This window comes from Schistocerca americana, chromosome 2 (assembly GCF_021461395.2).
Source record: "Schistocerca americana isolate TAMUIC-IGC-003095 chromosome 2, iqSchAmer2.1, whole genome shotgun sequence".
Classification (NCBI taxonomy): Eukaryota; Metazoa; Arthropoda; class Insecta; order Orthoptera; family Acrididae; genus Schistocerca; species Schistocerca americana.
In genome coordinates, this window is record NC_060120.1 from 979,129,723 (window position 1) to 980,139,839 (window position 1,010,117).

General features: G+C 43.8%; 2 protein-coding genes, 5 non-coding genes and 2 pseudogenes across 11 annotated transcripts; 4 read left to right on the plus strand and 5 right to left on the minus strand.

The window, feature by feature from the left end:
• The first annotated feature begins 177,567 nt into the window (after window positions 1–177,567).
• Trnar-ucg lies at window positions 177,568–177,640 on the plus strand. Its single transcript has one exon. It is a non-coding gene; the product is annotated as a tRNA-Arg (tRNA).
• An 89,728-nt stretch (window positions 177,641–267,368) lies between these two features.
• On the minus strand, window positions 267,369–267,486 carry LOC124597641 (annotated as a pseudogene).
• A 115,795-nt stretch (window positions 267,487–383,281) lies between these two features.
• On the plus strand, window positions 383,282–401,174 carry LOC124594583 (nascent polypeptide-associated complex subunit alpha, muscle-specific form-like). Its single transcript, XM_047132953.1, has 4 exons — window positions 383,282–383,743; window positions 388,562–388,765; window positions 398,701–398,881; window positions 401,071–401,174. Exons 1-4 carry the CDS (start codon window positions 383,282–383,284, stop codon window positions 401,172–401,174), a joined length of 951 nt encoding a protein of 316 aa, XP_046988909.1.
• Trnat-ugu lies at window positions 396,367–396,440 on the minus strand. Its single transcript has one exon. It is a non-coding gene; the product is annotated as a tRNA-Thr (tRNA).
• LOC124594733 (phosphoinositide 3-kinase adapter protein 1) lies at window positions 398,777–875,800 on the plus strand. 5 transcript variants are annotated; one of them, XM_047133103.1, is made up of 20 exons: window positions 746,804–746,929; window positions 828,383–828,518; window positions 830,364–830,599; window positions 832,207–832,376; window positions 832,617–832,761; window positions 832,849–833,000; window positions 834,845–834,971; window positions 836,145–836,335; window positions 836,518–836,587; window positions 837,875–838,090; window positions 842,432–842,584; window positions 855,808–855,969; window positions 857,966–858,135; window positions 859,440–859,557; window positions 859,636–859,758; window positions 867,943–868,040; window positions 868,178–868,297; window positions 872,604–872,730; window positions 874,087–874,344; window positions 874,474–875,800. In XM_047133103.1, the coding sequence occupies exons 1-20, from the start codon at window positions 746,893–746,895 to the stop codon at window positions 874,479–874,481; spliced, it is 2,817 nt and encodes a 938-aa protein (XP_046989059.1). In that variant the 5' UTR covers window positions 746,804–746,892; the 3' UTR covers window positions 874,482–875,800. The 5 variants fall into 5 exon arrangements, with proteins under 5 accessions (XP_046989061.1, XP_046989062.1, XP_046989060.1 ...); XM_047133105.1 differs by lacking the exon at window positions 746,804–746,929 and adding an exon at window positions 398,777–398,881 and having other exon boundaries at window positions 874,087–875,800; XM_047133106.1 differs by lacking the exon at window positions 746,804–746,929 and adding an exon at window positions 398,808–398,861 and having other exon boundaries at window positions 874,087–875,800.
• Trnas-cga lies at window positions 476,284–476,358 on the minus strand. Its single transcript has one exon. It is a non-coding gene; the product is annotated as a tRNA-Ser (tRNA).
• On the minus strand, window positions 479,595–479,669 carry Trnas-cga. Its single transcript has one exon. It is a non-coding gene; the product is annotated as a tRNA-Ser (tRNA).
• Window positions 577,226–577,297, minus strand: Trnat-cgu. Its single transcript has one exon. It is a non-coding gene; the product is annotated as a tRNA-Thr (tRNA).
• On the plus strand, window positions 618,192–618,309 carry LOC124597124 (annotated as a pseudogene).
• Window positions 875,801–1,010,117: the final 134,317 nt, after the last annotated feature.

The following is a 1,010,117-nucleotide window of genomic DNA, read 5'->3' on the forward strand; positions in this document are numbered from 1 at the left end:
TAAGTTATGCTCCGCACTAAATTCTACCAGGCGGTTTGTTCCTCCACTCCTTACCCCCAGTCCATGTTCACCTAGTACTTTTCCTTCTATTCCTTTCCCTACTAGCGAATTCCAGTGCCCCATGACTAATAAATTGTCGTCTCCCTTAACTATCTGAATAATTTCTTTTATCGCATCATACATTTTTTCAATCTCTTCATCGTCTGCAGAGCTAGCAGGCATATAAACTTATACTACTGTGGTAGATGTGGGTTTCGTGTCTATCTTTGCTACAATAACGTGTTCTCTATGCTGTTCGTAGTAGCTTACCTGCACTCCTATTTTTTATTCATTATTAAACCAACTCCTGCATAACCCGTATTTGATTTTGTATTTATAACCCTGTATTCACATGACCAGATGTCTTGTTCCTCCTGTCACCGAACTGCACTAAGTCCCATTATATCTAACTTTAACCTACCCATTTCTCTTTTTAAATTTTCTAACCTACCTGCCCTATTAATGGTACTGACATCCCACGATACGATCCACAGAACGCCAGTTTTGTTTCAGCTGATAACGACATCCTCCTGAGTAGTCCCCACCCGGAGATCCGACTGGGGGACTATTTTACCTATGGAATATTTTACCCAAGAGGACGCCATCATCATTTAACTACACAATAAAGCCTCATGCCCTCGGGAAAAGTTACGGCTGTAGTTTCCCCTTGCTTACAGCCGTTCGCAGTACCAGCACAGCAAGGCCATTTTGGTTAGTGTTACAAGGCCAGATCAGTCAATCATCCAGACTGTTGCCCCTGCAACTACTGAAAAGGCTGCTGTCCCTCTTCAGGAACCACACGTGTGTCTGTCCTCTCAACAGAAACCCCTCCGTTGTGGATGCACCTACCGCACGGCTATGTGTATCGCTGACGCACGTAAACGTCAAGGTCCATGGTTCATGTAGATATTCAAATTATATTCTACTAGCTGAATCTAGCATGTAAAATATCCATTACAAGAATTAGGATCAGAACACTAGGTCACCAATTTTTTCGACCTAGTGCTGGTCTGGATAAGGTGACAGAGGATTTAGGTTAATTCTGTAAAGACTTCACCAAGGAAGACACTGTAGTTAGTGTGGATGGGTCAGGCAACAGTATTGACTGAGATCCTGGGTACAATATAGAGTTTGACCTGGCAAAGTTTACATCAGCATCGAGACGTACCAACGCGGAGTTTGTATCTGTTATGAGACACTATGACCCATCTCATTTTAACTTTTTTGTCAAGAGAGTTAATTTTTTAGTTTGAATGGCTGCTTGGGTCGGGTGCAGGGTCACGTATTGGTCTGGTTCCTGTTGATTCTCTTAGTAGATGGGATTATACTACACATGGGCTACATCTCAGCAGGACAGAGATGGGTAAACTGGTTGGGCTAATAGCAGCCAATTTAAGGGGGGAGGTTCTCCCATGAGTGGTAAAATACCAGTGGTTACAGGTGTTGGAGCTGCACCCTTTTTAAGATGGTTACGACAGAAAGAAATCTATTTCCAGTAGAGGTCAAGACCGAAACGAACCTTCAGTTTGAGAAAGAAACTAAACAACATAAGGCTGGCAAAATGGATCAACAAACACAGCTGTTGGTTAAAAATTTTCACCGATCAGCAGAAATTTTATTTTGACCAGTTTTACCTCAGTCGATGTGAAATGCCAACCATATTTAGTGCATCGAAATATTCAAAGTCTGAGAAGTTAAATTAATGAAATAGTCATTCAACCCAGTTACCACAGACTGCCTCTCTGAACATCATGTGACCCCTGGTACAGATGTGTCTAGTCTTGCAGGATTTAGGTTAGCTTCTCACTTTTGTAGGACAGGAATGGAGGATGGAGGAATTGCCGCTTTCATCATGAACTACCATAAACTGAATAACATAGACATTTATAAGTTTTGCCTAGAGCAGCATATGGAAGCATGTTCAACAGAAACAGAATTTAATAATAAATCATTCGTAATAATAAATATATAACGAGTACCAACAGGTAATTTTAATCTGTTCATAAATGGCTTTGAAACTTTATTGGCCCACTTACCAACAAACAAAAGAATGTATGGTTGCTGTTGATTTTAATGTATATTTTCTCAAAAACTCTTCCAGTAAGAACCTCATTGCAGGAAGTAGTATTGTCGTTCACTTTAGTGCATATTGATAACTTTCTAACCAGAATAGCAAAGGGCTCAAAGGCGGCCACCCATTAATAATATCTTCATAAAAATGTTTAACGAATAAAATTCCACGATATGTAGTTCCTTTTACTAAATTTTAATAGTGAACAGGGTATTAAATTTAATGCTATGTTCTAGAAGGTAGTCAGTAACCCAAAAATCGATTATTTTCAGAAGCTCCTCAAAGACATGCATTAGTGATGTATACAATGCTCATAGTATAAATGAGAAATACAAGACTTTTATTGATAATATCCTTACCTTATTTGAAAAATGTTGTCCCCATAACTAACCCATATTTGATCAGTCTATATAAAAGCTATGGATTTCTCAAGGAATAAAGGTACCCTGTAATACAAAAAGGAAACTTTGTCTGGGAGTCAGAAACAGTTCTGATGTAAATGGTATAGATAATTAAAAAACATACTGCAAAATATTGAAGATAGTGATGTGGACAGCAAAGCAAATGCATTATAGAAAAGGATAGTCACATCAGATAACAAAATAAAGACAATATGAGATTTAGTGAAGGAATAGACTAATAGAAGCAGAGATGAAGAGGAGCACATAGCATGTGTGCAATATTGAACTTTCCAATAAGCACTTTCATAGCTGTTACTGAAAAGATAGGGTTGTCAGGTTCAGTAGATGCTGCCATGGAATATCACAGGCCAATCACTACAAACAACTACAATAATATGAGTAAACCTTCGCAACACCAGGAGATGTAATGTCCGCTATAAAATTCTTAAAATCACACAATTACAGTGGCTATGATAATGTATCAAAAAAGTTGATTAGTGTGCCTCTGAGCTAAGTAACACGTTAAGTTATTTGTGTAAACAATGTTTTGTCAATGGAACATTTTCTGTTGAAATATGTTGAAGATAATCCTTTGTGTAAGAAAGGAGATATTGAAATACCATTAAACTTCTGTCCAGTTTCACTGTTGCCTGCATTCACAAAAATTTTAGAAAAGATAAAATATATAGTCGTATTCTTAACCATTTGATAGCAAATAAAGTGTTCCGATATTGAAACGGCTATCTACACATACAGTGAGAATGTACTTAATTCATTAGAAAAATTTTCCCATTCCATTGTGGCAGGCTATTACAGTACGGGTTTAAAAGTGTTTCACAACAAAAACCGTCTCTGTTGCGAACTTATTTAATGTCAAGGAGGCATCATCACATCGTCTACAAAACAAAAAAACCAATCAATTAGACACAAATGGAGGGAAAAGGCATGGTCTTGTTTTGCACGGATTAAGTAAATGTAGCTGGATAAGTGACCCCATCAGTCATAAAACTACATATAATGTAAAATAGACACCCAGGCAACCGGATATATAATCCATCGCTAATGAAGCATCTAAACCAGGAAGTGAACCTAGTGAAAGGAAAGAAACAGCCAGAATACCACCGAGGAAGTAAATGTATGTAGCAGAAAAATATTCGACGGTTATCATCTGTTACTTTGAGCACACCACCTGGCCTTGCCATGGCAGAACAAAACACCCCGCTTCCAAAATCACGGTACGACCCGCGCACGGCACAACGTCTGCATTGGCGCGCATACAAACATTACTATGACAGAGATACTGACGCCGTATATAATGCGGAAAGAAGTATCCAGGTGGCTTAAGGCACGTTTTCGAAAAACAGAAGTGCGTAAAACTAGTAATTATGCATGCATAATACATATAAGCAAAGAACGCAGACACATAAAATCAAAAAATAAAATAAAAGTACCGCCATAAGAAGCACACAGAATAGGTAAAATGATTACATGAAAAACAATGAAACAAAATGTGTCATTAGATTGCAGATTATAGTCTAGAAAGGCAGATTCCAAACGAAAAAAGAATAATACAAGAAAAGCAAGAGAGAATTAATTCAATACTTTTACTTTACTTTACATGTGGCAAGGGCTTATCGACCATACGCCTGCTCTATGAGCCTCTTCCACTTGTGCCTGTCCAATGCGCTGTTTTTCCAGTTGCTGCTGCTGTTCATCCTCTTTGTGTCCTCCCGAATGTTATCCCGCCATCTGATTCTAGGTCTCCCTCTTCTTCTCGTTCCTTCTATTGCTCTGCTGAATGCCATTCTAGGTAGTCTATTCTCTGTCATTCTTGCTATATGGCCTGCCCAATTCAACCTTCTCCTCTTGAACACTTCGACGATGTTACGGTGTTTGTACAGCCCTCTTAATTCTTCATTTCTTCTTATTCTCCATTCCATGTTATTTTCGTCGTATACAGGTCCAAAAATTTTCTTTAGTACTTTTGTTTCGAATATTAACAGTTTTTCTCCATCTTTCTTTCTATATATTAATGTTTCGCATCCATATAACATCACAGGTATAATGGTCGATTGATATAAGCGGATTTTGAAGTTACTGCTAAGTGATCTTTTTCTTAGAATTTTTATGAAACTAAAAAGTGTCTTGTTTGCTATTTCTATATTTCAATACGGTAATGAAAATTACGCGGGAACTTATTACAGATTAAGAATATTACATTTAAATCAATCAGTTGAATATAAATAAAATGAAAGTCTTATGACTAGATTTAGGAAACAAAAATTTCGCTGGATCTCAGGGGATTCGACCCAGCCAACTTCGATATGACAGGTTCATACGCTAACCATTACGGTACGACACTATACGCCGTCTATTTGTTACATTTATGGCTCTGGTACTCCAACGAGAATTTCAGTAGTTCGCCTTCACTTAATATCGCGAGAAACGCAACAAACGCAAGCCGATCTCTGTGATTATAATAACCTTGTAAGTCAACGCTGAATCGCGTCTAGTATGGAGGGAAGTATGGAGGGATACAGCAGTGTTTGATCAGTGCTGTGCATGAAATGCGTGTATATAATTAGCATTGTTTTGTGTGTCTGTTTTGACGTGGTTTTCTTGTGTGGTGAAATACGAGATAAAAATGCCACATTCATGAGTCGGGATCCAAACGCAACAAGAAAGAAAACCGGACAATGTGAGCTGAGCAATTCCTGTGACAGTTTGGCAACGGTGAACCACCCCGGGCATGACGTTGAGCGATTTTATTGGAAGAAAGCAGCTGAACGCGTGAAGTGTCAATTATCAAGTAATTTTAAACGGTGCATAGTGTCTCCAGAGACTGTGACAGAGAGTGAAGGTGGGAAGGTGAATACAGTGACTAACATGCAGGAGACAGCTAAGGAGACACGCCTGCTAACCATTCATTTCAAGGCCACTGTGAACCAAATTAGCCACACTTTTTTCTCTCAAAGCGATCCCAACGATTTCGTTCCTGAATTAAAGATGTAGGAGCAACAGACTGAACTTTTAACTTCTCGATTAAAAGGATAGAATAATCTTTGCGATACGAAAGTCGGTATGTATCGCAACTGCCTTCCCATTGTTTTGAATATTTCTCCAAGGAAGGCGACATTTTTTTTAATGATACCAACTCCGTTATGGAAACGCTAGGCCATGATTTCAATATAACTGAGCGCTGCTTCTTCAGTCTTCATCTTCTTCCTTTTTTTGAATCACCTTACACTTATCAACCCTTGTTTTTGATCGACATATTCTGTGATTGCGTTGTGATTTTTCTTTAGTCTTGCTTCCACTAACAACGCCAGAACTGCCTCTCTGGTGCCTGTACCTTTCGATAAAACTGATCGTCATCTAACAGCTCCTCAGTTTTCTTTTTTTAATTCTTCTGTATATTACTTTTATCAGCAACTAGGATGCATGAGCTTTTAAGATGATTATTTGATGGTTTTTGCACCTATGTGTACTTTCTAAATTCGAAATTTTGTGGATTATATTTTTTTGAAAGGCTGACGGTACGGCACCAGGCTCATAGATTCTACACTTTAACCTGAGCAGTCGTTTGGTTGCCACTTCCCCCAATGATTTTAGAAATTCCGATGGAATGTTGTCTGTCTCTTCTGTCTTATTTGATCTCAGGTCCTCCGGAGCGCCTTTAAATTCTGACTCTAATACTGGAGCCCTATGTCTTTCGTGTCGACTCCCGATTCTTCTTCTATCGCACATATGTTCACCATTTTTCATATATTCCAGCAAAGTTAGGCTGAAAGCAGTACTGCTCCGTAATGGGAACAAATTACCTTATGTTCCGATTGGTGATACAGTTAAGTTGAAGGAGACATAACAGAACATTATGCTTCTACTCACACTTGTCCAGTATCAAAACCACAGAAGGCATATTTGTGAAGATTTCGCGGTAATTGCAATTCATCTCGGTATGCAGGACGGGTACACACAGCCTGCTACTTTGTATGCGAGCGGAACGATAAGGACATAAAGAAACACCTACTATGGAGAAAAAATGGCCAGCTCGGAATGTAATACTAACTGCACAGTTTATTGACCCCTAAACTACGTATCTCCTTGCGCTGCTACATTGGATCTTGAATTACCCCCTCTGTTTATTGATTGGATAGCCACCGAATTGCTATTTATTTATTTATTTAATGGGATAATAATAATTATTAAAAGGTGGCAATTTTATTTAAGCACCTTTTTTTTACTCTTTCGATTGTTGCGAGTCAGCGATAGTGCAATGCTGCTCGCTTTGGAGAATACACATTTTATAAGAATTATTTGGTCCAGGAAACACTTTTGCGATCACGGCTGCGATTTAGACGGTATTCGCGTAATTGTACTGATTAAAAGTTATCGTTTCCGAAAGACGCAGGTTCGATTAAATCTGTGTGCACTTTTGCGCGTATAATGAAAATATTCATAACACGTCGCGTAACAAAAAGAAACACGCGAATCACAACCGTGGTCAAACGAAGAAAATATCTGATAACATAAATGTTCTTCGCTGTTATTCAGGACAGGCTCAGATTAGACCTTGCAATTTTTAGTTATAGGAAATGACAAGACGTTACACTTGGGACATATTTGTTTTGAATAACTTGTATTTACCTTCTCTCTCTCTCCTTTTTACAGCCTTTATACCTTCACATCGATTAAGGAACTTTTCCTTCTCTACCGACTAGCACGAGAACTAAATTCAGACTCAACAAAATGTCTTACATCGAATTATTACATGCTTAACCCTTAACAATCATATATAGTTTCTTAGTACAAACAATGCTAATTTATTCCGTGCACTAGAAAGTCTTTGATACACTGAGCACAAAAATGAAAATAATAAAATTATAATTACATTTTTACTATCATGAATACTTCTTTAAATCAAGAAAATAAGGCTTGACATCGTCGTAATATTAATTTTCATCGTTGTAGCACTACATTGCCCCCTTTGGATGTACAGTCACACTTGTTTGACTGGACATCCAAGCAGGCTTATTTTCCTTGTCTGTTCTGTTTAAAGTTCACTGTGTTCTTTCACTTGGAAGCATGTGTTTTGTTTACTTTTAAGTCTCAGGGATTTTGAGTTACGCTCCCCCATTCGGGCAAAGGCTAATGGGAAAAACTCCGGAAAAAAACCACCGCGGAGTGAGCACTTCTTCCACACCCTCTTTTTTAATTTTCAACATTTGAATATTCACTTCGTGCGACATTTAATGATGGTACAATTTCATGATAGTGCTCCTGGTGACGACGGCTGGCGACTTGGTGTACTGCAACGCCGATGTCTCGCCCCATCAGGTAAGTCTGCGATGGACTGCGATGACGTGGCAGGGTGCGGCAAGGGATGACGGATGATGTCGCTGCAGTATGCTGCCCTCACCGACACGTGTGCTCAGCATCCCAGCATACAGTCACATGAAATTGAAACAGCAGTATCAGTTCCTTAAATTAACATCTAAATTACATCATATTTCACGCACTCTTTCACTCAACAAGAAGAATGTGTTGTTTTTTTTTTTTTTTTTTTTTTTTTGTGAGGTGTTCGACTGTTTGTGAGTTCCTTTATCATGATGCAAGTCCATTCGTCCTTCCGACGTAACTGACTATCTGCAATTAAAGGTTGATGTAATTACGTTCCAACATTGATACAGTTTTGCAACGGGTTTAATAATATAGTCAGTAGCAGTTCCCAACACTGTTACGACTCACCACTGTTGCTGACTGATCGATAAAAATACTTGCTCTTGAGTTTTAGTTTGCCCGGACTGTTACGTCCACGCATGTGGTCCCAATAACACTCTGAATACTTGGCATTACTAAACACTCGTAGCACAAAATTTGAAAACGAAATCATGGTAACACAACGCACTCATTGAGCGTCCACTTCTGTGTTAAATTCCACTCTTTCGCCAGTGAAATAAAGTTCGTACGCGCAGAGGATAATGTTCACAGGAAGTCTTTGTTCATAGGTCATCTGTGACATGTTCACTCTGTGGGGGTACTAACGAATACTCTGATTCTGAGTATGTTAATGCGATACGGTACGACCATGAGACCGACTTACGAGATGACCTTGCACCTGACCTAGAAGCTCAAGACATTAATGACATTTATGATGAACAGGTCCAGGCTTCGATTAAGATTTCTATTACTAACATTCCTGTCACAGCCATTGTTGATACAGGAGCAAACATCAATGTGATGTCATCATGTCTTTTCAGACAGGTGTCTTCTGTTTCAAAAGTTTTATCATTGCCGATTCAGGGTTGCTCCATATCGGGAGCGATTGGTCCATTGAAACAGAGAGTTAGTTTACAGACACAGCCTCAACTGCAGATAGAATCTGTTTCGGTTTCCTGCCCCCTGCGTACTGGAAATTTCCTTGTGTGAACTGTTAATGATAAGTATTGTGTTGAACAGCGCACTGACTACATGGTAACGGCTACTACATGTCATCTTTAAGTATTAAATGCTATGTATGGAAAAATTGTTTATAGTGATGGACATGAACTGATATTTCTTCAACAAGCTGAAGCAGGAAATTGAGGTTGCACCAAGAATTTCAATTTAATTTTAAGTTAGTAATAAGAAAAAAAGTGCTTGCGAGGTGATTGCCCGGAGCTAAATAAAATATGTAAAGGTGAGAAATGGAGGAGGATGCGTAAATAAGCACTTCTCTCAAGGTACAAGAATATTTATAGATTTATTTTTAGTAATGTAAGTACTTGAAGTTCTGTTGTAAAAGCCCAAATTACCTGCTTAAAAAAAAAAGGGTACATGTTCAAACACTCCAGACAGTGGACAGGAGTAGAAGAAATAGCTTAAAGTTCAGTTAAAGCGTGCTGTTAAATGGAAAAACAAGTGGTAACCCACATGTGTTCACGCAAGGAGACAATAAGCTGTAGTAAACTAAGTTAGGTGAAATACAGTACAAATGGAGGCAAACCATGAAGCATCAATAATGTAGCGTAAGTACTCCACGACGCCATTAATTGCTATGAAAGTAAACTATTTCCCTGTGATCTGAGCCCAATGTAAAGAGTATATGAGGAATGTTAGCTGACGAATTGATTTCAGTAGAATCGAGGTACTTAATAACCACACAGCAAGCCACCTGTATCATAAATAAGTCCAAGTAAAGATCTTCAGAAGATCTGTAGTGTAATCTAGCGACCATTCAATACCCTAATTGAAGGCTAATCTAAAGAACATGCAATGCAGTGATATTTAAACTTAATATTGACTATAACCTGAGTAAGACGTAGAAGTAGCAAAGCATGCTGTAATGAAAGAGGTTGAAGTTTATATATGTGCCTATGTTTATTAAGATAATTTTATTTACATGCAGATTTTATTGCAAAAATGTCTCCTAAGACACTCCTCTTATGAAATCCATTTTCCTTGTGCCCGTTCCTTTTGCTCCTGGTTCATTAACCCAGACCAAGGGTCGACTTGTAAAAGGCACGTGTGCTTCGGGGCAAAGCAGTGCTTATGAGAAATGAGACACGTAGCGTGATGAACTTCGCTAGCTTTGGTAATGTTTGTTATGGACCGGTGGCGTAAACCCAGTGAACTGTCGGTAATTCCATTCATGCGAAAAATGGTAGACACGCGTTACCCTATTTTTTTAACAGAGAACGATTGCTGAGTACATGAAGCGAAGAGGGAGACCTATTGTTATCCAGTCTGCCCTCAAATATAAAAAAAAATTTGGCAAGCACAAAGGAAAGCACAAAAAGAAAAAAAAAAAAGATTCAGCGTTAAATGTGTACTCGTTAAGTAGTAGATATGCTGCGTGGCAGTAGAAAATGATCTTGGGTGCACTAAAGAATAAATGCAACGAGTGTTGCGAAGCCTGTAGTTCTCATAATGAGGAGATGAGCACTTAAAAGAAAGTTTGAAAGAATATTTTTAGGTTCACTAGTGAAAGCAAATCTTGAGATATAAAGAGTCCATTCATAAAGCAGTTGTTCACTGGACTTAACAAAAGGAGTGACCATTAATTGTAAATATTAGCTCGTAAGTGATATTTTGTAAATAGTAGAATATAAGTCTTTCTGTACCAATGGAGGAAACCTGCAAAATTGGTTGTTTTCTAAATGAACTCTATCGGCGAAGGAACTAAGCACGAATGCTGTGTGAAGATGCACACTAAAGTGCGACGTGCATAATAAAAGTAACTGTTCACTGTATATTAGTGGTAGTGTTGTACTGCAAGTGTAAAAAGAAGTCAAGGCTACGACAACAGGTGCAACGCAAAGTTCAGTGTTGTTCTAAGTGCAGCGACAGCTAAAACATTCGTCGTCACTTACCTGTGAGCCTCATGGGAGGCAGTTGACAGAGAAGCATGGAGGCAGCGTCAGTGTCCAGCTCCTCCGATGGAAAACGCGCGCGAGGTGTTTGTATCGATGCACTCGTGTGATACGAAGTTCACAAAAAAAAGGAGCAATCTACGACCAGCAGCTCTGTTACAGCCTTAGCGCGAACGGATACTGAGTATTGGAGCTCACGCAACACTGTGCAGCCGCTGTGAGTGGCTGACGTGTGGGTGACGAAACAATCCAAACTTTAAACTGCTAACCGCCATGACTTCCATCGTACATACTGGAGGAAAGACATTTGTACACTTGTGTGACTACATTTTCATATGTAAATTAAGCAATTTTCTTGAGTTGAAGTTAAGATGAGTGAGAAGTAGATTGTTACATTACTCAGGCCTTAAAGCCATTAATACCGGCACTCCTGAACACTGCTAAAATGAATTATAATCCTGTCTCTTGATGGACAAAGAAAATGAATGTGCACTATAGGAAGACCCTAAACTCCAGACCAGTCCCGACCCTTAACAAATGTATCCAGTAGCTTGTAAGTCATACTAATAATTTTCCACTTCTTCTGTTTCATATTGTAAATAAAAACCCGGGAAGCCACTTGAATTCCTGGCACCACAGTGGAAAGGACAGATGTACTGCATGATGAACGCCGTAGACAGCTAACACAGAAAGTGAAAGCATCACGAAGTGTAGTGCTACGTTATTAAACTGTAATTGAACCACAAGGAGTCAACAGATGCTCGAACATTGTCCACTCTAGTTTAGTGAAAATAAGCACTCACTGTACTCATGTATTAGTTGTTAAGCTCAAGAGAAAGTAATTCCTGAATTCTATCCCCTGAAGTGCGAAATGAACGTTCACTTATTGTTATAAGCAAATATGGACCAAACTTAAATATGCACATAAATGTTAATCTTGGTATTATGGAATGAAGTGACTGATGAACAAAGAATGAAAAACTTTATTTTGAAAAATGATAAATATCTGATATATGTTTATAAATGTGATTTCAATTTATGTACTTTGTACGCCAGTAACGTTATGTAAATGTCACACCAAAAATCACGAATATCTCATGAGGACATGAGGATCGAGGTAATCCTTCGGCATTCCCTCTCTCCTCATGGGAGGCAATGTGGTATTCGCTATTTTTGGCTTAATTAAAACAGCAAATTCAGCCAGAAGGCAAATACTTGTTTATAAAGAATGATTAATATATAATAAGGCGTCGCATGGCGACGGTGGAATTTTCTAGATAATGTAATTCGTCGTCTTTGGGCGGCAATATAAACAGAAAAGTACGGATGGATATGCTATCCTTCACTATTTTGTTCGCGGGAGAACAAATGAAGCCTGGAGCGCTAAGAAGACTTTTACTGTTTTTCTCGAGTAAGACGGACGCAGATTTGTGGCGGTCTGATCTAATTATTTTTACTAAATAAATAAAAACGTGTTCCGTCTAAGTTTTGAGTGAAGTGTAGGAAGAAGAACTGTTGTAACTTACCGTGACGAAGCACGAGCGACTCAAGAGGACAATGGCTATATAAAAGAGCGCTCAATGGACATGATATGGACATAAAAATCTACCGTCATTGTAGTATTAAGCTTAAGGTACGATATATGTTTAGTTATAATAAATATTTGTTCTGGGAATACTGCATCATTTAGCAGTGCTCATTCCTATTATCTCCTCAGTATTATTTTCATTTTAATTATGCATTTTGCTAATATTACAGACACCAAGACCAGCAGTCTAATGTGCGTGTTACATTGATAAAAAGAAAACTGTTTTATCGTCTTCTTGCATCAGCTTTAATATTGAATTTCTCTTTTGTGTGATGTTACAGTTGTTTTTGCGCCCTTAAGAACTTTCTGGTCCCTTAGGAAATTTTTTTGTCATAACAATAACTTCACAACCGGGTATGACCGTATCTACGATCATGAAGTAATTAGAAAGACGATAACGCAACTTCTTAATCAATAGCACGCTAGTTGTGACTGCCTCAAGCCACGCGAAACCGCAAGTAAAAACTATTCACATCTCATAATGCAATATTTTATGACAATGGTCAATCCATGATTCTTACGCCAATTGTGATTGATAAAACAGTTAGTTAAATCTCAATTTCCAACTTTCCATTGAATAGCAACATCACTTTTATTTTGTAACATCACAACTCCACCACGTAGTCACTTGATCACAGTTATCAAGTCTGACAAGGTAAAGTCCTTTTGATACCCATAAGAATGTCTTTCCACAGTCTAGTTATATAATGATGAATAACTGAATCATTGTACATATCAAATGAAGTACATAATTGTAGTCATTTACAATATAAAAGCAAATCCTAAGTCATATATTTTCTCGAAAAGGTGCTCCTGGACTTACAAAGAATTGTGCAGTGATAGACACAAGTCTGTATATGTTTGTCTGTGTAATCATCTTTTCAGTCATGGATAACATCTTCTTCGACCTGGTTTATAGCTCATGCAAGTTCGAGCACTAACTTACGGTGGAAAATTTGTTAAACCTATACGTAACTCGCGTAAACTTTACATGTTGTAAGTGTATCCTGTACACAGTCTGAAAGAAAAAAAGGAACATAACCTGCTCACCCTAGTGAGTTCAAAATAGTTAACAAACAACAAAATGAAACGTTTATTTTCTAAAGTCACCATATCCTACTGTTGTGTGAAATATGCAGTTCTGTTCATTGTTCGTAGTTTCACACGCGTAAGTTCCTGAAAGTTTACTAAATCTCAACATGTTTGTACAGGGTTATTACAAATGATTGAAGCGATTTCACAGCTCTACAATAACTTTATTATTTGAGATATTTTCACAATGCCTTGCACACACATACAAAAACTCAAAAAGTTTTTTTAGGCATTCACAAATGTTCGATATGTGCCCCTTTAGTGATTCGGCAAACATCAAGCCGATAATCAAGTTCCTCCCACACTCGGCGCAGCATGTCCCCATCAATGAGTTCGAAAGCATCGTTGATGTGAGCTCGCAGTTCTGGCACGTTTCTTGGTAGAGGAGGTTTAAACACTGAATCTATCACATAACCCCACAAAAAGAAATCGCATGGGGTTAAGTCGGGAGAGCGTGGAGGCCATGACATGAATTGCTGATCATGATCTCCACCACTACCGATCCATCGGTTTTCCAATCTCCTGTTTAAGAAATGCCGAACGTGATGATGGAAGTGCGGTGGAGCACCATCCTGTTGAAAGATGAAGTCGGCGCTGTCGGTCTCCAGTTGTGGCATGCGTCAATTTTCCAGCATGTCCAGATACACATGTCCTGTAACGTTTTTTTCGCAGAAGAAAAAGGGGTCGTAAACTTTAAACTGTGAGGCATCCAGAAGCTTTAAACTGCGTATACCATCGCCGAATGGAGTTAGCAGTTGGTGGATCTTTGTCGAACTTCGTCCTGAAGTGTCGTTGCACTGTTATGACTGACTGATGTGAGTGCATTTCAAGCGCGACATACGCTTTCTCGGCTCCTGTCGCCATTTTGTCTCACTGCGCTCTCGAGCGCTCTGGCGGCAGAAACCTAAAGTGCGGCTTCAGCCGAACAAAACTTTATGAGTTTTTCTACGTATCTGTAGTGTGTCGTGACCATATGTCAATGAATGGAGCTACAGTGAATTTATGAAATCGCTTCAATCATTTGTAATAGCCCTGTATTATGTTTGATTAAGTGTCTTAGGGTGGAATCATCTTGAAGCAATTCGTCTTCTCCTTGCTGCAGCTCGGCGTCCTCTTCTCCGTCCAACTGGAGCTGAAATTTTCTTACAACTAATTGGTATTCTGAGAGTCTTGTTACTGCTTCCCTTTTCGCGCTGGGTATTGAGTACGTTTGATGACAGTAAATTTCATGGGGAAACACTTGCATGTCGTACACGTAACCTTTAATTAGTCCATGTTTTTCAAAAATACTTTACGATAATTAGAAAGCGTGTCTAATAATTGCTTTTGTTGCAGACTGTCAAGACCAGAGGATTGTTCTACTTTTTCTACTATTTCCGAGAGGTGGATATTCTCCTCGTCCTTCACATCTTCCATGACCGGGAAGGTACGGCAATTGAAACTATCTTGAAGCCGCCATAAATGTGCGCGAATCGGTTCTATCTTTAAAATTTGACAATATTTGCCATGCAATTCTTTGGTCATTACCAAGTCTAACCTGACTCTCGTGTCACCGAAACACATGCTGCATTCACCCTTTGCGAGATCGATTATAGCTTCCGTCTCTCGCAAAATATCTAATCCGAGGAGACAGTTCACGGCTAAATTATTTACAATAAGGCAGGTGCACTCTTTGGCTCCCATTCCAAAATTAATACAAATCCGTGTCTGTTCCCGAACTAGTTGGGCTTTCTGACTAATGGCTCCTGTAACTCGACAATTAGTGACTGGAAAAACCGGAATCTTTCTAATCTTCTTTAAGTGAAGAAAGAACGATTCATTCAGCACAGAAACAGGTGCTCTAGTATCTAAAATCACCGTAGTTTGAATACCATAAATATCACAAACTATAGCTGCTTGTACAACTTCCATTTCAAACAAATTACACTTATTCCGAAAATCTTGACATAATTCCTTCTCGTATATCGACTCCGTCATTATATCTTAACATCTGCATATTTGAACTACGTTGTTGAGCAACATCAACAGAATTATTCCGACACACTGCATTTTTCGCGTCGTTCGACCCGATCGCTGCTGATTCTATGCGACACGCATTCTCATTGTTACTACAGCTGGTTGTCTGCACGCTTGATTGCTCGTTATTACTAACATCATTCATGCAAGTGCCCCCTAGACACACTGCGACTGACACACAGGAGCGGAATGTCGTCGCATCTAGTTAGACTGACTGGTACTGGTTGATGGTTACGGTTCACTTACCTCAATGATCTTGATATTTTGAATCGGTGGTTGCCATGGCTGCGCATTCATATGCTGCTGCATGTTATTTGACATATTTTTATTGTACGGGGACTGTACATGATTGTTGTTGTGATATTGCGGTGGCCCAGGCTGCTGCCATTGCTGTTGTGCATAATTCTGTGTTGACCAGTTATGTGGTGGTTGCATTTTTTGCTGATTATTTGAAAAATTACTGTTATTGTAATTGGCGTTAGCTCTAAAATCTCGTTTCCGTTTCTTTGAAAAGTTTCCCTTATTGTTTTGTCCGCTATTGTTCTGTGGATGATAATTGTGATTCGGTGTATTACTGTACTGTCCATTTGTGTTCATATTGTGGTTCTGCCCTCCTGAATAATTCGGACTATTCAAATGATTTTGATTCCCATAGTAGGTGTTTCTATTACTATTGCTCTTGTGGTTTCGGCCATTGCCATTGCCATTACCATTATTCGACGAATTATTCCCAAAATGGTGTCTGTCCTCTTCGATAACCAAATCTAAAGAGTCCAGTACAGATAGAAAATGTTCCACGTTGTCTTCAGGAATGTGAAACAAGTTCTCCTTTAGATCACGCGGTAACTTCTTCTTTAATATCTTTAAAACATCACACTCAGGAATTGGTGTGGATAAATATTTCACTTTGTCCAGATACTTTTCGAAATATTTCCGCAAAGTACCGCCTTTTCTATTAAATGGCTCAGGACTATAAACTTCTTTTCTTAATCGTTCTTGTATCCCACGCGACCAATACTAGTTTAGAAAAGCTTGTTCAAATTCATCGAAGGAGCTGCATTGTTCAGCTTTCTGTGTCGCGAACAACGCTGGCTCACCTTGAATACGGGTAATGGTAAAGACAATTTTCTCCCTTTCGTTCCAACTTTTTGGCGTTATTCCGCGGATCCCTTTGATAAACACAATTGGATGGGGTCCGCTCTTATCATTGGTAAACTTCTGAAACTTTGACTTCTTCACTAAAGTGTCCTGAGTCGCCAATGATTGTGTATGTTCACTTTCGTTCGATTAAAATTCAGTTCCAGTCTCGTTCAGTTAACTTCTACTGAAAACACTTGATGCTGTATTTTACTGATCCTTCTCGCAATTATTTAAATACAAGTGACCCTTATAGCTTCCTAAGAGGACACACTCACAAAATGTAAATTTGTTTCTGTTTCGTTGTTTTTTTTATTTTTATTTTTAAAAAATTGTGAGATACACAGCATCAGTGCTTCGTTCTGCTGCCACTGGGATGGAAAGGTACAGCAAAAATATCGTGCTAAGGGTCGTCGTAGATTTCCGATCGTTACAGCATGAAACAAATAGAAAAAACACACGTTAGCACACACATATATAAGCTAGTCCTGTCACAGTCGCCACTGAATTGCCCCCTCTGTTTATTGATTGGATAGCCACTGAATTGCTATTTATTTATTTAATGGGATATTATTAAAAGGTGGCAATTTTATTTAAGCACCGTTTTTTACTCTTTCGATTGTTGCGAGTCAGCGATAGTGCAATGCTGCTCGCTTTGGAGAATACACATTTTATAAGAATTATTTGGTCCAGGAAACACTTCTGCGGTCACGGCTGCGATTTAGACGGTATTCGCGTAATTGACGCAGGTTCGATTAAAGCTGTGTGCACTTTTGCGCGTATAATGAAAATATTCATAACACGTCGCGTAACAAAAAGAAACATGCGAATCAAAACCGTGGTCAAACGAAGAAAATATATGATAACATAAATGTTCTTCGCTGTTATTCAGGAGAGGCTCAGATTAGAACTTGCAATTTTTAGTTATAGGAAATGACAAGACGTTACACTTGCGAGATATTTGCTTTGAAACTTGTATTTACCTTCTCTCTCTCTCCTTTTTACAGCCTTTCTACCTTCATATCGATTAAGGAACTTTTCCTTCTCTACCGACCAGTACGAGAACTAAATTCAGACTCAACAAAATGTCTTACATCGAATTATTACATGCTTAACCCTTAACAATCATATATAGTTTCGTAGTACAAACAATGCTAATTTATTCCGTGCACTAGAAAGTCTTTGATACACTGAGCACAAAAATGAAAATAATAAAATTATAATTACATTTTTAATATCATGAATACTTCTTTAAATCATGAAAATAAGGTTTGACATCGTCGTAATATTAATTTTCATTGTTGTAGCACTACAACCTATACCTACATATGAGGTCAGTCAAACGAAAACCGAAAGCCAGCCATAACGGGATCATGGAACGGATCCATTCAAAAGTAATCTCCACACGCATGAAGATGTTTATCCCACTGGGAGCCGAGACAATCAATTTATCTTTCGCAGAAAGCGATCGGCTGCTGACGGATCAACGACCACAACCACACTTTCACTTCACGTCCGACTGAAACCCACACATGTCTTTCTTCAGGTCGCCAAAGATTTGAAAATCACACAGTGAAAGATGGAAGGTATTGCCGTGTTTCCCAACCATATCACTGAATCGTAGCCTTGATCCAACTGGCAACGGTGTAATTCCATCCGACAGCATTCCAACAGGCCGAGAGCAAACTGCAAAGCCAACTGTGGAAACATTCCGCATCTCCCCCGCCACGGCAATCCAAAGCTGTTCACGCAAGTTCGACTGTAAGGGCCCTCTGCTCGTCGAGTTTCACGAGCCTGGAACCACAATCAGTACACAGTACTATGAAGACACTGCACGGAACGCGACCAGCCATAATGTCAAAACGCCCTGGAATGCTTTCGGACGCAATCATCGTGTTCCGCGAACCGCCCACACCCCTACCCCCACCCCCGCTTAGCCGGCCGAAGTGGCCGTGCGGTTAAAGGCGCTGCAGTCTGGAACCGCAAGACCGCTACGGTCGCAGGTTCGAATCCTGCCTCGGGCATGGATGTTTGTGATGTCCTTAGGTTGGTTAGGTTTAACTAGTTCTAAGTTCTAGGGGACTAATGACCTCATCAGTTGAGTCCCATAGTGCTCAGAGCCATTTGAACCACCCCCGCTTCCCCATGCCCCACTGTCAATTGGATGAAGGCTACGCTTCAGTGATATGGTTAGGAACCACTGCAACGTCCCCCGTACAATCCAGATCTTTAACCGTGTGCTTTTCGCACGTTTGGCGACTCGAAGAAAGATATTCGTGGACGTCGGTTTCAGTCTAACGAGGAAGTGGAAGACTGGTAGCAGTTCCGCATCCGTCAGCGGCCGACCGCGTTCTACGAAATAGGAACTCATCGTCTCGTCTCCAGGTGGGATAATTGTCTTAATGCGTGTGGTGACAGCTTTTGAATGGAACCATTCCATGTTCCCGTCGGCGCCGGTTCGCGGTTTTCGTTTGACTACCCCTAGATATACGAGGTGCGTAATCAGACTGATGTGAAAAAAATGTTGCTCACCGTTTTAGTCAAGTTTAGTGTTGTCCCCTTCTAAGTAGTTCCCTTCTGATTCCACACACTTTTTCAAAAATGTTCAAATGTGTGTGAAATCTTATGGGACTTAACTGCTAAGGTCATCAGTCCCTAAGCTTACACACTACTTAACCTAAATTATCCTGAGGACAAACTCACACACCCACGCCCGAGGGAGGACTGCAGCGCCCTAGACCGCTCGGCTAATCCCGCGCGGCCACACTTTTTCCACCTTTAGCAATCAGCGACGACGGTAACCACGTCGCAAAAGCATTGCTGAGGCACGTTAACACACAGTCAAGCTGTGAGTACAGGGCGTGAGTCGTGCTTCGGTAGCTCAGATGGTAGAGCACTTGCCCGCGAAAGGCAAAGGTCCCGAGTTCGAGTCTCGATCGGGCACACAGTTTTAATCTGCCAGGAAGTTTCAGTCAAGGTAATATTTCTGAAACTCATCTTCTGTAATGTCCTCCAAGACCCTCATCACAGCTTTTTGGACACCTTGTGTTGTTCGAAAATGATGTCCCTTGACCGCCGTTTTGACTCTTGGAAATAGAAAAGTCGTACGGAGCGATATTTCGTGAATAAGGTGGCTATGATAGCACTGAAATTTGTTATGAGGTTAAAAATTGCAGTACTGACAGAGCAGTATGGGATGGCGCATTATTGTGATGCAGAATCCAATTATCAGCAATGTTGGCACAGACACGAAGAACTCCTTTACATAGTCTTTCTAAAATTTCTTTGTAGTAATATTGGTTAACTGTTGGTCCAGGAGGCACCGACTCTTTATGAACAATTCCCTTCGAATCAATGAATCACAATAGCATGCATTTCACTTTTGACTTTGATATGCGAGCTTTCTTTGGTCTGGGTGATGCCTTTGAGCTCCATTGCGAACTTTGGCATTTTGTCTCTGGATCGTACTGAAAAAAACCAACTTCCATCACCAGTGACAACACGGCTTAACAATTCTGGATTGATTTCCTTTTGCTCTGACAGATCGGCTGTCACATTTTTCCGTATTTCTCGCTGTTGTGGTGTGAGATTTTGGTTCAAGAATGGTTCAAATGGCTCTGAGCACTATATGACTTAACTTCTGAGGTCATCAGTCGCCTAGAACTTAGAACTAATTAAACCTAACTAACCTAAGGACATCACACACATCCATGCCCGAGGCAGGATTCGAACCTGCGACCGTAGCGGTCAGGCGGTTCCAGACTCAAGCGCCTAGAACCGCACGGCCACACCGGCCGGCCTGAGATTTTGGGGGACCAGTTTTGCACAAATCTTTCTTACCAAGATCTTCAGTTATTATTAGACCAACCATTTCTCGATTGATGTTCAGTTCTTCCGTAATCATTTTCACGGATAACCTTCGATCAGATCGTACGAGTTCACGCACCTTGGCCAAGTTGACATCAGTCCGTGAGGTTGATGGTCGTCCACTGCGGTCTTCATCTTTAACAATCGTTCTGCCTTCGCTTAACATTTTATGCCAATGAAAAACTTGAGCTCTCGACATGGCCTCCTCTCCAAAAGCATTCTGAAGCTTACCGCAAGTTGTCGTCGCGTTTTCTCCCAATTTAACGCAAAAAGAAATGGCATACCGTTGCGCAATATTATGCGGTTTCATTTCTGTGACGAGAGAGATAAATATGTGTTAACTTACTACAGCACTACTCACGACGGAGCAGTTGGATCGGTGTGCCGCTTGGACTAGAAGCAACTTATAGACCAAGGGCAAAAATATTGTGCCTACGCAAGCCTGCAGGGCTGCCACATTTTGCAAAGAAAATCAGTCTCATTACTTTATTGTCACACCTCGTACTCTACAAGCCACAGCACGGTTCGCTGCGGATGGTATCTTCTACCAATACTAGTCATTTCCTTTCCTGTTCCACTCACAAATATAGTGAGAGAGAAACGACTGTCAGGATGCCAAAGCACGAGGCCTAATTTTCTCATCTTATCTTCACGGCCCTTACGCGAAATGTAATTTGGCGGCAGTATAATGGTTCTGCAGTCAGCTTCAAATGTCGTTTCTCTAAACTTTTTCAATAATGTTCATTGAAAAGAACGCTGCCTTTGCTCCAGGGATGCCCATTTCAATTTCCGAAGCATCTCTGTAATACTTACGTATTGTTCGAATCCTACAGTACCAAATATAACAGCATGTCTCTGAATTGTTTCGACGTTTTCTTTTAACTCGACGCGGTGCAGATCCCAAACACTCGAGAAACACCCAAGGATGATTCGTACTAATGTCCATGAAATGCCTGGGCTAGCAGAACAGAGTGGATTAGGTTGTGTAAAGGGCCCAAAATAAGTTGCTGTCAGTTGCACTCAAGATACAAACTTTATTTATCAACACACAATATTACAACAAGAATGCAAAACACTCAAAACTTTAATCGACCTCCCTTGATTAACTTTAGCTCGTTTGAAGGCCACTCTCAAAATCCAAGACACAAGGCCTAAGCAAGGAATTCAAATACAAGGTTCTTCTGGAGGTTTCACAAAAAATATTTTCTAATTGTTCAATCTTAACAGGCTGAAGGTCTTAGCAGTTTAATTTTAGTGGAACTTGGCTGGAGGCCGCACATTAAGCAATAAGAAGAATTACAATCAAAAGGCAGAAGGTCTTATCTTAAAACATTTCATGCAAAATTCGGGTGAAGGCCCTATACAAAAGCATAACAATTTCATGCCTTAAGGGCAAGACAAGAACATTAATTTAAGAGATATTACAACTCGACTGAAGGCCGCACATCAGTAAATAATTTAATGGCTAAAGCCCTAGAAAGAAGAGTTTCAATTTTAAGAGGCAGAAGGCCATACCACAGATCACGTAAGAAACAGATTGCCCGATCACTTGGTCTAGCAGGCAACCTTTGCCAGGGAACGGCCACCAGGCGGCAACAGCGTCACAGCCTTACTTGTGGCACCAACCACTAGATGGCACTCCGTTCTGTGAAATATGTGGCAACATCGTCCGAACGCATGCAGCTTTCCACCATTTGGCGTCTGTGAAGCACAGCTGTTTCTGACATACCGAAGGTAGTGGATCGAGTCGTCATGCCGAAGGCCTGCGAGTATATCAACTGTGGAAGGAGTAGACAGACAAATCCTGAACTGAAAATGTTCAGATTTCCCGTCAAAGATAAAGATAGGTTACGGGAGTGGATTTTAAATTCAGGTAAATCAGTAAGTTAGTTACGAGTAAGAATTAATAAAGAGCCCTAAGCATTCGATCCTATCTAAATTTTGTCGATCTTATATTCTGATATAACGTGGCAGCCCTTCCTGTACAAGAATCATATCATACAATTTTTAAATGAAATCTTTGCTGCGATTTGGACTTTTTTTTAAACTGTTTATTCACTTCACTATCGTAATTTTGGCTGTAGAGGCATTTTTGTGTGCAATGTGAAAACTGAAACCAATATAAGATATGGATAACAAAATGCAAAGCATAGTGTCGTAACATTTGATAAACGATTTAAGAAGCATTACCTTACAAGACCTTTTCCTTGGTACTTGAAAATGGCTCTAGAGCTGAAATCGCAACTGTGAAATAAATGAATAATAGCCGTCATCTAACTGCTAGGTCATCGGTCCCTCTAAATCCTGGTATATACTAGAGCGAACGAAGTGAGCGAGTGTAAGAACCCCGTTTACACTGCTGCAAACGAATATTCATAGATAATTCGCCAATGTTCACTGCCATTCGTTTATACTTGTGAACAAGCGTCTATACTGGAATGAAGGAAGGAGAATAGAAGAGAACGAGCATAACATACAAACTATAGACGCTACCTATTTTAATTTTTTTTTATCTGTGTGCTAATAATCCTCACACAGCTTTCAGTCGAAAACAACACTACTTATAGTAACAGGTCTGCGCGAGTGCGGATATCCCCAGTAATAACTGTGTTGCAGATAAAAGCGTACGTCTGTTGCGAATATTTGAGGGTTATCTTTAAACTGTACAAAGTAAATTTTTAGCATAATTATGGTTTGCCGTCTGTGGCTCTTCAGAGTTGACAGCGCCAAAATATACTCGAAAAACACGCTTTCACTTGTATATTACCGCGTTTGCAGCCCCCTTTCAACAACAAACCAAAATTCATCGTTTTGTGCCACTCTTATATCATTTACGATAAGTTACATGCAAAGTAGAAGAATTTAAATTTGAAATGACTGTCACTGAAATATGTCCAGCCTTAATACGCATCATAACCGAGTGCGGATTTTGAAAACTTTCTAGTGTTAACCTGCACGTGGAGATCTTTTTTACCACCGTAATCCGTATCAGAAGAGCTGTATAGCAAAGAGGAAATAGACGGCATGGGAGGCGAGTGTAAAACCTATGCGACTGCAATACAGTCTGCATTTAAACAGTAACTCGCGAGAAATGTTTGTGTGTTACTTTTCGTTTATTTCATTTCGCATATGATTGTGAGAAATAAACTTGGTTTGTAGAATTACTGGAGCTAATCTACATTCTTATAGCGAAAACTCGGGAAAAACCACAGCCGATCATGAGCTACAGTGAGCAGTCTGACGAATGCATTTCGCGCGCAGCGCTCTAGCCGAAAGAAAGTCAGCGTCATTCCCGTCACCGAAGATACAGCGTTGCCAATTCCGCGACATGGACAGGTCAGTTAGCATTGTAGCGTCGCCTGCGACATCTGTTGACCGACGGGAAAACTATTTTTACGGTTGCCTGTTCCGCCGTAAGGACGATCAATCTGTTTCTTGCGTGATCTGGGGCCATATCTTAAAACATTTCATACAAAATTCGGCTGAAGGCCCGTATAAAGAATAACAATCTCATGCCTTAAGGGCAAGACAAGAACATTAATTTAAGAGATACTGATACTCAGCTGAAGGCCACACATCAACCAAATAATTAAAACCCAGACAGGGAAATTGCTATGTAACACACAAGGAACAGCACTCAGAAGTTTCCAAGGCAGCCTGTCTAACAACTTCTTAGTCTGAAGGCAACCCAACCGACAGACAGCCGACCGACCAGTCAACAAAATCAGTTCTGTTCCACGCAACCAGCAAAACGACCACAAGATTTCAATACAATGACACACGGAATATTGGCACCCACAACGACCAACAACACGTGAGCTGTCGAACTATACACCACACTGGACACCAACAGCACTGCGAGGAAAATACACTGTCGAAATTAACATCAATGACCAGGGCAGGTAACCGGAACGTCAACGGCCACAAGGCAGAAGATACGGCTAGTCAACTGGGAATAAATTAAGTTAAACTCGACAGGAAGACGGCTGTTATCTCAGCCAACTTGTTGCTCGCGGGAATGTCCCAAAAGGGACAATCTGGATCAGACGAAGAAATGTAAAGAGTTGAGGCTCGATAGTAGGTTAAGTGAGGACTCAGCTTTCATGTCTAAGATCGGTGGGCGCCGAACTTCGTAGCACTCGCAAGCAGCACCTCACACTCCAACCGCGCATACACCGCCAGCGGCCCCGGACAAATTACGCGCGTCAGAGATTTCCTCGCTGCTTCACGCCAAGCGACCGACTGCCCAGTCCTGGAAACGGTGAGACGACCAACCAAACGACCAATGTCGTCCCTCTCCAGTCTCCCTCCGTCGGACAGTTCATGTGTGTCGCCAGCGGTCGGCGACCACTGGCTGTCGGCGCCTCACCGGCGCTCCGTCCCCGACTTCACGGCTGCTGCGTCCCGACTACCCTGCTGGTCCGTCTCCAACTGACTGCGAGACACACGACGACTCGGAAATACTATCGGTCGCTCCAGAGATGGTTCGACAGTGCACTTATCGATACGCGCTGCTGCTGCCACTCACGGACAAGTAAGGCAGGAAGTTAGTGACGCCAGTAAATGGAATAAGAGAACGAGGCGGCAGCACCGTGATGGAAGATGACGAACAGTAGAGAGCATGAATGCGAGCAGTGCACAGCTTAGACCTATATGCCATTTTCTTTGCAGGTGAACTGCACTTGCCTAAAAAAATGGTTCAAATGGTTCTGAGCACTATGGGACTCAACTGCTGAGGTCATTAGTCCCCTAGAACTTAGAACTAGTTAAACCTAACTAACCTAAGGACACCACAAACATCCATGCCCGAGGCAGGATTCGAACCTGCGACCGTAGCGGTCTTGCGGTTCCAGACTGTAGCGCCTTTAACCGCACGGCCACTTCGGCCGGCACTTGCCTAAAAATTCTGCAAATAAACCGAAGTCATCCATTCACCTTCTCTCCCACAGTTCTCACACGCTCGTTCCATTTCATATCGCTTTGCAACGTTATGCTTAGATATTTAATCGATCGAGTTTGTCAAGCGGCACTCTATTAACGCTGTATTCGAATATTATGAGTTTCTTTTTCCTACTCATCTGCTTTATCCTACATTTCTCTACATTTACAGCAATCTGCCATTCATCATACCAATTACAAATTTTGCCTAAGTCATCCTGTATCCTGCTTCAGTCACTCAACTACGGCACCTTCAGGGACACCGCAACATTATCAGCAAACAGACGCAGAGTACTGCTTGTCTTGTCCGCCAGATCATTTATGTATATACGAAGTAATACTGGTCCTATCACACTTAACTGGTGCCCTCCTGGCGACACCCTTGTCTCTGATAAACATTCGCCATGGAGGGGTTCTATTACTTAGGAAATCATCGAGCCAGTCACATACATGGGAAACTATTCCGTATGTTCGTACTTTCGTAACAGTCTTCCGTGTGGCACCGTGTCAGACGCATTTTGTAAATCTAGGAATCCTCAAAAAGTTTGTGATAGCTGTACATAAATCTACACATGGACTCAGGGAAGTTCACAAAGTTCGGTGAAGCAAAAAAGAAAGGAAGGAAAAATTGTAAAACTGCTAGTTAGGAAATTGATGTCTGATGATCATTTCCTTGATTTATTGAATGATATTGCGAGAGGGACATGGCTGTCTTTCACTAGTGCGTGCAACAATTTTTTAGGCAGACTTAGGCCACAGAGCCATAGGTATATTGCACAAATGCTACTGATGTCGTGACACCGTACAGGATGCAACACGTCACTTAAACTACATTTCGTGATTGAGACGATCTGTACCTCTTCCCGGATGACCTAGGTGGGGTTAGTGACGAGCCTAGAGAACAGTTCCACCAGGATGAACTCACATTTAAAAACGTTATCAAGGCAAATGGAATACCGCAGTTTCGTCACACTACTACTGGACCTCATGAAGCGACGTTCCTCAGGTAATTATCGCAATAAATATCCTTAAGTATGGTTCTTTCCTGTTGTTTACTCTTATGTTAACATCTGTTTGACCCCTTTGCGTACATATCAGAAGGACGTAATATCAATGTTAGACATTTCCACCGTTAGAATTAGATTCAGTTTGTTGTAAAAACGTATAATAGAAGTTTTCGTGAAGCTACTTCATTCACTTTTTGAAGTATGAAGTAAAAAAAAAATTTCTTGTCAAACTGTAAAAATCTTTTGAATTAACTTACCTGAGTAAACAATTGAAACGTCCCCTTTGAACAATTACAAATGACTGTGCTTAACCTAACACACAATATTTTTAGCGCAACGCAATCTGACTTTCAAAAAAACCCTACGAAAGAATGGGCCCTGACTAACAGTAAACTATACCTTTCACAAATCACTTACCTCACAAAAATCTTCGCTACTCAAGCTACTGCAATACAGCGAGCGCCACTACTGCCAGCTAAATAAAAGATTCAAACTACTGAAGGCACTAACTACTGATAGGGATAGTTAGCAAATGAAAGATATTAATAGAGAACAAACAATGTATTTACCTTGATATCATCATACATAAATATAGCAGTTCATGACAAATTTCAAAAGTCCGCCATCTCTCCCCACATCCATCACTGCTGGCGGCTCACCTCCAACTGCGCAACGCTACGCGCTGTTCACATCCAGCTGCCTAACACTACAATGGCGAGTATTACAACAATGCAAAGCAGCCACAGACTGCACACAGCACAGCCAGTGATTTTCATACAGAGGTGGGGTTACCAATAAAAAAACCTAAACAGCCTACTTACACAATATATGAAGATAAAATGACAGCACTCTATTTGAGCTAAGTAATAATGAAACTGTAACAAATTTCATTAGGATATTATTATTCAATAAAGGTACAGAAACTAGAAAGATACAGTTCAGAGGCCACGATCTATATTTGGTTCCATTACCAAAAAAATTTGGAGCTTAAGTTTTAATAGTTATCGGGATTGGAATTTTATATAGTATGATCAGAGTATAGATTCACCTAGAGAAAAATTGGGATCGCTGTATGTCTTGAACTAACAACGGCGTAAATAATTTTGTAGTCACGAAGGGTGCTGGATAGGCCCTGCTGCCGACGCTGGAAGCAAGGTTAGAGTGAGTGTTTCCTTCGCCGTCCGCACCGCGAGTATATAAAGACCTGCGTATCTGCACTTGGAAGGTCATGCGGTCGTCGTCAGTCGTAACGAGTGTGCCACGTCCCGCTACACAATGTGCCGTCATGCTGTCCTCATCTGTGTCCGCTAGCCTCGGATGGCGTTAGTGACGGCTGACATGATCGGTTTTTTATTTCGATCGAATGAGACGTCACGTATATCTTGTGAAAATGTGTAAAAGTGTACGTAATTGGATTAATGATCTATTGGCTAGACCGTTTTCCATTTCAGATGTTCCGTTTCGTCTGTCGCCCACTATATTGTAGATTAAATATTATTTTCCACTTTTAAGGATAGCAATTAACTTTATGCAATTACGAAAAAGGAGTAGAAATCGCCTCTGAACTGTGTAGGTCACTGACTTCGATAGGACAAACTTTAATGATTTTCAGAACTAATACTTCGGCGTGTGAAATTTTGTCATTGTATAGTGGTCAGTTAAAGGGTAGTAGGCTTTTATTTATCATGGTGGTTCCTGACCCCCTGCGTTATTCGTGTCGAGAACTTTTTGTTTCAGTTTTGGCGAGTTGAACTGTGAACCCGTGGACTGAAGAATAGGAACAGTACGTTCTCTATCGATTTATGGATGTTCGCACAAACAGTTTTCAGGACCTTGTAAAAGGCTTTGGTATCAAAAAATCGCACATAATTTTTACCTGCTGCCACACGATTAGGGCCGGCCGGTGTGGCCGTGCGGTTCTAAGCGCGTCAGTTTGGAACCGCGTGACCGCTACGGTCGCAGGTTCGAATCCTGCCTCGGGCATGGATGTGTGTGATGTCCTTAGGTTAGTTAGGTTTAAGTTGTTCTAAGTTCTAGGGGACTGATGACCTCAGTAGTTAAGTCCCATAGTGCTCAGAGCCATTTGACCCATTTTGAACACGATTAGGTACGCATTTTAGACCCTATTTTTACTGACATTTTATCTTGTTTTGATCCACACTGCCATCTCTCTCAATAACGACTACTTTTTAACGTCCTATATCTGCTACAACAATAAATGATATCGTAATGAGAGAGTTTTTCTATGCAATAATGATATGAAATGAATTGATTTTATATAGTGAATGATTCTACCCCATGCAGATTTTCGCTTAACCGTAATATTAAAAAGATACAGAGAAAAAGAAATGGTTTTTCGTGCTCCTTTGAAGAAGAGCGTCTCAGCAAATTTGTCGAAGTGCATTATCTATGACTGAACAGTCATCTGCTCGAGATGTTCAACGAAACAAAAGAAATCTGCTTTAGTCGTGGGACGATAAAGGAACGAGTAACAAAGAACTATTATTTTAAATTAGAAATTACTGCTCCGAGGACGGTTGTAACAAGTGAAGCAAATCTTCGGAAAGCAGACGTAACATCGCTTTGTGTAACTGATATATGTGTCCGTCAGAATACAGAGAGAAGTATGGATCTTTGTATAGCAGTCTAACACTCTTAATGCAATAACTTCGCGTTTTTCTTCATTTTGACGAGTAAAAATCACAGCGGTGTAATGTACAGGAAGGGATGGAAATGGGAGTGCGAAATTTTCAATTTCCAGCTACCGTTCGAAGCCCCCACCCGTGACTGTGCTCTCTCCATTGTTCTCCATTTTCTGTTTTTTGTCGCCACGCGGTGACATTTCAGTCGCGACCGCCATATTGAACGGGTAATCAGCTTAGCCAGCTGCAGCTTCATTTTAAATGTCAGCGCCGATGGTAATTCAGCGAAGCGCCTAATTGGCCGTTACATTTATTCTGTCGACGAAACACATTTCATGTCATCAGGAGAAAGGTGTTACCAGTTACTGCCATCACGCAACCAGTGAGAGGCGAAATTAACTAGGGGAGTTAGAGCATATTTTCCACATTTTTTAACTTACTTTAGTATAATAATAGTCAAATACATTCTCTTAATCGAAGACTGGAAGAGAAAAAAACGTCAAGCTACAGGAGGACCAGGTTGGTTTCAGTAAAAGTGGAGCAATTTTGCCCCTGTTGGTAATAACGAATGGCAAATTGAGAAGGAAGCGGAAATACACTACTGGCCACTAAAATTGCTACACTAAGAAGAAATGCAGATGATAAACGGGTTTTCATTGGACAAATATATTATACTAGAACTGACATATGATTACAGTTTTACGCAATTTGGGTGCATAGATTCTGAGAAATCAGTACCCAGAACAACCAACTATGGCGCAAATAACGGCCTTCTTACGCCTGGGCATTGAGTCAAACAGAGCTTGTATGGCGTGTACAGGTACAGCTGCACATGCAGCTTCAACACGATACCACAGTTCGTCAAGAGTAGTGACTGGCGTAATGTGACGAGCCAGTAGATCGGCCACCATTGACCAGACGTTTTCAATTGGTGAGAGATCTGGAGAATGTGCTGGCCAGGGCAGCAGTCGAACATATTCTTGATCCAGAAAGGCCCGCACAGGACCTGCAACATGCGGTCGTGCATTATCCTGCTGAAATGTAGGGTTTCGCAGGGATCGAATGAAGGGTAGAGCCACGGGTCGTAACACATCTGAAACGTAACGTCCACTGTTCAAAGTGCCGTCAATGCGAACAAGAGGTGACCGAGACGTGTAACCAATGGCACCCTATACCATCACGCCGGGTGATACGCCCGTATGGCGATGAGGAATACACGCTTCCAATGTGCGTTCACGGCGATGTCGCCAAACACGGATGCGGCCATCATGATGCTGTAAACAGAACCTGGGTTCATCCGAGAAAATGACGTTTTGCCATTCGTGCACCCAGGTTCGTCGTTGAGTACACCATCACGGGCACTCCTGTTCAAAAATGGCTCTGAGCACTATGGGACTCAACTTCTGAGGTCATCAGTCCCCTAGAACTTAGAACTACTTAAACCTAACTAACCTAAGGACATCACACACATCCATGCCCGAGGCAGGATTCGAACCTGCGACCATAGCGGTCTCGCGGCTCCAGACTGTAGCGCCTAGAACGGCACGGCCACTCCGGCCGGCACTCCTGTCTGTGATGCAGCGTTAAGGGTAACCGCAGCCATTATCTCCGAGCTGATAGTCCATGCTGCTGCAAACGTCGTCGAACTGTTCGTGCAGATGGTTGTTGTCTTGCAAACGTCCCCCTCTGTTGACTCAGGGATCGAGACGTGACTGCACTGTCCGTTACAGTCATGCGGATAACATGCCTGTCATCTCGACTGCTAGTGATACGAGGCCGTTGGGTTCCAGCACGGCGTTCCGTATTACCATCCTGAACCCACCGATTCCATACTCTGCTAACAGTTATTGGATCTCGACCAACGCGAGTAGCAATGTCGCGATACGATGTACCGCAATCGCGATAGGCTACAACCCGACCTTTATCAAAGTCGGAAACGTGATGGTTCGCATTTCTCCTCCTTACACGAGGCATCACAACAACGTTTCACCAGACAACGCCGGTCAACTGCTGTTTGTGTATGAGAAATCGGTTTGAAACTTTCCTCATGTCAGCACGTTGTAGGTGTTGCCACCGGCGCCAACCTTGTGTGAATGCCCTGGAAAGCTAATCATTTGCATATCACAGCATGTTCTTCCTGTCGGTTAAATTTCGCGTCTGTAGCACGTCATCTTCGTGGTGTAGCAATTTTAATGGCCAGTAGTGTACATATTGTTGAAGAGTACAGAAGCAGAACGAAACCAGGAACAAACACTTTTAAGAAAGATTCATGTAACTGCCGTGATTGATTCCGGGCTATCAAACCCACCTTATTGTGGCTACACGTATTTTACTACAGTGTTATAATTGTCAGCAACTTGCCACCTACTCCTGCACTGCGTCAGAATATTTGCGTGGTTGGCCACACTGTCTATGCCGTGTCGATGACTTTAATAATGCAGAGTAACATGATAATGAGCTACAATTAGCAACTGCATCAGCTTAGTATATTTTCCTGCTGGTCTAACAACGTTAGCTACGCAATTTGCCTACAAAGAATGATGTACCATTCTGCGACGTAACCCGGAGTAAGAATAGTGATCCCATCAATACCGGCCGGAAACAAATGTTACGCTTTTGATAATCTGTTTGAGTCCTGACGGGAATAGCTACTATCAGTGAGTACAGTTTCCGAGCAAACACTGGGAGGGGATGTGCATACGATGGACGTATGGAGTGGGCTACCTAGCTAAAGACTGCTTCTGACAGTGACACATGAAGCTGTATTTCTTCGATAAGGCAAACAATATAGAAACTGGTAAGTAGCTGACTGGAACCGTGTAGTGTGCTCCGGCGAGTAGTGACTTTCCGTCTTTGCAAATTATGCAAGGAGGCGACCGCATTCAACGTCCAATGAGGTTTATTAACAGATAGTTGGGAGGTGGTTCTATATTTTGCGAGTTACTGTCAACATGGCTGAGCCGTGGCGTCACGTTTTACTTCGTGTGGGTCTCGTCTGGCGCCACTGGCTCGAGTTTTCTATGGACTTACTATTTGTTCAGTAAGCATATTTGGTGGAAGTTGGCCTAGGAGAATGTGCTGGTTGTGTGGTGTGTCTCGAGGTGGGAAGACAGTTGGACTGAGGCAGCGGAGTTGCACGGTTAGAACCGAGTTGTTTGTAACATCGGATTACTATGTGACAGCTAAGTTGGGCCGTTTGAGCCAAGTTGGCCTGCAAAAGCAGTATCCGTCCGACACAGGAAATTGGCTGTTGGACGAGGAGTGTGTGGGGCGTCGGTCCGTTGGGAGGGGGGGTCTGCCTTCGTCGCTCCGCTAACTAGTGCGGGCCCCCGCCTGTGGAAAGGGGCAACTTTGTGGCCGCCCGATCGTTGGTTAGTGACACTGGCATTCGTCGGATTGCATGGAGTGCCGCTTCACGTTCCTCGAAGCCTGGTTTGTCTCCTTCACCCCGGAGCGACCCTGGACCGATCTGCCGGATACGCAAGCCGTCTGTTTGTCTCAAGGCGCCTCTTGCATCCATGCAGCGGCGACACCTTACACAAGATGAGTATTAAGTGTGGTTTTGTTTGACTACAGTAGTCATAAAAGAGTAACCTTGTAGTTATATTTCTCCAAACTGTGGCCTCAAGATTTAAATTGTAAATTTCCCCTGAACTTTTACATAGCTGGCTCTTTTCTTATCGTTATTATTAAAAGCACGTTACATTCCTCCAAACCGTGGCCTTAAGATTTAAATTGCAAATTTCGCTTGAACTTTTGTGTAGCGGGCCCTTTTACTGCTGTTCTTAAACGCATGTTATATTTCCTTTAAGATGTGGCTTTATGGTTTGAATTGAAGTATTTATTTCTTTGATTTTGAGATAAGTATTAACTCATCAATAAATTGTTATTTGCATGAAATAATAACTACACTACTGGCCATTAAAGTTGCTACACCGCGAAGATTACGTGCTACAGACGCGAAATTTAACCAACAGGAAGAACATGCTGTGATATGCAAATGATTAGCTTTTCAGAGCATTCACACAAGGTGAAACGTTGTTGTGATGCCTCGTGTAAGGAGGAGAAATGCGTACCATCACGTTTCCGACTTTGATCCAGGTCGTATTGTAGCCTATCGCGAATGCAGTTTATCGTATCGCGACATTGCTGCTTGCGTTGTCGAGATCCAATGACTGTTAACAGAATATGGAATCGGTGGGTTCAGGAGAATAATACGGAACGCCGTGCTGGATCCCAACGGCCTCGTATCACTTTTTTGTTGTTGTCATCAGTCTACTGACTGGTTTGATGCGGCCCGCCACGAATTCCTTTCCTGTGCTATCCTCTTCATCAGAGTAGCACTTGCAACCTACGTCCTCAATTATTTGCTTGACGTATTCCAATCTCTGTCTTCCTCTACAGTTTTTGCCCTCTACAGCTCCCTCTAGTACCATGGAAGTCATTCCCTCATGTCTTAGCAGATGTCCTATCATCCTGTCCCTTCTCCTTATCAGTGTTTTCCACATATTCCTTTCCTCTCCGACTCTGCGTAGAACCTCCTTATTCCTTACCTTATCAGTCCACCTAATTTTCAACATTCGTCTATAGCACCACATCTCAAATGCTTCGATTCTCTTCTGTTCCGGTTTTCCCACAGTACATGTTTCACTACCATACAATGCTGTACTCCAGACGTACATCCTCAGAAATTTCTTCCTCAAAATAAGGCTGGTATTTGATATTACTAGACTTCTCTTGGCCAGAAATGCCTTTTTTTGCAATACCGAGCCTGTTTTTGATGTCCTCCTTGCTCTGTCCGTCATTGGTTATTTTACTGCCTAGGTAGCAGAGTTCCTTAACTTCATTGACTTCGTGACCATCAATCCGGATGTTAAGTTTCTCGCTGTTCCATTTCTATTACTTCTCATTACCTTCGTCTTTCTCCGATTTACTCTCAAACCATACCGTGTACTCATTAGACTGTTCATTCCGTTCAGCAGATCATTTAATTCTTCTTCACTTTCACTCAGGATAGCAATGTCATCAGCGAATCGTATCATTGATATCCTTTCACCTTGTATTTTAATTCCACTCCTGAACCTTTCTTTTATTTCCATCATTGCTTCCTCGATGTACGGATGGAAGAGTAGGGGCGAAAGGCTACAGCCTTGTCTTACACCCTTCTTAATACGAGCACCTCGTTCTTGATCGTCCACTCTTATTATTCCCTCTTGGTTGTTGTACATATTGTATATGACCCGTCTCTACCTATAGCTTACCTCTACTTCTTTCAGAATCTCGAACAGCTTGCACCATTTTATATTGTCGAACGCTTTTTCCAGGTCGACAAATCCTATGAACGTGTCTTGATTTTTCTTTAGCCTTGCTTCAATTATTAGCCGTAACGTCAGAATTGCCTCTCTCGTCCCTTTACTTTTCCTAAAGCCAAACTGATCGTCACCTAGCGCATTCTCAATTTTCTTTTCCATTCTTCTGTATATTATTCTTGTAAGCAGCTTCGATGCATGAGCTGTTAAGCTGATTGTGCGATAATTCTCGCACTTGTCAGCTCTTGCCGTCTTCGGAATTGTGTGGATGATGCTTTTCCGAAAGTCAGATGGTATATCGCCAGACTCATATATTCTACACACCAACGTGAATAGTCGTTTTGTTGCCACTTCCCCCAATGATTTTACAAATTCTGATGGAATGTTATCTATCCCTTCTGCCTTATTTGACCGTAAGTCCTCCAAAGCTCTTTTAAATTCCGATTCTAGTACTGGATCCCCTATCTCTTCTAAATCGACTCCTGTTTCTTCTTCTATCACATGAGACAAATCTTCACCCTCATAGAGGCTTACAATGTATTCTTTCCATCTATCTGCTCTCTCCTCTGCATTTAACAGTGGAATTCCCGTTGCACTCTTAATGTTACCACCGTTGCTTTTAATGTCACCAAAGGCTGTTTTGACTTTCCTGTATGCTGCGTCTGTCCTTCCGACAATCATATCTTTTTCGATGTCTTCACATTTTTCCTGCAGCCATTTCGTCTTAGCTTCCCTGCACTTCCTATTTATTTCATTCCTTAGCGACTTGTATTTCTGTATTCCTGATTTTCCCGGAACGTGTTTGTACTTCCTCCTTTCATCAATCAACTGAAGTATTTCTTCTGTTACTCATGGTTTCTTCGCAGCTACCTTCTTTGTACCTATGTTTTCCTTCCGAACTTCTGTGATGGCCCTTTTTAGAGATGTCCATTCCTCTTCAACTGTACTGCCTACTGCGCTATTCCTTATTGCTGTATCTATAGCGTTAGAGAACTTCAAACGTATCTCGTCATTCGTTAGTACTTCCGTATCCCACTTCTTTGCGTATTGATTCTTCCTGACTAATATCTTGAACTTCAGCCTACTCTTCATCACTACTATATTGTGATTTGAGTCTATATCTGCTCCTGTGTACGCCTTACAATCCAGTATCTGATTTCGGAATCTCTGTCTGAACATGATGTAATCTAATTGAAATCATCCCGTATCTCCCGGCCTTTTCCAAGTATACCTCCTCCTCTTGTGATTCTTGAACAGGGTATTCGCTATTACTAGCTGAAACGTGTTACAGAACTCAATTAGTCTTTCTCCTCTTTCACTCCTTGTCCCAAGCCCATATTCCCCTGTAACCTTTTCTTCTACTTCTTCCCCTACAACTGCATTCCAGTCGCCCGTGACTATTAGATTTTCGTCCCCCTTTACATACTGCATTACCCTTTCAATATCCTCATACACTTTCTCTATCTGTTCATCTTCAGCTTGCGATGTCGGCATGTATATCTGAACTATCGTTGTCGGTGTTGGTCTGCTGTCGATTCTGATTAGAACAACCCGGTCACTGAACTGTTCACAGTAACACACGCTCTGCCCTACATTCCTATTCATAACGATCCTGCACCTGTTATACCATTTTCTGCTGCTGTTGATATTACCCGATACTCATCTGACCAGAAATCCTTGTCTTCCTTCCGCTTCACTTCACTGACCCCTACTATATCTAGATTGAGCCTTTGCATTTCCCTTTTCAGATTTTCTACTTTCCCTACCACGTTCAAGCTTCTGACATTCCACGCCCCGACTCATAGAACGTTATCCTTTCGTTGATTATTCAATCTTTATCTCATGGTAACCTCCCCCTTGGCAGTCCCCTCCCGGAGATCCGAATGGGGGACTATTCCGAAATCTTTTGCCAATGGAGAGATCATCATGACACTTCTTCAAATACAGGCCACATGTCCTGTGGATACACGTTACGTGTCTTTAATGCAGTGGTTTCCATTGCCTTCTGCATCCTCATGTCGTTGATAGTTGCTGATTCTTCCGCCTTTAGGGGCAATTTCCCACCCCCAGGACAAGAGAGTGCCCTGAACCTCTATTCGCTCCTCCGCCCTCTTTGACAAGGCCGTTGGTAGAATGAGGTTGACTTCTTATGCCGGAAGTCTTCGGCCGCCAATGCTGATTATTTATCAAAATTTAGGCAGTGGCGGGATCGAACCCGGGACCGAAGACGTTTTGATTATGAAACAAAGACGCTACCCCTTTTGTTTTTTTTTTTTTTTTTTTTTTTTTAATCTCATTTTGTTCGCTTTTGTTCGTTGTGTCTGCTCGGGGCGGACGTCGTGAGACATTCGTTTAAGTTCATTGTTGATCGATTAACTCAGTTTTTTTATTACAGAGGGCAGCTAACCCTCTGACCGAACACGCTGAGCTACCGTGCCGGCTAGCCTAGACCACGGGTACGTATCTCTAGCATTTGAGATGACAGGCATCTTATCCGCATGGCTGTAACGGATCGTGCAGCCACGTCTCGATCCCTGAGTCAACAGATGGGGACGTTTGCAAGACAACAACCATCTGCACGAACAGTTCGACGACGTTTGCAGCAGCATGGACTTTCAGCTTGGAGATCATGGCTGCGGTTACCCTTGACGCTTCATCACAGACAGTAGCGCCTGCGATGGTGTATTCAACGACGAACCTGGGTGCATGAATGGCAAAATGTCATTTTTTCGGATGAATCCAGGTTCTGTTTACAGCATCATGATGGTCGCATCCGTGTTTGGCGACATCGCCGTGAACGTACATTAGAAGCGTGTATTCGTCATCGCCATATGGCGATGGTATGGGGTGCCATTGATTACAATTCTCGGTCACCTCTTGTTCGCATTGACGGCACCTTGAACAGTGGACGTTACATTTCAGATGTGTTACGACCCGTGGCTCTATCCTTCATTCGATCCCTGCGAAACCCTACATTTCAGCAGGATAATGCACGACCGCATGTTGCAGGTCCTGTACGGGCCTTTCTGGATACAGAAAAAGTTCGACTGCTGCCCTGGCCAGCACATTCTCCAGATCTCTCATCAATTGAAAACGTCTGGTCAATGGTGGCCGAGCAACTGGCTAGTCACTATTCGCCAGTCACTACTCTTGATGAACTGTGGTATCATGATGAAGCTGCATGGGTAGCTGTACCTGTAGACGCCATCCAAGCTCTGTTTGACTCAGTGCCCAGACGTATCAAGGCCGTTATTACGGCCAGACGTGGTTGTTCTGGGTACTGATTTCTCAGGACTTATGCACCCAAATTGCGTGAAAATGTAATCACATGTCAGTTCTAGTATAATATATTTGTCCAATGAATACCCTTTTATCACCTGCATTTCTTCTTGGTGTAGCAATTTTAATGGCCAGTAGTGTAGTTTAATTGTGGGCCTGGTCCTTCCCGGTTTGCTTAATTCCCGATTGTCCGATTCAGTGACCATTAACATGAGTCAGTAAGTTTATTTCAACACTTTCAGTGACCTATCTTCTACATCTTCGTGATCATTATGGTGTAGACACTCCTATCATCCAAGATGACAACAGCCGTTTTCACATAGCTGCATGTGCATATTCCTTGTTTGACGAACACTCAGGTACTCTGTTGCACCTCGACTCACCCACTAAACTTCTAATCCTAATCCCATAGAAAAGATCTGGTACTCTTCAGAACACAGGGGGAAACTCAATAATCAACATCCCTAAAGTTTGGTGGCTCTACAGGGTCTGATTATCAATTAATGGCCCCAACTAGATACGGCATACTTGAAAAAGCTTGTGGGCTCTCTTCTTCATTGAACTGAGGACTTTATTAGGGTTACATGCTGTTAGCATGTTGTCTCCCGAGGTGTGACCATGTTTTTTTTTTTTGCGTTGCACTTATCAAACATGGTGTGTCTTCAAATTTTCGAAGACTCTAGCCACGATTTTCGCTGGACGTAATGTAAATGCCTGAGAGAACTTCGGTAAATCGTTTAGCCATTTGTATCATGTAGCGTAGCCAGAAAGCAAGAAAACAAGTGCAGAGCCAACGTTGGAAGGTGTAGTACGTACAGTTAGTGACTACAATAACAGAAAATTATATTGTACAATGGTGGTGAGCCAAGAGCAGAAATTACGCAACCATGAGAGAACATTGACAGAAAATATAAATTGATTTGATTTTTCGTGAAACATATGACTCTCAACTGTATTTCTGATAAGGGTAGGAGTTGAAGTAATGAATTAAAATTTGTGCCACAGCCAGGACTTGAACCTGGGTCTCGTGCTTACTAGGCAGATGTGTAATGGCTAGCACATCTACCTAATAAACAGCAGACCTGGGTTCCAGTCCCAGCTGCATACAAGTTTTAATTCATTGCTTTATCTTCTATCTTTATCGAAGATGAATATAAGACCATGTAGAGTCTGATAACACGCTATGACGTTCTACAATTTCGTGTAATTTTCCAAGTCCATGAGCTGAACCTCCACCTAGTACGGCTGATGCAGAAGAGAGCAAGGCCACGCTGGCGGCATGTCGCCAGGAATAACTTCCGTTGTGCAAGTGAGAGCTGTAGAGGGTAAAAACTGTGGAGGATGACAGAAATTGGAATATATCCAGCAAATAATTGAGATCGTAGGTTGCAAGTGCTACTCTGAGAAGAATCCCGTTGGTGCAAGAGAGGAATTGGTGGAGAGCTGCATCAAGGCAGCCACAAGACCGATGAATCACAAACCTGTCTACATCCAGTGTTGCCCCTGCGAAAGTGGGACGACGGTTCGAAACGTTTCCTAATCGTGTACCTGGGGCAGAACATGGGTACCAGTCGCTCTGTTCATCTAGTCATATGTAGGAAACTGCTTAAAACCGCATGAGCGTGGCCAGCACACCTATTTCTGATCATTAATCCTCCTGGCGGAATCGATGGGGCCCGTGCGCCTCCCCCTTGTACTGCAGGTGACATGTTAATGCGCGCGCCTACCCCGGAGGATCTCTAATACCTTATATGATACGGCTTACAGTATACAGGGTGAAAAGTATTTAAACCGACAAACTCTGGGAGGTTGTAGGGAACATCAAAACAAATATTTTTCCCTAATGTCATTTTTTCCTATGACGAGTATTTAAACCGGTAGAGGAAGATTTCTTTGGCGGCAAATTAATTAAACCAACAAACACTTTTCCATTTTTTTATGACCAAGAGAAAACACATTAACACAGCTCAGTTTCAATGACAGTAGATTTTCAAAACTGCCTCCATTGACACGTAAACAAAGGTTACACCGTCGGATCATGTTCTGTCTGACACGGGCAAAACCCCAGGAGTATCCTGAATTGTTCCTGCTGCTGCTACTATCCGGGCAACCAGATCCTCTTCTGATGCAACAGGAGGTGCGTAAACAAGGTTGCGCATCTCTCCCCACACAAAAAAGTCCAGAGGGGACATATCTGGGGATCGAGCAGGCCATGGTACAGGACCATCTCTGCCAATCCACGTTTCTGGGAACCGTCGTTCCAGGAATCGACGCACACGACGACCGAAATGTGCTGGCGCCCCGTCATATTGGAACCACATCCGTTGTCTTGTAGGGAGCGGGACGTCTTCCAGCAAATTCTGGCAATGCTCTGGCGAGAAAATTGTAATAGTGACTGCCATTTAATGGCCTAGGTAGCAGATACGGCCCAATTAAACAGTCCCCAACAACACCGTGTCACACATTAACGAAGAACCGCACTTGATGAGCGCTAGTAACTGTGGCGTGTGGGTTATCCTCACTCCAAACATGCGAATTGTTCATGTTGAAGACTCCATCACTCCCGGACGTTGCTTCATCTGTAAACAACACACAGGATGGAAATGTAGGATGCATTTCACACTGTCCTAGGTACCACTGCGAAAACTGTGCTCTGGGTGGATAATCAACTGGTTCCAGGTTGAGGACACACTGCAACTGAAATGGACGTAACAACTGCTCTCGAAGGACTGTTCTTACATTGGTCTGATTCGTCCCCATGGCATGTGCAATTGCACGAGTGCTGATTGAAGGATCTCACTCCACATGCTGCAAGACAGCTTCCTCAAATTGCAGCGTTCTTACCGTGCGACGGCGTCGCTGTCCAGGTAATCTGCTAAATGACCCGGTCTCACGCAGACGTTGGTACACGGCAGCAAAGGTCGTATGATGCGGGATACGGCGATTAGGGTATCGTTGTTGATAAACCCGCTGTGCAGCTCGTCCGTTATGGTGAGTTAGGTAGTATGCACCATCCATATCAGAGTACTCACTCCAGGTGTATCGCTCCATTAGTAAACAGAGACAATGCACTACTACACTGGTGGACAGCAGTTGACTAAAAGTGAAGAGCGTAATACGGCCTCCATCGGTTTAAATAATCCTTATAGGAAAAAAAGACATTAGGGGAAAATATTTGTTTTGATGTCCCCTTCAACCTCCCAGAGTTTGTCGGTTTAAATACTTTTCACCCTGTGTACAGCAGTTGGTTATACTGAGATATTCGTCAACGGAGAAGGAGGAGTTGAACATTCACAGTATTGTGTAGGCTTCTCTCAAATTGAAGTTCATTAATGATAAACTTTTTTATTGCTGCAGTCAGTTCGTTCCTGAATAATGGACTTCTTTCTGGGCTAAAGAAAGTGGTTTTAAATGCGTTTGCAGACCATTCTTGTTTCTAATACTGATTCCACGAACAGAGCCACAGGACACCTTTCTGTATATATAAGTCCTGCAATCTAAACTACAGTTTCACGGGCGAGCACTCATCCGCTTGGCCTTAGGCTGGCTGTTCATCGCGACGTTAGGGGGAAGCTGCTCCGATCGATGGCAGCTACCCCTCTCCTCCGCGCCTTCCTTGAGACACCAGAGCCCTACGGCCACAGACAGAGAGCGCTGCGGCCGATGAAGATCAAAGGGTCGCCTCGGCGCGCCCTTCAGCAGATTGCGCGCATTGCCAAAGAGCAGACAATGGAACGGCACGCGGAGGGCACCTTCTGCTAACGAGGGTACTTAGCGTAATTTAAGGCAGCACAGTAATTACTCAGCTCACTGCAACGAGAGGCTCCAATAGACCAATCATGTGTGCTCCTACTCAGTCCGACTAGCATTGTTGCAGGAGAAGGTAAATCTGAATCACGCTGCCCAAGTAACACTTGTCCAAAACAGAACTGTACTTAGTTATCATTTCCTTTTATCGATCTGAGATAACACTTTATCACCTTTTCAGAAGCTGTGAACTTGTGTTCCAGGAATCCAAGTTGTAAGGCGCAGGATTTTACGTATTACATGATATGACCAGAACAGCACCTGTATTTTAATTGCGGTAGGGTATCGGATACAAGTTACACTACTGGCCATTAAAATTGCTACACCAAGAAGAAATGCAGATGATAAACGGGTATTCATTGGACAAATATATTATACTAGAACTGACATGTGATACATTTTCACGCAATTTGGGTGCATAGATACTGAGAAATTGTAAGTAGGCTGTTTAGGTTTTTATATTGGTAACGCCACGTAACGCTCTATATGAAAATCACTGGCTGTTCTGTATGCAGTCTGTGGCTGGGTGGCATTGTTGCAATAGTCACTATTGTAGTGTTGGGCAGTTGGCTGTTAACAGCGCGTAGCGTGGCGCAGTTGGAGGTGAGCCGCCAGCAGTGGTGGATGTGGGGAGAGAGATGGCGGAGTTTTCAGAGCAGATGATCTGGATGTGTGTCCATCAGAGACTGTAAATTTGTAAGACTGGATGTCATGAACTGATATATATATATATATATATATATATATATATATATATATATATATTTTATGACTTTTGAACACTATTAAGGTAAATACATTGTTTGTTCTTTATCAAAATCTTTCATTTGCTAACTATGCCTATCAGTAGTTAGTCTCTTCAGTAGTTAGAATCTTTTATTTAGCTAGCAGTAGTGGCGCTCGCTGTATTGCAGTAGTTCGAGTAACGAAGATTTTTGTGAGGTAAGTGATTCATGAAAGGTATAGGTTATTGTTAGTCAGGGCCATTCTTTCGTAGCGATTTTTGAAAGTCAGATTGTGTTGCGCTAAAAATGTTGTGTGTCTGTTTAGTGTTGATCAGAATAAGTAAAGAGCGAAATGTCCGAGTACGTTCAGTTCTGCTCAGCTGTTTGAAAATCAAATAACGTAAGGGGTTTATCAGCACAGTAATTCATTAATTTTTCTAAGGGGAAGTTTCAAAATCAGCACCCAGAACAACCACCTCTGGCCGTAATAGCGGCCTTGTTACGCCTGGGCATTGAGTCAAACAGAGTTTGGATGGCGTGTAAAGGTACAGCTGCACATGCAGCTTCAACACGATACCACAGTTCATCAAGAATAGTGACTGGCGTATTGTGACTAGCCAGTTGCTCGGCCACCATTGACCAGACGTTTTCAATTGGTCAGAGATCTGGAGAATGAGCTGGTCAGGGCAGCAGTCGAACATTTTCTGTATCCAGAAAGGCCCGTACAGGACCTGTAACATGCGGTCGTGCATTATCCTGCTGAAATGTAGGGTTTCGCAGGGGTCGAATAAAAGGTAGAGCCACGGGTCGTAACAGGAAGGAGGAGGAGATTAGTGTTTAACGTCCCATCGACAACGAGGTCATTAGAGCGGAGCGCAAGCTCGGGCGAGGGAAGGATGGGGAAGGAAATCGGCCGTGCCCTTTCGAAGGAACCATCCCGGCATTTGCCTGAAGCGATTTTAGGGAAATCACGGAAAACCTAAATCAGGATGGCCGGAGACACGATTGAACCGTCGTCCTCCCGAATGCGAGTCCAGTGTGCTAACCACTGCGCCACCTCGCTCGGTGGGTCGTGACACATCTGAAACGTAACGTCCACTGTTCAAAGTGCCGTCAGTGCGAACAAGAGGTGACCGAGACGTGTAACCAATGGCACTCCATACCATTACGCCGGGTGATACGCCAGTATGGCGATGACGAATACACGCTTGCAATGTGCGTTCACCGCGATGTCGCCAAACACGGATGCGACCATCATGATGCTGTAAACCGAACCTGGATTCATCCGACAAAACTACGTTTTGCCATTCGTGCACCCAGTTTTGTCGTTGAGTACACCATCACAGGCGCTCCTGTCTGTGATGCAGCGTCAAGGGTAACTGCAGCCATGGTGTCCGAGCTGATAGTCCATGCAGCTGCAAACGTCGTCGAACTGTTCGTGCAGATGGTCGTTGTCTTGCAAACGTCCCCATCTGTTGACTCAGGGATCCAGACGTGGCTGCACGATCCGTTACAGCCATGCGGATAAGACGCCTGTCATCTCGACTGTTAGTGATACGAGGCCGTTGGGATGCTGCACGGCGTTCCCTATTACCCTCCTAAACCCACCGATTCCGTATTCTGCTAACAGTCATTGGATCTGGACCAACGCGAGCAGCAATGTCGGGATACTATAAACCGCATTCGCGATAGGCTACAGTCCGACCTTTATCAAAGTCGGAAACGTGATGATACGCATTTCCCCTCCTTACACGAGGCATGACAACGTTTCACCAGGCAACGCCGGTCCACTGCTGTTTGAGTATGAGAAATAGGTTGGAAACTTTCCTTATGTCAGCACGTTGTAGGTGTCGCCACTGGCGCCAACCTTGTGTGACTGCTCTGAAAAGCTAATCATTTGCATATCACAGCATCTTCTTCCTGTCGGTTAAATTTCGCGTCTGTAGCACGTCATCTTCTTGGTGTAGCAATTGTAATAGCCAGTAGTGTATTTAGAACATGGAAATATTCGGGCAATGTGGATGACGTTACTATAAGTCAGTATTCCATGCTCAAGGTATAATTGGCAGTCAGAATAAGGCACAAAAAAAAAATCAGAGGAAACGAGGACGGACACTGTGAACTAGCAGGTTAATCCGCGTTGCCTGGCAGAGACGGAACAGGGTTTCTGCACGGGCATCCTCAGTGTGGTGTCGTTTGTCGTTTGGCACGGCAGAGGCGGGGGGGGGGGGGGAGAGAGGGAGGGAGGGAGTCAGTGGCTCACAAGGGGACGCAGGCCTGCCGGCTGAAAGCCATCTCTTAGCAGTGCACTATTAGACAGGTTCACAGTGTGAATGCTTGCACAAGGTGGAGTGGGAAACGAAGCCAGCTGCAGCGAAACACTTTTAGACCAGCCGCAGTCCAACGGCCACAGCTTAAATCTGAAAACGCTAACAGCCATTGGCTCTTCTGAAAAACTAGGCAGGAGTGGGAGTTTTGCAAGAAATTTCCACTCAACTGTTACGTGGATTAGCAGGGATTGGCCGTAGCTTGGATGACTCGAAATAGGAACCGGGCACTCGCTTAAAGACGAGCTCCGTGACTGGACAGGAAAGTGCGGTCCTTCTGCTGTTCTTTTGCAAAAGCGGAGCAGTTAGTTTTGTCTAAAGGGCGGTCTGGGGCGGGGGTGGGGACGAGGGGGGTGGGGCTGTTCTGAGCCGTGGGCGAAGATGTGTCTCTACGTGTGCCATCTTGTGTACAGTAGAGCGGCACAGAGGCACTCTGATTACCGAATAGGTGTATCAGCGCTTCTCTGTGAGCTGTATATTCGTCACTCATCAATCAGAGCGGGCAAAATAGAAAGCTCTAAGAGCAGTTGGACATTTGAAGTCCTCTTTATTCTTGTGTGCTTGTAGTGAGACTTGTCTGGCCAGTGGCAAGCAGCTGCTCTCACTCGCACGCGGTACGACACCATAGCAGTTTACAGAGAGGAGTGTTACGGACATCTTTAGGCCAAGTGTCCGCCCCCGGTAGCTGAGTGGTCACCGCGACAAAACGTCGATCCTAAGGGCCCGGGTTCGATTCCCGGCTGATGCGGAGATTTTCTCCGCTCAGGGACTGGGTGTTGTGTTGTCCTAATCATCATCATTTCATCCCCATCGACGCGCAAGTCGCCGAAGTGGCGTCAAATCGAAAGATTTGAACCCGGCGAACGGCCTACGCGATGGAAGGCCCTAGAGGTCCTAGTCGCACGACATTATTACTAGTCCAAGTGAGTGGGCAGGTTTCAGAGCAGCAACAAGCGTCCACCGACGGTGAGGGAGAGGCAATCGGCCAGTCAGCAGCAGTCGCTTTCATTTACGTTTTTAATATTGTGATACCGCAGCTCGGCAAAATACAGGGCCTTAATTCAATAAATGCTTTGAGTTCCATGGCATTGTGCCGTGTAGAAAAGCTGTCAGACTAATTTGGGACCTGTTTACTTTTCTTGGTGTAACTCTAAGACATCTTTTTTGTCAGTATTTAGTTAGATCGCGTTGCGCAACTTATTTAAGAGGATGACCAGTTCAATACGGATTAACACCAGGCCAAACTCAGAGAGGCAGTTAAAGATAGGCGATATTTTTGTTAATCGAAATTTTTAATTGACTAAAAACAATAATTTTGATAATAAATTTTGTGCATGTTTATATATACAGGGTGGTCTATTAATAGCGACCGGGCCAAATATCTCACGAAATAAGCATCAAACGAAAAAACCACAAAGAACGAAACTCGTCTAGCGCTATGGTTGGCCCGATAGATGGCGCTGCCATAGGTGAAACGGATCTCAACTGCGCTTTTTTTTTTTTTTTTTTTTTTTAATAGGAACCCCCATTCTTAGTACATATTCGTGTAGTACGTAAAGAAATATGAATATTTTAGTTGGAGCACTTTTTTCGCTTTGTGATAGATGGCGCTGTAATAGTCACAAACGTATAAGTATGTGGTATCACGTAACATTCCGCCAGTGCGGACGGTATATGCTTCGTGATCCATTACCGGTGTTAAAATTGACCGTTTACCAATTGCGGAAAAGGTCGATATCGTGATGATGTATGGCTGTTGTGATCAAAATGCCCAACGGGCGTATGCTATGTATGCTGCTCGGTATCATGGACGACATCATCCAAGTGTCCGGACCGTTCGCCGGATAGTTACGTTATTTAAGGAAACAGGAAGCGTTCAGCCAAATGTGGAACGTCAACCACGACCTGCAACAAATTATGATGCCCAAGTAGGTGTTTTAGCTGCTGTCTCGGCTAATCCGCACATCAGTAGCAGACAAATTGCGCGAGCTTCGGGAAACTCAAAAATGTCGGTGTTGCAAAAGCTGCATCAACATCGATTGCACCCGTACCATATTTCTATGCACCAGGAATTGCATGGTGACGGCTTTGAGCGTCGTTAACAGTTCTGCCACTAGGCGCAAGAGAAATTACGGGACGAGACAGATTTTTTGCACGCATTCTATTTAGTGACGAAGCGTCATTCACCAACAGCGGTAACGTAAACCGGCACAATATGCACTATTGGGTAACGAAAAATCCACTATGGCTGCGACAAGTGGAACATCAGCTACCTTGGAGGGTTAATGTATGGTGCGGCATTGTAGGAGGAAGGATAATTGGCCCCCATTTTATCAATGGCAATCTAAATGGTGCAATGTATGCTGATTTCCTACGTAATGTTCTACCGATGTTACTACGAGACGTTTCACTGCATGACAGAATGGCGATTTACTTCCGGCATGATTGATGTCCAGCACATAGCTCGCGTGCGATTGAAGTGTTATTGTATAGCATATTTCATGACACGTGGATTGGTCGTCGAAGCAATGGCCCCGACGTTCACCGGATCTGACGTGCCCGGATTTCTTTCTGTGGGGATATTTGAAGGATATTTGCTATCGTGATCCATCAACAACGCCTGAAAACATGCGTCAGCGCATTGTCAATGCATGTGCGAACATTTCGGAAGGCGAACTACTCGCTTTTGAGAGGAATGTCGTTACACGTATTGCCAAATGCATTGAGGTTGACGGACATCATTCTGAGCATTTATTGCATTGATGTTGTATTTACAGGTAATCACGCTGTAACAGCATGCGTTCTCAGAAATGATAAGTCATAAAGCCACATGTATCACATTGGAACAACCGAAATAAAATGTTCAAACGTACCTACGTTCTGTATTTTAATTTAAAAAACCTACATGTTACCAACTGTTCGTCTAAAATTGTAAGCGATATTTTTGTGACTATTACAGCGCCATCTATCACAATGCGAAAAAAGAGGTCCAATAAAAACATTCATATTTCTTTACGTACTACACGAATATGTAATAAAAAATGGATGTTCCTACTTAAAAAACGCAGTTGATATCCGTTTGACCTATGGCAGCACCATCTAGCGGGCCAACCATAGAACCATCTGGTTTCCCCCTTCAAGCTTGACAAGTTTCGTTATTTGTAGTTTTTTCGTTTGACGCTTATTTCGTGAGATATTTGGCCCGGTCACGATCAATGGACCACCCTGTATATATTCCTTTCTCTCTCTATAATTTCTCATCACCCCATCAATGAGCCAAAACATTATGACCCCATGCTCAGTGGCGTGTTGGCGCACCTTTTAAATGCAGCACAGTCGTGGTTCTGCGTGATCCAACTTAAGTAAGTCCACGGTAGGTTTCCGGAGCTATTTTGCAACAGATGGCTACACACAATTTACGCAGTTCCCCGTAAATTACTACCGGTGATTTGAGAGCGCGCTGATGCTGTCCTATACCGTCGAAAGTACGTTCCATCGAGCCCAGATCACGCAAAGTTGGTGGCCAAAACATTAGGTTGAGTTCACTATCATTCTTCTCAATCCCCTGGAGCACGAGGCTGGCCTTGTAACATGAGCAACATCCTGCTGAGAAACTCCATCGCCATCGGGGAAGACTTCAAGTATGAAGGGCTCATCCATAGTAATGTTCATGTAGCACACAGCTGTTATGGTGCCGTCGGTTACTACCGCAGGTACGTGGAAGCACAGTTAGACATCCCCGTCGCATAGTACTACCTCCATAGGCCTGTCGTTGGCGAAGTACATTTTTCGAACATCTACTCAGTTCCCATGTACTGGGCCATAACAGTCGCTGAATATGGAAACACATAACGCATTACTATGCCTAACACGATTCAGGAAAGCTGTTGGCCATCAGTTGGATGACGAGTTATCACAACGCAACCATCTATTCGCTGCAAAACAATCGAGATTCGTCCGAGCAGATGACAAGTTTCATTTGGTCCATGGTCCAGTCTTGAAGATCCCGTGCCCACTGCAATCAGTGTCGGATGTCGTAGTGTCAAAATGGGAAGACACAGGCGTCGCCAGCAGAGGAGAAAGAAGGATCCTTTATTGTATGATTATATGATAGCGGATCAAACACTGGTAGCAGTTACTTCTGTAAAATATCTGGGAGTATGCGTTCGGAACGATTTGAAGTGGAATGGTCATATAAAATTAATTGTTGGCAAGTCGGGTGCCAGGCTGAGATTCATTGGGAGAGTCCTTAGAAAATGTAGTCCATCAACAAAGGAGGTGGCTTACAAAACACTCGTTCGACCTATACTTGAGAATTGCTGATCAGTGTGGGATCCGTACCAGGTCCGCTTGACAGAGGAGAGAGAGAATATCCAAAAAAGAGCGGCGCGTTTCGTCGCAGGGTTATTTGGTAAGCGTGGTAGCGTTACGGAGATGTTTAGCAAACTCAAGTGGCAGACTCTGCAAGAGAGGCGCTCTGCACCGCGGTGTAGCTTGCTGTCCAGGTTTCGAGAGGGTGCGTTTCTGGGTGAGGTATCGGATATATTGCTTGCCCCTACTTACACCTCCCGAAGAGATCACGAATGTAAAATTAGAGAGATTCGAGCTCGCACGGAGGCTTTCCGGCAGTTGTTCTTCCCGCGAACCACACGCGACTGGAACAGGAAACGGAGGTAATGACAGTGGCACGTAAAGTGCCCTCCGCCACACACCGTTGGGTGGCTTGCGGAGTATAAATGTAGACTGTAGATGTAGTCCCATGTTCGACAATGTGAGCTGAATGGTATTCTCCGAAACACTTCTACCTGGACCAGCGTTGTACTCTGTCCTCTCACCTACTGCAGATCGCTGCTTATCTTTCTTCACAGAGTGGGAAAGCCGCCATGTTCTGTGACGAGCGTGTATGTCCGACGCATTGTCGCCTACTCTTGGTTTCACAATCCTTCACCCACTTCGTTTCGCTGTTCCTCATTCCCATGCACTGGGCCGTAACAATCGCTTAATATGGAAACACATAAACGCATCATTATGCCTAATACGATGCAGGAAAGCTAGTAGCCATCAAATTATTCTAGTCGTCTTGGAACGGATAAATGAAAATTCTGGTTTTCGAGGGCATCTTAAATCTTTCTTCCTACAAAATAGTGGCAAGTTCAGGCATGGAGGTGCGTAGCGACCACGCACAGCCTCTCCAAAGTAGACCGCAATGGCTCAAAAACGTTGAGATCTGGAGACTGTGGTGGCCGCGGGAGAGGTGGCAGTTCATCATCGTGCTCACATATTCAGTTCTGGGCGAGGCGCGTTGTCATCTTGGAACAAATACTTTTCTACGGGACGGACCTTATTAGCCAAATGCTCACATAACCCTTGACATTAATGAGACTGATATGTCTGCGTAAGCAGAAGAAACTAACTATCAAAGTCCGAAAACAACTTATTGGACTGTTCAATTTAACCAAAACAAATTCTCCAAGTGTAACACCAACACAAAACAGTGATCCGTCTTCGAATCACAACTACGTACAAGAATAATATAGAAAACAACTGAAATAATTTCCTACTAGTCTCTGCCAGAGACTTCTCCGATATACCAAGTCTAATCCACAGATGAGCGAGAAGATCCAAGAGGGGCTGCCGGGGCGGCAGCTATCCACGTCTGCTGGCGGTCGATGACCTGCCGATGTGCGCTTTTTTCTTTTTTTTTTCTTTATTGTAATTTGAACACCCCATACAAGGTGGGCTGGCAGCGGAAAAGTGTACTCCGCTCTTCAGCCATAAGTAGTACAATAAAAGTGAAAGGGAGACAGAAAAGTAACAGACTGGCGGTTTAAAAAAACAGTAGATACAATAATTAAAAAACATGAAGCCGTTCACACTCGACGAAACAAACAAGAAAACTGTCGGCACTATGCACAAACACTGACGAGTTAGACGACACATGTGAAGGAAGGAGCGTGGACGGCGAAAAACACTGATGCACAAACACGACGGCACAGACACTAAACCGAGGGCGATGATCTCCGGCGCGCGAATGTTCACAATGCGTGTGCGAGTCCGGGGACCTGCCAAGAGAGGAGGAGGAGGAGGAGGAGGAGGAGGGGCAGGGGGAGAGCGAGAGGGGAGAGCAGAGACGCTACAGGCAGTGGAGAGAGGGGGGGAGAGAGGAAGGGGGAGGGGAAGCCCGGGGGAAGAGGGGTGGAGGGAGGGGACGGGGGAAAAGGAAAGAGAAGGGAGGGGAAGAGAAGGGAGGGAGGGTGCCTAAGGGAAAGGACACCGGAAGTGGGGGGGGCAGGGTCAAAGTTGATAGGAGGGGTAGATAGAGGGGAGGAGGACATCATCAGGGAGGGGGAGCTGGCGGAAGCCACCTTGGGAGAGAGTAAGGAGGGTGGAGAGATGGAGACCGGGTGGGACGTGGGAATACAGGCGCGGCAGTGGGCGGGGGAGGGGAGATGGATGTGATAGGCAAGGCGGAGAGCATGGCGTTCAAGGATTTGGAGGGATTTATAAAAGGTAGAGGGGGCGGAGATCCAGGCTGGATGGGCATAACAAAGGATAGGGCGGATGAGGGATTTATAGGTGTGGAGGATTGTGGAAGGGTCCAGACCCCACGTACGGCTGGAAACGAGCTTGAGGAGACGGAGTCGGGTACGTGCCTTGGCTTGGATTGTACGGAGATGGGGAGTCCAGGAGAGGCGACGGTCGAGGGTGACGCCAAGGTACTTAAGGGTGGGAGTGAGGGCGATGGGACGGCCATAGATGGTGAGATAGAAATCAAGGAGGCGGAAGGAAGGGGTGGTTTTGCCTACGATGATCGTCTGGGTTTTCGAAGGATTGACCTTGAGCAACCACTGGTTACACCAAGCGGTGAATCGGTCAAGATGGGATTGGAGAAGGTGTTGGGAGCGTTGCAGGGTGGGGGCAAAGGCAATGAAGGCAGTGTCATCGGCAAACTGGAGAAGTTGGACGAGGGGTGACGGCGGCGGCATGTCCGCCGTGTACAAAAGATACAGGAGGGGGGAGAGGACGGAGCCTTGGGGCACACCGGCGGAGGGGAAAAAGGTGTAGGAATCTGTGTTATGGATGGTGACGTAGGAAGGACGGCGGGAGAGAAAGGAGCCGATCAGACGGACGTAGTTAATGGGAAGGGCGAAGGTTTGGAGACCGGAATGCCATACGCAGTCATATGCACGTTCGAGATCCAGGGAGAGGAAGATTGCGGAGCGACGGGAATTAAGCTGTTCAGAAAGGAGATGAGTGAGGTGAAGGAGAAGGTCGTCGGAAGAGAAGGACGGCCGAAAGCCACACTGGGTAACGGGAAGGAGGCGGTGCTGGCGGAGATGCTGGTGGATGCGTCGGGTGAGGATAGATTCCAGGACCTTGCTGAAGACCGAGGTAAGGCAGATAGGACGGTAGGAGGAGACGGCGGACGGCGGTTTGCCAGGTTTAAGGAACATGAGGACACGGGAGGTTTTCCACAGGTCGGGGTAGTAACCGGTGGACAGGACTACATTGTAGAACCTGGCCAGGGTGGAGAGGAAAGAGACAGGAGCTTCACGAAGGTGACGGTAGGTGACACGATCGTGACCAGGAGCGGTGTTGCGTTTTGTGCGGAATGTAGCAATGAGATCCTGTGTAGTGATAGGGGCATTGAGTTCCGTGTGTGCAATGTTGTCCAAGTACTGGAAACCCGAGGGGAGGGACGGAGGTGTCAGTTCGATCGCGGACATCCGGGAAGAGGGAGTAATCGAACTGGGGATCATCGGGGATGGAAAAGACATCGGAGAGGTAGGAGGCAAAGTAATTGGCCTTACTAAGGGTGTCAGGGAAAGGGTAATCATCATGGAGAAGAGGATAATAGGGGAGGGTTTAGTTCCGGTAAGGTGACGGAAGGCCGACCAGAACTTGGACGAGTTGATTGGGAGGGTAGCATTTAAACGGGTGCATGTCTGTCGCCAGTCCCGGCGTTTCTTAGCCGCGAGCAAATTACGAATGTGTCGCTGGAGTTGCCGGTGGCGTCGTAGTGTGTCCGGGTCATGCGTGCGGAGGAAGGCACGGTAGAGACGATGGGATTCGTGGAGGAGGAGAACAGCCTGTGGGGGTAAAGTAGGACGGTGGGGGTGAATGGCGACAGTAGGGACGTGGGCCTCCACGGCCTCAGACAAGGTCTGCTGGAGAAAGGAGGCGGCATGGGTGACATCGTCAGGGTGGTGGTAGGTGAAGGGGTGGCTATCGACCTGGGTGGAAAGGGTATCCCTGTAGGCATTCCAGTCGGCACGGGAACAGTCGTGGACAAACTTAGGGGGAGGGTCAGTACGAGGGTCGGGGCAAGGGCGACGACCGTCTGCCGTCTGAAAGGGTGAGGAGGACAGGGAGATGGTCGCTACCAATAGGCTCCAGGACATCCAAGGAGGTTGGGGGAGGAGAGGATAACATCAGGAGTGGAGTTGGATTCGGGACGGGTATGCTGAGGGATGGGGACGAGGTTGCCTTGAAGGGTGGAGAGGAACCGATGCCACCGCCGTAACTGGGCAGCGGAACGACTATGGATGTTGAGGTCGGCGGCGATCACGTAGGAGGAGAAGGTACGATCGACGTGGGAGAGGAAGTCGAAGGGAATAGGAGCGTTGGGGCGGACATAGATGGTGGCGCAGGTAACGGTAAGGCCGGGGAAGAAGAGACTAAGGATCAGGTGTTCGGTGGGGTCGAGAAGGAGAGGTTGGATCCGAACGGGGATCTGGCGGTGGTGACCAATGGCAAATCCGCCACACGCAATTGGGAGGGGATTATCGGAGCGGTGGAGGAGATAGGGCGAAGTGTGGATGGTGTGGTGGGGTTGGAGGAAGGACGATGTGCACCCGAGCGCCGGCCTTTATAGCGCTTCGGCGGATGAGTACCTTGGAACTATTTTCCATCACGTGGTTTGACATGTGAAAACAGTTCCGGGATCTGCAGCGACCTCTTCTTTATGTTTATGTGGGCCTGTAGTGTCCCCTGGTGGCCGCTGGTGTCTTTGCTGTGTTGTTGTTGTTGTTGTGGCCGTTCATCAATATTGCGTGTCAGTTGTGTAGTGCTTCGGCGTGCCTGCAAAGCGGGCAACCCGCGGCTGCAGGCTGTCAGTTTGGTTGCCGATACCCTAGGCGCCGTGATGTCTGGTGGAGAAGGCCACAGCAGAGACCTTGCAGTGTAACCATGGGGCCCTTGTAATACCACGATATGGTTGCCCGAATCATCACCGAACTTCTGGCAGCAAGCAGTCTGCATCTTAGGCTTGGGAGGGCGTATGCCATACACAAACTTGGCCATAACTTGGCAACAGTGTGGAAGAAGACCCATCCGACCAAATCACTTTCATTGTTGCGCCAGTTCAGGTTTTATGGCTTCGCAATTCCGTTCTTGCCCTTCGTGTTTTGATGCTGACAGGGTTCGTGAGTACGACATTCAGTTCTGTAGTAACGTCTGCACCTGTCGTTGTCTTTTGTTTCGTCACAGTCCTTACAATGGCCGTCTGTCACAGTCATTCAGAACGAACTTTCGTCCGCATTGTGACTTTCCCTGTACGCAGTATAAATCTTAGATACGTGTTTCCTCTTGGAGCACCAAACACGTATAATGTCTTGGTCACAGAAGCGTCTGTAGTACAAGTACGAGCACCACCAGTTTTCCCAAGTTGTAAGTCACTTAGCTCCGACATAATGCACTTCGATAGAATGATTCGTCATTCGCCTCCGCTCTGATTACATACTTTCCTTGCCGCATCAGGAACCTGCTGTGCCAGCAGGCAGCAATTAGTATTTGCGTTGGGCAGCGGTCAATAATGGTCAAGCCTATCAGTGTACGCTTTAGGTAGCGTTATAATCGAAAAACCATGGTTTAAAAAAGGAAGAGGTATGTATGTTGTTGAGAAATGTGAAATATGACACCATGTCATACGCAGTGCGACGGCTCCGTCATTTAAATGTGGCGCGTTTGCAGTTTCGCCGCTCCCCCTCCCCCCACCCCTTTCACCACCCGCGCCACACGCTCAGGCAGTGTGACGTGGTGAAGTGGGAAGTGTGAGAAAGCTTGTGACTAATGACACTAGACGGCACTTAGGGTAAGCATTTTTGAAAACAAATAACATTATGTCCCATCTACATCCGTACTATTAATGCTGCCAAACAATGTCTGGTGGAGTGTGCATGCAGACCTGCACGCCACCATTTTCATCTCACCCTACTGCATTTGCGGAAAAATAAGACAATCGATAAATCACCGTGTAACTCCAAATTTCACCAATTTTAACCATACGATTGTTACGAGATGTGTACAGTTGAGGATGTTATATCCTTCTTCAATTCTTTTGGGCCAAGGAGTCTCAGAATTTCGCCATGGACAACAGCATTCTTGTAATGTGCCCCACTGCATTTTTTAAACATCTCCGTGAGACCCATACGGAGACTAAAGAATAGTGAAGCACAGCATGCCGGTTTTCTTTGAATGTCTTTATCTGTTTTCAGTTAGTTCAGCATCTTAGGTGCCTATTCTTTGTGCATGTGGTGCCCCAGATGGTGTAAAAACTTTAAGGAAGTCGTGTTTCAGAACGTGTAAGAGCAGCTGATGAAATAAATCTTTATTCCTACCAGTTTCGGTCAGCTGGGTATCCTCAGGTATCAGCGAACGAATAAAAAAAGTTTCTCATATGAAGAGAGGTAATTCTGTCTCACATAAGTCCTTCAGAATGTCTTGGAACTAGCAATGTCGGAAATGAAGGGGGGATGAAAACCAAAGAAAGAAGGTATTGAGATTTATAGATGGTATTATGCTAATGGTTATCATGATTGACGAACCCTAGTGTTTAGTTTTCTGATCTTCCTTTTAAATATGTATAGTGACCATATCTTCGCAACCTTCCACGTCACCTCACATATTCATTAACTGTGTGGCTGAAGAATACTTCAATTCACCCTGATCTCAGTCCCATTTTTGTGTACCAGTTCAATGATAAAAAAACAACAATAAGGGAAGGAACTTGTTTGGAACAGTATTGGTGTAAGGTTGATGCATTAAGTTGTTCTGAAAGCGGTGCTGATATTCAAGATAATAAAAGCGGGTTAAAAGCTGTGAGCTCTCTGGGGAAGTTATCCTTGCATTACTGAGCAACTGTTTCACCCGTATCCAGTCTAGTTTACCAAATATACACTCCTGGAAATTGAAATAAGAACACCGTGAATTCTTTGTCTCAGGAAGGGGAAACTTTATTGACACATTCCTGGGGTCAGATACATCACATGATCACACTGACAGAACGACAGGCACATAGACACGGGCAACAGAGCATGCACAATGTCGGCACTAGTAGAGTGTATATCCACCTTTCGCAGCAATGCAGGCTGCTATCCTCCCATGGAGACGATCGTAGAGATGCTGGATGTAGTCCTGTGGAACGGCTTGCCATGCCATCTCCACCTGGCGCCTCAGCTGGACCAGCGTTCGTGCTGGACGTGCAGACCGCGTGAGACGACGCTTCATCCAGTCCCAAACATGCTCAATGGGGGACAGATCCGGAGATCTTGCTGGCCAGGGTAGTTGACTTACACCTTCTAGAGCACGTTGGGTGGCACGGGATACATGCGGACGTGCATTGTCCTGTTGGAACAGCAAGTTCCCTTGCTGGTCTAGGAATGGTAGAACGATGGGTTCGATGACGGTTTGGATGTACCGTGCACTATTCAGTGTCCCCTCGACAATCACCAGTGGTGTACGGCCAGTGTAGGAGATCGCTCCCCATACCATGATGCCGGGTGTTGGCCCTGTGTGCCTCGGTCGTATGCAGTCCTGATTGTGGCGCTCACCTGCACGGCGCCAAACACGCATACGACCATCATTGACACCAAGGCAGAAGCGACTCTCATCGCTGAAGACGACACGTCTCCATTCGTCCCTCCATTCAAGCCTGTCGCGACACCACTGGAGGCGGGCTGCACGATGTTGGGGCGTGAGCGGAAGACGGCCTAACGGTGTGCGGGACCGTAGCCCAGCTTCATGGAGACGGTTGCGAATGGTCCTCGCCGATACCCCAGGAGCAACAGTGTCCCTAATTTGCTGGGAAGTGGCGGTGCGGTCCCCTATGGCACTGCGTAGGATCCTACGGCCTTGGCGTGCATCCGTGCGTCGCTGCGGTCCGGTCCCAGGTCGACGGGCACGTGCACCTTCCGCCGACCACTGGCGACAACATCGATGTACTGTGGAGACCTCACGCCCCATGTGTTGAGCAATTCGGCGGTACGTCCACCCGGCCTCCCGCATGCCCACTATACGCCCTCGCTCAAAGTCCGTCAGCTGCACATACGGTTCACGTCCACGCTGTCGCGGCATGCTACCAGTGTTAAAGACTGCGATGGAGCTCCGTATGCCACGGCAAACTGGCTGACACTGACGGCGGCGGTGCACAAATGCTGCGCAGCTAGCGCCATTCGACGGCCAACACCGCGGTTCCTGGTGTGTCCGCTGTGCCGTGCGTGTGATCATTGCTTGTACAGCCCTCTGGCAGTGTCCGGAGCAAGTATGGTGGGTCTGACACACCGGTGTCAATGTGTTCTTTTTTCCATTTCCAGGAGTGTATATATATATATACACACTCCTGGAAATGGAAAAAAGAACAAATTGACACCGGTGTGTCAGACCCACGATACTTGCTCCGGACACTGCGAGAGGGCTGTACAAGCAATGATCACACGCACGGCACAGCGGACACACCAGGAACCGCGGTGTTGGCCGTCGAATGGCGCTAGCTGCGCAGCATTTGTGCACCGCCGCCGTCAGTGTCAGCCAGTTTGCCGTGGCATACTGAGCTCCATCGCAGTCTTTAACAGTGGTAGCATGCCGCGACAGCGTGGACGTGAACCGTATGTGCAGTTGACGGACTTTGAGCGAGGGCGTATAGTGGGCATGCGGGGGGCCGGGTGGACGTACCGCCGAATTGCTCAACACGTGGGGCGTGAGGTCTCCACAGTACATCGATGTTGTCGCCAGTGTTCTTTTTTCCATTTCCAGGAGTGTATATATATACACACTCCTGGAAATGGAAAAAAGAACAAATTGACACCGGTGTGTCAGACCCACGATACTTGCTCCGGACACTGCGAGAGGGCTGTACAAGCAATGATCACACGCACGGCACAGCGGACACACCAGGAACCGCGGTGTTGGCCGTCGAATGGCGCTAGCTGCGCAGCATTTGTGCACCGCCGCCGTCAGTGTCAGCCAGTTTGCCGTGGCATACGGAGCTCCATCGCAGTCTTTAACACTGGTAGCATGCCGCGACAGCGTGGACGTGAACCGTATGTGCAGTTGACGGACTTTGAGCGAGGGCGTATAGTGGGCATGCGGGGGGGCCGGGTGGACGTACCGCCGAATTGCTCAACACGTGGGGCGTGAGGTCTCCACAGTACATCGATGTTGTCGCCAGTGGTCGGCGGAAGGTGCACGTGCCCGTCGACCAGGGACCGGACCGCAGCGACGCACGGATGCACGCCAAGACCGTAGGATCCTACGCAGTGCCGTAGGGGACCGCACCGCCACTTCCCAGCAAATTAGGGACACTGTTGCTCCTGGGGTATCGGCGAGAACCATTCGCAACCGTCTCCATGAAGCTGGGCTATGGTCCCGCACACCGTTAGGCCGTCTTCCGCTCACGCCCCAACATCGTGCAGCCCGCCTCCAGTAGTGTCGCGACAGGCGTGAATGGAGGAACGAATGGAGACGTGTCGTCTTCAGCGATGAGAGTCGCTTCTGCCTTGGTGCCAATGATGGTCGTATGCGTGTTTGGCGCCGTGCAGGTGAGCGCCACAATCAGGACTGCATACGACCGAGGCACACAGGGCCAACACCCGGCATCATGGTGTGGGGAGCGATCTCCTACACTGGCCGTACACCACTGGTGATCGTCGAGGGGACACTGAATAGTACACGGTACATCCAAACCGTCATCGAACCCATCGTTCTACCATTCCTAGACCGGCAAGGGAACTTGCTGTTCCAACAGGACAATGCACGTCCGCATGTATCCCGTGCCACCCAACGTGCTCTAGAAGGTGTAAGTCAACTACCCTGGCCAGCAAGATCTCCGGATCTGTCCCCCATTGAGCATGTTTGGGACTGGATGAAGCGTCGTCTCACGCGGTCTGCACGTCCAGCACGAACGCTGGTCCAACTGAGGCGCCAGGTGGAAATGGCATGGCAAGCCGTTCCACAGGACTACATCCAGCATCTCTACGATCGTCTCCATGGGAGGATAGCAGCCTGCATTGCTGCGAAAGGTGGATATACACTGTACTAGTGCCGACATTGTGCATGCTCTGTTGCCTGTGTCTATGTGCCTGTGGGTCTGTCAGTGTGATCATGTGATGTATCTGACCCCAGGAATGTGTCAATAAAGTTTCCCCTTCCTGGGACAATGAATTCACGGTGTTCTTATTTCAATTTCCAGGAGTGTATATAAAGAGAATTTAAATAAAAAGAAATAAATCAGTTTTTATTTGGACATTTATTTTAACACTGATAATTGTTCCATTAAAATTTCAGCATATTAAACTTGATTCATAACTAAACTGGTGCCTTATTTAGGATTGTGAATATGTGAGTTCATAATCTTATGGAACACATCAAATGTGGAGCCAAGATTGGGAGACTGCATACAACAAAAAATGGTTCAAATGGCTCTGAGCACTATGGGACTTAACAGCTGTGGTCATCAGTCCCCTAGAACTTAGAACTAATTAAACCTAACTAACCTAAGGACATCACACACATCCATGCCCGAGGCAGGATTCGAACCTGCGACGGAAGCAGTCGCACGGTTCCGGACTGCATGCCTAGATGCATACAACACTGCATTCATAAAATAACACACGAAGAACGTTGAAACATATGCAAGAGGAAATTAACCACAACCAACCAATTCAATTTTGACCCTAAGAAGTTACGGTCGTAGCGCAACCCTGTCCATCATGAAATTACCACACACTGGTATACTAAAATCATACTAATTGTCTGCGAAATCTTCTCAAAAAGAATAGCTGAGGGCTACTTTGATGATTACACTACATGCTTCACGTGGTCAACTTGGTTTACACAAAGAGTGTATCTTCGCAATAATTTTGTTATTTAAAATAAATTACAACGAAACGCAATTTACAAAAGAAAATCCTCGAACTGGTTGCTATCGTCACACTATTAACCTGATGGGTCAAACAATTATATAAGCACGTGGTACTGGTCTCACAAAGTACACCCCACGTGGGTTGAACATAAAGAAAAGTGCTATGTTGAAAAATATTGTCAAGACGAGCAGTTATAATCTCACGCACATTCACATTTAAGATTGATGATCTTAGAGTTACGGATCATCCACATGTGGTTCCACTTTGGTCACAAAGTAGTGACAAATCAAACTACTGGAAGATATTCTGAACTTCACTCTCGAATTACACTGCGTTGCAATTTAAGGTAACATAAGATATTTTAGATCTAATCCTGAAACAAAGGTGATTAAATTTTCAGTTAGGCTGAAATTAAGAAATCCATTGTCCTATGGACTTAGCAGAGACGAGCTTAGCTGGAGATCTTACCACTTCAGACGCTCGCCGCAGACGGACTGGCCTGTGCCCCCCCGCTGGTGCCTCACAGATACAAATGGAAGTGACCAGAGAGGCAGCTTCCTATACCAGCATGACAAGGGACGGACAGGACCATACCAAGAATAGAAACCTCTCTGATTTTAGAAAGCGTAGCTATCTGTTCCAACGTTGGTCCTACTGTTCTCTAGCAGACTGGCTTGTCTGCTACTATCAAGCATGCAACTAGAAATGCCATTGCTCATTCATCCTTTCACACAGAAGGGAAGGGGGATGACAGTATCTTATCACATACACTATATAAGAGAAAGCGCATGTTGGTTCCATATGAGACTGTGTGACATGAATTACATATAAACTGTGTTTTAAAGTGTAGTAGTGTGACAGATCGTTCTTGTTTATGTGTAAAAGTAACACGTTCCACTGCTCAGTCTCCTGCCAGATAGAGTCAGAAACACCACAGTAAATTTAGAAGTAGAATTTATGCCGTAAATGACAACAGATTTAAGAAATTAACATGAAAGGATTCCAACAGCGACCTTTCATTGGACACTTCAGCAAATCACGTGAAGCCATATGGTGCAATCAGTGGCTAGAACAGCGTGGGCACAGGCACATAAAGTGCTGGAGGGGACGCCAATGTAGTGTCACCACAGAGAGCTGGACGTAAGAGAGAACAACGATGAATAATATAGAAGTGTACTAAAAATATCGAGAAAAAAAAGTTAAGGGCACCAGATAGTTTGGACTATTGAACAAGTGTTCAACAAAGGGAAAAATGTTCTACAATCAATGGTAATATTATACGGTAACTGCTGGCTCCGTAAAAAAAGGTGGATATAATAAGTTATAGCTCAAAAGGAATGACTGTAGGTGTCTTATTTCATTGAAACATTTACTTACTAATCAAGGCAAGAAAAGGTCGACATATTTGAGCAGAGTTCACCACTATATTGGAGGTAACACTGAGCATGTTAACGCAAGTGTAGCAGGACACCTCTTCAGAGTACAAGATACACCAGAACACAGTTTCAAGATATAGACTCGGGAATTTCAGAAATCAACATTAAAGTCTGCATGTCACCGATTCTGTCACTGATATTTCGGTGCAGTCAAACTGAATCATCGAATAGGTTTTATTTAATATATTGCGTAAATTAACATTAAAAAGTAACGATTAAAAGTTTAAGAAGCAGAAAAATTCAGCACTTTATAAACTCAAACCGACTGAGATGGCGCAGCAGTTAACACAGTGGACTCCCACTAATGGGATGGCGTTTCAAATACCCGCCTGCACAACCAGATTTAGGTAGTCGTGGTTTTCCTGAATTACTTAAGGCAGATGCTGGGGATGACTCCTCTCAAAAGGCAATCTCTTTCTTGTGACCTCACCACATACGCTAGCACGTATATGCTGTTTGTTTGAATGGCCTTACACTCCTCATGTTCTGGTTGTGCTTAGTACGTGGGAATGCATGTGATGGAGCTGCAAACCACCGCACTCTGTGCTGATACGCTACTTTTTCTCCTGCCAGTTTTCTGAACAAGTTATAGGTAGTCTGCAACCCCTTGTATTTTACCAGAAGTTCAAACAGCGTTTTACAGTCAATACTGTCAAAAGCTTTTTCTAAATCTACTAAAGTCATAAATGTAGGTTTGTCATTTTTTAATATTACCTCGCACGTTCTTACATTTCTGTGGAAGCCCAGCTGATCTTCCCCAAGATAGACTGCTAAAATTTTTTGCACTCTTCTATAGGCAATTAGTGTTTACATTCAGCTCCATAAGTGGTATAACTCCGTATGGTATTGTGATACTCCTTCGCCGACACACCCAGCGGACCAGGAGAAAGCCCGCTGGACTGCATGAGGTGAGCGCCAGAGAAGTAGACGTTGAACGCATTTTACAAGCACATAGGGGATAGTCTTTTCTCGCTTAAGAATGGAAACGTTGCGAAGAGCCTGGCGGGCAATGGCAAACGCGCCGAAAGCTGATGGACCACTGCAGCCATTTGCACTCGAGAAACCATGTGAGTTCTTGTGGCCCGGCAGGAGTCGTTTTACCTGCACGCCGGCCGAATTGGCCGTGCGGTTAAAGGCGCTGCAGTCTGGAACCGCAAGACCGCTACGGTCGCAGGTTCGAATCCTGCCTCGGGCATGGGTGTTTGTGATGTCCTTACGTTAGTTAGGTTTAACTAGTTCTAAGTTCTAGGGGACTAATGACCTCAGCAGTTGAGTCCCATAGTGCTCAGAGCCATTTTTTTTTTACCTGCACATTTGCAGCACTCTACAATCACAGGGAGGAGTGTAGACAAAGTGCGAAGAATTCAGACAAGGAGGTGTGTGGAAGAAGCCAACCCATTTCAAAGGATGTTTTCTGGACAGTAATGGCGTTCGTTACAAATCATTGACGCCGGCAGAGTGAGACGAAGCCAAAAACATGAGTCTGTCCAAGTCTGACGCAGATATAGCGCTTACTAAGGAGTGCCATGTAGCCGCTCTCACAACAGTTTCGGGAGGCAGGAAAACATCGTAAAAATGTGAAATCTTGAGAAAAGTGCCAATTCACGATGCACACACCAGCCCACGCAAGACCGGAAATTTCCACATTGCATGGAGAGGCGATCTATCGTTGGACTGCATTGAAAATTTTGTCCGCCAATGACGAAGTCGAAAGGAATAAAATTTCGAAGAGGAGTTGAGCTGAGAGATTGATGAGGAGCGGAAAAAGGGCAGTCCGCGATACGGCACGGAAGCGAGAGGACATGAGGTCTCTTCTATCCACCGCCAACATCCGCCTTCCGACACAGTGATATCACAGCTTCGGCCACGCAACCGACAACGGGCAGACGGAGATAGTACCTGGGCTCGCCGCAAAGCCGCGATTGCTGATGAGGGCAGCCGACTCGTGCAGCACGCACCGTACGACGCAGCGCCAACCGCCGACAGCAGTACACGACGAATGACCACGAATAATCCAGAATGAGATTTTCACTCTGCAGCGGGGTGTGCACTGATATGAATCATCCTGGCAGATTAAAACTGTGTGCCGGACCGAGCCTCGAAGTCGGGATCTCTCCCTTTCGCGGGCAAGTGCTCTACGACTCACACTCCGTCGTCATAGCTTTACTTCTGCCTGTATCTCGTCTCCTACCTTCCAAACTTTACAGAAGCTCTCCTGCGAACCTTGCAGAACTAGCACTCCTGAAAGAAAGGATATTGCGGAGACATGGCTTAGCCACAGCCTAGGGAATGTTTCCAGAATGAGATTTTCACTCTGCAGCGGAGTGTGCCCTGATATGAAACTTCCTGGCAGATTAAAACTGTGTGCCGGACCGAGACTTGAACTCGGGACCTTTGCCTTTCGCGGGCAAGTGCTCTACTATCTGAGCTACCCAAGCACGAATCGTCTCACCACGAATAATGGTGAGGCGATTCGTTTCCACTCCTTCCCCTAATGTCTGGGTCGTGTTCACATCCAGTCATATCAGCCCTGAGATTTGTAACTTCGTTTTATTTTGTGTAAACTATACTGAAATAAATATGTTTCTTTTATGTTTTAATCATCTAAACAACCAGGTGCGTTGATACATAAACCTCTTACACTCATAATCTTTTGTGTTGGATTTCATTTAATTACTTATACCAATCAATTGTTGGCTCCCAGTGTGGGGCGATCTCAACGGTAATTTTCATGTTATATGATACTACGAAAACGTTTCCCGAGTTCACTACAGTATACCAATGCGAGGAAAGAGGGCAGACGCAACAACAAATCCTCAAGCGCTTACAGCACACATTGGGGGCCACTTAACGTGCAACGCTGTTGCTAAGGTTGACGGTACGTCTACCAGGTATTCAGAAAGCTGCAGGCTGGGCCTCCACTTGCGCTGTTCAGCTTCTGACACCAACTGTAATGGGCCATGGATGAAGACGACATACAGTACTAAGAGTTGGCGAGCTGATACCAGTGTAGCGTCTTCGCAGGCAGGCTTTGCTGGGTTAGCAGAATGGTGGTGGGCTGCTAAAGGCTCGCGATATTCACGTGATTCCATGGACAGCACAATGACGTCACACAGACCCCACGGTGAGTACCTGGCGCTGCCTAGCGAAGGCCGTCTGGCCAGTACACAGGTCCGCTGTTGCATAGTTCTTCGCTACTCGCACACCATAGGGGCTATCTATTTATAGCGTGCTTGCGTTGAGTTGTTTAGCTGTCTGGTGGCGAAAGCATGCGCGCATGATTGGTGCAATGGTGCGTCGATGCCTAGTTCCAGAAAACTGGACAAACATCGATTCAAGGGGTAGTTAGCTGGAGATGGTTAGCAGCTCGGCTGTATCATCAACTGTGTGCTTTTGGGGATGGTGACATTGCTATCCTCAGTGAAAGTGAAGAAGAAACAAATGATGTGCTGAATAGAATGAACAATCTAATGAGTACTGAGTGTGGATTGAGAGCAAGTTGGAGAAAGACGAAAGTAATGAGAAATAGCAGAAATCAGAACTGCGAGAACCTTAGCATCAGGATCGATGGTCACGAAGTAGATGAAGTTAGGGAATTCTCTACCCAGGCAGCAAAATAACCAATGACGGATGGAGGAAGGAGGACTTCAAAAGTAGACTAGCACTGGCAAAAAGGGTATTCCTGGTCAAGAGAAGTCTACTAGTATCAAACATAGGCCTTGATTTGAGGAAGAAATTTCTGAGAATGTACATTTGGAACACAGCATCGTATGGTAGTGAGACATGGACTGTGGGAAAACCGGAAGGGAAACGATGCATTTGAGATGTCGTGCCACAGAGACATCTTGAAAATTAGGTGGACTGATACGGTAAGGAATGAGGAGTTTCCGCGCAGAACCGGAGAGGAAAGGAATATGTGGAAAACACTGACAATGAGAAGGGACAGGAGGATAGGACATCTGTTAAGACGTCCGGGAATGACTTCCATGCTACCAGAGGGAGCTATAGAGGGCAAAAACTGTAGAGGAAGACAGAGATTGGAAGACATACAGCAAATAATTTAGGATGTAGGTTTCCAGTGCTACTCTGAGATGAAGAGGTTGGCACAGGAGTGTAAATCATGGCAGGCTGCATCAAACTGATAACTCAAAAAAAAAAAAATTAGAAAGTAGACCACATCGACATTTCTCTGCATCGCATTATTCCGTCCGCGCTGCGACAATAGTTATGTGTTGACAGCTATTAATATCTGTCCTAAAACATTTCTTAAAGTGCATTGTAAGTGTAATTTATTATCTATTGTTGTTACAGGTTGAAATTAAAAAAGAAAAACTAATATTATTGGTTTCAAAACTGATATGAATTATTCCACAGTTTCGTACAGGATTACACAGGGTAATTTTTTGAGATATGGAGAAAATCAAATGACATGCGGGTAGAGCTGGAATGTATGGGGAAGTTGTGTACCGTTATTTACGGAGTCACCACTACTTTTCTGTATTCCACAGGCAACAAGCTGGAAAAAAAACACAACTCTAACTAATACACTCATAAAATGATCGAGTTATCAAAATATAAAGGGGCTGTTTAGTCGAAACAAAGTATATCGGTTGCAAAATTTCAGTACTAAAGAAAGTGAATTTGGGAAATACCCTCTTTCGTTCGGGCTTAGCTAGCAGTGCTACTTGCTGAATATAGCACACTTTTTATTGCATGCATTTGTCTGCCTTGTTAACACGAACAAGGAGGGCTCTTCTAAGGGTGCTTATTCTATGAGGGGCTGTCAAATGAAAACGCCCACCACACTGCGACCATGGAATAGTTCCTTTCAAAAATAATCATCCCATTGGGAGACGAGACGAGCAGATAGTGTTTCGTATAATGTGGTCTGCCGCTGACACGTTCACAATCACAACCGCACTTCCTCGTTCGGCTGAAATCAGTGTCAACACATGTCTTCCTTCAGGTAGCCAAAGATTCGAAAATTACGCAACGAAAGATCGACGCTGTAGGAAGGATGTTGCAGTGTTTCCCAACAAAATTACCTGAAGTGTAGCCTTCGTCCCGTAGTGGCAACTTCTGACACTGCATGTAACAGCAACACCAAAAGTAGCGGGAAGAGGTAGAAGGCACCGTATTAAGACTCGTCTGAGCTTTCCAAGTGATTTATTGTTTCCAACTACAGTGCCAAATTCCCCTATATCTGCGTCACTGGGTGCCGAAATGTTAAGGACACCACTTCGCTGTCTGCGAAATGGCTTGGTGTGAAATGGCTGCCTCAGCGACCCGTGCCTGCACTGCTGTGTATTGGACTTGTACGGCCGCGATGTCAGGATGCACCAGTAACCAACTCAGTGGACTTCGCCCGGCAACCCCGGGATGACAAGGCCGCCCAGCAGTGTTAGTGACGTCACACTAAGCGGCCCATAGCCGACGCAGCAGTCCACGGACACCTCCGTACAGACGCGCCTGATGCTAACGATCTTCTGTCCGTCATACAGAAAGGAGCGAACTATAATTCGAACCAAAGACCAAATTATATATATTCTTGTAAACAGCACAAAGGTTCATAACGAAATACCGATTACATATACGGGCAGGAATAGGTTCTAGAACTCCTCTGAAAAGTGTTTATCTTCAGTACCAGAATGAACATCAAATTGTCAGGTTTTCTAAATAGAAAAGCACTTTGTTAGTAACAGACAGCAATAATGAGACTTGCAGTTGGTGATTTCTACGTGGAAAATGAAATAAGCTGTAGAGAGATTGAAAATGGTAAGTAAAGAGAGCCTCAGCCTTTTGCTCACATTCTTACATGTAATGCACTTGGTTGTTTTTCATTTCCTTACCTTTCATAACATTTTTAATATTGTTTCAAGAAGTGTATCTTCAATAGCAGAGTGAACTTCAAATTGTCAGGCTTTTCTTAAAGGAAAGAGCAGTCCCTTAGTATCACAGTGCAAGACAGAATCTTGTGTTCAGTGAAGTCTATGTTAAAAGTTATACGGGCAGGAATAAGTTTAATCGATTGAGGAACTATGCCACTATTTTATCATTGTCAGAACACTATTTAGCTTTAAAACTCGCATACAGGTGGTGACAAATGCCAACTGACAGCAGGACTTAACATTTTCAAGCTATTACACTGAAAGTAAATTATCTTAAACACTGTCATACATAGCAAAACCCTCACAACTTTCGTTTACAATAAGGTAACAAGAGTTCGCTTTATCTCATAAAACACATGACTATTGCGAATTTACTCATATGTTCATGGTGATAGCTCTTTTCAAGAATTTTTACAACTGTATCCCCAGTAATAAAGAATGGAAACAAAAGATAGATATCAAATATTCTCCTTTTAACATAGACATCACTGAACACAAGATTCTGTCTTGCAGTGTGATACTAAGGGACTGCTCTTTCCTTTAAGAAAAGCCTGACAATTTGAAGTTCACTCTGCTATTGAAGATACACTTCTTGAAACAATATTAAAAATGTTATGAAAGGTAAGGAAATGAAAAACAACCAAGTGCATTACATGTAAGAATGTGAGCAAAAGGCTGAAGCTCTCTTTACTTACCATTTTCAATCTCTCTACAGCTTATTTCCTTTTCCACGTAAAAATCACCAACTGCAAGTCTCATTATTGCTGTCTGTTACTAACAAAGTGCTTTCCTATTTAGAAAACCTGACAATTTGATGTTCATTCTGGTACTGAAGATAAACACTTTTCTGAGGAGTTCTAGAACCTAGTCCTGCCCGTATATGTAATCGGTATTTCGTTATGAACCTTTATGCTGTTTACAAGAATATATGTAATTTGGTCTTTGGTTCGAATTATAGTTGGCTCCTTTCTGTATGACGGACAGAAGATCGTTAGCATCAGGCGCGTCTGTACGGAGGTGTCCGTGGACTGCTGCGTCGGCTATGGGCCGCTTAGTGTGACGTCACTAACACTGCTGGGCGGCCTTGTCATCCCGGGGGTGTCGCTTCGCCTCTGCTGCCTCAGCGCCACCCGCTGCAAGGAGATCCGTGGCGCAGTCCCTCGCCGGTGTGGCTAAGAACGCAGCGACAACAAGTGCCTGCGATCCAACAGATGAATCTGCGGCCCTGGCCCTGGGTGTCTCCGGTGCATGTTGGGACCCAAGACGACTTCCCGCGATAGTGAGTCGTGGAGTGGCCCTCCACTGACTGGCTATGGACCCCGCATCAGCCTCAGAGGATCGAACCAGCGACCTGCCACGGCTGTAATGCTGGCGCTCCATCTGCTGCTGCGGGTAGCCAATGGTGTGACATGCCCCGCCATCCAGGAGAGCTGTCACACTACAATGCCTCGTTAGTGAACTGGCGCCTATTTATATACGGCTGTGCGCCTCTGTTTTGCTAAACGCGCTGCTCCGCGTCATGTACTCATAACACTTAGGTTGGCCAGTGGGCCCCTTCTGCCTGTGACTTGCGCCATACAAACCGCTGCGTTTACTCTTTTCAGTGGTTCGACGGCCCTGTGGCCTCCATTCTGCTTCGCAACCGCTGGTCAGCATAACTTACTGTCATCAGGCCCGCACCTGGCTGTAACTTGTGTGCTCAGAAATGTTGCACCGAATTTAACTTTCCTATTTTAAACTGTGGTGCCGCTACACTCCGATTGCTAGTGTTAAGCAGAGGAGGGGGCAGAGGAGGGGGGGGGGCGGTTATGGTGCAACAAGATGATTGCCTACAACGGCATTCCGATGGCCCACGAGCAAACGGGAAGAGCGAACAGTGGAAACATCCTACATCTCCACCGCCAAATGAATCCAAAGCTGTTCGCACAAGTTGCGGTAAGGACAAGATGACTTCCTTCTTTGATTGCAGGGGCCCTCCACCAGTCGAGTTCCTCCAGCGTGGAGCTACAATCAATACACATCGCTATGAGGATACTTTGCAGAAACTGCCTCGCGCCATAAAGTCTAAACGCCCAGGAATGCTGATGGACAGCATCGACCTGTTGCACGATAACGCCAGTCTCCAAACTGCCAGACGAAGGCTACACTTCAGTGATTTGACTTGGAAACAATGCAACACCCTCAGTTCAGCCCAGATCTTTCATCGTCTGATTTTCAGATTTTTCACGTGACCTGAAGGACAAGCGTGGACGTCGCCTTCAGTTGGACGAAAAAGTGCAAGACTGAGTTCGGTCGTGGATCAGTCAGCGGTCGACCGCGTTCTACGAAACAGGAACTGATCACCTCTTCTCCCAGTGGGATAAATGTCTTAATGCGTGTGTGGTGATTACTTTTTGAATGCAACCATCCTAAGGTCCCTCTGTGGCGGTTGTTCGATTTTCATTTGACTGCCCCTTATAATATGTGAACACTACTGGCCACCGGCGGATTCCGAAGGTCGTTTTGATAAATCTAAAACATCATGCTTCATATCCGCATTTCCTAGTATAATGGTTAGCCTTGCTGTCTTTAGATCATGGAGCCCCGGGTTCCATTCCCTGCTGAGTCGGAGATCCTTTTCCGCTCAGGCACTTGATGTTTTTGTTTCATTTCATCATCATCGACGCGCAAGTTGCCGAAGCTGATTCAAATACGAAAAGTTGCAGTAGGTGACCAAACTACCCCAGACATGTTGTACATCTACATTTATACTGCGCAAGCCACCCAACGGTGTGTGGCGGAGGGCATTTTACGTGCCACTGTCATTACCTCCCTTTCCTGTTGCAATCGCGTATGGTTCGCGGGAGGAACAACTGCCGGAAAGCCTCCATGCACGATGAATTTCTGTAATTTTACGTTCGTGATCTCCTCGGGAAGTATAAGTAGGGGGAAGCAATATATTCGATACCTCATCCAGAAACGCATCCTCTCGAAACCTGGACAGCGAGCTACACCGCGATGCAGAGCGCCTCTCTTGCAGAGTCTGCCACTTGAGTTTGCTAAACATCTCCGTAACGCTATCACGCTTACCAAATAACCCTGTGGCGAAACGCGCCGCTCTTCTTTGGATCTTCTCTATCTCTTCTGTCAACCCGACCTGGTCGGATCCCACACTGATGAGCAATACTCAAGTATAGGTCGAACGAGTGTTTTGCAAGCCACCTCCTTTGTTGATGGACTACATTTTCTAAGCACTCTCCCAATGAATCTCAACCTGGTACCCGCCTTACCATACGCATACTCCCAGATATTTTACAGAAGTAACTGCTATCAGTGTTTGTTCCGCTATCATATAATCATACAATAAAGGATCCTTCTTTCTATGTGTACACCATTTTTCATTGTTTTTAATTATTGAGTAAACTGTAGACCAAACAAGAAAATGTAATAAGAATTGTGGACTGCAAAATATCCGTGTTTTCCGACGTTTCTGTGAGCATCAATAGGTCATCCCATGTACTCTCTATTCTATTCACTCTGCCCGGTTTGCCAGTAATATTGAGAGAGTCTCAATTTGCCAGACTGCGGCCTTCAGTGCAGGGCTCATGCAGCCACTGTAGCCGGAGAACGGCCGGTGTCTACGCAGAGCAGGCGACCTGTGCGGAAACTTTGCCCTGCGCTAGAGCGCCGTTGTCGACAGCCGATGCATTACGGCTGTAGGCCTCACCGGCTATTTCCCGTTCCCCTGTGCGTCAAGACAGGGGGATGTGCGGACGGTGCTCCGTCGTCTGTCGTGACACAGCTACTGGATACCGGAGTGAGGTCGGAATCCCCCATCCGCCGTTCACGTGACCTTCCACTAATCTGCATACGAACGTAGCGTCGATCGATTCGGAGTGTGGCGCGTGTGTATCCCCGTAGCGGACTACACTCTCGAGATGCGAGCGGACGTCCTTCATAATCGGCACCCTTGGAGAAATATACAGTTATTCATTACAATTTTTTTTCCAAACAAGTATCGATAATGCTATAAGAAATGTAGCAACATTGAAACATGTTATAATTAATATTTTTTGCACTTGACTGTTGGCGTTCGATAAACCTTTGCAATGGTACCGAAATTGTTAAGAGTTTCGTGGCCTTTTGTTGACAGACTGCCTATTGGCTTCTGTCTCGTGTTCTTCGGCCGACGTTTGTTTCATGATTTCCAGATCTTTAGGCGAATAATTTACAGTTTTTGTGAGTCTTAGGATAATAAGGTTCAGTAGACCGGATGTTCTTTGAAATTGTTTATCGCCGATCTATGTCGTTTTTTCATTTAAAAATGGTTCAAATGGCTCTGAGGACTATGCGACTTAACTTCTGAGTTCATCAGTCCCCTAGAACTTAGAACTACTTAAACCGAACTAACCTAAGGACGTCACACACATCCATGCCCGAGGCAGGATTCGAACCTGCGACCGTAGCAGTCGCGAGGTTAAGCAGGTGGTCGTAATGTTTTAGCTCATCAATGTATGTCCTACCAACCTATCATTTCTTTTCGTAAAGTTATCTCATAGAGCTCTTTTCTCCCCTTTCCATTACTTAACTGAGCTGCAGCAATCATCTCTTCTTGCCTGAACCACATATCGTCCATTATAAGAAGTCCATATAAGCCTAAACTCCAAATACTCACCGAGCGAGGTGGCGCAGTGCTTAGCACACTGGACTCGCATTCGGAAGGACGACGGTTCAATCTCGCGTCCGGCCATCCTGATTTAGGTTTTCCGTGATTTCCCTATATCACTTCAGGCGAATGCCGGGATGGTTCCTTTGAAAGGGCACGGCCGTTTTCCTTCCCCATCCTTCCCTAACCCGAGCTTGTGCTCCGTCTCTAATGACCTCGTTGTCGATGGGACGTTAAACACTAATCTCCTCCTCCTCCTCCTCCTCCAAATACTCCCAGGAATGACTTCCTAAAAATTAAATATATTTCTGTTTTACAGAAAAGATTTTCTTCCTGTCGGGCTTGCTGGTGTAGAGGTAAAGTGCGTACCTGCAGAGCGTATGGTCAGAGTATCGAATTCTCGTCAGAGGGCTGGATTTTTTGTGTCCCTTTACATTAGCTTTCACTTCTCAATGAGTAAAGATTTGTGTAAAACAGAAATGCATTTAATTTTTAGAAAGTAATTCCTGGAAGTATTTGGAGTGCAGGTTTATATGGACTTGGGACAGGGACGAAATGAGATTCAGACAAGAAGAGGAGAAAAATTGTTGAAAAATGGTGTCACAGATGAGTGCTGTAGATCAGATAACTAATGAAAAGTTACTCAATCAAACCGAATAGGAGAAAAAAGAACTCTATGAGACAGCTTCACAAAAAGAAGTGATAGGTTGGTGAGACATAAGTATGAGTGAAACCCTGGTGCGATGTAAGACGGAGCCTGATGTCCCTAATCAGATCAGGTGAAATAAATATCCTGAGCCATCAGAGAGTAGAGAGTTTTGTAGTGGAGGGAAATGTGAAAGGTAAAAATTGTAGAGGGCGTCCGGCTAAAAACAGCATGCAGGCTCTAACGCCTGCATGTTTCGGTGGTTGCGGATGGACTAGCGTGAAGAGCTGTGTCAGACAAGTCTTCGGACTGAAGAGCAAAACCAACGGCCTCCGAATTGAGCGCCAACCTACAAGTGACCTCGGCTGTTTGTAGAGGCGGTGAACACTTTCAGAAAGGTTTCCAGGTAAGACGACTCAGCCAGTAGTCTGTGAACGTTAGCGACTGCACGTAACGGCAGCTGGACCCCAGAGACAGGGAACTAGGCGGGTGGTTGGTGCTCCACTCCGTCCACTCACGGCGCCGGGGCTTAACTGCCGGCGGCCACACGCACCCGTCTAACTTGGTATGACTTGTTCCTCTGGGCACCGCCAGGCCTTTCATCGAGTAATTCCATTACGTCCGCCTCGCAGAGCACTCAAGTTCTTGCCCCACTGACATAGTGAGTGGACCCGTGCATCAGGTCTATTAATCACCCTTACATCGTTAGTGATCCCCCAATGGAGAAAGAGCCGTGGAACTTCTCCTCTAGCTACAGGGTGAATCAGTTCAATGCTTCTGATTCTGGCGCAGTTTAGTTCAACGATATAGGCTGCGAGGTATGCACGATTGTGTCTTCCGATTCGCCTTTGTCCTCTGCGTGTTAGCAGGTGAGAGAAGGCGAACAGTACAACAGCATGACAAAACAAATAATAATGAAAAAGTCATTACTAATTGAATTTAAATTCTCTAAATTCGTGGGGTATCGCGGGACCACGTGAGCCAAAATTATTTCGCAGGAAGGAAATCAATAAATTTGAAAAGAGGTTGTAACCTCCCCACAGTAATCAAAGAATAAAATTGCAAAATGGAACCAAACGTAAACTCCCCACAGAATTAAAAAGGAATGGTAATTGACCATGAACCACACAATAATTTTAATTAGATAATGAACCATGAACTGAATGTACCATCTGAACAGAAATAATTAAACCTGATAAATTCTATAAGGGCAGCAGCGCTGACCTTCGGCCCTGTGAAATAATTAAACCTGATAAATTTTATAAGGACAGCAGCGCTGAACTTCGGCCCTGTGAAATAATTAAACCTGATAAATTTTATAAGGACAGCAGCGCTGACCTTCGGCCCTGTATTCTGAATAACAAAAGCAAAATTCTTACCTCAATAAAAACTGCATCTATATCTGCTCTTATCTATCGACACAGCTTCGTGCAATGCTGGCGTATATTTAATTTTGATTCTTGGAGGAAATGCATAGGAAATATTCTTTAAATTGAAATGAATGTTTTTCTTTAAAAGAGTTACTTTATAAAAAAATTATTATTGGGGCATTTTTTGAACAAATTAATTACAATTAACATACATTACTAGATGTGCGCAATGCTGCTTCATTACCTTCTACAACAATACTCATCGTCCACCACAATCCTGACCAGAGTCGCAAGAAGAGCACGCCGCCGACGCATGCCGACTTCTGCTCAGTACAACTGTCCACTCGCTACTACAGTCGACTGACTTCTACTTCTGCCGACTCGCCACACAACAACTGTTCCTGTCGACTCGCTACATGCTACTAACTAGCATTGTCGTCTCGCGCGGTCCAGCGCAGACTAGCAACGATAAATAACTCTCTGGTCACAGATTCTGTCATGCCTCGCCATCGCTGGTAATGAATACATACGTGTTTCAAGGTTACCTAAGTTTGGCTCTTCAGCCACCGAACATCTGTTAAAAGATATCACGGTTCAGCTGAGGTTGTCTGTTCTTCAAAACAAAAAAACAAAAATAGAACAAAAATTCAATGGTTACTCTGGCCCAATTTCGACCACATGAACATTACCAACTGTGCTAGTGAACATATAATTTTATTAATGAGCATACCAACGTTGTTATACCTCCCACGACGCTTAATAATGATCATGTAGTCGAAATTGGCCATTACCGATGAATGAAACGTTTGGTTTAAATAATAGACTTATCTGAAGAACAATTTGAAAACAAATAATTAAAAATAGAAAAACAGTCAAATGTTTTCTGAAATGATTTGTCTGTAAGTAAGCAATACAATAGACTAGAGAAAAATTTCACACTCCTTATTTGCTGTACATGATTTCGAGCTGCATTCAAAGGCACATGTTTCTCTAATCCATTTTTTTTCCTACATTTAATTTTTAATTTTTCCTACATTTACTTTTTCATTTATTTTATTCTGAAGTCTTTTTCAGAAAGCATGAAATAGGGTGCATTTAAATATCGATGGATATTCTGCTGCTGTTAAGAATGTACTCTGCAATTTGATATTCATTTTATTTTTTCAACGTGGAAGAATGACTTCTACTGTAAGTGGGCTGCTTCTGTGTTGGCAGCGCTGTGTAGCGCTTTGCATTGGATCTCTGACTGCGCTTTCTTTGTAAGAGACGCTGTGGCTGGTTGGACTCGTTGTTGGAAGTTAATCGCCAGTAGTGTTGGGCAGTTGGAAGTTAGTCCTAGCAGTGATGGAAGTACTGTTGGGCAGTTGGAGGTGAACAGCCAGCAGTGATGGATGTTAGAGCATTGATGGAGGGTAGAGGTCTGAAGTGTTAGCGTAGGCTAACGATCTGTACATGTTCGACTTGGAGATTGAATATTATTTGTAGTAGATGTCAATGACGATTTATATTCTTGTTTGAACTGGAAGTCACATTCATAAGGCAGCAAAATCTTTCCTATTAGTAGTTAGTGGCTTTAGTAGTTATAATCTTTTATTTAGCTTGCAAAAAAATGGCTCTGAGCACTATGGGACTCAACAGCTGAGGTCATAAGTCCCCTAGAACTTAGAACTACTTAAACCTAACTAACGTAAGGACATCACACACATCCATGCCCGAGGCAGGATTCGAACCTGCGACCGTAGCAGTCGCGCGGTTCCGGACTGAAGCGCCAAGAACCGCTTTAGCTTGCAGTATTGACGCTCGCTGTATTGCAGTAGTTCGCGTAATGAAGATTTTTGTGAGGTAAGTGCTTAATGAAATGTATAGGTTATTGTTAAGATTTCTTTTTAGTCAGGGCCATTCTTTGGAATTAATTATTTGAAGTCAGGTTGTAATTTTTTTGAACAGTCAGATTGCGTTGCGCTAGAATATTGTGCGTCAGTGTTGACATGATAAGAAAAAGTAAAGAGAATGTAGGCTCAGTGCGTTCAGCTTTGCTCAGCTGTTTCAGAATCAAATGACGTAGAAGTTTCATCTTCTTAGTCATTCTGCAGTTTAAGTACAGACACAATCATTTGAATAAACAAGTTTCATCTGTCGACCCTGCCAGGATAGCTCACTGGAATCTTCTGACTTTTCTGGTGGTTTGAATAATTAGTGCATGACTAAAAATTATTGCTACTTCTAGCACGTAATTGTATAGAGAATTTCCTTTGTAATAGTAGTTTTCATTGTTGCACAATATTGTAATGGGCATAGCAGTTGTGGCATGCATGTGGAGTTGCACCAAGTATTTCGCAGTCGCGTTTACAATTAATTAGATATTATTTTCAATGCTATTTTTAGTGTGTTTCCTTATTTGTGCTCTTCAAATTGTGTTTTTCTGTGTTATCGTGTGAAATTCAGTGATAATCATGGGTGAAAAGCGTAACACTAGGCTCCAAAGTAAATTGAGAAGTGACATTCAAGACGAGAGTAGCAGTTAGCACCACCTAGTAATGAAGTGACAAATGTTCAAAATAACTTGGTAACTGTGCATAGGGAAATGGACCAGGCAGTAAATAACGGTGTAGATAGTGAAACAGTTAGTGAAGAGGGAAGTATTGTCGATCGATCGGTCGGCAATAGCTTGCTTCAGGAATGCGAAATGACAGAAGAAAATTTTGAAAATACCGTAGATTCAGGTTTTGTGGCCTTACACTTTTCTCAATGAAGTCAAGATTCGCATTCTGCTTTTCAAAATGCGAATGTTGCCGTTGCAAATGCACTGCCGAAAAGCACAAAGGAACATGTTTCAGACACTAATATATTGTTATTACAATTAATGCAATAAATGGGAGAAAAGCTTCAAAAGTTAGACATAATGGAACAAAATCAGTAACGAACACAGCAATAGCTACAAAAGTTAGGCACAACACTTGAACAGACACGTGAAGATTTAACTGCTGAGTACTTGAAATCGAATCTAAATGTCAAAAGTTTTGTAAAGACGTAAAAACGCTAATTTGTCAGTATTTTCAGCCTATTTTCTCGCGACATGAAAACACATTACAGATTAATGAAGCCGCCATAAAAGAACTGCAGATTATTGTTCACGAAAATCACGACACCTTGCAGGCTAAAATTGATTCAGTTGCGTCTACCGATACGGTCACGCAGTTTGTACAAAATCAGGAAAACCTAAGGACTCAGTAGATACGATTTCGACACAAATGGACACTCTGAAACTTGGTTCAGAAAAACACATGGAGGAAATCAGTACATTATCGGAAAAAGTAGTCGAACTTTCGGACCAACTAACTAATTTATCTACGAAGGTAGATGATGATCTGAATGATACAAGACCGGTAGTCTTTACTGCCACAGAAGAGTAGGAACAATTTAGGAAATTCAAACAAAATCAGGATCAAATCAGCACACAGTACAAAAGAGAAATGCGGGAAGTACAAGATCAGTTGACACAGGTAATACATATATTGCTTCCCCCTACTTATACATCCCGAGGAGATCACGAATGTAAAATTAGAGAGATTAGAGCGCGCACGGAGGCTTTCAGACAGTCGTTTTTCCCGCGAACCATACGCGACTGGAACAGGAAAGGGGGGTAATGACAGTGGCACGTAAAGTGCCCTCCGCCGCACACCGTTGGGTGGCTTGCGGAGTATAAATGTAGATGTAGATGTAGATGTAATTACATATTTCAGAGGGCACTCGCGCTCCGACATGGGAAGAGGGATTTAGAAATACGAAAAAGCCACAAAGTAATAATACAGGGCATTTCGGAAATTTTGAGAGGAATTGGTAAGATGCGCCGAATCTTGAGATGAAACCACTGACACGACGTAACAATGACCGATTTGCAACTCACCGACACAATGATTTTGACTATAAGCTATTCATCACAACGCGTAAATTTAAAACATTCAAAAATTCCGGTAATGATATACATCCACAAACTTCCATTCATCAATTTTCTCGTTGTTTTCCTCCAAATTGGTCATTAGAGCACATATTGGAATTCATATGTGGCTATCTAGAAAATGAACCAGCAGTAAGAATGCGATCGGTCATTCGCGACTGTCACAGTGAAGGAGATTTCTATCATGTCTTCCTTTCTGCATATTGGTCACAGGCTACTCAAGATAGAGTAAAACACAGTATTACAATGATGAAACATTTTGAACAGTCTGAATTCTCCAACCCAGTAAAATATTGTGATGATATGTTGCACAAAAATCATTAATTGTCAAACCCGTACAGGCCAGCAGAACTCATCCGCATTTGCTTAATTAATTGCCTGAACATTTGAGACATGTTATTTTGGCAAGACGTTGCAAAGAAGACATTGAAGCTTTTCAGGGACTTTTACAAGAAATGGAAATCGACACAGACTGTCGCGGGATGCGAAAACAGGAAAACGACAATTACAGGTCACATTCGTCACAAATCCGTGATGGCAGAAATAATAACCGGACATGAAAAGACTACTTTTATAACGCAAATCGTTATGACAATAGACACCACCCGTATGACAACCATCGGCAGAGTAATAATAGGTACAGAGAAAGATCGCATTTCCATAGTAATGACTATGACAGAGACAACCGTAGAAATATGGGAACCAGAACAGCTATTATCAACGGAGACAAAATGACTTCAGACGCAACAACCCACCTCGTAATTACGGTTCAGGGAGAAATTCTCCACCAGGTGATCGACAAAAAAGAAATTACAGAAATTACCGACATGACGACATACCCTATAATCATGACGACAGACCTGAATGTAATCAGAACTGGCGGGATTCAAACAGGGCAGGGCCCTCTTGACAAGTCGAAATTGTAGAAGTTAGATCTCCAAATGCCAAAACGACACGCGACAACAAAGAGATACAAGACAATGACTCGCATCGCAGGCAGCCAAGTGCGCCGGTTGGCCTTGAGAAAAGCAACAGAGAAGCTAACCTTGAGAAAAATTTCAGTATTATTTACATTCAAAGAGTAGCTTTTGAAAACGTCATCATTATATCTTTAAAGGACATTGGTTACGAACAAGACAAAGACCCCATTTGGGAAGATATCGGTAGTAAAAGTCACGAAAAGACACACACGCAGATTCGTCATTATTATCTGACTAGAAACAACATACTCCTCAAACGTTGCACTGTTGATGATAAGTTATGGTTACTTTGTATTCCTGCCGATTTTATTAATAAGCTCATCTGGTACATTCATTTCAGCTACGCACACTTTGGTCAACGAAAATGTTATCACATTCTTCGAACAACTTGTTATTTTAACAATATGGAAAAGAGAATTTGGAGAGTCTTGTCTATTTACAGACTTTGTCAAAATGCTAAACCATCTACCATCTCACATCGTGCTCCATTGTTTCCTATCATTCCTACTAGATTAAAAGAATTTGCTGCTGTTGATCTTATGGCACCACTTGTCAAAACATCGAATGGATTTTCGTACGTTCTAGTTGCTGTTGAACTTACTTCAAAATTTGTTTCTTTCACACCATTACGCAAAGCCATTGGATGGTCTGTATCCAACACCTTTGTTAAAAATTTCTTATATGAAGTTGGACACGTTGCTAAGGTTATTTAAGATAACGTACCACAAGTCAGATCTGCTGTTTGGTCACGCATGCTTCGGAATCGTAAATTCAAACTATTTTTATTTCATTGTACTCACCACATTGTAAGCCTTCTGAACGGATTATGAAAGAAATCAGTAAGCTTTGCAGACTTTATTGTCACGGGAAGCATCAGTATTGGGACAGATACTTACATTTATTTCAAAACGTGCTGAATGAAATGCCTCATGGCTCTACTGCTTTACCACCTATTCTTGTATTGAAAAATCAGGAACCACCGAACAGAATAAGAAAGCTTGTACCTTTTCCGAATACACGTAAACTTCGACATAAAGACATAATTGATTTGGCTACTAAAAATATAAACTCTGCTGCAGATAAAAGGATAAAATTACACGATAAGACTCGGGGGCTCAGTACGTTCAGTTTTACTCAACTGTTTCAGAATCAAATAACGTAGAAGTTTCATCTTCTCAGTCATTCTGAAATTTAAGTACAGACAGTATCATTTAAATAAACAAGTTTCACTACTATCTGTACATCAACGTAAGTTCTAATGCGCAAAATAGCTAGGCTACGAAGAAATGAAATTTTGGTTACTTCATTTACTTACATTTGCTGTTCGTGATATATATCAGTATTCTCTCTAACCCTTAAGTAATTTTTTCTTAGATATCTTGATTGCTTTCGTTCAATTGAATCTTTCATTGCAAGGCTAGATCTTATACTGATCAATTTCATATATCATTTGTCCATTTCCCACTCTTCGTTTGGCTATGAAATTTCGGCCAAAAGTTCACCACTCTAACATTCGACCAAAAATGAAAACCATACACATAAAAAATGCCAATTTTTACAACACTCAATACACTAAATAGTGATGACAAGGATCCTCTACGATCAAAGCGGTTGTGTTTTGACTTATTTTATTAATCTTCAAAAGATAGACACGTGTTGTATCTCCACCTCATTCACACTGAAATGCTTCACAAATCAAAGTCCGTTTATTTCAGAGAATCCACCGTTTATTCATGTTGGTTCAGTACAAATCTCTAATCTGATTATAAATATAGTTAGATCGGCTATATTTCGTGTGCCTGTGTCCATATTAGCAGTTGGTATTAACACGACTTGCTTAAGTCTGAAAGGATCCTTGCTCAGCTCCTTTTATGTAATTGTTATCTGGAACATTTAATTCAAATTCAGTTAGTCTAGCAGATTATTCTTCTGCTGTTTTTTGTTTATATAATCCACAACTTGCTTGGGATCCATCATTTAGAGATTTTATTTTTTCTGTGTTTCTCATCACGAACCGGTCTTAGCTTCTCTCTCTAATCCCCACTATGAGTAACCTCTACAATGTGTGGATGAGTGATTAGTTAGATGTAAGGTTGCACCTGCAGAATCCTGGTAGGTTTGTCTTTCTTAGTAAGGCCGGATAACTTCCAGTTGAATTTTGTTTTCAAACCTGAATGTGACTGTAGGTGGCCAGGGACAATGTGAGTTCCGTTTTTTTTTTTTTAAAGCACAGCTTGTGATTGGTTGTGTAAGGTTCAAATGGCCCTGAGCACTATGGGACTTAACATCTGAGGTCATCAGTCCCCTAGAACTTAGAACTACTTAAACCTAACTAACCTAAGGACATCACACACATCCATGCCCGAGGCAGGATTCGAACCTGCGACCGTAGCGGTCGCGCGGTTCCAGACTGTAGCGCTTAGAACCACTCGGCCACCCCGGCCGGCGGTTGTGTAAGGGAAAGCTGTGGAAATGTCCACTGGTTTCACTGTTCATACTTTGTCCCGTAAACTTTAGTGGGAACAAGGTAACGACCTTTTTAGCGGTTTACTAACTCCTACTTGATTTCGTAAGTGGTTAGCGGCATATGAGTGTTTTGCTTGTTAGCCACCAAAATCCCCCACTCTGTAAAAATTCGCAAGTCACACAGAGGCTAAGATAGATTACTAAAAAGTTGGAAGACAGCACCTTGGCTGTGTCTTCGTGGTCAGCAAGACGCGCGATTTCGACCTCATCCAGTATAGTTCCTTTCTTGTTAGGAGTGGTTAATTAATTCGTAGTTCACTTTACGTGATCACTGCGTTATTTAAATAACCACCAAGAGAATAAATATCTTTGGTTTCTCTTGAAGTCATGATTTTTCTAAGATCTGTTGCTCTCCTCTTTGTGAAGTATGAGTGTGACCTCATCGACCAATCCTCACCCTACCTGAGTGGAAGGCGTATCTGGATCGATATTTACATTTTCGAGTAGCAATTTTTAGCTGTTTTCCTATGCTTAAAGTGACGGAACACCTAGTATGGCCCCCTATTGTTGTCCTCTACGTAAATTCTTGATCAATATGATTACTTGCAAGTAAAGGTGATAATAGTACTTTGGGATTTGTCAGAACTATCGGCATGGTGAACTTAGTCTCTGGTCGCCGTTTGATCCAATTGCAATGATGGTGCTTGTTGGTGTACGATTCTTGTATACCTACCTCCTGTTGATTCTTGTTAGTCAGTCTAAATGCTTGGATGTTGCAACTGTTGGAGCTTAGTGCATCCGAAAAGGTATCCACGAATTATCTGCTCTGAGTAACGATCCCTTGCTGGTGATGATATTTATTGGAAACCAAACGACTTTGGGGAAGCCGTAGCAGTAAGTTTGCTCTGTTTACGGTACATGATGAACTAGTCAAGAAAGGAGAGCTTACAAGCTAATAAATGTTCATTTCAAGGAACGTCATTCGATTTTCGTTTACCCTCCATTTGCACTCCGTCGTCTTCCTACATCCCCTGCGAGCTGACTGACCATAGCACTTCCTGCTCGAGAAAATAATACTGTAGGTTTGATACAATACATTCTCTGGACCACCTTGTTGAAGTAATAAGTTTCCGTTGCACACTTGATATAATTTAATGAGGCATATATTTTTAAGAAGAAGAAGAGAAATTTGTTAACATCGAGTACAGATTTTAGTGTCGGTAGTCTTTTTTGAAAGTTTCGTACGGAGTGTGCCCATGTATGGAAGTGAAACATGGACGATAAATAGCTTTGATTAGAAGAGAATAAAAACTTTTGAAATATGGAGCCAGAGAAGAATGCTGAAGATTAGATTGGTAGATCACCTAACAATGAGGAAATACTGGCTTGAATTGAGGAGAAAAGAAATTTGTGGCACAACCTGACTGGAAGAAGGAATCGGTTGGTAGGACACATTATGAGGCATCAATGAATCACCAAATTAGTGATGGGGGGAAGTGTGGTTGGGGGAGGGGGGGGGAGAATCGTAGAGGGAAATCAAGAGATGAATACAGTAGACAGATTCAGAAGAATGTAGATTGCAGTAGCTATACGGAGATGTGAGGCTTGCACAGGATAGAGTAGCATGGAGAGCTGCGTCAAACCAGTCTTCGGATGGAAGACCACATCAACAACATTCTTTTAATGATTTCACACGATTTCGCGCAAGTGGAATCAGGCTACAGCAAAGCTTTGCCTTTTCTTAAAAGTTCAAAAAAGAAGAGTTGAATCCTTTTAAATTGTCATCTGTCCCGTATGTCTACTTCTGCTCACCATATAAGGTTCTCCAATTCACATCTTTTATTGACCTTATATGAAAATAGTAGCACATTGTTATACCTGCTTAAATAATTCCCATCTTAACTTTCAAGTGTTCATATCACACTCAGTCGACGTCAAGTTGTAACTCCAAAACAGCTATTGGCTCCTCATGCTTGTTCTGTAAGCTATGTCAGCGAGAAAGAAGGCACTAGTCGGTAGGAAAGGTCACCAGGTAGCACATGCTAAGACAAAGAGTGCAAGTATCGAAGACACCGTTCTCTTACACCTCTCTTATAGAATTCTTAACCAAGTATGGCAGTCAGCCTCTCGTTGATTGTAAGTGACTATTTGTAACGTGGTTGTTATTCACTGAAAATGTCTAATAACATATTTTGGAGGATTATATGCACAATTCCTCGATCTAGTAGTTGTTCATTTACAATTCTGTGTAGTTGCATATCTGGATTAACATCGCCATTGGCTGTTTTCGTTTCACTGTTAGTTTTTCTGATTTTCCTATCTAGTTGGCCGAGGTTTCGAAGGCTTGAAAGCCTGTAAGAGGAACTTACCGCATTTTTCCATTCATAGCAAGAAGCTTGCTCCCCCATTAATATGTTTGTTTGAATGGTGTGGAACACATTTGTTTTACTCTTAATTTAAATAAGTCGTTTTCCGTTGCCTGACAGAACCCTTTTTTTTAAATCATTTGGTGTGGTTACTCACTCTGCTGGTGACCAGGGTTTCGTACTGTGCATTGTAGGGGTGTGCGCTTCTTCTACAACCGACAGTCCACGCATTTCTCTTTCGATAACTTTTAATTATATTTTTATTTGTATTTATAAATCTGTAGCTGCTAGCTGATTCGCTACGGCTAGGGCGTCTAGCACTCAAATTTGGCGTCCAATTATTTGCTTAACCATCGAACAGCGTCGACTGCTTTTGTGCACATTTGCCCTCTCGTACTTTACGCAGTCAGTTGCCTAGCTGGCAGTACATTCTTGAAATATTTACTGGTGTCTACTGCAGGCGATTTCGTTCACCGCCCACAGCTGACCAAACTTTTGGGCTCAACCAGCCGACCGGAACCAGGTGGCATACTTCAGTTCTCTTTCAGAATACTAGGAAAATGTAATCGTTCCACAATCAGTCACAAAACACCGGTGCAGCCCATCCTAGAATACTGCTCAAGTGTCTCGAGCTCGTACCTGCAATCCGTCTTCCAACGGCTCTGAGCACTATGGGACTTAACTTCTGAGGTCATCAGTCCCCTAGAACTTAGAACTACTTAAACCTAACTAACCTAAGGATCTCACACACATGCATGCCTGAGGCAGGATTCGAACATGCGACCGTAGCGCTCGCGCAGTTCGAGACTGAAGCGCCTAGAGACGGTCGGCCTCACCGGCCGGCAATCTATCTAATATTCCTAATTCAAAGAGAGTCCCAGTAGGAAATAATACACTACTGGCCATTAAAATTGCTACACCAAGAATAAATGCAGATGATAAACGGGTATTCATTGGACAAATATATTATACTAGAACTGAGATGTGATTACATTTTCACGAAATTTGGGTGCATAGATCCTAAGAAATCAGTACCCAGGACAAAGACCTCTGGCCATAATAACGGCCTTTATACGCCTGGGCATTGAGTCAAACAGAGCTTGGATGGCGTGTACAAGTACAGCTGCCCATGCAGCTTCCACACGATACCACAGTTCATCAAGAGTAGCGACTGGCGTATTGTGACGAGCCAGTTGCTCGGCCACCATTGACCAGACGTTTTCAATTGGTGTGAGATCTGGAGAATGTGCTGGCCAGGGCAGCACTCAAACATTTTCTGTATCCAGAAAGGCCCGTACAGGACCTACAGCATGCGGTCGTGCATTATCCTGCTAAAATGTAGGGTTTCGCAGGGCGCGAATCTGAAATGTAACGTCCACTGTTCAAAGTGCCGTCAGTGCGAACAAGAGGTGACCGAGACTTGTAACCAATGGCACCCCATACCTTCACGCCAGGTGGCCATGACGAATACACGCTTCCAATGTGCGTTCACTGCGATGTCGCCAAACACGGACGCGACCATAATGATGCTGTAAACATAACCTGGATTCATCCGAAAAAATGACGTTTTGCCATTCGTGCACCCAGGTTCGTCGTCGAGTACAGCATCGCAGGCGCTCCTGTCTGTGATGCAGCGTCAAGGGTAACCGCAGGTCTCCGAGCTGATAGTCCATGCTGCTGCAAACGTCGTCGAACTGTTCGTGTAGATGGTCGTTGTCTTGCAAACGTCCCCATCTGTTGACTCAGGGATCGAGACGTGGCTGCACGATCCGTTACAGCCTTGCGGATAAGATGCCTGTCATTTCGACTGTTAGTGATACGAGGCCGTTGGGTTCCATATTCTGCTGACAGTCATTGGATCTCGATTAACGCGAGAAGCAATGTCACGATACGATAAACCGCAATTTCGATAGGCTACAATCCGACCTTTACCAAAGTCGGAAACGTGATAGTACGCATTTTTCCTCCTTATACAACAACGTTTCTCCTGGCAATGCCGGTCAACTGCTGTTTGTGTATGAGAAATCGGTTGGAAACTTTCATCATGTCAGCACGTTGTAGGTGTCGCCACCGGCGCCAACCTTGTGTGAGCGCTCTGAAAAGCTAATCATTTGCATATCACAGCAGCTTCTTCCTGTCGGTTAAATTTCGCGTCTGTAGCTCGTCATCTTCGTGGTGTAGCCATTTTAATGGCCTGTAGTGTAGTTTCTTTATTGTCCTCCGGAAATAGTACTGTTCGTCGCAAATAATAATTTCAAATTAACTCTGCCTCTTCTTCTGTTCCAACCAGAATACCATTCTGTAGATTTGGCTCCAAGTAACTCGCCACAGCCAGAAATCAACAGTGAAATGACCAACACTCGACGAGCTGTTTTCCAACGCAGAAGCTTAATTCTCGGCGTTGCAGTGTCTCCACCGTGGCACGTCGCCGAGAGCTTAACTGAGGGACTGCAGGCAGTCGGCGCTTGAATCTACTAGCTCTCGTCGACGGGAACTGTCCCCAATGGTCCGTGGATTTCCTTAAATGGCTGCTCTCCAGGAAGAGACGTGCTACCCCTAGTAACTCGTGACCGGATGTAGGCGTGGTCTTACGATGCGGCCAACGGCCTCTAGCTGTTGCCTGGCAAGGTACCTGGCGGTCCCTAGCTGTCGGAGCGCCTCCTGCCTGTCGTGGGGTATACTTGAAAATCCAGTGCGGCTGCGAAGGACCGCGTGAGAGTTGCATTCCGTGACTTGAGAGTAATAACCGTCACGAGTGTTGCTTCTGGTGCATCTGGGCTACATTTATTTTTATTTTTATTTATTTATTTATGAGTCTTCAGTCACCAGCATTCTGACCGCCACGAATTCCTGTCCTGTGCCAGCCTCTTGATCTCTGATAGCACTAGCATCCTACGTCCTCAGTTTTTTCCTGGATTTCTTCCTCTACAATTTTTGCCCTCTGCAGCTCCCTCTAGTAGCATGGAGGTCAGTCCTTGACGTCTTAACGTATGTCCTATTATCTTGCCTCTTCTCCTCGTCAGCGTTCCTTTCCCCTCCGATTGTGCGTAGAACTTCCTCATTCCGTACCTTATCAATCCACCTAATTTTCAACATTTGTCTTATCACCACATCTCAAATGCTTCGATTCTCATCTGTTCCTCCTTTCCCGTAGCCCATGTTCCACTACCATACAATGCTGTGCGCCAGTTTTCAGAAATTTATTCCCCAAATGAAGGCTTAGTTTGATGCTAGTAGACTTCTCTTAGCCAGGAATGCCCTTTTTGCCATTGCTAATCTACTTTTGACATTCTCCTTGTTCCGTCCGTCATTGGTTATTTTGCTACATAGGTTGCAGAATTTCTTAACTCCATCTCCTTCGTGACCATCAATCCTGATGTTAAGTTTCGCGCTGTTCTCATTTTTGCTACTTCTCATTACTTTCGACTTTCTTCGATTTACTCTCAGTCCATATTCTGTACTCATTAGAATGTTCATCCCATTCAGCAGATTATGTAATTCTTCTTCAGATTCACTCAGGACAGCAATGCCTTTCACCTTGAATTTTGATTCCACGCCTGTACCTTTCTTTTACTTCCATCTTTGCTTCTTCGTTGTACAGATTGAACAGTAGGAGCGAAAGACTACATCCCTGTCTTACACTCTTTTTAATCCGAGCGCTTCGTCCTTGGTCGTCCACTCTTAGTATTCCGTCTTGTCTCTTGTGGATGTTATATATTACCCATTTCTCCCTATAGCTTACCCCTATTTTTCCCAGGATTTCAAATATCTTGCACCATTTTACATTGTCGAACGCTTTTTCCAGGTCGACAAATCCTATGAACGAGTCTTGATTTTCTTTAATCTTGCTTCCATTCTCACACCCGCAACGTCATAAATGCCTCTCTAGTGTCTTTAACTTTTCTGAAGCCAAACGGATCGTCATCCAACACATCCTAAAATTTCTTTTCTATTCTTCTGCTTATTATTCTTCTCAGCACTTTGGATCCATGAGCTGTTATGTTGATTGTGCGATAATTCTCGCACTTGTCGACTGTTGCAGTCTTCGCAATTGTGTGGATGATATTTTTCCGAAAGTCAGATGGTATGACGTCAGACTCATACATTCTACACACCAGCATGAACAGTCGTTTTGTTGCCATTTCCTCCAATGATTTTAGAAATGCTGATGGAATGTTGTCTATCCCTTCTGCCTTATTTGATTTTAAGTCCTCCAAAACTCTCTTAAATTCTGATTCTAATACTGGATCCCCTATCTCTTCCAAATCAACTCCTGTCCCTTTTATTATCACAGCAGACAAATCTCACCCCTCACAGAGGCCTTCAGTGTATCCTTTCCAACTACCCGCTCTCTCCTCTGCATTTAGTAGTGGAATTCCCATTGCACTCTTAATGTTACCACCTTTGCTTTTAATTTCGCCGAAGGTCGTTTTGACTTTCCTGTATGCTGAGTCAGTCCATCCGACGATCATTTCGTTTTCGATTTCTTCACATTTCTCATGTAGCCATTTCGCCTTAGCTTCCCTGAACTTCCTATTTATTTCATCCCTCAGCGACTTGTATTTATGTATTCTTGAATTTTTCAATTACAGACCTCATGTCCTGTGAATACACGTTATGTGTCTCTAATGCAATGGTTATCATTGCCTTCTGCATCCTCATGCCGTTTATTATTGCCGATTCTTCCGCCTTTAGGGGCAGTTTCCCACCACAAGGACAAGAGAGTGCTCTAAACCTCTGTCCGCTCCTCCGCCCTCTCTGATAAGGCCATTGGCAGAATGAGGGTGACTCCTTACGCCGCAAGTCTTCGGCCGCCAATGCACCATAACTGTACCAAACAGGATGCAGAAGAGGGGCAGCACGAATGGTAACAAGTTTGCATGATCCAGGGAGGGGCAGAAGGGGGGGGGGGGGGAGGGCAGTTGGCTGTCACAAAGATAATGTAAGAGCTGAACTGACGGAGAATTCAATATAGACCCAAACTATCCCGTAAAACGAAACTTCCTGGCAGATTAAAACTATGTGCCCGACCGAGACTCGAACTCGGGACCTTTGCCTATCGCGGGCAAGTGCTCTACCATCTGAGCTACCGAAGCACGACTTACGCCCGGTACTCACAGCTTTACTTCTGCCAGTATCTCGTCTCCTACCTTCCAAACTTTACAGAAGCTCTTCTGCGAACCTTGCAGAACTAGCACTCCTGAAAGAAAGGAGACGAGATACTGACAGAAGTAAAGCTGTGAGTGTCTCCGCTATATCCTTTCTTTCAGGAGCGCTAGTTCTGCAAGGCTCGCAGGAGAGCTTCTGTAAAGTTTGGATGGTAGGAGGCGAGATACTGGCAGAAGTAAAGGTGTGAGTACCGGGCGTTAGTCGTGCTTCGGTAGCTCAGGTGGTAGAGCACTTGCCCGCGAAAGGCAAAGGTCCCGAGTTCGAGTCTCGGTCGGGCACACAGTTTTAATCTGCTAGGAAGTTTCATATTAGCGCACACTCCGCTGCAGAGTGAAAATCTTATTCTGGAAATATCTCGTAAAAGTTTCTAGAACAATCTTTATGGAATACACTGCAACCCACATGTATCGCTCCCATAGGGAACGCAAAGGCTTACAGCGTGCACAAAGGCGTTGAAGCAATTATTCTTCCCGCGTTCCATAAAGGGTACAATGGAAATATCCTCAGCTGTGTATTCAAAGTGGTTTGGAAAGTATAACTGTAGAAGTAGATGTTACTCTCAACGTGCAAAAGCGTTGGCTGGGGTCATCATTTACTGCGCGTGCCAAGAAAGTATGTGTGAGATTAGATAAGCGTGGTGTACAGTGGCACACCTCACACTACACAAAGAAGGAAGGAAAAATGCAACGTTTGTTTGTGCGACATTGCGACAAGAAGATAAATCGTTCAAAAATTAGATTTTTCTGCACATTCACATTTACGTTTTGTACAGACTTTTACAATAAATTTAACGTACATTAAAACTGAAAGCTAACATTATGTTATACAGTGTAAAAATATATCATCTACACAACATTCTATCAACTGGCACGTTTCCGTAACAGTGTGCCTATAATATTTGGAATAGCACTTGGGCGGACATATCCTGGTCAACTGTTCTGCATGCTGACGCAAATAATATGCGGAAAAAAGGGACGATAGAATTGTGACATGGTTATTTAAAATTCACATTTCAAAGCAGCTACGCCTTCATGTTGATGCCATTTCGGAGCGTTCTGCTCAAATGGTTCGAATGACTCTGAGCACTATGGGACTTAACATCGGAGTTCTGCACGTGATAAAATAATAAGTACATTTATTTATCACACGTCATCCACAGTATTTGATTTGACCCACGGAGCCAGAACTTCTTAAGCAGTTTCAGAGAAGTCCTGTGAGTGTCACTACGGGCATCCATTTCATACACTCCTGGAAATGGAAAAAAGAACACATTGACACCGATGTGTCAGACCCACCATACTTGCTCCGGACACTGCGAGAGGGCTGTACAAGCAATGATCACACGCACGGCACAGCGGACACACCAGGAACCGCGGTGTTAACCGTCGAATGGCGCTAGCTGCGCAGCATTTGTGCACCGCCGCCGTCAGTGTCAGCCAGTTTGCCGTGGCATACGGAGCTCCATCACAGTCTTTAACACTGGTAGCATGCCGCGACAGCGTGGACGTGAACCATATGTGCAGTTGACGGACTTTGAACGAGGGCGTATAGTGGCCATGCGGGAGGCCGGGTGGACGTACCGCCGAATTGCTCAACACATGGGGCGTGAGGTCTCCACAGTACATCGATGTTGTCGCCAGTGGTCGGCGGAAGGTGCACGTGCCCGTCGACCTGGGACCGGACCGCAGCGACGCACGGATCCACGCCAAGACCGTAGGACCCTACGCAGTGCCATAGGGGACCGCACCGCCACTTCCCAGCAAATTAGGGACACTGTTGCTCCTGGGGTATCGGCGAGGACCATTCGCAACCGTCTCCATGAAGCTGGGCTACGGTCCCGCACACCGTTAGGCCGTCTTCCGTCACGCCCCAACATCGTGCAGCCCGCCTCCAGTGGTGTCGCGACAGGCGTGAATGGAGGGACGAATGGAGACGTGTCGTCTTCAGCGATGAGAGTCGCTTTTGCCTTGGTGCCAATGATGGCCGTATGCGTGTTTGGCGCCGTGCAGGTGAGCGCCACAATCAGGACTGCATACGACCGAGCCACACAGGGCCAACACCCGGCATCATGGTGTGGGGAGCGATCTCCTACACTGGCCGTACACCACTGGTGATCGTCGAAGGGACACTGAATAGTGCACGGTACATCCAAACCGTCATCGAACCCATCGTTCTACCATTCCTAGACCGGCAAGGGAACTTGCTGTTCCAACAGGACAATGCACGTCCGCATGTATCCCGTGCCACCCAACGTGCTCTAGAAGGTGTAAGTCAACTACCCTGGCCAGCAAGATCTCCGGATCTGTCCCCCATTGAGCATGTTTGGGACTGGATGAAGCGTCGTCTCACGCGGTCTGCACGTCCAGCACGAACGCTGGTCCAACTGAGGCGCCAGGTGGAAATGGCATGGCAAGCCGTTCCACAGGACTACATCCAGCATCTCTACGATCGTCTCCATGGGAGAATAGCAGCCTGCATTGCTGCGAAAGGTGGATATACACTGTACTAGTGCCGACATTGTGCATGCTCTGTTGCCTGTGTCTATGTGCCTGTGGTTCTGTCAGTGTGATCATGTGATGTATCTGACCCCAGGAATGTGTCAATAAAGTTTCCCCTTCCTGGGACAATGAATTCACGGTGTTCTTATTTCAATTTCCAGGAGTGTATTAGCACCACAGGATGGAACTGAATGTGTGTTCAGCTCAATTTTTGTTGATCGATGATTCGCATCTCCCGTCGTCCATGGAAAGCAAACAGTACGAGTCCGTGTCATTCTTAATATTATCGTTCTACTATATAACTAAGCTGTTTATAAAGTTCCGACGGCTAATCACAGTTCAACTACTTCACTTATTGCGCTTATCTAACCGACACCTACTAAGCACACCCATCATTCATTTTTTTCTGTAAACTGACGCTATGACTAAAACAGAAGGCTTTATAGTTAAGAAAAACTATTGTAAAGCAAAACACTCATATTTCAACGAAAATTTAATTATGGCTATACTTCAGCAGTTATTAAGTGGAATGTGTTGTGTGTATCTACCCACATTTTAAGACGACGCAAGAGAATAACGAACAGTAGCCTTTTTACAGAGAATTTCGTTACAAAAATTTCTTTCCCCTGTGCAACAAAATGTTCAATGTGTGTTGGAAAGCCGGCCTTGGTGGCCGAGCGGTTCTAGGCGCTACAGTCTGGAACCGCGCGACCGCTACGGTCGCAGGTTCGAATCCTGCCTCGGGCATGGATGTGTGTGATGTCGTTAGGTTAGTTCGGTTTAAGTAGTTCTAAGTTCTAGGGGACTGATGACCTCAGATGTTAAGTCCCATAGTGCTCAGAGCCATTTGAACCATTTTGTGTTGGAAATCTTATGGGACTTAACTGCTAAGGTCATCAGTCCCTAAGCTTACACACTACTGAACCTAAATTATCCTAAGGACAAACACACACACCCATGCCCGAGGGAGGACTCGAACCTCCGCCGGGACCAGCGCAGAGTCCATGACTGCAGCGCCTGAGACCGTTTCCCCTCGGCAGTTCTTCCAAAATATCATTTTTAGTCTAGGGGAACTTCATCGAGGCTCCGAGACAACAGAGAAATTTTTATTTCTCAGCCGAGATTAATTCTGAGAAAAATATCAAAAACCATTAAACAGAAATTTCATGACCGGGGTAGGAAATCAGAACTATTAATTCATTGATGCCACTCCATTTTATGGCAAAGGGAACCAGTTAAACCTAGGGATACCCGACTGAAAAAAACAGTATTCAGCACTTCTTATTTTTGTTGGTACACTAGGCGTTATTATTTTTAACACACACTCTCTCTCTGTCACACACACACACATACACACACACACACACACACAGACACACAGAGAGAGAGAGAGAGATGTGGTGTCACCGCCAGACACCACACGTGCTAGGTGGTAGCCTTTAAATCGGCCGCGGTCCGTTAGTATACGTCGGACCCGCGTGTCGCCACTATCAGTGATTGCAGACCGAGCGCCGCCACACGGCAGGTCAAGAGAGACTCCCTAGGACTCGCCCCAGTTAGACAGCCGACTTTGCTAGCGATGGTTCACTGTCTACATACGCTCTCATGTGCCGAGACGACCGTTTAGCATAGCCTTCAGCTACGTCATTTGCTACGACCTAGCAAGGCGCCATATTCAGTTACTGAATATTGTGAATCATGTATCGTCAAGAGCGACGTTCATCACAAATGGATTAAAGTTAAGTATCAACTAGCTACGTCAGCTTTCTGAATTCTAATTCCTTGTCATGTTCCAGACCTCACGTCAGTATAGTCCTTCCCTCCTCACGCCAGCCTGCGTGAGCTAAACGCGTGCATTTTGGTCTCCAATAGTAACACGGTTCAAAATAGCTCTGAGCACTATGGGACTTAACTACTGTGGTCATCAGTCCCCTAGAACTTAGAACTATTTAAACCTAACTAACCTAAGGATATCACACACATCCATGCCCGAGGCAGGATTCGAACCTGCGGCCGTAGCAGTCGCGCGGTTCCGGACTGCGCGCCTAGAACCGCTAGACCACCGCGGCCGGCAGTAACACGGTGTTGGCTCTCCTGCCAACACAACAAGAGACAGAGAGCGACAGAGAGAGAGAGAGAGAGAGAGAGAGAGAGAGAGAGAGGGAAGCCTAACTTACACGCCTTCCATCGTATCATTTGCAGATAAACCGATCGGTTAGTTGTAAGACGAGAGAGAAAAAGTAAGTATTAATTGAGATCTACACAATGGAAAACAAATTAAGAATGCCATACGGATATAAACTATATTTGATGTACTGTAGTGAGTCATGTTAGGATACATCAGAGTTAAGTCAATAAACATTTGGTGCTGGTATTTGGTGTAAAAACAACTAAAAACCTGCACAAACATAATTCCGAAACTATTCGTTTGTACTAGATAACTCCATATAAAATAGTCACTGGAATTAACAGCTTTGACACTTAAGTACGCAGAGCAGGGTAGTTAGAACCGACGTGAGAGACCAAAATAGCAAGCGAAGACGAATCGTGTTCCATCTGTTGCATTAATGTAGCCCACACACGCAGGCACGTCATAATTTCCTGTAATGGAATTCGTGATTCAGATGCCTATCGGTGCGCGCACGTTTGTCAATCGAACAGATGAAGCGCGTTGCAGCGACGTCATTTCGCGATAAACCAGGTGCGTCACAGCGGCATTCCATGCAGCGGTATCGCCACGTCAGTTCCCATGCATACCTGCATGGCTTTCGAAATGTAACTCCTGCAATGTTCAACCACAAATTAACACAGCACAGATGCAAATTCCTTCCACCCAGCAGCTGTTGGGAGTCATATTAAGATGTATTCAAACCCTAAAATGTGTACCCTTCAAACGAAGTACGTGATGTTGACTTTCGTAGGTTTGTAACCACCGTTTCACATTATTCCTGTTCGTATTTGTGCCAGCATGACAAGTTACAGTCTCGAACGACAGATATTGAGGCAATCCTCAGAGGTAAAGTCTTGGGCAGTACCTCAATGCGAGTTCACCACGTGATGAGGACGAAAACAAACATTTTTGCTTACTGTATTTGTGCTGTTGGCATACTCAGGACAAAACTATTAATTACTGTAACGTATAAATGTTTACTAAAACCACCGTTGAGATTGAATATTATCCACACTTTTTGTGAAACAAAATTTTTAAAAACGTTCTTTATTTTTCGTCAAGGCACAGTTAGATATTGGCATGGCTGAGTTAAGATTAAGACTTATTAATTTATTCGTACTGAAAATTTCTTAATAATATTATTGCTGGCTCTGACCACAGGATCCAGAGTTGACAATATGAGTTGTCCAAATTTATGTATGTTGTAAGTTGCCCGGTTGTTTGAAGATTTTATAAACTGTTCTTCGGATCTTGACCTTTTTCGATCTGATGTTTACTGTCAGCTTGATTCGGCGTCCGACTGTTTGTAGATGGCATTATAGTAAAACTTACTCTCGAGGTACACGTATCTCTGTAACAGTTACCATTGCAGTGTGTTCATGCGACACGTGTCTTACCAAAGTGCTACTGCCACTCTTCAATATGACTGACTCACTGAACGTATGAAAAAATGGTTTTGAAATTAAAAACTTTATGATTAACGTTGGTCTATTATGTCTTGTGTACATGAGAAGGTGTTTGCATCGATTTAAAAGTACACTTGTACGAGGGTTGGAACTTTAATATAACTATTTATTTACAGCTCGTACAAAATAGATACGTGTTTCAAAGTTTTATTGACCTTGAAAGTAGCCACCAGCATTGCCAGCGATGTGAAAGTCGTAGGATACTGTTAGCAGTGCCAGTTGTGTTGACAGTTCGAGCGGCGCGGTCTGTTACCCGACGAATTTGTAGCAGTTCTGAAGCGAATGCCGCGAAGTGTTTCCTTCAGTTTAGAAATCGAGTTGAACTCACGAGGGCCTAAGTCAGGGGAGTGCAGTAGGTGGTATAGCAGTTAGCAGCCCCATCAGTCAAACAAATCAGTAACAGCTTGCACTGTGCGTGCTTGAGCACTGTCCTGCAAAATGATGCTCAGGTCCTGCAGAAAGTGTCATCACTTCTGTCTCTATTCTGTTCATTTTCGGAACACAGCCTACGATCAGCTTAGAGACAGAAGTGATGACACTTTCTGCAGGACTTGACCATCATTTTGCAGGGCAATGCTCAAGCACGTACTGTACCAGCTGTTACTGATTTGTTTCACTGATGGGGCTGCTAAGTGCTATACACGCACTGCACTCCCCTGACTTAAGACCTCGTGAGTTCAACTCGATTTCTAAACTGAAGGAAACACTTCGCGGCATTCGCTTCAGAACTGCTACAAATTCGTCGTGCAATAGACCGCGCCGCTCGAACTTTCAACACTACTGGCATTGCTAAGAGTATCCTACGACTTCCACATCGCTGGCAACGGGTTATACACATTCCTGGTGACTACTTTGGAGGTCTGTAAAACTTTGAAACACGTATCTATTTTGTACGAGCTATAAATAAATACACTCCTGGAAATGGAAAGAAGAACACAATGACACCGGTGTGTCAGACCCACCATACTTGCTCCGGACACTGCGAGAGGGCTGTACAAGCAATGATCACACGCACGGCACAGCGGACACACCAGGAACCGCGGTATTGGCCGTCGAATGGCGCTAGCTGCGCAGCATTTGTGCACCGTCGCCGTCAGTGTCAGCCAGTTTGCCGTGGCATACGGAGCTCCATCGCAGTCTTTAACACTGGTAGCATGCCGCGACAGCGTGGACGTGAACCGTATGTGCAGTTGACGGACTTTGATCGAGGGCGTATAGTGGGCATGCGGGAGGCCGGGTGGACGTACCGCCGAATTGCTCAACACGTGGGGCGTGAGGTCTCCACAGTACATCGATGTTGTCGCCAGTGGTCGGCGGAAGGTGCACGTGCCCGTCGACCTGGGACCGGACCGGACCGCAGCGACGCACGGATCCACGCCAAGACCGTAGGATCCTACGCAGTGCCGTAGGGGACCGCACCGCCACTTCCCAGCAAATTAGGGACACTGTTGCTCCTGGGGTATCGGCGAGGACCATTCGCAACCGTCTCCATGAAGCTGGGCTACGGTCCCGCACACCGTTAGGCCGTCTTCCGCTCACGCCCCAACATCGTGCAGCCCGCCTCCAGTGGTGTCGCGACAGGCGTGAATGGAGGGACGAATGGAGACGTGTCGTCTTCAGCGATGAGAGTCGCTTCTGCCTTGGTGCCAATGATGGTCGTATGCGTGTTTGGCGCCGTGCAGGTGAGCGCCACAATCAGGACTGCATACGACCGAGGCACACAGGGCCAACACCCGGCATCATGGTGTGGGGAGCGATCTCCTACACTGGCCGTACACCACTGGTGATCGTCGAGGGGACACTGAATAGTGCACGGTACATCCAAACCGTCATCGAACCCATCGTTCTACCATTCCTAGACCGGCAAGGGAACTTGCTGTTCCAACAGGACAATGCACGTCCGCATGTATCCCGTGCCACCCAACGTGCTCTAGAAGGTGTAAGTCAACTACCCTGGCCAGCAATATCTCCGGATCTGTCCCCCATTGAGCATGTTTGGGACTGGATGAAGCGTCGTCTCACGCGGTCTGCACGTCCAGCACGAACGCTGGTCCAACTGAGGCGCCAGGTGGAAATGGCATGGCAAGCCGTTCCACAGGACTACATCCAGCATCTCTACGATCGTCTCCATGGGAGAATAGCAGCCTGCATTGCTGCAAAAGGTGGATATACACTGTACTAGTGCCGACATTGTGCATGCTCTGTTGCCTGTGTCTATGTGCCTGTGGTTCTGTCAGTGTGATCATGTGATGTATCTGACCCCAGGAATGTGTCAATAAAGTTTCCCCTTCCTGGGACAATGAATTCACGGTGTTCTTATTTCAATTTCCAGGAGTGTAGTTGCCACTATTAAAGTTCAATCCCTCGTAGTACATGCATAAGCGCACTATTTACATTTTTACTTTGCCGTTCCTCTTTCTGATTCCGTTCGACCACCTTAAAGGAAAGTTACTGTTCGGCATTTCCCAATAATAAACATAGAATAAATACTTCGCGCTTCTTTTCGCACCAGAATTTCCGCTCCCCGACTTGTTCAGGCCATGGTTCGAAACCTGAGACTGCCTACGCGAGTTTTGCCGCAGGCGCCGAAATGTCGCTCTATATCTTAGCCGAGGGGCATCCCCACGTCACCTGTGATCTTGGGTAAGCGGTATCGATATCTGTACCCTCACAGTATTGCCAGCCTTACAATTCAGCACAGCGTACAGCCATTAAAATATTTGAAAAAAACTTTGTCGTAGGTGAATCTTCTTGTAATTTTATAAATTCATATGTTGTGAAAAACCTACTATATCGATTATTGTGTTTTGCATTGCCTGAACTCATTTCGCAGCCACGAAAAATTATAGGAAATACTGGCTAGTCAAATTGTTGTCAAATTCAAAGTGGAAGAGACCGTACTACATCACGTTGAAGAGAACCCGTCTACGAGTACACGAGCAATTCCTTTGGCTATTAGTGAGTGGAAGAGTAAAAGAAGTGATTTACTGGGTCACTTCTAATTAATTACTTGTAAAAGTGATCGGGTTACCAACATATTTGGAAATAATTGTGGCACGGAAACGGTACGTTTTCAGTCACGGTTTCCAGATCAAAATATTAAGTACTCATTCCCCTCTACAAGTTCTAGAAGTTTGTAACGGGAATTTCCGAACACCTTATATAGTAGCAATCCCGGTGTAACGCCTACGTCTTTTAGCGAAAAAGTAGTAAGAAGCAGTAAGTTAGCCACAAGAATGATTGCATTAGCCTCCCTGGGCTGGAAGCCGCCTGTGTGGAGACATACAGAACATTACGAACAGTCAGGCAAATGGGTTGCGTAGCGAGAGCAGCCGACGACAGCAGAAAACAGCATAGTGGAGCAACAGCCGCCTCAGTGGGCGAGGCGATGTCTCTGTTATGAATGACGTGACTAGCCGCGAGTTTTAGGAAAACAGGAGTTCTAGACGGAAATAATCTATAAAGGGAGCTGTACTTTGAGGCAGGGGAGATACGTCACTGAATCGTCATCCAGCCGTCTTCTTCGTATCGCCACAAATTTCTGCAGAACCACCAAGCACTGAGGGCATGCGGAACCACAGGACAGTGGAGCATTGCCAGCAGCAGCCATGGGTGCGAGTCCAGGCTGCACCTGCCACTTCAGTGCCCCAGTGCCGCCAGCCCGCTGCTGTCGCCTGCCACCACCAGCACAATGTTCCGAGGGCACTCGGTGCCACGGCGCCAGCCTCCGTCCATCTCCTGCCCAGGGGCAGGGGGTCGAGTCCAGAGCAGAGGAGTCTGGACACCTTGCCACAGAAAAGTGCGTCGGCCAGAGGGGGTTTTCCTGAGGGGTCGCCGTCCCACAGTTGGAGACGGGCCAGCAGCGCAGTTGGACCAGCAGGGTGGTCGCGATGCATCACCAGTGCAGTCGGGCATGGAGCCCCAGTGAGGTCAGCACAGCCAGTACCAGTGGGGACGACCGTTGGTTGGTCGTTCAGTCGGTCGTCTCGTCGACGACTTATATTTGGCTCGGTTCCTTCCTATGCAGAGATGTCGGTTGTGTTCCCTCTGCATGGTTGGGTCGGAACCAGTGTCTCCAGGACGTCGTCCATCCGAAGGAAGTGAGTGAGTGGGAGACGCAGTGCAGTCCCGACGGAGCAGTGGTCGCGGACCGACTAGCAGTCAAGTTGGTCGGTTGGCGTGGAGCAGCAAGCAAGCCCCTGTCGCGCGGAGTCGGGCTGGAGCCGCTGGCGGCGTGCACGTGCTGTTGGAACGGAGATGCTGCTTGCGAGTGCTACGAAGTTCGTCGCCCACCGATCTTGGACATGAAAGTCGAGTCCTCACTTAACTTACTATCGAGCATCAACTCTTTACTTTTTTTCCTTTTGATGGTTGTGTCGAGCAGAACTGATTTGGTTGATTGGTCGGTCGGCTGTCTGTCAGTTGGGTTGCCTTCCGATTAAGAGATTGTTGGACAGGCTGCCTGTCTCACCTAAACGGGCGTTAGTGTTACAATTCCAGGCCAAACCTTGGAACTTCTGAGCGCTGTTCCGTGTTACATACTATCTTCCCTGTTTGAATTTTAGTTATTTGGTTGAAGTTTGGCATTCAGCCGAGTTTTATATATCCTGAATTAATGTTCTTGTCTTGCCCTTAAGGTATGAGATTGTTGTTCTTATAGGGGTCTTCAACCGAGATTGGCCTTCAGCCCAGTTTTAATATCTCTCGAATAAATGTTCTTCTCTTGCCCTTAAGGCATATGGTTGTGATGTTTTTGTGTGGGGCCTTCAGCCGACTTTGGTTCAATTGTTTTAAGATAAGGCCTTCTGCCGTTGGATTGAAACACTTCTTATTGCTTAATACGCGGCCTCCAGTCGAGTTCTATTAAAATTAAAGTGCTAAGGCCTTCAGCCTGTTTAGATGGAAGATTTAGAAAGTATTTTTGGGTGACATCTCCAGAAGAACCTTCTATGTCAATTTCTTACTTAGGCCTTGCAGCCAATCTAAAGTTAATCAAAGGAGGTCGATTAAAGTTTTGAGTGTTTTGGATCCTTTTTGTAATATTGTGTGTCGATAAATAAAGTTTGTATGTTGAGTGCAACTGACAGGAACTCATTTTGGCCAATTTCCACACCCTACCCTCTCTGGCTTGTCAGTCCAGGCATTTCACTGTTAGCAGAGCGTGGTTACGATCCACGGACCTCTGGATTACGGGCCCAGCACGCTTCCACATCATGGTCCTGGCCCAGTGGGCTGCTGGCTGTCCACGAACCTTCCATCAGCTTCGCCGGGTGCTGACACAGCATGCCAGACAGACCACCAGCCAGTGCCAATGAGAAGAGGATTATTTCCTTCAACGAGCCACAACGCAATCTGCCCTGAATCTGGTAAAGACGTTGTTTGTTGGCATCCACCATCCTGCATCCTTCAGAGTACTTCCAGGCCTGCCAACGCCGCCCCAGCCTACAGTGGATGGTGTGTCACACCTGTAGCGCACTGTCGGAGCCGCAGCCCGCTGTATAGTCGTTCGTTGTGAGTCAGACCTTTTTTTGCGCTTGTGTGGCGTCAATAATGTGGTCGAGTTACAGGGGTCGTCATCATGTGGAAGTTATTTTTGTAAAACGAGAAGAACTTGTATATTTCGCTATTTAAAGCGAATGCTGGGGATCAATGGGTAGTGCCAGTTCGTTGTATGCAGTGTAATTAGTTTAGGGATTCTGCCCCTTGTGCCGAATCAGTAGCGGTAACTAGTTTCCCTTGACGTTTGGGACATCAGCAGGGTGGTGTAGAGACTCGACGTGACTCAAGATTAGACAGACGAAGTAGTGAATTTTGGTGTGTTCTCGCCAATGGACGCAAGTCGAGCTGGTGCACTGAGGCAGTTTCCAACTGGCGCCACAGGCGGCTCCTTGTAGTTCGCCGCCAATCACAGGCGCAGCACAATCATTAATTTCCGCGCCGCTGCCAGTGAGATGAGCATCTGCATCTTGGTGAGTGGTGGCTACAAGCAGCAGTGTACAGTTCTTGTTCGGCGTTGGCATGCAACAGCTCTAATACGGATTTCGAGGGTTGCTGTTCATAGCTAAAGTTCGTAGTGGAGATCAGCCTCTGAGACTTAGTTTACAACTCGAGTAACCTATAGCCTTCGCGTAGACACAAGCGTTTACTACAGTAATTGACAGTGTGGCGCCCAGGACGGACATATTCTGTTGACATTGTATTCAGTAATTTATGCCCAGACAGGAGACTGCCTGGCTGTATCCGTCCTCAACCACATCAGTCGATTTGCTGTACAACTTTAGTAAAGTATTGTGGTGTAATAAAAAGAATATCTGCGTGTGGCTAATTTGTTTGCACTGTCACAATTCCTCCATCCACCACAACACCTAATCCTAAAACGACGCGTGTGCGCCATTCTAGCCAGCGACCGGATTCTGCGAGAAGTCTAGCAGCGAGCACTACATGCTTTCGAAGAACTCGGCACCAGAAATGTCGATGATGGTGCGCACTTCGGAAATGATTAGCGAATCAATATCCCTAAATTTACAGCGTCAAGAGGTTGCCGAGGATACCGAATTTCAGTCATTACCTGTTACCACTGTTGACAATGCAGTGGTGACAGCCTTCACTTAACAATTGAGAGCATCGGCGTTTATGTAGAGGCGTCAGTGCTAACAGACAAGCAATATTTCGTGAAATAAGTGTAGAAATCGCCGGCCGCGGTGGTCTAGCGGTTCTAGGCGCTCAGTCCGGAACCACGCGACTGCTACGGTCGCAGGTTCGAATACTGGATGTCTGTGATGTCCTTAGGTTAGTTAGGTTTAAGTAGTTCTAAGTTCTAGGGGACTGATGACCATAGATGTTAAGTCCCATAGTGCTCAGAGCCATTTGAACCAACTGTAGAAATCAATATGGTACGTACGACGAACGTATCCTATAGGACAGTGTAGGAGAAATTTGAGGTTAACTCGCTACGAAAGCATACGACCGACGCGATCGCCTTTGGTAACAGCTCGACATCGTCTGAAGCGCCTCTCCTGGGCTCGTGACCATATCGATTGGACCCTAGACGACTGGAAAATCGTGACCAGGTGAGATGAATCCCAATTTCAGTTGGTAAGAGCTGTGGTAGGGTCCAAATGTGGCGCAGACCCTACGAAGCCAAGGATCCAAGATGTCGACGAGGCACTGAACAAGCTGGTGGTGGCTCCATAATGGTGTGGGCTGTGTTGTTTACGTGGAGTGGAACCGATAATTGACAGGAAATGGTTATGTTCGGCTACTTGGAGATCATTTTCTGCCATTCATGGACTTCATGCACCCAAACAACGACGCTATGTCACCGGGTCAGAATTGTTCACAATTGATTTGAAGAACATTCTGGACAGTTCGAGTGATTGATTTGGCCACCCAGATCGCCGGACATGGATCCCATCGAAAATTTGTAGCACATAATCGAGAAGTCAGTCTGTGCGCAAAATCCGGCAACAGCAACACTTTCACAATTATGGTTGGCTGTAGAGGCAGTATGCCTCAGTATTTTGCAGGGGACTTCCAACGACTTGTTGACTCCGTGCCAAGTCGAGATGGTGCACTACGCCGGGCTACAGCAGGCCCAGCACGATATTAGGAGTTACCCCATGACCCTTGTCACAGCAGTGTATTTGTACAGCCTGACCGACAATCACCCTCGTAGTTGGGGAGTACTCAAGCTTCTACATTCTGACACGTGCACGATCATTTCCGGAACAATTTGGCTCCAACATGTCCAGGCTGGCTAACTGACTCTGTACGAGGGTAACTGCACGGTCGACTATTTATTTTTTAATTTTTTTGTCTTTTTCTGAGTTTAAATTGTAGTTCATGTGTTTGTCTGGCCGTGATGTCGTGGGCCTAACCCTACACGGCTCTACACACTCCAATCCCTCGAAGGAACGGCCTGATAAGGTGAAACATGTTGTCTCGCACAAATACATCACAAAAACAATGTAAAAAAATAAAAAAATTGAATATAACTGTGAGTTACCTTCACCCTTGCGAACCCTGTCCAGCCTTTCTCGTCACGACTCAAAATAAGGGAGACGAGACAATTCCATGAACAATGAATACGCGGACCCGCCGATGTTCGAATAGCGTTCGCGCCAGACATTCTTTTCAGTCAAAGCATGAAATTGTATAGAGTTTACACCTCCTTATTGAGCTATCCTGTGTATTTCTTTCTGTTACTCCTACCTTTATTTAAACATTAAGGTGTAACATGACCTTTTTACAGATGTAAACGACCACTTTGTTTCGTCCATGACGCAAATAAAAATGGTTCAAGTGGCTCTGAGCATTATGGAACTTAACATCTGAGGTCATCAGTCCCCCAGAACTTAGAACTACTTAAACCTAACTAACCTAAGGACAGCACACACATCCATGCCCGAGGCAGGACTTGAACCTGCGACCGTAGCGGTCGCGCGGTTCCAGACTGAAGCGCCTAGAACCGCTCGTCCACACTGCCCTGCCATGACGCAAATAAAGCCAATAGGAAATAATAGTAGACCCACTAGCATCGTCTGTATCCAAAGACGTACAAAAAACACAAAAGGTAGGCTACACTGATTGGACATTATACTAAGCACAATAATTCCACTCGGTAAGTTTGGCGTCCTTATCTTCACAGAGCCAGTACGTGCGCGTACGAGTAACGTCCACTTTAGAGATTTTCAAACCGACAAGTTGCATTTGGAAACACTTCGCTGTTTGCTGGATCAAACTTCGCTGGACCCTACGTAACGCACCTGCATCCACCATTGCCAAAGCGGCATGCACGCGGGACTTTAGGTCGTTACCTCTATAGGTGGAATACTATAAACTCTCCCTTTAAGTGTGCCACAAATAAATATCTAGTTGATTAAGCTACGGGGCGCGTGGATGCCAGAGCATTTCACTCTATGACCAAGCTATTTCCAAGAAAACGCAGCAGTTACGTAGTTACGCACATTCATGCCTAAGTGTGGCAGAGCATCATCATGCTGAAACCATGGCTGCTGCCGAACACCAAGTGGAACGTCTTCTAACGCGGCAGGCAAAATATTGCAAAGAAACGAGCAATCCAGGGGCGCATTCAACATGTCTGACAATAGGTAAGGACGCAAAGGCAATCTTCCCACGATTCCAGCCCACAGATTTCTACCAAAGTGTGCCTGAAAGCCACATTCACGGCTGACATACGGGTTGATTTCCGACAAATGATGGCCGTAGTGGAGGTTGAAAATACCTTTACTGCTGAAGCTAGATTCGTCATTCCACATCAAGTTATTTATAAAATGTTCGTTATCTTCCATTTGGTGCGTAAGTCATTCACAGAACTGTACTCGTCGTATGCGGTCTTCTGGCCACTGATGTTGATTTAACCTGTGATGATACGGATGCAGTTCTTTATAATGCAAGACTTCAACAACCAAACACACCTGTGAAACATAACTAGCTCTTTATTCACATGAAGTGCTGAGTGCTATTGACAAGGGATTTCAGATCGATTCCGTATTTCAGGATTTCCGGAAGGCTTTTGACACTGTACCACACAAGCGGCTTGTAGTGAAATTGCGTGCGTATGGAATATCGTCTCAATTATGTGACTGGATTTGTGATTTCTTGTCAGAGAGATCACAGTTCGTAATAATTGACGGAAAGTCATCGAGTAAAACAGAAGTGATTTCTGGCATTCCCCAAGGTAGTTTTATAGGCCCTTTGCTGTTCCTTATCTATTTAAACGATTTTGGAGACAATCTGAGCAGCCGTCTTCGGCTGCTGGTAGATGACACTGTCGTTTATCGACTAATAAAGGCATCAGAAGATCAAAACAAACTGCAAAACGATTTAGAATAGATATCTAAATGGTGCGAAAAGTGGCAGCTAACCCTAAATAACGAGAAGTGTGCGGTCATCCACATGAGTGCTAAAAGGAATTCGTTAAACTTCGGTTACACGATAAATCAGTCTAATCTAAAAACCGTAAATTCAACTAAATACCTAGGTATTACAATTACTTAAATTGGAAGGAACACATAGAAAATGTTGTGGGGAAGGCTAACCAAAGACTGCGTTTTATTGGCAGGACACTTACAAAATGTAACAGGCCTACTAAGGAGACTGCCTACATTACGCTTGTCCGTCCTCTTTTAGAATACTGCCGCGCGGTGTGGGATCCTTACCAGATAGGAATGACGGAGTACATCGAAAAAGTTCAAAGAAAGGCAGCATGTTTTGTATCATCGTGAAATATTGGAGAGAGTGTCACAGAAATGATACAGGATTCGGGCTGGAAACCATTAAAAGCAAGGAGTTCATCGTTGCGACGGAACCTTCCCACGAAATTCCAATCACCAATTTTCTCCTCCGAATGCGAAAATATTTTGTTGACACCGACCTACATAGCGAGGAACGATCACCACGATAAAATAAGGGAAATCAGAGCTCGTACGGATAGATATAGGTGTTCATTCTTTCCGCGCGCTATACGAGGTTGGAATAATAGAGAATTCTGAAGGTGGTTAGATGAGCCCTCTGCCAGGCACTTGAGTGTGATTTGCAGAGTAGCCATGTAGATGTAGATGTAGAACCAGTCTTTGAGATACCTAGAACTCCCTTGCAATATCACGGGTATTTCGCCGTGGTGATTTGTGAACGGTTTCAATACTCGCGTACTCTGTTTGTGGAGTATGTCTATTCCTTGGATGACCTCTCTCCATTACTTGTGGACGAAGACTACCGCTCTCCCGAAGACGTTGCTTCAGACGACGAAAAACATTCTTGTCGGGATGGCGCCTTTGAGGGGTACCGTGCAGCACAAACACGAGCAACAAGTAAGCTGCAGCGGCAGCTTGGTTTTCGGATGCACCTAGCACCAAAAGCATATCGACGTATTCATCGTTTTTGTAGTCCAACAGAAATCCACCCTACATGACCTTGGGAGGACCAGTTATGGGTGTGTGCTGCGTGGTCACTGCAATGGCAGACTACTCAGTGAGGTAGGACGGCTGGACCGGTAGTGCAGTAATACACGTTCCTCTGTACATTCCGATGCGCTGCACGATGCGACAGTGTTTCCAATTCCCATACATATGTTTTCGAAATGCACCCGATCTGATTTTGCTAGATAGTGGTTTGTCTTGAATCAGGATAAGGCAATGCATGTCGACCTCCAAGTGTGGCATTTTTGCTTCACCCTGTATATTAAATGTAGTATACAAGGTGATTGCATGATGTTACAACTTTTAGGGATTATAGAGGATACATATGTATAAGATAAGAGACCCTGGTCCGGAAATGACAGATTCGAAAGTTCTAAGCGAAAGTTGTTCAGATACCTCTGACACTCCAAGACCTGTACCCGTACTGTTGTTTCTCCGATTGGAGAGGCGGCAACTTTCAGACTCGTATAATGGTGCCTCAATGTACTGGTTCTCGTGGCAGGGGGGAGTGGCAGGGGGGGGGGATTGTACTGAATAATACTGTAGTGAAATATATTCTACAGAAAAGGATAGAAATCCTGTTACAAACGAGGACAATACAGTGAAATCTGCTCTGATTCTTTAACTAAAACAACTTTTGTTTGAAATAACGGCGCACACTCTTGTTACGGATGCGTGGCGTGACGCGCACTGAAATGTCACACGTAAAATGTTCAGGCGATCTATCGAAAAGCTATACATCTCATGCTATCTTTGATAAAGTTAGGATGAGAAAATAATATTATTCGCGAGCGTCGCGTGGCGAAATATTGACTCTTCGTAAGGAAACGTAAATTATTTTACTATTCCTTACCTCAAAATATTGTCTTTGGAATTGTAATGGATCGCCGTGAACCGAAATTTTTGAATCACTGAACTGATGGTCCACGAATTACGATAAATAGTGCAGCAAATGCTTTAAGGTTACTAATGTATTCGTAGAAGGCCTGTCAAAGAGAAATTATTTATACGCTCTCAGGCGTTAACGCTTGAGAGAAGCTGTGAAAATATTGCGAGGGTAATCTCAAAAGTAAGATCTCCAATTTTTTTTATAAGTGCATAGACTTGTTTATCTCTACAATGGTTTACATCAGTTTACAGCTTGAACATTTAGCTACTTTTCGACATGATCACCATTTCTGTCGATGCATTTTTGTAGACGCTGTGGCAGTTTTTGTATGCCCATGTCATACCAGCTCGCTGCCATGCTGTTCAGAAAGTTACCGCCGGTAACGGTGGCCAACAGCGACTTTTATTGGCGCGATCTTTCCGAGCTGCTGCAGTCACTGAAAATCAGAAGATTTACTACTGTACTTTCCGCATGGGAAAGGGCTGTCTACTTAAACAGAACAATAATAACTCTTTCTATAATATATTTTAAATGTTATTAAATTATTACAGAATTACAACATTCAACTGCCGACCGTTGCGCGCATTCCGGAAGAAGAAAAAACCTCATAGTGAATTCTTTGTTCCTGTACAATGATTAACAAATAAAATCTTTTAACTCCAATTACAACAGAACAAACAGTCTCTTTATTATAATACTCGTAAAATTTCTATACCCATCTTATCGACATTAATTAGTTTTAGTTCCTTTCTTTTATGCACGCCTCTACAAAGCATTTCAGGAAATAAAAATGTTCACTTCATTTAAAATCATCACCATGTATCGGTACAGCAGAATGGGCCAAAACAAAAAACAAAATAAAAGTCCAGTGAGCATTGGGCTCCAAACCGCTTACCTTAAGAGCCATGAGCACTTGTTCACCTTCGCTAATACGAAAAGCGTCTCTCATACTCATAGCCCTTAAGGTACGCTGCTCTCTGAAGTTGCGGCTGCTGTTTTCTTTGCTACTGTGTCCGCCAGATAGCCGGCCGCGGTGGTCTAGCGGTTCTGGCGCTGCAGTCCGGAACCGCGGGACTGCTACGGTCGCAGGTTCGAATCCTGCCTCGGGCATGGGTGTATGTGATGTCCTTAGGTTAGTTAGGTTTAAGTAGTTCCAAGTTCTAGGGGACTTATGACCTAAGATGTTGAGTCCCATAGTGCTCAGAGCCATTTGAACCATTTGTCCGCCAGATACCACGTTCGCCGCAGTCCACTACCTCGTAGCCCCATCAATGCAATGAATTGGAACTCCAAACGCTAATTACATGTGGAACAGATGACAAGTATTACAATCCTTCGTAACTATAAATATAGATTATAAAGTTTCCCTGTGATTGTCTGTTAGTGAAAACAGTATCAAAATCTCTGCAGTAGTTCTCGAGATTACATACAGAAAGGAAATGTAGCAGGGAGGGATGGTGAGGAGGGGTGCATTTTAGTAATATATTTATAAATAGCACAACTTCACTCGCTTTCTCTGCCTGCATAAAACGTCTTGACAGTACCCTGTTGTCATCAGTGGTACAAAGTTTCCGCCAAAGAGGTTATTGGAAAGTCCATATAGCACAGTCCAAATTAAACACCAACGTGAGCAGTCCAAAATACGTATAATCCAGCCACGTTCTAGGTTGATGCAGGAAAAAATACCTTTTATTGTGGCACAGCAGAGAGAAAATCGTTTTTGCTGGACACCGGACTGGGCCCAACTGGTCCATCAACATTTATGCCGGTCCATCGGCTAGTACTCGTGTTAGCTATAGGCGATCGGTCGAAATACCACCAGTGTAGATGACAGTGGTTGCAAGCTCTGTCGACGCGCACTGCACAATTCCTTGCAGGCGGGCTGATTATTTCCCCACCGGGACACTAAAGAAACAGTGTTTTTGGACTAATACAATGAGTAAATCAATTTTTTTTTTTAGGAATATCGTTGTTCATTTATGGAGATACGTTTTTTCACGCCTTGTAAGTGCCCTACAAACGGGACTGGTTAGCGATTTGCTATCCTTCCTGGTACCACTGCAATCTGTTGTTTCCCTATTTGGGGTATAAACCTTCGATACGGTGCCTCTTGAAAGACCAAACACTTCGACTGCAATTTGCCCACGTTCTAAATCCGTTAGAGCCAACGTAATGCCCTCACAACTACACAGAACAGTGTTCCGACCACTACTGACCCTTACAATGTACCGAGGACATACGCAGGTGCCTTTCGTCGACAAATACAACAAAACAAACTGAAGGCTCGTCTAAAATATGCTTTTACGCTAAAGCATGTATATTTTTGTCTAACAGCTGTAGTGCATTTCTTGTTGTACACTACTGGCCATTAAAATTGCTACACCAAGAAGAAATGCAAATCATAAACGGGTATTCATTGGACAAATATATTATACTAGAACTGACATGTGATTACATTTTCACGCAATTTGAGTGCATAGATCCTGAGAAATCAGTACCCAGGACAACGACCTCTGGCCGTAATAACGGCCTTGATACGCCTGGGCATTGAGTCAAACAGAGCTTGGATGGCGTGTACAGGTACAGCTGCCCATGCAGCTTCCACACTATACCACAGTTCATCAAGAATAGCGACTGGCGTATTGTGACGAGCCAGTTGCTCGGCCACCATTGACCAGACGTTTTCAATTGGTGAGAGATCTGGAGAATGTGCTAGCCAGGGCAGCACTCAAACATTTTCTATATCCAAAAAGGCCCGTACAGGATCTACAACATGCGGTCGTGCATTATCCTGCTGAAATGCAGGGTTTCGCAGGGATCGAATGAAGGGTAGAGCCACGGGTCGTAACACATCTGAAATGTAACGTCCACTGTTCAAAGTGCCGTCAATGCGAACAAGAGGTGACCGAGACGTGTAACCAATGGCACTCCGTACCATCACGCCGGGTGATACGCCAGTATGGCGATGACGAATACACGCTTCCAATGTGCGTTCAATGCGATGTCGCCAAACACTGATGCGACCATCATGATGCTGTAAACAGAACCTGGATTCATCCGAAATAATGACGTTTTGCTATTCGTGCACACAGGTTCATTGTTGAGTACACCATCGCAGGCGCTCCTGTGATGCAGCGTCAAGGGTAACCGCAGCCATGGTCTCCGAGCTGATAGTCCATGCTACTGCAAACGTCGTCGAACTGTTCGTACAGATGGTTGTTGACTTGCAAACGTCCCCATCGAGACGTGGCTGCACGATCCGTTACAGCCATGCAGATAAGATGCCTGTCATCTCGACTGCTAGTGATATGAGGCCGCTGGGATCCAGCACGGCGTTCCGTATTACCCTCCTGAACCCACCGATTCCACATTCTGCTAACAGTCGTGGGACTCTACCAACGCGAGCAGCAATGTCGCGATACTAAAAACCGCAATCGCGATAGGCTACACTCAAACCTTTATCAAAGGCGGAAACGTGATGGTACGCATTTCTCCTCCTTACACGAGGCATCACAACAACGTTTCACCAGGCAACACCGGTCAACTGCTGTTTGTGTATGAGAAATCGTTTGGAAACTTTCCTCATGTCAGCACGTTGTAGGTGTCGGCACCGGCGCCAACCTTGTATGAATGCTCTGATACGCCAATCATGTGCATATCACAGCATCTTCTTCCTGTCGGTTAAATTTCGCGTCTGTAGCACTTCATCTTCGTAGTGCAGCAATTTTAATGGCCAGCAGTGTATTTCCACATTTTTTCCCATCCCTTGTATATTCTTTGTTTCATTCTGGCTGCAAAACCAAAGGGCAAAATAACTGCCTAACTGTTGAACATTTAGTGTCTAGAATAAAACTGTCTTTTTTACCATTTATAGCTAGGTAATTGTCGTCAATTCTCCTGTTGTACAACAGCTTTATTTTCCTGTAATGCAACTAAATATTATTAGTAAAACAATCTGCAATATTCAATGCATCTAATGCCTATTTTTAATACTGAATCCCATTGTCTTCATACTAAAATTGTGGTTTCCTATATCCTCTATGCCCGAAGTGACGGTTTCTGGCGTATGCCAATAATGTTCCCTGTTGTACCAACAACATGGTCGCGAACTGTCTAACATTCTGCGTGGTGTCTGTTTGTTCTATATCGTGTCTCCCTACCACTTTCGCGCAACGACGCTCTGAGCGTGTTTTTTGGGGAATTGACTAGTTTGAACCTGGGACCTGTTGCTGGTAAGGAGACGCCAGACCACACATGACATTTAGAGTTCAGAAGAGTTCAGTGAGACAAGCTATGATATAACCAAATACTTAATGATTTCAGCGTCAGCTCCACTGCACTCCCTGTAAAAGAATCTTAATACTAACTAAATTTAGTGGAAGGGGTTCAAGGCTTTCCTATTTTTACTTAGCTGGTAACATAACGTCGAAAAAGCAGTTAAGTTTACCATTGGAAATTTTATTCTACTCACTAAACATTGTTTATAAATTGCACTATTGATAAAAGGAAATGTTTTAATACAGGATGGTAAAAACCAACTGCGTTCAACAAAAATGTGAACGAATATTCCCTGAATGGGTTTCCAAGTTCTACAATGGATCGAAGGATGACCTATGCCATATCACATCTATAATCTAGGTTTAAATTAAGTTTCAAAAAAGAGAAAACTATCAAAATGGTCTACAGTGACCCTCAATTATCTTTAATTACTTATCTAACTTGTCGTAAATTACAGTGGCTGATGTGGCTTCTCAATAACTATATAACAGACAAATCATCGCGTCTCAGATTTTTACTTCAAGTGGCAAATGTGAACACCATGAGCTTTAATTGACGATCGACACTAGTATTACGCAAAAAAGGGGTGTAACAGACGAGACTTCTGCAGTTCTGAGTGTAGCTTTATGCGCTATTATGCGGCATCGCGTGCATTCATTACCTTGTCGGTGTTCGTCAGGCGGCGGCGGGCAGCACAGCTCCACTCACCTCGCCGTCTCAGAAGCAACTCTCTCCTAACTTCTCCTTACTACAATTTACCGAAGTTGGTTTAAAAAAACTATCTGGCTGTGTTTTCATCTGACCAATCTGGGTCTCAACGTTAACCTTAAGCTCTGCCTACAAAAATTCTGTCTATCCAATGAGAAACGTTATACTTTTCGTGGTGGGGCAATGTTTTTAAAGTTTGCAACGTAACAGAGACGCGAAAAAGTCTCACGCTAAAACTTGCAGCTGGTGTGGTCCTTTTAGAGTTATCGTAAGATCTATACTGTTCTTTTGGAGGGCTCTATCTTTTAACATGGGCTGGGGGGTGGTCCTGACGTAACAGAGACGCGAAAAAGTCTCACGCTAAAACTTGCGGCTGGGGTGGTCCTTTTAGTGTTATTGTAAAATCTATACTGTTCTTCTGGAGGGCTCTAGCTTTTAACATGGGCTGGGGGGGGGGGGGGGGGGTGGTCCTAGCAGTTAGCTGGCGACGTGGGTGTCTGTCCCTTATCGTAGGGCCTTCCAGCTTAACACGGTTCTGCTCTCGGCTTCTGTTCTCGTTTCTCCCCTCGGAACTGCGTCTGTCTCACGGTGGGAACGTATGACATGCGTTTAGGCATTCTTGTGTTAGTCTGTGGTATTCCATTTGCCCACTCGTTACTCGTATTACTTTGGTTAATTTAATGTCACGATTTATTCGGAGCTATGTGACATACAACTGGATTTGCTTATCATGTCAGGGTTTTCATGGAAGGTGTTGTATTTGCCTGACACCTTACAACTGTGGCTGACTGCATCCGTCCTATCATGCCAAAGTCGCAGCAAACATTTTGACGTGAAGTTCGTGAAAAGATGATTATGTTAAGTAAGAAACTAATAATTGTTTTGGTTTTTGAGTTATGCATTATTATTAATCAGTTAGATTCTCGACAGCAACTGTTAATGTACAAAGTTAGAACCGATAGCACCGTATTTGGCGATCGCGATGGACACTGAACCATGGCGGCTTGTTTCGCCTTCCCCTATTGATGGCTTCTAGCTGGTGTCTCACTAGGGGCCGCGTATTACTCTCCTGTGCGGTTATCGCCGTCCTGGCTAGGCTTTAAAAGGGGCTGCTGGAGCGGTGTCTGGGGACTTTCGAACAACGCAGTGCAGGCAGTTCACGTATTGTCCAAATTACCTTTACTTCACGTCTGTGGTCACAATTTGTTGTCATCGGACTACCGGTTTCGGTCTATAATGGCCATCTTCAGATATTTTTTTATAAAAACATGTCCTAATATACTGGAGTCATAGTGCCATTGTCAAATCATAAACACAAAATCAGCCCAAGCATCGTCAAATTTACACATATTTTTTGTATATATTTGACGATGCTGGTGCTGATTTTGTGTTTAACATTTGACGATGCCACTATGGCTCCAGTATATTAGGACAAGTTTTTATAAAACAGATCTGAAGATGGACATTATAGACTGAAACCGGTAGCCTGATGACAAAAAAACTGTGACTATACACGTGAAGTAAGCGAAAGTTATTTCATATTCGGGTCACTGTTCGATTCACGACCATGTCGCAGCTTGTGTTACGCATAATCTTTGCGCAGTCTCGAGCTGGGACCCAGCAGCGGTGCTTGCAGCAACGGACACGCGGTGCGGATCGGCATGACGTCTTTTCCGGGTCATCGTTTCGTCGTTTACTTTTCTTCGCCAAGACTGGGTAGAAGGCAAAAGATTTGGTCATGCGTATCTGATGGCTCAGCTCTGTGCACAGATCACCCGCTCCGCAAGCTGTTTATGCAGATATTCGTGTTGTTATTCACAGAGTCGACATGTGGCGACAGGAAGGGCATCCGCCCACTCCTTCAAATGAACATTGCCAAATCCGATTGTAACCATGCCGCCCTGGCAAAACTGCGGGACAGAGGCACAAGCAAAAGAAAATAAGAATAATTCACTGAGTCGTTGTGTACACCATTCTTATTTGACTCTGTGTGATTCTAGGACCAATTTGTAGCCCTGTCTGCTATGTGTATTTTTTTTAAGTGACTTGTGTTAATCCGCTGGCCAGGTTTCTCTCTAAAAATTTGCCGTAGTTATTGTTGTTATGGTATGTTGTTCAAATGTGTGTGAATTTATAAGGGACCAAACTGCTTAAGTCATCGGTCCCTGGACTTACACACTACTTTAAACTAACCTATACTAAGAACGACACACACACCCATGCCCGATGGAGGTTCAAAATGGCTCTGAGCACTATGGGACTCAACTGCTGAGGTCATTAGTCCGCTAGAACTTAGAACTAGTTAAACCTAACTAACCTAAGGACATTACAAACATCCATGCCCGAGGCAGGATTCGAACCTGCGACCGTAGCGGTCTTGCGGTTCCAGACTGCAGCGCCTTTAACCGCGCGGCCACTTCGGCCGGCCCCGATGGAGGACTCGAACCTCCGGCGAGAGGGGCCGCGCAGTCCGTGATATGGCGCCTCCAATCGCGCCGCCACTCCGCGCGGCTATGGTATGTAATTTGCCCAATTTTCACGCATAATTATATCAGGAGCCTAAGAATTACCTAGTTTTTTTCATATCTTGTGTTTGTTTCTAAACTGTTTTATGCGAGAGAACAAACTCTGAATTTTAATGCCAGAATGAGATTTTCACTCTGCAGCGGAGTGTGCGCTGATATGAAACTTCCTGGCAGATTAAAACTGTGTGCCCGACCGAGACTCGAACTCGGGACCTTTGCCTTTCGCGGGCAAGTGCTCTACCTTCTGAGCTACCGAAGCACGAGTCTCGGTCGGGCACACAGTTTTAACCTGCCAGGAAGTTTCATATCAGCGCACACTCCGCTGCAGAGTCAAAATCTCATTCTGGAAACGCCGGCCGAAGTGGCCGTGCGGTTAAAGGCGCTGCAGTCTGGAACCGCAAGACCGCTACGGTCGCAGGTTCGAATCCTGCCTCGGGCATGGATGTTTGTGATGTCCTTAGGTTAGTTAGGTTTAACTAGTTCTAGGTTCTAGGGGACTAATAACCTCAGCAGTTGAGTCCCATAGTGCTCAGAGCCATTTGAATCAGCCATTCATTCTGGAAACATCCCCCAGGCTGTGGCTAAGCCATGTCTCCGCTATATACTTTCTTTCAGGAGTGCTAGTTCTGCAAGGTTCGCAGGAGAGCTTCTGTAAAGTTTGGAAGGTAGGAGACGAGATACTGGCAGAAGCAAAGCTGTGAGTACCGGGCGTGAGTCGTGCTTCGGTAGCTCAGATGGTAGAGCACTTTCCCGCGAAAGGCAAGGGTCCCGAGTTCGAGTCTCGGTCGGGCACACAGCTTTAATCTGCCAGGAAGTTTCTGAATTTTAATATTTGTTTTCACTATGTTTTAGAGGCTAGTGTTCTCTTTGTTATTACTGTTATCTAGTCCTTTAAGTTTTGTGTTTTATGACCTGCGCGTAATGCTAAGACCTTAGCGAGTTGGTCAGACTTGTATAATGTAGGCTTTCACGGCCGGTATTGTCGGCAGTTCGCCGCTTTACCTCGGATGATATCTCCAGCAGTCGGTGACGAAATGTCAGGGAAGAGTTTTATGCACCGACCACGGCCTGTCAGCCCAGAAGTCTTAAGTGACGACCTCAGTGAGTTGTTATTTGTATTCCTTTCTGGAAGAATTTGAGTAGTTCTCTTTTACACATTACATTTTTAGCGAAGCATATATCATAGGGCATATGATCGTATTGGAAAGGTTCTATAAGTGCAATCCCCCTTAAACAGTAACTTTCACTTTTAGTGTAATTCATTGAAACATTTATGTTCGGTGTTTGTTAATAGCACCTACCAAGTCCCCGGGAGAGCGTACAGTTTGGGCGGCTTTCAACCGCTTGGGCCTGGCTTGCTTTCGGCAATGCGGATGGCTCTCGAGTATTTCCCAGCGCGCCTAGCTATCGGTTTGCAATCGCGTCCTGACTGTATGGGCTGGATTGCTTTATGTTACTTGACTGGCACTGTAAATGAAATTCTGCTGTCGGCCAAGAGACCTTTGATTAACTGATTTCGTACAGGGAATTTTCCCTTTAATGTTAGTTTCCTGTTTTAGTATATATAGTAAAAAAAAAAAGTTCAAATGTGTGTGAAATCTTATGGGACTTAACTGCTAAGGTCATCAGTCCCTGAGCTTACACACTACTTAACCTAAATTATCCTAAGACAAACACACACACCCATGCCCGAGGGAGGACTCGAACCTCAGCCGGGAACAGCTGCACATATATTGTAACCGTGTTCTAAATTTTATTGCAAATTGATTGGTCTAAACCTTTTGAGTTAGACGTAAAGGCGAATTGCTACGTCTTGTTAACTAGTTAATATTTCAAACAATCCTGTTGGAAGAACATCCGCAACTGAGCATTATAGCAGAGGCTGAAAATACCGCTTCAGTTGTAAATTTCTTTATTTTCACACGACCGGTTTCGGACTGTTAAAAGCCCATCATCTGGTGTGGTGTTGGAAGTAGCAAAAGATGGGAGATAATTTTCACACGCCGCAACACAGATAGAACACAATTTTTTTCCCTAAAAAGTTTTAAAATTTTTTAAAAAACGTTTAGAAACCGCCGGTCGGACTAGGTGCTGTGAAACCTATGTCAATGAGCAAGTGGCACCAAACTGTACTACGGACGACTGCCTGGGTAGGGAATATATATAAATGATATATAAGTCCCACTAAATTTAAAACTTGTTTGCCACTCATGTAAAAGGAAAGTTTTGCGCTTTACGGTTTACATAATAATTTTATATCGCACCTTCCACTCAGTTTTGCCACAGTCTGGACCGACCTTTTCAATACGCTCCTTTACTACGCATAATGCACTTTCAACTTATATCGTGTGTTTTTATGTATTATTTGTTTTTTCTTCATTTTAACCCTGCTCTACGCCGCGCCTGGTACACGCGGCCCTCGGGAATTTGTATATATTCCCTACCCAGGCAGTAGTCCGTAGGTTCCACAGCGCCTAGCCCGACCGGCGGTTTCTAAAAGTTTTTTAAAAAATTTTATAACTTTTTAGGGAATTTTTTTTTCTGTTTTATCTGTGTTGCGGCGTGTCAAAATTATCCCCGTCTTTTGCTGTTTCCAGTACGACACCTGAGTACGGGCCTATAACAGTCCGAAACCGGTCGTGTGAAAATGAAGAAATTTACAATGAAGCGGTATTTTCACCCTCTGGTAGTTATTACTTATTTTTTGGGTGTCTGCCTAATTTCTTGGATTTGAGCTCGCTTGAAGAAATTTATCTAGAAGTCAGTTTTATTACTTTTATTGACTGGTTTATATAATTTTGTTTTAAATTTAAATTTTTTTAAAGGCCACTATTGTTAAAGTCTTATTTTCATGCGTCTTGGTTGAGGCCATTATTATTGTAATACCATTTTGAGCGTCTTTAAGCCTGTAAATTGAATATATCAAGTTAGCTTGGAAGTTTCCTAGTTGTTTTTCTCAAAGGGAAACAGTTGTTACTTTTAAAAAAAGGATAAATGATGTTAGTTAAAGAGGTCTATTCCCCTCATACCGTTTCTTGGATCCTGGTGACACCCGATTTCAGACACTTCTGCGAACACTGACAAGAACACAAAACTTTGCCTGTTATTCACTCGTGAAACTCGTGCCCTTCTTGCACCCTTGAACGTGATTTTTACGTTCGTTAAATTCTGTCAGTTCCGTGCACACACTTCCGGCTGTGGACACAAGCTATTCTCTCTTTCGCCCGTGTGTGACTGTCACCAACTTCCCATACCTCCTGATTACGACCATCGGAATTGCCAAGCGGGCGTGCCTTTAAAAAGGTATCTCCATATGTGTGCCACACTCCGATCACGTGAATGCCATGAAGGGGTTCACAGTAGCAACATACGTTTCTCCGGTGATAGTCTGACAAATAGAATACTTTCTTGACCCGTTTTTGACAGCTTTTTTATAGCCAAAGAATTAAATCAAGAGGGATGCTAAGCCAGGGGACAAATCCAGGTATTAATTTATGTATCAATTATTAATAACACATTTGTTAATAAAAATGTGAGGTGACACCTGCGACATTGTCACTTTACAGTGTTTAAAGAGCACTACAATACAGAATGGGACGTTGACTCTACACTCTGCCACGAGCTCCTATCAGCTCAATATCGACATTGATAATCCACTCTTTAAATATTTCTTGAATGCATAGTGGGTTTTGCAATTGCATAATGCATTTAGTGAGCTTTACAAGACAATGAGTAGTCATTTTTCCCCAAAAGAGTGCAAAACCTGCTCTTTTTATGACAAGGGTTAGGGAAAGGCAGAGGTCGGCTAATAAACATACCAAACTTCTTGAAAATTATTAGTGTTACCTTAATAAAATATTCTCACTAGCGCAACATGTATCATCTATAGGTCATGTACTAAGCACTCCGTCGTCAGGCCACGAGCGGCCTACGGGGACCATCCGACCGCCGTGTCATCCTTAGTGGAGGATGCGGATAGGAGGGGCGTGGGGTCAGCACACCAGTCTCCTGGTCGTTATGATGGTATTCTTGACCGAAGTCGCTACTATTCGGTCGAGTAGCTCCTCAATTGGCATCACGAGGCTGAGTGCATCCCGAAAAATGGCAACAGCGCAAGGCGGCCTGGATGGTCACCCATCCAAGTGCCCACCACTTCCGACAGCGCTTAACTTCGGTGATTTCACGGGAACCGGTGTGTCCACTGCAGCAAGGCCGTTGCCTATAGGTAAGGTACTAGCAGTTCACAAATACTAGTTGGGAACTTAATCAATAGTGCAACATCAAAATATCATAAGTCAAACGTAATTACTTCAGAAAGAGGTTGTTCAGCATTCACTTCGTAGAAACTCATGAATACAGCAAAATATTCTTTTATTCACTAGAGAAATTAGGAAAAACCTAAATGTATCATGTTCGCCAAAAACACTCACCAGTGTGATAAAGTCGAGTGTACATGTAGTAAATCCTCGCTTACGCGAAATCCGTTTCATCCTCTTCCATTATATCAAAATAGCTCCAACTCTCATTTTCTCCATAATCGTCCACACAGCCTTCTTTCAGGGCAACATCAGTAGCAAGGTATGTTTTATAGAACTGAAACTTTCGGTCTGTATCGCGCTTTTCATAAAAGTGGATACATAAAAGTCGCTTGATATCCTTTAGTTCTGCTGCTTTCACTGGAAAACCTTTTTTCAGTGTCTCCAATGCAACTGTTGTGCCTGAAGCTTCTTTCCCTTTTTGAACGTGATTTTATGTTCAATTATGACAATTGTGGGGTCCTATCCACTCGTTTCGTATAGGTTGCCTAAAGGATGCTGCGCTCTCGGAATGCTACACAACAATTCGAGCAAATCACATTAATAATTTTATTACAAAAAAGAAGACTGACAGTACATAATTTGGAATTTACAAACGGTGTCGGAAGCGATGGGCGACAAGCACATAACTCAGAGTCCTTTGTAATATACGATGTACCTGTAGCCAATTGGTATGGATCACACGTCTCACCTAGTACTCTCCTAGTACTGTCAGGCCGAGGCTGGCAGGAGCGGTGGTTATATTTTCTTCCGCTAGATGTCGCTGGTGGTGACGTCCTTGTCAGCGTACTATCGGCTGACGGCGTCTCACCGCCTTCTCTGATCTTGCGATCTTCGTCTTCGTACCGGCGCATGTCGATACGCCGGAGCAACAATATTGTAAAATGGATAGCCTTAAACTAAAGTCACATTTTTCTTGTTATACCTGACTGCACCCTTCTTCTTTTCACTTGTGGAACTTGAAATGCCGTTGCTTTGTCTCTTTGACGATACCATCAGAGTAGGATTTCCATTTTTTGATTGCACAGCTTTCTCCCAAGTGAATTACCGTAGCAAGCCTTTCTATCACTTTTGTGTATTCTTCTGAGTTCTCAATCAGTCCCTTTCCATTTTAGTGAAAATATTCTGCTGGTGAAATAAATCAGCGTCTGGCAATGTGGAATCACATCTCAACAGTTTTAATCTTTTGAGGAGCTTCGAAAAGCAACCAGTGAGACAACATTGTTATTCTGACCACCACAACCGTCAGAAAATAATTCTGCTGTTGAAAGATCCCCTAAAGCAGAGTTGCACCGTCTGTGAAGTAGTGCTGGAGCAATTTGCTTGTACTCTTGGGGTTCTAATTTTTTCTTCTTGTAAAATTACTGAAAGTTCTGCTTCCATCAAGTCGCTTTCTAATCTAACTCGCAACATCTCTCAAGCAAATATCAGATAAATAGCATTATAAACAGAGCAGCAGAATGCCTGCATTTCCAAGAGTGTGTACTGGCTGCCTCTACGGAAAACGAATGAGAACCTGAGAAGCTGTTTCCCTCACAGAGTAAACAAGAAGATCATCCTCGCTCGCTGCCTACTTCCCTTGCTCACTGCGGCGTAAGCATTACTCTTTACTCCCAGAGGGTTCACTTCAGCAAACAGAAAAATTTAGCCGATTTTGTATCTGCAAAAAAAGACGGTGGCCATAACGTCTGCGGTGAATATAACGGCTTCTACACCTCCACAGAAATATTGCTTGGTTTCTCAAGCGCTTGGCTGATGCATATAGCGTACATTGCAACTCAGTGCACTTTTCTTTTCTCGTTTCAGAATATTTGTATCGCATTTTCAAACTCAGATTACAGCCAAATCTGTTGGTCATAAAGCAAAGAGGACTGGGGGTTGAACACCCCGAAATCGAATTTTCTGTCATTCAACGGGTTTTGCAAATTGACTGTTCATAACAGCATTAAAACCGTAGAGCTCCAACAAGCTTCTACCTTAACATGTTTTTATACCACTTTTGTTTCAAACAACTGTGGAGGCATTCAGCGGCCAGTTTTGCATTTCTACTTCCATCAATATAAAATAGATGAATTTTTTGTGAAAATGCTGTCTGGCACGACGTAAAAGCGAACGACCACATGAATCAAGCTATAGGAAAAGCAGATGGCAGGCTGACATTCACCGGAAGAAGTCTAAGGAAATGTAGCTCTGTCGTGAAACAAGTCGTTTACAAAACACTTGTTAAACCGCGCTTTGAGTATTGCTCGACCTCTGGACCCTTACCAGGTAGGTTTGACAGATCGTTTGGACAAGAACCAAAGAAAGGCAGTGCTTTTCGCGACAGGTTCGTTTAGTAAGCGAGAGGGCGTTATGGGACGCTCAACAGAATCCACTGGCAGACACTAAAAGTGAGGCGTTGTGCGTTACAGAAAGCTTTACTGCTAAATATCCGCTAGCAGACTTTCATCGATGACTGAGGCAACTGATTACTTCTTCATACGTAGTTATCGTGAAACGACCGAAAATCAGAGAAATTAGGATGCATACAGGAGCTTACCAAGAGTCGTTCTTTCAACACAATATTTGTGAATGGAGCAGTAAAGGAGGAAAAATAATGCTGGTGATGCACGTATCCTTCGCCAGTGGAACATACAAGGGTCACTCCAAAAGAAATGCACACTATTTTTGTAAAAATACAGTTTTCATTCTGCATGTGTGAAAGTTTTACAGTGTGTAGCTACATCTTTCCCGCTTGTTTTAAAACTTAGTTCAACCTGTTCCCGTGAGTGGCGCCATCATAGCATGTCTTCAAGATGGCTGCTACACTTGACGTCCGTCAGAAGCCACGTGCTGTCATAGAATTCCTGTGCTGTGAAAACGAGACAGTGGGAAACATCAAAAAGAGGTTGAAAAAGGTGTATGGAGATGCTGCTGTCGATCGCAGTACATTTAGTCGGTGGGCAAGCAGGTTACGTGATGAAAGCGGGCACGGCAATATTGAGGATTGTCCTAGCAGCGGCAGGCCTCGTACTGCACACACTCCAGACAATGTGCAGAGAGTCAAGGAATTGAGTGGCATCATGCAAATTCATCCAAGAAAAATAAATTCAAAACCACACCTTCTGCTGGAAATGTTATTGCTACGGTGTTTTTCGATTCCGAAGAGCTCTTGCTTGTGGACTTCATGCCAAGTGGAACCACCATAAATTCTGATGGATATGTGACGACACTAAAGAAACTTCAAGCTCGACTGAGTCGTGTTCGACCACATCGGCAAAAGCAGGATGTTTTGCTGTTACACGACAATGCACGGCCACATGTCAGTCAAAACACCATGGAAGCAATCACAAAAGTCGGATGGACAACAATGAAATACCCGCCTTACAAACCTGACCTGACTCCATGTGACTATCATCTCTTTGGTAAACTGAAAGACTCTCTTCATGGAACAAGGTTTGAAGATGATGACTCCCTTGTGCACGCTGCCGAACAGTGGCTCCAACAGGTTGGTCCAGAATTTTACCGTGCGGGTACACAGGCGCTGGTTCCAAGATGGCGTAAGGCAGTTGAGAGGGATGCAAATTATGTGGAGAAATGAAAATACTGTTCCTAAAGGATGTATCTACACACTGTTAAACTTTCAAACATTTAGAATAAAAGATGAATTTTTAAAAGAATAGTGTGCATTTCTTTTGGAGTGACTCTTGTAGATGGAGACGTGGATATGCGAAAGGTGAACACAACAGTGTGCAGTTTGTAAGAACCTTTACACCACACGACTGTAAATATGTATATGCAAACAGTAAGTGGTAATAACGGATTGCAACATTACATATGCTGAAACTTAGCTCAGATAATCGTGTTAAACTCATTATACAGCGCGCTGGACAGTAATTAATTAACAGTTCCCTACGAATTGTGGGCGAATTGAATACTGCTCACTCATAACCCGCTTTGTGCAACAAGTGCAACCATAGTTGAAACCCTTCTCTATACCAGATGCATACGTACATTGCATGTAATAGTACTGAAGTAGGAACTTTGATTCATACGAATCTTTCTTTACAGGCTTCCGTCCATGGCAGGTCATGTATTAACAACAGACCTGACGATGAACCAAATTCGGCTCTCTCGCTTTGCGTGTACGCCGTGGAGTTACTCATTTGAAGACATACATGCGCCTTTTATTGAAACATGATTTAAAACGAACGCACGATTCGGTTACGATTGTGGACGGGGTCGTAATCAGGTACTATTGGTTGACTTTTTCAGTACACACATTTATTTTTTAAAACAGTAATTCCAGACTCAATAACAAATAAAAAATACCACGCGTTATTATCGAAGAAATTAATAACTGTGCAAATAATAGTGTTTTCATTGGGATAAAATTTAGCAAGTCACCATAAAATACAGATACAGATGATGTTTTTTTTAAAAAAACAAAACAAAACAAGCTACTGTGATCATGGCTGGAGGCCTTACGCGCCAAGAATGGCAATACATTAAGAGTTTTTAAAAACTCGCTGCAATTAAAACTTACAGGTATTGAAATATTAAAAGGTCCGTACGTCACCACAAACACTGCAGAAGATATCAGACGACAGGAATGGCAGTAAATAAGGTTTTAAGGCTTACTCCTAAAACACCAATACAAATTAGAATTTTAAGGCAAATGACCACAATCACGGCTGAAGGCCTTACACGCCAGGAACAGCAACAATATTGAAAAAAAATTTCAAAACTTCTGTAAAATAGCAAATACAATAGCAAAAGTTACTTTAAAAAACAAGCAACTAATCCAACTAGGAATCGACCTCTGAGAAGGTCCGGCAACAAACACTTTCGCGTGTGATGAGATAGGCAGCCAAGAGTTGCATTCACTTCACAAGATGGTAATTCAGACTAGTGGGAGTCTAACGAATGACTAATGATAACTTGCTGAAGCTACCTGACGTCCGACAAACCGAATGCAACAATGGAACAATATGCCAAAACCGGAACCGGTGGTCTGCACTACGTCCCCAGAACACTGTGTTTAGAGCGCCCGGAACGAAAAAGGAATCACTACCACCAGGTTATTAAAATTCATGGAGAAGAAATGAAAACTTTGAGGTTCGCCGATGACGTTGTAATTCTGTCAGAGACAGCAGAGGACTTGGAAGAGCAGTTGAACGGAATGGACAGTGTCTTGAAAGGAGGATATAAGATGAATATCAACAAAAGCAAAACGAGGATAATGGAATGTAGTCAAATTAAATCGGGTGATGCTGAGGGAATTAGATTAGGAAATGAGACACTTACAGTAGTAAAGGAGTTTTCCTATTTAGGAAGTAAAATAACTGATGATGGTCGAAGTAGAGAGGATATAAAATGTAGACTGGCAATGGCAAGGAAATCGTTTCTGAAGAAGAGAAATTTGGTAACATCGGGTATAGATTTAAGCGTCAGGAAATCGTTTCTGAAAGTATTTGTATGGAGTGTAGCCATGTATGGAAGTGAAACATGGACGATAACTAGTTTGGACATGAAGAGAATAGAAGCTTTCGAAATGTGGTGTTACAGAAGAATGCTGAAGATAAGATGGGTAGATCACGTAACTAATGAGGAGGTATTGAATAGGATTGGGGAGAAGAGAAGTTTGTGCCACAACTTGACTAGAAGAGGGGGATCGGTTGGTAGGGCATGTTTTGAGGCATCAAGGGATCACAAATTTAGCATTGGAGGGCAGCATGGAGGGTAAAAATCGTAGAGGGAGACCAAGAGATGAATACACTAAGCAGATTCAGAAGGATGTAGGTTGCAGTAGGTACTGGGAGATGAAGAAGCTTGCACAGGATAGAGTAGCATGGAGAGCTGCATCAAACCAGTCTCAGGACTGAAGACCGCAACAACAACAACAACAACACCAGGGTAGAAAAATCACCAACCGGCCTACAATCAAGAAGGCTGTGTAAACTACACGCCTTACTGGACAGCAGCAGCAAGATGAGGAAGAGCACACTGCCGTTACATACACTAACCCCCGGGGCAGGTAACTGGGGCGTTAGCGGCCACCAGGCAAGAAAAATACCGCTGGTTGAACTTAACAAATTGTAACAAGCTGAAAGCAGTAAATAATAATAGTAAGTCGAGGAAAGCTAATCAGATCCGCCTTCCCCAAGCACTCCACTCGCTGCTCTCCGCCTCGGCGACACTACGAGCAGCAACACGAACGCAAGTCACTGGAGAAGCGCGAGATATGGTGGAGGTTTCTCTACTTAAATTCAAGTGCACTCATCTTAAAGCTTACAGGATCCGGCTTACGACGAGGTCGTGCACCCTCGTGACCACAGCCCTTCCATCTGGCAGTCGATGCGCGCCGCCAGCGGTCCCGGCGTGTTCTCGCACTGCGCGGACCTGGCACCTCCTCAGTCCCCAGTCGAACTCGCACACTCACACAACTCAGAAAACAACGACGTCGCCCCAAAGATAGGGCAACAGTTACTATATATCGATAACCGCCGCTGCTGCCACTAGCGGACAGGAAATACTTGTGAAACCGAGTGGCGCCTGCCAACACGAGACTAAGAGAAACAACCACAACCATACCAAATAAACGATACGATCTGGCCTTGAACGGGGAACAGAAACCTACCAACAGCATCAACGCGAGCCGCAACATGGCTCATTTCTGTTTACCTCCTACATTGTAAGAACCCCGAAATTGCAAACAATTATTCATTTGGTTCATAAGCTTTAAACATATAGTACTGTAACTTCTGTAAACTCTTAATTTTATTTTACTATCCCAACTTAGCTATGTTATTTTAGCTGCAGTTATAACAACAGTGTTCCTCAAACATTTACCTGTGTTACAGATCTAACAGAACTGTGCCTTCATTTTCACTTTTATTAATTTTACAATCTTAATCAACTGAATTACTCCTGTCTGGAATTAAAAAACCACTAATCATCAATATTACTATTACACATTTGAAAGAATTGTGCAGTTCTTATTTATATTTTAAAAACTGTCATCCAGGTACATGGTGAAAGACCCCATGATATCGTAAAGTTAAAATTTATTAAAAACAAAAAATTAAACAGCGACCGACCATAAGTGTCGGCAAAGACATTAATTATGAATGCGCGGTAAGGCGCAGACAAATGAAAAAAAAATTCATTTTTCTTTGTGCATGATTTTGTTTTCTCTCTCTCGTATGTGGAAGGATGGTTAAGAGGTATTGCTTAAAGTATGAAGCATTACGAGTGTTATGTACTGTATGTGTGTATGAATAAGAGAAGACTTAACAACAGTATTAAGTATTTTTATTGAAGTGATTAGAGCCAAGTAAGGAGGATTTTCTTCATATTTGACACGCACTGGTGTCCTTGAAGTCGGCTGCCTGCATCTACAATTGAAATGTAAGAGAGGAAGTCCGAATAGCTTAAATTTGTGCAAGCAGAACATTTCTGCTTGTATTATCCTTCAAATTCTTTTCCATGTGTATGTATTTTTTTTATTATTATAACACAACTGGCGACCTGAGTGCCACGACTTTAGAGCATTGGTTGTAAGTAGGGTTTGTTATCTATTGATATAGTAAGAAATTTCTGTAACATCGTTATTAGTCATAAAAATTATTTGTTTGTATTTTCTGTTTGCATGAATCACAACGGGGAGCATGTAAAGCAAAAGCCAAAAATTGTGGAGAAAATTTGGGAAAGGAGTTAGAACTGGACGTAAAATTTTCGATTGTAAGCTGTTTTGTTCGGCGCAGAAAAGGTAGGGCGGCTACGCAAGTTGCTTGCATGGTTACGCTCGGTAGCGCCTCTTTTGATGTAAATATAAACCTATTCCTCATTATTCCCTCTCTTGAATTTTATGGTGGAAAATTTACAGGAATTTTTTAGTGTGATACGATTTGTCAGTAAAACATAAAGAATTGGGACACAATAATATGCGCATCATAATAGATGTAAAACAGGCTTTGACATCGCGTAAATTACAATTATCAAGTGCATTAATTAGCATATGAAATTTTAACGTTTTGTGAAATTTTTATTTTTGAATATTCATACAGCATGGCGGAAAAATATATGCCCATAGTTGATATCAATAGAGAACACGCAATCAGCCAAGATGGCGTAGAATTGCGCGATCGAACAACTGAAGTTCAGGCGCCATCTTTGCCTACTACAGAAGTTTTAAGTAGGTCAGAGATGAGTGTCGCATGTGTAACAGATTATAGCGACGCTCCACAGCAGAATAACCTTGACGACACAATGTTTATATTTGACGAGAGAAAGTCACGCATCTTCGAGAGTGATATACCGCTCATGAATGAAACATCGGAGAGCGATACAAATATGAATCTTGACAACACATTGCAAACACCACTTGTCCACAACACAAACATTAACTTGGAAAGTACAGCTGACAGCAACCACTGTAGTACAACTGAAGCACTGCTATGGCAGGTATTGTCTAACATAAATACGAAATCTGTTAAAAAGAACACCAATCTCAGTGATATGAAACACAATGTGAACACAAATCTCAGTAATATGAAATACAATGGGAACACCAATTTCAGTAATATGAAACAAGATATGAATACCAAAATTGATAATTTGACACACAATCTGAACACCGTCACACAAGATCGAAATATAATGAAAAAGAACAAAAACAGGTATTCAAGTATTTGCAAGACGTAGTCTCACAGAAATTCAGTGACTTAAACTAAAATTTTCGCACTGAAATAGACGAAAAATTAAATGATATGAAAAAAAACAAGTGAAGCATGAAGTACTTTCCGAAGTTAACAGTAACATTACGGAGTTAAAACAGAAGGTAGATTATTTTAACGACCATCATGATTTAGTACAGCAACAGATAAAGAAAATCACAGACGCAAACACAAATATTAAAGCCACACAAAACCAGTTGTGTTCTACAGTAAAAAAGGTAACCACTGTCGTTAACAAACTAAATAACGACTGTGAAGATGTACTTCTAGCTGTAGAAGAGCTTACTTTAAGGGTAGCAACATTAGAAGTTGACTCGGCATGTGCTAGGAAGGAGAGAGAGAAGATCAATAAAAATCTAAGTGATATCATTAGTCAAGCTGAAGCAGGTACGTTGATAAGGATAAATACCATTAGTAAAAGATTGTAAGTTATACACAGATGTAGCAGAAAAGGCTATTCAGAGAAAAGAAAATGAAATAGTGAAGAAGGAAAACGTTAACCTACAAGCCGAGGAAAATAGTATCCGCAATCTTTTAGAAGAAAATATTACCGAATCTCGAAATACGCACGTAAATAATACACAGGCTACAGTGAAAAAATCACAAGGTGTTGGTATTTATCCACAAATTGTCACGAGTCCCATAGCCGGTACCAATGACAATTGTAGACTGCGAAATGTAAACATACCCACAACTCCAATAATTGAGCAATTACTAACCGGAGTTACAGTTTATGTAGACGACATGCTAACAGCCACACCCACTTGGTTAGAGCATATCAGGCTGACATAACAGGTATTTCAACGATTTGCAGATTACGGAGTAACAGCCAATTAAAAAAGCCTAGTTTTGGTAAGGAGCAAGTCAAATTTTTAGGACATTTGTGTCAGAACAAGGTATATTACCTGATCCGAAAAAGACTTGATGCTATACGCAATTATCCAGCTCCAAGGAATAAACAACAACTAAAAGCTTCTTTAGGACTAGCATCCTTTTTTCGTAAATTCGTACCACAGCAACTGCTGAACAGTGATGCATTACTCAACTTGTTACGAAAAAATACGTCTTGGTTATGGGATGATAAGTGTCAGGAGGACTTTAATAACATTAAGCAGGCTTTAGTCAATGCAAACAATCTTACCTACACTGACATGTCCAAGGATTTTTGTCTGTGCACAGCTGCCATATCTCAGGGGCTGGGGGCATGCTTGTTCCAGATGCGAGAAGAAGAAGATAACGAAGTGCCCAAGGTCCTCAGTTTTGCTAGTCGCACATTATTAGAAGCGTAAAGATCTTACTCTGTGTCAGAATTGGAAAGTTTAGCTGTAACGTGCGCATTTAAAAAGTCTGAATATTTTTTGTGGGGGAAGAATACCAAAATTTACTGTGACCATCAGTCACTGTCATTTCTAGTTCGCATCATGTTGTACACTAATTTAGATGGTCCGTACAGGCAATCCAAAATACGTCCCTCCTCCTTCACATAACAACCTGTAGGTTCCAATACTAGTATTGTAATATACTGTTGTAATAACTGTACTGACACGGTGTAATCCAGCTTTGGTTTTCCAGTTTTATTTTGAAACTAAATAAAACACAAAGTGGAAAAAAACGCGCCTAGTATATATATATAGTCTGTTATTGCTTATAACGTACCACATGACATATTTGTTAATACCTTACTGTTGTTTTATTTTACGTACTGACTGGCATACCTCATTAAAACACCCACCATAATGTATCGCAATTCGGACTTTGTGCTGTTAATTCCTAATATTAAATTGGCAAGACATGTAATGTATGAGTCTGGATCCACTACTTTCAATAAGATAACACATGTAAGAATAACGAACATAATATGCCAGTAGCTTACTTCATGTTGTCGACCATGCACTGGTAGGATTCTAAACATATTTGATCATACCATAACAGCTGTGCCAATGCTATGACAGCTTTCTGTTTGTCTCGACTGAAGGGCATCATCATATAAACTACTGCATTGTTTTCGTGCCACATTCGCTCAGAAACACAATGTTTACCTGTCCACATGTAAAGAAGTTTTAGAATATGAAATAAAGCGTGAAGCGTAAAATACGTAAGTAACTTGGCTTAAAATACATAAGTAGCTTGAGTTATAAATTGTATGTCGAGAGCTTGCAGAGAATTGATGCATAATCTAGCTACATCCAGGAAAAAATATCTAGGAAACATGAGCTCTAAAGTGCATACCTTAGGATCTATGAGGTTCTGTTCACCTTCGCTACTGTGAAATACATCTCTTCTATTGAAGCTCTTACGGTATGAATTTTAGAGTCCATGTTTACAACACAATTTTTTCTGATTTGGATCCATACTACCACACCTCAAAATGTGGAAATCAATGAGCTTGAAGTAGAAGACATTTGTTTTACAGTATAGGAGATGAACAAGTGCTCTTAGCTCTAAAGATAGAATTTTTTCCTTCAAATTATCGTTTCTGTCATATCCCTACCCATCCTGTATAAGGGGACAACGGCCACACAGATCATTTTACATGAAAGTAGTTTTAGTTAGTCGATGAGAAGGCTCATGCCGAGCAGTTGAGAGCTTGTCTCGAACTTTTGGATATGGTACCGAGAATTTCTATCTGTCACCTGAGCAGATACGTATCCCACAGTAGCACAGCTACGTGAATTCGAGGGCAGGGACATTAAAAATAGGCAACTCGCATTATAAACTAATGCCAGCTGTAGGGACTGGCATAAAGTCGTCAAGATTCTGCAATTTTAATGACCAACATACTCCACACCCTTGGATCTCTCAGCACTCTTATCCCCATTTATCATAAGTATGCTTAGAACAGCAGGAAATTCAAGCAGTAGTTGTAGAGCTAATACAGTTCTAGTGCAGTCTGCTTTGTTGAAAGATTGCCCCCCTCAGGCTATGACATCTTGCACAGTTTCCCCCTCCTTCTCCCTTCACCCACTGTCATAGGCCAATTGTCCTAAGAGTAAAATGGCAAGAAATTGAAAAACTGGTGACAAAAGCTAGGAAATTAAAAAAAATTGCCGAATTGTGCAAGAAGATGTTCCTCACATATATGACATCAAATGTCAGAGCTCATTTGAAGACATGCACAGAAAAATGGGGTAACCCTCAAATGTAAAAGCTTAGAGATAAGTGTTGGCATCTGTTGGTTGGTACAGGAACTATCAAAATCGACGTTGGTCTCACCCCTAAGTGATATTTAGGGGTGGGACCAATGACAGTTTTGATAGTTCCTGTACCCAACAACAGATGGCAACACTTATCTCTAAGTTTTTACATTTGAGGGTTAGCCCATTTTTCCACATATATATCTTCATTTGTCCTAAGTTTAAACTGGTGGGAAATCCGAGATCATGCATTGTCCTATACGTCAGATATCCAAGATGGTGGAAGTAGATCACTTGTGCTAAAGTATAAATTCCAAGATGGCTGATCTGCAAATATGAGCACATGGTGCATGATAGTCAAGTGGTAGGTGTGTACATACAAACACAGCCTTATGAAGTCAAATCCGAGGTGGCTGACTTGGAGATAACAGCACAGTCTTTATTATCGCCGGGTCGCTTCTAATAAATTTAAAATGATGGGAAATTTTTTTAAAAAAATTCAAATATCCCTAGTTTAAAATGATAAAAAATGGAAAATCCACTTACCTCAAGTATAAAAAGATTTGAATCCCACTGGTTGTGAGAACCAAATAGCATTTATTCTATGTCTAAAATTGTATAGCTCACTGTCGCAATGTGTATGCTTGTCAGACACTTGCCACTTTTGTATACAGTAGGACTGCAGTGAGAGAGTTTTGGACTTGCGTCTTTATTTAAACATTGTGCTGTGCTATGACCGAGGCTTGTGAGCACTGAGCCATACAGTTTATACTCCACAGCTAGTACAGCCTGACATACTTGTCTCTATGCAAGGCCGGTCACCACCCACATAGGCTAACCATATTAATATTTAGCATGTGCTTTCCATTCTGGATCTGCACCAGGACCGCCACCACCACTACCAGAGGGTTTGCTGGGAGGAGCGCCAAACTGCCAACAAGCCTTGGCACCCAACTGCCACAGAGAACACAATGCACATTGCACCACTACAGACAAAATGCTTGAACCTGCACTACGCAGGTGTGGACCTGGCGGCATTACATAAAGCAGTTGAAATGCAGGTAGACGCTGCTGACCCACTGTTCGACACAGTCTGTGTACCGCACTGCACCTGATTACACGATTTCACACTTAAACTTACTCTAATGTTAGAACTGGGCAACTACTATATAATACAGTTTACACTCACCAACACTCCACAAAAGAATCCACCAACCTCTGCAAATAAGACTGTCCCATTCCGATATTACTGATATTTTCAGTCAGCAGGATGTGGTAACATAGAAATGCAATAAATCTACACCGCTGTAATGTTTGTGGGAACTATTACAGGTCTCATAGTCGATTATAATGCGACGTTATTAACATACCATGTAGGATATCTATTTACAGCTCATGAAGTACTTTCACCTAACAATGCTTTTTATTCTATGTGCATGCCATGCTGTTATTACTCATCGATTCTGCATAACATAAGCTCTTGATATTCTAAAGCCATTATAGACCTAGCAATTCCAAGTAATAGATACCAGGAATACTCTAAATACTATCCTGTATTTGCATTTGACATGCATGCATTCGATCCAATATATGGGGCGTCTACCTGTATAATATAGGTGGAAACGGGGCTCTATTAATGTTCTAAATTACAATGATTGTTTTGCATGGTGAAGAGTGATGCGTAGTGTTCAAGTAAATATCATGCAGATATTCATAGGTATTGTAACGGTGGAAATGAATTCCCCCATAAGCCTTGAGGATATCAGTAAATTTGAGAGGTACAATACCATACTCCCTGGAACCTACCTACTATTGCACCGCACCAGGGTTTTCATGGTATTCTAAGGCGAAAAAACACATCTCATTATTGAACTCCTGGCCGATGTTGACATGTAGTTTATCTACAAACGAGGGAATTCGCTGGATGCTTTGCCAATGTGTCCACAGGCATGCATGGCAAATAAAACGTGAATGCTTGAACAGTCCAGTGCATTTGTTGATTTAAGTTACAACATCTACTTAGTCGTAAACTTCTTATATGACCATGCTGTGCAACTATCTCTACCCGTTGGAGGGTTTTGATGGCTGTCTGATAAGGAAATCTATTACCTGGAATTGCTAGGGTCTATAATGGCTTTAGAATATCAAGAGCTTGTATCACGCAGAATCGATGAGTAATAACAGCATGGCATGCACATAGAATAAAAAGCATTGTTAGGTGAAAGTACTTCATGTGCTGGAAATAGATTTCCTACATTGGTATGTCAATAACGTCACATTCAGATGTGCCGGCAGATTATGACATGGAATATATTTTAAAGGTAGATTTAAAATATCGTCTTAGCTTGCATGTCACATACGGCTATTAAAAGCTACGTCTAGCATGCTGAATTCCGTGAAACGGTACCCATCCAAATGGCTGACAATGCTGGAGATAGGAACGAGGTACATACTCTGTTATTATAAACTTCAGCAATGTCTCACTTTAGGATTGAAGCTGGATAGAGTCAGCTGTACTACTACCATCATGCAACATCCTTGCTTGAAGGAATACAAAAATGGTTCAGATGGCTCTAAGCACTTAACATCTGACGTCATCAGTCCCCTAGATCTTAGAACTACTTAAACCTAACTAACCTAAGGACATCACACACATCCATGCCCGACGCAGGATTCGAACCCGCGACAGTAGCAGCAGCGCGGTTCCGGACTGAAGCTCCTAGAACCGCTCGTCCACAGCGGCCTGCGAAGGAATACATTGATTTAAATGTCGAAAAGAGGGCTGGAATGTCGTGAACATTTGAGAAAGGTTTTTATAAACTTACGAATAATGCAACTTTCAACACAAGTATAGAAAATGTTAGAGAACATGGCGAAATTCATTTAATTATACGTAGAGAGGCACGTCATGGCACAAGAGATTAACCAAGCCATTTTTTGAATGGACCACAATGTTCAATGAAGAATTCGTCGCTCTGGAGATGACTCAGGTTCTGATAGAGTTCATGAAATTCGTTTATGTGGTTATGTGTTTATTGGACCTATCTAAACTCCACATATGGCAGTTCCATTATCAGCTTGCAAAAATTCATTTTGTGAAGACAAAGTTACTTTTTACGAACGTGGACAGCTTCACCTACCTGGGTAAAGGGTTGTGATGGCATAAAACTGGCTTGCAATAATGTTACCAGATTGATGAAAGATGAGGAAAATGGGTCGTCGATTGTGGAGATTTTTGGTCTGCACTCAAAAATTAGTGCATACGATATAGACACAGGTGCTACTCATGTACAGGCTAAGAGTATGTGGTGTTCGGCCTCAATGGCTCTCACGGTTGGGGACTACTTGGAATATCTGTCTGTTGAGACATGATGACAAGTGGGTAATTGGGTGTGCGCATGTGTGTTTGCGCGCGCGTGTCTGTGTGTGTGTGTGTGTGTGTGTGTGTGTGTGTGTGTGTGTGTGTGTGTGTGTGTCTGTAAATGTGTGTGTATGCTGTGCATTCTGTGTGTGCGAGTTATCTTGTTTTAACACTATGCATTCTACTTAGTGTAGTAATAAGGGGCGATCAAAAAGTATCTATCTGAAAGCCGTAGAGCCCAGAAACCGTATGCCAGTCAGGCAAAATCACCGTGAGAAATGAGGCGATCATCCCATCAGACGCACCAAGTTGAAGATAACCGCTGTGTCCTGCTATGTGAAGATGGGCCCCGTTTTAACAGACCGAAGGCGTGGTAATGGCAAGCGAGAGATCAGGACTGTAGGATGGGTGCTCGAGTGTATCCCACTTGAGTTGGTCTGTAATTGATAAGGCTGGCCACCCAGATCGACTGGGGACTTGTATCGAATCGCAACCAGCACTGAACTTGGCACACCATTCCACAACCGCGGTTTTCAAGAGACATGCTGCCCCAGACATATTCTTCCTTCTCTGACTAATATCTTCCAGTGTTTGTCCTCTGGCGAGCAAGAAAATAATAGTCTGTTGGTCCTGTTTGGACACATTTGATACTAACATGGCCACAGTTCACGTTCCCGCATTTATCGCACACACTTGAGAAGATGCGAATGTCACTCTAATCCCTTCTACATATGTCGGTCATTATACACCCGCATCGTTGTCCGCGCTACGTTGCATATACGCTGCTGCAACGCCCTCAAACGGAAACTTCTTGATCGCTCCTTATATTTATAAATGATAGAGCGCAGCAATCAGTCGTCCTTATTTCCAGGTTTTATTACGCAAATCCAGATTTCGACTAGTGCCTAGCCATTATCAATGCACTATTTTTTAATCTCAATGCACGTTGTTGTCCGGGCGTCAGAGTAGTATGCAAAGAACTGTGACTGTCGACCGAACAAGAGGGAACTAACATGCTTTGAGATTAAAAAATAGTGCATTGATAATGGCTAGGCACTAGCCGAAATCTGGATTTGCGTAATAAAACCTGCAGAAAAAAGGACGACTGATTGCTGCGCTCTATGATTTATAAATTACATAAAAGGCGCTGAGTGCAATCACTTTCCTAATGGAAGGTAACCTGATGCCCCTTATATTTTCCTGCTGCTGGCCTTACTAAATCAAGGTCGTTCTTACCTTATTTATGTTGTCTCTCACAAGGAAACTGTAAATATACCGTCTCATGTATTCTAAGCTGCTGGACTTGTTTTGGTATTGTAAACATTGGTTAAAGTGTTGAAAAGTTATGAAACTATGTCAACATCAACTTTTTGACACGGTTGGAGTACAGAGATACATAAGCACGTCAATCTCAACTACAGTTGTAAGACGTGTATATTTCTATTGTCTATTGTCAAACCACAATTTATGAAGGATGTTTATATTTTATTAGTAGGATTAAGTAGGAATAATTAATATTTGATGTTGGAAATAATTGTGGTAGCAGGGAATGTCTGGACCACAGTATTGTTGGCAAGAGAGACCGCACACTGATATAATTTTAAAAAGGGCAGGAGAGACAGCGTATGGATACATTTTAAGAAAAGAGCGGGAAAGACCGCGCATTGATACATTTTGTAATGGTAGAAGGGATTGTGTGCACCAGAAATCATTGTTGGCAGGAGAGATCGCACTTTAGCGTTCGTAGGAATCAGTAGTATGCGAGAAGTGAAGCGAGTCGGTAGCGAGTAGTAAGCGAGAAGTGAAGCGAGCGAGTCGGTAGTAGGTCTGAAGCGAGAGGTTGAGAGGAGCGGTGTGCCTGCCAGTCACCAGCTATGATTTATAAGAGATTATAAACGGATGCACAGAGACATCAGCTAACTATTATCATAGGAGGAACTAATATTATTGAATTGTTTCTTTGAGAAACTCAACACTACTGAAGGTATGTTTGCGCAATGCTAGTTGTAAGATTATTCTAAAAAGTAAGTCCCATTTGAACATTTGTAAAATCATTTCATTCAGAATATAATTAATTTTTGCCAGAAATATTGCATTTCTGATTATAATCCATCCCAAAAACCATCAACGTAAAACTTTGGAAAATTTTATTGTTGTCAAGAAAAAGTTTAACTATGAATTACGTAACTTCGGTCAAATTAAAGAATAATCTCAGCTTTGCTATTAAAGGATGACGTCAGCTTTGGTAATAAATACAGCCACTTAATATGAAAGCACACCAGCAGCTATTAGAGTATAGTAAACCAGAGTAAGTATATTCATGTCGCAGTTCGATGTAGCAGTCAGATGGTGATACAGTAACAGTTAAAAAAGATAAGGAACAGTTTTGGGTTTTTGCAGGTAACGACTGAGGGCTACGACGACGACACATTCTATGTCTCGTCGAAATAATCAGAAACTAACTTTTAATAAGCAGCATTTAAATTTGTATGCGAAGATTGAGAAAGAGAATTAATTTCAAAGGGAAGATTTCATTTGTTATTACTAAGCAAGAGGTAGAAATCCAAAGGTAAGGTTTCGTAGGTTATTGTAAAGGGGAAGGTTGCGTAACAAAAGAGATATAGAGGAGACGGGAAGGTTTCACAGTTCAGTTGTGCTCTATGCTGTAAGAAACATATATGTGTTTGACATTGTGATTGAAGTATTGGCAAAACAAGTAAGTGCGTTAATGTCAGCTGTTTGGCAATGTAAACTGCTTCATATTATGGTCAGATTGTTGGAGTCATGTAAGTATATCGATGTCAACTGTAAAGTCCAGGGAGCAGATAAATGTAGGGAAATACCACAAACGCAGCGCAACACTTTTTCTGTTAAGTGCATTTGTATCACTAATTAGTGGTTTTGTAATTCCTGCTCGCTCAACATTTCCCTGATTCTGGAGCTGCCTTCGTGTTGTTTTGACGCTGTATGGTTCGCAAGTGCAACACTCAGTTCTGCAAGTACACTTGCAGCTGTCGTTCTATTTTTCGTCAGAATCCTCCTGAACAACCGTCCGTCATGGCCACTCGTCACACACTTCCGTCCGCGTTGGGACTATAAACCGCCCTAGGCACGGGTAGCAGTATCTAAATGGTCCCTTTCTCGGACACGTATTAATTAATATCTCTGTTGTTTAACAATTTACAATCTTTTTAATTTTTTTATAAATACACACATCAAAAAAGGTTTTGCGTCACCAAGGTTCCCAGAACACCTGAGGATAGGCGTTGACTGTGGATATTGTATCACCAACACTGACTGTTCAGAGATGTTACTAAACCCGCCTAAATTTGTAAACAACCATACATGAGCAGCGCCTATTAGACGGAAGGTGTCCGACAGCAGATCAGTTCCAGTCATTCTAGCAGAAAGGAGGTACACGGTTCGTGTTGTCTTTAGTTCAACTATGCCTAGACGGTCGTACCGCGCTGCAATCGCGTCCACATTTTTACTTTGTGCCAGGAAGGGCTCTCAACAAGGGAAGTGTCCAGGCGTCTCGGAGTGAATCAAAGTGATGTTGTTCGGACATGGAGGAGACACAGAGAGACAGGACCTGTCGATGAGATGCCTCGATCAGGCCGCTCAAGGGCTACTACTGCAGTGGATGACCGCTACCTACGGATTATGGCTCAGAGGAACCCTGACAGCAACGCCACCATGTTGAATAATGCTTTCCGTACAGCCACAGGTCGTTGTGTTACGACTCAAACTGTTTTCAAGAGGCTGCATGACGCACAATTTCACTCCCGACGTCCATGGCGAGGTACATCTTTGCAACCACGACACCTTGCAGCACGGTACAGATGGGTCCAACAAAATGCCGAATAAACCGCTCAGGACTGGCATCACGTTTTCTTCACCGATGAATGTCGCAAATGCTTTCAATCAGACAATCGTCGGAGACTTTGGGGGCAACCCAGCCGGGCTGAACGCATTAGACACACTGTCCAGCGAGTGCAGTAAGGTGGAGGTTCTCTGCTGTTTCGGGAGGCTTTATGTGGGGCCGACGTACGGCGCTGGTGGTCGTGGAAGGCGCCGTAACGGCTGTAAGGTACTTGAATGCCATCCTCCGACCGATAGTGCAACCATATCGGCAGCATATTGGCGAGGCATTCGCTTCATGGATGACAATTCGCGCCTCATCGTTAATGTCTTGTGAATTACTTCCTTTAAGATAACGACATCGTTCGAGTAGAGTGACCAGCATGTTCTCCAGATATGAAACCTATCGAACTAGCCTGGGATAGACTGAAAAGGGCTGTTTAAGAACGACGTTATCCATCAACCACTCTGAGGGATCTACGTCGAATCGCCGTTGAGGAATGAGGCAATCTGGACCAACAATGCCTTGATGAACTTGTGGATAGTATGCCACGATGAATGCGGGCATGCATCAGTACAAGAGGACGTGCTACTGAGTATTAGAGGTACCGGTGTGTACAGCAGTCCGGACCACCACCTCCGAATGTCTCGCTGTATGATGGTACAACATGCAATGTGTGGTTTTCATGAGCAATAAAAAGGTCGGAAATGATGTTTATGTTGATCTCTATTCCGCCGGCCGGAGTGGCCGTGCGATTATGGGCGCTACAGTCTGTAACCGCGAGACCTCTACGGTTGCAGGTTCGAATCCTGCCTCGGGCATGGATGTTTGTGATGTCCTTAGGTTAGGTAGGTTTACGTAGTTCTAAGTCCTAGGGGACTGATGACCTCAGAAGTTGAGTCCCATACGGCTCAGAGCCATTTGAAGAATTTGATCTCTATTCCAATTTTCTGTACAGGTTCCGGAACTCTTGGAACCGAGGTGATGCAAAACTTTTTTTATGTGTGTAGGATTAAGAATGCTTTAGTTACTGAAAAGAGTTTTAGCTCGACTGCATTTAAACTTTGTCAGCTAGATTTTTTAGAACAGGACCGACAGCAGAACATTCCGTGTGATCTGTCTCTTTAAGCTTCCATAGAACTGCGTACAGCTGTATTATTGCATTATTGTAATCGAGTGCTGTAGTGAGAACTTTCTATTACAAATATAAATGACACTTAATTTATGATGAATAAGGACGGTTTCGTTTCAAATTTGAATTGTTAGTAAATAACTTGAAAACTATTTAGAGGTAGTTCGCGTCACATAGTTACTGTTTTTATAACAAACTGGGGCTACATACGAATTTTCATATTTCTGAGTCTAATATTTAGCGCCGTCAATTTGTCGTAAAAACACCGATTTTGACCAAAATATTGCTCTGATAAAATTGCGACTTGTAAATATTAATTTTGACATATGTTTGCGCATTCTGACCAATTTTTAGCTTTCTAGTTTTATTATGTAGCGCCTCTTATTTTTTCTTACTTTCATATATTTTGCATAACATATTCATCTGATCATTCCTGAGACCTTACAACGTTAAAATTAATATACTGAAGCATACACTGACGAAGTTGGCAGAAGTTATCTTAATTTTTAATTTCACTCTTAAACTATGGTCCATTCCTTGTACGTATGTTGAGCACAGGCGCGTTATGAAGCGTGACGCTACCTGTGAACTGGGATAAGCCCCAGGACACTCGCTCGCCTCTGTACCTCTTACAGAGACACAGCGCTTGTTTCGCCTCACTGTGCACGAGGTACTCTGAGAAGACAACATTCCCACGGAATTAATGAGGTCCTCTGATGAGCGAGCCATGACAAATGTGTTGTACCTAGTGCGCAAAATACAGGAGAAAGGCGACATAAGCAGCAAAATAATTCCAGTTACAAAGAAGACCAGTGATAGTAAGTGTGAATACTATCGAACCCTGAGTTTCATAAGTCATCGTTTTAAAAATACTGATACCAACTATTCACAGAAAAATGAAAACACATCGGGAAAGATCAGTTTAGGTTCCGTAGAAATGTACGAACGAGCGACGCAACAGTGACGAAGCGACGTGTTTTAGGCAATACATTAAACAAAAGCAAATTTATGTTTATTGCATTTGTAGGTTTAGAGAAAGGTTTTGACGATATTAACTAGAATAAACACTTTGAAATTTTGAAGGGAGCGATAGGTTATTTAGAATTCGCATGAAAACCAGACTGCAGTTCTAAGAATCGGTAGGTGTGAAAGGCAGGAAGTTAAAAAAATGGGGACATTGGTCGAACAAATCGTCTTAAGCGACGCATTTCTGTAGTCAGTACTAAGCGGCGCTCGAGGAGATGCAAAGAGCGATGACACTTCACAGTTGAAGACCTGGACAGTGGACGATTGCAAACGAGTAATGTGGAGTGATAAACCACGCTACACCATATGGCAGTCCGATGGAATAGTTTGGTTTTGCTGTATGCCTAAAGAACGTTACCTGTAATCATGTGTATTGCCAACAGTGACGTGCGGAGAAGACTGAATGGAGATGTGGCAGGGATGTGATCACCTTATTGTAGTTAAGAAAACGCTTAACAGCATTGTGTACCGTGTACAATAATAGAATGTTCTGGAGACGATGATTCAATTTTTACTTTTTTTTTTTTTACGAGGACTGACCAACGAAGAATAAGACTGACTTTTTCCTGAAGTGTCCGTGATAGCTTCTGTTTGCACCATTAATATTTGAAAAGAGAGGGTTTTAATGTATAATGTTCAAGGGGGCAGCACTCTCGTACCGGAAGGTTGGTAGTAATGCTCTATTGTGTAGATGCTCTTTGCATTTCGCATGCCAAAGGAGCAGTACGGCGCAATGAAACTCTGTGCTCGTTTAAACAGTACAGCACCTGAAACCTAGGAAACGCTGCAGCCAGCGTACGGACAGATATGCTACCTTAGGTACTTCAGGGACTTCAAAGAAGGCCGACTTGTGTGCGTTAAGCAAGGTGGGCTGGGTGCTGCGACTGAAGTCCACATCAACATGCTGCTGTGATTGAGGATCGGCGGATAGCATTATGCAACCTCAGTGATGTCTTGAGAATTTCATATGGCAGTGTCTTTACGAATATGTGTGATGGTCTCCATACGACCCGTTGCACGCTGGGTTGCACGTCTGCTGACTCTTGTACAAAAGATTGTGCGAATGGAGACAAGCCGTGGAGTGCTGCGTCTCTTTGGGTCATGTGATTCTGGAATCAATTATAAAGGATGATGAATCATGGCTGCATCATTATGATCCTGAAGGGAAACAAGGCGGCATACCGTGGAAATCGCCAGGTTCTACATCACTAAATAAGGCGAAAGTTGTTTCGTCTGCAGGCAAACTAAAGGTGATCATATTTTTTGACTGTCATGGAATGATCTAACGGCATGAAGTTCCCCCTCACACTTAATGTTACAGCAAAATACTACACATCAATACTGATTAAATTAAGGAAGCACACTGCAAGGAAAGGACCAGAACTTTCTCCGACTGAGTAGTGACTTCATCATGATAATGTGTGGTCTCACGTCGCAATTTCTGGTTCATTTCAACATTACCTGTGCACCCCATCTACCTTATAGCCCCGATCTCGCACCTTATGATTTTTTAAATTCTCATGACTACGGACATTGATTACTCAGAGGCAGTGCTCCAGAAACGTGAGGTGACTTTCAAAGACCTGACACAGAATGGCGTGCACTATGTTTCGAGGACTGGCGGAGACGCTATAAAAAGTGCATACTAGTAAGAGAGAAGTGCTCTGAAAAAGATCGTGTAAATATTGAAATGAAGTAATAAAGATCTTTGCGAAAAAAAAAATATTCTCAGTCTCTGTTGATCAGCTATCATATCAGCATGAAAATGGAACCTGTCAAAAAGCAGCAGCCATGAGGTACTGGTCTGTGAAATACAAATTCCTGAAACATATGGGCCTGCCAAATGTCCCGCCTAAACCGAATGGAACACCTCTGAGAGAAGGTAGAACATTGATTTTTCTTCAGATCCCAGCGTCCAACATCACTACCATTTCTGGTTTCGACTCTTGAGGAACAATGGGCTGCCATTCCTCCACAGACACTCAGGCACCTCACTGAAAGCTTTCCCAGTAGAGGTCAAGGTGAAAGATGAACGCATCCAGAAGTAATGTTCACTAATAGCTGTCCAGACACTTCTGGTAAGGTAGTGTATTTCACTGATAGCGACGAGCGGTGCTCGTTTTCCTCCACAGCTCAGAAAGTATCTCTAGTTCTATCTTTATAGTGTGTTTATTTTGGGCATTGACTTGAGATGGAACTTATCTCCTTCCTTTTGTAATGAAATAATAAGCAACCAGTTTCATAAAAGAAATTTGATTTGATTTAATGCCCTTCCTATGAAGGCTGTATGGGAAAATACACCACAAATAAGTAGATAAGAATATTAAAATTAGGGACGACGAGCTTAAAAATTTTAAAAATTTGGACATAAAAAATGGTATATACCTATACCTATCGGTTTATTTGCGAGTGTCAACAATAAATTGCATACAGCAAAATGCCACGGTCCTAAAAAATACTCAGGAGCAATAAGTAACACAATACTGAATACATTAATACAATAAGAGGTCTTAGATGCTTGCATGTAGTTCATAGTGTCTGTACAAAATTAGTATAAAGAAGCGAAACAACTAGTGCAAAAAAGTTCAAATGCATGTGAAATCCTAAGGGACCAAACTGCTGAGGTCATCGGTCCCTAGAGTTACACACTACTTAAACTAACTTATGCAAAGTACAACACACACACCGATGCCCGAGGGAGGACTCGAACCTCCGGCGGGAGGGGCTGCGCAATCCGGGACATGGCGCCTCTAATCGCGTGATCTCTCCGCGCGGCCAACAAGTGCAGACATCATGCTAGAACAGGAGCTAATCAGCTAACGACATGTATATCTTGGTCTCAGTGTGGGACTGAAAGTACGACAAAATACGGGGTTAAGTGCAGTAACTGTGACAAATATTGTATCGGTCAAACAGGCCGCTCTTTTAAATTAGGGTTTACAGAACAGCCACAGCATTTATCTGAAACTGGTCATCGCAGACGCAGCATTGAAAATCGTACGCGTATTCTTCACAGAGTGGAAAAGCGCCATGCTCTCGATTTGTTAAAGGAGGCTTGAAACTTATAAAACAAAAATGAAGAACCAACAAAACTCCTTAACCGGCAAATCGACTTTTAACCCAATGCCTACTTCACTTTATTGCACTGTATTTTACGCTAATCATTTTTCTTTCCTTTATTGTAATTTTCATCACCTGATACAGGCGGGCTGTCAGCAGCCTAGTACGCTGCTCTTCAGCCTTAAGCGGAACAATAACAAGACATACGGGTGATACAGACACTACAGTAAAAACGGCGGGCAAAAAAAAGGAGATTTAAAAAACAATAAACATGAAGCCGTTCACGATGGACCAGAAAAAACAGGAAACACTTGGTGACATGGCGCACAGAACACGGATGACGGCGACGGCACACGTGAACAGTTGATGCGTGACGGTCACAGAACACTAAACACAAAATCGAGGCACACACACGACACACAGATGGCGATGATCTCCGGCGCGCGAATGTTCTCTGAGCCAAGAGAGGAGGTGGATTAGGAAGAAGGGGAGTGGGAGAGCGAGAGGGGAGAGCAGAGATGCCACGGGCAGGGGAGATAGGGGAGAGGGAGGAAGGGGGAGGTGAAGCCCGGGGGAAGAGGGGGGAGGGAGGGGACGGGGAAAAGGAAAATGGAGGGAAGAGAAGAGAAGGGAGGGAGGGTGCCGAGAGGAAAGGACACCGGAAGTGGGGGGCGGGGCAGGGTCAAAGTTGATAGGAGGGGTAGATGGAGGGGACGAGGACATCATCAGGGAGAGGGAGCTGGCAGAAGCCACCTTGGGAGAGGGTAAGGAGGGTGGAGAGATGGAGACCGGGCGGGACGTGGGAATACAGGCGCGGCAGCGGGCGGGAACGGGAGAGGATCGGGGATACGAGCGGGTGAGGTGGATCAAGTTTACGGCAGGTGTACAGGATCCGTATCCTTTCAAGGAAAAGGAGGAGGTGGGGGAAGGGGATGAGATCATACAGGATCCGCGTGGGGAAGGGGAGACGGATGCGATAGGCGAGGCAGAGGGCATGGCGTTCAAGGACTTGGAGGGATTTATAAAAGGTAGGGGGAGCGGAGATCCATGCTCGATGGGCGTAACAAAGGATAGAGTGGATGAGGGATTTATAGGTCTGGAGGATGGTGGAGGGGTCCAGACCCCACGTACGGCCGGAAAGGAGCTTGAGGAGACGGAGTCGGGAACGTGCCTTGGCTTGGATTGTACGGAGATGGGGAGTCCAGGAGAGGCGACGGTCGAGGGTGACGCCAAGGTACTTAAGGGTGGGAGTGAGGGCGATGGGACGGCCATAGACGGTGAGATAGAAATCAAGGAGGCGGAAGGAAGGGGTGGTTTTGCCTACAATGATCGCCTGGGTTTTGGAAGGATTGACCTTGAGCAACCACTGGTTGCACCAAGCGGTGAACCGGTCAAGATGGGATTGGAGAAGGCGTTGGGAGCGTCGCAGGGTGGGGGCTAGGGCAAGGAAGGCGGTGTCATCGGCAAACTGGAGAAGGTGGACGGGGGGTGACGGCGGTGGCATGTCCGCCGTGTATAACAGGTACAGAAGGGGGGAGAAGACGGAGCCTTGGGGCACACCGGCAAAGGGGAAAAAGGTGTAGGAATCCGTGTTATGCATGGTGACATAGGAAGGACGGCGGGAGAGAAAGGAACCGATCAGACGGACGTAGTTAATGGGAAGGGCGAAGGTTTGGAGCTTGAAGAGGAGACCGGAATGCCATACGCGGTCATAAGCGCGTTCGAGGTCAAGTGAGAGGAAGATTGCGGAGCGACGGGAATTGAGCTGTGCGGTAAGGAGATGAGTGAGGTGAAGGAGAAGATCGTCGGAAGAGAAGGACGGCCGAAAGCCACACTGGGTAACGGGAAGGAGGCGGTGCTGGCAGAGATGCAGGTGGATACGTCGGGTGAGGATAGATTCCAGGACCTTGCTGAAGACCGAGGTAAGGCTGATGGGACGATAGGAGGAGATGGCGGACGGCAGTTTGCCGGGTTTAAGGAACATGAGGATACGGGAGGTTTTCCACAGGTCGGGGTAGTAACCGGTGGACAGGACTACATTGTAGAGCCTGGCCAGGGTGGAGAGAAAAGAGACAGGATCTTCACGAAGGTGACGGTAGGTGACATGATCGTGACCAGGAGCAGTGTTGCGTTTTGTGCAGAGTGTAGCGATGAGATCCTGTGTAGTGATAGGAGTATTGAGGTCCGTGTGTGCAATGTTGTCCAAGTACTGGAAACCAGGAGCGAGGGGAGAGACAGAGGTGTCAGTTCGACCGCGGATATCCGGGAAGAGGGAGTAATCGAACTGGGGATCATCGGGGATGGAAAACACATCTGACAGGTAGGAGGCAAAGTGATTGGCCTTACTAAGGGCGTCAGGGAAGGGGTGATCATCATAGAGAAGAGGATTGTAGGGGGAGGGCTTAGTTCCGGTAAGGCGACGGAAGGCAGACCAGAACTTGGACAAGTTTATAGGGAGGGTAGCAGTTAAACGGGTGCATGTCTGTCGCCAGTCCCGCCGTTTCTTAACCGCGAGCAAATTTCGAATGTGTCGCTGGAGTTGCCGGTGGCGTCATAGTGTGTCCGGGTCACGCGTGCGGAGGAAGGCACGGTAGAGACGACGGGATTCACGGAGGAGGAGGACGGCCTGTGGGGGTAAGGTAGGATGGTGGGGGCGGATGGCAACAGTAGGGACGTGGGCCTCCACGGCCTCAGACAAGGTCTGCTGGAGAAAGGAGGCGGCATGGGTGACATCACCGGGATGGCGATAGGTGAGAGGGTGGCTATCGACCTGGGTGGAGAGGGTATCCCGGTAGGCATTCCAGTTGGCACGGGAATAGTCATGGATGTACTTAGGGGGAGGGTCAGTACGAGGGTCGGGGCGGGGGCGACGACCGTCTGAAACAGTGAGGAGGACAGGGAGATGGTCGCTACCAATAGGCTCCAGGACATCCACCGTAATGCGACCAAGGAGGTTGGGGGAAGAGAGAATAACATCAGGAGTGGAGTTGGATTCGGGACGGGTGTGCTGGGGGATGGGGATGAGGTCGCCTTGAAGGGAGGAGAGGAACCGATGCCACCGCCGTAACTGGGCAGCGGAGCGACTATGGATGTTGAGGTCGGCGGCGATCACGTAGGAGGAGAAGGTACGGTCGACATGGGAGAGGAAGTCGAAAGGAAGAGGGGCGTTGGGGCGGACATAGATGGTGGCGCAGGTAATGGTAAGGCCGGGGAAGAAGAGACTAAGGATCAGGTGTTCAGTGTGGTCGGGAAGGAGAGGTTGGAGCCGAACGGGGATCTAGTGGTGGTGACCAATGGCAACTCCGCCACGCGCAACTGGGAGGGGATTATCGGAGCGGTGAAGGAGATAGGGGCATGTGTGGATGGAGTGGTGGGGTTGGAGGAAGGTTTCATTGAGGAGGAAGGCATCCACACGGTGGGTAGCTAGGGTGTGCAGGAAGACGTTCTTGTTGGCGGGAAGCGAGCGGATTCCGCTAATCACTTTTTTTTTTTTTTTTCCTTTATTGTAATTTTCAGCACCTCATACAAGGCGGGCTGGCAGCAGCTTAATACGCCGCTCTTCAGCCGTATGGGGTACAATAATATGAGATAGGTGACACAGAAAAAACAAAAAATGGCGGGCAAAGCAAGTAGTTACAAAAAAACAAAAAAACAAGAAGCCGTTCATGTTGGACGAAAAAAACACTAACACTTGTGGACACGGCGCACAAAACACGGAGAGCTGCGACGGCACATGTGAACAGTGGAGTTGTAACTGCACGAAACACAAAACGAAGCACACACACTAGACACCGACGGCGATGATCTCCGGCGCGCGAATGTTCACCATGCGTGTGCGAGTCCGGGGACCTGCCAAGAGAGGAGGAGGAGGAAGGGGAGTGGGAGAGGGAGAGGAGAGAGCGGAGATGCCACGGGCAGGGGAGAAAGGGGGGAGGGAGGAAGGGGGAGGGGAAGCCCGGGGGGGAAGGGTGGTGGAGGGAGGGGATGGGGGAAAAGGAAAGAGAAGGGGAGGGAAGGGAAGAGGAGGGAGGGAGGGAGGGTGCCTAAAGGAAAGGACACCGGAAGTGGGTGGTGGGGCAGGGTCAAAGTTGATAGGAGCGGTAGATGGAGGGGAGGAGGACATCATCAGGGAGGGGGAGCTGGCGGAAGCCACCTTGGGAGAGAGTAAGGAGGGTGGAGAGATGGAGACCGGGCGGGACGTGGGAATACAGGCGCGGCAGCGGGCGGGGATGGGAGAGGATTGGGGAGACGAGTGGGTGAGGAGGATCGAGTTTACGGGAGGTGTACAGGATCCGTATCCTTTCAAGGAATAGGAGGAGGTGGGGGAAGGGGATGAGATCATACAGGATGAGTGTGGGGGAGGGGAGACGGAAGCGATAGGCGAGGCGGAGAGCATGGTGTTCAAGGATTTGGAGGGATTTATAAAAGGTAGGGGGGGGCGGAGATCCAGGCTGGATGGGCATAACAAAGGATAGGGCGGATGAGGGATTTATAGATGTGGAGGATTGTGGAAGGGTCCAGACCCCGCGTACGGCTGGAAACGAGCTTGAGGAGACGGAGTCAGGAACGTGCCTTGGCTTGGATTGTACGGAGATGGGGAGTCCAAGAGAGGCGACGGTCGAGGGTGACGCCAAGGTACTTAAGGGTGGGAGTGAGGGCGATGGGACGGCCATAGATGGTGAGATAGAAATCAAGGAGGCGGAAGGAAGGGGTGGTTTTGCCTACGATGATCGCCTGGGTTTTCGAAGGATTGACCTTGAGCAACCACTGGTTACACCAAGCAGTGAATCGGTCAAGATGGGATTGGAGAAGGTGTTGGGAGCGTTGCAGGGTGGGGGCAAAGGCAATGAAGGCAGTGTCATCGGCAAACTGGAGAAGGTGGACGAGGGGTGACGGCGGCGGCACGTCCGCCGTGTACAAAAGATACAGGAGGGGGGAGAGGACGGAGCCTTGGGGCACACCGGCGGAGGGGAAAAAGGTGTAGGAATCTGTGTTATGGATGGTGACATAGGAAGGACGGCGGGAGAGAAAGGAACCGATCAGACGGACGTAGTTAATGGGAAGGGCGAAGGTTTGGAGACCGGAATGCCATACGCAGTCATATGCACGTTCGAGGTCCAGGGAGAGGAAGATTGCGGAGCGACGGGAATTAAGCTGTTCAGAAAGGAGATGAGTGAGGTGAAGGAGAAGGTCGTTGGAAGAGAAGGACGGCCGAAAGCCACACTGGGTAACGGGAAGGAGGCGGTGCTGGCGGAGATGCTGGTGGATGCGTCGGGTGAGGATAGATTCCAGGACCTTGCTGAAGACCGAGGTAAGGCTGATGGGACGGTAGGAGGAGATGGCGGACGGCAGTTTGCCGGGTTTAAGGAACATGAGGATACGGGAGGTTTTCCACAGGTCGGGGTAGTAACCGGTGGACAGGACTACATTGTAGAGCCTGGCCAGGGTGGAGAGAAAAGAGACAGGATCTTCACGAAGGTGACGGTAGGTGACATGATCGTGACCAGGAGCGGTGTTGCGTTTTGTGCGGAGTGTAGCGATGAGATCCTGTGTAGTGATAGGAGTATTGAGGTCCGTGTGTGCAATGTTGTCCAAGTACTGGAAACCAGGAGCGAGGGGAGGGACAGAGGTGGCAGTTCGACCGCGGATATCCGGGAAGAGGGAGTAATCGAACTGGGGATCATCGGGGATGGAAAACACATCTGACAGGTAGGAGGCAAAGTGATTGGCCTTACTAAGGGCGTCAGGGAAGGGGTGATCATCATAGAGAAGAGGATTGTAGGGGGAGGGCTTAGTTCCGGTAAGGCGACGGAAGGCAGACCAGAACTTGGACAAGTTTATAGGGAGGGTAGCAGTTAAACGGGTGCATGTCTGTCGCCAGTCCCGCCGTTTCTTAGCCGCGAGCAAATTTCGAATGTGTCGCTGGAGTTGCCGGTGGCGTCGTAGTGTGTCCGGGTCACGCGTGCAGAGGAAGGCACGGTAGAGACGACGGGATTCACGGAGGAGGAGGACGGCCTGTGGGGGTAAGGTAGGACGGTGGGGGCGGATGGCAACAGTAGGGACGTGGGCCTCCACGGCCTCAGACAAGGTCTGCTGGAGAAAGGAGGCGGCATGGGTGACATCACCGGGATGGCGATAGGTGAGAGGGTGGCTATCGACCTGGGTGGAGAGGGTATCCCGGTAGGCATTCCAGTTGGCACGGGAATAGTCATGGATGTACTTAGGGGGAGGGTCAGTACGAGGGTCGGGGCGGGGGCGACGACCGTCTGAAACAGTGAGGAGGACAGGGAGATGGTCGCTACCAATAGGCTCCAGGACATCCACCGTAATGCGACCAAGGAGGTTGGGGGAAGAGAGAATAACATCGGGAGTGGAGTTGGATTCGGGACGGGTGTGCTGGGGGATGGGGATGAGGTCGCCTTGAAGGGAGGAGAGGAACCGATGCCACCGCCGTAACTGGGCAGCGGAGCGACTATGGATGTTGAGGTCGGCGGCGATCACGTAGGAGGAGAAGGTACGGTCGACGTGGGAGAGGAAGTCGAAAGGAAGAGGGGCGTTGGGGCGGACATAGATGGTGGCGCAGGTAATGGTAAGGCCGGGGAAGAAGAGACTAAGGATCAGGTGTTCGGTGTGGTCGGGAAGGAGAGGTTGGAACCGAACGGGGATCTAGCGGTGGTGACCAATGGCAACTCCGCCACGCGCAACTGGGAGGGGATTATCGGAGCGGTGAAGGAGATAGGGGCAGGTGTGGATGGAGTGGTGGGGTTGGAGGAAGGTTTCATTGAGGAGGAAGGCATCCACACGGTGGGTAGCTAGGGTGTGCAGGAAGACGTTCTTGTTGGCGGGAAGCGAGCGGATTCTGCTAATCACTGCACGCCTCTGTTATATATAGTTTGTTGATAGTTTCACCTAGTATTGAGTACCACACATATTTACTTCGTTTTTGTACGTTTTACGCATAAGTCTAGTATTTTCTTGTTCCTTCTTTGTTCGTTTCATAGACTGCATTAACCAGATAATGTGGCTCATCCACTGTTACGGAATTTTGTCATTCTTTTCTTGCAACGGAGTGCCGCAGGGCACAAGGGGCCCTTTGGCCGTCACGTTCCTCCAATCGCTTCCCGCCTGTACGGAATTCTGCCATTAGCGCTAATAGACGGCGCTGATTATGTGCAGCACTATGTTTTCTTTCATTGTGGCTTCTTTAGCGACTTGTTTTATGGTTGTTTAATACTATCCGGTGTACTATCAAAGGTGTTTATTATTTATGTCATTGTCTAGAATATTGGCACTAGAGCACATGTCAACTACGGTATCTTAACTCTTCCTCTGTTTAACGATCTTACATCATCCGTTTCACCACCATTGTGCTCCAAAACATCCACCCCTTCCAGCGCTCCCACACTCTTTCCCAAATCGCCCTCGCTGCCCGTTCCATCTTCCATCTTACCACCTATGCCACTTACTCCCACAACCAGGCCCACTTCACCTTCACCCCCCTCACCACCCTCGTCTAACTCTCCACTCCCATGGTACAACAACCATACCGTATCCTGTACCACAACATTCGCTCCCTGCCCACCCACAAACTCCTCTTCCTCCACACCCTACGTCAGCACCGCGTGGATGCCTTCGTCCTCAATGAAACCTTCCTTCAGCCCCGTATCTCCGTCTCCACTGCCCCTTACACCCTACATCGCACCGATAACCCGTACCCTCTGGCACGTGGCGGAGTTGCTATAGGCCACCTCAAGCACCTCCCAGTCCGGCCCCAACCTCTCCTTAACAATCCTGCCGAGCATCTCACCCTCAGCCTCTTCTTCCCCGCCCTTACCATCACCTGTGCCACCATTTATGTCCGCCCTCGCACCCCCATCCCGTACGATTTCCTGGCCCACATTGACCGCACTTTCTCCACCTACGTGATTGCCGCTGACCTCAATATCCACAGCCGTGATCCTGCCGACCTCCGACGGTGGCATCAGTTTCTCACCACTCTCCAGGGAGACCTGGTTCCCCTGCCCCAGCACACCCGGCCCGAATCCAACACCACTCCTGATGTAGTCCTTGCCTCTCCCAACCTTCTTGGGCGCATCACCGCGGATGTCCTTGACCTCATTGGCAGTGACCATGCTCCTGTCCTCCTCACTATCTCTAACGGTCGCCATCCCCGCCACACTCCTCGCCCTGACGTCCCTCCTAAACTTGTCCATGATTACTCCCGTGCCAACTGGGATGCCTACCGGGATTCCATTCACACCCAGGTTGACAGCCACGACCTTACCCTCCAGTCTCCTGATGACATCTCTCGCACTGCTGCCTTCCTGCACCAGACCTTGTCTGACGCCGTCGCCACCCATATCCCCACCAAAGCCATCCACCCTCACCACCCTGCCCTGCCTCCACAGGCCGTCCTTCTCCTTCGGGAGTCCCGCCGCCTCTACCGCTCTTTTCTCCGCACTCGTGACCGGGATACACTTACCCGCCACCGGCAATTACAGCGACGCATCCGCAACCTGCTTGTTGCGAAGAAACGCCGAGCCTGGCGCCAGACATGTACACACCTCAACACCACGCTCCCCATCAACTCTTCCAAGTATTGGTCTGCTTTCCACCGCCTTACTGGGAACCGCCCCACCCCCCAGTACCCTCTCCTCCTTAATGACCGTCCCTTTCCTGACAACCTCAGTAAGGCCAACCACTTTGCCTCCCACCTCTCTGATGTTTTTTCCATCCCAGATGATCCCCACTTTGATTATTCCCTCTTCCCTGATGTCGTGGACCGTACGGATACCTCTGTTCCTCCCCTTGCTCCTAGCTTCCAGTACTTGGGCCACACCCCACCATCTGCACTTAACACTCCCATCACTACACAGGACATCAGCCTCACACTCCGCACTAAACGCAACACTGCTCCCGGCCACGACTGCGTTACCTACCGCCACCTCAAGCACTGCCCTCCCTCCCTCCTTTCCCTCCTTGCCGCCCTCTACAATGTCATCCTTGCCACTGGCTTCTATCCCGACCTGTGGAAAACCTCCCGTATCCTGATGTTCTCCAAACCCAATAAGCCTCCATCTGATGCCTCTTCCTATCGTCCTATCTGTCTCACGTCGGTGTTCAGCAAGCTCTTGCAATCCATCCTTTCCCGGCGCATCCATATCCACCTCCAACAAAACCACCTCCTCCCAAACACCCAATGTGGCTTTCGACCTTCCTTCTCTGCTGATGACCAACTCCTCCGCCTCACTCATCTCCTCTCCCTCCAGCTTAACTCCCGTCGCTCCGCCATTTTTGTCTCACTTGACCTTGAAAAGGCCTACGACCGTGTCTGGCATCCCGGTCTCCTGTTTAAACTCCAAACCTACGCCCTTCCTATCAACTACATCCGTCTGGTGGCCTCCTTCCTCTCCCACCGCCCCTCCTACGTTACCATCCATCATGCCAATTCCCACACCTTCTACCCCTCTGCCGGTGTGCCCCAGGGCTCTGTCCTCTCCCCTCTCCTCTACCTCCTGTACACGGCCGATATGCCCCAACCCCCCCCCTCCAGTGCATCTCTTGCAATATGCTGATGACACCGCATTCCTCGCCCTCGCTCCTACCCTCCAACGGTCCCAACGCCTTCTCCAGAATCACCTTGACCTTTTTGCTGCATGGTGTAACCAATGGCTCCTGAAACTAAATCCTTCCAAGACCCAGGCGATCATCGTAGGTCATACCACTCGCTCCTTCCGGCTCCTGGATTTCTCCCTTACTGTCTGCGCACGTCCTGTCCGTCTCACCCCCACCCTCACCTACCTTGGCCTCACCATTGACCGTCACCTCACCTGGATCCCTCATCTCCGATCCATCCAATCCAAAGCCCACAACCGCCTCCGCCTCCTCAAACTCCTCTCTGGCCGGACATGGGGGTTGCACCCCTCCACCATCCTCCACACCTACAAATCCTTAATCCGTCCCATCCTCTGTTATGCCAGTCCTGCCTGGATATCTGCCCCCCCCCAAATTCTATCAGTCCCTCCAGATCCTTGAGCGTCATGCACTCTGCCTCGCCTTCCGTCTCCGCCTCCCGTCCCCCACGCGGATCCTCTATGATCTCATTCCTTTCCCCCATCTGCTCCTCTTCCTCGAACATATCCGCATCCTCTACACCTCCCGCCGTCTTGAACCCCCTCACCCCCTGGTTGCTCCTCTCCTCTCCCATCCTTGCCCCCTGCCACGTCTTCACCGTTGTGTCCCCCCTACCCTCCATCTCTACACCCTCCATCTCCTTTCCCAAGGTGGCTTCCGTCAGCTCCCCCTCCCGGATGATGCCCTCTCTCCCTCCATTTATCCTTCCTATCAACTCTGATCCTCCCTCCCCCTCCTTTCCTCTGTCCTTTCCCTGGGCTCCCTCTTCCCCCCCCCCCCTTCCGTCCTGTTTCCTCCCCACTACGGCTCTCCCTACCTCCCTTCTCCCCCCCAGTCCTTTTGTATTCCCCTCCTCTGCCTACCCCCCTCCCTGTCGTGTCTGCCCCCTACCCCTCTTATGGGTCCTCATCCTCCATCAGCACCTTTCCCGGTTCCCCCCCACCCCCCCTTCGCTTTTACTCTCCTTTCCCCCCTTTTTGTTTTCCCATCTCCTGTCCAGTTTCCCCCCACCTGCTCTCGACTGTGGTGTCACCTTTGCCGACTTTTTCGTGCTGTGTTCTAGTGCCTATTCAGTGTTGTGTTGCGAACAGAAACCATGCTGTCGCTGGGTGTGAATTTTATATACTTTGCGAACAGAATCCAGACTGTCGCCGTGTTTATTTTTTTTTTTATTTTTTTTTAACTGTCTATTGTTTTCCCTGTCTGCTCCGTATGTATTTTTATTCGCTTCATCATCCCTCTGTTGTTTGTTTTAATTTCCCCATTTTCTTTTCACCTTGTTACCCACTAAGTCCCCGATTTTATCGCCTGTTTTTTATTATTATTTATTCTCCTGCTCTTTGTCAGAAAATCTGTAGGCTGCAGAGCGGCGTCCTAAGCTGCTGCCAGCCCGCCCCCTTTGGGGGGAATTGAAATTCAATAAAGAAAAAAAAAAAAAAAAAAAAAAATAACAATCTTACTTCTGTCGTGTTCTTTTTCATTGCTTTTTATTATTGGCATGCCTTTTATACGTTATAAGCTCATTACAGACTTCAACTATTGTATCGTCGTTTATTTTTGCTGTTCAATTAATTATTGAAAACAAGTGTATGCCGACATTAGCGACATCTGGTGAACCTACAACACAAACGTCTTGTGGCTACTGTACGGCAGCTTGTTTTGAACAGTAGTGCTACTGACAACATAACTCGTGCATATGATGTTATTTACATATATTTTACGATGCTGATGCTGATTCTGCATTTAGCATTTGACGATGCCACTGTGGCTGCAGTACATTAGGAATTTCTTTTTATAAAACAGGTATGTCTCTTCATACTTAAAGTGCACAAATGCATATCAGCATTACTTTTCATTATGCTGTGCGTATTGTTTTGAAACTGTAGACAATTTGCGAGTGTATTCATGTCTTTCCCATTTTTTGCTGCACATCTCATGATGGTCATTATAGACCGAAACCGGTAATCTGTTCACAAAAATTTTGTGACCAAAGACGTAAATTAAAGCAAACTTAAAGTGTCCATAGTTGTCATTAGGCATGGATGTAAGCAGCGTAGTAAACACACTACTGACCATTAAACTTGCTACATCACGAAGATGACGTGCTATAGACGCGAAATTTAACCGATAGGAAGAAGATGCTGTGATATGCAAATGATTAGCTTTTCAGAGAATTCACACAAGGTTGAAGCCGGTGGAGACACCTACAACGTGCTGACGTGAAGAAAATTTCCAACCGATTTCTCATACACAAACAGCAGTTGACCGGCGTTGCCTGGTAAAACGTTGTTGTGATGCCTTGTGTAAGGAGGAGAAACGCGTACCATCACGTTTCCGACTTTGATAAGGGTCGGTATGTAGCCCATAGCGATTGTGGTTTATCGGATCGCGACATTAGTGCTCGCGTTGGTCGACATCCAATGACCGTTAGCAGAATATGGAATCGGTGGGTTCAGGATGGGTTCAGGAGGGTAATAAGGAACGCCGTGCTGGATCCCAAAGGCCTAGTATCACTAGCAGTCGAGATGACAGGCATTTTATCCGCATGGCTGTAACGGATCGTGCAGCCGCGTCTCGATCCCTGAGTCAACAGATCGGGACGTTTGCAAGACAACAACCATCTGCACGAAAAGTTCGATGACGTTTGCAGCAGCATGGACTATGTGCTCCGAGCCCATGGCTGCAGTTACCCTTGACGCTAATCACAGACAGGAGCGCCTGCGATGATGTACTCAACGACGAACCTGGGTGCACGAATGGCAAAACGTCATTTTTTCGGATGAATCCAAGTTCTGTTTACAGCATCATGATGGTCACATCCATGTTTGGCGACCTCGCGGTGAACGCACATTGGAAGCGTGTATCCGTCATCGCCATACTGGCGTATCACCCGGCGTGATGGTATGGGATGTCATTGGTTACACGTCTCGATCACCTCTTTTTCGCATCGACGGCACTTGAACAGTGGACGTTAAATTTCAGATGTGTTACGACCCGTGGCTCTACCCTTCATTCGATCCCTGCGAAAACCTACATTTCAGCAGGATAATGCACGGTAGCATGTTGCAGGTCCAGTACGGGCCTTTCTGGATACAGAAAAAGTTCGACTGCTACCCTGGCCAGCACTTTCTCCAGATCTCTCACTAACTGAAAACGTCTGGTCAATGGTGGCCGAGCAACTGGCTCGTCACAATACACCAGTCACTACTCTTGATGAAATGTGGTATCGTGTTGAAGCAGCATGGGCAGCTGTACCTGTACACGCCATCCAAGCTCTGTTTGACTCAATGCCCAGGCGTATCAAGGCCGTTATTACGGCCATTGGTGGTTGTTCTGGATACTCATTTCTCAGGATCCATGCACCCAAATTGCGTGAAAATGTAATCACATGTCAGTTCTAGTATAATATATTTCTCCAATGAATACCCGTTTATCATCTGCATTTCTTTTTGGTGTAGCAATTTTAATGGCCAGTAGTGTATAATCGGTTCAGTAAGGCTCTCTTCTCCTATCTGTCGCAAATACGTTACATTTATTAACGTCGAGGGTGAAGTGCCAGTTCCATCTCCGTTCCTTCGTACTCTGTATATATTTCAGCGTTTCGCTGCAGCCATCTCTGTCGCTACCTCAATTTTTTTGTCCGCTGTAGCCGATACGACAGGCTTCAGAGGACTGCCGCTGTTCGCGTCCAGATGTGACGTATGCCGGTTGACATCCGCCGGACGCCAGGAGCAGGAAGCAGCACCGGAGGGCGCCGGCATGTCATTACGTTAGCGGCGGACCGGTCGGCCGCCTCGCGCCTGACGTCAAGGACGCCGCATTGCCTGATCTGCGGCACAGAATCCGCCGCATGTTTTATTCAGCCGCCCCTCATGTGTTTCCGAGTAAACAGGATTAAACTTGCAGCCAGCCGCGCGCGATGTAACTCAGGCGGTGCCCGACCTCTCCGACCTGACCCACAAACGCATCTCCCAGTCCCCGCACCGTTGCGCAACACTTTCTCACTCGCCGCGCTGTCTTGTCCAATGAATACCCGTTTATCATCCGCATTTCTTCTTGGTGTAGCAATTTTAATTGCCGGCAGCGTAATATAAAAACCTAATGATACGTTAGGTAAGTTAATGTCGACGACAACTGCTTTTCTGTGATCCTCGTTTGGAAACACATCATCACTTCTCGGTTAGGCTACCCATTAGGACACCAGTGTTCGCAGATCAGTAGCAACATACTATTTCACGGCGCAAGTAGGTGGCTAAGCAAACAGCAACCCGTCACACACGGCAGCCATCGCACCGGTGGCGGCGGCATCACCAGCAGCGGCGGCGGCAGCAGCAGTGGGTAACAAAAGGCGGGCGGAGCGGGGCTGCGGCCGCGAATCAATACCGGGCGGCGATGGTGGTGGCAGCGGCGTAGGCAGAGGCGGAGGAGGCTGAGGGCTGCGGAGCGCCAGCCCGGGAACCCCCGCGGGCCACACCGCTTCATCAGCCGGGTCGCCCGCTACCAGACAGTACCACCGTACCACCTGGGCAGGCGAGGCCTCTCCCCCACCCACCCACCACTGCAACACACAACACTGTCTGAGTCCGACCCGCAGCTGCAACGACACCACACTGGCGACCGCTTCAGCTTCAGCGTCCTCTGACCCACTCCTACCCGTATTGTCACTCTTCCTTCTGCAAGTAGTGTACCCATAGTAATCGGACCTATAACCCATGACAGTGTGAAGGAATGATTTTACAGCAAATCTAATTACACTACATGTAACACAATTTTCGATATTACATACACTACTCGCCATTAAAATTGCTACATCAACAAGAAATGCAGATGATAAACAGGTATTCATTGGACAAATATATTATGCTAGAACTGACATGTGATTACATTATCACGTAATTTGGGTGCATAGATCCTGAGAAATCAGTACCAAGAACAACCACCTCTGGCCGTAATAACGGCCTTGATGCGCCTGGGCATTGAGTCAAACAGAGCTTGGATGGCGTGTACAGGTACAGCTGCCCATGTAGCTTCAACACGATACCACAGTTCATCAAGAGTAGTGACTGGTGTTTTGTGACGAGCCAGTTGCTCGGCCACCATTGACCAGACGTTTTCAGTTAGTGAGAGATCTGGAGAAAGTGCTGGCCAGGGTAGCAGTCGAACTTTTTCTGTATCCAGAAAGGCCCGTACAGGACCTGCAACATGCTATCGTGCATTATCCTGCTGAAATGTAGGTTTTCGCAGGGATAGAATGAAAGGTAGAGCCACGGGTCGTAACACATCTGAAATTTAACGTCCACTGTTCAAGTGCCGTCGATGCGAAAAAGAGGTGATCGAGACGTGTAACCAATGACATCCCATACCATCACGCCGGGTGATACGCCAGTATGGCGATGACGAATACACGCTTCCAATGTGCGTTCACCGCGAGGTCGCCAAACACGGATGCGCCCATCATGATGCTGCAAACATAACCTGCATTCATCCGAAAAAATGACGTTTTGCCATTCGTGCACCCAGGTTCGTCGTTGAGTACATCATCGCAGGCGCTCCTGTCTGTGATTAGCGTCAAGGGTAACTGCAGCCATGGGCTCCGAGCACATAGTCCATGCTGCTGCAAACGTCATCGAACTTTTCGTGCAGATGGTTGTTGTCTTGCAAACGTCCCGATCTGTTGACTCAGGGATCGAGACGCGGCTGCACGATCCGTTACAGCCATGCGGATAAAATGCCTGTCATCTCGACTGCTAGTGATACTAGGCCTTTGGGATCCAGCACGGCGTTCCTTATTACCCTCCTGAACACATCCTGAACCCACCGATTCCATATTCTGCTAACAGTCATTGGATGTCGACCAACGCGAGCACTAATGTCGCGATCCGATAAACCACAATCGCTATAGGCTACATACCGACCCTTATCAAAGTCGGAAACGTGATGGTACACATTTCTCCTCCTTACACGAGGCATCACAACAACGTTTCACCAGACAACGCCGGTCAACTGCTGTTTGTGTATGAGAAATAGGTTGGAAACTTTCCTCACGTCAGCACGTTGTAGGTGTCGCCACCGGCGCCAACCTTGTGTGAATGCTCTGAAAAGCTAATCGTTTGCATATCACAGCAATGGAACTGGCTAGACGGGAACAGAAATGGTGGATCTGGCCCGTCGAGCTGCAAGGCTCCTGTGTGGCATGAGTCAGCCGGTGGCTAGCAGGCAAAGAGAGCGCGTCTTGTGAACTGAAAGAGACGAGAAGAACTGCTAGACTATATAATATAGCCTCGGATGCGGTAGTAATTCAGCTTATTATTCATTGCGTACTTTGGTTAGGTCTATGCTGTGAACACACATCCGATGCTAAGAAGAGAGTTTTCAGAGCCATGGATACTTTTGCAGCATTGTTTGAATAGCACAGCAGACCGACACTGCCACCACCTCCATCTCAAATTACTATATAACTGCACGGATGAGTTATGTACTTTCGTTTTCAATAATAAGTTAGTGTTCCGTAAATTTTGAGACATCGTAATTTATCCTTACTCATTTATCTAGACATGGTCCTATGGCAAGTGCTGCGATGAATCCGAGTACCCTGTTTTACGGAACTGAAAAGCAGTTATCCACCTTAACAAAAGTTAATAAACTTTGTAGAGTTGTAAAGTACATGATTATTAAGTGAGCACACGTTTTAAAATATTCCATGTAGTTTTCATTAACGAACAGTTACAGTTTTCAGTTCAATATCTTTCTTATTTAAGTAACAGTGTCTACAATTCCATGTATTATGTAGTTTGTTTCCCATATTGTGTTATGACGAAAGTGTTCAGCCTCGATCTGTGTCTACGGATAGATTCGTTCCTGGGCACCTATGCTAATAGCTGAGCCACATTTAAATGTCGTGTTACAGTAACAGCAATCAAGAATAAGCAACTAGCTGTAAATATTCAAACTAGATCTAGGTACCACACTATCCATTCGAGCTAAATAACGTAACGAAGTGAATGTTCCTTGAGAATGCAAATAATAATCAGTACAAAAGATACAATTACTTCATAACTATTTCAGTAGTAATAACTTCGTACAATTAAACTGGCAAAGGGACCTCTTGCCCAAGTCAGTAGGGCTCCACCATTACTAATCATATTCCTATTGTTATAATTATATTCCTAAGGAGATGGGACCTGGATAAACTGAGTAAACCAGACGTTGTACAGAGTTTCAGGGACAGCATAAGGGAACAATTGACAGCAATGGGGGAAAGAAATACAGTAGAAGACGAATGGGTAGCTCTGAGGGATGAAGTAGTGAAGGCAGCAGAGGATCAAGTAGGTAAAAAGACGAGGGCTAGTAGAAATCATGGGTAACAGAAGAAATATTGAATTTAATTGATAAAAGGAGAAAATATAAAAATGCAGTAAATGAAGCAGGGAAAAAGGAATAAAAACGTCTCATAAATGAGATCGACAGGAAGTGAAAATGGCTAAGCAGGCATGGCTAGAGGACAAATGTAAGGATGGCTCAAATGGTTCAAATGGCTCTGAGCACTATGGGACTCAACTGGTGAGGTCATTAGTCCCCTAGAACTTAGAACTAGTTAAACCTAACTAACCTAAGGACATCACAAACATCCATGCCCGAGGCAGGATTCGAACCTGCGACCGTAGCCGTCTTGCGGTTCCAGACTGCAGCGCCCTTAACCGCACGGCTACTTCGGTCGGCTAAAGGATGTAGAGACTTATATCACTAGGGGTAAGATAGATACAGCCTAAAGGAAAATTAAAGAGACCTTTGGAGAAAAGACAGCCACTTGTATGAATATCAAGAGCTCAGATGGAAACCCAGTTCTAAGCAAAGAGGGGAAAGCAGAAAGGTAGAAGGAGTGTATAGAGGGTCTATACAAGGGCGATGTACTTGAGGACAATATTATGGAAATGGAAGAGGATGTAGATGAAGATCAAATGGGAGATACGATACTGCGTGAAGAGTTTGACAGAGCACTGAAAGATCTGAGTCGAAACAAGGCCCCGGGAGTAGACAACATTCCATTAGAACTACTGACAGCGTTGGGAGAGCCAGTCCTGACAAAACTCTACCATCTGGTAAGCAAGATGTATGAGACAGGCGAAATACCCTCAGACTTCAAGAAGAATATAATAATTCCAATCCCAAAGAAAGCAAGTGTTGACAGATGTGAAAATTACCGAACTATCAGTTTAATAAGTCACAGCTGCAAAATACTAACGCGAATTATTTACAGACGAATGGAAAAACTGGTAGAAGCCGACCTCGGGGAAGATCAGTTTGGATTACGTAGAAATGTTGGAACACGTGAGGCAATAGTGACCTAACGACTTATCTTAGAAGAAAGATTAAGGAAAGGCAAACCTACGTTTCTAGCATTTGTAGACTTAGAGAAAGCTTTTGACAATGTTGACTGGAATATTGTCTTTCAAATTCTGAGGGTGGCAGCGGTAAAATACAGGGAGCGGAAGGCTATTTACAATTTGTACAGAAACCAGATGGCAGTTATAAGAGTCGAGAGGCATGAAAGGGAAGCAGTGGTTGCGAAGGGAGTGAGACAGGGTTGTAGCCTGTCCCCGATGTTATTCAATCTGTATATTGAGCAAGCAGTAAAGGAAACAAAAGAAAAATTCGGAGTAGGTATTAAAATTCGTGGAGAACAAATAAAACTTTGAGATTCACCGATGACATTGTAATTCTGTCAGAGACAGCAAAGGACTTGGAAGAGCAGTTGAACGGAATGGACAGTGTCTTGAAAGGAGGGTATAAGATGGACATCAACAAAAGCAAAACGAGGATAACGGAATGTAGTCGAATTAAGTCGGGTGATGGTGAGGGAATTAGATTAGGAAATGAGACACTTAAAGAAGTAAAGGAATTTAGCTATTTGGGGAGCAAAATAACTGATGATGGTCGAAGTAGAGAGGATATAAAATGTAGAGTGGCAATGGCAAGTGAAGCGTTTCTGAAGAAGAGAAATTTGTTAACATTGAGTATAGATTTAAGTATCAGGAAGTCGTTTCTGAAAGTATTTGTATGGAGTGTAGCCATGTATGGAAGTGAAACGTGGACAATAAATAGTTTGGACAAGAAGAGAATAGAAGCTATCGAAATGTGGTGCTGCAGAAGAATGTTGAAGATTAGGTGGGTAGATCACGTAACTAATGAGGAGGCATTGAATAGGATTGGGGAGAAGAGAAGTTTGTGGCACAACTTGACTAGAAGAAGGGATCGGTTGGTAGGACATGTCCTGAGGCATCAATGGATCACCAATTTAGCATTGGAGGGCAGCGTGGAGGGTAAAAATCGTAGAGGGAGACCAAGAGATGAATACACTAAGCAGATTCAGAAGGATGTAGGTTGCAGTAGGTACTGGGAGATGAAGGGGCTTGCACAGGATAGGGTAGCATGGAGAGCTGCATCAAACCAGTCTTAGGACTGAAGACCACAACTACAACAACATTGTAAGTGCTATTGATAGCCAGTTATTGCCTAAACGCTTTAATACTCCTCCTGCGTTGTTCAAGTCAAATCCCTGGTACATTACTTGCGAAATTGCGGTACTGTCTTATATCTTATTAGCAAAATGGCTCTGAGCACTATGCGACTTAACTTCTGAGGTCATCAGTCGCCTAGAACTTAGAACTAAATAAACCTAACTATCTTAAGGACATCACACACATCCATGCCCGAGGCAGGATTCGATCCTGCGACCGGATCTTATTAGCAAAACAGGAGTTCAGTATCGATTAAAGTCAAACCCCTATAGTTAACTTTCTTTATGAACCGTAATAGTACTGTGTGCAACTTTGCCTAATTATGCAGGCGACCATTTCTTTTCACGCAATTACAGTTTACTAGATTCATAACAGAATCTTGATTCGATCCCGTTCAGCTTGATGCTGCTTTCTTTCGATAGAAATCCTCAGGGAAACAAAATTATTCCGATACCTTACCACCACATACCATCACGGCCACAAAATAAAAATCCTTTCCCACGAATAACATCATCGGCATATTACTATTTTAACAGTAGTCGGTAGTGTTATACTTAGTCATGACCTGTTCCCAAATCATCACTTTAATATCTGCGGTGCGAAATACAGGGGTTGGTCAAAAACATGGAAAAACCGAAAAGTCAACGCGTTACCATGCCTAATATGGTGTAGAAAACACACTGGAATTGAGACAACTTCCAGTCGGCTCGGAATGCATAAGTATAGGTCATGTTCCCAAAATAAGATCCTTCCTGCAAAATAGTGGCAAGTTCAGAAACGATGAAGTAAGTGGATAGGGATATGCACCCTTCTCTATAAAGCAGACCACAACTCAATAATACTGACATTTCGTGACTGTGGTGCCCAGGGGAAATGCTGTGTGAACAGGGGCATCGTCCTCTTGGAACACAGTATCACCACTGGGGAATGAACACTGTACCACTGGATGGACCTGACTAGCCAAGCCGGCCGGCGTGGCCGAGCGGTTCTAGGCGCTTCAGTCTGGAACCGCGCGACCGCTACGGTCGCAGGTTCGAATCCTGCCTCGGGCATGGATGTGTGTGATGTCCTTAGGTTAGTTAGGTTTAAGTAGTTCTAGGGGACTGATGACCTCAGATGTTAAGTCCCATAGTGCTCACAGCCATTTGTACCATTTTTGATACGTCAATGTTCAGCGACATTCTTGTGGAAACGGACTGTACAATGTTAAGTAATTTTCCTTATTTGTTTTGTATCAAAGTGAACTAAGATTTTATGTATTATAGTATTTCCGCAGTCCCTTCGTGGAGCTGTCTTTTTTATTTGTAGTTCACTGTTGTCATTTGAGCTTTATCTTTAGGAGATAATGGAAAGAGCTGTGGACGGTAGGAAATTGAGTGCCAAGTGGAGAAATCGGAATGTTTCCGACATATTCTTCTGTATAAGTTCAGGAGAGGGGTGACCGCAGCGGAGGCAGTCAGAAGCGTTTGTGTTGTGTAGGAGAATAATGCCACTGGACAGAGAACGGTAAGAAAATGGTTTTCTTGTTTTAAGGAGTATCGTTCTGACGCTAGTGACTCTCCACGTTCTGGAACACCTTCGGGGTTTGATGAACATCATTTAAACGCATTACTCCACAATAATCCACATCAGTGTACTCGAAAGCCGACAAATGCGATGAACACTGATCATTCTATCATCTTGAGAGATTTTCATGCAGTGGGAAAGGTTTATAAATGAGGTGAATGGGTACCGCAGGCTCCAAGCCAAAATCACAAAAATCAGTGGGTGCATCTCTGCTTTCTCGTTATTAATTGCCTCGTGAACAACACTAAACATTACATGTCCTATACCGTTCCTGGTGACTAGAAATGATGTCTCGATGCTAACATAAGGAAAAGAAAGGAATGACTGAGCCCAGACAAAGTAGCAGTTACCCGTACATCCGCGCACGCATCTACAAAAGATAATATTATGCCTCTGGTGAAAGAGCGAAGGTGTTGTGTACTACGATTTGCTTCCCCGACGTGTAACCAGCACCGCTGACATTTATTGTCAACAACTGAGACGTCTTGCAGACGCAGTCCAGGAACAACGACCAGGAGACTGCGTGAAACTACGGTTCTCCACGATAACGGCCGCCCACATTCTGCTAGACCGAGAAAAAACGCTACGCAGGAGCTGCGTTGGCAGATCATTCCGAACCCTCCTTATTCAACTGATTCTGCGCCCTCAAATTTTCACCTTTTTCGCTCCCCATCGTACAACATCCAAGGAATTTCCTTTCAGAATGAAAATGCCCTCCGAACATATCTCGACGAATTCTTCGCGTCAAAACCACGTGATTTCTACAGTCGCCCCAGCAATGTAAATAGTGAAGAAGAACATATTACTGATGACTTAAGTCTCTGTTTGAGGCGTCGCAGCTAGGGCGCGACTGCCAATTTGTCTATTAAAGCTTTCTTGTATGAATGTACGCGGGCTCCAGTGTAAGCAGTCAGAATCTTATACGATCCGCAACGGGAGAGCTGTGACCTGTAGACGTGCGTCATGACCATATGGCGTGACTGCAGCGTGTGAAAGTAGCGGAGAGGCGCTTACAGAGTAGTTACCTTTTCTGGAACTATAAAAATTAATAACTGACCTAGAAATAGCCTGAGAATCTTCTGTTGTGTAAAGGAACAATCTGTCAAAATCTGAAGTCAATAACGGTCGTAATTTGGAAGTTACAAAAAAAGTCAGTAAAAAACGTAATTATCCGACACTTCAAAAACTAAATCAGTATATATATGTTAATAGTTCACCAACTGTGACTATTTGAAAAGATATGATAACACCTTGAGTGTTTAGATTCGAATTTGGAAAGTTCTCGTTTTAGAAAACCTTTCGTAATTTTGCTGTAGTAATAACTTTAAGAATTTCAAGTAAATATTTATGTTTTGTGTTAGGGTGGGTGTGAAAGAGAGTACTGGTGTGAGTGTATGTGGGACATTCGCCAATATTAAATTTTCAGTTTGTAATTCTCTTGGCCGTACGGTTAAAGGCGCTGCAGTCTGGAACCGCAAGACCGCTACGGTCGCAGGTTCGAATCCTGCCTCGGGCATGGATGTGTGTGATGTCCTTAGGTTAGTTAGGTTTAACTAGTTCTAAGTTCTAGGGGACTAATGACCTCAGCAGTTGAGTCCCATAGTGCTCAGAGCCATTTGAACCATTTTTTTGTAATTCTCTATAAGAACTTGCAAGTGTTCCAGCTTTGTATCGTGGGAACGAATGCACCCTAGTAGTGGATGACGGATATCCAAGCATGTTAGATTTTGTAAGAGACAGCCAGAACGTTCGCCACTATATAGTTAAATTCCAGACGTAAAGTACAGCTTAAAGTTTATTTCATTTTATTTGTTTAACAAGAGAGTTTTGAGTTGCTTATTTTAATGACGTGAATGAGCTGAGAGCAGTGGTTGGTTCTTGCTAGATTTTGGCGCGAGCCGCGCCCTGAAAGTCAGTTCTGATTGGCCGTAATTCTGTACAGCCAATAGGAAGTGAGACGGTTTGCCACCTAACGCATGAGATAGAGGGGCTTGTAGAGGCAGAGAGAGAAGAAGGAAGTGGTGGATTAGCTCTCGAAGGAGCCGGTCATGCTGAAAGTGTCCGAATGCATTATGTGCAAAATGAAGTTGTAACCTCCCAACAGAAAAAAATATAATTATATAATTCACATTCAGTGTAACTACCGAACAGTGTACTTCCGTAACCTTGGAATAATAAAATGCGATAATCTCTCAATAAAATTGTAGCTCACTTATAACCTTTCAATAATTGACTGCGAATTTAAACTGCTAAATTCTGGACGTCAGCAGCGCTGCGTCCTGGCCCTGAAAGATCATTCTGAATAAACTGAAAATTCTTACCTCAATAAGGTCGCCAGATAGCGCATATATATCTGCTCCTTCAAGAAGTTTTTCTGGCACAGCTCAGTGCAAAGCTGGCCGATAGATTTGTCATGTATAAAAAGAAACAACTGATTTTTCTTTACAATAATCGGGATGAACATGGATTGGAGAAATTAGTAAAATCTTTAAATTGAGATGAATGATTATCAAAGGTTAATTTTTATAAGAAAGATTATTATTAAGACATTTTTTTAAACATTTACATGGGACTTGATATAGCAATAGTATATATGCGCTGGCCGTGGTGGCCGTGCGGTTCTAGGCACTTCAGTCCTGAACCGCGCGACTGCTACAGTCTCAGGTTCGAATCCTGCCTCGGGCATGGATGTGTGTGATGTCCTTAGGCTGGTTAGGTTTAAGTAGTTCTAAGTTCTAGGGGACTGATGATCTCAGATATTAAGTCCCATAGTGCTCAGAGCCAGTATATATGCGCGCGGCTGCTTTTACCTTATACTACATCGCTCAGGCACCGCCATCGCTCCCCACGATCGGCCCAGCCAACTCGATACACCAGACTGCTAGCTACTAATGGCTCTGAGCACTATGGGACTCAACTGCTGAGGTCATTATTCCCCTAGAACTTAGAACTAGTTAAACCTAACTAACCTAAGGACATCACAAACATCCATGTCCGAGGCAGGATTCGAACCTGCGACCGTAGCGGTCTTGCGGTTCCAGACTGCAGCGCCTTTAACCGCACGGCCACTTCGGCCGGCTGCTAGCTACTTCCTACTCCAACTGCTGACAACACTGCTCTCTAGTCTGAGATTCTCTTATAGCTTACATATCGCAGGCAGCGTGTGAGCAATCCATCGAAATTACATCTACTCGAGTGCGCTACCAATAAATTCCTTAGTCATAGACCTCTTACAAAGTGATATTGTGTCTTTCGCGTTTCGGTACAGTGATAAAGGTATCTGATGTTTACCATTAACTATTTGTGAAATTTTAAGAGTCTAGAGTTGTTTGGTTCTGGAGAAAATCGCATGGGTAAACTCTGAACTAAAAGCGTGGCGGTACTAGGTAAATCTTTTTTACTGAGTGCTTATGGCGAGCAAATCTTCATTTAAAGACAACCACTGAATGCCGATTGGAAAAGTAAATAGCAGTTTATTGACTGTGTTACTCTCGTAAATGATTTCGGAATTGGATAGGAAAAGTTCTGGCTGTTTGGGTGTGATGAGGACTATGAACAAAAACTCTAATGATTTAAACACATGTGGGCTGATGATCTTGCTTAATAGCAATAAAAAAATCCTAATGCAAGTTTAAAAGGACCTTTGAACTTAGAAATTTGAACAGCAACCCATTTCTGATTTATTCTTTAGAGTTCACAAGACTGTTTTCAACTTTTTGTACTTATACTTTTTGTACTTATAGCGGCTTCCGACGTGTAGTTATGAAATCTCAGTTTCTTCATCACTGCTTTTCTGAGATCTCCTAAGTAGCTGCAGTCAGGAGTTACGTGTGCAGATCTGCAGCAGTATCGAGATAGGTGGACAATTTATGTTGCAGAACCGCCGTCGATGTGCGAAAGAGCGCGCTACGTCGCATGTTGTCTGTTTTTCTTCTGTTTATTAAACTTATGGACAAAAGATACGAACCTATGCACAACACGATACTCACAAAATAATATCAAAGTAAAAACGCACCAGATGAAAAACTAGTCGCACTCTTGAAACATCACGGCTGTAGGCTTGCCAAAGGCAACAATTCCGCGACGATGAGAACCTGCACCTTTCTTCAGCTGTGCTATTTGTGTCTTGTGAGATACTGTATACCTCACATGCATCAATTTATTGAAAAACGTACAGAGCTCGGGGAAAAATACGGAAACATCGTGAGAAACGCACGCTTGAACATAAATGCAGATGCTAGCCAATCGTGGATGTTGCCCTGTTGTGTTTCACCACGAACGCCACCTGTGAAATGTCCTCAATACGTTGCAACTGTCAGTCGTGGTCAGAACAGAGTCCTGTGTGGTTGTGAGTGCATTATGGGGGAACTAAGGAATTCTAGAGTGAGAAAATTGTTGGAGGTCATATGGTGGGTGCTTCCGTAACCACGGGAGCCAAAGTGTTTGATGTTTCAAGAGGGATCGCATGCAGGGTAAACGGAAACACATCTTCCACTAAGTCACAACGCGGATGATAATTTGTGTTGAGTGATCGTGACAGAATGTCACTGAAGAGGATTGTGACGAAGACTAAGAGGACGACACCTGCTAAAGTCTCTGCAGAACTGAATGCGGCACTCGCGTACCACTGGACTCGCATTCGGGAGGACGACGGTTCAATCCCGTGTCCGGCCATCCCGATTTAGGTTTTCCGTGATTTCCCTAAATCGCTCCAGGCAAATGCCGGGATGGTTCCTTTCAAAGGGCACGGCCGACTTCCTTCCCCGTCCTTCCTTAATCCGATGAGACCGATGACCTCGCTGTCTGGTCTCCTTACCCCAAAACCAACCAACCAACCACTCGCGTACCTTTTCAGCATCGGAACAGTAGGAACGACTCTCCGTAAGCTGGGAACTGCAGGGCGAGCTGCGACTTCAAAACCACTCCTCGGTGACACAAGTGCCCCTAGCAGGCAGACGTGGTACCGAAACCACAAAACCTGGACTAAGGTGCGATGGAAGAAAGTTATTTGGTCGGTTAAGAGCGGTACAAGATTCCCCTGCAAACCATACAGGACCCGTATTTATCTATTGCTTCACGACTGGAGCTGTTCCGAATGCCAATGATAGTGTGTAGTGTTTTCGATGTGTCCCGTATTTTTGTCCGACTCTTTGTAACGATGCGGATGTGAATAGGTTACAGGCAAGCTAGTGGACACTAACAGATAAAGAATTAAACTGTCAATGACCAACGGTTACGACCAGTGAACCACACTTCTAATTATACTCCAATAAAATTTAAAGATTTTAGAATTTACTTGTCTTTACACTGTGGCTGATTAAAATTACCGTTCCTCTTCTCCGATTCAGTACATTAACTTTACGTAACAACAAGGTAATGGGAAACACAATGTGACAAAGACAAACCTCTACAATTCCGAGGTTCTATAAGCTGAGTTACTGTGACTTTTTTCGGAGTAGGTTACTTGTTTGAAAAAAAAAACTAGAAGAAACTCTGTCAACTATCTCGATCTAGTATTTAACACTGTTTCAGTACTCTGATCTTAGTGGTACTTTAAATTAAGCGTGTACGTTGTTACTTTAACCATGTGGCTTATATTCTCAAGAGTAAATAATCAGATATGCATTTCACTTAGAACAAACGTCATGTTTTATAACATTAAATGTCTATAGTATTGCTAGGGTTTTCGCAAAACGCTGGAAATATTCGATGTCGCTGGCTGTAAAACTTCTGAGATAAATGGGGAACATTACAAAGTTACTATAGGGTGGGGCAAATAACAGTGGCTCAGACCTTGCGGCAGCATTAAGGGAAGATGAAAAGAGCTACAGCTACAGATACAGCAACTGCCCATGCACCCGTCCGAGCCTTGGAGCACATTTTCACCTCGCCTGACTGGTTAGCAGAGGGTAGTCTGGTCGCGGTGCTAGCTGACCACCAAGGTTACCTGATCTGTCATCGTGCGATTAGTTTGTGTGATGAGCCCTCAAATCTGAGGTGTATCGCAAAACTCTCATAGCCTTCAAGAACTGCAGCAGACCATTTCGGATGAGACTGCGGCAATTCCAGCAGTCCAGATCGATGCGCCTTCAGCAACTTGCTGACCAGGGCCCAAACGTTCAAGAGATGAATGCTGGTCACTTTCAACATCTGCTATAGTAAGTTTAGTATTGTATTTCCTTTCATCTGCTGTGTTTCTTTGTATGCTGGAACTCTGTTGTCCAAGCCCCTTTCATTTGCCCCATCCTGTAGTAGCCTTCAATAACCAAAGGTGAAAAGCCTAAATTTTTATTTTATATTCAAAAGCAGCCAAATTCAAATGGAATTTACTTACTATTTTCTCTCTTTTTAATAAAATTTAGAAAATTGTACGAATGATTCCTTCCTTTTCATCCCGGATTAACATCTCTCGTAAACAAACTCTCAACTATCGAACCCGTCAGCGATATGGCATTAATTTCCTCAGTAATCATTTGCTCGTGACCTAACTCAATACTTTTTTGTCTTTTGCCTGTTTCATTTGTACGCTTTTCTTATCCTTGCAAATAAACCCGCTAGAGTTGTACCAGTAATTAATGTAAATCTCTGATTATATTGTACATATCATTTGGCTTTAATTTCTTAATGAAGATATAATAGGGGAATTGTCATGACGCCACAAACATGAAGCTGACGTCCGCCGTGTTAGTTGACCCAAACACTAGCTTCTAGTGAAAGTACTTTGATAAAAAATATGCTAGTTTGCATTATTTAACGGTCTAACACTCTTTCTGATTGTAGTCTATGGTGTAAAGGAATCACATTCCATTCGTAAGTCGTAATGTAACATTAGATTTCCTATCGACACAACTCGTAGAGCGCTCTGGTTGAACACTGTGAGAAGGAAATATTGCAAACCGTCCAGCCATAGCTACATATGTTTTCGGGAAGGGGACATAGACGGAACGTCAGTCTCGTCATTCCGTATGAAGGAGAATGGATTACGAAAGCAGCTATTTCAGATCACATACTTCGCTTCTTGGTTATTCGATACGTGTAATAAAATGAAACATTAACGAGGCCAAAAGCGTCCTATTATTGGATAAAATATACCTTTAACAGCAGAAAAAGGTCTAAAAATGTATCACTGACAATGTGTTATTCACGAAAGCACTCCAATATTTACTATGTAAGACATCTCTTGCGTGGACATGACAGAAATTAAGAACAAGAAGAAATTACCAAAGTTTAGGAGCAACTAATACGGAGGCGACGGCTTCAAAACAATGCACTGAGTAAGTCTGCTGCTCCATCATCCCTTATTATACCTCCATTAATTTCTTTCTTTGTATTACTGTCGTGGCCATGCGGTTCTAGGCGCTTTAGTCCGGAACCGCGCGACTGCTACGGTCGCAGGTTCGACTCCTACCTCGGGCATGGATGTGTGTGATGTCCTTAGGTTAGTTAGATTTAAGTAGTTCTAAGTTCTAGGGGACTGATGACCTCAGATGTTAAGTCCTGTTGTGCTCAGAGCCATTTGAACCATTTATATTACTGTCTTTCAGCGCTATTTCTAATTGATTTCAACTGCTGTCGCTGAAAGCGAGCTAATTGGTGAATACTAAAGCATTCGGCAGATATTAGTTTTTTCTTTTTTATTGCTTTCTCACTTTTTTCTTCTATTTCAGTTCGATATGGTGTTATTGAAATATTTCTTTATTTTTGGGAACTGAATATTAATTCGGACCCCTAGTTACTCTTTTCAAGCGTCTACAGAAAACGTGGTTTTTTTTAAAAAAAAAAAAGAAAGTAGTGACATGCAGACAGTGCCTCCTGTTTACGAGATCCTGTGTTTCCCCAAACCTATCACTCAGCTGGCCTAGTTATCAAGAAAAAAAATATTAAAAAAATTCTAGTTTGCCACTGTCACTTTGCCCCTAAATGAGACAGAATTAATCAATGCTGAGCCTCTTCAGACGTTGGTGTCTACTCTTCTTTACTCTCCCCAATTATTATGTTTACATGGACAGTCACCATAGATATTTTGTATGTGGGTACTAACACTATTCGTCACACGAGTAAATGGTTCCTACAGGAACAATATTGTTCCAGTACGACTTACCGAGTCCCTGCCTATCAAATTAAGCACAATGAGTCGTCTTTCGAAATCAGGGTACCACATACTACAATCACCAATAAATTGAAGCAGTTTGTCCCACTAGAGTTTTCGCTAAGGGACACCAGCTTTTAAAACTGGAACAGAATCAGGAACCAGGCCGTCTCCAAATAACTACCAATCAAACTTTCTACGCCACCACAGAAAGCTAGTAATTAAACTGCTTTTTGTCTAAACCCCTTTTGGATAAGAATCGAATAAATACGCCGTAGCAGCTATCCAAAGTTGTACAAGATCTAATGTGGATTCGCTCTCTTTACAATGAGTTTCATAGCATATTACCCTGCGGAACAACGGTAAAATTTCACCAAACTCCCTATTTATGGCGACTAAACCACAAATACAACAGTTCAACGTCCAGTATGAAATTCCCGAAACACTATACTTACAACCTGACTCCGAACAGAACAACATGTACTGAAAGAACTCTCTGTAGCTATGTGGTCAGCGCGGCGGATTGCTAAGCGAAGGGTCCCGGGTTCAATTCCTCTCCAGGTCAGAGACTTCCTCCGCTCGGGAACTGGGTGTTGTGTTGTCCTTACTTCCGCCTGCGCAGTCGCTACTCCCACTTACACATTTGTCCTAGCGTTGCACTAACTTCCCAATACCCTCGTCATAGAAGGCAGCTGCCTGTGCTTTCCGCCACCTCTCTACGCTGGTCTGCAGCTCGTTGTTTGTGCCAAAATGCTGTCCTCATAGCCAGCGGTTGATGTGAGCGGAGATGAAAATTATAGGGAGCGAAGTCCGGCCTGTATGGTGCGTGATCACACATCCCATTAAAAATGCTGCAGGAGCGTCCTCATTGCATCTGTAGTGTGCAGGCGAGAAATGTTATGAAGAAGGAAATGAATGACAGTTACGTTATGTAGGCTCCATGAAATAGGGTGAACTCTCACATTTGTCACTCATACTTGATGGGAGACGCTGTTTTCTAGGCATTTCTGCGTGCTCAGTGTGCGATCAAATCTGAAAAGAGCGATATGACGCGATCGACGAACATACTAGAGAGACAACTGAGCAAAACTTCATTGAATTTTCACTGGGATTTCCATATCGCAACCGATCGGACATTAATAAACGAAAAGCCTTCGCAGTTTCGTGCTCATCACTTAACAGAATTTAACACTTAAATGTCTAGTCTTTATTTCTGTAACGAACTGTTAGTTAGTTCTTGAAAGGCATCATGTTTGCGCCAGTCACTGTCAAACTATTGCAATTTCGGTCTTAGGCCATTATCAAGTGCAGATGTTTCGGCTTTAAGCCATGTCTACTTTATACAAGCTGACAAGTGTGTCAGCTTGCAATAGTGGAAATAAAAAGTTTGACAGTGACTGGCGTAAACATGATGTCTTTCAAGAAATTTCACATGACTGTGAATCCCAGTTACAAAAAGTTAAGTAACTATTAGTTAGCTAGAGAGCTGATAAAATCCTCTAGAACTTCCAGCCGCGTCAGGTGGTTTAAAATGTATTGGATTTTAAACCACTTGTCGCTGGTGAAAGCTTGAGAGAATTTTATCAATACATATCACCGCGAAACCATGCATCCGTATAGTTTGTTGTTTACCATTTATAAAATATTATTAGTTAGAAAGGAAACTGTTTTTTGAAAAAATTACTAAATTATGCATACAGTAATATTAACTTGTACACTACTCATTTGTATGACATCACTGGTCACCGGACACATTCACACTCACAGTTTCTTTCTGATTGACATCAGGATCTTGGCGATACTTCTGTCATTCTGTCGAATTCTTCGCTTCATCCTTATGACCCATCTGAACAAGCAGGGTCAGCACTTCATCGTAAGGAATGAGATTTTGAACTCAAGAAAATGGAAAGAGGTAAGAATTATCGATCACAAATGCTGGACACAGGGTTTTCAATAAAGTTGATTGGACTGTGACTATTTTCAGAAGAATGACAGTTCTTTTCTTTAAAAACCTATATTTTACCATTTTATATGTAAATAATCATTTTCTTTGTAGTATGAATTATATAAGATGTACCCTTTAACTGATGTTTTAAATATTTGGATTTCAGTTGTCTCTTTCATCCGTTGGGTAATTTATTGTCCAGCTTTATTCCCTTGTGAAAAGTTCTGTTTTCTGATTCTTGTTTGCTTACTGTTGGCAAATGTAAGTTCCTTATACGCAAGCTATTAAAATAGAGTATTGCTTATTTTGAGAGGTGGCAGTAACGACCAAGAAATCTGAAACGGATACCTTAAGAGCTGTGAGAACTTGTTCATCCTCACGTCTGTGAAACATCTCTTCCCTTTACTATTACGAATTACCTAGAAAACGCCTAAAAAAACCAGGACTCATTCCTCTGTTAATGTCAATAAATAAAGCATGCAATAAACATCTGTTAGTTGTTACTACAAGTTATATCAACAGTGCATACTTTCGTTCTAATGGACGCAGTTTGCGTTTTTATTAGTTTGTGAACTGCTTTTGCATTGCAGTTTTTATCTTTCACTTACCAGCGTAATTGAAACTGGACTCGATAACTGCCCACGCCGTGTTGTGCCGACTCCACTGTAGCCTGAATGGATTTTTAATTTTTTTTTTATATGCCCGACTTCTAATTTCACCACACAAGTCTCCAGGGTTGAGCAGTTATTGCCCGATGACGACACGCAATACAGTTTGTTAAAGCGGAGTTCGCCGTTATTAATTATGTTTTTAGATTTAATTTTATTACTCGTACAGAGACTCAACGTTCCTTTGTTTAACAGCGCGTCGTCAAAATAAGTATGAAATGCTAATGTCTTTGCAATACATAATGTCGAATATTGAGTTAAAGTCCGTACCTATTTTGCCATTTTAGAGAAGAGAAACCTTAAGCGCTTCTGCTTCTATAGTCGCAGTATCAAATGTTCACTAATTTCAACTTACTTCTTATCTCAGTTCAGTATTTAACATAAATTATATATCAATGTCATTTCAGAGATATTACGTCGGTTACACACTAACGGAATAACACGTAATTGTCATTTAACATCACTTTTATTAATAATCCTTTTTCTTATCACGTAGATGCTAATGAATGATCACTATCTAGGAGGAAAGAGTGATTGATCCTAATCATGAGATAATAGCTTTTAATGAGCCCGCAATCGTTAATTAAATAAAAAGTCACGCTCAAGGATGATATGCGAACAACTTTCGTTACGTCCGTTTTCACGTATCTGTCAAAACTAATCCTGTCGCCCACAATTCAGATTAACACCGACGTGAACCCCTTTTGTCGGAACATCGAATCGTAACTATTATGTGAAAGGTTATTCTAGTCCCCCAACTAATTCCTTTCAGATACGCGCACGACCGAACAGCAGAACGGAACACAAACGACTTGTTTTAATAACCGAACAGCGCAATGACGTTACATTACGACAATGTCCGACCAATGAACATCTGTTTGACTTTATCTTTTCTACTCTGCTTAATTAAATTATTCCTAATTACAATTTATTCAGCTTTTTAACGAAAACATCTAACAAAAAATAAAACAAATTTATCCCATCGTAAAACATCCGTTATAGCTCGCATTCGGGAGGACGACGCTTCAAACCCGCGCCCGGCCATCCTGTTCTAGGTTTTCCGTAATTTCCCTAAATCGCTTCAGGCGAAAGCCGGGATGGTCCCTTTGAAAGGGCACGGCCGATTTCCTTCCCCATCCCTCCCGAATCCGAGCTTGTGCTCCGTCTCTAATGACCTCGTTGTCGACGGGACCTTAATCACCAATCCCCTCCTCCTCCTCCTCCCCCTCCGTAATGGAAGCCTTTTATCCCCTCACAGGAAATGGCTCGCAAGTTCAAGTCGAATGCAATAGTAGGCAGATTACATTAGAAGCTCTGCTGTTTCACGCTAATATAATAATGTGTTCTCATTCATTTACTCATTTGTTTACTGCAGTCACCGCTGGAGTACCGGGTGTTCTTCGTGTTTTAAAGTCCCTGTTAATACATGTCGATAAAATGAATATTGCACTAGACTAAATTAAGACTCTCGAATGAGAACGTAAAGTTCCGCTTTAAAAACCGTTTTATTGGTAACGAGAAACAAACCGACACTTTCCATAGACTCTGGGCATCGTATGAAAGACGTGATGTGCAGTATTTGTTAGGACTGACTCCAACTACATATTGCAAATACGAACTTGTAAATACCTGCCGAAACGTCAGAGAAGAAGCGTGAGACGATTTTCAGGCGGGACAGTCGGTATATACCTTGGAGTTGCAAGCACTCGTCTCTATTTTGAACTATCGTCTTCATCCCTTGATAATTTTCACACTTTCTTTACCTCCAGTAGATCTACTATTTTTTTGCTGATCTGCACATGGTTTTTTATCCCTAAAATTATTACTCGAATAGTTTATTAAAAATTTTATGTGTGTTAAAAAATGTCCAAATTGTTTGGTTTTTCATTGGATAGTTTTACACTCCCCGATATCTTCCAGAACATCTTCATTGGCTTTTTTTCTTATTGCCCAGCTTCCTTGTTAGCTTTCTCCAGAACCACATTTCCATCGCTTCTAAATGCTTTCTGTCAATCTTCAACAAAATTCAGTTTTCACAACCGTATGGAAGCACACACACCACACTAACATCTTCAATGATTGTTCTTTTCTGCACTAAACGACTTGTTGATTACTAGTTTCTTCTTTCACTGGAAGCACGCTTAGCCATTAGAATTCTTTTTCTGATATCCGTGCTGCGTCTGGTTGTCTTCTTAAAACTGAAGTACCTAGCAATACTTACCAAATTTTTCTGTTTCGTTTCTTTCACTTTTGATATCAGGTGACCTTAATTTTGATTTGCTAACAGTCGTAACCTTGGTATTTTTGACTGGTAGTTTTAATTCCACTTTTCCATAACTGGGAAGACTTTATAAAATATATTGCGCATCCTTTTTTTTCTAGAACCTATTCACGTAACATCAGTTGCAAATCTTGTGCAGTGAATGAGAATTTTGTTCATTTTAATTTTTGATGTGTGTCCTTCGTAGATCCTCACACTTCCGTTGAAAAAGTTAGAGGAAATGATGCACTGATGAACATCGTTGTCTTTCTGATTTGCATTCCTCTCTCTTAATCTCTGTTCTCAGACGTGGTTTTTGTGTACGTTTTACATCGTTCCCAGCCTAAATATGTCTCATTCGGAATTTTAAAGAGTTTTTTTTTCAGTCAAAGCTGTCAAATGCGTTCTATATCAATAAATTCTAAGGAAATCTCCCAATTTCATTGCAGTATTCCGTCTCGCAATCTCTTGTGTGCTATGATGGATTCTTTGGTCCCTATTTCTAGTCTCAAACCAAATTAAACTGATTCTCTTCAAGCTCTAATTCTACTCCTCATTTTATTCTGTTATTTAGGTGTCAATTTATCATTATCTCTTGTAATTATGTATGAAATTACATCGTTCCAGCCTCTCCTTCTGGAACAACATTTATAGTACTATCCTTCAGACTACTACGAGTAAACAAATGGAGATGAACAATATTTATGGAAGCCCTGTACATGATTCTTCTACGATGTCTTACATCTTCACAAAGGCAAATAAATTTTGACCTTTTAATACATCTGACTGTAACAGATAAAGACGTTCAGCCGTATTTTGACATTTCCTCTTTCATCGCAAAGGGAAGTCTCTGGACTCATATTCAGGAGACGTGGTGTTCATATCGCTGTCCAGTTACGCAAGTTATATTTCTTTAAACCATTTAAGGTGAGTGGCAGGGTCTTTTCTTTGAGAACAGTATTTCCGATTTGATTATAAATTATTATCCATATTGTCCTCCAGCGTCATCTACAAACACCTCTCGTTATCTGCGGGAGGGCTGTCTTTCTACCTTTTCCACTTTATTCTGCCTGTTCTCGCTGAGAGCTGTTCGCTAAGCTACGCCTTGAATTCTGATTAGCTGCAACCACGCACGGCTTTCACGTCGACCGTGTGGCCTAATGGATAAGGCGTCGGACTTCGGATCCGAAGATTGCAGGTTCGAATCCTGTCACGGTCAAAATTTTTTAACTGTGCGTCAGAGTCGACGCTAGGCACATCAGTATGGAAAAGTGAGACAAACTTTTTCAGATGCGACATAATAGAGAAAAGCAGGAGAGGCAGCAGTCTGGTGGTAAAATTACTTTTCTCTGAGTTCTTTGCCCGTTATTACGCACGTAACTATGGCATGAGTGTCGATACAAGCAATTTTTTGTCAACTGTCGTGAAGACGATTCACAGGTATCAAACACAATTTTGTGCTCCAATTTGTATTCAGATTTATGATGTTTTAATGAAAACCAACGCTACCATAAATGTGGCGGTACTGTTCGTCGCAGTGTATATGAAATAGAGCAACACCTGGTTGCTCACACTGGACGCTACACAAAAAATACGAACAAAAATATTTGTTTTAAAATTTCAATGAGCATGACGGCACTATACCTCTTCTCGCGTTGTGTTTGCAACTGGTGCAACGTATTTCCCATTAAAACGACATAATTGTGTAATTGCAACAGAGCACACAGAGAGTCCTGGACCGCAAAGGTAGGATACTGAAAATGGTAATATATACGAAATTCTCACTTTTGCATTGCGGAAATCTCATCAACTGAAATTCAAAGGGCTAGTTGTTACTAAATTTTCTTTCGATCTCTCCACTTGCTGTGAAATCTATGAAGATGTCTTCTTTGGAAGTTGAGAGACCTTTGGGAATATTTTCAAGTGGATCCCCAACCCACTCGTGCCATGCCACCAAGGATACTCAGCAAGAAAAAAAAACTTTCTAAAATTCTTTTCCAGATTTAAATTATTTTGAATACTTAATTTTGAATGGTTATAAAAACACTTTTTCATCCTTATCTTCAGCCTTGTAAGTTTTAACACTTTCATCAACATTTACGAACTTCTCTAGGTTTTTTTTTTTTCTTTACAGTCCCTGGGCAAATTATTAGAGGCACTGTACATTATTTGTAATAATTACATGCTGAGTACTATATTTAATGCGATTAATCGGAAAATTTTACGACAGTTATTCAGGGCACTTATTACATTGTTGAATTTTGCATCTATTGTTGCTACGTGTTATTGGATTGTTGACTTGTTGTAGGTATTAATGTGTAGAGTACAGCGTACAGGAAAGAACCTGTTCAGCGGCGTTCTCCTATGTAACTGGTGTAATACTTTGTTCGCTTTGATTATCAATCGTAATATCGATATCAAAATTGATTTTTTAACAACCAGATCGTACTAATTGTGACCTTTAAAAATGGGTAAAAGAGAGGACATTTCACCACATACAAAGGCTGAGATCAAAGCCCTCGTTAATGCGAAAAAGTATTCCAATCGGGAAATTTCACGTAAGTTGGAAATGTCAGATCCTATCGTGAAGCATATAGAGAAGAAAATTGATTCGGGTGAAGAACTGAGCCCCAGAAGGAAGAATAAATGTGGAAGAAAACCAATTTTCACCCCAAAGTCAGAAATATTTCTCAAAAGATTTGCAACAACGAAACACATAAAATCTCAACTGGAAGAGACTAATGTGAACACATCTGAACGCACTGTTATCAGATAGTTGAAGGATATTGATTTCAAGGCCTGTCGACCCGTTACAAAACTGAAGTTAATAGGCACAATGAAAGCAAAGTGTCTGAAGTGGGCTAAACAGTGGTGTGATAAGGATGTAGACTTCTGGAGATCGGTAATTTAAAAATTATTGTTTACGATATGATATATGTATATTTATTCATAGTATGTTAGTTATGTTTCTTGATTTTTATAGGTATGCTTCAGTGATGAATAGCACGTTCGAAATTTTAACTAACGAATCTCAGTACGTGCACCGTCGAACAGGAGAAAAGTTTTCACACTGTAAAACACGCAACTAAGGTGATGATTTGATGCTCCACTATAGTCTAACGCTCGCTTACTTCCACTTAAAAATTAACCCATGATTGTGAATAAAACTACCGCCGTGAAGATTTAATACCGTGAACTGCAGTTAAGACGCAATTTACAGTATACACTTTCAGGAAAGATTTCATAGTGAAACCTTCCCGTCTCCTGTAGATATCTTTTGTTACGCAACCTTCCCTTCTACAATAACCTTCCCTTAGGATTTCTATCTCTTGCTTAATAATAACAAATGAAATCTTCCCTTTGAAATTAATTATCTTCCTCAATCTCCGCATACAAATTTAAATGCTGCTTATTAAAAGTGATTTTCTGATTATTTCGACGAAACGTAGAATGTGTCGTCGTCGTGGCCCTCAGTCGTTACCTGCAATAACTCAAAACTGTTCCTTACCTTTTTTTACTGTTACTGGATCGCCATCTGACTGCTACATCGAACTGCGACGTGAATATACTTACTCTCTTTTTCTATACTCTATTAGCTGCTGGTGGGCTGTCATAATAAGTGGCTGTATTTATTACCAAAGCTGACGTTATTCTTTAATATCAAATCTGACGTTATTCTTTAATTAATTTGACGGAACTTACGTAATTGATAGTTAAACTTTTTCTTGACAACAATAAAATTTTCCAAAGTTTTACGTTTATGGTTTTTGGGATGGATTATAATCAGTAATACAATATTGCTGGCAAAAATTAATTATATTCTGAATGAAATGATTTTACAAACGTTCAAGTGGTACTTACTTTTTACAATAATCTTACCACTAACATTGCGCAAACATACCTTCAGTAGTCTTGAGTTTCTCAAAAAAATAATTCAATAATATTAGTTCCTCTTATGATAATAGTTAGCTGATGTCTCTGTACATCCGTTTATAATCTCTTGTAAATCATAGCTGGTGGCTGGCAGGCACACTGCTCCTCTCAACCTCTCGCTTCAGACCTGCTACCGACTCGCTTCACTTCTCGCTTACTACTGACTTCCTACGAACGCTTAAGTGCGGTCTCTCCCGCCAACAATGCTTTCTGGTGCAGACAATCCCAGCTATCATTACAAAATGTATCAATGCGCGGTCTTTCCCGCTCTTTTCTTAAAATGTATCCATGCGCGGTCTCTCCCCGCCTTTTTAAAATTATATCAATGTGCGGTCTCTCCTGCCAACAATATTTTGGTGCAGACATTCCCTACTACCACAACTATTTCCAACATGACAAATATTAATAATTCCTACTTAATCCTATTTATAAATTATAAACATCATTATAAACTTCTTTCATAAATTGTAGTTTGACAATAGACAATAGAAATATATACGTCTTACAATAGCAATAGAAGAATCAACTGGCTGGAATTGAACGAGTAACAGCATCATTGCTCGTTTACTGCGCGATCGTTCAAACGATCTCAGAACGTTCGAAGATAATCGGAACTCTGGCGAAGTTACGACAGTGTTCAGTATGGTGGATGTATAGAATTTCTTTTATTTCTACCGGTAATGATTGTTGGGGAAGGAAAGTTAGCTGTCAGCACCCAATACTGATCGTTACATGTCGGTCCTAATCGGAACACTTCGTGTCGAACATGCTGTTTGTTCCATTGCTACCAACATGTCAGCCATCTAACCGATGTGGCGCTACAGTCACTGTCAACTCTTCGCTGAAAGAGGTTACTTTCGGCTTGCGTTTACTGACACATTAACATCTCGTTCGAGTTAGTAGTTACGAATGTGCATCGCAATATTCTGAAGTAGGGCAGCATACAAATACAGTTGTACAAATTAATGATAATTCCCAGCACCAGTACAAATAAAAAAAAACTTGACACTCGACGGTTCGTGTTCTTCGTTATCAATTTCGCAGGAACTGATGCAGCCTCGAAGGATCAATATCCGCCCTTCGTACACAGTGCAGGGAACCAACATGTACATGAGATTTGCAGTTCTACAAAAAATGAAACAACACAGGGATGTTAGGATCGCGTTGATGTTTTGTGCCACCCGCAAATTTTATCTGCTAATGCGTTGTGTAAGTGCTTACAGATACGCAGAAGAGCCAGAGAAACTGTTACATCTGCATAATATTGTGTAGGGCCCCCGTGACCAAGCAGAGGCGCCGCAACACGAAGTAGTATGGACTCGTCTAATGTCTGAAGTAGTGCTGGAAGGAACTAACACTATGAATCCTGCAGAGCTGTCAATAAATCCGTAAGAGTACGAGGGGGCGCAGATCTCATCTGAACGCAACGTTGCAAGGCATCCCAAATGGCTCAAATGGCTCTGAGACCTATGCGACTTATCTCCTAAGGTGATCAGTCGCCTAGAACTTAGAACTACTTAAACCTAACTAACCTAAGGACATCACACACATCCATGCCCGAGGCAGGATTCGAACCTGCGACCGTAGCGGTCGCTCGGCTCCAGACTGTAGCGCCTAGAACCGCACGGCCACACCGGCCGGCGGCATCCCAGATATGCTCAATAATGTTCATGTCTGGGGAGTGTTTAAACTCAGAAGAGTGTTCCTGGAGCCACTCTGTAGCAATTGTCGACTTGTGGGGTGTCGCATTATCCTGCTGGAATTTCCCAATCCGTCGGAATGCACAACGGATTTGAATGGATACAGGTGATCACAGGTGACCACAGGATGCTTACGTACGCGTCACCTGTCAGAGTCGTATCTACAAGCGCAGGGGTCCCATACCATTCCAACTACACACGCAGTAATCCATCTAACAACTGCGCCAGACACTTGTCTTACATAGGCGTTGCCGACCGCAGCCTGTTTACATATCTCTGTATTTGAATACGCATGCCTATACCAGTTTCTTTGGCGCCTCAGTGTAAATGCCACATTTGAAGATGACTGTCTCTATAATGTGCATTCACGATCCCATGATACTTGAGTCTGTAATTCTTGCCACTGCAAGTGAACAGTACGCAGCATGTGTTCCCGTGGGTTGTCAGCATTGAAAGGCCCGCCCGGCTAGCCGATCCGTCTAACGCACTGCTTCCCGAGCGGGGAGGTGTGCCGGTCCCCAGCACGAATCTGCCCGGCGTATTAGTGTCGAGGTAAGGTGTGCCGGCCTGCCTGAGGATGGTTTTTAAGGCGGTTTTCCATCTGCCTCGGTGAGTGCGGGCTGGTTCCCCTTATCCCGCTTCAGTTACACTATATCGGCGATTGTTGCGCAAACACTGTCTCCACGTACGCGTACGCCATAATTACCCTGCTACGCAATCATTGGGGTTACACTCGTCTGGAAAGAGACGTTCCCGGGTGTTCCACTGGGGACCGAATCGTAAAATAGCCCTGGGGCGGCGGTGGGGTGAGTGGACTGCCGTAGCCTGTTGTGGGGTTGTGTGCCACTGTGGGATACGGCGAGGACGAAGCCTCTCCGTCGTTTCTAGGTCCCCAGTTCCATACATACATACATACAGCACTGAAAGACAAAAAAGAAGATATTCACCCACTGACGTCCTCGAACCCAACAGTAACAAATCGTAGGCAGCTAAACTGGCCACCTACTACAACCCTAATACATGCACTACAGTAACTTTAATCACAAAGTGCACCATCCTTCTCACTCGAACAAATTATTTGTTGAGGTTATAATACACATCTAAAATTTTCGATAAAAATTTTTTCTATTTGTGATTTCCAATGAAGGTGCTATTTCACTCCATAGCTTTCGAGCTATATCCTTTACGATATTCTTCATCCTCAGGGTGACACCAGCCCCTTCTTTCTCGAACTAAAGTTTCTCACAGCCCGTATTTCGTGTGTGAGAACATCGACTGTTTCAACCTCACAAAACTGGTTTGTATTTTTCATCCATTATCTTCCAAAATTTGTATGATCGGGCGATGAAATCGGCTGCTTTCTTACCACGTACGTACTGGCGTACTTATCTCAAAAGAACAGCCGTCTTCGGACAATGACGTCCATCACTAGAAACCACCGATTCTGCTGCCATTGTGACCGCCGCTTTATAGCCTCTCTTTTCGTTCTCCATTTTCTGTCCAACCAAACCACATTAGTTGCCATTAGTGTTGTCAGTTAAATTGATGCCATTAAATAACTTTCAGTTGGTAAATAAAAATTACCACAATGAAAGAAAATTGTCTCTGCTTCGATGATGGGTTTACGACCCTTCTTCGCAGCGGTCAATAAAAAAATGTGAAATGGAATAAGTTCCTTCTCATTTATACCTAAACTAGCTGAGTACGTGGGATTGCCCAGGTAGTATGTACTTATTCCAATTTTCTATTAGCCCATCTCCTCTTTTCCCCTCTCTCCTATCTCTCCATCTCCTCCTTCACCCCCTCGCTGTCCGTCTTCCCTGCTCCACCTCTCTGTCCCCCTCCTCCACTCTGCACTCCTGTCCTTCCCCTCCTCCCACCTTTCTCTGTCCATCTGCTACTTCCTCATTTAATTCTCTCTCCTCCTCCACCTCTATTTGTCCATGTCCTCCACGCCTCTCTCTCTCTCTCCAGCTCCTCTTCCCCCATCTCCCTTCAGCTCTCTATCTCCTCCTCTTCCCTTCTTCTGTAGATTTCCTCCTCCCTCTCTGTTCATTTTCGTCCCCTTAAAGTCAATTAAGACAGAATATCATAATATGAAGTAGCGAAGAGTTATCTTGGCAAATACATCTTTGCCGATAAGCTAAAACCAGGAAGTTTTGTTAACAACAGTATTATACATCACTGAGAGTTTTTGTTATGAAAAGAGGAGGAAGAAACCTCAGATTTAATTAATGGACAAATATCCAAGTGATAATTGCAATTAATATCTTGAAATCTAAGTCCAAGGTGATGTTAGTCAGAGATAACTTTTATGTGGAAGAGAGTTGTAAGCGCAACGAACAAATTCAATGCACCTACAATACTCTTTCACAGAAGAAGTCGCTTGCTGGTTCCCGTCCTGTAAAGACGTGCGAGAACAATTCTTGTCTTAGTTATTAAGAGTACGGAACGCGACGAGATCGTTTTGCATTCAGAAGTGTTTCTTGCGTGACGTGATTCACGAACTTCGGAAACTGATTTTCTAAGTGGAGACAGGAATTGATAGACGCGTTTAACCGTCCATAACGGGTTAACTGAATTTTATTGACGAAACTAGTGGATATTAGACTTGACTTTCAAATAGTTGGAACTAAAAGAAGAGTGGATAGTATATCAAAGGACTACACTCAATTAGTCTCGAGTAGGACACAATTACACGACTTCACAAAGACAATACAATTACGCTGAAGAGTCAAGTTGTCGTAATTGTCAAGAAACTTAATTTTAATAGAACTGACTTTACCAACCAACTGCGTGTGCGTGTGGTGCGAAAGTTATAAAGTATTTAGTGGCCAAGGAACAATAAACTGTTCGTTCCAAGTGAAATATCATGCGTGGACTAAATTATTAAGTGATTTAATCAATCATAGTTAACCAACGACTGATCAGCAGGGTCAATTTAATCTGAATATCAAAATGCCTACTTCATTAATTGAAAGGTGAACTTTTGAACATTTTTTTAACATTACGGCGTAGGTTCACTCAGACGTGATCAAAGAGTATCTGTGGATCACGCTTTATACAGGTTCAACAACTCCATAGCAACGCGCCAACAACGTACGAGAAGACTGATAATTACAATGTTTTCTTGCAATTGGTGGTGTGTACGATGCGGATGAGATAAGATTTAACAACTACTGCATATCCGGGCAATGAATCATTCAATCTTAAATCAGAAGAAGCATCCATCGTACCAGTTCGCATTTCAGTCTCCCGTTCACCAACGGGGACCTACGTCATCGCGGGTCTAGTTTAGCAGGGGATACAACCCGTCAGCTTTGACCAATGACGTCAGAATTGGCCAGAGAGCATATATTACAAAGATGAAAGAGCTGAAAAGAATGTTCAGAAACAAAGGAATGCAAGAGACAAAAACTGTACTTCACATATATAAGGGCCAGAAGCATTTTCACGTTAACGATATCGCGTGTTTGTATCTCAGTATTTCTCCGCAAAATACAATGGAAAGAAATGAATGAAATATACTATTAGCAAAGAATACAACACGTTACATGTATGTCAGTTGTATCTCGAAACTCTTTAGAATTGTATTGCTTAAAGTGCAGTACGGGATAAAAGTTCAGCGTACGTCGATTTCTTAGTTTCAACTAGCATTGCTGTCCTGTTGTTAACTTGAACTATGTATCCCCTGCTTCACTAAACCGTAAATGAAACACCAGATACAAATTAAAAGCTCACTCGAAGTGTGTTGCTTAAGTACAGTACGGGATACGAGTTTGTCGTAAGTCGATTTCTTCGTTTTCACTATCATTACTGTCCTGTTCTTCACTTGAACGATGTATCCTCCGCTTCAGTAAAGCCTAAATGGAACACGGGATACAAATTGTAGATGTGTCTTTTATTTCGTCTCCGCTATTACTAACAGTCTTTTCTTACGTACATATCAGTACTAGTGATGACAGAACGACCTACATATGTAATATATGTATACCAGACTTCCGTTGACCTCTATATATGTACACTGGTAACGAAAAGGTGGAAATAGACATAAGTTACATTTGCAACCTGTACCACAACTGAACTACACGCAGACAAGAAGACGACACATGTAGAATTTGTATCCCGTACTTCACTATGGGGTACAGTTTTCTTGTTGCCTTGGACGCTAATAGTATCCCATTCGTTACTTGAGCTATATAGCTATACGCAACATTTGTATCTTGCTCGCCAATTGACATATATAGTGTCGTTGTAAAGGCGAAGTGAAGGACGGGATACAAATTTCAGCTGTGTCAGGGGTTTCGCCTGTGATATAGCAAGTACACATTCGAAAATGTCGTACTGATACTAGTGCTGGGAAACGAAAGAAGATAGACAGCTGAGAAATTTCTATTACGTACTTCACAACACGAAAATACACATAACGGTGGAATAAAACTGAGAAATATGTCAAAATAGTGAAATACAGCGAAAGAAGCAAATGGAAAAGTGAACTTACCACACGGAAATATCGAGGAATAACCGAATCTCGCCTAGACAGACAGTAACGAAAATTACATGCCCAGAAACAGACAAATCCATTCCTATAAACGAAAATAAGACAGTGTAAATAGTTCTACAATAACAAATTAATACTCCAAATTACCTCAATATCACTGCGAATAATTTTAATGTACAGTGATAGCGCTTATCCGGAACACGGAACTGTTTTACTATCTATGCCTCGAAGTGAAGACATTACTATATATGACTAATGTATGACGTCATTGGTCAAAGCCGACGGGTTGTATCCCCTGCTTCACTAGACCCGTCATCGCGCATCGTGTCTCAACTCCCCTGCGAGAGCTGTGGCAGTAGCAGCTCTACGGCGTCGACAATATCAGCACGCGGTTGGAGTGCGGGTACGCCGCAGCTCCCCATGCCAATATCTTCCTTCCCCTGTCTCTGTCATCTCCTCTTCTTTCCTTTCTCTGTCCAGCTCTTCTTCCCTCTCTCTCCCTCTGTCTATTTCCTCCTACCTGCTATCTGTGTCCATCTCCTCATTGCCTTCACTGCCTATCCCGGTCCTCCTAATCTTTCTGACTCCACGTTATCACACTCACGCAATATGAGATTGGTGATTCTCGTCCCCACAGTACGTCTTCGTAGATCGTAAATGATATGTGTACGAAATTGAAATATTTCCAGAGGTTTAGGAAGAGGATTTTACCCCTGGTTTTGCCCGTTCACATATGCCAAACACATTTCCCATATATTTAACATATTTCACACGTATTTGTACACTTATTTCACCTGCATCTCTAGCGAATTTCGCCCTGCAATTTCATGTTCACCCAGCTCAATGGTGTCTTATCTCCTGAACTACATGTTGTACAACGATACAATTTTGCATTCTTGTGGTATATGTGGCTACTGTAAGCGAAATGTGTTGTGGAGAGAATTAGCAGCAAATAAGCAATAAATTAAAACGTCAAGCTTCACGTTGCAGTTATACTGCGTGAACAGCGAAAATGTAGTAAGCTAGAATTTTTTTCCTATCATCGGCGAGAAAAAATTTCGTAGTGCTTCGAAATTGTGAGTAAAGTTTGTTGCAGCTTTCTAAGTGCTCACACTCACAAATACTGGATAACTAAACTATGAGTATTTATGCGTCGTGGGCTACACTGCTATTTCACCCCCACCGCCACCGCTTCGATAGGTAGGTAGTTCTTACCCCCACGGCGGATCTTCCCGGACAGTATGTAATATGTGTACCAGGTTTGGTCGACATCAGTCAAGTGGTTTAGGACGAGGTGTGGAACGTACTTACGTACATACATTTCTATAACACACTCCTGGAAATTGAAATAAGAACACCGTGAATTCATTGTCCCAGGAAGGGGAAACTTTATTGACACATTCCTGGGGTCAGATACATCACATGATCACACTGACAGAACCACAGGCACATAGACACAGGCAACAGAGCATGCACAATGTCGGCACTAGTACAGTATATATCCACCTTTCGCAGCAATACAGCCTGCTATTCTCCCATGGAGACGATCGTAGAGATGCTGGATGTAGTCCTGTGGAACGCCTTGCCATGCCATTTCCACCTGGCGCCTCAGTTGGACCAGCGTTCGTGCTGGACGTGCAGACCGCGTGAGACGACGCTTCATCCTGTCCCAAAGATGCTCAATGGGGGACAGATCCGGAGATCTTGCTGGCCAGGGTAGTTGACTTACACCTTCTAGAGCACGTTGGGTGGCACGGGATACATGCGGACGTGCATTGTCCTGTTGGAACAGCAAGTTCCCTTGCCGGTCTAGGAATGGTAGAACGATGGGTTTGATGACGGTTTGGATGTACCGTGCACTATTCAGTGTCCCCTCGACGATCACCAGTGGTGTACGGCCAGTGTAGGAGATCGCTCCCCACACCATGATGCCGGGTGTTGGCCCTGTGTGCCTCGGTCGTATGCAGTCCTGATTGTGGCGCTCACCTGCACGGCGCCAAACACGCATACGACCATCATTGGCACCAAGGCAGAAGCGACTCTCATCGCTGAAGACGACACGTCTCCATTCGTCCCTCCATTCACGCCTGTCGCGACACCACTGGAGGCGGGCTGCACGATGTTGGGGCGTGAGCGGAAGACGGCCTAACGGTGTGCGGGACCATAGCCCAGCTTCATGGAGACGGTTGCGAATGGTCCTCGCCGATACCCCAGGAGCAACAGTGTCCCTAATTTGCTGGGAAGTGGCGGTGCGGTCCCCTACGGCACTGCGTAGGATCCTACGGTCTTGGCGTGCATCCGTGCGTCGCTGCGGTCCGGTCCCAGGTCGACGGGCACGTGCACCTTCCGCCGACCACTGGCGACAACATCGATGTACTGTGGAGACCTCACGCCCCACGTGTTGAGCAATTCGGCGGTACGTCCACCCGGCCTCCCGCATGCCCACTATACGCCCTCGCTCAAAGTCCGTCAACTGCACATACGGTTCACGTCCACGCTGTCGCGGCATGCTACCAGTGTTAAAGACTGCGATGGAGCTCCGTATGCCACGGCAAACTGGCTGACACTGACGGCGGCGGTGCACAAATGCTGCGCAGCTAGCGCCATTCGACGGCCAACACCGCGGTTCCTGGTGTGTCCGCTGTGCCGTGCGTGTGATCATTGCTTGTACAGCCCTCTCGCAGTGTCCGGAGCAAGTATCGTGGGTCTGACACACCGGTGTCAATGTGTTCTTTTTTCCGTTTCCAGGAGTGTATGTATGGATAACCTTCAGTGGCGTGATCTTCTTCCTCATTATAGGGAGCAGTTAGTATGAGAGCTCGTTCTTTAAAGAATATTTCCTTTTTTGGTAAAGAAATATATAATATAATATAATATAATGTCTTGAAGTTTGTCCTTTGAGTTTATCCTGTTTGAATCTCATTGAATTAGTGAGGTAACGCTAGCATCACAGAACGCTTGAAATTTTCGTTATTTCCAGTCTTGTGTTTTGAGGTGCTCCGTAGTGAGGAAGTTCCAGTAGTCAACGAGGCTGATATCGGCTCGTTTATTGATCACGCAATGTGCATTATCCCACTGGTCTACCGCCCCATGCTCTGGAGAATAGCACTCAGCGAAATGAACAAGCCAGCAACAGTTTTCTCTGAGAGCGAAACTCTCATTCTTACAAGCAACTGTGCTGCAAAACTCGCGCCTCCCCGTGAGCGTTGTTGAGTTCTAGAGGTGAGCAGAAGCGCGACCACAAAGCTAGGTCCCAGCACTTGAAAATAAGACGAGAGGCTGTCCCCGCAAGACGCCCAGACTCCCCAAGGCAGAACAAACTTTGTAGGAGTTTCGCACAAAACTTTTTTACGTAGCGACTTGCCTTTCGTGATTAGTTTGCCTGCACAGCTTGAGAGAACTTGGAAACGGTACAGCTTGCTGTCTTGCGCTGTATTCGCACCTGAGTGAGAATCTTGTCATAAGAGGTTTACTTTGTACCGAGTCCTCCAGTTGCCTCCATGTTATGTTAAAACGTCGTGAAGTACGTGACTCCGTTCTAGCTTCGCTGACTATAAGAAAAGCTGAGAGAATTTTAACAAGTACAATGATCCATTCGCAGTCTTTGTCCCTGCTGCTAAACCAATTATTCTTAGTCAAATCTCTTAATGTAAATTTTAATTCGCTATTTTCAGTTGCTACAGTATTAGCATTAGTGTTTTCGCACACGATCTTCACTACTGGCAGTTACAATACTTGAAAATGCAGTGACTTCTCCAAGCATCCAACAGAAAATCATGGCATACGACAGTGGCTTTTCAGTACGTGCTATACCTATCGTAAGACTCGTACTTCTAGAAATAATACGAATTAAAGACGAAGTTGGGTGAAGACATACCAATTTCTTAAGTTACTTTCTTTATCACACGTACTTTCACATATTTCATTATTAATGTTTACTTTATCTACCGTCAACAGGTTCAGTGAAATAGGTAACTAGTTATATATTTCATAGACATTTGAACGCCTTTTTTTAAAAAAAAGAGTTTCATAAAAAAATTTCTACTCCTACTCATACCATTACACTTAAAAAAGTAGGCTTTATTTTAATGGCTACCGATGTCTAAACGGAAATTCGTTCGTAGAATCGATTTCAGATTAGATTTAAAGCTTGTTTTGCTCCTTGTCAGACATTTTATGGTATTGGGCAAACGATCAAGAATTTTTCTTGCTGCATTTTGACCTCATTTTTGAGCTACTGACAGCTTCAGTAATTGGTAGTGTTATTTTTTTCCTCTGTTGTTTTAGGTACAGATATTACTACTCTTTTTCAACTGTGATCGATTATAGACGAAATTCATTAGGGAATATACGTATTGTGATGTTGCAATTGAAATGCCCAACACTTTGAAGACGTGGGGGAACACAACATATTATTCTTAAGGGTATTTTTGTTCTGTGCCTGCAACTACGAAAATGGGTGTTCTTTACCAGACCCTTTTCACTTTATTGAGATAAAGCATCATCAGTGACCTGTAATTAAATTATTTACATTTTGATTTGCTTTTTAGATCGAAAAACAGTTCGTTAAGAATAGGTTGATACGCACTTACAGTGATTTTTAGCCTGATTTCTCGCTTACATCGGAAAATGCCGTATGGTAGCACATCGTTGTTTTTCTGTATTAGACACTGATAATTTCGGTCTAATTTTTAGACGTTCTGCAGCACTATACGTTTCTCACAACACACTGTTTGGTTTTGTACTTCATGTATGTGTTGTTGTTTGTGTTTTGTAGTGTTGCCAACATAACCTTTCCACTACATTCTCTTTGACATACAACATTCTTTTTTAAAAATTAGATTATTGTATGTGTGTCATTCTGTTTAATTATGTTTCTGTGTATTCATGTAGTGTGTAAGAGTAAAGAAGGAATAGCGAAGGAGAGATGTTTTTTCAGGGAGGGGAAAGCCATGATGAATAGACATAACTATATTGCAGTCTGATGAAGTGTGATAAATTCTTTTCTTTTTCGTGTAATTTCATCAATGATTTATATAGCATCGTTTACAATATTTACCTGGTCATTGAGCAACTGTTTATTTCGTGTTAATGCTTTTTTATATATGGAAATTTTCTTCGAAAGGGAGGAGGGGACTGTCTTTACTGATTTTTATGATATTCATATCGTTTTCATTATTACGTGGTCTATGGTGTTCTTCTTTTAGATGATCCACAAGTGTTGAATGACTTTTACCATATTAGAATGCTCTAATGTGTTCTTTATATCTTGTGTCAAATGTCCCGCGAGTCATTCCAATAACTATGTTGTCACAATCTCTGCAACAAGCTGATCTTTGTTGGTATCTGTCTGGTTTTGATTTTAATTTTGGGATGTTCTTTTGTATGGAATTGTTTGTTTAGTAAGTAATATTTATACCTTTTTTCGAATATGTTTCCTATTTTATGAGTGAATTTGTTATTGTTGGTCATTGTATGCCACTTTTTTGTTGCAGGTTATATGAGTTAGTATGGTTTGGTTAGTTTATTATTTTTTGTTTAGAATTATTTCCCTGTGTCCTTTTTTTAATGCTATTTGTTTTATAATGGCTAACTGTTTCTGGTAATTTGATGTGTTTAGAGGGATCCTGTTCACCCTATTTCACATGTATCTGATTGCTGCTTGTTTGTTGTTCTGTGGGTGGTTTGAAGTTTCATTTAAGATAGTGTCACTTGTGGGTTTCTGTATATTTCAAATGTGTGTTTACTATTGTCTTTTCTTATAGTTACGTCTAAAAAGATGAATGTGTTTTCTTGTTCTTCTTCTATTGTGACCTTTATTTCCTTGTGTACAGTACTCATGTCTTTGTGTAGTTGCTGTATTCTGTTTTTAGGTCAATCTACCATGCATACTATGCCATCGACCTATCTGTACCAGTAGATGACGTTGTAGCTTTTCTTTGTTATTATGTCTTCAAATATTAACTTTTCTATGTGATTCATAAAGATGTTGGGTAATGTACCTGAGATATGTGAACCTTCTTCTTGTATGTAGTATTCTTGATTGAATTCAAAATAATTTTGTTGTGTTGTTAACTGTAATAATTTTATAGTTTCATCTGTGTGTTCATGATGTAGCTGGTTGTGTGTTTTCAGGTTTCCTTCAATTATTTTTATGGTGTCATTAACAGGGATGCAACTGTACATACTTTCTACATCAAAGGAGAGCAATATCGCTGTGTCACGGATTTTAGTGTGTTTTATATGTTCCACCATTTGAGAGGTAGGCCCTTTTGTTATTCGTGTAACTTCATCAATTATTCTATGGAGAGTCTGGTTTCCAGTATTTATCTCATCATTGAGCAACTGTTTATTTTGTGTTACTGCTTTTTTATGTGGAAATCTTCTTGGAAAGGGAGGAGGGGACTGTCTTTACTAATTTTTATGATATTCACATCGTCTATGGTGTTCTTCTATTAGATGATCCACAAATATTGAACAATTTGTACCATATTTGAATGCTATGATGTGTTCCTTACATCTGTGTCAAATGTCCTGCCACTCATTCCAATGTATATCTTCTCACAATTTCTGAACTGAGCTGATAGATACCACACTGTTGGTATCTGTCTGGTTTTGATTTCAGTTTAGGAATGTGCTTTTGCATGGCATACAATAACCTACCACAATAAATTCACTCATAAAATAGAAAACATATTCGAAAAAAAGGTATAAACATTGCTTACAAAACAAACAATTCCACACAAAATCACATCCCAAAACTAAAACCAAAGCCAGACAGATACCAATGATGTGGTATCTCTCAGCTCAGTTGCAGAGATTGTGACAATATAGACACTGGAATGACGGGCAGGACATTTGACACAAGATATAAAGAACACATTAGAGCATTGCAGTATGGTACAAACCATTCGACATTTGCAGAATATCTAATAGAAGCACACCATTGTTGTTGTTGTTGTGGTCTTCAGTCCTGAGACTGGTTTGATGCAGCTCTCCATGCTACTCTATCACCCATCTCTTGGTCTCCCTCTACGAGTTTTACCCTCCACGCTGCCCTCCAATACTAAATTGGTGATCCCTTGATGCCTCAGAACATGTCCTACCAACCGATCCCTTCTTCTGGTCAAGTTGTGCCACAAACTTCTCTTCTCCCCAATCCTATTCAATACTTCCTCATTAGTTATGTGATCCACCCATCCAATCTTCAGCATTCTTCTGTAGCACCACATTTCGAAAGCTTCTATTCTCTTCTTGTCCGAACTATTTATCGTCCATGTTTCACTTCCATACATGGCTACACTCCATACAAATACTTTCAGAAACGACTTCCTGACACTTAAATCTATACTCGATGTTAACAAATTTCTCTTCTTCAGAAACGCTTTCCTTGCCATTGCCAGTCTACATTTTATATCCTCTCTACTTCGACCATCATCAGTTATTTTGCTCCCCAAATAGCAAAACTCCTTTACTACTTTAAGTGTCTCATTTCCTAATCAAAATCCCTCAGCATCACCCGATTTAATTAGACTACATTCCATTATCCTTGTTTTGCTTTTGTTGATGTTCATCTTATATCCTCCTTTCAAGACACTGTCCATTCCATTCAACTGCTCTTCCAAGTCCTTTGCTGTCTCTGACAGAATTACAATGTCATCAGCGAACCTCAAAGTTTTTATTTCTTCTCCATTTACTTTAATACCTACTCCGAATTTTTCCTTTGTTTCCTTTACTGCTTGCTCAATATACAGATTGAACAACATCGGGGAGACACTACAACCCTGTCTTACTCCCTTCCCAACCACAGCTTCCCTTTCATGTCCCTCGACTCTTATAACTGCCACCTGGTTTCTGTACAAATTGTAAATAGCCTTTCGCTCCCTGTATTTTACCCCTGCCACCTTTAGAATTTGAAAGAGAGTATTCCAGTCAACATTGTCAAAAGCTTTCTCTAAGTCTACAAATGCTAGAAACGTAGGTTTGCCGTTCCTTAATCTTTCTTCTAAGATAAGTCGTAAGGTCAGTATTGCCTCACGTGTTCCAGTGTTTCTACGGAATCCAAACTGATCTTCCCCGAAGTTGACTTCTACTAGTTTTTCCATTCGTCTGTAAAGAATTTGTGTTAGTATTTTGCAGCTGTGACTTATTAAACTGATAGTTCGGTAATTTTCACATCTGTCAACACCTGCTTTCTTTGGGATTGGAATTATTATATTCTTCTTGAAGTCTGAGGGTATTTCGCCTGTTTCATACATCTTGCTCACCAGATGGTAGAGTTTTGTCAGGACTGGCTCTCCCAAGGCCCTCAGTAGTTCCAATGCAATGTTGTCTACTCCGGGGACCTTGTTTCGACTCAGGTCTTTCAGTGCTCTGTCAAACTATTCACGCAGTATCATATCTCCCATTTCATCTTCATCTACATCCTCTTCCATTTCCATAATATTGTCCTCAAGTACATCGCCCTTGTATAGACCCTCTATATACTCCTTCCACCTTTCTGCTTTCCCTTCTTTGCTTAGAACTGGGTTTCCATCTGAGCTCTTGATATTCATACAAGTCGTTCTCTTATCTCCAAAGGTCTCTTTAATTTTCCTGTAGGCAGTATCTATCTTACTCCTAGTGAGATAGGCCACTACATCCTTACATTTGTCCTCTAGCCATCCCTGCTTACCCATTTTGCACTTCCTGTCGATCTCATTTTTGAGACGTTTGTATTCCTTTTTGCCTGCTTCATTTACTGGATTTTTATATTTTCTCCTTTCATCAACTAAATTCAATATTTCTTCTGTTACCCAAGGATTTCTACTAGCCCTCGTCTTTTTACCTACTTGATCCTCTGCTGCCTTCGCTATTTCATCCCTCAAAGCTACCCATTCTTCTTCTACTGTATTTCTTTCCCCCATTCCTGTCAATTGTTCACTTATGCTCTCCCTGAAACTTTGTACAACCTCTGGTTCTTTCAGTTTATCCAGGTCCCATCTCCTTAAATTCCTACCTTTTTGCAGTTTCTTCAGTTTTAATCTACAGTTCATAACCAATAGATTGTGGTCAGAGTCCACATCTGCCCCTGGAAATGTCTTACAATTTAAAACCTGGTTCCTAAATCTCTGTCTTACCATTATATAATCTATCTGATACCTTTTAGTATCAGCAGGGTTCTTCCATGTATACAACCTTCTTTCATGATTCTTAAACCAAGTGTTAGCTATGATTATGTTGTGCTTTGTGCAAAATTCTACCAGGCGGCTTCCTCTTTCATTTCTTAGCCCCAATCCATATTCACCTACTATGTTTCCTTCTCTCCCTTTTCCTACACTCGAATTCCAGTCACCCATGACTATTAAATTTTCGTCTCCCTTCACAATCTTAATAATTTCTTTTATTTCATCATACATTTCTTCAATTTCTTCGTCATCTGCAGAGCTAGTTGGCATATAAACTTGTACAACTGTAGTAGGTGTGGGCTTCGTATCTATCTTGGCCACAATAATGCGTTGACTATGCTGTTTGTAGTAGCTTACCCGCATTCCTATTTTCCTATTCATTATTAAACCTACTCCTGCTTTACCCCTATTTGATTTTGTGTTTATAGCCCTGTAGTCACCTGTCCAGAAGTCTTGTTCCTCCTGCCACCGAACTTCACTAATTCCCACTATATCTAGCTTTAACCTATCCATTTCCCGTTATAAATTTTCTAACCTACCTGCCCGATTAAGGGATCTGACATTCCACGCTCCGATCCGTAGAACGCCAGTTTTCTTTCTCCTGATAGCGACATCCTCTTGAGTAGTCTCCGCCCGGAGATCCGAATGGGGGACTATTTTACCTCCGGAATATTTTACCCAAGAGGACGCCATCATCATTTAACCATGCGGTGAAGCTGCTTGCCCTCGGGAAAAATTACGGCTGTAGTTTCCCCTTGCTTTCAGCCGTTCACAGCACAGCAAGACCGTTTTGGTTAGTGTTAGCAGGCCAGATAAGTCAATCATCCAGACTGTTGCCCCTGCAACTACTGAAAAGGCTGCTGCTCCTCTTCAGGAACCACACGTTTGTCTGGCCTCTCAACAGATAGCCCTCCGTTGTGGTTGCACCTACGATACGGCCATCTGTATCGCTGAGGCACGCAAGCCTCCCCACCAACGGCAAGGTCCATGGTTCATGGGGGGGGGAAGCACACCATAGACCACGCAATATTACAAACGATATGAATGTCATAAAAATCAGTAAAGACAGTATCAAGAAAATTTCCACATACAAAAAATATTAACTCAGGATAAACAGTTGCTCAATGACCAGATAAATATTGGAAATTAGACTCTTTATAGAATAATTGATAAAGTTACATGAAAAACAAAAGATCTTTCTCCATCCTTCAGCCACTCCCACAAACCCCTCCCCTCATTTCACTTCTCACGCCTCACATTCTCCTCTAACTCACACTTCATCACACTGCTGTATACTTACGTCCACTCACCATGGTTTCCCCTTCCCCGAAAAAAAAAATTTCTCCATCCCTATTCCTTCTTTATTCTTACACAGTACATAAATAAACAGAAACATAATTGAATAGAATTACACATATACAGTAATCTTATTAAAAAAAGAATGTTGTATCTCAAAGACAAAGTAGTGGAAAGGTCATGTAGGCAACATGTAAACGGAAACAACAACACATACTTGAAGTACAAAAACAACCAGAATACAGCGGTGTGCATAGAAGAGTATTGTGAGAAATGCATAGTGCTGCATAACGTCTAAAAATTAGACCAAAATTATCAGTGTCTAAAACAGTAAAACAACTATATGCTAGAAGACGGCATTTTCCGATGTAAGCGAAAAATCAGCCGAAAAATCACTGAAGTGGAAATCAAACTATTCTTAACGAACTGTTTTTCAATCTAATAAGCAAATCAAAATGTAAATAACTTAATTAAAGACCACTTTACCTCAATAAAGCGAAACGCGTCTGGTGCAAAAATCACGCATTTTTGTAGTTGCAACGACAGAATAAAAATACCCTCAAGAATTATAAAGCAACTACTGACACTATGGCCACACAAATGAAGAATACAACACATTATTCTTACCGCTCACTTTTGCGCAATCAGTACTTTGTTACTCCAGAAGATTGTTCCATCAGACGTTGCTGAGTGGAAATACGCAGGATAAGTCAGGATGTTTATTCGTTTCTTTCCAACACTAGCAATTGTACCAGGAGAAAACGTAACTGAACCTACTGTTTGAGGAGCATGGTTATACGCTACTTCCAGTTCACGTTTTCTTCATTATGTACACCATAAAATTTGGGGCGTTCTGTCCTAGTTACTGACTGTTAACGATGGACTCTATTTCATTACTCAGTCGACAACATTTAGAAGATCAATCGTCCCATAAGAAAAACTTACCACAAGTCTCATAATGGATTTTAATATTGCTACACATAAACTCAGTGCATGATGGTATATTACTTTTTATGCAGTAGTTGCAGATGCATGGTTGGTGCTCCTCAATGTTTATTGTATGAAAATCATTCATTTCAACAACTCTGCAAGTCTTAGTTATTGAAGCAATCAATTAAACAGAGGCACGTACGTGGTGGAATTTTCCCCAAAAGCACAGTTTAATCATTTCTGGTGTAAGAATAGTTACAGGTTGTCGCATATGTGTAATAGACCTGGAGATACCAGAAGGCTGCAGATTCAGTACATAATGATATCACAGTTTTCAATACCATAGTTTAAACTGCGAAACATATCCGGGGACAGATGTGGATTCTGACCATGGCTTGTTGGATATTAGCCGTGGATTGATAAAATTGCAAGAAGAAGGGAAGATGAGGTGAGACCGGGATAAGAACCAGAGGTTGCCGAGAACCTCTGGCAGCGACTGAAGCAAGAGTGTGGAATAGGGAAGAAGACCAGTGGGTAGCTTTGAGGGAACTGTCCGACAGAAAATCTTGCATTACACAAGAGATATTTTACTGACAAGAAGAGGAACTATAAAAATACAGCATGTGAAGCAGGTATAAGGAAATAAACATGTCGAAGGAAAATGAGACTGGTAGAAAATGAAAAATGCGAAAGCAAGAATGACTGGAGGAAAAAACCAAGGCTGTAGAGCAAGTCTGAGTGTGGGTAAGATATATGCTACTTAAAAGAAAATTTAAAGAAGAACCTTTAGAGAAAAGAGAAGCAGTTCTAGGAATATCAGGAATGGCTGGAGGAAAAATCCAAGGCTGTACAGCAAGTTTGACTACGGGTAAGATATATGCTACTTAAAAGAGAAAGGGAAATAATGGAAGGTGGGAGGAACATGGGGAGGGGGTGGGGGAGAAATCGCAGAACACACGAGGCAGTACAGATCCTACAGCATATCTTACAAGATAAGAAGCATGAAGGCAACCAAAGTTTATAGCTTTTGTAGATTTAGAGGAAGTTTTTCATAATGTTAACTTGAATAAACTCCTTGAAATTGTGAAGGTAGTCGAGATAAAGTACAACGAGTGAAGAGGTATCTATAAGTTGTACAGAAACCATACTACAGTTATAAATAAGAGTCGAAGGATATGAAAGCAAACAGAAATTGAGAAGGGAGTGAGATAGAGGTGCAGCCTGTCTCCGTTATTCTCTATGTACGTAGAACAAACTTTAAAAGAAACAAAGAAAAATTTGAATAATGTAATTGAACGAAAGATGACAAAGGAAATGGGAGACCATTTCATCGATACGGACAGCGTCTTGAAATAACTTAGAACATATGAGAAGAGTAATTCTACATAGTCACATTAAATGAGAGAATTAGAGAATGAAATAAGACACTAAATGTCTAGGTGAGTTTTGGTATTTAGATAGCAAAATAACAAATAATGTTATGAGTAAACAGGATTTAAAATGCAAATTGGTAATAGCGAGAAAAGAATTTGTTTAAATTAGCGTAATACGGAAACGATACGTGGACGATGAACAGACAGTGTAAACAAGAAGAGAAAAAAAAACTTTTGAGACATGCTAAGTTAGGCGAACGCTGAAGATTATTTAGGTACATCCGATAACTAATGCAGAGGTATTGAATCGAACCGCGAAGAAAAGGAATGTATACCACAACTTACAAGGGGAGGCCGCCAATTGTGAAATTCAGATTCGATTCATACTGCGCATAATAAAACCTCATGGCCAGAGGTGTAATGTGGCAAAGCACCAAGATGCACTTCTCAGCCTTTGTCGAGAAAATCGACAGTTAAAAGAAACCGTAGCGGTGAAATACTCTCTACGATTAATAATTTTCTACAGCGTTGTGGATTTCACAAATGTTATTAATTCTCTTCATAATGTTAACCACGTATAGTTAACGGAAGACGTAGAAACGATATTCCGAAACGAATACGTATAGCGTAAGTCAAACGTTCGAATTAGAATAAAGACCCACGAACACAAATGTGCTGTGGCAGGTATGAAATATAAACTCCGTTACTCGCTCGTTACACTTGAAGGACAGATGTTGAATGGGCCGAAACGAGCCGCCGCATAACAGCGTAGTTGCGTGCTAACTTCGAAAGAAGGTAGATGCGGTCCCTAGCTCAACTTATAACATCGTCGAAAATCAGTGCGGACGGGAGAGCTTTGGTACACCCTGTTAAAAAAAACGGAAAAATGGAGGCGGTACAATTGGAGAGCGATCCGCCTTCAACAGCATGCATAAACAATTCATTAATAGTTTATATATATATATATATATATATATATATATATATATATATATTTGAATTACAAAAAACTAATAAAAAAAATGCATGGCGCGAGATTCGATCCGGCGACCTTCAGATTACAAACCCAAGCGCTTACCGCTGCGCCAAGACGCTGTAGACAACTAGTAATCGTAGAGAGTATTTCACCGCAACAGTTTCTTTTAACTGTCGATTTTCTCGACAACGGCTGAGAAGTGCATCTTGGTGCTTTGCCACATTACACCTCTGGCCATGAGCTTTTATTATGCGCAGTATGAATCGAATCTGAATTTCACAATTGGCGGCCTCCCCTTGTTAGTTAAAAGAAAGTATCGATACATGGGTACAGTCAAAAGCATCAATGAACAGTCAATTTGGTAACTGAAGGGGGGAGAGGAGAGAATAAAAAGTATAGATAGATTAAGGTGTGACTAAAATAGGCAAGGTCAAATGGATCTGTAGGTTACAGTAGTTAAGCAGAGCTGAAGAAGCTTGCAAGGGATAGACTGGTGTGGCGAGCTGCTTCAAACAAGTCTTCGGACTGAAGACCACAGCAGCAGTAATCCAAGAGGAATCAGGCAACGTGTAACTTCCTCAAACATTCATCTCACGAGACGACCATGGCGATAACGTCGGAAACGCCAAAGATACTGATGTCTTTTGTAAAAGTATGGAAAGAATTACAAGACCTGTTCAATGGGATAAACAGTGTAGTGAACACAGAATACTGAATGAAGAAAAGTAATGAGGAACAGAGGACATGACATTAGCGAGAAAATTGCAATCATAATTTTGGCTACGTGGTAGACGATGGAATTTTCTATCTTGGGAAATAAAAACAGAGGACGAGATGATATAAGAAGCTTAGGCGAATGAAGCATTCCTCACCAAAAGGTCTGTTAATATCAAACACAGATCTTTATTTGAATAAAAAATTGCTGGGAATTTACGTTTGATTGAGAATGTATGTGAGCTGGAAGTGAATGATGGGCTATGAAAAAACCGTAAAAGAAGAGAATCGAAGCGTTCGAGATATGGCATTAGGGAAGGATGCTAAGTAAATTGAGACGATTAGAAATACGGAGGCTCTCCGCAGTAAGAGTGAACAAAGGAATGCATGGATAACGCTAACTTGAAGAAGCGTGAGAATGACAAATTGTGTAAAGGCATCACAGAGTTACATTCGCAGCACTAGAGGCAGCTGTAGAGTGCTGAAACTGTAGCGGAAGACTGAGATTCGAATTTACTGGGGAAATAATTGTGGACGGTGTTTTCAGGTGATACCCTGGAATGAAAAGGATGGCATAGAAGAGGAAATCATGGCGGGCCTCGAGAAATCTGTTAGAAGACCCGAAAAAAAAGACGAATGGATGCTGAGTTGATCAACCCGCGTATTGCGCGACAGTTCGGGGATGATAGTCGTATAGTCGTGCCCGAAGTAACGTCTTAACTTCCCTGCCCATTAAACTGAAGTAAAATAATATCTTGTTGTTTGAATGGAAACTTTTGAGCAACAGAAGTCGGTTCCCCAATACTTTAACACTAATATTTCCCACACTCCCACGTATAAATTTAATTACTAGTTGAATTCTCACGTGTATAAAACAAAACGATTAGCCAGTTGTAGTTCATAGGCATACAATGTCGGCCTTTCGATGTCGAAGTTCGCACCTGGAATAAAATTTGTAAAATTTATGTGGCCCTGAAGATTTCTGCCGATCGTCGGCTCTGAAAATTCTTAAAGTAATCAGAGGCACAATCGTAGGTCGTGGGGAAGCCTTCTTGGGTAATATGATGTACTCACTCTGCAGCATGGGAATCAGGGTCCAAGTTGTGTATTAATTTCGATAAAATTCCAGAAATTAATCTCTCAAAATAGGGCATAAACGACCGTGGTGCAGGCTTTACTCATTTCCCAGGAAACAAAGTTCCCTATGCAGGGAATATTGTTCCGAGCCACAGACGACAAAGAAGTTAAAATAACCAAAGAACTGAAGTATCTTTTCTCTTCGTGAAATTATATTTTTCCATAAATGATCTTCATTGCTACCTTTCAGAATACATCATCTTCTTGTATCTTGTACGAAATTTTACAATTTATTCGTATTACATTCAGTATTCAAAATAGCAGCTTACAACAGTGCTGCTAATTACAATTCCGCTGCGATCCTACTCTCTGCAGTTCCACATTCTATCCATAGAGCTTTTATATCTCGAGTCAGAGAATCTCTTTCTCTACCACAGTCATAATTAGTCTTTGAGCCATATAAATCACTTAGGTTTGTAGACCACATAGGTTTGTAGATTGCTGGCACACCTGTAACGCTGCAGGTAGTGTAGATCAATAGGATAAACAAAGCTGCACTCCTGCAATAGTAGTTATAGAGGAAGCTAAAATCAACTAGCACTTAGATACAAGCATAAATTGAATAACAGTAGACTAGAGATCCCTGTAGCGGTGAAGCAATAATAGTATCGTACCTGTAGTGTTAGAAATTAAACTGCAGAAATGTAAAATAATATGAAATTAGGACCCACTAATGTACTTAGGTAGCGGGTTGATATGTATAATTATTGTTGTGCACATAGTTCCACGTAGTCAGCGCGTACACAACTTTCCCAATACAGCGCGCCCCGCTAAGCACAACAGCGCAGGCGCAGCGCTGGTCCGTCTCCGCACTACGAGATGGTGCTGTCTTAGAGACGGACCAAATTCTGTTTCCGCCGATCCGCGTATTAATATGTCACGCAGCCAATGAGATTGCTGCTAACGTAGAACCTTTTCTCCTCGCGGATCACACTTGCGCAGTGATACCTGAACACGCGAGGTATTATAACAAGTGTACAGACCTCCAATTAGTCAGTCTGCATTAGTCTGCATTTGCCTGTACCAGTCTATAGTCAAGTTTCAGTCTGCACCTAATAAGATTACCACATCCCTGTACATAGCCATGAAGATAAATGAATAGACGCTTTGTCAAGTATCAGAGATATGTGAGAATAAGATTAACGTACCAAGACCAAAGGAACTTCAGATTGTCAATTGTAAATAGCATCCAGAATCAAGTTAAGTAAGGTTTATGATTGTTATTATTTTAATAAATGTGTGTGAAAATTAATCAAGTACTGTTTAAAGTTGGTCACTGTCAACCTGCTACTCTAAGCGTGCAAGTGGCATTTCTGTCGTCTAACCTAACGGCAGGAGATAAACACGCCACGATAAGAGCACGAGACATATTGCTGACACTCGCCTACTTCGTTAGAGCGGCAAGTCAGATAATCTGATGGTGTGTGTACCGAAGGTCTTGCAGTACCCACACCACAATTATACTAATTTGAATAAAGAAATTTAAAGAAAATAAATCACTTGTTTGGTTACGCAGAAACATTTGTTCTACAAGAGAAAAAGTAATAGAAAAAAGCATGCTACTACAACGTCTGTGGAAGCTGGCTTGCAGAGTAAGCGTAGGTGGAGAAATCACCAAATATGCACAACGTACAGAAACATTTCCAAGAACTTTGTTAGTACAGAAACCGTAGACGGAGGAAAGCCAGAAATGTGTGCCTGTCGCTACAAGCGTCACTGAATCTTTCCGGGAGGGAATGAAATCCGCTCCACGAAATCTGCGTTACCCCGCATCCACGTTAATTACTGCGTGAGAGTGGCTTACGGGTCAGCGCCGTTTCCGCAAACACGATGCAGACACGGGATTAATGGACTTCCCGGATACTACCTCCAAATGCTAGCTGCAAGCAACCACAGCGGAGCGAGGTGACAACGGCCCGTGAGGCAGCGGTGCGTGCGTGGGTAGCGAAATCTACGTTCTGGATGCGGACGCCTCTACGGCTGCCACCCATAACTGAGTGGTCAAAAGTTTGTAGACAGAATTTATGTACAGAGGTTTTTCAGGAGGAATGGTAAATAATTTAGGAGGCTAATCGAATAAAACATTCCACATTACATGTGTCTGATTGCTTGAAGGCCTTGAAGGGTCCTCCGATTCCTGTCGGAGTAGGATGTGCTGCAGGCAGTCACATACTTCTTCACGCATTATGACACGGCGTTTTACCAAAAGGCTGTCTTCAACGTGGTGTGTCGGTTGAATGATTACCTCAATGTTCACGGCGCTTTTGCCTGTTTGTATACCAATTCTGTACTGCGAAGCTTACGAACGGAAACTTTTTTCATCGCCACTTATACTTCCGGAGCTTCAAAGTGCCGCCCACTTGAGTTTAAGCAACTTCGGAGTTACAACATTTGCAATATGGGGACGTGCGGCATCATAAAGCAGCAGCACTCGTTGGCGTACCATTCCAGAACAGTGGTTTTCGGCAGACATGCTCCGCCATACAAATTCTTCATTTCTCCGATGGTTATCTACCGGTGTTTGTACGCAGGCGGACCAGAAAAGAATAATAGCACGTCGGTCTTGGACGTCGCCATAGTTCACGTTTACCGCAAGAACATCTGAAAGGCACGAATGCCACACTAATTCCTTGCCACATGTCGGTGCTTCTATACCCGCATAGGAGCAGCGCTACGTTGGATATACGCTTCAGCGACGCCCTCAAACGGGAAACCTTTTGATCATGCCTTATACTTACGAGTAACCCAGTGCTTCCATGACACGAGCCCCCTTCACAGCCGAACACTTGCTCGATTCTTAGTTTCGTTTGCGGCGCTATGTCTTGCGCTTTGCTGTAGTGGCGCTAATACATATACATGACCATCTGGTAATGTGAGAAACAAAGCGGGGAGACGCACATGACTGATTTAATCACTGGAAATACGACTACTAAGAAGTTTATAAAATGTGTATATGTTTAGAAACAGTAAGTACAAACAATTTGAGTGAAGATACGTGACAGTTACGATAGCTACGCTATCGCTCTTAACAAATGCATAGTATACAATTCTTCATTCCACGTATGAGTCTTCAAATTTGACCATTTAATGTGCGTTTTGTTTTTAATGAAACGTTTTTGGTAGCCGAAACTGTGAGGCAATTACGTCATCAAGACTAATGGAAAATGTATTTTTCAAAAATATACTGTATTTTATTAAATGTCTTAATTGTTATTTTGATGAACAGAGCAATACTTTTGATTGCAGTTCTACCACCATAACAAATTTGATGTTCATAACAGGTTATAATAAAATACTCATGTAGTGACCGGAAAATTTACGTTCTTTTTTTGCGTCCTGACTTTTTGGTCCTTGTCCTACCGATGTTTTAAACCACCAGTCCATAAGTCTCGACCTTCTGCAAATTGTGTCTGTGAACAATATTGACAATCTTCTTCCCGAGACTGCACCGTCGATGCATGTCGTGTAGGCATTCTCGTATGGGCGATGATGCATGAAACGAAATGGGACTCCCAATATGTACGCAGTCGTCTCTCAATTGCATACCATATGCCCAGAGAATATGACACCCTTAAAAATCGTGACACCGCCTGTGACCTATGTGACCAACGCTGCGGGCGGTACCTCGCCGAGGACCTCTGACGTCAGTCGGTCCGCTGTTAGACTCCATGACAGTCTACGGCCGCCCCTGTCACCAACACATTGACTATCGCCGGGCGGAGTGGCCGAGCGGTTCTAGGCGCTACAGTCTGGAACCGCGCCACTGCTACGGTCGCAGGTTCGAATCCTGCCTCGGGCATGGATGTGTGTGATGTCCATAGGTTAGTTAGGTTTAAGTAGTTCTTAGTTCTAGGGGACTGATGACCACAGCAGTCCCATAGTGCTCAGAGCCATTTGAACCATTTTTGACTATCATCACGTGGGCTTGCAAATACTGTTACCTGTAAACCGATTTCTCAGCGTCGTTTCTGTTTGGTCATGCAACCACTTCAACATCAACACTGGAAAAACAAGTTTTCACCCGCATGTATCCGCTATACCATATTTGAGTTTATTAGCATGTTTTTCTCTGTACAGTTCTGGTAGGAATGGATTCGTAAAATTCCACATCCAAACACGACGGCGATCTGTTTTATTTTAGAGTGTCAATCACCCCGAATGATTCTATAGAAGCGACGTGACTCCCGTTGGTCAGACACTTTGCGGCGGTTTAGCGTTTGGAAACGCTGTCTCTTCGATAACGAGGATCCATGGTACACACTGATGACTTCTGAAACCCGATTTCTCATGTAATTTTCGAAATGGTATCACCCATGCGTCTTGAACCAATTATCGTCCCATGGTCAAAGTTGGTTACCTCGCGGAGTACAGTCATGTTCACTAAACACGAGTCTGTTACAGAATGCTCAGATGTGGTGTTTACACGCCATACGCCACGATGTTCAGGCGTCATATAAGGCCTAATGGGTCAGCCTTCTGAAGTGTTGCAGCAGGTAACACGTACTGTCGACGAGGCTAACGTGAATGCACTAACAGAGGAAATCTCACTCGAAGAAGTCGAAGACGCCGTGGACAAAGGTGCGGCCAATAAATCTCCTGGACCTGATGGATTGCCCATCGAATTCTACCGGACTTTCCGTGACATCATGATGCCTCGCTGGGTTATAATGTTCCGCGAACTTATGTCTCCAGACTGTGTTGCGCCGCCAGCGTTTGTAGAAGGTCTTCTCATACCGGTACACAAGCCAGATGGAGGGCTATCGATTAATGACTATCGGCCGCTTACAATGCTGAACGCCGATTACAAGATTTTCACCAGGATTATGGCGAGGCGTATTAAGACGACTTTGACGATGATCCTCGCTCCAGAACAGACGTCGCAAGGGGGAGAAGCCAACATACACATGGCCACCGGTGACTGCAGGGACTTAATAGCGATCGCTTCTGCGTGCCGTCTGAGATCGGCGATCGTCTCCGTCGATTTCAACCGCGCCTTTGATAGAGTGCACCACAACTTCCTCCTACCCGTGATGGACTGTATGGGATTCCCCCCGGGCCTCATCGACACCCTACGGCGTCTTTGGACCGCAGCCAGCTCACACGTCCAGGTCAATGGAAGGACGGTAAGACCAGTACCCATTAAGAGGTCTCTACGACAGGGTTGTCCCCTTTCTACCTACCTTTATGCAATCGCACTCGAGCCACTCCTAGGGGCCTTAACCACCGCCTATCTGGCATCACGCTGCGGGACGTCACCTTTCGCTATAGGACATACGCTGACGACCTGCTACTCCTGGTTCGTTCCAATGACGAAGTTCAAAGCGTACTAACCTGGATTGAGCGCTACGGACAGGCCGCAGGCAGTCTTCTGAACATCGACAAGTCGGCGGCGTTGGATATTGGGCGTGGTCTCGGACCGGAAGCCCTCGCTCCCCTCCCACCAGTTTATGATCTGCGATATTTGGGAATCACGTTCAAGAAAGATGTACGTAAAACAGCTGCAGCAAACTACCGACGGTTATTACAGATCATACGCGCAATGGTGCGACAGAACCTGCTCCGGGACTTGAATCAGCTACAACGTGTTGAATACCTGAACCTCTACGTAGCATCAAAACTCAACCACGTGGCACAGGTCCTCCCATTACCGCTGCAGATAGGTCGCCGGCTTCAGGCGGCCTTCAGTTACTACGTTTCCGCAGGTCATATCTTTAAAGTACGATACGACACTCTTACCCTCCCAGTGCACAAAGGAGGGCTGGGATTGGTCAACGTCAGGGCGAGAGCAGCTGCCCTTTACATGAGCAACATGAGGAAACGATGGAAAAGTCAATATACCTCTCTCACGGGTCGTGTACTACAGGTTCTGATGCCAGTCACTCACGTCCCGCCGGTGTCGGTGGCGCACGTCGCACCACATCGTTCCCATGTGTCGACCTTCATTCTTGATTACAGCTATGTCAGCTCGAACCTCTCCGCCACACGTCCACCAAAGGCGAAAGATTTTTATACCAACCTTCTGCGGGCTGTTCACCATAACGTGGTGGAAAACAAGTACCCTACGGTTCACTGGCCAAGAGTGTGGAAAACGATACAACACAACTTTCTGTCATCCACGGTGCGTTCGAAGTGGTATCAGATCGCCAACAAAAAATATGCCACACGACAGAGACTTCACACTATTGGACTGGCAGACTCCCCTTACTGCCCAGATTGTCACCTTTTGGATACCGATGAACACCGTTTTACTTGCGCATCATCGTCCGGAGTTTGGCGACTAACACAGAAGATATTGGCTTGTTACCTACGGGTCACACCTGATATTATTGACCCTCAGACCCTACTCTGTCCCGATGAAATTTACTTTCCGGCTGCAAAATATCATGTGCTTGCATGGTTCAAAGGACTTAGCGTCGCATTCGGGAGGACGACGGTTCAATCCCGTCTCCGGCCATCCTGATTTAGGTTTTCCGTGATTTCCTTAAAATCGCTTCAGGCAAATGCCGGGATGGTTCCTTTGAAAGGGCACGGCCGATTTCCTTCCCCATCCTTCCCTCACCCGAGCTTGCGCTCCGTCTCTAATGACCTCGTTGTCGACGGGACGTTAAACACTAATCTCCTCCTCCTCCTCCTCCTCCACTTACCGTCGCCTACAACTTTAGCGTCGGAGAGAAAGAGCAGCGTGATTACTGGTGGTTCCTACAAAATGCTCACAATGCCCTCAAACGCACACCGAAATACCGTACGCTCTTCGCAAATTATTTACGCAGCGTTTTCGTTAACCCCCCACTCAGCTGGGGAGTGCCAAGCTGCGGTTAATGTTCTGTGCCGCATCACGCTAACGGCTGAACGTTCTGCCTTGTCAGCCATGAGCGAAGGAAGAGACAAGCTGCTGCAGGGATGCTGTTTTCCTTGAGGCACTAGCGAAGCAGAATGCCTCCGTTGCAGATGCCCTTCAAAGGCGCTATTGGAGATATCAGATAAGGATGGCGAGGCTCCAAATGGAACCAGTTACATTATTGAAGAACCTTTTAGTTGGAATTATATCAGTGATTTATATTTTTATTTTTTTGATTACTCTTTTATGCCATCTTTGTTGTTGTAACACTTAGTTACTAGAATTCTCATTTGTACATGTTCCCTAAATGTAATCATGTAAAAAAAAAATGTGCCAAACGATAGCCCTAACCTTGATTTCCCATATTTCCCCTGGTATATAGGCAGCTCTCTGGGGTGGGTTTACCCAGGAGCCAACGCCTGAAGTGAATCAGATTTTTTGTTATAGGATGAAAAGTGGCGGTGGCACTTAGGTGTTTTTTTTAGTTCCATTTTCCTAAGGGGCTTTTTAAGGGAAAATAATAGTATCTATAAAAAAAGGGTTCAAAAAAAAAGTAAGCAGGAGATCCTGGGTTCAAATCCCAGTGCGGTAAACATTTTTCACTTGTCGCTGCTGATTCCGCGTAATGTCCCGCTGCACCTGACAGTAGTGATCCCCTTCAGTTTACGCCTATGTTCAGAACTGCAGTTCTGGCCGACAGAACGGTCACCACAGTGCTTTAGTGCTTTGTTGGTGTTAATGTTGTTTCCACGCCTGGTAGGATGTACAGGGTGTCCCAAAAAGAAGGCCCCGATTTTAAGCAGAATTATTTATTAGGAAGAAGGGGTTAACACTAATCAATTGCATACTAAATTACTCAGAAAAGACGGAAGTTTATAAAAATCCATCATAAATGTGTCATATGTCCTGTACGGACGACATCTAGCCGACTGCCGAATTCATCCCAAACTGAGCGTAAGTTGCCTTCTGTCACCGAAGTTACAGCAGCTGATATTCTGGTTTTTAGTTCATCAATGTCACGAGGTAAGGGAGGAACGTAAACACGTTGTTTAACATATCCCCACAGGAAGAAATCACATGGTGTTAAGTCAGAGGACCTAGGAGGCCAAGAGTGTAAAGCCTGGTCTCGCGGTCCTGTACGCCTTATCCAACGTTGAGGACGAGACTGGCTGCACGCTCCAGGTCTGCGCTCGTAGCGACATCTAGCGGATTTTCTCTGAAACTCTAGACCATGCCGATTACATCCACCGCTGTTTCAGTTACCTACTGACATTTGTCTCAATATTATTACAAGTCATTCTTTTTGGGACACCCGGTATAAGGAAGGTGAACGCCATCAGATGTTGAGTGATCACTGTGGATGAGACGGAAATACTGTGAACTCGAATGGGACACATTCATCAGCATCTAACAGAATTTGAAATGGTCTCATGGTGCGTCTCCATCTGGCCGGCTGGTTGAATAGTGGAATATCCAGATGTGATGGTGGCCCGATGTCGAATTGGATGTCAATGTGGGGGCAAGGCGTGCTCGTCGTCAAGATTCCAATCGATCACGTCCGACCAACGCATGAGAAGACTGCCGTATTCTGCGTCCAGAACATCGTCACTCCTTCAAATGGCTCTGAGCACTATGGGACTTAACATCTCAGCTCATCAGTCTCCTAGAACTTAGAACTACTTGTTGTTGTTGTGGTCTTCAGTCTTGAGACTGGTTTGATGCAGGTCTCCATGCTACTCTATCCTGTGCAAGTTTCTTCACCTCCCAGTACCTACTGCAACCTACATCCTTCTGAATCTGCTTAGTGTATTCATCTCTTGGTCTCCCTCTACAATTTTTATCCTCCACGCTGACCTCCAATACTAAATTGGTGATCCCTTGATGCCTCAGAACATGTCCTACCAACCGATCCCTTCTTCTATTCAAGTTGTGCCACAACCTTCTCTTCTCCCCAATCCTATTCAATACTTCCTCATTAGTTATGTGATCTACCCATCTCATCTTCAGCATTCTTCTGTAGCACCACATTTCGAAAGCTTCTATTCTCTTCTTCTCCAAACTATTTATCGTCCATGTTTCACTTCCATTCATGGCTACACTCCATACAAATACCTTCAGAAACGACTTCCTGACACTTAAATCTACACTCGATGTTAACAAATTTCTCTTCTTCAGAAATGCTTTCCTTGCCACTGCCAGTCTAAATTTTATATCCTCTCTACTTCGACCATTATCAGTTATTTTGCTCCCCAAATAGCAAAACTCATTTACTACTTTAAGCGTCTCATTTCCTAATCTAATTCCCTCAGCATCACCTGACTTAATTCGACTACATTCCAATATCCTCGTTTTGATTTTGTTGATGTTCATCTTATATCCTCCTTTCAAGACACTGTCCATTCCGTTCAACTGCTCTTTCAAGTCCTTTGCTGTCTCTGACAGAATTACAATGTCATCGGCGAACCTCAAAGTTTTTATTTCTTCTCCATTTACTTTAATACCTACTCCGAATTTTTCTTTTGTTTCCTTTACTGCTTGCTCAATATACAGATTGAATAACATCGGTGAGACTACAACCCTGTCTCACTCCCTTCCCAACCACTGTTTCCCTTTCATGTCCCTCGACTCTTATAACTGCCATCTGGTTTCTGTTGTAAATAGCTTTTCGCTCCCTTTATTTTATCCCTGCCACCTTCAGAATTTGAAACAGTATTCCAGTCAATATTGTTAAAAGCTTTTTCTATGTCTACAAGTGCTAGAAACGGAGGTTTGCCTTTCCTTAATGTAGCTTCTAAGATAAGTCGGTGGGTCAGTATTGCCTGAAGTTTTCCAATATTTCTACGGAATCCAAACTGATCTTCCCCGAGGTTGGCTTCTACTAGTTTTTCCATTCGTCTGTAAAGAATTCGCGTTAGTATTTTGCAGCCGTGACTTATTAAACTGATAGTTCGGTAATTTTCACATCTGTCAACACCTGCTTTCTTTGAGATTGGAATTATTATATTCTTCTTGAAGTCTCAGGGTATTTCGCTTGTCTCATACATCTTGCTCACCAGATGGTAGAGGTTTGTCAGGACTGCTCTCCCAACGCTGTCAGTAGTTCTAATGGAATGTTGTCTACTCCCGGGGCCTTGTTTCGACTCAGGTCTTTCAGTGCTCTATCAAACTCTTCACGCAGTATCATATCGCCCATTTCATCTTCATCTACATCCTCTTCCATTTCCATAATATTGTCCTCAAGTACATCGCCCTTGCATAGACCCTCTATATACTCCTGCCACCTTTCTGCTTTCCATTCTTTGCTTAGAACTGGGTTTCCATCTGAGGTCTTGATATTCATACAAGTGGTTCTCTTTTCTCCAAAGGTCTCTTTAATTTTCCTTTAGGCGGTATCTATCTTACCCCTAGTGAGATAAGCCTCTACATCCTTACATTTGTCCTCTAGCCATCTCTGCTTAGCCATTTTGCACTTCCTGTCGATCTCATTTTTGAGACGTTTGTACTCCTTTTTGGCTGCTTCATTTACTGGTCCGCGGCTCGTGGTCGTGCTGTAGTGTTCTCGCTTCCCACGCCCGGGTTCCCCGGTTCGATTCCCGGCGGGGTCAGGGATTCTCTCTGCCTCGTGTTGACTGGGTGTTGTGTGATGTCCTTAGGTTAGTTAGGTTTAAGTAGTTCTAAGTTCTAGGGGACTGATGACCATAGATGTTACGTCCCATAGTGCTCAGAGCCATTTGAACCATTTTCATTTATTGCATTTTTATATTTTCTCCTTTCATCAATTAAATTCAATATTTCTTCTGTTACCCAAGGATTTCTACTAGCCCTCGTCTTTTTACCTACTTGATCCTCTGCAGTCTTCACTACTTCATCCCTCAAAGCTACCCATTCTTCTTCTACTGTATTTCTTTCTCCCATTCCTGTCAATTGTTCCCTTATGCTCTCACTGTAACTCTGTACAACCTTTGGTTTAGTCAGTTTATCCAGATCCCATCTTCTTAAATTGCCACCTTTCCTCAGTTTTAATCGACAGTTCATAACCAATAGATTGTGGTCAGAGTCCACATCTACCCTTGGAAATGTCTTACAATTTAAAACCTGGTTCCTAAATCTCTGTCTTACCATTATATAATCTATCTGAAACCAATCAGTATCTCCAGGCTTCTTCCATGTATACATCCTTCTTTTAGGATTCTTGAACCAAGTGTTAGCTATGATTAAGTTGTTCTCTGTGCAAAATTCTACCAGGCGGCTTCCTCTTTCATTTCGCACACCCAATCCATAGTCACCTACTACGTTTCCTTCTCTCCCTTTTCCTACTACCGAATTCCAGTCACCTATGACTATTAAATTTTCGTCTCCCTTCACTATCTGCATAATTTCTTTTATTTCATCATACATTTCTTCAATTTCTTCGACATCTGCAGAGCTAGTTGGCATATAAACTTGTACTACTGTGGTAGGCGTGGGCTTCGTATCTATCTTGGCCACAATAATGCGTTCACTATGCTGTTTGTAGTAGCTTACCCGCATTCCTATTTTCCTATTCATTATTAAACCTACTCGTGCGTTACCCCTATTTGATTTTGTGTATATAACCCTGCAGTCGCCTGACCAGAAGTCTTGTTCCTCCTGCCACCGAACTTCACTAATTCCCACTATATCTAACTTTAACCTATCCATTTCCCTTTTTAAATTTTCTAACCTACCTGCCCGATTAAGGGATCTGACATTCCACGCTCCGATCCGTGGAACGCCAGTTTTCTTTCTCCTGATAACGACATCCTCTTGAGTAGTCCCCGCCCGGAGATCCGAATGGGGGGACTATTTTACCTCCGGAATATTTTACCCAAGAGGACGCCATCATCATTTAATCATACAGTAAAGCTGCATGCCCTCGGGAAAAATTACGGCCGTAGTTTCCCCTTGCTTTCAGCCGTTCGCAGTACCAGCACAGCAAGGCCGTTTTGGTTAGTGTTACCAGGCCAGATCAGTCAATCATCCAGACTGTTGCCCCTGCAACTACTGAAAAGGCTGCTGCTCCTCTTCAGGAACCACACGTTTGTCTGGCCTCTCAACATCTGTATCGCTGAGGCATTCAAGCCTCCCCACCAACGGCAAGGTCCATGGTTCATGGGGGGTAGAACTACTTAAGCCTAACTAACCGAAGGACATCATAAACATCCATGCCCGAGGCAGGATTCCAACCTGCGACCGTAGCGGTCTCACCGTTCCAGACTGTAGCGCCTAGAACCGCTCGGCCTCTGCTACCGGCGTCACTTCTTCACATCTGCGCCTTCCACGCGAGAGCAAGTAAAGGATTCCCTGAAACATCTTGCATCATTAGTGGAAGGCTAGTAGCTGCTGGACTAGGGATCTGCCGTCCCATGCGTAGGCTGCCGTTAACACAACAACAGAAATGACAGCATCTGTCGTCGCGCCGTGGCAAGGCAGCACGGACTGGTGATGGATGGCCTCTCACTGTGTTGACCAAAGAACCGCGGTGATGACCATCGTCGGCGAGTATGGCGACGCTCTGGGGAGAGATCCCATCGTTTCAACATTTTGGAAAGGTACAGCGGTGTTACTCTTGGCGTCATGGTGTGGGGAGACATCTGGTATCTCTTGAGTTCACCACTGCTAGTGACAGCACAGCGGTACGTCCCTGACATCCTACGTCCTTGTGTGTTATCTCTCATGCGATAGTATTTTGGTGCCATTTTTCTAGAGGACAATGCTCGTCCACACACGGCACGTGACACAGTGAGCCGTCTACGTGATGATCAGGTTCTCTCGTGGCCAGCGAGATGCCCAAATATGTCACCGACAGAACGAGTTCGAGCGTCAAGTCTATCCCACTGTCAGTATCTACGGCCGCTTCACAACCGAACCTTTGCATGCGTCGAGACCAGCGAAGGTGCAGCATCATACTGATAGATGAGTTATTGCTGCGAAGTTCTTTATAAATTGGACCCGATTTTTCAGTCAAGGGAATAACATCACAGTTCCTCCTAACCTGTGAAATTTCATTTCGTTTCCTCCTCCTCCTGCGCCTAGCTCACTTTTTTTTTTTTTTTTTTTTTTTTGGTATGGCAGTGTAGATTTAACGAAGGGCCTTGCCGCAGTGGTAATATCGGTTCCCCGTCAGATCACTTAAGTTAAGCGCTGTCTGACTGGGCTACCACTATAATGGGTGACCAGGCGGTCTGCCTAGCGCTGTTGCTAAACGGGGTGCACTCAGTTCTTGTGAGGTAAACTGAGGAGCTACTTGATTGAGAAATAGCGGCTGCGGTCTCGTAAAGTGACATAGGGTCGCGAGAGGTAGCCGCGCGGTCTTGGGCGTCTCGTCACGGTAAGCTTAGGGACCGATGACCTCAGTTGTGTGATCCCATAAGACCTCACCACGAATTTCCTAATTTTTGACATGGGGCCGGGACAGCGGTGTGCTGACCACATGCCCCTCCATATCCGCATCCAGTGACGCCTGTGGCGTGAGGATGACACGGCGGTCGGTCGGTACCTTATGGCCTTCATGGTCTGTTCTGGCGGATTTAAGTTATTAGATAAGATTTAGGTTTCAATAATTACGCAGAGATGACGAGACCTGGAGAGGATAGACTGGATCAAACCAGTCTTTGGAAGCAAGACTATAGCAACATCATTCCTTCATAACTGATATTAGCCACCACTGTGCCTAGACTCTACAACTGCACCTAGATTCGCATCCCGCAATCCACCTTATGGTGCGTGGCGGAGGGTGCCAAGTACCACTGATAGTCATTTCCTTTCCTGTTCCATTTTAAGATGGAGCGAAGGAAAAACGACAGAGTATATGTTATTTTGTCTAAAAATGACATGGTGAGACCGTGGCTATGTACAATTAATGTAGGTTAATTCTTTCAAAGAAGAAAACAGCAACCAGCCGCTATTAATACTGCTATTTATTTAGGTAAATAGCGCCGTTACCGGTTTCGAACTGGCAAGTTCATCATCAGACGGCTCCTCACATGATTTTCAAAAACACTTTACATTATTGTCCGTTTTCGATTTTTATTATTCCACTGTGGCGAAGTACTTTTGGTGTGTTGTTGCCCTACGGTAGAAAACAGTGTTAGAAGCGCCCTCTGTGAAAATAACTAACCTCCAAGTGATGAAATACAGCGTAAATAAATATGTGAGTTTAAGTGGTTATGGTACTTACGTCAAAAATTCCGCGCGATTTTGTTCCGAAGTTGCAGGATTGTATTTTCCGAATATTCCTGTAACTTCGGAACAAAATCGCGCGGAATTTTTGACGTAAGTACCATAACCACTTAACCTCACATATTTACTTACGCTGTATTTCATCGTTTGGAGGTTAGTTATTTTCACAAAGGGCGCTTCTGTTTTCTACCGTAGGGCAACAACACACCAAAAATACTTCGCCACAGTGGAATAATAAAAATCGAAAACGGACGATAATGTAAAGTGTATCTTGAAAATCATGTGAACAGCCATCTGATGATGAACTTGCCAGTTCGAAACCGGTAACGGCGCCATTTAACTAAATAAATAGCAGTATTAATAGTGGCTGGTTGCTGTATTCTTCTTTGTAAGAATTAACCTACATTGACAGAGTATATGCTTCCGTACAAGCCATAAGTTCTTTTATCGTAACAGCGCATTTGCCGCGAGGGATTAGCCGAGCGGTCTAGGTGCTGCAGTCATGGACTGTGCGGCTGGTCCAGGCGGAGGTTCGAGTCCTCCCTCGGGCATGGGTGTGTGTGTGTTTGTCATTGGGATCATTTAGGTTAAGTAGTGTGTAAGCTTAGGGACTGATGACCTTAGCAGTTAAGTCCAATAAGATTTCACACACATCTGAACATCTAACAGCGCATTTGAAGCTGGCTGAAGAACGATTCTACTGCCACCATCATACATTTCGCTTAAGAACCAGCTTTCTCAATATCGTTCCTCGAAAAGAATGTCGTTTTCCCTCCAGGGATTCTCATTTGACTTCCAGCAGCATCTCCGTAATACGTGTTGTTCGAACCTGCCGCTAACGAATCCAGCAGCCCGCCTCTGAACTGCTTCGATGCCTCGTCTCGTGGGCTATGGGACCTGATTTGTGTGACACGTGCATTCTGAAGTGGATCTCATTGGACAGCAGTCCGCTGGAAGATGTGCGAGGTGTGAGGAGAAAGACGAGCGCCTACGAGTGTGGGAACCAGGCAGGGGGCGGCCGGAAGCGAGGAGGGAGAGGACGTCTGCTACCTGATTCCAGGCCCACGCTTCTAGTGGGAAACGCACCAAACGGCTGGGCGCAGGAGAGGCTCCTCGCGAAAATTTAGATGCGACAGCAGACGGCGGATGCAGACTAAACAGTCATCACAGCTCTCATAGTTCGCCGCAGTAACTCACCATCCTAAATACAGGCTTACGTACACGAAGTTTCTCAAGATTCCAATATGTAAAGCTTACGATAATATTTTGACATGAAACTTCGCGTAGAAAAGAAATGTGTATTCTACAAAACTGTCATCTAGAAACAACTCAATGGACAATTTCTTACAGATTTCCGTAAAAAAGACTGAAAAACGAATGTGGTGTAACGTATATCATTATTGTAACAAATAAGCCCTCGGTCACAAATATTAAGTCAAAATTGACCTGGTTTCGACGCTAATATGAGCGTCGTCTTCAGAATTAGACTAACTGTACTAAAACATTAGGTATATAGCACATTAATAAAATTAAAGTTTGTACTGACTCGAAAAGATGCAGTACTTACAAGTCACACATTAAAAAAGATCTAAGCCGGAAAGGCGACGTCATGAACACTTGTGCGATGGCGAGCCGCTAAGGGCTGCTCGTACTGTGAACAAGGGTTGCAACAAGACTGAGGTGTCCACTTAAGAAAGTGTGGGCAAGTAAACGTGGTGTTGCTACGAGCGCCATCTAGTAGCCGCAGAAACAACTAGGCTACTGTACATTCAAAATTAGACACATGAAATTGTGATGCAGCTGATTCAGGCATAACGTAAGCATTAATAATAACAGAATGAAGTTACATATTTATCAGCTTTAAATAGAGATACATTTTGTAACGTAAACTGATTGTTTACATAATTAAAACATAAAAGAAACGTATTTATTTCAGTATTGTTTACACAAAATAAAACGAAATTACACTAATGGCCATTAAAATTGCTACACCACGAGTATGACGTGCTACAGATGCGAAATTTAGCCGACAGGAAGAAGATGCTGTGATAGGCAAATGGTTACCTTTTCAGACCATTCACACAAGGTTGGCGCCGATGGCGACACCTACAACGTGATGACATGAGGGAAGTTTCCAACCGATTTCTCATACACAAACAGCGGTTGACCGGCGTTGCCTGGTGAAACGTTGTTGTGATGACTCGTGTAAGAAGGAGAAATGCGCATCATCACGTTTCCGACTTTCATAAAGGTCGTATTGTAGCCCATCGCAATTGCGGTTTATCGTATCGCGACAATGCTGCTCGCGTTGGTCGAGATCCAATGACTGTTAGCAGAACACGGAATCGGTGGGTTCACGAGGGTAATACGGAACGCCGTGCTGGATCCCAACGGCCTCGTATCATTAGCAGCCGAGATGGAAGGCATCTTATCTGCATGGCTGTAACAGATCGTGCAGCCACGTCTCGATCCCTGAGTCAACAGATGGGGACATTTGTAAGACAACATCCATCTGCACGAACAGTTCGACGACGTTTGCAGCAGCATGGACTATCAGCTCGAAGACCTTGGCTGCGGTTAACCTTGACGCTGCATCACAGACGGGAGCGCCTGCGATGGTGTACTCTGCGATGGTGTACTCAACGACGAACCTGGGTGCACGAATGGCAAAACGTCATTTTTTCAGATAAATCTAGGTTCTGTTTACAGCATCATGATGATCGCACCCGTGTTTGGAGACATCGCGGAGAACGCGCATTTGAACCGTGTATTCGTCATCGCCATACTGGCGTATCACCCGGCGTGATGGTATGGGGTGCCATTGGTTACACGTCTCGGTCACCTCTTGTTCGAACTGACGGCACTTTGAACAGTGGACGTTATATTTCAGATGTGTTACGACCCGTGGCTCTACCCTTCATTCGATCACTGCGAAACCCTGCATTTCAGCAGGATAATGCACGACCGCATGTTGCAGGTCTTGCACGGGCCTTTCTGGATACAAAAAATGTTCGACTGCTGCCCTGGCCAGCACATGTTCCAGATCTCCCACCAATTGCAAACGTCTGGTCAATGGTGACCGAGCAACTGGCTCGTCACAATACGCCAGTCACTACTCTTGATGAACTGTGGTATCATGTTGAAGCTGCATGGGCAGTTGTACCTGTACACACCATCCAAGCTCTGTTCGACTCAATGCCCAGGCGTATCAAGGCCGTTATTACGGCCAGAGGTGGTTGTTCTGGGTACTGATTTCTCAGGATCTATGCACCCAAATTGCATGAAAATGTAATCACATCTCAGGTCTAGTATAATATATTTGTCCAATGAATACCAGTTTATCATCTGCATTTCTTCTTGGTGTAGCAATTTTATTGGCCAGTAGTGTAGTAGTACAGATTTATTATGTCCAAGGATCACTTACAGGATTGTAAATTTAAGACTAGGTAAGAAACACCTTTTTGGAATGCAGTCTCGAAAGTTAAATTACCGGGTGTCCCAGAATTCTTTCCCCAATTACAAACATCCATAAGGCACATAATATGACTCATAGACATACATATTTTTCTTGAATTGTGTGTGACATATTCAAGTTTTTGTGTAGATACATGCTCACCGTTACTTTCTTCGTTATTGGACCGGGTGATGTTGGAGAGACTGCACAATCTGGACTTTGTACGCACGGAAAAGAAGTTGTTTATGTAGGATGCGGTGCACTAACGTCTTCGGAATCTACAACTCACGTGAGGCTCTGCAGACTAACTTCTCGGAAGTTCTTGTGTCTCTCACTGTCTGAATCGCCTGCGCTCTAGGTTCAGGCCATGCCTGTTCTAAGGAGATCACAGACACTTCTTGTTTTCTTGATGCTCTTAACATCTGGCGGCTGTCTATGGTATGCCATCCAGAATTTTCTTTATACTTTTTTTGGTGACTGCCTCGTGACACCACAGGACGTATTAGGCTTTCTCCTGGTTTGAATACTTGTTGTTTTCATATGATGTCCGATTCCGCTGTTGTTACGTCACTGGGCTCTGTAACAAAGAAAGGAACAGTGAGTATGTTCCACAAGAAAACCTGAATGTCTCGTACGCAATTCAAGATAAAAAGTATTTTTCTATTTGTCATACTTTATGTCTTATGAATGTTTGTAATAAGGGGAGGACTTCTGGGACATCCAGTAATTTTCAATTTCACTTTCGATGTTTTGGGATCCAGTAATCACCCGTTTGCCGCCCTCGAATGGTACGTAGTTGTCCTCCGTGCACCAAAATGTCCGATTATGGGCATTTACGACGACATTTCACCTAAAGACTTCGCCTTCACTGCGTGTTTATTTTGTGTGATCACTGTTTCTTGTCTCCACAACTGTCACTGTTTATTTTTCGGTCGACTTTCGTGCGGTGGCGTCTGTATGCATGTTGATACATGTTTGCAACACTGTATGTGAGGGCAGGTTGTACTGGTCCGTGACTGGCAGGACCCAAAATCGATCTACAACGACAAGGGATCGTATTGTACCAACGTCTCTATGTCCTTATTGCAGAGTATCCTGTTGCCCAAAGTACTTAGGCCACCAGTCAACCACCACTCCTTTAATTAGGTACAGTTTCTTATTCTTAAATAGATGTTAAGACTGCAGAACGCTATCTAATAGCAGAAGATTCCTGTTGGAGAGGAGCCTCTGATGACGACAAGAATCTAGCCCGCGTCGCAATGAACCAATCGGACACGAAATTAGCCTCAGTACAATTAATATTGCAGCCACCTCAACCGCTGACCATGCAAACAGCCTGTCTGCCAAATAATGGGAACAACACCCTGCCTAGACACGACGCCGAAATCGTACCAAGCCACGACAGAGCTGCGAATAATCACTTAACAACATTCACACGCCAATGATTACTGAAGTTAAGCAGTAGTGAATAAATGGGCCTATTTAATGAACCACTCTCGTTGTCTACGATACTGATCTCGTCAGAGCAACAAATTACTTTAATTTCAGTACCTGATTATCTTGCGTGATGATAAATGCGACATCCAACTAGCAATTGTTATCATTCGCAACGAGCTTTTCACAACGCAGTACGTACTCTCTGACATAAACTCGGAACTATTTTATTACTTGTACTATAATACCAATCTGTCTACCGTCTTGAAATGATTATTCTGTTTATGGACACTTCCATCTCTACTGTTAGGAATTAAAACATTTTTAATTCTCCCTTAAATATTTTTCCAACTCGACGCAGCCATAATATGTAAGTGATGAGACATCGCATGCGTCACAGAATAACGTATCTTTGTTAGTAGCAAAATATTTGGCCTTTCCGTAAATAATTCAGTTACTTCAATTAAACTTATTCATCATTTAGAAAACTTTTCCCTTAATCGAAATCTTTTCTTTAATATTGAGAAGATCTACTTTCAGTAGCTTATTTATAATTTCATTCGTTCAAGAGCCTTTTACCAAACACATTTAAAAACACCACATTATACGTGATATCGACTCCACTGTATCAATATCTCTAAATTACAAATGGCTCTGGGCACTATGGGACTCAACTGCTGAGGTCATTAGTCCCCTAGAACTTAGAACTAATTAAACCTAACTAACCTAAGGACATCACACACATCCATGCCCGAGGCAGGATTCGAACCTGCGACCGTAGCGGTCTCGCGGTTCCAGACTGCAGCGCCAGAACCGCGCGGCCACTTCGGCCGGCTCTCTAAATTACATTCTTTTATACTTTCGAAAATGATATAGATATATTCACACTAGATACCAATTGAATAGACTGGGAAGTTTCCTTTAACCGAATAAAATTGGATTTATTTTCCTTCTAGGTATCTCAATACGCATTGGTTATCACCAGTGAACGAGTGCCAGCAAATATATTATGTCCCACAATACGGAAACAAATAATAATAAAAAAAATAAAACAAAAATCCTAAATGTCACCGCCACTTTTCAACTAACCTTAAGTTACAATTTAAAAGCAAATCTTGACCTCTTCAGGCGTTGACCACATGCGACCCGCTAAGTTCCCTAACATTTAAATCGCCCACTCGACACCTTGATGAATCAAGTTTTGGTTTAGCTACGTGTAGCTCGGTAAATGGTTCCTTCAATTTACTATCGCTTGTCTACTCAGTGATACGTGCACACCATCACCGTATAGTGAAACAGTTCGTCGTCTATGAGCCAATTCGCTGTCTGCTGCAAGCTAGTGGTCTTGAAAATACAACTACCAACACGTGTTCGAGGCTTCCCTTCTCGATACACACACGCACAATACCCAAACTACCTCCATAAAAACGACAAGCAACCCAGTCACCTCTGGGCGCGTCGCGACCACTCAACATACAATGCAGACGGGACATCGGTCGTAGCGATTCCACAAAATTCACCACCTAACAAAGTCATCTCTCAATTACATCAGGCTCACGCGGTACTCATCCCAGTAAATTTTACGAACGAAACTGTTCCCACAACTATAATCGATAAAATTCCGTGCACTCTCCCAAGACTTAGGTGTCAACTGAAAAAAATGGTTCAAATGGCTCTGAGCACTATGGGACTCAACTGCTGAGGTCATTAGTCCCCTAGAACTTAGAACTAGTTAAACCTAACTAACCTAAGGACATCACAAACATCCATGCCCGAGGCAGGATTCGAACCTGCGACCGTAGCGGTCTTGCGGTTCCAGACTGCAGCGCCTTTAACCGCACGGCCACTTCGGCCGGCAGGTGTCAACTGAGTAGCCTCACTACACCACGCAGTGAAAAGAGCACAGGTAGTCCCAGTCTTCAAGAAGGGTCGTCGAGCAGATGCGCAAAACTGTAGACCTATATCTCTGACGTCGATCTGTAGTAGAATTTTAGAACATATTTTTTGCTCGAGTATCATGTCGTTTTTGGAAACCCAGAATCTACTATGTAGAAATCAACATGGATTCCGGAAACAGCGATCGTGTGAGACCCAACTCGCTTTATTTGTTCATTAGACCCAGAAAATATTAGATGCAGGCTCCCAGGTAGATGCTATTTTTCTTGACTTCCCGAAGGCGTTCGATACAGTTCCGCACTGTCGCCTGATAAACAAAGTAAGAGCCTACGGAATATCAGACCACCTGTGTGGCAGGATTGAAGAGTTTTTAGCAAGCAGAACACAGCATGTTGTTCTCAATGGAGAGACGTCTACAGACGTTAAAGTAACCTCTGGCGTGCCACAGGGGAGTGTTATGGGACCATTGCTTTTCACAATATATATAAATGACCTAGTACATAGTGTCGGAAGTTCCATGCGCCTTTTCGCGGATGATGCTGTAGTATACAGAGAAGTTGCAGCATTAGAAAATTGTAGCGAAATGCAGGAAGATCTGCAGCGGATAAGCACTTGGTGCAGGGAGTGGCAACTGACCCTTAACATATACAAATGTAATGTATTGCGAATACATAGAAAGAAGGACCCTTTATTGTATGATTATATGATAGCGGAACAAACACTGGTAGCAGTTACTTCTGTAAAATATCTGGGAGTATGCGTGCGGAACGATTTGAAGTGGAATGATCATATAAAATTAATCGTTGGTAAGGCGGGTACCAGGTTGAGATTCATTGGGAGAGTCCTTAGAAAATGTAGTCCATCAACAAAGGAGGTGGCTTACAAAACACTCGTTCGACCTATACTTGAGTATTGCTCATCAGTGTGGGATCCGTACCAGATCGGGTTGACGGAGGAGATAGAGAAGATCCAAAGAAGAGCGGCGCGTTTCGTCACAGGGTTATTCGGTAACCGTGATAGCGTTACGGAGATGTTTAGCAAACTCAAGTGGCAGACTCTGCAAGAGAGGCGCTCTGCATCGCGGTGTAGCTTGCTCGCCAGGTTTCGAGAGGGTGCTTTCTGGATGAGGTATCGAATATATTGCTTCCCCCTACTTATACCTCCCGAGGAGATCACGAATGTAAAATTAGAGAGATTAGAGCGCGCACGGAGGCTATCAGACAGTCGTTCTTCCCGCGAACCATACGCGACTGGAACAGGAAAGGGAGGTAATGACAGTGGCACGTAAAGTGCCCTCCGCCACACACCGTTGGGTGGCTTGCGGAGTGTAAATGTAGATGTAGATGTAGAAGATCAGTCCTGATATACTCCACTACCACCACTTGGTCGGTGGGAGGTCTATCCGGGAACTAACTAACCCTTTTCGTTGTACAATAGGAACCATTTAAAGCGAACAAACACGCAACTCCACGCCAACTTTTAACAGTTAATGTAATAATCATCGGTGCTGTCGATCCTTCGCAATAGCGGCCGGCTGCTGCGTGTCGCTCAGGCAGCATCTCTCGACGCAGCGAGGGCGATATGGTATATCGCTGCAGTCTCGCATGCTCGCATGTGGTAGACGCTCTCGTATCATCTTGAACACAATTTGATTTCGGTTTTACCACATCATACACGTATATTATCGTGGCCACCAGGTATTACCACTGATTTATCACGCAGAACGCTCAGCACCAATAAGGGCGAACGTGCCCCGTGCGTTTTGACACAGCTCAAGGTTCCTTACACGAAACAAGAAGAACATGCCTAGTAAAGATGGACTCTAAAATACATATCTTAAGAGCTATGGACACTTGTTCATCTTCGCTGCTGTGAAACGAAACACGTCTATTGAAGAAGTGCTTACAGCTCTGAAGGCACGCATTTTAATAGCCCATGTATACTAGACATCTTTTTCTTGTTATCCTGTAAGGAAACTGCTCTCAAAATTTGTAAAAGGGATTAAGTTACACCCTGTATAGGAGCTGTGTTAGTATGTATGGTCGGGGATGCCCTCGCCAAATGGCATTTTTTTCTGAAAGTGTCAGTGGTGGGAAATTGAGGAATTTATTAATACGTTAGGTGGTTACGTTCTACATCTCGGTTTGTTATCGAGGTTAGCATAGTCAGCTGTTACTTATATTAGTTTGATCGTTTATTACTTTCTTATTTATTGTAAGGTCTCTTTGTACCTAAAAATTTTGTGGTGGTGTTAGGAGTGTCTGTTGCGATTGTTCATTCTAATAATTTCTGTATCCTGTTCCGAATTAAGTGATTAATTCCTAACCTTTATTAAGTGTTCAGCAAACGTAGAATGGCTATTTTCATACTTCCTGCTCCTTACGTGTTCGTTGTATCCAGTTTTTAAGTGGCATGAAGATAAACAGCCTTTTATTAAGTTGCATAGACAAACCACATCTCCAAGAAGGTATTAATTATAATAAAATTTAAAATTACGTTTATGAACTTTTCCTTTCAGTAAGAGCTTTCTTGTTGCGTTTGTCCGGCACTGGATGCAGCGTTACCGACTAGAGCACTCCGGACGACTAATCTACGGATAAAAGTAAAAATAGTAGCGTTCATTTGGCATAAAGGAGCGAACGGCCTTCAATGCTAAGATTTGTGGCAAACTTTACATGTCACGTGGAACAGCATTTTCTCCGGGAATACTAACTGTGAATGTAATCATGAAACATGTTTTATTTGGAAAATAAGAACGGCCTGTTTCGCTGACTGAGCGTGTGAGTGGCGGGCGGACATCAAATCCAGAGACCTGGGTATTGACCCTCATCGCTCCTGGGACTTCTTTGTCTCGTACCTATCACTTTTTTTTTTCTTCCCTGGCAATGACTGGTTAGCTGGAAAATGCCAGATTACTGCGTGGTACGGATTGTAGGCTTGTTATAATGTTGGATGGAAGGGATATTAGTCTGGGTGCGTCAGAATTTGGTCGCCGACGTGTGCTTGCACTGAGGTTGATGGCCATCAGTTCCAGCCCATTTTGTAAGATGGAGTACAAATGGTACGTTCGTTGTGTCAATGGTGGTGTTTACAGTTAACTAACGTAAATAAAAAAAGTATACTTAATGCATTTTATTCCTGTTGTCTCCTTAAGCTGGCTTCCCTACCACAAATTGTACAGTGGAGCATCCTCTATGTCCTGTTAAATTTTTACACCCTATTACGGTAACGCTGTGTATATGGAAGTTCAATTCCTTAAGGAGTCTGGAGTTTAATGGTTATAAGTATCTGATGTACTCTACTCCAGGGAGAGCAACTTTAACAGGTGATAACTACCTAACAATTTTTCCGCGGTACGTAAACAATAACGTCTGTAAGCTCCTACAAAACACTGCAGGGAAGGAACGTCTGTATTACTTCAATTTTAAAGTAATTAGAGAGTATAGAAGACTTGTTCGTCGTAAATAGTAAAGAAACCTTTTAACAACATAATCACATCTAACATCCAAAGAAGTATGTTAATACCATGTAATACATGGTATTGCCGCCCGTTGTGACCGAGCGGTTCTAGGGGATTCAGTCTGGAACCGCGCGACCGCTACGGTCGCAGGTTCGAATCCTGCCTCTGGCATGGATGTGTGTGATGTCCTTAGGTTAGTTAGGTTTAAGTAGTTCTAAGTTCTAGGGGACTGATGACCTCAGATGTTACGTCCCATAGTGCTCAGAGCCATTTGAACCAATACATGGTATTACATCTCTTCCTGGTACAGACTTGTTTTATAGAGCTGCTGCGGCGAATAAAGTAATTCTCAGGCAAGAGACCTGAAGCGAGTGAGCGTTAAAATGTTGTGGGAAGGCAGTGTTTTAACCAGGGTTTTTCAGGTGTCCCTTACAGCCTTATAAACTGTATGTATAGAGTCGTAAGTATAATATCTTAACTGGACAATTATATAGCTTCAAACCAAACTAGGCAGGTGAACTGGACCATAAACATTTTTTCGTACATCAGCAATACTTCCGAATTCAGTATGTACCACGTTACTACAATACTCATAAAGCATGCAGATTGGGTCCCCGAAAATTTCCTAAACATATCTTTAAATTGAGCCTGATTATTGTTTTAGTTATAATCGGCAAGTAGCCTAATGTGTTACGAAATAGTCTACTAAGATAAGTAGTTAGACAAAGCCCTGATTTATTGATGCTATGCTTCTTATATATATATATATATATATATATATATATATATATATATATATATATATTCTTGATCCAATAATTAATGTTGTAACCAAAAGTGACTATGAAAATAAGAAAAGGAAATAATCAAAGTAGCAAACAATCACAAGAAACCGCGCAACTACAAAATGGCAGGCATGTCGTCTATAATCAATCATCGAACTGTACGAAAAGGACTCCATAAATCCTGTCAAAACTACAATGTGTAGAAGTGGTCATATCGTAGTCAGATTCCTTGTGACTGGATGATTGAATAATCACAATATTTCAGTCTGAAAATGGTTAATTATTGTAAACACTTCACCAAAGCAATGCAGTATAGAGGTGGTCCGAAAATAAACAGCTCATGGCATTAACATCATGCGTTATGCACATTATTTCGTGGAGACATGAGTTTTACGAATGCGGAAATGAGCAACAGAAAATCTGAATCGATGATTTATATTGTCTTCAGGTTAATCAAACATTGAGTATTTTCCACTTGTGTGTGACAATACACACGAACCGTTTGTCATAATTCTAGCAATTACACTACTGTCCATTAAAATTGCTACACCACGAAGATGACGTGCTACAGACGGGAAATTAAACCGACAGGAAGAAGATGCTGTGATATGCAAATGATTAGCTTTTCAGAGCATTCACACAAGGTTGGCGCCGGTGGCGACACCTACAACGTGCTGACATGAGGAAATTTTGCAGCAGATTTCTCATACACAAACACCAGTTGACCGGCGTTGCCTGGTGAAACGTTGTTGTGATGACTCGTATAAGGAGGAGAAATGCGTACCACCACGTTTCCGACTTTGATAAAGCTCGGATTGTAGCCTAACGCGATTGCGGTTTATCGTATCGCGACATCGCTGCTCGCGTTGGTCGAGATACAATGACTGTTAGCAGAATATGGAATCGGTGAGTTCAGGACGGTAATACGGAACGCCGTGCTGGATCCCGACGGCCTCGTATCACTAGCAGTCGTGATGACAGGCATCTTATGCGCATGGCTGTAATGCATCGTGCAGCCACGTCTCGGTCGCTGAGTCAACAGATGGGGACGTTTGCAAGACAACAACCATCTGCACGAACAGTTCGACGACGTTTGCAGCAGCATGGACTATCAGCTCGAAGACCATGGCTGCGGTTACCCTTGATGCTGCACCACAGACAGGAGCGCCTGCGATGGTGTACTCAGCGACGAACCTGGGTGCACGAATCGCAAAACGTCTTTTTTTCGGATAAATCCAGGTTCTGTTTTCAGCATCATGATGGTCGCATCCGTGTTTGGCGACATCGCGGTGAACGCACATTGGAAGCGTGTATTCGTCATCGCCATACTGGGGTTATCACCCGCCGTGATGGTATGGGGTGCCATTGGTTATACGTCTCGGTCACCTCTTGTTCGCATTGACGATACTTTGAACAGTGGACGTTACATTTCAGATGTGTTACGACTCGTGGCTCTACCCTTCATTCGATCCCTGAGAAACCCTACATTTCCGCAGAATAACACACGGCCGCATGTTGCAGGTCCTGTACGAGCCTTTCTGGATACAGAAAACGTTCAACTGCTGCTCTGGCCCGCACATTCTCCAGATCTCTCACCAATTGAAAACGTCTGGTCACTGGTGGCCGAGCAACTGGCTCGTCGCAATACGGCAGTCACTACTCTTGATGAATTGTGGTATCGTGTTGAAGCTGCATGGGCAGCTGTACCTGAACACGCCTTCCAATCTCTGTTTGACTCAATGCCCAGGCGTATCAAGGCCAGAGGTGGTTGTTCTGAGTACTGATTTCTCAGGATCTATGCACATAAATTGCGTGAAAATGTAATCACATGTTAGTTCTAGTATAATATATCTGTCCAATGAATACCCGTTTATCATCAGCATTTCTTCTTGGTGTAGTAATTTTAATGGCCAGCAGTGTAAAAGAATATAAGTTTCCTTTACATGACTTCCAGTAATGCATTGCATATCCTAACGAGCAGAAGAGAATGGCAAAACTGACTGCATAACTCTTCGGACTGAATAATGATGACCCGATTGTACACGGTCCAAGTCACATTAACGATACCGCAGCCTACGTCGGACGTCAACCTACAATAACCACTCACAGACGCCAGGTATCTTAATTAGCAGTGGTAGTATGTAAAGCGTGTAGGGGGGAAGCGGAAAACAACGCAGTCGTCGTAATGCGGAAAACAACCGATTTAGCTGACGTCCAAAAGGACATGATTATTGGCTTTCGGTTCAAGGGTTGAAGCATTTCTGAAACGGCTAAATTTGTAAACGGCCTGCGTGTCGCCGTGGTTGAAGTATACCGCGCATAGCAAAATGGCGCTATTAAAACCGACAATGTGACAACTAAGGTGCACCATGGGCCATAGTCGACAGGGCTTAACGACGGCTGCGCGGATGAGTACGGGCGAAGAGACGTACAACTCTTGAGCAGCTGAACACCCAAATGAACCAAGGGCTACCAGCAGTGTCTCTTCAACGACCTTCCAGCGAAAGTTGCTGCGTATGGGCCAGCTCAGCAGGTGCCTAGTTCACATGACCGCTGTTCATCGGAGGCTGGAACTTGCACGCCAATGCCACAACTGGACGCCCACTTGGTGGAGACAGATGGCCTTTTCAGATGAAGCACGGCTTACGCTCCAAGGGACAGATGCCCGTTTCCTGTATGGCCCTCCAAGAATCTTCGAAAGTTTCCAGGCCGCATGAGGGAGCGTTATAGTCTGGGAAACGTTCTCGTGGCATTCCCTGGATGATCTCGTCATTCTCAAAGGCATCTGTCCTTCGGGCCCATGCCCATCACTTGGCACGATGGCATCTACCAGCAGGGCAATGCAACGTGTAACACAGTTCGCAAGGTACGTGCGTGGTTCTCAGAGCACGAAGATGAGTTTAATGTATTCCCCCGGCCACCAAACACTCGCCGCGTGGGATTAGCCGAGCGGTCTTGGGCACTGCAATCATGGACTGTGCGGCTGGTCCCGGGGGAGGTTCGAGTCCTCCCTCGGACATGGGTGTGTGTGTGTGTTTGTTCTTAGGATAATTTAGGTTAAGTAGTGTGTAAGCTTAGGGACTGATGACCTAAGCAGTTAAGTCCCATAAGATTTCACACACATTTGAACATTTGAACACCCCAAAATCCCGTAATTTAAACGGAATCGGGAATCTGTTCGCGCCATGGTTCATCAACCGGGGAAACCTAGCGGAGCATGCCACGGCACTGGAGTCGCTATGGCTCCGCATCCCAGTCGTCACTTTCCAGAACCTCGTTTACTCTTGCTGCACGTCTCGCAGAGGTCCACGCTGCCGAAGGTTTTTGATAGGTGGTCACATTAATGTGACTAGACAGCGTACAATCAGTTTCTAACTCACAAAAAACCTGCTATCCCTGAGCCACTATTATATCTCATGTCTGACTACCAGAATACATTTGCAATTCATCCCAAATTAAGCACGCGAAATGATTGCAAAATAACTATATGAATGTGAATATCACACAATAGAAATGGCTTAAAAGTTTGCCTGTTAAAAAGCACGGCAAATAACTGAAACAATCTCTCCAGTTTTCCAACTGTAGCAGCCACCTCCAAAGTACAAGATCTCACGCCTAAACGATACCGCAACACAGAGTGCATTCAAAGTCGTCGGCCGGTGTGGCCGAGCGGTTCTAGGCGCTTCAGTCTGGAACCGCGCAACCGCTACGGTCGCAGGTTCGAAACCTGCCTCGGGCTTGGATGTTTGTGATGTCCTCAGGTTAGTTAGATTTAAGTAGTTCTAAGTTCTAGGGGACTAATGACCTCAGAAGATAAGTCCCATAGTGCTCAGAGCCATTTGAACCATTTGAACCATTCAAAGTCACTCGCTAATATGGAGCAGTGTCTCCCACTGTTCTCACTGCCTGCAAGCGACCAGAACTCGCTAGAGGTCAGTGCATTACCACTGACGCATCCCATACAGATATGAAATCAGCGTCTGCACAGCTTACTGCTGCTGATTACAGGACGTCTATGCAGAAAGCTTACAAAGATTAGTTTTGCGAGTTAAAGAAACTTTGGTAGAATTGATGGTGCCGTTTCAACACGCAACTCTCAAATTCTTATGGCCACATTCAGCTGTTTGAATATTATGGTTATGTTTTTGCAACTGGTCCCCTAAAAAAATCATACCACAGATCAGGTCTGTGAGTATCTTGGGACAGTATAAAAGTGAGGCACTTTCTGTTATAAGCTGATGACAGGGCTCTTGGGGCGTAACATAATGAAATTCTCTTTGTTAGTATCTTTATGTGCTCATTCCATCTCCATTGACGGTCAATATGAGGGGTGTTCAGTAAGTGATGGAACACTTTTTTTTTCTCGGTTACTTTCCATTGAAAAGATCCTATATTTGCTGTGGGATATTGTGGAATATTCCCGCTTCAGCCCTACAGTTTGTAAGGTGTCAGGCAAATCCAACACCTTCCATGAAAACCCTGACATGATAAGCAAATCCAGTAGTATGTCACATAGCTCCGGATAAATCGTGACATTAAATTAACCAAAGTAATACGAGTAACGAGTGAGCAAATGGAATACCACAGACTAACACAAGAATGCCTAAATGCATGTCATACCTTCCCACCGTGAGACAGACGCAGTTCCGAGGGGAGAAACGAGAACTGAAGCCGAGAGCAGAACCGTGTTAAGCTGGAAAGCCCTACGATAAGGGACAGACACCCACGTTGCCAGCTAACTGCTAGGACCACCCCCCAGCCCATGTTAAGAGCTAGAGCCCTCCAGAAGAACAGTATAAATCTTACGATAACACTAAAAGGCCCACCCCAGCCGCCAGTTTTAGCGTGAGACTTTTTCGCGTCTCTGTTACGTCAGGACCACCCCCCAGCCCATGTTAAAAGATAGAGCCCTCCAAAAGAACAGTATAGATCTTACGTAACACTAAAAGGACCACATCAGCTGCAAATTTTAGCGTGAGACTTTTTCGCGTCTCTGTTACGTTGCAAACTTTAAAAACATTGCCCCACCACGAAAAGTATAACGTTTCTCATTGGATAGACAGAATTTTTGTAGGCGGAGCTTAAGGTTAACATTGAGACCCTGATTGGTCAGATGAAAACACAGCCAGATAGTTTTTTTAAACCAACTTCGGTAAATTGTAGTAAGGAGAAGTCAGGGGCGAGTTGCCTCCGAGACGGCGAGGTGAGTGGAGCTGTGCTGCCCGCCGCCCCCTGACGAACACTGGCAAGGTAATGAACGCACGCGATGCCGCATAACAGCGCATGAAGCTTCACTCAGAACTGCGTAATACTAGTGTCGATCGTCAATTAAAGCTCATGGTGTTCACATTTGCCACTTGAAGTAAAAATCTGAAACGCGATGATTTGTCTGTTATATAGTTATTGAGAAGCCACATCAGCCACTGTAATTTACGACAAGTTAGATAAGTAATTAAAGATAATTGAGGGTCGCTGTAGACCATTTTGATAGTTTTCTCTTTTGTGAAACTTAATTTAAACCTAGATTATAGGTGTGATATGGCATAGGTCATCCTTCGATCCATTGTAGAACTTGGAAAGCCATTCAGGGAATATTCGTTCACATTTTTGTTGAACGCAGTTGGTTTTTACCATCCTGTATTAAAACATTTCCTTTTATCAATAGTGCAATTTATAAACAATGTTTTGTGAGTAGAATAAAATTTCCAATGGTAAACTTAACTGCGTTTTCGACGTTATTTTACCAGCTAACTAAAAATAGGAAAGCCTTGAACCCCTTCCACTAAATTTAGTTCGCATTAAGATTCTTTTACAGGGAGTGCAGTGGAGCTGACGCTGAAATCATTAAGTATTTGGTTATATCATCGCTAGTCTCACTGAACTCTTCTGAACTCTAAATGTCATGTGCGGTCTGGCGTCTCCTTACCAGCAACAGGTCCCAGGTTCAAACTAGTCAATTCCCTAAAAAACACCTCAGAGTGTCGTTGCGCGAAAGTGGTAGGGAGACACGATATAGAACAAACAGACACCACGCAGAATGTTAGAAGTTTCATGAAGTTCCGATAGGTGGCGGAGCTATATGTAGCCTTCATAATTGTGCCTGTGAAGGGGGTGTGTTCCGAGCAGAGAACTGTCATCGAGTTTCTTTTGGCGGAAAACCAGAGCATCGCAGATATTCCTAGGCGCTTGCACGATGTCTACGAAGACTTGGCAGTGAACGAAAGCACGGTGAGCCGCTGGGCAAGACGTCTGTCACAATTGCAACAAGGTCGAGTAAAACTGTCCGATCTCCCACGTGCCGACTGGCCGCACGCAGCTGAGGTGCCCGGTATGTTGGAACATGGGGACACTCTCATTCGAGGTGATCGACGTATCACGGTCAAACACCTCGCTGCACAATTTGCCGTCTCTGCTTGTGATGCTGACAGTCTCGTACACCAGCTGGGGGGGTCCTCCAAGATGTGAGCCTTCTGTGTTCCTTGCCGTATACCAGAAGGCCATTAAGGGCAACGAAGGATGCAGTCGTGGGGAAGCAGTATGTGGCTGATTGGGATGTTGTTGATGATGTGTCGGCAGCTGGGCCAACACCTTGTAGGTCGAGATGGCTGAAAATGCACGCTAGACTAACGCAGACGGGCGTGAAGTACTGTAACAGGCTACGTAATTAATGCTATGAAGAAAAGTACGTAGCTGGATTAATACTTATCTTTAATCAATCATTGTGGTACATCGCTCTTGACGATACACAGGAGACTTTAATTACAATCACTGTAAGGCTAATGGCGCCTTGCTAGTTCGTAGCCATTAACTTAGCTGAAGGCTATTCTGTCTCTCGGCTAATGAGAGAGAAAGGCTTCGTACATCTAGTCGCTAGCTAGGTCGTCCGTCCAACTGGGGCGAGTGCTTGTTCGTATCACGAGACCTGCCTTGTGGTGGCGCTAGGTCTGCGATTACACAGTGGCGACACGCGGGTCCGACATGTACTAAATGGACCGCGGCCGATTTCATCTACCACCTAGCAAGTGTGGTGTCTGGCGGTGACACCACAGTTGATGCAGCAAGACGTTGGCTCCGACGCCGACCAGTAGAGTAGTAGTAGTACCATACGGGCACACAGGCCCGTCCAGTAAGTAGGCCTAGCACTGTCGCATTGAACAGAGATTAGTTAAAAAATTGGGTTTTGTAACCTAAATACTGGGAAATACACTACTGGCCATTAAAATTGCTACAACACGACGATGACGTGCTGCAGACGCGAAATTTAACCGACAGGAAGAAGATGCTGTGATATACTAACGATTAGCTTTTCAGAGCATTCACACAAGGTTGGCGCCGGTGGCGACACCTACAACGTGCTGACATGAGGAAAGTTTCCAACCGATTGCGGTTTATCGTATCGCGACATTGCTGCTCGCGTTGGTCGAGATCCAATGACTGTTAGAAGAATATGGAATCGGTGGGTTCAGGAAAGTAATGCGGAACGCCCTGCTGGATCCCAATGGCCTCGTATCACAAGCACTCGAGATGACAGGCATCTTATCCGCATTGCTGTAACGGATCGTGCAGCCACGTCTCGATCCCTTAGTCAACAGATGGGGACGTTTGCAAGACAACAACCATCTGCACGAACAATTCGACGACGTTTGCAGCAGCATGGACTATCAGCTCGGAGACCATGGCTGCAGTTACCCTTAACGCTGCATCACAGACAAGAGCACATGCGATGGTGTACTCTACGACGAACCTGGGTGCACGAATGGTAAAACGTCATTTTTTCGGATGAATGCAGGTTCTGTTTGCAGCATCATGATGGGCGCATCCGTGTTTGGCGACATCGCGGTGAACGCACTTTGGAAGTGTGTATTCGTCATCGCCATACTGCCGTATCACCCGGCATGATGGTATGGGGTGCCTCTTGTTTGCATTGAGGCACTCTGAACAGTGGACGTTACATTTCAGATGTGTTACGACCCGTGGCTCTACCCTTCATTCGATCCCTGCGAAACCCTACATTTCAGTAGGATAACGCATGACCGCATGTTGCACGTACTGTACGGGCCTTTCTGGATACAGAAAGTGTTCGACTGGTGCCCTGGACAGCACATTCTCCAGATCTCTCACCAATTGAAAACGTCTAGTCAATGGTGACCGAGCAACTGGCTCGTCACAATACGCCAGTCATTACTCTTGATGAATTGTGGTATCGTACTAAAGCTGCATGGGCAGCTATACCTGTACACGCCATCCAAGCTCTATTTGACTCAATGCCCAGGCGTATCAAGGCCGTTAATACGGCCAGATGTGGTTGTTCTGGGTACTGATTTCTCAGGACCTATGCACCCAAGCTGCGTGAAAATGTAATCGCATGTCAGTTCTAGTATAATATATTTGTCCAATGAATACCCGTTTATCATCTGCATTTCTTCTTGGTGTAGCAATTGTAATGGCCAGTAGTGTAATATTTTGTACTGGAACGCCCCTCGTATTATCCCATTTTTCTGCACAGTCTACGATTGATTCATCAATATGTGCACGTGTGCCAGCTGGGTGTTAGAAGGATGTAGCCTCCATTGTTTGTTAGCTGTGCAGTCTACTGCACATGAGTCAGCTGACAACGTGTCGGGAATCGCACACAGCTGGGACGCGGCACGTGGCCGCAGGACCTGGGAAGGCAAGACCGATGGCAGGAAGCGCTGCCGAGAGACAACTTGGGCCCGCGACAGCTGCGCCGCCTGGCGACAGAAAGGGAGCGCGGAAGCAGCCTCGGCTGCGCTGACAGCTGGCTTCTGCACTTTTCTTGCCCAACGCGATTCACTGGGTACATGCTGTTGACCAGTGCCCATATTGCAATCAATGGAGACTGGAGAGAAATAAATCATTCCACACGGTTTAATGCTAGGACATTTATTGTATTGTCAGTGAGGCAAAAAGTTCCACGAATGAGACCGAATATATCAGGGGCGTTCGATGAGTGATGTAACCCTTTTTCTCTCTACCAATTTCGGTTAAAAATACAGAATTTCTTGTGTAACAGAGTGGAATATTCCCACTTTAGCCCCTACAGTTTCATGAAACAGGATGTCATGAACTGATATATATACACTCCTGGAAATGGAAAAAAGAACACATTGACACCGGTGTGTCAGACCCACCATACTTGCTCCGGACACTGCGAGAGAGCTGTACAAGCAATGATCACACGCACGGCACAGAGGACACACCAGGAATCGCGGTGTTGGCCGTCGAATGGCGCTAGCTGCGCAGCATTTGTGCACCGCCGCCGTCAGTGTCAGCCAGTTTGCCGTGGCATACGGAGCTCCATCGCAGTCGTTAACACTGGTAGCATGCAGACAGCGTGGACGTGAACCGTATGTGCAGTTGACGGACTTTGAGCGAGGGCGTATAGTGGGCATGCGGGAGGCCGGGTGGACGTACCGCCGAATTGCTCAACACGTGGGGCGTGAGGTCTCCACAGTACATCGATGTTGTCGCCAGTGGTCGGCGGAAGGTGCACGTGCCCGTCGACCTGGGACCGGACCGCAGCGACGCACGGATGCACGCCAAGACCGTAGGATCCTACGCAGTGCCGTAGGGGACCGCACCGCCACTTCCCAGCAAATTAGGGACACTGTTGCTCCTGGGGTATCGGCGAGGACCATTCGCAACCGTCTCCATGAAGCTGGGTTACGGTCCCGCACACCGTTAGGCCGTCTTCCGCTCACGCCCCAACATCGTGCAGCCCGCCTCCAGTGGTGTCGCGACAGGCGTGAATGGAGGGACGAATGGAGACGTGTCGTCTTCAGCGATGAGAGTCGCTACTGCCTTGGTGCCAATGATGGTCGTATGCGTGTTTGGCGCCGTGCAGGTGAGCGCCACAATCAGGACTGCATACGACCGAGGCACACAGGGCCAACACCCGGCATCATGGTGTGGGGAGCGATCTCCTACACTGGCCGTACACCACTGGTGATCGTCGAGGGGACACTGAATAGTGCACGGTACATCCAAACCGTCATCGAACCCATCGTTCTACCATTCCTAGACCGGCAAGGGAGCTTGCTGTTCCAACAGGACAATGCACGTCCGCATGTATCCCGTGCCACCCAACGTGCTCTAGAAGGTGTAAGTCAACTACCCTGGCCAGCAAGATCTCCGGATCTGTCCCCCATTGAGCATGTTTGGGACTGGATGAAGCGTCGTCTCACGCGGTCTGCACGTCCAGCACGAACGCTGGTCCAACTGAGGCGCCAAGTGGAAATGGCATGGCAAGCCGTTCCACAGGACTACATCCAGCATCTCTACGATCGTCTCCATGGGAGAATAGCAGCCTGCATTGCTGCGAAAGGTGGATATACACTGTGCTAGTGCCGACATTGTGCATGCTCTGTTGCCTGTGTCTATGTGCCTGTGGTTCTGTCAGTGTGATCATGTGATGTATCTGACCCCAGGAATGTGTCAATAAAGTTTCCCCTTCCTGGGACAATGAATTCACGGTGTTGTTATTTCAATTTCCAGGAGTGTATTATTACTTTTGAACACAATTAAGGTAAATACATTGTTTGTTCTCTAACAAAATCTTTCAATTGCTAAATATAGCTATCAGTAGTTAGTGCCTTCAGCAGTTAGAATCTTTTGTCTAGTTGGCAGTATTGTCACTCGCTGTATTGCAGTAGTTCGAGTAACGAAGATTTTTGTGAGGTAAGTGATTCATGAAAGGTATAGGTTATTGTTAGTCGGGGCCATTCTTTTGTAGAGAGCATTGCGCTAAAAATATTGTGTGTCATTTTAGTGTTGATCAGAATAGGTAAAGAGCGAAATGTCTGAGTACGTTCAGTTCTGCTCAGCTGTTTGAAAATCAAATAACGTAAGGGGTTTGCCAGCACAGTAATTCATAAACTTTTCTAAGGGGACGTTTCAAAGGCATCCCAGATATCCTCAATAATGTTCATGTCAGGAGATTTTGATGGCCAGTGGAAGTGTTTAAACATAGAGGAGTGTTCCTGGAGCCACTATGTATCAATTCTGGACGTTTGTGGTGTCTCATTGTCTTGCTGGAATTGCCCAAGTCCGTCGGAATACACAATGGACGCCGGCCGGTGTGGCCGTGCGGTTCTAGGCGCTTCAGTCTGGAACCGCGCGACTGCTGCCGTCGCAGGTTCGAATCCTGCCTCGGGCATGGATGTGTGTGATGTCCTTAGGTTAGTTAGGTTTAAATAGTTCTAAGTTCTAGGGGACTGATGACCTCAGATGTTAAGTCCCATAGTGCTCAGAGCCATTTGAACCATTTGAAGACAATGGACGTGAGTGGATGCAGTTGATCAGACAGGATGCTTACGTACGTGTCACCTGTCAGAGCCGTATCTAGACATATCAGCGGTCCCAAATCATTCCAACTGCACACGCCACGAACCATTATAGAGCCTGCACCAACATGAACAGTCCCGTGTTAACAGACAGGGTCCATGGATTCATCAGGTTGTCTCCATAAGCGTACACGTCCGTCTGCTCGATACAACTTGAAATGAGACTCGTCCGACCAGGCAACATGTTTCCAGTCATCAACAGTCCAATGTCGGTCTTGACGGGCCAAGGCGACGCTTGAAGCTTTGTGTCGTGCAGTCATCAAGGTTACACGAGTAGGCCTTCGGCTCCGGAAGCCCATATCAATGATGTTTCTTTGAATGGTTCGCACGCTGACACTTGTTGATGGCCCAGCACTGATATCTGCAGCAGTTTGCGAAAGCGTTGCATTTTCTGTGACGTTGAACGATTCTCTTCAGTCGTCGTTGGTCCCGTTCTTACAGGATCTTCTTCCGGCCGCAGCGATGTCGAAGATTTGATATTTTACCGGTTTCCTGATAATCACGGTCTCTCTTGACATGGTCGTACGGGAAAATCGCTACTTCATCGCTACCTCGGATATGCCGTGTACGCCGACTATATATAACACCACGTTCAAACTCACATCTTGATATCCTGCCATTGTAGCAGCAGTAATCGATCTAGCAACTGCACCAGACACTTGTTATATATACGCTGCCGACCACAGTGCTGTATTCTGCCGGTTTACATATCTCTGTATTTCAATACGCATGCCTCTACCAGTTTCTTTGGCGCTTCAGTGTATATCTCTTCTAGCGTCAAGTGGCTGTTGCTACTGCACATTTAATTCGATCAGTACCGTGAAACACTCGATTCCTATCAGTGAATTCCGCGTACAAAGTTATAGTAATGGAAAGAATACACTTCCGGAAGAAATTAGAAAACCTGAAAAGTCGAGGTCGATTTTGATCCGATAACGGTACTTGCCACCTGGGGATACTAGCTGAACTGGTAAAGGTCTCAACGTCGTCCGCCAACAGATAACATAGTGGCACAGCTACCAGACCGCCATCTACGTCCACCCTTTGATAGGGAATGCTTACAGTCAGAATGCCCAGTGTGGTTCAGACATGGAAGCAAAGTGGAGAACACGCCACGTAGGCGCCCTTGTGCTTCTTACAGTCAACCGAGAGAGTGTGAAGGTGGTCAAATTGTGGTGTTCCTTGTAGGGGGGTGGTCCTTTCGTAGACTGCCACAAAGTTGGACGTGCTGTGTCAGCTGTACAAAGATGTATCCGTGTTCACGTAAACATTCTCACATCTGTAGACGAGATTCTGATATAGTCCAAGCAGCACAGACACCCACCAGTACCGTCGTTTTTGTAAGGCCAACAGTGGCAGATCGTACAGCTACCACTGCACAGATAACACAGCTTGTGACCCCAAACTTGTCAACACAAACTGTTGCAAACCGGTTATAGCAGTAGCACTACGGGCATGCATACCTCTAGCCCGTCTTTCATAGCATCGACTAGCATGTCTCGACTGATGCCGTCAGAGGATCACGTTTAAGTAGGCATGGCGCGCCGTGGTTTTCAGCGATGAAATCACATTTTGCCTGCACGCTTGTTATGGTCGATAACGCGTAAGACGTAGACCGGGCAACCATTGTCTCGTAGAGTGAATTTGTCCAAGACAAACTGGCCCCACCCCAGGAGGCCATATAGTCTGGGATGCGATAAGCTACAGATGTCGTTCACCTTTGGTGCTCTTGCAAGGGATACTAACCAGCGCTTGGTACGTGCAGTGCAGAATATTGCTAAATCCATTCTTATGCCATTCTTGCAACAGGAAGGTGATGTGTTGTTCCAACGGGATAATGCTCACTCACAAATTGACCTTGAAATTAAATGTGCTCTTCTAGATGTGAAGCAGCTTCCCTGTCCAGCGCGATCTCCGGACTTGTTCCCAATCGAGCACGTATGGGATATGGGGATATGATGGGACGAGAAGTGATTCGTGGAACTCGTGAACCAATAACTCTTACAGAACTACATGCACAGGTTGAGCAGGCGTGGGAGAGTATTCGCCCTCTGTAAGATCGACTGGATCCCAGTCAGCGCCCATGGAGACTATACCTAACAAGGGTGTCTCGGCAAGGGTCGACACCTGGTACGTCACAACCGTTTGTGCTATTGACATGTATATGTAATCATCCCATATACTCCATACGCACTGTTGCAACCATAAACCTCGAGTGAGTTGGAAACCTCTAAAATGGTGTACTAATTTTTTCCGAGGTCTTATAAAGGAGCTCAGACACATTTCAAATGGTTCAAATGGCTCTAAGCACTATGGGACTTAACATCTGAGGTCATCAGTTCCCTAGAATTAGAACTACTTAAACCTAACTAACCTAAGGACATCACACATATCCATACCCGAGGCAAGATTCGAATCTGCGACCGTAGCAGCAGCGCGATTCCGGACTGACGCGCCTAGAACCGCTCGGCCACAGCGGCCGGCCAGACATTTCCTTCAGTGGAATCTACTTCCCCAACTCCCACTTCGTGCTGGTCATAGCCTTAACTTACGTAGAGTACGTGCAGCTGAAAGTTGTCATGAAGCTGTTACTTTTTTTGGGTGATTCAACTACTTTACAGTCTGTTCAGTTGTAGGTCACCTACGCTTGGAAATACTCAAACAGTATGTTAGAATTCCTTTATATTCCATGTCTTATACCCAATGGAGCGCTCAGATTGATGCAGTGAGACCAGCTGTGGCTTACCTGGCAATGCTGTTTAAACTCTCAGAAAATTAAATTTACCAGCTGAAACACAGTTTGATATGGGCTGTACCAGATTTTGTGCCGTCGTGCAAGTGTTCAGTCATGGTTTCAATTTGTGTACAGTTGTTGGTATCATTTGACTATAGAAGCAAACAACTACAAGGTCAAAATACTACCATTGGTGTTGAAGTAAGAAACAATGAGAGTTTATTAAACGACTTAAAATAGCTTCACAAAAATTGAGCCACGTTCTCTCTAAGTCCAAAGCTGTTGCCAGTGCAACTGATATCGATCCTGAATTTCTGAAGGTCTCCACTAAGTAGAGCAAATCATTTCATGACGAAACCAGAAATGAAGTGAGCGATGTGAATTGAGAACATTTATTCAATATCAATGTTTTGCGTCATTACTGACAATCTAGCGTCTAACTTGAAAACATGACGTGAAGCAGAGAAGTTTTTAGATGAAACAATTTGGTCTTTCTCGCAATACTGAAAGACGACTGATGATTTTAAAATAATTCATACTTAAATTTTTGAAGACATTATTCTGGAACTATAAGACCTCTTCGTAACATGAATCATCTCAAAATTTTAAGCTATTTCTGGACGTATTTGTACGTCTTTTGCACTCTTCTAGCAACTGTAACTGATGCAGGAAGATCATTCAGCATTCTGGCTCCTGTTGAAAACTCTCACATCAACTATACATCAACAACGTCTCACAGGTTTGGAGACCTTGACAATTTAATCTAATTTCGCAAGGCATCTAGAATTTGATAATGTAACTCGAACACTTACTGAACGAAACGTTCGCAAAGCGCCATTGAAGATGGTATAGGTAAATAAGTTCCATTATACGACCCTTTCCATGACTCATTGCGGTTTACATAGAGCACGTTGATGTTTGTTTACTGAAATGTGTACCAGTGGCAACAGAACACTCAATATCGTAGCGTTACTGACAACATTCTTCAATGTACAAATCAGTATAATACATAGTCCTTTATTTGAAAGTGAAGTGAAAGGAAATTAAACAATGCAAAAAATAAAATTAAATGTAGTGAACATACACTTTGCTATGATTCATTATTGAGTAGCAACTAAAGTCGAAATTATAAGTTCATAAGTCGTATTGAAATAAGCCGTATTTCGCTATGTCATCAATAGAATTATAACGCGTAAAGCAAAGTTTGTATCTACGCAAAGAATTCATACCTTTTTCCCGCTTTGGATTGTAAGCTGTTTTCATGAATGTGAAGTACGAATAGTCGTGATTTTTACCTTTCTGCCTGGAGCCACTGAACGATCAGGTCATATAATTAGTGTTCTGCTGAGAATTGTTTTGTATAATAAGTAATTACAACTTAATTATGTGTTATATGGGAATATTGTATCTAACCCATTATCCTCTAAATGACGAAATCCTTTTTATTTATGCTTCACCCTGTTAAACATTTGGAATTGATCGGTTTGCCGATGCAATTACCGCACGCTGTAAGCGCGCTATCGTTTCCAAATTGCAACATACTTCATTCTAGCCTACAGTAGGTAATTTTAATGAAGTCTGATTATCATTATTACTATCACGCAAGTCATTTCAATGCATTGAAAAGTAATATAAAACAGTATTGTTTCACCAAACTCCCCTATTTTCCATATATCACTTCTGAGCCTGATGCTTTAAGTTCATTCAGAGAACAGGTATTTAATTAATTGAAAGTGATACATCCAACGGGAGAATTTTCATTCTTTTCAATTCATTAACCCTAAAATCTCTGAGTTAATTCCTGTTGTCCTGGATGTGATGCTACCTACCTTCGTGAACATTTTATTCTCTTACTTTAAAACATTTAAAAAATCTACATCGGTCGGAAGGAGGTAGCGTTACATTGGTGACTCAGTGACGGGATGTAGTTGTTGCGCATTTGTGTATAACATTTTTTAGCCGTTGCACTGTCACAGATTTCTGCGTCTCATGTGCCTTAAAAACAACGAACAAAAATAGGAAGAACCATAGAAGTGTGAGAAGGAAGTAATGTACCGAGAATTAAAATCTATTTGCAAATACTTGCAAATTAAAAAGAAATTGTCGACAGCAGTCTGCTTTATGACGTTACACTAAAGGTAATGGCAATGCTTATTCTCGTTGGCCTATGCTTATAGCAGATTCTGCTGCACAATCATTCACTGCCCAAACATAATTCAGTATTTGATTACTTAAAATTTTTTGTAATAAATGACGAAGTTGGTTGGCATAAGATGGGTAATTTTCCGTCACAAGCCAATGGAGTGGCGCAGCGTTTCTTCATTGTTTCAGAATGTTAATGTCGGCTTTTTGGAAAGTTCATATTCAGCCACACTGTTGTCTTAAAATGGGTTTCAAATTTAAAATACGTAACCTTATGCACATAAATGTTATGTTATAGTAAAAACAGGAAAGTCACTCAAATAGGAAACTGAAACGCATGATGAGAAAGAATCGAATCCCGGTGATAGCAAATTCGCTGATGTGTCGGTGAGAGAAACGAAACCTCACCTCTTGAATTTGATTTGCACACTACGAGTGAAGTAATCAGTCCAACAGTTCGCGCAATAAAAGATACAGTTACCGCAATATCTCGTGGTTTAGAAGCCCTGATGAAGACAAATTCTGAACAAATTTTATCTGCACTAACAAACTTAACATTACAACAAAATGACGTATCATCCTAAACTAATGAACTTAGCATTACAACAAAATGACATTTCATCCAAGTTGAAAAGTTAAGAAGACTTACACAAGGCGATTAGTCATTCCGAAGGAAGGCGCTAGACATCCCGCATTTCATTTCAATTGTAAATACAATCACGATTCCTATATGGTAAAGATTGAAAGTTAATTTAGTATTAATAGTGAGTAACATTAACAATATAAGCAGGCTTAGAATAATTAAATTTGTTTTGGCACTTCACGGCTTCTAAGTAAACGTTCTGTATGAATTAAGGGTATCTTTGTTCTTTCTATGTGTTTTGCCGACTTTTCACTAATGGCTGTGACTTAAGACTCACACGCAAAAGTTAATTTTGTTCTGTGAATGGACGATGTTGTCCTTTCCTACATAAATGTAGAGGCACTGAGAACGCCAAGATTTTACGAAATCAGGCCATAGTCATTAAAGGAAACTATGTCATTGATTGTAAACTTAATTCTATAATGGAGTAAGGATGCAATTCTTGCAAAAAAATGTACACAGTTGTTCTATAAACATTTTACCTGTATTTTACTTCACTAAAAGCATTGTTACCGAAGGAAATGATACTAATGCTCGCATCTGCGAATAATGAATGTAGGAAAGTTATGATCCAGTGAACTCAAGTTGTAAAAATAGTTTTGCACTTGTGAATGCGTGGTGAGAGGACAGCATTAGAATGCGTAGAAATGGACAACCAAAACTAAAATGCCCACATAAGCACTGTGAAGAATTTTGCATTTACCTAAAAGTAACTCAGCAATCTGCTATTCACGTGTAGTGTAGTGCAAAAAATGGTTTTTTCGTAGTGTGAGGTGAGATGATTGTTCGTAGACTCCCCCCCTCTCCCCCCCTCTCTCCACCCGCCCCTGCCTCTCCACCCCTCTCCCCCTCTTCCCCCCCATTCCACCCGTCTCCCCCACCCCCTCTCCCACCCCCTCTGCCCCCCTGCCCCCCTCTCTGCCCCCCTCTCCCCCCTCTGCCCCCCCTCTGCCCCCCCTGCCCCCCTCGGCCCCCCCACACCCCCCCAAGGACTCACATGATCGACGTGTAATGCACACAGGGACTCAGCTGTTCAGTTAACAATTCTGCCTGCCTCTTACATCAATTGACTTTCGACATGAAATACTATATATGCCGACATTAGTGATTTTAACTGTGTATTCAAAGTAATGAAAAGCTGCGCACAGAGACACTTACACAGCGGATGTTGTGAACATTATTTACAACATTGGTCTCAACTGTATCAACTGATTCACCACGAACATTGATGATTTTAATCGCCGTGCACTGGACACTGAGTTATGTCTCGTAGATGTAATAGAAACAAGATCCACCAGAGCTAATCACGGATCCTTGTGGTGTATCTGATTCATTGTTATTTTAATCGTGTAACAGATACATGTTAATCAGATTACTCTTTCAGCACAACTGATATAAATCATGCATTACGTAATATTAATTATGTTGTAGCACAGTTACATGTAATCTGATTACGATAGCTGTCTGTTGAGTTCTTGAGGTACAACCGAAGCTGTGCTGATGTATCTTTCCCTGCTGTCCGGCCAGCAACCTCTGTCTGGATCCTGGCTACAAACAAAGGTCCCCAAAACAACTGACAACGTCGCTTACACCTCGTCCTGCGGTCCATCGCAACTTTTTATCGCCTGCAACATCATCCAACCATCACCACCACCCAGAATTTCCTGACTGCTGCCATTTATTGTTACGAAAAGTGAAACTATAGTATTTATCTTACTCCTCCTATCCTAGGTATTATATGTCACTCGTACCGCGCTATCTATGAGAAACAAGGGAAAAAAATGATGTGAACATTAACCGAAAATTTATATTAGGTTGCTGCATAAGTTCGTAGCGTTTCTTTTTTTTCATGTTGGTATCCCGGTGGCTATACGTTTATTTATAGACTGTCATTTTTTATTTATTGTTAATTGTCGCCTTTTGAGTTTACATATTGTCTTTTTGAGATAGTGAGTGGAGTTGTGGACCCTAGAAACTAGAGTGCCAGGTAGAGAAGTCCATCACATTCTTCTGTTTGAATTCAATACAGCGGCGACAGCAGTGGAAGCAGACAGAAACATCTGTATAGGGTCTGGGAATAATGCCATTGGACAGAGCATCTCCGTTCTAAGGAGGATTGTTTTGACATTAGTGACTCCAACGTTCAGAAAGACCTTCGGGGTTTGATGAAGATCATTTAAACGCATTAATCCACAATAGTCTACGTCAGTGTACTCGAGAACTGGCGCTTGTGATAAACTGTGATCGTCCAACCATCGTGCGATATTTGCATACAAAGAGAATTATTAAAAAAACCGAATGTATGGGTACCGAATGCTCTAAGCCAAAATCACAAAAGTCAACGGGTGGTTATCTTTGCTTGATCGTCATCAATTGGCCCGTCAACAACTCCGACCATTGCTGTCCTGCACCTTTCCTGTTGACGAGGTATAGTGTCTTTATGCTAACATAAGGAAAAGAAATGAATGACTGAGCCTAAACAAAGCAGCAGCCGCGCGGGCAACCACAAAAGATAATATTATGCCTCTGGTGGAACAGCGACGATGTGGTTTACTACGAATTGCTTCCCCGAGCTGTGACCATCACTGCTGACATCTGTTGTCAACAAATGAGACGTCTTGCAGACGCAATCCAAGTGGCGACCAGGAAGACTGCGTGAAGTGAATCATCTCCGCGATACCGTCCGCCCACATTCTGCTAGACTGCCAAAAAACACTATAATTGGGAAGTCATTCCCTGCCGACCTTATTCACTTGATCCTGTGCCCTCTGATTTTCACCGTTTCCGCTCTCTATCGAACAACCTTCAAGGAACTTCCCTTCCAGATGAAAATGCGCTCTGAACATGGTTCGATGATTCCTTCACCTCAAAACCACGTGACTTCTACACTCGCAAAATCGAAAAGTTACCGCAGCGTTGGGAGAATACATTATCGATAACTGAAGTCTTTGTTATGTGGATCTGTTGTGTTTATTAAACGCTACGAACTTACGCACCAACCTAATGCATCTATGTTAATGTCATGAACTGAAATTTTTTCATTCAAATTTGAGCTGTATAAGCAGACATTTAAGCACTTCCTGAATGAAAATGTTACTAGATAACGAAGTCTAAAGAGTTGTTTATCAAGAACCATATTTAACAGATTTAGCATATGTAATATATTCTGTACCGTTTCCCTTGCATAACTCTTCAAAGCATCTTGAACTCCGCAAAGTGTTAACGTCTGAAGACAAATCTGTGGTAGCCGAATCACTTGTATAAACGTCATGAGAAAAAGATTATTTCATCTTATTTGTCTGTACTGTGTACAGGAAACCATCATCTATGTGGTGTCACCGCCAGACACCACACTTGCTAGGTGGTAGCTTAAATCGGCCGCGGTCCATTTAGTACATGTCGGACCCGCGTGTCGCCACTGTGTGATCGCAGAACTAGCGCCACCACAAGGCAGGTCTCGAGATACGATATAGCACTCGCCCCAGTTGTACGGACGACATTGCTAGCGACAAGACGGACGAAGCCTTCCTCTCATTAGCCGAGAGACAGTTAGAATAGCCTTCTGCTAAGTCCATGGCTACGACCTAGCAAGGCGCCATTAGCCTTACCTAGTTTGAGAGTTATCGTATAAATGTCTCATCAAGAACGCTGTATTCATCAAAGAATAAAAGTTAAGTATAAAGCAGCTACGTACTTTTCTTGCTACCATTCAATAGTTATCCTGTTCCAGACTTGACGCCAGTCGGCGTGTGTGTACGCGTGCCTTTCTTTCGGCCCCCTTCGCAGTGTGGCGTAACTAGCTTGTTACGTCACAACAATCTATCTACGATATTACAACTTTTTAACAAAGCACCTTCATGTTCCGTTAATCATAACTATGTAATTACAACAATTATGTGTCAAACGATGAGTTCCTCAGTGAAACATTGTTGAATGGCGTTTTCACATTCTGTAATAGACATTGCTTCCGCCACTGAAGGAGAGAGTGAAACAAACCTTTGCATTTCGCTCTGTCATCGATAAAATCATTATGTTGTATGCAGTGTTTGTGTCTATGTAAAGAATTAATATATTTTCCAGTTTTCGCCTGTATGCTGTTTTTAAGTATGTGAGGTACGAGTAGTCGCCTTCTCTACATTTCTGACTGGAGCCATTGGACGGACAGGTAATGTAAGTAGCGTGTTGTTCGGAATTCTTTGGAAATATTAACTAATTAAAACTCATTAACGTTTTATTTGGAAACATTGGATACAGCCGTGTGATATTCTAAATGATGAAGTCTTTTTATGTATATTTCAGCACGTTAAATTTGTTGGAAGTACTCGATTCGGTGAAGCAAGGATTGCGCAATATAAGCGAGCTATCCGTTGAAAATCGCAACATATATCATTCCAGACTACAGTTTACAATTTTAACGAAGTCCGATTATCATTACTATTATTGTGCAAATAATTTCTTTGCACTGAAATCCAAAACAAAACTTGGTTTTGTGTCACCAGGTTCCCCCACTTCCCAGCCACGGCTTTTGAGCCTGATGCTGTAATTTCATAAAGAGAATAGATACTCAAGTAATTTAAAGTAATACGCGCAACAGCTGGCTTTTCATTCTTTTCAGTTAATGAGTTCTACAATAGCCATGTTTATATGAACACTATGACAACAACAACAACAACAAAAATGGAGGAAGACGCGCTACGAAGGAAATATGCGATTAGTACGGAAATCGGTAGGTGTACTGTACATGTGCGTACAGACAACAGATTACAATATCAGAAGAAATCGATGATTCATTTAAGAGAAAGAGCTGCTCAAATTGAGCGAGTCAATAACGCATTGGTCCGCCTGTGGCCCTTATGCAAGCAGTTATATGGCTTGGAATTGATTGACAGAGCTGTTGGGTGTTCTCCTGAGGGATATGGCGCCAGATTCTAACTGGCGTCTTACAAGGGAACCTCCCCATCGCACCCCCCCTCAGATTTAGTTATAAGTTGGCACAGGGATAGGCCTTGAAAAACTGAACACAGATCAGTCGAGAAAACAGGAAGAAGTGTGGAACTATGAAAAAAATAAGCAAAATATACTAACTGAGTAGTCCATGCGCAAGGTAGGCAACATCAAGGAGAGTGAAAGCTTACGAGCGCCGTGGTCCCGTGATTAGCGTGAGCAGCTGCGGAACGAGAGGTCCTTCGTTCAAGTCTTCTCTCAAGTGAAAAGTTTAATGTTTTATTTTCAGACAATTATTAAAGTCCAGGCACACACACACACAATCAACTTCGCTCTCCAAAACTCCAGGACATGTTCAGATTTGCTTGGACATATGCAGGATTTGACGGTCCACACGGAAACATTTGAAAACGTAAAAAACATGTTTTGACAGAGCACAGGGAAAACCGTGCGACTGTGAAACTGTTGCATTCATTTGTTGCAGTTTATGTGATAAACTCTTATGTTTTCATCACTTTTTTTGGGAGTGATTATCACATCCACAAGAAAACCTAAATCGGGCAAGGTAGAAGAATCTTTTCACCCATTCGCCAGGTGTGCAAGTTAGGTGGGTCGACAACATATTCCTGTCATGTGACGCACATGCCGTCACCAGTGTCGTATAGGATATATCAGACGTGTTTTCCTGTGGAGGAATCGATTCACCTATGACCTTGCGATCAAATGTTTTCGGTTCGTATTGGAGAGGCACGTCCTTTCGTCTACTAATCGCACGTTTTTGCTGTGCGGTCGCAAAACACAGACACTAAACTTATTACAGTGAACAGAGACGTCAATGAATGAACGGACAGATCATAACTTTGCGAAAATAAAGAAAGTAAAATTTTCTCTCGTGGGAAGACTTGAACCAAGGACTTCTTGTTCCGCAGCTACTCACTCTAACCACGGGACCACAGCATACCTCAGTTTATATTGTCCTTGATGTTGCCTATCTTGCGCGTGAACTACTCAGTTTGTATATTTTGCTTATTTTTTCATAGTTCCACATAACATCTTCCTGTTTTCTCGATTGATCTGTGTTCAGTTTTTCAAGGCCTATCCACTGTGTCAATTTAAATCTGAGGGGGGGTGCGATGGGGAGGTTCCCTTGTTAGATCATCAAAATCCCAAACTGGTTGGAGAGCCGTGTCCATAATGCTCCAAACTTTTTCAATTGGAGAAACATCCAGCGACGTTGCTCCCCAAGGTAGGGGCGCGAACACAAGCAGTATAAATTCTCGCCGTTTGCTGGTGGGCATTTCCTTGATAAAATGAACGACCAGTATGGCTTGTCATGGAGAACAACAGCACGAGGCGTATGGTCCGAGCACGGGGCTCACAACCCGAACCACACGCCACTGTTAAGCACTAATGAAGGACTGGGTCCCTTACTTCGATTGCACATAATGCATTAAGTCAATCAAACACATTTATTTCAAATAACATAAATGAAGTTACATCTGAATCTGTCTGACATTAAACAGGAATAAAAATATCAATTTTCAATATCAGCTGATTTAGTGCGTGAAGCGCGAGTTAAGCCAATAACGAGATAAACTAAACAATTCTACGTAATTCAAAAGAGAAAAACAAAATTGAATCAATACACCCCAATGACAAATATCCAACAAACCTTACAATACTACTCAAAACAATACACTCAAGTGGGGAGCAGTCATTCACCCGACAGAACACTTCAAAATGAGTTCAATAACACAGCTGCGTGCCCCAGAAAACTGCAAGACATTAAATACACTTCATTTGACGAATAACAAATACTCATTAACATTACGCCACTCCTGTTTGAACTGCAGTGTCCCAAAGAAACAGGCGCTTATTCTGAAAGAACAATTTTTTTTATACGTTTAAATTACAGCATTAAGGAATTCCAAAAGATGTCCAATCGAACCCCCCCCCCCCCCTTTCAGTTGAGGCACAAATCTTTCCCCTTTCTAGGCGGAGGCTGAGCCAGAGACACAGAATGCCACAAAAACACAGTTTTGCTGTGAAATCTTACAGGACACCCGGAAGCAGTTACAGACAAGGGGTCGGCACCCACAAGTAACACAGGCTAAGAGTCAGGCTGGGAGCACATTCTACGAGAACTTGTTCACACTATGCTCAACACAAACTGTAGACATTCCGGCCGAACATCCGCTTGCGGTGGTTGCCGGAAGGACGAAGCAACCAACAGCCCCACGCCGTGCTTCTCAAACAGGCACCTCAATTTGTACAAACATCTAGGCCAACACTAACTCCGGACTCCCCTCTCACTGCAAGGCTTGGCACAGTTTATATGAAATGCCTTCCAGGCAACCAGTAACCGCCGCAGGAGTTTCACGATTAGCAAACAGCCCCAGCGCAACAGACATCACACATGTGCTTACGCCCGAGCCACAACTCCGCCAGTCTCACAGGCCGCCCCAAACCGACTGCCTCTCGCCGTCCCGCGCGCCCAAGCCGAAAACGCAAAGATGCTCATGCCCGGGGACGCGCCAAAGATAACAAGCCGATCGCTGATGATCGACCAGCGATCTGGCTCAGCGTAGAATATCGTCGACATACCGCTGTGGTGTAAGGGTGCACAGACGACAACCAAAGAGGTCCTGCTATGAAAAGAAATAGCATTCCAGAACATTACCCGTGTCCGAGGCGTCTCCAAATAAGTCCTTTCTGGTCATGGAGACTCAGTTCGAAGCGGGAGTCATCACTGAAGACAATTCTATTCCAGTAAATGAGAGACTAGGCCGAATGTGTCCGACACCACTGCAAGCGGGCTTGTTGGTGTACAGAGATCAATGGTAGTCGGCGCAAGGGGCACCATAAGCTCAGCCCCCTTTCTGTGAGCCGCCTATTGCTGATCCTTGTGATCACTGAAGCACCAGTTGCACGTCGGATCGATGATGATGACGAATCCGGGGCTCTAAGCGCCTCCGTAGAGATTACTCGGTCCTCCTGTTCTGTCGTCTCTCTAGGTCGACCGCTTCCTTCTGGACGCTGCGTTCGGCCATGGTTCACCCATCAGCGCTTCTGTTCATATGTCGAGCGATTCCCCCATTACCCCTAACGACTTCTTTGAGCCCAGCTGCACGTCCTCTCTCAAATGTTGATGTCTGCATATATTGTTCACGCGCCTGTCTGCGAAGCTCATTTACCGTCCAGCTGAGTACACGCAAAGAAAAACACAAAGAATTAGTGCGCTGGTATCGATACGTCGTCTGTTTACCATCCTTGCCACTTGCATGGTGAGATTTCGCTGTAGCGTCACACATTCATCGATCGGCGGCCAAGTTTACAGTTTTACATTTTCCGTCGAGACATGTATGAATATCAGTTGGCAACAAATTTGCATAGCTCCTTCGTGGAGCGTCTTTTTTTGTCTTGCGGTGTATTTTTATTACTCTTAAGCTGCCTTTAACGTGATGCTACCGTCCTTCTTGTTTTACTTTCTTGCTTTAAAACATTTCATAAATCCACACCGGTCGGAAGGAAGTAACATTACAGTATCAGTCTTCCCTCTTGCCATCTAGGTCTAGGTCGAGCTATCATCCCTAGCTGTGGTGGTCTTGGTTTCCAGATAACTGTCTTCATCATTGCTTCCGAAACCAGTATTTATTGCTATTCTTTCAGTCTTCTACTTCATGAAAACATCATGGCGCTCGTATTCTTTGGCTGGTTCAAATGGCTCGGAGCACTATGGGACTTAACATCTGAGGTCATCAGTCCCCTAGAACTTAGAACTACTTCAACCTAACTCACCTAAGGACATCACACACATCCATGCCCGAGGCAGGATTCGAACCTGCGGCCGTAGCGGTCGCGCGGTTCCAGACTGAAGCGCCTAGAACCTCTCGGCCATCGTATTCTTTCTCGATATGTTTAACTTCAGCACACTCAATCATGATTCATCCAACTGGTGTGTCAGTTCTGTCAAAAACGCAGTTGGAAATTGGAGACGTGGTTTACGACTACTTTTCGTTTCACTACATTCCAAATAATTTTGTTTGTATTAAAATATTATACAAGATGTATCGTAATGATTATTTCTAGTTTCATGATATACTGTAGCAATGTCCAGAAAGGCCTCGTTTGGACTTACACTAGGATGAAGGAAACTATATACTGTAATAAAAATACTGGAAGGACTTCATTGCAAAATGAATGTAGAATTTAGAGCACGACCTTGCAATGGCACATAACGCAAGTGTGCTGCAAACTGAGGATTCTGTCCAACGCCACTGCGAATGTGTCACACGATGAGAAAGTCGTCACACCCACTCTTACATTTCACACCTTCGTTTGACGTCTGTTTAACGGAGGTCAAAACCGCGATGTCCTCCGTTGGAATCGCGGTGCTTTCTTGTGGGTGGACGAGGAGGACTTTCAGACACACCGCCGTTCATAATCGACACGAAAAGGCCTCAAGGGGCGGCATAAAGGGCGTCAATGAAACCACCCCTTCCCTTATGGGCTGACTCCCACCCATTATGCGGTAGCAAACGACAGTTCGCTGTGAGATGAGCGACAGAAAGATGTTACTGACAACCGTTGACACTGCCGACACCCTCGCACGTTTCAGCCCTTCTGTAAAGACATTATGGGGCTGCACTTCCATCCAACGTGATCGCAGCCGTTTGGAGCACAGTGAGACCGCATTTGATACTCTCCTGTACAAGTTGGAACCATTCGATAAAATCTGAACGTGGTCCGAAGCATCAATGGTACTAATGCTGTTTCAATCCTCCTGCTTTCTATCCTCCTTTGGCGCGATGTCACTGGCGTGCAACAGTAACATGTGCCTGAATAAAACCGCAAAGGCTCCCTTAAGAGCCCCAGTTAGGCAACATCCTCGGTGCCACCCACGCAGCATTGTTGAGCACTTTGGTAATGAACCTTAGAAAATTCAACACCAAACCAGCTTGGTGGCTGCTCCAGCGCCTGAGGATTATGTGACTCCTTCGACTCGCTTTTGGTTGCGGCTTGCCCATTTTCAGACCCCAAAGCAGCCGTCAGGCTGAACTGGTAGCGAAGTTACTGACAGGTATATTTGTAAAGTGCTCAACAAAGTTGTGTGTGTGGCACTGAGGGCTTTGCTGAACTCGTGGTTATTAGAAACACTCTTTGCCGTTTTATCCACGTAAATACACCGAAGAACGACAAAAACAAACCTGAATAGCATCATGTGGGGCCCCAGCGAAGACCCAGAAGTGCCGCAACACAACGTGACATGGACTCGACTAATGTCTGAAGTAGTGCTGGAGGGAATTGAAACCATGAATCCTGCAGGGCTCTCCATAAATCCGTAAGAGTACGAGGGGGGGGGGGGGGGCGAGGGGGGCGGAGATGTCTTCTGAACAGCACGTTGCAAGGCATACCAGATATGCTCAGTAATGTCCCGGAAGTTTGGAGGCCAGCGAAAGTGTTTAAACTCAGAAGAGTGTTCCTGGACCCACTCTCTAGCAATTATGGACGTGTTGGGTGTCGTATTATCCTGTTGGACTTGCCCAAGTCCGTCGGAATGCACAATGGACATGAATGGATGCAATCTCTGTTGGTCAATCAGGGGACATCGGCTGGTTAAGTAATTGCCAGTGTCAAAAAAAATTCACCAACAGCCGTGTAACTTAAGATATTATTTTATTTTATTGTGAAGTCTACCAGTGAAGGCTATCCAAATACACAAACGTCGTATAGCGCCATAAACCTCTGGATATCGAGAAGTCAATCGTTACACTGTTGATTCATTCGAAGACGTGATAGCAACTCACATAACGATTGAATTCACAATATCCACAGATTTATGGCGCTACACGACATGTTCGTTTAATTGGATAGATGGGTATGGGGTCTGAAGATGGCATAGTGCAATGCTGAAACTGGTAGCCTTCACAACAAAATAAAATAATATTTTAAGTTACACGGCTGTTGGTGAATTTTTTGACATTAACAACGAATTGATGCAGGTGATCAGCAGGACGCATACGTACGTGTCACCTGTCAGAGTCGTATCTAGACGTATCATGGGTCATATACACTCCTGGAAATGGAAAAAAGAACACATTGACACCGGTGTGTCAGACCCACCATACTTGCTCCGGACACTGCGAGAGGGCTGTACAAGCAATGATCACACGCACGGCACAGCTGACACACCAGGAACCGCGGTGTTGGCCGTCGAATGGCGCTAGCTGCGCAGCATTTGTGCACCGCCGCCGTCAGTGTCAGCCAGTTTGCCGTGGCATACGGAGCTCCATCGCAGTCTTTAACACTGGTAGCATGCCGCGACAGCGTGGACGTGAACCGTATGTGCAGTTGACGGACTTTGAGCGAGGGCGTACAGTGGGCATGCGGGAGGCCGGGTGGACGTACCGCCGAATTGCTCAACACGTGGGGCGTGAGGTCTCCACAGTACATCGATGTTGTCGCCAGTGGTCGGCGGAAGGTGCACGTGCCCGTCGACCTGGGACCGGACCGCAGCGACGCACGGATGCACGCCAAGACCGTAGGATCCTACGCAGTGCCGTAGGGGACCGCACCGCCACTTCCCAGCAAATTAGGTACACTATTGCTCCTGGGGTATCGGCGAGCACCATTCGCAACCGTCTCCATGAAGCTGGGCTACGGTCCCGCACACCGTTAGGCCGTCTTCCGCTCACGCCCCAACATCGTGCAGCCCGCCTGCAGTGGTGTCGCGACAGGCGTGAATGGAGGGACGAATGGAGACGTGTCGTCTTCAGCGATGAGAGTCGCTACTGCCTTGGTGCCAATGATGGTCGTACGCGTGTTTGGCGCCGTGCAGGTGGGCGCCACAATCAGGACTACATACGACCGAGGCACACAGGGCCAACACCCGGCATCATGGTGTGGGGAGCGATCTCCTACACTGGCCGTACACCACTGGTGATCGTCGAGGGGACACTGAATAGTGCACGGTACATCCAAACCGTCATCGAACCCATCGTTCTACCATTCCTAGACCGGCAAGGGAACTTACTGTTCCAACAGGACAATGCACGTCCGCATGTATCCCGTGCCACCCAACGTGCTCTAGAAGGTGTAAGTCAACTACCCTGGCCAGCAAGATCTCCGGATCTGTCCCCCATTGAGCATGTTTGGGACTGGATGAAGCGTCGTCTCACGCGGTCTGCACGTCCAGCACGAACGCTGGTCCAACTGAGGCGACAGGTGGAAATGGCATGGCAAGCCGTTCCACAGGACTACATCCAGCATCTCTACGATCGTCTCCATGGGAGAATAGCAGCCTGCATTGCTGCGAAAGGTGGATATACACTGTACTAGTGCCGACATTGTGCATGCTCTGTTGCCTGTGTCTATGTGCCTGTGGTTCTGTCAGTGTGATCATGTGATGTATCTGACCCCAGGAATGTGTCAATAAAGTTTCCCCTTCCTGGGACAATGAATTCACGGTATTCTTATTTCAATTTCCAGGAGTGTATAATTCCAACTTCATACGCCCCACATCATTATGGAGTCTCCACCAGTTTCAACAGTCCCCTGCTGACACGCAGGGTCCATGGATTCATGAGGTTGTCTCCATCCACTCGATACAATTTGGAACAAGACTCGTTCGATCAGACAACATGTGTTGACGCGCCCAGACGATGCGTAAAGCTTTGTGTCGTGCAGTCATCAAGGGTACACGAGTGGACCTTCGCCGAAAGCCCATATCGATTATGTTTCGTTGAATGGTTCGCTCGCTGACACTTGTTGATGACCCAGCATTGAAATCTGCTACAATTTGCGGAAGGGTGCTCTTCTGTTACGTAGAACGAGTCTCTCCAGTCGTCGTTTGTCCCGTTCTTGCAGATTCTTTTTCCGTCCGCAGCGATGTCAGAGATTTGATGTATTACCGGATTCCTGATATTCATGGTACCCTCGTCAAATGGTCGTACGGGAAAATCCCCACTTCATCACTACCTCGGAGATGCTGTGTCTCATCGCTTGTGCGCCGACTATAACACCAATTTCCAACTCACTTAAATCTTGATAAACTGCCATTGTGGCAACGGTAACCAATCTAACATGTGCGCCCGACACTTCTTGTCTTATATAGGCGTTGCTGACCGCAGCGCCGTATTCTGCTGTTTACGTATCTCCGTATTTGAATACACATGGCTATATCAGTTTCTTTGGTGCTTCAGTGTATTAAAAGCTGCATCCGAAGAGATTGCGCCACAGGAGGGCGGAAAACAGGAGGGCTCTAAAAAGCATAACTAGTCTTTGATTTTTCGGTTTTGAACGGCCCCAGTCGGTCCAATGTGCACACGAGAGCATAAATTGCTGTCGCGTTGCTCTCTAAAGAGGCGTGATCACGTGCAGTAGGGATGTTGCCCCATAATGTCCTTAGAGAAGAACTGAGACGTTCAAGGGTATCAGCAGTCAGAGACTGTCAAGAACGTTTTCCTGTTGTACATCGAACAGTGAAGTGTCGTTTTCGACCGTGAAGTGTTTGGGAATCAACGTCACGAGGCAAGAGTTGGTTTCATTGACGCTCCTTATGCCACCTCCTGAGCCCTTTTGGCGTCGATTCATAGCTGCGGTGTGTCTGAAATGTCTTCCTTGGCTGCCCATTTCAACGCAGACGTCAAACGAAGTTGTGCAATGTGAGTGAGAGTGGGTGTGACGACCTTCTGAAAGTGCGACACGTTCGCAGTGGAGCTGTCAGAATTGTGGTAAAATTTGGTGCCAGCAGGACATCATCAACCTACTTTACAGCTGACATGACCTTTTGAACTGAGGCTTTTTTTATTTGTCAGTTTGCTTGGTTCAAATGGCTCTGAGCACTATGGGACTCAACTGCCGAGCTCATTAGTCCCCTAGAACTTAGAACTACTTAAACCTAACTAACCTAAGGACAACACAGACATCCATGCCCGAGGCAGGATTCGAACCTGCGACCGTAGCGGTCTTGCGGTTCCAGACTGCAGCGCCTTTAACCGCACGGCCACTTCGGCCGGCTGTCACCTTGGTGTTTGAAGCGTCCCGACACCGAGGATGACGTCAAAGGGCGCCACGTGTCAGCGCTATTACAGAGGACGGCCGTAAGCACCTTTGAGTCACATTTAAAACTTGCGTAGCAATGGGAGGCAATCACAGGATTTCGTAAAAGTTATCCTTTAATTGTGTTGCACAGCGTACAGTGCAATGACATGTCACAGTCCCCACAGTTTCCTGGAATGTTTACAAACTCTGTAACACAGAATGAGACCTGCATCCAACATGCAGCCGAACTTAGTGCAACTGACAGTGTTTCGACAGTACAAGTGTGCATACTTTCTCTGATTGAACCTACTGTACCACAAACAGTTGTTAGTTCACTCAAATTTCGCCGGCTGTATCTCGTGAAACATATAGTACTACAGTATCGCCTGCATTTGTGAACGCTTGCCCTGTTTAATAACTGTCTCCAGCTCGTGGTCTAGTAGCTAGCGTTGCTGCCTCTGGATCACGGGGTCCCGGGTTCGATTCCTGACCGGGTTGGGGATTTTCTCTGCCCGAGGACTGGGTGTTTGTATTGTCCTCACCACTTCATCATTATCCTCATTATTCGTGACTGTGGCTATATTGGACTGTGAGACAATTGATACTTTGTACGGGAGCTGATGACCGCACAGTTGTGCGCCCTACAATCCAAACATCATCATGCACTGTTTAATAGGAAATTATATTTATTCTACATTTCATACCAGTGAGTAATTTTTGTTTATTTTCAATAATCCCCGAATTATGTGTTTAAACTGTGTCAGACCTTCTTTAAGATAACAATAAAATTGGATTGCTATGTTTGGGGATGGAACCAAGACAAGTATCCCGCACCGGGCCTAGATCTAGCTCCTAGCGACACTGTCTTCTGTGACGGCTCCTTGAAACCCCATAAAAATCAAACTACGCCTGTACCAGACGTGTAAATGTGAAGTGTAAAGGAAGAAGAAAACCGAGTGTATTTTTTATCGATAAAAACCGTAGTTAATACGACAGATAACTGTAAATCCTACAACTCATTGATATAGTTGTTGTGTTAAAAAGGTTAATACAATATGTATTTTAGTATCAAAGAGTAACCATGGACATTTTCTCTCATTAAGGTTAAAAAAAGGCTTGGTTCAAAAATGGCATACTACTTTTGTCTCTGCTGTTGAAGAATTAAGTCGCTTAGCTGTACTGACACTCTGAGTATTTGATATACCTATTTCAAAAAGAGGTAAAAAGTAGAATTTCTCCTGGTTTTATTCAAAACCTCTCTATCCCTGCAGAAAAATTTAAGTAAAAAATAATTATTGGAAGTGAGTTGTGCAGAAGATTGCCCATCTGGTTTTGTTTTGTCGTAATGACGCACAAGCGGCCATTATGTGGAATTTAATTAAAAGATTAAATATAAGGCTTTATCCTCAAGTTAATACATTCGTTGAATACTGGGATTAATTTTCAAGTATTATTATTTGCAAAGTCATTTTATAAGAATTTTTACGGAATTGGGTGGATAGATCTAACTGCAGTAGGCAGCAAGGCTTAGCTCACGACATCTTTGAGTACGCTTGACGTAAAATGAAACCAGTCTGATATCAGTGAAACTGTTTACCTTGAATACAAATCTTTACGCCACATAGGTGGTTATATCGTCTCTCTGTTTGCAACAATTAAATTAACAGGCAATAACAAAAATAGTTTCATGCTTTATCTTTGGGCTAGCCGCGAGTTTGGATAACGCAGTTAAACCATTAAAAGCAAAACTGTACCCATATTTACTAATATTTTTCCCTGCGTAGCAACCTTGATTATCGCCGGCGTATATGTAAGGCCCATTTACGAGCGTGCAGAATATACGCGTCGCCAACAGTGTATTAAATATCCTTGACCTTTTCCCCAACAATCTCGACCACATTTTACATTAAAATAAACTAATACCAAGAGCTCCTCCATCTGTGTCATTCGACGCCGTCGCGCATTGTTGACCATAAAAATGAAGTCAATGCTCAAAGTACCCCTAATGGGATGCCCATGGGCAAGGAGTGTACCGCGTTCAAAGATTTACAGGTCAATACGCCCATGCAACATTATGTCTCCCACAACTTAACAATGGCACAACCAAAACGATCATGTTGGACAATATTCCTCCCTGCATTACGTGTTGCCACATCTCGCCATATGGGAGAACGTCCATCATTCTCGAACATGATCGTTTTGGGGAGACTCAAGTGTAACGTTGTGGGAGAGACATAATGTTGCATGGCCGTATTGACCTCTAAATCTCTGAACGCGGTACACGGGTCATCGTTATTGCGACACTGTGCTCCTTGCCCGTGGGCATCCCATGGGGGGTGCTTCCAGCCCTGACTTCATTTTTGTGGACGACAATGCGCGACCGCAACAAACTGCGCAGGTGGAGCAGCTCTTGGAACGAGAAGATATTCGGCGAATGGGCTGGCCTACCCGTTCCCCCGACTTAAACCCCATAGGGCACGTGTGGGATGCGCTGGGGGCACATATTGCAGCACGTCCACAAGCAACAATGACCATCCAACAGTTGTCAACCGTGCTAATAAAAAATTGGTTCGCCCTGCTCCAGTAGCTCCTTGTCAACCTGGTCACCATGTGAGCACGTTGTAGAACGTGTGTTGCTTGCTGTCCATGGTGACCACACGCCCTATTAAGGACGCCTTTTGTAACGCCCAGTGGATGATTGTAAATCGCGCTGACTTCAGTGTAATTGTTGCCTTAGAATAAAAGTATCATTGACGTTTGTCCAATTGCGTATTTCTTTCAGTGATCTTCACTACTATAGTATAGTAGTTCTTTCTATGTATGGTTTATGTTTCATCGAGCTACGTTGTTTGCCAGTGACGCATCACCCGATAGTCATTTTTGACCTTAAGTACTGCACATCAGCGAGTATGACAAATTGGTCTTTTTGTGGTGCTCTCTGAACGTAGTCTCCGTATTTAAGGGGTGTTACAAGATGATCAAAATCAAATGGAACAACAGCTCGTAAACGCACTATGCGGGAACTCCAGATTTCAGTGAAACTAACTTGTTGGAACTTGGTTCGAAGTCTTTTAGATTTTTATCAGTTTTGTTTAAGTAGCTTCTCGCCTTCCTCGGTCGCGGCACTCATTCCAATTTACACTATTGGCCATTAAAATTGCTACACCAAGAATAAATGCAGATGATAAACGGATATTCATTGGACAAATATATTATACTAGAATTGACATATGATTACATTTTCACGCAATTTGGGTGCATAGATCCTGAGAAATCAGTATCCAGAACAACCACTTCTGGCCGTAATAACGGCCTTGATACGCCTGGGCATTGAGTCAAACAGAGCTTGGATGGCGTGTACAGGTACAGCTGCCCATGCAGCTTCAACACGATACCACAGTTCATCAAGGGTAGTGACTGGCGTATTTTGACGAGTCAGTTGCTCGGCCACCATTGAATGTTCAAATGTGTGTGAAATCAGTCCATAAGCTTACACACTACTTAACCTAAATTATCCTAAGGACAAACACACACACCCATGCCCGAGGGAGGATTCGAACCTCCGCCAGGACCAGCCGCACAGACCACGACTGCAGCGCCTTAAACCGCTCGGCTAATCCCGCGCGGCGGCACCCTTGACCAAACGTTTACAATTGGTGAGAGATCTGGAAAATGTGCTAGCCAGGGCAGCAGTCGAACATTTTCTGTATCCAGAAAGGCCCGTACAGGACCTGCAACATCCGATCGTGCATTATCCTGCTGAAACGTAGGGTTTCGCAGGGATCGAATAAAGGGTAGAACCACGGGTCGTAACACATCTGAAATGTAACGTTCACTCTTCAAAGTGCGATGACGAATACACGCTTCCAATGTGCGTTAACTGCGATGTCGCCAAACACGGATGCGACCATCATGATGCTGTAAACAAAACCTGGATTCATCCGGAAAAATGACGTTTTGCCATTCGTGCACTTATGTTCGTCGTTGAGTACACCATCGCAGGCGCTCCTGTCTGTGATGCTGCGTCGTCAAGGGTAACCGCAGCCATGGTCTCCGAGCTGATAGTCCATGCTGCTGCAAACGTCGTCGAAGTGTTCGTGCAGATGGTTGTTGTCTTGCAAACGTCCCCATCTGTTGACTCAGGGATCGAGACGTGGCTGCACGATCCGTTACATCCATGAGGATAAGATGCCTGTCATCTGGACTGCTAGTGATACGAGGCCGTTGGGATCCAGCACGGCGTTCCGTATTACCCTCCTGCACCCACCGATTCCATATTCTACTAACAGTCATTGGATCTCGACCAACGCGAGCAGCAATGTCGCGATACGACAAACCGCAATCGCGATAGGCTACAATCCGACCTTTATCAAAGTCGGAAAGGTGATGGTACGCATTTCTCCTCCTTATACGAGGCATCACAACAACGTTTCACCAGGCAACGCCGGTCAACTGCTGTTTGTGTATGAGAAATCGGTTGGAAACTTTCCTCATGTCAGCACGTTGTACGTATCGCCACCGGCGCGAACCTTGTGTGAATGGTCTGAAAAGCTAATCATTTGCATATCACAGCATCTTGTTCCTGTCGGTTAAATTTCGCGTCTGTAGCACGGCATCTTCGTGGTGTAGCAATTTTAATGGCCAGTAGTGTACTTTTCGTAAATAAAGTTTAGATTTTTAGAGAGCCATGCATTTCTCACTGTTGCTTTTTCTTTTGCGATTTCTCATGTAGGTACGGGGGTTGGACAAAAATATGGAAACACCGCGAGGAATGTGTGGTTGAATATAAATGTAGTTACTCGCCAAGCCTGTCGAATGCGCTGTTGTATTGGTCCATGAATGGAGCCCGTGCAATATCCTGAATACGTTTCAAGTGAGAACTGAGTTCAGAACATCGCTCTCTGTAGTAGTGACCGCTTTATATCGTAGCTAATTGAATACGAACGTTGGTGCTAGTATGACAAATGAGCCGTGGCGCCATTTAGTTAATAGACTGCTACGTCTGGCGCCACTGGCTCGGGTGTAATATCGCCTATCCATCCTGCGGCGCCATTCTCAACACCTATGAGGAAGAGTTGGTATCTGTGGATTGTGTCCTTAGAAGGTCTTTGCTTGGCGATATATACATACAGGGTTCGCAGGCCCGAGAGAGGCACCAAGTTTGGGGAATGGCGGTAACGTCGCGACGAGGTGGTCACGAGGTCCGAGCGGCTGAAGCCACGAGCTGCGCAAGGAGGGCCTGCGCAGGGCGAAGATACCGGAGTACTTCACCGGGGTCAGCATCGACTACAAGTAGCAGGCGGCTGGCTGGCAGCATTCGTGTCAGACGACCGCTCATGGCCTGGCTGCCTTCTTCTACCTGGCTTTCATCGGCACCACTCAGTAACCGCTGAGTGGAACTGCTTCATTCTGTAATCCTCGTGGTGATATGTGTCATTGTCTACCTGCCCTCTTCATTATTTTCTGGTTTGTACCCGACCCTCACAGTTTTACTCGGTCGGCTCTTCGGTCGTAGGCCGTAGTTTTGTACTAATACACTAGTTGTCGCTTGAAAATTTGTCCAGCTATTGTATTGCCTTTCCTTTCTGGTTTGTACCCGATGATTAATGTCCTAATGAATCAGCTCTTGGTCGTAAAAATAGCCGGAACAATTTTGCTAAGGCTCAGGTTGCCGTTAAACAAAAGAGGGACCTTGTGGTTCGATTTAGATGTTAACCGATTCAATTCTTTGATTGTACTTGCATTTCTCAGTCATTAATTATAATCTGAGTAACCTGCTGTACTAAGCTGTGCGTTACTGTGTTTGAAAGACCTAGTCATTATTGGTGTATTTTAGATGGATCTTGTGGTTCCGCAGAGTGAGTTCTCTTGTAATAAGTGTTCGCAAGTAATGTTTTAAGACGTTCCTTCAGAGCGATCTGAAAAGCTGACAATCAGTTCAACTCTGAAAATATTAACAGCTGGTTGTACCAGGGCGTTAGTCAAACTAAGATTGTCAAAAGGGACGGGTTGTGATCGAGTCGAATCCTGCCTCGGGCATGGATGTGTGTGATGTCCTTAGGTTAGTTAGGTTTAAGTAGTTCCAAGTTGTAGGGGACTGATGACCTCAGAAGTTAAGTCCCATAGTGCTCAGAGCCATTTTTTGGGATCCGGTCGTACTTCGGTTGGTGATTGAAATTGAGAAGTAAGCCTTACCATTGTCATATTGTTTCCTAAGCTATTTAACCTTTAAGCACAGGTGCGCATCTTAACCCTGATGCTTTCGACATACGGCTTTCAATTTAAAAGTTACGTCATCTGTTTTGAGTAACTGAATCACTCTTGTCATCAATGGTGCTTACATACGAGGGTTGGAACTTAAATAGTGGCAACTATTTATTCACAATCGATAAAAAAGAGTTACATGTTTGGCCCTGTTACTGTCCTTCAAAGTAGTCACCAGCGTTGTGTAGAACCCGTTGCCAGCGATGTGGACGGCGTAGTATACCGTTAGCAGAGCTTGTTCGTTGATGGTGCGAATGGAGCGGTCTACTGCCTGTCGAATCTCTTGAACAGTTCTGAAGCGAATGCCACGAAGTGGTTCCTTCATCTTCGGAATCAAATCAAAGTCACAAGGACTTAAGTCCGGGGAGTATGGTCGATGGTACAGTACTTCCCAGTCCCATCGACCGAACAGAGCAGCCACAGCTTGCGCTGTGTGCGCCGGCGCATTGTCGTGCAAAATGATTGGACTGTTGCGCAGAAAGTGTCGCCGCTTCTTTCGCAAAGCTGGTCGCAGGCGATGCTCCAAAAACGAGCAGTAATACTGTGCATTGACGGACTGCCGTGGAGGAACGTAATGCGTTAGGATAACACCATCACAGTCGTACACGAGGATCACCATAACTTTCACCATGCTGGGGCTCTGACTCACTTTCGACTTTCGCGGCGACCCATAATGACGCCATTAATTGGCTTGGCGTTGCAGTCTTGGCTCGTACGATGTGGCCAGTGTCTCATCAAGTGTTACGATACGGCGTAAGAAAGCCTCTCCCTCCCGCTCATAGCGCTCCAAGTACGTCTGAGCAGCGTCGAACCGCATCCATTCCTGCATTTCCGTCAAGTCATGCTGAACCCATCGTGATGCAATTTTTTGCATGCCCAGGAATTCCTTCAGGATGCGAAGCATAGTCGTATTCGCTAATGCGGTTTCGTGGACAAGCTCACCAATCGTATGTCGTCGATCACTACGACGACCTGCCCGCTGCATATCTGGCACAGTTTGCCAACCTTCGTTGAAGGCTTTTACCCAACGTGCCACTGTTCTGTACGGCAATGCCGAATCCACGCACGCCTCTTGAAGACCCTGATGACACTGTCGTGCTGTACGACCTCTGGCACACTCACTCTTGGTCCAACTCCGTTGTTCCTGTTTCGAAAACATAGTGACACCGTTAAGTTAGACCGCTCGCTCACGAGTGACTGTGTTTCCCTCAATTAAGCGCACGCCGGCGACGTGGGACGAGCGAGTCCATTTGCTCGGAGGTAAGGTAGGTACGTCAACAACGTGTGCTATCAGCGACAATAGTAGATTCCATTGCATAGTGTCTCCACAGCAGTGTTGCCACTATTTAAGTTCCAACCTACGTAGTTTTCACGTGTCGCAAAAGGACATTTAATAAGACAGACTGTGTCCAGCGCGGTAGTAAACACCGCTATTTCACCCGATATCTGGCGGGCTGCAGGTCCGGCCACCTTGCAATCATTGTCATATTGTTTGCTGCTTTGCTTTCTTTTGAAAAAGCTTATTCATCTTAAGGTTTAAGGTCAAAAGAAGTTCGCAAATTTATTCATTTTGTAAAAATATGGCTATATATATTGTTAAATAAACAGGTTGTGTGAAAAGAATGTTATATTGGTGTGTCCTCCATTCCACGTTTCTCTTAATTCCAGTAAGTAAGACGTATCAACATGTGCTTCCATAACCAAGGTAACCGAAATGTTTGGTGTTTCAAGAGACACCATATCGGGGAATTATACTGAGGTAACAAAAGTCATGGGATATCTTCTAATATCGTGTCTGACCTCCTTTTGCTCGGCACAGTGCAGCAACTCGACGTGACGTGGACTCAACAAACCGTTGGAAGCCACTGTAGAAATCTGAGCGATGGTGCCTCTATAGCTATCCATAATTGCGAAAGTACTGCCAGTGCAGGATTTTGTGCACGAACTGACCTCTCCATCATGTCCCATAAATGTTCGATATGATTCATGTCGGGCGATCTGGATGGCCAAATGATTCTCTGGAACTGTCTAGAATTTTCTCCAGTCTAGTTGCCGGCCATTGTGGCCGAGCGGTTCTAGGCACTTCAGTCTGGAACCGCGCGACCGCTACGGTCGCAGGTTCGAATCCTGCCTCGGGCATGGATGTGTGTGATGCCCTTAGGTTAGTTAGGTTTAAGTAGTTCTAAGTTCTAGGGGACTGGTGACCTCAGAAGTTAAGTCCCATAGTGCTCAGAGCCATTTGAACCATTTTTTGAGCCAGTCTAGTCTCGAACAACAGTGACAATGAATGCAAATGGTCCCCAAGTAGCCAAACATAACCATGTCCAGTCAATTATCCGTTCAGTTGGACCAGAGGACCCAATCCGTTCCATAGAAACACCGTCCACAGCATTATGGGGCCACCACCAGATTGCACAGAGCCTTGATGACAGTTTGGGTCCGTGGCTTCGTGAGGTCTGCGCCACACTCTAACCCTAGAAACAGCTCGTACCAATCGAAATCGGAACTCATCTGACAAGGCCACGACTGTCAGGGGTCTAGGGCCCAACTGACGTTTTCAAGAGTCCAGAAGAGGCGCTGGAGGCGATGTCTTGCTGTTAGCAAAGCTACTCGCGTCGGTCATCTGCTGCCATACCCCATTAACGCCAAATTTCACCGCACTGTCCTTACGGATACTTTCGTCGTACGCCTCGCATTGATTTTTGTGTTTATTTCACGCAGTATTGCCTGTCTATTAGCTCTGACAACGTAAACGCTACTGCTCTCGATAGTTAAGTGAAGGCCGTCGGCTACTGCTCTGCCAGTGGTGAGAGGTAAAAAGCACTCTGTCTTCAGGCCACGAGTGGCCTACTGCGACCATCCGACCGCCGTGTCATCCTCAGCGGAGGATGCGGATAGGAGGGGCGTGGGGTCAGCATACCGCTCTCCCGGTTTTTATGATGGTATTCTTGACCGAAGCCGCTACTACTCGGTCGAGTAGCTCCTCAATTGACATCACGAGGCTGAGTGCACCCCGAAAAATGGCAACAGCGCATGGCGGCCTGGATGGTCACCCATCCAAGTGCCGAACACGTCCGACAGCGCTTAACTTCGGTGATCTCACGGGAACCGGTGTATCCACTGCGGCAAGGCCGTTGCCCCGCCCGTATTGAGAAGTAACGCCTGAAAGTTGTTATTCTCGGCACAGTCTTGGCACTGTGGATCTCGGAATATTGAATTCCCTAACGATTTTCGAATTGGAAGGTCCCAAGTGTCTAGCTCCAACTCAGCGTTCAGTGTCTGTTAATTTCCGTGGTGCGGTCCTGCGGTCCTAGTCACGTCGGAAACGTTTTCACCTGATTGTGAGTACAAATGACAGTTCTGCCAATGCACTACCTTTTTATACGTCGTGTACCTAATACGATCGCCATCTGTAAAATTTGCATATTGCTATCCCATGACGTTTGACACCTCAGTGTATACTGTATTTAGGGAAAGCGGCATAACACTATCGGCTAAGCAGCAACACGGACGAAATAGTGTGTTGAGTTATTGCGAGAGACGGTCATTGAAGACGATTGTGATGAAAAATAGTGCGACAGCTGCAGCAGTCACTGGAGAAATTCCGTAAATTTTTCGTATGTTTTCTGCCATTGTAAATGGTTCAAATAGCTCTGAGCACTATGGGACTTAACTGCTGAGATCATCAGTCCCCTAGAACTTAGAACTACTTAAACCTAACTAACCTAAGGGCATCACACACATCCATGCCCGAGCCAGGATTCGAACCTGCGACCGTAGTGGTCGCGCGTTTCCAGACTGTAGCGCCTAGAAACGCTCGGCCACACCGGCCGGCTGCCATAGTAAATATTTTATACTTACTGTACTGGGACAAAGATGCATAAGCGCGCTGCTCAAGTACTGGGCAAGATCCTCACATTCTTTTCAACGTAATCTGTAATGCGCTTGATCACCAATCAGTTGTGCAGCGCTAGGGCATTGTTATTAGAGGCATAGTAGCTAGCCACTGAGTTTTATAGAATTTTATCTGATATTTGTGAATCTGGGAGAAAAATATCTGTAATACTTTATTATGGAGATTATATTTTGTTTGTAAAGATATTTTCTTGGCTGTATGGATGGAGAAGATTTTTGGAGCAATATTTCAAGGTAAAGATGGCGCAAGAATGAAATGTTGGTTTGTCAGAACTATTAATTGAAGGAAATCTTTCTCCCTTAGATAACTATTAACGTTTATGATCAGTGTTAACGTGATCCTTGTTTTCATTATGTCATAAATAACGGGATTTGTTTAAATGTGTGTAATATTTGCAATGAGTGAATTTCTTAATTGTCAGACGGTTATATTGTACAGCCTTCTTTGACAATAACCAGAGTTTAATTTACCAAGCACTCTTATCTTTAAAGTAAATCACTACTCCTTCATTCTTGGTAAAGTTTTGTCGCGTGTGCTTGGTGCTTTACGCCACACGCAACCACATATTGTTTCTACCAGCAAAGAAAAATTTAGTAATGAATACCTTATCTTTTTAGCTGCTGGATTTGCTGATTTCAGTTCGTTTTCGAGAACGTTAGTACACCAAACACAATATAGCCTGCTGAGCAAGAGGTAAGTTATTTTTCTTTCAGGGCAGATCTCACTTTGCATACTTGTGAGGAAACAGTGCGTAGTCAGAATTTTCGAGTGTTGTGCTACGTAAGCAGATTAATTTACAGCGAACAGTGTAGGTAATCTTAAACAATTATTTTCTTCCGAGTTGAGCAGTATTTTGTGGATATTTGAAGTCACTCATTGCACTTCATGTTACGTAACTTTCATAACGTACTTCAAAACTGAGTTTCAGTTAAATAGTTTTCACTGAGTATACAGTCAGTTTCTCTTGGGATTTAATTAGTTTCATTTTGATTATTTCAAATTCAGCATTTCAGTAAGATTAAATTTTTATTTCATGGCACTGTTAACAAGCGCAATACAGGGCCAACCAAAGGTCGGTATTGCTCCTCATCTTAAGAACCTGTTTACACGAGGAGAAAGTTTTTGAAAAAATATTCGGTATTTCATATACAGATAAATTACATAGAAAGCTTACAACCAGAAGTCCCACTCGCGAATTCTGTCTGCAATCTTTCCATACACATAACGCTTTCGTTACATTTATATGCGACACGTCTTCGAAAAGACGAAAACCGAATTTTGGAAACCGTTTTTCTTTGTCGTGTTTACATGCTAAGGTCTGAAGCGGATTTGCTAGACCAATTAAATATGGCGCCTGGGAAACAGCTGTTACAGTTTCTGATTTAGTCAGTACAATCGCTATTAGTTTCATTTTGATTATTTCAAATTCAGCATTTCAGCATGATTAAATTTTTATTTCATGGCACTGTTAACAAGCGCAATACAGGGCCAACCAAAGGTCGGTATTGCTCCTCATCTTAAGAACCTGTTTACACGAGGAGAAAGTTTTTGAAAAAATATTCGGTATTTCATATACAGATAAATTACATAGAAAGCTTACAACCAGAAGTCCCACTCGCGAATTCTGTCTGCAATCTTTCCATACACATAACGCTTTCGTTACATTTATATGCGACACGTCTTCGAAAAGACGAAAACCGAATTTTGGAAACCGTTTTTCTTTGTCGTGTTTACATACTAAGGTCTGAAGCGGATTTGCTAGACCAATTAAATATGGCGCCTGGGAAACAGCTGTTACAGTTTCTGATTTAGTCAGTACAATCGCTATTAGTTTCATTTTGATTATTTCAAATTCAGCATTTCAGCATGATTAAATTTTTATTTCATGGCACTGTTAACAAGCGCAATACAGGGCCAACCAAAGGTCGGTATTGCTCCTCATCTTAAGAACCTGTTTACACGAGGAGAAAGTTTTTGAAAAAATATTCGGTATTTCATATACAGATAAATTACATAGAAAGCTTACGACCAGAAGTCCCACTCGCGAATTCTGTCTGCAATCTTTCCATACACATAACGCTTTCGTTACATTTATATGCGACACGTCTTCGAAAAGACGAAAACCGAATTTTGGAAACCGTTTTTCTTTGTCGTGTTTACATACTAAGGTCTGAAGCGGATTTGCTAGACCAATTAAATATGGCGCCTGGGAAACAGCTGTTACAGTTTCTGATTTAGTCAGTACAATCGCTATTTCTCTCCAGTTAGACGAGGTGTAAACAACTTCAGCCTAATATTTCTACTTATCCTTCACTGTACAGAAAGCCACTCCATCTACATTAGCTGATAATTTTTAAAAACGAGACGAAACCTGACAGCCCAGGCACGTTTCAAAATCCGTTGCGTTTACATGGGAACGAAAATCGATTGCGGAATTGGAAAACCAGCAAATAGAGGCAGATTTCTAGAACCGATTTTGAAGTGTTTATATGACCACCCAGAAGCGGTATTGGGAAATCGGTTTACTAAATCCGGTTTTGGGAGCCCCATGTAAACTGGGTGATTACACTATACTTGCCAGGTGTACTACACAGTGAATAGGAGCGGGTCCAGGCGCACACGAATGAGGAATCGATTGGGGAAGAACGGAAATTCAACTGTTTCTACCTATGCTGTTGTCCAGACTGGTGTCTGTACGGATGGCCACCGCTGGTTTCTACATTTACATCCATAATCGGCAATCACAGTGCAGTGCATCTTACCGGGTACTTGCCTTTGCAGTAAGTGGTACAGATTTTCCGGATTCCATTCGCGAATGGAGTATTGGGAGAACTGTCTCTGTGTGCGCCGTGATTAGCCCACTATGGCCTTCCCTGTCCCTATAATAGCGATACACAAGACGCTATAGAACATTCCTACACTCTTCGCTTAGTACGGGTTCTCGAAATTTTGTAATTAGGCTTTCGCTGGATAGTTTATCTCTATATTTCCGTGACACTTTCCTATGAGTCAAACAAAGCCGTTGGCATAAATGCCATCGCTCTTTCTAGACGCTCAATACTTGCGCAGTATTCTGGAGTGGATTGGAGGTTTGTAGACTGACTGTATTTCCTCAGTATGTTACCAAACAACCTAAGCCTGCCCCCTGGTTTAATTACAGTTGAGTCTATATGACGATTTCGTTTCATATCTTTCATATCTCCACATATGGGTTGAAAGATTTCTTTCGTATCGTATCATCAGAGACCTTTTTTTTTTTTTTTTTTTTTTTTTCAGCGCGAAGTTATACAACTCTGAACATTTAGCAACTCGGTAGTCTTTGCGCCACTTTGATATGTTGTAGAGATCTAAAATTTCCAATGCGCCCTTTAGCTTCGTTTCAGCACATGGTAAGTTCCAAATATAATTCTGTAGCCGTCTGCGTTATGCTAATTTGTGCTGAGTCAGTAGCATCCTTCGATTTAAACACAGTATTTTCATTTATATAGGGTGGACAAAAATACGGAAACACCAAAAAGACGTTACCGTGCTTAATAAGGCTTACGCAACCCGTTGGCATTCCAAACAGCTTCCAATCGTGCCGAAATGGATAAATACAGGTCCTCTACGGTTTTCAAGGGAATCTTAAACCATTCCTCCTGCAAAACAGTCGCAAGTTCCGGTAACGATGATGGAGGGGATAGGAGATCGCGTACATTTCTTTCCAAACCGTAGGAATGTACATTAGAATATCGTATAAAACTGTGAGGTAAATCGTTCAAGAACTTTTCGAGATGATAACAAACAATAACACATATAAGGTGTTCGTAAATTCCCGTTACAAATTTCTAGGACTTATAAAGTGAAGTGACTACATACACTGCTGGCCGTTAAAATTGCTACACCACGAAGATGACGTGCTACAGATGCGAAATTTAACCGACAGGAAGAAGATGCTGTGATATGCAAATGATTAGCTTTTCAGACCATTCACACAAGGTTCGCGCCGGTGGCGACACCTACAACGTCCTGACATGAGGAAAGTTTCCAACCAATTTCTCATACACAAATACCAGTTGACCGGTGTTGCCTGGTGAAACGTTGTTGTGATGCCTCGTGTAAGGAGGAGAAATACGTACCATCACGTTCCCGACTTTGATAAAGGTCAGATTGTAGCCTGTCGCGATTGCTGTTTATCGTATCGCGACATTGCTGCTCGCGTTGGTCGACATCCAATGACTGTTAGCAGAATATGGAATCGGTGGGTGCAAGAGGGTAATACGGAACGCCGTGCTACATCCCAATGGCCTCGTATCACTAGCAGTCGAGATGACAGGCATCTTATCCGCACGGCAGTAACGGATCGTGCAGCAACGTCTCGATCCCTGAGTCAACAGATGGGGACATTTGCAAGACAACAACCGTCTGCACGAACAGTTCGACGACGGTTGCTGGAACATGGACTGTCAGCTAGCAGACCATGTCTGCGGTTACCCTTGACGCTGCATCACAGACAGGAGCGCGTGCGATGGTGTACTCAACGACGAACCTGGGTGCACGAATGGCAAAACGTCATTTCTTCGGATGAATCCAGGTTCTGTTTACAGCATCATGATGGTCGCATTCGTGTTTGGCGACATCGCGCTGAAGGCACATTGGAAGCGTGTATTCGTCATCGCCATAATGGCGTATCACACGGCGTGATGGTCTGGGGTGCGACTGGTTACATGTTTCGGTAACCTCTAGTTTGCATTGAACAGTGGACGTTTTATTTCAGATGTGTTACGGCCCGTGGCTCTGCCCTTCTTTCGATCCCTGCGAAACCCTACATTTCAGAAAGATAACGCACGACCGCATGTTGCAAGTCCTGTACGGGCCTTTCTGGATACAAAAAATGTTAAACTGCTGCCCTGGCCACCACATTCTCCATATCTCTCACCAATTGAAAACGTCTGGTCAATGGTGGCCGAGCAACTGGCTCGTCATAATACACCAGTCACTACTCTTGATGAACTGTGGTATCGTGCTGAAGCTGCATGGGCAGCTGTACCTGTACATGCCATCCAAGTACTGTTTGACTCAATGCCCAGGCTTATCAAGGCCGTCATTACAGGCAGAGGTGGTTGTTCTGGGTTCTGATTTCTCAGGATCTATGCACCCAAATTGAGCGAAAATGTAATCACATGTCAGTTCTAGTATAATATATTTGTACAAAGAATACCCGTTTATCATCTCCATTTCGGCTTGGTGTAGCAATTTTAATGACCAGTAGTGTATTTTGAAGATGAAATTGGAGACACGATACTGCGTGAAGAGTTTGACAGAGCACTGAAAGACCTGAGTCGAAACAAGGCCCCGGGAGTAGACAACATTCCATTGGAACTATTAACAGCCTTGGGAGAGCCAGTCCTGACAAAACTCTACCATCTGGTGAGCAAGATGTATGAGACAGGCGAAATACCCTCAGACTTCAAGAAGAATATAATAATTCCAATCCCAAAGAAAGCAGGTGTTGACAGTTGTGAAAATTACCGAACTATCAGTTTAATAAGTCACAGCTGCAAAATACTAACGCGAATTCTTTACAGACGAATGGAAAAACAGGTAGAAGCCGACCTCGGCGAAGATCAGTTTGGATTCCGTAGAAATGTTGGAACACGTGATGTAATACTGACCCTACGACTTATCTTAGAAAATAGATTAAGGAAAGACAAACCTACATTTCTAGCATTTGTAGACTTAGAGAAAGCTTTTGACAATTTTGAATGAAATACTCTCTTTCAAATTTTGAAGGTGGCAGGGGTAAAAGACAGGGAGCGAAAGCCTATTTACAATTTGTACAGACACCAGATGGCAGTTATAAGAGTCGAGGGGCATGAAAGGGAAGCAGTGGTTGGGAAGGGAGTGAGACAGGGTTGTAGCCTGTCCCCGATGTTATTCAATCTGTATATTGAGCAAGCAGTAAAGGAAACAAAAGAAAAATTCGGAGTAGGTATTAAAGTAAATGGAGAAGAAATAAAAACGTTGAGGTTCGCTGAAGACATTGTAATTCTGTCAGACACAGCAAAGGACTTGGAAGAGCAGTTGAACGGAATTGACAGTGTCTTGAAAGGAGGATATAAGATGAACATCAACAAAAGCAAAATGAGGATAATGGAATGTAGTCGAATTAAGTCGGGTGATGGTGAGGGAATTAGATTAGGAAATGAGGCACTTAAAGTAGTAAAGGAGTTTTGTTATTTGGGGAGCGAAATAACTGATGATGGTCGAAGTAGAGAGGATATAAAATGTAGACGGGCAATGGCAAGGAAAGCGTTTCTGAAGAAGGGAAATTTGTTAACATCGAGTATAGATTTAAGTGTCAGAAAGTCGTTTCTGAAAGTATTTGTATGGAGTGTAGCCATGTATGGAAGTGAAACGTGGACGATAAATAGTTTAGACAAGAAGAGAATAGAAGCTTTCGAAATGTGGTGCTACAGAAGAATGCTAAAGATTAGATGGGTAGATCACATAACTAATGAGGAGGCATTGAATAGAATTGGGGAGAAGAGGAGTTTGTGGCACAACTTGACAAGAAGAAGGGACCGGTTGGTAGGATATGTTCTGAAGCATCAAGGGATCACAAATTTAGCATTGGAGGGCAGCGTGGAGGGTAAAAATCGTAGAGGGAGACCAAGAGATGAATACACTAAGCAGATTCAGAAGAATGTTGGTTGCAGTAAGTACTGGGAGATGAAGAAACTTGCACAGGATAGGGTAGCATGGAGAGCTGCATCAAACCAGTCTCAGGACTGAAGACAACAATAACAACAGTGTATTCTGAATTGCAGTCCACGTCCGGTAACGACATCCAGCGACGCTACAGAAAGTCAAAGTTATACGCTCCAGCACCTGTAAGTGTACACATATACAAGATGAATGTGAGACGATGTTACATATTTCCGAGAAAGAGAGAGAGGGTTAAATGTATCAATTTCGCGTAAGGGTCCCTCCTTCGGAAGCGAACGAGTCGAAAGTTACAAGCGAAAGTGACTGACAGTGGAATACTTGTACCAGTACAATTGTTGCTAAGAATGTAGGGTATGCATCTTTCAGAGGCGGTAGGTAGTAAAAAAGTAAGGGAACATTCACAGACAGCCGGCCGCGGTGGCCAAGCGGTTCTAGTCGCTTCAGTCCGGAATCGCGCGACTGCTACGGTCGCAGGTTCGAATCCTGCCTCGGGCATGGATCTGTGTAATGTCCTTAGGTTAGTTAGGTTTAAGTAGTTCTAAGTTCTAGGGTACTGATGACCTAAGACGTTAAGTCCCATAGTGCTCAGAGTCATTTGATTTTTGAATTCACAGACATGTGTAGTAATTCATGGCCAACGAATAGATATGGCAAGATATGCCGATGATATAGCTGTCCTGCCTGAAAGTGAAGAAGATCTTGTAGTCCTACTGAATGGGGGAAGAATATAATATGAGAATTAATAAAGCAAAAACAAAAGTAATGGAATGCGACAAAAAGATCAAGTGGAAGTCCAAGTTCATGTAGGCAATGAATTGCTTGAACAAGTTGATAAATTTACTTATCTGAGCAGTAATATTACCATGGATGGAAGCAGCAAGGCAGAAGTGAGAAGTAGAATTGCTCAAGCAAAGGCTGTTTTTAACAAGAAGAAAAACATCTTAACATCTAAGAGCATCAGCCTTGAAGTCAGGAAAATATTTTTGAAATCATATGTGTGGAGTGTGGCATGCTATGGGTGTGAAAGATGGACCCTCGGGACAGAGGAAGACCAGAAGTTACATTCTTGTGAAATGTGGTGCTATAGACGCATGCTCAAAATAAAATGTATCGACAAGGTCACAAACGAAGAGCAGGTGAGAAGAGAAGCTTCTGGAGTTTCACTGTTAAAAGGAGAGTGCAATTTACAGGCCATCTATTAAAATATAAAGGAGTCCTGAACACAGTCATAGAGGGATATGTCGAGGGAAAAAGACCAAGAGAAAGACCACGACTGTGGTACATGGATCAAATCGTGAAAGATGTGGGATGTAACACCTATAAAGAAATGAAGAGAAAAGCTGAAAGACGCACAGAATGGAGACAAGCTGCCACTGTAGCTGTTGCAAACCAATCCTTGGATTGACCACTACAGAAGAAGGTAGTACGGACCAAAACAAGAAAAACTGTCAAGCCAGCATGGGCTCTAAAATGCATGCCTTAATAGCTATGAGCACTTGTTCATCTTCGCTAGTGTGAAACACACTCCTTCACTGAACGAGTGCTCATAGTTCTTAAGGCATGCATTTTAGAGCCCCTGTTTACGAGAGTTTCTTCTTGTTTCAGTCCATGCTACCACTTCTGAAAGTTGCCTACCATACAGTGGTAGGGGAGAGTGCCCGATTATCGGATGTTTTTCAAAATGGTTCAAATGGCTCTGAGCACTATGGGACTTGACTTCTATGGTCATCAGTCCCCTAGAACTTAGAACTACTTAAACCTAACTAACCTAAGGACATCACACACATCCATGCCCGAGGCAGGATTCGATCCTGCGACCGTAGCAGTCGCGCGGCTCCGGACTGAGCGCCTAGAATCGCTAGACCACCGCGGCCGGCATGATGTTTTTCTTTATGTTTATATTTCACGTGCTTTATTTCACGCTATGTTAAAATATAATACACTTTCACATGCCACAAGCATCCCAATAAAATATATCTTACCAAGGTTTTCATTGGTGATATTATTTTGGTCACAAATTGTGTATTTATGAGCATTTCATTGTTTTTAAATTCGGGTTCCTATTATCGGGTAGTAGTCAGGATTAAGTACAATGCGATGTAAGATGAAACATACTTTATCTTTTAAGTAGTTTTAATAGATAACATACAAAAGCCTTACTTACACAACATAAAGACGTTATTTATTTGTTTACCGTGCATTACTTGCTTAATGCTGCTGGTCCCAGCGGAAGTTCGAGTCCTCCCTCGGGCATTGGTGTGTGTGTTTGACCTTAGGATAATTTAGGTTAAGTAGTGTGTAAGCTTAGGGACTGATGACCTTAACAGTTAAGTCCCATAAGATTCCACATACATTTGAACATTTTTGAACTTGCTTAATTTATTACATTGATCACATACAAATTGTAGGGGTTCACCACCCTGCTGGAGCAAATGTAATTTCGATGTGTTGGTCACGCGCTGCCTGCGACAGAAAATATCTTTGCTGCAATAGAGTCGCAGGTCAGAGCAGTCCCGGCAGTAGTTGCAGTCGCTCGCTGCCTCTGTGCAGTTGTAGTCTGTCGCTGGTGCAGCGCAGTTCATACCCATGTATTGTAAGGTAAATTTTATTATTTTTATTGGCATGCGCCTAGTTAAGTCACTTGTCTGAGATGTTAATACGAGGGCGGTTCAGAAAGTAACCTCCGATTGGTCACAGTGCGGGTTGTGGGGGGAGTAGCGACGCCATCTGTGCGTTCACGCACTCAACAGGTCAGTCGGCATCAAGCCGTGGTCGAATGAACGTCGTACCTGCGCTAGTTTAGTTTTTGTGGCAGTTTGAAATGTGTGCTGCAATAGAAAACCCCGCCAGATGTGAAGTGCGTGCTGTCATAAGGTTTTTTACAGCCAAAGGATATTCTGCAGCAGCTATTCATCGTGAGCTTTGTGCCATGTACGGACCAAGAGTTATGAGTGAAGGAGTTGTCCGTGAATGGGTACGTTTATTTAAAAGTGGACGAGAAAACGTTCATGATGAAGAGAGGAGTGGTAGACCATCATTGGTGACTGACGAACTCGTTCAGACAGTTGATGCAAAAGTTCGTGAAAATCGACGTTTCTCAATGTCGGAGTTGTCTACTGGTTTTCCACAGATTTCTAAGACTCTCTTGTACGAGATAGTGACAGCAAGATTGGGTTACCGTAAGTTCTGTGCATGATGGGTGCCCAAACTTCTTACCAACCACCACAAAACTCAAAGAATGGCCTCTGCATTAGACTTTCTGTCACGTTATGAGGACGAAGGAGAACCATTGTTAAACAGAATCCTGACCGGTGACGAAACCTGGATTAAGTACGTGAACCCTGAGACAAAAGAACAATCAAAGATGTGGGCACATTCAAATTCGCCTACCAAACCAAGAAAAGCCTCGCAAGATTTTTCTGCCAGCAAACTGATGGCAACGGTGTTTTGGGATGCCAAAGGGGTGTTGTTGGTTGAATTCATGGAACGTGGTACGACCATTAATCAAGACGTGTACTGTGAAACAATAAAAAAGTTACGTTATCAACCATCCACCTTACAGCCCAGACCTGGCGCCAAGTGATTATCACCTCTTCATGCATTTGAAGAAATGGCTCGGGTCACAGCGGTTTGATGACGATGAAGAGTTCAAAGATGCGGTCACAGGCTGGCTCCAGGCACAAGCGGGTGATTTTTATGCAGAAGGAATTTCAAAGCTTGTGAAGAGATACGATAAGTGCCTCAATCGCTATGGAGACTATGTAGAAAAATAGTGCAAAGATGTAGTTGTAAGATGTATATATTAAAATATTTTTATTTAACTTGGTGTATTTTTTTAAATCAACCGGAGGTTACTTTCTGAATGGCCCTCGTATGAATTTATTTCAATCTTTTTGTTATTCGTCAGCACCAGTTGACCCAGATTTGTAATATTCAATTTTTCATATAGTGGATTGCAGATCTTTATCAATAATGTAAACGATTTTCAGAATATAAGTTTTACCAGTCTATAAAAAAAGAAAGGAATAATTTTACCTTACGTCATTACCAATCCAGATCCAGTCATTTATTTAAATTTAAATATTTCAGAAATTTTCACAGGTCATAGTGAAAGGTCGCTGTTGGATTTCTTTCATGTTAATTTCTTAAATCTGTTGTCATTTACGGCATACATTCCACTTCTAAATTTACTGTGGTGTTTCTGACTCTATCTGGAAGGAGACTGAGCAGTGGAACGTGTTACTTTTACACATAAACAAGTACGATCTGTCACGCCACTACACTTTAAAACTCAGTTTATATGTAATTAATGTCACACAGTCTCATATGGAACCTACATGCACTTTCATTTATATAGTGTATATTCTAAGATACTGTCATCCGCCTTCCCTTCTGCGTGAATGGATGAATGAGCAAAAATATTTCTAGTTGCATACTTGATGGTAGCAGACAAGCCTGTCTGCTAGAGAACAGTAGGACCAATGTCGGAACAGGTAGCTACACTTTCTAAACGCAAAGAGGTTTCTATTCTTGGTATGGTCCTGTCCGTCCCTTGTCGTGTTGGTATAGGAAGCTGCCTCTCTGGTCACTTCCGTTTGTATCTGGGAGGAACCCTCGGTAGGGGCCCAAGCCAGTCTGTCCGCGGCGAGCGTCTGAAGTGGTAAGATCTCCGGCTAAGCACGTCTCCGCTAAGTCTGTAGGACAATGGATTTCTTAAGTTCAGCCTAACTGAAAATTTAATCACCTTTGTTTCAGGTTTAGATCTAAAATATTATATGTTATCTTAAATTGCAACGCAGTGTAATTCGAGTGTGAAGTTCAGAGTATCTTCCAGTAGTTGCTTAGTCACTACTTTGTGAGTAAAGTGGAACCACGTGTTGGTGATCCATAACTCTAAGATAATCAATCTTAAATGCGAATGTGCGTGAGATTATAACGTCTCGTCTTGACAATATTTTTCAATATAGCAACTCCTCTTTATGTTCAACCCACGTGGAGTGTACTTTGTGAGACCAGTACCACGTGCTTATGTAATTGTTTGACACATCAGGTTAATAGTATGACGATAGTAACCAGTTCGAGATTTTTCTTTTTGATGTAATTTATTTTAATTCTTAAAATTATTGTGGAGTTACACTCTTTGTGTAAACCAAGTTGACCACGTGGAGCATGTGGTGTAGTTATCAAAGTAGCCCTCAGCTATTCTTTTTGAGAAGATTTCACAGACAATTAGTATGAATTTAGTATACCAGTGTGTGGTAATTTCATGACGGACAGGATTGCGCTTTGACTGTAACTTCTTTGGGTGAAAATTGAATTGGTTGGTTGTGGTTAATTTCCTCTTGCATATGTTTCAACGTTCTTCGTGTGGCACCAGTTTAGTTATGAATCAAGTTTAATATGCTGAAATTTTAACGGTACAATGATCAATGTTAAAATAAATGTCTAAATATAAACTGATTATTTTTTTTTATTGAAATTCTATTTTTATATATATATCACCGGTTGTCGTAAGATGACTATTAAAAGATTATAATTAATATTAGTCTGGTTGGCAATTTGGTAAACTAGACTGGATACCTGGTGAAACAGTTGCTCGGTAACGCAAGGATAACTTCCCCAGATAGCTCACAGCTTTTAACCCGCTTTTATTATCTTGAATATCAGCACCGCTTTCAGAAAAACTCAATGCATCAACATTACAATAGTCGTGTTTTTTTAGTAATCAGACGACCAGATGTGTAGCTGTGGCAATAAGCAAAGTCAGTTTTTCTAATAATTCAGATCTCAGACAAATGCTGTCCACTATTAGTAGATAGGCCAGCATTGCACTAAGCTGTGCCATTTACGAGCAGACATACAGACAGCTTTATCCGGCGACACCATTATGAGATAAGAATTTTTCAGATTGATTTCACAGGACCACGGCGTAGCGCTGCTTACGCCAAAATTTATCAGTTTTCATGAGTTAAGATATTAAAAAAAAATTGTTATTTTTTATTTTACACGGGAAGGTTACAAAATATTCTCCATCCCTTTTTGGCAACGCCAGAACACAATTCACGCGCCCAACGAAGACCTTTTGTGCAGCAGATCCACCGTTCACCACTTGTGTCTAATTTGTAAGCTTGATTGCAATATAGGCACCTCACATCCGCACTGTCTTCCTCATCAGCGGAGAGGAGAAGAACACAATCATCCTCAGATGAGGAGGAAGATGAGTAACGCTTCCTTCTGCTTCCTTTTTTCTGTCTTGTTGCAGGCTTTCTTGATGCTGCAGCTGTTGACCTTTACGAAGATGAACGTTCTGACAGGGCTCTGGCTGATTTTGTGTTTGATGGACCTGGTGCAGGCCTACGCTTATCTGCTGGGCCTTGTAATTGCAACTTTTCTTCAAGCGATTTCTTGAAAGGAGAGCTAGTGATTGTAGCGGCTCTACCAGTGGGACATGCTGTTACTTTTGTTTGGCTGACTGTTGGAGGTGGACGCACATGGAAAGGTGAAACTTTTTTTTTCTTTTGTCTGGGCTCCAGAAGTTCAGGGTCATTGTAAGGATTATTTTCGTGCCCATCGCCCAATTGGATAAAGTCCATTTCTAAAAAAACATTCCTGTTAAAGGGGACTATGCCACATTTTTTGAAACCACTCGCCGCGGTTTCAAGATCTGCGCGCTTAGCAAACCTTCCCCATCAGTTCCCCGACTTGATATGCTGTGAGTGCCCTAAAGCGATGGTTGGACATCCAGGACTCTATTTCTTGGCTGTACTATGTTTTGATTGGTCCCATGAAGGCTGCAGCTAATGGCTGGAGTTTGTGCGTTGTGTGTGTTGGCAGGCAGACGTTTATTACACCATGTTCCCGAGCTAGTTCAATCATGTGTATGTTCCTCATGTGGGAGAAATGCCCGTCCAGTATCAAGATAACTGGGCCATTGGTAGATGGTTTTGTAAACTGTCAGAAGTGCTTGCACCATTCTGTAAAAATGTGGATTTGAATCCATCCTGAGGGGTTACAACTTCCAACTGTTCTTGGAGGACAACCGTTCAACAATTCCACTTTCATATTTTTATGTCGAAAGATAATCAGCGGCGGAACAAACAAGCCAGCTGCACTCCTGCAAGTTGCCAACGTCATCAGGGATCCTCTTTCTTCTGATGACGAACTTCCTACCTGCTTTTTGCCCATTAACTAATGATTTTTGTACGTCGATTTTGAACAACGGTTATTCCCGTTTCATCTAAGTTAAACATTTTGGCAGGATTGAAACCGATCTTTTCTAGCTCATGTTCCAGAAGGTCGAAAATGGAATCAATATTTGTTTTTGCAAAATCTTTAGTTCTAGCCAAAGAAACGGACACTGGTCTTCTTAAACTAAGACAGGGATGACGCTTTACAAAATATCTGAGACATTTTTTCCCGCTGCTGCTTTTGAAAGTTCGAACGGATGTTTGATGTCATTTCTCACTGCTAATTGCAAAGCAAGCTGCCTTACGTCACATGACCATAACCCAAAATATCTAGTAACGATATTGCTTTACAATAACCTACGAATTCTTCTTACAAGTCATTTCCTAACACACAAGATTTTCCTGGGTTGTTTTAACCAAACTTTCAACATTTTCAGTTTTGTTCTTTACATAGCCCTCTACGGTTGATTTGGGAACATGGTAGACTTTTGCTGATTTCAAATACCCACATTACTTCTCTCTAATGGCATTTACTGCTTCTAACATTGCTTGCGGGTCCCATTGTTTCCTTTTCTTGATTGGTTTTGACAATGACATGTACAAAAGAAATAAAATGTAAGCAAAAAACAAGCTACGCAAACTATCGGATATCCGATAGTTAGAACCCTCCCGCTGTCCGATAAAAAGAACCCACGCTTGAAAGGAAAAAACAGCATATAAAAAAACAGTATTTAACAAACACATTATTTCGAACTATTGCGCAGAAGTTGAAACTATAAGCTTTTCCAACTATATATAACATTAAACCGTATACACTCACATTTAGTCGATTTCTGCGCATATAGTGAACTTTGCAGAATATTTGTAAACTTCGAATTCACTTTACCAGAAAGCACGCTTCGTACTGCGGCAAAACTCAAAATGACGTCTCAGCGGACCAACACTTAACAGTTCCTGCCACGTCCGACAGCGTGCAGTCGTTACTTGATTAGAAACCGTAATATATGATAAGTGGGAACTATCCGATAGTCGGGCACTCTCCCCTACTGGTACATGTCTTCCATTGACAGAGGTATCAGAACGGTTTCCGCTTATAACGTGCGACTTGTTCGTTTACAGCACTGGGGCTCTTACCGCAAATTGATACATTTATCCTTCTCCATGAATCCTGAAAATTTACAGTATCGTCAAGGAATCACCTTGTGTGCAGGTACATTTACAGAGGCTGGCGGCTATAACTTTGACGTTCTATCGCGTCTAAAGCGTCGTTGGATGAAGTTTCGGGACATGGATTCCCATTCAAACTTCTATGTACTCATTCTCCTCTAAAATTTGTAATGGTAATTTCCGAACACCCTGTTTGTATTTGCATATTACATATGTTTAAAAAATCTGTAGGGAATTACCGTAAAAATGTAACAGGACATAGAGAATGCTACACTCAACAATTTGAGGTAGGGAACTTGGAGTAGGAGAAGCCAGCTGAAGGAGATATGGAAGTAAACTTGTCTATCGCTTTGTCTAGCATTACTCTTTTTCCAGCTTATTTGCAACTAAAATGCGTACAAGTTAGCACAGTACTGTGCTGTGTATTTACATGTACATTCTTTATCTCCTGCAAGGTAACAAGGAGGACGGCCTGATTACTAGGAAGCCATGATGTAGCTTTTGTTTACTTCACTTGTCCATAAGGGATCGAATGAAGGGTAGAGCCATTGGTCGTAACACATCTGAAATGTAACGTCCACTGTTCAAAGTGCCGTCAATGCGAACAAGAGGTGACCGAGACGTGTAACCAATTGCACCCCATACCATCACGCCGGGTGATACACCAGTATGCGATGACGAATACACGCTTCCAATGTGCGTTTACCGCGATGTCGCCAAACACGGAAGCGACCATCATGATGCTGCAAACAGAACCTGGATTCATCCGAAGAAATGACGTTTTGCCATTCGTGCACCCAGGTTCGTCGTTGAGTACACCATCGCAGGCGCTCCTCTCTGTCATGCAGCGTCAAGGGTAACCGCAGCCATGGTCTCCGAGCTGATAGTCGATGCTGCTGCAAACGTCGTCACACTTGCCGTGCAGATAGTTGTTGTCTTGCAAACGTCCCCGTCTGTTGACTCAGGGATCGAGACGTGGCTGCACGATCCGTTACAGCCATGCGGGTAAGATGCCTGTCATCTCTACTGCTAGTGATACTAGGCCGTTGGGATCCAGCACGGCGTTCCGTATTACCCTCCTGCACCCACCGATTCCATATTCTGCTAACAGTCATTGGATCTCGACCAACGCGAGCAGCAATGTCGCGATACGATAAACCGCAATCGCGATAGGCTACAATCCGACCTTTATCAAAGTCGGAAACTTGATGGTACGCGTTTCTCCTCCTTACACGAGGCATCACAACAACGTTTCACCAGGCAACGCCCGTCATCTGCTGTTTGTGTATGAGAAATCGGTTGGAAACTTTCCTCATGCCAGCACGTAGTAGGCGTCGCCATCGGCGCCAGCCTTGTGTGAATGCTCTGAAAAGCTAATCAGTTGGATATCACAGCATCTTCTTCCTGTCGGTTAAATTTCGCGTCTGTAGCACGTCATCTTCGTGGTGTAGCAATTTAATGGCCAGTAGTGTATATAAAGGCAAGATGTTATTCAACATTGTTACCAAAAAATCTCGAAAAGTTCATGACCGATTTACTTCAAATTTTTAACGATACTCTAATGAATATTCGGAGTCATAGGTTGCACAGAGCGTTTTCGTAAGAGCGTACAAAAATTCATCAGCGTATAGAGGATGCTCCACTGAACAAGCCAGCTTAAGGAGATAATACTAAAAAGATCACATTACCGTGTACTTTTTATTTACGTTAGTTACAGTTAATTGCAAATACCATCAACGACACAGTGAACGTACAATTTGCATTGTGTCTTGCAAAATGTGAAACTGACGGCCATCGACCTCAATCCAAGCATGACATCAGCGGACGGGATACTGTCGCACCCTGACAAATATCCCTGGTGTGTTTCGAATCACATCGCAGGGAGCTACAGTTCTGGCAACTAATTCCATCTCTCTATCATCAGGGGTGTCATACAGGAGTGCTCCTAGAAAATAATCAAGGGGATTGAGGTCAGGTGTCCTCGCAGGCTACAGAATAGGACCTCCCCTTCCAGTCCAGCTACCAGGAAATACAGCAATGAGATGGTTGCGGACATTCACGTTGGAGTGCAATGGTGCAGCGTCATGTTGTATCCATATCCTCTCACGAACAGCGAAGGGTACGTTCTCCAACAACTAAGGTCCTGTGCGGGCCTTTCTGGATACAGAAAATGTTCGACTGCTGCCCTGGCCAGCACTTTCTTCATATCTCTCACCAACTGAAAACGTCTGGTCAATGGTGGCCGAGCAACTGTCTCGTCGCAATACGCCAGTCACTACTCTTGATGAACTGTGGTATCGTGTTGAACCTGCATGGTCATCTGTACCTGTGTTCGCCATCCAAGCTCTGTTTGACTCAATGCCCAGGCGTATCAAGGCCGTCATTACGGCCAGAGGTGGTTGTTCTGGGTATTGATTTCTCAGGATCTATGCGCCCAAATTGCGTGAAAATGTAATCACATGTCAGTTCTAGTGTAATATATTTGTCCAATGAATACCCGTTTATCATCTGAATTTCTTCTTGGTGTAGCAATTTAGGTCCAAGATCACTTAAAGGATTGTAATATTTTAAGCGATCCTGGACCTAATGTATTATTATGTGCAAAATGTAAAAGGTTCCATAGTTACGTCTAACAGTATGCCAAAGCCGGCCGTTGTGGCCGAGCGGTTCTCGGCGCTTCTGTCTGGAACCGCGCGACCGCTACGGTCGCAGGTTCGAATCCTGCCTCGGGCATGGATGTGTGTGATGTCCCTAGGTTAGTTAGGTTTAAGTAGTTCTAAGTTCTAGGGGACTGATGACCTCAGATGTTAAGTCCCATAGTGCTGAGAGCCATTTGAACCATTTTCTGAACCAGTATGCCAAATTTAAAAAATTGCGTGGAGGGCCTTGAATTTATTTAGATTGGGTTTCGCGACGAGGAAATTAGCGTATACTAGGCTTTCCGCCCAAAATGTTGGCACTGGCTTGTCGAATAACATATGAGAGACAGCAGTTGTCTTCGAGGTTTCCCTCCTACGCTCTCCACGTTCACAGATTCTTCCCCGCTGCTGCGGGACTAAGCAGGCGCAGCTGCCGCACGGAAGTAAAAGCGAAAACAGAGCGGAGCGGCGGAGTAGGGTGCAAGGCTACGACTAGCTCCAGGAATAGTCGCGCCAGCTGCCTACAGACCCGACCGACAGACCGAGCGGCGTACCGGCGTGCCGCGACGCTTCTGCCGCGGCCGACGGCCTGGCGCGCGCCCGTCCCGACCGGCCGCGCTGGTTGCCCAACTCCCAGGCGCTTCCTCCCCCCTTCCCGCCCCCAACTCCCTCCCCCGAGTGTCGGAGACCCGGCAGAAGCGGCAGCGGCGGGTACCGCACGCCTAGCCGCTCGCTAGACACGCCAGTAGCTGGCCATCTGCTCGCCAGTGAGGCCACGCAGTCCCCACCGCGCATGCGCACCGCTTCCCGCTGCCAGCGTGCCAGACACTTGATGGCCCACATGTGCACGCCCAGCGCCGTTCTGCAGTCTCCTTCTTCCGCACAGTAGCCGAAGAACCGCGACACGAACCGCCGCGATAGCCACGAACGACTGTCATACGCTCGAGTGGATACCATCGAAAGGAAAAGAAAAACAACACACACACTTGTCACTTCGGCGTACCCTGGCGTACCACCAGTTGCGTTGCCGCGGTTGTTGACTTCATCGATAAGAACTACCTCCGAGATTAGTCAGTGAACCTACGGCCGGGGACTGTCGGGGTGTCCAAGTAGGGGAGTGTTAGCAGGCCATTAAGATGCCCTGGCCGCGCTAGCTGCCAACGTCGGTGGATCCCTCCCACCCCTCTCCCCGCCCCTCAGTCCACCTGTCCAAACCCTTGGCGTGTGTGACCAGCATCGTCGTCGGCGCCTTCCCGGCCACCGGATGCGGCTAGCCTGCGCCCACGACACCAGCAGCGACAGATCTGTCCTCGCTACTTGCTGAACATCCGAGATCGTCTGATCCGGAGCGGCTGCAGCTGCAATGGAGGCCCTCGGTAAGTCTGCTTTGGAATCTATCTCTGCGTGCTCGTATACTCAAACTATGTACTAGTGCCACCTTGCCGCCCCTTCCCAACTTCTGTCATCTCTTCCCGCCTCCTCCCGCCGGTGCTAAGCAACCAACCCCTTCTCCATTCTTATACCTCCACCTGTAGCGGAGACGAGCCACTGAGGTCGCAGCTACTGTCGGATCCTCCCCACCTCCGCCGGAGGGGCCACGCTTTTTTTGTAAATGACTTTTTTGTCTCGGCGGGCTCCTGCGTGCGTTAAACGCTTGTTGTGTATGCGCTGTGAGCTCCCGTCTCCCTGGGGCCCGCTTCCTGTCGGGTGCATTTGACGGTCCGCGCGCGCGCAACACACACACACACACACACACACACACACACCTCTTCTTTCTCTCCCTGTCTTCTTTTTCTCTTTCTCCGCCTGCTTCTCCTCCTTTCGTCCTCCCCCAATCTTCCAGCATCTCCAGAACCGCTCTCACTGTGCGTACGTATGTGCCCGCGCGTCTTTCTCTGTGTCCCGCCGCCGCAGCCGCGCCAGAGAAACAATCGCTGTCCGACAATGGGAATGTATCGCCGTGACCATTGTGCCTGCTGACCCCGCCGAGGACTCCCCGAGGCCGCGGACGAACGCCGTTCCATTGACCGGCACGCTACCACGTCGCCTTTCGCGGGACCCACTCCTGGATTCCGTGCTGGCAGGTACAACTTGTCTTCCGCACTTTACATGCGCTTTCCGCGGCCAGCTGTCGCGTTAGCGCCAATGCGCGTGCGCATCTCGTCCAGTGAATGCGTTGTGACACTTGAGTACGAGAATGGAGATGTGCGCATGCCGGCCGACAACAGGTGCTGCCTCACATATTCATGAACGCCGAGCACTTCGCGAGCCAACTCGCTGTTAATCGCGGCCGTGTGTAATTTGAAATCAGACTATCTTTTGTTATCAATAGACATGTCGTCATGGTCTGTCCGTGATTGTGAACTATAGGCTAGCGATATCTTTGCTGTTAATTCGTCATCTTCGGTCGCAGTATTTGTATTTCCTCTTTAAGTGCAAAGCGTTTCGGACATACGATTCCATTTTCAGCGACTACGATGACGTTATTGGGCGTTACATCTGCTTCGGCTTGTCACTTAAGGGGGTAGGACGTCAAACGGGCCGACTTGGTGCAGGAGAGGCATCACAGGACATTTTAATTTCCAGTGTCTATACTTTTACAAATAAATTCATAAAACTTTGTCAGCATCACCACGAAGGATTCAGGATTCACACTCATTGCAGTGAAACTTCGAAAACATGACAATTTTTTTTTTTTTTTACATGTGAAATTTCGTCATTTTTTCACTTACTAATGTCTACATTTGTTGCTATAGGTACACTTTTCTTCATAAGTTAGAGAGATTCTTCGATGAATTTTGCACAGCATACATACCATACTTACAGGTGTATGAAACTCTAGAATTTATTTAATTTATGAAAAAACGAATGAGCTATATTTTAGAGTTCATGTTTAGAAAAAACACAAATTTTATAGTTAATTACCTCAATTTTTACCACAGTTTTTAATAGATTTGGAAAATTCTAGAGTTTCATACACCTTTAAGTATGGTTTGTATGCTGTGCAAAATTCATCGAAGAATCTCTCTTACTTATGAAGAAAAGTGTACCTAAAGCAACAAATGCTGCCATTAGTAAGAGAAAAAAAATGGCGAAATTTCAGATGTAAAAAAAAAAAAAATTACTTCGTTATGTTTTCGAACTTCCACTGCTATGAGTGTGAATTCTGAATCCTTCCTGGTCATGCTGACAAAGTTTTATGAATCTATTTGTAAAAGTGTAGACAGTGGAAATTAAAATGTCCTGTGGTGCCTCTCCTGCTCCAAGTCGGCCCGTTTGGCGTCTTACCCTCCTTAACGCTAAATGACGGCTCAGTTGTTTTACGAGAAAATCATCTCAGACGAGATTAACGAACAACTCAAGTATGTCTTTAGTTACCACAGAACTAGATAATATAGACTGTGCCTGACGTAATTTTACTGTAACCAACATTGAAGTCACGTGACTCGGGGGCAGGAAGCCGAGAATGTCATATGGCAATTATAGTGCACATATGTCATTTTTGTTTCAGATCAAATGTTGTGCTTTTTACTAGAAGCAAATTGAAAGACCTTCAAACATGCTCAAATAAATCTTATTTTGCATCCTGCAGATTAGGTAAACTGACGAAAACCTCAGTCGTGAAAGTGAACTACTTTAAAATACTTACAGAGATATTTGCATGAGTTGAATGTTAGACTGCATGCCGATCCTTAGATGTAAAACTCGATGAAACACTAACGTTTTAAAATGACAATGTTAATATCTAACTCACTACAGTAATTCTCTACAATACTTTATTATGTCTACCGTTTTGCTATCTGTACTGGATAAAGTAAAGCCGTAAAATATAAACGCTTATTATGGGAAAAAACTGACATTATGGATACATAAAGATTTCATTTCTTATAAAAGCGTAATAGAACGTTTCATATGTATTGTTGAGGAATCGTCAGAAAACTAATGCTGCCTACCAAACCGACAGTTCGTCTTTTGCTCCTGTGCTTCGGTGAATTATGTGACAGTGCAACAAAAACAGGCGTTCACCGAATAGCTGTAATTCTGTCGTCTGTGAAAAGAATTGTCAATACTTTTCAAATGGCCACATGTAATAAGGATAACCATCGCATTAATATTATGAATTTCGAAAAGATAAGTTAACTTTACTAGTACATGACGTATAATAGCTATACGGTATGTCATTTTATATTTGAAATCATGCTTGATTTCAGGTATAAATAAAAAAAAACTGTCAGCTCCACTTCGCATATCACGTAATGACAGATTCGGGTTGCTGCAAAGAGTTTACCGGCTGCCCGACTCAACGTGACAGATATTGGTTCAAACGTCGACACGGAAGAGATTGGTGGGTGCACGACATATGTTATCTATGGTCTATGTTAGTTACCTTCAAAGAGTAGGAATATCTGTGGAGTGATTACTCAGAGGCGCAGCACGGAATTTCTATCGCCATCAGGCCAACAGACATCCGATTCCAACAGCCACGTGAGTCTGGATCGGCATAACGTTTGACTGTAAGCGCTGTGCACATTTTGAATGTAATTACGACGTTAGAACAGACAGAGCCCGCTGAAAAGTATCATGTATTTCGTAGGTGTGTTTCATAGGTATCTTAATAATTTGCTTTCGATATTTGGACTGCTTCGGGCTTAAAGCTGCGAAGAGATAAATGCAAGGGCATTTCGCTTGTTTCCGACAAGTGTCACAGCTTACATGTCGTAAATTGCTTTGCCATAGAAAATATAAAAAAGCCATCGCAATGTTTTTAGGTTTTGAATTGCACTTTATCTTATTTTCGAGTCTCTCTTTTAATAAATTATGCACTTTTAAAAAACTCTTTCTGCACGAGGTAAGTACTAATACTACCGTTTCCTAATGTGGCTAGTTTAAACAAAAATGGTTTGAAGATCTACATAATTCGAAGGTAGTGACTGGGACTATTGTATCGTATCTGCAGGGTAAAATTGATAGGTAGCACTCTCCCACACTGGCTAGTTGATATGTAGCATTCTCCCAAAAGAGCGAATTTATCTACCACGTATCTCGTAAATATATGGCTACGCAATCGCATAAGTTAGACCTACTATATTAACTCGTTAGTACACTACCAGTATGCCATTATTTTCAACACATAAAGCGCCCCTTTCTGGGGTAATAACTCGACTATGCTTTTGTTGGTAGTTACCTATGAAAAGTAACTTTTCCTCGTTTGACACATATCGATTTAGACACGTACTGTAGCTTGCAACAATTATCGCCATTTCTATTACTATTAGGTAGGTAAAAACAGAGCAAATAATAGCAACATTAAAGCTTGTCTTAGCGCAAAATTCACATACAGAGCACGGTACATTAGTCACGTGATAATTTCCGTGTGATGGTGACATCATTCCATAGATATTCCTGCTGTATGATTACCTTCATCTAGCCACAGCATATTCGTCTTACGCATTGGTGGAATACTTCCACATTTGAACTTACACTTCAAATAATCTAACATGTTCATGACTGTAGTAAATGATTCAAATGACACATTTCATTTAGTGATTCAGGGATGTATTAAGGGATCCATACGCGAGCGACAGACAGCAGGAATTCGTCGCCAGGTTGTGCGATTTGTCCGTACATCGCATGTATGTGCTCAGATCGCAACAATCGATCGCTGATCGCACGTAAATCGCGAGCAATTTGTTAGATTCACATGGGATCCTTTTGTCTAGCCGTTGAAGCGTGGTTGTGTAGCTTTGTTTCGTTTCGCTGTGTGTACCAGAAGTATTTTAGGTTTACACTTCATGGCTATTCCGGGAGCACGATCCACTCTTGAAAGTGAACTGCAGTGTTGCCCCAATTAAATTAGGAAAGAACACAAATGCCAAAACATTGATATATATATTGTGGTTTAGGGATAGAAATTCATGGGAAGGTCATACTAATATCCTGGGTTCCCGCTGGTGATTTTGAATTATTTATGAATCAATAAGATGCGTTATTGTTTTTAACTTCTAACGATGTGGGCATTTTAGTTTAAATGTTTAGGCCATAGCTGCTCTAGAGCTATAATTAAGTCATTCTCGTAGAATTTACAACAAGAGTTATGGTAAACAGCAGTGTTGCTTTTGATAACATACTTGTGATCAATGGAAACTGTAACTGTGTATCATTTGCTACAATTACCATAAACGCGGTCCCCATCAAGTTTAATAAACTTCAGTTTCAGTTTTTTTTCTAGTATAAGTCGACAATCGGAGATTGCTGCTAAGCACAGTAAATCTTTGAAACTTTCTGGCAGATTAAAACTGTGTGCCCGACCGAGACTCGAACTCGGGACCTTTGCCTTTCGCGGGCAAGTGCTCTACCAACTGAGCTACCGAAGCACGACTCACGCCCGGTACTCACAGCTTTACTTCTGCCAGTACCTCGTCTCCTACCTTCCAAACTCATTCTGGAAACAGTAAATCTTTATCATGGAAGGAGCAAATTTTGAGGAATAAGTTGAGTCACACACTAATGGTAATAATCGTGCCAAACTCGTGCAGTGTATGCAAAAATGTAAAAAGTAGATTTTAACTATTACTGCCTAGAGTTTTTTATTTCGTCATTTTTGTAAAGGAAAATATTGTGACAGTATCTACTTAAACACACTATTGAATCACAATCAGAATTGTTTCACTTGAAACATGTAGTCAAGTCATAAAAATTTTAAGATTTTTCCAACGCAGAAGATGAATAGTTCCTGGCCAAATGAAGGTAACCTCTCATAATACTTCGTTTTTTTCGTAATGTCGTCTGTGATACTATTCTCGTAAAACTAAGAACTGCATTGTTCATTCACTTCGAGGTGATAAAAGAAGCATGTGTTAACGCCCAGAAACGTCAATATAGCGCTTGAAAATGTTGTAGCTCCGAAATGCTTTGGCTCCGAATGTGATAATTAAATATTACGACTGAAGACGATGTATTACTAGAAAAAAAATGCATCGTTAAATTATTTTGTGGTCAGGACTGTATTGTGTTTCACAGGAACGATTGGTTACTTGGTCTGGAGATGAGATAGATAGCTCAAGATATTACTACGCTCGATCATCAAAACTTAGTACTGACTGCTTTTCACCAGATTATACTTTCTTGATGCATCTGTAATCTGGTTTGCAAAGCGGGTCTTCTAGGGGTGAAGTATACTGCAATTGCCTTCTATTTATTTATATTTTGTTTGGCCAAATCGTGTTTCTGCTTGTGTAATCTGTGGCTGAATGATGTCTTCCTATGTTTGCAGTGGCGCCTCTTATGATACATCTCTCGCAAATCACGCTTAGATCATAATATCCTTCAAGTGAATATCGTTCACGCACACAATACCGTGAGGTATGGCAGTTGAATATTGCTACTCTTGTGTCTACGTTGAAGCCAACACGCCTCATTCACATTCTCAGCCCTTCGAAGTAACCAACTTTCAGATTCATATAGCAATTGGGGATCGTGGTGTTTAATTTAATCTTCGCGGTGAGGTTTTGTCTCACATTTTATCATAAGGTTTCTTCAGGTCTAGAAATACTGATGCAATGTATTTACTGTGGTTAACGTTCATGTGTAGTGTAAGTGCTCGCTAGCTCTGAGAAGTTGGGATTTTCCTAATAGTCTTCTTTGAAATTCAAGCTCTCTCAGTCGAAATGTCTTGATTGGTGAATACTGATACAGGCGAATTTTGCAGTAAACATTGATTAACCTTTATTGTAGAGTGTTAAATCGTGATTTTTTTTATTATAACGACAAAGTCTTGCGCAGAGTTCGGGTGCACAAGAATATTTGTGGAAGAAAGTGAGATTTCATTTCGTGGATCAGGTTGTTCTAAAAGACCAACATTTTTGCTGACATGTGATTCGAGTTCAAGTCACTGAATTACAGGCAGGAGCTAAGGAGTGATTTCGTTACCGAGCAGATGCGATTGGTCTCCAAGAGGTTTTATTGGTGTGTAAGTGTTACGAACTTCTTGAAAGAGTTGTCATTATTCTGATGCACAGAAGTATTAATTACATTGATCTTTTCCGTCAATGGTAGGAAATTCTTTTAACGAAAACACGTATTTTCATGTAATGCAAGAGCTGAAAGTTGGAATTTTGCTGGTCATCAGTTCCAGAAATTAATAAATGAAAATAACTGTGATATATTTATTTGCTACACTACAACAGTTTCCATAATAATTATTTTTTCAACATATTCCGCACCTTGTCTCAATATTGCTTCAGTAGCCTTATATGTACTTGATTTGACGTAAGTCGTAAATTATAAGAAATGCAGACGCCACGGACATATTGGGCGTTATTTTTGACAGCAAAATAGCAAACAGTTTAAAAGTATTTTCGAAGAAACGTCTGAAAATGAAAACGTTGTCGATCGGACTGATACGTTGTCTTCTAGTTCTGAGTGAACGATGGTGATGCTTGTAAAGCAGTGTCAGCAAACTTTTTTTGCTCAAGTACCAAAACTGATATTGTGAAGCGACACCTTTTATTGATTGGTAACCTACATGTATTAGTATGCCTTGAGCCCCAAACAGACTAGCTTCAATAAGGGCGCGATAAGTCGGCCACCATTCCCGGTGTAATGACCGTTAAAAGTCGGTACCATTCGGAACACCTCGTGGCGGCTGTGGTCTGTTTCAGATTGCTGCCAACCTCAGCGAGCTAACAGTTGTGACAATGTAGTTGTATGGTGAAGTGTGGTTAGCCTTACTACGTGTGCGAATGACTTTGATTAATAAAAGTATTTGTACTTATGTTTAAACGCGCTTCATAATATGAGACATGATGTAAATGCTCGTTTTCTTCTACTCACTGCATTATGTTACTACAGTCTTAAAACGTCCTCGCTACAGATGATTGCCGCATTTGAAGATGGCCGTCATTGTAATGAGAATTCACGGGCCGTGTTACTTCCATATCAAAATTTATATTTATTTATTACTTACGTAGCCTGAGAAGATTAGGGGCTTAGCGCCATTTATTACGTCTGACCTGGAACGACACATACAAAAATATTACGAAAATATTCACAAGAATAATAACAACAATAATATACTATGGCAGCTGATCGGTACGAGTCGCTCATAAAACACTTCCGCTCATAAACACACTAACCACATAGCGGCCTTGTTACTTACCGCACTGACTCCAAAGTAAGCGGTCATCTTTGCTTAGCTCACGGTCGAGTTCGCCAGCGTTAATTACAAACATCTACACGATAAAACATTACTGTCCCTACAAATATTTTTGTTTGTTACTGAATAAGAAAATTACACTCTTAAAAGCTCGTAGCGTTATTTGACTTTTTTGGATTTGTTTTTTTATAGATAAATTTTATTATAAAATACGACTAGAACCGCAGGCCGCACCAATACGTGATTCTAGTCGCATAAGGCCCGCGGGTCTCAGTTTGACGATCACTGTTCTAAGGCGTTAGAAATGAACTGTTTCAAAGTATACCATACGAGAGATATTACTCTTGTGTGATTGGTTACACGCTAAACCATCATATTTTAATGCGATAGCTTCAAGGATTGACAGCATCAGCTTCACGTTTTTCCCATTATCTAGTTAGCACATCTATGCGAACGGCGTTATTCAGACATTTTGGTGGCGTTCAGTTTCTCGTTGTCTGCACTAAAATGATTAATGAAAACTGTGTTCAGATGTTACGACGATCACACCGCCAGGCCTGAAACCACCGCATCAGCCACGTGGAATGCATATTTAGCGCAGATCGATCCTTCTTCCCTTTAGTATTGCGCACGTGCGTGTGTCGCTATATTAGAACAACTCCATTTCAAAAGACACGCAGACACACACACGCCTCTAAACCTGATGCAACAGCCAGTGAGGTACGTTTACATGGGCCATAAAAATCCATATTGAGGTCAATGTTATCCGGCAACATTGCAGCCACACGAATTGCAACCACATATACTACAACATTACCGGCCACTATTGTCCGGCAGTGTTTGCGGCAATATACACTCCTGACCATTAAAATTGCTACACCAAGAAGAAATGCAGATGATAAACGGGTATTCATTGGACAAATATATTATGCTAGAACTGAAATGTGATTACATTTTCGCGCAATTTAGGTGCATAGGTCCTGAGAAATCAGTACCCTGAACAACCACCTCTGGCCGAAATAACGGCCTTGATTCGCCTGGGCATTGAGTCAAACAGAACTTGGGTTGCGTGTACGGGTACAGCTGCCCATGCAGCTTCAACACGATACCACAGATCATCAAGAGTAGTGACTGGCGTATTGTGACGAGCCAGTTGCTCGCCCACCATTGACCAGACGTTTTCAATTGGTGAGAGATCTGGAGAATGTGCTGGTTAGGGCAGCAGTCGAACATTTTCTGTATCCAGAAAGACCCGTACAGGACCTGCAACATGCCGGCGTGCATTATCCTGCTGAAATGTAGGGTTTCGCAGGGATCGAAAGAAGGGTACAGCCACGGGTCGTAACACATCTGAAATGTAACGTCCACTGTTCAAAGTACCGTCAATGCGAACAAGAGGTGACCGAGACGTGTAACCAATGGCACCCCATATAATCACGCCGGGTGATACGCCAGTATGGCAATGACGAATACACGCTTCCAATGTGCGTTCACCGCGATGTCGCCAAACACGGATGCGACCATCATGAACGTTCTGCCATTTGTGCACCCAGGTTCGTCGTTGAGTACACCATCGCAGGTGCTCCTGTCTGTGATGCAGCCTCAACGGTTACAGCCATGCGGATAAGATGCTTGTCATCTCGACTGCTAGTGATACGAGGCCGTTGGGATCCAGCGCGGCGTTCCGTATTACCCTCCTGAACCCACCGATTCCATATTCTGCTAACGGTCATTGGATCTCGACCAACGCGAGCAGCAATGTCGCGCTACGATAAACCGCAGTCGCAATAGGCTACAATCCGACCTTTATCAAAGTCGGAAGCGTGATGGTACGCATTCCTTACAAGAGGCATCACAACAACGTTTCACCAGGCAACTCCGGTCAACTGCTGTTTGTGTATGAGAAATCGGTTGGAAACTTTCCTCATGTCAGCACGTTGTAGGTGTCGCCACCGGCGCCAACCTTGTGTGAATGCTCTGAAAAGTTAATGATTTGCATATCACAGCATCTTCTTCCTGTCTGTTAAATTTCGCGTATGTAGCACGTCATCTTCGTGGTGTAGTAATTTTAATGGCCAGTAGTGTATTTACCGGCCATAAGTGTTTGCAGGAGGCCACTCTATTGCCACAAAAATGAACGAACGCGAACTAATGATAGTCAGAAAAGCTGCCTTACTTTTGCATCAAACAAGGAATCAAGCTAGTAAGATTTAACAGAAATACAGATCTCAGCCGCAATTGAGCAACGAATTGGCCACAAGTGAAAATTGTCTGCCAGCTTGGGATTCGATCCCCAATTTCCCGCTTTACGCGCCGCGCGGGGTATCCTTGCGGTCTAAGGGGTACATCCACGGTTTGCGCGGCATCCCCCGGTCGGAGGTTCGAGTCCTCTCTCGAGCATGGGTGTGTGTGTTAGCGCAGCGTAGCGTAAGTTAGTTTAAGTTAGATTAAGTAGTGTGTAAGCCCAGAGACCTATGACCTCAGGAGTTTGGTCCGATAGGAACTGACCATCACCCACCTGCCTTACGCGAGCGATCGGCGTAACCACCTCGGCCATCCGGACACGTTTCCCCGTTAACCCAAATTCTCAACTTGTCGCAGATTATACATCCAGCGTCCACCGTCCATTATCCTTGTTGCTCGCAGCTTTACCTGATGTCCGCAAGAGTTCGGACATTGTGTGCACCAACATTGAAGTTATTACCGTAAAGGCGCATGTATATAATTATGTATGTGGTGTTTGTTGTGTCGGACATACTCGGTGTAAGTGAGAAAAAGTACCACTACAGCTGCATCTTGAGAATGTATTATATTACACGATTAATTTCGGCGACGTATTACCACCATCCTCAGGCCCCACCACTGTAAAAAGAGTATTGATTTCCTTCCTTACTGTGGGACCCTCGTTACTAGCACACGTGGGCTAGCTTTCATCAGGAGTCTGTACTCGACGGCGTGTTGTTTCCAGTGCGATTGGAAACAACACGGTGTTGGGTATAGACTCCTGATGAAAACCGGGCGGGGTGGCGGAGCGGTTCTAGGCGCTACAGTCTGGAACCGCGCGACCGCAGGTTCAAATCCTGCCTCGGGCATGGATGTGTGTGATGTCCTTAGGTTAGTTAGGTTTAAGTAGTTCTAAGTTTTAGGGGACTGATGACCTCAGAAGTTAAGTCCCATAGTGCTCAGAGCCATTTGAACCATTTTGAACTCCTGATGAAAGCAAGCCCACGTGTGCTAATAACAAGGACCTCACAAAAAGAAATCAAACACTCTTTTGGCAGTGGTGGGGCCCAAGGATGGCGTAACGAGCCGCCGAAGCTAGGCTTGTGATAGTGTGGTGTCACCGCCAGACACCACACTTGCTAGGTGGTAGCCTTTAAATCGGCCGCGGTCCGTTAGTATACGTCGGACCCGCGTGTCGCCACTATCAGAGATAGCAGACCGAGCGCCGTTAGACAGCCGACTTTGCTAGCGATGGTTCACTGACAAATTACGCTCTCATTTGCCGAGACGATAGTTCGCATAGCCTTCAGCTACGTCATTTCCTACGACCTAGCAAGGCGCCATTACCAGTTACTATTGATGCTGTAAAACATGTACCGTCAAGAGCGATGTTCACCATTTACGGATTAAAGTTAAGTATTCCAACAGCTACGTCCTTTTTTTGCTCAAGTCTAACTTCCTTGTCCTGTTCCAGACCTCACGCCAGCCTGCGTGAGCTAAAACGCGTGCCTTTCGGCTTCCTCTCATAGTGGGTTGGCTCTCTTGCCATTCCACAACAGATAGAATAACAACATTCTCAAGGTACAGCTGTTTTCTCATATGTATTATCAGCTGAAGTCCCTACTACATGCAATAAGGGGTCCATCTATAAATGTTCCGTATAAACTTAATTACGTGCGTAGATAGCTCATCCACCGGCAGAATAGAGAATATCGACGATTTTTCCGTGTTATCGATATTGATTTTGGCAAGATATCAACACATGTGATATAACAGGCCGTATCTTTTGATTGCATTGACTTGGAAGCTTAAATATTTACACCACCAAGGGACCGTATACCTCAGTAAGTGACAAATTTCATCTCTATACGTCCACCTGATCCTAGGAAAATTGGTACTGAACAGTCGGACAGACATACAAATAGGACGACAAAGAGGTTATTGACGATTTGGGTACGGAACGCTAAGAATGTAGGAGCGAGAGGGAAGCATTTACAGACAAGGGCGGGGATAGATACTGCCGTGCAATACGAAATGTTCTCCAGTCTTGTCAGACAACACCGGCATACACTCTTCAAAATGTTGGCAACTGCCTGGAACAGCCTGTGACATCAGCAATATTTCCCTGCTCTATAGCAAAATTGTGATGTATTGCAGCAATGCTAATGACAACGCTATTGCGACCAAATATTGCCGTACAACATGGCCCATATAAACGCACCTTTTAGAAACTCCAAGCGGTGCATTGTCTCGTCAAGTGCTGCCTCAATCCGTATCTAAGTGTTCTGCCAGTAACACGCAGTCTTTGGTTTGCCTTGCCCACAACATTTTCGATGTGTTCTTTCCAAATTAAGTTGTTCGTAGTTGTAATTAATAGCTATTTACTTCAATTCACGGCCTTTAGATTTGACTGATTTATCGTGTAACCGAAGTTTAACGGGTTCCTTTTTGCACTCATGTGGATGACCTCACACTTTTCGTTATTTAGGGTCAAATGCCAATTTTCGCACCATACAGATATCTTTTCTGAGTCGTTTTGCAATTTGTTTTGATCTTCTGACGACTTTACTAGACGATAAACGGCAGCATCATCTCCAAACAACCTAAGACGGTTTCAGAGATTGTCTCGTATATCGTTTATATAAAGGTGATTACAATTAAACTTTCAAACTGCTGTAGTAATAACTCCACTGGTAAGAATGTAGTCAAATTGCAACGGAATATTATCGGAGAAGGGGGAAAACGTATGGCAGGAGAAAAATAAATAGTTACAAAATGTAGCAATAGATGGCGCTGTAAGCATCATGATTTAATAGGGGTCGATTACAAATGACAAATGAATCAAACAACAATGCCTAAGGTGTACGTTTGACGTCATACTAACTGTACTACTCAGTGTACATGGGTGTACAGGTGTATATTGTTAGTTGCGTAAGCCTATCCGCCACGACAAGCTTATATCACATCGGATGGGAAATTCCGGTTTTTACTTGTCCTGAGGCCAAAAACCGCATAAAAAGCATCAGTCAAAATCAAATCAGATTGTTAATTTCCGTGTGACTGGCGCAAAATATGTTCAGTATGCTGTCCACCGTTTTCTGCAACAAGTTCAAATCGAGAAACACCATGTTCCACAACTGTTCGAAGTGTTTCCGGGGTCACGTTCAGAATGCGTGCCTTCAGTGCAGCTAAGTTTGCAGTCGGAACACTGAACACATCTTTCAGATAGCCTCACAGCCAGAAGTCACACAGATTAAGATCAGGTGGTCGGGACGGCCAGGCTTTGGGGAAATGGCGGTTGATAATTATAGCATTTCCGAAATGGCGCTTCAGCAGCTGCTTAACTGGATTTGCAATGTGTGGAGGTACGCTATCTTGCACAGAAATGATCCCATCCACACATCAACGCTGTTGAAGAGGTGGAATGATGTGGTTGCGCAAAAGACACTCATAGCGCTTACCAGTGACGGTACAGGGAACAGGACCGGAAGCACCTGTCTCTTCGAAAAACTATGGCCCTAAGATAAATGATGCCGTAAACCCGCACTACACAGTGACCTTTTCAGGATGAAGTGGTACTGTTTGATTTGCGTGTGGAGTTTCCGTTGCTCATATTCGACAATTCTGTCTATTGACATCTGTTGTCAGATGGATGTGAGCTTCGTCTGCTCATAAAATCTTCCACGGCCAATCATTGTCCCCTTCCATGGGAGAAAAAAATTCTAAAGCAAAGGTCTCTCTTGCTGGCAGGTCAACAGAAGGGAACTCGTGCACATCGATAATTTTGAATGGATAGCTAAGGAGGATGTTTCGTAGGATTTTACGCACTGTGCTCAAGGGTACGTCCAACGTTCGGGCAATTCTCTGTGCACTACACGTTCGCTCACCACCACTCGTCTCTTCCTGCATAGCTGTGGCCACTGCTTCCACTGACAACGAATCATTGCGTTTACTCCCTCTATCAGGTTGCACACCAAAACAACCCGTCTTTTCGAATTTCCGAATCATTTTCTCCAGACCCACGGCAGTCATCGGACCAACGCCTTTTTCTCAAACCCTACAGTGTCCGGAAATTCTGCAGAGCGACGTGTGCACAGTCATCATTTTTGTAATACAGCTTTACAAGCAGAACGCAATCCTGCATTGAGACAGTCATGGCGAACGTCGTAGACGCGAAAGGAGGAAAAGCCATGTACCCGGCGTGTTTATACCAACTTCAGTGGGTCGTGCGCATGACAGGTGTTTTCATTAACGTATTCTGAGCCATCTATTGGTCAATTTTTACTGTTTTTTTCTTCTTCCATACGTTTTCCCACTTCTCCGATAATATTCCGTTGCAATATGACGTCATTCTGACCAATGGCGTTATTTCTACAGCGTTTTGAAAGTTAAACTTTAATTAAAATCGCCCTGTAGATAAGGAACAGCAGAGGACCTTTACCAATACCTTGGGGAACGCCAGTAAATCACTTGTGCTTTACTCGATGACTTTGTCTATTACCTCGGACAGGAAATTACGAATCCTGTTACATAACTAAGACGATATTCCATACGCAAGCAATTTCACTACAAACCGCTTGTGTTGTACAGTGTCCAAGGCTTTCTGGAAATATAGAAATACGGAATCAATTTGAAATCCCTTCTCAGTAGCACTCAGTACTTCGTGTGAATGGAGAACTGGTTGCGTTTCACAAGAACGACGTTTTCTAAATCCGTGTTGGCTGTGTGTCAATAGATCGTTCTCTTCGAGGTAATTCATAATATTCGAGCACCATATATGTTCGCAGGCCGGAGTGGCCGAGCGGTTAAAGGCGCTACAGTCTGGAACCGCACGACCGCTACGGTCGCAGGTTCGAATCCTGCCTCGGGCATGGATGTGTGTGATGTGCTTAGGTTAGTTAGGTTTAAGTAGTTCTAAGTTCTAGGGGACTTATGACCACAGCAGTTGAGTCCCATAGTGCTCAGAGCCATTTGAACCACATATGTTCCAAAATTCTGTTGCATATCGACGTTAATGGTATGGGCTTGTAATATAGTGGATTACTCCTACTACCTTTCTCTACTTTCCGGTCTTTGGGTACGGATCTTTCGTTGAGCGAGCGGTTGTGTTTGATTGTTAAGTACAGAACTATTGTATCAGCATGCCGTGAAGGGAACCTAAATGGTACACAGTGTGGGCCGGAAGACTTGTTTTCATTAAGTGATTTAAGTTGCTTCACTACTCGGAAGATAACTGCTTCTGAGTTACTCATGTTGGCAGCTGTTCTTGATTCGAACTGGAATATTTACTGAGTCTTCTTTGGTGAAGGAATTTCTGATGGCTGTGTTTAGTAACTCTGCTTTAACAGCACTGCCGTCGGTAGTATTTCCATTGCTATGGCGCAGAGAAAAAATTGAAGGTATCTTGACGCTAGCATACTTTACATATGACCACAATCTCTTTGGATTTTCTGCCAGGTTTCGAGACAAAGTTTCGTTGTGGAAACTATTATAAGCATTTAGCATTGAAGTCTGCGCTACATTTCGAGCTTCTATAAAAGATCGCCAAACTTCGAGATTTTGCGTTCGTTTAAAATTGGCATGCTTCTTTCGTTGATTCTGCCAGCAAAGATAGTTTAGCGACGCCAGTTATTCCCTTGGCGACGGCGTTGTCGTATCCCCTCCAGCGGAACTGCGACAGCGACTGGGTGTTAAACAAGCATTGGTATGAAGACAGGCATGTAGAAATGCATGTCAGATGTAGCAGATGCTCCTAGATCGTAGCGACTGAAAATACTGCTTGAGTGACGCTATTAGTTGTCATGGAAGCGGCGTGGAAATACCGATGTACGCGTTACAACAGCAGACTAGCTGTTACAGAGTATTGGCATGTAAGTATGGCAGCCGTAACCATGTATGTGAGATCCCTCAGATGACAGTGACCAAGCAACCAACATGATAACGGCTGAAATAGGCGTATTTGTGGAAAAGTAAGTTACATCAAAGGAACACTACGACACGATGTATTATGGCCCCATCAAGGTAGCTAAAACATAAACAAAAAGTGTAAGCAATCAAAATTTAAAAGATACTGCGAACATACACTCCTGGAAATGGAAAAAAGAACACATTGACACCGGTGTGTCAGACCCACCATACTTGCTCCGGACACTGCGAGAGGGCTGTACAAGCAATGATCACACGCACGGCACAGCGGACACACCAGGAACCGCGGTGTTGGCCGTCGAATGGCGCTAGCTGCGCAGCATTTGTGCACCGCCGCCGTCAGTGTCAGCCAGTTTGCCGTGGCATACGGAGCTCCATCGCAGTCTTTAACACTGGTAGCATGCCGCGACAGCGTGGACGTGAACCGTATGTGCAGTTGACGGACTTTGAGCGAGGGCGTATAGTGGGCATGCGGGAGGCCGGGTGGACGTACCGCCGAATTGCTCAACACGTGGGGCGTGAGGTCTCCACAGTACATCGATGTTGTCGCCAGTGGTCGGCGGAAGGTGCACGTGCCCGTCGACCTGGGACCGGACCGCAGCGACGCACGGATGCACGCCAAGACCGTAGGATCCTACGCAGTGCCGTAGGGGACCGCACCGCCACTTCCCAGCAAATTAGGGACACTGTTGCTCCTGGGGTATCGGCGAGGACCATTCGCAACCGTCTCCATGAAGCTGGGCTACGGTCCCGCACACCGTTAGGCCGTCTTCCGCTCACGCCCCAACATCGTGCAGCCCGCCTCCAGTGGTGTCGCGACAGGCGTGAATGGAGGGACGAATGGAGACGTGTCGTCTTCAGCGATGAGAGTCGCTTCTGCCTTGGTGCCAATGATGGTCGTATGCGTGTTTGGCGCCGTGCAGGTGAGCGCCACAATCAGGACTGCATACGACCGAGGCACACAGGGCCAACACCCGGCATCATGGTGTGGGGAGCGATCTCCTACACTGGCCGTACACCACTGGTGATCGTCGAGGGGACACTGAATAGTGCACGGCACATCCAAACCGTCATCGAACCCATCGTTCTACCATTCCTAGACCGGCAAGGGAACTTGCTGTTCCAACAGGACAATACACGTCCGCATGTATCCCGTGCCACCCAACGTGCTCTAGAAGGTGTAAGTCAACTACCCTGGCCAGCAAGATCTCCGGATCTGTCCCCCATTGAGCATGTTTGGGACTGGATGAAGCGTCGTCTCACGCGGTCTGCACGTCCAGCACGAACGCTGGTCCAACTGAGGCGCCAGGTGGAAATGGCATGGCAAGCCGTTCCACAGGACTACATCCAGCATCTCTACGATCGTCTCCATGGGAGAATAGCAGCCTGCATTGCTGCGAAAGGTGGATATACACTGTACTAGTGCCGACATTGTGCATGCTCTGTTGCCTGTGTCTATGTGCCTGTGGTTCTGTCAGTGTGATCATGTGATGTATCTGACCCCAGAAATGTGTCAATAAAGTTTCTCCTTCCTGGGACAATGAATTCACGGTGTTCTTATTTCAATTTCCAGGAGTGTAGTTTGTTTACAGTCATGAATATTCCATGAAATAGGCGTCCATAATGTCAGATGTACGAAAATAGATGTTACATCACTACAACACAATAGATCATGGACCAATTTAGGTAGTCACAAATCCGAAACAAACGCATAAGCAGCCAAAATTTAAAAAATACTGTGAATATAATTATTTAAAATCATGAAATATCCATACAACAGCGACAAACATGAAATCAAAATTACTATTTGGAATAATAAAAAGAAAAACGAACACAAAAGAAATACCGTTCTTTAATTAGTCTACAACAAGTTCAGCAGATTAAATCAAAGGAGGCATGCTATAGTAATTGTCAGGAAACAAACTGGCCTATTAATTCCGGTGGATTGTGCATATCGGTAAGTCCACGTTTGCGTCTCTAAACCACTACTTTGCTGGCATACGAGTTTTCGGCAAACCCCCACAGATGGCTGTCGGTGTTCTCACAACCGATTATTATTGTTTACTCATCTACATATATATTTACCATATAATGATGGAATGCTGTTTCTGCTATTTTGTGTAATGTAATGTACCTTTTGTGTAACTATCCTGTGTATACCTTATTGCGAGAACTGTTTTACGTCCTGTATGCCTGACTGGCTATCGCTGACGTAATTCGATATGCGGTGGGAGAAGCATCGCGTATTTAAGCAACAACTGCGTTGGTCTTCGTGGTAGTTCCACGTTTGTGGAGCCGCAACCCTTGCACCGGTCATCTCCACCGCCTCCCATCGTGGGGATGTTTCCTTGTTTTAGTTACTGTTATATCTCATGCATTTTGTCTCTTATTACTTTATCAGACTGCCCTCTGAGTCCATTCGGTGTTTATATCTCAGTATAAATGGTCTAAGCGAAACCGGCAACCATGGCAATTAATATTTTGTTGCAGTCAAGACTGTTTTTAATCCATTTTTAAAATATTTTAGCCAGATAGCTATTTTTCTCCACGAGAAATGTTACTGCAAGTTTTCTGTTGCATTTGTTATTTTCTGAGCAATACCGACACTAATGATAATAAAAATGCATTACAGCAAAAACCAAGGGAGTATTCGGACATATCAGAAGATTTTTCACAATACACTATTGTTACCAAAATGTTCACTATGAAGTGAAATTATGAAGATTAAAAAGGCTAAGTGTGATCATCGCGAATTGATTACAAGGCAGGAAATGTATGTTAGGCACGAGTAATCATTGTTAAGTGACAGAGGAAAAATATTGCTTTGCTATACGTACAGTTCGAGTACTACAACTTCGTTCTTGATGTAGAAGCAGCGATTCATTTTAAATTTCTTATCAGAATTTCGCTGCATGTATATTCTTTGTGCCGGCCGGGGTGGTCGTGCGGTTCTAGGCGCTACAGTCTGGAGCAGCGTGACCGCTACGGTCGCAGGTTCGAATCCTGCCTCGGGCATGGATGTGTGTGATGTCCTTAGGTTAGTTAGGTTTAAGTAGTTCTAAGTTCTAGGGGACTGATGACCTTAGAAGTTAAGTCCCGTAGTGCTCAGAGCCATTTGAACCATATATTCTTTGTGTCTTTCGAGTACAGACAGAACATCGTCTCTGCGTCCTTCTAGCTCATCTGTTTGCTAACTTACATTCGTCTTGCAACTGTCATAGTACTGTGTTCGAGCACGTTTCCGATTAGGACGTTCTTGTGTGCACAATACTCTTTGAATCGCATTGTTGTCAGCCACGTTAGCTGCCGGTCAGCACAGCATACTGCTGACGAAAGCGGCCTGGTTTCGATTCCCGGCCTGATCGGAGAGTTTCTCTGCTAGGGGACTCGGTGTTGTGTTGTCCTTAACTTCGTATCGTCAAAACTGACTCGAAACTCGCTTAAAACACACTGTCATAGTGTCATTTGACTAGTGAGATGGCTATGTGCACGAACCGGAAGCCAGTAAATGAAAAAAATATATTGTAAGTATGTCGCTCGTAGTCTGAGCTCCCATCCGTAGTATTGGTTGGGTAAATGACTTTATATTTGTTTTTGTTTCATATGAAATCATGGCTTCATTCCTCGCTTTGTATTCTGTGGACTGACATCTGTTTTTACTGCTTACGAATCGATGTGAAGTGTCCGGTTTAAATGCATTGTAAATTTCTTACTAGTATTCTACATTATTTTTGTTCCCATCCGTTTTTCGTACTCTCCCAGTTAGTGGAGGCCACCGAAATTTTCACTGACGTTTGCTAAAATGTACGTATTCTGTGGAATACCTATTAATAACGTGTGAAGACGTCTGGGTAAATATAGTCACATTTTTTAATATTTGGAAGGAAGAATGCTCTAGTCACAAAGACTACAAACCATACTCATCTACAAATACTTCCAAACTCTGCTACCCACTGTGAAATGCATGGTACTCAGCGGCAAGAAACAAAGCAGAAGTACATACTCATCTAGTGCAGATGCAATTAAGTTAAATACAGATACTATTAAAACATGCTAACATGGAGTTCTCCATTAAATGCAAGAAGTACGAAAATGGATGTAGACAGACTTAAAGTACCGTAAAATGGGGTTACTTTGTGACAGTTTTTGGGGTTTCGCTCGCATTGGCCGGACAGTGTAAATTATGAAGCTCAATAAGTAATACCAAGAAGTTGCTGAAAGCTTCCACTATGTGGCGATATGTTATACAAATAAATATGTTCAACAGAAAACCATTATACAACTGTTACAAGTTGTCACAAAGTTACCCCACTGGGTGGGGCTACTATGTGACAAGCTTTGTTTTTGCATCGAAATGCATGGAAAATAAACATTGACACAAAGTTACCCCATCAAACGTTTATTTAAAGCAATATACAAAACATTGGTTTATTGTTTGACAACATAAAGAATTTACAAAGGTACGTACTTAATCTAAAAATAAATCTTTTAACATCAAAAATACCTCGGTTCCCCACTGGAGGTGAAGGTGCTATTTTATACAGAACTTCCTCCGTTGAATAATAAATGCAATCATCTCGTTCTGGCCAGTTCCAGTAAATTTTTGACCTCTCCATGACGCTTACCATGTAGCCTCCTGGCTTGACATCAGTCACTCTTCCGGGGAACACGTCCCCTTCGAAGTTCACTACCACAAAGTCATCAAGTTTGAATGTGTATTCAGGGGTTTTCTTAGTGGCCCTTTTCAAGTGGTGGACGTTTGTTGTGTCTCGATGTAAATCATCAATAGTCGAAGGTGTGTCTCTGTCTCATGGTTCATCTGATGAACTTTCACAGAGAGCTTCCGAGTCACTCGGTTCTTCATGGGTGTACTTGATGCTTTCGCTCTCATCTGAGGACTCGACCTTATCAGTGACAGAAAGGTCAAATATTTACACTTTAAAACACAGTGGGGTTACTTTGTGACACCGCGAAACAGTCACTACGAAACCCCTTAACATGTTGATTTTGTGGTTGTATAATTATACTGCTTACATAAACATTACAATTAACGTCAAATCAGGCCATATCGTAGCCAACATATTAAAAATCAGGCGTACGTACCTGTTTTCTGCAGTTCTTTCACATGAACGGCTCCAGCACACAAAGTTTACAACAATTCAAACAATGGCTCCAAAGCAGGTGTCAATAGGAACGCAGTTCCGACGAACAAAGATGCAAGATGGTGTAGCACTACAGGCAAGCCTCTGGCGCTAATCTTTGGTTTCTAGGCATCTTGGACGCAGCGGGAGATTCGAAATAAGCGAAAATGAACGTATGTCACAAAGTAGCCCCTACAGTCACAAAGTAACCCCATTTTACGGTATATTAAGAAGCAATGTACTTGCAATCCATTTTAATCGAGTAGTTCACACACAGATTCGTGAACACCGAGCGAGGTGGCGCAGTGGTTAGCACACTGGACTCGCATATGGGAAGACGACAGTACAAACCCGCATCCAGCTATCGTGATTTAGGTTTTTCGTGATTTCCCTAAATCGCTTCAGGCAAATGACGGGATGCTTCCTTAGAAATGGCACGGTTGATTTCCCTAATCCGATGGGATGGATGACCTCCCTGTTTTTTGTCCCCTCCACCAAATCATCCAACCAAGCAATCACATCGTGAACAACAACAAATAAAATCAAATGTTCAGATGTGTGTGAAATCTTATGGGCCCTAACTGCTAAGATCATCAGTCCCTACGCTTACACACTACTTAACCTAAATTATCCTAAGGACAAACACACACACCCATGCCCGAGGGAGGACTCGAACCTCCGCCGGGACTAGCTGCACAGTCCAATAACAAATACACAGAACACTATGCATCTAAATCAACTTTAGTTTTATATGAAGCAAAAACAAATATAGAATAATTTACCTCACCCGGTATTAAGGATGCGACCAGAATGCATCAGAATACGAGCACAATATTTACAATGCAATTCAAAGAGTGCAATGCACGCGAGAAAAAGTGATCAGAAGTACAACGTGACGAAACCAACTTCTGTTACCTGCGAAACGAAAACAAACCTGAAAGACCAAAAACCAGCCAATAAGAAAGCGAGATGATGGATTGATAAACTTTGAGCGCTCAAAGTGACTTGGCAGCGAACCAAGTTCGTGTTACGGGAAGTTGCGGATATAACCCCTCTTCAGCCAAAGCTTCTACGTATTTAACAAAAAATAATTAAATAAACTCAGCTGAAATACGTTCTGTTAATAATAATAAAAATAATATCAGACTGGTTTAGTATCTTGTAGGGTGCTGGTCATATGTAGAAACGGCAATTAATAAACAGATAAATGACTGCCATTTGAAGACGGCTATTGGTACTGTCTCCATGACAGGTCTTTTCGCTGCAATTTATTCTCGTAATTACAGTAGGTTTAATTATTTCCTGGTTTCATGTGAGTGTCACGATATTCTTTTCAAGCTATTTAGAAGCTAGCAACGTTTTTGTTCATTATTCTTACAACCAAATGGAAATAAAATATATTCTTGTGCTGAGCCACGTAATATTTTGGAAGGACCACATTTGCGTGTGACTTTTTGCTTTACATAGAAATCGCTGTGATTTTTTATATATCCATACATAGTACACTATGTGATCAAAAGTATCCTGACACCCCTAAAATATACGTTTTTCATATTAGGTGCATTGTGTTGCCGTCTTCTGCCAGGTACTCCATATCAGCGACCTCAGTAGTCATTAGACATCGTGAGAGAGCAGAATGGGGAGCTCCACGAATCTTACGGACTTCGAAAGTAGTCAGGTGATTGGGTGTCACTTGTTTCATACGTCTGTACGCGAGATTTCGCCACTCCTAAACATCCCTAGGTCCACTGTTTCCGATGTGATAGTGAAGTGGAAACGTGAAGAGACACGTGCAGCACAAAGGCGTGCAGGCTGACCTGGTCTGTTGACTGCAGAGACCGCAGCAGTTGAAGAGGGTCGTACTGTGTAATAGGCAGACGTCTATCCAGACCATCACACGCGAATTCCAAACTGCATCAAGATCCACTGCAGTTACTATGACAGTTAGGTGGGAGATGAGAAAACTTGAATTTCATGGTCGACAGGCTGCTCATAAACCACACATCACACCGCTAAATGCCAAACGACGCCTCGCTTGGTGTAAGGAGCGTAAACTTTGGACGATTGAACAGTGAAAAAACCTTGTATGGAGTGACAAATCACGGTACACAATGTGACGATCCGATGGCAGGGTGTGAGTATGGCGAATGACCGTGAACGTCAACTGCCAGCGTGTGTAGTGCCAACAGTAAAATTCGGAGGCGGTGGTGTTATAGTGTGTTCGTGTTTTTCATGGGGTGGGCTTGTATCCCTTGTTTTGCGTGGCACTATCACAGCACATCCCTAAATTGTTTTAAGCACCTTCTTGCTTCCCACTGTTAAAAAGCAATTCGGGGATGGCGATTGCTTCTTTCAACACGATCGAGCACCTGTTCATAACGCACGACCTGTGGCGGTTACACGACAATAACATCCCTGTAATGGACTGGCCTGCACAGAGTCCTCACCTGAATCCTATGGAACATCTTTGGGATGATTTGGAACGCCGACTTCGTGCCAGGCCTCACCGACCGACATCGATACCTCAGTGGAGCACTCCGTGAAGAATTGACTGCCATTTCCTCTCCTCTGCCAACCTCTCCATGTCAGAGTAGCACTTACAACCTATGTCCTCAATTATTTGCTGGTTGTATGCCGATCTCTGTCTTCCTCTACAGTTTTTACCGTCTATACTTCCATCTAGTACCTTGGAAGGTACTTCCAGATTCCTTAGTACATGTCCTACTATCTTGTCCCTCCTCCTTGTCAGTTTTTTCCATATACACTCCTGGAAATGGAAAAAAGAACACATTGACACCGGTGTGTCAGACCCACCATACTTGCTCCGGACACTGCGAGAGGGCTGTACAAGCAATGATCACACGCACGGCACAGCGGACACACCAGGAACCGCGGTGTTGGCCGTCGAATGGCGCTAGCTGCGCAGCATTTGTGCACCGCCGCCGTCAGTGTCAGCCAGTTTGCCGTGGCATACGGAGCTCCATCGCAGTCTTTAACACTGGTAGCATGCAGACAGCGTGGACGTGAACCGTATGTGCAGTTGACGGACTTTGAGCGAGGGCGTATAGTTGGCATGCGGGAGGCCGGGTGGACGTACCGCCGAATTGCTCAACACGTGGGGCGTGTGGTCTCCACAGTACATCGATGTTGTCGCCAGTGGTCGGCGGAAGGTGCACGTGCCCGTCGACCTGGGACCGGACCGCAGCGACGCACGGATGCACGCCAAGACCGTAGGATCCTACGCAGTGCCGTAGGGGACCGCACCGCCACTTCCCAGCAAATTCGGCACACTGTTGCTCCTGGGGTATCGGCGAGGACCATTCGCAACCGTCTCCATGAAGCTGGGCTACGGTCCCGCACACCGTTAGGCCGTCTTCCGCTCACGCCCCAACATCGTGCAGCCCGCCTCCAGTGGTGTCGCGACAGGCGTGAATGGAGGGACGAATGGAGACGTGTCGTCTTCAGCGATGAGAGTCGCTTCTGCCTTGGTGCCAATGATGGTCGTATGCGTGTTTGGCGCCGTGCAGGTGAGCGCCACAATCAGGACTGCATACGACCGAGGCACACAGGGCCAACACCCGGCATCATGATGTGGGGAGCGATCTCCTACACTGGCCGTACACCACTGGTGATCGTCGAGGGGACACTGAATAGTGCACGGTACATCCAAACCGTCATCGAACCCATCGTTCTACCATTCCTAGACCGGCAAGGGAACTTGCTGTTCCAACAGGACAATGCACGTCCGCATGTATCCCGTGCCACCCAACGTGCTCTAGAAGGTGTAAGTCAACTACCCTGGCCAGCAAGATCTCCGGATCTGTCCCCCATTGAGCATGTTTGGGACTGGATGAAGTGTCGTCTCACGCGGTCTGCACGTCCAGCACAAACGCTGGTCCAACTGAGGCGCCAGGTGGAAATGGCATGGCAAGCTGTTCCACAGGACTACATCCAGCATCTCTACGATCGTCTCCATGGGAGAATAGCAGCCTGCATTGCTGCGAAAGGTGGATATACACTGTACTAGTGCCGACATTGTGCATGCTCTGTTGCCTGTGTCTATGTGCCTGTGGTTCTGTCAGTGTGATCATGTGATGTATCTGACCCCAGGAATGTGTCAATAAAGTTTCCCCTTCCTGGGACAATGAATTCACGGTGTTCTTATTTCAATTTCCAGGAGTGTATTATTTTCCTCGCCTCTTCTCCGGAGAACCTTCTTATTCCTCATCTTCTCATTCCTTACCTTGTCAGTCCATATAATTTTCAACGTTATTCTGTAGCACCACATCTCAAATGCTTCGATTCCCTTCTTTTCCGGTTTTCTCACAGTCCACTTTTCACTACATACAATGCTGTGCTCCAAACGTACATTCTCGGAAATTTCTTCCTCAGATTAAGGCCTATGTTTGATACTAGTAGACTTCTCAGGAGTGCCTTTTTTGCCAGTACCAGTCTGCCTAGCTGCGCCCGTCACGTGTTATTTTGCTACCAAGGTAGAATAACTCCTTAACTTCCTCTACTTCGTCATCATCTGTCCTGATATTAAGTTTCTCGTTGTTACCATTTCTGCTACAATATTTTCGTTTTTCTTCGATTTATCCTCAACCAACATTCTGTGCTCATTAGACTGTTTTAGACTGTTCATTCCATTCAGCAGATCCTGTAACACTTCTTCACTTTCACTGAGGATAGCAATGCCATCAGCGAATCTGAACTTTGACATCTTTTCACCTAGAATTTTAGTTCCACTCTTGAACTCTTTGCTTACTTCCGTCATTGCTTCTTCGATATACAGATTGTATAGTGGGGGCGAAAGACTATATCTCTGTCTTACACTGTTTTTAATCCTAGCACCTCGTTCTTGGTCTTTCACTCTGATTGCTCCTTCTTGATTCTTGTATGTTTTGTATGTTACCCGTATTTTCCTATAGCTTAACCCAATCCTTCTCAGAATTTCGAACATCTTGCACCTTTGACATTGTCGAACGGTTTTTCCGGGTGGACAAATCCTATAGATGTGTCCTGATTTATCTTTACTCTTGCTTCCAAAATCAACCGCAATGTCAGAACTGCCCCTCTGGTCCCTTTACCTTTCGTAAAGCCAAACTGATCTTCAACTAATAGGTCCTCAGTTTTCTTTGCCATTTTTATGAGTATTATTTCTGTCAACAAATTGGTTGCGTGGTATGTTAAGTTGACTGGTGAAATGCTATCTGTTCCCCCATACCTTATTCGATCTTAAGTCTTCCAAAGCTCTTTTAAATTCTAATACAGGATTCACTATCGACTCCTTTTTTAATTTTATCAGGTAATCAGTCAAGTATTCCCCATCATATAGATCTTCAATGTACTCTTTCCACCTATCCGCTCTATTCTCTGTATTTAACCGTGGAATCCCTTTCTTTTAATATGAAAAGACTGGACGGGCGCCGAGATTGTGTGACACACTACAAAGCATGACACTATATCAAACGCTGGTCTAACACTCACGTGACATTCGCCTCTTGTAACGTGAGTGCAAGTTATAAGCGATAGCCTACGAACTAGCCGCAACTAGCTGTAGCTCTGCTTAAAATTGGACAGATTCGTGTAACACGGGTGCAAATAATTATGTCAAAACGAACGTACACTCCCCGAGCGAAGAAAATCTTCCATCGCGGCAAGAATTGAACCTGGGACACCGCGATCTAGATGCAGCGACACGAACACCACCACCACCACCACCACCACCACCACCACGAGTTGCGGACTTGTTTGTATGGTGCTGGGATGTAATTCAGCCTGTGCCCATGTTTCACGAAACTGTCAGATTTCAAGCAGAGCAATAACCAGTTTGTAGTTTCTCGCTTATTGCTTGCACTCACATCGCACGAGGCAAATGTCACGTGACTGATAGACTAGCGCTTTATACAGTATGGAGGTCTGTGGTGTATGGCAAAATCTCGGGCTCGTTCAGTAACGTTTACTAGCTCTAGTCATAGTTGCATTAATGCCGAGCTGAGTGCTAAATTCGCTTCGTAATTCCACAATAATATTTTCACAACAGAGTTAAGGTAATAATTTCACTTGCCCATCCTCAACTTTCCCTTCGTCTCTAATGTCTCTTTCTCACTTCCTCTAGTAATTTACTGATAGTAACGCCATTTTTTTCAGAATTCACTCTCTCTGGACCAAAAGTAAAATAACGCTTTGCTGGGTGTTATGAGGATTCTCTTTAGACATGTATGAGGTTACACATTTTTCAAATGATATCGCAGGTCAACTTCACTGTACAAGTTTTCTAGCACTCCTTTTTGGTCTCTATAAGACAAAATTTTAAAAATCATCTCCCTCATTCTCTCGAATCTGAAGTGTACACTCTTTCCCGTTCTGCAATCTTGTCTCCACACTTCGTTGACGCATTTTGGTTGCTGATAATTCTCTCTTTAACATACAATAGCATCACCTTTTAGGTGGTATGTAAAATAATGTAGGCAACAACAAACTTCAACTCACCGCTGTATTACGAGCGCGTTTTCAGACTTTCACCAACTCGCTACGACTGCTACCAGAATAAGAACGGACGAACATTATTTTTTCCTTTCCTTCTGCCGTCGCCGGCAAATCAGAAGGTGTCGGTAGCAGTGACATATTTGCCCAAGTGCGCACCTAATCGCTATCAAAAGAACTATGAACGAGAAAGCAATATAGCAAACGCTACATTACAACAACTAAAATAAAGTGTTAGGTCGTTGCAGGGGGTACAGCGTGATATTACATCTTCCTCCGAAATCTTTCGTCATGTAATGGATTCATATTGGTAAAGAATCGGAAAGTATCCTATATTGTTTTTAGTGACGTTTCGTTGTTTGCCTGGCAGCAGCATGGCGGCCACTAAGCACGATGATCTTTGGACGACAAATTCAGAGAACTGCAACCATATTCGTAAAGGAAAAGAGAAAAGTTTTCAAACATGGTTCTGAGCACTATGCGACTTAACTTCTGAGGTCATCAGTCGCCTAGAACTTAGAACTACTTAAACCTAACTAACCGAAGGACAGCACACACATTCATGCCCGAGACAGGATTCGAACCTGCGACCGTAGCGGTCGCTCAGCTCCAGACTGTAGCGCCTAGAACCGCACGGCCACTCCGGCCGGCGAAAACTTTTCATATTTGACAACACGGTCACATACGGTTACTAAGCTGTTATTTCTGTTAACAGTTCATTGCCCATGCCCCATCAGAGCAAAGAAAACTGTTTCAATTACGAATCACCAAAACATAGGTGGAGGGATGTTATAGCGCCCTGCAACAATCATAGTGCGTTGGCTACTGCTACAGTTCCCAAAAGACCTTATCTTTACAGGCCCTACGTATTCCTAACTTGTTGATTGTAGATATATTCGAACTATTATTTGCGTAAGTAGTGGCACTCAGTGTACAATGCATGTGCAAACGATGAAAATTACGAAATTCATCGAATACACTTTGTGTACAGCGCCTTCAGCCCCGGTGATAAAGTAAGTAGAAAACGTATTCATCATTTGTTTTATTGTTGCTGCTCAGTTACATTCTAAATTGCATCATTTTTTATTTTTTGTTCTTTCTAAAATATTTGAAGTACATATATGCGTACTTCAAGTCTTAACCAGTAGAAGGAAAAAGATTGTAACACATATTAAGAGCTGTTTTCATGGAATTTAAAAAGGCAGTCGTTTTCAAGTACGAACAGATATATATTCCATCTCATGTACACGATTCTTGTGTGTGAAACACACCCTTCGTAGCTATATGTAAAGGCAGTCTTCGCCATTCTCTTGAGTCATATCTGTAAAACGCTGTAAGTGGCACTGCAAGCTGAGTGTGGTGCAATGTAGTAGCAAAAACTAAAACTACACATCCTACACGAATGTGTGATACAAGTCATGATTTGGTAAAAAGCGTTTATTAATTCTGTAATGAGAATTCTGTAAGTCCACATACGTGTGCCCACGAACTGAAGACGTTAATTGTTCTCGTCTTGTACAGATGGCACGAAGATGGTCAGTTTGTGACCGAAATCGATAGCCACATTAAAAATAAGTATAGATGTGTAGTGCATGATGCAGTTCTCAACCTTTCGTGGAAATTGTTCCATAATGCCGACACACAATTAAAAAAAAACCGATAATTTGCAAGTCAGATAAAAAGTCCGTCTTCTGCCTTTCTCGGCATAATGACATATTTCTCCACCTCGCACCGTATTGCTGTGAAATTCTGCAGAACGCGAAATAACGTAACTTCGTGTTCCAGACTGACAGGAGCCGCAAGGTTCCTTGTCCAAGTTCCATTTTCCTCGTCGTCTTTTGGACGTTTCACCGCCTCTGCAGAACAGAAATTTTGTTCTTACGAAAGAGCGACAGGTGCTAAAGCAGCTTACCGAATAAATACTTCGCAAGTTTCTTGCTGCTTCCTTGCAGACACGGCAACACTCTCTTCGGTGCCCCCGCCCGGTTCTTACTAAATTTTAAGCTTGTCAAGATGATAGGCAAAGTTTCTTAGGAACAGATGTTGCTCTCAGGTGCTCAAACAGGTGTTTCGGAAGCCGATTTCGGAGAAAACATTTCATTAAATCTTTTGTGACTCACCCATTAAACTGTAGAACGTAAGAATGTAGAATGTCCACATTTACTCTTCGTGGTTTTTTTTCCATCCCCTACCTTTAAAATGTTACGAGAGTACATCTGTTGTCCTATGAAAAAGCGGTTGAGAATACTGAATTTAATAACTTTGTGGCATTTAGTACAGGTTCAAACTACAGCTTCACATATCGTATGGTGGGTTAAAATGTTATTTATTTTATTTGTTTGCACTTGAGCGTGCGACAATGATAGAGTATATTTTGCCACTGTTGCCCCGGCTTGCATAGATAACACAGGCATTTTAAAATAATTAAGATATTAAACTTCGTAATCAAAATCATAAGAAGTTAACGTGTAGCCATCAGACCAGAAGTCGTTTTTCAAAACCAAACATTTTACCATATGGCTTCCTGTTTCTAATGAGCTGCTCAGAAATCCTTGTACAACTTTAAGACCATTCGTTTGTGTTGTAACTAGTTTAGAGCTGGATACCTCTTTTTTCCGAGCAACTACACATGATTAAACAGTCCTCCGAGAATAGTTGCGTATGCCGCGCTACGTTCCAAACATTCAGCATCCCGGTATAAGGTGGTTTATAGGAGTAAATTTATCTTGGTGAGCTCCACAGAACTGAATTCATTTCTTGGTCTCCCTCTATGATTTTCACCCCCTCACACTTCCCTACAATCCCTTGATGTCTCAGAATGTGTCCTTCCAACCGATCCCTTGTTCGAGTGAGGTTGTCACTGATTTATTTCTTCCCAATTCTGTTCAGTACCTCATCTTCAGTTATCTACTCAACTAATCTACAGCATTCTTCTGTAACACCACGTTTCAAAAGCATCTTTCTCTCCTTCTCTAAACTGTTTATCATTGATGTTTCACTTCCGCACTACTCTCCTCACAAATACTTCCAGAACATACTTTCTAACACTTAAATCAATATTCGATGTTAACAAATTCCTCTTATGCACAAACGCTTTTCTTGCCATTCTCAGTCTATATTTTATATCCTCTCTGCTTCCGCCATCATCAGTTACTTTTCTGCCCAAATAACAAAACTCATCTACTATCTTAAGTGCCTCCTTTCCTAATGTAATTCTCTCAAGGTCACCTGGTTTAATTGGACTACATTCCATTACTTTTTTTATTTTGTTTACAAGACATTGTCCATTCCGTTGAACTGCTCTTCCTAGTCCTTTGCCGTCTCTTACAAAATTACGGTGTCATCAGCAAACCTCAAAGTTTTTATTGCTTCTCCCTGAACCTTAATTCCTACTCCAAATTTTTCTTTTGTTTTCTTTACTGCTTGCTCAACGGGCGGATTGAAGAACATCGCTGACTGGCTACAACCCTGTCTCACTCCCTATTCAACCACTGGTTCCTTTTCATGCCCTCGACTGTAACAACTGCTGTCTAGTTTCTGTACAAATTGTAAATAGCCCTTCGCTCCCTGCCGACCAGGGTGGCCGAGCGGTTCTAGGCGCTACAGTCTGAAACCGCGCAACCGCTACGGTCGCAGGTTCGGGTCCTGCCTCGGGCGTGGATGTGTGTGATGTCCTTAGGTTAGTTAGGTTTAAGTAGTTCTAAGTTCTACGGGACTGATGACCTCAGCAGTTAAGTCCCATAGTGCTCAGAGCCATTTGAACCATTTGAACCTTCGCTCCCTGTTTTTTAACGCTGCTGCCTTTAGAATTTCGAAAAGAGTGTTCCAGTCAATATTGTCAAAAGCTTTCTCCAAGCCTGCAGATTTTATAAACGTAGATTTGGTTTTCCTTAAGCTATTTTCTAAAATTTCTCGTAGGACCAGTATTGCCTCACCTGCTCCTACATTTCTCCAGAATCCATTGCTCCAGAATCCATTGTTATATAATTTAATGTCATTTGTCGCAGTGGTCTGCAAACGAAGGCTTGATGTTCCGCCCGAAGGGCGCTTCTCATTATGCCGTCGTCATTTAGACTTCGCTCGCGGCTCCGACTCTAATTAAAGGCCTGGCCAAGATTCGACAGTTCTATTCTGGGTATCGACGCTCCTGGCCGACGGGCTATATTTTCGCGCGTCCGTATTTCGAGCGAGACTTGCACGAACAATCAGTCGTTTACGTCGACCAATATAGGTTCTGCAGGGGAACAGAAGCGTAGCAGGGGCAGAAAGCGGCACGTCAGCAAGTGCGTCAGTCGCGTCCCAGAATGCAAACAACTCGCCGGCCAACGTAGCACGTGCACTACTATGCTCCCGAAATCCGTTTTTCCTTGGCTTGGTTCACGCCTTGGCCATGCCAAGCGAGGAATCGAGGCCATCTTCCTGTATGTTGCTAATAAGTACACATCCAGGAGACTTCGCTATAATACCGACTAACATCGTCACTAGCATTGATAACAGCCCTAGCTTGACGAGATACAGTCCACAAGTTTCTCCAGTTGGTTGGTTGGTTGACTCGGCGGGAGGGTACCAAACAGCGAGGTCATCGGTCCCTTAAGGCGGGTAGGACGTCAAACGGGCCGACTTGGTGCAGAAGAGGCATCACAGGACATTTTAATTTCCACTGTCTATACTTTTACAAATAAATTCATAAAACTTTAACAGCATGACAAGGAAGGATTCAGGATTCATACTCATAGCAGTGGAAGCTCAAAAACGTAACAATACACATTTTTTTTACATGTGAAATTTCATCATTTTTTCACTTACTATTGGCTTCATTTGTTGCTATAGGTACACTTTTCTTCCTAAGTAAGAGAGATTCTTCGATGACTTTTGCGCAACATACAAACGATAGTTACAGGTGTATGAAACTCTAGAAGTTATTTAATTTATGCAAAAATGAATGAACTATTACACTTTAAACTTCATGTTTAGAAAAAATTGAAGTTTCATAGTTAATTATCTCAATTTTTACCACAGTTTTTTAATAGATTTGGAAAATTCTACAGTTTCATACACCTGTAACTACTGTTTGTATGCTATAAAAAATTCATCGAAGAATCTCTCTTACTTAGGAAGAAAAGTGTACCTATAGCATCAAATGCAGCCAGTAATAAGTGAAAAAAATGATGAAATTTCACATGTAAAAAAAAGGTATTTTGCTACGTTTTTGAACTTTCACTGCGATGAGTGTGAGTCCTCAATCCTTCCTGGTCATGGTGACAACGTTTTATGAATTTATTTGTAAAAGTATAGACAGTAGAAATTAAAATGTCCTGTGGCGTCTCTCCTGCTCCAAGTCGGCCCGTTTGACGTCCTACCCCCTTAAGATAAGAGAAGAATGGGGAAAGAAGTCGGCTGTGCCCTTTCAAAGGAACTCCATGTGAAGCCAATCGTTGTCATCTTGGAAGGCAAGCCACCAAGAATGTTGAAAAAAAACATCGTGGTTCATCAGAAGTTCCATTCCTGGTTCACTGTCATCTGAATGAGTGAGTCCAAGTAATCGTACGACAAGTACCCCCAACGAATCACAGTCCAGATGGCACTACACCCTCCACAAACTGCGGGATTTAACATCTTACTATGCTGTCGGTGCATTGTACGCCTTCCATCATTAGAAAGGGACACAGTGGTGACTTGTCGCACCACACTGCACTTCTCCAATCAGCTACTGTCCAGCTACAGTTTTGTTTGGCCCTTTAAACACGAACAGCTATAAGTGATGGTGTCACCAATGGCCTTCTCAAGGCCATTCCGTTGGCGGCGGTCGCTCCCGCAACTGGTCAGGACGAACCTGCAATCGCTGACAACAGCAATTGTTAATGGGTCTGAAACCAGTTCTCGGGGACTGATGGCCTTTGTAGTCTGGGCCCTTCAACCCCCACAAACACACCAACCAATTCTCGTTGACTAAGGGTGACACTTGTCCCCTGTCCGTGTCGGTTAGGATCTTAGACTGAAGCGCCAAAGAAACTGGTATAGGCATGAATATTCAAATACAGAGATATGTAAACAAAATACGGCGCTGCAGTCGGCAACGCCTATATAAGACAGAAAGTGTCTGGCGTAGTTGTTAGATCGGTTACTGCTGTTACAATGGCTGGTTATCAAGATTTAAGTGAATTTGAACGTGGTGTTACAGTCGGCGCACGAGCGATGGGACACAGGATCTCCGAGGTAATGATGAAGTGGGGATTTTCCCGTACGGCCACTTCACGAGTGTACCGTGACTATCAGGAATACGGCTAAACACCAAATCTCCAACATCGCTGCGGCCAGAAAAAGATCCTGCAAGAACGGGACCAACGACGACTGAAGAGAATCGTTCAACGTAATGGAAGTGCAACACTTCCGCATATTGCTACGGATTTCAGTGCTGGGCCGTCGACAAGTGCCAGCGTGCGAACTATTCAAAGAAACATCATCGATATGGGTTTTCGGAGCTGAAGGCCCACTCGTGTACCCTTGATAACTGCACGACGCGAAGTTTTACGCCTCGCCCGGGCCAGTCAACACTGACATTGGACTGTTGATGACTGGAAACATTTTGTCCGCTCGGACGAGTCTCGTTTCAAATTGTATCAACGGATGGACATGTACAGATGTGGAGACAACCTCATTAATCCTTAGACCCTGCATGTCAGCATGAGACTGTTCAAGCTGGTGCAGGCTCTGTAATGGTGTGTGACATGTGCAGTTAGAGTGATATCGGACCACTGATACGTCTAGATACGACTCTGACAGGTGAGACGTACGTAAGCATCCTGTCTGATCATCTGCATCCATTCATGTCCATTGTACATTCAGACGGATTTGGGCAATTCCAGCACGACAATGCTTCACCCCACACGTCCAGAATTACTACAGAATGGTGGCTGATGAAATCGCTGTTGTTATGGCAGAAAACGCTGCGCGCGATTTCCGATCGTCAGGCAGTGTGCGTGCTGTGTCACTGTACGGAAGGTGCTTCGAACCATTCTCAAATGGTATCCGTACAACATCCATATCGTACAGCAGCTTGCTCCACAGGACGCACAACGACTTGTTGATTTTTCTCCCTACTTTCTCGCAAGGATTGAAATTGACGAGGGCTGGCCCTGGACCATCCTATGAACAGACGGAGCTGATTTTTCTCTGATGGGTGAAGTGAACACACAGAATTTCCGAATGTGGGGATCTTCACCCCCAGTCGCTGTGCGTGAAATTCCTCTGCATGGTGAACGTGTAACCGTATGATGTGGCTTCACGGCTATGTCCGTCTCTGGCCCATTCTTTTTTTTTTAACAAATAGGCACTCAAGGACCAAAGACTTGCAGTGTGACTGGCCAGCGGTGCTACGATATGCTTCGCCAACATATCATACCGGCCCCACAGGAGAGAGACGAATAGAACTCAACAGTTTTCATGCAAGATGGGGCCCAATGGCACATCGTTCGTGAGGTTCACCTGCTTCTCCAATACACATTTGGAAACGATCGAATTATCAGCCGATGGTTTCCAAATGCTTGGCCGGCACGACCACCTGATCTCACTCCCTGTGATTCCTGGTTTGGGGCTACCTGAAGGACAGGGTTTACCAGGGGAACATTCACACATGTGTTGATCTGAAGCGCAGCGTATCAAGAGAGATAGCCAGGCATAACTACGAACGTATTTCGTTCTGCTGTGCAGAATATAATCCTGCGCTTTCAAACTCTTCTGGACATTGGTGAGCGCAACATTGAGCCCCGTTTGTAGCAGTAATGGTATCGGTTTGTAACGGTATGACGTACTGTACCAGCACATTAAAAGTGTTTAAGCTGAACTGATTCTGCGATATTTCTCTTCCCCATGCCCTTGATATTAATGCTACCAAGTTTGGTACCCGCTCGGTAATTAGTTCTCGTGTTATACCGTGTTAAATAGTGAAAGTGTAATTATAACCACCCGGTACAAGCTTACTGAACGTCGGACCAGATCTATGAACAGATTCAGAACTTTCTAGAACTGAATGTTATTCTTAAAGGGTCGAAATCGAGAGATGTCAAAACTTTTGGTGAATTCCAAGGGACTGTTACACTGTTTACAATACACATAAATGGTAGAATGGAAAACGTCAGAAACTCCGTCAAGCCGCTTGCGGACGATGCTTTTGTCAAGAAGAAGATTGCATCGCCAGAAGACAAGCGAACTGCAAGGAATCCTGCAAACGGCGCAGTGAGAGGTAGTTGACGGTTAATGTAAATAAATGTATCGGGATGCTCATAAAATTTTTCTCATTATGAGAGTATTGAAGAGCGATCTGCGTTAGTTGTTAAAACTCATTCAAAAGCCAAGATTGTACAAAATATTTTTTATTCAAGACAACCGGTTTCGACTGTCAACTGACATCTTCAGGACTTTGAATCTGGTTGTCTTCAATAAAAAATATTTCGTCCGATCTTGGATTTTGAACGGTTTTTAACAAGATCCGTTGCTGTACAGTTATAATGTTTGTTACAAGTCACTGGAAACAGTGATATTCCTAAAATACCGAGGATTAACCGTCCAGAAGAACTAAAGCAGAACGACGACATAGGAACAGGAAATACCAGGCTGGGGTTCACGGGGGGAACTCTAAGGAAAAGGAATTCGCCCACGAATTCTTCAGACAAGTTTTGAGTACTGCTCGACAAATGGCTCTGAGCACTATGGGACTCAACTGCTGTGGTCATCAGTCCCCCAGAACTTAGAACTACTTAAACCTAACTAACCTAAGGACATCACACACACCCATGCCCGAAGCAGGACTCGAACCTGCGACCGTAGCAGCAGCGCGGCTCCGAACTGGAGCGCCTAGAAACGCACAGCCACCGCGGCCGGCACTGCTCGACAGTCTGAGAATCTTCGCAGGTAAACAGAAGAGATCAAAGACAAGAAGCGCTTTTCGTCGCGAAAGAAGTGACTCACAAAACACTCGTCCGCCCGTTTGTGGAGTGTCACTCGTCGGTGTGGTCTCCTCACCAGGTTGGATTAATAGAGGAGAATGGCGGCGGAGAAGGTACAGCGAACAGCGCCGTCTTTCGTCACGGGTTCGCTTAGTAGGCGCGAGAGGTCATCATACTCCAGTGGCAGGCGCTGAAAGAGTGGCGTTCTGCATCATGATGAGCTTTACTGTAAGCAATTCCGAGCTCGTACGTTCTGAGAAGAGTCGAACAACATATTACTTCCTCCCACATACTTCTCTCTGAGTGGGCGCGACGAGGAAAATCTGAGAAATCAGAGCTCATTCCGAGGTTTGCCGACAGCCGTCCTTCACATGCAGAATTCGCGAACAAGGAAGTGGGGGGAATGTGCTGCTATCAGAATTATCCTCCACCACACAACGCAAGGCGGCTTGCGGAGTACAGACAGATAAGTACAAGGATCCTCGCTCCATTCTCACTGTTGTTCACTCCAATGAAGCGTTCAGTGCAGTATGGATCTCTTGGAAGACGATCTCCAACCAAGGTTTGTTTCACTGAAAGGATTGGAATTGTAATGCGGCGATGGTTAGGGTATGATTTGCTTTGCTCAGTTATAATTGTTGGTCAGGCTTCCAATTCTATGTCAACACGTTTCCTCTTGAGTACTGGGTGTTATGTCGGGTTTCATTTATAATAAAATATGTAGTTTTCCATGTCTACTATTATTTCTGAAACATTAATTTGATTGGTGAAAATGGTTCAAATGGCTTTGAGCACTATGGGACTCAACTGCTGTGGTCATAAGTCCCCTAGAACTTAGAACTACTTAAACCTAACTAACCTAAGGACATCACACACATCCATGCCCGAGGCAGGATTCGAACCTGCGACCGTAGCGGTCGTGCGGTTCCAGACTGTAGCGCCTTTAACCGCTCGGCCACTCCGGCCGGCTTTGATTGGTGATCCTCAGAATAAATTTGAATGTTTTTCAAATATTTTATTTGGCTAAAAATGTATAACAAACATATTTTAACACAGACAGAGGTCATTCTGTGGGATTAATGCCAAAATTCAGGCCATGGTTTTTCATATTTTATCATACACATATGAAAGCTCACGCTGCTATACTTAGCGGCAGACGACCATGAAGCGTGGCAAAGATTTTGTGAGTAGAAGCAGTGTCGTGGTGGAGCGTGTAGAGAGAGCGCTGATTCTCCTGCTTGGTTTGCGACCAAGCGCATAACTTTATTACTTTTACACTCATGTTCAGAAAGAACAGAACACCTTGAACGGCTAGGGGTAGTACGTTCATATTCACAGGACATGTGCATTAGTACGTTCTGCAGAAATGATTAGCATTTGAGCCATGTCGGCCCGCGGGTTCAAGTCAACATCGATATCGCGGCGTAACACCACTTGTAGGTAATATGTGCCTGCGGCTCTCTTGGTCGGTATAAAGCGAAGGTAATGGATCAGTGTCACTTGAGCAGATATGCACGATGCCTCGCAGACGTATGAGCGAACCGTACCGTCAAATCAGAGAGGGTAAAAGTGGGCGCATTATTGGCACGAGACATGTGTTGCATTCATCTGGGAAACTGTTGTTCGTGTGGGGTGTGGGACGAAGTGTTCCAGCAGTGCAACGAGTGTGTGCAGAATGGATCAGGGAAGACCGTAGCACTCAACGACATGGATCAGGTCGCACCACTCAGACTCCCCCCCCCGAGAAATTGGACACCTCATCCGAATGGCAGTGCAGAACAGATCTGGGTCCTCCTCGGCTATGGCGTAACAGTGGAACTATGTAACACATTGTACAAGAGGTGATAGTCTGTCGCCGTTTATTACTGCATGGGTCACATGCGCATGGTCCACTTCCCCACCTACCTTTGACGAAAGTGTAGAAAACATGCTAGACGGCGATAGCGCGTGGAACGACGTCATTGGGGACAGGAATTGCATCAGATAGTGTGTCCGGGCGAATCCTGGTTCTGTTTGTTTGAAAATGATGGCTGCATTTTGGGTCGCCGCGAACGGGGGTGTGGCATCAGAGTAACTGTATTCGCAAAAGACATACAGCGCCAACTCAAGGCCTTGTGGTATGGGGTGCTATTGGGTACAGTTGGTGCGTGTCCAGGACACTGTGATACGTGTGACCTACGTGAATGACATCCTGCGACCCGTAGCCATACCCTTCTTGCACAGTATCCCAGACCCAATTTTTCAGCAAGACAATGCAAGACCACATGTTGCTGCACGAACACGTGCCTTCTTGGTGTCACAGGACGTCAGCCTTTTTCCCTGACCCGCCAGATCACCAGACTTGTCGCCAGTCGAAACTGTGTGGGAACTGGTGAAACGACCGAATGCCAACCACCACAGATGAGCTTTGGAAACAGGTGAATGCAGCATGGATGGCTATACCACAGGATACCGTTCGCACCTTATACGCATAGATGCCATCGCGCATGGAAGATGTTATCACGGTCCATGGCGGGCATTGTGCCTACTAGGCAACAGGACACCCTCTGAAACTGAAATGCTAAACATTTCTGCAGAACATACTAATGTATATGTCCTGTGAATATGAACGTCCTATTTATAGTCGTCCAAGCCGTTCCGAATTTTTTTTCTTAAACATGAGTGCAACTACTGTTTAAACATCTGTGCAGTCTTACTTAAGATTTCAAAACACTAAATTCACGCTCAAAGCTTAACTAAAGATTACGTTGGGTGACTGAACCGACCAATCGCAACTTCGCTCTGAGCAGGCAGGCGCGAAACAGTCAGTCTGTCTCATCATCATGGAGTCTAAAACTAATTTTCACGCCTACACCGTGTACTTATTGCACATTATTATTATGCTGTTCACATTAAGTGATAGTTTCAACCAGTCTCGGAAAACGTTTGTAAAGCGTTTTCGACTAGTATTTCGACAGGCAAAACGTGCGTGGTCCGACTGGACCTCAAATTCCAGTAAAAGTTAATTAATTCTTCAATTACCTCGGAAAAAATTTGTGCCCGACACGGTACTGTCGTCAAAACCGTGTGGAGATACTTTGTAACTTTGATGGTGCTCGATAAATTATCATTAGAATCCGCGATCTTTGATAAAAACATTGCTTTTAAATTAGCTCTCGCGTGATTCATTATTGTAACTTTTTCCTGGTTTTGAGATTGAGAACAATAAAAAAAAGTCAGGTGACATCCCTTTAAGACTTTCACTGCAGTTGCGTTGAGATTTCATCACTTGCTATACTATTATTCACTGCTCATTTTCTATCTTAAAATCAGCGGCTGGGCGAGAAGAAAGCCAATGGGACATCCGAGACAACTTTAGAAGACACGAGTAACGCAGACCTCTCCTTCCTTCCATCTAGGGAAGGGTACTTGCTAGATCTTTTCATTACGAAGTGGTCAACGGAGCTCTCGACATGAAATAATTCGCAAAGGACATCTTGCGTTGTTATCATGTCCGACACAGCAATATGTCACGGCAGGAACATTCGACATCTCATCTCAACTATTCTTAGACAGTGGAAACTTTATAGTTCCTTGCTAAAAGAGGCCTGACTATTAGAAAACACAGGCTTTAATTTGAGGAAGAAATTCGTATGTACCTCTGGAAGGCGTACGGATATCGAAGTGAATCACGAGCTGTGGGGAAACGGAGAGAGACGGGCACGTGTTGTTATAGAAGGATGCTGAAAATTAAGCGAACAGATAGGATAATAACTGAAGTTCTCAGCTGAATCGGGGAGCAAATGAATAGGTACGAAATGACGACAAGCTGTGGCATGATGATAAGACACGTGTTAGGACATCTGGGAGTAATTTGTGTGACACTAGAGGGAGCCGTGAGGGTTAAAATTCAGAAGACACATACTACAATAAGTCAAACAGATAGTATTGAGGACGTTAGGCTTAACCGCTACACTGGGCCACCAAGTGTCAGCGTTCGAACCGTTCAACGAAACATCATCGATATGGGCTTTCGGAGCCGAAGGCCCACTTGTTTACCCTTGATGACTACACAAAAATAGTTCAAATGGCTCTGAGCACAATGGGACTTAATATCTGAGGTCATCAGTCCCAAAGACTTAGAACTACTTAAACCTAACTAACCTAAGGACAGCACACACATCCATGCCCGAGGCAGGATTCGAACCTGCGACCGTAGCAGCAGCGCGGTTCCGGTTGAAGCGCCTAGAACCACTCGGCCACAACGGCCGGCCATGACTCCACGACACAAAGCTTTACGCCTCGCCTGCGCCCGTCAACATCGACACTGGACTGTTGACGACAGGAAACATGTTGTCTGGTCGGACGAGTCTCGTTTCAAATCGTATCGGGTGGATGGACGTGTACGGGTATCCAGACAACCTGATGAATCCACGGTCCCTGCAAATCAGCAGGGGACTGTTCAAGCTGCTGAAGGCTCTGTAATGGTGTGAGCCGTATGCAGTTGGAGTGATTTGGGACCCCTGATACGTCTAGATACGACTCTGACTGGTGACACGTACATAAACACGCTGTCTGATCACCTGCAACCATTCATGTCCACTGTGCATACGAACGGATTTGGGCAATTCCAACAGGACAATGCGACATTCCACACGTCCAGAATTGCTACAGAGTAGCTACAGGAGCATTCTTCTGAGTTTAAACACTTCTGCTGGCCACGAAACTCGCAAGACATGAACATTATTGAGCATATCTGGGATGTCTTGTAACGTGGTCTTCAGAAGAGATCTCAACCCCTCGTACTGTCACGTATTCATGAACAGCCTTGCTTGGATTCATGGGGTCAGCTACCTCCAGCACTACTTCAGACATTAGTCGAGACCATGCCACGTCGTGTTGAAGCACTTCTGCGTGCTCGCAGAGGCCCTACACGATACCAGTTTCTTTGGCTCTTCAATGTAAATTGTTGTCGAATGCTTTTTCTAGGTCGGCAATTCCTATGAAGATGTCGTGATGTTTCTTACTTCCATTATCAAGCGTAACACGAGAAGCAACTCTCTGCTGCTTTTACCTTCGCTAAAGCCACACTAATGGTTATCTAACAGATCTTCTATTTTCTTTTGATACGGAGACGTAAAAGAGAGAGTGTAGTGCACTCGCACAACATCCAGAAGGACGATTTTCTATATTGTAGCGTTCTGCTTTTACAGCAAATTAAATTTTCTGTAGCGCTTCGCATGGTTTTCGACTTTCCAGTCTTGTGGCGATGCGTACAATGTGGTAACGAGTGTTTCACTTTCTGTGTCCGGTGCCGCCGCGCGCGCGCTAGCGTGTGTGTGTGTGTGTGTGTGTGTGTACGTGTTTGCAGAGCGGGTACGGTCGGTGGATGTGTATTTCGACGCCACTCGCCGCCCTGCCCGGGTCGCTACAGCGGAGTGGCGTCGTGCGCACTGCGTTGGCGCGTCGTCAAATTTTCAGGTGGCCGCTAGCCGACCAGGCAAGCTGCCCTGCGGTCGCGTTAATTAAACGCGCCGCCATCAGCGCGGCAGCCGCGAATTACGCCTCCATTTGGCGGGCCGCGGCCCGCCGTGCCGTGCCGCGCAGCGCAGAGATTCCGGCCGGCGCATCCGCCCCTGTTCCCGGTCTCACTTTGTGTCGCCTAACTCGCTCTTGATTAACGCCGCGCTGGCACAAGCGCGCGGCTGCGACGGAAGTCTCCTGCCCTCTCTGCAAACATGGCTTCACAGGGGAGGGCTGGTGAAATTATATTACGCACAGAAATAACTGCTCGAATGCCTTACCTGTTTATGAGAAGCAACTTTTCAAAACTCATAGTGTCACGTTTTCAATTTTTACACGAAACGCTCGGTTAGGACTGGTGATAAAAATGTATTTATCACAAGATAAAATTTTTGTTCTACTTTCAACGTATGACGACTTCCGTAGTAGGCTAAATTCGGTTTGTTGTGTTCTATTTGACACTGTGCGTTTTGACGTAAGACGTCTTGGACATAATTCTTTTTCATTAATTTTCAGTAACGTAGAACTGGTGAAACCTTCCCGTCTCCTCCATATCTCTTTTGTTCCCTTCTACAATGACCTATGAAACCTTCCCTTAGGATTTCTATCTCTTGCTTAATAATAACAAATGAAATCTTCCCTTCGAAATTTATTCTCTTTCTCAGTCTTCGCATACAAATTTAATTGCTGCTTATTAAAAGTGATTTTCTCATTATTTCGACGAAACATAGAATGTGTCGTCGTCGTGGCCCTCAGTCGTTATCTGCAATAACCCAAAACTGTTAGTTACCTTTTTTACCGTTACTGGATCGCCATCTGACTGCTACATCGAACTGCGACATGAATATACTTACTCTGTTTTACTATACTCTATTAGCTGTTGGTGGGCTGTCATAATAAGTGGCGGTATTTATTACCAAAGCTGACGTTATTCTTTAATAGCAAAGCTGACGTTATTCTTTAATTAATTTGACTGAAGTTACGTAATTCATAGTTACATTTTTTCTTGACAACAATAAAATTTTTGAAAAGTTTTACGTTGATGGTTTTCGGGATGGATTATAATCAGTAATGCAACATTGCTGGTAAAAATTAATTATATTCTGAAAAAATTTTTTCAAATATTTACTGCTGGTAATAAAATGATTTTACAAACGTTCAAATGAGACTTACTTTTTACAATAATCTTACAACTAGCATTGCGCAAACATACCTTCAGTAGTCTTGAGTTCCGCAAAGAAAATAATTCAATAATATTAGTTCCTCTTATGATAATAGTTAGCTGATGTCTCTGTACATCCGTTTATAATCTCTTGTAAATCATAGCTGATGGCTGGCAGGTACACTGCTCCTCTCAACCTCTCGCTTCAGACCTGCTACCAACTCGCTTCACATCTCGCTTACTACTGACTTCCTACGAACGCTAAAGTGCGGTCTCTCCTGCCAACAATGCTTTCTGGTGCAGACAATCCCTACTACCATTACAAAATGTGGCAATGCGCGGTTTTTCCCGCTCTTTTATTAAAATGTATCCATACGTGGTCGCTCCCCCCCCTTTTTAAAATTATATCAATGTGCGGTCTCTCTTGCCAACAATGCTTTGGTGCAGACATTCCCTCCTATCACAATTATTTCCAACATCAAAAATATTAATAATTCCTACTTAATCCTATTAATAAAATATAAACATCCTTCATAAATTGGGGTTTGACAATAGACAATAGAAATATACACGTCTTACAATGGTAAACATATTTTATTTTTTTTTTAAATTTCACTTTTAGTATTCAATGAACGTCTTCAACACCAGGGAGCAACCACATCAGTCCTCCGAGGAGCATCCCTTGCACTAATATACTCTGCAGCGTAGTGAAAGTAGACGTCCAACTGAACTCAATTATGAGAGTAATTAGTGATTCAGTCCGGTCTACACCTACTTCCTGGCTACCAGTGCTTTCAAATATCTGTCCACCAGACCTCCGTCGAAAGGCTGCTCTTTACAACCTTTGTCAGCAAGTTTCTGAAAACAACTCGATCCCTCTTAATCACGATTTGCTATCACTGCCCAGGAAACGCCTCAAATCTAGAAGACCAGCATATGAAATGGGAGTCCAAATGCTATCCACAGGATTCGACCAGGACGCAGAGTGGACGCGTGAGCGGCAAGCTACAAGATCCCGAGACCACGAACTTGTAGACAATCCAACAGTTCCAGTCCCAGGCTTCCACCAAACAATGGAGGTGTAGGTGCAGTTAAACAGATATCGGACCGAAGAGGGTAGGTGCAGATACAACATGCACAGTGTGTGTGTCTGTGGTGACACCCAAAGAATGAGCCACATTGTGAATGACTGTCCAATCAGACGCTTCCATGGTGGCACTGAGAAGCTCCATCAAGCATCCCACGAGGCACTCCGCTGGATCGAGTCCATCAACATCCGAGTGTAGTCTGAGACGTTTTAAGACTTGTGTACTGTATATAATTTCACATGTTCATTTTTATATATATTTATTTGTTTTGCTAAATGTGTATTGCTGTAATTGATGCATACGATAATAATAATAACACCAAAGGCAGAAACAAAAACATAAATATGCTACATTTTCCAACCACAGTGTTCACACTATTTTGCAAACCACAGGCGCCTCTTCTGAACGATCACAGACAATACCTTGGGCATTAAATTCATGACCTGGATGGATGATAATCTCGGTGAAAAACTTCATTGTCTTACCTGGGACACTTATAATCTAGGTGAAACACATCATTTCCCTCCAATTTTTTTTCCAAATCTGATGCTTAGTAGTTTTTCTACAGAGTATCTCTTTCCCCGTTTACTATTTTTCAGAGATGGCACTTTTGATATGTTTGCTTCTTTGCTGAAGCTATATGCACGTTTGCCTAGCGGCAAAAACCACTTTGAAGGATCATCAAAAGAGTAGTTGGAGTGAGTTTTGGTTTTTCACATCAGTTAGCCTTTCACCTGTTATTTATTTCTTCCAGTGAATCATTTTCGAATTACTGATCCCATTTACAGTCTTCAAGTTTTTACATCGTTCCTTTTAATTAAATATTTCTCAGTCTTTCGCCAAAATCCTTGTTTCATCCACTTCGCCACACACTTCCTAGTATGTATTTGGATTCAGTGTTTTTGAAATTTTACGAAGTTTCCTTTCTACGCTACCAAAAACTCTCAGTAGGTAAAAATAGAGTCGGAATGGAAAGCAGAGAAGAAAATACTCACATCCACTGGAGATTCTCTTCTAAAAAACAAAAGTGAAAATCAATTAAAAGAATACGTGAAATCAATTAAATGATACGCGTCCACTGTCTGTTACATTCTCCATCTTAACAGAACAATGTTTTTATGTCTGATTTCTATATAACGAACAGTCAGAATGCAAAAATACACAGCAATGCTGTAATACTGAAAACGAATGTCAATAGGTCATTATTGGTGAGTTAACAGTTATCAGTTCATTCCACCAGCCAACATTGCTTAATAACACAAGATAAAATAAACTGATGGACGATAAGCAGTTAGATTTATTCGTACTAGACGGCAAATTGCTACTTTCGCTCTAGTCGACATCATAATAACAAAGGTCACGTAGAACTACAACCCTTTTATGCCAACGGCAATAAAAAAGGGGTCTGGGATCAAAATTCAGGTTGACAGGGTATCAACGATAAAATGCCCTGATGTCGCTCCTCCTCTCAGTGAGAGTTATGGCGAGCTACAGGAGCTATTGACTGGAGTGAGCAGTATAATGAGCAAAGAGTGTGGATTGAGAATAAACCAAAGAATATCGAAAGAAATGAGGTATGGCAGAGACTTTAGCAGCGATGAACTTAATATGAGAGTTGTGGTGCGCGTATTAGACAATGTAAATTGTACATTATATGTAACACACGACACACAAATAAAGGAGACTATAACCAGCAGACTGCAACAAGCAAAGAGCGCATTCCTCGCTAAAATAAACCTTTTAGTATCAAACATAGGCCTTAATATGAGGAAGAAATTTCAGAGAATGTATGTCTGGAGCACAACGTTGTATGGTAGTGGATCATGGAGTGTGTGAACACCTGAAAGCAAGAGAATCGAAGAGTTTGGGAAAAGGTGTTAAATTGGATGTTGAAAATAAAGTGGACAGATAACGAATGCGGTCCTGCACAGAATGAGTGAGGAAAAAGAGTCAAGAAGGAGAGGCACAATGATGTGTTAAGACAATTGGCAACAATGGTACTAGAGGGAGTTGTGGAAGACAACAACGGCAGGGGAAGACAGAAATAGGACTGCATGCAACAAATAATTGCGGTTAAAATAATCGAAAAGCCACGATCGCTTCAATATCGTTTACTAGATGACCGGTTTCAGCACTCTGAAGGTGCCATCATCGGATCTGAAACACACCATGTGTTCACTGCAAAATAATTGGGGACTTTGGATATGTTACTCTGAGATACAGTTGGCGCAGAAGAAGTCACCGTAGGTCACGTCTAACAAGACACAAAATGATTATCCCGCAATGCTTATAACTGAAAATAACAGGTACTGGGGAATAATCGATCACCAAATCGAATTGAAAGAAGACTTCACAATTGCTCTAGCGCTATATTAATACACTACTGGCCATTAAAATTGCTACACCACGAAGATGACGTGCTACAGACGCGAATTTTAACCGACAGGAAGAAGATCCTCTGATATGCAAATGATTAGCTTTCAGAGCATTCACACATGGTTGGCGGCGGTGGCGACACCTACAACGTTTCCAGCCGATTTCTCATACACAAACAGCAGTTGGCCGGCGTTGCCTGGTGAAACGTTGTTGTGATGCCTCGTGTAAGGAGGAGAAATGCGCACCATCACGTTACCGACTTTGATAAAGGTCAGATTGTAGCCTATCGCGATTGCGGTTTATCGTATCGCCTCTTTGCTGCTCGCGTTGGTCGGGATCCAATGACTATCGGTAGGTTCAGGAGGCTAATACGGAACGCCGTGCTGGATGCTGATGGCCTCGTCTCTCTAGCAGTCGAGATGACAGGCATATTATTCGCATGGCTGTAACGGATCGTGCAGCCACGTCTCGATCGCTGAGTCAACAGATGGGTACGTTTGGAAGACAACAATCATCTGCACGAACAGTTCGACGACGTTTGCAGCAGCATGGACTATCAGCTCGGAGACGACGGCTGCGGTCACCTTTGACGCTGCATCACAGACAGGAGCGCCTACGATGGTGTACTCAACGACAGACCTGGGTGCACGAATGGCAATACGTCATTTTTCGGATGAATACAGGTTCTTTTTACAGCATCATGATGGTCGCATCCGTGTTTGGCGACATCGTGGTGAACGCACATTGGAAGCGTGTTTTCGTCATCGCCATACTGGTGTATCACCCGGCGTGATAGTATGGTGTGCCATTGGTTACACGTCTCGGTCACCTCTTGTTCGCACTGACGGCACTTTGAACAGTGGACGTTACATTTCAGATGTGTTACGACCTGGCTCGTCACAATACGCCAGTCTCTACTCTTGATGAACTGTGGTATCGTGTTGAAGCTGCATGGGCAGCTGTACCTGTACACGCCATCCAAGCTCTGTTTGACTCAATGCCCAGGCGAATCAAGGCCGTTATTACGGCCAGAGGTGGTTGTTCTGGGTACTGATTTCTCAGGATTTATGCACCCAAATTGCGTGAAAATGTAATCACATGTCTGTTCTAGTATAATATATATGTCCAATGAATACCCGTTTATCATCTGCATTTCTTCTTGGTGTAGCAATTTTAATGGCCCGCAGTGTATCACTTCGTTCGGCACTGTGTTCCGAGTCTTCAGGTGGTTATCAGTTCGTCATTCGTCCTCTAACAAGTGTAGCTGCCTGTTTATTGGCAAAGTGTCACTCCACATCTCGCAGCCAGTTTTGGGTTGTGTTTAATAGTCGTCTATTGCCTGCATTGGCGGAACAAGTTAGAATGAAGACAATAACACTATCCTTCTGTCCGCAGAATACTTCAGCCACGCAGCGTAAGGTAATCAGAGGGCCGTCCCTCTTCTTCTCCAAATATATCGCGCCACGGAAGACTGACATGGCTAGCTGTCTATCTGAGCAGCGCTTGTTTGTATCTGTCCTCCGCTCCGTGCGGAAGTGCGGAAGTTGCTACAGATCTCAGTCTGAGAGCGAGCCCGTATTCCGAAGCTGAGTTTATTTTCCTTCAAAGCCGAGGCGCGGCGATTACGGAAGATTAAGCAAAACAACAGCGTCTTTTATAGTCTCGGAGTGGCAGACGAACGCTGTTTGTTGTTCCTCTGGCTGTGAAATAACCAGTGGCTTATGCCAGCCAGTTGAAATAGTAACAGAGAGCAGAGGAATTTCTTCCTTTTCGCTTGGGAAACAGACGTAGTAGCGGTACCGTACGCCGTCTTTCGAAAACCTGCAGTCATCGTGTTATGCGAACTGAGGAACCAAATTCGTTCCAAATGTATGGTTTTTGTGGTGGTATGTTAATGGAGATGTGAAACTCGAAATTAACATTAGAAGAAATGAAAATCCCTGTAAACAGACGTCTCCATTAACAGAAGAAAATACAAGGTATGACACAAAAGAAACAGCGCCACGGTGGGGTATACTGGAACAAATGTCAAGCAAGACGTGGATTCCATTCTATAACACAAACGCAGAGAGAGAGAGAGAGAGCGAGAGAGAGAGAGAGAGAGATACACACACGTGCAAACTAGGTATTCACATTTGTGTCTGGGGCTCACTGTCCGAAAATGAAAATGCTCCAGTGCAGACCAAGATTTTATGGAGATATCCGTTGCTTGTAACGCAGCTGTAGAAGTGGTAATCCCCTCCAAAATATAGTGCCTAATAAAAAATGTGAAGCACCCAGAAGGGGAAGAGGAAACGAAATTAACTTAACAGGTAGACATGCTACACTATGTGACCAAAAGTATCCAGATACCCCAAAAACATTGTTTGTTGTTGTTGTGGTCTTCAGTCCTGAGACTGGTTTGATGCAGCTCTCCATGCTACTCTATCCTGTGCAAGCTTCTTCATCTCCCAGTACTTACTGCAACCTACATCCTTCTGAATCTGCTCAGTGTACTCATCTCTTGGTCTCCCTCTACAACTTTTACCCTCCACGCTGCCCTCTAATGCTAAATTTGTGATCCCTTGATGCCTCAGAACATGCCCTACCAACCGGTCCCATCTTCTTGTCAAGTTGTGCCACAAACTCATATTCTCACCCATTCTATTCAATACCTCATTATTAGTTACGTGCTCTACGCATCTAATCTTCAGCATTCTTCTGTAGCACCACATTTCGAAAGCTTCTATTCTCTTCTTGTCCAAACTATTTATCGTCCATGTTTCACTTCCATACATGGCTACACTCCACACAAATACTTTCAGAAACGACTTCCTGTCACTTAAATCTATACTCGATGTTAACAAATTCCTCTTCTTCAGAAACGCTTTCCTTTCCATTGCCAGTCTACATTTTATATCCACTCTACTTCGACCATCATCAGTTATTTTGCTCCCCAAATAGCAAAACTCCTTTACTACTTTAAGTGTCTCATTTCCTAATCTAATTCCCTCAGAATCACCAAACGTAATTCGACTACATTCCATTATCCTCGTTTTGCTTTTGTTGATGTTCATCTTATATCCTCCTTTCAAGACACTGTCCATTCCTTTCAACTGCTCTTCCAGGTCCTTTGCTGTCTCTGACAGAATTACAATGTCATCGGCGAACCTCAAAGTTTTTATTTCTTCTCCCTGGATTTTAATACCTGCTCCGAATTTTTCTTTTGTTTCCTTTACTGCTTGCTCAATATACAGGTTGAATAACATTGGGGAGAGGCTACAACCCTGTCTCACTCCCTTCCCAACCACTGCTTCCCTTTCATGCCCCTCGACTCTTATAACTGCCATCTGGTTTCTGTACAAATTGTAAATAGTCGTCGTATTTTAAGTGAAAGTTTGCACGTCCAAGGAAGTAATCCTTATAGGTAAAGCTATTTTATTGTTTAAAGACGTAAACTTTCTACTACATCTAATTCGTTTTCCCATGTTTTGCTGCAGATCTGAAGATGGTCATTGCTGACCAACGGACCAAAGTTTTCTGGTCGTTGACGGAAATAAAAGGAATTTCATCCGTTCCCGTAAGTGGCCTCCCCTTTTCCCCTTGGTTTCGCGACTGAATCGCGTGCGTCACAAGCGCTATGAGACGGCAGCTAGCGCCTTTTTCAGTCGTGCGGAGGGACAGGAAGGACTGAGCTGCGAGAATGCGCGGCGCACGTGCGCTGTGCCGGCCGATGCAGCGAGTCGGGTGCACGCATACGCACGCTCACGCATGTACATGCTCTATAATAAGCCGCGCCACGAGCCGCCACGTCCCCAGTTCATAGCCGCGTGCCCCACGAGTCTGCGGCCGTGACTCAGCCGTTACGGCGAACGTTCGCTTCTGCGGAACTGCTGTACAAGTCACAGCTACGGGCGCCGACTGCCCTAGCAGGCCCCTCTCCTTGCTAGCCTCTGTCTCGCGTCGGTTGTGACGCACGCTGGCGCCTGCTTCGAGCCTCCAGTCGTACGCACCCCCACTGTGCTCTAACGCCTTCAGCGTTAAAACAAACACCGAACAGGCCTTGAAGACCAAGTGGCACCGACCGGCCGTCGTGTCTTCCTCAGCCCTTAGGAGTTACAGTATCCGGATTCGGAGGGGTAGTTGGTCAGCACACCGCTCTCCAGGCCGTTGTCAGTTTTCGTGACCCGTGCCACTACTTCTCCAATCAAGTAGCTCCTCAATTGGCCTCATAACGAGGGCGCTCCACTTGCCAACAGTACCCGGCAGTTGAGATGGGCAAACTCGTTCATCCTTGGGAACTAGTTCACTGCTGATCGTTCTTTTTTGGGAACCGTTCATTTTTACTCGTTCACCGTTCATTTGTGCTTGGTATAGGGTTCTTATGGAAAACTGATAACTAGTAGTGTAGGTGACTGAAGGATGGAGTGCACCAAGAGGGGGAACTTGCCTCCCCCCTGGAGTATAGAGTTTTTATTCATTACAGAATTCTTACACACTTTTAGAAGTAATTTCTGTGATTCTGCAGAACCTCTCGTTTAGCCAACTGTAGCGTTGTGTAGCTGATCGCAGGGAAATAATATAGGGTGGCGCACGGAAAACCGGACCCGAGTACAGACTGCTCGCTAATTACGGACGATGTGTTGCCCGTTACGAGCAGATACAACAAACAGACAAACATGTGATAATTAGGTAGTGAAGAAATAACAAGCTAATGCAACCAACAATGGCGAAACAATCGATGACAATGTGTAGAGAGCTGGAGAATAAAACATGAAAATCTCACGCGACGTGCATGGGCTATAGCACATGTAGTCTTGTAAACCTGTTGGTGGCTGTTTCCCAACTTAATAGACCGCAAGTGTCTTGTATAAAATTCTTCGTTTCGACTTCCACTACATAGCTATGCTACGTTGTAAACAATAATCGTTTACACCCTATACATACTTCACGTTGTCTCTGAGTTAGTAGGAGAAGTAGACTTCATGGAAGCATAAAATAAAATGTGGTTTTCTCATCATACTTGCGTCACACGCTTAGTAAAAATTAGGTTTTTATGTTGCATTATTAAAGTTAATGCAGCAATAATAATAATAATTCAGTTCGCAGTAGTAAAGTTTTTGGTTTGAAAGCTCCTTCTGAACAAATGTTTTTGAGATAATAAGTAAATACGATTTTATGGCAATCTATGTGTTTTAAAATGGAGAGGCATCGCTTTTGCTACTGAGCCAAAATGACCCACAACCAACTTCTTTTTTTTTTTTTTTTTTTTTTTTTTTTTTTTTTTTTTTTTTTTTTTTTTAATGAAACCCAACTAGCAGTTAATGCAAATTGGAAACAACCAAACTTAAAAATAATTAGAGCCTTCCTAAATGTAATGTTTTGTAGATGAAAGATAGACGAAAATCGTTTTATATAAATTTTCTTACACTAAAAATTAAGCAAATTATTGAAAGTTAGTTGCTAAATCAAGTCGATGAAACCGAAAAATATACGAATAACAAAAAAAACCTGCTTTGTTATAACTATGTCTTCTGCTGTTCATCGATATAATGTGTTACCTGAAAAGACGTACCTATTACATACAACGTAATTTTTATGTAGTTTACGTAACTATAACATACTTTTTGATTACCGGTCGTGGACGCTGAATAGCCAGACCCAAGTGGAAGAACAGTTTGGAACACATGTAAAATGAGCGAGCGCAGTGAACGAAACGAACAACTGGATACTGAACCAACTAGGAGCAGTCGGCAGTGGAACTGAGACAGGTGGTCATGCGAAGAACGACCGAAGGGAGACCGAGACTGAGAAGAGCACGCGACCGAGGCTGGAACGAGAACTGCCGAAGTGACCGCCGCGACCGAAGTGAACTAGTGAACTATGAACCGATCGTTCCTCGTTCCCGGGAACTATAAGTAGACCGCCGCGACCGAAGTAAACTATGAACCGATCGTTCATCGCTCCCGGGAACTTTTAGTAGACCGCCGCGACCGAAGTGAACTATGAACCGATCGTTCCTTGGAATTCGTCCCTCAGTCCTTTCGTTCACCTTGGTGAACTGCTCCTTTGCACCCGTTCGTTCGCGAACTACCCATCCCTACCCGGCAGATCCGGACGGTGACTCATTTAAATGATACCCAGTCCTACAGTCCGGAACCGCGCCACTGCGACGGTAGCAGTTTCGAATCCTGCCTCAGGCATGGATGTGTGTGATGTCCTTACGTTAGTTTGGTTTAAGTAGTCCTAAGTTCTAGGGGACTGATGACCTCAAAAGTTAAGTCCCATAGTACTCAGAGCCATTTGAACCATTTGATACCCAAGCCCGACAGTGCTTAACTTCGGTGATATGGCAGGAACCGCTGTTACCACTGTGGCGAGGTTGTTGGCACTAGTGCTATTAGGAAAGTACAAATACGAGGAAGCTTTTCACAGATGTGTTGGGCAGCGTCTCATAGTATGCCTGTCCATCGCGTCAAGTGGTTCTTTTCAGTTCTGAGCCTAGAGCAATAGTGTCTCGTCTCCCGCCAAGTACGGGTGCGCGTGCACGCCCGGTTAGCCGATCGGTCTAACGCACGGCTTTCCGGAGTGGGAAGTGTTTATAGTGGCGCTGGCAGAAACATTCTAGCACTTTCAACGGTTGATAGCACGTACGAACCTGCAGTGAGGATAAAACGGATTAGGGCAGACATAGCAGGAACATTGCCATTTTGGTTACAGTGAAGCGTTGGACTGCAACGTACCGTGCTGTTGTCACTGAAGTGCATTTCAAAATTTGTGACAGTGTGGTAGCCGCGTAGCCGAAACTTCGATAACAATTCAACATTGGAAAACATGGAAAAGTACCAGAACGGCACTCAGCTCCGAAGTTGATGGATCAATTCCGTGGTACCGCAAGTGCCATGAATGATAAGCCGAGGACAGTGGAGGCGGCAGAAAATGCTGAGTCCTGGGTTCAAAAATGGCTCTGAGCACTATGCGACTTAACTTCTGAGGTCATCAGTCGCCTAGAACTTAGAACTAATTAAACCTAACTAACCTAAAGACATCACACACATCCATGCCCGAGGCAGGATTCGAACCTGCGACCGTAGCGGTCGCTCGGTTCCAGAATGTAGCGCCTAGAACCGCACGGCCACTCCGGCCGGCACTGAGTCCTAGGCTTTCAGTAAACAAACATACTGCAGTTTCGCCCTTATCACACATAAGTGTGCGCCGCATTCACCCATACGAAATGCAGATAACATGCAAGTTATTCGAGCACCATTGTGCCTACTGGAAACAATTCAGTTGAAACGTCCCCTTAGAAAAATTATACATGACTGTGCTTGAACTGACACACAATATTTTGTTAGCGCAACGCAATCTGACTTCCAAAATTCCCTACAAAAGAATGGCCCTGACTAACATTAAACTATACCTTTCACAAATCACTTACCTCACAAAAATCTTCGCTGCTCAAGCTACTGCAATACAGCGAGCGCCACTACTGCCAGCTAAATAAAAGATTCAAAGTACTGAAGGCACTAACTACTGATAGGCATAGTTAGCAAATGAAAGATTTTGATAGAGAACAACCAATGTATTTACCTCAATAGTCATAATATATATTCATGACAAATTTCAAAACTCTGCCATCTCTCTCCCCACATCCACCACTGCTGGCGGCTCACCTCCAACTGCGCAACGCTACGCGCTGTTCACATCCAGCTGCCGCTGCCCAACACTACAATGGCGAGTATTACAACAATGCAAAGCAGCCACAGACTGCACACAGCATAGCCAGTGATTTTCATACAGAGGTGGCGTTACCAATAAAAAAACCTAAACAGCCTACTTACATAGAGAAAACATAAACAGCCTACTTACATAGAGAAAACATAAACAGCCTACTTACATAGCGAAAACATTAACAGCCTACTTACATAGTACATACCTAGTCGCTCTATTGAATGAGAACAGCGACATTCTTCCCAAATTTATTATTATTTAAGTTGAAGGTAGAGGGGGCATAAAGGAAAGGGATGATGTTACTGATGCCAGCTGCATCTGGACTTCATGAGGAATCAGCGACGACAAATGTAAATTGTTACCCTACTGGGATTCGAACCCAGAATTTCCTGCTTATTACGCAGTTCCTTTAACCACTGCGCCATCCAGACACAGTGTTGATAGCTGTAGCGTGGACTACCTCGACACGCCTCTCTATCGAGCCACTTTCCTTCTACCGCCACCTATCCCCAGATCCCATCTGTATCATCCATGATACTTAGAGATTCCAGTAGGTGTCAAACGTAATCGTGCATCCTCACTGAAACTGATGGATTCATTACTCATCGAGGCGAATGAATTAAATGAGTGCCACTACGCATTCATGTAACAGATTCCTTATGTCTGGTGAGGCACACCTTGAACTGATAGGCCATGTTAACAAGGAAAACATGCGATACAGGAGCAAGTAATCCGTACTGGAAAGTTCACTGTTTGGTGCAGTGTTTCGGCTTGGACCCTACTTTGTTGAGAATCATCACGGAGAAGCAATCATAGTCAGTTTAGAACATTACAGAGGTCTGCTGAAGATTTTTCTGATTCTTCAGTTACCAGGACAAGGTGCTGATTTGACACCAGTTTATTTCCAGCAAAATGGGGCTACTGTACATAACGCTAGAGACACGACAACGTTACGTAGTACGTTGTTCCCGACCTGAGCCATCCCACGTTTTCGGGGACGTCATGTGACCAGAAAGAGCCCCCAACCTCATAGAGATTTCTTTCTGTGGGGGTACCTCAAGAGCCGACTGTTTACTCATCATCATCATCATTTAACACTCATTATGCCTTTCAGCGTTCAGTCTGGAGCATAGCCCCCCTTATACAGTTCCTCCATGATCCCCTATTCAGTGCTAACATTGGTGCCTCTTTCGAAATTCTGAGGCGACGCACTAGTGAAAATATCCAGACTATTCCAATTGAAATAATGGACAGTTTCGTTCGTCGGCTCTGTCAGTTCATGAGAACATATGGAATTTTTTTTAAATGGTATTTTTACTAATCAGTTACCACTCTTGTCCTTTACATGCCGTATGTAGAATTACTATAAGACCTATAATAAAATGGTAGATTGTTTCTGTCGGATTCTGTGTTTAGTTTCAACATGACGAGGATGTTCCGCCTATTATTCAAAAGTGTTGTTTTTGGACTATTTAAGGCCTTTGTCGCTTAGCGATGGTTTGGAATTCTCATCTCTAGAGTATCGACGACGGCCTGCATTCCTCAGGCAAGTGTCCATCACAAGTGAAAAATGTGCAGCGTGTAATGAACATTCTTCGGCTTTCTGCTCTGTGGCACTAAACGCTTGATTGATGCGGCTCCCTTTCGTAGCCACATATGTCGCCCGCTTTGAGTTACGGTGGCATTAAGCGTTTCCGCCCACATGAATCTTTCACCACGATTAATGGCCCCGGCAAAACACACATGCTGCTCCTCAACTAGAGTACCAAATTTATTTCCAGGTTGTGACACTTCGATCTCGACCACTTCCTAAAAAGAAGGACCCCATTTCATTAGACTTTAGTGCGAAACAGTGTAAAAAGGAAGAAGGGATTTTAGACTTTTATTTCTTGTCAACATCTGCATCATTGAAAAGAGTAGGTGAAATATGGCACCCTCGTCGTATAACATCTTTCACGAAATTGTTGAATGGCATTGTCCTTCCTGTATTTCCAATAGTCTTTGAGCTTTCGTGCAGCATTCCTATGGCCTGTATTAATTTGTCAGGATATCCATAACTTCCCCATTATTGACCACAACTGTTCCTATCAATATCGTCATAAACTTTGATGACGTTTGTAAATGTGATGCGTGTTACTAAAGTAAACTCACTTATTTTTCCTAGTATTTTTTGCAGTTGATATTCCATTTCTAAATATGTTTTATTCTTCTCCACTTAGACGTTCCAAAATTGGTTTGAGCGGTTCTTCCATGTAATTTATGGAGACTTTTATCTTCTATCTATAAATTTTATAAAGTCTGTGTGTGAAGGCTAATCTCAGGAACTACTCTAGAGATTTTGATACAGTTTCTGCCGCGTGGTTTGAGTCGCAATGTCACGGATTGCGCGGCCCCTCCCGCCGGAGGTTCGAGTCCTCCCTCGGGCATGTGTGTGTATGTGTTCTTAGCATAAGTTAGTTTAAGTAGTGTGTAATTCTAGGGACCGATGACCTCAGCAGTTTGGTCTCATACAAATTTGAACATTTTGATACAGTTTTCACTAACAGACTGAGGAACGTTATATGTGACGTGCTAGTAAATAAATATTACTGTGCAACAATAATACTGTGTATTTAAGTTATCTCTATATTCCTCCAAGGACCAACGGAATATACCATAGATATTCTCTTTGATATTTACTGCCTTTCCCACCACCTTTTCTTGAAAATTGATACAACTTCTTTCCAATTTTCCATGGATCTCACCTTTTCCTAATTTGCCATCATTGCTTTATTATACAGTGTACACTACTGCACAGTGCAGCATTTGTCTTCATACTCTAGTTTCATGTATTTACTGCATCGGTTCGAGTCGATTTACTCCTTTTAATTTCTTCTTTTAATGATTCTTAAAGTTTCGTATTGTAATGTGATGGACTTGCAAGAATTCTTCCTTCTCATCAGTTTTATCCTCCTAACCTTTCGCGTAGTGTCCTTACCGACCCAAGTGGCGCAGTGGTTAGCACACTGGACTCGCATTCGGGAGGACGACGGTTCAAACCCACGTCCGGCCATTCTGATTTAGGTTTTCCATGGTTTCCCTAAATCGCTTTTGGCAAAAGCCGGGACAGTTCCTTTGAGAGGGCACGGCCGACTTCCTTCCACAGTCTTATGGGACCGATGACCTCGCTGTTTGATCCATCTCCCCAAATGAACCAGTCAATCATAAGTGCTTCTGGTGCGAGACAAGAATGAATGTTGGTAAGCCACCATGTAGGGATGAATCTCTATAATGTTCCCTTTACGGACTTTTACCAAGATATACACTATGTGATCAAAAGTATCCGGACACCCCCAAAACATACGTTTTTATATTAGCTGCATTATGCTGCCAGATACTCCATAACAGCGACCTCAGTAGTTATGAGACATTGTGTGGGAGCAGAATGCGGCGCTCCGCCGTACTCGAACGTGGTAACGTGATTGGGAGTCACCTGTGTCATACGTGTGTACACGAGATTTCCACACTCCTAAACATCCGTAGGTCCACTGTTTCCGATGTGATAGTGAAGTGGAAACGTGAAGGGACACGTACAGCAGAAAAGCGCACACGCCGACCTCGTCTGTTGACAGCCCGCATCTCGTGGTCGTGCGGTAGCGTTCTCGCTTCCCACGCCCGGGTTCCCGGGTTCGATTCCCTGCGGGGTCAGAGATTTTCTCTGCCTCGTGATGGCTGGGTGTTGTGTGCTGTCCTTAGGTTAGTTAGGTTTAAGTAGTTCTAAGTTCTAGGGGACTTACGACCACAGCAGTTGAGTCCCATAGTGCTCAGAGCCATTTGAACGACTCGTCTGTTGACTGACGGAGACCGCCGACAGTTGAAGAGAGTCGTAATGTGTAATAGGCGAACCATCACATAGGAATTCCAACCTGCGTCAGAATCTACTGCAAGTACTTTGACAGTTAGGCGTGACGTGAGAAAACTTGGATTTCATGCTGTAGCAGCTGCTCAAAAGCAACACGACGCCTCGCTTGGCGTAAGGAGCATAAACATTGGACGATTCAGCCGTGGAAAAACGTTGTGTGCAGGGACGAATCACGGTGCACAATGTGGCGATCCGATGGCAGGATGTGGGTATGGCGAATGCCCGGTGAACGTCATCTACCAGCGTGTGTAGTGCCAACAGTAAAATTCGGAAGCGGTAGTGTTAAGATGTGGTCGTGTTTTTCATGGAGGGGCTTGCACCCCTTGTTGTTTTGAGTGGCACTATCACAGCAGAGGTCTACATTGATGTTTTAAGCACCTTCTTGCTTCCCACTGTTGAAGAGCAATTCGGGGATGGCGATTGCATCGTTCTACACGATCAAACACCTGTTCATTAATGCACGGCTTGTGGCGGAGAGATTACACGACAATAACATCCCTGTAATGGACTGACGTGCACAGAGTCCTTACGTGAATCCTATAGAACACCTTTGGGATGTTTTGGAATGCCAACTTCGTGCCAGCCCTCACCGGCCGACAACGAATCTCTCCTCAGTGCAGTACTCCGTGAAGTATTGGCTGCCATTCCCCAAGAAACCTTCCCGCACCTGATTGAACGTATGTCTGCGAGAGTGGAAGCTGTCATCAAGGCTAAAGGTTGACCAACAGCATATTGAATTTCAGCATTATCGTTGGAGGGCGCCACGAACTCGTAAGTCATTTTCAGCCAGGTCACCGGATTCTTTTGATCACACAGTGTATACATAGAAGGAAGCATGTTTCGTATAACAATGCGTTTGCTTTGTAAAAACTTCCAGTTCGGTGTTTTCTCTCCATTTTATCTCTATTTAACTAGTAATACAACAGCGAGATTTAAAGTCTCCATCTCCTACAAGTATCTCGCAAACGTTGTGAGATACACACTACCAGTTCAAAAGTGCAGAGACATCCCTGTTGTAACACCTTGGTTCAGTTTACAGTGATAAAAGCTATAGAAAGAATAATTTAAAAATAAGAATAGAATTTTTAGAGGGGAAAATAGTGTAGAATCCGAGTTCGGTAATTGCAGATCAAAATTATAGTATATCAGGAAGTAGTTTAACGTCTAAGTACAGCAAAGCCACGGAAGCTCCGTCATGGAGAAGGCAGTGACGTTAAACTCTTGTGATGAAAAACATATAAAAAGGCCTGATCGTCATTGTTGCCGCCTTTTTTCCTTGATTGTTTCGTTAAAGGGCGGGGAACCTGTGTCAGTCAGCGAGACAATAATTAGATTGGACTTTATCGTGTAAAGATTCACGATAAACTGTTAGAATATTACGGAGATTAAAAGTGATGTAGTGTACGATCTCTGACTGTTGGTAGCAAGGGAGTATTAAGGGGATTTTAGGACTTTGGTGCTCGATTGGAACTTTACAGACATATAGACGACAGAAACTCAAATTATCTGCTGATACGAGTGAATTCAGAGGTACCGGTATTCAGATATTAACGTGTGGACTTTTGGAAGTGTCGTTTGCCGTTAGTTGCGAATCTGGACGTAGAGCGCGTGCATATCGGCATTTGCCGACTATTTAGATTCCTCCAGGCTAGGAACCTTTTAAATAGACCATCATCCATCACCATCTTAATCTTTGAATATAGAGGGAAAGTGAAATTTCATTTACCTATTACTAATCAGTGAAGGTTTTACGGAACCAAAGCTATTCAGCAGTAAGTCAGCACCATCTAGCGGAAAGCGTAGGCATTAACTAACACGCTAACTGAAGTGAACGTTTACGTGTTTTACGGACTGCTTAATATGAACTTTTGTGACTCTTTGACGTCCCCACTCCCTCCGAAAGGTGGCGCAGGCTGTCTTAATCATAAAACGGGAGAGTTTTAGCCGGGAAAATTATTAATAAAAGCGATATTGACAAGTCTCGCAGTAATAGCAACTCATCGGAGAGTCGTCACTGTCACGTCGGGAAGTAAAGCCGGAAAACCTACCGACGATACATACCGACTTATTGTCCCGCACTATATTCATAGTGCCCCTGCCCATTATACTAAATACACAGAAGAAAATGGTGTGTATATATATATATATATATATATATATATATATATATATATGTACAGGGTGAGTCACCTAACATTACCGCTGGATATATTTCGTAAACCACATCAATTACTGACGAATCGATTCCACAGACCGAACGTGAGGAGAGGGGCTAGTGTAATTGGTTAATACAAACCGTAAAAAAATTCACGGAAGTATGTTTTTTAACACAAACATATGTTTTTTTTAAAATGGAACCCCGTTAGTTTTGTTAGCTCATCTGAACATATAAACAAATACGTAATCAGTGCCGTTTGTTGCATTGTAAAATGTTAATTACATCCGGAGATATTGTAACCTAAGTTTCACGCTTGAGTACTACTTCTCCGCTGTTCGATCGTGTGTATCGGAGAGCACCGAATTACGTAGGGATCCAGAGGGAACGGTGATGGACCTTAGGTACAGAAGAGACTGGAACAGCACATTACGTCCACATGCTAACACCTTTTTATTGGTCTTTTTCACTGACGCACGTGTACATTACCATGAGGGGTGAGGACGCACGTACACACGTGGTTTCCGTTTTCAATTACGGAGTGGAATAGAGTGTGTCCAGACATGTCAGGCCAATAGATGTTCAATGTGGTGGCCATCATTTGCTGCACACAGTTGCAATTTCTGGCGTAATGAACGTCGTACACGCCGCAGTACAACTGGTGTAATGTCGCCGCAGGCTGCCACAATACGTTGTTTCATATCATCTGGGGTTGTAGGCACATCACGGTACACATTCTCCTTTAACGTACCCCACAGAAAGAAGTCCAGAGGTGTAAGATCAGGAGAACGGGCTGGCCAGTTTATGCGTCCTCCGCGTCCTATGAAACGCCCGTCGAACATCCTGTCAAGGGTCAGCCTAGTGTTAATTGCGGAATGTGCAGGTGCACCATCATGCTGATACCACATACGTCGACGCGTTTCTAGTGGGACATTTTCGAGCAACGTTGGCAGATCATTCTGTTGAAACGCGATGTATGTTGCAGCTGTTTGGGCCCCTGCAGTGAAGTGAGGACCAATGAGGTGGTCGCCAATAATTCTGCACCATACATTTACAGTCCACGGTCGCTGTCGCTCTACCTGTGTGAGCCAGCGAGGATTGTCCACGGACCAGTAATGCATGTTCCGTAGATTCACTGCCCCGTGGTTTGTGAAACCCGCTTCATCGGTAAACAGGTAGAACTGCAACGCATTCTCTCTTAATGCCCATTGACAGAATTGCACTCGAAGATTAAAGTCATCACCATGTAATTGCTGATGTAGCGACACATGAAACGGGTGAAAGCGGTGGCGATGCAGTATGCGCATGATACTACTTTGACTCAGTCCACCGGCTCTCGCAGTGTCCCGTGTACTCATGTGTGGATTCATGGCAACAGCAGCTAACACACGAACTGCACCCTCTTCCCCTGTGACGGGCCTGTTACGGACCCGTTTGCGTGCTACGACCATACCTGTTGCATACAGTTGGCGGTAGATGTTTTGCAATGTGCGGCACGTTGGATGCTCTCTGTCCGGGTACCGTTCTGCATAGACCCTACAGGCTTCAGCTGCGTTTCGTCGACACTCGCCATAGATGAGTATCATCTCCGCCTTTTCAGAGTTCGAATACACCATGGTCCCAGTTCCTACAACACTACACTATCACAGACGTCTGGTAACACGGTGTACTACAGCTGGTCTGCGTACGGAGACGAATGCAGAATAACAATAGCAGCAAGCGCTACATGCGGACACTGCTACAGCTAGACCAAACAACAACAGTGCACTACAGCCACACTCGTAAACACGGTCGTCATTGTAAACACGTCCCTGCAGATGCTGCTCGCCGACCGTGGCCCGTGTTTGTTACAACACCCAACTGAACGTCGGAGGTTTCAAGCGTCAACTTTAGGTTACAATATCTCCGGATGTAATTAACATTTTACAATGCAACAAACGGCACTGATTACGTATTTGTTCATATGTTCAGATGTGCTAACAAAACTAACGTGGTTTCATTTAAAAAAACGTAGTTTTGTGTTAAAAAACATACTTCCGTCCATTTTTCTATGGTTTGTATTAAACAATTACACTAGCCCCTCTCCTCACGTTCGGTCTGTGGATTGCGGCTCACCGACAATTTGACCAACTTCTTCTGTTCGGATGCACAAACCGTGCCCGAACTCTTACGGGAATCAGCAAAAAGCCGCGATTATGAATATAGCCGGCCTGAGTGGCCGAGCGGTTCTAGGCGCTACAGTCTGGAGCCGCGCGACCGCTACGGTCGCAGGTTCGAATGCTGCGTCGGACTTGGATGTGTGTGATGTCCTTAGGTTAAGATTTAAGTAGTTCTAAGTTCTAGGGGACTGATGACCTCAGAAGTTAAATCCCATAGTGCTCAGAGCCATTTGAACCATTTTGAACTATGAATATAGTGCGGGACAATTAGTCAGGAATGTCGGTCTCACGGGAGGCGTGCCAGAGATACGTTCCTGCTGTCGCACTACACTCTGTGTCCTTGGTAGCTCAGATGAATAGACTGTCTGCTACGCAAGCAGGAGATCCCGAGTTCGAGTCCCGGTCGGGGCACACATTTTCAACTGTCCCCGTTGATGTATATCAACGCTTGTAGGCAGCTAGGGGTATTCATTTCATTGTAATTTCACTCTTCACTTTTACAATATTTGTGTGGTGTCTGTTCTGTTCAGACCCAACTGTGCATCTGCACTGGGGTATCAGTGCTTATGCACAATAGGGTTGGTTGTTTTGGGGAAGGAGACCAGACAGCGTGGTCATCGGTCTCATCGGATTAGGGAAGTATGGGGAAGGAAGTCGGCGGTGCCCTTTCAGAAGAACCACCCCGGCATTTGCCTGGAGTGATTTAGGGAAATCACTGAAAACCCAAATCAGGATGGCCGGACGCGGGATTGAACCTCCCGAATGCGAGGCCAGTGTCTAACCACTGCGCCACCTCGCACGGTGCGCAATAGGGTTCGAATCTCTGGCAGGAATGAAAGAAATGCAGCGAGCAAATGTGGTGGGCAGGGACGAGTGTGCGACAGGTTGAGAATGTGGATCGGATGAAAAGCGTGGTCGGATAGCTGAAGCAGTTAAGGCGACCACTCGTGTAAAGCGTAAAATTTTCAACTTTTGCCACTGGCTTATGTCAATGACCTCTTGCCGCTGACGTTGGTACCTACATCGAAATACTTTTATGTTGCAAATTGGTGGGTTTGCCCGACGCAGAATCGTAGCGGTTTCTGTGAGTATTTTCAAAAAGAGGGGTATGGATGCCACTCCAGTGCTATCATTGATGTCCTTCGTTGGTAATCTCTGAGGATGACAGCATTGTTCTGTCCCTTTTGAAGGAAAGATCGTTGCTCTGAGGTCAGTGGTTGAGCACCTTGCATGAAATGTCGGGGATCGCCTTGTCGATCTTGTTACATCACCTTTGAAAATTTGCTCGTGTCCTCGGTGCAGCGGCCGAGTTCGCTGTAATGCTCCGATGAGTACTGCTGTCTACCTCGTCCCGGATGTCTTGATGCACGCTGCCACTGACTCCACAGACATATCCAAAAAATTGCTCATCAGTTCTTGCCAAGTTTGTCCTCGTTGCGTGAAAAATGGTTCAAATAGCTCTGAGCAATATGTGACTTAACTTCTGAAGTCATCAGTCCCCTAGAACTTAGAACTACTTAAACCTAACTAACCTAAGGACGTCACACACATCCATGCCCGAGGCAGGATTGGAACCTGCGACGTAGCGGTCTAACGGTTCCAGGCTGTAGTGCCTAGAACCGCTCGGCAAACCCGGCCGGCGTGTGTCCTTCTTTCCTTCGTGAGTGAACTCACGCAACGAGCCGGACGAAGTGACCGAGCGGTTCTAGGCGCTACAGTGTGGAACCGCGCGACCGCTACGGTCGCAGGTTTGAATCCTGTCTCGGGCATGGATGTGTGCGATGTCCTTAGGTTAGTTAGGTTTAAGTGATTCTAAGTTCTAGGGGTCTGATGACCTCAGAAGTTAAGTCCCATAGTGCTCAGAGCCATTTGAACCATTTGAAAGAAGGACACATGCATAAAGGATTTGGACATTTCATTAAGAAGCCGAATAAACTGAAACTTGGCCCAAACGAATCTTTGACTGTGCCGGCTACTCGTACTGGCGAAACGTCAGACAGATCGTTAAACAAACGTGGCTCGAAGATCTCAAGGCAAAAGCCAACAGCCGATACGTCAACAAGTTTTGTGCAGGGTGAACAAAGCACAGCCCTTGCAGCCGTTACGCGGGCAGAGATAGCGGCGTGTGTGGTCCGGTGGCCGGCTGGTGTGTTTACCCCTGGAAGCGCGGCGCCAGACGGTCGGGCCTCGCAGCCTGGCGCCAGAAACCCGCTGCTCGCACTGACACGCCTCACGTACGCTGCCGGCCTGCTAGTGTGTACTGGACTCTCGTCTGCACCGTGAGGTCGCCTGGCGCCGGGCAGTCCGGTGCAGTCGGGCGGCACGCCCCGCCGGCTCGCATGCTAAAACACTTCGCGCCTCCGTCTCGGAATGCCGGACGCCGGCCTTCACCACGTGTGGGGAACTTCCCAGGAGGGCGGTCTTCTGGCTCCCGGCCTCGGGCCTCTGCTCTGGGCATCTGAGGCACTGGGTCACGCCGGCCGGGATGGCCGAGCGGTTCTAGTCGCTACAGTGTGTAACCGTGCGACCGTTACGGTCGCAGGTTCGAATCCAGCCTCGGGCATGGATGTGTGTGATGTCCTTAGGTTAGTTAGGTTTAAGTAGTTCTAAGTCCTAGGGGACTGATGACCTCAGAGGTTAAGTCCCATAGTGCGCAGAGCCATTTGAACCATCACTGGGTCACCACCAGTTCCCTCACATCCTGGCACCCCGCCTCTGTAGCAGTAATCACTAAAGCCCAGTACACACTCGTATACCACCGCAGCATATCGGTTTACCTAATATGTTGTAAAGTTGATGCACTAAGTTGTTCTGAAAGAGGTGCTGATATTCAAGATAATAAAAGCAGGTTAAAAGCTATGAGCTATCTGGGGAAGTTATCCTTGCATTACTGATCAACTGTTTCACCAGGTATCCAGCCTAGTTTACCAAATTGCCAACCAGACTAACATTAATTATAATCTTTTAATAGTCATCTTACGACAACTGGTGATATATATATATATATATATATATATATATATATATATATATATATATATATATATATATATATATATATATATATATCGTCGCTAGGCAATGAAAACCTCGTAACTCCATCTGACAATGAAATCCACGTAACTGCATTACCAAATGTAGAAAATTATGCCACATAGGCTGTTGAAACCTTCCATCTTCGAGTTGAACGGTGTTGCCATCTAGCGGCAATAATGAAAACCTCACATCTCCAGCGATATGTAGTTTATGCTGTAAACCTCGTATCTCCGATAATCGCCACTGTTAGTGTGCAGGGCGAACACATACTCCGAGATTTAAACGTTTTTTGACGTGATAGTAACGTTTTTGACTGACAGACCCAACACTGCTTTATTGCTACAGGTACGTGTTAGTATTTCTAGGTATTTATGTATTGTATTTTAATATACAGAATTAATAATGACCTCGTTAAATACAATGTTGACTTACGAGTTCTTCTTCGCGCGTAAAGCAGGATGTGCTCGGTACATAGGAGGTTCTAATTTTAGAACTGAACAGAATCCTATACATTCTACAGTAACTACTTTGTTTTCAGCTATGGGTAAAAAGAGTAAATTCACTCTTCACCTTGTGAAACAAGCCGACGGATCATATCGTATAAAATCACCGGAAGAAGATTCTAGTCAGGTTCCTCCTTGTCCTACACCAAAAGAAAGGGTAGACCTACAAAATGAAGGTAAACCGTAGTTTATATTGTTGTAACTGGAAGTAAGATCCTTGTTTGGAAGTTGGGGTGATTAAATTATTTAAATGTTATTGATGACGTTACGGTTTACACTACAGATAATGCGGAAAAAGAAGCCAATACAGAGGCGAATTCCACTTCTGAGTTTGAAAGTCTTTTCGAACACAGCAGCGAGGATGATATCTCCAGTGGCAGTAGTGATGCGTACGATCCAGATAAAAACGAAAATGACCATAGCAGTAACAAGAGCAAGGAAGACGACGATGACGAAGTTGATGTGGGAGTGAAGAGTACTAAGCAGCGCCGTAAAAGGAAAAGCAATCAATCACTTCAAAGTTTGCAGAAAGAAAAACGTATGAGGGGACAGGATTATTTAGGAATGCAAAAAGATGAGTTTGGCAAAAAGAGACCAACAATGAGCAGGAGCAGGAGGGAAATGAAACCACTATGTACTTGTAAACATTCTTCCTTAAATCGGAACAGGAATTGCAAGGTTATTACAGAAGAGCAGAGACAGCGAATATTTAATCATTTCTGGCAGGATATGTCTTGGGGTGAAAGAAAATTTTTTGTTAGAAGCCATGTCTACTACGTTCCAGTTAAAAGACGCAGAAATAATTCAGAATCTAATAAATCTCACCGTTCTAACACACTATATTACAATTTTGTAGTAGAAGGACAGAGAACAACTGTCTGCAAGACTATGTTTCTGAATACTTTGTGCTTAGGCGAATGGAGTGTCAGAACATGGGCATCTAGTGCATCAGGAAGAACGCTTGCGGAAGGGCCTCAAATGCAGGAGAGACCAACGAAAGTTTCAGGTGGACGATAATCAGCATCAGAATTTTTTGCAGAGTTGCCGAAACTGGAATCGCATTACTGCCGTCGTTCTTCCACAAAACTCTACTTGGAACCTAACTGGCAGAGTAAATCAGAACTACATAGGGAATATATACAATTTTGCAAGAAAAGAGGACAAATCCCAGCTGCTTACAAACAGTTCTGCGAGGTATTCGATGAAAATAATCTTAACTTATTTTCGCCTAATGAGGACCAGTGCGATCTTTGTTGTTCTCACCAGACAGGCAATCTCTCAGACAATGAATACTCTTTGCATATGGCCCGAAAAACTGAGGCAAGGGAAGCGAAAAACAATGATAAATTAGGATCAGCTAGAGTGTTTACAATGGACCTTCAAGCACTTCTCCTTTCTCCCAGACTAAAAGCATCTGCACTGTACTATAAAAGTAAACTGAAGGTCCACAACGTTACCATCTATGATTTAAAAAGTAACGATGGTTATTGTTACCTTTGGCACGAGAGTGAAGGTGGACTAACAGCTTCGGAATTTGCCAGTATACTCGTGCATTTTATAGAAACGTACGTCCAAAATGATTCAGAAGCTATTTTCTATAGCGACGGATGCACGTACCAGAATCGAAACTCAGTCATGAGTAATGCACTGGCTTATCTCGCCAATCAGAAAGGCATTACAATAGTGCAAAAATTTCTGGAGAAAGGTCACACTCAAATGGAGTGTGATTCTATGCACTCCACCATAGAAAGGAAGTTAAAAAACAGACACATTTATACTCCTGCTGGCTATGTAGAAGTTTGTGCTACCGCAAGACAAAGTCCTAGACCTTATGTTGTCAATTATTTGGACCACACGCTTTTCAAGTCCTATGATAAACTCTCGTTGTATTCATCTATTCGGCCAGGATCCAAAATTGGGGATCCAACAGTGACTGATATCCGCTGTCTCAAGTATGATCCCTCCGGAAAAATGGAATATAAATTGAAATTCAGCGATACATGGGAACCACTTCCAAGAAGGATGTCAAACATACCCAGCTCACTTACAGTGCCCCCTCTCTACAGTTCACCACTAAAGATCAGCGCAGAAAAGTTTACGCATTTGCAACAACTAAAGCTGGTCCTTCCTAAGGACGCGCATTCACTTTATGACACACTGCCTCACATTTGTAATGAGAGAACATGTCCGTGCATAAAGAAATGCAGCCGAAATTAAACTTGTTTACAGCCACCTATGACTGTCAGTGTAGCAGCAATAGTAACAATAATAAATGTTAATAAACTGCACAAATGTTTACAGTAAGAAAAGGTTAATTAAAGCTAACAGCATTGTTTCTATGTTTTTTAAACACTGCAATTTATTAACATCCAGATTCCAATATTTTGATCAAAGTGAAATTATTCATTTCACTTTATATCTGTAACAATGTATCGTTACAGACGTTTCATAATACACAATTAATGTAAAATTTAAGTAAGTTTTTTTTTAAAACAAGGTCATTTCAATTCTTAACCGTGCACTCGTTACATGCCTCTTATCTCCATCACTACCAAAAAAATAACTGTGAAAACCTCGTAACTCCAAAAACCAGCAGACAATTTGAAGTGCATAATAAAGTCTTATGTACCAATGACCGGATCCATATGGTGTAGCAGAAACCACTACATTTAACTAATCAGGTCCTCATGTGATTTCTATAATTAGTTTTTTGTTTCTCCTGTAAAATTTGACCAATTTGAGTTACGAGGTTTCCATTGCCTAGCGACGATATATATATATATATATATATATATATATATATATATATATATATATATATATATGTGTGTGTGTGTGTGTGTGTGTGTGTGTGTGTGTGTGTGTGTGTGTGTGTGTGCGGTGTGCGTACTGTAAGACCTTCGGTACACACACCATCAGAAGTAGGTGAGTGTCAGCAATATGTCTCGTGGTCTTATTGTGGCGTGTTTATCTTCTGCCGTTAGGTCAGACGATAAAAATGCCACTTGCACGGTTAGAGTAGCAGATTGACAGTGACCAACTTTAAAAAGAACTTGATTAATTTTCACACACATTTATTAAAATAATAAAAATCATAGACATTATGTAACTTGATTCTGCATGCTGTTTACAGTTGACAATCTGAAGTTCCTTTGGTCTTGGTACATTAATCTTATTCTCACATTTCTCTGATACTTGACAAAGTGTCTATACATTTATCTTCATGGCTACGTACAGGAATATGATAATCTTAGGCGCAGACTGAAACTTGACTATAGACTGGTACAAATGCAGACTAATGCAGACTGACTAATCGGAGGTCTGTACACTCATTATAATACCTCACGCGTTCAGGTATCACTGCGCGAGTGCGATCCGCGAAGAGAAAAGGTTCTACGTTAGCAGCAATCTCATTGGCTGCGTTACATATTAATACGCGGATCGGCAGAAGCAGAATTTGGTCCGTCTCTAAGTCAGCGTCATCTCGTAGTGCGGAGACGGACGAGCGCTGTGCCTGCGCTGATGTGCTTAGCAGGGCATGCTCTAGTGGGAAAGTTGTGTACGCACTGACTATGCGGAACTATGTACACAACAATATAAAAAGAGAATTTAAATAAAAAGAAATAAATCAGTTTATATTTGGACATTTATTTTAACATTGATCATTGTTCCATTAAAATTTCAGCATATTAAACTTGATTCGTAACTAAACTAGTGCCTTATTTAGGGTTGTGAAAGTGTGAGTTTGTAATCTTACGGAACACATCAAATATGGAGCCAAGATTGGGAGACTGCGTACAACACTGCATTCATAAAATGACACACGAAGCCCGTTGAAACATATGCAAGAGGAAATTAACCACAACCAACCGATTCAATTTTCACCCAAAGAAGTTACAGTTGTAGCGCAACCCTGTCTGTCATGAAATTACCACACAGTGGTGTATTACATTCATACTAATTGTCTGTGAAATCTTCTCGAGAAAAATAGCTGAGGGCTACTTTTGTGATTACACCACATGGTTCAAATGGCTCTGAGCACTATGGGACTTAACTTCTGCTCGCATTCGGGAGGACGACGGTTCAATCCCGCGTCCGGCCATCCTGATTTAGGTTTTCCGTGATTTCCCTAAATCGCTCCAGACAAATGCCGGGATGGTTCCTCTGAAAGGGCACGGCCGACTTCCTTCCCCATCCTTCCCTAATCCGATGAGACCGCTGACCACGCTGTCTGGTCTCCTTCCCCAAAACCAACCAACCAACTTAACTTCTGAGATCATCAGTTCCCTATAACTTAGAACTACTTAAACCTAACTAACCTAAGGACATCACACACATCCATGTCCAAGGCGGGATTCGAACCTGCGGCCATACAAGTCACGCAGTTCCAGACTGTAGCGCCTAGAACCGCTCGACCACCCTGGGCGGGACACCACATGCTTCATGTGGTCAACTTGGTTTACACAAAGAGTGTAACTCCACAATAATTTTGATAATTAAAATAAATTACATCGAAATGCAATTTACAAAAGAGAACCTCGAGCTTGTTACTATCGTCATACTATTAACCTGATGGGTCAAACAATAATATAAACATGTAGTACTGGTCTTACAAAGTACACCCCACGTGCGTTGAACATAAAGAAAAGTTGCTATATTGAAAAATATTGTCAAGGTGACACATTCTAATCTCACACACATTCGCATTTAAGATTGATGATCTTAGTTAGAGTTACGGATCATCAACACGTGGTTCCCCTTTGCTCACAAAGTACTGAAAAAGCAACTACTGGAAGATACTCTGAACTTCACACTCAAATTACACTACGTTGCAATTTAAGATAACATAAAATATTTTAGATCTAAACCAGAAACAAAGGTGATTAAATTTTCAGTTAGGCTGAACTTAAGAAATCAATTGTCCTACGGACTTAGCAGAGACGCGCTTAGCCAGAGATCTTACCACTTCAGACGCTCGCCGCGGACAGACTGGCGTGGGCCCCTACCGAGGGTGCCTCACAGATACAAACGGAAGGGACCAGAGAGGCAGCTTCCTATACCAACATGACAAGGACCATACCAAGAATAGAAACCTCTTTGCTTTTAGAAAGCGTAGGTATCTGTTTCGACATTGGTCCTACTGTTCCTAGCAGACAGGCTTGTTTGCTACCATCAAGCATGCAACTAGAAATACATTTGCTCATTCATCCTTTCACACAGAAGGGAAGGGGGATGACAGTATCCTATCATATACACTACATAAAAGAAAGTGTACATAGGTTCCATATGAGACTGTGTGACATGAATTACATATAAACTGTGTTTTAAAGTGTAGAAGTGTGGCAGATAGTTCTTGTTTATGTGTAAAAGTAACACATTCCACTGCTCAGTCCTCCTCCCAGATAGAGTCAGAAACACCACAGCAACTTTAGAAGTGGAATTTATGCCGTAAATGACAACAGATTTAAGAAATTAACATGAAAGGAATCCAACAGAGGCCTTTCAATGTTCCAAAACGCCACACATAAAAATGGGATTTCCTGGTGCTCTCTTCATGATTACGAGGAAGGGCCAAGTGTTTCAGATAGCCCTTGGGATAGGGACTACACTCCTGGAAATGGAAAAAAGAACACATTGACACCGGTGTGTCAGACCCACCATACTTGCTCCGGACACTGCGAGAGGGCTGTACAAGCAATGATCACACGCACGGCACAGCGGACACACCAGGAACCGCGGTGTTGGCCGTCGAATGGCGCTAGCTGCGCATCATTTGTGCACCGCCGCCGTCAGTGTCAGCCAGTTTGCCGTGGCATACGGAGCTCCATCGCAGTCTTTAACACTGGTAGCATGCCGCGACAGCGTGGACGTGAACCGTATGTGCAGTTGACGGACTTTGAGCGAGGGCGTATAGTGGGCATGCGGGAGGCCGGGTGGACGTACCGCCGAATTGCTCAACACGTGGGGCGTGAGGTCTCCACAGTACATCGATGTTGTCGCCAGTGGTCGGCGGAAGGTGCACGTGCCCGTCGACCTGGGACCGGACCGCAGCGACGCACGGATGCACGCCAAGACCGTAGGATCCTATGCAGTGCCGTAGGGGACCGCACCGCCACTTCCCAGCAAATTAGGGACACTGTTGCTCCTGGGGTATCGGCGAGGACCATTCGCAACCGTCTCCATGAAGCTGGGCTACGGTCCAGCATCACCGTTAGGCCGTCTTCCGCTCACGCCCCAACATCGTGCAGCCCGCCTCCAGTGGTGTCGCGACAAGCGTGAATGGAGGGACGAATGGAGACGTGTCGTCTTCAGCGATGAGAGTCGCTTCTGCCTTGGTGCCAATGATGGTCGTATGCGTGTTTGGCGCCGTGCAGGTGAGCGCCACAATCAGGACTGCATACGACCGAGGCACACAGGGCCAACACCCGGCATCATGGTGTGGGGAGCGATCTCCTACACTGGCCGTACACCACTGGTGATCGTCGAGGGGACACTGAATAGTGCACGGTACATCCAAACCGTCATCGAACCCATCGCTCTACCATTCCTAGACCGGCAAGGGAACTTGCTGTTCCAACAGGACAATGCACGTCTGCATGTATCCCGTGCCACCCAACGTGCTCTAGAAGGTGTAAGTCAACTACCCTGGCCAGCAAGATCTCCGGATCTGTCCCCCATTGAGCATGTTTGGGACTGGATGAAGCGTCGTCTCACGCGGTCTGCACGTCCAGCACGAACGCTGGTCCAACTGAGGCGCCAGGTGGAAATGGCATGGCAAGCCGTTCCACAGGACTACATCCAGCATCTCTACGATCGTCTCCATGGGAGAATAGCAGCCTGCATTGCTGCGAAAGGTGGATATACACTGTACTAGTGCCGACATTGTGCATGCTCTGTTGCCTGTGTCTATGTGCCTGTGGTTCTGTCATTGTGATCATGTGATGTATCTGACCCCAGGAATGTGTCAATAAAGTTTCCCCTTCCTGGGACAATGAATTCACGGTGTTCTTATTTCAATTTCCAGGAGTGTATTTGTATATCCAAGAGAGGGTCGTCTTAGTGTCACTATCCTACAGTATAGTGTCAAAATACGAGCGTCAGTACCCAAGTCATGCCTGGTATTTTTATTCATGGAAACTAAGGGAGATACATAAATCACAACCGCACAACTGTTGTCATTTTTCCACATAATTATCACCATTCGTCATGCACTTTTGCCAGCTATGAAGCAGAGCCTGCATGCCACGCTTGTAAAAATCGGAACCAGCTTTTCTACAGCTTTGACAACAGTATCCGAGTCTTCTAAATGTTCGCCACCTAGTCCATCTTTCAGATGCGCAAAGAGGTGAAAGTCTGAAAGCGCTAAATCTGGACTATGCGGTGGATGTGGTTAGACAGTCCAGCCGAATTTTGCAGTGAGTTGCGTGGTCGCAAATTATCATGTTGGAGGTGAAAGCTGGTCTTCCTTTCTGACGTTACCCTGGAAATTCGGGCTTTCGGCGTAGTCAGAGTTGTCTTTAGCGTTCTGAACTGACAGTTTCTCCAGGCTCCAGCACATCCAAAAGAGTCACACGCAGATGACTGTGCACATCACTTTGCCTGCAGACGGCTGTGTCTTGAATTTCTTCTTTGACAGAGAATTAGCATGTCGCCATTCCAAGGACTGTCTTTTGGATTCCGGCTCGTAATGGTGAGACCATGTCTCATCTCCGGTGACGACGCTCCACAAAAAATGGTCACTTTCAGCTTCATATGGTCCAGCAGGTCCCGACAAACTTCCATTCGATGAGTTTTTTGTTCTTCTGTAAGCTTCTGCGGGAAGGACAATGTGATAACCACAGTCAGCACGGATGAGTTGATCAAGACGCTTTTCGCTGCGAGGAATGACAGATGTGCAGGGTCGACCAGGCCGTAGCTTGTCATGCACACCCTTTTCACCAGTTTGAAAACGCCGTACCCATCGCCTCACATTGCTCACGTCTATTGTATCGTCCCCATACACCTTTAGCAAGCGTCGACGGATTTCAATCGGCGCAATTTCTTCAGCAGTGGAGGATTCAATCCCGCATAGCTGATTTATACGCGCATCCGTATCAGACTCCATTTTGGAACACTCTTGTGCTGGCGCAAAGTACCGCAGAACAACGGAACCGCCTGCAAATGAAAGAGGAATGTTCAAGCATTAGCACTACACCAATGACATCTTGCGCGGACATGCTAAGTCACCACAAACAACTAGGAGGCATTACTTTCGGAACCTCCCTCGCATGAATATTACACACTTCCTCCCGCTTAGGCACTTGATGTGGTGTACGGTGATGAGACTTGTGAATGCACCATTCGTTCATCGACGTTTCCTCGGAAAACCAGGCAAAGAATTCTTTTACTACATTTTCGTCGTCACCAGCGGACCAAAGAACAGTCTAAGATTTCAAGACCGAGCGAGGTGGCGCAGTGGTTAGCAAACAGGACTCGCATTCGAGAGGACGACAGTTCAATCCCGCGTCCGGCCATCCTGATTTAGGTTTTCCGTGATTTCCCTAAATCGCACCAGGCAAATGCCGGGGTGGTTCCTTTGAAAGGGCACGGCCGACTTCCTTCCCCGTCCTTCCCTAATCCGATGAGACCGATGACCTCGCAGTTTGATCTCTTCCCCCAAACAGCCCAGCCCAGATTTGAAGAAGGATGGCTGAATTTTTTACAATATACCCCTAAGATCTCGATCTCGAACAACCTTGACAATTTTTTTCTTGTCTTTATCCCTTTTCGAGACACAGAGGTTCAAAGTTTCCCTACTTGTACCTGTAAAATACGCACCTAAATCCGGTGTGAGGCCGAACCGTGGTTTATAAAGTGACGTACCACGGAGAAATACGCTGCAAATTGTCTCCGTTATCATCTGGGAATCCCATGCAAGGACACGCACAGTTCTTTGCTCGTAAAATCCTGAGGCGTAAATTTAGTTTTGCGTTATTTCAATTTCACATAGGTAATTATCTAAATTTTACTGAACAATTCACTTCTTTTCACACGAGTTACATGTTCTGCTGCAGCAGGAAAAAGAACGGAACCAGCGGAAATATGATACCATCATAGCACAAAAAATACGAATATGCTCCTGTTTATTTAAGAGACTCTGACTGAAAATTGGGGTATCATGTGCCTCATTCCAGCTTCCTCAGCACCTTTAAAATTTTTCCTAAAATTTTGGTATGTTAACATATTTGCGCTTTTTTAAACATACAATTCATCTCACACTCCCACAATCTCCCCTATCTATAACTGAATCACACCCTCTAGTCATCACTGTAAGTCACTCACACCACTGCACTCCCAGCTGCACTTTCTCACTCACTCGTTCAGCCCAACTTACTGTTCCCCTCTCTTTGTATCTCTGTCATTATTAGTATCACACTTTCACTCTGAATTTGTATCTTAGAGGCAATGAAGACGTTTAAGTTTTATTTTATTATTTCAGTATAGGGTTTATTTAGTAGTAGAGCTTCTCTTCTCAGCCTTCAGATTCGTGCGTAGGCTCCTAGGCCATTAGTTCACCACCTTTCTTAGACTGTTACCCCTGAGAGCGATCAGAGATTAGCTAGAACCCCCGCCGTCCCCTCCTCCCGCTGCCATCTGTTGCCCCCCTCCCACCCTCCCCAGCATTAACACCAACTTTGGCACCTAGTTTAACTGTAGAATGCAAAACTTTTATTGGAACTCTTTTTATTTTTAAAATGATGAAAGATGAATGAGATATAGTTTGTGTGTGTGATGCCATTGGTTACACGTCTCTTGTTCGCACTGACGGCACTTTGAACAGTGGACGTTACATTTCAGATGTGTTACGACCCGTGGCTCTACCCTTCATTCGGTCCCTTCGAAACCCTACATTTCAGCAGGATAATGCACGACCGCATGTTGCAGGTCCTGTACGGGCATTTCTTGATACAGAAAATGTTCGACTGCTGCCCTGGCCAGCACATTGTCCAGATCTCTCACCAACTGAAAACGTCTGGTCAATGGTGGCCGAGCAACTGGCTCGTCGCAATACGCCAGTCACTACTCTTGATGAACTGTGGTACCGTGTTGAACTTGCATGGGCAGCTGTACCTGCACACGCCATCCAAGCTCTGACTCAATGCCCAGGCGTATCAAGGCCGTTATTACAGCCAGAGGTGGTTGTTCTGGGTACGGATTTCTCAGGATCTATGCACCCAAATTGCGCGGAAATGTAATCACATGTCAGTTCTAGTATAATATATTTGTCCAATGATTACCCGTTCATCATCTGCATTTCTTCTTGGTGTAGCAATTTTAATGGCCAGTAGCGTATTATTAACACTGTGTGGAGCACTTTAGCAGCCCTTAGGCAGTTACTGCCGTGTCTCACTGCCACTGCTGCAGGAAAATACATTTTCTTGAGATATATAGCATTTGTTACGAATGTATGTTACTTTTATCATCAGCGATGTATGGAACAAATCACAGCACATGTGTAGTGGGTGGAGTATATGAGGAACCTGTAACCTCCATCACACTAATGCTACTAATTGAGAAAAGGTGATTATGGATAAGTTATATAATCAATATTACAGTCTTACATAATTGCGATCTTTTGAGAACAATTTGGTGTGGTGACTGAAATGGAAAAGAATCGTTCAGTTTTACCACTCTGGGGGTAATTTACCCGCAGGGTGGGAATGACTGCTCTAGCGAAACCTTCATAACGTGCTGGCGTCAAGGACCCATCCGATTGTCTACAGCAGCGCAACGGCTGCAGCCTGATTAAAACCACTTCTTAGTATATACGCTTCACACATAGGAACGTGGTTACTAATGCGCCTCAAGAAAGCATCAGTTTACACAGTGTTCGAGCGCTTATCAGCAATCCGCGATACAGTGCTTTTAACAGCTCATTTTAACTGTCGCCCGCCGCAGAGGGCAAAAACTCTTTCTGCTCGCGTTGGCACGCGGCTCGCTGTTGTCGCAGTCTCGCCAGCAGTGCAGCTGACAGCGCAAGTGGCAAACTCTTTTGCTCGTAGTGCGACGTGACAAATGCCAAATAACAAGGAGCTCCAACCACCAGCGTGTGTGTCGGTGGCAGTGAGCATTGTGGCTCGCCCTCGCCTTCAGGGGAGACGGAACAGCTGGTCGCTGCTGTCGCTTTTTACTGGACGCCAGGCGCCTGGTGCGCGATAGCCGGCCCAAGACGAGTTCCATTGCCCGCGCCTGTCAGCTGGGGCAGCTTCTGGCCAGCTACTGTGCTGCAGACGCAACGGGGACCGCATCCGCGGCGACTGTTGTTATCTCGCTCCTGCACAGAACGTGTTATCCCATGACCTTAGCTGACACACAATTTATTAAAGGCCGTCGGATATTACTTGGTCGAGGTAAGGAGCTGATATACATGTAAACAAGGGAATGCTAAGAGCTGCGACCATCGAATGCTAAGAGCTGCGACCATCGTATGCTTCTGTTCTCTACTACTAAATATAGGGAGAGTGATTCAGCTAGACTCTTCGGCTCACAAGGGGTGGCCACGGTGTTACGACCTCAGATTTACTTCAAACTTTGCACATCTTTAGTAGGCCATTAGTACAAGTAATAAGGTGCACTGTCGGCTGCTGTGGCCGACCGGTTCTAGGCGCTTCAGTCCGGGACCGCGCTGCTGCTACGGTCGCAGTTTCGAATCCTGACTCGGGCATGGATGTGTGTGATGTCCTTAGGTTAGTTAGGTTAAAGTAGTTCTAAGTTACAGGGGACTGATGACATCAGATGTTAAGTCCCATAGTGCTCAGAGCCATTTGAACCAGTAAGGTGCACTGCTCTGGCAATTGCGAGAAAATAGCAAGAGCAATTTTACGCGTCTGTTATGTGGCTTATGTATCTGTGCATGGTGGTCAAGTGACTCTATACATTAGTATGCACTTCAAGCTTTGGCGACGATTCCCGACCAGCCTCATTAGCCTACTATTGGAGGCTCTGGCAACATGTTTCCTTGACCCTCCGGTGGCACTTACCGAGATGCCAGTGCCCTTTTCCTGCTTTGGAAGGTTTTATCTGGAGTATAGCTACATACGGGACGTTCTCCCCGTCTCTCGCTTAGGCCGGTATTACACTATCAAATTTCTATGTCAAAGTTGATATGTCAAATATTTTTGTCAAAGAAATTTGATGATGTAATAGGGCACTTTGTCAAATCTCGTCTGTAGTCAAATAAATTTGATCAAATCTAGGGCCTCACTGTAGATTTGATCATAAAAGTCGCTTGTCTTCTGTTCACTGCAGTGTGACATGTTACCATGTGGAGCGCTAGCATCGCTGCAGCGTTCTGTCATCTGTAGTGTGTTTATAAACATGGGCGGTAAATACGATTGGTGTGTACCGACAACTACAAAATTAATAGAGATCTATGAATCTGATGCGCTTTTCAACGTGAGGCACCCTGAATACAAAAATAGTGTAAGAGGTCCATGACTAAGGAATTTTTTGCTAGCGCACTGGAGCAGATGTAATTTCGATGAATTGCTCACGCGCTGCCTGCGATATGTAAGCTATAAGAGAATCTGGACGAGACAGCAGTGTTTGCTGCAGTAGGAACTGTGTGTCAGTAGGAGTAAGTAATAGTTAGGAGTCTGGTGTATGGAGTTGGCTGTGCCGGTCGTGGGGTGCGATGGCGGTGCCTGAGCGATGTAGTATAAGGTAAAAGCAGCCTCGCGCATATGTACTATTGTTATATCAAATCCCACGTAAACGTTTTAAAAAAATCTCTTAATAATAATCTTTCTTATAAAAATTACTTTTTATACACGACAAATCTATCGGCCAGCATTGCACTGGGCTGTGCCAGAAAAATTTCTTATGGGAGCAGATATATACGCGTTATCCGGCGACCATATTGAGGTAAGAATTTTCAATTTATTCAGAATGATCTTTCAGGGCCGTGACGCAGCACTGCTGACGTCCAAATTTATTGAAAGGTTATATATGAGCCACAATTTTGTTGAGAGGTTAGTCACATTTTACTATTCCAAGGTTACGGAAGTAAACTGTTGGTAGGTTACGCTAAATGTGAATGTAATACACATATTTTTACTGTTGGGAAGTTACAATAGATTAACACTCTCCTGTAGCAAGGAATCGGAGAGTTACAGTGAGCATGTCTTCTGCAGATGTAGCAGTTCTTAAGTGAGTATTGTGCTTTGCGATATGAGGATACACTTCACTGAGCAAATACTGAAATGTACGCTCATCCAGTCTTAAGTAATTGATGTACGACTCGACATCCTCCACTACAAGCTCACGTAACAAGTTTTGTTGAAAGCTTTTGTCGTCTCGCCGTAAAATCCACGGCTTCACCCAGGCACCTTTCCTTTTTTTTCCCCCGCTTCTCTTCCACATGTGCACACAGTGCAATTGCGGAACATGCAACTGCTGCGGTTAATAACAAGTTGTTGTTGTCAGCCATCTTGAAGTTTGACGAAAAATATGATGACAGTGTAATACCCCTTTTTAGAGTCACGTCAAAGATGTTTGTCAAATAAATTTGATGAATATTTCATCATATCTTTGATCAAATCTTTGACAAAGAAATTTGATAGTGTAATACCAGCCTCACCAACGACCAGTGACATCTATTGCACACTAATTCGCCGCCGGTCGCCTGTTGTTGTCGAACTGACATATCCTAACTTGCGTTGGAACGCGGTAGCGCTCGATTCAGAAAAATGGTTCAAATGGCTCTGAGCACTATGGGACTTAACATCGGAGTTCATCAGTTCCCTAGAACATAGAACTACTTAAACCTAACTAACCTAAGGACGTCACTCACATCCATGTCCGAGGCAGGATTCGAACCTGCGACCGTAGCAGTCGCGCGGTTCCGGACTGAAGCGCCAAGAACCGCTCGGCCACAGCGGCCGGGCTCGATTCAGGTATACGTTCGTCCCGGTACATAACGGTGAACAGAAAACAAATTTCTCGAGAGAGACTCTATAGGATCTATCTTGCAGATTCGCCTTTGTGTGTGAACTGCAACGTCCAGGATACAGACGAACACCGGCTCCATTGTGGGCCGGCGGAAGATACATGGTATTTTGTGCGTCAAATGTTGGCTCTCTTTTTACGAATATCGCCCTCTTACGTCTATTTCCGCACTTTCCTCTACCCGGACGCTGTTTATTACCCGAGGACGAAACACAACTCTGTCACATGGATCAGAGGTCACACGATTCATTATTTATTTGGAGGTGGTGTCGTAGAACTCATGGATTCTTTGAATTATTTAAACGATCGTCATTGTGCTATTGTGAAGAACCCTAAGTACAGTGAATACTTTTCGAACTTCTTGCGGAGCATCTTGCACGATCCGCCCCGTAGCTGGATTATTCATCGCAGAAGATAAATTTGATACATGCACACAAGATGAACAGATAACGCTACCTACACGACATTACAAGAAGACATGCTATGAAAATGCGGCGGTGGCGTCCATGGAGTATCGACGACGCATGTGCGTGTTACAGAAGTGTACCTTTTTGTTTATTTTTCTTTCTTTCTTTCAGAGACACGTCATGGAAGAGGCGGATTTGTTTTTGTCAGTAAATAAATGAATATTCTCATATGGCCATTTACCCCAGCCATATGTTTCTGTTAGGCCACGGAGACATCGTGGCCAGGCCTCGTACAATGACCCCTGCCCACTTTGCCCCAGAGACCATTCCTTCTATTCCTTAAAAAATCACTGGAAATAATAAAAAAATTTTAAAAAGTGGTTAATGTTCGACCTTTGCAAAACTAACATGTATGAGGCGACTGTTCGACTCCCGCTCAAACTTAATTGTTAATCTACAATTTTTTCACATAAACTATCAGAAGAAAGAGAAATTTCCTCAAAACGTCAACGAGATGTATTTCCCTTAGAAACTCTGAACAGTCCCTGTAAATGCGGGAAAACTGCACTCATTCGATGTAACAGATGCCTTTTCAATTTGTTTTCAATGCCTGTATGACAAATACCATCCTGCAGGGTGTGATGGAGAGCACATCCGACGAGTAATTGTACATGGCACATCGTGATTTGCTTTAATACTTAATAACGTCATTCGCATCATTATTTATCGAGGTTTGATTTGGGTCTTCCAAGGCTGTTCCTCGTTCTTGAAAATACAAGTGAAAATAGTAAATAGTCAAATAATATATGAAATTCACTACAGTCATGAAACCGCACGTGATTTTTTTTTTTCATTTTATTACCTCCCAAATGCCATACAAATTAAATAATGCGACAAGTGAAGTGTTGGCAGAAGAGCCAACACTGTGTTGCTAGAGGAGGCCGAAATGCACGCGTTTAATTACACGCAGACTGGCGTGAGGTCTGGAACAGTTAAGGGAATTAATAGTAGCAAATAAAGTACGTAGTTGATGTAATACCTAACTTTAATCCACAATTGTAGAACATCTCTCTTGACGGTACATGTTATAACCACAATATAAAATAATATCAAATGCTATGGCGCCTTGCTAGGTCGTAGCAAATGACGTAGCTGAAGGCTTTGCTAACTATCATCTCGGCAAATGAGAGCGTAATTTGTCAGTGAACCATCTCTAGCTAAGTCGGCTGTACAACTGGGCCGAGTGCTAGTAAGTCTCTCTAGACCTGCCGTGTGGCGGCGCTCGGTCTGACAGTGGCGACACGCCAACACATGACGAACATGGCGAACGCCAACACATGACCACACTAATTTCCTCCAATCCCCACCTCCGTACAGATACATAAGCGACATAATAGACGCGTAGATTTTCTCTTGTGATTTTCTCAGAGTTGTCAGAGTAGTGCACTTTACTACGTGCACATTCTTAACGAACAGTTGCAATTACGCAACAAAAACTTTTTTCAAGGTATAGAGCCGCTAATTAAAAATGGCCTGAATGGCGATACCCTCCTCGCTGTAGTCTCTTAAGCATCGTTTTCCCTTGCATTTTCATGTTTTCCTTGTCCATTACTTGAACTGTATTCACTTTTGTAAAAAAAAAAAGACCGTTATGTTATGTTGTAACTTTCATACACTAGTTGGTTGGTTGGTTTGTGGGTTTGAAGGGACCAGACTACTAGGGCCATCGGTCCCATGCACTATTTCCTGTGTGTTACCTGTAATTTTTAAAATTGTCTATGCAGTGCCTCATTTGCTCTCGTTTGTAATTCGATCACTTCTTGCTAGATGGCGCGAATCTGTTTTTGTGTCCAACTCGTGGCTGCCCTGGCCTGTTAGCCGTCTAGTGTGACGGTAGCGGCTGTGTGTTGATGTAGTTCTTGGCCCTAAGCGATCTCGCGGCTGCCGTTGTATTTCCATGTAATATTTTATCCAATTGACAAACATGTTAGATTTTTACATTTTAGTTTTTGTCCTTGTGACAATTTCTATTTGACGAGAACACGTTTTTCACCCATGGTGTGATTACGTGTAAGTACACTGTTTTTGCAATTTATGGAACTAGTCCTATTAAGTATATTATATTTCAAGCCATGTCATAATATTTTCTAGGTAGTCCTATGGAATTTTTATTCTGATAAAGACTGCCTTAGTGCTGTCGAAACCATGGTCTATTCGACTATTTTGTGCAACCAAGGTGGCTATACATACATCCTGACATGCATATTGTTGTTTTAATGGCTTAGTAAATGTGTGCAAATTTTGAAGTAAATCCTTGATCTCAACGTCGTGGCCTCCCCTGTCAGGTATTTCCTGGACCGTTTAAGTTATCGTAATTCTATCTTCAGTGAAATTAAATGTGAAAAAGTCCTCACTAGAAGACGTATAGTCTCATTTCATAGCGCATTAATTACTGAGGTATCTGTTCCACCGTTGCGTTCTCGACTGTTCAAAATGTTCAAATGTGTGAAATCTTATGGGACTTAACTGCTAAGGTCATCAGTCCCTAAGCTTACACACGACTTAAGCTAAATTATCCTAAGGACAAACACACACACCCATGCCCGAGGGAGGACTCGAACCTCCGCCGGGACCAGCCGCACAGTCCATGACTGCAGCGCCTTGACCGCTCAGCTAATCCCGCGCGGTGTTCTCGCCTGTAACTGTCATAATTCCTCCTGCTAATATCGTAGTTGTACAAGAGAAAAAGTCAACGGCACTTCACTCTTCACTATCCGTTTAGTAGTTACGTAGAAATTACAATATTTAGAACTTCAAATTTATCATATTAACAGAATGTTCTGTCAGTTCTTGATAACTGTCTCTTCTTTTAATTGGTTGTGTATCACTCTCCATGTTTCATACCTCCTGATGAAGCCTTGTCTAGTACAAATTTTATTTAATTTTATTAGTTTTGATTATTAATAGAATCTGTTATGTAGGCATGCTATTCCTATTTTGTGCTAAGGGTTTTCCTGTCTACTCCATTGTTATTCATGTACAGTTCAGTTTTTACTTTTTCATTGCAAAGATGTTACTTACTGTATGTTTCTACATCAGTCTAGATGTGCTACTTCTCTTCCAATGTTGTCTGCTGACATTTAACTTCTTTGGTGATAATACTCAGTAAATGTCTGAAAATGGCCTTGTAAGCCGAAAACCGGTTTACAATAAAAGTAATATTGTACAACAAAAGCAAACTGGTGCTTTTCATTTATCTTAAAATTTATGTTTAGAACATGAAACCGACTGCTATCTTACGCGCTGCAACCTGATGCAGCAATGGCAGTGTACTGACTAAAGGATAATTATGGAAAAAAGGTCACATTAAATGTTAAATAACTTCACGTCAAGAGTTTAATGTCTGAATGCATGTTTACATTAAAAATTACGTCACCAAAAAAAAGGAAATCACAAAAGAATTTGGTCGAAACAGCACCTTCAAAATTCCATTAATGTCATCAGATTTTTAGAAATGCCAACCGCCCACTTCACTGCACGTTTCGCACAGATACAGAATTTTTCTATGTCATTTCACACGTTGCCACAATACCATGTTTTAAATCATCTCTGAGGCTGTTTTTTGAGTCGTCAGTCCTCTAACTGGTGTGATGGGCTCGCCACGAATTCATCTGCTTCGAGCTTGTAAGTGGGCTGTTTAGGTTTTTATATTGGTAACGCCACGTAGCGCTCTGTATGAAAATCACTGGCTGTGCTGAGTGCAGTCTGTGGCTGGTTGGAATTGTTGAAATATTCTCTATTGTAGTGGGCAGTTGGATGTGAACAGCGCGTAGCGTTGCGCAGTTGGAGGTGAGCCGCCGGCAGTTTTGGATGTGGGGAGAGAGATGGCGGAGTTTTGAGGGCGGATGATCTGGACGTGTGTTCAATCAGGGCAGTAAAATTGTAAGACTGGATGTCACGAACTGATACATATGTTATGACTTTTGAACACTATTAAGGTAAATACATTGTTTGTCCTTTATCAAAATCTTTCATTTGCTAACTATGCTTATCAGTAGTTAGTGCCTTCAGTAGTTAGAATCTTTTATTTAGCTGGCAGTAGTGGCGCTCGCTGTATTGCAGTAGTTCGAGCAACGAAGATTTTTTTGAGTTAAGTGATTCATGAAAGCTATAGGTTATTGTTAGTCAGGGCCACTCTTTTGTAGGGATTATTGAAAGTCAGATTGCGCTGTGCTAAAAATATTGTGTGTCAGTTTAGTGATGATCAGAATAAGTAAAGAGAGAAATGTCTGAGTACGTCCAGTTTTGCTCAGGTGTTTGAAAATCAAATAACGTCAACAGATAGGGACGTTTGCGAGACAACAACCATCTGCACGAACAGTTCGACGACGTTTGCACAAGCATGGACTATCAGCTCGGAGACCATGGCTGCGGTCACCCTTGACACCGCATCACAGACAGGAGCGCCTGGGATGGTGTACTCAACGACGAACCTGGGTGCACGAATGGCAAAGCGTCATTTTTTCGGATGAATCCAGGTTCTGTTTACAGCATCATGATGGTCGCATCCGTCTTTGGCGACATCGCGGTGGACGCACATTGGAATCGTTTATTCGTCATCGCCATCTGGCGTATCATCCGGCGTGATAGTATGGGGTGCCACGTCTCGGTCACCTCTTGTTCGCATTGACGGCACTGTGAACAGTGGATCTTACATTTCAGATGTGTTACGACCCGTGGCTCTACCCTTCATTCGACCCCTGCGAAACCCTACATTTCAGCAGGATAATGTACGACCGCATGTTGCAGATCCTGTACGGGCCTTTCTGGGTACAGAAAGTATTCGACTGCTGCCCTGGCCAGCACATTCTCCAGATCTCTCACCAATTGAAAACGTCTGGTCAATAGTGGCCGAGCAAGTGGCTTGTCACAATATGCCAGTCACTAGTCTTGATGAACTGTTGTATCATGTTGAAGCTGCATGGGCAGCTGTACCTGTACACGCCATCCAAGCTCTGTTTGACTCAATGCCCAGGCGTATCAAGGCCGTTATTAGGGCCAGAGGTGGTCAGGAACTATGCGCCCAAATTGCGTGAAAAAGTAATCATATGTCAATTCTAGTATTATATATGTGTCCAATGAATACCCGTTTATCATCTGTATTTCTTCTTGGTGTAGCAATTTTAATGGCCAGTAGTGTAGAAAAAGCGAACTACAAATAAAATATGACAATCCATAAATAATCTCATAACAACAGTAATACCTACATAAAAAGCAAAAACGCTACGAAGTTAGGCACCGACCTAATAGAAAGGTATAGTAAATGGGGGCAAGAGGGGGAGGAGTAGTTCATCAGGTAAAATATCGCTTCTCCACCGCAAGCCGCGCAGTGTCTTACGGAGTAAAGACTCATGTGTAGACAAGCTGCAAAGCGTTAGATGCAGCAGCGAGAGTGGCGATCTGAGCGGAGGGCATTAGTCGCTATTTCTGCGTGACAGCTGTGACCGGCGCCAGTACTGGCCGCGCGCCAGATCAGCGCTGAACGCGGAGCACCGAGCAGCTGTAATTAAAAGCAAACACGCGGCCCAGGCTGGAGCAGCAGAGGGCCGGCAAACGCAGGGCTCCGCTGTGTGCTTGCCGCGCCAGCGGTGCGCGTGTGACTGCGGAAAAATAACGACGGTACAAAATAATGTGCACAGTAGAAAATGCTGGCCCTGTGTGTTTGTCGTGTCCTGACATAGGTGGGAGTGACAAAAATGGGTTGCTGGTCAGTCTGCGCTCCGAGCGGTACAGAGCAGAAGGCAGAAGGACAATTCACAGTGAAGGCAACTGACTGTTTTCTTCCATCTGAGCCAACACTGGTACAGGCACTTATTAGAAATGTAGGAGGTGAGATTCGGTAAGGAACTCGTTGTGGAGACTCTTGGACAAACAGGGTTTTGAAATCAATTATTCAAAAACAGTCTTAATCGCATTAATTATTATGCCGTTATGTAGACAGGAGTGACACCACCAGCAGTCGACCAATGGTGTAGACGCCCAGAAGATGACCTCTAGGACGAGTTGAACCCGGTTGGCAGTTTAATAATAATAAATGGGACTAAGACTGTTTTTGAATAATTGATTAATTGTCTAATCGCTGCTTCATCCCCACAACCATAGTGTCCAAAAATCTAGGGTTTTGTAATACTTGTTTATTCCAGACACGACTAACTAATACACCGGAAGCTAGTTCTACGCTTAGAAAAAGCATGAATAACACTGTTACGACAGAAGCCAGTGCAGAAGTCCCAGGAGTGGATGCTAACTACAGTAGCAAACACTTGCAGCATCTTAAGGCAGCAACTTAGTTGCAAAACAAAACATAATGAATGTGACACTGTTCACTGAGGCACTCCAAGTGACAGAGCTGGACCGAGGCTGGAGTCGACGGACGCGGATTGGCGCTTAGATCGTCTGACTCAGATCTCTGCCAAAATGCGGAATCTAGGGGTTTTAAAGAGTCGCGTGGGGGCACTGTTTCTCCTACTTAAAGGCACCCAGCCAATACCGCAGGTCTCTTGCAGGTGCCTGCCAATCACGGTTTAGTTAGGTCCCCTCTTCTGCTCCTAAGGCGGGGATGTGTATCAACGTTGTTCAGCTGAAAACTAAACCTAACTGCTTTGCAAATAAGGCTTGCATCATTATTGTTATACATTTATCCACGCCCCTCGGCCTACCCGGAGTAGGGACTGCTAGGTCAACAGTTTTTGTGTGTTTTCGCTCTCTTTCTAACGCTCGTGGGTCTACTGACGTTGCTGTTCTCAGGGCTGTTATCAAGCTGGCTTTATACATTAGTACGTGCCTGTTCGTTACAAAGTTCTACATCGTCTAGACGACATATGAAGTTACATGTTAATTTCTTGAAGAGTAACTAACGCCCTGGGACCGCCTCTGAGGGCGTCTACATTTTCGCAAGGCTCTCCCCTTACTGTTTACTTCATGTAACAAAATCTCTCCTAGTTTCGTCTGCCCTCAGCATCGTCTCCGCTTCCACGCCTTGGAACGCCCGTCCTCCTATCTCACAGCTTCGAGATAACACTACAGTAGGTAGGAATAATCAATATATTACATGTTGACCACACCAGTATAACGACTGGCCACCACGAAACTCAGTACCGCTTGCTGACATTGTAACCACGTTACGCGGAAGGAAAGTACACTATCTGGTCAAAACTATCCGGATTTTTTTTTTGGTCGTCAGTGTACTGACTGGTTTGATGCGGCCCGCCACGAATTCCTTTCCTGTGCTAACCTCTTCATCTCAGAGTAGCACTTGCAACCTACGTCCTCAATTATTTGCTTGACGAATTCCAATCTCTGTCTTCCTCTACAGTTTTTGCCCTCTACAACTCCCTCTAGTACCATGGAAGTCATTCCCTCATGTCTTAGCAGATGTCCTATCATCCTGTCCATTCTCCTTATCAGTGTTTTCCACATATTCCTTTCCTCTCCGATACTGCATAGAACCTCCTCATTCCTTACCTTATCAGTCCACCTAATTTTCAACATTCGTCTATAACATCACATCTCAAATGCTTCGATTCTCTTCTGTTCCGGTTCTCCCACAGTCCATGTTTCACTACCATACAATGCTGTACTCCAGACGTACATCCTCAGAAATTTTTTCCTCAAATTAAGGCCGGTATTTGATATTAGTAGACTTCTCTTGGCCAGAAATGCCTTTTTTGCCATAGCGAGTCTGCTTTTGATGTCCTCCTTGCTCCGTCCGTCATTGGTTACTTTACTGCCTTGGTAACAGAATTCCTTAACTTCATTGACTTCGTCACCATCAATCCTGATGTTAAGTTTTTCGCTGTTCTCATTTCTACTACTTCTCATTACCTTCGTCTTTCTCCGATTTACTCTCAAACCATACTGTGTACCTATAGACTGTTCATTCCGTTCAGCAGATCATTTAATTATTCTTCACTTTCACTCGGGATAGCAATATCATCAGCGAATCGTATCATTGATATCCTTCACCTTGTATTTTAATCTCACTCCTGAACCTTTCTTATATTTCCATCATTGCTTCCTCGATGTACAGATTGAAGAGTAGGGGCGAAAGGCTACAGTCTTGTCTTACACCCTTCTTAATACGAGCACTTCGTTCTTGATCGTCCACTCTTATTATTCCCTCTTGGTTGTTGTACATATTCTATATGACCCGTCTCTCCCTATAGCTTACCCCTACTTTTTTCAGAATCTCGAACAGCTTGCACCATTTTATATTGACGAACGCTTTTTCCAGGTCGACAAATCCTATGAAAGTGTCTTGATTTTTCTTTAGCCTTGCTTCCGTTATTAGCCGTAACGTCAGAATTGCCTCTCTCGTCCCTTTACTTTTCCTAAAGCGAAACTGATCGTCACCTAGCTCATTCTCAATTTTCTTTTCCATTCTTCTGTATATTATTCTTGTAAGCAGCTTCGATGCATGAGCTGTTAAGCTGATTGTCCGATAATTCTCGCACTTGTCAGCTCTTGCCGTCTTCGGAATTGTGTGGATGATGCTTTCCCGAAAGTCAGATGGTATGTCGCCAGACTCATATATTCTACACACCAACGTGAATAGTCGTTTTGTTGCCATTTCCCCCAATGATTTTAGAAATTCTGATGGAATGTTATCTATCCCTTCTGCCTTATTTGACCGTCAGCCCTCCAAAGCTCTTTTAAATTACGATTCTAATACTGGATCCCCTATCTCTTCTAAATCGACTACTGTTTCTTCTTCTATCACATCAGACAAATCTTCACCCTCATGGAGGCTTTCAATGTATTCTTTCCACCTATCTGCTCTCTCCTTTGCATTTAACAGTGGAATTCCCGTTGCACTCTTAATGTTACCACCGTTGCTGTTAATGTCACCAAAGGTTGTTTTGACTTTCCTGTATGCTGAGTCTGTCCTTCCGACAATCATATCTTTTTCGATGTCTTCACATTTTTCCCGCAGCCATTTCGTCTTAGCTTCCCTGCACTTCCTATTTCTTTCATTCCTCAGCGACTTATATTTCTGTATTCCTGACTTTCCCGGAACATGTTTGTACTTCCTCCTTTCATCAATCAACTGAAGTATTTCCTCTGTTACCCATGGTTTCTTCGCAGCTACCTTCTTTGTACTTATGTTTTCCTTCCCAACTTCTGTGATGGCCCTTTTTAGAGATGTCCATTCCTCTTCCACTGTACTGCCTACTGCGCTATTCCTTATTGCTGTATCTATAGCGTTAGAGAACTTCAAACGTATCTCGTCATTCCTTAGTACTTCCGTATCCCACTTCTTTGCGTATTGATTCTTCCTGACTAATGTCTTGAACTTCAGCCTACTCTTCATCACTACTATATTGTGATCTGAGTGTATATCTGCTCCTGGGTACGCCTTACAACCCAGTATCTGATTTCGGAATCTCTGTCTGACCATGATGTAATCTAATTGAAATCTTCCCGTATCTCCCAGCCTTTTCCAAGTATACCTCCTCCTCTTGTGATTCTTGAACAGGGTATTCGCTATTACTAGCTGAAACTTGTTACAGAACTCAATTAGTCTTTCTCCTCTTTCATTCCTCGTCCCAAGCCCATATTCTCCTGTAACCTTTTCTTCTACTCCTTCCCCTACAACTGCATTCCAGTCGCCCATGGCTATTAGCTTTTCGTCCCCCTTTACATACTGCATTACCCTTTCAATATCCTCATACACTTTCTCTACCTGTTCATCTTCAGCTTGCGACGTCGGCATGTATACCTGAACTATCGTTGTAGGTATTGGTCTGCTGTCGATTCTGATTAGAACAACCCGGTCACTGAACTGTTCACAGTAGCACGCCCTCTGCCCTACCTTCCTATTCATAACGAATCCTACACCTGTTATACCATTTTCTGCTGCTGTTGATATTACCCGATACTCATCTGACCAGAAATCCTTGTCTTCCTTCCACTTCACTTCACTGACCCCTACTATACGAGGGCAGTTCAATAAGTAATGCAACACATTTTTTTTCTGAAACAGGGGTTGTTTTATTCAGCATTGAAATACACCAGGTATTCCCCAATCTTTTAGCTACACAACACTATTTTTCAACGTAATCTCCATTCAATGCTACGGCCTTACGCCACCTTGAAATGAGGGCCTGTATGCCTGCACGGTACCATTCCACTGGTCGATGTCGGAGCCAACGTCGTACTGCATCAATAACTTCTTCATCATCCGCATAGTGCCTCCCACGGATTACGTCCTTCATTGGGCCAAACATATGGAAATCCGACGGTGCGAGATCGGGGCTGTAGGGTGCATGTGGAAGAACAGTTCACTGAAGTTTTGTGAGCTCCTCTCGGGTGCGAAGACTTGTGTGAGGTCTTGCGTTGTCATGAAGAAGGAGAAGTTCGTTCAGTTTTTTGTGCTTGCGAACACGCTGAAGTCGTTTCTTCAATTTCTGAGGAGTAGCACAATACACTTCAGAGTTGATCGTTTGACCATGGGGAAGGACATCGAACAGAATAACCCCTTCAGCGTCCCAGAAGACTGTAACCATGACTTTACCGGCTGAGGGTATGGCTTTAAACTTTTTCTTGGTAGGGGAGTGGGTGTGGCGCCACTCCATTGATTTCCGTTTTGTTTCAGGTTCGAAGTGATGAATCCATGTTTCATCGCCTGTAACAATCTTTGACAAGAAATTGTCACCCTCAGCCACATGACGAGCAAGCAATTCCGCACAGATGGTTCTCCTTTGCTCTTTATGGTGTTCGGTTAGACAACGAGGGACCCAGCGGGAACAAACCTTTGAATATCCCAACTGGTGAACAATTGTGACAGCACTACCAACAGAGATGTCTAGTTGAGCACTGAGTTGTTTGATGGTGATCCGTCGATCATCTCAAACAAGTGTGTTCGCACGCTCCGCCATTGCAGGAGTCACAGCTGTGCACGGCCGGCCCACACGCGGGAGATCAGACAGTCTTGCTTGACCTTGCGGCGATGATGACACACGCTTTGCCCAACGACTCACCGTGCTTTTTTCCACTGCCAGATCACCGTAGACATTCTGCAAGCGCCTATGAATATCTGAGACGCCCTGGTGTTCCGCCAAAAGAAACTCGATCACTGCCCGTTGTTTGCAACGCACATCCGTTACAGACGCCATTTTAACAGCTCCATACAGCGCTGCCACCTGTCGGAAGTCAATGAAACTATACGAGACGAAGCGGGAATGTTTGAAAATATTCCACAAGAAATTTCCGGTTTTTTCAACCAAAATTGGCCGAGAAAAAAAATGTGTTGCATTACTTATTGAACTTCCCTCGTATCTAGATTGAGCCTTTGCATTTCCCTTTTCAGATTTTCTAGTTTCCCTACCACGTTCAAGCTTCTGACGTTCCACGCCCAGACTCGTAGAACGTTATCCTTTCGTTGATTATTCAATCTTTTTCTCAATGTAACCTCCCCCTTGGCAGTCCCCTCCCGGAGGTCCGAATCGGGGCTATTCCGGAATCTTTTGCCAATGGAGAGACCATCATGACACTTCTTCAATTACAGGCCACATGTCCTGTAGATACCGTTGCGTGTCTTTAATGCAGTGGTTTCCATTGCCTTCTGCATCCTCATGTCGTTGCTCATTGCTGATTCTTCCGCCTTTAGGGGCAATTTCCCACCCCTAGGACAAGAGAGAGCCCTGAACCTCTATCCGCTCCTCCGCCCTCATTGACAAGGCCGTTGGCAGAATGAGGCTGACTTCTTATGCCGGAAGTCTTGGCCGCCAATGCTGATTATTTATCAAAATTTAGGCAGTGGCGGGGATCGAATCCAGGACCGAAGACGTCATGAATCAAAGACGCTACCCTGGATACCCCTACGTAATGTGGAACTGACAACTAGATGTCACGAGAGGCGGACCAACTAGCCAAAATGAGGCGGGGAATACTGCATTTTGGAAAGAGGAGCAACAACAACAGAATGGGTCGCTCAAAGAGCTCGATGACTTCGAAAGTAGACTTGTCACTGGATGTCAAATGGTTCAATGGTAAGGGTAGTAGCAATTGTCATGGAGAATGTTCCACACGGTCGCCTGGCTTACCCTGTACTGGCGAGCCAACTGCCTGGTACTGACACGGCGGTCGCCAAAGTTTTAATCACATTTTACTCCAAGTCCGGTGTCCGAACATTTTGGGTACGTCCTTCATGATTTCCTGCTTCCTGAAACGACCCTGTTTCAGATAAACGGCGAAACACTGTTGCAAACATTGAATACTGTGGTTGTTATCGACGGGGATGGGTCTCCTGATACAACATTGCTGCCCGCCCCCCGTTGCGATTTGCCTTTCCGTAAATGAACACCATGTCGGCAAACTCTCGATTCCAATACAGAACTATTGTTGTTCAAATGGCTCTGAACACTATGGGACATAACATCTGAGGTCATCAGTCCCCTAGAACTTAGAACTACTTAAATCAAACTAACGTAAGGACATCACACACGTCCATGCCCGAGGGTAGGATTCGAACCCGTGACCGTAGCGGTCGCGCGGTTCCGGGACTGAAGCAGCTAGAACCGCTCGGCCGCAATGGCCGCCACACTGGATGTCACGTCAATGACATTTGGTTTAGTTTAGTTTCAGTTATGTCATGTTCCGTAGATCATTTTCCCGATTATTTTATCGATATGATGTGGAACAATTCAGATCACAAGATATATATATATATATATATATATATATATATATATATATATATATATATATGTGTGTGTGTGTGTGTGGTGTCACCGCCAGACACCACACTTGCTAGGTGGTAGCCTTTAAATCGGCCGCGGTCCGTTAGTATACGTCGGACCCGCGTGTCGCCACTATCAGTGATTGCAGACCGAGCGCCGCCACACGGCAGGTCTAGAGAGACTCCCTAGGACTCGCCCCAGTTGTACAGCCGACTTTGCTAGCGATGGTTCACTGACAAAATACGCTCTCATTTGCCGAGACGATAGTTAGCATAGCCTTCAGCTACGTCATTTGCTACGACCTAGCAAGGCGCCGTTACCAGTTACTATTGATGCTGTAAAACATGTACCGTCAAGAGCGATGTTCACCAATTATGGATTAAACTTAAGTATTCCAGCAGCTACGTACGTTTTTTGTTAGTCTCATTTCCTTGACCTGTTCCAGACCTCACGCCAGCCTGCGTGAGCTAAAACGCGTGCCTTTCGGCTTCCTCTCATAGTGGATTGGCTGTCTTGCCAATCCACAACTATATATATATATATATATATATATATATATATATATGAATAGTGCTAATATTACAGAAATTTTTTGTTCTACACATGCAAATACATTTAGAGGTACATTTTTTTTGTTTTACCATTTCTGAAACAGAAATTCGTCCATGTAGTAGAAGGAGTTGTCCAAAAGAAATGATTTTAAGCTAGATTTAAAACTTGATCTGCTACCTGTCAGACAATTTATGTTGCTGGGCAAATGATCAAAGATTTTTGTTGCTGAATAATGCACTCCTTTTAGAGCAACTGACAGCTTCAGTAACGGATAGGAAAGGTCGTTTTCCCGTCTAGTGTTGTACGTATGAACATCACGGTTCTTCGCGGATTGAGATGGATTATTTGCAACGAATTTCTGGGTGTTGTGTGATGTCCTTAGGTTAGTTAGGTTTAAGTAATTCTAAGTTGTAGGGGACTGATGACCATAGCTGTTAAAGTCCCATAGTACTCAGAGCTATTTGAACCATTTTGCAACGAATTTCATTTGCGAATATATGTGCTCTGATGGTGCAGTTAAAGTACCTAACTCCTTGAAAAGGTGCCTACATGACGTCCTTGGGTGAACACCACCAATTATTCTCACTGCTCTCTTTTGTGCAATCAGTACTTTGTCTAAGTGGTGAGTTACCCCAGAAAACTATTCCATAAGACATTATTGAGTGTAAATATGCAAAGTACCTTAGGAGGCTGATCTGTTTATGACCAAGACTAGGGATAATACGAAGAGCCAAAGATGATGAACTTAGCCGGCCGCAGTGGCCGTGCGGTTCTAGGCGCTGCAGTCCGGAACCGTGCGACTGCTACGGTCGCAGGTTCGAATCCTGCCTCGGGCATGGATGTGTGTGGTGTCCTTAGGTTAGTTAGGTTTAAGTAGTTCTAAGTTTTAGGGGACTAATGACCTCAGAAGTTGAGTCCCATAGTGCTCAGAGCCATTTTTGATGATGAACTTAGTTGTTTCCATTAGGGAAATTTCAAATCTTCTAAAGCTTACCAAGTGGACCGCTGTGATAATGAAGTGGAAACACGAAGGAATACTCACAGCTAAGCAAACACCAGGGAGCCGTCTTGTGCAACGAACTGAAAGAAGCAAAGCCACTGCCAGTGTCAGAGGTGCTTTATAGTGTTACTGTTACTCTGCAGGCTCCCCCCGAGTCGGGAGGGGTACGTGATCATCCTCCTTTAAGGAGACCTGCAAGCCTGTATGAAGCGCTGCAAAGTCGGTTAAGCTAATGCAACTATATGGGTCCAGCGACTTTTTTAAATCTCAGTCGTCTATGATGTATACACACACAGACTGAAGTACTAAGGCCGCGAATCGAACCCGGGTCTGCTATTCACTATGCTAACCGCTACCCTATCCTGGCACAATGGCTTTGGACAACTGCATGGAGTCACTAGCACACCATCCAACTTTCGATTCACTCGTCAGCTCAGGGAATGGGGAATACTAATGGCGTGTGACGAGGGCCTCCCGTCGGGGTAGACCGCTCGCCTGGTGCAAGTCTTTCGATTTGACGCCACTTCGACGACCTGCGCGTCGATGGGGATGAAATGATGATGATTAGGACAACGCAACACCCAGTCCCTGAGCGGAGAAAATCTCCGACCCAGCCGGGAATCGAACCCGGGCCCTTAGGACTGACAGTCCGTCGCGCTGACCACTCAGCTACCGGGGGCGGACATGGGAAATACTAAGGAGCTGAGGCGTAAATGGGAACCTGGACTGAGGAGGGAGGCGTGTTAGGGTAGTCCATACAGTTGTGCAAAGACACTGTGCCAGGGTGGCGTAGTGGTTGGCGCATCTGCGTAGCGACAGCAAACCTGGGTTTGAATTTTGGCCTTGGTACAAGGCTTCAGTCTGCGTATATAAATCAAAGTGATGTAAGTACACTCAAACGTAGCACGTTATTCATATTGGCTGCCTCGCATCTAGGTACAACGCGTACACTTTCGACAGTTGGTCTGACTGAGCAGGAGTAGCAGCAGCAGTGACGATGTTGTTTGTGTGCCGCAGACAACCCGTCGTACTTCTCGCTGGGCCAGGCGGAGGCCGAGCTGCCACTGCCGCCGCCCACGCCACCCGCCGCGGCAACCGCCAGCCCCTTCTCGTTCCTGCAGCGCTACCGCCGCGCCGTCGCCGCCGCCTCCGCCGCCCCCGCGATGGGCGGCTCGCACTCGGCGCCCGCAGCCGCCGCCGCGGCCGGCCTGGGCCCCCTGCTCGCCGCCCCCGCCCCCGCTCCCGCCGAGGCGTCCGGCGCCTGCCACGCGCTGCTCGCCCCCGCGCAGCTGGCCTCACCGCCGCCCCCGGCCGCCGCCCCCGTCACGGTGCCAGCTACGACGGCCCCGGCGCCGCCCTGCACGCCGACCACGTCTCCCGCCGCGACCCCGTGCAAGAGCGCGGCAGTGCGGCCGAAAGACCTCAACGTATCGGCCAGGTACCAGCGGCCGACGCCGGCCAGGGGCGGCGGCTCGCTGCCGACGCCGCCCACGTCGCCCATCTCGCCCGCGTCGCCGCCCCCGCCGCCCTTTGGAAGCGGCGCCACTTCGACACCGTTCAGCTCCGCAGGCAGCAGCAGCCGCAGGAGCTTCCGGTCGCTGCTCAGGTCGCGCTCGGCCACGCAGGTAAACACTGTGCACCTCGCTGACATAACTTCTATTTAGTAAAAAAACTGACACATACTCATATAAACACTCATGCTCATAAATTAAGGATAATTGCAGAATGTGGTGCCACACCATGTGGCACTACACAAAATTGGCGCTAATAGCATAGGCACATAGGGAACACACACAACAGAGACCTGTAAGTTGGTGGTAAGTTGAGAAAACCGTCCGGAAACACATGTTCTACAAAACGCCACTGTTTCCTGCGCATGTACACTAACATCAGTATGGGATACGATCACCATACACACGTACACAGGCCACAGAACGGGTTGACATACTCTGGATCAGGTCGTCGAGCAGCTGCTGACGTATAGCCTGCCATTCTTGCACCAGTCCCTGTCGGAGTTCCTGAAGTGTCGTAGGGGTTTCAAGACGTGCAGCGATACATCGACCGAGAGCATCCCAGACGTGCCCGATGGCCTTTAGGTCTGAAGAACAGGTAGACCACTCCATTCGCCTGATATCTTCGGTTTCAAGGTACTCCTCCACGATGGCAGCTGGGTGGGGCTGTGCATTATCATCCATCAGGAGGAAGGTGGGACCCACTGCACCCTTGAAAAGGCGGACATACTGGTGCAAAATGACGTGCAGATACACCTGACCTGTTACAGTTCCTCTGTCAAAGACATGCCGGGTTGTACGTGCACCAATCATAATCCCACGTCACACCATCAAACCACGACCTCCGAAGAGGTCACTTTCAAGGACATTAAGGGATTGGTATGTGATTTCTGGTTCATGCCAGATGAAAACCCAGCGGGAATCACTTTTCAGACTATACCTGGACACGTCCGTGACCATAACCTGGGACCACTGTTCTAATGACCATGTATTGTGTTCTTGACACCAGGCTTTACGGGCTCTCCTGTGACCAGGGGTCAGTGGAATGCACCTTGCAGGTCTCCGGGCGAATAAACCGTGTCTGTTCAGTCGTCTGTAGACTATGTGTCTGGAGGCAACTGTTCCAGGGTTGAGGTAAGGTCCGGAGCAAGGGTACCTGCAGTATTCCGTGGCCATCTGCGGGCGCTGATGGTGAGATATCGGTCTTCTTGTGGTGTTGTACACTGTGGACGTCCCGTACTTTAGCGCTTGGACACGTTTCCTGTCTGCTGTAATCGTTGCCACAATCTTTAGATCACACTTTGTGGCACACGGAGGGCCCGTGCTACGACCTGCTGTGTTTGATCAGCCTCCTGTCGCCCTAGTATTCTCCCCCTTATAACGTCATCAGTATGTGTTCTTTGAGCCATTTTCAACACAGTCACCATTAGCACGTCTGAAAACGACTGCACACTTACTCGCTGAGGTGATTTAAACCCGCAAACGTCCACCAGAGCGTTGTTTCACCGTGTATCATCATTATCCTTAATTTATGAGCATGAGTGTGTTGTAACACCACCTACACTACTGATGAAAAAGATGCTGTAATGTTATAAAATTTAAGCTCCCAAGATGACAACATCCCAAGATGACAACATGGGCTTACCGTAACCGGTTACCTACATCTAGAAATGCTTAATCAGTGATCTTCGCAGTTGAATGTTTCTTCAGAGTCCGCATTACTGCAGATCGTCCACACGCTGATACAATATCAAGAACACAGAAAAAAATTAATTATGTATTAACACATTGTAGACGGAATCCAAGTAGGTTTCGGGCAGCGGCCGTTTGTCAGGTGGACAGCGCCCGAGTTTTCCGGTTCTTGGACCGTGCAGACTTAGTGGGCGACATTTTGCAGAAAATACAGGGTGTCTCCTAAGAGTCGTCAGACGCATTTTCTCCAGTGTTTCGGCAGCTATTTGCAATTTTGTTTTTTCGGTGTCTAATTAGAGTTAACCCAAACAGGTAGTGCTCATCACGTCTTTCATGCGATGTCCAGTGTAGACGGAAGGTGCCTGTTTCCCGTTGCAAGCCAAAACTTCTGGAACGAGAGACTTTCACGAGGACCTCGAAGAAAAGAAGGAAGTTACGACAGAAGAGGAGTACACTACGAACTATGTTCGCAGATAGGTTCTCGGACACCATGAGGAAAAGGAGCGTCTCCTTCGGGCTTAACAATAAATAGAATGGCCCAGGTAGAACGGTTTATTGTGAACAAGAAGAGCAAAGTTCGCTGGATCCAAGGCGTACAAAGGCACTTCTAAGGAATGGGGGTAAAGGAAACACATTCTCGACAAGGTGATTTGAAAAAAAAAGAAAAAATTCAGGCCGTCATAGGTTGACATGACAGAATTAGACCCTGCCACTCTGTAGCAATTCTAGACGTGTGGGGTGTCGCATTATCCTGCTGGAGTGCCCAAGTCCGCCGGAATGCACAATGGACACAAATGGATGCACATGATCAGACAGGATGTTTACGTACGTGTCACCTGTCAGAGTCGTAACTTACACGTATAAAGGGTCACATATCACTCCAACTGCACATGCCCCACACCATTACAGAGACTCCACCAGCTTGAACAATTCCCTGGTAACTTCCAGTGTCCATGGATTCATGAGGTTGTTTCCATACCCATACATCTACATCCTCCGTAAAATCTGAAACGAGACTCGTCCGACCAGGCAACATGTTTCCAGTCATCAACAGTCTAATGTCGGTGTTGACCGGCCCAGACGAGGCGTAAAGCTTTGTATCGTGTAGTCATCAAGGGTACAAGAGTGCGCCTTCGGCTTCGAAAGCCCATATCGATGATGTTCGCTGAATGGTTCGCACGCTGACACTTGTTGGTGGGCCAGCACTGAAATCTGCAAGGTTTGCACTTTTGTCACGTTGAACGATTCTCTTCGGTCGTCGTTGGTCCCGTTCTTGCAGGATCTTTTTCCGGCCGCAGCAATGTCGGAGATTTGATGTTTTACTAGATATCTTATATTCACAGTACACTCGTTAAATGGTCGTACGGGAAAATACCTACTTCATAGCTACCTCGGAGCTGTGCCCATCGCTGGTGTTCCGACTGTAACACGATGTTAAAACTCACTTAAAGTAGATAAGCAGCCATTGTAGCAGCTGTAACCGATCTAGCAGCTGTGCTAGACGCTTGTTGTCTTGTATAGGCCTGTCCGCTACGCCGTATTCTGCCTGTTTACTTATCTGTGTATTTGTATAGACATGCCTATACCAGTTTCTTTGGCGCTTCAGAGTATATACATCTTATTCATCCTTACTGTTCTTTACATTCAGTTTTTGTTTATCTAATCGATACAATCACAAGGCAACACAGAGCTGCGGAATACGTCCATCACCTACCTCGCTTCAACTAAGAATGCATGAGACTGCGGAGAGGCAAAGACTGTGCCACGAAAGGGCCAGAGATTGTTTGACAGTATCGTAATTTGCTCACTCTCTGACGCGCACATCGATAAGTACGAGGCGTGTTTTTTTAATTAGTATCGTTTTGAAATTAAAAAAAAAGACTTGCTAAGACATCTCAATAATTTTATTTTTACATGAAAGCCTGTACCTTAATCTACGCACTGAGGCCATTAAAGTCTGATTCTTCCTTGTTTATGTTGTGTACTGAGTGTTTAAGATGCCTCCGATAATCGTGAGTCCCGCCGACTGTGAAGTACGGGCTGTTATAAGATTTTTTATGCTAATGGCCTAAAAGCGATCGATATTCATCGTGAGATCTGTGCAGTTTGTGGAGGAAACATTATGAGTGATGTAATGGTAAGAAAGTGGTTGAGAGCATTTAAAGATGGCCGCACAAATGTGCACGACGAACAACGGAGTGGGCGTCCTTCGGTCGTTAATGAAAGTTTGGTGCGGGAAGTGGACAATAAGGTGAGAGAAAACAGACGCTTTACGATTTCCTCCTTGCGGGATGACTTTCCCAATGTTTCTCGTAGTGTTTTGTATGGCATTGTGACCGGGCACTTGAATTACCGAAAAATGTGCGCATGTTGGGTACCGTTATTGTTGACGGATGTGCACAAAACCAAACGTTTAGAAAGTGCATTGACTTTCCTTGAGCGGTACCACAACGACGGCGATGATTTCTTAAGCCAAATTGTTACGGGCGATGAAACATGGGTGGCCTACGTCACACCAGAATCAAAGCAACAGTCCACTGAAGTTGAGCAAGGGCATCGTTTTGCTGCAAGACAATGCCCGTCCGCATGTTGCGAATCAGACCAAAGATCTCACCACATCTTCTCAATGGGAAACTCCAGATCATCCTCCGTACAGCCCCGATCTTGCGCCCAGTGACTACCATCTGTTCCTGCACTTGAAGAAACACCTGGGCGGTCAGCGTCTTCAAGACGATGACGAAGTCAAAACAGTGGTGATGCAGCGGTTAACAAGTCAGGCGGCAGATTTCTATGAGGAGGGTATTCAAAAACTGGTACAACGTTATGACAAGTGCCTCAATATTGACGGAAATTATGTAGAAAAGTAGATTAAGGTGCAGGATTTCGTGTAAAAATAAAATTATTGAGATATCTTAGCACGTTTTTTTTTTTAATTTCAAAATGGTACTTACTTAAAAAACACGCCTCGTACAAAAACGAAAATGACATGATCACCTTACAAGGTCTGAGGACACAAATGACTGAGGAAGCGATGGAGCAATCAGAGCGTTTATTTTACGTCTCGTTGGTATGTTCAACGCGACAGTTTTGTCTCTACTCACATGTGGTGCCCACGCAGTCTCTGGGCTGCTCCAGACCTGCCTCGTACAGACGCGTAGCAGAATTGCAGCCTGCTGGTTACAGTCTGCCTGCCCTGGCGTACAGAGAGAGGTGAGCGATCCGTTGTGGTCGCGGTTGCAGGCGGTGATGCAGGGCGAGCCGCGGCCGTCGGACGTGGCTCCCGGCGGCGAGCTGCTGTCGGAGGACATGGTGGAGCTGACGGTGGAGGGCGGCGGCGCGCGCTACTACAACCTCACCGTGCCGCCGGCCGGCCGCCGCAGGCACTCCATCGGCGCCTTCCTCGCCAGGGACCGCGACGCCAGGGCGCGCGCCGCCGCGCTCAAGGTAACACACCACCACTCACTTCTTTACTTATCCTACTATTTCTCAAGCATAAAGCTTTCGAAATGTGGTGCTACAGAAGAATGCTGAAGATTGGATGGGTAGATCACAGAACTAATGAGGAGGTATTGAATAGGATTGGGGAGGAGAGGAGTTTGTGGCACAACTTGACTAGAAGAAGGAGTCGGTTGGTAGGACATGTTCTGAGGCATCGAGGGATCACCAGTTTAGTATTGGAGGGCAGCGTGGAGGGTAAAAATCGTAGAGGGAGACCAAGAGATGAATACACTAAGCAGATTCAGAAGGATGTAGGCTGCAGTAGGTACTGGGAGATGAAGAAGCTTGCACAGGATAGAGTAGCATGGAGAGCTGCATCAAACCAGTCTCAGGAGTGAAGACCACAACAACAACAACAACAGTCATGACGTAAGGGAAGATGGAAGGAAAAAGGCTATTCGTTGATGCCCATTTCGTCAACAATTGGTAGCTGTCCGCCAATCAGCGTTGGGCTTCTGGTCTGCAAGTTTACCTCCTGGTGTGCGCGGAAGTGAACTGACAGTTTGTGCAAGTATGCAGAGCTGCCGAAGGTAAACTGGGACACAAAGTGTACCGGAAACCAACGCACACGAATCGGTACCTGCACGGGGAGAGCCACCACCGCCCAGCTCAAAAGTATTCTGTTCTGCATACGTTAACTTCCCGAGCCTACCGGATAAGTGACGAAAATAACATCAAAGAAGAATTAAAGGAGCTACAACAAACGTTTCGTGCCAACGGCTATGATGGCATCATCGTAAGAATGGTAGTTAAAACCAAAGGGAGCAGAACACGAGAATAAGGCAAAGAAGAGAAGCTTCCACTGGTACACTTACCATATGTAAAAGGTGTCAGTGAACGGTTAGGCAACGTCCTCCGCCGACGAGGTTTCAAACCGATTTTTCGAAGCAGACACAGGGTCCCCGGAATGATAGGCTCCACCAAGGATGCAGTCAACAATCTTAACACTGCAGGTGTTTACGAATCACGGTGTGAGTGCGGAGAAACGGGGAGACGTGTCAGCTTACGAGTAGCAGAACACGAACGCTATGTACGATGACAACAACATAACAAATCGGCGATAGCGGAACACCACCGTGACTGTGGACAACCTATCAGGTTGGATGCGAGAACGCAAAATGCGGGAGGCGATCGAAATTATTAAGCAGCCTAACAACATCAACAGAGAAGATGGCTACAAACTCCCGGCGTCCTGGCTGCCGGCCACCCCAGTCCAACGGGCCGCGAGCGGTCGCGGGGCAGAAGCTAGACGGGACACGGACGTATCTGCACAAACAGCTGTAGAGCAACTGTCAGTCCACTTCCGCGCACACCAGGAGGAAAACTTGGCAACCAGAAGCCGAAAGCTGATTGGCGGACAGCTACCAATCGTTGACGACATGGACATCCACGAATAGCCTCTTTCCTTCCATCTTCCCTTACGTCGTGACTAGCCAATCATATTAGAGGGCCAATTAAAAGTTTTACAACAGTGACGTCAGACATCGATAGTCTGTAGTAAATAGGAGCACCTATCCTCATGCAAAACCAGTCGTGCACTGAGGAAGGCCGTTGCAATTCGGTCGAAACGTCGGTTTTAGTTTATTATTGTTGTTAGTTTTTAGCAATGACGCGGCATAATACCCAGAAGAATTTTAATCACTATGACACCGGCCGCGGATGCTTACGATCTTTTATTCTACATGTTTGAAAGCTTTACAGTGCTTAAATACATCCTTTAAGAGCTAAATTTTCATTTTTCCACACTATTTCCATCCCTCTCAACTGCCTTACACCACCTAGAAACCAGCGCCTGTATACCCGCACGGTAAAATTCTGGACCAACCTGTTGGAGCCACTGTTTGGCAGCGTGCACAAGGGAGCCATCATCTTCAAACCTTGTTTCTCAAGGAGATGATTTCACATGGAGCCAGGTCAGGACTGTAAGGCGGATGCTTCAGTGCTGTCCATCCGAGTTTTGTGATCGCTTCCATGGTTTTTTGACTGACATGTGCCCGCTTTCATCACGTAACTTGCTTTCCCACCAACTAACTGTACTGCGATCGACAACAGCATCTCCATACACCTTTTACAACCTCTTTTGAATGTTTCCCACTGTCTCGTTTTCACAGCACAGGAATCCCATGACAGCACGTTGCTTCTGACGAACGTCAAGTGTTGCAGCCATCTTGAAGACATGCTGTGACGGCACCACTCACGGGAACAGGTTGAACTAAGTTTGAAAACAAGCGGGAAGGATGTATCTACACACTGTAAAACTTTCACACATGCAGAATGAAAACTGTATTTTTACAAAAATACTGTGCATTTCTTTTCGAGTGACCCTCGCATGCACACTGAAGGCCTCTGTGAAGTAAAAGATGTGTCTGGTGTGACAGAAGAAGAAACTGGAGTCGATTTAGAAGAGACAGGGGATCCAGTATTAGAAACAGAATTTAAGAGAGCTCTGAAGGACTTAAAATCAAGTAAGGGAGAAGGGTTAGATAACATCCCATCACAATTTCTAAAATAATTGGGGAAAGTGGCAACAAAACGGCTATTCACTTTGGTGTGTAGAATGTGTGAGTCCGGCGACATATCGTCTGACTTTCGGAAAAATCTCACGCACACAAATTCGAAGACTTCAAGAGCTGATATGGCATCTCAGATAGATAAGATCATCAAAATAGAAATGCACCGTCTTTCTCGTGCTGGCCAGATGATATCGTAGTACCTCCATCTTTAATGTTTTGCAGGAAAGCAAAAAATTTCAGGCTCAGTTATTCTCTGGCAATGCCAGTGGCGACATGGCACCCTCCGCTACGCCAGCACCAACTCTGCTTTAAAAAAAAAAACTGAAGTATGCCACAGCCTCAATGTCACGAAAATGCTCCGTCTCCCTGGACAGACTAGCCTCTCGTAATGAGGCTCACTGACTGCCTTCTGCCGACAATGGGACCCTGAGACCACACCAGGAGTGTACCTTCCCAGTCTCAAAAAACACAGAGCCTTTCTTCCAGGTCAACACGTTCGGTGCACTCGATAAAATAAACAGCAAACAGTGGCATAAAATGATACAATATCGATCTATTCAATTGTTTGCTTATTGGTACTTGCACGTTAGTTGTTGAAAGTGTGGGAAATGAGCCATGTGGCCATTTTGGATCAATACGAGGATCTTTCTTTTTCAACCTTTGATCGCAAAGCGTATACTGCAGACAAGAGGCAAATGGATGATGTGCACGGTAGGTGACTGAACATATGCTCCATACGATCTGTCACTGCGGAGTTCATGACGCACGTTTGTGCCGAGCTGCATTCGAATAAACACGGTAAGCTCAATTGTTGCCGGCCCCGGTAGCTGAGTGGTCAGCGCGACAGAATGTCAATCCAAAGGGCCCGGGTTCGATTCCCGGCTGGGTCGGAGATTTTCTCTGCTCAGGGACTGGGTGTTGTGCTGCCCTAATCATCATCATTTCATCCCCATCGACGCACAAGTCACCGAAGTAGCGTCAAATCGAAAGACTTGCATCCGGCAAACGGGAGGCCCTAGCCACACGACATACCAGCTCAATTGTTTCTCTCGCCATGTTGCGAATTGTGAAGCGATACTAGTTTCCTGCAAGTAGACGGTACCGAAGACAAAAATAATTGCAACTGTTTGTTATGACACTTTACGACGTTGAGGACTGTTCAGACGAAAACAGTAAGTATGCTGACTTCGAGAACTGTTCCGATCCATGACGACGGCCGTCCTCAAATTGCAGGTGCAGCCAAACGGCTCCCTGAGCGACTTCAGTGCCACATTTCCGATCACTCGCCGTACGGCCCCGACCCACTACCGAGTGACTTCCATCTTGTCCCCGATTTGAAGAAGTCGTTAAGAGGGCAGTGCTTCCAAGGTAACGAGGACCTTCAGGACGACGTCAAGACTTCTCAGTTTCAACATTTTGTTGGCGCAGGAGCAGCAACCTTTTTAATATTTCATGAAGAGCTTATTAACAGTCTGTACTGCTGGAATGCATAAGTTTGACGACTAGTCTCGAACCACCTGGTTCATTCTCAATCCTGGCCTACTGCGCCTGCACTGCAGGCGCCTGATCTGAATAACAAACACAAAAAATGGCTATACAAACTTTATAAAATGTTCGGAGATGACTGTCGGAATCAACATGTGCCATTTTGATGTTTGTTATTAAGATGAGGCACTTTCAGTACAGCCGCATTATGCCAAACTTGAGACTGAACCAGCTGCTTCGAAACTCATCGCCAAACAAATGTGCTGCAACTGCGATAGACGATTAACTAACCCTTCATGAAACACTACGCCAAGACTCGTTTCAATACATTGTCGGCGACGTTTTATGAGGAGGGTATTGGAAAGATCCTCCACAGGTACGACAACTGCCTCGGTCGTGTCGAATAGTTATCATAAGTGTACGTAACTTCTAGTGATACAACAGATGGGGGAGCAATAGGTGGCAGAGGAGGGGTAGGGGGGGGGGGGCTTACTAGCTAATGTCTGATTGCAGTCAGGGGCAACAGTCTAAGAAAAGGTGTAAGGTTTTCTGGACAGAATAAAAACTGCGTAAGCTGTAAATATTTTTGGTTTAATGTTGCAATCTTATCTCAGAAATACACGCATTTACACAGTTTACAGTGTGACAATGTTACGACAGTTTTCAAACGAACGCATCTCGTCCTTAGTACGTGAAATAATTCTAAACACGACAATGGTAAATTTTAACTAGAAGTTTCTTTACAAAATTATTCTTACAACTACGTCATGATGTTCGCCAGTACTACGATAAATCATCCCATTCCGGTTCAAATTTCGGTACTGTTTAGGATGACAATCAAGTCTACAGAGAATGGTTAGTTTTGTGACAAATTGAGCAAAAGATTACCCAAGGTCGCTCGAGTTTACAGTGGACGCAAGCTGGTGAACCAACACGTTTACACTTCTGCTTGCGGTATTTACCTTAGCTGCGATGAGTTGTCGTCTGCATGGCTGCTCTCGTCCTCTGAAATTCCTATAAAAACTAATTACGCCTTTGCTGATTTTTCCAGCAGAAAATCTCCCTATGTTTCTCGTTATGCGAGAAAACATGTACTCATCCCTAGTCTTGGAATATGGCGATATGCACGCGCATGGCTGGAGCCACGTACATATTAAAATGCCCTCTCAGTCCTCGCAAGAACAGTTAACTAATTGGCTGGTTCGTTATGCCACAGTTGGAGCTCAACGACGCTACAGCTAATATCCAGCTGAATGTCAGCCACGGTGAATGCAGTGTTCACACAAATTTCTCCACTGTGTCATACAGAGAGTTATGCGCCCCATTCTGCACTTGACGCCAGTTCAGAAAAGAGTCCCTGAAAATTTCACTCTTCTCTTTCTCGTAGCCGAACTGTCCCCCCACCTGCATTCTTTCAGTCGCCACATCACAGCCAATAGAAGCGTTCCTCTTATTTTTGTGGAAACTCTCTCTGCCAATCGCAAGGGCCCTACTATTAAACTGCGTCGAAATCTCAAAACTTTACTATTTCCTAGTTTATTTTTCCGCCAATCGAACTTTTGTGCTCGCTCCAGATGCCTCAAAGTTACATGCGTGCATCACACGTGTACCACTCGGTGTTCACGTGATCAACTGTGTCAGTTCTGTTCACATCCATTTGGTATTCCGAAACGCAGTTTTCTAAAGCTTCTTTCTGTCCTACTTCTGGTGGCTCGTTACTTGCTCTCCAGTATGCGTCACCTGTCCGGTCGCTGACTCCCGCCGCGGGACGCTTCCCAAGAGCTTTTTATGGTGCCTCCCGTGGTTCGTCCTCTGCCTCTGCCCATGCCTGCTTCCACACAAAACGTTCCCTTTCGCTGTTTGTTTCACCTTTTGCTAACTGACATACATTATATAGGAGCAGTGTGTTAATACCGTCGATTGGGTATCATCCCTTTTACATTACATACTTATCAGCAAATCTGCTCATTACTGCCAAAGTAAGTTAGGTGCCATATTCACCTTCCCGTTACAATGTATAAAACTCTTATGTAAGGTGCAAAATTGACCTTAATTTATTCTACCATCTTAAAATGGGTAAAACGACCATTTGTCACGGTCACGCAACACACACTTGCATCCGCATCATAACTTAGCAGATATTGTTTTTCCACTTACGAGTTGCCGTCTGACCATTGATGGGCTTATTATTGCTACGAAGATATGGTATGCAGTATATTTTAGCCCTGCTGCATCCGACTTCACTTGCTGGCGTAACTTGCTTAATAAGTTGTACTGGCTCTGAGCACTATGGGACTCAACTGCTGAGGTCATTAGTCCCCTAGAACTTAGAACTAGTTAAACCTAACTAACCTACGGACATCACAAACATCCATGCCCGAGGCAGGATTCGAACCTGCGACCGTAGCGGTCTTGCGGTTCCAGACTGCAGCGCCTTTAACCGCACGGCCACTTCGCCCGGCTAAGTTGTACTGTTTTCATTTGAAGACTACAATGGTCTTTGTCATTGTGGTTCGTACGTTGATGGCAGGTTACGCTTTCGGGCCTGAAGATGACGATTTTTGGCGTCGAAACTGGTAGCATGTTTCGAATAAACGATGTTGGATTACAATAAAGCTGTTGGTTCCAATTATCGCTATTCAGGTGCTTCATGTCCAGCTGCTGTCCCACTGTCCTCGATGGATTACCAGTGATAGAACTAATTCTCTGGTCTGGCTGCAGCTAGTCTCAGACCAATGGTGCGGGATAACACGGACTGTTGCTTGTTTTCAGAGGGCAGGCGCAGTTGTAGATGAGTTACGATTGTAGTACGGCAAAGGCTACGAGCAGACACAAATAATCTTATATTCATGAATCCGTTCGATATACAAATCGCTTCCCTACGATTCAGATGTATACAGGGTGGTCCATTGATGGTGACCGGGCCAAATTTTTCACGAAATAAGAATCAAACGAAAAAACAACGAAGAACGAAACTCGTCTAGCTTGAAGGGGGAAACCAGATGGCGCTATGGTTGGCCCGCAAGATGGCGCTGCCATAGTTCAAACGGATTTCAACAGCATTTTTAAAAAATAAGAACCCCCATTTTTATTACGTATTCCTGTAGACGTAAAGAAATATGAATGTTTTAGTTGGACCACTTTTATCGCTTTGTGATAGATGGCGCTGTAATAGTCACAAACGTATAAGTACGTGGTATCACGTAACATTCCGCCAGTGCGGACGGTATTTGCTTCGTGATACATTACCTATGTTTAAATGGACCGTTTACCAATTGCGGAAAAGATCCATATCGTGTTGATGTATGGCTATTGTGATCAAAATGCCCAGCGGGGGAGTGGTATGTATGCTGCTCTGTATCCTGGACGACATCATCCAAATGTCCGGACCGCTCGCCGGATATATTTGGAGACAGTAACTTGTTTTCGAAAGAACGGTTACTGCTGATGACCGTGCAGCTTTTCCCTGGAAGAAGTGATGACTAACTGACAACCTCAGTTACCGACAGGTGTTGTTGTTGTACCTCGATGTGGACAGCTGCAAATGCGTGCCCCGACCGGGACTCGAACCCGGGATCTCCTGCTTACATGGCAGACGCTCTATCCATCTGAGCCACCGAGGACACAGATGAATAGCGCGACTGCAGGGACTTATCCCTTGTACGCTTCCCGTGAGACTCACCGGATAGTTACGCTTTTTAAGGAAACAGGAAGTGTTCAGCCACATGTGACTCGCCGGATAGTTATGCTTTTTAAGGAAACAGGAAGTGTTCAGCCACATGTGAAACGTCAACCACGACCTGCAACAAATGATGATGCCCAAGTAGGTGTTTTAGCTGCTGTCGCGGCTAATCCGCACATCAGTAGCAGACAAATTGCGCGAGAATCGGGAATCTCAAAAACGTCGATGTTGAGAATGCTATATCAACATCGATTGCACTCGTACCATATTACTATGCACCTGGATTTGCATGTCGACGACTTTGAACGTCGTGTACAGTTCTGCCACTGGGCACAAGAGAAATTACGGGACGATGACAGATTTTTTACACGCCTTCTATTTAGCGACGAAGTGTCGTTCACCAACCGGCATAATATGCACTAATGGGCAACGGAAAATCCACGATGGCTGCGACAAGTGGAACATCAGCGACCTTGGCGGGTTAATGTATGGTGAGGCATTATGGCAGCAGGCCGAAGTGGCCGTGCGGTTCTAGGCGCTACAGTCTGGAACCGAGCGACCGCTACGGCCGCAGGTTCGAATCCTGCCTCGGGCATGGATGTGTGTGATGTCCTTAGGTTAGTTAGGTTTAATTAGTTTTAAGTTCTAGGCGACTCATGCCCTCAGAACTTAAGTCGCATAGTGCTCAGAGCCATTTTTTGCATTATGGCAGGAAGGATAATTGGCCCCCATTTTATCGATGGCAATCTAAATGGTGCAATTATGCTGATTTCCTACGTAATGTTCTGCCGATGTTACTACAAGATGTTTCACTGAATGACAGAATGGCGATGAACTTCCAACCCGATGGATGTCCGGCACATAGCTCGCGTGCGGTTGAAGCGGTATTGAATAGCATATTTCATGACAGGTGGTCTGGTCGCCGAAGCACCATACCATGGCCCGCACGTTCACCGGGTCTGACGTTCCCGGATTTCTTTCTGTGGGGAAAGTTGAAGGATATTTGCTATCGTGATCCACCGACAACGCCTGATAACATGCGTCAACGCATTGTCAATGCATGTGCGAACATTACGGAAGGCGAACTACTCGCTGTTACACGCATTGCCAAATTCATTGAGGTTGACGGACATCATTTTGAGCACTTACTGCATTAATATGGTATTTACAGGTAATCACGCTGTAACAGCATGCGTTCTGAGAAATGATAAGTACACAAAGGTACATGTATCACTTTGGAATAACCGAAATAAAATGTTCAAACGTACCTACGTTCTGTATTTTAATTTAAAAAACCTACCTGTTACCAACTGTTCGTCTAAAATTGTGAGCCATATGTTTGTGACTATTACAGCGCCATCTGTCACAAAGTGAAAAAAGTGGCCCAACTAAAACATTCATATTTCTTTACGTACTATACGAATATGTTAAAAATGGGGGTTGCTATTTAAAAAGATGCTGTAGATATCAGATTGACCTATGGCAGCGCCATCTAGCGGACCAACCATAGCGCCATCTGGTTTCCCCCTTCAAGCTAGACAAGTTTAGTTCTTTGTAGTTTTTTTCGTTTGACGCTTATTTCGTGAGATTTTAGGCCCGGTCACGATCAATGGATCACACTGTATAATAAACTGCATGCAATAGAAACGGTTGAAGAAGATCCCTGACAAATGAGTCGTAGGTGTGGTTCTCGTTGAAGTTAATACTGATACTAGGGATCAAATACTGAAGCTAATGATTGGTACTCGGATCATCGTTTATTACTTTATATAGACACATGACATTTATCATGGACTAGTGGTGATTGGAAAAAACGTCCCTCGTAAAAAATGGAATAAAATATTATAGCAGGTTTCGTGTCAAACAATCCTACAAGAAAGCACTGATGTGAGTAAGGATTTCAACTGAAAAGCATCGACTAAAAAGGTATCGATACTTTTTGCGTGTTCCCGGGCACACCAGCTTGTATGTGAGAGGTGAGTGAAACCGGCATGTAGTGTATTTTCGCGGGTAATGGCGAGACACAGGAAGGGCGAGCTGGCATGTGTCCCAGTGCAACAAAGGTGCAGCGCAGGCCTTCAGCGCCTCGTCGCCCCGTGTAGCAGCCAGGTGACGACGTGGCCGAGGCCGGCGGAAGCGCCCGCTCCCTGCTACTGGCTGCTCGTCCAGACCCGCTGAGGCAGCGGCGACGGCTGTTGCAGGTGTCGGCGGCTGCGTCGGCCGTGTCCGCGGACGAGGAGGCCGCCTCCGCCGCCGCCGCCGCCGCCGCCTCCGCCTCCAGCGGGGGCCGCACGCACCGCGCCGGCTCCAGCTCCAGCCAGGGCTCGGGACAACACTGCCGCTCGTCGCACGCCCGCCGCAGGTGCGCCAAGTGCTCCTCCGGTGAGTACCCCGCCTACCGTTCCGCTAGCAGCGCTGTGTCTCAGCCCGCAACCGCCACTGTCTTACACCTTTCCGTGCTCATTCAGTTCTGATAACTAACGAATGTAAGGCCCGACCAGGCGTGAAATGGAGACCGCAGTGAAAATCCGATGAAGCTTTGAACAGATATGTTGGGCAGTATCTCTTGTATACCCGTCGATCGCATCAAGTCGCTCCTTTCAGTTCTGAGCGCACAGTGAACAAGTAAATATGCCTAGGACAATTGTGTCTCCCGCTAAGTATGAGGGCCTGATGTTATGGAGCCCCCATCATATACACTACTGGCACATTAAAATTGCTACACTACGAAGATGACGTGCTACAGCCGCGAAATTTAACCGACAGGAAGAAGATGCTGCGATATGCAAATGATTAGCTTTTCAGAGCATTCACACAACGTTGGCGCCCTTGGCGGCACCTACAACGTGCTGACATGAGGAAAGTTTCCAACCCATTTCTCATACACAAACAGCAGTCGACCGGCGTTGCCTGGTGAAACGTTGTTGTGATGCCTCATGTAAGGAGGAGAAATGCGTACCATCACGTTTCCGACTTTGATAAATGTCGGATTGTAGAGTATCGCGATTGCGGTTTATCGTATCGCGACATTGCTGCTCGCGTTGGTCGAGATCCAATTACTGTTAGAATATGGAATCGGTGGGTTCAGGAGAGTAATACGGAACGGCGTGCTAGATCCTAACGGCCTCGTATCACTAGCAGTCGAGATGACAGGCATCTTATCCGCATGGCTGTAACGGATCATGCAGCCACGTCTCGATTCCTGGGTCAACAGATGGGGACGTTTGCAAGAGAACAACCATCTGCACGAACAGTTCGACGACGTTTGCAGTAGCATGGACTATCAGCTCGGAGACCATGACTGCGGTTACCCTTCACGCTGCATCACAGACAGGAGCGCCTGCGATGGTGTACTCAACGACGAACCTGGGTGCACGAATGGCCAAATGTCATTTGTTCGGATGAATCCAGGTTCTGTTTACAGCATCATGATGGTCGCATCCGTGTTTGGCGACATCTCGGTGAACGCACATTGGAAGCGTGTATTCGTCATCGCATTATTGGCGTATCACCCGGCGTGATGGTATGGGCTGCCATTGGTTACACGTCCCGGTCCCCTCTTCTTCACATCGACGGCACTTTGAACAGTGGACGTTACATTTCAGATGTGTTACGACCCGTTGCTCTAACATCCATTCGATCCCTGCGCAACCCTACATTTCATCAGGATAATGCACGACAGCATGTCGCAGGTCCTGTACGGACCTTTCTGGATACAGAAAATGTTCGACTGCTGCCTTGGCCAGCATATTCTCCAGATCTTTCACCAACTGAAAACGTCTGGTCAATGGTGGCCGAGCAACTGGCTGGTCACAATACGCCACTCTTGATGAACTGTCGTATCGTGTTGAATCTGCATGGGCAGCTGTACCCGTACACGCCATCCAATCTCTGTTTGACTCAATGCCCAGGCGTATCAAGGCCGTTATTGCGGCCAGAGTTGGTTGTTCTGGGTACTGATTTCTCAGGATCTATGCACCCAAATTGCGTGAAAATGTAATCACATGTCAGTTTTACTGTAATATATGTGTCCAATGATTACCTATTTATCGTCTGCATTTCTTCTTGGTGTAGCAATTTTAATGGCCAGTAGTGTAGCTGTCATGCGTTCGGATTTTCTGGCAATTCTGTGCCGCACTCTGCAGGGGGAATGAAGATGCTCCTGTAGCGTTTTCGATGGGAAATGTTTGAATTAGCTCCCTCCGAGTTTCATTAATGCTCACATGAACAGCTGGCTATTAAGAAAACATTTCGACACAGACAACGAGATGTGCATCAGCGCAGAGAAGTGGCGTGAAACGCAGCTGGCTCGCTTGTATGACGAGCGTAACGGAAAAATGGTTCAACGCTACGACGAATGTCTAAGTCGGAGCCGTGACTATGCAAAGAAGTAGCTGGAAGGTGTAGCTAACTGTCTAAAATAAAACATTTTTTATTTTCGTAGTAGTTTCCATTTCTCGATCGGTAGGACCTTACTTTCCGAATAGTCCTCGTAATTCGCCATTGCGAATGTATACCAGGGTCGCATTTTAAGTTTTCACCATTAAGATGTCACGCTACTATTGTTTCAGAATTTATCATTGTTAAATCAATGGCAACTCAGACGCTGGCCGAATACATCGTTTACAGCGAACTTCTAAAGAAACTGTTATGCTTACGTCAAGTTTCAGGTTAAGGTTGAAATCCATTACGTCCAGTTATGCTTAAACCTGAGTGTATAACTGTTATGACTCCGATACTGATTTCCTGAAAATATTCCCTTCCTTGTAAAAATATTTTGACCTCTGACTGAACAACAATGCGATCTCATTTCAAATGGTGAAATATTAGGTAACAAGCACACTTTCAAAGCTAACAATATTGCAAGAAGCTCAAGATATCCAACACAAAAATCGGGCCTTCATCCATCCCCTATCCTAGGAATAAATTCCCTAGAATGGTTCTTGATAGTTAATTCACTTCCTAAATTAACAAAAATTCCAGAATAACATAACAAAAACGTTGATTAGCCTCATTTCGAAACCTTAAGCTCATATTTGAGGATCGAGACCTCGCTCTCCCAGTCTTTTAACGTAGCTGTTCTTGCTCCTCGTCGTCGTTACTCGAGGCATGGTATTCCCGTAAAATAGTTGGATGCGGTCTGCAGCGTGAGTGTGGGTGTCCTGTTCCTGCGTTAAACGAGAACTATTTTCTCGAGAAAAAGAGAAATCGGGCTCTGTGGATGCGTTCTTTTTGCTAAACAAACAAACTGCCTCCGAAACTTTCACTCGAAGATTCTAGTTATTGATTTTTCCAGAGCTTCAGCAGAATTATGTCAGTCGATTGGTTACTGATCTGGTAACACTAATATCAGTATCAGAGACTTCATACCAGTTACAAACCGTCTCTTTTTGGCTATATGAAGCATTTTGATGACGTGCCTCTTTAAAGCACCATTGAGTGATGCACGGCAATCACTCGCTAATATTCTGTGTATTGCATATGAAGATTTCATCCTCTGTGTCGCTATAATGAGTATGCCAAAGAGTGCTTGAAATCTATGTCTGCAATAAACAGATTACTAACGACTGATTGCTATACATTTTCTCAACTTCAAATAAACACAATCACTGACTATACTCGTTCCATATGGAATCGAGTCTGATTGTTTAAGGTGCGATTGTCATCAATACAGCTCTCAATACGAGAAATTTCTAGTTGTTCCTAACAGAGACACAAGGAAATATTTAAGGTAATCTTGGGATTAATAACCGCTTCATCTTCGTTTAGTCCTTTATTATTGGATCACTACTTCCTTGCCGTCAGTATGACAGAGCGCCGGCCGCTGTGGCCGAGCAGCTCTAGGCGCTTCAGTCCGGAACCGCGCTGTTGCTACGGTCGCAGGTTCGAATCCTGCCTCGGGCATGGATGTGTGTGATGTCCTTAGGTTGGTTAGGCTGAAGTAGTTCTAAGTCTAGGGGATTGATGACCTCAGATGTTAAGTCACAAAGTGCTTAGGGCCATTTGAACCATATGACAGAGCATGCGGCCGCGTCCCCTGGTCGCAATTCAGTACAGATCGGAGAAGTGAACCCATTCATTATATTGGAATCCGGCTGTTTTATTCTATAACATACCGCCTTTTAGCGGTGTTTTATTCTGACGGACGACGAATGTTGGGTAAAAAGCTTCCGAGCTTCTCCGGTGTAATGTTTTAGTCATATGTTCACCTGAATACGTGGTTTTTAGTGCTACGAAACCAGTAGTCATCCAATAATAAATGGCTAAGTACAGCTGAAGCCGTTATTAATACCCAAGATGACTACTCATAGCTGTGGTTGCCCTACCTACAAGGTCGTTGTTGAGATATAAGAACGCAGGCTTCCTCGGCCGGTGTCATAGTGATTAAAATTCTTCTGGGTATTATGTCACGTCATTGCTAAAAACTAACAACAATAATAAACTAAAACCGACGTTTCGGCCGAATTGCAACGGCCTTCCTCAGGGCACGACTGGTTTTGCATGGGGATAGGTGCTTCTATATATTACAGACTATTGACATCTGACGTCACTGTTGTAAAACTTTTAATTGGCCCTCTAATATGATTGGCTAGTTATGACGTAAGGGAAGATGGAACGAAAGAGGCTATTCGTGGGTGTCCATGTCGTCAACGATTGGTAGCTGTCCGCCAATCAGCGTTCGGCTTCTGGTCGGCAAGTTTTCCTCCTGGTGTGCGCGGAAGTGAACTGACAGTTGCTGTACAACTGTTTGTGCAGATACGTCCGTGTCCCGTCTAGCTTCTGCACCGCGACCGCTCGCGGCCCGTTGGACTGGGATGGCCGGCAGCCAGGACGCCGGGAGTTTGTAGCCATCTTCTGTGTTGATGTTGTCAGGCTGCTTAATAATTTCGATCGCCTCCCGTATTTTGCGTTCTCGCATCCACGATTCTTTCGCCAGTACTCGGGCTTCCCGGAACCTGATAGGTTGTCCACAGTCATGGTTGTGTTCCGCTATTGCCGATTTATTATGTTGTTGTAATCGTACATAGCGTTCGTGTTCTGCTACACGTAAACTGACATGTCTCCCCGTTTCTCCTATGTAGGCAGCTCCGCACTTACACCGTAGTTCGTAAACACCTGGAGTGTTTAGATTGTTGACTACATCCTTGGTGGAACCTATCATTTCGTGGATCCTGTGACTGCTTCGAAAAATCGGTTTGAAACCTAATCGGCGGAGTACGTTGCCTAGCCGTTCACTGACGCCTTTTACATATGATAAGTGTACCAGTGGAAGCTTCTCTTCTTTGCCTTCTCGTGTTCTGCTCAGTTTGGTTTTAGCTACCTTTCTTATGATAGTCTGTAATAAATAGAAGCACCTATCCCCATGCAAAGCCAGTCGTTCCCTGAGGAAGGCCGTTGCAATTCGGCCGAAACGTTGGTCTTAGTTTATTATTGTTGTTAGTTTTTAGCAATGACGCGGCATAATACCCAGAAGAATTTTAATCACTATGTAGTTGAGATAGTTTGAAACAGTAGTGACGTTGTAGCTTTCCTAAATTTAGTTGGGGAGGAAGTCGAGCAGATACTACGAGACACATACAGCATTATAGTTCACTTTATTAAGACTCTTCAAGTTAGAATAATTAAATTTACAAGCAGTCCTTGTCTACATAGGTGACATATATTTATTACTGTCGCTGTCGCTTAACAGTTAGCACTTTGTTCTTGTAAGAGTGTTCAGTTGACTATAACGTTGACACACTGTTCTGACTTGTAGTACAACTCGCGCTGCTGGATCTAATTAGAGCCGTCGGTGGAAGAGACTAGGCGACTAACGTTGACCGGCACAGAGACGGGATGTACTGAATCACGGGACGCAGCGCCATAGCCACACGGCACACCACGGGACGGTCTGGTTAACGTGATTTTGCGCCCTCAGCGCTCTACGGCGGCAGTTGTCGCCTTTATTTGGCTCGCAACCCAAACAGTTTCTTCACGAATATGGTCGCACTTAAAATTCTTACGTTAGCTGTATTAAAACGCACATTTCCTCCCTAGTCACATTGTTTCTGTCTGTGGTATGCATAGATAAAAACTTCAATATCCGTGAACATGTAATAAGAGAAAAAGGGAAGGTACATGCCCAGTCAGTAACGACATCAGCTTATAAAAGTTCACCAAATCAAACAAACTCACTCTTGACAGTGAACATATTTGTATTTAGGCAACATAAAGCAGCCCATCCTGATAGCTGAGTGGTTCGTATTGTGGCTTTTCTAACGCGGGACATTCCGGATCGGATTACTCCCCTTTCATTATTATTTCCGGAACGTGACTATTTACCTCGGACAAAGACCAATGCTGTGAATTCGATTCGCGGACACGCCATTCACTACCTATTTGGACAAACTGTAGACTCTGTACTCGATTTTTGGACATACCTCAATGACCGTCATTATGTCGTTGTCCGTCACCCAAAATACAGACAATTTTTCTCGAACTTCCTTGGGAGTGCTTTCCACGACCCGCCTCGCAGCTGGAATGTGTTGAGCCAAGAGAGAATAAGGTTTCCTGTTTGAACCAATGAACGTTTCTGAACAATTGAACGGAACACATCAATTTCGAGAAGACTCAACATATTACCAGCGGGGCGCAGAAGCCCTCTGATCAATTACACAACAACATAAAAAAAAATTACAAATAAAAATAAAAATTCAGAAAAAGTAAGATTTTGTTTTGTTTGTACGGATAGCCCTAAATTTGAATTCCCATATTTCCCCTGGTATATAGGCAGCTCTCTGGGGTAGGTTTAGTCTGGAGCCAACGCCTGAAGTGGACCAGATTTTTTTGTTATAGGATGAAAAGTGGCGGTGGCACTTAGTTTCTTTTTTTTAGTTCCATTTTCCTAAGGAGCTTTAAAATAAGAGAGAAACAAAAAGCGTTCTAGGCGCTGTAAAGAAAAAAAACTAAAAACAGAAGGAAAAAAAGTGGTCTGCACGACAGACTGTCAATCCTAAGGGCCCGGGTTCGATTCCCGGCTGGGTCGAAATAAGTAATTTAAAAAAAGAAAAAAATAAAGAAAAAAGTGGTCAGCGCGGCAGTGTGCCACGCCGAGGGGCCCGGGTTCGATTCCCGACTGGGCCTGGAGATTTTCTCCACTCAGGGACTGGGTGTTGTGTTGTCCTCATTATCATCATCATCAGTGGAAGGCAACGGGAAACTACCACTGGAATCACTTCCCTAGACGCTCCTGCGGTGGACCTCTCTGACGAGGCTTCCCCCATGACAAGACCTGCCGTAAGGAAGGATACAAAGTTTTTTAACATAAAACATTACAGAACTTATTTCGATTAATTTCTCAAGACAGTCGCTCAACGTTTTAAAAAACGCGAAGGTTAAGAAAAAAGAGTTGTATACCGCAGGAATACAACCTTCTACCGACTTAATCTGTGTTATCACTCTATCCACTATGCTAGATTGTAGCGTCGTGAGGAAAGATTTTGTATTTTGTGCAATAGTGTTCTAGGAGCTTTAATCCCCGAAAAGTTATTAATTATAACAAATCCTAACAAGAACGACACGTTTTTCATCAAGCCCTAAAACGACTTGTCTCATAGCATAGCGTCGTAATAACTAAATACGAAAATGATTTAACCACCAATATGCGTTTTCCATCATTTTAATGCAAGAAATCGTACCAGTAACAATTCGTTCACGCCACATCCGATGAGCTGGTGCTTGGAAACAGCATATATTCAGGGGTGTAAGATATAATGTTGAAACGTCCCCTTAGAAAAATTTATGAATTACTGTGCTGATAAACCTCTTACATTATTTGATTTTCAAACAGCTGAGCAAAACTGAACGTACTCAGACATTTCTCTCTTTACTTATTCTGATCAACACTAAACTGACAAACAATATTTTTTTGCGCAACGTAATCTGACTTTCAAAAATCACTACAAAAGAATGGCCCTGACTAACAATAAATAACCTATACCTTTCATGAATCACTTACCTCACAGAAATCTTCGTTACTCGAATTACTGCAATACAGCGAGAGCCAGATAAATAAAAGATTCTAACTACTGAAGGCATTAACTACTGATAGGCATAGTTAGCAAATGAAAGATTTTGATAGAGAACAAACAATGTATTTACCTTAATAATGTTCAAAAATCATAATATATGTGTCAGTTCATGACATCCAGTCTTACAAATTTACTGTCTCTGATGGACACACGTCCAGATCATACGCTCTCAAAACTCCGCCATCTCTCTCCCCACTTCCACCACTGCTGGCGGCTCACCTCCAACTGCGCAACGATACGCGCTGTTCACATTCAACTGCCCAACACTACAATAGCGAATGTTCCAACAATGCCAACCAGCCACAGACTGCACACAGCACAGCCAGTGATTTTCATATAGAGCGCTACGTGGCGTTACCAGCATAAAAACCTAAACAGCCTACTTACAATGTAAAACCCACCGAATACGGGCTTCTATCGAACACAACAAATACAATATGGCGTCTTCCTTTCTGCTGAGGGCTTCAAGCTTTCTGGTTGTGACGCAGGCAGCGGTCTTGCTTCCTATTGATTCTACTTTACGTGACACGTCGGCGAAATTATGCAAAACTATATTGTGTTTAAATTGGCGAAATAGTTCCTCAATGTAAAATAGCAGAAAGTGACGTCACAAAACTCGTAGAACACCACGTCAGCGTTAGCTAACTTGTCCCGTATGCCGATGGCCTTAGACGACTCTGTCGTGGTAAGCGATGAATGCAGAGTGGCAGATCGGCGCCGCGCTTTGACGTAAGGAATTATCCAGCAGCAGTGGCGTATGGAACTTATTGAGGATGTGTGTACTCCGATGTATCCCATTCGTTGCTGCGTCAAGCAGCAACAGTCCTTACTTGTGGTTCGTCGTGACGTACTAACTTTGACATACGATCCCAGAAATAACGGTCAAATGTTTATGTTAATATTTTATTGTGGTTCGCCCGTACAGTGAGAGAACTGTTAATTCGCTAAATGCGATACATTCACGACCACAGTTATAGAGCGTAGAAAGTTATTTACACGAGGACTGCAATTAAAAAAACCGATTTGTAGCCCCTGCGCACGGAAACACAAGTGATGGAGCTGACAAAAGTTCAGAACACTTAGAATCCATGGGGAATACAACTGTGGCCAACTGCTGCAGATCACCTTTTAATACGGCGGTAGCAGCGAGAATGTTATTTTTTCTGGCCTGTGTCAAAATTACTTTCTACATTCCAAAATTCGGGTCGTGAAAGTATAGCACGTGTGAAATTCGTATTTTTCTTGTTTATCAATTTCTTCATTCCTGTAGACACATTGCCCTAAAATTTGATTCCTGTTAAGGCGAGGTTCGAGACCGATGAAAACACTGATTTTTTTTACATGATTATGTTCGCAAAACGATTTTTTGGTTGTGAAAGTTATATAGAAGTTGCAGTGTACTGAATTGAACACTCGTACCGACCGAAACACAGACAGCTGTAGGCTCTCGGTGAATTAGATCAGGAGAAGATTCGACCGGTAAACGACTTTCTGTCCAATGAAGATTTGCTTAAAAATGCACCGGTGCGAACACACGAAATGACAACGAGAACTGCAACGCATGTATCTGGAAACTGTTACCGAAAATCTTCATTGCGCGGCAAAAGCTGTTGAGACAGAGGATATATAGCTGCCGATCTATTCTGCGAAGGTTATACCTCTATTCTGAAAACAATGAATGTGCTAGGAATCGTCTTAGGGGGGAACAGCAAAAAGCTAGCGGAGTTACCTGACAGGAAACGTGTGGCCACTGCGTGGCAAAGAATGTCTGTTTGTTAAAAGAGCCTGGACTGAAAAAATACAGCATCAAATGCAGAACCACAGCACGTTTGAGGAAGAGTAAGAATGACGCTATATGGTCCTGGGATCTCGAATTAACCCCAAGCTTTTAAACAAGTTTTTTTTTTTTTTTTACTCCAAACTTCAAAAGCGATTGTCTCGAAACATTTTTCAACGCACGAAGCGCTCTAGAGCTTCGACAAATTAACCGATTCATGTGATTTTTTAAAATGAAAGATAACTCAATTTAGCGGGCCTTAGGGAGAGCTTTTTTTTAATTGCAATTTTTAAATATTTTTTAAACATCTGAACTTGGAAAAACATCCCAAGAATTTTTTTTTTCAAACAGTTGCCACTCTTTTCCGAGGTACTTTTAAAACCCCATCGTGATGGTCCCTTCAGATTCATTCTTGTTTAAGTATTACAGATTTTTGTGGGTTCCAGAAATAGCCAAGAGTCTGTACAACGCTTCACACAAACCAGGACGCACCGGGAGGCGCTTATTTTGCCACGGGCTGCAGCCGCCATTTTTAATTTGCTACTAAATAAAAAAATTCATACGCGAATGTGTGCATAATAATGTGGTAAAACTCTTGGTTTAATAAAAAAATTATTGTATGAAAAAAATTCTGAACTTCACCCATTTTTCGTTCCTCTCGACTAGAACCTCCCCTTAACGCATCGTTACGGGCATAACAGCGTGTCGTGTGTGTGTGTGGGGGGGGGGGGGGGCGTTCTCTCCTCCCGACAACGCGCGCGGCTTCGCTTTTAGTTAAGTGCCTGACCTGTGCTCAAGTTATCTGGCGGAGACTGAATCTGCTGCTTGCAGTGGTAGGCGCGCCACTGTCCCGATATCTGTGTGTCGGACATTGGCGCGCAAACAGGAAGCAGTCAATATTGTGCCGGAATGATAACTGCCCAAAATATTTACTTAGTCTGGTGCCAGGTTGTGTGGAATGCCGTAACGTGTTGCCACGGGACACAGCGGCGACTGCTAACAGCAGACGCCTTGTCTAGTTGTCATCTAGTAAATCGGGAGAATAGTATTTCATACTATGTCGCAAGGATGACAAGTTACAGAACTGTCTTTGATATCAGCAGAGAAGAATCTGTGGCCGAAAGTAATGTGCGAGAGATAGAGTAACATACTATGTTATAATCTTTTACTAACTTGAAACGTCCCCTCAGAAACATTTATGAATTACTGTGCTGGTAAACCCCTTACATTATTTGATTTTCAAACAGCTGAGCAGAACTGAACGTACTCAGACATTTCGCTCTTTACCTATTCTGATCAACACTAAACTGACACACAGTATTTTTTGCGCAACGCAATCTGACTTTCAAAAATCCCTACAAAAGGATGGCCCTGACTAACAATAACCTATACCTTTCATGAATCACTTACCTCACAAAAATCTTCGTTTCTCGAACTACTGCAATACATTACTGCCAGCTAAATAAAAGATTCTAACTACTGAAGGTACTAACTACTGATAGGCATAGTCAGCAAATCAAAGGTTTTTATAGAGAACAAATAATGTATTTACATTAATAGCGTTCAAAAGTAATTATATATATATATATATACATATATATATATATATATCAGTTCATGACATCCAGTCTTACAAATTTACTGTCTCTGATGGACACACGTCCAGATTATCCGTTCTCAAAACTCCGCCATCTCACTCCCCACATCCACCACTGCTGGCGGCTCACCTCCAACTGCGCAATGCTACGCGCTGTTCACATCCAACTGCCCAACACTACAATGGCGAATATTCCAACAATGACAACCAGCCACAGACTGCACACAGCACAGCCAGTGATTTTCATAGCAAGCGCTACGTGACGTCACCAACATAAAAACCTAAACAGCCTACTTACAAACTTTATTACGTCGCGCCTGTTTAGCGACACAAATAGCGAGTAATAAGGATGATTGCGTGATGATACTACAAATTCATTATGGAGAAGGGTAAATGTGTCAGTTTGAGGCAAGGGACCCCTATGCGGAAAGGACCAAGTTCAAAGTTATAAGTGAAAATCGTTCAGATACCTTCGACAGTAGAATACATATACCGGTACTGTTGTTGCTAACATTGCACCGTAGGACACTTTCAGAGGTGATAGTATGGACCAAATCAAGGAAAAAAAGTCTAGTAGACACTGGCTAGAAAATGCATCCTGAGGCGCTATGATGGCTCGTTCGTCTTCGCTATTCTGAAACACATCTCTATTGAACAAGTGCTTACAGCACCTAAGATGCGCATTTCAGAGGCGATGTTTTCCGGACTTTTTCTTGTTTTGGTCCGTACTGCCACCTCCGGAAGTTGGTTATCGTACAATCGTAAGAAATACAATACAGGTACATGTATTTCACTGTCAGAGTTATCAGAAGTAATGAATCGTATGTTGCCTCGCAACCTAAAATCTTAAATTTACACATATTCACACACACAAATGGTAAATTTTTCCCAAGTTTTACTTAGTGATGTATTATGGACAACGATTCCACTTGTTGTATTACTAACAGTGTATTACAAATTTCTAATTATAATGTAACTATATTATTACCAGTACGTAATAATGTGGTCGTTTAAACCCAATAAGCGACGGATAGCCGGTGTCTGGCACCACTATGTTCTAATATAAACCAAACTAAAATATTAGTGTGTTTAACAAATTAAAACTCCTGAACAGGTAATAGAATTGGCTAAATACCTCTTCGATGTATCCCTGCTGTGGTGGTGAACATAATATCCCTGCGCCGGGAGAAGTTGCAGCAGTTTGTAAGCGTGTCAGATAGTGCCAACACTTCAGTCTGAACTACCAACATTGGCGTACTTACGACCATAGATACGTACTGACCGAGAAGCGCCTTTCTCTCTGCCGTGTTAAGGTGTGAAACAAACATGGAGAGTAAAAAGCAGAGCTTCTGTCATTATGCTGTATGCGCAGTGGAGCCGAGAATTCGTTTTTTCTCGTATATAACTAAACTTGAGTATTGATTTAAACAATCGAACCACTTGTATGATTATTATAGATGTAACAGTACAGTTAATGAAATTTTTAATTCGCAATATTAATGCAATGAATTATCGTTTCAAATTTGGCCATTGGTAACACCAGTTAGAAAACATTGTATTCACTGCTTTTTGCTTTTTAGAAACGACATAACTAGGCCTGTTTTTGTTGCTTTGTCAGTCATTTGGTTCAACACTTCCAAAGGCGTGCAAGACGAAATATCAGATAATTTATGGATTTGTAGTCTTAGCTTGACGATGTCCACTATGGACAAACAGTAGTTACTGTTATTCTGAAGAAGGTTGGGTTATCCCGACTGAAACCTAGGTAAATTCTAGGTAAACGGTGCAACTGAGAGGTTGTTGATTACTAAAATTATAATTAAAACTGTTTCAGTTGCTCTTTTATTTGACATATCATTTATAACTGCAACTTTAATGTAAAAAATATTATAAAGCGTTAAAACCCCGATATTCATTTATAAACACCCTGTATACTGTACCAAAACTACAGAACCGTAGTCTTTATTACCTGTGATCTCAGAGAACAACTATGAGCGCTAATGACCATAGCAGTTTTGCGCCCTAAAACCAAAAACAAAACCAAAAACAACTATGAGACGGCACCGTTACTCGTGCTGCGCATATGCGTAGAGGGCACTTTCCTCTTGCCGTACCCCTCTCCCCTCTTACAGCGCCTTGTCGTGGCGCGATCGCAATACAGGGGCCGAGGTGTTCGCTACGCACCCGCCCGTCGTTGGTTGGCTGGCTGGGGCAGACGCTCGGTCATACACAATGCCGGCGGCGCAGCGCGTCCTTTTGTGTGCTAATCCCAGCAAGAGGGGGGGGGGGGGGGGGGCGAGGGAGGGTTGCCGCCGAATTTGAGCGGAGCCGCCGGCGCTTAGCCGCGCATGCCGCGTGCCCCCCGCCGATTCCGCGAGCAAAACCGGCGCCTCTTCATTTCAGACACACGCCGCGCCCCGCGTGCCGGAATGCGCGGACAATGGCTGCCTCGCGGAGGCGACTTATCTGCGCAAAATAGTGAGCAGCGTGCTGTTGTAAGCAACTCGCCGCTAAGCTGCGCCTCAGGATGATATCTCACTTTGCTACCGAAACGTGACCCCGCCGGAAAGTCTCTGATGTGCACGACACAAGCACCAGTTGTGCAACGTTAGTGGCCAGTCGTCGTCGTTTCTAGGGCTGTGTAGTTTTCGTTGCATTTATTGACTGAAGAAAAAAACCAGTCCCTGTAATAAGCGGAACCTCAACCCGCTTTATTCATCCGGCTGGAGAGTGAGAGGTATGTACACTACTGGCCATTAAAATTGCTACACCAAGAAGAAATGCAGATGATAAACGGGTATTCATTGGACAAATATATTATACTAGAACTGACATGTGATTACATTTGCAGGCAATTTGAGTGCATAGATCCTGAGAAATCAGTACCCAGAACAACCACCTCTAGCCGTAATAACGGCCTTGATACGCCTGGCCATTGAGTCAAAAAGAACTTGGATGGCGTGTACAGGTACAGCTGCCTATGCAGCTTCAACACGATACCACAGTTCATCAAGAGTAGTGACTGGCGTATTGTGACGAGCCAGTTGCTCGGCCACCATTGACCAGACTTTTCAATTGATAAGAGATCTGGAGAATGTGCTGGCCAGGGCAGCAGTCGAGCATTTTCTCTATCCAGAAAAGCCCGTACATGGCCTGCAACATGCAGTCGTGCATTATCCTGCTGAAATGTAGGGTTTCGCAGGGATCGAATCAAGGGTAAAGCCACGGGTCGTAATACATCTGAATTGTAACGTCCACTGTTCAAATTGCCGTCAATGCGAACGAGAGGTGGCCGAGACGCGTAACCAATGGCACCCCATACTACCACGCCGGGTCATGCGCCAGTATGGCGATGACGAATACACGCTTCCAATGTGCGTTCACCGCGATGTCGCCAAACACGGATGCGACCATCATGATGCCGAAAACAGAACCTGGATTCATCCGAAAAAAATGACGTTTTGCCATTCGTGCACCCAGGTTCGTCGTTGAGTACGCCATCGCAGGTGCTCCTGTCTGCGATGCAGCGTCAAGGGTAACCGCAGCCATGGTCTCCGAGCCGATAGTCCGTGCTGCTGCAAACGTCGTCGAACTGTTCGTGCAGATGGTTGTTGTCTTGCAAACGTCCCCATCTGTTGACTCAGGGATCGAGACGTGGCTGCACGATCCGTTACAGCCATGCGGATATGATGCTTGTCATCTCGACTGCTAGTGATACGAGGCCGTTGGGATCCAGCACGGCGTTCCGTATTCCCCTCCTGAACCCATCGATCCCATATTCTGCTAACAGTCATTGGATCTCGACCAACGCGAGCAGCAATGTCGCGATACGATAAACCGCAATCGCGATAGGCTACAATCCGAGCTTTATCAAAAGTCGGAAACGTTATGATACGCACTTCTCCTCCTTACACGAGGCATGACAACGACGTTTCACCAGGCAATGCCGGTCAACTGCTGTTTGTGAATGAGAAATCGAACTTTCCTCGTGTCAGCACGTTGTAGGTGTCACCACCGGCGCCAACCATGTGTGAATGCTCTGAAAGGCTAATCATTTGCATATTACAGCATCTTCTTCCTGGCAGTTAAATTTCGTATCTGTAGCACGTCATCTTCGTGGTGTAGCAATTTTAATGGCCAGTAGTGTAATTGTAAACCCATGATAGAAACATAGAGTGAGGAACAGCGGCTGGTCGAACTATTCTAGAAGTATATACCATTAGCCGTTATTTTTGAAAACCTTATTTAGGTTAATAGTTTCAGTTCTTCAGTAGGGTTTTCTTCAGGTCCATTAATGGTTACAAAAACAGTTAAAACAATGAAGTATAAATTAAGTATAATTATGCAGCAAAACTTTTATATCAAATCGATACAAGTAAGTAATTATGAACTAAAAATAATATGCACGACAGTGATTTATAGACAGAAGGTATGAGTACCTCAGGTCTGTTAAGTCAATTATTGAACACAACGATGTCATTACAATGAGACGTAGTAAACCTACAAAGCCCAAGACATGTAACACATTTAGTAAAAAGTCAGAAATAAAATCATAGATTTGCTACATCCTGTTACATGACACTAGTGTGTCCATAGTTGTCTTAACAGCCCTGAGGACCTTATATATTTTGTCTATGAACTACTGTAGTGCATATTATTTTTAGTTCATAATTATTTACTTGTATCTATTTCATGTAACACTTTTATTCTGTTATTGAACTTGCTTTACTTTTAACTGTTTTAAGTATTTTTTGTAACCATATAAGAGCCTGAAGAAGACCCTAATGAGGCGTTGAAACTAGTGGACCAAATGAAGTCTTCAAAAATAGTGACCGATGGTGTATATTTCTACAGCGAAAAGTATGTATGGCGAAACGCTGTCTTCGGCGTTGCTCGGGAACCAGTGCCTCCGGAGGCAGCAGCCGACCGCCGCTTGGCGCACAGGCCCCATTTTCGGACTCTGTGGTGAGTCTCGTATCGGTACTAACTGAGAATAAAGCACACTGTCGGATCGAAAGAGTACGGACGCCGGTGTGGAATGCGGAATTGGTCACTAGACGACACAGATTAAAAGGAGGCGGGGAATGTTGTGCTGTTTTAGAAGAGAAGCAGTAACGACAATCGTTCGGTCAGGAATGCACAGTGTCTTAGAATGTCGGCTAGTCACTGCGTGTCACCTCAGTAACAAATCCGTCAGGTACGTTCCAATTCTTCTAAAGCTGCTCGTGTCTACTGTTGGTGATGTGATTCTGAAGTCGGAACGCAAAACAACAACCGTAGTTGAACTAAGACTGCGGACGTCTTAAGACGTCTCAGAACAAGCAACTGGGACACAGGAAAACACGGAGAAATCCTTTGTCTTCAAAATGTTACCTATTCTATTTGATGTTTTCCCTATAAAAGGTAATCTGGACCTTTTCTTTTCCAGTTTGCCTGTGTTTTTCATTGGGGGCAGCAGTGACCTGGGTTGCTTCTTCACCTTCTTGCCTAGAATGATATTCGGGTTAATTTCATTATTTATGGCTAGTTTTTATTGTATTAAGTTGCTTCTTCTTGTGACATAGGGATAGAAAGAAAGCTATTATCAGCAAGCAGATGGTCAGGTGGGCTCACCTTTATCCGCCTTACTAGCAGAAATGTTCATGGACAAGTGGGAGATTGATTTTCATAAGGGGGAACTACTTGTTGTGTATTGGTACAGATACGTAGATATTCTTTGTATGTGGAAAGGTTCCAATAGACAACTCCAAAAATTTGTGGAAAATATGAACCAGTGGCACACTAACATAAAGGTCAGCACCCAGTGGGGGGCGGGGGCGGCGGGGGGGGGGGGGGCGAGGGAAGTCCAGCATAAATTTCCTGGACATTAACTTAAAGGTAGAAAACAGTAACCATAAATTTGAAATTTATCGAAAAGAATCCTTCACTACACATTCATCCCGGCTTCCCCCCAACATCCTACAGCCTATTAACAAGCAGCATTCCACCACGTGATCCACCGCCTCCTTCCCTTCCCTATGTCCCAAGAGGAAACCAGGAACTTAATGCAATAGAAACAATAGCCACAAATAATGAATTTAACCCCAACATCATTGATAAAATTCTAGGTATAAAGATGAAGAAGCAAGCCAGGGCCCTACTGTCCCCAAAGAAAAACACAAAAGAACTGGAAAAGAAATGGTGCAGATTACCTTTTGTAGGGAAGACATAAAATAGGGTAAGTAACATTTTGATTGCAAAGGGTTTCCCTATGTTCTTCTATGTCCCCCAGTTGCTTGTTCAATGCAAATCAATCAGCCATCACAAAAAGTGGGGTTTAATCACATAATGTGTCAGTCTTGCTACACTGGACAGACGGTGAGGTCAATAATTACAATGTTTCACCTAGAACCCACAGCTGATTCAATTAAAACTGCATACTTTTTATATGATTGTCTAAAAGCAAGGTGAATATCGAAAATTTTTCTTTCTGTTAGTGTTACTATCCTATTTGACATTCACTAGATGGGTCCAACAGGGAATGTAGTTCAAGCTTAATAGATACGACTCAGTAACAGCAGTTTCTTACTTTAATTGTTATGTTAAATATCGTCCATACTTACTATCACTCGTACAATAAAATTTGTTATAACTTTGCATGCTTACAACATTCGCCGCCGCGCGGGGTAGCCGCACGGTCTAGGGGCCTTGCCACGGTTCGCGCGGCTCCCCCGTCGGAGGTTCGAGTCCTCCCTTGGGATGGGTTTGTGTGTTGTAATTACCAAAACTTAGTTTAAGTTAGACTAAGTGGGGTGTAAGCCTATGGATCGATGACCTTAGCAGTTTCGTCCCATAGGAACTTACCACAAATTTAAAAAAATATATATATCATTCGATATCTTGAACGGTTCAGGTTATAAAAAGGCTGTTACATATTACGCGACTCAGCACCGCGTAAACAAGTACAGGCGAACGACAATACGAGGGAAGTTACGCAAATTTACTATTTTTGTGCTTGGGGCAGCAAACCTCCGAAGTTAGAGCAGAAGTTGGAACTAGGGCATTCAGAGAAATACAGCACGAACGAGAACTCCATTGTAATGGTAAAAAAAAAAAAAAACTAAAGCTCTAGCTATAAAAAGGGAAGATTTTTACGAGCGACATCAGATTCCTTTAATTCTGGTAGGCAGCGTGCTCTTAAACACAGCTTCCGTTTCTCAGAAACATTCTTTAGTCTCTCCAAGTGCTTGGCGACGATGTAGCACATCTAGTCGCTGGGCGTAAATTCCCAGAAAGGACGCTAAAGATTTTTACGGCGAGAGCGAGCAGGGAATAAGATCCTGCGAGCACCGGCGCCTCTTAGCCAGTCCTCCACGTCATCCGACGGCGGCGGGACGGAGTTTTACGGAAATTGAAGTCTCTCCGACCGCCGCTGCAGCTTTTACTGCACGAGCGGGCGGTTCGTTAAGAACACTGAACACTGGCGGGAAACAAGGGGGGTGCTGCCGTGAAAGGGGGCACAGCTCGCTAAGGGGAAAAGACGTCATAATCCGAACGAAAGGTCACGTAGCGACGGGTCGACTGAGGAGCAAATGATGTCGCGCTAGAGTCAACACACTCGGTCCGGCCACCTTAATTATGTAAGAAGTCAACGTGCAATAACCACTCACAGACGGCAGGTAGCAGCACTGTGAGTTGTTGTCGTAATGCGGAAACGGTGCGATTGGACTGACGTGATCATTGGCTCTGGAACGAAGAGTGGAAGCATTTCCGAAATAGCTCAATTTGTAAACCGTTCGCGTGCAGCCGTGCATGACAAAATGGCGCTATCCAAAACCAGCGATGAGGCAACAGTGGTGCACCACAGGCCGTAGATGACACGGGTAAACGACGGCTCCAACGAATTGTAAGCGCGAATACACGTGCAACTGTTGGGCGACTAACTGCCCAGATGAACCAGGGCGCTACCAACAGTGTCTTCTCACCGACCGTTCAGCAAACATTGTTGTGTGAATGCCTCCTCAGCGGGTACTTGGTTCATGCACCCATGCTGACGTGGACGAGGGCGGCAGATAACACGCCAGTCTCACAAATGGACAAACACTGAGTGGCGACAGGTGACCTTTTCAGATGAATGACGTTTTATGCTCCATCGGGCATATGGTTCAAATGGCTCTGAGCACTATGGGACTCAACTTATGAAGTCATCAGTCCCCTAGAACTTAGAACTACTTAAACCTAACTAACCTAAGGACATCACACACATCCATGCCCGAGGCAGGATTCGAACCTGCGACCGCTGCGGTCGCGCGGTTCCAGACTGTAGCGCCTAGAACCGCTCGGCCACTCCTTAGGTTAGTTAGATTTAAGTAGTTCTAAGATCTAGAGGGGCTGATGACTTCAGATGTTAAGTCCCATAGTGCTTAGACCCATTTGAACCATAAATTATGGACGGCTAGAGAGGCACTATGACCCAGTATTCCTGCAGGGACTTCCAATGACAATCCACGCCACGCACTATGCTGGGCGGAACATGATTGGTTTGGTGATTCGAAGGAGGGAACCAAACAGCAAGGTCTTCGGTCCCATCGGATTATGGAAGGAAACCGGCAGTGCCCTTTCAAAGGAACCATCCCGGTATTTGACTGAAGCGAATTAGGGTAATCACGGAAAACCTAAATCAGGATGGCCGGTCGCGGGTTTGAACCGTCGTCCTCCCGAATGCGAGTTCAGTGTGCTAACCACAGCGCCACCTCGCTCGGTACCTGGGCGAAAGGAGGTCCGCCACTATATTAGGATGTTTCGCATCACATGTCACCTCAGTTTAAAATTTAATGATTGACAAATGTAAACTTATTACCTCCTTACGCATTTCAACCGAAAATAACGAGACGTCAGTTCTGAATGCCCGGCCTTCTTATTTGACAGTTTTGTGACGATGCCGTATTGAAGGCTCTGGTTTGTGTAGCGTATGGTATGGTACAATCTCGTTAAACAGCCTCTAGTTGTTTTCTGGCGTAGCCAGGGAGAGAGAGCCCGCATCTCGTGGTCGTGCGGTAGCGTTCTCGCTTCCCACGCCCGGGTTCCCGGGTTCGATTCCCGGCGGGGTCAGGGATTTTCTCTGCCTCGTGATGGCTGGGTGTCGTGTGATGTCCTTAGGTTAGTTAGGTTTAAGTAGTTCTAAGTTCTAGGGGACTGATGACCATAGATGTTAAGTCCCATAGTACTCAGAGCCATTTTGAACCAGGGAGAGAGAGAGAGTGAGGATTCGTCCGGCCGCTCCTTAATTAACACGTAGACTATACTGGCTCGCCTGGAAAATGGCCGAAAAGAAGCAGATCGCCTTCTAGTGGAGTAATATTGAAAACGTTATTTCCCAAATATGATGAATGGTGTGGGCACGTAATGGTATGACTTCTAGTGGAGTAATACATGTGATGTATGCACATTTATCACTTTAATCAAGGAGTTAGGGGAAGTTCGTAAAAAATTACGAAAGTAGATTTATTACAATTTGATGTTTTGAAAAAATCGAAATAGGTGCTGTTTACGTTTAACTAATCATAGGTTACTAATTTTTTTTTATAGATTGTAACGATTTCCTTCCATAGTACGCAGTAAACCTGTCTACGAACGATTTCGTCACCACGGTTTACAGAAGGCGTGTTTACACTGAGTTCGAAACATGTTCTGCAGCACTGTTCGCGGCTACTGCTCGACTACCAATGTTCGCAACATGTCTGCAACACAAAAGCAGTGTTCCACGGCTGTGTCGGTACAGATCAAAGGAACGTTGTTGCTGGCCTGCTACCAGTAAATGCCACTCGGCAGCGCTAGTGTTTGTTTTTGCTCTGCCTATAGAGTTGCATGTTGTCTTTACGTATATTCCTTTACGAAACGGAGGGGCAAGACGGAAAATTTACGTACTTGTCACTCACATGAGGCATAGGAATGCCTTTGGAATGTTCGGAGTAATAGTTATGAAAACATTAAAGAGAAATGTGACTCCCTACAAAAAACGAGGCGTCGCCACGGAACAGCAGCTGTGACGTGGATAAAAAGAATTGTCTCATTTCCCAGTATCACAGCTACTACTACTACTACTACTACTACTACTACAACAGGATACGTTATCTGACTTAGGGAAAATTTCACGTCAGCGAGTTACGTGAGCTGCCGCCATTCAAAAGGGCGGTGGAGAAAGACGCTTTCTGTGAGGTAGATATGAATGTATGTAGGAGGCAACAGTTGGCAGTAAACGTGTATGTGGCTGGGAATCATAACTGCAGATGGCGCTGTCACATTCATTGGAAGTGTGAGTTATTTTAAGGCTGAAGAAGTTTTCTTTATTGAAATTATAATTTGGACTAACTTTAATATGAAAATAAAAATTAATGTATGATCAGTACATTTATATTCTTTATTTAGGGGCGGAAAATGTCTGCAAAATAGCGTTTAAAGTTCTAAAACAGGTTTTTAATTTTTAAAATTTTCCGGTGGATGAAGGACCGGACATCCTCGATATTTGCCATTAGACTGAAGACAGCCTCTTCTCTAGGTTGGCAGCTAGGTTATTGGGTGTGTCTAACGGGCTCTGGCGAGCTGACAGCTCAACTCTGAGCAGAGGTTACCGCTCGACTGTCACCATAAACCGTTGGGGACTACTGGGAGCTGGACTGAAACTACAAGACGTTTACCGCTGACATCATACCACACACACCAGAGACTTGTATGGTGTGTTGCCTGAGCCAACTGGGACACTGGGTTGCTTCCGTTTGTGGCGGTCTCAGCGGCGCCAACGTCTCCATAGACAGCCTGCTGACAGATAATATGAAGCAGAGATTCTCGAGAACTGCACCCATCAATCTTATGTCTGACTACTATAATGACGGTCCACAAACTGTAGTCCATGTGTGGATCAATGCGCAGAATATGAACGACTGTATGAATATTTTCAGCAAGACGGAGCAACAGCACAGAGCGCCTTGACAACTTCGTCACGCGTGCTTGAGGTGTTCGTTGAAGAGAGGACAATCAGCAGAGGCAGTGAAATGTGCTGGTCACCACGGTTGCCTGATATCTCTCCTTGACATTTTATTGAAGTAGCAATGTACCCTGGAAATGCATATTGTGGGAAATTTGTTGATAATAGTGATTCCCTGAAGTGAAGAACCACTAATGTAGTTTGAAACTCTTGCACCGATAAAATTCAATAGTACTCACAAAATTACTAAATCAAACCAAAATATATTGAAGACATGCTTGAGGTTGAGTAAAGAGCGATATTAATGAGAAAGTAGAGCTCTTCATCACGCTGTACCCTGCAGCAATCTGATGGATAACACTGCCTGCCAATGGAGATGTACGGAAAAGGAGGGGTGGTGGGGGGGGGGAGGAGGAGGAGGAGGAGGAGGAGGAAGTGGTGTAAAGGTATTAGGACATTCATAGTGGTTAGGCTGTGGTCTCCTCGTTGTACATGGAAAAACTCTAAACGCATAATGATATGAACACATTTTGCAGCATTGTACACTGCGTGCAGTAGAAGAACAGTTTGGAGACGAAGATTGTATCAGCACGGTAGTGCACCCTCTCATAAAGCAGCATGTGTGCGGCAATGTTTTGTGGACAACAACATCCCTAAAATCGACTGGCCTGCACTGAGTCCCGAGCTGAACCCAAAAGAACACTTTTGCGATGAGTTAGAACGCAACTTCCATCCAGATACTTGTGTCCAACATCACTACCTCCTGTAGTTTCTGCTCCTTGGGGAGAATGGACTCCCATTTCTCCGTAGACACCCAGACATCTCACTGAAAGTGTCCCCAGCAAAGTTAAAGCTGTTGTAAATGCAAAGTGATGACACATCACGTATCAATGTCCACTATTAGGTGTCCGGGTGTTTTTGATCAGACAGTGTGTGTTAGTTGCGAACACCTTATGGGTCTTGACGTGCGCGTATCTAGGATTGAATTCTGGCGTGGGGGAGTGGGGGGGGGGGGGGGGTTAAGGGGGGTATGGTTTTTTATTTTATCTTCCCCCTTCCCCAAACAGAACATGCTGTCACCATCAGTTTTAACATACGTAGGATTTTAATAATAATAATAATAGTAATAGTAATTTGTTTATACCAGTAATTAGTAATCTCTTTATCGCAATTTCCCAGAAATACCGGTTCAAAAAATTGGGAAAGGATTCGTCTGACAATTTTAGACTCACACAAATCACGCCATTCATTTAACAAATATAACAGCAACAGGCTCTCCGAACCATGACATTGTCGTGGTTTTGACCGACGCCAAACTGGGTGATTGAGCGTGGCCCTCCGGTTAGCTGCGGTGGCCTAAATACTCGCTGTCAGGAGAGCGTTGGCGGCGTGTTGCTCAGCGGTGTGTCTCTGGCCTCTCTCGTGAAAGGCGCGCTTGATCCAGCGCCTGCTAATCGATCTTCGCGCTTCATATTTGCCGACCTGTGCGCTGGCGACAGCAGATGATGAGGTACGATACACCCCTAATGTCTACTGTAAACTGTTTTTCCATTTAAGACTCTTTTTATATTTTTAAAATTTGGTAAGGTTTCTCCACAAACTTTGGGAGATTCATTGTGACACAAATATAACCGTTACTACACTGCTGGCCATTAAAATTGCTACACCAAGAAGAAATGTAGATGATAAACGGGTATTCATTGGACAAGTATATTATACTAGAACTGACATGTGATTACATTTTCACGCAATTTCGGTGCGTAGATCCTGAGAAATCAGTACCCAGAACAACCACCTCTGGCCGTTATAACGGCCTTGATACCCCTAGGCGTTGAGTCAAACAGAGCTTGGATGGCGTGTAGACGTACAGCTGCCCATGCAGTTTAAACACGATACCACAGTTCATCAAGAGTAGTGACTGGCGTATTGTGACGAGCCAGATGTTTTCAATTTGTGAGAGACCTGGACAATGTGCTGGCCACGGCAGCAGTCGAACATTTTCTGAATCCAGAAAGGCCCGTACAGGACCTGCTGCAACACGCGGTCGTGCATTATCCTGCTGAAATGTAGGGTTTCGCAGGGATCGAATGAAGGGTAGAACCACGGGTCGTAACACATCTGAAATGTAACATGCACTGTTCAAATTGCCGTCAGTGCGAACAAGAGGTGACCGAGAAGTGTAACCAATGGCACCCCATACCATCACGGCGGGTGATACGCCAGTACGGCGATGACGAATACACGCCACCAATGTGCGTTCACCGCGGTGTCGCAAAACACGGATGCGACCATCACGATGCTGTGAACAGAACCTGGATTCATCCAAAAAATGTGGCTTTGCCATTCGTGCACCAGGTTCGTCGTTAAGTACACAATCGCAGGCACTCCTGTCTGTGATGCAGCGTCAAGTGTAACCGCAGCCATGGTCTCCGAGCTGGTAGTCCATTCTGCTGCGAATGTCGTCGAACTGTTCGTGCAGATGGTTGTTGTCTTGCAAACGTCCCCATCTGTTGACTCAGTGATCGAGGCGTGGCTGCACGATCCGTTACAGCCATGCGGATAAGATACCTCTCATCTCGACTGCTAGTGATACTAGGCGTTGGGATCCAGCACGGCGTTCCGTATTACCCTCCTGAACCCCCCTTTCCATATTCTTCTAACAGTCATTGGATCTCGACCAACGCGATACGATAAAGCGCAATCGCGATAGGTTACAATCCGACCTTTATCAAAGTCGGAGACGTGACGGTACGCATTTCTCCTCCTTGCACGAGGCATCACAACAACCCCAGGCAACGCCGGTGAACTGCTGTTTGTGAATGACAAATCGGTTGGAAACTTTCCTCATGTCAGCACGTTGTAGGTGTCGCCACGGGCGCGAACCTTGTGTGAATGGTCTGAAAAGCTAATCATTTGCATATCACAGCATCTTCTTCCTAGCGGCTAAATTTCGCGTCTGTAGCACGTCATCTTCGTGGTGTAGCAATTTTAATGGCCAGTAGTGTATTTATGTTACCGTGTATACACTTCGTTTAGCCTTTCAAAAATGTAAAATTGTAAGCCAATTTTCATAGAATAAAAGATGAAGTTTCGAGCGCAAAAATGGCAACGGTGTCCTATACTGCGTCTTTTCAGAGTATAAAAAACCGCGTTTATTTTTAAGGATTCATTCGTCGCGGCATTTCCCTAATTTTTGCCCAATCCGAGTAGCGAGTAGGCGCAGCCCAGTTGTATCGGCGCCCGGGTCTCTGGAAGGAGGCCTGTAGCCGGTGTTGGGCGGCTGACAGCACAGCACGGGACAGGAGAGGAGGCAGGCAGGAAGCGTCCATCTAGCGGCCCCTGCACCCCGTGGCCGGCGGCACCTGTTGCGCGGAGAGGATGTCGCGATTAGCGGAGGCAGCCGCGCGCCACGCCGGCCGCGGCCACCGGCCCTGCAGGGCTTCTCACGCAGTGGTAGGGCTGCCCTGAGAGCGGCGGAAGGAACGGGAGGAAGGGCGTGCCCGCCGTGTGAGAGACCGGCGCCGTGATTGAGGCGCGGTGCCGGGAGATGACACACAACAGCCACATCCTCATTGCCGCTAACTGCCACCTCCTTGCCGCCCGGGCTAACCCCTCCCTCCGACGCCGAGCCGGCTGATGATGCCCGCGGTCCTCGCCGGAGTTACACCTCTGCGCGACCGTCCCCCGCTCACTGTATTCCTAGGATTGCCACTAGCCCGGTTTTTTATTGTATTGTCCGGCCTCACAGGACGTAGACTGCACGACTTCCTCCCTGACATAAGGGAGCGGTTGAGAATGAGACATATCGATCCCAGCCGCGGTATGGTACATTTCTTAATCGGACACGGACCTCATCCCACGCACTAAAACCACGCGAGTCTGAGGCAGACACCTACATGCACATGCGGGGAAGAAGGTTCCCCAGAACACACTGTCTTTTTCTGTGGGCAATACGCGAACAATAGACAAACACTACACTTAGATGACACAGACATAGATATACAGGGTGTTACAAAAAGGTACGGCCAAACTTTCAGGAAACATTCCTCACACACAAATAAAGAAAAGATGTTATGTCGACATGTGTCCGGAAACGCTTAATTTCCATGTTAGAGCTCATTTTAGTTTCGTCAGTATGTACTGTACTTCCTCGATTCACCGCCAGTTGGCCCAACTGAAGGAAGGTAATGTTGACTTCGGTGCTTGTGTTGACATGCGACTCATTGCTCTACAGTACTAGCATCAAGCACATCAGTACGTAGCATCAACAGGTTAGTGTTCATCACGAACGTGGTTTGGCAGTCAGTGCAATGTTTACAAATGCGGATTTGGCAGATGCCCATTTGATTTATGGACTAGCACGGGGCAATAGCCGTGGCGCGGTACGTTTGTATCGAGACAGATTTCCAGAACGAAGGTGTCCCAACAGGAAGACGTTCGAAGCAATTGATCGGCGTCTTAGGGAGCACGGAACATTCCAGCCTATGACTCGCGACTGGGGAAGACCTAGAACGACGAGGCAATTCTTCGTGCAGTTGACGATAACCCTAATGTCAGCGTCAGTGAAGTTGCTGCTGTACAAGGTAACGTTGGTTGACCACGTCACTGTGTGGAGAGTGCTACGGGAGAACCAGTTATTTCCGTACCATGTACAGCGTGTGCACGCACTATCAGCAGCTGATTGGCCTCCACGGGTACACTTCTGCAAATGGTTCGTCCAACAATGTGTCAATCCTCATTTCAGTGCAAATGTTCTCTTTACGGATGAGGCTTCATTCCAACGTGATCAAATTGTAAATTTTCACAGTCAACATCTGTGGGCTGACGAGAATCCGCACGCAGTTGTGCAATCATGTCATCAACACAGATTTTCTGTGAACGTTTGGGCGGGCATTGTTGGTGATGTCTTGATTGGGCCCCATGTTCTTCCACCTACGCTCAATAGAGCACGTGATCATGATTTCATACGGGATACTCTACCTGTGCTGCTAGAACATGTGCCTTTACAAGTACTACACAACATGTGGTTCATGCACGATGGAGCTCCTGCACATTTCAGTCGAAGAGCTCGTACGCTTCTCAACAACATATTCGGTGACCGATGGATTGGTAGAGGCGGACCAATTCCATGGCCTCCACGCTCTCCTGACCTCAACGCTCTTGACTTTCATTTGTGGGGGCATTTGAAGCTCTTGTCTACGCAACCCCGGTACCAAATGTAGAGACTCTTCGTGCTCGTATTGTGGACGGCTGTGACACAATACGCCATTCTCCAGGGCTGCATCAGCACATCAGGGATTCCATGCGATGGAGGGTGGATGCATGTATCCTCGCTAACGGAGGACATTTTGAACATTTCCTGTAACAAAGTGTTTGAAGTCAGGCTGGTACGTTCTGTTGGTGTGTGTTTCCATTCCATGATTAATGTGATTTGAAGAGAAGTAGTAAAATGAGCTCTAACATGGAAAGTAAGCGTTTTCGGACACATGTCCACATAACATATTTTCTTTCTTTGTGTGTGAGGAATGTTTCCTGAAAGTTTGGCCGTACCTTTTTGTAACACCCTGTATACACAGCAATAAGAGACGAAGAACAATGGACACAATTAAACGCACTGACAAACAGTATTTCAAAAACAACACATGAAGAGTATATGCGGACACAACATCACAGACATGCGTATGTGCAGCGTAACAGAAATCTCCAGAGGATGGACAGCGATATCCACAGTGACAACGAAAATAGTGACAATGAGGAGGAACAGGAGGAGGAAGCTGAGATGTGACAGTAAATAAGCAAATTGCTGGCAATCTAGCCAAGAAAACACCAAATGCTGTACATGGATGGGCACCTAAAATAGTTAATACATAGGATTAGTAATAAATAGATAAGCAACATTATTTCTCTACTAATAACCATTTGTGTGTGTGTGTGTGTGTGTGTGTGTGTGTGTGACTGGCGGTCAACGGCTCGAAGAAACCATTCCGAGGTATTCACCGTCAGTCACACTCGGTGATGGTACTAATAAATCTCTCATCTATCCTATCTTCTTTTTATATTCTTCTTAAAAAATTTATTTATATTTCAACCTTAAATTATTGTTATTTTGAAAAGTATCATTCTTTGTAAATTTTGTAGATAAAACAAAAGGAAAGAAAAATGTAAAAAGATGAAAAACGAAAATTGTAAGATGTACGACCTGTTTTAAACATCAGGTAACAGGTCTATAATTTGGCAATAAATAAATAAATAACAGATGCACTACCGGCCTGCGTACTTTAGCCTTTTTAGCGATGAAATAGACAACGCACAACTAAGGCCGGTTCCAAGGTGATGTTGCAAGTGCAAGGAATAACTACGAGGAGGAGTAAGGAGACCAGCGGAAAAATGCTCCTGTCGGAGCAGTCCAAAAGACGAATGCGCTCTTCTTTATTAAGAGACTGTGACTGAAAACTGGGGTACCAGTTGGCTTATTCTACCTTCCTCAGCACCTTTAAAAATTGTTTCCAACAATTTTGGTATGCGATCGTTTTCGCCCGTCTTTAACAGGCAAGTCACCTTGTAATGGTACTTGAATTACGTAACCAATCCGGCACCTCACCTGAACCTCTCGATACCAGTAATATTCTACTGTGTTTCTGTTAACTACTTAACATATTTCTGAGACAACATTCAGATTTGATTTCATTTGTGACACATCGATATGTTTATATTGCAATGATATTATTCTTATGTGTATTCTTTCTTTTGTCACTATGATCTTTCACGTACTTGTAACTCTTGATTTTTGGGCGCGTAAGCGATTATTAGTTGTTAGAGAGTCGGACCTTGAAAAAAATCAAGTCTTGGACGTGATGTTGGAAAGACGTATATTGTAGTCAGCTTATAAAATGTGAACTTTAACAGTGACTATGAGGAAGATGTTTTCAAGTACGTTTTGTATTGTGAAGTGATATTTTGTGTGTTACGTGATATTGCAACAAAAGCAATAAAAAGGAAGTGTAACTTAAAAATTCGGAGGGCTGATTTTTTTTTTTTTTTTTTTTTTTTTTTTTTTTTTTTTTTTTTTTTTTTTTTTTTTACATCACTATTCTGCTAACTTTGAAAGGTTTAATCTTCAAGAATGGTTTGTGAAACACATCTATAAAACTTTTTTAATATAATCCATTATGGAGTCGAGGTAGCAGTTGTCGTTGTACTGGTTATCACTGTTAGCATTCAACCGCGATTCTTATACACATATTTTAACAACGCTTTTCAAGAGACAGTGCTCCCATCATCAGGTTGTAAAGTCTATGTCATGAAACTAAACGGACTAAAAAGACAAAATACCATCACAAACAGTTGGGAAGTCCATATAGTAAAACACAATTAAAAGTATATTGGACTGTGGGTCCTCGTCTTACATTGAAGTTGTTGACACAAGTCGATGGCCGTCCCCACAGCTACCAAGTATGTTGTAGCACTGTGCCGGCTCGGGAGCTGTTGTGGACTGACGTGCCTAGGTGTTGTGGCGTGGTTACAGCCGTGTGCTTGACAGTAACGCTATGCTATTGGGCGCCTTATTTCCTTATTGCATTGGTCTGCCATCGTTAGCCTCTAGCAACTCCGTCAGTGACATGCTACCAACTTAAAGTCGCATACCTACCCTAAAATAATTCTAAAAGCCCGCTAAAAAATCTCGTTTCTTTAAAATTATCTTGTGCATTTAGAATATTGCTTTGTTTCTTTTCATGGATAGCTATCTCGAATTCCTCTAGTAAATCAAGTTTCCTCCCTTTCTTTTCTACATGCAATATTTCCACGTTATCCCCTTAATAGCATAGAAGATGCTATTGAGCCATGATTTTACAACGAGACCAGCGTGGGAAACACGGAAAGATGAGTGCCTAGTTTATTCATTATTACATGAAATGACTTTATTATCTGTGCTGTAATGACACCTGCCACATAAAAACTTTGTTGATGCCCGAAAGTGCAGTATTTAGCAGCGTGAGCAACACCACAATCATTAAATTTTGACCTTTGTTGTGGTAGGGTTGTTAGAACCTCTCACTGCGACAAATTCCCCTAACTGTAACTCACTCGCACCCACTAGTCCATCGTCGTAAATCCATCATTCTCATCCACTCCCTCTTGCCCAGTCTCACCTATTCAGCCCAACTCATCGCCATGATCCCTTTGTCTCCCACTTTCACTGTTGTAGTATCATTGCCACAGATACCACTATAACGCCGCGCCAACACAAGGTTGGCAGCCCATCGTCTGCCAAGCACAGCGCACTCTAGCGGGCTGTGCAGCTCGACGGAACCGGAGTGTGCCTCGTTCACTTCTTAGCTAGATTTCAACCTAGGCAGGCGCACTTTCATAATCGGCCCTCAGTCAGTTCTGTAATGTTTGCATTGGTCCTCTGAGGAGGGCCCATCAGGCTTAGTCCCTGAGAACATGTTGTATTAGTTCATGGTATTCCATGTTACGAGATTGTCAGTTCATAGCCGCAGCTGCAATCCCACAAACTACTGAAGATAAGTAATTTCATTGTACTGTGTGTTTCTTGAATAATGATCCTTCTCTCTAACAGTGTGCCGTACCGCATATTATTGCAACCTGGACTCCTTCAGCTCCTATCAATTCGGCCTCCTACTTATTTGCATTTAGTAACGAGCTGAAAACACCCACGCGTTTTGTGCCTCTAAACAGTGAGGCACAATAACTGTCTCACTCATTCTGAGCGACTACTACTTCTCACTGTCGCTGTCTCTACTCGTCACTGTCACACATACTCTCTCTTTATCAATGCCTCTACCCACTTCCACTTTCTCCTTTATTCCTCTCCCACTGGCAGTGTCTCTTTCAGTCTTCTAATACTGTTCTGACACTGTCGACTATGTTGCGCTACCAGTGTGTGCCTCTCTCTCACACTGCCTCTGTCTCCTTCGCTATTTCTATGCCACAACCACTCTCTGCTCTCTTCCAGTATTTATTACTTTTCCTTCTCTTTCCCGCTGCCTCTGGCTCCTCCTCTCTCAGCATAAACAAGCGCGAATATGTTAGCACTAGAAAATTTTGGTAACATTTATAAAGGTGCTGGGAGAGAGCTGTATCCAACTTTTCGGTCACTCTTTCAATCAAGAGGAGAATATTCGCCTTTTTTTTTTTTTTTTTTTTTTTTTTTTTTTTTTTTTTTTTTTTTTTTTGTACTTCGATAGGAACAGTTACGATCGCAGGTTGGAATCCTGCCTCGGGCATGGATGTGTGTGATGTCCTTAGGTTAGTTAGGTTTAAGTACTTCTGAGTTCTAGGGGACTGATGACCACAGATGGTAAGTCCCATAGTGCTCAGAGCCAGCCTGCTACAGCTGCGCCTCTTACTCATATGAAAACAATTTCATGGGTCAGTAAAATTTTCATAGTTTACTTTTGTTATACTGAAATAACACAGAACTAAAAAGTTTTGTTTCTCAGTCCGGATTTTACGTGATAAAAATTTTGCATGCGCTCCAGTACAACAACAGCATGGGGTTCCCAGAACTCTTCTGATGATAACGGAGACCCTTCACGGCACATTCCCCTGTGCTACGTTTTATAAACAGCCCCAAGGTAACAAGTCTTGTGGAATAATTCCTGAGTCAAAAATCAAGCCTAAAACGTTTTCATATCTATTACAATCACTATCTTAGAGTCAGCAACGTCCTCCTTCGTTCAAGTGTGGATTCCAGCAGATCCTGAGCCACATAGCTTTGGCCTGTCGTTTCCTCCCTCGTCTTGAAGGAGAAGTGAAGCTGATGCGGCAGCAAAGGTACGGCTGCTAAGTAGCCTTGTGAAACGAGTAACCGAGAGGATTAATTTAGGTCTCAGTTGTGGGTCTATTATTACACATGTTATATGTCGCGTAAAGACATGCGCGCGTAAAGACATGCGAAAATATTAGTGCGCGTACAGAGGCTTCAATATGTTCAGTAATTTTTTCTTTGCTCGGTACTAGAATGGCAAAGAACAGATTTTCGCTTACAGTGGTGGGTAGTAGAGGTGCCAGAGACCAAGAAGCAGACGTAATACTGGTCAAGGAAAAAGTCGGAGAATGACAGCAACACTTAATTATGTGCCTATAGCCTACAGCAAAGCATTTGACTATGTAATTCATTCAAAAATGTGGGATGTGCTAGGTTTTATGGGAATACCAGAGCACAATATACAGCTAACCAGAAATTTGCACCAAAAACCTGACAGCTACAATAAAAGTATAATAAGGATAGACATAAACTTCCGGGATGGAAAAGGGGTCATACAGGGATATATACTATCATCATTTCTTTTCTATTTGTATGGCAAATAAGTAACGAGAACTGCAGAGTTAACAGATACGGAAGACATGAAAAGGATGCCGAAAAAAATTGGAAAAAGTGAAGAAGTTGGTCTAATGCTGAATTTCAAAAGAACAATAAATCCGAAAATAGGAATGCAGACTGATGTGATAAAGGAAGGAGAAATCGTTCAGGGAGTTGATAAATATAATTTTTTAGGATACATGAATGGAAAAGCAAGTTCTGCACTGAAGAAATACGGAGGGCTCTACTTTGTAAACCTGCTAAAATTAAATTAAGCAAGATGCTGAAAGAAATCAAACTGCAAAGAGTAATAAAAATAAAAATTTCGATCTTTCCTATATTTCTGTACGGATGTGATTCGTGGACAATTAAAGAAGTGAATAGGAAGAAAATCGATTGTTTGAAATATGGGTTTGGAGAAAGGTTCTTAGCATTTTATAGACTAAAAAGTAATAAGTAAATAGTCCGGGAGAAAATAAAACCAAACAATCTGTGGAGGCCAAAATATCGCGGTTGAAATTTTAGATACTTTGGGCACATCATGATATCAGAAGCTGTAGTGCTCAGAAGGGAGGAAGATTGGATTTAATACCCCGTCGATCGAGGTCACTGGAGCACAATCTCGGCTTGTGTCAAGGAGAGGGAAAGAAATCGGCCGTGCCCTTTCGCAGGAAGCACCCCGACATTCGCCTGGAGCGATTTACAGAAATCATGGAAAATGTAAATGTGGGTGGCCGGACCCGAGTTTGAACCGGCGTTCTTCTGGATACGAGTCTAATATGCTAGCTGCTGCGACACCTCGCTCGCTGTAGTACTCGGAAGAATGGAAGGACCGTAGAGGAAATCAGAGGTGGGTAGAAGATACCAAAGAAGGCACCAGTATGACCTCGTAAGAACTCAATACCAAAACAACGTTCAAGAGTGCGTGGATGGGCATCGTTGATCATGACACGTATTAGATAACGGCTTATGGAGTATGCGGGTAGATGCAGGTGCATGTACCACTGGTATCGACATTATTTGGACAGGCGGTGTAGTTCAAAGGCCCGTTTGTCACAGAGGACACCTGCGGCCTAGCTGAAAGCAGTGCACTCCCGCTGGCCCAGAACAGCCGGCAAGTTTGCCATTAATTCGGGCTCGAGTGGCCGCCCTGTTTGCCGCCTTTGAGGAGTTGGCTCTGTCCTGTCCTCCTGCATCTCGCTGTGCACCTCCCCCCCCCCCCCCTCTCGTGACCCCGTGACCTCCCAGGCTTCCGCCGTTTGCGCGTGGCCACCTTCTTGCTCCGCCTGCTGTAAACTTCGATAACGAGCCGAGAAGTTGGCGTCCCTTGTACCCGGCCGGCGGGCCGGGCGTGTATCGGAGCTCTCTGAAGTTTGCGCCGCTCATTAAATTAAATTACTTCGTTAGAGGGGGTCACCGCCGGACGAATACCCACGCGTTTGAAGGCATCCGAACGTATTTCCCATACGTCATCCCTGACCTCTGTGCTCGCCGTCTTTTGCAGGAATGAACAATTCCCGATCTCTCTCAAATTCTTCAGGTTTCACAGCGTTTCCCTGTCTTCTTCTTCTTCTTATTCTTCTTCCGCCTAGCCTTATCCTGCGTAACCACGGGGTCGGCATGTCGTTTCAGATGTGATATTGTCGGCATTCAGACTTCAAGAAGAATGTAATAATTCCAATCCCAAAGAAATAAGGTGTTGACGGATGTGAAAATTACCGAACTATCAGTTTAATAAGCCACAGCTGCAAAATACCAACGCGAATTCTTTGCAGACGAATGGAAAAACTGATAGAAGCCGACCTCGTGGAAGATCAGTTTGGATTACGTAGAAATGTTGGAACACGTGAGGCAATACTGACCGTACGACTTATCTTAGAAGAAAGATTAAGGAAAGGCAAACCTACTTTTCTAGCATTTGTAGACTTAGAGAAAGCTTTTGACAATGTTGATTGGAATACTCTCTTTCAAATTCTGAAGGTGGCAGGGGTAAAATACAGGGAGCGAAAGGCTATTTACAATTTGTACAGAAAGCAGATGGCAGTTATAAGAGTCGAGAGGTATGAAAGAGAAGCACTGGTTGGGAAGAGAGTGAGACAGGATTGTAGCCTATCCCCGATGTTATTCAATCTGTATATTAGGCAAGCAATAAAGGAAACAAAAGAAAAGTTCGGAGTAGGTATTAAAATCCATGGAGAAGAAATGAAAACTTTGAGGTTCGCTGATGACATTGTAATTCTGTCAGAGACAGCAGAGGACTTGGAAGAGCAGTTGAACGGAATGGACAATGTCTTGAAAGGAGGGTATAAAATGAACATCAACAAAAGCAAAACGAGGATAATGGAATGTAGTCGAATTAAGTCGGGTGATGCTGAGGGAATTAGATTAGGAAATGAGACACCTAAAGTAAGTAAAGAAGTTTTGCTCCCCAGAGCAAAATAACTGATGATGGTCGAAGTAGAGAGGATATAAAATGTAGACTGGCAATGGCAAGGAAAGCGTTTCTGAAAAAGAGAAATTTGTTAACATCGAGTACAGACTTAAGTGTCGGGAAGTTGTTTCTGAAATTATTTGTATGGACGATAAACAGTTTGGACAAGAAGAGAGTAGAAGCTTTCGAATTGTGGTGCTAGAGAAGAATGCTGAAGATTAGATGTGTAGATCACATAACTAATGTGGAGGTATTTAATAGAATTGGGGAGAAGAGGAGTTTGTGGCACAACTTGACTAGAAGAAGGGATCGGTTGGTAGGACATGTTCTGAGGCATTAGGGGATCACCAATTTAGTATTGGAGGGCAGCGTGGAGGGTAAAAACCGTAGAGGGAGACCAAGAGATGAATACGCTGAGCAGATTCAGAAGGATTTAGGCTGCAGTAGGTAGTGGGAGATGAAGAGGCTTGCACAGGAATAGTAGCATGGAGAGCTGCATCAAACCAGTCTCAGGACTGAAGACCACAACAACAACAACATTGTCGGCATGTTGTTTCGGATGTGACATAGTCGGTACTTTATTTCAAATGTACCATTCTTCCTAGTAGTGGGTGACCGGACGCCCGGCTTGACGCCACCACTCTCACCCATCCCCCCCCCCCCCCCCCTCCCAACCACCACGACCCTGGGAAGTGCGTTGAAGAGCAATCTGTGGACCGCCTGCAGAACTGGAAGCGAGAGCCTATCGCGACCCTAGCGTACATCTGCTTAGAATGCAACGGGATTCTCACTGCGTATTTATTGGATACATTTGACTTCAAAATAATGAACTACAGAACATGCCGCGACTTAAGAAGGCGGCTGATCTGCACGCCAATCGACCGACCGTGTCCAGAAGCTGTTTCACAGTGTGGACACTGGAGCGTGTGTCTCTCTGTTTCATTGCCTATGGGACTTAACTGCTAAGGTCATCAGTCCCTAAGCTTACACACTACTTAACCTAAATTATCCTAAGGACAAACACACACACCCATGCCGAGGGAGGACTCGAACCTCCGCCGGGACCAGCCGCACAGTCCATGACTGCAGCGCCTGAGACCGCTCGGCTAATCCCGCGCGGCAACACACCACTGTGACCACTCTGGGAAAAAATAGTTCTCCACTGTCTCACCTGCGGTAGCTCACACAAAATGGCTGAGACGAACCCTGACTGTTTACGTTGGTCACTCTGAAGAGACGACAAACCGGTATTCCTGCGAAAAACAACTCCTCCCTACGCGGGAGGGTGTCTGCGAACCGAGTTCGAACGTAACGTTTTGAAGTCTATCTTTTCAACAGATCCGCCATCTTGGGACTATGTTACTAATTTGGCGTTATGATCGTATCTACGATCATGAAGTAATTAGAAAAACGATAATGCAGTTTCTTAATCAATAGCACGCTAGCTGTGACTGCCTCAAGCCACGCGAAACTGCAAGTAATGACTATTCACATTTCAGAATGCAATATCTTATGACATTCGTCAATCCATGATTCTTACGCCAATTGTGAATGATAAAACAGTAAACGAAATCTCAAATTCCAACTTTTCGATTGAACAACAACATAACTTTTATTTTATTACATCACACTTGGCGCCTGAACAGGGACAAATTTTCAGGTATCGCCAAACAATTACCTAATGGACCAGGAAGTTCTTAAGGGCACAAAAACAACTTTAACATCACACAAAAAGGGAATTCAATCTTAAGGCTGGTGCAAGAAGACGATAAAACAGTAAACGAAATCTCAAATTCAAACTTTTCCATCGAATAACATCACTTTTATTTTATTACATCACATCATCTTTATCTTGAGTATTTGTTGGCCCAGGGAAAAATACTTTCAAGTTTGATATTTGTCTCTCAAATTTATGAGCTCATTACTTATGCATAGCTGGCCGTTTGTGGCCGAGCGGTTCTAGGCGCTTCAGTCTGGAACCGCGCGACCGCTACGGTCGCAGGTTCGAATCCTGCCTCGGGCATGGATGTGTGTGATGTCCTTAGGTTAGTTAGGTTTAAGTAGTTCTAAGTTCTAGGGGACTGATGACCTGAGATGTCAAGCCCCATAGTGCTCAGAGCCATTTGAGCCATTTTTGAACTTATGCATACAGTCCATCCATGTTTACAGTAATTTGACTAGTCATCTATCTTTCATCCGAACCTGTACGAGGATTTTAAATTACTTGAATTCTTCAGATTCCTTTCGTTGTAAGGTTTGACGAAATGTTCGTTAACACCTCTCAAAGTTGGTGCATCGGCATGTGCTGGAAAGGCCTCCTACTTACAGTACCTCTCTCTCTGTTACAGAACGGAGCAAAGAGTTTGTGTTAACTGTCTGGTTGGATTCATAGATTGAAGCAGCTTTTGACTGATTTACACCAAAATCCGAGCAACCCTTCTACAATAACAGTTTCACATGTACACATTATTTTAATTTTTCAAAATCTGTTTCGGTGCTGCAGCCCAGACACAAGCGCACCTGTATACAAATAATGAGTAAATGCAGTCATTTGCTTAGCAGATTACGTAGCTACCTAACGCGTATGGTACGTTTAAAGAATATCACACTCTCAAGAACGAACAATGATTAAAAGCCATTCAATCTAAGGAATATTTCTAATCAATATATGGTGTACAGAATAGACCTTGCCCTGTTTCATGAGCGCCAATCTGATTCAGTCCTAAACAACTGGGCAGGTGCGATTAGGTCTCGCACACTGAAGGTTCCGTACAAATTTAATTACTTATAGAGACAGCTCATGCAATCCGGGAATCAAGAATCTCCACCATTTTTCCCTTTTAACGACATTGATGCCGGCGAGACATTGGTCCCAGAGATTCCAAGACTATGTATTAATTTCAATAATGTAATCGTGCCATAAAGTCAGACAGGAATAATTCGACCATTGTTATAATAATGAGCAGTTCTCCATTCGCGCTGACTGGCTACGGTAAAAGCCAAATAACTGGATATCTGATGGTGGATAAATTCCGAAACGCGTCATACGACAATAAAGTCATTCCTTGTCTGATGGTTGATTTTTACCACTGCGACCCAGTCAGCCCGAACGCAGAACGACTGATGGTTTTAGTTTCAAGTTTGACGTCGGATAACAAATGACAAAAGAAATATTTTTTCGTGTGATGTAATTACTAATTCACAGTTTCGGATTTTTTTCCTTTTGTTCTACTGTGGAACCTTGCTTCTTGTCAAAGTTCATGATTCCAGTCCAACGGGAATTACCCTGTAAGTGAGTGAGTTTGCGAATATTAAAATATGTGAAATAAATGGCCGTATCTTTTGATTGCACACACTTAAAAGCTTCAGTGTTTTACACCGCCAAGAGACCATACACCTCAGTATGTGACATAAATTTCAACATTATGCGTCTACCCGCTCCTGCGGAAAAGGGGTTTGAAACAGTAGGACAGACGGAGAGAGTAAGAGAGAGAGAGAGAGAAAAAGAGAGAGAGACGAATAGCAAAGTGATCCTGTAAGAGGTTTTTTTTTCCGACTGCGGTACGGGACCCTAAAAATCGTAGAACGCATCTTATGCCCACGCTTAACATCAAGTATAAGATCGAATGGTGTGGAACGCGGCTTGGTTAGATTTCAGTCAAATTAAATGTCCTCTCAACAATATTTGTTAATTACACAGTTCTTTTATTCTGTATAGTTTATCATCATTATTGCACTGTCTTCAAACGCATCGTAACTGTTTCATTCCTATAGCCAAGCACAGCTATTTGCCTAGCGGATTACGTAGCTTTCTGTAACCTAAAGTGCATTTTATGCTATTAGTGTCATATTATGTATCAGAGACACTGATGAGACAAAACAATAAGACCAGTCACTTAAAACCGTGTTGGTCCACATTTGGAAGACGATACAGCGGCAATTCTGCGTGTTGAATGGATTCAACAAATCACTCTGCAGTAGAGTGTGGGCTGATATGAAACTTCCTGGCAGTTTAAAGCTGTGTGCCGGACCGAGACTCGAAGTCGGTATCTTTGCCTTTTGCGTGTAAGTGCTCTACCAACTGAGCTACCCAAGCGCGACTAACGACCTGTCCTCACAGCTCCAATTCTGACAGTACCTCGTCTCCCACCTTCCAAACTTCACAGAAGCTCTTCTGGGAGCCTAGCAGAACTAGATAGGAGACGAGGTACTGGTAGAATTGAAGCTGTGAGGACGGGTCGCGAGTCGTGCTTGGGTAGCTCAGCTGGTAGAGCACTTGCCCGCGAAAGGCAAAGGTCCCGAGTTTGAGTCTCGGTGCGGCACACAGTTTTAAACCGCCAGAAAGTTTCATATCAGCGCGCATTCCGCTGCAGAGTGAAAATCTCATTCCGGTAGTCCGTGTGGCACTAGACGTCTTAGTGCAGGTCCCTTAAACTATGTGCCAGTGGTTTGTGGACCGTAGCTAACGCCCGGTAAGAGCACCAGACGAGTTACATCGGGTTCAGATCAGGCGAATTTGATGGCCAAGGCATCAACGTTAGTTTATTGTCTTGCTCATCGATCCACTATAGCACGATGCTGGCCTTGTAACACCAGACAGATATCCTGCTCGAAGGTGCCGTCACTGTCGGGAAAAACATATGGCATGAAGGGCTGCAGGTGGCCTTTACCCTGTAAGATGTGTACGTAGTCTCTGTAGTATTCCTCCGGATGTAAAGGAACAAGAGATGCCAACGAGACAGGGACATGGACGCGTTTCCAAATCGCGGATCCTCAGGAAACCAGGCGCGCGGCAGAACAAATGCAACGTGTTCTCCCCCGCTAAGCAGGCGAACGACAGTTCATCTGTATTGAATGGGCGGATGTTGATCGGACATATGTCGTCTGAAGAGTGCGTGACGGTAAACTTGGAGTAGACGTGCGAGTTCGTATTCACCGCTGCCTGAGGCGTATCCGCGAAAAACAAACTGCCTGAACGAAGCATTTGTTCGCTACAAGGACTCGCGAAATCGTGAGCAGAATTCATAATCTGTTGCGTCTGTTCAGGAGTGGTATTTTTACTCATCAATCTGTAGAATTCTTTGTGTGTTTACATGAGTCTACAGCCTTGGAGCATTTTAGAAAAGACGACGTTTTGGACATGGACTGTGATTAAATGTATTCATTTCCGTACGCGATTTCGTCATTTGTGTCATTCTCAAGTAACAGCTCACTACAAAATGCTTGATTCTTCTTAAGAAGACATCGTCATATCAACCATATTTACATATTTCATGTGATGTGTGTAACAAATTGTGTTCCTCGCCATCAGATTGTTTCGTTATCCACTTTTATCTCCCCTTTGCCGGTCTCCTCAACTCCATGTACAGGTTACGCTACTTACTCAACAAATTACCCGGTATTTCTCATATATGCCGTCTTCCGACGTTATTCTTCTCTTATTTTACCTAAATTTCCAAATTAATTAGTGTTTGGCGCATTACGAACGTCACACACTACCATCCAAAGTGTCATCACATGCCCGCGAAAGGCAAAGGTCCCGAGTTCGAGTATCGGTTCGGTGCACAGCTTTAAACTGCCAGGAAGTTTCATATCAGCGCACACTCCTCTGCAGAGTGACTTGTTGATTCCATTCAACACAGAATTGCCACGGTATCGTGTTCCAAAGGTATATGGGGAATGGGAGGCAAAGACAAAGGAAAAGCTGTCAGGAAGAAGACAGGGGTAAAAATGGTTCAATTGGCTCTGAACCCTATGGGACGTAACATCTGAGGTCGTCAGTCGCCTAAAATCTAAGGACATCACACACATTCTTGACCGAGGCAGGATTCGAACCTGCGACCGTAGTGGTCTCGCGGTTCCAGACTGAAGCGCCTAGAACCGCTCGGCCACACCGGCCGGCACGACGGGGGTAAAAATCGCACATCGTACACTTCAGAGCCGATCGAAGGCACAGAATGGAAAGTAAGGATGTATCAAAAGAAGAGGAAAAAGGACACTGGACAGAGCAATGCAGTTGAGGAATTCAAACGAACGGGAAAAGAAAGAGGAATAAGAGAGAGAAGGCTAAATAAAAATAAAGAAAATCCATTGCATTTGTTTCTTCCCACCCATCTCCTCCCCCCTCATGCCCCTTCCAACCTCAACATTTCCCATTTTGTAATTCTTTAAAGCTTTTTTTTCTTTTTTTTTTTTTTTTGGGATGGAGGACGTTCATAATGCATCCTGGACTAATGAATTTAGAAATGTAAGTAAAAGTTCTTAATTTCCTCATAACTACTTTATTAGCTACTCTTTTTTTTACTTTTCTTTGTTTCTCTATTTCACTTTCCTTGCTCTCTCTCTCTCTCTCTCTCTCTCTCTCTCTCTCTTTCTTTTCACCTTCAGTGCAGATCTTTACGCTGTATTCTGTGTACATTCCTTCTTCCTTCGTACTGTAGTCCATGTTTACGTCTTACATTGCGCCTCTCAGTTCCTTATCTGGCGCACTGTTTTCTGATGGACTACGTTTTATCACTTAAGACACATTTTTCTTCATCTTCGTCATTTCCTCCTCACAAAAGGTGGGTCCCTTTCGATCTAATCGTCTTGCTCCCCCCAATCACCTCCCATCCTGCCCCTCCACCAACTTACATTTTCTTCAACCAAGCCCTCCTTATTCCTTCAACGAAGCTTAGCGTATTATTTTCCATTTCCGACAGCATTCCCATTTCAATTTTCCGTTTGTTATAATGATTCACTTCTCAACACCAGAAGTTCCTTATTTCCGCGATCCTTCACTTCAGTTGCGTCCAAAATGCAAATTCGGAAAAAGAAAATCAGCCCAATATTCGATTGCTTTTGAGGGCTCCATGTCCTCCAGGTTCCGACCGTTATTGTTCGTATAAGTTCTTATGATCAATTAAAGACTGGACTTTCAGATGCCAATTCTAATGCAGGTGGCCTGTTGACACTTTCTAGCTTAGTGGAGCGGTCATAAGAAACGCCGCGTCGTCATTCGCCACGCGTACGTAGCAGAAATAGGACTGATCGCCGAAACTTCCGCGAAGACAGCAGAAATACGGAGCCCAGAAATACGGCTGTTGATTCAGATATTTCTGACGTGCCGGCATTTCCTGTGGTCGGTTTCACTGCGGTGAATTTCGCGGCTGCATCTTTCTCGGAACACCTGCGATATTTTCAGCCACGTGCGACCGTGCAGAGCGTAGAAGGGAGGAAGAACGTTCTTAGGTACAATCTGCTCGTAAGCGTCATGTACTCCTCGTTCCGAATCGTGCTCACAGGCGTTAAATGGACAAGCGAACGCACTGCTGAAAAAATTTGATTATTGTTCACGTATTTATTTCACCTGGCAAAATAAGGGCCTATTTCACACCTAACCAGATATTCGTAGAAAATAACGCCGCGTTTTGCATAGTGCATTATGATGTTGCAACACTTGTGAGTGTTCGGTTTCCTAAAATATTTCTTAAATTAATTTCGTGAAAAATCTTCTCCAGTTTTTGACGAATGCTTTTCAAATGCTATATTACTTTCAACCTCAATTTCTTGGATATTATACTAAAGCACTGTACTAAGTACTGACGTAAACAAATTGTCACTGTGATATTAAAACATTTCACGTATGTTATTAATTATTGATATTTTAGTCACGATACCACGATAACTCAATAGTTCGCGTGTCTGGCTATTATGCAGAGGACCCGGCTTTGGTTCCCGGTATTGTTAGGGATTTTTCCTCGGATAGAAGGATTGGAAGAGGAAGCACTCAGCCTCATGGTGCCAACTGAGGAGCTACTTGATAGAAAAGCAGCAGCTCCAGGGCACAGAAAGCCGACAACGATCGGGAGAACAGGGTACCCACCCCGTGCCCGTCTGTGCTGCATCCAAACGGCCAAACGACGCCGAGGACAGAGGGTGACACGGAGATCGGTCGTTAGCGATTAGCCTGTCTGGGCCAGGACGCGGATTTTGCTTACTATCATTGTCTTTAAATATAAAAGTCAGTCTGCATATGATTGTACTCGCAGAACTCGGAAAATAGTGGGTCGATTGATTAGAAATTTTGGCATATCATTGCATTCAAATACGAGCCATTAAAATTGCTACACCAAGAAGAAATGCAGATGATAAACTGGTATTCATTGGACAAATATATTATACTAGAACTGACATGTGATTACTCATTTTGGGTGCATAGATCCTGAGAAATCAGTACCCAGAACAACCAAATCTGGCCGTAATAACGGCCTTGATACATTTGGGCATTGAGTCAAACAGAGCTTGGCTGGAGTGTACAGGTACAACCGCCCATGCAGCTCAACACGATACCACAGTTCATCAAGAGTAGTGACTGGCGTATTGTGACGAGACAGTTGCTCGGCCACCATTGACCAGACGTTTTCAGTTGGTGAGAGACCTGGAGAATGTGCTGGCCAGGGCAGCAGTCGAACATTTTCTGTATCCCGCTGATAGTCCAAGCTGCTTCAAACGTCGTCGTCGTGCAGATGGTTGTTGTCTTGCAAACGTCCCCATCTGTTGACTCAGGGATCGAGATGTGGCTGTACGATCCGTTACAGCCATGCTGATAAGATGCCTGTCATCTCGGCTGCTAGTGATAAGAGGCCGTTGGGATCCAGCAAGGCGTTCCGTATTACCCTCCTGAACCCATATTACCCTCATGAACCCACAGATTCCATATTCTGCTAACAGTCATTGGATCTCGACCAACGCGAGCAGCAATGTTGCGATACAATAAACCGCAATCGCGATAGACTACAATCTGACCTTTATCAAACTCGGAAACGTAATGGTACGCATTTCTCCTCCTTACACGAGGCATAACAACAACCTTTCACCAGACAACGCGGTCAACTGATGTTTGTGTATGAAAAATCGGTTGGAACTTTCCTCATGTCAGCACGTTGTAGGTGTCGCCACCGGCGTCAACCTTGTCTGAATGCTCTGAAAAGCTAATCATTTGCATATCACAGCGTCTTCTTCCTGTCGGTTAAATTTCGTGTCATCTTCGTGGTGTAGCAATTTTAATGGCCAGTAGTGTATACAGGGTGAGTTACGTAAGACGTAACATCCTTTCTATTTCACGAACGATTACATATAACGAAACGCAGTTTTGGGCAAATGTTAGAGCTCGGAGGGACACGTGTCGTTAGTTAGTTAGTTGGTTTCGTGTTCCATTGATCAATCGCACGGTACGGTATCCGTTATGATGTGGAACTTGCCAAGTGCACAAGAAATGCAAATAAGTTTTTGTGTGATTAATGTTCTTAACGCTGATATTAGTGGAAATATCGAAGTAAGTTCTTTTCTAAATGGAACCATATACTTTCTATAAGTGCATTCTATAGAGCTTGAGAAGACAATTACAGTGATATTACGTTTCTTAATGTTGTCGTCGAGCCTTGTGTAACAAAAAACTTCCAAAATGTACGGTATCTGGACACGGCATTTGCGGTGCAAACACTGCCAAGCAGCCGTCACGGACCAGGATGGATAGTTATGTACAGTAAGGTAGGCCTGCGCTACGAGGGTAAAATTTTATTTCCATTTGAACCAGCTTACAACCCAGATACAGGTTCACCTACGATTGTTGTATACGGAAGTACGACATAGGCTAGACTCTAGCGTATCACAAACGGCTTAGGAAAGCTATTTCACATATGTATATCCTCCCAGATTTACGTGAGCTGAAACATGGAAATCAATTATTGATTCTTCAAAATAAAAGACGTCTTACACGCTGCAAAAAGCAACTGCTATATTACACATGCCAAACTTTAATATAAATCTGGAATCGTCATATTCTTCCACATAATATGTGTCATGTCCCAGATTCCTCTCATTCCTCGTTCTAACAAACAAGACTGTCATTACTAATCTGTAACTATTTCTCCCATTGTCAAAACTTGTTCTCCGGTTAACTTCACTAACCCTGCCAGAATCGCCGGATCAGTTATTCCGCGTTTATTCTCCGGTTAGGCGTCATTACGTATTCGCACAAGACGTTTTCCGCGCTGTTCCGAGAATAGAACTTAAGCGACTGCTAACCAGCGACTGTACAACTGGCCCTTGTTGGATACATCGAGAAGGTAATACGTGATCTCTCTTACCCGTTATTCCTGTTAGTCGTTTATTTCCACTCTGGTAGTCTGAATCTATGGTTCGAATGGCTCTGAGCACTATGGGACTTAACTTCAGTGGTCATCAGTCCCCTAGAACTTAGAACTACTTAAACGTAACTAACCTAAGGACATCACATACATCCAAGCCCGAGGCAGGATTCGAACCTGCGACCGTAGCGATCGTGCGGTTCCAGACTGCAGCGCCTAGAACCGCTCGACCACACCCTGAATCTATGGATTTCGCTAGTAATTATAACAACGCTGATCATTGGTACACCCGATCAACCACATACACGAACAGCAATTGGCATTCATTCACTCGTTCAGGTTTATTCGGCTCAGCTTGTATAGCCTCGTCCCCCTTTGTCTGTGGGAAATACCGGGTGATCAAAAAGTCTGTATAAATTTGAAAACTGAATAAATCACGGAAGAATGTAGATAGAGAGGTACAAATTGACACATATGCTTGGAATGTCATGGGGTTTTATTAGAACCAAAAAAATACAAACGTTCAAAAAATGTTCCACAGATGGCGCTTCATCTGATCAGAATAGCAATAATTAGCATAACAAAGTAAGACAAAGCAAAATTGATGTTCTTTACAGGAAATGCTCAAATGGCTACCATCATTCCTCAACAATAGCTGTAGTCGAGGAATAATGTTGTGAACAGCACTGTAAAGCATGTCCGGAGTTATGGTGAGGCATTGGCGTCGGATGTTGTCTTTCAGCATCCCTAGAGATGTCAGTCGATCACGAAACACTTACGACTCCTGGTAACCCCAAAGGCAATAATCGCACGGACTGAGGTCTGTGGACCTGGGAGGCCAAGCATGACGAAAGTGGAGCTGAGCACACGATCATCACCAAACGACGCGCGCAAGAGATATTTCACGCGTCTAGCAATATGGGGTGGTTTAATAAAACCCCATGTCATTCGAAGCATGTGTGCTAATTTTTACATCTCCATCTACATTATTCCGTGGTTTATTAAGTTTTCAAATTTATACTGACTTTTTAATGACCCGGTATGTTATTTATAGATGTGACGGGGATTGTCCTGGCGGAGACATCACGTACGCTAACCACGCATTCAAATATCAGCCTATGATTCGTTCGGAAACCAACTCAGAATGTGAAACTTTCTGGCAGATTAAAACTGTGTGCCGGACCGAGACTCGAACTCGGGAGCTTTGCCTTTCGCGGGCAAGTGCTCTACCAACTGAGCTACCCAAGCACGACTCACGCCCCGTCCTCACAGCTTTACTTCTACCAGTACGTCGTCTCCTACCTTCCAAACTTTACAGAAGCTCTCCTGCGAACCTTGCAGGACTAGCACTCCTGAAAGAAAGGATATTGCGGAGACATGGCTTAGCCAAAGCCTGGGGGATGTTTCCGGAATGAGTTTTCACTCTGCAGCGGAGTGTGCGCTGATATGAAACTTCCTGGCAGTAAAGCTGTGAGGACGGGGCGTGAGTCGTGCTTGGGTAGCTCAGTTGGTAGAGCACTTGCCCGCGAAAGGCAAAGGTCCCGAGTTCGAGTCTCAGTCCGGCACACAGTTCTAATCTGCAAGGAAGTTTCATATCAGCGCACACTCCACTGCAGAGTGAAAATCTCATTCTGGAAACTTAGAATGTGTTCAGAAATGATCAAAAACCAGCTGGGATGCGTTCCAAAATCATATGAGTAATCGATAGGCCGACATGCGCTGGATGCTAGGCGCTTTGTGAAACAAGGTTTTTTCTTCAAGGATTTGGCGCCCCCTGAAATTGCCGACCGGGGCAGATACTCCATTCCCCCCCCCCCCCCCCCTCCCCCTTTCCCCAGATGCAGACCTGCGTGACACCCCAGTAGAATAATAATACCACCGCTACCGTTCCCTTCGGACGAGGGAGCTTGACAAGCGGAAAGAGTGTCGAAGACTTCCGGCCCTTTCACGCGGGCGGCACTCTTTTTGTGAGGGAGGTGGCGACAAGAGGAGAGGCGCGAATCCTCGGGGGACCGCGAGAGGACATGAAATGTGAGCGGCGGCGGCGGCGGCGGCGTCGTCTGCGTAGCTGTGCGTGTGCGGCGGGCGCTGTGAGCAGGCAGGACAATGGGGCGCGCCAGGGTGGACGTCCGACAGGTGTTTGGCCGTCGGCGCACGTCGCGGCCGCGCTTCCGGCGGACCCTGGCTGGTCCAGAGGCTGCTGTCCGGGCCAGCGCGCGCGACTGTCCCCGCTCTGATACATGGCCCCCGCGGCCACGTGCGCCGCCTTAATTCCGCCCGTCACCTGCCCCAAACTGCGGGCCACTCCACGGTTTCGCCAAATATTTGCTTCCCCTGCGCGTACGCGTGGAGCGTGAGTCTGTCGCCAGCGGGGCAGAATTGCCACGCTGTCCGCGTGATGCACGGCCCGCTGAGAAATCACGTGCGTCCATACATTGAGTCCAAACGACGCACCAGCTGAGTATACATTGCCACCTCGTCGCCCCTTTCCTCAGTGATTTATTTCGAGGACGCGCAGGAATACTGTACGGGGGGGGGGGGGGGGGGGGGAGGGGGCGGACACCTTAGCCACCATTCTCAGTTATACAGTTTGTTCACGGACTGTATGGTCCGTTGGGAACGGATTACTCTTTCCTGAAGATAACACTCATTTAGCCCGAATCAGATAACACGAATAGCGTTTTTGGTTTCAGGTTCAAATGATTCAAATGGCTCTGAGCACTATAGGACTTAACATCTGAGGTCATCAGTCCCCTAGAACTTAGAACTACTTAAACCTAACTAACCTAAGGACATCACACACCTCCACGCCCGAGGCAGGATTCGAACCTGCGACCGTAGCAGTCGCGCGGCTCCAGACTGAAGCGCCTAGAACTGCTCGGCCACACAGGCCGGCTTTGGTTTCAGGAAAGAAAAGGGTATTGTATGTATGTATTGTATGTTAATCGGGGATCTAGAAACGACGGAGAGGCTCCGTCCCCGCCGCAGCCGCAGTGGTCCACAACCCCACTACAACTACCGCCGTCCACTTCACCCCTCCGCCGCCCCGCACCGAACCCAGGGTTATTGTGCGGTTCGGCCCCCGATGGACCCCCCAGCGAACGTCTCCTTATAATGTTTCACCCGAACCCGACACATACATAAACACGGGCTCTCTCTCTCTCTCTCTCTCTCTCTCTCTCTCTCTGCCGGCCGGGGTGGCCGAGCGGTTCTTGGCGCTACAGTCAGGAACCGCGCGACCGCTACAGTCGCAGGTTCGAATCCTGCCTCGGGCATGGATGTGTGTGATGTCCTTAGGTTAGTCAGGTTTAAGTAGTTCTAAGTTCTAGGGGACTGATGACCTCAGCAGTTACGTCCCATAGTGCTCAGAGCCATTTGAACCATTTCTCTCTCTCTCTCTCTCTCTCTCTCTCTCCTTCCCTCTGTCTCTTCCCTACATTACAAGATGGTCCGTTTGTTGATACCCATGATTGCTTCTGCTTCTTTCGATAAAGTTGTGTCATAAATTTTTCCCCAGTTCGATTCAGTACCTCCTCATTAGTTATTCGATGCACCCATCTAATCTTCAGCATTCTTCTGTAGCACCACATGAGCTGCTTACCATCCAGGTTTCATTTCCATACAAGGATACACTCCAGATAAATATCTGCAGCAAAGATTTCCTAACATCTAAATTTATTGATTTTTTTTAACTTTTTATATGTCTTTTATAAAGTTCTACATGGCTGAGAATCCCAGCCATGTAGAACTTTATAAAAGACATATTTACGCCAGTGACTGTAACACTTTCTTTATTTCACTATTACAATTTCGGCCTTAGGCCATTATCAAGTGCAACTTTTTCGCTCTTTTTGCTACCGTGGAGGTAGCTTTAATTTTCACGTTGATGTATTTTGGAAAAACTTCATTATTCTTGCACTGCTTGTTGTCGTTAGTAGTTCTGTCTTCGTAGTGGTAGTAGTTTATATTAAATGTAGTTTATATTAAATGTTAAATTCTTCTTCTTCAGGAATGCTTTTCTTGCTATTGCCAAACTCCATTTCACTCGTATATCCTCTCTACTTCTGCCATCCTCTCTACTTTGTTGCTCAGATAGCAAAACTCATCTACTAATTCTAGTGTCTGATTTTCTAACCTGACTCCTTTACCATCACCTGATGTAACTCGACTACATTCCTTTACCCTTGTCAGTCTTTTGCTGATTATCTTATAATCTTTTTTAAACGATAGTATCAGTTTCGTTTAACTGCTCTTCCAGTTCCTTTACAGTCTCCGACAAAATTAAAAGTCACAGGGAAACCTCAAAGTTTTTATATATGGACTTTAATTCCCTTAGCAAATTTCTCCTTGGTTTCCTTCACGGCCTCCTCAATAATGCACTCTTCGAATAACATCTGACACTGTCTTACTCCCTTCTCAACCACTGCTTCCCTTTCATGTTCTTCGACTCATAATTGTAATCTCGTTTCTGTACAAGTTGTACATAACCTTTCGTTCCCTATATTTTATCTCTCCTGCCTTTAGAATTTGAAAATTGTAATCCAGTAAATATTGTCGAAACCTTTCTCTAAATCTATAAATAGTTTAAAAGTGGGTTTAAGTTTCGTTAAGCTATCTCCTACGCTACGTCATGTGATCAGTACTGCCTTGCGTGTTCCTTCGTTTCTCTGGAATCCAGCTCGGCTTCTACCATTATTCCATTCATCTGAAAATAATTTGTGCCAGTAGTTCGCAACCATGATTTATTAAACTGATAATTCTGTAATATTCAAACGTGTCAGCATCTCCCTTTTGTAGAACTGGAATCATAACATTCTTCTTGAAGTGAGGGTATTTCGCCTGTCTCATCTACATACCTATGAACATCTAAACATTTATATAACCAAAATGGGAGCAATAAAAGTGGAAGGTTCAAAAAGACAAGATTTTGATAAGGAGCGTGAAAGGCTGAGTTGCACCGCAACGTAACTCTTATTAGCAGGTCGTTTGCTAACTGTCTGAATGCACGATTTTAGCTTTTATACCCAAAAGAGAGTACGTAGGTGAATCATGCTACCCAGTAATTCTCTATTGTTAACATTGTTTAATCATGGTAAGTGTTAAATTTTAACATATCCACAAACCGTAATAAATACATGGAAATATTGAAATTTGGTACGGTAATCTCAGCGTTATTAATCCCACTTGCAGATTTGGAACATACTAAAGATCGGAAATAAGCACAGAAGGACACTGTCTACTGCTACTCGTTTAGAAATTTACAGTGTCATCATTAGGAGTATTTCTTTGTTACGTCTGTATGCGGCTTAGTGTGAGACTAGCGATGCAGATGCCACTGTCGAAATGCGTAATGGACAACACGCGTACGTATGACTGGCTGCAATATATTACTCGTACGACCTGGCAGAACGGTGCGCTATGAAGTAAGTCATATGTAAAGTAGCCGTAATTATACGCCCCCCCCTAAAACATGAGTATAATTAATGATTAAAAGCACTATTCAAAAAAAGTAGCATGGTCTTGCTTTCGGTTTCACATCCATCATGTAACGCTTCACATAGTTGTAAATTTTTACGCTAGAATGGTTTGTTTGTCAAGCTCTATATTCTACTTTTTGCGAAACGACAACAGATGAAGTTCAAATATACTTCATTTTATGCGCACTGATACACACAAAAAGACAGAAAATGTCTACAATCCGTCAAATAACATCGGTAAAATGTATAAATGAAAAGATGCGTAATATTAACTGTCGTATACTGAAGTCCGAAGTAGCTTTTCGACAAAATTCGACCTACAGAGATGATATTCTCAATTTGTGTGTGTGTGTGTGTGTGTGTGCGTGTGTGCGCCCGCAGGTGTGTTTCTGTCAGCTGTCCAGTCACCGCAAGCCGCATAGGAAGAGGAAAATGAGAGAAGCCTGGACTGTTCAATTAACTGCAGGAAATTACGCCGTAAAATGACCTCTAGTTCGGATGTAGAGTGGTGCAGAAGCGACTTGGACGCTAAAGCGCTGGTTCGGTATCAGCCCACTCCTCTCTTGCCTCTGACAACGTTTTTACTTGGTAGCAGTCTGATAATTATTACCACTTCCTTGTCTAATAGCGACCCTGTTTCATTGCGGAGAATGCGCGTCTGAAGCGAAGTGTGATCCAAATGCAGATTGGATTTCTGCCTAGAATTAACGGAGTAAAAGCTGCTAATTCCTGGGAATAAGCTAATACTGTTATCAAGAAATGACAGTAAGGAATATATATATTGTGAGGCCAATGTCAGAATACACAGATTCGCCAACAGCGGTCGACAAGAGGTTTATTGCCCAAACCGCTCGTTTCTGAGCCAAAAATATCCTTTGAAAATGGGAAGAGTTACCCCAAAATATAACACCATACGTCATAAGCGAACGAAAGTAAGCAAAGTACATTACTTTTCGTGTCGAACTATCACTTAGTTCAGGCACCTTTCGATTAGTAAAAATGGCAGCATTAAATCTTTGAAAAAGATCCTGAACGTGGTCTTTCCACGACAGTTTACTATATATCTGAACACAAAGATACTTGAACTGTTCAGTTTCACTAATCATATGCCCATTCTGTGAAATTAAAACGCCCGGTTTTGTTGAATTGTGTGTTAGAAAATGTAAAAACTGAGGCTTAATGTGATTTATCGTTAATTTATTTTCTACAAGCCATGAACTTACGTCATGAACTGCGCTATTTGAAACAGTTCCAGTGTTGCACACGACATCCTTTACTACCAAGCTAGAGTCATCGGCGAACAGAAATATTTTAGAATCACCTGTAATATCAGAGGGCATTTCATATATATATATATATATATATATATATATATATATATATATATATAAAAGCATCTACGGCAATGTGACAAAGTTTTTGAATTCATGACTATAAAAAGGATACTATCCATCTCGGAGTAATTACCATCATCAGATGTGCTTAATCCACTAAGAAGCTTTGAACCGATGCATAAATACATACAGTTAGACGCTTTGAACATCATGAAGTCGTTTAACGATTCATTTAACATTAATCAAATGGTTCCAATGGCTCTGAGCGCTATGGAACTTAACATCTGAGGTCATCAGTCCACTAGAACTTAGACCTACTTAAACCTAACTAACCTAAGGACATCACACACATCCACGCCCGAGGCAGGATTCGAACCTGCCACCGTAGCAGTCGCGCTCTTCCGGACTGAAGCGCCTAGAACCGCTCGGCCACCGTAGCCGGCAATATTAATCATGTCGTCACGTGTAATCACACGACACATTTGAATATGGCAGCTACTTGTCGAAATCGGTATTGTGAATATATATAATTTTAAACGATCGTGACATACTGAACGACGATACAAATACTCTAATGTGACTGACAATACGACGATCGTAACATAACTTCGAGAGACGTGCAACTTCACTGATTGTTGTTGTTGTGGTCTTCAGTCCTGAGACTGGTTTGATGCAGCCCTCCATGCTACTCTATCCTGTGCAAGCCTTTTCATCTCCCAGTACCTACTGCAACCCACATCCTTCTGAATCTGCTTAGTGTATTCATCTCTTGGTTTCCCTCTACGATTTTTACCCTCCACGCTGCCCTCCAATACTAAATAAGTGATCCCTTGATGCCTCATAACATGTCCTACCAACCGATCCCTTCTTCTGGTCAAGTTGTGCCACAAACTTCTCTTCTCCCCAATCCTATTCAATACTTCCTCATTAGTTATGTGATCTACCCATCTAATCTTCAGCATTCTTCTGTAGCACCACATTTCGAAAGCTTCTATTCTCTTCTTGTCCAAACTATTTATCGTCCATGTTTCACTTCCATACATGGCTACATTCCATACGAATACTTTCAGAAATGACTTCCTGACACTTAAATCAATACTGGATGTTAACAAATTTCTCTTCTTCAGAAACGCTTTCCTTGCCATTGCCAGCCTACATTTTATATCCTCTCTACTTCGGCCATCATCAGTTATTTTGCTCCCCAAATAGCAAAACTCCTTTACTACTTTAAGTGTCTCATTTCCTAATCTAATTCCCTCAGCATCACCCGACTTAATTAGACTACATTCCATTATCCTTGTTTTGCTTTTGTTGATGTTCATCTTGTACCCTCCTTTCAAGACACTGTCCATTCCATTCAACTGCTCTTCCAAGTCCTTTGCTGTCTCTGACAGAATTACAATGTCATCGGCGAACCTCAAAGTTTTTATTTCTTCTCCATGAATTTTAATACCTACTCCGAATTTTTCTTTTGTTTCCTTTACTGCTTGCTCAATATACAGATTGAACAACTTCACTGATAGGACGAACATAAAAGCCTTTCGAACCTCCTTCCTCTCTTTTCTGAGTGACAGATCCTAGTGGCGACCCTTTTGCGTAATATTCCAGCATCACCGTCTGCTTTTTAGCTGCGCCAAATGAACTCAGATTGACAAGTGGTGTGGCAGTATGCAGAGGAAGTTAAGGAGCTCAGAGAGCAAATGTTAATAGACAACACATGCAAACCGGCAATCCCAAACTACTCATTGGAGATTTTTTTGTTTCTTCCAGTACTTGTTACAGAATCTGTACGGTCGCTATTGAAATAGTAACCTGCATTCTTAAATGGTTGGATTCTGTCCTTTTTATAGTCATGAATTCAAAAACTGTCACATTGCTGTAGATGCCACAGAACGAGCTTATGATTATGAGAGCTATCTCGCTGCACGTGGAAGCAGTTATTCACATCAACGCTCAATAACTGTTATTTTGCTGGAGTTCTTATTGACTCGTCGCGAAGTATCGGATACCCATTAGGACGAACTTTTGAATAACCCAGGAATTCAATAGCGGCCACCTCACTTCCTCTGCTACTGGACAAAAAGAGGTCCTGTTCATTCGTTTCACCCGACGCTGAAACATTCAGCCATTTAGCTGTGGGCTTATAGGGAACCCTGTTGCCGACCTGTCGCTCTTTATAATCTTAGAACTGGGGCAATATTGAAATGCTACAGTCCGTCTCGTTTGCAGCAATAACTGTTTTTCTGTGCAGCATAACAGCAGTTAAAGTAATCCACTGCAAGTATCGATGTATTCAGTTCGTTTACAGACTTTATGGTCGACTCGCTTTATGAAAACCATCCAAATCCGAATGGCTGACTACGCGCTCTTATTGCACCATGAAAGGCCACTAACACTGTATCAGAAAGAAGCTGCCTCGGGGATTTCCTCCAGATCAGTGGTTCCCAACAGGTGGTCCGCGGACCCCCAGGGGTCCGCGAGCTATGCCAGAGGGGTCCGCAAGATGCTATTAGAGTAAAAAATATATTAAATATATTTCGTATGATAATAGATTTTTTGTGTTGGCCGCTTCCTGCATGAGCAGAGCTTTAGCGAACGCTAACTTCTACGTCTAGCGTCTTCCTAAAGTGTAAATAGATCAGCAGTAAGCATCAGCAACTTCTTATTCATACGGAAGTAAGATGGCTTTCTCGAGGTAGGATCTTGTCAAGATTTTTTTGAACTTAGAGACGAGGTTCGTGTCTTCCTTCTTGACACAAAGTACGCAGATTTTCTCACTAACTTCTCTTGGCTTTGCTCAGTTGCGCACTTAGCTGATGTGTTTGAACACTTGAATGTGTTGAACTTGAGTTTACAAGGAAAAAATGTAGACATCTTCAAAGTTGAAGATAAGATTAGTGCTATGGTCAAGAAGTGTCAGATCAGGGCGTCAAGGATAGAACACGAGTCAGTAACTAACTTTTCTACTTTAAAACAATTCTTGGAGTCATCTGAGGAGAGTTTGCCTGACCAGATCAAAATCAGTGTAGCCGAGCATCTACGCAGCCTAGCCACCAATTTTAGAGAGTATTTCCCTGAACCTAACCCTGATGACAGCTGTGAATAAATAGACAAAATCCAAGGCCCCACTGAAGAAAAGCAAGATCAACTTGTGGATTTGTCCAGCTGTGGTACGATGATAAACATTTTCATCGGTGATAAAATTACAGACTTCTGGGCAACAGCACGCAAGGACTACAAGAAACGTCGAGATAAGGCAGTGAAAAAGATCCTTCCATTTGCAACCACATATCGGTGTGAGCAAGCATTTTCTTCCATGTGTTTCATGAAAAACAAATATAGGAATCGGCTCGACATGTGGTCGGGTGTCAGAGTGAAAATTTCAAGTTTGCAACCTAATAGTCCAGAAATAATGGACTCAAAGGTCAGATTGAACTCATCTCATTAAGAACTGAAAATTAAAACTAACTGTATACTGATGGAGTACTCTGTTTTAACTGTATTTTTTCAAATAAATAATACTTTGTATGAAATTAGTGTTTTCTTATTTTTCACACATGTCTACTCACTGCAATCTCTTGAAAGACCAATACACTCAGTTTTAAGTTTTTCCTGTCATTTTCAGTCCATACTCAATTTTTATTTTTTTTAAAGGAGTTCGTTGTACGAAACACCCAGATTTGAAGACAAAGATTTTCAGCAATAATCAAAAATTTAACAATAACAATGATGGCTAAACTGAAAAAGTTTTAAGCTCAATATTTTTTCAATAATGAATATGTCAATGTTTTTTCTAAGTAGCAAAAACAGAAAACGGATAAAAGACTCTTAATTTAGCTTTTTTACGTACTTGATACTGTGATATGACAAGGTACCAATCACGCTCGATGAGGGGGTCCTCGAGAAAATTTTGTTGGGAACCCCTGCTAGCCGGCCGGGGTGACCGAACGGTTCTAGGCGCTACAGCCTGGAACCGCGCGACCGCTACGGTCGCAGGTTCGAATCCTGCCTCGGGCATGGATGTGTGTGATGTCCTTAGGTTAGTTAGGTTTAAGTAGTTCTAAGTTCTGATGACCTCAGAAGTTAAGTCCCATAGTGCTTAGTGCCATTTGAACCATTTTTGAACCCCTGCTCCAGATGAAATATCCTCGGCTTAGGGGACTGGATGTTAGTGTTGTCGTCGTCATTTCATCATCATCATTCGTGACAGTGGCTAGATTTGACTGCGTAAAAATTGGATTGTGTAAAAATTGGGACTTTGTACGGGCACTGATGACCACGCAGTTGAGTGCCCCTCAAACCAAATGTCATCATCCTCGGCTTATCCGTTGGGTAGCTGTTGATGTTCAGGCGACTGTAATGAGCAGGGAAATCAGATGACAGATCAAGTCTGGAAATGTAAATCACCCACGAAAGCTTCAGGTCGCCCGTTCGATTGATTTTAGAGATTTGTCATTTTTTTACGGACTTCGTCCACTCGGGCAGCCTCTTATACATGATATGTTACAATTTAAAAGGTATTCCAATCTCAACCATCATACACACACACACACACACATATAACTAAGATTTACATAAAATATTTACAATGTTTTATACAGAACAATTAAATCTTGATGCATTCAGCGTCGCGTTTTTTCACAGGTTCGTTTGTAGTAGCTGTCTACTCGTTTCTTTCAGCGCACGGGAAGAGTCCAAGGGGTTTCGCACACTGCCTAAACTCGCTGCCCTCACCTTGCTGCTACAAAATTGCACAGAACCGAAGCCAAGTCTATATCGGTGCGTGGAAGCGCATTCGATGTTACACGAGTACAGCAGACGGAAGCCGAAGCGTTTACTCACAAGATGTCTGCAGCTGTGCACTTCACAGCTCCCGCGGCAAACATACTGTAACGTTGCAGTAAGACGACATGCCCGAGATTCTGAACCTAAATTACAGATATTATTTAGCGCTTGTTCATTTGCTCTATCGCTAGTAAGAAGGCCTCTGGCAGTGTGACCGTTGTCATATCCTTGCATCACTGACAGTCCGGAATTTTCTCCTCTGCATAGCAAAGATTAGTTGTATTTTGTTAAGAACAAATTTAGTTGAGCGTCTTCTATAGGTACTGGGGATCTTTCCGATGGCAGCAGTCTTGCATTGCCGTTCTCATAATGGCAGTAACATGTGATACAATTTCAACAATTTGTTTTTGTACAACTTCGTGCATAATTTTGAAAGCGTGAATTAATGCAATAACTGTCTCAACAAAGTGGTAATTATTTCGTCCATGGTGAGGTAGAATTATAATAGGAATAACTACCGACAGTCGCGTTTCACACACAGCATTAACGCATGGAACTGTGAAATACTTAGCGAGGTGGCGCAGTGGTTAACACACTGGACTCGCATTCGGGAGGACGACGGTTCAAACCTGCGTCCGCCCATCCTGATTAAGGTTTCCCGTGAATTCCCTAAATCGCTTCAGGTTCCTTTGAGAGGATACGGCCGACTTCCGTCTCCATCCTTCCGTAATCCTATGGGACCGATGTCCTTGCCGTGTGGTCCCGTCCCCATAGTCAACCAACCAACCTGTTGTGAAAAAGGTAACTGATAGTGCATGTGACACCAGAGCATTGTGGAGTATGCGAGGCATAGGCATATTTTTATTAACACCTCTAAAAAATAAAGGTAGATAATTAAACTTTTTTTGGTTGCATCTACTAATGTACTATACAGTTATAATAATTTATTATGTCAGGACTGTCTAATTACTACAAATATCCACGTTACTGGATTCAGCCTATTATGGTCGTCATGTAACTAATGAGAAGGTACTAAGTAGTGTTGGGGAGTTGTGGCGCAACCTGACTAGAAGAAGGGATCGGTTGGTAGGATAAATTCTGAGACGTCAAGGAGTCACCAATTTAGCGTTGGAGGCAAGTGGGGAGGGGAAAAGAGGTAAAAATCGTAGAGGGAGAGCAAGAGATGGATACAGTAAGCAGATTCAGAAGGATGTAGGTAGCCGTTGTGTACATAGTCCCGCGTAGTCAGCGTGTACACAACTTTCCCACTAGAGCGCGCCCCGCTAAGCACAACAGCGCAGGCGCAGCGCTCGTCCGTCTCCGCACTACGAGATGGCGCTGCCTTAGAGACGGGCGAAATTCTGCTTCCGCCGATCCGCGGATTAATATGTAACGCAGCCAGTGAGATTGCTGCTAACGTAGAACCTTTTCTCCTCGCGGATCACACTCGCGCAGTGATACCTGAACGCGCGAGGTATTATAACGAGTGTACAGACCTCCGATTAGTGAGTCTGCATTAGTTTGTACGAGTCTGCATTTGTCCGCACCAGTCTGCATTAGATTGCATTTGTCTGTACCAGTCTATAGTCAAGTTTCAGTCTGCGCCTAATAAGATTATCTTATTCCTGTACATAGCCATGAAGATAAATGTATAGACACTTTGTCAAGTATCAGAGGTATGTGAGAATAAGATTAACGTACCAAGACCAAAGGAACTTCAGATTGTCAATTGTAAATAGCATCCAGAATCAAGTTATGTAATGTCTATGCATTTTATTATTTTAATAAATGTGTGTGAAAATTAATCAAGTTCTGCTTAAAGTTGATCACTGTCAATCTGCTACTCTAAGCGTGCAATTGGCATTTCTATCGTCTGACCTAACGGCAGAAGATCAACACGCCACGATAAGACCACGAGACATATTGCTGAAACTCGCCTACTTCGTTAGAGCGACAAGTCAAATAATCTGATGGTGTGTGTACCGAAGGTCTTACAGTACACACACCACAGATGCCATTAGTTATTCGGAAATGAAGGGGCTTGCGATGGATAAAGTAACATGGAGAGATGCATGAAACCACAACAGCTTTATCATCTCGTTTACGATGTGACGGCTTGATGTAAATTTTTTTCGCATAGTTTATACCATTTTTATAATATTAACTGGGCATATAACTGAAGTTATACGTGATGACGAAACTGTCAGTTGCCACCTCCGAAGGTGACATGCCGGCCGGTGTGGCCGAGCGGTTCTAGTCGCTTCAGTCCGGAACCTCGCGACCGCTACGGTCGCAGGTTCGAATCCTGCCTCGGGCATGGATGTGTGTGATGTCCTTAGGTTAGTTAGGTTTAAGTAGTTCTGAGTTCTAGGGGACTGATGACCTCAGATGTTAAGTCCCATAGTACTCAGAGCTATTTGAACCATTTGAACCGAACCGTGTTCATCCATCCAGGGACAGCAATGGAATCCTGAGGAAGAGCAGAGGGATCGAAACGTCGAGCACTAAAGAAGTATGAAGAGGAAAGTGATGTCGCCTAAGGCCTCGCAAGATTTCACCATCAGTGACAACGGCCACTTTATTTTTTCGAGACGAGAGTTGAAAGTTCGACTGCTTGTCGTAGATATGAATGCATCATCGGGGAGGCCTAAGCGACATCCTCCGCAGCCCAATAACTAGGTGGCAGAGATCGTTGACGGCCGCCTGTTGCAGTCGGGTGTCGCGGAAATGCTGGACGCGGAAGGTGCATGGCGGTGGGCGTGTGCGCTGTGTCCAGATATAGCGCGACGCAGAGGAGGGTGGATAACCGGAGGCAGAGTCAAGCACCTCTGGAGGAGGCTTCCTTCCTGCGGAAGCCACGCGCGCCCGCGGCGCAGCCACACGCCACGCCGTACAAGGCGCTCCGCCTCTTCCGGCCGGTCCCTATCTGTCGATGCGTGCCCGGGGTACACGCACGCGCTGCGTACGACCGCGTGTAATAGACGCACTCCTGTCCCGCCCCACTAGCCTACCGTGGGAACGTCGCTGGACGCAAGGCGAATCCTGCAGACTCTGCAAGCCACAGTACCCAACCTACCACTTTTATTCCCTTTTTCCTGTTTCATTGAACAATGCTGCATGCGGTAAATGCGTGTAAGTCCACGGTTTATCACTGATGTTTTTCACCTGTCTTCTGACTGGTTTGATGCGACCCGCCATGAGTTTCTCTCCTGTGCCAATCTCTTCGTTTCATAGTAAACAGTACTGGCCATTAAAATAGCTACGAAGATGACGTGCTACAAACGCGAAATTTAACCGACAGGAAGACGATGCTGTGAATTGCAAATGATTAGCTTTTCAGGACATTCACACAAGGTTGGCGTCGGTGGTGACACCTACAACGTGCTGACTTGAGGAAAGTTTCCAACCGATTTCTCATACACAAACAGTAGTTGACCGGCGTTGCTGGTGAAACGTTGTTGTGGTGCTTCGTGTAAGGAGGAGAAATGCGTGCCATCACGTTACCGACTTTGATAAAGGTCGGATTGTAGCCTATCGCGATTGCGGTTTATCGTATCGCGACATTGTTGCTCGCGTTGTTCGAGATCCAATGACTGTTCGCAGAATATGGAATCGGTTGGTTCAGGAGGGTAATACGGAACGCCGTGCTGGATGCTAACGGCCTCGTATCACTAGCAGTCGTGATGACAGGCATCTTATCCGCATGGCTGTAACGGATCGTGCAGCCACGTTTCGATCCCTGAGTCAACAGATGCGGACGTTTGCAAGACAACAACCATCTGCACGAACAGTTCAACGACGTTTGAAGCAGCATGGACTATCACCTCGGAGACCATGGCTGCGGTTACCCTTGACGCTGCATCACAGACAGGAGCACCTGCGATGGTGTACTCAACGACGAACCTGGGTGCACGAATGGCAAAACGTCATTGTTTTCGGATGAATCCAGGTTCTGTTTACAGCATCATGATGGTCGCATCCGTGTTTGGCGACACCGCGGTGAACGTGCATTGGAAGTGTGCATTCGTCATTGCCATATTGGCGTATTACCCGGCGTGATGTTACGGGGTGCCATTGGTTACACGTCTCGGTCACCTCTTGTTCGCATTGACGGCATTTTCACAGTGGACGTTACGTTTAAGATTTACGACCCGTGGCTTTGCCCTTCATTCGATCCCTGCGAAACCCTACATTTCAGCAGGAAAATGCACGACCGCATGTTGCAGGTCCTGTACGGGCCTTTCTGGATACAGAAAATGTTGGACTGCTGCCCTGGCCAGCACATTCTCCAGATCTCTTATCAATTGAAAACGTCTGGTCAATGGTGGCCGAGCAACTGGCTCCTGATGAACTGTGGTATCGTGTTGAAGCTGCATGAGCAGCTGTACCTGTACAAGCCATCCAAGCTATGTTTGACTCAATGCCCAGGCGTATCAAGGCCCTTATTACGGCCAGAGGTGGTTGTTCTGGGTACTGATTTCTCAGGATGTATGCACCCAAAATGCGTAATCACATGTCAGTTCTAGTATAATATATTTGTCCAATGAATGCCCGTTTATCATCAGCATTTCTTCTTGGTGTAGCAATTTTAATGGCCAATAGTGCATACTGTGCGCTCGTTCGAGTGCTCGTTAGCTTTGACTGGTCCTGCAATTATTCCTCACTTGCACTGAGCACAGGACTGTTATCAGCAAATATGACTACTGATATCCTTTCACTCTGAATTTAAATCACACTCTTGAACCTTTCTTATTTCCGTCATTGGTTCTTGAATGTATTGATTGAACAGCTGGGGCGAAGACTGGATCCTTTGTCATACACCCTTCTTAATCCGAGCTCTCCTTTCTTGGCCCTCCATTGTTATTGTTCCCTCCCGTTTGTCGTACAGGCGACGATGTGTGTCGCAAGCAGCTGGGGGCGCCCAGCTAACGTGGAAGACGGGAGAGGTGGGAGAGGAGGGTTGGAGCCATGCCTGAGGTCTGCAGCGCACGTGGCGTACGCACGGCCCTGCTCCCGTGAGCTAGCGCAGGTGCCTGCGGCTAAACGCCGACTATTTTTGACGCGGCGTCATATCGAAGATGGGGGTGAGGTGCAGCCGTGTTTACATCACAAACGATGACCGCGCCGAGGGCATCTTGACAGGTTAGGGGCGCAGAAGGTTTTACGGGGGAATCCTCGGATATTTTCGTCAGAAACAGAGCTCTGGTGTGTGTACGCATGTGTGTATATGTCAACAGAGAGCTGGTCCCCACTCCTATACAACAACGTGTTATCTTGTATAGCTGCAGGAAACCCTGCTGCCAGTGAGCTTAGCGTTACTGATTTACAAATACTGCCATAAACTGTAACGAATATATCGTGCAGCGTATTAATAGACGAACAGACGCTTTACTTTTCGATCACGGCCATTCACCGGAGATAATCGGCTAGTGATAGTCGCTAGCGTAACCGTCAATTTCCGGGAGACGGAGCTCTTGCCCAGCCGGGAGATACTGGGCTGCTCTTCCCTTCACTAGGTTAAATTATGGTGATCTGGTCAGACCGGGCTGTTGTTCCCAAACATGCATTCATACGTACATACACTATGTGATCAAAAGTATCCGCACACGTGGCTGAAAATGATTTACAAGTTCGCGGCGCCCCCCATCGGTAATGCAGGAATTCAATATGTGTTGGCCCACCCTTAGCCTTGATGACAGCTTCCACTCTCGCAGACATAAGTTCAATCAGGCGCTGGAAGGTTCCTTGGGGAATGGCAGCCCATACTTCACGAAGTGCTCCACTGAGAGGTATCGATGTTGGTCGGTGAGGCCTGGCACGAAGTCGGAGTTCCAAAACATTCCAAAGGTGTTCTGTAGGATCCAGGTCAGGACTCTGTGCAGGCCAGTCAATTACAGGGATGTTATTGTCGTGTAACCACTCCGCCACAGGCCGTGCATTACGAACAGATGGTCGATCGTGTTGAAAGATGCAATCGCCATCCCCGAATTGCTCTTCAACAGTGGGAAGCAAGAAGGTGATAAAACATAAAATGTAGGCCTGTGCTGTGATAGTGCCACACAAAACAACTAGGGGTGCAAGTCCTCTCCATGAAAAACATGACCACACGATAACACCACCGCCTTTGGATTTTACTGTTGGCACTACACATGCTGGTAGATGACATTCACCGGGCATTCGCCATACCTACACCCTGTCATCGGATCGCCACATTGTGTACCGTGATTCGTCACTCCACACAACGTTTTTCCGCTCTTCAATCGTCCAATATTTACGCTCCTTCACTAAGCGCGCATTGGTGTGTGCGTTGTCCTTAGCGTAAGTTAGTTTAAGTTAGGTTAAGTAGTGTGTAAGCTTAGGGACTGATGACCTCAGCAGTTTGGTCCCATATAACTTACCACGAATTTCCATTTTCCAGACAAAACTTTTGTGCGAGTTGAGTACTACTCAAGCGTGGGGGACCCATACCAACTGGGACTAACTGGGAATACTGAACGTATGTATGAAGTAGGAGCAAAAATGACCCACATGCTTCGTTATCCTATGGAATGGCGGTACAGAAATCTTGAAACACCTGCCTGATGATGGACTTGAAGAATCCCGCGACAGGCTGCTTACAAACTTTCAAGAACAAGTATTATGTAGGAGCCCCTTATGTACCCTCCCTTAGGAGGCGGAGAGGTAAATACACAGTGGACAGCTCAATTAAGCAGTCACTGTTCCCGCATTGCATACACAGACAATGGAGAGTACGCTTTGCCATGCACTTCACAGGGGTCTGCAGAGTATGAAAATTGATGTAGATTATTGGAGCGTTATCAGCTAGGATTAGTGGATGAATTATATACGTTATGTCTGTTCTTTCAGACGTGTCCGCGAGAACATGCATCACGTAATTAAGGTGGTGATGAGCAATGATCCCCTTAGTGTAGATGCACACAAAGCTCGAACTCTAAAGTGAATCGGCGAGGTGCTGCGAGTAATGAGGCTAATCAGCAGTGGAACTACATCAGTAGTGCGTTGTGTAAGTTGAGAATTTCGGTCTGACGGGAGGTGTGCTGGGGTAGTACGTGCAGCTGTGGTGATCGTTGTGTCCAGTAGACCTGGGTTCGAATCCTAGTCTGACGCAAATTTTCGACTTGCTCCATTGATATAAATCAATCCCCATTGGCCGCTAATATCTTTAATTTCTTCGCGCATTAATACACGAGACAAAAAAAAAATGCTCAAATGGGACTTAACATCTGAGGTCATCAGTCCCCTGGGCTTAGAACTACTTCAACCTAACTAACCTAAGGACATCACACACAGCCATGCCCGAGGCAGGATTCGAACCTGCGACCGTAGCAGCAGCGCGGTTCCGGACTGAAGCGCCTAGACAAGACAGAGAAGATCCAAAGAACAGCAGCTCGTTTCTTGACAAGTCCGTGTAAATATTTTTATTTGATTCTTATACGTGGTATACATCATCAAGGTTTACTTCAGACGATTATTTTAAACAAAATACCTCCTAACACTTTAAACTTACATTCGATGCGTCACCTTGTACCAGTCTATCTGCTACTGAAAACTGTATCGAAAACCCACTGTGTTTCCTGAGATTAGCTCCGGCGGACTTTAATTTATAATATGTTTACATATAAATATATTTATAGATTCCGGTAACAATAATTTCGTGTGGCTCAGCTGCCGAGCGTTAAGTGTTTAACTTGAACGCCACTTCGACGACTTGAGTTTCCCTAACGCGACCCAATTAAGCAACTGGGGAAAGGGGACCTACACTTTAACGTGGAATCCGAACGACATGTCGTTCCGGCGACTTCTCACATCGTTGAGATTGTATAGTTTTAAATCCAAGACAGATTGAAAATTTCCGTTGTCCGACAGGGGTTAGACCCCACGACCTCTCGGGATCTAGGCAGACGCTATACAGCTAAATTATCAGGGACGGCATTAGATTGTGCCCTAGCTTTGCTGCTCTCTGGAGTAGCAACGGCTGTTTAATCCTTTTCCCACTAGATGTCACATCCTCCGTTGCTGACCAGTTCGTAGTTTCCATCGCTGACACTAGACGTCATTCCAAACGCCAATTAAATAACACACTGAAGAGCCAAAGAAACTGGTATACGTGCCTGATATTGTGTAGGGTCCCCGCAGAACTTCCGCAACACTACGTGGCATGGACTCGACTAATGTCTGAAGTAGTGCTGGAGGGATCTGACACCATGAATCCTGCAGGGCTGTTCATAAATCCGTAAGAGTACTAGGGGGTGGAGATCTCTTCTGAACAGCACATTTCAAGGCATCCCAGATATGCTCAATAATGTTCTTGTCTGCGTAGTTTAGTGGCCAGCGGAAGTGTTTAACCTCAGAAGAGTGTACCTGGAGCCACTCTGTAGCAAATCTGGACATGTGAGGTGTCGCATTGTCCTGCCGGAATTGCCCAAGTTCGTCGGAATGCACAATGGACATGAATGGATGCAGGGGATCAGACAAGATGTTTACTTGCATGTTGCCTGTCACAGTCGTATCTAGACAAATCAGGGGTCCCATATCACTCCACTTGCCCACTGCCCACACCTTTACAGAGCCTCCACGAGCTTGAACAGTCGCCTGCTGACATGCAGGGTCCATAGATTCATGAAGTTGTCTCCATACCCATACACATCCATCCGCTCGATACAATCTGAAACGAGACTCGTCCGACCAGGCAACATGTTTCCAGCCACAAACAGTCCACTGTCGGTGTTGACGGGCCCTGGCGAGGCGTAAAGCTTTGTGTCGTGCGGTCATAAAGTGTACACAAGTCTTCGGCTCCGAAAGTCCATATGGATGATGTTTCGTTAAATTGTTCGCATTTCTGTCACATTGAACGATTCTCTTCAGTCAACGTTGGTCCCGTTCTTGCAGAATCTTTTTCTGGCCGCGTCGATGTCGGAGATTCGATGTTTTACTGGATTCTTGGTTTCACGGCACACTCGTGAAATGATCGTACGGGAAAATCCCTACTTCATAGCTACCCCGGAGATGCTGTGTCCCATCGCCCGTGCGTCGACTGTAACACTACGTTCAAACACACTTAAATCTTGACAACCTGCCATTGTAGCAACAGTAACCCACTGTGCCAGACACTTGTTGTGTTATACAGGCATTGCCGACCGCAGCACCGAATTCTGCCTGTTTACATACCTCTGTATTTGAACATGCATGCCTGTAGCAGTTTCTTTGGCGCTTCAGTTTATATACACGTTATCATTTGATGGTAATAAACTACAAACACAAACCTTTCTCGTAAATCAGTCTATTAGTGAGAACCGTATCAAAGACTCTACACTAGTTTCTGGTGTCAGCCAGGCAGAAACTGCTTTAAATTATATGAGTATAGACTTAAGTTAGATAGAAGAAGATGATGCTGATGAAGATGTACATGCACATGGCTACTCTGCAAATCACACTTAAGTACCTGGCAGAGGGTTCATCGAACCACCTTCACAATAATTCTCTTTGATTCCACTCCCTATGTATATCGGCGTCAACAAAATATCTTTGCATTCTGAGGAGAAAGTTCGTGATTGAAATTTCGTTAGAAGATCCCGCATCAACGAGAATCATCAACGAGAATCTTCTTTGTTTTTATGATGTCCACCCCAAATGTAGTGTCATTTACGTGACACTTTCTCCCCTATCGAGAGGTTGTAACAATGGAAAATTGTACTGAAATGCAGGAGGATCTGCAACGAATTGACGCATGATGCAGGGAATGGCAATTTAATTTCAATGTAGGCAAGTGTAATGTGCTGCGAATACATAGAAAGAAAGACCCTTTATCATTTAGCTACAATATAGCAGGTCAGCAATTGGAAGCAGTTAATTCCATAAATTATCTGGGAGTAGGCATTAGGAGTGATTTAAAATGGAATGATCATATAAAGTTGATCGTCGGTATAGCAGATGCCAGACTGAGATTCATTGGAAGAATCCTACGGAAATGCAATCCGAAAACAAAGGAAGTAGGTTACAAAAAAATGGCTCTGAGGACTATGGGACTTAACTACTGAGGTCATCAGTCCCCTAGAACTAAGAACTACTTAAACCTAACTAACCTAAGGACATCACTCACATCCATGCCCGAGGCAGGATTCTAACCTGCGACCGTAGCAGTCTCGCGGTTCCAGACTGTAGCGCCTAGAACCGCACGGCCACTCCGGCCGGCAAAGTAGGTTACAGTACACTTGTTCGCCAACTGCTTGAATATTGCTAACCAGTGGTGTGGGATCCGTACCAGATAGGGTTGATAGAAGAGATAGAGAAGATCCAACGGAGAGCGGCACATTTCGTTACAGGATCATTTAGTAATCGCGAAGGCGTTACGGAGATGATAGATAAACTCCAGTGGAAGACTGCAGGAGAGACGCTCAGTATCTCGGTATCGGCTTTTGTTGAAGTTTCAAGAACATACCTTCACTGAGGAGCCAAGCAATATATTGCTCCCTCCTACGTATATCTCGTGAAGAGACCATGAGGAGAGAGAGATTAGAGCCCACACAGAGGCATGCCGACAATCTTTCTTTCCACGAACAATACGAGACTAGAATAGAAGGGAGAACCGATAGAGGTACTCAAGGCACCTTCCGCCACACACCATCAGGTGGCTTGTGGAGTTTGGCTGTAGATGTAGATGTAGATATTTCTCGATGGATAGATAATGTTTGCTATGCTTTTCTTAAAAAAAAAAATAGCGTTTCTTGGTCGTGGTAGATTATATTTTGTATCTCTGTTGTTTCTGCGTCGTGTGTTATTTTGCACATCGTTTCCACTCAGCGCCATCTGACGTGTTTAGACTGCACTTGCCAAAGGCGTGCGCTCGGCGTCAGCGTCTTTACTTTCTATAAACGTCCAGCTAAGCCGTCAGGAAGCTCACAGCTGGTGCGTGTGTTTAACATCCCAGACGACAGCTGTAATGAGTCATTTGCGCTGTCACCGGCCACGTAAGACGCCAATTGGCGAGGTGCGGACAGGAAGCTACCGGCGTTTATGCGTCGGATATCCTGTGTGCGGCTGCCAGCGAATCCCACGCGGTGGCAGGTGTTTCGAACAGAGACCGGAACGAAGCTGGGGTCTTTCGCCGGGCACACAGCTGCAGCGGCGATTCGTATGCCACGAGGGGGATGCGACTAGCTGGCGGTGGTCTGTGACCTGTGACCGGCTCATCGATGGACAACAACAATGGTTGCTTGCAGCCTCCTCTATTGCTTAGAGGGTGTCTGCTGCATCTACAGGGTGAACCCCAACTCCATCCACAAACCTTCGGAGGCCGTCTTTTTACTGCAGGAGTTTCATATTATTATTACAAGAGAAATTCCCCTCAGATTTAATGGTAAGATGCCCATCAAAAACTGAATCAGATAAAGCATGAAAACAGGAAGGGGTACTGAACGGCGAAAAAAGAAACAAAACGGAAACAGTGAGTGATCGAAGCTCAAGATATGCAACCTCGAGCGAGTTGCAGGAACCACATGTCGTGGTTACGTGGTGACGGTGTCTGACTTCAACGCGGAAGATTCGTGCTTAAATCTTCCTTGTGCCCAGTTTTATTTTTATTTTTCTCTCACAAAATTACGAACTGCGCGTTCAGCTATTGCCGTGTCTGTTGTCCTTCTGTAGTCTTGATAACTATTGTACTATACCGAGCGGTCTAAGGCGCTGCAGTCATGGACTGTGCGGCTGGTCCCGGCGGAGGTTCGAGTCCTCCCTCGGGCTTGTGTGTGTGTGTTTGTACTTAGGAAAATTTAGGTTAAGTAGTGTGTAAGCTTAGGGACTGATGACCTTAGCAGTTAAGTCCCATAAGATGTCACACACATTGAACATTTTTTTGAAGTGGGCGGTGGCTCCATAAAGGTGCGGACTGTGTTGACGTGGAATGGACTGGGTCCTCTGGTCAACTCAACTGATCATTGACTGGAAATGCTAACGTTTGGCTACTTGGGAGCTTGTGCAGATATTCATGGAATTCATGCTCGCAAACGACGATGCGCTACGCCACCCGGCCACGATTGTTCGCGATTGGTTTGAAAAACATTCTGGACAACTGGAGGGAATGATTTGGCCATCCCTATCGCCCGCCATGAATACCATCGAACATTTATGGTAAGTAATCGAGAGGTCTGGCAACACTTTAAGAATTACGGACGGCTCATTATTTCCGCAGTGAACTACCAACGGCTTGTTAAACCCATGCCACGTCAAGTTTCTGCACTATGCCGGGCAAAAGGCGGTCCGACACGATGTGAGGAGGTATCCCATGACTTTCGCCACCACAGTGCATGACGTCGTGCTTAAGGCGAGTATGGGACGGCTCATGACGCTACTAAAAGTCGGAACATCCCGCAGAAATGGTGAAGTCTATGTGTGCCCAAGAATGTTTTATTAGGAAACGAAAAACGTTCATTGCAACCGTGTGTGTAAGTTCTTGATTATAACAGGAAAGACGATCCGACTACTGACCTCCTTCCGAGCGTTAGAAAGGAACGTGTGCAGAGAACGCGTGATATCCAAACCCGTTTAACCGTCCTGACACGTCTCTTCGCCCGCAATGAGGCACTGCAGTGTTTCGTCACGTCTGCCTCGGAAAAACAGTGTATTCTTGAATAGGGGCATTACGGCGAGAGGCAGGCAAGCAGTCGCATGTAAAGGGTTCTCGTTAAAGCATCACGTACTCGGGATTCCTGCGGGTTGTGTCCAAGCGTAGGGGCTACTACCGAAAAACAACTGGAGTGCGGTATCCACATAATGTCCAGTTTCAGTTTTCTGGTTTAATGTAGCAAATATTCAGACGCAGTTAGTCCACCTTCTTAACCCTACACTACTATACCTATCCGCACTATCACTTCATCATCGCCGGCCGGAGTGGCCGAGCGGTTCTAGGCGCTACAGTCTGGAACCGCGCTATCGCTACGGTCGCAGGTTCGAATCCTGCTTCGGGCATGGATGTGTGTGATGTCCCTAGGTTAGTTAGGTTTAAGTAGTTCTAAGTTCTAGGGGACTGATGACCACAGAAGTTAAGTCCCATAGTGCTCAGAGCCATTTGAACCATTTTGAACTTCATCATCGACTATCACATCCTCTTCAACACGCTCATCATCATTGCACCATCATTCTCTATAGGGAATTCCAATGTCTCTATGTACTCCGATGCCTCTAATCCCTCCTCTTTCAGGACCACTTTCGCAGTATCCTTCGTCCTTAACTCTTTTTCTCCTGAGTTTCACCAAATCACTGGTAAAATAAAATAAATCTGTTACTTCTTCGACCTGCGTATTTATAATTACTACACCTATTCTTCTTCATTTTTCTTCGTGATGCCAAGTTCAAGAATGCGTTTGAAGTTGTTAGCTTGGTCTGACAGCTTCTCTTATTTCTTCCCATAATCTCTTCATGAATTCGCTGTGTTGTTTCTTGCGCGTCTCTGTTATTCAAGCAGTCAGTTATTAGACCTAATGGTTCAAATGGCTCTGAGCACTATGGGACTTAACATCTGAGGTCAACAGTCTCCAAGACTTAGAACTACTTAAACCTAACTAACCTAAGGACATCACACACATCCATACCCGAGGCAGGATTCGAACCTGCGACCGTAGCATTCGCGCGGTTCCGGACTGAAGCGCCTAGAACCGCTCGGCCACCACGGCCGGCATTAGACCTAATCTCGTTGCTGTGAAACACTAGCATATTTTTGTGTCGTAATAAAAACTTCATGAAAACGGAAATGTGGAAAGAAATAGTTACACTGCGGTACATGTCTACATCTAAATCTACATCTATGGTCTGCAAACCACAGTGAGGTTGTGAGTTAACGAGCATTTCGCTCTCATTTAACTATATGGCCGAAAGACTCAGCCTTCAGGAATTGTGAAACGACCGTTGTCGTACAGGACCAGGTGCCACAAAGAGCACAGATTCGCCACAACATGGGGAAATTCACAGGCGTCTACTGTGCTGTAGAGTGCGAGTGAGACAGACGAGAACCTATGTCATAGGGAATCCCAGCAGAAGCCATTTGTGGCCAAGAAGACGTAGCAGTATTAAATATGGCGGACCTAAGATCGACCATAAAGGGAAACATTTATAAAAACTATAATTCTGTAGTAATGCAGGAAATTAAGCCACAGTAATTTTAATCTGCCATCCTCCATAAATTTTCATGGTGATCCCAATAAAACTCGAATATTGATCATATCTATAATACTTTAGGATTTACCGTTAAAGTAAAATTAACAAGTTTTGTAACAAAGACCTGAATGCTAAAATATGAACGCTTTGGTCGATCTTAACGAACGACATTTCATATAGAAGCGCGTCATTTAAATGACAAATGTTGTAAATGTCAACTCTGTAACTTTGTTTAAAAGGTACAGTAAATTTAAATTATCAGTATTTTCAGTTAAGCATCAGATCATCATTTCCTCCACACAAAACACATTCAACGATGACAGCATGACACCTTATTGAATCATTAGGTAATGGAATATTTGTTGTAAAGTTTAGTGCATAAGACTTACTTTAGTTCTTTATTTATGTATCAGAAAACACATCGGTGCAAGGCTACTGGCCATGACATTCAAAGCTAAGAAGTAATTGTATTGATTTTATGTAAAAGAAGTTAACGTTTGTTATGTAATGGATACTATTGCTCCTTTATTTAGAACGTGAAAGTGGTCAAGCTTTGATTATTTAAATGTGTTAAAATGTAAAATAACGTAGAATAAAGCCAGTTGAGCGCGGATATTCGGCGCGCGGGAAACTTGGCTGCGGACGGGCAAAGGGAGAGTGCTGGTGAAGACGCGAAAGCGGACAGCTCGGCTGGAGACACCAAAGGGTACACTTCGGATTGAGACGCGAAAGCGGACAGTCGGTCTTTAGGCAACTAGGAAGTGAAACGACTTACAAAATTTCGCGTTATGTGGTATCGCGGGACTTAGTCTCTGAGCGGTGAGCAGCCGCACGCCTGGTGTGAACTCTTAACTTTTCGTGTAAATGTGGAGGTGAAGTATTGGACTTGTCTTTCGCAATGAGATTGTGATAGATCGAACTGTGTCAAATGGATATACGCTCGAGTGTAATAGTAATTCTACATAGGATCACTTTCGCTATTAGTTTTCTTTCTGAACAAACATTATTCTAACCAGATCACTACTGTGTGGCCTACATAGTTTATGGGTCGCTAATTTAGTTACCGATATTATTATTACTGTTAGTATGTGATAAATTAACTTTGTTTCATACAATTTCGCAAACTTGCCATCAGCCAGATCACTTAACCAAAGGGTCACAAGTGTCTAATTTATTGCGTGTAAGGCGACACGTGTGGTTCAGCCCCTAGAAGAGTTTGAGCCAACACATGCCGATGAAGGGGAACCGCATGTGAGCCCGAACATCTTTGGCATGTTATCCCGCAAAGTGCATGACAGAGGGTACGTCCCATTGTACCAGTTACTATGGTTTCTTCCTGTTCCATTCACACATGGAGCTGGGAAGAATGATTGTTTGAATGCCTCTGTCCGTGCTGTAATTATTCTGATCATGTCCTCACAATCCGTTTGTGAGCGATTCGTAACGGTTGCAATGTATCCCCAGAGTAATCATTTAAAGCCGTTTCTTGAAACTTTGTTAACAGACTTTCTCGAATAATTTACGTCTGTCTTCAAGAGTTTCGCTTCCTTCAGTATCTCTGTGACACTCTCCTATGGATTAAACAAATCTGTGCCGCCCTTCTCTGTATACGTTCAATATCCCTCGTTAGCTCTATCTGGTACGGGTCTCACACACTTGAGCAACGATCTAGGATGGGTCGCAAGAATGATTTGTAAGCAATCTCTTTGGTAGACTGGTTGCACTTCCCCAGTGTTCTACCAGTGAACCGAAGTCTGCCATCTGCTTTATCCACGACTGAACCTATGTGATCATTCCAGTTCATATTCCTACAAAGCGCTACACCCAGGTAATTGAATGAGTTGGCTGATTCTTACAGTGACTCATTGATATTATAGTCATAGGATACTACGTTTTTTTCGTTTTGTGAAGTGCACAGTGTTACATTTCTGCACATTTAGAGCAAGATTCCAATCTCTGTACCATGTTGAAATCTTATCAAGATCTGACTGAATATTTACGCAGCTTCTCTCAGATAGTAATTCATTACAGATAACTGCATCATCTGCAAAAAGCCTTATTTTACTATTAGTATTGTGTGCGAGGTCATTAATATAGAACATCAACAACAAGGGTTCCAACACACTTCCCTGGGGCACACCTGAAGTTACTTCAACATCTAACGATAACTCTCCTTCCAAGTTACCATGTCGTGTCTTCCCTACTAAAAAAGTCCTCAAATGAGTCACAAATTTCACTTGATACCCCATATGGTCGTACTTCTGATAATAAGCTTAGGTGCTGTACTAAGTCAAATACTTTTCGGAAATCAGGAAACACTGCATCTACCTGCTTGCCTTGATCCAAAGCTTACAGAATATGTGAGGAAAGTGCCAGTTGGGTTGCACATGATCGATGTTCCCGAAAATCATGTTGACTGGAATTGAGGAGGTCATTCTGTTCAAGATACCTCATTATGTTTGAGGTCAGAATATGTTCTACAATTCTATAACAATTCGATGTCAGGGATATTGTACGATAGTTTTGTGGGTGACTTCTACTACCCTTCTTGTAGACTAGTGACCTGCGCGTTTTTGCTAGGACTGGACACAATATTTTGTTCGAGGAATCTACGTTAGATTGTAATGAGAAGAGGGGCTAACGCAGCCCCAAATTCAGTATAGAATCTGACAGGGATTCCATCGCGGCCTGGATCTTTGTTCAGTATTAACGATTTCAGTTGTTTCTAAACACCACTACTACTTCCAGAATGAGATTTTCACTCTGCAGCGGAGTGTGCGCTGATATGAAACTTCCTGGCAGATTAAAACTGTGTGCCCGACCGAGACTCGAACTCGGGACCTTTGCCTTTCGCGGGCAAGTGCTCTACCAACTGAGCTACCGAAGCACGACTCACGCCCGGTACTCACAGCTTTACTTCTGCCAGTACCTCGTCTCCTACCTTCCAAACTTTACAGAAGCTCTCCTGCGAACCTTGCAGAACCAGCACTCCTGAAAGAAAGGATATTGCGGAGACATGGCTTAGCCACAGCCTGGGGGATGTTTCCAGAATGAGATTTTCACTCTGCAGCGGAGTGTGCGCTGATATGAAACTTCCTGGCAGATTAAAACTGTGTGCCCGACCGAGACTCGAACTCGGGACCTTTGCCTTTCGCGGGCAAGTGCTCTACCAACTGAGCTACCGAAGCACGACTCACGCCCGGTACTCACAGCTTTACTTCTGCCAGTACCTCGTCTCCTACCTTCCAAACTTTACAGAAGCTCTCCTGCGAACCTTGCAGAACCAGCACTCCTGAAAGAAAGGATATTGCGGAGACATGGCTTAGCCACAGCCTGGGGGATGTTTCCAGAATGAGATTTTCACTCTGCAGCGGAGTGTGCGCTGATATGAAACTTCCTGGCAGATTAAAACTGTGTGCCCGACCGAGACTCGAACTCGGGACCTTTGCCTTTCGCGGGCAAGTGCTCTACCAACTGAGCTACCGAAGCACGACTCACGCCCGGTACTCACAGCTTTACTTCTGCCAGTACCTCGTCTCCTACCTTCCAAACTTTACAGAAGCTCTCCTGCGAACCTTGCAGAACCAGCACTCCTGAAAGAAAGGATATTGCGGAGACATGGCTTAGCCACAGCCTGGGGGATGTTTCCAGAATGAGATTTTCACTCTGCAGCGGAGTGTGCGCTGATATGAAACTTCCTGGCAGATTAAAACTGTGTGCCCGACCGAGACTCGAACTCGGGACCTTTGCCTTTCGCGGGCAAGTGCTCTACCAACTGAGCTACCGAAGCACGACTCACGCCCGGTACTCACAGCTTTACTTCTGCCAGTACCTCGTCTCCTACCTTCCAAACTTTACAGAAGCTCTCCTGCGAACCTTGCAGAACCAGCACTCCTGAAAGAAAGGATATTGCGGAGACATGGCTTAGCCACAGCCTGGGGGATGTTTCCAGAATGAGATTTTCACTCTGCAGCGGAGTGTGCGCTGATATGAAACTTCCTGGCAGATTAAAACTGTGTGCCCGACCGAGACTCGAACTCGGGACCTTTGCCTTTCGCGGGCAAGTGCTCTACCAACTGAGCTACCGAAGCACGACTCACGCCCGGTACTCACAGCTTTACTTCTGCCAGTACCTCGTCTCCTACCTTCCAAACTTTACAGAAGCTCTCCTGCGAACCTTGCAGAACCAGCACTCCTGAAAGAAAGGATATTGCGGAGACATGGCTTAGCCACAGCCTGGGGGATGTTTCCAGAATGAGATTTCACTCTGCAGCGGAGTGTGCGCTGATATGAAACTTCCTGGCAGATTAAAACTGTGTGCCCGACCGAGACTCGAACTCGGGACCTTTGCCTTTCGCGGGCAAGTGCTCTACCAACTGAGCTACCGAAGCACGACTCACGCCCGGTACTCACAGCTTTACTTCTGCCAGTACCTCGTCTCCTACCTTCCAAACTTTACAGAAGCTCTCCTGCGAACCTTGCAGAACCAGCACTCCTGAAAGAAAGGATATTGCGGAGACATGGCTTAGCCACAGCCTGGGGGATGTTTCCAGAATGAGATTTTCACTCTGCAGCGGAGTGTGCGCTGATATGAAACTTCCTGGCAGATTAAAACTGTGTGCCCGACCGAGACTCGAACTCGGGACCTTTGCCTTTCGCGGGCAAGTGCTCTACCAACTGAGCTACCGAAGCACGACTCACGCCCGGTACTCACAGCTTTACTTCTGCCAGTACCTCGTCTCCTACCTTCCAAACTTTACAGAAGCTCTCCTGCGAACCTTGCAGAACCAGCACTCCTGAAAGAAAGGATATTGCGGAGACATGGCTTAGCCACAGCCTGGGGGATGTTTCCAGAATGAGATTTTCACTCTGCAGCGGAGTGTGCGCTGATATGAAACTTCCTGGCAGATTAAAACTGTGTGCCCGACCGAGACTCGAACTCGGGACCTTTGCCTTTCGCGGGCAAGTGCTCTACCAACTGAGCTACCGAAGCACGACTCACGCCCGGTACTCACAGCTTTACTTCTGCCAGTACCTCGTCTCCTACCTTCCAAACTTTACAGAAGCTCTCCTGCGAACCTTGCAGAACCAGCACTCCTGAAAGAAAGGATATTGCGGAGACATGGCTTAGCCACAGCCTGGGGGATGTTTCCAGAATGAGATTTTCACTCTGCAGCGGAGTGTGCGCTGATATGAAACTTCCTGGCAGATTAAAACTGTGTGCCCGACCGAGACTCGAACTCGGGACCTTTGCCTTTCGCGGGCAAGTGCTCTACCAACTGAGCTACCGAAGCACGACTCACGCCCGGTACTCACAGCTTTACTTCTGCCAGTACCTCGTCTCCTACCTTCCAAACTTTACAGAAGCTCTCCTGCGAACCTTGCAGAACCAGCACTCCTGAAAGAAAGGATATTGCGGAGACATGGCTTAGCCACAGCCTGGGGGATGTTTCCAGAATGAGATTTTCACTCTGCAGCGGAGTGTGCGCTGATATGAAACTTCCTGGCAGATTAAAACTGTGTGCCCGACCGAGACTCGAACTCGGGACCTTTGCCTTTCGCGTGCAAGTGCTCTACCAACTGAGCTACCGAAGCACGACTCACGCCCGGTACTCACAGCTTTACTTCTGCCAGTACCTCGTCTCCTACCTTCCAAACTTTACAGAAGCTCTCCTGCGAACCTTGCAGAACCAGCACTCCTGAAAGAAAGGATATTGCGGAGACATGGCTTAGCCACAGCCTGGGGGATGTTTCCAGAATGAGATTTTCACTCTGCAGCGGAGTGTGCGCTGATATGAAACTTCCTGGCAGATTAAAACTGTGTGCCCGACCGAGACTCGAACTCGGGACCTTTGCCTTTCGCGGGCAAGTGCTCTACCAACTGAGCTACCGAAGCACGACTCACGCCCGGTACTCACAGCTTTACTTCTGCCAGTACCTCGTCTCCTACCTTCCAAACTTTACAGAAGCTCTCCTGCGAACCTTGCAGAACCAGCACTCCTGAAAGAAAGGATATTGCGGAGACATGGCTTAGCCACAGCCTGGGGGATGTTTCCAGAATGAGATTTTCACTCTGCAGCGGAGTGTGCGCTGATATGAAACTTCCTGGCAGATTAAAACTGTGTGCCCGACCGAGACTCGAACTCGGGACCTTTGCCTTTCGCGGGCAAGTGCTCTACCAACTGAGCTACCGAAGCACGACTCACGCCCGGTACTCACAGCTTTACTTCTGCCAGTACCTCGTCTCCTACCTTCCAAACTTTACAGAAGCTCTCCTGCGAACCTTGCAGAACCAGCACTCCTGAAAGAAAGGATATTGCGGAGACATGGCTTAGCCACAGCCTGGGGGATGTTTCCAGAATGAGATTTTCACTCTGCAGCGGAGTGTGTGCTGATATGAAACTTCCTGGCAGATTAAAACTGTGTGCCCGACCGAGACTCGAACTCGGGACCTTTGCCTTTCGCGGGCAAGTGCTCTACCAACTGAGCTACCGAAGCACGACTCACGCCCGGTACTCACAGCTTTACTTCTGCCAGTACCTCGTCTCCTACCTTCCAAACTTTACAGAAGCTCTCCTGCGAACCTTGCAGAACCAGCACTCCTGAAAGAAAGGATATTGCGGAGACATGGCTTAGCCACAGCCTGGGGGATGTTTCCAGAATGAGATTTTCACTCTGCAGCGGAGTGTGCGCTGATATGAAACTTCCTGGCAGATTAAAACTGTGTGCCCGACCGAGACTCGAACTCGGGACCTTTGCCTTTCGCGGGCAAGTGCTCTACCAACTGAGCTACCGAACCACGACTCACGCCCGGTACTCACAGCTTTACTTCTGCCAGTACCTCGTCTCCTACCTTCCAAACTTTACAGAAGCTCTCCTGCGAACCTTGCAGAACCAGCACTCCTGAAAGAAAGGATATTGCGGAGACATGGCTTAGCCACAGCCTGGGGGATGTTTCCAGAATGAGATTTTCACTCTGCAGCGGAGTGTGCGCTGATATGAAACTTCCTGGCAGATTAAAACTGTGTGCCCGACCGAGACTCGAACTCGGGACCTTTGCCTTTCGCGGGCAAGTGCTCTACCAACTGAGCTACCGAAGCACGACTCACGCCCGGTACTCACAGCTTTACTTCTGCCAGTACCTCGTCTCCTACCTTCCAAACTTTACAGAAGCTCTCCTGCGAACCTTGCAGAACCAGCACTCCTGAAAGAAAGGATATTGCGGAGACATGGCTTAGCCACAGCCTGGGGGATGTTTCCAGAATGAGATTTTCACTCTGCAGCGGAGTGTGCGCTGATATGAAACTTCCTGGCAGATTAAAACTGTGTGCCCGACCGAGACTCGAACTCGGGACCTTTGCCTTTCGCGGGCAAGTGCTCTACCAACTGAGCTACCGAAGCACGACTCACGCCCGGTACTCACAGCTTTACTTCTGCCAGTACCTCGTCTCCTACCTTCCAAACTTTACAGAAGCTCTCCTGCGAACCTTGCAGAACCAGCACTCCTGAAAGAAAGGATATTGCGGAGACATGGCTTAGCCACAGCCTGGGGGATGTTTCCAGAATGAGATTTTCACTCTGCAGCGGAGTGTGCGCTGATATGAAACTTCCTGGCAGATTAAAACTGTGTGCCCGACCGAGACTCGAACTCGGGACCTTTGCCTTTCGCGGGCAAGTGCTCTACCAACTGAGCTACCGAAGCACGACTCACGCCCGGTACTCACAGCTTTACTTCTGCCAGTACCTCGTCTCCTACCTTCCAAACTTTACAGAAGCTCTCCTGCGAACCTTGCAGAACCAGCACTCCTGAAAGAAAGGATATTGCGGAGACATGGCTTAGCCACAGCCTGGGGGATGTTTCCAGAATGAGATTTTCACTCTGCAGCGGAGTGTGCGCTGATATGAAACTTCCTGGCAGATTAAAACTGTGTGCCCGACCGAGACTCGAACTCGGGACCTTTGCCTTTCGCGGGCAAGTGCTCTACCAACTGAGCTACCGAAGCACGACTCACGCCCGGTACTCACAGCTTTACTTCTGCCAGTACCTCGTCTCCTACCTTCCAAACTTTACAGAAGCTCTCCTGCGAACCTTGCAGAACCAGCACTCCTGAAAGAAAGGATATTGCGGAGACATGGCTTAGCCACAGCCTGGGGGATGTTTCCAGAATGAGATTTTCACTCTGCAGCGGAGTGTGCGCTGATATGAAACTTCCTGGCAGATTAAAACTGTGTGCCCGACCGAGACTCGAACTCGGGACCTTTGCCTTTCGCGGGCAAGTGCTCTACCAACTGAGCTACCGAAGCACGACTCACGCCCGGTACTCACAGCTTTACTTCTGCCAGTACCTCGTCTCCTACCTTCCAAACTTTACAGAAGCTCTCCTGCGAACCTTGCAGAACCAGCACTCCTGAAAGAAAGGATATTGCGGAGACATGGCTTAGCCACAGCCTGGGGGATGTTTCCAGAATGAGATTTTCACTCTGCAGCGGAGTGTGCGCTGATATGAAACTTCCTGGCAGATTAAAACTGTGTGCCCGACCGAGACTCGAACTCGGGACCTTTGCCTTTCGCGGGCAAGTGCTCTACCAACTGAGCTACCGAAGCACGACTCACGCCCGGTACTCACAGCTTTACTTCTGCCAGTACCTCGTCTCCTACCTTCCAAACTTTACAGAAGCTCTCCTGCGAACCTTGCAGAACCAGCACTCCTGAAAGAAAGGATATTGCGGAGACATGGCTTAGCCACAGCCTGGGGGATGTTTCCAGAATGAGATTTTCACTCTGCAGCGGAGTGTGCGCTGATATGAAACTTCCTGGCAGATTAAAACTGTGTGCCCGACCGAGACTCGAACTCGGGACCTTTGCCTTTCGCGGGCAAGTGCTCTACCAACTGAGCTACCGAAGCACGACTCACGCCCGGTACTCACAGCTTTACTTCTGCCAGTACCTCGTCTCCTACCTTCCAAACTTTACAGAAGCTCTCCTGCGAACCTTGCAGAACCAGCACTCCTGAAAGAAAGGATATTGCGGAGACATGGCTTAGCCACAGCCTGGGGGATGTTTCCAGAATGAGATTTTCACTCTGCAGCGGAGTGTGCGCTGATATGAAACTTCCTGGCAGATTAAAACTGTGTGCCCGACCGAGACTCGAACTCGGGACCTTTGCCTTTCGCGGGCAAGTGCTCTACCAACTGAGCTACCGAAGCACGACTCACGCCCGGTACTCACAGCTTTACTTCTGCCAGTACCTCGTCTCCTACCTTCCAAACTTTACAGAAGCTCTCCTGCGAACCTTGCAGAACCAGCACTCCTGAAAGAAAGGATATTGCGGAGACATGGCTTAGCCACAGCCTGGGGGATGTTTCCAGAATGAGATTTTCACTCTGCAGCGGAGTGTGCGCTGATATGAAACTTCCTGGCAGATTAAAACTGTGTGCCCGACCGAGACTCGAACTCGGGACCTTTGCCTTTCGCGGGCAAGTGCTCTACCAACTGAGCTACCGAAGCACGACTCACGCCCGGTACTCACAGCTTTACTTCTGCCAGTACCTCGTCTCCTACCTTCCAAACTTTACAGAAGCTCTCCTGCGAACCTTGCAGAACCAGCACTCCTGAAAGAAAGGATATTGCGGAGACATGGCTTAGCCACAGCCTGGGGGATGTTTCCAGAATGAGATTTTCACTCTGCAGCGGAGTGTGCGCTGATATGAAACTTCCTGGCAGATTAAAACTGTGTGCCCGACCGAGACTCGAACTCGGGACCTTTGCCTTTCGCGGGCAAGTGCTCTACCAACTGAGCTACCGAAGCACGACTCACGCCCGGTACTCACAGCTTTACTTCTGCCAGTACCTCGTCTCCTACCTTCCAAACTTTACAGAAGCTCTCCTGCGAACCTTGCAGAACCAGCACTCCTGAAAGAAAGGATATTGCGGAGACATGGCTTAGCCACAGCCTGGGGGATGTTTCCAGAATGAGATTTTCACTCTGCAGCGGAGTGTGCGCTGATATGAAACTTCCTGGCAGATTAAAACTGTGTGCCCGACCGAGACTCGAACTCGGGACCTTTGCCTTTCGCGGGCAAGTGCTCTACCAACTGAGCTACCGAACCACGACTCACGCCCGGTACTCACAGCTTTACTTCTGCCAGTACCTCGTCTCCTACCTTCCAAACTTTACAGAAGCTCTCCTGCGAACCTTGCAGAACCAGCACTCCTGAAAGAAAGGATATTGCGGAGACATGGCTTAGCCACAGCCTGGGGGATGTTTCCAGAATGAGATTTTCACTCTGCAGCGGAGTGTGCGCTGATATGAAACTTCCTGGCAGATTAAAACTGTGTGCCCGACCGAGACTCGAACTCGGGACCTTTGCCTTTCGCGGGCAAGTGCTCTACCAACTGAGCTACCGAAGCACGACTCACGCCCGGTACTCACAGCTTTACTTCTGCCAGTACCTCGTCTCCTACCTTCCAAACTTTACAGAAGCTCTCCTGCGAACCTTGCAGAACCAGCACTCCTGAAAGAAAGGATATTGCGGAGACATGGCTTAGCCACAGCCTGGGGGATGTTTCCAGAATGAGATTTTCACTCTGCAGCGGAGTGTGCGCTGATATGAAACTTCCTGGCAGATTAAAACTGTGTGCCCGACCGAGACTCGAACTCGGGACCTTTGCCTTTCGCTGGCAAGTGCTCTACCAACTGAGCTACCGAAGCACGACTCACGCCCGGTACTCACAGCTTTACTTCTGCCAGTACCTCGTCTCCTACCTTCCAAACTTTACAGAAGCTCTCCTGCGAACCTTGCAGAACCAGCACTCCTGAAAGAAAGGATATTGCGGAGACATGGCTTAGCCACAGCCTGGGGGATGTTTCCAGAATGAGATTTTCACTCTGCAGCGGAGTGTGCGCTGATATGAAACTTCCTGGCAGATTAAAACTGTGTGCCCGACCGAGACTCGAACTCGGGACCTTTGCCTTTCGCGGGCAAGTGCTCTACCAACTGAGCTACCGAAGCACGACTCACGCCCGGTACTCACAGCTTTACTTCTGCCAGTACCTCGTCTCCTACCTTCCAAACTTTACAGAAGCTCTCCTGCGAACCTTGCAGAACCAGCACTCCTGAAAGAAAGGATATTGCGGAGACATGGCTTAGCCACAGCCTGGGGGATGTTTCCAGAATGAGATTTTCACTCTGCAGCGGAGTGTGCGCTGATATGAAACTTCCTGGCAGATTAAAACTGTGTGCCCGACCGAGACTCGAACTCGGGACCTTTGCCTTTCGCGGGCAAGTGCTCTACCAACTGAGCTACCGAAGCACGACTCACGCCCGGTACTCACAGCTTTACTTCTGCCAGTACCTCGTCTCCTACCTTCCAAACTTTACAGAAGCTCTCCTGCGAACCTTGCAGAACCAGCACTCCTGAAAGAAAGGATATTGCGGAGACATGGCTTAGCCACAGCCTGGGGGATGTTTCCAGAATGAGATTTTCACTCTGCAGCGGAGTGTGCGCTGATATGAAACTTCCTGGCAGATTAAAACTGTGTGCCCGACCGAGACTCGAACTCGGGACCTTTGCCTTTCGCGGGCAAGTGCTCTACCAACTGAGCTACCGAAGCACGACTCACGCCCGGTACTCACAGCTTTACTTCTGCCAGTACCTCGTCTCCTACCTTCCAAACTTTACAGAAGCTCTCCTGCGAACCTTGCAGAACCAGCACTCCTGAAAGAAAGGATATTGCGGAGACATGGCTTAGCCACAGCCTGGGGGATGTTTCCAGAATGAGATTTTCACTCTGCAGCGGAGTGTGCGCTGATATGAAACTTCCTGGCAGATTAAAACTGTGTGCCCGACCGAGACTCGAACTCGGGACCTTTGCCTTTCGCGGGCAAGTGCTCTACCAACTGAGCTACCGAAGCACGACTCACGCCCGGTACTCACAGCTTTACTTCTGCCAGTACCTCGTCTCCTACCTTCCAAACTTTACAGAAGCTCTCCTGCGAACCTTGCAGAACCAGCACTCCTGAAAGAAAGGATATTGCGGAGACATGGCTTAGCCACAGCCTGGGGGATGTTTCCAGAATGAGATTTTCACTCTGCAGCGGAGTGTGCGCTGATATGAAACTTCCTGGCAGATTAAAACTGTGTGCCCGACCGAGACTCGAACTCGGGACCTTTGCCTTTCGCGGGCAAGTGCTCTACCAACTGAGCTACCGAAGCACGACTCACGCCCGGTACTCACAGCTTTACTTCTGCCAGTACCTCGTCTCCTACCTTCCAAACTTTACAGAAGCTCTCCTGCGAACCTTGCAGAACCAGCACTCCTGAAAGAAAGGATATTGCGGAGACATGGCTTAGCCACAGCCTGGGGGATGTTTCCAGAATGAGATTTTCACTCTGCAGCGGAGTGTGCGCTGATATGAAACTTCCTGGCAGATTAAAACTGTGTGCCCGACCGAGACTCGAACTCGGGACCTTTGCCTTTCGCGGGCAAGTGCTCTACCAACTGAGCTACCGAAGCACGACTCACGCCCGGTACTCACAGCTTTACTTCTGCCAGTACCTCGTCTCCTACCTTCCAAACTTTACAGAAGCTCTCCTGCGAACCTTGCAGAACCAGCACTCCTGAAAGAAAGGATATTGCGGAGACATGGCTTAGCCACAGCCTGGGGGATGTTTCCAGAATGAGATTTTCACTCTGCAGCGGAGTGTGCGCTGATATGAAACTTCCTGGCAGATTAAAACTGTGTGCCCGACCGAGACTCGAACTCGGGACCTTTGCCTTTCGCGGGCAAGTGCTCTACCAACTGAGCTACCGAAGCACGACTCACGCCCGGTACTCACAGCTTTACTTCTGCCAGTACCTCGTCTCCTACCTTCCAAACTTTACAGAAGCTCTCCTGCGAACCTTGCAGAACCAGCACTCCTGAAAGAAAGGATATTGCGGAGACATGGCTTAGCCACAGCCTGGGGGATGTTTCCAGAATGAGATTTTCACTCTGCAGCGGAGTGTGCGCTGATATGAAACTTCCTGGCAGATTAAAACTGTGTGCCCGACCGAGACTCGAACTCGGGACCTTTGCCTTTCGCGGGCAAGTGCTCTACCAACTGAGCTACCGAAGCACGACTCACGCCCGGTACTCACAGCTTTACTTCTGCCAGTACCTCGTCTCCTACCTTCCAAACTTTACAGAAGCTCTCCTGCGAACCTTGCAGAACCAGCACTCCTGAAAGAAAGGATATTGCGGAGACATGGCTTAGCCACAGCCTGGGGGATGTTTCCAGAATGAGATTTTCACTCTGCAGCGGAGTGTGCGCTGATATGAAACTTCCTGGCAGATTAAAACTGTGTGCCCGACCGAGACTCGAACTCGGGACCTTTGCCTTTCGCGGGCAAGTGCTCTACCAACTGAGCTACCGAAGCACGACTCACGCCCGGTACTCACAGCTTTACTTCTGCCAGTACCTCGTCTCCTACCTTCCAAACTTTACAGAAGCTCTCCTGCGAACCTTGCAGAACCAGCACTCCTGAAAGAAAGGATATTGCGGAGACATGGCTTAGCCACAGCCTGGGGGATGTTTCCAGAATGAGATTTTCACTCTGCAGCGGAGTGTGCGCTGATATGAAACTTCCTGGCAGATTAAAACTGTGTGCCCGACCGAGACTCGAACTCGGGACCTTTGCCTTTCGCGGGCAAGTGCTCTACCAACTGAGCTACCGAAGCACGACTCACGCCCGGTACTCACAGCTTTACTTCTGCCAGTACCTCGTCTCCTACCTTCCAAACTTTACAGAAGCTCTCCTGCGAACCTTGCAGAACCAGCACTCCTGAAAGAAAGGATATTGCGGAGACATGGCTTAGCCACAGCCTGGGGGATGTTTCCAGAATGAGATTTTCACTCTGCAGCGGAGTGTGCGCTGATATGAAACTTCCTGGCAGATTAAAACTGTGTGCCCGACCGAGACTCGAACTCGGGACCTTTGCCTTTCGCGGGCAAGTGCTCTACCAACTGAGCTACCGAAGCACGACTCACGCCCGGTACTCACAGCTTTACTTCTGCCAGTACCTCGTCTCCTACCTTCCAAACTTTACAGAAGCTCTGCAAGGTTCGCAGGAGAGCTTCTGTAAAGTTTGGAAGGTAGGAGACGAGGTACTGGCAGAAGTAAAGCTGTGAGTACCGGGCGTGAGTCGTGCTTCGGTAGCTCAGTTGGTAGAGCACTTGCCCGCGAAAGGCAAAGGTCCCGAGTTCGAGTCTCGGTCGGGCACACAGTTTTAATCTGCCAGGAAGTTTCATATCAGCGCACACTCCGCTGCAGAGTAAAAATCTCATTCTGGAAACATCCCCCAGGCTGTGGCTAAGCCATGTCTCCGCAATATCCTTTCTTTCAGGAGTGCTGGTTCTGCAAGGTTCGCAGGAGAGCTTCTGTAAAGTTTGGAAGGTAGGAGACGAGGTACTGGCAGAAGTAAAGCTGTGAGTACCGGGCGTGAGTCGTGCTTCGGTAGCTCAGTTGGTAGAGCACTTGCCCGCGAAAGGCAAAGGTCCCGAGTTCGAGTCTCGGTCGGGCACACAGTTTTAATCTGCCAGGAAGTTTCATATCAGCGCACACTCCGCTGCAGAGTGAAAATCTCATTCTGGAAACATCCCCCAGGCTGTGGCTAAGCCATGTCTCCGCAATATCCTTTCTTTCAGGAGTGCTGGTTCTGCAAGGTTCGCAGGAGAGCTTCTGTAAAGTTTGGAAGGTAGGAGACGAGGTACTGGCAGAAGTAAAGCTGTGAGTACCGGGCGTGAGTCGTGCTTCGGTAGCTCAGTTGGTAGAGCACTTGCCCGCGAAAGGCAAAGGTCCCGAGTTCGAGTCTCGGTCGGGCACACAGTTTTAATCTGCCAGGAAGTTTCACCACTACTACTGTTTCATTCATCTTTCCAGTGGTACGAGGATTAAATTGGGACAGTTCTCCTTGGGTTTCCTTAGTAAAGGAGCATTTGGAAACAGAATTAAACATCTCAGCTTTTGCTTTGCCTCCCTCAATTTTATTTCTTGTCTCATTCCCTAGGGACTGGACACTAACTTTGGTGCCACTAACAGGGAAAGCAGAAAGGTGGAAGGAGTATATAGAGGGTCTATACAAGGGCGATGTGCTTGAGGACAATATTATGGAAATGGAAGAGGAGGTAGATGAAGATGAAATGGGAGATATGATACTGCGTGAAGAGTTTGACAGAGCACTGAAAGACCTGAGTCGAAACAAGGCCCCCAGAGTAGACGACATTCCATTAGAACTACTGACAGCCTTGGGAGAGCCAGTCCTGACAAAACTCTACCATCCGGTGAGCAAGATGTCTGAAACAGGCGAAATACCCTCAGACTTCAAGAAGAATATAATAATTCCAATCCCAAAGAAAGCAGGTGTTGACAGATGCGAAAATTACCGAACTATCAGTTTAATAAGTCACAGCTGCAAAATACTAACGCGAGTTCTTTGCAGACGAATGGAAAAACTAGTGGAAGCCGACCTTGGGGAAGATCGGCTTGGATTCCGTAGAAATGTTGGAACACGTGAGGCAGTACTGACCCTACGACTTATCTTAGAAGCTAGATTAAGGAAGGGCAAACCTATGTTTCTAGCATTTGTAGACTTAGAGAAAGCTTTTGACAATGTTGACTGGAATACTCTTTCAAATTCTGAAGGTGGCAGGGGTAAAATACAGGGAGCGAAAGGCTATTTATAATTTGTACAGAAACCAGATGGCAGTTATAAGAGTCGAGGGACATGAAAGGGAAGCAGTGGTTGGGAAGGGAGTGAGACAGGGTTGTAGTCTCTCCCCGATGTTATTCAATCTGTATATTGAGCTAGCAGTGAACGAAACAAAAGAAAAATTCGGAGTAGGTATTAAAATCCAGGGAGAAGAAACAAAAACTTTAAGGTTCGCCGATGACATTGTAATTCTGTCAGAGACAGCAAAGGACTTGGAAGAGCAGTTGAACGGAATGGATGGTGTGTTGAAAGGAGGATATAAGATGAACATCAACAAAAGCAAAACGAGGATAATGGAATGTAGTCGAATTAAGTCGGGTGATGCTGAGGGAATTAGGTTAGGAAATAAGACACTTAAGGTAGTAACAGAGTTTTGCTATTTGGGGAGCAAAATAACTGATGATGGTCGAAGTAGAGAGGATATAAAATGTAGACTGGCAATGGCAAGGAAAGCGTTTCTGAAGAAGAGAAATTTGTTAACATCGAGTATAGATTTAAGTGTCAGGAAGTCATTTCTGAAAGTATTTGTATGGAGTGTAGCCATGTACGGAAGTGAAACATGGACGATAAATAGTTTGGACAAGAAGAGAATAGAAGCTTTCGAAATGTGGTGCTACAGAAGAATGCTGATGATTAGATGGGTAGATGACATAACTAATGAGGAAGTATTGAATAGGATTGGGGAGAAGAGAAGTTTGTGGGACAACTTGACCAGAAGAAGGGATCGGTTGGTAGGACATGTTCTTAGGCATCAAGGGATCACCAATTTAGTATTGGAGGGCAGCGTGGAGGGTAAAAATCGTAGAGGGAGACCAAGAGATGAATACACTAAGCAGATTCAGAAGGATGTAGGTTGCAGTAGGTACTGGGAGATGAAGAAGCTTGCACAGGATAGAGTAGCATGGAGAGCTGCATCAAACAGGTCTCAGGACTGAAGACCACAACAACAACAACAGCCTTTACATACGACCAGAATTTCTTTGGATTTTTTGAAATGTCATTTGACAATATTCTACTACGGTTGTCATTGAAGACATCACGCATTGCTCTCTTCACAGCCAAACGCGTTTCATTCAGCATGTCTCTGCCTGTAGCCTTAAGCTTTGTTTTACACCTATTATGCAGTAATCTCTGTTTCTTTAGAAGTTTCTTTCCAGTTACTGTATGCCACGAGCGTTCCCTCCCATTATGAACTGTTCTACTGGGTACATATCTATCCAGGTGCATGGTCAACTATTCTTTTAAATATTCTTTCGATATGCACTTAAATTTTCCGCAGAAATCTCACTGCTACCAATTTCAGGTTTCAACCAGATTTCTGTACCAAATTGTGTCCCAACAATGCTGCTAGTGGAAACACAACCACTTCAAACAAATTTTCACTTGTTACTGAATAGGTCCCTGTCTGTTCCAGGATTCGTATGGCTGGAAAGAATATGAATGTGTTGATTTTTGTAAGGAACAGTCAACTGAAAACGCGGAGATGAAAAAAGTAGATAAACTCTTTGTCACTTCAAAAGTAATTGCTGTAACTATAAATACATTTACGCTGCTAAGAGACAAGACGGTCGATGCCTTCATTGAGAAACGTTTGCGGTCGCCAACGGAAGCACGATAGTATTTAGGCAGGCACCTCTTCACCCGAAGCAAATCGAGGGCTCCAAAAATGTGGAAATCTCACGGGGACAGTTTGAAGGCTATGTAAGCGCTACCCTACGAAACTTCTGCAGCTGGCCGGAGTGGCCGAGCGGTTCTAGGCGCTACAGTCTGAAACCGCTCAACCGCTACGGTCGCAGGTTCGATGCCTGCCTCGGGCATGGATGTGTGTGATGTCCTTAGGTTAGTTAGGTTTAAGTAGTTCTAAGATCTAGGGGACTGATGACCTCAGAAGTTATTTTTTTTTTTTTTAAAAAAAGGACTTCTACAGCTTAGTCGAAACAACCTTGGTAACATGTGGGCGGGCATTATCCTGCAACATCATGATGCCGTCCGTGACCATTCGTGAGCGTCTGTACTTGATGGTGCGCTTCTATTTTTGGAAAGTGTCCACGTACCGCTGGAGCGTTAATTGTGGTGACGTGTTCCGGAAAGTCAATGAGCGACAGCGGCCGTCGATTTTCTTCGGACTACGAGGTGCACGTCCGGATACAATCATGGTTCCGCAGGTAACCACAAACACTTTTCCATGAACGCAGTCACAGTCTTGTCTCACAGTGGGATAAATGTGTTAATAGTTGTGGCGATTACTTTTGAAATAATAAGCAGTTTGGTTGCTTTTTTCCTTCTGTCTCGTTTTTATTTGACTATCCCTTGTAATTATGACTCTTCCGCTGTATTACGATGTGAAAGTTAATTTACACTTTTGATTGGTTGATATGTTTCCAGCAAAAAAAAAAAAATTAAAAGTAGAACATGCGTAACCTACATTAGAAATAACAATGACGACAAGGGACCCAAGACAGAACCTTGTGCTACAACACTGTTTCAAATTAAGAACGTCTATCTCTATGTGTCCGACACGGATTGACAAGACAGTAGTTAGCAAAAAGCTACGTGTGCAAAGATACAACAAATATTCGCCCTTTTAACTGCCAGTGAGTAAAATGGTGCAGCGATAAGATAATGGACTTGTTTCGGGAACACGACGGTTCAAATCTCCATCCGCTCATTCAGACTTACGTTTCCCGTGGTTTCCGTAAATCATTTTAAACCTTCTTGCAGAGTATTCTGACTTCCGGCAAACAATGACTTTGTTGGCGTTTGATGGTAACATAAGACAGCCACTGTGAATGATGAATTGCGTATGTGTGAATTTTTGCGTGGTGAAGAAGGCGCAGCACCCAGAAACAGATATACAGGAATATTATCGTATGATAGCTGCGCGGGGTAGCCGAGCTATCTAAAGCGTCTTGTCACGGTCCGCGTGGCTGCCCCCCGTCGGAGGTTCGAGTCCTCCCTCGGGTATGGATGTGTGTGTTGTCCTTTGGGTAAGTTAGTTCGAGTTAGATTAAGTAGTGTGTATGCTTAGGGACCGATAACCGCAGCAGTTTGGTCCCCTTATCACAAACTTCCGAATTTCCATGTGATATTACCATCTAATCCTGGGATATTTTTCGACGGAGAGAGAACGTAGAGATGAGGGTGCACCGAAAGAGACGCAGACTAACACATCTGCATCTGAGTGATTACTCTGCTATTCACAGTAAAGTGCCTGGCAGAGGGTTCAATGAACCACCTTCAAGCTGTCTGTCTACCGTTCCACTCTCGAACGGCACGCGGGAAAAACGAGCACTTAAATTTTTCTGTGCGAGCCCTGATTTCTTTTATTTTATCGTGATGATCATTTCTCCCTATGTAGTTGGGTGCCAACAGAATGTTGGTGCAATCGGAGGAGAAAACTGACGATTGAAATTTCATGGTAAGATCCCGCCGTAACGAAAAACGCCTTTGTTCTAATGGTTGCCATTCCAGTTCACGTATCATGTCTCAGGCACTATCTCCCCTATTTCGCGATAATACAAAACGAGCTGCCCTTCTTTGTACTTTTTCGATGTCATCCGTCAGTCCCACCTGACGCGGATCCCACACCGCACAGCAATACTCCAGAATAGCGCGGACAAGCATGGTGTAAGCAGTCTCTATAATGGACCTGTTGCACCTTCGAAGTGTTCTTCCAATTTACTTCACATTAAAAATTATGTAACCTCCCATAACATTTGAAAATCGGAATAAACTCTTGAATCGCGTTGTGTTATTCGTGAAAAGAAAAAAAGAAAAGAAAGAAAAAGAAAAAAAAAAAAACATAACTGGTACAATAATTTTATTGTTGGAACCATTACCGACACACATTAATGCTTCCTAAGAACATCGTTCATAATGGGCGAAAAGAATAATATCTGTCTCACACTTATATCTCAGAGGCTAAACATTCTATTTCCTCTTTTATTAATTGTATGTACTTCCAAAAATCGTTACCCAATCTGAGCTTAGTGCCCCGTCAGTAATGGCCTCGTCGCCTTCGGTAAGTTAAATCTTAAAATTTCTTCTTGTTCTTCTTCTAACTGCCTTTCCGATGAGGTCTGGATGTCGTAGGTGTGCCGAGCGGTGAATAACACCCCACCCTTTGCTTATTCCTACCTACCTGCCTGTCTGCGTACCATACAAATATTGACTCACCGCTGGATATGATCTCCCACTCGCCGCCTTCTGTCCGCAAGTTCACACACACACACACACACACACACACACACACACACACAAACAAGCGCGGGCGCGGCTAGCTGCCTCGGCGGCCGCTCGCAAAGAATAATTCGTACGCTCGAGACCATTCAGCCTGAAAGGAGATAAGTTTATACAGACGGCGCCGCAGCAAACCTATTGTTGCTCCGCGGCCGAACAAACAGTTGGGTCTCGCTGTGTCCACACTGGATGTTTCTGCGCCGGTGGCTACGTTGAGCGCTCCGCGACCCAGAAGGGATTTCTGCACGGCACGGGTGGGTGCGTTCGCTTAAGACCCGTTGCCACGTGTGAGCCCTGTACTAATACAGCCGTTTACAGAAAAGCCACGCAGTGCATTTCCAACAGAGATCATTACTCGCGCACTGTCAGGTTTAGAGTTGCCAACCAGTGCGTGCGCAATACAGCTAAATAATCTTCTCTGTAGGCGCTATAAAAGGAAATGTTCTTGCTCGCTGACAGTCATTGTCGCCCAGCGCAAACCGCTAAGGATAGAAACTAGAAGTTTGGCCAGGATGTTGACTTTATGCTGTAGGTATCGTTTAAGAAGGGAATTTTCGAAATTTCACGCCTAAGGGTATGAAAGGTTTTTTGATAATATCTCGTAGTTACAGCAGTTTTGAAGCTAAAATTACCAAAATTGGTATTTGGTTTGCTGGTCACAAAAAAAAGTGTTTCAGCATTTCTGAAAAATTTCTCGCCTCAGAACTTCGCAAGTGCCCGCGAAAGGCAAAGGTCCCTAGTTCGAGCCTCGGTCCGGCACACAGTTTTAATCTGCCAGGAAGTTTCATATCAGCGCACACTCCGCTGCAGAGTGAAAATCTCATTCTGGAAACATCCCCCAGGCTGTGGCTAAGTCATGTCTCCGCAATATCCTTTCTTTCAGGAGTGCTAGTTCTGCTAGGTTCGCAGGAGAACTTCTGTAAAGTTTGGAAGGTAGGAGACGAGGTACTGGCAGAAGTAAAGCTGTGAGGACGGGGCGTGAGTCGTGCTTGGGTAGCTTAGTCGGTAGAGCACTTGCCCGCGAAAGGCAAAGGTCCTGAGTTCGAGTCTCGGTCCGGCACACAGTTTTAATCTGCCAGGGAGTTTCATATCAGCGCACACTCCGCTGCAGAGTGAAAATCTCATTCTGGAAGTTTTGAAAATATTTCATTATGAAGCATTTTTAATGGTAAATCAAGGAAATTTTGTATTTGGGCTCTCGGTTGAAAATAAAATTTTCTGAAAATTCAGTTGTAAGGAGATAAAAGAGGTGTTGAAAGTTTTTCATTACAAATGCATTTTAGGAACTAAATCTCTGAATTTTTTTTCGGCTTTTCGGCTAGAAATTAAAAAAAATACGTGTCTCACTGTTGAGGAGGAGATCAGTGTTTAATGTCCCGTCGACAGCGAGGTCATTAGAGACAGAGCACAAATTCGGACTAGGTAGGGATGGAGAAGAAAATTGACCGTGCTCTTTCAAAGGAGCCAGCCCGGCATTTGCCTGAAGCGGTTCGGGAAAATCATGGAAAAGCTAAATCATGATGGGCTGACGAGGGTTTGAACCGTCGTCCTCCCGAATATGCGAGTGCGGTGTGCTAACCCTTGCGCCACCTCGCTCGGTTGTTTATTTCGAAATTCAACCCCTGAAGGGGTGAAAGAGGGGATGATAATTTTTATAAAATATTTCGTTGTATTAAAACGTTTTGAAAACGGAATCTATGAAAATTGGTTTTTGTCTTCTAGAGAAATATCTGTTAGGGGATGAAAGTTTCAATTGAAAAATCACCGTAAGAACTGAAAAGGCAGGATTAACGAAGACCTCCGACTCCAAATACTAAAAGCGCCTTTTGGTGAGAAGTACATTCGGGAAAGCCCAAGCTTCCATGGTCTTGATTAGCGTTAAAGATTCAAAAAAATGGCTCTGAGTACTATGGGACTTAACTTCTGAGGTCATCAGTCCCCTAGAACTTAGAACTACTTAAACCTAACTAACCTACGGACATCACACACATCCATGCCCTAGGCAGGATTCGAAGCTGCGACCGTAGCGGTCGCGCGGTTCCACACTGAAGCGCCTAGAACCGCGCGGCCACATCGGCCAGCTCGGAACAATGGGTGCAGCCAAAGTAAACAAACCGAGTGCTGTCCAAGGCGTGAAAGACTGCGACAGTGAGGCTGGGGGCCGAGGTTTCCGGAAGCTAGGCGGAGCCAGCAGGCAGCTGCAGAAACAGCGCCAGCTGCGGCTGGCCATTTCCGGGTGCTGGACGCCACCCCTACCCCTCCTCCTTCCCCAGCCCACACTCCTGGGCTGAGACAGAGCGCCCTCGTTTTCCGCAGTCTGAGGGCGTGGCGGCCAATTTGCCAGAGAGCCTCCTCCGCTCCCCCCGCTGGTCGGCTGGACCATTGTGTCCGGCCGCGGCCGTGCGCCCGCACCGCTGGCCTGGATCAGCGCTGCAGACTCCAGCCGCCAGATGGCCAGCGCGTCGGACACTTGACACCGCACCACGCTGAGTCTCCCCAACCCAAGGACAGCGGCCTGCTTTTATACAGCCCGAACCGTAAGGAGGCTTCATTGTTACTCGTGCAGGAACAAAAGGCTTGCAAGTCGGACTTCTTGTAACCTATCTGTCTCGCGTTTACTTGCGCTTACCACGGCCGCATCCAGGGAGTGGTGAGATAGGCCACAAGCAAGATAGCAGGCACCAAGAGTTTTTAAAAACTGATAAAAAAGGAAGATTACATTAACAGAGAAAATTATGCGATTTTAGGTTCCGGTCACACATCTGATATCGATTTGTTGTAGAACCATGGTGTAATGTTACTTTAATTTGTTCTGAAAGCGGTGCTGATATTCAAGACAATAAAAGCGGGTTAAAAGCTGTGAGCTATCTGGGGAAGTTAACCTTGCATTACTGAGCAACTGTTTCACCAGGTATCCAGTCTAGCTTACCAAATTCCCAACCAGACTAACATTAATTATAATCTTTTAGTAGTCATCTTACGATAACCGGCGATATATATATGAAAAGACAATTTATATGAAAAGAAATAAATCAGTTTATATTTGGACATTTATTTTAGCATTGATCATTGTTCCGTTAAAATTTCAGCATATTAAACTTGATTCATAACTAAACTGGTGCTTTATTTAGGATTGTGAAAATGTGAGTTTGTAATCTTACAGAACACATCAAATATGGAGCCAAGATTGGGAGACTGCATACACCACTACATTCATAAAATAACACACGAAGAACGTTGAAACATATGCAAGAGGAAATTAACCACAACCAACCGATTCAATTTTCACCTAAAGAAGTTACGTTCGTAGCACAATCCTGTCTGTCATGAAATTACCACACACTGGTATACTAAATTCATACTAACTCTCTGTGAAATCTTCCCGTAAAGAATAGCTGAGGGCTACTTTGAGGATTACACCACATCCTTCACGTGGACAACTTGGTTTACACAAAGAGCGTAACTCCACAATAACTTTGATAAATAAAGTAAAGTACATCGAAACACAAATTACGAAAGAAAAACCTCAAACTGGTTACTATCGTCTTACTATTAACGTGATGGGTCAAACAATTGTATAAGCACGTGGTAGTGGTCTCACAAAGTACACCCCACGTGGGTTGAACATAAAGAAAAGTTGCTATATTGAAAAATATTGTGAAGACGAGTCGTTATAATCTCACGTACATTCGCATTTAAGATTGATGATCTTAGAGTTACGGATCATCAACACGGGTTCCACTTTGGTCACAAAGTAGTGACAAACCAAACTACTGGAAGATATTCTGAACTTCACACTCGAATTACACTGCGTTGCAATTAAGATAACATTAGATATTTTAGAGCTAAACCTGAAATAAAGGTGATTAAATTTTCAGTTGGGCTGAATTTAAGAAATCCATTGTCCTACGGACTTAGCAGACACGCGCTTAGCCGGAGATCTTACTACTTCAGACTCTCGCCGCGGACAGACTGACCTGGGCCCCTACCGAGCGTGCTTAACAGATACAAACGGAAGTGACCAGAGAGGCAGTTTCCTATACGAACATGACAAGGGACGGACAGGACCATACTAAGAATAGAAACCTCTCTGCTTTTAGAAAGCGTAGCTACCTGTTCCGACGTTGGTCCTACTGCTCTCTAGCAGACAGGCTTGTCTGCTACCATCAAGCATGCAACTAGAAATACATTTGCTCATTCATCCTCTCACACAGAAGGGAAGGGGGATGACAGTATCTTATCATATACAGTATATAAAAGAAAGCGGATGTAGGTTCCGTATGAGACTGTGTGACATGAATTACATACAAACTGTGTTTGAAAGTGTAGTAGTGTGACAGATCGTTCTTGTTTATGTGTAAAAGTAACACGTTCCACTGCTCAGTCTCCTCCCAGATAGTCAGAAAGACCACAGTAAATTTAGAAGTGGAATGTATGCCGTAAATGACAACAGATTTAAGAAATTAACATGAAGGGAATCCAACAGAGACCTTTCAATGGAACATACTTTGTGCTCAGACATAATGGCATTTCTAGATTCTGAGAAGCTCATCTGCAGAAACCAGCACGGTTTTAGGAAACAGCAGTCATGCAAGACACAGCTGGCCCTCTTTGTGCATGATATACAATAGGCTCTAGATACCGGCTCCCAGGTTGATGCCATATTTCTCGACTTTCGAAGGGCGTTCGACTCAGTTCCGCACTGTCGCTTGCTACAAAAAGTGCGCGCTTATGGTCTATCCGATGACATGTGCGGTTGGATAGAAAGCTTTCTGACAGACAGGGAGCAGTATGACGTCCTGAACGGGGTGACTTCAACAGAAACAAGTGTAACGTCAGGTGTGCCCCAGGGCAGCGTAATAGGTCCTCTGCTTTTTACGATTTACATAAACGATCTGGTTGATGGTATTGACAGCGGCCTTAGACTGTTTGCCGATGATGCTGTAGTCTACAGGAAAGTAGTATCACACGAAAGTTGTGAACAAATCAATGAGGATTTGCAGAAAATAAATGCATGGTGTAATGACTGGCAGTTATCTCTCAATATTAGTAAGTGTAACCTACTGGGTATAACAAGGCGAAAATCCCCATTAATGTACGAGTACAAAATAAATGCCCAGTCTTTGGAAGCGGTAACGTCCGTCAAGTATCTGGGTGTGACTAATCGAAATGATCTTAAATGGAATGATCAGATTACACAAGTAACGGGTAAGGCGAACTCTAGATTGCGGTTTATTGGTAGAATCCTGAAGCGATGCAGTCCTTCAACAAAGGAAATAGCTTACAATACGTCAGTTCGTCCAGTCTTGGAGTGTTGTTCGTCTGATGGGACCCTTACCAGTTGGGTCTGATTCAAGAGATTGAGAAGGTCCAAAGAAGAGCGGCATGATTCGTGACTGATACATTCAGCCATCGCAAGAGCGTTACACATCTCATAGAAAGTTGCAGATAGACGGCGCGGTAAACAGAAGGGGCTGCTCACTGAATTCCGAAATCCGATCTTTACCGAGGATGTAGAGCATATATTATTTGGTAAACATTTTTGGAATACAGTGATCAATAGATTATTATATTTTGACAGTTCAACTGTTGACATCGTAGCAGCTGAGGAGAGCTCCGCCTACCATCCTAAGGGAGCCATGGGTCTGATGATGGTTATGTAAAAATAACCGAAACCGGTTACCTATGTCATTGAAACATAAATGGTGTGATCAAGACTGAACTTTAGTCAACATAGCATATATTATTACCACCAACTTTCAAATCGCGCAGTAGGGGAAATAAGAGCTCGTACTGAGGCTTTCAGACAGTCCTTTTCCAACGCGCGATCCACTAGTGGACCAGAGGAGGGGGCGGGGGGGGGGGGGGGGATATGACTGGCGCGAATTGTGCCCTCCGCGACACACCGCTTGGTGGCTAGTGGAGTATATATGTAGATGTAGATGTCTGAACCGTGTCAGGACCGTGTCAGGCAGGACCGACCGTCGGACGAGTGACTACCATGCTCCGACCCTTTACTCTAGGAACCACACATAACTAACGCTCTTTCGCGTTCCTGTTGTCCCTTGTACTGACTCGGAAATGGTGGTCTGTGTTCCTGTTTGTGAAAGTTGTAAACATGTTCGATAATTTTCGTAATAGTGAATTAGTACTTATAGCACTTGCTTTAGAGGAAGAAGAAAAAGAATCAAGACAAATAGGAAAGAAAAAGATATATGGACCTACAGTGCCTGGAAAACAAGACCAGTATGGGGCCGGCCGCTGTGGCCGAAAGCTTATAGGCGCTTCAGTCCGGAACCGCGCTGCTGCTACGGCCGCAGGTTCGAATCCTGCCTGGGATATGGTTGTGTGTCATGTCCTTAGGTTAGTTAGGTTTAAGTAGTTCTACGTCTAGGGGACTGATGACCTCAGATGTTATGTCCCATAGTGCTTGGAGCCATTTGAACCATTTTTTGAATCAGGATGGGGGGGGGGGGGGGGTTCGAACGTTATTTGCTCATCTCATGAATGACGAGACAAAGGTTTATGAATGTTTTAAGACGACGCAGCACGTCTTTGTCAACTTTCATACAAACTAGAACCGAAATTGAGAAAATTGAGACTTCCTGGCGCTTATAAATTTCACCCAAAGAACGCCCGGCTGTTCTCGGTATTCCAGTACTTTTCATTTGTCTGGTTGTAAAGCACATGAAACTAAATGTAAATGTCGAGTGACAAGGGTTTCCCGTCGGGTAGACCGTTCGCCGGGTTCAAGTCTTTCGATTTGACGCCACTTCGACCACTTCGTCGATGAGATGAAATGATGATGATTAGGACAACACAAAACCGAGACCCTGAGCGGAGAAAATCTCCGACCCAGCCGGGAATCGAACCCGCGCCGTTAGGATTGACATTCTGTCGCACTGACCACTTAGCTACCTGGAGCGGACACATGAAACTTACGAACTTCTTTTATTAGTCTTTCCAGATCCATTCTTTCTGAGCAAGACTATCTTGCACAGTTGCACAGCAGCCGCTGTGGCCGAGCCGTTCCAGGCGCTTCAGTCCGGAACCGCGCCACTGCTACGGTCATAGGTTCGAATCCTGCCTGGGGCATGGATGTGTAGGATGTCCTTAGGTTAGTTAGGTTTAAATAGTTCTATGTTATAGGGGAGTGATGACCTCAGATGTTAAGTCCCATAGTGCTCAGAGTCATTTGAGCCAGTTGCACAGCCTACGAAACAATTCTACAGTCGCGTTGTTCGTCATGTGAAAAATTAAACAGAATAGATTCCACCCGGCACGCTCTCGGCTCACTGCCCCTCGAGCGCGGCCCGGTCATATCTGGAGGGCTACATTTATTTTAATGGTATTTTCGTCCTTCGGGTGGCGACATGTTACAGGACGTTCCTCTGCACGGACACGTCTTGGACACGTGTGACCGAACCCTTTTCCTATCCCACTCCGTCCTGTTTTCTGCCTACGAGAAGAAGCCTTACTCCCGTCCCTCGACTGGAAACACACTCTGTTGCCCCAGAATTATTTCTACACTGCCATTTCTAAAACTGTCATCTCGTCCAAGTAGCATTATAAGGAAACGACTGCCACGAGACACACATCTAACATTATCATGGTCGATGTGCGGACAGTGCGCTTCTTTCACACAACTGCCGCCTACACAGGTCGCCCTCGTTCAACAATGGCACCTTGCTACATCACTGTATGTGGTGTGCGTACTGTAAGACCTTCAGTACACACACCTCCAGATTATTTGACTTGTCGCTCTAACGAAGTAGGCGAGTGTCAGCAATATGTCTCGTGGTCTTATCGTGGCGTGTTGATCTTCTGCCGTTAGGTCAGACGATAGAAATGCCACTTGCACGCTTAGAGTAGCAGATTGACGGTGACCAACTTTAAACAGAACTTGATTAATTTTCACACATATTTATTAAAATAATAACAAGCATAAAAATTACTTAACTTGGTTCTGGATTCTATTTACAATTGACAATCTGAAGTTCCGTTTGGTATCGGTTCGTTAATCTTATTCTCACATATATCTCTGATACTTGACAAAAGTGTCTATACATTTATCTTCAAGGCTATGTACAGGAATAAGATAATCTTATTAGGCGCAGACTGAAACTTGACTATAGACTGGTACAGACAAATGTAGAACTCGTACAGACTGATGCAGACTAATGCAGACTGACTAGTCGGAGGTCTGTACACTCGTTATAATACCTCGCGCGTTCATGTATCACTGCGCGAGTGTGATCCGAGAGGAGAAAAGGTTCTACGTTAGCAGCAATCTCATTGGCTGCGTTACATATTAATACGCGGATCGGCGGAAGCAGAATTTGGTCCGTCTTTATGGCAGCGCCATCTCGTAGTTCGGAGACGGACGAGCGCTGCGCCTGCGCTGTTGTGCTTAGCGGGGCGCGCTCTAGTGGGAAACTTGTGTACGCGCTGACTACGGGGAACTATGTACACAACGCTGTAGGATCTCAGAGGTCGGCGAGAGGGTGCTGAAGCTGATATCTTCTGCGACCGAATACTATCGATTTTTGCCGAATTCTGATGTCTCACGGTTGGAAAGAGATATGGCGATGGAGGAAGCAAACCAGAAAGTCTGACGGGATCTGTAATTTGTTGGCCTTCTGCTGTTCCCAGTTTCGGTTGGTACGACCTGATGTGCAAACGAAAAAGAATTCAACAATAATACTCCTCTGGCTGATAGTATTTGTTAGTCGTTGTGCAAGTAAAAATACTATATTCATACAAGCTTAGACTTCTTGTAAACAAACCTTTGCTCATAATGACCTCGGTACGGCACTGTATGAGATCAGAACGGCTGCTGGGAACCTGTGGAGCATCTTCAACGCTAGTAAAACATTATTAAAGTTCAATCATTTCGTAAGGTTGCATTTGACGTCCGTGTAGCCAACTCATCGTCTGTACGCCCTGGTCATGGTGTTGATGGCATGGGATCCGCGGTAGGTTGGCGGTTGGCAGGCAGGGCGGCGCTCAATGCGGTGATCCTGACACCCCGACAAGAAAAGTCTGTCCGTCGGTTGGCCAAAGCGCCTACACACGTCATAATTGTCAGTCGGTCGGTCGGTTGGTGCCTGTGTAGGGGCCACGTACTGCAAGTCCTGCAGCTACTGCTTGTCATCAGCCAACCTCCAGGCGCCTCCATAGCTGGCGCTGGTCGGTGTCGAATTCCCAGAGCCAGCGATTCAGGAAGCTAAATAACACCCTGTATGTCCCAGTGCAGCAAGCAAGGTCTCGTCCGTAGCTAAGCACGGCTCCAGGAGCTGTCTTCAGGTTGTTGCTACTTGCTTCTCGTATGCCACACAGCCGACCCCTGCGCCACAACAGAGCCTGCTGTGGCTCTGCCTCCGCCAACTCGTCGACGTACACGCCCTCTCCGGCGCGATTGGGAGGCCAGATCTGCGCTGGTGCGACGAGTTGGGCGGCCGGGAACTCAACCGCGCCGCGAAGTTGCTATGTCGTGCCACAATGTACCCACGTTTAAAGAGTGTTCTCATGAACTATAGCAAGTCGAAATTTTATCCACGTCGTCAGTCAAACTGTCATGTTGCCTCACTTGTCGTTCAGTGAGAACGGGTCCAAATGCTTCACGGGCACAGCAGTTCATGTCTCCACGTGACCAAACAGGTTTAACTTTTCTGTGTTTTCCCTACATCGCGGCTGCTTTCCTTGCCCAGACCTTCCCTAATCCCAATAAGTCTTCTGTCACTAATGACCGCATGATGCTGAGGTGTTACACTCTAATCTGAATTCTCCCTGCCAGTACTCGCGTCCAACTGCCTCTGTACATGTTACTCTCATATCGAAGGAATCGTCCCATGGTGTCCAGTGGAAAACTGCTGCTAATTGAGGGCCAATCAGTGGATTCGAGAGAATAATTATTAACATACAAGTATATTATTAAACACATTTCTAAATAGAAATCCATAATGGAACAATGGCAATATTATGAAAAAGATAGGGTGCCGCACACCATATAATAGAGGTGTTGACATAGAGACCGACACAAGAAAAAGACCGCCAAACAAGTGAACTTTGGCCAAAAGGCCTTGTCCTAAAGCAGACAAGACACACACACACACACACACACACACACACACACACACACACACACACACAAACGCGCGCGCGCGCGCGCGTGTGTGTGTGTGTGTGTGTGTGTGTGTGTGTGTGTTTTGTCTGCTTTAGGACAAGGCCTTTTGGCCAAAGCTCACTTCTTTGGCGGTCTTTTTGTTGTGTCTGTTTCTATGTCAACACCTCCACTATATGGTCAGGCACTCAGTCTTTTTCATAATATTGCCATTGTTCCATCCTGGACTTTCTACTGTTTGGTTTAACACATGTCTGTGTTATAATTTTATCAAAATGATACATATACATTCATGCAAGCAGAATTCACACACACACACACACACACACACACACACACACACACACACACACACACACACACGACCCCTGTCCGTGGCCACTTAGCCCAGCCTGTGAGCAACTGCGGATGATGGGAGAAGCAATCTGGCTAGTGGAGACTGCGGCAGAGATGTGGAGGGGTTAGCAAGGTAGGGATGCCAGACAGTAAAGTGCTGCTTGTGGCAGTATACAGGCACAAGGTGGGGAGAGGTTATGGTAGCTTGATACAATGTTAAACGAAGGTAGGCGCGGCAGGGGGATTATAAGAATTAAGGATATATTGCAGGGAGCGTTTCCACCTGTGCAATTTGCAAAAGTTAGTGTTGGTAGGAAGGATCCAGATGGGGCAGTCGTTGTGTTGGGCAGTGTGCTCAGCAACTGAATTGTCCAGCTGTCTCTTGGCCATTTAGGTAGACAGACTACTTGTCGATTGTCATGCCCATGTAGAACGCAGCACAGTGGTTGAAGCTCAGCTTGTGGCTCACATGCCTGCTTTCAGAGGTAACGTGCCTTTGATGGGATAGTTAATGCTTGTGACTGGACTGGATTAGATGGTGTTGGGAGAATGCATGTAACAGGTCTTGCGTCTAGGCCTATTACAGACATGTGAACCGTGAGACAAGGGATTGAGAGTAGGGATCGATATTATAGATTTGATGGGCAGTGGAAAGCATACTGGGTAGGATATTCCTCACTTCAGGTGGTAGTCAAAACAATGTGATTCAGTTGTTCCTGCCCTAGGTGGGACTGAATCATGAGGAGAATGCTTCTTTGTGGCTGTACAGTGGACTGTGGGAAGTGGTGGATGACTGGAGAGATAGAGCATGGGAGATTCGTTTCTTATAAGGTTGAGAGGATAATTTCGGCGTATGAAGGCCTCAGTGAGACACTTGGTATATTTGGAGAGGGACTTCTTGTCACTGCAGATGTAATGGTGACAGCTGGCTGGGCTGTAGGGAATGGATGGCAGATGTCGAGGTGGAGGTGTTTCTGGTGGCTTGTGGGTTTGATATGGACAGAGGTACTGATGTGCCATCTTTAAGTGCAGGTCAGTGTTGAGGAAGGTGGTTTGTTGGGTTGACAAGGACCAGGTGAGGCAAATGGGGCAGAAGGTGTTGAGGTTCTGGAAGAATGTCGATAGGGTGTCCTGAGCTTCAGTCCAGATCACGAAGATGTGAACAATGAATCTGAATCAGGTTAGAGGTTTTGTATTCTGGGTGGTTAGGAAGGATTCCACTGGACAGTGCATGAATAGCTTAGCATAGGACGGTGCGATTTGCGTACTCACTGCCATAACACGGATTTGTTTGTAGGTGATGCCTTCAGAGGTGAGGTAATTGTGGGTTGGTCATGGTTAGGAAGGAAGTTGTTGGTCTGTAATCCACTGGACGTTGGGAAAGTTGTTTAATAACTGCAAGGCCTTGGACATCAGGGTTGTTAGTGTAAAAGGAGGTGGCCATCATAGTGTTCCACATACACCGCCTGGAATGCATTCTGATACTACCACAATGGTCCTGCAGGGCAGCCAAAGTATCAAGCGATACCAACCCTTTTTACCTCTACCTACATCACTATGGGGACTGGGTGAATCAGACAGACAAGAAAGCGAGTTAATACAACATTGTCATCCAGTTCTGAGCTATGTTTAACATCTCAACTCTCTAGCCCATTCGGAAGTTACTTTAATATTAGTTGCAAAATTTGTGCCGAACAGAGAGCCAGACAGAAAAGCTACCTAACAAAAACGTATTAAAAACTGTCCTCAGCCTCCATCTGGTGTTCACCTGTTGGGCAGTGCGTTTCCCGGGAACGCACCATAGAAACTGGTCGCCCTGTAACACGGGACTAAGAACCTAAGTTGCCCCCGGCGGCATTCGGGCGTGTGTAGTGCTGTGGCTGGGACGGCGTGGTCGGTGTTTGCGGGCAATTAGGCGGCGATTAAGAACCGGCGAGCAGCGTGCGCGTGCCCGGAGCACGGGCAATCAGAGGCAGGCGGCCCGCATGCTCTGCGTCCCTCCCACGGCCGAAGGGGGCACTCGTGCTTGTTGCCCTCTGAAGTGTTTTCCGCGCTGTAAAAGAAGAAAAAAAACCTCCACGCCTTATTTTGTCGTACCGAAATTTGTACTTCATTAATCTCCTTCTTCTTCTTTATCGTCGCCTTGTCCCACGTCACGTCGGCGTTGCTCTTCTGGATCCTTCTCCTCCATAGTACTCTATCCTTTGCCTCTTCCTTCTTCCATCTTTTCTCCCTTAGGTCCCCGGATATCTTATCCTTCCACCTTATCTTCGGTCTTCCTCTCCTTCTCGCTCCTTCAATCTTTATATCTTTGTTTCCGATATGCTCTTCCCCTTTTCTCTGTAAGTGTCCGTACCACCTTAGTCTGCTCTCTTGTATCTTTTCCCCATTGTTGTGTACATGGTTCCGCGTAGTCAGCGCGTACACAACTTTCCCACTAGAGCGCGCCCCGCTAAGCACAACAGCGCAGGCGCAGCGCTCGTCCGTCTCCGCACTACGAGATGGCGCTGCCATAAAGACGGACCAAATTCTGCTTCCACCGATCCGCGTATTAATATGTAACGCAGCCAATGAGATTGCTGCTAACGTAGAACCTTTTCTCCTCGCGGATCGAACTCGCGCAGTGACACCTGAACGCTCGAGTGTACAGACCTCCGATTAGTCAGTCTGCATTAGTCTGCATTTGTCTGTACCAGTCTATAGTCAAGTTTCAGTCTGCGCCTAATAAGATTATCATATTCCTGTACATAGCCACGAAAAGAAATGTATAGACACTTTGTCAAGTATCAGAGATATGTGAGAATAAGATTAACGTACCAAGACCAAAGGAACTTCAGATTCTCAATTGTAAACAGCATCCAGAATCAAGTTTCGTAATATCTATGATTGTTATTATTTTAATAAATGTGTGTGAAAATTAATCAAGCTCTGTTTACAGTTGGTCACCGTCAATCTGCTGCTCTAAGCATGTAAGTGGCATTTCTATCGTCTGACCTAACGGCAGATGATAAACACGCCACGATAAGACCACGAGACATATCGCTGACATTCGCCTGCTTCGTTAGAGCGACAAGTCAAATAATCTGATGGTGTGGGTACCGAAGGTCTTACAGTACGCACACCACACCCATGGATCCCACTTTCACAGCTCCTCTAACAAATTCATTTCTAATCCTGTCCGCCGGCCTGTGTGGCCGTGCGGTTCTAGGCGCTTCAGTCTGGAACCGCTTGACCGCTACGGTCGCAGGTTCGAATCCTGCCTCGGGCATGGATGTGTGTGATGTCCTTAGGTTTGTTAGGTTTAAGTAGTTCTAAGTTCTAGGGGACTGATGACCACAGATGTTAAGTCCCATAGTGGTCAGAGCCATTTGAACCATTTTTTTCTAATCCCGTCCTTCCTTGTTACCCCACACATCCACCTCAGCATCCTCCTTTCCGCCACTTCCACGCTCCTCTCCTGGGCTACTGTGATTGGTCATGTCTCTGCCCCGTATATCATAGCAGGCCTTACCACCGACTTGTACACTTTCCCTTTCAACTCAATGCTCACCTTCTTGTCACACAACACTCGACTCATTTTTCTTCAGTTGTTCCAACCGCAATATATTCGGTGTTGTATCTCGCTTTCCAGTCCTCCGTCCCTCTGTATGTACGACCCCAGGTATTTAAATTTGCAGACCGATTTCAGCTCATCATGCTGGTTTTGCACTTCATTAATATGTTCGTTAATCTAGAAGTATGTAATTACTCGTTTCGTAGGTTCAAACGCCTTTTTTCTAGCTCTAATGAAATATTTAAATTACAGGTACATTTCACCTTTTATACACAGACGGGAAAATAAATTGCAACGCCAAGAACGAGTTGTGAGACATAAACGAAAGTTGGTAGGCATGGTTCTGCATCTGAAAGATGGTATTTATTGAGATTTCGCACTAGTCACTACTACCGCCACTATGAGGATACGCTGACGCTGAAAAGACGAGCCTATCCTTGGCTCGAGATGGTGCAGTTTGGTCAAAATTTGCCATTCCTGCGGTTCCTGTGGGAGAGAGAAAAATATCTGTCGTATCGGCCGCCGCACAGCAGCCGTCAACTCGGCGCGGCGTGCTACAACACGCACGGCACACAGCGAGTACCGCTGGCGCCGCACACGATGTCAACAACTGGCGCAAGCGAACGCGTCGTCGCGGGGTTAGCGGCAGCGTACACAGCACTATCGATACAGATTACCCTGGCGGCGCTGCCCTTGCCACCAGAGTGAGCAACCGTATAAGGGCGCCATCTACCAACACTCTGATTGGCCGGACCTGCGGATTTAAGCGAGCTCCCTGAGCCCGTTTAACCAGTCCAATCTTCGCCGATGACTGTGTTACTACCCGGCTGCCGGATTTACGACGACCGAACCGTACTGTGGCCTCCCGGGCTGGAAAGTTGCGACGCGTCGGTATCGACTGGTTGGCAGTGGTTTGGACTTGTATTCTCTACTAGTGACTCTGATTTCTCCTTGGCGCTACAGCCAGCGAGGTATTGTGTAGTCGAACTTAAGTTTTGTTTTGAGTGACAGAAGGTCAAATAAATTTGGTTATCACGGAATATTTGTTGTGTTATAGTGCGGACATAACGATATCTTATCACTCTTGTTGATTTGTCTTTGCTGGTGTAACCTGAAAATGAGAAAGACACACTCTGATGGGAGAGTAGTAAAAACTGAATCCCTCAGCATGTCAGGCCAACGCGTGGTTGGCCTGTGATGAGGCTGTTGGCCCAGTCCACGGATGAGCCGGCTACGGGAGTGTCCCGCTTTCCTAGAGATGGCGCGAAACCTGTCTCTGAGAGGCAGGATCCCGGTGTCCTCGTGGAGTTGGCGCGTCGAGAAGCGCCTCGGAAGATGCATAGCAGTCTTCAGGACGCGGTTCTGTATCTGCTGCAGAGTCACAATATGAGCATCTGCAGCTTTCCCCCAGACCACGGCCCCATACTCTAACAATGTTAGGTATAGCGTGATGCCGTGTTGCGGTGGCAATGACGACTGCGGGTTTAGCAGCGGATACAGGGCGCGAAGACGTCCTATTGCTCTCCCTTTCACATCACGGATGTGTTGCTTCCAGTTGAGCCTCCGGTCTAGGATGACCCGTAGGTATTTCGCCGTCCCACTCCATGGGATAGGTTCTCCCAGGATTTCGACTGGCGTCAGCCCTGGCGGCAGAAGTCTTCTGGTGAGGACAAATGCCTGGCTCTTCGTGGCGTTGAATTTCAGCCGTCATTTTGTTGCCCATGAGCCGAAGGCGCCGCACCCGCGATGGAGGCGGTTTCTTAGCACTTGGGCGTTCATGCTGCGAGTGAACAGGGCTGTATCATCCGCGTACTGCGCCAGTTCGACTCCTGCCACTTTCGGGGGGGGAGGGGGGGCGGCAGTGTACAGGGAGTACAACGAGGGGCCGAGGACCGACCCCTGCGGCACCCTGCACGTATTTGCCGGTCTGTGGACGTACCGTCGTCAGCCCTCACGTGGAAGGTTCGTTCAGACAGGTACGACTGCAGCAGCGTCATGTGGGACGTCGGTATCCCTCGTTCATAAAGTGTGAACTCCGTCGTGCCACACCGAGTCAACGCTCGGGAGACGTTGAGGAACACTGCCCCAAGGCATTCCCTATTGAGAGACCAATAGACCAAGGCCTGATACTGTATGATCAAATGAATGAAGAGGCTTTCGCAGGACAGAATAGCGTGGAGAGCTGCTTCAGACCAGTATTCATACCGAAGACCAACAAGAACAAATTTACAAACACCAGTGTTTTGTATAACAAAGCTGCTCCTTATTGCTGCCATTCGTTAGCAAACTCGCAAGACGAAATTATGTAACGCATTATAAATGACACTGATTACATATTCAGTATTATTGCGTATCCGACTATTACAGGTGCAAACCAAAGGGGCGAGCAGAGGGCTATAAAACAAAATAAACACAAGACCAGCACGATACGACATTTTGCGTCCGACAAGAGAACATTCCCAGGTGTAAATATACGATCTTGATGAGACTGCGCGGTGTACGGAGAGGGTCAAAATAATACAATGCGTGTTTTTTCGTTGTTACCTAATTTCACTTTTAAGGAGTAAAACACGCTTCGAAAGATGGTTTGTCGTATTAGGTTTAGAGGGAATGTCTTCGACACTATGAATTATAAAAAATGTGTTTTACATAAAAGTTGAAATTTAATTAACGCTTTTGAAAACTGTGTAATCGATTTTTGTAATAATCTGAAATTTTGAAAACTACCTCCCCCGCCCACACATTAATTTTCAAAAATGAAAACTTTTGTTGCGATACAAATTAAAGAGGCTTCAACCTTACATCCATCCACGTCCAATAAAGCTGGTTTCCGAAATAACATTTTTGGAAAATAAGTTGTACTCTGCTGTAGCAATATTTTCAACATGTCTAACTAAAATATGTAAATATTCATTACTATTCCAGTAATTTGTTTTACTTATTTTTGTGTTTTAAATTATTTCTCGTTTTAAATTCATGGTTTGTCTATTTTTTCAATTTACCACTTCACTTACGTGTGTTTTGTAATTGAAAATAATAAATAACTCATCATTATGATACAAAATCATTACAGTAATAATAATCTGTAAAGAAATGCTTTAGGCGTAACGCTTTTTTTATACCATGCACGTAGAATGAACGAACAACGCAGTATAGAACAAAATTGCACCGGCTTCTCAAATTATGGTGGGCAATCTTCTAAATATTCTGATTAGTAGCTTGGTTACTTCAGTACATTGGAAGACCTTGGTGAAGAGAATTGTTTTTGTACTGGTAATTGCAGCTTCATTATATTGTTTCTCAAGTGGAGATTGGCATTATAATTTTCAGCATAACTAGATCCGAAAATCTTCTCACAAAATTCTTCCAGCACCGAAAGCCATATACATCCAGTGCCCGTCCTCTAGTACATATCTGCAATTTGGACACTCTGGGACAGTTATAAAGTGTTCATGGACTCAGTCGTAATATTATGTCATATCGGGGAAACCATTTGTTTCTAGAGCTACGTTTGTTAGAATTATTTGCTTATTTAATTGCCCTCTACGAGGCCCTTTTGTTTGTCCGTACGAGAGTCACTTGAAAAGTTCTGCGCACTGTAAGACAGAATTGAAGAAATAATTTATTTTACAAAATACTTTTACACACCTTCAATAGAAATTCCATTATGTTAGCTTCCCAAACTTTTGGCTACTCCCTGATTTCGGACATGTCACCTTCATTTGGGACACCTCGCTGGAAGTTTCATCAGTTATGTTAAAACATTTTCCATGGAGTTTTTCCTTCAATTTGCGAGACGATTCAAAGTCTGGTAAGCTCACATCACGACTGTATGGTGGGTGGGGAAGTATTTCCCACCAGTATTTTCTGAGCGTTTATCTGACTTGTAGGGCAATATGCGGTCTTACATTGTCGTGCAAAATGAGGACACCAGCTGCAATCATGTCAGGCCTTCTTTGACGAATTTTCGGACGCGAAACGTTTCCCAGAAATAGCTCGTAGTTTGTTCCTGTTACAGTCGCCGCCTGGGGCTCTCTGTAGCTACGACTCCATTCATGTCATACGCGAAGATCATCGTCAGTTCCACCTTTGATTTTTGGAGACGGAATTTTTTCGGGATAACCTGGTATCCAGGTTTCATCAAGTGCAATCATCCCTCCTTTTCGAAAATTGTTCTCCTTCTGCTCGATAACGTCGAATGAATTCTGCTATTCTTTTGCGACCTGCTTTCAGCTCTTCACTGAAATCACGCGAAACCCATCTGGCAGCAACTCTTCTCGTCTTTAACATTTCAGTTATGATCCTGTAAACAGGCATCCTGGCCCCATCTCAAATTTCCTCAGATGTTTTTTGTCGATCCTTTCTCAAAATTTCGTTTACAATAACCTGAGAGGTGTGGTTTGTTGCAATTGATGGCCTTCCACTTCTTGTGTTGTCCTTAGTTCTTACTCGACATTCACGGAAATGGAGCAGAGTACCATCATACTGTGTTCGACCCACTACACTATTGCCACACACCTCTATCGAGCCATTGTAAATTTCCGTTGGGTCATTTCCGCGTAGGGATTAGATTTCAATGTAGGAACGCTGACCATAAAGTGTAATCGGACCTGACTCGGTTTCAGCTCCCATTTTAAAACTGAATTATTCACGACACAACCACGCGGACCAGCAAACACATATACGATCGTCACGCTTAAAGACTCGCTCAAAAATGAAATGACTTTCAACTAGATCACGCCACGGTAACGGTCACGCATGGGCAATTTGCAGGACTTTTGATATGATCCTTGTGTATAGTAAGTCAAAAACCCTATCTATCCATTACTATTATCTACACCTCGCTGGGTGTACGTTGCGGTGTTAACTCTCTAGAGATGTTTAACTAAATGTAAGAGAACACATGGTTTCCCACACATTCACATGTGAAATCCATAAACAATTAGATTGTACTGAAGGTTTTCTTTGGTCTTGGCAAATGAAGTGAGTAATGTTTGTTTTGCACAGTATTAGCGATTGTCCCTAGACGCATCCGGCTTCCTTCTACCAAGAAGTCGACCAGTGCTGTGTTTTGTGGTCGGCCTTCCGGTTACGTAACGCCGTTGTGTACGGCCGTGGGAAGGCGACTGCACTTCGCCCTGTTCAATTCAACCCGTCAGTCTCCTCGTTGGCCGTACCGCCCAGAGGCCGAGGTGCTCGAATGCTGCTGTAGGCATCAATAACTACCCCTTGGAGGCCTACGATACCGGGCGCTTCACTGTCTGTAGAACTGTACACGAGGAGGTAACAAGCAAGAGGTAAGAGCCTTCCGCTGGTCCGCGCAAATAGGAGCAAAGCACCGGTAATTGTTGGTACTGGGTACTTCCATGTCTACCCCGGCACTTCTTTACTCGATGCTTTTCAATTGATTCTTTTATTCATGTCCATACTTACAGCAGATATCGTATGAAACGATCCAAGTGATAGTTTATGCGGTCCGGTCATATTGCTAACAACGCCTGTATTCAACGTTAACGTGCAGTAACCACTCAGACGCCAGGTGGCAACACTAGCATCTCATCTTTAAGAAAGAAAGTTTTCATCGCTCAAAAACGTGCTGTAAGAATAGTACGCGATGCTCACCCACGATCATCTTGCAGACATCTGTTTAAGGGGTTGGTCATTCTGACAACTGCTTCACTGTATATTTGTTCCCTCATGATCTTTGTTGTAAGTAATTCACTGCACTTCAAAAGGGACAATGAAGTACGTAATTATAATACCAGAAGGAAAAAGACTTTCATTACTCCAAATTAAGATTGCCTTTAGCACAAAAAGCGGTGCACAATCCCGTAGCTAAAACGTACCCAGTGACATGAAATGTCTGACAGACAGCAAAGTAACATTTGAAAACAAACTGAAAAAGTATATTCTTGGCAATTCCTTTCATTATATAGAATAATTTCTATTATTGTAATATGTAACAGATGGTGGTGACACTTATTAACTCACATCTGGACATTTATTAACAGTTATAAATTAAAACTTAAAAAAGCCATATGTCGCCATATGTACAAATTAATTTGCAATGTAAACGTAAAATGAGTCGTTTCACATCATTACGATTAATTGTGTAAATGATACATGGAAATGAAACAAATTAACTAAGTTAATTCTCACAGTTTCGCAGTGCTTCCCACACTGTATGGTCCTTTCTGTTCTTCCATTTTCCTTTATTTATTTATTTATTCATTGTAACGGCCTGTGTAGTGCACATATTCTGTTGTTACAATTGTCAATTGTGTCTTATACTCTGTCCCTGTATCACTTTGCATATGTAATACCTCTTCGCCGGCCGGTGTGGCCGTGCGGTTAAAGGCGCTTCTGGAACCGCGTGACGGTCGCAGGTTCGAATCCTGTCTCGGGCATGGATGTGTGTGATGTCCTTAGGTTCGTTAGGTTTAATTAGTTCTAAGTTCTAGGCGACTGATGACCTCAGATGTTAAGTCGCATAGTGCTCAGAGCCATTTGAACCATTTTGTAATACCTCTTCAAACTGTTGTTTACTACTCTTATCAACTACGAGGGTCGGTCAAAAAGTAATGCCTCCCATTTTTTTTCTACTTAAAGAAATTAAGTTAAGTGAAAAATTTGAATTTGGCGCCATTCCTCAAACCTTCTTCTGCAATCCACTGCAGTAGTAACTTTCTGTGTCAACAGGTGGCAGCACAGCAGAAGTTTGTAAGATGGCCGACATCGATGTTCGTTTGAGACAGCGTTGTGTGATTGAATTCTTGAATGCAGAAGGTGAAACGCCCATACGCATTCATGAAAGACTGAAGAAGGTATATGGTGTTGTGACAGTGGATGTCAGCACTGTTAGACGATGGGTTCGTCGTTGTAAGGAAGCTGAAGGGCAAACACCGTTGACTGACGAAAAGCGGAGCGGCAGGCCGGTGAGTGCAGTGACTCCACACAACATTCAGCAAGTTGATGACATCATTCGTGGTGACCGTCGGGTGACTGCAGATGAAGTGTGTCGCATTATTTCTCTTAGTAAAGGCAGTGTGATCACGATTATTAAACAATTGGGGTACTCAAAAGTTTGTGCACGGTGGGTTCCAAGAATGTTAACCGATCAGAATAAAGAGGCAAGGAAAACAATAGCCTCCCAACACTTGCAGCGCTTCCGTTTGGAGGGAGATGAGTTTCTGAAAAAAATTGTGACCTGGGACGAAACATGGGTGCATTTTTTTGAACCCGAATCAAAGAGGCAGTCAATGGAGTGGCGTCACACAAGCTCGCCGAGGAAGAAAAAATTCAAAACTGTGCGATCGGCAGGGAAAGTTATGGCAACAGTTTTCTGGGATACAGAGGGTGTGATTCTGGTTGATTTTTTGGAGCAGGGATGCACAATAAATTCTGTTCAATACGTCACAACCCTCAACAAACTTAAAGCACGTCTTCAGCGAGTTCGCCCAACAAAATCAATGGCAGATGTTCTTCTTTTGCATGACAATGCAAGACCACACACCAGTCGTCACACCTCTGACGAGATTGTCAAAATTGGATGGGAAGTTTTGCCTCATCCCCCATACAGCCCTGACCTGGCACCATCAGACTTCCATCTGTTCGGGCCACTAAAAGAAGCTCATCGTGGGATTCATTTTGAAGATGAGGAGGCCGTCAAAATATCCGTGCGTCAATGGCTTAGGAAGCAGAGCTGTGATTTTTACCGTGCTGGGATACATGCCCTTGTTCAAAGATGGACCAAAACTGTAGAGATGGGCGGAGATTACATTGAAAAATGACAAAATGATCCTCAATGTTGTGGTTTTCAACCTATGTAATTGCATTTAAATTTCCTGACAATTAAACGTAGAAAAAAAAATAGGAGGCATTACTTTTTGACTGACCCTCGTATTAATTGTAATTCGTTACTTTCATTTAAAGATCAGAGGGTCAGTGAGACTCTTAAGTTTTGATTACGGTAGTGAACAGAACGCCTTGTAAATAAAGACTTGTACTATGCGATCTAGACGGTTTTATTCACAAACGATTCACAGTGATTGCGGACACATACAGGTAATTTATTTCTTTGCTAGCTGGGACATCAGGCATTGCCAGATATTTATTTATTCCAGCCTTCTCTTAGTCAATTTCCTCCTCCCTCTTCCATCCGTCCATCTCGTCTTGCTCCCACTCTCTGTCTATCCCCCTTCCCCCTCTTTCTGTCCACCTTCTGCCCCCTCTCTCTACCCATCCCCTGTCTCTTTATCCACTACTTCTCCCTCCTTTCTCTGTCCATCCCCCCCTGTTCCTATACATAACGTCCACCCCTCCCTCTCTGTCCATATCCTCCTGCCCTTCTCTGTCCATTTCCTCTTGCCCCTCTCTGTGCCAACCTGCTGCCCCCCCCCCCTAGTAAATCTGTTCCTTCCCCTTCTCTACATCTCCTCTTCCTCCCTTCTTTGTTAGTTTCATCCTTCCATGTCCACGCCCTGCTCCTCCTCCTCTTCCCCTCTCTCCAACTCCTCCTCCTTTTGCATTACCCCCCCCCCTCCCTTTCCGTGTCCATCTCCACCCTCTCTCTGTCCATCTCCGCCTCTACCCCTTTCTCTGACCATTTCGCTCTCCCCTGTCCATCTCCTCCTTGTATCTGTGTCTATCTCCCCCTTACCCTCGCTGTCTGTCCATCTTGTCGTCCTCCCTTCTCTCTCCACATCATCACAGCCACCCCAGTCGGAGGATGGTGATACTTACCCCTACACTACGTCTTTCAAATGGTTCAAATGGCTCTGAGCACTATGGGACGTAAATGCTGTGGTCATCAGTCCCCTAGAACTTAGAACTACTTAAACCTAACTAACCTAAGGACATCACACACATCCATGCCCGAGGCAGGATTCGAACCTGCGAGCATAGCGGTCGCGCGGTTCCAGACTGTAGCGCCTAGAACCGCTCGGCCATCCCGGCCGGCATATGTCTTTTCAGATTGTAAATAATATGTGTACCAAATTTGATTGAAATAGTTCCAGGGGTTTAGGATGGGCTTTTTACCCTGACTTTGAAATATATTTAACATATTCCTAATTGCCTATGGAAGCACACAGCTTAATGTTTATGACATCGTATCTCCTGAGCTAAGTGTCGTAAAATGATATAATTTTTCTGGTACATTCAATGGTATAAGTGAATATGCGTGAAAAATGATACACGAATAGAGTTGGTAGTAAAGATTCATGGGGTAGTTTTACGGCATGAAGAGCGAAAATGGAGTAAGAGACAAACTTTTTTCCTTTCAACATTTTGTGGGGATCGTCAGCGAGCACAAATTTCATAAAGGTTTGAAATTACATGTCAGTTCTGTTGCAAGTCTCTCATTCTTAAATACTGGGTTTCCTCGCGTTGTGGACTACACTGCTTTATCACCCACAGCCCGTTCCATTTCGTTGGGTTGTTGGTTGATTCGGTGGAGGGGACCAAACAGTGAGGTAATCGGTCCCACCAGATTAGGTAAGGATGGGGAAGGAAGTCGGACGTGCCCTTTCAAAGGAACCATCCCGGCATCTGCATGAAGCGATTTAGAGAAATCACGGAAAACCTAAAACAGGATGGCCGGGCGCAGCTTTGAACCGTCGTCCTCCCGAACGCGAGTCCAGAGTGCTAACCACTGCTCCACCTCGCTCGGTCCCGTTTCGTACGTGGCTGGTTCTTACCCACACAGCGATTCTTTGCAGATAGTAAGTGATATGTGTACCAAGCTAGGTTGAAATCGGCCCAGTGGTTTAGGAGGAGATGTGGCACATAGAAACATACATACATACATTTTTATAGTTTCTAATATTCTGCGTGGTGTCTGTTTGTTCTAAGTCGTGTCTCCCTACCACTTTCGCGCAACGACGCTCTGAGCATGTTTTTTAGGGAATTGACTAGTTTGAACCTGGGACCTGTTGCTGGTAAGGAGATGCCAGACCACACATGACATGAAGAGTTCAGAAGAGTGCAGTGAGACTAGCGATGATATAACCAAATACTTAATGATTTCAGCGTCAGCTCCACTGCACTCCCTGTAAAAGAATCTTAAATTAACTAAATTTAGTGGAAGGGGTTCAAGGCTTTCCTATTTTTAGTTAGCTGGTAAAATAACGTCGAAAAAGCAGTTAAGTTTACCATTGGAAATTTTATTCTACTCACAAAACATTGTTTATAAATTGCACTATTGATAAAAGGAAATGTTTTAATACAGGATGGTTAAAACCAACTGTGTTCAACAAAAATGTGAACGAATATTCCCTGAATGGGTTTCCAAGTTCTACATTGGATCGAAGGATGACCTATGCCATATCACATCTATGATCTAGATTTAAGTTAAGTTTCATAAAAGAGAAAACTATCAAAATGGTCTACAGTGACCCTCAATTATCTTTAATTACTTATCTAACTTGTCATAAATTACAGTGGCTGATGTGGCTTCTCAATAATTATATAACAGAAAAATCATCGCGTTTCAAATTTTTACTTGAAGTAGCAAATGTGAACACCATGAGATTTAATTGTCGATCGATACTAGTATTACATGAAAAGGGGATGTAACAGATGAGACTTCTGCAGTTCTGAGTGAAGCTTTATGCGCTGTTATGCGGCATCACGTGCGTTCATTACCTTGTCTGTCGTTGGTTAGGCAGCGTCAGGGGGCGGCGGGCGGCGCAGCTCCATACAGCTCGCTGCCTCGGAAGCAACTCACCCCTAACTTCTCCTTACTACAATTTACCGAAGTTGGTTAAAAAAAAAACTATCTGGCTGTGTTTTCATCCAACCAGGGTCTCAATGTTAACCTTAAGCTCCGCCTACAAAAATTCTGTCTATCCACTGAGAAACGTTATAGTTTTCGTGGTGGGGCAATGTTTTTAACGTTTGCAACGTAACAGAGACGCGAAAAAGTCTCACGCTAAAACTTGCAGCTGGTGTGGCCCTTTTAGTGTTATCGTAAGATCTATACTGTTCTTCTGGAGGGCTCTATCTTTTAACATGGGCTGGGGGGTGGTCCTGGCGGTTGGCTGGCGACGTGGGTGTCCGTCCCTTATCGTAGGGCCTTCTAGTTTAACACGGTTCTGCTCTCGGCTTCTGTTCTCGTTTCTCCCGTCGGAACTGCGCCTGTCTCTCGGTGGGAAGGTATGACATGCATTGAGGCATTCTGTGGTATTACATTTGCTCACTCGTTAATCGTATTACTTTGGTTAATTTAATGTCACGATTTATTCGGAGCTATGTGACATACTGCTGGATTTGCTTATCATGTCATGCTTATCATGGAAGGTGTTGGATTTGCCTGACACCTTACAAGTTGTATGGATTAATATATCTGAGACTCAAATGCTCGCTGCATTGACTGTTCTACAGGAGCACGCAGAGTGACTCGTATCGATGACATGAGCACATGGCATGCCGCGCACTAACCGTAAATAACGCTCCCCGCCAGGTAACGTGTGTCGATCTGTAGCAATAGTGTGTGACGGAAATTCCTGTGCTGCCAACTACGCCTGCCTTGCACGTAATGCAGTCCGCAAGGGGTTTACGCAGAGACACATTAGCCGGCAGAATTGCCGCCCACAGCGCTGTGACCGGAGAGCAAACCTGCCGCGTCGCCTGTGACGCAGGGCTCCGCCCGCCATTATCCCCGTGTTCGCTCCAGGCAAACACCGAGAAGGCGTCGGCGGCAGCGGGCGGCGCCGTCGTAAATGGGTGAAGCGAGCAGACGGGGCCAGCCGGCGTTTGCCGGCCCGGAGCACAGATCCGCGGGTAGGGGGGGATGCGAGTGGCGCGCGTCATAGTCGATCGAGGTGTGACGTGAGTCGATAAAGCGGCGGATCGACGTGCGGCCCGCTGCCACAGCCGCCCCTGGCTCCAGCTCGCGCATTGTACCATTAACACAGAGTGACGCCCTTTACAAAGCGTGCGTTCTGCTAGTGCGTACGGGTGTAGAAAAGAGGCGTGGTGGTTAGAGACACGACAGACAGTATCCAGCGACTGGAAAAAAGCGCAGGTGACGCCTGTATACAAGAAGGGTAGAAGGACAGATCCTCAAAATTACAGACCAATATCCTTAACATCGGTTTGTTGCAGGATTCTCGAACATATTCTCAGTTCGAATAGAGTGAATTTCCTTGAGACAGAGAAGTTGCTGTCCATGCATCAGCACGGCTTTATAAAGCATCGCTCCTGCGAAACGAAACTCGCCCTTTTTTCACACGATATCTTGCGAACCATGGACGAAGGGTATCAGACGGATGCCATATTCGTTGACTTCCGGAAAGCGTTTGACTCGGTGCCCCACTGCAGTTTCCTAACTAAGGTACGAGCATATGGGATTGGTTCCCAAGTATGTGAGTGGCTCGAAGACTTCTTAAGTAATAGAACCCAGTACGTTGTCCTCGATGGTGAGTGTTCATCGGAGGTGAGGGTATGATCTGGAGTGCCCCAGGGAAGTGTGGTAGGTCCGCTGTTGTTTTCTATCTACATAAATGATCTTTTGGATTGGGTGGATAGCAATGTGCGGTTGTTTGCTGATGATGCTGTGGTGTACGGGAAGATGTCGTCGTTAAGTGACTGTAGGAGGATACAAGATGACTTGGACAGGATTTGTTATTGGTGTAAAGAATGGCAGCTAACTCTAAATATAGATAAATGTAAATTAATGCAGATGAATAGGAAAAAGAATCCTGTAATGTTTGAATACTCCATTAGTAGTGTAGCGCTTGACACAGTCACGTCGATTAAATATTTGGGCGTAACATTGCAGAGCGATATGAAGTGGGACAAGCATGTTATGGCAGTTGTGTGGAAGGCGGATAGTCGTCTTCGGTTCATTGGTAGAATTTTGGGAAGACGTGGTTCATCTGTGAAGGAGACCGCTCATAAAACACTAATACGACCTATTCTTGAGTATTGCTCGAGCGTTTGGGATCCCTATCAGGTCGGATTGAGGGAGGACATAGAAGAAATTCAGAGGCGGGCTGCTAGATTTGTTACTGGTAGGTTTCATCATTACGCGGTTTCATCATTATGCTTCAGGAACTCGGGTGGGAGTCCCTAGAGGAAAGGAGGCCTACATTTCGTGAATCGCTAATGAGGAAATTTAGAGAACCAGCATTTGAGGCTGACTGCAGTACAATTTTACTGCCACCAACTTACATTTCGCGGAAAGACCACAAAGATAACATAAGAGAGATTACGGCTCGTACAGAGGCACATAGGCGGTCATTTTTCCCTCGTTCTGTTTGGGAGTGGAACAGGGAGAGAAGATGCTAGTTGTGGTACGAGGTACCCTCCGCCACGCACCGTATGGTGGATTGCGGAGTATCTATGTAGATGTAGATCCACCCCTTTTTTTCGAGTCAATGAGATATGCAATACTATGGATTCCACGCAGAAACCGACTGAATGAGCGACAGCAACATCTTCTGCACCTAAGTCTACATCAGTACTCCTAAAACCACTGTGAATTGCATGGCAGAGAGTACTTCCACTATATCAGTTATTAAGGCTTCTTTCTGTTCCATGGGAAGAATGATTCCTTCAGCGCCTCCATGTAATTAGTCTTCGTGATCCCTACGGGTGCAATACCTAAAGGCTTGTTGCATATTGCCGGAATCGCTGGAAATGAACTCATGGGACTAAATAGCCTTTCAAAGGATAGTTTGCTTCTATCTTCAAGCGACTGTTCGTTTTGTTTTCGTCATCTCTGTCACGCACCCACTATGGGTCAGACAAACCTGTGGACCAACCAGGCTGCCCTTCTTTATACACATCCTATTCTTCAGAGGTCTCACACACTTAACCAAAATTCTAGGAAGGGTGGATGAGTATTTTGTAACCAGGCTCCTTTGTAGTCAGTCTACATTTCCCTATTATTCTACCAGTGACCCGAAGTCTGCCATCTGATCGATCCATTTCGTATCACTACAAACTTTTGCACCCCAGGTATTTAACTTGATCGATTCTAATTGTGATTTCTCTCGGAAAAACAGATGACTGATATAATATATACATGTAAAACATTTACAGTATACTTATGCTTCCTAATACATGAAAAGTAGTTTTCTCGCGTTCGCCATCAAGGGAAGACATAGGCTCTAGATTTCGATCGATGCATCCTTATAAGAAATGTGTCTAAAGATAGAGCTGTTTGGCCCTGAAATTTAACATCAGTGACTGCAGTTGCTGGGAAGAGGAAAAAGTCAATACAGTAATACAAATATTTGTTTTTCTTGTTGAAAGACAATTATCAGCATATCGCACCCTGGAAACAACAGCGACAACTCAAAAATGCAACACTTGAGAAAAATAGGTTTAAAAAATTCCATAAAACTTACGTCGTGGTAGTATAAGCTTCCTGTAAATTTCAAAAAAGTATTTTTGCAGTAAATTCCACTGCAATCGGTACAAGAGTACTATGGACATGTAGCTCTGTTCTCGTCGAAAGTGAGGAATTACCAGGTAGTTGTTAAGTAGTTCTTTGAGTTATGTCACTTTTCTTGGTTTCCTAAAAACATTTTTGTTTTTCTTGTGACCCCTTTGTGATAGTTTTGCCACTTTTCCACCCCAAATAATACTTTTTTCTACTTATTGTAATAAAACACGACATTCGACACTCTATCAGCTAAAATTAGTACTTAAGTTAGAATAGAAAATGAGAAACAAGTTGATATTCTTTCATTAGAAAAATACTAAATGCTACATTATAATTTATAAAAATTAGTTAATCTTACTAGGAAATATCAATTAGGTACAATTTAAGGAAAACAATTTACGAAACGTAGATTCATAAATCGTAGTATATAACTTAGGAATACTTTTCACTGAGGAGAGATTCAGTACGAACATTTTCTTTATAGAAGAAATATCTGTTTTTTCTTGTACGCTGCAACACGCGAAATATCGTAATATTTACAACAGCTGTAATCGTCAATATATGCGTGCATGCATGTGTGAAGGACAGTGTCTTCTAAGAAACACTGTATGAACACAGACATTATATGAATCAACTGTATTATATATTTACATCCAACTTACCTTCTACACGAAGAGTGTCACAACTAAGGATGTGCCGCTCTTCTCGAATGACCCACGGACATCTGCCAGTAGCAAAGCTGAAGCGGCACTCTTCTTGCCGTGGCGAATCATGACGTAGCGTGCAACAAAACTGACACAAGTGCCCTGAAGTGGACAGATTGCGAGATAGACATGTGACGTTTTTTCGTACACGATGGGACACTTCACACGCACTTTTCAGTGACATATACTTAAAACTGCCTTTTCTTGACTTGTGTCGCTTTTCTTGTTGGCTAAAGATCTGCACTACAGTAACATTCCCAATCTACAGTTTCTACATGGTATGAACACCCAGAGATTACATTACATACAGAAAGTCGCCGAGAAAGGAAATGTGACTTGTAGCTCAAGGTAAAAAAAAAATCTTTTAAAATAATGAACGGAGTGTTTCCAATCAGCTACAATGAATTGCATAGGGACTCTTAAGCGACAGTAAACCTACGCCGGTCTAAGGTGAGAGAGCTATTCGGTGCCTTACCATAGATATCGTGGTTAATGGTCATGTTCATAGACTCCTTCACACCGACGTTACGAGGAACGCCTGCCGCTGTAGCAGCGTTACGTAATGCCCGGTGGAGCTTTTCCGTTATCTTCTTTAAACACACGGCTGGTTGTCTGGACCTCTTCGTAACTTTAGTGCGATGTGAAGCCCTCTCGTAGGTTTACAGTTGATCTGGCTGGCGATCCGTCTGACCAGCAAAATGTAAGCAACCCATACAGCGTTAATATCAACACGGCAAAGAGATGCTTTAAATTTTGGCGCTGATCCCGAGATAGGCTGCATGCTCGAAACAGGACAGACAAAGTAAAAATTATCGTTTAGTAGTGACACCATTACCTAATCAAGAAACAGGAGTAGTTGTACCAGTCCACTACGGATAATAATCTAAATCCACCCCTTTCCTCCTTCATGCACGAACCGTATAAAGAAGGCATAGGCACTGAGTGGCTGAAATGCGAAACAGGTACTTCATATTACCGCGACTGACCCACTTGCTATGGATCAGAACATAAGTGCTTTCCTTTCTTCGGATGATATGACTCGCCAGCAGTTAACGTCCTGTTTTTTTAAGTTTTATAACAATGTAGCTGCAAGATGGAACTTGTTAAGTTTCCGAAGATAGCTGAGGAACATTGGAGCTGCAGTTCAGTGGTGAGTGCAATAGCTCCAAGCGCTTCACGCTTGCGTAACAATACAGACACCGACATGTTTTCCCCTTTTGGTTGCTCCATCACCGACAGAATAATCAAATCTGAAAAAACCAAACTTTCCTGTCCTGGCTTTACAGGTGATTCTCATTAACGTTTAACAACGGCGAAGCGACGTAGATAACGCTGGGACGAGCAATTCAAAATATGACACTTGGCATCACAAATGCCGGGAAATACCCCAAAAATGGATAAGAAATGCTGAACATGTGACATCAGCCGATGACGTACCTCGCCACACATGCAGTGGTTTGGTGTGTGCGTGAAGGGATGATTGAAGGTTGCAATACTTGCGTTCGAGCAAACAATGCCAGGAAACGTTAATATTCATAAATAAATGAATCACTTTGGCATAACCGAATATGTACCATCTTATACGAACTATAGCTATTGTACGGTGAAGTTAAGACTGTGCGCCGTACTCGTGCGGTAGACCATGCCCTCGTACTGTTAATAGTCAGCTTATAATCAGTGTGAACAAGGTCATTTTACGATGTTTCTTAAATGTTGTTATTGTTGTTGTTGTTGTTGTGTCTTCAGTCCTGAGATTGTTTGATGCAGCTCTCCATGCTACTCTATCCTGTGCAAGCTTCTTCATCTCCCAGTACTTTACTGCAACCTACATCCTTCTGAATCTGCTTAGTGTATTCATTTCTTGGTCTCCCTCTACGATTTTTGCACTCCACGCTGCCCTCCAATGCTAAATCTGTGATCCCTTGATGCCTCAGAACATGTACTACCAACCGGTCCCTTCTTCTTGTCAAGCTGTACCACAAACTCCTCTTCTCCCCAATTCTATTCAATACCTCCTCATTAGTTATGTGATCTACCCACCTAATCTTCAGCATTCTTCTGCAGCACCACATTTCGAAAGCTTCTATTCTCTTCTTGTCCAAACTATTTATCATCCATGTTTGACTTCCATACATAGGTACATTCCATACAAATAATTTCAGAAACGACTTCCTAACACTTAAATCCATACTCGATGTTAACAAATTCCTCTTCTTCAGAAACGCTTTCCTTGCCATTGCCAGTCTACATTTTATATCTTCTCTACTTCGGCCATCATCAGTTATTTTGCTCCCCAAATAGCAAAACTCTGTTACTACCTTAAGCGTCTCATTTCCTAATCTAATTCCCCCAGCATCACCCAACTTAATTCGACTACATTCCATTATCCTCGTTTTGCTTTTGTTGATGTTCATCTTATATCCTCCTTTCAAGACACTATCCATTCCGTTCAACTGCTCTTCCAAGTCCTTTGCAGTCTCTGACAGAATTACAATGTCATCGGCCAACCTCAAAGTTTTTATTTCTTCTCCATGGATTTTAATACCTACTCCGAATTTTTCTTTTGTTTCTTTTGCTGCTTGCTCAATATACAGATTGAATAACATCGGGGAGAGGATACAACCCTGTCTCACTCCCTTGCAAACCACTGCTGCCCTTTCATGCCCCTCGACTCTTATAACTGCCATCTGGTTTCTGTACAAATTGTAAATAGCCTTTCGCTCCCTGTATTTTACCCCTGCAACCTTTAGAGTTTGCAAGAGAGTATTCCAGTCAACATTGTCAAAAGCTTTCTGTCATTCTGCTGCAAAAAAAAGAAAAAATTCTTTCAACTTCATTACATAATGTATAGTAGTACTGCACTTTCAGAAGAATTCCTACGCGGCGGCGCACCAACTTAACACACTGGCTTAATTATCGCAAAACTCGGGTCGTAAAGCATGGCCAGTTGTACTGTACGCCCCTTATACCACAATCTACGAACTCGCAGACTAAACTGAAACATTTGTGGAGGTTTAGTACGAGTAGGGGATTCCTGCATCTTGTGTAAACGACGATCACGCTAACAAGCGAAGGATGTACTGGCCACCCTCTTAAAAGAGCACATCGATCACTTCGGGGCGCTCTGTATAGGGCAGAACAGCCACCAGACGGTCATGTGACCCTACACCGCTGACGTTAAGCCATAGCAATGAAATGGGTGTGTAAGCACCAGTCAGTTTTATGGAAACAGCACATTAAAATGGATCGACGTAGAGACATGACACAGTGGCAGAATATGGCCAATTTGTTGGTGTGGCACTCGCAGACAAGCCGAACGGCGTATGTGGAATGTAGTAGAAAGATGGTAACCGACAGGAATCGGAGAAAAGGATCACGGCTTGTCGTCGACAATCGGCTTCAAACCCGGCAGCGTTTGCTGCCGTCACTGAATACAGGTCCATCTCAACCAGTTTACGAGCGACCTGCATATAATGGACGTTAAGAGTCGTGTGCCTCACGAAAGGACACGGCCAACAACGACACTTAAGGACAGGTTCTCTCAATCAAATGAGCAAAAAATAGGCAAGTAAGGATTTTTTTGAGACTATGAAAAGGCATACAAAGGACCCGTTAGGGGACTATGATTGATCATACTTGGAACTTTGGCCGGCCGAAGTGGCCGTGCGGTTAAAGGCGCTGCAGTCAGGAACCGCAAGACGCAGGTTCGAATCCTGCCTCGGGCATGGATGTTTGTGATGTCCTTAGGTTAGTTAGGTTTAACTAGTTCTAAGTTCTAGGGGACTAATGACCTCAGAAGTTGAGTCCCATAGTGCTCAGAGCCATTTGAACCATTTTGAACTTGGAACTTTGTTTTAGATTTTCAGTACAAAAAGATGACGCCCATAGCTATGGTTTGATCGTCAGCCTGCGAGTTTGAAGTACGCCCCTCAAGAGTTACTTGGAATCAGAAGACGATAACATCAGTCGATACTACATTCAATTTACGGGAGCTTATACCTAAGCACAGTGAAATAATCTTAAATTTAACTACATTGTACTAATTAGAACTTTGAGTCTGATTTTTGGGCCGGCCGGAGTGGCCGAGCGGTACTAGGCACTACAGTTTGGAACCGCGTGACCGCTACGGTCGCAGGTTCGAATCCTGCCTCGGGGATGGATGTGTGTGATGTCCTTAGGTTATTTAGGTTTAAGTAGTTCTAATTTCTATGGGACTAATGACCTCAGCAATTAAGTCCCATAGTGCTCAGAGCCATTTGAAACATTTTTTTTTATTTTTGGGTTTTTTAAAAAATGTTAATGCTAATTTCATATATTACAGGTATAAGCTCCCAAGAAAAGTGTTTACTTTTAGGGGGTCAAAGATAAAACTTAATGGGTTGGATCGTTTTTATTTTATGCTGCACATAGTTTGAAAAATCGTTTCTCGAGAAAAACGTGTTTCAAGTTTAGGGAAAGCCTTTAATGTATTATTAGTTCAATTTGCAGAAAAACCACATGTTTTTATGTATTTTTGCTGTCACTGAACACAAATCTGAAGTTAGATATTCAAAATGGCTAATCCAAGATGGCGGAGCAAATATTATGTTTTGACTATTTTTGGCCAAACTTTGACCATAAAAAGGTATTGTCTTTACGTTTAGTCTGCAGTTCCAGGACCGCATATCAGCCCTGCCTCTAACTGGAACTGTTCCTGGAGAGTAATTCCCTCGTTCTTCTTGGCGAGAAAAGCCGAACTGGCTGAGCTGGATATACTGCGTTCGGCAGCCTGCGCACGTTGTTCTTCAGCGTTTTCGGCGAATATGTTTGTACGCATAATGTAGCGTAAATCATTTAGTGAACGTACGACTGTGCACGATAAGTTTTCTACCTGAGCCGAGCGTCTCCGACAGCGAGCGTCCCACAGTGGCCGTGACACTGCTCCGAACAATAGGCTGTAGAAACTTTTGTAAGGCACAGATTAAATAACTTTTTCTGTCCAACATTCTAGACACAACATACTTTTCAAGAAATGCAATAGAAAATCGAATTTTCGACCATTTTGAATAAGAACCTGGCCTTAATGCGTCGCGTCTTCAGTGGAGAAACACAGGAAGTGAATTCTCAGAGCGTGTAGTCGCGATTAGCTTTTTTTTTTTCCCAAAGCGTTGAGTGCATCGATCACCAGTGAGGCGTTTAACCAGCAGTGTGTGGAATGTGTAGTGTACGCTGGAGACAGATGGGTCTTGTTTACGGATAGATTGTTTTTTCTTTTTTGGTATCGTGACTTGCACCTACTCATTCAGCATATTGTTGGTTTCAACATTCTCAGTTACGAAATCTTGCCCTTTCATCCACATATATTACATTATCATGATCAGTATGCTGTGGACACTTTCGTTTTCCAAGATGACGACAAATGTTTCACAAGCTGCGACACCGTCGCGAAAAAACAGTGACCCGTATATGTAATAAGTTTCCTTTAATTTACGTCTGTAGTCACAAACGTTTTGTTAACAGATTACCGGTTTCGGTCATTAATGACCATCATCAGATCTCTTTCATAAAAACAATGTCCTGATGTACTGTAGCCATAGTGGCATCGTCAAATGTTAAATGCGGAATCAGCACCAGCATCGTCAAATACATATAAATAACATCACATGCACGAGTCACGTTGTCAGTAGTACTACTGACTGAACAAAATAAGTTTCCTTTTAATTTAGGTCTATGGTCACAAACTTTTTGTTAACAGATTACCGGTTTCGGTCTTTAATGACCATCATGAGATCTGTTTCATAAACAAATGTGTTGACCGGACTGCACGTAGCTATTCCCGGTCTTACGAACACGCAGACACTCGATCGCACATCGATTGACTCACTAAATAGCCCGATCTTGATGGTACTGAAGATGTATGGGATCGTTTGGAGCGGCTGGTGTAACGTATCATCCTCGCAATTTGGAAGCTCTGTGGAACCTAAATATCGGTGGATAGCTGCAGCTGAATATGGCATAAGTGTAGCCAACTGGGTAACCTTTTCGTCGCTCAGTTGAGACCATTGTCAAGTCTTAGACGTGGGAGATACGGGGTACTGGCTTTCGCCTGCTGGGGAGAGAGTAATATTGGGGCTGGAAAAATATGGAAACATCGCCACAAATGAGAGCTTGAACATAAATGCCAAGCTTGTAGATTGCGCTGTTGTGTTTAACCACCAACCGCAACTCTGCAATGCCCTCAATACGTTTGAAAGTGTCAGTTGTGGTGAGAAGAGTTCACTGTGTACTTGCGAGTGTACTACCTCGCAGTTAAGTCAATTCGAACGTTGGGAAACTTTTGGTGCTTGTGTGGTGGGTCCTCGTGTAACCAAGGTAGCCGAAGTGTTTGGTGTTTCAAGAGGCACCAGATCGAAGATCTATACCGCGTACAAGGAAAGCGGGAAAATAGCCGCTAAGCCACGACGCGGTGAAAGTGTGTGTTACGTGATCGAGACAGCGGGTCACTGAAGTGGATTATGATGAAATACAAGAGGACGGCAGCTGCAAAAGCCACTGCAGAACTGTCTCACTCTCGAACCCTGTTGTTGTTGTGGTCTTCAGTCCTGAGACTGGTTTGATGCAGCTCTCCATGCTAATCTATCCTGTGCAAGCTCCTTCATCTCCCAGTACCTACTGCAACCTACATGCTTCTGAATCTGCTTAGCGTATTCATCTCTTGGTCTCCCTCTACGATTTTTACCCTCCACACTACCCTCCAATGCTAAATTTGTGATCCCTTGATGCCTCAGGACATGTCCTACCAACCGATCCCTTCTTCTAGTCAAGTTGTGCCACAAACTTCACTTCTCCCCACTCCTATTCAATACCTCCTCATTAGTTACGTGATCTACCCACCTAATCTTCAACATTCTCCTGTAGCGCCACATTTCGAAAGCTTCTATTCTCTTCTTGTCCAAACTATTTATCGTCCATGTTTCACTTCCATACATGGCTACGCTCCATGCAAATACTTTCAGAAACGACTTCCTGACACTTAAATCTATACTCGATGTTAACAAATTTCTCTTCTTCATAAACGCTTTCCTTGCCATTGCCAGTCTACATTTTATATCTTTTCTACTTCGACCATCATCAGTTATTTTGCTTCCCAAATAGCAAAACTCCTTTACTACTTTAAGTGTCTCATTTCCTAATCTAATTCCCTCAGCATCACCCGACTTAATTCGAATACATTCCATTATCCTCGTTTTGCTTTTGTTGATGTTCATCTTATATCCTCCTTTCAAGACACTGTCCATTCCGTTCAACTGCTCTTCCAAGTCCTTTGCTGTCTCTGACAGAATTACAATGTCATCGGCGAACCTCAAAGTTTTTATTGTCAGCACCGAAACAACACGAAAGCAGTTCCGGAAGCAGGGAATTTCAGGGCGAACTGGATTCCAAAACCACTCATCAGTGATGCAAATACCTGCAACAGGAAAACGTACTGACGAGGCCATGAAACCTACACTACGGAGCAAGGGAACAATGTCATTTGGTCGGATGAGAATTGTTTGACAATGTTTCCAGCTTCTGGTGAAGTTTACTTACCAAGTGTGAAATATGGCGGCACTTCTTCGGTAATGATTTGAGCGTCCATGGCCTCGTGGTTATTACGTAAGATTGCATTATCACCAAGGATTATGTGACCATTTTGCCTGCGCATGCCCGTCCAGTGGTAAAAATCTTTGTTTCCCAACAGTGATGCTGTGTCTCAAGACAACAGGGTCTATGTTCACAAAACTCAAATCATCCAGCGCGAGGATGAATTGTCGCATCTTTGCTGCCCACCACAGCCACCAGATTCCAGTATTACTGAACCTTCGTGGACAACTTTGGAGAGAAGTGTAAGTGACGGCTGTCCACCTCCATCACGTTACCTGAAACCACCATTATTTTTCAGAAAGAATGGTATAATATTCCCTTCTTATAAAAGCATACACGACGTGTAGTTAACCACATGGAGTCGATTTGAAGCTGTTTGCAGTGCTAACGTTTACCTAACCGATATTACGTGTGGCAGCTGCAAAATACTAACGCGAATTCTTTACAGACGAATGGAAAAACTGATAGAAGCCGAGCTCGGGGAAGATCAGTTTGGATTCCGTAGAAATGTTGGAACACGTGAGGCAATACTGACCCTACGACTTATCTTAGAAGGAAGATCAAGGAAAGGTAAACCTACGTTTCTAGCACTTGTAGACTTAGAGAAAGCTTTTGACAATGTTGATTGGAATACTCTCTTTCAAATTCTGAAGGCGGCAGGGTTAAAATACAGGGAGCGAAAGGCTATTTACAATTTGTACAGAAACCAGATGGCAGTTATTAGAGACGAGGGGTGTGAAAGGGAAGCAGTGGTTGGGAAGGGAGTGAGACAGGGTTGTAGCCTATCCCCAATGTTATTCAATCTGTTTATTGAGCAAGCAATAAAGGAAACAAAAAGAAAAGTTCGGAGTAGGTATTAACATCCGTGGAGAGGAAATAAAAACTTTGAGGTTCGCCGATGACATTGTAATTCTGTCAGAGACAGCAAAGGACTTAGAAGAGTAGTTGAACGGAATGGTCAGTGTCTTGAAAGGAGGATATAAGATGAACATCAACAAAAGCAAAATGTGGATAATCGAATGTAGTCGAATTAAGTCGGCTGATGCTGAGGGAATTAGATTAGGAAATGAGACACTTAAAATATTAAAGGAGTTTTGCTATTTGGGGAGCGAAATAACTGATGATGGTCGAAGTAGAGAGGATATAAAATGTAGACTGGCAATGGCAAGGAAAGCGTTTCTGAAGAAGAGAAATTTGTTAACATCGAGTATAGATTTAAGTGTCAGGAAGGCGTTTCTGAAAGTATTTGTATGGAGTGTAGCCATGTATGGAAGTGAAACATGGACAATAAATAGTTTAGACAAGAAGAGAATAGAAGCTTTCGAAATGTGGTGCTACAGAATAATGCTGAAGATTAGATGGGTAGATCACATAACTAATGAGGAGGTATTGAATAGAATTGGGGAGAAGAGGAGCTTGTGGCACAACTTGACTAGAAGAAGGGATCGGTTGGTAGGACATGTTCTGAGACATCGAGGGATCACCAATTTAGTATTGGAGGGCAGCGCGGAGGGTAGAAATCGTAGAGGGAGACCAAGAGATGAATACACTAAGCAGATTCAGAAGGATGTAGGCTGCAGTAGGTACTGGGAGATGAAGAAGCTTGCACAGGATAGAGTAGCATGGAGAGCTGCATCAAACCAGTCTCTGGACTGAAGACCACAACAACAACAACAACAACAACAATGTGTTCTCAGTGTTTCCATATTTTTATAAGCCACTAAATTCTGTCCTTTGAGCGTAAGTCCGCTCTGGCAGGGCTCAAAAACGATTTGTAAACAACGTAATTAAATTGGACGGTAACAGTCTTACGACGGAATCTGAAACGGGAACCATACCATTAAAATATGTCTAAACTTAGAACTGGAGAGTACGGCTTCGAGCTGCTACTTAATTATTTGTTGCGTGACTCAGTTTCATAACAGCTCTCGATGCCAGTGGCAGGATTCCATGTACAGAAGGCGCCGAGTGGGATTGGAAGTGCGGCGAGGGCTGGCAGAGTGAGTGAGACAGCAGGTGCGGTAACAGTTGAATGCGGCGGGCGAAGACTGAGGCGGCAGAGGCCTCACTCATCTCATGAATGGAAGCGCCGCGCAGGCCCCCATTCAGCCAGACGGCGGCTCTGATGTCGCGGCGGAGCCTGGCAGTGGGAAGGGACGAGGCTTTCTGCCCGGCTGCTGGCGGGTATAAATACACGGCCGCCAACCTTGCCGCAAGGACACGGCCTGCGACGGCTGCCTACGCGCGGCTCGCTCGAGCAGGCTGATGACCCCTTTAGAGTCAAATGTCATATCACTGGATCTGTTGCCAGTCGTATCTAGTCGTTACTTAGTAACGAGAATCCTACGAGACACAAAGTAATTGGTTCGTTTTTGACTATAGCTGTCGTTTCATTCAACCCGCAGTTCTTTCAAAACGACGCGCGAGATTTTCATATTCTCCCGTTCACTAGGCGCGAACTATTAGTCCAAAAGAAAAAAAAGAATACGAGCTCTTTGCAGAAAATTTAATGTAGTTAGTTTTCTACTGGGATACGTTTTCGCGAGAGGCAGTAATTTTCGAGTCATTCAAGAAAAACGTATAAAAGTTAACTTCGAACTCACTTCCACTTCCACATTCAGTCCGCTGCCGTTCAGGATTTCTAGTATGTTCTTCATGGCACTCCCTCCTACCACTGTACAAAATATTTGCGACTGCACGAATTATTTCCCACATTCTACCTTTTTCGATCTTTATTGATTGACATCACTACACCAGCAGCACTTACAAATTGTGAAACTGACGTTTGTATAAATTTTACCTAGCAATTTTGTGAATTCTAACAGAATAAAATAAAAAAAATTCATCGTTGTATTCGTCAGGCCTTCTCTCCACGAAAATACTGTGCTTGTAATGGTTAAGTCTGGATCGAATTATCAACGTAATTCACTTTAGCGTAACGTTTACAAAAGTCGTTTTTCGTTCATTACCCTCTTGGGCACGTTTAAGTTAAAAATTGATTGGCGACTCCTTGAGTGCTGTGTGCACAACGACCATATGATAAATAAAATTAGCCGGCCGGTGTGGCTGATCGGTTCTAGGCGCTTCAGTCTGGAACCGCGCGACCGCTACGGTCGCAGGTTCGAATCCTGCCTCGGGTATGTATGTGTGTGTTGTCCTTAGGTTAGTTAGGTTTGAGTAGTTCTAAGTTCTAGGGAACTGATGACCTCAGATGTTAAGTCCCATAGTGCTCAGAGCCATTTGAACCATTTTTTTTATAAATAAAATTAGAAGGAAGGTCAGCATTTGCCGTAATTTTAATGAATTATTAACAACAAAGTCGATTTTCGATCACATCATGATCATTTTCAGTGCTTTAGCGCACAAATTAAAGCTCGTAGACACTGGTGTCTAGTTATTAGCAGTAACAGAAGCTATGAAACGATCGTTTCATAGCTTCTGTTACTGCTAATAACTAGACACCAGTGCCTATGAGCTTTAATTTGCTGTTAATAAATCATCAAAATTACGGCCAATGCTGACCTTCCTTCTAATTTTAAATTAATAATGTTCACGAAGTAGCTGGCTATGCTGGTAGCGTTATAGCCCAATCAATAGAGACCAAAAAAGATCGAATATCGGTAATACTTAGTGAAGGCAAGAAGTGCCCTTAAACATCACACTACAAATCCTGATAGATGATGGATGAGTGTTGGGCGTAGGTGCGTTTGAGGGTCGCTTTCGCACGTGTTTCTTGAAAAACGCTAAAACCGTTATCTGCAGCGAAAACTTAGGCCGGTGCAAAATTTAACTACATTATTTTTCGTAAAAAAAATTCATGTTCATTTTTTTCGGTAGAAGTAATAGTTTGCGGGTAGCGAGCGAGAGAATATGAAAATCTCGCGCGTGGTTTATGAAGGACATCTGTGACATTGCGGGTAGCATAAAACGACAGCGGTAGGGGCAGTCAAATCCCCAAGTATAATTCACACACGGATCGAACGTATCCGGACATCCCTATGTAATGCGGAATCGAGCACTCGATGTCCTGAGAGTCGGGCTCGTTGATATGCAAGGAGGCGGGGACTATTGGAAGTTGAGAAGCAGTGGGTCTGTCAGGCGAGCTGTAAGGCTTTGAACGTTGGCTAGCCACTAGATGTCGCCTTAGTAACAAATCTATCACGGACATTTCAGCCCTTCTAGAGCTGCCCTACTTGAATGTTGGCTGCAGGTAATCCAAGACCAGCCAGTTGGTTGTAAACCGTCGCATGAAATTGACGGAAGCAATCACTTGCTAGTTTCAAACTACTACCAGAAGCCCAGCTACCACAATGGCTGTGAGTAAGGAGTTAAAAAGAATGGGATACAATTGTCGAACAGTTGGTTATAAGCCGCTAAACACAAAGTGATATTTGAGCTGGTGTATAGATCGACACCATTGGACAGGTAGATTACTGAAAACGAGTGATTTGGAGTGCACTGAATGCCTGGAAAACGTTCCCTGTCATCGTGTGTGATGCCACCAGTGAAGTACGGAGGAGGTGGAGTTACAGTATTGAGGTGTTTGTCGTGGTTAGGGTAAGGGCCCCTTTTGCAACTAAGAAAACGCTATATGCTGAAGAATATAAATGCATATTACGGAACTGTGTACTGCTTGTTGTAGAGCAACACTTTGACGACGCTGACTTTGTATGAGGATGACAGTGCAGCCTGTCAACATCTACATCTATGTGAATGCCATTCACAATAAAGTGCCTGGCAGAGGGTTCAATGAACCACCTTCAAGCTGTCTGTCTACCGTTCCACTCTCGAACGGCACGCGGGAAAAACAAGCACTTAAATTTTTCTGTGCGAGCCTTGATTTCTCTTATTTTATCGTCATTATCATTTCTCCTTATGTAGGTGGGTGCTAACAGAATGTTTTCGCAATCGGAGGAGAAAAGTGGTGATTGAAATATCATGAGAAGATCCCGTTGCAACGAAAAACGCCTTTGCTTTAATGATTTCCACTCCAATTCACCGCCGCGCTTGGTTAGTCGAGCGGTCTAAGGCGCTGCAGCCATGGACTGGTCGGCTGGTCCCGGCGGAGGTTCGAGCCCTCCATCGGGCATGGGTGTGTGTGTGTGTCCTTAGGATAATTTAGGTTAAGTAGTGTGTAAGCTTAGGGACTGATGACCTTAGCAGTTAAGTCCCATAAGATTTGACACACATTTTGAACATTTTTTCCAATTCACCTATCATGTCTGTGACACTATCTCCCCTATTTCGCGATAATACAAAACGAGCTGCCCTTCTTTGTACTTTTTCGATGTCATCCACCAGTCGCACCTGATGCGGATCCCATACCGCACAGCAGTACTCCAAAATATGTGGTGTAAGCAGTCTCTTTAGGAGACCTATTGCATCTTCTTAGTGTTCTGCCAATGAAACGCAGTCTTTGGTTTGTTCTACCCACAATATTATCTATGTGATCGTTCCAGTTTAGGTTATTTGTAATTGTAATTGCTAAATATTTAGCTGAATTTATAGCCTTCAGATTTGTGTGACTTAACGCGTAATCGAAATTTAGCTCATTTCTTTCAGTACTCATGTGACTGACTTCACACTTTTCTTTATTCAGGGTCAATTTCCACTTTTCGCACCATACATATATCTTATCTAAATCATTTTGAAAGTCCTTTTGATCATCTGATGACTCTACAAAACGGTAAATGACAGCATCATCTGCAAACAATCTAAGACGGCTACTGAGATTGTCTCCTACGTCGTTAATATAGATCAGGAACAATAGAGGGCCTATAACACTTCCTTGGGGTATCCAGATGAGAAGCATAAAATATTAGAAGACTTCGAATTTGGAATAAATTCGTTTAGTGAGGTGGATATTAACAGTCCCTCGTCTCAAAATATGTCATTTATGGAGGTTTAGATCTGAGGATGCAACTATTGGGGCACCCTTGATTGTTACGTGTGTTTTCTTTTGGTCTGAATTTATATTATACTCCTAAAATGACGAACTACCTGTAACCTCACCTGTCAGTAAAATAATCTTATATTCGCGGCTGTTGCATTTTTATTTTTCGGCAGTGTAGTTTAGCCGTGTAGGTCGGAGCGCCGCTGCAGTTAAGGCAAGCTTTGGCACAGGGAAGCGGACGCCAGCTCTAGCTGCGTAGCCCTGTAACCCTTCCCTGCCCTTCCGCCGCAGATGCTGAGATTCCTGGGTCACGTGACTCGCAAACAGCGGCGCCCTTGTGGCCAGAACCCCGGTACAGGACTGGAACTCACCGCATGTCTTCTCCCGCCGCTGCGTGCGTTACCAGCTCGCAGCCCGAAATCTGATTGTGGCGTGCTGCAGTAAAGAGGGACGCAGCTACATACGATGTTTTGAACTCTGTAGCCACAGCCATAGGAAGGATTTCTCGAGTTCAAGGTGTGCCGTATATGACGCCCGAATTTCGCGGCTAGATGCGACGTCTGACACCCGAATATTCCGAGTGGATGCGCCTTTGCAGACACCTTTATGAGCAGTCTATTTCAGCCGGCCGCGGTGGCCGTGCGGTTCTAGGCGCTCCAGTCCAGAGCCGCGCTGTTGCTACGGTCGCAGGTTCGAATCCTGCCTCGGGCATGGTTGTATGTGATGTCCTTAGGTTAGCTAGGTTTAAGTAGTTCTAAGTTCTAGGGGGCTGATGACCACAGCAGTTGAGTCCCATAGTGCTCAGAGCTATTTGAACCAGCCAGTCTATTTCAGAGAGGTCTGTAGACAGCACGCTAGCAAGTAGCAGGATAACCAATTTGGAATGTGGGATGGTCATCGATAGAAGACGCATGGCTCATAAAACTTGGGTTTTCGAGGTGGACTGTGTATCGAGTGGTTGTCCACTACCGCAGAGACAATGTCTCCACGTGCTTAAACCGCGACACAGGACGACCACAAATGAGTGACGAACGGATGTCACATCATCTCCGTAGAACAATACAGGGCATTCGACGGTCCACAATTCTACATCAATGTCTACATCTATACTCTTAAAGTCACTTTATAGTGTATGGTGGAGGGTACTTCGTGTACAAAATCTGTGGAAAACATTCTAGATCGCGATGGATATTTTGTTAAAAATTAAAATGACAGTTTTTGGCCTAAACTTAGGCCCTCTTCGAACAGCACCATCAGCTGAAATTGACGATGCGTACGACAGTTTATCAGTTGACCTCAGTCGCTGAAACTGTGGAGAATTTGAGCGACTGAGGTCAACGGACTGTTCTAAACGTTAAGTTCAGCTGCTGGTGCTGTCTGAAGATGGCCTAAGTCTAGGCCGAAACCGGTCATTTTAATAAAATACTCATCGCGATGTAGACTGTTTTTTGACTGGTTTTATGTACACTAGGGTGGCCATTAAAATTGCTACACCACTAATGCGATTGCAACAATACCAGAGGAAATGTTACAAAGAATTTGGCAAGAAATTGTATATAGACTTGATATTCTTCTTGCTAGAAATAGTTCACATGTAGAGGTGTATTGATGATAAATAAATGAATTCTTTGAGATGCTCTACAATGTGGTGTATTTTTCATTGTCATATCTACTGTGGTTTTTTTCTGGTGGGTCTTTGAAATCGTGGAGGTTTGAGTGCGACACCCTGCATACAGGAAAGCTGACAGGGCTACTGCCACATATCGTCATCTGTTATTTAAAATAGCTGCTGACCCTTCCCGCTTGACTAACATAAAACTTAGAGCAATTCCCACAGTTAATTTTATTCGTGATGATTAAAAAATCTACATCTACAAAATTTTAGATGTTTAGGTAAAATAAAGAGAAAAACATTTTAATTTGACAAAAATGTCATGGCACTTGGGTGGACAAAAATATGGAATCCCCACAAGCACAACACATTACCATGCCTCTGGTGTAGGAAGACCGTTGATATTAAAAACAGCTACGAGTCGTCTCGCAGTGCATAAATAACAGGTCCTGTAAGGTTTTCAAGGGAATCTTATACGATTTTTCCTAGAAAACAGTAGCAAGATCAAGTAACCATGATGGAGGGGGATGCTCACGACGTACACTTCTCTCCAAAGTAGAGCACAAAGGTTCAATAATATTAACGTCTGGTGATTGTAGTGGTGAGGGAAGAGGCGACAACTCATTGCCGTGCTCACATAACCCAGTCCTGGACGATGCAAGCTGTGTCTTCTTGAAGCACAGCGTCGCCATTGGAGTGCAGAAATTGTTCCTTTGGCTGGACCTGAGAAGCCAAACTGGTCAGATAATCATTGGCAGTAATGTGGCCTTGCAGAGCAACCATGAGGCCCATGGAATACCAAGATATGACTGATCAATTCATCATCGATCCCCCATCATATCTAGGAAATTTAACTTGGTCAGCAGTGGGAAACTGTGTGAAGCAAGACTCACCCGGCCAAATGAGATTCTTCCATCGCTCCATAGCCCATGTTTTATTGCTTTGGTACCACGTTTACTGTTACGGACATTTGAATAACTGCAGAGTGGTTTTTGAATTGGAGCTCAACCTGCAATTCTCTGCTTATCGAGCTCATTTCGTGATTTTTGGCGCTGATAGGATTCACCAGTGCGACATTCAGTTCTGCAGTGACTTTTCAGCTGCCGTCCAGAATCTTCTGCACTGAGTGTCTGTCAGGTTACTCAGCACCCACTTTCGTCCGCGTTATGACTTCGCGCATAAAGGTTTTCCGCTTTCCGTGCCTGGACTGTAAATTTTCGGTGTGGTGCCTCTTGAAACACCAAGCAATTCAGCTACCTTGGTTACGGAAGAATTCACCATACGAGCACCAACAAATTTGCTCTCGTGCGAATCTGCATCTAAATCTACATGGATAGTCTGCAGCTGGCCGGAGTGGCCGAGCGGTTCTACGCGCTACAGTGTGGAACCGCGCGACCGCTACGGTCGCAGGCTCGAATCCTGCCTCGGGCATAGATGTGTGTGATGTCCTTAGGTTTGTTAGGTTTAAATAGTTCTAAGTTCTAGGAGACTGATGACCTCAGAAGTTAAGTCCCATAGTGCTCAGAGCCATTTGCACCATTTTGATACCCTGCAAATCACATTTAAGTGCCTGGCAGAGGGTTAATCGAACCACCTTCACAATTCTCTATTATTTCAATCACGTATAGCGCGCGGGAAGAATGAACACCTATATCTGTCCGTACGAGCTCTGATTTCCCTTATTTTATCTTGGTGATCGCTCCTCCCTATGTAAGTCGGTGTCAACAAAACATTTTCGCATTCAGTGGAGAAAGTTGGTGATTGGAATTTCGTGAGAAGATTCCGTTGCAACGAAAAACGCCTTTCTTTTAATGATGTCCAGCCCAAATCCCATATCATTTCTGTGACACTCTCTCCCATATTTCGCGATAATACAGAACGTGCTGCCATTCTTTGAACTTTTTCGATGCACTCAGTCAGTCCTGTCTGGTAAGGATCCCACACCGTGCAACAGTATTCTAAAAATGGACGGACAAGCGTAGCGTAGGCACTCTCGTTAGTGGGTCTGTTACATTTGCTAAGTGTCCTGCCAATAAAACGCAGTCTTTGGTTAGCCTCCCCCACAACATTTTCTGTGTGTTCCTTCCAATTTAAATTGTTTGTAATTGTAATCCCTAGGTATTTAGTTGAATTTACGGCTTTTAGATTAGACTGATTTAGCCGGCCGGGGTGGCCGAGCGGTTCTAGGCGCTACAGTCTGGAACCGAGCGACCGCTACGGTCGCCGGTTGGAATCCTGCCTCAGGCATGGATGTGTGTGATGTCCTTAGGTTAGTTAGGTTTAAGTAGTTCTAAGTTCTAGGGGACTGATGACCTCATAAGTTAAGTCCCATAGTGTTCAGACCTATTAGACTGATTTATCGTGTAATTCGAAGTTTAAGGCGTTCCTTTTACCACTCATGAGGATGACCCCACACTTAGCTCCGACATAATGGACTCACATCTACATCTACATTGATACTCCGCAAGCCACCCAACGGTGTGTGGCGGAGTTACAGAGAACACTGTTTCACGACGACTGACGCTTGGAACGTGCTGACGACATTGTACAGGTGCTGTTCGTGGTTAAATAAAGCAGCACGGCCTGCAGGCTCGGGTAGCATATGCATTTCAGGTTACCTTCCATTCGGAAAGTGGCAGCACTCAGCGACTGTTATGTGACTTATAAATTATAGAGTGCAGCAATCAGTCGTCCTTTTTCAGATTTCATTAAATCTAAACAAAGGACGACTGACTGCTGCAGTCTATAATTTATATGCATTTATGTTCAAGCATGCAGTCACGCTGTGTACCCACACTTTTGTCGAAGCCCTGTAGGTGCTATAAACTGCTGTTGTTCCAGTAACTTGTTCTCACGGCTGTATACTTATAGCAGCGAGCTATTTTATCAGCAACAGAAACAAAAATTCGGGCATGCAAGAAGTTTCTTATTCTTCTGGTCGCCTTTATCCCTGGTTAAAATTATTCCTTCTTCTTCGCGATTGGGGAATCTTTTATTGGTCTTCTTTTTCAATAACGCATCGACAATGTCCGCAGGAAAGCTGTGAATAATCGATATTCAAATTGAAAATTGATTCACGCCCGTTACTAGAATGGAGTCTGAAGCATCTGATTTCTACTTATTGGAGGAAGTGCAGAGCAGGCGAGGTGTGCCGCCAGAGGTTCACCAGAGGTCACCTCCGCTTCCCGCTTCCTGTCTCTCCCTCTCCCCCCCCCCCCCCCCCCCCCGTTCCCTCCCCTACTTCCTTTCTGCCACTGCCGGAGCGACGCGTGATCCGTGAAAAAGACATCGCGACGGCCCGCCTCAGGATTAGCTCGTCTCCCGCCCCAGAAGAGCTGAGCGCCGCCGCCGACGCCGCCGGAAGCTACAAATGTGTCCCCAGCGCCAACAACATCCAATTTGTCGCGCGCAGTCCCGGACCCGGCCTCACCGCGATGGGTCTTGCGGCTGTCTCCGAGATACCGCTGCTGCCGAGGTCGTTGAGTTCTCGAAGGAATTTATAGACTGACGAAGACAGCGCCGATTACTGTGCACTCTATACAAGAGGGAGCTCTTCTCTGTCTCGTGCGTGTGTGTGTGTGTGTGTGTGTGTGTGTGTGTGTGGGTGGGTGTGTGTGTGTGTGTGTGTGTGAGACCTCTCGGGTACCTTTCATATACCAGAGGGGTCGTCAACCTCGTCACGTTTGTTGCTTGCTCTCGTGCTACTGTCAAGTGAAGAACGAGAAACGCTCATCAAATGGAAAGAAAGTTGCTATAGCTGCTGTAAGGGGTATTGGGAATTTACTACACGATAACTGTCCATCTTAGTTACTCAACATATTTATTGACTATCGATCACTTTAGAAATAAAATTTGAACTGTAATGCAAATCAGCCGATGTCTCAGAACAGTAGTAAGGTCAATAAGAAGCCCGCATAAAGAATCAAAAAATGTTTAAATGTGTGTGAAATCTTATGCTATGGTCAGCAGTCCCTAAGCGTGCACACTACTTAACCTACATTACCCTAAGGACAAACACACACACCCATGCCCGAGGGAGGACTCGAACCTCCGCCGGGATCAGCCGCACAGTCCATGACTTCAGCGCCTCTAGACCGCTCGGCTAATCCCGCGCGGCACAAAAAGAATCAAAAGTTGTAAAAAATGCAGGTGAAACAAGAGCAGAAAAAATTTTCGTAAATAAAGCGGTACGACAAGGGTGCCCACCTCAACTCTTTTTAATACTCATATTAATGACATTAGCCTAAACTGAAGGCAAGCCATACAAAAAGGTATTAAAATACCAAAGACACCATATTATATATTGTACTGTATTATATTAAACCGGGGACCTAGAAACGACAGAGAGGCTTTGTCCCGCCGTAGCCCTCAGTGGTTCACAAGTCCACAACAGTCCACAGCAGTCCACCCACCCCACCGCCGCCCCACACCGAACCTATGGTTGTGGTGCGGTTCGGCCCCCAGTGGACTCCCCCGGGAACGCCTCATACCAGACGTGTCTAGCCCCAAATGTTTGCGTGGCAGAGTAATTATGGTGTACGCGTGCGTGGAAACGGTGTTTGCGCAGCAATCGACGACATAGTGTAGCTAAGGCGGAATAAGGGGAACCAGCCCGCATTCGCCAAGGCAGATGGAAAACCGCCTAAAAACCATCCGCAGACTGGCCGGCACACCGTCTCGGGAAGCAGACCGTTAGACCGCGCGGCCACCCGGGCGGGCACATATTAAATATAGTGTTGCAGTCTTCTGTGGAAAACTTTATTTGCGAACATTGCGATTACTGTTTCGACCAGTTAAATGGACATTTTCGGATCACATAACATAAAGCAATGTCTACATTCGTTATTAAACCGAGACACTTTTTCACAACCACGTTTACTATTCTAAAATAAAAAAACTGTAGTTGTAACTGCAATTTTTGAGTTTGCAATTGTAAACGTGATTGTGACAGTGTCTCGGTTTAATAACCGATGTAGACACTGCTGTCTGTTATGTGATCTGAAGGCCGCCATCTAACTGGCGGAAATTAGTGATAGTTGTATCCTTTCTTATGATGATGACAAATAAAAAGTTTTCCGAGAGAAGACTGCAGCACTTTATTTAAAGACTGCCTCCGTAACACTGACAATGTCAGGTAAATACAATAACATTAAACGTTTTACTTCATGCAGATGATTCTTCGATATTGGAAGAAAAAGGCGACTTACTGTAATATCACATTTTATTAAGGAGATAACGGTTTCAGATAATGTGCTGTTTGTAGGAACCAAAGACTTGCATCAGAAAATCGGACACTATCACTGCATTATCCCTGATATTTATTATCTCTGTTGTTGAATGTAATGTTAATGACTCCAATTTTCTTTTTGCTCTGTTAAAGACGAAGGGAACTTAAAATTGTGAATGTTACGTATTACAACTCGATAGTAAGATTAAAGTTGTATTCAAGGATGAAATACGAGTGCTCATCTCCGTTAAATAATTAGGTGAGATTTGAACGTGAATGTTATTCTTGCCGGCCGGGGAGGCCGAGCGGTTCTGGGCGCTACAGTCTGGAACCGCGCGACCGCTACGGTCGCAGGTTCGAGTCCTGCCTCGGGCATGGATGTGTGTGATGTCCTTAGGTTAGTTAGGTTTAAGTAGTTCTAAGTTCTAGGAGACTGATGACCTCAGAAGTTAAGTCCCATAGTGCTCAGAGCCATTTGAACCATTTTGTTATTCTTTCGAGACATTCTAATTACTATGGAAAGTTCCAGCTACACTACGTCAACGTGGAGTTGGAGAGACGCTGGGGGGATTGGCGAACGAACCTGCAAATAAACACGGTGACTTTCAACAGATTAAAAAAAAGAATTCTACTAAAACTCTTTATAAACATGTTACCACGTGGCGAAACACGCAAGGCCAGTTTAGTTTCAATGGTCGACTCAATAGACCATTTGAAAACCAAGAATACGTGCCAATCTTGAATAAAAACATAAAACACAATAAAAAATATTACAACGTACACTGAATCACGTGATCTGGCATTATAAACAATAAGATAATGACATTTCTAAAGCCAAGCATACAGGCGTGATTTTCTGGGGCAAAGATCCGGCCCGACCCAAAATAAGTATGAATAATTTGATTTTAGTAGACGTGTCGCCCTTCACTCATTTGGGATGTCAGACTAGCCTAGACAGTAATCCAGATCTAATGAAAAATTGGCTATACTTGGACATACATATGGCATCATTCACAATGAGTTTAAAAGTAAGACCAGGTCAGAAACGAGAGTAAAATTTTAGAAAACTATTGCTCTTCCAGCACATCTAAATCGAATTGAATGCTGGGTGCCTTAAAAAAAGAACATTAAGTAAAATTAAAATGCAGAAATGAAATTTACAGAAAGAACAAAAGGCTACTCAAGAACAGACCACATAAAAAACGATATAGTGCGACGACAACCAAAAGTAGTCAACCAAAAGCAGAATAGCAAAATACTGCAACAGCTGGTAGGAGCACGTACAAAAAATGGACAGTATACAACTTCCAGAACTAGCCTTTGCTTACAAACCGGCAGGAGGGAGAGATGTTGGAAGACCAAAGAAGCGATCGACAGACAGTTTGTAAACAAAGACAGTTTGTGAACACGGAACAGGCTCAGTAAAGTGTAGAAGAACGATTTCCACTCTCACAGATCTTCAGATCAAAAATGTCACTTCAGAATACACCCGTACATTCCAGAGCTTAGTATTTCGTGACATACGTACAAACAAACGCAGATCCAAGGCAATGGCGGGCTGGAAAGATGTCTTGGGGGGGGGGGGGGGGGGGGGGGGCTCATAATTCTCTGATTCCCTCACCGCAAAAAATTACAAGAATTGTTTATATTTTTACTTTTATCAGTTTACAAACTTCAGAGATTACTTTCAGAAAATAAAGTAGCACGAAAACTGTCTCGAAGATAGCGAGGAGCTTTAGAAATTACAAGCTACTTTTAACAAAGGATCGGCTCGTGGCGTGACGGCAACATTCCAACCGGTAAGGGTGCCTACGCACAGCCTAACCTGACTTAGCAACTGTCGACAGCAAATCCGACACGTTTTGTAAATCCAAAGGTGGAACCGGTAAACTGTAGCAAGGCAGAAGAGTAAAGATTCCCCACTAAGAAAGAAGGGTAAAACCCTGTTTTGCTTAAGCAGGCGGAAGTTATAGAAAGAAACATAATTTCCATTATTTACGAGGTGCGGCTAGAAAAAAACCGGACTGATGCTGGAAAAAACATTTATTTACAATTTCATGTTATCTCCTTCAATGTATTCTCCTCCTCGGTCTCTACACCGCTCCATACGAATTTTCCAGTGTTCATAGCAATGCTGCAGATCATTTTCGGTAAGTCCATACATTACTTCTGTCGCTTTTTCTTTTACTGCTTCAACAGTCTCAAATCTAGTTCCTTTCAAAGCTGACTTGACTTTAGGGAAAAGAAAAAAGTCACAGGGGGCCAAATCAGGTGAGTAGGGTGGATGATCTAAGATGGGAATGTTGTGTTTTGCCAAAAACGTCTTCACTGACAACGCACTGTGAGCTGGGGCATTGTCTTGGTGAAGGATCCATGACTTTTTTCTCCACAAATCGTTCCGTTTTCTCCGTACTCGCTCACGTAGGGTAGCCAGGACGCTAATGTAGTAATGCTGATTCACTGTTTGTCCCTCTGGTACCCAATCAATGTGCACAATCCCTTTGATGTCAAAAAAAAACAATCATCATTGCCTTGAATTTCGATTTTGACATTCGTGCTTTTTTTTTGTCGTGGAAAACCAGGAGTTTTCCAATGCATCGATTGGCGTTTAGTTTCGGGATCGTAAGTAAAAAACCACGATTCATCGCAAGTAATAACATTTTGTAAGAAGGTGGGATCACTTTCAATGTTTTCCAGGATGACAGAACAAATCATTCTTCGGCGTTCCTTCTGTTCAATTGTGAGACACTTCGGAACCATTTTTGAACACACTTTGTTCATGTTGAAACTTTCATGAAGAATCTGCCTAACACTTTCCTTGTCAACTCCTGTTAACCCAGACACTGCTCTGATTGTTAAACGGCGATCTTGTCGAACAAGTTTACCGATTTTTTCAATGTTTGCATCAGTTTTTGTTGACAATGGTCTGCCAGTGCGAGTGTCATCAGTGGTGTCTTCGCGGCCATCTTTAAATCGTTTAAACCACTCAAACACTTGTGTTCGCGATAAACAATCATCGCCGTACACTTGTTGTAACATTACAAACGTTTCACTTGCAGATTTTCCTAGTTTGAAACAAAATTTGATGTTAACACGCTGTTCTTTCTGTACACTCAACATTTTCCGACGCACAGACAAAACGTGAACTACTTAAAACAGACGCCACGGGCAGACTGAGTGCAGGAGGCAGATGAAACTCGAGCAGTAGGCGGAGCGAGAGTCACGTGACAGGCCACGCGACTTTCAGCCTTATTGCATTCGTTTTATTGTTTCACCAGTACTAGTCCGGTTTTTTTCTAGCCACACCTCGTACATGGTAGTATAGCTATAGTTTGCAGACTAGTGTTCACGGTATTAATGCTTAGTGAAAACTAAGTGGTGTAAGTAAAAAATCCGCCTCAGTTGCGAAATGTTACTGGTCTTTACCCAGGCTTCAGCTAGAGTAATCTAGCCTTCTTCAGAAGCATAAAATAAACTAATACATGCCAGAATAAGGCACGGTCAAACATAAAGAGCTAAAGTACCAAGGTACTATGTCAAGCTACGTTACTTAGCTGAGGAACAGCCCGGCGCCAGTTCGTGGGAAGCCGTCGGTTAGCTGGGGTTGATCCTCAGCTAAGTAACGTTTCGTTGAATGGTTCGCACGCTGACACTTGTTGATGGCCCAGCATTGAAATCTGCAGCAATTTTCAGAAGGGTTGCTCTCCTGTCACGTTTAGCGACTCTCTTCAGTCGTCGTTGGTCCCGTTTTTGCAGGATCGTTTTCCGGCCTCAACACTGTGGGAGATTTGATGTTTTCTCGGATTCTCGATATTCACGCAACACGCGTGGAATGGTCGTACGGGATAATCCCCACTTCATCGCTACCTTGGAGAGACCGCGTCCCATCGCGACTATAACACCACGCTCAAACTCACTCAGATGTTGACAACGTGCCATTGTAGCAGCTGTAATCGATCTAACAACTACGCCATACACTTGTTGTCTTATACATTGAGTTACAAAAAGGTACGGCCAAACGTTCAGGAAACATTCCTCACACACAAAGAAAGAAAATATGTTATGTGGACATGTGTCCGGAAACGCTTACTTTCCATGTAAGAGCTCATTTTATTACTTCTCTTCAAATCACATTAATCATGGAATGGAAACACACAGCAACAGAACGTACCAGCGTGACCTCAAACACTTTGTTACAGGAAATGTTCAAAATGTCCTCCGTTAGCGAGGATACATGCATCCACCCTCCGTCGCATGGAATCCCTGATGCGCTGATGCAGCCCTGGAGAATGGCGTATTGTATCACAGCCGTCCACAACACGAGCACGAAGAGTCTCTACATTTGGTACCGGGTTTGCGTAGACAAGAGCTTTCAAATGCCCCCATAAATGAAAGTCAAGAGGGTTGAGGTCAAGAGAGCGTGGATGCCATGGAATTGGTCCGCCTCTACCAATCCATCGGTCACCGAATCTGTTGTTGAGAAGCGTACGAGCACTTCGACTGAAATGTGAAATGAACCACATGTTGTGTCGTACTTGTAAAGGCACATGTTCTAGCAGCACAGGTAGAGTATCCCGTATGAAATAATGATAACGTGCTCCATTGAGCGTAGGTGGAAGAACATGGGACCCAATCAAGACATCACCAACAATGCCTGCCCAAACGTTCACAGAAAATCTGTGTTGATGACGTGATTGCACAATTGCGTGCGGATTCTCGTCAGCCCACACATATTGATTGTGAAAATTTACAATTTGATCACGTTGGAATGAAGCCCCATCCGCAAAGAGAACATTTGCACTGAAATGAGGATTGACACATTGTTGGATGAACCATTCGCAGAAGTGTACCCGTGGAGGCCAATCAGCAGCTGATAGTGCCTGCACACGCAGTACATGGTACGGAAACAACTGGTTCTCCCGTAGCACTCTCCATACAGTGACGTGGTCACCGTTACCTTGTACAGCAGCAACTTCACTGACGCTGACATTAGGGTTATCGTCAACTGCACGAAGAATTGCCTCGTCGTTCTAGGTCTTCCCCAGTCGCGAGTCATAGGCTGGAATGTTCTGTGCTCCCTAAGACGCCAATCAATTGCTTCGAACGTCTTCCTGTCGGGACACCTTCGTTCTGGAAATCTGTCTCGATAGAAACGTACCGCGTCACGGCTATTGCCCCGTGCTAATCCATACATCAAATGGGCATCTGCCAACTCCGCATTTGTAAACATTGCACTGACTGCCAAACCACGTTCGTGATGAACACTAACCTGTTGATGCTGCGTACTGATGTGCTTGATGTTAGTACTGTAGAGCAATGAGTCGCATGTCAACACAAGCACCGAAGTCAACATTACCTTCCTTCAGTTGGGCCAACTGGCGGTGAATCGAGGAAGTACAGTACATACTGACGAAACTAAAATGAGCTCTAACATGGAAATTAAGCGTTTCCGGACACATGTCCACATAACATCTTTTCTTTATTTGTGTGTGAGGAATGTTTTCTGAAAGTTTGGCCTTTTTGTAACACCCTGTATAGGTGTTGCCGACCGCAGCGCTGTATTTTGCCTCTTTACACATCTCTGCATTTGGATACGCATGCGTACACCAGTTTCTCTGGCGCTTCAGCGTAGATATAGCAAGGGAAGCGGGCAATAAAGAGTTGGATCCCTGGACAGGGGAAGCTGTTAAAGTGGCGGGGGGCGCAATGTGTATGTAGAGCGGACAGGCGGCCCTTGTTAAGCCATTAACACAGTTTCACGCCCGCCCCTTTGTGTTCGCAAATAGACGTGGAGAACGAGCCGTGGGCGAAACGTCGCCGATCAAAAGCGTCGCTTACACGCCCTGGTCTAAGCGGAAGCGCAACACAGCACTCTCGCCCCCACGCTCGCGTCGCTCAATGGGAGCGGACAAAGCCGCCATTAGGCGAGCTTTCCGCGGCCAAACGGCGCAACCTGGCCGCGCGCCAGCCGCGGTCTGGGGTTCCACCCCCGCGACCGCGCGCCGCCTATTTACAGTACGGAAGTCTGTTTATAGCTGCCTGCACGCTGCCTGGCCGAGCCAAGGGTGTGCAGAACTGACATAACGGCGCTATCCTGAGTATCAGTGTTCCTCTGACAATCTCGAGGAAGCTTTGCACCTTCTGGACATACAGGAAACATTTCTATCTAACGACGTATTATACACTACTGGCCATTAAAATTGCTACACTACGAAGATGACGTGCTACAGAGGCGAAATTTAACCGACAGGAAGAAGATGCTGTGATATGCATATGATTAGCTTTTCAGAGCATTCTCACAAGTTTGGCGCCGGTGGCGATACCTACAACGTGCTGACATAAGGAATGTTTCCACCCCATTTCTCATACACAAACAGCAGTTGACCTGCGTTGCCTGGTGAAACGTTGTTGTGATGCCTCGTGTAAGGAGGAGAAATGCGTACCATCACGTTTCCGACTTTGATAAAGGTCGGATTATAGCCTATCGCGATATTGGTTTATCGTATCGCGACACTGCTGCTCGCATTGGGCGAGATCCAATGACTGTTAGCAGAATATGGAATCGGTGGTTTCAGGAGGGTAATACGGAACGCCGTGCTGGATCCCAACGGCCTCGTATCACTATCAGTCGAGATGACAGGTATCTTATCCGCATGGTTGTAACGGATCGTGCAGCCACGTCTCGATCCCTGAGTCAGCAGATGGGGACCTTTACAAGACAACAACCACCTGCACGAACAGTTCGACTACGTTTGCAGCAGCATGGACTATCAGCCCGGAGACGCAGATATCTCCTATCCAGAGTTCAGAAGACGTACTTTGTCCTTGTCGACAAAGATGGAACCGTAATGACAAACTGGGCTGGGATCCTGGAGAACGGCAGTTCGAATCCCTGTCAAATCGTCAAGATTTGAGTTTTCCATTATCACAATAAATCGCTAAAGGTGACTACTGGGATGGAGCCTTTGAAAGGCACGGCTGATGGCCATCCTTCCCCAATCCGTGCACCTGAATCCTTAGTTTTACTTCTTTACTTTCTGATTGAGTGAGATGCAGTCTTTCTGCCATCTGTCTCAAATTATGGTTTGTCAAAATTTCCTCAATAGCGTTTCGTGCAAAAAGACCGTCGTCTCAGCTCCAAGTAGAAGCGTTTTCGCAACTCTCTCGCAGCTACAAATCTACCAGCACGACTCTAAATTTCCCCACTGTATCTGCTGAAGCTATATCAATTTAGAAAACTAATCAGAAACGAGACGACCACATATTTTGATCGCGATTTACAGGTTTGCCAGACTTTCTCCGAACTATCCGGGTAAATTACGTAATGGATACGATCTAATACATAGGGAGACAGCCACACGTGACGCGTTAACAAAAGTATGTAAGCGGAGGAGACACGGAAGGTGGACCACTGTAGCGATGGGCTACAAATGAGGAAATCCGTTGAGATAAGCTACTTTTCACTAGGGCAGACTGTTATTACGAAGAGCCTGTATCTTGAAAACGGCCAAGTTGTTCACTTGCTACTGTCGTGAGCATCTACTGAAAAAGGTAGAATGACAGTGAAACTACCACTACGCGCGAAACGGTTGGACATCCACCATTCTTTACAGAACGTGTGTTTCGGAGGCTTATCTCCTCGGTAAAGTAGGATCTCTGCCGAAAGAACAAAACGCTGGTGCACGCACAAGTGTATCGGAGCACAGCGTTCATCGAACCTTTGTTGAACATGGAGCTCCGCAGCAGACCACGCTTACGTGTTCACATGTTGACCCTACGACATCGTCAATGGAAACGTAAGGGCTCTTCGGATGGATCACATTTTTGCTACCCTAGGTCGCTGGTTATCTCCACAAACGCCGTCATCGAGGTGAAAGGCGGCTCGAAAGTACAGTGCGCCACTGACGCAGTCTGGTGGGAGAAGTATCGTCCTATGGGAGACATTCTCCAGCGCTCGGATGGGACCTGTGGTAGTAACCGAAGACACGCTGAACCTGCATCCCATCATGCTTCATGTCTTCCTCGGCGGCGATGTCATCTTTCAGCAATATAACTGTCCCATCTAGGGGCCAGAATCGTACTGCAGTCGGTCGAGGAGTATTACAATGAACTCACGTTGATGTCTCGGCGACCAAATTCGCCTGATGTAAATACTATGGAACTCACCTTAGTCGCTATCGGGCGCCATCACCGCGTACGCAAATCAGCGGCCCGTTATGTGCGCTTATTTCATGACTTGTGCATAAGCATCTAACAAGCCTACCAACAAACTGTCCGATCCCTGCTAGGGATAATCAGTGATGTACTTCGTTCCAAAGACGGATAAACAAGGCATTACACAGCTGGTGGTAATGTTTTAGCTCATCAGTGTATGGCTCGTGAAAAGCACCTGTACCCACGGCACACATCGACATTGAAGGCTTTGGTGGAGTGCACTTGAAACGATGCACAGTAAGCGCAGTGAAGTTGAGAACTGTGGATGAAGTCAGTTCCAAAGTGTGAAGTATCAAATAACAATTATTAATCCGACAATAGGATGCCGGCCGAAGTTGCCGTGCGGTTAAAGGCGCTGCAGTCTGGAACCGCAAGACCGCTACGGTCGCAGGTTCGAATCCTGCCTCGGTCATGGATGTTTGTGATGTCCTTAGGTTAGTTAGGTTTAACTAGTTCTAAGTTCTAGGGGACTAATGACCTCAGCAGTTGAGTCCCATAGTGCTCAGAGCCATTTGACAATAGGATGCCCTTGTTTAGCTGGTGTAACAATCATACAATCATACCTGTCAAGGCCCTCGTTATTTTGAGATCAAAGCCTCGCAGGGTTGGATCACCTGCGGTTGGGGATGCGGCAAGATCAGTTTCTTTCCGGCCTAACCGGAAGGCAGCTGCGTGCTGTGAAGACACGTGCGTAGCAGGACGTGGCTCCCACGTGTAATCAACTGCCTGCCACGTGCTGCGGCACGTGTTCTCGGTGGTCCCTGCAGTGGAACCGTACCGCCACCCACGCGCGCCCCCCTCACAACTTCGTCAGGCTGCCTGCAACCAATCACCTCTCCTTACGACGGGGACTTTCGTCCGAAACGTAACAATACCGACCTCCAGTGGGTCTATCGAAGAAGACTTATATGATCCAGAACACCACTTTTGATTCTGCCTGAAATTTAGCACAGCTCAACAAAAAATAGTTCTTATTATTTTTATCTGTTTATTTATTTGACCTTCAGGTCCTCTCTTACATGGAACCAGGATTTGATACTTACAGGATTTTTTTTTACATCATAGAAACCTAAGAAGCAATAAATAATTTTAATATGACAAATAGTAATAAAGTAACGTTAACAGAATCTATAATGTTTTTAATGTACGGAGAGACAATATGATTACATACTGCTCACTGACAACTGGTGAGCCGGCCGGTGTGGCCGAGCGGTTCTAGGCGCTTCAGTCTGGAACCGCGCGACCGCTGCGGTCGCAGGTTCGAATCCTGCCTCGGGCATGGATGTGTGTGATGTCCTTAGGTTAGTTAGGTTCAAGTAGTTCTAAGTTCTAGGGGACTGATGACCTCAGATGTTAAGTCCCATAGTGTTCAGAGCCATTTGAACCATTTGAACAACTGGTGAAGAGACTGATAACCTTGCAGTTTAGACCTGTTAATCGACAAACCAACCAACCAACTAACTAATGGACTTAATGCTACCAGTACTTCTACTATTGCTAACTCATTAACCGAATCCTGAGACACGTAAAATAATTAAACTTCCACGTTTTCAGCATGTTTGCTACAGTGTAGACATAATGTGAAAACTTTTTATTTCTAAGAGCTTAATAACAACCTCCTTGAACTGAAACCGAGCCTCCATATGACGTACGGTTATTTTTTATGCAAAGTTGAAATCGAAATATCAGATCCAACGAGCACACATTCTTCCAAATTCTTTTCTGGTAGATGAGGAGACTTTTCATAAAGATACTCGAAACATTGTCCATATTTGGTTAAGACTTCCACAAACTTTTTGATTAGGCCGGACTTGAGGAGTAAACGTGAACTTTTTTCGGAAGTACGAGGTTCTTGCAGCAAATGCCGAAGGCAACGAAAATGTCCAACATTAAAATCACTAAAAATGCATTTCTTAAATATTGTAAGGAATGGCACGTTTTACGAAATTTTTGTTATCATATCAGAATCCACGACTTAGAGAACCAGAAGAATAAGCCACTTTCAAAAAAAAAAGTTCGTTTATCGTTGGCCAGCGCAACGATCATTGTGTGTCCAATCGCCACGACAGGTACATTATTTGCCCTCTGAACTGATTGGGGAGCACTATTCTAGAAAAATACTAAGCTTCCAGAAGTCGTAAGATAACAATATATAAATAAGCGTCCCTTGGACTATATTTGGTTCCATTATTTCATAATGATAGCGAAAAACTGTGAGGTACTATAGTCGCTCCTTGGATTCATCAACTACCATGGAGCTCGTCTGAGGCATTTGTTGTGTTTATAGGTGACACTGGTTTTACATTTATAACTCAGGACAGACTGCGTACCATCACTGCGTAGCTCAGCCCTCACTCTCGTGAAACTGTGGTCGTTCCGATCGTCCAAGAGATCTGGAACGCATGCAGACAACGGCATCCAGCATGATGTCGAGTACCTTCATTTCCGGGAAGCATCTGATACAATTCAGCAGTGTCTTTTAGCGAACAAAATGCGAATTTACCGCGTGTCGTCGCGGATTGTGACGGCATTTGGGACTTCCAAGCTTATATAACACTCAAAGTCTTTCGGAATAGGAAAGATGTAAAAGTAATCTCGGGAGTAATCGAAGGGTGCCTTACAGGACCGCTCCCGTTTACAACATGCATATAAGCTTACCGGACAGAAGAATTAGTCACTCCAGTGCGCACGCACAGATGAATCATTAAGCTTTTACAGAACACGCAGCGATAGTCACTTGTTCAACCGCGCGTATACTGACTCTACAAGAGCGTAAGTACACAATAATCAGTGAGATGTTTGTGTCTCAAGCGGACATTGTACATAAACATGGCTAAAAGTAAGGACGTGGCAGATTGGCAAAAAGTGGGAATCGTGTTTGGCCGTGACCATGGCCATACGGTGTGTGAAGGTCCTGGGTTTGTAGGTGTTTCGCGGCGAACTGTTTGACGAGTCTGCAGGCAGTGGTGTTTAAGACTTGGCCACGGAACACGACATCGGAATCCTGCCTCGGACATGGATGTGTGTGATGTCCTTAGGTTAGTTAGGTTTAAGTACGAGTAGTTCTAAGTCTAGTGGACTGGTGACTTCAGATGTTAAGTCCTATAGTTCTTAGAGCCATTTGGACCATTTTTGAGAGGGACCAGAGACTCGTTTCACACCTTGTGAATCTAAATCGTTTCAAAACTCCACAGCCATTTCTGCAAGCAGTAAAGGAAGATCCATCCCCATCTGTTATCGAAAAAATATTGCGACGGGAAAGGCATGCAATGAACATTTCGAGTCTGTCACCTCGCAAGAGGCCATTGCTCACGTAGACGCATAAAGACAACAGCAAAGTTCATTAGGCAGGAAGAATATGTGATTGGTTTTCTGAACACTCCTCTACCCTATTACATCTCCACAGGCCTGCAGCCCCATCTGACTCGAACCCCACAGAAAATCTGTGGGACAAGATGGAACAACTGGTAAACCGCCGACAACAGCATCCCCGCATTTGGTGGAAATACGAGATCAGATCCTCAGCGACTGAGTTTAGCTGGATGCGACGTACCTTGAAAACCTTTTTACTCGCTTCTCAACGGAATCCAGGCGGTAATTAAGACCATGGGCGCGATTACATGGTATTAAAGGACGGTTGTGATGATTTCTCTAGGGCGGACTAAGTTTTTTTGTCCGATGAGCTTACATGATTTAGTGGATATCGGAAGCTCCGTAAGGCAGTTCCCGGATGATGTTGTGGCCTTTCTGTAGCAAAATACAGGGAGGCCCGGGGAGGGTGGACGACCTACGCGGGAGCTGCCAGTTGATCCTGAAAGTCAGCAAATGTAACTTACCGTACGTAAACAGGCAGACTCTTTCATTACTTTAGATTACTCGGTTTGAGATAAATAACTGGAAATAGCAATAACCATGAAACATCTAGGAGTAAACTAAATACGAAAAAATTAGTAAATTAGTAAATTAGTAAGTTCAGATTTCCACGAACGGCTGCCTACTATTCCGCTCGTCGGTATTCCAATACAATATCTGAAAACAGTTCATAACTTGGGTGTAACTTTGGATGAGCATCTCAACTGGGCAGAGAATACAGTCTCAGTGTGCCGGAAGACGTCCGCTTGTCTCTATGCTACCAAAACGTTTCAGAACGTATTTCCACAGGACGTGAAACGCCAGCTCTTGCAAGCATTCGTTCTACCGAACTTCCAGTATTGTGATGTAATTCAACACGGCATGAGTAGTGAAAACAAAAGACGGTTGGAACTAACCATGAATGCCTGTGTGTGTTACACCTGCAACATCCGCCGATATGATCATGTTAGTGCTTCATACTCCCAGCTAGGGTGGCTCCGGCCGGACAAATTGCGTGACTACCACACCCTTTGTCCATTTCACCGGCTCCTCGTCCCGCAAGCACCCCAGTACCTTGCTTCAGAGATTAAACACCTTTCATGCCATCGTAATTGAAACACGAGGTCACCTTTATTTGGTATCCTAACTGTTTTTTTTAAATATGCGACTTAACTTCTGAGGTCATCAGTCGCCTAGAACTTAGAACTAATTAAACCTAACTAACCTAAGGACATCACACACATCCATGCCCGAGGCAGGATTCGAACCTGCGACCGTAGCGGTCACGCGGTTCCAGACTGTAGCGCCTAGAACCGCAAGGCAACTCCGGCCGGCATCCTAACTGTGCCCACTCACAAAACAAAAACATTTGCAAACTCCTCCTCTGTTTCCACCGTCCGCCCCTGGAACAAACTGCCCCTTACGTTGAGCAAAATTCAATCCTCTGCTGCTTTTACGAAGAAATCGAAGCGTTTCCTACTATCATCCTCAAAACGTTTACCACAAAATTAATGTACAAGGCCAATCCTCCCCCCTGTCAAATAGTAAGCTAGATTCCCCTATCTTGCTCCTCTTCATCTATTTCCATTAGCCACGCAATCTTCTTTTCCCTTATATTTCCTTAGCTGTGTTTCATCATGTCCCTATTCTTCTCCTCGCTTCACTATCAGTTCCCGCACACTCATTGTTGCTAAAAGTTTTATTTAAAATCTGTCTCTATCGAAATGTCTAATTATAGCAGTACTTACCATCTACGTATGTAAACTGTATGTGTGCGCGTATTTCTCCAAGTGTACGTTTGTAATCGTTTATTTCACTTTTTTTACTAGATGTAGCTTAACACGTCCGCTAAAAGAATACGAAAGCAAAATTTGTAGAATACCTGGTTAGATGTAAGAGAGGGCCTGATGACCCTAATCTTGCTAGGTTAAATAAATAAATAAATAATCGTCCGGAGCGACTTGAACGATCGTATACCGGGTCTCGTTCCTAAGAGTCATCAGCCGGAGTTTCTGTGGTGTTTTGGCAGATTTCTGCAACTTCATTTTTGCAATGTGCAGCTGGTGGTAGCTCATCACAGCTTTCTTGCGACGCCCAGCAACGACGGAAAGCGTCGGCTTGTTTCCCATTACAAACTAAATTATATTTAAACCGGAATTTTGGGTACCCATTCGATACACCGTCCCAAAATTAGTCTAGTGCGATATTTGCTTTATCAATCTGTATTAACAGGGATAGTAAATGCAAAGAATAACTGTACTCCAGTAGCGATTAAGCAGCGCTGCTGCATGGCGGAGCAAACACGGCTGGACAGGATGGTGCGGCCGCTGCTAGAATACTGGTTATTCTTGGCGTTTTACTGTCCCTCCTAATGTTTATCGATAAACTACGAGGGTCACTCCAAAAGAAATGCACACTATTTTTTTTAAATCCATCTTTTATTCTACATGTTTGTAAGTTTTACAGTGTGTAGATACATCCCTTAGGAACAATATTTTCATTTCTCCACATAATTTCCATCCCTCTCAACTGCCTTACGCCATCTTGGAACCAGCGCCTGTACACCCACACGGTAAAATTCTGGACCACCCTGTTAGAGCCACTGTTTGGCAGCGCACAAGGGAGTCAACATCTTCAAACCTTGTTCCACGAAGAGAGTCTTTCAGTTTCCCAAAGAGATGATAGTCACATGGAGCCAGGTCAGGACTGTAAGACGGATGTTTCAGTGTTGTCCATCCGAGTTTTGTGATCGCTTCCATGGTTTTTTGACTGACATGTGGCCGTGCATTATCGTGCAACAGCAAAACATCCTGCTTTTGCCAATGTGGTCGAACACGACTCAGTCGAGCTTGAACTTTCTTCAGTGTCGTCACATATCCATCAGAATTTATGGTGGTTCCACTTGGCATGATATCCACAAGCAGGAGTTCTTCGGAATCGAAAAACACCGTAGCCATAACTTTTCCAGCAGAAGGTGTGGTTTTGAAAATGGTGAAAAATGATGGAGTGATGTTTCATCACCTGTCACAATTCTTCCAAGAAATTCGTCTCCACCGTTCTCGTACTGTTCCAATAGTTCGCTGCATACCGTTCTTCTTGTTACTTTGTGAGCCACTGTCAACATCCTGGGAACCCGCCTGGCACAAACGTTTTTTAACGCCAGCACTTTCAGTATTCTGCAAACATTTCCTTCCCCTATCCCAACGTAGCTTGACAATTCGTTCACAGTGATGCGTCTGTCAGCAGTCACCAATTCGTTAACTCTCTGCACATTGTCTGGAGTGTGTGCAGTACGAGGCCTGCCGTATCGAGGACAATCCTCAATATTGCCGTGCCCGCTTTCATCACGTAACCTGCTTACCCACCGACTAACTGTACTGCGATCGACAGCAGCATCTCCATTCACCTTTTTCAACCTCTTGTGGATGTTTCCCACTGTCTCGTTTTCACAGCACAGGAATTCTATGACAGCACGTTGCTTCTGACGAACGTCAAGTGTAGCAGCCATCTTGAAGACATGCTGTGACGGCGCAACTCATGGGAACGGGTTGAACTAAGTTTTAAAACAAGCGGGGAGGATGTATCTACACACTGTAAAACTTTTACACCTGCAGGATGAAAACTGTATTTTTACGAAAATAGTGTGCGTTTCTTTTGGAGTGACCCTCGTAATATCACACTAGACTAATTTGGGCCAATCTATCGGATGGTCAGATAAAATTTCTCTTTAAAAATATTATTGACGGGAAGCAATCTGACGATTTGCGTCGACACTAGGCGTTGCGTGAAAAACGTGACGAGCGGTATTTGTGTGGCCTGACTCCAGCTACAAACTGCAAAAACGAAACTGCAAATATCTGCTGAAACACCACAGAAACAGCACCTCACGGCTGTTAGAAGGGTCTCGCTGTATAAGTTGCAGGGAGAGCAGATGTAAGCCATTTCAGTGGAAGAATACTAAGTAAATGTGATACGCCCACGAAAGATGATGATGATGTTTGGTTTGTGGGGCGCTCAAATGCGCGGTTATCAGCGCCCATACTAATTCCCAACCTTTGCTCAGCCCAAACTCGCTACTTTCATGAATGATGATGAAATGACGAGGACAACACAAACACCCAGTCATCTCGAGGCAGGTGAAAATCCCTGACCCCGCTGGGAATTGAACCCGGGACCCCGTGCTCGGGAAGCGAGAACGCGACCGTGAGACCCCCACGAAAGTGGTACCTTACAAAACCCTCTCATTAGTTTTTGTTCAATGTCATGAGTACTTCCATAACACACCAGTAGTGTTGGTACAGCAGAAGTATTTGACACATTTAAGATAAATGTTCTGGAAGTTTTGTTTCTCATGAAAGATCTGCTTTTATACTACAAAAACGTGCTAGTAAGTAATTTAAGTAATACTTCATCCTGCTGCCGCTTGTTTCGACATAGCTTCATCATCTGGCAGAATTCTCAGAGTTAAACAGCACGTGTATCATAATGTATCATACGTACAGTAATCGTCAAATGTGTATATTTAACACTGTGAAAGCAAGTGAGCCTCGAATATGGCACGACGCTGTAATAGCAACTTAAATGGTATAAAAATGCATCCCATACAATTTGTCGAAGCTATGGCGCACACTTTAAAGCTATTCTGCAAATATAACTCAACGTATTCGCTTTGTATTGTTTGTTTTTATCATAACGCAATGTCACAGCCGAAGTATCCCAAGTGCTGAACTAACTTTTATTATTATTATTATTGGCGATTTTCACCGAACGGGGTGTTTACCTACTAAAGTCCGTGGTTTTAATTATTTCCAGCGAAATTTTCAAATTTCACATTTTATTCACTTCATTAACAGCTACTTGAAAGTCACTGTCTTCGCTGGAAGTCGGTGTGAGTTTGTTAGGATACACCGGTGTTTTCAATACTTTACGGGAGAGCTTCATTTCTGATTGTAAAGCGTTGTGCAGGAAAGGTTATCAACCCAGCGACAGCTTTATTGTCACAGCACGTTGATGATAACGCTCGCAGCGAACACTGCCATGGACCGGAAGTGCACCTCGGTAACTGTTTACGTCGCGTCGCGGCTTGCAGTTTGTTGACACAGTCGTACGCCATAGCCCCGTTGCCGCCTTTCTCACTCGTTGATCCCGTGCCGTTCACTTTATCCATCGCACGTGTAACATTGTGTGCAATTACGTTTGTTAATCTGTGAGTTTCTTCGTAAAATTAAGTGAAGATTCCGATGCATCTCTTTATTTGAATCTGAAAAAGTCTCTTATTTGAGTAGTATCGCAATCTCCTTAGCTGATCTTTATTTCTAACAGAAACATTAAGCCTGGCAACTCTAATTAAGCGAAAGTAGGGAGTGAAAGTTGATGTCTCGGCCGTGGTCATGACTCAAAAGCTGTCACCAGGCAGGTTCCCAGGTCAGCAGCACCTGACATAGCACGGCACAGAATATCTGCATCGAAATTCCGCAATTGCCATAGCTTAACCACAATGAGTTGTGTAGATGCCCGTGTTTTTCCTTTACTTGCGTCCGAAACTGATGATCCGAGGCGCTGTGGTGAGACTGGAAGATCACATTTTTTCTGGTATTTGTTGCCATTGTGACTATCAGAAACACTAAGGAGGAACGAAGCACACAATTTTTAATAATAATGTGTTTTTACCCATGCTGTCCTATGCAACCGGAGAAAACGAAAAAAGTGGTCCAACTAAAACATTCATATTTCCTTACTTACTACACAAATATGTAATAAAAATGGGGGTCCCTATTTTAAAAAACGCAGTTGATATCCGTGTGACCTATGGCAGCGCCATCTAGCGGGCCAACCATAGCGCCATCTAGTTTCCCCCTTCACCTTGGCGATTTTGCGTCTTTCCGAGTGATGCAAGGCGGCGAACGCATCGAGGGTTAAACGCCTCTTTGGAAGGTCCAATGAGTTTTTTAACACTGTGCACGTGGGCGGTGTTGATCGGGCAGGAGATAGTTTTTCAACGTTTTTGGGGTGTTATTCGTTCCTTGATCCGGGCTCTTTCTCACAAGCTTAGGGGTTTGAGACGGCTTGACATTGTCAGTTACGCGCGAAGCTTGACAAGGCGAGTCAACGATTAACCCAAGTCGTCAGACTAGCTACACAAATAAAAATGGCCAGAATTAACAATACGTAATCCTGCCTCGGGCATGGATGTGTGTGATGTCCTTAGGTTAGTTAGGTGTAAGTAGTTCTAAGTTTCGTTCTTTGTAGTTTTTTCGTTTGACGCTTATTTCGTGAGATATTTGACCCGGTCACGATCAATGGACCACCCTGTAGTTTTAAGGCCCCCCTTTACATTTTTTCATGTATCTATTTGATGAATATTGCTTCTGCGTATTATTTATTCTTCTTCATAGCGCAAACAGCCCGATCGAGGTGGTCTCGCAGATTCCAGGAGTTGGGTGGCCAAGGGAGTATGGTAAACTCGTTCTGGTGCTATTCGAACCACACACGAACATTACGTCCGAGTATAATAACTTTACTGGAGACTAGGAATCTACTCTGTAGGACGGTTCTAGGCGCTCAGTCCGGAGCCGCGCGACTGCTACGGTCGCAGGTTCGAATCCTGCCTCGGGCATGGAGGTGTGTGATGTCCTTAGGTTAGTTAGGTTTAAGTAGTTCTAAGTTTCGTTCTTTGTAGTTTTTTCGTTTGACGCTTATTTCGTGAGATATTTGACCCGGTCACGATCAATGGACCACCCTGTAGTTTTGAGGCCCCCTTTACTTTTTTCATGTATCTATTTGATGAATATTGCTTCTGTGTATTATTTATTCTTCTTATATGAAAATTTCAACATGTCTTAAGTTTATGTGTCTTGTGTATATTTGTCGTACTTTGGTGACATGATGATCCTATTCAGTGTACGAGGGAACATCAGAAAGTGAGTTATACATCATTATGCCCGGCTAAGTAACTTCCATTGGCGTGACTGTATCAACGTCACTAAGTCTCTGCAAACGACGGTCGGAACTCTCTGCCAATGGTTCATTTCCTCGACGGTATAAATCCGCTCCTTGGACGTGGATCCACTCGACAATCGCTGTGTCAGTTTTTTCGTGGAAAATCTCGCCCCCTCCCCCCTCTCGATTTTGTTTCAGCTTGTCGAAAAGATGAAAGCCGTAAAGTTGCAAGGCCTGGACTTCCCGGTCAGCATCACCCTCATCTGTGCGTTCTTGGTCAAACTGTTGGCACCATTTCAGTACGGATGGATACGACACTGCCTTTGGTCCACATACCGCCAGAATTTCCCGCTGAATCTTTACGCAATTTGGACGTTCACCCCACACGAATTGTTCTTGCCCGCATACTTTGGAGTACGTTTCCACTTGCCGTAACAAAACTGTTCTGCAGGAAACCCGGAACATGTACTCTCTCGATGAGCAATAACCTTCGCTTGGGCCGACATGACTATCTTACTTGCTCTTGTCCCTACGTAATTTACACTGTCAAGTCACATTAATGTGATCGCCTGTCAAAAGCCTGAATAACAGCCTTTTGCAAAGTAGACGGCAGCGAGACCTGCAGGAGGAGTCGTTGAGACTCTTGCAGGTACCGACAGCGATGTGGAACCGTGCCAACATCAGTACCGCAGCGACATGCACCAGGTCTCTTGGTTGAGGATCCATAGCGCGAACAGACCGATCGAGGTGGTCTCGCAGATTCCAGGAGTTGGGTGGCCAAGGGAGTATGGTAAACTCGTTCTGGTGCTATTCGAACCACGCACGAACATTACGTCCGAGTATAATAACTTTTCTGGAGACTAGAAATCTACTCTGTAGGACGGTTCTAGGCGCTCAGTCCGGAGCCGCGCGACTGCTACGGTCGCAGGTTCGAATCCTGCCTCGGGCATGGATGTGTGTGATGTCCTTAGGTTAGTTAGGTTTAATTAGTTCTAAGTTCTAGGGGACTGATGACCATAGATGTTAAGTCCCATAGTGCTCAGAGCCATTTGAACCATTTTTTTTACTTTGTAGGAATCAGCATGGGTTTCGAAAAAGGCGATCGTGTGAAACCCAGCTCGCGCTATTCGTCCACGAGACTCAGAGGGCCAGACACGGGTTCCCTGGTACATGCCGTGTTTCTTGACTTCCGCAAGGCGTTCGATACAGTTCCCCACAGTCGTTTAATGAACAAAGTAAGAGCATATAGACTATCAGACCAATTGTGTGATTGGATTGAAGAGTTCCTAGATAACAGAATGCAGCATGTCATTCTCAATGGAGAGAAGTCTTCCGAAGTAAGAGTGATTTCAGTTGTGCCGCAGGGGAGTGTCGTAGGACCGTTGCTATTCACAATATACATAAATGACCTTGTGGATAACATCGGAAGTTCACTAGGGCTTTTTGCGGATGATGCTGTAGTATACCGAGAGGTTGTAACAATGGAAAATTGTACTGAATTGCAGGAGGATCTGCAACGAATTGACGCATGGTGCAGGGAATGGCAATTAAATCTCAATGTACACAAGTGTAATGTGCTGCGAATGCACAGAAAGAAAGATCCTTTATCATTTAGCTACAATATAGCAGGTCAGGAATTGGAAGCAGTTAATTCCATAAATTATCTGGGAGTAGACATTAGGAGTGATTTAAAATGGAATGGCCGTATAAAATCAATCGTCGGTGAAGCTGATGCCAGACTGAGATTCATTGGAAGAATCCTAAGGAAATGCAATCCGAAAACATAATATGAAGGTTACAGTATTCTTGTTCGCCCACTGCTTGAATTGCTCACGGGTGTGGGATCCGTACCAGATAGGGTTGATAGAAGAGATAGAGAAGATCCAACGGAGACCAGAGCGCTTCGTTACAGGATCATTTAGTAATCGCGAAAGCGTTACGGAGATGATAGATAAACTCCAGTGGAAGACTGTGCAGGAGAGACGCTCAGTAGCTCGGTACGGGCTTTTGTTGAAGTTTCGAGAACATACCTTCACTGAGGAGTCAAGCAGTATATTGCTCCCTACTACGTATATCTCGCGAAGAGACCATGAGGATAAAATCAGAGAGATTAAAGCCCACACAGAGGCATACCGACAATCTTTCTTTCCACGAACAATACGAGACTGGAATAGAAGGGAGAACCGATAGAGGCACTCAAAGTACCCTCCGCCACACACCGTCAGGTGGCTTGCGGAGTATGGATGTAGATGTAGATGTAGATGCGAGCTGTGAGACACAAGGTATTGTCCTGCTGGAGAATACCATCGTGCCGAGCAAAACTAACCCATGGATGGGTGTATGTGGTCCCCAAGGATTGATGCTTGCGTAAGTTAACCCACTGTGCGTACCAGAATGAAAAGATCACCCAGGGAATCCCACGAAAATATTCCCCAGACCATAACGGTCCCTGCTCCGTCCTGAACCCCTTGCTTCACGTCGTACACGCCAACGGTCATTGTCCGATAAACCATAAATCGTGATTTATCTGAAAAGACCAACTGTCGCCGCTCAGTGGACGTTCAGTTGCAGTATCGGCGTGAAAATTCCACCCTTCCTCGCTGATAAACAGCAGTCAGCAAGGGTGCATCAAGCAGGCGTCGGCTGCGGAGAGCGATACGCGGCAATGTTTGCCGAGCGGTCGTTGAAGAGACACTGTTGTAAGGCTCTTGGTTGATCTGGGCGGTCAGTGGTCAACAGCTGCACGTCTAGTCGCCCGTACACGTCTCCGTAGCCGTCGTTCGCCCCTATCATCTGTACCCTGTGTTGCACCAGAGTTGCCTCGGCGCCGGTTATGGATAGCACGATTTAGCCATGCACAGACACTTTCGCGGTTAGGGAATGCTCCTACCTTGGCCCGAAAGCCAATGATCATACCCTTTTGGGGGTCAGGTAAATCGCTCCGTTTCCTCACTACGACAATGACTGCACTGAAACTTCCCGGCAGATTAAAACTGTGTGCCGGACCGAAACTCGAACTGGGGACCTTTGCCTTTCGCGGGCAAGTGCTCTACCAACTGAGCTACCCAAGCACGACTCACGCCCCATCCTCACAGCTTCAATTCCGTCAGTAACTCGTCTCCTACCTTCCAAACTTCACAGAAGCTCTCCTGCGAACCTTGCAGAACTAGCTCTCCTGGAAGAAGGGATTTGCGGAGACATGGCTTAGCCACAGCAAAGGTCCCGAGTTCGAGTCTCGGTCCGGCACACAGTTTTAATCTGCCAGGAAGTTTCATATCAGCGCACACTCCGCTGTAGGTGAAAATTTCATTCTAATGACTGCACTGTTTTCTGCGTCCCCCGGCACGCTTTATATACCCTCCTCCCGCCTGTCAGAGTTTATTACTCGTTGAACATGAAACGTACCCTTTGAACAATTCTACACGAGACTGTGCTTAACCTGACACACAATACTTTGTTAGCGCAACGCAATCTGACTTTCAAAATTCCCTACAAAAGAATGGCCCTGACTAACATTAAACTATACCTTTCACAAATCACTTACCTCACAAAAATCTTCGCTGCTCAAGCTACTGCAATACAGCAAGCGCCACTACTGCCAGCTAAATAAAAGATTCAAACTACTAAAGGCACTAACTACTGATAGGGATAGTTAGCAAATGAAAGATATTAATAGAGAACAAACAATGTATTTACCTTAATATCATCACAAGTCATAATATATATATCAGTTCATGACAAATTGCAAACCTCCGCCATCTCTCTCCCCACATCCACCACTGCTGGCGGCTCACCTCCAACTGCGCAACGCTACGCGCTGTTCACAGCCAGCTGCCTAACACTACAATGGCGAGTATTACAACAATGCAAAGCAGACACAGACTGCCCACAGCACAGCCAGTGATTGTCATACAGAGGTGGCGTTACCAATAAAAAACCTAAACAGCCTACTTACATAGAGAAAACATAAACAGCCTACTTACATAGAGAAAACATAAACAGCCTACTTACAAACATATGCAGTGGTCACATTACTGTGACTGGACCGTGTGTATTCTTCGTGTGTTGTTTACGTATTGTTAATTGTGGCCATTTTTATTTGTGTAGCTAGTCTGACGACTTGTGTTAATCGTTGACTCGCCTTGTCAAGCTTCGCGCGCAACTGACAATGTCAAGTCGTCTCAAACCCCTAAGCTTGTGAGAAAGAGCCCGGACCAAGGAACGAATAACACCCCATAAACGTCGAAAAACTACCTCTTCCCGGATCTACACCGTCCACGTGCAGCGCGTTGAAAACGTCATTAGACCGTCCAATGAGGCGTTTAACCCTCGATGCGCTCGCCACCTTGCATGATTCGGAGAGAGACAAAATCGCTACTCGTCGGACCACTGTGCATGTTTCCAGTCCGGTACTGCCAACTTCGTGTCGTTTGACTCAAAAGACGTGCTGCTTTATTTGCTGCTGTTACCTATGGCCTTTTGCGAGTTACGCGACTTCACATGTCCACTACATGCAGTTGTCTACGCAATGTTCGCTCTGAAAGTGGTTGGGATGGATCTGGTAATCACTGACAGCAACAGTTTCCGTCCCTTTGGAAACAGATCGCCACTGGCAGACAGTGAAGTTCTTCTGTTGACCGTGTCGCTTAGGATCTTTTCACGACTGCTGTTCTTACGCCGCCTACAAGGCTCTTTGTGATACAGCATTCCTTTCAGATGCGTCGGACACTTCGCGTTAATACGGCAACAAATAGGGCCAATTTCTTCCACTATGTGGTCACCCCCTCGTCCAGACACGATAAACCCTTTCTGCCATTCTGTCAGGTCTCTATAGTACAGCGCTAATTCCATCGACAGGGACATACAAATCAGTGCACTGCCAGGACTTCCGTGAGCGTTGGAAGACTACATGACCGTTTGCCACCAGTTGTACGCCAACACGTGGAAGTGGCCAGAGTGGTCTTGCACCTCACTCCACAGCCCTGACGAGCCCGTTGGTAGCGACCGACAGCTGCGTCCTCCTCCGCCAATGGCGTCCTTGTACGCTGTATGGGACGTGGGCTCAGCAAACCGCACTCCGGCCTCTGTCAGTTTCCGCCATCTAGTGCCGGTACTGCTCGATCAGTTTGCTCCTCAACTGACCTCACAAGGCACCCAGTCCAGCCACCAAGGAAAAATCCCTCGCAGTGCCCGCTAACGAAACGGGGTCCTTCGCATGGGAATCAGCTGAGGAGGCAAACACGTTTCTGTCATGGGGTGGTTTCTGTCACGGGGTTGCTAATACTGTTTCTAGTGACTTTACGTAATTTAAAGTAAGACGTGAATCGTTGATCTATTTTTTGCGGCACACGTTCATCGTTAGCAACAAATGCAATATAATCAAAACCCCTAAGAGGTTTTGGTGTTCCCTAAAATCAGTAAGTGATTCCAAATCCGCTATTCATTCATTCGATGACCATACTGGCACCGAAACGGAAGATAAGTGAGACGACCGAAATACTGACTTTCATGTTCCGAAATACTTTCACCGCGGAGGAACGTAACACAAATATTTTGAGAGAACTTCCTCATCTTCTAATAGCAGTTCATCGTAGATCACTGCAGCAACGAAGTGGACCTAACAACTGGGGAAAAAAACGCAGGCCATTCCCGTTTCCAACAAGGGTCATAGGACAAATGCAAATAATTATAGCCCTCTGTCGTTGATGTTAATCTGCGGGCCGCTGTGGCCGAGCGTGTAGACAAGTGCGCTCAGGTTGATGCCGTGTTCCTCGACTTCACGAAGGCATTCGACACCGTCCTGCACTGCCAGTTAGTGAAGCAACTATGAGCTTATCGAGTATCGGATCAGATTTGCGGCTGGATGCAAGACTTGCTTGCAGACGGAACTCAACACGTCGCTCTTAACGGAACAAAATCGACAGATGTAAAGGTAATTTCTGGAGCACCTCCAAGGAAGTATGATAGGATTGTTACTGTTTACGATGTATTATAAGTGCTCCAGCAGAAAGCGTTGGAAGTTCTCTAAGACGGTTTGTAAATGATGCGGTTGTCTAAAAGAAAGCAGCAGCGCCAGAAGACAGTAGTGATATGCAGAATGACCTGCACCTGCAGAGAACGGATGAATGGTGGAAGCTCTGGCAGTTGAGCCTGACCATAAATAAATCTAATACATTGGGCATACATAGGAAAAGAAACCCACTACTGCAAAACTACACTATTGCTGACAAGTTTCTGGAAACAGTATCTACCATAAAGTATCTAGGAGTAACTGTCCACAGCGACATTAAGTGGAATGAACAGATAAAATAAAATAGGAAAGGCAGATATCAGACAGAGATTCACAGAGAGAATCTTAAGGAAACGTAATTCACTCTCGAAGGAAGCGGCCCTTACGGTACTTGTTCGAACGATGCTTCAGTGTCGTTCATCAGTATGGGATCCTTGCCACCTAGGACTGGTAAAGGGGATAGAGACGATCCAACCAAGAATGGCACGTTTCGCCACCGGTTCTTTTGGTCGCCACGAGAACGTTACAGAGACGATCAACAAATTCCAGACGGCCGAAGTGGCCGTGCGGTTAAAGGCGCTGCAGTCTGGAACCGCAAGACCGCTACGTCGCAGGTTCGAATCCTGCCTCGGGCATGGATGTTTGTGATGTCCTTAGGTTACTTAGGTTTAACTAGTTCTAAGTTCTAGGGGACTAATGACCTCAGCAGTTGAGTCCCATAGTGCTCAGAGCCATTTGAACCATTTGAACCAACAAATTCCAGGGGCAGACGCTACAAAAGAGGCGTTATGCATCACGGAGAGGTTTACTACCAAAATTTCGTGGGAATACGTTCCGAGTAGATCAGGCAACATGTTTCGTGTCACACATATCTCGCGATATGACCGCGACGAGAAAATTCATTTGAGCTAATACAGAAGCGTAGCGACAATCTTCCTTTCCACGCGCCATTCGCGAGCGCAACATGAAACGGGGGGAAGAGTTAGCTGTAGCAGAAATAGCCTCAGGCATACACCGTTAGGTGGCTTACGGAATATGACGCAGATGTAGATGAGTTCTGTCCAGCAATCGGTCAGATGCTTAAACAGAAACAAACGTAGATAGCAAAACCGGGCAAGGGGAGCTTAGTACGTGTAGTTAATAACCGGCAGGATGCAGCAGCCTACGCTGTCAGTTATCTGACCTTTCCCAGCAGTTGCGGTGTAAAACGCTAGTGCACAAGCGAAGCCCGAGTCGCCTTTAATGAAGCCCGACCTGAAACTGCGAAGCTCTTTGCTCCCAACCCGGCCGGGCTATTCAGTAAATATTGATGCTCGCCTGTCTATATTTAGGCGTCTCATTTCGCCAGCGGCTGCAAATACTGTTTGCTCTGTGTGTGTGTGTGTGTATGTGTGGAGTGTCGACCGACCCCGTGTCAGGTCGGATGCGGGGAGATGAGTGGCCAGCAAGTGAAAATGGCCCCTGCAGTTACCAGCCAACCAAGCGCTGCTCGCTCGCTCGCTCGGACGGCGGTTTTGCGTTTCTGCGTCGTGTTTCCCCATGGCCCACGGTCACGTAATCAGCAAGCTGACTCGAAGCGTAATCCGATTATCTGTTTGTTGCCGGTCCGGCCTCTGCGAATTGACCGGCGCGCTGCGTCCGCCGTATCTGCGCGGTGAGTATGTCGCAGATTTCGTTACGAATGAGGCAGTACTGGTTATGACATGCATTAGTGTATGGCTGATTTCCGGGGATCACTATTTACCAGTGGGACCTCCCTACTTTTTAAGCTTCTGCTCTTCCCACTTTTGTATCCATATTAACGAGTTGTCTGGTTCACTGATGAAATGACTTTTTACATTCAAAATGTTTAGGAAGTAGGTCCTTTCCTAGTCCATATTCATAATGAACCTCTTTCGCAGCGAATAGTCTGGTGTAGGGGCTCGGAAACGAACGAAAAGCATCGACAATTCCACCATGAATGGTATTCTAACTATCGCACAGTTAAAACTATCGAAAACGTTGAGGTATCAACAGTAGCGGATACTGTGTAAGAGCGCAAGGCCACGTTAACACTCGAAGTTTTGACAGCTTGTTGATTTATAGGTTATTTTTCTTTGAGTGACGTTAAACATAATGTACTCGAAGATGCAGTAAGCTGAAATACAGTACACGACACTAAATCTACCGCGCTACGCAACATTGCTACTCCTGTACTCTGCACATCAGGGTCGCGAGCACACCTTCCGTTGTGCGTGTTTTAAGGAGCTTTTGAGCATGCGCAACTAGCGTGACGCAATTGCTTTACGAACCAAATATACTACGGATTTGATCAACTACGTGCTAGCGGCTAGCAGCTAGCCCTTGCCACTCTACTAGAAGTTCACGTCAGTGCCGCCAGATAGTAGCACACTGCAGTAGATGTTTATATCTGTTCGTTTGGTATAAATTCCACTAGAAGGTAGCACATTCCCCCGATGTCAATTCACTCACTATATAATAAAGTTAGATCGGACAACAATATATGTTATAACTATACTAATAGAAAACCAACTTTGTGGGATTTTGAATGAGATGTAGTATATTAAGTTCTGGATTTTATCATACAGTAATCCATTTGCAGTATTCAGAATCATAAAGCACATCATCGTCGATTGTGAGACTGGCATTTATTCATGCTTCTGACATCTGTTGGTCTCATGGTGGGTCAGGTTTATCTGTGATGGCCCATATTGTACATATGAACAGTCTCAAATAGCTGCCTCACTGATTTCTCTTATATTCACTTAAATGTGAGATCGACAACTGTGTGCTTTCGTCTCTTATGGTTCTCAGCGCCTCATTAGTATTCTAGTCAAGAGACAATGTTGGTAGACATTACTACTTGAATTTAATTGTATCCACAAACATCAGCTTGTGTTTGGAGTTCGTTGTTTACTGTGCAGGAATCGTCTTTCGTGTACAGTGTCAGCATGAACTCTGTTGAATCTGTTTTAAGTGCTACCAGAAAAGAAAATTACCTGGAAACGTTAGTCGCAAAGGAACTAGGAGCTCTCATACCAGTTACGTTGACTGAGAAAGTGACGAAATCAAATAAGCGTAACTACAGGCGAACGTTCGACAAAGAAGTTCAAAAATGGCTCTGAGCACTATGGGACTTAACATCTGTGGTCATCAGTCCCCTAGAACTTAGAACTACTTAAACCTAACTAAGCTAAGGACATCACACACATCCATGCCCGAGGCAGGATTCGAACCTGCGACCGTAGCAGTCGCGCTGTTCCGGACTAAGCTCCTAGAACCGCTCGGCCACCACGGCCGGCGACATAGAAGTGCACGAGGGTAATTCCAAAAGTAAGGTCTCCCATTTTTTATAAGTACATAGACCTGTTTATTTCTACAATGGTTTACATCAGTTTACAGCGTGAACATTTAGCTATTTTTCAACATAACCACCATTTCTGTCGATGCATTTTTGTAGAAGCTGTGGTAATTTCTGTATGCCCATGTTATACCAGTTCGCCGCCATGCTGTTCAGAAAGTTACGAACCTCTTCTTTCACCTCGTCGTCGGACCTGAATCACTGGGACCACAATTAACGCTGACAGGTACTGTGAGACTCTGACAAAACTCAGGCGGGAAATTCAGAACCGGAGAAGAGGAATGTTGAGCAATGGCGTACACGTTCTCCATGAGAACGCTCGCCCACACATCGCTCGGCAAACCGTTGCTCTCCTGCAACAGTTTCCGTGAAACATAATCACCCACCCCCACCCTATAGTCCTGACTTGGCGCCCAGTGACTATCACCTGTTCCCTAGGTTAAAAGAACATTTGGCCGGAAAGCGATTCAGCTCCGATGACGAGGTGAAACAAGAGGTTCATAACTTTCTGAACAGCATGGCAGCGAGCTGGTAAGACATGGCCATACAAAAACTGCCATAGCATCTACAAAAATGCATCGACGGAAATCGTGATTATGTCGGAATATAGCTAAATGTTTAAGCTGTAAACTGATGTAAACCATTGTAGAAATAAACAGGTTTATCTACTTATAAAAAGTAGTAGACCTTACTTTTGGAATTACCCTCGTATAATAAGCGTCAGTTGTCGTGTGGGTGCAACGTAAAAATCTCTCATTTTCAGCCTGGAAGTTACCTCAGTAACTAGTACATGTGATAAGGATCTTATACATTTGTCCGAAAAAATAAACGGAAACTCCCACTTAACACAGAGAAGCGAAACGAATAGTAGCGAAAGCTTAAACGTTATTTCGTTCTTGCCCTAAACTATACTTAATTATACACAAAACATCAAAATTCCTCGAAAACAATTCTTCCTTTTTCAGACAGGTTATGTATATTATTATTACTGTTATTATTATTGACAATGACTGTAGTTATATAAATATCTTGATAAGCAGCACTGTTATACAGCATATACTAATAATTTCACACTCTCGTATTTATATGAATCCAAAAATTTGTGAACGTTCAGACTGTAAACTCACGAACTGCCACTGGGTATCGACACTTATCTTTAATACGTAGATTACAGTAGATAGTCTGTAGGCTCCAATCTCTCCATCTCAGTTTTTTTCTAAATCTGTCTAGACTGTCTGCCAAAAAACGTGAAGCAGTCAGAAGACATGGTCGGTTGTCAATGCAACTTCGTATACGTACCCACGAGTACCTTTTTTTTTTAAGGGTACATCAGCCACCAGAGTGCGTTAGTGTTTAGTGTTATTACCAGGCCTGGTAAGGCGCGCAGGATATTCCGAAACTATTCGTCCAAACTAAGACATGAGGTAGACAACAATAAAACAAATATATTTCGATAAAGAACATACGGTGTCTGAAGTCAACTTGTAATGTTGAGGAACGTTTGGAGCTGACGTAAGCAGTTGTGTCGGTTCCGCTGACTGTACGAGGTGCATTCAAGCTCTAAGGCCTCTGATTTTTTTTCTCCGGACTGGAAAGAGATAGAAACATGCGCGTTGTTTTAAAATGAGGCCGCGTTCATTGTCAATACGTCCCAGAGATGGCAGCACAGTACGGCAGATGGAATTTTACCGCCAGCGGCGAGAATGAGAACTGTTTTAAATATTTAAAATGGCGACGTTTTCCTTACTTGAACAGCGTGCAATCATACGTTTTCTGAATTTGCGTGGTGTAAAACCAATTGAAATTCATCGACAGTTGAAGGAGACATGTGGTGATGGAGTTATGGATGTGTCGAAAGTGCGTTCGTAGTTGCGACAGTTTGATGAAGGCAGAACATCATGTGACAACAAACCGAAACAACCTCGGGCTCGCACAAGCCGGTCTGACGACATGATCGAGAAAGTGGAGAGAATTGTTTTGGGGGATCGCCGAATGACTGTTGAACAGATCACCTCCAGAGTTGGCATTTCTGTGGGCCTCCGATTTTTTTTATAATTAACTACTCACCCGAAATCGATGAAACTGGCGTTACTTCTCGACGTAATCGCCCTGCAGACGTACACATTTTTCACAACGCTGACGCCATGATTCCATGGCAGGGGCGAAGGCTTCTTTAGGAGTCTGTTTTGACCACTGGAAATTCGCTGAGGCAATAGCAGCACGGCTGGTGAATGTGCGGCCACGGAGAGTGTCTTTCATTGTTGGAAAAATGCCAAAAGTCACTAGGAGCCAGGTCAGGTGAGTAGGGAGCATGAGGAATCACTTCAAAGTTGTTATCACGAAGAAACTGTTGCGTAACGTTAGCTCGATGTGCGGGTGCGTTGTCTTGGTGAAACAGCACACGCGCAGCCCTTCCCGGGCGTTTTTGTTGCAGTGCAGGAAGGAATTTATTCTTCAAAACATTTTCGTAGGATGCACCTGTTACTGTAGTGCCCTTTGGAACGCAATGGGTAAGGATTACGCCCTCGCTGTCCCAGAACATGGACACCATCATGTTTTCAGGACTGGCGGTTACCCGAAATTTTTTTGGTGGCGGTGAATCTGTGTGCTTCCATTGACCTGACTGGAGCTTTGTTTCTGGATTGAAAAATGGCATCCACATCTCATCCATTGTCACAACCGAAGAAAAGAAAGTTCCATTCATGCTGTTGTTGCGCGTCAACATTGCATGGCAACATGCCACACGGGCAGCCGTGTGGTCATCCGTCAGCATTCGTGGCACTCACCTGGATGACACTTTTCGCATTTTCAGGTCGTCATGCTGGATTGTGTGCACAGTACCCACAGAAATGCCAACTCTGGAGGCGATCTGTTCAACAGTCATTCGGCGATCCCCCAAAACAATTCTCTCCACTTTCTCGATCATGTCGTCAGACCGGCTTGTGCGAGCTTCAGGTTCTTTTGGTTTGTTGTCACGCGATGTTCTGCCTTCATTAAACTGTCGCACCCACGAACGCACTTTCGACACATCCATAACTCCACCAGCACGTCTCCTTGTCCGCAGCTCGTGGTCGTGCGGTAGTGTTCTCGCTTCCCACGCCCTGGTTCCCGGGTTCGATTCCCGGCGGGGTCAGGGATTTTCTCTGCCTCGTGATGACTGGGTGTCGTGTGCTGTCCTTACGTTAGTTAGATTTAAGTAGTTCTAAGTTCTAGGGGACTGATGACCATAGATGTTAAGTCCCATAGTGCTCAGAACCATTTTTGAGCCAACATGTCTCCTTCAACTGTCGATGAATTTCAATTGATTTCACACCACGCAAATTCAGAAAACGAATGATTGCACGCTGTTCAAGTAAGGAAAACGTCGCCATTTTAAGTATTTAAAACAGTTCTCATTCTCGCCGCTGGCGGTAAAATTCCATCTGCCATACGGTGCTGCCATCTCTGGGACGTATTGACAATGAGCGTGGCCTCATTTTAAAACAATGCGCAATTTTCTCTTTCCAGTCCGGAGAAAAAAAATCGGAGGCCTTAGAACTTGAATGCACCTCGTAGTTCTTTTGAGTTAGTATGGGTAGAGGTCATTCTTAGCAAACGGAATAGAATAATAAATGGGTCCTTTTACCGACCTCGCAACTCAGATGACAAGTACTGAAAGACGAAACACACTTGTAGCCCCCCCCCCCCTTCCGAACAGACGCATGAGAACTCGCCCAGCGCTTTGGACGAAAACTGGTTACTGTGCGTCGGCCACCGCTGAGGCTCTGAGCACTATGGGACTCAACTTCTGAGGTCATCAGTCCCCTAGAACTTAGAACTACTTAAACCTAACTAACCTAAGGACATCACACACATCTATGCCCGAGGCAGGATTCGAACCTGCGACCGTAGCGGTCTCGCAGTTCCAGACTGTAGCGCCTAGAACCGCCGGCCGGCCGCATTCTGCCCGAACTGCTCCTGCAGTCATGGCATGCGCAGCCATCGCGTATGACTTCAGGTCGGGCTGGTAGTGCTTGAGGGAATTCTGACAGCACAACGGTCTGTCACTGAAACCCTGCCACTCATGAGTTACCTCTCATGTGATAGTATCATGCTGTCATTTCTCAATAGGGAACTGCTCATCCACACATATCAGGTGTGTCTATGAACTGTTGGTGGATGCTGAACTGCTACCGTGGCCATCAAGGTCCTCGTATCTCATAGTACATGACTGGGGCCAACTGAGACGTCAGCTCCGTCCCAGTGCAAACATCCAGGTTAACAGGATCTTTTACAACAGTTGACCGAAACAGTTACCACGGTTGTGGGCCAGCTTTCCATAGAGGATAGAATGGGTTTGTGACACGCTTCCCAACGAGTCAGTGCGTGCGTCCTGGCCAGAGGCAGTGTTGCGTCTTACTGCCAACGCCTGTGTAAATTTGACTCGATTTCGTAATCACTGAAGTAACAGCAGTTACCCTGTCAACAGGTTAAGTCTGCTTTCCTCCTCCCCTTCTGGGCGCTTCACGTTTTTGTTCGGCACTGCATTATGAAGAGAGGCTATTATCACAAGTCTGAATCCGAGCAATGTTTTTATTTTCATTACAGATTACAATTTATTAAAAAAAATTGCAGCTTTAAATATGAAATTACAGAACTGATTATCAGATAAACAGCTGAGTGGAAGGCAGCGCCGTGGAATATAATGTTTGCGGATGATGTGGTTTTTTTGTGAGCAGAGCATCGACAGACTTGAGGAAAAGCTGGAGGATTGGAGGAAGGCACTTGTAGGAAGAGGGATGAAAATTAGCGCCGGTCGGAGTCGCCGTGCGGTTCTAGGCGCTACAGTCTGGAGCCGAGCGACCGCTACGGTCGCAGGTTCGAATCCTGCCTCGGGCATGGATGTATGTGATGTCCTTAGGTTGGTTAGGTTTAGGTAGTTCTGAGTTCTAGGCGACTGCTGACCTCAGAAGTTAAGTCGCTTAGTGCTCAGAGCCATTTGAACCATTTGAAAATTAGCAGGACAAAGTCAGAATATTTAACACTGAAGGATGTGCAGATGAGGTCTTGCGAGATCCAGGATGATGAGCTGAAATCGGTCGTACATACAGAGGGACGGAGGACTGGAAAGCGAGATACAACACCGAATAAATTGCGGTTGGAACAACTGGAGGAAAATGAGTGGAGTGTTGTGTGACAAGAAGGTGAGCATTGGGTTGAAAGGGAAAGTGCACAAGTCGGTGGTAAGGCCTGCTATGATATACGGGGCAGAGACATGACCAATCACAGTAGCCCAGGAAAGGAAGTTGGAAGTGGCGGGAAGGAGGATGCTGAGGTGGATGTGTGGGGTAACAAGGAAGGACAGGATTAGAAATGAATTTGTTACAGGAGCTGTGAAAGTGGGACCCACCGGGAAAAAGATATGAGAGAGCAGACTAAGGTGGTACGGACACTTACAGAGAAAAGGAGAAGAGTATAATTGGAAACAGAGTTGAAGATACAAAGATTGAAGGAGCGAGAAAGAGAGGAAGACCGAAGGTGAGGTGGAAGGATAAGATATCCGGGGACCTAAGGGAGAAAGGATGGAAGAAGGAAGAGGCAATGGACAGAGTAATATGGAGGAGATGGATCCAGAAGAGCAACGCCGACCCTACGTGACGTGGGACAAGGCGATGATAAAGAAGAAGATGGAGAAGCTGAGTGGAAGGCAAAAAGAATTAATCAAATCTTACATAAACTTTCCACCCTTTTTCCGTGCAGTAACTCAGAAACAATATTTTATCCATTTGTTTCGCTGACAATCTGTTACATGACTTTCGGTAACGTGCTGCCTGTCTTTGAAAATAAACGTGTCATCCTGTACTTACTTATATGTAACGAAGGGTACGGGATATGAATGACCCAAGTCCAGTTTTAAAAATGTTACAGAACAGCCTTTTTTGCTATTGAAATCTTTTATTGATCTTTTAGTTCTGCAACAGTTACACGCATTTTGCAAACCAACAAACCTACACGTTCAAAAATGATTCAAATAGCTCTGAGCACTATGGGACTTAACATCTGAGGTCATCAGTCCCCTAGACTTGGAACTACTTAAACCTAACTAACCTAAGGACATCACACACATCCATGCCCATGGCAGGGTTCGAACCTGCCACCGTAGCAGCAGCGCGGTTCCAGACTGAAGCGCCTAGAACCATTCGGCCACAGTGGCCGGCATTCTACAAGTATATAACAATAATATTACATATTTACTTAATCTTTCGTTGCCATGAAAATATTAAAGTTCGCATTAAATAGGTGTGTATATGTTACATATGACGCATTATTTGTTGGGGAGGCCTCTTTGAATAAACTGAACATTTTACTTATACGTAGTTATACAGGGAGCTATACTTTAGTTGTATGACTGTTTCTTCTGAGAAAAGAGGCAATGTGTTGCTTAATGGCATCGTTTCATCACTTAATTTTCATGGCCTGTTCCCATGTTTCCATCTCATCCCTCTAGTTCCAATACTAGGCACTAAAAATTGGATCTTACTTTTTGATATATCTGCATTACGACAAACTAAAACTTCTTTCGTTCCACCCCCTATTTGCCCTCGAACGCTGTAATTGTAGATTGCATTGTTTAATCTTACTTCACAGTCACCTCCCTTAGGCGATCTACACTGTATTGGAAGCTACATAAACAAGCATTCCGTAAATCTACAGATACCATGTAACCTCCCCACAAAATAAAAATATTAATAATATTCACATTTAGTGTAACCTCAAAACATAAAAATTCCTGAACTTCTCAACAGTAAAAAATTATAATTATGTCGTTCACATTCAGTGTAACGTCCCAACAAAAAATAAATTCAGTAACCTGGTAATAATACAATGTAACTAACCTCTCAGTTAAATTGTTGCTCACTTATAACTTTTCAATAATTGACTGTGAATTTAACCTGGTAAATTTTGGACGTCAGCAGTGCTGCGTCATGGCCTGAAAGATCATTCTGAATAAAAAAGAAAAATTCTTACCTCAATGAAGTCGCCGGATAACGCATATATATCTGCTCTTACAATAAATTTTTCTGGCACAGTCCTGTGCAATGCTGGCCGATAGATTTGTGATTTATGAAAGGAAACAACTGATTTTTCTTTTGCAATAATCGGGATGATCATGGATTGGAGAAATTAGTAAATGCTTTAAATTGAAATGAATGGTTGTTAAAAGTTACTTTTTATGAGAAAGATTATTATTAGGAGATTTTTAAAACATTTACATGGGACTTGAGATAACAATACTACATATGCGCGAGGCTGCTTTTTTTTTTACCTTATACAATAATGCTCAGGCTCCGGCATCGCTGTACCACGACCGGCCCAGTCAACACGATACACCAAACCAGACTAGACTGCTCGCTAGCAACTACTTACTGCTACAGCTACACAGTTCCTACCGCAGTCAACACTGCTCTCTGGTCTGAGGTTCTCTTATACCTTACATATCGCAGGCAGTGCGTGAGCAATACATCGAAATTACATCTGCTCGGACCTCTTACAACCATTACTCTGAACTGTTTTAAAATAATTTGTCGTGTAACTTCAGGTACGTCGTCAAAACATTATAACCTGCAATGGCAATTTTATCCCATCTCATGAGACATTAATTTAATCTTTTTATTTACATCATATAAGCAGCCATGCCTTTTTTTCTTTCCTTCATTAGCTGGTGACGTCCTTGTATATTTTCTCTACAAGCATCACTTAATGCCTCATCATTCCCATGTCAGTATTGCAGAAACTTTAGTGCACTACATAAAGACATGCACACAAAATATTAAAGTGCCAACAATGCAAATAATTACAACAATGTCTGACAACTGTTTGTTTGGGCTTCAATTTTATCATTATTTACTTTAAAGCCCAGCATACAATTGACAAAGCCTTTTTTCCCTGTGTCCGTATGAACTGAGCCCTTTCTTTCCCTGTACAGCTTCTTTTGCTGTATAACTGAGTTAGGCTTTTCCTACTTACTATTGTAGTAAATATTGGATCTCTTCCATTCTTTAATATACTGGTGAAATTGAAAAAATGGACTAAGCTCTTTCTTTCTCTAAGCCCTAACTCTCTAGTCTCCCTTCCACTATCTTATTACATAAATAATTTCACATTGCTGTTTTAGTAATTTTCTTAAACGCATTTTCATGTCTGAAGCATTTCGCAAACTCTTCAAATATTTGAAACAGATTTTGCACCAAAATTGGTAATAACGAAATGCCCCCCGAGATTCATTTTGGTAGGCGCCATTCTGTTGGCATATTTTATTCCTGCAATTAAACAATTTTAAACAACAAAAACTAACATACAGGTCCAATCGTGCAGCTCTGTTTCAAAGACCAACAGACATAAGCATCGACCTAAAAATTCTTAAATGCAACAATTACGGTAATACATAATAGGAAGAATTTACCACATACAAAAAAAAACGGTAGGAGAAGGAAAACAAATAATCAACGAATACACAGCACTCTGCAATGAAGCCCTGTTCTCAACTATTAAACAAAAAACAAAAAAAAAAAAAAAACTATCAGAAGATCAAGGCACGTATACACACACACGCTAAGCCTGCTGCCATTACGTTAAACAAGATGGCGGAACAAATTAATATCGGTTAAATAGTGAAACAGTGCGTGTTAAAAAGCACAGTTTTCTTACCCTTTAGAGTGTAGAGGGGTGAGGAAGCAGAATCAACAAAAAGTAAGTATATTCAGTTTTCATAAACAGGCCCCTTTCCCACTCACCAATTTACAAAGCGCACTCAAACATTTTCAAAAATTATTAATTTAACTTAAAAAACGATTGGTAAAGAATCATTGTTGACAGCAAAACATAACATTAGCAAAACAGGAGGAAGCAATAGTTTCATTTCAGGCCTAACATCGATAAATATACCTTAAGTAATACTGAAAAATTGTGAGTAATTGCAGGTGATCAACTGGAGCGAAATATCGGCTGTACTGCAAATGGCAGACAGTCGCATAAACTTCAGTATGTGATAGTGAGGTACATACTTTTCTGATAGTAATTTTACAGTTGTAAATAGCACAATCTCAAAATTGTGTGTATTATCGTGCAAAATTTCTTTACATGTTACTCGACAAAAAAACAAATGAATCCACTGACCACGGTGTTAACTGCGCCAAAACATGTTTGGGTGGAAAATAAGAATAACTCGCGTTAGCTCAAGGCAGAAATGTATTTCCATATATATGTATTAGGAAGCAAACACGGAAAAAAAGAAGGATCAGCTAAAACATCAAAATATTTTCCGTAATCTGGGCGACGTTATTCGCAAAAATGCACGGTGTTTGCATATTCCATAGTGACTTTATTTGCTTTATTAAAAACAGTAGTCGAAGTCAATCTGGAGCATTTTTTTCAATCTTTCACAGGCTCTCATACGAAATCCAAGTTCCGTTAGTCTTGTTAACGTATCGATCTTTTTGTACAAGTCGTTTGTGTCTGAATGCGTGTGCAATATCAATAGCGAGGCCAGCCACCTATTTTGTGCCATTCTTCATATCTTCTTCTTACCTTTGTTCCGCATTCCTTGTTTGGCTGAAACTAATCGTACCCCTTTTGATTTTGCTGAACGTGAGTCCTGCCCCATCCCGTTGTCGGAGCTGACAATCCAGTGATAGAGCGCGTACATGCAAACAGAAAGGTCGCAGGATCGAATGCCGGTCGTACCATGTAAATGTTCATTTTGTCTTTAACTAGCATCCACCTCTGAATTATGTGTAGTTTCTCCAGGATCTACACATGGTTCGGATTCCACGTCAAATTGTAGGTCCCTAGGTCCCATTATCTCGGATTGTTTACTGGGACTGGTACACTTGCACCAGCCCGTTGAGTAATGTAGATAATTGATAAGGTTGGCAACTTAACCAGACGACACCTTCTGTAACAGCACTGAGCGCGGTGCTGATTCGAGATATACTTCACACGGCGGAATGAGGAAAGTTATTGATTTAACGGTTCTGTACTGTGTAAAGCCAATACAGCATTGTGTTGTTTTGGTTTGCAAGACCTCGTTAAAAAATGTTTATGCGAATTCATTTCTTGCTTCATAATGAGTGAAACAGATACGAAAGTAAATTTATTGTACTGTCGTTCTGTTTAATTCAATCATCTTTTAATTAGACTACAATTTTCCAACATGCAGATTCGCAGCTTTGCTTGCAGTGACTATACAGTATTTTGCATTAATTTTATCAGCTTAAGTGCGATACTATCAACTGAAATACATTCAAATAACGAAAACTTACCAATTTAAAATGTATTCTCAGTATTAAAAAATTAATGCCTCCTGTGAGGTTTGAACTCACGACCCCTGGTTTACGAGACCAGTGCTCTGCCACTGAGCTAAAGAGGCAGATGATACAGTGAGAGTATATTAATAGTTATAGTAAACATTGACATGCGTAATGGCGGTAATTCATTATACTACAATTCACTTAATTATTGCTCCAGAAAAGTGAACGTTTCTAGGGATCGTGTATGTGGTGCGGCTTTTTCTCGTCAGATTTTAGACACTTGCGGGTCAATGAACGAGGGTGTAATGCTTCCTGTCATAAGTTATCTGTCACGTGCACAAAATTATAATGTACATCGACATGCGTAATACTTTTTAATTCACGAACGAAAATGTATTAATGGCAGTAATTCATTATACTACAATTCACTTAATTATTGCTCCAGAAAAGTGAACGTTTCTAGGGATCGTGTATGTGGTGCGGCTTTTTCTCGTCAGATTTTAGACACTTGCGGGTCAATGAACGAGGGTGTAATGCTTCCTGTCATAAGTTATCTGTCACGTGCACAAAATGTCTGCCGCCTGCCTTTCATCAGCGTGTCTGCCGCTTGTGACGTCAGCCCGTTAGTGTACGACACGCCGTTCATGTGTCGAAAGACGGACATAAAGAGGAAAGTCAGAGCTACTGTCCAGACGCACACACACTTAACTTTTTCCTTCGCTACGAGTGTGGAGAGCCACTTCAGGCTAACTCAAGTCGCAGACTATTCCACCGTGAACACCCCGTAAGAGAGACAAGTTCCGTTCACTTGCAATTATCCTATGGACGTCGTTGGCTGTGTATCTTTTCTTTAGATTATTCAAAAGAGCCTGGCTGTTTCCTTTGGCAGAATCCCACTATTGTTTATGTTAGTCCTATTTACGTTGTACGATAACTTCACTCGTTCCTAATTTAGAGCTACAGTATCCCGTAGTAATCTGCCTTTATGCTTATGGAATAGTTAGATTTCTTTTTACTTACAATTAATTATCTTTATGTAAAGAAGGATCGAGAGGAATGTGACAAAAAACAGGAAGCTAAAAGGGCAGGAGGGGATTTAAAAAAAAGTTCGCAAATCCTACTCCGCCACATAGAAATGTCTCAATCCAGTAAAGTTTGAAGAAAATCAGAAAATTTAAGGACTAGCAGCAAATGTGCCCAGTGCCAATGGGTTTGCTGCGCATAAAATAACTTTTGCTGCTGGGTGCCATGATTACCGATTTATTTATTTCTTGCACGATGGGAGAAAGAATATCGTGACTAGCAACAGAAAAACTGTCTTATAACAAATTAAAGGTAACAATCAATGCAGCATCATGTAATAGAAAACATCACGCATAAATGCTGTAATATACGAAAAATATACTGGAAATTGAAAATCATTTCCCGAAAAGCATCGTGTAAGAAATAAATGAAAAGAATGTGATGATTGCATACAGAAAACGTTGTTAACTTACCCACTGTTTTTTATAGTCGCAGGCTTTCGCCAATCACTTCTAAGAGGTAAAATAGAAAAAAGTATCCAGGATCATTTGTCGTTATATTACTAAACTACTTCACCGGTTCGCCGCTATTCTCTTTGCAACCGAAAGCGGGAAACGGCTCTTAAATTGATATTTTTTTTTTATGTTACCATCCAGTGAACAACTTCTATGAAACAGAAATTATTCACATTTGTTTAAACGTTCCTGCCTGGCAACAACTTATGTACAAGTCTGAAACAAACTGTAGTCTCTTAGCTAAGTATTTGAATTTATATACTGTAAAATGGTAGCTTTACTACGCTCCATAATTAGTCCTGTTGGCACAACAATTTTGAGTTTTATTGTTTACAAACTAGTGCCTCTTTTCCTCCACATGAACGAAACAGTATCAGTACTTGGTCTTGTATATTTGGAAAACAAACGTTTCTTTATTAAAGTGGAAGCAGCATATGCTATTGTTGCTGTTATCATCTAGTTCATAAATAGGTTCTGTAATAATAGACATATCAAATTCCAAGTGAGGCTAATAGGTGATTTATTTAAACACACACAGAATTTAGTCATACCATTTTAACTATCACTGCCAGTATGTCAGATTTCTTAGTCACCCAATGTTGTACTCACTTATGATCCCTAACCAGAACACAAATTCCTTCTGAAACTTTTTCTTCTATAGCGAAACAGATTAGGATATTTTTCTGTTCTCGTTTAACTGAAGGAAATAAAATTGATTAGTGATTTTTTTTTTTTTTTTGCCTTATTATATGTTGCCCCTGACATAACACGTGTACCCATTCACCTTGTGTTTTAGCCAAGTGTGATAAAAGAGAAACATGGCATAATTACATACAAAATTACTATATTATCTGCACAAGAGGCATCTTAACATTCAGATTTCTAATCGATGTTGAAAATTTCTCTTTTACAGAAATGCTTTTCTTGCTATTGCAAGTCTACATTTTGTATCTTCTCTACTTAAGTGGTGTTTCCACTTTCACTGTCTCATTTCCTAATCTAATTCCTTCAGCATCGCTTGATTTGATTCGACTACATTCCATTACCCTTGTTGTTCTTCATTTACGTTCGTGTCATAACCTCTTTTCAAGATACCATCCATTCCGTCCAACTGTTTTACCAAGTCATTTGCTTCATCGGACAGAATTACAGTGCATCAGCAAAGCACAGAGTTTCATTTCTTTTCCCTGAACTGTAATTGCCTCTACATTTCATCGTGGTCTCCTATACTGAGTGAATAACATTGAGGTGGGGTTACGCCCCTCTCTTACTCTCTTTCGCCCCTTCGACTTTTATAGCTACAGTCTGGTTACGGTACGAATTATAAATAACTGTGGCTAGCTGTCCTTTAGCGTTCCTGTTTTTAAAATTTCAAAGACTATTCCAGTCAACATTACCAAAAGCTTGCTCTAATACTACAAATGCTACCATCGCACGTTTTTCTTTCTTCAGTCTGCGTACGTCGTAGTGTCAGTATTGCACCTCGTGTTGATTTCTCCGGAACCCAAACTGATCTTTCCCGAGGTCGGATTGTACTACCGTTATTCTATTCTTCTGTAAATAATCCGTATCTATATTTAAGCATCTATGAATTATTAAACTAATGCCTTGGTAACATTCACATTGGTGTTACTACAGTCTCCTCGAAGTAACTAACGACTTTCTTTTTCGTTCCTTGAGGTAGATTAATGCCGGAATGAGTATTCAACCCAAGACAGAATTTTGCAAACTGGAACTGCACACGGAATGAACTTCCAACATCGCTTGAGTGAAGCTACGTTCAACCGGAGGGCACCAGAAACGCTTAGCCCTGTATAACTTCAGCCGAGTGCGGGAGGTCGCCACCGGAATTCTCTGACAAGCGGAAATGACTTAATTCGGGCGCGGCCGGTGAGCGGATAGCCGGGGCTCAGATGTTTACATTCTCCGGGGCGGCGGTTCGCCTTTGTTCGCCAATTAAGCGCCCGAGGCCGAGGACATAGCGGGCGCTGTGTCCCACGGCGAAACCGGATAGCGGCCGGACGGGGCAAGTAGCAGAGGGAAAGTTCTCCGTCCGTACCGTACTTGCCAGAGGCTGGTTCGTGGGGAACTAACTATGCAGCAGCTCCAGACACTTGCGATGCGCGTTACGCATCTGTGGAGAGAACTGGCCGAGCAACGTCTCTCTTAGCCACGTGGTATCGGATGAAAAGCATCGATAATTTGACTTACTGATACTTTGAACAATCAGTGCCGTTGACTTATCGTTACTTTATTTACCGAAGCGTCGTCTTTTCGATACATCTACTTGCCTGTACTCCCTCTTATCGACACTCGTTCTTATCGATACACCGACTTACAGATACTCCAATTATCGGCACACCGACTTAGCGGTACTCAGATTTATCGATATTCTGCCTTTTCAATACTTCGACTTACAGATGCTTCTACTTGTCGTCGCTTCTACTTGTCGACACTTTTCTACTTGTCGACGCTTTTCTGCTTGTCGACGCATCTACTTCACGAAGTTTTTACTAGTCTATGATTTGATAAGCGATCCGACAGGGTGAAGCAGTTGAGAGAGGCCACCCGTAGACACGACGGGTTCAATGACTGGAAATAACCATTTTTTTCCCCGACAACAGGTTTTATTCAGAATCCCAATACACCATATTATCCCCCACTCGTTATTACTCCGCAGTCTTTTGGCTACAAAACACTATTTTTCACCATAATATGCGTTCAATGCGACGGCCTTACGCCACCTTACTGGGAGGGCCTGTATGAGCGCATGATACCACTTTACTGATAGACGTCGGAGCCAACGTCATGCTGCATAAATAACCTCCCCATCACCCATGTACTGCTTCCCATGGAGTGCATCCTTCATTAGGCCAAACAGGTCGAAATTGGAAGGTCCGAGATCCGGGCTACAGGGTGAATGAGAAAGATCGTCCCAACGAAGTTTGGAGATTTCCTCTCTGGTGCGAAGACTCGTGTGAGGCCTTGCGTTGCCATGGAGAAGAAGAAATTCGTTTGCATTTTTGTGGCGACGAACAAGCTGAAGTCGTTTCTTCAGTTTCCCGAGTATAGCACAGTACACTTCAGAGTTGATTGTTACACCATTAGGGACAACATCAAACATAATAGGCCCCTTCAGAGTCCTAGAAGACGGTCGCCATGACCTGGCTCGCTGGGGGTGCAGCTTCGAACATTTGTTCGCAGCCTCGTAACGTGCAACAAGATCCTTCGTTGCCCTTTACGCTCTTCTGGTAGGTGGCGAGGAACCCAGCGAGTACACACCTCTGAGTAACCAAGTGATGGTCAAGTGTGTCAGAACTACACTACCAAGAGAGACATCCAGTTGAGCAGCTATGTGTTTGATTCTGATCCATCGATCGCCCCGAATGAGTGTGTTCCTACGTTCTAAGACTACGGGTCACAGCTGTGTGCTACTGGCCGGCACGCAGGAGATGGGACAAGTTTACGCGGTCTTGTTGCGGTCATGACAGGTGTCTCGCCCAACGATTCACCGTGGATTTGTTGACTGCTAGGTCCACGTAGACTTTGGTTCAAATGGCTCTGAGCACTATCGGACTTAACATCTGTGGTCATCAGTCCCCTAGAACTTAGAACTACTTAAACCTAACTAACCTAAGGACATCACACACATCCATGCCCGAGGCAGGATTCGAACCTGCGACCGTAGCGGTCACGCGGTTCCAGACTGAAGCGCCTAGAACCGCACGGTCACAGCGGCCGGCCCCCGTAGACTTTCTACAAGTGCCTATATTCTGTTTTTAGCCAAAAGAAACTCAATGATCACACTCTGCTTGGAACGCATTGCGTTACAGACGTTTTTTCATTTCGACATTTGACGAACAGCAGTGTTAATAGCAAATGCATTCATATATAACGATGTGGTATTCCAAAGCCCATCTGTGAGAAATAAGGTAGAAATATCTACGCATTACTGTAGGCGTGACCGATATAACTCCACTTTAGTGCCAGTTGTCGTGTTAGGTTGTTCTAAATGGATATTCTATGTATATTGTTCTATATGTATACATTTTTTGATTATAGTTATCTGAAAGTGGTTCAAATGCCTCTAAGCACTATGGGACTTAACATCTGATGTCATCACTCCCCTAGACTTAGAACTACTTAAACCTAACTAACCTAAGGACATCATACACATCCATGCCCGAGGCAGGATTCGAACCTGCGACCGTAGCAGCAGCGCGGTTCCGGACTGTAGCGTCTAAAACCGCTTGACCACAGCGGCCGGCTTTATTATCTTTGAATCTTGTGTTGTATTTGTGTTTTCTTTTCACATTTACCGTATTTTATCCAAGATTTAATTTTTCATATTTGAAATTATTTCTACACTATTTTTGGAATACTGCTGCAAATCTATACAGCAATAAAGAAGCGCATTATTGTTCGAGTCAAAGAAATGCTGAATATACTTTGATTTTGTGCATCAATGAACGATTTTTTCTAGGAAATGACGTTTTCGACAAATCTTGACGCACCGTCTTGACGTACATTAAAAGCGGTACAAATTTTATGTTAAGCTTTTATTGTATCAGTTATCGTTTCAATGGTATTCGATCAGAAATATTAAACTCAATTTTTTGAAGGGGGCATTTCACCCCATTAAAGGGCGTATGGGGAAGTACAAAAAAATATGTCTCTTTACTTTGCTCTGCACTACAGTATATTGAAAGCCTATCAAGAATCGAAGTGTATCCCCTGGGTAGCTTTATTTGTGAGTCTCTATAATAGATCGCATCTCCAACACCCCACTTTAGTCTTCAGAGTTGAGAATGTGTAGCAATGCTGTGCAGCACAGTGATCTGGCTCTTTCAATAAACGTTTCCTACTATTCATCATTTTGTTTTGCAGCTCCTTGTATTGGCCGTGTTTGCAGTTAAAATTGTAGGATTTGAGGTCCGCCAGTTATGCAAAACACCGTTTTTTTCTCAGTACCCAAACATGTTTCGGCACCATTGTGCCATCATCAGTGGGTTTTCGTTTTTATTTATTCTTTTCATTTGGTGTGCATGAATTTTCTGGATCACTTGTGTGTTAATTACTACAGGTAGCTTGTCATGTTTCCACACAAGTGATCCAGAAAATTCATGCACGCGAAATGTAAAGAATACATAAAAACGAAAATCCACTGATGATGGCACAGTGGTGCCGAAACATGTTTGCGTACTGAGAAAAAACTGTTTTTTGCATAACTGGAGGATCTCGCATCCAACAAGTTTCCTACTATGTTTATAATGTAGATACGTAACCTTAGGAGCAACACCTCCGGTACGAAGTGCGTACGTACCCCGGTCGCTGCCGCGACCTTCGACTTCGAGCCACTCTGTGACGTCTCCGCCGAAGAGACAACGGGAAGTTCCATCACCGACGCAGTGTTGACAGCGCTGGCCCTTGACGCTATACATCAAGCAAATGGGCTAAGTAGGGGAGTAAGAAAGATCTATTTGTGATTTACGAATAATAGTCGTACGTCGCCAATCGTTCTTTCACTGCGATACTCAGCCCGCTTAGTCGTTTTTGCCGTTCGATAATCGATGCGGAATCGATCTTTTTTCTGACGCGTCGCCTTAACACGCGCACGCAGCGTGTGCTCGTGCCATGCGAGCCGAAGTGCTGACTCAGCAACAGCCGGCCGTTGTGTACATCTGTGTGTGTGTGTGTGTGTTTGTGTGTGTGTGTGTGTGTGTGTGTGGAGGAACGCGAGTTCGCTCGCGCAGCTGGCCCCTGCTTTGCCCGCTAAATATAGCAGACGTTACGAGCGGCGGCCTGCTAGAAAATATTCGCACATTCCGCAGTGTGCAGTCCCGACGCGGAGAATAGCACCTTCTGCTGTTGTCTCGTATGGCAAGAAGGTGATCCTTCTGTCCCCCACTCCCTTTCTCTCCCGCCCCCCCCCCCCTCTCTCTCTCTCTATCTATACACTACTCGTAACATACTGTCGCAGCCGGTTGTCCCCTTGACGGGTTCGTCCTGGCTTGTACGTTCGCTCTCAGCGCCACCTACCGTAACATTTTGACACGCTGCTTCACCACAGTTATACAGTCTACTTCTAGGAAGAGGTTGATAACATAGTCACCACCCAGAGCGGAGAAGATAAACTACGGAAGTCAATGTTTATTTTAGACTAATTCTACAACTAACAATAGGCCGTGTCTAAATGGTCCCGATGTATGTTAATTAAAGCCTAGTTTACGCGACGACATTGGGTTGCGCCACTCGTTGCGTGGAATGAGTTACACGCAAATAGTTTCATACACTACTGGTCATTAAAATAGCTACACCACGAAGATGACGTGCTACAGACGCGAAATTTAACCGACAGGAAGAAGATGCTGTGATATGAAAATGATTAGCTTTTCAGAGCATTCACACAAATTGGCGCCGGTGGCGACACTTACAACGTGCTGACATGAGGAAAGTTTCCAACCGATTTCTCAGACACAAACAGCAGTTGACCGGCGTTGCCTGGTGAAACGTTGTTGTGATGCAACGTGTAAGGATGAGAAATGCGTACCATCACGTTTCCGACTTTGATAAAGGTCGGATTGTAGCCTATCGCGATTGCGGTTTATCGTATCGCGACATTGCTGCTCTCGTTGGTCGAGATCCAATGACTGTTAGCAGAATATGCAATCGGTGGGTTCAGGAGGGTAATACGGAACGCCGTGCTGGATCCCAACGGCCTCGTATCACTAGCAGTCGAGATGAGAGGGATCTTATCTGCTTGGCTGTAACGGATCGTGCAGCCACGTCTCGATCCTTGAGTCAACAACCATCTGCACGAACAGTTTGACGACGTTTGCAGCAGCATGGACTATCAGCTCGGAGACCATGGCTGCGGTTATCCTTGACGCTGCATCACAGACAGGAGCGCCTGCGATGGTGTACTCAACGATGAACCAGGGTGCACGAATGGCAAAACGTCATTTTTTCTGAATCCAGGCTCTGTTTACACCATCATGATGGTCGCATCCGTGTTTGACGACATCGCGGTGAACGCACATTGGAAGCGTGTATTCGTCATCGCCATACTGGCGTATCACCCGGCGTGATGGTATGGGGTGCCGTTAGTTACAATTCTCGGTCACCTCTTGTTCGCATTGATGGCACTTCGAACAGTGGACGTTGCATTTCAGATGTGTTACGACCCGTGGCTCTACCCTTCATTCGATGCCTGCTACATTTCAGCAGGATAATACACGACCGCATGTTGCAGGTCCTGTACGGGCCTTTCTGGATACACTGCTGCCCTGGCCAGCACATTCTCCAGATCTCGCACCAATTGAAAACGTCTGGTCAATGGTGGCCGAGCAACTGGCTCATCACAGCACGCCAGTCACTACTCTTGATGAACTGTGGTATCGCGTTGAAGCTATATGGGCAGCTGTACCTGTACACGCCATCCAAGCTCTGTTTGACTCAATGCCCAGGCGTATGAAGGTCGTTATTGCGGCCAGAGGTGGTTGTTCTGGGTACTGATTTCTCAGGATCTATGCACTCAAATTGCGTGAAAATGTAATCACATGTCACTTCTAGTATAATATATTTGTCGAATGAATACCCGCTTATCATCTGCATTTCTTCTTGGTGTAGCAATTTTAATGGCCAGTAGTTTATTTGACTGTAGACACGACGAAACCAATGTATACTTCAGTTTAGTCGTTTTGTGGGTCCCTGAGTCGTGTCTGAAATGAGAGTTTTGGCAGCTGCACGTTGCACGGGGTGTGATGGAGTCAAAGTTTGTTGCGTGGAATCGGCGCATAAGAATAAAATAAGAAACTTGTTTCGATTCGTGACTGGATGGAGAAAATACGTCAGCTCGGTTGCTCAGCATTCTTGCTGAAATAATTTATAACGGAAGATCCCAGAAGTTCTTTTAATTATCTTAGAATGTCGCCAGAGCTGTTCACGTTTCTTCTAAATAGAGTTAATTATGCGGTAAGGAATAAAGGTACTGTAATGCATGAAGCACTGTCGCCAGAACTGAAATTATACATCATATTGCGTGCGTTACAATCGAGAACACTCGGAATGCTATAAGATACGGTTTCAGTTGATGATGACGCTATTTCATCAACACCAATAATTATTAACATTAACAGTAATAATTTTTAACATTAGCATCGATAATTATTCGAAGCAGGCCGCATTAAGAAGAGAATGGTTTGCAAGCTGTTCTCTTGAAGACAGATCTGTACAGTGGCAATATTTCAAAATTCTAACATATGTGAATGGGGAGAACTGCAGCGAAGTCTTAAATAGATGAATATTGAATAAAGAATGCACCTTCTTGAATTTGTATAGCCTTCCCTCCTGTCAACAATATTCCTTAACAAAGAGTTGGCGAACTCGAACGATGGGATTTTAGTCTTGTAGACGAGAGCATTGCCAGAGCTAGAATTACACTTGCTTATATTTTTCTTAATTGCGTTGTATATGTGCTCGTAACTTAATAAATTTAGCCCTGCAGCTGATATTGTCAAACCATCTATGTTATGATCGCACATTTCGGTCTCAGCGGCAGCAATATGTTGCTTATTTTTGTAATCAGCATGACTGAAATCCCACAAACACCTATGCAAAGCATAGATATCCAAAAATCGAACATTATTCTCCGTCCCAAACTTCATATTTCAGTTTGTCTACCTCAAAACTCATGCAACTAGTGTCGTCAAAGTTGGAATACGCCGAAAGTGTTTAGTTTCACCAACGAGTTGCGCAAAGGCGCGGTGTGCATGCGAAGTGGCCGGTAGCGCAGTTGCGTGCAACCTAGTGTCGTCGTGTAAGCTAGGGTTAAAATTGTAACGTCTTACCATGATCTTCTGCTGCGTCATCCCTTCCACGTAATCTCCTACGGAGCGAATACACCGACCCCGACGTTCCTACTGTTGTGATCAGGCGAAACTACTGTGCGTTCTTTGATCGCTCTGGGAGAAGGCTCCTGAAACTAGAATACATGAAATATTAATTCACTTTATTACAATAACGAGTAAAAGATTTTACTTGCCTTTGATACACTCCTTTGCCATAGGAATATTGGAAAATTTACAACTGTCATGGAATAGCGCCGGCCGAAGTGGCCGTGCGGTTAAAGGCGCTGCAGTCTGGAACCGCAAGACCGCTACGGTCGCAGGTTCGAATCCTGCCTCGGGCATGGATGTTTGTGATGTCCTTAGGTTAGTTAGGTTTAACTAGTTCTAAGTTCTAGGGGACTAATAACCTCAGCAGTTGAGTCCCATAGTGCTCAGAGCCATTTGAACCATTTTTGAACCATGGAATAGCAGAGCGTCACTTCATGCACTAAGAAACAAACTGTTCTCTTGAGGTACGAAATGCAATATTTACAAAGTACATTTCATCAGAAACTTTAACAGTCACTGCCCTACTCGATGATGTTGATTGCTGTAGCTGAGGTCTCGAACTGGGCAGAGCTCCATACTAAACAGACGTCACCAAGAGGCGGTACTATGCTAAGAGAGGCGTAGTATACAGGAGCGCCTCCCATATGTCGTTGCGGTATGCGGTTTTTAGCAGAAACTTCCTGAATAATGTCGAAAGAGGTAGAGCATTATCCTGGTGGAGTACCCAGTCGTTCGTAATTCACTTCTGTGGACGTTTTCTTCTCAGGTCCTTTCCTCGAACACCTTAAAACATCGCGACAGAACTCTCTATTGACCGTCTGACCAGAAGGCGGAACTCTTTATGAACAAAGCTGTCAAAACATTAAAAAACCATCAACCATCACTTATATTATTCTTCACTTGTCGACCCCTTTTTTGACCGAGGCGAAGAAGGAATGCTGCTTAATTTCAGGATAATAGCCATGAACACAACTTTCGTCACCAGTGACATCCTTTGAAAGTAAGCCTGGGTTGTCTTGAAGGAGTTGCTTAAGTTCCCTGCAGACCCGACACGATGTTGCTTCTGATCGTCTCGAAGCAGTCGTGGCAAAAAAACTTTGTCGCAGTCCTCTCACGTTCAGTTATTTCGACACAATACGGTCACATCTAACAACTCATTCCCAAGGTGTTGCAGAAGTGTTGATGGTCTCTTTACGATCTTGCAGAATCACATTTTGCAACGTGATGCATTTATCTAGAACGGTCATCACTAGTCGTTATTCGCCCGCTTTCGAAACTTGTACCAGTCGTTTATCTGCGTCTGACGTAAAGCGTTGTCTTCAAAAGTCTGCTTCCCCCATTAGATGCGATTCGGAGTGGTTTTTCTAAGTCGAATGTTACGTGATATTGATGTAATGATACCGATTCGAATCGCTACTTGCCACTACGTCAACTACGTTTTCAAAGAATCCAGCGAAATGTTCGGTAGGTTTCAGTACGACTGCCTTATTATTATTATTATTATTATTATTATTACTATCATTATTATAAAACAGTTAGAAAATACCTGTGTTCTTCGTTGACGGGCTAAAATATTTTAGCAAACTTATCTGTTTTTGTAATGTTCTCCTCATCCACTGTAAGTGTGAGGAAGAATTTCAGAGTCTGTTAGTGAAAGTAAATTATCTAGGAAAGGAATGTATGGACGAAAAAAGATGGCCCATAGTGACAGGTGCGACGGAAGGCCAGGATTCTCAAGATTTTTATGAACGCACGCAGCAGGTTTCAAGCGGAAGAAGTTTTACATGCAAGACCCGGGAACTTTCACAAATATAGCCGACAGCAATTCTCTTTCTGGCCGGCCGGAGTGGCCGAGCGGTTCTAGGCGCTTCAGTCTGGAACAGCGAGACCGTTGCGGTCACACGTTCGAATCCTGCCTCGGGCATGGATGTGTGTATTGTCATTAGGTTAGTTAGGATTAAGTAGTTCTAAGTATGGGCAATAGGAGGAAATAAGGAAATAAAAATTGTGCTGAATGGAGAAACACTAGAACAGGTGCAAAATTTTAAGTATCTTGGAAGCAGGATAGACACCGACTGGAAGTGCACCACAGAAATTAAAACAAGGATAGCAATGGCAAAAGAGGCGTTTTATAAGAAAAGGAGAATCTTCTGCAGCGGTCTGGACAGAGAACTCAGAAAGAGACTCATAAAATGTCTTGTATGGAGTGTTCTTCTATATGGCGCTGAAACATGGACTATGAGGAAAAAAGACAGAGAAAGGCTGGAGGCTTTTGAGATCTGGACATGGCGGAAGATGGAAAGAATAAGTTGGATGGACAGAGTAAAAAATGAAGACGTACTGAGAAGAGTGGGAGAGAAAAGGCAGTTACTAGATGTAATAAAGAGAAGAAAAAGAAATTGGATTGGGCATATATTAAGAAAGAATGACGGACTGATAAAAACAGTTTTAGAAGGTTATGTAGAAGGGAAAAGGAAGCGAGGAAGGAAGAGATTCCAGATACTGGATGACATGATGGACGGTAAAACATGCAGCAGCCTTAAGAAGGAAGCAATGGATCGCAGAAAATGGAGAGGCAAAGGACCTGCTAATATAGCAGATAACTGATGATGATGAGTTCTAAGTTCTAGGAGACTGATGACCTCAGATGTTAAGTCCCATAGTGCTCGGAGCCAATTCTCTTTCTGGCCGAGAGTGTTGCTCGACAAATGCCGATCCATAACGGGAAAAAGATAATCTGGTACTCAGCTGTGATGTTCCAACAGATGACATCGGTTTCCCAGAGCACCGAAGAATCGAGAATTTCTCGGTTCTCGGATTTTCCGCTGTTACTCCAATCTCCCATCTAGCACTGCAGTGTCATGTTTGCCGCGTTGGATTAATTCGTACCAAAGAACGCCTGGCTAAAGGCGACCAGCGCGCGTCTACAATGGTCGTCTTCTTCCAGCTATATATGTCTCCGTTAGGCTGATGGAGAATCATATCAAGCACAGCGACCGGATTAGTATTCCGAGGTGAGGCGGTTATCCGAGAGTTACTGCTAAATAAATGGCGGTGACGTCACGCGGAGTCGTAAACTTGTCCGGAGCTGCGAGGAGCATCTGGGAACAAGGTACACTAGTAGTTACCGTGCAGGCCACGAGTTGGCGCTGACGCATCAGCAGCGCTTTATGTCCGCTCGCGGGGCAGGCGCGCTCATGAAGTTCCCTCACATCGGGAAAATTTTAACCAATGGGGCGACTAGCTGCAACGCTGGAGAGAAGAAGTTTCTCATGGAGCTCATTCCTCTGCACCATCTGGGGCAGTGGAGTATCATCACTGAACGTAAAGGAGGAGAAAATTGGTAATGAGGACACATACATACTACACATACAAGCTGCCGTAAGGTCCATGACAGAGGGAACTTTATAGCACTTATACTGGTCTCCGTTTCACTAGCAAATGGAACAAAGTTGAAACGACTCGTTATGTTGTTGTTGTGGTCTTCAGTCCTGAGACTGGTTTGATGCAGCTCTCCATGCTGCCCTATCCTGTGCAAGCTTCTTCATCTCCCAGTACCTACTGCAGCCTACATCCTTCTGAATCTGCTTAGTGTATTCATCTCTTGGTCTCCCTCTACGATTTTTACCCTCCACACTGCCCTCCAGGACTAAATTAGTGATCCATTGATGCCTCAGAACATGTCCTACCAACCGATCCCTTCTTGTTGTCAAGTTGTGCCACAAACTTCTCTTCTCCCCAACCCTGTTCAATACCACCCCATTAGTTATGTGATCTACCCATCTAATCTTCAGCATTCTTCTGTAGCACCATATTTCGAAAGCTTCTATTCTCTTCTTGTCTAAACTATTTATCGTCCATGTTTCACTTCCATACATTGCTACACTCCATACAAATACTTTCAGAAATGACTTCCTGACACCTAAATCTATGCTCGATGTTAAGAAATTTCTCTTCTTCAGAAACGCTTTCCTTCTATATCCTCTCTACTTCGAGCATCATCAGTTATTTTGCTCCCCAAATAGCAAAACTCCTTTACTACTTTAAGTGTCTCATTTCCTAATCTAATTCCCTCAGCATCACCCGACTTAATTAGACTACATTCCATTATCCTTGTTTTGCTTTTGTTGATGTTCATCTTGTACCCTCCTTGAAAGACACTGTCCATTCCGTTCAACTGCTCTTCCAAATCCTTTGTTGTCTCTGACAGAATTACAATGTCATCGGCGAACCTTAAAAGTTTTTATTTCTTCTTCATGGATTTTAATACCTACTCCGAACTTTTCTTTTGTTTCCTTTACTGCTTGCTCAATACACAGATTGAATAGCATCGGGGAGAGGCTACAATCTTGTCTCACTCCCTTCCCAACCACTGCTTCCCTTTCATGCCCCTCGACTCTTATATCTATCATCTGGTATCTGTACAAATTGTAAATAGCATTTCGCTCCTTGTATTTTACCCCTGCCACCTTTAGAATTTGAAAGAGAGTATTCCAGTCAACATTGTCAAAAGCTTTCTCTAAGTCTACAAATAGTAGAGGGCTCAAAATTGATCCCTGTGCGACTCCCTTCCTGACCTTTTTTTTTTTTGTCCACTTACCACACTGAACAGTGAGACGGCCTTTGGCTACTCGCGGTGGGCATGTGCAGAGGGTACTTTCCTGCTACCGGCCCCTCAGCGCTTTGGCGGCAGACAGTTCCTGGTGCGGCTCTGTTAGGACGAAAAACTTACTAGAAAGGAGAGCGGAGGGAGGAGCGAGAGGGCGGCGCGGCAGATGTCACGAGGCAGATTCACCGCCAAGCTTAGAGTGAAACTTTACTGCATGGCTGCTGTTGTAAAAAAAAAAAAACGCGACGGTATAAAAATAGATGGTCCGGTCGGCGCAACAGTAAAAGTCGCGCCGTCACACCTGCGGCCGGCGACGCGACGTCATAGCGGGCGAGTGCTCGCGAGAGCTCGTAAAATGAGCGGCGAGGCAGATGGCTGGCTGGTTAGAAGTGTGCAGAAAAATAAGCGCAAGCGGGCCGAGGCGGCCGTCACTGTGAGTCAGAAGCAGACGCCGCCGCAGACGCGGCTACGGCCAGCCGAGTATTTCCGTCTGCCGCAGCCAAGGCGGCCGTTCGTGACCGAGGCCCAGCCGGCGTGCGGGACCAGCTGTCGCTATCCTCGCACCAGCCACGTTAATGTGTGGCTCCCGATACTGTCACCGTAAGACGGTTTCCCAGGACCACTTCTGGTCGGGCATGGCCGGCCGCGGTGGCCGAGCGGTCCTAGGCGCTTCAGTCTGGAACCGCGCGACTGCTACGGTCGCAGGTTCGAATCCTACCTCGAGCATGGATGTGTGTGATGTCCTTGGGTTAGTTAAGTTTAAGTAGTTCTAAGTGCTAGGGTACTGATGACCTCAGATGTTAAGTCCCATAGTGCTCAGAGCCATTTGAACCATTTGAAGACTGTACTATTGGCGAGCATTTGCCAGAAATAGTAGCAACCGTAAAATAACTGGGAGTGTGCGCCTGAAGCTATTTAAAGCAGAACGACCATATCAGGGCAGTTCTACGAAAAGAAGACGACAGATTGAGAGTCATTGGAAAAGTCCGTAAGAATATAATTCATTTACGAAAGACTAACTTACAGTTCATTAGAGCTATTCTTAAGTTTTCTCATCAGCCTGGGATCATCGCCAGGCAAGGTGCATGGGGGCTTAATTATGGAATGAAAATATAATAATTTTAGTAACTGTGTATCCGGTTACGAAGTCTCGTAACCGGTTGGCCCTGAGTAGTGTTAGTACGCAATCTGACTGCATAAAAAACAACAAAGAATGAAGGGAAATTTCCGTTAACACAATTGATTAATTAAGTCCCCAGTAACTATAAAAGCTACGAAACAACAAAGCACAAGTGTAACTGTTCTGTGTGTGGTAGTGTGACTCATCGTACACGTATTTGGCACGGTTCTTCTTCAATACGACGAGATATTTTAAACACCATTTACAATGAACTAATTGAAAAACAGAAATACTATAATTACACATAGCAACCAGAATTACAAGTCTAATACATGAACACGAGCCAGATGCTTTGTTGACTGAACCTGTGACCAAGAGGCTTTGTTATTTAGGAAATTTGAGATAAAAAATTCTTTGTTACCTTCATATATATTGACGAAAAATACACTGTGATCATTGCGACATCTTCCATATATACATTACACCAACCGAACAGCATCTACTCTCTCGCCCAACAGAACAATAACTGCACACGACATGCTCTCAACTAGTACTGCTCTCGACATCCTCTCAACAAGCACTTCCCATGGCAACCTCTGCACTACAACTGCTCTCGACATTCTCTGAACAACTACTGCCCCAGTGGAGGCGGCGGAATAATACTCTTTGGCGCAATCTCTGGCTCTGTGACTCAGTGTAGCCACCTTTCAAAGGCATAACAAGATCGAAAGAGGACCGGCGTTAATCTTCAAGGAGAAGCTCTTCGAACTCAAGCTGTTCGTCATGGACAGGTTTACAGTTTAAATTCCGAGAGTTTACGTTCCAAGAAAAGTCAAATCCTCTCTCACAAATTCTCGTCACTTGACTTGTCGAACTATTCTATTCGTCGTTGTCGTAGAAGAGGTGCCTCTCCAGCGTAGCAGCTATCTTTAGTTTAATAGTCCATGACTGTAATTTATCCCAGAATGGTTTACTAAAACAGCTAGATGTGCAATACAAGACGCTGTGTGCATCAGAAATATGTTCACTGTCCCATACTGGACGTGGCTAGTTTAATATTCATAGCGACGGAGGTGACAGAGATACATAGTCGCTCGTGACTCGCATGGTGGGGGTAGCTCCCTGTTTTATGGATGATAAAACTGCCGTTCTCTCTTGGAGGACTTCCTCATTTTTACTGTGTATAGCGTAGACACGTAAGGTAGATGTAGGTATTCCATCTAATTTAAGTTCCGAGAGGATTTATGGCTTATCAGGAGCAGGTGTCGCCCGTTAATCATATTTTATGTCATTTGCTTACTGTCGTTTTATTGAAACCTAGTTGTATGCTTCTTGTTTGGTGCACATCACCTTCGACTTAACAGGCGGCGACTACTCTTCATATGGCGCGCATCCTCTCATAACTCATCGTACTGGAGTACTCCAGCGCCAGCGGTTTATTGTAGTTCGCTGGAACAACGAGTGGAGCGAATGGAAAGAAGCGCAGGTCATTTCCGTTCTCAAGAAGGGTCAACGGACGGATACACATCATTTTAAGCCTATATCGTTAATGTCAGTACATTGTAGACTTATGGAACTTGTTTTATGGTCAGGATGTATGATTTTTTGGGGAACGAAAATCCCCTGTACAATAATCAACCTGGATTCAACAGAGATGCTACGAAACTCTGCTCGTTCTGTTCCCCCACAGGATCCGTAGCTCTGCACAAACAGCGCTCATGTTGATACGGAGTTCCTAGACTTCAGGAAGGTATTTGACACCGACCCGCACTGCCGTTTAATGAAAAAAAAATATGAGCCTACCGAGCATCGGACAATATTTTGCGATTCAGTTGCAGATAGAACTCAACATCGCGCTCTTGCAGAACAAAATCGAGGGATGTAAAGATAATTTACGGAGAATACCGAAGAAGGGTGATAGAGACCGTTCCTGTTTGCAATGCATATAAATGATATACTTGAAAGCGTCGAAGCTCTTTATGACTGTTGGCAGATGATGCGGTTGTCTATAAGAAAGTAGCTACGTCATAAGACTGTATCGACTTGCAGAAAGACCTATAGAGGACTGATGATCGGTGCAGACTCTGGCGGTTGGCTGAACAGAAATAAATGTAACTTATTGCGCATATTGTACAACTACAGTACTGATGACAAATAGCTAAAATATCTAGCAATAACAATCGAGAGCGACCGTAAGTGGAATGACCACATAAAACAAATTGTGGGAAAAGCAGATACCGGACTGAGATTCATAGGAAGAATCTTACGGAAATTGAACTCATCCAGAAGGAAATGGTTCAAAAGGCGCTTGTTCGACCGATTCTTGAGTACTGTTCATCAGTCTGGGACCCATAGTAGGTAGAAGTAATAGAAGAGACACAGAAGGCCCAACGAAGAGCGGCGCATTTCGTCACGCGAGTGGGACACGGAAGCAGGTAGCAGTTAGTCATGTCAGAAGTACCCACCGCCGCACATTGTCAGGTGGCTTGCGGAGTATTGATGTAGATGTAGACTCCTTGGATTCATCACCATCTTTAGAAGACCTTGGATGTGTTTTACTCTCTTTCAGTAGGTTCCTACGTCATATTGTCAAGTTTCCGATATTATTAAAGTGGTGGTCATAATACTGTTGTACTGTTCACAGTTGCCTTTCTTTTTCTAGTCGATTCACACCAACGGCCAGTGGGGGACTGCACTACCACCGCTTGTTATTTAGATAAGAAAAATCTCGTATGGCGTTTTGGGTTGATATAGAGTTCTGTTGAGTCACCTAATTGGCTAAAGTTTTATGGCTCATCGCATACTGCCATCAACCCCACATGAGGCGTGAGTGTTGGTTGTCTTACAAGCCTGCTGAATGTAGGTGACTGTCATGAGCTCGTGTTTTGTGAATTACAAATGTGTTCAGAAGCCACTTCTAGCCGAAATATTTGTATTTTTTTTATTAATGTTCCACCTTTTGCGGTGTTTATCGCCATAATTGGCAAATAATGAGATTTTTCATCTCGGATAATGCGGCATTCATAAAAATCTAAGCCAGATGGCAATAAATTTCGCCTGGTAACTGTTAATGAAAACATGTTTATTTAGCTTTTCAGTCGAATAATAGCCAGTACGACTATAGGTTGCGCAAAATATTATCTCGGAAATAAATTATAACAGTTCTTCATTAGCCCGCAGTGCTCTCAAGAGCTGTGAGCTCAAAAAAAAAAAAAATCCTTGAATCATTTGGAAATACTTGGCGCACCATATGTATTTCTTTATTTTACCCCATTGTATTCCGTGTAAAATGAATTTGTCACATTGTTTCTTTAAATTGAACAATGTTGTGTTAGCTTGAATGCATCAGCTGTGATACGTAATGAGAAGTTAAAAAGTAATGTGGTTTGTTTTCATTGCACAACCCGTATTCTCGTGTTACCTGGGGTAGCTTCCGGCGCGAAGAGAATTAATTCTGTCTCCCTCCTCCTTCCACACTCCACTAGAGCGTGTAATTGCATTACATGACAATTTTCTGCGCCGCGAGACAATTTAGCCCGCTGGGAGAGGGGAAAAAATGGCGCAAGACGACGACGTGGCGCGAATTGAGCAGCAGTGTTAAGAAGCACAACGAAGAAGGTCCACTTCTCCCCGCGTCTGCTTAAGTGAGGAGGTCGACAAATGAAGGCGCGGGCGGCAGTGGAGGGGGGAGACACTGGGACTGGTAAAATGGGGCGCGTTGTGCAACTGTCCGCCTACGGAGACGAGCGCAGCTCGCGGGCGTGTTCCTTTTAAAGGGAAGCTGCCGCTTCGCCCAGCAGCGTGGAGCAGCCGGTGACCCAGCTTCTGGGTCAGGTTCAAAGAGCATCGTGGCTGTGAACGGCGCTTAGCGCTTCCTCAATGCCGCCTGCCGAGAATTCCTCCCACTGTGTGACGTCACAGGTCACGAGTGCGAAGTCTTCCTTGTCAGCTGTTCTCACTGCTAGCCGCCCGCGCCATTTCAAGGGGCAGTCTTTGAACGTTTGCACTGCGAACGCGAGCACAAAAAGGAAACAGAGAGGACTGATTTTTAGGTTTACTGCGAATTCCTACGTCACTTCACGTAACTGGCAGTTACTTATCACAACCGAGGCCGACCACCTGTCCTAATTAAACCCATGTGCAAATTTATATGTGTGTACACAGACAGGGTGAACCAAATTCGCGATTCCTTGCCTCTGTTGTTGTTGTGGTCTTCAGTCTGAAGATTGGTTTGATACAACTCTCCATGCTAATCCCTCATGTGCTAGCCTCTACATTTCCGAGTAACCAATGCTGCCTACACCCTTCTGAATGTGTTTACTCATTTCTTGGTCTCCCTCTACGATTTTTACCTCGCACAATTTCCTCCAGTACTAAACTGGTGATCCCTTGATGTCTCAGAATGGGTCCTGTCAACCGGTTCCTTCTTCTAGTCAGGTTCCGCCACAAATTTCTTGTCTCCCCAATTCTATTCACTATCTCCTCTTCAGTTACGTGATGTACCCATCTAATTTTCAGCATTACTCTGTGGCATCACGTTTCAAAACCTATTCTCTCCTTGTCTAAATGGTTTATCATCCATTTTCCTATTTCATACATGGCTACACTCCAAACAAATACCTTCAGAAAAGACTTGCTAACACTTAAGTTGATGTTAACACTTAACTTGATGTTAACAAATTCCTCTTCCTCAGAAATGCTTTTCTTGCAATTGCTAGTCTAAATTTTATTTCCTCTCTGCTTCGGCCATCATCATTATTTTGCTGCCCGAATAGCAAAACTCATCTCCTACTTTCAGAGTCTCGTTTTCTAATCCAGTTCCCTCAGCATCACATGATTAAATAAGACTGCATTCCATTATCCTTGTTTTGCTTTTTTTGATGTTCACCTTATGTTCAAATGTGTGTGAATTCTTAAGGGACCAAACTGCTGAGGTCATCGGTCCCTAAGCCTACACACTACTTAACCTAACTTTAACTTACGCTATGGACAACACACACACCCATGACCGAGGGAGGACTCGAACCTCCGACGGGGGGAGCCGCCCGGACCGTGACAAGACGCCTTAAGACCACGCGGGATGTTCACCTCATATCCTCCTTTAAAGACATTGTCCATTCCGTTCAACTGTTCTTCCAAGTAATGCTGTCTCTGAGGTTTGCTGATGACATTGAATTCGGTCAAAGTTTTTATTTCTTCTCCCCGGTTCCCCTACTCCTAATTTTTCTTTTCTTACCTTCACTGCTTGCTGAATGTACAGATTGAACAACATCGCGGAGAGGCTACAAATCTGCCTCACTCCACTCTCAACCACTGCTTCCCTTTCGTGCCCCTTGACTCTTGTAACTGCCGCCTGGATTCTGTACAAGTTGTAAACAACCTTTAGCTCCCTCTATTTTACGCCTGCTACCCTCAGAATTTCAAAGAGAATATTGTAGACAACTCGGCCAAGATTCACGACTACTACGCTGTCGTCACATTTTCGAATCGACCCTGTTATTTTTTTTCTTTTTTCATTTTCATCGTACAACACATCATTAAATAATAACTTATACGTCATGCAAAAATATTAAAAAATAGTCATTTTCGCTGTAGTAATTTCATAAATATATCAAGCATTACAAGAAACTTCAAATGTGTATTCCATCTGTGGTTCGTATTTAACGTGCGAAATATTTGGTTAACTTTAACTTGACTCCTAAGGAGGGCACATTGATCATACACTTTCCGATCAAATCTTTGTAAGTGAAAGAAAAGCAGCAGCTAACCCACAAAAATTATGTCGCCAAATGTACTCAAGTTTGTCAAATCTTTGATGTTTATTTTTACAGTCAGCTTAAAATTTTCAGCCAGAATGAATTTCGACTGCTCCCAACTTGCTAGAGACTGATAGAGAAATGGTTTTGAGGGAAGTTTCTATAAAAACACATTCTTTAATTCCACACCAGTTCAGTGCATCATCTGCTTACACGGGAGTGATCAAATACTGGTTGTTTGCATCAGACTTGATCGAAGAAAGTACAACCTCTTTGAATTTCAGTAAACAGTGTTTTCCGGTATCGTTTCTGAACATCAAGGTGGTAGCAAGGCGGTTGCTTTCATTAAATGTTCGTGGTCTTCTACGAAATTGCGTTTCGGTTGCTTCCGCAGCAAACACCACCCGGAATTGTGTTCTTAGTCAGCAAGTACTGCAAGCGGTGGCGGGAAAGGTGATTCTGTACTCTGTTCTGTAAGCCGCGCGGGATTAGCTGAGCGGACTAGGGCGCCGCAGTCATGGACTGTGAGGCTGGTCCCGGCGGAGGTTCGAGTCCTCCCTCGGGCATGGGTGTGTGTGTGTGTGTGTCCATAGGATAATTAGGTTAAGTAGTGTGTAAGCTTAGGGACTGATAACATTAGCAGTTAAGGTACATAAGATATCACACACATTTGAACTGTTCTGTAACAAAAGGAATACACATTTTAAGAAGTTTGCTGTATTGACTGATTTACTAACGCAATTACTACGACGAAAATTCCTATTTTTGAATAATTTTGCATGACATATACTATTTAATGATATTCTGTACGATGAAACTGAAAAAAAGTTATAAGCTTTCTATAAGATATTGTCAGTCTAAGTGGAAACTGAATACGTTGGTTTCGAAAATTTTCTCCTCATGTAACATGTATTTTAAACATCGTATTTAACTGCTGTTCGCTTCCCGCGCACGGAGTCCCAGGTTCGATTGCCGGCGGGGTCAGGGATTTTTCCTGCCTCGAGATGACTGGGTGTTGTTGTATCGTCTTCACCATCGTCATTCATCCCCATTACAGTGGGAGGAAGGCAGTGTCAAACCACTTCCGCTAGGACCTTGCCTAGAGAGGCGGTGCGGGTTTCCAGCATCCTCCTATACGCTCCTTGGAGTATGGGACCTCATCATCATCATCATCATCATCATCATCATCATCATTCAACTACTGAGCAAAACCGACTGTTGGTTCGCTCTGTGTAGCTAATGTGAACACTGTCGTGAAAAGTGGCTCTTAGCACTATGAGATTTAACATCTGAGGTCATCAGTCCCCTAGAACTTAGAACCGCTTGAACCTAACTAACCTAAGGACAGCACACACATCCATGCCCGAGGCAGGATTCTAACCTGCGACCGTAGCGGTCGCGCGGTTCCAGACTGAAGCGCCTCAAACCGCTCGGCCACTACGGCCGGCGAACAGTGTCGCGAAACAAAACTTTAAAATCCAACAAATACAAATTCTGAAAATAAGAAAATTAATCTAATTAACTGCTAATAGAATCTAATTGTGTGGTCAGTGGATACTATATAACTAAAATTCAGTACCGAAATACATTACAAAAGTTGCGTGATATGAAGTGGAATGTTAGACTTGAAATACCTTCAAAAATAAATTACTTCTCCACTCAAAAGAAAATAACAGTTTGAAATTACTAACACTGTTCACTGAAAATTATTGTACAAGATAGCACGACGCCTGACAATACTGATTGCACGCTGTTTGCGTAAGAATGCAAGATAAAATCTGCCTTGAAATACCTGACTTACTTCTTGCTCAGCATGCTGCTGTTTTATATCTGGAGTGCTCACGTTCTCGAAAGCCAAAAAAAGTCAGCAGATGCAGCAGCTAAAGATAACTAACCTACTCCAAATTTATTTGTCAGGAACAGTCTGTTGTTTCGAGTGGTGTAAGGTGCAGTGCAAAGACGATAAAAATTCAAAACTTTACTCTGAATCAATGAGGTAGGTTTTAGTTTGTAGAAAATCGTTTTTGTGAACTCAAACTCCGACTGTTGACAAAAAGACTGCACAACATAAGAAGACAGTAACAATTACAGAATTCTCTCGCTAAAAAGAAACTACAAACATACTTTTAAAATTCCTCCGAAACCTGCTCTATCAATAACATGAATAAGAAAGCATTATATGAGAGTCTTCGCCGGCCGCTGTGGCCGAGCGGTTCTAGGCGCTTCAGTCTGGAACCGCGTTGCTGCTACGGTCGCAAGTTCGAATCCTGCCTCGGGGGTGTATGTGTGTGATGTCCTTAGGTTAGTTAGGTTTAAGTAGTTCTAAGTTCTAGGGGACTGATGACCTCAGATGTTAAGTCCCATAGTGCTCAGAGCCATTTGAACCATTGTTGCCTCAGAAATACAGCCGATGACGAATGGTTTTACAAAGGTTTCATCTCAGATGAACATAGTATACAGGCAGAGCCACTAATAACTACGGTTTTGTATCACTAAAGAGCCACTAAAAGTTTGTTCTTGAGTTCTGTCTTATTTACGAGGTAGCAGCTTTTCTGCTCGCTTCCACCAACGCCGCATCGCGCTGCCCTGCGCAGCTGCCAAAAATCCTTCTATCCAACAGCAAATTTGCACCCGCTAGCCGATCTCTGAGATCCTACAATACGGTAGCGACGTTGGAAAAAGAACTCCATTACTGAACATGAACGAGCTGTAGACGGAAGATATCTGAGCCAAGCACGCTGGTGCTACATAAACCACGATAGCGATACACGTCTGTTGGTACAGTAGTCGTTTTTGTATGTTATTACTTCAATAAAATGAGAATGTACACTACTAGCCATTAAAAATTGCTACACCAAGAAGAAATGCACATGATAAACGGGTATTCATTCGACAAATCTATTATACTAGAACTGACATGTTATTACATTTTCACGCAATTTGGGTGCGTAGACCCTGAGAAATCAGTACCGAGGGCAATCACCTCTGGCCGTAACAACGCCTTGATACGCGTAGTTAAACAGAGCTTGGGTGGCGTGTACAGGTACAGCTGCCCATGCAGCTTCAACACGATACCACAGATCATCAAGAGAAGTGACTGGCGTATTGTGAAGAGCCAGTTGCTCGGCCACCATTGACCAGACGTTTTCAATTGGGGAGAGATCTGGAGAATGTGCTGGCCAGGGCAGCAGGCGAACATTTTCTGTATCCAGAAAGGCCCGTACAGGACCTGCAGCATGCGGTCGTGCATTATCCTTCTGAAATGCAGGCTTTCGCAGGGATCGAATTAAGGGTAGAGCCACGGGTCGTAACACATCTGAAATGTAACGTCCACTGTTTAAAGTGCCGTCAATGCGAACAAGAGGTGACCGAGACGTGTAACCAATGGCACCCCATACCATCACGCCGGGTAATACGCCAGTATGGCGATGACGAATACAGGCTTCCAATGTGCGTTCACCGCGATGTCGCCAGACACGAATGCGACCATCATGTAAACAGAACCTGGATTCATCCGAAAAAATGACGTTTTGCCATTCGTGCACCCAGGTTCGTCGTTGAGTACACCATCGCAGGCGCTCCTGTCTGTGATGCAGCGTCAAGGGTAACCGCAGCCATGGTCGACGAGCTGATAGTCCATGCTGTTGCAAACGTGTCGAACCGTTCGTGCAGATAGTTGTCTTGCAAACGTTCCCAGCTGTTGACTCAGGGATCGTGACGCGGCTGCACGATACGTTACAGCCATGCGGATGAGATGCCTGTCATCTCGACTGCTAGTGATATGAGACAGTTGGGATCCAGCACGGCGTTCCGTATTACCCTCCTGAGCCCACCGATTCCATATTCTGCTAACAGTCATTGGATCTCGACCAACCTGAGCAGCAATGTCGCGATACGATAAACCGCAATCGCGATAGGCTACAATCCGTCCTTTATGAAAGTCAGAAACGTGATGGTACGCATTTCTGCTCCTTACACGAGGTATCACAGCAACGTTTCACCAGGCAACGCCGGTCAACTGCTGTTTGTGTATGAGAAATCGGTTGGAAACGTTCCTCATGTAGCACGTTGTAGGTGTCGCCACCGGCGCCAACTTTTTGTGAATGCTGTGGAAAGCTAATCATTTGCTTATCACAGCATCTTCTTCCTGTCGGCTAAATTTCACGTCTGTAGCACGTCACCTTCGTGGTGTAGCAGTTTTAATGGCCAGTAGTGTAGAAAGGCAGTGTGCCAACAGCGTGAGTGTATAGCCGCAGGCAGAGGAAACGACTTCTCGTAAGCAGGAGAGACGAACACTAGAGGCAGGAGATCTCATGTACCTACCCCAGTGAATTCTTAAACAGTCTTTCCTTCTTGCTTTTTTTCCAGCCCTGTACCCTTGGCAGGGGGCCCGTCTCGCTTCCCTCTCGGTACGGACCTGTTATTGACCTCCCCTCTATCTGTGTGCAAAGACCTCCTTTCCACAGGCTCTGGGGAGGAATATCACGCACACAGAAAAACAGCTCACGACAAAGTGGACGTCATAATCAAAGTTCGTGCGTACACAGCTTCTAACATTCTGTCGTGACTTAAATCACAGCTCATTAGATGATTCCGTTGTATCACTTCACAAATGAAGATAATTCGCCGAAATGCGTTGTGGTTGGAAAATGATTACGGTTTTCTGGTCACTTCCGTTCGCTGTACGTACGTCCTAACGCTCTTGCGAGATAAGTAATAGAATTACTTTGAGCGACGTTCCATTCGGGAAAACCTCTCCTAGTATGTGTCCCTACTGTGACGTGATACTTTCATCATCACATAACTATTTCACAGACTACAACACATAGCGCTAATCTGGGTCACATTATTTATCGCAGTCGCCTCCAACCGTAGTGGAGCAACATCTGTGTCCCATCAGCAGAATCAGTACGCCCCGTACTTCTTCATGAAATGACCAGAAACGAGAATACGTTGACGAGTGCTTATCGTGTAAGCGCACGGTGACTTGTCATCTACACGAATCACAAAACTGTCATTAACAAGTTATATTCTGCTCTTTGCTCGTGAACAGCAGTGCATTCTATCTCTATATGTCAACTTCGTGCGATATCCTTTATTTGCTTTTTGTGGCGGAGGCCTGCGGCTTGCAACAGCATTTAAACGAGCTTGAAACACACCGAAAGTTCGTCAGTTTTCAGGTAGCTCGTGCAAAACTTCTGATTTCCATAAATTTCACGTGCTTACGTTATAACTTGCTATTTGAAAACACCAGCACACCGAGGGTCTCTCGAAAACGCGCCGTAATTGGTACCATTCGTTATAATACAATCACAGGAAACGTTATACCAGTGGTCAAAAATGATGATTATGGGTTTGAAGAGAATAAACGCCTAAGGTCGTCATTGGTGATATAGAATTTTAGTATTTGAATAAAATGTTCTCGGGTTTCCAACCACGTCGATTGCTTAAAACTACACGAGCTTTCTGCCAAGCTCTCCTTGGCCATTGTCAAGTGGTATGACGGCCATTGGGCTGTTGGTGCGCCCTTATATAGGCTAGTTGCCGGCTGTGACGTCACTGGTGCCCGTGACATAGCCATATATGGGCATGTTTTGAGTCGGCGTTCGATGTGCCCTGTTCAACCGCGCGATCGCTGGATCCCACGCAGCGCTGAGCTGCAAGCCACCGTCTCACCCGAGAACATTTTATTCAGTGTTATCGCCGCGAGACTCTGCATTCATACAATTTTAGTATTTGTGTGTTTCCGTATTATAACTTGCATGGTATGAAAGTAAGCAAGTACAAGGCGACGTTACTCCGCAGATTTATAAAACAGGCGTCTTTCTAGGTACGATTTGTTGTAATTAAACGTCAGTTAATAATTATTCGGTGATTAAAGACTTCAGGAGATCGTAACATAAAACACGTAACGCGAAAACGCTATGAAAGGTCATCGTTAAAGGTGTGAAGCTACGACGTCGACTGTAGATAGTTCGTTTTCTGCTGTATCGAAACATCTTTTTGCTGGCGTTTATGTTTTCGAAAAGGTTCTGGGACTTTCTCCTCAATTTAAGAGAAGTACCTTCTGTAACATCCGATGTTATGTAAATATAAGAGCACTCTGTTTCAGGAGTGAGTTCGTTAGGTTTTGTAAACATGCTAGCGAACGTGGACCACCGAATAGCAAGATGGCTTTCTACATTCCTGTCTGTGTCAGTCGCAATACAATATTTATTCAGTCACCAAAAAAAAATGTTCTGCATTTTGAGATATATAACTCCTCTAAATATTTTTAATATTGTGTGCACTCTCTCTCTCTCTCTCTCAATCTTTCTCTCTCTCTCTCTCTCTCTCTCTCTCTCTCTCTCTCTCTCTCTCTCTCACACACACACACACACACACACACACACACACACACACACACACACGCCGGACGGGATGGCAGAGCGGTTCTAGGCGCTACACTCTGGAACCGCGCGACCGCTACGGTCGCAGGTTCGAATCCTGCCTCGGGCATGGATGTGTGTGATATCCTTAGGTTAGTTAGGTTTAAGCAGTTCTAAGTTCTAGGGGACTGATGACCTCAGAAGTTAGGTCCCATAGTGCTCAGAGCCATTTGAACACACATGTACATGAAGTACAGAAAATTGCAGCAAATAAATGTTTTTTGGCTTTGTCTACATGAGAGCATGCACTAATGCACTACTTGCAGTACGATATTTCACACTTTCTTGTTCCAAGTGATCTAGTCAGAATGGGAACTTGCTTTAAATGTTCAGAAATGTAAAATTGTGATCTTCAAAAAACGAAAAAACGTAGTATCCTATGATTGTAATATCAATGAGTCGCAGTTCGAATCGGCCAACTCATGGAAATACGTGGGTGTAATACTATGCAGGTATGAGAAAAGGGAATGATCCCATAGGCCCAATCGTTGGTAAAGCAGATGGTAGAATACTGGTGAAGTGCAGTCAGTCAACAAAGGAGATTGCTTACAAATCACTCGCGTAAGCCATTCTAGAATACTGCTCAAGGGTGTGGAATCCGTACCAAATAGGACTAACAGGGGATTTTGAACGTATACAGAGAACGGCAGCACGAATGGTTACAGGTCTGTCTAGTGGGATGCTGAAGAAACTGAAATGGCAGACTCTTTAAGACAGGCGTAACCTATCCCGACAGAGCCTACTTACAAAATTTCAAAAACCGGCTTTAAATGACGACACTAGAAATATACTACTATCCCGTACGTATCACTCACATAGTGATCGTTAAGAGAAGATGAGATTTATTAGAGCACGCACAGAGGCATTTAAACAATCACGTTTTCCGCGCTCCTTACGTGAATGGAAGGGGGGGGGGGGGGGAAACCCTAATAGGTGATACGAGGGGAAGTACCCTCTACCATGCACTTCACAATGGTTTGCGTTTTCAGAGAATAGATGTAGATGCAGAACAACATTAGGGTTTTACTAATAAGTGAGCATGATGAAATCATTTTGTCTTATGTGGAAGACTATTGTAATTTTGTTTTATACCGTTTGTTATGGAACTGTTTGAGCTGATGTCCCTACTGACAGTATATGGAACTAATCTTTTTTGCCTCATAACATGATCATGGTTACTGAAGTTTTTATTTATGCATGCTACTGAAAGAACAACATGATTAAAATATGAACAAGGGAGGAAACGAGTGTTTTAATAGAGCTAACATAGGAATTTTACGCCAGTCCATTTTCGCACACAAACTGTGACCTGCGCGCCAGATACAACCGACAAATACCGCTGGCGAGCAGTGTAGTCTCGAAACATGATGAGGAACACGTTGCATGTGATGTTCCAGCTCGTAACCACGACGTAACCGCGTCTGGCTTGCTTAACGATGAGAAACACATCCTGTGTGAGATGACTTTACCTGCTGCAAATCTTTAGGAGGTTAGTGACAAAGAAGCTAGTCAGTCACATTATGCAGTGACAAGCAACATTGCAGAATTGCAGAGAGTAGTACCATATAGCAGACTCGCTTTCAAATACCCGGAGGTACTCAATAGGCAGACGTAACCGTTAACTCCCGTATGCCACGAAAAACATTCGTAATTGACAAGTAGCAAATGGAAGTGGCAACTCAGTCGGAGCCAGCTCCTATTGATGCATTGCCGGCGAGAGCGATGCAGCCCACTTGAAATCAAATGTCAACGAATTTAAATAGAACTAGGGTCGAAGTTAAGCATGCTATCATCACTCCAGTATCGTATGAGGCAGAACCAGGACTGATTCAAAGAACTGCAGACGCATTAGCCTACTACTGACTCCAAAAATCATTTAAGCTGGTTCCACTCACAAGACAGGACGAACATCTGGCTCAAGGAAGAATAATACCACAGGAAAATTTGGATTCCGTGAAGAGCATTCAACATCACAACAATTGATCACAGCCCTTGAAGAGGCCACCCTGGATTTGTAATACAAAGTACTGCTGCTAGAAGTAGCAAGAATATTCGATAGCGACTGGAACAGTGGGGTGATCAAACCCTATATGAATGGGCTACCAGACTCACGCGTGAAACTTTTCGCTATGAAATGAAAATGAAAACAAGTTTATTTTGACGGGGCAGCTGTTGATATTCATCATCGTCAGTGATAAAATCGGCTACAGTTGTAAAAGTTTTTATTTCCTAAAAGCAAAGCACAGTCCGGTTTCGGGACCAGTGTCCTATCTTCAGGTGAATCTCGAAAGCTATAAATATTGGCACCTATCCCCAGATTGTTATCATTAAAAGGGTAAAAAGACTTAAACCAAAATTCTTAAAAAGTACCGTGCATGTGCATAAAATGGGAATTCGTAAATGTCGAATTATGTTAAAACAGTGTCTGTCTCGTGCATGGCATAAAACAGGGAGACCCTCTCAATTCCTGGGCCTGCTGGAAATCCTCTCGCAAACGACCTACATAAAGAGACATAGATACCAAAATTAGAAAAGCGGAATCATCACAAATATAAACAAATTATATACGACCCAACATCCCATAATCCCCATTCCGAAACTTACAAAGGTGCGGGCTTAAGGGCATGCGAAACATGGATCTGCATAAAGTTGAACAGGGTATCTTTCAGCTACTGAAACGAATAAAAAAGCGTGTACGAGTGTACAATCTGTGCACTTGCAGGCAGGTGTGAATATACAGTGTGACCCCTGAGTAAAGGTTACGACTTACCAGTGCTGCGTACACACTTTATACAGTATGAATGGGGTGACAGACTCATTGGTGAAACTTTTGGCTATAAAATCAAGAAGCACAGGAACTCAGTTACCCAATGAATTCCAAGCACACACCAACACTGAAATGCTGACAGAAGGGGCCATACAGCCGGTGGATGAACGAAGGGGTCGTATAAACCAGAGACTCCGGACACCAGTTATTTAATACTGGCTCCTGTTATGACTGCACTCGAGATTGGATTCCTCCCAATTTACGTTGGTCAAGAGGCCTGAAGATGCTGTAACCTAACACTCAGGCTGGTTGCGTAAATAAATTAAATGCAAAAGAGATGGCTTCAGGTGTTTTAATTTGCATTTAAACGTACTCCATCCAATGATCAGAGAGAACTTCACTTTTGAGTGAGAATTCCAGTTTATCAATTGAATGTGGTCTCAGGATATATCGATCTTATAGAAGACCTTTTCTGGATTACGCATATCCAGTATGGGACTTGGCTGCAGCGACGCACTTTGGTAGACTCCAGAAGTAACAGAATGTAGCGCTATGGAGAGTATTCCACGTCCCAAGGGACTTTCCAGGTCACTATCTTCAAGAGGCCGCAAAAGAAAAATCAGTATAATATTCACAAGTGGGACTATTTACTCATATTGTGGAGAAGAAATAAAAACTTTGAAGTTCGCCGATAACATTGTAATTCTGTCAGAGACAGCAAAGGACTTGGAGGAGCAGTTGAACGGAATGGACAGTGTCTTGAAAGGAGGGTATAAGATGAACATCAACAAAATCAAAACGAGGATAATAGAATGTAGTCGAATTAAGTCGGGTGATGCTGAGGGAATTAGATTAGGAAATGAGACACTTAAAGTAGTAAAGGAGTTTTGCTATTTGGGGAGCAAAATAACTGATGATGGTCGAAGTAGGGAGGATATAAATTGTAGACTGGCAATGGCAAGGAAAGCGTTTCTGAAGAAGAGAAATTTGTTAACATCGAGTATTGATTTAAGTGTCAAGGAAGTCGTTTCTGAAAGTATTTGTATGGAGTGTAGCCATGTATGGAAGTGAAACACTGGACGATAAATAGTTTGGACAAGAAGAGAATAGAAGCTTTCGAAATGTGGTGCTGCAGAAGAATGCTGAAGATTAGATGGGTAGATCATATAACTAATGAGGAGGTATTGAATAGAATTGGGGAGAAAAGGAGTTTGTGGCACAACTTGACTAGATGAAGGGATCGATTGGTAGGACACGTTTTGAGGCATCGAGGGATCACCAATTTGGTACTGGAGGGCAGCGCGGAGGGTAGAAATCGTAGAGGGAGACCAAGAGATGAATACACTAAGCAGATTCAGAAGGATGTAGGCTGCAGTAGGTACTGGGAGATGAAGAAGCTTGCACAGGACAGAGTAGCATGGAGAGCTGCATCAAACCAGCCTCAGGACTTCAAGACCACAACAACAACAACAACTGCGTCCTGGGCGCCGCGACGAAGAAACAGATCACTACCTGTGACCACCACTAACAAAGCGATGGAGGCACACAATTATGTCCTAAATAAAAGTAGCTCGGTTGATGACACGCTTTCAGTCAAGAAGCACACAAACTCTGTTACGCAGAGGATGGGAGTCAATACAGTCCGTATAGTCACAGAGACGAGGAAGGGGAGATTAGTGTTTAACGTACAGTCGACAGCGAGGTTATTAGAAAAGGAGTACAAGCTCGGATTAGGTAAGGAAGTCGGCCATGACCTACCAAGGGAACCTCCCGGCATTTTTCTGACACGATTTAGGAAAATCACGGAAAATCTAAAGCTGGATGGCCGAACGCGGGTTTGAACCGTCATCCTCCCGAATGAGTCCAGTGTGCTGACCGCCGCAGAGACGATCACCTCCTGTCAGGATTGAGCCTGCCTATCTGCCTTGACAGTGCCTGAATGCTGATGCGTGAACACCTCATGAGCCGCCGCCATCACTGCACAGGCACTATGCAGGGCGTCGGTGGGAAACCGCACTGCACCAACACCGACTCGAAGGAAGGCCTCGGCGCTTGTTGGTGACGTCACGTCAGCTAGGCACGGCGAACGCCAGGTCTGTTGCAGGCAGAAACGCCTGGGCGTGCTTATCACTATAAATCTCTTATTTATGGACAAAATGTTTGGTATTTCTTTGGCTTCTTCAGTTTTATTTAGATGAAAGATTTTCTTACTATCGTAAAGCTACAAATGAAGATCATAGTTCTGTATTACTGAATCCTGTCGAAACAAACGTAGATCATTATGAGAAGATGCTTTGCCATATTGCAAGCTTCGGAAATTTTACATTCAAGTAACTATATTTACTTGATCCATTTTGTTATCGAAACTTACCCCAACCCCCTTACAATTAACTCGTTTCTTTTATTTATTTATTGATTTTCATTTGACGTCGTCACTGGACATGTGAACTAATTTACATGTGTAAATGTCTTACTGTTGTCAGTCATTAGATTACAGTCGTTTTCAACGAAAGGAATTCTAAACAGGAAACAAAATAGCTTCATACACCGAAAATACTGCTGAGCTTAAACTTTTTTAAACACGCACATTAGAAAAGATAAATATTCCCCTCTTGCAACTGAAAGGAGAAACTTTATAAGATAAAAAAATTTTATTTGATAAAACAAGTATCTCTTTTTTGCGTCTTCTTCTGTCCCCCACCTCCTCTCCCAACTTGTACAATCGCAAGATATTTCATTAACATTCAGTGCTCCTCACCCCATAGTCAACCAAGATACCTAAAGAAGAGCACCATTATGTTCACAGTTTCTTGTAAAAGCAACCCAGTACAAACGTAACTTCCTCAGATTTACAAATAAGGTAAAGAAGCACGAATTCTTTTCCTGCTGGACCATGAAGTTGTTTTTGTATGTCAATCCTTAAAACAGGTGGAAATTCAAGTTCAGGAGAGCACTACTTGTTAAGAAGTGTAATGAATTGCACAATTAATTGATTGCAGAAATCTCTCAGAACAATGTGTGTTGGTCAACTAGCGCCAATAGTTTCACATTTTCCTGTGTCAGAGAGGGAGACACCACCATTATGAGTATGCCTGCAACAGACCTGGCGTGGGCCGTGCCTAGCTGACGTGACGTCACGAACAAGCGCCGAGGCCCTCCTTTGAGTCGGTGTTGACTGCACGCGGATATCCAACACGATATCCCGTCTCTTGCGTGCGCAGTTGAAGCGGAACCAGGAAGACCGCCGGAAAGACGCGCGGCGGGGTGTCGTTGTTGGACAGGGCGGCGAAGCGCCCGGATTGGCAACGCCGGAAGCGAGGCGTCTCGTGTGCTGGCGTGGTGCACATGTGTAGGCAGCGGCTTCCGCTGGGGAAGTCGTAAAGACTGGCCGGGGTCGGCCGCCCCACCCCTCGGCGGCGCTATAGCTGTCGTGTCTCACCTCAGACACACCCGATAACGGTAGCTGCTTAGCGACACGTTACGTGTAAGCACAGTGCCCGTCGAGTTCGTTACACCTGGGGCGGGGTGATCGTTCAGTAAAGCTGTCCTCACACGGGACGTCCTCGTGAACCTGAGCTAGATGTGACACGTTGTAAAGCGGAATCACATCGTTTCAGAGACTTCCCAACCATGAAGTACACTACAAATCATTTGGGATCTTGACATTGTGTCTCGAAAAGTAGAGCAGTGCGATGTACGAACTGTTTCTGCCTCACAGGCTCAGCCAAGAAGACGCCATAATGCGATTCAGCTTTCTACATCTGCATCTATTCTCTGTAAGCCACCTTATAGCGTGTGACAGACTACTTTGAAATTACAATGAAATGAACACCCTTAGCTGCTTACAGGCGTTGACATACGTCAACGGGGACAGATGAAAATGTGTGCCCCGACCGAGACTCGAACCCGAGATCTCCTGCTTACATGGCAGACGCTCTATCCATCTGAGCCACCGAGGACACAGAGGATGCGCGGCTGCAGGGATTTATCTCTGACACGCCTCCCGCGAAACCCACATTCTCAACGTATTGTCCCGCACTACATTCGTAGTGCCCCGCCCATTATACTCATTACTCGCGGCGCGTTGCCGATTCCCGTAGGAGTTCGGGCACTGTTTGTGCATCCGCACAGAAGAAGAAGATGGTCAAGTGGCTGGTGAGCCTTATTTTTTATATATATATACACTCCTGGAAATTGAAATAAGAACACCGTGAATTCATTGTCCCAGGAAGGGGAAACTTTATTGACACATTCCTGGGGTCAGATACATCACATGATCACACTGACAGAACCACAGGCACATAGACACAGGCAACAGAGCATGCACAATGTCGGCACTAGTACAGTGTATATCCGCCTTTCGCAGCAATGCAGACTGTTATTCTCCCATGGAGACGATCGTAGAGATGCTGGATGTAGTCCTGTGGAACGGCTTGCCATGCCATTTCCACCTGGCGCCTCAGTTGGACCAGCGTTCGTGCTGGACGTGCAGACCGCGTGAGACGACGCTTCATCCAGTCCCAAACATGCTCAATGGGGGACAGATCCGGAGATCTTGCTGGCCAGGGTAGTTGACTTACACCTTCTAGAGCACGTTGGGTGGCACGGGATACATGCGGACGTGCATTGTCCTGTTGGAACAGCAAGTTCCCTTGCCGGTCTAGGAATGGTAGAACGATGGGTTCGATGACGGTTTGGATGTACCGTGCACTATTCAGTGTCCCCTCGACGATCACCAGTGGTGTACGGCCAGTGTAGGAGAGCGCTCCCCACATCATGATGCCGGGTGTTGGCCCTGTGTGCCTCGGTCGTATGCAGTCCTGATTGTGGCGCTCACCTGCACGGCGCCAAACACGCATACGACCATCATTGGCACCAAGGCAGAAGCGACTCTCATCGCTGAAGACGACACGTCTCCATTCGTCCCTCCATTCACGCCTGTCGAGACACCACTGGAGGCGGGCTGCACGATGTTGGGGCGTGAGCGGAAGACGGCCTAACGGTGTGCGGGACCGTAGCCCAGCTTCATGGAGACGGTTGCGAATGGTCCTCGCCGATACCCCAGGAGCAACAGTGTCCCTAATTTGCTGGGAAGTGGCGGTGCGGTCCCCTACGGCACTGCGTAGGATCCTACGGTCTTGGCGTGCATCCGTGCGTCGCTGCGGTCCGGTCCCAGGTCGACGGGCACGTGCACCTTCCGCCGACCACTGGCGACAACATCGATGTACTGTGGAGACCTCACGCCCCATGTGTTGAGCAATTCGGCGGTACTTCCACCCGGCCTCCCGCATGCCCACTATACGCCCTCGCTCAAAGTCCGTCAACTGCACATACGGTTCACGTCCACGCCTTCGCGGCATGCTACCAGTGTTAAAGACTGCGATGGAGCTCCGTATGCCACGGCAAACTGGCTGACACTGACGGCGGCGGTGCACAAATGCTGCGCAGCTAGCGCCATCCGACGGCCAACACCGCGGTTCCTGGTGTGTCCGCTGTGCCGTGCGTGTGATCATTGCTTGTACAGCCCTCTCGCAGTGTCCGGAGCAAGTATGGTGGGTCTGACACACCGGTGTCAATGTGTTCTTTTTTCCATTTCCAGGAGTACATATATATATATATATATATATATATATATATATATATATATATATATATATATATATATATGGTATCTGTTCTTTCGGACATGTCCGAAAGAACAGATACCATCTTAGTATATATACAGACTACTTTGTTTACCGTTTTCACTTCCCTCCCTCCCTCCTCCCCGTTTCATGCCCCAGCGGCGTTGACATCACTCTGTTTTGGAATTATGGAACACGTTTAATCCCCAAGAGAACGAAAATCTCCTCTATAAAAATCAACACAGGTCCCGCAAATCCTCCATGAGGTCCATGGCGCCTTAGACAACAGCACTCAAGTTTATGCCGTGTTCCTTGATTTCAGGGATGTATTTGACACAGTGCCGCACTGCTAGTTATGAAAAATACACGAGCTTACAGAGTATCGGACCAGCGACTGGATTCAAGTCTTCCTTGCCCAAAGAACTAAACATTGCTCTCTTAGGAACAAATTCGACAAATCTACAGATTGGTTTACAGAGTACTCCAAGGAAGTGTGATAGGACTGTTACTGTTTACAATATATATAAATGATCTAGTACAACTGTCGGAAGCTCTTTAAAACTGTTCGGAGATGATGCAGTTCTGTACAAGAAAGCATGATTTGGAATGTGTTACATCAGCGAGATCGGTATTCGCGGGTGGAAATATTTTTCATCTGTTTGTTTCTAGTTACTCAGTGGTCTAGAGCACGCTCCACCCTAAAGTTTCGGGTCCGTAGAGAAATAATTTCCAGTCTGTATCTTCGGGCCGGCCGGAGTGTCCGAGCCGTTCTAGGCGCTACAGTCTGGAACCGTGCGACCGCTACGGTCGCAGGTTCGAATCCTGGCTCGGGCATGGATGTGTGTGATGTCCTTAGGCTAGTTAGGTTTAACTAGTTTTAAGTTCTAGGGGACTGATGACCTCAGAAGTTAAGTCCCATAGTGCTCACAGCCATTTGAACCATTTTGAACCTATATCTTCAGAATTATGTTGCGTGAGCCATCGGGAGGCAGTATCGATTCACAGAATGACGAACAAAATATTGATGAATGGATAGAAGTTGACCCTCAACATTAATAAATGTAAGATACTGCGCATACACAGGAAAAGAGATTCACTACTGTACAACTACACAAATTGCTGCGAACACTGTCTACCGTAAAATATCTCGGTATAACTATCCAGAGTGACCATAAGTGAAATGACCACATAAAGCAAATAGTGGGAAAAGCAGATGTTCCTACGAATGTGAGTCTGCCAATCTTAAGGATATGTAACTCATCGACAAAGGAAATGGCGTACGAGGCGATTGTTCGACTGATTGTTGAGGATTGTGCACTAATCTGGGACCCTTACCTTGTAGGACAGATAGATGGGATGGAAAGCTCGAACGAACATCGGCCCGTATTGTCGCGGGATCGTTTAGTTGATGTTACAGAGATGCTTAACTAACTCCGGTGGCAGACTCTACAAGAGAGGTGGTTTGCATCACAGAGAGGCTTTCTACTGAAATTTCGAGAGAGCACTTTCCGGGAAGAATCGGAAAACGTATTATTTCCTCCTGCAGACATGTCTCGAAATGGCGACGCCGACAGAATTCGCTAAATTAGAGCAACACAGAGGCTTACCGACAGTCACTTTTTCCATGCGCCATTCCCGAATGGAAGAGGAAAGTGGAACCAGTTAGCGGTGCGAGAAGTACCCTCTGCTACACATTGTCACGTGGCTTGCGGATTATCTGTGTAGATTATGTAGATGTAGAATGGTACGTGGGGAAAAACGACTGTTGGTAAGCGGTAAATAACGCTCGATTGTCTCTAATTTCATGTGCTTTTCGCGAAGTATGCGTAGGAGAAAGGAATATACGTATTGGTTGACTTTATTAGAAAGAACGCTTTCAGAATGTTGTCAGTAAACCACACTGTGATGCGCAACCCGTTCTTACACGGAACTCTGACAAAGCGCTGTGTTCTTCTTTGCATCTTCTCTATTGTCGTTGTTTATCCTGGCCGGCCGGAATGTACTACTGTGGAACGTTACGATCAATAAATTGGGAAAAAAGAGAGTGGCCGTGGGGTTCTAGGCGCTACAGTCTGGAACCGAGCGACCACTACGGTCGCAGGTTCGAATCCTGCCTCGGGCATGGATGTGTGTGATGTCCTTAGGTTAGTTAGGTTTAAGTAGTTCTAAGTTCTACGCGACTCATGACCTCAGAAGTTAAGTCGCATAGTGCTCAGAGCCATTTTTTGTAAATCCTGTCTGTCCTGTCTGACAAGGTATACGACAACATCGGTCGAACGAGGTGAGCATACACATGACTAGTAAATTACTACTAAAGATATACCACACGTGACCATGCCTAACTGAAAATGAAAGTTCCGCAAACTCGAACGATGATTATAATTATGAAAAGCCGTCAAAAAACATCTTGAGAGAGCGCGGAAGAGAATGTAAAGAAGAGTATGGTGATGAAGAGGCACGGTAGCTCAGCGTGTTCGGTCGTCGACCTGGTTTGTGTCTGTAATAAAAAAACTGTGTGAAAGGATCAACAACGAACTTGAACGGATGATGTGACGTCCGCAACGACCAAACACAACGATCAACAACGAACAAAACGAAAAAAAAAATCGTTCTAAGGCGCTGCAGTCATGGACTGTGCGGCTGGTCCCGGCGGAGGTTCGAGTCCTCCCTCGGGCATGGGTGTGTGTGTGTTTGTCCTTCGGATAATTTAGGTTAAGTAGTGTGTAAGCTTAGGGACTGATGACCTTAGCATTTAAGTCCCATAAGATTTCACATACATTTGAACATTTTTTTTTTATTTTTTCAGCCACTCCACTCCCGAATAGGACGCGGGAAAGATTAACATTTAAATATTTCTATATGATCTTTGATTTCTCTTATTTTATTATGATAGTCATTTCACGCTATGTAAGTGATTGTTGACATAATATTTTGCCCTTATTAGGAAAAATATAGTGATTGAAATTTCTTGGAAAGACCTCGTCGCAACGAAAACGTTTATCACATTCGTGCCACTACCCTAACACGGCCGGCCGCTGTGACCGAGCGGTTCTAAGCGCTTCAGTCCGGAACCGCGCTGCTGCTACGGTCGCAGATTCGAATCCTGCCTCGGGCATGGATGTGTGTGATGTCCTTAGGTTAGTTAGGTTTAAGTAGTTCTAAGTTCTAGGGGACTGATGACCTCAGATGTTAAGTCCCAAAGTGCTTAGAGCCCCTGACACGACAATACAAAACGAACTGTCCTTTGAAATTTTTCGATCCCCTCCGCCAACCCTATTTGGAAAGCATGCTGCATTGTAGTGTTCCACGAGACAACGGGCGAGCACAGTGTAGGCATCTTGTTTAGTACAAATGTTGCATGTTCTAAATGTTTGCCTGCCAATGAAACGTCTTCACTGCAAATTTTTTATGCGATAGTTCCAATTTAACTTGTTCGTAACTGTTGTGTGCATTTAGTTCCATCGACAGTCTTTAAATGTGTGTGACTTATCGTGCAATCGAAATTTGACAGGTTCATTTCAGTACTCACGTGGATGACGTCACTTGAAAGGTATTTTGTCTCAATCATTTTACAACTTGTTTTGGTCTTCTTATAACTTTACTACACGGTAAACGACAGCATCATCTGAAAATAAGCTAAGAGGGTTGCTCAGATTGTCTCCTGAATGCTGTGTACAGATTAAGAACGGCACAGAGCCTGTAACACATGCTTGGGGAACGCCAGATATCATTTTTGTCCCAGTCGACCACAATCCATCAGTTACTATGACCTGTGACCTTATTGCAGCTAGTTTTGGAACTTTCATTTCCATTGTGAGTGTTGAGCTACACCCGTGTACTAAGGTGAATGTAGAGCAACCCTCAACAATCGTGGCCATCGGCAGCCGCTGGCCGCTTCACTGCGCTGTTTAACGCACGTGTGAGAAAATGAAAGGGCCCAAACGCATCAGTCTGCGGTACCATCTTATGAACGCCCCAGTGCTTCGACAACGTGCGTTGATTCCCGTACCACGGAGCACGTCACATACCACAACACTGTTCCATATTTATTGCGTTATTTATCGCACGAAAGTTGCGTCAGAAACGCCCATGTAGCATTAGACTTAGGTACAGATATTCTTGCTGCCCGAAGAGTCTTTTGCTTCAGGAATATCCGTCTTCATAGGGTATCTTTGCTTCACCATGTATTTCGTCTGTTGAAGTGTGTCGAAGTAATACAAAAGTGATAAAAGTTAGTGCGATGAATGTTTATTGTCGGACGTACGAGCAATAGTGTCAATGGCCTTGCCGCAGCGGACACACCGGTTCCCGTCAGATAACCGGAGTTAAGCGCTGTCGGGCGTGGCCAGCACTTGGATGGGTGACCATCCGGGCTGCTAAGCGCTGTTGCCATTTTTCGGGGTGCACTCAGCCTCGTGATGCCAATTGAGGAGCTACTCGACAGAATAGTAACGGCCCCGGTCAAAGAAAACCCTCATAACGACTGGGAGAGCGGTGTGCTGACCACACGCCACTCCTATCCGCATCCTCACCTGAGGATGACACGGCGGTCGGATGGTTCCGAAGGGCCACTTGTGACCTGAAGACTGCTTTTTTCACAGGCAACACAAAGAATTTTCAACGTACAGTACAATGTTTTGTCGTTCCTTTAACACAGGGGTGTAAATATCTACTAGTACCATGAACAGCAAACCCCTCGCTGAGACAACGAAAGGGGCGCAAAAAAATTCACAGTAGTTGTTTCACAAATATTCGTTATGTTAGAGACGCATAATTACAACCAGTGCTTGATCTGTAAAAAAAGAAGTTCGGTACTGTGGCCAACTGGCGAATGGTCTGAAATTTAGACTTATTAGAACGTTATGTTAACGCTTTTCTGAGCATTTTAAAAGTGCGAAAATAAGATTTGTACTGGTAAAAAATAAAACTTCCATGTGCACAACAATCTTCTGTTTCGTGTTTTATTAGTCAAGTTAAATATTATTTCTCAATTTGTGATCCATTACAAAAAAAGAAAGTACAGTAACGTAAACAGTGGCAAATTTCGACTACAGAATGGTTGAAAAGAGAAAAAAACTTTATTTTAACTTACAGTTTCCCAAACTGTCCACAGCTTTGAAAGATTTTCGCTGTACGTTCCTGCTCCCCTTCTTTCCTTGCTTTGGTGTCTGGAGTCCCACCACGAAGCAGTCAAGATTCCACATATTCTGAGATATCAAAACGGTTCAGTGATGAGCCATTCAGCATCAGAAAAACTAGTAAGAAACGGTTTTTGTTAACAGAGAGGCTCTACCGTCAGGAATGATCAGATTCATTTGGGAAAGCCCTATTTCGCATTTACCACATGACACTGGAATTGTCTTGTTGGTAATCGTAAACGGAAGCAGATTTGTCGTACACTTTCATTTTTTTTTTTAAATTTCCACAAAAGTTCTGACAACTCTCAAAAATATACTCACAACATCTTTAATCGTATGTCGTTTGTTGAACTGAAAGCGAACTGCAAGTGAACCAACATCTTATTCCACAAAAGCATTACCTGTGATGTCTTTGGATGAAGTGCTTGCGCCAACTATACGGACTGAAGTGGCCAAAGCTGCATCATCACCACTCTGCATTCTCTTTTCAATCGCTTGTGAAAGGTTGCCTTAAGAGTCAGCCAGATTAATGGACAGTTCTTTACGTCGTCTACATAAAGTAGAATCTAGGCTCGCACCAGCTAGATATAGTTGTACACGACTCGAACCGCAACAAAACTTCTGTCTTACCACACGTCTTAAAATCTGCGAATCTACTTTTTTTTGTTTTCAGTAGAAGTAGCGGTATGGGGTGTAACGTCCCCTTAGAAAAATTAATGAATTACAGTGCTGGTAAACTTCTTACATTATTTGCTTTTCAAACAGCTGAGCAAAATTGAATGTACTCAGACATTACTCTCTTTACTTATTCTGATCAACACTAAACTGACACACAATATTTTTAGCGCAACGCAATCTGACTTTCAAAAATCCCTACAAAAGAATGGCCCTGACTAACAATAACCTATACCTTTCATGAATCACTTACCTCACAAAAATCTTCGTTACTCGAACTACTGCAATACAGCGAGCGCCACTACTGCCAGCTAAACAAAAGATTCTAACTACTGAAGGGACTAACTACTGATAGGCATAGTTAGCGAATGAAAGATTTTGATAACAAACAGTGTATTTACCTTAATAGTGTTCAAAGGTCATTATATATATATATATATATATATATATATATATATATATATATATATATATAAAATCAGTTAATGACATCCAGTCTTACAAATATACTGTCTCTGATGGACACACGTCCAGATCATCCGCTCTCAAAACTCCGCCATCTCTCTCTCCACATACACCACTGCTGGCGGCTCACCTCCAACTGCGCAACGCTACGCGCTGTTAACAGCCAACTGCCCAACACTACAATAGCAAATTCCAACAATTCCATCGACTACAGAATGGTGAAAGAGAGGAAAAAACTTATTTTAACTTACAGTTTCCCAAACTGTCCACAGCACACAGCACAGCCACTGATTTTCATACTGAGCGCGGTGGCGTTACCAATATAAGAACCTAAACAGCCTACTTACAGGGGTACCGGCTGGGACTATTGATATACTTTTAAAATGTTGGTATATTGGATTCCCGATACTTTTAAAAATATCATTATCGAGACAGCGATATATCAACGGAAAGAATGTCGACGTACCACGCAAAAAAATATATCGGCTGCACATTGTAAATATACCGCCAGTTTTAGAGATGTATATTTAAGTATTGATACATTATTAGATATTCTGTATATCAACAAGCTAGCAGCCTGCTTATCCCCCAAGAGCAAGAACTGAAACGAAACCGATGCACGTTCACTCTTGGCGATAGCCACCTCGCTAACAATGGTAACTGCAGGTAAGTCTAACGGTCCGTCGTTCGGTTTCGTCACATATCGGATTTTACCCGAACACTTGGGTTTCATCTCTGCAAATGCCAACGACCTACTAGCTGTAGCCTGAAAATTGCTTAGTGAAGTTAAACAATGCGGTTTCCGTTGGCAGCGCCGACTACTGATTACGTCAGCATTTCCCCTCACACGTCTCCGCCCACAGCAAAGAGCAATCTTGTCATTTAGATTTTTGTTCATCAGTTTCAACAAATGTTTTCAAAGAACGCCGATGTGAAGAAATAGCACACTGTTTACGTTATAAACTGTTTAACGGAACTAGTGTGCTGTTTCTTCAGATTGGATATCTTGTTATTCCATTCACTCCCCCCCACCCCCCCCCACCCACCCAACCACCCCCACACCACCCCCCTACGGTGCAATCGCACTTCTTCTTTTGCCGTCTAGACGGGTAGCATTCATCTCATGCTAGGTGAGGAGAACCCTACGTCATAGTGATGTAACGCTACGTCATCGGCAGGTAAATAAACCTAAATCGACTTCATGAGTAAGTATGTCGATCTTTGCAGTTGTACCACAGAGGTTGCACGGTAACGTGAAAGCTAAACGTAAATACATGTGTAGAAACGAAGTTACAGCAGTAGTGTGGTATGCTCATCCCTGTTGAATTACTTATTAAGCGTAATCGCAACAATTTTGGATGTTATTGTTTGTTTCTTGATGTAATGAATGTCTGAACGAAGGAACAAAAACGAAAGTCAAAACAGAGTCTAGTCATTTAAAAAAAAAATCCAATTAATTGTGCATAAATCATGTGGATAGAAACGTGAAATAGAGGGAAATCAAAGTGTTTCGTATTTTTATAAAAGCCAGTGAATTGTACATAATTCTTCTGGGCATAAACGTGAAACTGAGAAATTAACGTGGTTCCAAAGATAATTCCGAATTTTGCTGGAATTTTAATTTTGCCTTCATGTTGTAGATGAACACAGAAACTTTTGCTCTTCAGAAATAAATTATTGCTGATGATTACAGTGTACTGACCTGTTATAAAACATGTTATTATTTTTCTTTATACGTTGTATACTGTGAAAAAACAATGACATGCAAGTCACATTTACCATCATTTTAAGCAAGTGAAAGCAGTGAGTGCTGTCGGCATTTTCAGCTACTTTTTGTGTGACTCTTAGGCAATGTGGAAATAGCTACAGTAATCATTCCAAACACCCCTAAAATTTATACCATGTCTATTGAGAGAATAAACACAGTATTCCACCATCGCATTTGAAACATCACGTAGTGCTGCTGAAAGCTGTGGGCTGTTCAGGTTATTTTGTCAAGTAGCTCACCCATTGTGACTGTGTTCAACATCATTTGGCAACTACTAGGAAACTTACACTTTTTTATAGTTGATACTGATTAAATATTGAAATGTGAGTAACAATTATAGACGAAATATCATTGTTTTTTTCACAGTATACAGCGTATAAAGAAAAATAATGACATGTGTTATAAACAGGTTACACTCTACATTATAATCATCAGTAATAGTTTATTTGTGAAGAGAAAAATTTCCTGAGTTGATCTGCAACATGATGGCAAAATAAAAATTCCAGCAACATTCGGAATTATCTTGGGAACCACATTAATTTCTCGGTTTAACGTTTCTCGCCAGAAGAATTTTGTAAATCCATTACTAAACACTTTAATTTTACGTTTCTATCCACATGATTTATGCACAATCAATCGGATGTTTTTTTACTTTCGTTGTGGTTATGGTTCCTTCTTTCAGGTATTCGTCATGTTCATGAAACACACAATAACATCCTACATTCTTGGGAATAGAGCTTAATAATTAATAATGCACGTTTCTGTCGGCACCATCATGCACAATTTTGAAATACCCAATAACATCCCAAATTCCTTGGATTACAGCTTGATAATTAATTATTTCATGCTTCTGTCCACATGATTTATGGACGATTCATCGGATTAAAAAAAAAACTGCATGCGTTTCATTTTTTACTTTCGTTATGGTTCCTTTGTTCAGAGATTCATTACGTTCAAGAAACACACAATAACATCCAAAATTGTTAGGATTCCAGCTTAATAACTAATTCAACTGGGCTGAACATACCACACAATTACTGTAACTTCGTTTCTACACGTGTATTTACATTTAGCTTTGACGTTACCGTGCAACCTCTGTGGTACATCACCAAAGATCGATATGCGTACTCCATGAAGCCGATTTAGGTTTATTTACGTCACGATGAAGTAGCGTTACGTCACAATGACGTAGGGTTCTCCTCACCTAGTGTGAGATGAATGCCCCTTCTAGACTTACTTGTTTCACACGCTGGAAGAGAGAGATTGTACGTGATGGCAGCTCCAAAAGTAGTAAGTCTCCTTCACACAGTGAAAGTAATATTATATTCTAGAAAAATTTCAGAGGAACAACTTCAAATATTTATCGAAAATTGCGAAGAAATATATTTTATAATAAAATAATCGGCACTCGATATTGTCATTTCGATTAAGATATATCGATATCAGCTTGAAGTTTGTATGCCTTATATACACTGATGTTTGTTGAAAAAATCGATACATAGATATTCTTACAACAGCTCTAGTAGCGGCGCGTACAGTCACAAACGAAGCACTGATTACAACAAAGTATTTTTACAGACACATGTCGTTCGCGGTCAACTCTCGTTGCCGCAACTGCATTGTTGCTCAAGTGCGTAATTTCAGAATTAAAGTGCAGAAGTTATTATTCCGAACGATGAGGGATGGGCCGTCACCAGATCTGTGGCAGCTGTCACGTGCATCCCAGTTTTGACAGTTCCAGCAGTGGTGGACGTGGCTCGGACACACACATCGGCATTATGGCGCCTGCCTATTGTTTACGTTGCGATGCAGCGGCGATAGGAAGCGACGTCACAAAGGCGCGAGGCGTCTGCGGCGGCGGGCGAGGCGGAGCGTCACATCCGCATTCCGACGCCGACGGCGGCGCCGGCGCCCCGTCTGGCCGCTGCTGGCACGCGCCCAGCCATCGCGGCCCAGACTACGGTGTACTGTAGAGCAGACACCAACACCAGCACCAGCACTTGCAGACGAGCCACCTCGCGCCGCCTCTGCCGATTGCATCGTCTGGGCGCCGCGCCGTCGCTCGCTTTCACTTTCGCACGGGGCGTCACACTCCGGCGGTCTGGAGACAGGTGGCGCGTGACCGAAGCGGACGGCCGCGTGTCCACGTTTCGCCCTCAAGGTAGTAAACAGGGGCCCCCAGACAGTCGACCGCGAATTGTAGCGCAGATACACAGTGCTAACAACAGCTAAACACGACGATGATGGTGGTGATGACAATGATGATATACACATTTCCTGAGCAAAAGTATCCGGACGCAAGACCCGATCGTTCTAACGCACGGCTTTCCGGAGCGGGAAGAAGCGCCTGGCCCAGGCGGACTTGTGTTGAGGTCCGGTGAGTCGGCCAGTCTGTGAATGGTTTTTAGGCGGTTTTTTTCCATCTGCCTCGGCGAAAGCGGACTGGTTCCCCTTATTCCGCCTCAGCTACACTATGTTGCCGATTACTGCGCAAACAAATTCTCCACGAACGCGTACACCACCATTACTCTACCACGCAAACATAGGGACTACACTCGTCTGGTGTGAGACGTTCCCTGGGAGGGGGGGGGGGGGGGTGGGGGGGAGGGTCCACCGGGGGCCGAACCTCACAACAACCCTGAGTTCGGTGTTGGGCGGCGGAGGGGTGAACTGGACTGCGTTAGTCGTCCTGGGGTTGTGGACCACTGCGGCTGCGGCGGGGACGGAATCTCTCCGTCGTTTCTACGTCCCCGGTTAACATACAACATACATACAACATCCGGACGCATCGGTGTAATGTGGAATTCACCACTAGATGTAGCGACAGGGCCCCGGAGTGGCCGAGCGGTTCTAGGCGCTACAGTCTGGAACCGGGCGACCGCTACGGTCGCTGGTTCGAATCCTGCCTCGTGCATGGATGTGTGTGATGTCCTTAGGTCAGTTAGGTTTAAGTAATTCTAAGTTCTAGGGGACTGATGACCTCAGATGTTAAGTCCCATAGTGCTCAGAGCCATTCGAACCATTTTCTCTTAGATTGTTCTAAAGTCCACAACATTACAGTATGTATACGTTCCCATCTATCATCAAGATGGTTTTCTCTGTTTGTATTATTGTAAGAATAATCTGACGCTGAAACTTCCTTGACAGATTAAAACTGTGCGCCGGACCGAGAATCGAACTCGGGACCTAATCTTGCTCTTTGGCATGGTATGCGATAGGGTTGCTGATTATATATATATATATATATATATATATATATATATATATATATATATATATATATATAGTTTCCAATAAGTATCGATTCATATAGGCGATATTTTATCCGCCTATATATCGATATCAAAACGGAGATAACGAGTGTCGATATTTTTGTTTAATTATACGTTTTTTCCATAATTTTTAGAAAATATTTGATGTTCTTTTGCAACTGTAGGAGGACATAATTTTACTATCGCTGTCTGAAGGAACTTACTACTTCGAGTTTTCATCATCCCCAATCCTTCTCTTTGACCGTGTGAAACAGTTATATGTGGCACAAAAGAAGAACTCCGACTGCACAAGAATGTGGCGGTTTGAATGGTATAACAAGATTCCAATGTGAAGAAACTGCACACCAATTGCTTTAAAACACAATTTTTAATGCACGTAGTGTGCTATTTCTTCACATCGATATTCTTCAAACACAGTTGCTGAAAATGATGAGCAGAAACCTAAATGACAAGATTGGTCGATCTCGTGCGCGGGTACGTGCGAGAGGAAATGCTGACGTAATCGTCAACCGCAACGTTTTACTCCGCCACTCAGTTTTGTCACAACTATTGCTAGGTTGCTGGCGTTTGCGGAATTGAAAACAGAAAAAAACCAGGAACTTCATCATGAAGTGTTCCGGACAAATCGGATATGTCACGAAACAGAACGCTGGATCCATCGGACACCTTTTGTTGTGCCACTTATATGCAGTTGCCGTTATTAGCAAAGTGGTTATCGCCAAGCTTTAACGTGTGTCTTTTTCCTTTCAGTTCTTGCTCTAAGTGGCAGGCAGGCTGCTAGGTTGTAGACTTGCAGACTATCCAATAATAAATCAATACTTAAATATACGGACCTAAAACCAGCAGTATATTTACAATGTGCAGCCGATATTTTTATAGGCAGGTACTTCATTTTCTTTCCCGCCGATATATCGATATATCAATAGTCTTCTCCGATGTATCCATAGTCGGTAATGATATTTTTTAAGCACTGTTATATCGAAATTCCGATTTTTTAAAATATCAGCAATCCTAGTATGCGTCATATAGTAATGTGCACTTATTGTAACATTGTGTACTTGCGAGTCGTCTAAGAAAAAGATGAATTGCTGTTCCAGCCGATGTTTTTTGTCTTTTCTTCTTGTGATGATGGTCTGAGAGACCAAAACCGGTAGAGAATAAACGTTTATTATTACAGCTGATGACTCAAAATTTAGTTCCTTCACTTTCTAAAGCTAAAGATGTACCTGTAAAACGGAAAAGCGAAGGAACAATCACAGCTTACCCGAGGCCAGGCAGGCTTAATTACTGCTCAGCGTGGTCGTAAATAAACAGTATGTAATCAGCGTAAGGAATCACTTGTGAATTCCAAAGTACTACCAACAGTCCAGCTAGCACAATGACTGAGCGTAGGGAATTAAAAAGAATGGGATACAATGGTCGGTTCAAATGGTTCAAATGGCTCTGAGTACTATGGGACTTAACTTCTGAGGTCATCAGTCCCCTAGAACTTAGAACTACTTCAACCTAACTATCCTAAGGACATCACACACATCCATGCCCGAGGCAGGATTCGACCTTGCGACCGTAGTGGTCGCGCGGATCCAGACTGTAGCGCCTAGAACCGCTCGGCCACCCCGACCGGCTATAATGGTCGGGCAGCTGCTCATATGCCACACTTGTGAGCAGTCGCTGTTAAGCGACGCTTGAGATGGTCTAAGACCGACGCCACTGGAGAATGTATAACCGGAAACGAGTGATTTTAACTGATGAATCACGCTACACCACGTAGTAATCCGATCTAAGAGTTTGGTTTTACCGAATGCCCGGAGAACGTTATCTGGCGTTATGTGCAGTGGCAACAGTGAAGTACGGCGGAAGTGGTGTTAAAGTTTGGGAATGTCTTTCGTGGTTACGGTCTAGACCCTTACTGCGCTCAAGAAAATGCTAAATACGTCAGGATTTGAACAAATTTTACTACGTACTCTGTACAGTATAGGAACAGTCAAGAGACGATGAGTCCTTGTTTCAACGCGACAATGAACCTTATCATAAAGCAGCATTTGTGATGCAATGGTTGGTGCACAGTAACATTCCTTAGCCTGCTCAGACTACCACCTGAAACCCATGGAATACGTTTTGGATGAGTTGGAACGACGACTTCCCTCCAGATCAAAGCGCTCAACACCGTTGTCGCCTCTGGTTTCGGCTCTTGGGAAAGAATGGGCTGCCATTACTACACAGACAATCACAACTCATTGTCTCCGGCAGCGTCAAGCTGTCATAAGGCGAAGGGCGAAAACACTCCATATTAGTGTCCACTAATAGTTGTCCAGATACTTTTGATCCGAGAGCGTGTGTCCTAAGTGCACATTCCCTCTAAGCACGCAACAGCGCGGTAAAGTGAATGGGAAAAGTTCCAAATGGCTGGACGTAGTACAGTGCTTACATCAGTAACAACAGCAAGCAAATTATCATCGCGTGAGGTTCTTCATGTGCGTCCGCTGCTTCGTATGTGTTGTACTCACGGAAGAAACTTGGCGTCAAACATAAACCAGGTGGCAGGAGGTGAACACCTTACCACTGAAAGTAGTTGCTGTTAAGAAGTTCCTTGCTTGCACCCAGCAACTACACAGCCTCGACACAGCGCCAAATAGGGTTTAGGCAAGATCCAGCGAAAGTTTCCTTTAAAAATTATTTCATTTGATTTTGAACTCGTATTTGCTTGGTTGGTTGGTTGTAACTTTGCTGCTGTTTAGCTTTGATTGACTTTGCCCGTTTCCAACAGTGAGAGAAACTGTCCATTTCCAACAGTGAGAGAAACTAAATACTTCTGCCTGTGAGAATACAACGTGAAGTTGGCCTTGCTTCTTTCCAAAAACGTGCAAACTGATTAGATCCTGGATTTTACTATTAATCTCTTTAATTAAACAAAGTGCCCCTTGTGCATTAAATGATCTGCTTAATAATGCTGTTCATGAAATGATTCAAGTGCGCTGATAATTTTCGTAGCATACTGATCCTGAAATGAAAATATCTTACCTAGTAATGTAACTTCTTGGAAACGCGGTGCTTGCTGCTCTCTGTACCAACTGCAAATTTCTAACTACAGTTGCTGAGAGGTTAGTGCAATGTTCCAGACAACAAGTAAACTATTCTATGCACATCATTGCGTGAGGCACTCTTGAAATGAAAATAACTTGGACTGAGGATATTTCTTTAAAAACTGTTTTGAAATTATCCGCTATATTATTATTTGTGTAAAATTTATGTTACAACACTTATTAAAATTGACAAAGGGCATTCTTGATGTCAAACACTTATTCTCACAAATGTCAGACAAATAATTGATAAACATGAAAAATATCTTACTGTGAAAATTATTCAATCTTTAATGGTTCAAATGGCTCTGATCACTACGGGACTTAACATCTGAGGCCATCAGTCCCCTAGAACTTAGAACTACTTAAACCTAACTAACCTAAGGACAGCACACAACACCCAGCCATCACGAGGCAGAGAAAATCCCTGACCCCGCCGGGAATCGAACCCGGGCGTGAGAAGCGAGAACGCTACCGCACGACCACGAGATGCGGGCGCGCGGTTCCGGACTGAAGCGCGTAGTTCCTCTTGGCCACCGCGGTTGGCCAATCTTTAACGAAAAATCTAGTTCTGTGATACGGGTGTCTCATTCAACAATGGTACCAAACTACGTACGACTGCAACGCAACTAAATAAAAAATATTACCTTCCTTCCTCTTCATATGCTTATCTAATCTCATTACGTCTAATTTCATTCTAAATCACTAATTGAATCTTTCTCCTGTGTTTCACATTATTCAAACACAAATCATTTTACCTAAATACACACGCACGTAACTTCATGTCTACTTTGCCAGAAGTCCTCTGCTCAGCGTCTGTATCACTACTCTTCTAACGAAAGAACTCCCGCGCTCCGACACAGCTACTCTGACCAAAGACTGCGCGCGAATAATAAGCAATTCAGAATTGCCACTTAGTGTCTGAGACGTCCGAAGTTTGTACAAATTCCAGAAATTCAAAGAACAAACTACCGATAGACCTGTTTCACTGCGGCAAAAATATACGGCACCACAGATTAGCAACAGAAATATTGTACTACTTCACTTCTGAATGAGGATGAAGCGTAGCAATAGTTTAGTACAGTACTGAATCCAGTAATGAATGTCAGCATGTCCAGTTTGGCTCGTCTGAGGGACGACTGTCGATGATTCCTGAAGCGGTCTTTAGGTGCTGCTGGTACTGTAACTGATCTGCGATGATAGTGACGGAGAGGAGCCGAGTGCGTATAATGGATGAGGATGGGCGTGCTCTTGGGAACTGCTTGAGTCACGTACGACGGAAGCATAAAACAGGCCTTGTCGAGTGACACCGACTCTGCAGGCTGGCTTTAGTTGCGCTTGGCGCACTTCTATGCAGGCAGTCTTTCGTATCTTCCTGGGGACATAGCAGTATGACGAGACACTAAACAACACGAAAAGAAGAAAACGGTCATTATGGGTGAAAACATGGATGAGCAGACTGGAAGACAGTGCAAGCTCGACTTTCCTTTTAAAATCTCTTCTTAGAGGATCATTACTCGCTTCGAAACTGACAGAGGATGATGGACAATAATTGTCGACTCGTACTGGATCCTGTGCAGCAGAAATTAACGAGGGAGAATGTTATTATGAGAAAAGCACTTACTTCTTCCTAGAAGTCTTCCGCTACTTCCCATCCCACTCATGAGTCGAAGTCTGTCTAAAAGCTATAATTTTGGTAGGTAAACATCCTCAATGCCAGCACCGCTTCTTTTCGCAGTCTCAATGACACGATTCTGTCGGTTGTGCTGCGAACGCGGATTGGAACTGCCACCTCATATAGCAACACCATCGCAACACGTAAGCGAACCACTTTTTTTTTTTAGAGGCGACGGTGGGGGCGCGGGGGGCAAAGTGGGCAGGGGTCGAAACCCGAGGCCTGGCCACAGTGTCCCCCTCACCACCACCGAGCCTGTGGTGCTTAGGGAAATAGGAGACACAGGAATAGCGCCTAGAACCGCTAGACCGCCGCGGCCGGCCACACCAAAAGCTCCAACCTTAGAGAATGGTCAGAGCCATTTGAAGCATTTTTTCCCACGTGACATAGCTCACATTTGTCCCTCAATTCCATCAACTTTCCCTCTCACTGATGCATGACTCGGCTTAGCAGCAAGTACACAGCCTCAAGGGGAGTGGCACAATGTTGAGCTCTCGCACCAAAAGCCTATTTAGCCGCTTTGTCATCTTACTCGTTTCCTTCAATTTCCTCTGTCTCGTATACCTAGTAGAATATCAGCACGTTTACACTCCGTTGCAGCAAGAGAAAAGAAACTTCTGTATGTTGCACAAATTTTTCTGCTGAGTACATCTGTTAAATGGCCTGTAGAGCATTAATAGAATCGGAGCAAATGAGAAACATGTTCCCTCATTTTCTTCTCATCTACTCCACTGCCTTCAGAATCGCGTACAGCTCAATATGGTAAACCGCGAACGCATGTGATGGGCAGATCCCGAAGAAATGATGATAAAAAGCTCTAAGCAGCAAAAGCATTCTTCCTGATTTAAACCACCTGTATACACAGTCTTAAAATTGCGATAAGTACACTCTGTGAAGGCAAGGTAAAAATACGGGGAGCTAAAGAGGGTGTACAATATGTACAGAAACCAGACTCCAGTTTCAAGTGCCGAAGACCATGTAAGGGGAGAGGTAGTTGAGAAGCCAGTGACACAGGGTTGCATCCCGTCCCCAAAGACACTAAATCTGTAGACTCAGCAAGCAGGAAGGAAAGGGATTTAAAGTTCGTAGACAGAATAAATAAAATCTTTAAAGATTGCCGACAACGTTGTCATTCTGGCAGAGACATCAAAGGACTCCAAAGATGAGTTCATCGGATCGCCTTGAAAGTAGATTTACGATGAACGTCAACAAAAGCAAAACAAAGCTAATGGAATGCAATCGAATTATATCAGGAGATCCTAAGGAAATTAGATTAGGAAATGGGACACAAATATCAGTCGATTAGTTTCGCTACTGACGCAGCAAAATAACAGACTACACCCGAAGTAGAGACCACAAAAATGCAGATTAACAACTGCAAGAAAATCCTTTCTGAAAACGTGAAATTTGTAAAAATCGAATACAAATTTAAGACTTTTCTGAAGGTATTTGTCTCGAGTGTAATCTTGCAAGGAAGTGGAACATGGACGACAAGCAGTTTAGACAAAAAGAGAATAGAAGCTTTTGAAAAGTGATGCAACAAAAAAATGCTGAACATCAGCCGGGGAGACTGAGTAACTTCTGATGAGGTACCCCACCGAGATGCGGAAATTCACGCCACAACTTGACTAAAAGAGGGGCTCGGTTGATCGGGCACATCTTAAGATGTCAAGAAATAGTCGATTTGGCGATGGAGTGAAATGCGGGGTTAAAAACTGTAGGGGAACATCAAGCTTAAATTTATGCTCAAGTGCGTCTTTCCATATCCTTACGTGGTTTACGCAGCCTGTGTAATCTTGCTTCCTAGATATGTGAGCACTTAAACATCGTCCGTTGTGTTTCCTCAATTTCTTTAATGTCTACCAAGTAACGGTTCTCCTCTTTGCTAGTCTACATAACTTAAGTCATTTTAGTATACTCTACCCGAATTCTATACTAAATAACCTTTTCAGTTTCGTAAGAAGGTTACAGTCTCCTGAGAATTTTAGCCTAAATGTGTGTTTTCCTTGCAGCTTTAATTATGTTATAATATATTCTTACACTCATTTTCTAACGACACAAGTCTTACAACTGGGTTCATAAGAAACATTCTATTCACCGATCTTAACTAGACCTTATCTGTATTTGTTTCAAGTTTTGTTAGTTGTTCCTGGCTATTGTCGATATTGTGGCTTCCAAAGATAACTATTTTAGCTCTGCAGGTTACAACATAATGTATCCAAGTTGCATGGTAGTTTTGTTTGTACCTAGAGCAAATTTCGTACCAAAGATAATTAAAAGAGTTATTAAATTTCAGCTGGCGCTGGCATCGCTCCACATCAAATGAAGTATCTTTTATTACGCGTGCACTAATGGACGCATCGTCTCTTGCTCTGTGTACAAAGCATACGATTATCATAATGGCGCTTCAGCTAACAGATTCTGTATGCGATGACGCCGAGATTACGTGCATCACCCTGTTTGTGCATTGGCGAGATGAAATGGGGGTATCAGCGAACTAACGCGGGACAATGAATAATAGGACATACAGGGCGCTCGCTCGTGTGTGTGTGAGCACACACACACACACACACACACACACACACACACACACACACACACACACACACATAGCATTTCGCTGCTCTCTGCATCCGTCCCAACATCATACTGAGAAAAAAAATTTTGTGCCCAGAAGAGAAGAACAAAACGAAATGAAACTTCCCGGGCTGAGCTGGTATATGATGTTAATTCAATTATTACAAAATCGAGCGAAATTTACAAAGACTTTGGCAGTATGATTGCACTCATCTGTATAACGTTTCACCTCGTCTGCCCTGCACAGATGTGCTACTTCGGTTGGGAAAGGTGTCCTAAAGTTGCCGTGTCCTCTCCTGAGGCAAACTGGCCCACAACTGTTCTAACTGGTCCTTGATATCCTGAATATTGACACTGGGACAAAGAAAGCGTCCAGCTGGTGCCAGACGTGTTCTATCGGCGGCAGATCTGGGGACGTTGCTGGCCACGGGGGTACCCATCATGCAGACAGTTTGCAGAGACGCGTACCGTGTGTGGACGCGCGTTACCCAGTTGAAAAATGGCACCACAGTACTGTTGCATGCGTGGTGACCCATGACGGCACGGGATGTCCTTGATGTGCCGTTCTCCCACCGGAGTTCCCCCTACCACTGCGAGCCGTGACCTTGTAACACAAATACGGTGAAAAATAGCGAAGTGAAAAAAGCAGTGGGAAATGCACTGCAGATTATTAAGCCTTTTTATCACCTAAACGGCGGTCTTCAAGGTATATGGTTAATGCCTACTAGATACCGCCAAAAATTGGTGTGCAGACTTGCGCATCCACACATTACACCAACCGGTATTGAATTTTATCGTTTTGGTTGCACGAAGATAACACGGCCGCTATGAAATTAAAGTCCCTGAACACTGTATCTTCACTGATTATCAGGGGGTGTCTTAGCTCAGCTGGCGTCTTCTAGAGACGTCTCGTGGATGCCGTTTGTAGATATTGATGTTTCCTCTGGATTCTTCTTCTCAGCAGGTCGCGAGTTCATTGCTCCTAAATTGAATGGTGCAAGGACGAATGATGGTGCAAAATGGTATTACACATTATGACTCGGGCGAAATAAAGGAACAGACAGTGACGTTGGATGCCACAACTGCCTCTCCAGATTTAGTCAAACTTTGCCGTGAACAAAGCCGGCCGCTGTGGCCGAGCGGTTCCAGGCGCTTCAGTCTGGAACCGCGCGACCGCTGCGGTCGCAGGTTTGAATCCTGCCTCGGGCATGCATGCGTATGGTGTCCTGAGGTTAGTTAGGTTTAAGTAGTTGTAAGTTCTAGGGGACTGATGAACTCAGATGTTAAGACCCTGAAACACGTATGCAGCGATGGCGAGCCATGACAATCTCTGACCAGAGAGTAGTAGCGCGTGCGAGTTGGAGAGTTGCGAGCAGCAGTCTGTCGGTAGTAGCAGTCTTGTACAGTTTCGGGTAGAGTCGCGAGTGGGACGCAGTCCGCGGGCGTCGACATGGGTCTCTGGTCAAGATGCTAAATGAGGTATATAGTTAAATAAGGTAGCGAAGCTGCATTGCGCACATCAGATAATGTAATGTATATTTATTGTAATTAATTTTCAAGAAGTGCCCCAATAATAATTTTGTTTTGAAAGTATTTTAACAAAAGAGCCATTTAATTGAAAAACTATTTCCCTTAACAAAAATTTCAGTTAAATTCAAAAAAATATTTGCGATGCATTTCCTCCAAGCTATGGCGAAAAATAAGAGCAGATGCAGTTATAGTGAGGTAAGAAATCAATTCTAAATTTTTGCACAGGGCCTAAGATCGACATTTCGGTCTATTTGCGTTTTCATTGTCACTGAGATTTCATTATCATTGAATTGTCTTACATTTTTGTGGGGAACTGACTTTGCAACATTTTGTATGTCTTTCATTATTTTTGTGGGGAGCTCACATTTGGGTCAGATTGCGATTCTCACATTTAATTGTCATTGTCAGTAGATTTCATTGCGGGAAGGTTACACTTGGCTCCCATTTATTATTTTTTATTTAAATATTTCTGAGGGGACGATATTGCTTCGTGGCTCCATTTTTATTTAACTTTGCTATACTTAATTTTCGGTGGGGAGGTTACAACCCATAGTGCTCAGAGCCACTTGAACCATTTGAACTTTACAAAAGGTGGGTCATGGTTCTTAATGCAGTGTGAGATCACGACGAGTAGCAATGTATGCTCTGCAACGTGCTCCGATACTGACCGCAAGTGTATTACGGAGCGCTTGTAGTAGGGCGTTCCGTTGCTCCACCAGTGCACTTGACAAATGTTGTATCGTCACTGGTGCACACCGACGTGCTGCTCGGCGGAACGGACGCACCAGTCCAATCGCCAACTATCCTCTTCCCTACAGTTGCTACACCTGCTCTGTTGGATGCAGTCGAGCACTGCCATCCATAAAAGTTAAACCAGAACCGAACGCACCTTAAAAAGACGCGTATAGGGAAGGAGTACAGTGTTACAATGACTCTGACTGGTGAGTGTACCGTGTTCAAATATTTGGAGGTAATGACCCCCACGAAACATTATGCCTTCCTACACCATAACACTGAACTGCCAAAATCATCATGGTCGACAGTGTTCCTGTGTGCATTACGCGTTGCCATTTCTCGCCATATGAGGGTACGTTCAGAGCCGCTACTCAGACTGAAATTGGTCTCTTCCGAGCACGCGACTCCAGTCTTCGTTGGTTCTGTCCCTACGGTTTTGACACCATTGCACTCAGTGCTGTTTGGCTTGGGGCCCCTTCTTGCCTTTACAGTGCAGTGGTCATTTGCAATCTGTAGTTGACAATGGCACAGCCACTGCATACTGTAGTTGACAATGGCGCAGCCACTGCATCGGGGGTCCCTTTGCTCGACAACCAGGACGTTGTGTCCCGTGACTTTGAGCTTCCTGTGTACGACTGGAAGGCCTCTGGTAACCTGCTGCCGCACTTCCAATCACTTTCACCGATTAGATAGTATGTTACGGTGCTTAATCTACGCTCGTGCTCAGAAATTAAGGGTAACTGCAGAAAGTAGTGCCACACAACGTGGTACTACACAAAACTGGCGCTAATAGCATAGGCACATAGGGAACACACACGACACAGATCTGTAAGTCCACATTATTGGTGATGAAGTCGAGAAAACCGTCCCAAAACACATGTGCTACAAAGCGCCACTGTTTCCTTCGTATACACCCGACATCATTATGGGATATGATCACCATGCACACGTACACCGGCCGCACAACGCGTTGGCATACTCCGGATGAGCGTTGGCATACTACGGATCAGGTGGTCGAGCAGCTGCTGGGGTATAGCCTCCCATTCTTACACCAGTGCCTGTCGGAGCTCCTGAAGTGTCCTAGGGGATTTGAAGACGTGCAGCGATACGTCGACCGAGAGCATGCCAGACGTGCTCGATGGGGTTTAGGTCTCGAGTACAGGCAGGCCACTCCATTCGCCTTATATCTTCTGTTTCAAGGTACTCCTCCACGATGGCAGCTCGGTGGGGCCGTGTGTTATCATGCATCAAGAGGAAGATGAGACCCACTACACCCCTGAAAAGGCGGACTGGTGCAAAATGAAGTCCCGATACACCTAACCTGTTACAGTTCCTCTGTCAAAGACACGCAGGGGTTTACGTGCACCAACCATAATCCCACCCCACACTATGAAACCGCGAGCTCCATACAGGTCTCTTTCAAAGAACATTAAGGGGTTGATATCAGGTTCCGGGTTCACGCCAGATGAAACCCCGGCGAGAATCACTGTCCAGACTATACCTGGACTCTTCCGTGAATACGAGACCTCTGTTCCAATGACCATGTACTGTGTTCTTGACACCAGGCTTTACGGGTTCTCCTGTGACCAGAGGTCAGTGGAATGCACCTTGGAGGTCTCCGGGGGAGTACACCATGTCTGTTCAGTCGTCTGTAGACTGTGTGTCTGGAGACAACCGTTCCAGTGGCTGCGGTAAGGTCCCGAGCAAGGCTACCTGCAGTAATCCGTCGCCGTCTGCGGGCACTGATGGTGAGATATCGGTCTTCTTGTGTTGTTGTACACTGTGGACGTCCGGTACTGTAGCACCTGGACACGTTTCCTGTCTGCTGGAATCGTTACCAGAATCTTGAGATAACGTTTTGTGGCACACGGAAGGCGCGTGCTAAGACCTGCTGTGTTTGACCAGCCTCCAGTCGCCCAAATTTTATATCCCTCATATCGTCATCAATATGTGTTCTTTGAGCCATTTTCAACACACAGTCACCATTAGCACGTCTGAAAACGTCTGCACACTTACTCGCTGCACCGTACTCTGACATGCACCAACACACCTCCGTGTATGTTGACTGCTGCCAGCCAACGCCATACCCCGAGGTGATTTAAACCCACAAACCGCCCACCAGAGCGTTGTTTCACCATGTATCAGCATTATCCTTAATTTATGAGCATGAGTGTATCTCGTTCTTAAGTTTTGGAGAGTAGTAGTATATCCTGACTTTTTATTTTATGTGTGATTTCTCGTAACCTCACTTTCACCGTTCAGCACTGGGCTATGCAAAGTGACGTCTAGTGTGAACATGCCGCCATTTGAGTGTGACGTTGCCATCCACTCAGTTTAATTCCTATACACTGCAACTCGACCTTTACCGGTCGGTAATTGGGATCCGACAACTAGCTCTAGTTTCACATAGATTACACGACGCTGCGAACTCAAAGTTACATTCTGTTTAATCTTTTGTTTCTGCCAACTCTTACCCTTCTGCGTAAACGTGCACCGATTCAAATAATGTACCTGGTGATCGAGCACTAAACGTTAACAAGAAAAAAAAAAGAGAAGGGAAGATTTGAAACGCGATGATTACAGGATAAAGGGACGGCCACAGCAATAAACAGAAAATGTGCGCGAAAACACAGAACGAAGTCGGCTGAAGACAGCTTTGTAATCCGTGTCGTTTTTGCTCTGGGCTATATTTGCAAAGGAGGGGAAGCGGTTTATCACGATGCTGTGTGATGCTGCTTCATTAGTTAATGAGGTCCACGGCAACCTCCACGTCGGCTTCGCCTTCCTCCGTAGCTCTCTCTCTCTCTCTCTCTCTCTCTCTCCCTCCCTCCCTCCCTCCCTCCCTCCCTCCCTCCCTCCCTCTCCCTGCGAGGATGAAAAATGCGTCAATAGCGGCAGAGCTCCGCGGAACAAAAATAATTTTGCGCGGTGCTCGCTCCACTGTAAACTCACGGACTGTATAATCAGACAAAAACAGCGCGCTATTTTCCCAAAGTTTGCGTACATCAGCTGCGTCTTTCGTTTACTCGCGCTGCTGGTTGATGGCTTTTGTTGCAGAGCTACCGCGGCACGTTTCCTGACAGTTACAGGCTATTGTTTCCCAGACTGACCTATTGAGACAACTGTTTGAACCGTTACTGTTTGGAAACGCCTTGACATTTTGTATCTTTTGGTAAGACATCTCCGACAGGCAAGCTTACTCGACTAGACTGTTTCCTCTTAGCGAGTTTGTCTAATACCACAGACAATATGTTTGTCATTGAATGAATGAAATGTGTGGCTAAGGCCCCCCGTCGGGTAGACCGTTCGCCTAGTGCAGGTCTTTCGATTTGACGCCATTTCGGCGATCTGCGCGTCGATGGAGATGAAATGATGATGATTAGGACAACACAACACCCAGTCCCTGAGCGGAGAAAATCTCCGACCCAGCCGGGAATCGAACCCGGGACCTTAGGATTGACATTCCGTCACGCTGACGACTCAGCTACCGGGGCCGGACTTTGTCATTGAGGGTATAGGTTATCTGTGCAAACGACGTAGGAGGCTGTGAAAAAAAAAAGGACAAGTCGTTCATTTTGCGAAACAGAGTGAAAAGAATGTCACACTGTGCAATGTGGTATTCTTGCCACCACACTGTAACCCTTGCCTCTGAGAAAATATTGAGGCCGGCCAGGGTGGCCGAGCGGTTCTAGGCACTACAGTCTGGAACCGCGAGACCGCTACGGTCGCAGGTTCGAATCCTGCCTCGGGCATGGATGTGTGTGATGTCCTTAGGTTAGTTAGGTTTAAGTAGTTCTAAGTCCTAGGGGACTGATGACCTCAGATGTTAAGTCCTACAGTGCTCAGAGCCATTTGAACCAAAATATTGAATTTATGATGACAAACAACTGAAGGATCTGTTAGATGGTTCAAATGGCTCTGAGCCCTATGGGACTTAACTTCTGAGGTCATCAGTCCGCTAGAACTTAGAACAACTTAAACCTAACTAACCTAAGGACATCACACACATCCATGCCCGAGGCAGGATTCGAACCTGCGACCGTAGCGGTCGCGCCGTTCCAGACTGTAGCGCCTAGAACCGCTCGGCCACTTCGGCCGGCGTGGCTTTTGGAAAGGTAAATGCACCAGAGAGGCAGTTCGGACGTTGCGGTTGATAATGAAAGCAACACTGAAAAAAAAATCAAGACATGTTCATAAGATTTATCGACCTGGAGAAAGCGTTAGAAAATGTAAAATGGTGCATGATTTCTGGGATTCTGGGGAAAATAGAGAGAGGCGGGTAAAATACAACATGTACAAGAGCCAAAGGGAATAGTAAGGGTGCTCGGGTTAAAAAGGGTGTATGACAGGGATGCAGTCTTTCACCCTACTGTACAATCTGTACAACGAAGAAGCAATGACTGAAATAAAGTTTTGAGAGTGGGATTAAAATTCAAGGTGAAACGATATCGATGATAAGATTCGCTGATGACATTGCTATCCTCAGTGAAACTGAAGAAGAGTTAAAAGGCTACTTGAATCGAATGATCACTCTAACGAATACAGAATGTGGATTAAGTCGAAGGAGGGTGAAAATAGCGAGAAGTTGCAGAAATAAGAACAGCGGGAAACTTAACCTCAGAACTGGGGACAAAGGAGTATACGAAGGAATTTTGATATCTAGGCAGTAGAACAACCCTTGATGCATGGAGCACGGAGAACATAAAAAGTAGATTAGCACAGGCAAAAAGGGCATTCGTGGCCAAGAGAAGTCTACTAGTATCAAACATAGGCCTCAATCTGAGGAATAAATTTCTGAGAATGTATGTTTGGAGCACAGCATTGTATGGAGAAACATGGATTGTGGGAAAACCGGAACAGAAAAGAATGGGAGCATTTGAGATGTGGTACTGCAGAAGAATGTTGAAAATTAGGTGGACTGATAAAGTAAGAAATATGTTCTCCGCAGAATTGGCGCGGAAAGGAATATATTGGAAACGCTGACAAGAACAAGGGACAGAATGATACGACGTCTGCTAAGACATCAGGAAATAACTTCTATGGTACTAGAGGGAGCTGTGCAGGGTGGGAACTGTAGATGAAGACAGAGATTGGAATACATCCAGCAAATAATTAAGAACGAAGGTTGCAAGTGTCACTCTGAGATTAGTAGGTTGGCACAGGCTATAGAGGGTGATTGCGTGATGACACCAAGTATCATGGATGATGCAGAAGGATAAACGCATCAATCTGAGGTAAGGGACCCTGGTCGAGAAGCAACCAAGTCGAAAGTTACACGTGAAAATCGTTCTGATACCTCTGACTGTGGAATCCATGTACTGGTACTGTTGTTACTAAACCTGTACGGTAGCAACTTTCAGACGTGGCAATATGGACCAAAATAGGAAAAAAAAGTCCAGTAAACATGGGCTCTCAAGGGCATATCTTCAGAGCTATGACCACTGCGCTTTTGTGAAACACATCTCATCTACCGAAGAAGTAGCCACAGCTCTTAAAGTATGCATTTTAGAGCTCATGTTTACTGTACATTTTTTTCCTTGTGTTGGTCCGTTCTCTGTCGTCCAAAAATATGGAAACCAAAGAGCTTGCAGTAGAAGATCCGTGTTTCATAGTATCGAAGGTGAACAATTTCTCACAACTCTTAAGGTATGCACTTCAGAGCCAATATTTGTTAGATATTTTTTCTTGTTTTGCTCAATGCCACAACCTTTGAAAGCTGTCTACGCTTCAGTCTTAGCGACAACAGTACTGGTACATGTGTTCCACTGTCAGAGATATCAGAACACTGTTCGGTTATAACTTTCGACTCCGTCGTTTCTGTACCAAGGTCCCTTACCTCAAATTGATATGTATACACTTCTCCAGCACCCATGAAAGTTTGTAACATCTAGGAATCACCCAGTGTACAATTTTTTAGACAGACGCAAACAGCGAGATGGTCAATAAAGACAACACTACGTAGCCTCATATCGCTTTTGTTATATTCTCATGTGAGTGCTGGCGAAGTAGAACACGAGACTGACTCACGTTACTCACAGCTGTATGTCGGATACGCTTATGGAAAGGACACTCAAGTGGGAGACACTCGAGCAGAAGTGATTTCAGGCATTCCCCAAGGTAGTGTTATAGGCCCTTTGCTGTTCCTTATTTATTTAAACGATTTGGGAGACAATCTGAGCAGCCGTCTTCGGTTGTTTGCAGATGACGCTGTCGTTTATCGACTAGTAAAGTCATCAGAAGATCAAAAGAAACTGCAAAACGATTTAGAAAAAATATCTGCATGGTGCGAAAAGTGGCAGTTGACCCTAAATAACGAAAAGTGTGAGGTCATCCACATGAGTGTTAAAAGGAACTCGTTAAACTTCGGTTACACGATAAATCAGTCTAATCCAAAAGTCGTAAATTCAACTAAATACCTAGGTATTACAATTACGAACAACTTAAATTGGCAAGAACACATAGAAAAAGTTGTGGGGAAGGCTAACCAAAGACTGCATTTTATTGGCAGGACACTTAGAAAATGTAACAGACCTACTAAGGAGACTGCCTACACTACGCTTGTCCGTCCTCTTTTAGAATACTGCTGCGCGGTGTGGGATCCTTACCAGACAGGACTGAAGGAGTGCATCGAAAACGTTCAAAGAAAGGCAGCACGTTTCGCATTATGCGAAATATGGGAGTGTCACAGAAATTATGCAGGATTTGGGCTGGAAATCATTAAAAGAAAGGCATTTTTCGTTGCGACGGATTCTTCTCAGGAAATTCCAATCACCAACTTTCTCCAGCGAATGCGAAAATATTTTGTTGACACCGACTTACATAGGGCGGAACGATCACCACGATAAAATAAGGGAAATTAGAGCTCGTGAGAAAGATATAGGTGTTCATTCTTTCCGCGCGCTATACGAGATTGGAATAATAGAGAATTGTAAAGGTGGTTCGATGAACCCTCTGCCAGGCACTTAAATGTGATTTGCAGAGTATCCATGTAGATGTACATGTAGACACCTGTCCTATAGTGCTGAACTCTCCCCGTGTGATTACCACCCCTGCGGTCCCTTAAGGGGGGTAGGACGTCAATCGGGCCGACGTGGAGCAGGAGAGGCATCTCAGGATATTTTAATTTCCAGTGTCTATACTTTAACAAATAAATTCCTAAAACTTTGTCAGCATCATTTACTAATGGCTGCATTTGTTGCTATAGGTACACTTTTCTTCAAAAGTTAGAGAGATTCTTCGATGAATTTTGCACAGCGTACATACCATACTCACAGGTGTATGAAACTCTAGAATTTATTTAATTTATGAAAAAACGAATGAACTGTTATATTTTAAACTTAATGTTTAGAAAAAACACATATTTTATAGTTAATTACCTCAATTTTTACCACAGCTTTTAATAGATTTGGAAAATTCTAGAGTTTCATACACCTTTAAGTATGGTTTGTATGCTGTGCAAAATTCATCGAGGAATCTCTCTTACTTATGAAGAAATGTGTACCTATAGCACAAATGCTGCCATTAGTAAGCGAAAAAAATGATGAAATTTCACACGTAAAAAAAATACTTCGTTATGTTTTAGAACTTCCACTGCTATGACTGTAAATTCTGAATCCTTTCTGGTCATGCTGACAAAGTTTTATGAATTTATTTGTAAAAGTATAGACAGTGGAAATTGAAATGTCTTGTGGTGCCTCTCCTGCTCCAAGTCGGTCCGTTTGACGTCCTACCCCCCTTAAGAAGGCCTCAAAGGGTCGACGATACCTGGTTGGACGAGGATGTGCAGCAGGCATTTACGGACTTCTTCACGCAAAAGGACACGGTGCTTTACCAAACGGGTATCTTTAATCTGATTCTTCGGTGGTACGGTTGCCTCGATGCTCACAGTTGTTTTGCATTATTGGCGTACGGATTCTACGCCGTACAGTCTTCGAACAGAAACTTTTTGATTGTCCCTTACATACTGTAATACCATGGCAGTGTTGCCTCTGAAGAAGAGAGATGACGATATCAGATAGTGCCTGCGTATCTTATCTCCAGTTCGATAAGACACTTTGGAATTCACACCGGTATGCAGTACGACGGTAGTGAACTCCTCATCACCATCAGTAAGCTTCAGATTGTCGGCAAAATTGTGGCGTTGGAATGACCTGCTTCCACAGATATTCGAACCGGCTCAGTCTGTGTTAGTGATCAAGGACAAGAGGCCGGGTGTCACTGAAGAAGTACGGGATGGAGTGGGTATATTAATGTACGACTTTCGAGCAGGAGGAACCGCCGTACGGAGGGAAATGTGAGCGTAGCCGAGAGCTATCTGGAGCGCAAAACACGCAGGCATCGGCGCAAAGTAAAAGCCGGTCCCGTGCTGTGCGCCGCGCCGGCGCGTCTCCGCCGGAGCAGATAAAGCCTTTTGTGGCCGTGCAGTCGCAGAATCGCTTTGAACAGCCAAGCGCGGCAGCGCGGCCGGCCGCTGCACGAAATGTCAGTTCTGTGCGTCGCGAACGCACGCGGGCTCCTGCTTGTCCCAGGGGGGAGACTAAGGGACGGTAGGGACTACTCGAATGAAAAACTTGTACGGTAGTGTCTGCCTGGCACGCTGTAGAAGTCAACGAATAGCACTTTATAAGTTAAAATTGCAAGACAACAAGGAAATAAGCAATCGCAGGAAATCAATGAGAATTCGGCCACATGTAGGCTGTAGACACAAATTGACAAATCTTTGGAACGTATAACATTGTGTTTAACTGTGTGCTTTCGGGTGTTCAGACGAGGTTATGGCTTCATTTTTCATTTTTCAGCTTCGACGGCACATCCAGTAGTCTTCTTCATGTGCTGCAAACTGTGCTGTTATGCATATTCGCAACTAGTTGGAGCACTCGAAACCATAACACTAAGGGAGACATTGTTATTTTTGTTTTCTTCAGTTCGAAGATTGGTTTGATGCAACCTTCTAACCTAATCCAGCCTGTGCAAGCCTCTTCATCTATGAATAACTACACTACTGGCCATTAAAATTGCTACACCACGAAAAAATGCAGATGATAAACGGGTATTCAGTGGACAAATATATTATACTAGAATTGACATGTGATTACATTTTCACGGAATTTGGGTACATAGATGCTGAGATATCAGTACCCAGAACAACCACCTCTGGCCGTAATAACGGCCTTGATACGCCTGGGCATTGAGTCAAACAGAGCTTGGATGGCGGGTACAGGTACAGCTGCCCATGCAGCTTCAACACGATACCACAGTTCATCAAGAGTAGTGACTGGCGTATTGTGACGAGCCAGTTGCTCGGCCACCATTGACCACACGTTTTCAATTGGTGAGAGATCTGGAGAATGTGCTGGCCAGGGCAGCAGTCGAACATTTTCTGTATCCACAGAGGCCCGTACAGGACCTGCAACATGCGGTCGTGCATTATCCTGCTGAAATGTAGGGTTTCGCAGGGATCGAATGAAGGGTAGAGCCACGGGTCGTAACACATCTCAAATGTAACGTCCACTGTTCAAAGTGCCGTCAATGCGAACAAGAGGTTCAAGTGGTTCAAATGGCTCGGAGGTCATCAGTCGCCTAAAACTTAGAACTACTTAAACCTAACTAACCTAAGGACATCACACACATCCATGCCCGAAAAAGGATTCGAACCTGCGTCCGTAGCGGTCGCTCGGCTCCAGACTGTAGCGCCTAGAACCGCACGGCCACTCCGGCCGGCGAACAAGAGGTGACCGTGACGTATAACCAATGGCACCCCATACCATCACGCCGGGTGATACGCCAGTGTGGTGATGACGAATACACGCTTCCAATGTGTGTTCACCTTGATGTCGCCAAACACGGATGCGACCATCATGATGCTGAAAACAGAACGTGGATTCATCCGAAAAAATGACGTTTTACCATTCGTGCACCCAGGTTCGTCGCTGAGTACACCATCGCAGGCGTCAAGGGTAACCGCAGCCATGGTCTCCGAGCTGATAGTCCATACTGCTGCAAACGTCGCCGAACTGTTTGTGCAGATGGTTGTTGTCTTGCAAACGTCCCCGTCTGTTGACTCAGGGATCGAGACGTGGCTGCACGATCCGTTACAGCCATGCGGATAAGATGCCTGTCATCTCGACTGCTAGTGATACGAGGCCGTTGGGATCCAGCACGGCGTTCCGTATTACCCTCCCGAACTCACCGATTCCATATTCTCCTAACAGTCATTGGATCTCGACCGACGCGAGCAGCAATGTCGCGATACTATAAATCGCAATCGCGATAGCCTACAATCCGACCTTTATCAAAGTTGGAAACGTGATGGTATGCATTTCTCCTCCTTGCACGAGGCATCACAACAACGTTTCACCAGGCAACGCCGGTCAACTGCTGTTTGTGTATGAGAAATCGGCTGGAAACTTTCCTCATGTCAGCACTTTGTAGGTGTCACCACCGGCACCAACCTTGTGTGAATGCTCTGAAAAGCTAATCATTTGCATATCACAGCATCTTCTTCCCGTCGGTTAAATATCGCGTCTGTAGCACGTCATCTTCGTGGTGCAGCAATTTTAATGGCCAGTAGAGTATTACCGAATGAGGTGGCACAGTGATTAGCACACTGGACTGGCATTCGGGAGGACGACGGTTCAATCCCGTGATTTCCCTAAATCGCATAAGGCAAATACCTGGATGTTTTTTATGAAATGGCGCGGCCGACTTCCTATCCCATCCTTCGAGCTTGTGTTCCGTCTCTAATGACCTTGCTTCCTTCCTTCCGAATAACTACTGCTACCTACGTCCTTCTGAATCTGCTTATTCTATTCATCTCTTGGTCTCCTTACACGTTTTTTTACCCACCACATTTTCTGGTGATCCATTGTTGTCTCAGAATGTGTCCTGTCAACCGGTCAGGTTGCGTCACAAATTCCTTTTCTCCCCAAAACTGCTCAGTACGTCCCCATTAGTTACGTGATCCACCCATCTAATCTTCAACATTCTTGTGTAGCACCACATTTCAAAAGCTTCTATTATCTTTTTGCCCATACTGTTTATCGTTCACGTTTCACTTCCATTCATGGCTACACTCCGTCAAGTCAGTGTCCATTCTGTTCAACAGCTGTTCCAAGCTCTTTGCTCTCTCTGACAGAATTACAGTGTTATCGGCAAACCTCAAAACTTTCTTTTCTTCTCCTTGAACTTTGTCTTTCCAAATTTCTTTTTAATATCCTTTACAGCTTCTTCAATGCACATAATTTAGTTGTGTATAATATCAGGCCATGTTGTAACCGTGTACTCACTCCTTTTTCAACTACTGCTTCCTTTTCAGGTCCCTCAACTTTTATAACTGCAGCCTGGTTTCTATGCAAGTTTTAGATAAGCCTTCGTTCCCTGTATTTTACCCATTCTACCTTGAGAATTTCATCATGGGCTTACAGTCAACAGTGTCAAGGTAGTAAGCGACAAATTGTGTTTGTTTGGCTAAGGGGTGAGTGACCAATCGGTGAAATCTGATATTTCACCTGAGCGTGCAGGTCGAGTTATATTTGTAGTCTTTAAATTGTGCCAGTGTACGTGTATGCCCCAGTCGACAAATCCTTCAAAATGGTTCAAATGGCTCTGAGCACTATGGGACTTAACTTCTTAGGTCATCAGTCCCCTAGAACTTAGAACTACGTAAACTAACCTAAGGACATCACACACATCCAGGCCCGAGGCAGGATTCGAACCTGCGACCGTAGCGGTCGCGCGGTTCCAGACTGTAGCGCCTAAAACCGCTCGGCCACCCTGGCCGGCGACAAACCCTTAACTTGCGCTACTGTACGAGTATGCCCCAGTCCAAAAATCCAGAAATGTTACGAAGAAACCTTGTCTCCTTTGCTTACTGGTGTGTCCAAACTTTGAAACTGCTCTGATTGAAAATAATACTTCATGGCAGGACAGAGCATGACGCCAACCGTGTGAAAGGTAACGCGCTCTAGACATTGACGTTGAAATCTGTAGCGCTGCAAGCGTGCTTGACGTCACTGAAATCCAAATCGATGCGACACACCGGGAAATACGATTTGTTGCCAATCAGCGCTCTGTTATTCCTGTTGACGACTCCACTAACTATAGGCGTGTATTTGTGTTGTCCATTCTGCATACTGGCGTTCACGTTCATCACCACCAGCCGAGTCATACACTGCTGGACAAATGCCTTCTCCAGACTTCTCCAGGCCTTTGCAGCCACGTCGCACCTGCGTGTTTTCTAAATTCGTCTTCCCACCGCCCATTGGGTCGTCGCCTCGGTCATTTTATTTATCTCTTTGAGTCCAGCAAAGAACTTCTTCGCTCCATCTAGCAACCTTTTTCGCCATGCTTCGAATTCTCCCCATTTACATTGCATTTTCATTACAATCAGAATAAATTCATGTTCTGCTCCTGTACAGTTCGGTGATCCACTTGTTTGTTTTTCTGTCTCTAGTAATAATTAACACTCGTATCTTTACCGCCCATTGAAAAACTTCTTTTTAGAATTACTTACGCATTAAACGTTTGTCTCATTACCATTCCTCAAGGCTGTTTTTAAACACTAATCACGTACTATTAATTTCATATACAGCGGTAGTTTATTTTGAAAGTCTGTTTCGTTTACGAAAACCTCTAAAAGCCAGATTTACTATCATATTTCTTTCTACTGCTGTTAATCCAGTCGCCGTCTTCAAGTCCCTTATTACAAAAACTCGTCACATGGTTTTATGATTCATCGTTAATTTATAAAACTTTCTATTTGGTGTCTTCATTGAGCATGTTTCTCTTGTATCTTAATAACTTTCTGCTTTCTTTCAAACTAGCCCGATTCAGATTCTCCATTATTTGTTGAAGCTAATCTGCACTAAAGATAACAACACATTATCTCCAAAACTAAGGTAGGTTAGGTATTAGAACTGTTGATAGTTACAAATGATAGAGAAATTCAGATTTCAGCTAGTGCCTAGCCATTATCAATGCACTATTTTCTAGTGTTAGTTCCCCGTTGTTCGGGCATCAGTTACAGTTCTTTGAATACTCGTCACGTGCTCAGTGAGTATTCAAAGAACTGTCACTGACGCCCGAACAACAGGGAACTGACATGCATTGACACTAGAATATTGTACACTGATAATTACTAGGTACTAGCCGAAATCTGGATTTGCTAAATAAAACCTGAAAAAAATGACGACTGTTTGCTGTGCTTTATCATTTATAAATCACATCAAAGTCGCTGAGTGCACCCATGTTCGTAGTGGAAGGTAACTTGATGAGCTGTTGATACTTTTTTAAAGTATCGGGAGACTGATATATCGATATTTAAAAAAATAACATTGTCTCATTGCCTCCTTCCCATACAACTAAGAATAGTATCGATACATCGACGGAGAAAATAGCGACGTATGGTTCTAACCGGGAAAGGAAGGCTGCTAGCTTGTTGTTATACAGGATATATAATAATAAATCAATACTTAAATATACAGCTCTCTCTCTCCCTCTCTCCCTATACATATATATACAGGGTGGTCCATTGATCGTGAGCGGGCCAAATACCTCACGAAATAAGCGTCAAACGAAAAAACTACAAAGAACGAAACTTGTCTAGCTTGAAGGGGGAAACCAGATGGCGCTATGGGTGGCCCGCTAGATGGCGCTGCCATAGGTCAAACTGCGTTTTTTTTTAAAAATAGGAACCCTCATTTTTTATTACATATTTGTGAAGTACATAAAGAAATTTGAATGTTTCAGTTGGACCAATTTTTTCGCTTTGTGATAGATGGCGTTGTAATAGTCACAAACATATGGCTCACAATTTTAAACGAACAGTTGGTAACAGGTAGCTTTTTTTAAATTAAAATACAGAACATAGGTACGTTTGAACATTTTATTTCGGTTGTTCCAAGTCGTTGTCGGTGGATCACGATAGCAAATATCCTTCAACTTTCCCCACAGAAAGAAATCTGGGGACGTCAGATCCGGTGAACGTGCGGGCCATGGTATGGTGCTTCGACGACCAATCCACCTGTCATGAAATATGCTATTCAATACCGGACATCCATCATGTTGGAAGTACATCGCCATTCTGTCATGCAGTGAAACATCTTGTAGGAACATCGGTAGAACATTACGTAGGAAATCAGCATACATTGCACCATCTAGATTGCCATCGATAAAATGGGGGCCAATTATCCTTCCTCCCATTATGCCGCACCATACATTAACCCGCCAGCTCGCTGATGTTCCACTTGTCGCAGCCATCGTGGATTTTCCGTTGCCCAATAGTGAATATTATGCCGGTTTATGTTACCGCTGTTGGTGAATGAAGCTTCGTCGCTAAATAGAACGCGTGCAAGAAATCTGTCATCGTCCCGTGATTTCTCTTGTGCCCATTGATTTATTATTAGATATCACGTATAAGAACAAGCTAGCAGCCTTCCTTTCCCGGTTAGAGCCAGAACTGAAAGTAAAACGATTCACTTTCACACCTTGTGATAACCACATTGCTGACAATGGTAACTGTATGTTAGAGGCACAATAAATGATGTCCGATGGACATGTCGTTCGGTTTCGTCGCATATTGGATTTGTTCCGAACACTTTGTGTCGACCTTTTTTTTTTTCATTTCCACCAATGCCAGCAACCCAGCAGTCATACGGTCAAAACTGCGTGGTGAAACTGAACTCTTTTTCTAACGGTGGCGCCGAGCGCCGATTACGTCATCATTTCCTCTCATCAGCATTTCCTCTCACACGCCTCTGCCCACCCTAAAGACCAATCTTGTTATTTGGGTTTTTGTTCATCTTCAGCAACTGTTTTTGCAGAATGTCGACATGAAGAAACAGCACACTAGCTGCGTTACAAATTGTCTCTGGTCATGTTCACCGAAAAACCGCGGTTCTGTAGTACGAGAGATGATCATCGCCGGCGAGTATGGCAGCGACCTGGGGAGGAATTCCGTCCTTCCAATGTTTCGGAGATGCACAGCGGTATGGGCAACCACAGGGTACGACTTGAGGTCACATCTGGTACTGAATGACGTAACTCCGAATGCGGAACAGAACGTGGTGTGTTACCTCTCATATGACGGCATCATGGTACCATTTTTCAAATAGACAACGCTCGTCCACACAGGGCACGTGTCTCTGTGAAATGTGTCGGTGATTTTGTGAAACTATCGTGGTCTGCAAGACCCTCCAGATCTGTCCCTGACAGAACGCGTGTGGGGACGTGAACTCTGTCCTACATATACAGGAAATCAAAGACCAGTTACAACAGGTGGTGGTCTTCCTCGGGAGAGGGTACAATTGCTTCGTGATCCTTCTCAACCGAATCAGTGCATAATATCCAGCCTAGGGGGGACGGAGGTGCAACGCCATATTGGCCTCATACTGCCACATTCGTAGTAAATTTGACTCGATTTTTTAATCAGTTAAACAACATTACGTACCATCTCAACCCGTAAAGTCTCATTTCCTTCCCATCTCCCTTTGTGAGTGCTTGTATGTTTTTGCCAGGCAGTGTATTTCTACGGTCGCAGGTTCGAATCCTACCTCGGGCATGGATGTGTGCAATGTCCTTAAATTAGTTAGGTTAAAGTAGTTCTAAGCCTAGGGGACTGATGACCTCAGATGTTAAGTCCCATTGTGCTTAGAACCATTTGAGCGGTGTATTTAGTGTTGACCAAGTGAAATTGTATGGAGAAAAGTAGATATAGTAGTTTCTTCATTTGTGTGGCCATAGTGTACGTACTTGCTTTATAAAGTAGTGGAAAGGCTATGTTGGCAACACTACAAAACCCAAACCACAACACATTCTTAGAAGTATAAAAAGAAACAAAATACAGTGGTGTGCATGAAAGTGTGTAATGAAAAACATAAGAAATGCATAGTATTGCAGAAAATCTAAAAATTAGGCCAAAATTCTCGGTGTCTAACGCAGAAACACAACAATGTGTTAGCAGACGGCATTTCCCGCCGAAAATTACCGCAAGTACAAATCAGCTTGCTCTTAACGAAGTTTTTCGATTTAAAAGCAAATCAAAACGTAAATAACTTAATTACAGACCACTGATGATGCTTTACCTCAATAAAGCGAAACACGTCTGGTGGAAAAAACACCCATTTTTGTAGTCGCAACGACAGAACAAAAATACCCTCAAGAAATAACAGTACTGGACTATCCCGGAAGTGCTTCATTTAATTTGTTTATTTCAGAGAAGCGCATCTGATCTCTATTAGACGCAGGGAGAGATACGTAATTACTGCATATTTGCTGTATCAAAAAAACTGAACAACTTAAGATGAACCTCATAATCCTGTGCAACAGACTAGTCTGTGAACTGCTGTACCCAGTCGCTCTTTTAGTAGCAGGGACTCTCGTACGCTGTCAGTTAAAACGTAGGCTAATACACTCCTGGAAATGGAAAAAAGAACACATTGACACCGGTGTGTCAGACCCACCATACTTGCTCCCGACACTGCGAGAGGGCTGTACAAGCAATGATCACACGCACGGCACAGCGGACACACCAGGAACCGCGGTGTTGGCCGTCGAATGGCGCTAGCTGCGCAGCATTTGTGCACCGCCGCCGTCAGTGTCAGCCAGTTTGCCGTGGCATACGGAGCTCCATCGCAGTCTTTAACACTGGTAGCATGCCGCGACAGCGTGGACGTGAACCGTATGTGCAGTTGACGGACTTTGAGCGAGGGCGTATAGTGGGCATGCGGGAGGCCGGGTGGACGTACCACCGAATTGCTCAACACGTGGGGCGTGAGGTCTCCACAGTACATCGATGTTGTCGCCAGTGGTCGGCGGAAGGTGCACGTGCCCGTCGACCTGGGACCGGACCGCAGCGACGCATGGATGCACGCCAAGACCGTAGGATCCTACGCAGTGCCGTAGGGGACCGCACCGCCACTTCCCAGCAAATTAGGGACACTGTTGCTCCTGGGGTATCGGCGAGGACCATTCGCAACCGTCTCCATGAAGCTGGGCTACGGTCCCGCACACCGTTAGGCCGTCTTCCGCTCACGCCCCAACATCGTGCAGCCCGCCTCCAGTGGTGTCGCGACAGGCGTGAATGGAGGGACGAATGGAGACGTGTCGTCTTCAGCGATGAGAGTCGCTTCTGCCTTGGTGCCAATGATGGTCGTATGCGTGTTTGGCGCCGTGCAGGTGAACGCCACAATCAGGACTGCATACGACCGAGGCACACAGGGCCAACACCCGGCATCATGGTTTGGGGAGCGATCTCCTACACTGGCCGTACACCACTGGTGATCGTCGAGGGGACACTGAATAGTGCACGGTACATCCAAACCGTCATCGAACCCATCGTTCTACCATTCCTAGACCGGCAAGGGAACTTGCTGTTCCAACAGGACAATGCACGTCCGCATGTATCCCGTGCCACCCAACGTGCTCTAGAAGGTGTAAGTCAACTACCCTGGGCAGCAAGATCTCCGGATCTGTCCCCCATTGAGCATGTTTGGGACTGGATGAAGCGTCGTCTCACGCGGTCTGCACGTCCAGCACGAACGCTGGTCCAACTGAGGCGCCAGGTGGAAATGGCATGGCAAGCTGTTCCACAGGACTACATCCAGCATCTCTACGATCGTCTCCATGGGAGAATAGCAGCCTGCATTGCTGCGAAAGGTGGATATACACTGTACTATTGCCGACATTATGCATGCTCTGTTGCCTGTGTCTATGTGCCTGCGGTTCTGTCAGTGTGATCATGTGATGTATCTGACCCCAGGAATGTGTCAATAAAGTTTCCCCTTCCTGGGACAATGAATTCACGGTGTTCTTATTTCAATTTCCAGGAGTGTAGTATGGACAGGAACAGGAATGTGTCTTTAATCGTTCACGTTAGTCGTGCCACTCGAAATCTCCACAGCGTTGGAGTGATCGGTTCACACTATTCTTCACAACTCGCCCGACCTATTTGGGTGTAATAAGTCTCATATGCATCAGTTGCCACGGTCAAAATATGTAAACATCGTGAACTATGTTCCTCTCTGTCTCTCTGGTTCACCGATATCCGTACAGAAATCGTACCCTCCCTTCATTAAAATACTAGCTAACAGGGACTGATGACCGTAGCAGTATGGTCCCTTTAATCCCATAAACCAACCATACTAGCTAACAAACCCAGCATTGCATGGGTATACATTTTGCCAATTTTCTATTCGAAACGAAACCTCATATGTACTCCTGCTGTAGATTCGGTGTAAGATGATCCCGGACACTTTCTGTACGCTGGGTGCAGCTGCTTTGCGTGTCTGCAACGCGATTTTGTAAATGTCTGTATGGCAACGCCCCTTCATAGACGGTTGCTGTTTCCGCCTACAGCCGTTTGCGCTTCGCAGTTGAAAGCTGTCAAATCGCTGCCAGAAGCCAGAGATTTCCTTGACTTGTCTGTAGGAGTATCTTAGTAGTAAAATTTTTCCCATAAATTTCTAATTATGTTATAGACCACTTAAAATGTCTAAATTCTGATGAAGGCACTCTTAGAAGTGTTGAAACCTAGTTAATAAGACTAAAAATTTGTGAACAAGGGCTCATTTGTTTCAATTTTAATTTATAAACGGTCACTGAACCAAACAGCCATGTTCAAAACTTTAGTAGTAAAGCATAAAAGTATTAAAAGTTCGTACATCATACGGCGTTTTTTCACGCTTCTCAATGGTTATAACGTATATTTGTTTAGTTACGTACCGTACAATGGTTTATTTTTGTAGATACATTCAGTAGCCTGTGTGGATACTGTCTGTGCAATTCGTTGCTAGTAGACTTAGTGGCAAAGAAGTAATAAATTTAAACATCGTGCATGATGCAGCAGCTTTTCACGCATCTCATTGTTCATGACAGTAATATCTTCTCCACTAAGGTAGGTGGTTCTTAACCCCACAGCGACTGTTGTCTGACAATAAGGGGTATGTATACCAAGTTCGGTTGTAATCGGTCCATTGTTTTGAAAGATGTGGAACATACACACATACTCGTACATGCACGCAAACATTCATCCACTTTTATAATATGCATGGATTACAAAGGTACGTAACCTCCATTCACCGAACTCGGAACTACTGATTTAGACACAATTCGCGTGAAAGAAATGAAACTCCGAAGACCGAAATTTGATTTGACTATCCATATAGATTTAGGCATAAAACGCAAACACGATAACGAAAATCGGTTCGCGCAATTAGATTTTCGTCTCTCGCAAGCTGTGTCGTGTCAACGTGGTCTCTCCCACTTTCCCGAGCTGCTCCCAGTTGTTGCATTTCGCTAAGGGGTCACTCCCCCGCTGAGAGGAGGGTTTCACAGCCCCCGTGCTTGGTTGCCTTCTCGTGTTCAAGGCCGCCGCCACCACCACCACCACCAATCCATTTTTATTGAGGACACTCTCCAGCTGGGCGTGACCGCTCCAGCCCTCCCCCCTCTGTCTCCTCCTGCCCCCCCCCCACCCCCCCCCCCCCCCGTCGGGTCATTGTAGTTACTTCGAGAGCGCAGCTGCTTCAGTCCCACCACGCCATCTTTAGACCCCAGCAGTTTCTCCATTTACTTTATGCCCTCAGTGTCTCATTTACGGTCCTCCTCTATTTCTCTCGTTTTTCTACCGATTCGTAGGTTGTCGGTTTCATGTTACAGTAAATAAATTTTGAATAAACACCGTATATATACACACGACAGTCTACGAACCATGGATAGAGACAGACAGGCAGATACCTTATTCCTAGAATTTCGGAAAGCGCCCAACACTGTACCACAGTGTAGGCTGTAACGATAGGTCCGACCGGACAGAATAGCTTCTCAAACAGGTGACTTCAAAGTAGACTTTTTAGCGATACTTAGGCCAGGACTGCGAGTCTTCGTCAGAGACAAAGGTAATCTTGAGCACACCAGTAAGTACTTAGTGGTAAGACAAAGGAGCGGTAACTATCGGGGCAGTCACGTAAAATCTACATCTACATCCATACTCCGAAAGCCACCTGACGGTGTGTGGCGGAGGGTACTTTGAGTACCTCTATCGGTTCTCCTTTATATTCCAGACTCGTATTGTTTGTGGGAAGAAAGACTGTCAGTATGCCTCTGTGTGGGCTTTAATCTCTCTGATTTTATCCTCATGGTCTCTACGCGAGATACACGTAGGAGGGAGTAATATACTGGTGGACTCCTCGGTAAAGGTATGTTTTCGAAAGTTCAACAAAAGACCGTACCGAGCTACTGAGCGCCTCTCCTGCAGAGTCTTCCACTGGAGTTTATCTATCATCTCAGTAACGCTTTCGCGATTACTAAATGATCCTGTAACGAAGCGCGCTGCTCTCCGTTGGATCTTCTCTATCTCTTCTATCAACCCGATCTGGTACGGATCCCACACCGGTGAGCAGTATTCAAGCAGTGGGCGAACAAGTGTACTGTAACCTACTTCCTTTGTTTTCGGATTGCATTTCCTTAGGATTCTTCCAAAGAATCTCAGTCTGACATCTGCTTCACCGACGATCAACTTTATATGGTCATTCCATTTTAAATCACTCCTAATGCCTACTCCCAGATAATTTATAGAATTAACTGCTTCCAGTTGCTGACCTGCTATATTGTAGCTAAATGATAAAGGATCTTTCTTTCTATGTATTCGCAGCACATTACACTTGTCTACATTCAGATTCAATTGCCGTTCCCTGCACCATGCGTCAATTTGTTGCAGATCCTCCTGTATTTCAGTACAATTTTCCATTGTTAAAACCTCTCGATATAGTATAGCATCATCCGCAAAAGGACTCAGTGAACTTCCGATGTTATCCACAAGGTCATTTATGTATATATATTGTGAATAGCAATGGTCCTACGACACTCCCCTGCGGCACACCTGAAATCATTCTTACTTCGGAAGACTTCTCTCCATTGAGAATGACGTGCTGCGTTCTGTTATCTAGGAATTCAATCCAATCACACAATTGGTCTGATAGTCCATATGCTCTTACTTTGTTCATTAAACGACTGTGAGGAACTGTATCAAACGCCTTGCGGAAGTCAAGAAACACGGCATATACCTGGGAACCCGTGTGTATGGCCCTCTGAGTGTTGTGAAAGAATAGCGCGAGCTGGGTTTCACACGATCGTCAATAAGTCAATCAGTCAATCGTCAAATCAGTATTACGGAAGACAAATGGAGGACTTAAGTATTTAGAGGGTTTCTGGGAGAGAGCAGTTCATCTCTAAAGGCGCCAGTGCGACCAATTCTAGAGTATTGTTCCAGCGTTTGGAACCCTTTCCAAGTAGGCATGGTATCATGCATAGGACGAATTGAAAGACTCACTGAAGCGAACACAAGCGAACATGCGACTTCTCTCTCTGGTGTAAATGCAGGGCGCGCGTGAGCGAGCGGCTTTCGGTCGTGTTCGATCCGCATCCGCTTGTGATCGCTCTTGTTCCCGGTGGTTGTCTTTCAGCGACCAGTCAAAGGAAGTTCACCTCATCTCGCTGCGGCGCTAGCTGTACGGAAAGGATTAGTTTGCGGATTTGTTGTCGCTGACGTGAGCTGCTCCAGCGATGGAGTGATCCGGGGAGAATGCAGCGTGATTCTGGGATCCAGGAGGTGCACAGTACAGATGCTGATGGGAAAAAATGATTGGTAGGAAACTGCTGAAGCACTCAAATTTCCTACTGGGGGATGTGAGTAAGCCGATAAAATCATTTTATGCTTTCATCAGGTGGGAAAGGAGTGAATAAGGGCAAGAGTTGTAACTCTTTGATTAAAAACGAAAAGAACAAATTTCCTTGATAGTAAGCAAATGCGAATATTTAGCTACTATGTTTACAAGTGTATAGCTGTGTTACATAAGCTGATGCGGATTCTGGTTCACTTCTGTATGATATTTTGTTTGGCAGTATAGTCCCACTCATTTTGTTACCATAGAGGATCTTGATGATGTCATAATGAATACCTAAACGGGTTGCCTCTGGAATAAATCAGGGATAAAAATACGGATGTTTATTTATTGCTGTTTGTGTACAGGGAGAACATAAATAAACCCGACAAATTGCAGGAATGGATTCCTGACTGGAAATGGAGGAAATAAGCTCCTTTGAACATGTGTCTGGAAATGTGTCGTTCCCACGGTAGATGACGCAGACGAATGACAGTTCCTTTGATCACGGAACCTCTAATCTCGTTCCGTATGTTCCCTGCATGTTGTAGGTTGTGTGACTGACGCAGCGTACTGAAGCAGCAGAATGGTCCGCCACTCATGTCTGTGCACGGCAACGCAGATGGAAACGGCCGAGAGGCATCACGACTGTACTAGAACAAGCCTGTCCGGCTAGTCGCGCGGTCTAATACACGGCTTTCCAGACTGGGAAGGAGCGCCTGGTCCCGGGCGGACACGTGTCGAGGTCCGGTGAGCCGGCCGATCTGTGGATGGTTTTTAGGCGGTTTTCCATCTTCCTCGGCGAATGTGGACTGGTTCCCCTTATTCCGCCTCAGCTACACTATGTCGGCGATTGCTGTGCAAACTAGTTCTCCACGTACGCGTACACCACCATTACTCTACCACGCAAACATAGCGGCGGCTAAACTCGTCTGGTGTGAGACGTTCCCTGGGGGGGGGGGGGGGGGGGGGGGAATAACCCTGAACGAGTGGTTCGGTGTGGGGCGGCGGAGGGGTGAAGTGGACTGCGGTAGTCGTCGTGGGGTTGTGGACCACCGCGGCTGCGGCGGAGACGGAGCCTCTCCGTCGTTTCTAGGCCCTCGGTTAATATACAATACTAGAACACTCACCCTCATAGACACCAACCACATCACAGAACATTTCGAGCCTTGTTTGGGCGTTTCCGTGATCATATGTCCTTTCATACAGACGAAAGTGCAAGGAAGCGGCGGATTGTATGTGCACCAGATTTGGAGGTCCGGGTTCTACACGATTTAAGACGAACCCTCCAGGCAAGCGGCCCACCAACATGGTGTGATGATGATGATGAAGTCCCATACTCCGAGGAGCACAGGGGACGATGCGGGAGACCCACACCGCCGTACTAGGCAAGGTCCTAGTGGAGGTGCCTTACTCCGACCGTAATGGGGATGAATGATGATGATGAAGACGACACAACAACACCCAGTCATCTCGAGGCAGGGAAAATCCGTGACCCGGCCGGGAATCGACCCCGGGACTCCGTGCACGGGAAGCGAGAACGCTACCGCAAGACCACGAGCTGCGGACTACATGGTGTAAGCCAAAGTTCGATTATGTGGGTCCTGCATGGCATGCACTGCTGTCCCTGTCACCTGCAATCCCATGGAGGCCACTTTGAACATTTGTTGTGACGTCGATGCGATGCAGCTCTGTAATGTGTTCCAGCACGATTTTTCTCCATTTCATAGAAACTTCTTTCCTCCATTTTGCAGTCAGGAATCCGTCGTCCCTGAAGTTTGTCGGTTTTTATTAATGTTCACCCTAGTTTTACAGTATGTTACTTTTCTCTTGCTCACCCAAAGCTACTTTTCTCTGAAGCATTAAATGAAAAATCGTTTCAACCAATGTTTTTAACATCATTGGGTAGTTCTTGCTGAGGGTATATTTTTTATGTATCACACATGGTAGAGGTAATTTTTTCTTAATGAAACCATGTACATTTTATTCAAGAATATACTTATCCCCTCCAAGAGCTATTCAAAAAAGTATCACACACAGCCATATTTGTGAATAAAATGTAGATATGCAAACGATAAAGAGTACACAGGTTGTGAAGAAACCGAACTGTTTACTCCCTTGATTGTACACACTACGTACCTCAACACTAGTAGAGGTGTGTGTTTTGTTTAGAATTTGGGACTCATATAAAGACATGTACTCCCCCCCCCCCCCCCCCCCCCCCCCGCCGGCCGGTGTGGCCGTCCGGTTCTAGGCGCTTCAGTCTGGAACCGCGTGACCGCTACGGTCTCAGGTTCGAATCCTGCCTCGGGCATGGATGTGTGTGATGTCCTTAGGTTAGTTAGGTTTAGGTAGTTCTAAGTTCTAGGGGCCTGATGACAACAGATGTTAAGTCCCATAGTGCTCAGAGCCACTCTCCTCCGCTCCCCCTCCCGCGCCCTTCATTTGTTGTTACAAGACAGTGCATAACAGTATAGTCGTGCTTCGGAGTAACTTAGTAGCTGCATGGCGGTACTACACAATGTGAACAAAGTTTTTGGTGTGTGAAGGTGTACGATGTACACAAATGACAATAAACTAAAAAGGCTGCTGATCTAAACATAACGTACGTCGACAGGAAATAATTTAGTAAATTGCATTTTTATGTTCATTATGATTATTATGTTATTATGTCTATCTAGTGCTCTACTGTACACACCCGTACTGTAATTTGCTGTAGGCGAGCGAAATGATCTTCAAGCACAACTATTGTACAGCAGACGATTCGCCGACAAGCCATCGCATTCTCGCTGGACGTCTACGTAAAACGGGAAATTTAAATGCAAGACCTCGAAATCGTCGTAGGACACGAACAGACGAAGCTGCTGAGGTCGCCGTGCTCGTTGCCGTAGACGTGAATCCCCAAGTCAGCACACGACGAATTCAATGTGTGCTTTATATCTCGAAAACAAGTGCACATCGCGTTCTGCAGCGTCATAAACTCCATCTTTACCATGTTCATTTGCACCAAGAACTTCATGGAAATGACCTCAGTAATAGGATTCCTATTTGTCAGTGGGCTCAGAAGCAACTTTGACCCTAATTTCTTCTCAGATGTTCTTTTTAGCGACGAGGCGTCATTCTCCAACAAAGGGAACTGCCGGTGTGAGAAATATGCACGACTGGTCCAGCAACAAGCCACGGTGGCTCAGACAGGTAGAGCATCGACTTCCATGAAACGTTAATGTTTGGTGGGGAATTATTGGAGGTACCATTATCAGACTTTTCTTTGTAAATAGCAACCAAAATGGCAGACAATATGCCAGATTTTTAAGATACTCTCTTTCTATTGCCTTGGACGCTGTACATCTGAATCACAGGATGGTCATGTGGTATCGACATAATACATGACCTACATATAACGCATTACGAGCATACGAATTCTGTGCCGTAAATACCGTGGTAGGTGGATCGGACGTGATGGACCAGTTAGTCGGCCAGCGTCATCTCCGGACCTTGCACCGCTGGACTGTTTTCTGTGAGGAGCAGCCGAGGATGTTATCTACCAAAATGTTGCGACAGCACCAGAGCGTATGCGGCAACACATTATTGATGTTTCCAGAATGAGATTTTCACTCTGCAGCCGAGTGTGCGCTGATATGAAACTTCCTGGCAGATTAAAACTGTGTGCCCGACCGAGACTCGAACTCGGGACCTTTGCCTTTCGCGGGCAAGTGCTCTACCATCTGAGCGACCGAAGCACGACTCACGCCCGGTACTCACAGCTTTACTTCTGCCAATATCTCGTCTCCTACCCTCCAAACTTTACAGAAGCTCTCCTGCGAACCTTGCAGAACTAGCACTCCTGAAAGAAAGGATATAGCGGAGACATGGCTTAGCCACAGCGTGGGGGATGTTTCCAGAATGAGATTTTCACTCTGCAGCCGAGTGTGCGCTGATATGAAACTTCCTGGCAGATTAAAACTGTGTGCCCGACCGAGACTCGAACTCGGGACCTTTCCCTTTCGCGGGCAAGTGCTCTACCATCTGAGCGACCGAAGCACGACTCACGCCCGGTACTCACAGCTTTACTTCTGCCAGTATCTCGTCTCCTACCCTCCAAAGTTTCACATTATTGATGCTTGTACAGCCATCACAAAGGGAGTACTTGCACGATGTAAGGCGTCCTTCATTCGACCCTATGTGTGAATGCCAATGGTCACCATTTTGAGCATGTGATGTAAACGCTCGTTTTTCATGCAATGGTAGTAACACAGTAAAAGTTACTACAAAGGGCCGTGTTACTTCTGCATTGTCGCAAGTACTGTAATACGGGGGTACTGCGCAACTTACTGTACAGTGCAGTACTGCTGCCTTCAATGTTCATTGGTAATTTGTAAAATGTTCAAACACACTTTGAAGAGGTTAAATGATTTAGTTAATGAAATGCACTTAAGTGACATTTAAATTAGAGATGTTACATATTATTTATCATTTCCATAGCTACTAGTTTCGTGTATAAAACAGTACAGTGTAGTACATTTTTGAATAGCTCTTGGAGAGGGTTTGTGTATTCTTGAACAAAATGTACGTGATACCAGATGGTTCAGATGGCTCTGAGGACTATGGGACTTAACTTCTGAGGTCATCAGTCCCCTAGAACTTAGAACTACTTAAACCTAACTAACCTAAGGACACTACACTCATCCATGCCCGAGGCAGGTAGCGGTCGCGCGGTTCCAGACTGAAGCGCCCAGAACCGCTCGGCCACTCCAGCCGGCATAAATGATGCCATTTAAAGAATTTAACCTCTACCTCGTATCTCCTACACTTGTAGGGACACATAAAAGGTACACCCTCAGCTAGAACTATCCAATGATGGCAAAAAACGTTGGTTGAAACAATTTTTCATTTGAGGCATCAGAAAAGAATTTACTTCGGGTGAGCACTATAAATGGGACACCCCGTCCCGCTTAGCAACGACGGATGAAGTGAAATCCAAACACCAAGGCTACTTCCTAAGCTACATACAAGAAAACTACTGCAACACAAAATCACACTTCACAAAAGTCACAGACTAATAAATAGCATCTTCGCACCATTTCTTGTTCAGTGTCACACCAAACTACGCAACACTATGGAGGCGTACTTCAATACTAACAGTTTTCGAAAAATGATTTCATCCTGGTATGGAGTTCACGTGAAACTTCAGGCCGCCCCGTGATTGGCTGAGTTTATAGGAAAGGTCGTTGAAAGGTAAGATCGTAACGCTCCGATACAATCACGCTGAGTAGAGCGCCGGCATTCTGACTGGGGATAGCTTTGCTTTACGTCGTACGAAGTACTGGCGGTAAGCGCCGTTAGGGTGATGGCGCCGGTCCTTTATGCATCTCGTCTGGCGTGTCGCATGTCGGGCACATGTGTATCGATCAGCCGCGCACGGCCGCCGGCGGCTAGGCGGGCCCCGGCTTAACTAGAACAGAACAGCCCAGACTCAGCGCTGTATTTCGCTCAGATAGGCCCGCCGCGGGGCGTCCACCGGTTGCCTCTGACCGAGCACCACGTCCCCCGCTGCGTCCGCTACCGGGCGGAAACACAGCGACGCAAATACGTCCCTCCGCCACAGCGATAGTCTGAGAGCTTTGTGGCTCAAAACAAATCTCTGCTACGTGTTTACGCTTTCGAGATTGACTGTGTGCTTATTTTGGCGTTTCCCGGCTGCGAGTTCTGGCCATCGACGGACCATTCGGAGCCGACAGGCCACCGTGTCATCCTCTGCCCATAGCTGGCCACACACGAGTGAATTTTATCGACGGGTCACGGATATTTCCGACGGCTCCTGAAAAACACGCGGGCCCCGATTTATGACGAACGCTCCTTGTCAGAAAATGCGATTTTCGTTGCGATTTGTGACGGTTTAAAATCGCAGTTCACTAATTAAAAACTTCTATGCCTCCGCACTCCAGTGTCTGAACGTCTGTATTTCATATACACTTAAGAGACAAAGAATACCGCAGCACGACGTGGCATGGACTCGACTACTGTCTGAAGTAGTACTGGAGGGAATTGACACCGGGGCTGACCATAAATCCATAAGAGTACGTGGGATGAGAAGTTCCGACATATGCAAGACACCTTTTTTCTTTTGTGTCACCCATACATGTTTCAACACTTTTGTGCTATCGTCAGTGGATTCTGTTTTTTATTTTTAACGTACATGATGTTACTGTCCATTTATTTTGGTAGCTGTTCTGCTACACAATATACAACTTGTCATAGTTTTGAAGTTGTGGTGCGTTCTCCTGTGTTGTTGGCGAAGCAAATAGGCTTACTTCTTTGCCTGTGTTCGCGTGGCAATGCACTTTTACCGGTTACTCAAAACATAGTTAAAAATAAAAATAAAACGTAGAACCCACTGACGATAGCACAAAAGTGCTGAAACATGTATGGGTGAAACAAAAGAAAAAAGGTGTCTTGCATAAGGCGGAATTTCTCATCCCATTTTCTTAGCAAGCACGGAGACAACAACAAGAACTGCACCACAAGATGACCATCAGAGTACGATTGGGTGGAGGTCTCTTCTGAACAGCACGCTGCAAGGCATCCCAGATATCCACAATAATGTTCATCTCTGGGGAGTTCGGTGGCCAGCGGAAGTGTTTAAGAGTGTTCCTGGAGCCACTCTGCAGCAATTCTGGACGTGTGGGAGTGTCGCATTATCCTGCTGGAATTGCCGAAGTCCGTCTGGATCCGCAATGGACGTGAATGGATGCAGACGATCAGACAGGATGCTTACGAACGTGTCACCTGTCAGAGTCGTATCTAGAAGTATCAGGGGTCCAACATCACTCCGACTGCACACGCCCCATACCATTATAGAACCTCCACCAGCTTCAACAGTCCCCTGCTGACATGCGCGGTCCATGGATTCATGAGGCCATCTCGATACCCGTACACATCCATCCACTCGAAACAATTTGAAACAAGACTCGTCCGACCAGGCAACACGTTTCCAGTCATCAACAGTCCAGTGTTGTCGTTGACGGGCCCAGCTGAGGCGTAAAGCTTTGTGTCGTGCAGTGCTCAAGGGTACACGAGTGGGAATTCCGCTCCGAATTCCCATATCGATGATGTTTCGTTGAATGGCTCGCCCGTTGACACTTGTTGATGGCCCAGCATTGAAATCTGCAGCAATTTGCGGAAGGGTTGTACCTCTGTCACGTCGAATGATTCTCTCGTCGTTGGCACCATTCTTGCAGGATCTTTTTCCAGCCGCAGCGATGGGGAAAATCCCCACTTCATCGCTACCTCGGAGATGCTGTGTCCCATCGCTCGTGCACCGACTATAACACCACGTTCAAACTCACTTAAATCTTAATAACCCGCCATTGTAGCAGCAGTAACCAAACTAACAACTGCGCCAGACACTTGTTGTCTTATATAGACGTTGCCGACCGCAGCGCCGTATTCTGCCTGTTTACATATCTCTGTATTTGAATACACATGGCTATACCAGTTTCTTTTACGCTTCATCGTGTATTAGAAGCATCATGAAGCTTTACCTGTCTGACTTGTAATATGAATTTGTGTCTTTGGGATGGCTGATTTTGGGGATCTGAAAGTGTAATTTGAAGGGTTGACTTCCGGTTATCTGACGGTAATTTCTTGACGTTCTAGGCAGTGCTAGCAAGCTGGAAGGATTGACTGATGGATGAATAATGACTTGGAAACCTGACGACCTCACTTGTTGGGATGGGAAACATACTTCTCAGGCATCGTCCGTAGTTCGCCTTTCTTCGGTAACTGGACGAGTCACTTCATCTTGCGCAGGACGGCTGCTGCTTCGTCGACCCAGGCTTCTAGAAAGAGGCACTGAGATCATGAGTTGAATTACTACACTAAGCAGCCCTTTCGTCTCTCGCAGCTCCTTTTCTGTATTGGTGACTTGTTGACGTGTCGTCTGAGTGGTCACCTCCGTAGCCGCCAACTCAGTTTGACCAAAGTTAAAACGCGATTTTTCACCGTAGATGTCACACTATGATTGGTAGCAACTAGCAACAAACAGGTACTGTACATTTTGTTTCTGGCCAGATGAACTGTGTCATCGCATCGGAAATGGTATGTTCTCCCCTACAAAGTGTACTAACTGAATATTTCAAGAGTAAGTCATCGAAGTCATTGAGCGATTTGAAAGGGATAATAAATATTTGTGAAACACTCTTGAGTGATAAGAATGATAATGAAAATTCCATTCTCCCCTTGTCAAAGTCGCCCCATACCCCTACATTTCATGGCAAGTAGTTACTGATTATGGGTATGTGTTATAAGGTTGATGATATGCAAGTGAAAAGTGGGAGTACAGATCTTTCAGCTAAAAATGGACATCGGAATAGTCTAAGTACAGTAGTACTTGAAGTTAAACTCGTAATTTTACCTGCATAATGCATTAATGAAAAAAATACCCATCTTGTGTATACACTACTGTTGGACATTTAGTAAAAGTTACATAACAGACCTCCCCTCCCCTTTCCCTGCATTTTTCGTTTTTTTGTGTGCGGTATATGAGTATAATATGCATGAAAACACTCGTCGGAGCTTTGCCCATTGTCTATGATGCGTCTCCAAATTTACCCTGCAGTTTTAATTTTTGTGATGAAAAGTTCGTTAAGCGTGTTTAAATATGGCGCGAAAGTAGGCTACTGGATAGATCAGTCTCTTTCTTACCGTAACCTGTATTTGACATTGAGATTATTTGGCTTCATCCACTCTCAACCGAATTATCACCTTGCATCATTATCTTACGCAACCAAGATTTCACGGAGGGAGGGAGGGGGACGAGTAATCTAGTATCATAAGATTTCAGCTACCAGGTAAAGCACCAACCGTAAAATTTTTCTCAGAGTAAATTAGCTTCTTGGTTTATTTCATCGACAGTAGTTACGGTGTACATCCGCAGCGTGAGACACGAGGTTCTCAGACAGCAATACGAACTCTGGCCAACAGTTGAATGTTAAATGCTACTTTTAGTTGCAACTTGCGACTTCTAGATGTGAATGAAATCGCAGCCAGGTATTGTAAGGCTGTTACTGTGAAAACCAGGAGTTCTCAGTCACTGTGATTTGCGACATATGTGCCATTTTCTGTCTATCCCTAGTGGAGACCCCGACCTTTAGGCCGTTACCTGCAGATCACGGAACAGGCGATTCCGCCTCCACAGCTGGGGGCACACGGGCAGATTTCACCTACGAGTCACGTACAAAAGGTCCGTGAGCTTTCCCGCGGTTTTCACCTGCCAGGAAGTTCCAGTTGCTTAAAATATGGTGAAGAAGTGGATCAATGACCACACCGAAAAACTGTACGGCGAAAGAACTTGTTTGTGGAAATCGACCAATGAACGTTGCACGGTCAAGAATGTAAAAATATAGGGCGTACAAATAGATGGTTGAAATAGTTCTAGGCAGTACTCCAGCAGTGGAGTAAACTGTAATAAAAATTAAGCTACAAAATTTGAAATCAATTTTCAGAAAAAAGCTCAGAAGCTTCAAGGCCTCTGAAAGAAGCGGAAAAGGGGCGGGGAAGAGTGTTGGTGGTGATCTACATAAACCAGCACTATGACAGTGCCAATAAAATGTTGCTTGTTCTACGTTCATTACTGCATTACGCATAACTGTGTTACGTCCATTATTTTACGGTTATTATCAGTTACTGTACTTCATAAAGGATCAAGAATGCCCTCTTTCTAGCATATCTAACCTTCAAGATTCTTAGGGGAGTGTCAACCACAAATATATATCTCTTTTTTTTTTAATCATCTGTCTTCTGACTGATTTGATGCGGCCCACCACGAATTCCTCCCTGTGCCAACCTTTTCATCTCAGAGTAGCACTTGCAACCTAATTCCTCAATTATTTGCTGGATATATTACAATCTCTGTCTTCCTCTACAGTTTTTGTCATCTACAGCTCCCTCTAGTACCGCGGAAGTCATTCCTGATGGCTTAACAAGTGTCCTGCCAACCTCTCCCTTCTCTTTGTCAGTGTTTTTCACGTATTCCTTTCCTGTCTGATTTAGCTCAGAACCTCCTCATTCCTTACCTTGTCGGTCCACCTAATTTTCAACATTCGTCTGTAGCACCACATCTCAAATGCTTCGATTCTCTTCTGTTCCGGATTTCCCACAGTCGATGTTTCGCTACCATACAATGCTGTGCTCCAAACCTACATTCTCAGAAACTTCTTCCTCGAATTACGGCCTATGTTCGATACTGTAGACTTCTCTTGGCCAGGAACGCCCTTTTTGCCAGTACTAGTCTCCTTTTGATGTCCTCACTCCTTCGTCCGTCATTGGTTATTTTGCTGCCTACGTAGTAGAATTCCTTAACTTCATCTACTTCGTGACCATCAATCCTGATGTTAAGTTTGTCGCTGTTCTCATTTCTGCTACTTCTCATTACTTTCGTCTTTCTTCGATTTACTGTCAGCCCATTTTCTGTTCTCATTAGACTGTTCATTCCATTGAACAGATCCTGTATTCTTCTTCACTTTCACTCAAGATAGCAATGTCATCAATGAATCGTACCATTGGTATCCTTTCTTTTTGAATCCCATTCCTGAACCTTTCTTTTATTTCCATCGTTGCTTCTTCGATGTACAGACTGAATAGTAGGGGCGAAAAACAACATCGCTGCCTTACACCCTTTTTAATCCGAGGTCTTCATTCTTGATCGTCCACTCTTATTATTCCCTCTTGGCTCTTGCACATATTGTATGTTACCCGTCTATCCTTATAGTTTACCCCTATTTTTCTCAGAATTTGGAACGTCTTGCACCATTTTACATCGTCGAACGCTTTTTCCAGGTCAACAAATCCTATGAACTTCTCTTGATTTTTTTAAAGACTTGCTTCCGTTATCAATCGCAACATCGGAATTGCCTCTCTGGCGGTTTTATTTTTCCTAAAGCCAAACTTATCATCATCTGATACATCCTCAAATTTTCCTTTCCATTCTCCTGTATATTATTATTGTCAGCAACTGGGATGCCTGAGCTATTAAGATGATTGTGCACTTGTCAGCTCTTGCAGTCTTCGGAAATGTCTGGATGATATTTTTCCGAAAGTCAGATGGTATGTCGCCAAACACATACAATCTATACACCAAAGTGACTAGTCCGTTTCGTTGCCACTTCCCCCAATGATTTTAGAAATTCTATTGAAATTTATCAACAGCTACAAACGCATAACTGCAGGTAATAGCCCACTGCTCTGTTGTAAAACTTTTAAAATAAAACACACGTGCCATTGGATCCAGCTGACATTTAGCATCGCAATGTGCTGGACATAAGTCAAGTGACACTTCTAAATGGCGTCGGACCTCCTTTTGCCCGGCGTAATGCAGCAACTTGACATGGAATGAATTCAACAAGTCGTTGGAAGTCCCCTGCAGAAATATTGACCCAAGCTGCCTCTATAGCCGTCCATAATTGCAAAACTGTTGCCGGTGTAGGATGCTGTGCACAAACTGACGTCTCGATTAGGTTCCGTAAGTGTTCGATTGGATTCACGTTGGGCGATCTGGGTGACCAAATCATTCACTCGAAACGAACATAACTGTTTCCAGTCAATGATCGGTCCAGTTGGACCACAGAGCCCAGCTCATTCCATACAAACACAGCCCAAACCATTGTGGAGCCACAACCAGCTTGCACAGTATCTTGTTGACGACTTGGGTCCATGGCTTCATGAGAGCTGCGCAACACTGGGACCCTACCATTGACTCATACCAACTGAAATCGGGACTCATATGACTAGGCCACGGTTTTCCAGTCATCAGGGATTTAAATTTTTGATTGCTGTTGTATTTGTGGTCTTCAGTCCAAAGACTTCACGACACTCTCCACAATCTATGTCTCCGAGTAACTACTGCAACCTACTTCCCTCTGAATCTGCTTACTGTATTCATCTCTTGGTCTACCTCTACGAATTTTACTCTCCATGTATCCCTCCAATACTAAATTGGTGATCGCTCTATGCTTGAGAACGTCTCGTGCCAACCGATCCGTTGTTTTAGTCAGGTTGGAGAACAAATTTCTATTCTCTCCAATTCTATTCAGTACCACCTCGTTAGTTACGTGATCTACCCATCTAACCTTCAGCATTCTTCTGTAACACCACATTTCGAAAACTTCTATTCTCTTCTTGTCTAAACTATTTATTGTCATGTTTCACCTCCATACATAGCTACACTCCATACAAATACATTCAGAAAGGACTTTCTGATATTTAAATCTACACTCAATACTAAGAAATTTCTCTTTTTCAGAAACGGTTTCCTTGCCATTGCCAGTCTACATTTTGTATACCCTCTACTTCGTCCATCATCAGTTACGAGTATTTTGCCCCCAAAATATCAAAACCCATCTACTACTTTTAGTATCTCATTTCGTAATCTAATTCCGTCGGCATCACTTGATTTAATTAGACTGCATTCCGTTATCCTCGTTTTGCTTTTGTCAATGTTCATCTTACATCCTCCTGTCAAAATACTGTCCACTCCGTTCAACCGCTCTTCCAACTCCTTTGCTATCTCTGACAGAATTACAACGTTATCAGCAAACTTCAAAGTTTTTATTTCTTCTCTATGGATTTTAATCCCTGCTCCAAATTTTTCTTTTGTTTCCTTTACTGCTTGCTTAATATACAGATTGAATAACATCGGAGATAGGCTACAACCCTGCCTCACTCCCTTCTCAACCACTGCTCCCCTTTCGTGCCCTCGACTCTTATACTCTTATAATAGCCACCTTGTTTCTTTACAAATTGTAAATAGCCTTTCGCTCCCTGTATTTTATCCCTGCCACCTTTAGAATTTGATAGAGAGTATTCCAGTTATCATTGTCAAAGCTTTTTTCTAAGTCTACAAATGCTATAAACGTAGGTTTGCCTTTCCTTAACCTATCTCCTATGAGAAGTCGTTGTGCCATTATTGTCTCGTGTTTCCTACATTTCTCCGGAATCCAAACTGACTTATGTAAGTTTTTCCATACTTCTGGAAACGATTCCTGTTGTTATTTTGCAGTCGTGACTTATTAAACTAATAGTTCGATAGTTTTCACACCTGTCAGCATCTGATTTCTTTGGAATTGGGATATTATATTCTTCTTGAATTCTGAGGGTATTTGACCTGTCTCATAAATCTTGCTCATCAGACGGAAGAGTTTTGTCATTGCTGGCTCTTCCAAGGTTATTAGCAGCACGAACGGAATGTTTACTCCCTGGGCCTTGTTTGACGTACGTTTTCCAGTGCTTTGTCTAATTCTTCACGCAGTATCATATCTCCCTTCTCATCTTCCTCTACTCCTATTCCATTGCCTGGCGATCTCATTTTTTAGACGTTTGTATTCCTTTTCGCCTGCTTCATTTATAGCATTTTTGTATTTACTCCTTTCATCAATTAAATTCAATATCTCTTGTGTTACTCAGCGATTTCTACTAGCCCGCGAAAGGCAAAGGTCCCGAGTTCGAATGTCGATCCGACACACAGTTTTAATCTGCCAGGAAGTTGCATATCAGCGTATTCTCCGCCGCAGAGAGAAAATCATTCTGGTTCTTTCTGTTTATCCAAGTCCCATCTCCGTATATTCCTGCCTTTTTGTAGTTTCTTCGGTTTTAATCTGCAGTTCAGAACCAATAAATTGTGGCCAGTGTCCACATCTGCTCCTGGAAATGTCTTAAAATTTAAAATCTGGTTCCTAAATTTCTGTTTAACCATTATAAAATCAATTTGAAGCCTTCCAGTGTCTCCAGGTGTCTTCCACGTATACAGCCCTCTTTCATTATTCTTAAACCAAGTGTTAGCTGTGATTAAGTTATGCTCTGTGCAAAATTTTACCAGGTGGCTTCGTCTTTCATTCCTTTCTCCCAGTCCTTATTCACCTACTACTTTTCCTGTCATCGAATTCCCGTCCCCCCATGACTATTAAATTTTCTGCTCCCTTAACTATTTTATCTCATCATACATTTCCTCAATCTCCTCATCATGCCTAATTGGCATATAGACTTGTACTATTGTGGTGGGTGTGGGCTTCGTGTCTATCTTGGCTACAATAATGCGTTCACCATGTTGTTCATAGTAGCTTACCCACGTTCATATCTTTTCACTCATTATTAAACCTACTCCTCCACTGTCCTTATTTGATTTTGTATTTATAAACCTGTATTCCCCTAATCAGAAGTCCTTCTCTCCTGCTACCGATCTTCACTAATTCCCACTATTTCTAAATTCTGATTACAAAATGTAAAATTATGCCCTTCACAAAACGCAGAATATGATTACAATGTCAGTGAGACACGATTGGAAACATTAAAGTCATATAAATACCTAGGTGTAATAATTTCTGTCAATATTAAATGCAATGATCACATACGTACAGTCGAAGTTAAAGCAGGAGACGACGATTTCATTGGTAAGATACTCGGAAAATTCACTCTACAAAAGAGACTTGCTTGCAAAACAGTGGTGCATTCCATCTTACAATATTGCTCAAGTGGATGGGACCCATACCAAGTATGAATACGATGTCCGGTAATACTGAAAGTACACACCACGAATAGTCACAGGTTTGGTTGACTCGCGGAAGAGCGTCACCGAAACGTTGACAAACATGACTTGGTAGACTCCTGAATACAGACGCCAAAACTCTCACGAAAGCCTGCTTACGAAGTTTCAAGAACCAGTCTTAAAGTGAAGAAACTAGGAATACATTATAGTCCCGACGTATCACTCCCATAAGATAAAATATAGTGCGCACAAAGGCATTTCAGCAAGCATTGTTACCGCGCTACACACTATATTGGAACAGGAAGACAACCTGCTGCGTGATACAATGAGCAGAATCGTGTCTCATGTACTTTACAGTTGTTTGCAGAGTGTCATTGTAGGTTTCTTTCTTTTTCGTATCTGTATGTGCATTCTGTATAGTAGTGTAATGTTCTTACATAAGCCATTAATGTGGTCTCCAAACATAACTACGCAGATTGATTTCGTTATATGGCATTCGTCTTGCTGTGTATCAGTCTTCTTTTGTATTCTGGGTTCTGTGGTCTTCCCGTAGTAGTAGTAGTTCCTGTTCAGCTGCGAAGTGATGTGTTGACGCGTGGGAACCTCCTAGAATCTACGAGTATTTACATCATAATTGTGTGAGGGAAGCTGTGGCGTGAAACTGAGGTCGCTCACTTCAGCTGAGCGCCGACTGCTATTTGGAAACTTCCGTGAGTGTTTCCGCAGAAGTGCTCAAGATACATCTCGCTCTTGTGCCCGAGCTGCTGCGTTTCCGCCCGCGCTATCTAGCGGCTCCTCTCGGAACTACATGCGCCTTGCGCGCTCCCTTGTAGCGGCGCGTTGAAGTATTTCCTTCCTCTGCGCGCGAAACACAGCGTGTACATCGTTGTGTGTCGCGTCTAATAAAGCTGAATTAGTTTGTAAAGGACCTCATGAACTACGTAACTTAAAAACTGCTGAGATTGTATTAAATTCTCAATTACAGAAAGAAGTAATTATCTTGGCGTGTCTGTGCGAACAGAATTAGTACTTAATGAGAGATTGTGTCTACTTGCTTAACATCAGATTGTGATACGGCTATTACTTGCTCAGAAAAAAAGGACATTTTATTGTAAGAAATTCTTAGACATATTTTATTTGTTGCTGACAATGCTGATCAATTTCACTCTTCGAATACAGAACAGTGGTAATTAACCAGATTGACTGCATTACATTAATGCAACGTAAATCAGCCTAATAAACATTTTTCTGACTCCCGATATTTTTCATTTTATTGATGGAATAATGTGGTATAGTGCGTAAGCTGTGGTTTATTGAGATTTCGTAAGTTTATACAGCCTTTTAAATTATCGTTGTTCGTAGAAGAACGTGCTAGTCCTCATTGTTCTTTACAGTCTTTCATGTGCTATGGTCATCGTGCCAAGAAAGATGATAACTTAATGTGAGGGAACATTCACTTCGTTTGTTAGCCTGCTATTCACATATAAAAATTTATAACTCACTTTGTTTATATGAGATGGCTATCTTCTTGTGGTGTGTTCGGTTAACTGCATGGCTGTGGTTCCTTGGATTTTTAAAAGGAATTAAGTAAATCGACCAAATTTTGTGACTGATAGCGGTCTCTGAGAAACTTTCTCATATTTCTGGAATAGCCACCTTTGACTGACAGTATATCTTTAAATACAAAGTTACGCTCTCGTGTGTTAGTACTTTCGTCTTCCGATCCTTTCAATTCCATCTTTGTAAAAAGTAAACACCACCACATGAGATTACTCTCCAGCTGTCGACACCGTGCTGCTGCCGCCCTAGATTTACAAAGCTTGACTGCTTTGCGCTCAACTACTATCTTAAGCCATATTAACAATTCGGAAGCATTTCGCAACAAACACGACTGAACCAAAGAAAGCCAGTAGCTGTAACTTTAAACACACACTGACAAGCAAAGGAGTTAACAGAGAAACTAAGACAATAAGCAGCATTCACTAGAATTCAGCAAACGGGTTCCTGCTCATTACAGAAACAAGTAACTCTTTTCTTGAGAAGTTTGTGGGATACGTTGCTGTTGCGTTTTAATGAAACGGTGTTACATTTCCAAACAACTTCGAACATAGCGGTCTGTGGTTCTTCTTCCTTGAAAGTAATTCAAGGAGCGAGGGAGAGAGAGAGAGAGAGAGAGAGAGAGAGAGAGAAAGTGTGCGTGTGTGTGTGTGTGTGTGTGTGTGTGTGTGTGTGTGTGTGTGTGTGAGGGGGGGGGTGGGGGTGAAATCAACCTGAATGGGCTCTATAGAACCCACAGCACTACTTCGAAACATTAAGAGTTCATTAGCCCCGACGAAGCACTTCACTCTATTAAATGAGTTCCGTGGAGCCTGTTATCCAGGACAGTGACAGAGCGTGCATAACGATTATTGTGTGTACTTTTCGTTGCTGCAAAACGATTCTTTCCAACAGAAAGCCAAAGGGCAGTGGATATAAGGCCAAACGTCACGATAAACGCGCTCAAAACGATCATCTCATACGCCCGTGGACTCAATCCCGGGCAATAGTTTCACTGAAAGGAATTTCTTTGCGTCACAGTGAAACCAGTAACAGTTCCTTGGTATCACGGGTAGCTCCCTGGCACTGGTACGGAATTGATGTGCGAGGTAATCCCACACATATTCTTTTTGGGAAAATTATGGGGATCTTGCTGATCAAGGGAATACCTCAACATAAAGCAACCAATCCATAGAGACGTGCCACGTGTGGTCAAGTACTGCCTTACTGACAAATGACAACGCGATACTGTCACAGAGTCAATATACAGGGTGTTACAAAAAGGTACGTCCAAACTTTCAGGAAACATTCCTCACACACAACGAAAGAAAATATGTTATGTGGACATGTGTCTGGAAACGCTTACTTTCCATGTTCGAGCTTATATTACTTCAAATCACATTAATCATGGAATGGAAACACACAGCAACAGAACGTACCAGCGTGACTTCAAACACTTTGTTACAGGAAATGTTCAAAAAGTCCTCCGTTAGCGAGGATGCATGCATCCACCCTCCGTCGCATGGAATCCCTGATGCGCTGATGCAGCCCTGGAGAATGGCGTATTGTATCACAGCCGTCCACAATACGAGCACGAAGAGTCTCTACATTTGGTACCGGGGTTGCGTAGACGAGAGCTTTCAAATGCCCCCATAAATGAAAGTCAAGAGGGTTGAGGTCAGGAGAGCGTGGAGGCCATGGAATTGGTCCGCCTCTACCAATCCATCGGTCACCGAATCTGTTGTTGAGAAGCGTACGAACACCTCGACTGAAATGTACAGGAGCTCCATCGTGCATGAACCACATGTTGTGTCGTACTTGTAAAGGCACATGTTCTAGCAGCACAGGTAGAGTATCCCGTATGAAATCATGATAACGTGCTCCATTGAGCGTAGGTGGAAGAAACTAAAATGAGCTCTAACATGGTTAGATTAGGTTAGTGTTGTTTTACGTCCCGTCGACAACGAGGTCATTAGAGACGGAGCGCAAGCTCGGGTTAGGGAAGGATGGGGAAGGATATCGGCCGTGCCCTTTCAAAGGAACCATCCCGGCATTTGCCTGAAACGAGTTAGGGAAATCACGGAAAACCTAAATCAGGATGGCTGGAGACGGGATTGAACCGTCGTCCTCCCGAATGCGAGTCCAGTGTGCTAACCACTCTCTAACATGGAAATTAAGCGTTTCCGGACACATGTCCCCATAACATCTTTTCTTTATTTGTGTGTGAGGAATGTTTCCTGAAAGTTTGGCCGTACCTTTTTGTAACACCCTGTATAAGGACACATGATGTCTGTCACTTACCCGCTGTACCGTCCGAGCTCCCTCGTCACTACCAGATATGATATGAAGTCATACCCTATGGCTTTTGTGACTACTCTCCTTATCTTGATATTACTTGAGTAGTTAGTAGTGATTAGTCGTCGTCAATGTTGTATTGTTTCTGATCTCATGGCGCCCGCATCTCGTGGTCGTGCGGTAGCGTTCTCGCTTCCCACGCCCGGGTTCCCGGGTTCGATTCCCGGCGGGGTCAGGGATTTTCTCTACCTCGTGATGGCTGGGTGTTGTGTGCTGTCCTTAGGTTAGTTAGGTTTAAGTAGTTCTAAGTTCTAGGGGACTTATGACCACAGCAGTTGAGTCCCATAGTGCTCAGAGCCATTTGAACCATTTGATCTCATGGCGTGGTAATTGTTTACTTTTTTTGCGAGAAGACGCCACAAATTAATGTCTTTAAACTTTGTCGTAAGACAGGGTTCGGAGCAGAACTGAATATTTCATAGTATCTTTCTCCCTTTCGGGTTGATGGGTTAAGCAATGAATAAAGACAATAATCTTTAAGCAAGTCCTGTACAATTTAATTTTACACTCTTGCAAGTAAAATGGCGTGGTTAGCACACTGGACTCGCATTCGGGAGGACGACGGTTCAATCCCGCGTCCGGCCATTCTGATTTAGGTTTTCCGTGACTTCCCTAAATCGCTCCAGGCAAATGCCGGTATGGTTCCTTTGAAAGGGCACAGCCGACGTCCTTCCCCATCCTTCCCTAATCCGGTGAGACCGATGACCTCGCTGTTTGGTCTCTTCCCTCAAAACCAACCAACCAATCAATGTTCATTAATGCTGGCAGTCAAAGATCCTATGCCTATGTCAGTTTTTCGTTCGATTTTTTTTAAAAAGAAATTGACGGTGACTGCGCTGGGCTGCGTAATACAGCGATCGAAAATGATTAAAGTTCTCACAGTATGAGCTTTGAATTAATTTATGTCCACTGTAACTCCCAGGCTCACTTCCCTGAATTTACTTAAAAAGTTAATTATCATGTCTTTTTAATAATAAAATTTTTCCCTTTCACGAAGATAATTACTTTCAGATAAAATTGAAGTTACTTCTGAAATTAAAGCTTTGAATATTTTCACAATAAACGCTGACGCGAGCCAACACAATACAGACTACGTGAGACAAGGTGCGCTGAAAAAAATGGTTCAAATGGCTCTGAGCGCTATGGAACTTAACATCTGAGGTCATCAGTCCCCTAGAACTTAGAACTACTTAAACCTAACTAACCTAAGAACATCACATACATCCGTACCCGAGGCAGTATTCGAACCTGCGACCGTAGCGGTCGCGCAGTTCCAGACTGAAGCGCCTAGAACAGCTCGGCCACTGCGGCCGGCAAGGTGCGCTGAGGTTGACAAAATGAGATCGAGGCACTACTGATTCGATTATTTATAAACTTATAAAAAACAACAGTTGACGTAACTACAACTACGAGGTTAGCTCAGAAAGTAATGCACCACATTTTTTTTTCTCAGCCGGAAACAATGCTACGAATGCGGCACGTTAAGTATGTATTATTTGAAGTCTCGTGAGTGAGTGCGCCAAGTTTCCGTCACGTCCAACAGATAGCGTAGCTGCAGGACAGTTCCAAAATGGCGTCTGTAGGTGATGTACGGTACAGGCAACGTGTTGTCATTAAATTTCTCACTGCAGGGGAAGAAACTGTGGGGAATATTCACAAACGCTTGTGCAAAGTCTATGGAGCATCTGGTGTCGACAGAGGTACAGTTAGTCGCTGGGCACGGAGGGTGAGGTCATCAGAAGGCGGTTCGGTGGAGCTCCACGATTTGCAGCGGTCGGGGAGACCATCCACCTAGCCTCATCGGACGTCCAGTTGTTTGGGCCATTAAAGGATGCCACTCATGGAAAACATTTTGAGGGTGATGAGGAGCTTATTCACACGGTGAAGCACTGCCTCTGCCACCAGGACAAGGACCGACAGGGCATACACACCCTTGTTTCGCACTGGAGGGAGACCATAGAACAAAACCCTCAAAACATGAGAAACAAAAAAATGTAAATTAAAGGTAGATAAAGTCCACATACGCAAAGCACACACATGCAATTAAAAATTGTGTGACATATTTTACACATGATGTGCTCGTGTGAACATACCAATGCAGGTTTAAGAGCAGGTACTATTTAGCAATAAGTACAGTATGAGTCATTGTATGAGTCACCTATTTTAAGACGAGCAAGGGCTAGTGCGCGCACTTGCTTGTCTACAAACGCGCGTGTGTAGCGGTTTCCTGTCCCCGCTCGCACGACAGTGAATTCACCTTTATGTTGATTCACAGTTCAGCCACGAGCCGCGATATTTCCGTACAGCGCCTGGAATTTCGCTACACTGCGCGGGTGGAGGACGTGCTAAATAACGTTCCAAAGTTTCTAGCACACCTGCGTATCGTATATCCTGCAAGTACATCATCCCTAGTAGATAGTGTTGGAAGTTCCATGCGGCTTTTCGCGGATGACGCTGTAGTATACAGAGAAGTTGCAGCATTAGAAAATTGTAGCGAAATGCAGGAAGATCTGCAGCGGATAGGCACTTGGTGCAGGGAGTGGCAACTGTCCCTTAACATAGACAAATGTAATGTATTGCGAATACATAGAAAGAAGGATCCTTTATTGTATGATTATATGATAGCGGAACAAACACTGGTAGCAGTTACTTCTGTAAAATATCTGGGAGTGTGCGTGCGGAACGATTTGAAGTGGAATGAGCATATAAAGTTGATTGTTGGTAAGGCGGGTATCAGGTTGAGATTCATTGGGAGAGTGCTTAGAAAATGTAGTCCATCAACAAAGGAGGTGGCGTACAAAACACTCGTTCGACCTATACTTGAGTATTGCTCATCAGTGTGGGATCCGTACCAGATCGGTTTGACGGAGGAGATAGAGAAGATCCAAAGAAGAGCGGCGCGTTTCGTCACAGGGTTATTTGGTAACCGTGATAGCGTTACGGAGATGTTTAACAAACTCAAGTGGCAGACTCTGCAAGAGAGGCGCTCTGCATCGCGGTGTAGCTTGCTCGCCAGGTTTCGAGAGGGTGCGTTTCTGGATGAGGTATCGAATATATTGTTTCCCCCTACTTATACCTCCCGAGGAGATCACGAATGTAAAATTAGAGAGATTAGAGCGCGCACGGAGACTTTCCGGCAGTCGTTCTTCCCGCGAACCATACGCGACTGGAACAGGAAAGGGAGGTAATGACAGTGGCACGTAAAGTGCCCTCCGCCACACACCGTTGGGTGGCTTGCGGAGTATAAATGTAGATGTAGATGTAGACGACCAAGAATTCTTGCTAAGAAGAAACCTCTAACTAATTAATTGACCCTTTTATTTTTGTTTGTGAAAGCTTTTTCTAAGATGCTCAACATGTTGGGTACTTTAATTTGGTAAATCTCCCTATTTTGTAATAAGTTCTCATAAACGAAGTATGCAAACAGCGAAAGATGATGCAAGTACAATGAGAGAACGAGATAAGAAAATCTCAGACGGAACGAGTCACCTATTTTAAGACGAGCAAGGGCTAGTGCGCGCACTTGCTTGTCTACAAACGCGCGTGTGTAGCGGTTTCCTGTGCCCGCTCGCACGACAGTGAATTCACCTTTATGTTGATTCACAGTTCAGCCACGAGCCGCGATATTTCCGTACAGCGCTTGGAATTTCGCTACACTGCGCGGGTGGAGGACGTGCTAAATAACGTTCCAAAGTTTCTAGCACACCTGCGTATCGTATATCCTGCAAGTACATCATCCAAAGTACACACTTACACTTAACACACTTCTGTATACATTGACTTCCTAGTGGCCGTGCCAGACTGTTACTGCAATTGTAAGCAAGTACCGAATCTTGCAATCTACTATTTTTGCATGCAGTTGTTCACTGTCGCGGCTGTGAATTTTGGCAATATTTTTCGCGGTTGGTCTTCATGTTCTTCTTTCAGCGTGGTGACACGATCCTCTGGCGTGGAGAAGAAACTCAAACTTTTTGTGTGTTTCATTCAATGTGGAGAACCTACCGTTCGTTTTACCATTTCTTCTCCTCCCTCTTCCTATTTTTTCGACGTCTTCTCGGCTCCTTTTTTCCCATTCCTTACTCTTCCACTCGTCTTGCCGTTGACATAATTTTCGCAAAGGCAGCAAGAGGCTTGGAAGAGCAGTTTTTTTTTATTTCTTTATTTTGACTTTGAGTGCCAAAGAAACGTAACTGCAAAAAAAGTAGAATAAGTCAAAATTAAGAAGTTGTCATACAAACACACTCTTAAAGTAAAATAAAAGCGCAATTAGACAAACATCAGACAGCCAGCGACTGTGATAACGATGACTTTGGAGCAGAATGACGAACAGCACTACTCAAGAACAGTACGATAAACATGCATATGCTCTTACGGTAAAAGACAATTCATGAAAGGGCAAGCACCTTACATCATACAATAAGTACAATAATATGGAAGAAGAGTTGAAGAGAACACTATACAATGTCTTCAGAAGAGGTTAAAAGATGATCGTGAACAAAAGTAAAACAAAGATGATGGAATGTAGTTGAATTAAATTAGGCGGTGCTGAGCGCCTAAAAATAATATAAAAGTTAAGTTACTTGGACAGCAAAAAGGCTGATTACGTCTATAGAAAGAAAAGCATTTCTGAAAAAGAGGAATTTGTTAACGCTGAACATAAATTAAAATGTTAGGAAGTCTTTTTCTTGGGGTATTGGGGTGGAGTGTAGCCTTGTACGGAAGTGAAACGTGAAAGATAAGCAGTTTAGACAAGAAAAGAGTAGAAGTTTTTGAAACGAGATGCAGCAGAAGACGTCGTAGAGTAGGTAGTTAGATAGAATAATGAATGAGGAGATAGTGAATCCAACTGGGAAAAAAGAAATTTGTAACACAACTTGACCAAAAGAAGGGGTCAGTACATAGGACACATCCTCAGGCACAAAAGAATCGCCAATTTGATAAAGGAGGGAAGTATGAGAGGTGAGATTTGTAGACGGAGACCAAATCATGAATACAATAAGCAAGTTCAAATGGACGCAGGTTGCAGCAGTTACTCGGAACAGACTAGCGTGCAGAGCTGCACCAAAGCAGACTTACGACTGACTACCACATAACTAAGAGCAACAGCCGAAACTGCACGCCCGGCTGCCGTACCCAAATTACGTCATAGGACACGGCAGCATAAACAGAAGGAATTCAGAGACGCGCTGTCAGCACCGTAACAGACCAGTAAATTCAGTAAGAAAACGTCACAGGGGTGGTGTGGGCATACTGCGAGACAACTCGACTGCCATCATCGCTTACCTCCCGTAGAAATCCTGATACTGAGATAAGAGAGATTAGGGTACGCAGCAAGGCATACGAACCCATGTTTAGTGTTGTTTATAAATAACTCATCTGCTACCAGTCACGATTTTCTTTATTTTATTTTATTTTTAGTTTCGAGAAATGATTCCCACTTTCAAGTGTGTTTTTTTTGTGTTTGTTATGCCATTTCCATGGGATGTTGTCGATGTGTGAGAGTCTGCTTCATTTCGTTGACTTTACTGCAATATATAAGAAAACACGCGATTTTTAGTTGGTTGTCGATCTTTTTGTGAAGTTAGTGGCGAAATTTAGAAGAATTTGTACATACAGTTTTCTTATGGTCCATTTATAATGGATCAAATCAGAACACATGTCCCCCCCCCCCTCTCTCTCACACACAATACGCGAATGAAAAAGGGCAAACATCACCAATATTGATAAGTACTCGCGATCAGACAGTGACGTGCGGAGTACACACATGCAAAGGCTGATGCCGAGTAGATGCGTAGAATCTATCAGACTTTAGAAAAAATAGCAGGCACATAATTCCGAAGACGGCAAGGGCAGGTAAGTGCGAGAAGTCCGACAACCAGCTTAATGTCTCATGCATCCAACTCGGGCTGGCCGAGCGGTTCTAGGCGCTACAGTCTGGAACCGCGCGACCGCTACGGTCGCAGGTTCGAATCCTGCCTCGGGCATGGATGTGTGTGATGTCCTTAGGTTAGATAGGTTTAAGTAGTTCTAAGTTCTAGGGGACTGATGACCTTAGAAGTTGAGTCCCATAGTGCTCAGAGCCATTTGAACCATCCAACTTGCTGACTCAAAATGAAACTCTAGGAGCTGTTACATGACGATCCGTTTGGTATACAAAAAGGTACTGGCACCAGAAGGGCAGTTTTAATGTAGCGGTTGATAAGAGAGGCAAGACGTAAGATAACTCAAGACACGTTCATAGGCTATGTCGACGTGGGAAAAGTGTTCGAATATGTAAAATAGTGCCAAATGTTCGAAATTCTTGTAAACGTGGGAGTAAGCTCTAAGGTAAGGCAGCTAAGATAGAATATGCACAAGAACCAAGAATAAACAGTAAGAATAGAAGAACAAGAACGAAGTTCTAGCATTGAAAATGGTATAAGACTACATTTTTGTCTTATACCATTCGTGTTTCGTCCCTGCTATCCATCGAGGGGCCGACGACGAAAAAGAAAGAAAGGTTCAAGAGTGGGATGAAAATTAAGGGTGAAAGGATGTCACTGAAGACATTTGCTGATGACGTTTTACAAGTCGACCACCGAAAATGGAGAAGAACTTAAGGATGTGTAGAATACAATAAATTGTCTAATGAGTATGGAATATAGATTGAGAGTAAACCGAAGAAAAGCGAAAGTAATCAATAGTAGAAACGAGACTAAATGTAAAGTTAACATCAAAATTGATGATCACGAAGTAGACGATGTTAAAGAATTTTGCTATCTTGGAAGCAAGATAACACATTACAACGAAGCAAGGAGGACATAAAAATTAGACTAGCAGTGGCAAAGAGGGCATTTCTGGCCAAAAGAAGTATACCATTATAAACACACAGCCTTAATTTGAGAAAAAATTATGAGAATGTACGTACGGAGATGGACTGTGGGATGGCAGGAATCGAAGTGTCTGAGATGGAGTGCTGTGGGAGGATGTGAAAAATTTTGTGAACTGATAAGTTAAAGAATGACGAGGTTCTCAAAAGTTCGGCAAGGAAAGGAACATGTGGAAAACACTGACAAGAACACTGGGCAGCATAATAGTGCAACAACTCCCACTCGTACTAAACCTCCTGACATGTCTGTTTAGCCGGCGAGTCCGTAGATGGTGATATAAGGGGCATACAGTATAACTGGCCGCGCTTTCCCACCGAAGTTTTGCGATAATTAAGCCAGTCCGTCCTTGAACTTAGTGAGTTGCCGCGTAGGAATTCTTCCTACCTGTTATGTGGAGATGCTCTCGAAGTTTTATATCCCCTCGCAGAAACGTAGCAGCGCCGTCGGATTCTGAAAGTGCAGTACTACTGTCTATGTTTTATGTAATGAAGCGCGAAGTAGTTATTTTGTGCAAATAATATTTACACGGGATGCCATTCTGGTACGTTCGTTTAAGAAACACCGTAAAATGATCTTGTTCACACTGACTATTAACGGTAAGAGAGCATGGACTACCGCATGACTAGATCGAAAGTCATCCTATCGACGACTGCCGGCTATTGCGCAACGAGCGAGGTGGCGCAGTGGCTAGCAAACTGAACTTAAATTTTCCGTGATTTCCCTAAGTCGCTTATGGCAAATGCCGGGACGGTTCCTTTGAAAGGGCACGGCCAACTTCCTTCCCCATCCTTTCCCAATCCGATGGGACCGATGACCTCGCTGTTTGGTCCTCTTACCTAGATCAACCAACCAACCAAACAACTATGGCGCAGTCTGTAACTTGAGCGTACAATCGGTATGGTTCGTACAAGATCGTACATCTTCGGCTATGCCAAAGGTAATAATTTACTTATTAATATCAGCGTTTCCTGGCATTATAAAACTACTGAAAGATAGTATTTAATGAGTGGCAAACGGCAGCTTTTGTTGGCAAATATTTATTAATAATAAGTACTTGATTCGCCTCAGAATAAATGTACTTTCCCTGTTATCTCTTTGCTGACGTCACGAACAATTTCTGCATCGGCACCTCATCCCACTGGCTCCGAAAGCGCCAGATGTCCAACCACCTCTGCTAGCCAGCACTGGAACCTATCGCTCCCTGCTTACTCCACACGTACTGCAGCGCTGATACATTCACTTCCATGTACGTGAAACAGCAAAACTGGAAATAAAGTAAAAAAATTTTCGTACATCCATATGTAAATTGGATGATGGTGGGACATCAGCTGGTACAATTTTAATTAAAAATGAAACTCCTCCAACTTTACTTAAGATTTCATATTTATTTGGCTACTAGTTTCGACGTTGCGTCAACGCCATCTTCAGGCCCTATATAACACACCATACATAAAACATGGTCTGTGAGCTGTCGTACAAAATAAATGTATTATAAACATATTATATAGAGGATGACTTCATTAAAAGTAGTTACATTTCGTTAGTATTTAGTTGTTAGAGGAACTACAAGTATTTTACATATGTGACGAACTATTTTGATTGACAACACCCTGTTTACTTCAATTTGGTGCACTGTTATGTACTTGATCGTTCTTTTACTAATGCAGGCCTATTAGAATTAGATTATTTTAGACCTGGCTTACGGCCTTAAACTAGGCACCGACATTGAAATAGTACATTTTGATGGAATGTTAGCTTACATTTCTCTTGTTCGAATGAGTAGATTAATGAATTGACTCATATGTATTTATTTTATACCATTGACTACCTTTTAATATATTGACTGGGTTTCATACCATTCTTCCAGCCCGCATCTCGTGGTCGTGCGATAGCGTTCTTGCTTCCCACGCCCGGGTTCCCGGGTTCGATTCCCGGCGGGGTCAGGGATTTTCTCTGCCTCGTGATGGCTGGGTGTTGTGTGATGTCCTTAGGTTAGTTAGGTTTAAGTAGTTCTAAGTTCTAGGGGACTGATGACCTAAGATGTTAAGTCCCATAGTGCTCAGAGCCATTCTTCCAGTTCCTCCTCACTTCTGTTTCGTAACGTTATAAATGATGTTGTTTCAGTAACCTATTTCACTTTGTTACTTTATAGTGATGACGATGCAGTGTTATGCAAACGTAACTCCTTTCCACCTTTCCCACCTTCCACTATTTATAAACATTGTAATCATACATGTCTGATTGGCAAGGCATATTTTCCTTCCTGTTAGTTCAAATGGTTCTAAGCACTATGGGACTCAACATCTGAGGTCATCAGTCCCCTAGATTTAGAACTACTTAAACTTAACTAACCCAAGGATATCCCACACATCCATGACCGAGGCATTCGAACCTGCGACATAGCAGTAGCGCAGTTCCGGACTGGAGCGCCTAGAACCGCACGGACATCATGTTAGTTAAACTCTGCACCCAAAGAAGGGTTTAGGGTATTATTATCCGCTTTCAACACAATTTTAGTACTGTTTCATGCATATATTTTTGTCTCTAAGAGTAACGGTTTGTCACCTAGACTTATATATACCCCCATTTTTATTCAAATGTCTGGTACTGATCTACAACGGAAATATCCGTATTTATATAACCTCATTTTTACTTGTTTGTACTACATAAATTACTAATGTCAAGGTAGTTAGTGAAAATGAACGAAATGTAACTACTTTTAATGAATTCATCCTTTATATAATATGTTTATAATACATTTATTTTGTACAATAGCTGACAGACTACTGATGTCTCACATTGTTTGCTTTACGTATGGTGTGCTATATAGAGCCTGAAGATGGCGTTGACGCAACGTCGAAACTAGTAGCCAAATAAATATGAAATCTTAAGTACAGCTGGAGGAGTTTCATTTTTAATATAAAGTAAAATAGGCTATTATCTGCAAATAAGGAGTACCTTACAATAGAACATGTGTTAAGACACCAGAGAATAACTTTCCTAGTAGTACAGGCAGCTGTAGAAGTTAAAAACTGCAGGGGAAGAGAGAGATTGGAATAAATCCAGCCGGCCGGTGCGGTCGAGCGGTCCTAGGCGCCTCAGTCTGGAACCGCGCGAGCGCTACGGTCGCAGGTTCGAATCCTGCCTCGGCCATGGATGTGTGTTATGTCCTTAGGTTAGTTAGGTTTAAGTAGTTCTAAGTTCTAGGGGACTGATGACCTCAGCAGTTAAGTCCCACAGTGCTTAGAGCCATTTGAACCAAGCCATTTGAATAAATCCAATGAATAATTGACGACACTTGGTGCGAGAGCTGCACCTAGATGGACAGATCGGTAGTAGAGAGGAATTCGTAGTGGACCGCATGAAACCAGTCACAAGACTGATGACTCAAAAAAAAAAAAAAAAAAAAGAATGTTGTCGTGTGTACTGACACGAGATGACTAAGTTGTGAAGAAGGGCTTTTCTATTGATGTAGGTAAGGCAACAAATGGCAAGTACCTGACCATCCATTTGACAACTGTCCGAAGGGTTTCGTCGTACAAGATCCGTACCGGAGTAAAGGGCGCCCCAAGATTTGGAAAGGTGATTCGACGCAACGGGACTGTGCGAGGAGAAAGAGGAAGAAGAATATTTTTGAAAGCTTGAATGAAGCAGGCCCAACATAATATATATATATATATATATATATATATATATATATATATATATATTTTAAATTCAGCTTGTCGCAGTCAGTTGTGGCGCCCTGCTGCTTTTGCCAGCACGCAACACTGACGGGCAGAGGTAGCTCGCCGCCTGGAACAGGCCGTGAGCTCAGAGCACCCACGCCCCCGCGGCAGCGGGTAACGAGTGCAGAACTGTAACATCCGCGCCGCGCCGGCGGCCACTCGCTGGGATGGAGGTCAGCCTTGATGGGCTGTCTAGCGCTCGCCCATTAGCGGCTTTCGTCGCTCTTACCGAGCGCGCGCCATTCTTCTCTCTCCTTTTTTTTCCTTCGCGAACTTCAACCACTTTCTCACGCTTCTTTGTTCAGTGGGATCTCAAGACCATCCCGGGCTAATAGCACAAACACAGGGCAGCATGCTCGCTCATTCATACGCGCGTAGACGCACAATGATTTTCTCGCTAAATCAATAACTAAATAACTCTGCACAAAATTTTACTTGTAGGATATCAGCCACTGACAGGCTCCATTAATAGAATGACATGAGCTTCAGTTGTAATAATACACTACTGGCCATTAAAATTGCTACACCAAGAAGAAATGCAGATTATAAACAGGTATTCATTGGACAAATATATTGTACTAGAACTGACATATGATTACGTTTTCAAGCAATTTGGGCGCATAGATCCTGAGAAATCAGTACCCAGAACAACCACCTCTGGCCGTAATAACGGCCTTCATACGCCTGGGCATTGAGTCAAACAGAGCTCAGATGGCGAACACAGGTACAGATGACCATGCAGCTTCAACACGATACCACAGTTCATCAAGAGTAGTGACTAGCGTGTTGTGACGAGCCAGTTGCTCGGACGTGTTCAACTGGTGAGAGATCTGGAGAATGTGCTGGCCAGGACAGCAGTCCAACATTTTCTGTATCCAGAAAGGCCCGTACAGGACCTGCAACATGCGCTCGTGCATTATCCTGCTGAAATGTAGGGTTTCGCAGGGATCGAATGAAGGGTAGAGCCAATGGTCGTAACACATCTGAAATGGAACGTCCACTGTTCAAAGTGCCGTCAATGCGAACAAGAGGTGACCGTGACGTGTAACCAATGGCACCCCATACCATCACACCGGGTGATACGCCAGTATGGCGATGACGAATACACACTTCCAATATGCGTTCACCGCGATGTCGCCAAACACGGATGCGACCATCATGATGCTGTAAACAGAACCTGGATTCATCCGAAAAAATGACGTTTTGCCATTCGTGCAGCCAGGTTCGTCGTTGAGTACACCACCGCAGGAGCTCCTATCTGTGATGCAGCGTCAAGGGTAACCGCATCCATGGTCTCCGAGCTGATAGTCCATGCTGCTACAAACGTCGTCGAACTGTTCGTGCAGATGGTTGTTGTCTTGCAAACGTCCCCATCTGTTGACTCGGGGATCGAGACGTGGCTGCACGACCCGTTACAGCCCTGCGGATAAGATGCCTGTCATCTCGACTGATAGTGATACGAGGCCATTGGGATCCAGCACGGCGCTCCGTATTACCCTCCTGAACCCACCGATTCCCTATTCTGGTAACAGTCATTGGATCTCGACCAACGCGAGCAGTATTGTCGCTATACGATAAACCGGAATCGCGATATGCTACAATCCGACGTTTATCAAAGTTGGAAACGTGATGGCACGCATTTCTCCTCCTTACACGAGGCATCACAACAAACATTTCACCAGGCATTTCACCAGGCAACGCAGGTCAACTGCTGTTTGTGATGAGAAATCGGTTGGAAACTTTCCTCACGTCAGCACGTTGTAGATGTCGCCACCGGCGCCAACCTTGTGTGAATGCTCTGAAAAGCTAATCATTTGTACATCACAGCATACTCTTCCTGTCGCTTAAATTTCGCGTGTGTAGCACGTCATCTTCGTGGTGTAGCAATTTTAATGGCCATTAGTGTAGGTTTTTGGACTGTGATCCAAGTACGGTCATTGTGGTGGAATCTGTCTTTGCATAAATTTTTAAATGACTTCACAGCCCAAACTATACACTAATGGAAACAAAATAGCATAACGTTTTAGGCCATCTCTAACGAAGTGGTTATACGAGAGTAGTCCAATCGGTTATACGACGGTAGAGGAAGCAGTCATACGAGGGTAGTCGAAGCGGTTATACGAGGGTAGTCGAAGCGGTTGTACGATGGTAGTCGAAGCGGTTTAAGAGGGTAGTCGAAGCGGTTATACGAGGGTAGTCGAAGTGGTTTTACGATGGTAGTCGAAGTTGTAATTATTACCTCGAAAAAACAATTTTTTTTTCTGTTTGGTAGTGCTTGTCTGATATCCTGGTACACATTAAGATCCCCGTGCCACAGTGTCGTGTCACAAGGCTAGATGAGCCAGAAAGAGATGATGGAACACAATGATAATGTGTAGATGGGCGTCACAAACTTTGTTTTAGCCTCTCTATACGCTACTGTGGTGGGATCATTTCAGTGTGTATCAGCACTTCAGACATATACCTCCAAACAAATATAAAATTCCAGAATGAGATTTTCACTCTGCAGCCGAGTGTGCGCTGATATGAAACTTCCTGGCAGATTAAAACTGTGTGCCGGACCGAGACTCAAACTCGGGACCTTTGCCTTTCGCGGGTAAGTGCTCTACCATCTGAGCTCCCAAGCACGAATCTCGCACCGTCCTCACACCTTCCCCCAGGCTGTGGCTAAGCCATGTCTCCGCAATATCCTTTCTTTCAGGAGTGCTAGTTCTGCAAGGTTCGCAGGAGAACTTCTGTAAAGTTTGGCCGGCCGTTGGTGGCCGAGCGGTTCTAGGCGCTTCAGTCTGGAACCGCGCGACCGCTACGGTCGCAGGTTCGAATCCTGCCTCGGGAATGGATGTGTGTGACGTCCTTAGGTTAGTTAGGTTTAAGTAGCTCTAAGTTGTAGGGGACTAATGACCTGAGATGTTAAGTCCCATAGTGCTCAGAGCCATTTGAACCATTTTGTAAAGTTTAGGAGGTAGGAGACGATGTACTGGCAGAAGTAAAGCTGTGAGGACGGGGCGTGAGTCGTGCTTGGGTAGCTCAGGTGGCAGAGCACTTGCCCGCGAAAGGCAAAGGTCTCGATTTCGAGTCCCGGTCCGGCACACAGTTTTAATCTGCCAGGAAGTTTCAAATATAAAAATAATTCCGTAAATTTATTTTTTCGAGGTGGTAGGCTAATTCAAGCTTTATGAATAGCCTCCGTATGTCATCATTCTGACCTAGATGCGGTAGGCGGCCTTGGCAGGATTCGCATCGCGTGTTGTGAACGTCGCTCGGAAAGAGCTGACGGGTGGGTGGTCCAGAAACGGCGCCACATACTGACGACTCGCTTGCGACCCCCGTGGCTCGGCGGCCGGCTGACGAAGATTAAGTGAGCGGCCAACGAGGCCGCGTGGCGTGCCGTCGCCCGGCGTAGGACGCTCCAGCGCTTCCATTGCGCCGGCCGGTCCCGCTGCGATGGGCGCAGAGCGTGCTGGCTGGCTCTCAAACACAGCAGGCGCGATCGGCCATCTGACACTGCGTAAGACGTCGTGGTCTCCTGACCTTCACTGCTTACATGTTCCGCCCTCACAATCGTATTCCGCACATCAAGACGCTTCATTCGAACCCAAACTCGATAAGATAAAGCCAATGTTGTATGAATTCATGTAAACGATATGCAATTAACAAGTAAGCGCACCGTGGTTGAAATACTCGAGGCTGGCGTACACACGTACATTCCAGACATGACGCTCACAGAAGCTTTTAGTTCGGGAGAGAAACTGCACTACGGGACGCCGGTCCTTTCAGAGGACGACCCAGCCTATGTCGGCCGGTGACCGCCCGTGTAGTGGACACCGTGGGCCCGAGTGAAAGGGGGGAACGACCCCGTGTTCGGCTTAAAAGAAAATTCCGCTACATTGTGTGGGAGCGGCCAGCCTACACATTCTTTACACAAAGCACGCAGTTTCAGAGATTTTCATAGGGGGACAGCAAACGCCAAACGCCAATGCTACAGGTTTCCGGATTGGTCGCCTTAAACGAAATGTCATTCTCCCGTTTTAGAAGAGCAATGCTGATTGGCAGACGATATTTCTGACGCCTTGAGCTGAAGGAATAATGGAAGAGACCGAAAGATATACCCCTTCACGTCTGGCGTGGAGAGGCGCCGTTCTGTTGTCGCTCTTGGAGCGACGAACAAGTCTGTCCTCAGTACTTCACTGGGACAGCACCTCTGTCGAGAGCGAATCGAAGGGCGACTCTCTATATCAAGTCCTCGCGATTACGCATTGTTCACTGTGTTGGCCGAAACACTTATTGTGCGGTGTGAACGGAGAGAGTTGTAGTTAAACGCCTGCGAGCGAATTTTGAGTGGCATTGCGGTGGACTGGTTATCTGACCGGTGTACCACGCCAATAGTTAGACTAGGGGCGAATAGGAATCCTTGACTTCATCAAGGCATAGGGAGAATTTGATTGGCGAAGGTCAATCCAGATAGAATGAGAGTTATCTTATGTGTCAGCAGCGAGCGGCGCAGACAGCAGTCATCGCAGCTTATGGTATTGTGCGCTACAGCTATTACGAGTCCCATATTTCCTCCACAACAGTATACGCAGTAAAAGCCATATGACACCCACTTCAGGCACTCCAGAAATTACGTTCACATCTCTCGGCTTCATCACGTTAAGGATAACGTACCGATTCTGTTATAAAGTTCTGAAGCCAGTGACAAATCTGATGGAATACTTGTTGACCTCGTATTTTATTCATTAAACGACAGTGCGCAACTGTGTCGAATGTCTTCAGGAGATCAAGGAACACCTTATGTACCTGGACTTCTGTGGTTAAGGCGCTCTGGATTTCGTGGACGAAAAGAGCGCGCTTTTTCACGAGATTTCTGTGTCTATGGTGTTCATGACAGAGAAGATTTTCTTTCTCCAGGAACGTCATTATGCGTGAGCACAGGACATGATCCATAATTTTACAAGAGATAGATGTCAGCGATAGAGGCCTATAATTATTTCGTAACATTTCACTGTAATATGTTCTGTTTCCAAATATATACAATATATTACAGCCGGTCCCTTGAAGCCAGACAGTAAAAAAGTGTTAATTAATGCATTTATTTATTTATTGCTTATTAAAACCGACCAGATTAAGGCCTTATGGCCCTTTCTTACTAATGACCAGGAACAACACATACCAAAGACATTACAAAATTTCCCAATAATAATAACAAAGAGCATTTAGAATGACATAGATAAGCTTAGCACATCTGAAGACATGTTTAGCATTATCAGAAGCGGAAGGAATAAGGAAACAGGAGAAGACTGAAATGACAGTGACAGTGGCTGTTAGAAAAGTACGGAATATAAATAGAGAAATCTGTTAACAAGGGGTAGGGGAAAATTCTGGGAGAAGGTGACTGACGAGAATGCGTTGCACAGAATGTACGAGTGATGGGTGTTGTGATGGAAGGTGGATCATTAGCGCTCTTTTGAAATTTCCAAAGAGTTTAATTTCTCTTATACTTTGAAGAAGATTGATCCCAGGCCGGTTTCCTGATACAGAAAGTGATAGGGAAAACATGGCAGTGCTCCGTTCGAAGCTTTTGATTCAGACCAACACGATGGCTTCTAAATAAAGTACGTTCCTGTGGAATATCTAACCAGGTTTGCGACTGAATCGAAATGTTTCTGGCAGGCAGGACGCACCATCTGCATCTACATAGATACTCCGCAAATCCCACTCGGGTGCCTGGCAGGGGGTTCATCGAACCCCCTTCACAATAATTCTCTGTTATTTCAGTCTCGAACAGCGGGCGGAAAAAACCGACACGTGTATCTTTCCGTCCGAGCTCTGATTTCCCTTGTTTTATTAGATGATGGTTTCTCCCTATGTAGGTCGGCGTCAACAAAATATTTTCGCATTTGGAGGAGAAAGTTGGTGATCGAAAGTTCGTGGGAAGATCCTGCCGCAACGAAAAACGCCTTTGATTTTTTACGACATCCACCCCAAATCCTGTGTCATGTCCGTGACACCATTAACCTTATCTGGTAAGGATACAGACCACGCAGCAGTAATTAAAAAAGAGGACGGACAAGCGTAGTGTAGGCAGTCTCTTTACTAGATTTGTTACATTTTCCAAGTGTTCTGCAGTCTTTGGTTTGCCTCCTCAACAACATTTTTCTGTGTGTTCTTTCCAATTTAAGTTGTTCGTAATTGTAATTGCTAGGTACTTAGTTGAAATTGCGGCCTGTAGATTTGACTGATTTATCGTGTAACCGACATTTAACGGATTCCTTTTAGCACTCATTCGGATGACCTGATACTTTTCATTATTAAGGGTCAATTGCCAACTTTTGCATCGTGCAGATACCTTTTCTAAATCATTTTGCAATTCGTTTTGATCTTCTAATGACTTTACTACACGATAAACTACAGCAGCATCTGCAAACAACCTTAGGCGGCTGCTCAAATGTTCCAATGTATGTGAATTCCTATTGGACCAAACTGCTGAGGTCATCGGTCCCTAAACTAACTTACACTAAAGGCAACACACATATCCATGCCCGAGGGAGGACTCGAACCTCCGGCGGGGGTGGACGCCCGATTCGTAACATGGCCCCTCTAACCACGCGGCCACTCCGCGCTGCGCGGCTGCTCAGATTGTCTCCTAAATCGTTCGTATAGATAAGGAATAGCAGAGGGCCTGCACCACTACGTTGGGGAACGTTAGAAATCACTTTTGGTTTACTCGATGACTCTCCGTCAATCGCTACGGACTGTATCCTTTCTGACAGGAAGTCATGAATCCAGTCACAGAACTAAGACAGTATTCCATAAGCACGCAATTCCACTACAAGCCTCTTGTGCGGTACAGTGTCAAAAGCCTTCTGGAAATATAGAAATATGGGATCAATTTGAAATCCCTAGTCAATAGCATTCAACACTTCGTGTGAGTAAAGAGCGAGTTGTATTTCACAAGAACGACGTTGTCTAAGTCCGTGTTGACTGTGTGTCAATAGACCATTCTCTTAAAGGTAAATGTTCCAACACAGTACATGTTCCACAATACTGCTGCATATCGACGTTAATGATATGGGCCTGTAATTTAGTGGATTACTCCTACTACCTTTTGTTAACATTGGTGTGACCTACGCTACTTTACAGTCTTTGGGTACGGATCTTTCGTCTGGACCGGAAGACAGCACGCCATCATGTGTGAGAACTTACCTGCAGACACTGACCTCAGCGACAAAAGTAAAACAGTAGGAGAGAAAAACAGATCGGGATTTGGGTAGCAAGTCTGTGCACAGTCTTCTTCCGGATGACGTCACTTCCTTTTTTTTCTCGCCTCTTCCCGAGGGGTAACATCCGGCGAGGTCCATGGTAGGCGGAAGGAACGGAGCTGAGAAAGATAAGCAACGAGCGGACCGGAAATTCCGTGGATAACTGGAAGAAACCGGGATAATTGGCCTCTGCGTTTTAAATGAGGCTGTAAATTGCAGAAGGACTCCCTGGCACAACGTTTACCCGACCGAAAAGTAGACTGCAATCTTTCGAAGGTCCGTTGAATTTCGGGACAGTTACATCGAATTCTGTCATTAGCCAAATCTTATTATCCAAGATTTATTATCTACCGGAGAAATCGCGTTCTCATCTGTTCAAAACTGATACCCGCTAACATTGGACACACAGCTATAAATACGAGAGTCAAATGTGGGTAGTAGTGCTGTTGTTCCAGCCCGCCGGAAATGATCCGAAACATGTGGGAAGCCATCATCATGGGGAATTACAATGCCTCTCGGCATGCTGTTTCAGCAAGACCTATTGCTTTATTTGGTGGACATTGTAAAGACGCTTGCAGTTATATTAACGGTACAAAAGGAGATTGCCCGCATCTCGTGGTCGTGCGGTAGCGTTCTCGCTTCCCACGCCCGGGTTCCCGGGTTCGATTCCCGGCGGGGTCAGGGATTTTCTCTGCCTCGTGATGGCTGGGTGTTGTGTGCTGTCCTTAGGTTAGTTAGGTTTAAGTAGTTCTAAGTTCTAGGGGACTGATGACCATAGCCCGCATCTCGTGGTCGTGCGGTAGCGTTCTCGCTTCCCACGCCCGGGTTCCGGGTTCGATTCCCGGCGGGGTCAGGGATTTTCTCTGCCTCGTGATGGCTGGGTGTTGTGTGCTGTCCTTAGGTTGGTTAGGTTTAAGTAGTTCTAAGTTCTAGGGGACTGATGACCATAGATGTTAAGTCCCATAGTGCTCAGAGCCATTCGATGACCATAGATGTTAAGTCCCATAGTGCTCAGAGCCATTTGAACCATACAAAAGGAGATAGGTCTGACGGTGATAAACAATTCTGAATAGATAACTGTTAAGTAAATAATATCGTAATAGCAACGATTGTTGAGACTTTACTATGAATATTCTGTAACTATACTAAAACGGTACTAGACTTGGGAAGTAATTATAGATGGTTTTTTCCTACATACGTGTCACAGATGTAACTGAAGCTAACGAAGAACCATTTACAACGTGCGCATTTCTCTTTAAAAAAGCAGAAAACCAATTCTGATCGAACGTAACCTGGTATTGCATTGGGTAGGTGCATACGTATGTACCGTTTTTCCATAGGTTTAATAAACGCTACAATACATATAACAGAGACTTTAGTCATCAACAATATATTCACCTTCACTATTTGCAGCAGTCTGGGGTAACATATCGATTTCGCGACTTTCAAAATAACGTGATTTTGAGGTGCAGAACCCGTCGAGCCATATTCGGAGCGCATTTTCATCTGGGAAGGAAGTTCCTTGAAGGTTGTTCAATAAAGAGCGGGAAAGGTGAAAATATGAGAGCGCAAGATCGGGAGAATAAGGTGGCTGCTTATTAACACAACTGCAGTCGGGTGTTTATCGTAAATAAATTAATAGTAGCATTTAAGACAAGTGGTATGCGTATTTCCCAGTATCACTCAAAGCGTTAAGGAAACTATTCAGTTGTAAGTCTTCTGTAACTCAGTAGTAAGATCACTTTGTTGTCTGTCTGTCCGAGTGTGAAGAACAATTTCTCTCAGGAACGGGTACACGTATTACGTTTATATTTGTGTCACTTACTATGGTCTATGCTTCCTTGACCATGCAAAAAATTTAAGTGTCTGCGTCAATAGAATGAAAAGTTACAGTCATTTATATCACATACTTTGAAATTCGCAAACGCACGCAGCAAAACCTACAGGGCACTTCCCGCTGACCTAGAGTCATGAAATTTAGCAGCAAGGGGAGGTTTCATAGCAAAAGTACAGGGAAACATCAGAAATACACTACTGGCCATTAAAATTGCTACACCAAGAAAAAATGCAGATGATAAACGGGTATTCATGGGACAAATATATTATACTAGAACTGACATGTGATACATTTTCACACAATTTGGGTGCATAGATCCTGAGAAATCAGTACCTAGAACAACCACCTCTGGTCGTAATAACGGCCTTGATACGCCTGGGCATTGAGTCAAACAGAGCTTGGATGGCGTGTACAGGTACAGCTTCCCATGCAGCTTCAACACGATACCACAGTTCATCAAGAGTAGTGACTGGCGTATTGTGACAATCCAGTTGCTCGGCCACCATTGACCAGACGTTTTCAATTGGTGAGAGATCTGGAGAATGTGCTGGTCAGGGCAGCAGTCGAACGTTTTCTGTATCCAGAAAGGCCCGTACAGGATCTGCAACATGCGGTCGTGCATTATCCTGCTGAAATGTACGGTTTCGAAGGGATCGAATGAAGGGTAGAGCCACGGGTCGTAACACATCTGAAATGTAACGTCCACTGTTCAGCGTGCCGTCGTCTCGACTGCTAGTGATACGAGGCCGTTGGGATCCAGCACGGCGTTCCGTATTATCCTCCTGAACCCACCGATTCCATGTTCTGCTAACAGTCATCGGATCTCGACCAACGCGAGCAGCAATGTCGCGATCCGATAAATCGCAATCGCGATAGGCTACAATCCGTCCTTTATCAAAGTCGGAAACGTGATGGTGCGTATTTCTCCTCCTTACACGAGGCATCACAACAACCTTTCACCAGGCAACACCGGTCAACTGCTATTTGTGTATGGGAAATCGGTTGGAAACGTTCCTCATGTTAGCACGTTGTAGGTGTCACCACCGGCGCCAACCTTGTGTGATTGCTCCGAAAAGATATTAATTTGCATATCACACATCTTCTTCCTGTTGGTTAAATATCACGTCTGTAGCTCGTCATCTTCGTGGCCCAGGCGTATCAAGGCCGTTATTACGGCCAGAGGTGGTTGTTCTGGGTACTGATTTCTCAGGATCTATGCACCCAAATTGCGTGAAAATGTAATCACATGTCTGTTATAGTATAATATATTTGTCCAATGAATACCTGTTTATCATCTGCATTTCTTCTTGGTGTAGCAATTTTAATGGCCAGTAGTGTAATAAACTTTATAGGGAACCATCGGTGCACGAGTCCTTCCCTCACTTATAGGGCTTTTTTAAAATCCGTATTTCTTTTTTTTTTCTTTTTTTTTTATCTTACGCCATTTTAACCACACTCATCTCATTATACTTCAGTACGAGCGTTAGAGCGAGCGTCCAACAATCCCGTCATCGTCATAGTTCACCTTGTGCTTTCTGAGCGACTGGCTCGCGCAGGTTGACATTGCGCAAACAGGCGCCGTAATTCCCACGCGGCAAACCGCCCCGAAGGGCGGGGACGCGACAATCTAATCAGGACGGCAGGTCAACAGCCACGGCCTGGCGGGCACTTGTTGTTGACAGCGCTGGGACTGGACGGAGGCGCGCGTCCGTGTGGGCCCGCTCTGTTGGGACGGCGTCATCAGCGCCCGCGGTAAACGCTGCGCGTGGGAGGCGGCCGTCCGCTGCGCCGACCTGAGGAGGCGCACGGAATGACGAAACGCTCCGATGACGCGCAACTGCCTTCTCGTCAGGCCTTGAGCCTTCTCACTAAGGAGCCCCGCACCGCCAGCGATTCACTGTAACAGACGTCACGCTCCTCTCTATTGCACTACCTCTTTTCCTGTCAGTATCTGACGAGACTATAATGTGTTCCGCTAGTCTCTACTGTACTTTATTTCACTTCCTTACTGATGTTGTAGCACTCCGTCTTCATGCCACGAGTGGCCTACCGGGACCATCCGACCGCCGTGTCATCCTCAGTTGAGGATGCGGATAGGAGGGGCGTGGGGTCAGCACACCACTCTCCCGGTCGTTATGATGGTATGCTTGACCGAAGCCGCTACTATTCGGTCGAGTAGCTCCTCAGTTGGCATCACGAGTCTGAGTGCACCCCGAAAAATTGGCAACAGCGCATGGCGGCCTGTGAGCCTTCTCACTAAGGAGCCTCGCACCGCCAGCGATTCACTGTAACAGACGTCACGCTCCTCTCTATTGCACTACCTCTTGTCCTGTCAGTGTGTCTGTATCTGACGAGACTATAATGTGTTCCGCTAGTCTCTACTGTACTTTATTTCACTTCCTTACTAATGTTATAGCACTCCGTCTTCATGCTACGAGTGGCCTACCGGGACCATCCGACCGCCGTGTCATCCTCAGTGGAGGATGCGGATAGGAGGGGCGTGGGGTCAGCACACCACTCTCCCGGTCGTTATGATGGTATGCTTGACCGAAGCCGCTACTATTCGGTCGAGTAGCTCCTCAGTTGGCATCACGAGTCTGAGTGCACCCCGAAAAATTGGCAACAGCGCATGGCGGCCTGGATGGTCACCCATCCAAGTGCCGACCACGCCCGACAGCTCTTAACTTCCGTGATCTCACGGGAACCGGTGTATCCACTGCGGCAGGCCGTTGCCCCTTACTAATGTTATCCCGCTACATATCTTTACTTCCGTGGCAAAACTGCGTTAACAACACACATATAAACATTCTAATACACAACATTCACAGCCACAGAATTTTCATAATTTTGAACAGTTTCTGGTAATCGAATTAATATACTAAATGTCGTAAATTAATTTACTGCTAGCTAGAAATATTTTTTCTCCGCAGCTTGGCCAACTGCCGCTCGGGATTAGCCGAGCGGTCTGGGGCGCTGCAGTCATAGTCTGTGCGGCTGGTCCCGCCGGAGGTTCGAGTCCTCCTTCGGGCATGGGTGTGTGTGTTTGTCCTTAGGATAATTTAGGTTAAGTAGAGTGTAAGCTTAGGGACTGATGACCTTAGCAGTTAAGTCCCATAAGATTTCACACACATTTGAACATTTTTGAACTTGGCCAACTAAGGACCTCGAGCCAATTTCCTTCTTTGTTGTCATTTATTTTTTCGGATTCTTTCATCTATTCACTGAATTCTGATCACTTCGGACCAGGTTTTGTTTCACTCTCCTACCTTCGAATCTTTTCATATTCAATACGTTTTCCCTAACCATTTCTCTGTCATTTGTTTCTTCAGCTTATACATTAATTTTTTTTTCCAAATTCTAGTTTCCTATTTGGATTCAACTTGTTGACCCACATAAATTTGAAGATCTTTTGGTTAACCTGCTGTTTTGCGTTCCATACAAATGTAAAAAAAAAAAACCTGTTTTCTCTTCCTCACAACTTTCTTTACGTTTTCTGTAAATTTTACGTTTTCCGTAAATTTCATTGTTACTTCGTAACTTCCAACCTTCCATAGATTTTCGTTGTCTTAACATTCTCCTACAGATTCGCCTTTCTAGCATTTATAATTTATCAAAATTACACTTTAATGCGTGACATGCCTTATTTTTGCATTTTTAGACAGGCTTTTTCTCTTTCTATATGCCATTTCCATTAAGTGTATCCTTCCATTTATAGCAGCTTATTCCGAAGCATTTTCTTGAAGACATTAGATTTTTAACCTTCTCCATTTTGGTCAACATCTGTTTTTTCAGAAAGTATATCAAAGTCATCTACAAATGCGGAACAGTTTAGTCCTATATATTAGTTTCTTCTTCTCAACCTTGTCTGTGAAATCTTATATTCGTTCAGTTTTTCAACCCAGATTCTCGCTGTTTTTTTAGAGAAAAATGAAAAATAACTGGGGCTAGGCTATCATCTAGTCATAAGACATGATTTGTGATGTCATATATCTCGCATAGCTTCACTTAAATAGATACTGTCAAGAACAAGAATACCAATATTTTTGCCCACTTTGAACTATTACTTTTTTAAACACACGCAGCACTGAAGCACTAAGTAAATGTAAAAACTGTTCAAATACTTTCACTAGGACAACGCTTCCTAAACGATTTGGCTTAATAAATGAGAGACAGAGGTCTTTAATCTATATATTGGATCAAAATATTATGTTACAGCCGGCCGAAGTGGCCGTGCGGTTAAAGGCGCTGCAGTCTGGAACCGCAAGACCGCTACGGTCGCAGGTTCGAATCCTGCCTCGGGCATGGATGTTTGTGATGTCCTTAGGTTAGTTAGGTTTAACTAGTTCTAAGTTCTAGGGGACTAATGACCTCAGCAGTTGAGTCCCATAGTGCTCAGAGCCATTTGAACCATTTTTTATTATGTTACACTTTGAACGTACATGTGACTCAATTTATTTCTATGTATATGAAGATGGTATCTGTTCTTTCGGACATGTCCGAAAGAACAGATACTATCTTCATATATATATATATATATATATATATACCTCGGTGGCTCAGATGGATGCCGGCACGGTAGCTCAGCCTGTGCGGTCAGAGAGCTGGGCTAGCCTCTGCAATAAAAAAAAATAAACTGAGTGGAAGTATCAACAAATGAACTTGAACGGATGTCATGTGACGTCCACAACGACCAAACACAACGATCAACAACGAAAAAAAATATATATATATATATGGATAGAGCGTCTGCCATGTAAGCAGGAGATCCCGGGTTCGAGTCCCTGTCGGGGCACATATTTTCAACTGTCCCCGTTGAATTATATCAATGCCTGTATGCTGCTAGGGGTGTTCAATTCATTGTAATTTCAATTTCTTTCTGTTTCGCTTCCACTGTTTTGTTCTGTGGTCGAAGATGTATGCAAGTAAGAGACGAATGATGACGACTAGCGATTCTGCGGTCTGTGAAGCTGCATCCAGTTTGGCAACTCCTTTTCGTTGGATATTGCGTAATGCGTCAATAAAATGATTGATGAAGCTAAGAGACTGATGGGCCGCTGTGCTTAGGAGTTTCTGAAAATCTAATATTTGTGGTACAGATTATGGTGGTATGTTAAACTAATTTGTGTCTGCCCTAGTGGTGGCGTTGTGCTCGAATGCGGACATTCAAAACATGAAATAGCGCTAACTATAAAACGCTTTGCTCTCAGGCGAGAGCCCTTGCATCTACATACGTAAAATGTCAATAATAACAGTGTACAATACGATCCCTTATTTCAGCCTCTTCAGTGTAATCCATATATATTGTAAAGCAGCCTCACTGCCTGCTTTCTTCTGCCTACGTCCGCACCGGTTGCCTTTCAATCTAGCAGCTCTACGCCGATCATCACTGCTTATGTGCTGAAACTATTTGTACACTACTGGCCATTAAAATTGCTACACCATGAAGAAATGCAGATGATACACGGGTATTAATTGGACAAAAGTATTATACTAGAATTGACATGTGATTACATGTTCACGCAATTTGGGGGCATAGATCCTGAAAAATCAGTACCCAGAACAACCACCTCTGGCCGTAATAACGGCCTTGATACTCCTGGGCATTGAGTCAAACAGAGCTTGGATGGCGTGTACAGGTACAGCTGCCCATGCAGCTTCAACACGATACCACAGTTCATCAAGAGTAGTGACTGGCGTATTGTGACGATCCAGTTGCTCGGCCACCATTGAACAGACGTTGTCAGTTGGTGAGAGATCTGGAGAATGTTCTTGCCAGGGCAGCAGTCGAACATTTTCTGTATCCAGAAAGGCTCGTACAGGACCTGCAACATGCGGTCGTGCATTATCCTGCTGAAATGTAAGGTTTCGCAGGGATCGAATGAAGGGTAGAGCAACGGGTCGTAACACATCTGAAATAAAACGTCCACTGTTCAAAGTGCCGTCAATGCGAACAAGAGGTGACCGAGATGTGTAACCAATGGCACCCCATACCATCACGCCGGGTGATACGCCAGTATGGCGATGACGAATACACGCTAACAATGTGCGTTCACCGCGATGTCGCCAAACACGGATGCGACCATCATGATGCTGTAAACAGAACCTGGATACATCCGAAATAATGACGTTTTGCCATTCGTGCACCCAGGTTCGTCGTTGAGTACACCATCGCAAGCGCTCCTGTCTGTAATGCAGCGTCAAGGGTAACCGCAGCCGTGGTCTCCGAGCTGGTAGTCCATGCTGCTGCAAACGTCGTCGAACTGTTAGTGTAGATGATTGTTGTGTTGCATACATCCCCATCTGTTGATTCAGGGATCGAGACGTGGCTGCACGATCCGTTACAGCCATGCGGATAAGATGCCTGTCATCTCGACTGCTAGTGATACGAGGCCGTTGGGATTCAGCACGGTGTTCCGTAATACCCTCCTGAACCCACCGATTCCATATTCTGCTAACAGTCATTGGATCTCGACCAACCTGAGCAGCAATGTCGCGATACGATAAACCGGAATCGCGATAGGCTACAATCCTACCTTTATCAAAGTCGGAAACGTGATGTTACGCATTTCTCCTCCTTACACGAGGCATCACAACAACGTTTCACCAGGCAATGCCGGTCAACTGCTGTTTGAGTATGAGATATCGGTTGGAAACTTTCCTCATGTCAGCACGTTGTATGTGTCGCCACCGGCGCCAACCTTGTGTGAATGCTCTGAAAAGCTTATCATTTGCATATCACAGCAGCTTCTTCCTGTCGGTTAAATTTCTCGTCTGCAGCACGTCATCTTCGTGGTGTAGCAATTTTAATGGCCAGTAGTGTACTACCATGAGCACACGCAGCTGTTACTCTCTCACATACGTCGAGTCATGAATTCAAGTATTATAACCGGATACTGTACGACTCTCAGTGTTAAGAATGAAGCGAAGTGAACACACGACGTAACCGAACTGGTAAGGAGGCGTGAACGTTCGTAGAATAATGATCGTGTAAGTCGTAAATATGGAGGCGAAACGCGGACACGGTTATCTCTCGTGTCAGTAGAATTCTTGTTAAGAAACCGTGACTGTGGCTAAGAAATGATACAGAATATCAGAAGGTGTGATTTATACTAAATCACAGTCAGTTTATTGACGATGTGATACCGTATTTATGATGAATCTGTCGTGTTCCAGATTGAATGAGAAGATGAACAGCCCACAATAAATATAGGTATGGTGACTGTGTTTCTGAATTATTTCTGCTTACGTAAAAATATGCCCAACATTTCGGCAATCTCACGCTTCAGACTCAATGTTTATAAAGTCACCTTGCGAACTGAAGTATGGGCTTAGGTGGAAAAATCAGTGAAAATAAGAGTTTCAGGAAGAGCTGGAGGTGTTATGCTCCGCTAGGGTCGCAGGTTCGAATCCTGCCTCGGGCATGGATGTGTGTGACGTCCTTAGGTTAGCTAGGTTTAAGTAGTTCTAAGTTCTAGGGGACTGATGACCACAGCAGTTAAGTCCCATAGTGCTCAGAGCCATTTCAACCATTTGTTATGCTCCGAACCAATAGCTGAAGTTGAGGTAGGAAGCCCTAAAGAAAATAACAAACAAGCTTAACGCGACTGCCTGAGAAAAGCGGTTTAACTTGGTCCGAAAACCGGTCTGGCACAAATTTTCTACTGTCGCTACTTATACAATACAATACCTGTAAGGTGATTATAATTTCGCACCTTACAAGCACTAATCTACATACTTTGCCGTGATTTACAATCGGAATTAGGTATCATTTGATATGCTGTACATGGCATATTTAAAGAAGACTGACATTGACGCGTATACCTTGTAAATAGCTGTTAACACTTATTGCATGAAAGGTGATGGATTGTCTTTATTATCAAAACGGCGTAATGAATGCTTGTCTACACCAACAGAGGTTGGAACGCCAGTGGAAATGAAACAGCAGGCGTAACTCATGCCCTGGGAGTAAAAGCCCACACAGGTGTGTTGGTCCTACTTAACGCAGGAAGTAGCCCAAGACGGACGGTCGGGGCACCTGAACGCTGAAGCACAATAGGTTGGTGGCTGGCCGGTGTTGTAACGAGGCCGGAAGGATAAACGAATAATACTTCGGAAACTCTGAAAATCTTGGACGCAGCAGAGAGAAACAAGGAAGCGTTACCACGGAAATCACGCAGGCTGGGTTATTTCCGAGGATTTTTTCTCTGAGAAGCGTACCATTGTATGAATCCTAATTAACGAGGATTATTTCCTCACAAATTTTCCGCGCTGGACGACAAAAGACTAAAATACGGTTGGTCTGCGTTCGGAAGAATCTGTAGAGAGGGAGAATATTCCGTGGTTTCGAGAACACGATTTGCCTTCTGCAGTTACGAGGGAGGGGAGCCGAGCTTTGCTGAGAAGCTCCCATTTTTGATGGTCGCTCAGTATCAGCTTTTGTTGGTACAGACGGACTTGCCATCTTTGCTCTCAGCAGATTTTATAGTCAGAACGGTTGGGCACTGTACTGTTGCTAACTTATACGAATCTGGACTTCGCTTCTAGGTAGGGAGTCGTCGTTGAGCACGCAGCGTTCTGTGATTGAGAGCACTTCTTCTGTCTATACTCACGTTGAGACGTTATCTGAACTCTGTCCTTGTGGTTCGCGTTTCTTGTCTGTAGAACACAAAGAGGAGAAAGTATTAGATTATACTCGTCAGAGGACCACCTTCTGCCGTCCTAGTGTTTGAATGAGTTTTTTTATTTTGTGGCTGGAGTTCTTTCATCATCACACCACTGTAGACCATCTTTGAAAGTAGTGTCTTCTAGTGTTTGGTACGTAGATGATGTCAGTCATCTCGGAGTATTTATACATACATCAAAAAAAGTTTTGCAACACGTCGGTTCCGAGAGTTTCGGACCTGTACAGAAAATTGGAATAGAGATCAACATAAACGTCATTTCCATCCTTTTTATTGCCCATGAAAACTACACATTGCTTTTGTACCACCATACAGCGAGACTTTCGGAGGTGGTGGTCCAGATTGCCGTACACACCGATACCTCGAATACCCAGTGGCACGTCCTTTTGCATTGATGCATGCCTGTATTCATCGTGGCATGCAGTCCACAAGTTCATCTAGGCATTGTTGGTCCAGACTGTCCCACTCCTCAACGGCGATTCGGCGTAGGACGAATGTCTCGCTAATATACTGCCGATATGGTTGCACTATCGGTCGGAGGATGGCATTCACATATCGTACAGCGATTACGGCGCCTTCCATGACCACCAGCGGGTTACGTCAGACCCACATAATGCCACTCCAAAACAACAGGGAACCTCCAGCTTGCTACACTCGCTGGACAGTGTGTCTAATGCGTTAAGCCTTATCGGGTTGCCTCCAAACACGTCTCCAACTATTGCCTTGTTGAAGACATCTGTGACAGCGGTGAAGAGAACGTGATGCCAATCCTGAGCGGTCCATTCGGCATGTTGTTGGGCCCATCTGTACCGCGCTGCATGGTGTCGTGGTTGCAAAGATGTGCCTCAACATAACGTCGGGAGTGAAGTTGTGCATCATGCAGCCTACTGCGCACAGTTTGAGTCGTAACACGACGTCCTGTGGCTTGACGAAAGGCATTACTCAACATGGTGGCGTTGCTGTCAGGGTTCCTCCGACCCATAATCCGTAGGTATCGGTTATCCACTGCAGTAGTAGCCCGTGGGCGGCCTGAGTGAGGCATGTCAACCAATATTCCTGTCTCTCTGTATCTCCTCCATGTCCGAACAACATCACTTTGGTTCACTCCGAGACGCCTCGACACTTCCTTTGTTGAGAGCCCTTCCCGGCACAAAGTAACAAAGCGGACGTGATCGAAACGCGGTATTGACCGTCTAGGCATTATTGGATTACAGACAACACAAGCCGTGCACCTCCTTCGTGGTGGAATGACAGGAACTGATCGGCTGTCGGATCCACTCCGTCTAATAGGCGCTGCTCATGCGTGATTGTTTACATCTTTGTGCGGGTTTAGTGACATCTCTGAACAGCCAAAGGAACTGTGTCTTTGATACAATATCCCTTAGAAACCCAGAAATTACGCCACTTGATTTTTTTTCTGTAGGGGTTTATCAAGAATCAAGTATACCAGAAACCAGTTCGTGATGTAAGAGATAAGCGCCATCACATTCGTGCAGCTCTCGCAATGCAATATCAATGCTGTAAAACTCTTGGAAAGAATCGGAATGCCCCTATTGGTGCGCATATCGAGATGTATTAGGCGTTTAAACAAGTTTTGAGTTATCCTATTTGTAGAAATATACCCTCAATAAATATCTCTACTAGTTCTCAAGTTACTACGTTTTACATTATTACGTGTGTACAATATTGTGTACAATAATGGTCTTATAACACACTCTCGGAGTTCGCCCGGAGTTACTTTTACGTCTTAAGATTTCTCTCCAATGAAGAATGAAACCTCAGGTTGTCTAGGCTCGACGTGCGACCTGTGCTCACAGTTTCACCTAGGAAAGTAGTCCTCGCATAATTGAAACTTTGGGGGGCGTGTCGTGATTGTTGTCTGGACAAGTTTCAAACACGTACCGTATGTAAAGGCCACCAAGAGCAGAGAGGAGAGGAAGTGAACGGCAGCTTGGAGCAGGCGCTTGGAAGAGACCACAGCAGCGTAGACGCGGGAGTTTCTCCGTGTCTCCGCGTGACTGGATGCACAGCTGGTGCGGCACAGTGGAAAGAAAGCTGCAGCGCCGTCATGCAGCTGCGCCTCTTAACGCCGGCCCCATTAGATTCCTTGACTCGATACCCGCGCTCTCGCCTCTGGCAGTCCGAGCCACCGAACAATGATCGCAACTGACCAGGCTCACAAGACGGCACCTACCCGCCAACACCAAGTTTGTTCATATTTATTGTCCAACACAAGGTTTGACCGGAAATGAAAGTGACAGAAGTGTGAGTTCCAGGTGCTCAAGCGGTAAGATATAAAAACCGAGTAGGACTCACATTCTGCGGTTTCGTACAAATTTAGTTATGTATATAGATATTGTTGTTTTGTATAGGTCAATGGTCGGTTGCAACTTCGGTGACTAGTTTGTCCCTCACCTACCGCAGTTACCCAACTGAGGAAAGATGACCTACAGGTTAACATGGGAGGTGAAGGCTAGGTTAAAACAAAGACTGAAATACTCGTTGTCAGTCCCAGATTCGATCCCAGATCTTCTCGGTTTATAGGCATGCGCTTTGCCGCTAAAATACCAGGCCCGTCGTGTAAGTAGATAGTTCGTCGATGGGTTTTAATGAGTGACGTTGCATCTAAATATGTGACATATATGGCTGTATCTTTTAATTGCACTGATTTAGAAGCTTACATTTTTTTACACCCCCAAGGAATCCCAGACCTTAGTATTTGAAGTCAATTTCAACTTGATATTTCCAACCGTTCCGTTCTTAAAAAACGGCCACAAAAACAGACAATAAAAGGCAAAAAATACTTATTTATCTGATAGAACTATAAGCTAACAATTTTCGATTGCTTTTCCTCTTCTCTTACTGTAGAACCCTGCTTACTGCCAAATTTCATTATTCTAGATCAACGTCTAGTACGCTACAGGTTTTGATGAGAGGTTGCGAGTATCGAAATATGTTATGTAAATGGCAGTATATTTTGACTAAATTTACTTAGAAGCTTAAATTTTTTACACCGCCAGTTGATCGTAGACGTCAGAACGTGACATAAACTTCAATTTGATATCTCTACCCGGTCTCAGAAAAAGGGGTCTTAACAGTGAGACAGAGAGACGGACAACAAAGTGATCTTACAAGGGTTCCGTTTTTCGCGACTGGGGTAAGGAATCCTCAAAAATAGCATTTTTGGCGCGGGTCGGGTGAGACACGAACCATTTATATTAATCGCAGTTTCTAGGCAGCAGTTGGCCCAGAGGCGGGCGTACAGAACGATAATCCAAGGGTCGCGCCGTCGGGTCTCTATACGGGAACATTTTTATTTTCTATTTTTAAGTTACTTTCACTATAAATAAAAAGAAAATCAACAAAGTAAATCACCTGTATACAGCGCAAGGTACTATAAGCCTTTCTGGAAAATTATAACCAACTGTCTACGTACGCCTAAGAAACAGTACTAGCTCTTTTCGACCGAGGATTAAAAACAACGGTGGATGAATGCGTGGCAAAATATAGGAATTTCATTACGTCGTCAAATTTTGGGAAACTTACAGCAGCCTTACAACAAAAAAAAGTCCGTTAGTTATTACTACCTCGCATATTCCCATATTTCTCCCGAAACCAAACTGACGTCCTTCGATTTCGGCTTCTATGACTCTTTCTGCTCGTCTGTAAATAATTCGTGTTTGTAGTTATTTTTAAATCACGACTTATTAAACTGAATCACTTTCGGGGTTTACTTTATGGAAGTAATAATTGACAAGAGAGTAATACTTGGATGTAGCCTATCCCCGACGTTATTCAATCAGTATATTGAGCAAGCAGGAAAGCGAATAAACGAGATACAGTAGTTAACTTAGAAAGGGAATAAAAGTTCAGGGGGAAGAAATATAATCTTTGGAGTTTGCTGATGACACTGTAATTCCATCGTAGGAAGTAATGGATTTGGGAAGAGCAGTGTTTGGAAAAAGAGGTTATAAGACGAACACCAACAAAAGTAAAATTAGTAAAATTAAGGGAATGGAATCCAGCCGAATTAAACAGGCGGAGCGGAGGAAACCGAAGCTGAAGCAGGGGAAACGAGACAATAAAATGAGTAGGCGAGACTTGCTATTTGGGCATGAAAACAACTGGTGACGACCAAACTAGAACGGATATAAAATACAGACTGACAATAGCAAGAAAAGAATTTGAACAAAAGAGGAATTTGTTAACATGTAATATAAATTTAAGTGTTGGAAAGTGTTCTCTGAAGGTATTTGTGTGGAAAGTAGCTCTGTAAGGTAGTGACACGTGGGACCGAGCGAGGTGGCGCAGTGGTTAGACACTGGACTCGCATTCGGGAGGACGACGGTTTAATCCCGCGTCCGGCCATCCTGATTTAGGTTTTCCGTGATTTCCCTAAATCACTCCAGGCAAATGCCGGGATGGTTCCTTTGAAAGGGCACGGCCGACTTCCTTCCCCTTCCTTGCCTAATCCAATGAGACCGATGACCTCGCTGTCTGGTCTCCTTCCCCAAACAACCCAACCCAACCCAAGTGACACGTGGGGGATGAACGGTTTAGACAAGAAGAGAATAGAAGGTTTTGGCATGTGGTGCTACAGAAGAATGGTGAAGGATACAGAAAAATGCTGAGGGTTAGATGGGTAGACGGCCGAGCGGTTCTAGGTGCTTGAGTCCGGAACCGCGCTGCTGCTACGGTCACAGGTTCGAATCCTGCCTCGGGCATGGATGTGTATGATGTGCTTAAGTTAGTTAGGTTTAAGTAGTTCTAAGTCTGGGGGACTGATGACCTCAGATGTTACGTCCCATAGTGCATAGAGCCATATGAACCATTTGAAATGGGTAGATAGGGTAACTAATGAGGAAGTACTGATTCGAAATGGAGAAAAAAGAAATTTACTGTACAACGTGACTAAAAGAAGGGATTGGTTGACACAATACTTGCCGAGGCATCAAGAAACCGTCAGGTGGGGGATAAAGAAGTGTGTGTGTGTGTTTGTGTGTGTGTGTGTGTGTGTGTGTGTGTGTGTGTGTGTGTGTGTGTAGCGGGGTGGGGGACAATAAACAGAGACCAAGCACTGAATACAGTAAGCAGGTTGAAATGGATGTACGTTGCAGTAGTTGTGGTAGTTACGCAAAGATGAAGAATGTTTTAGAGGATAAACAAGCACGTAAAGCTGCATGAAACCAGTCTTCGAACTGAAGAACACAACAATGCACCTTTATTTACATTCACAAGTGAAGAGCGAAGTTTACGTGACTTCCGCTGCCTTCCAGCTTTGCCAGAGTTCTGTGTCTGCGCTGCCGGATGAGGCTGACTATTTAAATTTATTGACGCGAGCGATATCTCGCTGTACGCAGTGGGGAGGTTCTCGGAAAGCAACGGTAAGCGCGCGGGTTCGTTTGTCGGCAGCGCGGTGCGGGTAGTGATTACGTCAGAGGTGCCGCAGCCTTACCAGCGGGCTTGTTGACCACGGGACAGATAGCAGGGGCCTGTGGCGGTCGCAGCTGCAGTGGAGGAAGCGAGCGCCGGCTGCCTTGCGGGTCGCGATGTGCTTGGCGCCAAGACGCAGCAGTGCCAAGTCTGGACCGACTGCTGATGAACTGGCCGGAAGGGCTCGTTACACGCGAGGCTAGTGAACTGCGCTGCACGGCAATGAGTGCTCGTGTCAACACCCTGGGCCCGGGGCCGTGCGTGCGCGCGCACGAGCAACCGGGGGGCCAACAACGTCACGGCTCGAAGGTGTCACACCACTGCGCCCGTACTCCATAAGGTGCCAAGGCCAAGTTCAGGATGTAACATATGCATGTCCATACACCTACCGCAAGCTAACGTGCAGTACGTGGCGGAGGGTGCTTTGCACCAATATTTATACACTACTGGCCATTAAAATTGCTACACCAAGAAGAAATGCAGATGATAAACGAGTATTCATTGGACAAATATATTATACTAGAACTGACATGTGATTACATTTTCACGCAATTTGCGTGCATAGATGCTGAGAAATCAGTACCCAGAACAACCACCTCTGGCCGTAATAACGGCCTTGATACGCCTGGGCATTGAGTCAAACAGAGCTTGGATGGCGTGTTCAGGTACAGCTGCCCATGCAGCTTCAACACGATACCACAGTTCATCAAGAGTAGTGACTGGCATATTGTGACGAGCCAGTTGCTCGGCCACCATTGACCAGACGTTTTCAATTGGTGAGAGATCTGGAGAATGTGCTGGCCAGGGCAGCACTCGAACATTTTCTGTGTCCACTAAGGCTCGTACAGGACCTGCAAGATGCGGTCGTGCATTATCCTGCTAAAATGTAAGGTTTCGCAGGGATCGAATGAAGGGTAGAGCCACGGGTCGTAAATCTGAAATCTAACGTCCACTGTTCAAAGTGCCGTCAATACGAACAAGAGGTGACCGAGACGTGTAACCAATGGCACGCACCCCTTACACCCCATACCATCACGCCGGGTGATACGCCAGTATGGCTATGACGAATACACGCTTCCAATGTGCGTTCACCGCGATGTCGCCAAACACGGATGCGACCATCATGATGCTGTAAACCGAGCCTGGAATCACCCGAAAAAATGACGTTTTGCCATTCGTGCACCCAGGTTCGTCGTTGAGTACACCATCGCAGGCGTTCCTGTCTGTGATGCAGCGTCAAGGGTAACCGCAGCCATGGTCTCCGAGCTGATAGGCCATGCTGCTACAAACGTCGTCGAACTGTTCGTGCAGATAGTTGTCTTGCAAACGTTCCCAGCTGTTGACTCAGGGACCGTGACGTGGCTGCACGATACGTTACAACCATGCGGATAAGATGCCTGTCATCTCGACTGCTAGTGATATGAGACCGTTGGGATCCAGCACGGCGTTCCGTATTATCCTCCTGAACCCACCGATTCCATATTCTGCTAACAGTCATTGGACCTCGACAACGCGAGCAGCAATGTCGCGATACGATAAACTGCAATCGCGACAGGCTACAATTCGACCTTTGTCAAAGTCGGAAACGTGATGGTACGCATTTCTCCTCCTCACACGAGGCATCACAACAACGTTTCACCAGGCAACGCCGGTCAACTGCTGTTTGTGTGCCGGCCGTGGTAGCCGAACGGTTCTAGGCGCTACAGTCTGGAACCGCACGACCGCTACGGTCGCAGGTTCAAATCCTGCCTCGGGCATGGATGTATGTGATGTCCTTAGGTTAGTTAGTTTTAAGTAGTTCTAAGTTCTAGGGAACTGACGACCTCAGACGTTAAGTCCCATGGTGCTCAGAGCCATTTCAACCATTTGAACCGATTGCACTGGGCGGTGGAGGTGCGAATGGAATAACAAGAGTCCCAATGTGAAGAAATAGTACACCAGTTGCGTAAAAAAAACTTTTTAACGCAGAAAGTGTGATGTTTTTTCACATCGGTAATCTTAGAAGATAGCTGCTGACAACAATGAACAAAAATCAGAATGACAAGATTGGTCTTCACGGTGGGTGGAGACGTGTGAGGGAAAACGCTGACGTAATCGGCACACGGCGCTACCACGACAAACTGTAGTGATTAGTTTCACCACGCAGTTTTGACACTAAAACTGCTACGTCGCGGGCGTTGGCAGTAATCAAAAAACGGGGAAGTCGATATGAAGTGTCCCGGGCAAATCCGTAATGTGACGAAACCGAACGACGTACCCATCGGACTCCTTTTATTGTGCCACTTCCCTGCTATTATCATCGTTAGCAAAGCGGTTATCGCCAAGCGTGAACGTGCTTCGTTTTCCTTTCAGTTCCTGTTCTGAAGGGGGATAGGAAGGCTGCTAGCTTTTTAATGTACAGAATATCTGATAATAAATCAATGCTTATATATACAGCTCTAAAACCGACAAAATATATACAGTGTGCAGCCGATATTTTTATAGGCAGCTACTTCGATGTTTTTTTCGTTGTTTTATACGTATATATGTCCGCAGCTCGTGGTCTTGCGGTAGCGTTCGCGCTTCCCGCGCACGGGGTCCCGGGTTTGATTCCCGGCGGGGTCAAGGGTTTTTCCTGCCTCGAGATGACTGGGTGTTGTGTGTCTTCATCATCATTCATCCCCTGAGGAAGGCAATGACAAAGCACCTCCACGAGGACCTTGCCTACTACAGCGGTGCGAGTCTCCCGCATCGTCCCCTACGCTCTTCGGAGTATGGGACGTCATCATCATCATCTTCATACCTATATACATCGATACTTTTTTCGAGATATTGAGAGCATAGAATGATTATTTTAAACATCGACATATCGGATTCCCGCTATTTTTTAAAATATCAACAGTACTAACAAGGGAACCTCCCCATCGCACCCCCCTCAGATTTAGTTATAAGTTGGCACAGGGATAGGCCATGGAAAACTGAACACAGATCAATCGAGAAAACAGGAAGAAGTATGGAACTATGAAAAAAAATAAGCAAAATATACAAACTGAGTAGTCCGTGTGCAAGATAAGCCACATCAAGATACGTGTACACTGAGGAGCACCGTGGTCACGTGGTTACCGTGAGCAGCTTCGGAACGGAAGGTCCCTGGTTCAATCCTCCCTCGAATGGTAAACGTGCCAGAGAATGGTGGCAAAAATAAATAGGACGGACCAGCTAGCTATAACAACTACAGTCATCACTGCGCCCGACATCAAACCATTTCCCAGGCCGAAAAGGCTGGCAACCCTGTGGATCCTCGGAATGACAGGCCACGCCATCGTGACGAAGCGGCAGACGGACCACGTCGACTTCCTGATGGACCTCTGGGAGGAACATAAGGAAGCCCAGCAGCACAGGCGGTACGACGAGAACTTCCAGAACTTCCTCCGGATACCCCTGCAGGCAGCCATCGACGACGTCTTCCCCGGCGGCACGTGAACACCAGCGAGCCTCCCCACAGCACCACAGCGACCTCCAAAGTGCAGTGCAGTGATAAAAGTGAAATAGTACAAATCCAAAAAGAAAGTGAAAGTAGAAGTGCGCCAAAGTGTTTTAAGAAATGCAACAAAAAAGAAAAAGAAAGTGTTTTATCTGTGTGAACACCCTAGGGTGTAGTGTTTCAGTGCTACAACCTCCCAATCACCACCGGAATAACAGGTACAGATGAAAGTGTTCTTTCCCTTCCAAAGTGCCACAAAGTCATAGATGTACTAATAAACCTTTTCACTCATCTCTACTTTCACCTTTCGCCCTTCAACTGTCAGATCTGTCTTTCCATGTAAATAATGTGTGATGCATGCTTAAACGCCGAACTGAAACTGGACCACCTTTGTTTTCTACCCTCCTTTCATGCCTTAAATGCAATATGCAATTAAATAGATATAACGTAATGTAATCAGTATATAAATAACTATGCTCATTTTTTTAATATGCACATTGCAAGTGAATAACTCTGTGACATCAGATAAATGCAGTCGTGTCATTATTTGCCACAACAAAATTGGACATAACCATATAGCAAAGAAAATGGACTATGCTCAGTAACGAATATAGGAAAAACTTATCGAAATGCTTAAAAAACGAAAAGAATGAAAGGAAAATTAGCAAATGGACAGCATGTCCTACAAAATAAATAAGAGTAACAAAACATGTAATTCACAACCATAGAGATGATTTATTTGTTGTTTCTTTTTTCTGAAATAAATATTTGGTAAAAAAAAGTGAAAAGTTTTAATTTTTTATTTTCAGACAATTATTAAAGTTCAGGCACTCACACATAATCAACTTCCCTCTCCAAAACTCCAGGACATGTTCAGGTTTGCTTGGACACATGCAGGATTTGACGGTCTACACACGGAAAAACTTGAAAACGTTAAAAACGTATGTTTTGACAGAGCACAGGGAAAACTGTGCGACTGTGAAATTGTTGCATTCGTTTGTTGCCGTTTATGTGACAAACTCTTATGTTTTCATCACTTTTTTGGGAGTGATTATCACATCCACAAGAAAACCTAAATCGGGCAAGGTAGAAGAATCTTTTTACCCATTCGCCAAGTGTGCAAGTTAGGTGGGTCGACAACATATTCCTGTAATGTGAAGCACATGCCGTCACCAGTGTCGTATAGAATATTTCAGACGTGTTTTCCTGTGGAGGAATCGGTTGACCTATGACCTTGCGATCAAATGTTTTCGGTTCCTATTGGAGAGGCACGTCCTTTCGTCTACTAATCGCACGGTTTTGCGGTGCGGTCGCAAAACACAGACACTAAACTTATTACAGTGAACATAGACGTCAATGAATGAATGGTCAGATCGTAACTTTGCGAAAATAAAGTAAGTAAAATTTTTATTCGAGGGAGGACTCGAACCAAGGACCTCTCGCTTCGCAGTTACTCACTCTAACCACAGGACCACGGCGCTCTTCAGCTTTCAAACTACTTGATGTTGCATATTTTGCACTTGGACTACTCAGTTTGTATATTTTGCTTATTTTTTCATAGTTCCACACAACTTCTTCCTGTTTTCTCGATTGATCTGTGTTCAGTTTTTCAAGGCCTATCCACTGTGTCAATTTATAACTAAATCTGAGGGGGGTGCGATGGGGAGGTTCCCTTGTAAGTAGCACACGAGCAGAACATGATAATACTAATACTAATAATAATAATGGGAAGAGAATAGGATCAGAAAATGTGGCTCGAGCATATCTGCACTATTTATGCTGTAGTCATTTTTTGTTAATATTTGTTAGCATGACATGTTTCAGCAGTATGCTACCGACATCTGGTGCATTAAGGTTACATGTACATAAATCTGAAATTTATCCGTGTTGTATGGAATTTATTGAGGCCAGCGACTCTATGATAAATTTCTGAAGTAATTTCTACTGCTTCAGTCAATTTATACTAATATGTATTAGCACGACACGTTTCGGCAGCATGCTGTTATCATCAGGTGCGTAAGGAACATTAATCAGAAGTGTGATGAGGATTATTTGCCGCGTGTTACAGAGAGTTTGTATTCTGAAATTTAACTCTGTACTGAAAGGTTCTTCATTCTGTGGTACATCGTAAGGATGTTGTACGTTTTAAACCATTTCATTAATATCTTCACTTACATTTTTTTATTTTTATTTATTTACTTTTTTTATTTTTATTTATTTATTTATTTATTTTTTTGAAATTTGTCTCGTGCACAGACCACAGTTACAAACACGCCGTCATCACTTAACACTATCATATTCAGTTGTTTACCGAAGTGGAGGACAAAGGAGAGGAAGCTTACTCACAGCCAGAAAATGATAGCCTTATGGGCTAAGAAGAAACAGAAGACTCGTGTAACGTATCAAACGAGCAGCCCGTCCTAAGCACACACAGACGGAAATAATAGTAATAATAACCATCTGCACGGAAAGTAACGTAGCATTTGAAGCATTATTTTAATAACAAAAATGGCTCTGAGCACTATGGGACTCAACTGCTGAGGTCATTAGTCCCCTAGAACTTAGAACTAGTTAAACCTAACGAACCTAAGGACATCACACACATCCATGCCCGAGGCAGGATTCGAACCGGCGACCGTAGCGGTCTTGCGATTCCAGACTGCAGCGCCTTTAACCGCACGGCCACTTCGGCCGGCTATTTTAATAACAACCATCCGTAATTGCGCGTTTACATGTTTCTTTTAGTTCACAGATATCCGTGATAGTTAGCGAATATTGCATTGCAGGACTGCTGCCGATAGAAGCCGAAGCATTCACTTCAAGCAGTAAAGGCGTCTGCAGCTGCGCACTTCACAGCCCATCGTTAGGAGTGACCGATCGGTGCACTGTGTGTTCAGACACTCTTGTACTCTGTCTGCTCAGCATTAAAGTGTGATGTTAGTTCCGCCACAGTCCGCCGCCTGTCCTGTTTTACGTCCGACCCTCGGTTAAACTCAGATACATAGCGCGCCTTCCTCATTCTACACAAGCACAACACGCTTACTGATACTACAAGCACCGTGCGTGTGTCTGACTAGCTGTCATTCCTCACCAGGTGACGCTGCTATCGCCTGGACGGGTTTATATCGATAGTAGGTCGGCAGTCATAATGTGCTGACTGATCAGCGTATAATCACAGTCTAACATAACAGTCGCGACACTTCGCCTCGATTTTGTTGCCTACAGCGCCAGCAGCGCCCCAAGCGGCTGGTAGGTTGAACTGTGAGTTTGGCGCGATCGTGAAAGCGAATAGTGATTGATTATTTTGATTTATACAATGGTTTTTACCATCGGGAGCGTTTGTAGCGCAATGAATTGCAGCAACAACAGGAAGAAGACACCACAGCTGTCTCTTTTTACGTTTCCTAAGGATCCTGAGAGGTATATACCATTATGTTACTAAACTGTATCGTCAGGATTCACTTGCAAACTATATGTGTATAAATGATGAATGTATCGTTTTAGGAGCAGAAAATGGCTTGTTAATAGCAGACGAGAAGACCTTATGAAAAAAGACCCAGTTTACCTGTATAATAATATTAGGTTTTGTCCGCTACTTTTCGAAGAAAACCAGTTCATGAACGCAGACAATAACAAACTCGTGTGGAATGCAGTACCCACACTGTTTGACATACTAAATAGCCACCTCAACTGACGATGAAGAGGAAACTGCCACAAAGATTCGACAGTCAATCTAAAGCTGTAAAACAGTCATATGACACAGAAGCAGCCAGTTCAGCTCTCCATGTATCAGTGCCAGATTCGTGCGAATCGTCACCACAGACGTGCTTTGACGATAAAGTGGTTAGATTAAGTGCAGCTGTTCATGTCTTACAAAAGCGTGTGAAGTGTCAGAATGTGCAGATCGAGCGAAACTATTACGGGACAAGCAAAGTGCCTACAGACAGATTGTTTGAAAATTATTCAAATGTTTGGTTTTTCGTGAAATGTAATGTAATCAGCTCATTATAATGTTTTCAGCATATTTCTGCCACTATTTGGCAGTTGCTTTACCCACTTTGAATAATATAAAGATTAAGGTCGCACTTGTGGCAACAGGCAACAATGACACACACAGTAGGCCTACAGAACGATAAACGAGCTGTCAATCGCTTTTGCATGTAGAGGTACATGTCTGTGCTTCTTACATGTGAATCTGTGTGTTTATATTCTTTTGATATCAACGTGGTAAGCTGCAATTCTGTCCAATGTCACAAGTGTTTCTTCACGAATGTGTTGTAGCTTGCCACTCTATTCATGGTTTTTGTCCATACTTGCGCTTACTTTAGAATCATTAATAGAAACATATATGCCTTCCGATACTAAACAAACTCTTGGAGGCAAGAAAATAACTCGAATAATTCGGAAATTACGTAGGAAACGGATGTAAACAAACATTATGCTTACAACGCGTCTGACGTTCACCTTACCTGCCGCTTGGAGCGCTAGTGTCGCTCCGTCTGTCAAACGGCAACAACTTTTACAGCAGTGAGTGTCGCGACTGTTACGTTAGACTGTGGTATAATGCAGTCATCAGGGTTGAAACACAAGGTAGATATGGAGAACGATTAGGACGGAAACTTTTCTTGGGCTTGGTTAATTCTAGATGTAAGTTCAAGAATTTAGAGGCAATGTAGTAAGCCGAAACTAGAATCTGAATCCCGCTGGTATGGGATGCGAGTGTTGGAAGACTCCAGTGGAAGAATATGCAGGAGAGACGCTCAGTAGCTCGGTACGAGCTTTTTTTGAAGTTTTGAGAACATACCTTCACCGAGGAGTCGAGCAGTATATTGCTCCCTCCTACGTGTATCTCGCGAAGAGACCATGAGGAAAAAATCAGAGAGATTAGAGCCCACACAGACGCATACCGACAATCTTTCTTTCCACGAACAATACGAGACTGGAATAGAAGGGAGAACCGATAGAGGCACTCAAAGTACCCTCCGCCACACACCGTCAGGTGGCTAGCGGAGTATGGATGTAGATGTAGATGTAGATGTTGTAGATGTGTGTGCTAGGTTCACAGTACGGGGGGTATATAAGGCTGTGTAGACGTTTTCTGGCGGTGGGAGCGGCAGAAGAAAGTGCGTGAGTGAAAGCGGAAGTGAACGCGTAACGTACACAGTCGAAAGCCGGAACGAGCAGACAGTTATAAGTTACAAGCTGCGCGCGACAAAGTAACATATAGAAGAATGATAATTGTAGCTCGGGGTCCGCGTAAAACAATATGGGCGCCTGGTATGCCTGGATCAAAACACTTTTTTTCCATTTCCGCAAACTACTTTCCTTATTGTAAAACATGAAAATGAACATCGTTACCTATATTACGAAAACGGTATTAAATGTTTTACTGTTTGGTTCCAGACACACTTGCGAATAATCTTACTGTACCTTTGACTGTATAGTCATTGTACATTATGTTTTTGTGACTTTTCGTCATAGAGAATGTTATCTGCAAAGGCATGAAGGGTTGTCGTTACAAAATTATGAACTTACAGATGTCTGTATTTTGAAAATGAAATTTGCGGCTGTAATGTGAAACACTTTCTGTGGTCACTGGGTTATAATGTATTCTGTCGTGTACGCACGTTGGTTGGTAGACTGCAATTGCTCCGAAAATCACAGAAAAAGCATAAGTTTCATTTTGGCAGTAACTAAAATATTACTTCCTTACATACATGCCGAGTTGCCTTTGCTTCCAAAACGAAATGTGCCAAAGTTACACCGGTATGAAAACATAAACTGTGACATACATTTTCGTACAAAAAAAGGTACAAGTTGATGCGTTATTTCAAAACACGATTTTCGTTTGACACATACTTCAATTAAGATACGAGCCTGTAAATTACCGAAAGTCGTGTAGAAATAATGAGCCCCACTGCCAAAGTCGAAAGACGCTTAGCAGCCGGCCGCGGTGGCCGTGCGGTTCTAGGCGCTGCAGTCCGGAACCGCGGGACTGCTGCGGTCGCAGGTTCGAATCCTGCATCGGGCATGGATGTGTGTGATGTCCTTAGGTTAGTTAGGTTCTACGTTCTAGGGGACTGATGACCTAAGATGTTAAGTCCCATAGAGCTCAGAGCCATTTGAAAGACGCTTAAGTTCGCAAAAAAAGGCGTACCATTAGGAATCAGGCATCGACAAGTTCGATGCTAGTCACTCAGCATCAGTTCTTTTGTCTGTTGTGAGAAGGGAATGAGCTGAGGTTGGGAAAAATATACGAATGAGGATTATTTTTTATTAGTTTCATGCTGTCTGGTACTGGACAAAGCTACAAAGAATGTTCGTAAAGTCGGTGCGCAATATTACGGAAAGGATTTTCCCGTTTGAAGATGTGCTATAAGTGAGGCTCGAATTTTGTGTTTGGATGTGGCTTACGGCTCGTGTCTGAGGAGTCTCCTACAGACACGTGCGTAGTGAACATGGCAGCGCGTCGTGAGTTAACCGTGTTTCTATGTGGGATGATGACCGATGCAAAACGCGCAGTCCTATCTTACTGAACATCACACAAGAATTTGATAATCCGAGGTCAACAGCGCCTAGGTTGCACACACATCAAAAAAAGTTTTGCATTACTTCGGTTCCGAGAGTTCCGGAACCTGTACAGAAAATTGGAATAGAGATCAACATAAACATCATTTCCGCCCTTTTTATTGCTCATGAAAACCACACATTGCATGTTGTACCACCATAAAGCGACACCTTCAGAGATGTTGGTCCAGACTGCTGTGCTCACCGGTATGTCAAGTACCCAGGTGCACGTCCTCTTGCATTATGCAAGCCTGTATTCGTCATGGCATACTATGCACAAGTTCATCAAGGCACTGTTGGTCCAGATTGTCCCACTCCTCAACGGCGATTCCGCGTAGATCTCTCAGTGGTTGGTGGGTCACGTCGTCCATAAACAGCGCTTTTCAAGCTATCCCAGGCATGTTCGACACGGTTTATGTCTAGAGAACATGTTGACCACTCTAGTCGAGCGATGTCGTTATCCTGAAGGAAGTCATTCACAAGATGTGCACAACAGGGATGCGAATTTTCGTCCATGAAGACGAATGCCTCGCTAATATGCTGCCGATGGGGTTTGCACTATCGGTCGGAGGATGGCATTCAGGTATCTTTCAGCCGTTACGGCGCCTTCCATGACCACCAGCGGCGTACATCGGCCCCACACAATGCCACCCCAAAACAGCAGGGAACCTCCACCTTGCCGGAGAGTGTGTCTAAGGCGTTCAGCCTGGCCGAGTTGCCTCCAAACACGTCTCCAACGATTGTCTGATTAAAGGCATGTGCGACACTCATAGGTGAAGAGAATGTGATGCCAATCCTGAGCGGTCCATTTGGCATGTTGTTGGGCCCATCTGTACTGCGCTGCATGATGTCGTGGTTGTAAAGATGGGCCTCGCCATGGACGTCGGGAGTGAAGTTCCGCATCATCCAGCCTATTGCGCACAGTTTGAGTCGTAACACAACGTCCTGTAGCTGCACGAAAAGCGTTATTCAACAGGGTGGCGTTGCTGTCCGGGTTCCTCCCAATCATAATCCGTAGGTATCGGTCATCCACTGCATTAGTAGCCCTTGGGCGGCCTGAGTAAGGCATGTCATCGACAGTTCCTGTCTCTCTGTATCTCCTCCACGTCCTAACAATAACGCTTTGGTTCACTCCGTGACGCCTGGGCCCTTCCCTTGTTGAGAGTCCTTCCTGGCACAAAGTAATAATGCGGACGCGATCGAGCCGCGATATTGACCGTCTAGGCATGGTTGAACTACAGACAACACGACCCGTGTACCTCTTTCCTGGTGGAATGACTGGAACTGATCGGCTGTCAAACCCGCTCCATCTAAAAGGCGCTGCTCATGCGTGGTTGTTTACGTCTCTGGGCGGGTTTAGTGACATCTCTGAACAGTCAAACGAACTGTGTCTGTGATACTACAGGATGTTACAAAAAGGTACGGCCAAACTTTCAGGAAACATTCCTCACACACAAATAAAGAAAAGATGTTATGTGGACATGTGTCCGGAAACGCTTAATTTCCATGTTAAAGCTCATTTTAGTTTCGTCAGTATATACTGTACTTCCTCGATTCACCGCCAAGATTTCATACCGGATACTCTACCTGTGCTGCTAGAACATGTGCCTTTACAAGTACGACACAACATGTGGTTCATGCACGATGGAGCTCCTGCACATTTCAGTCGAAGTGTTCGTACGCTTCTCAACAACAGATTCGGTGACCGATGGATTGGTAGACGCGGACCAATTCCATGGCCTCCACGCTCTCCTGACCTCAACCCTCTTGACCTTCATTTATGGGGGCATTTGAAAGCTCTTGTCTACGCAACCCCGGTACCAAATGTAGAGACTCTTCGTGCTCGTATTGTGGGCGGCTGTGATACAATAGGCCATTCTCCAGGGCTGCATCAGCGCATCAGGGATTCCATGCGACGGAGGGTGGATGCATGTATCCTCGCTAACGGAGGACATTTTGAACATTTCCTGTAACAAAGTGTTTGAAGTCACGCTGGTACGTTCTGTTGCTGTGTGTTTCCATTCCATGATTAATGTGATGTGAAGAGAAGTAATAAAATGAGCTCTGACATGGAAAGTAAGCGTTTCCGGACACATGTCCACATAACATATTTTCTTTCTTTGTGTGTGAGGAATGTTTCCTGAAAGTTTGGCCGTACCTTTTTGTAAAACCCTGTATACTGACTCTGTGACAGTATCGCGTTGTCATTTTTCCGTAAGGCAGTGCTTGACCACACGTGGCACGTCTCTATGGATTGGTTGCTTTATGTTGAGGTATTCCCTTGATCAGCAAGATCCCCATAATTTTCCCAAAAAGAACATGTGTGGGATTACCTCGCACATCAATTCCGTCCCAGTGCCAGGCAGCTACCCGTGATACCAAGGAACTGTTACTGGTTTCACTGTGACGCAAAGAAATTCCTTTCAGTGAAACTATTGCCCAGGATTGAGTCCACGGACGTATGAGATGATCGTTTTGAGCGCGTTTATCGTGACGTTTGGCCTTATATGCACTGCCCTTTGGCTTTCTGTTGGGAAGAATCGTTTGTAGCCATTGTGGAGGTAGTGTCTCACATACAGCTTACGGCATTACTCGCTTTCTAAGCTCATAGGAGTATGGCCACCCAGTAAGGCAGTAGGTTCAAACTGACCTTCGCGCTGATAGCTGCTTTGTTTTCACAGTGAGCACACATCGAGGTTCACGCCCTCTACGATTCGCTCACGCAACACGCGTCGCAACGGGCGCCAAGCCAGGCAACGTAACGTCGCTTCTGGCCGTGGCAACACGCGGGCACCAAGGACGAATTTTCGCTGGGACGCAGTTTGCTCCGTCTTTCGTGCCACCTCACCGTTGATAAGACTTCACGGTCGCATTAATCGAGGAACGCGATAGTCCGAGGGGAGCGGAGAACACGAGAAGAACGCGAGGTATGTTGGAATAACACTCTCATCCCGGACGGCAAAAAAGCAGGAGGGAAGCGGAGCCGGCAGAACCGCAGCAGCGGCGGCTACGGCGGTGTTTCTCAGAGGAGAGCCGTGTTTACATGTTGCAGGGGGGCTACTGCCTGGAAAACTGGCCTGCTGTGTGTGTTTTTTACAAGCCATCAGTCTTTCCGTTGGTTCACTCCATCTCTCCCTACATTGCGCTAATCCTTTTCATTTTTACTAACCAGCACACCCAACATCGTCCGTAACCTGCTTCGCATAGGCTATTTCCATTTTTATTCCTACTGTATTCCGTTTATAGTTCCATCTAGCAACAAATTAGATATTAACGCATACTGTAGTTTGCTTCTACGTCCACACCAGCGTACATACTCTGCACACCGCCATATGGTGCGTGGCGGAGGGTATATTGTACCACTGTTCGCCATTCCCTTTCCTGTTCCACTCGCAAATGAAACGAGGGAAAAATCACTACCTGTATACCTCCACACGAGTCCTAATTTATCTTGTCTCGTCTTCGCTTTGTAAGTAGGCTGTTTAGGTTCTTATATTGGTAACGCCACCGCCACGTAGCGCTCTGTATGAAAATCACTGACTGTGCTGTGTGCAGTCTCTGGCTGGTTGGCATTGTTGTAATACTCGCCATTGTAGCGTTGGGCAGCTGAATGTTAACAGCGCGTAGCGTGGCGCAGTTGGAGGTGAGCCGCCAGCAGTGGTGGATGTGGGGAGAGAGATGGCGGAGTTTTGAGAGCTGATGATCTGGACGTGTGTCCATCAGAGACAGTAAATTTGTAAGACTGGATGTCATGAACTGATACATGTGTTATGACTTTTAAACACTATTAAGTTAAATACATTGTTTATTCTCTATCAAAATCTTTCATTTGCTAACTATGCCTATCAGTAGTTAGTGCCTTCAGCAGTTTGAATCTTGTATTTAGCTGGCAGTAGTGGCGCTCGCTGTATTGCAGTAGTTCGAGTAACGGAGATTTTTGTGAGGTAAGTGATTCATGAAAGGTATAGATTAATGTTAGTGAGGGCCATTTTTTTGTAGAGATTATTGAAAGTCAGATTGCGTTGCGCTAAAAATATTGTGTGTCAGTTTAGTGTTGATCAGAATAGGCAAAGAGCGAAATGTCTGAGTACGTTCAGTTTTGCTCAGCTGTTTGAAAATCAAATAATGTAAGAGGTTTATCAGCCCAGTAATTCATTAATTTTTCTAAGGGGACATTTCAGCTTTCCTTACGCGAAATGTACTTTGGCGGCAGTAAATCCCTTTGCAGGCAGCCGCATTCTCTGAATTTTCTCAGTAGTGTTTCGCGAAAAGTACGTTGCCATCTCTCGACGGATTTGAGTTCATGAACCACCATCGTAATACTCGTGTACTGATGGAACCTATCGGTAAAAAATGTAGCAGCAATCCTGTGAATTGCGTCGATGTCTTTCTTGGAACCGACTCTGAGGGGATCCCAAACACTCAAGCAGTTCTCAAGAATGGGTCGCACTACTGCTCTGTAAGTGGTCTACTTTACAGATGAGGTACGCTTTCCTACAATCCTCCCAATAAACAGAAGACGACCATTAGCGTTCACTACTACCGCCTTTACGTGCACCTTCTATTCACATGGGTTTGCAACGTTGCGTCTAGATATTTAATCGATGTGACTGTGTCAAGCAGAAGACCATCAACACACTATTCGAACATTAGAGAATTGATTTCTTGTTAAAAATGTGTGTGAGTTCCCAAGGGACCAAACTGCTGAGTTTTTCGGTCCCTAGACATAAAGCACTCCGTCTTCAGGCCACAAGTAGCCCATAGGGACCATCCGACCGCCGTGTCATCCTCAGTGGAGGATGCGGATAGGAGGGGCGTGTCGTCAGCACACCGCTCTCCCGGTCGTTATGATGGTTTTCTTTGACCGGAGCCGCTACTATTCGGTCGAGTAGCTCATCTAGTGGCATCACTAGGCTGAGTGCACCCCGAAAAATGGCAACAGCGCATGGCGGCCCGGATGGTCACCCATCCAAGTGCCGGCAATGCCCGACAGTGCTTAACTTCGGTGATCTGACGGGAACCGGTGCAGCACTGTTGCAAGGCCGTTGCCTCCCTAGACTTACACACTACTTAAACTAACTTATGCTAAGAACAACACACACACCCATGCCCGAGGGATGACTCGAACCTCCGACGGGAAGGGCCGCGCAATCCATGTCATGGCGCCTTAAACCGCGCGGCCACTCCGCGTGGCAATTTTTTTATTTTCTACTCATCTGCATTAACCCTTAAATCACGAGGTGGGTCTCTGGGACCCCTATGTTTAAACCGAGATTTAAGGCAAAAATCATTTGAAATTTTTAATGTATGCTATATAAATTTATTTTTACAATTATTTAAATGTTGTTTAAATGCTTCTAGTTTATTTCCATTGCACTAAACAAAGTCTGCAGCATTTTACTGTTTATCATACAAAAGAACATAATTTAGTGTGGTTCTTTTAAATATTACAAAAATGGTTCAAATGGCTCTGAGCACTATGGGACTCAACTGCTGAGGTCATTAGTCCCCTAGAACTTAGAACTAGTTAAACCTAACCAACCTAAGGACATCACAAACATCCGTGCCCGAGGCAGGATTCGAACCTTTGACCGTAGCGGTCTTGCGGTTCCAGACTGCAGCGCCTTTAACCGCACGGCCACTTCGGCCGGCTTTAAATATTACACATAAATAGACTGTTAAAGTACTGAATTTTACATTCTGAAAAATTATGCAATCTCTGTAGCAAATAAACTTCCAAATAAAACAAAATTCCACGGTTTAAATTTGCGCATTAAAATTCCGCCCGATAGGTACAAAAAGGAAGTCTGCCAAATTGACATTCATTGCTGGGAACTACATTTTTATCACCACTCAGAACACATTCGATTTTAACAGACATTTTAAGTATTTCATTAAAGAAACGGACAGATCCCCATCACGACTTTACTAAAGTTCTTCCTCTCAATGATATTCTTGTTCGATAGCACAACTATGATCACTGGCTAATGCAAAATCGTCTTTTTTGTTTATTTCTTGATCTATATCACGGAAATCTTCTTCCATAGACCGACTAACAATTTCATCAAACTCGGGAAAGTTAAAAATGACACATTTGTGCCAACACAGTTTGAGCTATACGGTACTGCACTGAAGAAAACAGGTACGAGGCGCGGTCTAGGGAACTCCAACACCTATCAATAACACATGTCAACATAAACACAGAAGGCGATAACACAACCGACAGCAAAATATCATAGGTATGAATGCATGGCTTCGCGGCGATATGAATTAATAAAATTTTCTCGGGCTTCCAGCCGCGTCAGGTGGTTAAAATCCCACGAGCTTTCGACCGAGCTCTCTTCAGTCACTGTCAAGTGGTAAGACTGACTGCTGTGTCGCCGTGGCCGCGTCGTTATATAGCAGCACTGCTGGCTGTGACGTAACTGGTGCTCTCTTCCTCGTCATATATGGTAATGTTTTCATCCTGCGTCCGTCGCGCCCGTTTTAACCTCGCTATGGCCGGGTCCTAGGCTATGCTGAGCTGCAAACCGCCGTCCTTGTTGGTGTTTTCAGAGGTTTTTATTTCAATAGCTTCTTTTATGACGCTATCCCAAAATCCCTTCGTCCTCATAACGACAAATTTTTCGTCGAATAGAATTCTGTGTCCATTTTCAAAGGCGTGTTCTGCCACGGCTGATTTTTCTGGATAACGTAGGCGTAAGCACCTCTAGTGTTCCGTCTGGCGTTGCTTCACCGTGTGTACTGTTTGGCCGACGTAGTAACAGCTACACTGACATGGTATCTTGTACACTCCAGGCGTTCTAAGCCCTAGATCGTCCTTCACAGGCCTCGTGAGCTGTCGAATTTTTGCTGGGTGCCTGAACACCGATAAAATGTTATATCTCTTCAGGAGCCGGCTAATTTTTCCCGACACTGCATCACAGACAGGCAAAAACACAAGTTTCTTGCTTTCTTCTTCGGTGGTGTTCTCTTCTGTGTTGGTGTGTTTCTTGCGTGTCACACCAGTTATAGCCTGTGACACCTGTCCGTGGCTGTACCCGTTTTCCCGGAAGGTGGCTCAGTTCTAGTGGCAGACTTTCTGTGTCTGAGACCAAAAGTCTTACGGGAAAACGGGTACACACTCTGGATGTCGCAGTCTAAAGAGCGCTTCAGCTGTCCCGTACTCTTCATTAATTCTGTAGTTTTTGGAACACTAATTCTATAAATTAAGTTGTTCAGAAATAAAAATAGTTCTTATTGCCCATATAGTGTATTTACCTTCAGAAATTCCCCCTTCAGTGCTTTATCCATCTCTTCACACGTTACTGGAATTATTTGTGGTTAATGTGCCTTGTCGTATCCGAGTGCTACAACTGCACATACAGCATTTATCAAGTGAGAATTCTACTTTGTAATATGAGAAGCCTCGTAACTAAACAAATACTGAAATTCACTCTCATCCGTTCGTAAGCAATTTGTAAAAAACTTGACGTCCTCCACTTGCAGCTCTCGTAACAAATTTTCCTGAATGTTTTTGGTATCTCGAAGTAACACCCAAGGCTTCATCCAAGTATGTTTCCTTTTTTTCCGCCACTTTTATTCCAAATGCACACACAATGAAATCGTGGTACAAACAGCTGCAGCGCATTACAACAAGTAGTTGTGAGCCATCTTGAAATTTGACGAAAATATGACGAAAGTCTAGCACCCGTTTTAAGAGCCACGCCAAAGATCTACATTTACATCTACATTTATACTCCGCAAGCCACCCAACGGTGTGTGGCGGAGGGCACTTTACGTGCCACTGTCATTACCTCCCTTTCCTGTTGCAGTCGCGTATGGCTCGCGGGAAGAACGACTGCCAGAAAGCCTCCGTGCGCGCTCGAATCTCTCTAATTTTACATTCGTGATCTCCTCGAGATGTATAAGTAGGGGGAAGCAATATATTCGATACCTCATCCAGAAACGCACCCTCTCGATACCTGGACAGCAAGCTACACCGCGATGCAGAGCGCCTCTCTTGCAGAGACTGCCACTTGAGTTTGCTAAACATCTCCGTAACGCTATCACGCTTACCAAATAACCCTGTGACGAAACGCGCCGCTCTGCTTTGGATCTTCTCTATCTCCTCCGTCGCCGGCCGTGGTGGCCGAGCGGTTCTAGGCGCTCAGTCCGGAACCACGCGACTGCTGCGGTAGCCGGTTCGAATCCTGCCTCGGGCATGGATGTGTGTGATGTCCTTAGCTCAGTTAGGTTTAAGTAATTCCAAGTTCTAGGGGACTGATGACCACAGATGTTAAGTCCCATAGCACTCAGAGCCATTTGAACCATTTATCTCCTCTGTCAACCCGACTTGGTAAGGATCCCACACTGATGAGCAATACTCAAGTATAGGTCGAACGAGTGTTTTGTAAGCCACCTCCTTTGTTGATGGACTACATTTTCTAAGGACTCTCCCAATGAATCTCAACCTGGCACCCGCCTTACCAACAATTAATTTTATATGATAATTCCACTTCAAATCGTTCCGCAAGCATACTCCCAGATATTTTACAGAAGTAACTGGATCCAGTGTTTGTTCCTTCTATCATATAATCATACAATAAAAGATCCTTCTTTCTATTTATTCGCAATACATTACATTTGTCTCTGTTAAGGGTCAGTTGCCACTCCCTGCACCAAGTGCCTATCCGCTGCAGATCTTCCTGCATTTCGCTGCAATTTTCTAATGCTGCAACTTTGTATACTACAGCATCATCCACGAAAAGCGGCATGGAACTTCTGACACTATCTACTAGGTCATTTATATATATTGTGAAAAGCAATGGTCCCATAACACTCCACTGTGGCACGTCAGAGGTTACTTTGTCTGTAGACGTCTCTCCATTGAGAACAACATCTGAGGTGTGGGGTTGATCTGTTATTTCGCGCAACGGATTAATCTGAGATGTACACTTTACCCTGTGGCTCCTGCAAGATGCGATTTCCACCCCCACACTACTACAGAAGTCAGGCAGACGCTCCTAAAGTTCTAAAGAGAACTGCCTGAAAAACTTTCAGCAATAAATATCTTCTGGAGTCGTCTGCTGTAAGGAAATGACACAAAAATTCACAAAATTTCTTACGTAACTAGTGGGATACTTGCGTACTGGAGTAGTGCTAGTTAGTGTAAGAAAAACATGAAACTAACGAAAGTTATTATTTATTTTGCAAAAATTCTGAGAAATCACAATGGCACTTATAGTTATGAATTGAACAAGTTATATCCTGGTTCTTTTCGGAATGTGAAGTTACCTCTCAAGGATAGGATTCGCTAATGAAGTTTCTATACAAAGTGTAAGATGGTTGTTGACTTGGCAGAATGGCTGAGGGGCGCGCCTACTCAACTTGAATAATTATCCTTTAGAATGTTGCTAGGTACGGTCGAGGCTGTCGTGTGTGAAATGCAGTGAAGTGTACTGTTGTGGAGGAAATATGGGGCTCGCAATAGCTGTAGCGCACAATACCGTAAGCTGCGATGACTGCTGTCTGCGCCGCTCGCTGCTGACAAATAAGATAACTCTCATTCTATCTGGATTGACCTTCGCCAATCACTCTCCCTATGCCTTGATGAAGTCAAGGATTCCTATTCGCCCCTAGTCTAACTATTGGCATGGTACACCGGTCAGATAACCAGTCCACCGCTATGCCACTCAAAATTCGCTCGCAGGCGTTTAACTACAACTCTGTCCATTCACACCGCACAATAAGTGTTTCGGCCAACACAGTGAACAACGCTTAATCGCAAGGACTCGATATAGAGAGTCGCCCTTCGATTTGCTCTCGACAGAGGTGCTCTCCCAGTGAAGTACTGAGGAGAGACTTGTTCGTCGCTCCAAGAGCGACAACGGAATGGCGCCTCTTCACGCCAGACGTGAAGGGGTATATCTTTCGGTCTCTTCCATTATTCCTTCAGCTCAAGGCGTCAGAAATATCGTCTGCCAATCAGCATTGCTCTTCTAAAACGGGAGAATGACATTTCGTTTAAGGCGACCAATCTGGAAATCTGTAGCATTGGCGTTTGGCGTTTGCTGTCTCCCTGTGAAAATCTCTGAAATTGCTATGTGTAAAGAATGCGTAGGCTGGCTGCTCCCACACAATGTTGCGGAATTTGCTTTTAAGCCGAACACAGGGTCATTCCCCGTTTTCACTCGGGTCCACACTGTCCACTCCACGGGTGGTCACAGGCCGACATAGGCTGGGTCGTCCTCTGAAGGGACCGGCGTCCCAGTGTGTGGTCTACCTCTCTCGAACTAAAAGCTCCTGTGACCGTCGTGTCTGGAATGTATGTGTGTACGCCAGCCTCGAGTATTTCAACCATGGTGCGCTTACTTGTTATCTGTATATCGTTTACATGAATTCATACAACATTGACTTTATCTTATCGAGTTTGGGTATGAATGAAGCGTCTTGATGTGCGGAATATGATTGTGAGGGTGGAATGTGTAAGCAATGAAGGTCAGGAGACCACGACGTCTTACAAACATGCTGTGTTCTGTTTGCTGAAAACTCTTCAATCCAGCCACACAGCTAGTCTGATACTCCGTAGGCTCTTACTTTGTTTATCAGGCGACAGTGTGGAACTGTATCGAACACCTTCTGGAAGTCAAGGAAAATATCATCTATCTGGGAGCCTGTATCTAATATTTTCTGGGTCTCATGAAGAAAGATCTTTGTCGAAGAATTCTGACGAATATTTGATCGTATTTCTCCGTCAAAGAAATATGATGGTGTAATATCACGTAGGAAAGGAACGAAGCGAGCAGAAGAACGAGTGGTATTATTTGCGCAGCCTGAGAGGCCAGCTGGCAGAGAATTCCGCAGCGCCGGCGCGCGCTGCGGTGTAGGCAGGAAGCCGCATTGCGTCAACAGCGGCGGCAGCTGACAAAGAAGGAACGAGTCGGCGCGGCCGGATGAGCAGCGGGAAGGCGTCAGCGGCCGGCCGCCGCGTCTTCTGATGTGTGAGGGTTGCGGCTGCTGGGGAGGAGGGCGGCGTTATCAGGGGTCGCCGCTTCCGGCCGCGTCTCCTCCACTGCCGGGCCGGGCCGCCCAGTAGCTCCGCAGCCGCCGTCCAGGCATCACCCCTTCTGTCGCCGATGCTATCGTAGCGAGAACCCCGGCGTCTGAACCGAGCGCGCTTAGCAGCGGCTTCGCCTCTGCCAGTATCCACCTGTTGCTATCGCGGCAGTCGGCGGAGGAAGTCGTGCTGTGGCGGCCATGTGTCTGCCTTGTTTACGTCATCGAGGCACTGGCCGGCGCGAGTGTTGTTTCGCCTTGCGTCGCGACCTGCTCGTTTGGCGTGTGCCGCGCACTGAGTCACCACCGCTCTGACATTGCACTCTGGTCTACTCCGTAAGAAGGCGCTTCGTGGCTCCCCGACCCGAGGTGAGTCACGCACGTGAATCAACAGAGCTGTGTGCTTCACTTCGCTCACGGTCAGTTGTAGTCTTGCGCATAATAGTTCGCGACTGGGAACGTTCAGTTTAGTTCGCGGTTCCGTCGCGAACTAGGTCGCTCTTTTAGTTCGTTAGCTCCCATCTCGATTTCCAGAAAGACCGTTCGCTCGCTTTGCTACCGCTACTGCACACGCTCTTTTTTCGTTATGCTAGTCTTTTAAATAATGACCAGTGTTGACAGTGCCTGTATTATTACAGTAATTAGACTTCGAAAGGGCAAATAAATCAGTTATTTACACAAATGGGTAAAATGGGGTAGTCAACTACTTTACATACAGTGCAGTCGTAGTACTTTAATTTTAAAATGCATTTATTTATTAGTTCATTGTAGGAATATTACTTACAGAATATACTAAATGCGTTTTTATGTGAATAAAAATACACTTTCATAAATAATCGACTTTTTTAAAGTTTTGGAAATAACCAACAAAAAATATTTCTGCTTTAGGTACAGGTTAAGTACTATATGGCACAAACAATAATACCTTTATCATTAACAGAAGAAACACTTATAATTTGTTACCAAACAATTAGACATAGAAAAAAGTAACTATGACCCCTGAGTTAGATCGTATTCTAAAGCATACTTTTTGTGCTTTGCATTATCATTCTTTAAATAATGTCTTCTAATTTTCAAGTGAAATATTATAAAAATTTACATATTATTATGTAAAAACATTAATTTGGAAACTGTTCGTTGTAACAGTGTTCTTCTTTTATTAAGGATTTGTCCCGTCGCCGAAAAAACGCGTTCGCAGGGCACTGATCTCGCTACTATGCAGAATCTCTTTAACACATATGCGTATTCATGAGGATATAACTGGCGACGCTCGTGCCACCATTTAAGCGAATCTTTTTTTCTATCTAAATACTCTTCATTGAGGTATTTATCGAGTTCGCGAATACCAACAGCAAGTTGGTTATCTGGTCTAATGATTTTTTCTTATTTCTTGGTCATACTCGTCCCATATAGAGTCTTTTTCATTTTCATTCCTACTGCTACTAGAACAAGACGCCGAAGGGTCGCTAGCTGCAGGATCAGCCACTAAAATATCTCGATTCTCCCTCTGAAGTAACTGCACTCTGCCAACTTTATTTTTGAGGCTTTGTATTGCAGCTTCACAAGCTTTTTGATTTCTAAATCCTCTATGTGTCAATCGGGGGTCCAGAATAGTACACTCAGCGAATAGAATGTTATTCTCTAAATCTTTAAAACGGTCTTCCATGCCTTTCTTGAGCACTGATTGCACAGCGATAATTTTTTATTGTTAGAAGCATGCTTCTGCAGAAAACTGTTGAGCAGGATACAAAACACAATAACCTTTGACAAAGTCACATTTCTTTCGGCACTTATTTCTACCGTGATTTTTTTAAAGCCTACTGCGGGCTCTCGCTCCGTCTCCTTATTGTCCGTTGGTCTTCCGAAAAGAGCGAACGAACTAAGTAGCGAGGTTATCCGTGAACTAGTTCGCGTAGTTCGCCTGTGGGAGTGCTCTTCCGAACTAGTTCGTTCGCGAACTACACAAGAATAGTCAGTTGCAGTTTACATATCACGTACTCCGCAAACCACTGTCAAGTGCAGACAGACAGACAGACAAACAGACTGAATGAGAATGTATTGACACATCGAAGTTTCGAGTCTGTTCATGAACCATGCACTATGTTTACATGGAGCTCCCAAAACCGGATTTCGTAAACCGATTCCAGTTGCTCCTTTAAGCATTTCAGTATTGATTCTGAAAATGCGGAACAGTCGATATTCGCTCCAATGCAAATGTGTAACTTTTTTTGAAACTTGTTGTCGGGGACCTATTTTAAGACGAGCGAGGACTATTAAGCGCACTTGCTTGTCTACAAACGCGTGTGATTAGCGGTTTCCTATCCCCGACAGTGAATTCACCTTTATGTTGATTCACAGTTTAGCCATGTTGCACGATATTTCCGTACAGCACCTGAAATTTCGCTACACTTCGCGGGTGGAGGACATGCTAAACAACGTACCAAAGTTTCTAGCACACCTGCTTATAGTATATTCTGCAGGTGCATCATCTAAAGTACACACACTTAACACACTTCTGTATAGCAGCGCGGAGTGGCCGCTTGGTTCGAGGCACCATGTCACGGATTGCGCGGCCCCTCCCACCGGAGGTTATAGTCCTCCCTCGGGCATCGGTGTGTGTTTTGCTCTTAGCGTAAGTTAGTTTACGTTAGTTTAAGTAGTGTGTAAGTCTGGGGACCGATGACCTCAGTAGTTTGGTCCCTTAGGAATTCATGTTTCCTTGAACATTTGTATTGTCATGCTATGTTTTTCTTCTTTTTTTTAGAAAAAAAAATGTTTCAGCTAATATGGACTAAGTGACTTTCTGTGCAGTAACGGAGAAGTAGAGACATTAGATTGAGCATAAGTTCTCTACTTGTAATATTTAATTTGACAGAAACAGCCATCCAATGTGCTCACTGAACCAGTCAGTGGAACGCCACATGTGTGTGACAAAAAAACACACACACACACACCAGAATCGCAAAAGCGATAATTGGCCGGCCTAGAAAAATAGGTTCAGGCCTTAACATGTAAACATGACAGCGATAAACGGTTTTCGAATTCGGTTTTCACCTTCCGGAAGTCGTGTCGCGTGTAAATGTAGCAACGTTTACGTACCTAACTCGGTAAATGGAGGATGGCCAGTATCCATATATCGCAAAATCTTTAAACTGCGTGAGTACTATCGATGCTAAAGATGTGTTGCATGTAAAATATCGATATCTTCAGTCTATCGGATTTTTGAAATTTGAAAAACTAGATTTTTTAAAAAAATGTAGTTAGGTGCGAAACGGAAAACTCTTATCATTAAAATTTTTTGTTTCAGAGATCTGTCGTTGTTGATTTTCAAAGACGTACATCATGAAGTTTGATTGATTGAAAAACATGTCGAATTTTTCGTTGCTTTTGAGTTACAGAGATTTTGCTGACTTGGTAACGACAACGAACAAGCACTACTAAGGTATCAGACAGAAAATAGGCATTGTTTGATAGAACACAACCTGAGGAATAAAGGATCGTTAATTTGATAATGCTGATAATAGAGAATTGTGTGGGAGTAAAATTTCTAGAGACCAAGGCTTGAATCCGGTACATAAAGGTTCAAATGGATGTTAAGTTGTAATGGTTGTGCCGAGACGAAGAGACATGAGCGCAATTGACAAGCGTGGAGAATCGCATCAAACCAGTCTCCAGATACCATACATTAGGGTTTCTTCCTATTTCAATAGCGCATGGAGCGCGTGAAGAATGCTTAAATGCGCTATAATTTGTCTAATCTAATGTCAGTACGCAAGCGATATGTATGTGGCTGAAATATATACCTTGTTTCTTCCCTTTGTAAGTAGGCTTATGTGGAGTAATTGGCGTCTGTCTTTATGCAACGCTCCCCCGTGGGTCAAACGAACTTGTCGCCATTCGCACTGCCGTTCTTTGCATACATTCAGTGACGACTCACTTGGTATGGGCAGAGTCGGTTTAAGGCCCAAGCGACGCGTAACACAACAAATAGCGAAAACCGACACGGTTGAAAGTCCACGAAGGGAAAGGAGGGGCGTCAAACGTTCAGTCGCTTCTGTGGAAAAATATTTTCGAACTGGCCCTGGCTGTGGGTGCCGCACACTACTTGAGTATGGTGAGATGAGCCACACGAGTATTTTGTTGCCAATATCCTTTGTAGACAAAGTCAATTTTCCAAGTATGCCACCAATAAACACATGTCCGCCCACCTTAGCAATGATGGTGTGTGAGAATTCCATTTCATATTACCAAAAACTGTTGCCTCCAGGTATTTGTATGAGCTGATTTATTCCAGTAATGACTCACTAATATATTAGTCACTGCATAATATTTTCTACGTTCGTCAAGAACAATTTTAGTTTCAACGAGAGGGAGTGTGGAACCTGAAAAGGGAATGCTGAACGTAATTATTAGCTGTCGACTAAAAAATTCAGCCAGATAAGCCCATACAAAGTAATTAAATCAACGTGTTTTACGATTACACAGTACTGAAACACAGACGTTTTTTATTGTTTATGTTGCGTGTCCATAGGTAATAGTCTAAACAACGTGCGCATAAATGCGGCCCAGGCAAAGAGAATGTTTTGTTCCTACACACAGCAAACCGCCACGTCGCCGCCTCAAAAATTTGGAAATTTGTGGTAAGGACTATGGGACCAAACTGATGAGGTCATCGGTCCCAAGGCTTACTCCCTAATTAATCTAACTTAACCTTACTTACGCTAAGGACAACACACACGCATGCCCGAGGGAGGTCTCGAACCTCCAACGGATGGAGCGCGCGATCCGCGACAAGGCGCCTGAGACCTCACGGCTACACCGCGAGGATTGGCGCCCCAGGCCCAAGCGATCGCCACCTAGTTGAACAGGGGGGGAGGGGAGCGTGGGCGGACGGGCGCGAAGAACTCATTTCTACCAGGACTGTATAGAAACGTATGCACCGCATAGGCTGACTACCGACTCTGTGTTCTGTATGACTTTTGGCCACCCAGTGTAAATCTGGATGGTCGGATGGGGATTCGAACCGTCGTCCTCCCGAATGTGAGTCCAGAGTCTTGACCACTGCGCCAGTTCACCTGGTCCAAGGATAATTTGGGCAGACATGTGAAGGAGAAACAGGCACATGCGTCCAAGACGAAGACAGCAGCTTCGAACTTATCGCATTGAGAAAACAAAGCTCCTGTTTTGTACTGTCAGTTATTACACCTCCCCTTTGCTGCTAGTATACCAACAAACTTCCAACTTCCTAGGAGTCTATTTGATGAAGACTTCAATTGGAAAAACCATTTCGTAGACCTCCTGAAACGTTTACATTTGGCTATTTATCCCATAAGAATAATACTGTCAAATTTGCAGGTTGGAAAATTAGTAAGTTAACTTTTTTGCTTAGTTCCGTTCACTGATTTCTTATGGGGTAAATCCTCATTTAGTCAAAAAGTATTCGTTGCACAAACATGTAATAAAGTAATTAGAATTGTGTGTGGAGTTCACACATTACGTCTTGGCGGGCTCTCTTTAAGCAGCTGGGAATATTAACCACTGCCTCACAGCACATTTATCCACTTTTGAAATTTATTGTCAAGAATCTGTCAGTGTTTGAGAGAGAGCAATTCACTAGTACAACACAAGAAGGAAAAATGATATGCATTACCCCATAACTAATCATAAAGGGGTGCAATACGCAGCTATCAAATTTTTTGACACACTACCAATGTAAGTAAAGTGTCTGGCAGATAGCATAAGTGTTTTCGGATGTTGATTAGATATGTTTCTCCTTAAAAACAACTTCAATACCACTACGAAATTAATGAATGGAAATAGTCATTTATACAGAAAAAACATGGAAGTGGCTAACGTGTAGCAATCTAAATACATTTTTAGCCTCTTTTGTGTCTTTTCAGATGACATGTTCCACATCAGAACGTTTATCGTGAATATGGTCTATGGAACAGGAACCTAAGTAACTAACAATGTACTTCGATTAACAGAGAAGTTTTGTGCCAGCGCTGATACAGTCGCTATAATGAAACTTCCTAAGGAAACAGCGACTATCGTATAACAGGTGTAAAAAAATACAAAGGGTTATAGGCGGGGAGACGCTCAATGAAACGCCTCTGGGTATCAAAGAGAGAATACGCGAAGCCTTCAAGAACTACCGCAGCAGAATGTTACTTCATTTAAGACGCTTCACGAAATCCAACGAAACTCTGGTAATTTATGGCGTCAGAGTGAGCGCCCAGAAATTCATGGACGACGTCCAAATGTTGTGCAGGAAATGTAAACAACCACTCTGCTTGAAACCTCCCCTTAGAAAAATTTATGAATTACTGTGCTGGTAAACCCCTTACATTATTTGATTTTCAAACAGCTGAGCAAAACTGAACATACTCAGACATTTCTCTCTTTACTTATTCTGATCATCGCTAAACTGACACACAATGTTTTTAGCGCAACGCAATCTGACTTTCAATAATCTCTACAAAAGAATGGCCCTCACTAACAATAACCTATACCTTTCATGAATCACTTACCTCACAAAAATCTTCGTTACTCGAATTACTGCAATACAGCGAGCGCCAATACTGCCAGCTAAATAAAGGATTCTAACTGATGGACACACGTCCAGATCGTCCGCTCTCAAAACTCTGCCATCTCTCTTACCACATCCACCACTGCTGGCGGCTCACCTCCAACTGCGCAACGCTACAATAGCGAATATTCCAACAATGCCAACCAGCCACAGACTGCACACAGCACAGCCAGTGATTTTCATAGAGCGCTACGTGACGTTACCGACATAAAAACAGCCTACTTACATAAAAACCTAAACACCCTACTCACATAAAAACCTGAACAGCCTACTTACATGCTGAATACGCGGAAGCACATCATTAATCAGTGACGCTAACAAAACCTGAGAGATCGTATTACTCCCGCAGATGGCCAGCCGTCAATATTCGCACCGAAAGTGACGCGTGCAGACGTGCTCTGATTCCTGAACTGCTGCTGAGGATTCCCCGAAAAATGCGACTTCCTTCTCTCTTACCTAACGCTCCACCACATACGAGACATCACTGTTGGTTTCCATTCATCTGCCAATGGGGCCTCCCGGGCAACAATGCCATACGATCATTTCCATTTCCAACAGACTGCACTGCCGTCTCGTTTCCTACGGTGACGCGTATTAAATTACTTCTTTTCCTTAAACCTTTGTCACTTTCCGTCTTGTTGGTGTAGCGTCGGTTCTTCGGAATGCCGAGTTCACGGCTTCTTTCGCCTGTGGCCTTAAATGTCGGTTTGAAAAACGTCGTTCCAGGGAGTGATTAATAATACAACATCGTTTATAGTGAACGCCTCAAATCTTCACGGTATATGAATGATAGGACATCCGAAACCTGAGAAATTTACGATAAGGAATGTACGAGGGCTGCTGAAAAGATAATGCCTCCGCATTTTTTATGTTAAGACCCTTAAAGGTTTTTAAAGTAATAACAAACGCTATTAACTTTCTACATCTTTATTCTTCATGTATTCTTTACAGACGAATGGATAAACTGGTACAAGCCGACCTCGGCGAGCATCAGTTTGGATTCCGTAGAAATATTGGAATACGTGAGGCAATACTTACCTTACGACTTATCTTAGAAGCTAGATTAAGGATAGGCAACCCTACGTTTCTAGCATTTGTAGACTTAGAGAAAGCTTTTGACAATGTTGAATGAAATACTCTCTTTCAAATTCTGAAGGTGGCAGGGGTAAAAGACAGGGAGCGAAAGGCTATTTACAACTTGTGCAGAAACCAGATGGCAGTTATAAGAGCCGAGGGGCATGAAAGGGAAGCAGTGGGTGGGAAGGGAGTAAGACAGGGTTGTAGCCTCTGCCCGATGTTATTCAATCTGTATATTGAGCAAGCAGTAAAGGAAACAAAAGAAAAATTCGGAGTAGGTATTAAAACCCATGGAGAAGAAATAAAAACTTTGCGGTTCGCCGATGACATTGTAATTCTGTCAGAGACAGCAAAGGACTTGGAAAAGCTGTTGAACGGAATGGACAGTGTCTTGAAAGGAGGATATAAGATGAACATCAACAAAAGCAAAACGAGGATAATGGAATGTAGTCGAATTAAATCGGGTGATGCTGAGGGGATTAGATTAGGAAATGAGACACTTAAAGTAGCAAAAGAGTTTTTCAATTTGGGGAGCAAAATAACTGATGATGGTCGAAGTAGAGAAGATATAAAATGTGGACTGGCAATGGCAAGGAAAGCGTTTCTGAAGAAGAGAAATTTGTTACCATCGAGTATAGATTTGCCGGCCGGTGTGGCCGTGCGGTTAAAGGCGCTTCAGTCTGGAACCGCGTGACCGCTACGGTCGCAGGTTCGAATCCTGCCTCGGGCATGGATGTGTGTGATGTCCTTAGGTTAGTTAGGTTTAATTAGTTCTAAGTTCTAGGCGACTGATGACCTCAGAAGTTAAGTCGCATAGTGCTCAGAGCCATTTGAACCATTTGAGTATAGATTTAAGTGTCGGGAAGTCGTTTCTGAAAGTATTTGTATGGAGTGTAGCCATGTATGGAAGTGAAAAATGGACGATAAATAGTTTGGACAAGAAGAGAATAGAAGCTTTCGAAATGTGGTGCTACAGAAGAATGCTGAAGATTAGATGGGTAGATCACGTAACTAATGAGGAGGTATTGAATAGAATTGGGGAGAAGAGGAGTTTGTGGCACAACTTGGCAAGAAGAAGGGATCGGTTAGTAGGATATGTCCTGAGGCATCAAGGGATCACAAATTTAGCATTGGAGGGCAGCGTGGAGGGTAAAAATCGTAGAGGGAGACCAAGAGATGAATGCACTAAGCAGATTTAGAAGGCTGTAGGTTGGAGTAAGTACTGGGAGATGAGGAAGCTTGCACAGGATAGAGTAGCATGGAGAGCTGCATCAAACCAGTCTCAGGACTGAAGACAGAACAACAAGAACATTCTTCATGTGTACTTTTTTATTTCTCAACATAGTGACACTGGCGATCAACATATTTCTCCCGCTTGCACCGCTTCATCAAAGAACATCAAAACGAAGTCCTCGAAGGTGTTCTTTAAGTTTTTAACAGATGAAAATCGGATGGGACTGTACGGAGGATGACCGACGACTGTGAACTCAGGCGTCGTGTGTGGTCTGGCATTGTTATGTTGAAAGAGAAGGTTCAACATATGAGGACGACCTCCTCCGTTTCGAAACTCGGTTACAGCACGCTTTTTCTCACACGGTGACATATTTACGTCACACACCGCCATGTTACACGCTACAGTTCAGAGTCCTCTGGCAGCAGAGGGCTGCAGATATGTACACTACTGGCCATTAAAATTGCTACACCACGAAGATAGTGTGCTACAGACGCGAAATTTAACCGACAGGAAGAAGATGCTGTGATATGCAAATGATTAGCTTTCCAGAGCATTCACACAAGGTTGGCGCCGGTGGCGACACCTACAATGTGCTGACATAAGGAAAGTTTCCAGCCGATTTCTCATACACAAACAGCAGTTGACCGGCGTTGCCTGGTGAAACGTTGTTCTGATGCCTCGTGTAAGGAGGGGAAATGCGTACCATAACGTTTCCGACTTTGATAAAGGTCGGATTTTAGCCCATCGCGATTGCGGTTTATCGTATCGCGACAATGCTGCTCGCGTTGGTCGAGTTCCAATGAATGTTAGCAAAATATGGAATCGGTGGGTTCAGGAGGGTAATACGAAACGCCGTTCTGGATCCCAACGGCCTCGCATCACTAGCAGTCGAGATGACAGGCATCTTATCCGCATGGCTGCAACGGATCGTGCAGCCACGTCTCGATCCGTGAGTCAACAGATGTGGACATTGGCAAGACAACAACCATCTGCACGAACAGTTCGACGACGTTTGCAGCAGCATGGACTATCAGCTCGGAGACAATGGCTGCGGTTACCCTTCGACGCTGCATCACAGACAGGAGCGCCTGCGATGCTGTCCTCAACGACGAACCTGGGTGCACGAATGGCAAAACGTCATTTTTTGCGGATGAATGCAGGTTCTGTTTACAGCATCGTGATGGCCGTATCCGTGTTTGGCGACATCGCGGTGAACGCACGTTGGAAACGTGTATTCGCCATCGCCATACTGGCGTATCACCCGACGTCATGGTATGGGGCGTCATTGGTTACACGTCTCGGTCACCTCTTGTTAGTATTGACGGCACTTTGAACAGTGGACGTTACATTTCAGATGTGTTACGAACCGTGGCTCTACCCTTCATTCGATCACTGCGAAACCCTACATTTCAGCAGGATAATGCACGACCGCATGTTGCAGGTCCTGTACGGGCCTTTCTAGATACAGAAAATGTTCGACTGCTGCCCTGGCCAGCACATTCTCCAGATCTCTCACCAATTGAAAACGGCTGGGCAATGGTGTCCGAGCAACTGGCTCGTCACAATACGCCAGTCACTACTCTTGATGAACTGTGGTATCGTGTTGAAGCTGCATGGGCTGCTGTACCTGTACACGCCATCCAAGCTCTGTTTCACTCAATGTCCAGGCGTATGAAGGCCGTTATTACGGCAAGAGGTGGTTGTTCTGAGTACTGATTTCTCAGGATCTATGCACCGAAATTGCGTGAAAATGTGATCACTTGTCAGTTCTAGTATAATATATTTGTCCAATGAATACCCGTTTATCATCTGCATTTCTTCTTGTTGTAGCAATTTTAATGGCCAGTAGCGTAGACTGAGAAAATAGACACCAAAAGTGGTCGACGAGTGCTGCTATTTGGGACCAGTATAACTGGTGATGACTGAAGAAAACAGCACATAAAATGCGGACTGGAGAAATAGCAATAAAAGTTTTTTCTATATAATTTTATTTAGATCCAACAGAAATATAAGCAGTAGAAAGCTTTGCCTGAAAGTACTGTTCTGCAGCGTAGCCTCATTTACAAGTGAAACGTGGTAAGCAAAACAGTTGAGATAAAAGGAGAATAGATGCTTTTGAAATGAAATATGTTGTTTCGTAAGAACGCTGAAGGTTAGTTGTTGACTTAGAATTAGTAATGAGGAGATACTGCATCGAATTATGAGAAAATACCTTTTGACGCAACTTGACTAAAAGACGGGACACATTTGCAGGACAGATCCTGAGGTATTCAGGAACAGTTAATTTATTATTCTGGAGCAGAGCGAGGCAGGTAAATATCGTACAGGTGGATCAAAGGTTGATTACAGTAATCATGTTGATGTTGATGTGGATGTGGACTGCGGTATCCGTGCAGGACCGAAAGACTTGCATGGGATGGAACACTGCATCAGATAGCATTCGGACTGAAGATAACAACAACAGCAGCAGCAACAACAACTACTCACACCTTATAGTACAAATAAAAAGTCTACCTCTAATTTGACGTTAATTTCTTATCTTTTAGATCTCTAAGTTAATTATTTATTAATTACAATATGTCTGTGGGTTGCTAATGTGGACCGTGTTAACACTGCCACTAATATATTATCGACTGCAGTAGATTACCCTTCCCTGTCCGAATCAGATTCTACAATCGGCTAATCACGCGTGTTGCTTCAGAAGCATCTTACGATTCGACAATGAAGGATTTAATTGACAACAAATAACAACGGGCCACAAAATGAATTGTTTGTTATTGGTATCGTTCCTTCTCCAAAAACCAGTTCGAGATACACTTCGATTTAGAAAAGTACCGCATGCCACAACACATAGCGAATTACTTCTCACCGAAAGCCGGCCGGTCGCAGGTTCGAATCTTGCCTCGGGGATGGATGTGTGTGATGTCCTTAGGTCAAGTCTAGGTCTGAGTCTAGGAGACTGATGACCTCAGATGTTGAGTCCCATAGTGCTCAGAGCCATTTGAACCATTTCACACCGAAACTTACGGTACACTTCAACAACGCCACGAATAATTAAACTGAACATTGTATCGAAATGTGTGTCGTTCCATCACGATTATATCGAAACACGCACACCTAAACTCGTCTGCATGCCAAGAACGCTGCTGAACAACTAGTACTGATTAAAAATACTGCCTCATCAAAAGAATCCGGACATGTATTAGTTCAAAATGGTTCAAATGGCTCTGAGCACTATGGGACTTAACATCTATGGTCATCAGTCCCCTAGAACTTAGAACTACTTAAACCTAACTAACCTAAGGACATCACACAACACCCAGTCATCACGAGGCAGAGAAAATCCCTGACCCCGCCGGGAATCGAACCCGGGAACCCGGGCGGGGGACACATGTATTAGTAACAATTACTACGGCGTGCCTCCACCCTATACTACATGATGGCTTGTGCTCTGCTGAATACACTTTCAGTGAGGTGCGTCAATGTCTGTCGAGGAATAACAGTCCATTCTTCGCCAGGGCCTGATGCCAGAGAAGGTAAGTCGACATTTTGACTCATCCCAAAGGTGTTGCCCTGGGTTCAGGTCGGGACTCGGGTCACGGCAGTTCCATTCCAGGAGTATTACTGTGCACAAACTATTAAGCCCAATAAGAGGACCACTGTTGGCTCTGCACATGATGCCAAGTAATGTTCTCATAGCATTCCACAAGCCCAAATCCTTCATTTGGGTTGCGACAGGATACAGCGTAATTCCTCACCCTAAATCATTCGTTTTCAATCGTCCACTGTCCACTGGTGTGGCTGTTTACACCACCTGAAGCGTCGTGTACCACTGAGTACAGAAATGTGTGGCTTATGTGCAGCTTGCTCGACCATCCAGTTTTAACTCCCTACTAACTGGACTTCGTACCTCACAGGTTCCGCTGATTTCATGCGATTTTTTTACCTTCATCCTTCGCAACGTTCGATGGTCCCTGTTCGTGATTACTGGTCTGGTTTTAGCTGTGGTTCTTCCGTCACGTTCCACTTCACAAGCACACCACCGAATGGCAACTATGGGAGCTTCACAACGGTTCGGACGTCTCTGACGGATGTGTTACTTAGTTGACGTCCAGTGAGTAGTTGACGTTCGAAGTCGCTGAGCCCTCTTGACCTATCCACTCTGCTGGTACTGCTTCTCTACTGGCAGTGTTCCCTGCCGCCATTTATAATGGTTGGTCCGCCTGTCGCGGCGTCAAGTGCTCAGTCCCGCATTACATAGGAGTATCCGGATACTTAAGATCGCAGAGTGTAAAGTGTTTTCGCTTCATCTCTACCTATATCTACATAGATACTCCACAAGCCACCGTACTGTGCATGGCGGAGGGTACCTTGTATCACTACTAGCCATTTCCTTTCCTGTTCCACTCGGAAATAGAGCGACGGGAAAACGACTGCCTATATGACTCCGTATGAACCTTAATTTTTCATATCTTATCTTCTTGGTCCTTACGCCGAATGTGTATGTTGGTGGTAGTAGAATCGTTCTGCAGTCAGCTTCAAATGCCGATTCTCTAAATTTTCTCAATATTGTTTCTCGAGAAGAACATCGCCTGCACTCCAGGGATTCCCATTTGAGTTCGAAGCATCTCCGTAACAAATCTAGCAGCCCGCCTCTCAACTGTTTCGATATCTTCCTTGAATCCGACCTGGTACGGATCCCAGACATTCGAGCAATACTCAAGAATAGGTCGCACCAGAGTCCTACATGCGGACTCCTTTACAGGTGAACCACTCTTTCCTAAAATTCTCCCAATAAACCAAAGTCGACCAGTCGCCTTCCCTGTCACAGTTCTCACATGCTTGTCCCATTTCATATCGGCTTGTAACGTTACGCCCAGAGATTTAAATGACTTCACTGTATCAAGCGCCGGCCGAAGTGGCCGAGCGGTTAAAGGCGCTACAGTCTGGAACCGCACGACCGCTACGGTCGCAGGTTCGAATCCTGCCTCGGGCATGGATGTGTGTGATGTCCTTAGGTTAGTTAGGTTTAAGTAGTTCTAAGTTCTAGGGGACTTATGACCACAGCAGTTGAGTCCCATAGTTCTCAGAGCCATTTGAACCATTTGAACCCGTATCAAGCTGGACACTAAGAATACTGCATCCGAACATTGTAGGTTTGGTCTTCCTACTCACCCGCATTAACTCACATTTTTAAACATTTAGGGCTAGCTGCCATTCACCACACCAACTGGAAATTTTGTCTAAGTCGTCTTCTATCTTCCCACAGTCACTCAACTTCGACCCCTTACTGTACACCACAGCATCATCAGCAAACAACTGCAGATTGCTGCCCAACCCTGTCGCCCATCTCATTTATGTATACGGAGAACAACATTGGCCCTATCACACTTTCCTGGGGCACTCCTGACGATACCCTTGTCTCTGATGAACACTCGCTTTCGAGGACAACATAGTCGGTTCTATTATTTAAGAAGCCTTCGGGCCACTCACATATCAGTGTACTTATCCCATATGCTCGTACCTTCGTTAACGGCCTGCAGTGGGGCACTGTGTCAAATGTTTTCCGGAAATCTACAAATATGGCATCCGCCTGTTGCTCTTCATCCATAGTTCGCTGTATATCATGTGGGGAAACGACAAGCAGAGTTTCGCACTAGCGAATGGTGATTCGTGGACATAAGCTTCTCTGCCTCAGGAATGTTTATTATATCCAAACAGAATACGTTCACGCATTCTGGAGCAAACAGAAGTTAGGGATATTCGTGTCTAATTTTGCGAGTCCGTTCTTTTACCCTTCTTGTATATTGGAGTCACCTGCGCTTTTTTCCAGTCACTTGGCACCTTGTGCTGAGCGAAGGATTCCCGAAAAAATACAAGCTCTGCGGACATTGGATCCTGCTGCATTAAATGCGTGTCTTCAAGTTTCTGAAACGAATAGAGCTCCATCGTCGACATTAACTGTAAAGCTCGTAAACATCCCCATGGACAAGGCACAGACGATTGTGGACTGTTGTCAAGGCAGCGCCATCAACGTTGATGCGAAAATGTTCAAATGTGTGTGAAATCTTATGGGACTTACTGCTAAGGTCATCAGTCCCTAAACTTACACACTACTTAACCTAAATCCTAAGGACAAACAAACACACCGATGCCCGAGGGAGGACTCGAACCTCCGCCGGGATCAGCCGCACAGTCCATGACTGCAGCGCCCGAGACCGCTCGGCTAATCCCGCGCGGGCAACGTTGATGCGGCAGGTAATTGTCCACTATGACACATAAGCAGTTTACATACAGATCCCTCACTTGTATTACTCATTGAAGACCTCGTCCCACTAGAAAATTTGATTTCTGACCATTGTTGTCTGGTCCCAAAGTAGTTTTAGTACCCCTATGGTCTGTTCAGTTTTGAGTCTAAATATTTGCTACGCTCTATACTTTAATGACTGTAGAAAGAATGTTACGAAAGGTGGGAAACTACTCCTAGGTGGAAGGTGCGACAAGCAACACACTACTGTTTACCTGAGGGTCGAACGTCATTCATCTCTGGTCCATACATACCTTAAGCTAGTTTGTGGAGTAGATTTAATGCAAAAGATACGAAGCACATGGCTGCGATGTTGTCCACTGTTTTCTAACCCAGTTGCAGTTGGACAATACAATGTGTTATTAAGAAGGATTTTTAAGTACCAAAAGACAGTGTTACTGTATACATAGTATGCCGAACGGATTCTTCAGCATCTATCTATATCATATGACGTACTAACTTTTGAATTTTATCATTATATAGAACACACCTCTGATACTTTCGACTTTACTTCCGGTGTACCCAGCGAGTTGCAGGATAGGGCATGTGCCATCACACTCCTCCCTCCCTCCTTACCTAGAAACAAGTTTTTTGCGTAGATTCAGCATCAATTTGAAGAAAGGCAGATCATTAATGGGTACTTTCTAGCAGCAAGTGCAGCCAGAAACTTCTGTCGTGGAATCTAAAAACTTTTTCGCCATTCATTGCGAAACTACTCTGAGTTTCCCCTCCCCCTCCCCTCCTAGTATCCTGGGTAAGGTTTTGGAATGTAGTCGAATTAAGTCGGGTGATGCTGAGGGAATTAGATTAGGAAATGAGACACTTAAAGTAGTAAAGAAGTTTTGCTATTTGGGGAGCACAGTAACTGATCATGGTCAAAGTAGAGAGGATATAAAATGTAGACTGGTAATGGCAAGGAAAGCGTTTATGAAGAAGAGAAATTGGTTAACATCGAGTATGGATTTAAGTGTCAGGAAGGCGTTTCTGAAAGTATTTGTATGGAGTGTAGCCATGTATGGAAGTGAAACATGGACGATAAATAGTTTAGACAAGAAGAGAATAGAAGCTTTCGAAATGTAGTGCTACAGAAGAATGCTGAAGATTAGATGGGTAGATCACATAACTATTGATGAGATATTGAATAGAATTGGGGAGAAGAGGAGCTTGTGGCACAACTTGACTAGAAGAAGGGATCGGTTGGTAGGACACGTTCTGAGACATCGAGGGATCACCAATTGAGTATTGGAGGGCAGCATAGAGGGTAAAAATTGTAGAGGGAGACCAAGAGATGAATACACTAACCAGACTCAGAAGGATGTAGGCCGCACTAGGTACTGGGAGATGAAGAAACTTGCACAGGATAGAGTAGCATGGAGAGCTGCATCAAACCAGTCTCAGGACTGAAGACCACAACAACAACAACAACAACAATAACGGTTTTGCCTTGCAGTGTTCATTGTAACTTTGGCGACGAAATCGCAAACGAGTCTGGGTTGGAATTGCTCAGGTAAGCTTCCTGTAGTGCCTCATTACGTGTTTCGAGCGTGGACGATGCACTTCCTCAGGTTCCAGAATTGTTACGGTGCAAAAAGTTGGCGAGAAGGAGCGCACAGCGGGGCACTAGTGGCCGCTACAATAGCAGGAAGCTGGCCGACCCGAAGGCGCGCGCGGACTTCCTGTCTCGCGCGCCAGCCAGTGCCAAAGATATTATGACAGAGAGCGCTGCCCGCCACGCCACGCGACGCGGCGCCGCGCCGTTTGCTCTGACCAGTGTAGTCTGCTTGGGGAGTGCGCCGCGGTCGGACGTACGTTGTAGCGAGCGCTTCGGAGAGAGCGCCAGTGCGCCGTCGGTACTGCGCAGGCGCGCACCGGCTCTGCAAGTTGGTGCGCAGGCGCGCGATGCGGTCGCCGCAGCAACACGCCGCTGCCGAGCAAGGTGAGTCGCGGGCCTCTTCGGAAGTTCCACGGCCTTAGCAGGCGCGCAGAGGTCTCGGCCAGAGTGAAAGTGGCCGTCAGATGGACCGGTACGAGACGAGAAAAAAACCGGAGAAAGCTGCTCTCGGGGGGAGCGTTGCGTCGCGTCGTGTTGGCCGTGCAAACGAGAGAACGCCGACGCGCACAGGTTTCCTTCTTTAGAACCTGCTTGGCGTATGTCGTTAACTTATGTGCAAGCAGTAATTTGTTTTCCCCATATATGTCTGTGTTCAGCCAGTTATGATTGACCAACGTCATTAGGGAAACTGTTATGAGTTTGATTTTTCGCTTTATTGGTACATTTTCCCCCATGAATAAGGGACTTGTAAAATACCTTTGGATCCGACTTAGCACACGTCTACACGTGTACCTAGAAAGTGTTGCGTGGTGAAACTCAGTAGTAGCTCTGTATTATATCATATATAACGTTCTGGCCGCGCGGGATTAGCCGAGCGGTCAAAGGCGCAGCAGTCATAGACTGTGCGGCTGGTCCCGGCGGAGGTTCGAGTCCTCCCTCGGGCACGGGTGTGTGTGTTCGTCCCTAGGATAATTTAGGTTAATTAGTGTGTAAGCTTAGGGACTGATGACCTTAGCAGTTAAGTCCCATAAGATTTCACACACATTTGAACATTTTTTATAACGTTCCGTTTTCATCGAGTCGTTAGGAACTGAATATAGCCAAGCACTAATCAGTTCAGAATGAGATTTTTCACTCTGCAGCGGAGTGTGCGCTGATATGAAACTTCCTGGCAGATTAAAACTGTGTGCCGGGCCGAGACTCGAACTCGGGACCTTTGCCTTTCGCAGGCAAGTGCTCTGCCAACTGAGCTACCCAAGCACGACTCACGCCCCGTCCCCACAGCTTTAGTTCTGCCAGTACCTCGCCTCCTACCTTCCAAACTTTACAGAAGCTCTCCTGCGAACCTTGTAGCTCAGTTGGCAGAACACTTGCCCGCGAAAGGCAAAGGTCCCGAGTTCGAGTCTCGGCCCGGCACACAGTTTTAATCTGCCAGGAAGTTTCACTATTCAGTTCAGTTTATCTGGATCAAATTTCGATAGCTGTATGCTACAATGACACTTGAAGACCTCTTTTTCTTTCAGTAGCACATTTTAAATTTTGTAGCGGGAGAAGCATTTGTGTATGACGAAATTGTAGCACCATTTGGCTTATCCATTGCATTTGACAATGGCCATCTGATTAACTGCGCGTGCACACGAAGAAACTCCGAGTTATATGTGTATTTAACAGGGCACATGCCTTTTTGAGACATAAAGAGAGAGGCAAAACCCCGTTTTAGTTTATGTTTACATGGTACCCTTTTGCCACGCCCACCCTGTCAAGTGTGGACTCAACTTTCAGAGATACGGTTATTTCGGGCTGATATTACAAACTTTACTAAGATCCACCAGGTTAGCCGAGAGCGCTAACGTGCCGCTGCCTGGACTCGGGTAGGCGCGCCGGCCCCGGATCGAATCCGCCTGTCGGATTAACGACGACGGCCGGCGTGCTGGCCAGCCTGAATGTAGTTTTTAGGCGGTTTTCCACATCCTCCTGGGTGAACACCGGGCTGGTCCCCACATCCCGCCTCAGTTACACGGCTCGCAGACATTCGAACACTTTCGTACTATTCCATGGATTACACTACTCGCAGACAGTTGGGGTACACTAATTCCGTCCCGGGGGGTACAGGGTGGCAGCAGGAAGGGTATCTGGCCACCCCTTCCACTAACTTTACCAAATCCGATTAACCATACTGACCCTGCCTAACTGCAGCAAAAGGCACAAGTGAAAGAAAGAATTACAAACTTTACTAAGGTTGTAGGTTCAAATGGCTCTGAGCACTATGGGACTTAACTGCTGAGGTCATCAGTCCCCTAGAACTTAGAACTACTTAAACCTAACTAACCTAAGGACAAAACATACATCCATGCCCGAGGCGGTATTCGAACCTGCGACCGTAGCGGTCCCGCGGCTCGAGACTGAAGCGCGTAGAACCGCTCGGCCACAGCGGCCGGCAAGGTTGTACGGTAGACCACTTTCAGAGATGGTACAAGAACCAAAACAAGGAAAAAGTCTTGCAAACGTGGGTTCTAAAATGCATATCTGAAGAGGTACAGGCACTTTTTCAGTAGAAGCGACATTTCACAGTAGCGAAGATGAAAAAGTGCTCATAGTTCTTAAAGGTATGAATAGTAGATCCCATGTTTACTGCACTTTTTTCCTTGTTATGGTCCATACCACCGTATCTGGGAGCTACCTACCCCACAATCTCAGCAACAACAGCGCCAGTACACTTATTCCATTGTGACAGGTATCGGAACGATTTTCGCTTACAATTTTAGACTCGGTCGTTTCTGGACCAGGGTCCCTTAAAGTGATACATTTACCTTTCTTCACCATCCCCGAAAGTCTGCAGCATCATCACGGAATTACCCTGTGTATACATTTTTTAGGAAAACTAACAAAAAAAAGCATTAAAACAGGTTAAGTAGCTTATTTTTGTATCGTATACAGAAAAACAGGAATAATCCGTATTTTAATTTAAGGGTGTCTTGAGGTACATATGCGAATTTTAGTACACAGAGCTGCCACTACAGTCATCAACAATGGCTGTAACCTGGCAAGGCATGGAGTTGAACTGAGAGTGGATAACATTTATAGGAGTACGTTACTTCATGCTGCGTCAACTCTATGCCACAGCTTAGTGGGTGGAGTTAGGTGAAGGTCTCTCGAGAACGGGTGACCCGGGCAACAGTCGAACACCGCCTTAGGGAGGTAGGTGGGGACAACACAGGCAACATGCGGTCATTCGTTGTCTTGTCAAAGTCACGGGGACCTCGAAGACAGGGGATAGCCACCGCCACAAGTTGGCTACGGTCCACATTACCGTCAATAGGATCATGCCCAGTAAAGTCTAGTAGTGTTCAAACCAAAATTCGGTTTGGGGATGGATTTATCTATTTTACAAGCATTCTTGTTCTTAAATCACAGTCCAAAGATTGTATATCAGAAGTTCTTCTCCATTGCTGCAAAGCAAGGTGTACCCACCGGATCTGTTGTGGAGCAGTTTCCCTCTGGTCTTCCCCATCTCGTACCTTCGACAGTGCTAGGTCATCCGCCTTAGGAACAGTTTCCCCATTTCGAGGACAAGGAAGTATCCTCTCTTGAGCCCTTCTAGGGGGCAGTTGCCTTGGTAAAGGAGCGTCCCCTTATCTCCGGCCACTCTCGTTTCTTGCATCCGTCAACCGCTTCCTCCACTACCGAGAAGTGGATGTCAGGATTTCTCTTGCATTGGCTTGGGAAGCTCAACGGCATTTCGCAGAATCTCCGGTAAATTTGGAGAGGGTGTACAGACATTAGAGCCGCGCGGGATTAACCGAGCGGTCAAAGGGGCTGCAGTCATGAACTGTGCGGCTGGTCCCGGCGGAGGTTCGAGTCCTCCCTCGGGCATGTGTGTGCGTGTTTGTCCTTAGGATCATTTAGGTTAAGTAGTGTGTAAGCTTAGGGACTGATGACCTTAGCAGTTAAGTCACATAAGATTTCACTCACAGACATACGAGGAACAGGTTTAATTAGCTGATATGAATTTTTAGAGTGTTGCCGCTCCTTGGAAGCTCATTGAGCTAACAATTGGTGATCTCAGCACTATTCCCATTATCCAAGTGCTTCCGTGCAATGTACGTCACGACATAATATCCAACTAAGTAGCAGCTCTTGCGTGAACATCCACTTAACACACTGCGTAGCTGTCTTCTGTGTTTCTTAAGCAGGCTAGCTAGCTTAAAAAGCTGATACAGCCCATTCTTTGTTCTTTTATCTGAAACTGTTATCTGCACTGATGCAAGTGAGGCGTGTGTTTGCTGTGAAACAGCTCTGTATTTACTGAACGTCATTACGAGAACACTCTGAACTCCGAAGTGAAGTTGCCGCCGTCATACTGGTTTCCTTGTGTAGCAGAAGGCTGGAAATGGTATGATCTATGCCACTAGGGATTACTCCTCAGCAGAAAAGTAACGGATTGTTCTGCTCGCTCAACAAATCACAACTGTCAAAGTGGTGGTGGAGGAAGAGGAGGAGGAGGAAGAGGAAGAGGAAGAAGAAGCTGTTGCCGCGATGAAAATGACTGGTAGCCGGGCGGAAGGATGGCGCCAGCCAAATGGACGGTAGATCGGTAGATGGACTGAAAAGCTCTTTGCTGGATTCCAAGGGAGAAGAAAAGACAGAGGCTATGCCATAACGCAAGGCACCCAGCTTTCATCACATTACCAAAGATCCAGGAAGATATGGATGAGTACAGGTTAACTTCTTCATGTGTAGAAACAAAAAGCACTGGATGTCAAATAGGTGGTCATGTGAGTAGCTGTAATGCCGCCTCTCCACACCCTCTGTCCGCCCCGGTAGCTGAGTGGTCAGCGTGACAGACTGTCAATCCTAAGGGCCCGGGTTCGATTCCCGGCTGGGTCGGAGATTTTCTCCGCTCAGGGACTGGGTGTTGTGTTGTCCTAATCATCATCATTTCATCCCGATCGACGCGCAGGTCGCCGAAGTGGCGTCAAATCGAAAGACCTGCACCAGGCGAACGGTCTACCCGATGGGAAGCCCTAGCCACGCGACATTTCCATTTCCACACCCTCTCCCTCTTTCTACACTAACTCAGATTCCTCATTGTAACGTCACTGTCGCTGCATCTCGATCGATACGAGAACAAATACGGCGTCTGTGAGGAGCGACAATTCGCAGCTAAGCATCTCTGGGCTCAACAATTAGTTTTATGTCGGTTTGATTTAGAGTGGTTGGTCGGTCGGTCGTGAACTGTCGATCAGAGGAAGTAGTCGAAAGGTACCAAAGTAGTGTACTAAATACTACAGTCCCATTTTGGACAAAGTGTAAATAACAATAATAATAATAACAACAATAATGGACAGAAATTCTTGATGTTGAAATTTTATTCGAATCGCGTAACATAGCTTTTGTACTGTAAGTTAACATTCGGGCAGAACAAAGCAGCGAAATCTCAGCCTGTTGTGCTTAGTGAAGTCAACACAGCTTATACTCGTATAGTACTAATTAATCCATAATCGATAAAGAGAGGGTAAGTTATCAACGAAGTAAGGAAGCAAGCATGGGAGCTCAGAATTTCACAACTGGCGACGGTGCCGAGACAGTGAGTTCCTCTAACTAATTACTACTGGGCTGACACGCGCTCACACATGCAACCGTAATCGTCATTGTTGAGCCGAGAGGTGGTTAACCACGCATTGTTGCATCTCACAGAGGTTGTATTTGCTCTCTCGCCGATAGAGACGCAACATCACTCAGTGTCAGAACGTATTTACGAATGTCAACGACAGGAACTGTTGTTTATATAAACAGATAACAATTGCTGAAATAATATAAAAAATAAATATTTGACGTAACATGATCACAGGAAAATGTTCGCTTAAGTAAATTGATAATCGGGCATGTATTTTTGTCACAAATTATCAATCTCACATACACACTGATGAAAGATTAGTTTTCATTTTAGAAAGAATAACTTTTCCATATTAACCGTTATTATATTAAATGTATTTGTTCACCAAGATCTTGCCGGCCGAAGTGGCCGTGCGGTTAAAGGCGCTGCAGTCTGGAACCGCGAGACCGCTACGGTCGCAGGTTCGAATCCTGCCTCGGGCATGGATGTTTGTGATGTCCTTAGGTTAGTTAGGTTTAACTAGTTCTAAGATCTAGGGGACTAATGACCTCAGCAGTTGAGTCCCATAGTGCTCAGAGCCATTTGAACCATTTTTTTCACCAAGATCTCGATTTCGGCCACTTACGTCATTTTCACATGGTAGCTCTCCATGATATGCATCAATACACGTTTCTTTTAGGAGGCTACTATCCTTATATCAACCCTGTTTATGTATCTCATATTTATGATAACACAAGAGTCTGCGTCGTTTTTGTAGAAGACCTTAGCACTTCATTTAATAATTGCCATCGAAGCCATGTCATATGCACAAATAATTTCCACCTTGTCTCCATCTGTCTCACCTGCGGAAATTCCCTATGCAGTGATATCGTTTCGACAGCAGTTATTTCATAAGTGTTACATTCTTCTATATATGTGAGGAAGACTTCTGCCTTATTGTACACATGTCAAATTTAATCATAGTTGACACGAGGGCAGTGTTTTTTTCAAAGGCACGATGCATTGACGCATTTCATAGAGAGACATCACTTGAAAATGGTGCAGTAGGCCGTGTCGCCTTTTCTAAAATGTTGCATCACTTAGAACGCGAGAAAACATTAAGTAGTTCCCAGCTGTTAACTAGGGGATCATATGCGTGGCCTTCCGCTATACTTACATTGTCACATAAGCAGTCGTAGCGGGGAACACTTGTCACTACCATTGTTTGCCCACCCCATTACCCCTTGTGTATCCTTTGATGTCCGTAATTATATCCCTGAGCTGTTTGTTGGATTTACTTGTAGGAAAGAGCAATGTATTCTGGGAATTGACTGTGGCTGTAGGTTCTCCGAATTTTGAGAGCTGTCCTTCGTATGTGTGTATGTGTGTGTGTGTGTGTGTGTGTGTGTGTGTGAGTGAATTCCTAAGGGACCAAACTGCTGAGGTCATCGGTCCGTAGACTTACACACTACTTAAACTAACTTATACTAACAACAACACACACACACATGCCCGAGGGAGGACTCGAACCTCTAGCGGGAGGAGCCGCGCAACCCGTGACAAGGCGCCTCAAACCGCGCGGCCACTCCGCGCGGCAGTCCTTCGTGTAACGCTGTACGCTGTCCTTGAAACGATTCTCTGGGAGTTATTTAGCCACTTTGTAATGGCCTTGTGGTTTCTACCGGGTATTTCTCTTCTGAAACTGTTGAATTTCTCCGGTCAGTGATAAATGATAAAGATGCCAAAGAGACGACCTTATTCAAGAGGTGAAAGGCATGAAACGTATTCGCATTTGCGAATATGAAACACCTCCAGCTGTATAATTGAATGATGACCGCGAAAATTTTTGCTGGGCCGGGACTCGAAGCCGGATTTCCCGCTTTACGCAAGCAATTGCCTTAACTGCTTCGGCTATCCGTGCACAACTCACGGCCAACCGCAGACTCCCATATTTTGTCCTTCATGTATCGTACCTGCTCTCGTACATCCCATTAACACTATTCCCGTACAGGGGAGACATCGTGTTCCTACGAGGGTCACTCCGAAAGAAATGCACACTATTTTTGTAAAACTACAGTTTTCATTCTGCATGTGTGAAAGTTTTACAGTGTGTAGATACATCCTTCCCGCTTGTTTTCAAACTTAGTTCAACCTATTCCTGTTAGTGGCGCCGTCACAGCATGTCTTCAGGATGTCTGCTACACTTGACGTTCGTCAGAAGCAACGTGCTGTCATAGAATTCCTGTGCTGTGAAAACGAGACAGTGGGAAACATCCACAAGAGGTTGAAAAAGGTGTATGGAGATGCTGTCGATCGCAGTACAGTTAGTCGGTGGGCAAGCAGGTTACGTGATGAAAGCGGGCACGACAATATTGAGGATTGTCCTCGCAGCGGCAGGCCTCGTACTGCACACACTCCAGACAATGTGCAGAGAGTTACCGAATTGGTGACTGCTGACAGACGCACCACAGTGAACGAATTGTCACGCTACGTTGGGATAGGGGAAGGAAGTGTTTGCAGAATACTGGAAGTGTTGGGGTTAAAAAAAGGTTTGTGCCAGGTGGGTTCCCAGGATGTTGACAGTGGCTCACAAAGAAACAAGAAAAACGGTATGCAGCGAACTTTTGGAACAGTACGAGAATGGTGGAGATGAATTTCTTGGAAGAATTGTGACAGGTGATGAAACATGGCTCCATCATTTTTCACCAGAGACGAAGAGGCAATCAATGGAGTGGCATCATGCAAATTCACCCAAGGAAAAAAAAATTAAACCACACCTTATGCTGGAAAAGTTGCGGATACGGTGTTTTTCGATTCCGGAGGACTCTTGCTTGTGGACATCATAGCAAGTGCAGCCACCATAAATTCTGATGCATATGTGACGACACAAGAAATTTAAAGCTCGACCGAGTCGTGTTCGACCACATCGACAAAAGCAGGATGTTTTGCTGTTGCACGACAATGCACGGCAACATGTCAGTCAAAAAACCGTGAAAGCGATCACAAAACTCGGATGGACAACATTGAAACACCCGCTTTGCAGTCCTGACCTGGCTCCATGTGACTATCATCTCTTTGGTAAACTGAAAGACTCTCTTCGTGGAACAAGGTTTGAAGATGATGACTCCCCTGTGCACGCTGCCAAACAGTGACTCCAACAGGTTGGTCCAGAATTTTACCGTGCGGGTATACAGGCGCAGGTTCCAAGATGGCGTAAGGCAGTCGAGAGGGATGGAAATTATGTGGAGAAATGAAAATATTGTTCCTAAAGGATGTATCTACACACTGTAAAACATTCAAACATTTAGAATAAAAGATGGATTAAAAAAAAAATAGTGTGCTTTTCTTTTGGAGTGACCCTCGTAAGTGGCAGGCCCGGTATCGGGCGATAAATACGATAGTGCAGGGCCTGTGTTACTCAGAAGTACAACGTAATGTCCCTTCGGACTTGCGACATGTGTGCCTGTCCGTAGGAACATTACATCATACTGCTTCACAACATAGCCACTGCAATTTCGTGTTCGTCGTCTCATTCTTATTGGAGAGTCGTTGTGCGTATGGCTGTGCTATTTGTACGAGAGAATTAACATAAACTTCCACATAATCCGGGATGGCGAGCCAATGTCAGGTATTTTTCTCATCTCACTGAAAAGAAAAAACATAAATTCGTCAACATTGAGGTCATTAGAGACAGAGCATCCGTTGAATTACTGAAGGGAGGAACTAAGAATTAGCCGTGCAGTACAATTCGTGCACTGTAAGAAGACTGTCACGTCCTGAGGCATCAAGGAACTGTCTGCTAACAGAAAGAAGTGTGTGGGAGGGATAAAAATTGTGGAAGAAGCTAAGGCTTGAATACATTTTTTTCCTTGGCCTCCACCCCCTACCCTCAAGAGGTTGGCATGTTAAGGTGGTTATGGTAGCCACATGCTCTTCCTGTCGCCAGCACTTCCACCCCATGTGCTTCGTCACAGATCTACACTGGTGTCCAAAATTAAAGCAACAAAAGGAAATTCTGCATGGTTGCGTTAATTTTCCCACAAAACAGTACAAACAGATGACATGACAGTAGAAACATAGAAACAATGTAAGGAATACAGGACGTAAACAACTGCAACATGCCTAACGATAGACAAAAATGTTCTTCCTTCTTTCCACCTTAACGGATTTGCGCACACATTCTGACAACTGGTTAATGTGCTCAGTATGGGCTTAGACCACTTCTGACTGCACAGGAAATGCTGTCATGCGGCCCGCCACGAATTCCTTTCCTGTGCTAACCTCTTCATCTCAGAGTAGCACTTGCAACCTACGTCCTCAATTATTTTCTTGACGTATTCCAATCTCTGTCTTCCTCTACAGTTTTTGCCCTCTACAGCTCCCTCTAGTACCATGGAAGTCATTCCCTCATGTCTTAGCAGATGTCCTATCATCCTGTCCCTTCTCCTTATCAGTGTTTTCCACATATTCCTTTCCTCTCCGATTCTGCGTAGAACCTCCTCATTCCTTACCTTATCAGTCCACCTAATTTTCAACATTCGTCTATAGCACCACATCTCAAATGCTTCGATTCTTTTCTGTTCCGGTTTTCCCACAGTCCATGTTTCACTACCATACAATGCTGTACTCCAGACGTACATCCTCAGAAATTTCTTCCTCAAATTAAGGCCGGTATTTGATATTAGTAGACTTCTCTTGGCCAGAAATGCCTTTTTTGCCATAGCGAGTCTGCTTTTGATGTCCTCCTTGCTCCGTCCGTCATTGGTTATTTTACTGCCTAGGTAGTAGAATTCCTTAACTTCATTGACTTCGTGACTATCAATCCTGATGTTAAGTTTCTCGCTGTTCTCATTTCTACTGCTTCTCATTACCTTCGTCTTTCTCCGATTTACTGTCAAACCATACTGTGTACTCATTAGACTGTTCATTCCATTCAGCAGATCATTTAATTCTTCTTCACTTTGACTCAGGATAGCAATGTCATCAGCGAATCGTATCATTGATATCCTTTCACCTTGTATTTTAATTCCACTCCTGAACCTTTCTTTTATTTCCATCATTGCTTCCTCGATGTACAGATTGAAGAGTAGGGGCGAAAGGCTACAGCCTTGTCTTACACCCTTCTTAATACGAGCACTTCGTTATTGATCGTCCACTCTTATTATTCCCTCTTGGTTGTTGTACATATTGTATATGACCCGTCTCTTCCTATAGCTTACCCCTACTTTTTTCAGAATCTCGAACAGCTTGCACCATTTTATATTGTCGAACGCTTTTTCCAAGTCGACAAATCCTATGAAGATTTTTCTTTAGCCTTGCTTCCATTATTAGCCGTAACGTCAGAATTGCCTCTCTCGTCCTTTTACTTTTCCGAAAGCCAAACTGATCGTCACCTAGCGCATTCTCAATTTTCTTTTCCATTCTTCTGTGTATTATTCTTGTAAGCAGCTTCGATGCATGAGCTGTTAAGCTGATTGTGCGATAATTCTCGCACTTGTCAGCTCTTGCCGTCTTCGGAATTGTGTGGATGATGCTTTTCCGAAAGTCTCATATATTCTACACACCAACGTGAATAGTCGTTTTGTTGCCACTTCCCCCAATGATTTTGGAAATTCTGATGGAATGTTATCTATCCCTTCTGCCTTATTTGACCGTAAGTCCTCCAAAGCCCTGTTAAATTCCGGTTCTAATACTGGATCCCCTATCTCTTCTAAATCGACTCCTGTTTCTTCTTCTATCACATTAGACAAATCTTCACCCTCATAGAGGCTTTCAATGTATTCTTTCCACCTATCTGCTCTCTCCTCTGCATTTAACAGTGGAATTCCCGTTGCACTCTTAATGTTACCACCGTTGCTTTTAATGTCACCAAAGGTTGTTTTGACTTTCCTGTATGCTGAGTTCCGACAATCATATCTTTTTCGATGTCTTCACATTTTTCCTGCAGCCATTTCGTCTTAGCTTCCCTGCACTTCCTATTTATTTCATTCCTCAGAGACTTGTATTTCTGTATTCTTGATTTTCCCGGAACATGTTTGTACTTCCTCCTTCTTCTATAAATTTGTATAAATTTCTATAAATTTCTTTAAATTTGTTATCTACCTACAGTATTAAGTTCGTGTTACCATCACAAGAGGCTGAGATATCTGTGTTTTCATAGGAAATGCAATCCTAAAACAAAGGAAGTAGGTTACAGTACACTTGTTCGCCCACTGCTTGAATATTGATCACCAGTGTGGGATCCGCACCAGATAGGGTTGATAGAAGAGATAGAGAAGATCCAACGGAGATCAGCGCGCTTCGTTACAGGATCATTTAGTAATCGCGAAAGCGTTACGGAGATGATAAACTCCAATGGAAGACTGCAGGAGAGACGCTCAGTAGCTCGGTACGGGCTTTTGTTGAAGTTTCGAGAGCATACCTCCACCGACGAGTCAAGCAGTATATTGCTCCCTCCTACGTATATCTCGCGAAGAGACCACGAGGATAAAATCAGAGAGATTAGAGCCCACACAGAGGCATACCGACAGTCTTTCTTTCCACGAACAATACGAGACTGGAATAGAAGGGAAAAACCGACAGAGGTATTCAAAGTACCCTCCGCCACACACCGTCAGGTGGCTTGCGGAGTATGGATGTAGATGTACTGCATGCACTGGACATAACTCGTTATTGAAACAATTATATACAGTACCACCATCAATTGTGTTAACCATCCTTGTGCTCGATTTTTGCTAAGAGGGGGTTAGTATTGTGTCGCCCACCCACTAGAGACTGCTCATTCAATTAGAATATAATTTCCACAAATTTGTTTAAATTTAAAGAAATTTCTGTTTTTCCTTTTAGCCAAATAACGGTCCTCTCTTTCTGATGTCACACGTGGTCGGCCCTGCCCTGGTCTTCGGGATACAGTTTCGGTCTCTATAAAGCGTCGCCACATCCGAGAATCAACAGAACGATTCACATTAAGCCATCGGGGCGCATCAGTTTGCTTTTGCCCTGCTTCCATCCTTCCTGTGACCCTCCACCGCAGAGAGTCTGGTAGGCGTCTTCTTTGTGCCATACCGCACCGTCTGTGACTGCATACACAGCGACTGTGGATGTGAGACTAACAGATAAACACTACGCCGTTTGGTAGGGACCTAATGTTATTGTCCGTGACCGGAATGCCATCTTTTGTGAAGAGCGTGATCGTACTGACATCTGTTGACAGTATGTATGATCAATCGTGAATTAGACACAGGATGGAGAAATAGCGGTTTGTTGCTTTATTTTTGGACACCAGTGTATATCTGCTCTTGGTTTATAGTTGAATTAACATGTTGGTTTATTACATGATGCTGATTAATACTTACAGTTGGTCATAGATCACCTGAGCACCGTCCGTTTATGAATGAACCTGGTTGTTAATAAAGTGACAATACGGTTATGTACAGACCATGAATTGCTACAAATTTACAAAAACTTTAAACAAGGTATGGGCAACCTTTGGTGACTCCAGGCCGGAATCACATACTTTCTTAAGCTCGCGCGCCGCTTCATCAGGACGCGACACCGACACTACTACCGCTCAAGGGCAAGGTATAGCGTCCGTGACTTTAACGTGTAGGAGTAACGCACCGACATGAATGGTACCGCCTACCTGACTCGCTACGCCAACATATTATGGCACAAAACAAATGTTTCTGAGAGTACAATCGTTTTATGTTCGCGCGGAATTTCTCCCGCCTGCCTGATTGAAACCAATCGCGGGCCGGATACGGACGCCGGTTGCCCAACCGTGTTGTAAACCATCGCTCCCTCGAAATAGTGTCAATTTATCTTTCTTCTCTGTATCATGCTAATCAACGCCCCTTTCTCTTTAATTTATTTAGTATTTGTTCATTACATTTTCTTTGAGTCTAGGATGCTTGTGAGGTTTTTTCCGTTACCCCCATCACTGTTGCCTTTAATTTTTGCATTTATTGTTTCCCCAGAGTCTGTCCTTCGCAATCCTAGCTTAAGATGCTTCGAATAAGTGTCTTGGTCAATTACTTTCGTGATGGTATATTAATGTTGTTGTTTGTTAGTAAGTTACTCTTATTTCTGAAGGCTTGTTTAGTCATTACAGTTCTTTTAATATTCACATATTTCGGCTGTCGCCAGTTACTGTACTTCCCAAGTAGCAAAATTAATTTATTTTTTGCATTAGTATTGTACTTCATATCTCACCGTTTGTCCTTCCTTGTCTATTCAACGTATCTGTCACCATTATTTTAGTCAGGTTTGTGTCTATTTTCAGTTTGTGGTTGTGCAGAACATATGACAAAATTTTTGAAATAGAATTCACTCTCTTTTTCAGAATCTTCTAAGACTACGATATCTACGGTAGATGAAATTCAGTGTATTTGTTTGCCATTGATTTTAAGGCCTTGGGTACTACGCTTTATTGCTCGTGTTCCATCTTCTATAAATAAATTAAAGAAATATGGAGACAGACTACGGCCTTGTTGTACACATCTTCTTATTTAGTCTCTTTCTTTAGGACCATTCATATTTATTTGTGTACTCTGGTTTTTGTGTACAATGAGAATAAATCTTTTGTCTCTCCAATCTATTCCAGTTTTATTCAGTTTCCAAACAGTATCTCGCAATCCAGTCATGACAAACGCCTTCTATATGTCAAAGAACGAGGGATACATTTTCCTGTTCGTCTCGATTCTTGTATGGAAGATCATTCGCAACGTTATCATAGGATCCCTATAGCCAGAGTGGACAGAAAATGGGTCGCAAGGGGGGGGGTGAGGGGGAGTGGTAAAGAACACTGTTACACGACGTACTTTGGAGCACGCAGCGTGCAGTGGCCTGCAGGTACAGATGCAGGTGTAGATCGTGGAATTTAGATTTGTGTGTCTGTCGAGTTTCCAACGTTTCTCCACCGAGTGCTTTACGTGAAGATGGTCTGGTAACCAAGCATTACAATTTGCAAGGCATTTGCTTCGTAGCAGCGGACCCACTGTTTTCCTCGTTACAGATCGTGTTGGTAGAGCCTCCTATGCAGTATCGAGGTATAAGGTACCCCTGAGCGCCACGCGGTTACAGGCGAGTCCTCCGTGGGCATCGGTCTGTGTGTTGTTCTTAGCATAAGTTACACAATGGCCATTAAAATTGTTACACTACGAAGATGATGTGCTACAGACGTGAAATTTAACCGACAGCAAGAAGATGCTGTCATATGCAAATGGTTAGCTTTTCAGAGCATTCACACAAGGTTGGCGCCGGTGGCGACACCTATAACGTGCTGACACGATGAAAGTTTCCAACCGATTTCTCATACACAAACAGCACTTGACCGAAGTTGCCTGGTGAAACATTGTTGTGATGCCTCCTGTAAGGAGGAGGAATGCGTACCATCACGTATCCGACTTTGATAAAGGTCGGATTGTAGCCTATCGCCATTGCGGTTTATCGTATCGCGACTTTGCTGCTCGCGTTGGTCGAGATCCAATGACTATTAGCAGAATATGGAATCGGTGGGTTCAGGAGGCTAATACGGAACGCCGTGCTGGATCCCAACGGCCTCGTGTCACTAGCAGTCGAGATGACAGGCATCTTATCCGCATGGCTGTAACGGATCGTGCAGCCACGTCTCGATCCCTGAGTCAACAGATGGGGACGTCTGCAAGACAACAACCATCTGCACGAACAGTTTGACGACGTCTGCAGCAGCATCGACTATCAGCTCGGAGACCATGGCTGCGGTTACCCTTGACGCTGCATCACAGACAGGAGCTTCTGCGATGGTGTACTCAACGACGAACCTGGCTGCACGAATGGCAAAAGTCATTTTTTCGGATGAATCCAGGTTCTGTTTACAGCATCATTATGGTCGCATCCGTGTTTGGCGACATCGCGGTGAACGCACATTGGAAGCGTGTATTCGTCATAGCCATACTGGCGTATCACCCGGCGTGATGGTATGGGGTGTAAGGGGTGCGTGCCATTGGTTACACGTCTCGGTCACCTCTTGTTCGCATTGACGGCACTTTGAACAGTGGACGTTACATTTCAGATTTACGACCCGTGGCTCTACCCTTCATTCGATCCCTGCGAAACCCTACATTTTAGCAGGATAATGCACGACCGCATCTTGCAAGTCCTGTACGAGCCTTTGTGGACACAGAAAATGTTCGAGTGCTGCCCTGGCCAGCACATTCTCCAGATCTCTCACCAATTGAAAACGTCTGGCCAATGGTGGCTGAGCAACTGGCACGTCACAATATGCCAGTCACTACTCTTGATGAACTGTGGTATCGTGTTGAAGCTGCATAGGCAGCTGTACCTGTACACGCCATCCAAGCTCTGTTTCACTCAATGCCCAGGAGTATCAAGGCCGTTATTACGGCCAGAGGTGGTTGTTCTGGGTACTGTTTTCTCAGGATTTATGCACCCAAATTGCGTGAAAGTGTAATCACATGTCAGTTCTGGTATAATATATTTGTCCAATGAATACCCGTTTATCGTCTGCATTTCTTCTTGGTGTAGCAATTTTAATGGCCAGTAGTGTAGATAAGTCAGTTTAAGTAGTGTGTAAGTCTAGGGACCGATGACCTCAGCAGTTTGATCCCTTAGGAATTCACACACATTTGAACACACCCCTGAGAGAGTTCAGCCCGCCTTACTTTTCACTTTTCCGAAATGAGGATACAGCTTTTGGCGTACATCAGCGCCAAAGGACGTCTGGATTGACGGAAGCACCACGATGGCTTCCGGATGCAGCCGACGGGAAGCTGTTTTGCAGATAGTCGCTGCAACTTTGTTATCTGAGGAAATGCGTGCGAGTAGTGGACGACTTTCTGCCGCTGGCGGGCTGTTGGGAAGTCAGCTGGAGCCGATGCTGAAACGAGAACTGCCGACACTTGCCTACTTACGATGAAACGGCTGACGTTCTGCTCTACGACTTCGACACTTGTGTGGCGCGAGCGAACAAGGTTCTGTCCTCTTACCTATCCTGGACTCGTTCCCATGTGATCATACAGTCATGCTCATAAATTAAGGATAATGATGGTACATGGTGAAACAACGCTCTGGTAGGCGTTTGCGGGTTTAAATCACCTCAGTGTATGACCATGCGGTGCATTTGACCTGCGGTCGTCGCACGGTGGCGCTGGCAGCAGTCCACATACGCAGAGGTGTGTTGGTGCATGTCAGAGTACGGTGCAGCGAGAAAGTGTACAGACGTTTTCAGACGTGCTAATGATGACTGTGTGTTGCAAATGGCTCAAAGAGCACATATTGATGACGTTTTGAGGGGAAGAATACTAGGTCGACTGGAGGCTGGTCAAACACAGCAGGTCGTAGCACATGTCCTCCGTGTGCCACAAAGTGTGATTTCAAGATTATGGCAACGATTCCAGCAGACAGGAAACGTGTCCAGGTGCTAAAGTACGGGACGTCCACAGTGTACAGCACCACAAGAAGACCGATATCTCACTATCAGTGCCCGCAGACAGCCACGGAGTACTGCAGGTAGCCTTGCTCGGGACCTTACCGCAGCCACTGGAACGGTTGTCTCCAGACACTGTCTACAGACGACTGAACAGATATGGTTTATTCGCCCAGAGACCTGCATGGTGCATTTCACTCACCCATGGTCGCAGGGAGAGCCCGTAAAGCCTGGTGTCAAGAAGACAGTACATGTTCATTGGAACAGTGGTCCCAGGTTATGTTCACGGACGAGTCCAGGTATAGTCTAAACAGTGAATCTCGCCGGGGTTTCATCTGGCGTGAACCAGGAAGCAGATACCAACCATTTAATGTCCTTGAAAGGGACCTGTACGGTGATCGTGGTTGAATGGTGTGGGGTGGGATTATGATTGGTGGACGTACACCCTTGCATGTCTTTGACAGGGAAACTGTTGACAGGCCAGGTGTATCGGGACGTCATTTTGGACCAGTATGTCCGCCTTTTCAGGGGTGCAGTGGGTCGTACCTTCCTCCTGATGGATGATGACGCACGGCCCCACCAAGCTGCCATCGTGGAGGAGTACCTTGAAACAGAAGATATCAGGCGAATGGAGTGGCCTGCCTTTTCTCCAGACCTAAACCCCACCGAGCACGTCTGGGATGCTCGGATGCTCTCGGTCAACGTATCGCTGCACGTCTTCAAACCCCCTAGGACACTTCAGGAGCTCCGACAGACAGTGGTGCAAGAATGGGAGGCTATACCTCAGCAGCTGCACGACCACCTGATCCAGAGTATGTCAACCCCTTGTGCGGCCTGTGTTCGTGTGCATGGTGATCATATTCCATATTGATGTCGGGGCACATGCGCAGGAAACAGTGGCGTTTTGTAGCACATGTATTTGGGGACGGTTTTCTCAACTTATCACCAATACCGTGGACTTACAGATCTGTGTCGCGTGTGTTCCCTATGTGCCTATGCTAATAGCGCCAGTTTTGTGTATTGACACGTTATGTGGGACCACATTCTGCAATTATCAAAATGGTTCAAATGGCTCTGAGCACTATGGGACTCAACTGCTGAGGTCATTAGTCCCCTAGAACTTAGAACTAGTTAAACCTAACTAACCTAAGGGCATCACAAACATCCATGCCCGAGGCAGGATTCGAACCTGCGACCGTAGCGGTCTTGCGGTTCCAGACTGCAGCGCCTTTAACCGCACGGCCACTTCGGCCGGCCTGCAATTATCCTTAATTTATGAGCATGAGTGTAGATTCACAGGAACTCGTGTTTCCGCTGCGGCGCTGTTTCTTTAAAATGCACATACTTCACATTCAGAAAACGTAAATTATGAAGGTCTTTTACACCTCGTCAAATGTTAAACATCACGATGTACACTGCCAGACAACACACGGGAAGCACCCAGAAGACATGGTCGCATGCTAAAGTACATACACACCATCGGTGGGTGTGTAAATGGTAAGAATTACAATTCTCTGTGACAGATAGAACGGCCAACAGTTGTTGGTGTTTATAACGGAAGTGAACAAGGTGAGCGATCACTGTGTAAGACGCGAAGATGCCGCATTCTCCCGTGAAGGAGCGTTATCAGCACCTGATACAGTTCAGGACTAGTCTTCTTTTGGATATCCATCTGGCTGGCTAGTTGAATCGTGCAGTATTCGGAGTTGGTAGACATTCCGATGTGACAGTGCTCCGGTGTTGGACTGCACATAAACGTAAGGCTGAGCGACTTGTCCTCAAGTTTCCGATTTCTTCTTCAACGCCACAAGGGAGGATCGGTGATTTGCACATCAAGCACATCGTAACCGGTTCACATCCACGCCTGACATGCGAACACAAGTAATGGAGTGTCTGCAACTTCTGTGTCATGCCGCACCATTGGTCGGAGACTAGCAGCGCTTCGCGCTGCATTGGTCGGATACAGCGGCAGGTGGACTAGGGACCGTCCCATGCGTAGGTTGCCGTTAATACCACAACACAAACGGCTGTGTTAGACGTGGTGCCGCGGTCGGGAAACACCGACTGCTGATGAATAGAGTCGCATTGTGTTCGGCAATCAATCGTGGCTCTGCACTCCTCCGGATGATCAGAGTTGGCGATTATGGCGCCGATCTGGTGAGAGGTACTATTCTTTCCATGTTTTGGAGAGGCACACCGATAATTTACCTGGCGACGTGCTCTACGGAGCCACCGAGTATGACTGCAGGCCACTACCACTTCGCTGGTAGTGACTGAGGTAACACTTACGGCGCAACACCATGTTACGAATACCCTGTCCATTCATATCTTACCACACAGGGCACGTCTATGAAATGCCTGCGTCATATTGAGGTACTTTCGTTGCCAGTAATGTTCTCAGCCCTGTCCCTGACACACATGTGGGACCATCTTCGACGTCAACTCCACCGCAGGATATGAAGGATAAACTGCGACGGTTGTGGGTCAGCTTCGCTCAGGAGAGGATACAAATGGCTGTGTGACACCTTTCCCAACCGAATCAGTACATGCATTCAGTCCCGAGGATGTGGAACGTCATACTGATAAGTGGGTTCATACTGCCAAGTTCTCGTAAATCTGACTCGGTTTTGTTATCACTGAAGTAACGTCACCTACCCTCTCAACCCGTTAGTCCCATTTCATTTCCTGGTCCCGTTCTGGGTGCGTCAGTTTTTTTTTTTTTCAGGCAGTGTGCATTAGAGGCTGTCATGACTCTCGCCAAAATGACGCCTTGTATGAGGTCCATTTTAGTGGAAACTGACTTACCCGACGAGAATGTTGCGTGTTGGCTGCTCCAGGAAACTGACAAAAATGTAGCTGAATGATTCTGCTGGCTGCTTCTCAAAGACTCGGTCCCAGAAAAGAAACGGCCGACGGTTATAGCCGCTTCAGTCTGGAACCGCGCTGCTGCTACGGTCGCAGGTTCGAATCCTGCCTCGGACACGGATGTGTGTGATGTTCTATTAGGTTAGTTAGGTTTAAGTAGTTCTAAGTCTATGGGACTGATGACCTCAGATGTTGAGTCCCATAGTACTTACAGCCATTTGAACCAGAAAAGAAACAGAAACCAGTTTCCAGCCTAAATGGTTCCAAAAGAATTAAGTGACACTTTTACACGAGAGGTCTCAAGAAACTATTAGGTCACTATGTTTGTTCCTAAACGTCAGCCGCCTCCCAGCTGAGGTATCGATGACGTCACTACCACTGCGTCCTCCTCCTTACAGAGGAACCTGTCTATCGTCACATCCATCTTGGTGAAACTTTGTAATTGTAAAATATAAGGAGTTACATGGAAATTGAAATTACCTAGAAACACTTCCACAGCTAACGAGGAACAATATCTAATTTTCATCTCTCTCTCATCTCGTGAATGCACATAAAATCCCCATGAAAATTTGGAACTTATTTTTAAAAAATTATTCGCTAAATAATGTGGTGTCACCGCCAGACACCACACTTGCTAGTTGGTAGCTTTAAATCGGCCGCGGTCCATTAGTACATGTCGGACCCGCGTGTCGCCACTGTCAGGGATCGCAGACCGAGCGCCACCACAAGGCAGGTCTCGAGAGACTGACTAGCACTCGCCCCAGTTGTACGTACGGACGACTTTGCTAGCGACTACACTGACGAAGCATTGCTCATTAGCCGAGCCAATAGTTAGAATAGCCTTCAGCTAAGTCAATGGCTACGACCTAGCAAGGCGCCATTAGTAACATTGCATGTATCTAAAGAGTCTCACTTGTATCGCCACAATCTCCAGATGTACCAATAGGATGGATTAAAGTTAAGTATTCCAGAAGCTACGTACTTTTCTTTATAGCATTCATTACGTATCCTGTTTCAGACCTCACGCCATCCTGCTTTAACTTAGCGCGTGCCTTTCGGCTACTTCCTCTCATTGTGTCTAGGCTGTCTTGTCTAGACACAACAAATAAAATATCACATTTCAATTAAATATCTCTCTATTTTGACCATATGGTAATACTATGACCTTCATACCTTTCGAAGCTACAAGCTTATCCCTATATGTACATTTGTGCTCCGCAGGACACATTACTATGCCTGACACTGCGTACTTCTGCTATTACTGTTACTGCCCCCCTTCCTAGATCCAGTCGGGAATGCTGAATGGGGAGGGCGAACGTTGGTACAATGGAAGGCTCCTTCAGCAGCTTTTTTTTAATTTCTTTATTGAAATCAGTATAATTATACATATCATCCCACTGCCTAAGTACATTAGTGGGTACTAATTTCATATTATTTTACATTTCTGCAGCTTAATTTCTAACACTACAGGTATAATCCTCCAGCAATTTAGACGACACCGAAACTCTCCTTTTTTCTACTAAATGTCGAACTGCGTGAACATACGACTTAGCGTCGGAGCGATTTAGAGAAATGGCGGTTTGAACTGTATCCTACGTAAGTTGCACCCATTATTTCTAAACGAGCACAGCGGCATACGAGGTGCGGCTAGAAAAAAACCGGACTGATGCTGGAAAAAACATTTATTTACAATTATTTACAATTTCATGTTATCTCCTTCAATGTACTCTCCTTCTCGGTCTCTACACCGCTCCATACGAATTTTCCACTGTTCATAGCAATGCTGCAGATCATTTTCGGTAAGTCCATACATTACTTCCGTCGCTTTTTCTTTTACTGCTTCAACAGTCTCAAATCTTGTTCCTTTCAAAGCTGACTTGACTTTAGGGAAAAGAAAAAAGTCACAGGGGGCCAAATCAGGTGAGTAGGGTGGATGATCTAAGATGGGAATGTAGTGTTTTGCCAAAAACGTCTTCACTGACAACGCACTGTGAGCTGGGGCATTGTCTTGGTGAAGGATCCATGACTTTTTTCTCCACAAATCGTTCCGTATTCTCCGTACTCGCTCACGTAGGGTAGCCAGGACGCTAATGTAGTAATGCTGATTCACTGTTTGTCCCTCTGGTACCCAATCAATGTGCACAATCCCTTTGATGTCAAAAAAAACAATCATCATTGCCTTGAATTTCGATTTTGACATTGGTTCTTTTTTTGTCGTGGAGAACCAGGAGTTTTCCAATGCATCGATTGGCGTTTAGTTTCGGGATCGTAAGTAAAAAACCACGATTCATCGCAAGTAATAAGATTTTGTAAGAAGGTGGGATCACTTTCAATGTTTTCCAGGATGTCAGAACAAATCATTCTTCGCCGTTCCTTCTGTTCAATTGTGAGACACTTTGGAACCATTTTTGAACACACTTTGTTCATGTTGAAACTTTCATGAAGAATCTGCCTAACACTTTTCTTGTCAACTCCTGTTATCTCAGACACTGCTCTGATTGTTAAACGGCGATCTTGTCGAACAAGTTTACCGATTTTTTCAATGTTTGCATCAGTTTTTGTTGACAATGGTCTGCCAGTGCGAGTGTCATCACTGGTGTCTTCGCGGCCATCTTTAAATCGTTTAAACCACTCAAACACTTGTGTTCACGATAATCAATCATCGCCGTACACTTGTTGTAACATTACAAGCGTTTCACTTGCAGATTTTCCTAGTTTGAAACAAAATTTGATGTTAACACGCTGTTCTTTCTGTACACTCAACATTTTCCGACGCACAGACAAAACGTCAACTACTTAAAACAGACGCCACGGGCAGACTGAGTGCAGGAGGCAGATGAAACTCGAGCAGTAGGCGGAGCGAGAGTCACGTGACAGGCCACGCGACTTTCAGCCTTATTGCATTCGTTTTATTGTTTCACCAGTACTAGTCCGGTTTTTTTCTAGCCACACCTCGTATTCTGTCACCGACTCGAGGTCGTATTCTGTGCCCGCGAAATTTCCGACGACTTGCTGATTCTGGGCGCGGTACAGAAGATGCCACAACGATCTGCACGAGTAAAAAGCTCGCAGCAGGAGTCCGTCCTTGCTAGAACGTTCTCACGCGTGAATCACGGGTGTTTTGTCGTTCCGTGCTCCGCGGCGGTGATTCAGCGAGTGACGTGCCGGAGGAGTTGCAGCCCACGTGGCGAACGTGCGCCTTTGTTTTGCGGAAATTCCCGCGAGTGCTGTACTTCCCTTCCATACGAGTAAAACACTGTGTCGCCTCGGCTACAGCGTCTACCGTACGTGCGCCACTCTCCGTCATTCTGTTATTTCGTCTGGTTCCATCCCATATTCAGCCACAACCTACAGATTCCATCAGTAATGATCAAAAGCATCCAGACATCTATTAAAAAAGTAGCACTCCGGCCGAACGGGCCATGAAGGCTCAACGGTATCGACCGGCCGCCGTGTCATCCTCAGACCACAGGCGTCACAGGATGCGGATATGGTGGGGCATGCGGTCAGCACACCGCTCTCCCGGCCGTATGTCAGTTTACGAGACCGAAGCCGCTACTTCTGAATCAAATAGCTCCTCAGTTTGCGTCACAAGGGCTGAGTGCACCCGGCGTGCCAGCCCATCCAAGTGCTAGCCCAGCCCGACAGCGCTTAACTTCGGTGATCTGACGGGCACCGGTGTTATGATTGCGGCAAGGCCATTGGCCGGACACCTATTAGCGGACATTAATATGGCATGTGTCCACCCTTCGCCTTTATGGCGGCTTTCTGCTGGGGCATTGATAATTTTTACTTATGGAGCGTCTGACACCAACTGAATAAAACACAATTTTAGTGTCATACGCGTTTCGCCTTTATTTTCTGCAAGTCATCATCAGTGGCCTGGAATATGTACATATGTTAGCTATTTAATTTACATTTTTGTCACTGTGCATATTGCGCTCCTGTAAAAAAAATAAAAAATTATATCACATGGACACAACACAAAAAAAAAAAAAAAAAATCACACCAAAAGAAAACACACACACACACACACACACACACACACACACACAAACGCACACACAAATGCATACAGGAACAGATCACAGATACTTCAATGATTATACTCGAAAGTTGGCAATAACATTCGATCTTCGGCAAAAACATTTGACAGTCTGCAATAGAAACCAAAACATTGCATTGAAACAAGCGTTCAGTTCATAGTGCTGTGGAATCTGGGAAAAAACCGCAATTTGGCATTCATAAGAAGAACAACACCAAAAATGCAACGGTAGCGTAATATGTAAGATATTGACCACCCAAACTGTAAGTACAGTTCAAAACATTACTACTTAAAAGGAAATACCAACCACCAGAACTGTTTATAACCTATATGCACAGTGACAAAAATGTGAATTAAATAGCTAACATATGTACATATTCCAGGCCACTGATGATGCCTTGCAGAAAATAAAGGCGAAACGCGTGTGGCACTAAAATTGTGTTTTATTCAGTTGCTGTCAGACGGTCCATAAGTAAAAATTATCAATATACCGTAATATTACACGCAACTGAGGAAGAAAGGACTAAAAAAGTTGATGTCTGCTAGGGCAGTTTCAATAAAATGTCTGAATGTCCGTGGAGGAATGGCAGCCCAGTCCTCCTCAACAACCAAAACCAGCGAAAGTAAATAGTGATCAGCGCTGGGATCTGAAGTGAAGTCGACGTTCTAAGTCATCCCAAAGCTATCCATTGGTTTCAGGTGGGCACTCTGCGCATGCCAGTCACTTTCATGAATGTTGTTATCCACAAAGCATTTCCTCACAGATGCTGCCTATGACAGGGTAGATTGTCGTGCTGATACAATCACCGTTTCCGAACTGTTCCTCTACTGTACGCAGTACACAATGCTTGTAAAATGTGGTAATATTCTTCCGCAGTTCGCGTTTTCTTAAACGCAATAAGGCGACCACACACACACACACACACACACACACACACAACGAAAAACACCCCATTACCCGAACACCACCTCCTCCGTACTTCACTGTTGACACACGCATGATGACACGTAACGTTCTCGGATCGTTCGGGAAACCCAAACCCTTTCAGCGGATTGCCACAGGCTATCAGGATGGTTCTTCACTCAAAATCACTCATAATCCACGGTCTAGTGGCGTAGACCTTTGCACCAGCTCAACCGTAACTAGCAATTGACTGCAGAAATGTATTAAATTCCTACGCAAAGTCATTGTGTTAGATGGACTCTTGGTAGCACTTTGGAACTCTCGATGTGGTCTTTTTAAAAACCACCTCCGTATTCCTCCAAAGTCTCCGCCCGTCAGGAGATGAGATCTATATTTATGTAACAGCGTTAATAATTCGACGTTGAGCGCCCATAAGCTCCAAACAATACATGAGATCTGCTTTGTCTTGTATCAGCTGTGGATCTTGCTTCCGTTTCCACATCAGTCTGGTCACCAAGTGAGTTTGGCCAGTCTTCGATAGGTTGAAATGACCCTGATTGATTTGTTATTGAGGTACCATCCAACGACCATGAAACTTCCTGGCAGATTAAAACTGTGTGTCGGACCGAGACTCGAACTCGGGACCTTTGCCTTTTGCGGGAAAGTGCTCTACCAACTGAGCTACCCAAGCACGACTCACGCCCGGTACTCACAGCTTTACTTCTGCCAGTACCTCGTCTCCTACCTTCCAAACTTTACAGAAGCTCTCCTGCTTTCAGGAGAGCTAGTTCTGCAATGTTCGTAGGAGAGCTTCTGTAAAGTTTGGAAGGTAGGAGACGAGATACTGGTAAAAGTGAAGCTGTGAGGACGGGGCGTGAGTTGTGCTTGGGTAGCAGAGTTGGTAGAGCACTTCCCCGCGAAAGGCAAAGGTCCCGAGTTCGAGTCTCGGTCCGGCACACAGTTTTAATCTGCCAGGAAGTCTCATATCAGCGCACACTCCGCTGCAGAGTGAAAATCTCATTCTGGATCCAACGACCAGTCCGCGGAGGAAGTCACTGACCTCTCCTATTCGATCCATTCGTACTGAGAACACAATAGTCCCTGCCTCCTTTTAAACTGGCGAGTCCGCATCTCCTGACATCTAGCGGTCAATTGCGTATTACAAGGGGGTGTCCGGGTATTTCTTAGTAGGCAGTCTGTACTTATTTCGACCGAGAAGATCGCGCACCCCAAAATGGAAGAATCTGTCGCCAGTACTAAAAATCGAAGTCGCCTTGAAGTGCGTTGCCGTAGCAAAATCTTGTTACGGAATTGGCTTTGGTAGATTCGGGAAACATCCGCGCAGAACCCACTTAAATTGTCACAGATGTTTAAGTCAACAAACTATAATGCAGTAACTTCTCTCGCAGCAGCTTTGCTTCGTTGGCAGGTATAAATAGTTGTGAAAGCCTCTCTCACAGTTGGACCGTAATAGACCGGTGATGCTGTAATGTAACTTATCACCCCGGACTACAAGTTCTCATTCTTTCAATTGTAAATAGTTTAAATTGGGTATGATACAATGAAAGTACTTCGAATAGCTAAAACTGAACGAAAGTGTTTCAAGTTTTGAATGTTTTGGACCCAGCTTATCAAGGTCTTTTCTTAGTTGAACTCGATCTTTAGATGCAATTGATGTTTTAAATTTATGGAATCTGCAGACTCCCGAAGCACAAGGCGTAGTACATCGAACAGCGCAGGGCCAAGATGTGGAGAGTGCGATCACTGTGGCCTCGGGTAATAGACAACTGCAGTACAGATAAAATGAAAATGATGAAGTATGTCCACATTTGCACTCTGATGACTATTAACAACATAGTAACTACAATCAGGGACATGTGTTCACAGGTGTAGTTTTAAGAAGTACCTCATTTATGACTCTTATGGTTCTGCTGGTCATTATTGTCTGCTACATTGTATTGTTTTTCGTTAACTTGTGATGGGTTAAACTTCGATCGTACACAAATGCAAAGATTAACTCTTGCACAATAATGCAGTAATATAACAGTTGTTAGGTCGGATAACTACGGAAGAATTGCTGAATCGAACTGAGGAGAAAAGAAATTTCGTGCAAACCTTGATTATAAGATAGGGCAGGTTGATATGACATATTCTGAGACACTAAGGTCTCGTAAATTTGTTAGTGGAGGGAAGTGTTGCGGATTAAAACTTGTAGAAAGAGGCCACAGTTTGAGTAGAGTAAGCAGGTTCAAGCGGTTGTAGGTTGCAACAGTTAAACAGAGTTAAAGAGGTCTGCACAGGATAGACTGCACTGGTGCGGTTCTAGGCGCTACAGTCTGGAACCGAGCGACCGCTACCGTCGCAGGTTCGAATCCTGCCTCGGGCATGGATGTGTGTGATGTCCTTACGGTTAGTTAGGTTTAATTAGTTCTAAGTTCTAGGCGACTAATGACCTCAGAAGTTAAGTCGCATAGTGCTCAGAGCCATTTAGACTGCACTGCATCAAACCAGTCTTCCGAGAGAAGATCAGGACAACAATAACGGTTCTCATTTTACTGTATCGTTCTGGTGCATTCTTTAGAAGCTGGTATCTGCGTGCAGTCTTGTTACCGTAACTAAGTGCATGTAAAAATGAAATAAAAATGTGAATTCACTTGCAGAATAGAGATGGGCTAATCAGCTTGTTGGTGTATCAGTTGTCGCAGCTTAGTTACAGTTATTTTTCGATACCAGTACTGAAGTTAGCCAATCAGGTGGTTACGCGCGTAAATTCAAGTACTTGCACTCGCTAAAATGCGGTAATGTACAGACATCTGTGGGTCCGTCTGTTACCAATTGCTAAAATGCTCATTACCAGTGCAAATGTGCCATTTTTCAAAGTGATAAATTCAAGCATGGCGAGAAAAAGCTACGTTTGTTCGGATTGAGGAAACCAAAACAAGAACAAGTTTGACGACACTCTCTCCGGCGGGCAGCTGGAATTTATGCGCGCGACGCCGTGACTGTCTTACTTCAACGTTAGAAAGCTCGGGAACGGCGCAACGTATCGAATTTTCTCTCAACAGTTATTACTCAGCACATCCTCCTCCACTCCAACACCCTTACAAGCTCTGTTTCTGGCCACATTGTATACATCGAGAGTAGTTACAGCCCTGCAACACTCCTTGCTGTACCCCGGAATCTACCTGCACATCTGACGATTTCTTCCCGTTAAGAACGCCATGCTGAGTTCTGCTTGCTAGCAAGTATTCGGTCCTTTCGGAGGCTTGTCTAGCATTCCACAATTTCGTATTTTGTTCTCTACGTACTCTCAGAATCTGTGTCGAACGCTTTTCAAAAGTCTTGCATCAAGGCAGTCAATCTGAGCGTCATTGCCTGGCTACTACCTCGTAGAGTTCATGAACGAACAGAGCGATCTGAGTCTTAGAGGACGGTTTATTTGGCCATCCACGTCGATACCGCTGCAAAAACGTTATTCCCTAAGCGCCAGAAGTCGGGGGAAGGCGCTGCATGTTATGCTGAAACCGCATTTGTTTACGTTACAGTCCCGGTAAAAACGGGTTCCTGACGCCCCACATTCAATCGTCAGCATCTACAGGGTGTTACAAAAAGGTACGGCCAAACTTTCAGGAAACGTTCCTCACACACAAAGAAAGAAAATATGTTATGTGGACATATGTCCGAAAACGCTTACTTTCCATGTTAGAGTTCATTTTATTACTTCTCTTCAAATCACATAAATCATGGAATGGAAACACACAGCAACAGAACGTACCAGCGTGATTTCAAACACTTTGTTACAGGAAATGTTCAAAATGTCCTCCGTTAGCGAGGATACATGCATCCACCCTCTGTCGCATGGAATCCTTGATGCGCTGATGCAGCCCTGGAGAATGACGTATTGTATCACAGCCGTTCAAAATACGAGCACGAAGAGTCTCTACATTTGGTACCGGGGTTGCTTAGACAAGAGCTTTCAAATGTCCCCATAAATGAATGTCAAGAGGGTTGAGGTCAGGAGAGCGTGGAGGTCATGGAATTGGTCCGTCTCTACCAATCCATCGGTCACCGAATCTGTTGTTGAGAAGCGTACGAACACTTCGACTGAAATGTGCAGGACCTCCATCGTGCATGAACCACATGTTGTGTCGTACTTGTAAAGGCACATGTTCTAGCAGCACAGGTAGAGTATCCCGTATGAAATAATGATAACGTGCTCCATTGAGCGTAGGTGGAAGTACATGGGGCCCAATCAACATCACCAACAATGCCTGCCCAAACGTTCACAGAAAATCTGTGTTAATAACGTGATTGCACAACTGCGTGCGGATTCTCGTCAGCCCACACATGTTGATTGTGAATATTACAATTTGATCACGTTGGAATGAAGCCTCATCCGTAAAGAGAACATTTGCACTGAAATGAGGATTGACACATTGTTGGATGAACCATTCGCAGAAGTGTACCCGTGGAGGCCAATCAGCTGCTGATAGTGCCTGCAAACGGTGTACATGGTACGGAAATAACTGGTTCTCCCGTAGCGCTCTCCATACAGTGACGTGGTCAACGTTACCTTGTACAGCAGCAACTTCTCTGACGCTGACATTAGGGTTATCGTCAACTGCACGAAGAATTGCCTCGTCCATTGCAGGTGTCCGCGTCGTTCTAGGTCTTCCCCAGTCGCGAGTCATAGGCTGGAATGTTCCGTGCTCCCAAGGACGCCGATCAATTGCTTCGAACGTCTTCCTGTCGGGACACCTTCGTTCTGAAAATCTGTCTCGATACAAACGTACCGCGCCATGGCTATTGCCCCGTGCTAATCCATACATCAAATGGGCATCTGCCAACTCCGCAATTGTAAACATTGCACTGACTGCAAAACCACGTTCGTGATGAACACTAACCTGTTGATGCTACGTACTGATGTGCTTGATGCTAGTACTGTAGAGCAATGAGTCGTATGTCAACACAAGCACCGAAGTCAACATTACCTTCCTTCAATTGGGCCAACTGGTGGTGAATCGAGGAAGTACAGTACATACTGACGAAACTAAAATGAGCTCTAACATGGAAATTAAGCGTTTCCGGACACATGTCCACATAACATCTTTTCTTTATTTGTGTGTGAGGAATGTTTCCTGAAAGTTTGGCCGTACCTTTTTGTATCACCCTGTAGATCAGTCACAGTAGGTCGGCGATAGCCTCGTACGGCTGTGCACAGGCGGCGTGACATCCGTTCGCCAAACACTTGTGGGTGCCTTGTGCGGCGGTTTACGCATATAGAAACATAGTCTGCGCGATGTTGGAGATCCGCACTACACTCTGTTCACCTGAGAACCCTAATCCTTGTGTAATTTTCGACTTGCCATGACCCACGTCTCTTCAACAGATTATCGTCCCACGTTTAAAATCGGTTAGTTCGCGACATTCTACCGTGTTCACGATACCCCTCTCTGCAACAGATTGCTCACATACCGTGTCTACATTCGGGGAATACGTCGCAGCATTCAGGTGTCATACATGACACGTCTTCTAATGGGACAACCCTCACGTGACGTCATCAGTGTAAAACGTCTTCCATAATTCTGCAACACATTCGTGTCACCGATTTAGGGGTACAGTCGTGTGTACCTGTTCGCCGACCCACATTTACATCAGTACTGCGCAAGCCACCTGACGGTATGTGGCACGGTGGGGGGGGGGGGGGGGGTGGTTCTGGTATCACTACCTGATCCACCTTCCTTGTTTTATTTATTTTACACTTTGTGACGATACAGTGTTTGGAGCGGTGTACCATCGATTTGTTCCCGCCATGTGACACAAGGAATGTAAGTAGCTGTAGGTTTATTCTAATATTTAGATATGGTAAAATGAATTTTATATTTTGTTGTTACATCTGTAGTACTGGAAGAAATGTTTGTTTATTTCTCCTTCATGATACGAGCGGGGCAGTGCCGGAAGGAAAAGTCTTCCCGTCGTCACATAAGTCACATCAGAAATGTGACAACAAAGAAGACATTCCGATGCAATACGCCCAACCTTGCCGTAATATTGAAAAAAAAAAAAGAAGAATGTTACAACTGAAGAAGAATTTGTATTGAAGTGATGCTGTAAAGATCGAGAGAATTCATGTTCAACTTCAGTCACGAATGGGTGCAAACTCGCTCATCCACGTGGTTAATGTTTGACACGTGGCTATTTATAACTGTATGATTTCACTATAACAAAGTCGATAAAAAGTGAAGTTATTAATTTTGAAGTGTTCAGTCGAAAAGTTTATATAAAGATAATTGTTACGAATTTAGTCTGAGTGGAATATATTGTGAGTCAAGTGAAGTTGATTTTCTAAAGTTGAAGTGAGCTTCATGAAACGGGAGATCAAATTATACGGGATAATGCTATCTTCGGAATACTGAATGCACGGACGTGATATGTTATGGACTATACCTCACAGCGATTGGGATGCTGAGATTTTCTTTAGCAGGCATACAAAAGATAAATCGAAATTCATAACATTCCAGAAACGAAGGTTTATCAGATTACGGGCAAAATAAGTTTTCAAGTCACAGTCATAAATCAACAGACAAACCTCATCTTTGTACTTGTAGCTGCGGCGGATCATTGTACTAAAGTCGCTGGATATTATTACATTAAATGCAATTTTAAAGTGGAAAGTCATACTAATTATGGAAAAGATTTAGTTGTTACTAGTCCAAAAGCCAATTATTCTTTAAAAGTGAAACTTCCTGAGTCTGTGATTTTTTTTAAGTAAAAATCGTAAACTGTTGCAACATTAAACGTTATTAGGACCAAAGATCAACTGCTGTGGAAACTTGAGAGAAAGTGAATATCAAAAAATGGTTCAAATGCCTCTGAGCACTATGGGACTTAACGTCGGAGGTCATCAGCCCCTAGAACTTTGAAGTACTTAAACCTAACTAACCTAAGGACATCACACACATCCATGCCCGTGGCAGGATTCGAACCTGCGACCGTAGCGGTCGCGCGGTTCCAGACTGCAGCGCCTAGAACCGCTCGGCCACTACAAAATAATAAACAAGACCGCGATAAGGAAATTTTTATACTCATGAATACTACTAAAGCTACTACTAGCAATGCGCGTACGCCCTCGACGATCAACCGTTAAAACTGAACCTGCATATTGATGATATCTTTGGAACTATACTGTGTATGGCAGCTACAGTATGTGCTTTGCTTTATTGCAGTAGCATATCGTAACTGGCAGGTAGCACCAAGCAGGAAAAGACGCCGTGCCACTGCAACTTCTAGTTCCGTAGGACCCACCAAGATTTTTTAATTCTTGTGGTAGCTTATGGAGAATGGACGCAGCCGTATTCTGCACACCGTTCTGCACAAGGGTCAAGGAAGTGTGATTCAAATGCAGATTGGATTTCTGCGCAGTATTAACTGAGTGAAAGCTGCTAATTCTGGTAAATAAACTGATATTGTTAATAAGAAACGACGGTAAAGAATATATGTGTTGAGAGGCCAGTGTCAGAATTCGCAGACTAATGAACAGGAGTCGACAAGAGGTTCGCGAAAATGCGCTACTTATTGCCCAAACCGCCCGTTTCTGAGCCAAAAATGCCCTTTGTGAATGGGAATGATTAATGCAATTTACATCCTTCTGAATCTGCTTATTGCATTCATCACTTCGTCTCCTACAGTTTTACCTCCCCCCCCCCCCCCACACACACACTTCCCCCTAACACCACATTGGTGATCCCTTCATGTCTCAGAATGTGTCCTGTCAACCGATCCCTTCTTGTAGTCAGGTTACGCCACAAATTTCTTTTCTCGCAAATTCTATCCAGTACTTCCTCGTCAGTTCAGTGATCTACCCATCTATTCTTCAGCATTCTTCTGAAGCACTAAATTTCAAAAGCTCCTAACACGAATTAATCTTTCATGACTTCACATTTTTAATTACCCCTGCTCGGATTTTTTTGATGTTATAAATTATTGTAAAGGTTGAAAGCTCGTGGCAGATTAAAACTGTGTGCCGGACCGAGACTCGAACTCGGGACCTTTGCCAGGATGTGGCGGAATTAAAGCTGTGAGGACGGGTCGTGAGTCGTGCTTGGGTAGCTCAGTTGGTAGAGCATATGCCCGCGAGAAGCAGAGATCCCGACTTCGAGTCTCGGTCCGGCACACAGTTTTAATCTGCCAGGAAGTTTCATATCAGTGCACACTCCGCTGCAGAGTGGAAGTATCATTCTATTGGAAAGGTTGTTGACATGTTATTCCACGACATATTTCTGAGGGTTCTGCCTTGAGCAACAAATGCTCGGAACATACCTTGTTTTTCTTCTGCTATTTCAGTAGTCAGCCTAATGACAGAATTGCGTCTTTTGTACCTTTGCCCCTTCGTCAAAACGGACTGTTGTTCGTCCAGTAGGGCCTACGTCCTTCAATACTTGTTTCTAGCCCCTGCGTGTTTCCAAGCGTGACTAGGCAGACTATTGGTGCGATAATTTTCACATTGAATCATGTGATTGTAGTTACTTTACTTTACATGTGGCAAGGACCTTATCGACCATACGCCTGCTCTATGAGCCTCTTCCACTTCTGCCAGTCCAATGCGCTGTTTGTCCAGTTGCTGTTGCTGTTCATCCAAGTTGTGTCCTCCCGAATGTTATCCCGCCATCTGATTCTGGGTCTTTCTCTTCCTCTCGTTCCATCTATTGTTCTGCTGAATGTCATTCTAGGTAGTCTGTTCTCTGTTATTCTTGCTATATGGCCTGCCCAATTCAACCTTCTCCTCTTGAGCACTTCGACAATGTTATTGTGTTTGTACAGCCCTCTTAATTCATTTCTTCTTAGTCTCCATTCCATGTTATTTTCGTCGTATACAGGTCCAAAAATTTTCCTTAGTACTTTTGTTTCCAGTATTAACGGTTTTTCTTCATCTTTCTTTCTAATTATTAATGTTTCACGTCCATATAACATCACAGGTATAATGGTCGATTGATATAAGCGGATTTTGAAGTTACTGCTAAGTGATCTTTTCCTTAGAATTTTGATGAAACTAAAAAGTGTCTTGTTTGCTGTTGATAAACGGGCATCTATTTCTATATCTGTTCTGTTGTTATTACTAAAAAGACTTCCTAGTTACTTGAAGTGGTCAGCAGTCTTGAAATTGAATCCATCTACAGTCAGAGGTGCATCTTTTCTGGTTTTCTTACTTAGGGGCAGGTATTCTGTCTTTTCTTCATTAACATGTAATGCTGTTTTCTCAGCAATTTTGTAGTAATTTTGCATCATTCTGATTAATTCTCTTTTGGAACTACTTATTAGTGCTACATCATCTGCATAGGCAAGTCTTGTAACGTTCACATCCTGTAGCTGGATCCCTTGTGGATTGGTTTTAGAAAATTCTCTATCGATCTTCTCTAGGACAAGGTTAAATAAAATAGGTGAAATGGCATCCCCATGTCTCAGCCCAGTGTATACCTTAAAATCATCAGTTTCTCTTACCGATGTCTTCATGCGACATAAAGTTTCGCCTATACACATTTTGACCAATCTGATTAATTGTGATGGTATTTTAAATTCCTTGTAGTACTTTCCCAGAAAACTGATGGCAAGTCACATGCTTCACAGTTTTTGAAAAAAAAAAAAAAAAAAAATGAAAGCTGGTTCGTACACAACCTATGTAAATGTTAGGATGTAGAGGCTTATCTCACGAGGGGTAAGATAGATACTGCCTAAAGGAAAATTAAAGAGACCTTTGGAAAAAAGAGAACCACTTGCATGAATATCAAGAGCTCAGATGGAAACCCAGTTCTAAGCAAAGAAGGGAAAGCAGAAAAGTGGAAGGAGTATATAGAGGGTCTATACAGGGGCGATGTTCTTGAGGACAATATTATGGAAATGGAAGAGGAGGTAGATGATGTTGAAATGGGAGGTATGATACTGCGTGAAGAGTTTGCCAGAGCACTGAAAGACCTGAGTCGAAACAAGGCCCCGGGAGTAGACAACACTCCATTAGAACTACTGACAGCCTTGGGAGAGCCAGTCCTGACAAAACTCTACCATCTGGTGAGCAAGATGTATGACACAGGCGAAATTCCCTCAGACTTCAAGAAGAATATAATAATTCCAATACCAAAGAAAGCAGGTGTTGACAGACGTGACAATTACTGAACTATGAGTTTAATAAGTCACAGCTGCAAAATACTAACACAAATTCTTTACAGACGAATGAAAAACTGGTCGAAGCCGACCTCAAGGAAGATCAGTTTGGATTCCGTAGAAATGTTGGAACATGTAAGGCAATAAGAAAGAATAAGGAAAGGCAAACCTACGTTTCTAGCATTTGTAGACTTAGAGAAAGCTTTTGAAGGTGGCAGGGGTAAAATACAGGGAGGGAAAGGCTATTTACAATTTGTACAGAAATCAGATGGCGGTTATAAGAGTCGAGGGGCATGAAAGGGAAGCAGTTTTTGGGAAGGGTGTGAGACAGGGTTGTGGCCTCTGCCCGATGTTATTCAATCTGTATATTGAGCAAGCAGTAAAGGAAACAAAAGAAAAATTCGGAGTAGATATTAAAACCCATGGAGAAGAAATAAAAACTTTGAGGTTCGCCGATGACACTGTAATTCTGTCAGAGACAGCAAAGGACTTGGAAGAGCAGTTGAACGGAATGGACAGTGCCTTGAAAGGAGGATATAAGATGAACATCAACAAAAGCAAAACGAGGATAATGGAATGTAGTCGAATTAAGTCGGGTGATGCTGAGAGAATTAGATTAGGAAATGAGACACAAGTAGTAAAGGAGTTTTGCTATTTGGGGAGCAAAATAACTGATGATGGTCGAAGTAGAGAGGATATAAAATGTAGACTGGCAATGGCAAGAAAAGCGTTCCTGAAGAAGAGAAATTTATTAACATCGAGTATAGATTTAAGTGTCATGAAGTCATTTCTGAAAGTATTTGTATGGAGTGTAGCCATGTATGGAAGTGAAACATGGACGATAAATAGTTTGGACAAGAAGAGAACAGAAGCTTTCGAAATGTGGTGCTACAGAAGAATGCTGAAGATTAGATGGGTAGATCACATAACTAATGATGAGATATTGAATAGAATTGGGGAGAAGAGGAGTTTATGGCACAACTTGACTAGAAGAAGGGATCGGTTGGTAGGACATGTTCTGAGGCATCAAGGGACCACCAATTTAGTACTGGAGGGCAGCGTGGAGGGTAAAAAACGTAGAGGGAGACCAAGAGATGAATACACTAAGCAGATTCAGAAGGATGTAGGCTGCAGCAGTTACTGGGAGATGAAGAAGCTTGCACAGGATAGGGTAGCATGGAGAGCTGTATCAAACCAGTCTCAGGACTGAAGACCGCAACAGCAACAACTCAACCTATAGGTACAGCTAGGTCAGAAGTTGCCGCCGTCGACCTGCAGCACCACCCCCGGTTCCAGAAGTAATGTGGCAGACACCCACTTCCGCAACAGACGAGGCTCTGGACGTTTCGAAAGACGCGCAGCGGACGCGGCCGTGCGTCAGGACGGTCCACTTCCCCCGGCCGCCGGTAGCGGAACTTCCGGCGCTGGCGTCGCTACGTGCCCTGCCTTGCCGAGTCGTCGCGCCGCCTCCTACAACAGGCCAGCACACCCGCGCAGTTCCGCTCCCGTTGTCGCCGCCTGCCGCCTGGCCCTGGGCGCGCTCGCTATTAAGTAACGGGACGCCGCCGCCCACCAGCAGCGTATACGATGCCACCCGTGCTGACCGCTTCTGAACCTCATACCACCTGCCATATACATGTTTAGCCAGTGAGACGGGAAGATATTAAAAAACTAAAAACCCGCCTCGATTGCGAAAAAGCACCTAGTGTTAACCTAGGTTTCGGCGTAGATAACTACACCTTCTTCAGAGCAACAATAAAGCCCACAAGTGCCTAAGAAGACCTTTGTCAATGATTAAAAGAACACCGTAGCTATACATTTATAAACGAAAAAGAAAAGGAAAACACAAACAGTACATATGTACAAAGTCATGACCCATGGCGGGTCGTGGCCCGTCGAACGTAGGCCGGTGTGAGGTGAAGCGTACACCATTAAGTTAAGTAGTGGCTTTGACTTTGTACATATGTACTGTTTGTGTTTTCCTTTTCTTTTTCGTTTATAAATGTATAGCTATGGTGTTCTTTTAATCATTGACAAAGGTCTTCTTAGGCACTTGTGGGCTTTATTGTTGTTCTGAAGAAGGTGCAGTTATCTACGCTGAAACCCAGGTTAACACTAGGTGCTTTTTTCGCAATCGACGCGGGTTTTTAGTTTTTTAATATATTAACCAACGATTGCTGACACGCTGCAATGTTGAAAGTTCTTAGAGACGGGAAGATTTAAATAAGTAACTAATTCTTTAAGAAAATTTATTTTTTAAATTTATGGTTATAAATATAAAGTACAGAGGTAACCATTTACCAATAAGTGAAAAAATTATTTTTTGAATATAACATCTGCCAATTGTCGTCCATTGGAATCTATGCACTTCTGCAGCCGGGCCTGGAAGTTTCCCGTGACATTTTGCAGCATATTGACTGGTATTCCTTCAGTTTCGTCCCGAATTCGTTGTTTTAGGGCTGGGATAGGTCTGGGTGGACCGTTCTGAAAAAACTCTTGTTTTTAAGTAACCCCATAGAAAAAAGTCGCAGGTTGTCAAATCTGGAGAGCGAGGGGGCCAAGGGATATCCCCGTTTCGGGAAATGACGCCGCCTGGAAACCAAGCATTCACAGCATTCATGGCAACTCTTGCAGTGTGGCTTGTCGCCCAATCTTGTTGGAACATTGTGTGATCATTCACTGCAGAACGGGCGAGTTCTGGCGTAAGAAAGTTCTGCATCATTGCAATGTAACGCACAGAGTTAACAGTCACAGCACTTCCATTGATGTCCTCGAAGAAAAATGGGCCTATGATTCCTCTTGCCGACATTGCGCACCAAACTGTCTCTTTTTGAGCATGAAGAGGCGTTTCATGAAGTGCGCCATGGTTTTCCTCCGACCAGTATCTGAAGTTTTGTTTATTAACAAAACCAGAGAGGTGGAAATGCGCCTCATCGCTCATCCACAAGTGGTTTACTTGGTCGTCATTTTCTTCAAGTCTTCCGGCCTTTTCCTCACAAAATTGTAATCGTCTCTGATAGTCACTTGGTTTGAGAGATTGTACAATCTGTATTTTGTACGGGTAAAAATGTAAATCTTGACGAAGAATCCTTCTCACCGAAGTATTACTTATTCCAGGACGTAGAGCATGTTATTTGGCAGATCGGCGTGGACTTCTGAGCATTGCCTGTTGAACAGCAGCTATGTTTTGAGGGGTTAGAACGGTTTTTGCACTTCCACCTCGTTTTTTGGACGTTGATCCAGTTTGTTCAAGGTTGTTTATCCACTAACGAATTGGGTTATCCGGAGGAACAGGCCTGTTGCGCGGTATGTTGAAACGGCGTCGAAAAGCACGTCGCGTTTTCAACAAACTCTCACCATTCGTATAATACGCTTTAACCGCGTAGCCGCGATCTTCACCCGTCCAACGATCCATCGCAACTAAATGGCGGGACATGCAGGTAGAACGGAGCCGGCCACCGTTACCCCCACCACTCACATTCCAGCTGTCAAGGCCATCGCCAATCTGTCCGTTTCACTTGCTAACCCTGTATATTTATATACAGGGTCATTTTTTTCCGCCGTGTGCACACTCTAGGGATTGATCGATGGGAGGATATGGAACAAAAAAGGTATAATCAACTTACATCCTGAAATATATGGTTTACTTGCTAGAAAGCATTTATTTATGCATACTTTTTACAGAGACTGTGGTCCAATACGAGCATACCACGCAGCCACAGTTGAAGTATGTGTTGAAAATGGTTTCCATGTGCCCCAACGCATGCGTGTACACGCCGTAGCATGTTCTGTCTCACACGTTCACATCGGCCAGGATGCATCCAAACAATGTCAGAAGCAACGTGAATACATAGCTCCAGTGTCTCTACATATGGAATGGGCTCTGCTTACACAATACTTTGAGATGGCCCCATAACCAGTAATCGGTTGAGACCCAGTGAACGAGCAGGCCATGCAACTGGACCCCCTCGTCCGTCCCAGCGACCAGGGAAGACACGATTGAGATGCGTCTGGACGTTAAAGGCGAAGTGGCTGGAGCACCATCGTGTAGCAGCCACATAACCCTTCGAATCATCAATGGCACTTCTTCCAGCAGGGGAGGCAAACTCACCCAAAGAAACACTGATAGTTTCGGTCTGTTAGGCGATGTGGAAGGAAGACTGGTCCCAAAATACAGTCGCCAATTATCCCGGGCCACACATTTGGGCTGCACCGATACTGGTGATTTGCTGTCACCATACCATAACGGTTCTGCATCCTATCCCACAGGTCACTGTTATGAAAGTTGAAGATACCACGGCAAATAAAGGTGGCCTCATCTGTGAATAGGTTGGTTGACACAAATCGCGAAATCGTGGTCGCCTGATGAAGAAACCAGTGACAAAACTGCTCCCGATCTGGAAAGACGGTCGTTAGTAAGCCCTGCCCACTCTGTAAGTATAAATGGTGGTAGCAGTTGTCATGGAGAATGTTCCACGCAGTCGTCTCACTTATCCTGTACTGGTGGGCCAACTGCCTGGTACTGACACGGCGGTCGCCTTCCACAATGTTAATCACATTCTCTTCCAAGTCTGGTAGCCGAAGATTTCGGGTACGCCCTTTATGATTTCCTGCTTCCTGAAACGACCCTGTCTCAGACAAACAGTGAAACAGCGTTGCAAACACTGAATAGTGTGGTTGTTGTCGGCGGGGATAGTTCTCTTGATACAACCTCCCTGCCCTCCGTGTGTTGCCATTTGCCTTTCCCTAAGTAAACACCATGCCGGCAAACTATCGATTCGAATACAGAACCATTGTGTACAGCGCTTTATCACTACAGGGTCAATCAGCAAGAGAAGTAAATCGGACACAACATTACCCATTACTATGGCTTTAGGGCATGACGTGTGAGGAATAGTATCTCCCTCTAGGAGGAAACCATGCATACTGTAGCTGTGGCTGCATAGTACAGCGAGTATTAGACCGCAGTCTCTGTAACAGTGCTTGATTGAACAAATGGTCTGTAGCGTGAAAACCATGCATGTCTCGACATAAGTTCATTAGACGTTTTTTGTTCCGTATCCCCTCATCGGTCGATCCCTAGAGTTTGTACACTGTGGAAAAAGTCACCCTCTATATGGTAAAGGGGAAATGCTGCCCCCGGCGGTTAGCATGCGATTCCTCATTCCAATTCACGACAGAAGTGTATCTAGCGAACCTATCCCGCCAATAAGTTTACTAGAAATGCAATTTAAAAAACGACGCTATGGCACTGCTGTAACTGCGTGCAGTGTGGCAATGAACAGGTAGCATGAACTCTGCGCTGTGCCAGACTTCTCCCTTTACCTCAGCGAAATGAGGCAATGCCGTGAAGAACCGATACGCAAACTCGCCGATATTCGAGTCGCGATGCCGCCTAACACTTTCTTTCCTCCAGTACAAGCATTAAATTGTATCCAATTTACTCCTCCACAATGCCGTATCCAGTATATTTCTTTCTGTTAGTGTTACCCCTGTATAAACATTAAGAAATAACATGAACTTCTTACAGATGTAAATGACCATTTAGTTTCGCCTATGGCGCAAATAAAGCCAGTAGAAAATAATTGTGGATACAGTAACATCGTCTGTGTCCAATGAGGTACAAAGAACACAGTAGGTAGGCTGCTCTAGATTGCACATTATGTTACACATGGTAATTCCTTTCTGTGTGTGTGATGTCTGGGCTTATCTTCACAGAGCTGGTACGCACACGTACGAGCACATTCACTGTAGAGATTATGTTCAGTGCGACCACCTTATATTTGCAAACACTTCACCACTTGTTGGATCATACTTGCAGGACCCTATACAACACACATGCATCCACAGTTGCTGAAGCGACATGTACGCTAGCCATTAGGTCGTGTACATCCATGGGTGGAGTGATATAAATTTGTTCCTTCATTGTTCCCACAAATAAAAAGCTAGTGGATTGAGGTCGGGGGAACGGGCACGCCATAACATTGGACCTTCTCGACCAATTCATTTCCCTGGAAATGCTTCATTTAAATAATTACGCACATTCTTACTAAGTCTGGTGGTGCACCATCATGCTGAAACCATAGCTGTCGCCGAATACCAAGTGGAAAGGTTTCTAATGTTTCGGACAGTACTGCAAAGAAATATACGATATTGGGGGGGGGGGGGGGGCGCATTCAGCTTGTCCGGTGATAGGTATGGGGCCAAAAGCACTTCTTCCAAAATTTCAACCCACAGGTTTATGCCAAAAGGTCACAGGTGACGTATGGGATGTTTTCCAACCAATAATGGCATTGTGGAGGTTGAAAATGCCGTCACGAAAGAAGCTAGATTTGTCAGTCCATATCACGTTCCTTATCTTTCACTTGGTGCAAAAACCATTCACAAAACTGTACTCGTTGACTGCAGTCTTCCGGCCGCTGGCTTTGAGATGTGTAATGAAGAATCGCATGTCGGCTTCCAAATACATTATATATATATGGTGAGGCGAAATTCGCGCACTCGGGCTTCGCAGCGCGACTCCTCACATGCCAGTGGTAAAAAAATGTCTGACGCAAAATTTCGCCCGCAAGTGCATCCGGCAGAAATGGCCGTTAAAGAGTAACTGGCAACACTGTAACTACATGTATGATAACTACCGCACACATTAGTTATCTTTTTATTTGCTAATTTCATTCTGACATTTCAAACTGTAATATACGCTGTTTCCTAGGTCACATGTATCCTAAATTTACAACATTTTGTAACTCTGAACGTAACAAATACTTGGTTAGACAAATAAGAAATAGACAGTTGAAGCAAATGACCTCTCATAGGACAGAATAACTACAAAAATAATATCAATTTCGAGATGCTAAACATGCGCCTGTTCCATGTGAAACGTCCCCTTTGAAAAATTACAAATGACTGTGCTTAAACTGACACACAATATTTTGTTAGCGCAACGCAATCTGACTTTCAGTAATCCCTACAAAAGAATGGCCCTGACTAACATTAACCTATACGTTTCACAAATCACTTACCTCACAAAAATCTTGGTTACTCGAACTACTGCAATACAGCAAGCACCACTACTGCCAGCTAAATAAAAGATTCAAACTACGGAAGGCACTAACTACTAATAGGGATAGTTAGCAAATGAAAGATATTAATAGAGAACAAACAATGTATTTACCTTAATAGTCATAATATATATATATAGCGGTTCATGACAAATTACAAAACTCCGCCATCTCTCTCCCCACATCCACCACTGCTGGCGGCTCACCTCCAACTGCGCAACGCTACGCGCTGTTAACAGCCCAGCTGCCCAACACTACAATGGCGAGTATTACAACAATGCAAAGCAGCCACAGACTGCACACAGCACAGCCAGTGATTCTCACACAGAGCGCTACGTGGCGTTACCAATAAGAAAACCTAAACAGCCTACTTACACATGTAATGCGCACTACCCCTCTGACAGATATTGTTCTGCACGATTCGTACCGACATCGCTAATTGTGAAATGTTCTGTTTCGAATTACACTGTGTCCCTAACGGTAATAGATGGGATGTTTCCACAGTCCCATCGATAGACTAATAATAATAATAATAACAACAACAGAATGCCGTTACCAGACTCAGAGTTGAAAGGCATGGCACCATGGTGATAACACATACAAACAGTAACCGAGTTTGGACATTATTCGCAAAGCACATTGGTAGTCCTATTGGTAACGTAAGGCCATAACGAAATGTATGGCCCCGAACGAGGCAAGAATAATAGTTGTTACTAATCTCTGGGACCATTGGATGGTTCAAATGGCTCTGAACACTATGGGACTTAACAGCTGAGGTCATCAGTCCCCTAGAACTTAGAACTATATAAACATAACTAACCTAAGGACATCACACACATCCATCCCCGAAGCAGGATTCGAACCTGCGACCGTAGCGGTCTCGCGGTTCCAGACTGAAACGCCTAGAACCGGCCGGCGGACCATTGGAGGAGGACACAAAGAAAACAGGTTTCGCATCTCGTGAATGAGGTAACTATGAAATTCCATGACATGAAAAGAGCTTCTTTCAAAGCTGACCAATCTTCCAATTCTACGATTGTAGTACGTAAGTGCGAGTGTTTTCTAGAGGAGCCGCTGCAATCGCTGTTGAAGATTAAGATGCCAGATACTCTGCACTACATTTACCAAATAAAAAACGTAGGCCTCAACTCAGAATCGAACCATCGATCTCCTGCATGCTAACCTTAAAACTCCATCCGCTGCACCAGCTGTACAGCACAATGACTCTGTGCTTACAGAAGTACCGTACATGTAGTTACAGTGTTGCCAGATTGCCACGCTTTAACGTCCATTTTCCGCCGGATGTACTCGCCGGACGATATTTTTATCGCTGGCTTTGAGGAGTTGCGTTGCGAAGCCCGAGTGCGCGAATTTCGCTTCGCTATATGTATATATAATACTGTAACCAGCAGACTGCAGACTGGTCCAGTATTACTTCGCCATATATATATATATATATATATATATATATATATATATATATATATATATGCGCTACGGTCGCAGGTTCGAATCCTGCTTCGGGAATGGATGTGTGTGATGTCCTTAGGTTAGTTATGTTTATATAGTTCTAAGTTATAGGGGACTGATGACCTCAGATGTTAAGTCCCATAGTGTACAGAGCCATCTTGAGCCATCCAGTATTACTTCACCATATATATATATATATATATATATATATATATATATATATATATATATATACACTCCTGGAAATTAAAATAAGAACACCGTGAATTAATTGTCCCAGGAAGGGGAAACTTTATTGACACATTCCTGGGGTCAGATACATCACATGATCACACTGACAGAACCACAGCCACATAGACACAGGCAACAGAGCATGCACAATGTCGGCACTAGTACAGTGTATATCCACCTTTCGCAGCAATGCAGGCTGCTATTCTCCCATGGAGACGATCGTAGAGATGCTGGATGTAGTCCTGTGGAACGGCTTGCCATGCCATTTCCACCTGGCGCCTCAGTTGGACCAGCGTTCGTGCTGGACGTGCAGACCGCGTGAGACGACGCTTCATCCAGTCCCAAACATGCTCAATGGGGGACAGATCCGGAGATCTTGCTGGCCAGGGTAGTTGACTTACACCTTCTAGAGCACGTTGGGTGGCACGGGATACATGCGGACGTGCATTGTCCTGTTGGAACAGCAAGTTCCCTTGCCGGTCTAGGAATGGTAGAACGATGGGTTCGATGACGGTTTGGATGTACCGTGCACTATTCAGTGTCCCCTCGACGATCACCAGTGGTGTACGGCCAGTGTAGGAGATCGCTCCCCACACCATGATGCCGGGTGTTGGCCCTGTGTGCCTCGGTCGTATGCAGTCCTGATTGTGGCGCTCACCTGCACGGCGCCAAACACGCATACGACCATCATTGGCACCAAGGCAGAAGCGACTCTCTTCGCTGAAGACGACACGTCTCCATTCGTCCCTCCATTCACGCCTGTCGCGACACCACTGGAGGCGGGCTGCACGATGTTAGGGCGTGAGCGGAAGACGGCCTAACGGTGTGCGGGACCGTAGCCCAGCTTCATGGAGACGGTTGCGAATGGTCCTCGCCGATACCCCAGGAGCAACAGTGTCCCTAATTTGTTGGGAAGTGGCGGTGCGGTCCCCTACGGCACTGCGTAGGATCCTACGGTCTTGGCGTGCATCCGTGCGTCGCTGCGGTCCGGTCCCAGGTCGACGGGCACGTGCACCTTCCGCCGACCACTGGCGACAACATCGATGTACTGTGGAGACTTCACGCCCCACGTGTTGAGCAATTCGGCGGTACGTCCACCCGGCCTCCCGCATGCCCACTATACGCCCTCGCTCAAAGTCCGTCAACTGCACATACGTTTCACGTCCACGCTGTCGCGGCATGCTACCAGTGTTAAAGACTGCGATGGAGCTCCGTATGCCACGGCAAACTGGCTGACACTGACGGCGGCGGTGCACAAATGCTGCGCAGCTAGCGCCATTCGACGGCCAACACCGCGGTTCCTGGTGTGTCCGCTGTGCCGTGCGTGTGATCATTGCTTGTACAGCCCTCTCGCAGTGTCCGGAGCAAGTATGGTGGGTCTGACACACCGGTGTCAATGTGTTCTTTTTTCCATTTCCAGGAGTATATATATATATATATATATATATATATATATATATATATATATATATATATATATATAGTGAAGTAATACTGGACCAGTCTGCAGTCTGCTGGTTACAGTATTATATATACATATAGCGAAGCGAAATTCGCGCACTCGTGCTTCGCAACGCAACTCCTCAAAGCCAGCGATAAAAATATCGTCCGGCGAGTACATCCGGCAGAAAATGGACGTTAAAGCGTGGCAATCTGGCAACACTGTAATACTGGACCAGTCTGCAGTCTGCTGGTTACAGTGTGCTGCATCAATCACACAGCCTTCAACATGAAAACAACACACGGTACGTGGTCAGCGGAACTATCATTCGTCAGCACCATCTACCGTAGCACCGATGCTTTTCCAGACACATGTTCATAGGACCTTTCTCCTCCATTTCCAGTCACGAATCTGCCCCTGCAGTTCGTCGGTTTTATTAATGTTCACCCTGTGTATGCGCTGGTCGATGCTATCGAGCATTGTCATCCGTAAGAATGAAGTCAGGACCGAAAAAGATGCAAATGGGCAAGGAGTACCAATAACGTTGGCTGACGATTTGAAAGTTAGTGTGCCGATCCAACAGTATACCTTCCCACACCATAAGCCTTGGACCAGCAAAACGATCTTGTTCGATAAGGCTCCTGAGCGCATTACGTGTTCCCATGTTTCCCCGTATGAGGTATGTCAGACTATAGGATTGAAATTACTGAAGAATAGGCCTATACAAAAACCAAATTATAAAGGACGAGGACGATTATCGTGCATAATTTACTAGAGAGACTGCACGTGAAACATTTGGCCTGTTTTCCTCAGCATATTGACCCAACAACATCAAAATAAAGGCTAGCAAGGCACTGTAAAGTCTGCACGAAAAAAAGTAGCCAAACCAGTTGGATCTTATACGTATATTTACATTCAGTAAGTTGTGCGCGATTGGTACAACGCCGGACTAGTCTGCGAACCGTAAAATGGCTCGAATGCCAGGCGAACGTGTTTACAATTTGGACCCTGGCCATTGGAACTTAAATCGTAGGTTAAGGGGTTAACTGCATCAAGCTGGCGCGCCATATCATCCCGACGCGACAGTTCCATATAAGAAACAGGAACTGCCGCATAAGACAGCAATCGGTTTCACATTTAAAGCAGATAAATTCTAAGTATTGATCGGATTATGAAGAGTGAAACTCCGTTAAAGTCGGCTCTTTTAGTAGGATGCTAGGTTCCATGTAAAACAGCGAAACGAAACCGGTACCACTGTAATTACTACAGCTATGAAAACAGATGTACGTCATGTAGCGAGGAATTTTTCAGAATTCGTTTGGGTGACAACAGAATTTCCGTATCTTAAAAGGAAATAGCTGAGGTGGATATCTTAGCTCAATCACGCTGAATATCGTCAACATAGACACAATTCAGGGAATTTATCACAGAGTCGATAAATCGCTACTTCAAGAGTCTGATCCGTTCCAGGGCTATAATGGAACACACACACACACACACACACACACACACACACCTGTTCAATGCACAATTATCGTAATTTCGTGAACGCTTCAAGATAACAAATGTCCGGAAGTGGAATTACAATTCCCGGTTAAAAGATGTCAGTGACCCACAAAGAGTACACTCCAAACACTGCACTTCTACTTGGCAACAATGTATTTCGAGTTCCGCCAGGCAATTTTCATTTTCGCAGTTTTTCTGTTACTTCAGGTAACCGCTTGTATGGTTTCTTGGAGATATAACACCTGTTTGCTACACCATTAATTCTGTTGAGCTTGTGTTCCGCATTTCTCGTCATCGCAGTCCACATCGTGTGAAAGTAAATAAATAAATAAATTAAACCGCCGTGCTATTTGATGCAAGGTTCGTACTCGTTGAATACAGCGCCCTTGAAAACTGCCGAGTCACGATCCCCGAGTCAACGTTCGCCCTATTATCGGTAAACCTGATGGCAGCGTCTGCATATCTAACTAGTTCGTCCTTTTGTATTGTCAGTTCGTAAAATACTTGGGTGTCTGCTTTGCAAGCAGAGGTTCTAGAAAGGTTACTGCATTAGCTTATTTATTTCACATTATTATGCGTAGTGGTAACTACTGCAAGTTTGATTTTTTCGTTAAGCGATCCTTAGACTGTCAATACTGAGCAATATTACTGATCGTCTATGGATAATATATTGTACAACATATTGACGGATCTTCTGAAATTACATTTTTATACCACACACTGATTGGAATGTATAATCTTTGGATAATATTGTATATCTATGTCAGTTCAGTCGCAACTGTTTATTTTGTGCTATTTGTTGTGTTGTGTTAATAGAACTATAAAAATGACTTCGAAATCAGCGGAACGCTCGCTCATTTTGTAGTTATTGGAAGTCTAATAGATGTTTGCCATCCTTAGGGCGTGTAAAATGTAACGATCGTAGTAACCGTCACAACAAAACTGAGCAATAAGATCACTTGTTGTCAAAATAAGGGAAATACGTCAGGAAGCAGGTAAGTTTCATACAGCAAACAGGTTAAATACCTTGCAGGCTAATTATAAGGAGGACAGCGAAAAGCAGGGCTGAAACTGACGTGCTGGCCGGCCGTGATGGCCGAGCGGTTCTAGGCGCTTCGGTCCGGAACCGCGCGACTGCTACGGTCGCAGGTTCGAATCCTGCCTCGGGCATGGATGTGTGTGATGTCCTTAGGTTAGTTAGGTTTAATTAGTTCTAAGTCTAGGGGACTGATGACCTCAGATGTTAAGTCCCATAGTGCTTACAGCCATTTGAACTCCTTCATCCATCTAAAGTTGAAGTTTGCGCAATACCACATCTCTGTCTGGAGCCACCAATCAATACAGTATACAGTATTATTCCTCAGTATTACTGACAGTCTAGAGTCAGTATTAAACGGCATTCTTAACGAGTCGTCACTTTGGCTTATCTGTAAACAATGCGCTAACAAGGAGATACAAGACCCTGGACCTTCCAAATTCTACGAACTTATTGTGAATGAGTTTAGGTTATTGATTCTGACTGGAAAGTTGACAAATCACACCGATATTCAAGAAAGGTAGTAGTAATAATGCACTAAATTACATGACCATATCATTAACGTCGATATGCAGCAGCACTTTGGAACATATATTGTATTCGAACATTATGCATCACCTCGAAGAGAACGGTCTGTTGACACACAGTCAACTCGGATTTAGAAAACGTTGTTTTTGTGAAGCACAACTAGCCCTTTACACGCACGAAGTATTGACTGCTATTGACAAAGGATTTGAAATTGATTCTGTTGCTGTATTTCCGGAAGGCTTTTGGTACTGTACCACACAAGTAGCTTGTAGTGAAACTGCTTGCTTATGGAATGTGACTGGATTCGTGGTTTCCTGTGAGAGAGGTCACAGTTCGTAGTAATTGACGGAAAGTCATCGAGTAAAACAGAAGTGATTCCTGGCGTTCCCCAAGGTAGTGTTACAGGCCATTTGCGGTTTCTTATCTATATAAACGACTTAAGAGACAATCAGAGCAGCCGTCTTAGGTTGTTTGCAGATGATGCTGTCGTTTATCGTGTAGTAAAATCATCAGAAGATCAAATTGCAAAACGATTTAGAAAAGATATCTTTATGGTGCAAAAATTGGCAATTGACCCTAAATAACGAAAAGTTTGAGGTCATCCACATGAGTGCTAAAAGGAATGCATTAAACTTCGATTACACGATAAATCAGTCAAATCTAAAGGCCGTAAATTGAACTAAATACCTAGGAATTACAATTACGAACAACTTAAATTGGAAGGACCACAAAGAAAATGTTTTGGGGAAGGCTAACCAAAGACAGCGTTTTATTGGCAGGACACTTAACAAAATGTAACCGATCTACTAAAGAGACTGCCTACAATATGCTTGTCCGTCCTCTTCTAGAACACTGCTGCGAGGTGTGGAATCCTTACCAGATAGGACTGACGGAGTATATCGAGAAAGTTCAAAGAAGGGCAGCATGTTTTGTATTATCGCGAAATATGGGAGAGAGTGTCACTGACATGATACAGGATTTCGGCTGGACATCATTAAAAGAAAGGCGTTTTTCGTTGCGGCGGAATATTCTCACGAAATTTCAATCACCAACTTTCTCTTCTGAGTTGGAAAATATTTTGTTGATGCCGACCTACATAGGGAGAAACGATCATCATAATAAAGTAACGGAAATCAGAGCTCGTCCGGAAAGATATAGGTGTTTGTTTTTCCGTACGCTGTACGAGACCTGAATAATAGAGAATTATTGTGAAAGTTGTTCGATGAATCCTCTGTCAGGCACTTAAATGTGATTTGCAGAGTGTCGATGTAGATGTAGATCGAAAAAACTGAGCTCAAAGGCCATGACGCAAGATCAATTTCGGATGTCGTGGGATGGCTAGAACACCCGAAAGTAAGGAAATAGACATAAAGCGTGCTACTCAATAGTATCCCAGATTTTGTGATTTTGACTCGTTGCAGATATTCTTGAGAAGTAAAGCTCATGCTAATTGGGGAACTGGCCAAGTGATGAACGGATTCATATTTCGTGCGTGTGGTTTCGAATCACACTTTTCACAATATTTCTTACTCATTGGCAATAAGTGTCGTCGAAGCTCGTAGGTTCGTACGCTGATCACTATCCTTATTGTTCACAGCAAAATTTAATTTATCAAGCTAACAGTGAATAAATCTCGCAACAGTTTTAATCCTGTACGGAAGTTTATGGGACCCGTAAGAAATAGGACTACTAACACGGGATACTGAATGTGTACAAAGGCAAGCAAGTTTGGTGACAGTTTTTTGGGCCACGGGAGAGGTCATCGAGATGCTGGGAAAATTGAACTGAAAGACGGTTGAAGATGGACGCAAACTATCCCGTGAAAGCTTGCTTGCCAAGTTTCAAGAACAAGTGTTAAAGGAGGAAGCTAGGAATATGTTAGAACTCCCTGAGTGTTACTCCTGTAGGGACAGCAAAGACAAGATAAGGCTGATTACGGCGGTCTTCCCGAGCTCTGTTGGTGAATGAAACGGGAAGAAGCCATAATAATTTATGTAATGGAAAGTACTCTCTGCCGTGCACTTATCGGTGGTCTCCAGAGTGAATATTTACAGGGATGCAACAAAATCACAGAACCACGAAAAGCACATTACCATACTACCAAATACGGTGTAGGAAACGTGTTGGCGTTCAAAAGATTTTCGAGTGTTCTCCGAATGGATACATACAGGTCCTGTATGGTTTTCAAGGGAATCTTACATTCTTCTTCCTGCAAAATAGTGGCAAGTTCGGGCAACGATGACGGAGCTGAATAGCAATCAGACACCCTTCTTTCCAAAGCAGACCAGAAAGAGTCAATCATGTTGAGATCTGGTGACTGGTAACCAGGGGAGACGCGCCAGGTCAAATGGTTCAAATGACTCTGAGCACTATGGGACTTAACATCTGAGGTCATCAGTCCCCTAGGACCTAGAACTACTTAAACCCAACTAACCTAAGGACATCACACAAATCCATGCCCGAGGTAGGATTCGAACCTGCGACCGTAGAGGTCGCGCGGTTCCAGACTGTAGCGCCTAGAACCGCTCGGCCACTCCAGCCGGCTTGCAGTTGTCGTCCGCGTATATTTCGTGACAGACCTCTTCAATGACCGTCTGTGACGAACATTCAGAACACACTTTCATCAGCGTTGTGACTTAACGGATAATGATCTCCTGCTTTCCGCGTATGCGGTACACATCTTAGATAAAGTGCCTCTTGAAACACCAGACACTTCGGGTCCCTTGCTTACGGAAGCATCCACCGTCAATTTGCCCGATTTCGAATTCGCTTAGCTCCGACATAATACACAACTACACGGAAAACTGTTATGACCACGACCAACACTGAACAACTTATTGAGCACACTACATAGGCTCCGTTCATAGTCAAATACAATAGCGTAACGTACAGGCTTACGTGTATATTTAAGCATACATTTCTCGCGGTTTTTTATAATTTTGACCAACTCCTGTAGCTTGTACAACGCCGTGCGCTTACTGGTATTCTGCAGCGTGTTTGTGTAGATGTAAGCCGGCTTGCTGTATAGTACAGTGTAAGAGCGATCCGTGAAGGGAAGGACGTGTAACGCGAATTAAGATGAAGCCTAATAAAGCACATGGTGCTGCTCAAACTTCCCTTCGGATCGGCGGCTACATTACTTTCCTTCCAACCAATACTATTTTAAAATGAAGCTACTGTCCTTTAGTATACAAGGCGGTACACAGTACCCTTTTCTTCCAGTAATACCTCTCACACCATAGTTCAAGAAATTTGTATTTGGCGCATATAGATGCTAGTTGTGACAGGGGACATCTAAACAACTTCTAGAAACACCATTATAACAATGAATCAAAATAGTCGCTGCGCCCACTGTTGTCCAAACAAAACGACTCAGATTTTTTTTTTTTTACGGCAAAGTCTTGCCTCAGTAATGCGGATGTTCACATCTGTCTCGCGGTTTATGGAACTGAGTTTGATCATGCGATCCTGAGTTGTGCGATAAGTGCCGTCCGGTTGCGTGACACATTGTGTGCATGTGTTAATGCAGTGACGTTGCCGAGCTGACGTCCGAAGGAATTGTCGCTCCAACAGGCGCCTGGTACTTCCCCTATGTGCCTTCCTATTTAGACGCGGGCAAACATTTACTCAGAGAGACAACTGAAGATCTCTCTTTTAAATTCTGGTTGTGTGTGAATGTCAATTGGACATTCTGCTTTTATTTGTCTGACAATACACTAAGAGATTAAAAAAAAGCGCCACGAAGGATTTTTGAAAATTGTTCCAAATTGATATTGATACAGCTATTGGCGGAAAATGCAAAACTGTAAACTTTGAAGGTCCATGGATGAATGCGTGACACTCCAGCGCAATTTCCCCACGTAGCTAGCAAGGATAGTAAATAGGGACATGCCGATACTAGGACATCAGGTCCATTCCGTGTTCTCAGTTGGATAGTAACCATGCCTCGCAAACAGGCGCGGGAGCAGTATAAGCACGTGTCAGCATTTGAGATGACATTTAGTTGGACTCAAAGAAGCCGTTGGAGTAATGCGCGAATCGTTCGATATTTGAATACGAGCGCTATCACTATTCAATGTTGGCTGGGGGTGTCTAATGTATACTAATAATAAATCTGTAAAACTGTCGCGTTTGTCTGTTTGAAACTCTTCTCGAAAACGGCTAGACAAATTTTCACAGGGTTTTTGCAGGTAACTTGAGCGTAGCTTGAGGCACCGTATATACTTCATTTCAGCAAAATCGGATCAAGGGAAAAAGTATATCATAACTGAAAGTAACTCTGTTGCGTTTTCACGATTGACCCACTGAACCAATTTAGGTGATATTTGGTATACAGACAGCTTGGTTCAAAATGGTTCAAATGGCTCTGAACACTATGGGACTTAACATCTGAGGTCATCAGTCCCCTAGAACTTAGAACTACTTAAACCTAACTAACCTAAGGACATCACACACATCCATGCCCGAGGCAGGATTCGAACCTGCGACCATAGCGGTCGCGCGGTTCCAGACTGTAGCGCCTAGAACCGCTCGGCCACCCAGCCGGCTACAGACAGCTTGAACCCCAAGGAGGAATCTAGGGCACTGTAGAAAGTGTATAGCACAACATCTTCTGGTCTGAAGAATATTACGCGAATTACGAAAACATATTTAAATTAGACAGTAATGCACAAATGCTGGATAGGCCACTCAATGAAATGTCATCAGTTGCTAAGAGACGAATTTATTATAAGGCATTCCGGCTTACCCGTCTTCAGATGTTCAAATACATCACGTTGTACAAATGAACTGAAAGTACAGTACATGTTGAGTACATAACTGTCAGATGCAGACTGTCAGAGGCAAACTTACAGTCATGTACTCAACATGTACTGTACTTTCAGTTCATCTGGACAGTATGATGTATTTGAATATCTGGTGATGGGTAAACCTTAAACATGCTATAATGAATTCAACTGGTCATTCAACTGGTCACCAGCTGATGACATTTCACTGAGTGACCTATCCATCATTTATGCAGTACTGTTTAATTTATACATTATGGTCGCATTCTTCCTACACGACTTTCTGTCGCATCTTCAACGAAAAATATTTGCTCTTTGAAAAAGCTGTTTACTCTTTGACTTTTGGACTTTTATCATTTTTGTGAAAACGCTTTTATTGGTTGGTACGTGCTATGGGATACGATTCAAAGTAATGAATAAAATGGATATAAAATCCTGTGTTTAACCCATAGTTTCAAACTACATTTTGCGTAATGTACATGCAGTGGAGGATAACGTATAGCTAATGCAATAACACGATGCACAATGCATTCCTGCCCATGCCCCTATGTATGTACTGCTTGGCAGCGACGCTACGTATGCTGACTCATCGTCCTCTAGGACAGCTTGGTAGCCGGCCGAAGTGGCCGTGCGGTTAAAGGCGCTGCAGTCTGGAACCGCAAGACCGCTACGGTCGCAGGTTCGAATCCTGCCTCGGGCATGGATGTTTGTGATGTCCTTAGGTTAGTTAGGTTTAACTAGTTTTAAGTTCTAGGGGACTAATGACCACAGCAGTTGAGTCCCATAGTGCTCAGAGCCATTTGAACCATTTGAACAGCTTGGTAACTGCGACACACACCATGAGCTATGCTTACCTGAATGGCCAGACACGTGAGGGCAGCGGAAGTTAATGTATGTGAACGGTGGTTTACTTACTCACCATTACTCGTCGTAACACAACTACTGATATGTAAGTGCAGCTGCGGGTAACAGCAAGTGATCAATAACTGGTTTCTGGCGAATAAGATGCACCTATAGAAACTGGTGTACTCTCTTTGTTGCTGAATTGAGGCGATATTACACTGTGTCCCCTGCAAGTAACTAATTTTTTGACCAGTATCATCTGCATCATATTTTTATGGTAGACAACTTGGTAATTTCCAAGAAGACTTATCGAAGCCGCGTTCTGCAGACGATTAATATCGAACGTGCGATTCTAAATCGATCACGCGACTGTGGTGTCGAGCGTTATGATAAATTATTTGTGAGATGCTATGAAAACCCAAACGATTTATGACGGCAGTGAGTGGGATGTCTGGTATTGTAGACGTTACTTCGGCCGATTGCCTCTCGTGGAAGAATCTAATTCCATGCTTATGCAATGTAGAAAATTGTTTGAATTTTTGTCGGAAATGTGACACACTACCCATATTTTTGCGTGACATTGGCCGAGTCTACCCAGGTTACGGCAAAAAGGGAATCCTTCCCGCAGCATACACATCAAATGGACTTTTTCATGACGACAACGTCGACGACGAGTGAGGTAAGTCGTTTGCTTTGTAATTACAACTTTTTTAGTAACGCTCTTCTTCTGTTGTTGCTGTAGTGACCGCTATAAACATGCTCATAACGCCCGCCACCACAGTCGCGTGATCGATTTAGAATCGCGTGTTCGATATTTATCTACCGTTTGGAGCCTGCGGCGTCGATAGCCAAACATTCTTGGAAAACCGACTACTCCTAAAGCCCGTCTCACACGGAGCAAGGTTCGCCGCAAGTTTGCGAGATGGCGTGCATGCCTGCCGGCTTGCAGGGAAGGGAGCCGGCTATCTTCCATGCCGAAACTCTCCCACGGTGCAAGATCGGCAGCTAGTTCTGTTATGATCGGCTGCATGTTGTATCGAACGAAGATGGCTGCTTCAGGTACAGATGTTCAGAGAAAACTGGCGTTATTAGCTGTTTTGGTGCTAAACGATGTAGAAATGCATGCTAATGAGAGAAGAAGAAAGAAAGAATGGACGAAAAACTGGATTAAGAGGAGAAACGCTGGAAAAGGTGTGCTCTCCATGCTTCATAAAGAGTTGAGGTTAATTCGCATAACACCTACTTTTGTTTGAAAAGTATCACCATTTCATTACTGTTTGATTTTATAAATATACCGATAATGACTGTTATATACGACTTTATTTTATAGGATAGAAGATCGTACATCCTTTGCAAATTTTATACGAATGGATGTATTGGTATTTGCAAGTCTTTCGAGTGCCTCTGCACGCAAGTGTTTATTATAATAGTTTGCCCTTTTCACGACGTACAGACACTGTTCTTCCCTATAAGTACATACCAATGCTTCAATCGCTTCCTTGGACCACTGCGGCGCTATTATTTAATAATTATAAGAACTCCCTACCGCACCTCACAACAGCAGAAAAGCGACTATCAACAAAGGCTTCCCGCCCAAGCTTTCCGCGTCTGACGTCACAAACGAAACGCCTCATGATTGGCCAACTCAGGTAGCACGCAGGGAACCTTGGAAGAAAAATAGCAACGGACCTATCCTGGAAATCTTACAAGGTTCCCAGCAAGGTAGCCCGCTAGCAGGCGACGGAGCCCGCAGGGTAGCCGCCGCGCGAGCCAGCAAGGAAACTTACAGCGAACCTTGCTCCGTGTGAGACGGGCTTTAGGCCCGTTGCACACACACTTTACGCGGATGGTCCGCGCTCCGCGTTACGCGCGCGGTTGGCGGACCCGCGTCATGGTTCACACAGTCGGGCGGATGCGCGCGGTTCTGTGCAGTCGAGTGAACGCGGTCTTCCCGGCACTGTGCTGAATCTCATCTGTGGTGTAACACATCGTTCTGTTTGATCGGATGTATAGAGATGAGCTCGCTGCAAGTAAAAGTCATTTCAGATTTTCAATTACCGACTTACCCGAGCCCGAAGGTTTATTGAATGTACTTTCGGAATATTAAGCCACAAGTGGAGGGTTTTTCACCGGCCCCTGAATGCCAATCTTGATCTAGCAGTATCTATTGTCAAAACGTGGTGCATTTTGCATACTTTTGTTCGAGTAAGAGACGGATACAACTTTGAAGATACTCTGTATGTTACCGGCTTCGAAGATGTGGCAGAAAATATACCTGGCAGTAAATCGGCTAATACTGTACGAGATAAATTTGCGGAATATTTTTTCGGTAGAGGAGCTGGGCCCTGGCAGGAATCAAAAATTCACTGAACACAAGCCACTTATCTCAATGACAGACATTTGCGGTTGTGTACAGTTTTTCTACATAATCAATGTTTGTACTGTGCATAAACTGAACTTGTGAATGTCTATAATTCTATAATTGTATATCATTGTATTTTGTATAGAACTACAATAAAAACACAAGGAAAATATGCGTCTACTTACCACACTTTTTCTGATCTGCCTCGTTCAGACCTTCACGGCCGAGTATTATATTTGCACAGACGTCTAGCCACGCCTTCAATCGCATTTCACGGTTCTTGTAGTCCCCATGCGATGGATCCCATATGTGAGGCCTTCCTCCAACTTCGGCAATTAACATGTCTGTATCGATTTCACAAGACATTCTGGAAACTTCTTAAATCACACCGACATTTACCACACTAGTCGAATGCTACGGCTGAAATGAGGAACTCTGCTTCTACTGCTCGCGCGGTATCCACAGGAATGTGCAGGTACCACCTTGTTTCTGTGTATTCAACTGACGCGGACGGTCCGCGGCGCGCAAGGGCTGCGCGGACGGCTCAGCCGCTTGCCGACCGTCCGGCTAACTGTGTGGTGCCCCATTCGAATACGTGACTACGAACAGCGCGCGGAACGCGGACCATCCGCGTAAGTGTGCAACGGGCCTTATTGTTGCCCAAGAGCAGACTATCTCCTTATTTTCGGTCTTTACAAGTTACTCTGTTTACTTTGTAGCGTCTTGCAAATCTTAGGACATACATTAATAACCAACTGCGAGTCTCGATGGGAAAGTTGCAGCAGCGCTTTGAGACAAAATTGTTTTTCTAGATATACTACGCTGTGATATCTCTCTAGTTTTAATTTTCAGCAGCGCTTTTCTCTCGTCCAAGGAAAGTATTTGCATGATGCGCATCCACTTCGACTTTCAGCAGAGCTGTTCTAACGGAGCCGCTTATAAATATGCAAATGCAGCCGTGTGCGAATAATTTCTGTCTCCTGGGTGTATGAGACCAGGCCGAGGCTGAATTTAAACCTGCCTTACAAGGCAGGGGCTAAAATTTTGCCATCTAAATGCAGTACTGGAAATGATTTAGCATATAGTTTGTAGACTAGGAAGCACATGTATTTTGTCTTTCAAGCTGTTTTCTTGATTTTTGTGTACAGAATGCTTTTACTATGGTGATCAGGGCTTTTCTATCGTTACTTATGTGGTTTTAAGTGTCTCGAGAAGTTTGACGTCCATTATTACATTCTTCTGTATGTGTATACCAATCTCTACTATCCTTTCCCTCTGGAAAATACAGAGTATTAGTTGTTGGAAGTTGTTATACCAGATCGTAACGTATAGGATGGCTGTTTGCAACTGACAAAGTTTCATGGACAAAACAGGCAAATTAGTGTGTGTTTATCTCTCTTACCTCTCTGTCTGACTGGCTGGCTGTCTTCCTGGGTGTGTAAGTGTGTGGGTATGAGACAAAAGAATAAGAAACTTTTTAATTACTATTTACTGCTGTTTTTTGTTTTAAGAGTCTAAAGAAGTTCACTATTCTTTGAATAAGTTCTTGTCTAATACACCCACTGCTCTTATCCATAGAGTAAATATCTCTGGAGTGAGCATTCACATGCGCAGTACAGATTTTGTGTTGTCAACATAACTTTGCCGACCTGATCACCTGATCTCGGGACTTCGTGTGTTTGTCCGTATATTGTCCGTATATTTAGAATGTCACTACATCCCCAGTACAGATGGATTATTTTCGAACGTGTCGTGGATTATTTATATATGTTGCGCAGACATTATAACAGTATCCATTTGATACCGGGAATAAACCAGCTACGCAACTTTTAAGGGCAAGTGATATTACATCTGCTTCTTTGCGTTAGGTGTCACAGTTCAGATACACTCGATTTTTGGTAGTTTTCGGTATCATACGGCACTTTATAGTATTACAGAGCGTGACGTACATTTTTGCAGTGATAGTCTTGCAAAACGACTTGACAGTACACTAGTACACTTTTGCAAGTGTCCGAAAAACACCGAATTTGCCACACTTAAGCGATTATATCCCTGCTAATTCGTCCTTTTTTCTATTTCTGCGTATTTATTTTCTCGTTTTTGTGACCTAAAGCACAATTTTTCTTACTGATGACACTTTGAAGTATTTCTATTTAACGCATTTTACGTACTTGCTCCCAGTTTATTAAATAAATAGTAGAGTGCGTGATCTATACACACAATCGACAAGTCACTGATAAATGCTTGGAGGATAGTATTTGCTGAAACAACTAACCATTCCCTTTCCTGTTCCACTGGCAAATTTACGAGAGGAAGCGAGTGTTTGTAAGCTTTTGTACGAGCCGTAATATGTATTATATAGTCATAAAATCGTAGAAAAATAGGTCTACAGAATCAAGCCTTAATTATAATGCGTCTCGAAATTTTTAAGCATATACAGTGTCTCTTAATAATATGATAACTATAATCAGAGCTACATGGTATATACCCATGAAAAGTTACTATCACTCGTTTCACATATTTTTATTTGCATCCGTAGCCGCAACAGTAATTCACCATCGCTATTATATTATCAACAAACGGTGAAACACAACAAAAACGCTTGATATTATAAACTTCAAACGCTGCAGAAAGCGCACACGCACAGCGAAGTCCCGAAAACACGTGACAATCCTGGTTTAATCCTGACAACATGCGCAGAACGCAATGCTCACTCCAGAGATATTTACTCTATGCTCTTATCTATCAGCCGCGCGGTCTCAGTCGACGTGTCACGGTCCGCGCGGCTGCCCCCGTCGGAGGTTCGAGTCCTCCCTCGGGCATGGTTGTGTCTGTCGTCCTTAGCATAAGTTAGTTTAAGTTACATTAAATAGTGTGCAAGCTTAGGGACCGATGACCTCAGCAGTTTGGTCCCATAAGACCATTAAGTTTAATGAACTCACGAGCTCATTGAAAAGCGTATCAAACGAGCTGAACATAATGTAAGTTACACTTTATGGTAGACTAAAATAAAATCCCGATAAGAGACCTTCTTGAGGAGAATACCTGTATTACTCAACAAAAACAAGAATTAGTCAACAACGTGACTACATCGCTAAAATTATTCTATGCGATTTCCATGGCTAAGTTGCGGCGAATTGCCTATGATATGGCCGAAAAACTAGGCCTTAAGAACAATTTCAATTAACATATTGAAATGGCTGAAGAAGACTGAATTTCTGATTTTGAAAAGAGAAATCTTGAAATAAGTTGAAGAAAACTATGAAACAATTGTTAACAGAGTTTTAGGTTGCAGTAGAACTGAAGTACGTTCATTTTTTCCAGTGTGAACATCATTTTCGAAAAACATGCTGTGTACATATTTTGATAAATGTTAAGATGGTGACAGAGGCAGCGTGGCCCCTGTGGAAGCGACGCAGCTGTGCTACTTACAACGAGACTTTATTCTGTCTGTATGTCGTGCCGTTGGTGTTATCTTGTAAGGGTGTCGATATTACCTAGATACCGATAGGTTGCAGACTTGTTAATATACGAGGGAAGATCAGAAAGTAACGCACAATAATTTTATAACTAAAAGGTTTAATACGTAAGAAAGCAAAAAAGTCACAAATCAAGTTAACATCTTTTACCTACTTTTCTACATCGTCACCAACGTTCTCAACACAATTTCTCCCATCGTGGTACCAATTTCAATATGCCCTGTTCGGAGAAGTCCGTTTGGTAGGAGTGTAGCCTTCTGAGGGCAGCTGATTTCACTTCCGCATCTGTCGCAAAGCGTTTGGCGGTCAGGAATTTCTTCATGAGTCTAAACTGACGAAAGTCATTTAGTCCAAGATCCGGAATGTATGGTGGATGCTGGACCATTTCCCCCTCAGGTTTGGCTATTTTCTCACGAACAGGAGCAGGGGGAGGGGGGAGCATTGTCATGAAGGTGTTTGGTTCAAAATGGCTCTGAGCACTATGGGACTCAACTGCTGAGGTCATTAGTCCCCTAGAACTTAGAACTAGTTAAACCTAACTAACCTAAGGACATCACAAACATCCATGCCCGAGGCAGGATTCGAACCTGCGACCGTAGCGGTCTTGCGGTTCCAGATTGCAGCGCCTTTAACCGCACGGTGAAGGTGTTTGACACAGTCAGCATTAATGTTGTGGCGTTTGTCATGAAGGACACGACACAACTTTACCAGTGTTTTAATGCATGCTGCAAAATTCACAGTGGTCCCGTGTTCGGCAAAGTCTACCACTAACACACCATGCATATCCCAGAACACTTTCGTAACAGACTGAGTCACTTTGAATCTTTTCGTGCTGGGCAACAAGCATTTTCCACCCAACAGAGGCTTGACTGGTTTCGGGCGTGTAGTGGCACGCCCACGGCTGATCACCATTGACGATTCCTTTCAGAAAGTCGTGCCCTACTGCGGCGTAACACGTTAAGTGATCCAAGCTTGTCATCATTCGCTGGCTCTTGTCGTTGTCTATCGGGTTCTTAGGCAGCCAGCGATCACTGACAATATCGTGCACAGTGCCGAAGGAAATGTTGAACTGCTGCGGTAAGCTTCGCAGTTACGCGCGCCAGTCTTTCAAAATTGCTGCTCAGTGGCTCCGATAGTACACTCCTGGAAATTGAAATAAGAACACCGTGAATTCATTGTCCCAGGAAGGGGAAACTTTATTGACACATTCCTGGGGTCAGATACATCACATGATCACACTGACAGAACCACAGGCACATAGACACAGGCAACAGAGCATGCACAATGTCGGCACTAGTACAGTGTATATCCACCTTTCGCAGCAATGCAGGCTGCTATTCTCCCATGGAGACGATCGTAGAGATGCTGGATGTAGTCCTGTGGAACGGCTTGCCGTGCCATTTCCACCTGGCGCCTCAATTGGACCAGCGTTCGTGCTGGACGTGCAGACCGCGTGAGACGACGCTTCATCCAGTCCCAAACATGCTCTATGGGGGACAGATCCGGAGATCTTGCTGGCCAGGGTAGTTGACTTACACCTTCTAGAGCACGTTGGGTGGCACGGGATACATGCGGACGTGCATTGTCCTGTTGGAACAGCAAGTTCCCTTGCCGGTCTAGGAATGGTAGAACGATGGGTTCGATGACGGTTTGGATGTACCGTGCACTATTCAGTGTCCCCTCGACGATCACCAGTGGTGTACGGCCAGTGTAGGAGATCGCTCCCCACACCATGATGCCGGGTGTTGGCCCTGTGTGCCTCGGTCGTATGCAGTCCTGATTGTGGCGCTCACCTGCACGGCGCCAAACACGCATACGACCATCATTGGCACCAAGGCAGAAGCGACTCTCATCGCTGAAGACGACACGTCTCAATTCGTCCCTCCATTCACGCCTGTCGCGACACCACTGGAGGCGGGCTGCACGATGTTGGGGCGTGAGCGGAAGACGGCCTAACGGTGTGCGGGACCGTAGCCCAGCTTCATGGAGACGGTTGCGAATGGTCCTCGCCGATACCCCAGGAGCAACAGTGTCCCTAATTTGCTGGGAAGTGGCGGTGCGGTCCCCTACGGCACTGCGTAGGATCCTACGGTCTTGGCGTGCATCTGTGCGTCGCTGCGGTCCGGTCCCAGGTCGACGGGCACGTGCACCTTCCGCCGACCACTGGCGACAACATTGATGTACTGTGGAGACCTCACGCCCCACGTGTTGAGCAATTCGGCGGTACGTCCACCCGGCCTCCCGCATGCCCACTATACGCCCTCGCTCAAAGTCCGTCAACTGCACATACGGTTCACGTCCACGCTGTCGCGGCATGCTACCAGTGTTAAAGAGTGCGATGGAGCTCCGTATGCCATGGCAAACTGGCTGACACTGACGGCGGCGGTGCACAAATGCTGCGCAGCTAGCGCCATTCGACGGCCAACACCGCGGTTCCTGGTGTGTCCGCTGTGCCGTGCGTGTGATCATTGCTTGTACAGCCCTCTCGCAGTGTCCGAAGCAAGTATGGTGGGTCTGACACACCGGTGTCAATGTGTTCTTTTTTCCATTTCCAGGAGTGTATGTTGTGTTGCAGCTGTAACTGGCCGCCCGGAGCGTGGCGAATCGCTGAAGTTCACACGGTCCTCTTGGAAGAATGCCCGCGACTTAGACACATTGCTACGGTCCATACAGTCCTCCCCCATACCCGCCACGAATGCCCGTGTGAATTTCACTCGGTTTGTGCCCTTTGGCGCACATATACCAAATTACACTGCACTGCTCTTCAGAAGTTGACGACAGCAAGATGCGCGCCATGTTTGGTTCGTAGTTCAGGCTACTCTAGCTAGAGCTCCACATGAAAAAATGTATCCCCTGTAGCGCAGATCTCAAACTATATCGTCATGAAATTTCGACATTCTTGTTGCAATAATAGGGGAGAAAAAAATTGTTCTGCGTTATTTTCCGATCCCCCCTCGTATTTATCGTCCGTAGGCCTGCAACATTTTTCAATTTTTCTACACTACTGGCCATTAAAATTGCTGCAGCACGAAGATGACGTGCTACAGACGCGAAATTTAACCGACAGGAAGAAGATGCGGTGATATGCAAACGATTAGCTTTTCAGAGCATTCACACTAGGTTGGCGCCGGTGGCGACACCTACCACGTGCTGACATGAGGAAAGTTTCCAACCGATTTCTCATACACAAACAGCAGTTGACGGGCGTTGCCTGGTGAAACGTTGTTGTAATGCCTCGAGTAAGGAGGAGAAATGCGTACCATAACGTTTCCGACTTTGATAAAGGTCGGATTGTAGGCTATCGCGATTGCGGTTTACCGTATCGCCACATTGCTGCTCGCGTTGATCGAGATCCAATGACTGTCAGCAGAATATGGAATCGGTGGGTTCAGGAGGGTAATACGGAACACCGTGCTGGATCACAACGGCCTCGTATCACTAGCAGTCGAGATGACAGGCATGTTATCCGCATGGCTGTAACGGATCGTGCAGCCACGTCTCGATCCCTGAGTCAACAGATGGGGACGTTTGCAAGACAACGACCATCTGCGCGAACAGTTCGACGACGTTTGTAGCGGCATGGACTATCAGCTCGGAGACCATGGCTGCGGTTACCCTTGACGCTGCATCACAGACAGGAGCGCCTGCGATGGTGTACTCAACGACGAACCTGGGTGCACGAATGGCGAAACGTCATTTTTTCGGATGAATCCAAGTTGTGATAACAGCATCAGGATGGTCGCATCCGTGTTTGGAGACATCGCGGTGGAGGCACATTGGAAGCGTATATTCGTCATCACCATACTGGCGTATCACCCGGCGTGATGGTATGGGGTGCCATTGGTTACACGTCTCGGTCACCTCTTCTTCGCATTGACGGCAATTTGAACACTGGACGTTACATTTTAGATGTGTTACGACTTGTGGCTCTACCCTTCATTCGATCCCTTCTAAACCCTACATTTCAGCAGGATAATGCGCGACCGCATGTTGCAGGTCCTGTACGGGCCTTTCTGGATACAGAAAATATTCAACTGCTGCCCTGTACAGCATATTCTCCAGATCTCTCACCAATTGAAAATGTCTGATCAGTGGTGGCCGAGCAACTGGCTCGTCACAATACGCCAGTCACTACTCTTGATGAACGGTGGTATCGCGTTGAAGCTGCATGGGCAGCTGTACCTGTACACGCCATACAGGCTCTGTTTGACTCAATGCCCAGGCGTATCAAGGCCGTTATTACGGCAAGAGGTGGTTGTTCTGGGTACTGATTTCTCAGGACCTATGCACCCAAATTGCTTGAAAATGTAAACACATGTCAGTTCTAGTATAATACATTTGTCCAATGAATACCCGTTTACCATCTGCATTTCTTCTTGGTGTAGCAATTTTAATGGCCAGTAGTGTATGTTGTGTTGCAGCCGCCCGGAGCGTGGCGAATCGCTGAAGTTCACACGGTCCTCTTGGAAGAATGCCCGCCACTTAGAGACATCGCTACGGTCCATACAGTCGTCCCCACACCCGCCACGCATTCCCGTGTGAATTTCACTCGGATTATGGCCTTTGGCGCACATATACCGAACTACACTGCACTGCTCTTCAGAAGTTGACGACAGCAAGATGCGCGCCATGTTTGGTTCGTGGTTCAGGCTTCTCTCACTAGAGCTCCACATGAAAAAAATGTATCCCCTGTAGCGCAAATCTCAAACTATATCGTCATGAAATGTCGACATTCTTGTTGCAATACCAGAAGAGAAAAAAAAAATTATTCTGAGTTATTTTTCGATCCTCCCTCGTATTTATGTGGCTCCGTAGGTCTTCAGCATTTTTCAGTTTTCTAGTTCAGCTACACGTCTGGTATTTCTGGGTCACATAGGTTGCCATGACACATAGGGTGCCATGAATTTTTCCGTGAAAGTGACTGACTACAAAACATAACGGAACATTTATTAAGGTTTCGGTATTCCGCCAGTCTCTCGTAACACGTCAAGAAATGGCCGCGAAAGCCCCAGCAACTGATTGCTTTTTTTACTAGCCCCGTTCATGCCACGGTCTCACCAAGATGCTTAAGAGTGCCTAGTCCCTTCGAGTTTTATACGTATTCAGCCATTGTACAGCACTTTGACACAGGATGTGGACAACAATTATGCACAGGTGTTTGTAGCAGCTGTAGCAGTTGAAATGTTGATATCCACGCAGTAGACAGATATTGAAGCCGTGAAGAACTATTCATCGTCAGAATGTTTTGTATCGACATACGGCGTCTGTGGAAGGACGACGAGGAACGGACATGAAGCGGAGTACAGCGGGGCCCCGATTAAAAATAATGATCGACCGGCGGGCGGCGGAGGCGGCATTTCCGAGAAGCCTGGAATCGGCAGTCAAAGGTCAGCCCGAGATAGCCGCAGCCCCGGTTCGGCGCTTTGTCGGGCGCGCCGCAGCCGCTGGGTAGCTCCTGCAGGGGCCGCGCGGCCTCTGGTGGAACGGCGCACTTGATCCCATTGTTTTCGCGATACGGCGCGCCGGCCCCAAGGCCTAGGCAACAGCGTGCGAAGGTCGGCAGCCTGCTGGGAACGGGGACGAACAATTAGCCCTGAATGATGTACAGAAAGAAGCACCGTCAGCAACCACTGCTGAAGCTGAAAGTGCACTTCAGTAACGAACAAACAGAAAAGCCCTTTGGGAGGATATGATAACAAATGAAAAAAAAAGTTGGACCTAATCTGCTGGTAGCTGTGAGGATAATAATCAACAAGTGCATCACATTAGGAAGAATACCTATCAGAAAATTGGAAAAAAGGTTGACAAGAAAAACCTGGAGAACTACTGTCCGGTTGGTTAGTAATCACGTGCCGACCGGTGTGGTCGAGCGGTTCTAGGCGCTTCAGTCCGGAACTGCGCTGCTGCTACGGTCGCAGGTTCGAATCCTGCCTCGGGCATGCATGTGTGTGATGTCCTTAGGTTAGTTAGGTTTCAGTAGTTCTAAGTTCTAGGGGACTGACGACCTCAGCTGTTAAGTCAAATAGTGCTCAGAGCCAGTAATCACGTCTTTTAAAATTCTTGATTAAAACTGTAGCAAACGGCCTGACAGGAGTTCTGGATTTCTACCAACCTGTTGAGCAAGCGGTGTTTCGGAAAGGTTTTTCGGCTATGGGTCTCAGACTATCCGCCTTCTCGTTCAGAAAACAGCTGAGTGTAGCATCAGGCTTCGTGTGGCCTTGATCGATTATCGAGAAGCTTCGAGACCTCGGAGATTTGGGAATCATGGAGGCCCCTGAAAATACAAGGAAATAAAAGCTCATGATGTACATCTACGAGCAGGCAAGAATGACAGTCACAGAATGGATGAAGACTTTATGGCCAGTAAGATCCCAATCGACATAGCAGTTCGCCAAGATGACACCATCTCTCAGACACTGTTCACACTTGCATTGGAAGATGTATTCAAATCACTAGATATTTTTTTTTTGGCCGTGCGTTTCTAGGCGCTTCAGTCTGCAACTGCGCGACCGCTACGGTCGCAGGTTCGGATCCTGCCTCTGGCATGGATGTGTGTGGTGTCCTTAGGTTAGTTAGGTTTAAGTAGTGCTAAGTTCTAGGGGACTGATTACCTCAGATGTTAAGTCCCATATGCTCAGAGCCATTTTAACCATTTTTTCAAACGTCCCACGTAATAGATAATCTCGCCGACATTCTGGAAAAGCCTTTCTTTATTCAAGGAAAGATGGGTTGCATGTAAGGAGAATGTGGAGGGTGAGGCAAAATCGGATAGCCCCGAGAAACAGCATGTGTGACTGCCCTATGCAGTTGGGGCGTTGTTGTAGAGCAAAAAGACGTGCTTGGAGTGCTTCACGCATCACTTCGCCTTGACAACCTCTCGTAGGTTGGTCAGGAGATTTTGGCAGTGTCCTCGTGTGACGGTTTGCCTATTACGAGCGCTCCCTATTCCCACCACACAATGGGACTCCAGATTCTGGTGGAGTCTTCGCCTTTTTCGGCGGTGGTGAATCCACGCGTTTCCACGGCTCGCATTGCTCCTTTGTCTCGTAGTCATAGCGATACACACAGCTCTCGTCCATAGTGATTAGCTGGCTAAAGAAGCAATCCGGATTGGCATAACACAGCTACAACGCTTCTGCTGAAACTTCGGTTCGGTGGAGCCTTTGAATGGGTCTTTAGCAGTCGCAGAACCCAGCGGGCGGCGACGTTTGTCAAGTTCGAAATGTCGTGCGAGATGTTGAAAACTGATCCACGACTGAGCTTTACTTTTTATCGACTGTCTAACGCGGGCCGCATGGCCCCCTGTTGTGCTTCCCGGTCCTTCACCAAGAGATGGTCTGCCACTTACAAGGGAACCTCCGCATCGCACCCCCCTCAGATCTAGTTATAAGTTGGCGCAGTGGATAGGCCTTGAAAAACTGAACACAGATCAATCGAGAAAACAGGAAGAAGTTGTGTGGAACTATGAAAAAAATAAGCAAAATATACAAATTGAGTAGTCCATATGCAAGATAGGAAATATCAAGGAGAACGTGAGCTCAGGAGCGCCGTGGTCCCGTGGTTAGCGCGAGCAGCTGCGGAGCGAGAGGCCCTTGGTTCAGGTCTCCTCTTGAGTGAAAAGTTTACTTCCTTTATTTTGGCAATGTCCGTTCGTTCATTGAGATCTCTGTTCACTGTAATAAATTTAGTGCCTGTGTTTTGCGACCGCGCGGCAAAACCGTGCGATTAGTAGACGAAAGGACGTGCTTCTCCAATGGGAACCAAAAATATTTGATCGCAAGGTCATAGGCCAAACGATTCTTCCACAGGAAAACACGTCTAATATATTCTATACGACACTGGTGACGGCATGTGCGTCACATGACAGAAATAAGTTGTCGACCCACCTAACTTGTACAATTGTCGAGTGGGTAAAAAGATTCTTCTACCTTGCCTGATTTAGGTTTTCTTGTGGATGTGATAATCAATCCCAAAAAAGTGATGAAAACATTAACGGACGGACAGATAATAATTGTCTGAAAATGAAAAAATTAAAATTTTGATACGAGGGAAGAATCGAACCACGCTAACCACGGGACCACGACGCTCCTGAACTCACGCTTTCCTTGATGTTACCTATCTTGCGTATGGACTACTTAGTTTGTATATTTTGCTTATTTTTTTCATAGTTCCACACAACTTCTTCCTGTTTTCTCGATTGATCTGTGTTCAGTTTTTCAAGGCCTATCCACTGTGCCAACTTATAACTAAATCTGAGGGGGGGTGCGATGGGGAGGTTCCCTTGTTAGTACTTCGTTCGGCTTGTGTGACCACACACGAAGCGTCTGCGCCACCAACTCGTTGTGACATATGACCCTTCCTTCTTCCCATAGACTTCCAGCAACCCAAAAGGATACCACACAGCGATCGGATTTGTGTAATTGTTTATATTTATGGCACGGTGTCGTCGATAATCGCTAATGGTACATTAGCTGTCGACCACGGCCAAGATGTAGCATTATTGAATCAGGATGAGCAAATCGCCACGCCTCCCAAAGCTGCGAGCCGCCGCAATAATGTGGCACTGTTCATATACGGGCGCATGGGTCGAAAGTGGCAGTTCTGTTTTGACCACCGTCTCGAGTAGACAGTGGACACTGTCGTTGTATGGTCACACTCCCGGGCGAGTAACGGTCTCTAATGTATAGACTGTAGAGTGGTTCAACGGACAAGTGTTTGCCGTATATGCAGGACAACATTCAGAATCCGTATCAACAGACTTGTACTTACACGCAGCTCAGTGACTTCGGCTGTTTCTTGTTGGTAGGACAGCTAGACATTTATTTGCATAAGTAATTCCACGCACGTTCACACAGCAGAGGAGAGCTGAAAAAAAGTATATAATTTTCGCATAAAAAGTGTTGTGTTTTTTGACTGTACATTCGATAGACTGTTTTCTTTGGCCATCTGCGTGTTGGAAAGCAGAACAGATACGGCACCACAAGTTGAGAACCCAAATCTCAGTATCGCAGAGCACTTTGATACAATTCTCGAAAATCCTCGAGCAAGTCGACTTTGAAGTTTTCCAAGTGTCTTTAATACCGAAAGCAAGGGCGAGTTATCGACAGAGAGATCGGCTCTGTGATAGTGCTCACTTGCCAAGATGACGGCCTCTCTTCAGTTCCAGGCTGACACGAATTTGTTAAGAAAGGTGCGTGTTCCACCGAGCATTTCCATGAAGCACAAAATACATAAAGACCGGCAGCGTTCGTGATTGGGGATCGCTGGTTGTTCATCAAATTTCTTAATTAACAAATATCTAGGAGTCATTTTTATGAAAACTGCATATCTTCCTATTTCTAATTACACAGCAGACACAACAATCCAGTTTTCATTTCAAATATAAATGGTTGTATACTGACCTTTTATAAAACATTATTAATATAGATAGTTTAACATAAAAAATATTACAAACTAATTTTTCATATTTATGTATTTTACTCTTCACGGAAATGGTCGCAGAACATGCACCTTTGTTTAAAAATTCACCACAGTAGGAACACGAACACAGGGCGATCTCGTGGTAGGCAAGGATTCTACCGCAGAGCCTGTCGAAAAATCGCCCTTAACTGTACGGTATTAAAGACACTCGGTTAACTTCAAAATAGATTCTCTCGAGAAGTTTTGAGAGGTGCATCGGACTGCTTTGTGTGACTGGTGTTTGAGTTCTGAACTTCACGTACCATAAATATACGTATATAAAATACACTCCTGGAAATGGAAAAAAGAACACATTGACACCGGTGTGTCAGACCCACCATACTTCCTTCGGACACTGCGAGAGGGCTGTACAAGCAATGATCACACGCACGGCACAGCGGACACACCAGGAACCGCGGTGTTGGCCGTCGAATGGCGCTAGCTGCGCAGCATTTGTGCACCGCCGCCGTCAGTGTCAGCCAGTTTGCCGTGGCATACGGAGCTCCATCGCAGTCTTTAACACTGGTAGCATGCCGCGACAGCGTGGACGTGAACCGTATGTGCAGTTGACGGACTTTGAGCGAGGGGGTATAGTGGGCATGCGGGAGGCCGGGTGGACGTACCGCCGAATTGCTCAACACGTGGGGCGTGAGGTCTCCACAGTACATCGATGTTGTCGCCAGTGGTCGGCGGAAGGTGCACGTGCCCGTCGACCTGGGACCGGACCGCAGCGACGCACGGATGCACGCCAAGACCGTTGGATCCTACGCAGTGCCGTAGGGGACCGCACCGCCACTTCCCAGCAAATTAGGGACACTGTTGCTACTGGGGTATCGGCGAGGACCATTCGCAACCGTCTCCATGAAGCTGGGCTACGGTCCCGCACACCGTTAGGCCGTCTTCCGCTCACGCCCCAACATCGTGCAGCCCGCCTCCAGTGGTGTCGCGACAGGCGTGAATGGAGGGACGAATGGAGACGTGTCGTCTTCAGCGATGAGAGTCGCTTCTGCCTTGGTGCCAATGATGGTCGTATGCGTGTTTGGCGCCGTGCAGGTGAGCGCCACAATCAGGACTGCATACGACCGAGGCACACAGGGCCAACACCCGGCATCATGGTGTGGGGAGCGATCTCCTACACTGGCCGTACACCACTGGTGATCGTCGAGGGGACACTGAATAGTGCACGGTACATCCAAACCGTCATCGAACCCATCGTTCTACCATTCCTAGACCGGCAAGGGAACTTGCTGTTCCAACAGGACAATGCACGTCCGCATGTATCCCGTGCCATCCAACGTGCTCTAGAAGGTGTAAGTCAACTACCCTGGCCAGCAAGATCTCCGGATCTGTCCCCCATTGAGCATGTTTGGGACTGGATGAAGCGTCGTCTCACGCGGTCTGCACGTCCAGCACGAATGCTGGTCCAACTGGGGCGCCAGGTGGAAATGGCATGGCAAGCCGTTCCACAGGACTACATCCAGCATCTCTACGATCGTCTCCATGGGAGAATAGCAGCCTGCATTGCTGCGAAAGGTGGATATAAACTGTACTAGTGCCGACATTGTGCATGCTCTGTTGCCTGTGTCTATGTGCCTGTGGTTCTGTCAGTGTGATAATGTGATGTATCTGACCCCAGGAATGTGTCAATAAAGTTTCCCCTTCCTGGGACAATGAATTCACGGTGTTCTTATTTCAATTTCCAGGAGTGTAATTACAAAAATCCGATTGTCGTGTGGTCTCCTTGTCAGCATGGATTGTTGCAGCTTTGTTCCCCGGCAAATGCAGAAACCGAATTACTAAACGATATCCTACTTTTTCGTACTGGCTGCTTAAGAATATTAAAATTAATAATAAATATTGAGTTTTTTATTGAAATAAACTTACCTTATACTTTATAATAGCTCATAGAAAGAGTTGAAAGTAACCGCCAATCTGAATGGAGACACTGCAACGTAATCCATTGAGAGAACTAAACTTGCTTGCACAGTTTGTAGTCGAGCGTAGTTGCTGCTTCACCAGTACTTGCCACCTCCAGCACCCGGAGCGTCATGAATTGGTCATAGCCTGCCTCGAGGATTAATGGTTCCCGCAACGTCGGACACACCGCTTGAATCATACGTGAAACACCACAAGTTTTGACATTAGCCCAGAAACGCGTCACAATTGGTCAAGGCAGTAACAACACAGTGCTCGCTCGTCCTTTACCAGTACCACGTGAACAAAGAACGATCATTATCATATGATTACGGAACTATTTTCACGTTTACGTCCAATAGTTAGGGACAGGAAAACATCATTAAAAAAATGGTTCAAATGGCTCTGAGCACTATGGGACCCAACTTCTGAGGTCATCAGTCCCCTAGAACTTAGAACTACTTAAACCTAACCTAACGACATCACAAACATCCATGCCCGAGGCAGGATTCGAACCTGCGACCGTAGCGGTCGCGCGGCTCCAGACTGTAGCGCCTAGAACCGCTCGGCCACTCCGGCCGGCCAAACATCATTTTATTTTGTGACGCAATTTCCTGTTATTTTATGCCGAAATCTGTGTAATGTTTTTGGAGATTCGTTGTTATTTATACAAACTGTTAATGCTTTTGCCACTTTCGTTGTTATTTATATGCCAAATTCTGTATAACTTTCGTTTGCCACATTTCGTATCATTTTCTGCTGAAGTTGGTGTTTTTGCCAAATACAGTGTAATTATTTTGCCAAATTCGTTTTATTTACTGATTCGGCGTCTTTTTTTGCCATGTTCTGTGCCTATGTTTTGTGAAATTTGGTGGCTTTTGTGGCATCTTCCGTGTTATTTTTGTTAATTTCGGTGCTAGTTTTATCGTCACATCAAGTTTGTTATGTGGCTAACGAAATGTCACTTTAAGATTATACATGAATTTTCGGAAAAATAGGAAGTCAAAATGCAGTTTGACCATTCAGTATTTATCAATTAAGTAAATTGTCCTCCTCAGCTTTATAAAATTTTTATGCGGCAAAATTACATATTTCGCGATATCTCTTAACAACCGCGCATTAGCATTATTTCCCAAAAAAATCATCTTATTTTGCGTTAGTTGCCGCGCGAAATGTTCCTGCCCCTAGCACTGGTTAAGTAACAGTTTGGTACGGCATGTGTTGTAGACTGCTTCTGCAATCAGGTTAGCCGGTTAAAACCCCGCACTAGTGTAAGGGTGATTGGATGAAGATAATTTTCGCCATTTTAGCCGCGGGAAGTCAGAAGTTAGCGTAGGATCTTTCGCTAAATATCAAATTGTGCCGCGCGACTGCTACGGTCGCAGGTTCGAATCCTGCCTCGGGCATGGATGTGTGTGATGTCCTTAGGTTAGTTAGGTTTAAGTAGTTCTAAGTTCTAGGGGACTGATGACCACAGATGTTAAGTCTCATAGCGCTCAGAGCCATTTGAACCATCAAATTGTGTATAGCTGCAGCTTGTTGTACACAGTCGGCAGATGAAGGTTAAGTTATCTCTGTATCAAGCAGAGCCCCTATTTTGACCGGAACCGAGGTTGGAATCTTCCTTCATGTCGGTCAGGGGGCCTGAAGATGGTGTAGTAAATCGCCAAATTGGTAGCCAGATGAAAATGTATGGAAATTAGACCACTCAAAGCTGTTTGATTTAGCACCCTATACCAAATTTTTTCTGAACGCGTCTTCTATCAACAATAAATAAAGTAGAAGAAAAAGCACACTAAAGTTTGTAGGAGAAAACAACCTTGTTGTGGATGTTCAGGTCAGATGATAGCTGTAATAAAAATATAAAATCATACTATTCAGGCGCACAATAGACAATTTTTGGTTTTACTTTTTTAATACCTTCTTGTGATGAATTTCAACCTCTTTAATGCATAAATTGCACACACACACACACACACACACACGCAGAGAGAGAGAGAGAGAGAGAGAGAGAGAGAAACTAGAACGCAAAGAGAGGCTGGGAGACTATCGAGCGAGATGTTGCTATTACGTCACCGGCCAAACAGCTGCCAGTTTCGCCGCTGCTGACAAACCGCGCTCCCACCCCCACTGTAGCTGACAACGCTGGCTGAGTCACTCCACAGGAATTGCGCAGAAGAGATGCTCCGAAGGGTGCGGTCCGCGGGTGCGGGAATCCCCGTGAATTATACTGTTCCTTCTGTATATATGAGACAGATCTCTCTGCTGGTCCGTCAGTGCACCATTGAGATCGCTCCCTTGTTGTCCATAGAGTACCGTAGTCTCAGTTTATCGTCGACTCGCATATGTCATGCTTCGTCTTCCGTGAACTCCCATAGAACATCACAAACGGGTGCCGTTGTGGGGCACAAACGATTATTTCCGTGTCACGCCTCGGTTTTCTGAGCGATTGTGAACTGTCAGCAGCAGCGCAACGCTACTCTTTCGCTTTGTTATGTTGTCTCTGGACCGGAAAGTGCTGATGGAACTAGCACGCTGTGCCAAGTGCCGCACGACGTCGATGTTTCGTATCGGGGACACCTCGCCGCTCCATTTCAGAAACGTGCCAGCGGGGCTGAGACCGCGTGCTGAATAATGTCGTACGTATAGGGAAGTGCGACGTGAGCCGTATATTATTACGTAGGCGAAGACAAGGCAGTGTCATACTGTCACAGGCTCCCGAAAACTGGCAGGGCAGCAGGCGCAACGCAGACTAGGAGGAAGTACGAAGTAGCGTGAACAGTGGGAGTGCGCTATCCAGACAATGAGGCCGCGCCTGATGAAGTGGTTGTGTCTGAACAGCTGTGGGAGCGGCTCTGCAGCTCAAACATACCGGGGCACCGTCACACGAAGCCATCACCCGCACAACGGCAGCGAGATCAATCCGCCTCCACCACCGTCGGCCGATTTCAGCATTAGTGAAGGGGCTAGAAACGCGTGGTTCATGTGTGAGTACCAGTTACACGTTAACTGCTGAGCAGCTATACAGGGCGATTCAAAAAGAATACCACAACTTTAAAAATATGTATTTAATGAAAGAAACATAATATAACCTCCTGTTATACATCATTACAAAGAGTATTTAAAAAGGTTTTTTTTCACTCAAAAACAAGTTCAGAGATGTTCAATATGGCCCCCTCCAGACACACGAGCAATATCAACCCGATACTCCAACTCGTTCCACACTCTCTGTAGCATATCAGGCGTCACAGTTTGGATAGCTGCTGTTATTTCTCGTTTCAAATCATCAATGGTGGTTGGGAGAGGTGGCCGAAACACCATATCCTTAACATACCCCCATAAGAAAAAATTGCAGGGGGTAAGATCAGGGCTTCTTGGAGGCCAGTGATGACGTGCTCTGTCACGGGCTGCCTGGCGGCCGATCCATCGCCTCGGGTAGTTGACGTTCAGGTAGTTACGGACAGATAAGTGCCAATGTGGTGGCGCTCCATCCTGCTGAAATACGAATTGTTGTGCTTCTTGTTCGAGCTGAGGGAACATCCAATTCTCTAACATCTCCAGATACTGTAGTCCAGTTACAGTAGCACCTTCGAAGAAAAAGGGACCAAAAACTTTATTGGCTGAAATGGCGACCAAATGTACAACTAAATGAAACTTCATAGCTCCCTTAATTCGCCGACAGATAGTGCTTAGCTCTGCCTTTTGTCGTTGCAGAGTTTTAAATTCCTAAAGTTGTGGTATTCTTTTTGAATCACGCTGTATTTCGTAACACACAGCTGGTTATTTTAATGCATTGTCTAAAGCAAGTACATTGCATAAAACAGTTAAGACGCATTTAGCACGGAAAAAAATCGTTACTATTTCATCAAAGTACGGCAAGGAGCAAAAAAACGATAAGGCACAAACAACACAAAAAAGTAGTTGCCGGCGTAATGTTTGTCAACATTTTCGTACAACAAACCGTAACAAAAACGTTGCATTTTTGAGAGAGCTCTTCAATGCGCCCCTGCATCGAAACCAGAAGTTTTCGTAGCACAGAGATTTAAATAGGAGATGCATAAAGTGCGATTGCTTAGCTACTCAAAGTTATAATGCAATAAGGCGTCTATTCGGTTTTTGCTTCAGTCAGTCAATCAGAGCACAGGGCATGTCACGTAAACTCGTTTCTAGCGGTTAAACAGAATGCTGACTGTTTATTTCAGTATTCCTAGGTTTTTGAATGAAACGTTTGATGACAGACTGATCTGTAGCCTACCCTGAGATGTAGGCTAGTTCAAAAGGTGATAATTTCGTTACATGTTGGGCGAATACATTTTTAGAAAGAAATTGATGGTGACAGACATCTTTAGCGTAAAGCTATCTTGGCGGAAGTAGACATTTAAAAAAAATTGTGGTAGCAGTACAGTTATAAGGTTCATAACTGAAAACTACAATGAACCACAGGTATGGTATAAAAAAGTTTATTGAAATCAAACCATTACCGGTTTTCTCATTTGTTGTAGATCCATGGTCACATGGCTGTTGCAGATGTTCTCGCTTTCCTGCTCTGGCCACGAGGTTTATGGGTTTTGTGCACTAAGATAAATGAGAGGTTTTTCGTGCGAAGTTTGGTAAACTTAAGAGAGATGTTTTATTCCCTTTCTTTTTGACCTTCACTGAAACAAACATGAAATGTCCACTTTGAAAAAATTGCTCTATATAACCCAAGCTACATATTTTGTGGATGACTTGTGTTCTGCTCAAGTGTAATGATTTTTAAGACGTAAGTAAGAGAACAAATCATTCATCTCATACATTAATGTAACTGTTTGCCCTGCTATTTTTCTGATACTTGTACTTTTGTTTGCTTTAATTTATTGCAGTAGTACCACTTGATAATGGCCCTTAGGCCGAAATATAGATTGTGGAATAAAAGCTGTTCTGTAGTCAAATGGCGAGAAATGATTTTAATGTTCATGAAACATGGCGAAAACTGTCGTGGTGTTTATTCCCGTGTGATGAATTCGTCGTGTATTTGCGTAATATATTTTAAAGTTTCCACATTTTGACACATAAACTTGTGAGTGCTGTTAAATTCTTGAGAAACTGCTAGAACATACACCTTTCTACGTTTTATGGCAGCACACATGCTCAACAATTACAAAATGTGCATTAGCTTCACATAAACGACGAAGACATTACTGTCAAAGACGTTAGAGTTTGAAGAGATGTCGTGTACAGTGAGTGTGTGGGCCCCAAGATGCATGTTAGTATGAAAGGTGGATTAGTGAAGACAATGAATGTAATTTTGAAATAAGGCGTCGTAGTATGTGTTAGTACAGAGTAAATGGTGCCGTAATGTATGGAGACGCAGTGACGTGACATGCCCTATGCTGTGCTTGAGTCGTAATAGGAGGTCGTGCAAACAACTTACGAGATCAAATTTTTGTCAACTAAAGACACGTAGTTAATAGTTCTCGTATTTAATCTTCTGTGTTAGGAAAGTGCGTTGTCTCGATTACAAGCGTTTTAAAGATCTCTCAGAAACGCTTCGGTTTTGGTAAGATTTGTGGCACGAATTGCCGGACTACGTGGCAGCTAAGACCGTTACCGAAATTCAAGTAAATCTATAGTAGCACAGATAATTAAGCATTATTAGTGACCGCCGAAATAGGGTGATATCGGAAAACTAACAATTTGCTCACCTGTAGTCACAACTGATTTGATTAGCGAAACAAATGAACTACCGGACCTCCCAATATCCGAGCACCTGAAATTTTCAGGCTTTAATAGCTGGGTGCCATTACTAATCAACATTTTTGGAAGTAAAACAATCAGCAACAACCCGGAAGTTAGAAAACTTAGGGAGAGATTCTAAGTGCTGTTAGTGGCTAGCTGTTACCTTCCGGCATTTGCTGCTATACGTGCTGAAGTGGCGATTACTCTGAACACTCCAGAGTCGATAACGTACACTAGAAATACAAATAATTTAATACATCGGGTATGCTTAGATTTCTTGGCAAGTTCAGAACTGGCCGAGGTGCTAATCACGCTATCAACCGCTATATTTTGGATATTTTCCTTTGCTGGTCGGAATTTACTGCGCATATTGGATTTGTTGCCACCTGCTGGTGCTCTTTTTTTACTGTCTTCACTTTTGCGTCAAAGCACAGGAATGTCGTGCGCCATTTGACAACAGCCGAGCGCAATCGAACGAAGTGCTCGTGTATTCCAGAATGCTCCGTTGAGAGTACCTCTGAAACTGTCACACAAAACGTACTCCCGAGTCACAGAGAACCAGAATTACGTTGGAATTGACTGCCAAACGTCAACCCACGACTAGATCACGTTCAATTTTTTTTTAATAATGTGCTCTGGGCCTAATATACTGTTCACGCAAATTAAGTTGACTCTCGACGCTGTGACTGATGGAAGCGACCATGTTTAGTGATTGCACGTTAATAAATTTTCAGTGTAATAAACGGGAAAACATCCTGAAAATTAAATGTTTTCACAAACTTTTAACGTGGAAATGCGAGGCAGTAACAGTGAATTTTGTTGTTATGTCATGCAAACCAAGTTGTCGACGAAACATTAGCATTTCTAAATTTCAGAACAATTTTCAGTAATGTATAAGAGAATGAGTGTTGCTTTATTCCTTTAGAATATCTGTCGCGAAATAATTTCATTACATGAGAAGTGCAGTAAAAAGCATTTAGTCTATGGGATCCTTCTACTCTGTTTCTTAATCTCCGTCATGTATTTTGCAGTTTCAGGAATAGCCAGGGAAATGGTTGTCGGGCACGGGTTAGACGTTAGTAACTCAACTTGGATTTAAATAGTCCGTTTTCCAATCGCAAAGCTAGCCTCTGTTGGATCGTGTTTTGTCCAAGAGATACGTAATGTCGGTTTTCCAAATAGAATACCATTGTCCAACATGGCATTTTATTGTGGGGCACCGAGGCCACGGTTCTAGGCGCTTCAGCTCGGAACCGCGCTTCTGTTACGGCCGCAGGTTCGAATCCTGCCTCGGGCATGGATGTGTGTGATGTCCTTAGGTTAGTCAGGTTTAAGTAGTTCTAAGTCTTGGAAACTGTTGACCTCAGATGTTAAGTCCCATAGTGCTTAGAGCCATTTGAACCATTTTTGAACTGAGGCCACGTGTGGACGCTACGACCCATACGATTTAATTGCAAGCATTCAGCCAGTCTACATTTGCACCTATGCTCTACACGCACTTCCCCATTTTTCGATTACATTCGCGAATTGTGCGTATAGAAAACAACTGCGGGTGTGCACAAATATCCGATTTGCCCTTCACGGTGGAGGGGGGTGGGGTGGGGCGGAGGGGGGGAGGGGGAATTATATTAGTCGCAGCAACAGAAGGCAGCGAAAAAGAGAAATGGGTCCGAGATCGGTTGTGAAATAGTCACCGGCCACGTATTAATTTACTGACTGAAATCTCTATCACTGACTCGGAAGATTATTTTCCGATGATTTCTGCATCGTACGACACGTTATGAGTGTGGATACGAAATAAGATAGAGAAGTAAAATACGTTAAAGAGAGAAGAAATCGCATTCAGCGAGAGATTAGGAGTAACTTAGAGATTTCTGGCGACAGACAGATCATTCTAATGCTCGAAGTTCAGTTCTGTAATATCAACAAGCACAATTAGTAACATTGTATGGAAACCTATGAAGCAATTATATCTGCCTGGCAAGGACCTGTTTAGGAAATGAACGTGAAACTTTTTTTGCGCTTTGTGATAATTTTGTGAAACTGACACGTGTTTCCCAGACCTCTTACTAATGACAGCAGATATACGTCGTAGTTTTCGAAATGGGAGCGTTTTTCAAACCTGCTATGTAACACAAAACACTGTATTTTATTCTTAAATTAATGAAGTAAGCAATGTCATAGTGAATCCCCCGTTAACCATCCTAAAGTGTCATGTACAATGATTATCCTTGCATAGGCTATTAAAATTCTTGTGTGTTAAAGGGCTCCTTAAAAAGTGAATCTAGGGTATGATATACAGAATGGCAAATTGAAAAAAATGAATTAAATAAATAAACAGTGCACACTAACGCCGCGTGGCTGGTTCCTGTAGCTCTGTCAACATCTGCTTTTTACGATTTACATAAACGATCTGGTTGATGGTATTGACAGCGGCCTTAGACTGTTTGCCGATGGTGCTGTAGTCTTCAGGAAAGTAGTATCACACGAAAGTTGTGAACAAATCAATGAGGATTTGCAGAAAATAAATGCATGGTGTAATGACTGGCAGTTATCTCTCAATATTAGTAAGTGTAACCTACTGCGTATAACAAGGCGAAAATCTCCATTAATGTATGAGTACAAAATAAGTGACCAGTCTTTGGAAGCGGTAACATCAGTCAAGTATCTGGGTGTGACTATTCGAAATGATCTCAAATGGAATGATCAGATTACACAAGTAAAGGGTAAGGCGAACTCTAGATTGCGGTTTATTGGTAGAATCCTGAAGCGATGCAGTCCTTCAACAAAGGAAATAGCTTACAATACGTTAGTTCGTCCAGTCTTAGAGTATTGTTCGTCTGTATGGGACCGTTACCAGTTGGGTCTGATTCAAGAAATTGAGAAGGTCCAAAGAAGAGCGGCAAGATTCGTGACTGGTACATTTAGCCATCGCGAGAGCGTTACAAATCTCATAGAAAGTTTGAAGTGGGACACACTTGCAGATAGACGAAGCGCTAAACAGAAAGGGGCTGGTCACTAAATTCCGAAATCTAATCTTCACCGAGGATGTAGAGCATATATTATTACCACCAACTTTCAAACCGCGTAATGATTATCATTCAAAGATAAGGGAAATAAGAGCTCGTACTGAGGCGTTCAGACAGTCGTTTTTCCCTCGTGCGATCCGCGAGTGGAACAGAGGGGGGGGGGGGGGGGGAATATGACTTTGGCGCGAATTGTGCCCTCCGCCACACACCGCTTGGTGGCAAGCGGAGTATATATGTAGATGTAGATGAATGGAGAATATTGTCAACAGTCAAAATTTGCCCTCACACGTTTGGTATGTATTGACAATATTGAGAATATTTCGAGGTCCATCAATACTGCTCATCAATATTTCTGGAACGACAGTACCCCAGTACGCGCCCTCAGACAGTCACTACATTGACAGTTCGGCAGTATTATTGAACGTTTGAGGGCCTCTCGAGTTTTGCGGAGCGCTGGTGTGCCGGCTTCATCGGCCAGGTGACGCGGACGGTCCGAGTCTGCGCTTCGCGGTTCCGTGGGTTTGTTGTGCTCCGCGACGGCCCACATGTGTCGAAGCTGTAAAAAGGCGAACGAATGTAGCAGCGCGGATCCTGTTCCTTCATCGGCGCCGTGTTTTACGGGGGAGGAAGCCCGCCGACGGAGTGCGTGACGTGCGTAAACTTCCCGGGCCAGAATACCGCGGGCAGACGGATGGACGCCTGTACAAAGTGCACTGACCCCAGGGTCTACCCCGCTCTCGAGGAACACTCCCTCGTTTCGGCTCTCCCGCCTCCACACGCAGGAGGAAGAGGAGGAATTACGTTTTAGCAACCCGTCGATGTCGTCACAGCACCTCGGAGACCAGTTCTAGAAATTGCTAGTCGAGATTGGATGAAGAAGGGGAAACCACTCCAGCTTTTGCAAGAGATGCCGTAGGGAAACAATACGCAACATTGCAGGCCACTGGCATTCGGAAACGTTTGCGGAAACACGTTTCCGGACCAGAAGTGATTACATGCGTCACGATGTGACCGCGAAGTGGACGAAATCGAGTAGATGGAAGTGAACTGGGCTCTCACGCATTCGCATTCCACTAAGAAAACAATTAGGAAGAAAAACAGAAAAAGAGCTTCGAGCGTGCATCCTCTTTTAAATTAGCGAACTGTTTCCGAAACTTTAACTCGTGAATGACGCTGGATACATACATTTTCAAGAGTGTTCAAGCACGATATTGAAGAGATCCTTTAAAAGCAATTTGTCCGAAAATTGGTAAGACTAATGCAGATATACCATTTACATCCGGATAGGCGATTACCTTTTAGTTTTTGGCTGCTGGTGTGATTCATACAGAAGTCTGACGTACCTCTGTAAAGTACACTTCTCATTGATGTTCCTGCTTGTACCAGAAGTTTGCAACACATTCGTGGAAGAGTTTAAGGAATGCATGAAAGTAGTTTGAAATATCAATCAATATTAATATTCTGTTGTGCTTCACCAGTACAGTGATAGAACTGCAAAGTCCAGGAATGTGATAGGACTAACTTTACACTCAGAATTATGGGACCTGAAAAGCAATTTATGTGAAGATTGTAATAAAAAACACATTTGGAAATTTGCCATTAATACAGAAACACAAGTGATGAATGCACAAAGTATTGTGGACATAAGCAGAATGCATTGGTGACATAAATTGGTGATTTGTCTTCATTGAGCTTTCCAAGTTTTACATACCGTATTACAGAACTATTACCTTTCATATTAAGATTCTTCTGTCAGTTTTTGGTAGAACAACATTAAAATAAATGAAAAGCACTACATTGCTTATGTTCTACCTTTACCATGGCCCATACTCAAACACTAACAGTCTCTACTTTGGTTGCACAATTGGCAATAAAAGCATCAAACTGTAATTGTAGTTGCACAGGAGTGTTTAGTGCCCTCAGTCTTGCAGACGTGTATATACCAGTACATTTGGCTGATTGTCTCGCAATTGTTGTGTGTTACAGGCAGTGGCCGGATGGCTGACATGGAGGATATTGTGATTATATCCAGCAAGCAGAGCCACGCTGCCGAGCTGTGGGTGCGCTATCTCAAGTACTGCTTTGAGGAAGTGGGCAAGATACACAAGAAGCCACCCTACAAGTAAGGCAGCACTTCTGTTAATCTTTTGCTTAATATGTCAAAAAGACCACATCCTTGCAGCCCATTTTCTAACCATTTCATCTGCCTTTGAGCTGTGATTACGTGATCTTGATTTTCTCACAATTTTTTCTCTTACATTTGTTTTATTCCAGTCTCTGGCTACCTTTAAAAACTATTTGTTCTTGTAATAGTTTATATGCAGGCAGGAGGTTCTCTTGTACTAATTTGATTTCGAAGATCATCTCTGTTACCTGTAGGGAAAACCTATCGTTAAGCTTTTAGTGACATTGATATTATTGTTTTGTTTTATTTCTGCTTCAATGAACTTCATTGTTAACATACATGATTTACTTCCTTTAGTTGGGACAATGGTAAAGGCAAAAAGTGTCAGCTGCATTCAAGCCACATGAAGACATATCTGTAGTGGTCTTGTACATTTGTATCTAGATAAGTTCCACAACTCTCTGACAATGTTTAGTCATTATTTTGAAGAGAAACGCTATCCATTAAAGATGTTCCTTGCTTTGGATGTCTGATGACAGCAGGGATGCAAGATAATATCGCAACAGAAACAATTGTGTGTACAAAATAACTTTAGTGTGTCACATTCACTGATAGAGCCGCAACAGAAAGTGAGGTGGGTGGACTGCTATTGCTTCTGGCTTTAAAAAGTGATAGAAGATTGCTAAGCAAACAAGAGTTAGTGGCTATTAGTGAGATGTGATTTACTATTATGAAACCATTGTGCCTTAAGCAAAATGGTCAACTGTATCTAAGAGCAATGAGTACATCTGGAGAGCATTATGCTTGCTCTTTTGTGTTGTTGATGATATTTTCAAAAATCTGACAACTCGGATAATTCAATCAGAAACTAATTATCACATTGATCCTATACAGTGATGCTCATTCCTTCAAATGACAAGCCATGTGATATTTTTCCCACATATTCACAGATGTGTATGACTGAGGAAGATGAGATGTGCTGTAAATAGTGTTGTAAGCATACGAAACTACAATCGTCCGGCTACAACTATGGTTTTTATTATTTTTTTTTATTACTCAGTGAGGTGGTCCATTAAACTACAACACACAAAATATTAGTTTACTTTATTGCATAAACGAATAAAAGATTTGATTGACTTTGCCACAGGAGTGCTTGATAAGCTACATATGTTATTGACTGTTAACATGTGCATTAATAAACTGTCGTACAGTAAAATGTTCCACATTTAAATGAACAAGTCCATCAGAAGCTAACTATTGTATTGATCCAGTACTATGATGTTGACTCCTTTAGATGAGGCCATGGACTGGGGCAGAAATCTTACTAGCTTGACACTATATTGACTTCAATATGAGGGCACTGACGAGCTGACAGGAGAGGCATGGTTCTCAGGAGAACCTCCTATATTTCGCTGCAGACTGCAGCGAGCCCTCGTTGGTGTCTGTGGTATTGATTCATTTTGCCAAGTTTGATGTGGCAACACAATACCACAGATAGAACTATTCTGAATCTCAAAAACCTATGCAGAAAAGGACATATGAGGAGTTCTCCAGTAGTGAGATATACTAGTTATCCAGTCATCCCTTATATCATTTGTTTTGGGTAAAATCCTTACTGAACTCAAGATCAGAGTATGTAGTATATACTATTATTTTTGATGGCTTTATAAGGAAATCAGACTCAGAGACAACGGACAAAGTGAAATTTAGGTTTTCCCATGTGGAATGTTTCTTTCTATTATATTCATATCATTAGGTTTTAATGATTCAGAATGACCTACTTATCCTCTAAAGACTTGAGCCAAATTTAGAAAACACTAAAGTTCCCCCGTATTATTCCAGAGTCCTATGTGTGGGGATTGAAGAGATAGCTGGTGCTTCCCGGCCTCCTCCAGCACTTGAGGAGAAGATGGTGCGAGTGAAACTGCAGGTGGTGGTGATGTGCTCAAAGCTGCTTGACCATGTGTACAACCATCCAGGCCCAAGCACAGCACTTGGCCGCCTGCTGCAGCCAGAGCGGGTTGTCGCACTGTTGCTAGGTGTGGAGGAGTCGTCCGTTACTGAGCAGCATCGTGCAGGTAAGCTGGAGCATTCTGCCGGAATCAGTATATGGGAAGTTCTTAGCCATAATTTCCAGCTAGCTATTCACTTTGACGATAGTATATAAGACAGGTTAATATGTATGCATCAAACTTTGAAGTCAGAGCAGCCACATCCTGGGTATGTCATTTTGAGAAGATAAGAGCACTTCAGCTTTAAGTCCTTTGTTTATAGGTACAGCAAGTTTTGCACCATTTTAGCTGTAATAAATAAAGTTATATTCAGATCGAAAAAAGAGGAAGATGTCAGAATTAAAATCACACAGAACGCTCCCATGATATCATGAGTAACAGTACCTGGTGAGGTGTTACTCATGGTATGACAGAAGGAGTGAATATGATTTTAATTTTGACATCTGCTACTTAGTGAAAATTTGCTGCATATGAATACTGGGTTATATCCGACTCTCTTTTTTCGATCTGAACATGACCTGATTTTATTGCACCAGATGATTCAGCTAAAATGCTGAGAAACTGGTCATGCCTATAAATAAAGGGAAACGGTTGATCTTTTCAGAAAAGTTAATATGTGTTTGTTCATAGTGCTTCATCAGTCATGTCGATAGTACAAATGAGTATTACTGTCACTTGGGAAATTAGAATTTAAAATTAAATGCAGTTGCTCTAATGAGCTTACCTAGTAATATCATCATTGTCAAAATGGATGTTATTACATATTTAAAAACAAAGATGATGTGACTTACCATACGAAAGCGCTGGCAGGTCGATAGAAACACGAACAGACACATACATACACACAAAATTCAAGCTTTCGCAACGAACTGTTGCCTCATCAGGAAAGAGGGAAGGAGAGGGAAAGACGAAAGGAAGTGGGTTTTAAGGGAGAGGGTAAGGAGTCATTCCAATCCCAGGAGCGGAAAGACTTACCTTAGGGGGAAAGAAGGACGGGTATGCACTCGCACACACACACATATCCATCCACACATATACAGACACAAGCAGACATATTTAAAGACTTTAAAGTCTTTAAAGTCTTTAAAGTCTTTTCGCTCCTGGGATTGGAATGACTCCTTACCCTCTCCCTTAAAACCCATTTCCTTTCGTCTTTCCCTCTCCTTCCCTCTTTCCTGATGAGGCAACAGTTCATTGCGAAAGCTTGAATTTTGTGTGTATGTATGTGTCTGTTCGTGTTTCTATCGACCTGCCAGCGCTTTCGTATGGTAAGTCACATCATCTTTGTTTTTAAATATATTTTTCCCGTGTGGAATGTTTCCCTCTATTATATTGGATGTTATTACACAATTATATGATTTAGGTGGCAAGTTAACAATTATTATTTAATAATTTGCTTTAAATTTTTTTAGAAAAATTGATCAGTACCAGTACAACCTTCAGTTAATGTCACTGAAATTGTCCCCATTGCATTTACACATCTTAAAACCCTGATGCTTAGTAAAGAGTTCAGAAACTTGAATTTTGTTTCTTCTATATGTTTCTTAGCGTTTATTGACTGTCATGTGAGAATTAGGCCCAATGTCTGTTCAGAATTGTTTTTTTCTTTGGTGTTTGCTTATCCATGGAAAGGTGTCAACTGACAGGCGATTATACTGATTTTTCCGCTTTAGCACTAATTTCATACCTGCAGTGGAGGAAAATGACAGTGAAGGACCAGGATGAAGTATTTGTCAGAAATTTGCTGGATACAGCGATGGGAATTCTGTCCAGAGCGTCACGACAGCAACGAAAACATGGTGAAAAAGCGCAGTTTTCTTTGCATCCAAAGAAAGTAAAAGAGGTACATATCCTTATTAGAGTAATTGTTAAAATATCTTAGAAAAAGCTATTAGTAAGATGGCATAGTTATTTTAAACCAGTTCTCCAGTCAAATGGTGAAATTAGTATAGAAATAGACTGTTGTGGTATTAACATATAGTTGTATGTATGATATAGAAAGAAGAAATTGTCACTCCTGAAAGCGTGCAATTGTTTAAGATGCCCTGTGTTTAAATTCTAAATCCACATTGTTCTTTATTAGCGGCAGAGTAAGGTCCTTGTGCTTCTCAATGAACCACTGGGGGAAGATGATAAAGTGAATGTCAGTGTTGACAAGAATGGTGAACGATTACAAATTGCCACTGTGTCTAGGAAAAATCCATATGCAGTCTACTTCCAGCTACCAGGTATTTGCCTCTTTATTATTCACTGTGGCATTTTCCTCTAACTACACAATTAAAGAAAAGTAATAACTCGTAAAACTCTGTTTACAGAAAGCTGCCTTGAGGTATCCATGTTGGTAACCATATATGTTGAAAAGAATGGCCAGTCCTTGGGTGGGCACTTGCTGAAATGTGAAAGTAAGATGAGGCAACTTGATCAGATTCTGCGATCTTCTGATAATCCTTTGGAGTTCATGTGCCAGGTAAGTATTAGATTGAATTCAGATTAATAATCTGAGGAATAGTGTAAGTGATTGAATTTCAGTGTTCTGTATTGTATATTGTCACTGCAGAGGGTCAGTGTCTAGACATCTCTTTAATACATATGTGTATTCAGAGGGGCAGGGGCTCAAAAAGTCACACTGGACTTTAAGAACAACCAAGTAAGACAACCAGCTAATGTTGACATGTTAAGAGATCCAGTAATTGGGGAACGTTATGAAGAGTGAATGATGATAACTGCGAGCTGTGACCTCACCCTGATGAAAATACCAGTTTCTCACATTCCTCAGATTTTGATGTCAGGAAATTCTACAGGCTGTAACTCTGTCAATAATTATTTGGTTAACATTATTTATAACAAGACACTCCATTGCCTCGGTGCAAAATTTTTTTTCTTACATTTCGATTGGAAGTATGAATGTACTCCAACACTGATTTTTTCTTGGAGGATGCTTGGGAGTTGGCTCATAACATTTTCAGAGGTTCTAACAGTTAGAAATCATTCAGCTGGTTGTAATTTTGTTTATCTAGTTACCCTTTAGTTTAAAATTAGCAGCATGTAATTGTTTGGCCAAGAGTGAGAGCATGTGAAGTACCTGCAAAACATGTTTCTTGTTAAAAAAAAGTCATGGAGTTCATGTTTCTGGAAAATGTTAGGTTAGTGAAACTTTGGTGATTGCCTGACCAAATTATCACAGAACAGTGAGTGCTGCAGACATCCAACAAGACATGTGCAACCTTAGCAGTTTATGCAGGGATATTTCTTAACACAACATTGTTACCAACATAAGGTTTGCTTGGGAACTTATGTTTTATCATGACAACATTACTGAATAATTTTCTTACCATATTAGATATAATTGATATACCTACATCATAACAATTTCCTGTTTCACCATTGTGAGGAACTAACAGTCAAAACTAATACTGTATTGTTATTTTATATGTAAAATTCAGCTGCATTATGTAATAATGACGCCCAAGGAATAAACTTACACCACAATATTTATGTATTCTATGATGGAAGAATGCTAGTAGAGCCACTGATACCATTGGAAAGTAAACAACCTGGTCTATTGCTCCATAGTATCTTAACTTGAGTCCCCATCTCTGCCGGCCGCTGTGGCCGAGCGGTTCTAGGCCCTTCAGTCTGGAACCGCGCTGCTGCTGTGGTCGCAGGTTCAAATCCTGCCTCGGGCATTGATGTGTGTGATGTCCTTAGGTTAGTTAGGTTTAAGTTGTTCTAAGTCTAGGGAACTGATGACCTCACATTTAAGCCCCATAGTGCTTAGAGCCATTTGAACCATTTGTACCCATCTTCCTGCACCTCTCTTAGTGGGGCATAGTGTTGGGCTAGTGTTGAGAGACTACAAAGAAATATGTTGAGTTACATATTGTCCTTCTTAACCAAGTGTAGTGTCACAGAGGTTAAGGCAGGAGGATGGCAGTCGAAATTTCAATCTGACCACCTCGCTTTAAGTTTTCCACATTCTCCCTAAATTGCTTAAGCTGAGGGCTGGGGTAGTTCCTTTGAAAATGCGTGGCAGATTTCCTCCCTCTATCCGAGCTTGTTTACCTTCTCTAATGACTTCATCACCAAGGAAAATAAGTAGATATACATGCATATTAAGCTATTATTTGTTGAAAAGAAAATCAGAACTCTATAGACAGTGTTAACTGCAAGTATTTTTCTTTTAATCATGTACAAAGTTGAGGGAACTCTTATGTTTCTGGTTCCAATTGCCTCATAAATAACCCGAAGAAAATGAAACTACACAGCTTATTTCAACAGTATTTGTTACTGTAATCTAATTTGTTTTTACAGACACTGGGCTTCAGTCCTGGTGACCGTGAACATCTGGACAACTTTTTGGTAGCAGCATTTCAGCGCAATGTACCTGCCCATTTTAATCTACTGCATGGGGCAAATGTCTACCTCAGATCACATTCTAGTAAGTTTAAAGAAATCACACATTCTTTTTCTTGTTCGAAATTGAAATAAAATTAGAATTAGTGGTGCATCATCCCCTGAATAGGCCTTCTGTTATATTACATTTTGTTTTCTCTCTTTAGAATCATAAGCGAATTGTGCAGCATGTATCGTTTATCTGTTACCCCCATCCTCTCCACCCTTGTTGGATCCCATGTACCAGTATCAAAGTGGATGGAAAGTTGTAAAACTGGCATACATCCTCCTAATGTGTGTTATTTCTTCTTTCACTCCTCTGTCTACTTGCAACCTGTCTTCATCTTTTCTCTTCTAGTTTCTAATATATGCTTGTTGATGGCATACCTTAAGTTTTCGTGATCTTTTATGTCCTTTGTTGTCATGCCTAGCTGTCTGTGGTCATTTTCAACTTCCTTTACCCTTTTCTTCCCCCAGTGTTGATGGATGAAATGTTAGAAAAGTCTTTTTGCAATCCTGTTCTCATTATAGCAGCAATAATTAAAATTATGGCCTGAAATCATTTTGTGTAGGCACTACGTGGTGGTTGTTCTTGTGAGAGGCTTTATTTCGCTAGTATGCAAAAATAACTGTATTTGATATGGTTAAAGTGGGATTGGCACTTTATACATCCGTAGACCTGTATATTGCTGTGACATTTGAACATGTAGCTTTATGTAATATTTACATTCTGTTATTGAGGCGATACTCTTCAGGGTTTGATGAACTCACATAAGAGGAAACACATCCTTTCATACAAATAAAAATTGTGAGGAATTTTATATACATTTCTTGGAGGTACTCAAATAGTGTCTCTTTTTGTTTGATAAATGGTACGTTGCTGTAGTTAGTTTACAAGGTAATTTCTCCATGCACTCAGTTTTTCTCATGTCTGGAGACTCCCCATCATTCAATTACCTTGCCTTCTATTTCTAATAGGTGGCTATGATCACATCTCTTGTTGATTGACCAACAACACAATGCACCAGTGAAGGAAGACCATATTTTTTAAGCTGTAAAAATATTCTGTTTCTGATTGTTTTGCTTTGAAACAATGTTAGATATTTTAAGTTTTCTTAATTGAGTAGCAGAAACTGAACACTCTCTGTGCTGATACAATAGTCTATAAGAACAAGAGTAAAATGACAATAGTAAATACAATTTGCATGTTTCCCCTTAGGTCCTGAAGAATATCCAACACTCCTACATTTTGCTGCAAGATATGGTTTGGAGAAATTAGCATGCCAACTGCTCGACTGCCCAGGTGGTGAGCAGGCATGTATAATTCGCAATGTGTGTGATCTTACCCCTGCGGAGATGGCAGACAGAGGTGGCCACTCCAAGTTGGCCCAGACTCTGAGAGGATACATGGTAGCATCTGCAACATAATCTTAAATGCATGGTATTTTTAATTCTTCTATTCCACCTCTACATCTGTTTTCAGTTGTCTGGAATGTGTTGAAAATGATGAATCTAGTTATAGAATAATTCTTAGCCCTTTGTTTACATTTGGCAATAATGTGAATTTTTGTTTCTTTTCCACAACTGGAAAGCAAATGACAGAATTCACCAGCATGTACAGCTACCTCAAGATCATGAGTGAAGAGAAGGCAAAATCAGGAGGTAAGCTACTATAATATATTGGTTCTTGTTAACATTATGTAATTATTTGTGTCAATAGGAGAATTCAATTGAGAAAACTGCAAAATTAGTAGGAGACAGAATTTCCTGCCAGTACTTACATTCGGGAGGTGCAGTTTCAAACGCTGTCACTAGAACCACTTTTGCTCTTTCTGGCATCCTCTTATTTTATGGTTCCTCTCAACTTAGGGTCTGAGTGAACTGATTTCCCTTTTCTAACTTTTTCACCAATGTATCCCACCTTTCTCCGTAAGTAAGAGCATATAAGTTTTGAAAGCTAGGATTGTCATTTTCTAATAAACTATGAGACAGAGTTGCTGACCATCATTTACCCCTAGGAGGTGATGTAGTACTGCAGATAGACTAATACAAAAGTAAGAGTGTTGACACTGTCTTACCTTTGGAAACTAGTAACAACCTGATTAGTAGAGATGGACTGATGAGCTCTTTTTTTTTTTTTTTTTTTTTTTTTTTGGATGGTGTTCATGTCTGGTTTGTTAATTTGAAGTCATGTTAGCTCACAAATTCTGCTGCATTATGTGAAATAATTGAGTTGCTAAATCAGATCTTGAAGAATCTTTACATTGATAAATATGGGAAGCTGCGCATGATCTTCATTTATATTTTGTGGTGTATCATTATTAAGCCATCAAAATGATCCAGGCCTTGGGAGATGGAACTTTGATGGGAAAGACAGACTGACATCTGCCATTGCCATTTACAGATTCTTCTGTTATTCATTAGTTAGACAAAATACCAACCCTAACTCCTTGCTTCAGAACTTAGCAGGTGGGAAATTCATTTTCTAGCTACTTTTCATTTATTTATTTTTTCATCTCTGAATTGGTTGCCCTTATGTTGCATTTTTCTCTCCCTTACACTTCTTAGAGCCTGTTGTACTTTGTTGTCAAGACCTCGGATTAGTGTATGATACTAAAGTTACTGTGCAGCTTGCCCATTTCTGTTCATGTAGATGCAGCTGAAGTTCTGGTTTCTTTCTTTGTTTCATAAAGTGATTGTGCCAGTCAAAATTTCATATGTAGCAGACACATGAATAGAAGTTGACAGAAATACTACCTTTTATAATCAAAGGGCCTTTCATCTGGTAAAGGAGAGATGGCAGAATATCTAATTACAAAATTGAATGTTTCCATTAGGGTTTGACCACATGTGTACTTGCTTTTGCTTGGAAGGCATATTTTAAAAAAAATCTTTACTTTCGGGAAGCCAATTGCCTTTGGTTGATTAATTATGATGATTTACTTTCAGAAAAGGAGGAAACAGACTATCTGCGACCAAGACCCCTCAGTGAAACATACCAGGTACCTCCATCAGCGCGCACTCTCATGGAGCAAAATTACCAAATTCCACCAACTGCACGGCCCTACAACCAACAAAATGACAGCAAAAATTCCCACTCACCTGCCAGTAAAAGTGAAGAGCCTGAATATGAAATAGCAGGATACATGGAAATGCATCCTTCAGGTAATATAGGTTTGTTTTCTTCTAAAACTAACACTTCTTGTAAGAAAAAGAGAAGCGTGTCCAAACATCACAATATTAATATTTGCAGTCATTCTTCTGTAGTTTCTAGTGGTATGGATTAATATGTTTTAATGTACAAACACAATTTCTGAAGTAACACCAAATTTTATTCTGCTTCTACATGAAGAGATTCACAATAACACTGAATGGGGTATAGAATAGTAGAGTCTCATAACTCTAGTACACATCAATATACAGTCTCTTAGGTGATTACACACTTAAGTAAGTAAACATAAGTGAGGCTGAGGGCCAAGTGCACGGGCTTATATTTAGCTTTGTACGCACAGCACAACACTCCCTATGCCCTCTGTATAGATTGTGAGGCGACCTCTCCGGGCTGGCCATGGAAGCACTTGCACCATGCACGGTTTGATTACATGTGCTCATATTGTAGAGTTACGCCGGCCAAAGTGGCCGTGCGGTTAAAGGCGCTGCAGTCTGGAACCGCAAGACCGCTACGGTCGCAGGTTCGAATCCTGCCTCGGGCATGGATGTTTGTGATGTCCTTAGGTTAGTTAGGTTTAACTAGTTCTAAGTTCTAGGGGACTAATGACCTCAGCAGTTGAGTCCCATAGTGCTCAGAGCCATTTTTTTTGTAGAGTTACAATAATATATGTAGTGCTTTCGTGAAACACAAAATATCTGCACCTAGGTGTCATGCCTCAAATCAAAATATTAATCACTAGCAAGTAATAATGATTTGCTTTGTAGGTCACTGAAGATGCCTGAAACAATTAGGTAAAACAAGTTTGGTTACAAACAAAAATAAAAGTTATTACAAACAATGAGTGATTATTTATCATACCTGCAATACAAAGAACATAAAATGTTAGTGTCTTTGGAGGAAGAAGCAAGCAACATTATCATAGAAAAAAATATTGTTTTTTAGTGTGTGGCATTTGCATTGGGTACGACATAACCAATTACTTTATTTATTATTTGGGGAGACCCATATTGAACCCAATACATCACATAAATTTGTTTAATCACATAAAAATCCAGATATTTTATGTTCCTAAAACTCAAGCTGCCATCAGTGACAGTCAAAGGAAAGAAATTAAATATTTGAAGCAAAGGACAAAGTAGTTTATAAAAAGGAATTGGTGGTTTGGAAATTATGGATAAGGAATTGTGAACTATACTGGCAGGGACTCAAGTGGCTTTTACAATTTGCCTTGAAAGTTATTGTAAAAAAAACAGAAGATATACCGTACTTTCAGTGTTAATCACTATAAGATAATGATGCCTGGTGACAGAAGGTCATTGTGTGATAACTATAATGGAATTCCATAATAGTGTCTTAAACACCCTTAAAACATTTCTGTTTTTTAATTGTAGTTGGCAGTAACACAAATATAGCATGCAATGCAGTTTGTTCACAACATTGGTTTTGAAATGCTGAATAACAGCAAAGTGAAACTCAAGATATTTTACCATGTTTTCATTTGTGCTTCTCACTCAAGGTTGAAAATAGGAATTGGTACAAATGTACTGTACTAGTAGTATACAAAGATATACAAAAGAATTCTGATGTTAAACAATGTTTACAATTTTGTTAAAATCACTGTAGTGTTTACTGTTAAATATGCAATTTGATTAAAATCATAGCCATTGTGATTATTAACGATTCTGTGAATATTTCATCTTGAGAAACTGAATGACAGGACACTACTCTTCATTTATAGAAACTGAAAATTACTGCAACATACAGCACATTCATTCATTCATTAATCTGTACAGCCATCCATTCATTTATTGTTTCCCTCAATCCTATCACAAAGTGAGGTACGTAGAACAAATCAGGTTAAACGTTAATAAAAGAAACAGCTGTTAGAAGCTAAATCTGTACACTATATTAGCAACAAGCTATTACTACTGCTCTTCAGGGGTACCAAACAAAGTTAGTGGATTGGTTAACGAGTTATTGGATGGGAAGTCGTTGACAAAAGTGGAAGGAAGTTAAGGCATGACCCAGGGATGTGTGCTGGGGCCCTAGTTATTGATGGTTTGTATTATGACGTGGTAGGCAGTAGTAATAATGACCCCGTTATCTTCACTGAAGTACTGCTACTCTCTGAAAAAAGCTGCAAAAATATTCAGTGAGAGCTTGATAAAATTTCAAAGTGGAGCAGAGATTGGCACTTTGCTTTAAATGCACAGAAATGTGAAACTGTGCACTTACCAAAACAAAAAATATTGGTATCCTATGACTACACTATAAGTGCGTCATACTTAAAATCAGTCAACTTATACAGACACATGGGTGTAATGATTTGTTGGGATTTGAAGTGGAATAATCACAGGGCCATGGTTAAGGCAGGTGTCAGACTTGGGTCATCTGCAGGGTGCTTGGAAAATGCAGTTAGTGTACAAAGGAGACTGCTTAAAAATCACTTGTATGTCCCATTTTAGAATATTGTCCATGTGTGGGACCCATATCCGATAGCAATAACAAGAGATATTGAACACATACGAAGAAGGGCAGCACACATTGGTCACAGGTTCTTTTTACCAATGTGTGAGTCACAGAAATGTTGATGGATCTGAATCTGCAGATTCTTGAACATAAATGCAGATTATCCGGAGAAAGCCGACTTAAATGAAGAATCTAGAGATATTATTCAGCCCCCTGCATGTTGCTGCTATATGGGATGTGAATACTAAATTAGACCAATTGCATCACACACCGAGGCACATAACTTGTCATTCTTCCCACACTCCACATGTGATTGGAATGGGAAGAAACCCTAATATGTGCTAAGTACTCTGCCATGCTTTACACAGTGGTTTGCTATGTATGTATGTATGTATGTAGTTGTAGGTATAAGTTTACTTTAGCACAATAAAATTAGCTTGAAAGCCACTACTTTTTAAAAACCTGCTGCTTCATCAGTTACATCAACAATTATGTAGTCTACACCAAACTTCATGTTTTGATCATCACATTCCTGTTCATCAAAGAAAGGTGACATAAATTTGCAGGAGTAAAGGCCTGTTAACAATCAACAGTGCTACTTGCCTTACACCTAACATGAGTTTTCAATCACTGAATCTAGACAATGAGATAATTTACAGGAGTGGCTATTAAGACATGCTTTAAATTTTCTTTTGAGTTTTTATTATGTCAGTTTCTTAGTTTATGTACGATGGAAACTTATTAAAGTCTTTGCAACAAAATACGGAAATTGTTGAGAGTTCTAGACCAGGAGGCAAATTATTCAGGAAAAGTATTCTTGTGTCTTGTACTGTGGATGTGTGAATCACATTTATAAGGAAAGTTGCATTTATTATTAGCAGAAAACACCATTCAGGAGTAAAATCACGAGGAAATGACTGTAAGAATGCTTAGATCATTGGAGAAGTCACTACAAAACTAATGTTCACAATATTCTTTTTGCTTGTTTTTCCTCAATGGATACTTTATTTACATTGGCAATATTACCAGAAGATAATTCTGTAAGAGAGAAAAAAATAATTACATGAGAAATATAAATTCCTTGCTTAATTCTGCAGCATATACTGAAGACCAGAATTGACTTTTTCCCATCTACTAGAGTAGATTTTAAAGGCATGTATATTTGAAATAACACATTGAAAACAACGGATCAGAGTCATTAGATATACTGATGTTTTACATCACAGTATGTTATCCTAAATAGAGATTCTATTGGGTGAACACTGATACTTGTTGTGCCCAGAATAGCCAGATAATATCAAACATCTGTGTTAGGTATCAGTGCTTTAACTTTCACCTTTACATATAAAAAAGTCTGCAGATTATGATAGGAAAACTAGGTTCTGTAAACAGTGTCAGTAAAATTATTAGAAAGATGCACCACAACTTTCATGTAAGTGAAAGAGGAAATGAAATAAAGTGTAAGATATTGATAAACTATTGTGAGTGAAGGAGAATTCTTAAAAAACAGCTTTGAAATTACAGACCAGGAGGCATGTAATAAATGAAAGCATGAGAGTGATTTATTTGGAAAAGATGCTAAAAATAGGAATTTGCATAAAATTCTTTACAAAATTTCATAAACCAGATTCCATGAAGTAATAAAAACATCATTAGATGGTGCTTATCAAATTATGTAGTTAATCTTCTGAGAGGCTCTGTGTGGAAGTCCTTTATACTTCACATGGTATGATACAGCATATCTCTTTTTACCATGAGCTTCTTGTTTGACCTTAAATGTGCCATTGATGTTTTGAGTTGAAGCCTTCTCACATGTACTTGTGTGCAATAATGTAGTATTGCATGACCTACTTTACTGTTTACAGGTTCACCAAACAGTATTCATCTAAAAAATAGTCAAGAACTTACTGTTTCACCCACTAGGACTCACAACCAATCTCCTTCACCTATGAGTAGTGAAAATACAAGTGTGCATCATTTGGATCAGATGAATGGTTCAGAGGATAAGTCAAGGACAGGTAATACAAACAAATATATGCTCTGTGTTAGATGTTGGAACGCAAATTGTTATATACTCTTGGAGTTGCTCATGAAATCAAAGAATATATATAAATGTTAATTGACTGGGAGATACATTCTGAATTGTGTATGATCTTTGGAGTTACAGTTTTTATGTTGTTGAGCTTAAAGTTGAAGAAGGCTTTTGCTGTATTGCAAATAACAACACAAAATTTCCTTCGTGGTAGCAGAGGGTGGTTGCTTGTGTTCTGGAGTTACTGATGCAATAAGTGATTAAAAGATCAGTGAAAAGTCTTTTGAATTAGTGCAAACAACATAACTTCATTTATTGTATATATTGACTGTTACTCTTTATTTTTCCCTGTATTTAAAACAAAGAGATGTAAAGTTCCAGTCAAAACCAATTCCATGTTGAGGAACTCACCAGACATGATAGTTATGCAAGTTGAAAGTTCTCAGTACAAGTTAACTTAGAACATGACAAACTTTGAGACTGTGTGTGTGGTATCAACGCTAATCCAAAGAAAGAAGTTATGGCAACTTTGAGGTTGATTTTGTTACAGGATATAATCAGTTACATGCACATATGACATGCACCTACTGTTAAGCAGATCTGGAAGAAATTGGAACAAGCTTTTGATGACAATGGTTTAAACAGATGACAGGCATTACTGAAGGGCCTCATTACCACTGGTTTCAAATAATGCAAAAGTGTTGAAGAGTACATGAACAAAATTGTGTCATCTGCTCATAACTTAAGAAATATTAAATTTGATGCCAGTGATAGGTGGCAACAGTCACATTGGCCAGTAATCCTGAAACATACAATCTAATTATGATGGGATTAATATCTCAGGAATATGGTTCCATGTAGAATGTACAAAAAAAAAAAAAAAATGCTTTTATAATAAGTAAAAGACATGGAGAGACCTGCTCTTTTCATGGGAAAATGGCCTGTTCTAGGAAAACAGGTGCACAAGCAAAACACATGAAAAGGTAATAAGGAGTCATGGTGCTTCAGTTGTAACAAATACAGCCACATTTCCAGACAATCAAACAGAAGTAAAAGACAAATAAATCTCCAGAAGATAAAATATTTATCAAAGGCTTTATGGCTTGTTCAAATTCAATGAATTCAGACATGTGATATGAGTCTCAAATGTCTCTAGCACATGGCAAAGCAATGCAACTGGATATATGATGTATGTAAACCCATCAGTACCTGTGATACTGTTGCCAGCAAGACATTGCTTCCTGTAGAAAGTCTAGGAAATGTCAATCTGATATCGAATGGTGATGGAAACAGAATAATTCAATTAAGAGATGTGTTGTATGCACACTATAAAAAGGCTGTTAAAAAATTAAGGATCATCCACGTAATGTCAGAAATTAGTAATTTGGAGAACAAACTTGGATATCTTTATTGAATTGAATGGAAGGTCTATGAATGGTGAATCACAGGTAGCAAATATATTTAACAATCATGGCTAAACATGCCTTGGTGCACAGCCAGCACATCTTGGCACAGTGTTACACCGTCCGGGTTATCTGGATACTTCCCACCAACACCAACCTATCCGAACTCCGGAGATGGGAACTTGCCCTTCAGTATATCCTCTCTTCTCGTCATCCGCCAGGCCTCAATCTCCGCTAATTTCAAGTTGCCGCCACTCATACCTCACCTGTCTTTCAACAACTTCTTTGCCTCTACACTTCTGCCTCGACTGACATCTCTGCCCAAACTCTTTGTCTTTAAATATGTCTGCTTGTGTCTGTATGTGTGGATGGATATGTGCGTGTGTGCGAGTGTATACCTGTCCTTCTTTCCCCTAAGGTAAGTCTTTCCGCTCCCGGGATTGGAATGACTCCTTACCCTCTCCCTTAAAACCCACTTCCTTTCGTCTTCCCCTCTCCTTCCCTCTTTCCTGATGAGGCAACAGTTTGTTGCGAAAGCTTGAATTTTGTGTGTATGTTTGTGTTTGTTTGTGTGTCTATCGACCTGCCAGCGCTTTCGTTCGGTAAGTCACCTCATCTTTGATTTTATATATAACAATCATTTCTGAATTATAGTAGAAATTGTAGGGACAAACAGTTCAACAGAAAAATCAGAGCAGTATTTTAAAAAATCTTATGAATATATCACCAACTTCTCCTTTTGAAACTAAGAAAATCATTTATACTCTCAAGAATAAAATTCTTCTGGTTTTGATGGTATTTCCAATAGAGGACTAAAGTTTTATTCCCATACAATAAGCTTAGTCTTACCTGAAGTATGTAATGCATAGTACCACTTGGTATTTTCTGCAACCCATCTAAGGCAATATTCCCCTAGATAAACTGAACTTTTATGGGAATGATGCTGAAGCCACCCAATGGATGTCATATTTAACCAAAAAAGGCAAAAATATACAAAAGGGACATTATTCCGACTGGGGAGAAATCATGTATAAGGTTCCCCAGGCTCAGTCTCAGGTCCGCTATCTTCTTAACATGTGTAAACAGTCTCCTGTCTAATACAAAACAAGCAGAATTAGTTCTTTTTGGAGATGACACTAGTATTGCAACCAATCCAAGCATATGAACAGAAACAGGAGAAATGGTAAACAAGGTTCTTAAAAGTGTCGGTGACTGGTTTCCTGCAAATGGTCTGACTCTCAATTTTAAAAAGAGATAACATATTCAGTTCTGCACATCTTGGGGAAGGGGGAGGGATACTACACCAATGATAGGTATAACACATAGTGAGGAAATAAAAAATAGGGTGGAAACATCAAAAATGTTGTGTGCCCATATTGATGAGAATTTATACTGTAAAAATTACATTTTGAAATTCTAAAAAAAACTTAGTTCAGCCACAGTTGTACTTAGAATCATATCAAATTTTGGGGGAAGACAAATAAGGAAGTTGACATATTTCGGTTATTTTCATTCAGTTATGTTATTTGGAATAACGTTGTGGGGTAACTGATCTTTAAGAAAGAAAATCTTTGTTGTTAAAAAATGTTCTGTAAGAATAATATGTGATGCTTACTGGTAGGCATCTGTTTAAGGAGCTGGCCATTCTGACTACTGTTCCACAGTATATTTATTCCCACACGAAGTTCGGTGTAAATAATCAAATACAGTTCAAAAAGAACAGTGATGTACATAACTGCAGTACCAGAAGATAAACTGACATTCACTATGCCACATTACAGTTGTCTTTAGCACAAAAAGGGGTGCACAATGCTGGTCTGTTACCTGGGGATATAAAATATTACAGGCATCAAAGTAAAATCTAAAAACAAACTGAAAAAGTTTCCTCTTGACAACTCCTTTTGTAATGAGTAAAAAGCCATGGGTAGGATTACTAACTCACATCAGGGAGGGGCAGGGGGAGGGGAATTGGGACACCGCTTACAAGTTTTCAACATGTACCCATGTTCACAAATTAATTTTGGATCTGATTGTAAAATGACTCATTCCACAACATTGTGATTTATCATGCGAATTGATCTATGGAACATGAAACTAACTAACTAATCAAAACTTGATGCTTGTCTTCTGTAGTTACTGTGATGGTTAAAAATAGACACCAACTAAATTTTAGGCATAATGGTTGTGACATACACAAGAGGGAGGGTATGTTTGTGTTCAGCAGCATTTATAAGTAACCTGTATTGATTAAATACACACACAGAAATGACTTTAATATAACATCTCCTCATAATTTAAGTGGCATTATACTGTTTCATTGCACATGATGTATATGAATTCTAAAGGTGTAAATAACCTATCAGAGTGTACTAAGGCTGTAAGCTTGTCTTCTGCAAGTAGCAAAGAACCTAGCCCGTTCATCACATGTCTCCAAGTGAAGCAAACCAGACTGCCACTCAATCGTATTGGTTCAAGAGCTTTACAACCAATGCAGTTGATTCACATTGACAGATGTGGTCACATGGAGTCTTCATCACAGGGAGAATGAAATATTTCTTTGTTTCCATAGATTATTATTGTAGAATCAGAATTTTATTGTCCCATTACATACAAGTTAAATAATTGATTGTATGTACAGGAGACTCGTCAGCTTATAACTATGGTAAATTATACATGAAATACAATATTTTTCTATAATCACAATAAAATCTGAATATTATTTATTATTATTGTTTTTATCCAGCTCAGATGGTCAGATCATTAAAAAATTCATCAACAGAGTAATAACATTTCTGCACCAGGGTGCTATACAATTCTCATTTTACTGCCTCAGTTTGGACCTTTCTAAAATTTGTGTCTTTCAGTTTATTGTATACTTTCATTCCCATATATTGTGGAGTCTGTGCAAAAAGATTAAGCCTTTCTGTAGGCAGCATGAAGCTTTCTTTGTTTTTAGTTTCAGAACTATGCTGGAAATTATTTGACAAAAAGAGTTTAGGGTTATTATTTGCGAAAAGAATTGTTTCATACAGATACAATGAGGGAACGCTTATTATCTTAAGATATCTTAATAATGGCTGACAAGATTCTCTTGGCTTTGCACTGCATATGTTTCTGATAATTTTTTTCTGCAAAGTTAATATTTTTGTCATGTTGCTAGCATTCCCCCAGAAGACAATACCGTGTCTCACTACTGACTCAAAGTAACCACGGTATACTACTTATTTGTGTCTATACTAGTGACATTGGCTAAGATGGACACCAACGCAAATGCCAGGCTGTTTAGTTTATTTTTTAGATATTCTATGTGTGAGGACCATGATTAGTTTCTGTCCAATTGCATTCCTATGAATGTAACATGCTCTGCTTCATTTAGCTCCTGGCTTCTGTGCATAATGTGAATATCATTTATTCGAGACTGTTTTGTCTTAAATTGCATCGGTTGTGTTTTTGAAATATTTAGCTTTAGGCCATTTAGATGGTACCAAACATCTAGGTTCTCCAGCGTTTCTATGGCATTTTCAGGAATTTTTTCTGTGTTTTTATTTTGTACCAGTACTGATGTGTCATCAGAAAATAAAACTGAATGATAATTTGTATTTATGGGTATGTCATTTACATAAAAAAGAAAGAGAATTGGGCCCAGAATTGAGCCTTGTGATACTCACTGTGAGATGGTTCTCCATTTCAAGTAGTATTTCCCTTTGCTTCATGTTATGACAACCATTTGCTTTCTCTCCATTAGATACGACTTACACCACTGTAAGGAACTACCCATAATTCCATATTTTTTCATTTTATATAATAGTAAGGAGCGATTCACGCAGTCAAATGCTTTGGATAAGTCACAGAAGATTCCCGCAGCTTTTTGTGACTTGTCCAAAGTGGAACTACTTAGTCACAAATTCATTGATTGCATGAATTGTACTTTTGCCTTTACAGAATACAAATTGATTTTTTGAGATTACATTGTATTTGTGGGAGAAATTTTGAATTTGAATTGCAACAATCATTTCAAATATCTTAGAAAACACAGGAAGAAGGGAAACTGGATGGTAATTTACCAAATCATCCTTGGAGCCTTTCTTAAATACTGGTTTGACTTCTGCATATTTTAGAAATTCTGGAAAGTACCCTTCAAGTGATTGATTAATTATTTTATGTAGCTGCTGTAATGACTTTGGCAGGTATTTCATCAGATCCCACAGAATTTTTATTTTTTAGGTGTAGTATAGTTTTTTCTACATCTTTTATTGTTACTTTGTAAAATTTAATTAGGCCCTCTTTCTTGCTCTGACTTGAGCCAAATAAATGTACCTTATCTTCATAAGAGTCTACATCGACATCATATTTTGCTACATTTATGAAGACTTTATTAAAATTTTCTGATACCTGAGCAGGATGTACAATTATTTTATCTTGTACCTTTATTTTAGAGATTTCCTGGTTGCTAGGTTTGATTCCAAGTTCAGATTTGACTACTGTCCATACTGCCTTGGATTTATTTGTGTGTTTTTTAATGAATTTAGTATTTGCCATTTCCTTTGCTGATTTTGCAACCTTCTTAAATAGTTTTTTTATATGCTTTGACATAGTTTAACTTATTTAAAACTGTGATTGAATCTTTCGTGAGCCAGTGTTTGTTTAGGCAAATGACTCTGATATTTCTTCCTTGTGAAAGAATGATTTGCAGCTCGTCAATTTTTGTGGTTTTATCATGAGGATTGTTGCATTTAGGCCGTTTATGTTCCAATGCATTAGGAATGAAGACTTACGTTTATGTATAGTTTCCAACTCATCTTCCCTTGAACAGCCCCCTTCACTTTTACTATTGAAGTTTTCTTTCTAGAACGATGTTTTACATAATTGATGTAACATTTTTCTGGAGCCACTTACCATAAAAAAGTTGTGGTTCTTTCCTATTACAAGTGGTGTGGGTTGATGCGTAGTGAGTTGGCGTTTCACATGTGATTTTCTATGTGTATGTAAACTTTCTCAAAGATAAGTTCAGTTTATTTTGAGCTTTCAAGGCTTACAAAGCCTAGTGTAAAATAAATGAAGAGCGGGAAAAAATATTTGCTCGAATAATTACAAGGAGCACCGCAACAACGAATTCAAAAACTTCATGAACAAAACTTGCATTAAGGATCAGACACCTGCTCTGTACCAAGTGTATGTTAGTTGATGCTTGTTTACACAAACAATTCTGGGCAGATGCAACACTGACAAATGCCTATATTATTATTAGAACCACCTGCCAAAGTGATTGGTGGAAAGGGACAAGACCTGACATTTCCTGCAGTGATTCACAAAACCATCACTGGCTTGGTGTGAAACAAATTTTAAGGTATCTTCAGTGAACCAAGAATCTGCAGCTACGTTTTACTGAAGAAGACTTCGCAGAAATAACTGTATATTGTGATGCACACACTGGCCAATAATCCTGTAGATAGGAGACCATGTACTTGATACATTTCCATTTTCCAGACAGGTAGTATTGAATGGAATTCTTGCAGACAGGAGACTGTTGTGCTCCCTGTTTTGGAGGCAGAATACATGAGTGTGGTGTCAGCATTTCAGTAAGCTCAGTGGATTCAACTGCTACAGACTGAGCTCAGTCATTGAGGAAATAATCCACTAGTCATACACTACAGCAATAAAAATGTAATAAAGCAGTGAGCCACAGACTGCTATCATCTGAGAGTGAAATATAACTATCCATCTGCATTTAATCAGAGAAAATGATAAAAGTTCAGTAATAAAGTTTGTGCTTGTGAAAGCTATGAAATGGAGGTTGACAGTTTGACTAAACGAACAGTATGTGAAAAAAAAAAATTGTGTCATTTAATGGGTGTATTCTGATCAGCATGTTATGAAATTAGAAGGCAAATCATTTTTTACTCTGGTAGTTGCTCATGAAATCATAGAGTATACATATATATTCACTGTCTATGAGGTTACTTTCTGGAATTAATTAAACTTACTTTTTTTTTCATTATGTTTATCAAATACAGAGTGCTTTTTTAAAATTGTAAATAACTGCATAAAATTTCCTTCATTCTGTCTTAAGAAGGCATTCAATTTCTTTGTAACTGTATACTAAAGAATTCTCTCAGTTATAATTTGTTTCTGAAAATTATTAATATAAAATAGTTTCTCGAGGATATCCTGGTAATGTCAGCTGAAGCCACTGGAATTGAATGTGAATACAAAAGTAACCACCATGTGTAAGCAGAAAGATTAAAAAAAGTGAGAAACCTCACAGACAGTGTCTAATTGCATTCACTTATGTAGGGGGAGTCAGTGTGATAACGAGTCACTCTTTTCTTACTCTCTCTGATTATTTTATTTTGTTTCTTTCCTTCCACTAACAGTTTTGCTTCTCTCTGTAAATTTAGCTTTTGTTTACGTTAAAAGTATGTTAGCGGAAATGGAGAGGAGCAGAGAAGGGAAAAAGATGGGTGGGTGTGTTAATAGAGAGCAGTGCAAAATGAGGGTAAGGGGATGTGAAATGGGAAGAGGTGATAGGACAGAGGGGGCAGAAACTGTTGATCGGAGGCTGTGAGGAGAGTAGATTACTGTAGGCTGAGACCAGAATGATTCCAGGAGGGGAGAATGTATTGTAAGGATATCTCCCATCTTCACAGTTCAGAGAGCTGGTGGAGTAGGGGAGAACCAAATGGCTTGGGCAGTAAAGCAGCCATTGAAATCAAGCATGTTATGCTCAGCTGTATGTTATGCCACAGGGTGGTCCACTTTGCTCTTGGCTACATTTTGGTGGTGGTCATTTGTCCTGGTGGACAGCTGGTTGGTAGTCATACCAATATAAAAAGCTGTGCAATGATTGCAGCAGAGCTGGTATATGACATGGCTGCTTTCACAGGTGGCCCAGCATGTGATGGTGTAGGATAAGCCTGTGTCAGGACTGGAACAGGAAGTGCTGGGTGGGTAGACTGGAAAGTGTTGCACATGGGTCTTTCACAGGGATATGATCCCTGTGTTAAACATTGGTGTTGGCATAAGGATCGACTAAAGTGCGCGTCATTTATGTTGGCGGCCGAGTTTAGGCTCGTTCTGCGCATCTGACATCACAAAACACAGTCAGCCAATGAACAGAGAACGACGTTGCCACATCTTGACTGCAGTGCAGAGCATGGACGAGTGTGTTCAGTTTTAGAAACGTTCAGTCATAAATAAAGTAATAGAACAAAAGCAATGTCTTGATAGCAGACATTCTTTTATAGAAAGTTTGGAAAAAGCATTCTTTATACCAATTGCTTCATATTCTATTAATTAATTAAACCAAACAAGCAATAAGACTCCTAATTCAGGCGATAGCAAGGAAAGGTGTTTGTATCACTCTCATGAACTGCTTTTTCGCAATAAAGAACAGCGGTAATTGTTTATTTCCTATTGTACTTCGACGAAGCGTGAGTAATTCATAGTCATACCAACAGTGTTTGTCAGCATTTTGCGTGATGTGTTATACTCCTCATGGCGTTACGTAGTCAGACGAGGTGCGTTAGCGTAACGTTTCAGGTGTTGGGCTGCTACGCGAAAGGTTATGAGTTAAAACCTTATGCAGTGCTTAATACTTTCATTATTTAAAAACAATATCGAAGTGCCTTACTTCACGAATTATATTCGTTTGAATGCAATTTTTTGAAATTTCTAGTGCTTTGTCTCTTCATTAACCCTTTCGCTGCTGCAGACACGTGCTCCCCGCATTCCGCGCTGTGCGCGATTTTGTCATCACTGTACTGCTCGCCTGTGCAGACACATGGTGTTCCCACTGCTTTGACACACTTATCATTCGATTTCACAAAAACTATTTGGCCCAAAAATTTGATTTTTACCCGTCTTCTTGACTGATACCTTCCTCCCATAAATGACTTAATTTTGTTTCGATGTTCAACGCAGTTATTATGCAGCATTAAATGTAGTAAACCATTGCACAAAATTTTGAAGAGTTTGCAGAGGTAGAAGTCCATAGCGTATACTTTCCGTATGGTCGATTTTAGTTGCCACAACGTTGAGAATGAAATGTGGACAAGATACCTAAATTTCATATAAAATTTACTGTGTAACAATATCTCATTTAATTTAAGTACGACATAGGTGTCGTATGTAATATTGAGAAATATTCCGTCTTTCGTGACTGTAATAAAAGTATTATTTACACCGGACGCGTTTGGCTTTATTTTAAAACACTTCAATCAAGGAAAGGTATGGCACATACACAATGGTACTCATGTTTTCTTTCTCGTTTTTGTTCCACAGTCGCAGTTTTACCAATGGTACTGAAATATATTCCTCTTCCGCAACTGTAATAAGGGACTTATTTAGACCAGACGCGTTTCTCCCTTTTGAAGCATCTTCAATGGACAGTATTTTGTCTCCTCCATTGCCAAGTCACCTTTTGTAGTTTTGTGCTGCGGTCAATATTCAACGTTTGTGTTGGCAGATCAGTGTTTTAGCAAATAAATGATGTTTGTGTGTGCCACACACGAAAATTATATTTGACATAGCTCAGAGCAGTTCACTGATAGACGGTATATTCAAGTCCTAATGTTTTTGTAAGTCCACAGTTTTGTTTAATGTATTTTGTCTGCTTCCTTTTGATTGATTGAAGTGCTTTAAAATAAAGCCAAACGTGCTCAGTGTAAATAAAACTTTTGTTACAGTCGCAAAAGACAGAATATTTCTCAATATTACATACGACACCTATGTGGTACTTAAATGAGCTATTGTTATACAGTAAATTTTATATGAAATTTAGGTATCTTGTCCACATTTCATTCTCAACATTGTGGCAACTAAAATCGACCATACGGAAAGTATACTCTATGGACTTTTACCTCTGCAAACTCTTCAAAATTTCGTGCAATGGTTTAGTATATTTAATGCTGCATAATAACTGCGTTGAACATCGAAACAAAATTAAGTCATTTATGGGGGGAACGTATCAGTCAAGAAGATGTGTAAAAATCTAATTTTTGGGCCAAATAGTTTTTGTGGAATCGATTGATAAGAGTGTCAAAGCAGTCGGAACACAATGTGTCTGCACAGGCGAGCAGTGCAGTGACACAATCGCGCACAGCGCGGAATGCAGGGAGCACGTCTTTGTAGCAGCGAAAGGGTTAATGCGGCCGTGGTGGCTTTACTTCATGAACTGCGCGCTCCCCCCTACACGTAAGCTTGCGAACTATGCTATACTATGGTGCTGCTTCTATTGGCGCGTGCGTCGTGTGCAAATGGCAACGCAGCAATCTCCCGTGTCTGGGCGGGCATGCGCGAGCCGCCAAGATAAAAGAATTGAACTATAGGATGATGTGGGCAACAGAACACTACTTTAGGAAGTGTGGGAAGGATGAGTGGTAGGATATCTCTCATTTCAGGGCATGGTGATACATGACCAAAGCCCTGGTGAAGGCTGTGGTTCAGCTGTTCCAATCTGAGGTGTTAATGGCTAATGAAGAGAGCACTCCTTTGTAGTTGGTTCTTGAGTGTGGTGGGAAGGTGGGGGCATGTGGAGATATGGCAAGGGAGAACTTGTTTGCAGACTATAAGGTCTGGGGGAAAGTGCTTGTTGGTGAAGGCATTTGTGAGACCTTTAGCATACTGGGCAAGAGAGTTCTTGTCACTGCAGATACACTGTCTCCAAGTGGCCAAGTAGTATGGGAGGGATTTTTTGGTGTGGATAGGATGGTAGCTGTTGAAATGCATATAATGTTGGTGGTACAGCTGCCATGTCAGATCGAGCTTTTCAAACCCTGACAGGCTAGTTGCCATTATTACAGTGTTGAAGATATGCCACATGTGAGTTCCTGGGATGCCAGTAGTCCTGTCTGGCTACAAGAATATTTAAAATGGGGCTGAAGGAACTTGGGAGTGGCTGTAGGCCATTGGGCATGTACATATACTTCTACACTCACACCTTGCTACAGAAATTTGGCTAAAGAAACAGTAGCATGGAACTTAGAAGCCCATTTGCATCTACTACATTTTGTTAAGGACAATAAAATGTAGAACTTTACAGTCAAAAGACAGGTTATAGGAGTTGGAAGAGGAGTTGAATAACATCAAGTGATACATAATGAAATTGTTGGAAGTACTGCAAAAAAGTGAAGACCGAATAGAATTAAAATCAGGTCATATGGTTATTACGGACTCACAGAGCAGGAAGGAATTTCAGGTGTAAGCTTTTTTGTAAATAAGAAATTTAAAAACAGTGTTACAGACATTGAAGGAATCTCAAAATCGTATTAGACAGACCCTAAGATATTTAATGGAAATCATTCAGTTTTATGCAACAGCAAGCTCCACGTTTTGGCAGTCAGGAGAAGTGCATAGGTCACAGCCTGGTGGTCCCTGAGTTCATGGTGAAGACTCCAGGGCTACATGATGGCTGACACATGACAGGCGCTAGGCATGGCTCTGCCATGCCAAACATGATGCTCTTGGCTGGGCCGGTGTTTAAATGCTGATTCTCAGCACTGAATTTGTGGAAGGGCTACCTTCGTGTGTTGCTGCGAATTATGTGGAAGAGGACAATGGGTTGGATGTATGGCAATCAACAGCAAGTTAATGATGTGGAAGTCGGTACAGCAGAAGTGGCTTCTCAGGGGCAGGCTACGGGGCATTGACACCCAGAACTGTGTGATGGTAGTCCTGTTGCTGCTGCTGAGGGTTACTGACAAGCAGGGGCGACGGCAAGCTGTGGCTCATATCCTTTGTCTGTGTCCTGGCTGGCACTCTGTGTTACAATATTTTAATAAAAACCAAGTTGTGAAAGACTTCTGCATCACAACTCATTGTTGTTTTTAACAGACTGTGCTATGTCAATTCAGAAACACAACATTTATTCAGCTTGTTTTAGCACACTGGCAAATATGTACACCAATGCTACTGCTTACATTATATCTGATCAGGTTAAAGGTAAATTCATAATTGAAAGAGCAGTCAGAGGAGGTGATTCTGTATCATAGAATATATTCTCTGCATTGTTAGAGGAAATCATCTGACCTTAGGTTGGGAAAAATAACAGATTAGATTAATGGAACATATATAACTAACATCCGTGAACCAAAATTCTGTGCTGAGTAAACAGACCATTCCATTTACTAGTTAATATAAACCTTACGTAATTCCAAAAGAATTTGCTTCTTTTGTTGGCCCTCTGTTTTAAAATTTAAATAGCAGCAGTGACAAACTACAACATTTTCTTACATGACTTTTAATATGAGCCTGACTTCTTTGATTTTCCATTTTGATATTTCTACTAAATTGTTGAAGGTGCTGTAAAATAATCTCAAATTGACAATGAGGTTATTAGAAATGACCTTCTGGGTCAGAGCATAATGAGTAAATTAGACATAGGATATAGAACAAGAAGTCTCTGGCCAAAGTGAAAGGTGCAACAGCTTTAGCAAATACTGGACAGACAGAGAGAGATAGATAGAGAGAGAGAGAGAGAGAGAGAGGAAATGAAGGAATGGTGGCTTCCAATACATGCTTAAAGTTTCTGTGAGGTTCTTACCTGTGTAATGTAGAATCAAAGAGTAGGTTTGAAAAAAATATCATTATTGTGAGATGAATATGATTGACAAAAAGGAAAAGATAATGTAAAACTTGTTAAGGATAGTAGAAAGCTAAAACAAACTTAGTTTTCGCAAGCAAATATTAATAGAGGGTTTGAAACTATTTGATGAACTGCATAAACTGTTACAATCAAAGTCTTTCAAGTGATACTAGTGGTGAAATTAGTTTTTTCATCTCATTGTCATTTAATTTTATTTATTTTCAGGTTCACCAAATCATAGTGCACTGTATCCTTTAATCAACAATCTGAGTACAACCAGTTCTCCAGCAAGGCATTACAACAGGTCTCCTTCACCCATCAACTGTGAAACTACAAGTTCTCACCACTTGGATCAAATGAATGGGTCAGAAGATAAATTAAGTATAGGTAATTACAAAATTGTTTAAAGTTTCAAATTTTTAATTGTGAAGTTTGCTAAAAAATTGAACACATACTGCAGTTATTCATATAAGAAATTAAGAAGTTGTTCCATCATGGCAATGAAAAAAGACAAAGAAGATGAGAAGTTACTGGTTAATGTAATGTCCACAGTAAACTAATGAGAGAGAAAGGAATGACAAGGTACTAGAAGTGCAACAGAAAGGGTACATATAACATCCTCCTCCCCCCTTTCGTAAAAAAAATTGTAAGATATGTCCAGTTAGCTAGGAATGGAAGTCAATAATGAAGGCTAGCACATAAGGTTTTAAGTCTGGCCGGCTTCAGTAGAAGCAGTCAGTACCAGTTTGGGATCTTGTTATCTTATACTAAATTCTTCTATTGTCACATTACTTGATGCTATACATTCTTGTGGATTTTCAAAATTGTGCCGACATACTGCTAACCACATTTCACTAATAGGTGACCCTGTTTGTAGCAGGTAGTAACATCAAGGACACACAATGTTCAAATGCGAACAGCTGAGAACTGCTCAAAATATATAAATGTTAAGCAATGAAATTATTTCATTAATCACATAGGAATGAATTGGGTAATTGTTTGAAAATGAACAAATACATATGGAGTTAGTCTCCATTAACTCAAATGTGAAGTCATCTGAGTCAGCAAAATGAAGAAACAATAAAAGACTGTACACCCTTATTGGGAACTGAGTGTTACTGCCGTAGTTTAAAAAACTTTCTAGATTTTTCTTAGGAGTACACTTACTGTTATTTCTTGTAGAGTAAATGTCACTTTCAGTCATCAAGCTTGTGGGCATCTCTGTAGATGAACTGACTAGAATACATGTACAAATATAAGCCCGTAACAAGTGACTGAGAACTTCCTGGCCAACAAACTTTGTTGGAATGTGTATTTGGAAAATCTGTCCGCTAATTTTATGACAAAGAAAAATTCCAAAATAGAATTGAAAGCAAAAATGGGGAAAGCCAATCACACAGTGATCCAGATGGCTAACAAACTGTGTCCAAAGGCCAACTGAACAATTTTGATGCTGAAACTACAACTCATGCCATATAGATTTTTCCAGCCACCAGTTTTTCTGAATTGTACATGTGAGAATTCTCCCTGAAATATATCCTTCATTTCTACAGGCCATCTGTTTTTAGTGTATGTCCTGCAATTGCCCTTCCTCACATCCCCCTTTCTGTTCTTCTCACCCCATTTCACTCTCCTCCCTTCTCTTCCTCCCCCTCCTCCTCCTCCTCCTCCTCCTCCCCCCCCCCCCCCCACTTCTTGCAACATCCCATCTCTATCATATCTCCTTCTGTATCTTTCTCCTACTCTCTGTACTTCCCGTGATAGTATCACCCTCTTTTTCTGGTGCCTGTGTGCAGCTAATTGTTCCAACCCCAAAGTGTCATATTTCTTCCTCTCCCCACCTCTCTATTTTGTCACAGTCTACCTCATCTGGTACAGTAGCTGCCTACTAGAAATAGCCATGTGAGCAGTGTGTGTGTGTGTGTGTGTGTGTGTGTGTGTGTGTGTGTGTGTGAGAGAGAGAGAGAGAGAGAGAGAGAGAGAGAGAGAGTTCTGTAGGTTACAGACAATATGAGGTCTGTAATCATCTTTTTGTCAGTTAATTAGTTGCTACATGTTTGAACCTTGTTTTGTGTAAGGTCTCCATTAGTTAAACTAAGTGAGGACTAATTGCTTAATAATGGAAGCATGAGTATCTTGAGTGTACCAGTTATTAAAACAGTTCCTTCTGTGTCATATCTGAAGCACCACAGCAGTTCTTACTTTTTATGTATTTGTCTTCTAAATGTCTCATCAATTTGAGGTAGTGGATTATCACTATAATTATCACCCTTCAGTTATGGCACATCAAGATGATGAACAGAAACAAGAACTACAAATTTTAGGCCATATGTCTAGTACTGAATCTTACAGTGGTGCTTTAATAATCTTTATTTTTGTACAGGATCAAGCATAAAAAAGTCACAGGACCATCTAAATTATGGAACACAAGATGAACTCATTGAAATAATAAATGATTTTAAAAACAATGTAGTTACAATTTCTGAGGTTGAAAAATTTGTTGAAGCATGGAAAAACAGAAATGATGTGCAACAGTCTTTTAAAGAGAAGCAGGTGAGTGCATGAAGAAGCAGTTCAAATGAAATATTTCTTAGAGGTTAGATATCAAGCCTTTTGGCTGTAATCAATAGACAATACTTTTATGTAAAATGTACACTTGTGTTATTACTATAATCCAAATACCTGTAATTTATATGATAACCATTTTGAAAATATATTAATGTAATTCAGCAGAAAAAAGTGTTCCATAAGTGTAAGATGTGGAAATATTACTGTGGAATCCTTAGTAATATAGGATCAGTTCATTGTCTGATTTGCAGTAACATAAGAGGTGGAATTTATTCACTGATTTCCTTATTCAAGCCAAAAAAATCACAGCAATAATAAGAAACTAACTGAATGACTGTGACGATAAAATAAGAGAAATTTGAATTCATGTATAGAGTTTCCAACAGTTATTCTTCATGCACCTTTTTTGAATGGAACAGGAAAAAGAGGGCTAGGATAATGCTAACTAAAGTGTCTTTTGATAAACACTGAATTGTGACATTTGGAATATAGCCATAGAGGTAGAACAACTTCAGAGAGTAATGTTAGATTTTTCATTTGTACTAAATAGAATGATTTTATTCAGTTGGTAGTGATAGAAATTGAGAAGAAGCACATTTGGACCAATGAACTGGATTGAAGAGGGGAATCAAAATGTTGAGGGTGGAATACAGGAGGGGCTACAAGAATTGTTGGGAAGAGGCTTAACAGAATAAAAGGTGAATTAGGGGATACTGCGTATTACAAGTAAGAGAAAGTGGTGCGGCAGAGACAAATAAAAGATCAAGATAAGGAGGAGTAAAGAGTACAAAAAGAGAGAAAGAAACATGTATGAGCGAAATGACAGGGAGAATATGCATGCTATTTTTTATTTTCATTGGCAGTTATTCATTCAAGATAGGCAGAGGTATTCCAACAAAACAAAAAAAAAAAAAAAAAAACTTACTAGAGAGAAAAATTCTATTACAATCATTGTCTGCACGTTCAGTGCCCAAAATAGAAATGAGGAAGTTAAGAATTATCACCTAAAGTTGTGAACATAAACTTGTATTTTTTACTACCACACACCACGTTACCACATTAAGATAAAACTGTAAATAAATAAAATAATTAATTGATTTCCATAATATCAGTTTGTTAGAAAATTGTTCTCTCTTCAGTATACTTGTCATCCCAACGTTCATGGGATATTCGATTAAAAAAAAAATTAATTTGCTTCCATATTCTTTAATCATTCTTACTTGTAATGTATTTTCACATGCTGACAGGATCAATGAAACAATTTCAACATATTTCCTTTTGTAAAACAGGCACAACTAAATCTAATGAGAGAAGAATATGAACGCATTCAGCGTCAAATGAAAGAACACATGAGGAGACCTACTCCATTCGATCGCATTAGAAATTTCTTCAGAGGCAAAGCAAAAGGTTAGTACAAGTCTTACTGGCTTAAGGTACAAGTGAACAGGATAGTGTAGGTACTCATAGGTTCCTGTATTGTTGCAGAAGCGAAGGACACTGCAAGTGAAACTTCATCGCAACCAAGCGAGAGCTCCAGGGGGATGAATGGAGATGTACTGTCTGTATGTCAGAGGCCTGCTAGCAGCCTGAGCCTTCACAGTGTTTCAAGTGAGTCAATTGTAAATCCATCAAGGTGAAAATGAAACAGTGAAACCATCACTAAAATTAAATTTGAGGGTCGTTCAATAAATAACACCCCACAATTTTTTCCTCAGAACACATTAGGAATTAGAAATTTGGTGACAATATCAATCAGCATTTCTCTTGTGTGTACTATTTTTGTACAAAGTCTCCATCACATTCCACGGCCTTACACCAGCATTGTGTAAGAGCACATAGTTCGTGTTGATAAAAGTCTTGTCCTGTGCTCGTAGCAATATTTGTACTGTATGACTTACACTTTCATCATCCTCTCAACGTGTCCACACAGAGAACCCTTTAAGTGGCCCAGACAGACAAACAGCGAGGAGTAGCCCAGTGGTTAGCTCACTGGACTCGCATTCAGGAGGATAGTTCTGCCATCCTGTGTTAGGTTTTCTGTGATTTCCCTAAATTGCCTAAGGCAAATACCAGGATGATTCCTTCAAAAGGCATGGTTGCTTTCCTTCTGCATCCTTCCCTGATCTGAGCTTCTCCTCTATCTCTAATGACCTGATTTCTGTTGGGATGTTAAACACCAATGTTCCACTCCTCCTCCGAACAGACAAAAGCATGAGGGTGCCAGGTTGGGACTATAGGGTGGCTGAGGCAGTGATGTCCAACTCAATTTGGCATTTTGTTCCCTGGTTCTGGATTCACAGTTGACCATTTTGACAACTCATCCATAAGAATGACACCATTGTTACCAGAAAAGAATGTCATCCTGACTTTGCTAGCATTGGGACTGCCTTGAAAATTTTGTGAATGTGAGTGGTGCCAGTCTAGTGACCATCTTTTTGTTTCCAGCTCAAAGTTTCGTCGCCTGTAATGGTCCATGACAGATAGGTCTCTCCATTGGTCTCAAACTGCTCTGGCACTTTGGGTAAAATAGCTTTTCTTTGAATTTTGTGGTGTGTTGTGAGCATTCATTGAAGCCATCTTGGGCACATAATTGGATATCCAAGGGTCTCAGTCATTGCACATGCACTTCCAATGCTCACTAATAGCTTTAGAACCAGTTGTTGAGTTGTGATACACTGGTCTTCGTGAATAATGGTATTCACACAATTCACCATGTCAGGACATTACATATTGAATATGGCCAGTCATAGGGGTAAGTTTCTGCACTTCCAGCACTCTAACTCTATTTACTCATCATCCAACAGTACTCCTATAAACTGATAAAACACACACACACACACACACACACACACACACACACACATATGCATTTATGGGTGTTATCTATGGTTTCTTTCTCTGCAACTGCAAATTCAGTGACAGCATGTTGCTGGTATTGAGTGCCCTATGTAGACACCATTTTGCTGGTTCACTGCATCTCTACCATCTGTCAGAACAGTTCATAACTTTACACACATGCAGAAGAAATTCAAATTTGAAGCCCCTAAAAAGATATTTCCTTACTCTCCTCTTACACTTTTATCTAATACTTCATACTAAGCATTAATGTAACTTTACTGATTTTAAAGAATGCTAAACTTGTCTATACACTGGAAAAGTTAGTGATCTGTCAAACTGAATTTACATCCCCAAATCCAAACAGTCAGATAAATAATAGAAAGAATTGCACATAAGGTACTTTCATACCTTTTAAAAAAAAATATCTGGGGGATTTTCAGTTTCCTGTCTGATAACCATTCATAACTTTTTCACCAAAATATGAAACTCCATTTTGTACCTTAGAAAAGGATGCATAGTTTGTATGGAAATTATTTTTATTTCTGGTATCAAGGTTATGAATTTCACAGTTCATTTTAAATTCACTCTTATTATTAACTACAAATACCAGCAGGGAGGCTCTTCCACAAAATGTTCATGACCATGTCACCTGTATGACTCCCTCTTTGCAATAAACATTTCAAGGAAAAGAGAGAGGTACATGTTAATAGATACACACTGTACAAAAGATGAATGGGGTTCAAAGATTGCATTATAATTTTCCACATTCCTACATTGTCTGCAATGTTCTGTGTCTTCCATATCTGTTGCCTACCTGTTTATTTTCACTTTGTACATCTCTCCTTTTCCTTGTTACCCCAGAAAAGAAACTTCCTTCTTGCATACAGCCACCTTCATCATCTGTCACATCGTCACTAGTTTTCAATATAAGGATCCATATACTGACAGAGCATTCACAATGTTCTGTAGTCGTCATTTAACAAAGAAAATTGTGAGCCTGTTTACATACAACTACACAGATGTTGTAGATCAGACTCCCTGCAACTTAACCACTATTTCAGGATATGCACCATTAGGTTAAGTCTCATCCCTCTTTATACAACTTCCATTCCATGAAGGAAATATTTTCATCCACATATATGAGCTGCTTGGGGGAACAAAATGGTAAGGGCCAAAATCACAGTTTCGGGATACAGCGCATCTAAAGTTTCAATTGATCTGCAAATCTGAATAATTTTGTTTGAACAGTACTTTTATTCTGTAGTAACTCTAACATCTATCTTCTACTATACAGACATAAATGAAACTCAGAACTGACCAAAACAAATGAAATATACAAAAATTATTACATTACCATACACCATTAACAACACATAGTGATAGAACATTGCATATTAAATTTTACAGTAAGTCTTCAACACTTTACTGAAACTGAAAAATGATTCATCACTCTCATTACTAAAGTCTTTTTCATCCAAAACTGTTGGCTTTAGTGACAGGATAAATCCATGGTGGACAGGAGGTATGTAATTTAGGAGCGGCAGGACGTCAGCAACTTTCTATTTTTCAGTAAGCCTTTGCCCATTGTATTTAAGTCGAAGCATAGGAACTGGTCCTTGTCTTCCACGTTTCCTGAAGCTTATTTCATGCCAAATGTCATGACAAAATGTCTCGCTGATGAATAAAGATGATGGATATTCGGAGGTCACCTTCCACCTACATACTTTCCTTAGATTGACATCTCGACTATCAACTGTCTTCTTTCTGAAGACAAACGCTTCTTTAGAGTATTGTATTTTATATAAATCCTCTCTTTTCATATTATATACAAGCAATGGATTCTTCTTAGCCGACTTCTTGATGATCTCGCACCACTGATCTGGGCTGTACACATCTTGTGCTTGTAGGCGAATGTAATTTTCAGTTGTCGCAAAATCTTTATCGGATGGCAAAATTGTGTGCCCGCTCACGGGGAAGTGGTGTTCAATCACACGAAATCTACCAGTTGAAATTAGATATTTCCAAAACAGTACCATGTTCGAGTTCTTATTTTGGCCACAACAGCACCTTTTCTGAGACGACGTCTTTGTTCCTGAAAGATTTCTGCAGGAGCAATACACTGTTTGTTGTTTTGGGCAATATGATCTGATTCACTATTAACCTGTATAACAACGAAAACTACTATTACTGTTACCATTATTATTATTACATGTAACAATATAAATGAAAAATGCGCTTTCACACACCACTTAGCCAAAAAGATGTAGCCATTCTAAAATAACCTCAAAATTAACGTACTTCAGGAACATAATGGTATGTACATGCACTTAGCATTATGTTCGTGAAACATACTAAAGACAGTATATTTACAAAATAACATACCTCTGAGTCATCTGAATCGTTAGGAATGTATTCTGGATCCCTCTCGAAGATATTAGTATCATTGGAAGTATATTTCTTGTCTTCTGCCATGTTCACTGTTGCCATAATCTCAGAGATGTTTTTACTTGCCGCCATTCTCTCTGTCACTTACCATTATGTTTCCGCAACATACGGACAGTGGCGCTTACCATTAAGCTCGGTCCTGATGTCTGTTGAGTGAATTTGGAACTACTAGTAAGTTTACTGCATTGTGCATCCCACAGGTTGTGTCATTAGCCATCTACCGCAAAATACACGGCGATGGCGCTTACCATTGTGTTCCCCCAAGCAGCTCATATTATTGCTTGCTTATAAAACAAAATTATTGCGTAGAGAAACAAACAAATTATCAATTGCTGTTACAGCTTGAATTACAAAATTAGTGACTCTTTTTATCATCAGTGTAGAGCTATAGTTTCCCAGCTAATGTTCTATTTCCTTCTGTTAATGTATAACCTGTCACAGAGAACATCATTCATGTCCTTGCTCTGGCAGTGAGGTCATCCTGGATCATGTACATCCAACAGTTTCTGAGTCTTCCTAAAGGACATTTTCCTTCCACCTCTCTTTACACATTTATTCTTGCTGTTCTTGTAGATTCCTAACTTCATTACATGCTTGTACCACCGTAGTCTGGATGTGCTGATTCAGTCTAAAAGGGATATCTTGATTCCACCTTTCTTCAGCACTCCCTCATCCCTTAAATTATCCATCTTGGTCTTCTGGATGGTGGAGCTAAGGAATTTAATTTACAATGCCTGGGGTCTTGATAACTCTATCTTTGTGAAGGTTCATGCTTCGAAATCATAGGTCAATACTGCTATGAAGCAGCTGGTGACCATCACTGATCTTCCTTTCTCTGGAATCATGTCATCCTATAAAAGGTTTCCCTTTTGCACTCTGTTGTTAATCTGTCAAATCAAATTATCCCTGGACATTATAGTTTGAGGTACAGAAAACTGTTCATACACTCTAGCTGGGGGTCTTCTAGTTTCATACTTGCAGGATGTTCATCTCTGGTGACTGCCATCAACACTGTCTTTGCCTCACTGATGTGGAGGTTGTATTCCTGGAACTGTGATTTCTGCACATTGAGTCTCGTTTCAACTCACTCTTCTGTTTCACCCCAGATCATGTCATCATCACATAAGACAACTGCATTAAGTTCACCAAAACTTTTCTTTGTGTTCTTTATTATACTTGTAACAGTGATGGACAGTAGTGAGAACAGTGAACTGCTGCGGTGAACTCCACGCTTGATCTGAAACCATGAAGATTATTCCTGTCTAACTTGTGCATGACTAGCCCAGTCCTTGTACATGTGGTTTTTCATTACCAGTCCTTCACATACATTCCTTCTTCTCAGGCACTCCTTGATATTCTCTCTTGCAACATTGTCAGATGCCTTCTTTACATCAAGGGATACTTGCATTCCTTGTATTCTCCCATTTTTTTCAGTCACCATGCAGATATTGAAAATTAAATCCATTGTTTATCTCTTACTTCTGATGCAATACTGCTCCTCTTCCAATGACAGTTTATAATAATTCTCAGTCTTTGCTCTATGACTTTTTTAGAATTTTCAACCCACTTGACAGCAGGGCCATTCCTCAATAATTAGTGAGACTTTATGTACTTAAACAGAGTATTTTTCTTAAACAGAGTATTCTAACACCCTTGCTACAGTCTGGTGGCATCATGTTGTCTTTCCATACTACACCGAGTGTTCTGTGCAGCCACTGTACGCCCACATTCACGACATCTGCAACTGGATATTTTCATTCAGGCATAGATTTTAAGGCTCTCTCTGTTTCTGCCCAAGTGATGGGAAACTCCTTGCAGTAGGTTTAAATATCTGATTCTGTGTTGTACTCTTCAATTGATACATCCAGTAGTTGGTTGAAATTGTCCTTTTGAGCTTCTCTGATGTTACTTTCTTTTCCAAACAGTTTTCCATGTGGATTTTCAGGTGTCTTTATGGCATTCACTGGTTTCTTTTTACCTTTGATGACACTATACAGTTTCTTATCATCTCAGCTATTCTCTTCCAGTTTCTGAGTGAACATCGGCCACATTTTGGTCTTTTCTTTTGCAACTTTTCATCTTTTAACTTCCAGTTCTAATTTTTGTATATATGCTCCAGATCACTGATCTTTGCTACGTTGTTAGTAAGTTCCAGTTTCATTTTTTTCAAACTCTTTCTTTTTATGAAAGATTCTTTTCTCTTATTGCTGTTCTCACTCTTTCATTCCATCAAGACATTTCCTTTTCCCTTGTTTTCACACTTGTGTTTGCATTAACTTACATTGTTTTCTTTGTCAAGGTGTCACGTAGTCTACTTTATTCACCCTCTTCAGTTTTCGCTGTACTGGTATAAGAGTTATTTATCCAGTTCTGACAATTAGCTGTTTTATCTATTTTGTTGTAGTTCAAATAATACGAATTTTAACATTTTCCAATTCTCTGATTTTGGTATGTGGATGTTTTTCAAGTCTGCTACTAATAGGTGGTCACTGTCAAGGCTCTCACTGGTTATTACCCTAACGTCTGTAACAAATCTATTTCTGTCGTCACCTATGATGACATAAGCTATTACGATACTATGATGTCAGTCCTAGCTGTATCTTGTCTCTGTCTTTACTTGAACCTCCTATATTTTATGACCAACTTGTTCCTCTAAAATCCAGGAGATGTTCACACTTCACATTTCTTCTACCATATCAATAGCATACCGATATATTCTTAGGTCCTTTTCTATATGTACCACCTGTGCATCCAGACCTTGTATAATTATGGTTCTGTCTTCACTAATGACCTTTTTCAGAGTGCCTAGGAAATGAATTTTTATCATCCTGGCAATATCCAGTTTGCGGTACAGACATCTGTGCCAGAATTAGTTTTTCTTTGTGAAATGCACAGTTGCCCTCATTATTATCTCATTTATAAATTGAATGTCTGTGACTGCTTCCAGGTTGTCATTGCCATGACAGTACAGCATATACTGTTTCCTTAATTTCTTTGTCACCGTTCCCTTTCCACGTGTTTTGCAGTACCCATACCATTCTTTTCCTTCTTTTCATTAGATCACCAGTTCTTCACACATTCCTGTGAGGGTGAGGAAATGATGATCCGAATCTGTATTAGTTGTCTCCTGTGGGGTTTGTTTATGGCTGCATGGTCCTGCCCACCATCAAGCTGTAAGTCACTGTCCATAGCAGTAGTCTGCTTATGTTGACATTTTAATCAGGTTGAATGCATTCTGAGGCTCTTGTATGTGTTGAAAGCAACTATAACTGAAGTCTTTTACTGGCTTGCTAACATCATCAAGAATTTCACTTCGGAGTTTTCTCCCTTGTCTTTTAGGCATCACCTGCCATATATAAAAGGCAACATATTTTTGATAAATTTAAGAGGACTTTACTCTGCTCAGAACTTATCAGCCTACTAAGGGAGAACCTTTCACTTGCAGCCACCGGTTCTCCCTTAGTGGGTCAGATTTGGTACTGGCTTTCCAACACTCCGGCAGAGAATTGCATGTAGTACTGTCAACTGTTGCAGACGGTAGCAGGAAGGCTCCCGACCTGCATATTTTCTAAAACTGAATTTGAACCTTCAAAGTATGGTGGCATATGAAATGATGATATTAGAGATGATTCTCTTAAGCTCATCATGTTATTAACTTCCCACCTATTAAGTGACAAGTTTCCTTCATTCCATATAATAAAATTGGTACCTTAGCACCACTTCATGCTGACTTGAAAAAATACCTAGAGGTATTTGCAAGCAATTAACATGCTTGTGAAATGAGCATATCTCTTTTATTTTCAAAATTGTGTGAAAAAGGAGATTATTCCCATGACAGATGAGGGAAGTAGAGAGAATGTTTGGCATACAGTGTTATTGTATTGACATGTAAAGCCCACAGCCAAATCCCTCAATCGGTCTTAGTGACAGTTGTACAGCTCAGATGGTGAGTAGTCATTTGGCCAGGTTTGCATCAGTAAAGCACATATTTAATCGAAATTCACAAAATTATGTCAGAGCATACTCAGAGGTGCAGTGCAATATATGCATATTTACTTAAAAATGTGTGCTGTACTTGGGAATTCCACTGCTTCTCATTGCATATGACATTACATTGAAGTATTTTCTTTGTATCATTTGCTCTTATATATGTACAGAGGAAGTTTTCAAAATACGACATTACAAATTTCAAAGAACATCTCTATTAAATCGGTATTTTAGTTATTTAAGGATGATAAATAACACACGTCAGACAACCACAATATAATTTTAAATAAATTTTATTCAACCATAGTATGAGAAAAATAACATCACTCTGTCAAAGGTGCATTGGCAAATGATATACTTTATTTAAATAACATTAGAAAGACTTTATAATTAATTAATTTCACTGCCCCAGTTTTGCCAAGAGAAGCCATTCTGATAATCGTGAAACAAGAAGAGGAATTTGTTTATGTACTATTAGTCATATATCCTGTGATCGTACAATATTGTTGTTATTAATTGAAGGTTCGTCAACATCCTCTGGCCGTATGAGCACAGTGAGTGGCTGCAGCGGAACAAGCATGGGTGACAGTGGAACACATTCAGATACTGAGGACAGAAAGGTACTAAAACGTACATACTGAAGCTACAACATTTATTACTGCAATTGGCTTACTCAGTTCACTGTAATAATAGTAGATGTTAGTGAGATACTATTAGATGTAATATATTCTAGGTGCTAAAAATGTCTATTTTGCAGCACATCTGTGACTTCAGCAAAATGAATGGAAGAACGACTGTTCAGAATTATGAAGTTCCTCCAGCACCTCGACCACTTCAAGCAAAATGGCAGTCTCCCCATTTGGCGACGTGCATAGAGGTAGGTAATGAAAAAGGACTTAACATTTATTTGAGACTGGCTGTCAGGAGACATGTCAGTGATAAATGTTGTGATTATATTACTGTGATAAGCAATTTGATGGGTGTTACTTGACACAAAAATCATGTTTGTTAGTCCCTAGGTTTAATTTGAAGTGAAGGAACCTGAAGGAAATTCTCTTTCTATAAATAAATCTCTTGCAGACTCATATTCCAAGACTTTGAGAATTAGCTTTTATATTCCAACATGTGCATCAGGTTCTTTTTTTTAAAAAAATGAAAGGATTCGTCTGGTGCATGATGATCATCATGGTAGTATATATGGTGGTGGTCAGACAGCAGTGCACACCTCTAGTGTGCAGTCCTAAGGGTTCAGCAAGGAGATGGGCTAGTAGCATAAGCAAATATCTTATTACTCTCTTCACTGTTGAGGAATTTAAAATCCGTGCATTGTTAGGTAGCAGCCTTCATCCTACTTTCTAGCCGTACAGTCAACATTTCAGCAATGGGTTTGCTTTTTCTAGCAGGCAGGAATTAACTGAACAGAATAGTGTGAAGTACAGGCCTACATGAACCTGACTGAGCTTGCCTGGGACCAGTTGAAACATACAGTGCATCATCACAGGAACCCTGTTTATATCTGAATAATGTAAGGAGAGGTTATTCTAGAGAGTAGGATGAGCTTGGGCAGAAATGCCTCAGTCACCTTCTGGACAACATGCCAGGGAGGCCTCAAGCAAGTTGAAGCACATGAGGTTGATCAGTGAAGTATCAAAAGTTACCCAGCACCAGAATGCCTTTACTGTGGTATGATTTCTTTTATTTTTTTTATTTTTTAAAACTCCACAGTAAAGTTAATTTCTTAATCTCACAAATTTTCTTCTTTCATTCCCTACTCTCTGTGAATATAAACCCATACATGTTTTGCAGATATGTAGATCCTGCAAAAAATTTTTTTTGAGGAGTTTTTTGTTTTCTGATGGTGATATACAAGGTGTGACAATAAAGTAATGAGACTGATTTTCTTTGCAAGATGTGGCAACCCTGTAGGCTTGCGTAGGCACAATATCTTTGACCTTGGTCTATAAGCTGTTTCTAGTCCAAGCGGCACATCGGTGCAACCGCTCAGTCGTGAGTTGTGCTGTAATAAGTTAACATGTGTTTTTGTGCCTCTTGTCACGGAAATGGAACTGCATAATATTGCGCAATGGTATGCCATTTATTTTTGCACTAAATTGGGTGAAAACGTGATGACAACTTACGGTAAGCTTCAGAAAGCTTTTGGAGAGGAGGTTATGTCAAGAGCTCAAGTTTTTTGTTGGCATAAAATGTTAGGGAAGGCAGAACGAATGTTGAAGATGAAGACCACAGTGGACGACCATCAACCTCACAGATGGATGTCAACTTGGCCAGGATGCATGAACTCGTACGATCTGATCGAAGATTATCTGTGAAAATTATGGCAGAACTGAACATCAATCGAGAAACGGTTCGTCTAATAATAACTGAAGATCTTGGTATGAGAAAGATTTGTCCAAAAATGGTCCCCAAAAATCTCTCACCACAACAGCGAGAAACAGAGAAAAATGTGACAGTCGATCTGTTAGAGCAAACGGAAATCAATCCAGAATTGTTGAGCTGTGTTATCACTGGTGATGAAAGTTGGTTTTCTCAGTACGATCCAGAGACAAAACACCAAAGTTCGCATTGGTGCTCAAAGGGAATGCCCAGACCAAAAAAAGCTCACATGTCAAAGTCAAAAGTGAAATGTTTCTTTGATTCCAAGAGCGGGTGCCTCCTGGACAAACAGTTAACCAATATTACTACAAAGAAATTTTAGAAAGACTTCATAAAAGAGTTCTTCAAGTCAGTGCCAACATTGCTGATAATTGGATTCTGCATCATGATAATGTGCCATCCCATACTGCTCTGTCAGTACAGCAATTTTTAACCTCAAAACAAATTTCAGTACTACCACAGCCACCTTATTCACCAGATATCGCTACGTGCGACTCTTTTCTATTTGCAAGAGTCAAAACGGTGGTCAAGTGAAACCATTTTCAAACAGCACTAGATGTCCAAAAAGTTGTGATGAGGATCTTGGAGGATATTACCGGAGATGAGTTCCAGAAATGTTACCATAAATGGCAGAAGTGCTGGAAAAAGTATGTGCCATCAGAAGGGAACTACTTTGAAGGAGACATCACTAAACTTGACTAAAATGGGAAGCAACATTTTTTTTCACATCAGTCTCATTACTTTATTGTCGCACTTCATAATGGCCTTAGTGCAGAAAAACTCCAACCATAAAAGATAGAATGTAAAGGGGAAAGTTTTGAAAGTAGGTCAGAAAATCACAGTTAGCAAGCATACTGAAAATAAAATTGTACAAATTAATGATAAATTTGTAGAACCAGTTGAAGAACTTTTGTATTTTTGGCAGTTGAAGACATCAATTATATTGATAGCAAAAGATATACACAAAGATAATATGTCTTGAAATGTTTTGGATGAAATGTATAGGGTTTTCAAACCTGTGTCCCAAAAGAAAGTTTGTAGTCAGTGTTAACACCAGTTTTGACACATGGAAATGAGATACAGACCTGTATATAAAAACATTTTTAAATTTTGGGTTACTTCATGGGCACTGGACGTACGTATGTTATCGAGAGAAACAGTGAAATGGACAGGTGGATCAGACTGTAGACTGGGATGGGAAAAGTAATTATGACTCTTATGGAAGTGAAATAATGAAAAGCCTAGGAAGAAAAAACAACAACATGGAAAGGATAGATTGTTACTCAGTACAGAGGGGAAGCACTGAGTCACAGACAAGCACAGTGAAAACAATATTAGAAATATTTAAGCTTTCAGACAAAGGCCTTCCTCAAAAGTAAAACTCTCTCTCTCATTCATACAACAGTTCATACACACGTGGCTTAGCGGCCGTATGTGTGTGTGTGTGTGTGTGTGTGTGTGTGTGTGTGTGTGTGTGTGTGTGGTGAAATGATGTTATATGTACCAAGAAAGATCCTTAAAGATCCTTAAAATCAGAGACAGAATAGCTGGCAAGTATTTATTTCATAAGGCACTATTCGAGTACTGCTAATAACTGCTTTTTGTACAGTTAATTGCTACTTCAGGGAGCAAAGTAGGATAGGTTTTGGAGTTTTAAGGATGAGGGGCAGGTCACTGACACCACAGAATGAAAGGGACCTACCTACTGTTAGATAATTTCGAGACAAAGATTGTATTTGGATTACGTAAGGTAAGAAAACGAAGGTGGGATGTAACAGCTTGTCAATGATGAGATTGTGAGGGTTAGAATAGATGCTCGCATTTGGAAAAGAAATTAGACTGTGTCCTTCTCAGAGGGACCCTTCAAACATTTGCCGTAAGCAGTTTAGCAAAACCACAGAAGACCAGACCTGGACTTGACCTGGTGTTGTTCTGAAAGCAAGTACAGTGTCTTATCACTAGTGGCCAAGTGGTTCTAGCTGCTACAGTCGGGAACCGTGCGACCGCTGTGGTCACAGGTTCGAATTCTGTCTCGGGCATGGGTGTGTGTGATGTCCTTAGGTTAGTTAGGTTTAAGTAGGTCTAAGTTCTAGGGTACTGATGACCTCAGATGCCAAGTCCCATAATGCTCATAGCCATTTGAAATATTTCTTTTCAGTTAAGTTCATGTGGGGGCAAGAAAACCAAATAGAGAAGTCTTTCAGAAAGTCATACACCATGAGAAAGGATATGTTTGTGGGTCATCTGTGAAGGAAATTGGGAATTTTTTATTGGCTGTGAAAATAGAAGTAGATGGGAAATTCAGAGGATCATTTAAATAGTAGTATATGTAAAACAAATTAATATGGATGCCTGATGCAGTAAGTACATTAAGATGAGAAGATTAACAAAAGATAGGATGATGGCATCAAACCTATTAAAAGACAGATGACTTTAAAATAAGGACATGTTAATTCCCCTGGTTAACAATAAAACAGAATGTCATTAATATCATTCATGCATTTTGTAGTAGCTGCTACTCTATACTATTGTACTTTCTGATTCATTTCACATAGCTAAATGGCCTCCTTGAAGATTGTATCTGTTGGACAAAATGTGTGGATTAGTGAGTGTTTTCTTGTGTAGGTATTAAGCAGATCTTAAACCCAAAAGAGAAAATTTTAGCTGTGTAGGGGTGCTGGCAAAAAGATGAACAGTGTTGTTAAGATATTCAATACAGTAATATTTATGACCTTTAAGGTGACTTTCGTATCCACAAATTTTGGTTGACATCAGTGCACTGTTTATAGGACCGACCACCACAGCCAGTGCCTCGCCCAGATTTGAATGGAGAGAGCATACCAGTAGATTCTGAAGAACGCGCCAGCTATGGTAGTTACATAGCACCAGATAAACTAGCTCCACCGGGCAGCACTGGTAATCATAATTTTAATTTCCATGATTTGCTTTATTCAGTGACATTAAATCAGATAATGCATTTGATGCAAGTAGTTTCTTTCTGCATGCCCATTTGATTCCAGATTAATGGACTGCAAACTGTATTTTAAAATGCTTCATGCTAGATGTTACAGAATGGTATTGCAGTTCTGTTTCACATTACTTATAAGTGAGAGACTGAATTATAATTCCAGCATTTCAGTCAATTAAAAAAAAGAAAGGAGTTTTTTTTATACAATGTCATTGTAATTATTGGACTTTTTGTTAATGGTTTACACATTTTACAATTGATGATATGTGGGCTTCTGTCACTGGTGTTCAGAGAAGTTGTGAGTAAAAATGTACCTGATAATACAGTACACAACAATTCTATTAGCATGGTCGTGTTTGGAGCATTTAAAATAACAATTACTGCATACCAGTCACCAGTAACATATGTTGTTGTAGATCACTACATCAGTTAATCACTAAATGACTGTCAGACAGATTATGTGCAAGAACTGCAGTGCAGTGAAACAGTGGAATCGGAACAACAACTTTTTACAGTTACATTGGTACTGGTAGTGATCAACAGGAAAGGAATCTGCACATTGTTTGACTGTATTTATGTTGAATCTCCTCTCAAAATGCTTCATTCTTAATGTAGTTTATTAGTAATGACAGGTGAGTATGCTTGTAACCATCCTCAAATTAGGTATCTTCTGCAAATCCTCTACAATACATGAGGTTGTAACAATATATGAAATAGTTTTTGCTATCCATGAAAGAATACTTGAAAAATTTGTGTGCTATGGTGTGTTGAAATTTCTGCTATGATACTGAGCCAGGATAGTTCCAAAAGCTTTAGCTGTATAACAAAGGATTTGATACCGAAGTGATTATACAGTTAAATCACATACTCTGTCCTATTTCAAGCTTGCCTTCTTTGTTCTTATTTATTTTTATTTACACTGTAGCCTACTGTATAAGAACATAGTGGATGTTTCTTAGACATTCACAGTGATCTCCGTCAAATAAAATACTGTAGTGCCAACATCCCATTTTACGTAATTTTGAAGTGCAGTTGTAAGCTGAACACATCATATTGGTGGCTTGTGTTGCATACATGCTTGGATGATTAGAATGAGCATGGCGTTGTTCAGTAAAGAGGCTTAAATAGTTTATTGTTTGCCATTGAAGTTTGACACCTTTGATCTTTTTCAGAGTAGTGATGCATTTATTGGAATGCCACAAAAGTATAATTAGCATGTGTTATTGTTCATTGACCAAGCATACTGTACAGCAGTGAACGGTAAGAGTATCGGCTAATAATAAGCTTGCTTTACTTGGTTACAGGTCGAACTCTTATGCTGAAGTCTCCAGTTAGCAGAAGGAAGGGATACATTCAGACTGAAGATACCCAAACAGAAGCAGAATACTTGAAAATTGAGGCATCTGAAAATAATGAGAAAGACACTGTAACCCCACTAACACCAAATTCCCCAGCACCTGACTACATGAATGTGCATGTTGGCATTGAATCTAACTTTCCTGACTACATGAATGTTGAAATTTCAAACAACGTTAACCCTGCACCCCCTATTCCACCCCGAGGTAAGATTACTGATTTCTTGACATAAAATTTTCAGAAGCTTCTGGTATTTTTTCTGTAAAAAGGAAGGATCCTATTTTGTACTGACAGTACTATAACCACATGACAAATAAAGTCTATTTGCTTTACAGTTCCTTAAAAAAATGAAGATATGGACATCAAAGATCAGTAAAGCATTTGAGGAACAAAAAGAGATTGTTTAATAAGGTGACATAATGTGCCATGTTGTGCAGCTGAATCTACATAAAGAAAAGACGTGGAAATTTTACTATAACATACAATTGTCTAGTCTGAACTACACTTCTGCTTCCAGATATATGAGTGTTGTGCAGTGTCTGTTGTACATTAATTTGCATGTATTTCAGACTGAACATACTGTTTGTGTCACTGTGTTGAAGTGAATGCTTTAAATGCTTGTGTTGGTGAATAATTTTAATTTACATTTGGAAGGCATAGAATTTTTGCTGTATTTTTGTGACTGAAAATAATGATTCCATTTACGCTGAGTAAATCTTGTAATATTTATTTCAAGTGCATTCAAATTCAGAGAGTTCATTTGTGAGAAGAGGGGCCTAAAACACTGTGTGGTACAGAAATTCTGTTTCTTTTCATAAATGTTATATGTAGAACATTCATTCCTCTTGAGTCCACATATTATGTACATGTTGTTGCATATTGTATAAATGTTTTATAGAAACATATTTTTGTACATTAGGCAGGTATTTATGTAAACTGATTATGTAATTAATTACAGTTATGTAATTAAACTTAAGTATGACTTTCCCCAATTATGCAAATAATAGTCAATAGTTTAGTGGTATTTTTATGCACAATTTTCACATTATTTGTGAAAATTTCTATTGTATATATTAAATGTAATTTATAAATGCATGAAGCATTACTTTTATGTAACTTTCCCAAGCTCAGAGCTGGTGTGTATAATGATGCTAGGGTCAGAGGCTGTTACTCTGGTGGGAACAAGAACTACTACAGTGAAATAATTATTTTGCAGCTGTGCAAAATTTGACAATAATGTTTAGCAGAAATGTACATCATCATTACTTCAAATCCATTTTTCATGTGGCTCATTTTTATGGACTGTTGTGGATAGCAGCTTTGTACTTTATAATGTGTCATCATTTACAGTGAATGTGGAATTGTTTAATAGGAAATTTAGGTTTAATTGTGTGAAAATAAATCTGAATCCACTCATCTCAAAATAACTGTATAATTTAAGTTATTTTTATACTGAGTTATACAAATATTTGCCTGGTTATCAGTGAATTGAGTTATTTTCCATACAAATATATTGTCAGATCCCACCATCTGCTTGTATAAAAGCCTGAGTAAAAATGAACTCTACCAGCATAATTTGAGATTGTATTTCTGTGAGATATTTGTAGTAATGTCAGTGTGCTGTTCGTGTATGTATGTAATGTGAATTTGATATTTGATATTTGTGCCTAATTGAAATAATAAAATACAAAAAGAAAAAACTTTTTTGATGAAAATCACTGTACATTATGATAATGTTTGGAAGTACAGAGAGTTCATAGATAGTTTCTGAATGCATATTGCTGTGTGCTGTCAGAGTGACAAGAGAGGACAAGTGTTGTTGTGTTATAGAAAGAAGAGTGATGGGAAAATTTCAGAAACACATTGAATTTTCATTGTTTTTGTGGGCAGCTCATATTTATTTGTTATTAGTGTTCAAACTGCCATAAAATATTCTTTCAAAATTTTATCTACACTTCTCACACTGTTTGTATTCTCCCTCTACCCTCTTGCACATCAGTATAATCTCAGAATAACTTTTTAATTCTCTTAAGCTGCAGCTCCATTTTTTTCTCCAATCTGTTCCTTCATCTGCCCACGCTTTAAATTTTTATAAATGAATAATCTTTTTTCTGCAAAATGACTTCTGTCCCTTTATTGATCATTGTATATTCGTATTCCCTTCTCTTGAAGATAAGCTATAATAATGTTTTCCAATCTAATACTGCAGACATTAAGTGGTTCAGAAGATTTCAAAAGATAGAAAATCTGAGTCAGTTATAGATCCTAAACATCTTGTAACGTCTGTAGAAAGTTGAATCTAATCTGATTAAACAAAATCTAACAGTTCATAAAGGATTAAAATTTAATTTAAACTTAAGCTGTGTCTTAATGTTTATTCAATCAGTCAATAGAATAATTAATTACTTGAGAAAATCAGATTAGAAAACTTTACAAGCAGCACTGTGGTGTCTTGCCTGCCAGGTGCCACAAGGAGACTCAGCTCAGGAGGTGGCTGACCTGCCTTGTCTCAAACCCATGTCTGCACCTGGTGATGCCCAGTCATCTTGTTGTCTGGTGTGGCCCTAGCATGATGGAGGTGCTGCTGGATTCTGAATACCTCTGCCTCAAAATCTTCTACTGTTTATATGGCTCCAGTGTGCATTTGTTAACTAAAACTCCACGTTCAGTCACATAGCTTGTAACAAGTATTTTGCCCTCGTGTGGTGACAGCGTCCTGCCCATTCCAACTATTACTGCTTAGATTAGATTAGATTAGTTTTTCGTTCAACAGATCTGTGCTGAGGACATCCTCGTGGATGCGGAACATGTCTTTTTTTTAATCTGAAATAACAATACTAATAGTATGAATATATACATCATTTGTTTCTATTAAAAAATTTGTCAATGGAGTAGAAGGAGTTGGCCACTAGTAAGTCTTTCAGGCTCCTTTTAAACTGATCTTTATTTGTAACTAAATTCTTTATGTTTGCTGGCAAATTATTGAAGATATGAGTGTTCCTGAGTAGTGGACCCTTTTTGAACTAAAGTAAGTGTTTTCAAGTCCATGTGCAGATCATTTTTGTCCCTGGTATTGTATGTATGAACTGAGCTGTTTGTTGGAAAAAGAGATATATTATTTAGGACAAATTTCATTAAGGAGTAAATATACTGAGAGGCAGTAGTTAGGATACCCAGTTCTTTGAAGACGTTTCTACAGGACGTCTGTGAATTTACTGCACAAGTAATACCTATTGCGCACAATTGGACTCTGAAAACTTTTGTTTGACCTGAAGAGTTACCCCAGAATATTATACCATATGACATTATGGAATGAAAGTAGGCAAAGTATGCAAGCTTTTTCATTTTTATGTCGCCTATGTCTGCTAACACTCGAATTGCAAATACAGATTTGTTAAGGTGTTTCTGCAATTCTGTGGTGTTCTCCTCCCAACTAAATTTATTGTCAAGTTGTAATCCCAGGAATTTAAGACTGTCAACCTCTTCTATCAGCTCTTCTTCATACTTTATGCATATGCTGGGTGGAAACCTCTTACAGGTTCTAAAATGCATATAGTGAGTCTTTTCGAAGTTTAATGTCAGTGAGTTGGCTTTAAACCATTTATTAATATCCATGGAAATATCATTAGCAGATCTTTGTAGATCTACACTCGACATACTATTTATTGCATTACTTGTGTCATCTGCAAACAAAATGAACTCTGCTTCTAGCAGTGTAACTGATGAGAGATAATTAATGTACACAAGAAAAAGCAATGGCCCTAAGATGGATCCTTGTGGGACACCACATGTAATTTCTTCCCATTCTGATGATGACTGATGACTTAATTCACTAGTCCCTTGCACAGACACCCTTTGTTTCCTGTTAGCGAGGTATGACTTGAACCATTTTGCAGCACTGCCCATGACACCACAGAATTCTAATTTATTTAAAAGAATGTTGTGGTTCGCACAAATCACAGGAAATACCTGCTGCTTGTAATTTGTTATTTAATGAATTAAGTACATTTTCACTGTAGGTGTAAATAGCCTTCTCGATATCAGAACTCTTCAGAAATCAAAACTGTGTTCTTGATAATATGTTATTTGTGGTCAGATGGTTGAGAAGCTGCCTGTACATTACTTTTTCTAAAATTTTCGAGAATGCTGGCAAAACTGAAATCGGTCTGTAGTTTGATGGTATCTCTTTATCCCCTTTCTTGAATAGAGGCTTAACATCTGCATATTTTAGCCAGTTAGGAAATGTCCCAGTTATAATTGACTGGTTACATAAGTAACTTAGAATTGTACTAAACTCACAAGAACATGCCTTAATTAACTTTGCTGATATTTCACCATAACCGTTAGAATGATTTGTTTTTAAAGATTTTATTATGGAAGTTATTTCTTTTGGTGAAGTGAGTGACATATTCATGTGCCTGAAGCTATTTGTAAAGGCTAGTTTCAGATATTTAAGGGGATTATTTACTGATCCTGACAATCCCATTCTATCAGTAATCGATATAAAGTACTTGTTAAATAGATTTTCCACACTATGCCCATTGGTTGCTAATGTGTCATCTACCTTTAACGCTATTTGATCCTTTCTGGTTCTACCAGTCTCCTCTTTCACTATATCCCATATTGTTTTTATTTTGTTCCCTGACATTACTATCTTCTTCTCATAGTGCATTTGTTTAGATGTCTGAATTACTTTTTTTAATGTTTTACAGTATTCCTTGTATTTAGCTAAATCATCAGCATTGGCGCTATTCTTGGTCGACAGATACATTTTCCTTTTTGTCTTACAGGAAATCTTTATTCCTTGTGTAATCCATGGTTTTATTATAGACTTATGTTTAATTTGAGTAACTTTTAGAGGAAATCAGTTTTCAAACATGGTACTGACATTGTTCATGAATGTGCTATCTTTTTCATTCATGTCATGAGCACTATAAACATCTTTCCAGTTCATATCTTTGAGCAGTTTTCTAAAACACTCAATTTTTGGTTGATTGACTACTCTCCTGTACTCAGATTTAGCAGTCTTGATAATCTGCTTAGAATTTACATCTAAAACAAGGAGCTGCATGTCATTACAGGTTTTATGATATGATTTTGTTCCTTTGATTTGTCTATAAAAATGTTATCAATGACTGTCCTTGAGGATTTAGTGATCCTAGTTGGAAAGCTTAGAGTGTGAGTTAGATTGAAAGACAACATTAATAACTGCAGTAAATGTTTACTGGAAGATTGCATTAGAAAATCTGTATTAAGGTCACCAGCAATCAAAATTTCTTTGTTTCTTCCTGTTAAATAATCCAAAAGAGCTTATAGATGATTTATGAATAGATTATAATTTTCTGCAGGTGCTCGGTAAATAGTTACTATTATATAGGATCTGTTATGGAACTCTACTTCTGTTGCACGTGCTTCTAGATGCTGCTCTAAACAGAATTTATTAATGCCAATTTTCTTGAATTTATGGCAGTTTTTAATAAATGTGGCAACTCCTCCTCCATCCATATCTACTCTGCAGAAGTAGGAAGCTAGCTTAAATCCTGAAATGTCTAACATATCCATACCAGTGGTCGCTTGATGTTCAGAGAGGTAGATTATGTCAATTTGGTTAGTTGAATTCATTTCATCAATGCAAATGAGTAGTTCATCAACTTTGTTTCTGAGTCCCGGAATGTTCTGGTGTAATAAAGATAACTGATACTGCATACTAATGTGATTATAACTGCTTTGGTGAAGATGAACTGGCAGTTTATGATTACTTTCTGTTAAACATTGTTTAAATGGAGGCTGTCTGCTAAAATCTGACTCCTGTTCATCTGTTTTCTCAAACTGAGTGTGTCTGCCAATTTCTCTTAAAATTCGTTTTCTTTCCCCCTTCCCTATCCTAAAAAAGGCATCCCTCTGATACCTGTGACCACTGGTATTTTACCACTTGTGACAGTGTCCCCCCTTAAGGTTTCTGCAACCAACCCAGACAGTTTTCCCTCCGCTTTCCTATTGAGGTGAAGGCCATGCCTAGTGTAATCACACCTATCGATAGCATCCACAGGAATCAAACCAATATGGGACCCTGTATCAGTCCTAAGCAGCCACTCCAACTCCAAGTTCACCCTCCCGATGGAAGAGTTCAAATGAGGCTGATCATGGCGTCTCAACACGGACACAAATCCCACACTAGTATGATTCGTTGCTGATGCTATCTTCAGCAGGTCACTCTCTATGGAATATTCAGAGTCTCTGTCAATGCTATTTCCCGAACCATCCACTATAACCACAGAATCCTCCATTGTGAAATCCTTGCATAAAGAACCTACATCCTCTGGTACCTGACCCAGATCTGCACTAGGCTTGAAAAAGTTGGTGACTTGGTACTCTGGACCTAGATTTTCCTGCATTAGTTTGCCAAAACCTCTACCATGGGAACTACCTAAAAACAGAACTTTCTTTCTCTTCACAAATTTCCCTACCTTTTTCAAGTCCTTGAAAGCTTGTTGTGCCCTTTCTACAGCTTCAGCTCCACGAGGCTCATCCGATTCTGATTGAGGCAACGGGTCAAATCTATTTTCAAGATTTATGACAAAGCTGTCTGATGCTCTCCTTTGCCTGTTCCCCCTATTGCCTGTTGCCACTTCCCACCTCTGTTCACCCTTCTCCCTCTTTAACCTGTCCAGATCCTCCCTTGCCTTATCTAAGTCAGCTTGAAGAGCTGCAATTTTCCCTTCCTGTTCCAGTATTTTCATATCTCTACTGCAGATCCTACAATACCTCTGGTGAGCCTAATTTATGTCCCCATTTCCCATGCCACTACATTCGCCCCAATGAAAGAAACTACAGCACCCATCACCCCACACCCTGGAACTAACTATCCTACGGCATGTCACATGCTTCTCACTGATGGTAAAAACAGAAACTGTATAAACTGATTTAAGTACTGACTAAAACGTAAAGGACCCTAGAAACTATTCAGGCAGATGCTGTGCAGCACAGTTTTCTGCTGAGCATGGCTGGCCCTTCTCATAATCCATTCATGTACATGTCATTCTGACTAACATGTTGTGACACTATGCCTACTGCCCAGCAGTAATGTGACACAGTGCTAAACTGTGGCAGCTTAAAATTGCTCCAAGTTCTACTAAAACTAGATAGTGACACTACACACTGAAAATGTGCAATTGTTTGAAACAGTTTTCTTTCATTTGTTGGGAAGCACATAGAACTGGCACCAAAATCTATCTTGAACCTCTAAAACTGTGTCAGTTGTAACTAATCATGTTTCTTGCATAGTTCAATCAGCCACTACCTGCACTTACACCCACTGCCACATTATTTCATTTGTCTTCATGCATTATTGTAGGGGTAGGCAACCATGAAGCAATCATGATCTATTATTCAATGCCAACCTATCAAAGTGGTCTACTGCTTTTAAAAATATGATAATTTTAGTTTTCAGATACTGTAAAACAACTGTTCAAGAATAAGTTTTATATGTTCACTAGTTGTTCAAAACATAAGAGTTTTATTTCATAATACTTAAAAATATATTCTTATACTCATAAAACAAGAATTATCTTACATTTAATATGTAACTTGGGTAGATGTTCTGTTAACAGTGTTCTTGATATTTGGTGTATAAATTGTTACACTGAGTCAAAAATTGGAGTCCAGCTAACTCGGCAGCCCAAGCACAAGGGAAATATCTTAGGTCTTGTAGCTATAAATGGGCTGGACCTTATTGACAATATCAGTATAGAAATGGTGATTAACGATCATTATGTCATTATAGCAACTATGATTACAAAAGTTCCTAAATCAGTCAAGAAGGCCAGGAGAGTGTTTCAGTTAGATAGAGTAGATAAGCAGTTATTAGTACCTCACTTAGACAGTGAATTGGCAATCACTTAGCTCCAGTAAGATGGATGGAATTGTGGGCAAAGTTTAAGCAGAGTGTAAATCATGATCTGGAGAGTTATGTGCATAGTACGTGAATAAAGGATGGAAAAGACTCACCATGGTTTAATAATGAAATTTGGAGGATGATGAGGAAGCAGAGGCTGTTGCACTCTCGGTTCAAATTGAATGCACAAATGACAGCAAGCGAAGGTTGGCGTCTGTGGAAAGATTTATGTGCGAAGCATACAACAACTACTACTGTCACCCCTTAGCAAACGATCTGGCAGAGGACTTGAGGAAATTCTGCTTTTATGTAAAATTGCTAAGTGGGCCTAAGGCTTCCATCCATTCCACTGTTGACCAGTCTGGTGTGGCAGTTGGAGATAGCAAAACAAAAGATGAAGTTTTAAATTTCACATTCAAGTAATCGTTCAGACAGGAAAATCGTATAAACATACCATCATATGACCATCAGACAGACTCTCATGTGGACAACATAGTAATAAGTACCCCTGGGGTAGAGAAACAACTGAAAGATTTGAGAGTAAATAAATCTTCAGGGCTGGATGGAATTCCAATTCAGTTTTACAAAGAGTACTGTATGGCATTGGTCCCCTTACCTAAGCTGTATGTATCACGAATCTCTTGCCCAGCACAAAGTCCCAGGTGACTGGAAAAAGCTTGTAGTGATTCGAGAAATTCTGTGTAAATTCTAGAACCACTCAGCCTTCTACCGTCTTGAACTCACGATATTCTGGATATGAGTTTGGGATGGTAGAATCCTACCTACTGCGCATCACATGTTTGTGTGTGTAGGTTTAAAGTCAGTCGCGGGAAGAAAGCAGACGTACTGGTCGGACGGCACCGGGAAGTACCTATCGGGTAATCCATAGATGTTTTAGTGAGTGTGTAAGGAAGAACCATGGAGTTTATATGCAGCTCTGTGCTTATTATGTCCCTGACTATTGTTCTTAAAACAAGAACAGTTGAAAAAGTACTCTTGTAGACTCTTGATGCAACCTTGTTAGAGGCAAGACTCATTTTATGATTCATGTTAAGAAAGGTCATGGTATCCTAGCCAACTTTCTTTTCACTGTAATTCAATTTGATTCTAACATCTGACTGTACAAGAGACTTACAGGAAGTTTCATATTCATGTGGAAAGTGAGATTTTTACTGTGTATGGAGGTCAAATACATCATTAGTTGATGAAAAGTAAAGTTTGTATGTCTACTTATTTCAAAAGTAGAAAGAGTCTAAAAATTCCTTTACCTAGCATTATTCAATGGAGAAGTCAAGAGGGTTTCCAACAGTCAGGTATTCAGTAAAAAAGAGTGGCTGCAAATTCCAAGTAAGTCACCTTGTAAAGATGTGGAAGGTGGTTTGGGAGAATAAGCCAATATAACCCAGATCCATACTCACACTTTTAAGTTGTTAAAACATTAGAAGCTGCAGGTGACGCCAGTATATAACAAGGGTAAAATAACGAATCCATAAAATTATAGACCAATATCCCTAAATACTGTGTGCCACAACATCCTTGAACATATTCTCAGTTCAAATATAATAAATTTTCTTGAGAGTGAAAAGCTTATGGCCACAAATCAGCATGGTTTTATAGAAAATCATTCATGCGAAATTCTGCTTGTCCATTTCTCGCATGATATCCTGCAAACTATGGATGAAGGCCAACAGGCACCTTCCATATTTCTAGAGTTCCAGGAAGCATTTGACATGGTGCTCCATTGCAGATAGTTAACGATAGTATGAGCATATGGGAATAAGTTCACAGATATGTGAGTGGCTTGAAGACTTCTTAAATAATAGAACCCAGTATGTTGTCTTTGTTGGGGAGTGTTCATCAGAGACAAAGGTATTGTCAGGAATGCCCCGGGCAAGTGTGACAGTATCACTATTTTCTCAATATAAATAAATGATTTGGGTAGGCAGGATGGGCAGCAATCTGTGTTTGTTTGCTGATGATGCTGTAGTGTATTGTAAGGTGTTGAAGTTGACAGACTGTAGGAAGATACAAGATGACTTAGACAAAGTTTCCAGTTGGTGTGACAAATGGCAGCTAGCCCTAAATGTGGGAAAATGTAAGTTAATGCAGATGAGTATGAAGACCAAACTTGTAATGTTCAGATACAGTATTACTAATACGCTGCTTGATACACTCAAGCCATTTAAATATCTTGGCATAACATTGCAAAGTGATATGAGATGGAACAAGCAAGTGAGAACTGTGGGTGGGCAACTTTGGTTTATTGGGACAATTTTGGGAAAGAGTGGTTCACCTGTGAAGGAGACAGCATATAGGAAGATGATGTGACCTGTCCTTCAGTACTGCTTGAGTGTCTGGGATCTGTACCAGGTCAGACTGAAGGAACATATCAAAGCAGTTCAGAGGTGGGATGCTAGATTTGTTATCAGAAGGTTCGAACAACACGTAAGTTCTACAGGAACTCAGATGGGAATCTCTGGAGGGAAGACAATGTTCTTTTTGAGAAACATCACTGGGAAAATTTAGAGAACTGGCATTTGAAGCTGACTGCTGAATGATTCTACTGCTGCCAACATACATTGCACGTAAGGATCACAAAGATAAGATCAACAAATTAGGGCTTATACAGAGGCATACACATAGTTGTCTTTCCCTCATTCTGTTTGTGAGTGGGACAGGAAAGGAAATGACTAGTAGTGGTATGGGCTACCCTCTGGCGTGCACTATATGGTAGCTGTTGGAGTATCTATGTAGATGTACATGTAGAAGAAGATATATTCAGTAGTTCAAGGTTAGCACAAGGGAAAGATAGAAACGTGATTACTACTGAAGTCTTTCTGAAATCTGAAAACTGTTCATTGAAATCATTCCTCAAACTGGAGGTCATTGTTGCTTGACATTCACTAGCATAAGTTCTCAGTTTCTTCTATACGAGCTTCAGAATTGGAAAATATTGTCACTCACCTCTTTTTAAGGTTGCACCCCCATTAACAATTTATCAGTAAAAGAATTTACTTCACGTATATTAGCAATATCTTTGTCTTTACCTTGAAATTTCACATTAAGCTCAGTAAGTTTTTCTGTTAAGTCAATTAAGAAAACAAAATTCATATGACAGAGAGGATGTTCCATATATGATAGCTCACTATTCTCTTTTACTTCTTGCAAAAACTGTTTGATAACTGGTAAAGATTCTGGAAATGTTGAAGTACTTTTCCCTTACTGAGGTAACATACTTTAATATGGAAAAATAAATTTCCATATTGCAGTTCCCATTCACGTGCCAAATATTTAAAAGTCTTCTTTGAAGAGAGTGAGACCTAATTTTATTCACATTCTTCACAACAGTTTTCATAGTTTCTCTTAAATTTAGAAATCTTTCACACCGAAACTACTGGTGTAAAGTAAAACTACAGAAAACTTTCATCTCTTCAGCACTGAGCAAGAAAACCATTTTTAGAACCTCTCAAGGCTGGCGCTATATTCGTAGTAATGGTTACAATCCTGTGGTTACATATTTTGTTTCATAGGATAAGTACCTTCATAGCAAAAAAAAGGGAAATCTGTGAGTTTCATACCATTATGGTGCACTACCAACTGTGCAATAGTATGTGGAACAAATATAGGCAGATCTTTGTAAATAGTTTGTGTGTGGTCAGGACTGAGTGTGCACAGATGCTGACATACTTTTTGAGATCATCATCACAATTCACCACAAATAAGTGAGTATTATCTGAAAGTTTGTGTTTGGTCATTGGGGAGATTTTGTTACTACAATCTTCAAACATGATCTTGTGTGAAGAAAATAATACATAATGCAGCTCCACACACAATGAGTTGTCTATCAAAAACATAAAACTTACCATTTTCATTCTGATTGGGAACATGAATTCTTCATAACAGAAAGAAGTGGTACATGCATTTGTTTATTGTGCCAAGCTGCTATTACATTTGTGAAAAAGGCAAATGCTAAGAGATATCTCAAAACTGTGCATCCAAGTGTGAGTACGTAGTTTCCTTTATACTCTGAAATGATAAAAGAACAAAAAACTTAAAAATCAAATAAATTCTCAGCAAAATCTGTTCACAAAACCAGTAGACAAAACTGTTGCTGCCATTCTTGCTACTTATTGTGTTTTGAATTTATTGACAAAAAGGAGGAAACCCTTTGAAGATGGTGAATTCATAAAAAAAGCATTTCGAGAAGTTGCCAATGAGTTGTTTCACAATTTCAAAAACAAATCTGGAATAGTGGCTGTCATCAAAGCCCTGCAACTCTTCAATGCAATTATATGAGCTCAATGATACAACAGACACTGTTAAGTTGGCAGTTTTTGTAAGGACGATTTTTAATAACTGAAAATGATGTCTTCGAAAGGGCTTTAAGGTGGAGATGGAGACACGTTTTTTGCTGTGAAGCAGTTCATCCTGTCTGAGAAAACACCTGTCCACAAACTTGTAAGCATTACCCCATATGTAGCTCAAGTCTTAATAGGTTATAAAAATGGTTTTTTGCTCAGTGCTGAAGAGGGAGCACAGCAGTCTCTGTGTGGAATGTTTTTAATGAATGAAACTATGAAAACTGTTGTGAAAGAAGTAAATAAAATTAGGTCTCACTTTCTTCAAAGAAGACCCCTCAAAGATTGGCACATGAGCTGGAACTGAAATATGGAAATTTACTTGGCTCAGTAAGGGATAAGTACTTCACTGTTTACAGAATCTTTTACAGGTAAGCAAACTGTTTTTGCAAGAACTAGAAGAGAATGGTCATTTACCTTGTACTGAAGCTCCTCTGTGTCTTACTAATTTTACTTTCTTAACTGATATAACAAAAAAACTTACTGAGCTCAATTTTAAATTTCAAGGTAATGACAAATAGAATGCTGATATGATATCTGAAGGAAATTATTTTACTGGTAAATTGTTTTTATGGGAGTGCTGCCTTAAAAGAGGTGAGTTAATACACATTCTAATTCTGAAGACTCAAACAGAAGAAGTTGGGATAAGTTATGTTCGTGAATGTCATGCAACACAGGAAGTAAACGTCAGGTTTTGACGAGTGAGTTTGTGACAAAATATGTCACCTGAATGGCCAAGTCTTTTGACTGCATTGACTTAGGTGCTTAAAATTTTTACAGTGTCAAGGAACTGTAAGCCATAATATTGGACATAAATTTCAAATTTATACCTGTGTCCGTCCTGAGAGAAAGGGCGCTTAATAGATCGACTGACAGACGAACAACAATGGTTCAATTCGTACCTAACTGGAAGAGTGCAGAAAGTTGAAATAAGTAGTTCTTGTAACATGCAAAGATCAGCACATTCCTCAAACTGGGGAACTATCAAGAATGGGGTTCCACAAGGGTCAGTCTTGGGTCCTTTGTTGTTCTTATTATATATTAATGACTTGCCATTCTATATTCATGAAGAGGCAAAGTTAGTTCTCTTTGCTGTTGATACAAGTATAGTAATCACACCTGAGAAACAAGAATTAACTGATGAAATTGTCAATACTGTCTTTCGGAAAATTACTAAGTGGTTCCTTGTAAACGGACTCTCACTGAATTTTGATAAGACACAGTACATACAGTTCCGTACAGTGAATGGTATGACGCCATTAATAAATATAGACCTTAATCAGAAGCATATAGCTAAGGTAGAATATTCCAAATTTTTAGGTATGTCTATTGATGAGAGATTAAATTGGAAGAAACACATTGATGATCTGCTGAAACGTTTGAGTTCAGCTACTTATGCAATAAGGGTCATTGCAAATTTTGGTGATAAACATCTTAGTAAATTAGCTTACTACGCCTATTTTCACTCATTGCTTTCATATGGCGTCATATTTTGTGGTAATTCATCACTGAGGAATAAAGTATTTATTGCACAAAAGCGTGTAATCAGAATAATAGCTGGAGTCCACCCAAGATCATCCTGCAGACATTTATTTAAGGATCTAGGGATATTCACAGTAGCTTCTCAGTATATATACTCTCTTATGAAATTTGTTATTAACAACCAAACCCAATTCAAAAGTAATAGCAGTGTGCATAACTACAATACTAGGAGAAAGGACGATCTTCACTATTCAAGATTAAATCTGACTTTGGCACAGAAAGGGGTGAATTATATTGGCACTTAAGTCTTTGGTCACTTACCAAATAGTATCAAAAGTCTGACAGATAAGCAACAAGTATTTAAGAAGAAATTAAAAGAATTTCTGAATGACAACTCCTTCTACTCCATAGAGGAATTTTTAGATATAAATTAAGAAGAAGAAAAAAAATAAAAATAAAAAATAAAGAAAAAAACACAAAAAAATAAAGTTGTTATATTAACTTAAGTATGTTGTTAAATTAACCTAATTATGTCATGTATTGGAAAATTCGACTCGTTCCACATCATTACGAAATATCTTATTCATGATCCATGGAACTAGTATTAATCTAATCTAATCTAATCTAATCTGTGGTCCTATAGGACAGGGGTAGGCAACCACAGAGCCATCTACTATTCCATACCATCATATCAAAGTCATCTACTGCTTTAAAAAGTGCCTTAATTACTTATTTTTAAATTTTGGATACTGTAAAACAATTGTTGTTGGGTGGGGCAGGTGAGAGGAGAGGTCAACCAAGGTTTCTTCTTTTGACTACACTGTCAATATTCAAAAAGCAAAATCTACTTGAGTGGTCTTATGACAGAATGAACTAAGCGACATTAAAAAAAAAATTGAGTTCTTCACCATTTTAAAATGATAGAGTTTCATTTTGTCTTATGACAAAATGAACTATCTGACAACTTGCCTCGTTTCGTTACTGTAGCAAGGGATTTCTTTGGAAGCAGGTTGGTACTATTCATTCTCTTATTCCAAAGTGAAACATGCGGCATCACAAGATGGCTACTGCGGTATATTGCTCAGGCGCACGTTCCCACTCAGTGGCAGAAAACAATGATAATTGTAAAGACGAGTCTTTTAGTTCTAGTTCTTCTGATGTATATGAAACTAGTGATGGTGCCTCTCAATCATCAAATGGTAAGTGGATTTTAATAACTAGTGATACTTTAGTTTATAGAATAAACTCATTAATTGGAGGTTATGTTGTTTACTTCACATTCCAGAATGAACCATGACGACAAGTAGTAAATCTAAGGTCACTGCACAATCAGTAGTGAGTGTAAGTCGAAGTTTCGGCCAGTGCTGCCATAAATAATGGGGGGAGAGAAAAATTGACTCCGTGGAAAGAAATACATCTTTATTTAGGGCGGGAAATACAATTTAATGTGGAGATGGTTCACTCTGGTAGAATAGTTCCTGAAAGAATCGTATTTCGCATATTCTTTCAGCTACCAAAGTAATGAAATGGAATATCGTAACTTGGTCTCATGATTGGCATTCTTAATAAATCAGTTTTGAAAAAGAAATTGTAGATCTAAGTAATTTGCTTTTCAGACAAACATGAAATTTCTGGCAATAAAAGAAAAAAAGGAAACAGAGTACAATGGAAGAAAATCCCAAGGAAGAAGAAGCGAAATAGTGGGGAATCTTATGTTAACAGTAAGAGGGAGACTGTCCCAGGAAAGACATTTGTTGATTGTAATTGTTCATGTGGACAAAAATGCTGGCAAAAAATAAATTGGAAGGAGAAAAGAAAGTTTTGTGACACATTTTATGGAAGTGGGTCTTGGGAGATGTGCAGACATCAATAATATATGGTTCAGTAAAAATATTCCCATCAAAAGGAAGCATTCTAAAACTGAGAACAAGAAGTTTTCTAGGAATTATTATATTCTTAGTGTGGATGGAAATGATGTGAAGGCGTGCAAAGAAACTTAACTAAAGACTACAGATTTCTGGCAGCAGGGTGCATCGAGCCATAGCCCAAGCAAAGACAAGCTCTTTATGAGACCAGCATGGAAAACACGTACCTCATAATAAAAGTGCTGACTCAGTTATTATTCACATCCATAATCATATTAATACCGGGTGATCAAAAAGTCAGTATAAATTTGAAAACTGAATAAATCACGAAATAATGTAGATATAAAGGTACAAATTGGCACACATGCTTAGAATGACATGGACTTTTATTATAACCAAAAAATACAAAAGTTCAAAGAAGGTCCGACAGAAGGTGATTCATCTGATCAAAATAGCAATAATTAGCATAACAAAGTAAGACAAAGCAAAGATGATGTTGTTTGCAGGAAATGATCAATATGTCCACCATCATTCCTCAACAATAGCAGTAGTCAAGGAATAATGTTGTGAAGAGCACTGTAAAGCATGTCCAGAGTTATGGTGAGGCACTGGCGTCGGATGTTGTCTTTCAGCATCCCTAGAGATGTCGGTCGATCACGATACACTTGTGACTTCAGGTAACCCCAAAGCCAATAATCGCACGGACTGAGGTCTGGGGGCCTGCGAGGCCAAGCATGACGAAAGTGGCGGCTGAGCACACGATCATCACCAAACGACACGCGCAAGAGATCTTTCACGCATCTAGCAATATGGGATGGAGCGCCATCCTGCATAAACGTTCCAGCAGGTGTTTATCAGCCAAGCTGGGGATGATGCGATTCTGTAACATATCAGCGTACCTTTCCTCAAAGAAAAAGGGCCTGATAACGGTAGATGTGGTAAATCCAACCCATACCGTGACTTTTCTCGTCGTTCAATGGAGTTTCCACGACAGTTCTAGGATTTTCGGTAGCCCAATTTCTGCAGTTGTGGGCATGAAATGACCTTCGTCGGTCCACAACACGTTACTCAACCAATCATCATCTTCTGTCATCTTTTGAAACGCTCACACTGCATATGCCCTCCGCTTCACTAAATCGCCAGGTAACAGTTCATGATGCCGATGGATTTTGTACAGATAGCATCGGAGGGTACATGTAAGTGCCAATAAAACAGTAGTGTATGGAATGTCGATGCGACGTGCGACTGCACGAGCGCTGACTTCCCCGTGCATAGACGAACCCGCTACAGTCTCCATTTCTTCCTGAACTGTCTCAGCAGCATTAAACCTTGTGCTCGAAATCATTCTCGCCACAGCTGCCTTTGTCAACGGACCTTTACCCATTCAAATTCCCTTCCTATGGCGATAGGGACGTAACGCTGAACTAGTACATTCCCCATTCTGATAATACAGCTTCACTAAAAGCGCCGTTTCAGGTAACGTCAAACATGCTGCGACTACTGGCGCATCTGATTCTCTCTCTCTTTTTTTTTTTTTTTTTTTCCTTTATTGTAATTTTCAGCACCTCATACTAGGCGGGCTGGCAGCAGCTTAATACGCCGCTCTTCAGCCGTATGGGGTACAATAATATGAGATAGGTGACACAGAAAATACAAAAAATGGCGGGCAAAGAAAGTAGTTACAAAAAAACAAAAAAACAAGAAGCCGTTCACGTTGGACGAAAAAACACTAACACTTGTTGACACGGCGCACAAAACATGGAGAGCTGCGACGGCACATGTGAACAGTGGAGTTGTAACTGCACGAAACACAAAACGAAGCACACACACTAGACACTGACGGCGATGATCTCCGGCGCGCGAATGTTCACCATGCGTGTGCGAGTCCAGGGACCTGCCAAGAGAGGAGAAGGAGGAAGGGGAGTGGGAGAGGGAGAGGAGAGAGCGGAGATGCCACGGGCAGGGGAGAAAGGGGGGAGGGAGGAAGGGGGAGGGGAAGCCCGGGGGGGGAAGAGTGGTGGAGGGAGGGGACGGGGGAAAAGGAAAGAGAAGGGGAGGGAAGGGAAGAGAAGGGAGGGAGGGAGGGTGCCTAAAGGAAAGGACACCGGAAGTGGGTGGTGGGGCAGGGTCAAAGTTGATAGGAGGGGTAGATGGAGGGGAGGAGGACATCATCAGGGAGGGGGAGCTGGCGGAAGCCACCTCGGGAGAGAGTAAGGAGGGTGGAGAGATGGAGACCGGGCGGGACGTGGGAATACAGGCACGGCAGCGGGTGGAGATGGGAGAGGATTGGGGAGACGAGCGGGTGAGGAGGATCGAGTTTACGGGAGGTGTACAGGATCCGTATCCTTTCAAGGAAAAGGAGGAGGTGGGGGAAGGGGATGAGATCATACAGGATCCGCGTGGGGGAGGGGAGACGGATGCGATAGGCGAGGCGGAGAGCATGGCGTTCAAGGATTTGGAGGGATTTATAAAAGGTAGGGGGGGCGGAGATCCAGGCTGGATGGGCATAACAAAGGATAGGGCGGATGAGGGATTTATAGGTGTGGAGGATTGTGTAAGGGTCCAGACCCCACGTACGGCCGGAAAGGAGCTTGAGGAGACGGAGTCAGGAACGTGCCTTGGCTTGGATTGTATGGAGATGGGGAGTCCAGGAGAGGCGACGGTCGAGGGTGACGCCAAGGTACTTAAGGGTGGGAGTGAGGGCGATGGGACGGCCATAGATGGTGAGATAGAAATCAAGGAGGCGGAAGGAAGGGGTGGTTTTGCCTACAATGATCGCCTGGGTTTTCGAAGGATTGACCTTGAGCAACCACTGGTTACACCAAGCGGTGAATCGGTCAAGATGGGATTGGAGAAGGCGTTGGGAGCGTTGCAGGGTGGGGGCAAGGGCGAGGAAGGCGGTGTCATCGGCAAACTGGAGGAGGTGGACGGGGGGCGACGGCGGCGGCATGTCCGCCGTGTACAAAAGGTACAGAAGGGGGGAGAGGACGGAGCCTTGGGGCACACCGGCGGAGGGGAAAAAGGTGTAGGAATCTGTGTTATGGATGGTGACATAGGAAGGACAGCGGGAGAGAAAGAAACCGATCAGACGGACGTAGTTAATGGGAAGGGCAAAGGTTTGGAGCTTGAAGAGGAGACCGGAATGCCAGATGCGGTCATAAGCGCGTTCGAGGTCAAGGGAGAGGAAGATTGCGGAGCGACGGGAATTAAGCTGTTCGGAAAGGAGATGAGTGAGGTGAAGGAGAAGATCGTCGGAAGAGAAGGATGGCCGAAAGCCACACTGGGTGACGGGAAGGAGGCGGTGCTGGCGGAGATGCTGGTGGATGCGGCGGGTGAGGATAGATTCCAGGACCTTGCTGAAGACCGAGGTAAGGCTGATGGGACGGTAGGAGGAGACGGCGGATGGCGGTTTGCCAGGTTTAAGGAACATGAGGATACGGGAGGTTTTCCACAGGTCAGGGTAGTAACCGGTGGACAGGACTACATTGTAGAGCCTGGCCAGGGTGGAGAGGAAAGAGACAGGAGCTTCACGAAGGTGACGGTAGGTGGCACGATCGTGACCAGGAGCGGTGTTGCGTTTTGCGCGGAGTGTATCAATGAGATCCTGTGTAGTGATAGGGGCATTGAGTTCCGTGTGTGTAATGTTGTCCAAGTACTGGAAACCAGGAGCGAGGGGAGGGACAGAGGTGTCAGTTCGATCGCGGATATCCGGGAAGAGGGAGTAATCGAACTGGGGATCGTCGGGGATGGAGAAGACATCGGAGAGGTAGGAGGCAAAGTGATTGGCCTTACTAAGGGTGTCAGGGAAGGGGTGATCATCGTGGAGAAGAGGATAGTAGGGGGAGGGTTTAGTTCCAGTAAGGCGACGGAAGGCCGACCAGAACTTGGACGAGTTGATTGGTAGGGTGGCATTTAAACGGGTGCATGTCTGTCGCCAGTCCCGGCGTTTCTTAGCCGCGAGCAAATTACGAACGTGTCGCTGGAGTTGCCGGTGGCGTCGTAGTGTGTCCGGGTCACGCGTGCGGAGGAAGGCACGGTAGAGACGACGGGATTCACGGAGGAGGAGAACGGCCTGTGGGGGTAAGGTAGGACGGTGGGGGTGGATGGCGACAGTAGGAACGTGGGCCTCCACGGCCTCAGACAAGGTCTGCTGGAGAAAGGAGGCGGCATGGGTGACATCGTCAGGGTGGTGGTAGGTGAGAGGGTGGCTATCGACCTGGGTGGAAAGGGTATCCCGGTAGGCATTCCAGTCGGCTCGGGAATAGTCGTGGACATACTTAGGGGGAGGGTCAGTACGAGGGTCGGGGCGAGGGCGACGACCGTCTGAAACGGTGAGGAGGACAGGGAGATGGTCGCTACCAATAGGCTCCAGGACATCCACCGTTATGCGGCCAAGGAGGTTGGGGGAGGAGAGGATAACATCAGGAGTGGAGTTGGATTCAGGACGGGTATGCCGGGGGATGGGGACGAGGTCACCTTGAAGGGTGGAGAGGAACCGATGCCATCGCCGTAACTGGGCAGCGGAACGACTATGGATGTTGAGGTCGGCGGCGATCACGTAGGAGGAAAAGGTACGATCGACATGGGAGAGGAAGTCGAAGGGAATAGGAGCATTGGGGCGGACATAGATGGTGGCGCAGGTAACGGTAAGGCCGGGGAAGAAGAGACTAAGGATCAGGTGTTCGGTGGGGTCGGGAAGGAGAGGTTGGAGCCGAACGGGGATCTGGCGGTGGTGACCAATGGCAACTCCGCCACGCGCAATCGGGAGGGGATTATCAGAGCGGTGGAGGAGGTAGGGTGAAGTGTGAATGGTGTGGTGGGGTTGGAGGAAGGTTTCATTAAGGAGGAAGGCATCCACGCGGTGGGTGGCAAGGGTGTGCAGGAAGAGGTTCCTGTTGGCGGGTAGGGAGCGGATGTTGTTGAAAAGGATACGTTGCTGTCGCGCCATGATAGGGATTTAGACGAGGGTGTCGTGGCGGGAGAAGGTGAAATGGGCCTGGTTGTTGGAGTAGGTGGCGTACATCTTGAGTTGGAATATGGAACGGGCGGCGAGGGAGATCTGTTGGAGGGTGTGTGGGTGCTGAAAGGGATGAACATTCTGGAGGACGATGGTAAGGAACCTGATGATGTCCTCAGCGGTGGGGGGGGACGAAGGGAATTGCCAGGAGGGGTGGGGGCGTCCAGGGGACGGACAGGGACGGTGAGTTCAGGAGTGGTTGGAGGGGGTCGGGCTTTACACTTTTGGGAGTAGGTGGGATGGGGGAGATTACAGGTATTGCAGGAAGGAGGGGAATGGAGGTTGGGGCACTGCCTGAGGAAGTGCACTTGCCGACAATGCGGGCAGGTGGGGGCCTCGCGGCACTCAGCTGTGGGGTGCGCGTTATAGTGTAGACACCTCTGGCAGCGCAGGGATTGAGGAGGGGAACGGGAGGGGTCGACCTTGTACCGCCGGTTAAAAAGGGCACCCTCTTTCAGGAGACGGTCAATGGAGGGGCGTGCTCAGAAAAAACCCACATAAGGCGGGTGGGGCCGGCAGCGTTATGTATGCGGCGAACCGCACGCACCTCCAAATGGGGATGCGCCTGGAGCTCTGCCAACACCTCCTCCTCCGTGATCACTGGACTAAGCCGAGTGATCACGGTGGTGAGAGTTGGCGGGCGACACGGAGGTTGGGGTTGGCGGGAGGGAGGTGGTGAAGGAGCAGGGGTGAGAGAGGCATGAGGGCCAAAGCGGGTGACAGGGATGCGGGAAAGGAGGTAGGTGTGGAGGGTTGGGCTGGGGGAGGAGATGAGGACCGAATCTCGGCGAGGAGTGAGGAGGGAGATGGGGGCACCAGGACAATGCTGGCGAAGGAAGAGGGTGAGGTTCCGGGCTTCAAGGAGAGAGGGATCAGGACGGGAGAGGAGGTAGCGGTAGGAGGAAGGGGGAGAGGAGGAGGATGAGGGGGCAGGGACAGGCGGGGAGACTTCCATGGCATCATGGGTGGGGGAAGGAGGACGAGGCGCAGCCTTTTTGGAAGCAGAGGAAGCAGGAGTGCCACCGGGGCGCTTGACGGCGGTGGAGGAGGTGTGGGGGATGGGAACAACGGGAATGTGGCGGGGAGGGGCAGGTCCCGAGGCCGGAGTCGGCGCCGGAGATGGTGACGGTGACGGTGAAGGCGAAGGCGACGGCGACGATGACGATGACGGTGGCAGTGGCGGCGGTGATGGCGAAGGTGACGGGGAGAGCTGGGCGTGGGCAGTGGCCCGACGGGCCACCACCCGAGCCGGAGCTGCAGTGACAGGCTGGGGGAGTGGGGGGAAGGGATCAGAACGAGAGGAGCGGGAGGAAGAAGTGGGAGAGGGGGCGACAAAGATAGAGGGTGAAGGGAGAGTGAGGAGAGGTGGAATGGAAGGAGGGGGGTGGGACGGGGCACACCAAGTTATAGTGGTGGAGGCGGCGGAAGGGGAGGTATAGACAATGGCGGTGGTGGTAGTAGTGACAGTGGTGGTGGGGGCGGACATGACGGGAGAGAGAAACAAGAACGAACAGAACGAAGAGGAGAGGACAGAAACTGGGGACAGACAAAGACGAAGACGGATGGAGACGAAGACGGCCGTAGACCAGGGTCAGGACGGCGGCGATGGCGGCGACCAGGCGGCACCGGCGGCGGCGGCGGCGGCGGGCACCGGCGGCGGCGGCGGCGGCGGCGAGCCCGGCAGGCGGCGACGGCGGCGGCGGCGTCAGCGGCGATCAGCAGGCGGCGGCACCGGCGGCGGCGGCGGCGAGCCCCGGCAGGCGGCGACGGCGGCAGCGGCGGCGGCGGCGGCGAGCACCGGCAGGCGGCGACCAGGCGGGGGCGGCGAGCCCCGGCAGGCGGCGACGACGGCGGCGGCGGCGGCGAGGACCGGAAGGCGGCGACCAAGCGGCGGCGGCGGCGGCAAGCAGACGACACGGCAAGGATCTTCCACGTCGAAGGCGCACCCTGAGAGTAGCCCAGGCAGTGAAACTCTTCGATGAAGAAGAGAGGGAATCCAACCCTCGAATGTGATTCTCTCTCTCTCGTTACAGCTCCATTTATACACGATTGTCATGCACAGTTGCTGACGTTTTGCTGTCCAGCGCCATGTGTCGGACATTTTGTGAACTAATTTTTTTTTGTTTTATTTTTTGTTCTAATAAAACCCAATGTCATTTCAAGCACTTGTGTCAATTTTTACCTCTCTATCTACATTATTCCATGGTTTATTAAGTTTTGAAATTTATACTGACTTTTTGATCACCCGGTATATAAAAAGAAGTTTTGTGTTAAATTATCAATGTACATCATATATGAGCATAATGTTTTGTTTATCTCTGTTTTTTATTAGATGGCTGCCTAATGATGTGTTCCTGTTTGGCTAGTGCGGAAAATAAGTAACATGTGAGTTGAAAAGATAATATTTCGGTTTAAGAAATATAAAAATGTTTACATTACCAACGGTGTTTTTTGGGTGGCAACAGTTTTTACGAAATTTTCAAGTTCTGATTACCGAAAACAGGGTGTGAAAGTTCTGCAGTTTTCAGTGTTTACATATCGAGTGTAGAGTGTGGACGAAATACGTGAATTAAAATGAAGATGCAAGCTGATGCGCCACAGACAATAATATCTGGACAGGAAAACAGTTTCCGTGCTAAAGTTCAAGTGCAATGCATTCGCCGTATCACATGAAAAAATACGGTCAGGCTCGAGCCCATTACAATTGGATCCATGTTTGCGACTATTCAGGGAAATGAAGTGGAAAGTGATAATATAAAGCGAATGCAGGAATAGATATCAAGTCTGAAAGAAGATTTTCGTAATATGAACTATCACATCGGTAAACATAGCTAGCGTTCCGTAAAAATAAAGACTAACAGGACGAAAATGCAGGTTAACACCAGAGTGGAAAATGAAAAGTCCCATCACAAGAATGGCAACTACAGACAGCTAAAAGATCTATGTGGAAGAAACAACGAAATTCTATCGTCGAGCACCACACTAAACAAGGACACGGGCAGGAACTCGAGCAAAGTGTATTCGCCTAAACAAGATGAAGAAAACTTATGCACAAAACAGAAAGTTCTGCTATTAAGTGACAGTCAAGTTAGAGAGTGCACAAAGATTCTGAATAATATTCTCTAAAACAATTACACCATAACTTCATTTATAAAGCCAGTGCACATTGGTCCAAAGTTACAGAAAACATTAGTGAAAAGACCAAAGATTACACTAAAACTGGCAGTGTAATAGTGATTGCTGGAACAAATGACTGATACAATGGAGAAATACCTTACCTATTTCGAAAAGCTGTAAATGAAATAATAGACATCACAGTTCAGAAGAAATTAATATTGTGTACAATCCCATACAGACACGACATTCCCAGCAAAAACAATTAACTTTATAAATTAAACAGTCAAATAATGAGAGCTGCAGTTGAGCATGATCATGTTACAGTAATTGATGTTAACACCTTTCTGAGCAGAAATGATTATACAAGGCATGGGCTGCATCTGGTGTAGACAGAAAAAATTGCTTTGTATAAAAGATTGAAAACAGAGTTGATAAGTGAGGCAAATAGGAATACATCAACAGCAACTAAAATATATATCACAACCAAAACATTTACCCAAAATATATCTGACAATAGTGAGTTGTAGTGTGAGATCACCACAGAAGAAGTGATGAAACCAAATCAAAATCCAATATATGCTGCAGAAGAAGAAATAATGTCACTGGAAATTGATCCAAAAGACAAAACCAGTGATGAAGAGCAACAACAAATAGTTAGACCTAACAAGACTGGGCTGAATTGCAACATATCCACAGTAGAAACGAAAACAGTAATTGAAAACCAAAAAGTGGAGAATTATGAGAGCTCCATAGTAGAAATAATAGAACCAATTCAAAATCATATCCAGCACCAGAAAAAGCAATTTCATTGCAAATTAATCTGAAAGGCAAAAATATTGATGAAGAGCAACAAAAAGATAGGTACGCCTAATGAGACTGAGTCGAATTGTAACTTATCCACAATAGAAACAAGAATACTAAATAAAAACTCAAAACTCACTGCAGAAGAAGAGCATATCTTACGGGAACTAAGTCCCAAATGCAAAAGCAATAAAGATGAAGAACAGCAGCAAACTGCTGCACAAAGGAAAAAAGGAAAGCCTAGTGAATCAGTGCCCACAAGAACTTTAGCAAGAAGAAAGATGATGTCTCAACATTTGGGAGATGTTTTTTTATGGTGGAGCTAAGGCAAGGAAAAAACTGGAAGTTAAATATTAATGGCAAGAAACATGAACATGCTAATCAAATGGAGACTGAGAATTTTATTAGTAAGCAAAAAGAAATTAAGCTCAGAATTCTGCATAAAAATCTGCAATACATGAGTAATAAAAAACTAGAAGAAGAACTACTGGCAAATAAAATATGCCCAGACATATAGAGTACAAGTGAACATGGCTTAAAAGAAAACGAAATTTGCAGTCTTACCATAAAAATTATGTTCTTGTAAACTATTTCTGCAGATCAGAATATAAAGGTGGAGGAGTAGCAATAGTTGTTCAAACAACAGAGAATTATGATAGTAGTATGAATGATACAACAAAAAAACCTTACCAAAATGCAAAGAAAAATATTTTGACATTACAGGTATGGTCTACAATGAGTTAAGAGTATTCTGTGTGTACCAATCACCAAGTGGCAAAAGAAATCCTTTTGTAAAAAAATGTCCAGAGAAAAACAAAATTAAGGATCATGTAATATGTGGTGATTTTGACAATGATATGGGAAGAGAGACATTGAGAAAGCAAAAATTTGCAGAGCTGCTACTACAACACAACATGAATGCAACTGTTATGGAACCAACAAGAGTGACTTTGGAAACTGAGTCAATTACTGACAATTTTATCATTAATATAGATAGCAATGCATGTACAACAAAGGTTCTACAAACAGGAATTCCTGTACATTTTGGACAGCTTTGTGAAGTATATGGAAACCTGAACTCACAAAAGGAACACAAGAGTGTAGAAAGAGATGTTACGCTTATCAGCCAACAAAATATAAACGTCTTCAAAGTGATGTTAAGAAGAGAACAGTAGACAGACACACTTCTAGCCCAGGGAACAGATGGAAATTATAATGCTTTCCAAGACACCATAACGCACTACTTCAATTTAGCATTCCCAAAAACCAGGAGGAAAGGAAAAAATCCCGAAAATAAGCAGTGGATCACAAAAGAAATAATAGAACAGAGAGCTACCTTAAGAGAAATGAAACAGAGAGAAAATACTGAAACCTACAGGCAGCACCGGAAGAAATACAGGCAGTTGATAAGACAAGAAAAAGCAAAATCAATTAATATACTATTTCAAAATCAACAAATAAAATGAGAGCACCTTGGAATATAATTAACTCTGAGAGGGGCAAGAAAAAATATTCACAGAAAACAAATGAAATAGAAATGACAGTAAATAACAAAATCATCAAAAAAAAAATTGCCAACATCCTGAATAATAACTACACAGATGCAATAGAAAAACTAAAGCATAGATATAATAGCCAAGGAACTCACCAAACTATTGTAATGGACAAGCCAAGCCAATCAACGTTCCTGAAACCAGTGTCTGAAAAGGAACTGACAAATATTATGAAAAAGCTAAAAGCAAAAAAGTCTGCTGGACATGATGAAGGGTCAAACTATCTAATCAAGCAGGTGGCAGCAGTAATAATTAAGCCACTACTGGTTATTGCCAACTGCTCTTTCGAAGATGCAGTATTTTCAGATAAACTCAAATTAGTTAAAGTAGTACCTGTATACAAAAAGGGAAAGAACAACGACCTTAACTACTACAAGCCAGTATCTTTAGTATCAGGCATCTCCAAAATATTAGAAATTCTCATGCTAAACAGACTAACGGCTTATTTGGAAAAACATAGTGTAATAACTCCAGCACAGCACAGATATCAGAAAGGGAAATCAATAGAAACAGCAATTGAATCATTAACAGAATAAATCATACAGGCCTTGGACAACAAGATGGTAGTGGATGGAGTTTTTCTTGAGCTATCCAAGGCGTTTGACACAGTTGATCATACAGTTCTAGTAAAGAAACTAGAGAATACTGGTATTCGTGGACACGCAGCAAACTGGATAACATCATATCTAAGTAACAGGAGGCAATATGTAACCATTAATAACATATACAGATCAGAAGTTAGAAGCATTAAGTATGGTGTACCTCAGGGATCTGTAATGGAACCTGTTCTCTTCAATTTATTTGTGAATTATATACAAACATGTGAAAATGAAATCAAAATACTTTATGCAGATGATATGACTGTGCTAAATGTTTCCAACAATTTGGAGGCACTTGAGCAAAATACATTCATATCAGTCAGTAGTGCAGCGCAATGGCTCTCTGAAAATGAGTTAATTATTAACTTGAAAAAAAAACCTATGTACATGGTCTTCAAAAATAAACAAAAAGAGGAACATATGGATGTTTTCTTAGATGAAAAAGGAGTGGAAGAAGTATCTTCAGTTAAGTTTTTGGACATTACAATAGACAGTGAGCTAAATTGGAAACAGCAGATAAATACTGTTTCCAGTAAACTAAGCTCAATGATATTTATAATGAAACAACTCACTCAGTATACTCACAGAGACCTCTTGTGCACTGTCTATCATGGACTTTTTGAACCATACATGAGATATGTAATCACAGAATGGGGAAACTCAACGAAACTCTACTATGACAGAAATGAAGAGAATATTCATATTGCAAAAGCAAGCCATTCGAATTATACTGAAAAAGAAGCAAAAAGAATTGTGTAAAAGTTGTTTCAAAGAACTAAACATTCTATCATTTCCATCATTGTATATATTCAAGACCATCGTGAGTGCATTACGTGATCACATGAAACTGGAGACTAATGAGATTGTCCATACACTCAACACAAGGAACAGAAAACAACTGTGGTGCATTCCACTTCTGAAAGTGACTATCTGTTTAGTTCTCTCTGGGTTCATACTGCCTATTCTGACCCATATCCCATCATGATCAGATAACTCTAACTAATCACATCATGCTTTAGTTGATCCTGATTTACATTACTAATTACATTGTCAAGGCATGCATCTAGTCTAGTAGGTTTTTAATTTATACAGTAGCAGTTTAGTGCCTTTACACTGTTAACCATGTCATTTACATTTTTTCTGCTTTCCCCTATATTTATATTGAAGTCACCTGCAATAAAAATTTCGTAATTTTTGTGTTTAGTGAATAATTTGATTAGTGAATTTAGTTTATCTATAAGAACTTCCTCATCAGAGGCTGGTGTATGGTACACAGAAGCAATGATAATCTTTTGAGTATGCAATACTATGGCTGCTACTTCAAATACACCTTCAATGCAATGTTTGTGTAAGTCTATCACCGAATGCTGCAGATTTAATTTTTCTTTGATGTAAATTGCAACTCCATCATGTGCAATATTTATTCTACAATATTTTGTGGCTAATATGTAGCCATAAGGTACACACAAATCTATTTCTGAGTCATGCAACCAACACTCATTAATACACAGTATTTTACAGTTATTTTTGTCTGCCAAGTACTGTAACTCAGTAACCTTATGTCTACATTAACATAAAATAACATTAAATCGTTTTTGTTACTGGGAGGAATACTTGTTGCTTTTTCTGTTGCATTATCTTTACTGTCCCTTGCAAACAGTTGTGACCAAATCCAACTTGTGTTAGATTTGGTCACTACTGGGAGTTTCCCTGTACCATATCTTTGAACTGAAGCCTATAAATTGTTTTATTAGCTGAGCCTAATTTTTCTCTTGCAATCCCAAGTATTTTTTTTTGCTTAGAAGTGATTTTCCTAAGCCATTTAGATGCTGCCCATGGCTTGTATGACAAGTTCTGTTCAGTGACAAGGTTTGCTAAGGGGCACAATTGTGGTGTGGCAGCAATCTGAAATATCATTCATGTCTACATTTTTGAAATGTTTACATACTGAAACACAGAGGTTATTTGCTTTTTTAATTTCGTTGTTCACACATGATTGTTCTATTAGATCATAATGGTGAGGTATTTTAGCCACTATTACATTGGTATGTGATAATAACATGGTATCACTGGTATTATGTGACCAAAGCAAAGCTTTCGATTGCATTCCTGTTGACATACTACTGGGGAAACTAGAGTTTTATGGGGTGAGAGGGAGCACTTTATCTGTGATAAATTCTTATTTAAGTAACCGAAAACAATTCGTTTCAATCAGAAATTTAAATTCTTCCATCATGGAAATCAGCACAGGTGTACCACAAGGGTCTATCCTTGGACACTTCTTCTTCATTGTCGCTATTAATGATTTACCTAAAAATATAGCTCACCCTGTTGTGTGTTATGCTGACGATACAACACTACTTACCACACATTAGAACATTTCAGATCTGAATAACCTAACAAAAGAAACACTAGACAAGGCCCTGAACTGGTTTGCAGCCCATAAGCTCCTATGCAACCCTGACAAAACACAACAACTTTTAATGGGAACATCAAATGAAGTAGGCAATAAGTCAGTAAAACTCTTAGGTATTCACATTGACTCAAAACTATATTGGGAGGAACATGTCAATCATGTAGGTGAAAAAATATCTCGGGTGGCATATCTTCTCTTGAAACTAAGGGAGGTAGTGAGCTTGGAGTACCTCAGGGTGACATACTTTGGGCTATTCCAGTCACATATTTCATATGGTCTTATTATATGGGGGCACTCCCCTTATATCAAAAACGTATTGAAATTACAAAAAAAAGTCATACGTGTAATATGTAAAAGAGGTCATAGGGAGCACTGTCGTCCTCTTTTCTCCAGACTCAGAATACTTACAATTATAAATTTATACATCTATGTGTCTGTACTCTATATTAAAAATAATATTTCAGAATTTATTGCCAGAAAGGAAATACACGAACACAACACCAGGGCGAACGGTAATTTAGACATACCGCGCCACAGATTAGCGAGAACAGGAAATTCCCACAAAGTTAACCCACTCAAAATGTTCAATAAACTGCCAATTCATGTTCAGTCTATGGATACAAATTCTTTTAAAATTAAGTGGTACAGCTGGCTGTCACATCATCCATTCTATGACATTAAAGAATTCTTTGAGATGCCTGGGGAGAATATAAGCATTTAAAAGTTGTCTGTAGTTAAACATATTATTTTGTGCTGTGGTTAATCGTGTGTAATTACAAAGTTTATACTATAAACAATAAAATACCTTATTATATTAGATTATAAGATAGCTTGTTGAGTTAGCTTTTAAAATCTATCCTTTGTAATTTGGTACACTGCCATGCTTCAAATGTATTTATAATGTATTGACAGAAGTTTATTTTGTTATTCTGTATGTACTAGTACATCTTGTATGACGAAGCCAATATCATTGTAAAATGATCTATGGTGAATAAAATTCTTGAAATTCTTGAAATGTGTTAGTTTACCCAGTGACTCTTTCAGTGCTTTTGTTGCTGCAACTGTTTCATTGTGATACACATCATTAGCACCTCCTATAATTACTGCATAGTCGTTTGATGATAGATTCTTGCATTCTTCTTCAACACTGTCAACAACTTGGCTTAATCTTGCATTAGGTTCTACTAGTCCCTGAATTTTGAACCTTCCTGCTGCATCGTCTGTTTTCAGTTTTATAGCTAACCCTCTTCCGAAATCGTCTGAGAAAACTTTTAGGTTCTTACAGTGTTTATTTTTTCGTAGTACCTTTGGGGTATGTCTTCTTTGGACTGTCACTTGATGATCACTGTCATTGTTTACATGGGTTAGAGCTGAGTATCTATTCTCATGTTCAGCGACTGTAAAACACTAAGATAACTATTCACTTTTGTATTGTTTGTTACCGTACGAGGCGATCGAGGCATAATCCATCCTGTGCTGCTTTTCTGAAAATGTGCTTACCCTGTGGATTGGGACAGTGTTTCGTTATTTAGCGTGTCCATTGTTGTTGTAATTCTCTATGGTAAACTTCCTGTTGGCTTATAGCATTAGATCTTGTCCTACATTCCTCACATTTCCAGTTTGTCAACAATTTCACGTCTTCTATAAGGGATGGATCAACTTTTCCACATCTAAAGTGAAGTAGTAGACAGCATTCGTTGCACTTCACAACACTTTTAACATTTTTCTTGCATCTTTTACATCGAGACGAAATTTCATCACTTGAAACTTGGGTGCTAGGATCTAGTCTTTTATCAGTGCGAGTTCATCTTACACATAACCATATTTTCCATTTTGAAGTCTCATTTGCACATTGAAAATGAAACATTGTTTTACATTTCACACTGTTATTACTTTGTAAGCTCGCTTTTCACAGTAGCAATAACTGGAGTCGAGAAATACGTTCATATCACTGATATAGGACGTGCTTGCTATGCAGGAAATGTTTTTATAGCGTTTTTCTATGTCCTTAGTCTTTTTTCCGGTTGTTTTTCCGGCTATATGACACACCAAACACATATGAAAACGGTAACCACTAAATTGTTTGCACTTTTCACACATTTTGTTGCAATTTCTTTGTTTACTAACAGGAATATCACACTCGTGATTTACTTCGGCCGCCATCTTTCTAAAGAGCACAACTTTGGAATGCTACACTGGTGCAGATTTTGGAGGCTGCTCAATACCAGGCAGATCAATATCAGGAGCAGTTATCAACTACGCAGGAGGGGCGATACCGTGACTAAGTTAGCGACAAATATTGGTAACAACAGCTGCAACTGTAGCTGAACTAGTTGCTACAAATGAAGCTGTCAAGGAGATTATTTGGTTAACTCGTCTATTCGGGGAAACAACAAGACTATCTGACATTCCAGTTCTCCGAATTGATAATTCAGCAGTAGTGAAGTTGGCAGAGAATCCAGAATTTCATCGCCGAACCAAACATATACCCATCAAACATTTCTTTATTCGTGAAAAACATTATGAAGGAAGAATTAAAGTTAATCAAATCTCATCTGAAGAGCAGGTAGCGGACATCATGACCAAAGCTCTACTGAAGACATGTATGAAGATATTGTGTAATCAGATGGGACTGTTGTAAAACTCAGTTTTGTTTTGTTTTGTGGGTTTGCTTGTTTGTTGATTTCTATTTAACAAGGGAAAGTGTTACAGTAAATTTTTTCATTAATGTATTTAAAAAGAAGTTTTCTGTTAAATTATTAATCAACATCATATATGAGCATAATGTTTTGTTTATTTCTGATCTTTCTTTTGAGTCACAACACTTGCACTTTTACTCTCAGGTGTTTTTAGAAGCTCCTTGGTGAAGTGACTTCTTGTGTAAACAGTGCCTTCAGATTCAGAAATAAAAGTAAGTACTTCAAAACCAAACTCACCACTTTTTGTCAGCACCTGATCGTTATTGAGAATAAATAAGTTTTTTTCTCAAGAATATACGAGGGCGGTTCAGAAAGTAACCTCCGATTGGTCACAGTGCGGGTTGTGGGGGAAGTAGCGACGCCATCTGTGCGTTCACACACTCAACAGGTCAGTCGGCATCAAGCCGTGGTCGAGTGAACGTCGTACCTGCGCTAGTTTAGTTTTTGTGGCAGTTTGAAATGTGTGCTGCAATAGAAAACCCCGCCAAATGTGAAGTGCGTGCTGTCATAAGGTTTTTTACAGCCAAAGGATATTCTGCAGCAGCTATTCATCGTGAGCTTTGTGCCGTGTACGGACCAAGAGTTATGAGTGAAGGAGTTGTCCGTGAATGGGTACGTTTATTTAAAAGTGGACGAGAAAACGTTCATGATGAAGAGAGGAGTGGTAGACCATCATTGGTGACTGACGAACTCGTTCAGACAGTTGATGCAAAAGTTCGTGAAAATCGACGTTTCTCAATGTCGGAGTTGTCTACTGGTTTTCCACAGATTTCTAAGACTCTCTTGTACGAGATAGTGACAGCAAGATTGGGTTACCGTAAGTTCTGTGCACGATGGGTGCCCAAAATTCTTACCGACCACCACAAAACTCAAAGAATGGCCTCTGCATTAGACTTTCTGTCACGTTATGAGGACGAAGGAGAACCATTGTTAAACAGAATCATGACCGGTGACGAAACCTGGATTAAGTACGTGAACCCTGAGACAAAAGAACAATCAAAGATGTGGGCACATTCAAATTCGCCTACCAAACCAAGAAAAGCCTCGCAAGATTTTTCTGCCAGAAAACTGATGGCAACGGTGTTTTGGGATGCCAAAGGGGTGTTGTTGGTTGAATTCATGGAACGTGGTACGACCATTAATCAAGACGTGTACTGTGAAACAATTAAAAAAGTTACGACGGGCTATACAGAACAAACGCTGTGGTATGCTGACTTCCGGTATCGTTTTTTTGCATGATAACGCCCATCCTCACTCTGCTCGCAGAACAACGGCCCTTCTTGAGTCCTTCAAGTGGGATGTTATCAACCATCCACCTTACAGCCCAGACCTGGCGCCAAGTGATTATCACCTCTTCATGCATTTGAAGAAATGGCTCGGGTCACAGCGGTTTGATGACGACGAAGAGCTCAAAGATGCGGTCACAGGCTGGCTCCAGGCACAAGCGGGTGATCTTTATGCAAAAGGAATTTCAACGCTTGTGAAGAGATACGATAAGTGCCTCAATCGCTATGGAGACTATGTAGAAAAATAGTGCAAAGATGTAGTTGTAAGATGTATACATTAAAATATTTTTATTTAACTTGGTGTATTTTTTTAAATCAACCGGAGGTTACTTTCTGAACGGCCCTCGTACAATAATTCACAAGAAAGTAAAACTCGCTTAACTCATGTATAGCAATCACTCTCACAAAAAGAAACTTGCTAATAACGTACGTTAACCACAGTCAGCAAGCAAGGAAACTAAGTAACGGGACATATTGTGCGCAATCCTCTAATCATTCGTGAAACTCTCGGTAGGTGGTGATAACTCTTACTTTAGTGCACTCTGGAAATACATTTGCAAACTTATTCCAGCGGTGGATAGTATAGCCAATGGCAGAAACAAAAAACCTGTCTAAAACACTATCAAAGCAATACTACTAAAAGTCAATTAAAGACGCGTTAAAGCATAATAGAGATGTACAGAGACAGTTCATTCCCTTTTGATGTAAACAGTGGTACATGAAAATTGTATGCCGGTTGGTAGGACACTCATAGGCTGAAACACCAGAGCCTTCGGGCCGCCCATAAGAGATGTACTCTGAAGAAACCGCGCCCGCAAAAACCTCTGCTACATACAGTTAAGCTGGATTTCAAGGCGCAACCTTAAGACTAGCAACTACCTGTTCGAAAAACATCAAGTAACATCAGCTATCAACAGCTCCAGGAGCTTTGATCGGAATTATTTAAATCCGTGTGGGAAATACGCGAAATGCCTTCTGATAGTTTGTATTCTGTAATACGTTATTGAGAAATTTATTTTGATATATATATTTTAGGGAGGCTCCACCTCAGAGTCTTCAATTGCGAGCCGCGCCTGCTACGAGCCCTGTCTGCTAAGGTAGAACAGGAACCCTTGATTATATCGCTTCTATCATCAGCAAAACCTACAGTTTTTGAACTACCCTTAATAACCAGTGGAAGATCACTTGTATAGTGGACAGCACAATGACATGGGCCGAAAACATAGACAGTACAACAGGAAAGTTTAGCAATCAGTGAATATACTATGTGCAATGACTCGAGAACGGTGGGGGACATATGTAATGGTATTACTCTCCCTGTTCTATGGACTCATTCATTTGGCACTAGACTATGGCAGCAGTTTGTGTGGCACGGCTCTAAGAATGTCCTGAACAACGTTGACATGGTGCAGTACCATGCTATTAGAAATTGTTTGGGTACTGTGAATTCCACGCTGACAAACGTGCTACCAACAGAGGCCAAAGAAATGCACTCATATCCAGAAAAAAGAACAGTTTGACCGGCTAGAGATAGGACTGCCATATGCACAGGACATGTACATTACTATGTTCTGCAGAAATGATTAGCATTTCAGTCACCTCGGTTCAGACGTTGTCTAGTAGGCACAGGGTATGCCATGGCCTCTGATAACTTCATCCAGTCGTGATGGCATTGACGCGTATAAGGCGCGAATGGCGTCCTGAGATACAGCTATCCATGCTGCATTCACCTGGTTCCAAAATTCATCTGTGATGGTTACTGTTGGGTCACTGCCGCACCTGTCGTTTCACCATATCCCGTTGGCGACAGTCTGGTGATATGGCGGGCCAGGGCAAAAGGCTGACGTCCTTTGACATCAAAAAGGCACGTGTGGTCGTGCATTGTGTAAGTAGGCTGTTTAGGTTTTTTTATTGGTAACGCCACCTCTGTATGAAAATCACTGGCTGTGCTGTGGGCAGTCTGTGTCTGCTATGCATTGTTGTAATACTCGCCATTGTAGTGTTGGGCAGCGGCAGCTGGATGTGAACAGCGCGTAGCGTTGCGCAGTTGGAGGTGAGCCGCCAGCAGTGGTGGATGTGGGGAGAGAGATGGCGGAGATTTGTAATTTGTCATGAACTGCTATATTTATATATGATGATATCAAGGTAAATACATTGCTTGTTCTCTATTAATATCTTTCATTTGCTAACTATCCCTATCAGTAGTTAGTGCCTTCAGTAGTTTGAATCTTTTATTTAGCTGGCAGTAGTGGCGCTCGCTGTGTTGCAGTAGCTTGAGCAGCGAAGATTTTTGTGAGGTAAGTGATTTGTGAAAGGTATAGTTTAATGTTAGTCAGGGCCATTCTTTTGTAGGGAATTTTGAAAGTCAGATTGCGTTGCGCTAACAAAATATTGTGTGTCAGTTTAAGCACAGTCGTGTATAATTGTTCAAAGGGGACGTTTCATAATTGTCTTGCTAAAAGTGGCGTCTGTGGTGCTATGCAGCAATGGTATGGCTTTCGGTCGCAGGATGTCGTTCACGTACGTCGCACTGGTCACATTGCCCTGGACACGCACCAACTGTGGTTCAAATGGCTCTGAGCACTATGGGACTCAACTGTTGAGGTCATTAGTCCCCTAGAACTTAGAACTAGTTAAACCTAACTAACCTAAGGACATCACAAACATCCATGCCCGAGGCAGGATTCGAACCTGCGACCGTAGCGGTCTTGCGGTTCCAGATTGCAGCGCCTTTAACCGCACGGCCACTTCGGCCGGCGCACCAACTGTGATTTGTGGCTGTACCCAATAGCACACCACACCATAAGGACTTGCCACGCGGAGTGGCCGCGTGGTTTGAGGCGCCATGTCACGGACTGCGCGGCCCCACCCGCCGGAAGTTCGAGTGTTGTGTTATTCTTAGCATAAATTAGTTGAAATAGTATGTGACCTCAGTAGTTGGATCCCTTAGAAATTCACACACATTTGAACACACGGCCTTGAGTTGTCTTGTGCGAATGCAGTCCCTGTGATGCCGCACCCCCTGTCTGGGGCGAACGAAAATACGGCCATCATTTTCAAACAAACAGAACCTGGATTCGTCCGAAAACACTGTAAGATGCCATTTCTGTCCAAAGTGACGTCGTTGCACACACGATTGCCATCTAGTATGTTTCTACACATTCGTCAAAGATAGGCAGAATTGTGGACGACGCGTACGTAACCCATTCCGTAATAAACGGCGACGGACTGTCGCCCCTGGTAGTGTAAGATGTGTTAAAGTGCATCACTGTGGCGCCAAATTTTCGCGGCGCAAAGACTGTTCCATAAAATTTCGGCGTGCATCCGCACAAATTCTATTTCTTCTTCTAATATTTCGGCTGAATACCGTCCAGCCATCTTCAGAGTAAGCCGAGATGACTAACGTTCCAGCACTTGCTCCGTCATTTTAAATTCGAGGACCGAACCACTGCGGATGCGGCCAAAGGTACACAGGGCGCCAGAGACGTTGATATGCCTTTTTTGAATAATATAAAGATTAAGGTCGTACTTGTGGCAACAGGCAACAATGACACACACAGTAGGCCTACAGAACGATAAACGAGCTGTCAATCGCTTTTGCATTTAGAGGTACATGTCTGTGCTTCTTACATGTGAATCTGTGTGTTTATATTCTTTTGATATCAACGTGGTAAGCTGCAATTCTGTCCAATGTCACAAGTGTTTCTTCACGAATGTGTTGTAGCTTGCCACTCTATTCATGGTTTTTGTCCATACTTGCGCTTACTTTAGAATCATTAACAGAAACATATATGCCTTCCGATACTAAACAAACTCTTGGAGGCAAGAAAATAACTCGAATAATTCGGAAATTACGTAGGAAATTGATGTAAACAAACATTATGCTTACAACGCGTCTGACGTTCACCTTACCTGCCGCTTGGAGCGCTAGTGTCGCTCCATCTGTCAAACGGCAACAACTTTTACAGCAGTGAGTGTCGCGACTGTTGTGTTAGACTGTGGCTGTACCGTCGCGACGTCTTTGGGATTTAATTACAGAAATTGCCAGAGTCCATGATTTGTCCAAACTGTCTTGTGTCTGGGTGGTGCGACCTGACCAAGTTGTGTTCTACGGCGTTCCGTAAACCATTCTGCACACGTCCCTTGGGCTACCGAAACACTTCGTCCCACGCGAGCAGCAGTTTCCCGAATGGATGCATCACATTCTCTCATGCCAATAATGCACCCTCTTTCAAACTCACTGATTTCACGGTGCGATTTGCGCTTACGTCTACGAGGTATCCTGTACGTATCCTCAAGTCACTCTGATGAATTACCTTAGGTTCATAGCGACAACGAGAGCCTCAGGCACATTTCACTGGTAGGTGGTGTTGCGCCGCGATATCGATGTCGACCTTGAACCCGCCGGCCGAAATGGTCCAAATGCTAATCATTTCTGCAAAACATACCGATGTACATGTCCTGTGGGTATGAACGTCTTGTCGCCAGTCGTTCAAGATGTTCTGTCTTTTTCTGAACATGAGTGTATTTGTCTAAGGCACACTGAACGATGATTTTGAATTTTTTCCAATTGTGCCACACATCTTTTTCCTCAGCAATGAATATTTGGTGTTAACAACAACTTGTATCCTATGATTATTGTTAAACAAAAATATTTTCCAACCTTTCTTAACATTTTTTAAACCTACTCATAGTCATAGATCCTATCATAACCTTGTGATCACTGATACCCTCCTCGATGTTAGCAGATTCGAAATGTTCGGGTCTGTTTGTTGCTTAGAGGTTTAAGACGTTAACCTTATGAGTTGGTTCTCTAACTACCTCCTCAAGGTAATTTTCGGATAAGACTGCATGACTCTGTGATATTCGCTATTTTTGGCTTCATTAAAACAGCAAATAGTTAATACTTTCAGTCTCAGAAAGGAAAAAACTTGTTTATAAAGAATGATTAATGTATAACAAGGCTTCGCATAGTGACGGTAGAATTTCCTAAATAGTGTAATTCGTCGTCTTTGGGCGGCAATATAAACAGAAGAATACGGATCGATATGCGATCCTTCACTATTTTGTTTGCTGGAGAACAAATGAATCCCTGAGCGCTAAAGACTTGTACTGTTTTTCTTAAGTATCATGGACGCAGATTTGTGGCGGCCTGATCTACTTTTTTATTAAATGAATAAAAACGTGTTCCGTCTAAGTTTGAGTGAAGTGTAAAAAGAAGAACTGTTATAACTTATCGTGATGACGCACGGGTGACTCAAGAGGAAAATGACTATGTAAAAGAACGTTAAATGGGCATTAAACGTACATAAAAATATACCGTCATTGTAGTACTAAAGCATAAGGTACGATATATGTTTTAGTTATAATAAATATTTGTTCTGGAAATATTGAATCATTTAGCAGTGCTCATTCCTATCATCTCCTCAGTATTATTTTCATTTTAATTATGCATTTTGCTAAGATTACAGACACCAAGATCAGCAGTCCAATGTGCGTGTTACATTGACAAAAAGAAAACTATTTTATCGTCTTCTTGCATCAGCTTTAATATTGAATTTCTCTTTTGTGTGATGTTTCAGTTGTTTTTGCGCCCTTAAGAACTTTCTGGTCCCTTAGGAAATTGTTTTGACATAACAATAACTTCAAGACCGGGTATGATCGTATCTACGATCATGAAGTAATTCGAAAGACAATAATGCAATTTCTTAATCAATACCACGCTAGCTGTGACTGCTTCAAGCCACGCGAAACTGCAAGTAAAGACTATTCACATTTCATAATCCATGATTCTTACGCCAATTGTGATTGATAAAACAGTAAATGAACTCTCAAATTCCAACTTTTCCATTGAATAACATCACTTTTATTTTGTTACATCACAGCTCTCTCATTCAATACCTGGCGAGTTGAAGTAACCCGCTACTACAATAGCATGACCAGGAAACTTATTCACGAAATTTTGCAAGATGTCTATAAAGCACTCTACCACTACATCTGACTCAAACGGTCTAGAAACGCAGCTGATTACCATTTTGATCGACCTTTAATGCTAAACTCACCCAGATTAATTCACATTCGGAATCTATAATAACCTCGTTCTTCTTTACTGCCATAAACACGCCACTACCACTGTCGATCATTACTGAACACATTGTCAAAAGTTTCAGTTTCACCATGTCAACAGCAGCGCTTTCTTGGATCTCCAGAATGCGGACAACAAAATCTGGCAACGACGACTGATCCACAGAATGATGAACCAGACATCCATACCAGACACACATAACAAAACCATTGACAATTTCCTCCGAAACAGGAGTTTCCTGGTCACTCAGCGCGGACAATGCTCCAGCCTGAAAGATGTGGAAGCCAGGACGACCCAAGGCTCAGTACGTTCCCTGTTTCTCTTTAATACACACTATGCAAATAATATGCCACTAGACCCATATTGCCACCTCACACAATATGCAGATGATACGGTGATTATCACATCAGGCCGAAACAATGCATAGAACATCAGTCCTCTGCAGGGTCAAATTAATAAAACGGTACATCATCATCATCAGGATCTCCTTCTGGAGAGCCGGGTAGGAACTTGGTGAATGATGTGCCTCCATTTGTTTCTGTCCTGGTATAGCTTTCCCCTTTCCACTACATCGTGTGTTACTCTTCTCCTGTTGAGATCTTCCTTAACCTGGCCTGTCGATCTCTTTCTAGGCCTTCCAATTGGCCTTCTTCCTGGTACCTCCATTTCCAAATATTGGCGTGGAGTTCGAGTCGGATGCATTCGCTTCACATGATCGAACCACTTCAATCTCAAAGCACTCATCCCCTCCTCTGTAATCAATGTCACCTGCAGGTCTCTCCTTACATAATCACTCCTGACTCTGTCTCTCCTAGTTTTTTATAGAGTTGACCTAAGGAACTTCATTTCACATGCTTGTATTTGACTCTCTTCTCTCTTATTTATGACACAGGCCTCTAGACTATACATCATGACTGGCAGAAGATAACTTTTATACATGCTCTGTTTGGCTCTTAGAGAGACTTCCTTGTCCCAGATTAGATTTCATACTTGGTGGAAGAAGCTAGATCCTTTTGTTATTCTTTTTAAGACTTCTTGTTTGGAACTTCCATTGCATGATATGATGCTACCCAGATAATTGAAGCTTTTCACACATTCAACCTTCTCCCCCTCCTGTATGATTTTACAAGGTGCGGGTCTCCTGCTCATCTTTATTGCCACTGTCTTCTTCCTAGTCATAATTAACTTGAATTTTTTAAATCTTGTGTTCCGGTAATCTAGTCTACTATATATCTCCATCTCCGTCTCTCCTCTAATGGCGATGTCATCAGCAAAATCAAAAGCACTGAGATCTTCATTTTCTTCTTCCTTGATCTCTTTCATGATTGTGCCCGTAAGTGTAATGAAGAAAAAAGGGGAGAGCGAGCTGCGTTACTGAACACCTCTCTTTGTCTTAAACCATTTTAATCTTCCACCTCTTACTTGTACACTGCTCTCACAACCATCGTACAGCATCTGGACTTCTTAAATTAATGAATCACGAACATTATGTTTTCTCAAGCATTCCCATATTTTATCCCTTGGTACAATGTCATATGCTTTTTCCAAATCCACTAATACTACTATCAACTCCTTTATTTTTTCCCAATACTTCTCCATTAACTGACAGAGGAAGAAAATGAGATCTATTGTTCCCCTATTGCTTCTGAACACATGCTGTTCAAATGGCTCTGAGCACTATGCGACTTAACTTCTGAGGTCATCAGTCCCCTAGAACTTAGAACTAATTAAACCTAACTAAACTAAGGACATCACACACATCCATGCCCGAGCCAGGATTCGAACCTGCGACTGGAGCGGTCGCTCGGCTCCAGACTAGAACTGCATGGCCACTCCGGCCGACACCCATGCTGTTGTTCCTCTAATCGGTGTTCTAGAATTTTCCGCAATCTTTTTTTCTATGACCTTTTCCATTATCTTAAGGCAGTGTTATAACAGTATGATTCCTCGGTGGTTGGTGCATTTCTTTCTACTACCCTTCTTAAACAATGATTTTATAATTCCTTTTTACCATTCATCCAGCACTTTGTTTTCTTTCCATATCACCCACAGCACCCGGTGTAACCATTGTATTCCATGGATTCCTGCGGCTTTAATCGTATCCGCTGTCAGATCATCTACTCCAGCCACCTTCCCACTTTTCATCTCTTTCAGGGAATTCTCAAGTTCCAACCAAGCGATTGGATCCTGTTCCTCCTCTAATTTAATGACTTCAGTGTCATTTTCTTGTTCATCTTCCCCATTCACTAAGATTTCAAAATGATTCTCCATCTCTTCTCTGATACCTTCAATGTTCCTGATAATATCCCCATCCTCTATTTCAATCGCTTTTATGTCTTCGCTATCAGATCTTTTACTTTTCAATTACTCGTATAGCAGTTGTTGGTTCCCTTTGCTATCCTGCTCTAGTTTCTGGATGAGTATTTCCCAGCTCTTCTCCTTTTATTCTTTCACAATTCTCTTTGCTTGGAGTTTCTTTTGTCGGTATTTATTCTCCAGTGTTGTCACCTTGCGTTCATCTTTTGGCACCAGCCCCTGGTTCTGATTTCTTTTTTCAAACTCCATATTTTTCTTTGCCATATTACGTTTTCTAATTGCGTCTTTTACTTTATCGTTCCACCAACTAGTTTATTCGTCTTTCAATTTATCCTTTGTTTCGCCACATATCTGCACAGCACTGTTAACTATTGATGTTTTAAATAGGTTCCACTCTTACTCTACCCTACCCCTTTCACTTTTTGGCAATTTTTGTGGTACTAGATTTTGGAAATTTTTCTTATTTTCTTCTTCTTTCAACTTCCCCTCCTTAATTTTTGGCATTCTTTGTTAAACATTCAAACTTTTCATCTTATAATTTAGATCAGCTATTAGTAACCTGTGGTCACTATTCAAGTGCTCACTTGGTATGACTTTAGTGTCCCTAACTTTTCCTCCAGTTAATTTGTCTGTTAATATATAGTCTATAACTGTCTTAGATTTGCCATCTCAGCCATAACTAGTAATCTTATGGCTATCTTCTTGTTTCTTGAAGAATATATTCTCCACTAAAAGATGATTCCTTATGCACAGATTTAGAATTTCTTCACACTCAGCATTTCCTCTTCCGTACCCAAAAGGGCCCATCACCTCCTCATATCCATTTCTATCCGTGCCGATCTGAGCATTCAGATCCTCAATTATCATAATGTTATCTTCTCTTATCTTATCTTCCAGTTCTTCAAGGAATTTCGTTTTTTCTTCCTCACTGCACCCTTGCTGAGGTGCGTGCACTTGGAGTATGTAAAACTATTTTTTCTATAGTTCACTCTTGCTCTAATTATCACGGTCCACTGGTGCAGAAATAACAAAATTGCTTTAAACGTAGATAAAACTTAAGCCAATTACTTCACAAAGAGAAAGCCAATCCTCCGGAATCACGTCGTTATCAATGGAACACGGATTCCACGGTCGACAGAACAAGATATCTCAGAATTATCATTGATCACAGATTAAATTTAACCATCATGTTGAATGTGTCCAGAAAAAAGGCCTTCAACTAATACGAACTGTCTACCTATTTTTCAGCAGCTCAGATATGCAAATGGACACTTAAATTTCGCCTCTATAAGGATGTACCACTTTCAGCACTAACGTATTGTTGCACGGCATGGGCAACACTTAGTAAAACCAGTGTGACTAGCCTACAACGTATACAGAACAATGTCCTCTGCTCGAGCCTACACGATCCTCCTCTTGAGAATCACCACGCTCCATGAGGAAACTAACACGCCATTACTGAAAACAACTATCAAAAACCTAGCCCGTCGGCTCTATACGAAAGTGGACACTGTACAGCCGCAGTCCTACAAACAGTTGGCACAACACAGCCAAGAAACTGGTTTCGCTATCCGGTCCCCCTCCCACAATGTTAGGAGACTCAGACAATGACCGTGGCTAAGGAAAACAAAGGAAAAATATCTACTATTAAACCTGAGCAAATACCTCCACTGGATAGAGACACCTGCACCCAGACCCACTGGGTGAACAACAATAAACGAAACAGTAACAGAAGACATCACCTCCCATAGGGCTGGACTAAAACAGATGAAGTGAGGTTAAGTCCCGCAGAACATACTTTCCATGCAAAACGATCATTAAAAAAAAGGAATCAAATTACCACAAATCTTACCAATTCTGTCAGACCAGCTTCACTGGTGGAACCATACTTAACTATATTAAAAAAAAAAACGACTAACTTATGATAAATATTCCAATCAGAACTTCGGATTTCTTTGCTAAGCACTTTCGGTTTCAACAAATTCCTGTTCCTAATGGTATCTGGTTTTATTACCTGCGATAAGCGATATTAAGTCTGGGACCTTCCATAGATGATCCTGCAGTTTACTACGAGGGCAATCCCAAAAGTAAGGTCTCCTATTTTTTGTAAGTACATAGAACTGTTTATTTCTACAATGGTTTACATTAGTTTACAGCTTGAACATTTAGCTATTTTTTGACAGAATCGCCATTTCTGGCCAGCATTTTTGTAGACGCTGTGGCAGTTTTTGTATGACCATGTCATACCAGCTTGCCGCCATGCTGTTCAGAAAGTTATGAACCTCTTCTCTCACCTCGTCGTCGGAGCTGAATCGATTTCCGGGCAAATGTTCTTTTAACCTAGGGAACAGGTGATGGACATTGGGTGCCAAGTCAGGACTCTAGAGTGGGTGGGGGATTATATTCCATTGAAACTGTTGCAGGAGAGCAAGTTTGCCGAGTGATGTGTGGGCGAGCGTTGTCATGGAGAATGTGCACGCCCTTGCTCAACATTCCTCTTCGCCGGTTCTGAAATGCACGTTTGAGTTTTTTCAGAGTCTCACAGTACCTGTCAGCGTTAATTGCGGTCCCAGCGAATCAGCTCCGACGACGAGGTGAAAGAAGATGTTCATAACTTTCTGAACGGCATGGCGGTGAACTGGTACGACATGGGCATACAAAAACTGCCACAGTGTCTACAAAAATGCGTTGACAGAAATGGTGATTATGTCGAAAAATAGCTAAATGTTCAAGCTGTAAACTGATGCAAACCATTTAGAATTAACAGGTCTATGTACTTATAAAAAAATAGGAGCCCTTACTTTTGGGATTACCTCGTAATATCATATTAATCTTTTTTATTTCCGATCTGCGAGGACGAGCATTCTCTAAGAATAATGCGACTGATGTACCTTCGGTTTCGGGAGGAAATTAATCTCTAAAATCAAGTGGAGGTTCCACTAATCTATGTGCACGCCACATGCACTCTGCTACCCTAGCGGCTGTGTCTTGCGTGGCCTATTAAAGGGACCGCAACAATTCTCCACTCAATAGTGGAGGTCGAGAAATTTACATCCGATAGAATCGTCTGAACTTCTAGTTTAGACCTCCACTCAGCTCCAGACCAGAGGACCGCTGTAGACTCTGGGTTCTTTGCTACAGAGAGTGAGCTTAACCTGGACCCCATGTTGCCGTCGAGTTGGATAAGTAAGGAAGTTGAAACACGTATGTAACGTAGCAGCGATGGTGAGGCATGATAAAATCTTTGACCAGAGAGCCATTTATCGTAGTTAGTCTGCGCTTGACCGCGCGAGAGTTGCGAGCAGCAGTCTGTCGGTAGCGGTAGCTCAGTTGAGTACTCTGTCAGTAGTCGTCGGTAGTGGTACTCTGTCAGTAGTCGTCGTGCAGTATACTCTGTCGGTAGCAGTAGCTCAGTTCAGTTGCGTCTCAGTCGGTAGTAGTCGTGCAGTACAGTTGCGAGCAGTCTGTCAGTGGGCAGTCTGTGAGCAGTGCAGTATGTCGGTAGTAGCAGTCGAGTGCAGTTGTGTGTGAGGAGTCGGCGGGCGTCGACATGGCATTCTGGTCAAGATACAGGACGAGGTATATTATTTTTAAATGCGCTCAGCTAATAATGTAAATTAACTGTAATTAATTGGTGCAATAATCGCCCCAATAATAATTTTGATTTCAAAGCAATTTTTACAAAAGAACCTTTTAATTGAACCAACGATCTCCTTCCATTTCTTTTAAAGAAAAGTTTCAGTTAAATTAAAAAAAAAAAAAATATTATTTGCAATGCATTTCCTCCAAACCGTGGCCAACAATAAGAGCAGAAACCTGACATGCAGTTATACTGAGGTAAGAAATTAATTCTGATTTTTGCACAGGGCCAAAGACCGATATTTCGGTTTAATTGAGTTTACATTGTCACTGAAGTCTCATTAGCATTGAATTGTTTTTCATTATTTTCGTGACAGCTTACACCTTGAGTCAGATTGCGATTCTCATTTTTATTGTCATCAAATTTAATTGCTAGGGAGGTTACGTTTGGCTCCCATTTCTATTAAATAATATCTTTTAAAAATTCTCCAGAAAGGCTACACTTGGCGACACCCAGTCCAGGATCGTATTTCGTTGAGAATCTTTTGAACAACAGTCAGATATCTGCTCTTATTTGCTTAGATATAATTAGGATTTGGCGCAACGCATTTACTAATATTGTGACTTTCTTTCTACAGGTCAACGGCAATTCTTTGCTCTGTTGTATTTGTGTTTGTTGCTTTTTGGATTGTGCTTATTTTTTTGTGAATAATTGTGACTGTTGTAAAAATGCCGCGAAAGACTATGAATAGTGTATCGCGAGGTATTATGAATGAATTTACCGACTTAAACAACGTGATTGATAGTAATTGTGACACGCAGTGTAATGATGACAATCCTGCGTTCACCGACAATCAGTGCGTTCCAACCTCTAATGATGATTATTATCCTACTGATGAACAAACGAACTCAATTGTCTCCTCTGTTAATTTGACGACAATTGATGACGCGGGGCGTTCTGTTGTAATGAGCGCTGGCCAGCTTAACACACCCGGTTTGGAAAATTCAAGTAAAGTACAGACAAATTTGTCTAATGAAAATGAACAGGATACACAAAGTATGACGGATTTATTTAATTCCGAAATAGTGTCTGACAGTGTACATCCGACTGATAAACGTTTTTGTAAATTACAGAATGACCAAATGGTCACACAAAAAGAGACAATTCCAGTTCCACCATTAATTAGCACAGAGAACAGAAATGCTAATTTTGACTTGGAACGAATTATGGCAAGATTGCTACAACAGCAAAGTGAGAAAATAGACAATAATTTCAAACAACTTAGTGAACAGGTCAAACAACAGAACGAAAAACAAGACAAACTTAGTGAACAGGTCAAACAACAGAACGAAAAACAAGACAAACTTAGTGAACAGGTCAAACAAGATAACTAAAAACTCAAACAACACTTAAATGAAAAATTAGACGACAATTCCAGACAGCTTAGTGAACAAATTAGAGCCGTTGCCGCGCAGTGCCATGACACTAAGGAACAGTTGCGCGTGGAAATTGAGGTTTGTTCAAAAAAAAGTAGCGAAGAAATTAGATCTGTTGCTCAAGAATTAAGGGAAATGCAAACAGCCGCAACAGAAACACTTAGAGCGGAAATTAGTACAGTCGCTAAACAATGCTCTGAAAAGGCTACACAATTACGGGACGAGTTTAAAGTAATGACGGTAGAACTTTCGCGCACAATGGATGAAAAGATAGACGCGAAATTCGAGCAACAGAACTCTCAAATTAACGAACGTCTTAGTGTTCACATACAAAACAGTGATACGCGTTTCCGTAAATTTATTCAGGATCAAAATAAAGTAAAACGTCAGGTAATGGAAACAATCACTGCACAGAGACAGGAAGACAAACGTAAAATGTTTACGAAGGCAAAAGCATATGTAGACAACAATATTGCTACAGTGTCCGACGAAATTAATACCATCAAACAGTCCAACACAGAATTACGTGACGAAATTTCGGATCTTAAATCGAAAACAGACACATATACAACCGATTTTCAAACAGTGACCGACAGACTCGAACAATTAGAACTAACACAGGATTCAGATGTCGTCAAAACTGGCGTTAAAAAACTGAACGAAACTACACGAAAATTGCAAAAACAGATTAATGCCTCTGACACTAAGTCTGATGAGCAGGTAAAAATACTGACTGAAAAATATGATGAATTGGCCAGTCGTATTGATGTTATCGAAAATACTAATGACAATAAGTCAGACGATGCTTCACCGGTTTCATTTAGCCAAACACCTGAATTTCAAAATTTACAGCAGACAATTAATGAGATCGATTCGTCCAATAACACGTTGCGTAGAAAGTTATCGAGTTTACAACAAGAAGTAACAGAGATGAAAAGTATTTCAGTTAATAACACATCACAGCAGACGCCACTTTGCGAACATCTGTCAGACTCGCGCAATGCGTATAATTTGGGTAATCTACAGAGAGTACGGGACTTTGATTCCGAACAACCACAGTTCAACAGATTCTCTTACAATCCTGAACCTGTTCCATCACACAGAGACGATAATTTTGATTACAAACATTTTCTGTCAGTGAGAAAGTTTAAAGTGTTTAAAAACGACAGAACACAGATTCACCCGCTAGACTGGATACAACAATTTAGCTTTGATTTTCCACCGACTTGGCCTGTAACGCATAAACTTGAATTTATTTGCAGTTTTTTGGAAGGCGAACCGGCAACTCGTATGAGACCGATCGCGAGGCAATGCTACTCAGTAGAGGAATTTCAGAATGCTTTTCTATCTGCGTATTGGTCAAAAACGACACAACGCGGAATTAAAGATCAATTAATTAGTTTGCCGAATTACGAGAACTCAAATTTTCCCAGTGTGACGCAATTTTTTGAGCACATGGTGCAACAAAACCAATACCTGAGTGAACCGTACAGTGAATCTGCACTTATACAATTGTGCATTTCCAAATTACCACGGTCATTACGAGTGTCACTTCTAACGGGCGAGCAAAAAGAAAACATTTCAGCATTCAGGGATCTGTTGCAGCTTCTAGAAGTACAGCAATCTGATTATTCAATTGTAAACAAAAACTTTTCGTATAATTACCAAGGTCAACAAACTTACAGTAATTATGATCAGGGACGTAATTTCAATAGGAAAAGTAACAGACGCTTTAGGAACGACAACTACCAGAACTTAAATCACAGACAAAATTCAGATTATCAATATCGTCAAAATTTTCAGCAACAGGAAGCACATTTTGGTAACAATAGACGTTTTCCACCACAACAGCATGAAAGTCAGCCGGTTAGCATTCCTAGCCAACAATGTAGTGCACAAGGTCAACCTAACTTTAATGTTTCGCCGCGTGGACGTATAGTCCCTGGTCCAACAAATAGTAACGCACGGCAGCAAGGAAACAACTACGTACAAAGAAGACAGTATTTCAATTCCTATAGCAATGCACCGTATAGGAATGACTTTCACGACAGACGTAAAAACGATGAGCACAATTATCAGCGTACATATAATAACAGTCGGTCTCACCAACAGCAAAATCATACGCAACAACATATTCTCATGAATGAACCCGACAGTAGGTACCATCCAGAACGTAATACGTCTGGAAGAAGTAATAGAATTCAATTAGTAGAAATGCCACAACATCCTCCTAATAATAATAACACGTCAGATAGAATCTGACTAGATACTGTACAGGACGCATCTTCCAATAACACAAGCACTACCTTTGACACGCAAAATGTTGTTCACGAAAATGTAATTACCTTTGACGACATCAGAGACACTCTTTTGCAGGAAAGACCAGTCGTTCAGAAATCTATTTCACATCCTGTTATCGAAATTAAAATTGGTTCATCGAAATTCTCAGCAGTAATTGATTCCGGATCACCTATATCAGTAATAAATGAAGAAACTTTTAACGAGTGTAACAAAGAGAATACCTATCCGACATTACCTTTAGGCAAAACAAAAGTGAAGGGAGCAGTATCGAGTAAAGGAGTAGACGTTAAATTACAGACGCATTTATCATTTTGTATTGGAGGTCATACTTTTCACTCTAATTTTTGGATTGTTCCTTTATTGACAACAGACGTTATTTTAGGTACGAATTTTCTGGTACAACACGACGCAGTTATTGATTTTCAGAATTCTGATTTAATGTTAAAGGATGAAAACGTACAACTTGCTTTAGAATTTCAGCACTCACTATCTGCGGAAGAACAAACAATTAACCGCACAGAGGTCATTTCCGCAACACGTAACATAGACTGTAATCCCACATTGTTCACAGATACGTACGTACACAACTATAATACTCCAGACGAAGCTGACTACGACGTAATGCAGATGATTTCTGATAAAGTTAAACAAAGCAGTGCAAATACAGACGACGAACGCACGCAACTACACAAAATTCTTTTACAGCAAGCTCCAGTTTTCGACAACATTCCTGGTACTATGTCCGGTTTTATGTATGAATTTCAAGTGAAACAGCACGACACATTTAAAGCAAAGCATTATCCCATTCCATACATTCACAGAGAACAAGTTAAAAAAGAGTTGCAGGATATGCTTGATCAAGGAATTATTGAACCGGCAGTTAGTCCGTACATAAACCCGCTACATATTGTCAAGAAAAAAGATGGCTCACTTCGCCTTGTACTTGATTCACGTCACATTAATGACATTATTACTAATGAAACAGATCGACCACAGACATTAGAGGAACTTCTACAGAAATTTCACGGTACAGCTATTTATTCCACATTAGATTTGAAATCGGGATTTTGGCAAATTCAGCTTCATCCGAACTGTAGAAAATATACAGCTTTTATTTGTTTTGGCGACTGCTATCAATTTTGCAAATTACCATTCGGCTAAACTATTTCTTCAGCAGCCTTTATTCGCGGTTTGAACACAATACTTCCGACAGAACTTAAGGACAGAATTACGACGTATGTAGACGACATTCTTATTGCAGAAGCTAACTGGTCTGAACACAATCTGATTCTTGAACAACTGTTACAAACTTTTCATGCACAAGGACTTACAGTTAACCTTAGTAAATCGCACTTTGGCAAAACTTCTATAAAATTTCTTGGACACGTAATTTCAGCAGAAGGCATTGCACCTGATCCGGAAAAACTTCAAGCTCTACGTGACATTACTATTCCTACAACAAAAAAGCAACTACGCAGTTTTTTGGGCTTAATTAACTTTTTCGTAAATTTATTCATCACTCTGCTTTAGACACACCTAGATTATGCCAATTAACAGGTAAAAACAGTATTTGGTCTTGGGATAAGCAAGCACATTCTGAATTCGTGAACCTGAAACATGCTCTGTTCAATGCACCACTTTTATCGCGCCCAGATCTTACTAGAAATTTTTCCATTGCCACCTACAGTTCCAATACCGCTTTAGGCGTACACATTTTCCAGGAAATTGAAGAAGATGGTTCAATAGTAATTAAAAACATCGCATTTGCAAGCCGCATTCTGTCACCTGCTGAGCGAAATTATTCTGTTACAGAACTTGAAACATTATGTGTTGTATGGGCTTTTACGAGATTTCGGCACTTTCTTTATGGCAGACACACCACCGTTTACACAGACCACAGAGCGATACAATTTTTACTTTCGGCTAAATTCACTCACGACAGATTAAGCGGATGGAAACTTTATTTACAGGAATTTAATTTTACGATTGTTCACATTCCCGGCACACAAAATGTTATAGCAGACGCACTATCGCGTTCCCTCAGCAACAATCAGCAAGACGTCGCAACCAACTTCTGCAAAGCAAATTTCAGTGTCATGTACATTCAGCAAGTTGCATTTGAAAACTTTATTTCATCGTCATTACAGGACATAGCACAAGAACAAAATAAAGACAACGTGTGGAAAGAAATTAAACACCTTTGGCAAGATAAGAATAATGCTACGATTAGAAACCATTACACTGTACGCAACGACATTCTGTTTCGCCGCTCTCATCCTGACAGCAACAATTGGTTATTATGCATTCCTGACGAACTGGTTAACAAATTAATCTGGTACACTCATTTAAGTTACGCACATTACGGAGCAAGAAAATGTTTTCTTATACTGAGACAGAACTGTTATTTTACCAACATGGAGAAACGTATACGACGAGTTTTAGCGTCTTGTAAAATTTGCCAGAAAGCTAAATCAGACACCACTTCACATATTCCTCCTTTATATCCCATTGTACCTGTTAAATTAAGACATATGGCCGCAGTAGACATTTTTGGTCCGATTCCGAGAACTAACAGAGGTTTTTGCTACATCTTTGTCGCTGTTGAACTCACTTCAAAATTTGTTACTTTCACTCCGTTACGCAAAGCTACTGCTAAAACTGTTTCGAAAGCATTTGTAAAACATTTTCTATTTCATGTAGGGCATGTGATGAAAGTAATTTCTGACAATGGATCACAATTTCGTTGTGGCATATGGACACGCATGTTACGAGCTAGAAACATTTCTCCGATTTATATATCCAAGTACCATGCTTCTTCGAACCCTTGTGAACGGTTAATGAAAGAAATTGGTAAGCTGTGCCGAATATACTGCCACAAAAGACATATTGATTGGGATACACACATACTCTCATTCCAAGATGTAATTAATTCCATTCCAAATGAATCCACTATGCTATCTCCGTCTGTTATACTGAAAAACGTTGAACCACCAAACAAAATTAAAGAATTAGTAAACTTCCCTAAATGTCGTCGACTAAGACACCACGCGCTGAACAACATCAAACGTGCCGCAGAGCGCCGGAGAAGACAGCAAAAACAGGTTTGTACACGCCGCGACTTTCACGTTGGACAGAAGATATTAGTGCGTACACACTATTTATCCAGCAAATTAAAAGGTAAGTGCAGTAAATTTGAACTTCTATACGCAGGTCCATATCGGATTCGCAGCATTCCTCACCCCAATGTTGTACACGTCGAAACTTTGAGAGCCAGAAAATCGAAAGGCAACCACCATTGGTCAAATATTAAACCCTTTATTGAATGAAGACACTGTATGATTCAACACACTATGATGCCATCCACTTATGCAATTATATTCACATGACTAATTACTGATGATTATCGTATTTTTTCTTGGCAAGTGCCCGACAAGGTAAGGTTAGCAGGTCGCTTTTCTTGTCGTTACACATCAGACCGTGCACATTTTCCATTTTTTTGTGTATATGATTGTATTCCAGTTTTGTTTGTATGCACTGTGATATGGTTAAGATATAACACACACCAGTTGACGTTGACATTTTTGTTGCCCTATGATATCTCAACATCGTGACTGTTTTACATTTTTCTTTTTGCTGCTGCATTGTGATATTCTCTGTACATTTTGCCTCTGAACACTGTCAATGTCTTTGACATATTATGTTTTCTGTCATGTTATGCTGTATGGTTAATTATGTCACCATAAACCAGTCATTATTTAGTGGGTATATGATTTAAATGCAAGACATTAATCTTTGTTCATCAATTTCAGAAAGAAATGATGCGTGTAAGAAATAAATTCAACAGAAATGGGAATTTCACCTACGGAATAAACGAAAGAGGATGCAATGACTTTATGAGGAAGAGTAAATGGATCAGGATTAACAAGCATTAACAAGAATATACTATACTCATCGTAGAATAGCAGTCTTAACTAATTTTTTCTTTCAGAATACAAGGTGATTGATGCAGGCTGTCAGACAGAACTACACATCTTAGTTTTAGTGATGAAATATGCTAGAGATAAGGAATTTTTGTATAATGAGTAATGAAGTGATTTTTTTGCAGATGATAATGAATGCTGATGAATAATGATGAAGGATATGCTGTTATGAATAATGAAGTTTTTCTTTATAGGTGATGATAATAATGAAGTTATGATAATATGGATAATGAAGTGATTGATAATGAAGTTTTTTCTTTACAGATGAGGATAATGTTGAAGTTATGTATTTATGCCATGTAGTTATTTAAGTATTTGTTGCAGTTTGCTTTGACAGCAGGTGTTATATTGCATAGTAGGACGATGGAAAGTTTTGGAAAGGACAGCTATGAACACATTTTTATACACGTTTCACTACCTGTTAATTCGAAGCTCACTACTTTTCAGCATAGTATGCGTTTCTTCTTTCAGCTCAATAATCCATTTTGTATTTTTTTCCAGGAGAAGCTTTTCATGATACTTACTAAACCTGTTACTTATTATACCTGTTCTAGTACTTGCATTTTTATTTTTTTACCCATTTGTGTCTATCATTTATAAATGTGATCACATATACTGCCTTGTTACATAACCTTGCTACAGCTGACTCATGACGAATGATGTTACCTATCCTCATTTGCAGCAATAGGTCAAAAGCAAATATTGTTATGCCTCAGAAATTAATTATCGATCCCAACGCAATGCATTACTAACAAAAAAATGTATTACCAGTCCCAAATGATGATACCAGTTTAAATGAGTTCTGAATAATACTGATTAGCTCTGAGTAGTATGTCACTTCGGTAATGACTTCTTAATGATACAAAAAAAAAAAAAATAATGCTTTGTAACTGGCTAATAACTGCCTCTGTTTATTGTAATGAGACTACTTATAATGCCCATGATTATTAATGCTATGACTGTAATTAACTGATTTTTAATAATGACTTCTTAATGATCTGAATAATGATAATTCTGAATAATACTGATTAGCTCTGAATAGTATGTCACTTCGGTAATGACTTCTTAATGATACAAAAAATATATATAAAATAATGCTTTGTAACTGGCTAATAACTGCCACTGTTTATTGTAATGAGACTACTTATAATGCCGATGATTATTAATGCTATGATTGTAATTAGCTGATTTTTAATAATGATTTCTTAATGATCTGAATAATACTGAATGATGAACAATGTTTTATTCTATTCAATACTTGCTGGCCACTGAGTGCCAATAATTAATGTCACTTAATGAATTATATATTAATTATGTCATCAATTAGCTCCTGTTTTCAATGTTGACTTTTCATGTTTTTGGCAAATGGCCAATGAGTGCCAATAATTTGTATCACTCAATGTATTATGTTAATGCTAGGCCAATAATTGACTCACCTTTTCAGTTAAGACTTCTGATGAACATTATTCTGTCATACTAAATATGCTTTGTAACTGGCCAAGGACTGCCAGTGTTTATTGTAATAGATTACCCATGATGCCAATAATTTAATTTTATGAACATTATTCTGTAATACTGCATACATGGTACAGAAATGTTCAATAACTAGGCTATGAATGCCGCAAACTACTACTGTAATTCTCAATATTATGTGACTTAATGTCCTTCACCTTATGAGCTAACTACCCTGAATTACTGCAATGTCGATTTGTCCTGTCCATCCTCATGATCATGGAGCACTATATTTGGTTTTTGCACTAATTCTACGTTGGTGTGCCTTGTAAGAGCGTGGTGTTGACACGACATGCTGTCCACCACCGTGAGCGATGAAGACGTTATTATGGTCCCACTGTTTGGTGTACCTAGTGTACTGCCAAAATGAAAACATGGAACATTACTACGACAGTTCAGTGTCTTGGCTACGCTGATAAATTCTGATGGGAAAAGAACTTCAAATTGTGTCACTTGGTGTTGTACTTCTGTGGAAAGATATGGATTTTCAGAACAGCTGTGTGCAATCTAAAGTGCTACAACCATGATGCAATCCTTCCCTTTCCTATCCTAATAGTGAAAATCATTTTTTTGCTAACATCATTTATACATTTTTTTTCGATTTGCTGAACTCCAGTGCGAGTACACTTATGTCACTTGTCGACATGATTTTTTTTTGCCATTATGTTTATTTGTTGTGAAAATGCTAAAGACATTTTTTTCGATTTGTTCTGAAGTACAGTATATGTGCACTCTTGTCTTTTATATTGCATATACATTTTTTATTTCGATGATATGTTCTGAACTACAGTGCATGTGCACTTAGGTTATGTGTTAATATGTTTTCTACTGAACTTCAGTGCCTGTGCATTTTTCTCATTTTTCAATATGATTTGTACTCATTCTGTATACCTTTTATGATTTCCTGATATGTTCATTACTTCAGTGCATATGCACTTATGTCATTTGTTACTCATTGTATATACATTTCGTCATTTGCTGATATGTTCTCAACTCCAGTGCAAGTACACTCATGTCACTTGTCAACATGATTTTTTGCCATTCTGTTTATTTGTTCTGAAAATGCTACAGAATTTTTTCAGTGCGTATGCACTCTGTTATCTGTCAAATAATTTGTATATACATTTTTCTGATTTGCTACTATGTTTTGTACTCACATTTTGTCTTTGTCTGATATATTTTGTACTTGGTGCGTGTGCACCACATTTAATTCATGTACTACATTTGAATATTCTGTAAATTGTAAAAATTTCTTGCGATGGCAAGTCCAAATGACTCACCATCGCTGCCAAATTTTTGCCCCCCCCCAGTGGAAGGTTATGAAACACGTATGTAACGTAGCAGCGATGGTGAGGCATGATAAAATCTTTGACCAGAGAGCCATTTATCGTAGTTAGTCTGCGCTTGACCGTGCGAGAGTTGCGAGCAGCAGTCTGTCGGTAGCGGTAGCTCAGTTGAGTACTCTGTCAGTAGTCGTCGGTAGTGGTACTCTGTCAGTAGTCGTCGTGCAGTATACTCTGTCGGTAGCAGTAGCTCAGTTCAGTTGCGTCTCTGTCGGTAGTAGTCGTGCAGTACAGTTGCGAGCAGTCTGTCAGTGGGCAGTCTGTGAGCAGTGCAGTATGTCGGTAGTAGCAGTCGAGTGCAGTTGTGTGTGAGGAGTCGGCGGGCGTCGACATGGCATTCTGGTCAAGATACAGGACGAGGTATATTATTTTTAAATGCGCTCAGCTAATAATGTAAATTAACTGTAATTAATTGGTGCAATAATCGCCCCAATAATAATTTTGATTTCAAAGCAATTTTTACAAAAGAACCTTTTATTTGAACCAACGATCTCCTTCCATTTCTTTTAAAGAAAAGTTTCAGTTAAATTTAAAAAAAAAAAATATTATTTGCAATGCATTTCCTCCAAACCGTGGCCATCAATAAGAGCAGAAACCTGACATGCAGTTATACTGAGGTAAGAAATTAATTCTGATTTTTGCACAGGGCCAAAGACCGATATTTCGGTTTAATTGAGTTTACATTGTCACTGAAGTCTCATTAGCATTGAATTGTTTTTCATTATTTTCGTGACAGCTTACACCTTGAGTCAGATTGCGATTCTCATTTTTATTGTCATCAAATTTAATTGCTAGGGAGGTTACGTTTGGCTCCCATTTCTATTAAATAATATCTTTTAAAAATTCTCCGGAAAGGTTACAAAGTACAAGCCAATCACTGGGAAACGAGGACGACAGTTCGAGGTAGTCCGTCTCGACCCGTTCGTAGTTCTTTCACTCTTGCTCTCTTCCAGATGCGGTGGGAATGTACATGCTCTTGAAGTACAATGTCTCCAAACCGGACCTTCAGTGGTTTGCCAGCGTTCTTAACTTGCTATGGAATGTTCAAGGAGCAATGATTAGTCTTCACTCAACCGCTTCCAAAAGTCGTCTGATATCTTCTGCAGCAGCGTAAATTATTGTTTTGGTGGCTGAGGACCTGTTGATAGGGTGGTAAGCTGACACCGACGAGAAAATGTGCTGGGGTAAGCGCATCGTCCTCAGTTCGTGTGATGGGTCCAAGGCGTATAGTGTGTAAGCCTTCCTCGTCCATGCTGCAGCGGCCTAGTACCTTCTGAAGGCTTCTTTTAATTGAGCCAGCCATCTTCTCTCACCATCCTCCCCACCAAACTGCTCGTGGCACTACGAGCTTTCGTGCAATACCATGCTGTGCGACGAACTGCCGTATCTTGTCAGCAGAGACAGCAGTCCCTATTAGCTGCATGCAAACTTTGGGCGTTATCACTATACCTAGCACGTGGAACACCGCGTCGGTCTGAAAACTTCCGGAAGGCTATTAAGAAGCGGTTCGCTATCGAGTCGGTTATCAGTTTCAAATGTACCGCTCTAGTTACAGCACAGGTGATTAACACGTTATAACACTTATTTACAGTGCTTTGTGATATAGGGGCGCAGCGAAATCAATTCCAGAAACTTCAAAGTTCTTGTAATGTTTCACTTAATAAGTTAGCAGTGGCCATTCCATCTGTTGGCCATGGATGTTATGTCCAGTTTTACAGGGAAGGCAACTACGTAGGACCATTCTGATCACATGACAAGTGTGTAGTAGCCAGAAGGATTCTCTTAGTTGTAAAAGAATCAGTCATATTTCAAGATGATATGGATTGACACGAGTGTACGTGATTAAAAGTTAGGTGAAGTGATGGTTTCCTTATAGAATACTGGGATGATGTTTTTCAATAAACGCTCAGCGCCTTGCAGGCGACCTTCAAATCGTAATAAATCACCATAAAAATATGGGTCCAAGTAGTTCATCATGGATAAGTTAGGAAGTGGAAGGCGTTTGCTTAGAGTGACAACACCCGAGGAGAAACATTCTTGCTGCGGAGTTTTAAGCCAATAAATACGAGTTTCTATTATCTCTTCTGCAGTGAATTCTTCACTAGTTAGTTTTCTGAAGGAGCTTTCTTTCGAAGTGGAGGACGTAAGCGGTGGTTCACATCTACATCTACATCTACGTGATTACTCTGCTATTCACAATAAAGTGCCTGGCAGAGGTTTCAGTGAGCAACCTTCAAGCTGTCTCTCTACCGTTCCACTCTCTAACGGCACGCGGGAAAAACGAGCACTTAAATTTTTCTGTGCAACCCCTGATTTCTCTTATTTTATCGTGATGACCATTTCTCCATATGTAGGTGGGTGCCAACAGAATGTTTTCGCAATCGGAGGAGAAAACGGATGATTGAAATTTCATGAGAAGATCCCGTCGCAACAAAAAACGCCTTTGTTTTAATGATTGCCACTCCAATTCACGTATCATGTCTGTGGCACTATCTTCCCTATTTCGCGATAATACAAAACGAGCTGCCCTTCTTTGTACTTTTTCGATGTCATCCGCCAGTCCCACCTGACGCGGATCCCACACCGCACAGCAATATTCCAGAATACAGCGGACAAGCGTGGTGTAAGCAGTCTCTTTAGTAGACCTGTTGCACCTTCTAAGTGTTCTGCCAATGAATCGGAGCTTTTGGTTTGCTCTACCCACAACATTATCTATGTTATCGTTCCAATTTAGGTTATTTGTAATTGTAATCCCTATGTATCTAGTTGAATTTACAGCCTTAAGATTTGTGTGACTTATCGCGTAATCGAAATTTAGCTGATTTCTTTTAGTACTCATGTGAATAACTTCACACTTTTCCTTATTCAGGGTCAATTGCCTCTTTTTGCACCATACATATATCTTATCTAAATCATTTTGTAAGTCGTTTTGATCATCTGATGACTTTACAAAACGATAAATGACAGCATCATCTGCAAACAATCTAAGGCGGCTACTCAGATTGTCTCCTACGTCGTTAATATACACTCCTGGAAATTGAAATAAGAACACCGTGAATTCATTGTCCCAGGAAGGGGAAACTTTATTGACACATTCATGGGGTCAGATACATCACATGATCACACTGACAGAACCACAGGCACATAGACACAGGCAACAGAGCATGCACAATGTCGGCACTAGTACAGTGTATATCCACCTTTCGCAGCAATGCAGGCTGCTATTCTCCCATGGAGACGATCGTACAGATGCTGGATGTAGTCCTGTGGAACGGCTTGCCATGCCATTTCCACCTGGCGCCTCAGTTGGACCAGCGTTCGTGCTGGACGTGCAGACCGCGTGAGACGACGCTTCATCCAGTCCCAAACATGCTCAATGGGGGACAGATCCGGAGATCTTGCTGGCCAGGGTAGTTGACTTACACCTTCTAGAGCACGTTGGGTGGCACGGGATACATGCGGACGTGCATTGTCCTGTTGGAACAGCAAGTTCCCTTGCCGGTCTAGGAATGGTAGAACGATGGGTTCGATGACGGTTTGGATGTACCGTGCACTATTCAGTGTCCCCTCGACGATCACCAGAGGTGTACGGCCAGTGTAGGAAATCGCTCCCCACACCATGATGCCGGGTGTTGGCCCTGTGTGCCTCGGTCGTATGCAGTCCTGATTGTGGCGCTCACCTGCTCGGCGCCAAACACGCATACGACCATCATTGGCACCAAGGCAGAAGCGACTCTCATCGCTGAAGACGACACGTCTCCATTCGTCCCTCCATTCACGCCTGTCGCGACACCACTGGAGGCGGGCTGCACGATGTTGGGGCGTGAGCGGAAGACGGCCTAACGGTGTGCGGGACCGTAGCCCAGCTTCATGGAGACGGTTGCGAATGATCCTCGCCGATACCCCAGGAGCAACAGTGTTCCTAATTTGCTGGGAAGTGCCGGTGCGGTCCCCTACGGCACTGCGTAGGATCCTACGGTCTTGGCGTGCATCCGTGCGTCGCTGCGGTCCGGTCCCAGGTCGACGGGCACGTGCACCTTCCGCCGACCACTGGCGACAACGTCGATGTACTGTGGAGACCTCACGCCCCACGTGTTGAGCAATTCGGCGGTACGTCCACCGGCCTCCCGCATGCCCACTATACGCCCTCGCTCAAAGTCCGTCAACTGCACATACGGTTCACGTCCACGCTGTCGCGGCATGCTACCAGTGTTAAAGACTGCGATGGAGCTCCGTATGCCACGGCAAACTGGCTGACACTGACGGCGGCGGTGCACAAATGCTGCGCAGCTAGCGCCATTCGACGGCCAACACCGCGGTTCCTGGTGTGTCCGCTGTGCCGTGCGTGTGATCATTGCTTGTACAGCCCTCTCGCAGTGTCCGGAGCAAGTATGGTGGGTCTGACACACCGGTGTCAATGTGTTCTTTTTTCCATTTCCAGGAGTGTAGATCAGGAACAATGGAGGGCCTATAATACTTCCTTGGGAAGCGCCGGATATTACTTCTGTTTTACTCGATGAATTTCCGTCTATTTCTACGAACTGTGACCTTTCTGACAGGAAATCACGAATCCAGTTGTACAACTGCGGCGATACTCCGTAGGCACGCAGTTTGGTTAGAAGACGCTTGTGAGGAACGGTGTCGAAAGCCTTCTGGAAATCTAAAAATATGGAATCAATTTGACGTCCCCTGTCGATATTACTTATTACTTCATGAGTATAAAGAGCTAGTTGTGTTTCACAAGAACGATAGTTTCTGAAACCGTGCGGACTATGTGTCAATAAATCGTTTTCTTCGAGGTACTTCATAATGTTCGAATACAGTATATGTTCCAAAACCCTATTGCAAATCGACGTTAGTGATATAGGCCTGTAATTCAGCGGATTACTCCTACTTCCCTTTTTGGGTATTGGTGTGACTTGAGCAATTTTCCGGTCTTTAGGTACGGATCTTTCTGTGAGCGAGTGGTTGTATATAATTGCTAAATATGGAGCTATTTTATTAGCATACTCCGAGAGGAACCTGACCGGCATACAATCTGGACCGGAGGCCTTGCCTTTATTAAGTGATATAATCTGCTTCGTTACTCCGAGGATATCTATGTTTCTCATCTTGGCAATTGTTCTTGATTGGAATTCAGGAGTATTTACTTCGTCTTCTTTGGTGAAGGAGTTTCGGAAAACCGTGTTTAATAACTCTGTCATCAGTGACTTCATCGTTGTTATCGCGCAGTGAAGGTATTGATTGCGTCTTGCCATTGGTGTGCTTTATGTATGACCAGAATCTCTTTGGGTTTTCTGCCACAGTTTGCAGTAACAGGGGACTCTGTTTAGGTCTCTGAGTGATTGTGGAGACCGAATGAGTGAAGCCTGAGGAGTTTTATGTAACTTCCCGGCTCCCAATAAAATATTAAGCGCAAAAGATGCATGATGATTGCTCGGGTATAAATTAGGTTGCTGTGGTAACGATGGTGGTCCATTACGACAGATATCCAGAATCTGCAACGTCTGGAGTGTGGATTCTCCTGAAACAGAATCCTTTGGGTTGTCTTTGCCTGGACAATGTCTCCGCTGAGACGGTTTGGTGAGTGTTCGTATTTCCGTCACTCTGTAGTATACAAAAGTTTTCCAAGTGGCGAGATCACCCTTTATCCAACGGAATCAGTCTCAAGTGTCACTTTGCTAAGGTCAGAGGTTGTGGCCTTGCAAGAGTAGTGTAGTAGTCTGCTTCCCGTCAGTGCTGCTAGCAGTCCAATCTGAGGAAGTGTTATTTACTTCATGGGCGCTAATCCACTTTTACTACACATTAGTTTGGAAATGTTAGCGCTAGAAATGATGTGTAAGACGGCGGCATGCGATCTCTCAGATGCGTCACAGAAAACATGGATCCACCTTGGAATAGTAATATCAGATAGATAGATGGCTTGACTTCCAGGTGCGCCATCTAGCCGATAGGTTTTGAGGCAGAGGTTCGTCCCAAACATTTCTGAGCAGCCAGGTATCTTGAAACAGAATTTTTCGTGTACTTTCGTTTGGTTATCTCTTCCTTCCACCTTACAAATTGCGGATAATTGTTGCGAATTGGTCGCCCACTTCGACAGTGTTAGTTTTATTTTCTTCATTAACGAAAATAACGCCTAATATAGCGAGACTGGGCTGCTTTCTGATTCAGTTCCTGCAGCAAAGTCATCCATGTAGGCCCATGTAAAGAGTTATTCTTCGGAGTGGGGCGTGATAAAATCGGAAAGCTAATTTTACCTACTGTGACTTTTTATGTCATAATATAAATACAGATTCGCTTAAAACTTTTATAAGATCAGACAGGTGGGCAAGATTTTTTTTTGCTCTTTTCATTCGCTTTAAATGGTCCATAAACGAGTTAGTAGCACACATTTCCGCAAAACTACCAGATATATATTTATTTAATTTACAGTAGAGTTACTGATGTAGCTGTCTCGTATAATATGCAGTGGAAAATCAAATTCCTAGAAAAATTCAAAGAAATTAACAGAAAATTACAAAGTAAAGTAAAGTCATATATATGGTTCTCGGGCCAGACGTCGGATGTCATAGTGAAAACTCCACAATATTTCATCAGCGCAACTGGCCGACATCTTCAGGTGCGACGAACACACTGCTAAGGCAGTTTTTTTTTCCTTTATTGTACTTTTTATACCTATACATATACATAGGTAGGCTAGCAGCAGCATCGTATGCTGCTCTTCATCTTCAGCCTTCGAGTTAACAATGAGAAAAAAATTAAGAAGATACATAATAGATAGATTGATGGGCAAAAAACAGGAGACACAGAAATACAAAACACGGAGCCATTCACACTCGACGAAAATTACACTGAAACACGTTGGCACGGCGCACAAACACTGACGAGTCGACGGCACAGGTGAGTGTTGGAGTGTGACGGTGAACGCTAACACAAACACGACGGCACACACACGAGAAACTGATGGCGATGATCTCGGGCGCGCGAATGTCCACGTAGTGTGTACGAGTCCAGGGACCTGCCAAGAGGGGAAGAACGGGGAGAGGGTGGGAGAGGGGTGAGCAAAGATGCCAATGGCAGAGGAGATGGGAGTAGGAGTGGAGGAATGGGGGTAAGGGAAGCCCGGGGGAGGAGTGGGGAGAGAGGGAGGAGGGAGAGAAGGGAGAGAGGGTGCCCATAGGAACAAGACACAGGAGGAGGGAGGGAGGATCAAAGGTGGTAGGAGGGGTAGATGGAGGGGAGGAGGGCATCATCAGGGAGGGGGAGCTGGCGGAAGCCACCTTGGGAGAGGGCTAAGGCAGGACCAGAGCCCCCTATTTATGCCAGTCTTAGGCAGGAAGTGCGCATGTGTGGAGGCGCTAAATTCGATGGCCACTTCCTGCTTAAGACTGGCATAAATAGGGGGCTCTGGTCCTGCCTTAGCAGTGTGTTCGTCGCACCTGAAGATGTCGGCGAGTTGCGCTGATGAAATATTGTGGAGTTTTCACTATGACATCCGACGTCTCGCCCGAGAACCATACATACAACATGTCCGTCGGGAAAGCCTCAAGCAATAAAGTCAAGTCGTCGAGGGGATCGAGGAAAATGTGAACGATAATGTCAGGGTTCACATTAATATGTCAGTTAATTGACATTTGTGGCAATCCATTCAGTCCCTCTTCTGCCATAGTCGAGCGCAGGTACGTTTACAGTCGTCGCAGGTAGCTGAAACTACGGTCACAACTGCAGGATGATATAGGATGGACAGCAAATACGTGAAGCAGTGTTCGAATGTCTGCAAAGAAAGTCTGGGCTCAGGCCTAATGCTTCGACTGAGTTCTTCGGCTTATCATTCTGGTTAACATTTTCCCATTTCTTCTTCCATCTCTCGAAATCACTTTTTGCAACACTTTCTGAACTTGGAAGATCACTACCACAGGCGTGAATAGTGAACTGTATACCTGAAAACTGACTTCAGTACTGAATTTCGGGGAAAGGTGTTGCAACTTACGACACTCATTCTGATGTCTGCAGAAAGTTCTGACAATTCACTTTGTAACATCTCCGTGTGGAAGAGATGGAGCAACTGCATATTGACATCAAGCTATTCACAAAGCTCTGCAACCTGTACAAATAGCTGGTGGATTTCATTAATAGCCGGCCGCTATGACCGAGCGGTTCTAGGCACTTCAGTCCGGAACCACGCGGCTGCTATGGTCGCAGGTTCGAATCCTGCCTCTGGCATGGCTGTGTGTAATGTCCTTAGGTTAGTTAGGTTTAAGTAGTTCTAAGACCTCAGATGTTAAGTCCCGTAGTGCTTAGAGCCATTTGAACCATTTGAATTCATTAATAGCATTTAGCGTTTTTCCCGTCTGTATACTGACGGCATCTTCATCCTAGGACGAGAGGAATTATATATTTTTATTTATGTGAATAATTTTTCGGGTTAAGATGGCAATATAGCCATTTATACACATTCCAGCTGATAACAGCTAGGAACCGCTATTCTTGGGCACATCCAAGGCTCCTTCGTAGAAGATTGTTTACTTGCAATAGTACAATACTTAGTAACAGACGCCAGTGAATGAAGATAACTAGACAAAAAATCTCCCCCACCACCGGAGCCCAACCACGCTCTGTTAAAGGTTGTAATGGGAAATTACAGCCTCTTATGTGGCCACAAGACTTTACTGGAAGGACCAGGCTTAAGGGATTACAAATGAATCATTCACTGGCTTAATACATACACATAATTTATGAACCAATCTTCGTTACAAATTACATAAACTTTGTCATAAAATTTAATATAAGGTAAGAAATACACTGTAACAAACAGAGCAATTACCCTAAGTAAGAAGTTACTTTGGAAAAAAAAGTTGTAAGCATTTATAATACAAATGATTACAATTTTAACAGGAGCAATAACTTAAAACTGATGGATTACCTACATGCAAATGCCTCTGGGGAACATGCACATACAGTACCCAATAATGCACAGTACAAATTTGAAAACGTACTTTCACATAACACTGGACATGAGCCATCCTTTAACAAAGGCTCTAAAATAGATATTTTCCGTGCGATTGAAATAAATAATATTACATTGCAGTTTTAAATCAAGGCCGGCCGGAGTGGCCGAGCGGTTCTAGGCACTTCAGTCTGGAACCGCGCAACCGCTACGATTCGAATCCTGCCTCGGATATGGATGTGTGTGATTTCCTTAGGTTAGTTAGGTTTAAGTAGTTCTAAGTTCTAGGGGACTGATGAACTCAGATGTTAAGTCTCATAGTGCTCAGAGCCATTTGAACCATTTTTTAAATCAAAATGGAAGTAAGTTAAATCCCACTATCTTGAAGAAAATACCTAGATACACTTTTAAAGAAATATTAATTTACTAAAAATGAACTTAGCTGTGATAAAATGGCAGTATGACCCACTTACACAGATTAATCGTTAGAGACCTCAGGAAGCTGACACTCATGGACAATCTAGAGAACCGATAAGTCCAATTCATGATAACTTGTCCACAATATAAGTGAGCGGTACTTTGGCTGGCGCCCTGCTTTGGCCAAAGGAGAATGTCGCGGATGTGTGACGGCAAGAGGGCAGACACCGTGGCCGAGCTTCAGCACCAGGACAGCACGTTAGAGGGACCAGCTTGGCCGACAGCCTCAGTCTGAGTGGGCCGCTTCCATACAACCCCATCACCGGTGATCTCCTTAGAGAAATCTCAGTGACGCGTTGCTGCAGTACACAGCAGTCACGTTAAGACATGGACTAGTATAAAGACAGTACCAAGTGACCACCTCCAAACATACAGGGTGAAAAGTATTTAAACCGACAAACTCTGGGATGTTGTAGGGGAAATCAAAACAAATATTTTTCCCTAATGGCATTTTTTCCTATTAATTAAACCAACAAACACTTGTCCATGTTTTTATGACCAAGAGACAGCACCTTAACACAACCTAATATCAATTACAGTAGATTTTCAAAAATGCCTCCATTGACACGTAAACAAAGGTTACACCGTCGGATCATGTTCGTCCGACACGGGCAAAAACCCCAGGAGTATCCTGAATTGTTCCTGCTGCTGCTGCTGCTACTATCCGGGCAACCAGATCCTCTTCTGATGCAGCAGGGGCTGCGTAAACAAGGTTGCGCACCTCTCCAAACACAAAAAAGTCCAGAGGGGACATATCTGGGGATCGAGCAGGCCATGGTACAGGACCACCTCTACCAATTCACGTTTCTTGGTAACCGTCGGTCCAGGAATCGACGCACACGACGACTGAAATGTGCCGGCGTCCCGTCATGTTGGAACCACATGCGTTGTCTTGTAGGGAGCGGGATGTCTTCCAGCAATTTTGGCAACTCTCTGGCGAGAAAATTGTAATAGTGGCTGACATTTAATGGCCTAGGTAGCAGATACGGCCCAATTAAACAGTCCCCAACAACACAGACCCACACATTAACGAAGAACCGCACTTCATGAGCTCTAGTAACTGTGGCATGTGGGCTATCCTCACTCCAAACATGCGAATGTGCATGTTGAAGACTCCATCACGCCCGAACGTTGCTTCATCGGTAAACAACACAGAGGATGGAAGTGTAGGATGCATTTCACACTGTTCCAGGGACCACTGCGAAAACTGTGCTCTGGGTGGATAATCAATTGGTTCCAGATTGTGGACACGCTGTAAGTGAAATGGACATAACAATTGCTCTCGAAGGACTGTTCTTACATTCGTCTGATTTGTCCCCATGTTACGTGAAATTGGACGAGTGCTGATTGAAGGATCGCGCTCCACATGCTGCAAGGCAGCTTCCTCAAATTGCAGCGCTCTTACCGTGCGACGGCGTCCCTGTCCAGGTAATCTGCGAAATGACCCGGTCTCACGCAGACATTGGTACACAGCAGCAAAGGTCGTTTGATGCAGGATACGGCGATTAGGATGTAGTTGTTGATAAACGTGCTGTACAGCTCGTCCGTTGTGGTGCGCTACGTATTATGCACCAACCATATCAGTGTACTCACTCCAGCTGTATCGCTTCATTAGTAAACAGAGACAATGCACTACTACACTGGTGGACAGCAGTTGCCTACAACTGAAGAGTGTAATACGCCCTCTAACAACTGAAGATCGTAATACGCCCTCTAACAACTTAAGAGCGTAATACGGCCTCCACCGGTTTAAATAATCCTCATAGGAAAAAATGACATTCAGGAAAAATATTTGTTTTGATGTCCCCTACAACCTCCCAGAGTTTGTCAGTTTAAATACTTTTCTGCCTGTACAGGGTGTTTCGTAATAGCGTGCAAACATTCAACAGGACACAGAGGATGGTCCACTGAATTAATTTGAGGTAGGGAACTTGGGATCGGAGAAGCCAGCTTAAGGACACAATAGGAATAAAATCACATTACTGTGTATTTTTTATTTACCTTTAACTGCAAATACCATCAGTGACACAATGAACGTACTATTTGTACTGTGTCTTACAAAATGTGCTGAAACTGACGGCCATGAAACTCAATGTAAGCATGACATTGGTGAACAAGATTCTGATGCACCTTGACAAATATCCATGGTGTGTTTCGAGTCACACCGCAGGCTGCTACAATTCTGGCAGCTTAATTCTATCTCGCTGTTGACTGGGGTCTCATACAAAAGTGACTTTAGATATCCGCACAGGAACTAATCAAGGGAATTCAGGTCAGGCCGTAGATAGGACCTCCTCTTCCCATCCAGCGACCAAGAAATGGTTGCGGATATCCTCACTGAAGTGAGGCGGTGCACCGTGATGTTGTACCCACATCCTCTCACGAACAGCCAAAGGTACTCTCTCCAACAACTCAGGCAGAACTCTTTCAACGAACCTCAAGTATAGGTGGCCATTCAGACGGCCAGGTACACTTACTGGTAATTAGGCTCGTCCTTATTTCTTTGCAGGAAATAAATAATGTACATGTACAGGGTGTTTCAAAAATGACCGGTATATTTGAAACGGCAATAAAAACTAAACGAGCAGCGATAGAAATACACCGTTTGTTGCAATATGCTTGGGACAACAGTACATTTTCAGGCAGACAAACTTTCGAAATTACAGTAGTTACAATTTTCAACAACAGATGGCGCTGCGGTCTGGGAAACTCTATAGTACGATATTTTCCACATATCCACCATGTGTAGCAATAATATGGCGTAGTCTCTGAATGAAATTACCCGAAACCTTTGACAACGTGTCTGGCGGAATGGCTTCACATGCAGATGAGATGTACTGCTTCAGCTGTTCAATTGTTTCTGGATTCTGGCGGTACACCTGGTCTTTCAAGTGTCCCCACAGAAAGAAGTCACAGGGGTTCATGTCTGGCGAATAGGGAGGCCAATCCACGTCGCCTCCTGTATGTTTCGGATAGCCCAAAGCAATCACACGATCATCGAAATGTTCATTCAGGAAATTAAAGACGTCTGCACCATCTTGCATAAACCACGAGGTGTTCGCAGTGTCGTCTAAGGCAGTTTGTACCGCCACAAATTCACGAAGAATGTCCAGATAGCGTGATGCAGTAATCGTTTCGGATCTGAAAAATGGGCCAATGATTCCTTTGGAAGAAATGGCGGCCCAGACCAGTACTTTTTGAGGATGCAGGGACGATGGGACTGCAACATGGGGCTTTTCGGTTCCCCATATGCGCCAGTTCTGTTTATTGACGAAGCCGTCCAGGTAAAAATAAGCTTCGTCAGTAAACCAAATGCTGCCCACATGCATATCGCCGTCATCAATCCTGTGCACTATATCGTTAGCGAATGTCTCTCGTGCAGCAATGGTAGCGGCGCTGAGGGGTTGCCACGTTTGAAGTTTGTATGGATAGAGGTGTAAACTCTGGCGCATGAGACGATACGTGGACGTTGGCGTCATTTGGACCGCAGCTGCAACACAGCGAACGGAAACCCGAGGCCGCTGTTGGATCACCTGCTGCACTAGCTGCGCGTTGCCCTCTGTGATTGCCGTACGCGGTCGCCCTACCTTTCCAGCACGCTCATCCGTCACGTTCCCAGTCCGTTGAAATTTTTCAAACAGATCCTTTATTGTATCGCTTTTCGGTCCTTTGGTTACATTAAACCTCCGTTGAAAACTTCGTCTTGTTGCAACAACACTGTGTTCTAGGCAGTGGAATTCCAACACCAGAAAAATCCTCTGTTCTAAGGAATAAACCATGTTGTCTACAGCACACTTGCACGTTTTGAACAGCACACGCTTACAGCAGAAAGACGACGTACAGAATGGCGCACCCACAGACTGCGTTGTCTTCTATATCTTTCACATCACTTGCAGCGCCATCTGTTGTTGACAATTGTAACTACTGTAATTTCGAAAGTATGTCCGCCTGAAAATGTACTGTTGTCCCAAGCATATTGCAACAAACGGTGTATTTCTATCGCTGCTCGTTTAGTTTTTATTGCCGTTTCAAATATACCGGTCATTTTTGAAACACCCTGTAAATAAACATCACAGAACGTGTAAACCTGTATGCATGTTAGCTATAAATAGGCTGGAAAACAGTAATGCTAGACAAAGCGGTAGACAAGTTTACTGCCATATCTCCTTAAGCTGGCTTCTCCGACCCTACGTTCCCTACCTCGAGCTGTTGAGTGGAGCATTCTCTACGTCCTGTTACATTTCTGGGTGCACTAACGGAAACACCCTGTATATCCTAACGGCAGTCATTCCAAGAGAGCGAGAATGGTCTCATTTAAAAGAAAAAAAAATATGTCTAACGGCCTCAGCAGGGCCAAAAAAAAAAAACCCCAAAAAATTACAATTAAAATAGTGAATTACTATTTCACATTGTATTCGGTGGAGGCTAAGAAACGCTTCTACAATCGGCTCAGCACCTCGTAGTCTACGTAGAAACCTTGAGATACCAGTACACGTGTATGCTTCGACGCGCACGTTGCCGAAGTGGCGTCAAATCAAAAGACTTGCACCAGGCGAACGGTCTACCTGACGGCAGGCCATAATCACACGACATTTATTTTACGTGTATGCTGGAACAGACTGGTTACTAGGTGATCCACTGCATTACAATAAGCAAGTGTGAATCATCCACTGCAGCTAAAATGCAACCAAGACTAATTTTACATTATGGCTGATATTTAAGATATATAGTATACTGCTATTAATCACCCATTAAACAAGCACTGACGGATAATGCTACGATAGTCGAGTTACATCATTTGTTGGCAACATGGAGAGCCAAATCAAATCCAGATATGAAATTTCATCCTAATGAAAGAATTTGGCACAGGCTAAAATTTACGATATTAATTAGAGCCTTAGATATTCACGAGAATTATGATTTGAAGTTCCTTTTGAAACGTCCCCTTTGGGAAAATATATATGACTATGCTGGTAAACTACGTTATTTGATTTTCAAACAGCTGAGCAAAACTCAACGTACTCAGACAGTCTTCTCTTCACTTATTCTGATCATCACTAAACTGGCACACTTTTTTTTTTAGTGTTCAAAAGTCATAATATATATATATATATCAGTTCATGACATCCAGTCTTACAAATTTCCTTTTTCTGACGGACACACGTCCAGATCGTCCGCTCTCAAAATTCTGCCATCTCTCTCCCCACATCCACCACTGCTGGCCGCTCACCTCCAACTGCGCAACGCTACGCGCTGTTCACATCCAACTGCCCAACACTACAATAGCAAATATTCCAACAATGCAAAGCAGCCACAGACTGCACACAGCACAGTCAGTGATTTTCATACAGAGCGCTAGTTGGCGTTACCAACATTAAAACCTAAACAGCCTACTTACACTTTAAACACCAAACTGAGTTACCAAAATGCTTGAGGGAAAAAGATGGCACGTGTAAGAACACAATAACAAACAGGGCCGCTTAGCACAGTGGCCTCCTCCTTCCAAGAACACTTGACGTCAATTACAGGCCAGTAAAATAAGCCACTAAAATAATTAAAATTCATACTCGTGGCATATTAGAGCGTATGTTCCAGTACAAAACTTGAAAATCTCACAGAAAGAAAATTTAACAGATCTTAATGTCAATTCGCTCTCTTAACCACAGGAAAGCCACTGCAGTCTGCCACCATGGAGACGAAAATAGTCATGAATATTGAACACAGCAGAGAAGGCCACCTCCGTCGTGGTAAGCTCGCCTCTGACAGCAGAGTACCTACATCGTAACCAACTCCACGCTCCTCGAAGATGTCAAACGATTAGTAAGAGATTCCTTCAGTCAACGATGTTTAGAGCCTTTGTCCCCTACTGCACCGACAGACCGGACGACGCCAGAAAACTAGTTTTTGGTTCCACTCCCACGCATATACTGCCATGACCAAAGACAACCAAAACTCCGGTTCGCCACACTCGTGTCAAAGCCCCACCGTCAAAGATGACCGCCGACTAGCAAAGTCGATATAATGATGATGATGATAGGTTTTGTTAGGCGCTCACCTGCGCGGTCATCAGTGCCCATACAAAGTCTCAATTTTTCACACAGTACAGTTTCTTCACTCAGTCCAGTTTAGCCACTGCCACCAATGATGTGATGAAATAACGAGAACGACACAAACACCCAGTTCCCCGGGCAGAGAAAATCTCCAACGCGGCCAGGAATCGAACCCGGGATCCCGTGATCCAGAGGCAGCCACAAGACCACGAGTTGCGAGCCTGATAAGTCACCACACTTCATTTCTGTTTATGATGACCACAGAAATTTTCTTCCAAATCAAGAAAAGCATATAAAGCAACTTAGCGTGCAACACAAAAGAAGAACAGTGTAGTTAGGAGCTTCAGTTGAAAAAAAGAACATGTAATAGTGAAAATGTAGCGGGTCTGTTGAAGGAGCTTTTGGAACGTCAAGCTATTGGTAAAGTTTTACAATATTTTCAGCAAATAAGGTAGTTTTCTCTGGCCATACACATTTATTTTGCTAGAGCGCGCCCGCCGGAAGTGGCCGAGCGGTTCTAAGCGCTACAGTCTGGAACCGCGCGGCCGCTAGGGTCGCAGGTTCGGACCCTGCCTTGGGCATGGATGTTTGTGATGTCCTTAGGTTAGTTAGGTTTAAGTAGTTCTAAGTTCTAGGTGACTGATGACCTCAGAAGTTAAGTCCCATAGTGCTCAGAGCCATTTGAACCATTTTTTGCTAGAGCGCAGGGCCTAAAGGTAATTACGAAAGTGGAATGCCTCAGGGTGCGGAACAGGAAGGATGCCAGGTGAGGGTGAATGCCCAATTAGATATCATTCATTTCTTCAACAACAATAATTGCATTTATTATCAATTATTGGAATCCAGAATGAGATTTTCACTCTACAGCGGAGTGTGCGCTGATATGAAACTTCCTGGCAGATTAAAACTGCAGCGCACACTCCGCTGCAGAGTGAAAATCTCATTCTGGAAAAATCCCCCAGGCTGTGGCTAAGCCATGTCTCCGCAATATCCTTTCTTTCAGGATTGCTAGTTCTGCAGGGTTCGCAGAAGAGCTTCTGTAAAGTTTGGAAGGTAGGAGACGAGATACTGGCAGAAGTAAAGCTGTGAGGACCGGGCGTGAGTCGTGCTTCGGGAGCTCAGATGGTAGAGCACTTGCCCGCGAAAGGCAAAGGTCCCGAGTTCGAGTCTCGGTCCAGCACACAGTTTTAATCTGCCAGGAAGTTTTTAATTACTGCAATTTTATCAGTCTGATACGATCACTTATCCACACATATCTGCAAGCTTGCTTTAAGGTAATGAAGCAACCTTTAAACAATCAAAAAAAAACTTTTGATACAAGACAATGTAGTTACACATGTAATCTTCTGGAACAAGAGGAGGATAGGACTAGCAGACGAATTTAAGAAAAGTTGTAATTTAACAGTAGTTAAAGAGCTCAATGGATTTACCTAGCGGAGAGTAAGACGCCCTTAAAAATATCGTTAACAGTAAATGATTAGTCTCCAGAACAGGTACAGAACAATTATTCGAACCCAGTTTGTTTAAGGTCAAAAGAGCAATTGCTGACAATTACAAGAAGTCGAACGAATAATTAAGTTTAAGCTGACAATGAAATAAATGAGAAGGAAGCACATTCTATGACAATAAGTTGCCAGGTTAACCTGGGTGACCACAGAAAAAAAATTACAATGTAAGTAAAATAAGAATCTCTTAAAAACGTAGTCATAAAACATTCTACTTATACAAATGAAATGACACAATTTCAGAGCCTTTACTGGTCTCTCCCTTGCAGCCCAACCTCACTCTGATCGCAGTTACAGAATTTCTCAGAAAAAAAGGGGCACTCCCTGACCCCGAATTAAATGAAATAAGGATCGCACCAAAAAACAATTTAACGACCACCAATTTCGGCTGGAATAAAGCAAGAAATTCGACTTAGGTATCTCGGTGGAGAACTGATCAAGACGTAGGAAGAGAGGCTGGAATTCCTCTACACTGCCGACTACAGCACGCGCCGGTGCCAGCTCGGAGACCATGGCTGCGGTTACCCTTGACGCTGTATCACAGACAGGAGCGCCTGCGATGGTGTACTCAACCACGAACCTGGGTGCACGAATGGAAAAACGTCATTTTTTCGAATGACTCCAGGTTCTGTTTACAGCATCATGATGGTCGCATCCGTGTTTGGCGACTTCGCGGTGAACGCACATTGGAAGCGTGTATTGGTCATCGCCATACTGGCGTTATCACCCGGCCTGATGGTATGGTTACGCGTCTCGGTCACCTCTTGTTCGCATTGACGGCACTTTGAATAGTGGACGTTACATTTCAGATGTGTTACGACCCGTGGCTCTACCCTTCATTCGATCCCTGCTAAACCCTACATTTCAGGAGGATAATGCACGACCGCATATTGCAGGCCCTGTACGGGCCTTTCTGGATACAGAAAATGTTCGACTGCTGCTCTGGCCAGCACATTCTCCAGATCTCTCACCAATTGAAAACGTCTGGTCAATGGTAGCCGAGCAACTGGCTCTACACAATACGCCAGTCACTACTCTTGATGAACTGTGCTATTGTCTTGAAGCTGCATGTACACGCCATCCAAGCTCTGTTTGACTCAATGTCCAGACGTATCAAGGCCGTTCATACGGCCAGAGGTGGTTGTTCCGGGTACTGATTTTTCAGGATCTATGCACCCAAATTGCTTGAAAATGTAATCACATGTCAGTTCTATTATTATATATTTGTCCAATGAATACCCGTTTATCATCTGCATTTCTTCTTGGTGTAGCAATTTTAATGGCCAGCAATGTAATAAACAGTGCAATAAATTGCCAAAATGAACTTATTAAATTTACGTAAAGATGTGCCAGAAGGTATAAGAAGGAATAAGAAAACTGGAAGGACAGCAGGCGTGGGCAGAAAATCCACACAGTCAAGCATACCTTAAATAATACGAGTACAGTAACCATATTGACATGTGAGCAAATGTGCATAGCAGGTGCGCACCAGGACATGTAAAACGTACACTAAAGCGCCCATTAAACTGGTATAGGCATGCGTATTCGAATATAGAGATACGTAAATGGGCAGAATACGGCTCTGCGGTGGGCAACGCGTATATAAGACAACAAGTGTCTGGCGCAGTTGTAATATCGGTTACTGCTGCTCCAATGGCACGTTATCAAGATTTAAATGAGACTGACGTGGTGTTACAGTCGCTGCAAGAGCGATGGGATACAGCATCTACGAGGTAGCGCTGATGTGAGACTTTTCTCGTATGACCATTTCACGAGTGTACCTGAATATCAGGAATCCGGTAAAACATCAAATCTCTGACATCGCTGCGCCCGGAAAAAGATCCTGCTAGAACGGGACCAACAACGATTGAAGGGAATCATTCAACGTGACAGAAGCGCAACCCTTTCGCAAACTGCTCCAGATTTCAGTGCTGGGCCATCAAAAAGTGTCGACGTGCGAACCATTCAACGGAACATCATCAATATGGGTTTTAGGAGCCGAAGGCCCACTGTGCATCCATGATGACAGCACGACACAAAGCTTTACGCCTCGCCTGGGTCTGTCAACACCGACATTGGACTATTGATGACTGGAAACATGTTGCCTGGTCGGACGACTCCCGTTTCAAATTGTATCGCTCGGATGGGCGTGTACGGGTAATAAGACACCATCATGGACCCTGGATGTCAGCAGGGTACTGTTCAAGCTGGTGAAGGCTCTGTAATGGTGTGCCGGCCGCGGTGGTCTAGCGGTTCTAGGCGCTCAGTCCGGAACCGCGCGAATGCTACGGTCGCAGGTTCGAATCCTGCCTCGGGCGTGGATGTGTGTGATGTCCTTAGGTTAGTTAGGTTTAATTAGTTCTAAGTTCTAGGGGACTGATGACCACAGATGTTAAGTCCCATCGTGCTCAGAGCCATTTGAACCATTTTGTAATGATGTGGGGCGTGTGGAGTGTCAGTTATATGGGACCCCTCACACGACTCTGGCAGGTGACAAGTACGTAAGCATCCTGTCCTACCACCTTCTTCCATTCAAGTCCATTATGCATTCCGACAGACTTGAGCAATTCCAGCACGACAATGCAACACTCCACACGTTCAGGACTGCTACAAAAAAGGAAGAGATATCCACCCCTTCGTACTCTTAGGGATATATAGGCAGTCGTGCAGGATTCATGGTGTCAGTTCCTTCCAGCACTACTTCAGATATTAGTCGAGTCCATGCCACGTCGTGTTGCGGCACTTCTGCGTGGTCGCGGGGGCTCTAAACGTACCCAGAAGAACAGTTTATTTAAACCAATACGTAAGATGAGCAGGCTCTTCCACACCACACCCTGAAAGCAACTCTGGGTTCAAAAAACTTTTACGTATAGCAAGTACACATTAATGAGACACCAACAAAATTACACAGCAAGCCGTTAACAAGGCAGTAAACCAACTCAGAGCAATGGAGGCCGGAGCAACACCCTATTACGTAGCGACAGGTAGGCGCACAGAACCGACAGCCACGAGGTTTAGCCACCCAAGTCATGCATCGGCGATACAAGCAAGCCAGCAAGAACAGTTCACATAAGCAACGCGCGAATAGCCCTCGAAAGACGCGCAGCCGATTAACCCCCACAGCTGTCCCCAGACAGGAATCAGTGAGCACGCCAAGACACAGAAGACAACACGTGCTGATACTAAAATGTAGACTTTCACGGCTGGGAATGTCATGTCCATTGTATTTATCCGGGCTGTTATGCCGTGGTCGGTTGATGAATTCTGTGTCAATTCCCAACGTTTCGTCCCCGTCTGCGGAGGACATCTTCAAGGGGGTCTGCAGCTCGATGGAAGGTCCAACACACCCACTGGCTTGCTACTGACTGCCGCTAAATTCCGTGTCCGTGCGCTACCGCACCGAGGCGTGACGTCACGTTTTTTGAAAACGTCAATGCAATTGGCCGCTGTCCGCTGCCGTCGATCGCCGTTGCCATCACCCAGTGATGGACGGATGGTACACATCTGCAACACCGGCATCCATATACCGTTTAATTTCACGCCCTCCTCCTTTCGATTGAAATTATTAGGGTGTTTGGCGATTTCGATTGCCTCTCTGTAGAGCCTTTCGTAATATCCGCTTGAGGCCGCTAGTACTTGCGTTTCCTCGAAACGAATATGGTGATTACCTGGCTGGAAAGCATGCTCCGCAACAGCTGATCGTTCCGTTTCTCCTCTTCTACAATTGCCCTTGTGCTCTTCCAAACATTTTGAAACAGTTCTTTTAGTGGTACCCACATAAACATCTCCACAGCTGAATGGGATCCTGTACACTCCAGCTTTTTCCAATGGTTTGCGAGCGTCCTTGGCAGGCTTAAGGTATTCCTGTATCTTCCTAGTGGGCGTCTAATTTACGGTAATATTCCGCTTCGTCAAGATCCTCCCTATTCGTTCCGTTACATTTTTAACAAACGGCAGGAAAGCCTTAGATTTTACAGTAGCCTGTACGTCATTATGGTTTCTGCGTGGCTGTCTCAACGCACGTTTTATTTCAGCGGACGAATATCTGTTCTTCATTAGTGCATTGTGGAGATGTTCCAACTCAGCGTCGACCAACTCAGGTTCACAAATATTTCTAGCTCTGTCCGCTAACGTCTTGATAACACCCCGCTTCTGTTGTGGATGGTGGTTCGAATTCCGGTGCAAATAACGGTCCGTGTGCGTGGGTTTGCGGTATACTGAGTGGCCGAAACCACCATTTTCGTTTCTCAAAACAAGCACATCGAGGAAATGTAATTTGCCGTCTACCTCCTCCTCCTCCATTGTAAACTGAATTCTCGAGTTTATACTGTTCAGATGTTCGAAGAACCGGCTTAGTTCCTCCCTGCCATGTCTCCACAGCACAAACGTGTCATCCACGTATCGTTATCATACATTTAGTTTTTTGCTGGCAGTACCTAAGACCTGTTCTTCGAATTTCTCCATAAAGAAGTTTGCAATTATGGGACTTAGGTGGCTTCCCATAGCCACGCCATCCATTTGTTCATAAAACTGTTCATTCCACTTGAAGTGTGTGGTCGTCAAACAACACTTAAACAGGGTACCACTAAAATTACTGTTTCAAAACGTTTGGAAGAGCACAAGGGCAATTGTAGAAGAAGAGAAACGGAACGATCAGCTGTTGCGGAGCATGCTTTCCAGCCAGGTAATCACCATATTCGTTTCGAAGAGACGCAAGTACTAGCGGCCACAAGAGGATATTACGAAAGGCTCTACAGGGAGGCAATCGAAATCGCCAAACACCCTAATAATTTCAATCGAAAGGAGGAGGGCGTGAAATTAAACGGTATATGGATGCCGGTGTTGCAGATGTGTACCATCCGTCCACTACTGGGTGATGGCAACGGCGATCGACGGCAGCGGACAGCGGCCAATTGCACTGACGTTTTCAAAACACGTGACGTCACGCCTCGGTGCGGTAGCGCTCGGACACGGAATTTAGCGGCAGTCAGTAGCGAGCCAGTGGGTGTGTTGGACCTTCCATCGAGCTACAGACCCCCTTGAAGATGTCCTCCGCAGACGGGGACGAAACGTTGGGAATTGACACAGAATTCATCAACCGACGACGGCATAACAGCCCGGATAATTATAATGGACGTAACACGTGCTGAACCCGCTTCCGGCCCGGAAGGCTGCCAAGCTCCCACTCACCCACCTCCCTCCCTGCCGCTACGTCTGCTCGCCGAGATCCAGAGCGCCACCTCGCGGAGCGCCAACATGAAAGTTCGCGCCAGCAGGTCGTAAAGCAGGGCCTCACAACATACGTGCTCGCGGAGCAAGCTGTGAGCAGTAAGGCGCGAGCACGGAGCAGCGCGAGCACGCTACCCCCACCACCGGACCAGAGCGGATAGTGGGGAGAGTCACGTGGGGTACACAACAGCTGCCGCCAGTCGATGTAAATCCGCGGCCACCTGCAGGGATATCACTCACGAATTATACAGCGACAAATGAAACAAATAATTGAGAATGTACACGTGCCACATAATTTTATTAGCTTAGTGTATGCCTCTACCATCTGTAGACACTGAAACGAAAGAATTCCACGACAGTACTATATTTTCAACACTTTCTTCAACACTACTTAAAATATAACCTCCGGTTGTAGTGTTCTTCATGGCTACTACATCGAGGAGCTCTTCCCTCACCTGAAGATCTCTATTAACACCTCTAATAAATATGGCAAGCTGCGCTGTTCCAGTGATATCAACACTTTCGTCCAGAGCTAGAGAATACGCCATAAAATCTTTACAGATATTTGCAAGCTGGCTCTGGACGTCGTCTGCCATGTCCTTATGCGACGCATAATGGTCATGTTAGATAATGGCACAATCCGAAACTGTTCAACTTGAGATGGACACAAATGTTCCGCTGCAACTACCAAACATTCTTTTATTAAATCGCCATCAGTTAAGGGGCGCAGGGATTTTGCTAAAAGCAAAGCACTTTTGTAACCCACTCTGAGAGCTGCCTCAGTTGATTTTTCTTCGTCGTCCAGATCTTCTTCGGATAGCCTCCTTTTAAGTTTAATAACTTCCTGTGCACGATCTGGTCAATCACATTTTCCACGTCCGTAGTCTTTCGCGTGGTACGACATATAATGTCGCTGCAAATTAAATTTCGTAAAAGAATTCAGCGTTTTGTGACATACTAAACATTTTGCAACACCATCTTTTTCTGTGAACAGATACAATTCCTCCCAATGGGGGTTGAACTGCGAAAGCATGGTTGGGGTTACACAACGGCGACTTCACATGATTCTAACCAGCGAAGTGACTGTTAAGAGCTGATCGTAGTACTTTAAACGTTACACAGTCGGCGCGAATTCAATAGGCACGCTGCGGCCCCATTCAAACGTGCGCGCGCATTTCCCCTCCCTCCCTTCCCAACCTACTCCGCGACCTTGCAGCTGCTCGCGAGCACGTGCCTGAGCAGACGCGAGTACTCGCGCTCAAAACCGGCCAGTTGTTAAGCCCTGTCGTAAAGGGAATCGAGGTGAGCCGGCACGGCTTAGAAAGTTTGTGAAATATTCTAACCCAAGAAGACTTTTCTGCACTTGTTGAGAAATTTCTTGTTTATGAACACTGACCATCGTTTTACAGCAGCTTTATTTGGAGAAGAAACCCATTATGTGAAATTTATGAAACCGTCAAACAGTTCAAGGGTGAACTGCCGGATGTCAGTGTCCAGGGTTCGCACCCTCTCTACCAATGAAAGTATCAACAAAGAACTTTAACATCTCTGAGCAGTTTTTCGGAAGAATGACTACAAGGAATGGCGAAGTCGGAGAGCCCTACGGCTTTCATCCTTCGTACAACCGGCGGAACAATAAGAGGATTCTTAGGAGGACCCGGTCACTGCATTTCTTTATTTTTGTTGCTCGTTACCCGGGAAGATAGGACCAATTTCCCAGACTCATTAAGACGGTCTTTCGTCCACCAGCAAAAGACGGGCACTACTTGGTAGTCGCAGAACACTGCCTGACGGAATTACATGTGATGGGCTATGTCGACAACCAAGGTTCTGAAACAGACGTCTAGCTCTGCGACTGCGTCATTATGGAATTTGTTGAGATTTGACTAAGGGAACAGCCGATTTATCATGACAGCGGGTATATTCTGAGTAAGGCATGGGACCCTCCTGTTGCAATGGTCAAGAAGAGAAATGAGATACCAGACATGTAACTGAAGTCGGGGGCGGGTGGAGGAACAGCAGAGATGCCGCCAGCACGCGCACCTGTGTGCGAACCTAGGACGGAGGACTGTGTCCGCGGGAGGAGTGGGGGAGGGACGCTGGGCGCGGATGGCCTATGGAGCGGCCGATCAGAGGGAGAGGGGGGGGGGGGGGTGGAGAGGGACAAAAGCGCGGCGTCGGACTCCATCAATCAGTTCGTCAGCGCACCTGATGATAGGTCGTTTGCCGAAATATTGAGCCCGTTGGACACTGACATCCGGTAATTCACCCGTGAACTATTTCGTTTTGAAATACGCTAGGAGAAACTGGAGAATCATGTTTATAAAACTGCTCGTCAAACATAATAAATATTCTCTGTAAATCTAAATCTTCTGAGAAGAGAGGTGAAGTTGTAAGACAATTACGTACGGTATCAAGTTTATTTTATTGAAAAGTCGGTGAAAACATTGTAATTAATGAATTTTTTATTGTCCTTAAAGTATTCATATTATTATTACCTTTGAATTACTTGTTTATTTACTTGTAACACATTTAAAAAAAAAAATACTCCCGTAAATAGTGCACCGGTTCAGAGGGTGTGACAATATGGTTAAAATTCCAACAAAAATACAGAAACTTCCTGGCAGATTAAAACTGTGTGCCGGACCGAGACTCGAACTCGGGGCCTTTTCCTTTAGCGGGCAAGTGCTCTATCTGCCAGGAAGTTTCATATCAGCGGACACTCCGCTGCAGAGTGAAAAATCTCATTCTGAAAAACACAGAATTTCTGCGCGAGTCACTGTGTTAGCTAATCACAACGCGTTTCAACGTTTACTCGATAATCTTCGGGTGGTATCTTTCCCTATTGCATTGATTTCCGTTGATTTGCGTTCAGTTTGTGAGCATCAAGAAGTTATCGTACGTGGAGGAGCACTTTTTTGAGACGTCTTGCAATTTTATCTACGTCGAAAAATTTTTCCGTATATCGACTAAAAATTTCCTTGTTGCCCCCAGTGCACATGGAAATCGTTTCTATTACCGTTTTTAAGAAGAAATGAAGCTAACCTGTGCTATTTGAAATTAGTTAAAGGCAGTTTGAAGAGGGCGTCACAAAGAAGAAAAAATGGCTCTGAGCACTATGGAACTTAACATCCGAGGTCATCAGCCCCCTAGAACTTAGAACTACTTAAACCTAACTAACCTAAGGACATCACACACATCCATGCCAGAGGCAGGATTCGAGCCTGCGAACGTAGCGGTCGCGCGGTTCCGGACTGAAGCGCCTAGAACCGCTCGGCCGCTTCGGCCGGCTCGTCACAAAGAAAACGACTCCTTGATTCCAGAGAAAATGACGGACGGGAATTCAGTTTTGTTCAGTAACACGAAATTTTAACTCGTTGGTTGGGGCTTATCGCGTTATCGTTGTGTCGTCACGCGCAGCTTTTGCTAGCAGCTGGGAACACGGAAGAAGCTACCATTACTGACCGGGCTTTTACACCCGCTTGCGCAAGCTGCCGGTGGTAGCTAACTGGGACCGGCCCCTGTTGACAAACAATTCGACCTGCACAGTGGAGACCGCCCGTCCGCTGCGGTGCCCTCACTGTGAAGAAAGGGGCCCTCCGTTGTCTCGCTGCACACGGATAGGCCGCTGCTACTCTCGTCTCATACGAGGTGCATTCAAGTTCTAAGGCCTCCGATTTTTTTTCTAATTAACTACTCACCCGAAATCGATGAAACTGACGTTACTTCTCGACGTAATCGCCCTGCAGACGTATACATTTTTCACAACGCTGACGCCATAATTCCATGGCAGCGGCGAAGGCTTCTTTAGGGTTTGACCACTGGAAAATCGCTGAGGCAATAGCAGCACGGCTGGTGAATGTGCGGCCACGGAGAGTGTCTTTCATTGTTGGAAAAAGCCAAAAGTCACTAGCAGCCATGTCAGGTGAGTAGGGAGCATGAGGAATCACTTCAAAGTAGTTATCACGAAGAAACTGTTGCGTAACGTTAGTTCGATGTGCGGGTGTGTTGTCTTGGTGAAACAGCACATGCGCAGCCCTTCCCGGACGTTTTTGTTGCAGTGCAGGAAGGAATTTGTTCTTCAAAACATTTTCGTAGGATGCACGTGTTACCGTAGTGCCCTTTGGAACGCAATGGGTAAGGATTACGCCCTCGCTGTCCCAGAACATGGACACCATCATTTTTTCAGCACTGGCGGTTACCCGAAATTCTTTTGGTGGCGGTGAATCTGTGTGCTTCCATTGAGCTGACTGGCGCTTTGTTTCTGGATTGAAAAATGGCATCCACGTCTCATCCATTGTCACAACCGACGAAAAGAAAAACCCATTCATGCTGTCGTTGTGCGTCAACATTGCTCGGCAACATGCCACACGGGCAGCCATGTGGTCGTCCGTCAGCATTCGTGGCACCCACCTGGATGACACTTTTCGCATTTTCAGGTCGTCATGCAGGATTGTGTGCACAGAACCCACAGAAATGCCAACTCTGGAGGCGATCTGTTCAACAGTCATTCGGCGATCCCCCAAAACAATTCTCTCCACTTTCTCGATCATGTCGTCAGACCGGCTTGTGCGAGCCCGAGGTTGTTTCGGTTTGTTGTCACACGACGTTCTGCCTTCATTAAACTGTCGCACCCACGAACGCACTTTCGACACATCCATAACTGCATCACCACATGTCTCCTTCAACTGTCGATGAATTTCAATTGGTTTCACACCACGCAAATTCAGAAAACGAATGATTGCACGCTGTTCAAGTAAGGAAGACATCGCCATTTTAAGTATTTAAAACAGTTCTCATTCTCGCCGCTGGCGGTAAAATTCCATCTGCCGTACGGTGCTGCCATCTCTGGGACGTACTGACAATGAACGTGGCCTCATTTTAAAACATTGCGCGTGTTTCTATCTCTTTCCAGTCCGGAGAAAAAAAATCGGAGGCCTTAGAACTTGAATGCACCTCGTATTGTATACAATGCTGAGTGAATGTACTGAAATCGTCATTCCAGCACAACCTCGAACATGCAATATCAGCACCAAATGTCTTCAGTTATTTCCAGTATCTGCATTCCCCTGCAGATTTTGCCTTGACTGTAGTCTTGTCTTATATTGTACACAGTGCTAAATGCACCTGTCGAAGTAGTCACAGTCTTGGTTATGTACTACATCACTGGAATCTGAGACTCTACCTCGCTGAGCTCGGAAGTGATTAATCCTAGTGACATTGCAGTTACCCCCCCCCCCCCCCCCCCCCACTTGCAAGGTAGAAGTCGCTACAGCAGCCTATGGTCTTCAGACGTGCGAAGCCCGTGCAGCTCCTCAGGTATAGGCAAGGCTGGCCGTTCTGACACATCACGGCTTACGGGCTGCAGACACGTGAAGGTATCTTCAGTGACGAATAAATCCAGTTCCAGCATAACCTCCAATGTACAATCGTGGACAAAACGAGCGAGTCCCCTCGCCTTTTCGTTATGCTGACCCGCACAGCTTTGAAGTCTGCTACACAGCGTAACAGGCAAGGCGACGCGGTGCTGCCAACATACTATGCACAGGCGTGAAATTGAGGAACTATCCTAACTTTTCAGTCATGTGTAAGACTATATTAATGCTCATTAGTGTGTTAAACACGACACATAAATATAAGATACAAATGAATGAAGAAACGCTAATTAGTATGAACTGTACTAATAAAAATGAATTTCAGCTTATCGAGATAACATAACTGTTTTAGTAAGGCAAAGAACCCCAGATTGTTACGAATTAGCAAATTATTATCCCCCCACGAACCATGGACCTTGCCATTGGTGGGGAGGCTTGCGTGCCTCAGCGATACAGATGGCCGTACCGTAGGTGCAACCACAACGGAGGGTTATCTGTTGAGAGGCCAGACAAACATGTGGTTCCTGAAGAGGGGCAGCAGCCTTTTCAGTAGTTGCAGGGGCAACAGTCTGGATAATTGACTGATCTGGCCTTGTAACATTAACCAAAACGGCCTTGCTGTGCTGGTACTGCGAACGGCTGAAAGCAAGGGGAAACTACAGCCGTAATTTTTCCCGAAGACATGCAGCTTTACTGTATGATTAAATGATGATGGCGTCCTCTTGGGTAAAATATTCCGGAGGTAAAATAGTCCCCCATTCGGATCTCTGGGCGGGGGGGGGGGGGGGGGGGGGGGACTACTCAGGAGGACGTCGTTATCAGGAGAAAGAAAACTGGTGTTCTACGGATCGGAGCGTAGAATGTCAGATCCCTTAATCGGGCAGGTAGGTTAGAAAATTTAAAAAGGGAAATGGATAGGTTAAAGTTAGATATAGTAGGAATTAGTGAAGTTCGGTGGCAGGAGGAACAAGACTTTTGGTCAGGTGATTACAGGGTTATAAATACAAAATCAAATAGGGGTAATGCAGGAGTAGGTTTAATAATGAATAAAAAAATAGGAGTGTGGGTTAGCTACTACAAACAGCATAGTGAACGCATTATTGTGGCCAAGATAGACACAAAGCCCATGCCTACTACAGTAGTACAAGTTTATATGCCAACTAGCTCTGCAGATGATGAAGAAATTGATGAAATGTATGACGAGATAAAAGAAATTATTCAGGTAGTGAAGGGAGACGAAAATTTAATAGTCATGGGTGACTGGAATTCGTCAGTAGGAAAAGGGAGAGAAGGAAACATAGTAGGTGAATATGGATTGGGGGGAAGAAATGAAAGAGGTAGCCGCCTTGTAGAATTTTGCACAGAGCATAACTTAATCATAGCTAACACTTGGTTCAAGAATCATGAAAGAAGGTTGTATACCTGGAAGAACCATGGAGATACTAAAAGGTATCAGGTACACTCCTGGAAATGGAAAAAAGAACACATTGACACCGGTGTGTCAGATCCACCATACTTGCTCCGGACACTGCGAGAGCGCTGTACAAGCAATGATCACACGCACGGCACAGCGGACACACCAGGAACCGCGGTGTTGGCCGTCGAATGGCGCTAGCTGCGCAGCATTTGTGCACCGCCGCCGTCAGTGTCAGCCAGTTTGCCGTGGCATACGGAGCTCCATCGCAGTCTTTAACACTGGTAGCATGCCGCGACAGCGTGGACGTGAACCGTATGTGCAGTTGACGGACTTTGAGCGAGGGCGTATAGTGGGCATGCGGGAGGCCGGGTGGACGTACCGCCGAATTGCTCAACACGTGGGGCGTGAGGTCTCCACAGTACATCGATGTTGTCGCCAGTGGTCGGCGGAAGGTACACGTGCCCGTCGACCTGGGACCGGACCGCAGCGACGCACGGATGCACGCCAAGACCGTAGGATCCTACGCAGTGCCGTAGGGGACCGCACCGCCACTTCCCAGCAAATTAGGGACACTGTTGCTCCTGGGGTATCGGCGAGGACCATTCGCAACCGTCTCCATGAAGCTGGATGAAGCGTCGTCTCACGCGGTCTGCACGTCCAGCACGAACGCTGGTCCAGCTGAGGCGCCAGGTGGAAATGGCATGGCAAGCCGTTCCACAGGACTACATCCAGCATCTCTACGATCGTCTCCATGGGAGAATAGCAGCCTGCATTGCTGCGAAAGGTGGATATACACTGTACTAGTGCCGACATTGTGCATGCTCTGTTGCCTGTGTCTATGTGCCTGTGGTTCTGTCAGTGTGATCATGTGATGTATCTGACCCCAGGAATGTGTCAATAAAGTTTCCCCTTCCTGGGACAATGAATTCACGGTGTTCTTATTTCAATTTCCAGGAGTGTAGATTACAAAATGGTAAGACAGAGATTTAGGAACCAGGTTTTAAATTGTAAGACATTTCCAGGGGCAGATGTGGATTCTGACCACAATCTATTGGTTATGAACTGCAGATTGAAACTGAAGAAACTGCAAAAAGGCGGGAATCTAAGGAGATGGGACCTGGATAAACTGAAAGAACCAGAGGTTGTAGAGAGTTTCAGGGAGAGCATAAGGGAACAATTGACAGGAATGGGGGAAAGAAATACAGTAGAAGAAGAATGGGATGAAGTAGTGAGGGCAGCAGAGGATCAAGTAGGTAAAAAGACGAGGGCTAATAGAAATCCTTGGGTAACAGAAGCAATATTGAATTTAATTGACGAAAGGAGAAAATATAAAAATGCAGTAAATGAAGCAGTCAAAAAGGAATACAAACGTCTCAAAAATGAGATCGACAGGAAGTGCAAAATGGCTAAGCAGGGATGGCTAGAGGACAAATGTAAGGATGTAGAGGATTATCTCACTAGGGGTAAGATAGATACTGCCTACAGGAAAATTAAAGAGACCTTTGGAGAGAAGAGAACCACTTGTATGAATATCGAGAGCTCAGATGGCAAACCAGTTCTAAGCAAAGAAGGGAAGGCAGAAAGGTGGATGGAGTATATAGAGGGTTTATACAAGGGCGATGTACTTGACGACAATATTATGGAAATGGAAGAGGATGTAGATGAAGAAGAAATGGGAGATAAGATACTGCGTGAAGAGTTTGACAGAGCACTGAAAGACCTGAGTCGAAACAAGGCCCCGGGAGTAGACAACATTGCATTAGAACTACTGATGGCCTTGGGAGAGCCAGTCATGACAAAACTCTACCATCTGGTGAGCAAGATGTATGAGACAGGTGAAATACCCTCAGACTTCAAGAAGAATATAATAATTCCAATCCCAAAGAAAGCAGGTGTTGACAGATGTGAAAATTACAGAACTATCAGTTTAATAAGTCACAGCTGCAAAGTACTAACGCGAATTCTTTACAGACGAATGGAAAGACTGATAGAAGCGGACCTCGGGGAAGATCAGTTTGGATTCCGTAGAAATGTTGGAACACTTGAGGCAATACTAACCTTACGACTTATCTTAGAAGAAAGATTAAGAAAAGGCAAACCTACGTTTCTAGCATTTGTAGACTTAGAGAAAGCTTTTGACAACGTTAACTGGAATACTCTCTTTCAAATTCTGAAGGTGGCAGGGGTAAAATACAGGGAGCGAAAGGCTATTTACAATTTGTACAGAAACCAGATGGCAGTTATAAGAGTCGAGGGGCATGAAAGGGAAGCAGTGGTTGGGAAAGGAGTGAGACAGGGTTGTAGCCTCTCCCCGATGTTATTCAATCTGTATATTGAGCAAGCAGTAAAGGAAACAAAAGAAAAATTCGGAGTAGGTATTAAAATTCATGGAGAAGAAGTAAAAACTTTGAGGTTCGCCGATGACATTGTAATTCTGTCAGAGACAGCAAAGGACTTGGAAGAGCAGTTGAACGGAATGGACAGTGTCTTGAAAGGAGGATATAAGATGAACATCAACAAAAGCAAAACGAGGATAATGGAATGTAGTCAAATTAAATCGGGTGATGCTGAGGGGATTAGATTAGGAAATGAGACACTTAAAGTAGTAAAGGAGTTTTGCTATTTAGGGAGTAAAATAACTGATGATGGTCGAAGTAGAGAGGATATAAAATGTAGGCTGGCAATGGCAAGGAAAGCGTTTCTGAAGAAGAGAAATTTGTTAACATCGAGTATAGATTTAAGTGTCAGGAAGTCGTTTCTGAAAGTATTTGTATGGAGTGTAGCCATGTATGGAAGTGAAACATGGACGATAACCAGTTTGGACAAGAAGAGAATAGAAGCTTTCGAAATGTGGTGCTACAGAAGAATGCTGAAGATAAGGTGGGTAGATTACGTAACTAATGAGGAGGTATTGAATAGGATTGGGGAGAAGAGAAATTTGTGGCACAACTTGACTAGAAGAAGGGATCGGTTGGTAGGACATGTTTTGAGGCATCAAGGGATCACAAATTTAGCATTGGAGGGCAGCGTGGAGGGTAAAAATCGTAGAGGGAGACCAAGAGATCAATATACTAAGCAGATTCAGAAAGATGTAGGTTGCAGTAGGTACTGGGAGATGAAGAAGCTTGCACAGGATAGAGTAGCATGGAGAGCTGCATCAAACCAGTCTCAGGACTGAAGACCACAACAACAACAACATAGGCGCATTCGGCCGCGAAACGGTCTGCGACAACTTTCAGACCAGTCATACTGGATTACCGTTGCTGACCTACCACGAAAGTGTGCAAATTTAGCAATGCGTGAAGATTCATAACGAAAATCAGTTGAAAATCATTCATTGCCACACGTAAGTCATTTCAATTATTGACAGATTCGGAGAACGTAGGCAGTAACAAGTATGAAATTCTACAAGATTTTCATATTTACATTCACAGGGCAGCGCTACAGAATAAAGGTAGCAATAAAACGCATTGTGGGCGTGAGAATTTCTTAACATTGCTTTACTGATAGTCTATCTGCCTCTATCGAGATCAGAACCGAAAACAAACCAGACCTCCCCTGCAGTAGCAAACAGAAAAGATGCTGGCAATTTCGCAATGAAAATGGCAAAATGATCTGCAGTTTCTGTTGCATAGAGCTTTGTGGACTCAAAAACATGAATTTTCTACCTTTATGTCACCGCTTATGTGACAATCATTCGGGTTGTTTATCGAAATAACAAAATAGTGTCATTAGCAAATAAATTTAGTAGGATAATTCTGCACCACCCAGGAAATAAACGGCTACATAGCTACCAAACGTATTCTACAATGTTTTGAATTCTCCATTAGACTCTCCACAGCCAGAAAACTTTCATTAGTCGAAGTGTTTCTTAAGCTAGCTACCAATGGGAATGCTCGCACTTCTAAAACGCGGTGGTATTAATACTGGGATCTGAATTACCACGTGTATATGCAAATGGATTTTATATGCATTCCTGTAAACGTGATTTGGATCGAAAGCACAGTTACGAGTAATATGGTGATTTATCGACTGCAACTAGAACATATAGAACAAAGAGTAGGGGGAATTATTTATGCGGCCCTCATCTTCAGTAACTGTCGTAGCTATTTTCGTTGTTAGGATTTCGTCCCCTAAACCGGTAAAAATGGAACCCTACTAGTCTTACTTTCTTGATCGTCTATCTGTCTACCCAACCCTTAAAAGCCGTTTACCTCGAGTACTGGTGGACATAATAAGCGGAAATATATCGCAATTCCTGCGGTGTATGGTCCCATGGCGGTGCAAAAAAGTGACCTTCCATGTCAACGCAATCTAAAGATACGGCCGTTTATCTAAAGAAAATTTACGCGAAACGTCAAAAAATCACTCTAAGAACTGTTCTACCAAACTGCTTTGGTCATCAGTCCCCTAGACCTAGAACTACTTATACCTACCTAACCTAAGGACATTATACACATCTATGCCTGACGTAGGATTCCAACCTGCGACTGAAGTTGCCGCGCCTAGAACCGCTCGGCCACCGCACGTGGTGAAACCATTTTCACCTCATGTTTAATGATAATATATACTGTCTAGTGAGGATGAGCTGTATTCGCCAGCAACTCTGATCGTTTGATCACGGAACTTTTACGAAGTGACATTCAAATATTTTTCGAAGTCGTCTGCAATATCCACTTATAAACACTCCAGGAACGTCGTATGCGATATCCACTTCTGAAGATGCTGGCAGATACTGCAGTACCATAACATGTAGTTAAGAATTTATTGTTATTGGTCTATGCATGACACTTCATTTCAGTATCAATTTAACGCACCTAGGTGTTTGTCTATGGCTGAAAATAGTGGACAAAAAAACAACTTCGATGTTCAAATCAAATGTAACTCACATGTCGCAATTAAAACATAATTTCTTTGTTAGATCTACATGACTACATCTACAGGATTTCTTTGTAATCCAGGCCTACGTGCCTGGCAGAGGGTTCTTCGAACCACCTTCGGACTATTTCTCTACCGTCCCACTCTTTTAACAGCGTGCGGGAAAAAGGACCACTTAAATATTTTCTTACGAGCCCTGAATACATTATTACTACGGTCATTTCTTCCTGTGTAAGTTCCCGAGGATATAATGTTTCGGCACTCAGAACAGATGTTGGTGATTGAAATTTCGTGAAAAGATCTCGCGGCAAGGAAAAACGCTTTTGTTTTCTTGAATGTCACCCCAACTCGCTTATCAAATCTTGGACTCTCTCTCCCCTATTTCGTGACATTACAAATCGTGCTACCGTTCCTTGGACGTTTTTGGCGTGCACCGTCAGTCACGTCTGTCAGGGATCCCATACCACGCAGGAATACTATAGCAGTGGATGGACAAACGTAGTGTAGGCAGTGTTTTCAGTTGGCCTGTTGCGTATTCTTAGTGTGCGGCTAATAAAACGCAGTCTTTCGTTTGCCTTCCCCACAAAAGTATGTTTGCGATCGTTCCAGTTTAAGTTTTACTGGGTACTGAGATGAATTGACAGTATTTCGACTTGTGTTTTTTCATGTAACCGGAAGTTAATTTTTGTTATTAATTATTGTTACTGGACCCAGCTTTCGTGTTTAATGTATTCCTCATTCAACAGAGTACACTCTTGTACAACACACGTAACCGTTTCAAAGTATTAAACTGTTACTGTTGTTACCTAGTTGCAGTGGTCATCTAAACTTGCTGTTTTGAAACAAAGAAAAATATTATAGCGAAATATTGCAACTAAGAAGCGGACTGTCCAAAAACATTTCCGATTCAAGTCATTGCAGTGGGTCTACTACACGGTAACGTAAATTAGGAGCGAAGTCTATTAGTAGATCGTTATCAGGAAAACCAGCCCTCATAATGCAAACTGCCACTACAAGAACGAAAGTTTCCAAACATGTCAGTGAGTAGTCAAGGAATGAGGACGCATTCTGTTTACTGAATCGCAACGCGCGCCACTTACAAGGGGACCCGCCAAGTGTCATTCCCCGAGCTTGCTGAAACTTCGTTCAATGAAAGAGGGGACAAAATAAGCGCACACGTGTCTCGGCTTTTCTGCATACACTCGACCGCTTCTGAGAAAACGACGGTCAAAGTTTTCAATGCGCTGTTGCTATAGTGTAGATACCTTTTAACGTATAAGGGCTCAATTGAAGCTGTGGCTCAGCGGCTATCGTTGCAACTTCAGAACTTTGCGTTGCGAATTCGAAATCAGGGTGTTCCTTTTTTTTCCCCCCTCACTCTCCGAATTATCTACGAATATTTATTCTAATTTATGCTGAAACAATGTGGTCGTTATTCGTCAATTGAGTTACTATGCAATGAAAGAAGTTAAAAAAATAAAAGAATGAGAAAATGATGTGAAATATTTGTGAATGTCCTTGTAACCTTGCGAGTTGGAAGGAGGTGCAAAAACATTTCACATTATTTTCTCATTCGTTTATTATTTTTTTAATTCATTAATTACACAGGAAGTTAATTGACGAATAAAGACAACATTATTTCAACATAAATAGGAAAAAACATTCGTAGATATTTCTGATAGAGAGGGAGGAAAAAACAATAATAGAAAAACCAATATGGTCTCGAACTCGGGAATGAAAGTTAAGAAGGAACGACGGTAGCCACTGAGCCACCGCTTCGATTTGCATTCTCGGGCGCAAAAGGTATCTACACTATAGCAACAGCGCGTTGATAACTTTGACTGTCGTTTTCTCGGAAACGTTAGAATATCTGTAGATAAGCCGAAACACATGTTCGCTTATTTTGTCCTCTTCTTCACTGAGAAGTTTCCGGACAATCAGCGTATGTCACCTGGCGAGTTACCCTCGTTAGTCGAGTCGCTTCTTACACCCTGCGAGAATTATGTATGCCTCAGAGTATACTGCGCCACTTGGATACACGGCGGGTGAGGATAAACACGTTTTCCTTTTGATAAGCCAACCTTCTACAGATAAAATTCACGCAGTGTTCTTCAGGTTGCCTCAGATATTTCAGAAATTTTTCTTGCGTTAGGCCTGCCGTATATGCAAAACGTAAACGTTTCATTTCATGTAATATTTATCAGGATAAGACATGACAAGAGCGGACCAGTCCCTTCTGAGAAAAATTACAGATTCTAAGCTGCTCCACTGTGTAATGACGTCGGTACGGGCTTGCGATCTCTTGTTTTTGCCGTCGATTTCCTTGTTACACATACTTGGCCATTGCGTTGTGGCTGCAGTCATGGAGGAGGCAGTATGTTTCCTACTAGCGCTGTTTTCGCAGCAGATATTAGCCGCGACGAATCATTCAGTCAACGGTAAATGGCCCATCTGGCTGAGGCAGACAAGGGCGCTATAATAGCACTCCATGCAAAGGGATTCTCAATTGGCTATATAGCAAGAACTATGGGTCGTCACAAGTCGACAGTAGCCAGGTGGATTAGACGAAAGGAAGAGGGTGGTAACCTGAATGAAAGGCCTCATGGCCGTCGCCGCAAAACAACAGCAGCTCAGGATCGGCAGAAACGCCGTTTCAGTGAGAACCACCCATTTGTCAACGCACGACAAATTCAGCAGACTTTGGGTCTCAATGTTAGCAGTAAGACCGTCACTCTTCGTATAGGGGAAGGCGGACTGAGAGCAAGAAGCGCTGCTGTGAAAGAGACATTGACTGTTTCTCACAGAGAAGCCCGCCTTGCTTCTGCTGCTAAAAATGTCGACAAACCTCTTCAGTTTTGGAGGCGAGTGTTTTCACGGACGAAAAAGTTTTCTCTACGGCATAAACTGGAAATGTACTTGTTTACCGGCCAAAAGGAGCTAGGTATGATCCAAAATATATTTACAGTTGCCGAAGGAGTGGCAAGGAGTCGTTAACGGTATGGGCATGGATACCGGCCGAAGGGTGTGGGCTCCTGTGGGAAGTGGAAGGAAGACTCGATGCGCGCAATTACATATGAGTTCTGGAGAACGTGACGTTGCCTTCTGAGACAGCAAGATTTGGCGATGATCAGATTATGTTCCAATAAGATCGCTCGCCTTTTCGTATGGCACGTGTGGTTAAGAGGTAGTTCGACGACCATAGTAATATTACTGTAATGGAATGACCACCTAGAGGAGCTGACGTGAATCCCATTGAGAATATTTGGGTAGAAATGGTCAGAGTAATACGGGAAAAGGGAAAGTCACCGTCGACTCGCCGACAGCTTTCTGATGTGATCCATGACGCTTGGAATGAGTTAATTGAATCTCCTAGTTATGTGGCTAGGGTTGTGGGCTCAACGCCCAACAGACTTCGAGCCGTTGTGGAAGCCGAAGGAGGCTATACGCGATACTAAGCAGCATCAGCAGAGGTTTTTTTTTTAGCCCTTAACCAATCAGCTGCAACAGATGTTTCAAGTTTTTTTTTTTTACAGATATATATTTTATATAATTTTAAGGAAACGCAGTAAGTGGAATCTGGACAAACAAATTAATTCACAACAAGATATGTAATATTTAATTTGCTAAGGGAAGAAATACGTTATATATTCATGCAGTCTCTAAAAAATACATGACACACGTACATATGGAAGAAGGGTAAAAAGCAATTCACCGCAAATGAAAAAAAAATATTGAGGAGAAACTCGCCGATGAAAGCGTAATTGGACAGCGAAGGTTGGGCTAGAAGGGGGGGTAAGGAGGCCCGAAAAAGAAGAGAAAAACCAAATACACTATAGCCTTCGAGTCGTTGTTGCTGCAGAGGGCGGTTGGTATAAACGATTCGGAGCAACAGTAGAAGAACAGATTCATTTTCTGATTTTTGAGACTTTATTTAGTGACGGCTAAACAGTGCTGCTTCATGAGACCCCTTATTTGTCCACATGTGGCTAAACATCAGACGTGTAAAAAACTTTGAGAGTGCCGAAGTTCTCGGGAACAGCAACGTGTTTTAGACGAGAAGATGATTTATACTTCATTTCATTTAAACCATTCACAGTATGCTTTGAGATTCTAATCTATGATTTCATTTTATTATTACGTATCTTTTCTTCAGTGAAAGTGAACGGTAGTAACTTTCAAGATATAAAGAATAACTGGAAGTTTTAATTTGTGGAATAGTTAATATAGTTAATATTTTCAACAAATGTCTAGTTATAGGACAAATTAAGAAGCAAGTCAAAAATGGCATTGTGGAAAGATCAGGTTGGTCTCTAAAGGGTGACAACGGTCAAATAACAAATACAAAACTATGGGTAACAACTATTGTTGATGGTGAGGAGCCATAATCGATACGCCACTGTTCTGTAATTGTATTTCTGAAATTTATCGTCGATCCTAGGACTGAAATCAATACTCTGCTTTACGAAAAGAATATAACCTTTAAAATTTACGCAGCAGCGCAGAATATTAATACACAGAATATAGATCAGGAACCTAATTCCACTGCCTTTAATTTTATTCTCATTGATCACACTGAGACAGTAAATAACAAGAAGAACAACAAAACTCTCAGAATCAATTTAGAGAATACAAGTGTATTCAAAAATTTGCTATAATAGCGAATAATTGCTTTCACTGACTCCTTCATGCCTACGTATTCTCAGTCAGACAATGTTTGAAGCTACGACTACCAAGGTAAAACATTTTTCCACAAATTGTCAAATTGGAAGACGAAGAGCAAGTTGCATAAATTACGATAACAACAATCGTTTTTCAAGTAGACTGCTCATTGTAGGCATCTAACGCTTTTACTGTGTGTTACATTTGCAGTATGTAAACTGGCAAAGACAACAACATACAATACCACTAAACTATGAAACAACTGTAGCAAAACAGAGCATGCTCGTTGTCTATGTGATGGATACGACTGGCGAAGCTCGCGCTTCGAAGACACCACAGCATCGTCTGCCACCACTTAGTGGGAAACGAAATACCTCAAATATAAGCCAATGTGTTGTATTCGCATATCTGTGAATATGACTTGGCGCTAAAGTGTAGTTTTGGACAGCACGTATGCTCAGATTGCGAATCTAACATCATAAATAAAGACAAGGGAAAATGAATTAGGCGTCCTTCCTCTTCCGAAAAATCAAATATATTTTAGTTATTCTGTCTGCGCAGAAAATCATTCAAAAGAAGTGAATAACTTTTTAGCAACACCAGATGATATTCACAGCTTGCTGGCGCGGGTTAGCCGTGCGTCCAACGACGTCATATCGCGGGCAGCGCGACTGTTGCGCCGTCGGTTAGAATCTTTCTCCGGGCTTGAATGTGTGTTAGGTTAGGTAGGTATAAGTAGTTCTAGGTCTAGGGGACTGATGACCTAAGCAGTTTGGTCGCATAATTCTTGGAGCCACTATTTGACCTTTCGCGTACATTTTCATTACATAAACAGCCGTATCTTTAGATTGCGTTGACATAGAAGCTCGCTTTTTTACACCACCAAGGCACCGTACACCGCAGGAGGTGCGATATATTTCCGCTTATTATGTCTACCAGCACTCGAGGTGAACGGGTTTTAAGGGTTGGGCAGGCAGATAGACGGTCAAGAAAGTAAGACTAGTAGGGTTACATTTTTACCGATTTAGGTGACGAAATCCTAACAACGAAAATAGCTACGACAGTTACTGAAGATGAGGGCTGCATAAATAATTCCCCCTACTCTATATTCTATATGATCTACTTGCAGTCGATACATCAGCATATTACACGTTTACAGGAATGCAAATAAAATCCATTTGCATATACACGTGGTAATTCAGATCCCAGTATTAATGCCACCGCGTTTTAGAAGTGCGAGCATTCCCATTGCTAGCTAGGTTAAGAAACACTTCGACTAATGAAAGTTTTCTGGCTGTGGCGAGCCTAATGGAGAATTCGAAACATTGTAGAATACATTTGGTAGCTATGTAGCCGTGTATTTCCTGGGTGGTATTCTAAATTTACTCTCTAATAACACTATTTTGTTATTTCGATAAACATCCCGAATGATTGTCACATAAGCGGTGACATAAAGGTAGAAAATTCATGTTTTTGAGTCCACAAAGCTCTATGCAACAGAAACTGCAGATCATTTTGCCATTTTCTTTGCGAAATTGCCAGCATCTTTTCTGTTTGCTACTGCAGGGGAGGTCTGGTTCTCGATGGAGGCAGATAGACTATCAGTAAAGCAATGTTAAGAAATTCTCACGCCCACAATATGTTTTATTGGTACCTTTACTCTGTAGCGCTGCCCTGTGAATGTAAATATGAAAATCTTGTAGAATTTCATACTTGTTACTGCCTACTTTTTCCGTTTCTGTCAATAATTGAACTGACTTACGAGTGGCAATGAATGATTTTTAACTGATTTTTGTTATGAATCTTTATGCATTGCTAAATTTGCACATTTTTGTGGTAGGTCAGCAACGGTAATCCAGTATGACTGATCTGAAAGTTGTCACAGACCGTTTCGCAGCCAAATGCGCATAATAATTTGCTAATTCGTAACAATCTGTGGTTCTTTGCCTTACTAAAACAGTTATGTTATCTCGATAAGCTGAAATTCATTTTTATTAGTACAGTTCATACTAATTAGCGTTTCTTCTTTCATTTATATCTCATATTTATGTATTGTGTTTAACACACTAATGAGCATTAATATAGTCTTAAACATGACTGAAAACAGTCTGACAAAGTTCCGATAGTTTTTCAATTTGTTGGTAGCACTTCGTCGCCTTGCCTGTTATGCTGTGTAGCAGACTTTACAGCTGTACGGATCAGCATAACGAAAAGGCGAGGGGTCTCGCTCGTTTTGTCCACGACTGTACTGTGCCCTACATGTCGGACCTGACATTATTTGTCTTCCAGCTGTTTTGAATTGGGTCATCTCGACTACTGGTCCTGCTCCAATCTGTTGCGGTCAGAACAGAACCAACATAAAAAATCCTCAATTATTTGTTATATGTATTCCAGTTTCTGCCTTCCCCTGCAGGTCTTTCTCTCTACTGCTTCCTGTTAGTCTTACCTTGTGCTGTACACAGTGCTGAATGAATGAATTGAAGTCATTATGGTCTTGATTAAACAGGGTGATTCAGCTGTCCCTATCTACAGGTTTTATACAACCTGCAACGGATTCGAAAACCACGAGCGAGATTTTCATATTCTCTTGCTCGCTACATGTAAACTATTAGTCCTAGCGAAAAAATCGAAGAAGACCCTATTGCAGGATATTTAATGCAGCTGAATTTTGTACTGGGATACGTATTCGCTGGACGTGAGTTTCCGAGTTATTCAAGGAAAACATATTTGACGGTCATTTTTGTACACTTTTCTTGAATAATTCGGAAACAACGGTCTCTAGCGAAAACGTACCCCAGTACGAAATTTAACTACATTAAATTTCCTACAAAAAGGTCCTATTCATTTTGTCTGTAGGACTAGTAGTTTGTGCACAGCGAACGAGAGAATATGAAAATCTTGCGTGTGGTATTTGAAGGAGTTGCCGGTTGCTTGAACTAATCTGTAGAGGCAACTGAATCAGCATGCGTGCTAGACTCAGTCCATCGAACCTGAGGTGCTAGCTGGCTGAGTAATGGAGGTTACTGCCTGATGTCGTAACACATATTCCACCATCCTGCTCCTTGTTCTAGTCAGTATTTTCCATACCATCCTTTCCTCGATGGTTCAGCGGAAGGGCTCTTCATTCCTTATCTTATCAGCCACCTAATTTTTACTATCCTTCTATAGAACCAGCTAGCGGCTTTGCCACAGTGGTAGCACCAGTTCCCGTTGGATCACCGAAGTTAGACGCTGTTGGGCTTGGCTAGCACTTAGATGGGTCACCGTCCAGTAGAGCCGAGTGCTTTCGGTTCACATGGCTCTGAGCACTATGGGACTTAACATATGAGGTCATCAGTCCCCTAGACTTAGAACTAGTTAAACCTAACTAACCTAAGGACATCACACACAACCATGCCCGAGGCAGGATTCGAATCTGCGACCGTAGCAGCAGCACGGTTCCGGACTAAAGCGCTTAGAACTACCCGGCCACAGCGGCCGGCCGAGTGCTCATCGCAAGTGGGGTGCACTCAGCCCTTGTGAGACCAACTGAGGAGCTACTTGATTCAGAAGTAGCGGCACGGTCAAGAAAACAAGGCCTGCTCAGTCGGTGGTTGTTCTATATTACCACGATTCAAATGTTTTGATTGTCTTCGTTTCTGGTTTTCGTGACAGAATTGCATACAATGCCGCGCTCCAGATGTACTCTCTCAAAGTCCCTTAGGCAAGGAAAGGCATCTTCGTCTATGATAGTCTGCTTTTTACGTCCTCCTGCCTGCGTCCGTCATGTGTTATTTTGCATCGTGGCTTCTCTTTTATGTTAAATTCGTCGCTAATTTCTTTTCTGCTACCACTCGCAACTTTTGCTCTTTTTATAGATTACTCTCAGTCCATAGTATGTACTCATGAATCTATTCATTCCGCTCAACAGGTCCTGTAACTGTTATCACCCTGACCCATGTGTCTGACCACTGCCATTCTTGCCCGACAATGCTTCGCCTATCGATGTTTTTGAATGTCGGACCAGTTGTGACTGGTGCGTTCTCTTTCGACCAAAAGCGGGTACCTCTAACTCAGCTGCTGAAAGCTTTGCAACGACTCGTAGTGTTTCGAATCGCAGTGATAGGCAGCATCACTAAATGTTGAGTTTGGACCCGTACATTGTATTATTGCTCTGCACAACAAAACAATGTACATCATACGTAGAAAAAGTAAGGACGATTAGATTTTATAGTCCCGTCGCTTTTACACACGATCACATAAAAAATTAGTTTGCCGTGTGTTACTAGTGGCTGACATACACGTAAAGCTCCGCTCCGTCATTAAAGAAGGACCACAAAGTGGGTTTGTGAAAGGATGGGGAAGGAAATCGGTCGTATCAAAAATGGTTCAAATGGCTCTGAGCACTATGGGACTTAACATCTATGGTCATCAGTCCCCTAGAACTTAAAACTACTTAAACCTAACTAACCTAAGGACAGCACACAACACCCAGTCATCACGAGGCAGAGAAAATCCCGAACCCCGCCGGGAATCGAACCCGGGAACCCTTGCGCGGGAAGCGAGAACGCTACCGTCCGACCACGAGCTGCGGACGTCGGTCGTATCCTTTTCAAATGAACCATCTGGCCTGGAGCGATTTAAGCAACTCACGTAAAACCTAGATCTAGCTAAGCTGGACGGGGATTTGAACAGTCGTACTCCAGAATGCGGATCATGTGTAGAGGAAGTGTCGCTCTTTTCTCATGACTCACTTATGCTGCTGCAGTTATCACAAACATAATTTCTTCGTGTCGCTCAATGGCTAGGTACAAGTTTCTCACCTGGACGCCACTTCAGCGACTTGCGGGTCCCTAATGTGCCCCAGTTATACAACGGGGAAAGAGAAACTACAGTTCAACGTGGAATTCGAAATACGTGTGGTTACTGGCGACTCCTCACCTAGTTGTGAAGTGGGGGTTATATTAAGGGGAGACCGAAAATTTCCGGTGTCCGACTAGGATTCGATCCCGCGACGTACCGGTTTCCAGGTACACACATTGCTAGACCGCTTTTAATTATTATTTCCAATGAAACGACCTGCACTGGCCTTAAAAAATTTATTGAATGTCACGGCCGGTTTCGCAATTGTAGGCGCATCGTCAGGTGATCTATACGAAAATTGCAAGGAAAACATTTTTACATAAAGTTCTTAGCAATGACCTGGAAACTAAAGAGCTACTGAAAAATATTATCATACAGCAATATTTGAAGTGCACTCACACAGATTTCGTCTAACAACATATTACATAAATTTATGGTATAATGAAGATAGTGACGAAAGTTGTATAAAAATTGATAATAACTCTGTATATCAAATAGACATAAAGAATTGAAAGCAATCTTAAATGTTTCAACATCGGATTATGCAGCCAACAGGTTGAAAATAACTGTTTGGTACATTGACCTACGTTTCGGCACCGCTACGGATGTACGGATGTCTTCATCAGAGTGAAATTTTTAGAAGCCCTATAACAATTTACATAACATTTATATGGATTGGAAGCAGCTTGTAATACTTCCATGATTAAACCTAGATATCGCTTCTGTTTCACTAAACAGCTTCACAACATTTACTACGAACAGTGAATCTTCTGAGAGGAAATCGCGTATATTGGAAAGCCCTATGAAAATTAAACTAAATCTATAACAGACATATGTGAAGCATAAATAAAGTACAAAACTTAATGTCTTTCTGTCGATAAACACCGTAGCCACTGCGACGGATAATTATGAAATGTACAACACGTTAATATGATTCTTTATGTTAAAAATATTAATAGAACATGTATTTCAGTATCAAGAAATAACTACGCAGTTTGTAACCATGGAAGTCCTATATCATTAGTGTTAAAAGACTTGGTTTAAAGATCTATTCCTACTTTTGTTTCTCCTATTGAAGAATTAAGTCGCTTAGTTGTTTCGTCGCACTAAATATTCCTTGTACGTATTTTCTGTTACAGTGTATGGTAAAAAGTGAATTTTTCCTGTTCTTATTCAAAGCCTCTCCTTCCCTTGGAAATATGCAAGTGAAAATACAGCGAGTGAGTTTGGTACAGGATTGCCCATCTGGCTTACTTTTGTCATGACACACGGGCGGCCGTTGCGTGGAATTTATTAAAATATTAAATATTGGGCTTCGTCCTCGAGTGAACATAGTAAATACTTTGAATATTGATAATAATTTTCAGGCACTAATATTTGAAAAGTTCATTTTTTCAGAATTTTTACGGAATTGCATGGATAAGTTTAACTGCATTAGGCCACAAGTCTTAGGTTTGCTTCTCGATCTCTTTGAATTTGCAATTTCTGTCAAGTAAATGCTTAACCTAACTAAAGCTAGTGTGATATAATTGAAATTATTTATTGTGAGCACAAATACGTACGCTACGTAGGTACTTCTATCGTCTCTTTCTTCGCAACAATTAATTTCAAAAATGGTTCAAATGGCTCTGAGCACTATGCGACTCAACTGCTGAGGTCATCAGTCGCCTAGAACTTAGAACTAATTAAACCTAACTAACCTAAGGACAGCACACAACACCCAGCCATCACGAGGCAGAGAAAATCCCTGACCCCGCCGGGAATCGAACCCGGGAACCCGGGCGTGGGAAGCGAGAACGCTACCGCACGACCACGAGATGCGGGCAACAATTAATTTATAGGGCGATAACAGTAATACACTGCAGAGCCAACAAATAAAAAAAAAAACCCTGTTAACCTGCCTGATATCGTGTAGGGCCTCCGCGAGCACGAGGAAGTGCCGCAACACGAAGTGGCAAGGACCCGACTGATGTCTGAAGTAGTGCTGGAGGGAACTGGCACCATGAATGCTGCAGGGCTGGCCATAAATCCGTAAGAGTACTAGGGGGCGGAGACCTCTTCTGATCCGCACGTTGCAAGGCATCCCAGATATGCTCAATAATGCTCATGTCTGCGGAGTCTGGTGGGCAGCGGAAGTGTTTAAACTCAGAAGAGAGTTGCTGGAGCCATTCTGTAGCAATTATGGACGAATGGGGTGTCGCATTGTCCTGCTGGAATCGCCCAAGTCTGTCGGAATGCACAATGGACATGAATGGATGCAGGTGATCGGACAGGATGGTTACGTACGTGACACCTGTCAGAGTCGTATTTAGACGTATCAGGGGTACCGTATCACTCCAACTGCACACATCCCACACCATTACAGAGCCTCCACCAGCTTGAACAGTCCCCTATTGACAAACAGCGTCCATGGATTCATGAGGTTGTTTCCATACCAGTACACGTCCATCCGATAGATACAATGTGAAACGAGACTCGTCCGACTATGCAGCATGTTTCCAGTCATCAACAGTCCAATGTCGGTGTTGACGGGTCCAGGCGAGGCGTAAAGCTTTACGTCGTGCAGTCATCAAAGGTACATGAGTGGGTCTACGGCTCCGAAAGTCCATATCGATGATGTTTCGTTGAATGGTTCGCACGCTGACACTTGTTGATGGCACAGCATTGAAATCTGCAGCAATCAGCGGAAGAGTTGCACTTTTCGCCGCTTTGAACGATTATCTTCAGTCGTCGTTGGTCCCGTTCTTGCAGGACCTTTTTCCGGACGCACCGATGTCGGAGCTTTGATGTTTTACCGGATTCCCGATATTCACGGTACACTCGTGAAATGGTGGCACGGGAAAATCCCCACTTCATCGCTACCTCGGAGACGCTATGTCTCATCGCTCGTGCGCCGACTATAACACCACGTTCAAACTCTCTTAAATCTTGATAACCTGCCATTGTAGCAGTAGTAACCGATCTAACAACTGCGCCAGGCACTTGTTTTCTTATATAGGCGTTGCGACCACAGAGCCGTATTCTGCCTGTTTACATACAGTATCTCATCTCTGTATATGAATACGCATGCCTATACCAGTTTATTTGGCGCTTAAGTGTAGTTTCGTGCTACTTCTGTTTATCTTTGAGCTAGGAGCAGGTTTGGATAACGCAATTAAACCATTTCAAGCAAAATTATAGCAATTTTTACTAATATTTTTGCCTGCGTAGCAACTTTGATTACCGTCGGCGTATATGTAAGCCGCACTTACGAGTGTGCAGAATATACGCGACGACCACATCTTACATTAAAAATCAAAACACTTTGATACCAAAGATGAGAGAGAGACGATGCAGTTTTCTTAGATGTATTTCGTAATATTCGAAAACTGTATACGTTCCAATGTCCTACTGGAAATCGATGTCAGTGATAATTTGCTGCGGTTGATGATTTAGTTCAATCCAAGCGGACTGACGATTTGGAGAGGCATCACCCCTGTGCTAAACGCAGACGTGTTCTTAGGGAGTGATTACGAGTGTAAGGAAATATCGTTGATTTTAATCCCATCTGGCGATTGCCTTGTCGTTGCATTCGTTTTTAATATTTAACGTATCATACTTGGGATGAGGATGTTGCAGTCAGCGAGTAGCTGGGAAAAATATTTTGTCTAGTTTGGTTACTGTGTTACTGGGCGCCACTGTGATAAAATATCACGCCGTAATTTAACTGGGGTTCCACCAGCGACCGGTACAGGGAGAGATTCGTGGCAGGTATTACACTACTGGCCATTAAAATTGCTACACCAAGAAGAAATGCAGATAATAAACGGGTATTCATTGGACAAATATATGAGTCTAGAACTGACATGTGATTTCATTTCCACGCAATTTGGGTGCATAGATACTAAGAAATCAGTACCCAGAACAACCACCTCTGGCCTTGATACCGCTGGGCATTGAGTCAAACAGAGCTTGGATGGCGTGTACAGGTACAGCTGCCCATGAAGCTTCAACACGATACCACAGTTCATCAAGAGTAGTGACTGCCGTATTGTGGCGAGCCAGTTGCTCGGCCACCATTGACCAGACGTTTTCAATTGTTGAGAGATCTGGAGCATGTGCTGGCCCAAGAAAGGCCCATACAGGACATGCAACATGCGGTCGTGCATTATCCTGCTGAAATGTAGGGTTTCGCAGGGATCGAATGAAGGGTAGAGCCACAGGTCGTAACACATCCGAAATGTATCGTCCACTGTTCAAAGTGCCGTCAGTGCGAACAAGAGGTGTTCGAGACGCGTAACCAATGGCACCCTATACCATCACGCCGGGTGATACGCCAGTATGGCGATGACGAATACACGCTTCCAATGTGCGTTCACCGCGATGTCGCCAAACACGGATGCGACCATCATGATGCTGTAAACAGAACCTGGATTCATCCGAAAAAAATGCCATTCGTGCACCCAGGTTCGTCATTGAGAACACCATCGCAGGCGCTCTTGTCTGTGATGCAGCGTCGAGGGTAACTGCAGCCATGGTCTCCGAACTGATAGTCCATGCTGCTGGAAACGTCGTCGAACTGTACGTGCAGATGGTTGTTGTCTTCCAAATGTCCCCATCTGTTGACTCAGGAATCGAGACGTGGCTGCACGATCCGTTACAGCCATGCGGATAAGATGCCTGTCATCTCGACTGCTAGTGATACGAGGCCTTTGAGATCCGGCACGGCGTTCCATATTACCCTCCTGAACTCAACCGATTCCATATTCTGCTAACAGTCATTGGATCTCGACCAACTCGAGCAGCAATGTCGCGATACGATAAACCGCAATCGCGATAGGCTACAATCCGACCTTTATCAAAGTCGGAAACGTGATGGTACGCATTTCTCCTCCTTACACGAGGTATCACAACAACGTTTCACCAGCCAACGCCGGTCAACTGCTGTTTGCGTATGAGAAATCGGTTGGAAACTCTCCTCATGTCAGCACGTTGTAGGTGTCGCCACCGGTGCCTAGCTTGTGTGAATGCTCTGAAAAGCTAATCATGTGCATATCACAGCATCTTCTTACTGACGGTTACATTTCGCGTCTGTAGCACATCTTCGTGGTGTAGCAATTTTAATGGCCAGTAGTGTACTATCGTACCACCTGATACGAGACAAAACAGAGAGAAACTTACCACTTTCTCTAGCTTTGAAAGATGCAGGAATGTCACGTCAGCCTTGAGTCCGACATATCGAGACTGCTTCCGAGAGGCGTTCAGTAAGTAACGCAACACTTTTTTTCTCGGCCAGTTTCGGTTGAAAAGATGCAGAATTTGTTGTGGGATTTCGTGCGATATTCTGGGTTCATCCCGTATAGTCTCGTGAAGTTTCGATAGGTGACGGCGCTATACGTAACGTACGGCATCTGTAACAGAGGTGCGTTCCGGGCAGAGGAGATTTTTTGGCGGAAATTAAGAGAAACGCAGGTATTTATAGGCACTTATAGAATGTCTACGGAGAACTGGCAGTGAATAAAGGCAGGGCGGGTCGTCGGGAGAGCGTCTGTCATCATCGCAATAAGGTCGCCAAATCTGTCCGCTCTGCCGACCGGAGTGTCCGCGCGGTTCTAGGCGCTTCAGTCTGGAACCGCGCGACCGCTACGGTCGCAGTTTCGAATCCTGCCTCGGGCATGGATATGTGTGATGTCCTTAGGTTAGATAGGTTTAAGTAGTTCTAAGTTCTAGGGGACTGATGACCTCAGACGTTAAGTCCCATAGTGCTCAGAGCCATTTGAACCATTTGAACCTGTCCGCTCTCATGCGTGGCGACCAGCTGCACACGGTTGTGACTCGTGCAGTGTTGGAACGTGCAGACACACTCATTCGACGGATGACAACCAATCACCTCTCTGCAAAAGTGGTCATCTCTGTTGGTAGTGATGATACAATCGCCCACCAGTTGGGGTACTAAAAGACGTGTGCAGAACGAGACTGAATACTGTAAGCCCCAAATCCTCGAAAAATAAGCGAAAACTATACCTATTCAACAAAGCAGATAAAAATTCACTTGACGCCTTCCTGAGAGACAATCTCCACTCATTCCAAATTAATAATATAAGTGTAGACCAGATGTGGCTTAAATTCAAAGAAATAGTATTGGCAACAATTGAAAGGTTTATACCAAATAATCTAACAAACGACGGAGCTGATCCTCCTTGGTACACAAAACGGGTTAGAACACTGTTACAGAAACAACGAAACAAACACATCAAATTTAAACAGACGCAAAATCCCCAAGATTGGCGATCCTTTGCAGAAGCTCGAAACTTAGCGCGGAGTTCAATGCGAAACGCGTATGACAGTTTCCACAACGAAATTTTGTCTCGAAACCCGGCAGAAAATCCAAAGAGATTCTGTTCGTATGTGAAGTATGTTAGCGGTAAGAAACAATCAATGCCTTCTCTGCGCGACAACAATGTAGATACTATCGAAGACAGTGCTGCCAAAGCAGATTTACTAAACACAGCCTTCCGAAATGCCTTCACAAAAGAAGACGAAGTAAATATTCTAGAATTCGAATCGAGAACAGCTGCCAACATGAGTAACATAGGAGTAAATATCCTCGGAGTAGTGAAGCAACTCAAATCACTTAATAAAAGCGTCTTCTGGTCCAGACTGTATACCAATTAGGTTCCTATCGGATTATGCTGATGCATTAGCTCCATACTTAACAATCATATACGCCGGCCGGAGTGGCCGAGCGGCTCTAGGCGCTACAGTCGCAGGTTCGAATCCTGCCTCGGGCATGGATGTGTGTGATGTCCTTAGGATAGTTAGGTTTAAGTAGTTCTAAGTTCCAGGGGACTGATGACCTCAGACGTTAAGTCCCATAGTACTCAGAGCCATTTCAACCATTTGAACAATCATATACAACCGTTCGCTCGACGAAAGATCCGTACCCAAAGACTGGAATGTTGCACGGGTCACACCAATATTCAAAAAAGGTAGTAGGAGTAATCCACTAAATTACAGGCTCATATCGTTAACGTCGATATGCAGCACGATTTTAGAACATATATTGTGTTATAACATTATGAATAACCTCGAAGGAAAAGGTCTATTGACACACAGTGAACATGGGTTTAGAAAACATCGTTCCTGTGAAACACAACTAGCTCTTTATTCACATGAAGTGCTGAGTGCTATTGACAAGGAATTTGAGATCGATTCCGTATTCCTGGATTTCCGGAAGGCTTTTGACACTCTACCACACAATCGGCTCGTAGCAAAATTGCGTGCTTATGGAATATCGTCTCCGTTATGTGACTGGATTTGCGATTACCTGTCAGAGAGGTCACAGTTCGTAGTAATTAGCGGAAAGTCATCGAGTAAAACAGAATTAATTTCAGGCGTTCCCCAAGGTAGTGTTATAGGCCCTTTGCTGTTCCTTATCTATATAAACGATTTGGGAGACAATCTGAGCAGCCGTCTTCGGTTGTTTGCAGATGACGCTGTCGTTTATCGACTAAAAGGTCATCAGAAGATCAAAACAAACTGCAAAATGATTTAGAAAAAATATCTGAATGGTGTGGAAAGTGGCAGTTGACCCTAAATAACGAAAAGTGTGAGGTCATCCACATGAGTGCTAAAAGGAACTCGTTAAACTTCGGTTACACGATAAATCAGTCTAATCTAAAAGCCGTAAATTCAACTAAATACTTAGGTATTACAATTACGAACAACTTAAATTGGAAAGAACACATAGAAAATGTTGTGGGGAAGGCTAACCAAAGGCTGCGTTTTATTGGCAGGATACTCACAAAATGTAACATATCTACTAAAGAGACTGCCTACAATACGCTTGTCCGTCCTCTTTTAGAATACTGCTGCGCGATGTGGAATCCTTACCAGGTAGGACTGACGGAGTACATCGAAAAAGTTCAAAGAAGGGCAGCACGTTTTGTATTATCGCGAAATGTGAGAGAGAGTGTCACAGAAATGATACAGTATTTGGGCTGGAAATCATTAAAAGAAAGGCGTTTTTCGTTGCGACGGAATCTTCTCACGAAATTCGAATCACCAACTATCTCCTCCGAATGAGAAAATATTTAGTTGACACCGACCTACATAGGGCGGACCGATCACCACGATAAAATAAGGGAAATCAGAGATCGCATGGAAAGATATAAGTGTTCATTCTTTCCGCGCGCTATACGAGGTTGGAATAACAGAGAATTGTGAAGGTGGTTCGATGAACCATCTACCAGACACTTAAATGTGATTTGCAGAGTATCCATGTACATTCAGATGTTGATGTAGATGCAGGAGCATGCAGGGATCCTCGCCGACTAACAGAAGACCATAAAGAGCAACGAAGGATAATCTATGCTGAGTTGCTTGCGCGTTGCGAGCTTGATGGTGAAAAGTTTTTGTCGAACATCGACCCAGGCGATGAAACATGTGTTCATGACTTCGAACTGGAAACTAAACATCAATCCACGCAGTCGCACCACATTACCTCTCCTCTAGAGAAAAAGCTCGAAGCCGCACCCTCTGCAGATAAAGTCCGGCCTTCTGTGACTCTGGTGGGGCTATTCTTCTTTATGTCCACCCTCATGGCGCAACGACCAACTCGCAAGTGTTTGTAGAAATGACTTCAACGTGTTCGTCGCCACAAAAACGCAAACGAACTTCTCAATGACAGTGCTGGAGGGATCTGACACCATGAATGCTGCAGGGCTGGCCATAAATCCGTAAGAGTACTAGGGGGCGGAGACCTCTTCTGATCTGCACGTTGCAAGGCATCCTAGATATGCTCAATAATGTTCATGTCTGGGGAGTTTGGTGGGCAGCGGAAGTGTTTAAACTCAGAAGAGAGTTGCTGGAGCCATTCTGTAGCAATTCTGGACGTATGGGGCGTCGCATTGTCCTGCTGGAATTGCCCAAGTCTGTCGGAATGCACAATGGACATGAATGGATGCAGGTGATCGGACAGGATGCTTTCGTACGTGACACCTGTCAGAGTCGTATTAAGACGTATCAGGGGTACCGTATCACTCCAACTGCACACATCCCACACCATTACAGAACCTCCACCAGCTTGAACAGTCCCCTATTGACAAACAGCGTCCATGGATTCATGAGGTTGTTTCCATACCCGTACACGTCCATCCGATAGATACAATGTGAAACGAGACTCGTCCGACTAGGCAGCATGTTTCCAGTCATCAACAGTCCAATGTCACACAAGTTTGCGCACCCCGGAGGAGCTCACAAAACTTAATTGGATTATCCTTCCTCATCCACCTTACAGCCCGGATCTCGTACCATCCGTCTTCTATGGGTTTGACCCCATGAAGGATGCATTTCGTGGGAAGCAGTACGTGGATGATGGGGAGGTTATTGATGCAGCGAGACGCTGACTCCGATGGCGACCAGTGGATTGGTTCCAAAAATGGTTCAAATGGCTCTGAGCACTATGGGACTCAACATCTGTGGTCATAAGTCCCCTAGAACTTAGAACTACTTAAACCTAACTAACCTAAGGACATCACACACATCCATGCCCGAGGCAGGATTCGAACCTGCGACCGTAGCGGTCACGCGGGTCCGGACTGAGCGCCTAGAACCGCTAGACCACCGCAGCCGGCTAATTGGTTCCATACAGACATAGAGGCCCTGCCAGTAGGTGGTGTAGCGCCATCACATTGAATGGAGAGTGTATTGAAAAACATGATTTTGCAGCCAAAAGAGTTGGGAATACTATGGTGTATTGGAATCCTGAATAAAGCCAACCTCTTTCTTTCGCTTACGTCATACTCCCGCAGCGATCGCAGAGTCGGCTTGGTTACAACGGATTTGGCAAGGTTAGTGTTAGGGGTGGCCGGATGCCCTTCCTGCTGCCATCCCGTACCCCCAGGAATGGAATTTGTGTACCCCAGCTGCCTGCATCTAGTATAAATCGTGAAATAAATCAAAAAATGTGTGAAATCTTATGGGACGTGACTGCTAAAGTCATCAGTCCCTAAGCTTACACACTACTTAACCCATGTCCGAGGGAGGACTCGAACCTACGCCGGGACCAGCCGCACAGTCCATGACTGCAGCGCCCTAGACAGCTCAGCTAATCCCGCGCGGCAAATCGTGAAATAGTGCGGACGTGTTTCAAATGTCTGCGACGTGTGTAACTGAGGTGGAACGTGGGGACCAGCCCAGTATTCACCTAGCAGGATGTGGAAAACCGCCTAAAAACAACATCCAGGCTGGCCGGCACCCCGGCCCTCGTCTTTAATCCGCCGGGCAGATTCGATCCGAGGCCGGCGCGCCTACCCGAGTCCAGGAAGCAGCGCGTTAGCGCTCTCGGCTACCCTGGTGGGTCGAATAAAACCAACCTCCTTTCAGAAAAAAAGTGTTGCATTAGTTACTGAACGCCCCTCGTTATGTCGTACGGTCTCCAGTTTCATGCACATGGGAAAGTGATAGTCACGTTTCAGAGTAAACGCCAGGGCTCCGGTATCCTCAGCAATGTTATCAACAAGGAAAACGGAGAGAAAAGTCCCTGTCTATCAGTAGTGCTCCTAGCGGTGAAGTTACAGCTGTATTTCATTGCGTAACAGGATATGGAGGTCTAACAACAAGCACTTTCCACCGAGGATCCATTGTTATAGCTTTATCTGCTGCACAATCTTTCTAAGTACACCTGTGCTGTCCTGGCCGTTTATCAGGAAGGACACGGAAATCAGCAAACACGTGCTGCTTCACTGAATAATTTTCTCCATGTCGTTAACTGTCAGGAAGGCCGAGAAATACCGTCGCAAACAGTTTTCATGTATTAGCTTCTATTCGCAATGACAATTTGTGGGAGTAATACACACAAAAATTTTGTTTTCAGCGTCCTTGCAAAAGCAGAATAAAATAAAGCTGTTGTAACACCTCAGCTGATACTTTCCTTGTAGAAAACAGGTTTAGTTAGTTCCAAATGAATATGTGTAGTTGCACGTTTTACAGATATCAAAAACAAAAGATGATCGATCATGGAATCGCTGTTATTGGCTCGCCACAGGCACTGATTGCCGAGCTGGTGTCTTGCTTCAAGGTAACGTCTACTCTCCATTGGACCATAATGCTGCAGAGCCGTATCATGCTGGAAACGCCTCCACTCATTACACAAGCAAACGATAAAAAAAAAAAAAACATTTGCGTTGGAAGTTGCCGGTTATTGCGGTTTTTAGTGCTCTGCATTAAAATACGACAACAGAAAGCCGTTAAAATTCAATAAACATGTGAAAAATATACATTTTTAGCAATTTTAAGTATATATTTCATATATTATTTCAGTCAATAGTGTGAAGTTCTAATATCGATGACAGTACTTGCATTGTTTGTTACTTATTGTAAATAGTAAGGCAGTCTCTTTGTTGCTATCAACTGCTATCAGTTAGATAAAACCTGTACTTTGCGCATTTACCACATACAGAACAACAAATGGATGCAGGAACAGGATACGAAATGAATGTAAGTAAAAACCACGATCTTGTAAGTAGAAATTCTTAGATTTAAATGAGCTGCCAAGAATCACGACAAATCTCATATGTATATTAAATAATTTTCTTTGTATTATAGGCCACTGGAAACGCCTAGCATAAATAGGCGTAACGTGTTTAGTACACACAAACAAATTCCGAAATGCATTTGGAAATTACAAATACTTGCATGCATGTCGGAAGGAACATTGCATCGAACTATACAGATATTGCCCTACCTTACAAAAAACCGAAATTTTCTTATCTGTATGAGAAAGCATCACTGAAACTGTCTTTGGATCTTCTTCTTTATTTACAGCTGTCCATATCGCAACAATGGGCATATGCACGTGTTTAGAATAATGGTTAGTCGTGGTTAACAGTTTCTGTTACATTTGTGGTGAGTTTGTGTTTAAGAAACATCGGAGGAATATTAGTGACTTCGTCAATAAAATGTATTTCGAACACCTTTGAAATAAACTCAGTGATCAGGATAAGTAGTGGGACTGCATAACCTGTGCTAGGTATGTTTTGAAGATGTCATAAAATGGCCAAAAAAAAGTAATCCTTCAGCTTCGCTCTCCCACAGATATGGAGGGAGTTAAGAAGGAGTTTGTAGTGTTGATGTTACTGAGCACAACTCAAAAAATAAAAAAAGAAATAAATTAGGCTTATTTTCATTCTGTCGTTCTGCCCGTGGGTCATGGTCCCGATCTTATCGTTTCGAAACCACCAGAGGCTTTTGCTGATGTTATTCAACAATTTTAGGGATGGGTGGGTTTCGGTGCTCTCTTTCGTGGGGTTATTTTTGGGAAAAGTCATGTCATTGAGATGGGACCTGTTTTCAATGATGTCGCACTTAAAACTAGGTCAAGTTTTGGAGTTGAGGCTGATGTCGATGATTCTCATAGTGATGGCAAAGTGGCTGGTATAGCTGATGCTGCTGGAAACGTGGTTCGTGGAGGCCTTACCAAATATAATTCTAGAGCTGCTGGCGGCGGAAGAGGAGATGGAGCATGCGGTAGAGACAATAGCTACAAAAGGAAAGGGTGATAAGATTGTCAGTGGTGAAAATGTAGCTATCCAAGGTGCCTGGTAGGTGGAGGGCTCACGCTTTGATAGACGTAGGCACTTTGTCAATGAGTGAGGAAACTCTACTATATCGTGAATAGTAACTCATGATGGAGACGTGGGGATCAGGAATAGGCAATGACGGAACTTATGGATATGATACTTTGGGTGATTATGGAGACAACTGTTGCTGAGAGTTGGGTCCATAAAACTGGACTTGAGTGTTTGCATCTTATGGACGGTGAAAGTGGAGGCATGAAGTACGACACAAGCAGCCACTTTGAAGACAGATAATTTTAAAACTAGGGCAGTCGCAGCTAAAATAGTTATACATGACTGACTGAGAATTCATAAAGTACAAAAGGCGTTTAACCACAGATGGTAAAATATAAAACTGAATGAAAAGTGCAATAGTCCGCTGTAGCTTTACTCATTTAAGTCGATTACAGACTCACACAACCGGTTTCGCAACTTCTAAGTTGCACCTTGTTGGGTATATTTGTACAGAAAATTCTATAAATTAATGCTTTGATAACGGGGAATGAAATAATCTGAATTACCTTAAAGTATTGAGTGAATAGACTTAGACAAGGAAGAAAATATTACGCACAGGTGTAGATTACACACGACCCACAGAGAATGGGTCTTTACGTATTTAATAAATAATATTTGTAATTTAACACCAAAAGAAGGACTTACAAATGGTGTGTCAAATGGTTTACGGGATTATTACAAAATGGCGCAGAGTAACAGCTGGTGTGGCTAGGAAGAATTCTCAGCCCACCTCAGTTGACAAAAATGATCATCAATGATGAACGGTTAGCCCTTAACTACTATAGACCGTCTCTCAGACCGCTACTAATTTTTGTGTCGACATATTTCTCACACCCCCGCAAAGCCAAATGGCCTCTTCTGTGTACCTTCCTATTGGTTGTCAAGCTACACGTACCTGCATTGTTGCATTGTTGTTGCTCTTTGTTTCGTAATTATTACCCTTGAGAGGTCTCACAGACGCACCATAGTGTTTGCGTGCCGCGTTTTTGTTGCATGCTACTGTTTCTCCATGACGAGGAAAGCTGCGCCTTCTATGCAACGTGTGTTATGTGAGGCAGATGTGGATGTTCAAGATCTCCCCATTGAATCATCGGATGAAGACTTTGATCACAGCGATAATGACCCTGATTTTGAGATATTTAGTGATCACGACACTAATTCAGAGCAGGAAACTGAAAGTGATGAAGATGTGACAGCTGATGACGATGGAGCTTACTTCTTCAGTAGGAATAGATGTTTTCGATGGAGAAAAAAATCAGCCACCAGCTAACGTAAGAACAAGGCAACACAACATCGTCTTGCAGGTTCCTGGACTGCGACAGATGGCGAAAAGTCTTGGAGAAAACCCTGCTGTTTTGGAGGCATGGAAACTGTTCTTTACACCAGACATTCTAGACGAAATCGTTCGATGGACAAATCTGAAAATATCTAAGCTTAGAGCACAGTCTGCTAACGATCGCGTATCCTATCTACAAGATGATGATGCCATTGAATTGAAGGTTCTAATTGGTCTATTAGTGTATTCAGCCATTTTCAAGTCGGGGAACGAGTCTGTTTACAGCTTGTTTGCAACAGATGGAACAGGCAAAGATGTTTTCAGATGCACTGTTAGCAAAGAAAGATTTCTGTTTTTATTGTGTGCATTACGATTTGACGATCCAGATGATCGGGTGGAAAGAAAGAATAGACAAATCAGCAGCAATTTCACAAATCTTTTTGCGTTTCATCGAAAACAGTCATCTTTGCTACTCTGTAGATGCAACGGTGTGTGTCGATGAAATGCTTGATCCTTTTCGTGGAAGGTGTGGGTTTAGAATGTACATTCCAAACAAACTGGCAAAGTATGGCCTAAAAGTTCAGTGTTTGACTGACGCTCGTGCAAATTACTTGTACAAGCATACATTTATTCTGGAAAAGGCAGCGACGGTCACACCCTCCCCAGCCATGAGAAAGGTCACAGTGATCCCACACAGGCTGTTCTTCGATTGGTGAAACCAATTGAACACACAAGGAGAAATGTTACAGGTGACAACTGGTACTCATCAGTAGAACTACTCAATGAACTTTCAAAAAAAGGTCTCACGTTGGTACGCTGAAAAAGAACAAAAAGGAGATCCCACAGAACTTCTTACCTAATAAGAAACGTGGTGTGAAGACATCTGTTTACGGTTTTACAGAAGACATGACTGGTTTCCTTCGTGCCCAAGAAGTCCAAAGCTGCAATACTGATCTCTTCTATGCACTATTCAGTAAACAATGATCCTGAATCAGGAGAACCTGAGATCATCCTGTTTTATAACACAACAAAAGGTGGCTGGACTGTCTCGACCAAAGGTCAAGTCGCCGGACAAGAAGATGGCCTATGGCCATTTTCTTCACATTAGTGGATGTTGCTTGCGGTCTAAATCGTTATGTGGTACATCAAGCTTATCCAAAGGCAGAGGCAATGTCGAGATCGAGCTTCATGAAGGTTCTAGCAAGAGACCTAGAATTTCTATTGGATGCTTGCCACGAGAGTTGAGTGACACCATCAGAAGAATACTTCACTTACAAGATGAGCCTCAGACACCGAAAGAAGAATTCTAAAACCGAAAAACATGTGCCTTTTGCCCTCCTCGTCTCAAGAGGAAAACAAGATATGCATGTCAACTGTGTGGTGTTGCGATTTGTTTGGAGTGTTCGAGGAAGGTCTGCGTGAAGTGTTTTCAGGTGGAAATTTGACTAAAGTACGATTCAGTGGCACACGAGAACACGTATTTAATTTTTACTTGTAATTTTAGAAGTAAAATGTGGCAAAGTTTCTCCATTCATAGACTTACAGACTGAAATATTCGCTCTACATTGCAAAGATGAGTCGTAAACTGAAAGTTGACTTCGCACACAATTTATCGTAAGTCAAGTTGGATTTTTCTATCTAGTTATATCGCCAGTTAGTTATATAATCCCTCTGATGAAAACCTGTGTCTTAGTAGAGAGCTAACTATTTGCTGTTATTTTCGTAACTCATAAAATAGAAATATACTCCAAATTTCGCTTTGTTTTAATTGTCGAAGTGTTTAAAATACTGCGTTGTTTAAAAAACTCAAATTTCTATAAAAGACCACCTCTAAGAAGTGTAATGAACGACAGGAAGTTTAGAAACTATACATATATTCAGTAAAATTCTGGTTTGATACATAAAATATAAAAATGCGTTCTGTGAGACCCCTCCATAGTAATTGTGTTCCTATGAATGACCATAGTAGTTAAGGGCTGGTCTAGAAAACGAAGCAGTAGTATTAGGAATTAAACCGATTCTTGATTAAAAAACATTGTAGCTGTAACTAAAACTAAAAAATCGAAATAATATAAGAATGTACAACTGCGTCTCGCAACTGCCGATTTACAACAGCATAAATGCTTTGTTTTTATCAAACATTGTAATGCAAAGTAAATAAGTTAATGCCGTGCGTTACATTTGTTGCAACAGCCAAACATGTACCAACTAAATTGTTTATTCAACGGCAACAAAGGGACGGGGAGCGACAGGCGGTGAGAGTATTGTCACGGAGAATAGTTGGTGCCAATATTCCGAGAAGCTGATTGGAAACGTTGGGCAGTCTGATGTAAGGTGGAACAACTGACCTGTGTTAAAATTTCGAACTGTCATCACTTTATGATTTAAATAATTTCCTGTGTGCCTACGTCAAACAACAGACGATGGGCCTCGTAAATTTATCCAGGAAAGTATTGGTCCTAGAGTGACTGAAAAGTAAAATACAATAAAATACCCGTGGTCTAGCGGTACTGTCATCGGTCCCGGGTTCGAAACCCACCACCGCTTAGATTTTGATTAATAAGCAGCATCAGCGGGCGAAGGCTTCTGGCATAAGAAGTCGCCCTAATTCCGCCAAAGGCCTTGTCAAAGAGGGCGGAGGAGCGGACAGAGGTTCAGGGCACACTCTTGTCCTATGGGTGTAAAACTGCCCTAAAGGCGGACGAATCAACAATGATCTCCGGCATAAGGAAGCAGGAGGCAATGGAAACCACTGCATTAATGACACATAATGTGTATCCACAGGACACACGGCCTGTAGTTGAAAGAAGTGTCATGATGGTCTCTCCATTGGCAAAAGATTCCGGAATAATCCCCCGTTCGGATCCCCGGGAGGGGACTGCCAAAAAGGAGGTGGCCATGAGAAGAAGATTGAATAATCAACGGAAGGAGAATGTTCAACTAGTCGGAGCGTAGAATGTTAGAAGCTTGAACGTAGTAGGGAAGCTAGAACATCTGAAAAGCGAAATGCAACGGACCAATCCAGATATAGTAGGCTTTAGTGAAGCGAAATGGAAAGCAGACAACGATTTCTGGTCAGATGAATATAGGGTATTACCAACAGCAGCAGAAAATTATATGAGGAGAATAGGATTCGTTATGAACAGGAAGGTAGCACAGAGAGCGTGTTACTGTGAACAGTTCAGTGACAGGAATGTTCTCGTCAGTATCGAGAGCAAACCAACACCGACAACGATAGTTCAGGCATAAAAAGAAAGGGTAATACAGTAAAAAAGGGAGATGAAAATCTAATAGTAGTGGGCACTGGAATGCAGTTGCACGGGAAGGAATAGAAGAAAAGGTTACAGCAGAACATAGTCTTGGGACAAGGAACGAGAGAGGAGAAAGACTAATCGACTTCTGTAATAAATTTCAGCTAGTAATAACGAATACTCTATTCAAGAATCACAAGAGGAGGAGGTATACTTGGAAAAGGCCGGGTGGTACGGGAAGATTTCAGTTACATTACATCATGGTCAGACAGAGATTACGAAATCAGATACTGGATTGTAAGGCGTACCAAGGAGCAGATATAGACTCAGATCACAATGTAGTAGTGATGAAGAATAGGCTGAAGTTTAAGAGATTAATCAGGAAGAATCAATACGCAAAGAAGTGGGATACGCTTGACGTTCTCTAAGGCCATAGACACAGCAGTAAGGCATAGTTCAGTAGGCAGTACAGTTGAAGAGGAATGGACGTCTCTAAAAGGGCAATCACAGAAGTTGTAAAGAAAAACATAGGTACACACAAGGTAACTGCGAAGAAACCACGGGTAACAGAAGAAATACTTCAGCAGATCGATGAAAGAAGGAAGTACAAAAATGTTCAGGGAAATTCAGGAATACAGAAATACACGTCTCTGAACATGAAATGAATAGAAAGTGCAGGGGCGCTAAGACGAGATGGCGGCATGGAAAATGTAAAGAAATCGAAAAAGAAATGGTTGTCGGAAGGACTCGCCATATAGAAAAGTCAAAACAACCTACGGTGACATTGAAAACAATGGTGGTAACGTTGAGAGTGCAAGGGGAATTCCACTGTCAAATGCAGCGGAGAGAGCGAATTGGTGGAAAGAGTACATTGAAGGCCTCTACGAGGGGGAAGATTTGTCTGATGTGATAGAGGAAGAAACAGCAGTCGATTCATAAGAGATAAGGAATCCACTACAAGAATCATAATTTAAGAGCTCTTTGGAGGACTTAAGATCAAATAAGGCGGGCGGGATAGATAACATTCCATCAGAATTTCCAAAATCGTTGGTGGAAGTGGCAACAAAACGACTATTGGCGTTGGTGTGTAGATGTGTGAGTCCGACGACATATGATCTGACTTTCGGAAAAATATCATTCACACAGTTCCTAATACTACAAGAGCTGACAAGTGCGAGAATTATCGTACAATCAGCTCAATAGCTCATGCATCCAAGTTACTGAGAAGAATAACATACAGAAGAATGGAAAAGAAAATTAATGATGTGTTAGATGATGATCAGTTTGGCTGTAGGAAAAGTGAAGGCACCAGAGAGGCACTTATGATGTTGCGGTTAATAATGAAAGTAAGACTAAAGAAAAATCAAGACACATTCTTTGAATCTGTCGACCTGGAAAAAGTATTCGGCAATGTAGAATGGGGCAAGATGTTCGAAATTCTGGGAAAAATAGGGGTAAGCTATAGGGAGAGACGGGTAATATACAGTATGTACAAGAGCCAAGAGGGGATAACAAGAGTGGACGACCAGCAACGAAGTGTTCGGATTAAGAAAGGTGTAAGACAGGAATGTAGTCTTTCACCCCTACGGTTCAATCTGTACATCGAAGAAGCAATTACGTATAGAAACAAGAGAAATGTTCAGGAGTAAAATTAAAATTCAAGGTGAAAGGATATCAGTGATACGATTCACTGATGGCATTGCTATCCTGAGTGAAAGTTGTGCCATTCCTGCCACAAACTTTTTTCATAAGTGAAGGAATAAAGACTGCAAATAAGTTAAGGAGACTGTCAAAGACAGTAATGACAAACAAATATTGAAATATAAGTGTGGTGGAAACATTACGTCATTAAAAGAAACAACGTGTTTATATGTAATTGAAATAAAATCACTGACAGCGTAAATTATTATTATTGTTTGTTTGATGAAGAAGGACACTTTCGTTTGTATCGTTTCATGGAGGTAGGTCTTAATCGCCGCCATTGGTGACGGAATCTGTAAAAACGCTGCCTGTCTGCTCTCGTCTGGGAATGTAAGTGTAATTCTGTGGAATACAGATTCTAAGATTTATGTGTTAGCTTTCATTTATTCAAAAAGTCATTTTTTGCTTCCCCATCCCATCATATCAATTGATTATCGGATTCGCCGTTTGCTTGCAGCATTGCTTAGTCAATGGCGGTTAGACGCCTTTGAACTAACAGTAAATATAAATTCATATTACACGGCTGTAATAACCTTGAGAGCTGAATATAAATATTATTTATATCTGCAAGATTAAAGTGTACGTAAATAAAACTATGTTTTTGTTCAGAGAGAGAAAACTGGAGCATTGCACAAAGTTACTGGTGAAGACTAATTTTCTTGGCGGCCTACAGTCGCATTTCCATACATTACATAAAAGTTATGAACATCAAATGCAAATTAGTGAGCGTGAATCTTTATATCAGCCACTGCAAAAGATATGTTCGAAATACCCGGGACACAAAAATTAATATCATACGCATGTGTGCTTGTTTGTGATTTGGGAAAGGTTAATTAAACGGCAACTACAGCCACACAATTCGTCTCTTCGTTTCGTAAGAAGCCAGTTCGCGCTCACGGTCGATTATTGCAAGTGCAGCGACTACCAAATTAGCAGCAATAACAATTTCTACCACGATCGCCATAATTTGAAGCGAGCGCAAATTTCAGTTCTGCTATTGCGCTACACGCACAAAAAAGTGGTTCAAATGGCTCTGAGCACTATGGACCTTAACATCTGAGGTCATGAGTCCCCTAGAACTTAGAACTACTTAAACCTAACTAACCTAAGGACATCACACACATCCATGCCCGAGGCAGGATTCGAACCTGCGAGCGTAGCGGTTCCGCGGTTCCAGACTGTAGCGCCTAGAACCGCTCGGACACCCCGGCCGGCTTACACGCACACAAAATCAAACAAAAGGTAGGCAGGGGCTAGTATAAAGTGAAGAGGAATTGCGTGAGCTGCCGAATGGGATGAATATTCTAATGGGTACAGAATATGGACTGAGAGTAAATCGAAGGAAAACAAAAGTAATGAGAAGTAGCAGAAACGAGAATAGCGAAAAACTTAAGATCAGGATTAATGGTCACGAATTAGATGGAGTTAAGGAATTCTGGTATCCAGGCAGCAAAACAACCGATGACGGACTGAGCAAAAAGGGCGCCAAAAGCAGACTAGCACTGGCGAAAAGGGCATTCCTGGCCAAGAGAAGTCTACAAGTATCAAACATAGGCCTTAACTTGAGGAAGAAGTTTCTGAGAACGTACGTTTGGAGCACATCGTAGTATGGTAGTGAAACATGGACTGTGGGAAAACCAGAACAGAAGAGAATCGAAGCATTTGACATGTCGTACTACAGACGAATGTTGAAAATTAGGTGAACTGGTAATATAAGGCATGAGGACCTTCTGCGCTGAATCGGAGAGAAAAGGAATATGTGGAGCCGGTCGGGGTGGCTGAGCGGTCCTAGCGTTACAGTCTGGAACCGCGCGACCGCTACGGTCGCAGGCTCAAATCCTGCCTCGGGCATGGATGTGTGTGATGTCCTTAGGTTAGTTAGGTTTAAGTAGTTGTAAGTTCTAGGGACCTGATGACCTCAGAAGTTAGGTCCCATAGTGCTCAGAGCCATTTGAACCATTTTTTTTTTTGAATATATGGAAAATATTGACAAAGAGAAGGGACGGGATGATAGGACATCTGTTAAGCCATCAGGCAATGACTTCCATGGTACTAGAGGGAGCTGTTGAGGGCAAAAACTTTAGAGGAAGACAGAGTGGAATACATTCAGGAAATAATTGAGGGCATAGGTTGCAAGTGCTGAGATGAAGAAGATGCCACAGAAGAGGAATTCGTGGCGGGGTCGCATCAAACCAGTCAGAAGACATGTGGCTATATACCGCGTGATCAAAAACTCAGTATAAATTTGAAAACTTAATAAACCACGGAATAATGTACATACAGAGGTAAAAATTGACACACATGCTTGGTTGGATTGACATGAGATTTTATTAGAACCACCCCATATTGCTAGACGCGTGAAAGATCTCTTGCGCGCGTCGTTTGGTGATGATCGTGTGCTCAGCCGCCACTTTCGTCATGCTTGGCCTCCCAGGTCCCCAGACCTCAGTCCGTGCGATTATTGGCTTTGGGGTTACCTGCAGTCGCAAGCGTATCGTGATCGACCGACATCTCTAGGGATGCTGAAAGACAACATCCGACGCCAATGCCTCACCATAACTCCGGACATGCTTTACAGTACTGTTCACAACATTATTCCTCGACTACAGCTATTGTTGAGGAATGATGGTGGACATATTGAGCATTTCCTGCAAAGAACATCATCTTTGTTTTGTCTTACTTTGTTATGCCAATTATTGCTATTCTGATCAGATGAAGCGCCATCTGTCGGACATTTTTTGAATTTATGTTTTTTTTTTGATGCTAATAAAACCCCAATCCATTCCAAGCATGTGTGTCAATTTGTACCTCTCTATCTACATTATTCCGTGATTTATTCAGTTTTCAAATTTATACTGACTTTTTGATCACCCGGTACACAAAAAAAAAAAAAAAAAAAAAAAGAGAGAGAGAGAGACAGAGAGAGAATGGGGCAGTCTCCATGTAACGTAGAACAATTGCCAAAAACGGGACTAACCTATATTAAAATCACAAATTGTCATAACTTAGAGAATGATCTAATTTCCTGTAGGCCTGTATCAAGCAACAGGTGATGCTCTTCGTTGACCCATTGACCATTAGTATACGCTTTTTCCTGTCGATCACTGGTGGCCCCCAAATCATGTTAAAAATAATTGTTCATCGTATTTCAGTACATTAATTTTATTGATTGTTATAACTAACTTTATTTTACTCTTCAGTCACTCAAGGACCCAATACTTTCCTGGATAACATTAACGAAAGGCATCGTCTGTGCTTGATATGGGCCACCAGGAAATAATTTTAATCAGTAAAGTGATGGCAATTCGTTATTTTGAAACAGGTCACGCCAGTTCTTGGGAGTTGTTGCGCATTAGACAGGGACTGCAAAACGTTTCCTGTCCGCTTCTCGGAATACTGGCGTCAGGACGATACTCTAGCCGCCTGCCCCACACCACCCCTTTGTTGCAGGTGCATACACAATTGTCAGGTCGTGTTTGGCTGTTGTGTCAAATGCACCTCGCGACCTGTGGAGGATTGATTTGTTTAGTTTGTTTAGAAATGTTTGATAAAACAAAGCATTTTGTAGTAAACAACAATTTTCGGGAGTATATGACTTCATGAAGTATTCTATGATAAATCAACAGTTGCGAGCTATTCTTACATTTTTTCAGGAATTTCTGGCTTCGAAAATCGTTTCCCCACAACTGCAAAGCAGGTGCCTGTGTAATAAGTGCAATATTCCGATTTTTTCGTTCGGTCACCTATTTTATCTACGGAAATGATCAGAAGTTTACGATCGTGACGTAAACACAGCGATTCTGGAGTCAGCAGCTGCGGCGAAACAGCGTGTTCTCTGCATCTTAGAAGTGGCATATCGCGTTCCATTTAGGTTCTCCCTTCAATGACCTTTCATGTTGACTACATTTGTCCTGATTTACATTTTTTTCGAGTTTGTTACCTGAGTTTGTTAGCGAGCATGTCCTAGACAAAACAAAAGTTTGAGCTTAAAAGACCTAAATAGCTTCAGGATATTACATTTCTTTCATGTTTTTCTCTCTTTATATCACTTTCCTAAGTATCGCCCCTTTCAGTGTGTAAAGATCTTGAAGTGAAATACGACTCACAGTTTAAAATTATTTGTTTACTGTATTCAGAAACATTACAGTAGCCCCACTGTGACTGTAGACATCAGCACGACTACCGTTAAGTGACTGCATGCACCAGGAAATGGAATACATCAAGTGCTTTCACACTTGCGAACATGAACGACCATCAGCTGTTTAATGGAAAGAAGTCTGTGAAAAATTGTTCTAGACCAGAACTCGAACCCAGATGCCGGCCGCGGTAGCCGAGCGGTTCTAGGTGCTTCAGTCCGGAACCGCGCGACTACTACGGTCGCAGGTTCGAATCCTGCCTCGGGCATGGATGTGTGTGATGTCATTAGGTTAGTTAGGTTTAAATAGTTCTAAGTTCTAGGGGACTGACGACCTCAGATGTTAAGTCCCATAGTGCTCAGAGCCATTTGAACCACTTTTGAACCGAGATGTCCTGCTTATCACGAGTGGTCGCCTAACCATCAAGCTATCCATGCACGTTTCACGCGTGACCCAGACTTCCATATGTCATCACCTACTTGTCTACAACCTGCTGTCGCACATCCATTGTGTGTATTCCCTTACAAGGAAAACACTTTAATTGAAAGTCGTTTGCCGGATATCAGCGAACAAGTACGATATTGCAGCGCCTGCGTTCTTCAGAAGTACGATGTAATGCACTCACACATGTCCAGTGGGACATTTCACCTTACTTCTGAAGAACACTGACACTGCTATGTCGTAGAAAATGGAGTGCTGTTTGGGCTATCGAAAGACATAGAAATTTATCTATATTAATTGCCAGTTTGCGATTTTTCATGTTTTAGAAAAAAAGGTTTAAATGGCTCTGAGCACTATGGGACTTAACATCTGAGGTCATCAATTCCCTAGAACTTAGAACTACTTAAACCTAACTAACCTAAGGACAGCACACACATCCATGCCCGAGGCAGGATTCGAACCTGCGACCGTAGCAGTCACGCGGTTCCAGACTGTAGCGTCTAGAACCGCTCGGCCACTCCGGCTGGCCCATGTTTTACACATCTGTTAACGAGCGAGAAATTTTTACTATGATAATCTGTGCCCTCTGATCGATATATGTGCTTATCGCTGACAATGTTTTTTTTTTTTTTGGAAGTTCTGTGGAACCATAGCAGTGTAGCATTGCAGAAGCCACTGGGAGCCGGCAAACACACACTACCGTGTACAGCAAGAGAGCTGTTTTCTCATTGCGAGACAGACCATGTCCGGCAGCGGTAAGGCAGGCGTCTCACAGAACGAGGCAAGCAATTTCCCCACTGGTGGACCGTGCAAATGCTGCCAGGAACTTGACTGAAAGTGGCAACTTGCAGCAACAAACGAGCCTCTAACTAGTATAAATAGCTGTGACTTTTTAGCAGAGATATTCTCTGCCTGAAAGACCAAGTACGATGAAGAGTCTATACCGGACACAACGCACAACAAGTAGCCACCACGAGTCCGACCAAGCTGTCACTATAGCACTATCTACTAGCGCCAGGTCCATCTTCTAGGAAATGGTGCCACGTGACTGGTGGCCCAGCAGCAGCTCGACTCCTGCGCAATATGCAGTGGGTCGCGACCGGTGTGGTACACTCTCCCTTCTATTCTGGTGCTTGCACCGTGGCTCAAAAATGGTTCAAATGGATCTGAACACTATTGAACTTAACATCTGAGGTCATCAATTCTCTAGAACATGGAACTACTTAAACCTGAATAAGGACTCAGCCACACCCATGCCCGAGGCAGGATTCCAACCTGCGACCGTAGCAGTCGCACGGTTTCGGACTGAAGAGCCTAGAACCGCTCGACCACAGCGGCCGGCTGAACCGTGGCGCCTCAAAACAGCTCTGAGCACTATGGGACTTAACTGCTGACGTCATCAGTCCGTGGCTCCTCGCGCCACCACTTGTGGAGGGGTAAAGTCCCACCAGGACGCATGTACGGTCTGCAACTGTGTAGGTCGTATCCTGTGCTGCTGACGGCATGCGCAAATTGTGACGCGCATTACTGGACGCTTTTTGCTAGCATGTGCAATCTTCAGCATTCCATGTCGCTTATGTCAGGGCCTGCCGACGCGGCGCCGCTTTTGTGTACCTCACTGCGTGCTACACCATGGCATCTGAATGTGGCTTCATGGGTTGTAATAAAGTTATTGACTTGTTAGCACTGTTTCAAAGAGCTGCCACCATCTACATCGTCGCCATGTTCCTCCGCTACCGTCCGGCCCTGTGCACAAGTGACCCTCCACCTCCAGGTCGACTTCATTTGGTATCAACTGTGGAAGCAACACGGTGCACCAACTTCAGTTGGTCACAGAAGAGGGACCGACAACGTCAACAACCACCATCCATGGATGAAGAAGGTGACTCGACTAATTCAGGGTTGGAATTCCGTCAATGAGTGGTGGGGTGAGTGCAGACTTCTTTGTGACTGTGAGTATCAGTAGTCTTCAGTGTATATAATATATTGGTAAGCTCCGCATGTGGCTGGTAGCTGCAGACTGTGTTCTGTGGGTGCACAAGTAAGACTAGCAATATGCAATATGTGTTGCCATAAGCAAGGGGCGTGGCTCATTGTCTAGTGGCATACAAAGTGTTAACTATGTGTAGTGATTCAGGAGCGTAAGCTGAATGTTGTGAATAAGTATTCGTTGTTCTCAGGGTGTAAGCAATAGGTATGAACAGCCCCTCAGACAGAGTAGCAAAGGTAGGTCCTTCCGTAAGAGGTGTTTCGTTGTGTTTAGTGAACAACGTTTTCAGAGTCTGAAAATCGTAGGAAATGTACCTGCAGGCAGGCAACCACTCGACACATCTCTGTTGTTGTTGTTGTTGTTGTCTTCAGTCCTGAGACTGGTTTGATGCAGCTCTCCATGCTACTCTATCCTGTGCAAGCTTCTTCATCTCCCAGTACCTAATGCAACCTACATCCTTCTGAATCTGCTTAGTGTATTCATCTCTTGGTCTCCCTCTACGATTTTTACCCTCCACGCTGCCCTCCAATGCTAAATTTGTGATCCCTTGATGCCTCAAAACATGTCCTACCAACCGATCCCTTCTTCTAGTCAAGTTGTGCCACAAACTTCTCTTCTCCCCAATCCTATTCAATACCTCCTCATTAGTTACGTGATCTACCCATCTAATCTTCAGCGTTCTTCTGTAGCGCCACATTTCGAAAGCTTCTATTCTCTTCTTGTCCAAACTACTTATCGTCCATGTTTCACTTCCATACATGGCTACACTCCATACAAATACTTTCAGAAACGACTTCCTGACACTTAAATCTATACTCGACGTTAACAAATTTCTCTTCTTCAGAAACGATTTCCTTGCCATTGCCAGTCTACATTTTATATCCTCTCTACTTCGACCATCATCAGTTATTTTGCTCCCCAAATAGCAAAATTCCTTTACTACTTTAAGTGTCTCATTTCCTAATCTAATTCCCTCAGCATCACCCGACTTAATTCGACTACATTCCATTATCCTCGTTTTGCCTTTGTTGATGTTCATCTTATATCCTCCTTTCAAGACACTGTCCATTCCGTTCAACTGCTCTTCCAAGTCCTTTGCTGTCTCTGACAGAATTACAATGTCATCGGCGAACCTCAAAGTTTTTACTTCTTCTCCGTCAATTTTAATACCTACTCCGAATTTTTCTCTAGTGCTAGTAATTTAGGAGTTGTCTGTGTGTCTGGAGAGTGGTCCCAAGCATGTCAGAACGTGTGTTTTGTATCAGTGTGCTAAATGTACTGCATTCCTAAATAAAATTACCAAAATAAATAGAGTGCACTCCTTCCTTACTCTCCCAGCAGCCCGGAGCAGGCTGAGTCATTTTCGCGCAATTTTCCCCCAACAGACCACCATCTTGGATTACGTCACAGGAGAGATGACAGCACCCTCTGGTGGCCATATTGTGTACTAGGTCAGTTGGAGTTCAGATCTTGTGGTGGAGACACTGCCTGGAAGATAAAAACTCATGTTCAGCACAGTCAGAGTCGTTTTCCCGCCATTTACCCCCACCACCTAGGGTTATGTCACGAGACGGACGATAGCGCTCTGTGATGTGGTACAGAGTACTAGATGCAGACCTTGTGCACGGCCGCCGTCTTGGACGACAGCGCCCTATGGTGGTGGAGCTGAGTACTGTGTCACTTGGGGTGCAGACCTCCTGGCAAACACACTGGATGGTGGTACTGCCTCTAATTCTTTAAATAAAGACTGGTGCATGATTTCGACAGCTGACGATTAACAAGCATATTTGCAGAGTATTTTAGATGGATTATTATTTTGACAATTTACGAGTTGTTTGGCTCTCTGGACGTAAATGTATTGGATTATTTACGAGTGGTTTGCATGTCTGTATGCTGTGCAATGCGTTATTTTTGATTGTTTACAATTAGCATGTGTGTGTGTGTAGAGCATTATGCATGGGTTATGTAGGAGTAGTTTTCAGGTCTGTATGCTGTGGGGCATGCCAGAGAGTGTGTTCTGTATCACTGTGGTAAATATACTCCATCCCTAAATAAATTGCTCCAAAATAAATAAAGTAGACTCCTTCCTCTCTCCATCAGCCTAGTGCAGGCTGAGTCCTTTTCCCACCTACCCCTAGGAAGAGGTGGTGGCCGGGTGACATAGGTTAGTGGATGTGAGCTTAGTTTCCTGCAATTTTCTTAGGTTGGTATTGAAATTCCGAGTGGCCTTTCTTTACTGCCAAAATTCAAACTTGGCGCCAGTTCCTAGGAGGAGGTGGCTATCGAGTGCCTGAGGTTAGTACATGTGTCCGTTCTTTCGGGCCATTTTCTTAGCTTAGCAGGGATAAGCGAGTGGATGTTTGTTTACCGCCAAAACGGAAACTTGGCGCCAGTTTATAGGAGGAAGTGGTGGCCAGGAGACTTAGGTTAGCAGAGGTAGCCCAAGTGACCTATCTTCCCTCGATTTTCTTTGCTTAGTAGAGATAACAATGGTGTGGTGCATTATCATGTTGGAATTTCAACTTCCCGCCATTTTTCTGGCGGAGGGGAGGGGGTTAGGATAGTGGAGGTAGCCCAATTAACCTTCTTCCCGCCAAAATTCAAACTTCCTGCCAAAATCCGCCATATTGAATGAGGCCATAGCTGTCATCTTGGATGACATGCACTGTTGCCAAGTCTACACACTGCCAACGTGGATGACGTCATCGCCGCCATCTTGGATACATCTGGCAACAATGCAGAATGTGCTCATATCAGCCTTGTTCCAGTACTATCGTAGCTAGTCGCTATTGCGGGTTTAACCGTGACAATGCATATCTTCTGTCCATGGTGATGAGGATTTCCTCGAGGTTGGAAGGACAAGTTACGTCGAGTTGGTTACAAGTTACACAGGCCAAATTAATTGGAGTCTTCGAGTTGCATTGGTGGGTGGTGTTTATAGTAACTAAAGATTCCAGTGTACTAAAAACCATTTGGAATTGTTCCAGTTACTTGTCACTGAATTTGGTGTCATCACTCGATATGTTGACGGCAGTTAAGGAAGTGTAACAACGCCCACCAAACAGACACTACTATTGGCTAAACACGTAGCTAGAAGTGTAACTAAGTAGTGTGTAAGTCTGTGTTTGGCGTTCCAAGCTGCGCTGAAATGTTTTTCCCATTCTAACTCTTATGTCATTATTTTAGTCTGGACTTTAAATGTGCGCTGAGATTATTCTTGCTATTCTAACTTTTATACCATTATTGAAAGATATTGATAACTAGTTGTGCAGTTAGGATTGTGTATCTAATGCCTCAGAATATTGTCTGCCGCTGATGTTTTATGTTGCAGATAACTGACAGTGGTTTACGTGAGCAAACTGGAATCAGACTACCGCGGTGGCAGAGTGATATTTACGCCCCCCCCCCCCCCCCCCCCACGTCTCGGGTTATGTTGTAACTGTCTGGTAAGTCCATCCTTTCGGTGGAGAGTTGTGGTTTCTGAAGCTCAGTCACAGAGCAAAGTTGAGTACCTTCTTATTTCATTTCCTGTCCCGTGGATTTCTTTTATTGGTTAAAATCTTTTGGTGTGCTTGCGTCCATCACTAATTCTCATGTAGAGTGGAAGCGGCCTCTGTTAAGTTTTCTTGGGAAGATCCCATTATAGTCAGGTACTGAAATCATACGAACCTGGTATATGCAAGTAGTATTGTTCTAATTAGTCTGAAGTTGGCCGAGTAAACTTCGAAAATTTTGGGGCTTGTTGAGCTCAGAACTTTGATGTGAGTTAGTCACGTTAGGCAATATTTTATAAATCAGAGTTTTATGAACATTGTATTAGTTAATGAAAAGTTGGCCGAGTAAACCTTAAAATTTTGGTGCTTGTTGAACTCAGAACTTTTAACTGGGATAGTTGTGTCATATTTTACGAGCATGCTTTTATGAATATTGTGTTTGAATTATGAAAAGTTGACCAAGGAAGCATTAAAACATTATTGTCTATTGAATACTGGGTTGGTTATGTCAGCCACATTTATATTAATAACGGTTTTATGAATAGTGTTTCATTTAATGAAAAGTTGCCCGAGTAAACACTAAAAACATTGGTGTTTGTGGAACTCAGAACCTTTATTTGAGCTAGTTAAGCCAGTCATATATTACAAAGGATACTTTTATGAATATTGTTTTTAAATTTTGAGAAGTTGGCTAAAGAAGCCTTAAAACATTACAATCTGTTGAATTCCGATCTTGGATGTGATGAAAAGATAGATAAAAGTATTTCCATGTGAGTGATGAAGTAGGTGTGATTTATTTGTCAGTCATATTGAATTAATTATGTGTCCATGGACATGGTTTAAATTAATGTAAGTGGTTGAAAGAAAACGACATGTGGAAGATATTTTAAAGATTTTTTGTGTTATGTAAAAAGAAGTGTGTGGCAACAAAAACTGGTTTCGATTGTGATTTCGGTGTGTCCTTAGAGACCACACCCCAATCATTACGTTAATGATGAATGGGTTTATGCAGTTCAGTTACGAATCAAATGGAGCACTCAGAGAAAACGAATTCTGGCCCACACCAATCAAAACTGCACTTACCACCATATTGCTCATAATGACTCTGTGCAGTCATGAACACCTTGTACCAATATGGCTCGCCAAGCAACGCGAATTGCAGGAAGGACTTTGCCTCTCATGCACTGGTAAATGGAAGAGGCATTCAAACTCAGGTCATAATAACCAACGGCACTTCTTAATGCTCAGTACATCTCAGAGCCGCCATATTCGCTCGTTAAGAACCACACTCCAGCAGAGACAAAAACAGAATAGAACGAAATGAAACATTTATTTTTGCTTCAACAACACAGGCCATGCAGTTCACACTGGCCACATTGATTTTTCATTGTTACAATCACCAGTCAACCTAAAGAATATCGTCAAGATAAACCACTGCAGCTGAGCTACAAGTGACTACTCCACAGAAGTCGACCGAAGGGGTGATGGGCCAGTTCTGGGACTGGGCAGCGATAGAAGGTTGTGATGAAGATACAGGCTGATACCAGCTCATTAAAACAGTACCAACAAGTCGCTCACTTTATCAAAACCCACGAAAGTACACTCAGATTCCGTGGTGTTGCGGCTACGGCTCTCTCAGGATGTGTAGACTGAGTGGCGGCGTTGATAGGCGTAAAGTCCCCCCTGCATCAGCGGCAGCATGATGTACTATGGTGTCAGCACTTCTGTAGAAGGGAGGGCAGCTGTACTATCCCAGTCACGACCCACAGTCCCGTGGGCAGGAATCCAAATGCTGCTAGGCGATCCTGGAGTGTCGCAGCAGTGAAGTGGCACCAACTCCCAGAAGGCGGACATGGCGCTAGTAGATGGCGTTGTGGTGGCAGCTGGCTGAGCTCATGGTGGCTGCTTGCTCCCACTTGGTGCAACAGTGTCCAGCCAGGCGCCTTTTATATAATCTATCTGTAAATACTCTGCTTGGCACAATTAATGGATCGTTTATTCGAAAGCCCAAAATTGTCGCCCATTGCAAAGTATAAGTTTGAAATTTGACTCAAATGTGTCTACAACCCTCCTCTGTAGTGGTGCAAAATCGTGCAGCCCTATGACGTCACCCGCTGGCTCGACGACGTTTCAAACAGAAGAGTGTCGACAAGTGCGGAAAAGACACACTTCCACTCAGAAACGACACAAAAGGCCTTGAGGTGGCGTAGATGTAACCACCTCTTTCCTTTGTGGGTTCATTCCCGCACCTTTTCCGGTCAAAAACGACAGTTCTCACTGCAATGTGCAACAAGACGACGTCCTTGACAACCTTTGACGCTGCTGACACCCCCGGACATTACAACCTCTCTCTAAGGACTTTGTGAGCATGACCGCACCCCATTGGAGTGCAGGCGACCGCAGGTTTTGCTCTCATGTGCACTTGGGACCGTTTAAAATCATTCGACAGAATTTAAATGTGATCCAAAGCAGCAAAGAGAGCTTATGCTTTTTCTTATTTCATGCCCTCCTGTGAGATGTGATCATAGAGAGATGTGACATTAACACAGGCATGATTAATGGCGAAGGGTCTCTCTAAGACATGCTCCCCCCCCCTCCCCCCCCCCCTGTTTCGCAACTTTCTTAGTGGCACATATCCACATTTATTGGAAATTTTGAAACTGTGCCTTCACAGAGAATCCTGCTGCCTGCAGGCAGCCTACTAGCACCAGAGGTCTGTCGAGTGGTTGCCTGCCTGCAGGTACATTTCTTTTCTCAGTAGAGATAACTGTGGTGTGGTGCATTCTCATGTTGGAATTTGAATTTCCCAACATTTTTCTGGGGGATGAGAGGGGGTTAGGTTAGTGGAGGTAGCCCAATTGACCTTCTTCCCACCAAAATTCAAACTTCCCGCCCAAATCCGCCATCTTGAATGATGTCATGGCCGCCATCTTGGATGACGTCATCGCCGCCATCTTGGATACATGGAACAATGGAGAGTGTGCTTGTACCAGCCTTGTTCCAATACTCAGGCTCCTTCACCATGCCGAATTGGCTTCTTTCTGTGCTGCATACAAACACAGTCCCATGTCACACTGTGGATACACACACACCAGCCACCAGCAGAGCATGTGGGCTCCAGTTAAAATCCCCCACCGCCAATGATGTGAAGAAGACAAGTAAGCATCGAAATCGACTCAACGATGAAAAGAAACTGGCGCCAGCAACGCACCAGCTCAATGATTCTTTGCATTTTCGCTGCTTTTGTGAATATTTTGTAAGTGTAGTATTTGTTTTGACATGAAAGAAACAGCATGTGGTTCTTTTGACGTTTACTATATTCGTTCATGGAAAATAACTGCATCTTTGTTTTCCAATAATCATTAAGTGACATAAGGTCTTCCTGTATTTTATTGACTATCGACTGACTTGTTGCCGCGTGGGATTAGCTGAACAGTCTAAGGCGCTGCAGTCATGGACTGTGCAGCTGGTCCTGGTGGAGGTTAGAGTCCTCCCTCGGGCATGAGTGTGTGTGTTTGTCCTTAAGATAATTTAGGTTAAGTAGTGTGTAAGCTTAGGGACTGATGACCTTAGCAGTTAAGCCCCATAAGATTTCACACACATTCGAATATTTTTTTGACTGACTTGTTAGTACTGCTTTAATGAGCTGCCACCGGCCTGCATTCTCACCACGACTCTCCAACGCCGCCCAGAGCTGTGCATGTGTTCGTGGTCTTATAAATTATTGAGTAAGGGAGCCTACTGTGATCATTGCCTTGAGCACCGTTATTTAATCAACACAACTGCTTATCAATTCATAGTAATTAAAGAACAAATCCAAACACTTAAAAATTAAATTGTAAGAAAAAGTAATCAAAATTATTTAATGAACAAAGAGGGATAAAAAATAGTCACAAATAAATATTTTAGCCTAAAGATGTCAAATGGTGCATTCATTCAGCCAGTGTAAGATTGCTTGCAGTATTTTTGACGAGATTCTTGCAGATTCTAGAAGGTAACATATTTTAAAGTTTTTTTGTAGAAAACGGTTTTGAGCTACAGTTATGAGCCAAGTATATTCAATACACATCTTTTGTATATAAGGTATCTTACATTACACTTTTCAAAGACCAAAAAGTAATTCTTTTATTAACAAACTTGATCATTAAAGTGAATTAAGCAGTCATTATCCTCAGTTTAACTGTTGGACGAAGTAAGTATTGCCTGTTTTAAGTCGGTCAGGAAATGAAGACAGATTGCGTTATAATAGTATTTTTGTGTGCCAACATTCATAGAGACAAAAGGGTCATTTTATACAGGACAGTTCTGTATAGGCTGCAGCCTCCCAACAGAAAAATAATTACAATATTCACATTTAGTATAACCTCCCAACAGAAAAATCTCGTTTGAGTTCCCAATAGAAAAATTTCTTTCCAATAATAAAATTTCAAGTTTTCATGTGACCTTCCATTAAAGACTGACTGCATATCGATTAAAAAGTTTTGATTTCAGCAGCGCTGCGTCATGGCCCTGTGTAATCATCCTGAATAAATTGAAAAATTCTTACGTCACAGTGATGTCGCCAGATAACGCTATCTATATATCCGCTCCTATAATAAATTTTTGGCACAGCCCAGTGCAGTGCTGGCCACTAGATTTTCATTTGTAGGAAAACAACTGATTTTCTTTTGCTTAATCAATATGAGTATGCACAGGAAAAATTTGTAAAATCTTGAAACTCAGATAAATGACTGGCGAAAGTTTTCTTCAGAACAAAAGTTATTATTGAAACATTTCTGCAAGGAATTACATAGGACTTTAACATTACAATTGTGGTTAAATCAGTTGTGGCAAAAATATGCGCACGTCAACAAAGAACAATATATATATATATATATATATATATATATATATATATATATTTTACCTTATACCACATCGCTCAGGCACCGCCATCATTCTGCACGACGGGCACAACACAAGTCAACCGCTGCACCGCCCTGTACGAACTCCATAACTCAAGTGCTCTGTGCGAGCTACAAAACACGACTGCTCTCTGCGGGCTACTAAACTCGACGTACTGCCAACAATGCTCTGTCCTACGATTTTGTTATAGCATAGATAGTCCATACCGCAGACAGCGCGTGAGCAATCCATCGAAACTGCATCTGCTCAAGTGCACTAGCGAATAGTAATGCACCCCTAATGAACCCCTTACAAGGCATTTCAGTGTACATCAGATTATTTTAAAACTCAGGTATCTAATAAGAAGTACCAGAGATAGAAAGACATCTTTGGTACAGCTCTCTTATGTGAATACTTCCTCCTCTGCAGGCAATGAGGGAACTATTACCACTTGTCGACTTGACTGCGAGTGGCATGTCAGTGGTAAGCCTAGGGTCACTGAAAGGGTCGGGGCAGATATAAAAAAAACTGAGGGTTTTCCGTTCGTCTCCCTAAGAAATAGGTTCGATGGTGTTGTCAAGTCTATTATGAATGCTGGCTGTGGCAATTGTAAACCACGACGAGGGCAAGAAGTAACAGGCGCAAGACATCATGGGCCTAGGAAATGACAAGTGCAGAATGTGATGGGTGCAGGCCAAAATTGATGTAACCACGAGAGAAAGAGGCCATGATGGTGCAGACTATATGGGTACCGTCATTTTAGGCACTGGACAGTGTTGGATCAGGCTACGGTAGATGCAGGCATGACGGACACAAGGTATAAAGACGCACACATATTGACAATTAACGTGGTAACTGTGTCATATCAAGAACAGTAATCTACGAAAGAGATGTTCCAACATTTGGATGCGTTTATCACTGAGTGGAACACGACTTATCTATGAATATAATGGCTCCGTTTTTTAAAGATAACAGTTGTAAAACGATTAAGTTTCTATGAGTCCTACATCTACATCTACATCCATACTCCGCAAGCCACCTGACGGTGTGTGGCGGAGGGTACCCTGAGAACCTCTATCGGTTCTCCCTTCTATTCCAGTCTCGTATTGTTCGTGGAAAGAAGGATTGTCGGTATGCTTCTGTGTGGGCTCTAATATCTCTGATTTTATCCTCATAGTCTCTTCGTGAGATATACGTAGGAGGGAGCAATATACTGCTTGACTCTTCGGTGAAGGTATGTTCTCGAAACTTTAACAAAAGCCCGTACCGAGCTACTGAGTGTCTCTCCTGCAGAGTCTTCCACTGGAGTTTATCTATCATCTCCGTAGCGCTTTCGCGATTACTAAATGATCCTGTAACGAAGCGCGCTGCTCTCCGTTGGATCTTCTCTATCTCTTCTATCAACCCTGTCTGGTACGGATCCCACACTGCTGAGCAGTATTCAAGCAGTGGGCAAACAAGCGTACTGTAACCTACTTCCTTTGTTTTCTGATTGCATTTCCTTAGGATTCTTCCAATGAATCTCAGTCTGGCATCTGCTTTACCAACGATCAACTTTATATGATCATTCCATTTTAAATCACTCCTAATGCGTGCTCCCAGATAATTTATGAAATTAACTGCTTCCAGTTGCTGACCTGCTATTTTGTAGCTAAATGATAAGGGATCTATCTTTCTATGTATTCGCAGCACATTACACTTGTCTACAATGAGATTCATTGCCATTCCCTGCACCATGCGTCAATTCGCTGCAGATCCTCCTGCATTTCAGTACAATTTTCCATTGTTACAACCTCTCGATACACCACAGCATCATCTGCAAAAAGCCTCAGTGAACTTCCGATGTCATCCACCAGGTCATTTATGTATACTGTGAATAGCAACGGTCCTATGACACTCCCCTGCGGTACACCTGAAATCAATCTTACTTCGGAAGACTTCTCTCCATTGAGAATGACATGTTGCGTTCTGTTATCTAGGAACTCTTCAATCCAGTCACACAATTGGTCTGATAGTCCATATGCTTTTACTTTGTTCATTAAACGACTGTGAGGAACTGTATCGAACGCCTTGCGGAAGTCAAGAAACACGGCATCTACCTGTGAACCTGTATCTATGGCCCTCTGAGTCTCGTGGACGAATAGCGCGAGCTGGGTTTCACACGACCGTCTTTTTCGAAACCCATGCTGATACCTACAGAGTAGATTTCTAGTCTCCAGAAAAGTCATTATACTCGAACATAATACGTGTCCCAAAATTCTACAACTGATCGACGTTAGAGATACAGGTCTATAGTTCTGCACATCTGTTCGACGTCCCTTCTTGAAAACGGGGATGACCTGTGCCCTTTTCCAATCCTTTGGAACGCTACGCTCTCCTAGAGACCTACGGTACACCGCTGCAAGAAGGGGGGCAAGTTCCTTTGCGCACTCGGTGTAAAATCGAACTGGTATCCCATCAGGTCCAGCGGCCTTTCTTCTTTTGAGCGATTTTAATTGTTTCTCTATCCCTCTGTAGTCTATTTCGATATCTACCATTTTGTCATCTGTATGACAATGTAGAGAAGGAACTACAGTGCAGTCCTCCTCTGTGAAACAGCTTTGGAAAAAGACATTTAGTATTTCGGCCTTTAGTCTGTCATCCTCTGTTTCAGTACCATTTTGGTCACAGAGAGTCTGGACATTTTGTTTTGATCCACCTACTGTTTTGACGTAAGACCAAAATTTACTAGGATTTTCTGCCAAGTCAGTACATAGAACTTTACTTTCGAATTCATCGAACGCCTCTCACATAGCCCTCCTCACACTACATTTCGCTTCGCGTAATTTTTTTTTTGTCTGCAAGGCTTTGGCTATGTTTATGTTTGCTGTGAAGTTCCTTTTGCTTGCTTGGCACATACTCATCTGACGCATATTGTACGATGGTTTTGAATCAAACTGATACACGAAAAACAATTACCAACATACACAAGGATGTAAGATGGAGCGCAAGATAGAAATGGGGAAGGTTGCGAAAGGAAATCGATAGAGTCCTTTAAATGGAACCGCCCGGCATTCACCTTAAGTGACTTAGGAAAAATTTCTGAAATTCTAAATGTTGATGACTGCTTGGGGATTTCAACCTTCGTCCTCCCACCTACGAGTTCCGTATCTTACTTTTCCGTCACCTCTCCCGCC

Bases quoted from the DNA above. Each gene is read 5' to 3' on its own strand.
- LOC124594583 (XM_047132953.1), top strand. From the start codon at position 383,282: ATGGGCGGCTCGCACTCGGCGCCCGCAGCCGCCGCCGCGGCCGGCCTG. The intron at 383,744-388,561 runs GTAAACACTGTG...TCGCGGTTGCAG, and splicing joins GGTCGCGCTCGGCCACGCAG to GCGGTGATGCAGGGCGAGCC. The intron at 398,882-401,070 runs GTGAGTACCCCG...CTATTGTTTCAG, and splicing joins GTGCGCCAAGTGCTCCTCCG to AATTTATCATTGTTAAATCA.
- LOC124594733 (XM_047133102.1), top strand. From the start codon at position 746,893: ATGCGGTCGCCGCAGCAACACGCCGCTGCCGAGCAAG. The intron at 746,930-828,382 runs GTGAGTCGCGGG...TGTGTGTTACAG, and splicing joins ACACGCCGCTGCCGAGCAAG to GCAGTGGCCGGATGGCTGAC. The intron at 855,970-857,965 runs GTAATTACAAAA...ATTTTTGTACAG, and splicing joins AGAAGATAAATTAAGTATAG to GATCAAGCATAAAAAAGTCA.